The following is a 964,367-nucleotide window of genomic DNA, read 5'->3' as shown; positions in this document are numbered from 1 at the left end:
GGCTCAGAGTTATAAGAGATAAAGAACTACAGTTGTATTAATAACTAACTGAAGTTAAATACATGAAATATATTTAAGTTATGTTCAGAGGGTTGCTGAAAAATCTTGAAACAAGAATGCAGAAAAGGGGTGGTATGGGGAAGTCGTGTTTTTGTTTGTTTATGTTTATGTTTTTGTTTTGTCTCTTCTTTATTCATGGAAAACTAATAAAAATTTATTATAAAAAAAAAAAAAAAAAAAAACAGAAATCTTAACGTGTAGGTTATCAATTTGGTCGCCAGTTGCTACATCTCTGTTATGGCTGTGGAAATTGCTCCCCAGTTTTCTGCAACGCTCTGGGTAGTGTGGAAGGCCGAATGATAGCTGGTGCACAAAGACTCGCTGCGAAGCTGACCAAACGTGTGCTGTGCACCCTATTGTGGTGGAAGCAATGAAGGTTGCTTAGTCGCCTCCAGTGCATCTTTGACCTGCCCATCCAGTGGGGTTTATTGGCATCTACCATTGCAAAGGAGATGGTGGAACTCTCGGAAGCCTGCTGTGACAATGCTAGGCGCATAGAGAATCAAATGGCTTGCCTTCATAGGAACTTGAGTCCTGCCATTATTTCCAGGTCCAGGTGAGGTGTCCAATGCCTGGCTTGGTGGCACCAGTTTCAGTTTTTTTCATCCTACAAACATGGACAAGATGCTTGTGTAGTCCAATCACAATATGTTTTTTTGACCATTATTCACCATGGCTCATTCAAGCCACATGCTGAGGGTTATGCAGGTGGGTCTGGGGGGAGGTTGATGCATCATTATGTGAGAGAAGCACCATTAAAGGGCTATGCTATGACCAGTGGAACTCCACCTGGGAACAACAGAGGCAGGCCCCTTAGAACAAGCTCCCCTCTGCAATATAGCAGGCGCAATTGTTTCAATTGTTTATTTAAAACATACTTCCTCACTTAGACATTTCCCTTGTCCACTGATGCTGATTTAATAATTCCAGCACTGCAATGATATTTTACTGTTTGAGGGATGTTTATTACTTCATTAGCATAGTTTTTACTACTGTAAACAGCTCTGGAGGTTTTCTGTTTTTAAAAAAAATGAAAATCTGCCTACAACTTATTAATAAATGCAGTAAACAGACAGAATACCAGTCACTTTTGTTATCCTACAATAGTTAAGACTTGAAACATAACTCAGAATCAGGCACACTATAACATAACTGGCACCTTTAAAAATTTGAGAATAGGTGAATGCCCGGCAGACACTACATTGTATCCAAGGCATATTATGATTTAGGAAAAGAATGTTAGTAAATACCAGTTGACTGCATGCCAGTTTTATGGAAAATCAGCTTTCGGTTAAAATCCTTAGGTTCCAATTCACCTAAGGGGCACAGGGGTATGGAAATAGCCTTTGGCACACAGACAATACCAATGGAGTCTATTTTGTGTATATAAAGGAACAAGCAGAGAGAGATACACTTCCAGTATCCAGTGCTGCATGAAAAATGATGTTTTCTAGCCTGGGACTGTAGACAAAGAGCAAGGTAGATAGCTGGTTAACAGCGCAAATCACCGCTGTAGAGGTGTTAGCAGGACCCACTTCCCTCCTTCAAAATGGGCCAACTATCACAACTATCAAAGCTGGCAGTGTTACCCATACATTTAGCAACATATGCAGAGTTGTTGTCTTTTGCATGAAAAGTCTTCTCGCTGAGACATCTAGCAATGACTTTCAATTAACGCAGTTGCTCATTAGGCAAGAATTCAACACTGTACTCTGACTGATCCCTCAGTGCAAGCATGTTGGCTTGCCAGATGGAACAATTCCTTCTCTTTATGTGCTGCTCTGGGGTGCATGTGGGGAGGAAAAGTGGGGGAACCCCCCTTGTGCAAACAGAAATCCTGGTGCAGGGCTTCTGCCAACAGGACTCGTAGTTGAATATGATACAAAAATGACTGGTAGTGCATCTTCCTTCTGTACTTAATACATCTATATTGAAAATGCATTACAGATGACTTCTGTAATAATTTTCTGGCGTTAAGAAAAGATATCCTAGAGATATCTAGGATGGTCCGTTATCAATCTTTAGCCTACTAAAGGCACTCAACTCAAGCTTTAAATTCTGAAAACAGTATGCGCTCAAACCTCAACGTACAGCAGCACAAGTACATGTTATAAACACACATTACATTTGCACTATTTTATACAAAGGCAAACAAGTAAAAAAAATCACTGAGATCAGATTCCTTCTGTTCACAAGTACAAAACATGTAAGGCTACTAAGTTTAATGTAAAAATTTTCATATAAAAATAATGTGCACACAGAGCCACAGATACTTAAGTAAGATTGAGTTGACAATGGACAATTGGTAACTTGCTGATATGCTCTTTGCATTTGGACCCATACATCTACAGCCATCCAGTGAGTAAATGCACTTGTTTAAAAATAAGGTACTTAATCCAACAGTTCATAATGAAGTAAGGGATTGATTACTGCAATGCCCAACTCATTGCCAGCAATGGGAATGGTTATGAAAGCAAAAGGAATCCTATGCTATTCATTATGTATGTATAACTATATACTTTTCATTCCATGTTACTCGATAGCTAGGCAAAGACTCCCATCGAAGAAAAAAGTATGTTAGTTTTAGCATATGCATGTTCATGGAATTTCAGAAGCCCTCTCTCAAAATATATCACTTACTGTGGGATGTTCTCTTAGGACGGACAATGCAATATTTCAAGGTTGATGGATATAGTTTTAAAAGGAATCTATCGGGTAGCTGAAAAGTAACATTCATGAAACGAGATCAATATTCAAAAGAACTGTACAATTCAGCTGCCAGAGCTCCAGGTCATGTTATTCGCCCTTGGATATAATTACGTTCCTCAGCTACTAATATCCAAAGTTTAGAATCAGAGTAATTTGGTAGTGACAGTACTTAGTTACAGAAATACTGTAGAAATATTAAACAACATGTAAACAGAAAGCAATCTTATAAATGCACGCTTCAACAAAGAGAACTAGGGTTAAAGTTTTACCAGTCATCTTGCAGCTTGAGATTTTTTAAAAACAACTAATGCCCTCAACCCAAGTGCCCTGAAAATGCTGCCATCCTGATGAATGGGGTGGGCTGTGACATAGGAGAGCTGAGGGAGAATCCACAGAGAGAGCCTTCATAACCCTACCCCCATTCAGCCTCAAAAAAGTTAGTGGACCATGTTCAGGGGGGTTGTTGTAGAGAGGAAGGGATATGGAAGTCAGTTTTCCCCAAGTCCCAATATGTACCCTTAGCTCTGGCTCCAACCCACTTTACTGGGGTACACCATTAATGGGCCAACAATTTAATCCTATGCATATTTAAAGCATGTCCCATGAACCTGGAAGGTCTTGCTCTAAGACTATGCATAAGAGCCACAACGGCATGATTAAGAACAAGTGTGTCTTTAAAGTAACAAAAAAAAAAGGGGGGGGGGGGGCTTATTTCCCTGAACCTGGGATGCTCAATAGATATTACAACAAGCGCTAGAAAAAGTCCTCAAAAGCACTTTGATAAAAAAATCTCTTTATATTTTGCCATGTTTTTCCATTAATATATAAGCTATAGGGTTCTATTTTTTTCAAAAACGGAGCTGATTGAAAATAGAACTACCAGGCTGTACCATTTATCACCTGCTTGCCTCATTAAAATTTAGAATATATATGTATATACATATGACACTAAATTAACTAAAACATCTAGGTGTAGCAGCAAAAGTATTTGCCTTTGGCACCGTACAATTTTTAAAAAGAAAAGTTAAGGCCCACAGAGTAGGGAGAATGTAAGCATGCACAATACCATTTGGGAAAGGTTTGTTCAATTTTTTTTTAAAGTGGAAGTCATCTTTAGGATGCCAGTTCAGAAATTATCAGGAACCTATCATTGGGCCCAGTACCTGATTTATTATCCTGAATCTCTGACCAAGTTTTTCTATACACACATTGCAGCTAGAATTCATAAGCTATATAAATATTGCACCGCCAATATTGCCAGAATGTGCATAGGGTAGTTTAACAAACTATTAATCCCAACTGAGCTATGTGGTCAAATAAGTAGGAAAAGGCATTTTCTCTTGAACGGTACCAATACTTAAGCATTTCAGCTGAACTTTTTCTTTCTCCTTTTTAATAAAGTGAAACCTATTGTACACTTTAATACAGCGCATCTTTCGCCTGGAAAGTTGTCCTATTGAATGTAAAACAAATGCATGGGGGCAACGGTTCTATTTTTGTGCTGCTGGGGGTCTCATTATGTACTGATAATAATTCATTGCAACAGGAATATCCACTATCAATGCAAGATCCAATGCGTGCAACATCTGCTAAAGCACTGGTAAAACACCTCTACAGCCAGTTGTGTCCCTTATGGGTTTCAGCCGAGCAGCTGTGACAGACCATCTTTTCTTCTCTATGCGGGAGTGTTAGGGAATGCTGCAGTTGCTAAAAGGGCTTCTGTTTTTCTTGGTCCTTTGTTTGTTTGGCCTTAGGTTGATGACATCACCACCATTAAGCAAGTTAGAATTCTGCCCAGAATGACTTCCACCTGCTGTGTTGAAAACACCTATTTGAAATCAAGCACAGGCACAAAAACGGAGTTACATATATGAGAGATTTTAAAATTTTAATTGTGAGCATCTTGAACACTGTGAGATGTGTCCTATATACAGATGATGATAGATAGATAGATAGATAGATAGATAGATAGATAGATAGACAGACAGAAATACAACTTAATGTAAAAGCATGGATAATGCACAATTTATCCTTAGTTTTTCCATTTTAGAAATGTGTGCCTGATCAAATAATGACTTCATAAGCTGAGATCCCAGAGACAATTAAATAAAATTAATGAATGCTACTGTCAATCTTTAATATATCTTTTTGCGGGGAAAAAGACGAAACCTAAGGGCAGGATTCAACTAAGTTGTTGCTTGGAATGAGATCTGCTCATGCAACGGAATTTTCCTCCCTTCTCTTCTCCCTGTGACCCTTAAAGGGTCAGGGGAAGGCCCAAGTTTAGGGGGTGCAGGGCAGGGAGTCCCATTGTGCGAGGAAAGCTCGTTTCTCACATACTCCAGTTAATGCTATGTTGAATTTCACCCTCAGTTATTGGACATTGGCACTCACACTCATCACTTGGCAACTAAAGCACAGCAGAGGCATAACCTTGCCACAACAAATCTTACTTTTAGACACAAGAAATGGTGAAGGGGAGGGGAGAGCAGACTGTGAAATACTTTAAAGAAGAGCTACATACAAAAGTTCAGTGTCTATGTACAAAAGACAGTTTACAAAGCTATTTTCATCAGGTGCCAGTTTTTTCTTTAAAAAACAACAAAACGAAAACAGCCATCTCTTGTACATCTTCGCTGGCATAATTACCATTAATGGCAGCTATATATTTTCAAACATTGCCAATATGCAGGGAATTCTGCACTGTCCATTCTTTGCATAACTTCAGTGCACAAGATTTTAAGAAAAGTGGCTGACATGCCCTGGCATCATTAGTACTGTACTTTGACCTTCTAGAATAGAAATCATAGCCACACACACACAGAGCACAATTTCCCTACAGCTATTTGGCAAATTAAGTGGTTTTTTTATTTCACTTTCATTGAAATGCACTAGGAACAGAACAGGCACCCCATAGTTAACATTACATTTTATCAGCAGGCAATACTGTCTGGCGGCATACGTACCGATTTTGTTACTACTTGTGTGTACTACTTCTGGATCTTCAACTATTCTTTGTTTGAGTTTTTGAAGATACTTCTCAGCCAAATACTTAAAAACTGCAGAATATATATAAAGAAACTTTCAGGCATTAAGAAAAAGAGACATGCACAGTTTTACATATTCAAGCTACTAATCCAGGTCCAATTTCAAAGTAACAAAATTCCTACCGACCATAGAAAAAGAAAAATCCAACCACATAAATGTCTCAGAAGGTGGTCACATGTGAGATAAGACACATATTACAGGTCAGGATGAATCACATGTATACCTGAAGGAGCGTCTCTACCCCCATAGTTCTACCCGGACACTGAGGTCCAGCGCCAAGGGCCTTCTGGCGGTTCCCTCACTGCAAGAAGTCAAGTTACAGGGAACCAGGCAGTGGTGCCTGTCCTGTGGAACACCCTCCCATCAGATGTCAAAGAAATAAACAACTATTGGACTTTTATAAAACAACTGAAGACAGCCCTGTTTAGGGAAGCTTTTAATATTTGATGAATCATTGTATTTTAATATTCTGCTGGAAGCCGCCTAGAGAGGCTAGGGAAACCCAGCCCAATGGGTGGGGTATAAATAAATTATTATTAAAACCATTTCAGAACTATTTGGACAACCAACACCTGGTATATTTATAAGAATGACCTACAGCTAAATATGTACACCCAGTTTGTTCTGTGCTGAACAAGCTGCCCAACCCTGCTCCACGACATTAAAGCCAATATCTTTTTCGTCATGATTATAGGAATGTAAATAGCTGCCTTTTATCAAGTCACATCTATGGTGTCAGACAGGAGTCTTTCCTACACTTACCTGGCAATATCAGGGACCCTCTGCCTGCATAGCCCGTGCTCTACTACCAAGGTATGGTTGCTCCCATACATCTCTGCTGCCAGCCTTAGAGCCCTTAGTTTTTCAATCATTCCCTTTGCAATTTGAATTTAGCTTGAGAAGTTACTTTACTTGGGCCTAGCTCTCACTGAAGTGGTAAACACTGGGACGTACCACTTTAGACTGCAGGTGGATATTTGCGTGATCAAATGCTCTTCAGTCCATCCTGAACATTAAAAATTAGGTGTTGCAGACAAGAATGGATATAGGTTGATCACTTCGGCGAGCACTAGGCTTGACATTAGTGCTGGAAAATAAGAAAATAAGCCAGTGGTGGCCAAACTTGGCCCTCCAACTGTTTTGGGACTACAACTCCCATCATCCCTAGCAAACAGGACCAGTGGTCAGGGATGATGGGAATTGTAGTCCCAAAACAGCTGGAGGGCAAAGTTTGGCCATCACTGAAATAAGCAAACAACATTTGAAATTCCCTTCCGGAAAAGTTACAGCGAACTCTTACCTTCTGTTACGTTTAGGTCCTCCTTTACAGATGCTCGGTAGAATCTTAATTTTAGCTTTTTTGCCAACGCTTCTGCTTCTTCACTGTTTACCGGAGCAGAAAATTGTTTCAGACACTGGTTCTTTCCCCCCCCTCCCAGTACAACAGACACAATTAATTTAGATTAAATTTAATCAATCATCTTCATGAAAGTAGATTATATGACTGAAAGGTAACTGTGTGCAAGAGCAGCAGAAGATTGCTGTTGACAATATTGTAGCCTTAGGTTTATTTGCTACAAGGACTGAAGGGGTGGAGCTAACAGATAGTGGGCGGGCAAACGTAACTAAAAATACAGTCATACCTTGGGTTACAGACGCTTCGGATTGCGCACCACGCCAAACCCGGAAGTACCAGAAGAGGTTACTTCCGGGTTTTGGTGCTTGCGCATGCGCAGAAGCACTAAATCGCGCTTTGCACATGCACAGAAGCGCCGAATCACATCCCGCGAGTGCGCACAGGCGGCGCTGCAGGTTGTGAATGCTGCGGGTTGCAAACGTGCTTCCCGCATGGATCATGTTCGCAACCCGAGCGTCCACTGTATATACAGCAGTCTGTTATAAACCATCACAGCACCTTATGAAATATATGCAATCAATCAAGATATTCAGAGTTCATCTGTTATCTGCCATAGCAGGGAAAACATAGCTCTTGCATACATAAACCAAGTTAAACTAAATCCCCTACATTTGTTTATTAAATTTATATTCCATCTTTCATCCAAGGAGCTCAGAGGGGCACTCCCCATTTTATCCTCAAAATAAGCCTGTGGAGAGGGTTTGGCTGAGAGACAGTGAATGTCCCAAGGTCCCAGTGAGCTTCATGGTTGAGTGGGGATTTCTACCCTCACTTGTCTGACACTCTAACCCCTACACCACCCAAGTTTAATAGGCAGCCATTCATTTCCAAACAGCCTGTGGCCAAACTATACCCTAGAGTGCCAGGCCCATGTCATGAGACGCAGGTCTATCCTACCAGTGTGTGAACTGGAGAATGGGGCATGAATGATTTTAAAGTGGAATTGGGAATGGACTAGAGGTGCTGAGCCTCTTCACTCCCCAGCCTGCCCAAGCCACACTCACTTCCAGTACAAGAAAAATAACCACTGGAGTTAGAACAGGAGCGATAAGACTGCAGGGGCCAGTGGGATGGGGAGAGTTAACCACCACCTAACTATACACCTCATTTGTGTTTGTACTCACTACATACTCTCTAAATCCTGCTTTCATTATTATGTTGTTTAAATGGGCTTGTTTATTATACATTTTAATTATTGATGCTTTGTTGTTTGGATAAGATTGTTTTACTATGTATTTTAGTTACATGTAGCTATATTTGTTTAGCTTGTGGCCCGCATGCTGGTAGCTAGCCACAGCGGACCATATATATCCATGCCCATTATCAAACCGAATACTTGCCGCTTCTTTGAATTGTTTGCATTTTTGTGTGACCGTTACAAAGTCATTTAAGCGATTTGAAAACTGATTTCACGAAGCATGGCAACAGCACTTACTTCTTTATACAAGATTCATCTAGGAGGTCGATTTTATTCTGAACAAGCACTGTAGGGATGTCTCCGACTTCAGATACTACTTTCTCCTTCCAAGTAGGGATTGCTTCAAAAGACTCTCTGTCAACAGTCGAAAACACAAGCACGCACGCTTGGGCTCCTAAAAGTCACAATTAAGCACCGTTTTTTTGATAAATTTGGTTAACCACATCAAACCTATTAAGAAGCTGGAACAGGACTGTTTTTTCCTACTTTATTCAAATAAAGCAAGCATTTTCCAGCTAGTTTGTGTTGAGAACAGTGGGACTTAGCTTATTGTCCCAAAGACTTTGTTCTTACATTTGACTCAGGTCTTAAGGGCTGCACAGTAAACAGGTGTCTTAGTTGTCAAAATCACTCCTTAGGGTTGTTTATACTACACTAAAGAGAACCATGTAATGAGCCCCTTATCTGGAGTCAAATACTTGGATCTGAACAAAAAAACACCACTGCTTGTTATTATAAGAACAAGTTACTCATGATATTCTATCTAGCTCCCCACTGCCAACAGTGAATGGAAGGTAATAGTATATACACTGGCAAGCATTTTACCTGAATTCTGAGCAGTCACTCCTGTACTGTAAGCAGTACGAAACATTGTGTACTTAATGAAACCCAATAGTCTATGCCTTAGCCAAAGTTCTTTGAGCTGGGGTTGTAGAGAATACCTGCAGTTATAGAGTATTGTTTTATATTGTATATTTTAATTTTAATTAATCCCTGTCAAACTTTGGAGAGGTAGAATACAAAAGAAATAAAATAGGCGTGGATGAACAAAATAGGTGTGCAGAAGGAACTAGACGAGTGGTTCTTAAATTTTGTTTCATTAAGGGCTGCCTTTAATACACCAGACTTTATTTATAGCTACCATGTGGAAAGCCTCCTTAAAAAGCTTTGCAATTAAAACTGATCATCTCCTCTTATCCTCTCTGGCTGGAATCTAACAATGCACATTGTTTAGGAGACATCAAAAGTAACGCAGCCTAGAACCATTGCCAGTTTCCTATACGACATGTCAGTATGCTAGTAATTCTATTTACCTCTGTAATAAGCTTTCGTAATTGCATCAAATTCTTCTTGACCTGCTGTGTCCCACAGCATCAGTCGGACATCTTCATTGTTGACTCTTAAAAAAAAACAAAAACAGCATACATTCTCAATATTTAATCATACTATAAAAAGCAAAATAAATTTGTTATTTAAAGTACATTTGTGGCAGTAGCGTTTATACCCCACATCTTTTCAGGAACCACCTAAATCTATCCTACTTCCTTGTAAATTATTTATGCCTTTTCTAAAAAAAATCATTTTTTTATCACGATAGCTCTTGCCCCTTGCCTTTTATCTCACAACAACCCTGCATGGTGTGTGAGAATGAAAAGAGTGTGACTGGCCAAAGGTAACCTAGTAGGCTTCATGGCTGAATGGAGATTGAGCCCAGGTTTCCAGAGTTCTAATCCAACACAGCCTGTCAAACCTTAAGTCCCCAGATTCTGGTTTGACTACAATCACCATTGTTGCCAAGCAGAATGGCTGATTATTAAGGATGACAGGAGCTGTAGTTTATCATTATATGGAGACCCAAGGCTGTGGGACTACAACTTCCCTCACCCCACAACGATCAACCATGCTGACTAGGGATGATGGGAACAGCAGTTTAACAGCATATGGGGACCTAAGGTTGAGAAGTAACTGCTGTAACTGCTACACAACACTGCCTTGATTTCAACTGAAAACCATCCTGCATCTTACTTTTCCCCTCTTTCTTTGTGAAAATGACTTCACTACTGTGTGTTAGTGAAATTTTAAAATTCCAGCTTACTTTTACTGTGATGTTCTTGTCCCCTACATAACATACTGCTATTCCCTGTCAGAAATATTCCCCACTTTTTCACTCATTCACACAACCTTTCTATCTCATCTGACAAATGAGACCTTTCCTTAAAAGGGCTGGTCTTTTACACAGTCTGTGCATTTTTTTTGCATTTATTATTCAAGTCGGCAAATGTGGCACTTCTATGGAAAGTCTGCAGAATACAATTAGCATATAAATGCCTCACTTTCAGCTCTGTTAAAGAAAGGAAGAATAGTGTCACAACACTTTTCTCCAAGAAAACATTAGCTCAGCCCTTACAAAAAGCATCACACACAGGGAGGGAGAGAGAGAGAGAGACATACAAAGAGTGGCAAGAAGGAACTGTGCCCCCATATGTTAAAACACATACTGCATTTCTCTTTCCAGGAAATCAACTCCAATAGTTTTCTTGTAATCTTTCGTGAAAATTCCTTTGCAATATCTCTGGATCATACTGGACTTCCCAACAGCTCCGTTTCCAACGACCACCACTTTGATGGCCACTTCCAGATCTTCCTCCAACATCTTGGCAAATCCCCAAAGTCTGCAATTACTTCACAGTCTTAGCTAGATCTTCCCCGTATCTGAAGAGAAAGAGTAAAAATACTATTAAAGATAGTGCTATTAAAGATTCTAGCTTCTATGATCTACAGTGTATATGGGAGATAAGTGGCTTGTGGACCCTGTCTTTGTCTTTTCCCCAAGGCATAATATCTCACTGTACAGCTGAATGCCCTCAAGTTGACTATTCAGTGTCAGCACATACACCTTGAACCCAAGGACAACTAGGATAGTCAGGGTCAATTGTATCAGATCCTGCCCAAAGATCCTGCTGCAGAATTTTGTTGCCTGAGGAGGAAGATGCATATAGAATGTCTATTCTTTCTAGCTCATTGCTCTTACCAAGCTGCATCAAGCTAACACCATCATTAACTCTCAAATTCCAAGGCCAACAGTACTGTATGAAAAAAAATGAAAGCGAAAGTTTAAAAAATACCTATCTGAATTGTAACAAGTTACGACAAGTGCTCTTTTAAGTAGGGTGGCTTGTTTTCTTACCAGGCATGCACAACAGAAATTTATTCTCTTAACAGTGCCCCATAAAGTATTTGTTTATTATTTGAAAAGAGGGTAAAATCAAGATTGGTTAAGTAGCCCATACAAATACAACTGAAAGAGAGTTACTCTAATTGTTTCAGAATTACAATGTCTGCAGCAATACATATCTTACGGCTGCACAGTATCACACTACAGTCCCTTCACATCTTAATTCCTACCCGAGGCTGCTGTTTTCCGAGGCATTTCATGTCTACACCAGCGCCTTTCCAAAGATACACACACCCAGGTTTAAGTCAGATGTCAGTGTGCAAACTCTCTGAGGATTTAGCCTCATTCCATTCAGTATGATCTGTTGCTTGTTTCCTTCCCCACCCTGTGTAATGTTCCTTCCAGCCACAAGTTCATCTCATAAATCTCCAACACACACAGACACACACAGAGAAAAAACTACACACAAAAAACTATTCAGCTCCTTCCTACATCATACACATTGGCTGCCGTGGGAAGCAGCCTCCCAGGTCAAATTCTACTCCTAATATAATTAGAGTATCTGTTCTCTGGGTTGGCCTTATCCAAGTTCCCTAGGTGAGCAACTATTCTGACATTACACTGTTAATTAGAGGCCATAATTAGAGGGGGGGGGGAGAGGAACAATGGGACACCAGGACATTTCCAAGGGTGGTAGCTCCACCCGGGGCTGTGACATGTAGCATTCACCAGAGCATGTCTTCATTGTGTTTCTGAAGCCCCCTAACTCACCACCAGGAATGTGCAATACTAGTGTGACTCAAAATGCAGTATGTGGGGCTCGGGCTCAACTGGCCAATGGTGCAGTATACAATAGTCACTGCTTGAGGAAGTCACCTGGTGAAGAAGATAATTTGTAAACTGACTAAGACCGGAGGTCACTTCTGGAGGATTTTGTAAATTTGCACACCTGAATTCTGCAAGGCCCTCCAAGACATACAGCCACTGCAGCAGACGAAGCATGTACGGTGGTACCTCGGGTTACATACACTTCAGGCTACAGACTCCGCTAACCCAGAAATTATACCTCAGGTTAAGAACTTTGCTTCAGGATGAGAACAGAAATCGTGCTCCGGAGGCGCGGCAGCAGCGGGAGGCCCCATTAGCTAAAGTGGTGCTTTAGGTTAAGAACAATTTCAGGTTAAGAATGGACCTCTGGAACGAATTAAGTACTTAACCCGAGGTACCACTGTACAGCCCAGATCAGATCAGTGACTGTATCACAGGACCCCTAAACTTGTTGGTACCTCCACCTTGAGTTACCACTCCCCCAAGCAACATTTACATATTAGACTCAGGGAAACTCATTTTTACAGACCTGTTCACATGGCTTTTAGTATTCTTCAAAAAAAGAAACCACCCTGACACTTAACAAGTGGTTTTCATAGGGCATCATTTTGTATATACCAAGTCTCACCCTAAACGTAACTAACGGAGCAGTTAGCTATTCAGACAAAATGCACAGTATCACCATCTAAGATAAGGAGTATACTAGGCCTGCCAAGTGACGGGTACACGAAGGCAGGCAAATAAGTGCAGAACTTCAACCAATATAACTGCAAGGGCTGCTTCGTAATGCAGGACACCCCGTGGTTGCAAAATCTCCGCAATGTGGAAGGCCAAAGTTTAAATCTGACTGAGAACTCTGTCTTGGACCATCGGAGAGCAATAAAAATATCAGAAACCCAGAGTACGTACTGAGTGCCATGTCATCACAACTCTCTGAAATGTGAGCTCATAACCAAGGATTTTGAAGCCAGTTTCAGCTTCTCCACCATCTGAGGATGGTATACAAATTTAATAAATAATTGTAATAACCTTTTATAGGGCAGGTACCCAGCTGAATCCTGCCAACCTAGCAGTTTGAAAGCACGTCAAAGTGCAAGTAGATAAATAGGTACCACTCCGGTGGGAAGGTAAACAGTGTTTCTGTGCGCTGCTCTGGTTTGCCAGAAGCAGCTTAGTGATGCTGGCCACATGACCAAAATGTCTGCATTTTTCCTCAGCCAGTAAAGCGAGGAGACCTACCGGTCAGGGGTCCTTTTACCTTTACCTTTATCCAGCTGAAAGAACATTGTTTCTGTTAAGGGAAGTGGGTGTAGTGGAGTCAGACTAGAATCCGGGGCAGGGCCAGAGAAAATCCTCACTCTGCCATGAAGCTCACCTTGCTTGGGTCAGTCCTCGTCTCCTAACCCAAACCTACCCCACAGGTTTGTTGTGACAGTTAAAATGGGGAAAAGGATAACCAAGATTTGCCATCCTGAGCTCTCTGGAGGAAATGTACACAAATGTAAAAAATAAAAAAATTAAAAAAATAGAGGGAGGAGAGTTCAGGCAGGGAGAAAGGCTCGCTCGGAGACTCGGACCGGGGTGGGGGGACGGGACATTTTTGCAATTCCAACCACACACGCGCGCACATTACGCACAGGCTGCGCGCCTCGGCCGCTCCACCTCTCTCCCTGCAGCCTCCCAAGCCAACACCAAGTCGCCTGCACAGGCCGTTCCCTCCACGACCTTACCAGCACCTCCAGGCAGCCCCGGTGGCGGAGGCGCCCGGCTCCCGCCTTCCCACAGCAGCCAGCCCGCTTCACAGCTTCCCGCCCGGGGCCGCAGGCTCTGACCGGCCGGCTCCCCGATGCCACTCCAGCAGCGGCGCCTCGCTAACCGGCGGCAGCGCGCGTGGAAGGCGCCTCCACGGCGACGGGCAGCCCGGAGAAGCGGAGGGCCGGCCCTTCCCAGCAGCTTACGCCCATCACCATCATCCCGGCTTCTCCCCGCCACCCGCCACCTCCTCCCAATGGGAAACACATCCCGGGCCGCCGCCCTTCCCGGGCTCCGCTTTCCTCCGGAGGCGAGAGGCGCTTACCGCCCCGAGCAAGCGCCGAGTCCCCGGCTCCGCCGCCCGCTTCTGCTCTCGGTGGGCGGGAACAGCCTTGCTGGCCCGGGTGGGAGATTGCAAGAGGAGGAGGAGGAGGAGGAGGAGGAGAAACGCCACATGCGACGAGGAGCAGCAGCCCCTTCGGCTCTGGGAGGCGCCGGATCCGCCACCAGCAGCTCGGCCCGGGCGAAGCAGGCGAAGCGCCCTGGCCTGGCGGCTCTCCGTCCTGGATGTGCAACCAGATCCTTATGCAAGCCCAGGCTGACGTAGGAAAAAAATCCCGCGGAGATGAACGGTGTATTATTGCTCCTAAACAAGCGCGGTTGGCGCCTAGGTAGCAGCAAGCCCTTGCATGGTGGTGGTTTCGCTTGCTACAGCGCCCAGGGCGCCAATAACTCTCCCCTCCGCCCATCCTAATAAGGATCAAAGGTTTTGCAGTGCAATTCTATGCACGCCTACCGAGGTGTAAGTCCACCAGGACTTACTCCCAGGTAAGTGCGTATAGGGTTGTGGGTTTTAGGGCAATAGAAGGGTTAAGGCAGGGATGAAGGATCTGTGGGTCCTGAGCACGGGCCGGGCGTCCCCTCTGGTTTAAAGCGTTGTTACTTCAGCCAAGAAGATGAGAGTTCAAATCCTCACTTAGCTGGACTTCTGAAAACATCATGCTTTTGGGGTGAAAGATTACTGAGTTCAGTGTGACTGATTTCCATTACAGATTAGTTGTCAGAGGCAACTGGGGGAGGGGCGGGAATTGTTTGGAGGAGCAAGCAATTCATTGCAGGTACTGTATTGTTATATGCATCTACAGGTCTCCTATTACACACCTTGTCCTTTGGCCTAACTATGGTGTCCTGCAGGGTGCCCAGTGCTATCTGCATGAAGCTGCTAGGAAAGTATGGCGGTGCAGAGGTGGTTGTCATTGGTTATGTGCTCTATTTCTCCTTACCCTCACAAATTGGGAAGACTGGGGAGATTCTGAATTGGGGTCTGAGGTCAATGATGGACTGGATGGAGGTAAACAAACTGAAATTAATTCCTGGAAAGACAGAAGGGTTGAGCTAGGGATAGTGTGTCAGCATACCGTATATGGAGTTAGTTGCATTCCCCTTGAAAATCAGATTCACAGTTTGGAGTTGCTGGAGTTACCCAGCTTTGCTCCAGGGTGCTTAGGATAGAGCTCCTTATGTGCAGGATTGAATTGTGAGGTCCTTTAATGTTTTAGAATCAGAAAATGGGATGGGCAGAATAACCATTTCAGGTGTTGACTGATATAGTGGCTTCCTTTTTGCATTATGAAAGCACTATTGTGCACAACATGTGCCCTCCTACATAAAAAGACCACCAAAAATTACCTTCCCTTTTCAAAGAAGAAAAGACAACATCAGAGAACTTAGGTAGATGTGCGAATTTTTGCCAGCCGCAGTGTTGCTTCGCCTTAAAGCAGCACACAGCTAAAGTAACTCACCCTGCCTAGAAATGAAGGAGCTGCTGTAGCCATTTTTTAATGCCATTGATTATTATTTTAATGCCACTGATGCAGTTGTGGGTTCCTGTGGGAGATGCTCAGAATTCCTCCTAGCCTCAAGACGTAGGCAACAGCTGGCCTTTGAGGGGCTACGAGTGGTTGGAGTTCCTGCCATGAAGTAGGCCAGGGTCCATGCACTGTGTCCTCCCAGCTGAATTCAAACTTGGTGCCTTATTCATGCTGGCACACTGTAGTAGCCACCATGTGTGAAGGGAGCAGATGGCAAAGGAAGCCAAGAAAAAGAAGTGGGCTGAAGGCGAAGCCAGAGACCTGTTTCCACCTCTGATATCCCCTTCTCCTAGGGCAGTAAGGACATGATGGAGACTTGGCAAACTGGGGTTGTGGTTAGACCACCAAGGTTCACTGCTGTGTGGAACAAACTTGAATGCCATTGTGATGGAGCTCCAGAGACTCTGCCTAGGTAAAGGTAAAGGGACCCCTGACCATCAGGTCCAGTCATGACCGACTCTGGGGTTGTGGTGCTCATCTCGCTTTATTGGCTGAGGGAGCCGGCGTACAGCTTCCAGGTCATGTGGCCAGCATGACTAAGCCACTTCTGGCGAACCAGAGCAGCACATGCAAACACCGTTTACCTTTCCGCCGGTACTTGCACTTTGACGTGCTTTCGAACTGCTAGGTTGGCAGGAGCAGGGACTGAGCAACGGGAGCTCACCCCGTCACGGGGATTCAAACCACCGACCTTCTGATCAGCAAGTCCTAGGCTCTGTGGTTTAACCCACAGCGCCACCCGAGACTGCCTGCTTACAGCCAATTTCACTGTATGTCCCAGGACCTACACAGAGTTTGGCAATAGGAACTGGTAAGGAAGCCACACTAGTAGGGAGGGGGCAGCACCATTGTGTTTTGCTATATAATTATCATAATAAAAAGCATTATTCAAAATTACTGTATGAGAACTTCATGGTACACAGTTGCCACAGAAGAGGACTAATTCTAATTCTGAAGCAGGGTCATTAGTGTGTGTGTGTGGGGGGGGGAGAGATAACTTTTTGTCTGGACCTGTAAGAAAAAGCGTTTGATCTATTTATTTCATGATAAAAAAAATCTTTGTACAATCACACATGGCACTATTTATTAAAAATGAATACATTTGCTATTATTACAATTGGAAAAACATCATTAGTGTTAAGCTAGCTATGTGCAAGTGCAATTACTTTAAACAGTAATTATTGAGCTTGTGCACTGGAGAATACTTCCATGACTCATATGCAATATCAGTTATATGAAGGGAATTCCAAAGAGAACAGGACTTGCTTAATTTTTTAGCAGTAGTAATTAACTTCTGCATATCCAGTGTAATTATTTCTATTGATTGAAGCAGAGAAGATATTTTCCTATCTAAAGACAATAATCTCAGGTTACAGTATGTGCCTGTTCCCAAAATACTATTTTAAGCAGTGAGTAGAACTGTAATTTGTCAAGCAGCCTGATTTTCACCAGAGTTTTCTGCTGCTACAGCAGAGTAAAAACTTACACAGCCATAGGAGTCTCTTGATTTCTGGGAGAGGAGGAAAGGTAACAAGCTGAAAATGAGAATAGTGCTCCTGCCCCTTTGTGTTAAAACCCATTAAATGCACATTTAAATAAAAATCAACAAGGATACACTTGCTACAAATTTGCAAAGTATAATACCAGATGGCATTATGCACTGAACAACCTTGTGCCTACATTCCCGCATTAAGAATACAGCCTACATACGCTGTATACAAGAAGATACTCAAAATGCAGTAAAACACTTTAGTTAATGATTTATTAAAGACCATCTGTCAGTATGAATCTTCTGTTCCCAGTTTTATTAATTCAGAAATTAACGCTCGCTCAGTCTCTTCCCCCATCCTTCTGCCAGTTCCAATTTCATATAATCCTGAAGGTATTATGGGCCTTTTGTCAGCATCTTAAATATAGTGATTTGAGTCAGATGCACTGACCATCAGGTTGGTAATAGGATGGGAGCACTCCCTCTCCTCTTGCATGCTTGTTTTCACTTGCAATAGTTACAGACATGGCCTTTTTATTTTAAATGAGGTGGAGGGGTTCCTCCACTGGATCTTGAACCTGCCCTGCTGCTATCCATGAAGATAATGGATCCAATCCAGACAGATCCAATCCAAATGCTGGAAAGAGGATTTTTTCTTCCCCAGTGCAAGCAGTGGGACTGTGGATGTTGCAGAGGCCATACCACTCATACGTCTGGCTTGTCGCTTGCTTGCTTGCTTATCTAATTTCTGTACTGCTTAATGTATTGAAAATACTGCCAAGCTGTGTACAAAAAAACCGAAGCAACAACTTTCATGTTAAGCAATATTTTGTTTGACAGTTTAAACAAAATATTACAAAAATTCAGTTACCTATAAAAATGTTACATGAAGACAACATATATAGTCTTATTTTATTGTATTTATTTATATCACGCCTTTTCCCCTAACTGGACTCGAGGCGGCTTACAACTAAAATAGAAACAGCTAAAGACGCATAGAATTTGGATGCTGGAAAGGAGCAATGTCTCTGCATCCTCTTTTAAGTGACTTCGGAGGACTCATGCCCTTTAAGGAGATGTCAAAGGTGATGCTCTTGGCTAATAATTAACATTCCCCCCTCCCCCCCCCAGTCTCTCTCCGCATGCAAAAAGGCAAGAAATCGGAGCACAAGCTTGCATCTTTTTCGGGTCGGGGAAAGGGCAGGCAGGAGAGGGAGACGGGGGAAAATGGACACGAGACGCGGACCGAATTGTGCCGGAAGTGACCATGCCAGGCCGGAGCTGTGGCGCTAGGAAACCGGACTTCGGTTGCTGCGCTTGGACTCTCGCGTTTGCTTTATCTCTACGGCTTTGGCCGAATAAGGGGTTGAAAGACAGGGTAGAGCGGCCTTCTCTCCGCGGGACGGAGATGTGCTCCTCCTACTTCCGGCCCCGAAAGTGAAGGAGTAAAAAAAAAAGGCGGGGGCGTCGCCGCCGCCGCCATGGCAACCGCGGGAAGCCGGCGGAAGGAGCCGAGCTCAGAGGGGCGGTATCAGAACGAGCGGAAGAAGGAAAGAAGCGAGGCGGCGACGTCACGGCGGGGGCGTGGCGAGCGTTACTTTTCGCGCGGGAAATTGGGTTCTGCTGGGTGTTGATCTGAAGAGGCCGCGCGGTGAGTGGCAGGTGGCTTTGGAGGAGTGGGTTTCTAGTACTGTATGTATGTGTGTGAGAGGATTATTTATCTCTTTCGCTCCCCCTCTTCGATTTTTTTCCCCGCCCAATGTCCCCAGGCCCCAACAGTTTACTCCTGAGCGCATTTACTCAGAAGTAAGCCTGGGATGTAGCTATTAATGATAAATTAACATGTGCTATTAAGGTAAGGCGGGGAATATGCAGGGGGAATGATTTTGAGGAGATAGGGAAGTTTTTAAAACATAAAAGGGGTCAAACCATCGCAAGAAGTGTTGAATTTTTGGGAGGTTGGATGAGTTACAGTGGAATGGTATCCGGGGTGGTGTGCACGTTTTTATTCTTATTTATTTACGATTGTTACTTTGTCGAGAAATTTTTTTTTATAAAAAAAGGAAGTAAGCCGCATTGACTTCTTTGTGGGATTTACTCTGAGGCAGGTATGCATAAGGATCGCAGTCTAAATCCAGTCCATGGTCCTCCTCCCTCTGATCTACAGTGGTACCTCGGGTTACATACGCTTCAGGTTACATACGCTTCAGGTTACAGACTCCGCTAACCCAGAAATAGTGCTTCAGGTTAAGAACTTTGCTTCAGGATGAGAACAGAAATGCTTCAGGATGAGGCCCCATTAGCTAAAGTGGTGCTTCAGGTTAAGAACAGTTTCAGGTTAATTACGGACCTTCGGAAAGAATTAAGTACTTAACCTGAGGTACCACTGCTTCCGCCTCTCCCACCACAACCTGCAATCTGTGCATGTGATGCAGCTAATACATCTTTAAAAATTGAATCTTGAAATTCTTCTGACTTTGTCTATAGACCTAAAATAAATAAAAGAAAGTCTTTTTTCTTTAGTGTTCCATTGGAATCTATGTTCTGAAGTGTGGTTAACATTTGGACCAGCTTTTATTACTGTTTAGTTATATCCTAAACTGTTGTGATTCTGTTTGTCCTCTTACAGGTCTACAGGGAGAAAATGCTGTTTACTGGAAGCAGCAGACGGAAGTTGTTGAAGGTGGTGGCTGATAGACAGGATCAATACCCTCTTAGCCTTCAGTTCTACCTGCAGCCTCCCACTGAAAATATATCTCTAATAGAATTTGAAAGTTTTGCTGTTGACAGACTCAAATGTGAGTAAACGTGTAGACTAGAACAAACCTTGAATTTTCAGAATGGTTGATTATGTGTTTCTGTGAAATATTCTTATGTGACGCTTACTCACCCTCAACATTTTCAGGATCATAGAGTTAAGACATTAAAGAGTTATTTTCGGTATGGCTATCAGTTATACTTTTATGTAAGTTTGTTATAATCAGTTGTCAAATTATTTCCCCCCAACCACTTTTCAGATATGTATTTTCAGACGCATCTTAGATACTCAGTGCTACATTTCAAATCTGTCATTGTCTTGTTCTTTGCAGTACTCAAAGTAGTAGAGAACTTGGGTGTCAGTTATGTGAAAGGTTCAGATGATTATAATAGAAAGCTGGCATCCGAAATTCGGGCTCTTAAATTTCCGTACAAGGTAAGTAAAACTGAATAATTAACACTGAGTATAAACTTCATATTTCTGTGTAGTTGTGGCCACTGGAAGAAATAATTTTAGAGATATAGTAGTGTTGGTAGATTAAAATGGTTGCACTAGATCTTGCCCATGACATGTATGATGGTGGTGGTGGTGATGATGATAATATTAATTACTATTATTTTATTATTTATACCTCGCCCATCTGATTTGGTTTCCCTAGCCACTCTGGACAGCTTACAAAACATAAAAAATTGTAAAACATTACACATAAAAAATTTCCTGATACAGGGTTGCCTTCAGATGTCTTCTAAAAGTCAGATAGTTGCTTATTTCCTTGACATCTGATGGGAGGGCATTCCACAGGGCAGGCACCACTACCAAGAAGGCCCTCAGCCTGGTTCCCTGTAACCTCACTTCTTGCAGTGAGGGAACCACCAGAAGGCCCTTGGCGCTGGACCTCAGTGTCCAGGCAGAACGATGGGGGTGGAGATGCTCTTGATGTCCAGTATAGGCTTTCCTGTACAAAAGACCACCAAAGGTGTCTAATAACTTGCATATAAAAAGTGATAACATAGAAAGAACATACTAAATAAAATGAAATAGGCAGTGGCAGATAAAAACTATCAGTTGAAAAAAAGAAAATCAAATGTTGAAAAAGCCAGATAGTAGCAAACAGATGAAATGCCTACTGAAATTCAAATGACAAAGTACTACCAGAAAGGTGAAGGAATAAATCTTTCTGGGCGCAGAGTGTTCCAAAGCTATGTCCCATAATGAAGAATGCATTGTATGCTTTTCTGTAATTTTGCATCTGGCCATGATTTTGTCCCTGATCAAGTTGATGGATCTTGTTTGGTAGTAAAAAACCCCAGCATAGATTCCGGAAGCCTGCAATGTGCCCACTACTGACCTGTAGAATTGAGGTAGCAATCCTTATGCCTGGATGTAAACTCAGTGGACTTACTTCTAAGTAGATATGCATAAGATTGTGCTGCAAGTCTATTTATTTTAAAAGTTATTTATAATAAAGTATTTTTTGTGGTTGTTACAGTATATTATATGATTGTTCTTAACATTCTTTTTTGTAATGTAGGCTTTGGCTGAAGAGGATTATGATGCAAGAAGAAAAGATCACATTTCTCATTTCATATTGCGTCTTGCCTACTGCCAATCGTAGGTATTGTTTGCCCAGTTACTGTTGAATTGCATGTAATAAGCACAAACATCATGTTGTGGATTTTAAGATTTGAGAAAGTGTATTTTGTAACCATTTGTTGATCCACATTCCAAGATCTTTTAGGATTAATCTTATTTGGGAAACGCTGCTAATTTCAGAATGAAAATCATAATGGCCGAGTTGAAACATCCCATCCAATTATTGTTACAAATGCTTCACAATGGTTTGGCATGTTGTCCAAATTAACAAACTATAATTAAAGCTATCACTTCATCTCTGGAGGCAGGTGCACCATGGAGAAGGGAGTAAGCTTAGGAACCTGAACTTTAAAAGACTAGAAAACCAAGCAGATAAGCAATTCCAAACCTTGGTTTTCCTGTTCATTTGGAAGTTCACACCATGAGTTGGGTTCTAAATTATTGTTAGCGAAAGCCAAGACTTGTTGAGCTGTCTGAATTGAGCCTGTTTCTTGGCATTGCTTGTGGAGAGAGGTAAGTGTCAATTGCAATGTGTTAAAAAGGACATATATTTGTATAGTGTTGTGTGTGTGTCTTTTAAGGAAAAAAACAGCAACACAACTTATCAATAAAATAACTTTACCCGTTAATATGGTGTTACAATTAAATACTGAAAACTGTTATAAAGAGGGAGGCATTCAGACTTCTTAAAGAGACTCTTTCTAGGAAGCGGGTAACCATTTCCAGTTTAATCAGTGACCATCTAGGTCTTTTAAGATGCAAGCTTATTATATTTTAATTGATGTTAGCTGCATTAGCCTTGGACTTTTCTGCAAAAGTTTGAAGTCTTTATTTAAAAGCATTAAACTGATCTTTATTTTAAAAGCCACATATCCTGTCTCATCCTGTGTCAACTTGGTGAGGTAACTTTGGACATTATTTTTCAGTGAATCTGGTGGCATGATGGTAATGAAAAATAAAGCTGGATTTTAGTAGTCCAATAGTGCCACCAAGAGGCAAAAGCTTGCATTGTCACTGCTTTTATTCACAAATATTTTCCAGGGTTTTCCTCTCCCCCACCCCTCACTATTTTCCAGTTTTCCAAACTGTACAGTTCTCAACATATCAAAGTTTCTGCTGGTGGCATGAGCCAAGGGCATCTGAACAACAGGAGAGCTGAGAAGAGAAGCATTGCTGATGTCTTTTTATCTCTCTTATCTCTTGGCTCTGTCAGAACACATTGCCCTATTACGTTTTTCAGAACCCATGGAGTCTTTGCTAAATTTCCACACACGCTGCTTAAACACCCCCCCCCCTTCCCAACCCAGCCACAACTGTGCAGTATTTTTTCTGCTGCCACCATTGATGCAGGAATAACAGTGGCACTTCCTTCTTTCCTAGAACAGCATTTTAGTGGTGGGTGGGCACTGGTGCCACTTTTGAATAGGAACAAACCATATATCCTTGGTGGTTGCTGCTGTATTAATTTATCCAAATTGTGTGTGCCCTCTCTCGATATATATATTCAGTATATATGAATATGCGATTTAAAAGCTGCACCAGCACCCAACCAGTGTAGCAATGGTTAACCCAGGGTCCATTGTGGAAGTCAGTAGTGATGCAGCTGGGTCAGGCTAGTGAGAAACCCTCATGAACATCCATGGATCCCTCAGCCAGTGCCTGACCTGGCCAACCACTGCCACAAGACTTTTTTTAACACACACACTCACACTCTGCCACCATTCTAAATGAACATACACTTGGATGTTCTCAAATGTTGTAGGAGCTACTCATTATGGAGTGGAAGAGACTCCTTTCGTCCAGGTAGAAGAACGTAAGAGAGGCAAATAGCATAATAAAGAGCAATGAAAACTATTTCGTTAAAAATAAAATATATAGGAAATGCTGATCCAGAAGTAGAAACTGGAATGTTGTAGGAAGATTTCAGGTTACATTTTTGTTCATTTGACTTTCGAAGAAAAACTACCGTATTTTTCGCCCCATAGGACGCACCTAGTTTTTTTGGGGGGGAGGGAATAAAGAAAAAAAAATTATTTCCCCCCTCAGGCGCGGGGCTGGCGCGGGGGAAGCCCAAGCTTCCCCCGACCCCAGCCCCCAGAACAGGCTGCTGCCTGCAAGCCTTGCGAGCCCGGCGCACGAGGCTTGCCAACATCTGCCCGAAGCACAGGGCGGGCTCCGCAGCTCGCCCCGTGCTTCGGACTGCAGGCTGCCGCCCCAAGCCTTGCACGCCCTGAAGCCTGGAGAGCGAGAGGGGTCGGTGTGCACCGACGCCTCTCGCTCTCCAGGCTTCAGCGAAAGCCTGCATTCGCCCCATAGGACGCACACACATTTCCCCTTCATTTTTGGAGGGGAAAAAGTGCGTCCTATAGGGCGAAAAATACGGTATGTAGAGAACTGCAGTTATGTGTTTTTGAAAATAACTAAACATATTTCAGCATGTGTTTCATGTTCCATCGCAGGGAGGAGCTTAGGCGGTGGTTTATCCAGCAAGAAATGGATCTTTTCCGCTACAGATTCACTCAGCTAAGTGGAGAATTGACTAAAAAGTTCCTTGAAAATGTCAGCTTGTCATATGATGTTGTAAGTTTCACAACTTTGAATTACAGTGTATGTGGTAGTGTTGAAATGCTTAATATCTGAATGGAAGACTGAACAAAGTTTGTAATCTCTCTCCCGCACACACCCCGCCATTCCTTTTTGACCATAATGCATGTTTGGGCTGCCGTGCTTGTCAGTAGAAAGCCACTTGGTCTCCAGCCATGCCTCATGATGAATCTTCTACTGTATTGCTTTTCTGAGGATCTTGCGGTATGGTTCTTCCAGCAGGAAAGATGTGACTATGTAGTACGCAAAACAAATGCTATACAGCTGTCCAAATCCATATTCTGGCTCTGAGTTTTACAAATTGATGTTCCATCTATGAAGATGCATCCCAAACAGATTGACTAATTTCTACGGGCAAGCTTTGTTTTTGGGTGAAAAACACATTCACGTTAGGTTGTAAAATGCACACTGTCAACAGCTTTATCTGGGGTTTTCGAATTTACTAGATGTATTTTTCTTAAGATGTAATGCTCTCACTGAAAAATATGCGCTAATAGGCGACACCTATGAAGGGAATGGTAGAGATGATATACCTAATTCATAATCTTAACCTGTGAAGGGAATGATAGAGATGATGCACCTAATTAATTAATTTTACTGATTAGTGTGTGTACCACATTGACAGGCAGCCATCATTTTACAGGGGTGATGGGTGTCTTGGAGATAGTTTAGAGACGGGATGGTGGGGGGGGGGACCTGTGGCCTTATGGACTTGACTGGGCTCCATCTTCCAGCATCTCCAGCCATCATGACCAGTGGTCAAGAGTTGATGGCAGTTAGGAGTGGCAGATGAAGATGATGGACTATGCGGAGTTAGCCAAACTGACTGTTAGGATCCGGAACCAGGGTGACCTGGTTCCAAAGAGAATGGAGTAAATTTATTGAGTATTTGAAAGGTCATTGTAAAAATGCGAAGACACTAGCGGGACAGAAATAAATCTTGTAACGTAATGTAAAAATAGTATCTGACCATGGACAAAAAGGGACTTGATATAAACAGAAGGACAGAAACTGGCAGTTAAAATACGCATACAATTTACTAGAAATTGGAAAACCAGTTGAAGGGATGGAGGGAAATCACGAGCTTGGTGGGGCAAATGTATTTGATATGTATGTGAAAAGTTACTATATTTTGTCTTTAAAAAAGAAAACCAATAAAAAATTATTATTTTTAAAAAAATAGTTGATGGCAGTTGGGTCCAGCCACATCGCACAGCTTGTACTCAATGAGGAGTGAGCTTATCCACAAACCCCATTTGGGATGTCACACTAAGCCAAACCTTGGCTTAGCTCAGTGTGGCACGATAGCAAAAAAGGACTGGGGAGGAGCAAAGTGGCTGCAGCCTGTATGGCCATGTGTTAGCACTAGGCCATGGTTTGGCTTAGTGTGACGTGTGAATTAGCCTGTACGCTAACACCTGATCCTTGCATACTAAGGGTGAGATTCAGCTCATGAGTCCTATCAGTGGAAGCCTGAACAAGGACTTCAGCTTGTTCAGTGGGGCTTCCCTTCCTGCAAGCCCCCTGAATTGGTTCAAGAGTGTGTGTCAGCAGAGCCTCCAGAGCAGCTTTCAGGGAGACTGATGGAATGGTCAACAAAGCAAACAGTCAAATTCCTCCCCAAGTAGAAATCACTCCCCCCCCCCTTGAGAAGGGGGAGCACTTGAGAAAGGTTGTGTGAAGTGGGTGGGTTAAAATGAAGTTTGTGAAGGTCAGTTTGGCTGACAAAATTGCTACAGAATTGTACAAGAAAATGGTGAAGGTTAACAAGATCTGTACAAAGGTTTCTTTTTGGTTATACTTGTGTTTCTTAAGGAAAGGTTAACCCTCCCAACAGCAACCAACCCAATAAACAATATGTGAGAGGCTTCAGTTCAAATCCTTTGACAAATGGCAGAATACATTTATTTTTTTAAAAACCCTTTGGGGTAGTAGAAACGGTGTTGCAGTTTATCTTTTTGAGTTGCATCCTGGGAAGCTGGAACAGTATTTGCAGTATCGCTGTTTTCAGAGCAACCCAGACAAGGTGCTCTCTAAGGCCTACCCGGACTTAACTAAGAAGTGGAGGGGAAATGGGCCCCTTTCTCTTTCACTCAACAGAAGAGAGACTAATTCCCCCTCTGTTTTTACCAGGCAATGGGGAAGGGATCCTTCCCATTTTCTAACCTTTCTTTTAAACTTTTTAGAGACTTGTTCAAGAAAGGTTAGAAAAGGGGAAGGAAGCCTTTCCCACTGCCTGCATGGGTTGCCACCAAGCCTAAATGCACAAGGTGTCAAAGGGTTATCTGGCTCCTTTTTCAAGCTTTTTGCCAATCCCCTTTCAGTTCCTAGAAGTGCTTCAGAGTGTTTCAGCACTCCAGGAAGGCTGTTGGCTGCTTGTGGATTGACTGACCCTAGACAGTTAACTAGATTTAAAAATATTGTTTTTGTTGTTGTTGTTAAACATGGACACTCCTTTTTTCATTTTAAAACTTTTGCAGTTGTGATTGTAGCCCGTGAAAATGGCAAGGTACAATACAACTGAAGTTTATAGTTCTGTTGGTACTAATATTGTTTCTGAGATATAATATTATTGACTGGATGTCTTCCATAAGGCAGTCTACTGCTTGAACTTTACTGGCTCCTGAATTTGTATTTAAATACAACTGTATTTAAGCGCTCGTGCACACACACACAATTTTTGTTTGTTTGTTAAGAGTACATTGCAGTGCACTATCGGGGGAGGAAAAATTGTGTCCTGGAATAGTCAGATGGAGGAGCTAATGCTCTACAATGCAGTTACTGGCCGGCTGTGCCAAAAAATAAGGGTGGGTAGCAGAAGTCAGTAAAGTTCAGTTTTCCCCCAGGTAGCTGCTCTTTGATTTTGTTGTGATTTTCAACAAAAAGTCTTTGGAGAGGTTTGTTAAGTAGTGCAAATGGTAGTTCTTCAGTTTCCTGTTTTTATCACTGAATAGTTCTGAAAAGAGCAGGCATCTTTCATTTTATTTCACTTTCAAACCTTTCTAATTGAGCAGTAGAGGGATATAAGTGCACACTGATAATTCAGCATCTCAGTGAATGGAATGTTCTTGACTTTCTGTGAAAGCAACCAAAGGGTAACTGTGCTTTGACAGCAGTTAATTAAATGCTTAAAGTGCTTGGTATCTCCTGTGCTTTGATTTGCCTAGCTGAAGCGTGGCTTCTAACCTATTTGAATTCCAGTAGTTGGATCAAAACCACTTGGTTTTTATGATGGTGGGTTTTTTTTGCTTTTGTTTTGGAGATTAGTGTCTACATAATACATTTCTAAAAATGGCAGCTGTTAGTATTCACTTCCAGCAATTCAGTGGGAACTAGAAAACCTTATTTTCAGCAAGATGCCCTACCCATATTTTTTTGGCCAGGTGGTGCAGACAGGTTGGGCAAGCCCAGCCAGAGGCATAGAAAAGGAGTTGCCTTAAATCTCTTGTGGTGAACCAGTTCCCGGCCCAGAAACAGAATTGAGTTCTATTGATTCCCATGGGAATCTTCTCTCTTGGTTTTGGAAAGCACATAAGTACAAATAAGTAATGTAATTGTCCGACATGAAAACATAGGCTAGAAAGCCAAAGAAGAAAAGTGTTTGATCTTAATAATAATAATAATAATAATAATAATAATAATAGTTATTATTAATACCCCGCCCATCTGGCTGGGTTTTCCCAACCACTCTGCATAGCTTGCAGCATATCTTGGAGATGGAGTCTAGGTAAAAAAGAATCATGCAGAATCACAAAATTGTAAGTTGGAAGAGACCCAAAAACTGGTCCTGCTCCCTGCAATGCAAAAATCCTACCCGCATCTATCCCTGGATGGGCTTGAGCCACCAACCTTCTGGAAGCAATCTTAGTGGTCTAGGTTTTGCAATGCTTCATCTTATCTTTATTACTCTCTGCTGACCAACCAAGGGCCATAAGATTCATTAAGGGCCATTGGACTTCGCTTTTTAATTCATCAGCAATGGCAGTTGCTACCTGCCCAGCATCCTGCAGCCATGTCTTCATTCGCTTTTGGCTTGTTTCTCTTAAAAAGCAAGCAAACAGGCAGGGGTTGAAAGGAATGACAATCACCTTCCCCTAGTTTGCCACCCTCCTGCAGCCCAATACACAGCTTCATTTGTGAGCTGCCTAGCAACCTTCCATTTGAACTCTGCTCACCAACAGTGGTGGCTGCTAGCCCGCCGTTCCTCTCGGGGCTCCTCTCTGTAAGCATTCACCAACCCCCAGTGAATTTTAAAGGATGGGGGAAATAAATGTTAATTAGAAGGAAGACGAATGATAAAGAGTAATAGTGACAGTTGACCAAGCAGCCCTAGAAATGTCATGGGCAATAAAGAGAGGCCCTGAAGTACTATAATTAACATCCCCATTGAATGATGGTGAGAAACGTCTAATCCTAGATTAATGGTTTAGTAGTAGTCTGCACCAATTAATTGATTTAAGCTTGCAGCCCTACAAAAATGGAAATGTGATTAGAAAACAAAATTATGAGTTTAATTACAGGAATTATTATTAGGATTTTAGACACCAGGTTCTTGAAATCTGTTGGTACATTTAAAAAGAAAGTTGGCGTCCATGCTAGTTTCTTTTTTTCCTTGGAAAGAGCTTCATTTCAAAATAACTTATCCAACTATCAAGATGCTATAGAAGGCAGTTTAAAACTGGTATCGATGGTCAGGCAATGCTTGAGTAAAAAGCTGAGTTTTAATAACTGATGGAAACCTCACCTGCAGGTATTGGCGGTGGGGGTGAGGGGAATTTATTCCACGAAAAAAGGATGCCAGTGTGGAGAATGTTCACCTCTGTGCTATCACAAGGTAGAGTTCCTTGGGCTGCAGCACAGTCAACAGAGTATCGTCTGAAGATCTTAAACATATCTTCTCATGATGTTGGGTTGGTTGAAGTGATTTTGGGGTGATGGCAGGACTGCTAATTGTGGAATATCCAGGAGCCTTGGGAAGCAACTATGGAAGAACTTCTAAAGGCCTTCCTTACGGGGCTCTATTCCATTCCAGCTTGCTTAATGGTGCATGAGGCTCCTTATTGTATAACCATGGGAACCATGGGAAGGTAGACTCGGTTTCTGCTTTTACTACTCAAAGGCTTAGTTTTGAGGATGGAGGTTGTTGAAGTGGGGAGGGAAATAGAACACAACTTCTTAATGCTACTTCCATTTTTGTTTCTTAACACTTCATACTTCATTTACCTAATTCAAATAGTTACTACCTCATTCGGATGAGTCGTCTTCCTTTGTCATTCTTTTGTATTCCTTTTCCTTTAATAGTACACCTGAGTTCCACATTTTTGCAAGGCTTAGCTTAGATGCTTCATTTATTTTAACGTTGTAACTAAGAGATCTTCTCTTATAATGTTTTCAGTGATTTTCAAAGTCAATAACTTTTGTTTTAGATTCCAGAATCCAAAAAGTTGAACATTGGAGAGAAGCTGCGAAACTCAACTCCTGGTTTGGGTGGTGTTAAAATAGAAGAGTTTGTCTTTTATAAGGTAAGTGAGCAGGCTGAGGTGGTGGCAGCATTTTATATAAATGAAAACATCTGTACAGTGGTACCTCGGGTTAAGAACTTAAGTCGTTCTTAACCTGAAACTGTTCTTAACCTGAGGTACCACTTTAGCTAATGGGGCCTCCCGCTGCTGCTGCGCCGCCGTGCAATTTCTGTTCTCATCCTGAAGCAAAGTTCTCAACCCCAAGTACTATTTCTGGGTTAGCGGAGTCTGTAACCTGAAGCGTCTGTAACCCAAGGTACGGTACCACTATATTTTCATTCTCATAACCTCAATTTCCCAACCCATTTGGGCGAATAGTGTTACTACTTCATTTTCTAATTGCTTCTGCCTACAGTTCTTATGTATATGACTTGCCTTAAAGGAAATGATTTGCCAATGTATATAGTAATCCTACACTGCAAATATCTATGCAGTTAAGCAAATGCTGTATTACGCTGGGTGGAAGTTGGGTAAAACAAATACTGGGCTGCATTCGACTACGCTATTCTGTTAGTAGAAGCCGGCACAAGGTTTCCCCCTAATGCAATGGGTCTTTCCTCCTGTGCCCCTCATACCTCCCTCAGATCCACTCTAGAGGCTTGAGAGAACTTCCAGAACAACATGTGGATCGGGGGAAAGAAGGCAAGCAGCTCCTTAGCACTAAGTTGAATTCCACCCATTATACCCAGAAGGAAAGTAATTTCTGTGAAATGATTTCTAAAGGAATCTTCCCAAATTTAGACTTGGAAGCACTGTTGTTTCACGTTAGGCTTCTCAGGACCAATGAGTGTGCTAAAAAGAAAAGAGGTCTTTATCAAAAATGGCCTAGCCAGTCCCTTTCAGAGATTACATCTGCCTTTTCTGTCTTTCAGGTTCCTTTCTGTGATGCTGTGGATTTAGTCCGTGTGAGAAAAGTTTACCTTCATGGCGGCTATGCCTATGTACCTCAGCAAGATTTTGTTACCATTGTTCTGAACAATTACAGAACCAAACTGTCAAAAGCCCTGGCAGTAAGTATTTTTCTTCCTAATTTGCTCTGTGTTTTACACTCCCTTTTCGGATTTCATTTTTATAAATGGTAACATTCCATTCAGCCTGAGAAAGGTGATTGGGATAGGGCATGGGGATTTGTCTTTCAGGATTTGAGAAGTACTTCAACTGCTTCATCTTTTTCTTTTTTTTTTAAAAAAAGCTTCTTATTCTCATTATGTAAGACTTCACCTTACTGTACATTGTAAAATTGGAGCCTTTCTGCTTGAGATGGCATTAGTAATACACAGCGGTTTTATACGGCAGTTCTTATTGACAAGCAGTTTTCCGCTCGCTCCATTTTAGCAAACTTCAGAATAATATTAGGAACAGGCAGAGGAACAGGGGCAGAAATATATATATTTTTATATTGTAATTTTATCCTGTGAACCACCCTGAGACTCGTAGGTATAGGGCGGTATACAAATTTAATAAATAACAATACAGTGGTACTTCGGGTTACAGACACTTTGGGTTGCAGACACTTCAGGTTACAGACTCCGCTAACCCGGAAGTAGTACCTCGGGTTTAGAACTTTACCTCAGGATGAGAACGGAAATCACGCGGCGGTGGTGGGAGGCCCCATTAGCTAAAGTGGTACCTCAGGTTAAGAACAGTTTCAGGTTAAGAATGGACCTCCGGAACGAATTAAGTTCTTAACCCAAGGTACCACTGTAATACTAAATAGTGATGCTTGTTTTTCAACTTGCTTGATACTCAGTCAGCTGTATTACTCTTAGAGACAGAATAAATATTGTTGCTTGGGGAAGGATTTGTTGCCAGCACACTCTTAAAATAAAATAAAATCTGTATAGTTCTCATCTGGACAAGTCACTTTGGTGCTGCTGACGCAGCTGTTTGACTTCATCCCCAGAGGCTCATTCCATCGTCTCTTGAGACAGACGGATGCCAACAACAACTTATTAATGCAATCCTGAAATGTAGTGTCCAGAACTTCCAAATCAAGGTTGGAGTGATGCTGAGTATAACTGTTTTTTGTATGCGTCTTGAAAACATGGTTGTTACTACAAGTAAAAAAAAATGAATTCTGCCATTTCTGTGACAGCATCAGTGTTGACTCTTGCTTAGTTTGCCATTCTCAGAAGTGTTGGCTATCTAGTCATTAATTCTGTAATCTTCATGTAGGAGAGAGTTGCAGTCCACAGTTCGTCTCGAATTTTCATTTTGCCATTATCCTAGTTGTCCAATTTTCAGCTGGTCCTTCCCATCTTTCTATCATCTGCAAATTTGACTGCTTCTGTCTTTTTTTAAGTGCAGTTTTTCAAGCCATCATACATTAATGATTGCTAGCATTTAACCTTTAAAAAAGTAGTTTCTGCAGCTTAGCCACTTTTTTGCTTGTTCATCATGTATTAATAGCTTTTAAAAAAGAAATTCCAAACACTGTAAGAAGTAGGTGAGATAGTTTCTGAAACATAAGGAGCTATAGTGGAAAGTTCAAATCAATATAACGGTTCTCCTGTGTCTGCATTAATGGAAGTGGCTTTGAAGAGGATCTTATTCTTTGTTTCTCTGTTCGTGGCCAAGGTTTCTTTGTGCTTCAGAATTAACTCATTCCTTCAGGCATAAGACTTGATGTTTTTTACAGCGCTGGTGTATCATAGCGACTTAAAAGGCTGAGATGTGAACTGGGAAGCCTGTAGTTTTGCAAGGTTTTTACAAGGTTATTTGTACAGATAACATGCAAATGGTTTGGGTCCGTTGGTGCTGTTGCACAGATAGCATTTCCATTGACCCCTCCAGTTTTTGTTAACTAGCATGATTCTGCTCCAGCTTATTTTGTGATCGAACTGAATTACCTTTCTTCAGTGTTGCATTACCTGTTTGGGGAAGGTCTGTTGCTTGGTGGTAGAGCATCTACTCAGTAAGCAGGAGGCCTCAAGTTCAGTCCTCTGCATTTCCTTCTAGGTTTGTGTATGTTCCCAGCCTGAAACCTTGGACAGCTGTTGCTAGTCAGTGTTGAGAATATGGAGCTAGATGGACCAATGGTCTGATTTGGTGTAAGACAGCTTCTTAGGTTCCTAATGAAAATACTATCATTGCTATTTTATTTATAGCTGGATGCTTCTTGCTGTGCATACCATTGCTCTGCTTGACACATGACTGCCCCGAAACACAACAGATTTTATACAAATGGCCTACTTGTGATGAGAAGACACCAGCAGATCCTAGTTGCTAGGAGACAGCAGAACCCTGAAATAGCTTCTTTCGTACTTGTAAAGGTTTTTTGGCAGTTTTGTATAATAAAACTGTTCTTGGAGGCTACAGAAATCCTTATGAACTTTCACTTTAAGATTTTGCAGTGTAACCTGCAATCATTATTTTTGAATGTTTATTTATTTAGGTTTGGGAAACATTCCATGGTAGCTAAAGTTTGGATAGTTTGGTTTTAAAGTTGATTTTATCAGATGCAACTAAATGCGGTTAAGCTCCAATTAAGAAGCTTTTTAATATATTGATAAAACGATTGTTCAGTGTGCTAAATTGAGACCACAGGGTGCTATGTGTGTTCTGACCACCAAGCCTATGCTACAAAAGGTAAAGGTAAAGGATCCCTGGACGGTTAAGTCCAGTCAAAAGTGTTAAGTTGTGGGTGAACATATCAGACGACACAGCGATTCTTCAAACAGCTCTTGTATATTCACAGGCCAGAACAGAACTGAACTGAACTGAAGGGTTCAGCCAGCCTGCTTATATAGAGCTCCACTACAATGCAACAGTAGCCACTTTCTGTAACTATCCAATCACTGAATGTCACTTTCAATCCCTTATTTGCATATGTGGACCTGAGTGAAAACTATCTACAGTATCCCCCTGCTGGCCCAGGGTGAGAACTTCAGTACACAGCAAAAGGCGACTATGGGGTTGCGGTGCTCATCTCACTTTCAGGCCGAGGGAGCCGGCGTTTGTCCACAGACAAATTTCCGGGTCATGTGGCCAGCATGACTAAACCGCTTCTGGTGCAACCATGATAATACACCATGCAGACTAAGAGTGAAGGGATATTTTAAATTCATGGGTCCACAGTTCTGCTCACCACATCTGAAATGACAAGTTCTCGTTCCATCTTCTGTGGAGTGTGACCAGCTGCAGGGGAGGGATTTTCCCATGGTTGAGAAGAAGCCTTAAACCAAAGAGGTTTTAGCACCTCTTTTGCTGTTGGGGGCACTTGGAGCACCTGTTCAGTGCAGAGCCAAATCAAGAACCAAATCTGCCTCCCCATTGCACTCTGACTTGGGCTGAGGAGAGGAAGGTGCGATGACTTGACTTCATTCTTGCTGGTGTTTGCCCTCCCTGTAGGGGTGAGCAGAGGCATGTTTCCACATTATGTGAAATGGAATCTTGCCTTCCCTTTCCCAAGCATGGAGATGGGGAGGATAGCAGAAAGTTGTCCTGCACCTAATGCTGCATTTTGGAGGTACAGCGGAAGGTCAGTAACAAGAATCAGGTCCTGGGAAAAGGTGGCATAGTCATGGAAAGCATAGGTTTTTTTGGGGGTGGGTGGGTTCAAAGGTCATGGGCAAAGCCATGGTGAAAAACCATGGTTAAGCTGGGCTCTGATTCAAAAAGTGGTTGAAATACTATTTTGAAAAGGTCTTTTTCAGGAGCAGAAATCATATCTAGGGGTTGTCGTAAGTTGTGCAGATCTGTTCTGGTACCATAGCTTTCCTAGTCCCTCAAAGGTATTGTTGTTTTCGTTGGCATCCGTCGATCTCTCGAGAGGCGAGAAAAAGAAGTTCAAGAAAACACTTCCCACTTCTTTCTAGATACACTGCCCAATCTGACCTTGCATTTATTTACACCATTGCTCTACATATTTACATTGACAGATAATTCGAAGTATTGGGTGAAGTGGGCAGGAAGGGCAAGGTTGGTCTCTCATGCCCGGAAAAGTGAAAGACCCCTTTCCTTTCTCATTGGCATCTTGAAGATAAGACAATATCTTTGTTTTATGAATGGGTGTGTGTCATCCACAGGGAGGGACAGTTGCCACTGGTTAACATGTTTGTGTTCATTCCATAAAGCTTCATAGCCTGCATTATGCAAAATGACTTTGATGTATAATATACACTTCTAGAATGTTTGGATTTAAATTCCAGAATAGATTTCAGTTTGGTTGGCACTCTCGCTTCCTGATTATAACATGGAACTGGGAGCTGATTAACTCATTGAGTGGCTGTTCTGATCCATCCAGACAAAATGATTCAAAAGTCTCTGGATGAGCTCCATTATGCAAGCAGAGCAGGTGTCTGCTTGTTCAGTGGGGCTTCTCTTTCTTCTCTACTTTGCAGCTTCAGTTTCCCTGCCCCACCCTCTAAAAAATAAATGTGCTCTGGAAGGTTGGAGACCCATCCAGAACAGACTTTGAGGGCATGTGATGGGGCTGGAGGGGGGTGGAGATATTCACAAGTGTATTTCTGTTGCGCCTGTAGGGATCAGATGGGATTACCATGAGGAATTATAAAATATGCATCAAGCCATCGTGTCCACGATGAAGACATTGTGTTGACTGGGTTTGATATATTGACGATAATTTCTGATTAAATCCCATAAGATTCTACATTCATGCCCTTTTGATGCCCTTTTGCCCCTACTGCCCATTTCTCTCTCCTCACATGTCACGTACACAGCAGTACACAGCCCAGTTGCTTCGCCAGGCAGGCATCTTGGGCCATAAAGATAGTGGGCAAGCTTCTTTGAAGTAGGGTCTTAGATATTAATTGTAGGATGTTAATCTTAGGGCCAGGAAACAGATCTCACATTAAGGGGATAATGGTCACTGTCCTCCTGGCCGTCCTTCTTATCATGTGTACTGATTGTTTATGACCCGGTCCGGGGTTGCCAGATGCTCTTCTTTGTAGTTCTCATCTTATTTACCCCAAAATATATGCATGCTAATTAGTGTTGTAGTGTAACTTTCCCCACGTGGGGTTTGATGAAATGCTCAGAGGAAATATGATTGGTTCTTACGAGCACTGTGTAAAAGATTCTTTTGCTAATAAAATGGCCTGGCGAGGGGTGTGGTTTACGCACTTTCTCCGAGAGCCTTGCTGGTCAAAGCCTCGTGTCTTGTTTTTAATCAGGGTCCAATCCTTCCTTTACTTTGCAAACGCAACAGCGCCAAGCGGAAAGGCATCAGCCTTCTAGCTTTGGAGCTTAGAGGTGGAAATGCTACATATGGAACCATGCTTCTTTACACCTTTTGGTCATGGATTCACCTTTCCTCCACTACTCAAATCTGTAAACACCATTTTTCATGTAGCTCCTAGCAGTAATTTCTATTTGGGAATGAGAGAGGGAGTATGCAATTTGATACAGATGGTGTTCAATAATATTTGATCACCTGAAGTTTCAAACTGTGAAGAAGAAGGCTTTGTGTTGTGGCATTAATATCAGAAAATTATGATTAATGAAGGTCTTGTCACTTGAGATTCGTTTCAGGTATTGAGTTTTGAGTGTTAACCCAAAGTAATTCACTGTAACATAAATGGATGATTTTTATAATATGCATATACAAGGTTAGTAAGGTAATAACTTTGACAGTGCAGTATAAAACATGATTAAAATGACTTTGTCCTCTGGATGCTTCGTGCTGAAGTGCAGCAGAAAAGTGCTTTCATTTTAGTATAATTTCGTTTAATGCCTTTCTATTATTTCTGTGCCATTTATTATTTTTTCCCATTTGTGATACTACAGAGCAGTTAGAAGATGTCTGGCATTGCTTGTGAGTTCAAGGTACTTGCAATATTTTCCTGAAATATTTTTTAACAGTTTCAGTCACTGCGCAGTGAAGTGCATAAATATTATTTCTTGCAAGGCCATTGTCTGAGGTATGCTTCTGCCAGTGAATAAGTCAAAACAAAGTCAAAATAGGTTTAGAGGAGAATTGTTGTTTTTACAGAGAAGGCACTCAAGATGGACCGAAATTACATATAAGCATTTGTGGTCATTTCTACCCAGACTTTCCCCTTCTCCTGGATTCCTTCACTGGGAACCAGCTGTGGTTCGGGTCCACATCTGGAAATTATGGGTGCCCCTCCCCTCTGATTGAGAGTGCTTTAAGTACAATCTGCATATTCATAATTCAGGCTGTTGTGTCTCTGATGCCTTATCGCTTTGTATTGAGCTCCAATAAGGTTTTAGTGTGCTGTCTTTCACATAGTGATGCTGTAAGAACTTAGAATCCAGTAGAAGTGAGAATCAATCGCATGCTGGCTGGGAATGTATGGGAATTGTTTGAAGGAAAGTAATGTTTTTCTCATTATGGTGTGTTTTGAGTTTCAAGGGTCTGGCCCAGGAACTCAAGTAGACCGAGAATCATTGTGGTGATGTAATCCCACAAATTTATTCTTCATCACTGCCGTGAACCCGATAATTCAGGGCTTATATGGATCCCTGTAGTATTTCAGTGTATAGGAATTGAGCTGGAAAATGGAAGGTCTAAGTTTCATTTGATCTCGATTGCTAGTACTAGTATATCAATTTGCATTTACTTCTCCTGGCAGATGACAGCATGCAATTAGCCTTAATGATGCATTAATAAAGCTGATGTATATTTTGCTCTCGGAGGCTTAGTTTGGTCAGAATCAAGTATACGCTTCCAGAGTTAACACTAAATACATTATTTGTGGTAAATGAGCCACCATAGCCACTAGAGGGCTCTGAGAATTTGTGTCCTGGACTTTTTACACTTATCTATCCATCTACTGTGGGTTAAACCACAGAGCCTAGGACTTGCCGATCAGAAGGTCGGCGGTTCAAATCCCCGCGACGGGGTGAGCTCCCGTTACTCAGTCCCTGCTCCTGCCAACCTAGCAGTTTGAAAACACGTCAAAGTGCAAGTAAATAAATAGGTACCGCTCTAGCGGGAAGGTAAACGGCGTTTCTGTGCACTGCTTTGGTTCACCAGAAGCGGCTTAGTCATGCTGGCCACATGACCCGGAAGCTGTACACCAGCTCCCTCGGCCAATAAAGCGAGATGAGCGCCGCAACCCCAGAGTCAGTCATGACTGGACCTAATGGTCAGGGGTCCCTTTACCTTTATCCATCTACTATCTGAAACTGGCATTGGTTGCCAGATGTAATTGCCGCCGCCCCCGCTCTCCTATCCCAATACTAGTAAACTCACAATTTCATCCTTCTTCAGCATCCTGTACATTTCTTTTCAGGGGACTTCTCTCCTATGGCAACCCCTTTAGTTTCCACAAGGCATGGAGAAGGGATGGATCCCTCCAGTCTTCTTCCACCAGCTCACTTACTTGCCTGTGTGCAATTCTTTGATGCCAGTGAGTGCTTAAATACAAGGCCAGTTTTGTGACCTTGTTGGTGTTGCATATTTCTTTAAGTTTTATCAGAGATACTGATGCATCTCTCATGCTTATTTCAAAAATTACCTGTTAGCAAATATGGGATAAGTAATAGGTCTTCTGGTACTAGATTTTTGCTAAAGTGAAAAGGTGGTTTATTTTAAGATTCACACACATGCTACTCTCTCCTTCTGGTGCCAACCCACTACTCAGGGAGGCTTACAGCAATTGAAATTGAATACAATGCAATACAATATATTGAAATACATATCTAAATATATTAAAATACAGTGTATTTAAAAAGCAAAGATGGAGATCTGATAAAATGACCTTCACACAAAAAAATCAGCAGTATTTTTTCTCTTGTGCTGCAGCAGTAGAAATGGTGCTTTATGTCTTTTGTAAAACACACATTCAAGTTGCTGAAGCACAGCCTTTTGTGACATCCTAAAGGCTGCAACCATATGTTCTAGATTCTCATTGCCTTCAGGCTTCCCATCCCTCGCCCTCCTGGTGGTTAAAGAGCTAATATAGCAATGATGGGGTGTTTCAGATATTTTGTTGGACTATAGGCACAAGAAACAACTAAGAAGAAGCTGTAACAAATATGTTCCCCAGAACTGTTGTATAAACAAGCCATCTGTTGTGCACAACATATTCCAATTCCAATGGATTCATTTGAGTTAACCATCTATTTTTAACTGGTAAAAATGTTCACAGATGGCAAGTTGTTAAAAAGGACAAAGTACTTTTGTTTGCCGCATAACTCTTTGGGCTTTTTTATTGTCTCAGTTATAGCTTCGTACTGGTTCAGTTTCAAAATCTGAACTTAGTGGTAAAGTTTTGACGATTTACTGAAGTGAAACCACTGAAAGAAGGTCGGAACTGGAGTTGTGGGGAGGGTGTTGCCATAACGTCGCAGGAATATACATAGGCACTTCATTATTTCTCATTGCAAGGTAAGATAGAAAAGTTAGAAGGAAAATAAACACTACATGCAAGGATAGTAAAAGTGGTGCCCTGCAGATGTTGTTGCAGTGGGAGTCTGTTAGTGGAATAGACTCCCATGAGAGGTGGTGGACTCTCCTTCCTGGGAGGTTTTTAAGCAGAGGTTGGATGGTCATCTGTCATGGATGCTTTAGCTGAGATTCCTGCATTGCAAGGGGTTGGACTAGATGACCCTTGGGGTCCCTTCCAACTCTTAAGATTCTGTGATTCTAACACTCAGCCAACATGGCCAATGACAATGGAGTTCAACATTTGGAGGGCAGCACATTTGCTATCAAAGCATGTCCAAAGTGGGGAGACTTAGTTTGGGGTTATATTGAGATGTGCTTTGACATTCTGAGAAGCAGGAACATGTAATTCCCAAAGGGTAAAATCAAGCAAAAATAGCCCTTAGAGTTCTGGGTGGAAGGTTCTAGATCCCTTTGTACCAATCTTTAGAAGATTTTGTGAACTAGGCAATATTCACACTTAGTATAAATGTGCCACTATGAAAAGAGTGTCTTGTTAGGGAAGAAACACATTTTAGCATTAATTCATACATCTTGAATAATTCATACATCTTGAATATAAAAAGAGCAGTTCAGTGTTTCAGTTTTCCTATAGTGTTGATTTGCTTTGGTTTCAAAAGCGGAGATTAATTACCATCCTGAATAGCAAAAGAGTCTCTTGTTAGGTACCACAAACAAAAATCCACCAAATGTTCAAAATAGACCCGTTGAAATTTATAAACCTAAGATAGCCATGTTCCTTAATTTCAGTGGGTTTACTCTGAGTAAGACAAAAAATTGTATACAAACCTGCACCTACTTACCTGGAAGTAAGCTAATTGAACTAAATAGGACTTAAAGTAGGTGTATATAGGATTGCGTTGTAAAATTGGCTATTGAATGTCAGCCGCACAATACTTTTTGAGCTTGTAGTAAGTAGCCTGCTACTTGTGCCATTCCACAAATTGGTTTTAGGGAAATGGTCTTTTATTCAAGACTCTGCAGCAATAACTTTGATGAGGTTCTAGAATCTAGAGGCTCATCACTGTTACTGCTGCTGCTGCTGCTACAACTTCCTTTGTCTAACTGCAGTAGCTCTCAGTTTCAAAACTTTTTCTCCCCTTGACGTTATCTCTTCAACTTTTCCAAGATCATGTTCCTTAGGTTAATTTTGCAATTGCTTCTAGCATACAGATATTATTAAAATCCTGACATGAAACTGTCAGTTAAGTACCTTTCAAGTGAGATCAAAGAGAGCAGGTAAATGGCTTTGTGAAATGAAACCAGAATTCTTATATGGGGGGGGGGGGACTATTTTCTTTAGCCAAGTCAATTTTGTTCTAAATCATACTCTGCTTAAAGAATTGATGTTTGTACACTTTTATATCATCCTATTTCCATTCTAATGTCATGTAAATGGAAGTACCTCGGTTATATTTTACACTACATTGGTTCAGTGATTTACTAGTGCATTGTGTATTTGATGTTACTGAATGCAAAAAAAAATATATTAGAGCCAATATGGGAGGTGTGCAGGTGATTTCTCCTCTCATTTTCAAGGCTTTCCTATTATTGAGAAACAGCCATGCTATTGAAAGAGGCTTTATAGAAGGCTTTGTATGTAATATTGCACGAGTGGATTCTGCTACTTAAAGCTTTACTGCTTGAGAGCTACTTTGTTCTAAAGGTGAACCTGCAGCATAGCAATTTTAAAACGTTAAATTAATTTCTGTTTTGCAGCATGCCTCTGTTCCTCCTGCCCCCACTTCCTCCTCTAACCTTAGTTATGCAGAATGACAATGAGAAGCATATTTTCAATTTTGTTAAGTTTTTTTATTACTAGATGCAAACTATTACTGGGAAGAGAAGCTTTACTTGTCTGCCAGAACTCAGTGGCTGATTTGCTGTTGGTTCAGTAACGTAAACTTAGGGATATAAACTGGCTTCGTCATCCCACCATTGAAGGTTGTATTATGTGCATATGTGCAGAGTGGCTGTCAACCAAAGTGTACCTTTAATGGTATGCAAATACCAGGGTTGTGTATCCATAGAGCTTTTGGTTTTGCCAAGCAGTGACTCTTTGCACCGTACTGTGAAAGCTATTAGGAAATTTCACTACAGTTTCAAAAATAGTTTGTCAAGTGGTGCATGGAGTTCCTGTTAGGGGCTTTTCTTTTAAAAGGCAGAAAATATCTCTGTGCGGTCCCTTGGACTATTAGTAGTTGTTCTTGTCTTGTATGTGCTGGATGCTGTTCTGGGAATCCAGGTCTCTGCTGAACAACAAAAACAAGTATTTTTCACTCGGTCTGGGAATTCTTTACTTGAGGTAGTTGCTTGAATTAGACTACAGGCCTGAATATTCCCAATAGGCAAGAAGTCTCTCCTGATTTTGCAATGGAGTGATGTGTCCCATTGGATTTCTCTTAAGAGTGCTGCCAACATACGATCTCTCTCAAGTCTCCCGGGTGCGTTATAAAATTCCATTTATTCCTTTTGCCTGGACATTTCTCAATATCCGTGTTTCCATGTAACAGTGAAGCATGATTTAACACTGTCAGAATAACCCCGAGTGTTTAACTCTCCTCCTCCCCGTTGCCTGGAGGAAGACTTAGGCAGAGTGCCTTTGTGTCATGTCTAGCCCATACTATGTGCCACACACGGAGTCTTCAGATGATGAACCAGACACCCTATAGGTTGAAGACCTTGAAGCAGGCAGTGTTCACTGGAACCAGTGCTGAGGATCCCTTGTGGGGACTTCTGTGGGGGAGACCTGCTAAAGAACCCTTGGAGCTGTCCGGGCTGAAAAGTTACAACATATACAGTGGTACCCCGCAAGACGAACGCCTCGCAAGACGGAAAACCCGCTAGACGAAAGGGTTTTCCGTTTTGGAGGCGCTTCGCAGAACGAATTTCCCTATGGGTTTGCTTCGCAAGACAAAAGCCCATAGGGAAATCTCCGGGGACCTCTTTTAAATGCTAGCGGTGGGGAGCAAACCTTTTCCCCCCCCTCCGGCCTTCAGAAGAGGTCCAGGAAGGCTGGCGGGGGCCGAAAGGCTTTGCTCCCCACCGCCAGCATTTTAAAAGCCGTCCGGGATAGCAGGGAAGCGCTTCCCGCTATCCCGGACGGCTTTTGAAGGTAGGCGGGGGGGGGGAGCAAAGACTTTCGCCCCCCGCCAGCCTTCAGAAGAGGTCCAGGACCTCTTCTGAAGGCTGGCGGGGGGCAAAAGTCTTTGTCCCCCCTGCCTGCCTTCCCAGGGGCTTTTAAATCGCCCCGGACAGCGGAGAAGTCCTCCGCTGTCCCGGGGCGATTTTAAAATGCCGCCCGCCAGCATTTTAAGATCGCCCCGGACAGCGGAGAAGCCCTCCGCTGTCCCAGGGTTTTTTAAAATGCTGGGGGTGGGAAGAAAAGCCCTTGTCCCCCCCCCAGCCTTCAGAAGAGGTCGGGGGACAGATTGTCCCCGGACCTGGTCTGAAGTCGGTTTCCCTAGGAACGCATTAATTGATTTTCAATGCATTCCTATGGGAAACCGTGCATCGCAAGACGAAAAACTCGCAAGAAGAAAAAACTTGCGGAACGAATTAATTTCGTCTTGCGAGGCACCACTGTAACATTGTCTACATACCCAGATTCTTCGCAAAGGTCATGAGTAAGGGGTTGTTGTGAGTTAACAATCTCTGAAAGTCCTTCACCACCAGTAGCTGTGGTTTGAGTATGGTCTAGGAGGCAAACGTATCCTGAACAGCCTGGTTGCTGGAAACAACACAGGTCTCTGGCTCCTTGTTCTCCCTCCTTGCTATGTTGTACAGTGGTACCTCGGGTTACAGACGCTTCAGGTTACAGACTCCAGTAACCCAGAAATAGTACCTCAGGTTAAGAACTTTGAGAACAGAAATCGCGCGGTGGGAGGCCTCATTAGCTAAAGTGGTACCTGAGGTTAAGAACGGACCTCCAGAACAAATTAAGTTCTTAACCCGATGTATCACTGTACCTTGTCTGAGCTCCCTGTCATACTGACCTTGGACTGTTTGTCTCTGGATCACACTTTAGATCTAGACTGATTCTCCATGCTTGAACATGGTTTGTTTTGATGGTGCTGCACCTGTAACCCTGCCCTGTTTGGCGAGTGTTTTGCTAAGATGCTTAAACCCCCTTAGGATTTGGGGCCCTAGCCTCTCAGGAGACTCACTGGAACATGATACTTGGTTTAAAACAAACTCAAGTGTTCATAGCAAGCCAGCTTATAAAAGCGTACCAGAGTTTGTTTTAAATCAGGGTCCCTGGTTGGTTCAAATGCAACACTAAATTGGGATTCTGTAAAAGTGAAATTAAACTCTGACTTTCTCCTAAGTTGTGTGGGAGGGGGGAATGTGTGAGCCACCCCCCAATGCTTCACTGAGGCTCATATAGGCATGCGTGTGCAGTGCTAAACCATGGTTTGGTGTTACATGTGAATTGTCTCTTGTATTTCCCCCTGTATTTTAATTTGACTATTTAGGAGGTCTCTAGACACTCAAATTAAAAGGACTTTATGGAGTGGCTAGAGAATGTTTTAAATAATATTTTGAAGGCTGCCATCATATGCACCTTTGTGGGACTTCTGAGTAAATAGGCATAGGACTGTGCTGCACAGTTTGCATGGACATGACTGGGTTATGGTAAATTACTTAGTAAAGACTTTGCAAATACCAAAAGTACACATCTGCTGTACTGTAATGAGTGACTTAATTTCTTTGCATCAGTGATATAAGATGTTATAAAACCAATAATCTTTTAATATTCCTCATGACAAATTAATGTCTATTCTAAATATCTCTTTTCTGGTGTTTAATTTAAGAAGTCCATTCCTTGAAGCAGATTATAAATGAAATTAAGAGGACTGGCAATCCTTGTCTTTTCTGGCCTTTTTTTAAAAATATATACAAGAGAAATGGCCTTATTGCATCCTACTGCAAAGAGACAAATTACTTACTGGGTTGTAATAATCATTTCTTGAACTATATCAAGTGAGTTAGCGCTTTGGTTAGTCTCATAACTTACGCGCAGAGACAGAATTACTTCTGTGATTTCCAAGAATATGTCTAATTTGTAGCTCTAGCATAATTTAAGCTTACCTTTCTATGTGAGGGAACTTTTTAGGTCTAGAAAGTTGAAATAAATGGCTCTTGGCTTTGTTCTTCAGACTGTTTAGCAAGCTCTTTTTATTCAACACTGGTACAGTGGGTTTTCAATCATCAGGGGAAAAAATGATTTAAGATCTCTGACATGCTTGGAAGATCTTTTTATTGTCATGCTTATGGAAAATGTGAATATGAAGCTGTACAAAAATTGTGTACCTTTTGTTTGTCTGAGGTGGTCCTTCCATCTGGGTCATGGACCATCTTACATTTTCCTGCATCCACAGAGTTGACAGCTCCTGTCACGCCTCCTTTTTTAACATCTCCCAAGAACTACATTTTGCTCTCATAACTCCTAAAACACAAGCCTGTTACTCATATACCTCTTGCATTATTGAAGCTGCTTCCTTGTTTGTCTTCCATGGCTGACATCCAGTGTTGTGTGAGCAGGCTTTGCTTTCTCTCCACTGCAGCTCCCCCTGCAAACGTGCTCTTCCAAGTGCCCTTCAGAGCAGATTAGGGCTGTGTGTAGGGCAGTTTTAAAAATTAGCCAGGTGCCAGACTCATTTTGCACCTTGCTTTTGACCACTTGCAACCAAGTGAAGATGCCTGGAGCCTGAGATTTCTAGCATATGGAGGTGAGTGCCTGAAGAAGATCATTGGATCTGGACTGTATTCACACACTAAGACCCCATCCTGTAGAATTCCATCAGTTATATTTTATCAGAATGAATTTCTGAAATCGGAATGAATTTCTGAAACCAACATGCTTTTTCTGTGCAGCCTGAGCAGGAGTAGTCAGCATTAAGAAAAAGAGGTCAGAATAGGCCAATGTATACGTGGACTATCTCTGGATCAAGTGATTTTCCTTATTTAAGTTGTCAATGCTCTTAACCTAGCTCAAGACTGTCGTTTAACTGAGAATCAATCACAGTCAGCCCACCATTTGAAAAATAAGTCTTTAGAGCCGCCTTGCCCAAAAATGGCAACTAGACATTTTGTTTTGGTGACTGTAACCCTGATTTAAGGCGCCATTTGGTGCCTAGCTTATATACCTGAGTTTCTACCATTGGTGGAGGGGGAGAGCCCATTCTCTTAATGGTGTTCATTCCACTAGCAGACATTGCTGGATTTAATTCTGTATTGTTACATCTCCTGTAAGGAAACTTACTTAACTAGTTTCATGTTATTTGTATTCTGCTTTTCTACATAAAAATGCAAAGCAGCATAGAGTAAAAACATGAGTGCAAATACAAAAAAGCAATAAAATGAATAAAACCAAAGCAGCAGTAAAACAACATTATTATTATTATTATTATTATTATTATTATTATTATTATTATTATTAATGAAGTTAGGAGAGAGAACATGAATCAAATGCAGGCCTGACAAAAAAAAGTCTTTACAGTGTGTCTAAAACTTGGAAGGGAAGGAGCCTATCAGGCCTTCCCCATGAGGGTATTCCATAACTACTGCCAAAAAAGTGCTTTATTTGGTACATATCAGCTGTATCTCTGGTGGAAACTTATCAGTGGAAAAGAACAGTAGATATTTTGGGGGGAGAAGATAAAGACAAAGAGGAGGAGAAAAAGAAGATGCATCCTTGGGTCGTTTTTCATCCAACTGTAGGATTTGGAAAGCGTATCACATTGTGAGGGAGTGGATCTGGTGAGAGGATAATGCTGTGAAAACCCTAGACCTTTAAAATAAGTTCAGTTTTATCCTTCTTAAACAATAACTCAAGAGCCAATAGGTAACACATTTACTCTGTCAATGTCACCAAAGTTAGAAAAAGTTTAGAGTATCAACAAAGGATCTAGGGCCATATTGGGTTAGCTAATGAACAGGTGTTCTGAAGTATAAGAGTGTACTCTGTGTCCTATTACTTATAGTCTTCTTTATTAGTAATCTGGTCAACGTGCATTTTGGTACTTCTATTCTTTTTTTATGTTGCTACCACTAAGCAAAGGAATGCTACTGATTGAATGTATTGTAAACCAGGCATGCAATTGGTATCTTTTATCTGATGTTTAATGGAAAGAAAATGTTAATTTAGGGTAATGAAATAGGCCTCCAAGTATGGTGGGTGAATAGACAATTAGGTTAATTAAAACGAGGATATGTATCACTGCTGTAGTGGAACTATCATTTTGAAGGAGACAGTTTCATTTAGTGCTTGAATAGTGAAATTCAGAATGTCTCTCTCCCAAACTGGATTTACGACACATAAGACCAAGATAAATGGCAAGGGCAATTCAGACTTCTGTTCATTTACTTTTACCTGCCTACCATCACTTGTCAGTCTTGACTGCTTGTCACATAAAGGTGAAGATTTATTCAGCCTTATTTAAATCAATTAAATGGAAATTGTGTTGCTTCACTGTCCATCACGCAAGTGGTGCGTTTAGTACAAAAAGCGCTAAAAAGTTGTGACAAACTGCACTCAGAAAAGCTTTCAAACACGCTTTAATGAGTACAGTCACCATCTATGGATTTCAGTTCTTGTTTAGTTTTTAAATATCACAACGTTTTAAAAAAGCTTCCGGAAGAGGAAGGAGTTGTGTTGCTACATTGTTTATACTTGTTTGGAAGTCACTTAGGATTGCTGCAACTGAAGAAGAAAAATTGGTGGTGTAGATAACAATTGAGGGGAAAAGAGGACATTATAATAGGAAGAGTCGCAGAAGCAAATTGGTTTTCTTTAATACAATGGTACCTTGGTACTCGAACGGCTTGGCTCCCGAACAAATCGGCTCCAGAATGCTGCAAACCCAGAAGTAAGTGTTCCGGTTTGCAAAAGTTTTTCGCAAGCCGAACGTCCAACACAGCTTCCGCGGCTTCTGATTGAGTGCAGGAAACTCCTGCAGCCAATCGGAAGCCGGGCCTTGGTTTTCGAACCATTTCAGGTGTCAAACAGACTCCCAGAACAGATTAAATTCAAGAACCAAGGTGGTTACAGGGCCATTCTGGACCATCAATAAGCCTTCCGGTGGCAAAGGACTTCAGGTGACTGCAGCACCTACACAACTGTGTAACATTTTTTTCCAGCTGTTGTAGCCACTAAGAAGGGACACGGGTGGTGCTGTGGGTTAAACCACAGAGCCTAGGACTTGCCGATCAGAAGGTCGGTGGTTTGAATTCCCGTGACGGGGTGAGCTCCCATTGCTCTGTCCAAGCGCCTGCCAACCTAGCAGTTCAAAAGCACGTCAAAGTGCAAGTAGATAAATAGGTACCGCTCTGGCGGGAAGGTAAACAGCATTTCCGTGCACTGCTCTGGCTCGCCAGATGCGGCTTAGTCATGCTGGCCACATGACCCGGAAGCTGTATGCCAGCTCCCTCAGCCAATAAAGCAAGATGAGCGCCCCAACCCCAGGGTCGGCCGCGACTGGACCTAATGGTCAGGGGTTCCTTTACCTTTACCTAGCCACTAAGAAAGCTTTGTTTAGCCTTCGCTCTCTGCTATCGCCAACCCAGTCACCCTATTCAGCTGGGTTTTCAGTAGCAGCTGTGTCCTAGTGCAGAGTAAGATGAAGCAGAAAACCCCTTACATGAGTGAAATGTGCTTCCACCCAATCAAAAAGAGGCCCGCCCAGTTTCCACCAGTTCAACCTGTCTTCTTGCCTGCTTCTCCATATTCTACACTGTTGCAGAGGGCCTCAAGTATTTAGGAGTGACCGTGGGGGGTGGGGGAACTAAAGGTTGCAACAGGAAGTGGTGGGAAAGTCCCATTGTATGCATTGAACTGTGCTCACTGCTCTTTCAGTTCCTCCCATTGGAGCTGAGAATTTTAAAACCGCTAAGGTTGTAAATAATAGCACACCACTGTTTAAAATCTGGAAGACCTTGAGCTATAATGTTGTCATAATATGGCACCAAGGCCCAAAGGGTTGTGCTATATCTTCTAGCCTTGCCAGTCAGTGAAATACTGGTTGAGATGCACATTTTAAGGTAACTTGTGCTTCCCACTCCTCACTTTAGGAAAATAATAATAATAATAATAATAATAATAATAATAATAATAATAATAAAAATAATAATTTATTATTTGTACCCCGCCCATCTGGTTGGGTTTCCCCAGCCACTCTGAGCGGCTTCCACAAAGACCAAAAATACACTAATTTGTCATACATTTAAAACTTCCCTAAACAGGGCTGCCTTAAGATGTCTTCTGAATGTCAGGTAGTTGTTTATCTCTTTGACGTCTGATGGGAGGGCATTCCACAGGGCGGGCGCCACTACCAAGAAGGCCCTCTGCCTGGTTCCCTGTAGCTTTGCTTCTCACAATGAGGGAACCACCAGAAGGCCCTCGGCGCTGGACCTCAGCACCCGGGCAGAATATGACAGTCGTATAAAGATCTGGTAAGAGGGAAGTGTTCCTGCACATTTCTAGGACGTTTAGGTTAAAATAGTTTAAAGAATCAACACTTTAAATAACTCTTCTGACTAAAAACTACCAGATTGAAATGTTAAATTGCAAAGTAAATCAAGGGCACATGCAAGCATGTACATGGAGTGATGATGTGGGCTAGAGAGTTCCCTGAGAGAGAAAGAGTGTCGTAAACAAGCCCCCCGCCCCAAAAGCCCTTGGGGACTGCAGGCCAATGTTGAAGATTTCCTGATTGTCAAAGAGGTAAAGTAGAGGCTTGTAAGCTGAATTAAAAGAAGGTCCAGATTCTGAAAATTTACCTGGCAGCCTGAACATAACGTGGGTCAACTCAACACAGAACTCCCACTTAGTTCAGTGTGACTTGAAAATGTGTGTGAGATTATGACCCGAGGGAAAACTGAAATAGCTTCTTTTATTGATTTACTTCATGAATCATCATTGAACAGTTTTACATCCAAACTTAAACGCTTTAGCATTTGGATTCACAGTTGATGCAGTCGGGCTTAATATCAAATATGCAACCTATACCTACCCATGTTTACTTGGAAATAAGACCTATTCTGCATGGGGGTTGCATCCTAAATCAAAGTATTTTTGACTTATAACCTGCTTAGTGTATCACACTGCCCCTTATATATATATTCAAGGGCATACAGGTTACTCCTTTCTAATGCTAGCACCTTTCCCTTCTCTGGCATCTCCCAACAACCCCCCCTTCACTTTTTCATCTAACACACCATGGCCAGCTGACCTAGCAATGGGGAGAAACCCATCAGATATGCTACAGTTGTGCTCATCCACTTCGGAATCCACCATAACATTTTGTTGCGTGCCCTATTTGTCTCTCAAATGTTAAGCTATGAGATGATTCTCTTGCAGAGAGCATTTTCCATCTAATGATAGTAACAATACTAGAAATGGCCCAACACCCTGGTGCTCAATGTATGAAGTACTGTACAAGTAGGTTGTGTTGAAACAAATGAGACATGGGATTTGCAAAAGATATCAAGTGATTAATTTTCCCAACGTAATGGGGGAGATCAAAGAAGGGGCACATGTAGGCAGGATCAATCAATATGTGCGGACAGAGCTTTGCTTTCTAAACAGTGCCATGAAGCAGTGTGGCAAAAAACAGCAAGCAAAGCTACTGTTATATGCTCATTCCTATTTGTAAGAATGTTCCTTCTTTGGCTCATGGCCTCTCCTCTCTTAAACTGTTGAAGCTTTGTGGTGTGTAGGGTGGGATGGGGGAGCTCAAGCTTCTTTCTGCGGGTTTCCTTGGTTGACCTCTTTGTGTACAGTGGTACCTCGGGTTAAGTACTTAATTTGTTCCGGAGGTCCGTTCTTAACCTGAAACTGTTCTTAGCCTGAAGCACCACTTTAGCTAATGGGGCCTCCTGCTGCTGCTGCACCGCCGGAGCACGATTTCTGTTCTCATCCTGAAGCAAAGTTCTTAACCTGAGGTAATATTTCTGGGTTAGCGGAGTGTGTAACCTGAAGCGTATGTAACCCGAGGTACCACTGTATTGCTCTTTATTACTTGCTTTGATTTTTTTCTAATGAAAAGGGCAGGCTCCAAATACAAGAAATCTATCACAAACTATTTACTTGCAAACCCCCCACCCCCCAGGGATAGAAATCCATGGGAATACTCAGTGGTAAGCAACCACCAGATATATTTTAACGTGAAGAAATGCTGGATAGCTGTTAACGGGGTGGGGTGGGGGAGCTAATTCTTCACATGAAATTAGTGCTTTTGATAGGTTTTTTTTTTAAGTGTCTCTGGATGTCCATAGTGCTAAAATATAATAACTACATCTTTGCTAAGATTGCATACTTTGAGTATTTCTTCAGAATTGCAATGTGTTAAAGGTTAAAACCAAACTTTTTTCAAAATTGATCAGCATTGAAATGTCAGCTGTCTAGTTGTGGCAACATACCAGCATGCAAACACTGGTCTAATATTGATTTCCCTGGCTGCATAACATTTGCATTGTGACATTTTGCTGCAACATTAGCGAAGTGGTTGTTTCTTGATCAATCGCTTTCGGTAGTACACACCATACAGCTGTACTCAACGTGACCTATTTGGAATTACATATTAACAACTGAGCAAAAGTATGGGTATGTGTGCATATAAATGTAAGCCCGGAGCAGGAATTGTGCTGTGTTAAAAGAGATGCTGTTTGCAAGCATAGTTCTTACGTTATATAAAACTGCTGTTATGTTAACTACCAAATACAGTACCTAGGCAAAGCATCATTGACAGTGCAATCCTATACATTGAATGAAATCCTGTTTGTTGCATTCAGTATATATATAATATTGTTATACTGTTATATTGTTTTGTCTGATGATACATTATGTATTTTTGTGTTTTTATACTGTAAACTGCCCTATGACCGTCTGATGAAGGGCAGTATCTAAATTTAATAAATAAATAAATAAATAAAATAAATAAAATTATGTGTGCTGTATTAGAGATTCAGTATATTGGTCCTGTTTTATTGAATTTATTTGCCTCTCCTACCCCCGATCTAACATATTGTGTAAAACAAGACTTACCAGTAACTTGCCCATTAGATTTTCTGATATGAGGAATAAGTAGACATGACATGACACACACACACACACACACACACACACACACACACCATTGTTCCTCCCAGGAGTTCAGACAGGTGTATGTGATTGTTTTCCTTCCCACTGTTTAATCCTTGCAACAATCCTGCAGTTTACATGAGACTTGAGATAATGACTGGGCCAGTGTCTCTCAATAAGAGTCCTGGTTGAATCTGTATCTCCCCAGTTTAAGGTCCAAACTAGCCTAGTAGCAGCCTTTGACCTCAAACATGGATCTGTTCCAATTATAGAGGTGTTCACATGTTACATTCAACAAGATGCTGCTGTTTGGTGATGATAAGGTGAAACTCTGTGACCCTTATAATTCAGACGAGTATTCTCTTGGTATGAACAATGCAAAATTGTGGAATGTTGTTACAACATACTACATTTTTGCTTCTCTTTGGAACAAAATCCATAATAAAGCATAGAATTGTCAATAGTATGGAGAGCTCGTAGTGGAGCCTTCTGTGGAAACAGTTACTGAAACATTGATTTCCTCCGCTCTTCATCAGGAGTGGATTTGGCAGAGGAGTGGATTAATGCTACTTCCCATCAACAGAACTTAAGTAGTTTAAATGCAATGGTTAATGGGTCTGGAGAAGAACTTGTTGAAATAACGACATTGCGTTGATCTAATAATAGATTGAATCGATAGATTTAAAGCTTATGTGGAAGGCTGATAAAATTATAAGCTTAATAGGAAGAGGTAGAAAGATGATAAACAAATGGACATCTTTGAAAAAGATGAAAGAAGAGTTGTTGATTTCTGTTTCTGGTGACTTGACTTAACAAGAGAGAGTGATTGTGTGAGAGACAACAAATGTTCCAGTGGTTTTTTTGAAGAATAAGTTTTTGGGTGAATAAGTTAATTTTATTTGCATTATTAGTAACTGTAGTTTGTACTTAAAAAAAAAAAAAGAGAGAGCAGCATTTCATTGGCTCTTTGTGACTTGTTTCCCCACCCCTCCCCAATCCCTTTTAGCTCACGGCACGGTCATTGCCCATTGTACAAACAGATGAGAGACTCCAGCCTCTGCTCAGTCATCTCAGGTAAAGTATCAGTATATTTTTCCTATAATAGTTCTTGTGGAGCAGTATTACTGGGTTGTCCAGTGAGCAGCAAGAAATGGTTGCGGATGGTGAATAGGTATGGAGCATCCCCCTGAGGTGTGCCCAGGCAGCTGCTACTGCAGCCTACAGCAAGCAACTCTTTGAGATTTGCCTTAATTGGCCCCGGTATGGCGAAGCTCCTAAGCAGTGCTACCTTGCAGGTGGGACCACTGGCATTCTGACAGCTAACTTGTGGACCTGTCTGTGCCAGAAGAAAAAAAAGTAAAAGGGCCCAACCAGCCCACTGAGGGGTTGTTCCTTGCACTTCACCAGTGATTTGAGCAGGAGAGCCATGTGGACCCTCCCTTCTCAAACTCAGCTTCTTTCACTGCAGATGGTAGGTTCAAGTGGGTAGTAGAGAGCTGCTGTTCTTACCATGATTTCACCTGCGCCATTTCAGTCAACACATCAAGCTCATCCCTTAGGTTAGATTTCAAACAAACAAACATGTTTTGTCCTTTGGGGGGAAAAAGAGCCCATCTACAGTGGTACCTCTGGTTGCGAACGGGATCCATTCCGGAGGCCCGTTTGCAACATGAAAAGAGCGCAACCCGCAGCGGCGCGTCTGCACACGTGTGGGTTGCAATTTGACGCTTCTGCGCATGTGCATGACGTCATTTTGCACTTTTGTGCATGCGCAAGTGGCAAAACCCAGAAGTAACCCTTTCCGGTACTTCCGGGTCGCCGTGGGACGTAACCTGAAAGACCATAACATGAAGCGACTTAACATGAGGTATGACTGCACTTGAAATTCATGCAGAATATTCCCCTTCCCTCAGACCCTTTTTAAAACCACAATCATGATTTTATTTCTGGGGTTGTTTCCTCATGGAGCTCTGTAGTATTTCAATAGAAATGTTGTCACAATTTTCTGATAAATTTTAAGAAGACACACTTTTACTAGCAGTTCCTTTAATGTGAACAATATATAGGATCTATAACTGAAGTCTAGAACTACTTTCTTTGGGCAGCTGCTTTGACAAGTTTCAGGTATTTTGCTCATACTTGGAACATAATGTTCATCCCAGACTATGATTCCGATCTTGTTTCTCAGGAAGAAATGCCACAAAAAATCTGTCAAGGTGCTCGTGTGGTGAAATGTCAGAACTGTGTTGGATAAAAAAAAGTTTCAAAGTGCTTTAGTGTATTCAAGTCATATTTGCTGAATTGTTACGTTGGAATGATTTCCTCCTAAAATCCATAAAAACAATTGTGTATTTAAGTTCCCATTGTAACAAGAAGTGAATTGTTGAAGATTTCATATACCATAAAAAACTTTCTTTCGTCTCTACCCCACAGTCATGCATATGTTGGTCCAGATTACAGCATTGAAAGAAACATTGGGAAAATTTCATTAGAACAGATTGACACTGTGAGTATTTTATGCTTTTAAACTGTACCCCGTATTGCCCTTCTCCAGCATGCAATTTGTGTGAAGAAACTGACTGCCCTTTACGTATAATAACAGGTTGAATCCAGAGGAAGTTGGCCATGCATTAGTCCTGTTGAAATCAATGAGACAAGGTTATGACTAACATGAAATCAGTGATGCACTAATGCAGAACTAACCTCATTTGAATCCGTTCCAATATATTTATCCTTATTGTTAACCAAATATGGTAGCTTAATACAGGCAATGACCATTTTACGGGGGGGGGGGGGCTCTGTTCCTGGCCCCCACACACGTATAAGCCTGCCCTGTTCTGTCCCAATTCTGTCCTCTTCCGGGTCCAAAATGACCCGCGCTTCCATGCCCACATGTCAGTTAGATGTGGGCAAAATGGTCACTGCCTGTACTGCTGATTATGATTATGATTATTATTATAGCGGGCATATCATATCTAAGAAATGAAAGCAAGTAATAGTTGGGAAAATAAGCTTAATTAAAGTGCATCCAGCAATGTATCTGAAAATATTTAAGTCTGTTTTAAATGCATTATCTGACCCCCGCTCTGCTGTTTTTCTGTATCTGTTAATTCACCAGCCTTCCCCGGCACAGTGCCCTCCAGATTGCTTGGGCTGCAATTCCCATCAGCTCCAACCAGCATAGCCAGTTGTCAGGAATGATGGGAGTTGTAGTTCAACAGCACCAGGTTGGGTAAGCTTTTTTATACACTGACCTAAATTGTGATAGGATGAAGGGCAGTATAAAATGTTTTAAACAAATTCAAGATATACCTATAAATGATATCAATGCCATCAAGTAGAGTATACTTTTTTTGGGGGGGGGGGTGAGAACAAAACCACTATTAATATACGATGAGAATCCATATTTTAAACTGGTATCTAATTAACCATACTGATTAATGCTTTTGGCTAGAATTAGTAAAGACCATTTCTTTTTTTAATAACTGTATTTCTGTGCTGCATTTATTCTTTTCTCTTGTATAGAAAAAAATATTAGATTCAAATGCTTACAGGCATATTGAAGTCGTAAAATAGATTTACGCATAGTCCCTATAGCCCCTGCATATCCTTCTCTCCTCAAGCTGTTCACCTTTCTAAATGGATTTAATTGGTGATCAAAATGCAGCCTGTAAGTCAATCTATTCAATAATATGTTTTCCTGTTGCAGCTTTCTGTTAAATCATTTCCTCCCTGCATGCGCCAACTGCACAAAGCTCTGCGTGATAACCATCATCTCCGTCATGGAGGCCGTATGCAATATGGTTTGTTCCTAAAAGGCATCGGTTTAACACTAGAACAAGCTCTACAGTTCTGGAAATCTGAATTCATCAGAGGAAAAGTGGATGCAGACAAGGTAAATTACTTGTTTGGAGCACTATTCAGTTCTTAATAGTTCTCTTTGAACATTTGCGAAGTCTGCAGACGTTGTCCATGTGCACTGTGGACAGCTGCTTAGACTAAAACAAGTCTAAGATAAATAGCAATAGCAAAAAACACCTGCTTTCCCATCCTTTCCTCACAGCGGATATTCATCTCAATTCTGCTCTCAGCATAAATTTATATTGCTTAACTTACTTTGTGTTTGCAGAAATCACAGAAGGAAGTCAGAAAACTTATTTACAATATTGATAAACACTTATATATAGTGATATCAATATTTGCTTTCAAAATCAATAAAAGGACCAAGTTCCACTACAAATATTTCCATACATTGTCCTCCAGTGCTTAACCTTAATATTTTCCAAACTACTGATCCATTTCTGTTTAGAGGATGGTTGAATGAAGTCCTTGTTCTGTCTCCTTACCAACTGAAAGGTAGCCAACATAACACTCATTTTAAAAGAGGGATTGATGGGGACCCCAGGGAGGGAGGAAAGGCCATATAGGCCTGTCTGTGCTTCGTAATTGGGTAGAAAGTCTGTTTAAACTTACATACCCACTTTGGGCATTATAAAATGTGTGCTTGGAAAGGGGTGTAGAACCATGCAAGCAGGCCCTGTCATTCCCAAGTTGCGTGGGAAAGCCAGGTTGGAGTGGTCAGAGCTGACTTTCACAGTCCTGAGGCCCCTGCACAGATACCAGTAGTCCCTAAAGGACTACTGTACTGAATAAAAAGTTTTGCAGAACAACAATTTGCCACCAAGAAGAGCAGATTCTTTGGAGTTCTTGAGAGTGCTGAGAAGCATGTAAAACAGGGGAAATCCGACAGGCATTCAAAGTCCTTTGCAAAAGGCTTCCAAGTATATGTAGAAGTCGTGGGATAAGAGAACAGATCATCTTGCCGTTTCTCTGAGCCTTGATGCTAATGCCAGGTCTTCTACACAAATGCTATATTGTGGTGCAGTAGCAACTGCATGCCAATGTGCACCGGTTTTTCTTTTACATTTCCAGTGCCTCCTAAAGGCATGCTTTAAGCCGGTGCCAAAGTTAGACAGGGACTTCCAAAGTTTAAATGCTGCCATGCTTAGAAAACAACGCAGAATGAGCGTTATGTGGTGCCTATAATAGTGCTGTTCTCCAACACCATGCCATAGACCACTCCAGTCAGCTTGGCCAGGGATGTTGCTGGTCAGCAGAGTGGTCAATAAACCAGCAGCATCATCAGTTTGTCTCTTTGGCCCAACACCAGGTGCGGGATTGGCTTCTAAGAGACTTCCGAAAGAATGGGAGGTTTGAAACTGGAAGCAGGCACCAAACAGCTAGGCCTCTGCCCCAGGTGGTGGTCAGTCCCTCTACTCACTAAACCTTCCCCTGCCACCACCACCCCTGAAATTTGGGGCACCTTATATAAAGCTGCTTTCTTTCTCCTTAAGCTTTTAAATGTACTGCATATCCAAAGTGCTAATTTTTATTACTGTGAAATTTGTGGAAAGAGGAAGAATAATTCACAATACCCTAGAATGGCAATTAGTATTTAAATTTCACTGGAACAGATCGTTCCTCTTTGCACGAGTCGCCAAGAGTCTAGCAAGTCATGTGTTTGATTAAAGCATCGGTTTGATTAAATTATGTTTCAGATAGGTCAGTTGTTAAAATGAAATGGTTGCCTCTGATTATATACATTAGTTTAAGTAGAAATATTGTTTGTTGTATTTTATTTTTGGCATATTCTATACCAAGGTTTTTGATAAATATTTTTCAGCTTCGGGAAAGAATTTTGATGGTGCGGAATAAGTGTTCCTCATTCGCCGTGTCACTTTTCTGCTGCAACCATTCATAAATACCCCGAGGGTCATGCAGTCCACAAGACAAGTGATCCACCCCTGTTCAAAAAGGCTTCCTATTACAACATAGCTTTCAGTTTGGTAGAAGCTTTCAATTAACTCTGGGAGCAAGCTTAGTAAGTGGAGGTTATTTCCCTTGATTCCAGATACCAGGGACTGGGTCAAGTGAGTGTAGCTCTAATCATGTTTCACATTAAGAGCCTTTAGACCATACCGCAGATTGTGGAATTGGTCATAGCAGTTTTTAGTCTGTAGGCATTTGACTCAAAAGACACCTCCCTTTGTCTTTGTATTGCATACTTACTCTCAGGACGATGCGGTAATTAATATGAAGGATTGTTTTGTACTGTTGGAACTAGAACATCCATCTGTTAATGGAATTAAGAGCCAAGTTGCTGGTTAAAGAAAATTATTTTGAATAAATATTGCAGTTCTATTACCATGAAATAATGCATAAATTAATAAAGCTAGTCAGTTTGCTTCATATATTCAGAATTAGCCCTGATCATTAATCAGTGATTGATTTCAGCTTTTTTTAAAAACCAAGCTTCGGCTCCTTGATTATTTTTTTGTGGATGTCTGGGAATTCTTGTGTTCACAATAATAATGCATAGATGATAAAGGCCAGCCTCACCACTTTGCATCAGCCGTTTTATTTTCAACATTATATTATTACGTTTAAAATAAAGAAGTCTGACCTTGCAGACCTGAGGCCTCTTCTGGTTTAGCTGCAAAGTAGAAGATACTAATGAGAATGTCTTTGGGATATAATTATGTAGATTTAAAGAAGTGATGTACTTTTAATTATGCCCTGTAGCTAATGTAGATGCATATTAAACTAAATCATGCCTCTCTGCATTTCCCTCTGAAATTTCTTTTTTTTCTCAGGTCTTAAATTAGTTATCAGCTCGTTGGTGCACACCAAGGTTAAGTAAACTAGAGGAATAGTGGCAGATCAGATTTTATCTTGTGTTTCTAAGATGTCCTATCAGTTGGTGAACTTAATGGTCTTGGCGGAACACAGTTTTGAATAAAGCTTAGTTCCCTCAGGCAATTATATGATGTCAGCACAATACACTTCTGTAGAATATGAAAATACTGGATTATTTAAATGCCTTATTGAGGTATGTAACTTCAAATAAATGAAATGCAGGGTTTTCTCTCAGGTGCAAGTCATTTGTTACAAAATTTAGTTGTGCTAAAATTAATACAGACTGCAGTCTTTCTTTTTCTGCTTTAACTGTTGGTTTCAAAGTACCAAAGAGCAAGATAGGAGACTTCCTTGTTTTTTCTTTGTATTTCATTTTGAGATGTCAGCCTACATTGATGTATCCATTTGACTCTGCCCTTAATACTCTTATCATTCCATTGGAGTCTTATCCTGTTCAAGATGTTTGGCTAATTAGTCTGTCAGCCTCTTGTCCAGTCTTGAACTCGCACTTTTGCAAACTTAAAGTATTTCCAGAAAATATCAGATTTGATTTAAGCACAAATGTGTGTCAAAAGTTATTTATAATGTTATGTATTTCCTGAAATGTAACATTTTCATACCCTTAATCTAGAATGCCAACTTTTATTGCTGCTAGATATCTGAAATATTACATAGATTCCATTGTAATTTTTATTAATGCCTGTTTTGCAAGCTTATAGTTGTGTCATTGTAGCCTGAGTTCAATTACTTTAAAGAAAATGTGTCTGTTATGAAAATATCAGTTTTCCTTGTCTTACATAACAAAGCACACTGCTGTATGTTCCCTTCTGAATAGTTCGTAACAAACATTGCATGTATCCGAATGTGTGTTTGAATGCACACTGTGGAAACTGCCATTTAAAGCAATAAAGCATTTCCATCAGAATTAATTTGAATTTTCTGCCATATGTATCTGATATTCATCTGATTTAAGGTAGTGAGAGGCACCACTGTTCTGTTGATTAATTGCTTGAGAGGTATAATTTTCATTTCCAAAATTTGAATAGTTGCTCTCTGTAAGAACTAGGCTGTGAGGCAGTCTACAAAGTATTTTAATGCAAGTACCATGATTTTTAGAAAATTCTGTGTGATTTGTTCACTCTATTCTCCCACTGTTTTGCTTAGAGAAAGAACATGTATTGTAAAATATGTCATTAAATATAAAAGCCATTGCACCATTTTCACCTCTTAGTTAACTATAGAATAAAGCAAAGTTCTTTAGAACACTCCATCTTCTGCCTCATGTAAAACCTCTGTATCATGGAAATGCAGTCGAAAAATAGGTGCTGGTGTAGCAAGGTTTGAGTAGCTGGTTTGTGTCATGGGCTGTTAGTATTTTGAGCTGTCCTGTCTGTCAGTTTGATAGACAGGTTCATTAACTGCATGATTGACGTAGCAGCCAATCTGATCCTTGAAGGGCCTGTTCCCTCTTCCTTGGACTGAACTGTTGTGCTGGTAGGAAAGAATAATGAGAGTTGAACAAGATGGCAAAACCCTTTCTTTATATTTTTAGGAGAGGCAGTGGGGATTTATTTTACTTTCAGAATTGGATTGTTAGTGGCATTTGCTTAATTATTGAAGGATAATATCCTTTTGGTTCATGCATTGTTGCTGGGAGTGTTAATTGGGTAGCTTTGCATTAAGATGCTAATCAAACCAAATTCCTCTCCTATCTCTAGTGGCAAGCAGAAGGTGTCCAAAATGTCTAACACTAGCTGCTAAAAATAGGCTATGTGGTCCTTTACCTGATCTCTCCTGTGATTGGCTTTTGATGTGGATGTGACAGGAGTCAATCATGTCTATGGCATATGCTTTTTTATTTTTTAAAAAGCACCAATCTTCTGACCTGTTTTCTTGTTCAGTGTGACTAATGCAGACTTACATTGATTATCCCATAGCCCACCATTGCTCAACAATTATTTGTTTGCTTTGCATTAAAATATTTGTGCACTTTTAGGTTGGAGTTCATACCTGCCTCTCCGTTGCAACAGTCATTTTGGTACAGCGGTCCTTCTGGATTGCCCTGAGCTTAGGCTTTAAAAACTCACAGTTTGTGAGTAAGAGTTATAATGTTGTAAAAGCTTGTTCTCAAATTGGCTGTCAGTTTAGCTTTGATTAATTTGATTATTTTTAATAAGCCCAGCAGAAGAGGTAATTATTGTAGAAAATTGAGGAATAAATCTGCAGGACCGACTTGCCATACTCAGAAATGATTTCCAAGTCCTATCGTGCCATGAAAAGAGTCTTCTGTAACTGCTACAACATGGCTGGCTGATAACATCGTTTCAATTTTAACTTTAAAATTGCTTAGCAAGGAGATATAATCAAATACAACCACTCAAAATCCCATTGTTTCATCCTTTGTAGTAGCTGAAATCTCTTGACACCACCCAATTTTTATTTCTATTTAGTTTGACAAAGGATATGCTTACAGCATCCGACATTCCTATGGAAAAGAAGGCAAGAGAACTGACTATACTCCATTCAGCTGCATGAAAATTATAATGTCCAACCCACCAGGCCAAGGGGATTATCACGGTAAGTGCTTGCACCTGACATGTTCACAATGCATGGGAACCCAAACTGCTTTGGAAGCCAGCTGATTGGCTGGCTGTATTACTGGCAGAAGCTAGTTTTCTGTGGCTTATGGCAGTCATCACTGTCAAGCCTAGTGTGCGGTTACTCTTCTGGTGATTTGTCTTATTACAGAACTAGGTCAAGCAAGAGAGATTCATTCAGCAGGGTTTCAACATGAAATCCACCAAGCTGTTTAGTTTTTTATTTCTCTTCTTGGTTCTGCTGCTGCTTTTCTATTCCCCAGCCCCCCCCCCAAAAAAAAAAGTCTCTCGACAAACAACAAAGTTCCTCAGTGCTTTTGCTTTGCTTGCAATCAATGCTCTTGCTTTGCTCTAAAACAGTAATAAATTATAGGCTTTTTCTAATAGCTTAACACTCTCTGGGATAGTATGAAATATTTCGAATCTTATGATCTCCCTAGAATAAAACACTAATTGGGTAAGCAGCATATTTCTATGACTTGCCTAAAAGTTACTTGGCATTGAAGCAGGTTTCTTTACACATATTCAGCTTTCCCTCTTAAGCAGGAATCAAAAGTAATGTAACAGCAAAGTAATGTTCCACAGAAACCTTTGGTTTCATTTAAAAATAATAATGTTGCCCCCAGTCTCTGCACACACAAAGGTCTCTGGGACTCTATTGGAGGAATGGGACCTTAAAATTGGTAGACAAGGTCAAATTAAGAGACATCCCCCCTTCCCCGCTCCTGGACAGTGGCTGGTGGGGAATCTGCTCCAAGAGAAGTCACCAGCCAATTACGGAAACTTGTTTACTCTCACCTCTTCTTCCCAGTCAATTAAGTCCAATACCCTAAAGTATGGATCTTCTGTGTGGAAGGTTCCTTGTTAATTGTGTTAAAGTGAGTGTGTGTGTGTGTGTGTGTGTGTGTGAGAGAGAGAGAGAGAGAGAGAGAGAGAGAGCACTTTCTGTGTGGTAAAGAAGGTAAATAAAGAATTCCCTAGCTCCATCTTAATTGCAATGCATATTCTGCAATGCCATTTATGTTGGAATGCGCAGCTTGGACACCTCCAGACAGAGTACTGCATTGCTCAGGAGACAATTCTTTTGAAAAACTAAGGACATGCAATAAAAATGAGGACGTATAATAGGAGTTTGATCTCTTTACACACTAATGATTATGCATTTACTTAAAATGTACCTGGTGATTTAACCACCAGTAATTTAACTGTGGCTGTTATTTCGTATACTAGCTAAGCTACGATACTTGGGTATTAAACCACTGTAGTTAGGCCCATTGAAATCAATGAAATAAAATATACTTAGATTCAAACACTACAGCTTAATTATTTTCGTAAGCAGCATTTCTCTCCCTCCCTGCCCCCCCCAATTGACCCTCAAGTTGACGTTCTCATGCTGTTTAATAATATAGCTCACATGTTATCTGTGGGTTTTTTTACAATTAATTGTTACAGCTAAACTCCTGCAGCTTTTTCTGTTTGTATTATAGCTATACTATAATATTTGGGTGAATTTTCAAACTCATTTAGTGTGGAACCTAATTAAAGCAGTTTTCTGTTGAAGTGAATAAGAATCTTGGCCTACTTTTCTGTAACACATTATATAACTTTTGTGCCTATTAGTGCTATGATACCATACAGTGAACTAGCCGTTTGGAAGAAGCGTAAAGCTATTGCACACATGGGCAATTAGCTTTTGTATTAATAAGCTGCTGCTAGACAATTAAGGACTGCTTAGCCAGGCTCTCAAGTGTGCTGTTGTACTAACTTCTGAGGAAATAGTCTTGTTTGTGCGCTTGCCTCTCTTCTTTGTTGTTAGGGTGCCCATTCCGTCACAGTGATCCTGAGCTGCTGAAGCAGAAGCTGCAGTCGTATAAAATCCCTCCCTCTGGGATTGCTCAGGTAGGGAATATTTTCTCCAGTTACAGCAGCAATGTGGCACCAGGTATTTCCTTTCAGTTTAGTTGAATACTGATGTATAATATGTGACTGACAATGCATGCAAAATGCCTTTTAAATCAGGTTGTAGTATTTGCTTCAATGATGTTCTCCCCGACCCCCAAAGTGTTCTTTTCACAATGCTGACAAGCAGATTGATAGTTTTGTTTTTCATTACTGTAATCCACCCCCCCCCCCCGGTATTTTATCAAGGACGTTGAGCAGTCTGGTTTACTGCAGCTTAGAACCATAGAACCATAGAATCGTAGAGTTGGAATTGACCCTAAGGATCATCTAGTCCAACCCCCTGCAATGCAGGAATCTCAACTAAAGCCTCCATGACAGATGGCCATCCAACCTCTGCTTAAAAACTTCCATGGAAGGAGATTCCACCATCTTCTGAGGGAGTCCATTTCCCTGTCAGACAACTCTTACTGTCAGAAAGTACTTCCTGATATTTAGTCGGAATCTCCTTTCTTGTAACTTGCATCCGTTGGTTCGCTTACTATCATTTTTATGTGTTGTAATCCACCCAGAGCAGCCAGATGGGTGGGGTATACATAAATTATTATTATTATTATTATTATTATTATTATTATTATTATTATTATTATTATTTTAGCTTCCGGAGCAGGAGAAAACAAGTTTGCTACATTCTCCATGTAATGACAGCTCTTTAGTTATTTGAAGATGGATAGCATATCACCTCTTAGTCTCCTCTTTATCAGGCTAAACATACCAAACTTCCTCAACTGTTCCTCACAGGGCTTGGTTTCCAAACCCTCGATCATCTTGGTTGGCCTCTTTTGCACACGTTCCAGCTTGTCAATATCCTTCTTAAATTGTGGCACCCAGAACTGGATGCAGTACTCCAGTTGTGGTCTGACCAAGGCGGAATAGAGCGGGACCATTGCTGCTATTGCTTCTTACAGCCGTGCAAGCCTTTGGGAGGTAGAGACACAAGAGGGCATCAGAGGAGGGAAGGAAGGAAAGAAGGACAGAGGCCAGTGTTGCTCATGGCACCCCTGACCTTCACGACACACTGGTTGAAAACCACTGCCCTAAACCATGCTTAATTCAAGGAGCTCTTGTTTCATTTTAAAATTGCGGTGTTGATCTAATTTCCAGTAGCACCCAGTCATGCAAACCCAGAAGGCTGTGAGATTTATCAGTATACATCTCTAATGCTTGCCATCAGGGTGTTCTGATTCTCACAACTGCTGCAACCTTTCCTAAAGTATATTGCTTCTGTGCGTATTAGAAGCAAAATGCTGATATCACAGTGCGGGAAAATCTGACTCTTTGAGTTTTGTGCCCCAAAACTTTGCATTAATCTCTGGATCAGCTGCTTTCATGCAGAGGAAATACTTTGCTTTAACTATTCAATTCTGCACAGTAGGAAATTAGGGTCAGGGATTCCCCTGTTGAATATGTTCATAGTTTTGTGAGCTAACTTTGATATGCCTTTTGTTTATTATATCGTATAGCTGCTTTTCAGCCAAAAATCTTGGCTCCTATAAGCGGCTGTCAATACTTCAGATCCCAATGCAAACAGCAATTTAAAATGCAAAACAAACAGAATGTTTCTAAGGAGTGACTCCTCAGCTGAAGATAGATGAGGGTGTGATGGAGAGATGCCTGGCTGCTACCTTCACTTCCTCTGAGGACCTTGGCCACAGCCCATGGTGGCTGGAAGAATTGAATCTAGGCATGATCGTTGGGGTGGTGAAGCTCATGTTCCTTTGCAGCTTTAGCTTATAAACTACAGTGGTGCCCCGCAAGACGAATGCCTCGCAAGACGGAAAACCCGCTAGACGAAAGGGTTTTCCGTTTTTGAGTTGCTTCGCAAGACGAATTTCCCTATGGGCTTGCTTCACAAGACGAAACGTCTTGCTAGTCTTGCGATTTTTCCCCCGCTCCCCCCCTTTTTCTAAGCCGCTAAGCCTTTTAGCAGCTAAGCCTTTAATAGCCGCTAAGCCGCTAAACCACTAATAGCGCTAATCCGCTAAGCCGCTAATAGGGTTGCTTCACAAGACGAAAAAACCGCTAGACGAAGAGAATCGCGGAACGGATTCTTTTCGTCTTGCGAGGCACCACTGTAATAATTTCTCGTTCTTTTTACACAGTAGTTGCATATAAGAGATGTAAATTGCTTTAAAGTGAGTGGGTGGCCTGTTTGCCTTTTGACTTAATGCCAAGTGCCACAGTTTGTCAGGAAAGCATTTCTGCATGAAACATTTAAGACGTTTAAATGTTTTAAGTTCTCTCACACTGGCAGTGATAGCAATTTGCTTGCATCCCGCCCATTTTCATGCTAGGTTTCTCCAGGATATAGACAATTTGGCTTGACAAGTATTTTACTGAGATTCCACATTGTAGGCCAAGTTTCATCACATTAAGCAACAGTTGTAGTTCGAGATAAGATAATTTCTAGTAGTCAAATAAAAATCTCCACTGTTGGTGTATATCTAGTTCTTTTGGGTGGTTCAAGTCATTAACTACGGTGGTTGGCATTAACAGCTGCTAATGAAATGCTAGAATAATCTTGTACATATTCTGTCGAAAACCTTCAAATTTCTTTGCTTCCAAATGAACCCAGTTAGGTTAGCTGAAACTTCTTCTTCAAGGTAACCCTAAAACATCAGAAAAAAGTGCAGCCCCCTAAACTAAGCACAAGAAAGCTACACTCATAGATTCAGCTAATTAGTCCTGCCAAATAATTGCTAATGTAACAGGGCTTGCCCCCTAAATACAGGTTTGGTGTTTGCGCTGACAGAACAATTGCTACGTTGTATTCCTATACATTGGAATATAGGTCGCCTTGCTTCAACATACCTCAAAAAAATAATGTTGACTCATATTTCTCTGCTACTATTGCTTTGAATTACTGATTGACTCTTTTTTTGCAGCATTCTTTCTGCAAAAAAGAAAGTTCCTCACCTGTCAGCAAGTCTCCTTGTTGGTTTTCTCTATAAGTCTTTATAAAAAATATTTATACATGGCAAGCTTATTGTATACCAACTTGATAATATGTAATATGTGCATATTGCATATAAGTAATATATTTATGTATAATATATACAAGTATTGTAAATATAATATAATATTTGTAATATAAATATAAATTGTACATATAATACATGCAAGTACTGTGTGTGCGATGCAAAGCAAGCGTGCATACTTAGACTCTCAACAGGCATAACAATTCTGTGTTAACTAATGCTGGTTATGGGCCTCCTAAAAGTGCCTTATAACAGGCATAGGCAAACTCAGCCCTCCAGATGTTTTGGGACTACAACTCCCATCATCCCTATCTAACAGGACCAGTGGCCAGGGATGATGGGAGCTGTAGTCCCAAAACATGGAGGGCCAAGTTTGCCTATACCTGCCGTATAGGAAGTAAGTCTGATTGAACACATTGAGGTTTCTAAGTAAATATAATTACCCATACTTTATTAATTCCGTCCATATAAAAAGCTATGATACTTTCTTTACATTTCATTGACTTCATGATTCTTGCTGCCAGAAGGAGCTTGAAAAGCAGATCTTTGGGGGTTGGGTAAGCTTACAGGTTTATTTGCAGGAGAGCTATTTTAGGATCTTTGACTATGGAGTAATGTAGTATTTCACAACACTTGCTCCAAAACTAAGCTCCAAAACTTCTATTCCCTTTATGTACCTTAGGAGTGTGAAGCCAGGCATGTATAAATTTTGTTCAGCCCCATGCTGGCCAAAAATGAGTCTATTTTGGGGTGGGTTTTTTGCGGGGGGAAATTGATTTGAATCCCTATAGGCTATCAAAAGTGGAGCTCCTGTAGATTTTTCATGTTAAATGTTAGAAATAAAATGCACAAAGAAAGACACTAGCGGTTTGCTTCACATAAGCAAATAAATGAAGGTTTTTGCAAAGCCCTAAGAGTACAAGCTGAGGTGTTGCGGAATTGACCTGGAACTAGGGGAATATTGCTAAGCGTGTTCCAGTAGCTGCACCTCAATCACATTTTAAGTCACCTTTGAAATAAAAATGAAGGTTAGAAATAGATAAAATGCAACAAATTCTTTGCTGGAAAGATTGAGTCTTTTAAGAACAGAAGTAACTATTTTATTTGAAAATGGCTTCAAACTGACCTTGCGTACCTGAAAATATCAGTGATTAGGAAGGTGAAGCCAATTAACTATTTTAAGCTTGTGTGTGACAGCAGTGCCCCATCATCTGATCTCAATATCTTTTGAGTTATACTGCTAAGGAATTGTTTAATAGTCTCTCAAGTAATGGAAAGGTGAGGGTTCCAGCACTTCTGTTAGCTTTTTAGAAGAGACAATTTTAGTACGTGTATCTTTTCTCCTTCCTTGACTTCCTTCACTTGCCAAATTTCTCAGCAGTTGTTAAAGGTACAGAAGCTTTGGCTTCCTTTGCTACAAGAGAAATAATATGCAATGCTTCAGAAAGTAAAGGGACGGGGGGTGGGATTTATAGCATTATCTTCATTTGGCCACAAATTAAAAGTGGTTTTATATTTGCTTGGGTACCAACAGTTTCCTTTTGCTAGAGTGCATCATGCAGTGATTAAATAAAATGTATTCTCCTCGGCAGTGCTGGGAAGGCAACGTTTAACAGGTCAGCTGTCAAATCTTTTTTTGGAGGATTGAGGACCAGTTTGTTCCACCCTGCAGTGTGAATATCTGTCACCACACTTCCTACACCTAGGGATTCCCAGAATCATAGCTGCCATTGCAACAAAATTGGACCATGGGATTAGGTACATTTCAAAGCATTGCTGCCCAGTGTTAATTATGAAAAGCACATGAACCTTGGTGGGATTCAGGGTTGTTGCATAGCTAAGCCAATAATCACAAAAGTTTTGTTTGGCTAGAGAGGTTTCCAATTTCATGGTAAAATCTGCCACAGGGAACTCAGCCTATGCTGTGATGCATAGGGGCTGGGGAAAACCTGGCAATCATTTTGCATTGAGGATGGTGTTCCAGGCTGCTAGGCAAAGAGCCCTTTAAGGATTTGCACATGCAAAGCAGCATCCTGTATTCTTTTCTTTCTCTTTTTTTTGAGGAGTGGGGGGATTTCCTAACAGTGGCCTCCCAGGCTGATTTTTATATTTTAAATTCTCTTGAGCATCTGAGTTGGCCTCTAAAGCAGATGGAAAGGAGTGAGTGAGCTGTCTTGGTAACCCCCCCCCCCCCGTACTACACATAAAACAAGCCCCATGCCAGTTGGGACTAGAGCTTAAATTTCCTATCACCTGTGTGACTTCATCCCAATGCTGCCAGGAGAGGAACCCTCATACATTCATGGTGTGAGTATGGGCACAGTATTTTTGGTATAGTTTCTAATATTATTGCTCAACCATTGAACCCAATCCCTTCTTTGGCCCTTAAGTCAATAGACACCAATCTAGACCCTCTCCTTATACAGAATGGCCCAACTGTCCTGCTGTTTACTGCTGCCCATTTATGAACCTACCTGGACCCCACAATCATCCTCTGAGGCCCTTCTTAATGTGCCTCCTCCATGAGAGGTCCAGCAACACGATAACAAGCCTTTTCTGCAGTGGCTCCCCATTTGTGGAACACTCTCCCCAGGGAAGCTTGCCTGGAGTCTTCATTATACACCTTTAGGTGCCAGGCAGAAATGTGCCGCTTCATCCAGGCCTTTGGCTGATTGACATCCAATGCCCTTTTAAATGTGTTGTGGGAGGGGGGATTATTGGTTTGTTTTCATTCTTATTTTTACTATGTATATTGTGTAGTGTTTTTTAATATTGTAATTTTATGTTGCGAACCACCCTGAGATCTACAGGTGAAGGGGAGCATACAAATTTAATAAATAGTAATAATGAATACTATGATCACCAGCAGTGCTTTCTTCTGTGGGTACTCAAAGGTAGGTACCTTTTCTTCTAGGAGAAAAGCGCTGGTTTTAAGTGTGGCACTTACTATGCCAACTTCATGCTGAGTGCCAGTACCTTTCTTTCCTAGAAGATAAGCACTGATCGCCACCTGTATAATAATAATAATAATAATAATAATAATAATAATAATAATAATAATAATTTATTTATTTATTTATACCCCGCCCATCTGGCTGGGTCTCCCCAGCCACTCTGGGTGGCTTCCAACAGAATATTAAAATACAATAGTCTATTAAACATTAAAAAGCTTCCCTAAACAGGTCTGCCTTCAGATGTTTTCTAAAAGTCTGGTAGTTGTTTTTCTCTTTGACATCTGGTGGGAGGGCGTTCCACAGGGCAGGTGCCACTACTGAGAAGGACCTCTGCCTGGTTCCCTGTAATTTGGCTTCTCGCAGCGAGGGAACTGCCAGAAGGCCCTCAGAGCTGGACCTCAGTGTCCGGGCAGAATGATGGGGGTGGAGGCGCTCCTTCAGGTATACTGGACCAAGGCCGTTTAGGGCTTTAAAGGTCAGCACCAACACTTTGAATTGTGCTCGGAAACATACTGTGAGCCAGTGTAGGTCTTTCAAGACCGGTGTTATATGGTCTCGGCAGCCACTCCCAGTCACCAGTCTAGCTGCTGCATTCTGGTTTAGTTGTAGTTTCCGGGTTACCTTCAAAAGTAGCCTCACATAGAGCGCATTGCAATAGTCCAAGCGAGAGATAACTAGAGCATGCACCACTCTGGCGAGACAGGTACATCTCTAATGGGATGGTTTGGGGTCTGGCTTTTTCTGGGTATCTGCGGCAACAAGAAGGGTTGTTTAGATGCCAAGCTTGGCATGATCGTTTTGACAAGGTATGGTCCCCATATATCAGCTTTGAAAATAGAAGTACAGTCGTACTTTGGTTTTCGAACAGCTTAGTTCTTGAACATTTTGGCTCCCGAATGCCGCAAACCCGGAAGTGACTGTTCCGGTTTGCGAACTATTTTTGGAAGCCGAATTTCCAACGGGGCTTCCGATTGGCTGCAGGAGCTTCCTGCAGCCAATCAGAAGCCGCACTTTGGTTTCTGAACATTTGGAAGTCGAACCGACTTCCAGAACGGATTCCATTCAACTTCCAAGGTACAACTGTAGTGTTAATGTTAGACCTCCAGACACTTGCGCTTACTTACAGAGAGGCTGTGTCACAGATATTTGAAGCTTTGGCAGTGCATTCAATGATTCAGTTATTTGACAGCATCCCCGCTCAGTTTTTCTTCTCAGGTGTAACTGATGTAAGCATGCAACACTCTACAAGTTTTATTGGAATTGATCAGTGTTATTTTAATACAATATTCCACAAAAAGCAAAAGGTGCTGTTCCATCCATCCATCCTTTAGCCAAAATAAGTTTTTTTCATCATCAAATGTACTACATAAACTTGATGCACTGATACAAAATGTGCTGCTGCTGGGTACCATTTCAGTATCATTCAAAGCAGCATTAACACTTTTAATTAGCAAAGCCAAGTTTTTTATATATTACATTTTATTATCTGTTCCATTTCAAAAGCACATAGACGGTGCCAGACTTTAGCCTCTTCTGGCAAGTTGATTTGTTTTTCACAAGATATGTAACAGGATGTGACAAGAAAGGCAGACATTTAATCAGTTGCACTTGTAGCAGCAAAACAAACCCAGTAAGCACTTCTTTGGCAGCATTGTAGCTTGATATATTCAGCAAATATTTGTACATCTGTCAATAACTATAAGGCAGCCTCCAATAATGAGGGCAGTAGGGATTTGTGCCGGAGTTTATTTCTGTGCTTGACATGGAAAGGTCAGCCTTTTGAAAAGGAGTGTGAATTTGCATTTCTCAAGAATTTTCTCTCGGCTGAGGCTATCTCTCAGTTCCAGCGGTTTCCTGAGCTTGATAAGCAGGGAATATACAGTTTAATTATATAGCAGCAGAGGGGGAAAATGACAGACAACTTAAATTTTCAAATGGCGTTGCATTCTGCTGATAAGAATGAATGTTTTATGCAGGACAGAAGAGATTACAAGAGGTAGAATTGGAAAGCAAATTGTATTTACAAGAGATAGAGAGATGTTTCTAATAGGAATTCAAAACAGATGATTTCCCTTTCGTGTTCTGAGGAGCATTGCTAGAAACAACTTAACTTTGAGAGCTGATCTTAGAGAGGGTAGAAATGTAGTTCTTTCTGCCACTTCTTTTCTGGATTACTTCCACCACAATTTGTAGTTGGGAGCACAGTTGTATTATGTCGCACACGTCTGAGCAAGTTTTATCCAAAATAAATTATAACCGCATACTTGATTAGTTCATATTTCAGTTGCTCAAATGGTAGATACTTATTTGAAATAATGCAAGAGATTTTGCAGCGCAATATGTCCTGACAGTACACATCGTTCCTCATTTTTCTGTGTCATTTGTGAAGTAAAACTGTTGATTTCTGGTTGTGAAGGCAGAACCTCTTCTCTGTCTATGGATAATCTGACTTCAATTCTAAGTGGGAGGAAAATGTCAGCAGCATTGTGTCTTATAAGACTACAGATTCTTGTATTATGTCAAACCCTGCCATAAATTGTAAAGGTCATATGTTCACATTGCAGAACATTTCAGCTGTTTTAAAGACCCTTTAAATATATCGATCACTTTCCTTTTTCTAGATTTTGGAACTGGTGAAGGGCATGCACTATCAGTTGGCCTGTCAGAAATACTTTGAGCTGACCCATGACGTAAGTGGTGCTTATTTATCAGGCGATAATGTGTCTCATTATTGGAAAGACTGGTGGCAGAAACCCTGTGCGAAACTTCAGACATTCTGTTCACATTCACCACGTGCCACCATCCTTGTTAATTACGCTGAGTTAATGAGTATATAGCAGATGTCTTTCATTTCATGTATGGATCGACACTCCGCATTTGCTAACTGTTTAGTGCATACATAATCAACAAATATGTTATGAGGTTATGCTGTTTTATTTTGTAGCAAAACTGTTTACATTTATGGAGTGGTATTTCACTGGTCCTAGCAAACGAAATGTAGATACAGTGGTGCCTCGCAAGACGAAAAGAATCCGTTCCGCGATTCTCTTCGTCTAGCGGTTTTTTCGTCTTGCGAAGCAAGCCCATTGACAGCTTAGCGGATTAGCGCTACAGCGGTCTAGCGGCTTTTCGCGATCAGCTGTTAAGCGGGTTATCAGCGGAACAGCTGATAGGCGGCTTAGCGGCTTAGGAAAAGGGGGGGGAGCGAAAAAAACCCGCGGGGACGCGCAAGATTTTTTCGTCTTGCGAAGCAACCCCATAGGGAAATTCGTTTTGCAAAGCGCCTCCAAAACGGAAAACCCTTTCGTCTAGCGGGTTTTCCGTCTTGCGAGGCGTTCGTCTTGTGGGGCACCACTGTAAAGCGATAACACTTGATGTCTACATTTTTTTCCTTCCAGTTTTTCCCCTCTTACAGGATGGAAGAAGACACAGTTCCAAGTTGCATTAAAAAACAGTACACAAAGATTGATTAAATATACTGCTAACAGAAAACCTTTCTCCCCCCCCCCCCCGCACCCAAACTCCACCTCTGTCCAAAGACACCATCAATCCATATGTCTTAATTCCAGCTCTTGTATATTTAGAGTGGCTTGCATTATTCCACATAGACTGAAGGAAAAACCCATATCTGTTTACATATTTTAAAAGTCATACACCTCCTCTCAAAAGTCCATAGTGGTGTTATCCAATTTGCCTGACCATAACCAAGGGGAGTTATTTGTAATTTGCACCTCTCTTCCTATTTCTCTTGAAGGACAAATAGCAAGGGCCCATCTCCATCTAAGGGGTGAAAACCCTGCACACCTTTCCCCTGCTTTTGATTGGATAGTTCTCTCTGCCCCTTTCCCATTAATTGGGAGAAACTATAAAATGGGCTGATTTCACGTGTTTGTCTGTCTTCATTTGCCCCGGAGTCAAGGGCCTTTGAATATGTTTCTGAGCATAGATGATCAGTTTATTTCTGTATGTTAAAGATGCAGAACATATTGTGAAAAACCTAATAACTTCTCCATCTTGCTGGGCAATACCAAAGATTTATAAAATCCTACATCCTGTTCTCCACAGTGGCTTACAAGCTGTTTCTTAGGAAGCTCACAAGCAGAGCATAATGGCAATCGTCCTCCCATAGCAACTGGTATTCAGAGGCTTCCTGTATCTGAACCTGGAGGGCACCATATAGCCATCATGACTTGTAATCACTAATAGCCTTGTCCTCCATGAAGGGGTAGTGTGTGGTGTGTGTGTGTGTGTGTGTGTGTGTGTGTGTGAGAGAGAGAGAGAGAGAGAGAGAGAGAGAGAGAGAGAGTGTTAGTCCCCCCCACCACCACCAATTGCTATCTCGATAATAGTGCTGTCCTTGTCAGCAAACATTTTGGTGGCCATTTTGGATTTAGGCTTGCTGCCTTTCTTGGTAGGTTTTGCATTTGCATTTGAACCATGGTCAGTTCATCTACGTAGAGCAGTTGTAGGGAACCTCTAGCCCATGGGCCTGATTAGACCGGCTATTTTTGGTCTTACTGAAAAGGAAGACATTCTAAACATGCTGCTACATCTTCCTGTCCACTGGATGCCAGAATTTGATGGCTTTTTCTGTTGCCCTGTCCCACAAAAACCAACCAGTTATCTGTCTCCCCTGGTGATGAATGAAAATATTTATGAATACAGTAAGAGGAAAAAATGAATTTAAATATAGAAGAATGCTGAGCAAAGCATTGAAATTCAAGGTTACGCTTTCTAATGTAGAATATATTCTTTGTTACTTGCATATTATTATTTTACTTAGAAATGTATCGAGAAATTGGGAGTGTTGGTGCCACATTGAACTTCAAGTTTTATTTAAATATAATGAAATTACTTTCTGGTGCCAAAATCTTAAAATTGAGCCCCAAAAGTCAGACTGTAAGGAAAAATACTTAAGTTATCACTTGTATTGTTACAGCTATAACAATATGGTGTTTTAAAAGGAGACAGAACAATTATATAACCAACACAAAATATAAGTGATTAAATTTATAGCTTAATCCATGGTTAAGGAAAAGATATTGGTGGCATTGCAATTCTAGTGCCCTCTGTGAGTCACAGAGACCAATAGATTCATAGTTTTCATAGGGGCAAATGGAGGGAATGAATTGTTATTCTTACTTATGGCAAACTGCTGGAAATTTTCCCATTCAGGTTTTTGTTTGTTTGTGTGTCAATTATTTCTTTGTCCTAACTAATAAACTGGCGCCTTTTTATATCTAAATAAATGTGCTCTTTGTGCTTTGATAGCTATAAATGTTTTGCTATCATGAGTGATTTGGCTGAGCCAATATTATTAATAAGGATAATAAAACAGATGTGCTGAAGCATTTTTTTTTTTATTAAGCTGTCAAGCTCATTTGGTTGCAAGCAATATAATTAGAGCGGCTCCATTTAAATGGGCAATGCTTATATCCCTGGCTAAAAGGAAACTGCCACTTGCAAATGTAGCTTTGCAAAGACCAATGCGTTTGATATTGTGGTTATTGTTGTCTTTCTAATGGCTTTCTTTTTCCAGGAAATGCGCATCTTGTTTATGTTTATAGACAAAAGGATTGATTTGCTTTTTTGATTTCTCGGTGGTCAAAATTTAGTTAAGAGCAAGTTATTAGAGAGAAAGTGTGTAAATAGCAAGGCAGCATACAGTATCTGAAATAATTCCATATGGCTTTGTATTTTTTGTGTTGTGTTTTTTTTTTTTTTTTGTAATAGCAGCTTGCCTCATTATCACTTGCCACTTTGTAGCTTCTTGATTAAAACTCCAAGAACACACAGGTTCAACACCATTGCTTCAGATCCTTAGTAAAACCACACAATACGACACCAAAAGGAACCCAGGCTTTGTGTTACGGAAGGACACTGCTTAGAATGAACAGAATCTGAGGAAAGCTTTGAGGCCTTAGTAGATGAAATACAGAGCAGATGAAATAGAGAGACTTGTTTTTAAATCCAGTGTCCTTTACCTCATGTCAGTTTAGATTACAAGCTTTGCTGGGGTGTTTTTTGTGGGGTTTTTTACAGGGCACGATAAATGATGTGGGGCCCCCCTCCCTCCTTCAACCTCAGCTAGAGTGGGGCAGGGGGAAGGAGTCATTTAAAACTAAATGCCTTTTCAGGTTTTTCTTTCGAGAGGAATTAAGGTCAAAATGTTTTTGAAAAGTATGTAGGATACGTTAGCAAACTTCGTTCCCCCACCAAAAAAAAACCCCAAGCACCCATCATCTTTAAAGTAGAGCTTTTACTTAATATCTTAGCACTAATGCTTTATGCAGCATGTTATAAACAGAAGTTTATTTTTATTGCTACTTGTTAAATCACCAAGAGGTTTCAAAGGAAGCTATTTGGAAATGCAGTGAAATTTAAAAAAAAAAATGTTTTGAAAATACGTTCTCCACAGAAGAAGTATCCTCCTCTGAATAAAACAGCTAGGGCTTGCCTTTAATGATAGCTAATTTAATCATAGTTTGAACGTGTGTGTTTTTGTGTGTGTGTAAAATCTGTTCTGAAGATAGATTTATTTCCATGAGATTTTGGTGGCTCTGATGTTTGCAATGGCTTCCACATTTGACTTGTTGGTAAGAATTCTCTGTTTTGATCTGTAAAACTATCAGTGATTTAGTTGTCTTCCCACACAGAAGTGTAGAATTTGAACCTGGAAATGCTCAAATACAATTGAGTAGAAAGAAGATACAAGCCTAACGCTGAGAGCAGTTGTTCTCTTAACAGGCCGTTCTCTGGATGTGCCACTCTGCAACCTTATATCCACTTACCTGGGAGTAGGATACATTGATTCCAGTGGGACTTACTTTTGAGTAGACATGCGTTGGCTTGTGCTGTGAGTGTGCAGTTAGGACTTTTCCTTTTCCTTTCATTGGTGTGCTACTTCACCTGAGCAAATACTTGGTTTGTTTTGTTTATTTACATCTGGAGTGAATGTTTGTGGTTCCCATTGCCAAAAAGCTAACTGAAACTTCAGCACTACCTGCAGTTTATTATGCAATTGCCCCTTTGGATTGTGGCCTGTGTATTTGTCTCTTAAAAAACAACCACAAACAAACCTGTCCTCTTAGGTTGCTGTTGCAACAAGACGGGGAAACTGAGTATCAAAACATGTTTTGGCTCTTAGCAGCTTTTATCGAGCAATGTTTCACGGAGGCTGAACTAATGTATAGCTTTCCTCTCAACGCTGGCTATCTCAAAGCTTGAACAAAGTGAAGTTTTTAGTGTGCATTTCAACTCAAGGGTGTGTGAAGTACAGTGACAGAACATGTTTTCCCCTCCTTCTTCTTTTTTGCACAGGTCAATGATACTGGGTTTTCTTTGAACCACCCAAATCAGTATTTTGCAGAGAGTCAGCAGCTACTCGGTGGCATCAAGGATATCAAGAAAGAACAAAGGCAGCCCGAAAACTCCCAACCAAAGCACAGCAGCCAGACAAGTATAAATAAAACCTCCACTTCCTCTTCTGTAAATACAACAGAGGAAATGGAACTGGAGGGACTCGATGACTACTTTGCTGAAGATTAAGAAGCATCTGTTTCCATTTTGCGTCATACTTTTTACCATCTCTGTATTTTGAAGTAGCTCTTTTGAGGGTCAGGAACTGGCATCATGGTGTACATAGGCCTCTTGAATGCTGCCTTAAACAGAAAAAGGAAAACACTTTGTCAAGCATCCAGCTTGTGCATCAGTTTTGAAAAGAAAACTGCAACGTCGTTTGCAAGATCGAACGACGGTGCGTTTCCATTTCTGTGAGCAAAGCCTTCTGTGTTGCTAAACCTCCCACCTCCTCCCTGGGCTCTCTGTTACCGTGCAGCTTATTGCCTTCTCTATTTTTCTTAATAAAGGGGATTCTGAAATGTAGATGAGTGGATGCATTGCTTGCGGTTTTTAGGTGATAACTGCTAGATAGCATTACATGCAATTCATAACAGCTTATGAATGGCTTGTAGAAATATACAAAAGCTGTCTTGCTGTGATCTGAAGTAGCAAAGACTGCTGTTTGAAAAAGAAACTAGGTTTTAACTGCATGATGCCAAATATATTTACACTTAAATGGGTGGATTGGTCATAGCCACCATAATTAAAATGAAGAGCTTCACATCCATTCACATCATGGGCTTCCATCGCCTCTCAGCTTCGTGGAGGGACAGTTTCTGTGTCTGTGTATTTTGACAGAACAAATTGTTTAATAAAAAAATCAGAGAGTGTAAAAAGGATAACTGAATTTGAGCCAGAGCTTTTTCTTTTCTTTTCTTTCATCTCCTTTCTTGAAATTCATTAATAGCATTACAAGTTTAATTTCACACATACACACATACACAATACAAAGAAAAAAATGCTTAAGTTGAATTACTATAAGAGGTTAATTTAAACTTCAAATACCGCTTAGCTAAAATCAAATAATATTATATAAAATAAAATAACATATATCAAAATAAAATAACATGATAAAATAATTGTGGACTTCCCATCATTTCCCGATATAGTTGACATTTATGATTTTGAATGTACTTATAATTATTACCTTACTTTTAATGTGCTTTCTAATACTTTCTTACAATATATTGTACCAATTTTTCTTTGTTTCTTAATGCAAAATTTGGCTTATTTTGCTTATTTATAGAACTCATTAGGCCTGTTATGTTTTGATACTGCTGTTATTTTTAAGTTCTCACATCCGCTTCTAGCTGGGCCCAACATAGGTAGGCTGGGTGAAGTCCTCGTTTAAGCTGCAGTTGTTACTGCCACTCAGAAAAGACAGGAACTACGGTAAGAGGACTCATCATGTACAGCAACTCCAAAGTCTACTGCAGCTCACTTGGGCTGGTAGTCAAGCTCAGCCAATCAAGGATGTGTGATCTTCTATTAGGAAGGACCAAATCCACCAATTTTGGTTTCTTCTGTTTCCATTCTTAAGTTTAGTTAGAATGGTTTCGTTTCCTACGTTTTGTATGTTGCTTTCACTAATGTGTTCATTTTTTATACACACTTTACCCAAGTAAAATGTGTTTGTGTGCACATTATTCGGCTGGAGAACTGCATCGCTAAATTTGGATTCTGAAGGATGGCTGTGTTCACAAATTGCTTCAGAAAGTGTGGATTTGGTAGGCAAACTTAATAGAATTAACCCCCTTCTGTGTACCCTTTGCCTGAGTCCTTTATCATTCTCCTTTTAGTTACCCTTTCCCTTTAGCGTAATAGGGACGCGGGTGGCGCTGTGGGTTAAACCACAGAGCCTAGGACATGCCGATCAGAAGGTCGGCAGTTCGAATCCCTGCGACGGGGTGAGCTCCCATTGCTCAGTCCCTGCTCCTGCCAACCTAGCAGTTCGAAAGCACATCAAAGTGCAAGTAGATAAATACCTTCCTCTGGCGGGAAGGTAAACGGCATTTCTGTGCACTGCTCTGGTTCACCAGAAGCGGCTTAGTCATGACCTGGAAGCTGTACGCCGGCTCCCTCAGCCAATAAAGCGAGATGAGCACCGCAACCCCAGAGTCAGTCATGGCTGGACCTAATGGTCAGGGGTGCCTTTACCTTTACCTTTTACCCTTTAGCATAAAGTACACACATCTTAAGAAAATCTATTAATTTGGACTGCAATCCTTCAGTTAGGGATGTCCCCATATTGTCCTTTGCCCCATTATGCTAGTTCGTCACTTGCAACACTGCAGTGTTGGTGAAACTCCCATTGGTATCGTATATACTTGAAGCACCAAGTCACTCCAGGTTGCTGGAAACCATAGGAGAGTGCTCTTGTACTCATGTTCTGCTTGCAGGATTCCCACAGGCATCTGGTTGGCTACTGTGAGAATAGGATGCTGGACTACATGGGCCAATGGCCTGATCTATCAGGCTATTCTTATGTTCACAGAACACAATGACACTCACAGCTACAAGGGCAACACCTCTGACTCCCACCAATCATAAGGCAGCACAATGATGATGCTTCCCTAAAAGCAGCGGAAGCCACAAATCCACTTATGGCAACGGGGAGGTGCAGATGAAGGTGTATCTCATTGCTCAGGCCTTTCAGGAAAGGTAAGATGTATAGAGGATCTTGTATGTTTTGGTTGCTGTCGATGTCTTAAGGTTTTGTGGTTTTAAGCTGTTTATGGTTAAGTTTGAATTTGAAGCTTATTTCTGACATGGGATGCCCTAGAGTCAAATTCTACAGTGTAAGTTCTTTGGGGCAGCGGCCTGTCCTCTTTCATTCGTGTAAGAACTACCGTATTCTATAATACGGTGCTCTATAAGACGCACCAGACCACAAGACGCACCTAGTTTTTGGAGGAGGAAAACAAGGAAAAAAATATTCTGAATCCCAGAAGCCAGAACAGCAAGAGGGATCGCTGTGCAGCGAAAGCAGCGATCCCTCTTGCTCTTCTGGCTTCTGGGATAGCTGCGCAGCCTGCATTCGCTCCATAAGACGCAAACACATTTCCCCTTTTTAGGAGGGAAAAAGTGAGTCTTATAGAGCAAAAAATACGGTACTTTTCTTGCAGTATCACACTGCATTTAACGCTTTCCATATTTAATTCAATGCCATGTTAAGCAAGTCCAATTCTTCAAAGTGTTGGCTTTCTTGTTTCTCATCCTCTGGTCCCTGTAAAATTAAAACCCCTACGTCTCCAGATGCTTGACAGAATTTCTAATTTTAGAGAACGGTTTGGGCTGCCTGGCTGTCTCTTCGAGTAGTTAGCTCACTTGTTCCTCATCCTCGATGCCTATGTAGTAGGAAAACAGTGGGATGATAAGGCTTGTCATGTTTTCAGCTTTTCTGTTGACGAACTGCCTTAGGAGCATCTTTTGTCTTTGGCTGTACTTCAGCCGGGCAGCTGAAGAGGAAATACTATGGTTACGCTGGAAATGGCATTACCTTTTGTCTGGGCTCTTAACATTTCATGCTTGTGCAGCCATTAGCTGAAGGAGAGATACTAGAAGAACAGTGTTTGGGGAAATAGAAGAGCCTGAGGTTAATTGCTCCCGAGAGAAGGCTTGCTTGGCACTTCTTACCTACAACAGAATGCCGATCGGTTGATAGGTAAATCTGGGCTGCAACTCTGGAGCGTTGACCGATCCTCTGAGGCAGCTCCACCCCCTGCCTTGAAGACAAACTTCCACCTGGAATTTATTTCTGCTGCTTACAACCCAAGATATAACAAGGATGGGTGTGTTGACATTAGGCTGTTGCATGCGCTCTCTCTCTCTCTCTCTCTCTCTCTCTCTCTCTCTCTCTAATTCTGGGTTGTAGACAACAAAAACGATTATAACACACCACAAATTAATGAACTGCAGCATTATAGTCCTGGTTAATTGTCAGTTGAATGCTATTTTTAACAATGTGTTTTTTAAAAAAAGTTATAAAAAATTGCCTTTCAAGCAAGTTCCCACAGTGCTCTGCGCCCCCTCTGCAAAGTCAAAACAGAATAAAAATAGCTGAACTTTTCAAACATGTAAAAAGCAGCATCGAAACCATAAGCTAGGATTCAGTTGATTAAAGGCGGGGGGAGCTCAGGCTTCAGAGCCGAATGTGACCCTTTAGGGTTCTGTGTCTGGCCCCTGGAATGCTTCCCTGGAATTGTCTCAGACCACAAGCATTTTTGCTTAGCTGGAATGAGTCTTTGAATTCTGATCATGCCTCTTGGTTCTTCAAGAGGTAGAATAAAAGATTCAGAGGGATGTGGGATTGTGTATTATTTTGCTCCTTTACCTCTGGCCACACACACTACTGACATGTGGCCCTCAAGATCACCCAGAAAGGAATGGAACTCTTGGGCTGGAAGAAAAAAAAAGATTGCCACACAAAATGGTGGCAGAATCTTGCTCTACAACAGGGGTGGAGAACCTCTGGCCCGAGGACCAATCTTGGCCCACCAAGAGGTCCAACTTGGCCCATGAGGCTGTTTCCCCCCAAACTATAAACACCTGTAAATAAGTTGGCATCATGTGTGATGTCAGCTGATGGGTGGGAGGGCACATATCAGTTTTACTTTGGCCGTACTTGCCTATTCCCATGAGGGAGCTGGTGCTTGCAGCCAAAACAGGATTTTAACTACTGCTTTTCATCTGATGAGTGTGTGCATGTGTGAAATCCAGTTCAGTTTTGACTTCCAAGTGCAGGAGCAAGCAGCCCCAAGGTGTTTTGTTTTTTTGCAAACATCAGTTACAAGTGGGTTCCTCCCATTCATAACCAAATGCTTGGAAAACACAGGCTTCTTTCTCCCTTTCCCACCAGCTGATTCGGGGTGGGGTGGTGGTGGAAGAAGAATCACTTTTACAGCCCTGTGTTTGACCCCTTGCTCTGTGGTTCCCAAGTGGCTGCAGGGCGCTTGGGACCCCTACACAAAGGATTATGACAGGTCAGTGGGGACAGTGAACCTGCCAGTCAAGTGACACCTTAATGATTGCATGTGATTGGCAGGTGGGTGGTCCTCTCACCCTGCCAGAGCTAACCCACAAGGTGCCAATAGAGGTTCCCTATCCCTGCTCTGTTATGTAGAGTCTAAGAAGTTGCCCAGGCAGCTCTACAAGCTATACAACAGAAGTTCAGCATTGTTGGATTTAGCACAGATCCATAGGGAAAGGCTAGCTCTAAACTTCTGAGTGTAGTTAATTGCATAAAGTATGCCTCTCAGCGCTTCAGCGGCAGAATATTCATAATGGGCGCTATCCAGAAATGGCTGTGAACTTAAATCCCAGTGCATTCTGTGCCTAACTTTCCCTGATCAGTCCCCCATGTGTACTGTAATTATTGGAACTGGAAAAGGTCCCCCCCCCCCTTAAACAGATCTTGCATTTCCCTATGAAGTCAGCACAGATCCCTCTGGTGGAAAGGGCCTGAACAGCACGTAATGGGTTTGCACAACATTCATCATCATCCATCTTTTCCTAATGGAAAACTACAGGAGCTTTGATGAATGGGGAGTGCGATTTGGCCAATTTTGCCTGAGCTCCTTAAAGTGTTTGGTGTGCACTCCCTGCTACTATTATGCTATTTTGAAACTTCTGATAGCAACAACTTTTCAGCCTTGCCCTGAAATTGCCGATTGTACCGCTCCAAACAGCTGCTGTGATCCTGGAGGGACTGTGGTTCTGCTGTGATACATCTAATCGTGCCAAACGAGTGAGAACAAAGCACACATCCAGGAGTGCAGGAAGCGCCCCTGGAAAAGGCAAGGCTCGATTTTGCTGGGGACATCAGCGGGCTGAAACTGACATGTTAGCCATATAGAATGTGCTCTTCGCTGTAAATGGTGTTCTTCGAGCGTTCTCGATTTTTAATAACTTTTTAAAAAAGATTGGCATTCTCTGTCAATTGTATGGGTGGCTGGAGAACCACCATCGGCTGAAGCACCCTTGACATTTGTAGTATGAAAAGAAGATAAAGGAAAGCAGTGCCATCTCAACCTCTTAAATTAGAACTGTTACCTCAGTGCAGGAACTGGGGTACTTCCAGCAGCTTCAGTGCAATTTCCCCTCTTTGTTCTTTTGTGCTGCAAATGGTTTCTCCTTTTGGAGGCTGAGCCCAGTTGCAGCAACTTGCAGTCACCTCTGCAGTTTACTGAGAGAGAGAGAGATTACAATAGAATTTTCTCCATTATTGTTAGAGGGACATGTTTTTAGAGGAGGAAATTAATTGCCCCTCCTGGAAGAACAAAGCTCAGTATTGACATTTTGGTGGTTCTCCTAACTTGCACATCTCGTTGCTGGCTGATTTATTTTCTTCATTTAGATTTTAGTTAAAAATCAGAATGTGCTTAAATGGACTCTTGGTTCACAAGCTGCTTCATCCTCTGCAGTGCTTAGTTTGGATGGCGCGGACAAGCTTTCTAAGAAGAAATTTGCTGCCAGGCACTTGGGGCATTCATCCTGATTTGCTTGCACACAAAGTTTACATGGAGGTGAGATTCTAGCTAGCTGAGAATTCCTATGGATTGATTGTGGGGAGCTTACAGGACAGTGGCCATGTGTCCTGATTTGCTTGAGGGGCGTTTGTACATTTCCCAGTTAGTCATTTGTCCACCTCTTGTTTCCCCCACACATTTCCCTGTCACTTAACCAAACTGCAAAAAAAGTCTGATCTTTTGAAATTTGTTGTGTTGGGGCAACCGAGTGCTTTGATCCATTATAACTGCCGAAACCTACCGTATTTTTCGCTCTATAAGACGCACCATACCACAAGACACACCTAGTTTTTGGAGGAGGAAAACAAGAAGAAAAATATTCTGAATCTCAGAAGCCAGAACAGCAAGAGGGATCACTACGCAGTGAAAGCAGCAATCCCTCTTGCTGTTCTGGCTTCTGGGATAGCTGCGCAGCCTGCATTCGCTCCATAAGACGCACACACATTTCCCCTTACTTTTTAGGAGGGAAAAAGTGAGTCTTATAGAGCAAAAAATACGGTAAATGTTCCTTCTGCATTTGAATCCGCCCCGCAGAATATAGTCTGGAGCTCCCCTTGGGTTCTGTGGTATTCTCCTCTGTGGGAGGGCTGATGAAAATGAATACCTCTCAAGCAGGGGAGGCCCCTCTTTCAGGCAAAGTGTCACCAAGTGACCACCTAGGTGCCACCGGCCTCCACTGCCCTCAAGGCTGGCACCACCCATTAGGAACAGTACCATGTTAGGCCTTCCCTCATGGTTTTATTTTACCATGGAAAGTAACTGGATGGCTTCAGGTTGAGCTGAAGACTTGGTGTCTGTGGATGAAAGAGACTATTTAACCCATTTCTTTCCACCCCCCCCCAAAGCTGCTTTCTTCCTTGAGAATAAAAGATATTGGTCCCTTTGTCTTTTATCGATTGGGGAGAAAAGTAGCTTGGGGTCAGCAATTTCGAGCAGCCAGCCGCCTGTGAACTGGTTTGAGACACCAAGCCGCAGTTTAGTGGAATGTGTCATCTTGAATTGGCCACCAAGGGGGCGAATTCCTGTACTGTATTATAGATGTAAACCAGCCACTGTAATTAGAAACCTGAGTATAGCACAGGCTCCCTCCGACTGAAGAAAGTGTGTTTAATTCCTCCTGGCCTGCATGCTGCAAGAAGCAGCTTTTCCTCTTGAATAAGATGAATGAACGCCCCACCCCCCAATCCCTACTGACAACATTTTATTAGGTACCAAAATGAAGAAATCTGGAACCAGTTTGAGCCATATTTTTGTTTTTGTTTTTAGTTTCAGTTAATACCCAGGGGGAAAAGAAGAAGAAACGCTTGAAAACTGCACTTAAAACCTGAAAAAGTTAGCATCTGTGTTTTCTTGAGCACGTTCATTGATTACGGTGGTATGACACAGGGGAAATTACTGCATTTGGAATGCTTCTCTAATGCCTGCAATTCCCCACACAGTAATGTACACAGTCATCATTTGGTGTGGTTTTCTTTTGTCTCAGTGGAACATTAATGCACATGGAAGAGGCTGCTGGGAGGACGAACAGGGATTCCTTGCCTGCTGTTTGCTTTTGGGTCAATTGTTGTGTTGCCTTGGCTGTCCAGTGACTTGCTCTGCCCTCTCCCTTCTGGATTCTGTGTCTGTCTTGGAATCAGTTTGCCCATCATTCTCACAACCTTGCTCGAACCTTTCTGAACGAGCTCCGCTCCGCTCATCCCCCCCATCCCAAACTGCCAATGACATTAGTCCAGTAAAATATATGTTATGCTTCTACGCTCTTCACCCTGAGCTCCTCCTCAGAGGATGTGAAATGTTAAAAATATTCCCAGCCAGTTTGTCATCCCTAAGACAAGCTGAGCAAAGAAATGACAAGTTTCATGCAGTATATATATCCTCCAGGCATCCTCTCCCCCTTCCCCAGCCACGTCAACTAGTATACGCAGGTTGACATCACATATGTTCCTGCTCTGGTACTCTCAACCATAAAAGGATCTTCCTTCCTGTACTTCTGACCATAAAAGGATCTTCCTCTTTCTACTCTTATCTGGGAAGACGTCATAATCTCCGGGAACACGCTTTTGGCGTTGTTCCCCGGACATTGGTCTTGCGCATATTTTGTGGTCAGCACATAAGATAAAGTTCTGATGTGTTTTCGTTGTTCCCCTGGGGAGCCAAGGCCATCCCTTGCTTGTCCTGATAAAGGACAGAACTGTTTATGCAGTTGTGTCCTTATTATGGTTTTGCTCAACAGTTCAAGTTTTACGCATTTAAAAGTACTCTCTTTTGAAAGAACAAAAGGGGGGGTTGAGTCAGTTTTGAACTTGCCACACAGAAACCCATTCCTTCAGTACCGCTTCTCCCTTTCTGCATTTGGCAGACTTTCTACCTTGTGAAACAAAGCCTACATTCTTAAAGCAACATACATTTGTTTATGTGCCTATTTATGCTTTGCCTTACCCTATCCCCACCCCTAATGCACACACACCAACTGCAAAATTGCTGGGGGTGGGAGGGAGGGAGAAAATGAGTGTTGATGATCACACAGGCACTCTAGGAGATACCAATCTTTTTGGGTTCAGGGGCACCATTGGAATTGGAGTGCTGTGGGCACCACTCACAAAATGGCTGCCGCAGTCGGGGTGGTGTAACACAAAAAAAGGCATCTACATCAGCCACTGCTGTGTTTGCTCAAAGAGAGCAGCTCTTTGCTCCTCTCCTCGGCTCAGAATTGAAGGGAGGGTGGTTGCCCAATCCTGGCATCCAATGAAATGTGTGTATGTTTTAAGGGGCATATTCAATATCGGTGAGGCTGAACCAATGCAAACAGGAACTAAGCAGAAAGATCAAAGAGTCTATCATGCATTGTCAATTTTGTAGGATATTTATGCAAACATTTTGGGGACACCGGGGGTGGGGAGCACACTGATGCCTGTGCATGTTGGCTTGGCGCCCTGTAGCCAATATGCGTCCTTCACAGCTGAAGCTTCTCTGTTAAAGTAGACAAAAACCTACAGAACTGGATGACCATATATATATCCACTCGTGGTGGAGTTCGCTCAATTCCTCCTCATGACTACAGTCTCCTGTGTCCTCCAAAAGCCTCTGCTGAGGACCAAAGGACCCTTTGAGACGAGATGGGGAAACTGGAAGAATGTGATATGGTTGCCTGCACTAGAGGAACAGCCTTTCTGCTCATGCAAAACACTTTTGGATCCAAGTCTATGCTTTCAACTTCAGAGAACTGTCATGTGATTCCCACCCAGAAAGCTTTACAGAGTCAGGCCTTCTTACCTTCAGCAACAGAACCATGTTGTGCATTTAATGAAAATCTTATACCTCCACTGTTGGGAGCAGTATGCGTCAGGATACCAGCTGCTGAGTATCACAAGTGAGGAGAGCAGTGTTGCATTTTCAGGTCCTGCTTGTGAGCTTCCCATAGGCATGTGGCTTACCACTATAAGAACAGCATGCTGGACTTAGATCAGCCTTTGGTGTGACCCAGAAGGGCTCTAATGTTCTTGGGGCCCTGTTTGCGCCATATTACTAGGTCAAAATGTTGGCCATATGCATCCAACATTGGCCCAAGGGGATGCACCTCAGAGGTCTTTTGCATTATACTCAGTTGTGTTTCATTAAGACATCTGCCTCCCACCGAACAGTTTAATTCCCAGAGCCCATGATGAACCACCTGTTCTAGGAATCCCGCAAGATGTTGGTATGCATGTAAGACAGAAAAATCGACCAAGCTGAAGGATATCAGGTGCTGCCCTTCTGAAGTTCAGTGGGCTGTTCTCTCTGAAGAGCAATTATTCCTTATGGCCAGCCCTCCCTCCCCCCACCGCTTTCAAATGCAAACAAATCTTTTTACAAATGTCGTAGATGGGTCATGACACTCCAGTGCATACACAATGAACACCTTAACTTTATTGCAAAGACTGTGTGTGTTTAAAAAAAGGAACATATTGTGCTGACATTGTAAGGAAGCCCTTGACGTCTGATAGTTTAACTGAGTCTCTTAATGTTTGACAAATGATTCCAGTTCAGCATCTGCCTTTGAAAGCAGGAGATAATATGGGACTGGCTCAATGTTAAACACTTTTTCTAGGGCAGCATGCAATTTGATGGGCTGCAGGGAAAGCTAACAGCTTTATACAATGGCCCGCTTCCAAATGGCCACACAATTCTTTTCCTTACGTCGAAATTACAGTGTTTTACAAAAGGGGAAAAAGGCAGGGGGGATTTCTTAGCTGCGATGTTCTTTATTTATTGAAGATGTGAAAGCTTCAAGTGCAAGTGAAATGCAATGTCTAATATTTGCAAATTGTTCCAGAATGAAAGTGAAGCAATTGGCCTCTGCTCTCTGTAATATTTCTGTATTGCTATCATTAAGCCCCATTGGGTTGATGCTTTGATAAGTGGTGGTCAGATGTTGGCCTTCAAGATTGCTATATGCAAGCTCCCCACTCCCTTTTTTTCTTTTGGTGCATGTATGTGTTCCTATCCCTTTTGTTTTGTATTCAGCAATACTGGATGCTATATAATGGGAAGTGAAATAGAAATCTTAAATTTGGAAGCAGAGGAAAAGCTGAGCAACGAAATGTTTCTCAGCTGTGATTTGCTTTCTTGCAGGAGCCTCGTTTTCTTTAAAATTGTATGCTAAACATATCTTGTAAACTTGTCATTCGGGTGCCTAAAATCCATGTTAATTGCCAAAATGAGAGGTAGTGGGAGGACTCAGGTCTGCCTGGAAGGTGTCCATTGTCAAGGAAGGCAACTCTGCACACACACAGGGGCACACTCATTTTAATTATTCCTTCTCATGTTATCTACATTGCATAGAGAGAAACTTTAACAATGAAGTCAAAGGGAAAAGAAACAAGAAATTGATTTCCCCCGCCCCCTGAACTGAAAAGTCCCAAATATTGCAACCTTTGCCCATAGGGGAGTTGCAACCCCTTTATCATTTCAGTTGCCTTTATTTCTGCACCATTTGCAGCTCAGTAGTATTCTTTTTGGAGGTGCAGCAACCAGAATCTGTACACAGTATCCAAGTGTGGCTGCACCATTTATTTGTATAACAGAATGGTGGTTCTGGCAGTTTTATTTTCAATCCCTCTCTTAATTATCTCTAACATGGGATTCATTCTTTTTTCAGCTACCAAACACTGCGCCAACATCCACCAGATTCCTGCCATTTCAAATCCCATTGGCACATATGTCATTAATATTTTTGCTGCAAGTGCCTCACTTTACACTTCTTTACATCATTAAATTGCATTTTCCAGTTTTAGGCTTTCCATACGTCAGAAAAATTCCTGACATGTCCTGGTTTTGGGGGAAACCTGGATGTATGTCATTGCAGCGGAAACAGCTCCAAAAGCTTAACATCACTATTTTGGGTTTTCCTCCCAAACAATTTGGGTTTGTTCCACCAAAAAAGCTCAACAATTTTGGCGGTTTCCTTAAAAAGAAGCTCAAAAAGCTCACTCTTTGTGGGTGTCAGGAATCTTACCTTTTGAAATATGGCAGCCCCACCAGTTTTAGGGTAAGCTCCTTTTATAGCTCCTCACAAACCCCTTACATTTTTACCACCTTCAGCAATTTGATGTCATCAACATATTTGGCAAAGTCCCTGCTCACCCCTATTTCCAGATTGTTTAGGAAGAACTTTAAAAGCACAGGTCCCACTACAGATACATTCTGATACTTAGATCTGTGAGGTTTGAAGCCAAAATCACAAACACATGTTTTGCTTAGCTAAGTGCATGACTAGTACACTGAGAGTTCTTGAACTTCCTAGAGAGGACTCTGTGAGGTCACTTCCTTTGCCACCTCTAGTCAGGAACTGTGTAACAAGGGCAACAAAACTATAAGTCCTTCTGCCTGTGAGGAAGGCAGTCTTGACCATGGTGTTCAGCCATGTTAGCTAAGACTACCAACTTTTATTTTACTGTAACTTAGAAGTATTTTTATGCACGCTACCTTGCTATATTTGCTTCCTGCCTCAAAATGTAAGCAAACTCCCCTCCCCCCCTTCGTTAAGTTTACTAAAAACGTGTAGTTCGTTCTCTGCACTGGGGGTGAAGAGGGGGGAGGTCAGCGGGCCAGAAATGAAAGGAGTAGAAGGTTGCAGTTGCCTAATTCCTAACCTTTAATAAGTTGCAAAACTTGTAAGTGCTTTACTCTGCTAAAAAGGCTTCACAGTCAGATTACTTTTGTATCTCTCCCACACAATGTGGGGTAGGAGGTTTAGAGCTAAATCTACAAATTTAATCCTCAAATCCATCTTCCACAGGATCTTCACCTTGAGTATGCATGTACGTATGCAATTGGGTGTGCATTAGTGCCACTGGGAGCTGCAAGCTTAAGAAGTAGTAAAGTAAAAAAAGGTAAAGGTTAAGTCCAGTCAAAAAAAGGTAAAGGTTAAGTCCAGTCAAAGGCGACTATGGGGTGTGGCGCTCATCACCATTTTCAGGCCGAGGGAGCTGGCGTTTGTCTGCAGACAGCTTTCAGGGGCATGTGGCCAGCATGACTAAACCGCTACGGGACACAGTGGCGGAAACCAGAGTGTGCAGAAACGCCGTTTACCTTCCTGCCCCAGCAGTACCTATTTTATCTACTTGCACTGGCGTTCTTTTGAACTGCAAGGTTGGCAGGAAGTAGTACAGGGGCAGTGAGGCACCAAAAGTGGTGCCAGATGTGGGTGGGTGAGCCCCAAACAAAGATAAATGTGTCATTTTACCTCGGAATACTTCTGGGAACCACTGTCTTGAGAGAAGGAACACTATTCCCATACTCTCTTCGCCGCTTGTTTCACCCACCAAATCCCATGTAAAACAATGCAGATTCTTTACTGTTTTGTTCTATATTATTTGCTACCTTAATAACGAACCATTCAAGGTTTCTTAGTGACTCTGTCCAATAAAGGATCAAACCAATGGTAAATTATCCCCGAGTATTGTATGCAACTCTTTGTTGGATACTCAGGAGGCCTCTGCCTGCCGCCTTGGCTGGGTTGGAAATTCACTGTCAGAAAACTCAGAAAACTAGGGATTTTAGCAGAGTTCCAGAAATGTGCTCTCTTAGCAATTGTTGTGGTGAAAAAAGATCGTTTGGGGCCATTTATCTTTTAGTTGTCCTGTGGGTAAGCAGAGCCTTGACACTAGGCCGCCATTACACTCTCAGGCAAACCATGCCCCATCCTCCTTCTCCCTTTAAAATAAGGTGGGTGTTGTGGTGAACTGTGAGGCTTGGGACATAAAATGTGTTAACAGAGGTGTAAGCGAAGGAGCGATGGCAGGGCTGGCAAGCAGAGCAGGCGGGTGGGGGACAGCCTCTAGTCTAATAAACAAATAGATAGGCCCTTGGTATGCTTGTTTTGAAATGCAGCTCTCAGATCTTAGCTATCTAGCTCTTTTTAGGTGATGAGAACTATTATGGCTAACTGCAGAGAGCTTTCTCTCTGCCTGTGTGGATTTTTTTAAAATTAAAAAACAACAACACAGCAGGCTTTGACTTGCATTGCCAAAAGAAATATCTGGAATATGGGTTGGGTGGGTGGCATGGTAAAACACGATCGTGAAGTGATAAGTTGCCACCATATCACAGTGTGCCGGGAGGTGGGAGCGGAGAAATCTCTAAATGGCATTTGATCAGTGCACTTATCACCACCTAAAATGGTTCATGTGACCCTCTTAGAGGAAGGTTGAAGTACTCTCTAGCTAGTATCCAGGCTACATCCAGATATGCTGTTTACAGGTGAGCTGCTTTAATATTGCTGCCCTATATTTTCCAGAACAATGCAATTTTGACTCTGCAGGATAGCAATTCCTGTGCACACTGGCAAACTTTTGTGTGAGCATCAGTGATCTCCTTTGACAGCGTCTTCTTTCGTTCCAAAACAGATTCTCAGCTGGAGGAGATGGAGGTAAAAAAAAAGTCACCTTTTTCCGTCTTACATTCAGAGTGTTATTACTTATTTATTTTAAAGTCCTTGCATAGAATTAAATGTCCTATCTTGAACAGAATCATTTTCTATCCTGCCTAGAGAGGATGTACAATTTAGAATCTGGGTCACTTGTTCTAGGCAAGGTGTTCAGTAATATACTAAATGCTGAGGACCCCAGTCGATTGTGGCATGTACAAGTTTGTGCTTGGTTTATGTTGAATCTGCTAGCACCACCAGCAGGCATGCCATATACATTTTTTTGGGCTATGGCAACATGAACATTTTTGGGGGCATATCTAGGGAAGGGTCATAGCTCATTGGCAGAACATCTGCTTTGCATGCACAAGATGTTGGGTATTGCTGCCAGTCAATACTGAACTAGATAACTAATGGTTTAACTCGGTATAAGGCAGCATAACAACAACAACAACAACAACAACAACAAATATTTGTACCCCGCTCATCTGACTGGGTTGCCCCAGCTACTCTGGGTGGCTTCCAGCACATATAAAAACATAATAAAGCATTGCACATTTAAAAACTACCTGATACAGGGCTGCCTTCAGATGTCTTCTAAAGGTTGTATAGTTATTTATCTCCTTGACATCTGATGGGAGGGCATTCTACAGAGTGGGTAGCACTACCAAGGAGGCCCTCTGCCAGGTTCCCTGTAACCTCACTTCTTGCAGTGAGGGTAATGCTAGAAGGCCCTCAGAGCTAGCTCTTGTGCATCTGTATTTTCTGGGAGAGGGTGATGCGCACTAGCATGATCTTGCAGCCAGAGATGCCACATTGGACTAGTGAAAGATTTGGATAACCATCTCTATTTGGACAGTGACATCAGGTTGCTTTATCACTTCAGACCACAGATGGAAGCTCATAGGCTGAAATGCTTCCTCACAAAAACATACATATATACAGAAAATGAATGCTTTGGAGAAGAGGTCTAATTTGCAGTCTAAAGTACAGTCCACATACAAATTTACTACCTTGGTGAGCAATAAACACCAGCCTCGCCTCCCATCTGAATTGGTACAGTCTTAGGAAAAGAAACTTGATACTGTTTGCATCAAAAAACTATAAAGGGTAAAGAGAAACTGCAATATATTTCAGTGAGTTAAGAAATTACAGTGGCTTTGCTCTGCTTATCCAAGTTTTTGATATGACATTTGATGCAACAGGAAAAAGAGATCAGCCTTTCAGACTGTAACAGAATAAATTCAGATACTTGCCCATGATCTGCAAATCTCTGCCTTTTTCTGGATTTTAGAAAATGCAGGATCAAAGATGTGGGAATTAATTAGCAAAGTAAAATGGTTTCAAAGAGAATTACTTTACATGCATTGCTTCTGTTCCTTTGTCATAATAAGAGAGTCACTATTTCATAGCATATTACCATTGCAGTGTTAAAAAAAAAAAAGGTGTTTACATGTCATTAGTTTATGGCTGACTACATATGCAGAGCACACCTTTCCTTAATGACAAAGACCATCTCGGTCAATTACTTTAAATCAATTTATGGCTTTGAGACATATACAGTCTCTCTCTCTCTCTCTCTCTCTCTCTCTCTCTCTCTCTCTCTCTCTCTCTGTGTCTGTATTCCAAAGCTTGCACAGGAAAAATGTCACTTGCTATCCAACCAAGGGCAAGCCTGAAACATATGGTTACAATATCTGTGCCTTCATTGGGCTCCTGGGAGTATTCAGTGACAAATCAATGAAAATCTCTTGTACATGGGCTAGTGCAAAGTGGTGTGCATTGAGGGTGATAATGGAGCCGCCCTGTGCTATGATATTGGTAGCTGTGCTGCTTCCTTCACCCGCTCCCTTGCACGGATGCATTTTAAGCAAAGCATGAGAAGCTATTATTCCTTTGTGAATAAGAATTACAACAGTTTAACTTAAAATGAACAGAGAAACAGAAAACAGGTCTGGCTTTCCACTTACACACCAGAGAGGAGAATGTCCCGTAAATCTGTCAGATGAATGACTCCCTAAGCTGTATTCCTTCGTCTGTCTATGAACAATATTGGATGATTCACAAGAAAATCTCCCAGACATGAAAGGGTAATTATGATGTGGTCCATCAGTCATTCCCAGGGTTTGGCTGCACCAGCGCTCCTTCCTGCAAGTCTTACACATGTGTGCCTACCCTCAAGTGAGCCCCACTGAATATGTGTGTGTGGGATTACAGCTTTTTGTGTGTGTCAAGGTGTTACTGTTTGTACGTTTCTTACATTTCCACATTTCTCCCCCTGGGCCTGTGTGGGAATCTCTTCATGTTGTGTTTTTATTATTTTAAAAACAGTGCTGAATTAGGGCACAGATCAAATGAATAGCATTGTCAGCAGCCACTCTTAAGAATTCCAGAAAAACTAAAGCAGCTAATCTCTAGAATTTGTGATTAGGAAACCTTCCACAAGGATATTCCACTTTTTCCTCTCTGTCCAAGGGTTTATCAGTTCCCTCATTCCTCTGAGGCTTTTAATCGCAATTTAGAAACAATAGGGCTTTCACATTCCCTAAGCAAAGTAGTTCAAAATTGAAAAAGAGAGTGCTTTATGGCTCGGTTTATTTATATTTATATTAAATTAGGATTTTCAGTATGCCTAATTAGTATAATTAATCAAGGTTCCCCTTGAATATTCTCTACAGCTATTCTGTGACCTTTCTAGTTTGAGTAGTGGGTTGCAACATCGCTCTTCCACTGATATCCACTGTTCTACAGCTAACTTATTTGATGCTGTAAAATGTCACACTCTCCCCCCCTTTACAGTTTCCCCCCTTTTTATTGTTCAGTTGAATATTGATCTGTATTGAGTGCAAGTTACCCTTTCTTCTTCCCAGAGCACTGGCCTTATGCTGTGCTGTACAAAAAGATCAGCTCCATCTGTACTTTTATTGTTTTGAAAATTTATACACTTCAAGGTGAAATTTAGGTGATAAAACCTACACTTTTTCCTCATGCTGACATCTTTTCCGATGCTTAGCTATACCAGTCTACATTTGCAACTGGCTGTAAGGTTAAAGGATCGGCAAAAACCCACTAAAGCATGGGCAGCGAACCTGCGACCCTCCATATGTTGTTGGAATCCAAGTCCCCTTAGCTATAGCCAGCATGACTCAATGGTCAGGGGATGATGGGAGCAGTAGTCCAGCAAAATCTAGAGGGTCACAGAGCCCCCATTGTGCGATAAACCCTGGGCAAGGCATACCGTTCTCACTGTTGCCAACCATCCAGAAAAACCCTGGCATAGATGGAAAGCACCGTCTTAAAAGGCGTTACCCTTTCTGTCTCATACAGGAAGGAACGTCTCTTATTTGAGGGTTATAATGCATGCAAGCATCATCTATGCTTTGTTTTGTTTTCCTTTAGAGCTGTTGTTTTTACTCGCATGAAAATATATTCAAATTACGGTGATTACAAGCAACAAACACAATTAAGTTTTTGGGTTTTTTTAAGAGCAGCATGTCAATTCATAATACTTACAGAGGCACGAGGCTCAAGAGCTCAGGGCTGGCCATACTTTCTCAGACTTTGCTACTGGATTGCCCTTCATTGATGTTCGATGGATGGATTGGACTGGTCCCTCTTGAGTCGGAGCCTAGACTGTTGCTCAGGACAGTGTCCTTGACACTGATCTGTCTACAGTGCTCCTGGGCTGATGGATCCAGCCTGCTCATCTCACTCCTTGATCTTGGTCAGAATCATATTTTATTTTACTAATTCCATTGAAAGTGTTCTCGAATTCTGCATTTTATACACTTTATTAGGCACGTATTATTATCAGTATAACATCATATGCACATTTATCCATATTAGATGCATATACACACCAGATTTCTTAAACATATATTTATACAGTTCTGCTGCAGAAATATAGTACCACATGGTGTACACTCTTTTTATATGTACAACACGTGTATATTTCTGCATACAATTTTGCATACAATTAGGCTTAAAACAAACAAACCAGAATCCCAGAGCGTTCAAGCAGCTTGGATGTAAGCAGGTGCTTGATGCGAGACATGCCAGTAAAGTTTGATTTGGTTGGAACAGTTACATTCTGTGTATAAAACCTCACAATATGTGATTTCTAAGGTGTTTAAACTGTTTTCAGTATTGTATTTTGATGTTATTACCTTCTCTGGGACCTTAGGGTGAAGGGCTGGTTAATGATGACGATGACGATGATAATTTCCGTAGCTGGAGATTCAAATGTAGAATTCTGTCAACGGAAGCTTTGTGCAAATATTGCTGCTTGTGCAACAGGCCTCTTCACTTCTTTCTCCCCCACCCCCGGACCCCTAAAATTGGCTGTGGAGGGGATCAGGAGGACATCCCCTCCATAGTGCATGGGGGGGTGGGGTTGAAGGAGGGCACGCTGCCTGGCAAGTCAAGACACTTGCCCTCTTGGAACAATCAGAAGAGCGTGATGTTGAATTCCTCCCCTGTTGTTTCTTTCCGGAAATGGAATCCTACAACAGAAAGGGGAATGCCAGGTTCATTCACACAAGAGTGACTTAGAATACATAGAGGGGGCTTTGCCCAGAAAGGCCATGTTGTTGAAGCCCCTCATTTTTAGGAAATGCCATTTGATCAGAATTAAGTGTTCAAACTGTGGGGGAGACATACATCTTTTTTATAATATGACTGCCTGCGCTTTTTGATTATTTCTAGCACTGCATTTAGGTGTGGAAACGGGAGAGCAACACCATAGGCAGCTTTATTCCTGATGAACTAAGAGACCACCAGATTTATTCATGCCCCCAGGGATGAGGGATCCTTGACAGCTTGTGTTGCAGCTTAATATTGTAATTGATCTCATTTGCTGGCCTTTTGCACTGCTCCCCTTTCAGTCTTGTATGCTAAATAATTCAGACCTCTTATTTTCCCACAGCAAAAGAAACTCTGACTTCAATCATGCTTTTTACTGTTGCAGGAGCCTGTGGATCAAAAGTAGTAGTAATAGAAGGCCCCTGTGACGTAGATCACTTAACGTGACAGCTTTTTATTCATGCTGTGAGGATGTTCACCATCTGGTTATTTGATTAAAGTATTGTCTCATTCATATATATATATATATATATATATATGCTTTCGTAGATTTTCACGGGTACAGGAATGCAGGTTTTGGTGTCCTCGGGTATCTTCCCGTGTAAAAGTTGGGGTGTCTAGGCGACGTTTCGACGAGGTCTCACTCGTCATCTTCAGGCTGGTGCTTTCGGCTTCTTGTTACTGGAACAGAGCAGGATCTCAGTGTTTGAGTTCCTATAAATACTGTTGAGGAGGTTCTGGGCAGAGAGGAAGTTCCCAGGCTAGTGTGCCTTTTCTTCTTTTGTTCCTTAATTGCTTGAGACTCCAAACTCCTTCCAGTTCATAGAAACAATAAAGAAGCAAAACCTACATCCCAATGACCTACTTGTGAGCTTCGATGTTGTATCTCTCTTCACACAAGTGCCCATTAATGAAGCCTTGACAGCCATTCAAAACAAATACAATCCCCCCGAATACATCTTGGACCTGACCAACCACTGCCTAACCAACACGTACTTCATCCACAATGGACAAAGATACAAACAGATAGAAGGAGCACCTATGGGATCACCCCTCTCACCGGTCATCGCAAACCTGTACATGGAACACTTTGAAACCAATGCTTTAGACAAGTCAGAACACAAACCCAAACTTTGGCTCAGATATGTTGACGACACCTTTGTAATTTGGCCACACGGGAAGGAAAAACTGGACAGCTTCCTCACACATCTCAACAGCCTACACCCCAAAATACAATTCACTATGGAAATAGAAGCCAACAACCAACTTCCCTTTCTTGACGTCCTAATCTACAAAAAACCTGATGGCTCCCTAGGACACACTATCTACCGGAAAAAAACACACACCAACCGCTACTTACATGCACAATCACACCACCACCCTGCACAAATAAACTCCGTAGCCAAGACTCTCATCTCCAGAACCAAACGCCTGGCTGACAAAGACCACTTGACAACTGAGTTACAGAATCTCTCAAATGTGTTAATTGCCAATGGATACCAGCAAAACAGGGTTACGAAGCTAATCCAAAAAGAAACACCCCCCAAAAACCAAGACACAGAAGAAAACAATGGCATGGCCCTCCTTCCTTATATCAAGGGCACTACAGATAAAATTAGCAAAATCCTCCATAAACACAATATCAAAACAGCCTTTTGCGCCAACCAAAAAATAGCCAATATCCTCAGAAACCCCAAGGATAAAATCCAGTTGGAAAACCAAGGGGTCTATGAAATACCCTGCAAAGTCTGCCCAGCCACGTACATTGGACAAACAAACAGACGAATAAATGCACGTATCGCAGAACACAAGAATGCCGTCAAAAAAGAAGAAAAAACTTCCTCTCTCTTCCAACACATGAAAGAAACAGGACACGAAATTAATTTTGCAGATTCCAAATTGCTCTCTAACATGGAACATCACCACAAGAGAATAATCATGGAAGCCATCGAGATAGAGAAACACCCTCACAACATGAACAAGCGTGATGACACATCCCGCTTGCCAGACATCTGGAAATTAGCCCTCCCCACAAAAACTGACACCAGATCCAGAGGCACACAGAACGCCATCACCAATCAACCACACCAGACCCAAACCCAGACCCTCTCCACAGATAAATTACAGACACCATCCAGTAGCCAAACCATGGTGGCACCTCCGGATGCTGCACCCCCCTGCAATCCCTACACAGATCTGGCTGGCACAGGCCACAAAACCACAGCTCGCCCCTATACACGAAGCCAAGCCAGAGCACAACTAAATGTAGTACACCCATCTTCTCAGAAAAACTCTTCACAAAGTTCAAGAGGTCAAGACACAAAGGCTTTAGCAACTAATCCACACCTAATGACCCACCTAAGTGGTACTCAGGATATCACTCAAGAAATCACTCAAGATATCCCTCAAGCAATTAAGGAACAAAAGAAGAAAAGGCACACTAGCCTGGGAACTTCCTCTCTGCCCAGAACCTCCTCAACAGTATTTATAGGAACTCAAACACTGAGATCCTGCTCTGTTCCAGTAACAAGAAGCCGAAAGCACCAGCCTGAAGATGACGAGTGAGACCTCATCGAAACGTCGCCTAGACACCCCAACTTTTACACGGGAAGATACCCGAGGACACCAAAACCTGCATATATATATATATATATATATATATATATATATATATATATATATATATAAAATAGAACCCCCACTACAAAATGTTTCCTTTTTTATGGGTAAATCTGTAGCCATGAAAGATGCAGTGAATTGGTTGGGGCAATGTGGCCACATTGGTGCCATTCTATTAACCAATGAGGCAGGTTTCAGGTAATCTTTATGGCTCAAAACACAGGTAATTAAGCTGGGGCCAAGTAAATGAATTGCAGATAACGTAGGTAACATAGCAGTTTAACTTGTGTAGGACTCAAATGGTGGCTGCAAAGCAGAAGGACTCAAATGGTGTCATGCATAGAGGGTCCCCTACCCAACTCAAATGGCATCAGGTAGTAAATGCAAGGGACTTGGTTAATAGCAGACAATCACTGTTGGAAATAAATTAATCTGATTGGTCAGACACTGATTACCAGTAAACTGACAGCGGAGGCAGTCAGAGTTAATTGAGCTCCAATCAGGGTTCAAGCAAAGCAGGCTAAGCAAGGGAAAGAAACACAAGAAAACTAGCTATAGAGGCACATCCGTGTTGGTATCACCCACGCAGGACCAGTTCCAGCTGAAGCGAAGGCTTTGGGAAAGGTGTTCGCACCTTGGCTAGAGACAGGATTTGGAATGGTTTGAGGACTATGGATTGGTTTGAAGCTGTCTTGAGAAACAGTTCATTAAATTCTATTTTTTAAAACGTATAAAACACAGGTCTCTAAAACTACTTCTTCATCTGGGGCCAGCATTTGTTGATTTCCAGTCAAACTAGTTTAGCAGCATAAGAGAGTTTATTTTTCATTTCGCTCCTGTTTAGAGTTAACTTCAGATGGAATGGTGAACTAATCTAAAAATGATCTAAAATGGATTTTTGGTGGGATACCTAAAATGTCACGGTTATATGGTCCAATATCTTTGCCCTTTGTACAAGTGGAAGCAAACATCTTAGTGTTTCCCTTTTGGAAGCGGGTGATTTTTCCTCCCAAGTTGATAAAGCATTTCTGCTTCAGAGCCTCCCAAGTGGTACTGATTATCGGACAATTTGATTATTGGTTTCATAGGCCAGAACTGACTCGTAACATGTATTTTAGAATGTTTATGGGGAAAATAAAGTTTTAAAGTCTACTCTAGTGTTGGTGGCAAGGAGGTTACTTTTTTGCCTTCACCATTGCATCCCTGCAGTGTTGTCCATCAGAGCTTCTCCAGGTAGAGAAAAGGTTGTTGCATCCACTCATTTCAGAAGGAGATGCTCCTCCTGGGGTCAGCTCTGCCTAGTGGCCTGTGGTCAGTTGTCATGCATGCACATTCACTACCCAACTTACACTCTCCTCTTCCTGTTATAAGAATGTATGCAGGAATGCCTGCTGGTAAAGAAATGAATTTGAACATCTGGCTCCCTGGATGTTAAATAGAAACAATTATTATTTTAATATTGTCGTCATGATTTCTGAGTATGAAAATGTTTGATTTCAATATATGTTTATATATCAGTCTTCAATCATGCTTCTATTACTTCCACACCCAGTGGTAGGATATTTTACATTGATGCCTTTTGTACTGAATACAACCAAGGAAGTATTATGAAAGGCTTTTATTTGCTGATTTTCCAAGGTTTAACGTGCCTTGAGTTAATTGTTCAAAACAAAACTTAAATAATACAGAAAACACAGCTTTAATAGCACCAGAAACACCCAAATATATTAACCAGCCAAGCCAAAAGCTACTGTTTTGTTGTTTTGTTTTTAATTATTTACTTGTTTTTAATCCTGTATTTATTCTGTGAACTACCCTAAGATCTTATGATGAGAGGCGGTGTATACATCTAATAAATTAAACTAAATAAAATTAACAATGTAAGTTGAAATACTTGTGTGTGCAGGACCCTTAAATCAGAAAGGATTTTTTTTTTTTTTTTTTTTTTGCTTTCCAGAACAGTAGCTGTTTTGGTCTGTTGTACTAAAGAAAAAGAAAAAGTCCTCTTTGTTGGCACTTACTTCAAAGTAGTCATGTATAGGACTGGGATATTCTAGTCCCAAGGTTGATACATTGAAGACTGAAACAAGACAGACTTTATTCTGAATTATTAAGTCCCCAACACTTTCACCTCTAGTTCTTCCCACTGCTGGTGTGAATGCCCCCAAGAGAAAAATGGTTTCCCACCCTGGTCTCAGGGCCGATCCACCCTTGAGGCAAGTGAGACGACAGCCTCAGGCACCACAGTCCAGCGAGGCAGCAGATCCCCATGCTGATCTTTGTCCCCCCCCCTTTGTTCCTGATGTAGATCTTCCCTTACCCCATCTTCCCTGGTGGGGAGGGAGGATGCCATTTTGGTGTCCTCGTCAGGTGCCAAAATGTCTTGGGCCAGCCCCCACATCAGACACAGGCTGAGCCTCATTGTCCGTCTACTTCACAAAAATCTAGCTTGGGGAACCGCTGAGGTAATACTCACAAAACATGACTATAACAGTGCTCTGGCTGTTATGCAGGCCAAAAAATACTTCAGTCCTTGTCGGAACATTATTTATTTATTTATCACAACTCAAAAATCCCATTAAGATGTCTTCACAGAGAACAAACAATTTATGACAAGTAACTAGCAACAACTGTTCAGAAGGTTGGGAAGGCAATTACTTTATTAAAAAAGAGACACAATTGGCTTCTGCACCACTTATCCAAATAGATTTTCAGCTGGGTTCAATAAAGCAAAATAAGAAAGATAGAAATTTGCCTTGGGTTTCTGCAGCCTTTTAAGATTTTCTATGTTTTATTATGGAACGAAGAAGTGTTTGTTAAGAATTTCTTCACAGTTAGTACTGCAGGGGGTGGGAATTCTGCTAGACTTCAAAACATATATCTGTCTCTCCCTGTACATTCAAAAAACTCATTATTAAGTTTTTCATGACTCTTCTAAAACTAGAAGTTTCCTTCTGAGACATGAAAATTAATATTTCCCTCAAGAAAAAGTACAGTATTTGAGTTTTTCTTTCTCCTGCTATTTGGGGGCTCTAGCATTACATACAACAACAGGTTTATCTTGCCAATGCCCCTTTCTTCCTGGGTGCTAAAAATTATTTTGAAAATGTGCCAGGCAAAATGAACAACAACAACAAAAAATGTAGCTGTCTTCACCTTGTCTTATATGTATTTGCCTTGATCAGCTTTATAGTATAGGGGTGACCAAACTGTGCCTTCAGACCCTTTTGCAATATGACTCTAGGGCAGTTTAAGCCAGCCAGGTGTTTTTGAAGCTCATAAACAAGGCACAAAGGTTCTGGGCATTCTTTGTTTATCTTACAGTATAACATAGATGCAGTTACTACACTGGAAAATTTTATCTCCAGAGGGTATTCATAGAATAGAATCATAGAATCATAGAGTTGGAATAGACCACAAGGGCCATCGAGTCCAACCCCCTGCCAAGCAGGAAACACCATCAGAGCACTCCTGACATATGGTTGTCAAGCCTCTGCTTAAAGACCTCCAAAGACGGAGACTCCACCACACTCCTTGGCAGCAAATTCCACTGTCGAACAGCTCTTACTGTCAGGAAGTTCTTCCTAATGTTTAGGTGGAATCCTCTTTCTTGTAGTTTGGATCCATTGCTCCGTGTCCGCTTCTCTGGAGCAGCAGAAAACAACCTTTCTCCCTCCTCTATATGACATCCTTTTCTATATTTGAACATGGCTATCATATCACCCCTTAACCTCCTCTTCTCCAGGCTAAACATGCCCAGCTCCCTTAGCCGTTCCTCATAAGGCATCGTTTCCAGACCTTTGACCATTTTGGTTGCCCTCCTCTGGACACGTTCCAGTTTGTCAGTGTCCTTCTTGAACTGTGGTGCCCAGAACTGGACACAGTACTCCAGGTGAGGTCTGACCAGAGCAGAATACAGTGGCACTATTACTTCCCTTGATCTAGATGCTATACTCCTATTGATGCAGCCCAGATTTGCATTGGCTTTTTTAGCTGCCGCGTCACACTGTTAGCTCATGTCAAGTTTGTGGTCAACCAAGACTTCTAGATCCTTTTCACATGTACTGCTCTCAAGCCAGGTGTCACCCATCTTGTATTTGTGCCTCTCATTTTTTTTGCCCAAGTGCAATACTTTACATTTCTCCCTGTTAAAGTTCATCTTGTTTGTTTTGGCCCAGTTCTCTAATCTGTCACGGTCGTATTGCTTCTGTACAGAAAGGTTTAATTCAATTATCGTGACTAATATTTGATGACAGGCAAGTCATGAAACTAATTTCTCTTTAAAATAGGGTTGGGGAGTCTGTGTTGCTGGACTACAACTGTTTGTGTAATTCCAATAACTTGAAACTTGTGAAGTGGCACTGTTTATGCATGTGCACACATGCACCTAGCATTCTCAAACCTTTCTCCGTATGAGGAAAAAACCTAATCAATTTTTTTAAAACATGGAAGCTTATTTCTGTTAGTTTCTAGATCTGTAAAACAAGCACCAAAACGACACAAATGATTAATAAGCTGCTATGAGTGTTGACACTTTGCCTGTTCACCAAATCAGTGATTCCCTGGAATTCTGTCTCCAGAATGGATCGATGTTCACTCCTGGCCTGGAGGTGAGGAGCAAAGACTTGCTGGCTGCTTATGGGTCTTGTGTCACAAGCTGATGGCCGCAGTGCACTGTGGGACAAAGCAAAGGAGAATCTGAACTTCCTAAGTTAAGTGCAGTCACTTTGGCATGCTGGCTACTGTTTTTCTAAAAATAGAATCTCTTTGCTTTTCATTCATGTTTTATCGGACCACTCATCACTAGGTGCCAATGTAGAAGTAGCATTTATTCTCTTATTTACCGTTCCCTCTTTTTCTTCAATAGTGAGAATGAATTGGAAATCAATGCTATTAGAGGGAAGAATGACGAGTTCATCCCCAGGAAGCTGTGTGCTCATATATTTAGCCCCACATCCCACCTGCATCTTTTATCAAACCTGGTATATAGGATGGAAGTACAGTGGTACCTCGGGTTAAGAACTTAATTCATTCTGGAGGTCCGTTCTTAACCTGAAACTGTTCTTAACCTGAGGTACCACTTTCGCTAATGGGGCCTCCCACGCCGCCGCCACATGATTTCTGTTCTCATCCTGAGGTAAAGTTCTTAACCCAAGGTACTATTTCTGGGTTAGTGGAGTCTGTAACCTGAAGCGTCTGTAACCTGAGGTACCACTGTATAAGAAAAACATGTCAGCAAAGAAGCATAGCATTGCAAAGAGACCCCAAATGTAATGTAACCTCCTGTGATGCAGGAATAGGAGTAACTGAATACTACAGCATCCCTTAGAGCCAGTGTGGTGTAGTGGTTAAGAGCGATAGACTCGTAATCTGGGGAACTGGGTTCGCTTCCCCGCTCCTCCACATGCAGCTGCTGGGTGACCTTGGGCTAGTCACACTTCTCTGAAGTCTCTCAGCCCCACTCACCTCACAGAGTGTTTGTTGTGGGGGAGGAAGGGAAAGGAGAATGTTAGCCGCTTTGAGACTCCTTTGGGTAGTGATAAAGCGGGATACCAAATCCAAACTACTCCTCCTCCTCCTCCTCCTCCTCCTCCTCCTCCTCCTCTTCCTCTTCTTCTTCTTCTTCTTCTTCTTCTTCTTCTTCTTCCTCCTCCTTAGAGGTGACTGTCCAATCTCTATATGTTGCTGGACTCCAGCTCCGATCATCTCTGACTATTGCCCATGCTGGCTGGGGATGATGGAAGCTGGAATCCAGAAAACATCTGGAGGGCCACAGGTTCCCCACCCCTCCTTTAGGTAACCATTGCTGGCACCTTCCACATAGTCTGTGGAATAATCATGGATTTGCTTTGCTAAAGACTTTAGACTTTCTAACAGTGAACGAATGCCTGAAGGGGCTCTCTCAATTAACAAAGGCATAGTCCAGTTTCTCATAGGCAATGTGGTCTCTCCCCCCACAACTCCCTGCTGAGCAGATGTATAATATATGACATGATAAATTTGGGTCTAAAGTAATAGTAGGAGGAGAAAGTGCTCCACCAGTAGAGACAAATCCTGGATGGAATTTATATGTATTGATAAAGTACTAGAGTATATAGTATTATTTTGCAAAGTAAGGGCATATAGCAGAATAAGCTGACTAGAAGATTACTAACACTTGAAATAAAAAAGTTGGTAGTTGAGCAGAGTTTTGTGATTTTCTAGGAGGTTCAGAACCTAGCACAAAAGCGTGTTTATTCACCTAAGCTGCATAGTGTTGCATCTTCTTTTTAAGCAAAAGTAACTACATATTTTATCAGCCCCCTACTCCTGCCCCCAGATCATGACACAATCTGGTCCACAACTCTGCTACAATCAGAAAGATAGAACTAGAAGTCCACATAGAGCAAATAACTCAAGAAAATGAACCATGCCGTAGGCTGCAGGGCAAGTCTCACAGACACATGCAGCGTATGGTAAAGGAATTACATATACAGTGGTACCTCGGGTTACATACGCTTCAGGTTACAGACTCCGCTAACCCAGAAATAGTACCTCAGGTTAAGTACTTTGCTTCAGGATGAGAACAGAAATTGTGCTCCGGCGGCGCGGCGGCAGCAGGAGGCCCCATTAGCTAAAGTGGTGCTTCAGGTTAAGAACAGTTTCAGGTTAAGAACGGACCTGCAGAACGAATTAAGTACTTAACCCGAGGTACCACTGTAAAATACATTTGAACCATTTTAGAGGTTGAAGGAAAATCAGTGAATCCACAGACCTCAAACGCAAATTAAAAGCCCTCCTTTCTCAACGTTAGTCCGCTTTTACATAAACTCTTCCTCCCTACTCCAAACACAGACTGACATCAGAAATATAGAACGACAAATCAGGGGGGAGGGTTTTTTGTTTTGTTTTGTTTTTGCCTTTGCTTTGTACAGGGACCATTTGAAGAGGAACGGTTTATCTGGAGAGTGAGAGGACTTTCTGAATTTAAGTAGCAGTGTCCTGAAAGGGTTATACCCAAGTCTCTCTAGTTTTAACATGGTGTGTACGCTAAAGAGTCTGGATAGCTCAGTTGGTGGTTCTGATAACACCAAGGTTGCAGGTTTGATCCCCGTATGGGACAGCTGCATATTCCTGCATTGCAGGGAATTGGGCCAGGTGATCTTTGGGGTCTGTTCTATCTCTATAATTCTATGATTCTATATACAAGTGAGTAGGTGAGGTATTGGGAGCTCAGAGCCGCAGCGTATGAACGCGCCGCCATCTTGGAACTTTTCAAGATGGGAGGTTTGCTTCCTGACCCTGCATAGAAATGGCTGTTATGACACTGGCAAAGTTGTGTGTGTGTGTGTGTGTGTGTGTATGATTTCAAGCTTTCAGGCTGCACAAATCACCACTGGGTGTTCTTCAATAACGGAACATAACATTAGGTATTTTGTAGCATTGTCTGGAGCCAACACTCCAACGACACCTGCAAGGCTGAAGATTCCCAACTCCTTACAAAGAGAAAATCAGTGAAAAGAAACTTCTAATCTTCTGACAGCTCAGAAATATGTATTTTTTTTTAAATGATTGTTGGTTCTTGAAATCTTCAGTGCTTTTCCACAGTAGTACACTAGATGGCAGTGCAGAGGCAAATAAAATACTCTGTGCAGTGCTTTGAATGTGCCAGGCTGTATTTGATGGGTTCTTTATTACAGTGGTGGAGGGATTAAGTGTCTCGCTTCACAAAACTGGGCAGTGGAGCTGGCATTAGAGCAGAAGTGCTGGATCTGTTTGCAGGGATGGGATCTGAGGACAAAGAAGCCACACTTTCGGGGAAGAACAGCCAGGGTGGGAGGGTGGCTGCCTCATTCACTGCAGCACAGTTGGCTGGGTAGCAGAGAACTCCGTTACGTTCTTAAAACTTAACAGCCATTTTTTGTTTTCATGATACTCTTAACTGTGCTCAGTACAGACTTTAACCTAATTCATTGGCAGGCGATACAGGAATTTCTTTATTGCTCTGTTGAACTAGGGCTGGAACTTAGTTCTGGGAGAAGCAATGCGTTTTCCCACTCTGCATTTACCAAATCTGCTCTTAAGGGCATGTCTACATAAAAAACTTTATTGCTGAAACACATGACCAGCAAACTAATTTGATAGGACTATGCTATTTGTGAGAGCAGGTTGGCAAGTTTTAATATTTGAATACTTTGTTCCGTGGTGTGTGTGTGTGTGTGTGTGTGTGTGTGTGTTTGTGTTTTAAGCAAGCCCCTCTGCACACAGAAAAATTAACATGCCAGGAGAAGGCTACCCTAGAACCTTCCTCCTGGTGTGCTAATATTATATGTATAGGGAGTGTTTTAAATAAGGTGGCATATTCAGCCAGCTGGCTGAAGTGTTAGTCCAGTAATTAAACCCTGATCTCCCAGGTCCTAGTCTGACCCTAAACCAGGCTTCCTCAACCTCGGCCCTCCAGATGTTTTGAAACCACAATTCCCATCATCCCTGACCACTGGTCCTGCTAGTTAGGGATCATGGGAGTTGTAGGCCAAAAACATCTGGAGGGCCGAGGTTGAGGAAGCCTGCTCTAACCATTGCACCACACTGTCTTCCTCCTGCTATGGGGCAGCAATATAAATCAAGTTTTATTTGATGTTTCAATGTGTCGTAAACCACTCTGCGATGTTTCTTTAAAATATGAAGTGGTATAGAAATGAAAGGAGTATTTTGGCACCAAAGATGCGGTGGGAGCTTGGCAATATATTATTGCAGATCCAGGGTAACAGAGTTTAGGAGTGCAAGGGCACCCATAACTGCTAAAGTTGGGGGATGTTAGAAATGAATAAATGGTAGAATTTCGATAGTATTTGAAGTATTGAAGGAAAGATGAAAGGCGTTAGATTTAAAATGCAGGCTAAAGCAGGAAATCGCCTGGGGAGGCGGGCCACCATGGTGTAATTACCAGACAATGGCCAGTTGTTGGCACTCTGCCTAAGCATGGGGTAAATAGAAGAGTTGGGAAGGGGATGTTACAGAAGCCATGATGTCACATGGGGGTGGGGGGAAATATATCCTTTTGAAATTTAGAGGTTGGGGAAGGAGGGGGAGAATCTAATGCTGGGCTGCTGTGAAGGACGGGCTCCCTCTGAGATGTGAATGCTGTGAAAATCAATAAGTGTAAATAAATCATATTTCAAAGACACTGCGTACTCCCCTGTGCCTCATTTTCCCCAAAGGAACACAGACCCTAAGACACCTGGCAATCTCGTCACCATTTGGTAGAGATTGGGTTGGTCAGTAACAATATATATGTAAGTAGCATTTACCAGAGTTTTTGTTTATCAATTATATGATATATCACTTGTGTTCTGCATCTTTTCCATCCAGTTAGAGTGGTTTACAGATCTAAATAGAAGAAACACCGACATCTTAACACAATGAAATAATATTATGCATACAACAGACAGCATTCAAATTTTAAGGAGGGGCGGGGGAGACATGTTGTGAAATGCACGGTTTAATTGTAGAAGAGTGACACCATTTCAAGAACTTGTCCTTTGTAAAAGGGTCACCTGTGCGTATGAGAATCGTGTATAGATCAAACTACTGAATAAATGGTTGTACTTAACCGTAGCGAAGCTGCAGTTCCCCCACTTAACCTTATAATAAAAATAGGAGCTTAAATTGAAGTTGTTACTGTGTGAGTAATTTTGATGGTTGGCATTAGGGAGGTCTCTGGTCTGCGGACACCTTCTACTGACAGCTATAAAGGACTCTGTGAACCTGGACATGTGTTTGATGGGAATGTTTTCTGCTTTATTGTTTAAGTTTCTAGCTCATTCTTTGATGCTTGTTCAATATGGTATGCAGCATAGTAAGAACACAATTTTCAATAATAAAGCATACAATGTAAGTGTATGTGTGTAATTAGCAAATGGAGCAAAAGCTACATTTGTTCTAAAAACCTTTCTACCTCAGCAATTTGAAAAGCAAAGGCTTAGGCTGGCTCCATAACTGGACCTTTTAGCACTGAAAATAAATTCCTGTCCCACGATGTGTTGGAAACTGAATTAAAATGATGGTTCCACACAATATGGACTAAAAGCATTATTTTCTGCATTAAATCTAAAATGCCTGACCACACCACAAAGGGTGTGTGTGTGTGTAAGTTCCTTGCTTTTGAAAAGAAAGTGGGAGAGAAACCACTTCCTAATAGTTATTTTTATTTTAGTTCTCACAATTCCACTCTAATGCAATATCAACAGGCACTGGAAGGATATATCAGATAGTGAAGTTACGTGTCACCCACTGTGGAGCTGATACAGCCCTTTGTGGTAGCATGAACTTTCATTTTCCTTTCTCTTCTCCTGCTTTTGTTCAGAGGTGGATTTAGGGGAGAGTGACCGGTTCACCTGCACTGGGCACCGAGTCAAGAAGGCATTGCAGGGGAAACTGCAACAATGACAAACAATGGAAGGTGAGAGGTTGGCAGCCAATTTTGGCATTGCACAGGGCACTGCTGAAATTTTAGAGCCTAAAGTTTGCCGCTGCTTGTGCTAAATGCTCTCCTATGACTTGCTATGGATACCTTCATATTTCTCCATCTGGATCTTAACTCAGTGACTCTAACCCTCCATGTAATAAACCTGGGAGAGTCATCAGTTTCTTACAGGCAGAATGAGAGAGTCCTCAGAACTGGTGACCAATGGAGTCCGCAGGTTAAAAATAGGTTTACTTGATTTTTAAACAGCCCTCACAAAATGGGATAGTGGAAAGATTAAAAACGTGCTGTTATTAAGGCCTAAAAGATACAGAGCAAATAAAGAGAGGGGGGGGAATATGAATTTGGAATGCTGGAGAAAAGAAAAGTTACTGAGGCACACAAAAGTAGATTGATTACATAGGAGGGCTTTAATGCAAGCTCAGCAAAACACAAGTTCCCCCACTTCACATTCTTTATTTAAGCTCTGGCTGCTCAAATGCACCACGGTAAGAAAAATGCAAAGGTTGCTGCAGCCAGCTTATGATTGCAAAGTTCAGATAGCACAGGAAGGGGGGGAAGGCCTCCCACTGTTGCTGAGATTGACACTGATTGGCGAGGGAAACCAAATGAACAAATCCTCAAATACAGGAGCAGTTAAGAGTTCAGACCCTTCCTTCCAACATTACATAAGCAGAATGTCTATTGTTAATGAGCCATGAAGCTCCTCCCACAATGCGCTATTGCTGTTCTGAAGCTGTAATTAGCATTTTGGTTTGCTCACAATGATGAAAGATTTGAACTTGAAGTACCCCTGGATGTTTTTTTTACCAAGAAGTTGGGTAAAAGTATAGATTTCACCACCAGTTCTACAAACCTGTTGTTTTCTGTAGTGGACAGGGTGTCAGACTACGACTTGAGAGACCAGGGTTCAGATTCCCACTCATTTGGGCCGGTCACTCACATTCTTACTTATCTATTTCTCTTTTGGGAACTAACGTGGCACATAGGTTACCTATCCAGAAATGCATTTTGCCCCCTCTGTGCCTTACCCCTACAAATTTCTAGTGCTACTAGCAGTTAAACTGGACACTAAGCAAATATGCATCTTGCACCTAGGCACAGTCTATTTACCATTTTCCACAAGTATGTTCCAAGAAAAAACAAGAAAAAAATATTCTGCATATCAGAAGCCAGAACAGCAAGAGGGATCGCTGTGCAGTGAAAGCAGCGATCCCTCTTGCTCTTCTGGCTTCTGGGATAGCTGTGCAGCCTGCATTCACTCCATAAGACGCACACACACCCCTTACTTTTTAGGAGGGAAAAGGTGAGTCTTATAGAGCAAAAAATACGGTATGTACCACATCCACAACACTTTGTTGTAAACATTTATTTATTTATTTTTACACACACACACACACACACACACACACACTCTTTAATTACCAAGGTGGCTTCTATGTTACTTACTGTGTGTAAAATCAATTACTGTAAGCACACATAATTAAAATACACAATTCCTTCCAGGGTCAACATGCCAGTTAAGATAAAGTTAATATAATATATGTAATAAGCATTTTTTTAAAAAACTGATCTACGGTACTTAATTTAGCTTTAATTTTCTCAATGTGTGAGGGAAGGAGGGAGCTGATATGAAAGACCTGCAAAGGGATGTTTCAGCAACTGGTGGTATCAGCTTGCAAGTTTGGCATTTCCCTTGCTGCCTCCCTCAGCCACAGTAGATTGTGATTCAATAGCATCAAATCTTTTGCTGCCTGCAGCAGCCAAGCAGCTGGCCCAGAGGTCCTTTCAATTCAGGGGTTTTAAAGTTTTCTTTTTCTTTTTTAATCCTCAGGAGATAGTTAGTGTTCTATTCCTTTACAAAGACAAGAAGGCTCCCTGCTGTAAAGCGTCATGTGTACTAGTGATACTACCCGTTTAGATGGAAGAACTGAGTGGTATGAGAAAATGGGAGCAATGAAACTGTCACTGTGGCAGAACAGATGCTTTGCATACAATAATAAAATTTTAAAAAATCTGGTTTAAACCTAGGCATCTCAAGGTACAACAGGGAAAACAGATCTGTCCAAAATTCTGGAGAGGCAGCTAGCCTAGGCAATAATGTACTAGAATATGGACCAAATAAAATAAGCTTCCATAGCAGTGCTCATCTAAATGCTATGAAGCACCAAACAACACAACACAAATGCAATACAGCATGCACAAACACTTCAACAAGTAGTAACACAGATGTGTATTTTCACTCTGTGTGAAAACTTGTGGCAAGGAATAAGGGCCGGTGTCTGATGTTAGCACAATGCACATAGCTGCCTCTTAGATGGCAATGGAATTATTTTTTTGCCTTTCTGTCACCCGTGACCTCACCTAAAAGCTGGTGGCATTATCCACTTTGCATCTCTTCCTGAGTGGCTTTATTCATTGCTGCTATGTTGTTTCTGCTTCTCCTTGTGCTTGCAGATAATAGGGGGAGATGAACAGTAAGCTTATTGCTGCTGTGTGCTCCAGCAGTACATTCTCGGTAATCTGATTTGTCTCTACACAAGGATTTTAGAGATATACTTCAAGTCATTTATGCCACTGGATGACAGCAGGGCTAAGTTCTAGGAGGATTTAAGAATGTAGATGTCGTACAGTGCTGGTTGTTGGCTAGCTAGCTGTTTCCCAATCCGTCTTGGCTTTAATGCGATTTCTCTACGTTGCTTAAGGTTTTTCCTTCTACTGTGTGCTGCTTTGAGTTAGGACTGACAATGGTCTGTTCCATGGCAAAGGGGAAAAAACACTTAATGTTTTCTCTTCTCCTTCAGCACTGCAAATATTTATGAATATATGTTTTGATTTCAGAAAGGATTATTCACAAGTAAACAGTTTGTGAATCATAGTCATTGCTCTACACTATGAATAGATTTCATATAACATGGGCTGTAGCACAAGAGTCAAGGCATGCCAGATTTGTGATTTGCAGGGGAAACTGCTCCCCATTAAATCTGTTCAGACAACCAGCTTCAGCTTCTATGTGGACCTTGTTACATGTGAAATAAAGAGATACAAAATTGTTTGGACTGATTCCCAATAAACTTTTAAGTAGGAGACTGCCTAACAAAATCCAATGTTGACACACCCTCTACCATATGTGTGTGTGTATGCGTACTGTAATGAGTTGCTCAGTTTGAAATTGTTCGTCATCTGCTGATCTAGTGTGTCTTAAGGATATTTTATGTTGTCATTGTTATACATTGTTATTGTTTTATTGGCTTGTTGCTTTATTGAACCCCATGACACATGCCCTATTTATTTGGAATTTCAGGTGAGATACCCACACAGTGGCAGTTGTTCTCAATACCAGTCACCACACAGAAGCAGAGAAAGGTTCAGATACTTTACTGTAGCAGAAGATAAGGATCAGTAAAGCAGTTATTGATGTAGATATATATAGCTTGTAGGCTTTTGCATATACATATACAGTGGTACCTCAGGTTACATACGCTTCAGGTTACATACGCTTCAGGTTACAGACTCTGCTAACCCAGAAATAGTGCTTCAGGTTAAGAACTTTGCTTCAGGATGAGAACAGAAATCGTGCTCCGGCGGTGCGGCGGCAGCAGGAGGCTCCATTAGCTAAAGTGGTGCTTCAGGTTAAGAACAGTTTCAGGTTAAGAATGGACCTCCGGAACGAATTAAGTACTTAACCCGAGGTACCACTGTACATTGGAACCTTGGTTGTTGAACACCTCCAAAGTCATATGCTTCGGCTTTTGAACGCCGAAAACCCAGAAGTAACTGCTCCGGTTTTTGAACAATTTTTGGAAGTCAAATGTGCTACATGGCTTCTGTTTTGAGTTTCCTTATTGTATTGAGGTTTCCACTTTCAGTTTTTGGTTTTTGAACATTTCGGAAGTCGAACAGTCTTCTGGAACAGAATACGTTCGAAAACCGAGATTCCACTGTATTCAGATACATACAAGTACATTGCTGCTCTAAATAAGTTCAGCAATTCAAGACATAACATGGACAAGTAGCACTGAATGGCTAACTGACATACTAACTGCAGGCTAACTGTCACTCACCCTGAGTGGACATGCTTCAATCACAGATATAGTCGGGGCACAAGGTTGTTACCAAAGCAACTGGCTTGGCTGAATTGCACTTGCAATTAGTTCATCCACGGGGTGATTTACACTCATGAAGGAAATTAACCCCTTTTCATGTCCAGTTACTGCAACATTATCATACTGAGCTATGATTGACTGTGAGGAGTTTATATACTGGTGGTGGTGTGTGGTGAGTGAGGTGTTGAATTACATTTTGTCTTATGCCCTGTCATGGTGACATGGGTTGTTGATGTTGTTGATGTAATCCCCTCCTTTACCTGAAGTCATTTAGGGAGAAATTTATTGTGTTGGGTTTGGCTCTAGTGTAAAGTTGCACAGCCTTAGACATAGTCAAAATCAGGGATTGGATAGTAGATAATGGGAAAGACTCTGTGCCTGAGAGAGCCTACAGCATGAGAGGGAAACCTGTGGCTCTTCACATGTTGAACTCCAACTCCCATCAGCCCAGCCCACATGATCATGGGTCGGGGTGATGGGAGTTGTAGTCCATCAACATCTGGAGGCTATCATGTTTGCCACCCCCGGTTGTGAAGAGCAAGGGATGCACTAGGTGTGCCCCCACCTCTTCTGCCCACAACTCCACCCTGTTTTAGCCGCCCCACCAGTGTTCCTTTCTTAGTGGAGGTGTATCCTGCATTATGCCAATGTAGCATGCCTTCTGCCAAATCCTACGCCCTCTTAATAAGCAAGTGGATCATGAGTTCAGGATTGTGACCAGAGCCTGGTTTAGAAAATGCATTTTCATCCCCTTCTCTTACCTCACTAACCTCATCAGGTAGCAGTGGTCCTGTCATTAAAGAGATTGATTCTAGCCACATTTTCTTTATGAAAGTCTCACAATACCATATATCTGCCATTTCTACCTTTAATGGAAGAAAATGTAGGATGTTGGAAAGAAAAATGGGCAGAAACTACGAAGGTTTAAACAGTGCCAAAAATAACAATCCTTTGAGTTCACATTTAATATAGATAAGTTACTCAATCTACAGTAGGGTAGTGTGTTGAGGCTATTTATGCATAAATCACTTAGTTCAGCCTGGATCCAACACTGATAGGACATAATTGATCTTTAAAAGTTTCATGAAGGAATCACAGACTGTGAAATTAAAGGAGGGTTCTGTTGTTTAACTTTGCATTTCTATCAGTTGATAGGGATAGAACAGGCAATGGAAAGATGCCTCTTTTCTTTGCAGGAAGAATATTTTACAGATAGCATTGCAGTGTTAATTTGGTAACCCCAGTGTCTGCAAAAGTTAAAGTGACATTAACTTTCAGAGAGCACATAAGCGTGGCCTCTACTGCCTCAGAGCAAGAGCCCATCTTAATCCAACATCCTGTTTTCCAGCAGTCGCCGGACACATTACAGTGGTACCTCGTGTTAAATACACTTCAGGTTACATACACTTCAGGTTACAGACTCCGCTAACCCAGAAATATTACCTCGGGTTAAGAACTTTGCTTCAGGATGAGAACAGAAATTGTGCAGCGGTGGCACAGTGGCAGCAGGAGGCCCCATTAGCTAAAGTGGTGCTTCAGGTTAAGAACGGACCTCCGGAACGAATTAAGTACTTAACCCGAGGTACCACTGTATTCTGGCAGCAATCAAGACATGAAGGCAATAGCCCTCCCCTGATTTTTGTCCCTCATTAGTGTTCACAGATATATTCCCTTTGATAATGGAGGTTCATAAGTTGCATGTCTCCACCTTCAAATTTGTTTTTGGAATTGGCTCAATAACTAGATCGCTAAGTATAGTTCCACAAAAGAATGCAACTGAGTAGAAAGTTACTTCTCACTCCATGTTCCCCCTCTGAGTGGTGGCCTCCTGTTTATGGAATGCTCTCCCCAGAGAGGCACCATTGTGAGGCAAAAACACTATTATTCACCTAAGCCTTTGGAACATAAATTTAGCAAGGTGGGGAAGAGTTGGGTCTATTTTAATTTTTTTAAAAAATTGTATATTTTTGTGTTTTATCCTTGTTAATGTTCATTTGTTGTAAGTTACTCTGAGTTTCATTTTTGGGGGGGAAACGAACGAAAACAAATAATGGGAGGAGGGGAATATGTGGTACCGGTGGCACTGTGAGACCACATGCATTTTTGTTTACTTACAAATAGCATTATGTTACTTTGGTGGATGGAGTGGCCAGTCAACAAGGTTCATCACAAGTACTATACCACAACTGCTCCTGAGTTGTTCAAAGCAGCATTTTATTTGCAGCTGCCTGGAAACATATGAGGTAACCCACTGCTCTAAATGTTATTTGTTCTAATATCCTTTGCTTACTTTGATTTTATATAATCCCTTGATTATTCCTTTCAGCTTATTTTTAAATATATCTTTCACAAACTTCCTCTCAGACAATAATTGCTCTCACGTTGGAATGAAGACAGAGAGCTACAATTATATAAAGTTTTATAATTATACAATTATATATAGCTGGAAGGTGATGCCACAGTTCTTACTGAGGTGATGTGGGAAAAGCGGTCATTCTAAATTTAGTTGTATTCCAGGCTACTGAGTTGGTGGTGGTTGTTTTTTTGGGGGGTTTTTTGAGTTGCTTGTTCTTTGTACATCCCTATATTTCTTACTTTGTGCCAACTGGTAGGCCACTTGACTTACAACTTAACTCTGCTGTAGCTGTTTACTGTACGAATGTGTGATTTGAAGTAAGAAAAGAGAAACCATTGTTCGGGAGCATTGAGACATTGTGCAGAATGTATCAGTGGCATGAAATAAGCTAGCAACACTTTCCTTTTGCCTGTGCAGTGCAGTGCAAAAAACAACAACAACAAAAAACAAAAAAACAAAAACCACCCATTGAGGTTTGCTTCTGCTCTGGGAATGGCTTTATGCATCTATTATTGTGGTGGTCTTCAAAGTGTCCTGCGAATGCAATTGACTATATGACCTATTTGTTTCTACTGTGTTGGGTTTCAGCTGGTAGTAGACGACAGGATGGCAAGCATGTAATAGCAATAGTAGTCGTAGTCATAGTAATAGTAATAGCAATAACAACAACAAATAATAATAATAATAATAATAATAAATAAATAAATAATCCTGCTGTGAAATGCCACTAGCTTTTTCTCACACTTACTGCTTTTCTCTACCCTTTAAACCAGAGTTTTCCACATGATACTTTTTGGTTTTGGTTGTTCCAGAATAATTTCTCAGCAAGGGCAGGTGGTGTTTAGAGAAGCTAATGAGAAGAATGACTTGGCTCCAAAGGGCATAACTGGAACGCATATCACAGCTGGGCTCTCTCCAAAGAGACTATGAATGAGTCAGGCATTTTCAATTACTATCTAGGGTTGAGGTCCCAGTAATACCTTCTCACCAGTGACATGCTCCAAGCAATAATCATGCACACCCGTTATCTGCTTCAAGTGAGTACTTTAGCATGCAGGAGGCTGGGTATTGTCTTGCAAATACATTTTGCTCCAGTTGCAGGCCCTATCACGTTTTTGTTGTTGTTGCTGCTGTTATTGGTGCTACAGCTGTATCAGCTAAAACACTGTACACTTTGATGGAGTGGTTCAACTGTTATTTGTTTCGTTTCTTGGTAATCTTAATCTGTACCACTCCATAAAAAAGGAAGCTTGCTTGCTGATAGTAAGCAGAAAGCACAAGTAAGATAGATGGGACATTGATACTGCTTATGGGGTTGATAATACGTAAGCATTTGTAAGCATTCTTCATTGAGCATGTGCTCAGAAGTGGGATCATTCAGTACAGAGAATGATAATACGTTAACATCAGTTAACATATTAATTATAGGTTAGATGAATTCTTGAATGGGGATTAATTATGGGCTGTGAGCAGTGGGGCAGGGGAAAGCCTTTTACTATGAAATCAGAATCCAATCCTTCTCTTGGTTTCCAGGCACCAATGGAGGCTTCCTTCTTGAGGCAAACAGCAGTCGGGAGGGATTTTCATTGGGACCCTGGAGAGTGGTTGTGGGGAAATATTAATTTTTCTCTCCTCACTCGTTGTGGTCCCAATGCTATTCAGGCTCCCCCATGGCCATTTAAACAACAACAATAACAACAAATGCCTGTCAATTGCATTATCACAACTAGTTTATTATTGCTGCCAAGAATCACGGAGAAGAGAGAAGCTAGAGCTGAGTGCTACTCCACTGATACAATATAGAAAACTGGGGAGGGAGATAATTCCTGTACAGTACTCTGGACGGTAAATTAAATGTAATTTAGTAAATTGTTCTCACATTCCCATCACATGTGAAAAAATGTCCCTTTCAGTTTACATCCTCTCTAGCACAGATCCTCCTTCAATCATGGTTTGAAAGTTAAGTGAATAAGCAACATGCATCTGGACAGATGAGGCACTAATTTCTAATGTTTATGTTTCAATTATTGTTGTGGCTATCTTTCTTAATTTTAAGAAGATGTTGTTGTCTTTTCTAAGTTCAAAGGTGTGTGTGTACTGAAATTAATAAATTAGTATGCCATTGGATGATGTCTGTACAGACTGTCAGAAGATGCTTAGTTGCTCTACACAACCTGAATGCAGGCTCCAGTTAATTTATTGCAATATTCCTGAGAAGCATGTCTAATTAGTTTCATCTCGCAGCTGAGTGAACAATGCCAAAAGGGTGGGATAATGCATATTAGATTCCATGTAGAATCAGTAGCTTGAGAGAAAACGTAGGTATGATAAATGTAATGATATTATGCGTTAATTTTATAGAAAATGTGTATTCTTCCTAGGGATAGGGTGAGGTTTTAGCTCATCCAGGATCCGGTACAGAATTATGGGTTCTAATCAGGGTGGAAGCAGTTCTGGGATGGGCTCAGGGCTTGTTCAGTTTGGATGGGTCCTGGGACCTGTTGCAGAAGTTAAAAGGAAAGTTGGCATAGCACGACTGGTGGTATTCCTGGACTGCACTGCACCCATCTCCCATGTTCAGCTTCCTCTGATACAATGAGCAGAGTACTAGTAGTACTCTAGTTCAATAATAGCAGTACGTACTCCTTTGGTATGCTGCAGGCCTGGGAGCACATGAGTGAGGCTATCCACAGCCTGATGATGCTCTCCCAGCTGCACTAAGCCTTGTCTTGTACACAAAAGGACTTCTGGTATAGTGAGGGAGAGGTGATATCCTTATTCTCTATGATTCTCTCTCTCATTCTCATTACAGTACTAGCAAAACAAAAACAAAAAAACCATATCCCAAAGTTCAGTGCAGAAATGGACACCTCCATGCAGAATTATTATTTGTAGTACTGTAGTGCTTGTGTAAAGCCAATTGTTTTCAATTTCATGTATTAATTCTGTGCTAGCTATTTTGCTCACTGGAAAGGATGCCTGCTGTTGCAAGTGTACTTTATCAAATTAAAGCACCCACTCCTGTTTCATGTAGCATATTGCATTATTTGCTACACTTCACTTCCTGGCATTCTTTCATCCCAAGGAAACACTGAACAGGGTATTGCATCAGTTAATATATGTCATGCACTGTCTGGGATTTGTTTGTCTTTGTATTATTATTTTTTTATACTTAACCTTATGGCTCAGGAATCGTTATGTGCTCAATTAACTCTGGCTTATTTGCTATTTGCACTTAAAGACTATATTGCTCTTTCTGTAGGAAAACACACACACACACACACTGATTGTTTTGTGCACAATAGACCCAAGTAGCCTGGTGGTGCATTATTTCATAATGGGTCAAAAGAGAACAGCTGTAGCTACAGAATATAGGGTCGAAAGGGGACATACTCTGTTACTGATTGTATTTGTTCTGTACCCACTCTCAGCGCTGAATCATCCACTGGAATGTTGCAAGGGGACTTTAAAAATTATGAAATAATCCATATTATTTTGGCCTAACCACCTGCAGCAATTGTAACGTTCTATTAAAGGCTCTCAGGAAATTCATAATGTTGAACACCACTAATTTCTTTTCCACAAGGATTGCTATTCCAATTTACAGAATAATGAACAGTATGGAAAGTTGCAACAGAAAGCCTCAATTTGATCCTTCCTTTCTTCCTAATGAGTTTATCAGCAGAAAAGTAAAATGAATACAAAAGAAACAAGGAGTCAGCATAATTCCCATATAAGCTCCTACTCTGCAGAGTTATATTTAAGAGCTGGAGTTTACTATGGAATATGCTACTGGGACCATGAAGTGTAAATTACATTTGATCTAATAACTAAAAATATCTGGGATACAGTCGTACGTTGGAAGTTGAACAGAATCCATTCCGGTGGTCTATTTGACTTCCAAAACTTTCAAAAACCAAAGCACGGCTTCTGATTGGGTGCAGGAAGCTCCTGCAGCCAATCGGAAGCCGTAGAAGCCCCGACGGATGTTCGGCTTCCAAAAATAGTTTGCAAACTGTAACAGTCACTTCCGGGTTTGCTGTGTTCGGGAGCCAAAACGTTTGAGAAGTAGGCTGTTTGACTTCCAAGGTAAAACTGTATTTGTAAACCCATGCATCACAATGGAAGAACTAAGACTGACAAAGTTTCCTTACCACAGTATATATACTATAGATGGGAGTCCAGTCAGCATGCAAGCTTTGCAAAACAACATAATTTAATCAGCTTTTATTGCTGAAATGAAACCAGTAGATTATGCCCCTGCAGAGAAAAGTGCAGCTATAAATGACAAGCAGGGCAGTGATGTTTTGCTCTGTCCTGTTTGCAAGAAAATGTCTGCTAGTCCCAGCTCTGGATCCAACATATAGCTTGCTAAGATACCTTACCGGGCTGTGCTGCTGACTCTTCCCCACAACACACCCTTCGAAAACTACAACTCTGTAGTCCCCTTGACAGCATGGAAGACAGTTTCACATGTTGCAATCCAAAGTGGCTACGGGAAGGAATACTGAAAATACATGGGTGGGGACAACTAGACACAGCCACATGGCTCTAGTATTCTCACAGCTACCACATGGGGAAAGGCTCCTATGCCACTCGTGTGTGTGTGGCCTAGTTGAAAAACAGTGTTTATGCCTATTGTTGCACCAAATTTGGGGTGGTGAGGTTGAGTCTCAGTGCTGTGTGTGTGTGTGTGTGTGTGTGTGAGTGAGAGAGAGAGAGAGAGAGAGAGAGAGAGAGAGAGAATAAGTTGAGGCAGCAAAAATGGTCCCCTATTGGAATCTCATTTATGCTACTTCATAGTAAAGTTATCCCTGACTGGTAGCTTGTAGATTGCTGCCATAAAATCCAGTTTCCAAGAGCTGACGTAGGATTATAAAATAAACCACACACAAAATTTTAATTCCTGTCTTTCTTGGCTAAGTCTCTAAGAAGAATAAACTGAAATGCCAATTCTTACTAGGTGCATGTATTTACCATTGCAGAATGACCAGACAGCACGGAGCAAAGCCACCTTGATGCTCTTGACAAGAAAAGTCACACTGTAGTTACAGAAAGTCAATATCCCCCCCTCAGGCTTATGTCCAAAATGGGTAGGTATTGACTGCCCCACCAATCCTACCAGTTTTGAGGGTAATAAGAATATTGCAGTGTACTCTTTGCTAGGAATAGCCAGCAGGCAAACTTTTTGAGTTATGCAAAGACAACTGAAGCATTTCACATATGACAGCATGCACCATGGGTAAAGCTGTGATCTCAGGCAAATAGCCTGCAATCTAAACAGTCATTTAAAGGCCAATTCTGCTGCCAGAAATGTCCTTGAAAGCAATGAGGGTGCAGCATGATTGTGCGTGTTGAAAGAATAACTGCACTATATCAGGAAAGGACCATTGTGAAGAGTGGATAATGTTATATATATTGGCCATTTCAGTTTTCCTGGTTTTGAGTAAAAAAGGACTAAGGGGATATGAAATACAGTGGCAGGATGGTTTGGATTTCAGAAGTTGGTTATAACAGCCTTTACCAGGAAGGCTTTCCCTGAAGTGTGACCCAGGCATTTTATAGAATAATAACTGTATAATTGTAGAAATTGTTTTATTGTCTTTAGTCTACTGAGTTTGTAATTTTTTGTATTTTATATTTTATCTTACTTCATTTTATTGCTTTGGAAACTTTCTGTTGTAAATCTGCAAACAAATGAATAAACCACACACCAGGGAATTCATGTTTATGTGCTAAACCCTCCAAGGATTAAGATTATTCAGCCCACATAGTTAATGTTGATACTTATCATATTTGATATGATGATATTTATCATATTTCATATATGCACACAAAAAATCCTAGTTATGATAAATAGTATATCTCACTACATGAAAGGTGAGTTACAGTACTTTAAAAACTATTTTTCTCCTCTGCAGAAAATATTCTTGATTTCTTAGGGTGGAACTATACTTTACTTGAGAAAGTTTGAATTCCCAGATGTAGGAAGACAGTGATTTCTGTTTCAACTTTTATTCATTACAATCAGTGCTGGTTCTATTCTTCTGCAGTTCTGTTCATACCAAATACTATGTTACCTGTACTGCTGTCCACTATTCCTTAGAAACCTCAAAGTATCTTCTCAGTGGGGTTCCAGGTGGTTTGGCCAACCTGCTGTGTAGAGTCTCTGTCTTAAAATATGCCTCTGAATCTTCTGTGACTCACAGAGGATCTGTGGAAAGGATCCCCCTGAGATAAAATGTTTGAAAACCTCTGCCTGAAACAGGCCTGCACAGTTTGTATCCCAGCAAGCTGAGCACAACAGCAATATATTCTGACTTGCGCAAAGCTTGACAGCTCACCTGGTTTTGTAGTCACAGAAAGGTAGCAAAGCCAGGATATTTGGTGATATTTAGCTAGTGGCTTGCATTTGTCTTGGTGGGTCAAAAGAGGTGCAGGATTGTTCTAGAGAAAATTCAGTTTTGAATACAGTAATAAGTTTTGACAGTCTTTGAAAAACTGTCTAATAAGAAATTTAACTAAAGCATTCATTTTTTTAAAAAAACCACGAATTGTAAATAAACAACCAGAGTGCATATTGTGAGAATCTAGCAGTTTAAGACGGCTTGTGTGATTCACTTAGGAATTGCCTGTTAGTTGTATAAAGGCTTTCAGACTGAACTGAAGAGCATAAGTTCCTTTGAAACTCAGCTGAGATTGTCTGCCTGAAGTGTCTGCTCAATGTTTTATTTCTGCAACAGCTATGTATTTATCTTGACACCAAATTTTCTGTTATGACCCTGGGAAGCTGAGGCTTTTTCTGCTGCCAAGCCTGAGACTAAACACCGATTTCTCTGCTCATGTGAGAAACACCCTATTGTAAGTAAAGGCCTCAGAAAACACTGATGTCCAGCAATTAACATATCAATCTGGTTTTTACGTCAACTTGAAGTTACTGCAGATCTATGCAGCTGTAAAACAGGAGCAACTGGCTGGGAGGAGTCCCTCTAGCGCTGTTCATGTATGACTGCACAGAGTGTGGACCACTCTGGGATGCAGGAATAAGTTTGAGAGGTCAGTCCATGTTGGACTAAATTTACTGATGGACTGTGATTTTTCTACCCTAGCAGAGTACTTTGGACACAGATCTGACACTGCACACAGATCCTCTTCTTCTTACTTGCCTCCTCTCTCCTTCCCTCCCCCCGCCCCCGCCCCAAAGTGGCTAGAATGATAAAAGCCATTAATGATAGGGAGGGAGCTCCTTCTCTCTGTTGGATGCCACTGGCTGCCTTTTCCGGCTCCCCCGCAGCACATCCCAGTGTAAGACGCTTCTGTACAGGTTTTACAGTGTGCCCAGCCTCCTAGTAGCACAGCTGGTGACCCAGTCAATTTTAAAATGCTGTGTCATTCTGGTTACTTGTGCAGCTTAAGGCCCTGCAGCGCAGTCAACTGGCTTTGTTTGAACGTCTCATTGATGTGTTAAATTTCTGTGACACTTTTGGACCAAACTGGTCCTTAAGGCAATGGGGGGGGGGACAGTGCAATAAAAAAACCACACAAGTTAAACAAAGACAAATGGTACAATAAATCTAAACCACAATTAAAATATAAAAGGTAAAGGTACCCCTGACCGTACGGGCCAGTCTTGACAGACTCTAGGGTTGTGCGCCCATCTCACTTAAGAGGCCGGGGGCCAGCGCTGTCCGGAGACACTTCCGGGTCACGTGGCCAGCGTGACAAGCTGTATCTGGCGAGCCAGCGCAGCACACGGAAACGCCGTTTACCTTCCCGCCAGTAAGCGGTCCCTATTTATCTACTTGCACCCGGAGGTGCTTTCGAACTGCTAGGTTGGCAGGCGCTGGGACCGAGCAACGGGAGTGCACCCCGCCACGGGGATTCGAACCGCCGACCTTTCAATCGGCAAGCCCTAGGCGCTGAGGCTTTTACCCACAGCGCCACCCGCGTCCCCTAAAATATAGCAGGTGGCAAATATTATTTTTAAAGCATTTACCTATTTTCCACCTCCAAAACCTTGAGGAATAATAATAATAATAATACAGTGGTACCTTGTTTTACAAACTTAATTCGTTCCAGAAGTCCATTCTTAAACCAAAGCATTTTTAAACCAAGGCATGCTTTCCCATTGCAGCAGGGGACTCAATTTACAAATGGAGCACACTCAACAGGAAGCGGAACATGTTCTTATTCCAAGGTAAAGTTCACAAACCAAAACACCTACTTCTGGGTTAGCAGCATTCTTAATCCAAGTTGTTCATAAACTAAGCTGTTCTTAAACCAAGGTACCACTGTAATAATATAGCTTTTATCAATATAACATTGAAAAGTCGAGGAGACTTTTTGGGAATGGGGTCCATAACAAGGGTACTTCTGTTGAAAAAAAATAAGAGGATGGTGTTGAACTAAGTTTTACTTAAAGTAGACCTGTTGACATAAACAGACCTAACTTGGTCATGTTCCTTAACTTCAATGGATTTATTCTGAAAAAATTGCTGATTGGAAGGTCACCAGTTTGAATCCCTGAAACAGTGTGAGCTCTTGTTGCTCTGTCCCAGCTCCTGCCAACCTAGCAGTTCGAAAGCATACCAGTGCTAGTAGATAAATAGGTACCGCTGTGGCAGGGAGGTAAACGGCGTTTGCTTGTGCTCTGGCTTCCATCATGGTGTTCTGTTGCACCAGAAGCGGTTTAGTCATGCTGGTCACATGACTCAGAAAGCTGTCAGCGGACAAATGCCAGCTCCCTCAGCCTGAAAGCAAGATGAGCGCCACAACCCATAGTTGCCTTTGACTGAACTTAACCATCATGGGGTCCTTTACATTTTTTACTATTATTTAGCTGGACACTAGAGATGAACATTTAAAAAGCTGTCTCTGGCCTTAGGTGTGTTTTTGTGTGCTGTTCAATGCAGCACTTTTTTCTTTTAGTGCTCGCTGTGAGAAAGACAATAAAAAAACCTATTAAAATCAGCATTTAAGGACAACAATGACAGGAAGAAGGAATAGCTGCTTTTCTCCTGGGTACTTTTCTAGGGAAGTATATTATAGGTGCCAATGTTTTTCTTTCTCTTATCTGTTTCCTTTCACAGTTTTTATATGAGCTTGTACAATTTGTTTCAGCATACAATTACCTGAGAGAGATGGTGAATATGAAAGTGTGGGATTGGTTGACATGCCCTGTGGTGCCTTCAGTTGAAATGTTTTGTTTTGGCCTGAGGTAAAAGCAGCTTAGATGTCCTCCTAATCTTTCTCATAGGAGGAACATTTTGTTTGCTAGGTTCCCCCTGGGCTTTTTCTACATAGAAGCTTTCCATACATCTGATTCAGTACTGTAGTTCAGTATTAAACAGGTAGTCCATTTGCCTCTTCGTTTCTCAGACTATATGGTTCTCTGCTTCAAATATCTACCTGGGCTTCTCATGCCCTTCCTCATCCCTTCCTACAATTCCTAGAGTGCTATAACAGTCAATCCATCTTTATAGACAACTCTGAGAATTGTAGCTCTAGGAGGGGAATAAGGGGCTCCTAACAATGTTTAGCACATGGGACGCGGGTGGCGCTGTGGGTAAAAGCCTCAGCGCCTAGGGCTTGCCGATCGAAAGGTCGGCGGTTCGAATCCCCGCGGCGGGGTGCGCTCCCGCTGCTCGGTCCCAGCGCCTGCCAACCTAGCAGTTCGAAAGCACCCCCGGGTGCAAGTAGATAAATAGGGACCGCTTACTGGCGGGAAGGTAAACGGCGTTCCGTGTGCTGTGCTGGCTCGCCAGATGCAGCTTTGTCATGCTGGCCACGTGACCCGGAAGTGTCTTCGGACAGCGCTGGCCCCCGGCCTATAGAGTGAGATGGGCGCACAACCCTAGAGTCTGTCAAGACTGGCCCGTACAGGCAGGGGTACCTTTACCTTTACCTTTAACAATGTTTAGCACCTTTAACAAACTACAGTTCCCAGAATCCTTTGAGGAAGGTCATGGCTGTTTAAAGTAGAATCATAGTGCTTTAACTGTGTGGTGTGAATGTGGCCTTATTTTGTTCAATGGGACTTGGCTCCAAGTAGATGTATATCAGGTATTATATCCTATGTAGATACCAGTGCATTTGTTCATCATCATCCCTTGTTTTCCTCATGCTCCCTCTGCTTTTCCATGTTGAAGTTTGGATTGTAAAGCTGCTCAGGAGAGTAATGTGTCCTTTTTGTTTGCTACACTTCATGGCAAGCACTGGGGATACTGATGGCACTGTCAGGAGCTCGTCCTACACTCAAGTAGGACCCTGGCAGAGACACATGCCTGACTGGCATGTTCTCTCCCTCCTGGTCGTTCGTTCGGGAGCTTCAAAAGCTTTCTTCTGCCTGAACATCACAGCGACCGATACCAACAGACATCAGCACACTTTGGCCAGCAGACATCGGCAGAGTCTTCACAGCTTGCGTAACAGACCTCAGCAGCTCAGCATTTTGGCTAATCTACTTTATTTACATATAAACACACACAGAGCACTGTAACATAGCTCCCTCTCTCTAGCATCAGACAGCAAAGAGAAAGGAGAACAAAGGACAATAGTCCCACTTCACAGAACACAGTAACACAAACATCCTGTCTCTGTCACTTCCCACTCTGTGGAGTCAAAACATACATCGTCATGTGATAGACAAAAATCCCATGACTGCAATCATGGAGCAGGAATTCTAACTGGCACTATATACATAAATAATAAAACCAGATAGGCAAGAGGCTGTTGTTGGCTAGTATCATTTAGAGGCTGAAAGCACTAAGTGAGCACATCTGATTGTTAAAATGGGCATTTCTGGAGATCCATCAGTGATTATCCCAATCATTGATTATCCCAATGATTATCCCAATCATCACATGGGTATATTTTCCTTTGGTCTGAAGACTTAATTTCTCCTCTGTGTCAAATGCAATAAGATAAGGAGAGGCAAGACTTGTCCAGTTGTTTTGACATTGGCACAATCTTATGTGTGTAGGTCTTCTGCCAGCTGGTTCCTCCCCCCTCCCCAGCTTCCATGCCTTTTCCCTTTTGTGTCACTGAAGAAAGAGAATGGGGCCTCTGGACTTTTTGGTACCACCTTGTGTGTATTTCTACCATGGTGCAAAAATGAAAAGACTGAACTGCCATGACAAGGCTTCTTCCTGCTGTTTCTGTCAACGTCTTCAAGCTTGCCTTTATTTAACTCCACAGATGTGTTGAAAAATCAGACTTCTTTGTCTTTCCTTTTTCTGATAACTCTTCCCTCCAGTCTCCACGATACTGGGGTGTGGGAGGGGGAATGGAGAGATGTACGAACCATAAAACAACACTTTTAAGTTTTAAGGGCCTTCCCACTTCTCAAAAGATCTGAGAGACTGACAAGACAGCCATGGGTGGGTTTTTTTTTTTAAAAAAAAAAGATTTATTTTCCATTTGATCAGGCTAAAATCAATAGGGGTGAGCAAAAGACTTTTGTGTGTGGTAAAACAAAAGTTTAAGTTTACTTTTATGTGCCCTCTTCTCCCCTCTTCTCTCCAGATTACATTTGATCTATAGTACAAATTACTTATAGAGTTGTCATCTAAAAAAATATATAAAAAAAATTCTTGTGGTTTGATGTTTAAAGGGTATGAAGTGGGAGTAGGAATCAGTGAATATATATCTTTCTTTCTCTCCGTTTCTTATTTTTCTAATGTTAATGTTACATTTCCATGGCCATTTACATTTTTAAAAGGTTCCCATGATAATTATTCACCATTTAAATGGCAAACTCCTAATATAGTATTTTTGTATGCAATTTTCTCCTAATTTACACATTTTTACAAAGCAATTTCCCCATTTATAATGCATTTTGTACATTATTTTCACTAATATACATATTTTTATGCACACTACTTGGCTAGAAAATTGCATTGCAAAATTCGGAGAAGCATAAATTTTAAATGATGGTTGTGTTTTGCTTCAAGTATAGGTAGATTCGCCTTTAATTTTCCCCCATCCCCAATTTAGAATATTTAATAAGCCATAAAAGTGTAAAGTTGCATATACATGTTCTTTCACTAACAGTCAAGAATCAATGACTTCCCTGAAAGTATTGCTTTCAGATCCTGGGGGACTCATTAGAAATAATGTTGAAGTTCCAAACAGAAAACAAAAGTATAGAGTGGAGAAAGTTCCAGGTTTGTTTTTTGAAGATTGCTAACTCTAACTATAAAAGGGACGCGGGTGGCACTGTGGGTAAAACCTCAGCGCCTAGGACTTGCCAATTGCATGGTCGGCGGTTCGAATCCCCGCGGTGGGGTGCGCTCCCATCGTTCGGTCCCAGCACCTGCCAACCTAGCAGTTCGAAAGCACCTCCGGGTGCAAGTAGATAAATAGGGAGCGCTTACCAGCGGGAAGGTAAACGGCGTTCCGTGTGCTGCGCTGGCTCGCCAGATGCAGCTTGTCACGCTAGCCACGTGACACGGAAGTGTCTGCGGACAGCGCTGGCTCCCGGCCTATAGAGTGAGATGAGCGCACAACCCTAGAGTCTGGCAAGACTGGCCCGAACGGGCAGGGGTACCTTTACCTTTTTAACTCTAACTATTGGTTGATTTAAATTTGTAGGACTTTTGGTGTATGTTTTGGTGGAGGCGTGTAATATGATAGTTAGACTCAATCTGCAAATCCAAGGCTCAAATCTCACTTTAGGCATGTCACCTCTGCTATCAGCAGCTTTTCTCCGCCATGTCCACCTTATCTTGTGCATCGGCTGATCAGAAGAAGTCTTTCAGGTCTTTAAAGGTAAAGATAATCTTGCTTTACTGGCCGAGGGAGCCTACGTTTGTTCGCAGACAGTTTTTCTGGGTCATGTGGCCAGCATGACCCAGAAGCCACTTCTGGTGAAACCAGAGCAGTGCACGGAAACACTGTTTCCCTTCCCACCGGAGCGGTACTTACTTATCTACTTGCACTTTGACGTGCTTTCGAACTGCTAGGTTGGCAGGAGCTAGGACTGAGCAACGGGAGCTCACCCCGTTGCAGGGATTCGAACCTCTGACCTTTTGATCGGCAAGCCCAAGGCTCAGTGGTTTAGACCACAGTGCCACCTGTGTCCAGGTCTTCAGCTGGGACTGAATGTCGCCCCTTTTGCCCATAATTGTTTGTCAAGCCTTTCTTATTATGCAGGTTTTTGTTTTTTTAAAAATTCGCACTCCTTTGTAATCATTGTAATCCCGGCATCTATTTGGTCAAACTGTTCCTTCCCTGAGAATAGCTGAGAGCACAGGTCCCATTGTTCAGGAACTTTTGGGAAGGCAGTGGTCTTTCTTTTTATTAATCTGGTAGCACTTGTTCAGGCAAAGCTGCCATTAGATGCAATCTTTGCTTTTTTGTAGGCAGGCATGGTTAGTCTGAATTTAGGAAAGCCTCCAATGACAAATGCAATATAAACTAATTCCTCCCAGTCAGATGAATTCATATCCAGGAGTGGAATATGGGAAGACCGTGGCTAGTCTGCCACCAGTACTGGAGTATTTATACCTCCGTATGCCCTTGCACAGTTCATTGTGCTTATGTCAGCAGCAGCAGCAGCAGTGTTATGCCATCTGGCCACCTGAGTGATTGCTATCCGAAGCAGAGAGCCATGGCACCATGAGCTAAATGATCACTGCCCTCCCACCATTTTGCCACATGCTTTTGTTTACTGTTTAATGATTGATTAATAATCTCTTTAAAATATTGTGGGCTGGTGACAAGCAAAGTGGATCGCAGTGAGCAGATGCTCCCAGTCCTTTCAAACACAGAAAAGTGCTTTTGATAAAGAGACAAGACGAACGGCTAAAGAATTGGTTTAGGTATTGTACTGAGGGTGAGTGAATGAGGTGGACTAAGAGCTACACCATGTAATAATTTTGTTGCACAGTAATGTGCTGTTCTTGCTGAGTTGTTGCAAGGGATTCAGACATCGGTTCTGTGAAATATATGATTGTGCACTCTTTTATTTAAAAGCACTTATGCACCGCTTAATATTTCAAAAATCTCTAAGCACGGTATGCTCCCTGAGATTCCATCCATGGAAGTTGCTGAGCAACCGTAGAGGACAAGTGAGGCTAAGACCCAAAGTGGCTGCCCTCCTCCTGTACATACGTATCTCCACATATCCTGCAGCTTCAAGGACATCCTATAACTCAACTGTGGATGATTTCCATAAACTTTACACAGATTGCTACAAAGGTGAACTCATTTACATAATTACTATGGAAATGAAGGGTACTCCATTGTGTTTGCTGTTGAATAATGGATCTAGCAATGCAATTCATAAGCGCCTTGGAAGATACTATGTGTCTGTGTTTGTAAATGTGCGCGTGTGCATTTATTTAGGCTAATCGTGATGCTGAGATATCCATGCATGGCAGTAGCAATGCTAGCATTAGGCCTGTAAGGGGCAGAGGAGGGCCATTTTGAACAAGCAAAGTCTCTCTCTTCAGAGACAGCAGGAAGCAACAATTTGCCAGAAGTGGTGACAGTTATGATGGGACATCAGCAGAAAAGGAGCAGTTGCAAATAGTCAAATGTATGTTAATGTACTTACAGAACAACAGCGTTCCTGCTGATGAGATGCTAGCTGCCTCTTCCAGAGCTCTAGCCCAAAGCATCATAGCACCCTATAGTTAGATAGAGGGTTGATATTTTGCATGTTGCTTTCACCTGTACTGTTCATATCTGTTCCCTTATTCAGGTGTTGTGTTTGACTAGAGTATGTAAGTAGGGCTGTATGTAAGTGTCTGCATGCCGGTCATGCACCCAGCATCCCTTTGCACACCCTGCTTCCCATGCACTCTATCCTGGCCTTTCCACATTGAGTAGGAAGGTCAAAGGAAGCTTTTAAATGTTTTCACCCAAGTGCATTTAGAAGATCCCTTGGGACCTTTCTTGCTCGATGCAAGAAGCTTAAGGGTGGAGTGCATAAAGGCCATTGCGTGTGGGGACTTGGGGAGAGGGCTTGCATGCACTGAATGTCACTCTACACCCTTCCTTGTGTTTACATTCCCTGTTCAAGCCTAATACCTGAATAGAGCTTGTGTTTAGTTTTGGTGTCTCTGTACTGAATTGATTGGTGAGATACGGAACTAGTGTGTATAAGATGCAGCTGTCACATGGTCGGTGTGTTGTATGTGTGCCGTAAGTAGCACAGGTGGGCAGCAGCACCAGGGTCATGAGATGGTTTATCCTTCAGCTGTCCTGATTAACTGGACTAACCAGTTAATCAGGAGTATTGTCATTAATTTCAGTGAATACTATTGCCTGTCTGCATCTCACACATTTGCATTGTTGCTTGCCACCCCAATCTTTGAACAGTTTGAGATTCCAGGGTTTCACATATACACAACCTGAGTCTACAATGAAGGGAGGGGGTTCACAGCATTAACACTCCAAGAGGGTTTTCCTTCTCCTATAGCCACAGCTTTGGATTCCAACAGAAATCAGGCATCGCACTGTCTCCAGCTGCCCAGCACGCAGCTTCTAGCTCACATAACTCGCCTCTCAACTCTGGCCTTTGTCTTTCTAACTACCAATGCGTTGAGGGAGGGGACCCCACCCATTTTACATCTGACACAGAGCCACTTCCTTTGTTACCTTAATGGCCCTTACTTAGAGGGCCATTACCTCTCTAGGAAGCTAGCATGGCTACTTCATGAATTGAATCTGTGCTGGATCCAGGAATTTGAAGGGGTCTCATGTATACAGTTTAGCCATCCTAACTCATAGCACTATGATTGGATGAAATGACTACCAGGCATTGAGATTAGGGATTCAAAGTCTTTCTGCCTGGGGACTCAAGTCAAAACAGAGTAAAAGAAGGAAAATAGCTCATGGACTTGGGATTCCAGAATGCTGTGGGCAGCACAATATCCTTGGCACCCTGTTCCTCCCTATTTATTTATTTTAATTCTGGGTGGGGTGCAGGTTGTCTGATTCCTTTGTCTATTTTGGGGGTGGATGGTGTTTAGATGTGCTATCTATTTAGGACTTAGGGTTCTGATCATTGCCAGTTGTATCTCCTATGTTTTGGGCACTTTGAACCTGGACTTTGGTTCTAACTCAAGAGCTGCATTTATATATGCTACATGTATTTGTTCTCTGTGGAAATGTCTCACAAGCATTTCTTACCTAGAGGCCTGAGCTTGCCTGCAGTTGTAATGTATACTTTTTGCTTCTGGTTCATTTGAGTCTGGATTGTGTGGACCCACCATTAGGCAACAGGCTTTCCATTGGACTGCTAGACTCTGTTCCTAGACTCAGGCACAGAGATGCTCCTGTTTTCATCTGTCAAATGTTGGAATGCATGCACTTAATTAAAGCATATCTTCAGGGGCACCCTTCTGCTTGCACTCCATGCCACAAATCTGTCTACTCTTGGGTCTAGCAGGCTGGAAGCAAAACTACATGTAGGCACTGGTTTCTCTCTTTCTCTGTAGCATAAGTGCACACTACAGTGGCACAATTTTTGGATTTTACGTGCAGCACACTTGTTTGAAAATTTGGCTATTATTGTTTGGTTGCTTGTGAAATTTGTCTGCTCTGTTTCCACCAAATGTTGCTCAAGGCTACTGATTTAACTCAAACAATAATTCTTTGCAATGCTTCTATGAATATGCACACAGAGACTATCTGTTCTTGTAACCTGCCAGTCATAATCCTATGAGCAAGCTCCAACAAGAAACTAAGATATTGCTTTTTAAGCCACCCCCCAGAAAAGCTTAATCTATCTCAGGGTCATCTTTTCACCTATATGTTCTCATGGGATTGCTTCATAAATTCACTGCATACACTTCTCATATTATGTTGGAATTGGTTCTAAGAAGGCATCCCATCCTATTCCGTGCAATAGCAGATGGCAAGACTTCAATTAACAGTGAATTCAAACAATGTGATTCACTGGTAATTGCTGGCTCTAGTAACAGGACTTTGTTGCTTATGTTTAAAGAAATAATGATATACTCACTTGCCAACTTGCCAGCAATTGAGAAGCACAACAAATTAGAGTGAAGGAGAGCCTATAATTCAGAGGGCAAAGCAGCCTGAATGAATCTTATTCTGAAAATACATGATGTTAGGAATTGTGAATACCAGTATGCTGGATAGCCTTCATTTCCTCCCCAACTCATAGCACATCACTATCCATAGAGGTTGTAAGGGACAAAGTTGGCACTGTGGTCTAACCACTGAGCCTCTTGGGCTTGCCAATCGGAATGTCAGCAGTTTGAATCCACATGACGGGGTGAGCTCCCATTGCTTTGTCCCAGCTTCTGCCAACCTAGCTGTTCCAAAGCATACCAGTGCAAGGAGATAAATAGGTTGAATGTAACAAAATGCAATATTCTTCTTACTTTATTTATTTGGTCTGAGGAGGGAGAGACAAAGCAACCCAGCTACAGGTTTGCTTTATCCTGCTTTAACTGTCTAGTTAACTTACTATAACAGGAAGAGTAAAGTGAAAGAGTGTTGCTTGGTGAATCAAGAAGACAGAGAGAATGCTTTCGGCTTAGAGCAAAGGTGCATCAGGGATTCTTTCTGAGGATGCTGTAGACATGGACTTCCTGCGTTGGCAAGAGGATGGCCTAGATTACCTCTGAAGTCCAGCCCAATTCTATAATCTAGACTGGCATTCTGTGGCCATCAGTGACCAGAAGAGTAAAAGGAGATACCAGCCTCATGTTGGTTCCTGAAAGTAGCAACTTATCATCTGAAGACTGCCCTGTGAGTTTTGGCCAAAAGTCTTTCCTTAGCACCTTCATATGTCTTATTTTGGCACTCCAGTTGGAACAAGTCACTGGAACATATACTTTCTCTTCTACTAACAGATGCCTCTGCCAGGATACTTGCTTTTGCCCCAGATTTCTTAAGTATTTCTGAAATGGAATCTTCTAAGATGCTATAGAAACCCAATCTTATCTAAAAGAGAACATGCTGGCATTCATCCCGTCCTTCGTTCCGACTCTGCAGTGGAGGTTGTTCTTTGTTTCAAGAACAAAATGCCCCTGCCACACTCCTGCCTATTTATGTACTCTTAATGCACAATTAACATCCTGTTAAACTCTGCACACACGGCGAATCTACCCTGGTCTCTTTGTACTGTGGCTTTCAACCTCCTGCTACCCTTAAATTATGCCATCGCTCTCACTTTCATGCCAGGAGGAGCTTTTTCAATTTACCACACTGTCAGTATTTACTTGTTAGCCTGCCAATAGCGCTAACACTTTTAATTGATTTACTACTGATCCCCCCCCTTCATTGCCAGGAGAGTGATAAAAAGATCACATGTTGCACAAATGTGAAGGCCTGCCCTTATAATGCAGCCTGTAGGCACTACGCTGCTCCTCAGCAGGTCTGTGGCATGCCTTGTTTTTATACCCTGCAATTAGGACAAGAGTCATGCTAATAATAAAACCTGGGGATAAGGCATGAAAGCATCCGCTTTCGAAAGTACCTGTACATTTGTTAGAATTTACTTACATCTTCTGTCTAAATTACTTGATGTACCTGGGGAGTTGAATGCATTATGCGAGAAACTCCCCAAATAAAATTACATTGGATTTTCTTCCTGAATGTCACATTTGTCTTTCTAAATTCCCTTGTTGGCTTTTAGATTTCACATGAACAGAGAATAATAACAAATGGAGCTGCATTGTAATAACAAGGGGAAGCCTCTGTTTACCGCAAGAGCTGTGAAAAGGATATTCAAGAGTGTCCTTCAGGTTTGGTGTCTACAATTATAGAGGACTTGTGTGAGAATTATACATAATAAGGTGGTTTTGATTCCTACTTGTTGCTCTGTTGTTGTTGGTTTGGTTTATCCCCCCCCGCCCCAGTTATTTTGCTGTTGTGTTACATTCGTAAACCATTTCAAATTCAGCATGGAGACACTTGCTAGCTGTGAAGTGAATCAGGGACAAGCAAAATTCAAAGACACTGTAAAACAGGCTAGCAGTATTTTTTTCTTGGTGCTTTAGGCAATACATGGACTGTCCAGTACCTAGTTATGATATTGCAGTATATTGTGTGGTGTTCCAGCAGTGGAGTAATGTGTATTAAGTATCACGAAGAGGAAGTCAGACAGAGGTGCATTGCATACCCAACTGGCAACTTTATTGCATGTGAGACTTACAGAGGAAACTGGCTAGCTGGCTGTACAAGGGGTGCTCCTAGCTGTGTATATACCATACATTTAAATTACACCCACCCACTCAAAAATTCTGCAGACCAACATGCATTGCTGGTGAGATGATGCTCAGATTGCTGTGTCAAAAATTGCCACAGACCAAGGCCATGTGATTGCATATTTAAACAAAACATCAGTCATTCACCTTGAAGTCCTTGATGTGTCCTTATGCCACATGCACCTTTCATCTGTTGCAACTGTTATGTCGACCCCTCAAAATACTGCCATGGGCAATCACTGCAGGGTGCCAGCCTGGTTAAGCATGCTGGTGTTGTACAACTTCATCAACATCAGTCTGCCATATGAACTAGCAAGAGATTATCAACCTCTCTCTGTGTTGGAGACTGGATACTCTGATTCAGCATACCTGAACCCTACAAATCTTTTAAATAACTAAAGTCCTTACTTGAGGTGTTAGTTTTAATCAGCGAAGCGTTACACATTATTTTATCCGACACAAGCAGGCACCTTCGAAATACAATTCTAAGTCTGGAAGTGCAAAACCTCCTCTATCTTTTATATCAATGAGAATCTTGTGTTTTATCCTAGGTTTCTTCTCCCTCCAAATAAACATAGACAGATCTTTTCGCCAGTCTTTCAGACATCATGTATCATTAAGTATTGGGATCGTTTGGAATAAAAATAGCATTTTGGGGGAAATAGTCATTTTTATTGCTGAGATTCTCCCTATTAGTGATAATTGCATTCTGCTATATTCAGTGTTATTTCAATCTGGTTCTTCCATTGGTGAGCTATCGCTAATCATGCAATCAGTCAGAAGCCTACCAGTTCTCTGTGGTGCAGGGTGGAGCCTAATTCTATGTCCAAAGATAAGGCAGGATTTGGAGAAAGGAGATGGATTGTAATTGCAGATATAATGGAAAATACTCTATTCCAAAAGTGTTTTTAAAAAAATATTCTGGTATTATTAGGTTTGCTGTTAAGTGACAGCATGACATTGGTAATCACAGCTGGGTTTTTTTTTCCTCCTGTGGAGTAGAGAGCACAATCCTAACTCTGTTATCAGAGTTCCACTTATTTTTTGTGGGTTAAGTCCACATCTATTTATCATCTATCTATCTATCTATCCATCAGACAATTCAGTCTCTGGAGGTTGCATCCCTGTTTGCTCATTATTTCTTTCCTTGGCATGTTCACATTGGTAAAGCAGAAGTGAAGTATGCATATGAGCCATCGCCTTGCAGAAACGCAAGTGATTGATATTGTGGGTGTTAACCCTTCTTGTTTCAATTTTTATGCAGGCCAATGACATTTAGCTAACTGAGCTGTCAGTGTACAAAATTGCATGCCACATCTCATCAACAGAGAAGATAAATTACAGTGAGATTTGACACTTTCTATATACAGTTATACACCTGCGCAGGCCAGCCTGTAAACACCTCATTACACTGTAGTGCGTAATGAATAAAGTAGTATCTTGGACCTAAGCTACTGGTAGTTCCGGTTTCCAATAAACAATGTGCATTTGCCATATTCCAATTTTTTAAATTTTTATTTTACAAATGCAATATATTTGTCTGTCCAGCCACACTTGGTGTTACTGGGCAATAAGCACTTGCTACTTACCAGCCTGCCTTGGTGGCATAACTATTAGTGAATTGGGGCCCGATATGTGCTGCTGTGTAATATATAATCCCTGTCTATGTTGCTTTATTTGTTGCATAATCTTTGGAAACCTAGGAAGCACTAGCTGCTATGTCAAAGCAAAGGAATTACATCAGACTTAACGAGAGAGAGTGAGTTTTATTTTGACTCCTGCATTGCATATTTGTCCCCCCCCCCCCACAACAGCACAAAATGCTATGAGTAGAAGTAAATGAAATACGCTGACACTGCCAAAGAAACAGATAATAGTTAAAGGAACACATTTCCAAACTACAAGTAAACCACAAACCCTATTTGCTGGCAGTTAAGCACAGAAAACATGCTATCCAAGAAGACTGTATAGAACCAGTCTGTGTTTCTGATGTCTAAGCCAAGGAAGGGTAATCTTATGGGACTTCCAGCTCCCACCAGACCTAGCTAGAATGACCAATTTTTATAGTATAATCATTACGTTTTAAAGGTTTCAGGCAGATGTCTTGTAATATTCCACATCAATTTGTTGCTTCTTCCTTATTCTATAGTTTTCAGTGTGATGCAGATCATAGCATCACAGTCACATAGCTGAAAGCAACCCATGTCTCAGCATTGGCAATCTGCCCTAATGTAAGGCCATATGCCTATTCAGTCACATCTTTGTGATGACTGATGGACTGATTAATTGCCATATAGAGATCAGCTATTTTGATAAGTGTACATTACATGCCTACATGTGGAGCTTACAATGACCTCTGCAGTCCTTGTATCAAACCCATATTGGTTAAGTTTTCTTCATATGTTATTTTTTGGGGGGGAAACAAGATATACTTAGCTTGTTTTTCTGATAACATACTTAGCAGAAAATAGAGCAACTTTCCACTTCGAACCGCTACTTGACTTGATTTAAGAAGGACATTTCTAGGTTTGGTTACCTTTGAATGAAAAGTGGATCTGATTTCATTTATCAATTTCATATATCATTCAAGATTGGGTGATTTGCATCTTATGTTTCTAGATATTATTTATTTTGAAGGTTAGCAGTTTTCATTTTAAACTATCTTAGGGAAAGAGAGCACACAATCAAATTTCAAACGTACATGGAATAGTGAGTTTTTATGATTTCATATTCTGAAACCTGCACTAATGTAAGAACATAAGAAGCTACCTTATACTGACTCAGGCCCTTGGTCCATCTAACTCACTATTTTCTGCACTGGCTGGCAGCAGCTGCCCAGGATTTCAGACAGACAGGGGGTCTCTCCCAGCCTCTGCAGCTTTCTGCAGGCTCATGGAGAAGGCACAAATGAAGTTTGATCCTCTTTTTCCACCCTTGAGAAGGGGAATTAAATGAAGCATATGGCCCCTGGCATGCCCTCGTAAGGACCATAGGATTGCAACCTTCGTCACTTTAAAAATCACATTTATCTAAGGAAACCGAAGCAATTTCACAAATTGTAGCAGTTCTGATTTTGAACATATGAAATTTATTTATGTATATTTTTAGCTTGATGCTACCTATTCTGACTTGATGCAGCTACTCTCCATGATCTCAGTAAGGGTCTTCTGTCTGCTTTTATCTAGGGAAAGAACATTGCTTTAATGGAGAACAGATTTCCTGTTCAAAAATACTCTCTGAGTCTCAATAGTTTTATGATTTATGCAGTAAATCATATATAATTGATGATTTGTACTTCTTCCATTAGTATTAGGTGGACACAACATTGATGTATTGCTACAGTTTTCTTAAGATGCGTTCAGGGTAAAGAGGTTTGCACTGAACAGCTGTGCTTTGCTATGTAAATTACCCAAGGTTCTCAAAAAGAGAGAAATTTGTTAATTCTCTTCACCCCCTCTAGTCCCGTCTCCGCAGAAGTTTTGCAATACTGTTTTGGGCAGGACTTGCATCTTCTTGAGGTTACTTATTGTTCTGATTTATATGTGCTATTTGAACTAGAAGGAACCTCAAGTCAGCTCACATGAAAGAGTAAAATGTGTTACATCTACCCTATCTGAGAAATGACATGGTCTGGCTTTGGAGTAACATTGTTAGTCCATGGACTCCTCATGTTGAACCAACCTAGAACTTGTTCTACATCACATAAAAGTAACATGCAAAATATATTTAAATGATCCATGGCAGTATGCTATTGAACACCAACTGCTAGGAACCACAGTGGCTTAGGGGTGGTATAGTTTGATACAATGAAAATGAGCCCTATGCCTGCCTCTTATCTTATGCTCTGCTTCAGTTAGTTGCATCCAAACTGATGAACTCTGGTTTGTACTTGCCCTCTAAACCTAGGATTGCAAACCAGCTTCAGTATATGACTATGGTTTGATCAAGTGGTTCTTTTTGAACCAAGCTGCTGTGTCTTAATTTAATTAAAGAGAGTTGGTAAACACAGAAGTCTTTCAATTTTTATTTGAATGACCTGAATACAGTGGTACCTTGGGTTACAAACGCCTCGGGTTACAACCACTTTGGGTTACAGACTCCACTAACCCGGAAGTAGTACCTCAGGTTAAGAACTTTGCCCCAGGATGAGAACAGAAATTGCGCATTGGCGGCAGCGGGAGGCCCCTTTAGCTAAAGTGGTACCTCAGGTTAAGAACAGTTTTAGGTTAAGAACGGACTTCCGGAACTAATTAAGTTCGTAACGAGAGGTACCACTGTATTGAATAATGAATAAATACTCTGTCTTGCATTTATGTTCCCATATAAACGCTTGGTATTTTCAGATTACTTCAAACCAAATGCATACAAAAAGCTTTAGGCAATTGCTATAATCAAGGACTCACTAGGCAAAGCACTCTATAAGATTCTGAGTTGCTTGGGTGATCAGCTTCTAAATAGTTTTAGTGAGCCTTGCTTGCATACCTCCAGGAATCAGCAAAGCAGAAAAATGTACCAAGGGTAACTCTCAGTCACCCAACGGTGAGTTGCAGTTGGCATCATTAACAAGTCCTCCATCTGCTCCAGCACTGTAGGTGACTAATGTCAGGGAGGATCACACGGCACACCCACATGCACACTCTAGATGTTGTTGGACTCGATCTCCTATTAGCCACCGCCAATTGGCCATTAGCCACAACATGACCTATGATTGGGGATGAAGGGACTTGTAGTCCAACAATATCTGGAGGCCACCACATTGGCTCCCCCTGGTATAAATGTTTTATCATGTTGAATGTTCCCCAGTTATTCTATTGTCTCTTCCTACTTTGGAACACCTGCCTACTATTTTGCATCTATTCAGTGCCTGCATTTATTGCAAGCACACAGAAAAGAATTGTTGTTCAGAGCTCCCGGCTGGCTTTTCTTTATATTCCTAAATGTCTTGGGATTATGCCAACATTGATAGGAAAAGGGCACTTGCTGATGTATCTATTATTTTACAAAGTTGATAGTTAAATCTATGAATGTGAATGCTGGTACTCAGGAGAAAAACAAGAGCTGAAGGACAGAGCTTTGTAGGATTACTAGAAAATGGTAGAAATAAAGAGAAGCTAGATAGTCGGAAAAGAGGATGGTGTCAATTAAAGCCCAAAGAGAAGAGGGAGTCGAGGAGCTCCAGATGACTGACAGCACTGAAGGCCCAGGCTGACGGAGTAGAAAGACAATGTCAAATAGGACCTTAGATTTAGCTCCAGAAAGGTCAAGTAACATTAGCAGAAAGTAGGATAGAAATGTTAAGCAAGTCTTTGTTCAGCTTGAGCTCCATGTTGTTTGACAAGGCCACGAAGAACCCAATTTTCTTTGCATATATAAAATGCTTTCTAGAAATCAGGCTATCATACAAATCTCTCCCTATACGAAATGACTTATTAATAGGGAGGAAAATGCCAGCAATGTAGAAAATCCACAGAAGGAATTGGATTCAGCAGAGGATGCTTGGCATGTGACAAATATGTTCTGCGAGTATGCTGTAGAAGTGGGGGGAAGTAGGCAGAAGAAAATAAGCCGAACTCGTCCATAAATGACAAAACGAGAGAGGATGGCTGCACCATGTTTTAACAAGCAGTTCAAAATGACAAGTGCAGTGAAAGCCTAAGCTTGCTTACTCAGAAGTAAGCCTCACTAAGCTCATTGGAGGTTGCTCTCTAGTAAGTGAGCTTAGGATTTCACTGTTAATGTGCCTCTATTTCACGGACAGGAAAAAGAACAGCCAATGAATACTGTATAATTTGTCCAAATGGAATGAATCGTAATCAGCAGGATTTGATGCACCACACCCACAGGTGCTAAAGAATTCAGGAGTTAATGACTACAGAATGCCGAAACATGGGGCTTATTGAGAGTGAGGACAATAGGGATCAGGGTAATAAGGCCAAGTTAGTGTGACCTGGATATCTGGGGAAACCATTCTTATTTTATGGTTACTGATTTTTATTTTTATTTTCCTTTCCATATCAGAAAAGTTTTGCGATAAGTTGTGATTGCACATTGATTTATTTTTGATTATAAAGTAGAGAAATGTTGACTGGTGGGTATTTTTTTTGGTGAAAAACCCCCAGATACTCAGATTGCCTCAAAGAAGATGGAGAATAATTGCTCTCTATAGCTTCTACAGCAGCCTACAAGAAGGAAGCCGTAGATTTTCCCTGCTGGAAGGCAGATTTAGATTAGATTATATAAGAAATTCTCAGCAGTGATACAAGTTGACCAATGGGACAAGCTTACCTGGGGAATTTTAAAATCAGTTTTTGATGTTTTTAAGATGAGGCTGAACATCACTGGCTGACATGGTTTAGCTACAGTGGACCCTGCAATGATTCATATGATTGGGCTAAATGACTTTTCAGTATACTTTTAGGACTGTGGTTTGGCAATCTGAGAAGAAAAGAAAAAACATGTGTTGGTTTATTGACTATGCAGATGGACACTTGCACAACTATTATGCAGGAACAATGAAAGCATATCTATGATGGAAAAACAGCTAGGTAATATAAGACATCTGTCTGTGGCTTCATGTGAAAGGAAGACAGTTTTTTGAAAGTCTGGTCTTAGGTTTCACCCTTATAGACAGTGAACCTAGTTTACATGCAAATGATTCACCATGTTGCTGATGACAGAATATGGTGACACACCTCTAATTAATATACTATCTAATTTAGAATATGTTTCCTTAAACTGTTTTATACTGGGAAATATAGAAACAACTACACACAGGTCCCAGGTGGCACTGTGATCTAAACCACTGAGACTCTTGGACTTGCCAATCGGAAGGTCGGTGGTCTGAATCCACAGACGGGGTGAGCTCCCATTGCTCTTTCTCAGCTCCTGCTAACCTAGCAGTTCGAAAGCATACCAGTGCTAGTAGATAAATAGGTACTGCTGTGGTGGGAAGGTAAACAGCATTTCCATGCGCTCTGGCTTCCATCATGGTGTTCTGTTGCACCAGAAGCAGTTTAATCATGCTGGCCACATGACTCAGAAAGCTGTTTGTGGACAAACGGCTGGCCCCCTGGGCCTGAAGCAAGATGAGCGCCGCACCCCATAGTTGCCTTGGACTGGACTTAACCATCCAGGGGTCCTTTACCCATTATCCCCCCCCCTTTTTTTTTTGCACTGTAAACAAATAAGCAACCTTAACCAAGCCTTACTTTTTGTGTTTTGCTGGTCAGCGGCAGCTGTTTCTCTGAAAAACATGGTAGGAAGGAGCAGGAAGAAAGAGGGAGAGATTGGACAAATAGAGAACCTTTTTTTCTTTCTTTATTTGCTTTTGCAAGCTTTCATTTCCTGGGTTCTCCCGGGTTTTTCCATTGTTTTGAAGTCAAAATTCCATGGTCGCGAACACATTTGAAATTTCCTCATAGGAATCACTGGAAATTGCTGATTTGCTATGCGAACGTTCACCTAATAAATGATTTCCTGAGAATGCAGTGTGTTTGGATAGCAGGACCTGCATGTTTTTTTTAAAAAAAGAATATAATTGAAAAAATGAGTCTTTGAAGCATATTTCAGTCATAAGACTTCAAGTGCCAGCTATCCCTCTGCTTTTTTGTTTGGCTGGGTCACACGACAGCTGATGAAAATAGAAATTAATAATACGTATTTTACAACATTCAACCCGAAGTTATTAGTGGGTAGAGGTAAAGTCTTTCATCTTGATCAAAAGAAGTCAAACTGATATAGACACCTTGTGCAGAATGCTTTGCTCTGAGAAGCCTTTGGCCTCCATGCAAGGCAGCATGGGGATAGACAGTGGAGGTGGATGGTTACATGACTTTTGTGAATGGAGGTTGAGTTGGACTTCCAAATGGTACCCACACATCGTCACCCAGGCCAGGTGGTGAGTAAACAGGCAGATCAGGCAGGTGAAGGGTCCTTCTGGACCTGAGGCCCTCAGTAGTGACTTACCACTGGGGCCAGACATGCCTATCTCTCACCAACTTTAGATACTCTAGTTTGTCAGGGTGACATTTTGTCAACTGAAAGAAAGATGCCCAGTGCTCTCCTAGATTGCCAAAAGTCCATAGGTTGCCTAAGTGTGGTTATTAGATATAGTAACACCCATAAACAATAGCATTGGAACACTTCTTGCTGAGAGATAAAGTATGACAGACAGCACAGGAAACAGGAACGGGGTGGAATTTGGCCTTACTGAGTGATGCAGTAGTTGTGCATGTTTTCATTATAAAGATAAATCTTGTTAGATTTAACTTGTGACTCAGTTGCCTGACACAGTTATTGACACCTGTGATATTACTATGTCAACATTTTATATCTCCTGTTTGTATAGGTGAAATTGCTGTGTATAGGTCACCTGGCCTTCCTTGGTTAGAGTCAGAAAACACATTTGAAGGAGAGAATGAAACCAGCAAGCAGAAGTTATTAAAAGGACAGAGCCCCCCCCCCCCCAAGAGATGAATGCTTCTGTGAAATCACATACACACACACAAACACACAAAATTTCAACAGGCTAGGATTTTGGATTCGAAGCAAGATAATGTTTATAGGCACCTCTAAATATCCCAAATGTGGCAAAATATAAGATGGATATAGTTTTCCCAGCCCATTACCTCCTTGATCTTGACATCCACCTTCCTACCCTGCTTGTTCTTTACATACCTGGAGGAGCTCTGACCATTTGCATCAAGTTGTGGGATGTTAGATGACTGAGATAGGGATGGGGGAATGGACATCTGCAGCTCCTTAATTTCCTCTCAGAAGCTGTGTTTTCCCATTTTGAACCTGGCATTGGTGAACCTCCCAAAATAGGGATGGAAATCTGTAGCTTTCCAAGTATTGCTGGAACAACAGCTCCAATCATCCCTCCACTGGCTCCTGTTAATAATGGGTGTTTCTGGTCCGCAACATAATTAAGGGGTTATTCTAGTTTTAAATATAGATTTGCTAAATATAAGGATTTTCTGTCACATGGGATCATTTTATTATATGATCAGATAGGTGAAAAAACACAACCATTAAGTCTCCCCCTGCCATATATACAAATTAGAAGTTATATATAGTATATATAGCTTGTCAGAAATAAATTTTTAGGGTGGCAGTCCCAGTGCCCTGGACTGTTCAATGCCTGCTAAACACTGAATTGTTTCAGCAAACGTTCCTAGCCAGCCATATTTTTAAATTTTGCTGATTTTATCTGTATTCTGATTGTTTTATTATGCTACTTGTTTTTAAAGTTTGTTGTGTGTTTTTTGTATTTTTGAGTAAGTATTTTATAGTGTTTTAGGTAAACTTAGATTTAGAATAAATAAATAGCCTATAAATTGTGTTAAATAAAAAAAAATGTCACAAGATAAGTAGAGATCTAACAATACGTGAAAGTTTTTTCTTTTTCTTTTCTTTTCCTATTTGGACAAAAGGATCTGATCTCCAAAGTGTATAAAATCTTGGTGGAGAAATGCACGAACATATATAGCCAATTAAAAGAAAACTGGGAGAAGGAATTTAAGACGGAGATCAGTGATGAAAAGTGAGTTTGTAAAAATCAACCAAGAGAATTGTTATAAAAATATTATATGAATGATATCATACTAAATTATTGACCTTAATTTCTGGCATGTGCTTGAATTCCTACCACAGAGAGGTCTGGAATTACCATTGTAATTAGGGTTGGTGTTATGTACTAAGCTTGGAGCCTAGAACAATAGGCAGGTAGGATCCTAGAATGCAGCAACTGATTGGCTTGGAGGAGAAGACCAATCAGGCTCTAGGAGGAAGTTAATCAGCCTATTAGGCTGGTAGGATCGTAGAATACAACAACTGATTGGCCTGCAGGAGAAGACCAATCAGGCTCCAGGAGGGAAGCTGAATCAGCCAATCAGATGGGACTCATTGTGTAAATAGTGTATATAAAAGCCTGAGGTTTTGGGGAAAATTCAATCACTGTTTTACAAGCTGCAATAAAGAGCATGAAATCACTGCAGGACTCCAAGTATATTTCAGTTGGCAAAGATGCAGTGTGTCTTGGGTGGTGGGGTGGGGGCAGAAACAGTAAGCTGGTCTTACCTCTTCTTTCCACAGGTAGATAAGGACTTTGGCCCATTCTCCCAGTTTTTCTTGCATAGGCCGTTTTTACAGCATTAAAGAATAAAGAATTATGTTTGTTTAAGTAAAAAAAAAAGAACTCTACCACCTCAGAAGTTGTTTGGTAGTGCAACCAGAGGCTGAAGGATGAAAAAAAGTATAGGTTTACTCACAAATGCATTATTTTATAATTTGCTGAGGCTCGCCTAATAGCATGATTTTTCAAAACTGTATACCTTCTAGGCCTTGTTATATTTGATTCACCCAGTATTAAAACTGCATTTTGCTTTGGTTAGCATTTTGTGGTTGCCACAAAAGCCTCATAGCAATGAAAAGTAGAGACTGAAATGAAAATCTGAAATGAAAATCATTAGTCTGCCTGAGATATCTCAAAGGGAACAAACACAGTGATACTTTGGACTGCAATATGTTATTCTCCAAATTATAACATTTGTGCCCAACAGAGGAGCAATAAGTCCCATTTACAGCCAAGGGAGTTAATCAAATAAAAGTTATTGAATGCACAGTAATCGTTAGATAGCTGATGGTAGAAATCTTCCATATATTGTGTAATTAGTATTAAGTGATGGATTCCCCCCTGTTCTATGTAAGCATGCTTGCACAGTTACATAGAGCCCAATAATAGAAAAATATATATGGCATGGAATAGAACTTGGAAGTGTATCTGTTATCTCTCTGGTAACACAAATATTCTTAGTGGGCTTTTTAGTTTTTATCTAAATAGCTCTTTCATGTTCTTTGCTCTGCTGAAGGTGAGAATAAATAAAAGCTTTTATTTTTGGTGCAAATGCATTGGAATATTGCTGTGGGTGTTCAGGAACAAATCTCAAGCAGAGAAGAATGAGGGAATTCACTTATTTTGAACTCAAGGGAAGCAGAAGAGTTTCTGCTTTTTGCTCTCATACTCTGTGTGCCTTGACACAGAGCTGCTGAGTTTCGATCTTCCTTTTGGCTCATGTCACAGAATGCAACAATGGAGAGGAGAATGAATATTATCACATGTGCTCTGAAAAGGAATGAAACAATATCTAAACACTTATCCTTAATATGGATTTGAAGTAGGAGGTTGTTTAAATGGCGAGAAAGTGAGCTGGGCGGAGGCATAACCCGGTTGCTGAACTTCCTTTGGTTTTGCATTGCAATTAATCTGGGCCTGTCAAATTATTTTGCTACATGTTTGGCTACTAATCTGAGGTCACATCCACACCATACTTTTAAAGCACATCTAATGCACATTTAAAGGCATATGATTATAGCATTAGCATTTTTTTTGCTGCAACAGTGTGATGAAGCTGCAAAAGAAAGCTAATGCTATTGTAGGCTGCATCAGCAGAAGCATGGTGTCCAGCTCAAAGGAAGTAATAGTCCTATTCTATGCTTCCTTGGCCAGACCACACCTGGACTACTGTGTCCAGTTCTGGGTGCCACGGTTTAAGAAGGATATTGACAAGCTGGAACATGTGTAGAGGATAGTGACCAGGATAATTAAGGGTCTGGGAACCAGGCCTCCTGAGGAACAGTTGAGGGAGTTGGGCATGTTTAGCTGGGATAAGAGGAAACTGAGAGAAGATACAATAGCCATCTTCCAAGATCTAAAGGGCTGTCACATAGAAGATGGAGCAAGCTTGCTTTCTTCTGCACTGAAAGGTGCAGGAGACCTGAACCAATGGATTCAAGTTACTGGACCACCGCCTTGCCGACGTGGGGATCCAGGGCACAGTCCTTCAATGGCTGCGCTCGTTTCTCTCTGGTCGGGGACAGAGGGTGGCGCTTGGGGGGGAATTGTCATCGCGCCACTCCTTGGTGTGTGGAGTGCCTCAGGGTGCGATTCTCTCCCCGATGCTTTTTAACATCTTTATGCGCCCCCTCGCCCAGCTTGTCCGGAGTTTTGGGCTGGGCTGCCATCAGTATACCGATGACACCCAACTCTATCTGTTGATGGACGGCCACCCTGACTCGGCCCCAGATACACTGACCAGATGTCTGGAAGCTGTGGCTGGATGGTTACGTGGGAGCCGGTTGAAGTTAAATCCTTCGAAGACAGAGGTCCTTTGGCTGGGACGGAGCGATATGGGATTGAAGGGGCAACTCCCATCTCTTGCGGGGGTGCAATTAGTGCCAACATCATCCGTTAAGAGTTTGGGTGTAATCTTCGATACCTCCCTCTCTATGGAGGCGCAGATTACAGCTATAACAAAGGCGGCATTTTTTCATCTCCGCCAGGCTAGGCAGTTGGCTCCTTATCTCTCTCGCCCTGACCTAGCCACTGTGATCCACGCGACGGTCACCTCCAGACTGGATTATTGTAACTCGCTCTACGTGGGGCTGCCCTTGAGGCTGACCCAGAAACTCCAGCGGGTGCAGAATGCCGCGGCGAGACTCATTATGGGGTCTTCGCTGCGAGATCATATCCATCCGGTGCTATACCAGCTGCACTGGCTCCCGGTGGAGTACAGGATCAGGTTTAAGGTGCTGGTTTTAACCTTCAAAGCCCTATACGGCCTAGGACCCTCGTACCTACGGGACCGCCTCTCCTGGTATGTCCCACAGAGAAATCTACGGTCTGCAAATAAAAACATCCTAAAGATCCCAGGCCACAAAGAGGTTAGGCTGGCCTCAACTAGAGCCAGGGCCTTCTCGGTCGCGGCTCCAATCTGGTGGAACACTCTGTCACAAGAGACTAGGGCCCTGCAGGACCTGACATCCTTCCGCAGGGCCTGCAAGACAGAGCTGTTCCACCAGGCCTTTGGTCAGGGCGCAGCCTGCCCCCTCCTCTGGCAATCGGCAATCTGCACAGAATTTGGCTTGATGGTTGCCATTAATTTGATTTTAATTTAATTTGATTTAATTAATTTTATAATGAATGTTTTAGAATGTCGGATTATTTTGATTGTTGTTAGCCGCCCTGAGCCCAGCTTCGGCTGGGGAGGGCGGGATATAAATAAAATTTATTATTATTATTATTATTATTATTATTATTATTATTATTATCTATTGCTATGTTTGTAACTTCCTACTGAGCATTTTACCCTTTTTGTTTATTCTGTGATTGTTGTTGTTTTTTGCTAAGGAAAGCACAGCTTATTTCCTTGTGGCTATATGATACAGAGGAGAAATGACCGCTGCGAAGGAGTGCAGAGAGAATAAATGCCACGGTGTATCTGCAGCAGCATAACTGGATGCCTTCATCTGCCCCAACTGCAACAAAACATGTTTCTCCCATATCAGTCTCTACAGTCAGAGCAGGTACTATAACTCTCCAACAGATCAAATTTACCCCAAAAGGCACACTGCTCCATCATTTCCCAAGACAGACGGATGCCAACAACAGTACAATACAATACAATACAGTACAATTTGCTGCATCTTGTGGATTCTACAGCAGCCTGACATTCTTAAAGTTGGCAGTTTTTATATGACCAGTACAATACTTCTGCTCTGATCTCCTCGTGCTCAGTATCCAGAGCGGAGCGGGAAGGACCAAGGTTCTCACAAAAGGGAAATATATGAAATTTTGAAAGGCATTTTGTATTTGCTGAGAGTGAATTATCTGGCAGCTTACCTGAAATGCAGGCTTCATTTAAGTTGATTAGAGTTTTGGGTTGACTAATGTAATGTGATGGGATACATCTAGTACAGACCACAGAACGTAACCTTTCAGATGTCTCTATATTAGCCTTTAAAACAATAACAACATAAGGCTCTTCCTTTCCCCTGCTCGTTCTCACTTTATCAACTGGCAGATGGGTGATTTTTACTTGTTAAGGTGAATTGACTTCTTACAAAGGCTTTTCCACTGCACTGCCATAAATCAGTTGGAAAAGATGGCTGTGAGAACAGTAAATCAGCACCCTGGGCCTTGTCATTTTACCATCCAGCCTGCATGCTGGGAGCCGACATTTGTTCCCAGCAACCGCTCAAGTGAAAAGGTGTTTTAAAAATACTATATATATATATATATATATATATATATATATATATATATATAATTTGCACTTCTTTGAAACTTTGGAAAGGTGTTGGCATTGGGCTGTATTTTGCTTGAATAAAAGGGAGCTGCAGCAGCCTGCAGAGACATATTTATTTGAAACTAAGGGCGAAATCAGATGGGAGGTCTCAACCTTGAACATACTGATGTGCAGGAAACACTCTATGAGGCAGGTATGTAAGCCTGTGTAGAACTGGAGGTTTACTACTGCAGCATAGTTTTAGTCATGCACAGATTTAACTCGCCCAATGTTGTGAGAATGCTCTACCGCAGGGATGGGGAATCTCACATCTGGTGGGGAGATGTGGCCCTCCAGACCCCTCTATCTGAACCTCAGATCTGTCCCCAGGCCACGTCTGTTCTCCACAAGCCACACCCCCACAGGCCCTGCTCCTCGTCCTCCTGGAGTGTTTTTGCCAGTCTGGAATGAATGTGCCCTGGAACTCTGATAATTCTTCCTGCTTCTGTGGGTGGAGGAATAGACTGGGGCATGTGTAGAAACTACCCTACTGTAACATTTATGTCCTTTGCTCTGCTCACTTCTCTTCCTGCCCGCCCCTGGCACATGGCACAAGGATTACATTTCTTGCATGTTGTTAAGTTGTGGGTGAACATATCAGACAACACAGCGATTCTTCAAACAGCTCTTGTTTTTATTCAAAGGCCAGAACAGAACTGAACTGAAGGGTTCAGCCAGCCTGCTTATATAGAGCTCCACTAGAACGCAACAGTAACCATTTTCTGTAACTATCCAATCACTGAACGTCACTTTCAATCCCTTATTTGCATATGTGGACCTGAGTGAAAACTATCTACAGTATCCCCCTGCTGGCCCAGGGTGAGAGCTTCAGTACATAACACATGTCACAGTTCCTGACATGAATCTAATTGCCTCTAATCCCACATGCATATTTCCAATGCAGAGATGGACTGTAGCGCAGCGCCAGAGCATATGCTTTTCATGAAAAAATGGGTTCCACGTTCAGCCCCAGGCATCTCAAGATAATGGCTAAGAAAATTTTCCTGTCTGAAACCCTGTAGTCAGTGTCAACAATATTTTAGGTATGGAAAAGGTTTAGGCAGCTTCCCAAGTTTTTATATGGATATACAGTGGTGAGAGAAAACGAGCTCTGCATTTGTTCACTTTCCAATATAGTAATTATATATGTTTCCCACAATTGTATTCTACATCACATATTCTGTGGCTGAAGCTTGACATTCAAAATAGGTTTGATCAGTTGAATCCCAGCTGAAATTGTGGCTTGATAGCAAAACTGGGCATCAGAGGTTCTGAAAGAGACTAGATGTCGGATAACTTCAACTTGGGTTTTCAACTTCCACTTAGAGAATTGCACTATATATTTGAATCTCTTTGAGGCTCAGAAGACGCCTTCTTCCAAATATGTATTTATTTATCTGTCAGAATGCATATCCTAACTTTATACAAAAGATTAATGGCAGTTTACAACCCAGAAAGATAAGACAATGCACATCGATGCAAACATATTAGAATTCCTGCTTAAAGGCAGAAGCAGCATGAAATTAACTTTTTTAGAAATTTCTGCAAAGTCTCACTGAAACAAAACATTATTAATTGCCAATCTGAAAGCAAGCAGCAGTTAGGCCAAGAGGTCCTTCCTGATGAGACTATTCTAAATATTGAGTCTCAAAGCAGAATAAGCCCTGTTTCAGGTATCTGCTTGTCAGGGTTCAACCATGCCCAGATATGGAACCAGGGGATTCTTTGGAGAAGATCTCCACTGTGCCAGCAGCTCTGAATAGCCAGTTTAGTGTAGTGTTTAGAGTGTTAGACTGGGACCTGGGAGACCAGGGTTTGCATCCTCACTCAGCCATGAGACTTACTGGCTAACCTTGGGCTAGTCACTGTCTCTTAACCTAACATAGCTCACAGGGTTGTTTTGATGATAATATATGGAGAAGGAGGAGGAGGATAACTATGGGTGCCACCTTGAGCTCCTTAAAGGAAAGGTGTCCTCATAATCACAATCTCTCCTGCAGAATCAGAGGTCTCCTTACATATTACCTGGATTCCTGTCTGACACGTCCCCCTGTCTCTCCCATCACCTCCAGGACCACAGGAACAGAAGGGATGGTGAGCCACACAGGAGCTTCAGGGCCACCAGTGAAATGCCCAGTTGCTGCATGTGCAGCTATTCGGAACATGGGAGAGGCACATGTAAGCACCTGCCTTTATCAAGGCCCTGCAGAGAACCAGGAAGGAAACCTCCAGCTTCCATTATAAACTCTCAGTCTGAGCTGCTTTGTTGCAAAGTATCGATTCTCCATTGCAAAGCTTTCTTATATTAGGGAAATGGACACTAATTCCAGGTTGGGGGACTGAAACGGACTCAAAGAGAAATAACCTTCATTTCCCTGGTAAATATCAACCCAGCTGATGAACGGCCAACCTGCTTCTGCTTCTTCCCCAAAGTGGTTTGCTACCCAAGAGATTTGTATAGCTAAGGAATGCACTCAGTATCTCCTCTGGGCCAGTCCTGGTTGGTAGGTTTGAAACTATGTTTTAGTTTACTTTATTTATTTTCTCTCAGTCAACTAACTTTTGCTCCATCTCTTTCCATTTAGAAAATGTTGTTGGTTTCCACAATCTCTCCGGATGTCAGCCAGATATGCCTTACGCGTTGTAACCCTACCCATGTCTACTGCTGTTGAGTTCAATGGCGCCTGCTCCCAGGTGAGTGGGCATAAGATTGATGTCTTGACAATGACATCTCTGTGAAACCGAGGGAACTTTGCTTGCAGTGACTGTAAGATCAAACCTTGACAGCGGTAAGAATGCTGAGATAAAAGGTCACTGAAGTCTTTGAAAGGTTTCAGAAAAGAAGTCGCTTAAAGTGTGACCTTCCTTTATTCCAGATCTTTGATATCCTATCAAATAATTATCATGCAGAATTCCTCAGAAGGATAATTTACTCAGATGGCTTTGGTTCCACAAAGGAGAATTATGAATTAAAAATAATAATAATAGACGACTCATGCCAGAAACAGCCCCTTTTTTGGCCAATGCTGAGTAAGTATTATCTCACTATTTAGCCAAGTCAATTGCTTTTGTTGTTAAAAAGGTCCCCCTCTTGGATCTGAGCTGCTGGATAGGCTTTTGTGGTGGGTGGGTTGCAATTTTAGCTAATGAGCCAGGCAGTGCAGTCTCAGTGCTTTGTAATGGCTTTAGTCGCATTTGACTTCATGCACGAATAGTCAGAAACCAGCCAAAAGGAAGGTCAGGCAACATGCTGATAAGGAAATAATCCTAAATCTCCATTTGGGGTGATTTCATTGCAAAAATGCTTACTCTTGTGACAAGGTCACATTAGAATTTGAATCATCGCCTTTCCTTTTGGCTTTGTTCAACACTACTTTGAACAGCTTCTTCCTCTTGCGGGTTCCTTTCAGCTATTCATGTCAAGTGCCACTGAAAACCTGTGTTGACTTCTTGTTGTTGTCCCCCCCCCCTTTGGAGTAACTGCTGCTTTGATTACTAAACAAAACTTTGCACAGCTGATTGGCATGTGGGGGCTTCAGGTGTTATAAGTGGACAACAGACCTGTCTGGTTCCCAGGTACATGAACTGCCCATAGCACAGGATATGTGATATGAGTGTGGACAGAATTTATTTACTTATTGCTTTAGAAAGTGATTTAGTGTTACAGACAAGGAGATGCTTGATTCCAAACACTTTGGATTAGACTCCACATCTGAAGTGGGGCCTTGGTTCATTTTTCTGAAGCTTTGTATGTCCCCTCCTTGACTGTAGTGTGGATCAATGAATATCTAATTACACACACACACACACACCACAGCACGATTTCACATTCCTGCTGCATTCTTGATGGGGTAGACAACACTTTATTTATAAAAAATTGGAAGTGTGCACTTAAATAGTACTTGTGCACATTAAAACAGTGCACAAACATTGAAGAATAGCTGTATATTACACTATTACTCATTGAGACACAGACCAACAAAATATTCAACACTGAACTTAAATGCAAGTAGGGGCAGGGTTTGGTGGGGCCACTACTGCATCTGCAGCCCTGCTGTTTGTGGCAGCTGTGGTGAAAGGTGTGGGACAGGGCAGGTGCAGCATTCAGACCCGGATCGGGCCCAATGCCATTATGTGATAGCTTTGAATTCAGAAGATGCCAGGTCAACTCAGCAATACAACCTCCATGCCGTGTAAACACCCTGTTTGGGGACCTTCTGCAGGCTGCTGCCAACAGGTAGTCCATCACAGACACACCTGCTCATTTGTACATTTGGCAGCCAGTGAGGGGCTGGCTCAGTCAGGAGAACTGAGTGGAATGACACAAATACCCTTCCAAAATGTCCATGATGCTTTGGAGCAGCTTGCTTTGTTTTGGACCACTTTGGACAAATCCCACTTCATTTTGGAGCAAGTCTGAGTACTTCCAAAGTGGCCCACTTTGGTTCAGTATCCAGCTATTTTCTGAAGTGGATGCACACTAGGTAAGCTCTTTTGATTGCCTCATTGTGTGGCGAGATTTAATTGCTGGTCAATGTATTTCTCAACAGTAATGACCATATTGTAGTAGTGGCTGATGGGAGTTGTAACCCAAAACATCTGGAGCGACCTGGGTGGGAGTATCAGGATACAGATGGCTGACCAAAAATAGTAGTTATTATATTTTTATGCATGGTTTTTAGTGATAAATACAAGCATTGCTTTGTTTCTTGTGAATAAGGCAGATGAATATGTGAACATTCCAGCTATTTTACTGAAGCTATACTCCGCCAGTTTCCTTTTATTTGTTTTTCCAATTAGGTGTTTTCATCCGTTGGTTCTCACATGTTATCGTCACTGAAAATAAAAATAAATAAAAACCGGCACCCGACTTTTTCCTCCCCCTGCCCCCCGAGGAAGCAGTTCACATTGGCACCATAGCCATCAAAGCTGCAAAGGCACAGTGGCAAATCATCACCTTGGAAGAAAACATCCTCCTCCGTTTTTGTTTCCTTTTCTGCACAAAATTCTGAGACATTTTGCAGATGAAAGGTAGGATGCTAGACAGGAACTCCTTTGAGCTTTGCCTTTGCATTCAGACAAAAATCACTTAGCAGGTTTTGATGCATGCAAACTGGGAGGGGCGGGAGTGGGGGTGGAGAGAATGGGCAGCCGCATCACGATCAACCAGGCATTGTAAAGAGCATTAAATTTGCTTCTCGTTAAGAAAGAGTAAATTCAATTAGAGAGCCCTGTGGAGAGACAGCAGTAAAAGGATAAGACCTGAGCTTTACTGCAGAAACAAAGGCCTTGATTCGATGCACAGTTAGAATTGCTTAATTGGATATTCCATCATAGGATGCTATCAGATTTTGTTACTTATAATGCATTCTTCCACACCCACTCATCCAGACCTGGTAGAATTTGATTTCTCACTGACTGTTCTCAATGTACACCTTCAAAGTAAAAATAAATTACTCGGATTTGGAGAATATTATCAATCATCTTCTCTTCAGAGGTAAGTAGTGATGTGTGTAAAAAAAAATCCCAGCAGCCACTGGCTCCATTTTCCACATTCACCCTTTTATGTCTTCATTGTAGAAGAGTCTTTCAAATTTTACTTCAGCACTTTTGCACAAAACCCAGCTCTCAATGCTGAACAGACTGAAAGTGCTATTTTTTTTCCAGGGGTGGGGGGCGGTGTCACACAAAGATCTTTACCCTCTACATCCTTATAGCTGTGAGCTATTAAATTGGCTGAACATAGTTTAACTACAGTTTTTGTAGAGTCAATTATTAATGAATATTTCATTCTATACACGGCATTGCTTTGCCAAATGGCAACTGCTGTGAAGTTAATTACTTTGCAGTTAGGTTTTAAGGTGAAAATCAAAAGGAGCTAGGGCTTTTTCTTTTCTTTTCTTTTTGCTGCAAAATTCATCCGCAGAATCAGTTGTGTCATTGCAAAAGAATGCTAACAGTATGTTTTCACAAGCAAGCAAAGCAGGCAAGAGTCATCTTTGTTATGAGCATGGCTGATAAAGCATTCACAAAGCCATGGTTCTGGCAAAGAATGCATCCTACAGCTTTGTAGCTGTTCGGCAGATGGATTCTCAGACTTCTCAAAGCATTGGGCGCACATCTATCTATCTATCTATCTATCTATCTATCTATCTATCATCTATCTATCTATCTATCTCTATCTATCTTTAGTTTTCAACCCATTGAGCTCCCAACATTTAGCCAAGTAGAAATGCTTTTCACAGATAAAGATGCTCTGAAAATACAGATGTACAAACTGCAAAGGGGAAACTTCCCTGTTGTGTCCAGCTACCACTTTGTGTAGTTACTCTGCGGATATTTTGGCTCTCCCTGGGCCTCAGAAAGAATCAGGAAGTGGCAAGATAGCAAAAAATTTAAAAGGCTTCCTGTGATGAGCCACTTCTTATTTTCACACTCAAGTGGGGCATATGACTAAACTTGTTAACTCATCCAGACTTGAAAATGGGGACTCTTTTTTGTGGAATTTGGAAACTAGCACTTTGTTTTCTTAAAAGGTGCACTATTTATTTGCTACCCTTGAACAATTACTAGATGCTATGGCCCAAATTCTGAGCAGAAATTAGGACTCAGTTATGGAACGGGGGCAGGCTCAAATGTACCATTTTGGGGGATGGTGATTGAAAAGTGGTGACCTCAGATCTCCCAACACATCTGGATGATACTGATTATTGGAACTCATTTCATTTGGGTTTCTGGCCAGGGCATGTGACTTAGTTTGCTTTGGTCACCTTGGTCAATGCTCTATGCCAGGAACTGGAGCAGATCAGTGCAATCCTATTAGTTCTGAACATATTGGCAGCTGGTGATGCCATTAACCATGGTATTCTTCTGCACCACCTGGCAGGATTGAACCTTGGGAGTACTGTAAACAGCTCTGAATGCTTGCATTATTGCAAAGGAACAGTTGTAAGTACACTCTAAACTGTGCACTCCTGATTATTCCTTGGAAGCTGTGGCCAGAGCCGTCTTTCCCATAGGGCTTAGTGGTGCGCCAGCCTCTCAGGGGTACCTCAGCAAGTGGGGGAGCTGCACGGCTTTGCTGGCGGCCTCCCCTTTCCCTGCACACCTGCCAGCTGAACCCCGCCAACCATAAGGCTGGCGGTTGTGCAGCGTCCCTCCCAAGCCTCCTCGGGAGGAGAGTGATCCCCACAGAGGCTTAGGATGGAAGCTGCACCCCGCCAACTATATGACTAGCTGGCGCACAGCTTCCCTCCCAAGCCTCTGCGGCGACCACTCTCCTCCGACAGAGGCTTGGGAGGGGTGCAACTTCACTCCCAGGCCTCTGTGGGGATCGCTCTCCCACAGCGGCATGGGGGAGAGTTGCACCCCCCGGGATGGCTGGCATTGTGCAGCTTTGGCCACCCCAACATTATCCGTGGTAATTTGGGGGTCCTGGGCGGATATTTGCACCCTGGCGCCGCATCTGCTAAAGACGGCCCTGGCTGTGGCTGTCTGAAACAGGCTTTACCTGTCCCACACCTAACATCACATGCCAGGTGAGTAATAGGTGGGCATGGCTGACCAAAACCAGCCATATGGACCAACTGGATGGCCTGGTGGTTCCTCACCCTTGATATTGACTCATTCATCCAGTTTTAAGTCACTGACTTTGACACTAAGACCGCTTCAGTTGCTGTGAGAATCTATACCAGAAGCTTGATAGTGGGAGTACATCTCTGTTGGTTTTTCTGGACCTCTTAGCAGAATTCATTACCATCAGCCATGGTCTCATCCTGGATCATCTGGTAGGAATGGGATTAGGAGAGTACCATATTAAGACGCTTCCAGTCCTTCTTGGGAGTTGGCTTCAGAAGCTGAAGTTGGGGGGACTTTCGTTCTTCCCCAGGTCCATTGGCTATGATATTTCTCTGGGTTCAGTCTTGTGTCCCATGTTATTTAAAATCTCCAGGGGGAGAAACTGAGAAAGATTGTCCAAGGATTGTGATGTGCTATTTTCATCTACTAGCTGTTGGTGTTCTGACTTGGTGCCTGAAGGTGGTAGTGGGCTAGATGAGAACCAATAAATTGAAACCTAATCCAGACAAGATAGAGGTGCTTCTTGCCTGGAAACAGATGGACTCTGGAATAGGAATCCTTGAACAGTTCACAGTTTGTGGATGCTTCTGAACTCAGCTCTTCACCTGGAAGCTGCAGTCAGGTGTGCCTTTGCCCATTTTAATCTGATGCATCAAGTATCCATTCTTGATTAGGTGTACCATGCAGACAAACTATGTAAGCTAGGATTGAAGGGAATTTGGTTTCATGGACATCAGAGGAAGTAAAATGGCTTGTGGGGTCACAGCAAAAGATTGCTAAGATCAGCTTATGAGCAAACCAGCAGCAGAAAATGTATTTGTGGGGGGAAATATTCATTGTGAATTGTTTTGCTCAGCTCCATCTGTCACAGTGAGATGCTTTATCCAGATTTGTGCAACTGTATTATTTCTAGGAAAAATGAAATGTCTGGATGTGTGTGGATGTGCATGCACATGTAAAGCACAATTTATTTGAAAGAAATTTATATTATTTCAGGTTGGTTGTTGGATGTGCACTTGGCAGACAGGCTGCAGAAATCATAAATGGGAGAATGTTGTTCAGCTGCTCCTTTAAAGTCAGCTTATTGTAGCAGGATAATGAGACGCTGAAATCAGAGCCTTCCTGATTGAAGTAAGGAGTTAGGCAGTTGGAACTAAAGTGATTCATAAGTTATTCCGTTGTCTCAGCATAGTGGTTGGTGTTCAGTTCAGTGTTACTCAGAGTAGACCCATTTATGGACATGACTAATGGACTTACTCTGAGTAAAACTTAGTTGAATATTGCCTAGTATCTCAACAGTCTCATCCTACATTGCAAGGGTTTGGACTAGATGACCCTTCGAGTCTCTTCCAACTCTACAAATTTATGATTCTTACCCACGTGCTTGTAAATTCTAAGCAGATAATTTCTCCTTTATTGTCACTATCCCTTTCCCAAGCTGTTGGCATATCTGAATGCCTTATTTTTGCACAAAACACACTGAATTGTCTAGGACCTGTAGGTCATATACTAGTAGCTGTGCTCCCTTGCTTATTTGCGAACAGTCAAAAAAATCAATGCTTTCCAATTATAAGGTGACGATGGACGTGGACTCCTCCTCTTCAGACTTTGCCTGTGGTTCCATCCTTCCCTTCTTCTATTCCACTTGTTGAAATTGTCTCAAGAGTATTCTATTACTTACCCAGATACTTTATAATGACTGTGAAGAAGGGGCATGCAGGTAGGTAAAGATAGTTTGCTCTGTTGGAGATACAGTAGCCACAGATTATTTGGCCAAGGTGTGAAATCATACAATTATTGTAGGGATTATTTTCTGGAAATAACTTTTTTGTAATACTAGCAATAGGTCATCTCTTGGGATATATTATAGCAGGGGCAGCCAACACAGTGCCCTTATCATATTACAACTTCTACCATCCCTGACAATTGGTCGTGCTGTTCGGCACTGGACTCAGACAACATCTGAACAACACCATGTATTCCTGACAAATATAGTGTTTTCCAACAACATTTCCAGCAAAAAACCCCACAACACACATTAGGGTTCCGGTTACTGAAGAATGTGTTTACCAAGGAGGGAAACTAATTAGCTGTCTTTTTAAATGAACATGATCATGAAAACAGCGGTTTGAAGCATGAGTTTATTATTATGTTTTATATATTCTGTAAGCTGCACAGAGTGGCTGGGGAAGCCTAGCCAGATGGGTGTGGTGGTGGAATAATAATAATAATAATAATAATAATAATAATAATAATATTTATCTCGGGCATGTTGACAGCGTTTCTTCTGAGCATGCCTGCCCTTCAGAACTATACCATGGAACATGTTGCCACATTACATAAAACCTTATATAATATACTGTTATTCCCTCACAGCCAGCCTACTTTCAGGTAGGTAGCTGTGTTGGTCTGACGAAGTCGAAATAATTTAAAAAGTTATAATAATAATAATAATAATAATAATAATAATAATAATAATAATATAATATAAAAAAATAGTCTGGTAGCACCTTAGAGACCGACTAAGTTTGTTCTAGGTATGAGCTTTCGTGTGCATGCACACTTCTTCAGAAGAATTAATTAGCCAATCTACTGCTACTATTTGCAGAAATGTGCAGCCTTGGTTCCAAAAGAACATGCCAAAGCTTTGTCTGAGGTTTGGGCTTGTTTTTAGATTATGTGGTGAAGTTGAATGGCAATGAGCAGCAATATGGTGTAATGGTTAGTGTGTATGATTTGGACCAGGAAAACTGTGCTTGAAGCCCCATTTGTAATGAAGACCACTCAGTGATTGGGGTGGATGAGAGGGCAGTTACACATCCAGCTCACAGCTTTGTTGTGAAGATAAAATATGACAACCCCTATGTATCTGCCTTATACTGAGTCAGGCAAATGGTCTGACTCAGTATAAAGCAGCTTCCTATGTTACTGTCTAAGCCCATTAGAGATTATTTGTGTGATATCAGCACCACAAATGACTTCTGGTGTGTCGTCTCTCACTGGGGAAAATGAAACAGTGGAGGTGAGAGAGGAAGAAATCTAGGCAGCCCTGATGCACGATACCCCACATGCCAGTCTGACGCCATCCCTTTTGGGAAGCAGGGCGGCTGGGGGGAGTTGAGAAGAGGCTCCTATTATCACATGCAAGCGAAAGAGAACATAGATTGTGGTTCTGTAAGTGTGAAGAACATTTATCTATGTGCCACAAGGTAGATCAAACACAAAGCATTATACTTGATCGCATTTGTGGAGCTCTTGAAGGATAAAGGCAGAACGTTGCCCTTTTCAAGAGCACAGCACTAAATGACTCTCTACAGCTATCTTTGCCTTTTTAATCCCCCACCTTCACTTTTTTATGGAAAACATTGGAACAACAGGAGGCAAAGCGGGACCGCAGAGTAAAATTGTAGCAGTAAATCTATCGAAGTTACCCAAGTTATTTTGAAGCTAATTATGACTGTGTGCAAAGCAAATGAAGTGAGAAGAACTGAATTAATGAAGACCGGCTACCTCCCACAAGCTAATGAGGCGTACTTTATACCAATAGCTCTTCAAATTGAAAAATTAAACTGCTTGGTAAAGGGGGGTGGGGAATATGCCGGGAAGTTTTGTTAAGGCCAGCACAGAAGGTAAAAAAAAAAAAATCACACAGTGGGATTTATGCTCTCCAGTTGTTTAAAACCTCAGCATGACGTAGTTACTTTAATGTGACACAATTCTTCCTTCAAAATCAGGCTACTTCCCCCCCCCCCCAACCCTCATTAGGCACTGCATTCAGTGACACTAGACCAAATCTAACAACAGGCCCTTATTGAATTATGTCCATCTTTGTTGGGAGAATTAATCCTTAAAGCTTATTAATGTTGGACTAATTATTATTTCTCAAAAGTTGTGACATACTCCTTTCAGTTTTTAAATAAAATAGCCACCTCTTTATCCTTCTGCACATCAGAAAGCACGGTTTGCTTTCTGGAAACATTTTGTTACTCCTGCCTCTGTTCTATGGTTCACGTATGTTAAAATGTATTCTGTTCTGTAATTTTACTTTGATCTCAACCCCCCCCCCCGCCCCCAATTCTTCAGTGAAGGATCTGCCATGCAGGATGTAATGGCAGCATCCTACCTGAATAATTGCTGGAAGAGACTGATGCAATGACAGACTTCCACAACCATTGGTGTGAGCAAGTGGACAATATGTTCAGTATAAATGTGCCTTCAGTTTAGGCTTCTGGACCCACAGCAGAACCAGCTCTTTAGCTATGAATTATCTGTACTAATGATCCGTTTTTATACAACTAACTTGTGGATTAGAATAGCAAGCCACCTATACCTGCCTTGCTCTATTTACTCTTTTCAGGGGGAAAATTATACGTGTAAAAAGTTTGGTATCATTTTGGATCTGGATGGAAAGGATGAGCCGAGCCACTAAAAGGTGTGAAAATGACCAAACTACTTCCAGATGTTTGTCTGAGATGAGTCCTTGTAATTGAATCATGTCTTTCCATGGTCCATGATTGCATTACTGTTCAATTCATGCATAATGACATTACTCTCAATAAGGTTAACAGCCAACACACTTTTCACTTTCAATTCTTTTAGTATTTCTTTCTCCTTACGCTACAGTGAGCCTATATTCCCAAGAAAGACCCTGTCCTGTTCTCATCTCTATGGCAGGGGTAGCTAACATGGTGCTCTAAAAATGTTATTTGGTTTCAATTCCCATCAACCTCAGTTAGCATGGCCCAAGTGTTAGGGTTGATGTAATCCAACAACACCCGGAGAACACTACATTGGCTACCCCTGCTCAATGGGGATAGAATTTTATGACCCTAGGAACTCTATGGAGGTCCCCTGCCTAGGAGGGCTTCCCCATTCATTTCACAAGAGAGTTCAGACCCATTTGAACCGCTTTGTGGGTTCAGATTCCATGCACATTTTCATGGAATCAAGCACAATTATGCATGGATCTACAAATAGGGAATAAGTTCATATTGCGTCAGAGATACTTTGACATCCTTTATAGAGTTTCAGTAAGGGTGCCAACAGATTTTTTTAAAAAATCCAGCTTGATCTGCTGTTGAGACTTGAATAAGCTTCATCTCTTGAATTCAGTAGGCAAACCTTTTATATATGTAACATGTGCATAAGTCTTTTCATCGGCTGATGCCTGGAACAGCTGTCAAAGGCCCAGGAGGGCATGGTGAAATGTTTTTGGGCAGCTCTGGTTTTGTAGTTCAGTGTTTAATCCACAGATGAAGACATTATAACAGATATTGAATCGTCATACAGTTCTCTATTACCGGTAGGTTAATGCATGCTGATTGTTTTGGCACAATGTATTCATTTCTGTAAATGCAGGAGTTCTCCGGCTTTCTGCCCCCTGGCCCACTTGAGCATAGCTGTCAAGTGTCCCTTATTTGAAGGGACAGTCCCTTATTCCAGCGCCATGTCCTGCTGCTGTCCCTTATTGATGGATGTCCCTTAAATGTCCCTTAATTGATGTCCCCTAAATTTCAAAGGAAGCAGCTCCTCTCCCTCCCTCCCTGCCAGCCAGGGAGGAGGAAGGCTCCAACTGTGTTGCTTGGCTGTGTTGCTCACCCAATAAGAAGTCTAAGAACGACTGGGGGGTGGAGCTTGCATGCTTTGTGTGTGGCTAGTTAATGCAAGCTGAGGGGTTTTTTGAATGCTGGACGCCATTTTGTTGCACTTGCTGCTGCAAACTTTGCAGTGCAAAGCCAGGCCGGGGAGCCAACTTCAGTTGAGGCTGCATAGGCCTTGTGTTGCATGTGATTCAGATTCTATTCAGTTGAACCTCTGGTTACAAAGTTGGTTGGACAGTGTTCTCGAAGCTACCCAGCATGAGTTTGGCCAGACTGCAGGAGGACAGGAAGACTGGAGTGCCTGGAATAGGTGAGGCTGCAGGTCCCTTATTTTGGCTGCTGGTCCCTTATTTTCAAGGCTGCTGGTCCCTTATTTTCAAATCTGTAAGTTGACAGCTATGCACTTGAGAAGGGTGAAATAATAATTACTATTTTATAAATTTGTAATTCACTTTATATTGCAAATTACGACTAAAAACAGACAAACAGCTCTTCTGCCATAGATACATTAAAACCAAGAGGAAAAAGAAATATATTAAAAACATCCCACCCACTTCTAAAAGGCACAGATAGTTAAAGGCCAAAGGCCTTGATACGGATGAAAGATTTTGCCTGGTGCCTAAAGATATGTAATAATGGTGCCAGGCAAGACTCCCTGGGGAAAGCATTCCCTAAATGAAGAGCAATGGCAGAAAAGGCCCACAGAAAACTACTACAATCTACCAGTACATAATGGAGGTGTGCAGGCAGAACCAGTCACAAAATAGTCACAGATGGAGGCTGGGTTTGGCATAAACAGTTGGCAATTACTGACACCATGTAACCAATTCATTTTTGGAAATAGCTAAATTCTCTGCCACAGTGTTTTCCTCATGGCAAGGGGTTCCACAGCTGAGCTTTCCTCAAATTAAGTACAGACATTTGCTGTGGAGGTATTGTGACTCACCTTCCCCATTGTAGGCAGAATTGACTGTTTCACACTCTAAGACATTTTCTCATGTGTGTGTCTGTGTGTATTTCTTACATATATTTCTTATATATTTTTCATAGATATAGATATATAGATATAGATATATATTCTTATATATTTTTGTTCCTAGTTTCTTGTTCCCATTCTCCTTTCATACTGAACTTTTACCTTATCCCCACACTGCCAAATGCCAATTTTGTTTTGTTTTTCTCATCCCTACTCCCCGTTCCTTTAAAAACCACTGTATCAAATTTCCTCTCTCATCTGCAGTATTTCAGCATTTATTTCAGTAAAGAAATAAATAATGAACCTTTTCTCTCAGGTTTTGATTTCCTTCAACATCTGCTCTGGCCATTTCCCTCTCAGCGGAGGGAGACCTTCCTACTCCTTCCTCTGACCTTTTTTACCTCCTGGCTACCTGTACTCAGCATCCATGGGGTTGCTGGCACTGGCATCAGTCCAACCAAGAAACTAGGGCACAGCTTTGGGGGCGAGGTGGGGAAGTAAGAAGGCACCGGGCAGGCAGTGGCACTGAGGCCCACTTGAAAGTGGCTCAAGGCCCAGTGTTTAGGAAACAATGTGACAGTGAAAACTAGACGTTGGAAGAAGGTATGCGTTTCAAACCTATGTCGGGCCCATATAAGGAACCCCCTGTACCTAATTTGTTGTGGAGCCACCATGACAACAAGCTTGCGAATGAGTTAGGAGCAAAGCAGCTGGTTTTCTTCTCACATTCCCCACTCCACTTGAATTTTATCAGCCAAAAATACAAATCCACATATAGCAGCTGTTTTACTCTAAAGAAGGAAAATACATGAAAAAAGAAACACTCCCCAATGCTCACTTCAAATTGAGCCACGGTTTGAGCTAGAGATTTGGAGGGATAAATTATTTTCCCTCTGGAAGGTTCTATGGCTGAAAGTAGGATCTTGGCTACCAGAATGAGGGCCATAAAAATGTTTGAGCTTCATTAGGTGCAGCATTGTAGCTTGGATTAGAATATGTCTGGCTGGTTTCTACACACACACACTACAGGTTCTCACTCCTATGTGCTAAGTTGATGGTTTAAAATGATGGATGTCAATTAGCCCTGTTTGTCAGGAACAGTCTCTGCTTCCCAGTACCTGTGCACAGTAAATTATCACACTAGTTTTTGCCATTTCTTTAGCATGGGTTCCTACTAGAGTTGTAAGTCTTCAGGGTTTGTGTTCCAACTCCCTCACCTGTTCCTATGGATTTCTAAACCTTAATTCCTGAATCTGGTGCCCTCCAGCCCAGGCTAGCTGTGGCTGATTAGAATTGTAGCCCAAAAACATAAGGAGGGCATCAGGTTGAAGAAGGCTGGTCTAGAAGTTAAATTTTGGCAGTGAGGAGCAGACACATCATCTCTAATTTTCACTGATGAACTATGATGCCCTGTGCAGGGCAGAACCTCCCGTTTTACACAGAGACAGGCACCATCTGCACTATATATTTAAAGCAGTATTATACCTGTCAGGGCTGCCTCAGGTCCCAGCTCACAAGAGACCAACGCCAAGTCCAGTTTATATACAAAAAAGATGTTTATTGAAGTGCATTGTACGCTCCACAGCCGAGGCGCGCAGCCCCACGTCTGTTACGCTCAGACCGCTGAAGTCCCCTCTGAGTCAGTCCCGCCTCTGCACCACTTTAAGAGGCTTGTGCTGCTCCACCTCTTCCTTTCTTTCCTTTTCCGCAGGGTCTTCCTGCCCCCTGGGGTTTCGCCCCTCCTGGATTCCCCTGACGCGGAATCCCCAGACAGCTCTTCCCCCCTCCTGCGTGCTTTGGGACCTGGCTCCTCCTCTGGGCTCCCTGTACTTCCGCGCGCCTCCACATTTGAACTTGGCGCGCGTTCGCAACCTCTAACCTTCCTCTTGACAGTTACACTACTCCCTGCACTACTCTCCTCCCCTTCCGGGAGGATGTCTTGCTCCGATCTCCCCTCCCTCTCTGCTTTCGGACCTGCTTCCCCTGTCACTCTGGAATCTCCACCCCCTTCACTGCGCTCTGGCGGAGAAGCCGGTCCCGACTCCCAGCTTCCACTCTGGGTTCCCCCGCTGGTCCCCTGCTCCTGACGAGTCCCCCCTGTGACTCCCCTTGGCCTGACCACAGGCGCCCCCTTCTGGGAATCCTCCGACTCACTTGAAAGACTCATGGAATCCCTCAAGTCATTGTCATCCTCTTCCTCGCTGCCCTGGGATTCTTCCCCCTCGCTCTCTGCCTCCTCCCTCACCTGTGCCTCTGTCCCTGAACCCCTGACAATACCAGTCATGGCTCACGCCCAAAGAATCATGGGAAATGTAGTTTGTTAAGAAGAATTGGGAGCAGGGCTTCTTTCAGTCGGAACTCTCTGGAATTCAATTCTAGCAGCTCTCAGGTGGGCACCATTGCTATGGTTCTAAGAGAATGAGGGAGGTGTTCATGGTGAATTCCGGCACCTTTTTTCTGTTTAGGAGACACCTAATTTATTTATTTATTTATTTATTTTGTCACAGGGGGGGTCTTCCAGCGAGACTCAGCACACATAACAAACTACAGGATTCTTGAGGGGAAGCCATGGCTTTTAAAGTGGTATGATACTACTTTAAATGTCTAGTGCAGCTGAGGGCACAGTTGCTGAGGTATATTTTGAACAACGGACAGATGTGTTTTTCTATTTTATCTTTACCCAACTGAGTAAATCTCCTTCTAGCTTTTAAAGGGGTGAAACACAGGGGTGCAGAATAAAAACACAGTATCCAAAATGTTGTGTAGAGCCTTCAGCAATGTCGTGTTGTGGAGAGGCTTGGACAGTGATTCATAGTTTGGGAACTGAGGTGTTACAAGTCGTCTATCTATCTCTCATCTATCTATCTATCTCTATCTATCTATCTATCTATCTATCTATCTATCTATCTATCTATCATCTATCATCATCTATATCTATCTATCATCTATCTATGAATTGTTGAAAAATATGATATATCAAGATGTCTGTTAGAGCAGACCAGCAAGAACTGTTGAGTTGACAGGTGGGAATAGGTGGCTATGAAATGGATTAGATTAAATATTAAGATGTGAATGTGCTTGCTATATGGTTCACCCATAAGGAAAGATAATTGCTGTTGCTTTGAATGTAGTACAATTTATAATTTTATGCAGGAGGTGGAAGGAATTGTGCAACATAATACCTATGCACCGGCCTGAAGGCATAGTTTGATCAAAATAGGTGTAGTCCATAAATTGGAATTAGCCTTTTCAACAACCTCAAGTTAGACAAATAAATCACTTTGACTAGCCCATTTCAAATTTTTTTAAAGAAAACAACCACCCTGAAGCGAATGAACTATGGATCATCCATTTGTGCTGCTGACTCACTTTGGCTGAGGTAGTTCATTATTATCAATTAACACACTCTCCTAAAGCCTGGCAACAATTATACTACCTTTTGCAAAGTCCATTTAATCTCATTAGTTGCCACTCTAACTCATAGGTTGCAATCCTATTTGATATGCCTACTTACCTGGGAGCAACCCTCATTGAACTCAATGAGATTTACTCCCAGGTAGACATTTACAGGATTGTACTGTTGCTGACATAATAATCTATTAGTGTACAGTTGCGTAGAGTAGGAAGCATGCCCTCTCCTTATTTGCTTTAAGAAGAAAATGCTGCTATATTTAAGAAGAGGGAGGGAATAGCCATTTTGAAGGTACAAATGCAGCTCCCGTTCCATGTATTATGCTCTCTGATATACACAATCCAAAGTTATGGCATTATTTTGTTTAAGGATAATATTTCAAGAGGGTCAAATTAAAACCACCACATGCTTTTTCTAAAACCATTTTCTAACTAAGGCATAGAGCTAACTCCCACTGCCCCTGCCCCAAATTCTTAATATAATAAGTGTTTTTCAACAGACTCATCCATAACACAGGGCCACACTTGTGGCCCAATAATAAGCTTGAATACAGTCAGCTCTTGCAAGTGAGAGGAAGGATGCATATAGTTTGGAGCAGATTGGTGCTGGCAGCACAAAGTGTTAAGCATTTCCACACCTCTCATTTATCCAAATCACCTGCTCCAAAGTAGCTATAAAATTCATTACACACATTTGCATGTAATATGTAGTTTGTTTTTTTCATTTCTGTCTCACCAATATATATCCAGATAGCCCTCAAGAAAAAGCTTGCAGCAGATAACAGATCAGTGGGGGCTTCAGTTTCTACTACTTTGCTGATACTCACAATCTCTTTAACTGATCTGATTTTTCTCCTAATGTTTTACTCAACTTTTTTTTTTTTTTTGCTTCTTACCTTTTTGAACTATTTTCTTTTTAAAAAACTTTTGAGGATTGCATCAATAATTACCAGGGAGCATCCAGTTGACTGGAAGAGAAATCTTTACTTTCAACAACTCACCTCTGCTGCTCTCTGTTGTGGTGGTGACTTCTAGTAGGTGTAAGCATGTTGAAGACTCACAAAGGAATAAGGTTACAGTGAAGAGATATATCTTGTTCTGTTTTGTTCTGTTACTAAAGGGCCTGAGGAGGAATGGAAAAGTGTATGTGTACATGCATTTTGGGGTCTGATTTTACAGGGAGGAGAATATAACCAGAATGTATATGTAAGAAGGAAACACATGAAACCTAGCTTTAAATTGCAATGCCAAGCAATCTGAATTTTTATCAGGAGGAAAATAGATCATTTAACATTTAGGGTATATTAGTGGGACCATTAATTTTTCATATAGAACCTGAAAAATTGTTCTGATCACCCTTCTACCAGAAATAACTAGATCATGTAAAATGCTAGCAGCACAATATCCCCCCACCCCCCATTTTAAGTGGATTGAGCAAAGGTGGTTCTATGTGACTGTTTCTCCTCCGTTGATAAAACTAATGTTTTATTCTCTCTCTCAATATTAAATTATTCAAATTACAGGATTTCAGCAGAGGCAGGATAGCTGCACCATCAAGTTTATAGACTATAGCCAATGAGGTGTAGTGGTTAAAGTGCTGCATTAGCATATGGTAGATCAGGATTCAAATCTGGGGCTAGTTGCTATCTCTCCACCTTACCTCATAGGGTTGTTGTGCGGATAAAATATGGGAGGCAGAAGTGTGTATGTCACCTTGAGCTCTTTGGAGAAAACATGATTGTTGTTTAGTTGTTTAGTCGTGTCCGACTCTTCGTGACCCCATGGACCAGAGCATGCCAGGCACTCCTGTCTTCCACTGCCTCCCGCAGTTTGGTCAGACTCATGTTTGTAGCTTCGAGAACACTGTCCAACCATCTCGCCCTCTGTCATCCCCTGCTCATTGTGCTCTCAATCTTTCCCAACATCAGGGTCTTTTCCAGGGAGTCTTCTCTTCTCATGAGGTGGCCAACGTATTGGAGCCTCAGCTTTAGGATCTGTCCTTCCAGTGAGCACTCAGGGCTGATTTCCTTCAGAATGGATAGGTTTGATCTTCTTGCAGTCCATGGGACTCTCAAGAGTCTCCTCCAGCACCATAATTCAAAAGCATAAATTCTTTGGCGATCAGCCTTCATTATGGTCCAGCTTTCACTTCCATACATCACTACTGGGAAAACCATAGCTTTAACTATACGAACCTTTGTCAGCAGGGTGATGTCTATGCTTTTTAAGATGCTGTCCAGAGATATAACAACATCCAAAACACTTTAATAGTCCTAGTATCATTTAAAACATCCAAGTCCTCTCAGGGGTTTTGGTACATTTACCGGTAATTTTGTTTTAAAATGTAATTGTCAACCTGCAGACTTTATAGAATTAAAGTAAGGAACATGTTTACACTAATAAACAGCGTGTTAATATGAAGCTCGTGTGGACTTGCCAAGAAGTAGAAGTCCCACCCCCACAAACTTGGGGGCACCACAGGGGACACTGCAACTATTCTTTAGAATGGAGCGAGAGAGGTGTGGTGTGCATGCGTCGAATTTTGGTATTGGAGACAGAACTCTATTAGCCTTTGCCCTGCTTCGTTTTGAACTCCAAGGCCAAACCTGCCAGTTGTTCCTTTTATCTCTTGATTCCCTACTTTAGCATTTCAATCCCCTATAATGAGAAGAACATCCTTCTTTGGTGTCACTTCTATAAGATGTTGTAAGTCTTCATAGAATTGGTCAATTTCAGTTTCTTCAGCACCGGTAGTTGGTGCATAAAGTTGGATTACTGTGATGTTAAAAGGTCTGCCTTCGATTCGTATCGAGATCATTCTATCATTTTTGAGATTGCATCCCAGTGCAGCTTTCACCACTCTTTTGTTGATTATGAGGGCCACTCCATTTCTTTTACGGGATTCTTGCCCACAGTAGTAGATATGATGGTCATCCAAACTGAATTTGCCCATTCCCGTCCATTTTAGTTCACTGGTGCCCAGGATGTCAATATTTATTCTTGCCATCTCATTTTTGACCACACCCAGCTTACCAAGGTTCATGGTTCTTACATTTCAGGTTCCTATGCAATATTTTTCTTTACAGCATTGGACTTTCCTTTCGCTTCCAGGCATATCTGCAACTGAGCGACCTTTCGGCTTTGGCCCAGCCACTTCATCAGCTCTGAATCTACTTGTACTTGTCCTCTGCTCTTCTTCAGTAGCATGTTGGACGCCTTCCGACCTGAGGGGCTCATCTTCCAGCATCGTAACAGCGACATATATGCCTGTTGTCTTTGTCCATGGAGTTTTCTTGGCAAGGATACTGGAGTTGCTTGCCAGTTCCTGCTCCAGGTGGATCACGTTTAGTCAAAACTCTCCACTATGACCTATCCATCTTGAGTGGTGCTGCATGGCATAGCTCATAGCTTCTCTGAGTTATTCAAGCCCCTTCACCATGACAAAGCAGTAATCCATGAAGGGTATATAAATGTAATTATAACGGCTGCCTCCCAGACACCCTTGGTCTTGTGCCGTCTGAGAGGAAGGTTTTCCCAGCTAACAGACTGTACCCCTCTGCTCAGCCCCCTCTCCCTCTGTAAAGAACTGTTGCAACCAGACAAGGGGCTAATTATTTCCATGAGGTTGCCCAGTGCTATATTTATAGAAAAAGAGGTGCCCAAACTCATCATGAACACCTCCCTCATTCCCTTATAATGGCAATGGCATCCATCTGAGAGGTCCCGGAACTGAGTCCCGGTGAGTTCTGGCTGAGAAAAAGCCCTGAGATTGCTCCTTTTCAATCAGCCTCTAAATGTCCCCAGGAGTCTCCCTTAATGCAGTGTGGAACTATAGTTTCTAATATGTTTTAGACTACAACTCCCATCAGTTCCAGTTATATTGACTGTGATGGCTGGGGCTTATGGACAGGGTCACCAAGAGTCAGGAACAGTGTGTATTGGGGCTTTAGACCCACAACAAAGCAAGGGCCTCATGTATTTCCTCACGAAGAGCTGGTGCAGTTATACAAATTCCACTTTTGAAACTGGGCAGCAGTTTGAAAAAATAATTTTTTTAAAAAAGTGCCAAAAGTTAAAAAAAAAACATTATGGATGTTGCCATCCTCTGGGGCCTTCAGTAGAATGTGACCAAACAGTTCCTTGCAATTTATTGGGGTTTTGGAATTGGTGCCATGAAAAATTCTTTTTTTCTTTTGATAGTGTATGAAGAAAGGAAAAGTCAAACCAGATTCTGTAAACAATAGCAAAAATGTTCCTGCAATCGACCTAATCAGTGCTATTCTAACAGCCAAGGTAAGTGTGACACTTGTGGTTTTTTTGTAGGGGAAAAGTTATTGGCGGAGCCAAAATGATTATTATTTTTTAGCTAATCATAGATGCATAGACAAATAATGATTCACTTAGTGCAGACTAAACAAGTGATGATAAAAAATCAAGACCAGAATTGTTCTGAATATAGCAAATTTTCATGGAACAAAAACAAGGATATACATATATCCTTTGGCAGAGCACCAAAGGCATGTGTGTGCTTTGAAAGAGCCCAAGGTTAATTTGAACTACGCTTTTGAGAGATGCTGTCAGTTTGTATTTAACTGGGGGGTTTCTGGCAGCTTTGCTTATTATATGTGCTTGTCAAATAATTTACACAGTCATCAGTTCATCACAAACATAAATGAGCGTAGTAGCAATTTGCTAATTTAAGTTTTCTTAGAAAATCCTTGAGGTTGTGTTTAACTTCCATTTAAAATTATTAGTCTGAATGGGTCCAAGAAAAAAGGAAGGAGGGGGAACTAGAAAGAAGTGACATTTTCTTGAAAATACAGGACAACATGATTCCTTTTAAGTCTAGTAGGAATTTATGATAATTCTGGATTTGCATATTTGCTATGATTCCTAGTTTACATAATATGGCATTTTTGTGTTTGTTGTGATCATTAGAAACCTGACTAAAAGAAAATTATGGGGGAAATGCAACTCATGAGTCTTCCAGTTATAGGTGGGGAATTACAAAAAAAGATGGTAAACAGGTCAAGAAAAATGACAATAAAGGCTGTTAGATTTTGCTAAAAGGAACACAGGAATCCACAGGAAAACCTGTTTAACTCAGTGTAACTGAATATCTAAAATGTACCTTACTCCTATTCCTATTCCAATGCTACTACCCTGCTTGTCCACCTCTCTCCTTGTCAGCCCCCATCAACTGCTTTGCTGCTGATAATGTGGTCAGAGGTTTAGCTATGCTTTGGTCTTCCTTTCCCCTTCCCTTCTGTCTGGGAGGGGTGGCTAACTGGGAGGGGTGGCTAACTGGAAGGGGTGGCTAACACCCCAGAGGACAGGATCACACTTCAAAACGACCTTGACAGATTAGAGAACTGGGCCAAAACAAACAAGATGAACTTTAACAGGGAGAAATGTAAAGTATTGCACTTGGGCAAAAAAAAAATGAGAGACACAAATACAAGATGGGGGGCACCTGGCTTGAGAGCAGTACATGTGAAAAGGATCTAGGAGTCTTGGTTGACCACAAACTTGACATGAGCCAACAGTGTGACGTGGCAGCTAAAAAAGCCAATGCAATTCTGGGCTGCATCAATAGGAGTATAGCATCTAGATCAAGGGAAGTAATAGTGCCACTGTATTCTGCTCTGGTCAGACCTCACCTGGAGTACTGTGTCCAGTTCTGGGCACCACAGTTCAAGAAGGACACTGACAAACTGGAACATGTCCAGAGGAGGGCAACCAAAATGGTCAAAGGCCTGGAAACGATGCCTTATGAGGAACGGCTAAGGGAGCTGGGCATGTTTAGCCTGGAGAAGAGGAGGTTAAGGGGTGATATGATAGCCATGTTCAAATATATAAAAGGATGTCACATAGAGGAGGGAGAAAGGTTATTTTCTGCTGCTCCAGAGAAGCGGACACGGAGCAATGGATCCAAACTACAAGAAAGAAGATTCCACCTAAACATTAGGAACAACTTCCTGACAGTAAGAGCTGTTCGACAGTGGAATTTGCTGGCAAGGAGTGTGGTGGAGTCTCCGTCTTTGGAGGTCTTTAAGCAGAGGCTTGACAACCATATGTCAGGAGTGCTCTGATGGTGTTTCCTGCTTGGCAGGGGGTTGGACTCGATGGCCCTTGTGGTCTCTTCCAACTCTATGATTCTATGATTCTATGTCTTGCTCTGAAGAAGGATGGGGATGGTGGTGGTGGTGGCTTCAGAGCAAGGCATTCTGGGGAAGATGGAGGAGGTTGCCTGCTCTACCATGGCTTTGCTGTGGTGGCTAGAAATTATCTTAAGCTAAGTTAAAAATAAAGTTATTGGAGAAAGTTGAATTATTAAACTATTTTAAAAACAAAAAAAGACCACACAGTTTCTAGTGGTGGCATTAATGAGTGAGCTGGAACTGCGGGGTGAGAGAAAGGAGTGGAAATAGGGGTTTTTGTTTAAGGAAAAGTGAGATTTCTAAGGAAACACCCAGCATAGTATAGCCTGGTGTTTTGCTAGTTGGAAATGAGCTGGAAAGGAGTGTCATGCTAGCTAGACTGCTATATAGACCATAAGAGAGAGAGAGAGAGAGAGAGAGAGAGAGAGAGAGAGAGAGAGAGAGAGAGAGAGACTTTAGACTGCTGTAGCTGCTAATTGGCATCCTGCCAGAGAGCCAAAAAGTTTTGCCTTTGCCAGGGAGATGCTGCAGATTGACACTTCTGTGTTTCTATGCACTTCTGTGCTTAGTGGGTGACTCTGCAGTGTCTTGGTCACTGCTGGACTCTGGATCATGACACCTCCCTCCATAAAGTAATTTGTCCAGCATCTGAATACCAGAACCACACAGACGTCTCTTAGAATCCATGTACTTGATGACCATTATAATTATTTCATAATATATGTGGAGAAAGGGTTGGATAAAACCTGTTCTTTATAGTATCTCCAACAGTTCCCAGCTGCAAGAAATACCAGGTGAATGGAAAATTTCTCTAAAAATGTATTTTTACTATCTGCATCTTTGCTAATGTAAAGACTGCATTATTCTTTTTTAAGGAAACAAAGTTCTTTTCTTTTTAAGCCATTGGAACCTTTTCCTTTATTTTACAGCCAGCAGATGGAAACTTGTTTGCTGGAACTTCTGAAACTTTGTGAGTAAAATCTTCACTTATTTGTAAAGCTAAGTCTGTGATTTATTCTAACCTAAGTTTTTTTGTGGGGAACATTTGTTCAAGGATGGATGCTATAAAATCTGACCAAAATTTAATGTGCTTTGTAGCAATCACCATTGTGCTAACTCTGCTAGGAAACGCCCCCCCTCGCCAACCTCTCCAACAATTATTGCACAGACCCATAGTTTTTCTTTATTCATTCCTTAAGTGAGGATATATTTCCCTAGTCCTTCCCCATTTCAGTACTGCTAATGTACTTTTGGCTAGGTGGGGCAGGGAAAGCAATTTGGATCACTTAACATCAGACTAATAAAAGACAGCAACATAGAAGCTATGTGGCGTAACCTTTAATGGGAACTCTTATTGACAGATGCAGAGTATTTTCATTATAAAAACACACCCCAGTAGTGGTAATGTGGTTTACAACATAGCTTCTAAATGAAGCAGCACATGTACTAAAGGCTGTCTGAGTCTCATGCAGCTATCATTTTTGACAGCTGCTACAGGTAGCTGTAGCTAGAGAATGCCTCCCAGTGTTTTCTGTTCCTCACGCTCCCAGACAGAACAGTATTAAGGTCAGTATGACAAATATGAATTCATATTGTGAGCCTGTACATTTCTGAAGCAAAGATTGCGCCGAAATTCACTAGCTACGCTTGGACCTCTTCAACATGCAGGGCTCATGGATGTAGAAGACAACCCCATTACTTGCTACATTGCCTTACTAGCAGCACCTCAGCCTCCTTCTGACTGAGTGAATAAATTGTGCTCAGTACAAGGTAGCTTTGACGTGTTAGTGGCTTGTTTTCATTCAGGATTGCTTCCAGAGAAGAGGCGGAAGTGCCACCACTTGTGCAATGACTTAACTATGTGCATAATTCGCCTATAAAATGGCACTCATCCCTACATTTAGCCATTACATGCCCAAGGGTATGTTTGTATAAATGCCAAATAATGTGGGTAATAGAATGGAACCTTGATGGATGCCAGTTTCAACTTAACTTAAAGATGATACATAACTTGTCCACTATTACCAGGTGACTTCATTTTTATGACTGAGATGACCAGTTTGGCAGTTCTTGACACAGCAGAAGCAACAGTCAGCTGCCTAACCAGCCTCCCATAGTCAATTGTATCAAATGCTGCTATAGAAGTCCAAAGTGACTAAAACAACCAGCGGTCCTAGATCTAACATCAGTTTATCATCCATCACTCTGACAACTATGTTGTCTATTCCAAAGGTCATTGGAACCTCATCTGGAATTTCTCAGTACTGATATTACATTCCAAATATATTTGCAGCTGAACTGCCACAGCCTTTAAATTTCTTTCCTTTTTTAGTGGATAGCAGAGTTTGAAAGTGGAAAACCATTTCTGATTAGGATATACACTGTTCCATATGAAAATACTCATACTCCTGTTGGAATAAGTTTTAGGCTTACAAACTGCTTTCATATTAGGAGTTGCAGTAGGAACTCAAGTGTTTGCTCGATAGTTGAAAAACTTCAGATGTTACTACTAAAAGTTACCGTATTTTTGCCGTGTGTAAGACGATTTTTTTTTTGCTATTAAAATAGGCAAAAAATAGGGGTTGTCTTATACACGGATAGTGAATGCAGAGGGGGTGAGTGGGCAGGTGATTGGCAGCAGTGGGCAGGTGGGCGATTGGTTGCAACCTCCTTCCAGAAAGCTCAACAACTTTGGATAACTTCCCTCTAAAAACCTCAACAATTGAAGACTCACCTCTGCAAAAAAAGCAAATAATAATAAGAAGAAGCTCAACAACTCAATAAATATCGATTTCTTAATTTTGGGTTCAGAAACATAGGGGTCGTCTTATGCATGGGGACGTCTTATACACGGAAAAAAATATGGTAAATAAACACTTGGTGTAGCAGTGGGGGATGAGCACACAAGCTCTACCCTTTGATAGGGTGATCTTTCTGCACTAAGGAGTTTCCCTGAACATTTTAGAATCCTGGTTTCCCAGGATTCTAAAACATGTAGGAAGCCTCCCTTAGGACAGAAGTCTTTTTGCTTCAGAAGATTGGTCTCTATAATTTGGAGGATGACAGGAACAACCATGTGGGGACAAAGTTGGCATGCTTACCCCATGTTAAATGTGTTTATTTAACTTCTAATTATAACACTTGATGATGGCTAACAAGGCGCCAATCCCTATGAAAACTAAAATTACTAATGCAGTTTTAGAAAGAATTGATGCATTTTAATTTCTTTTCTATACTATAAAACTTCCACTAAATCTAAAAATGCCATCAGTCATTTTAGATGGAGATAACAGGCAAGAAGTCACTCAAATTAAATTTGCTTCCTTAGGCTTAGCAAGAGAAGAAAAGATCCTTAGGAATAATTGACAGATAAGAGATGACGGAGATAAAAAGAAATGGACTGGTAAGTATTTAATGGCTGTTTATGGCATTACACATGTTATAGTTTAGTGGTACATTGAAATTTCATTATTTTCATAGTTCTTGTTTTCCCATTTCGCTTTTCCTGTCCACTTCGTTCTGCTAATTTTACTGAGTAAATACAGTGTGGATAATGGACAGCTATTGTGCCAAAATACATTTAAAGGACTTATTCAAAAGGAATAATTTGTCCACCAAGGTGACCACAGCTGTCTCTTTTCCATAACATGAACTAATAAAGATGTATTAAAATGGATCTCGATTACCTACATCATCTGGGAATGCTAAAAAATTTTTTTATCACAGTCCAAGGAAGTTGTAGTGTTTCTAAAACAATGCCTGGAATTGGTATGGGGTGGATAAGCTGAAGCTTAATCCAGACAATAAATAGATGTTCCCAGTCAGAATATCAGGTAATAGGAAATCTACCTGTTTTTGGTCTCAGATTTTAGTGTACAGTGGTACCTCGGGTTAGTACTTAATTCCTTCCGGAGGTCCATTCTTAACCTGAAACTGTTCTTAACCTGAAGCACCACTTTAGCTAATGGGGCCTCCTGCTGCCGCCACGCAGCCGGAGCCCGATTTCTGTTCTTATCCTGAAGCAAAGTTCTTAATTTGAAGCACTATTTCTGGGTTAGTGGAGTATGTAACATGAAGAGTATGTAACCTGAAGCATATGTAACCTGAGGTACCACTGTACATGGCAATAGAGCTCAAAAATATGGAAGTAAAAGGAGGAGGCCCCACAAGCCCCACCTCCTGACTCTCACCAATTTTAGTTTATCTTTCACTTTTGGCCCACATCTCATTTAAAGAACCGTAGGAAGGTAAAGCAGGGGTCTTGAAGTTTCCTAGCTACAGTACGCAGCTGGATTGAACAGGTCATCTGACCCCAGAGTTCTCCACTATGGTGAGATGCTTGGTATTTTTATTTAAATTATAGTAATTATTTCTGAACCCGCATATAGATCAGCACATGGAAATTTTATGGAAATCCATATAATATTTTATTGTCTTTTTCAGAGCTGCCCAACTCTCCTCTCTTTCCCCCCACTGCCTATAATTTGAGCATTGTGTAGCCTGCCCATGCAAAACTGTGTCCTGGCTATTTCCATGCTGGTGTAGCATAGCTTCTAAGAAGGCTTCTAGAACTCCATGGTAACAAGGGAGGAGTCCATACCATAGCTCCTTTCCTTCTTCCCATGCCAACCTCTGCTCTCTTGAAGGCTTGATCAATGCAGTGGCCCTTGGCCATAGCTTCCATATTATGAGTACTAATGATTTTAGCCTATTTACGTCAGTTTTGGTGTGTGACAACATTCAATTTAAAGATGGTATAGCTACATTTGGACAATGGAGTTGATCTGTTCTCCACCTGGGCTTTTGAAGCATATTCTTTCTGGCCAGCTGTATTTCAAAGAAGGGGCAGTTAGGTTTTCAAGCTACAGGTTAGGTTAATATTTTCTCCTGTGAACACTGAGCTGTTGTGGGCCAATTCTCCTATTCAAATACTCAAATATTTGACTTCACATATTTCCATTTATTTTACTATGCATGTTGATCCATAGGAATCCTTACAATGCACAGGCCATGTGCTGCCTATTGCATGGCAGTTCTTTTGTTGATGTATATCTGAATTATCACAAGCTATCAGGCATTTGTTTTTTCCACATCTAGAGATTCTCAGAAGGAGCATTTCATGTTGCCCTTTTGCTCAGCAGGAAGACGACGCTGGCAGTAGAGACAATATAATGATTTGGGCTACAGTTGTGAAGGGCTGTTATACTATAATGGGTCACATCCTCTGCTTTCCTAACATAAGGCGGGGGGGGGGGGAGGAGGAGTTGCTGTCAGGCTTTGCTAGCTATAGTTTGTTTTGACATCTTTGTCTTACCAAATATGCTGGCTGTCAGAATCTTCTATATCCCAAATCTGCTGGCCCAATTAGTTGTAAAAACAGGAGCCTCTTGTCAGAAATGCTGCCTCTCCCTTCTCTGCATACTGCAGCCCAAAAGGTTTTTGAACTCTATAATTAGAGCAGGGAATGCAAGGCATTGTGGTCCCACTTAAATACAGATGTTCAGTGCTACAAGTGGTGGGGTAACTGCAAATATGATGGGCACAGCAGTTCCTGAATATAGGAGTTCTAAACATGATCTCATGAAGGGTGTGTGTGTGTATGTGTGCATGCGCATGGATCTCTCTGGGATAGGATTCCATGTTTTGAGTGGTGTTGGTGCTTCACAATCCTATGCATATATTCAGAAGCAAGTCCACTGTGTGCAATTGAGCTTTCTCCCTAGTCCTGACCTTCAGTTGTATTCCTACAGTTACCTGAGAGTAAGGCCCTTTGAATACATCAGAATTGACTTCTGAGCAGACATGCATGGAATTGAATTGATAATTTTTTTGTGAGTAGATAATTGTTAGGAGGCATTTTTGATGTGTTGCTGGATTTGTGGGTTTAAAAGAAGCAAATCCTAGTATGCTTTTATTTACTGCATATGCAGTCCACTTCCTCCAAGGATCTTAGGACAGCTCATGGGCTTATTCCATTGTATCCTACTGTTCTCCGACAGAACCCTTATAAGGTGGGTTAGTGGTTCTTGGCCAGCCATCTGAAGATCTCGGATTTCTTTTTCCTTCCCCTTCCCATCAAAACAGGAGGGATATGTCACAAAATCAAGGGGTGTGGAGTATTCCCTAACCATCAAAGGGAGACTACTAAGCATTAAAATGGGCACAGGATTTCACAGGACAACTAAAGGATTCCTTGCTATTTGTTTAAAGCAAATAATATTTCCTTCCCTTCCCACCTCCAAATCAAGTGTGATGTGATAAAAGAATTCAGTTCTGACAGAGTGCTTCCATGACCTTTTATACTCTTCAAGTCCTTAAACCCCTCACACAAATTTATGAGTTGTCTCCCATCTTCAGCAAGTCACAGGGATGTGAGATAGCAACATTATAGTAGGGAAATGCAAGTCTGATTTTTCAAGTAGGCAATGCTTTTATCTTTTTCCTCCACTTGATAAAAGAAAGCTCTTTCTTTCTTTCTTTTTGCCAGTATGAAGTATGTTCCGTTCCATGGCATGCAACTGACAGATTGCCATTTTAAATAATGGCTGGGGTTCAGTCCACCTAATAACAACCTTGTGCCCTGAGGCAAGATAATCTGAGACACAGAGTATCCCTGGCAAAGACCTGTCCATCATTTTCTCGGGAACCTCTGTGTAGCCCCTGCCTTTGAAATCTTATCCCGCTGTTAAATTGGGAGTGGGGGCTTAATTAAGAAATAGGTATAGTGCATAAGACTGAGTGGAAATGAACTGACTTGCTTTCATATATACTGAAAGCTTTGCACATCTTAAACATTCCTTTTATTGTCTCTCTCCAATTTGCTTCCCTTGTGCACACCCCCATTGGACTTAGAGCTTGACTAAGCACTTAGGTCCCATCCATACTATGCATTTAAGGTAGTGTTATACCGCTCTGAACAATCATGGCCCCCCTCAAAGAATCCCTGGAAATGCAGCTTTTTAAAGGAATTGACAGATGTTGAGAGACCCCTATCCCTTCCCCTCAAGCTACAGTTCCCAGTGTTTCCTGGGAAGAGGCATTGATTTTTAAAGCACTCTGTTCATAACTCTATGAGAGGAATGGGGGGTACATAGAACCCAAGGTCGGCCAAGTTCTTTGGTCACCTGAGGCCCTCCCATAAATTGTTGGGACTACAACTCCCATCATCCCTGACCATTGGCCATGCTGTCTAGGGTTTGATGGGAACAGGACTCCAACAACACTTGGAGGGCCACAGGTTTCTCATCTGTTGCATAAATTAATTATGCATTATGTGAAGTAGTGCTTTTATTCTGAACATCATGGATATATAGTCCACCAAAACCATTGGGTCTTTCAATCAGACAATCCCCTAACTGCATTCTGGAGTGGTTCCAGCAAGGCTGTGTGTCACGGTATTCTGAAATGTGTAGTTTTCCATTTGGGATTGCAGAGAAATGATGGGCACCTCACCATTCAGAGATGCTTATCCACCACCACTGATCTTGTCATTGAGGAACTCCTGATGAGCTACCAAGACACCCCAGAATTCTTCAGAACATATTTGAAAATAACTTCTTTATCATTAACCTTGGTTTTCTGCTTTAGCATTCTGTAATACAAGGATAACATTTGTCGATAAGTGCATGTGAAGCAGCTATAATTAAATAGAGTTTGTGTGGGGATGTTATATATTTGCTTTAGCATCATGGAACTAAGGTAAAGCATAAATGTTCAGCTCTGCTTTGATCAATGTGGGTTTTCTCTCATAAAAATGATCCTGCTACGTCCTTCTTATATTCTTTCCACCAGAGTTCAGCAAGGGCAGGCTGAAGATTAAAATCTCTTTCTGTGCAGAAGGCTTGCAATACTTCTGATTTTTGAAGTGATTAGAATTTCATTTCTCACTGTAATCTCCCCACCCCCCCTTTTCCTTTCTTTCTTTTCTATTAGAGCCACTCGCCCTATACATAACAACTATGGATGGGGAGAAAATGGATCAGGAGAAGGAGACATTCATTAGAAAGTAAGTGTGTGGGGATTAGAAAAGTCTGTCTGACTCACAAAGTAGAAATGGCATTTAGTATCCTAGTCCCCTTCTAGACAAAATAAGCAAATGCTGCCGTGAAGTTTAAAGCCTGCTGGTCGCAAAATTGGAAATTGGTTTCCTGGGGCTCTCTGTAAACTCTTCATTACTTTACTCAATCATGCTTCATTAGAAAGTTAACAGACAGAATACCAGTGCACATTGGGATACGTTCAAGCGCCAGCCCTTCCGTCTCCTTGAACGTCACTTAAAACTTGAATGTCACAGCAGATTAGACATTGTGTCAAATTGCATCTTCTCGTCAGGCTGCGGCATGGGCAGCTTGCAGATCATAGCTACTTAACCTCTTGAAAATTGCCAGGTGCTTTTTAGCCTGTTTTGCAATGGGTAACAGGAGGGTTTAATTCAAAGTGATTCTGATGGAACTAACACACAATTTCCAAAGGCATCCGGAAGGAAAACAAGCTGATGAAAGGCACAAACTAAAGACATGCACATGATGTCTCACATGAGCTTTCAACTCTTATTTTCTGGAAAGAAAATAAAATAGTTAAAAACTGCTATGTGGTTTTTTCCAACTTCATGGCAATTAATTTGAACTCTTAGCTGAATCTTACTCATCCAAATCCAGGTTCCAAGTTCTATTTTTCATGCTGGCAGTATAGCAGTAGTTGTGGTTTACAATTTTTGTTATTGTTGTTGTTCTTCAGTGATACAGTTCTTTGAATCTTAATGTGCTTTTTTATAACAAGGAGCCAGGAATGTTTGCTGTCAATAACTATTTTTTGACAGGAGCTACTGCTAAAGAACTAGCTTTTAGACATACAGACTTAAACAAGCAATAGGTATTCAGTCATTCATCATCATCGTCATCGTCATCATCATCATCATTTATTGAATTTATATACCGCCCTATAACTGGAGGTCTCAGATTCTAACTAATCTGGTATGATCTGCTGACTTACTGAAATAAGTGCTACCTGCATTGCATTTAAATTGAACCAGTAATGAGTCATCATGTAGAAGTCGTAATTGTATCTATTTAACTCCAAGTGTGATTTATAAACCAATAGTTGAACATCCTTTGTAGTTGGTACAATAGATTGTTTCTGTTATTTTTACATCTTTTCAGTAGGGTTGGCTCTACCATTTGGCAGAGCAAGGTGGCTGCTTCAGGTAGCAGATCTTTGGTGTCATGGACTAGATAGCACATTCTTCGTTATTTATTATTATATTATATTGTATTTTTACTGCCAGATGGGATGCGGGTGGCACTGTGGGTTAAACCACAGAGCCTAGGATTTGCCAATCAGAAGGTTGGCAGTTCGAATCCCCACGACGGGGTGAGCTCGCATTGCTCGGTCCCTGCTCCTGCCAACCTAGCTGTTCGAAAGCACGTCAAAGTGCAAGTAGATAAATAGGTACCGCTCTGGTGGGAAGGTAAATGGCATTTCTGTGCGCTGCTCTGGTTTGCCAGAAGCGGCTTAATCATGCTGGCCACATGACCCGGAAGCTGTATGCCGGCTCCCTTGGCCAATAAAGCGAGATGAGCGCCGCAACCCCAGAGTCGGTCACGACTGGACCTAATAATCAGGGGTCCTTTACCTTATTTTTACTGCCAGAGAGGGGGGAAAGTGCTTTTGTCACCAAAGAACATTCCTGATCTTGGATCCTATGTATCATGACTGCCAGGAAAGCACCAACTGGGGGATGCTGTTGTATTTCTGCTGTTATATGTGATGCAGCAAAATATAGTGGGCCAGCCCTACTTCTCTGGGTGTCTGTAAACCTTCTTAAATAATAGGAGGTGCAGGGTAGAAATGTTTGAAATAACTAAAAAACAAACAAACTCCACAACCCTATATTTACAAGGAGAAAATTTCATGCAGTGATTACTTCCTCTCTTTAAAAAAATCATGCAAACCTGTCTATTTCACATTTACCTTGAGCAATTCCATTCTTAGAGCAATTGGTCCTTCTTCCCATCCTCCCTAGGTTTACCCTAGCTTGTAACCATGCTGCATTTTTATTGCCAGCAGTGAAAAATTTTTGTTTTGCTGTTAATAATTGTAACTTGAATTCAATTAAGTTTGATAAAACACACTTGTCACCTTCCTGTCCAGAAGAGTGATTTCTTTCATTCTTCCAGGATAGGGCTACAGTTTGTGCCACATCTTATTTTTGTTGCTGTTACTAATGTTATCAAAATGTATACTCCCAGTCATATTTGGTGAGGGCTTCCAAAGAATTACAGCCCAATTGTAAACTGATGGGCTTGATAAATCAACTTGTCCCAAAGACTTGTCACAGAAAAACAGCCTCTCCTGGAGTATACCATTTTCAGTGCAAAGACATGAGGCAAACTTAGATTTTCACCTTTTGTGGTATTTTTCCCCAAGTCCGCTTACCTTTGACGGTTAGGCGGCATTGTAGCCTGGTCACGACCTTGTCTGCCATCCGGGAATGTCGACTGGTGGGGATTGCGGCCTGCCTGCGGATTGACCAATTGTAGGCAGAATCAGGCACAGGATGTCCTCAGGGGGTGGGCCAAATTGCCCAATAGCCATTGCTTGGGTCCACTCCCGGGGGATAAATCGAGGCCTGTCCAGGCCCCTTTCCGAGTCTTTTGCCGGATCTCTTTGGATCAAGTTCCCCACCACCAGCACCAAATCTGTAAATTTCACAACACGTGCCAACATACGGTTTTTATGTTGTTATGAGGTGCATGATGAGCTTGAATTTTGCATTGAAGTGGTTATCTCTTTGATTCCAATTGTCAGTATCTTATTTTTGTTGCAAGAGCTATGCCCTAAAAGGTGACTTATAAATATTCAAATGAATAAATAAATAATAAGTTATGGGTGAGGGAGGGTCTAGCACCCCTCACCCACTCTCCCACTTTTCTCTTAAGGCGAAACCCTCCAATGCCACCAGTTTATATGTGACTGGGGAAGTTCCTCATTTAAAAAGATGCACTTGCCGCTATCTGAGTAAGCATATCCAAATAGCATCCAACAGTTGCTTTTTCGTTCAGCTGCAACAACAACAAAAAAGGTGATGGCTTTTTATTTTGATATGTTTTTGGAGGTTAAAAGAATGAACTGGGGAGGATAACCTCACATATATTATTTTCATAGTGATGTGTGGGAATCATTTGGCTTAAGCCTCAACAGAACACTGAAAGCCTACCCAACTACACTATGAAATTATAGTAGCTATTACTCATAAGCTACATTTATTGCATTTTGAATGGAGAATTAGCTGCATGGCTCCAATGGTGATTAATGATTTTTATGCAGCTAAACCCTATCCAGTGTACTGAAAATGCTCTTTCTTAGGGAGTTTGGGGGTTATAAATGTGCACATGCTAATCAAATATTCAAGGTAGATTTGCTGACTATTGCCAAGTATTGCGAAGGTATGTTGAAACAGATTTTGTAGCCCAAATCATTGTATACAGTCTGCTAGTACAGTTTTGCTATATTACTGTATAAAAAAGAATTATTTGTTTAAAATTCTGGTTCTGGTTTAATTAAGAAAAGAAAAAAAAAAGACACCCACTAGGCTGTCACCATGAACATAACTTAGCATATCACATTAGATATAGTTCCAATCTATTTAGCGTATCTAAAATACTACTTGGAAGAAAAGTCAGGGCTATTTCTGATTATTTTAGAGGGACAAAGACAGCAATTATATTTTACAGAACTCTGAAAATGTCATGGTTGGTTCAATATCACACCAGGCTTTCTAGCTTGTAATATTAGCAATGGCTCATTTTCTGTAATGAGAGACTCTGTGATTAATGAAAGTGTAAAACCATATCTTAATAGATATTAGTTCCACTGCAAGATGTAATATTACTTTTCCTATAGAATTTAATGGGCTTGTGTCGAAGGTGGAGAATGATAGACGAAACATGGCCTGTTTTTCACATGAGCTCTAATCCACAACAGAAAAAAGAGGCAAATATCCAAAAGACACCGTAGAATATTAGTTTTATTTTATGAAATGGTTCAATGCATTTCATGTTGTACAGTTACTTTTCAAGGGAACTTTTTCTCAGTTCTTTCAATAAATTGTAGGAATTTATTTTCACAAACTTTCTGATTTTCAAAGAATTGTGCATTAGAAGTACCGTGCGCATACAATGGCTGTGTGAAATGCCACTGTGGGTACTAAATATCAGGGCCTACCAAATCCCACAACTGAAGTTAGGCACATTCAGAGGAGCCACCATGAACCCAGGACCAGGGACAAGACAGGGCACCTAAAAACGATCCCTTAAATCATATCCCAGGACAACAACACAACCTGAAGAACCAGATAACCTACAAGCACCATGGGGTCATCATCGGGAATAGAGATGCAAGTGAGCACAAAGCAAAGTTTGGTCCTGAAAGCACTCACTTGGCAACATGACGCAACTTATGTTGGAGTCAGGATCAGAGCCGCACTAGTATTTCAGGGAGAGTGGGGCAGCCAGGCCAAGTTCTTAAACCCTCAGTTGCTGCTTAGAAGCTGCTGAAGCAAAAACTTCTGCAGGCATCTCCCAGTTTAGTGCTGATTCTGCCCTGCAGCACACCGTCTGACTGCTGGTGGTATTGGACAGCTTCTCTATCCAGCTCAAAAGGCTCACCCAGAGTAGCCCTGTTCAGGTCTTATGCCCGAACAGGAATGCAGACATGAGTAGGGAGCACGCGGATGTACATGGCACCCCCCCAATCCCAACGTATCTAGCCCTACATATTCCACTTCTGCCTCCCCATGTTGAACAGAAAAGTCTGAACAGTGTGCTATTAGACATTTTGATTTTGAGCAAGCTTTTAATAAGCTTTTAACTGAACATGCTTAGAAGCCCACTCCCAACACAGGAAGGTTGGGAGTGTGCAGGGGATGTTGAGGGCAGGGCCACCATATGTGGTGGCCCCCATGCCGCCTTTTCTAGAGGAGGGAAGGACCATAGCTCAGTGGTTCAGCATCTGCTCTGCATGGAGATGGTCTCAGGTTCAATCCTTGCCATCTCCTGGTAGGACTGGGAGGAACCCCGGTCTGAAGTTCTAGAGAACCTCTGCAGGTCAGGCAATATTGAGCCAGATGGAACAATGGACTGAGTGTAAGGGAGCTTCCTATGTTCCTTTCAGGAATATCGCCTGAACGAAGTGGGGGGGGGGGTGTCTTATGCAACTATGTATTTGAAGGTGGGGAGGGGGCATGGTGCGAAGTGTGTCTCAGGAAAAAACTGTTGGGTAAAACAGTCCAAGATGATGGGGAAAAGTTACTTGCTAGCTAAAATGAATCAATTTCCTCCAAGGAGGCAAGTACAAGATTTAATCTTCACACGAAGATCTGACCTACTGTTTTGGTAATACAGTAAAATAACGAGGAGGAATTAGGCTTGATTGAAATATGCTTCCTTGCATGCATTAAAGCGAGGTCTATTTTTTGTAATGTTAGGCATACTGTGGCATATAAAGAAAAATATGCTTAATGTTTTGACCTCCTGTAATCTTGGCTGAGGTTCTGTACTTCAGCTAATGCCAGCACAGATTAATCAGTGCTAATACAAATGTTCTTGGCTGCAGATGAGAAGTTGGGCTGATGAGTGATTACTTTAACCGCCTGCACTATAGAGATGGTGTGCAATTTATTTCTGTGGGAAACACTCATTCTGCGAAGCTCAAAGACATTAAAGCCGACATCAGAAAAAAAGAAAGGTTTTAACATTGATATTTGGAGAGCAATGATTGTTTAACCCCAGAACTCTGTGCCCTTTTCATCATGGCACCTGTTTCAACCTGATCTCATAATTCTGAATAGCTTGCATTTAAACATCAGGGTATCAAGAAGTAATTTTTAACCTTTGTATATCAGAGAAACTGGAGCAGGGTGAGTCATTGCGAAAAGGATAGGATGTCATTTTGAGCATTCGCACAGTCAGCCCTGTTCTGCTTCTCCTCCTTCCTCCTTTTCCCAACTTGGGGAATGCTCGAGATGCGCCAACTCATCACTGCTGGCAGGAGAGAGATGGTCCCTTTTATTGGGGTTTGAGGAGTCAAACTACATAGATCTCAGCTGAAGGCTTTGCTGGACTTATTTTCATTTACCTGTCTGCTTGAGAATGACGGCGGGAGAGACTCCCACAACCCAGTATTGATTAATGGTCCTGTTGGGCTGCCACAGGACCCAGTTGAGGTTTGTTGAGGCTAATATTGCTAAGTTGTAACCTGGGGTTTTGTGTTTTTGGATTCTTGAGTGCAGATATGTGTCTGGGATGGGATCAGTTGGTGAGAACATTGTTGTCGTTTAGTTTGTGACCCCATGGACCAGAGCACGCCAGGCACTCCTGTCTTCCACTGCCTCCTGCAGTTTGGTCAAACTCATGCTGGTAGCTTTGCCAGTGTCATAACTTTTATATGCCTGTTGTCTTTGTCCATGGAGTTTTCTTGGCAGGGATACTGGAGTGGCTTGCCGGTTCCTGCTCCAGGTGGATCACGTTCGGTCAAAACTCTCTAGTATGACCTGTCCATCTTGGGTGGCCCTGCACGGCATAGCTCATAGCTTCTCTAAGTTATTCAAGCCCCTTCGCCACGGCAAGGCAGTGATCCATGAAGGGGGGTGAGAACATTATGGGTCCCTGTTGTAATGATCCTGGGCTGGGGTGTGTGTGTATGGTGTGAGAACAGGGGAAAACCACATAACACATGACACAGACAGTTGGTGGCAGTGACACATGCCAGCTCCTCTAGCCAGATGTAGTGTGCATTTCAGACAATGACACTGTTTCATTTCTCATTTTGTTTCATAAAATTTGAATTAGTTAGGTTAGCCTTTAAGTGTAAGGAGAATTTAATATCCCACACTCTCTCCTCCTTTGATTGAACAATTGCAGATTTTAGTCTTTGTCATAGGGCTGTTTTTCACATTACGATTCATATATCTATATGGCAGTGTAGGGAAGCTGTTAAAATACATGCAGCTAGATGCACACTCTGCATCCCAGCTGAACATCAGACAAGTGTCATCCCCCCCCCCAATGGCAAGTAGCCCAACATGGTGTGGTTTGTTATCTATTTTTTGATTCATTCAGCGTGATGCAGCAGTTTCACCCTCAAACCTTAGTGTTAAAGTAGACTCCTTGCACAAGATTTGAAGATGAGTCTTTACTTGTCAGGATGGCCAACAATTTAACAAGCTGTATTATTTATATTTATCAAATTCAATACAATTTGTTTATCTCCCTTGTGCCCAAGAGAGGGTTTGGTCTTCTTGCTCCAAAACACACACATAAATGCATAAATAAAAAAATTAGTCCATAGCTTGCGTGTCTTCATAAACTCTTCCAGACAGAGCCTTCTTGAAGTCTTTACACTCCCATGTTCTCAGTCAACAAAGCAATGGCAAGACAACCAGCCAACCCCCAACTCCCACATTCTGTTCTAAGATGCACACACACACACTCTTAAAGGCAGTAAACATGGCAATGATCCAGCATTTCTGTGACCTTGATTGGAGTTATTGCAGCTGTTACATTACATATGTTTTCTTTTCCCCAGTGCAACTGTAAAATGCATTTTCTAACGAACACAGTACAAATACTAACATGGTTTTCATAAGTAACAGGGGATATGTTTATTTATTTTGGTGGTGGTGGGAATACTAACAAACACAGACCTGAAGTTACAGTGTGAAAAGTAGGGGTAATTTAAGGATTGAGGGACAAGGGGCAGAAAAGGACGGAGGGGAGGAAAATGTGTCTACATTAGTGATGGGGAATCTTTTTACTGTTAAGGGCAGCATACCCTTCACAAGTAATCTAGAGGGCTGCATGCTGGCGCTGAAGGGGACCAGAGGCAAATTTGGTCAGGGCCCCCCTCTTTCTCTAGTCTAGTTTAGTTAAGAGAAAAGCAAAAAACAAAATTTTGAAGGTTTGTTATCCCAGCTTTTTAGGATCAAACCGCTCATTATTTTAAATGCCTCATCACCATTAACACTGCATATTAGAAAAACCAGTTGGGAGGGGGAATCCGAATTGCGATTGGGTGCATGGAAGAGGTGCTCTATGTGATACTGCCTTTGATGTTGGTCTGGAAGCTGCAGCTAGCTAACACCTGGACAGCAGACTGAACAGGTACTCAGGCAACCCAACCCCAGTCTCCTCCACCATGAGCAAACTTTTTTCTATTAAAATTATAGTATAGTAATTTATATGCAGGTAACCTGGAGATCCCAACAATAGCTCAATTCCTCCAGGATGATGTTAGCTACAGTTAGTCTATTCTTAATCATAGTGAGCCTCCTTAAATTAAGAAATAACCATTTAGACATGAAGAATCTGTGCCCCAAAGGCTTGATTGTTAAGGAAATAGCTGATGATTTGCTTTTAACTTTTGTTCTTATCAGTATTGAACTAATTTAAAAGACTCTGTAACAAGCTGAATTAGAGCTAAGCCAAGGGTCTTTTAACAGAGCCGAATTGCTGCTAGTGTGGCAGGAGAAAATTGCAACACTCAAGAATGGTAAAAATATGCACTGTTGTGTTTTGTTTGACTGCAGCTGACCTTTCATTAATAATATGAATAAATGGATCTCAAATACAACTTTGCAGAGCAGTGGAGTTTTCTCTTTCTTTCTGTGTTGGCATAGCAGTGTGTGTACTTGCAGCATTGCTAAAGTTTTAAAACTGATTATTTTAAAAGTTTGGAAGGAAAGACTGTGGCATAGGCCGGTATTGGATAAAAGACCACATTTAATGTTTTATTCAGTTAATTAGAGGTAGTTCACACTGGATGTATTTCACTTCATTCCTCTTTTCACAGTCATGTTGGCATGGGTCCTTAAACTAGGTAAAATGTTTAATTTTCTTTTTTTATAAAAACAACAACTATACAGCATATTTGTAAGTTAGAGAAATTTTAAACGCCTTTCTCCAATGCCTTTTGAAATCCCATTGGAAACTTTTTTGAGAGAGATTACCCATAAAACCACCATAAGAAAATAGAGGGTCAATCCCCACCCCTGCTCCATAATCTGAGTTTGCTACCCCAAGTTGCAAACAGTATTTCCCCAAGACCTCTAAATAACAAACAAGGGTATCATAGGGCACTGGCAGCAGCTGTAAATTATAGAATTATAGAGTTGGAAGGGACCCTGAGTCCAACCCCTGCAATGCAGGAATATCAACTAAAGCATCCAATCTTTGGGTTCATAGAATAATAGAACTGTAGAGTTGGAAGGGACCCTTTGGATCATCAAGGCCAACCCTCTGCAATGCAGGAATATACAGCTGTTCCATACAGGGATTGAACATGCAACTTTGGTGTTATCGGCACCACACTCTAACCAACTGGAGGTATCCAGTCATTCTCTTACTGCAAGGACTTCTGCCTGTGGATCAAGACTTCCTCTCCTCTCCTCTGTACACCCCTACACTCCTCCAAATCTTTGGTAGAAGGCTGCAGGAACCTTAAGAACATGTTTTTTGGGGGGAGGCAAGGGGTGTAATTTGCTCAATAAGTTGCTGAGCAAGAGAAACAATCTAGACTAAAATGTGACTAGATGAAGCAAATACAAAAAAGCAATCGCTTCATAACCTAGTATTTCAGAAAACTCGCAGATCTCACAAGTATATATACTTTTGGGTATAAGGTATGATGGTGTGCTTATGTCCTACTTTTCGGCTTCCTATGGGCACCTGGATTGCTATTGTGAGAACAGAATGCTGGAGTAGATGAGTCTTTGACTTGATCCAGCAGGGCTCTTATTACATTCTTATGGACAGGTAAAACAACTTGTTGATTGGCTGAAGCTGGATAATCATCCTGTTGACATTTCCATTCCACCTTAAGGAACAGGCATGTAGAATTGTTGTGTGTCACATGTCTGTTTACATTCTAGCACAGTATGCTGGGAACTTCCGTTTGTGTATAGCTTTTGCTTTTGCTGTTCTCTCTGAGATGACATGAGAGAGAGACGACATGTTTTTTTGTTCTGATTTATGATTAGTAAATCTGTAGCTGTAGCATGACTTCACAAGCCTCACGCCTATTCTGTGTGCTCAGTACACTCTGCTAATAGCGTGCCCTGGCTTCTCAAGTCCAGGTCTCTGATTTACGTCGGAGCACGGGCCAATGGAAGGAGATGTCCGAGCTGGGGCTTGCCAGCTGGCCTCCCAGCCCTCCGCATGTCGACTCATCCTGGGCTCTGCTGCTAAAGCCATTCCATGCTGCCACTCATTGGGTGATCTATTGAATTTTCTGATGGCACCTTTGATCTAGACAGCTTTTTTTCTGAATTGAGGGGCAGAGAGATGGGGGAAAGGTCAAATTGATGTGGAAGGATGGGTTTGGACATTATTATTAATGACATGATGGCCAGTTCTAGAAGGGTGGTTGCAAGTGGAAGTAGCAGCAATGAAGGAGGTCACAATGCAGTTAGGGGGCTGAGAAATGACGGTGTGTCTCATTCAGGGCCGAGAGAGAGATGGAAGCCCTGAGCTAGTCCTCATCCATGGTGCCCTACTGTGTAGGAATAGGCCTTTAGTTATGGTCAGTAAGGGTGTGTGGAGAAGCATTTTTTCAATAAATGTGGGATGTGGTTTTGGTGTGTGATCATACCCAGAAATTCATGCAATAAATGTTTGTGCTGACTTCTTTATTCCAATACTTTGGTATCCTGGACATGCTTTTATCTTTCTTGCTGTTTCCATAGCTATATGATTTATTTATGTCTCTGCTGTGGGCATTCTACTGTTTTGAGTGTATTTCCTGTTCCTTGCAAAATCTTGATATACTTATCATCATGTCTAGCATTTGATTCAGCAGCTGATGGTAGTGAAATGAGTAAACAAGCAAGGCGTATAATGAGATGAGTAAACCAGAGTCTGTAGGAGTCGGAGTTTGGAAGCTATATGAGAGCTAGTTGGCAAAGTCTTGTTAGCTCACTGTGGAATGCAACCAAATGAATTTCCTTGATTACGATAACTATCATTAGGAGCTGCAGTCCATAATTTTAAGAGTTTAATTAAATCTGAGGTTGCTACTCACTGCTCATTTAGCAGCCATGGCTGAAAAAGCCATTTTCTCTCCATCTGAGCTTGGCAAGTATTCCAGCATATTAAATGAGTGTCTGAGATCAAGACATAGCATTAGTATTCTTTTGCAAGACCTAACTAACTACCGGTTAGGGTGGTAGATACCTTTTTGAGGATTAATATGTTATTGTGTGACAGACACCCTGAACCTAATAATACTGGGGAAGAATGTATTTCGAATTCAGTCTCAATAATTGTATGCTTTCCTTTATCCAAGTGGCTGATTAAGAGTACTGTATTTATTTTAAAATCAGTTTGAACAGTTCTGCAATTATTAAAATACAAAGTAAGCTTAAATCTTCCCACCATCAACACATGGTGGCCCATCAAGAGCTTGAGAAACATTTTAATTCCTTAGACTACAAGAACAGGGAGGAATACAGGATTTTCCAGGGTTCTCAGTCTCTCCTGGAACTTCCATGGATAGACAAGGATCCTCACTGCAGAAGTGCAGCTTTTTGAGGTGCCTCTAGAATTCACGTGATCTTGTAAGTGGGGATGAAGATGTTGCCTCTTAGGACAGGATGTGTGCTCACCTGACTGCTTAGATATTCAAGACTAGCATTTTCACAAGTGCCACACCATGTCCATGCCATACTTGCAAGAAATGTATCCCTTAGTGTGGGAGCACCTGATATTTGGAAGTGTGGCCAAAACTTCCCCATTTCAGGCTTGTGTTCACCAGTCAGCTGATAGGTACTAAACATTTGGTGAATAGTGCTAGAGGCAATCAGCAGTCTACTGAGTTAGCTAATACTTGATAAATGCTGAGCTATCCCAGAGCTTCCATGTTCTTCTTGTGCTCTTGTGGATAACACCTTTAGACTTTCACAAAACTATCCTATATATGTTTTATTGAATTCAGTAGAACATTCCCAAATATGTTTTAACAGGACCACAGCCCAAGTAGTTTTCTAAGCTGAAAACTAATTTACCATGTACCAGCAGTAGATGTACCTGTTCGTGGAAGGAAAAAAACAACAACAAAACAAACCAGCAGGCTGGCACTGCTGAGTTAAAGTATCCACAAAGCACAAGCTGGATATTGACAAGCTGGGATGTGTGCAGAGGAGGGCAGCCAACATGACCAAGGGTCTGGAAACCAACTCTTATGAGGAATGGTTGAGGGATTTGTGTATGTTTAGCACAGAAAAGAGGAACTGAGAAGAGATATCATAGCCATCTTCCAATATCTAAAGGGCTGTCACATGGGAGATGTTGCAAGCTTGTTTTCTCCTGCTCCGAAGGATAGCACCCAAACCATTCAAGTTAAAAGAAAGGAGATACCAGCTAGACACCAGGAAGAACTTTCTGACAGTCGGAGCTGTTCAGCATTGAAGCAGACTCCCATGAAAAGTGGTGGAGTCTTTCCTTCCTTTGAAGTTTTTAAGCAGAGGTTAGATGGCCATCTGTCATGGATGCTTTAGTTGAGATTCCTACATTGCAAGGGGCTGGACTAAATGTCCCTCAGGATCCCTTCCAATTCTATGATTCTAAGTAACACAATCCATTAGAACGGTAAAATCTGCCTTTAGGTTAAGAGAAACTGACATGGTTCCTTCTCAGGAGGACAGAAGAAAGACAGAAGCACAGTTGCTTAGCACTTCCAGCTGAGCCGTGAAACCTGACTAACTCTGGGTAAACCGTAGACCTACTCATGCCTGGTATTTTTTTTATAAAAAATGCTGCATCCTCACAAGTCAGGGTATTTATCCTTCACATTTTAGGGCTTTGGGTGCCTCCTGCCCTGTTACACAATTCTTTTTATGAGTCACTGTACCTAGCTGCCTCTGAGAAGGCAGTGGGAGAAATTACGTTGTTTCCTCTATCTATATACTATCATCAATATAAGCTGTGCTGTGTGGGCAGTTTCAGGAATAGTTGTCTTGGATGGAGACTTTGGAAATGTTTGTCAATTCTCTGTGTGCTTGTGGATTTCATTAAAAGTCAAAATTGACCTATGCTAGATAAATCGATTTTGATTTTAGTGGAATAGAGTTCCCTGTAGTAAGTAATATAGTTAAAAGATGGATTTTCTCCCCCACTTAAAAGCCTGGTAAATAGAATTCTTAAAGTTCTTAGAGGGAAAGTGCTTAGAGGAAAAGGGAGCAAACTGTAAACATTAAAAAAACACCTCCACCAATAAACAACTTGTTGATTGCAATTTGATAAAAAGGGGCTCAGGTTCAGTGAAGTGTCCAGGCAATAGAAAAATAGCCCCATTAATATAGATTTGATTTTAAAAGATGGCATTGGCCAACAGATGCAGGATACTGCTGTGTATTGGCAAGGTGCATTAAGCACTCTGTTTGCCCAACACATACATAAAGAAGCTGATTATATCAGCAATGGCATTACACAAGGTGCAGATTAAATGGGGACAGGGACTTGGTCTGCTTATCTCAGTTCTCCCTAAACAAAGAGGGTCACCTTTCTACAACAAGCAAACCAAAAAGGACGAAACATTCCTTATTATTGTCATTCATTATCTATTTCTTTTTGGCCTATTAAGCAACATGGGTGTGATTTTCTAATCTGTTTTACAGAGGGTTTTATTTTTACATTAGCATGCTTAATATTTATTTACTGTGCTAAAAATGTCAGTGGTCTGTATACTGTTTCTATCTACACACCTCCCGAGCTAGAAATCTCTACATCTCTCTATATCTATAGATATTATAATAGAAGCTTGGCTGCTCCTGTTAACATGTTTTTCCCTCCAAGGGAGGGAGCATGTAAGGTATATTCATGCCTCATGCAGAACAATCTACTCTCCCTCCCTGCAAAGTCAAATGCATAGTACCTGGGGCAGAAAATCCCACAAGTGCCTTTTGCTCTCCCTGATGTAAAAAAATATGAAGAATAAATTAGAATAAATAACAATTTGTTGCCCCAAATCAGTTGCCTGAAGCAGTCACTCATCACCTCACTGTGCCAAATGGTAGAGGCTACCATGCATCAACCATACAGGAGCTTGAACAGGAGAGTACAGTCCTGTTGCCTAGAAAAAAAGCACTGTATTCACAGGTTGGAGCAAACCCACCCACCTCAAAGGACCGTGTCAAAATGCTACCCCCAAAAAAGCTCAACAACTTTGATCAATCCAATGGGTAGATCACTGCCAGTTCTTTTTAATAGTGGGAGTAGATCGCTGTCTCTTGGGAGTTGGACATGCCTGCTGCAAAGCAAGAGAGAGTGCTACACCTTGTCTTTAAAAGCTGGGTGGGTGGGGTACAGAAACTTGTCTCCCCGTTGCTTCTGTCCAGTTCTTAACTTCTTGCCCTGTGCTTGAACTCCTGAACCATGACTCCAGAGCTGCTGACACTTACTGTTACTTGCCTGACTAAAGATCTATTTTATTTTATTTTTACTTGCAAGTAAGAGCCTCGGCTTGTGTGTTTTGGGATGCGAGCCAGGACAATTGCTTTGTAATTTGCAAATGATCATTGGCTGTCCTATGGTTACCTCTGCTTGGGTAGGCCTTGGGAAGATATCGTGCAGTTGGTTTGTTTGGACTCCTTTTTTTTTTTTTTTTTAAGTCAGTAAAACTTTGATTGTTCCTCCCTCCCCACCCTACAGGAGGTGGTGGGAAGGATGTGTCTGTATAGACGAATTACAAATTGTATTTATGTGTGTTTGTGTTTGAGTTTGAGCAAACTGCGGGAGGCAGTGTAAGACAGGAGTGCCTGATCCATGGGGTCACGAAGAGTCGTGCTCTGGTCCATGGGGCCACGAAGAGTCGGACACGACTAAACGACTAAACAACAACAACAACAACAAATTTATGTGTGTGAGAGATCTACATAATCCTCACATTGTTAAGTGACTAAACAAAATCACATGACCAGACCAAGTATATCCAAAGGAGACACTTTCTGGTGTTAGGTATGCAGTGACTCAACAAACTGCAATTTTGTCCTGTTAAAGACAAATGCTATAGCCAGTGGTATAAATAAATACTACATTTGCATTCTCCGTGGATGGACATGAGAGTTTTACCAGAGCTTGCATAGTTTGTCTTGCCTCCAAGCATTGTCCATGAGTTCTCTTTAAGAACACAGGAGTTCCTGATAGCTGTGTACAGAATACAAACAACTTTCATTTTTTCAAGTGGAGCAATTATTAGAGCATTGCCTCCCTTTCTACAGCACCAGCTCCAATTCTGCTTTGATAATAGTCAAGTTGTGTGGAAAGAGAGAGGAAGCTTTGCTTCAGGACGGATTGCCTTCCATTGGAGGGGGCCGGAATCTCTACTGTATTTTAATTACCTGAACAAAAATAATTCCAGGAGTTCCTGCTGACTAAAGATAAAACAGATGTTAAGAAGCAAAAAGATACTATGGAAATGGCCAGGAATTGCTATGAGAGCCTCTGTATTTGTGCACTGTTTTAAAGTTGGGCTGAGGAACTTTTTTAAAAAGTTGAGGACCATGTTGAAGAAGAAGAAGAAGAAGAAGAAGAAGAAGAAGAAGAAGAAGAAGAAGGGGGAGAGCTAGAACAAGGAAGTGCATTCATAAGTGCGAGGCACTTGACCACAGAGGCTACTGCATCTTTCCAGGCCCCAGATACAGCACCTCTGACCTTGGGCATCCATCTATCTACAGCGGTTTCTCTCCATCTTGTTCTTCTGATGGGTGTATCTGAATTATAGAGCGTAGAGAGTCATACAGACTCCTAAATGCTGTGTACACTTTTCGTAATATAGGTCTAACAAAAGCAATCTCTGCCCCGATGGACTAAACTGGGGCCATTCTTGTAACTGTAGCTTTGGTTCTTGGAAGAATCAGATGAACGTGTTCTCTAGCCAAACATGTCTTCCTCCTGTCTGAATCTCAGAATGTATACCAAGCTGTTGTATTGTTTCTGAATGGCAAGAATCCCAAGAAATGGGATATTTCTATACCTTTACAACACCTGTAATTTAAAAAAAAAAAAAAAAAAAACAACCCCAAAGGTTTCCAAAGAAGGAAAGAAATCTAGTAGAATGAACATTTTAGTGTTTTGGAAGATGCATATGTTTGACTTCAGTCATAAATGGAACATTGCTTTTTGTCACTGCCATGAATACACAGCTGGATTTTACACTGTGGAATTCTACCGGTATACTTTCTTTCCTTTCAACTGCTAATATATGGGAACACAGTGCAGGTGCATTTTGATTTATTTGGAAACAATCCCAGGGATTTCTGTTTGCTGTCTGTTTGGCAGCAACTACTTATAGCAAGGTCCAAATCCCTTCAGAAAGCCACACAAGGAATAAAAAATGCTCCAAGAAACCTGTAAGAAAGGGGAGGGGAATAAACTATAATAACTATATTTATACAATTATAGAAATTGATTAGATTTATACTCAAAAGTGAACTCAAACACTATAACTGAGCCTCAGACATAGTGTGAAGGAAATATGGTGAGGTGGAGACTGCTACTCAGCACATCTGTTGACATAAATGTATAACCAATAGTGATATTTTGTTCCGCCGATTCCCAGTAACCCAGGCAGCCAAACTCCTATTTAGTTATTTGTGCCTTATGTTTCCTAGTTATTGCAGCATTGGCTTTGCAAATGGGTTAGCCTACCCAGGTCCTGAATGCTGAAAAGATATAAACTGAAGCCTTTAAAGACACAACTGCTTGGCATACATTCATTAAATCAATTGTATTCTTCTGGTGTTGCATCTGAATATAATTTTCAAATGGTAGAAATCCTATTTATTGCAGTACACTTTGCCACTGCAGAACACTCAAAGGGAACAGAATGCAAAACAAAGGAGAGGTTCTTTGGGTTCCATGTTGATGCGACATATTAAATCAAGGAGTCGTGCTGTGTTATTTCAAACCTGGGGCAGTCTCCCATGGACTAGAGCTTTGAATGCTTTCTTATTATTATAAAATCTATGTTTATTGGATTGCAGCAACAAGCTTTGAATGCTTGAAGTATCGATCAGTTTTCATCTTGGCTTGAAGACATTATGTGAACCTTAGAGACTGAAGGAGAAAATCAAGGTGACCACAAGCAGGGCAGATAAGATTAACTGCAGTATATTATCTCTGAACTAGAATCCATGGGCAACTGATAAGATTAGGTGGATGATGACTTGTTGAACACCAGGGCCATGCTGACTACTCATCATGCACCTTCTTTGTGTTTTGAATGCTGGTCTAAATGCAGTAGGACTTTCCGTGCAGAATCATAAGTGGGGTGCCTCACATCCTCTTCCTCTCATTTGCCTTTTATAGTCATCCTTTTTTTTTTTTAGTCTTATCTTACCACTGAAAGACTAAATATTCAATAATCCCACAAATACTGCAATGACTGGGATATAATTTAATTATTAGAAGCCTCTTTGGTTCCCAACAGGTTTCATTTTCACTGTATCTTATAGCTATCTCTAAAAACGTTTTAAAGTTTTTGTTCTGCTTTTTGTTACAACAGAAATGAAAGAGAAAGGTTAGGGCCCATTGCAGCCTTTGCATTCCATTTGCTTTGGACTACAACTCCCATCAACCTCAGCCAGCATTATTGCAGTGTTTGTTAACATGGGGCCCTCCGGGTGTTGCTGGATTACCAACACTTATCACCCATGTTTGTTGAGGCTGATGGGAATTGTCCAAAATATCTGGAGGGCACCAGGTTGCTGAAGTCTGGTCTGTTGTTCAAAAAATCATAACATCCATTCATTCAGTGTAGTGGTGCCAAGCCTCTGGAATTCCCTCCCCAACCAAGATTAGCCAGGTACCCTCCTTGCTAAACTTCAGGTGCTTGGCTTTGTTCTAGCAGGCATTTTAAGCTAGTGTTTGTTGTCCCATTTTCTGTGTATTGGTTTGTTTGTTTTTTATGTAAATGGTACATAAATGTCTTAAATAACTGATCTATAAATCTGACTCTCCACCAAATATATACAAATGGGGATTATGCATGTATACACTTTTGCAGTTTGGCAGTTCTATTCTTGACTAACACAGAGGGTATGCAAATATGAAGTGTAAAATGAGAAGTATCCCATTCAATGCAGCTCCCCTGTCGTTTCTGTGTTACATTCTTTTCAAGTTGGGACAGGGAGGTCTAAATCTAAGATGGAGTTAAGCATGCTCAAGCACTTTGATTGCAATGGGTTTAAGCAAGCCTAACCCTCTGCTGGGTTTGGACCAGAGTTTTTAATATGAAACTCTCAAATCCATTAGTTTGTTTAATATCTAGGTTAGATGCTGTTGAAATATCTCAAAACTGGAAATGAAATAGAACTTGCTTCCCCTTCCAATAAAAATTGGTATCATTTGTTGCAGAAAGGGGTGGGTGGGGTCAGAATTAATCTAGGTTACAATAAAGAATAAACCTTCACAAATGATTTATTGGGAAATATTCATCCATTTTCCTGATTCTCATCTCAAAGCTAAAGCTGATCATTCCTAGAAAGCTGTGTAGTTCCCCCAGCCCCTCTTTCCAATTTGAACTTCAGTATCTGGCTCCCAAATATCAGGTACAGCAGATATTTTCAAAATAGCTTGAGACATTTGTGGCTTCAGCAGATTCAGTGTACTTTAAAAGCTGGCAGGTTTCTTTGTACTTCATGTTTCCTGGAGATAAAATTATCATGCCTCTATTCACTGGGATAAAGGCTCTCTCTACTGCTTTCATTTAAAGACATCTTCAGGTACAGAAATGTGCTTTTTAAACAACAACAACAACAATTCGACCACCAGTATTTTTAGATCAGCTTTAGCGGAGAACAGGACAGCAAAATGCAGTGCAAAACAAAGGGCTATTCACCCTTTTTCAGTTATCCTGGGCCACACATGGAGTCATTAGAAGACCCCTGCTGGATCACACCAATGGCAAGTATCCTCCTCCTAACCCAGCATCCTTTTTCCTACAGCAGCCAATCAGATGCCTCTGGAAAGCCCAGAAGCATGGCATGAGGGCAGTAGCCCTCAGCCACAGTCATTCCTCATCAACTGGTATTATCTGATTCAGGCCTGCTGAATCTGGACCTGGAGGTAGCATATAGCCATCAGGACCAGCAGACATTAATAGTATTATCCTTTATGAATTTTTAATATTCGCCCAGCTTGACCTGAAAATGCCCAATATTTTTTAAATATATTGCAGGGGTCCTGTTAGAGCAGAAAGGACATTCTCCCCCAATTTGTCTTCTGGAAAAGTTGATAGGGATTATTTTCTAAATATTCTGAAGGTTGGTTCCATGGGTGGCTATTAGAGAGAGCGCCTTCCCTGTGGTGAACCCAAGCTGTGGTGAACCATCCCAAAGGATGGTTTGGGAAACCTGGTTGAAGTCCTTCTTCTCATGAGTTTTTATTAGTGTTTAGATGCTTTTATGCTTTTGGTTTGGAGAAAGCTTCAACTCCTGGGCCTGGTTGGTTTTGTTATGTGGCATGGGGAGGTTCCACCTTATCTTTTGTGGCAGCAAAACTTCTTGGACCAGCCCAGATGAGAGTAGAAGAAAAATGGGAAGCCTTTTGCCCATCAGTGCCTTAGGTTCTGGCTTCCTTTTTTTCACAGAACCATAGACAGCATTGGTAGGAGGAATTACTCAAGAGAACTTTTCTTTTCTCAATGGTTTCTGTCCCCCCCCCCCCCAATGACGACAATGGTTTGTCTACCCTACACCAGAATTGGAAGGGTTTAGCCACAATTTTAAACTAATCTCAGTTTTAAAATCCCTTTGCATCCCCACTATTAATGGCTAATGCTCCATGATTTGTAAGGGGATTGCTTTTTAGAAATATATCAAAAACATCACTGTACATGTTCCAAGACTGATGGCCCTTGTAGTAAGAGCCTTAATAGCCCTGCGATAATATAATGGGGCAGGATTAAAGATGAAATCTTGAGAAGAGAAACAAGATACATTTTTCGCCCTGAAAGATGTATGAGGGGGGAAATATAGAACTGTTTTAACGTACTGCCATTTCTGTACAACTCACTGTAGCAGTGCCAGTGACACATTATTATAGCTTTTGTACATGCCTCTGGAAGGAAGACAAGAGATGCTGGTGGGATTAAGGCCATTGCTTTAACAGTCTTACATGTCTGCATTGGGCCAGGACAGACACAGTAAGCTCAAGCAGAAAGAAATATAAGGAAACTTAGCCAGAATCTTTTCCTAGCCAACATTCCTCTTGGGTGGGTTGGCTGTTTATGACTTGTGTTACAAAAATGCATGCCGTTCCTGTCTTCCATCAGTGCAATGTACAGTTCCTATTTCAAAAGAAAAGAAAAGAAAAAATTGGGTTCAGTTATCCACAAAGGACATAATCTGATAAAGCCTCTCCTCTTCCAAAGAGGGGAGGTGTTGTGGGCGGGACATGATTTCTGTGTCATGCAGGGGCCGTTATGGCCCCTGCCCACTCACCTGGCTGGTGCACCACGCCCACAGGTAAGCGCCCAACCGGGCGGCTTGGAGGGGGCATGGTTTGCAGTTTAACTTACTGCTGCGCCAGCCATTCTGCCTCATTTTCCGCCTTCCCAGGCAGGGAACTCATCTCTCTCGCATACACACACACTACACTTTATAGTGAGGTACTATGATTCCATGGAGGGTACTAGATAATGGGCTGCAGTTGGGTGTGGGAAACCTGAGTTTAAACTCCTGGTTTGACCTTGGATTTGTTAGGTGCTCTTAGGCAATTCCCTGTATCTCAACTATCACTTTATAAACTGCAGATAAGAGCCACCTTTCTCATAGCATTGTTGAGTTTGGCATATCCTAAGGGTTGCTTGTCCAACACAAAACCTGGTACATATGTCTGCACTGTGAATTAAAAATCAAAGGACACAAGAAGAGCCCATTTGGATCAGGCCAAGCACCCATCTAGTCCTGCACTCTGTTCTCTCAGTGGCCAACCAGATGCCCACAACAAGCAGGACAAGGGCCCAATAGCATTCTCCCTTTACGGCAGGTGTGGAGAACCTTTGTCCTTCCAGATGTTCCTGAACTGCAGCTTCCACCGTCCGTGGCCATTGGCTGGGGCTGATGAGAGCTGTAATTTTGCAACGTCTGGAGAACAACAGTTCCCCATGCCTGCTTTAGGCCTTCTGCTTGTGGAGAAAATTATGGGACTGTCTTTCCATATCCCTCTTTCCTCTTCTCCCTAGCAAAATAATATATTTGAAAAAAATGAATATAAAACTTCAGATTAACCAAAGTGTGCACCTTTATATAAAGACCCAGAACTGTGTATCTTTTAAAATACCTGCCATTTTTCATTAAGGTCTCATATGTTATATAAAATTGCTTCTGGATTACATTTCCACTGTCAGAGAAGGTATTTCTCTGAATACCAGTTGCTAGGAAATGGCAGGTGAGGAAAGCGCTGGTGAGTTCTGGTTCTGCTTTGTGGGTTTCCCACTGGTATCTGCTTCGCAACTGTGAGAACAGAGTCCTCCTGTCCCCTCATTCCATCCTTGGAATGGGCTGGGGAACTAAACAAGCCTGGAGCTTCCATTGGTCCCAATGGGAGGAGAAACCCTTATTTGAATGAAAGCCTCCGAAAGGGGGAGAAGCAAAACAGGAAACGGCACTCCCTTCCAAACTGTTGCCCGGCGAATGCAAGCCTAGGAGCACTGGTGGACAAAGGTGGGAGCGGGGGGGGGGGGCGGTTCACCCTGGGTGACATCCTGGGGGGTGACATCGCTGCTGCCCCCGCCCTGGAACATGTGCCACCTCACCTGGGACATGTCCCACGCCCCCCTGGGACATGCGCCATCCATGCCCCTGGATGTATGCCACTCCCAGTGCTGGAGCAAGTAGCCCCGCCGCTGCCTAAGACAACTTTGGATTTGATTCTCCCTCCCCTCACTGAGTAGAATTGTTCTGCCTGGCACAGAAGTGAGTTTGGGCTACAACACTCCCCCATTTCTTAAACGTGTATGTGAGAAACAACAGCTCTTTGATTCCCAAGCGCCTGTCTACTTTCCTTCTGCAAGTAGACTGGGTACGTTGAAAAATCCCCAGAGCAGTTTTACCAATATTCCTGATGGATTTCTTTTTATTAGGCTTCCTCAGCTAGTTTTTCCCCACACTGCATCTTAAACAACATCAACATGCACACACTCGGTTAGAGCATCTTTCCCCTCCTGCAGTTTATAAGCAGCATGGGTAGGAGACGAACTTAAGCAGCACATGGGAGATAAAGGAACTGGATTCCCCAGCTTGCTTCTCTGTGGTGATTAGCTCTCATAAACACCAAGTCAGCCATCACATACAACTGTTACATTTTTCAGATGCTGAACCCTCCACCAAAGGTGGTACCTAATTATTATTATTTAATTAAAAACAAACCTAGCAGCGACATACAAAATATTTTATTTGCTTTTTTTTTTACTATTTATTAAAATGTGTGCCCCACTTTTCAAAATAAGACGAGTGTGCTGGATCAGGCCAATCACCCATTTAGTACGGTATCCTGTTTAGTACGGAATCCTGAAAGCAAAATTTGAGAGTAGCAGCACTATCCACTTGTGATCTCAAGTGACTGGCATTCAGTCAGAGGCATGCTGTCTTCAGCAGTGGAAGGGGAACATGGCAATCTTCAAAGTGGTCCACAACACTTTTGAATTAATGTGACAAACTTCTATATTTGAACAGCACACTTGATTATGAGGAATTCTAGTTCATCAGTACCACCCAGTCACCAAAAACCTGGAAGTAGATGTGTCTCTTTCAAGCCATTATAAATGTTAGAAAAGGTAAAGGTAAAGGTACCCCTGCCCGTACGGGCCAGTCTTGACAGACTCTAGGGTTGTGCGCTCATCTCACTCTATAGGCCGGGAGCCAGCGCTGTCCGCAGACACTTCCGGGTCACGTGGCCAGCGTGACAAGCTGCATCTGGCAAGCCAGCGCAGCACACGGAAACGCCGTTTACCTTCCCGCTGGTAAGCGGTCCCTATTTATCTACTTGTACCCGGAGGTGCTTTCGAACTGCTAGGTTGGCAGGCGCTGGGACCGAGCGACGGGAGCGCACCCCGCCGTGGGGATTCGAACTGCCGACCATGCGATCGGCAAGTCCTAGGCGCTGAGGTTTTACCCACAGCGCCACCCGCGTCCCTTAATGTTCACCTTTCTAAATGTTAGAAAGGTGTTCCCAAATATTGGAGAACATATTGAGAACAGTAGGATGTTGTTCCAAAGGTCAGGAGGTTGCAACCCTCAGGTCCCTTCGCCCATGTTGTTATTCAGAGCCAGGGCTTTTTCCCCCAGCAGGAATTTGGGGGAACTCAGTTCCGGCACCTTTTGGGTGGGTGCCATTGCCATTCTATGAGAACAAGGGAGGCGTTCATGGTGAGTTCCAGTACCTCTTTTTCTAGAAAAATAGCACTGTTCAGAATTGTTTTCCTGTAGAGCTAAAAGAAAGAAAATGTGAAAGTTCTGGCCCTGTGACTCCCTCTACAAGTTGTATGACTTGTATTATATCTGAACAAGAAAATGCCAAATTATTTGCAAGGATGGCAATGTGTATTATGTTCTCAGGAGCACCCTGAAGGTGGAGCAAGCCGTTGGTTCTGGGTATGCAGTCACATAGGGCCACTTGCAGATTGATAGAAGTCAAGTCCCTTCTCAAGGAAGAAGTGGCTTAGGGTGAAGGAGCCAGGCCAGAACTGGAGGCTTTGTAACAGGAATGCAGAACCTTTAGCCCTCCAGATGTTGCTGAACTACAACTCCCATCAGCCCCAGGAAGCACTTGGTAATTGAATTGTCTTTCAGGAACATTGGTTGGACAAAAGATTCCCACATATGTTTTATAGGATGAGGTATAGGATGAGTACCGCCCTCTGGTCTGGTGGTACTGAAGCACCACAGAGAACAGACTGTCACCTCCCTCCTTTCACAATCATGGTGATGCAGAAAGTACAGCAACTACATCAGGTTGCCAGAATCACAGATCTCTGGTATTCAAAGGGATCCACTGTTTCCTTGAAAGCTTGCCTCATGTTGTCTTCTAGCTCCTTTTGTAAGTGGAAAACAACAACAACAACAACAACAACAACAACAACAACAACAACAAGACCCCACATCCCACAAGGATTAGAGCCCTTGTATTCTCATGGGAGCTTGTATTTATCACTTTTGATGGACATCACCGATCACTAGGAAGGTACACTTGCCAGTGGCATGATAATGAGAGGCTTTTGTAGCCTAACAAAAGTCAGTACCTTTCAATTTACTCCAGTCGCGTACAGCTCATGGCTTTTGATGTCTGTAAGCCACAGTAGACCTGCCTTTAATCTCTACACATGTAGCTTTAGCAGCAGTTCTTAGGGGAACATAAATTGAAAGAGGAGGAATGCAACACAGAGGAGGGGGAAATATTCAGTTCGTGATTTACAGGGTCTCTGGAGCCCAAAAGCACTAAACAGGTTGTTTTACATGGAGAAACAGACCATGGAAGTGACTACCCCATTAAAGGGAGATTCAAGATAAGAATTACAACATGGGCAGAAACCTGGTTTCAGTGTAGTAAAATGATACCATCAGGATGTTACAGAATGAAAAGCAATCACTTTCAATTATTATTGCACATGTCAGCCCAGTAAACTAACTCAGCTGGTATTTTAAGTAGCAATTCACAAGCATCTGCAGGCTAAACTATTTTGTGCATGGACAGAAATTCAATGTGTATAGGCACCCTGAGAAAGGGGAATCTATTTGCGTTTCAGTAGTAAATAAATGTTGGGGGCTAAGTATATTCTCAATAGGAATGAACAAATTTGTCCATTTTGGTTTCCTTCCGTTTCTCTTCTTTCCCCCCCTAATCTTAGGCTCATTCCCCCCCCCCTTCAAATAAAGCAAGAAACTTGTCAGCGCTTTAGTGTGCATTCCTCCTCCTAATACAACACATTTTGGTATGCAGTGTTGCCTAATATACATACTTTTGCAGTCAATTTCCCCAAATATATTGCATTTGTGTGTGTTATTTTCAATTACATAGTCATTTTTATGCATGCTTTCCTTCCATATGCCCTTTTTTTGTACACATTTTGGGTGGGGTGCAAAATTTGGAGAAGTGTGAATTTTGAATGATAGCTGGTCTCAGTGCACGTGTTGTTTTTGGGAAATGCAAATTAGGTCCATTCACATTAAAATGAGAACTGAACTGAATTTCTTCCCCATGCATGGGGAAGAATGTGAACACCTTCCCCTTCTGCATGTGAACACCTTCCCCTTCAACACATGTGGAGGAATTCCCTGAAACTAGACATAGGAATTTATTATAATTATATCTCAACCTTCCTCAGGAATTCTGGGTGGCATGGGCAATGTTATCCCATTTTTCCTAATAACAACATTGTAGTGTTGGGTAGGCCAAAAATTTAGTATCTGCTAGATCATGTGAACAGGACCATAGCCCAGTGGTAAAACATCTTTTGTTTGCCAAAGGTTGCAGGTTCAATCCTCGGTGTCTCCAGGTATGGCTGAAAAAATACTTCTGTCTAAGACCCTAGAGAGCCTTAGCCAGTCAGTGTGTGCAGTACTGAGTTAGATGATCCAATATTATGACTCATTATAAGGCCACTTCCTATACCAGGAAGAGCCATACCTGATGTATGATATGCCCCACTTGTTTGCTGGTAGACAAAGGATTAAGGAGAGTTTGGTGTACCAACTCCAAATTCTCCCAATCCTTTCTGAAACTAATGTCTGAATATTAAATTTCGGTGTTATAGTTTAACATCTGGAGATATTTAATATCAACATGTCATATATTACTTTGAAATCTGACAGCTTTTGATAGCAGAGATGAGATCATATTTGGTGTTTGCCAGCTGTTGGATCTCTGACAGCATTTGACAGTGGACAGCTATGGCATTTGACATTTGATACAATATCAAACAGTATGCGATTAATGCATGATAGTATTTGAGAGCTGACTTCCGATATTTCGCCCTGTGAATATTTGCTCTTCTATAAATATTTGATTCGCTACGTGCTTGCTCTCAGTGTCTTAAACCACATTTTTAAACAGTCAATATCAGAGGGCAGTATGTGCTTTCTCAAAACAAAGGTGCCAGAGTTTAAGCTTTCTTGAAAAACACTCTTGTTGACTGCAAGTCCTGACTCCTAAATCTCAGGTGCATGAAGGTGGCTGCACTGTGGCAGAAATGTACACTGAACATGTCTGGGGGTCACACTCTTTATTATTGAAGCAGATACTCCATGACTGAGCAGGTGGCTTTCAAAGACGGGCTAGAATTCAGTGCTAGTCCTACTCAGAGTAGACCCATTGAAGTTAGTGGAGATGACTAAGATAGATTCATACATTTCAATGGGTGTATTCTGAGTGGGATTCAGTTGCATTCTGCCCAGGTTTGGAAGATGCCCCCTAATGATCTTAGACTCAAAAAAATCATGAAGTGCTCTGTATAGTTGCATATTTCAAATATAAACTGATCTGAAAGTTCTTGGTCATTTATTTAACACATCAGAAAATTAAGTGACTTTACTCCTCACCTATCATGTGTGCTGGCTCTGTCGGGGCGGGGTGCACATAAAATCCAACATGCACGCAGGCTGAGGTTTTGCAGTCCATCTCCAGGGGTGGGGATTGGTAATTGAGTGTGCAATTTTGGCCTACACACATTGGGTTCTATATGCATAGGGTGCATTTACAGGAGTCATCCCTGCAGGGGGAGCTAGCTGTGTACCAGGTGAATGAGATGGCTGATACATGCTGGCATCTGGGTATGGATTCCTGGTGATTTTGTGGACCACCATGGAGAGGAGGCGCTCATTTGCATCACCTAACCCTATTCCATGTCCTATATTTAGTAGTGATACGACATTATCAGGACTCTATCAGGAAACTCAGGGTAATAAAAGCAATTAATTTATTGAGAAACAGCCACCAGACTGTATTGTAATGTTTAGAAGCCTACTGCTTGTTTTTCTAGGAGTTATGAGATATCAGAATCCACCTAGGGTTTTATTCAGGTTATTTTAAAACCGCACCCCAGACAATCTGAGTGATTAAACAAGAACAAAACTTGTCTACGTAACAGCCCATGGCTTGTTGGAAGCAAAATAAACCAAGCTCAGAATTGCACCTAAGCTGCTAAGCTGAGCCGTGGCTTGGATTTAGGAATCTGGCAGCTTCAGGACCAGGAGGTGGGGGGAACAGTCACAATTTTTGCTCTGGGTACCTACACACTTGCTCATTCTCACTAAGTCTCACTAATCCACTAAGTTGGATTTAGGAATCTGGCAGCTTCAGGACCAGGAGGTGGGGGGAACAGTCACAATTTTTGCTCTGGGTACCTACACACTTGCTCATTCTCACTAAGTTGACTTAGCATTACATGCAAACCAGGCCAATGAATAAAACATACAATCAATAAATTACAAAAAAGCAATTATAATAGAATTGGAAAATAGTAATTTATTTACGTTAATGACACATCTCTAGGAAATTACCCTGTAGGGAGCCCAGATTGCTGCCTCGCCAAATTCTTGATATTGCACCTGAAGTCAGTCAAAAATCCAAATAATTACTGCAATAGAAAATGACTAAAGAAACAGAGATATGGGATGCCTTGTCTTTAAAGTATGTCTGCCAAAAGGTTGTCCCAAACTGGACGGTTTGGGAGATGCTGTCACAGAATCCATTTCCAAACAATTAACAAGTTTTGCCGGTGAGAGTCAATACTTCACCCACAATGCTGATTTGTATATGTAGCAATGTATTAAAAAGCTAACGCTAATGACACAAACTTATGCCTGTGAATGCTCTGAATGCTTTTAGCATGTTTAATATACTAAGAGTGAAATGTCTTGATGTAAGGACAGAATATGACAGTTGATTGGTGCTGAGACAGTAGGAGAACTGCCTTATGGCTGGATGACATATGAGGCGATAAGGAGAGACATTGACTCGGATAAAACAAGGACAGTTTGAAACAGAATGGGCCTACTGTGATTAGGCTGGTGGACTTGAAATTCATTATAAAGCAGAATCAGTTATGTGAGAGCTGGGAGACCTTTTTGTGTGTGTGTGCAAACATTCTCATCACTTTAGCCGTCTTGATTTCTTACCATTCATCACTGTCTCCCTGTCCAGTTTCATAAAGGATTTCTTGCTCTTTCTTGACACCTTACACTCCTCGCAACTTACTGTAATCTTGTAGAGGACAAATTTGTTCTAAGGACGAGTGAATGGTAAAAGCAAGCTGTGTTTGCCGTTTTCACCTCTTTGACTTAAACGAGACTAATGCCTTTAAAGCTTATTGTATAAAGGTATCATAGCCTATTTCTCGCTGAGGTGGTAAAGCTATGTCTGGGCTTGGATAACTCATCCATCCCCCACCAAATTTCCTGCACATAGAAGGCTAGCATTTCAAGAAGAAGGACTTGTCTAGCTTTCTCTTTAACATGCTCATTTTCTGTGTGCCGCTCCCTTTCCCAAAGCATAATAATCAAAGAGCTTACCTGTATGTCCTCTTGTTCTGTTTAGAGTGCTATGGCTCTGACATAAGTAGGGATGGGTGAATCTATCAGTTTTTCTCAGTTTACCATTTTGCTAGTCTTAAATTCAGTACTCTATATCACTTTGCATTAAAGAAAAATCCTCATGAAAATTCTTCAGCGTTTGTGTGCAATTCCCCCCCATATACATGTGTTTGAATGTAATTCTTTGTAATATACCCATTTTTGCAAAGCAATTTCCCCTAATATAAGACATTTCTGTATTATTATTTTTTAATATCTGCATTTTAAGGTACACTGTACCAAAGTATATGCATTTTGTACACATTGCTTGGTTGGGGAACTACACAGCAAAATCTGTAGATGTGTGAATGTTGAAGGATGGCTGGATTGTTTCAAAAGTGATAATTTGGTAGGTTCATCTTTAATCGCAAACTGGATTGAATTTCTTCTCCAACCTAAGATGCAGTTTGCCACCTCAATGAGAACTAAGCATTACTTTTGACATGTCTTCTTAACAGACACGCTTAATAGACACCATGATGTTGTCCTGTAAAAAAACGAATAGGGTGAATGGTAGCAACTATTTCCATGAACAACTGAGAGGGAGGTGAAGAGAATCCCTCTATCCAAGTTATAGCAGGTGATGTGAGGGCTTCTCTTGCAATTTTAACACTGCACACAAATATTGGGCAGGGTGGGGTTTGCTTTAAATCAGGCATGGGGCACCTGCAACTCTGCATATGTTGTTGGAGCCCCAGCTAGCATGGTCATGGCCAAAGAGGAAGGAAATTGTAATCCAGTAACATGTGGAGGATCACAACTTCCCCCACCCTGATTTAAACTGATTTCTGTGTGGAGAAAGTTTACACCACCAGTGCCCATTCCACAAACCATATTGCACCAGCGTTCTGCCATCTGTGATGGCTTTCAGTTTGTTTCTGGGTCCAATTCAAAGTGTTGGTATTAACCTTAAAAGTTCTAAATGTCTCTAGCCAGTGGCCACTAGTCAGCTTCTTCCCATGTATGCTTAGGTGCACTGTAGGATCATTTTCTAAGGCCCTTCTACGGCTGCCTCTGCCAAATGTGGAAAGGACCTTTTCAGTGGTGGTGCACCTTTGTGGAATTCCCTCCCCAGAGAGACTTGCCTGGTTCCTCCATTGCGATCTTTTGGATTATAGGACCACCACCCCAGCTTTCAAAGCTAAGAGTATTCCAGTGCTTTTTAAAGGCTTTGCACTGACGTAATTTCCTTGTATTTTGGATTTGTGCTTTTGTTGGTTTTGTTGTGTTTAGACTTCATGTTTCTACTGGTAATTGTCCATTAGAATAGCTCAGCTGATAGAACGTGAGACTGATAGAGCGTGAGAGCCAGTGTGGTGTAGTGGTTAAGAGCGGTAGACTCGTAATCTGGTGAACTGGGTTCGCGTCTCTACTCCTCCACATGCAGCTGCTGGGTGACCTTGGGCTAGTCACACTTCTCTGAAGTCTCTCAGCCCCACTCACCTCACAGAGTGTTTGTTGTTGGGGAGGAAGGGAAAGGAGAATGTTAGCCGCTTTTAGACTCCTTCGGGTAGTGATAAAGTGGAATATCAATTCCAAACTCCTCCTCCTCCTCCTCCTCTTCTTCTCCTCTTAATCTCATGGTTGTGGCTTCAAGCCCCACATTGCCAGGCAAAAGATTTCTGCATTGCAATGGATTGGACTAGATCACTCTCGTGGTCCCTTCCAACTCTATAATTCTATCAGTCTGGGAACCTTAGTTATTGGGTGGCATATGAACATTTTAAATAAATAAATTAAAGAGTGTGCATGCGCGTGGTTGTGGATCAGTTCCATGCATGAAATTGTATATCAATTTAATTGACAGGGAGGTAAATGGGATTGAAAATTGTGCGTCAAAGACATGAGATTACAAAATGGGATTAAAAAATATCGTTCAAAAGTTGAACAAATGGAAAGGAGCATCAAAGATGGTCCTTGCCCAGGGAAGCATGTGGTCCACAATGACCTTGAGAGGGTGTTTCAGCACAGTAGTTCCTTGTGTACTTGGGATCTCTGACGTGCCAATGGAGTCTGCTGCTTCCAAGCACAGCCCCATTCATGTATACCTATCCTTTGCATGCACAGATGTGCTCACTCTGTTGAAATTAATAGGATAGCTCATGCTTATAAGACCTAATTAAGCTGTTCATGGGGCTCTGGTTTAGGATGTGTGCATAAGAGAGAAGGGGGGGGGAAAGAAAAAACACATTGGCTTTAAAAACTCAATTTGGTAATGAGCGGAGTCTGTTTGAATTAACTGTTTCTGAAACACTCAATTAAGTGAATGCAAGTAGTATTGCTTTCTGTACATGCAATTACATTTGACACTTTCACAGAAATTGCATTATTTTATTTAGGTAGAGAATTGTGTTAGAAACACTTCAGTTACATTCTTAGGAATTTTAAAAGAACGCAATGAGCGAATAAGGAATTCATCTAAGGACATTTCTTGAATAATGAATTTTATTGTAATTGCCCACTGTTTCGTTCTTGATTTGCAAGCTGCACGACTGTTTGGCTTCAAACATGCAAATTCAATGTTATCTTGTTCCAGTAAACAGATTGCTGTGATGATATACAGTAGTAGTTAAGCTATCTGCTTTGTTTACCAATTTCATTGCATGCTTCATTGCCTCTCTCTTGCAGCATATGATGGAGGAGGCTCAGATATGCAGCCTATAGCACTTAGAAGTACTCTATTGGCCTGGATCCAAAGAGCCCCATGCCAGTGCCTTCTGGCACTTCCATTTTGTGCTTCTAACTGGAGCCACTCCTATTGCTTTGGTTACATAAGAACATAGGAAGCTGCTGAGTCAGACCATTGGTCCATCAAGCTCAATATTGTCTACAGTGGCTTTCAGGCAGGGGACATTCTAAGCCCTACCTGGAGATGGTGGGGATGGAACTCTGGGACCTCTGGCATGCAAGGTGGATTCCCTTCCATTGAGCTTTTCAGGGTATTCTACAGGCTTTTGCATAAAGTGAGTGATGGTGACAGTCTCAAGTTACATTTGAATTCTTCCCATTATTTAATAAAGGTATTTAGATGATCTATTAAGTGGCATGTTGGCCCCTTTTATAAATCCACTGGGAGCTACTGCAATTTTCTTATTGGTGGCCCCATCTAAATCCACCTCATTCTTCTCACATTCAAAGATGCCATGGCAAAGGGCGGCATCCGGTGCCCTCGTTCAGTTGGTGCAAGGGTTTACGCTTGCACAAGCGAACTTCCTTTCCCTGTGCATATCCCACGCTTCCCTCACATTGGCTTCAAAGTATCAGAACAGATTTAAGGGTGCGCGGGCAGAAGAGAGGGGCAGAATGCTCCGTTGTTGAAGCAGAAATTCTTGAGCGGTTGGCACATTCATGTAGAACTATAGGCAACTCCCCGTTTGTGCAGGGGTTGCGTTGTGGATCACTGCCCGTATCAGTGCTCACATATAGACCTGTTCCATCCCTGACCCCATTTCCACCCCCTTGGGGGGAGTGAGAATGTGTTTTAAATGTATGGTATATATGTACCCTAGGGATGTTTTAGAGGTTCATTTTTGTGAAGGTGAAGTTTTGTTCCCTACCTCACCCCCCCCCCCCAATTATATCTTCTTGTTCAGATATTGGGCATACGTGGTCATTTCCAATTTTCGATGAATAAATAAAAATGGCTGGTTAATTTGAAGCTTTTATGCAATTCCCTAAATCTGTCTCTCTTACAAATTGCGGCAAGTTTTTGCAATCCTGACTGCTACAGCTGGGGTGCAGGGGAGGGGGGTTATTTTTTTTATTGAATCTATGTTACATAGTGCTAAAGGATGTGATGTGAGGGAAGGGTTGCCTGGTAGCAGTTTCTGAAAACGCTGATTATTTTGTTTGCTCATTTATTTTAATTTGGTTGGTAATCGCTTTGAATTGGGCGCACACTGAGAGTTGCTCTTGCAGCCTCCAGGAAGGCATTTATCTCTCTGTCAGCAAGTAGTTTAGTAAGGAGCCTGCTTTCAGACCAGAAGACCAAAGCACATGGTGACCTCTCAGCCAGTGCCTAGTTCCCAGCTTCCAAAATGGCTTTCTGTCATAGAAGTATAGAGTTGGAAGGGGCCATGAGGACCATCTAGTCTAACCCCCTGCAGTACAGAAATCTTTCATCCAATGTGAGGATCGAAACCCATGACCCTGATATTAAGAGTCTAATGCTCTATTGACTGGGCAGTTGACAGCAAAATAAATTAAAATACATTTTCCTACAGTATTTTGGGTATCTGTCTAGGTAACTTTAAAGGGGAGAGGGCACCTCTTGGGCTAGATTTGATTCATGGACCTCCAGCTGTTGTTCCCAAATCAGTGTAATGTAGCATTTATAGATATACTCCATCTTAGACAATGTCTCTCACAGGGCTAGCTTTAGGTGTGATAATAGCCTGGCAAAATGCTTTCTATGGGTCCCCTCAAGCACCACCACCATCATGCTCTGTGACAGGCACCTGTGACTATTCTAATTATCTAATTATTCTAATAATGGCCCAATGTAACATCCTTCCAGGGCACACTGTGGGGAGTTTAAAATGGTGGCAGTCCAGCTGCCCACCACTCCATTCTGAGTCTCAGAGATAGGTATAAGAGCCCAGAAAAGGCATCTGCCTAGGTAGGCTTTGCCTGGTGCTTAGGCCCTGACTGTTTCTTAAGGAGACCAGGTGCTAAAATGGGGACTTGTTGCTTGAAGAACAAAAACCCTTTGTATCCGTGAAGCTGCCTCCTCCTTGTCTTCCTGTAACATGGCAACGGTGTTGCTGAGGGATGCTTTGCGGCTCACAGGCATAATGCGAATTCTCCCCCCTACAGAGCCAATAGCAATTACAGTTGCTCTTTGTATTGAAAAGGACATTCAATATGGTAACTGCACTGCTCTCCGAATGTCCTTTGGCGATTGACCTTTGAGATGTGGTGTCCATAAATTGGTTAGGATCCTGCTGGGATTTTAAGAGGATTTGTCACTTTGTAATCAATGGAAGCAAGCACTTTCACTCGGTATGATAGGATGAGCTTTTTATCAGTCTAATTCCAACATTACCTTTAAAACAACTGCCCTGCTGTTAATTTTAGATCCTCCACCTACCAAGTTTGTCCCCTTAGGTTTTTAAAAAATATTTTTGCACTACCTTTAAACCTTGGGGTGGCCCCGTTTTGGCTACAATCCGAGTGGCACTCACTGCCTGAGCTTGTGACTGAAAAAACAAACAAACATGTTTGTAGCACCATAGAGTAGATTGCTCACTAACTGGTTGCAGTGGATGGGGGAGAACTCTGATTCAAGTTGCATTTAAAGGCAAACCTACCTGCTCTGCACTTTCTGAAACAATATGCAAACTCAAATGGCTTGAAACGTCATCCTTGAATCTTCATACTTCTCCAGATGTTGCAGAGCAGTTATGCAGCCACGTTATGTATATAAATGCATATACCAGAGTGATGCATGTATATATTGGTGAAAATGCATTATATAGGGGAAATTGCTTTGCAAAAATGTCTATATTAGGCAAAACTGAATACAAAATGTGTTTATTAGGGGAAATTCACACTAAAATGTGGATGATGTTTCATTAGGATATTTTTCACACACCTTCCCAAAAATCTGCAAACCCAGATTCCCCCATTCCTAGCTGTAGCTGACCTGGGTGTTCAGGTTCTGGTTGCCTGGTCTTTTGCCTAGCAATTTTTCTGGTCAAAACTTCTCATAGCCTGAAAGTTTCCAGTTTTACTCTCTCCCTTTCTCAGGAAAGAAAATAAAATAGTTTTATTCTATGTGTCTCATTTTCTCATCCTCTCTCAATAAATGTCTGGGCTTTATTTACTTTGCCAAGATCCGGCCACCCTCCATCGGAAGTGGGTGTGAAATCTGCACATGAATGAAACAAGGGCAAGAACCTTGTTTATATTGTTATCCATGTGGAAGGTGAGCTTTGAGTCTTTGTTTGCTGCCTAAGCAATCAGTCATCAGTAAAACCAAGAGCGACCATGTGTTACTGGTCTTAGAGGAGGGAAATCTTTACCTACACCATGGTATTATGAGCTGCATAATCTGTAACTCTCTTCTTGGGCAATGTAATTACAACTGTGAAATGTTCCAAACAAAATCCTCTTGTCATGGCATCCTCTTTGCACCCTCTACCTCCCCCCCCCCCTTTTAGTAAAAGAACCAACAAAATCACATGAAGACCAATGACCTATGGAATCTTTGTGGTGGTTTTGACACCTGTGGCAGCTGTCTCCTTTGCCTTCAGGAAGTCATATATATCAGAACAGTATAAATAGCTGTAGGGGGAGATGCAGCCTGAACTACAAAAGACTAGTTGAGCCAGGGAACGGAGCAGTTTCCAGAAATAGCTAATCCCTTGTCGCGAAAGTAATGTGCGAGGCAGAGGACATATACTTCATCTGGAGAAAGAGAGTGAGCCGTAAATGCAGAGATGAGTTGGAACAGCTCTATCTAGGACAAAAATTACCACAATCTGTAACAATGAAAACATGGACAAAAACGGACAGGGTGTTATATATAATTTTGTAACAGAACACAGTAGCAACTTGATCATGACCAATGCAGCTGACTTGTAGAGCACAAAGGTAGCACTAAGGATCGGGGGAGGGGGGAATGGTGATAAGAATGTAAGATAATGAACAGTACCCATGTCTAAGTAAAACCAAGGGTTAAGGACAAAGGAGCCAGTCAGATTATCTGTCTACAGAGCAATGGTCAAATGCCTTGAGAGTGTTGAAAGAAAAGGGTTGTGTCATGAGCCCTGGAGCATTGTTGGGGCTGTGCTTGGGTTGGCAGACATTGATACAGGAGGTGGAAAAGGAAGAATCGGAGGGAGTTACGGGAACCTAAGTTCTTAAATCTTAAAAAGCAGAGACATCACCTTGCCAACAAAGGTCCGTATAGTTAAAGCCATGGTTTTCCCATTAGTGATGTATGGAAGTGAAAGCTGGACCATAAAGAAGGCTGATCACCGAAGAATTGATGCTTTTGAATTATGGTGCTGGAGGAGACTCTTGAGTGTCCCATGGAGTGCAAGAAGATCAAACGCATCCATTCTTAAGGAAATTAGCCCTGAGTGCTCACTGGAAGGACAGATTGTGAAGCTGAGGCTCCAATACTTTGGCCACCTCATGAGAAGAGAAGACTCCCTGGAAAAGACCCTGATGTTGGGAAAGATGGAGGACACAAGGAGATGGGGATGACAGAGGACGAGATGGTTGGACAGTGTCCTCGAAGCTACAAACATGAGTCTGACCAAACTGCAGGAGGCAGTGGAAGACAGGAGGGCCTGGCGTGCTCTGGTCCATGGGGTCACGAAGAGTCGGACACGACTAAACGACTAAACAACAACAACAACAAAGTTGGAGGAGCGGGGAATTCTCCCTTTTCACACTAACTTCAGCTGCTTTGGAAGGAGGAGAAGGGACAATGGCTCTCTTCTCCAATATTCTGCAGAGTGGAGAGCCTCGGTGGAGGCTGGAGAGAGTTTTGTTCAGCCAATGGGGCCAGGGAGGCTGACTGGCAGTGGCAGGGAGGTAGTGTGCTGGTCCCGGGGGTAAGGTACCGTGGGTGTAGCAGAGTCCACACGAAGAGGGGCGAGGTCCGATGCAGAGAGCCGGGCGGGGAACAGGAACGCTGGAACAGAAGGCTGAGCAGGGAACAGGAACACCGGATGGTCGGGAACAGGAGGCCGAGCAGGGAACAGGAGTACCGGATAGTCAGGAACAGGAAGCCGAGCAGGGAACAGGAGTACCGGATAGTCAGGAACAGGAGGCCGAGCAGGGATCAGGAACACAGGAAGGTCCGAAGCCAACAACGACGTTGCTCCCGCAACCTGGGGCCGGGCTGACTGGGCTTTTATCCTCTTCTAAGGCCAGGGGCGGTCCCGGCCCCCAGGAGCCCCGCCTCCTCTGGCCTTAAGGCGAGCACTCCTCCTGGGGGCAACCAGTTCCCTTCGCCTCTCTGCCCTAAGCCTCTGCAGATCAGGAGAGGCCGAAGGGTTACTGGGCCCTGGAGGAGGCTCACCTGTGGCCACTGAGTCATCAAGCCCCTCTGGGGCCAGAAGGGCTTCACCTGGGGCCAGCTCCTGATGCACTGCCACAGGTGCAGGCTCTTCAGCATCTAGGCCTTGCCCCAGTTCAGCCGGCCCTGGAGGCGGGGACTCCTGTGCAGGCTGGGATTCCTCTGTTTCATCCTCCGAATCGGAATCCCAGGCCATCACAGGTAGGTAGCAATGACTGAACAGGAGGGTGTAGCCTTGTTGCCTAGAATGAAGGTCTACCTTCGTGAATAGAAGAAGACCCACCCACCTGGTCAGAGGTTTGCACCTGCAGTCTTGACATTCCCAAGAGAGTCTTGCAAACGAGCATGCCACACTTCATATTTAAAAGCTGGTGGGAGAGGTGGGGAAACTTGTTGGGACGTCTTCATGGCTTCCATCTAGTTCTCAACTTCTTGCCCTGCTCTTGAACTCCTGAACATTGAGTCTGCTGCCATGACTGTGCTATTACTTGCCTGAATAAAGATCACTTCCTTACTTACAAGTAGGAGCCTCTGTCTGCATGTGTTGGGTGGGAGACAGGACAGGTTGCTCTTCTCCGCCTGCAGTAATGGCTACCAGAGACTTTTGACCTCTTTGATATTTTTTTCCCTGATAGAAGACGACAGCTGTAAACTGAACAGTTAAAAAACAATCACAATGTTAAAGCACGGCTAGACTGACATCCTTCATTGTAGGGCAAAGAGAGTAAGACGGCAGTAAATGCTGGGATTTTAAAAATCGTGTACGGCAGCCAGTTGGCTTTCCTTCCTGTGACCTGCCAGTCATTGCACGGAACTGGCTGGGGATTTGGAGCATTTGGCAACAAATGAATGGGGAAATTGGCTGGATTCCTTCCTCAAAAAGTGACAGCTGTTTTCAAGCAGCCCCACAGGTTAGACATGCCACTAAATCTGGAACTCCACCACAATTTTCCATATCATAGGCAATTAGCAGTTTATTAAAATATCACTGACCACCCCCATTTGAACTTTCTGGAGGTTCCTATAGCTTCTTCTGAGACTACTTATTTCCCTGACAGCATATGTACCTGATCATGCATTTGTATTCCATATACTTGTTGCTTTGCCATCAGTGCACATCGCGCCTTACATTGTAACCAAATTCATTGTGTGTGTGTGTGTGTGAATTGCTATTCACAACTCTTCCAAATGCGTGTGCCTTCATTTTTTCACATACTGTTTATGACCATCTCACCTTTCTGCCATGCATTCTTGCCACTGGAGCAGAGGCAACCCGAGACCTTCTAGTGATATCTTTGGGCCCCTGGGTGCCAAGGCACCAGACCAGCCACTAGTGAACAAAATGACAAGGAGGAGCATCAGCCTTGATGATGCAACGTAACCCATGAATGATGGTCATCACCGAAGCAGTGTGAACGAGCAGCTGGGGTTGGTCCAGGAGAGCATGCTCTTAAACTCCATTTGTTACTAAGCCAGAACACAGGAAACCTCACAGAAGCTGCTACACCTTCCCAGACTATTTCAACATACGGGCATGTTTACATACACACGGAGTCAATGGAAACATACCCAGAACCACCACCAGCTGGAAAATGTTAAAACCCAGAGTCTCCAGTGAACACTGTTGATTATAAGATCATGAACCACAGAGTTATTAAGGAGGGGTGTGTCATAGTGCATAAGACAATCTGCTATGATAGCTGAAGGTTGTTTGTCTGAGTGACAACAATGAGAATTGCTTCAAAAAGACACCCTCAACATACCATATGATATACTAGTATATCCCTCAACACCTTTCCATGACAGCAGCATAGGAAACTAACTTTTACTATTTGTCTGTTTTGACAGTGGTTCTCTAAGGTCTTAGACAGATTTTTCACATCACCTATTATCTGATCCTTTTAACTGGAGATGCTGCGAGGGATTAAACATGGAACCTTCTGCATGAATGTATATACTGAGCTATGGGTCTTCCATGATCTGCTTCAACATAAATACTAATGCAAATGTTACTAGGCAGTGAGTTCTTTGTTGCGCAACTAGATTGGCCTTATGTCCCCAAAAGTTAGTGGAAAAACAGCTTAGGAATATTTCCCTAAGAAATAGATCAAGATGTGGGCAAGTTGGTTGATAGGCATCTCTTTGAATTAGCTTAATGGAATGAACAGTAGCTGTTTGCTAGTTAGAGCCAGTGGCTGCAACAATGCAAATATATGTGGGAAGAAGGAAGTGACTGGTTTACAAGATGTTGTGCTCACAAAAACAGTCAACTTTGTATTGGACAACCTTGCTGTGATCCCCGCCCCCTGTATTGTTCCTAGTGGAAACAAAATAGTGGGACTTTCTCCCAGGAGAAACATTGCAGGTTTCCCCAAACATATACTGTTATTTCCCTCACCCTCTGAACTTTTTGATGGGAGCCCTCATTCCTGAAATGGTGAATTGCTTCAACTATCCAACTTCTGAACTGAAAACATTATGTAGAAAGGTTCTGTGTGTCTGTTTCTGGAATTCTATGAATCCCTCATTTTATGTTATTTTGTCATGTTAGGTGAAAAGGGGTTTGTGGTTGTGTGTGTCTTGTGGAAAGACAGAGGACAACATGTTTGTAGACACAGACTTAGCAGCCTGACTTCAAATCCCACTTAGCTTTAGACTTCCTGACAGGCCTTGGGCAAATTACTCTCCCAGGCTCAGTTCCACATGTGTTCAATTGAAACTTCAAGCATATTGCTTTGAGGGTACATTGGAGAGGCGTGTAAAGGACCTTGCGTCTCATATACCACGAATAACAGTTGAGTAACTTTGTGCCCATTGCCTTTGATTCCGACTGATCTTTAACTTTGGTTCTCTCCTGCCTGTTCTTTTGAACATTCTCTTCCTCCCTTAGGTAGTCGCTGCAAAATATTTGTGGGAAGCCTTTTACACAGCACCACATAACTCAGCTTGAGTGCCCTGGCTATACACAAACAATCTGCAAAAACAGACTGTAAAATGTACACCGAAAATAATGACCCAAGCAAGCAAAGAGACACTACACTCATAAATAAAAGACGAATTCAGACACCCTCCAAAGATATATTGCAGGGTTTCCTGGTGAAATGAACATCTGCAGGTGTCTCTTGGATTAACTGCCATTCTTTTCAACATGGCATGGTTAGTGACTGCTGTTTATTCTGTTGGCCAGGTATATGGCACAGGCATCCAGCTAAAAAGAAAAGAAAGATTGTTTTCTTTCTTTCTTTTTACTGTTTGCATCAGGGAGGTGAATGATCAGGCAGTATTTCTGCCTGAGGTGTTGGCCCTTCTGTTACACCATAACACAAGCACCATAGAAATGGAGCCTATGAAAGGGTCTTGCAACAAGAGTTATCATTGCTGATCCTTCCTGTGTTGGGTGGATTGCTGGTTAACAGCCCAGGGTGGAGGGTTAATGCTTCATCACTAATTGTTAGGCTGCTACTGGCTGGGGATCCCTCTTTGCTTTTGAATTAGATACCCCTGACAGCTTGGAGAAGGTGAAGTCATGGAAGAAGGGAACTGAACATTTTAAGCTGGAGTTAGAGGGAAGCAAGGGGTGCAGCCTAGAGAATTGCACCTTGGGACCTGCCTTGTCAGAGTGCCTGTTTGGTTATAGCAGAGTTGGGGAACCTCAGGCTCCTGGGAGTTGAATGCAGCTCCCAGGTCTCTTCCTAAGTCAGTGGTGGCCAAACTTGGCCCTCCAGCTGTTTTTGGACTACAGTTCCCATCATCCCTGACCAGTGGTCCTGTTAGCTAGGGATGATGGGAGTTGTAGTCCAAAAACAGCTGGAGGGCCCAATTTGGCCACCACTGTGATTCTCTCCTCTTCAGGCCACACCCCGTCCTGTAGGATAATACTTATTGCTCATTAGGATAAAGATTGGGGATACAGGAACATTTGACCTTCTTATAGATGGAATGTGGTCTACTGTACAGAGGTCCACCCATTGTTCCCTTGCTCCACCCATCGCTTGTTCCATCTGTTATAATTTTTTTGACTCTGGTCCCATTCATTTTGCCTTTGTCTCTAGCTGGTATAGAGCCCATATAGAAGGGTGGGATTCCCCCACCCCCGCTTACAGTATTGCACAGTTGCATTAAGTCTCTAGTGCCCCCAAAGCTGGCAGTGCTGCTGTCCCTAGAACCCAGGACAGTGGAGAGTAGGGTATCCAAGTTTTTAAAAAATGGACAAGGGCTTCTGCATCCTTGATGGAGAGGGCAGCACTCCTGCACCTTTAATAGTTAGAAAAAGAAGGGATTTCAGTAGGTATGGCTTGTTATGAAGGTGGTGGTGGGGATTCCACCCCCCCCCCCAGCACCTGAGATGCCTTGGGCCACCCCTGCAACTGCTTGCCACAAATACCCCGCTTCAGTGCTAAAACAACACAGGAAGCGCCTATGTCCTACATGAGCCCTTTGACTGAAATTGTAGAACTTTTGCCCTCTTTTATGTAGAACGGTGTGCTCCTCAGAACTACTTCTTTTTATTTGTTTGACCTTCCTAATGAGAACAAGTTGATACAGCTATGGTTAATGAGCCAATTATTCTTTTTCTTCAGAATAGCATCCATGAAAGCATTCCACCACCACCCCTCAAGTTTACGGTGGGAATCAATTAAAACCTATCCTATTATTTATATTTTATTACTGTTTGCATTTGGTAAGCCTTCCTCAATGAGATAATTAATTGGTCAAGAATAAAACTGCCCCTGAAGCCCATAGAGATTCCTGAACAGGCAATTCCAGCTTTGCAGTTAATTTCACAAACTTAATTTCCTGAGGATGACTAGACCTGGCTTGTTGCTCTCGTTGCAACAGAAGGGAGCAAAATCTCATGAAATTACATTCTGCAGTGGATTCAAAGTTGAACCTAAGATAACCAATGACTCCAGAGCTATTATCTCCAGTACCGGAGGCAGCAGCTCAGGGTGGGACATCTCCTTTGCACACAGAAGGTCCTATCTTTGGTCCATGGGATCTCCAGGAGGACCAAGAGAGGCTCCTGTCTTGCCTTTTGAATATCTATTTGCCAAACAACTATTAAAGGCACGGGAGCACAATTCATGACCAAGGGTCGTAATGCTAATGGTATCTGGCTATAGCATTGGGGAGTTTTAAAATAAATACTGTATTAGAATAAAAGTAGGTGAAGCTTGTTCTTTTATCAAAATATGTTCTATGTTGCCATCAGGGTTTTTTTGTGTTTATATTTTTTACAAATGTGAAGGCGTTTTAGTTACCCTGTAGAATATTTCAAAAGGCCACTTAAAGCCAAACTCAGTGTTACACTGTGAGTGGAGCTGATGTTAACAACATTGCAATAGTGTATGTGTTTAATGATGAAAGCTGGAAGTTTGAGAGGAGAAACAATAGCAGTTGGGGCATGCAGGTGTGTTGTTTAACCCTTTCTTCTCTGACCACCCCCCCCTTTCAGAATCATGCTTTCACCTGCTTTCCAGTCCTTGAAAAACCAGCGGTACAAATTAAAAGCAACCAACAGAAATGGAACAGAGTCCACAGGGCCACTCATCGGCCATAGGAAGTTTCTTCTGGACAGGGTAGGATGCTGCATCTTCTTTGGAGAGCCCCAGAGACAAGGACTGCTCCAACTCGCAATATCAGCAAGGTGGAGCAATTGCTCATTGGCACAGGTGTTTCCAATTCAGATGCTGAGAGCATGTGGAGCAGTGATCACAGTGCAGAAGTTTCAGGCTACATCCACACAATGTATTCAAAGCACTATTATAATAGCACTTTAACAATTATGGCATCCTCCCAAAAAAACCAGGAACCCTAATTTGTTAAGGGTGTTGAGAGTTGTTAAGAGATCCCCTATTCCCCTCACATACTTACAATTAGCAGAGGGGGTTTAACAATCAATCCCTCTTCCTAGGGAACTCTGTGAATTGTAGCTCTGTGTCTCAACAACTCCCAGCACCCTTAACAAGCTACACTTCCCAGGATTCTTTGGGGTATGAGTGTGTGTAATATTTATGGTGCAGGTGTGGCCTAAGCAGTGGTTGGGCTTGTATGGGGAGAAGCTGAACTCAGCTGCTAATGTATACTGACCTAGTCCATGTGGCACAAGGACTTTTGAATGGACTGTGAGTGCTCTGCTGATTTCATTGCCTCAAGTAGCCCCATGTTTCCTCTGGCCAGCTCTGTGCTATAAGGTGGATGGATAGTCCTTAGTCGGCCTCTAGTGGGCCTCATAATAGGGCTTCTCTAACAGGGCTAGTAAAGAGGTGTGGTTGCTTCTGGCAGCAGGTTCTTGAGAGTGAGCAACAATTGTAAATTAATAAAAGAAAAGAGTGAGCAGCAACTGCAGCAAGATGTTGGAATACAGAGCTACGTGTGTCACATTGCGTGCCTGAAGTAGCCTATGTCCTCAGGTGTGGTAGTGGATGCTGTTTCCCCCTCCGCCCTCTGGTCTCGAAGCAAGATTCAGTCAGCTTCTATGCGTGGAATGGGAGATGCCACCTTGTCCCTTACCTCAGACTGCGAAATGTCGTGGGTTGGCTCTGGACTCGGGCTTTGGGGTAAGTAGTTGGTATGAAACTTTAGGCAGCTACACTTCCTGCACCTTCCTGCTGTGTTCCTAGTTTATAAGTGCATAGAAGAAAGCCCTCAGGCACCTTGTGAATCTAAGTTTCATTTTAGGTTTGTTTTGGGTTTGCTGTTTTGACATTGTGAGGTACAGAGTAATCTGTGTTTGCATGTAAAAGCACTCCACGTTGCTTGATGCTGGAGACCTTTGGAGCTCTTGCTTTTCTCCAACTTCCCTAAAAATGCACGAAAATGGATTTTGTTTTTTTTAAGGGTTGCTATGCCAGATGTAGTGCTTTTGTAGCCAGCCTAACAGCTTGGATGGAAGTGCATTATCTTCCACCGCCAAACGCAAGAGGCAAACATTGTGGAGCAATTTTCAGTCTCTTCTGGAAGTGATGTGAAGGCAATCCTTTTAGGGTTTTATTCCCCAGTGCTTGCAATGAACAATTGAAGCTGCACTATTACTTGAATCCTCTGTGAAATTGGAGAAGCAAATTAGCTGTGAAAAATGCAAGAATTTCCGAAATACGAGGGACTAATGTGACAACTGAGTATTATGGCATAATTGAATTAGTTCTGTGGTACGGATTTTAAATAAGGGTAACAGAATAGAGCAGGGCTTTTGTTCCCAAATGAAAGAATGGATTTAACATTCTGGGGCTCAAGAGCCGCAGTTCAGAGTAAGAGAAAGTAAGTGTCAGAGGGCTTTTTGCCACCTAAGTGTGAATATTTGTCAAAGCTAAAGGCTTGCAGTAAAATACTCTGGTATAAACTAGAGAAGTCTTTTGAGGTGGCTCTAATTTATTTATGGATGCACCACACAGGCTGTTTATTATCAGCTCTGTTTCCTCAAATGCTTGTTGTTTTTAATGAATGCAAACGAGAGCCATTGATTGTACAGTCTCCTTTTTGACTCCCGTAGTCCTAGCCCCAAACTGTGTACTCCTTGGATGTAATGTGTGAACAGCTCTGTTTTCCCATCATGCCCATTAGGGATGGGAAGGTCAACCTATTTCTGTTCTCTGGGTCAGTTCTTTGTGTGCTCAGTGATCCTAGTTTCTCCATTTTAAACATGCATGCGCGCGCACACACAAAATTTGCATATAAATTGAACCAATTTTGTGTGCCCCCCAAAAAACACACACACACACCATCCAACTGTATTCCTAATTTTGATCAGGATACAGAACAGGAGATGGCAAATTTTCTATGTGCATGGTTCCTGCTCTCGTTTCCTTTCTTTAATGGAGGAACGTTCAGTTACGTGAGCTCTCATTGGTAGTCTTTAGTGATTCAGTTGAGAAACAAGTTTATGCTGTCGTCTTCTCTTTGTGAGAGCTATGCCTAACAGTGCAATTCTAGAAAAAAATAATCTGGGAGGTTTTTAGCTCCCCCCCCCCTGCCCACTTTGCCAAAAAAAACCCTAAAATGAAACTTCTTTTATGACAAAGAATTTATGACACTATATGTGCCTATCAGACAAAATGAGTTATCAAAGGAAGTATGCCAAGCATGAAATCCATATCCCACTATTCTGTGATTTGCTGTAGACACAGTGGTTCAGCTCTCCTGACCACAGAGGCTACCTCCTTCACTTCAGTGAAAGAAGCTTGTGCTTTCCTTTGTAATCACAGAATGAATCCTCCCATTTACTGAGGCGAATGGGATATCTAAATGATTTAGGGAAGCGTACATGGGAGTCTCTGGGTGGCTATATCTTTTCCCTACCCCCTCTTTCCATATTTGTATGGCTGAGAAGTTGCTGGATTATTCCAATTGTTTGAGATTGTCCAGCTGAGCCAACTTCAGTCCTTCTCCAAATAGCTCAGGCTGCAGCAGTCTTAACTATACTATTTACTCAGAAGTAAATCCTATTAAGTGGAGCTTACTCCCAGGTAACTGGGGTTAGGTCTGCAGTTTTAGTGTGACTCATGTGGTGCAATAATACTACCCGCCAATCTGTGATTTTAAGATTACCTAGCACTCCATCATGGATAAGCAAAGAAGTCACATCAAGGTTACTGATTAAGCCTGCCTAGAAGAGGGGAAAATCTAGTGGCAATTTCCATCCAAGATAACCATCTTCCTCTGTCCCAGGAGGCGCCTACCATCCTCCCTAGCACCCCCATGGCTCTAATTGACTAGAAACGGTCAAATTCTAACTTGGGTCCTAAACTCTTAAAAATGGGCTGTAGCCATGCAGTTCTTTGTCCCTTATGAACCTCTCAACCTGCAACTGATACCTGAACCTGCCTTCACCAGAGGTGACCTTGGAGAGTAAGTTTGCTTGGATTAAGTGTAGGGTTAGGGTTTGTCCAACCAATATTCTGCTAGTGTTTTATTTCAGTTTTGAGCTGCATACTTACTATTCCCTCATATTTTGCCTGTATTCCTTTTGAATGAACCACTTAATTGGATTTCTGGGCTGTCCGGGTTGTCAAAGGGCCTGGGAAAAGGACAGGGTGAAGCTGCCAAGCTGGAGACTTGGCATTCATCCGGATCTTCCCCTACTCCCAAGGAGACCACCATAAGACAGTGGGAATCCTGCACCCTTGTCTCTAGGATGGGTGGTGGCAGCAGAGACAAAGAACCTGGACAGGTTCCCCAAAGATATTAACCTGCTGCGTTGTCGTTTCCTGTAATGATAAAACTACCAAGGTTTGTCCTGTCCTAAATACTGTAAATCCCTGGTTCATTTATTGTTACTACCATGACTATCACATTTTGCCATTGAAACTTTCAGTTCAGTTTCTGTATTCTTTCCCTTTCTTCCCTTGAGTGAAGAACTGCACATTTTACAAACGTGACTTATCACTCCTTTTGGACTCCTTCGTTCAAAACAAGAATAATGTTTTCCTGCTGTGCAACTGTTCAAGCATAAGGGTACTTAGCTCAACAGGGAGCCATTTGCAGCTCAAGAACCTTCCACACAGAGCTGTTTCAGATGTACTGCTGTTGTGCAGGAACAGGATGTGAACATTCCATGTGCTTCCTGTTCCACCACAATGTTGTTGCATGTCTCAGGGCCTGCAGCGGATGCTGAAGGTGCTTTCATGTTCGGGAGATGCAAATGCTATATTTCAAACATGACATTCTGGAACGGGAAGCATGAGGATCTTGATATCAGTCACAGTTAAGCTTCTATTTTAAAATTTCATGACCAGAAAAGACATTAAGTACCTATCTTTCTTCTAGCACAGTTTCCAGATCTGAAATAGAAAGTCTTCCAGTTTGGATCCAGTTTGGATCCAGTCTGAATTCAAATAAAGAGCCATATTAAGGATGCTGATGTTAGAATAAGATTTTTTTAAATGATACCCATCTTCATAATTTCACCACATCTCTGACTGCAACCCTTCCAACAGCTTGGGGACTTTGTACCTATTATTGGCGTTAATCTCACTGAGTACCAACTATGGACTATTTTTGAAATCTGTTTATTTATTTTTGACTATTTAAAATTTATTTTTTTCTGATATACCAGCATTTTCACCTTCCAGGTGCTACCTCATTGAGCTGGTGGAATTTCTTCCCCTACACCCTGATTTCTTCCCAAACCACCCTGCAACTGACAATCTTTTCCATGTTATCTTTTGTTAATGTATAGTATGTCTTTGAATCAGACTCGTCTACCACACCCAAAACCTTCAAAGGTGTGAGAACCCTAACAGTTTCCTCAAAAATTTCTTTGTTAGAAATAAAATAGATAGGATGGATATTAAACCATTTGACTTGAATGTTGGCTAGTAAGTCTCCCAGTTGTTCTTTTCATAAGTGGATATAAAAGTCCCTAAACTGGTATAGTTACTCACCTCCCTTACCAGTCCTTTATTCATCTGCACTGTTGAAGGAGGGATAATTTAATATAGGCATCAAAGGGAACCTACTTGGGATTCATTTAGATTGTCATGCTTTCTGCCTTATCTTCTGTTGTTTATGTATGAACACACCACAAGATTAATTGTTAATTGTAAATTGTGTGTTTTCTTGATGAGGTCTGGGAGCCCGCTCAGAGTACAAACTAAGCTTCATCAGCCAGGCCACACCTCCGCTGGCCTCCTGGGTCACAGCTGTTTCTCTTAAAGGGGGCTTGTGTACAGTATTTAGTTGATAATGTATACATTACACTTTCCATACCATAAATGTGCATCTTGTGAATGCAACACAAACTATTGCAGACATATGAGAGCTTGTTGGAAGGCTGCACCAGCAGAGGGACATCCTTTGATTCTGACAGTTCCATCTCCACCCAAAGCTGGTCTTGCCACTGAATTTATTGGTGCAACTGAACCCTGTCAAGTAGACCCCTCTTGGACCAGATTTGTACATTGCTTGCAGGCAAATATCGTATTTTTTGCTCTATAAGACTCACTTTTTCCCTCCTAAAAAGTAAGGGGAAATGTGTGTGCGTCTTATGGAGCGAATGCAGGCTGCGCAGCTATCCCAGGAGCCAGAGCAGCAAGAGGGATTGCTGCTTTCGCTGCGCAGCGATCCCTCTTGTTGTTCTGACTTCTGAAATTCAGAATATTTTTTTTCTTGTTTTCCTCCTCCAAAAACTAGGTGCATCTTAAGGTCTGGTGCGTCTTATAGAGCGAAAAATACGGTAAGTATTTACTACCACTCAAGTAGGAAAATTTTTTCTGCCAAACAACCTACAGGGGTGCGTGAGAGGTGCTTTTCCCCTCCCATATTTTCAACACTTAACATAGCTTACTGTGGAAGGGCAATGCAGGATTTATATCTGAAGGAGAGGAAGCATCATTTTTGTCTATTTCTCCTTGTATGCCTGTTTGTTGAGTATGTTAAATTGATGGTTTGCAGTATTTAAATTGTGGTGGCCCGTGGCTTTAAACAATAAAGTTTTATTCTGTTCTAACTGGTGCAACGGAAAAGCTTCATAATATATTTTCCGTTTTGGAATTCCTTACTCGCATTGTATAATAAATCACATCCAAGTCTTTTATTCTCATATTCTGAAAAAAATAAAGTTATTAATGGAAGGCCTGCCATTTCCCAAGCAGTTTTCCTGGAATTAAAACGTGAAGCACCTGAAACATAAACAATAGTCAGGGGAGGATTGACAATGTTTGTTGCTGCTGTTCTGTCTAAATGGGAGAACTTTAAGCTCCTTTGGCTTTTACTTACTTTCCTAACGCTTTTGGCCACTAGGCATAGGCTTACAGCAGGTGTGGCCGATGGAGAACTTTGGGCTCTCAAATTTCCCTGACTCCCTGTGTAACACTAAAATCTCTCCCCCCCTCCCCCCCAGTCTCTCATGCTCTGTTCAATAGCATTATTGTGGTGCCCTCTGCAGTTGTAGTTCCCAGCCCAACTGCACTTCTCGTGCCACCCTGAAACTGCCTCTGATGTGGTTAACCTTTTTTTGACCTGAGCGCAGCATTATGAATTGTTCTTCCTTTCTTTGCCAGTTTGGAATATGTACTCTTTCTTGCATTGTTGTTTCTCATTCTGTGTGCTTCCTTAGCAGGGTTAGGGTGTGCACGGTGCAGGGGTGCCATTGGGGAGGGGGCAGGCTAAGGGGATATTGGTGCATTTGCGGTGCTGCCGCCACCACATGTGTTTGTTTATGGTGCCACTGGTGGGGATGTTTGGCATACATTTGGGTGCCGTGGTGGAAAGGTGTGGCTGTGCATGCTGGGGGAGCTATATATGGATTGGGTACTCTTGGTGATAAGGGACGCGAGTGGCGCTGTGGGTTAAACCACAGAGCCTAGGGCTTGCCGATCAGAAGGTCGGCGGTTCAAATCGCCACGACAGGGTGAGCTCCCGTTGCTCAGTCCCAGCTCCTGCCAACCTAGCAGTTTGAAAGCATGTCAAAGTGCAAGTAGATAAATAGGTACTGCTCCGGCAGGAAGGTAAACGGCGTTTTCGTGCGCTGCTCTGGTTCGCCAGAAGCGGCTTAGTCATGCTGGCTACATGACCCGGAAGCTGTACGCCGGCTCCCTCGGCCAATAAAGCGAGATGAGCGCCGCAACCCCAGAGTCGATCACTACTGGACCTAATGGTCAGGGGTCCCTTTACCTTTACTCTTGGTGATAGTGCTATGGATGGTATGGGAATGTCTGCATTCCTTCCACTGTCATTGTTTCCCGTTTCCCTGCACTACGCATCTCCACCATCCACACAGGGTTTAGGATGGGCCAGAATTTGGGTCCAGTGCATCTATCCCATGGGTAGGCAAACTAAGGCCCAGGGCCAGATCCGGCCCAATCACCTTCTAAATCTGGCCTGCGGACGGTCTGGGAATCAGTGTGTTTTTACATGAGTAGAATGTGTCCTTTTATTTAAAATGCATCTCTGGATTATTTGTGGGGCATAGGAATTAGTCCCCCCCAAAAAAATATATTCTGGCCCCCCACAAGGTCTGAGGGACAGTGGACCAGCCCCCTGCTGAAAAAATTTGCTGACCCTTGATCTGTCATATGCTCCCTCATCATTATTCTTCTCATCAGCAGAATTAGGGATTAGTATCAGAAAATGTTTTGTGCTTAGGTTGTTGAGAGTATCCAATCTAATGGACACCCGAACTTCAGTGCAGTTGTAGGTCCACTAGTGTATTAATCTACCTAGAATTTTATCTTCCCAAGCTATTAGGGCTGGTTATACACCACTTTAAAGCAACTGCATTGTTCTTGGACTGCTTCCCCCCCCCCCCACCATTGAAGGACACCCCCTCCCCTGCACACTTAATAAATATAAAGTGTGTCTGTGCTGGGCGGGGGGGGGGGGGAGTTCACTTTCTAAATACTATTTAACTTCTTTATCTAATTGTTTTGACACAAACAGGATGTAAATGGCTTTCTCTTTCTAAAAACTCTAAACAATTTCAGTTTTTACATCAAATTAAAGTAGCTTTGAAAGGAAATAATGCATCTACAGATGGTGCTGAATTGCATAAAATTAATTACTACATGTGCAAGTTCTCAGTAATTAATTCCATTGAGGCTTGTAAAATCCATTGCAAGCACAATTAGATGTTTTTAGCCTTCCTTTTGTACCTGAACATTTTACTATCTTATGGCAGACCATGTTGCAATGACAAGGAAAAATTCTGTACTGTTGCCCAGGGAAGGAGGACCTCATTTTCTACTTCCGTGAATCTGAAACAAATGGCCACATCCTGAAAATTAATTTCGATTAAAAAGCAGCAGAAGCCCAGTGCCTTTTCTTTCTGTGTTCAACAATAACATTTCAAACATGGGTAGCCAACACAACAACATTATTTGCACCCCACCCATCTGACTGGGTTGCCTCAGCTACTCCAGCATATTGTCCTCCAGTTGTTTGGGACTACAACTCCCATCCTCCTTTCACCCTTGGCCATTCTCATGGAGGCTACCATTGCATTATAGGTTTGTAAGGAGGGTGTAAGGGACGTGTGTGGCACTGTGGGTTAAACCACAGAGCCTAGGGCTTGCCGATCAGCAGGTTGGCAGTTCGAATCCCTGCAATGGGGTGAGCTCCTGTTGCTCGGTCCCTGCTCCTGCCAACCTAACAGCTCGAAAGCAAGTCAAAGTGCAAGTAGATAAATAGGTACCGCTCCGGTGGGAAGGTAAACGGCGTTTCCGTGCGCTGCTCTGGTTAGCCAGAAGCAGCTTAGTCATGCTGGCCACATGACCCGGAAACTGTACGCCGGCTCCCTTGGCCAATAAAGTGAGATGAGCGCTGCAACCCCAGAGTCGGCCACGACTGGACCTAATGGTCAGGGGTCCCTTTACCTTTACCTTTAAAGAGGGTGTTATGATTTGGGACCTCCAGGTCACATTTCAGTGGTGGTGGTGGAAGAGGGGCACACACCAGATTCACAACAAGATGTTCTTTAAGCAAGATTCGATTGCAAAGGATAAGAAATAGATAACACTTGCAGTTACTATTTTATAACTCATATGAAGGACCAGTCAAATAGTCTCTTGTGTGAAAAGAAAGGCACCTGTGTCTTTGGTACCTTTAACTACTACATAAACCTAGATACGGTCCAGCTAGACTATATGATAAATGAGAAGTGCAGCACTAAGCATGGGAAGCCTGTTGTATTTAATTTTGACTGGAGCACATGGGGAGCGAAGTGCCAATGGGAGTCACCCACCCGAAAACTAATCTCCCCTTGGTATGAGAAATGTTTGTTGTGACTGTAGAGGGAAAGGTTACACCCATTGAAAAAGGCCCCCTACCCTTAGTATGACATTTAAAAAACTGTGGATGAGGGAATGGGCCACAGCTCAGGGACTGAGTATCTGCTTTGCATGGAGGCTCAATCCCTGGTGTCTCCAGATAGGGCTGGGAACATATTCTCTGCCTGAAATCATGGAGAGCCACTGCCAGCCAGTCTAGGCAATTCTGAGCTACATGGTCTAGCGAAACCTCCTCAGCTTTTCTACTCCATGCCTTCCTTGAGGGGTTGTGCCTGACTGGAATGCATTCTTGAGCTGTCATCATGGTTCTTGCTTGCCTGGATGGAGGGGTGTGTGTGTGTGTGTGTGTGTGTGTGTGTGTGTGTGTGTTTAGAAACCTCTGACTTTGGCTGGAACATAGCCTGCTGTGTAAAGGGAAGAGTCACACACATCCCTCCATTCACTTTTGCCTCTGGCCACGCCCTCCCCGGGCAATGCAGTCCTCAGAAGCTTGCCTATAATAGGAAGCAGCCCTCTCCTGCTGAAAAACGTCCCCTACCCATACCCTAAATGATGCCAAAACTGTGATTAAACCCCAGCTGAGTAGTGATTGTGCTAAGTTCCACTAAGATGAAGGTATGAACTTTTAAGCTTCGCAGCACCTTACTCCAGGATGAACAGAAGGGCAAAAAGTGCCTCACGAGGGAAGAAATAATTTATATCCTCTCAGGAGGTGAGTTTGGGATTATTGTTGGGCCATGTTCCAGTAGTGGTTGGCTGTGCAGTGAGTGGAACTTATCTGACCACCTGCCACCAGCATTGTTGTGGCTTAATGGGAGAGGAAAGGTGGCAATGAGGTTGGTATGGTGTTGAGACACTAATGGGAGACCCAGACTGAAAACAGTGTGTTTTCACTGACCTTGCCCCCCCCTTCCCCTCACAGTTTGCTGCAGCGACACCCTTGATGAGAGGTTGGGTAAGTGCCTTTGCCCTAATAGCTGCACTGGCTTGGTCAAAGCAAGCTTGGACACCCAAGGGTTGGTCTTGTGGTAGGAAAAACACTCTTGTGAGCCTTCACAGCAAGCACTCTGCAAATCAAAGATATCTTATAGGTACAAAGAGGTGAGGCATTCAGTTTTAAGGATTTGTTAAGGATTAATTAATTAAACTGACCTGATTTGGACTAGCCCAGCTAATGTGTGGACTGGGATGCATCTCTCCATCATTGAATGATAGAACTCTAGAGGTGGAAGGGACGCCGAAGGTCACCTAGTCCAATCCCCTGTTATGTATGAATTTCGGCTAAAGCAGTCATGAGAGATGGCTATCCAGCATCTGCTTTAAAAACCGCCAGTGATGGAGAGTCCACCACCTGCAGAGGGAGTTTGTTACAATGCGGATCAGCTCTTAACTGTCATAAACAGGCATAGGCAAACTTGGCCCTCCCAATGTTTTTGGCCTACAACTCCCATGATCCCTAGCTAGCAGGACCAATGGTCAGGGATGATGGGAACTGTAGTCCCAAAACATCTGGAGGGCTGAGTCTGCCTGTGCCTGGTCATAAGTTTTTCCTGATGTTTAGCTGGAATCTCTTTTCTTGTAAGGTTTTCTCATCTCTGAATTCTATGATGAAGTTCTCAGCTGAAAAACCATTGGAATGTATTGATTAATTCGTATTTTGAGAGTAAATATGTATTGAAATGCAGGTTTCCATGAAAAAAAGTTTCAAAAAGAGATTTCAATCGAATTTTTCATGCATCTTTTAATTTAAAAAATCAGATTAATGTAGAAATGGGACAGAATAGGGTTATGAATGAACACATTCAAAGGTGACATGGACTGGAAACTAATTGGTCTGTCCATCCCAACCTATCAGAGCTGGAGCTTGCTTTTGCTGCCAGTCATGCTTTCTCCTGAATCCCTTCTTCAATGTATGCAGCTTGTGTGCGAGAAGAGTTGTCCTGTGCTTGATGATTGAATTGGCAATGCAGGAGAGAAAATGGCTCTGGGGAAGAGAGATATAACAAGGTACTGATAACTAGGCTGCCAAAAAGAAAGAAAAAAAGAGTGAATGAGAGTCTGGAGGGGAGAAGAAGGCTGAAGAAGTAATAGGCAGCTGTGGCGCATGTGTGAAAGGGAGGAGGGGAAGAATAAAGACTAATGAACACTAATGTTTCAGGCATTAGCTATGACAGGAGTGCATTTGCTCTTATTTTTCTGCATGGATAAAAGTGGGAAGGGGGGGCACAACAGCACAAGAGAAATAGAAACAGACAGACAGACACTGCTTTCTGTTTATATCCGCATCTGGAAAATGCAAGTCCTCATTGAAGAATTTATTACTATAACTTCAAAGAAATGCTTCACATATTCCATTTTAATAGCTGCAAGTAGACATTATTATGGATTTCAAGAAAACTGTAGCATGTGCATCTGGCAAATGCATATTTCTAGGTGCTGTGTGAATCTTTTGTGCAGGTGTGTGTGCCCCAGGGAACTGGCATTGGCTGTGTGGATCAGTGTCGTGTTGCCTGTGAAATAGGACAAAATCCTAAGGGAGGAATTCAGTGAGAAAGGGGCGGGGAAAGCAGAGGGCAAGGAGAACAGATAATGTTGTTTGCTTCCATAGCTGGTCACTCACATGGCAAGGATGGGTAAACAGACAGCAATCGGAAGGATAAAGGGCTGGGGATCTCTGGTGTGGTTGGCAGTGGGTCCCTTGTTGCGGCATTGGCCTCACCCCATGCCTAACAATTAGGGAAGGACAAAACTGTCCATTTTTTATTCCTTTTGGAATCTCGTTTTTCCAATCTTAAATTTAGTTCTCACATCAGTTTGCTTTTTGTGACTCCTCATGAGATTCCGTCAGAATTTTAGTGCCTATTTCTCTTAATATGCACCTTTTTACAAGCAATTTCTCTAATGTAATGTGTCTTTGAATGTTTGTATGTGCATTTTTTGCCCATTTCTCCTTAATATATGCATTTGTGTACATTCCTTCTTCTTCTTCTTCTTCTTCTTCTTCTTCTTCTTCTTCTTCTTCTTCTTCTTCTAGAACTGAATCACAAAATTTGGGGAACTCTGAATTTGAAAAGTTGGCTGAGTTTTAGTTTACATATTTTTTGGGGAAGTACAAACCGGACCAAATTTATTCCCTCAGTGATGCCAGTCCCTGTTGCTGGTCCTGATCGGAGTTCAGCTGGGGATGGACTGGCATCATTAGAGAGGCTACATGGGGGAATAAACCAATGATGTGACTTAGATTTGCTTGTAATAATTTATTTCCCAGTGTACATATGATTGGGGGATTCCTGGGTTTAAGCAGATGGGTCTGCTGTTACTATCTCCTGTAGCCAAAGATCCATTTAGACCTTAGAGAATTGTGTGTCTCCTTTGCCCATCGTTGATATGATAAAGCAGCTATTTTACAAGAAAAATAAAAACAAGTCAAAAGAAACTGAAAACTGAGCAACAATTATTAAAAGGCCATATTTGGGGGGGGGGGTAAGTTCTGGTATTGATGATAGAATTTCTTGTATATCATAACAATTAAAATCAGTGCATGGCTTAAGAATAAATAGCAATTTTGGGAGGGGAAACACTAATCCAAACAATTGCTCTTATTTAACAGATTGAAAAAGATTCCAGGCTTCAATCCAGCTTTCTGTCCTTTTCATATTTTATGCTAACAAGCTAAGAGAGGTCTTGGTTTTCCATTTGGCATGCTTAGCAAGTATAGTAAGAAGCAATCTCCTATATTAGGCTTCCTTTAATCTGGTGCCCCCCTGCTAATGTTTGGGACTATAATTCCTATCACCCTTGATCTTTGGTGCTGTTGGCTGGGGTTGACAGGAACTGTAATTCAACACATCTGGTGGGTACCATGTTTGGGAATGCTGTCTTTATGTCAAGGAATTTGTCTCTTCATCACTTTGAATTTCCAGAGCAAATATCACCAAGAGATGGTGGGCACTGTCACCATGTGTATGGTGTGCCATACACATGGTGAAGCAGATTACCTCCAGGGCCCATAGTTGGCCACCCTACAAAGCAAAATGCCTTCTTCCCTCAGCAGCTGGCTTGATCAGTATCCAGATTTCACCCATTGAATTGCATGACTCCATACAGTTCTATAGGAAAAATTAAAGGGTTGTGGGTGGGTGACAGGAAAGTGACGAATACCCAGTGTCAGAGGATTAGAGCCAATTTGGCTCCCATCCCAACATTATCTCCCAAGTGTAGTCATTATTTTATCCCATAAACCTCTGTTACCATGAGAAATGTCAGATCAGACTCGGGCCATGGGCAGCTATTCCAATATTTAGACATGGAGGGTGTCTTCTCCAGCACAGAGCCTGCCAGATGTTGTTGGACACCACCTACCACCAGCTCCCGCCAGCATGGCCAGAAGTAAGTGATGCAACATCTGGAAGGTACCAGGTTGTAAAGGCTGAACTGGAAGAGGAAAGAGGGACTTCTGCAATTAGAAAGTTCCACCCTGTTGACCATGCAAAGGTTCCTGACAGTTGAGTGGGCTGATATTGCATACCTCTGGTTTGCCACTGTGAAAATAGGATGCTGGACTAGATGGGCCATTGGCCTGATCCAGCACACTCTTCCTGTGTTCTTATATTTCAGGAGAGGGGGGACAAATCTGGGAGAGGGGGGAAGAGAAGTGACCAGGAGGGTACCCTGCTATAAACATTTATTTTTAATGTTGTTTGAATCAACCCAGGAGCATTTGAGGGGGAAATTAATGAAACCGTCAGTTTCTTCATGCGCAGTGACCTTTGACTAGCATTCTCATTTGGGAAGTAACCAGAAGAAGAAAATAGCATTTTCTGCACTTCACATTCTCTAAATTCCAGACTCGTGGATGGCCTTGCTATGTTCACAGAGGTGAGGGGTGCTTGTGCGTATTTTCTGTAACCTTTCATACCAGACAGCCACTGGATAAATGCCAAGGAAAGCCTGATCTGATTTCTAATCAGTGGACAGGCTGGTTCATGAACTCAGTGAGCGAAAAAGAGAAAGCAATTTTTTACTTCTGTAATCCCAAAGTTGCGCTTGTAACAATGGACAGAATAGTGATTCAGGGCTGGGATTTTCCTCCGTGCACAACAAAATACAGTGCCGCCTGAAATCACATATTTCTTTTTAACCCTTTCGGATTGAAACACCTTCTGGCAGGCACAGAATGAAGGATGGAAAATAGGAAGCAGCTTGTACAACTGCTTAGCATTTTGCTAAATATAGCCGAGCTGTGAAACTGTTTAAAGGACCCACCTTATTTTTGGTGATTGTAAGTTTTTTTAAAACTGTTCTTAATATTGTGTTTTAATGTTGTAACTCGCCCTGGGACATCAGGGTGAAGGGACTGTAATAATAATAATTAATAATAAACTTGCTGAAACTTTAAACTAATTTACATTTGCTATGTTTGGGATGCTGAATTACTTAGGAAAACACCATTGGTTCTTCATCTATTGCATGTTATTTGCCAGTACATTCTCCTTGATTCCCTTTGGAAGGGGCTTTATTTGGGGAAATGGTTACAACACAATACAACCGCTACGTTACTTCTGGAACTTCTGACGTTTACCTTTAAAAGCTGACATGGGCTAGAACTAGAGTACCTGCAGGAATGGCTTCTCCTATAGCAATCTGCCTGTGAGCTGTGTGAACTGATTCAGAGGCTCAGCTCCCCACCTTGTTTTTGGAGAGTATACTTATGTATATTTATGAAAATGTAATTAGGAAGGGCCATAGCTTGGTAGTAGGACACCTACCTGCCTTGCATGCAGAAAGTTGCTGGCTGGGAAAGATCCATGGCCAGTTAATGTAGACAATAGTGTCCTAAGTGGCCACATTAGTAGAACAGGGGGTGCATGTTAACTTGACCTGCAAGGTTGCATGAATTCTAGAAGCAACTTGCATGAATTATGGTTTTAATTTATTGAATTAGTATACCATCCTTAATCTGCAGATCACAATATAAAAACCGCAAAATACATAGTAAAAATAAGAGCAACAACAAACCAATTGTCTATCCATGGAGGCTCCTGGTGTGATTGAGAATAAGGGTTCTTAATTGCACAGGTAGCATCCATGGCTAGATAAGGGCCTCCACTGCAGAAGAGTACCTTCTCATGAGGAGTTGTGTGGCCAAATGTGCATATCACTCTACCTGTGTTGTCCCTTCTGGTGACGCTGCCTGAAGAGAACAATTGTAAATGTTTCTCATCATTTCTGTTGAAGCTTAGTATGAAGTTTATGGATCACATAAATAAACAACCAAAGCAGAGCTAGGGACACAGTTGGGGGAGGGCAGAAAGGGTGTGTGTGTGTGTGTGTGTGTGTGTGTGTGTGTGTGTGTGTAGTCTTTCTCTACTGTCTTTCAAACTTTAGGTGACAGAGCTTTGGACTAGGACCAGGGAGACCAAATCCTTGCTGTAATGCTCATTGGGCGACCTTGGGCCAGTTGTCGCCTCTCAGTTTACTTACTTCCCACAGTTGTTGTGATGATAAAACAGGGACAATATGTGTATGCCACCTTGAACAACTTTGAGGAAAAGTGGGGGGAAATGTGGTGGTGATTATTCTCCAGTAGTATTTGTTTATCTCTCACTGGTTCTACACACTTACCACAAGCAAGCACAGCATCCGTCCTCTTTCTTTGTCTTATACATGCTTTCTTGGACTTCCACCCCCCTCCACATAAAAACCTATGGGATAAAGTGGGGAGAGTGCACACAGGTATCTGATAGGGGCTGGCAGCAAGCTGTGACGTGCACTACAGAAGCCTGAGCCAGCCAGTCATCAGCCATTCCCTTTCTTCGTGTCTTCAGAAATGCCTCTGAGACCATGTATGATGCAGCAATTGCAATGGGGGAAGTGGGGTGGAGGGTGAAGCAGCAGTCAGGGGGACCCACATGCTTAAAAAACACCCCCCCATACATTTGTGTAGTGATAGCTCTGCCCTAGTGACCCACCTGAGGTCAGGCTTCAACCAAGTAGTGTTTGCAAGGCCAAACGTGAATGAAGGCTATATTAATATGTATCAATGCACCAATGTCTTCAAATTTCAACCACATTTTCTTTATGTAGACAAAAGGAACTTTTACTTTGTCTGCCCGCCTGCAGGGGGAGATTGCACCGTCTACTGGCTGCTGTCAATGCACTGCCATCAATGTGTAACGATGCTTTAGGGAGTTCCACGAACAAAAAAGGCAGATGCCTGCCCCAAGGAGTTTACAGTCTAAATTATATATAATACGTTATAGATATAATTACTCACCCAGTACTACTACTACGTTGACAGGCCCACTCAGTCTTCTAGCACCCCCAGTAGGACTATTAATAAGCTCTTGATGCAAAGCTTTCAGAAATACCCAGTCAATCATAACAACAGCATGATTAAAGATTCTTCACAATAATAAACTAATCTTCAAGGGTTTTTATTTTAATACCCCAAAGAGCTTTTGGATAGGATAAATCACAATGTAAGGAAGAGTGAGTAAGAGCTGCAAAGTTCGGGATGGGGCTTTGAAATTTCTGGGGAAAACAGCACATTGTGCTTGTGACCTTGAGACATGTCATCTATGCTTCCTTTGCATAGGTTGTTGTCCAAGAGTTAAAGATGCCAATAAGTCCTTCTTATCTTGCTGACATACTTGATTTGCTTAGTTAATGCCCAAATCATGCTTTGGGATCTCCTGTTTGGAAAGTGGTGATGGAAGCACAAATGCCTTTCTGATGCTATCGGCCTAATCTGTTTTTTTTATTTTATTACTAGGATCGCCCAGATGCAGCTAGGAGATAGATGCCTATACCTGCCTGTGTAATAAGGACTCTGCTCTCAGGGGAGCAAGTTAGCATTCTTTTCTGAGAGGGCTGATCTGCTCCGTAGATTAGATAATCAAACACACCGAGACACATTATGCTGACAAGGTGCTTCAAAGGAGAATCTTGACTGGGGGGATATACAGCTACCTTTTGGTCAGCCCGGCTGCATCAGCCTGGCACAGGGAAGGGCTAAATAAAATTGAGGATTAAAGTTAATGGCATTTCAAGAAGAATAGCAAGGCAAAAATAAATCCATTCTGATCTTACATACACATGTGTAAAGCCAGAATAACTCCCATGAAAACAAGAGGATTAGGTATGGAAGAACCCTTCTCTGCCAGAGCCACGTGTGTCTTACAGATGATATTACTCTTATTTCTTCTCCAGTATCCAGAGGATTTGGATCAGAACCTTATAATGCAGGTGAGTACACACTTCAGTAATCAAGTCCTTAAATACAGTATGCAGCAGTAATGCTATATTTCCCCCCTCACTGCCCTGGAGTTGCGTTTCTTGAAGGTGAACATTCTGAGTTACTGAATTTTCAGGCGTGGCAATATACTGTTTTTAATTAAGTGAGGCAGGACCAGAAAACAGTGAGCTGTCTGAATGCCTTTTTTTCTCTTGACATGACTGTCCTGATCTTTTTCTTTAATTTTGTTATCAGTACATATACTTCCCACATTTTTTCTCCAGAGGACCTCAAGGTGGTGTGCATGTTTCTTCCCCCTTCCCCATTTTATCATCACAACAACCATTTGAGGTAGGCTTGGCTGAGAGACAGTAATGGGCCCCAAGTCCACCTAGTGAGCTTCAGGGCGGAGTGGGGATTTGAACCCTGGTCTCCCAAACCACACCAACCTGTCCGTCCAGCTTGCATTCCCAAGGGGAACACACTGGCAAGGCAGACACCTGCACCCTGTGGGACTGAGCCACCCTGGGCACCTTGGGTGGAAGTGCAGGATATAGATCAAATAAATTACCCTCCATTCATCAGCTGATGAGTGGAGGGTTCAATCCTGCTGTATTCTGCTTCCCCAAAGCTGAACCCTTTCCTGCCCCCGGTCAGTTTTGCAGGTGGGCGGGACTGCCATCTTACCTGTCACATGATATCATCATGATGTCAGGTGATTGGCAGAGTTGCACAACTATGTTAAAACTAAGTATCCGTATGAAAACCAGGTCAGACAGGACACGTCAAAGAGAGGCAGAGTAGCCCTGCCACAGGACTGGTATCCTGTTGTGCTGTCTTCTCTAAACATTTCAGTTTCCTTCCAGCAGGGGGAGCTAGAAAATAAGATTCAGCAAAGAGCCCATTTACGACCTATTTCTAACTTTGTGACCCCAAAGACCAACATTGCGCCTGATTTTCTTAATGCACCCACTACACATTTCCCTAATACAGCTGTGAAAGTGATGTACCATAGCAGCAACATCTTCTCTGTGCAGAGAGAGCTTTTTAAATTACTGTAGCATATTCCCAGCAGGAAGTATCTATTGTGGCGACTGACAGATTCCTGAAAGCGGTCCTGATTCTGGAAGCTGTTAGAAAAAGTTCCCCACTCTGTGTGGTGAGTCTTGCAGACAAGCAGGTAGCTGGGTCGAGGCAGCTGACACAGGGAGGCATATGAAGAAGCCATTAGTATTAGATGCTCAGTGTGCATTATGAAACACTGGGGATATGTAGTCATGACCTTGTTCTCCACCCCTATTTTCCTTGAGGGCCTCCCACAAGCCAAAATTACATCCAGAAGGACTGAAGAATGCAATTTAAGGAGGAAACTGACTGTCCATGCGTACTGAATAGTATTTCAGTATTCAGATTTGCAATATTTTGGCATATATATATATATATATGCATGCTGCCTATTTCAGAATATGTTAGCGCAATTTATTTGTTTGGTGCTTGGCCTATCATTACGATCATAAGGCTAAATGACCGAGTAGGTTAGAAATTCCAACCTAGGGATGCTTCCATAATTCTCACCAACTTCTCCCATGTATTTTAGAGCTTCAAATTACTTGGCCTTCTTTTTGCAAATTACCCTTTCTTGTTTCTGAAGTATAACTAATTCATTAGGGGTTCTTTGCTGCTCCCCCATGCCCTGCCTTCTTTATCAGCAGTGTACGTGCACTGATTGATAGAGTAGTGCCCCCCAAATGCAATCTTGATGTCAACATACATGTGATTGCATCAATATATTTGCTTATGTTACAGTTTTGCATTCATGCCATGGTACCAAAAAAAGGTAGCTGTGACTGTACATTAATCAGGATTCTTTTGTGTGGTGGTTTACCCATGTGTACCATTAAGACAGAAAGCTGCCCCTACCATTAGGTGGCATGAGGCAGATACTAGGGGGCAGGGATTAATGGCAAGGTATTGGGAGGACAGAGTTGCATGTTTTATCCAGCCTACAGTATGCCCCCTAAGCTGGCCTAAGGTCCCATGGAGGATGCTATCCTATTACCAGTGTTTGAGTAAAATTCAGCCACCCACCAGTCCAGTTGACTTTTATATCTGGAAGAGGAGGAGGGTACCATCTTGCCCTTTGCCACAGGCAGGACAAATCCTTAAGTTGGCCCTGGTTAAACACCACACAAGAGAAACCTTGATGCAGTCATCTAGATGATCACAATCATATTGTGTCCCCCCAAAATATTCTAATCAGTGTACAAATGTTCATTGGTAAAAACATGTAAATGAAAAAATGAATTTGAAACTTGCAACCACCATGCTCCAATTCCTGAATTTAACTTTTAAAATTATCCTAGTAAAGCAGAATTCAGGAGGGGTAGGATTGCAAGGCAGAGTGAACCAGAGAAACAATATGGGTGGGGAACCTGTGGCTTTCAACTCCCATCGTTTGGAGGCCCACTGGTCCCCCATCTTTGCATTGTGGGATGGAATGTCCTAAAACAACAGTAGATATATAAGTGTGCTGAGAACATGCTGTTTTACTAACAATGAAATACTATTAATTGATTCAGCACACGTTAGAGGGCATATTTTCTATTCTTTTGGGTTTGGGAAAGGGGTGTGTGTGTGTGTGTGTGTTTGTTACTGGTGCTTGTCTACAATGCTGTAGACACATACCTGGGAGTGGGTCCCTTTCTGCTCAGCTGGGCTTCCCTTTGAGTAGAGATGCAGAGATTTGTTCTGCAAAGCCAAGTGAATTCTATGGGGCTCCCGTTGGAGTAGAACTGTGGGAGCAGGCAACACTATTTCATTTTGGGGTGGGGGAAGACATTTCAATGAAGTCGTGGGAAATGCAGTTTTGCCATTTAATAAAATTTACATAATGAGATGTAGGAATATTACGTGATATTTTATGTTGATCTTTTTCTTCTTTTTGGGGAGGTGGGGGTGTCTTTTTCTAGATTTTCCTACTAGGCTTAAACCAATTATAGTTTGCCCAAAGAATCCATTCTCCCTTCCCATATTCTGGCTGTCAATTCCTCCCAGGAGAAGCCCTAATTAGACAGTATGGCTCCCCCCCCCCCACCGACTTGGATCATTAAATAAACTGTTGACTGTATGGGAAAAAAAGACTTGCAGCACTAGAGAAAACTGGCATTAAAACAAATGCCCAGGGCAAAATGCTGTTGGTCTTTAAGACTAATTTCCCCCCATTTTCAGGGACTGTGGGGAATCTTTCCACAGAAAAAGCAAATAATAGCAGCAGGCCCAAATCGGGATGGGAGGGAGAATCATAAAAGCATAAAATTGTAGAGTTAGAAGGGACCCCAAGGGTCATGTAGACAAACTCCCTCCAGTGCAGGAATCTCAACTAAAGAAGCATCACAGCATAATGAAAGGAATGTGTGTGTGTGTGTGTGTTTTGAAGGGGAGGAGAGTCAATAGTTATTCTGCAGGAAATAGACAAACTCATCCCCCGTGGAATGTGGGGTGGTGACTTTTAACACACACACGCACCCTTTAAAAAAAGGCAGTTCTTTTATGGTTGTTTTTTTAATTGGAGCAGTAGAAAGTTAATTAGCAGGCAGATATGATCTGCCCCCAGCATACTCTGCCTTCCTGAGGCAAACTCTGAAGGATGATTTTGTGGCTACTCCTCAAGATCTTGAGATGATTTTGAGCGGGGTGCCCAGTGCTATTGGGGTGCCAGAACTCACCATGAACACCTCCCTTGGTCTCTTATAATGGCAATGGTGCCAGAACTGAGTTCGGGCAAGTTCCGGCTGGAAAAAACAACTGAAATCCCACGTCCCTGAAGTGATAGAACAGCTAAGGCTGTATACGGTACCTTACATTTAAAGCACTTTAAAAGTACACGACTTCCCCCAAAGAATCCTGGGAACAGTAGTTTGTCCAGGGTGCTGGGAATCGTCAGTCACTGACTGTGAGACTACAGTTCCCAGGATTCTTTGGGGGATATAATGTACTTTAGTGTGTGTGCAATCGTAGTCTGAAGACGCTGTTGTCATGGGCAGAAGCAGACTTGGCCTTTCAACGCTGTGTTGACGAGCACATTCATCATTGTAACGCTCACTCAGTACTTCATGTCACATTTTTGAGCATTGAAAGCGCTTCCCATACATTATCTCAGTCATTTTACAACTGTGAAAGATAGCCGGCTATTACTGTTCCACACAGTGTAAGGATGTGAATTTTGAATTGGGGGCTTACCAACCTGAGTTTCGCACATGCGCATCAGAATCCTATGTAGGTTTACGCAGAGGTCAGCCCAAATGATTTCAGTGGATCTCACCCACCCACTGTTTACTTAATTTAAAGTTGTTGGTGTGGGTTTGGTTTTTTTTAAGAAAAGAACAGAGGCCTGCTGGATCAGGCATACACAGTTGGGCTTTCTCCTCCCTCTCCCCATGCCCCTAAATGTGACTCTTTTGGTGGTGGTGGTTAGGAGAACCTCATAAAAGCACATGGAAGTGGGGGTATTCTGTCTGGCCAGCTGAAATGTTTGCCATAGCGCAACCTTGAATTGCACTCCGTATGTTATACATATCTTAGATTCCCTGTTTTCACTGGTGTTTTTTAGGCCTTCCCCAGAGGTCCTCATGTTGATTTGTGCTTATGATGGCATCAGGGCAGTTATAGGTGGTCCCACCTTCAACACTGTTTGCACCTGGAAAGGTTTTGGGGTGGATATACAGCTTCGGTCCAGTTTTATTTTTGTCCCTCTAGTGTTGCTCTGTATAGCACCTCTCTAGATGGCAATAATGTACTCAAGCTGGGGAAGCATCACAGAGCTAATAAAGTGGAATGATGTGTGGATGGCTCAGTATAAATCCATGACTAATGCACTTTTATTGTGTCAATGACACCCACAAAAACACCCACACCAGTCTGGAGGGGCCCTGATGAATGGAATGAAAATAACATTTCCAGTTACCTACAAGGAGTGGTGAGATCTGAGACACAGTCAATTTATTTTATTCGTTTCGCTAAATAATTTATTTGCTCCACAAATATGATGAGATGCCTTAACTTGTGTGCAGGTTGTACATAAAAGACCACAGAATCTTCTGCCTATCCCTTCTTCAGACATGTTTCTAGTTATTATTCTAAATGGAAATTTCAGAGGGCAAAGAACATAAATTGGCAATAGCATCTGAAAGAAGCATGAACTTTTTTTTTTAAGTGGTAGCAGTCACAACTCTATCACACATTGTGAAAATAGAATCCCAGGACAGCGGCATTCAGTGTGAAATGCTGTTCAGAATCTCATCAGTTCTGAATTTTTTTTTAAAAAAAAGAAAGGAAAGGAAAAGGAAGGCACATTGGAAGAGTCTTGACAATTCAAGGGAGGATTGAATCTGGGATCGTTTCCCTCAATGAAATTATCATTAAAATAGCCTGGGGAAATGCATCTGTCAAAGTGACAGCTTACATATGGCTGGTGAGTTATGAAATTCTTGCCGGTTTCATAGACCTCCATGTTGATATTCCAATAAGCAAAGCCCAAGCATAACAACACACAGCAGCTCATCTGCTAAAAAAGAGAATTAAGAAGTGATGCTGGGAAAGATACTACATGTTTTGGAATTACAGTGCTGCGTCTGAGTATGGGACGAATACATACCCTTTGTTTATGTGTGTTAGAATTTTCAGCAGCCATCTTAGTTTGGAATTCCTCATTCATATTTTCTGAGTTATTAATCATGATTACACACTAAACAAAATTGGTCGGTTTGTTTCAGCCTGGCATCTATGTTTGAAGCTAGCCAAGGGACACTTGGGGGCACCTTGGGGCAAGGAAGAGGCGAATCTTGACTGCAATCCCTACAAATACAGGAACACATTATATAATGTTTCTCCTCTGGAGATTCAATGTTTGTTGGGTTGGGGCAGCCAAAGAGAGATATTTGAGGGCTAGGTCACCCTATCATAATACTGTTACTGTTCTTAACTATTTTCTATGAGTTTTGGCTATGTCATCCTGTTGTTTCCTGTCCTGTAGAACTCTATATTTCCCTATACGTGTCTGGTTTCTCTAGGTTTTTTTAGGCTATCTAAAATGTTTCCTATGGAGCATGGAATTGCTTAGGATTGTTCTTGTTAAAGCCCAGCAGTAGAGGGTTAAGAGAGAGAGATTAAGTTTTTTGTTTTGTTTTATAAAAGCTTAAATTGCTTTAATAAAAAACCAGAACCAAAGCTAGAGCTCATCAGAAGCAGTGTTCTAGAGAGCCTCACATTGTAATGCTTAGCAGAGTCATGTAAGGCCTAGATTGGAAACCACTGCAGTGTGCGCACACCCACCCATGTTGTCCTTGGATAAAAAAGGATTTGTAGTCATGGTGCTAGGGAGACTCCAAATTCACATATATGTGGAACAGTATGTGCATAGTTAGGGGGACGCGGGTGGCGCAGTGGGTAAAAGCCTCAGCTCCCAGGGCTTGCCGATCAAAAGGTCGGCGGTTCGAATCCCCGCGGCGGGGTGCCCTCCTGTCGTTCGGTCCCAGCGCCTGCCAACCTAGCAGTTCGAAAGCACCCCCGGGTGCAAGTAGATAAATAGGGACCGCTTAACAGTGGGAAGGTAAACGGCGTTCTGTGTGCTGCGCTGACTCGCCAGATGCAGCTTGTCACGCTGGCCACGTGACCCGGAAGTGTCTGCGGACAGCGCTGGCTCCCGGCCTATAGAGTGAGATGAGCGCACAACCCTAGAGTCTGGCAAGACTGGCCCGTACGGGCAGGGGTACCTTTACCTTTACCTTTTTATGTGCTTAGTTACTTTCTTTCCAATGTGAGGAGCCAGAGGATGAGTGATTGAATTTGAGCGAGGCGCACAGGATGAGGAGAGAAAGGAGGTTCCAGTGCACCGGTAGTGGGAGTCCTTGCACTGGTTTCCACTAGCGTGCTAGTTTAGTTGAATCCAAGCCTCTGTATTTAACTACAAATCCATTAAAATCTTTAGGTATGGTTAACCATGATATTACTGCCAGTCATGTGACTGGACAGTAAGGAGAGGCGCAACATGTGTGTTTGAATACAGACTGCCATGATATTCAACACTGCTTCACACAGAAACTTTGAAAAGAATCATGGCTTTTCCAGATAAGTAAATTTTAGCAGAATAAGTGCTAAATTGCTCCTGCTCAGTCATTCAAGGAGATCCAGCTGTTTACCCCATGAAACATTTTTTTTTTAACCACAAGGACATCACAGCACTTAAATGAAAAAAATAAATCTACGTCTGGGAAAATGTGGTTCTTTTTGCTAATGTATCTTTTGCTCTTGCAGATGCAAAATGGAACAGTGTTCCATGAGTATCACTTGTAGCTATTCAGTTGATGACTGACTCTGCTTTGAGCTCCAGACTTTATAAACAAGGTTTAATTTATGCCCCCCCTTTAACATTTTTTTAAAAGAGAGAGATAGGACAGTTCCTTAGTATAAGCACGCTAATCCCTTCCCAAAAAAACTCCCCCTCCCCAGACTAAACAGAACAAGTATTGAATACCAGAAAGGTTACCCCTTTCTGACAATAAGACTTAGTTCTTTCAAGGATGGTTGCTTCTCCTATCTCCTATTATTCCCTTGCAGCAAGGCTATCTTCCCAGGAACAAGGCTGCTCTCCATGCACTATGGGAGCGAGGTTGTTATGTGGTCCTTCACAGAGTTTGCTGGACTACAGCTCCAAACATCCCTTAGCGCTAGCTTAGGGCTGGTGGAAGTTGGTATACAACAACATCTGGAGAGCCACATGTTTCCCACCCCTGCTATAAACTCACTGGTTCTTATTGCTCATTTACACGGTAAATAAAAGATCCCCATGTTTTAGATATATAAATAGCAAAGGTGTACACACTGGGGTCTCCTGGAGGTGAGGGGGAAGGTTAAAGAAAAGGTAAGGTAAAAGTAAGGCGACATCAGGCTGAGCGATGTTTCCAGCATAGGATTGCAAGGCGTCTGCATGCTTTACCAATGCTCATGCTGTATGTTTCATCTATATTTTACCAAGGAGGAGTAAGAACTCTGCTGAACTCTCATTACGCGTGCAGTGATTTAGAAATCAGCCCCTGTGGCTGCATTTGATATTCAGTTGCTGAACTGTGGCACTCTGTTTCATTACTCATAGCAGGTTGGTTTGGAAATGTGTCCTATGAACCTATAAATTATGCAAATTTCACTGTAGATGTGTAGCAGCATGATGGGAGGGTGGGTGTGTTTCTCTTTTTAGCTTTTAATTTTTTAACAGAAAAAATCATATTTTTTTTAAAAGGAAAGAAGTACAAGAACAGGAGCCCAATAAAAAACACGAACATCAAACAAACACACACAAATTGGTAAATCCAAGCCCATATTGATGCTTTCTTTTGCTTTAAGAAGCCTATTTTGTTGATCAACTTTTTAATTATACAAAACCAACAAGTATGTAAAACAAAGCAGTGGTATGTACCTTGTTACAAGGAAATGGAGAATAATCACTTAATAGAACGTATACAGCCAGCAAATTGGTCTGTTAGGGTAGCGAACTCACAGATCCTCATCGCAGCTCATAGAATCAATGGTTCAACCACACAAGCAATAAAATTGCAATTGGTGGGTAAAATTGCATGGTTGGGGAGATGGCAGTCTCACATTCTCCCTCCATGTAGAGAACTGAGCTTGGGGGATTGTGGTGACTTGGGGTGTATGCGGTGCTAGGGCAGGGGTAGTACCTCTGGTGGGAGACACGCCATGCTCCTTTATAGATATTTAGAACTGGGCACACCCCTTTTCTCCCATTGTAATTCACATGGAGCTTGCATCAAAAATTATTTTGAACAGGCCTGCACATTAGCATATCCATATTCACAGAAGAGAATAAAGACACATCACTGAACTGATGTTGGTCACTCTTGATGGCCTCAAAACAGTCTGGGAGAGTTTGCCATTTGTCAATTAAGTACCAAGTCCTCATAGTCAGCACAGTGGTGGACTTTGGGCTCTCAAATTTCAGTGATGCCCTGTGCAGTGCTAAAATTTGGTACCCTCTACCTCTCATGTTCTGTTCTACAGCACTGATTTGGTGACCCCTGCAAAGCGGCACACTGTGTGACTGCACCATTTATGCCACCCTAAAACTGCCTCTGGTCAGCAGCCTCTAAATGAAATGACATACAGCTAGATGTTGAGAGTCATAGAATCATAGAGTTGCAAGGGACCCTGTGAATCATCGCCAACCCTCTGCAATGCAGGAATATGCATCTGTCCCCCGTACGGTGATTGAACCTGCAACTTTGGCGTTATCAGCACCAAGCTCTAACCAGCTGAGCTATCCAGGCTGACTTAAGAGAATCCACTCATTTTATATACAAATAATTTAACAGTTGCCCACTTAACTTTGTATCATATATACTTCAACAGAATATCAAGGTACTTTAACATGCAGTGGAAATCCCTTCACTGCCTCTTGTCAGGCTTAGCCGTATATATTTCATTATACAATAATTTAGTGTACCAAATGCCTGTGTGTTGCCTTGCATATTAATCTGGTTATAAGTGCTATATTGAAGCTTAAATTAAGTTACTTTTGTCACAGTACTTTTAGCAGACCTGATGTGTTGCTATGGAGATTTCAGGTTTTCTGCAGCATGACATCCTCTGGCAAATCAACTGAGCCAGCATCATTGGTTCTTTTGTATATTATTATCCAGAGCAACTTCACATCATTTGCAGGCTTATTCAACTGAGCAGTAATGCACAGACCTGAAGACTGACCTTATTTGTTCATTCCAAAATGAAGATGATAAAGGTCACCAGGGAAAATGATGAGCTCCCTTCTGGCTTGTTGTTTGTCGTAACAGCCAAATAAAGGGTGTCAGGAAGCGAAAGGGAAAGGAAAGTTAGAGCCTCTTGAAATTAATGCAACTAAACTGATTTAACTACATTGGACATGGACAAATTGGCCCCAATTCAGCTGTAGGTGCTATAACAACCGGTGGCATCTCCAATGACATTTTAAAAGCATGCACTCAGGCAGCAAATAGGCCACAGATAGGGGTGTGCACCTCGATCGGGGTGACTTTTGCCAGATCAGGGAGACTGTGTTTAACTTTGCACAGTACTAAGGGACACTTTGCCTGACCAAAGTGTGCCCCAACAATATTTTGCCTTCGCATGACGCACACATAGCAATTGAGTGCACTATTCCTGGATCTCTCGTGCTTTTCCAGGCAGAAAAGCATTACAATCTGAAAGCTGGAGGAATACAAATGTAATATCCTTGCACCAGAAATGTAACCTTTGAGAGAAGTGGGAAAAGGGCTCAGTAATGAACGAGAAGTGGTGCTCATTTATTGAACACATGCACACACAGAGACCTGATTGTGCAGAAAGGGCTTGCCCTAGGCATGACCTATATTGTGAGCAACCATCAAAGCATGACAGGAACTGGTCCGTTTTCAAAGAAGCACTTGTGTTGTTCAACATGCTGAGTTTGTTTTGCAGGTATTGGTTATAAGGAAAACACTGGGGTGGAATCCAAAGTTATGGAAGCAGGTATCTATTTATTCAATGGGTTCCCCCCCTATCTCTTTCTCACTGCAGCTTCCTGTTCTCTGTGAAAACCTTTATTGCTGATCAGAAGGTTGGCGGTTCGAATCCCCGTGACGGGGTGAGCTCCCGTTGCTTGGTCCCTATTCCTGCCAACCTAGCAGTTCGAAAGCACATCAGAGTGCAAGTAGATAAATAGGTACCACTCTGGCAGGAAGGTAAACGGCGTTTCCGTGCGCTGCTCTGGTTCGCCAGAAGCGGCTTAGTCATGCTGGCCACATGACCCGGAAGCTGTACGCCGGCTCCCTTGGCCAATAAAGCGAGATGAGCGAGAGTCGGTCATGACTGGACCTAATGGTCAGGGGTCCCTTTACCTTTACCTTTTAATGCCTCCATTAAGGGGAGGACCACAGCTTAGTGTTTTAGCACCAGATTAGCATGCAGAAGACTCCTGGTTCAATCCTTAGCACCTCTAGGTTGGGCTGGAAAATATTTTTGTTTGAAATTCAAGAGGAGTTGCTGCCAGTCAGTGTAGGTCATACTGAAATAGATAGTCCAGTGGCCTGATAGCTTCCTCTTTTTCTGTTTTCTTTGCTCACTAGGACTGAAGTTTTTCAATCACCTCTTGACCAAGGTAAAGCACATTTGGTCATACATATGAAGACCAACTTCTGGGCAGCAATCCTATGCACAGGCTATTTAAATCCCACTGAAGGAATTTAAGCACTCTGAATGCAGACTTGGAGACTACAGGTAGTGGCCCACATCCAGAGTAATTCCTACCCAAAGACATCTGAAATCAATGGGACAAGTTAGTGACCACTGTCAAGGCCTTTTGGTTTCATCAACATGTAGGTCACATTACTAAATTTATCATGGCTTCGGTCTATGTCATCAATTTTAAATAATAATAATAAAATGTGGCTTTTCTTACTCAAACTGGCAATGCAAAGCCACCAATGAAAGTATGAATGAAGAAGGAAATGGATAATGCAGGTTTACTGTTAAATTTCCCATTAATACTTCCACCTACAGATGGGAGAGAAATTTGGTTTGGTCCACACTTCCTGGAACAAAAATGCAGCTCTCCTTCAAAATTCATGCTTCTTGAGATTTTATAACGCAGTTCACCAACCCCAAAATGCATACATTAGGGGTAAATGTTACTGAAAAGAGCATATGCAAATGCATTTTATAAGAAAAAAATACAATTTACAAAATTGCAAACTGATATGGAAATGTGGAAAAATTGTGAAACTGAGAGAAACCAACACTGGCAGATGCATCCATTCCTACCTTCATTCCTACCTTCATTAACATTTAGTAGGGTACAGTGGCGTAGCGTGGGTTGTCAACACCCGGGGCAAGGCAAGTAATTTGCGCCTCCTAACCCATGGATTTTAGCACTCGGGCAGAGAGCTGCGAGTGCGAGCGCCCCCCCAGATGTTGCGCCCGGTGCGGCCGGCCCCCCCTGCACCCCCCACGCTACGCCACTGGTAGGGTATAAACCAGGGGTAGCCAACATTTCTCTCTCTAGATGTTTTTGGACTACAATTCCCATTTTCCAAGACTGCTGGCCATGCTGGCAGGGGCTAATGGGAGTTGTAGTCCAACAACATCTGGGGGGCACCATGTTGGGTATCTCTGATGTTATAAGATCACAGACCCAATGAAAACAATCTCAATTTCAGTGGACTTTTTCTGGCAGGGCTCTTTGAAAACTGGAACTATCCTCCAGCGACAATCCAATGGACTCTTGAGGGAAGGACCAATTTATATAGAATCTTGTAAATCTCTGCACAAGCACATTAACACTAGTTAATATTCCTGCCTTCGGATGGTACTGTTATTCAGTGAACTCAGATGTTAATTCAATCAACTTTATGTTAAGCTGTCACATAAGTCTAGCAAGTGTTTGATAATAACTCTTGTCTTACGGTGTCTATGATGATAAGCCTGGTATAATTGTGCTATCAGTTTTCTGACTGTTTGGCCCAGTGAGCATTGAAGTCAATGGGAGTTTTTCCCCAGGGTTCAGGATTACTCTTTGCTACCATAGGCAGCATTCTGAAATTCTTTCTCAAAGGTGTGGTCCTGTCCCCCCATTTTTGTTTTAAAGATCGCTAGTACAAATGGTGGATAGTGTAAGTTCTACTGATTTGTAGGCAGTGCATAATTTCATTGAAGAAGGTGGCTAGCAGAAGCACTCCCAGGTCTGCTAAGCTAAATCCACCTTCGAATTCACATTCAAATCCACGAGTTACATTTTAGAAGTGCCGTCTTTGTCTGCTGTGATAGGGGAGGTTGAATTGCCTATGAGTGCATTACCCTTTTTGAGTATGCAAGCAACATTTTCTTGTTCATAAGAAGAATGAAGTAAACCCGATTAGATTTGTTCTCCATCTGGGGTCAGGAAATTAACTTTGGAAATGATTTAAATCTCTTGCCCAGGAAGGGACTTTTCCAACTCCTTAGTTCAGTTTGACAGGCACTTCTGCCTTCGAATGGATATTGCAAGGTGAAAGGGATGAAACTAAAACAAATTCAGAGGGTGTTGTCTCAGTCCTTAGAATGGGCTCGCTGACTATTCTTCAAGTGTGGGAGCCAAATCCAGCTGTCTAGGTCTCTTTTTGGCCCACAAAACTCTTCCTGAGCTATACCTCTCATCGGCCCTTCTTTGCACACATTTTGTTTGGCTGGAAAATTTCTGCAAACTCTGATAATGCCTTTCACTTTTCTGAATGTAGGACAGATGAGGTGTGTGTTTGTGTGTAGCAAAACAAAACAAATTTGGCTTCTATAGTGTCAGTTTTCCAGGTCACCCAATACGCCTTTTGGCAATTCCTCCCCCAGGTCTAGTTTGTAATGCGTGAACTAGGGAATCATGGGTATAATCAGGAGCAACTTCCAGAGCTATGGTGGGTTTCCCTTCCTATTCTGGTTAACCTGAGCATGGAAATCGCTGCAGACCCTAGTTAAGATCACCAGTTTTCACACTTTGCTTGCCCAGGCCAAGCCAGGACAGCTTGCAGGGGTGAAAAAATATATTGTGTGAAACAGCCCTTGGATATTGCAAAACTAGCTGCTGCTTTAAAGGAGAAGCTATTTTGCGAAAGCATAGAGAACAGAGCAGCTGCAGGGGGAAAGTGATGATAGGATATAGTGTAATTCTGGTTGACTTGGGCTTGGAATATTTAGATTGCTGTTGGTACTGCTCCCTTTGGGTTCTTTGTTTATCAAGGTGGTTGAATTTATATGCGCTGGCAGGGCATTGCTGGGCTAAAGAAGAAGAGATATGCAGAACACCAAGCATAGCTGGAAAATATGCAACGGGGATTCTCATACTTTATCCTGTTAATTGTGTCTTTCTCTAGAAGGATGACTTGTGCTACCTTTCCTCTACAGAAGGTATTTAGGGCATGTTCTTTTCAAAGGAAAGGTGCAGAGGGAAGGGAAAGATTTAACATTTCAGTAGAACGAAGGCTGACCTCTTGCTCTCTGAGTCACACAGGGGGAGGGTTGGCTTCAGGAAGACTTTTGCTAAAGGGAACTGCCAGGCTGATGTGCCAGGGGACACCCCCTGTCACATATTCCTGTAAAGACTATTAAAGGGAGGAGGCTGGCTTTGACTTGGGTTGGGGCAGGGGGCGAGGAAAAAGAGATTGCTATTCAGAATACTTTTTGACCACTGTGGAAGGTTCACAATACTTCCTTGCTGGGGCCCACTCCAGGCAATGGCAGCTCCTCCACTGGGCCACTCTCAGGTGAGAGATGGAATAGGAGTATTAGATAACCCAGTAGATGTGGGGCAATGAGCCTATTAATGCTTCAGAGATGTATCTTGCATGGTTGTGCTTCACTGTGGGTTGTATAGGTGGTTTATGTATGAGTGTTTGGTTGGTTAACTTAGATAATGTTTGAGGTAGTGAATTATTGTAGTGGTTGTGCAGAAAGGTTGGCAAGTAAGACTGCCTATGTGGTTGTATGAATAACATGTGCTATGTTGCTTAAAAAAGTTTAAATTATACTGCCTTGCTGTGTTGTGTATTTTGATATTGTTTATATATTTGTTTTATTTTTTATGTAAATATTTGGTATGGCTTTTAATTGTACTTATGCTTATATACATTAGAAACTGCTTTGAGATCTTTGGATAGCAAGCAGTGTATAAATGGAAATAATAATAAAACAATTGTGTAAGGTTTACTAAAGAAGAGAAAAAGGATTATATATCTACTTGAGATGCCTTGAAGGGCCCTTCATTATATACCTTTTTCTCCTCAGTCATGAGATCCCCTGCAAGTATCCCAAAGGAATTCTTTAGGGTCGAAACCTATCCAACCCTCAACAATTTTTTTATTCAAAAGTCTATTCTTGGAGTTGTTATATAAGTTTCTTTATGCAAGAGAGGGAAATATTCTGCTGCTCCTGTCCCCCCCCCAACAATTGCAATCACCTCTTCAGTTTAAATGAATAATAAATGCCCCAATATGATTACACTAAAATTTCCAAGAGTCAGAAAACTCCTAATAAAATAATAGGATTTGAGAGCCCTTTTATTTATTATAACTAAAAGGAAAGGAAAAAAAGGGAACAACTAAATCTGACATTTGAACTAATGTCATTTAGCATAGCAGAGAAAAGCACAGAAAGCTCTAGTTTTGGAAAACTGATTTCACCTTCTATACTTATAAATTGAAAAGTTGTAATAGCTGTATTGTCATAATTGTACTATTTTATTAGTGACTAACACAGAGATCTAGTGTGTGTTTAGGCTGCATTGTCCTTCCCCTACCAGTTTGCCTCCAGATGTTGTTGGGCCCCAGTTCCCTTCAGCCCCAGCCAGTATGGCCAATGCTTTGGGATGATGGGAGTCAGAGTCCAAAACATCTGGAGGGCATGGGGTTTACATGGACTTGCTCTGATTTTCATAGAGTTCTCAGTAAGATTTAGGGCGGTTTTAACCCTAGTACACAAAAAATGTTTGCAGATGGGAACTGGAGAGCATAACTCTTCCTAATCTGTGCATACAAACAGACTGTTGCATTCAGATTATGCTTTGCAATACTCCCCAGTACAGGAAAAAGAGTGTTGAGTAAAGTAACCCAGGTTCCACTGCATTCCCCCCCCCCCCAACTAAAGTTATGATTCAAACCGTGGTTGGCTCAGATATGGTCAAACTTAGGTGGTGTACAGAATGACTGATTCCCATAATTCATTTTCCCTCTCCAACACATAACCACCATAGCTCTGGCCTCTAGTTGGCACAGAAGAACTTCACATTCAAAATGTCAGGACAATTGTCCGCTGAGTGCAGAGATACCTGAAATGGGGGCAAAGTTATTAGCACTGTAGTAATGCAATATAAACACTAACGCTGTGCCAAAATGTATCCTTCAATTTCTTGAAAGCTGTTTTCACCAGCAAAATATGTTTCTGGTTGTTGTTTTTTGCCTCATTTGTGGAGCACTTCAGAATTTCTGTAGGATTCTGGTAGATATAGGACTGAGCTTGCTTTATTGTTGCCAGCTGGCCATGGGTGGCATGCATTTTTCTTCCCCAAACATTTATCCAGCAGCCTCCCTGGCTGCCTGTGCTTCCTGATCTGAAGAGGAGCGACCTCACAATGTCTTCCTTATGGAAAGCTCTTTCTCTCTTAAATTAATAACAAAAAAACTAACTGTCATATTGTAGGCAGCCTCCTTGCACTTACAGGAAAGCCCAGTCTAGAATACCATGGGGTTTTAATGAAGCATGGGCACCTGGGAAGGCTGCAGGGTGCAAATCACCATAAAGATGTTTTATAGAAGGAAAGAAATGACACAAGCACTGGCATTTTTCGCTTTTGTTGGATGCAGTTCTTTTTTTTGTTAATTGATAGAGAATGCTGGGGGGGAAATGGCAGAGATATCTCTAGTAGCTGGTAGTCAGTAAAAATCCCTGTTCATGCCAGAAAATCCAGGAAGTAATAAATGCAGTCCTCAAGCAAGAAGAGTGTGTACTTGCAGCCGGAGTAACAGGAGTACCTCTGTTTTCCTTTGTCAGTATCACATATTATTTAAAGCCAAGATAGCATAAGAGTAGGCCTACTGCACAGCCCTATTGCACACTTCCCCGACGGGAAGCCCCATTGAGCACAGAGGGACTACATCTGAGAGCAAGATTGCACCGACAGATAGGAGGAACCTATGCTCATTCTCTTATGAGACATGAAGCTCTGGGAGCCTTTGAACCATCTGCTATCTTCTCACTAACTCATGTCACATACAGGGTTGTTAAAAGGAAGAAATAGGATAACCCCAGCCTTGAGCTCCTTGAAGAAAGAGTGAGATGCAAATGGGATAAATGAATAGATTTCGGATACGGAGTGGAAATGGGAAGTGTTCTGGTGCATCTGTTAGTTCTGCAGCGTTCCCTCTTTGAACTTTTCTGTTACTGTGACAATTAAACCATGTTATTGCTCCACTTACATATGACTGAGAATGCAGCTGTGTAGCAGTAAAATCTTATTCCTTCCAGAAGGCGGTTGCCAAAGAACAAATTAGATTATTCAGTACATTTCCAATTTTAAAAGGACAACTCCAACAACATCTGCTACTACATTTCATTCAAAGTGCAGATGCAATGAAGATCTTCCGAAATTTGTTTTGGGTTACTCATCAGAGATGTGATGATCTCCCCTCATGACATCAAGTTGAAAACCCAGGGCCTTTCTGCACTTACCATTTGTAGTGGTAGAGTTTCTGAGGGTTTTCTTTCTCTTGTTTGAAGCTTTCGGCATGCTGCCACAGGACAGCAAAATTTTTCCAGCTGGTATTCCAGAAAAAAATGTACTCAACCCCACAACTTTTCTTCCTCTGCTAATATCCAACTTTTGTGAAAGATCTGGAAAGGATCTTTGATCATTTCCATTTGTGTGGCATGTGCACAAACATCGTCCCATTTTCTGTGTGGAGGAGGTATTGTTGATAGGTGTAGTTAGGGAGGCAATTATTTTACATCGTTTCCCTCTGATCAGTGGGAGCAGCCAGTTTGTGAGCTCAGTTCAGAGTAGAGATGTGGTACAGAAAGACAATGGTTCTGAGTCAAAGTACTGCATGTGACAGCAGTCATTACCCGCAAACAAAATTCCGTCACAATAGCCAGGTTTGTCATAGCTCAGGCAGACTCGTAGTTCCTCTTTTGATTTCCTATTCCCCCACTTGATTAGAATTCTGAAGAAGAAGAAAAGCTGCAAAAGAGCAATCTCTCTGCACATGCTCATAACTCTGGCATTTATTGGTTGGAGAGACATGAGAATAAGAGGTGTGACTAACAACCACAGAACCTTCCTCAATTTGGGCACAACCCACCATTAGTGTGGAAATGAAAACCCTGCACTCACTTCCTAATAACATGTGACCAAAGGTGGAGAGCCAGGCATAGGCAAACTCCGGCCCTCCAGATGTTTGGGACTACAATTCCCATCATCCCTAGCTAACAGGACCAATGGCCAGGGGTGATGGGAATTGTAGTCCCAAACATCTGGAGGGCTGGAGTTTGCCTATGCCTGGTGGAGACAATCAGCTTCAAATTCACCCTTAAAACGATTGGCAGAAGACACATACCCCCCCCCTTCAGAACTTCATGTTCAGATTGTGTGCCTCTACATACTTTTAACCCTTGTCTGTCCCGACAAATGGTTTTCATCTTCACTTTTAGGAGGCTGCCACCTGTACTTGAGGGAGGAGGAGGAAGGGCAGCAACTCTGGAGACTGTGGCTGACTGAATATAACATTTTGAAATTCTTCATTGTATTTGTGGGTGGTGGAATGGAGGGGGGAAGGCATGTCACCAAATATTTTCCAGCATGGGATGAAATTCTCCAAGTTTCATGGAGGAGGGGGCTCAGCCCACCACCATGGTTCCTTACTTTTCCACCAGGTTTGTTTTATGCTCTTGCTGCTCCTGCAGAACTCCTGAGTTGGCAGCCTGGCTACTAATTTATATCCTCCACTAGAAATGGCTCACCTAGTTGGATGGAGCCACAATACGAGTCTCCCAGCAGCAGGGGTGCTGCCGCTTACAGGGAGAGTGAGGGATGAGTTAGTGGGGAAGGTTGGTGTAGTACGGGCACACTACTGGAAGAACCTGATTGGCTCCCCTGGTGTAACCCACAACCACCCGTCCGCCTTGACCCTCACCCCCTTAGTAAGTGGAATCATTAAGTGTACTTAAGTGGAGTCTGCAGCTTCTAATAGAGACTGTTGTTCCCTAAAACAGCACTGAGGAGAGCGTATTGATGATTCCCTCCGAATGAAATAGAATGAAATGAAATGCTGGAAGCCAATTCCAACCTGCTACTCCTCCTAGTACTCGCACTTGAGCTGTTATTCCAAAAGTTGCTTCACCTAAGCAAAATAATAATAATTAAAAAGCCAAGATTATTCTTCAGGGGCATAATTGCTGCAGTTGCACAATATTCTGGAGCTTGCATTTCAGATGTAAGCATTATCACCATCTTTAGAAGAAACAAGGCAAAGTTTTGCTCACTGGTGAGCTGGGAAAAGTATGAATTTGTCAGTTACATTATCCTTCATGCTGTATCCCCAATGTAAAAGAAAACCATTAGCTGATCCCTGAAGTGCACATATCTATCTATTTGCTACATAGCTGTGTGTTTTGTAAACACATTCTGAGTCTCTTAAAATAACCGTGATGCCAAAACACTAGCTGACTGCTTTGTGAAAACATGGGCCATTTCCTGCTGGAGTAGGAATTTAATTTGTTCTGAAATTCAGTAAAGCTGAGGAGGGTGTAATGCTCCAGGTTTGATATCAGGAAGGAGGACATTAGATAGATAAGGAAAAAAAGGAGTAAAGATTTAACTGCATCACTTAAATGTTTATTTGCAAGTACGCATATGAGGAATTTCATGTGTGTTTTGTGTTTACAGGAGAGGTGTCCACACATTACATTCAATGTGTGCATTGTGCAGTCTTTGTTTTCAGTAGTTGATCTATACAAATGAACAGGTGCACACACTTCCACACAAACACTTGTACATGTGTAGAGAGAAAGTGTGTACCTGCGTTCAGTGTAATGTGTGAAGACACCTGCATTCTAGTCCTATTCCTCTTGCTCTGGTGATTCTTTCCCATGTGATAAGGGCATTGCATATGCAAAACAAGCCATGTCGATTCTAGATGGAGTTGCACTCTCCCTGAAAGACCAGGTACATAGTCTGGGAGCGGTCCTTGATCCAGATTTGTATCTTTGAGACCCAAATGGCCTTAGTGGTGGTTGTTGGCATCCGTCTGTCTTGACCTTTGTGGTAAGGTTTGCCCATTTCCAGCTCTTGCTACTTCACCAGCTATGGTGGTTGCTGGACAATGAAAGCTTTGGCCACAGTTTTGCATGCGCTCTAGTAACCTCCTGTCTAGATTACTGTAACATGCTCTGTGTAGTGCATACCTTGAGGGTGAACCAGTGGCCCATCTAGTCCATCATCCAATTCTCACAGTGGTCACCCAGATGCCTGTGGAAAACTGCCAAGCAGGAAAAGCAGAAAGCCTATGTTCAGAGGTTTGTTTGTTTGTTTGTGTGTGTATGGATTGTTTTGTACTGCAGTATTGATTTTTATTGGTGTTGTCATTGAAATTGTTGATGTTTTTAATTTCATAGTAAGAATTATAATGATATTATACACACACACACACACACACACACTGCTTTGTGGGCACCTGTGATGAAAAGCAGTATATAAGAAAATAAATAAATAAACTCAAAATCACTTGGGGCCGTTTCCAAAGTGAAACTGATGCATTTGGAACCTTCCATCAATCCATTTTGTATTTCTGAATTTAGTGCAGAGCACCACGCATAACACAATTTGTCACAGCTTTCCAATTCTTTCAGTTCTTTTGCATCTTTCCCCCCTCCTTTACATTGATGATGTATACATGTGGGCCCTGATAAAACACGGGGGGGGGGGGGGGGCGGACCCAAAACATTCAGGATTTCTTTTTGATTGGTGTTTTATCAATGGACACATGCGCATCGGTAATGCAGCATGGATAAAGGATGCAACTAAAAGGAAGGCACCGAAAGTTGTGGTAAACTCTGTATGCTCCCTTCCTAGAAAACTGAAATTCTGCCAGTTAAGCCAAAACCCAGGAGGAGTAGAATGCAGAACAGGCCACCACTCAGAAGTCTCTCTCTCTTGTGCCAGACACCCTCAGAGATCTTACTGTCTGGCGCATGAGTAGGGCCTCAGATGCAGGTCTTAATGAATGTGTAGGAATTAGGTTAAACCCAGGCCTTTGAATTGACTGCGTGCTATGCACATATTAGTTTTTGGCTGTTTTTAAAAGAGACAAATTGAAATCCACCGAATTTTATTGCTTTTTTGGGGGGAAAATTAAACAACACTTTTGGATCAAATGTAAGTTTTCTACATATTGTACTGTAGAAGACCAGTGTCCCCCACTTTTCTCTCTCTCAAGAGGATTCACTGAAGGTCACTGCTATGCAAATGGTGGTTGGTACAGAAAGCTTTGATGATCAGACCACTTGTTTCAGGGCCCAGATATGAAAGAAAATAGCCTTTCCTTAGGCTTCCAAGTGTGAAAGCTTTGGAATGGACAAATTAAATAAGTTGCTAAGGGCGCACTTTACAAGCCATGAAGGGGATCCAGCCTGTTTTCAATAGGAGCAATAATGTCAGATAAACTTGCCAGGGCACAAAATATGGGTCACATGGCATAAAGTTTTATTGTGGATGCAGACATTAAATAACCCTGTGCTCTTCTGAGTGTGCTGCCTTATCTATATTATGCATATTGTGGTGATAGGATGCGTAGTGTAGGCTGCCTTTGGCCACAGAATTATTTGAGGGTGACTTGCCTTTGCTCATTGCAGCTCATTGCTTTTTTAACTTGATGTCTTTTAAAACCTGGATAATACCTATATGAATAAGGAGAATGAATAGAGGCTATCATTTAACATCCCTCCCATCTCCACGGCTGCTTGAGGATTTTGTCAGGCCACAATAAGATACAAATCAAGCTATTTTACTAAGTGATATGCTAAATAAATACAATCTTCCCCTTGCTGAGGGTCACCACTCATGTACACCTGGGAATATCAAGAGCAGAAATGTTAGGTTATCATGTTTGCTATACTACAAATCCTTTTGACTGACACCCAGAAGCAGGCCTCCTACTTTGTGTATGACTGAAGCAGTGTGCAAACTGATTTCTCCTGGCGGACACCTCTTCAATGAAGGAATCACAGGAGTTAGTCACTTCAGTATTGTGGGCCATTTGCACAACAACGTCAGCCTTCCGTGGAGTCTCTGTAATGCTGGTCTGGGAAAGCCATTTACCTTTCTGATAAATGACATACCCATAGGATTGGTTTGTTATTTTGCTGTGATTACTGTGTGGCTTCTGCAGGTTTGTGAGCAAGGCATAAGACCGAGTTGGTAGGCAATGAGTGGGCAATGGCAGGTGCTCCACAGCTGGTTCCCAGCTGAACTGGCTGGCTGATGGCCGGGTGCTCCAAAGCCAGCAGCCAGCTGGACCAGCAGCCATGGTTGGCTATTTTCTTTTGGGTGAGCAGGTAGTGGCTTCCTATTCTGCCACTTTCCCAATTTGCTGCCTGATCCATGAGGCTCACCTTGCCTCAAGGTCAGGCTGGCTCTCTACAAGATCCCCTGAAATCATTAATATTCACTCTTCCTCCATCCGAATCTAATCAAAGCAGCACTATTATCACCTATCAATTTTATATGGACAGCTGTGAGATGTTGAGTGTCCTTTATAAGAAGTACATTTAAATTCCTCCTAAAGCATAGACTCCCCTCCTTTGATAAGCATGAACAAGGGAAACATTCCTTTTTTGTGCACCTGGAAATTGCTCTTATAGGAGCACTGTACATTTTGGTAATCAAAGGCTACAGCCGCCCTAGAACTCCTGAACTGAGTGACTCTCCTTCCTTGAGTTTCTTTTGTGTGTCCTCCTTGAGTTTTGCCAGCAGACACTTCGTCTTTACTCTTGGTTTGGTGCCTGTTCTTACAGTGCTGAAAACTTGAACTCCAGGCAGTCCCAGGTAAGAGTTTTGGTGGAAAACATGAAGGCTGACTTAGTTTGAACCCCGGTTCTGAGAGTTCCCCCCCTCCATGCACTTCCACTTCTAGTGAACTCCACCTGCTGATGCTTTTCTGCACTGAGGAAAGTTCCTTCTTTTCTTCCCTCCTTTTCGTATTCACCCCAATGTCCCCTGTGTTCTCTCTCTGCATACAGCCAGAGTATAAGAAATGAATAATTTTGTCTTTCAACAGTGTTTAAATTCTCACTGCAGTTCCTCCCCTTCTCAGAAGCCACACTATCATCACACAACCCCTGTGGCTGGCAGCTAAAAACAAAAACAAAATGCAAAATATTTATTACTTAGCGAAAGACGATAGTGTAGTAAATAGTAGAATATCAATGGATGGCAGCCATCACACTATTGCTCTTCTTCCCCCTGTGCACTATTGACAGCCTTTGTAGTTATTATATTGCCATTTTGCTTATTTTCTCAGTACAGTGGTACCTCGGGTTAAGAACTTAATTTGTTCCGGACTTCCGGAGGCGGCGCGAAACGGTGATGGCGGTCCTCTTCGATCTCTGAAGAGGGGCTCCGCAGGAAAGGGTCGTTTCGCCACGGCACAGCGACGACCCATTAAGAAAAACCACGGGTAGAGTGAGCCCGTGGCCGTGGGACTCGGCGGGCACCTGGAGCGACCCCGAAATCGTAGAAGGGACCCCGTAAGGGGCTCCGGAGCGAAGGAGGGGTAGCGGTGCTGTGAGTTCATCGCTCTTTCTGCGGAAGCGAAGCCGCGCGGCTGTCACAGATGAGCACCGACCTTTCTTCCTTTAAAGATCTGGCCGGGACAACAAACCCGTGAGTAAAGACATTAAATTCAGAGAACAAATTGCTCTTAAATTGGCTGAAACCGGGAGACGATAAAAAGGAAGTCCGCCTTCCGGTACTGCTTACAAGATCAAAGCAAAAGATCTGCCAAGCGTAAAGCAGCGGAAAAGGGAAGTTTTAAAGAGAGCCTTTCATGCACTCTCAGAAGTGATTGCAGAAAAGGAAAGACAGACTACTTGTGAGTAAATTTTTAAGAGGAAATTTGGAGAGACCCCCCTCGGTTAAGGACTATTGAAAGTTAATCTCCAAATTGCTGGGCTGCCGGTGGGGAAACTGTTTTAACTGCGGAACTGTTACTAAACTTTTATCAGATGAAAGTGTTACTTTTGAGCTTAAACAAGTTGGAGTTGATACAAGTGGCACGCACCTTTCTGAAACTTTGTTAAAAGTCAAAAGTACTCTGCAGGATTTTTTCTACTATTCTTTCTGGGACTATTGTGTGTTTTAATATAACAGGGACTTTAATGGCGGAAAAGTTATCTTCTTCTCTCTGACTTTTGGTGGTACTCCCCCTAGAGGACTTTGGGATTATAAAGGCCTGGGAACAGCTTTGTATGTTTACTCTCTCTTACTGGATTGTTTTGGAACTGAATCTGTCTTTCCCATGGGACAATAAAAATTTGACCTTGAACATTGACTGATGAGTGGTACAGGAAAGACAAGAGCAGCTAAAGCCAAGGAAGCCAAAGAGAAGGAAAAAGAGAAGGAAAAAAAGCAGTCACAGCTTTTACAAACAACTCTGACTCAGGGACGCAGATCTTCGGTCCCAGCAGTGCTGGGCCTACAAAAGGCAGAAGTCGAAAAGCCTAAAAATCCTGCAGAGGAAGATATGGCAGCAGGAGGATCTGAGGGAGTTTTGAAACAAATTTTGGAGCAACTGGCAGCCCTAAATCAAAAGGTTGATAACCAATCACTAAAAATAGACCAAGCTACATCCTCAATCCAGAAATTGACTGATCAGGTTTCCCAGCACACACAAGCAATTGAAAAATTGCAAGGAGCTACAGCTGAAAATCGTAACTTAGCTGGGGAAGCTATTCAAATTGCAACGGCAGCAAAAAAAGAGGTCGAGGAGGTTAAAGGTGAAGTCAGGCCTTTGCATAAACAAATTGGTGAACAGCAAGCCTATCTTTCTTTGGTGGAATTGAAAAATCGGGAGAAGAACCTCAGATTAAGAGCTATTCCAGAAATTGAACAAGAAGATTTGATTGGATTTTTGACAACAGAAATTTCAAAATTCTGGAACATAAAGGAAGAAAGCGATTTTAAAATAACTTCAGCTTTTCGACTGGGAAGATTGGTAAGGAAGGACAGATCCAGAGATTGCCTGATAATTTTGAGATCAAGGGAAGAGAGAGACAAAATATTAGGCCTACACTTTGCAAACGCACTGGAGATACAGGATAAAAGGGTGCAAATTTACAGAGACATACCAAAACAGTTATTGGACCTGAGAACCACCTATTCAGAACTGGCAAGATTGCTGAGACTTAACACAATTCGCTACAGGTGGGAGTTTCCACAAGGACTATCTTTTACTTACAAGCAGAAGAAGGTAAAAATAAGAACACCAGAGGACTTACAAAAGTTCCTGCATGATCACGGAGAAGATCTCCAAAAAGAAGCAGCAGCACATTGGCCTCTACCACAATCTGGGACACCGTCTGGAGGCGGACCAGGCCCTACACCCTCGGAACCAGAGGACAAAGAAGAAACACCACTCTAGGTGCAACAAAATAGTACAGGATGTCCCTGCAGCTACTTAGTTGGAATATAAATGGCGGAAACTCCCCGGAAAAAAGAAGGAAAATATTTCACATATTGAAGAAAGAACAATTGGACATTATTTGCTTACAAGAAACCCATGTGACCAGGCTCCACAGGAAAGTTCTAGTCAATAAAAGACTAGGCCAAGAATTTATTTCATCTGACAAGGTCAAGAAAAGAGGTGTGGTGATATATGCTAAGGAGAGCCTGGCACCAAAATTTGTATTCAAAGATGAGCAAGGAAGAATTTTGGCGATTGAAATTCAGACACAAGGAGAAAAAAATTTGATATTGGGAATATATGCGCCAAATGACGGGAAATCAGAATTTTTTAAGAAGCTGCATGAGACTATGCTGGACTATTTGGACTATAACAACATCATAATGATGGGAGACATGAATGGAGTGGTGTCTACACATATGGATAAGTCTCAAAATCAAAATCTAACATCAGATGGAAGACTGCCTAAAACCTTTTTTGAACTGATTGACAACTTGGATTTGATTGACATATGGAGGACAAAGAACCCCCTAGGTAAAGAAGGAACTTTTTTCTCTGAGGCCCACCTGTCCTGGACACGGATCGACCAAATTTGGACGTCTAGAGGGCTGGCACCCAAGACCAGAAAGGTGGAAATCTGCCCAAAAACATGCTCCGACCACAACGCCTTGAAACTAGAATTCAGACTTACTCAAACCGGTTCCTTCAGATGGAGGATGAATGACACTCTTTTAAGAGATCAAGAGATCGTCAAAAAGGCCCAAAAAACGTTAAAGGACTACTTTGAGATAAATTTGAACACTACAGTAGAAAAAAGAACGATCTGGGACGCTAGCAAAGCGGTCATGAGAGGGTTTCTCATACAGCAAAATTCAATCAAGAAAAAGCTCTGGAATGGAAAGAAGGAGAAAATATTGGAGAAGATACATCAGGGAGAGAAAAAATTGAGAACCAACCCAAAGTCAAAGGAGGTGCTGAGAGAAATCAAATTCCATCAAGCACAATATTCTAAATTAATAAATCAAGAAATTGAATGGAAAATTAAACAGATGAAGCAAAGATCGTTTGAATCAGCAAATAAATGTGGAAAGCTGCTAGCTTGGCAGCTGAAAAAAAGGCAAAAGTTAAATACAGTTACAAATCTAGAGATTGAAGGAAGAATGATTCAGAAACCAGAGGAAATTAGGAAGTGCTTCCACAGATATTTTAAAGAACTGTATGCACAGGGGCCTCAGAAAGAATTCGAGATAGAACAATTTCTAAAGTCAAATGGATTATCTAAAATAACTCAAGATAAAAGATCAATCTTGAACTCTAAAATAACTTCACAGGAAATCGAAGGTGCCATTCAGCGTATGCAACTAGGCAAATCTCCAGGCCCGGATGGGCTTACCTCCAAATACTATAAGACTTTGAAGGACTATTTGATACAACCTTTGATGGAGGTATGCAACCAGATTATGGACGGGAAGAGGGCACCAGAAACGTGGAAAGAAGCTTTCATCACATTGATACCTAAGTCAGAATCCGAAAAGACGCAGCTTAGGAACTACCGTCCCATCTCACTCCTGAATGTGGATTACAAAATATTTGCAGACATTTTGGCAAGCAGACTTAAAAGGGTTTTGAATGAAGTAATTCATAAGGACCAAGCAGGCTTTCTCCCTGGTAGACATTTATATGAAAGCACCAGAAACATCATTGACATTTTGGAACTTTTGCAAACCAATAGGAACACAAGGGCGGTGTTAATCTTTATTGATGCGGAGAAAGCTTTTGACAACATATCTTGGATGTTTATGAAGAAAAACTTGGAAGGGATGGGAGTGGGACGGGGGTTTGAAAATGGAATAGATGCTATTTATTCAGAACAGAAAGCTAAATTAATAGTGAACAATGTGGTGACGGAGGAATTTAAAATTGAAAAAGGGACACGACAAGGGTGCCCTCTATCCCCTCTTTTATTTATTTCAGTCCTGGAGGTGCTACTGAACATGATTAGGGAGGACCGGCTGGTACAAGGGATAGAGGTCGGAGTGAAACAATATAAATTGAAAGCATTTGCAGATGACTTAGTTTTGACACTACAGGAGCCAGAACCCAGTACAAAAAGAGTTTTAGAACTTATAGCAGAGTTTGGTCGGGTGGCGGGATTTAAGTTAAACAAACAAAAAACAAAGGTTTTGACCAAAAATTTGACATCTACAGAAACAGAGGGGTTTCAGAGAGAAACAGAACTAAATGTGGTTAAGAAAGTGAAATACCTAGGGATTCACTTGTCTTCCAAAAACTTGAATTTATTTAAAGATAACTATGAAAAATGTTGGTTGGAAATTAAAAAGGATTTAGAAATTTGGTCAAGATTGAAACTTTCCTTGTTGGGTAGAATCGCAGCTATAAAAATGAATGTATTGCCGAAAATGTTATTTTTGTTCCAAACCCTACAGATCGTGGACAGAGTGGAATGTTTTGGAAAATGGCAGAAGGATATATCTAAGTTTGTCTGGCAGGGCAAAAAGCCTCGAATAAAGTTTAAAATATTAACTGACTCGAAAGAAAGAGGAGGGTTTGCCCTGCCGGACTTGAGGTTATACTATGAAGCTGCAGCCTTCTGCTGGCTGAAGGATTGGCTGTTGCTGGAAAACACTGATGTCCTAGATCTGGAAGGTTTTGATAATGCATTTGGTTGGCATGCATATTTGTGGTATGACAAGGTTAAAGTTCATAAATTGTTCAAAAACCATATTGTCAGAAAAGCAATTTTTGCAGTCTGGATGAAATATAAAGACTTATTAGAGAGTAAAACCCCGAGGTGGTTATCACCGATGGAGGCCAAGGCCAGAAAAAGGCCCAATATGGAGGCTCATTGGCCGAAGTATTGGGAAATAATTGAAAAAATTGGAGACAATTGGAAGCTGCAGAGTCAGGACAAATTAAAAAATAAGGTGCGAGACTGGTTACACTATGCTCAAATTCAAGAGGTTTTTAAAATGGATAAAAAAGTTGGGTTCCAAGTGGAAAAATCGAATTTGGAGACAGAACTGTTAGAACCAAAAACTAAGATATTATCAAGAATGTATAACTTGCTGCTTAAATGGAATACACAGGATGAGACAGTTAAATCTGCCATGATAAAATGGGCACAGGATGTTGGACATAACATTATGTTTGAAGACTGGGAAAGGTTATGGAACACCGGAATAAAATTCACGGCATGTACTGCCCTGAAAGAAAATATTATGAAAATGATATACCGGTGGTACATGACCCCAGTCAAGCTAGCTAAGATATATCACCTGTCTGATAACAAATGTTGGAAATGTAAGGAGGCAGAAGGTACCTTTTTTCATCTCTGGTGGACCTGTCCAAAAGTGAAGGCTTTCTGGGAAATGATTTATAATGAATTGAAAAAGGTATTTAGGTATACCTTCCCTAAGAAACCAGAGGCCTTCCTGCTGGGCATGGTGGACCAGAAAGTGTTAAAGAAAGACAGAACGTTGTTTATGTATGCTACTACAGCAGCAAGAATTCTCATTGCAAAGAACTGGAAGACACAAGATTTACCCACGTTGGAAGAATGGCAGACGCAGTTGATGGACTACATGGAATTAGCTGAAATGACCGGCAGAATCCGAGATTTGGATGAAGAATCGGTTGAGGCGGACTGGAAAAAATTCAAAGACTATTTGCAAAAATATTATAAGTTGTATGAATCCTAAGATAGTGCATGTTATTGGAAATGTTATGCTTTAGCAAATATGATTAAGTAAATGGCAAAATAAGTGATAAAAGAGAAAAGAAGACAAAGTGAACCAACCATATTATGTTTATTTTAAAGGCATCAAATTTGAGATATAATTTATTGAATAACGGTTACATAATAATTGAAAGTGGTAACAAGGTTTGAAATAAGGTAACAAATTGCTGATATGGTTATTGCAAAGAATGCAGATCTGGAAGGTGTGGGGAAGTACAATGTTTTTTTCTGTAAAAAAAATCAAAAAATTGTTTCTTGTATTGGATTTATTCTGTATGGTTTGAAATGTACAAAATTATGAAAAGAAACGCAATAAAAAATATTATAAAAAAAAAAGAACTTAATTTGTTCCGGAGGTTTGTTCTTAACCTGAAACTGTTCTTAACCTGAAGCACCACTTAAGCTAATGGGGCCTCCTGCTGCCGCTGTGCCGCCGCACGATTTCTGTTCTCATCCTGAAGCAAAGTTCTTAACCTGAGGTACTATTTTTTGGTTAGCGGAGTCTGTAACCTGAAGCGTCTGTAACCCGAGGTACCACTGTAAAGCCTCATTTTTGGGAAAGCTCTAATCCAGGGGTCGGCAAGGTTTACCAGCCATGGGCCAGATCAATCCCACAGAGATTGTCCATGGGCCAGACTGGTGATGCCAGAAATCGCATCTGCGCATGTCGGCGTTGCCGGAAACCACTTCTGTGCATGCCCAGATGGTGAAAATCATGCCTGCGCAGAAGCGATTTTCGGCGTTTGGACATTCACAGAGGCGATTTTCAGCACCCCTTTGCGAGTCCCCGCGCCGCGCTGTGCTGGTTTAGTGCAGCGTGTGGGGGAGTCACCAAGTGGGTGGCTCAGTTTGTGGGGGGCTCATGGGTCAGTAAAATGGTCTTCATAGGCCGCATCCAGCCCATGGACCGCATGTTGCCGACCCCTGCTCTAATCCCATCTTTGCTGTTGCCCCAAGTAACTTATAAGACACTCGGCTACCTTGACTAAACACACTATAGTTACTGACATTCAGGATTCATTCACATTTCTGCCTGTCCTGCCACTTCCTCCCAGAAAAAAACCCCACTCTTTACTTCTGAATAGGAGCAAATTTAAATCGGGATTCTGCTCTGATTCAGTGGTAAAGAGCTGGTTTTCCTGGGCAATTTGGTGGGGCAAATGGAAAACCACTCGGAAGAGAGTCAAGATCACAATGGAAAATGGTCCCCTTAGGACATTTGAGCAGAAGAGAGTCAAGATCACAATGGAAAATGGTCCCCTTAGGACATTTGATCTAAACACATATTCCCCCTCTGGGTATTTTGTGTTCCAAAAGGGTTTATTAGTCCCTTGTTTGCATACACATATAGAGACACTTGTCCTAATTAAGTGTGTAAAGAAAATAATTGTTTTAGATATTTCAGGGCTTAACTATAGCCTAGAACCAGGGTAGCCAGTGTGCCCTATAGATATTGTTGGACTACAACTCTCATTAGCCCTTGCCTGTATTGTCAATAGCCTGGCATGATGGGTGCTGCAGTATAACACCACCTGAAGGGCACCACTGGCTCCAAAAAGGTTGTGGGGTGAAACCTTGTTAGGCGCGACTCAAATTAAGCAGTAGGTTTTCTTATAAAAGAAAATATGCAGCAGTCCCTTTTTTAAAAAAAGAAGAAATAATACATCATGTTTTGAATAGCGTTCTACATTCTTTTCCGCTGAACACGCTTGACATTTTTCACTGAAGTACTTTAATAACATAGGGGATTACATATACTAGATGCAAAGCAGTTTCCTTTCCGGTATGTAAAAAGAAATTGCTTTGTTTAATGTTCAGGACAGCTCCAAATTATCAATCCCATCGGAAAAAATAGCCGGAATGACCTTTTTTGTGTTAACTTAATGAAAGTGGATTTGGATGGGTTTTTTTTGAAACTGAGCATGGTAATAAAGTTTTACTGATCCATGGTAGAGAAGGAGAGAGAGAGAGAAAGAGAGAGAATCAGTTTGGAGGATATGGATTCTGCTGATCACAGCAGCCGCCATTTATTTAATATAGGCTCATGGCTAAGAGGAAACAGAATTGTAATACTCCTCTGGATTCCTTAAGGGGCTGTTGAGAATGCAATTTATATAACTTGCATAGCATACTATGCCAAGGAAGGGCAAAACTAGCTACAATGTTAAGTGAAGATTATTTCACTTCCATATGTTGGCTGATTTGTTACGAAAGCTTTTTTTAAAAAAGCTATTAAAAGCAGAAAGTTCTGAAGCAAATGATTTAGGGAGTGAAGGGAGGGGGTCCCCCCTCCATCTTTCAGGTCACAGGGGATTATTCCTCAGGAACATCTATATATCTCTAGTTATTATGAGGCATAAAAAAGTAACTACAATAAATACTGTTAGAATAAACTGTGGTTTGGGATTATTGTTGTTCTTTTTTGCAATCTCATCTTGAATAAATTCTTGAACACATTCAAAAGCAGGGCTTTGGACTTCTTAATGATGAATCTTTGTCCTCTCTTTCCAGTAAAAACTAAAAATGGTGCCCCTAGTGTACATTACTTCCTGTGACATGGGGGGATATCCAAAACAAACACAGTGGTGCATCTAGTCTTCTGTTATTGGGCTATATTTGTACCTACCAACTGTGACAGACAGAGAATGGAGTAGCAGGGCAGCATTTCACATGATGAGCCCCTAGTTCCCCCTCCCACGCTTTACAGATTCCTTAGATTTGTTAAACAGTTCGGTGACAGGGCTAGATGTTGACATTTGTGTTCAGAGGATTTGCAGGAAAGTATGCAGCTCTTAGGAATATATTTGTGGTTTCAAAGGGCTTGTCTTGTCTGGCTAATAACTTTTGTAAGCGCCAGTGCAACAATAACTCTCATGCCTTTCATTCTCTTCTAGAGATGAGTGTGGAAGGGAAATTTGGTCAAGAGTACAACTGGGAAAACCTTCTTCCCCCTCACACACCTTCATCTGCCACGCACACAGCTTCATTTCTAGGGACACTTCTGGCTCCCATTTCTAAAGCACCCCTTGATGGCAGCAAAATTGCCAGCTGCTCTTTGCTGCTGCATGGAGAGTTGTGTGGCTTCTGTGCAGTCAAGTTTTTTTAAAACCACCCTCAGCCACCTTGTAAGCATTTACACTTGATTTAACACTGCCCATAATGTTTGAATCTTCTCTCCCAATCTCCTGCTCCCCCAAGCTCCAAATTTGAGCTAAAACTTTTATCCTGGCCCTTGTCAGGGCTAAGCTGTAGGCAGCAAGCTGAGGTAAGGGACAGAGTTACACCAGGGCATTCTATGATTCTAATGACAAGCCAGAAGAGCAAGATGAGGGGCAGTATCAAAGAGCAACGAAAGAATACATGAATACAGAAAAGGTCAGAAAGACAATGTTATTCAGGTAAGGCACACCTAGAGTAGGAAGCCATCTTTTACTTCTTCCTGTCTCAGAGGGTTCATTGGGAAGCCTTGGTAGATGAAGCCAGCCCAGGGCCTGAGGGTAATTCACTGCTCAGGTAGAGGCTGTAACCTGAAATATGGTGGTATATCACACTGGGTAGCTGTGCACATACATTGGAACCTCAGGCATAGCTGTCAACATTTCCCCTTTTAAAGGGAAATTCCCTTATTCTGAATAGGATTCCTCAGAAGAAAAGGGAAAAGTTGACAGCTATGACCTCTGGTTACAAACACTTCGGGTTACAAACACTTCGGGTTACAGACTCCGCTAACCCCGAAGTAGTACCTCGGGTTAAGAACTTTACCTCAGGATGAGAATAGAAATCGCGCAGCGGCAGCACAGCAGCAGCAGCAGCGGAAGGCCCCATTAGCTAATGTGGTACCTCAGGTTAAGAATGGTTTCAGGTTAAGAACGGACCTCCGGAACGAATTAAGTACGTAACCAGAGGTACCACTGTATTCAAAGACTCTAAATTAGAGTCCTGGTAGTGCCTGCAAACAGAGCTGTCTTCAGGTTGTTGGGCTGTGTGTGTGTGTGTGTGTGTGTGTGTGTGTGTTTTTTTAAATATTTTGGCAATGTAGTAGTGGGCTCAGGGGCATACAAAAAAACTGTGCCAAGAGACCTCGAGGCCATTCCTCCCCTTGGTAATATAATGTGCTGGCTAGGTTAGAGGTAACACATGCTGTTGTGTGCACAGTCTTGTGGCACAGGCCCAGCAAGTCAGTTTCTGTTTGAATTAACAGAATGCCTAGCTGCTCTGCATGCAGTTGTTTAACATTGTGCAAGGAGCCCTCCATCTTCAAAGGGACTTTTGTACCACCTGTACTCCTAATCATGGTAGGCTGAGTCATTTGTTAGATGGTACTTTGACATCTTTATGTGATCATCCCAACAGCCAACCTGAGAAGTTGTTTGCTTTCTTAGGCTTGAATGAATTCGTTCCCAAAAATTCTGTTCATTTTTGTGTCTGAATATATTCACCAGGTGTGTTCCGCCTGCTCTGATATTTGCTGAATATTCTCTAGATACTTGATACCTGTATTTGACACCCAGTGATGCTGGATTTCAGTATTTTATTTGCCAGGAGAGAGTGTGCATAATTAATCAATGGTCTTCAGTACATGACAGTACCGATAGTACTGATAGCTGGAGAACTGGGCCCAAACAAACAAAATGAATTTCAATAGGGACAAATTGTAACACAGGAAGAACCAGTTGCTCAAATCTAAGATGGGTGACACTTGGATAGCCAGTAGTACATGTGAAAGGGGTCTAGGGGTCTTAGTAGACCACAAGCTTCACATGAGCCAACAATGTGATACAGCAGCAGCAAAAAAGGAAAGAAAAGAAAAGCTAATACTATTCTAGGCTGCATCAACAGAAGCATACTGTCCCGGTCAAGGGAGATAACAGCACAGCTCTAATTTGCCTTGGTCAGACCACACCTGGATGACTGTGTCCAGTTATGGTTGCCACAATTTAAGAAGGATATTGACAAGTTGGAATGTGTGCCGAGGAGGGCACCCAAGATGATCAAGGGTCTGGAAACCAAGCCTTAGAATAATATTTGAGGGAATTTTGTATGTTTAGCCTGCAAAAGAGGAGACTGAGAAGGGGATATGATAGCTATCTTCAAATATCTAAGGGTCTGTAACATGGAAGATACATAGAGCAAGCTTGTTTTCTCCTGCATCAGAGGTGAGGGTCCGAACCAATGGATTCAAGTTACAAGAAAGGAGGTTCCAAGTAAACACCAGGAAGAACTTTCTGATAGCAAGTGCTGTTTGACAGTGGAACAGACTTTCTAGGGAGGTGGTGGACACTCTTTTCTTGAAATTTTTAAAGCAGAGGTTGGATGGCTATCTGTCATGGATGCTTTAGTTAAGATTTCTGCATTGCAGGGGTTGGACTAGATTACTCTTGGGTTCCCTTCCAACTCTACAATTCTATGTAAACTACATTAGTAGCACTAGCCTATACATGTTTACTCAGGAGTAAATTACACTAAGTTTAATGTGGCTCACATCTATCTAAATTATACAATTGCAGCCTGAGCTCAAGGGGATTTATTTTTAAGTAGACCAGTATACAATTGCATTGTAAGGGGATTTTATTGAATTGTTAGCTTCCAAAGAGCCTCAGGCTTCCCCTAAAACTATTTGACAGTTACTTAGTATATAATATTTTACTATTTTTGTTGGTTGTCAAGCAATGTTATTTAATATTTAATAGTTCTGATAGTTATGTAATGGTAGTTTTTTTTACATCTAACATGCAATGATGTTTAACAGTATTTGATAGTCTGGAGCTTATCATTACATATTTAAAGTGTGCCAAAATCAAACAACCAAGAGGTGGCAATAAGTCTAAACCATTTGAATCTTCATTTTGAATTTTTTTCTTTTATAAAAAGATTAGATTGAAAAGGTGAATATTGAATCCAAAATATGAATGAAAGTGAGAAATTTTGAATATTTGCACATATTCATCTCCAATGAATATATTGGGATCTTAAATATTCACAATTACCCATTACAGAAGGCAAGCAAAATAACTGTAAAAGACAGGAACATCAATAACTTAGCACAAAATGCAGCTGCTATGATGTGCCCCCTCCCAAAAAGGCTCAAAAGCTCAACAACTTTGGTGTCCAGATTTTCACTTTTTAAAATATGGCAACCCTAATCTATGGCTATGCAGATAGAGCTGGACTACAACTTCCATGATCCATGACCATTGGCCCTGCTGGCTGTGGCTGATGGAAGCTGTTCAACAACCTCTGAAGTCGACAATCCTCGCCTTATGTTCATAATCCCTCCGTGTCTCACCACCATCTGAGGTTGGGTAGGAGGGGATAGGAGAAAGTGTCTTTTCAATCACCGTGCCTCACATTAGGAATGTCCTTCCAAGAGAACCATCTCCAATATCTTTTTTTAAAAATTGGATCATGCGTTACAGCAAGTTGAACCACTGATTCCCACTGTTTTATGATTCATGTGGTCTGTGGAATGACTGATGACATTGCTGGGCTCTGTGCTTCATATTGTTCTGTTGCTGAATGTTGCTGTATTGTTTTGCTCTTTAAGCTGTACACTGCCCTGAGAGCTTGTGCTGAATGGTGGCTCATAAATTCTGGACGTAAATTAAATTAATAAAGAAGTGAAACCCTCTGGAAGACATATTGTCGGAGGAGCTGACAAAGTAAGCCACACTGAACTATAAGAGAAATAAAATAGGACAAACAAGTAGTAGATTCACTGTGTGATGCAAGAACATGGGGTCATGATGAAGGATACCACTGACAGATGAGTGAGATCTCAGAGGAAATCTCCGGGACAATGAAACCATATTATTTCAATAAAAACTGGGTACCATGGGAATACAGCCCCCGCGTTGTTTAATCATACATGGTGATATGGGCTTTGTGTTCATTTTAATAGATTCTTAAGCTCAGCATGGAAGCATTATTAACAAAAGAGCTTTGTTGTTAAATGTCCCCGAAACATGACATTTTACAGGATAGAATTTGTAAGCAAACATTTCACACAGTTCCATTTACAGAGAAGTTATAGCTCCCCAAACAGCCAACTTTATTGTTAAATCAAATGGAGCTTAGTACCCAGTCCTTGTAAACGTCTGGAGCAATGTTTTTATTTCAGGACATGTGTTTCGGTGTGTGGACATGGGGAGAAAAATTGACTAACAAGCCAAGAGATTCTTAGATCCTCTGTGGTCCATATGTAAAAAAGAAGAAGTCAATATTTGTTACTTTTAACCAACTGACAAGCTCTACAGTCTTTCAGGATCAGTGGCAGATTTTCAATTGCTCTGTATATACTGAAGGTATTTGTAGCAAAGTTATTGTTTTTCTCACCTTAAGATCATGAAATGGTCTCCCAAGTCACACCAGATGCAGATTTTTTTTTCTGGGAGGGATTCTGCCGCAAACTGGAAAGTTAGGTTTGCAGGTTGGAAAGTGGTAGGGAAATGCACTAACAAGTGCAGAATAAATGACAAATTAATGGGAATAAGTTTAACTTCTGTGCAAACAAATCAGGATGGAAGATCCCCTGAATATGATTGTTGCTCATTTTGATCAAAGCACTTCTAAAAGGTCATGGGGTCATATTAACTCCTCCTATTTTTAACAGCAACAATACCAATGTGAAAATGCATATAGGCCTGTAGGTAAGAAGTGGAAGTCATAAGCATGTCACAGCAATTCTGTGCATGTCTACTGAGACACAAGCCCCACTGGTGCTTATTCCCAGTTAAGTGTGCATAGGATTGTAGTAAAGGAGACAAATGGAGACAACCATTTGTCTCAGGGCCTACTAAGGCATCAGGGATATCATAATCCTACTAGGATTGTGCCTCTTCACCATGCAGGTGGTGTTGTTGATTGGATCCCACAATCTAATGGTATCTCACATTTACATATATATTTATGGTTGTGCATATGCTCCTCATGAGGCAGTCTGTCTCAGAGGAATTTTGGACCTCCAGAGCAAAGCAGATCTCCCCTGAAGAGGACTGAAGCTAAGCAGTCTACTCCTGAAGCTGCAGATCCATTTTGGAGGTTCACGGGGGCTGCAATCAATGGTGCTACCCTAAAAGTGACTATCAGGGCAGCTGTCAAAGGAGGAAAAGAATGGCTTCACTCCCAAATGGTGAGTGAGTGATGGGAGGGGAAGCCAGCCTCTAAGCAAAGGACCCTTCTCCCCCGCCAGCTTTTTTCATGGTTCAGCCTTTATTATTCACCTATGCAAATCTATGGAGACAACACGTGTGTGTGTGTGTGTGTGTGTGTGTGTGTGTGTGTGTGTGTGTAACCACACCTGAAAACCTTCGGCCAAAGATCCTTGGGGCAACAGGGTCCTTGCTGGGTGGAGGGGGGTTTCCCCTCCCCACTAGGATTGTGAGCAGCCTTTCTTTGATGGCTTCCCTGAAGCTTCATGCAACAAGTGATATCCCTGAATTGGTGCCAATCACACTTTCTAACTATAGGTCCCATGCCACACAGTTCTGGAGGACGCCCTGACCCTCAGGAGCTACTTTAGAGATAAGTGCATATGTCAGGAGCTACTTTAGAGATAAGTGCATATGTCGTGCTAGACTGTTGCATGAATAGAGTTCCATTCGCACTTCTCTGGGTCCAATCCATTGTGCATTCTCCCATCCCTTCCTTCAAGCCTCCGCTGTTTAATCTAGGAGACAGCTGGGGAGAGGTTCCCTTCCACGCGGCAATAGGAAAGGAAGGTGTGAGTGGTGGTCCTGCTTTTCTGAGTAGAGGGTTGGTATTTCTCCTGTTCAGTTCCACACATAGCAGGTCAAATCTGGGAGCTTTCATGTGATGGGCTCTGAATGAGAGTCATGGCAAGAATCGTGGCAGTGCCTAATTTTAGGGTCCATTCACATCACTACTGTGTTCATTGCCAACGCATCTCTTTTATCTATTGTGCAGGTACAGATATGGTCATGGTTCGTAGGTTGTTTGAATTGTTCCTCTGGAGCAGCAGATCCAATTTTGCATGACACATCCAAAACGGGTTGATAGCAGGTATGCACAGATGTGGCCTGTGAATGATTTAGGCAACCCAAATAGCACCCGGCTGGTTAAAAATGTGCAGGGGGTTGGGGCAATGAAAGCCAACACTACCTGGCCAGTGGAATTGTATGAAAGGATCTTATGAGGCAGGTCTAAAGGATTACAAAGTATAGGTAAAGGTAAAGGTACCCCTGCCCATACGGGCCAGTCTTGACAGACTCTAGGGTTGTGCGCCCATCTCACTCTATAGGCCGGGGGCCAGCGCTGTCCGCAGACACTTCCGGGTCACGTGGCCAGCGTGACAAGCTGCATCTGGCGAGCCAGCGCAGCACACGGAAACGCCGTTTGCCTTCCCGCTAGTAAGCGGTCCCTATTTATCTACTTGCACCCGAGGGTGCTTTCGAACTGCTAGGTTGGCAGGCGCTGGGACCGAGCAACGGGAGCGCACCCCGCCGCGGGGATTCGAACCGCCGACCTTTCGATCGGCAAGTCCTAGGTGCTGAGGCTTTAACCCACAGCGCCACCCGTGTCCCATATTACAAAGTATACCTTATTATTATGTTGTTGTTGTTGTTGTTGTTGTTGTTGTTGTTGTTGTTGTTGTTGTACTAATTTGTTTCTGGAGATTTGTTGCTATGATCCAGTAAGTCCATGAAGGTGCAAATGCACAGCATGGCTTTTCAACTTCAGCCAACCTTCCTCCCATCCCAGGTGTCCCTGCCAGCTGCTTCTCTAGGGCAGTGTTTCCCAACCAGTGTTCCGCGGCACACTAGTGTGCCGCGAGACGTTGCCTGGTGTGCCGCGGGAAAAATTAAAAAATTCGAAAGATATCCGGAGAGGCGGCCTTCAGGCGAGTTTTAATTTTAATTTTCCTTCTCCCACTTAATGCCCCACGCTCGCCCGAGCAGCTTGCAGTCCTCGGTAACCACGGCGACCCGAGGGAGGGGAGGGAACAGGGAAGCCGAGGGCGGCGGCGAGCCGCGATGACGTTAGTGGGCCGTGCCGCCGCGCCCTGTCACGGTGTGAGAGCCCCGGCTAGTGGCGCGAGCTTCGGAATAAGTGGGATCCGCGTGCGCGAGACCGAGATCGCGGGTAAGGAGCTCAGCCCTGGGCAGGAGGAAGCGGGGCCGCGCGTGCGGGCCACATCCCCACAGAGAGCGAGCCTCCCCCGGCCCACCACTCCGGGCAGGTCCACTCGCATGAGGGGGCGGCGATGGCGACGGCCGGCAGCTTGCCTGCAATGCCATCCCTCGAGCAGGCAAGGAGCCCGGAGGCTACCAGATGCGAGTCCTCTTTCCCACCCTGCTCGGGAGTCCAGAGCACTTGGTCGCATTCAGAATCTAGAGTGGGGAAGCGGGGCTTGTGTCTGGGCTGGACACATTGGGCTGCCTGTGCCGCTCGACCTGCGGAGAAATCAGGGTGGGAGTCACGACCGTGAGGCAGGGCTGCCAAGTGTGGCAGAAGAGGACACGGCCGTCGCACCTGTCCTTAGGTAGGAGCTTCTTCCGTGTCGACCTGCTGCCCTAAAGTCTTGGCTTTTTTCTTGGCTTTTTGGCAGTTGGCACAGAAGGAAGGCAAGGGGGAGGGGAAAAAATTGAAACTTACACTTTCGTGCGTCCCTCCCGGCGTGACGCTGCGCGCTGACGTCACGGGGCTGTAATGGTGGTGTGCCTCGAGATTTTTTTTCATGAAACAAGTGTGCCTTTGCCCAAAAAAGGTTGGGAAACACTGCTCTAGGGGATGAGCAACTAGCAACACAGGAAGCTGCATTATAATGAGTCAGACCCAATGGTCCATCTAGCTTCAGTGTTGCCGACACTGATTGGAAGTGGCTCTGCAAGGTTTGAGGCAGGGGATGTTTCTCAGCCCTACCTGGAGATGCAGGGGGTTAAATTGGGGATCTTCCGCTTCCACAGCAGATGCTCTACCACTGAGTTTTGGCCCTTCCCATGTTGCTGTTTCAAAAATAGAGAAGACAATGCAGAGGCCCAATTGTGCATGCAGATACAGCGCCATGCACTTCTCTGGATATGTGTGCATGTATCCAGAATGAGGAACATTCTGGATGCTGTACAAAACCATCCATTTCTGTTTTACCCATCCTAATCCTGGATGTCTACCAACCCTAATTTTACCCTTTAAAGTATTATCTTTGCCGCCTCTTTCAGTTCCGCCTAATGAGAATGCCCTTATAACGAAAGGCTAGAAGGTGTTACGACAAAACAGAATTGTTCTTCTCTCTCTCTCAGACTATCAGGGAAACATTTAACAATGTTTCTCCCTTTCTCCTCATTAGACTAACAATGAGCAATGACAATTGCTTGTTCCAAGATGTCTCTGGGAACACAGCCTAGCAGCTCATTATTAGCTGAAGCTGCGGAGACGGCATGGCCCAGATTGTCATTTCATGCACACTGATGTAATTCGGCACCAGCTGAGCTACAATGGCAAGCAACAGTGGATATAAGTGGCCTCCATTTCTCTCTCTTTCTCCTGCCATTACAAGCATGTGGTATCTACCACATACATGGCAATGAATGGAAAGAGCTACATACCAATAATTGCCAGCCTTTGCATTGCCTTCACTGTCCAGAACTCTGAGCAGAGTCACCATCCCAGATATGAATGGGGAAAGTTACGTTTGGGCACAAGGGAGATCATGGGTACCACAAAATACCAGGAGGTCACTTGTTATACTTCCAGGTAATGCTGAAATTCCAAAACTTGAATTTTCCTCCCAGATTGTGATTCTGAGGACGGGGATCAGTGCACACAGATCCAGAAACAAGAAATGACATGAACGAGCAAAAAATATTTCTGTGTGTCCCCACCTGAGTGATGGCCCAGTAGTGCTAGTGGTCAGGTAGATTCCTCCCAGGTGCAGCACAATGCTCATTAGGGCAGGGATTAGGCAGCATCTGTGAGGTTGCAAGGGGTTCCAGGTTGGTGGCAGAGGCCCTGCAGGTGTGCACATGCCTGTAGAGCCTAAAAGAGCTGCTCCTTGCCTTGCAGGCCTTTCCCCACCTGGCCTGGGAGGGCAGGACCCTACCTGCCCCCACCTACAAAAGCTGAGGCTGCAGAACACTCTTGGGCTGGGGTGTTGTTTAGGGGGGTTGTTGGAAGGCAGGGGAGTTGTTATTGATATTATTTTTTATATTAGATCTTACGATTTATGTGGAAATTGTTCGATTTGGTTGTGTACTTTTTGATGTTTTTTGTTGTTTATCTCCACTGTTCATGCTTGAAAAAGGAGAAATTGTCAACTCCTGGTAAGAATTACCTCAGAGATAGATCCGATAGTGTCTGTCAGGGCCAGTCCTACCATTAGGCACATTGAGACAGCTGCCTCAGGTAGCAGTGTGGTGTAATGAGTAGTGTTGAAGTAAGGCCTGGCAGATCAGGATTCAAATCCCCACTCAGCCAGAACGTTTACTGGGTGACCTTGAGCCAGGCACCCTCTCTCATCTTAACCTAACTCACAGGATAGTTGTGAGGATAAAATGAGGAGTTGGAGAACCATATATGCCACCTTAAGTTCCTTGGAGGGAAAGTGGAATGCAATGAAATCTATCTATCATCTATCTAATCAGGTGTGGCCATGGTGACAGCTCCCGACCATTCTCCTAGAATACCCTGAAACCAAGCCTATGTGCTGGAGGACACTGTCTTGTCAGCAGTGTTGATGTAAGATTCAGTTGCCAGTTCTGTTGATGTATGACTCCAATTGCCATGTGGGATGCAGGGGTGCAATCTTGCCATTCACCACAGAGAGCAAAGTGTCTTGGGAAAGCTTAAGCACCTGTATTACTTTTACACGAATATCCTGCTCATGTGCATTTTACAAGGCTGTTTAAGGAAATTTACATTTAGGGATTAATTAGTTCTCGTGGTCTTCAGGAACAATGCTGATAGATGTCAGACTATATAACTCCATAAAACTGCTGCTGTTTTTATTTGTATAGTTTGATTAATAGTAAATGGCCATTGTAAATCAATAAGCTAGAGATGTTGCATTTGAAATTGTGTATGTGTGGCCTGGAGGACTAGCAGGTGACTAACAAGGAAGTTATTGAACCGATCCTTTTGCTAAACGATTTTATGCAAGGAAGGTTAGCATGCTTGAATGCCTGGAAGTTAAAGTATGTTATTTATCCCCTGGACAGATATAGGACATGACCATCACAGTGCAAGCTTCCATTTACTGCCCATTCCAAACCTAAGGCATTTCCTTCAGACTGAAAGGTTTTGCAGTCCATCAACTTTCTTCCTGATTGCACAGTCCCAAAGCCAACCTCTTCTGTAAGAAATAACCAAGAATGGATCCTGGGCAGTTGAAGGCATTTCCCATTCGTGTTGGCTTCTGAACTGTGCTCCCCCCAATACAATTGCAAAATAATGGCTGTTTCATGAATTCCATATTTGTATCACACCCTACTTCCACAACCCTGCCAAGTAGTTTAGGCAGCAAAATGTCTATCGCTCCTTTCAGATCCAAAGGTAAGGAAGATTCAAAACAATGACATTCTGAGTCATAAAAAGCAAATCCAAGAGATCATATTTTAACTGCATAAATCAGAAACGGCATTCTTGCCTAAAGTATGAGGCTATCCTGTGACTTTCCCTTGATGGGTTGAGGGTCCAAGGACATGTCACATTAAAGTATGCTGCCATTTTCCTCTCTCTTCCTCTCTCTCTCTCTCTCTCTCTCTCTCTCTCTCTCTCTCTCTCTCTCACACACACACACACACACACACACACACACACACACATCACCAGCAGCAGTTTGGGCCTTTGATCCAGAGTGGCACAATGTAGTACAGGGAAGCAGCCTGACGTTTCCTCCCTGTACCATTTTACACTGAAAACTGCCTCTCTCTGCTGCTATTTTTCCAGATATCAGAGAGAAAACAGCACAGAGAGGAAAATATCCCCTTGCACTGAGGTTCTGATCCAGACTATGGCCATACATGGCTTTTCTAAAAATAGAAAGTGGAGAGCGCTAAGTATGGTTTAGGGCTTGCTAACCAGGTATCGGGACGCGGGTGGCGCTGTAGTCTAAACCACAGAGCTTAGGGCTTGCCGATCGGAAGGTCGGCAGTTCGAATCCCCGCGACAGGGTGAGCTCCCGTTGCTCGGTCCCTGCTCCTGTCAACCTAGCAGTTCGAAAGCACGTCAAAGTTCAAGTAGATAAATAGGAACCGCTCCGGCGGGAAGGTAAACGGCATTCCCGTGTGCTGCTCTGGTTTTGCCAGAAGTGGCTTGGTCATGCTGGCCACATGACCCGAAAAAACTGTCTGCGGACAAACGTTGGCTCCCTCGGCCAGTAAAGCAAGATGAGCGCCGCAACCCCAGAGTCGTTTGCGACTGGACTTAACTGTCAGGGGTCCTTTACCTTTTTAACCAGGTATCAGCCATTCACCATTATACTCATCCATAAACCAATGAGTAAAAGGCAGCTCTGTATGTTCTTATATGATTACCCTTCTGACTGATGAAAATAATTTGGCTATTCTATACAACTGAATAGATATTTTAAAGACCTAAGCCAGTGGTTTTCAACTTGAATGGTGGTCAGGGGTGTTGTGGACAACACTGTCCCTGTCCCTCTTCCCTTCCCTCCCTCCTCTGATGACTTCTTATGTCTCTGCCTCCCAAAGGTTTGTGTGGCTGTTTGTTACAGCAGCCCTGGCTACAAACTATGCAGGCAAATGGTGCCTCTGGGGCTGGCCAGGGGGTGCTGCTGCCAGGAGCTGAGGCAGCCTCAGAGTAAGCAAGGGAGCGGGAAAGGGAGCCCAGTCTCCCAGCCCTTGCTGTTGGGAATGGACAGACAGGTCCTAGGCCCCTGTGGGGCACTGTGAGGAGGCACCTCTTTTGGGGGCAGGGGGGGCAGCTCAGAGATCAGGGGCGGCAGCAGTGGCTGCCCAGAGGACTGCCAAGGAGAGGGGAGAGGAGAGGAGGCTGAGGGAACACGCCACAAGGGAGAGTGTTCAAAAAAGGCTGCCAGCTCTGCAGGAAAAGGGTGACATAACTGGGCTTCTGAACCCCACAGGGGTGCCACAGAAAGAATATAGTTGGTCAAGGCAGCCGTGGACTCAAAAAGGTTGAAAACCTATGACATAAGCCCTGATGTAGGGTTGAAAACTTTCTGATATACAGTGGTACCTTGGTTGTTGAATGTAATCCATTCTGGAAGACAGTTCGACTTCTGAAATGTTTGACAACTGCGGCACAATGGGCAGTTAGCAAATTCAACTGAGAAAATTGAGAAACATGCTTCAGAAGCCGTTCGACTTCCGAGGCGCATTCAAAAATGGAAGCATTTCCTGGTTTTCTGTGTTCGAAAACCAAAACATTCGCCTTCTGAAGTGTTCGACAACTGAGGTACCGCTGTATCTTTTTCAATGGGAATGTACAATTTCTTTTTAAAATCATTGTTCCATAAAATTTGCTAGTAGCATAATGAATGGATACAATACAGGTCAAATAGGCAGCTTCAGAGTTGTAGTACTAATTAACCTTTTCATGTGACTATTCCTGGGAAACATGAATGAATGTACTGTATAATAAATATAAATGCATTGATCTTTGGACAGGCTAAAATGACTATATTAACCGTTTTCCATGCTTTGATTCCGCACCCCCACTTAAAAATGTTAACAATTTAGTTATTAAGCTGTCATATCTTCAAATATTTAAAAGTATTCCAGTAACATTACTTCCAAATAAAGCTTTGACTTGGTTTGAATATAACATGTGGCCATCTGTCATGGTCATGGATACTTTAGTTGAGATTCCTGCATTGCAGGGGTTGGACTAGATGACCACTGGGGCCCTTCCAACTCTATGATTCTGTGATTCTATGTAAACCACATTACAGTGGTACCTCAGGTTAAGTACTTAATTTGTTCCGGAGGTCCGTACTTAACCTGAAACTGTTCTTAAGCTGAAGCACCACTTTAGCTAATGGGGCCTCCTGCTGCTGCTGCGCCGCCGGAGCCCGATTTCTGTTCTTATCCTGAAGCAAAGTTCTTAACCTGAAGCACTATTTCTGGGTTAGCGGAGTCTGTAACCTGAAGCGTATGTAACCCGAGGTACCACTGTAGTAGCACTGGCCTATACATGTTTACTTAGGAGTAAGTCTTACTCAGTTTAATGTGGTATACAATTGAGTATACAATTGCAGCCTGAGCTCAAGGTGATTTTTTTTTTAAGTAGACATGTATACAATTGCATTGTAAGGGGATTTTATTGAATTGTTTTCCCTAATCAAGTATCTGCCAGATTGCTAAGAGCTAATTAGAGCTTAAATGCAAATCATAATATTTCTCCTCCTGTATTTCTACTGATTGAATTTTGAAAAAACAGTTGAGAATCTAGACCTGTTTTACTATCCTGTAGAACTAATGTTGTTAAGAAAGGGTTTTAATCAGGTCTGAATGCTTTTGAAATATTTTGCCAGAATATTATTGTTGTTGGCTGCCTTTGGCACCAGATTTTTGTTGGGAAAGCAGGATATAAATTATATTGATCTGATCTTAATAAATGAATCTGCCCAGTTTCAACACTGCTTTTTTTAGGGTCAGTTTACATGAGGATATTCATCATTTGATGAATATAATATCAAGAGAAGAGGTGAATAAGGGGGGGGCACTATGGGTGAATCGCCATAGGTAAAGCTGTAATTAAAAATGTTCTCTGTGTGGCCTATTTAAAAATGTACTGAACATCTGGAAAAATAAGGGCCTACCAAAAACTGGGCCAGGAATTGCAGCCTGCAGGGATCCCAAAAGAAAACATAGAAGAACCTCCAAAGAAACTAGCTCAGGAATTAAAAACAGGCAAAGCAGTTCACCTCCAACACGATACCATAAAAAGGTGGCAACACGCACCCTTAAAAACATCCCAGGAAAAATAGTCACACACTTGCTCACCCTTCCACCAAACTTACCAGACGACAATTGGGGCACCTTTTCCTCCTACTTTTCTAAAGACTTTTGAAGGGGAGCTGGAAGACTAGGCCCAACCACTTTCTTTCTCTTCCAGAGATCTGGGTAGCGGGAGGCCTGCATTTGTCTCGTCAGCCAGCCCTGCCACTGCCCAACATACAAAAAAATAAAATAAAAAACCAGGAGGGGCAGAGACCTTAGTGGGCACCAAAGTGTTGGGCGCTTCATGGCATACAGCAGGCATAGGCAAACTCGGCCCTCCAGATGTTTTGGGACTACAGCTTCCATCACCCCTAGCTAACAGGACCAGTGGTCAGGGATGATGGGAGTTGTAGTCCCAAAACATCTGGAGGGCCAAGTTTGCCTATGCCTGGCATACAGGATGTGAAGTTCACACTGTTCCTCGGTTTGTCCCCAGCACCTGTCTTTTAGGCCATAAATATGTTTTTTCAATATACTTTTAAAATATTTTTTCTCTGGTTTTAATCATCTTGCAGTGCAATTATTAAACGGAGGTAATATCATGTGACTATGGCCTGTGATGTGTTTAACTGATAACCTGGTCCCATGTAGAAGTACTTTTAATCCTTGCAATACAATTAAACTAATGTAATTAGTAGCATTTCTACAAAATGTAAGATATAGCGACACTCAAGTAAAACGCATTATGGTCCTGGGCGATCGGATGCCTTCCCCACTAAGAGTAATGCACACAGACTTCATTTTTCACAACATTTGTAAAAGATTTATTATTTGTTCTCTTTTCCCCACTTTGTTACAGTTTTTGTCTTTATCTCCCCCCCCCCCCCCCAGCTCCTTGGGGTAGAAGGATGTCAAAAGGTTCCAGTCATTCCTCCTTGGAATGCTAAAGAGGTGAAGATAATCTTGACCTTTTCCAAACACAGTGTTTTGATTTGTTGGGCACTGCATTTCTTTCTGGTTTACAGCTGTCACTAGCCTGTGGAAACAGTGGAATTAGATTCAGTCAGTCATTAATTATAGACGACACAGTGAAAACGCCAGTATACCTGTGCAGTTCAATACAAACAAGATATACAAATGTTTTTGATATTCCATCACCACGGCCTAATGGGGATGACAAAGCACTCCAGATTCAGTTCACTAGTGTGCAAATGCAGATGCCTTAATATTTAAATATTCTGTGCCCCCTTGTCATGTTTCAGTGTTTATCTGTGCTCAGTGATGGAGGTCAGTGATTGATGTGGCTCTCCAAATATTCTTGGATTCTAGCTCTCATCAGTCCCAGTCAACATGGCCAAAGGTCTGGGATGATGGAAGTTGTAATCCAACCACATCTGTAGCGTCACAGCTTCCCTATCTCTGGTTCCGATGCTACAAAAATAGTCATTTATAGATGGTGTTACGAGAAACTAAACATATTCAAGGAGGCAAATAATAATAAAATAATAATACTAGCAAGTATTTATTAGAGGGGTATTTAAGCCTGTTATCTCGTGCCAAAGTTGTCTTTTAAATCACTGTATACTGAAAAGCATAGCAATTAGCAAAACATTTGATAGTACTTCTGGCAGTTTTAGGTTTTCTCTCGCAATACTATACACATTTCCCTGGGAGTTAGTCCCACATTGCGGCTTATTTCTTAGGATGTATACGATTGCACAGTAAACAGAAGCAGGGACGTAGATGCAACCCCACCCTCAACATCCCTGTTCATGACAAGCCATCTGCTCAGTCCCCGGCCATCCCCATGTTGAGGATGGAAGGGCTCCCACTTGTGTTTGCTTGAAAGCGAACAGAACCCTTTATGTGATCAGGTACCATGATAAAACAGAAGGGTGAACGCTTTGAGTTTTCACATGGTCGAAGAAATACTGTCAGAAATACTGTGAAATATCTTGTCACGGTGCATTTTTTGGCATGTTGTTATCATAATCGTTATTATGATTAAACAATGGCTAACAGAAGCGTGACCTTTGCCTTTAAAAATGATTCAAAGCTGGAGGAGTGAATCTTGATCCCACAGAAGCTTTCTCCTCCCCTTTTGGATTGCTGTGATGGAGAAGTTCCCTGAGTACAGTTGATTTCCCAGTTATATTTATGTAAAATAAATTTATTGTTAGTAGGCTCAAAATATCAGGTAAAAGCAAAGCAGATTAATTCTAGAGTTGCCATGCATAGTTTGGTTGCAGGTGTCATATTGATGGATCACTTGTTAATTTCTAGCCCACCCTTTAACAGTTTCCCATGGCGGCTTACATGCAGGCCTTGGGAACATCTGCTTGTCAGCTCTTCCCATCTTTCTCCCTTGAAAGTTTCATCTCTGTCTCCTAGAAAGAGATTTAAGAAGGAATAAAGCCTGAGAAATTAATCTATACTCATTTTCGAGTTTCAGATGTTACTATATCCTGTACTATTAGTGTTCAACATCAAATATTACTTTTATCCAAAAGTTCATGCTAAAGGAAAAATGACATTTATGATGCCCGTACGCCCTCAAATTCCAGAATTAATATTAGATACTTCTCTAAACTGAGATTCAAGCAGAGTGAAATGCCCATTAAGGAACAAACTGGGAAATTTATTCATCTCCAGAAGCTGCTGGCTAAAATGATAGAAAACATATATTTGGGCATAGCTATGCTTTTAGAATTGAAAATTAGGAAAGAGCATTAACAATGCAAGCCTAATTATAATGTTGAGGAACAGATTATGCCTAGACATCAATGGATGTAATTACATTAGGAGTTTAGTAATATATGAATCCTAGGCTTGGTCAGATTTCATTATGTATACTAACTAACTGATTACAGAAGAGAAGGATAGTCCTAGATCCTTTTTAACCTTTGTAAACAGTACTTGTTCTTGTCTGACAATGAGGGTACTATGATCATTTGTGTAGACAAAGATGGATTCAGAGGCCAATTCATCAATGGTCTACCAGTGGCTATTATCCATTACGCTTATATGGAATCTCCAAGTTCTCAGATAGTATGCCACTTCATATCAGTTGCTTGGAACAACCATGGGAGAAGGCTAGTAGTGGCAATTTCCCCATGTAAGGGTGGTGGACCTGTTCAAATGGCCCACCCTTGGAGACTGATGGAAACTGAGGAGTTCCTGAATGTTCTGGGTGATCTTCTAGCAGAGATAGCTGGCAATACTAGCAAAGCTCTGGTTTTGCTATGGAATAGCAAGATGAAACGAGCCATTGACACGATCGTTTCCAAGTGCCCTGTATGGTGTCATGGAGCCTGAGTGGCAGCTCCTTATTCTGGGGATTGGCAGGCTATGAAGCAAGCCAAGCAAATGGTTGTTTTTGTTTAAGTAAGTGGCTCAGGTCTGGTTCCGAAGTTGAATGAACCCTGGTTAGTGCACATAATCATGCCTCCAATGTGGTAGTGCAGGCTGCGAATAAGGCTCATTTCTCAGTTTGCGTTGCATCCTCTAGTAGTTGATAGATGGAGTTATTTCAGGTGGTCCAGAGCTTAATGATTCCCACTGTGGATGAGGGACTCCTGGAGTGACCAACTGGCTACACAGTTTCAGGATAAAGTTGCTTGACTTTGGAGTGACTTTCACTCTGCAGTTATTACATTCCCAATGCCATAGGCAGTGATAGGAGTGCCAACTTGAGTAGCAAATAAATGGGGGCAGGTAAGCCCCACCCCACATAATCAAACTCAAGTTGTGGCACAAACAGCACATTTGAATGGCAGTGCTCATTAACTCTGGGGGGCGAGCCCCCTCAAATATTTTATTGGGTGTGTGTGAAGGGACCTTGGCCCATAGGAGCTGGCTCCTATGGGCAGTGATAGGTTATGGGGTTAGTGTCAGCTTATATAGTCAGCTGATATGAACAAGGTGCGTATTCCATACTCATGTCTTGTTTGAATAAAGGGGAGTGAGGCATTCTGGGTAAGGTGACCTTGGAGAGTGCCTGCACTGTCACCACTTTTTGCAGAGGCTAGAAAGTATTTTTAAAAATGAGTTCAACATTTAAAGTTGCTAAAGTAAATTTAAACTTGTAACTAAACTTAAAATTGTTCCCCCCAATTTGAATTTATAGCTGTCAGGAAATGTACCCTTCTGAGCCTCCTTGTCCAGAATGTCTTGGCCTGAGAGTAGAGTGCCTAGATGTTATAAGGCATTGGGTATATATGATCGCAACACATGCTTTAATACTTGTGCTGGGAAAGGGAATGCATGAAGCTCCTAAAAAATACTCCATGCCTGCTTAAATATCACAAACAGTTTCCTTAAACCTGCTATAAAACCAGCCAGTCATATAATGGATCCATATGGCTCTTGCTGATTGGAATGAAACTTCAGCCACTTAGTGCATTTGCAAAGTGTTACATAGGAGATGTGTAAACACATTTCAGCAACAACAGGTAGGTAGCCCCTGGGTGGTTTTGTGTGTGTGTTTTTGCCTAATTTCATTCATGTGTGTGTTTGTGTGTGAGGTTAGTTTTGAGTTCTGAGCAAGAGGAAGGAAGGAGGAAGGAAAAGAAATACACAGAGAACAAATTCTATGATTAAGAGATCAGGAAAGGGGAGAAAACATAACTGAATGTAAACATATGTATTTTCTATGCACAGTATCCCAACTGTACAAAAATAACTGTAAATAAATAGCTCCTATTTCCAAATCTAAATAAATTTGGCTTCACCAAACCAAAATAAATTCACTTACACTGGGGAATGTTATGGTGGTAGATGCACGCAACCAAATACTCAAATATCTCTCACACATGTTGTGGCCTTTGGTTCATTCTGGAACAAGTTACTTCAAAAGCAAAGAGAACAGTCTACTTTTACAATGAGAAGAAAATGTAAACAACAAAAAAGATTCCCATTTCCCTCTGGTTTGTGATTTGTCCATTTACCATCTGCATATCCATTTCAAATTATTTGGTTCTATATAGGGCTTGGGTATTGTTAAAGCTAGCTGGAATTTAATACCTGAGGACTTAGTATGTTCCCAATGGCAATCTACTGTAGGAAAAGGTAATATATGGTTCACACAATTGATATCTAAAGGTCAACTACAAACTACTTATTTTCCTGGTTTTTATTTTATTTACTCAACCAAAGACTCGTGTTTCTTATTTCTTATTTCCTTAAAGCTAAACAAGGGGATTGTGGCTCAGGTGGATGCAAATTGTTCAAATATTCTCTTGCCTTCAACATATGAGTAACAACAACAACAACAACAACAATTTTTCATGAATGATTTCAAATTGTGCTAATGCAAGATTCACTGCCCATATCTTACTGCTATACAAGGTGTGAAGTGAACATGGAATACCTACCCATGGTTGATGTTCTCCTAAAATTGGGATGTCTCCTAAAACAAGTGAGGATATAGTTGAATATGAAAATGCATATCCATGTCAACAAACCTTCAAGAAAACCAGTAATCTACTAACACTTTTTTTCAGACTTTGGTGTATTTTGGGAGACCTATGTGCAATTATTGTGAATATATCTCCTCCTAATTTTATCATCTAGAGTAGCAATTTATTCTTCCATGTCTAGCTCTCAGGGAAGTTTAGAAGAAATATAGAAGTTGTCAGCACATAAGAGTCAACACATTACTGCTGTACTGCAGCCATTTATAATGAAACCAAAATGAGCACTCACTTGTTTGGCATTAATTTAATGTCCCACTTAGCTCCTATCAGATGCAAATAGCTGCCTCATCCGTTTAAGGGTTTCTGAGCGTGCATATAATGAAGTGCTCTGTACCTGTCAAGTAAGCAGAATTCATAACCGAAATCAGAAATGGATGAGGAAATTCAGTGTCCTTGTTAAAAAAAAGAAATTGAAACTTCAGACATGGCAATGTCAAATTTATACTTCATGTTGATTTTCCGCTGCACGTTTCACCTATATTACCCCCTGGGCTGAGCTTTCCAGGACAGAATGTCCAAGGATACATATAAATATACCACATTCCTAAACACAAAGTCAGCAGGTGGCGAAGTAACAGCTGCAGTTGTCAAACACACTCAAAACAAAATAAATTGGTCAGTCAACCTCTTGTATTTAAGTCATTTTTACATCCTGTATTTTAGAGGGGGAAATAGCTTAATTTTAAACAGTATTCTAGTTATGATCAGTCTCCCCGGAGAAAGATTTTTATGAGTATAAATGGAGATAATGACTATCATTAGTCACTGCCATTAGCATAAAGCATTAGAAACTCTTATGCCATTCATAACAGACTTTGACATGACAGTAAAAATATGACTTCCTATCACTTCTGCATGCTTTCTGACTACAGCTGTTTGCTATTCTTGCACAGCTAAACTGATATCAAAAGGGTGGTAAGAGTGGTATTTAACAGCACCTTCATCATCACATCTAATTGTTTTCCACCACAGGGTGTGAAGCTTTATGTTCTCTATCAACCAAAAACAAACAGCCATCCTGCTTAATGGCTGCTCAATTAATGTTTATGGTGCTACTTTTATACCATGAGTTATTTGACAAATAAACTCCAAGAAGCAATTTAAGAACCTCTGAAGCTTAATGATAACCCAGCTGATATTTTAAAAAGAGCTAAGGGGGCGGGGGGAGGAATCCGTAAATAATTTCTTACTTGCAGGCTCCCTATGAGATTCACTCTCCACCTCCTGACATTTTGAGGGATGTTTGTTGGCCATCAGGGAATGGGCTTTTTTTTTTTTTACACCTTGTCCCACCCTCCAGCCTTAGCAGCCCTCAGAAAAAAAGCAACTGTGTGCAGTAAGAGCCTTCAGAGGGGAGCTATTTCCATAGCAAGAATTGTGAGCAGAGAGCACCTGTGATTTATCAGGGTTGGTTGGTTTCACCTGTGTTGCCCCACCTTCCAGCTCTAGGAGCCATCAGAAGTGAGTTGCTTAATGGATAACTGGCCTGTTGGTAAGCTGCAGCCTTCCTTAGTGTTTTATGTGTATCTAATGAAATCTTAATTGGTAATTGCTGATCATTATTTTTTAGTGTTATGCTGCAGTAATATTATATCTTACTAGGCATTGTTTTGTTTTTATTGTGTGGCAGTGTTTAGACTTTGATTTTTGGGTGAACTGCTCTGAACACAGGTTCACTTGTGGGAAATGAGGTATATAAATAAATTGAGAATGGCAGTGGTTGTAGTATTAATTGTCAAAATGGAATGAAGATGAGATCTAGAGAGAGACAAAAGGTCTGCCTGTCTTCTTTATAGCCTTGCTTGAAATTATTGTTAAGTAAAATAGAGATGAGTTGGGCATCCCAAGTCACACAAAGGTGACACTAAGTTCACCACACTGCTGAGTCTTATCCCTGTGATGTCAAGTTGCCCTTTATAACATAGAGATGATCTATCCCTTATCATAATTCTTCCTCCATCTATGCAGAAGTGGTTACACTGATTAAAAATGAGAGTTCAAAGACAGACTTTCTGCTATTGCTTTGGTGCCTATTAATTAAACACCTTCTCTTTTGTATTAAGCCCTAGTAGGCTGTGTAAAATTAACATAAATAATATGCTTTCAATGAAGAGGTGCCACTGCAGGTTCTGAACGCAAATGATTTCGAGCCGCTGTTGTTAACTGCATATAGCAGTAATATATTCATCCAAGATTTTTTCATTCCGTCTTCCTGATCTCTAGTTTTTAATGATATATTACAAGCCTGTGCTTTTCCAGCGCCAAGGCAATTAATCATTAATATTCTTGTGTACCCCAAAGTAACTGGACAAAATTAGACAAGAAAAGAACCAGACTTGAAGGCTGACAAAAAATTCTTATCGGAAATTACATGTATTTTTATATCATTAATGCTCCTTGATAGACACACAGTAAATCTGCTTTAATGGCACCACTATAATAATATAGTAGTCTTTCTTTCTAATCTCCTAGAGACACCAATAGATCACAGGGTCTGTTCCTCAACAGAGACAAATGAGTTGGCGTGTTTTAAAAGCTGTCAGGCCTTTCTGACAACTTCCATCTGAGAAGGCGGCAGAGCAATGACAAAGTTATCACCTGACTGGCTGATGTTTGATGCTGACTGCCTTTGATTAAGAGGCAATGAGCCATTTTGGAGTTCATTTTGCTGCTCCTAAGCACCTCTTCATCGAAAATTATGCAGTTGGACTGATTTGTATTTGATTAGTTTAACATCACAGTTTTATTACGTGTAATAAATAAAGTCAGATTTTATGGGGTTGCTGCACATTAAAAGAACCATTGAGGAGGGTGCAAAACATATTTTTATTTCCTGGATTATTTGCCTGACATTAAAAAAAACCCCACCCTATATGCATGTCATATTTAAGCAATGTCACTGCTTAAACACTGGTTGCTTTCATAGGCTGGTATTTTACTACTTTCCTTGTACGTATAGTGAAAGCACAATGCTGTTCGCATTCTAAAACAGGCTTAAAGAAATTTTAACCACAAAAGCAAATACAGCCCACCTTACTTATATTTTGGCCTGCTGGAGGGTGGAGAACTTCACCTGTTGTTTGCAGTGCTAGACAGGCAATAAAAACAGGGAGTTTACGGGGGGGGGGGGCTGCCATGCATGGCTGATGGATTTTTGCTGGCAATGCAGTCCACACAGTCAGCAAACTGATATCTGTGTTAGGAAAGAAGTCACTTGTAAATATGGTGGTGCCCCTGTACATAAACTGCCCTGTACTCAGAAGTGAATGGATCAGCTTACTAATTCTTCCCACATTGCACTGTGTAAAAAGTCCCAGCTGTGGTAGAGGACAAATCCCAGGCTGAATCCCTGGCATTCCTCCTCTTAAAGAATTCCCAGTAGCAGGCTGGGATAAACTTCTGCCTCAAACCTCAAAGAAGCCACTGGCTTTTCAGAGTGTGCAGTAATGGGCCCGGCAGGTTACTTAGCAGTCTTAGTATAATGTTGTTGCTTATACTTTAATTTACAGTGGTACCTCGGGTTAAGTACTAAATTCGTTCCGGAGGTCCGTTCTTAACCTGAAACTGTTCTTAACCTGAAGCACCACTTTAGCTAATGGGGCCTCCAGCTGCTGCCGCGCCGCCAGAGCACGATTTCTGTTCTCTTTTTTTTGCAGATAGATATTTATTGAATTTTCCAAAAAAAAGAAACACAAAATACCAAGAAAAAAGAGCCACACGCCACAAACAGAAAAAGAAGAAACTACAACAGAACACAAAAAAGATAAACAGTATTCACAATAAAGAAGTTTTCACCTACAGTTTTACATTGTCGTCTTTTTCTGGGCTTCCTTCAGCTCGCCCGTAAATCTTCCGTGATAAAAATCATAATTACGCATTACCTAGTTTGTATTGTCATTAAACATTTCTCTTCCTCCATTTTCTTTAAACAATAACTCTTAGTCTTTCACAGTGCTTCTCTGAATCCCCTTAGCGTTATTTGTCCTTTGCTAATATGTTCCAGGTAATCTACATATTTTCCCCATGCCTTGATAAACTTTTGGTCTCTTAAGTGTCTAATCTTTCCCGTCAGTCTGTCCAGATCCGCGTAGTCTAGTAACTTTGTTCTCCACTCCTCTATTGTTGGCATCTCCTGTTTTTTCCACTTTTTGGCTAGGGTTATCCTTGCTGCTGTGACTGCATAATATACAAATTTGTGGTCTTTCTTTTTTATTTCGCTCCCTAATATCCCTAACAGAAAAATTTCAGGTTTTTTTATAAACGTATATTTTAACACCTTCTTTAACTCGGTATAAACTTTTTCCCAAAATTCTCTCACTCTCCCTTCTGTTCTCATCCTGAAGCAAAGTTCTTAACCTGAGGTACTATTTCTGGGTTAGCGGAGTCTGTAACCTGAAGCGTATGTAACCCGAGGTACCACTGTACATTCAATGTGTGCATTGTTCAGTCTTTGTTTTCAGTAGTTTATCTATACAAATGAACAGGTGCACACTCTTCCTCACAAACACTTGTACATGTGTAGAGAGAAAGCGTGTACCTGGGTTCAGTGTAATATGTGAAGGAACCTGAAGCGTATGTAACCCGATGTACCACTGTATTGTGTATTCAAACTGAAATAGAGGTCGCATCTTTATAATAATACACAATCTGCAATGAAGGTTTCAAATGAAAGAAGATTTGTCATGGCATGCTTGGAAGCCAAGTGCTTTCCCTAGAATGAAGCAGCTTATGTTTGATTAGATGAAAAACACAATCATTGCTAATTTTAACAGATATAGGTCCTGATCTGAACATGGCTGTGCAGAATCTGTCTCCATTAAACAGTTCTTCTGAGCTATACCTTATGTTTGTTTTCTTGTTGGAGAAAAGCAAATAACTTTCCTTCTCTTAAGCTTCTAGTTAATGCATGTTAAACCACATGACAGCACTGTAGCCAGCACTTACTTATAGATTCTGTAACTTAAGCCCACCCCTAAACGCTGAGCCATTTTGTTTGTTGTTCTTTCCCAATTTGTTGTGACAAGATGTTTCTTATCTCCTTTCATCCTTTAAATAGATCCTGCATGAATAAAGCCTTTGAACTCCAGAAACTGTTATTACTTCCATCTAATTCACCCAAGCTGCAAGATCTGCTATCAGTTCTTTGTATAACTGAACAAAGCTAGATGCTGTTGTAAGGTAAGAACAAATGTTTTATTGCATTTTAATATGAGAGCCTTCCATCTTGGTTACCCTTCCAGCTTGTTTTGTTCCATTCCATCTCGACAGCTGCTGCCCAGTAAGCTCGTCCTCAAACTCAGAACTTCAAAAATAATAAAGGGAGTTCTGCTGGAAATCTATGACAGCACTGAACAAAACTTGTAGAGAGGCACCACAAGCACAATAGAAGGCATGTACTCCAAACTCTCCTTACTGTCCCTATTATCCTTAGGGAACTAGCAAAATGCCTAGAATAACAACAGGTGTATATGTGTGGAGGGAGGGTATTTATAGTGTAAGGATCACTAGGAGGAGGAGGAGGAGGTCTCTGTGTATTTGCTGTCACTGTGTGAGGATAGGGAAGCCACCTAATTTCATTAGTGCAAGTGTCCCTGGTATTTTACCCCATTTCATTGTGCAAGTGTCCCTGGTATTTTAGCCCATTAAAGTGAACTGCAATTATTTGCTTGTGAAGGAGACATTAAAGGATCCCAAAGTCCTGGTGCCTAAGACAAGGGTTTGAAGTGAGGGACAGGCACAATCTTTATTCAACTGTATGCTGTACTGTAACATTCTATTCAGAAACTTAACTGGAGCTATAGAGCAAAGCCTGCTCCTGATAGCAGGCTCCCCCCAACCTTTCATCTACGTAGAACTATCTTTTTATCTGTTTCTTTGTCACAATAGAGGGTGAAGGGACATTGGAAATTAATGTTTAGGCATATAGCTAAAGTGTGTTCATAGAGAACACTTCTATTGAGGGCCTGTTCAGAGATTTACTGCAGAAGCTACAATACACACACCTCTCAGTTCCTCCACCACTATAATGCTTCCATTCACTTTGAAAGAGAACTTGGATCTGTCCAGCTCCGTTGATGTGAAATTGAGAAACAGATTTGGTGGGCATTGTATGAAACTTGTTCTAGATAACGGTGGGTTTCCTACTTCATAGCACAACATGGTATTCAGATTATGCAATGTACGGTACTACAAAAAAAAGTAATTTTTATTTTACAAAAATAATTATCATAGCACTAAAGTGATATTTTGGGAGTAAATGCAGATTTGATCTGCCTGTCTAGCATGGAATATAGCATTTTGTTTTCTGAAAGAAATCCTATTGTTCTAGTATCATACTTACAGAGAAAATGAAGTTGATTTTAAGCACTATGGCAGCCTAGAGAGAAAACAAAACCACAGTCTCTCTCACCACATCCTATATGGTGTTCCGAATTCTGGCAGCCCCACTTTTCCAATCTCTCTTGGACACTAAGCTTGATAAATTTCAATTATTATTTTTTTCATTTCTGCAGTCTCTCTCAGTAAACTCTTTGAAAACACGTCTGAAGCTTCCTTTATTGAGAATTTGAGTTAGAATTCTTAAAACTTTTCTCAAAAATTCCTAGAGAGGCTTTAGCTAATGTCTGTCTGATATCATGGACTGGATAACTTGACCCTTGACTTGGGTCTGACAACCCATTTCACTGTTTCATGGCTTGTTGGATTTTATTGGACTTGCTATGAATTTTTGCACTCTGCCCTATGGTTCTGCGCATGAATGAAATAGCAAAAGAACATAATGAGGTTCAATCTAAAAGCACAAAGCCAGCACCCAAAAGAGCAGGATGTATTTTAATATGAATAATTCAAATGCAGTCCTATTCTCTTACTTGGGAGTAGCATCAATTGTACTCAGTGGTTATTACTTCTGAGTAGACGTATTTAGTACCATTGCTTACAAATTAAGTTTACATTGCTGAAAAATTAGGTTGTAGTAGCTTGCTTCTACTTCATTGATCACCTCTGATGTTAGCATTTTATTTTAATGTGTTTTTAATAAAGTCTAAATCAAAAGACAAATAGTGTTGCATTAGAAGGGGAGTATTGACGAAAATATATCTGGACATTTGTATTTCCATTCTGCAGAGTGTACTTTGGAAAAGAAAAGAAAACATTTAAGTGCAAGTTGAGTTCTAAGCATTGCAAAGAGGAGGGAGATGAGAGCTCATCTAATTGAGATTCTCTCAGCACCCAGAAGTATTCTGGGCTTGAAAGACAAGAGATATTTCTTGGTGTTTTGAATATGTCTTACTGTTCTGTTCCAGAACCTTTTGTAGGCTTGGACATGCCCATCAGCAGTGAAAAGGTGATCCCACTTTCCAGAAATGATTGTAGGACGAGTGAGGGTTTTTTGCAGGGATAGATGCCAGTAGAAGATTAATTAAAAGTACAGCTTACTGATGTTAAGTGCTGAGGAACTGAATGGCTCAGTAATGAGGGTTTATATAATCCCAGTTTGCATAACATTTTGATGCTATAATAATGCTTTCTCAGTAAGAGAGGCTATGAAAAGTGCACAGGTAATATAAATCACATAAGAAACTCAACCTGAATTTCAATCTTATTCCTACTGAGGGCTAGTTCATATGTTACTTTAACTGTAAACCACACAGAAGCTCAAGTACCTCATATTCCAGATTCCCCTCAATTACAGTAATGCTAATTTAAGTGCATTAGAATTAGAATCAAGTGGTACTCATCATCTGGCAAACCGCACAATTAATACAATGTGTGAACCCCCTCTTACATAATAATTTCCAGAGGGTAGCTATGTTAGGCTGTTACAGCAAAAGCAACAGGTAGTGTTGCAGTATGGTAAAGACTTGCCAGATCAATTTGTTGGTCCTTAAGATGGTATTTAGGAACGCGGGTGGCGCTGTGGTCTAAACCACTGAGCCTAGGGCTTGCCAATCGGAAGGTCGGCGGTTCGAATCCCCGCGAAGGGGTGAGCTCCCATTGCTCTGTCCCAGCTCCTGCCAACCTAACAGTTCGAAAGCACATCAAAGTGCAAGTAGATAAATAGGTACCGCTCCAGCGGGAAGGTAAACAGTGTTTCTGTGCGCTGCTCTGGTTTCGCCAGAAGTGGCTTAGTCATGCTGGCCAAATGACCTGGAAAAACTGTCTGCGGAGAAATGCTGGCTCCCTCGGCCAGTAAAGTGAGATGAGCGCCGCAACCCCAGAGTCGTTTGCAACTGGACTTAACTGTCAGGGGTCCTTTACCTTTTTTAAGATGGCATGTTTATTTCTTAGCTAATAGGCATTCTGTTGTGATGAGGGATTGGTAGGTAAGATGTACACCAAAAATTGCTCGGGGTCTCATATTTACACCCAAGTCATACAGGTTCAGAATAGACTTCCACTTGAGCAGTGGATTTCTGTTCATACAATGGGACCTGCCCTTCCTCATCTTTTCCCTGTAACCCCCACACACTATCAAACCTTGTTCTGAAGTGTTCAGGGACACTAGAGAGTTGATTTTAGGGGTTCAGGGGGAGGAGAGGATACCTTACATGCTGGCATTTGCCCACTTGGAATGTAATTCTTGAGTGTGGAATACAGGGCACCCGTGATCAATGCTGACTCACCACACAGTAATTGATGCTAAGGAATAAAATGATAGTTTCAGCTACTGCACTGCAATTCAATTATGCAATGTGTGAACATGATCTCAGAAGTCTTGTTTACTGTGCATTATCTTTGTTTTGTTTCATATGCTGGCAGATGATTTTATCAATACCATCTGTATTGCACACAGATGTGCTCCATTATTTTTCTAGTTATTTGTTGTTTCTGTCATTAAGTACTTGTTCACCAAGGGCAATAACTGTAGTTTTATATCGCAGATGCAAAAATATAATGTCATAAAGATATGCCATCTAGTAAGGGATTAAGGATTCCTTTAGGAGGCACCAACATGCAATATTCTTTGGTCAGTGTTCAAGCTATAAAATTGGCTTGCCCTACACCTCTCTGATTCATCTGGCCAAACATTTGCATGACTGCTTATATGCATGAGTTACTATTATCCACTGAGAATATAATTCGTGAGTAAGCAGATGTTCTTCCTGCTATATAATGAGACTTGTGGAGTCTTGCTTGATTAGTATAAAAGATAGAAATATCACCAGCAAACGAAAGGAATGAGTCTCCTTGACAATACAATCCCCAAACACTGCAGATATGATAAAGACTTATATTGTTATAAGAGATGATCACAGTTAATTGCCATAGTGTATATGGGGTAGAGGTAGCCTAAAAATTAAGGTAATGACATACAAGTGTCTTGTGCTTCCTTGCCCCATGCTTTCCTGCCTTCTGTAAAGTAGCATTGGAGATGCATATTCTTCCTGTTATGCATCTGAGCTTGGATTAACTCATGCTTTTTTTTTTTTTAAATGCACACAACATCCTGAATGTATTGATGCCTGTCAATCTCCAAGACATTAACTTATAAGAAATATGTGTGTAATAGTATCTCATAAGCTCCATCTTATCCGGTTTTGTAAGCTCTTAATTGGTGTACTCTTAGTGGCTTAGATTTTCCTGCACAGAAGGGTACTTTCTTCTGCTGAGTTACCAGTTATCATGTTAAGAATCATTGTTATCTGGATGAGAGATGTCGATGTTTGATATCATTATAATTGAATCACATGATTTGCCTCTGGCACTGGAGGTGTGAATCTCTGATATGGTTATTCATATGGGAAGCTTTGGGTTGAAATTTGAGGAATATTAGGGAGATTTGTGAAGGAACTTGACTAATGCTTTCCTAACAGCCACATGGAGTTGTTGGAACAGTCTCAAAGAATGAGGTGTCCAGAAACATGTGGCTAATGCTATCTTCAATTCCTTGAAACGTGGTTTAAAGATAGGGATTTGGAACCTGTATATCTACTAGCTCTGATTATTAGTACCAACTAAGCCAAGTAGCAAAGTAATAACATAGCTTATATACCGTAATTCAGTATTTCGTTTTCTTTTAATGCTATGACTTGAATGCTCTCCCTTATTAAGAATGCTCTGTTGAACTGCACATGATTTTTACTGAGGTTTAAGATGGATGGACTATGTTTCTTGCAAGGTGCCATATTGCTAGATAATCCAAGGAGAAGCTGGAATTCAAGGTGGCTTCCCCTTAATGTCTCAGGTAATCAAGAAGCTCTTCCCAAAGCTTATGCTTGTTTCAGATGTTTCAGCAGAGGTTAGGGTAAACTAGGGAAGACCATCATGTCCCTAGCTTGGATTATAAATACCAGTAAATCATTCCAGTTGTCTATAAATTATATTTGCTAGCAGATTAAGACTCTGAACAGGCTTAGACTGAGGGCTAACTAGATGGGACATCGGAGACTCATGTCTTTTCCCCCTTTGTTGTTGTTTGCTTCTCTTCCCCACTTGCATATAAAGCAGAGTGTGTATGTGGTAGCAGTGGCGTAGCGTGGGTTGTCAGCAAGGCAAGTAATTTGTGCCCCCTAACCCGTGGATTTGCGCCCCTAACCCGTGGATTTGCGCCCCCTAACCCTAACCCCCAGATGTTGCGCCTGGTGCGGCCGGCCCCCCCTGCACCCCCCACGCTACGCCACTGTGTGGTAGACCTACATTTTGGGGGCCCTGAAGCTTGAACTGTTATGGAGGCCTCTTCACAACCAGCCATGAACTCTGGATAACCACATTCATCTTTTTCAGTAGGATTGTTCCACGACAGATCACCACAAATTTTCCATTAGTTTGTGTTTTTGGTATCCACTTAAGTACTTTGATGAACACATTGTTACTCCTTGAGGGTCATGACCCCTGCTAAAAAGTGGGGGAAATTCAGAACAGCCATCTTGCCGCAACACTCCACCATTACAACATATATGCTACTGACTCTCAAACATTGGGATTGTTGAAATATGTACAACAAAAATATCTATTTAAGTTGTGGAAAAACTAACCATGGGAATGTAAGATGAGGGGGCAGGCCAATGTTTGGTGTTCCTTTCCTGTGAGCTCCTATTATTTATAATGTTATTTTTAACCCTGAGGAATTTTCAGCAAATTCCAGTAAGAACTGGTTTGATCCACACCTCTTGGAATAATGTGTGGAGTGGAAAGCAGTTCTCCCTCGGATTCTACACTTCTCCAAATGTGGCAATATAGTTCTCTGCTCAGAAACATGCCAAAATGCACAACCTCAGGTTAATATGCTCAGATATGCATGCCTTGAGAGAAAATATATAGATTTTTGGTGTGTGTTTTTTTAGCAAATGTGTTAAAAGATAGAGAGTGTTCTCAGTAGTAGCACTGCAATTTTGGCATGCCCTCCCTTCGCATATTCAATCAGTGCTGACCCTGGTGGGTTTTAGACACCTTTTAAGGACACATGCATTTACTCAGGCAATTGGTTAATTTAGCTGGAAGGAAGGGGGAGTCTACTCAGGCTGATGTTGATTTGTTTGTGATTGTTTTGATTAGTTTTTTGATGGTTTTCCTTGTTGAATATGTATTAAGAGTTACCTGTTGTAACCTGCTGTGGGATTGATTTTAATAAAGAGTGGGCTAAAAGTGCCTGACGTGAATATACTTACTGTTTTTCATCCACACTAAGATTATTATTTAAATATCTAGATTATTGTGGAAATAGGATGGAATGGGTTTTTGAATCAATACACGGCAAACTTGACACACTCTTGTCACTTGTAAATGGTATCCCAAAGGAAGGCCAATATTGAGGCATGGCTTTTGACTGCTTGAGTTTGTTCTATCTGTATGTCCAATGTGCAGGTTTAAAACTGAACTCTAAATCTGTGATTACAAAATAGTCTTTACTAAAACAGAGTAAAACATAATGTAATATTCTTCTGATTACATGTTTACATTGTGCCTTCTCATATGGTGATTAAACATCCTTAGAAAGTGTCAAACAGGATTTTGAAAACAACCACTTTAAAACACTATTAGCAAACCATCTTATCAGGGCTCATCATTTGAATGAGAATGTCCTTGGCTATATTTGGCAGCTAGCATGTGTCAAAGAATGTTCTCCCATATGTAAAGCATAACAAAAGTGGGGTGGGAACCCTTCTAATTGGTTTATCCATTTGACAAGGGAAGGTTATTGGAAAGGTCAAGGAAAAATCCCCAAACATGACAAGCTACAGGTAATAGGAAATAAAATATTTATAAATGAAAATGCAAATTCCAGAATCTATACAGTACTTAATTACCTGTTTCTTCCAATCTATTCCTAAATGCATTTATCAGAAATCAGTCTCTCTGTAACCAGTGAAAACTGGCATAATCAGGATGTGTTAGACCTCAGTTTACCTCCCACTAATGCTAGAGATTCCTATTGAGTCTGATTCAGACATGCATGTACATCACCCTGTTTCAATAAAGGCAGCAGGAGAAGGTGGTAGACACAGAACACTAAAATGTTAAAGGTGGAGGAAATACAATTTTGAATGCTTCCCTATGTTTCTTACTGAATCATAGGTGCATGGCAGGAGGGAACCAACAACCCAAGGTCTACTTCAGGAAACAAAACACACAATATATAAAACCATGGTCAAGATTTCTGTAGGTCTTACGTAGCCTTGCATTAAAATTATTGTGAACTGCTCTGACCATATATTTGTATGGCAGGTGGTTTAACACCATAAACAAACCAACAGTAAAATGGGAATCCTCCTCTAATTCCCTCAGAGACCTATTTAAATATTCAAATGGTTTCATAAGACAATAACCATCCTCTGACAGGACATAAAGTAACTTGGCAACTTCGTTCTGGATAGGTAAGGTTTGATGTCCAATCAACTTTTCACTCCATTTGATATCTTAGTGCATGAATGCGTGCTGTATATTTTGCTTGCTTAGGTCTAAAATTGGCCTTTGTTCTATAAACCTCCGTTGTGATTTACAGATTAAAGAGCCAAAGCCGGAAAGTGCCTTCATGCTTTCTGAATCTGAAGCATGGTGCTTTCCTCATGACAAGATTAAATGTAAGATGCCAAAGGTGTTTCAGTTTTTCTTTGCTACAAGCAGTAAATGGGCCCTTTTCACAAGATTTGTGTAACCAAAATAAACCTTCAAACTAATAAATACCAAGGATTATGAATTGAATTGGAATTGCTGTATTTTTTTTTACCTTTATGAAAGTGAGCTTTCTTATACACACACACAGATACTTATACATACTTTAATGCAATCACAGTAAGTCGCACAGCAAAGTGGGAAGACCATAATACTTAACAAGATTGGAAACTACATTGGAAACTACATTCCATAATATATCTAACACAGAGTGTGGAACCAAATGGTGCAAATGTCCCAGAAGGCCTGTAAATGCCATATTGGTAGTCAAGATAACCCAGGGGACTAACTGGTGTGAGCTGTAAAATGAGATCCTATTTGCTTATCTGCTTACCTTGAAGCCTGAGTTTTGGTTTAGTTGGTTGGGAGAGGGAAGGCTTCTTACACTGTCAGCTACTCCCTTATCTGAGAGATGGGAGAGTTGGAAAGGGGCCTCTAAGCCCAGGGGTGAGTTAACTGGGCTATGGTTGCCAGTTTATGTACAGTGGTGCCTCGCAAGACGAAAAGAATCCGTTCCGCGATTCTCTTCGTCTAGCGGTTTTTTCGTCTTGCGAAGCAACCCTATTAGCGGCTAAGCGGATTAGCGCTATTAGCGGTTTAGCGGCTTAGCGGCTATTAAAGGATTAGTGGCTAAGCTGTTAAAAGGCTATTAGCGGCTTAGCGGCTTAGAAAAAGGGGGGGGGACGGGGGGGACGCAAGACTAGCAAGACGTTTCGTCTTGCGAAGCAAGCCCATAGGGAAAATCGTCTTGCGAAGCAACTCAGAAACGGAAAACCCTTTCGTCTAGCGGGTTTTCCGTCTTGCGAGGCATTCATCTTGCGGGGCACCACTGTAGCTTGCTTTTTGTATAAATAACGCTTAACATATTTCAGCATCTATCCTGTGTCTGTAACAGCAGCAAGGCTTTGCAGGGTTTTATAAGCTTGCACTTTCTTCTAATAAAGCACTGGAACTGACCACTGCGGCATTTTTGGCATCCTTGCATCAAACCACTCACGCCTCTGGGCCTGTGGATCAGGACACACAGTAAAGTTTCAGTGCAATTAGGGCAGTGAACCCACCAGTTGAGTAACTGAGTTGCTTTTAGTTAAGGTCTCAACTATTTAATGGTTTAAATAAATTGGGTGTTATGTTGGAGCCATTTAAGAAAGATGGGAAATAATTGGTTTGGGAAATCATCTCAAATGCCTTGGCTTAATCAACTTTGTGTACAGCAGTGCCACCAAACCCAATTTACTGATGAATAATTTCAATCCTAATTCTAAAATATTTATATAGGCAACAAGCAAATTGGTAAAAGTTTTTAAACCTTAATGAAATTCCACATTCTTCTAGGCAGGAAGGCTGTCCTACCTTGCTTCGTTCCTTGTAATGCGTTAAATGTCAGGTCTTTGTTTAGAACACAGACCATTCCAAAGCCCATGCACTGGAAACAATAATGATCCTATGAATGAAATGAGACAATAAAGAGATTAAAGTACCTGTTACATTACTTCCTTGTCTCAGCTATAAATAAGCTTCTGATAATCATGATTGACTTTGGCCTTGTCAACATATTTATTAGACTTATGTCCTGCTCCTCTTCCATAAAACCAAGAGCACTTTATATGTGAGCTCCAGGTTCTTCCATCCAACCACCTTACAAAGCCAGCTTAGTTTGAGCAGTAGAGCAATGCCATATATCACAGTAGTCAAAATGGTGTCATCCTGATGTTTTGGACTGCATCTCCCATCAGCACTAGCCAACACCACCAATGCTCAAGGATAATGGGAACTGTAGTCCACCACATACTCTACATATGCCTTTGGACTTTGGGGGATCCACATTTTCTTGGAACTCAGCTACAAACTCTACTTTTACCTCCTAGACTTCTTCCCAGCCTACAGTACAGTGGTGCCTCGCAAGACGAAATTAATTCGTTCCGCAAGTTTTTTCTTCTTGCGAGTTTTTCGTCTTGCGATGCACGGTTTCCCATAGGAATGCATTGAAAATCAATTAATGCGTTCCTAGAGAAACCGACTTCAGACCAGGTCCGGGGACAGTCTGTCCCCCGACCTCTTCTGAAGGCTGGGGGGGGGGGGGACAAGGGCTTTTCTTCCCACCCCCAGCATTTTAAAAAACCCCAGGACAGCGGAGAAGCCCTTAAAATGCTGGCGGGCGGTATTTTAAAATCGCCCCGGGACAGCGGAGGACTTCTCCGCTGTCCGGGCGATTTAAAAGCCCCTGGGAAGGCAGGCAGGGGGGACAAAGACTTTTGCCCCCCGCCAGCCTTCAGAAGTGGTCCTGGACCTCTTCTGAAGGCTGGCGGGGGGCGAAAGTCTTTGTCCCCCCTGCCTGCCTTTAAAAGCCCTCCCGGGAGAGCGGAGAAACACGCTGCGTTTCTCCACTCTCCCAGGAAGGCAGGCAGGGGGGACAAAGACATTTGCCCCCCGCCCTCCTTCAGAAGAGGTCCAGGACCTCTTCTGAAGGCTGGCGGGGGCGAAAGTCTTTGTCCCCCCTGCCTGCCTTCAAAAGCTGTCCGGCCAAGGCTTTGCGGACCTCTCCGCAAGCAGCGGCAGCGCTGCCGCTGCTTGCGGTGAGTTGCCGGCATGCCGAAGCCTGCGCGCGCTGAGATCAGCGCGCCCAGGCTTCGCGGACCTCTCCGCAAGCAGCGGCAGCGCTGCCGCTGCTTGCGGAGAGTTGCCGGCATGCCGAAGCCTGCGCGCGCTGAGATCAGCGCGCGCAGGCTTCGCGGACCTCTCCTGCCTTCAAAAGCCGTCCGGGATAGCGGGAAGCGCTTCCCTGCTATCCCGGACTGCTTTTAAAATGCTGGCGGTGGGGAGCAAAGCCTTTCGGCCCCCGCCAGCCTTCCTGGACCTCTTCTGAAGGCCGGAGGGGGGGGAAAGGCTTTGCTCCCCACCGCTAGCATTTAAAAGAGGTCCCCGGAGATTTCCCTATGGGCTTTCGTCTTGCGAAGCAAGCCCATAGGGAAATTCGTTTTGCGAAGCGCCTCCAAAACGGAAAACCCTTTCGTCTAGCGGGTTTTCCATCTTGCGAGGCGTTCGTCTTGCGGGGTACCACTGTAATGTACATGCCATCAGTTAAGGGGAACATTGTTCCCAGACATGAACGAGACTTGGGCAAATGAATTCCTGCAAATATGCTTGTTTGGGGGAGGAAATGCCCAGGACATCCTGAGAAACATTTAGCAAAAGTTGTTAGTTTTTTAACATGTGGCCCTGCCAGAAATATAGGAGCTGGCACCCACCAGTTGAGCAGGAGAGAGAGACGCTGCACTTAATATGGGAGGAGGACCAGAAGCAGCAAAAGGGAAAGAAAACACATTTCTGAGCTGCTTGGTAATGTTGGTACTTGAAGTGAAGTCATCATTCTTGAGGTAATAGAATACTTTTAAAAGTTGTAGCCAGTGCTTTATTTCTTTAAAAAAATGTTTAGGGGTACTCTCATTTTCCTACTCATATTGAAAAACTGCCCCTCAATGAGGCCAAACTCAGATTCACGAAATGTTTAGGGGTATGCATACCCCTGTGTACACCCAGATAAAAAGCACTGGTTGTAGCTTACTTTTCCTCACAACAAGCCTGTATTATTGCTTAATTGAGAAACAATGCCATCAGTCCTTGACTGAGTGCAGAATAGACACTATTCAAGAAGCTAGATGCTGCGATTTGTCCTTTGAAGCTGGTCATGTAGTATTTGCTTTAAGTCAAAATAACGGTTTCAAACTGCGCTCCTGGGAACCCTGTGTTTTCTCAGAAGCTTCTAAGAGATCAGTTGTGCAAGCTTGTCCACCACTATTAGTCTGCAAATTGTTAGATGCATTCTCAGTTTAAGTACAGCAATGACAATACCCACCTGATTTGTCAGGGATTTGTGTAAATTGTCTGTGCAGCCCAGAAAACAACCTAGAATCTTCTGCAATAAACTAAGGTTCTATAGTAGATGTAAAAAGATTTTTCAACCATGGAAGCTATGAGAAAAGAAAAGTCCTGGAAGAAGAAGAAAACCACTGTCTAAACCAGGGGTGGAATCTTCAGGTGTTGCTGGTAGCTTAGCCACAGTTTGCATGGCCAATAGTCAGGGGTGATGGGAGTTGTAGTCCAACAGTATCTGCAGGCCACAAGTTCCCTATCCCTGCTGTAAAGCTAGGACCTGAAGTTAACTTCCTATAATGGTCAATCTGAAAATCACCATCTATTAACTCAGTGCTCATGATGTGAGCTTGGATGAGACTCTTTACGACTAAGCTATGAATTGGGGGGAAACCAAAAACAATAGCCCCACTTTCACGAGAGATATTCTGTAAAGTTGACTTCTATTGTTATTGCAAGGCCATGTGTTATTTAGAAATCTTTATGCACAAACCTTCGTGTTGAAGTAATAATCTTCCTCATTTACTGCAGTACAGCAAAGTTTCAGTTCTACAAGGTTCTAGTAATCCAAACTTTGCCCTCAGGTATATTAGGAGGAAGAGGAAGAAAGACTCTAAGTTCGACACCTTTCCTAGGCCAATTCCAGTGTAATTTTTCCTCACTGGAGGAATACCTGTGGAGGAACACATGTACCAGAAGTCATGCCAGGAATGCAAAATCTGTCAGTAGGTATAGGGGACCAATCAGTTCTCCTGGCATGAACTGGTATCATGCCAATTTGAGATGAATTCACCTGCAAAGTGGAATAAAGAGGAATCAAAAAGATGAAAGAGAGCTATTGCGATGATTCTACCACACATAAATCTAACACAAAAATGAACAAACATAACCAATAATAAAATCCACAAACCTGTCTGTCTTCTGGGGGGGGGGGAAGTATATTTAATGCATTTCTGCTCACAATGGATAGTTTATTTACAAAAATTATATGATGGTTTTTTAAATAAAGGGCTCCTGCTTTTAAAAGAAAAGAATTCAATGCATCATGTTCACAACTACTGTAAACATTGTTAGAAATTGTTTACTGGGCAGTTCGACACACAACTCAACACTTGCTTCTGTTTCTCTCCCCCCCCCCCCCAAACCACAGCTTTTTCTTGTCAAGCAGAAGTGTACTGTGGCACATATTAGAGACTATCAGTATTTTATACGTGAGTGCACATTTGCAGCATGATCCTGACCATGGGACTTATTTCCAGTTAAGTGTGCACAGGACTGTGGTGTTGGGGAACTGAAAAAACCGAAAACAAATGGTTATTTATGGGCAACAGTTCCAGGGATTGAAAAGAAGAAGAAAAACCAATTACCCTGAGGTGTGTGTGTGTGCATGTGCAGATGAAGAACTGTATTTATTGCTTACCTGAGCACTACGTAACTGTGCTGGTTTGCTGTCCACTGTGTTTGGATTCCTGAAACAGTGAGACAGAACATTCAGTGTGACAGCTGTACAGCTAGCTAAGTCAACTTCAATAAACACAAAAGAATCAACTGACAAGACATATGTTTCAAAGACTACTCAAGAAAGTTAGCATGCAACTCCAGCTGCAAGAGATTTTTTTTTTTAACAAAATGAACAGCAACCGGCCTATGTTCTGTTCTCATCAAAAAAGTAAACCAATCACATTGACAAAAAGCCACCAGAAACAAAAAATTGTAGTTAAAAGATTTCACAGTTTTGGTATCCCTACTATAAAGTCTTCCTTTTTTGTCATAAAAAATTTAGGTTATATATTCAGCGTTAGCAAGAGTTGCATTACTATTATTGTTAATTTTAGTTCTGTTTATTGCCTCGAGGGTTATATATTGTAAAATAATTTTGTTGCCGCTAGTTAATGTTAATTAGTTGTTTTAATAGCCTATAATACCTATTTGTTATGTTTTGGCAGGTTTACTTTTTTAACTATCAGTAACTTAATCACTTGGAATATTTAACATTGCTGTTGCATACTCAAAATTACAGAGTTACTATTAATGTTACCTGTTTAACGTTTAGTCATCCTTTGAGTCCTGCGACATATTTCCTTAATAATCATCAGCCATCAAGTCTGATATTCTCAAAAGAAATAACAGCCCTCTAAACTGCCTTCAAGGGAGGTGATAATTAGCACTGAAAATTACAAATAAAGTTTTTGAAGTTGAAGAGCAACAACTGGGCAGTGACACTGATGATTGGTTTGTCAAGACAAATTATTAGATAACTACGCAAATGCAGTCAACACACTCCTCGGAGTGAAAACAATAAGGTGAGTCTATGCAATGCTTACATGTTGAATGGGATATTTAATGTGCGGGGAAACTCAAAGGTTGAAGAACTAGCATTTAGACAGTCTAACACTGGTAAGCCGTAATCTTACCTCTTTAAACTCCATTACATTCTCACGAGAGACATGCTAATACAAACAAGTCAATCAGAGTGTGTGTTTAGCAAGATCAAGCTTAGAGGATCGTTTAAAAATCCATTTATTGTACTAAAGCCACCTCTTTTTCCTCTCTCATTAACATGTTATACATTAGTCTCTGCTATCCATGATTCATGTCACAGTTTAGTTTGCTAGCTTTTAAATTATTTAACAACCATAAGCTATTAATACAACTTTTAAAGTGTTGCACATATTCTTAAAACAAACTTGGGTTCATTTATGTATTTTGTTTTTGAAAAAAAGTTTTTATATCGAAAACATTTTAGGCATCTCTTGAAGAAGAAATCAAGCAGGCATTTAAAGCTAAACACACGTAATTCCAAATTTAGTTTCTTACAAAAGGTTTCAGCTTTATTGACAAATTATGGCAAACATATTTGACAAAATTATGGTTTCCTATTTAGAGAAGCTTTACACATGGAACTTTATGTGATTTTTTAAAAATAAAAAAGCAAAACAAATACAGGTTAAAACACTGGACAAATTCAGTTAGCTACATACATACAGTAGCCGCTTGTTGTCAACCCCATTAAAACAGCATTTAAAATGAAATTTACAAACTTAATATTGAACATCTTAAATCTAACTAACATATATTAAAAAGACAGGTTAAAACATCTTATCTACATCTTGATTATCATCTGGTTCAAAAAAGTCGTATTACATTTTTAGCAACCCTAAATAAAAAAATTGACCTTAGTAGTACCGGGCAGGGGGGAGGGGTGTGGAGGGGAATAGATGCAGCTTCATGCTTATTTGTCCTGTTTTGCTTTAAAATTACACACAACAATGAGGAACAACCAAGAAAACATCATCTTGCTGAATGGTTTAGCCAATGCTTGCCAACGGTCTTTTATAGTCCATGTTATAAAATAGTACTAATGCCAGTGTCACTCCATTGTGTAAACACAAGAAGTATATAGAGTAATCATAAGCAGTAATTCCTAGGATAGAAAAGAAATGGGCTATTACTTGTCTTGTTGCCGTTTATGTGGAGATCACGGGTTATTAATTGTCTTTAAGGTTGAGGTCACAGATGAGGAGGACCTTCAATATCTACCATAGGGGTGTTCCCTGTAACCCCCTCTGGTTGACCTGGAAGGTGGTGCCTTTAGGATGGGACGGCTTATGGCCCACTCTTCTTGTGCTAAAACAGACAAAATAAGAAGAAAGAATTTACTTTATTTTAGTAGGCACGCATGTGTGTAAAAGATCGAGCTGCTCCCCGTTGTGCATTTAGAAAACAAAATATAAGGACAGCTTTGGGATCCATTTCTGTGTCCTCTCTAAAATCACACTTATAAGATTTTGCTGCCAGCCAAGGCAGCTTTCAGTAAAGAGCAACAGACCTCTTTCCCTTATTTGATGCAAGATATGAATATCCAATTTACTGGTAACACAATCAGTCATAAGAAAACGGTTGCTTTAAGTTGGCCTGCTCTCCAAACCCCGTGCCATAACTGAGTTTCTAACACGCTATGCTAAAGCATGAAGGTGGATATCGTTTTCTGCAGCTGGTACATTAACTGGATCAGGAGTTGAATCAAAAGTGGGTAATTGAATTGTGTTTTCTGCTTCCATATTCAACTAAAAAAATAAAACAGTAGAATGGAAACTACTTGGAACTAAAGTAGCGTTAAGACAGAATTTTCCAGAGTGTGCAGATAATTCTCAATATACATGAAATATTAGTTTACACACACACACACAAAAAACAACAACAACACACACACACACATTAATCACCCACTAACAATAATGTGGACGCGGGTGGCGCTGTGTGGACGCGGGTGGCGCTGTGGGTAAAAGCCTCAGCGCCTAGGGCTTGCCGATCGAAAGGTCGGCGGTTCGAATCCCCGTGGCGGGGTGCGCTCCCGTTGCTCGGTCCCAGCGCCTGCCAACCTAGCAGTTCGAAAGCACCCCCGGGTGCAAGTAGATAAATAGGGACCGCTTACTGGCGGGAAGGTAAACGGCGTTTCCGTGTGCTGCGCTGGCTCGCCAGATGCAGCTTTGTCACGCTGGCCACGTGACCCGGAAGTGTCTCCGGACAGCGCTGGCCCTCGGCCTCTTGAGTGAGATGGGCGCACAACCCTAGAGTCTGTCAAGACTGGCCCGTACGGGCAGGGGTACCTTTACCTTTACCTAACAATAATGTATCGATACACTGTATTAGTTGGAGTCTTAAGTGAACTCATGGTCACTTTTCTGAATTACACCAGCATGTGATATTCTCAGTTTAGCTCTGTGTAGTGGTGGATGAGTAATTTTCATCAGCTCATTGGCTTACTGAAGCAGTATTCAATGTTCAGGCCCTGTAATGCAAACATCTCTGCTGATTCCCACCACCCCACACACCCTGCCCATGCCCCACAGCAACCAGACACTTTCTGTCCTGAAACCAGATTGACAGCTAGCCTGGATGGGACCCAAATAATCAGTATCCTCCAAGACAGTCTGGATGACATTCTAAATCATGCAGATAAATTCTTACATTCAAAGGGCTAGGAAAGTGTTTCCCAAAGTGGCTGATACTGCCCCCTGGGGGATGCTGGAACAATCCAGGGGGTGGTAGTCACCTTGGGTGCAATTGGGAGCCGTTGAATAAAAATAAGGGGCGCTGGAAGCATAAAGGAAGTATTTTTTAAAAAAAACAAAACCCATTCATACCTGTTTCATCTGTTGTGCAATAATCTGGCATTTGTGCTGGAGGTGAGGGTTTTCCCCGGGCTTGGGTGAACCCTTTTAGGCTTCACCCAGGCCCAGGAAGTGGATCGCAGCTTGCCTAGCTTCTTTGGCCAATGGCAGGCAGGCTTTGGTGCTAGCCCCGCCCCTGGGGCAGATCAGACTTAGCCATCAGGCTTCACTTGGGTCTGCCCCATGGGTTTTTAATCCCGGGGCCAAGTCCACCTCCTTGTCCAGTTTTGAAAAACATTTGTACATATTTCATCTGTTGTGTAATGACGCTTACCTATGTAACAGTTATAATCATAGTGATTACTTTATTATCCAAATTTGTCACTACATCTTTCTGTTTTTTCACTTAAAGAAGGTAGATTTCCAGGTAATTATTTTTTTTTCTGCAAAAGGGGTGGTAGGCCAAATAAATTAGGAGACCTCTAGGCTATGATATAACTTGGGAGTATTATTATTTATTTATTTCCCCCGGAGCCAACTTTCAGGTACTGGTTCATTTCAGTCCTAAGCTCTGTGCTTTAAACTATGTCTCTTTAAAAATTTTCCTGAGATATTACTGTGCATTATATACAAAGAGCAAGTGTAAGCTTAGCAGTTAAGGAAGTGGGGTGAGTGGGTTGTTGTTTAATTTTAGGCCACTGTGACCATTTACAACATCAATGACTAGCCCTTCAGCATTTTTCTAGGGAAATCTCTGTTGGTCACAACATCCTGGTGAGAGTTAGACTGCTTGTGATTAGTAAGCTCTGGAAGTAAAATATGCACAATTATGTCTGCAAACTCATTCCCAAATGAATCAAATCAATGATCTAAGTTGTGCACCTGCACGAACAAACTAGCAAGCAGCCTACGGTCAAGACACCAATTAGACAACAAGAGCGTGCGTGATGTCTGTTCACATGGGTCAGTGGCAAATAACAGACCTGCTAGGGTTCTGCTTGAGAAACGCAGCAGATTGCATAGGTCGTGTAGAAATGTAAGGGCACACAAGACAGATTAGTTATCCTCTAGCATGGCAAAGTTTTGTCAGCATTTCAAGCAGATTAAACTCATACTTTGTCACCATGGCATATTCAAAGAATCACTTCCATTATCCCCTTCATCCTACAAACTTCACTAACTCCTGCACTACTTGGATCAGGTATTTGGGGAGTGGATAGGTTGAAAAAACCAGACACAACGTAGAACAAAATCAGTGTGTGACAGCTCTAACTCTGAATGAGGGGAACATTCAGACACAGCAAGCTCCTGGCTTGGTTTGAAAAGCTATTAAGTGTAGCAGTTCCTGGTTTCACATGTAATGGGAAGCAATGGCTAAAGGCTGGATCCTGGTGTGTTTTTCTGCTTGCACAATGGGAAGAGCAAAAAAGCAGGAAAAGGAAGGGCTGCCTATGCTCACACATCTAGCTCTTCAGCTTAATGTATGTCACCAGCAGTGCCATGTGTGATGCTAAAATTTGGCACACACCCCTACCTATCACGCTCTGTTCTACAGCATTGTTTTGCAACCCCCCTGCAGCACGGCACCCAATGCCACCCTAAAACCACCTCTGCTCTTATTGATTCTCATCAAGCCGTTGACTGACTGTTCTCGCCAGAGGCCTTATGAACCCCTGTGACTATGAATCTAGACCTTTCCTTCATTGCTGTGGATGAACTTTTTCAAAAATACTCCTTGCCTCGAGTGTTTCAAATATCTGCTTCCTTTTCTCCTGCAGGGCACTTTTATTGCAGATTCATCTTTGCCCAATCGCCTAATAGAGGCTGTTTGCTTTCCTGAACAACCAGAGCACTTTGCTTCTATTTATCATGATTACTGTGCTATCCTATGCATGCCTACTCAAAAGGAAATCCCATTGTGTTCTGAAAAGTGGGTATCGGATTGCCATAGGCTCCCCCCTTAAAAATAATAATCTTGCATTTATCGATTTGAATTTTGAATTGGAAAAAGAAGGGAGAAGAAAGTTAAAAGTAGCTTGAAAGAGAACTGCTTACGAATGAAATCATTTCAGGAGGGCTGCAGGAACTGGAAAGAAAGGGCTAAGGACATGAGTAATCATGGCTACAAGTTAATCAAGAGTTATGGGATTTTGTTTTAAAGCCACAAGTATTAAATGCATGAGCAGAAACCTTTTATTAATGTGGATACTTCCAATTTGCTGTGTTTTCACTGAATCAATACAGCAACCCACCATTAAATGGGGAATAGGAAGTTAATTGCTATTATCACTAGCTGCCAGCCTCCTTGGTTTGTGATCAATTGACAGTTACTTATTATTATTTCAGCAGTCTTACTTAAAATTCACATTGGCTCTTTGCCATTACTTTCACTGGGCTTTCAGTAAACTTCCTGTATGTGCTGGGAGCATTGCTTTATTGATGCATTATCTGCACACGTTTAAAGAGGATGTCGAGACCATGCACTAATATATATATATATCTCCTATGACAAATGTTCTGTCTGCACAAGCATTTCAGCTTGCCAGACAACATGATCCTTCTTCTCCCTTTCCTGCAAGCTGGTCTGGGGGGTTCTCTTGACCCACTAGACCCAATTTTGGAGGGTGCAGGGGAGAAGGAGAGAGATGAAGAGCCCCATTGCACAAGGAGAAGTCCCTGTGGACGGCTTCCACTGACAGGGCTCATTAGGAATTCCACCCTTTGTATATATATGTTAATTTTACATTCCTATTTCCAAGAGGATCTCCCACTCACTTACTTGCATTGATATGAACATGTGCTTTCTAGACACTTGATTGAGGCTTCACTCCAATATACACTTACCTGGGCAGAAGTCCCATTGAACTCACCATGGCTTACATCTGAATAGACATGTATAGGATTGCACTATGACTATCTTAAGGAAAAACTGCATCGACTTACTTACACTTGGTGGCAGTTCTTAACTCAAGGAAATGGTAAGACTCACTTCAGTGGGTCAGCCTGAACTTTTTTTTTTTATAAAATACAAAAAATCCTTTCTGCTTTTATTTATTGCAAAAAAAATAATCCCCCTTTTTATGAATTAAAATTACCTTTCTTTCATCACATAGTGGATCGCTATCACATATTCTGACTGTGAAACAAACCTGTGTTCAGAAGTCTTCATTATGTTTCAAAAGATTGTGATACCCACCAGGACCAATCCCCCTTAAACAGCGAGCTAAGTGGATGAGCCACAGCCTCTCCCCCAAATATGCCCCCTTTTTTGTGCAGAACTAATTTGATTAAGTGATGGCTGTTCATTTCAGACTAGAACACAAACTAGGAAAACAGGCAAGATTAGCATTGCATCTTAAATGTTAAGCCTTCCACTGTGCAACACTATAATAATAATAATAATAATAATAATAATAATAATAATAATAATAATAATATCTTTATTGTCATTGCCCCCTCTCGGGGACAACGAAATTACTTGGCTGCTCCATCCACCCAGGTAGGGCACTCCACACAAAATCAGATCAACTATAAAAACACTAATTAAAACAATACAGTATAAAACAGCAAGGAAGATTAGATGACTTTCAAAGTCCAGGCTTCCCATTCAGGGCCGAGATCGCTCTGGAGAAGAAGCTGTTCTTAAGACGGCTTGTTCTTGTCTTCATCGTCCTGTATCTCCGTCCCGACGGCAGGAGCTCGAAGAGACAGTGACCAGGATGCGATGGATCTTTTACTATGTCCAGTGCCTTCCTATGGCACCTTGTGGCATAAATCTGCTCTAAGGTGGAGAGTGGGCAGCCAACAATGCTCTCTGCTGCCTTAACAACTCTGCACAACCCCAACCTGTCCCGGGTAGTACAGCTTCCATACCACACACATAAGCCATAGGTGAGCACGCTCTCAATGGCACAGTGATAGAAGGCAAGCAGCAGTTTCTGCGGAAGATGGTTTTTCCTTAGAATTCTCAAAAAGTACAGTCTCTGCTGCGCCTTCTTCACAAGCCCCCTTGTGTTGACACTCCAGGACAGATCTTCTTGTAATTCAATGCCCAAAAATCTGAACGTTGTTACCCTCTCCACACAGACCCCATCAAGCAAAAGTGGCTGGACATTGCTCTTCTGTCTCCTGAAGTCCACCACAAGCTCCACTAACATTCCGTAGTCACTATCCTAAAAGGTAGAGAAGCTGGAGGGGAAAATGCAAAGTTGTGTGTATATAGTCGTGTGTATAGACGACTGATCAACATCAAAAACGTGTTTGATCATCCACCAAGTTACACTTTTAAAATTAAAACCTGATAGTTCATAAAATATCATACGAGTAGTTATAGGTGTTCTTTCTAAGACTGGAATTACAAAATGCCAATAATCACATTCCTGAATTCTTCAAAATTCTGATTAACCTCAGACAATCATAGATCCTTAACTATGGGCAGTAAATAGAGTACAGAAGCAGGTAGTTGTCTGTAGAAATTATTCACCTTCCCCCACTGCAACCATGTGTCAAAGGGAAGATGCTGAAGGATTTAACACACCGTACTTTGGGTATATCTTTGGAGAAAAGTAGTTTTAATTGGCCTTTAGGGAGGCTACAAACTCAAACACTAAAAAAGAGGGTTCATTTCTTAAGAAGACTAAGAGAAATGGAAGAAAGGATGAGAGAGAGGGCAAGAGTGAGAAAAAGGACAAGTTTTCCATGGGGTGTTATGTAAAACCTAAGATCAAACGAAAACTTTAGCTATATCACTAAGAACTGCATTCAGTTACTCATTGCACTTTTAAAGACAGTAGTTACAAGCAAGGTTCCAGAACAGTACATTTTCAGGCACAATTTAAAGTCTTGGTGCTGACCTTTAAAGACCTTAACAGCCTCAGCCCAGTATACCTGAAGTAGTGTCTCCACCCCCATTGTTCAGCCCGAAAACAGAGGTCTTCCTCCAAGGGTATTCTGGCGGTTCCCTCACTACAAGAAGTGAAGTTACAGGGAACCAGGCAGAGGGCCTTCCCAGCAGTGATGCCCTCCCATCAGATGTCAAGGAGAAAAAGAACTACACAACTTTTAGAAGACATCTGAAGGCAGCCCTGTATTGGGAAGTTTTTAATGTTTGATGTTTTACTATGTTTTTATATGCACTGTAAGCCACCCAGAGTGGCTGGGGAAACCCAGTCAAATGGGGCAGGGTATAAATAATAAAATAATAGTTGTTGTTATTATTATTATTATTATTATTATTATTATTATTATTATTATTATTAGCAGCAGCAGCAGCAGCAGCATTTTTGGCATATAATCCCTGTAGAATTTAGTAAAATAATACATCCTTAAAAAATCTAACAGTGCATGGTTAGGAAGCCTATTTTATTTTCATTCATTTTTTCATTCATTTTTTTTCATTAATACTTCCCCCCACCCCATGTAATGAACAACATTTATCTAAGGAATGCATGGATAACTAAAAAGACTAATCAGCTTTGAAGAATTTGGTATATGTAAATAGCAATGATGGTTGGATAGTGTTCTCGAAGCTACCAGCATGAGTTTGACCAAACTACGGAAGACAGGAGTGCCTGGCGTGCTCTGGTCCATGGGGTCACGAAGAGTCGGACACAACTAAATGACTAAACAACAAATAGCAATGATGGTGCAGATGAATGAGATGACCAGATTGATCAGCCATAAGCAGAAAAGTAGGCCAATAGTTTCTGTAATTATATATTGCATACTACCAGGAGCAGCGCAGGATAATCACCCTTTAAAAAATCTTTACATCTTTTTGGTGCAAATTGGAATGAAACAAAACACAAGTAAGGATTTTTGAGTTTCTCAAGTTTTTTGCAAGTAACACTGAAATTAGGGACATGGAATTTTAAACATGAAGTTACTATATCTGCTTCTAGGTCTGCGCAATCCTAAGCACATTTTCTCAGAAGTAAATCCTATTGGTTTCATTGGGATTTTATTAGAATCACACTCATGCACTGCCATTCAAATCATGTTTACTCCAAAGCAAATCTCAATGGGTCTAACTTGCAAATAAGTGTTGTGACGAATTCAAGTAACAATGCATGAGCCTCCTTAATATCAAATCACTTAATATCCAGTGGAATTTATATGAGTTTAATATTCTGTTTTGACTACAGCCAGTGGTAACAGCAAATACAGTAAAAAAAAAAAAAAAAAAGCACATTCATACAAATGTGCTATCATCAGTGGTAGTTTTAACACTGACAATATACTTCACAGAAAACCAAATAATTCTCATTGGGCGGAATTCAACTGGTACTATGCCACTCATGGAAGGACATTTGATCCCAGGGAGGTGCCTGGCCATGAAAGGGGAGGAATGGTTTTGGCAAATCCCATATCCCTCCCTGCAGCTACCTATACCACCTTTCTCCCTGTTCTAGGGGGTTGCCCAGGAAAAGATTCTCTCGGAGAACCATGAGCTGTGGGGTGGATGAGGAAGGAATTGGCTCCTGTCCTCTTCTGTTAATGGATGCCTCTTCTGGATCAAAACCCCACTGTGAGTAGAAAGGCACCAATTGGATCCTATCACTTATACAACAATGCACTACACATCTGTCATTCCGTCTCTGCCTTCTTCTGAAATGCTTTGCTGACATAGGTGAGAGATGCACCACCTGAAAGCTCTGAGACTGGCTGTGCTGGGGGAAGCTACAATTGTTGACTTGGGAAAGAAGTCCCCTTTGTCCGAGAACAAGCATGTGAGAATACCATTGCCTTGCCTTGCTGTCAGCAACTTCGCGACATCAAACGTCTTCACTCACAACCTCATCTCCTTTGTATGCTTACTAGGAGCCAACACACTACACAATAACCTTTGGTGCCTAAAGAAAAGGAGTTTCAGAGGCAAAGGTGTATGGACATATAACTAGCACAGCTGCTGTCTGGAAAAGTGCAATGGAGTTATATTACAATGTTGGGGGAAACATTAAAAGATGCCAAGATGTGGGGCAAACAAAAAACCAAACCCCGCTCAATTTGCAAGTACTCACCTATCCTGGTGTGCATCTTTCTAATATGGCCACAGGGTTGGACCAAAGATGAACATGAATGAAATGAAGAGGAGGAGAAGCTGGGGCAGATGAGGCTATGGATGCAGGTGAGCATCTCAATGGAGAGAGAGAGGGAGAGAGCAAAAGCCCAGGGAAAGAAAAGCAAGGCAAAACCAGGTAGGGTGAGAAGCTGAGGCTGGCATGCTACACAGCTCATCCACTCAGGTTATATAGCCCAATCTTTCTGGCCCCATATCCTTACACACTTAGTGAACACTAACTGTGGAAATAATGCCATTTTCTATTTGCTAGCATCATTGTTTGACATTGTCCTATTAGGAAATCATTATTTTAAACCAAGCATGAAGGAACTGAAACTTTGCCGTGCACTAATATATTCTCAACAGCTGAACAAATACAATTATTTTTGAAACTGTCAACTTGCATAAACTTCTATTCTTCCTATGCATCTTTTACCTCTTTTTTTGCAATTTCTAGTTATTCTTGCTGGATGGATGGGTTATTCTTTCGCATTTTGTTTGCTTCAACAGAATGAATCCAAACTTATACCTTCTGGTGATTTTAGAAAACTTTCAAGGCCAAATTAACTTTTTTTTTTTAAAAAAATGTTCTCTAAAATCAAAACAGAGGGTTTAGATGTTCTGGGAAGGACAGGTAGCAGGTCAGGTTCTGAGGTCAGAATTTTGTCTGTGTAAAGGGACTATTCCTGGTAGATATCTGTTGCTTAGATTATCCCTAACACCCGATGGCCACAGCACATTCAAAATTAAGCACTATTAACAGTGCAATCTTATATGGGTCAACTCAGAAGTAAGCCCCAGTGAGTTCAGTGGGGCTTATTCCCATGAAAGTAGGCATAGGATGAGAGGCTGAGTGTTGATTTCAGTCAAGCACATTCTGAAATTCATTCTATTGCAATCAATTGAAAGAGCTTAATCTCAACTGGCTCATATGCCCTATAGTATATACACAATTCTAGTGTGAGGTGGCTTGTGTAGTGTTAGTAAAGCTACAGCACTTCCAGTTTCTCTTCATATCTGTGGGCGTGAGTATATAATGCGTGCGTGTACATTTCTGTTATGTGGCTGAATGCCAGTCACAACCTGCACACTGAAGGAAAAGATAAACCTTGTAGAGAACATCTATTTTTTATTTTCTCTACGGAGGGGAAGTGACCTTGCTTTTGTGGTAACTTTCCCCCAAACAACAAGACCCCGACCCTGGTGGTCTGCCCACCCCTTGCCCAACAGTTGGCAACCCTATATGTGAAATCAGTTGCTGGTTAGGGACTGAGAGGTTTATCATGAACTTTAGGCAAGATATGACCTACTAGAAGCTATACATGCAATACTTTTTTTTTAAAAAAATGCATTTTAATTAAAGTAGCATATACTTGCTCTCCAACAAGAACAAAGCATTTGAGGCATTGCATGCTTCTTCCTGTTTTCCTGTATTTGAGACAGCATATACGTAAAACAAGGTGGCACCAGTAAGACAGACGACCATCACCATGAAATAGATTTGGGCCCTAATCAGCATTTTCACCACTACATTTTAAAAACTGATCTACAAGTGTGATGAATGTCTTTGAAATTCTGATGAAAACGAATCTGCTCAGATTCCTGGCTTCAGTCCCACAAGTCACATTTTACCTCAGAATGACATAAATCAGCTTAGTCTGGCCTCTATAAAAGCCGGAGAGGGAGAATGTACAAGTAATTTTAGGTTGTCACTGAGTGATTGGTTTTCTGACTTCACACTTTTACCAAAAATAGAACAGGCCTTACCGTAGCTGTCATAAGCATCTTCACTTGTTCCATGACCATAGTCATAATATTCAGGCAGACTGCAATAGATTGACAGCAAGTAAAGTTATTGGCACAGGAAAGCTTCAAACACAAGAAAATATAAGTTTGTTATGTTGGTCCTTAAAAAAAAATTAAAAAATAAATCTAGACAAGCAACCGCTAACTCAATATTTAAGGAGGAAAACCTGAAAGGAAAAATCAGTGAAGGAAAAAGGCAACATACAGTAGAATGCATTGTTCATTTTAACCCCCAACCCACCGATAAAAGTAACCCTGAATGGCAGTGGTTTTGAAGATTTGACTGTGAACGTGCAGAAGGAATTACAGCTTGCTATAAAAAATGCCTATGCAACCAGTTCTTTGACCACAGTTAACTAGAACTAAACATTTTAATGATACACCTCCCACATTTAAAACATTGTGATTATTGGAATGAACCAGCAGGAATGTTTGTTTTGACTTGCAGTGGCTTCAGCTCTGTTCTTGTCAAAATGTATGTATGTGCTGTCATTGGGAACAGGCAGGTTAGATCCTCAAATGATAAGAGACAGAGGAGAAACAAAGCTCACTCAGTCAATTTCCTTGTGCTGCAGCAGTAATATCATAACCACGTTTTCCTAACAAAGCATCCTTCATGCTTTGGAAAGATCAGTAACATCATGCCAGAACAGATGTGTCAACACGGCCAATGATAATTTTAGAGGGAGGGGGGAAAGCCTCTGGTATCACATCTGCGGGAAAGCAGGAAACCAGCAGGGCAGTGTCATGGGCAACATGAATCTCCCAACACTGGCATCACTGCAGCTTACCTGGACATGGCCAGGGCAGGGCAGTGTTGAGGTCAGGGCTGCATGGACACACCAATGGGAACACACAGATCTGCGCAGCTCTGACCTTGCCACGGCACTGCCCCTGGACTATTCAGGTAAGCTGCAACAAATGTAAAGTTGAGGGGCCCTTTCTGCTGCCTGCTGCCAGGAGGAGAACTTCTTGGGTGGAGCTGGGACTTGCATCACAAGACAGGCCTCCCCTCCCCAACCTGCGGTGCTCCTTTCTGCTAATGGAGGTTGGTGGAGAGGAGATTGCACACCATCTAAACCCCACTCTCGGCTATCCACACAGTGGGATTGGGATTTCAATGTAAGAATAATTTCTCATGTCATTCTGACTTTTGGCTAATCCACCATTTTAAGACTTGCCGTTTCAAAAACAAACAAACCACTATGGCAGGCCCTCCAGATGTTTTGAGACTACAATTCCCATCACCCCTGACCACTGGTCCTGTTAGTTAGGGATGATGGGAGTTGTAGTCTCAAAGCATCTGGAGGGCCGAGTTTGCCTATGGGTTCTAGTAACAAACGAGTTCTCCTCCAGAATTCACTGCTGGAATCTGAGCATTTCCAGAATATGGATGCAACTGTTCATTAATGCATGCACTTTAAATACAGCTGAATATATGCAGCTATCTATTACTTATATTTATTAGAATAATATTCTTGTCTAATTTCTTGGACAAGAGCTTTGATAAGTGAATTGCATTTCAGGCATCTTGAGCCAGCACAGATAGTTTTCTATGACTGCTTTAAGGTGCCATCAGAAGACAAATCTCAACTAATTCATGTTTTGTGCAAGTGTAGTACATCTCAGCAATTATCAAATGAAATCAGCATAAGCAAAGCTTTCCTGTTTATAAATTTTAATTTATATCCTATAATTTCGCAAGTTTCGTTTTCATGCATCCAAGAAAGCCGGGTTTCCTTGGCAGTTGGGAAACAAGGCATTGTTCTCTATGATTAGCATTCATTGGCCTGAAAATAAAGTAAAGCACATTTCTGAGAGCTCAGGTTCCTAGCCTGAAAGCACATATAAGATGAACTCATTATCAGCCAGGCGTATTTCCCCTAGCATACACTACATTATACTTTAGCCTTTAGCTTCAGGGCAGCCTGATCTTGTACTGCCAAGCAATGGCTGTCTCCGCCTCTGTACATTAACTCCAACATCACATTGTTGGTTAGAGAGGGAAAGTCGCCTGGGGGGGAACTAAACACTCCTGCAAACCCCATACTTTCATTCTGATCCCAGATTGAGGGTAGCTAGAATGGGGCAACCTGTCTCTGATGCCTCCACTTAATTCCAAAACCACGAGGAAGAAAGATGCTAATGGCCACTGGTATGATGAAGGTTGCTGGAGGGATTCCTTACCTCCCCATCTGAGGCTGGAGAACATATTTGGTATGGGTGAATTTGGAGCAAAACCAAGTTTGGCAGCTGTAGGGCTATGGAGTTGGGGAAATAAATACAATTCCCCATTGGCATGCCCTGCAGCCTATAAAGCACGACTGGTCTTGGGCTAGCTGTGTAATAAAAATTGTGGTGTTGAGTAGGCCTGTGTATAAAAAGTATTGTTACAAGTTTGGGGTGTTAAACTGTGTGTCAGATCCCTCTAATCCAGCAAGTGTTAGAATTTGATCAGGGCTTCTAATTTGATCAGAGTAGGTGGGTTAGTCTCCTGGTGATTCAGGGGGATTAAGGGGCTTAGTGCAATCTGGTAAATGTGTGGGGCCTCTTCTCTCAATAGGCAAATCCAGAGTTTGGAGTAGAGTTCATTTGCTGTGATGTGACCTAGAAGTAAAGCCAGCAAGCTGGAAGGAGAGTCAGAGCGGTGTTTGAGAGCAACGTTTGATTTCTATTTGAATCCAAGGCTGTAGCAATGGGAGAAACAAAACCCTTTGGGGGCACTGATGCTGTGAACCCCTCCATCACAGGCTCAGGTTGTATATATGTGCAAATCTGCAATATATATTACATATATCCTAAAGACACCTCAGTCTCCGCTGTGCCGCATTTCCAAAAGTAAACACAAACCCTGGGGAAGTGCCTGGAATCTCACACCGATTGGAGGGGCGTGCAACAGTGTTTTGGGACTACAAGTCCCATCATCCCTAGCTAACAGGACCCAGTGGTCAGGGATGATGGGACTTGTAGTCCCAAAACAGCTGGAGGGCAAAGTTTGGCTATGCCTGATTTAGGTGTTTTTTTTGTTTGTTTGTTTTTTGCAGTCCTCAAATGGGTTAGCTGCAGGGCTTTTTTCAGAGGTAACTCACAAGAACTCAATTCTGGCACCTCTCAAGTGGGCACCATTGTCATTCTAAGAGAACGAGGGAGGTGCTCATAGTGAGTTCCAACACCTCTTTTTCTAGAAAAATAGCATTAGCTTAGCTGTAACACATAGTTGTTGCAGAATGAAAGGATGGGGTGGCTGTTATGGTGGTGGTGTATATATAGCACTTCATCAAAAGATCTCAGGGTGGTCCCCATACATGTTATTTTATGAGTTTTTATTTATTGCTGATACAGCTATTGCTACATCTTATACATTACAATCAATCAGCTGTTCCGTGCTGTTGAAATAAATTGGGAATGTGTTTAGTATACAAAAACTGTGTTTCGTAAGCAAGCGGCAGCGGGGGGAGGGGATTAGGATCTTAAAGTAGAGCTTCAATAAATCTTGTATGAACTGTCAGAGTTAAAAATGCATTTCACGTAAGACACTTCCAAAAGTCAAAGAGCAACCGTTCTTCAAGAAAGATTGGATTTATGATTAGCAAAAATGGTTGGCTTAGGAACTCTGATGTGCATTTTTACAGTGATTAGAATGTGGCTTCTAAGATGAAACTTGGGATTCTATCTTATGCTAGTTTTAAAGAATGAATTAATAAATAATAATAATTCAGGAATATTCCATTCCTACTGCAGGAGAGATATAAGGCTGAGCATCTCCCCTACTGCCATTATTTACTGGCTCATAATCTGAGACCTTCTTTGGAAGCAATAATTATTTGCCCTTATTATTTTGGTTGCATTCACTGCTTCACCTTTAGTGGGGGAATCTTAGAACAGGATACTCATAATATGTTGGAATCAATATTAATTATGAAAATGAAAGCTCTCTTAGCTGCTAATAGGCCTGCCTTATCTCAGCAAAACATGAGCTTCCACTTTTTAGAAAGTCTTACATACCTACAGTATTATGGGGGATTTGTATGTAAATGTGAATAGGCTACAATGCCCTCAGGTAATCCTCTAGTGAGCACTCTTTAATTAACTTTCCATGGAAATGTTGCCTCAAGGGATTCAAATGCTTGGAGACACAAATCTCACCCAATTGAGATAAATGTATTTGGCTAACCTTCAAATTTTCAAATGGTATATCAATTATAATGATAGCTGTTTGCCCAGTTAAATATTCTTATTGAAAAATGTTAAAATCTCGGCTAAAAAATGGAATCTCTGAGCTAGAGTTTATACCCCGCAATCTTCTAGAATGGTGTAATTTACCACAACCTAGCTAAGCTGATTTGATAAATGTAAACGTTTTGTTGTTGTAGGGCTCCTTACAAGTACGTCCTCCTACCTCTACCTTGCAATCAGAGAAGTTGGCTCAATTCCTGTTGGCTGAACAAGCTGGCTTGCTTCCAGAATGAACTACATGGATACCTATTTGTGCACAAAGCCATGTTTGTTGCTCCTGCAAGGTTTGGTTTCAACCAAGAAAGTGCAATATCCATGTGCAAAGTGGCTTTCCATCACCAATGAATAACCACAGCCAACCCAAACACACCTGGGATTAGAAAGGGGGGTTTCCGGTTCACTGTGTGTGACAGGCTGTCTAGACCAGCAAAACTACTATTGGGCTAAATATTTCAGACTGGTCCTCATTATTTGCATCACTGCTCTTTCGGTCCTCCCCAGGAGGATATTTGACAAATTGGCCTCCCCAATTTCACCATTCTTGAATTTTGGGTGAAGTTTTAATGTTGTTTCGTGTTATTTTAAAATAATTGGCAGAAGCAATGGGTTTGGCTATATTTCATCCAGTCCTCTTCTTTAAACCCACTGATTCCTTCATGCACCAATATGAAAGGGAGATAGTTTCATTCAACAATACGTGAGCTGAAATTTCTCCAAACAGTTCCCCCCTAAGAAAAACTCTTGGGAAATTTATCCTCCCCTCAATCATATTTGGTAAAATAGTCTCCACCCACCCATCCCTAAATAGCGTGGATAACTGGGAAGCATTCCAAGTCAGCCATAAAAAGCATCTATGAGGAGAGAGAACTGGGAGAAAAACAGAAAACACATTGCCACTTCAGTTCTCCTCCCATGAGACCACATCTGCTTGAAAATTCAGGTTCTACCACCTCATACTTTATATGAATTAGCTGCAGACCTAGGTATAAAGCAGGGGTTGTTTCAGGATTCTAGGTGGGCGGTAGGGGGTTCTATGGCACAAGTTGAATCTTCCTTCCATTGAGCACTGGTGGGCGGTAAGGAAATTCTACCATCAAGAAAGATGGTAAGGTTGACTACCCCTGGTTTAAAGAAATGGTCTTCCACCATCACGTCATTTGAGGCATAATGTCATGGAGAAGGGCTCTAACATAGCCTTCTTCAACGCATGCTACCTTAGATGTTCAGGATTTCCCCACCCTTTGGGAAAGCATTCAAAACATGTGCTAATTCACCTGCAGTGGAGATGTTACGTTCCAGGATCACGATTTCCTGGAAATCATATGGAATCGGCCTTGAGTTCCATGATGGAAGAAAGGCAGGATGTAAAATGTATATAAATAAATCCCTGCCACTGGATTATTGCTTGACAAGAGAGGCTCTGAACTCTTGCTCAAACCCGAGTCTCAGCATTTCTCATTTTAAAGTAATAATAAAGTACTGTTTGTATCTTCTACCTTGTCTGATGGACATTTTCTTTCCCCCTGTACCTGCATCATCAGGGTAACATTATCTAGAGAAACGGGGCCTCATTTTTGCTTTCAATTATTCTTCAGCAGAATCCTATGCCTCTTTTCTAGGAAGCAAGGGCCATTGAGCTCCATGGGACTTACTCCAGGTACATGTGCACAGGATTATAGCAAGATACAGAGAGGCCTGTATGCTTGCTAAATCACAAATGGACATAAGCATACTTCAAAGCCACATGAAATGGATAGGTGTAATAAGCCATCTGCTCAGACAAGGGCCAAAAGCCACAGAGAGAGGAGGAAGATGATGGAATGCAATGGAACGGAATTACAGAACAGGAGAAAATACTTAAGATATTCTCTTTTTGAGACTATCAGATACAACACTGGAGATCCATAGTGGAAATAAGTATTTCAAGAACCTTAGAGGGCATAAGTGATTTATAGGCGAGAGAAAAAACTTTCTTATCTACTTCAGGGGTAGTGTATTTGATACACACTTGTGCTCATTGAATCAAATAAATGAGAGGTGGCATTTCAAAACAGTTTTGGATGATGAATGCTGTAAGTGGATTGCTGTGAAGACCCATAAAATGTCATCTTTTAGGCCTGCTAACTTGATTCATTCAATAGTCTCAAAATAAAATATGAGGGAATCTTTATTTATGAACACTGAGATATGAGCACAAAACCCAAAATGAAATACAGCTGTGTGCAAATACTGTGCATACAGCTAAAAACTGGGGAAGTACAGTATACAATAGAGAAAAATAACAGGAAGGGTGGTGTGTTACCAGACTATATAGCGATTGTTCCATCTATTGCCTATATACAGGTTTTGAAATCTTAAAATATTAGGCTTAAAACTGTCACCTCTCTGTTGCCTTTGAAACCCAGCCCAGTCTTTGGCTGAGCAGCTATAACATCATCCTGCAATCGAGTCAGGATATTGTGATGGCAGCTAGGTTTGCCATCCTGTGCACACTTATCAGAAAGCAAGTCCCTTTACCTGGGCCCACAATGTCTTATCGCTGGGGAATGAGAATGGGTCAAGAAGGAGAGATGCTTTTTGCAGAATCCAGAGCTGAGATGCTGAAGGAACAATAATAAATAATAATAAATTTTATTTATATCCCGCCCTCCCCAGCCGAAGCCGGGCTCAGGGCGGCTAACAACACTAAAACAGTACAACATTATAAATACATTCTAAAAATTAATTAAAATACAAATTGATGGCAACCATAGACTAAAGCTTTGTAGAGATTGCCAAAGGAGGGAGTCAGGCTGCGCCCTGACCAAAGGCCTGGTGGAACAGCTCTGTCTTGCAGGCCCTCCGGAAAGATGTCAAGTCCTGCAGGGCCCTTGTCTCTTGCGACAGAGCGTTCCACCAGGTTGGAGCCGCAACCGAAAAAGCTCTGGCTCTAGTTGAGGCCAGCCTAACCTCTCTGTGGCCTGGGACCTTCAAGATGTTTTTATTTGAAGACCGTAAGTTCCTCTGTGGGGCATACCAGGAGAGGCGGTCCCGTAGGTACGAGGGTCCTAGGCCGTATAGGGCTTTAAAGGTTAAAACCAGCACCTTAAACCTGATCCTGTACTCCACCGGGAGCCAGTGCAGCTGGTATAGCACCGGATGAATGTGATCTCGCAGCGAAGACCCCGTAAGGAGTCTCGCTGCGGCATTCTGCACCCGCTGGAGTTTCTGGGTCAGTCTCAAGGGCAGCCCCACGTAGAGCGAGTTACAATAATCCAGTCTGGAGGTGACCGTCGCGTGGATCACAGTGGCTAGGTCAGGGCGAGAGAGGTAAGGAGCCAACTGCTTAGCTTGGCGGAGATGAAAAAATGCCGCCTTTGTTATAGCTGCAATCTGCGCCTCCATGGAGAGGGAGGTATCGAAGATTACACCCAAACTCTTAACGGACGGTGCTGGCACTAATTGCACCCCCGCAAGAGAAGGGAGTTGCCCCCTCAATCTCATATCGTCCCGTCCCAGCCAGAGGACCTCTGTCTTCGAAGGATTTAACTTCAACCGGCTCCCACGTAACCATCCAGCCACAGCTTCCAAGCATCTGATCAGTGTGTCTGGGGCCGAGTCAGGATGGCCATCCATCAACAGATAGAGTTGGGTGTCATCAGCATACTGATGGCAGCCCAGCCCAAAACTCCGGACAAGCTGGGCAAGGGGGCGCATAAAGATGTTAAAAAGCATCGGGGAGAGAATCGCACCCTGAGGCACTCCACACACCAAGGAGTGGCGGGATGACAATTCCCCCCCAAGCGCCACCCTCTGTCCCCGACCAGAGAGAAACGAGCGCAGCCATTGAAGGGCTGTGCCCTGGATCCCCACGTCGGCAAGGCGGTGGTCCAAGAGTTCGTGATCGACCATGTCGAAGGCTGCTGACAGGTCTAGAAGAATCAGCAGCCCTGACCCGCCTCGATCCAGCTGCCTACGGAGATCATCTGTTAAGGCGACCAGAGCCGTCTCGGTCCCATGACCAGCGCGGAAGCCGGACTGGAATGGATCCAGAGCCGATGTTTCATCCAGAAACCTACCAAGCTGTTCCGCAACCGCTCTCTCAATCACCTTACCCAGGAATGGAAGATTCGAAACCGGGCGGTAATTGGATAGATCTAAGGGATCTAATGATGTTTTCTTTAAAAGCGGGGGCACCACTGCCTCCTTCAGTTCCCCTGGGAATGTCCCGGTGCCAAGGGACAAATTGATGATATCCCCCAGGGGGGCCCGCACCTCGTCTGGACACGCTCTAATCAGCCAGGACGGGCACGGGTCGAGAGGACAAGTGGTGGGCTTTCCAGCTCGGAGGAGTCTGTCCACATCGGCTGGGGATATCCGGTCAAAGTGGTCCAATACTGGACCCGAGGACAGTCGAGGGGCCTCCAGTTCCTTTATTGTATCGAAATTGGCGGGGAGGTCATGGCGGAGCAACAGGACCTTCTCCGCAAAAAAGCTCGCAAATGCCTCACAGCTGTGTGTCCAATTGTTATTTAAATTTGGCTGTCCTTCGAGGGACGAACAAGGGACAGAGAAGGCAAGAAGCTGAGAAGTGGAGAGATGAAGAGACGATGGGGTAGCAAAGACATTTCCTCTGAGCAAAGGCAGCGAGGCTGGTTTGGTCACACTGGGGGCAGAGCTTCTGAGGCACTGCAGCAGGTGCCACAACTACAGCATCCAAAAGGAAAGCGAGAGGCAGGGGGCGGGACTTTGTGACACTGAATTGTGAGACGCCACTGCCATGAGGGAAAAAGCATGGCAGAGAAACATGGGGATGAGGAAAGGAGAAGTCCAAGTGGAAACTTCACATAATACCTAAGGAAGGAAGGAAGTGGTGTTTGTGAGAAGGAAATAGAAAAGCGAGGCACTTCTTAAGACTGGGGAACGTGAAGCCAAAGCAGCAGGGAGAGGTTATCGAGATGGTAAGCGCCAGAATGGATTTTAAATACTGATTTGATTTCAGCATCCTGAAACCAATTTTTAAAATACATTTATTGGACTAATGGTAGAATTAGGTAATACTACACTTTTGCTAGAATAGCTCATTTTGCCTCCGTTTATTTAAATGTATTCAAGGAATTGTATATCTTAAGGTTACCAGATATTTTTCAATGAATCCGGGGACACTTTTCAGCTTCAATGGATTTTGTATGGGGACTGATTTGTAAATTCGGGGACTGTCTCCAGGAAACGGGGATGTTTGGTAACCTTAGTATATCTACACAATTTAGTGTAAGAGGGGAAATGTATTGTGTGCTAGTTACAGATAATATACAACTTGGTGTTAAGGAAGTTCACTTGCAGATGTTACTGTGAAAGTGTAAATGACAACGTGCTTCTTTTTGATTGCTCAGGAGATGTCATACTAACAAATTAAATCTCTCTTAGTCTTCTGTGCCATTTGCCTAATAAGCTTGGCTTCCAGTTTAAGAATTGGTATAACAATAAGGACTGCAACATCTCCAGAAAGAAAATTATATGAAAATTAAAGCTGACATTTTAAAATGTTCTAAAGTCTTGAGTAATGTTTAGCTGATTTATGAAGTCAGTTCAGCCATTACCACTAATAGTCATAGCATATTCTTATGGTAGGCTTTTTACGTGTGAAAATCCCAGCCATTCCAAATGCCCCAAATAATGCAAATGAATCTGATATTCACTGCTGCTGAATGGATTCCCAAGGACCCTCTGCGAGGAGAAAAATACAGCTATGTTGTCTGCTTAAAGAACAAAGGTGTTTAGGAACAAACACTTTCATTAACTAGATTGTAAGGGTTGCATTCAATGTAGAGGCAAAGCTGATCGTTCCATCAGCCAAAGGATTTCTCTTTGCAGAACAGAACAATTTCCTTTCGTCCTCCCCCTAAATATGTTTTGAGGGTTCAACAAACCTTCCAGAGCAGATTGAGGGATGGTACGTGGTGTTCATGGGTGTGTGTGTGAGATCTCCTTTACTAGCGCTAAACTTTGTGTTAGCAGGAAAAATTTGTTGAATACCACCCAGGATCCTGATCACAAAGGGGCTTACACTAAACTGGAAGCTGAGCTTATTGGACCAAGAGGGATTTAACTTATTAGCATGACTTCTCAGAGCGATCTAAAAGACAAAGGCTGCATTCAGACAGCACTTCACTCCATTTTCCATACATTTCCTTAACCTGATAATTTCCCATGTTTTACGTAATCTTTCACATGATGTAAAAGTCACTTCTGGAAATGTAGCAGACTCTAGTGGAAGTTTAGTGCTCATTTCCATGTTAATTGCTTCCATTTGCAACCCTGTTAACCTGGAAAACTGCAGGAGTTTTGCACTGTAATTTCCCTGAAGGTTTCATGCCGTTGCTGCTCACTTGATGAAATTTGGGGCGGTCTCCTGGCATTTGGGGGGGGGGGGAGTGTGCATATCACAGGGAGAACAGAAGCACATATGTTCATAGAGAGTGGTGGAGTTGGCATGTCCAGTGACACCCCCTGGGGTGAATAAAAGTTAGCGTGACATGGTGGGATAGCAATTAAAAAAACCACACAGTGTCACAATACAACAGGAACTGCAGTGTAAAAGGAATGTCAGAAACCAGGAACATAAGTGCTAGCATTAAAAGAAGGATAATTAATGTCATAATGCCCACATCTAAATGAACCCAAAGATGCATGTTGCCATTAATATTGTCACAGAAGCAAGATGACATTGCTTCGAATACTTTCACAGCAGCAGGAACTTTCTCAGTACCAAGTTGTAGATTATCTGTAACTATACACAATACAATCTGATTCCTCCCCCGGCACAAAACTCTGTAAATACAAGATGCCTTGCATATGTTTGAATAAAGAGGCAAAGTCAAACATTCTTGCTAAAGAATGTACCATCTCATTCTACAATTAGTCTATTTTTTAAAAAACACACACACCTTTTTTAAAAAAAAGAAATTAGCACAAAAATCACATTTACCAATAGAAGAAATAATGTAGCAAGGTTAATATAAAAATATTTTATGTCTAATGAAATTGTACTATTCACGTTGGGATTTCTGCTTGCACAATAGAATTCCCCTCTCCTCTCTTCTTCCACATACGTGTTGCAGGGAGTTGGGGGAAACCCAGAACATATTTGGTGGGAGGGTTTAAGGAAGGAAGGAGAGGGAGTGAAATTTCCATTGTACAGGAAGAAGACCTTGCATGAACGGAACACTCTCGTTGAATACAACCCTGTACCTTGGGGTTTTTTAATCTATTGCTGTGCTAATGATTGTTTTAATTGCTTTGTATTTCACTTGGTTTATATTTTAATTGTACTTTTGTAAGCCACCCTGGAATCTTGTTCTAATGAGGGGTGTTAAATGACTATTTCAAACAAACAAATCCTGCCATGCTGTTATCATATCAGGAAAAATTGCACCTGCCAAAATTCTCCTTTCTGTACAACTACAAAAGCCCATGTTTCATTCTAAATCTGGCAATCCTAGTTAATTCTAGAAGCAATTTTGTTGTGGATTGAAATGAAAGTTATTTTGGACTTCAGTTGAACAAAGCAGTGAGTGAAAGATTCCTGTTGTCTCAGTAAAGGCTTTAAACCTCTTAAGAAATGAAGACATGCAGCATAACAATCTAGTAGATGGCAGGGAAATAATAACAGGATAGAAGTAGAATAACTAGGGAGAAAATCCCTTCAACTCAATAACTGATTGTAAATTCAATCTCAATGGATGGCTGCTGTCTTGAGTCTTCCAATAAAACTGAATTATTAAATCAACATGATTCAGTTTTGCTGAGAATATTACTGCAAGCATTATACAGCAAGCTATTACATAGTTTTTAATATGTGATTTTGAGAACTACTGGAGAGAGAGCATTCCATATGAGCAGGAACCTGAGGCAAGAAGTTAATGGAATAAACAGGTAGCAATATGCCATTGATATTGGGGGACCAGCCACACAATCATTCAAGGGAATGATTGTGCAGACAGCTTGCCAGGCTTGAAATCCCTATTCCTATTTCAACATACAATCTTGGGTTCCTTTGTTTCTTCCAGTGCAGTCATTATGTTGTGAACTGCCCTGTGATCTTCAGATAAAGGGTGGTGGTATCATTATTATTATTATTATTATTATTATTATTATTATTATTATTATTATTATTATTTGGCTTTGGCCTGCCTTCCTTCCTTCAGCTCCTCACCACCTTCTCTTTTATTGTGTCATAAAATCAGCAGCAGTGATTTTAAGGAGTTTTATGCTCTGATGAGTAGGCAGTCACTGTGGCAAAATATGCTGAACAGCTGATTCAGCTCCTGCAGCTGCTTCTGCAATTATCACTTCAGCCACTCTAGCATCTGATCTGCGCTAGGGTTTCAGAGCACTTGGTGGGAGTTGCAGTTGTGGGCTAGACCCCAAAGCTTCTCTGCTTTAAGACCTTTTGGAACACAGTGTGTGGAGCAGCATTTACCATGTTTTGGGACTGCTGACTCCTCTAGTCAGCTATGCCTCACTGCCTCACCTCGGTTTGCCTTGTAAGCAAGCTATGTCCTGGTTTCTTTGTTATTTCTTAACTTTGCAGTTGATTCTCAGCTAGCTTTAGGGCAGAGTTTTCCAAAACCAACATGATGACTCAAAACACATGGAGGGCTAACTTTTTAGATCTTACACAACAGAGGTGGTTTCACAGTTCAAAGAGAAACAGAGGCATAGCTGACAAAATGACCTGTGACCCTATTATTCTTGTGCACACTTTACATCTTCTGCCTTTATTTCCATAAAAGAGGGGAATGCAATACACAAAAGCAATTATTCAACCCATCCTTTTCAGGAGCCTTCTCATATGCCTTGCCTAGAAAGCTTTTGGCTTTTGGATTCATCCTTAAGTGGTTCTCACAGGTTCAGCCTCTCTACCTCCTTCAACTTTGACTTGACTCATCAACTCATGACTTTTGCTTGCCTTGCTTTGTTCCACACCCAGAGTCCTGGTTCAGAGTTTTTATTCCATGTGCCACCTTGAGCCTTTGTCTTAGAACTGATTCTCATTGTATTATTGATCCTGATCTTATTTGTGATCTTTGAGTGTTTTCCTGTACTAGAAATTGAGCCCTGGGCATGATGCTGTGTATCTGCCATGGTTTAGGTCCATAGTTTGGAACACATATTGATTAGACACAGTATCTTTTAAACTATGTACTTCATGTTAAATCATTATTGCTCTTAGTTTTTCCTTGAGGCTAGACTGGTGCCATCCAGTCTAGAGAAGAAATATTAGATGGGATGGGATTATGAGTCGGGGGCACAGGGAAGGAGGGGAACACTTGAGAAAGAGAACTTCCCTCCACTTTCGTTTTGGGGAGGATTCTGCTGTTCTATCTCCACCTTCATTACACTACTCACTGGGTAACAGTCGGTATACCTGGTAAATTTAACATTCCTTGAGGATCTTTTATGGTGTTTTTAGACACCATACATTGAGATTTGGTTTTAGCAGTAGCTCCTGGCAGAGTTAGGGATTAGAACAGATATTAAAGGAAATCTATAAGTAGCTTATCCATAAATTAGTTTGTTGGTGCTTACCTCTGTGTTTGTGTGGTATAGCTATTATCATAGGCCTCATAAATTGGTTCGTCGTATTCACCCCCATATCCATCATCATATCCCTATAATAAAACACAAATTTGTAATTTAGAAGGTCAGTAAGTTATAAATAGTATTAGCCTGAAACAGAATTTTTAGAATATTATATACCTAACAGGCAGCACATTACACACACACACACACACACACACACACACGCAAGAAACCTGAAAGAGTGTGTGTGGTATATATGCATGAATATATATATATGAATGAATAATTTCAGACCTGTTTTTATTTATCACCATAATGAAGTTTGTATTGTAAGAAAAAGGTGCTAATGAAACTCATTGTTTTTTCTGGAATTCAATATACAAATGCTTTTCTAAATATCTGCTAGTGAATAATAGCCACAGAAATGAACAAATGATTGCAAGGCTATATTGATCTCATTACCCCATTAAGAAGGTCATTATGGAGCATAAAACATACCATTCAGTTCTTTTTCAGAAAATGTGGTTTAACTTTAAGGAGAAAGCCACAGATAATAATTATAAATAACCGTTGTAATGAATGCCTTTTAACTTCCTTGAGCATTCATTCATTCATTCATCCATCCCTGCTTCGATCTCCTCTGCCACAGCAACTAGCAGTGTGCATGGAAACACAGTGAAGGCATGATAAAATGACCCTTTCAAAGCAGCTATTCACCAGCCAGGTGAGATCAGATAAAGGAGCTGCTTTAGCAGCAAATTACTGAACACGATTTGTACTTTCAGGGTTCAGCTCTGCCTAGACCTAGGGTTTCCCTCGAAGAGGAGTAAGGGGAGCAGGACCCTCCAGCAGATCTCTGCACAGGAGCAGCTGGTGGGGAGAAGTGGTGGCATGCACCTGGCCTCCCAGCAGCAGCAGCAGCTGCATTGCTACCACTTACAAGAAGGGAGAGGCAATGGGGAAGTTGGTGCTGTGTGGCTACGTCAGCGGGAGCAAGTGGGTTGGCTCCACCAGTGCACCTACACAGCACTGACCCAGTGGCGTAGCGTGGGTTGTCAGCACCCGGGGCAAGGCAAGTAATTTGCGCCCCCTAACCCGTGGATTTGCGCCCCCTAACCTGTGGATTTGCCCTAACCCCAGATGTTGCGCCCGGTGCGTCCGCCCCCCCTGCACCCCCCACGCTACGCCACTGCACTGACCTGCCTGCCATCTCACCCCTCTCAGTAAGTGGTAGCAGCAGCACGACTGGGAGATGAGCTGTGAGCTGCTGCCCCTCTCTACTGGGCATTCCTGGCTCCAGCCTCCTCATCCCAGAACTGGCAGCTTCTATCCGAGTTGCTTGTCTCTTGAGCTTCCTGTCACCAGGGTCACAGCAGCAGAGGGCATGGCAAGACAGATGGGAGTTTCAAGGTTGCCAGCAAAGTGCCAAGCTAGCTGCATGTGCGGCTGCCCAGGAGGGGAGAAAAGCCTGAATCAACAGCCTGGCTGATAGCCCAGAATAGGTGAACCTTCAGCTCCTATATAAGCTCTCAGTCTGAGCTGCTTCAACAACTTCCTTAGAGTTCCAAGTTTCACACTCCAGTGCAAAAATGGGAAAAATACCTAGATTTCAATGAAATGAGCACCAGATTTCAGAAGAGAATTCTGGTTGGGGGGGGGGTTGGATTGGTTCCAGAATTATCCCAGAAAAATATAAAAAATCATAAAAATGTCCTGAGCTAGTCTGAGGGGTTTGCCTTGAGCCATTTGGGATTGTTCACATGTGGAAATGAGACTTGGAGAAAAAAACACAGAAGAGATACTTTGTGAACCGCCCATTAGATAGAATGCAATTAAACACAGAGAGACTTTAATTTTTAACCATTGACTTTTTGGGTACCATTGTACAAGGATGAAATGTGCGGCATTTGAGAATACAAGATCATTTAGTGATATTTTGCAGAAAGCACTGGAAGAGAAGCACATTAAAAAGGTCAGGAAAATTAAACGCTTATTTCAAACAGCTCTGGAATGGTAAAATAACTTCCTATTAACTTTCCTATTGCAAGTGTCTACTTCTGCAAGTTGCTATGCTTTCATATGAGCATCACAGATGAGGTGCAGAAAAAAGTTCAATGTGGGAAAGCACCGAGAGTTCATGACAAAAAAAGTTTCTTGAAATTAAAGCCTGTATATTATTACTATATTACTACTACTAACTTTGCACTTTTATGCTAACAGATGCCAGCATTGCAAAATATAGCAACTGGCAAATGGGCATCATACAAAAGTGGGTTTCTTCCCCAGACTCTGCATTCCGCTCTACTTGCCTTCCTATTTTAACATTAAGAAATTCTAAAACAAATTTCAGAATTTAGATATACTGCATATTTTTTGACCCTGAAAGCACTTCTTGAGAAACTGGTTTCACTCCAAAAAATGAAACCTCATTGCAGATTGATTCTGCATTACTCCATAGTGTGTCCGTTTGAAAGCAGATTAAAGCAGATGTTGTCGGCAGTGGTACACCAAGATTGCAAGCACAATTTCCTCCTTCGTTCACCTGGGGAGGGAGGAGGCGGCAAGGGCAGCCTAACCAAGGGGAGGGTTATCAAATGTGTATCAAGTCACCACACACACCCGTGTGAATGTCAGGATCTAGATTTAATCTAAATTGAAAGCAGCATGTTTTATGAGCATATATGATTCCAGATTGAGAGGGCAAGGGGGAAAGTGCTATGAACGGGTTAGTATGCAGCCAAGATTTTGCACAATGTCTGATCAATACATGCCACTGCTCATACATATCAATAATATGAATTGGGAGGAAAGAGAAAGATGTGAACAAATGGAAAGAACTAAAACCTACAGCAAACTGTGTGTGCACAGCCAGTAGAACAAAATGCAGAAGTTAAAAACAGAATGGCAAACTATTAGCCCACAGTGTTACTCTGTGATTGAGAGCAAGTCATTCAGAAGCCCCAAATCCAAGGAGAAATCAAATGGGGACAGGGGGACGGGGATCACCTTTTCTAAAAGCAGCTATATAATGCATAATTTTGTGGTTTGGCTTATGCTGGGATGGCAAGAAAAACAACGTAACCTTCACACCATCCTAAAGGATATATACTCTTGCACAAAGCCACCTTCATTTGGGAGCCCACTGTAATGGAGTTGCATGAAGCTTTATTCACGTGATGTACAAAGGCTATAGATACATGTAGCTGTATCAGTAGATGGGTTTGGACATCTATAGCATCAGGGCCATGAGACTTAAACCTCCCACATTCCATTTTCATTTATGTTTCAGTCTTTCTAAACTGTACCATCTCAATATGGTATTTTCCAACCTTTAATGTTTGCAATAAATATGCCTTGATTTCCACTCAAGCCCCATGTAAATGAAAGGTGATTGCATATGAACAGTGTTTATTATGCTTGAGACTTTTTAAAAGTGTGTTTTCCTAACTAATGCTGGCAGAACTTGTCCCATTTATTCAGTGATGGTATTATTTTCCTTTGGGAATTGTACATGAACTCTAGTGACTATGCAGAGTAAATCAAGAATGCTTACTCCCTTCAGGTCAACCTGAACTCTGCAAGTTACTATCAATAAATTGTGGAGCAAGTAATAAGAAATAAAGATTATGAACCTGTAAGGTTGATATTTTAACACTTCCTCACTACACAGGCAACTAAAAATGAGAGGCTGTGGCTAGAAGCTGCTGCCCAGTCAGAATCAAGCCAGAATCCCATATCTGTATGTCTTACTGCATTTGTAATACTGACCAGTGCAGATGTAACACTGCCTCTCCTTTTCAGTTTAAGAGCTGACATTGGCTGTGTAAACACCAGGGTCCCCCCCCCCCCAGCCAGAACTCACCAGAAGTCAGTTCCAGCACCTCTCAGATGGGCACCATTGCCATTATAAGAGAACAAGGGAGGTGATCACAGTGAGTGCTGGCACCTCATTTTCTATAAAAATAGCACCGGTACGCACTATAACTTTAAAGCACATTTGAAGCACATCCTTTTCCTCAAAGGATTCTGAGAACTGTAGTTTACAGAGTTACAATTCCCAGCAACCCTTAACCCAGAATTCTTTGAGGGGGGAAATGTGGTTTATATATCCTTTAAAGCACTGGTTTTCAACCAGTGTGCCATGGCACCCTGGGATGCCTTGAATGATGGTCAGGGGTGCCACGGGCAACACTGGCCTCCGTCCCTCCCTCCCTTCTCTGATGGCCTCTCGTGTCTCTGCCTCCCAAAGGCTTGCAGAGCTGTTTATTGCAGCAGCCCTGGCAATAATGGTGCCTCAGTCTGGCAGGCACCTCTCTTTGGGGCAGGGGGAGGAGCTCAGAGCCCTTGGGCAGTGGCTGCCCAGAGGACTCCCAAGGAGAGGGGAGAGGAGAGGAAACTGAGGAAACTCTCCACAAGGGAGGGTGTTTGAAAAAGGGTGAGAAGCTGCCAGCTCTGCAGGCAGGGGGTAACATAACTGGGCTCCTGAGCCCTACGGGGTGCCGCAGAAAGAATGTAGTTGGTTAAGTGAGCTGTGGGGTCAAAAAGCTTGAAAACCTTTGCTTTAAAGGACTAGCATGCACACCACTGCACTTGGGAACCCACAGCCCTGTGATTAGGAGTTTCATGCTCAACCTACTGAGCTGTTCTGTTTGCCAATGCTACTGTGTTGTTATTGTCTGGAAGGGCTGTGGGGCGGGGGGAGGAACCCCACAACATATTTGGCATGAAAAGTTACGGGATTCCAGCTGGAAGTTAGAGGATATGCACTAATTGGAAAGGAAGCAATGTGCAACTGTCCCAAAACTTTTGCTGGTGCAAATAGTATTGAAAGTAGGATTGCATACGGCTTCTCCAACGGCATCATGAGTGCAAATAATCATGAATAAGCTATAAAGAGGACTCCTGCAGGGGAAACCACACTGTCCCCACCCCTTCTTCTGTGTGATGCCAATGAACCAGTAGCCACAAGGAGGCTGCTTGACATCGCTTTCGATAGAGGCTGCTGCACACAGTAGAGTGTTTATGGCAAAACAGCAGCTCACCACAAAACCTGTCAACTCAAACTGCAGTTAATTTGTCAATGTAACATGTTCTGTGATTGCTCCAGCACAGTAAGGGCCAATTCCAAAGTAACACAGATTTATATTTTGAAAGCTATTACATGAGAAACTGCCCATGGAGCTGTACAGGAGCGTAATTCCTCTGAATGGAATCATTAGCAGAAGCTTTGATTTCTGTCTGTTGTTGCAGAAAAGTTGAATGAATAACAATTTCCCATGTAATCGCTTAGAAATCAGATCACTGGTTTTGTTGAATTGGAATATAATTGCTGAGTAACAAATGTGACTTTCTGTATGGAAAAAAATAATAAAATATTATTACAAAAAAATAATAATCAAATCCCTTAATGCAAAGGTGGTTAACCTGTGGTATTCCAGCTGTTGATGGAATGCAATTCTCTGCTGCAGCCTGTGTGGCCAATGGTTAAGGATGATGGGGCTATAGTCCAACAACATCTAGAGGGCCATATAGGTTAGCCATCCCTGCCCTAATGCAAAACTAAGCTTTCCCCCAATAATTTCCTATTTAGTGTTTTATTGTTCTTTGATGAATACCATCTCTTCTTAGTTTTATTACTGCAGTTTTTTTGTTCTTTTTTAAGCTGTTCTCCATTCTGTCACACAGCTTTAGATCTTTAGCATCTCTCCAATATAATTCTCCATGAGGAATTCAGTTTGCTTTTTGGTGCAACGTCTTTGTACGTACGGAATGCTCCATTTACTCACTGGTGTGTCACCAACTCTGTTGTGTATATAAGAGGGTTCCTACTTCTCAGGCATCTTTGTATACCAGGTGTAGCCAATATGGTGACCTCCAAATGGTGCAAGACTACAACTCCTGCCGTTCTTGACCACTGGCCAGGCTGGCTGGGGCTGACGTGCCATGGACGGGTTGGGCACAGAAGAATGGTGGGAGGAACCAACTCTACCACCAAAAGAAGAAGGCTCAGAGCCTAGGGCACATTGGTGGGAACAATGATGTGTGGTCAGAGGGAGAAGACTGGGAGAAGGTATCAGATGCTGGAGAGGCAACAGGGCTAAGTGAGTTGGGAGAATTGGTGGCAGAGAGAAGTCCAGAAGCAGAACTGAAGCAGGCGAATGGGTGGAGGAAGACCAAGAGGCAGAGATGAGTCAAGCTGGTGAAGAGTCACAGGTGTCTCCCCCTCGTGCTGCTACAAGCTTCCTCTCAACCTTCTTTCACAGAACAAGATGAGAGCTGAAATGGGCAAAACAGTGGAAGGCTGCACACAGGTGCAGTCTTTGACTGCCTGGAAAAAGCCCTGGAGAAGAAGGGACTTGGATGGTTGTGGGGAGACAGGAACTTTCAGTCTTGGCAACTGATTCATGGGGTAAGACCTACTGGGGATGTGTTCATTAGGCATGGCACTCAGCCAAATCTGTGAAGCTCCTGTTTTTGCTAATAAAGAGTTAACTTCAACTTTGAACGGTGAGATTTACTGCCCGCTCCCTCTTTGACATGACATGAGTTGTAGTCCAGCAACAACTGGAGGGCACCATGTTGGCTATCCCTGTTTTACACGATGTGTCCAACTCAGCCAAAGCTAAGCACATTTTATGAGGGCTGCACTGAATATTCAGTGAATGTTATATTTGCTTTGAAATTAGCTTATTCAGTGCATCTGAAGTAATTACTGAAAAAATATCTCAATGAACATTTCCATTCTTTTAGTGTTGTCTGGCAGGTTTTTGTTCTATCCAGCTACTGTTGTTTCTCAGATCTTGTTCTCAGAAGACCTGCTGCTGCTTGCTTATCACACCTTTCTCCTTCCATGACATCATTATGTCAGCCACAACAATGTGACATCAGAATCACATGGTACTACTGTAACCAATCCATTCAGTAAGAACAAATGAAGCTAAGAAGTGGATCCTGTTCAATACAAGTGTAGAACATTTCTTTAAAAACTGCAGGTGCCATTCATGAAAATGGATACAAAACAAGGATACAGTACAAGTAATTCTGGCTAAGCCCTAAGTCAAGCAAGTTAAGCATGTGCTTAACACTCTTCCCTTAACTCACTGGAACATAAAAAAGGGTTTGATTGCATTATGTTAAATATTTTCCCAGTATTTACCCAGCTGCTTATCAGGATCCTCAGACATTGTACATTTAAGAATGCAGACCTGTTGTGCATTTCATCACTTGAAAAGTAATTCCCGTTTTTGACAGATGATCCCCAACCTCCCAGTCTTGTGAACCATATTATTCAGCCTTACTGGCATTATCTTGGCTCTCTTCATATATGGGATTTCATTCTGAGATAGTGTCGTTCCATCTCTAATATTTCTAAGCCTTTTAGCAACCTTTTCCACGTACACCCTGCAAGTGCCCTTTTATAGAGTGGCTGCCCTTTTAAAAGTCAGATATTCCTTCTTTTCCTGTCCTATTCTGCTACTAAGATTTAAAATTCCAGCTCCTTTATGATCAGTATTTCTTAGCATCTCAGCACTTTTCCTTTAAGTTAATTTCACTAAAATTAAAGATTGCCTCTCCTTTTATGGATCCCAGAATTAAATGTCCCAGAAAGCCATCATGATATCCAGACATTTCTTCTCTGTTCCATAATCTGTTACGTACTTCACAAAACCATTGTAAGACAAATGCAGGCAACCCACTATTACTTTGTGTATTTGCCATCAGACAGACATTGGTCAGGCCGCTCGCAATATATCTTTCACCTTAGTCATAAAGATCTTAATAAAGCTGTGTTCGATAGAACATATTTGTGACAATAATAGGATAGTTCTGGACTGTGCTGTGCATTTTATAAACTATATCTGCTACATATTTACATGTGATGTCAACATACCAATGAAAGTATACCAAACCTCTTATTTCTATGTGTCTAGGATTTCTTGTAAATGGGAACTTATTGGATCTGCCCCACCAGCCAAAACAGGTTCCTCATGCCTGGTCTACAAGGAGAGGAAAAGTCCCCAGCAGGTCCTATGTACATAGAGGCTGAAGCCAGATTTCTCAGCTACAGGCAACAGAGCTCGGAAAGCTTTGAGTCTTCAAGGAGAGCCCCTGAGATAATCTGTGAGTTACGATGATAGCAACTGGGTAATAGAATTGGTTGAACAAGCACTGATGACTACAACATAGTTTGCTACTCAATCCGCAAAATATTTCTTTTATATTGAAAATAAGTTTTCAGTAAATATATTTAGTTCAACGTTAAAATAAATATCCTGGTCTGACTTCTCTCATACCTATACAGTGGTACCTCAGATTACATATGCTTCAGGTTACAGACTCCGCTAACCCAGAAATAGTACCTCGGGTTAAGAACTTTGCTTCAGGATGAGAGCAGAAATCGTGCTCCGGCGGCGCAGTAACAGCGGGAGGCCCCATTAGCTAAAGTGGTGCTTCAGGTTAAGAACAGTTTCAGGTTAAGAACGGTACTCCGGAACGAATTAAGTACTTAACCTGAGGTACCACTGTAGTCTAACTCAGCTATTGTGTGTTCTAAGAGGAATAAGAGACACTACCAGAAAGGGTTGGTGGCAGTGGAAGATACAGAAGAAGGGTAGACAATGTGGTACACTCTGGATAGACAGATATAATGGGAAGTGTAGTACAACATCTGGATGGCACCATGCTGGCTACTCTGGAAAAAGAGCCTGGGAGACCAGGGTTCAAATTCCCACTCAGTCATGAAGCTCATTGGGTGTCATCAGGTCACTGTCACCATCTCTCAGTCTGACCTACTTCACATGGTTTCTGTGAGAATAAAATAAAGGATCTTTCAAACCATGTACACTACCTTGGAGGGGGAAAATGGGGATATAATTGCAGTGAATGCAATACTTAAATAAAAAAAGGTAATCAGTAGCACTCATCCACCCAGGGATAAACAGTGGTGTGAGGTTTTTTAAGGTATAGATATTTTACATTTTGGTATGGTGCAATCTTCCGCAAATAGGTAGTTGCGGGAATGATCCTGCATGTAAGGAAAGAAAGGTAGTGGAAAGAAAGCAAATTCCTCCCTATTTGGTGGGTAAATCAATAAGATGAATAGATATTTGATAGTCAGTGTCAGGAAGGTAGGGTTTTTCACAGGAGGTGAAATGATCTTTCACATTTGGTAGCAACTGGTGAGATTTAAAGACCTAACAGTCACAAAGTGAAGGCAGAACAATAGGACTGGAAAAGGAAATCAGCATAACAACCAAATGCACAAATAACGTCAAATAAATGAACATATAACAACACTTGAACCTTAAGCTATGATGCCAGAGTGGTGGGATGTTATGAAGGTTCAAAACCTGCACACTTACAGGTGAGGTTAGGAGCATAGAGTAATAAAATCATTCACAGGACAAAAGAATAAATGTAAGGTAAAAAGGTAAAGGACCCCTGGAGGGTTAGGTCCAGTCAAAGGAGGCTTTGGGGTGCAGCACCTATCTCGCTTTTCAGGCCGAGGGAGCCGGCATCTGTCCACAGACAGCTTTCTGGGTCACGGGGCCAGCATGACTAAATTGCTACTGGTGCACGGAGGACTATGACAAGTGCCAAAGCACATGGAAACACCATTTACCTTCCTGCCACAGGGTACCCATTTATCTACTAGCATGCTTTATCTACTAGCATGATTTGTTTTGAACTGCTAGGTTGGCAGAAGCTGGGACAGAGCAATGGGACTCACCCCATCAGACAGATTCGAACTGCTGACCTTTTGATCAGCAAGCCCAAGAGGCTGGGTGGTTTAGACCACAGCGCCACTCGCATCCCTGAATAAATGTAGCACCACTGGTGCTACCAGTGGAATAAAAGAATAGCTTCATCATGCCCAACCTTCCTGTAATGGGCTTAGGATAGCACATATGGTTCTTCTCAACTTCCTGCTTTATCTTCACAACAACCCTTTGAAGTAGTTGAGGCTGAGAAAGGGTCTGGCCCATGGTCACCCAGTAAGCTACATAAAGGTAAAGGGACCCATGACCATTAGGTCCAGTCGTGACCAACTATGGGGTTGCAGCACTCATCTTGCTTTATTGGCCGAGGGAGCCGGCGTACAGCTTCCGGGTCATGTGGCCAGCATGACTAAGCCGCTTCTGGCGAGCCAGAGCAGTGCACGGAAACACCGTTTACCTTCCCGCCGGAGCAGTACCTATTTATCTACTTGCACTTTGACGTGCTTTTGAACTGCTAGGTTGGTAGAGCAGGGACCGAGCAACGGGAGCTCACCCCGTCGCGGGGATTCGAACCGCCGACCTTCTGATCGGCAAGTCCTAGGCTCTGTGGTTTAACCCACAGCGCCACCCAGCTACATAACTGGGTGCAAAAGCAGAGAGCTAACAAGGCCGACCACATTCTTTGCAGTCCAATTAAATGCACTTTAAAAATGTCTACTCTCCTATCTATATTTCGGAAGAAAAAGGAATATGCACAACATATATATTGGAACAGACATAGACATGTGATAATTAGAAAAGATATTTTAGGTGTGATAGATTGTTCTATATTAAGCTATGGCCAAGCATTAGGCCTAGTACAGAACTTTTGTCTTGGCTTTAAAAGATATGCATGAGTAATGAGTCTAGAGACAAAGATTTTTCATTCTTTTACAGAAGCTATTGCCAAAAGGTCATGTATAATTAAAAGTTACACATGGAGGGGGTGGGAAAGACTTGTGGCTGGGACTGAAATGGAGTGCCAATCAAACGGATGCAAAAAGGTAGCAATTTGATTAATGAAATAAAATCAATATAGGTAATGGTTATTACCTATAATTTAAGTATTTTAATTAAAGACCCATAGCAATTCAAGATAAAAATAATAATTACATCTATTCTGATGCCTCTGGAAGGCGAGATGGTTTCCTTCAGACTCTTTCCCATTGCTATTTTTAAGCTTAGCTGCAAAATCTACATCCATTTTCATCATTTTAAGCATTTGCATCCTGCTCTTTCAACTGAAAAGGCTTGCCAATTATTTATTCTTCTTCTTCTGGGAGACTGCATCCTAGGGCATGGTTCAGCAGATGCTAAGCACTTTTAAGTTTCCCCGACTTCCAAGCTTTTGCTCCCATTGCTGCTCTGTTCCACCCCCAGCCTATCAGTGTGCAACTGGGAGGGAGGGATTGAGTTTGACCACAGTCGACCAGAGCGAACACCCCTTCTTGCTAATCCTCCATTTGGAGAGATAGGGGCAGGGCCTACATGTCTACAAAATCAATCAGCAACCAAGCCATTTCCATAGGTGTGCAGTTAGGGTAAAGGTAAAGGGCAAAGGCACCCCTGACCATTAGGTCCAGTCATGACCGACTCTGGGGTTGTGGCGCTCATCTCGCTTTACTGGCTGAGGGAGCCAGCATAGAGCTTCCGGGTCATGTGGCCAGCATGACTAAGCCGCTTCTGGTGAACCAGAGCAGCACACGGAAACACCGTTTACCTTCCCACCGGAGCGGTACCTATTTATCTACTTGCACTTTGATGTGCTTTCGAACTGCTAGGTTGGCAGGAGCAGGGACCAAGCAACGGGAGCTCACCCCGTCACGAGGATTCGAACCGCCGACCTTCTGATCGGCAAGCCCTAGGCTCTGTGGTTTAATCCACAGCGCCACCCGCGTCCCTGCAGTTAGGGTAGTGATGGCCTAAACAGGCTGATGATTCAATCCTGCACTGACTCCTGCACTGCAGGCGGTTGGACTAGATGATCCTCGATTCTACAAGGACTCTTTTAATGTTTCTTATACTCTCACCAGTATTTAGGCCATCAGCTGTTTCTAGCAAGCATACACAGTGCCAGAGGAGTGCATTGTGTATTTCTTCAACAGAATTTTAAAAGCTTTTGCCTCCACTTTGCCTGTCTCTGTTATCATGGAAACATGTGTACCTTGAAAGCAAGACAAACTGTATAGAAAAAATAATGAGTTGGTCGTCTTGTATGAAGCAGATTTCTCGCATCCTGGCGTTTATGTAGCAGAAGAGTGGATACTTCTAACGTGTTCCTATCTTGCTCTTGTGTAATTGCTGGGCTTTTATTCCTTTAAGATATCCATGCTGCATGGCTGCAGATAATTTTGAGGCTGTTGATGACAATGCTGTCTACAACGGATAGGCACTGGAAAGGGATGTTCATCATAATTCAAATCTTTGGTGAGACATCCTTTGTAGTTCTCCTTTTCAACAGTGGTATTAAATAAATAGTGTCAAATGTGACAGTCTGAAAACCTTTTGAAAACTAACAGTATTTTCTTTCCCTTTTTATCAAAAAAAAGGAAAAGCAGGACTTCACAATAGGTGCTGAAGTACAACACAGCATGCAGGGCTGATTTTATTTTTATTGATGTGCTTGTGATCTCTTTCAGCATAATCACATTGGAGTGTACCCACTATCGCTTTTGCAAGAGACCCGACCTGGGCCTGGTTTTCTTTAACTGCCTACTCACCTTTAAAGGTATGCAAGTGCATGTATTGTGTGTGTATGTGTGTGTGTGTGTGTGAGAGAGAGAGAGAGAGAGAGAGAGAGAAAGACAGAGGGAGAGAAACAACAACAACCCAGAGAGATAGATATGTCAGTGCTATTGGGCACACAATCTATCCTCTCGCATCCTCAGACCATAAATGTTTAAACAATTAATATATACATGCACAGTAGACACAGAAAAGAATGGCTAAACACATAGGCAGTTACCAGGAGAGCAGAGTATTATTGTATCATGCTCACTAGCAGACCTTTATATGTGCAACAGAGAAGCATTTTGCTGCAGAGATGGTGAGCGATAACGTTTAAAGAGGGCAACACAATGAATTATTGCAGAGAATGGAAGGGCAGTGTCCTCCTTTTATATCTCTATGCTCTCTGTTTCCTCTAAGCAGTGATGTTATGCATGTTCTTGAACTCAAATAACCTGGATAGTCCTGGACAGAGATACAGGTGGTGTGTGTGCAGACTCAGCAGACTTCATGTGTTGCTTACATGCACAACATGGTCTGCACCGAGGTTGAAAAATGAGCAAGATAGGGTTGCCCAAGAGTTTTTATCAAAAGCATTTTAACCCCACCTTTCTTCACATACTTAACGGTGGCTAACAGAAGACAAGACCAAGAGGATAATGCAACACCACCTCAGGAAGAAAACAAAATAGAGAAAAAACTGTCCAATTTAAATGCTTTCCAGCAGAGTTTAAACACTAAAGTTTAAAAACTACAGAAGGACTAAATAGGAAGGGGCTATCCTAGTCCCTGCCTGATCTATCTCCTAGCAAGCCAAGAGTGTGTGTTGCTTGTCAGTTTTCTTGTCCAGTAAGAGATCTACCTGCAGGAAAGAGTGTGTACTGTTTAGTGTGTTGGGGTTGGACTGCTGGCTAAATGAGTGTAGTCTAGAGCCTACCTTACTATAACAACAGGCTATAGGTAGAGATGGCATCCCAAAGGGGTTAACCTGCCCTCCTTGGTCAGTCAGGGTATAGAATTGCAGGCCAGGTACTGTCAGAAAAAGGCCCATGACCCTCACCCAGGGGGAAAGCCTGGTTCATGGGAAGTTTGGTTTGTTGCGGTTCCCCCTGAGGGAGATGCATGGAGAGGAGTGTAGTTGTGGACTTACCATCTTTCTCTTGACATGTGAGATGTGCATACTACTAGGCCTTAAATTGACTTTCTGTGGTCTAATCTCACAGTTGTATGTAGTGATGGATGACGGTCCTCAAATATGTCTGGGAGGGCAGGTAGCAGGGACTTGTGAAAATACTGCCCCAGTCTCATTGGTTATGGGCAGAGGGAACTCTAGATTCAGATTGGAGGGGATGACTGCCATCTGGGGTGGAAGCCTAGATGTTTGGTCTCTGTTCCTAATTCCAGTCCTCTCACCCATCAAGAAGGTACTGGTAGCATATCCACTGAGTTCTCTGGTTTGGTGGTGGTGTTGCTGACTGCCAGTCCATAATAAGCCCATGCTCATCCATGATTTTATTGTGCATGGAGGGGCTGACTCTTGGCTGTGCTGTATAGAGCTCATGAGAGTCGCAGTGTAACAATATCTGGAAGATCTCATGTTCCTCACCTCTTTTCTATATCTTGCAGCATAAGTCAGTCAGGGCATCTATTACATTTCTCCTTCTAATTGGTAATTGCATGTGATTGGAATGTATTCAAATTTGTCAGTTAGCTGGTTTAAGCAAATGCATGCTTCAGGGCAAAAGTAGCTGTGTTTAGACCAATTATTTAGTGCAATAAATGCAATTTCTCCAGGAAGAAATATGTAGCAAATAATTAGGGAACTTATTTGAGAAGTTCAAAAATTGTTATATTTTGGGGGGGAGAAATCCCCCTTTTTATTTATTTAGACAGAACAACACAATTTTGCGACATAAAGCTCTCATAAACAATGATTTTTTAAAATGTCATTTTGAGTGAGTATGGTGAGTAATATGGTAAATCAATGGTGAAAGCTGATTATTGAAAATACAACTGTTGTATTAAATCACTGGGAAAGGAGGGGCATGCTTAATTTTATACCAAAGCAGGGATGGCTAGTTGCAGTGGCACGGTGCAGGGCACAAAGCAATAAGGGCAGATAAGCACAAAGCAATAAGGGATGCAACAGGACTTTTTTTACTGTAGGAATGAATGAATGAATTGGTGTGAAGATATTTAAGATACTTAAAATATCTCAGATCTAGATAGAACGAAGGTGCCCTTCATACTGTAAGAAGCTGTAGAAAAATACCTGTCCTAGGAGTCCATACTGTATCATTGCCATAACATTTAAAGAACTGCAGCCACATGAACCAATCCCAAAGCACCTGGGAATCAGCAGCAACTGAAATTGGCAGCAGGTGGGGAGTAGGGAGGCACACATTTCTAAATAGGGACATGATGATAAGTCTCTGTCTGGGATTTGTTTCAGGTTAAAAAGGGCGACGGAGGAAGATCTTTCAGACATGCAACAAAATCCTAAAGACGTTTCCTCAAAAGAAAATTCCATGGGATTTAGTAGGGCATGAGTAGGCACACAGAGGATTATGCTGGTAATAGGAACTCTGCTTTGTGTTATAACAAAATTATTATGCTGGAGCAAAAAACAATATATGTCTTTTCTTTGTTGGACCAGGACATCCAGATTTCTTGTAAGGCAGATTTTTTTGCAGCAGTTTTTAAATTTGCTTTTATTTCCAGTTATGCAGTTACACTATGACATAGCAAGCCAGCTAGATAGATAAGGCTTCACTTAACTTTCCATAGTTTCTATTTAGAGGTTTTTAAAAAAGATACTGCAAAGGAATATAAATATTTTCATGGAATATAAGAACTAACAACTTTCTTTAAAAAATGGCTACTTTTCCCCTGGAGACACAACCTTGCCTGGAAATTGACCTCTTTCACCCAAAGCAAGAAGCACACCTACCCTTAGACCAACAAACCAGAACTAAAAAACAAAAAAGCAGTTTGATTTAATGTTCCTTTTTTTTTTTTTTTGCCAATTCCTCCCCATGTTTGCTGCTCCTTTGACAACGTTTCACACACACACAACATGTACACACCTTTTGTCTATCTGGATTCACTACACAGATGGCACCAACTAACAGTAGCACGATGCAACTAATAGTAGCATCAGGATGCCATGCAGCCAGATTTGGCTGTGTGACAACTTTGCTGAGGGATCGGTAAGGAAAGAAAATAAGAATAAAAGCAGTCTATGTGCATGAGCAGGAAGACACACACACACACACACACACACACACACACACGTGCCAAAAATAGTCAAAACAGCATGGAGCATTTTCAACACTGCTGAAAATATATGTGAAAATCTGATAGTAGTTCAATCTAGAAATAACCTGTTGCAAAGTCTGTTTCATGACTTTCTTATTTGGTAAAAGGTTGCAGAATAATTGCTTTGAATTGGGCTGTATTCAGCGTAGTGCTAAGAGGAACATCCCATCACCACAAGGATATCTCTTTGTGTAATGCAACATTTTCTCCCCTCTGCAACTCCTAAATTTGTTCTGGGGGTTACCCCACCCCTCTGGAGAGTTTGGATTTGATATCGCGCTTTATCACTACCCGAAGGAGTCTCAAAGCAGCTAACATTCTCCTTTCTCTTCCTCCCCCACAACAAACACTCTGTGAGGTGAGTGAGGCTGAGAGATTTCAAAGAAGTGTGACTGGCCCAAGGTCACCCAGCAGCTGCATGTGGAGGAGTGGAGACGCGAATCCGGTTCACCAGATTACAAGTCTACCACCACACTGGCTCTCCACAGCAGTTTTTGGAATAGTATGGGGCATGCACAGTGGGCAGAGAAAGGAGTAAATCCTATTGGGCTAGCACAACTATTTAGTTGAATATCGCTCCATTGTTTATATATGGAATTATTTGATTTTATGGGAAGCAATTCATAAATATATCTATGTCTTAAAGCACCTCAAAACCTCGTCACATTCCATAGCTGCCATCTTTTACGATGGAGCCGGCCAAAGCAAAAGTAAATACTGAATCATTTTTACTGTAATGGTTGCTTTTCTTTTTTTACCATGACTTTTAACAGAAGTTTTTGTTTTTAAAGTCTGGAAATATAATGGTTAGAGTTATGCTAGTTCAACTGGAGAGAGAGAGAACCATTTGTGGGAGAAATCTGATCATAAAGGTTTTTACACTAAACATCATTTTGTTTCTTTTTTTTACACAGTTCCTTTTCCAAAACTTGCAATAATTCCCCCGTCATACACTTGTCCTTGGCACTGATTTGCTCCTTGGCATTTTTGTTATTCTCAAATCATTAATTTGGGGAAAACCAAGACACTTAGTGACTGCAGACTTCTCATCTAAAGCCGCAATTTAACATTCTCATTTTTCAGTGCATTGTTCAAGCAGAGATTTTCCATATTGGATATGGCCCACAGGGGCTTAATAAATTAACTCAGATTTCAAGCTGTAAGCCTTTGGGAATGAATAGAGGAAGAGTTAGTATTATCAAAAGGAGACTAAAAGGGACACACACAACCTCTCAAAGTAATCCTGAAGAATGCTACATTTGTAAGTCCAGTTAGAAGAATGACGGAGGGAAATAAACTCCTAAGCACTATTACCCATAAAAAGCAGCAACAACAGGTTCACAAAAGAGTAGGAAGGTAGGAAGGTGTATTCAACCCCAGCTCCGTATCTGTACATCACACATCCACACTTTAGGGACAGGTGCAACTGGTGCGGGGCTACACTGTGACCCTCTTCACATGAGCATTGGTGCAGCTTGCATGGTTTCTGAACAATCTGATCCACTTTCTTGCCCTGGCTAATGGTCATTTTGCATGCAAATACATCACTTGAAATGTGCCTTCCAAGGGTAGTTTGAGTTTTACCTTTTTAAAAGTCGGCCTATTGAGGATATCTGTATGCGCTGTATTCATGTGAGCAATGCATGCTTAGTTCACGAACCAACCCTTGTGCAGAGGTCATGAATTTTTAATTCACCCCAAGATTCGTGATTTGTTTTTTTTTTAAGGAACGACAGCAACAACAAAAAGTGAAAGCAGCTTACCGTAACAAAAATGAAAATTTGGCAGCTGTTTAATCTGAACATTTTAAGAGGTATATTAATTTTTTATTCCACTAAAGATGTCAAAACATCCCCAACATTTAAAAACAAAGGAACAAAAAAAATGGTGTGTATTAGAAACACCAAACAGGAACATTCCCAGCTGTCAGCTTTTGTTAGCGACAATAGTTTCAAAGCACGCTGTGGCTTCTTTCCTATAAGATCTGCCAGAAGATGTACAGCTCATCATTATATGTAGTCACTGTTATGGCACAGGTCAAACTGCCAGGGCCGGCCCTACCAGTAGGTAGCTGAATTTTTGTACTATAAAATGGTAGCCTATTGTTATTTTTGTTGTTGTTGTTGTTGTTGTTGTGTTTTTACTTATAGGGAAGGATGGTTATGTAATTTTCTACTTTAGGTGCCAGAATAACTTCCAACGGTCTTTAACAAGCACCCATTGCTAATTAAAGTAAAGGGAGGAAAAAACACATAGGCTCATGAGTGTTTTCCCAGGGTGAAGCTTATGTTAAAATTGGTGTCTTGGCTATACAAAACTAGGTGTCCCATTTGCCCCACAATTGGTAGAGTGCAGTAGTAGAAAGCACTCACACTGGCTTGCTGGATGAGAATACAGGCTGTTTCAGCAACCATCTAATTAACAGTCCTGAGACCAAGCAGCATATCACATCATGAAGTTTTATATATGCAGTTATGCTGCTCTGAGGTTATTACACTGGTTATAAAATAATACAATAGGTCAAAATAGTTGTCCCTGTGCATCCAGCAATCTTCCCCCAAGCTACTCATCTGAATAATTCCCACAGATGATGTATTTTGGTAGAAAGGAAAAATATGGTTAACAAACAGGAGAAAAAAACCTTACAACTGTGCTGTCCTATGCAGAGCATTGTGTGCTGCTATCAGTTTAACCTCTTATACTTTGCAAATTCCCAGAAGCACTTGGCGCATTGCTGATGAGTTATGACTTTCTAAAGGTCTAGGTGCTTCTGAGTAATAGTGACATCTTTAAGAGGTCTACTGTCCAGCTACTGCAAAATATATTTTGTGGTGAAGGAGACAATTAAACTCCAATTTACAATGGCTAATATATTGCTGCAGCTGCACCACTTTGTTCCTGTACTAGGAATATTCACAGTGGCCTTATGGCATTGAAGTGGAACAGCCCAGTTCTTGATTTTTTATAGTGGTAGCATTCATACAATTACTGGCGCTCCACACCTGTAAAGACACTTGCACCATAGGAGAATGGGTAGTCCATTGTAATTGAAATGTAACATTAATTTAGTAATTCAAAATTTACCTGGGCAGCAGGGCAGAATGAGGTTGCCACTTATTTTAATCCACCTTGTGATGTGACCAAAGGTTTTCCATTTTCTAATTTGAAAAAAAGAAGCTACTCATTGTGGTGCAAAGCTCTCTCCACAGCTTATGGCCACCTGCTCATCCCAGAAAGCCTTGGGAACAATACCGCATAGTTGCACATCACATAGCTCCCAATGGATTCTCGGAAATCCAGTTGGTGTGATACAATACTAGGCCCTTGTCACTACTACCTGCTGCCTGCATTTCCTCGCGAGACGCATTAAGGTAAGTGGCAACCACCAGCTGAAAATGTCAAAGAAATTCTTCTCCCCCTGCCAAGAAAGCAGAAGAACCCCCCCCCTATTTTCATAGGGAGACTCCCCCCCCAAAAAAAACCCACACCTGAAGGAATGATTTCAGCCCAGTCTTAGAACCTGGGGCTGAAAGTTCTCAACAAAGTTTTACTCAGAGCAGACCCACTGTAGTTAACATGACTAAGTGAGGAGCCAATGATTTTAATGGGTCTACCTGAATGTCAAATATGCCATTGGCTCTCTTGTTTGATCTCTGGGGCCGTGTCCATGGACAAACTGCTTGAATGGAAATAAATATATGCTGGATAAACGGTCCCAGGCCACACTGGGTCTGAAGGCACATGAGGCTACTGCTTTGCAGGAGCTAAGCAGGCTTGGGTCGGCTCAGTGTCTGGAGAGCCATATGTTTGCATAAACCTTGGATTCCATGATGGAAATTGGGATATAAATACATACATAAATACAATAGGAGCATAGGAAGTTACATTATACTAAGTGTGACTGTTCCTGTACCCACTGAATGGCACTTGCTCTCTATGGTTTCAAGCAGGGGTTCCCACAGCCCTACCTGGAGAGTTGAACATGGGACCTTTTGCATGCAGATCATGTTCTCTACCACTGAGCCATGGCCCTTCCTAATTCTCACCATCTAGAGTTATTTGCTTGAGCTCTGGCTCTCCTAATGAGTAGCCATTTATAGGAAGAAACTGTCAGTGCTACATTTCAACACTATTGTTGAGTGTGAGGCTGCCTCTATGATTATTCAGATACTTCAAATAAGCCTAGGCAAAATATATGCATGTATGTTTACTCTGTTTGTATGCACCTGACATTTAATTGTGTGATATTTATGTAAAGTGTCAAAATTTCCTCTATTTTGTTTCTGCAAAATGCATATTGCATATTTTATGCAAATATAATGTTCTCTTAATTTCAAAGATAGACAGCCAAAGATCTAATTAAGCTGGATTTGCTCATCTAATAAAACGAAACAAATTCACATTAGCCTGTTTCAGTTGCTTTTTTACTGTAAAATGAGACTGCTAGTGGAGGAAGTGCAATTTCAATCCTTTGAGGCAAAAAACACCTAAGTTATTTTTATTCCTCTCCAAATCAAACATTCTTCCACTGACAGAGCATGAGACTGGCCATGAGTATATCTGACCGTATCTTGTATGTGGAATGGAAATGGAATTCAGTGAGGTTTGCCCTGCTTCTTTATGTCCAGACACATTGCAGATATAAAGCAGTGATGGGGAATCTGTGGCTCTCCAGATGTTGAACTCCCAGCTCCCATCCGTCCCAGTAAACAGAGTCAATGGTCAGGGATGATGGGCACTGTAGTGCAACAACATCTGGAGGGTCACAGGTTCTTCAGCCCTGGTGGGGGAAAAGGCCGGGGGGATTCTTTGTCCAAAAGACCAGAGAGACATAGGACTAAGTCTCAAATTCAAGCAAGTCACTTCCAGAACTGGGAGGGAGGTAAGAGAAGTAACCACTGTAATCTCAAGGGGAAGGTGGGGGTATGCAAATGCTCTTGTTTCCAGAAACTGTAGTAGATTGTATATCATTTTAATCCATCCCCAAAATGTGCCTATTTTGAATGTTCAAAGTCATGGGCAACGAGCAACCCGTGTTTTGTCGAAGAAAGAGGACAGGTATCTCCACACCAGGTCATATGGACTGTGAAGTTTTAAACGAACAAGTACAATTCGACAGCCCAAACAGATTCTCTTGAATTGTACTTATGTATTGTAGAGCTTAAGTACTAACACTGAAAATAGAATAGCGAAATATATATATTTCGGGGGGAGCTAGGAGGTCCGGGGCCTAGCCATGCAATTAAGGTTAATTTAAAACAAACATGTCACACCTCTTCTTATTAGCCTCCTAAGCTCTAATACAGCTGTGATTTAAAATAACAATACCAACAACCACCATTATAAAAGCAACCAACACCTTCCGGCACACCTTGTCTTGAGGGATTCAAGAAAGTGTTAAAAGCTTGCTTCACAATACTTTTGTAACTCTTGCAACTCATTTTTATTCCATACTTTAGTAAAGTTGTCATTGGCCTGATCAAGCAGACATGTTGGAAAAGCCTAGTCTTTACAGCTATGACTACCTTCAGGGATTCAGTAATCTAATGACACTCTCAACAGCTGGCAAATGCAGGGATCCAGATTCAATTTTCATTGTGGAATAGCACGTTTTGTCAAAAGGTTGGCTGGTGAAAGAGTGACACAACAAACTCAGGACATGACATTCAACTCATAATCGAAGGCAGTTCTCCAGAACGAAGGAAGTAAACTTAAATGAACACAGGGAACTCCTATAACAGGACAAGCCATTGTTCCATCTAGCTCAATATTTTTCACATTGACTAGCAGTGAATCTCCAGGAGTCTTTTCCCTAGGCATCCCTGGAAATGCAGTCAATGAGCTGAGACCTTCGGTATCCAAAGTATGCGCCCTACCACTGAGCTATGGCAAAACCACTGGCGGGATGGGATATTGGGGGAACATTTCCAGTAGAAGCCAGAAACATCAATACTCACAGGAGTATACTCACAGGACACAAGCTGTATGTATTAGTTATGCTATATAAAGTATTAGTAGTATAACACCAGTGTGCCCACTCTACTTCCAATGGCACCCACAAAAAAGTCTCTGTAAACATCTCCTCAAAAATTCACAATGCACAACAGTTTGGCTCTTCCTGCCCAAGTTCTGTTTGTACTTGCTTAGCTTCTCCTACATTGAATATGGCACCTTATACAGTGGTGCCTCGCAAGACGAAATTAATTCGTTCCGCAAGTCTCTTCGTCTTGCGAGTTTTTCGTCTTGCGATGCACAGTTTCCCATAGGAATGCATTGAAAATCAATTAATGCGTTCCTATGGAAACCGCCTTCAGACCAGGTCCGGGGACAGTCTGTCCCCCGACCTCTTCTGAAGGCTGGGGGGGGGGGGGACAAGGGCTTTTCTTCCCACCCCCAGCATTTTAAAAAACCCCGGGACAGCGGAGGACTTCTCCGCTGTCCGGGGCGATCTTAAAATGCTGGCGGGCGGCATTTTAAAATCGCCCCGGGACAGCGGAGGACTTCTCCGCTGTCCGGGGCGATTTAAAAGCCCCTGGGAAGGCAGGCAGGGGGGAACAAAGACTTTTGCCCCCCACCGGCCTTCAGAAGGTGTTCCCGCCCCGCCGCCCGGCTTCGGAGGAGGTCCGAGGACAGTGGGGAAGACGCGCTGCGCTTCCCCGCTGTCCCGGAGATTTCCCTATGGGCTTTCGTCTTGCGAAGGAAGCCCATAGGGAAATTCGTTTTGCGAAGCGCCTCCAAAACGGAAAACCCTTTCGTCTAGCGGGTTTTCCGTCTTGCGAGGCGTTCGTCTTGCGGGGTACCACTGTACGTGCCCATATTTCACTGGATGCCAGGATTAGACATCCTCTCTTCCATCCTGAACAGGGAGGTGTAAAGAGTTTCTCTCTGTGAACGAGTGCAGCAGTAGCGAAGACAGGTGCCTTTCCCCCAATAAAGGAGAGCATGCCCACTCCATTTTGTGGTCCTGCCTCTTTTCCTGCTCTTTATGTAGCAGTCATTTTGTGTTATGCCACGCTTCCTCTGTGGCAGCCATTTTGTGACTTGTGCCCGCAGCTCTTTCTCAATATTCCAATGTGCGCACTAGCCCCTAAAAGGTTGGTGACCCCTGGCCTATTAAGTTTTGTGGGGTTTTTTTAATCCAGCACAAATTTCCCACAGATATTGTTCTTCTTCCACCCCTTTCTAGTCAATATGCTGTCTTGGGTTAAGTCAAACCCCACTAGTGTGCAGCTGCAGCTGAAACCCCTCTAACCCCTCTCTCCCTCCTGCTATGAGCTGCCATCACTGAGGCCCTTGGAGAGAGGGCCATGGTGCTTAGATCCAGCATCACAACCTGCTGAATTCTTAACAGCTGATTTGCCTATTATCAACCTTTGTAAGCTACTCTGGGAGTCTTTTTCAGCTGAAGAGTGGGATAAAAATGCTTTCAATAATAACTAACTATGCACACTAAAACCAATCCTTCTCAGTGATGTGGAAGCACCTTAACCATTTGATAGCATTTCCCATCCCTAAAGTTGAGATCTTTTAACTTGAGGTGCATCATGAACTCAACCTTGTTGATTTCATGGGACCTTATGCATTCAATCTAACAGCTCCCTATATGTGTACATGTTGGCCTAAATACTCTCCTGTCTTGTCAATACGCTATACTGGGATGAATGATGTCTCTGCTAGCACAAGCCTTTCCACCTGGTGCTACAGTGCCAAAGTGGGAATAGTGAAGTGAAGATACACCCTGATAAATAATAAGGATACCTATAAGTAGCTGAGCATCCTTAGAAGAGGAATAATTTAGTTGTGTTAACAGAGCTTTACAGCTTCAGTTTGAAATCTCTAAAATTCGCCCCCTAAGGATCTCTTCTTCGGAATAACTGAGAAGTTTTAATCCTGCCATCACTGTGTCATATTTTCCAGGCGTTTTCTGCCACTAATTGACACAGATTGATCCTTAAGGGTAGAAACAATTATTTGGAACAGTTGTTTGAGGACCAGCATTTTATCTTCAGTGAATAAAAGTTTCCATTCATATACATACATATATGGAATTAGTTATGTTTCCTTTTACGACAGCTTCAGGATGCTGGGCCATTATGAATCAATGCTAAATATTCTGCACTCGGTAACTTATCATCCTGGCAGGTGTCCTGTTCAAAGAGAATTTTTGTCTAGTGTAGTTTTTCAATAACTTTTATTTCCCGTCTTCAAATCTGAGGCAAAAAAAAGTGGGGGTTGATGTCGCACAAATACCGTTAGACCTAGGGAAACGTCAACTCTAAAAGTGAAGTTATGAACTTAAAAGAAGTATGTGTAGTGATGCAGGTGAATTTCAGGAAGAAAGCTTTAAGCGCCAGAAAAGAGGCCATCTATAATGTATAAGGAAGCACCCTCCTGAAACTCGCATCATTTTACATTCTATTCCACATTGACAGGAAACTTTTTCTTTCAGATCTGCATGATTGATCTCAGTTCAGATGGTCTGGTCTCCTTCAATATGCAGAACACCCACAGATATCAATGGGAGCTCTATATAAAGAGTCAGAAAGAATATCAAAGATGAAATTCATTATGACCTAATTTAAGGACCCTCCCTTCAGTACCAGTGGAAAACTACCGCAAAGGGGGGGGGGGGAGCATGGATACCAGAGCACGGGAGGTATACTAACTATTGAGAGAAGTTTCTCAAAGTAAAAATGCACAGAATCAAGGGGGATGTTAACTTTTGTTTTAGGAAAAAAATAATAAGGTGTCTGACATTTCAGTCTGGCTCAGTGTCATTTCTTGCTTTGATTAAACATTCTTCCATATGAAGTGGGAGTAGATGGAGAAAAGGAGATAGATTTTATATGGAACATTTATCTTCTAGATATTTAGCAGTTGCTTCAATACTTGGCTTCTGGTCAAAATTAAAGAAATTTCTCACTACTTAAAACAGGACTACTTTTTAGGGAAGGCCTTGCCCTCTAATGTTTCAGGACACATATTATATGCATTAGAAGCATCTATATTTCTGGACAGTTCATTGGTTCTAAACACTTAAGTTATTAGGAACTCTAGGTAACTAAACCTATCTAAATAAAAGATAAGCCCCAGAACTTGAATGCCCTGACAACTCCTAGATGTTCTAAACTAGATGTTGTCTTTCTATATGTTGGGCATGCTCCTTGGGCTGATGGGAACAATTTTATTTATTTTTTGCTGTTTAATAGGACCCTCGTACCTACGGGACCACCTCTCCTGGTATGCCCCGCGGAGGACCTTAAGGTCCATAAATAGCAACACTCTAAAGGTCCCGGGTCCTAAGGAAGTCAGATTAGCCTCAACCAGGGCCAGGGCCTTTTCAACACTGGCTCCGGCCTGGTGGAACGCTCTGCCTCATGAGACCAGGGCCCTGCGGGATCTGCTTTCTTTCCACAGGGCCTGTAAGACAGAGTTGTTCCACCTGGCCTTTGGCTTGGAACCAGCCTGATTCCCTCCCCCTCTTTCCTTTTTCTTCTGTGATGGAACCTCTATTTGGGGACTTCCCTGGCTTTTCTGGCCCACGTAGGACCAGTCTGGATAGCTGGCCTTAAGATTTGACATTTTCTCCCCCCAAACAGTTTTTGATCTGGGCTTCCACTGAAATGAGGCTGCATTTTAAGTAATATTTTAATCTTGTTTTTAAGTTGTATTTCAATCAATTGTTTTTATACCTGATGTTAGCCGCCCTGAGCCTGGTCTTGGCTAGGGAGGGCGGGGTATAAATAAAATAAAATAATAAAATAAAATAATAAAATAATAAAATAATATATATAACGCAAAACACCTTTTCTTTGTAGAAATAAATAAATAAAAACTAACATTCATGCATGCTCATATTTTATTTAACTTGGTAACATGATAAGGGAATAAAGTTGTAAAATCAGAGCAGAGAGATTTCCAGCACTATAAAAAATTGAGAAGAATTTACAAAGGGATGAAAGAATGCTGTCACACCAGTGAGACAAAGGGCTCCCTTTTCCATCCCCTTTCAATATTAAAAGAATGCATCAAATGTTATTCCGCATTTATTTAAGCCAAAGAAAGAAAGAGAAAGAAAGAAAGAAAGAAAGAAAGAAAGAAAGAAAGAAAGAAGCAGATCCTCTCAATACCTATTTTATCACCCTCCTCCTCCCTACTGGTCTCCATATTGGTGGTTCTGCCCTATGTTCTTTGTGTAACTTTCACATAGTTTCAGAAAGAATAGCACCTCACCTGATGCTGCTGTTTGTTTTCAAAGAAAACACGCTGAGTAAATACCAAGCATGTTGTGCAGTTTATTCTTATTGCTGCCTTGATGGAGTTGGGAAGTCAACATGCACTAACATCAGACAAATGTTCTGCAGTCTTTTCATGTCGGCAACAGCAGCCCAGGCATAATAAATCACTAGAACAAATTGTCAGGCTAGTAATGTGGCTTGTGCTGTGCTGCTTCTCATTAAAGGTAGTTGCAGTTGAAGAAAAGCCCCTGCGTGCCGAACCCAGCATTCTTAATGAGATATGTTACCACAATTAGTTTGCTGCCCAAGTATGCACTCTGTCATTTGGTTTGCCCAAAATGGGGCATGATGTGACAGAAGAACTTTAACAAGTCTCTGGCAAGGTGAAACATGCTGACACGTTTCTAAAATATGCTTTTCCAATGTAATTTCAGGTGACCTTCACAATATGGCCAGGCTTTGGGTAAGTCATTTGTTAATCAATAATAAAGCCCAAAGTGAGTATTTTATTGATACTTAAACCAACGCAGCTGATAAATCTTTTCATTGTACCACACCAACGGGTGCATGTCCAAGAGGAATGCTTCACGGTTGCTAGACTAATAACTGTGACAAAAACTTGATAAAGCATATTTGACATGCCAGAGTCAAAATTCTCTTATGGCATGCAGCACCCCTCAGTCATTTCAAGGTTGGAAGTAAATATCCTGGGTTATCATCATCCCATAATGTGGTTTAAATTACACAAAAGGAAAAGCCTGGCAGAGTCATGCATTACGAGTCATTCATTAGACAAGTGCACAAGGCTGATTAACCATTGAACTAAGTATATTACACAGTGGCCCCAGGCAAACTAATGTCCTTTACTGTACTGTAAAAGAGCCCACTCTCTCTATAAAGCAACACACTCCAATAATTGCAATTCTTAAAGAGCATTTTCTTATATAGATAGTAAATGGCTGTTTCCTTATCAAACAAAGAAGTAACTTAGATCTTTGATATAGTTTGGAAACGGTGGAAACGGAATGGCTGTGTATATTTAGTAGGGCTAGATGTTCCCCTAAATGGGAGAGCTTATAGGGACATTCCATGGGCGTAGAATAGAATCTCCCTATTTTCTGAGAAATGTTGAAGGGTGGTGTGCCAATTCTGGGAATATATTGGAGCTTCTACACCCAGAACACATCTCTAGAATGGGAAGATTTTAGTTTGCAGAATGTTACAACCAGGTGCTCATGTAATTGAGAATGAACAGCGTACATACCCAGAAATTAATTGCACTAAATATTTTTAGTTCATCTTGAGAGAGAAAAAAGAGGTGAAGGGAAAACGCACCAGCAATGAGAAGTTAACGTTTTATCTGTTATTTGTAAGCAAAGCAGACTAGTGCAAGACTGTGGTTTGTTAGAGAAAGCCCAGGAATCTCACCCCAGTAACCTTTACATGGACTTACAACTCAGTGGTGCATATTAAGTACAGCCTCCACTTAATGAAGCTGGATCTTTATATTTTAGCACTCATTTGGAAAACCAATTAACTCTGGCTCTATTGAACAAACTCAAACAGGAAATAAATCAAGTGTTAAAACATTGGTGAAGAGCCAGACTTTATGTAATTAGGGTACTGATGTGCCCAGGGCTGACTAGTGGTACTGAGTGTTATAGATTGACAACTTCCACTTTCCAAAGCAATTAGAATTTTTAATGCCCCCTTGCTATACAGGTTGAAGTCTAGCAAAATCACAGCAGTATTTTGATCTTATAGAATCTGATGGTTTGGTTTATATTGGAAATACCAGTTCTTCACTCACAGAAGATGTTCTTTCAGTTTATTATATTAGTGAGGTCACTTTTTACAATCCCCCCACTCAATCTGCCAATACATGTATCTGCATCTGATTAAGCGAATGCCATAAATGCTAATTCATAAAAGCTAATGCCATAAATGTGTTCACAAGTCTCTTTGCTCTGTACAACTCTGTTCATCCTGATATACAGTCTGCAAAGGCTGAAAACTATGTTCACAGAGAAATATTAATAGGTTCAAATGACTGTGAACAATTCTTTCAAAGTTCTGAACCCACTTTTTACAACTGAATTTTACAACTTTTATTGATTGTGTTCTTATTTGGTTCAAATTCAGCAGGGGAAGAGGCACACTCGTGGATATGCACACTGTTGCCCAACATGTAATGGAGTCAAGTGAGAAATCTAGGATTATCTTTTACAACTTAAAATCCAAATGATCTCAAGTTAAGAGATGGCATTATGAACCAGCTTCCTGATATTCTTTTTGGTTTTGCTTTGGGCATCCCATTCTTCAGTTTACATTCCTAGAAAATATATGTATTATAGTTACATATTTCAAAGATGTTTTTGCATGTTTCACTCACCTACCTACTTTCCAACCAATTTATTAACAGTTCAATCTGCCCTTCTGATTCTAAAAAATTAGATACGTATTGCTGATTAGTCAAGCCTGGCTAAAGAAAAAAGAAAAAAAGGATGCATATGTTTCCATTTTAATACTAGCTAGAAAATTTAACTTAAGGGTAATGAAGATTCTGTCTGTTAATAAATTCCAAGTCAATGTTCATATGGTAGTGAAGTTGGGATCCAGGGAACAGTGTGAATCTAAATTCTACTCCTAATGAAGATGTAGTGGCTGCATAGGAAATTTAAAGCTTCAGAGCTAGATGGAAGAGTGAAATTAAATTCTTCATATTAAATGTAGTTGAAATATATATTATGAATTACACCTATTAAAATTTAGAACCACCTTGCAAACACTTCTAGCTGTGTAAGTGGGCTTGGGTTCTTATTTCACAAGGAATTGACACATTTAGAAGTTAGCAATTCCCTTAGCATCCCTTCCAGTTTTCCAAAATAGCCTAGTAGGACCACCTAAATTCATCTTGTTTGCAATCCTTTGGGTATTTCTGTATCATGAACCCAAAAACTCATGCATCACACACATTTTCCATGTGATTTGAAGATAACTGTTAATTAATTGGACATTCACTTATTGGAGTGGCTGGAAGAGAGAAATCTGCAAGCTCAATTGTGGAGTAATCTATTCATATTTGTAGCATTAGAATTAGAAGAAGAAGAAGAGGAGGAGGAGGAGGAGAAGGAGGAGGAGTTTGGACTTGATATCCCGCCTTTCATTCCCCTTAAGGAGTCTCAAAGCAGCTCACAATCTCCTTTCCCTTCCTCCCCCACAACAAACACTCTGTGAGGTGAGACTGAGAGACTTTAGAGAAGTGTGACTAGCTCAAGGTCACCTAGAAGCGAACCCAGGTCACCAGATTACGAGTTCACCCCTCTTAACCACTACACCACGCTGGTTCTTTATATGCCTTAAAAGATCCTATCCCTGAAGGATCAGGCTCTGGGAGTGCTAACTCTTTTCTGGTGACATGAGATAAACCGTATTTTTCCGTGTATAAGACTAGGTCCCCCCCCCTTAAAAATAATGTCAAAAATTAGGGGGCGTCTTATACACAGGTACATCTCCCCCATTTTCTTAAATCTGAGTTCACAAAAATAGGGGGCATCTTATACATGGGGTGTCTTATAGTTGGAAAAATACAGTAGTTCCTTTTGCATCCTCGGTCACATCCAGGTTGCACTAGTGTAACATGCTTTCCATGGAGTCATCTCTGAAAAGTGCTCAGAAACTACAGCTGGTGCAGAATGCCATCACCAGTCCACTTCTGGGTGTGCTTTATAAGAAGCACGTTACTGCATTATTATTTAACCTGCAGTGGCTCCTAGTTCATTTTCAGGCAGCATTCAAAGTGTTGTCCATTAGGTTTTAAAGCCCTATACAGTGGTGCCTCGGGTTACATACACTTCAGGTTACAGACTCCGCTAACCCAGAAATAGTGCTTCAGGTTAAGAACTTTGCTTCAGAATAAGAACAGGAATCGTGCTCCGGCGGCGCGGTGGCAGCAGGAGGCCCAATTAGCTAAAGTGGTGCTTCAGGTTAAGAACAGTTTCAGGTTAAGAATGGACCTCCGGAACGAATGAAGTACTTAACCCGAGGTACCACTGTACCTTTAATCAAAATAACCACACTCTCCTGTATGAACCTACTTTGTCAGCTGAGGTAAACAACCTGGGATGTGGTTGGTGGTGACTTGGGACAGGGCCTTTTCAGTGGTGGAGCCCAGGCTATGTAATTCCTTTTTCTGGAAGTTTATACAACCCCTACAACACAGACATAGTCTTGGGCTGTAAGGACCATTTTATGCCACCACACCTTTGGTCTCAAGTGACTTTTTGTTGTCCTGGCTCTTTATTATACTGCTATATTTGTTGCCATTTGTTAAAATTTGACATTTTAATAATGTGGTTGTTGGCCTTATTTGCTTTTAAGTTACAATGATGGTCTCTTAGTAGGAAAGTGACCTATAAATAGTAATGAATAAGAGCATAAATAAATAATTTCCAGATTGGTTAGATGGTTTTAAAATAATTACAACAATATCTTAATTGCTGAGTAATATATCCGTGTCATTCTATCTGTCTATAACGCACAACACAGACATACACCAAAGCACAATACCATTCTCTGCCCTAAAAGGTTAAAAGTGGTAGACTTTAAAACACAGTTAAGGAAAGGATATATGAAGGTTAAAAGAAAATAAACCAATATATGTGAAGATATATCATTTATCAATATTAGGTATGCTGATCATTATTAATAGAGGGGAAAAGGTCAAGAGGCATACTAAAGAGAAACAGAGATGAACGATCAGGAATGTAATAGCACTGGAAAAGGAGAGAGAGATTTCCACGTTCAGAAAGTGTTACTATTACTGTATGTCATCAACTGGAGTGCTCCCCAAACAGTTCTTCTCCCAAAGGGCCCTCTTTAGCTAGGCTTTTCCCCTGGCAGGTCTTGCTTGCTTCGTTTCTTCATTCTGTTAAATTGGCAGTCCAATGACTGACAGTAGTGTGATTAGGGCTCACCTGACGTTGTTGTTGTTGTTGTTGTTTAATCATTTAGTCGTGTCCGACTCTTCATGACCCCATGGACCAGAGCACACCAGGCATTAGGCGGACATTAGGCAGACATTAGGTGGACTGAAAAAGCTGCCTCAAGTGGCTGATACTGGAAGGGAGCAGCTTTCGGCTGCTTTTCACAAGACCAGCATAATTCCACCATCTGGTTCTTTTTCTTTGATCTCTGTGGGAGATAACTATGGGGTTGTCATGATAAGCTCCTGCACCTCTAGATTTACCACTAGGAATGATAAACAGCTAGCAGAAGGCTTTGGGGTTTTATTTTGGAAATAACCACTGAGTAAATATTAGCATCTCACTATATAGCACCATTTCATATAGATTAGGGTCTTGAATTTATGTTGGGTTCCACCTAGAACACGTCATCTTCTCACTTCCCAGACCTTCCACCCACAGTGCTTCCAACTTGTCAGGATTCAAGCTGAGTTTACTGGCCATCTTCTAGCCCATTACTGCATCCAAGCACTGGACAAACACTTGCACAGCCTCAGATAATTCAGATGGTATGGGGAGCTAAAGCTGAGTATCTTCCAAAAATGGGTGGCACCTTGCTTCAAACCCTTAGATTACCTCTCCCGGTGGATTCATATAGACAGATGCTAAAAAGCAGAGGGACAAGATGGAACTCTGCAGGACCCCACAGTACAACCACCAAGGTGAAAGCAGCTCTTGCCCCAGTGCTGATCAATGGTAATAGTCCTGCAGGTTGAAGCAGAACCACTGTAATATGGTGCCTCCAACTTCCAACCCACAGAGCTGCTCCAGGAGAATACCATGGTCAAGCTTTCAACACTATCCCTCACCAAAGATTCTAAATAAAATTTTGCTGTCATTGGATTAAAGGTCTCTTATGGATTGGTTAGCCGCTGGGGGGCGGGGGGGGGGGGAGAAAAAGCAATATGGCTAGTTCTCACAATAGAACGAAAACAAACAAACAAACAAAGAAGTCCTGCAGGGACTGATATTGGGACCGGTGCTATTTAACTTATACAAGACATTAGAGGCCTCAAGATTCGTGTTATATCTGTTTCTTAAAATTTGCATTTATTTCTGAGCTGCTCTGTGCAGGTTCACTTTGAGCTATAATTTAGATTCCAAGCCACTCTGCATAAAATGAAGTGTAAATGGCTATAAAAAATTTCCCCTTTGGTCAAAGTGGATGACATTTACAGGCGGAGAAGCCACTCCAGAACCGGATTAAGCCTGACAAATTGCAGACGAATAGGTCCAGGGGCTTTTTTTGTAAAAGGGAAGTAAAAGGTATTCACTTTCCTCAATAATCCCTTTTGTGGAGGAGCGGGGGTCCATGTCTTGTTCTTTCTTATATTAAAACAATGAGGTGGTAACTAAGTGATGTGTATTCTTGCTTGTACGTTTTTTAAAACTTTGCCATTTACACTTGCCTTGCCTTTCCACAGGCCTCCAATGGACCTCTCAATGGACTATAGAGTTTTGCAGAGCTCTGTCAAACTTTGCCCAAATGGGAATTTAGGAATCTGGCTGTATCCAGTTCCCCACTCCTGCAGCAAATCTATGAGCAGAAATGATATGAACCAGAAATAAACTGATTCATCCACAATATCCTATGAATATTAAAATATTCTGGAACATGTAACATGCATTTTTGAACTTCACAGAGGCATTTGGCTGACTGCATGAATTCTGGAAGAGATAGACCACTGTCTGATCTTGTAAGGCAGTTCTTAGATTTGTAATCCACTCAGGTAATCTTGCTGGAACATAATAAGCATACCAAGTGTTAACTATCACTCCAGCTGGTCATTTGAATTCACCACTATTCTGTCATACAGGCAACTGAAGTTATAACAAACATCTGATAGATTATCATTTTCCAGCTTGCTTTTGGTCGGCTTGATAAGCAATCTGTGATAGCTTATCAGTGTTAACAGGCTCACATGCTCATCCTGAACAGAGAATGTAACTGCAGTCACCAGAAGAAAAAAAATGTATCACATTCATGTGAGCCTTATAAATGAGAATAAGGAATTTCAATATCAGTAGAAAGCACAAAGGCAGAAGAAGCAGCAGCAAGGTAATCAAGGAGGTGGACAACAAAGCCAAAGCTGCTCAAATATTTATTAATAGGATTAGCAAACTAAATCCAATTTGGGTGCACAGTATTTTTCTAAAACAGCATAATTAAAACCTTGTACTAGAAGTATATTATCCATAATACATGCTGCAAAAGATTATTAATCCCCAGTACGTTTAATGTAATAGTATAAAACAATACTCTTAAGAGCATAAAAAGGCAATATGTAATAATATGTACATACTGCAAGATTTGCCATCTTTCAGCATGCTAGCTTTTACTTCCTTGGGTTCCCAGTGAACCCAGTTAATACCCAGTTTGATACTGAATAAACAAATGTGTTATCTGTACCACCCTGCAATATATATACACAAGTCAAGATGTGTCTAGGTGAAACTGCCTTATACACAGCCAGACCATTGATCCAACAAGCTCAGTACTACCTAGTCTAATTGGCACTGATTTCCCAAGGTGCTGCTAATGAGATCCCATGCATGGCCCTCAGTTCAGCTTGCTGAGATCTTTTAAAACAGGAGATTCTGAGCACTGAGCTTCAGAATGTCAGCATGCAGGACATGCGCTCTAACCATGAAGCTTGATTTTGACACCGTCCTCCTGGGTACCTAAATCACATACACTTAGATGCACACATTATTCATTTCAATCCCTTGGTTGGGGGCATTTATGCCGCTGAACAGAGGTGATGTGCTTCTGATGTTTGCCAATATGTGTAGCAACATTTGCCCCTAACTTTTAGCAGTAGGTAAATGTTCTTCTTATTTTTGCCATGTTCTTAATCCCTAAATGATGATGGCACAGCATTTTTCCAGGGCATCTTAGGGGGGGGGGAAGAACCACTGTGGCCACCACAAAAATATGGTGGCCATTAGCAAAGCAAATAAGAAAGGATTTCCAGCAAACATGACAATGCACTTATTAAAAACATAGCCAGAGCACCAAAACAGAACACAAAAATTTCATACCTGTCCCAGTGGAGACATAATAAGGAAACCCACCATCAGCAGGCTTAGTGGAGTACACCCAGCAAAGAGTACACCCACAACTTATAACTGGCATTTACAATAAATTTTATCACAATGAAATTCAATAAAGAGGTTATATGCTAAGGGAAATATCAAGTAAGCAGCCATTCAACTATTCCCCAAAATAAATATAAATATATATATATATATATATATATATATATATATATACACACACACACACACACACACACACACACACACACACACACACACACGTACACACACACACACACCGTATTTTTCGCCCCATAGGGCGCACCGGCCCATAGGGTGCACCTAGTTTTTTTTGGGGGGGGAAATAAAGAAAAAAATGTTTATTTCCCCCCAGGTGCGGGGCTGGGGTGGGGGAAATAAACATTTTTTTCTTTATTTCTTTATTTATTCCCCCGACCCCAGCCCCCAGAACAGGCAGCTCTCCGCAAGCCTTGGGACTTCCCGCCGGGCTCCCATGGCTTGCGGATATCTGCCTGAAGCACAAACCAGGTCGGGGAACAGCGGGATGGCGGCACCCCGCCTCCCCGCTGTCCCCCGAGCTTGTGGGGCTGGCGGCGGGGAGCGCGCCTTCCCACTGCCCCCCGACCTGGTTTGGAGGCTGGCCGCCAGCCCCACAAGCTCAGGGGACAGCGGGGAGGCGGAGCGCGCCTTCCTGCTGTCCCCCGACCTGATTAGGAGGCTGGCGGCGGTGAGAAGCGGCGGTGAGAAGTGCGGAATGCCGCCTCCCCGCTGTCCCCCGAGCTTGTAGGGCTGGCGGTGGGGAGAAGCGCGTCCCAGGCTTCGAGATGCAGGCTGCTATCCGCAAGCCTTGGGAGCCCGACGGGAACCCCCACGGAGCTCCCAAGGCTTGTGGATAGCTTCCTGAAGCCTGGAGAGCGAGAGGGGTCGGTGCGCACCGACCCCTCTCGCTCTCCAGGCTTCAGCGAAAGCCTGCATTCGCCCCATAGGACGCACACACATTTCCCCTTCATTTTTGGAGGGGAAAAAGTGCGTCCTATAAGGCGAAAAATACGGTATATATATATTTGTCTGGGGTACAGCTGCAAGTACAATTTCCATTTACTTCAGTTGGTTTTATTTGCAACATTTTTGTCTACAATGAGGCCATTTTTAAAAGAGACCTACCCTGAGACTGGCAAACGTTTCTCTATTGCCACTGATACATCTGCTGAAATTTACAGGGAAATATTTACAGGAAGTATATTTCACAAACTGGTTTTATATGACATATTTTGGGTCAAAAAGACATTTGATTAAAAACAGAATATTGAACAAGATCATATCCTATTGCAGAAACATATTTCCCTTGCACTGCCTTATTATGAAGGGATAAATAAAATTTATGCTAATCCATGGTTACCTATATAAGGGGACAACAGAGGACGAGATGGTTGGACAGTGTTCTTGAAGCTACTAACATGAGTTTGACCAAACTGCAGGAGGCAGTGGAAGACAGGAGTGCCTGGCGTGCTCTGGTCCATGGGGTCACAAAGAGTCAGACACGACTAAATGAATAAACAACAACAATGGTTTTATATCATTCATTAATCCATTTTTTTTACATTGCCTTATGGCTTTCCTTGAGCATAGTATTCCCTGGGTTTGCTGGACTTCTATTTAATGAAACAAGAAAGATGATGGCTAGGATAAGACATCTTTCAGAATCTATGAAATTGCCATCTTTATGTTCATTGCTTCATACCCTAGTGAGTGATGACTTTTGACAAATACATAACAATTTGTTAGCCTTGCTTGCTAACCTGAATGACACTCATGCAATACCCTTGCATTTTGTCCTATTGTCTTCTGAAGGCCATAGCTGCTGATTAAATTCTAGGAAAGGCAACAGAAGTAGCCTCTAACATTTAATATATTTGAAAATTGCTTTGAAGATGTTACTTTATTCAGGCATACTAAAAAAAATGTAATACTTGCTCAAGTTTTAGCTTATATGCTCTGATCTTGAAAGCCCCCCTTTTTAATTAAAAACAAATCCTAATATTCTTCAGCATCAATCAATATGCTTATTTGCATGACGGAAGGTCACTTGGTGTATATTATGCTATCCCAACACAAATTAAACTAAACTCAAGCGTATACTCCTCCATCATTAATTACTCAAGGCCATTGAGCAAGGCAGCTAATAACAATTCCAAAGCTACTAGAACAGAAATGGATTTGGGACTATATATTGAACCTTATAGACAGCATCTTAAAAGCAGAGACATCACCTTGCCAACAAAGGTCCGTATAGTTAAAGCTATGGTTTTCCCAGTAGTGATGTATGGAAGTGAGAGCTGGACCATAAAAAAGGCTGATCGCCGAAGAACTGATCCTTTTGAATTATGGTGCTGGAGGAGACTCTTGAGAGTCCCATGGACTGCAAGAATATCAAACCTATCCATTCTTAAGGAAATCAGCCCTGAGTGCTCACTGGAGGGACAGATCCTGAAGCTGAGGCTCCAATACTTTGGCCACCTCATGAGAAGAGAAGACTCCCTGGAAAAGACCCTGATGTTGGGAAAGATGGAGGGCACAAGGAGAAGGGGACGACAGAGGACGAGATGGTTGGACAGTGTTCTCGAAGCTACCAGCATGAGTTTGACCAAACTGCGTGAGGCAGTGGAAGACAGGAGTGCCTAGCGTGCTCTGGTCCATGGGGTCACGAAGAGTCGGACACGACTAAACAACAACAAATTGAACCTTATGAATGTTGCAAATCTACTTCCTGCCTCCTTTTTTAAACATTTTCAAGATAACCTGTGTAGAACTCTTTGCCTACTTCTCTATAGAAACCCAGTAGTATATGCAAAACATCTCAAGCTATGCTGACTTAATGATATTGTTCTCTTTGTGATGTGAAAGCATGGAGCTTTGTGCATTGTTCTCACTCCATCAACCACTGATTTATAGGGACAGAGGTGAATTCTGTGATACAATTCTCACCACAAAAGTATGAAAGTGCAATAAAGTACATATTTTAAGATAAAATACATTTAGAAAAGCATACATTGAGATAAAATGTACATTTAAATAAATTCCTAAATATTAAGTTGGATGGAAATGACAAGTGAACATATACAGAACTGGCATGGATTGGGAATAGACTAATACATCCCATCTGATTTATAGGAGGGAGTTTATGCATATAATCAGCAGACTGAAGTGATTAAACTTTTTATCACCACTCCATTCTGTGGGTGGTAGATCAATGGTTTGAATGCTACCCCACAGAGAAAAGTCCCTGAACACAGATTCATAGTGAATCTGGCTACTGAACCCTTCTCCCTGCTAAAGGGCCCTATGCATATTATTGTAATTATGCTCCATGATTCATGGAATTTGACTCTTTATTATTCAGGGTTGGCCTGTCCCTGAACAGTTGAGGTTGTGGACAGGAAATGGTTAAAGTGCACGGACTCTGTAGAGTACCGGTAACCCTGAAAGTTTATATCTTTTGCTGAATCTTAATACATTAGTTATTCCTCTCCCACCCAGCTCTTGGAAGCGATAACCCTGTGATTTTGTTTTCTTTTTGCTATTTGGTTTATGTTTACAAAGTATTTAAAATGTCAATTTCATCAATTCTGTCTGTTTTACATGGATCATTTTGTTGGGAACTGCAGTTACTGCTGTTGGGGGGGGGAAGAGCCTCAAATTTTGAAAATGTTGTCAAATCAGTTCTTAGTTGCAACTATTGTTTAATAGGCATGAAAAGAAGAGAACGCTCCTTTAGTGTAGCCTTCTTCATTTTGAATCTGATAGTAAAGAGAGGGATTAGTTGAGTGTCTCTAGTCAGGAGTTATCAAAGATGGCATTCAAGGTAAGCCTTTATTCTCACATCAGTGAGAGAACTGTAAAGTTGAGGTGTAACTGAAGGGATGTAGTGATTAACATGTTCTCCTTAGGTTCGAGTCCTCGGTTATGTAGCTGGTGTGGTATAGCAAAAGACATTGGTTTGCTCTTAATTCTGCATTCCAAGAGGGCCACAATAATTGCAAAGAAAAAGACACACCCTATTGCTTCACAATTGCCATCTATTACTTCATTGGTTAGTGCTTAATTTAATGACTCAACATTTTCTCCCTGCCTGCAAATATTTGATTTTTTTTCCTGAACTGATGGAAACATGGGACTCTGAATGGAATTAAAATCAACATAGAAGCTTTACTATCTGTTGTACTAACTACGACAAGATGAGGCATGACCATTCACGCAAAGCCATCAGCTCTTGAATCCAGATGATGAAGCTTAATTCCTTTTAATGGCTTTAGGACTGAAGCGTTAGATGAGCAATTCCAGAGAGCACACATATAATCATGGTTATCGCCAGCATTTTCTATTTGTGGCGCCTTTTATTCTTGTTCTTACTTTTTAAATGCAAGAAGATACCATGGCTGATCAAGGCAAATGCCTCTCATTTATCAGTACTCTTCCTAAATTACCAAGTCTCAATTTGAACGGGACTTATTGTTCAGGGTATTTGGGAAGCTTATGGAAACACATAATGAAGTGGTACGGTAACTTGTCCATATCGGCTAAAGAATTGGGACACTGAAGCCAATCTCACCCCATTTGCTCTCAACCTGTAGTTCAATGTGAATTGTTTGCATGAGAGATTTGAAAATCCAATGGGTGGTGGCAACTCTCCCTACAAAACAGATAAAAACCAGAGTTTCCACTATGTATTGCCTTCCCCATAACTGATAAAGTAGATGGTTTTGGTTTTTTACAGCAGTAGAAAAGAAGCAGTTTATTCATCTCCCCACCCCCTGCAGCCCTAGGGGCACCCACTGATAACCAATCAAATTAGTATTGCATTCTATGGTTTATAAGGGATCAAAGTGACAAAAGCACATTTTCTCATGCCCCTGTTTTGCTTAAAATAGATGTTCAGCTAATCTGTATTTATACCAGAGAATAAAATCACATTTCTCAAGACATGATACTATAATTAACTTATTTGCACACTGCATATAGTCAACTCTCATTAACTAATGAAATGCATCGGATATGTTTGCACTGTATGAATACGTTCCTGTGAAATTTTAAGTAACCCTTTGGACGCCAGTTGTCACTGAGTCACAATGGGCAATAAAGGATTTGTGCAAGAATGGTAAAGGTAAAGGGACCCCTGACCATTAGGTCCAGTCATGACCAACTCTGGGGTTGTGGCGCTCATTTCGCTTTTCTGGCCGAGGGAGCTGCTTCTGGCGAACCAGAGCAGCGCACGGAAACGCCGTTTACCTTCCCGCCGGAGCGGTACCTATTTATCTACTTGCACTTTGACGTGCTTTTGAACTGCTATGTTGGCAGGAGCAGGGACTGAGCAACGGGAGCTCACCCCACCGCGGGGATTCGAACCGCCAACCTTCTAATCGGCAAGTCCTAGGCTCTGTGGTTTAACCCACAGCGCCACCCGCGTCCCTTGCAAGAATGGTACCATTGACCTAATCACTAATGGGGCTTCTGGATAGCAGCTCAGTGGTAGAACACATGCAGAATGTCCCAGGTTCGGTCCTCAGCAAGTCTAGGCATGGCTTGGAAAGACCCCTGTCTAAAATCCTGGAGAGACTCTACTAGTCAATGTAGAAAAGCTTATGATTGTAAGGGTGCACAGGCAGCAATAACAAGACCGGGATGATTCAATGGGTATGGATTTTTAATGTAAAAGCTCAAAAGTTTTACTATTTTATACAGGACTAATTTGTACCAGGGGATCATGCTGTATGAATTCATGCCTGCACATTACTAAAAGCTATGAGTTCTTTTTATGAGCCTGGACATGTCCTGGAGTTATTCTGTATTGATTGTTTTCACCAGTTCCTCAGAGCAGATTCAAGGAAAGGCACAAAAATCTGAACATTTCCCTCAGTTGAAAAACAGCAATAAAAGATATACCGGTAAATGTTACTGCTGATTAGGGATATATGGGCCAACATGTCTCCATGTTTGCAAAAGCAGCTCCATTTTGCCCTGTTTGTGGGCGAACATTTTGCTGGCTGGGGCTGATGCAAATTGTAGTCTGAAACATATGGAGGGCACCAGGTTGAGGACAGCTGCTCTTGTGTGGCAGGCTTTCAGGTACCCAAATAATAAGCTAGGTTTCTTTTGTGCAGTTAACATGCTTGCCGCTGTGACTGCTGTAGCTCTATGGTATGATATATGTGTTATCCATAATGGCAAGCTTCCCTGGGTGTTTTTGTATATGCAGAACTCCCCCTTTCATGGAAAAAACAAACATACTGCAAGAGCAGCTTTAAAATTCATAGCTGAACTTGCCCTCACAACAAAAACCCAAGATTATAATTCTTTAGAGGACGTGATGCATTGGTAACACCAACAAACTGATTCTCTATGGTAGCTATGTGCATCACGTTGCATTCAGGAGGCTAAGAAGGTTCTTTTAAAATCCACCCACACGAATCATTATGTACTGTATTATATTAAATTATATTGATTCATGAAGCTATATCTGTGGTGCAACTTGCTGGAAGGGATATGTGCAGGTAATTTTTCTCCTGGTCTATACTGTAGAATTATGAGCATGAAAGATTGGAGGGAAGATTACTTTCTATTTATATACCATCGCTATTAATGACTATTTTTCACCTTTTGCAAGTTTTCTTTAAAAAACAACAACAACTAAAGATACAGTGTACGGGGCAAACAATAAGCCACACTTCTCTCACAATAAGCTCTCCTCCTCCCTTGCACCTCTTTTGCTTTGCAGGGTTCCAGGGTTCAAGTTTGTGAGGTAAACGTGGATCTGCAACACCAGCAGGGCTATAAATAAGCAACAAGGATGGGAATATGTTTGGTGGAAGTGACTGACAAGGACTGGCACTCTTTCAGGGCTGTGTATCAGTCAGGGGGCGGGGAGTATGTTCTTACCTCCTTAATCAATAAGGAAGATGCTCCGTCTCTTTCTACATCCTGGTCTGGCAGGTGAAATTGTTTTGTTTACAGTTACTATTTATTTATATGCCACATTTCGCCCCACCCCAAAGGCCTCCAAGGCAGCTCGGCAAGAATAAGAACACAGATGCAAATAAAAATTCAAAACAAAATATAAACTCACCCATGCAAATTGCACATGGCAGAGACATTCTCCAAGCCTTCACCTGATGTGGAGGATTCTTAGCTGCCAGCTAACCTTTTTACTACGTTGCAGCTCTTGTTGGGAGGTGTGTCTAGCTGGCTGGGAGAGCATTGGCCACACATTTGCCCTTGCAGCCGGCTAGGCATAAAAGTCAGAAGCACTGTCCTGCCTCAGTGCACTGACTTGGGCTGTATACATTTTTTAAGCATACTGCTTCCCGAACACAGGTATACCCCTCACAGAGTTACAATTATCAGCCAACCTTAACAAGCTACAGTTCCCAGGATTCCTTGGGGGAAGTCATGTGATCTAAATGTGTTTCAAATGTACAGTGTATACAGCTTTAGGCCTTCCATTCCATTTAAGTCAGTGTGGTGTGATGGTCTTGGTGGCATTTACAGGCTGCTAGTGGCCTTTTCTGTGGTGGCTCCCCGAGTGTGGATGCTATCCCCAGAGAAGCTCACTTGGCACCATTATTACATGTTTTGCACCAGGCAAAAACATTCCTCTTTATTCAGGCCTATGGCTATTAAATAATCTATAGCCTGCAAAAGTGTATGGGGAGAGGACTGTTATTGTGATTCTTATTTTAATAGTAGGCTGTCTGTCAGTATGCTTTTTACTTTGTTTTTATTATGTATTTATCATTGATGTTCTGTAATATGTTTTTAATGGTGTACACTGCCCTGGGATCTTTTGATAAAGGGTGGCATTTAAATCAAATCAAATAATAATAATAATACCAACATTTAGTTATACAAATCTGAAGGGCAGCAAATTAGAATGAGTTGATATCTATAAATGGACACCTTCCCAGTTTCAGTGCTATTGATGTTTGCTCTCCTACTTCCGATGTACACTTTTTGCATAGTTGGTTATTTACAAGGACTGTTGTTAAATACTGTGGCTCTTGATGTTGTAGCAACAACAAAAAAGAGAGACTACTATAAAAGAGATATTTGGGGGTTTTCTTTTACTGACAACATCTCCTCACATATTTCCCAAGTTGCTACTATATCACACTGCACATTACCTTGGCTGACAGCTTGGGAGGTTGTGTTTTATTAAAACGCTAACATACCAGCAATTTCTTCCACCTCCCCCATAAAATACATTGAGTATATGTTCTGCAAGTGTTCTGTAGAAAATGTATTCGGGGGCCTGAGAATAACACTTGGTAGCCCTTTGCCCAAATCCAACACTAGCCTTCTTTCCCCTGCCAAACTGTTAGTGGGAAACAGAAAGATGGTGGCGCTACAGTGAACTCCTTCTATCAGTGGGAAGGAGCCTCTGTGGGTCTAGCACCACACATTCAGCTCACTGCTCTGCTCATGGATCTCTGGGCTGAAGCTCCAACACCATACTTTCCCTTATATACTTGATCCTGGGCATCATCCACCCACATTCCACACACCAAGCTCTTAAGTGTGCTGTGTACGAGATCTGTTTGTACACACAGATTGTCTCTCACTGAACTGGGGCTCAGCTCTCCAAAGTGAGAGTCAAGTTCCTATCCATGCTCTGAAGTCTTGGGCTGTGTGCACACTATACATTTAAAGCACATTTAGGTCTATTCATTTTTTTGAAAAAAAGATATGCATGAAAAAATGCATTTTAAGTAATATTTAACCATGCCTTTTATCACAAAATATGTAATTAAATATACATTTTATCTCTAGCTTTATTATTCTGAAAAATGTACAAATGGCTTAACAATTAACAAAATTTACAAAGCACTGTATAAAAGATAATAACAGTGCTTCATAAAACAGCAGAATACAATAATTTCACATTCCCTTAACCAGCAGTACACTTGACTCACGCCCTAATCTGGGAAAGCCTGGGTAAAAAGAAAAGATTTTAGCATCTGTCAAAAGCACATAATCACTGGTGCATGTCTTATTTTTTAGGGAAGAATTTTCCACACAGCAGGAATCTAAAATACCTACTTAATGAACGCTGGTGTGTTTTTTTGATCTGAGTAATTTCACATAAAATTTGGAGAAGAGAGAAACTCCTAGGATTAATTATGTTCTCATCTGTCCATTAGTCAAAGAGGTGTGGCACAGGTGAGTCTGCATCAAATTCAAAGAAATTTGGTCAGGTAAGGTAAAGGTAAGTCTAGTCAAACTTTACCATGGGATGGAGTGCTTATCTCGCTTTAGGCTGACGGAGCTGGTGTTTGTCCACAGACAACGTTCTGGCTCATGTGGCCAGAAGGACTAAACCTCTTCTGGCGCAACAGGACACTGTGACGGAAGCCAGAGCACACAGAAACGCCATTTACCTTCCCTCTGCAGCACTACCTGTTTATCTACTTGCACTGGAGTGCTTTCGAACTGCTAGGTTGGCAGGACCTGGGACAGAGCAATGGGAGCTCACTCCAGCATGCGGAATCGAACTGCCGACCTTCCGATCAGCAAGCCCAAGAGGCTCAGTGGTTTAGACCACAGCGCCAGCCACGTCCCTTGTATTTCGTCAGGCATCCCTTTTCAAAACACAGGATTATATTTTTGGTTCACTCCTTGTCTTCATGGAGTAAGACAGCAAGATATTATAGTGACTGATTCCTGTACAAGGAGAAAGTGAGATCAAATGTTGGGATTGCTCCAATGACAAATGCCACTTTGCCACGACCAGTTTTCAACTAAGAATGAGAAGATCTCCTCTATTCCATTCCTTTATTGTTCCATGGTTTTGCTCTGCTTTGGGTCCCTCATCTCCTGAATTCTCTAGTTTAACTCTGGCTTCTAAATGAATTCCAGAATCCATTCATGTAAAGTCATTGTATTTGCCCCCCTTCTGAACTATCAATATGAAAGAGCAGATGAATGAAACACTGCACTAAGTACATACAAAAATTATGGTGTTTTACACATGAGCTTCTTTGTGTTTGTAAAACACACACACACAAAAACCCACCAGAATCTTGATACAGTCATTTCAATAATCTCGTCAAGATTGCTCCCCCCCCCCGGGTGGTTTTTTAATCAATACACACAAGTTCATGCATGCAGTTTTAGAAAACACCGTGGCAGTGGGGTGGGGAGAATATTGAAGCATTAATACATAAAATCACATCAAGACTCCTTTTTAGCAGTGTTTGGTACACACACACATGAACATTGTTAATGTAGAGGAGAAGAAAAGATACATGGGAAAGGCAGGAGCTGAAAGCTGTGGCAAACTGTGAACGCACTGTGTACTCTGGGAAATTTTTTGAAATACCGTACAACACAAAACAATGCGGGACTCCTAAGACACCAATTCTGCTTGGACCTGACCAAATCATTTCAAAGTCAAAAATCGGTAGGGTTAGAAGTAGAAGATAGTGTATTTTATAAGTGATAAAATGTGAATTTTTTTATGGTTAAAGTAAGTGTGTGTGGGGGGGTGGAAGATGGTTAGAAATTATGATATATGTAAACTGCTAAAGATGAAGTAAAATGAAAATCAGATAGGTGGGACTTGGAGAAGCCCATTTAACAATGTTTAGAAAAATATGGATATGACAAGAATTTGTTTGTATTGTTTGTCTTTTCTGTTTGTCTTTTTTATTTGTGTTATAAAATGAATATTTAAAAAAATAATAATCTTAAGATGGAAGTTAGGCAAGGAAAATTTCAGAAGTATCCTCATCCTTATGCAGTCAGAGACTGCAATGCCCTGGCCAGTAACATGTACTTAGATCCCATTGGATTTGAGCAGCCCCTGTGCCCATACTTCTGGACATGGGAAATTGCCCACAGACATCAGCAAAGTCACTGCAGATTTGCTGTGCTGTCAGAGTGGATCAATCTGTACTTAAACATAAATAAATTAAAAAGTCAATAAAATCAATAGTGTCATTTTTGTTTTGTAGAAGGGTGTCACATCACTTGTAGACAGCATACCTAGAGGCCTTGTCTTCCTGTCACTGGCATTCGTTATTGCATTTAACATCTACAAGTCACATCCATCACTTCAAAACCACATTCCAAAACTCCAACTAGGAAATTCCAACCAGGTCTGTGCTTAGGTAGAATTCAATGCAGCCAGTGAAATGTAAATGCTTTTCTTGGTATCCAGAATTACAGTGCATCTCTCTCTTTGGGTTATATGTCTTCCAAACATATTCTTTTAACAGAATAGGCTCAATCTGTCCTTCGTGCACAGACTTCAGACCTATCATCCACTCGCCTATATATTTTAGCCAACTCTTTCCTGATCTTCAAGGTCAAAACAAAGACAGGGAGCATTCTTACTAGTATTTTCTTATGCAAAAAGGTTACATTGCTATAACAACAACAACAACAACAACAGCAACAATAATAAAAAAATATTATTTATTATTCATACCCCGCCCATCTGGCTGGGTTTCCCAGCCACTCTGGGCAGCTTCCAACAAAAGATTAAAAATACATTAGAACATTAGTTATTAAAAACTTCCCTAAACATTGCTAGAATATCACACGCAGCACCATATATTATTTGCAACCAGTGACCACCACTGACTCGTCTCCTTTGAGTGCCAAAGAATTATGTGGAGGGTAGTTTGTTTTGCTTCAAGCTAGGCTTTTCAAAAAGCAGACAAACGCTACTTTTTTTCCTCTTCTGCAAAACTTAAAGTGAGAGAAAAGACTTTGTCCCTTCCTCCAAGTCTTCAGTGCTTGACAAAGAACTTGGGGGATGTGGGGGAGCTTTAAAGCCTGGATAGCTCAGTTAGATAGAGCGTGGTGCTGACAACACCAAGCCTGCATGTTCAATCCCTGTATGGTAAGGTTACCAGATTTTTTACAATGAATCCGGGGACACTTTTCAACTTCAATGAATTTTGTATGGGGACTGATTTGTAAATCCGGGGACTGTCCCCGGGAAATGGGGACGTCTGGTAACCTCACTGTATGCAACAACTGCATATTCCTGCATTGCAGGGGGTTGGGCTAGTATGATTATCCTCAGGGTCCCTTCCAACACTACAATTCACAAGTCTTATGATTCACTTTGTCCTGGGGTCTTGCAGAGCTAGAAGCAGCCTGTCTGCATTTGAAAGGAGGAGAGGCAACCCAGGGAGTGGATTTGTGGGGCTCTGGCATGCAGCCACCAAATACCATCATATACACGCATTATTGGTGCTGCTGCTGTGGAAACTGCTTTCACCGCTTGGTGGCAAACTACAGATATGAGGATGGCAACCATTCCTCATAGTTTTACTTTTCAATAATGTCCATGTGGAAAAAGGAAACGAATTAATTCACATCCACATGAGCCACTGGAAACAATACACTCTAAGTTCCAGTTAGTAGAAAGCCAGCTTCCTTGGATGCAACTTGGTTTACTTTGTTATCAAGGCACAGTCCTTCATAATGCCAACTTTTTAAAAAGATGGAATTTTAATTCCTCCTCCCAGTAGCTGCAAAGTGTGATGCTTGAGTGCCCTTCCTCATTTGTTTTTCATCATGTATCACTGCCCAGAAGCAATCATTAGCTAATTTGCTGATTTATAGCTGTTGCTTATGAGTTTTAAAACAATGCTAAACCACAAAGGTTTCTTTCTCAGTGTTACAACAATAGCAGAATGTTGCCACTAGTACACAAAGCTGCATACATCAAGAAAATGTACATGGAAGCACTTTCCCTGTAGGAAACACATAATGTTTGCAGCAGCCCTTAGCTCCAATGACATCCCAAACTGCTCTCTTATTACTTTCCTGATTTCTTCCAGAGCTATGCCTTGGACTGTCACCTATTTGTTGCACAGAAAGCACAGCTGGGTAGGAAAAAGCATGAAAGCTGTCACCTATCAGAACAAGGTCACAAAACAACTTTAGTGTGTGAACACAATTGCTATTATTTGTGCTGGCTCCCAGTGGCATACATCGTGAAAAACAAATTGCTTTTTGTTTTTGTTCCCCCATCTTTTTGACAGAGCCCATTCCCCACCCCTCTGCATCTATAAAGCACAAAGGCCCGTATTGAAAAGTTCCCTCATGCTGTGAACAGGATCATTTACCCTGGGCTTAATAAAAAGCTGGTAAAACCTCTCCTTTAATTTGCTTCTTTCTACTTTTACCCAACTCTCATGCTAGCCTGGATTCCCAGGAAAAGGTTTGTTGTAAATGCTCACTGATATTTAGGGATGGGCGAATATGTCAGTTTTTGTTTCCCTTTGTTTTTCATTTTTTCCCTTCTCAAGCTTGGTTCTCTACATCAGTTTGCGCTTTTTTAAAAAAGAAAAAAAAAGTCCTAATGAAAACACATCAGTTTTTTAGTGCATTTCCCCCAATATATACATTTGTGAACACAGGAAGCTGTTTTACATCAAGTCAGATCATTGATCAGCCTAGCACAATTTTGTCTGCAGTGACTAGTTGCAATTTTGCAAAGTTTGCAAAGTTTCAGGATTGTCTCCCAGCTGTACCTCAAGATGCTGGGGGGTGAACCTGGGACCCTCTGTAGGCAAAGCAGATGCTCTCCCATTGAGCTATAGCCCTTCCCCATATGCAAATCTGCCTAATATGCACATTTCTGCAAGTAATTTCCCCTGCTATAAAGCACTTCGTATGTTACTTCCATGCATTTTAATGCACACTTTGCCCTAATAGTTTAGTTAGCTTTTCCTACACATTATTTGTTGGAGAACGGCATCACAAAATTTGGAGAGCTTCAAATTTCAAAGGACAGATGCATTTTGGTTTACTTGTTTCAGGACGGGCAGATTAAGTAGATTCGCATTAAAATGCAAACGGAACCCAGTTTATTCCACATCCCTCCTGATGTTAGTAAAGATGTTTCTACTACTACTACTGGGAAACTATGCTCAGGAAATAACTGTTCATGTAAATGGGGTCTTTTCATATAAGACTGCAAAAAGCAAAGTCATACAACAAGGGGATTCCTCTTCCATTCTGCAGCAGTAAGTCAATTATGCATTTCCAAAGTGCTTTCTTTCCCCCCTATTCTTTTCCTATTCCACCAATCAATTTCATAAATTCTTACATGAGTTCATTCTTTTGACATTATATGGGTAGCCACACCAATAGACTCCTCACTGGAACATTGATTTGGCATGCATGCAACATCTCCCTCATTTCTCTGATTTTTGTGGGATACATAGAGGTTATTTTGCTGGAAATTTCTGCATCAAGGCTTAAATGCGTTAAGCACTTCTGAATTTGACCTTTATAGGTCTATTACATAGGAAGAGGAGAAAAAATACTGAGTATGAATTTCCTTATACAATAATTCATTTTTATTAGCCCATGCTTTTTAAAAAACAAAAACTACACAAAATTTAGTATACTATTCAACAGTTTTACTAAAGCATACAGCCTTTAAAGTGTTTAGGATAATTGAAACACATTTCTTTATTGGGCTTTAAAACTGCTTTTTAAAACTGTTCTCACCCTAATTGCCTAGCAGCTTGACAGTTCACGAATCATCTAACAATGTTTATACATTAATTTTATCATATATATTTCACCATGAGTCGATCCTGGCAAACAATTGATTCAAGATTTTGAAAATTCTGAAACTTGATTCTGGAACAGAAATTAAATTTACAAAAGAATAATTAACAGTGCCACCTTATACATGTCTACTCAGAAGTAAGTCTCAATGAGTTCAATAGGATTTGCTCCCTGGTAAGTGAGTACATGAGTGTAGCCTCCTACGCACACTTATTTGGAGCTAAGCTTCATTAAGCCTAACGGGACTTTCAGCTAAGTAAGCATGCAAAGTGTTCAGCTGCATTTGGGTACACTTCTATATAGCAGTGGGGCACAAGAAGGATGGGATGAATGGAAAATTATATATATATATATCTTAAACTTGCTGCCCTTCACATGTTTTGAAGTACAATTCTCATCGGGCCAGAGATTATGAGAGTTTTAGTCCAAAACATGGAGGGAACCAGATTGAAGCAGGGAAGTAGGAAGTGGGATTCATTCATAGAATCAAATTAGGGGGGGGGGGGATGTGAGATACATGAGTGGGATCCATATATCATAGGTTTCTGTTATTCTAAGAAAAAGACACTTAGGAGTAAAATTGCTCCATGTGTTTTTACTAGTGCTGACTCTAAAACTGGCAAATGACAGAATTCAAACTGAAAAGCAATGTTCCCACAACCTTAAATATTACTGCAAATATTCTGTAGCATTACTAACACCCAGAGTGCCTTGGTTTTGACTTGCTGTTGAATTCTACTAAAAGTGGACTGTGGAATTTGGTTTGACATTGTCAGTCCTTTTAAAGCAGAGTAATATTCAAAAGTAGTCTGCAAACCCTATTAATATATAACAAAAATGGGGAGGTTGCCATGGATATGTAGGGGGAGAAGCATGCTAGCATGTCTCCCTCTGTCCCCATTTTGATTGCCTTCCACTACTTTGAAGGCGACTATCTGCAGGCAGCAGGGAGCATCTTTGTAGATGGGAATATACAATTGTCAGTTAAATCTGAAGCATGTTCGTTTATCTAAGAAGAGCTATACTGTTTTCAGCATCATAGAAAGAACAATGGAGATTTAAGACTGGAACGTAGTCAGCTGACACAGGCAGGAACAAAGATCCATGGGAAGTAGGCCCGGCTTCCTCAGTTTTTCAGATTCGCCAAGCAGCCAAGTACTGATGGAGTCAGTGAAAAAAACAACAATCCTATCTGCCTACTTACCCCTCCCCGGCTCAGGAAGAAACACTGAATGATATGAAATACCCTATAAATGTGTGCCCTCTTCAGTCATCAATGCTGCCTCACCTTGGCTGCTATGGGACACTACAACTAAGCAAAGTTATTCCAGGTGTGACCTTAAAGGTAAAGGTAAAGGGACGCGGGTGGCGCTGTGGGTAAAACCTCAGCGCCTAGGACTTGCCGATCGTCAGGTCGGCGGTTCGAATCCACGCGGCGGGGTGCGCTCCCGTTGCTCGGTCCCAGCGCCTGCCAACCTAGCAGTTCGAAAGCACCCCCGGGTGCAAGTATATAAATAGGGACCGCTTACTAGCGGGAAGGTAAATGGCGTTTCCATGTGCTGCGCTGGCTCGCCAGATGCAGCTTGTCACGCTGGCCACGTGACCCGGAAGTGTCTGCGGACAGCGCTGGCCCCCGGCCTCTTAAGTGAGATGGGCGCACAACCCTAGAGTCGGACATGACTGGCCCGTACGGGCAGGGGTACCTTTACATTTACCTTAAAGGGACCCCTGACCATTAGGTCCAGTCGTGACCGACTCTAGGGTTGCGGCGCTCATCTTGCTTTATTGGCTGAGGGAGCCAGCATTTGTCCGCAGACAGCTTCCGGGTCATGTGGCCAGCATGACTAAGCTGCTTCTGGCGAACCGGAGCAGCGCACGGAAACGCTGTTTACCTTCCCACCGGAGCGGTACCTATTTATCTACTTGCACTTTGACATGCTTTCGAACTGCTAGGTTGGCAGGAGCAGGGACCGAGCAACGGGAGCTCACCTCGTCTCGGAGATTCGAACCACGACCTTCTGATCGGCAAGTCCTAGGCTCTGTGGTTTAACCCACAGCGCCACCCGCGTCCCGGTGTGACCTTACTAGTGCATTAATAAAAGATAATAATTAATAGGTCTGTTTTAACATTCTGAGATGCTCAGAAGCAGAATATGTCATCATCATTTGTTCTCGCTGAGTTTACTGTGTGTGTGGCCCCTTCTATGTGTAAGGCCAGCATACTTAACCCTGTTACCTTCTTCTCAAAGGGCCTGAGGATTACTACTGCTTTTCTATTAAAAATGACACTCCTGACATTCAGCCCCCTTATTGCTGGCTTGTAGTCTTTTTATGATTACCATATCCAGACATGAGAGTGTGTCCCCCTTGCTCCGCATGTACCCTCACTTCAATCAAGAAGACAATTCCTGCTGTTCTTAGGACTGGCCTCGTTTTCCTGGCTGCACATGTGGACGTTTCATCTGCCCAAGCAACTGGCTGTGATTTGCACGTCCGGCTTAATGTTTGCATCTCAAAATTGCAACTCGCAACACAATAGCTATAATTCAAAACCAAGTTCATGATATAAATGGAAATGCCTGGGCTTTGTAAAGTACGTCTGATTTCTCAAGTGATTGACATGAAAACTCATTTGGAGTTCCCATTTATTATTTAAAACGCACACGCACGGGAAGGGTGATCTAGAGGGCGATTTGCTCTCACAGCAAAATATGTACAAGAGCAATCAGTATGAAAAATGATGGAATCATAAATCAGAAATGTTCACAAGTATGCGCATTATGACTTTACCTCATTTCCCTTAAATACTGTTTTCATAAAACCCTAATGGCCAGATTCAAAGAATTGCTGCACCAGCAAGTAAGGACCCAGGTTGGGAGATACCAGTTGCTGTGTTCACAAAATGCCATAAATGAAGATAAAGCAGGTTACTGGGTGTGCAGAGAATTTATGCTGGCGATAAAGAAATGGCGTAGATGTGGGTTGTTTCTAAGTGTTAGGACAGTTCCATTTTCCTTATACTGATTATTTTCAAAACTCAAAGCTGACTCAGAAAACATTAACTTGTGGGTACTATTACTGTGGCCAACGCTGTGTTTTTCTGCATGACTATTCTGGGGTGCTGGGAGGGAAATAACAATGCATTAACTCTACACCATATTACGTTGCCAATCTGTCTGCATGAACTTCTTGGCCAGCCTTCCAGAAACCTTCCAGTTACCCTACAGAGGTTTTGGACTACAACTCCCATCACTATTGACCATGCTAGCTGGGGTTGATGGGAGTTGTAGTCCAGAAGGTTGGAGGTGGTTGTGTCCTGTGTCCTGTGGAAGTGTCGAAAATTATGTGCTTGACGCATCTGGCTTACTCTGCCATCCCTGGACATGCAGAAGAACACATAACACATATATGAATAGTAGAATCAAGTTTGTGGCAATCACCAAGTCAACATTCCTGTACTTTTAGCATAGGAGGAAAACCGGTATAAAATCAGAGAAATAAATTTTGAATATAAAATGTTAAGAATAATCAATTACAAATTCAAATTGAACTTTTTAAACACTGTAATTATAGGCTACAAGGGAAGAATGCAAAAGTTCTATTTTTTTTATTTGTAAAGTTGAATTTAAACTATAACTTAAATATGAAATGTATTGTGGCAAATAAGCAGAACCAGTCAAATTTGAAAATTCACACTTTAAATTACTATAAATTTAATATATGCTGACGGCTTGAATGGATTCACTGTTGCGTAACTCTGAAAAACAATTCTTTCCTGACAACTAAAATGTATTACATTTAATGTCAGTCCATGTGGGATGAGGCCAAATGCAACAGATTTATTTCCTGACTTTTAAATGTTTTATTTTACAAGAAATGTGGAAAAAATGCATTGACCCTTTCAGTTAGAAATGGGCTAACATTTGACTGTCTATAAAACAAATACTGTGTGATATCCAGTAGCAAATACTGTGTGAGTCCCACAGACTCATGAGAGGGAAAAGGAAACCCACATATTCCCTTATAATCTAAGACAGGCTTCCTCAGCCTCGGCCCCCCAGATGTTTTGAGACAGCAATTCCCATCATCCCTGACCACTGGTCCTGCTAGCTAGGAATCATGGGAGTTGTAAGCCAAAAACATCTGCAGGGCCGAGGTTGAGGAAGCATGATCTAAGACATTGTTCTTCTGCTGGTGGATCCACTACTTTCTCATGGCCTGATCTAAGGTGGGTTGCAATAGGAACACTGCCATCATACAAATAAAAGGTAAATCAATTAAGAACTAGGTCTCCAAATGCATGTTAGGCTTAAAAGTGGGCCCCAGGTCTGAAAGCAAGTCTTACCATTCAAGTTTATTCCTCCCCTATTTCTTTTAAACATAAGAGTCTCAGAGTAGAGACACTTGAGGAATTTTATAATTGATGATTTTTATGGTAAATGACCTCTTGCGCTGCATTCAGACATGGGGTTTATTGCATTTGTTTTACTGGTTATAATGCTAGCAACTTCTGTCCTGATTTCTAACATTCTTTTTACATTGTCGTAAAAGGTAAAGGTACCCTTGACCGTTAGGTCCAGTCGCGGACGACTCTGGGGTTGCGGCGCTCATCTCACTCTGCAGGCTGAGGGAGCTTCTGGGTCATGTGGCCAGCATGACTAAGCCACTTCTGGCGAACCAGAGCAGCGCACGGAAACGCCGTTTACCTTCCTGCTGGAGCGGTCCCTATTTATCTACTTGCACTTTGGCGTGCTTTCGAACTGCTAGGTTGGCAGGAGCTGGGACCGAGCAACGGGCACTCATCCCGTCGCGGGGATTCGAACTGCTAACCTTCTGATTGGCAAGCCCTAGGCTCTATGATTTAATTCCCGAGGCATTATGGGACTCTGGGGTTTTTTTAGTGTTATTATTATTGATATACATCCATGACATACTAAATTTCATTCACACCAGTGGGTATGGTGTCACAACAATAAACACCATTAGACATGTTGCCATTCCCTCCCCCCTTTCCACTCATGTGTGCTTTCCCATGATCCATCGTGCGGGATGTCAAAATACTAGCCAAAGTTGCATTACATGAGTGTATGAAATCCAATGAGAAACTTACAACACAACACTCCTGCAATATTATGGAATTCCAGATTTTTTGGGAGGGGGGCTTTCTGGAAACAATTAACATGGAAATGAGTGCTAAATTTCTGGTAGATTTGTAGATTTCCAGAAGTGGCTTTTACATCATGTGAAAGACCCCATAAAACATTAAAATTAACAGCCATGAAAATGTCAGGAAGGCAGAACAGAATGCTGTCTGAATACAGCCTTGGACTAATGTGCAGACTAGACTTAAGCTAACAGCTGATTTTGTGGTCTTATTGGAACAACAAAGGGAAGCAAAATAGAAAGAGCAGAAATGGGTTCAGTGGGGAGGGAAATTCTGGGGTGTGGGGAAGTGATGGAGACAGAGACAAAAATGGATTGTGGTGTCGGTGAGGAAGGAAGAAGCCGCAAGAAATTGGAGGGTGGGTGGGAATGCAATCAATCAGGAATGCAGGGCTTCGGCTTGTGACTCTTGAACATATGAAGAATTTGATATGTGACTCTTAGGATAAATAACTTGCTTCCCTGTTATAGAAGATTAATAACATTATTTGTCATACACCCCAAAGCATGACATTTTAAATCTCTTTGCCATTTCATAGTCAAGCAAAGAAATCATTGCCACATCATGGTGCTATTATAATTTTGAGGCTGAGGCTGTTATCTATATAGGTTAACTTTATAGCTTCCAGAATTGACATAATATCATTTTATGAATTTCATGCAAGGCATGTTGCTGGAGTAGTAAATCAAAACAGCAACTCCTGTTTACTAGGCCTGTTTCGAACAATCTCTAAATTCATGTTGGATTCAATAAACTTCTTGCCTGAAATATTATGTATAATGTGATCCCACCAACACTCTCCTCCCCACCTTTGTGTAATAGAGTTCCTGCATATTTAACCCCTTCAAGTTCTTGTTTACTTAACCCCTACAAGCTGTTTACTGAAATTTAACAACACATTTTCATGCATTATACACACTTCTATTTCCTCAAGGGCCATGAAGGACAAGCAATCCTGTGGATCAACTGACTCTGGCGGCTTTGGTTCTGTTCTGTCAATTTTAACTTTCAGAATTGTTAAGGAAAGCCATGTAGAATTGTATATAAATCAGGATGCCTACACATTATATTTGTGTTTTTCTGTTTTGCTATATTTTTGAGGCCAGGTCAGGGGTGGCTAAATATAGACCTGAATATGTGCTCTCCAATCCAGAATATTTGTGATCAGTTGCTGGGGATGACCTGGGGATAAACATATTCAGAATTGCAGCTTTAATCTGCTAATCTTAGAAACACACCAAGTCTAGATCATCTACTTAATACAGCTGGCTTCTAATGCATGCTACGTGTACACCAAAATCCTATGTAATGCTATGGAGAGTTCTGTGTTACATTCTCAGTTTGGCAAAGAGGTCTCTTTTCTGAAAGCAGCACACTTGCCTGGGTCTTTTTTCCAGTGCAAACTGACACCAACCCTCAGAATTGGGGTGATGTGTACTTGACTCTAATAAATAAATATTAAAATTCTTCACCCAAGAGATCCCAATTCTATGTCAAAAAGTTACAACCTGCATAAATTATGCAGATATAACATATTTACATAATTTATCTGCTCTGCATAATTTATTCATTCTCCATGATTTTGCACGAATTATTCTAGTTCTGCTAGTCAAGAAGCTATTTAGGGCACTGACACCTCACCCATAATCACTGGGAATCTTATTTTAATTCAGCCGTGTCTCTTGGCTCTTGACATTTGTGCAGGCATTGCCCACACGCTCTGTGTCCATATGGGCTAGAATCATAAATGGTAGTTTCTCAAGACTCTCTATTTCATATCCAATATTGCATTATTTACTTCTGTTGTGCTCCTTCAGGATTCATCGCATGCATACACTCCTGTCCAGAATCCTTGGTGACACTGTTGGGCGTTTGGGGCCACTGTCTCAGTTTGCATTGCTCCACCTTACCTTTGGCAGCTAAACACGTCAGCAATGGCATTAACCAATCAGAAGTGAGAGTAAGTTAAGTCCTAAGCATGGGCAGCCCAAGTTGTCCACTACCAGGTTAGGTTGCAGTCTTCGATTATGTCCCTGGGAGTACGCCCCATTGAACATAGTGGGGATTTACAACCTTATGCATGGTTACCCATATATAGGACTGCACTGCACAGAATAATTTAGCTTGGTGTGATGTCACGGAAAACAATCAGTCTGAATTCTGAACTACAGTATGCTTCATTTATTCTACCTTTCCTACCACACCGGCTTTTTTTTTTTTTTTTAAAAAACCCTCCAAATTAAAACAGGTCTCATTCCTTACTGACAGCTTGAGAAAGGTGAGTTTTTTTCTATTTCCTTTGTTTCCTCTGCCTATTTCATCACCCTGATGTATTCTTTCATTACTGAAGCTGTATCCTATTGCTAAGAAATGCTTTGTTAATGTATTCTTCAGAGGGTTTTTTCTTATTGAATAAAGAATTTATAAAGACATTATACATCAATGTGACTCAATTAAGCAGGTATCCTAAAATGCACAGGATGTTAGAAGACACTCAACGCTTACAAGTTACAGTCCACCGTAGTATAATAATAGCATAATTTGTCATTCTCATACAAAGTCAATATAATCTAATGAGAGGAGAAAAATTTGTATCATTAAATATGTACTCTAATAGCAAAACAACTTCTGCGCTTTTAAATCAATAACAGTTCTGCAAGAAGCAGATTAATGAGCATACAGTGATGTGTCTGAATGGTTAAACTGCAATGCCTTGCCCATTATGTATGTGTGTTTGGGTGTATGTGGGGCGATTCCGGCTGGGTTTTTGTTCTTTAAGGTTCATTTGTGAAGATTCCAAGGTGCTGAGAAGAGCACAAGGTGATGATGTCATCTGTCTGCACTGGCTGCTAGGATCCTCTACTCTGGGGATTGTGGCAGTACATGAACAGCATGAATCAGACCTCACCACCTGCTTGGGTGCAGCCAATAAATGCACAGTTCCAGGGTTGGCTCTGGGTTCTGGAGTGTCCTTAATCATCTCCTCCTGGAGTAGCTCCACCTCCTCCTGATCATTGCTACAACTTCCCATTCACTTGCCCTGTTCCTCTGTGCTCAGTAGGCAAGGGCAGGCAGGCAAATGGAATGTTGTTCCTTCTCCTTGTTCTGTCACCACTCACTTGCTCAGAGAGGGCATGTGAACAGGCAGTGACAGAAGGAATGGGCAGCTGGCAGTAGATCCCCTCTGCTGATACCCAGCAATGCAACCCACTGGTGTTAGTCCGGCACATGATCTCCTTGGTTGCTATTCAGCAGCAGCCTCCAAATGCAATGTACTCCTATGTATCCCTCTCTGCTTTTGCACCCTGGTTCATGCAAAAGGCAATGAGAACAGCAAAATGATACATATGGTACTCGTTGATTATACTGGTTTTCTGTAGCATCTTACCCATTTTATCTCTCTCATTTAACACCTTCTAACTGCCAAAGATACTCCCGTTTTTTAAAAAATGACACCCACTCAATTTCTAATTTTTGCTATATAAGGCAGTACTTACTGCCCCTTTGGATAGAAAATTTGTAACAAGGATACATTATGTCAAAGAATGTCTCTTGTTACTAAATGCAAAGGGGAATAAAAGCTCATCTAATTTAAAAGGAAAACGGCCACAAAAGTTGACGGTATGTATATAATGTCTTTTTTTCAGCCCTTAAGAATGACCTCTGTTAAATACGAGCAATGTGCCAATATACTCTGGCATAATGCCTATGGGTCCTCATCCCAGTTTTCAATCTTATAGTGATTGCTCAAAGTGGACCAGGTCAAATCTAAGGCACTACACTTTCGAATAAGGTCAGTCCCCACATCATTGGTATTGCAATTCAAAGAGCTGAACTACGCTTGCACTTTTGATCAAATGTAAGAAAAGGAGATCTATTAAGAATGAGCACACTTCAGAAACACATGAAACAATTTATCTGAGATTAGGTACAGAACATTACCAAGAGAGGGATGCTACAATTCTAATGCGACCTCTCCCAAAGTGGTGCCTTCCAGATGTTTTGGACTACAACTCCCATCAGTCCCCAGCCAGTTAAGTGTCAGAAACGCAGCCAAAAGAGCTGAACGTATTTGAAACTGGAAAAAGACCTTTTAATTTCCTGGGTTCATCTCTATAACAATGAACACAGGCTATTTGATTGAGGGGCAGATGGAGCTTGTCAACCTGGCAAGTTAGGCCATTTAGGAGAAGGAAAACTCTTCTCCTAAACTTCGGTTACCATGCAGCCATACTCATTCATGAGAAAGGCTTCGGGAGTAAGCCCCGAGGAAAAATCTGTACTCACTGCCTTGTGGGACATCTTTGGGAAGCTAAATAAACATTACACAAATCCGGGGGGGGGGGGGGGGGAGGGCAGAGTCCCCAAGACAGTTGGATGACACCTTGTATGCCTCCTTCCAGCAACTCCTGCAGCCAAGCTGGTGCCAAACGTATTGCTCTGCTTTCCTTTGACTGAGAGAGAAGCCCAGGATCTCCATATGCATTGCCCTGGCTTGTGCCGCGGAGAGGTCACTTCTGTGCTGCTAATGCAGTGGTTTGACTTCCCCCCTAGAGGTGCGTTTCATTGTCTCTTTAGACGGACAGGTGACAACAACACTATGGGTTATGGTGACTTTTCTTTTTTTCTTTTTTAAGCCAATAACGCACCATGTGAAAAGATTCCTACAGAATATATTTGACTCGATGAGCTGTCATAACACTTTGCCCAAATTTCCTGCATTCTGACTTGATCCAATTATTCATTCCTGAAATATAATTATATTACTATTTTGTATTATTGAATAATATTAGACACTAAGGCAGGTAGGTTTGGAAGAGGCTGTTAATATTTCACAAACCCACATCACCATTGGGAAGAGACCTCATTAATCATTTAGCAAGACATCACCTTACATAGGGCCCCTGTCAGCCGAAACGGAACGCTGCTGTTTGAAAAATCACATTTTTTTATTATTATCCACCTGCTGCTATGCCCAATTTAGCACCGAGCTCTACCACGTGCTCACCTTGCAATTAAGAAGGCATGTGGGTTTTAAAATTAAAATAATCTCTTTCAAGCCATCAGAAGTGATCGGAGTTGGATGACAGAACAATCTAAATACCCCATACTTTCAAAGAGTGGCTGGGTGGTGGCATCTGAATTGCCACCTCACAGGCTAATTGCCTTGGGAATATGCCAGCCCTGTGTGAGGCCAACATTTGACGCCCTCCCCCTATGCCCTAGTGGCACAGGCTTAAGTTGGGTTTGGGGAAGGAGGCGTGAGGCTCTGACAAGGTCCTAGAGACCTCCCACCTCTTCCCCAAAGACCAGTAAGTGCTTGCCTGGTTTTGGGAAGGAGGCAAGAGGACTGATCCATCTAGCACAGTACTGTCTATGACTGGCAGTGCCTCACCAGGGTTTCAGACCCCCTACCCAGAGATGCTGGGGATCGAATCTGGGACCTTCTGTATGCACAGCAGATGCTCTCCCGCTGCCAGAACGCGCCCCACCCCCATCATGGAATTCTATTCAATATTGATCCAGAGCAGATTCCAGTGTATGGTTAGTGAGTAAAAACTTAAAAACTTTGCAGGATTCCCCCAAAACAGACCAGAGGCTATTGTACTTCATTCAGCAGAGCTTTACTGCTACTGAAGGCAAATGAGCATAATGGTAACAATCAGGATTGGCACTGTCCATAAGAAATTCAGTTGCAGCAGACTTAACTTAAACTTACAATAACTTATAATAAGACTGAACCTTGACCCTAAGCATACTATGTACAGAACACCACACCAGAAGGAAGAGAGATAGAAAGAGAAAGTGAAACCCAGGCTCCTTTTGGCCTCACTATTATAGTCAGCATGACCCTGACAGAAAGAGATAACAGAACCAGTTTAAGCCAGCTGTACTCAGCTTCTCTGAAGGAATAACCCAAACAACATGAACCTTCTGCTGGTTTCTTTCACACAGAGAAGCTTCCAGAACCCTCTTGAATTAAGTAGAATAGGAAAGATCTCCACACATCAATACTTTCTGCACTAAGAAATGCAAACTGACGCCCACAAGAGCTGAGTGGGTCCGCACCGCACTCCCTGCCTGCCAACGCAACTCTTGGCAGGAAAATTTCCCCAGCATCTGCAGAGAGGAACTCTGGGCCAGGCCATGCTGAGGTCACCCCTTGCCTGCATCCTTCCGTCCAAGCCCACTCACCATGGGCCTGAGTTAATCTGCCATCTTTGCCAAGGCAGAAAGGGATGGCCATAGAAGCCAATGCCTGAATGGGGGCACCTGATTGCACCCCCTCAGAATGCTGTGTCTGGGGCAGTGGCCCCCATGGCCCCCTCCCCATGCTACACAACTGGCTCTACCACTGAGCTGAGGCCCTTCCCAAGTCAAACAAATCATATTGAACAGTTCAGATGAGCATCCCAGTGGATATTTGAGCTGAACAAGTGGGTGCTCACTCACTCCTACCAGTTACTCATGAAAAGCATTGAGATATCACCCCTCACATCGGCAGTTCTACAAGTGCATAGGAAGACCACTGAATTTCTCTCTCTTCCACACACACACACACACACACACACACACACACACAGCCTCTAGCACTCTATGAACAAAAGATCCCTGTTGCTGGATTGCTGACACCATTTCCTCCCAATCAGCCTAGGATATTAACAGCACCTATTTTTTAATTTATTCTTTTCACTGTACACCTGGCGAATAATGTTTAGCTTGAAAAGCTTTCTTGCTATATTACAGATGACTGGTTGGTCCAGCAGAAGGTTATCATCTCTAGGTTTCTCTTTCCACAAGACCAACTTGGCTGCTTTAAATTACAGAGTTATGCTTTTGGCCCAGAAAGTCCTCCTTGCAGGAGAGAAAAAGGAATTTTTTTTTTTTTCAAATAAAAACAAATCATTCCTTGGCAATTCACACTGAACGGCAAATATGGTTCGGCTAGTTCACAGCCTATTTCTGGTTGAAATGACGCCTGGTTTACATTTACAGATATAACTGAAATTGGCACATGTTATGGATGCAGATCTCAAAGCCAGAACCCGTGAAATGGGGTGAAGCAGCTGCCTCAGGTGACAGAAGCCCCCCAGAGAAGCACACCCATGGGTGCTCCACCGCCTCCAATGCTGGCAGAGAAGCGGTGCAGGCATTGGTGCAGATATCTGGCAAGATCTCACAAGCTCTTGGCATAAATCAGTTCTCATGCTGGTGGCAGAGAACTGGGAAGTGCCGTGAAATGGGACACGGCAACCCTTCTCAAAGCTCCATGCTAACAGAATTCTGGAAGGTTATGTTAGGGTTAAGAGCACAGAGGGAATCAATCTATTAGACAACTGGGATATGTCAAGAGTTCCAGTCAGCCAGTCACACCCTTCTGTTTTCCCTTCCCTCTTTAGTTTTTCTCAACTCTCACCCCACAACAGCCAATCAATATTCCATGCCCACTGGGCATGCTCAGTCCCCATTAAGGTAGTTCTTTCCCCATAAATATTTTATACCTATGTAAACCTTGGGGTTCCCCAGAGCTTGCTGAAAATTTGTCTCCCTCTTGTTGAATGGGTTGTGCCCTTTTGGCTACATAAGGATCTACGCTTAAGAGAATGAGTTTGCTATATTAGCATGATCAATTGAAACTGATTCAGGTCCCACCTGTCCTGCACATTAAAAGTAGTATAATACCACTTTAAACTCTGAAAACTGTAACTCTGTGAGGGTAATAGGGGTCTCCTCAAAATGCTCAGGAGTCCTAAGAAGCTACAGTTCCCAGGATTTCTGGGGGAGTCCATGACTCTAGTATGATACTGTTTTAAATGTATAAGGCAGATGGTGCCTTACAGAACAATTCTATATTGCAGACAGGAAGATCCAATGGTGGACCAGCTGACATTGCTTAAGCCCTGCCAGGGTAAAAAAATGGAAGGGGGAGATTTTCCACATTTTTTCTTCCATTTTTAAAAATCCCTCCAACTGACTTCAGCAGTAGGGAGTGACAGCAACAGATTTTATTCTGTGGTCACAAACATAGTTGTAGGAAAATTACTAAGCTAGCTCTAAATGTAGTTTTGGATGCTTTTCAGCAGAACAAGAGGCCTAAGAATCTTATGGGTTCTTGACTACCTCTGACAAACTCCCATACCTCATTTCAGCCCCAACCCCATGGGCTTCACATGGGGTGATTTTGGCAGTGTAAGTACAATCCTATAGGCAGACTGCTCTTTTCACAGGCAAAGTAGCCGTAAAGACCCCTCCTTCAGCTCCTTAGCTGGCAAAACCTTCCTGGGTTTATCTATTGTGTTTTAACTGGATAGCCTCTGAATTGGGTCCATCTTAATTAATTGATTGATTGATTGATTATAAAACAACAGTATCCTCATCATCATGCTTTTAAGGTTACAAAATCCTTCAAGGCAGCCTGCAAGTAAAAATCAAAATACTTTTAAACAAAATTACAGTGATGCAATATCAAGACATGGCAATTCAACCAGAAACTTCTCTGCCAGGCAGCTGGTGTCAGCTGGCTTGGGCTTGGAAGGAGGAGAATGTAATGTATGCAGTTTGCGGGTCCTTATAATAATAATAATAATAATAATTTATTATTTATACCCCGCCCATCTGGCTGGGCCTCCCCAGCCACTCTGGGCAGCTTCCATAAAAACCAAAAATACAATAAAATATCACATGTTAAAAACTTCCCTGAACAGGGCTGCCTTAAGATGTCTCTTGAATGTCAGGTAGTTATTTATCACTTTGACATCTGCTGGAAGGGCGTTCCACAGGGTGGGCGCCACTACCGAGAAGGCCCTCTGCCTGGTTCCCTGTAGCTTTGCTTCTCGCAATGAGGGAACCGCCAGAAGGCCCTCGGCGCTGGACCTCAGCGTCCGGGCAGAATGATGGGGGTGGAGACGCTCCTTCAGGTATACTGGACCGAGGCCGTTTAGGGCTTTAAAGGTCAGCACCAACACTTTGAATTGTGCTCGGAAACGTACTGGGAGCCAATGCAAGTCTTTCAAGACCGGTGTTATATGGTCTCGGCGGCCGCTCCCAGTCACCAGTCTAGCTGCCGCATTCTGGATTAGTTGTAGTTTCCGAGTCACCTTCAAAGGTAGCCCCACGTAGAGTGCATTGCAGTAGTCCAAGCGGGAGATAACCAGAGCATGTACCACTCTGGCGAGACAGTCCGCAGGCAGATAGGGTCTCAGCCTACGTACCAGATGGAGCTGGTAAACAGCTGCCCTGGACACGGATTTGACCTGTGCCTCCATGGACAGCTGTGAGTCCAAAATGACTCCCAGGCTGCGCACCTGGTCCTTCAGGGGCACAGTTACCCCATTCAGGACCAGGGAATCTTCCACACCTGCCCGCCTCCTGTCCCCCAAAAACAGTACTTCTGTCTTGTCAGGATTCAACCTCAATCTGTTAGCCGCCATCCATCCTCCAACCGCCTCCAGGCACTCACACAGGACCTTCACCGCCTTCACTGGTTCTGATTTAAAAGAGAGGTAGAGCTGGGTATCATCCGCATACTGATGAACACCCAGCCCAAACCTCCTGATGATCTCTCCCAGCGGCTGCATGTAAATGTTGAAAAGCATGGGGGAGAGGACAGAACCCTGAGGCACCCCACAAGTGAGAGCCCAGGGGTCTGAACACTCATCCCCCACCACCACTTTCTGAACACGGCCCAGGAGGAAGGAGCGGAACCACTGTATAACAGTGCCCCCAGCTCCCAGCCCCTCAAGACGGTCCAGAAGGATGCTATGGTCGATGGTATCAAACGCCGCTGAGAGATCCAGCAGAACTAGGAAACAGCTCTCACCTTTGTCCCTAGCCCGCCGGAGATCATCAACCAGTGCGACCAAGGCAGTTTCAGTCCCATGATGAGGCCTGAATCCCGACTGGAAGGGATCCAAATGGTCCGCTTCTTCCAGGCGTGCCTGGAGTTGTTCGGCAACCGCTCGCTCAATCACCTTGCCCAGGAATGGAAGATTTGAGACTGGGCGATAGTTGGCCATCGTGGCCGCATCTAAAGATGGTTTTTTAAGAAGCGGTTTAATAACCGCCTCTTTCAGCGGGTCTGGGAAGGCTCCCTCACGGAGGGAAGCATTCACCACCCCACGAAGCCCATCGCCCAGTCCTTCCCGGCTAGCTTTTATAAGCCAGGATGGGCAAGGATCCAGGAGACAGGTGGTTGGTTTCACTCGTCCAAGCAGCCTGTCCACATCCTCGGAGATAACAGATTGGAATTGATCCCACTCAACTTGACTAGACAGAACTCTAGCACTCTCCCGCCCCGGCCCTGCTCCCACGGTGGAGTCTACTTCTTCCCGAATCTGAGCGATTTTATCTGCAAAAAACTTTGCAAAATCATTGCAGGAGAACATGTGGCCCGTACTGGGCCCCGATGTTGCAGGTGGTTCCGCTAAATTGTGAACCACCTGAAAAAGTCTCCTGCTGCTGTTTTCTGCAGATGCAATAGAGGCGGTGAAGAAATTCTTCTTCGCCGTCGCTATCGCCACTTGGTAGGCTCGACGTTGAGCTCTAACCTGTGTCCGGTCAGATTCGGAATGAGTTCTCCGCCACCGGCGCTCTAGCCGTCTCAACGATTGTTTCATTGCCCTCAGATCCGTGGAAAACCACGGGGCTGTCCGGGCTCCATGCAATCGGAGAGGGCGCTTCGGAGCCAAACAGTCAATAGCCCTGGTTAACTCCACATTCCAGCGGGCCACCAGGCAATCAGCTGAAAGGCCATCAACATGGGATAAAGCATCCCCTACCACTCTCTGGAAACCATTTGGATCCATTAAGTGGCGGGGGCGGACCATCCGAATTGGTCCCACCTCCCTGCAGAGGGGATGGGTCGCAGAGAAGTCCAGTTGCACCAGGAAGTGATCTGACCATGGCACTTCTTTCGTTTCGCTTTTACTTAGTGTCAGATCACCAACATCCATAGAGGTAAACACCAGGTCCAAGGCATGTCCACGGCTATGGGTTGGGCCAGACTTATTCAGGGACAGCCCCATGGAGGCCATGCTTTCCACGAAGTCCCGAGCGGCCCCTTGTAAGGTCGTGTCGGCATGGATGTTAAAATCCCCTAGGACGACCAAGCTAGGTGTCTCCAGGAGAACATCCGCCACGACCTGAAGCAGCTCGGGCAGGGAATCCTTGGTGCAGCGGGGAGGTCGGTACACCAAAAGGAATCCTGTACTGCCCCTATTGCCCAGCTTCCAGAACATGCACTCAGAAAACTGGGTCTTCCCAACAGGACGCCTGGTGCAAACTAATGACTTCCTAAAAATCACTGCAACCCCCCCTCCCCGCCCACATGACCTGGGTTGCTGTGCATAAGAGAAACCTGGTGGACAAGCAGCGGCAAGGACAGGCCCATCTGCTTCATCCAACCAGGTCTCTGTTATACAAGCCAGGTCAAATCCTCCATCCATGATCAAGTCATGGATGGCAGTGGTCTTATGAATCATTGACCTGGCATTGCACAGCAGCACCTTCAGGTCATGTGGGTATCCCTTGCTGATTCTAGTATCCATCCGGTCAGGACCAGACCCGGAGGCAGGGATAGTCCTCAGACAACGACTAAACCTGCCTCCTCTGTAATGATAGGGTCTGGTCTTAGCGTAACTCCTCCTCCTACCCGTGATCACTGAGATCGGTTGTCCCAGTGCATCCCGCCCTGTGGAACATGCCCCAGCCATTTTATGGGCTGGGGCCCACTCCCCGGCAGCCCTGAACCCTCCCCCTAAAAACAAAAACAAAATAACACCTTAAACAAACAACCAAAACCAATAAAACAATACAAGCGAAAAATGTAAAAATTACAAAAACATCAAAATAATAATAAAAAAATAATTCCCCAAGCCCAACCAACATCCATCCCACCCCCACCCCACACATACAAAAAATGCAAAGAATTAAAAAACAAACAAAAAAAAACACATTTTAAAAACACTCTGTGCCTCTCCGGCAGTAACAACTGTCCTGGTGAGGCCTGTCAGGCCCCGCCCTGGGCCAGATGGTAAGTGGCAGGAAGGAGCAGGGCCCTCAAGCACTCACTCAGGGAGTCTTCCTGGGCAGCAGGCCGCAAGCCGCACGCAGTCCTTATGAGGCCCCAGGCCCCGCCCCAGGCCAGATGGTAAGTGGCAGGAAGGAGCCGGGCCCTCAAGCACTCACTCAGGGAGTCTTCCTGGGCAGCAGGCCGCAAGCAGCACGCAGTCCTTATGAGGCCTGTCAGGCCCCGCCCTGGGCCAGATGGTAAGTGGCAGGAAGGAGCAGGGCCCTCAAGCACTCACTCAGGGAGTCTTCCTGGGCAGCAGGCCGCAAGCCGCACGCAGTCCTTATGAGGCCCCAGGCCCCGCCCCAGGCCAGATGGTAAGTGGCAGGAAGGAGCCGGGCCCTCAAGCACTCACTCAGGGAGTCTTCCTGGGCAGCAGGCCGCAAGCAGCACGCAGTCCTTATGAGGCCTGTCAGGCCCCGCCCTGGGCCAGATGGTAAGTGGCAGGAAGGAGCCGGGCCCTCAAGCACTCACTCAGGGAGTCTTCCTGGGCAGCAGGCCGCAAGCCGCACGCAGTCCTTATGAGGCCTGTCAGGCCCCGCCCTGGGCCAGATGGTAAGTGGCAGGAAGGAGCAGGGCCCTCAAGCACTCACTCAGGGAGTCTTCCTGGGCAGCAGGCCGCAAGCCGCACGCAGTCCTTATGAGGCCCCAGGCCCCGCCCCAGGCCAGATGGTAAGTGGCAGGAAGGAGCAGGGCCCGCAAGCACTCACTCAGGGAGTCTTCCTGGGCAGCAGGCCGCAAGCCGCACGCAGTCCTTATGAGGCCCCAGGCCCCGCCCCAGGCCAGATGGTAAGTGGCAGGAAGGAGCAGGGCCCTCAAGCACTCACTCAGGGAGTCTTCCTGGGCAGCAGGCCGCAAGCCGCACGCAGTCCTTATGAGGCCCCAGGCCCCGCCCCAGGCCAGATGGTAAGTGGCAAGAGCAGGGCCCTCAAGCACTCACTCAGGGAGTCTTCCTGGGCAGCAGGCCGCAAGCTGCACGCAGTCCTTATGAGGCCTGTCAGGCCCCGCCCTGGGCCAGATGGTAAGTGGCAGGAAGGAGCAGGGCCCTCAAGCACTCACTCAGGGAGTCTTCCTGGGCAGCAGGCCGCAAGCCGCACGCAGTCCTTATGAGGCCCCAGGCCCCGCCCCAGGCCAGATGGTAAGTGGCAGGAAGGAGCCGGGCCCTCAAGCACTCACTCAGGGAGTCTTCCTGGGCAGCAGGCCGCAAGCAGCACGCAGTCCTTATGAGGCCTGTCAGGCCCCGCCCTGGGCCAGATGGTAAGTGGCAGGAAGGAGCAGGGCCCTCAAGCACTCACTCAGGGAGTCTTCCTGGGCAGCAGGCCGCAAGCCGCACGCAGTCCTTATGAGGCCCCAGGCCCCGCCCCAGGCCAGATGGTAAGTGGCAGGAAGGAGCCGGGCCCTCAAGCACTCACTCAGGGAGTCTTCCTGGGCAGCAGGCCGCAAGCAGCACGCAGTCCTTATGAGGCCTGTCAGGCCCCGCCCTGGGCCAGATGGTAAGTGGCAGGAAGGAGCAGGGCCCTCAAGCACTCACTCAGGGAGTCTTCCTGGGCAGCAGGCCGCAAGCCGCACGCAGTCCTTATGAGGCCCCAGGCCCCGCCCCAGGCCAGATGGTAAGTGGCAGGAAGGAGCCGGGCCCTCAAGCACTCACTCAGGGAGTCTTCCTGGGCAGCAGGCCGCAAGCAGCACGCAGTCCTTATGAGGCCTGTCAGGCCCCGCCCTGGGCCAGATGGTAAGTGGCAGGAAGGAGCCGGGCCCTCAAGCACTCACTCAGGGAGTCTTCCTGGGCAGCAGGCCGCAAGCCGCACGCAGTCCTTATGAGGCCTGTCAGGCCCCGCCCTGGGCCAGATGGTAAGTGGCAGGAAGGAGCAGGGCCCTCAAGCACTCACTCAGGGAGTCTTCCTGGGCAGCAGGCCGCAAGCCGCACGCAGTCCTTATGAGGCCCCAGGCCCCGCCCCAGGCCAGATGGTAAGTGGCAGGAAGGAGCAGGGCCCTCAAGCACTCACTCAGGGAGTCTTCCTGGGCAGCAGGCCGCAAGCCGCACGCAGTCCTTATGAGGCCCCAGGCCCCGCCCCAGGCCAGATGGTAAGTGGCAGGAAGGAGCAGGGCCCTCAAGCACTCACTCAGGGAGTCTTCCTGGGCAGCAGGCCGCAAGCCGCACGCAGTCCTTATGAGGCCCCAGGCCCCGCCCCAGGCCAGATGGTAAGTGGCAAGAGCAGGGCCCTCAAGCACTCACTCAGGGAGTCTTCCTGGGCAGCAGGCCGCAAGCTGCACGCAGTCCTTATGAGGCCTGTCAGGCCCCGCCCTGGGCCAGATGGTAAGTGGCAGGAAGGAGCAGGGCCCTCAAGCACTCACTCAGGGAGTCTTCCTGGGCAGCAGGCCGCAAGCCGCACGCAGTCCTTATGAGGCCCCAGGCCCCGCCCCAGGCCAGATGGTAAGTGGCAGGAAGGAGCAGGGCCCTCAAGCACTCACTCAGGGAGTCTTCCTGGGCACTTCCTTATTGAGATAGGAAGTGTGCTTAGGAAGCTTATGCAATTAATGGCTTTTTAATAGTTAGCTTTAATGAAGAACTTAGTTGGGCTGCAGAAAAGAAGCCTTGGGTTGGGGGAGGGGCTCTTGCTATTGTGCAGTATTTTAGGATTTATAAAAAGCATCTCTGCTAAAAGGGATAGGCAATATGAATATTTAAGGGCCAAGCGAAGGCCAAATATTCCCCTGGCTGTTACCCTTCACTTAGATTACTATATATCTATATGAATATTTATTAGGCTGCGGTTGTATTAGCATCAAACATAGCAACATTGCACTTTAGGCTGCGTCAGCGCTTCTTTTCAACTCCATCTGGCAATGAATAGCAACCCTTTAAAGTTGGAACGTATCATTGAATATTTCAGTCAAGAGAGGCGCCCTCTTCGCAAAATTACATTGTTTCTCTTTTACAAAAAATCCTTAGAGACTCAGTATCAGAGCAAGAGCCTGACCTAACAAAAACACCAAAACGATAAAAACGTACGCTTTGTGGTGCATTACGTGCTAAACAGCTTCAAATGTGGAAACTATGGGCATCACTATAGTCTCCTGCCTCAGAAATGTTGCTCTTCTGTTGCTGTTTGGAACCTGTACTGCATGATCTAAAAGTACAAAGTGGTACATATTGGAGCCAACTCCCTTCATCGTCCCCCATAAAATATTTGAGGACACCCCCCCTCCAAGTTGATAGGTATTACCATTCAAATAGTGTGGGTGCACCCTGTCATGTGACCAATTATGGGAGGTAGGGCTTACCCAGGCCCCCTCAATATTTTATTCAAGTTGGCACCCCTGGTGATGCTGAACTGTATCACTAGGATCATACTAAGGAGGAGACTATGGGCCTATCCATATCTTGGCTTAATGTGGACTGTGAAGCCCCTTTGGGCCTCCTTTAATTCCCTCTGATGAGGCATTCTCCTCCAATGCTGCTATCTCACACTTTCTCCTTCCTAAATCCGAAGACTTCCTGTGCAATCGATGTAGCATCAGTGTATGCAATCGATATAGCTCTCCTGCTTGGATTTTCAAAGAATATTACTACTAGTAGTAGAAATACTTCTGTTCCAGTCTTCAGTATAGAAGTAGGAGAAAGTGACGCCAAAGCAGCGGAGGAAGAAACTAAAAAGGAATGGTTTCTTGTTTGGTTCTTGCTGCTGTCTTTCATGGGGCAAGCTAGGAATGGGGAACATTTTTCAGCTTGCAGGTCGCATTCCCTTATGAGCAGTTTTCTGGGAACCGCATGCTAGTGATGGGTAAGGCCAAAGACAAAATTGGGCAAAGCAGAAGGCGGGTTTCTTCACATTCAACACAACTCTATCCTCCCATCTAGGCAACTAAGGAGCATTTATCAGAGTTCAAGAACATCCGGTAAAATGGATGCAGGGCTGGTGAGGGGTGTAGCAAGGGAAGGGATGTGGTCTAGAGAGAATTATAAAGGTAAAGGTACCCCTGCCCGTACGGGCCAGTCTTGCCAGACTCTAGGGTTGTGCGCCCATCTCACTCAAGAGGCCAGGGGCCAGCGCTGTCCGGAGACACTTCCGGGTCACGTGGCCAGCGTGACATCGCTGCTCTGGCGAGCCAGAGCTGCACACGGAACGCCGTTTACCTTCCCGCTGGTAAGCGGTCCCTATTTATCTACTTGCACCCAGGGGTGCTTTCGAACTGCTAGGTTGGCAGGCGCTGGGACCGAGCAACGGGAGCGCACCCCGCCGCGGGGATTCGAACCGCCGACCTTTCGATCGGCAAGCCCTAGGCACTGAGGCTTTTACCCACAGCGCCACCCGCGTCCCTAGAGAGAATTATGGGGGTCAGCAAAAGAGGTCTAGAGGGCTGGATTTGACCCCCAGGGCCTGAGATTCCCTATCCCTGGGATACATCATCACCAAGACTGTGCAACAGCTAGGTGCGCACACACTTAGCTCTAGAAGGAAATTAGAATTGTAGTGAGCAGAAATACTGCTGGAAGGGGAAAGGAGGGGGGAATTAATCTACCCCTTCCAAACAGTTGACTACTGGGATTCCAGTTTCTTTTAAAAGAATACATATGTGCAGCCTCAGCAGCTGGATATATTCTGGTACAGATTTCAGCAGCCAGGCTGCTTACCAGGGCAGGACAGTCTGAACATGTAACATTGATTCTGGTACTGCAGGACGGGTTACTTAGTAGTTTCTGAGCACAATTCAAAGTGCTGGTTTTGATATATATAACCTTATGCATCTCAAGACCCCTCCCCACATGAAGCAACCCATGCCCTGCATTCTTCATCCGAGGGAGGTGTAGAGGATGGTGAAACAAGAAGGGGCTTCTCAGTGGTGGCTCGCCATTTATGGAATGCTCTCCCCAGGAAGGAATGCCTAGTACCATCACAATCTGTTTTCATGTGCCAGGCAAAAACATTCTTATTCAACCAGGTCTTTGGATCTAATTTTCTGCTTATTTTATTAGCAAGGTTGGGGGTGTTGAATATATGTATCTGGTGTATTTAAAGTTGTTTGAATTTTGTTTGTAATACTTATTTCCAATGTTCCATTTTGTAAGTCACTTCGAGCTTCTTTTTCTTTAAAGTAACTAATAAATATAAACAACAACAACACAACAACAAAATATTTGTCTGTGAAGTTACGCATATGCACACGGAAGCCTACTTTTAGGCACGTAAGTCCCCATAACTGGATTGGTGTGGCCATGATTTCCTTTTTGCACCTTCTTCGAAATAAATAAAGGCCAAGCCACGATGCCAATGCCCAGCAAAATCCTCACCACAGTTGATGGCATCTATGCAAGCACATACATGGTATGACATTTCAATTGACCTTGCACACAACACCCTCCTGTGGATTAAGTCATTATTCTTTCAGAATGCTTGAGGCTGTCAACTCCACTAAATAGAAAACCATCTTTTAATTTTCAAGTGCAAACTCCCTTTTGTGATTCCTAAAAAAACTGCTGTCAATTTGGCACAATTATTTTAAAGAAATTTGCCAAAGGAAAGAGTGGTGCTTTTGTTGTAGTGGTTGTTTTAAAAGGCATTGAGAGGAGCAGAGCACAAATTCTACCTCCCTCTTTCATTCTCTATGTTATATTATTATTCATAATATTCTGCTAAAACCCCTAATATAGTCTTCATAATAATATATAATCAATCTACTGTTTATTGTCATTAGAGTAAAAAATTGCAATCTGAGTTTTCAAGACACAGCAAATATTAGTGAAACATCATTTAGCCTTTTATCTAAGTGCCTTAGGCATAAAAAACAATCCATCACTTTAAATCAATATGCTATTCAGTCTGGCAAGTTCCACTGTCTGTAATGTCAGGTTGTTCCCATCGTCTTTGTTCTATGTGTGTTTTTCAACACTTTATTCACTGTGCATAGTGGCAATCAGTGCAATATCGAAAGAATTATGAATAAAAATACATTTTCAAACTACAGAGATAGGCATATTATGTTTGACAAATAAATTGTTAGGTATATACACTTGCTTTCAGTACTTTTCAACGCAATTAAATATGCTCACCTAGAAATATCTAATTATATTGGATCTTCCTCCCACTTAAATCAATAGAATATGTTCAATCATGGAATGATTAAGCATCTAACTCTTAGCTTAGAGAGCTAGCACTAACTTCCAAAACCCAGTGGAAAGGAGAGTCAACCTATAATAATCCACCACATGGGGAAGCTCAACAGCATCCAAAGTCTTGTGCAAGGCTGGTCATAGGTCAAGTTCTGATGACCCGCTTGGAAGTAGACTTGTGCAGAAAGCTCATTTTTAATATTCACCATGCTTATGCAAATAGTTGCCAGTAAATGACACCTATCAGGTGTTCTTTCTCACTGAATTTATATCTCAGCTAGAGATGTCCTAACCAAGGGATAGCACTGGATGGCATATGAGCCCCCCCCCCCCACTCTATGAACTTTCACATTCCTGTTTTGTGAGGTGTCACTCCTGACACAGATCGCTTACCCCTGGCCCCACCTCTGATCTTACCTTAGTTTTGCAGTTGCTGCCGCAGCCAGAAATTGCATAGGCACTATTCTATATAGGAAGCCATTCATATGAAGAAACCGAGGATGGATTTATCCATTTCAATCTCACAAACACCTCCCAAAAAGAGATTTGATCACAAAATAGTACAGTATTGATGAAAATTGTACCTCTGCCTTAGACATGGGCTTTCCAAGTACTGTAAGTGCCACCATTTCCGCAGTTGTATTGTCCACTAATTTCTTTCTCAAGTGAATGCACTTTTGCCACTATTTTATCTGCATCTCGAATCATCTCAGCCCCAGCTCACACATCCCAAGTGCCTTCACTCACCTACTCATATTTCATAGTGCCTTGGGCACAACCGACTACTTGCCTATTTCCTCCCTCATTATCTGTGTAGGAATGCATTTAGGCACTAGGAAAGGTTCTATTGTTTACTTATTATCCTTCCTTGCTCATATGGGTGAGCTCAGCAGAGTACCATCCTTTGCAGCTTTAAACTTACAGATGGGTAGCCGTGTTGGTCTGCCATAGTCAAAACAAAAAAAATTCCTTCCAGTAGCACCTTAAAGACCAACTAAGTTAGTTCTTGGTATGAGCTTTCGTGGGTATCTGAAGAAGTGTGCATGCACACGAAAGCTCATACCAAGAACTAACTTAGTTGGTCTTTAAGGTGCTACTGGAAGGAATTTTTTTAGCTTTAAACTTGGAAGCTAAAATAAGGTTGATCTAACCTTCTAGAAACAATGAACCAGGATGCATTAAGGACAACTGGATTTTCTCTGGTATTACCCCTTTTCTCCCCCTTAAACATAACAATACACAGACATTGTTTGGTAAAGAAGTAAAAGTAGTATTTACATGCATAATCTAGGTCTTGAAGCAGCAGTTACAGTAGCAAAATGTAGGCGGGTTTATGACTACTATCTAAGTTACAATGGGATGCGGGTGGCGCTGTGGGTTAAACCACAGAGCCTAGGACTTGCCGATGAAAAGGTCAGCGATTTGAATCCCTGTGAGCTCCTGTTGCTCGGTCCCTGCTCCTGCCAACCTAGCAGTTCAAAAGCACATCAAAGTGCAAGTATATAAATAGGTACCGCTCCAGCGGAAAGGTAAACGGCACTTCCATGCGCTGCTCTCGCTTGCCAGAAGCGACTTAGTCATGCTGGCCACATGACCCAAAAGCTGTACGCCGACTCCCTCGGCCAATAAAGTGAGATGAGCGCCGCAACCCCAGAGTCAGCCACGACTGGACCTAATGGTCAGGGGTCCCTTTACCTTTACCTAAGTTACAAAGGTATAAAATCTAAGTTCAAAATGGTGTCTGAGCTGCAGAGCTCAGGCATGCACATGTGGAAGCATGATAAAGAAAGAGAGAGATGCCTAGGAAGGAAGGCCATATGCAGTGTTACAGCTTCCTGCCAAGGCAGACAAAGGAAGTGATCTCACACAGTTATCACTAGCAAATTTTACAGGAAAGCTCTGTGAGACTCATATAGAGTTAGCTTGGCTGCAGTCATTCATGGTAAACTCACAACTGGAATATGCTCTATCTGGGGTGCAAATGAGCTCAATTTTCTCGGCATATTTGCATGTGCAGTGAAGATGATCACCTCAGAAGCTGTGGAATGGAAGAAAACTTTGGTCAAGAGGCACCAGCTCACGATGAAAAGAGGCCTGAATACCTGCCTTAAGGGCAGAAATGTTTTTCTGTCTGGAGTGTGGGGCAAGCAGAAATGCTGACAAGGTTTTAGTCAAGCTAAGAAAATGCACCAGTGTGAAGATGGTGCAATATTTGCTACTCTGTGTGATTAGCAGTACTGGGTGACCTTTGTGAGTTTCCCTGTACCCTAATTAAGCTTTGAGGGAAATGTTTCAGCAGGTGTTTGCCTTGTAATCTGTTGTTTACCAACACAGAAACCAATTTTAGTTGCTAGCAAAGGGGGAACTGAAAAAGAACCAGTGTGCAAGAAAAGGTTCCTGGAGTGTTGAGAAACAAGGATAATGTGTACAACAGAGGCAAATGTAGGAAGTTTACAACCCATAAGTGGTGATCCTTCTTTTTCAAATAGATGAGTTGTTTTCTCGCTTCTCCAAAATGGTGCCAAAATCACCCATAAGAAACAGTACTGGATACTTTTATCTTATAAAGTGTCCTTTTCTCCCTTTAACACACCACTTGTAGTATATGTTATAGGACCAATTTCAACGTTAAAGAAAAGCATTCCCCACTGCTGTGAAGCCACTGTAACATATTCATAAACACAACGGTTCTGTGCAGAAAGACTAAAATGTGACAAAATGTCTCCTCTTGTAATGCTTGTCATTGTCCATGAATCCACTGGATAAGTGCAGTTGTTCCAACTTGCCTAAAACCCATTGAAAAATGTAAATGGCCAACGGAGCTTAAATAGTTGAATGTGACATTAGCTTTCATTTTCAATCATTTGTATTGCAGCTTGAAAAACAGCGCAGAGAAGAAACTACATGGCATTAAAAACAGTCTGCTTCATTTTGCATTCCAGTTTGCTTTGTCTTATATATCTATATTTATATATATATATCTAAAAGAGCTGTCTAAAATTATGATCTGCCACACTACTCGTACATTAGATGTTGTCATGGGACACAGACTCAGAGCTATTTGTGGCTCTCCTTAGGTTTTACAGGGGGAGGGGAGAAAGACCATTTACAATTATATCATTTGAATGCAGGAGGATTTTATTTCACCAGGAGGCAGTTGTGTGCTTCAGCCTTTGTGCATCTGGATCAAGAAGCACAGAACATTCATGTATACCTAAGGGTGGGTAACCCACAGGTTATAGTGGGGGCGGGGAAGCTTCTGATGTTGTGTGTAGTGGGAAAAGCTATACCCTTTTTATTAACTTTACTGCGGTAAAGGACATTCCCATAAGTGATGGGTGCTGCACCTATCACAGGTTTCACATAGCCTTTTATACTCTTTTACATGTTGTTGTTGTTATTGTTTAGTCGTGTCTGACTCTTCGTGACCCCATGGACTAGAGCACGCCAGGCACTCCTGTCTTCCACTACCTCCCGCAGTTTGGTCAAACTCATGCTGGTAACTCCGAGAACACTATCCAACCATCTCGTCCTCTGTCATCCCCTTCTCCTTGTGCCCTCCATCTTTCCCAACATCAGGGTCTTTTCCAGGGAGTCTTCTCTTCTCATGAGGTGGCCAAAGTATTAGAGTCTCAGCTTCAGGATCTGTCCTTCCAGTGAACACTCAGTGCTGATTTCCTTAAGAATGGATAGGTTTGATCTTCACTAGTTTACTGCAGTTACTAGTTAATAAAGGATATTGTCTTGCTGGAATCCTTGGTTTTGTTTTTTTATTGAATTCCCCACGTGGAACGAACCTGAGGAGTCATTTTAGCTACTCCCTTGACAATAGGAAGATATGTAAACATACTGCATGGCAGTCAGGATGAATGCAGGAAGAATATTCTGTGTTTATATCAGCATCCCATAAACAAATCAGAACAAATGCCCAGTAAAACTGGACATAGTCCAACCACCAGGTAAACTTCGTTGAAGCATATCAGGATGAATTCTCAATAAACAGGCCATCTGGAGGAGCTTGAATAACTCATTCAAATCTTGTTGGGAGCAAGCAAGGAGCTAAGACTATCTTCTACTGGATCAGTGACAGAGGGTACATTTGGACGTGAGGATTATTGGGTTAGTTTTCCTGATTATAATCCTGTATTCTAACATTTCTTTTACACTGCATTATTACCTGTTGCATTCTAGATCTGTGGCTTTCTGATGGATATACTGTCATGTTGTGCTGAATTTGAAAATCCAGGAAAGAATGGTATAACAGAATAATGCCCCAGATTTCATCGTGTGACATTACAACGCAAAACTCTTGTCCTTTTCTGGGTTAACAGGGCTACAAATGGATCCCCCCCCCACCCCCGAAGCAAATAACACAGAAATGCTAGACAAGTAGCTTTTCCGCTAGTAGTTTTCCAGAAGTGGCATTTATGCCATGTGAAGGATCACATAAAACATGGAAATGATCAGGCAAGGAAACACTGGGCAAATGGATTAAAGTGTTTTCTGAATACAGCCAAAGCCTCCACCCCCCATTCCCCAATATGCACATTTTAAACGTTTTGCCATTCTGATGGGACCTTTTCTAGTAACAGGCAGCCCCTTATTTACTTTGGTTCTATTACAAATCATTATGAGATCTTAAATGAGAATAGCCATCATTAGTGTTAACGAGAATGTTCCAGTGCATTGGACATTTGATTTGTCAATTTACTGCAGGGATTGGGAACATGTGGCTCTTTGGATACTGCAGGTCGACAACTTCCATCGTACCTGAAACTCCTGGGCATGCTGCTTGGGACTGATGGGAGTAGAGGCTCACAGGTTCCCCAGTCCTGATTTTCAGGGGCTCAAACCACAGTCAATGGTTCTTTTTTCCCAGTGAAAATAGCTCCTACAGCCTTTCACAGACATAAAGTGACATATATGCTGCTGACACGTTAAACTGTTTATATTATAAGCACAAATTCACATAAAATTACGGTGCCCTTCAGATATATCATGCAGCAATTTAGACTCTAAACTAGATGCCTTTTACATGTTTCACAAAAATACAGTGCTCATTTTTGTCTCAGGGAGGTTTGGGGACTTCTCTGTGATTTTAGGAAGTATGTAGTCAATGGGTGGGTATTCCATCAATGCTAATTGCCTCAGTGTGAGGAAAAGTGGAAATCAACCATCCTGCCGAGTAAACCAAGGAATGTATTCCCACCCACCCACCCAACAGATGTGTTGCTGCAATATAGAACAAGAAACTCATCAAAGAGCTCATTTATGTTCCCCCATACCTTAACAGCATACATTAATAAATAAGGTCTCTTAAATTAAATGTGGTTCTCTGTGGTTCATGGTCATGTGCTCAAGTCACTCTTGATTAAAATGTGGGTTTAAAAAGATGCAATTAAGATACGGCTCACCGCTATCCTCACTCTGAATACTTTTCGTCTAATATCCGTGTACAATGTTATTTCAATTTACCAAATACATGCATTGGTATTTTCAATTCACCAAATACATTATTCACCTTTCTCATTAGTTATAACTGCGACTTATTGGCATTTCCCAGCCCATATAGTCATCTGTTTCATCAGATGTTGGAACGCCCCAGTAACAATAAATGAGGCAGTCAAGAGCCCACACTGGCAGCAGCACTGATGATCCAAATGGCCCCCACCAAGGTTATTTTCTATCTTCTTATTTGAATAAAAATTTGGAAATTATTTTTATTTAGACCATGGAATGCTTTGTAATTACAGACCACACAGCCTTTTCCTCTTGGTTGTTTTTATTATGGACTTAATAGATTGCATAGCTATATCCTATACTTCTTTCTTGGCAATTGTGATTTTTTAAAAAACAACAACAACCTTATTTTTATTTTTTTCTGGAACCTGCTTTTTTGTTGCTAAAATTCAATTAAAATATGGGGGCGAGATTACACAGCCCTTTTAGCACCTTGAGATCTCCAGTAGAATTTCTTAATGAAAATTACCTGGGGGAAATATGAGCATGCTGGAGTTTTCCTGTAAATGTACAGCTTATGTCACCATTTGGATCATGGCTCTTCTACCCACAAAGCAGCAACAACATCTGTATCTGAGAAACTATCAAGCGCTGTGGCAACAAATATGCTCTCAAAACCACAACCCAAGTGATATAAGTCAGGCCTCATGAATTGTTCAGTTAGAGGGGATTTCATTTTAAGAAGCTGCCAATATGCTTAAGGCACATATTGTGACCCATGAAGCTGACTACCAACCATGCAGCTTATAATAGACAAAACATGTGTTAATACATCTTTGATACTTAAGCAGACATTTAATTCTGTAGCAGTTAAGAGGGCAGAAAACACCCTCACTCATGACTGCATTCTTAAGCACATTTATATAGCAGAAATACCCCACTGAGCACATTGATAACTAATTCAGAGTTAACACATATAGGATTGCATTGCCAAAATTCGTACTTTCTCAGCAGCATATTGACATTAGGATAGCTCATTCTAAATAGGAATACAATTTCGGACAACCAATTCCAAACACCAATGTTGTATTTTGATTACTGAAATATGTATTTTGGCTCCTGGACTGGTATGAGAATGAAAAATGCCTTGTTAGATTATTAAAAGGTTTCACTATCCCAACACCCAGGATATTTGGTGACATTCAGCAAAGTCTTTTCTGCTGGTTTAGCATTACTCACTGGGGTGCAAAGTTAAATCTAAATTTACAGAGGCAATGAGGAATTACATTCTCCACATGATAACCTACCAGCCAGAGCCTTGGCTAGGTGATCTTGCGCCCCTGGCAGAACTGTCCAAATTGTGCCCGCTACCCACGGACAAATTAGCTCTTCTTTCCGCCTCTCCTCCAACCCCAACCCCCACACATTCAATTCTTCAAGCACTTCACCTTGTAATTAATTCTTTCAAAGAAAATCCAATATTTAATTTTTATGGACATATTTTAAAGCCGATTTTGCGCCCCTCCCTCGCCTGTGCCCCTGGCGGGGGCCTTCCTCACCACCCCCTGGCTACAGCCCTGCTCCCAGCATTAGTACACTGTTGATGAGTTTATTACTGGGGAGCAAGGCCCATTAAAATCAACAGGGCATCCTGAGCTCTACAAAAATAAGGGCACCATCCAGCCTAAGTTAAGCACATGAAGTCCTATTGATTTCTGTTGGAAAGCTAAGCATGTGCTTAATTATAACTCCAATGGAAATCAATTGAACTTTAAAGTGTTTCGCTATGGTTGGATTGTATAAAAATATAAGGGATAAGCAGCTATTATGTTGGCAGGCTTTAAAACACATTGGTACCTTCGGTTTAAAACAAGAAAACAAACTGCTTCTACCAAGGAACTTCATGAAAAGCCTGCCTGACTAGGCAAAACTGGTTCAAGAGCTCCACTATGTTAGATGGATCCAATTCATCATATTCCAGATACTCAGAACTACCTATTGTCCATTAGAATCCACTGTCCCTCATATTAGGCTACTATATCAAGCCCAAGGTGAAAAAAATCTCAATGATTTGCTTTTCAAAAGGCTGCAAGCCTCATCTAGTGGTACCTCGGGTTACAAATGCTTCGGGTTACAAACACCTTGGGTTACAAATTCCGCTAACCCGGAAGTAGTACCTTGGGTTGTGAACTTTGCCCCAGGATGAGAACAGAAATTGTGCTTTGGCGGCACAGGAGGCCCCATTAGCGAAAGCGGGCCTCAGGTTAAGAATGGACCTCTGGAACGAATTAAGTTTGTATCCCGAGGTACCACTGGACACATTTTTCCTTCCTTCAAAAATTTATATGCTGCCTCTCAGTCTTGAAGATGTTCAGAGCTTACTTAAAAGCTTCGTAACTATTTCCTTGACTCTTTTTAAACACTGCAACAACATAAAACAAAAATGTGAATTCTTGGGGGGAAAACTTTGAAAGATTGATCTATTTGAGAGGGTGCTGAGAAAACTGAGTATTTATAATGTTAGACGAGCAATAGCAAAGAACTCATCCTCTCTAATTCTGGTTTTGGCAGAAATTATTTAAGACGACACCACATTTTATCTTATTTTTTTAAGGGTATGCTTTCCCCATCATGGGTTATCTATGCTGAAATTTTACAAGGTAGCACAGAAAAATAAAGACAAATGGAATAGTTTAACTGGGTGAACAATTAACAGCAGCCACTGATAAATCCTATTCTTTCATATATCAATTCACCATAGTTAATTTGCTTAACGCAGAATGCGGTCTATAATACCAAGAATCACTCCAAGGGGATCAGAACAGACAAACCTCACGTGGTGTCTGTACACCGGGAAGTGGCATTGGCATAGGACAAAACAGTTCACAACAGAATATACCTGTTTAAAATGAAAGGATACACTTAGGGATGGCCCAGCGCCACAATGATTGTCAAGATCATACTGTGCAAAAACTAGTACTGAAATCATACCACCAAATCCATCTCCATGGTACAAATTATACACTTCACATGCTTGTTTGTGTATCTGATGTGCAATTAACTTGCGAATCAGTGATTGTGAAGACATTAAATATAGCCAACATTTCAAAAAAATGTATTTCATTTCGTTCATTTGTTGTTATCAAGAAAACAGGTACTTACATATTCTTCATAGGGTTCATGTGCTGGCGGAGGGGGTGGCCTGTAACCTGGTACTGCTGGAACTCCTCTTGCTCGAGGGGTTGGGACCCCCCTGGCTACAGGGGGGACTGGGAGTACTCCACGCGTCGCAGGCGTTCCTCTTGGTACTTGAGCTCCTCGTCCAGGTGGTGGTGGAGGAGGAATTGCACTCCCACGACCCCTGAGAAGGAATAGAGAAATCTCATTAATGTGAAGACAAGCCCTTAATGCAAAGCTATAAAACAAGCATGGGGAACCTGTGGCCCTCCATATGTTGCTAGACTATGGCTTCCATCATGCTAGCAAGAGGTGATTAGAGTTGGAGTTTAACAACTCCACCCAGAGAGCCATAGGCTGAGCACACCTGAAACGAAATCTATCACACATTTTTAGGGTAAGCGTTAATCAATTTATATACGATGCAACAGATTACAGAAAATGAATTTGACAACCCCCCCCTCAAAGCACTCGTATCATCATTAAATTTTCAGCGCTGCTCGCATACTTGGTATTTGTTCGCCCTAGGTAGAACGATAGTGCCAACTGAAAGGTTTCATGGAATAAAGGCAGTTCAGCTGGGCTATGTTTAGATAGATGGGGAATGAACAAAGGAGGTGATGTTTGGAAGGAACATTGGTAGGTGACAGATATTAGCTGTTGGACAAGACCTTTCATCAACTATTTCCTCAAAGAATAACCTACATAATCTCTATATTATTGTCTTTGCTCAGCTGTGGTTTGTATGCCAGTTGTATCCCTTTACAGGATCAAGTAGATCAAAAGCAGAATCCAGATTGTCTAATGCCCTCCCCAAAGAGGTTCAGTCAGCTCCCTTTCTCTTGACTTTTTCAGCAGTCTTTTATTTCCATTTCGTTTTTGATCTGTGTTAACCTCCTGCTGGAGCAATGTATTTTTAATCTGACCCAGTTGCTTTATGCCCAACTCATGCTGTTGTTTTAACCATTTAATTGGCAAGTTACACTTGCTTTTATTTTGTTTTCTTTGTTTTCAATTTAGAAGACTCCCGAAAGTCATTTTGGGGGCCAGAAAATAGAGAAGATATTTTCTAAAATAAATAAATTGCGGTGTTTTGTGAGAAGAAAGTAAGGGAAGAATGCATCATAGAAAAGTAATTGTAGAATGACCAGTTCATTTCAGATTCAGGTAGGTAGCCGTGTTGGTCTGACGCAGTCAAAATATATTTTAAAAAATTAAAAAATTGTCCAGTAGCACCTTAGAGACCAACTAAGTTTGTTCTTGGTATAAGCTTTCGTGTACATGCACACGTCTTCAGATACACTGAAAGAGAAGTCACCAGACCCTTATATATAGTGGGAGGGTGGGGTGGGGTTTTTCTCAGGAGGGTACCTTGTGCTTCCAATTTTGTGACTTTGCAGAAACAGCATGTAGAATACTGACAAGTGTAATAAGTATTCTTATTTGTAGAAACATATATACAGTATCTTTTTCATATGCCTAGTCCCTTCATTAAGTGATGAATATTCCACCTATATTAATTAACAATCGTAAATTGGAATTATACTACAAGCAGGATTCAATAGGTTAATAATAATAATAATAATAATAATAATAATAATAATAATAATAATAATAATATAGCAAAATCTAATGCCTTTATAAATACAGAGATAAAGGGAGGTGGTCGAACTAGCCAAGGAAGGGTTTGTTTTGTAGGAACTTGATTTCAAACCACAGTGGGACTGAAGAATACAATTTAAGGAGACTAGATTCAAACAACCTGATTTGCTCATTCCAGCATTAATGAAAACTGACAGAGAATATTATTTTTCTCTATATAAATAGATCACTGGGAGGCAGGGTGATATCAGAGAGACAGGAGAATTAGGTAATCTCTAGAACAAAGAGAAATGAATTGCATTTAGTTAGAACAACAGTAGACGATTATTAACAACCATAGAAGTAATAAGATGGGTTAAGTAACATAACAAAATTTCAAATGAAAGTTCCTGGCTTTATTGAGAGGATTGTGCTTCCTATTCTTGCAATAATGAAGGGCTGAACTTAATAGGTCTATGTAGTTATGTACATGTAGGGAAGGATTGTGATCATACCTGCTAGCCTCACCTCCTGGGCATTCCCACTGCCCATACATTGGACCCCAGATCTACACATCTAAGGATTTTCACATGTAGTATAAACTGAACCATCTAAACCCTGCAAAACTGAAAGTAGAGACTGTACAGTTTATGCCTACATGTATTGAAATTTATGCATATAGGCTTCTGCGCAGATGTGATATCCAAAGCATGTGCCATGGGAGCAGGACTGGCAGGTGCAGCCACAATTGCTTATAAAGGTAGATGTCTACAAAGGGGCTATCTCATGATGGTTGAAAAGGCAAACTGAACCTAAAACTTAAAAAAACATGCAACCAGGATTCTTCCCATTCAATCTTTTAAAGCACTCGACCAAGAGCTTAAAATTACTTCGAGGTAATAGAAATAACGACAGACGGACAAACACTTATGGGGGCTTGCAAAATGTAAAATAAAGGTAATGAGTCAGTCTACCGCACACTGCCGCTTTATAAACTCAAGAGATCCATTTGTTAGCCCTGAACGTCTACTATTAAAATGCACCAGCAGTCAGTTAAGTCCTTCTATGGCAAATGGAATGACTCCTAAATTAATGTAACATGACATAAAAGTATTTTGTGAAATTGTAACTGGGCCTAGGAAAGGTTCCTTGAATTGCTTCTGATTCTGAGTACGACATTCGTAACTTATTTAAGGACCTAATTTAACAAAGCAGTTCTTTAAAGTCTCTGTGAAAAGCAAGCCCCTACCAAACAGGAAGGCTTTAAGTTGTATGGATTTAGCCAGGGGTGCTCAGTTCTGTTTACATATGGACCCCCAATCTGTCACTTAAAACCCTGGGACTTAAGCCATAACTAACTTGCATATTGGTCTGGAATTTAGTCACAGCAGTCATTAGTTCACTCTCAAACCTATTTTAAATTCCCTTGTATTTCAACCGCAGTTAGAAGTTCAGTGAGGTTTGTTTGAAAGAAAACATAGAAAGAAAACTCCCATTTCCCCCCCCTGTCAAGCTTTCTGACTGAGGAGTAGGGAACCTTGCATCTCCTTGTGAGCAACCTTCCAGCGACATATACTAGTGATGTGTGGTGCCAGATGTAAAAGTGGGCAAAAGAATGGACATGAATCTTACCTTTGCAGGGGAGGCTACATTCCAGCCATGCAAAAGCCATGCTAAAACCTCCACCCTCCTTGAAGGAAGCAAGAGGCAATATGTGTTCCAGAACACGTTCCAGACAGGCAGAAGCTCTTAAAGATAAGTGGCCCATGGAGGTCAATTTGGTCCCCAAGTCTGAGATTCTGCAGCTTATCCAAATTGTGGTCGATTTAAATAACACCATCTGTGCCTAGAGTCGCAGCTACTGTTTACCTGGTAACGTGGCTGTAAAGAAGAGCAAACGCAACTGACCTTGAAGGGGCTGCAGGAGGAACCCGGATCCCTCTTCCCCGCATGGCTCGTCCACGAGCTGACTCTTCCGAACCATTTAGATATGATAATTCTCTCAATTGCTCTTGACGGATTTCATCATTATAGTCCTGGAAAAGAGTAGGCAGAAGAACATCCTGTCATCTGTATAACTTGGGTCACTTTTGATTTCAAAATAATTGGAGATACGTACATACATATATATATATATATATATAGGCTTAAATGAATCTGTTTTTTATAAGAAGAGTGTTTTCTTTCGTTCTTGGGGGAAAAAACCCTAAATATTTTACATGGATACATTATTCAAATATATGCAGTGCACTATGAACCAATAAAAGTTATTGCATATCACATTATACAAAAATGGAGTGTACAAAAATGGAGAGTACAGATCATACCAAGGAGCTTATACACATTTAGAGTATGCACATATGCCTCAGTGCAAATAGGAACTTCTATGTGCAAAGGCTGGTAGTGGACGTAGTGTCAGTAGGTATGATCCTATGCCTCCCCTTCTCCTTTAGAACACTCCTTTACGAAGCTGTCACTTGGACCTAGGAGAAAGCCTAATCTATACTGTGAAAGAACTAACAGGATATTTTAGTAGCAATGAACCTAATGATCTTTGACCATTTGTGTCTTCAAATAATCGTCTTCATCACAGAGCCGCAAATGTCTTCAAAATGGGAGTTTCTGCCTTCAAGCCTTAAAAACTGCATTAATTTGGAAAATATTACACAGTGAAGTCGCATGAGGCACAGCCTTCCAAATAAAATCTCAGTGCACTAATTCCAGAGCACTCTGTGTGCTTCTTCTGAACCAGTAAGCAGAAGAACTGAACCAATGTTTCTTCTGAATCTGATAACAGAATTACATAAGATGCCCACCAGAGAAAATGTGTAGTAATTCTACAGCAGTCATTTTAAAAAAATGTGCATTAGCACCACTCTCTTATGTCTGCTGCTGTACTGTAAAGACTCTAATGCATTTGGTGGCTTTCAGGTAGGAAAACAGCACACCAGATTAATTAAGCCTTCCAAAGAGGAGGAGGGGGGGAAATTCCTCTTTGCAACCTCTAAGTAATGACAAAGAAAGCAAAGAGAGAGAAAGCTCCAGTGGCAGAAAGACCAGTCTGGTTTCAAAAGCGACACCTATGTTGCATTAAGGGGGGAAAAAGGCACCACAGTCATTTGTTTACACAGCACTGTGGCTTACAGTGACAGTTTGCTATAGATTTGTAATAGCACTACCTACACAGTTATAAAAAAGGAGAAAAGTGTATATCAAAGTGGTTTCATTTTGCCGTAATCACAAAAAGACAGGGGAATATTCTCTGATGTATTGAGCCCCAAGGCATGCTACTAGAAAGGCATCCCAAAGGGCTTTTTAGCTTATATGTGATGTTTCTGCACACAGAATTCTTCCTTTGAGCTATCATTCCCCATGGGTTTTATCCCATGTTATTTGTTCTTCATAATTAGGAGAGGTTTAATTCTAATATCAAACTAAGAGCTGGCCTGCACATTTTGCTTATCAAAGAGAAATGCCTTCACATTAGTTCCCATTCCTGCCTATAGCTGCAGTAAACAAATCTTCTGTCCTATGAAATGGGGAATCTGATGAAGAGCTGGCATGGAGATATCCAATGCTGTGAGGGAACAAAATGAAGTACCACAGAAATCAAGAAGTACAGCTGACAACAGGCTTCTCTCAGTCCACAGACGTAGAGGTGTCATTGAGAAACTTGGTATTTCTGGATGTTTTATGTGAGGCTCTGCGATAATGAGATCTAGTAACACCAAATAAGAAGACAGAAAGTGTGCCACCTATAATAGTTATGGAACCTTGTCTCTGTTGGGAACTTATTTAGGGACCAAGCCATTTAGAATTCAGGTCACTGAATATGTGACCTCTGATCTCCTTGAGGAAGAATTGAAAGAAGTCAGTGGACCAGCCTTCCACTGGAAAACTAGATTGCCTCCAGCTTCCAGAGAAGGTTGAGGGGTTGTTTTTAAAAAAACAAACAAGTCAGTCTTAACAAGGAGAAATATCAGAGACAGGTACAACACAAAAGCTAACGCCCCAAAACCTAACATAGCAGAGCCTTTCCAAACTCCCTTCTTGCTGTACTCAAACCTTGCTTTAAACTGCCTTTCTCCCCCACTCCAGTGCCATTGCTAGATTTACCACATGTTGCATAAGGTTAGTTTTGAGGATCTGATCAAAGACTTAGCAATTAGAAAAAGTAGGATATTATTTTTCAAATATAAATAAAGTGGAAGTATACAAAAATAAACATTATTTTCCATCTTACTGTGGGTTTTTATTTCATCTTGAAAAATATTTTTTTAATGGTTTATTATTCTTTATATTTTGAATTACATATTTGGGGGCCTCAAAATCTTTTAAGTGCTTAGGGCTTCTAAAGCTCTTAATTTGGCCCAACTCCCACCCACAACCTCCCACCGAAAGGACGATATCTCTCCCACCCCCACCTTGTTTTTCTTTCTTTGTCTCATCTGCCAGAAAAAGTGCCCCCCCCCCTCAGTGCCAGGGAGAAGAAGGACCCCCAACAGGTTATGCCCTCTACTATTGCCCTTCTCTCAAGGTGACCCATTTGGCTCTGAGGTGGATTCCTGCAAGGGTCAGCTACCAAGTCTCAGCCCAGTCCACGTGTCTCTTGCACTCCCAGTGACTCTGTCAGTATAGTATGACAACAGATCAGTGTAACTATTATATAGTGAGAAATGCATTTTATGATTTATTTATTTTTACTTTTATAAGCTTTGGTATCTCTGAGTGTACTGGTTTAGGTTTTTTTAGTTTTTAGAAATATATAATTAGGCTTTTACAATTTGTGACCCAACAAGAGAATACAGGCCAATATCAATGCATTGTGTCAGCAATTTTATCCTGCCCTTCCTGCTTTTAGTAACTCCCAGAAAGCAGCAAAAATGGGTGAAACTGAGAGAGTTCCCTGCATGCTGGTAGGATAACAAGGTCTTATTTAAAAAGAACTGGTTAAATACACTATTTGAACTGTCAATCTATTTATAGTGGGAATAACAAAGAAAGACAACTGTATGCAAACAGAGAAAGAGAAAAAGAGAGTGTGTGTGTGTAGTTATGGAGTTGAAATATTTCATTTTTATAATTGCAAACATTTATCATATGTGCTCTATTTGGCATGTAATGAAACTGCAATCTTCTAAACCTGAAGTCTGCAATTTTAGATTACAAAGCTCACTCCAACTCTTTCATTAATCTGGAAGGCAACATTAAATGAATCTTTCATAACTATTACGAGTCATACTAGAAATGGAGCTGCATTTCTGAAGGCAGCTGAATGCAGAGCCTTGCACTGGAGCTGGATGCGGTGCTCCTAAGACTTCCAATAACACAGAGATTGCAAGTCTGATGGAAGCTACACAGGAATAGCAATGAAGACAGAAAATGTGCCATAGAATTTGGTATGAGCAAACACTGGGTCGTTTGCACAAGCTCAAACACAAGCTTCTTTCTCTAATGTGTTAAGCTACATCCTCAAAGCGATCAATTATGGACGGTTCAAGTTAACGAACAGTAGTTAGTTCGCTGGGTAGAAAGAAGTCGACAGCACAGTTTTCAAGGGTGCACTTTACAGCAGTCGGTGCTCCTATGCAGTCTCTTTCCATGGGTTTCCTCCAGACTTGCCCATTCTTGCCCATACAGTGGTACCTCGGGTAAAGAACTTAATTCATTCCGGAGGTCCATTCTTAACCTGAAACTGTTCTTAACTTGAGGTACCACTTTAGCTAATGGGGCCTCCCGCTGCCACCGCACGATTTCTGTTCGCATCCTGAGGTAAAGTTCTTAACCTGAGGTACTATTTCTGGGTTAGCAGAGTCTGCAACCTGAAGCGTCTGTAACCCGAGGTACCACTGTACAGTTGCTCCCAGTGAGTTTTTTTCCTATAAAAATAGGTGCCGGTACTCACCATGAAGTTGTTACAGTAAGTGCCACAGTTTTCAACAACCAAAAAGGGGGTGCTGGTACTGCATACCCTTGAGTACTCCCAGAAAAAAACAACTGGTTGCTCCCTTGTATTCTTATGCATAGAAAGGAAAACACACACACACACACTCTGAATCAAGTGAGACTCAAGCATATTAATTGGAGAGGGTGTCTGTGAGAACCACTTATAATGCTCAAACCACACCCACACCCACACCCACACACCTGTTAGTCTTTAAAGTGCCACATGACAGAGGTGTGCAGGCAATTAGGTTCAGGGTTTCTTTGCTGACTAAGTAAAATGGATTCACTTTCCTCTTTGGAGGAGGCTGTCCCTTGCACTTTCTTACCTTAAGAGATGATCCAGTGGTTTGTATTATTGTACATTTTCTAAAAACTCTGTCACTTCACAGTTTCCGCTGCCCTGTGCCAGCCCTTACAAGCCATTTTTGTGGGCCATAAGCCTCCAAAATCAGCCTTACATTACAATGCTGCATAGTAGAATGTTGCCTGTGAAGTTTTGAACAGCTCTGCTTTGTTGATTTAAGTAGAGCCACATAGGGTTTTTTAAAAATGCAATTTATTTATTTTTTAAAATCCTGCACTGCAAAGCTAAGTGAACATGAAAATTCATAGATCTTCAGTGCTTTGAAGCCTGCTCTCTTGCAGAGCCCCTGGACCTTAAGAAACATGCATATACAGCTATTCTGTACAAAAAGTATAGAAAAAACAGCAACAGAGCCCTTTGTGACTTTATAAGGGTCTTGCTTGCAATTGGGATAGTGACAAAATATAAAATGGAAAGTAGACCAAGACATTCAGTAGTAGAAAAAATGGGCTTCACATTCTGCTAGTTCCACATACTGTTTCCTTTGTGCTGTCGGGGTTTCAATACTTTTCCTGCTCCTTTTTTCCTATTGCTTGTGGTGGATGTTTTACTTTGGTTGCTTTTAATTGTTTTATTTTGCTATAAACTGCCCCATATACAATTGTAGGTGCTGATGACTATGCCACCAAAAAAGGCCCTGCTGTCAGTGCACTGTTTTTAAATTTTAAATTGGAAGTATATCTGAAATTGTAAGTGGCTGAGTGGCATCATCCACATTTTCAAAGCTCAAGGCACAGAGAAGGGATCTAAGCAAGTCTGTTCTTTGCTGTGATTCAGCTGAATGCATGTCAGATTTGAAATGCAAGTTCAAGTGCATCTCCTTTTGAAAGCGATACCGTGCAGATAAACATCTTATCAGAATTTGCATTAAAACATTGATGTTATTTACCTGTAGTGTATTGCTTTGAAAGGGAAACATACAGTTCAATGCAATTGCATTGATTGGAGGTTTTGTGAATCATCAAAAGGTTGAGGCTAGAACCCTTCTTCCTCCCCCTGCCCTCAGTTTTTATAACGGTAACATTTTCAAGTTTCATTGAAACCTCCCAATGGAAAAGAGAAAGAGAGGTCTGGGACAATGCAAACCTTGATGCTTTAATGCTAAACACTGTGTGGGTGTTGTTTTTTGAGATTGTGATCATGCACACAAGCAGCTCAATATTCCATTTAGATAATGAAAAGCATACATAAGCATAAGTGGACAGCTATGTTTAGAGCCTCACTTAACTTCCTACTCATGCGCATTTATGCTCTCTGTTATCTGCTCTCTCATTTATGCTCTCTGTTAACTTTAGATTCTACCTGAAACTAACTGAAACATTTCTAACTGAAACATTGAGAGAGCCATGCTCATTATCACATCCAGTTCTGGAGTTTCGTGCACGCAATGAACTTGCACATAAGCATAGCTGGAAGCAAAAAAGATTCATGAGAATAAATTGCAGAGATGGAAAGCTCTGGCAAGAACAAGTTGTGTATACACATTGTTATTCCTAAAGTATGGCTATCCAAACCAGAGGAATGGCAGAGAGGCAAATGCATAGATGCCGCTCTGTAACATGGACAATATATATCAAGTACAGATGGAAATTTGGAGAAGACATTTGAAAGTATCTCTACATGTGAATAGGTTTTTATTAACATACACAGTGCTACCTCTGGTTACGAACTTAATTCGTTCCGGAGGTCCATTCTTAAGCTGAAACTGTTCGTATCCTGAGGCGCGCTTTTGCTAATGGGGCCTCCTGCTGGGCAAAGTTTACAACCAGGAGCAGTTACTTCCGGGTTAGTGGAGCTCGTAACCTGAAGCGTTAGTAACCAGATGCATTCATAACCAGAGGTACCACTGTACATTCTCCTTAAAATGAAACAGTTATTCTGCTGAAAACTGTTTTAAAATTATGGATATAATATATGATATCAATCCTACGCACGAATACTCAGAATGAAGTCCTGCTGTGTTCAGTTGAGTTTACTCCCAAGTAAGGTAGAGGAATAAGGTTAAGGTAAAATAAGGTAAGTGTATTTACATGCATGTATGGGTGTGTGTGTGTGTTTGAAAACGGACACTTCACTAGTCACTGCACATATGAAAATCTTAATTTCCTTCATTCAAATCCACTGCTTAAGTATGAATTATTGTCTGTTGCAATGTTAAGCTCAATAGTCTCTCATGTAGTAGCCGGAAAATGAATGAACTTCGCATGCATGCCGGTGAAGAATAAATGACTTGACAAAACTGAACTTCATTTTCACATTTCAAACAGTTAAGACAATCAATCTAACTAGAACAAGCAATGAAAAGTTTGTAAGAATGCACCATCTTGTTACCTTTTTTTTTGTTTTGACCGGGGTGTGTGTGTGTGTTTACCTACTTGTAGTCATTTCTTTCACCATAGAGATCAATAGGGCCATTCTGAATCAATGCTATGGTGATAAGTTAAAACTCCAGGTGCTGCAATTTTAATAGCTACAGAGGGTTTATAGTATAAAATGGTAAGTACCGGTACCCAGATACCTGGGATGTTTGGGGAGTATGGAGAGGTATATTACCTCTGGTGGGGGACATGTCATGCTCCTCCTGGGGTAGTTTCTCCAGCTGTGGTCCTGTCCCCCGTCCCCCCGCACTCAGTTCTCACCTGTGGCTCCTAGAAGCTGTCAGCGTGTGACAACGGCACATTCTGAGAAACGGCTTCAACTGGCAGGCTAAATAAACTAGGCGACAGTAGCCAATGGGTCTCAAAGCCTCAGTGAGTTAAGAACTTCCTCTTTTATGTGAAGACTGGGTCTAGTGGATTGAGTGGACAAGAATAATAGTGGGTCCAATGGTCAAAAAGGTGTTTTCTGCATGTGCTGTAAGGAGACGTGAGGGGCAGATGGGGCGCATCCAGAGATCTGCTGTTAGTCAGTGTGCAGTATACTGAGATAGGTGGACAAATGGTCTTACTCAGTACAAGGCAGAGTCTGGTGTTCATACTGTAAATATGTTCATTTATGTGTTGGTAGAGCTAAAGAAGTCTGGATGGAATGGCTCAGTGAAGTGGCGGGAACTGTAAGACCACCACTTCCTATAGGCAACAGTGCCACTGCTGACAAACTCAGTTAGCGGTGAGGAGGAGGAGCAGTCTCATAGTAGAATCAGAGTTAGTTATCTAGTCCAGCTTCCTGCTGGCGGAGGAAACTGACTGCTACAGCATACTGATAGATGATAACCCAACTCTGCTTAAATCTTCTAACAAAGGATAGTTCAGCACCTTTGAAAGCAGTCTGTTCCACTGTCAAACAGCTCGTACATTCAGAAAGTTCTTCCTATTTGTTTACTTAGAATATAGATAACTTATATACCACTTGACTTTTTAGAGATAAATCTCTAAGCAGCTTACAAGCATCACAAAATATTACAAATAAAAATCAGAATAACAAATACACTATTAAAAAGGAAACCACCCGTAAGTTGAAACAACACAGTTGACAGCTGAATAGTATAATCCCCCTAAACCTCAAAAAAGGACTGAAGGGGGGGGGGTGAGATCAAAATGAATCACTTTTGGGAAGGTATCACAAAAAATTTAATCTAAACACATTTGGGTCTGACCCTAACTTCTAGAGCAAGAGAAAACAAATCTGGTCCATAATTGATGTGACAGCCTTTCAAACATTTGAAGATAGCTATCCTATGACCACAATATATCTAAATGAGTACCCGAGAGTGGGGGGCAGTTGTTGTGTGTTGATTCCAAGCAGTCTACAACCAGGTGACATCCCAGTGCAATAAATAGAGCCCTCTTTGCTGTACATCTTAAGGAAAACCAGTATCTCGTTTTTATTTTGTTTATTGTTGGCAGCACAATAAATCTAAAATGTGCAAGAAAGGCAACAATACGTGCCCATTATCTCTAGGCAGTTTGCAGGCTGAATGAGAATGTCTTCCAGGTAACAGAAGCCCAGAAATGTCTACTGGCAGAGTGCAGAGAGGCATAAACCATGATCATGAATACCTCCTTCTGAGGTTAAATGACAGCTGAGGGAAATCTGTCAGTGTGCCACGGACAAGGCTAGCCAAATATAGATGTCATTTTTCTCTTTCAATGTGCTCAATTAAATCTGTCTGGCATCGTCGGCTGGGGGTGGAGGGTAGGGTGGAGGGTGCTGAATGTTCCAATGCACCGGCAGAGAGGGGGGAAAGGTCTCACTCCCTAAAAGCTAAAGAGGGCTTACTGCATTGTGTTTCTGAACACTGCTGCATTGTACTGACAGCCAGAAAGTCTAATTCTAGTGTGTGTAAGTGTGTGTGTGTGTGTAATGAAAAATAGTTTTATAACCTGTTCTGTCCAGATGGTATCTTATGATGGATAAATTAAATAGGATTCATTAAAAAAAAAAATGGAAATGCCACTTCTCTAGATTGTGATTGTTGTTCGAGCTCCAAACCACCACAAGCACTATTTTGTGCACTTCCTGCAGAATAAATAGCACTTAATTAAATGGGGCCTACTTTTGAGTAAACAACTCATAGAATCAGGCTACTCACATGTAGGATCAAAATTAGATGAATAGGAGAGAAACTGCTGGCTTCCATCAGAATATTGATGGAAACATATTCTAGTTTCTGCAATCTATCAGTAGCCTTATATGTACACAAATTGGGATGTGGTTTAGGGTAAGGGGAGAGGAATGGACAAATGAGATGAGTTAGTATTCCAAAAAATGAAGAAATACACCAGGGAAAAATCATTTGTTCATGAATAAGTAATGCATTCATTGTGCTTTGATGACAATTGGTATACTAATTTAACTGTTTTATGAGGGAACTTGCTGCTTTGTTCCAGTCTATCTCCCCCTCTTGTATACTGTATAGTGCTGTGATCTAAATTGCTAAGCCATTTAACAGCAAGTGCTGATGTGGAAAATTTAATATATTACTCTGATGGAAACTATGGCATGGGCACCCTTTTGGATATTGCAAACTGTCTCCTAAAACAGATGTTGGGTAATGAATTTCCTGGATTAAGGCAGCCAACTGTTGAAACACTTATAGTAAGTTAGTTTAGTAGGTGTAAATGTTGATAACCTACATTATTTATATTTAAGATGCTATTCTCAAGAAGTTTTAAAGAACCTGGAGCCACAGCAACACATTCCACTAGTGTAATAGGGCATTTTGCTGCTTTTTCCTTCCATGTGCCACCCCAATAAAGACTAGGGGGGGTCAGGACAGTGTGGCAGAGAGGAGAAATAATTCCATCTGGCAAGCAAGAATGTTAGTACTGATTAAACTACTGCATTAGTGTGACATTAAATTCCAGCCAATGTGTGAGCCCTTGTTTCTAAATTTGGGTAAGGTGTGCATTTTCAGCCCTGAAGAAAGAACTTTATAGCTTTGTGAAGTTCAGTAGTTCCCTCCCAGCTACTTCCTTCAACAAATCAAGTAGGCCCAATGTTTAAATAAAAGATTGCTTATAAAGAGAGTGCCAAATGTTAGATAGCTATCAAAGCCTCTAAAAATTCCAGAGCACGAAATAAACCTTTCAACATAATAAAAAAGCAGAAAACACATCCCTTTTGGAGGAAGGGGGGAGATGCAGCGCTGTCCCTCTGCTTAAGTTGCTATAGCTTGAATAATACAAAATTCATTTTTCTTAGAGCGTCATGGGTAGTGAAAGATAAATTAGTTCGAGGAGTTCAAGGTGCTACAGCAGCCTTTAAACTTCAATGCCTTTAGGCAAACTTAAATGCCAGATGATTTCTTTAGAAGAAAGTTAAGAGTCACAGCAGCACATTTTTTATATACCTTTATAAATGCACTTCTATATTAAAGGTTTTCCCAGCTATACTTACAAAATGCTAATTTTAGGACCACAACTGCAACAGTAACTTGCTGATTATCAGAAATTGATATTGTTGATCCATATGACTATAAAGAGACTGGACCTATGTCCTCAAGGCAATCCATTTAGGTGTAAACTTTCATAGGCTGAATAATTTATTTATTATTTTGACAGTTTTGTATACTGCTTAATTACAGTTGTCTCTAGAGACTTCCTACAAGGAAATAATGAGTTAAAACAATAAACAAATAATTCAATTGAAAAAGATTTTTTAAAGTCTTCAGCATTTGCTGGAAGCTCAACTGGGAGGGGAACTGTCTGACCTCAACTGGAAAGGCGTTCCATAAAATTTGGCCTACGATACTGGATGCACAGCTCCTGGTGCACCACTAATAGTGACTCCCCTGAAGACCACAGTGATCAGATATATGGGAGAGCAGGGATCTAAGGTATCAGGTGGTTCCTGAAGCATCCCTAATCCAAGTTGTTAAGGGCACTGAATAATCAATGCAAGAACTTTTAACCTGGCCCAATAGCATATAGGCTGCCAGTACAAGCTTTTGAGTGCTGAAGCTATGTGCTAGTGAAATTCTGTTCACATCAACAGAATAGCCACAGCATTTTGCCGCAGCATTTTGCACCAGCTGGCATCTCCAGATCTGGTCGCAGGGTAGCTCCACACAGAGTTAATAGCAACCATCAAGAGTGTTTGCACTTTGGTAGCTTTAGCAGAGGGGCAGTTCAAAATGGTTTTACTGTATGTACAATTTGTCACAGCTTTCAGTCCCCCCCCAAACTCTCTATCCCTGATGTATGCTAGTCTGCATTGATAAAATATTGCAGAAAAGCACCTTTGATGTGATCATCTGTAGGATTGCCTCACAATTCTTCTGCAGTATTCTACTGATGTGCACATTTAAAACACCTCATAAAGAGAATATTGATAGTTCTTGTAGAGTCATATCAAATTTGCTTGTTTATCATGCTATACCAATTCAGACAAGTGCATCAGTAAAACACTGCAGAACAAGAATCATGAAGTAATAATGCATACCCAGTTACTTTTACAGCGTTTCATCAGTAACAGAGAAAAAGAAGACATAAATGAACATAAAGTTTCATCATTGTGCGTTTGTCCAACATTTGGAAATTAAAAAAGGAACAATGGATAATTCCTGATGCTTGGTTCTACTTCAGAAACAAGCCCAGGTAATTCAGTACAATGGTGCCCTGCAAGACGAATGCCTCGCAAGACGAAAAACCCGCTAGACGAAAGGGTTTTCCGTTTTTCGATGCGCTTCGCAAGACGATTTTCCCTATGGGCTTGCTTCACAAGACGGAAACGTCTTGCGAGTCTTGCGATTTTTTTCGCTCCCCCCCTTTTTCTAAGCCGCTAATAGCCTTTTAGCCGCTAAGCCGCTAAGCCGCTAATAGCCTTTTAGCCGCTAAGCCGCTAAGCCTTTAATAGCCACTAAGCCGCTAATAGCCTTTTAGCCGCTAAGCCGCTAAACCGCTAATAGCGCTAAGCCGCTAAGCCGCTATTAGGGTTGCTTTGCAAGACGAAAAAACTGCTAGACAAAGAGACTCGCAGAACGGATTATTTTCGTCTTGTGAGGCACCACTGTATTCTAAAATTCAGATGAAGAGAATTTCAGAACCATGAAATACTTCATTTGTTTTCCTCAGTTTTCTTTTCTATTATTATTATTATTATTATTATTATTATTATTATTATTATTATTATAAAAACAAACTTCCTAAGTTACCAGCCAGTAACTGGACTAAGGCTGCAATACCCAGTGACCTGTAAGCCAATCCTTTTGAGCACAAAAGAGCTGAGATTTGAGGAGGCATGTACAGTGGAACCTCGGGTTACAGACGTAATCTGTGACAGAGGCACGTCTGCAACCCGCAGAGTTCACATCCTGAAGCGCCATGTCTGCACAGGCGCGATCCAGTGCTTCTGCACATGCATAAAGCGTGATTTAGCACTTCTGCGCATGCGGCGAAACCCGGAAGTAACCCATTCCGGTACTTCCGAGTTTCCCGCAGTCCGTAACCCGAAAACACGTAACCTGAAGTGTCCATAACACGAGGTGTGACTGTATAGCAGCATACTGTAAAACTTTAAAGCAAAGATATTGATTCGGCTCTTCAGTCAAACATCAACTGTACAGAAAATCTTTCCTAGAATATCATTGATTAGCTAGCATAAAAGTAAATGGTGCTTGGGGCACACGCAGTGTATGTTAAATAGAGGATACAATTCCAAACTTCTGATATTTTAGTCTGGCATCCCGATTCTATAAATTGCTGTAAACTGTAGTGACATTTTTATTGATTTTATAAATTAAAACAAATATATCTATTCTGCCCATGGATAGAATAGTAATCTGCATAGCTGCCACTGAACAGCCTTTTTGTGTCTGTCTCAGGAAACATCTATGTCTTTACAAGGGAAGAAAAGTACCTTCCCTCCCATTGCAGTTGCTGTTGCCATTGCTGTGGCTCTTGTTGGGTGCAAAGTTTCTTCATGGGATGCTGAGTAAGATAAGGCAAATATATCTTGCGTCTTTACAGCTAGACCACATTTCATAACTGCCTTGCTTCATACAACTTCCATGCTTTGGTGAGGAGAAAGGGAAAGAAAAACAAGTGCTGGAGCAAGATTCCTGGGGTCCAGACTCGTTCTGCTATTCTACATGTGTATATGGACTATGTGGTTGTCAAGAAATGGGAAAGCTACATATGAGTGCTGACTGAACTGAAACGCACCTTTGGTCTTCAGCAGACCACTTTGAGTTTTTTCCTACAATCAAGCAGTATAAATGAATAAATATGATGGTTGCATTCTGTGGGAAGGAGAATCATGTATATTGGTAACCGCTTTGAGGTTGCAGGGTGGTTTTGTTTTGTTTTTTTACAATCAAGAGGTATGTAAGTTTTATGAAATAAATAAATATGTTCTTGGTAGGCTTGTATATGAGAGTGTACATTCTGGTGTGGTTGTATATGAGGGTACCTATTCTCACTGAATAACTCATCTTTCCAGCGGTAATAGGATTATTTTGAAGCTCTCATACAGGAAATTTTAAAAGTTGTAACCCTGGATAATAAAGCCTTAAGAGACAGTATCATGACCACTTACTATGTGGTGCCATATTTCCTCTACCAAGCACTAACCATATTGCATACTGCTCATTCCTATGCTAGGTTATACTCCTGGAACCAGTTGGTCATACAATGAAGCGGAGGAGGAGATAGTAGTGCCTGGCTCATTGCATGGTTGGAGTCAGGAGGCTAAAAATGAATGGCACTTCAGCTTGTTACAAGTGCCATGGGGAGGTTTCCATGGCCTAACAGCAAATCAATGTGGAAATCTAGCCGTAGCTGAATCCCCAAAGAAACCTAGGTTTCAGTGGGGAAACATTTCAGAGTTATATGTGGTGTTATGGTTAGAATGATGGACTGGGAACTAGAAGCCCAGAGTTCAAATCCCCACTCAGCCATGAAACTCACTGGGTGACCTTGGACCAATCACTGTCGCTTAGCCTAACATATGTACTTCACTTGCAACTTCACTGTTGCAAGGATAAAAGGGGGAGAAAGAGCGAAAAGCTCACTGGTCAAAAGTTCAGATACAAACACAATAAACATGATTTTTGAAAAATAATTCAGCAGCTTACAATTGCAGAGTCATTTCTACATTGCAAAGGTTCGTTCTGATATGATAAATGAGGCTAGTATTGATTATTGCTCCCTATCCTAACAACTTGAACACTCAGTCATCCCCATGTTAAAAATATATTAGCTTTACAGCAAACAGATACTTGGAGCTTTCAAAGGGCAAATTCAGTTCAAATGCAGTGTAAATGACTGGGCACTTCTATGCTGCCTGTGTTTGTTGGGCAGTAGCCATAAAGTGACCTTGGCAGAGCTATTTACAGCCGTTTTTTAAATGCACCATTTAACCTGCAGCGAATAAAAACGTGTTTATCATATCACCTTTAGCATTAAGTAATAATTCACCCTTTTTTTCCTTCCATTGTTTTGGCACTCTGTCAGGAAAGCTCACAAAATCATCACAAAAAGGTTTTTTAATTCATTATTTAATTATAGATCAAACAGGCTTGCTAAATTGGATAAAATGCTATCTTTACAATCACAAATGTACTCTTTTCAGTTGAAGAAGGAAATTGCCTACCATAAAGACTTCCAATATTTCCCAATAAACTTCGTACAAATACTGCTACTGCATATCTGAATTTGCAAAAGGGCCAACAAAGGTCCGTATAGTTAAAGCTATGGTTTTCCCAGTAGTGATGTACAGAAGTGAGAGCTGGACCATCAAGAAGGCTGATCGCCGAATAATTGATGCTTTTGAATTATGGTGCTGGAGGAGACTCCTGAGAGTCCCATGGACTGCAAGAAGATCAAACCTATCCATTCTTAAGGAAATCAGCCCTGAGTGCTCACTGGAAGGACAGGTCCTGAAGCTGAGACTCCAATACTTTGGCCACCTCATGAGAAGAGAAGACTCCCTGGAAAAGACCCTGATGTTGGGAAAGATGGAGGGCACAAGGAGAAGGGGACGACAGAGGACGAGATGGTTGGACAGTGTTCTCGAAGCTACCAGCATGAGTTTGACTAAACTGCGGGAGGCAGTGGAAGACAGAAGTGCCTGGCGTGCTCTGGTCCATGGGGTCATGAAGAGTCGGACACGACTAAATGACTAAACGACTAAACAACAACAACATATTTATTTGATGTTTCCCCTGATTTATGTTCTTGAGAACCTGAGGCCACTTCAGCCATAACCCTGTTGCCTCTAAACATGGGTATACCCTCTTCTTACACCTGAAGAGGGCTACAATGTGAACCCAATTTTTAACCACGTCTGTGTTGACAGCCCAGTGGCACCATTAAAAATCCGTAATTTGCAATATATGTTTAAATTCCTTGATTGACTGGGGATGACCCACCACTTACAGCAAGCTCATCTATACGCTCTGGACTTGACATGTTGCAACCTTAGTACCAGAAGATGACTCCTTGGTGTTCCAGAGCTCAGCTAACCAGACTTAGCCATGTCTTCCCTCTGCCAGATTTGTAAAACAGTTGTAATAAATCAACATCTGGAGTTCTCTAGGGTTGGGGAGGGCAAATGTTCTCAGCTTTGTATTATTCCGTCCCTAAAGTCCTCTCTGCCCACTTGCTTTGACAGTTCTCGCTCTCTTTCTTTAGAGACGAAAGCTTGATTCTTCTCCGTACATTGCATAATTGTTCTTCCAAATTGCTTGGTACTTTAGCCAACCTGGACTACAATTGCTTTCCTCATCCCTCTAGAGGTCATCATTAATGTCAAGACAAAACCAGAGCAGTGGCTTTGGAATTTCACATTAATGTTCCTTCAGAACTCTTGAGTAAATGCAACCTAACCCTGAAGGCTTACCACTGTCTAATCTATCAATTTATTCTAAAGCCTCTTCAGTGGATGCTTCAATTTGTGACATCTCTTCAAATTTATCACCTGAAATGAATAGCTGCCAAACAAGTGAATGGTATGCAAATAATTCATTTTGCTTCCTTACAAAACCACCGCTAACTCTTATACCTGAGTGGTGCAGTGCCCTATTGATTTTCTACAATACATCCTACATCTAAGACATTGTTCCTTTTCAAAAAAGCACTGGTCTTGATTATATATTTAGCTTCTCAGATTTATTTCTTAGCATGGAGATAAACATAAGTGATATAGGGAGCTCAGAGCACATTCTTCACTCTAAGACCACCTTCAAACCTGAACTGTCAGATGACTGAGCCCTTCAATCTTGCCTCTCCCCTCTACCTGACTACTGCTGGTGCTCCTCCAACTGGGAAAGGCTATCCAATCCCTCACAGCTGGAGATGGAAGCAGAAGTAGTGGGCAGAAGGTACAGATGTGGGGAAAATTATGTTCAGGGTTCACATTTTAGTGTGAACCTATCTGCTTCACGCTTCCCAAAACAACACACAAAGTGAAATGCAGCTATCCTTTGACATCCAACACTTTTCTGAATTGTGCAATGCATTGCTTCAACCAAATACCATGTCAAACATAACTGCAAAAAGCATTAGGGGAAAGTTTGCACAAAAATGCATGAAAACTGCTTGCAAAAATGTGTATACTATGCAAAAAATGTAAAACGTGTATTTTCAGAGAAATTTGCACCACAATGATGCCAAGTTTTCACGAGGATTGCAGACTGATCTGGAAATGTGGAGAACTGGAGTCTGGAAAAATGGGAAACTCAGAGAGCCCCAAATTGACTTGTTTGTCTATCCCTAACAGGAGGAAGAGGCAGCTGTGTAATGAATGACAGAACCAGTGGCAGAAAGCAAGATGTAAGGGCTGATAGTTTGGCTTTGGAAGGCAGGTTTTGAGCTATGTGAATGTGCTGCAAGCAATCTTTTTATCTTGCATCTCCACCCTTGCTTTTCTAAGTACTCCTTGCTGGCCAGTCTTTAAGATGTTGAACTACCAAACTGAATTAGACCTTCACCTCTGCACTTTTTAATTAAGTTCATAGGATTCAGGGCCAGCCGAAGACATTTTGGCACCTGAGGTGAACCACAAAATGGCCCCCCCTACCTGTCAGGGAACAAGAGGTGAGTGAAGATCTACAAGAGGAGAATAAAGAACTACATTAGGAACTGTTGTTCCTGTGGATCCTGTCACCTGAGGTGGTTGCTTCACCTTGCCTCATGGGTGGGCCAGCCCAAGTAGGTTTTAGTTTTAAAGCAAAACACACTACCATCGTTTTGCCCTTGCAGCCATGTGTCCTTCTGCATGTTGGGATGTGACAGTTAAGGGACTGTTTTGAATGCTTGAGTCAGGATCAAAACAGTTACTCTGTATTAAGGAAGCTAGAGAAATCGGTTCTCTGTGAATTCTAATAGAAACTGACGAAACTGGAATGTAGTTATAATTTGCAATCCTTTCACACTTCTCCACATGTAGTGATGCAGTTCTTAACTCAAAAATGTATTAAATTATGTATAAAAATGTGTAAGGGTAAACTAGAACTGCACTCTAAATGTATTATTTAAATGCAAATTTATGTACACACACACACACACACACAGAGAGAGAGAGAGAGAGAGAGAGAGAGAGAGAGAGAGAGAGAGAGAGAGAGAGAGAGAGTTGGGAGTAAATCCTATTGAGCACAGAGGGCCTAACAACTGGGTAAATTTGCATGGGATTGGGCTGCACATCTCAAAAACAAAGGTTAGAGGGAGAAGGGAGAACCATCTTGAGGCAATAAATACTAAACAAGCATCCATCACCAAATGGGTAACTCCTCAGTGAACTATAATAATATTATAATCATAATAAATCAGAGATTTGGGAATAAACTGAAGTTATGAGATTTATGAACACATCAATAATACAATTCACTCCTTCCCAATGCACAATGGCAGTGGACTGAATGATGGGGAATCTAGTGGAGATTTGCTGTCTGAGGGGATATAATATGTGATGGGCCCTGTTGGTTTGATGGTTTTAGTTATCTAGCTTTTTACAGATACACAGTTCGACATAGGATGCAAGTCCATAGGCTTAAGTTTACTTTCCTCCGTATACAGAAAAATCACCAGGTATTGGATTCCTTTAAACAATCTATTGACACTGAGAGATATAAGATAGAACCAACCCTCACAGTGAATTCTCCACACTCCCTTAAAAAAAGAAGAGTTCTTATCAACATAATACAGTACATTTTCAGAATTTGTTGACAATAATATAAGTACAATTTCAATACAAATAATAAATAAATTATACCAAAATTAAAAAAGGAACTACTTTAAAATAATATAGTACTGTAGGGTGTCCAGTACTGGGCACCACAATTTAGGAAGAACATTGACAAGCTGCAACATGTGTAGAGGAGGGCAACCAAGATGATGACCAAGGGTCTGGAAACCAAGCCTTATGAGGAACGGTTGATGGAATTGGGTATGGTAAAGAGGAGGCTGTGAGGAGATTTGATAGGAAACTTCAACTATCTAAAGGGCTGTCACATGGAAGATGGAGCAGGCTTGTTTTCTCCTGCTGCAGAGGCTAATTAATTCCCCATACATCATATACTGGGGCGCGGGTGGCACTGTGGGTTAAACCACAGAGCCTAGGACTTGCCGATCAGAAGGTCAGTGGTTCGAATCCCCGCGACGGGGTGAGCTCCCGTTGCTCGGTCCCTGCTCCTGCCAATCTAGCAGTTCAAAAGCACGTCAAAGTGCAAGTAGATAAATAGGTACCGCTCTGGTGGGAAGGTAAATGGCGTTTCCATGCACTGCTCTGATTCGCCAGAAGCGGCTTAGTAATGCTGGCCACATGGCCCGGAAGCTGTACACTGGCTCCCTTGGCCAGTAAAGCGAGATGAGCGCCGCAACCCCAGAGTCGGCCATGACTGGACCTAATGGTCAGGGGTCCCTTTACCTTTACATCATATATCATCTGTGGACCAACCTCAAGTTCTGGCTCCAAGTTTGAGCAGAGATTGTTTTGAATGTAGGGTAATGTCTGTCTTCATTTTCACATTCAAGTTCTTTCACCCATATAGATGATAGTATATGTGTTGTGCCTATGTCCAATAGAATTTGACATAATAAAATACTTAGCTTTTGTTATATACTCTGCTCATTATCAGGCTTCCTCAGAATGTTAGGTCCATGAAAGCCATCTGTTTAATATGATACTTGCTCAGGAAAGAGGTGAGCTGTCTCCATAGCAGCCAAGGTACGGGGGCAAATTGTAATTGTGCTCTCATTTCTAGTTCTGTAAGTGGTCTGTCGCCTTTTAAAAAAATCTTTGAATCTAAATAAGCCTTTGCATCTCCAGCCCTCTAAATCACATACACAGCATGTATTTTTAAAAGCTGTGTGGTACTTCAGATGTGTTAAATGGAATAGTGCATGTTTTCTTTTTATTCATATTTTAACATATATATTATTTTTTTAAATAAAAGGTTTCCACCTTATATAAGCAACTGAGTCTGGATTTTTAAAAAGGGATAAACAGAGAGTTAGAAGCTGTCCACCACTTGTTTTTCTAATTGGATCCACAGGGTGTTTTCATCCTCTTGGATATAAATGCCAGGTGTCACAACTGATGCACTTCATAATAAGTTATTAAATTTGGTATTCCCCAGCCCCCTTCCTTTAACTGCTTACAGAGTATCTTTTTGGGTAGCCTTAATGGTTTGGATTCTAATATAAATAATTCAGTCTTATTTTGCTAATTTTTAATTGTTTCTCTGGGTTCCAAATTGGGAGTTTTTGGAATAGGTATGCCACTTTTTGTAATATGTATTCTATACATTAACATTTAGTTTATTTTTTTCCCATATAGCTTCTTCTATAGTAATATGTTGCCAAACTGTGCCATAATTATATTGATATCGCTTATTCAACTTTTGGTTATGTATACACTTAAGTATCTGATATTTTTTGTTATAAGATAGTGGAATTTGTAATGACTGAGATAATTATTATTTACTGTATTTTGGAAGCTAAATGGGCTCCCATTAATTCATGCTTTATCAATGTTGAGTGCTAAAATTGCCCAATGGTGTCCACTAATTGTAATGATTATTTAAAATATTTAAAAAAATTATGGGTCCCTTATCTGGCATTGGGGAACAAAGCCTGAGAAAATAGAGGGGCAGATATAGTGTCGGTCTACAGAGAGCTTGGGAGAGGTCTATTGAAGACATCACAACAAGCAGCCAATCAGAGCCATGCACAGGATCACACTGTAAAAAAGTTTTATGTGTCTTCAGCTAATGATGCAGTGACTACTTCTTAACTAAAAACACTATTGAGCTTTGATGGGGAAAAATGCATGAATCTACCTTATTGGGTATACATCTAATCTACATACTGCTTCCTTAGGAAGCTCAGTATTTTTTTGTACTTATCTAAAGCTTTGAATTAAGGCTTATATGTGATGAGGAACACAAAATGTGTCCAATCTAGAGGAAAGAATAGACATAAGAAGAGCCCGGCTGGATCAGAAGCAAGGTCCATCTGAGAAGCATTCTATTGCCCAGTGTGTCCATCCAACCAGAACCCTCAGGGAATGCCACAAGCAGAACAAAGGGACAATGTCCATCTCCCTGTTGCCCCTGCAACTGGTTTTCAGTGGCACATAGCCTCTGAATCTAGAGGTTTCACATATGCATTGACTCACATCCTCAAGCTATAGCTGTCAATTTTTCTATCAAGCAACACTGAGGTTATTTAGCATTTACAGAAGCTGCAAGGCCAAACCACTTGTCAAATATCTTCTTCAGGAAACTTTTTTTAGTCGCCTCTGTTGCTAAAGAGAAAGAAGAATACAAAACAGAAATTGTGCCCTGAAGGCACAATTTATCTTGCTAAATGTTATCTTGCTAACATTGGGATAAAACATATCCTATGTCTGCTGTTCTCTCTATGCTTAAGGTAAAGCAACAAACAACAACCACCACAACCCCGTAGGCTGCACATCATATTTCACTCTGAAAAGTAGCAAGAATATTAAAAAGGCTTAATCTTTAAGGGCATTTCCTGGAAGGGTGGAATAGGGCGAAACCACATTTCTGAAGTCCACTTGTGTAGTTTTCATGCATTTAGAAACCCACAAGATTGGCAAAAAAATAAAATAAATCAAAACAAAACTGGTACAGTGGTACCTTAGGTTAAGAACTTAATTCGTTCTGGATGTCCGTTCTTAACCTGAAACAGTTCTTAACCTGAGGTACCACTTTAGCTAAAGCAGCCTGCCACTGCGCCACCACCGCACGATTTCTATTCTCATCCTGAAGCAAAGTTCTTAACCCGAGGTATTATTTCTGGGTTAGCAGAGTCTGTAACCTGAAGTGTCTGTAACCTGAAGCGTCTGTAGCCTGAAGGGTCTGTAACCCGAGGTACTCCTGTATATCAACATGCAAGGTAAACCTATTTATTGGTTTAATTTGTATCCATCCCTCCTCCACAAAGGTCAGCATTCTTGGGCTATCCCATTTTATAATCACATCAACCCTGTGAAGTTGAGAGTAGTCTGAGAAACAGGGGTTCACTGGAGACTGCCCAGTGTGCCTCAAAGCTCAGCAAAAACTTGAACTGAAGGGCCTGATCTAAGTCAAACACTTTATCCACATGGCCAAACTGACCCCTGTATAAGTGAACAAATTGTAATTTCCCAGGAAATTTTAATCCATATTATCAATTATACTTGCTGTGAATTTAAATTACTAGTAATAAATGTGCATCAATAGATAATGATTTTTTCCAAACTTCATATTTCCTGGCTTAATGATAGTTATATGAGCATTGTGAGCTACTAAAATTCCTAACATGAAACGAGCATTATGTCCTCCTACGTTCTTCTCTGATATTGTCAGCTTTGGGATTAGTATAAATCAAGTTATTTTCTGGGTTTCAGGAAAACAGCTTGACTCTCTGAGCTGACCAAGGAAGTTTGTCCTATAACTGCTGGTGGAGATAATAGTGTTTACTTTAGTTTTTATTATTATTATTATCTAAATATTTCCTTCCCAAATGTTTCTATTTAGCTAGGCAATTCATTAAGGGGGACGTTTTACTTATAGCAGTAATGTTCCGAAACAGAGAGAGTTCTACAAGTTATGGTTTAAAAACAAAATGCCATAATACAATGGAACTGAAAATGGAGAGCTGGTGGGTGAAGATGCAGAGAGGAAGAACAGATGGTGTTCAAGCTATTATGGAGCAAATAAACAAGACATAAGGAACAAAGTTGCTACAAATTCAAGAGCTGTCAAGCAAGTAGCAACAGCATCAAAGAGTATGATGTACTCTGGCAGTTACAGACTCCACAGGCATCTTATAGTGCCACTAGGCATATTACTGAGAAACACACTATGTCAGGATGTCGTTGTTGTATAATGACTCCAACAACATCTGCCGTATTCAATTCTTTCCAGCAGCTCTGTCCTATTGCCAATCTCATTGGTGGCAATAGGTCCCCTGTAGTTCCATCTCTATGCTTTGTGGGTTCATCGTTTTAAGGTTTTGGCCTCCTATAGCCAAGTCTAACTTATGGGACTAGACCTTCGCATCTGTTCAGCTGCCACTATTTGGAATGAATGTTTGGAAAGCAGGCAACTGTAGGCACAGTAAGTTATCCTTCAGTCATCTTCCATGTACAGTACAGCACTATTCGATATATAAGCATAATCTTTGCCTTTAATGTTTGGCGGAAGCAAGCAAACAAACACGAAACAAGCAAATGCCAACTTGTTCTGATTGCTTTTGAGTCTGGTATGTGGTATCTGCTAACCTCTGGTATTTTCTGGGTGATTTGTTTTGTGTGCGTGCTTTCCTTCAGTTTCTTCTGCTAATTCATTTGGATCAGCATAAAGGTGCAGTGCTGATTTTACTTTATTTTTTATAACCTACCCTTCACCCTAGGGAGGGGTATAACAAATGTTTTTAAATTGCAATAAGCAATATATAAAAACAAAGCAAAACAGTTGAGAGACAAGCCTATTTCCCTAAGCATGCAACTGCTTTGGGCCTGTGTATTCCCATTATCTGCAATGTTTCCTTCCCTCCCTTGACATTGTCTTAATGTTGGATGTAATCAGCCAGCCTTGGAGCCCTGTTTGCTCTTCACAAGATAGTGAAGAATCTGAGTACTTGAATTCATCCCAGCACCTAAAAACGCATAAACAAGATGTCCATGAGCTCAATCCACATCAGGACCATTCAAATAAATGTAAGTATTTCCATTATAATGGTTTCTAGGTTGGAACCATTTTCTGGTTTGTGGGTATTGCCCACAATCAAGTTTTTTAACTTATTTAAAACACTGCATCGATTTAGCATGATAATCCCTTCAATTTCTCCCAGTGTTTGCTTCAGGATTTGCATCAAACGGCACTTCACACAAGCTTGCTCTAGATCCCTTTTGGGATTCAGCTAAGTACTAACATAATATATACATTACCGTGTTTAACAAAAGAGGGATTTGATTTATGTGGGGAAATGTTTCAGCTTCCACCTTCATCAACTGACAAATTAGTAACACATATATATTCTAATGTGTGTGTGTGTTGAAACTTAGTATCAGGGACTCTTCACCAATTCTTGATTTTTGTAATCTTTCAAGTTTTTGTATGCCTCAGAAACACTCCTTTTAATAATAAATTTAACCATTTACTGTGGAACAATATAAGGTTTCATGTCTGCTCTTTTTAACTCAGAGAGCCTTAAAGAATAACTCAGGGGTATACAAACAAAATGCCAGTATAGCTGGCACATAATTCCCCAATTAATTCCACAAGTAAACTCCCTCATAATGGTAAAAGATGGACAGGTTGTGAGCTGAGCCTATTCCATTTCTTTCCTCTTCCTTCCTATTGCTGAAACATAACTAGTTTGGCAATCTCATGCATCTGAATTTCCAGGCCAATACATGTCAACTATATCAAAGAGTTACCAAATTCCCTACCCATCCATCCATATAGATCAAGTTGTGATGCTATGTGAAAAAGGCATCCTTCATTAAAGAAAAATAAATGATGCTGAGAAACTTGCAACAAAGATTATTAATAAAACAAGAAATTGGATTGCCAGGCTTTAGAAATGCTGCCCTTTAAATATGGTTCCGTGTAGACAGGACTTATTCAGAGCTGTAATTATTCAGAGCTATGTTTAGTGAGAAGATGTGCTGATTATATAAAGTGAGTGAGATTTTCAGAAAATCTTCCTGGGGAATTGTATGCTCTCAGAATCTTGTACAAGATATTATCTCCATGTGCATTCTCAATATATTAGATTATATCACTCCCATTTTGTGTTATGAGGTTTTGGAGAGGTTTGCTGATCATAGAGTCCAGCTCATTAGGGTGAAGAATACTATGGTAATTGCCACAGGCTTTCTACAGACTGTCAGGATTTTGTTGCCACAACTTGGGTCCCAACCACACCATACATTTAAAAGCACTCTTACACCTCTTTAAACACTTTTACAGTCATGGCTTCCCCCAAAGAATCCTGGGAACTGTAGTCAAGAGTACTGAGAGTTGCTAGGAATCTACTTACAGAGTTGTAATTCCCAGCACCCTTAACAAACTACCATGCCCAGAATTCTTTGGGGGGAAGCCATGATTGTTAAGGTGGCATGAGAGTGTTTAAATATATGGTGTGGATGCGACTTTGGTGTTCTAGAAACCCAACTTTCAATTGGTGCTTTGCTAGTTCCTTCAAAGGTTTCACAGTCAAGGTACCACTACCTACACTTATATCACAAAGCAAGGAGTACAAAGTGATCTGTGATCTGTACCCTTCTCTCAAAAATATAGTACAGTGGGTGTGGGTGTTATACAATGAATTATATACCTTAAACATGACTTAATTAAGGAAAACAGAAAACAACAAACTAATTGTATACTATCTGTACTACACCAAATTATGATCATTGCCCTGAAAGTACGGTATGCTAAAGTTTTAATATTATTTTGTTGTTACATTCCCATGTTCCAGCCTTCCAAAGAGGTCATCATAAACTTAAGCAGCAAGGCACCTAGAGTAAATTAAGCCTTTCGGAATATTCTTTCTTTCCCTCCCATCTTTCATGTTGTAATACATCTTCTGATTTAGCCCTTCAAAACTACAGGAGATTCAACCCTTTTTGAACCCATATTAGCGATTTGGGTTGTATGTTGTGACTGCTTCCTCAAATAATAGCCACTGGCAACTGACAGGGGAGAGATAAGAGTTAATTGCTAAACAAGTTTATCTGGCAAGTATCAATAGAACACTTATATTTTTTTTCTGCTAGAGAGGGAAAGCTGTCAAGCAGCCATTGTTTAATTACATTCACTAGCTGAATCTCATTAGTTGTTTGTTTCCAGGGCCTAAACCATCATTGCTGGCAGCATTACTAACCTCAAAACAAGAATCATGAATCAGAACAATGTGAACATTACTAGACATTATATCTGATCAGCATGGTTGCATCTGCAGACATTACAATGCAATAATTTTACTTATATTGAAGCTACTTCTTCGGCTTCAAACATAACTATGCCCTTGACCAGATTCCTGTTCAGGAACACCATTTTTTTTTTGGCTCACTGCTTCTGTGGCCCATTGGACACTGTAGCATGTCAAATACACCTCAAAAGATGAAATGACCATGGCTATGACAAAGGGTGAGTGATGACTGGTTCATGAATGATTTTTGCCGTATCTGCTTTGCATATACTCTAGACTGGTGGTTTTCAGTGACTCTTGGGGATCAATAATGATATACAAGCTTCCCTTAAAGTCGGCTTGTACCCTATTACCAGCCTTCTCTTCAAACACACATATGCAGGGGGGTGTTGGTGTTAAGGATATGCACTCAATTTATGGCGAGGTAGCAGTGACGCTCAACTGGCCTAGCCACTGCTCCCATGAACTGTGTGCACATTCAAGAATTCCCCCTAGAAACTTCCCCAAGATACAGTTGTTCCAAGAGAGAGAGAGAGGAGTTCTCTGCAGATAAGCTGATGTAGAAATAGCTCCACAAAGATAGAAAGTTTAAAAACCATTGCTTCCTACAATGCTTAAAGTTCACAGTAATTGCTCAAAATACCAGATACTTATGCAGTATACAAAATACTTCTAAACAGACCACAAAGCAATAACTATTTGATGTCATCATCACAACATATAATTATTATTTGCAAGTTCCTCCTGAAAGCCTGTATTCTATAGATTCATAGGTAAGCTATCTGCAAATTAAAAAGGAGCAATAAATAAAGCCTGATAATCTTCCGGAAAACATTTTTTATGCCAGATTTCTTTGGGCAGGAACATGTAGGAAAATTACATGCCATAATGTATGCCAAGCTGCTTTCTACACAAATTCCAAAATGTGATTTGGAGTTTACGATAGCCATCTGCTGAGATCTCTCTCCCCCCCCCCCCCTCCTTTCCATATGACATTATAATACTAATGGAAGCAGCTTTGTTATATCCAAGAATGGTAAACAAATTAATACCATGATCCTATATACATAAATTTAGAAGCAATTCCTATTGATTTAGTGGAAATGCCCATGTGATGTGTTTAGAATAAAATAATTAAAATCAATGGTGCCATCAATTCATCTAAAGTTGCTAAAGTACTCAAGTGCTGGGTGAGATAAAATGAAAGACAGACATATAGATATCTACTTTGAAGTAAAAAGGGAAAGGTAAGTAAATGGCCCCTGGATGGTTAGGTCCAGTCAAAGGCAACTATGGGATGCGGCACTCATCTTGCTTCAGGCCGAAGGAGCCGGCGTTTATCCACAGACAGCTTTCTGGGTCATGTGGCCAGCATGACTAAACTTCTGGAGCAATGGGACACCGTGACGAGTGCCAGAGTGCACAAATACGCCACTTACCTTCCTCCCACAGTGGTGCCTATTTATCTACTTGCACTGGTATGCTTTTGAACTGCTAGGTTGGCAGAAGCTGAAGTAGCCAGTTATTGACATGAAAATGAAAAAAGGATGGTTTCTAGTATATAGAAGCCTCCTGCTGTCACTGTTCCTTGCCCAAGCTGCTGGCAAAGATGGACTTTGGTCTTTCAAATTTCAGCGGCATCCTGTACAAGGCCAAAATTTGACACCCACCAGTCTTTCGCCTTCAGTTCTGCTCAATTCAAGTCATAGTTGTGGGACCCCCTAGACTTGACGCCCAATTGTGTGTTAGGATTCTTGCTCCACGCTTGCAGTCATGGGATTGTTTTATGTCACATGATGGTGTATGTTTTCATTCCACATAGTGGGAAGTGCTGGAGACAGGATGTTTGGGTTAATGTGTTTCCGTGATGTGGGACTATTGTCCTTTGTTCTTTCTCTTTGCTGTCTGATGAGAAAGAGGAAGGAGCTGAGTCAGAATGCTCAGAGTGTATTATATGTAAATAAAGTAGTTTAGCCAAAATGCTGCACTGCTGAGTCTGTTACGTGAACTCCTAATACCCTGCAGGATCCCTAAGTCTGCTGATGCCTCTTGGTATCAGTCGCTGTGATGTTCAGGCTGGAGAAAGCTTTTGAAGCTCCTGAGGGAGAGAACATGCCAGTCGGGCATGTGTCTCTATCGGGTTCCTACTTGCGTGTAGGACAACCCTAACATTGCATTGCCCTAAATCTGCTTCTGCTGGTGCTGCAGTTGGGAGCTGCCAGTGAAAGATGGGCACAGGCTATGTGAGGCTCATGACTCTGAGGCTTGTGAACTGAGCCTGCAGCTGGAGCTTCTGCAGCTGGAGCATTGAGTTGGTTGAGTTTGCTTAAGCTGGATGACAGCATCAGAGTCAAAGAGCAGAGCATCCTTCTGTAGAGCCCTTGCCTCTCACTAAGCCAGGAGCTATTAACTGACAAGGAGCACAACAAACTTATCTGGTAACAGATAGTGGGCTATACCAGGTGCAGATCACATGGGAGCAGAACCAGATATGTCACTTCTTTCATCAGAGTCTTGCTCACTACTTAACAAGGATCCTGCTTCTCAGCCTGTGTAGAGTGCAGCCCAGCACCTTGGACCAACCTCACCTCATTATCAGGACATCCACAAATGGATAAACTGTATGCTCCCATATACACCTGCCCAGATTTTATAGTCAGGTAGGAAAAGGCTCTTAACAGTGCTGGCTGCATTTGCCAATTGTGCCATATGAGGCAACATGCGAGAGGGCGTTCTCAGCATCAGCACCCTGATTGGGAAATGCCTTCTGCTCACAGTTTTGACTGGCACAGACCCTGATGGGATTTTGGTGCCAGGTGAAAACACATCTATCTATCAAGGCCTTCAGCCAAACTGAATACCAAGTTCGGTAGCTTGCTGCCCTCGACTTGTTGAATTGTTATATGCGATGACATATTGGTTTTATGTGCTCGGATATTGTGTAGAATGTGCTTATATTGTATACTGAAACCTGCTTTGGGATTATGTTTAATGAGGAGTGGGCTAAAAATTCCCTAAATAAATTAATACACAAATGAATATTAATGCAGCCTTTTCCATTGTGTCTTACTGTTATGGAATTTTTGTTTATTACATTTGACCTGTATTTTATTGTGTTGCTTTTATATTTTAATTAATGCACAGTGCCCTGGGGCCTTATTGGTGAACGGTACTGTATAAGACTGATAAATAATAAATAAAAAACAGAAAAGTGAGCTATAAATAATAATGTAAAGCAAATAATAATGCCTTTGAAGGAAACCCTCTGTTCTGTCACTCTATAGGAGACACAGGAAGCTGTCTTATACCAAGCCTGGCCATTGTAGTCATAGACTGCCATAGACTTCCTGGCAACAACTCTCAATGGAGGTAGATGGGAGTCTTTCTCAGCCCTATCTGAAAATTAAATAGGAGACTTGGCTGTACATTGTCACACTGATGCAAGGAATCTTGCACCATAGTAGAAGAGCATGTTATTAGAAGGGTGAAAACAATCTGAATTAAAATCATCACGAAATATAAGAAAATCTAGCGTGAAGTGAATACACCAAGGTTCACATGACTCTCAAAAAGTAATGGCTAGAGATATTCCAGAATCATTGTTAGCATCACATTCGATAAGAAACACATGCCAAGGGCATCTGCCTTGGAACTCAGTATATAAGAGCTATAAAAACAAATTTAATTCAGGGTTTTCATTTGAGAAAGGCAGTCAGACTTATTCATTTCCCAGCTGACTCGACACAATTAGAAATATGGTTGTGATACAGTCTATTGTTATATTAATATGTGTTTTACAAAGTGAAAACTCTGAAAACAGCAATGCCATTCAATTTTATCTTTCCTACTTTACATTTTATAAATGTAAATCTGATTAAATGTCTAAATATAGACTCATGCACCATCCAGAAACAAGCTATTGTTCCCTTTGTCTCCAATTTATTTCCCATTGGTTCTCATAATTATTTATTTAGGGTACTGCCATTCAAATGTTTGAAGTGGGACTTTGAAAAAAACAAAACACTATCTTTGTAAGGATAAATTTAAGTGTCAGAAGATCGCTCTGCTATGCACACAATTTAGATTTTAAATTTTTAACCAAGAAGCGGGGGCCTACTTCTAACAAGCTAGAGAAATACTTTCTATTGGGATTCAGTGATTAGTCTCCAAAGGACGAGGTTTTAGTTATGACAGCTGGCAGCAGACCTCAGCTTTTATGCAACTCAGTAGGCAACAGGTCAGGTCAAGTTGTTGTTAATTATTATGTGTTTTAATTTTGAGAATGCAATCTGTCCGTACAAACATTCAGCAATACGTACATTACCTTTCAGGGATCTTCATGCACCCCATGTATGAGCAGCAGGCATTTTTATCCATGGTACTATACCATATGCCACTCCCAGAGTATAAAACCTGTGTCATATATAAAAGTTGCTTTAAACAGATGCAACAATTCATTTTTGCCAAGGCAGTTTTGGTGCTGCTTTGACTGTAAAAATCAATGGTCAAGAGCGGATTCCTCCTGACGCTTTTGGATGCAATAGGCAAATGGGTAAATTGCAAGACCTGGCGACTTTTGAATAATTTCTGGATTAGTATGTAGCTGCCTGCAGGTCTGAGTACCTTGATCTTGCATACATTTAGGCACCCCAGTACTGATGGATGCAGCAAAGGCACAAGTAATTCAGACCACTAATACTAGCAATTTTGAAGGGAAAGTACTTCACAAAACAGATTTCCAGGTATTTCATGCACAGACATCCACTCATAGAAAAGGCCAACCACAGATGTGCATAGGTTTTTGTTGTTTTTGCTACCTTTCCTCCAAGGAGATCAAGTTTTCCTCCTCCCCATTTTATCCTCACAACAACCCTGTGAGGTAGGTTAGGCTGAGAGTAAGGTTGAGCTTCATGGCTGAGTGGGGATTTTAACTCTGGTCTCATAGCTTCTAGTCTAACACTCTAACCACTACATCACAATGGATCCTTCCACTTTCAGTCCTTTGAGCCACCTGAAAACATTCTCCAGAGGGTTGGGAGCCCCTTTGGAACAGCAAGATAGGTAGCACAAAGAGACTGCAATGGGGAAGGATAAACCAGGAAAAAATTCCTTCACTCCAGGGGACTCCACTGGTTCTTACTCCTTTCCATCAATAAAAGGTCTGCCACCATTTGTGGTTGTGCTGTGGTTAGAGAGTAGCAGAGAATCAAAAGTGAAATCCTGTTACCACTACTATTACAATCAGCAATATTACTAACATACATATAACTGCCAAGATTACACAAGTCACAAAAGTGGTTCTGTACATACACAGACCAAAATATACTTATTCCCTTCCCCAAAGCTCATCCTCCATTTCATAGTTCTGTTTCATTGCATATCTCTGTTTAATTGTATGTATTATCATATTTCCTTTGTTTACATTTTTTCATATACATATTCTATTAAATGTAACAACCACTGCATATTGTACAGATCCCAATGCCACTTTGGGTAATTATGAACTGGTTTTAGTTGCAACCGTGCTTAAAGCCTTGCTGTTATGATCTTGGACAGGTTACCGTATTTTTCGCTCTATAAGACGCACCAGACCATAAGACGCACCTAGTTTTTCGAGGAGGAAAACAAGAAAAAAATATTCTGAATCTCAGAAGCCGGAACAGCAAGAGGGATCACTGCGCAGTGAAAGCAGCAATCCCTCTTGCTGTTCTGGCTTCTGGGATAGCTGTGCAGCCTGCATTCACTCCATAAGACGCACACACATTTCCCCTTACTTTTTAGAAGGGAAAAAGTGAGTCTTATAGAGCAAAAAATACGGTATATTCTCTCTCTCCCTCAGTTTCCTAGCAATATGAATGACGACCTTCGGACAAGACTTTTCTGAGAAAACAAAGAATGTAGAGGGAGAAAAAAAGACACATTGCACAATGGCAGAGCAGCTGTAAACATTTGGCACTGTAAGTCCCATTGTATCTAATGGATTTATTCTTAAATAAGAATGCCTAAATGTCATCTATAGATGATAGCAAACATTGCTGGATGTCCACACATTAGTAGAAATCTAATGATGTATCCTCAGTGTTGGCCAATGGATCAGCCGATCTATCTGAAGGCTCACACAAATCCTGGCCTTCTACACTCATGGTTCACTACCGGTGTGCAGAGCCAGGAGAAACAAGATTCTCTAGGATAAAAGTAGGTAGTACTCCCCCCCCCCCCAGCAATAATTTTTCCCACTGTGAAAGGAAGCCCAACCTGACCTTTATATGTTACTGTGAGCTAAATAGATTGGCAGGGGAACACAGCAGTGGTATAAGAGCAACAATACACAGCAGTTCATAAAAATTATTTCAGTATTGAGAACAAGAGTATAAGGTAGGTCAATATTATTATCCCCATGTTACAGAGGAGGGGGATGAGGCTGAAAAATAGTCAAACCTCGCTTCTCAAACGGCTCTGTTGATTAACATTTTGGCTCCCAAATGCCAAAAACCCAGAAGTAAGTGTTCTGTTTTTTTCCGGAAGCTGCTCTTGCAACCAATGAGAAGTCGCGCCTCGGTTGTCGAATGTTTCGTAACCAAACGGGCTTCCGGAAAGGATGACATTCGACAACTGAGGTCTGACATGGTTACCAAACCAGCCCATCAGATGTCTGCTTACAGTAGTTTACAACTCGTGCGGTGAGCTCCCATGCCAGTAATTTATGTACCTGCACTGTGGGACACAGAAGTCCTGGAATAGTTGGCCTTAGTCCCCTAAACTACAGCTGTCTGTATTGGCCCTGAGTGTCCCTTAATATTAATCTGCCACATGCAGTTTCTGTGATCTGCAATGTCTGCTGATATAATGAATTCATACGAGATAGGGCGTAAAACACAATCACACAGCACAAAGATATCAGGCTTCTAAAAGAAAACCTCTTCACCTCTGACTTTTCCCTTAGAAGTGAAATTTCATTTTCATGTTTCAGTGGATCTGATGTGAAGCTTGAGGGTCACAGAACAAGGCAGGCATTGCAGCATCATACTTATTCCCAGGTTGAAGTCACAGCAAACATCTCAATGGAGTTGTGTCATTGAACTAAACTGTGCCTTTGAGCTAACTGCAAAGTGAGTAAGGGCAATCTGTCATCTAAATGCGTGCTAAATGTTTGTCAGGGTGGCTTTGCACCAGGGACGTCATTTCAGGGTGTGCAAATTCTTTCGAGGGGGGGCAGCAGCAAGACAGCAAGCTTTAACAAAGCAAATATTTTAAGAGGAAATGCATATATTTCTTATAGCTTATCACAGTCTCAGTAACATTAGCAATAGAGTTACACCTTATTTTTAAGCAATGTAGTCTGTGACATTTGGAACACATAGTAAAGCAAAACAAAGCAAAACCCCATATAGGGTGCAATCTTATTATTGAGTTCCAGCAGCTGATCATAGATTTTCAGTTGCTCCACTCACACCTGAATGGTTGATTCCAGAAGACTTGCTGGGATTCTGGCTCAGCCGCTGAGTCAGATCCTGAGCTCCCTCACTCTCCCATGAGCTACTTTTACATAGGCTGCCCACCTATCAATCACCATGAATGCCAGGTGACTGATTTCAAAGCGCCCCCAATTTGTTCTTGTTTTGTAGGTACAGGTTCAAAACATGCCTGTGAATGCACATTTTCCTTTCTGAACGTAGGGCTTACAATTTGGCACCAAACAGTGTTTGCCTGGAAGGCCTGCTGTGGACAGGGATTCACTTTCATTTTAAATAATGGATATAGAATTATCTGGATTAGGATAGTTTAGCTCTATGCATTTCAGTTGATTAACTGGCCTTATCAATGTACGTAGTTGACTAAGGCAAAGGAAGAAGAAACCGCTATTTTGAAAGGTTACAGCGAAATGATATCTCTGGATGGATAAGCATAAAAGGAAATTGGTGGGAGGGGAGAGGGAGATGGCAGCAGTCCTTTCTGGCAACACAAATAATGTCAACGTACTGTACTTGACTTAACCAGGATGTGATTAATTAGGAAATCCATTTAACTGGGACAATTCCCAGGGAATAAAATTAAACCAAATGAGATTTAACTGGCAAGGGGCAGTGGTTAATTGGGATGATAATTCTACTTCATTTGGATGCCTACATGCAGTTAAGTGATACGCAGATATATAGTCTCATATATTTAGTACTTTACCGCTCCCCCCCCCCCAAAATAAACTAGTTGCCAGTGTAAGATCAGAATCCCACTGTCACTATCTGGGCCAATGCTTAGTGGTGACTCCTGCCACTCACAGATGCTTTGTCTCCTATACCAGGCTTCCTCAACCTCGGCCCTCCAGATGTTTTTGGCCTACAACTCCCATGATCCCTAGCTAGCAGGACCAGTGGTCAGGGATGTTGGGAAATGTAGTCTCAAAACATCTGGAGGGCCGAGTTTGAGGAAGCCTGTCCTATACTATAGCTAAACAAGGGGAAAAAGGGATGTGCTGAAAGACTAGCGAACATTTGCTACTGATGAGCAATTTTATCCCCTTTTAGAATAGGGGAGGGGGAAATGCCCCACTCAAGGGGGCTTCTTCAGCTGCCAGACATTTACACTAAGGAATTCAAAAAGGCCTGCCCAAATGCATGACAAGTCAAAACAATTCTTCTCTCTGATTCATATTACTGTTGAGCTCATCTAAAACTCAAGACTTGCCCACCCTGATCACTGCTACTCACTCTAGTCTAGATGACAGACCAAGAAGCAGAAATATATGCAAGAGTAGCCTAGTTCCCAATAGCAGCATGAACATCTCCCAATATTTGGCCTTTCTCTCAACTGAGAAAATAATTTCAATAGGTTTGAACACACACACACACACACACACACACACACACACACACACACACAAACTATATTGACTTCAGTATTGTCTTGAAGTTGCAAATCATTGGTTGGCTTTGCTTTCCAGATCACATGTCCTCTCTCTTTGTTAATGGACAATGTCGGCCACATTCAATGTGATGACCCACTTTGTATAAGTATTACTCAACCAAGACATGAATCCCATTGCAAGTTTTGGAACCCTGCAGCAATGCCACAAATCTCTTCCCATCTATTATTTATAGAATTTATATAGCCTGAAGGTATTTTTCTCTAGCCTTAAAATACATTTGCTTCCCGTATTACAATTCTGCGACAATTTCCATTCAGATTATGTTGAAATCCTAATCTTGAGTTTCAAATTTTTCTGTTTGCCAGACTAGTGCATGTTTATTTACTATCAGAAATAGCTAAAAATATGCATGTACTAGGCACAGTTCTTTAATAATAAAATGTCACAAGCAAAAGAATCAAAGAAACCGTTTCAAAATCAAAAGTAACAAAACAAAACAAAACCAGACAATCTAAATCAACAAGATGTAGCAAATGAGAAGAATTGGCCTAGCACAGGTGCAAATGTGTCCAATGTCAGTCATCCATCATATACATGCACTCTTTACGTTGTTTTTAATGTTTTGGTTTTGTTTTGCTTTGTGCTATTAATATATCTTATTTTATTTACCAGTGTTTTTTAATTCCTTTAAAATTTCAATAAAATACAGTTTAAAAATTGAATCAAGTACTGTAATGTAATAATAATAATAATAATAATAATAATAATAATAATAATAAATTCATAGAGAATTACATGAAAATAGAAAATGTTTTGACCAGAATGTTCAAGACTGGCCCAATACTTTTTGCTGCCTGAGGCAAATGACAAAATGGCATATGCACACACTCATTCCACAAATATTCCTCATTTCTACTTCAATACTACCAATGAGGTCCTGCACTGCCCCTGAGGGTCATCAAGACAGTTATAAGAGTGGAGGAGAAACTGCATGACACACAGTTCTCCTCCCCAACAGAAGGATCTGGTCGGGAAGCTCAAGGGGAAGAAGTGAGAGGTACTACCACCTCCCAGCATATGCTGCCTGAGGCAGTTGCATCACTCTACCTAATAATAGGACCAACCCTGTGAATGTTCTGCTTCAATGGTATCACAAAATAACTACAAAAATCCTAGCCTCTCCATCTAGCTCATTTGCAGACAATAAAAGTTTGCTGAAAAATATAACCTCTATGCTTTCACAATCTGTAAAAATGGGCCCAGAGGCATAATGAATGATTGAGCATTGATTAGGGACGGACAGATAACTCTATTAACTATCACATATCTTCATTCCATTCCATTGCATTTCTGCATTAATGGGGGGGAGGGGTTATGTGCATGAACATTTGCATTTCAATACATACTTAAATACGTATTTTTGAACATACCTCTATCTCAAAGCACTAATTTCTAGCTGTGTTTCTGTCTCAAATAACACACATTTTAAATGCATTAAACTACTTTTCTGACCTGAGATCTGTCTCAGTGCATAGGAAGAAATGTAAAATCCGATGGATACCTATGCTTCTACCCATACATCAGTGGAGAAGGTAGCATCATAATCGGTAGTACCAAATTATCAATGTCCTCAGGCATCCCTCCCATTGGTGTGATGGGTACTTTAGATAGAAACAACAACAACAAAATCAGAACCTGAGAAGCTTAATTATTTTTCAGTACCACAATGCTTGGCAGGAAAGGGGAAAACTTTACTCAGTCCCATAGGCAATAATACCCCTCTCTCTCTTTTTTTACTGCATAGAAAGGAACTTGAAGACAAGTGGAAAATGCTGAGAAATAATGATGCACCTTGCTGGTATCTCTGTGTAAAGTCAATGCATAAAAGAGGCTGAAACTTGGTATGTTGGGAAACTTGGTTGAAGTTAGCTCAGAAACGAACTTCTTGGATTCTTAAAAGGTTGTCTGTCTCGCTTTTTCACACAGACACACACATACACACTTCTGCAGCTTGGATATTTCTGCTGGAAAATAGCTCCTGACTTTCATCCCTCTCCTATCACAGTTACTCCTCAAACACTGTTCCCCTCCTTCTCTTTTCCTTACCTTCAGGTGGAGAATTGGGAAGGAAATAGCAGTCACAGCAATGGGAATGCAGAAAAGGGATTTGGTGCTGTTCTAACTGTCCTCCCTACTCCTTGCTTGAAGTTAAAGGAAACACAAGGTTCTTTGGAGGCAGGAGGGTGGCAGAGATAGCTTTTCAATGGGGATGTATGAACCTATCAACTTCTGTTTCTCTCGTTTTCCCAATCATAAGTTAAGTTCACATTTCCACACTGCTATCCCATTCAGCTGCTTTGTTAACTCTGCCCATTGGTTAATTTTGAGGTCTTGTCTTACGATCGTTAATGTAATTTCTACCTATTTCAATTGTGATATTTTTGTAATCTGCCCTGGGAGCACTTGGTGAAACATAAGGAATACATAATTAACGTTTTTGTAAAGTCCTACAGAATATTACCAAGACTGTAGTGTACATTTCTCTAATATACATATTTTTGCAAGCAATTTTCCCCAATATAATGCATTTGTGTATGTTATTTTCATTAATATACCGTATTTTTCGCTCTATAACACACACCTGACCATAACACGCACGTAGTTTTTAGAGGAGGAAAGCAAGAAAAAAATATTCTAAACAAAACAGTGGATGTATGATTTTTGTGGTTCATGCTGTGGCCACAAATGTGATCTGATGGTGAGTTTGGGGTAGCCCAATGCAAAAATCCTGTGGATCCATGTGGATCCATGCTTTGTAACCACGTTTTTGCGCCATTGCAGCCCCATGAAACAGTGGGTGCGTGATTTTTTTGGTGCAGGCTGTAGCCATGGACATTTTATGTGATCTGATGGTGAACCTGGGGTGACCCAGTGCAAAAATCCTGAGGATCCATGTGGATCCGTGCTTTGTAACCACGTTTTAAGTAGGGAGGGAAGGAAAAGCATTCAAGGGACAAGGAGCATGCGTGGGGTGTGTAGAGAAGGATGTGGCTAATGATGCAGGAGAGGGATTTAAGGGGAGAAGGAACACGCGTGGGGTGTGTAGAGAAGGATGTGGCTAATGATGCAGGAGAGGGATTTAAGGAGAGAAGGAACACGCGTGGGGTGTGTAGAGAAGGATGTGGCTAATGATGCAGGAGAGGGATTTAAGGAGAGAAGGAACACGCGTGGGGTGTGTAGAGAAGGATGTGGCTAATGATGCAGGAGAGGGATTTAAGGGGAGAAGGAACACGCGTGGGGTGTTAGAGAAGGATGTGGCTAATGATGCAGGAGAGGGATTTAAGGGGAGAAGGAACACGCATGGGGTGTGTAGAGAAGGATGTGGCTAATGATGCAGGCGAGCGGTTAAAGGGGAGAAGGAACACGCGTGGGGTGGGTGGAGAAGGATGTGGCTAATGATGCAGGAGAGGGATTTAAGGAGAGAAGGAACACGCGTGGGGTGTTAGAGAAGGATGTGGCTAATGATGCAGGAGAGGGATTTAAGGGGAGAAGGAACACGCGTGGGGTGTGTGGAAAAGGAGCTTTTCGGCGAGCTGAGAGGGGAGGGGGGAGGGAAAGAGCACTGTTGCTTTAAAGGAGCCAACCAGACAGCAGCCACTTACAGCAGTGTAAGCAGCTCCTTTCCTCTCCCACTTTGCTCCTTCTCTCCCTCTTTGCTGCTTTACGCAGCTAATGGCGAATCCCCTGCAACCCAAGTCCTGCTAAGCGGATCAGCTGAGACGCTGGGAGAATCGTATTTTCCCTCTCTCCCTCATCCCGTGCCCTCCTGTCCCCAGCAGCCTTTTTAAAAACTTTTTTACTGGTTTTCACTGCGCTCGTGGCTCAGAGCCCTCCTGTGCCCTGCCGTCCCTCTGCACCCTCATTGCTCCGTTTAGAGAGCGTTGCTAGCTGAGGCTGCAGCAGCTGTTGCTGGCTACGCGGCGCTTTTCCGGCTCCCTATGGCTCCCGTCTGTCCCTCCTCGCGTGTAAGCGGCTGCTGCCCGCTTTGCTGCCATGGCTCTCCTTCCCTCCCTCCCTCCTCGGCTCCTCCCCCTCCTCCTGGCTGTAAAGCAAGCAAAGCTTGCTTTGCTTGACTGACGGCAGCCATGGATCCAGTCGAGTGCATTCGCTCCTTAACACGCACAGGCATTTTCCCTTACTTTCTAGGAGCAAAAAAGTGCGTGTTTTGGAGCGAAAATTACGGTATTCATTTTAATGCATACATCCCTGAATATATGCATTTTTGTACACTTTCAGCAAGGGTGTTAGAAAACTGGATCACAAGATTTATAAAAAGCTAATTTCAAAGGGCAGCTATGCTTTGGTTTGTGAATTGTTTCGGGAAACTAAATTAAACAGGTTTACATTAAAATGCAAACCAAACAGAATTATCTCTTTTCAGGAAAGGAGACATGGGCAGTGAGGGAGGGAAAGAGGTGACTCTTCTGAGTCACTCAAATAGGGATCTTGGATAATTCCAATGAAAACAGGAACAGAAAATGCTTATGTTCACTTATTCATACCATGTCAGCAATAGAAATCAATCCAGTGGATATGTTTATTATTCACGGTTGTTGTTGCTTTCAGTTTACAAACAAAAAGAAATTGATTATGTTTATCCCCATTTGCATTGCATTTCTTATGCATGAAATGAATGGGGTGGAATAACGTAACAACAGCTTACATTTTACATTACATAAACCTAGCACAGCAGATAGCTAATGTAGTTTATGGTGGAAGATGAACTGCAGCAGAATGGAAATAGTACTACATGTGGCAAATACAGGGTGGAGTGGAAAACGATGTCTTCTTACACATCTACACTCAGATAGCTCTGGACATTTTGTGTTTCCTCCCCCCACCCCTGAAATCTTTTTGGGAGGAAGGACTTGGAGAAGTGCCAATCTGAAAAGAGCCTCAGATTATTTGCTCATCCCTAGTCCAACATATTTCTGGTTTGTTTGTAAAGATGATGGGAAACTAGCACAAAAATAAAAATGAAGAAGCATGCTTGCTAGCTCCAACTTATTTATATGCTTATTGAAAATACCAGTAATAAGTTGGTTGGCACATAATGTCCCCATCCTCCAAACCATCAGAAAAAGGAAGAAGGGATGAGGTATTGGCTGAGTATAAAATATACACAGTATGACAACTGGGTCAGGATCATTTGTTGTTTTCTCCGATAAGACACAGCAGAGCAGTACAGGCAACAGGCACACAGCATCAAAGAAACCAGCATGTCTGAGATGAAAACAACAAGGTTTCAGGTCATGAAAAGAGATGAGCTCCTTGGGATAACTGATTAGCCATGTGAAAACAAGGCTACCTTTAAACAAACTTAATACACCCGCTGTGGTTCAGAAACAGATGGAACCTGTTAAGCTAAAGTTCTCATGCAGGTAGAGAAACAGCATAACAGGGACCCATACAATTTTATAATCTGCATCATAGCAGCACATTCAAAATGCTGCAGCAAAATGGTCTGTCAGATTTGCGACTGCAGAAAACAATTTTCAGAGGCTTATATTATCACTGCTATTAACTGTACCTGTCTTCAGCTTGGCTCGCAAGCTGTTACCTTGTATATTCTTCTCTTAAGATTTCACAATAAATACCTTCCACCAAAGCCAAACACTTAAAATATTAAAAGAACAAACAAACCCCGGAACAAACGGCATCCAAGGTGCCTTCTGTGTCCAAGCTGTGAGGATGGGAGCAATTTCAGGGAGAATAAGATTTAGCATAAATCATAGCAAAAAAATAATAATCACAAGCCGCATCAAGCCAAAACCTGGCATATTTTGTTCTCTCCTACTGACACCTGCAGATGTGCTATGCATGGCTATTTCTCAAAGGTGTTCCTGTCTCTCGTGGGCCAAAAATTATCTCCAGACTTTCCGAATATAAGGATCCCTTGAGATTGCTTTTCTTCTGACTTTTAACATAGGTGTCTCTAGGCAGAAAATTTTGATCTATGATTCATCAGTCCTATGAAAGCAGTCTACCACTTTCTCCCTACGCGCCTGCCAAGAGTATCAGCAGGAGAATCTTCCTTTATCTGCAAGCGGATTTTATTTTATTTTTATTTTTTACACTTTCTACAGAAATAGACCCTGCAGAGACATAGAAACCTGTGCTGCCATTAATGTAAGAAAGCTGGAGATGCTGCGAGCACACAAATGCCCCTCTTTAAAAATGGAAATGCGGATGACAACCCTCTATAGAGAGAAGCACAGGCAAAAATAAATAAATCTTATAGTGTGTTGTGGAGTGGCGGGGGTACCATGGCTGACAAGATGAGGAGGACCTGGAGGATGGCAGCAGCAGCAACAACTGGGAATCCTGCTTTCCCACAGCTCTACAAATCAGGGTGCATTTACTACATGCAGCGGCAGCAACAAAACAATTGCAGGGCATTGAACTAGGGTCCCTTCCAACTCTAAGATTCTAGAACAAGTCTAATAAAAGCAGGGCCGGATTTAGGTTTGATGAGGCCCTAAGCTACTGAAGGTAATGGGGCCCTTTATATGTCCAGCTGTCCCTTCAACAACAAATTGTCACTGTTTTTTTGTGTTGAACATATGCTATATATCGAAGGGATGCGGGTGGCACTGTGGTCTAAACCACTGAGCCTAGGGTTGCCAATCGGAAGGTCGGTGGTTTGAATCCCCACGACGGGGTGAGCTCCCATTGCTTGGTCCCTGCTCCTGCCAACCTAGCTGTTTGTTGTTGTTTTTTAAAAAAAGATATTTATTAGAATTTTACAAAATGAAAAAAGAAAAGAGAAAAATACAAAGTAAAAATAGATTAAAAACAATTCCATCTTTCCATCACTTTCTTTCATTTGCTTATTTCCCAGACCTCCTCACACCTCCCTTTTTGTATTCCAGTTCAATTTGTTAGTTCAGCAAATCCTTCCCCTCTTTGTTTATCCTAATCTTTAATCTTAAAATAATGTAACATTAAATTTTTGTCTATTAATAGTCCATTTTTTTTCATACTCCTTATAGCATTATAGCTAAAAACCACATAACTTTCCAACCTAGCTGTTTGAAAGCACGTCAAAGTGCAAGTAGATTAATAGGTACTGAACCGCTTTGAAGGTAAACGGTGTTTCCATGCTCTGCTCTGGTTTCTCCAGAAGCAGCTTAGTCATGCTGGCCACATGACCCGGGAAAACTGTCTGCGAACAAACGCTGGCTCCCTCGGCCAGTAAAGCAAGATGAATACCGCAACCCCAGAGTCGTTTGCAACGGGACTTAACTGTCAGGGGTCCTTTACCTTTTTTATATGCTATATGGTAATTTATGGACCTAATAGGTATCTATAGGACCTAAGACATTTGCACATAACAAAATGTGTATTTTGATATTAGTTAATAGCTACAACAGCTTGACCTACGTTCAACTGTGCTGCACTGCAGTCTGCAGCTGTATGCTACAAGTTGCCATGCAGCTAGTCCATGCAGAATGTAGGCACCCTATACAGTGGTACCTCAGTTTAAGAACAGTCCTGTTTACGAACGATTTGGTTTACGAACTCCACAAAACCAAAAGTAGTAGTCCCGGTTTGCAAACTTTACCTCGGTCTAAGGACAGAATCTGAATGGGAGAAGGGCACTGGTGGCGGGACGCCTCATTAGGGAAAGTGCGCCTCGGTTTAAGAACAGTTTCGGTTTAAGAACGGACCTCCAGAACAGATTAAGTTCATAAACCGAGGTACCACTGTATATAGAAATGAGCAAACCAGTGATATTTTAGGGAGCAGGCTAGCAGGTGGGGCTCATTACATACATCATAGGAGCCTACACAACACAAAACATTGTTGCTGTGTGCAAGTTTTATTTTATTTGTTTTTTTATATTTTATATTTTATATTTTTTATATTTTGGAAATATACATCCAGTTTTTTGGGGGGCCCCAAGAGCGTGGGGCCCTAAGCTATAGCTTGTTTAGCTTACACGTAAATCCGGCACTGAATAAAAGAGACCAACAAATGCAGCAGGTAAAAACAAATCAATATTAAATTCCTTTAAAGCAGAGTTGGGGAGCTTGTGGCCCTCCAGATATTGCCAGACTGCAACTTCCATTATCACGGACTATTGGCCATGGTGGCTGATGCTGTTGGAAACTGGAGTCCAACAACATCTGAAGAACTGCACACTCCCCATTTCTGTTTTAAAGGCTTGGCTGCACCAGAAAGACTTGTAATAATGGCACCAGCAGCATATGCGAAATAAGTTCCTTAACTGGGAGGGTCCTATCCTGGTAGCCATCTGCATTATTTTTGAAAAAGCGGCTCAGAGAAGGGCCCCAGGGTCAGCTGGTGGAGGTTCAGATGGGTCTGATTAGGACTTTATGGGCAAAATCAGCACTCTTGAATTGTGCCAGGAATCAGATCAGGAACCACTGAAGTTCTTTACTGGTGAAATATGTTCACCGCAGCAAGTGCCTCACCACTATATTCTGTCCTACTTCATAATTAACAGACCCAGTCTCTGTGAATTCACCCAGGTTACAACATAATGTCACTATCGTGTTCCCAAAGGCTTCTCAGCCCAGGTTTGAAAATCAGCTCACATCTGCCTTACCTAATACGTGATTCTCACAGTAGCCTTCAAGCTAGTACCTGCTAATCTTGGTGGAGGATATCCAGAAACCTTGGGCACAGAAAACCCATTTACTGCAAACTACTGAAGTGGTCCTATACCTCTTGGTCTAACTTCAACAGGTATACCCTGAGCACTAGGTGTGCTCCAATCCCTACATAACAAGCAAACACCATTAACTTATTTATCATGACATATAACCTCCATATACTGTATGTACAGTTGGTGACACAAGTTGTATCATTTTTAACTTCATACATAGAAATTCATATATACATATATACAGATTCCTGTTCTTCATCTAAGGAGATCAGGGCAGCGTACATGGTACTTCCCCTGCCTTTTATCCTCAAAACAACCTGTGAGCTAGATTAGACTAAGACGCAGTACTTGGCTAAAAGTTACCCAATGACTTTCACAACTGAGTAGAGATTTGAACCCAGCTTGCTCAGTCTTAGTCCAGTGCTCTCACCACCATGTCATACTGGCTTTCAAAGTTCCTATGAACTTCTCCATACATTCATTGAAACCATGATGGCCAGACCCCAATGCTGATGTGCCTGCTGTCCAGTTGGGATTCTTCATAACACCAAGGGGCTAATACATGCATATGCCCCCATTCTCCCTAACAATGAATATTCAGCCACTAATGGGGGGGGGGGGAGTAGCCAATTGGCGCAATTTTTCTTATTAAATTTATATCCTACCCTTCATCAAAAGATCTCAGGGTGGTTTTGTTTCCTCTCATAAATTAACTGAATGGTTGAGAGAGATTGTATGAACACCTATTTAGTGGTTTCCTGACACATACACCTGAAGCAAAATAAAGTTTGTGCTGCCATTTATACATTGCAAGCTGTTTCTATTATTTGAGGGGAGGAAAAATCACATTGGAGAAGTAATTCTATTCCTGTCCTGACCCTCTCTTCATTTCATAGAGGAACAAAAATAATTTTACGAACTTGCTGCAGATGAAGCAGTGAAACTATGATAAAATGTCTGAGGCATCTGACACTCATATCCAAATGTAGTTACCTGTATCCATATATCACACAGAATTTATCTATGCTAGATTAATCTTTTTCACCCTGAAGTAAACTGACATTTGGCCATGTACTGAACTGGTCTTCTACTTGAGTGTTTTCCCAATGCTTTATGTACAAAGAAAGAATGCAAAACCCTCTGTTATGTAGCACTGATGCATTCCCTTTCATCATGCCAGATAAGCAGTCAACACTTCTGGGGATGAAAGTGGCCAGAGATATAGAAGAATGAAATTCAGAAACAAAAGGCCAGCTGTTGTGGGGAGGTTTTGTTCATCCCCAGAAGCTGAAGGCAATTTCTTTCCACAACCTGCAATTTAGGCTTAGCTGTTTTCACCGTGGAGAAACCACAAGCATTACCTAGGGATTCATACAACAATACGTGTTTCTCGTCATCCACATTCAATTGCAGTGCCCTTGCTCTGTCATCTGATGGGAAACCTACACCTTATGATGAGCTGTGCATTAGATAAACCTTTTTTAAAAAGACATTTCCCTAATGCTGAGTCTCCAGACTAGCTGGCAAATATTTCATAAAATTTCAGCTGTGATTCAATTTTTCATTCAGGCTCAATATGTCATACCCTCACTGCCCCCACACCAACAACCAACTGCAAATATATTTTCAGTCAGACATAATAGGTAAACAATAGGCCGACTCTAATAATAATGATTTCCCTCTAAAAGGGATTCCTCAGAGTATTTGGAATGGTTTATTAACGGATTGCTTTCATTGGCTAAATATGCTCCCAAAAAGGCCTTAATCCACTTAAATGCCAGCATATCAGTTCCCATAATGAGTGTGCAAATGTGAAGGAGTGATATCACATTGAAGCAGCTGTTCAGCTAATCCCAGGCCAAGGGTATTTGCTAGTATGTTCTGCAAACAATCACCTGATCATGATGCGGACAATAGAAGATTAAAAAAGCAGGGCAGGTGATACCCTTTTTTCGAGTCCAAAATATGTTGGCAAGGCTCCCTCAGCTCTTGGTATTCAGAAAGCTTCTCTTAAAGCACACCAAGGAAAAAAATATTCTCAACTGTGTGGTTTTTGAAAGGATTGGTTCTAACTTTCTCCCTTGAAATGTTAGGAATATATTGAGGGGTTTTCCCCCAATGCATGGAACATGCAATAATAGGGAACAGCTGTGATGAGCTTAACTCCCAATGAAGTTTTTCCAGTTTGATAGGAAGGGCTACAGATCAGCCGTAGACCATGTGCTGTCAATACAGAAGGTCCCAGATTCAGGAGCAGAGCAGCTGGCATGGTATGTGTGTGGGATGCAGTTACTGCAAGGGGGCAGGGTGATGGTGGCGAGGTTGGGGCTGTGCAAGCACACTGGCAAAGCCAATCCAGCACTCCTGCTGGTGCACCGCTGAACCCCTGACTTCACCCCTGTACCACCCCAATAAGAAGCAGCAGCACTGCTGTCAGGAAGGCAGAAGCGTGGCACTTTTTAAACTGTTACTGTCCTGATTTAATCCCTGGGATCTCCAGCTGAGGCTGGGATTGTCCCCTGTCTGAAGCCTCGGAGGAACACTTAGAGTCAGTGTTGACAATACAGTGGTACCTCGGGTTAAGTACTTAATTCGTTCCGGAGGTCCGTTCTTAACCTGAAACTGTTCTTAACCTGAAGCACCACTTTAGCTAATGGGGCCTCCTGCTGACGCCGCGCCGCCACAGCACGATTTCTGTTGTCCTCCTGAAGCAAAGTTCTTAACCTGAGGTACTATTTCTGGGTTAGCGGAGTCTGTAACCTGAAGCGTATGTAACCTGAAGCGTATGTAACCCGAGGTACCACTGTAATGAGCTAGAGAAACTGATGGTCTGACCTATAAGGCAGCTTCTCATGTTTCTATGCCCGTGTGATACTTATAGCCAGGAAAAAAATAAGGGTTGATCCACTGACTTCAAGCACTGTAATTTGAAATGTGTATGGCTGTGGGAGGAAAAGAGATGCAGGTATATGCATTCAGCTGACCGAGAGACAAGAAAAGAACTTAATACTCTGTATTAAGTTCCATATGGAAATTCTGTCTTAAAACATGAGAGAGATGAAAATATAGCTTTGTAGGGGTCAGGAACGATATAAAACATGCCCACAAGTTATTGTAGGGTTTTAAAAAGGCCAGGAAGTGCCCCTCATTGGTGTTATATAGCCATTTGTTGGCATCGGTGTGCTGCAAAATGAGGAAAGAAAACGACCCTTCAACTACAAAGCCATAATTTACAATATATATCAAGCAGTACTTCTTTGACAAATTTGCCCATATCTAATACAGTGGCAGAATTCCTAATTCAAAAGGTCCAAAGACACCACCGAGATAGTGGTCTTTGAGCAGCAATTAACCTCTGAACCACTTGGTTCCTTCCCATGGGGAGGGGGGGTGGAATTGCCCAGTTATCATTACAATGTCTGAGCTAAAGGCAAAAAGAAAACTATTAGAAACGAAGAAACACTTGCTTTTGACTTCTTGTTCAGTTTGCATCTGCAAGGAAGTAACAAAAGGGCCCAGACAGAAGTACTTCCAAAAACACTCTGCAGGTGGGAATGCTGTCACTGTCATGGTTTGTTTATCTATAAAAGTTTTGATATACCACCCACTCACGTATCAAGGCAGTGCACAACCTAAAATATCGTAAAACAATACAATAACCACAATATAATACAATAACCACAATAATGGCTGGCTCATTTTTTAAAAAAGAAATTAACCACTGAAAATGCTTACAACATAAAAAAAAAGTCTTCAAGAGACACCTGAAGGTTAGCAGTGAGGATGCCTGCTGAAAAAGTGCTCCATAGTGTGGGTAGGGTGACACCAAATGCACAACTTCCAGCTCAGTTGGGCTTCTGAGACATAGGAAGGAGCATATAACACTGCTCCTTTAGATCAGGCTTCCTCATACTAGGCCCTCCAGATGTTTTGAGACTACAATTCCCATCATCCCTGACCACTGGATCCTACTAGCTAGGGATTATGGGAGTTGTAGGCCAAAAACATCTGGAGGGCCGAGTTTGCCTATGCCTGCTCTAGATGATCCCAGTGGCTAAGCTGGGATACAGAATAAGGGCTCTGGCAGCTCTGAAGGTATCCTGGATCTAAGTTGTTTAGGGCTTTGTACAGCTTAAGAACAGCCGGTGCAGATGTTTTAGCAAAGGCTGTCACATTCTGCCAGCCATATGGCCCCATCATTAGTTTAGCTGCTGCATTCTGTACCAGGTGGAGCTACTGGACCAGGGCCAAAGGCATCCCCACATAGAGTGCATTGCAGTAATCCATTCTCGAGGTTCCCCTCCTATTCCTGGTCTGCTCCACAGAAGATGAGCAGCCCGACATGACCCCCAGGCAAGCAGGTTTCCATGCCCTGCTAGAGGCAGCCAGTGAAGTGGAAGAGGGCAATAGGAAACTAAAGATAACATCACTGCACATTTTTGTATACTCTGTGTCCAGGTAGCTGGATGTTACTAGTCTCCAGCTCTCATCAGCCCCAGTGAACATGAGCAATGGTCAGGAAGGATGGAAGTTGTAGTCCAAGAACATCTTGAGGACACCTCATTGGCAGGGACGGAGAAAGGGGGTGCATTGGATGTGGTGCGTCCCAGGTATCACCATTGAGGGGGGTGACAAAATACCAGGTGGCACTCACTGCGTGGCCTGCAGCACGCCCAAGCCATGCATCGCTTCTGGGAGAGACATGGTGGCTTGGGTGCACGCAGGCTCCGCGCTGCCCAAGCGATCCACCCGCCCGTAGGGCAGCTGAGTGGGAGGAGACAGGCAGACTCTGGAGGCCCCACGGGTACCCCCTGCCCCTATGGGTGGCTCGCGCTGCCCCAGGCGCCCGAGCAGCTTCCTCCGCCGCTGCACACTGGTTACCCCTGCTTTATATCACACTGGAGAAAGGAGGAGAAAAATAAGGGGTGTCTTTTTTTTAATGACAGCCACACACCTCCCAAAATGTGTTGTTTGGGCAGGAAAGTTTCCTGCAGCAAAGCAGCTCTCACCTACACAGTACATAAAAAAGTTAATTTCTCATTCTTTCAGCTTAGTAACAGAAGGCAACCTATTTGCTACCACAATAAATATAATGTGTATAACAAAAAACAACAACAACCACAACCTCATAAAACAAATTAAAGATATATTTTGTCAAAGGGGGATAAAAGGCCTAATAGACTAGTGCAAGCCTCTGCAGAATAAACCCTTTGGCATACACTTTAACAAGCCAGTTAATAACAGCTTTGTTAGCTATATTATACATCTGAAATAAAGCATTGAGGGATAAAGCTAGAAAACAAGCCATAAAATATAGTTTTTGCTTGTTCCAGGTCATTACTGCTGCTGTAAACCAAATCCTAAACCTTATAACAATTTGTGGAGACTTTACAATGCAGCAAAGATGATAAAGTGGAGGGTTGTTGTTTTAATAAAAAGGCACCATGCTCAAATCAAATGATAAACAAATCATAGATCACAAAATGCCTGGATATTATATCCTAGTCTTAAAGGGGAGAAACAAATTGGAAAAATGCTACCTTTTGGTCAAATAATTTTTTTAATTAGTGCAAAACCTTTCAAGAAAATGTCTAGATTTTTCTTTTTCCTTATGCTTCTAGAAATGGGGTTTCTCAGCCAACAAATAGTGTGATGAATTTTGAGAGGTCACTTGCTAGGGATATGCAATGACCAAATGTTTTGAGTCAGATTCTAATTTTGTACTTCCGAAAACAGTCTGCCTCAGGTCAAAGTGCTTCATAGGCTGCCCAATTTGGCTCAAGATCCACCAGTGCCCCTGAATGAGAAACTTGCCAAATGGAAAATATGTCCAGGAGCTTTTGTGCTAGGCACATTTGAAGTTGATTTGGAGTATGCATAGGAAGTAAAAGAGATTGGCTTTCCAGGTGAGCTCATTCCCTCTGAGTAAAAACAATGGAGATCTCCCTCCAACCTCTCTTCCTCCACCTGCTGCTATGCCTTATATAGTAAATGTAAGCGTTATTATTTTCACGTTTAGATGCTAGTGTGCAGCATGTTTCTGACATTCGGATCGCTGAGGCAATATGAAACATTTCAGAGGTTGGTGCTTTGACTTGTGCAGCCTTGTGCTTCATCTCTGACAAGCTCCTAATCCCCCTGAGGCATCCTACTTCAGCTCAGGATTTAGTATTCCTGTGAATCTGATTACATGCCTACCATTTGCAGAAAGCCCCAGCACCTGGTAGATGACTGTCCCCTTTCCCCTTTAGTGTGGGGAATTAAATAAGAATCCCTGTGGACCCACTTGTGTGGGTGAACAACAAAAGAATCAGCGGGTTGCCTGGATTCAAAACGCTGGGCTAGTACACAGAAAGCAGAGTATTAGATTCACAAAAATAAGCAGCACAGTAAAGCATTAGGAATATAGGTTGTTAGGCCTTTTAATCCCTTTCAGCTGCACACAGCAGCTGACCTCTTTCTATCTCTCTTGCATGAACAGACCACACACTGTTAAATAAGTTTAAAATGCTTTACTTACAGATTCAAGGTCTCAGTCATGCATTGTTCCATGTAGCAGAAATACTCTTGGGTAAAAAATACAGAATATATTTCCAAACATGTGCTGTAAGCTCAGAAGCAAGCTCACACACACACACACACACACACACACACACACACACTATAGAGGAAGTAGAAAGGGTTCACTTCCTCTCCAGAGAAGAGGGGGTGTGACCTAACTGAGTCTATCTAGCAATACAACTCTGTGGTCCTTAACCCCTTCATGCACTAACAAGCAGTTGTGCATAGTTATGTTTGACTGCAAACTCCCACATTTAGAAATGTGCTATAAAAAAATGTTGTTTTCGAAATTGCTATAGCTGCTAGACTTGTTCAGCCTCTTTGGTCTCTAAAACTTAAATTCCTAAGTAGGTTGTAGTTGCATCTCATCTCTAGTGCACCTCTATGTAAAGGCATTCACACAACTGCTAAAGCACCACAGACTGCCACTGCACCTAGTGCACCTGCTACGGTACATTTAGAACAATTGATTACACTTTGTAATATAATTATGTTTTCTTTTTTCAAATATATTTTTAAGCAAAAGAATAAATAGTATTTTAGATTCTATATCAAGACTACTGCCGTGTAAACAAAGACAGCATGCAACAGAGAAAGTAGGGTCTTCCACAATGCAGTGTTCTTGTATGTGTTTGTGTGTGTAGGTGCTTAGGCAGTGTAAGAATAGGAGCGCTACAACTGTGCCCCTGTTATCATCTGTGAAATGCTGAAGGATCTCATTCTGCCTTTCTGTGAATGGAAGTAAAAAGGTAAAGGTAAAGGGACCCCTGACCGTTAGGGCCAGTCGCGGACAACTTTGAGGTTGTAGCGCTCATCTTGCTTTACCGAGGGAGCCGGCGTACAGCTTCTGGGTCATGTGGCCAGCATGACTAAGCCGCTTCTGGCAAACCAGAGCAGCACACGGAAACGCCGTTTACCTTCCCGCTGGAGCGGTACCTATTTATCTACTTGCACTTTGACATGCTTCGAACTGCTAGGTTGGCAGGAGCAGGGACCGAGCAACGGGAGCTCACCCTGTCACGGGGATTCGAACTGCCGACCTTCTGATCGGCAAGCCCTAGGCTCTGTGGTTTAACCCACAGCGCCACCCGCATCCCTGTTGTGAATGGAAGTAGTTATCTCCTTGTAAAATTCTTTGGTCTGGTGAGAGCTTCAGTAAAATAAGAGTGTGAGAGATGGGTTTGTTGATTTGCCCTTGCACCTGCAAACCCCACCTCCTGCAGATCACCAATCAGTTCTGGAGGGCCTTGCAGTGGTGCTGGGAAAATCAGCTCCCATTCTCTTCTGTTAGCAGAAATGTTTGCTAGATGAAAAGCCCTTCCAGGAATGGGAAGGCATAATTAGATTTATCCCAGGAATTAGGGGTTTTGTATTGAGAGGAGAGAAAAGGGACTAAAAAACTTCTCTTATGTGTACTGGCTCTTAGCCTGTGGTTCTACCCCAGGATTGCTATGCTTGTGTAACAGACAATACCTGGTCTGTGACAACAATATGAAATATATACATTAGAAGAAAATTGGTATTAGCATGAGATTACCATCCTACATGAAGTAATGTTTTTTTTATGGTACAGTCAATAAGTGTCCATACATGAATATACTCTGTATATTAAGACTTGCTACTATATGTATAAATTCTGAATTCTAATTTGTATTGATTTAATGGGCTCATCCTGGGACTTTTATACGAGGGCCCATAATTAAAGTGTTCTGCTTTGACAAAGTCAATAATTCCATTTCCCCCCTGAGGCTCCTCATTCTGCTGTAGCATTCTTTATGAATTGAAGAGGCATGAGATTTAAACTTTGGTTAAGTGTGCAGTTTCTAGCAATGCCGCATGTGGCGCACGCTGCACTACTCAGCCACCAACTCAGGGTAGCAGCTGAATGAAGAAGGGCTAAGACACACAAATGCATCAGGCACCACACCAAAAGATGCTGGCTAAAAACAACTCAGTTTATACAGCACAAGCTGTTAACGCCATGCCCACACTTCTTTTTAACTATATTGTGCTGTGGTTATTTGTACGTTATGTCCTTGGTGGTTGTGCAATCTCTTGATTTGTCACAATGCAAGAGCGCTGCAGATAGTACTGAAAAGGATGAACATGTAAATTTCCTTCTCTGCTTGACATTTCAAGTACTTCGTGAAAGGGAAAAAATTGTTTCCAGAAGCACACCTTTCCAGCTTGGTTCCAACCCTCCTAGCTCTCAAAAAACCAAGCTTATAAGCAGGTCCAGGGCTTTTTCTTCAGCCACAACTCAGTTCCGACACCTCTCAGGTGGGCGCCATTGGCATTCTAAGAGAACGAGGGAGCTGTTCATGGAGAGTTCTGGCATGTCTTTTTCTAGCAAAAGAGCACTGACCAGGTCTATCAATTTTTCAGCATTATTCAGTGCATGGGGGGCACATTAAGAATATAAGAAACCTGCTGGAACAAAGCCATCATGGCTAGTAGCCATTGATAACCTTATTCTCCAAGAACTTGTCTAATCTTCTTTTAAAGCCACCCAAGTTAGTAGCTATGTTAGTCTGTAGCAAAAACAACTGAGAGTGTTGTGGCACCTTAAGGCCTAACAAAATTATTGCTACATTAACTTTTGTGGCCTTCATCAGATGCATCTGATGAAGAGGGCTATAGCCCATGAAACCTTGTGCGATAATAAGCTGGTCGTGCCACAATCCTCTCAGTTTTTGTACATTTACTCAGTTCTGATTAGAAATGAGCAATTTTTTAACCACAGCCTTTTATTTTTGTTCATGCCCTCTTTCTTCCAGAATGGCACACCAGAACACAGTGAAGCTCTTAATCTAAAAATGGCATTGAAAAAGCTGATAACTTTTAAACAGCTGGGACAAGGTGGCTGGATAGACAGTAAAGATAAATCCTTTTTAGACATCTTTCCTTGCCTGATGCCTGTGACAAGATCATTAGCCATAACAGCTATGTTAAAGTGAGAAAAGCGGGGGGTGGGGTGGGGTCCAATGTGTTTCAACAGGATATTACATAATTATTTAGGAAATAGTGGAACTATTTACCCTACTGTGGGCACTTAAAAGGTCACACTGTGTGTGCTCCCTAGCCATGTACAGTTTGGATGAATACCTGGGAAAGCATGCAGTGTAGTAATGCAATGTTTACATTGCTACCAATGACCAATACTCCATGTGGACAGCACTAAAACTAAGCAAATAAAGGGGGTGGGGTATTTCAGACAAGAAACACTCATTTCTTCAAAATGCTCCTCTCTTGAGATGACATTGCCCTGGAACAATGAACTCTTTGGCCACAGTACTGGATCTATTCCTTAAGTATCTCTGGATCTGGGTCACCTGTAATTGCAAATAGATCACTCTGAAGGTCATTAAAGAAAATATAAATACAGAATGATTAAAGGTTGCTGGAATATGTTATATTGTCTAATTTGCAGCCACGGCAGTGCCATGGGGAAGGAGGAGAAACACACGAGTAATGGTGGCTCTGATTTTCAAGTTTTGCTCTTAATGCATTTGAACTAATGGCATAATACACACACACATTTGCAACAGTGCTACAAGCAACTTACTGGAACGAGGAATTTTTTAATTTCTTCCAAGGCGTGACTCATCCGTGAATAAGCTTCCCCGGGTGGGGCAAACACTTCAATTAATACATGTAGTTCATCACTCAAGTGTGCGTATTTGGCTTCCCCACTCTTCCTTAGTTCTTCTTCCTGTGGAAGAGGGTATTTTTAGAAATAGAAATCTATTCACTTTGCATTGATTTAGCATTTACAGAGAACACGACAAAAGGGCATAATCTAGGCAGGCTTTCAACAAAATGAGGCCCTCCGAGAAACAAAAATACCTGGTATAAATTACTTGATCTGAAAATCACTTTGGAGTGTGTGAGTGGTAAAAAAAGAAGAAGAAAACCTGGCATAATTAACATCTACAAAGAAAGACTTGCTAAATACTTTACAGGAATGTGTTAAAAATTTAATGATGAATGCAATTAAAAGACACGAGTCTTTGCAGATTAGGTTTTCCGGAGCATCTTATACTAAGGACACAATAAAATATGTACTAAAATATGGAGAATCCAGAAAGCCAAAGAAAAAAAGGCATCTAAACATCCTGCATGAAGAAAAATCAGACTTTTGTAGGGTTTGGGGTGGACCATAGCAAACAGTTTTAGGGTGTACAAGGATGAGTCTGCTTAGGTAAGCTACAGTAGAAAACTTGCCCCAAGATGTTTCTATTAAACATTTTGCTTTACCTAAAGCAGGGGTTGTCAACCTGGTCCTTACCGCCCACTAGCGGGTGTTTCAGAATTATAGGTGGGTGGTAAGGGGTTCTACAGCACAAGCTGAATCCTCCTTCCATTGAGCACTGGTGGGCGGTAAGGAAATTTTACCATCAAGAAAGATGCATTAGTGGGCGGTAGGTATAAAAAGGTTGACTACCCCTGATCTAAAGTTTATGCATAGAAAAAAAAAATTGGTGTGCAGCTCACTTTTCTGCACTTAGCTATTCCTATGGCAGTTGTCAAGCCTCTCTATGTGGGTGGAACGATTTGAACAGTGTTTTTCCTTTCCTTATAAACAGATGACTAGCACTCTGCTATCAATAACAGTTTTCAACAGAGAAAATTCCTACACATGAAATCTTGCACGTGGCCTACTACACATGGATCTTGGTCTGTTATAGAGACAACATGCAATTCCTGCAAGGTTGTTTCAGTTTTAGTCAGATATCGCGCAGTTTCAGCAATGATCTATGCTCTGTATCTAAAATCAAGCTTTGAAAAAAGGAAGAACAGGCATTTTTTCACTACAACATTACAGTTTTATTGGCTATCTCCAGCAACTGCTCTAGAGAAAGCGGTTTAAAATTATACACTAAAAAATTCTGAATAATTCACAACGAATTGTTCTTTCTATAAAGCAGAGAGTGATGCACCTTCTTTACATATCATGGGAACACTTCATAATGATTCCCTGTTATATGAATGCAGTTGAGAACCTCAGGTTTTGAGCAACTCAGGTATTGATCTCTTCAAATGGACTTTGCCCTGAAACATTTTTAGTAACAGATAAATGATGGCAAAGCCCAGCACCTATTGACTGACATTCACGTCATGTGGCTTCCCCCCTCCCTCACAACAGAGGTTTTCCAGGGGGAAGGGTACCAGGGCATAGCTGTCAACTTTCAGATTTGAAAATAAAGGAAAAGCAGCCTAGAAAATAAGGGATCAGCAGCCTCACCTGTCCCGGGGACAGTCTACGGGTTATCTAACAATCCGGGATAGCAGCAGGAAGCAGTGGGAAACGAAACGGCGCTGGAATAAGGGAATTTCCCGCAAAAAAAGGGAAGGTTGACAGCTATGTACTAGGGTATGTCCTTTTATTTCTTTAACCTTTCATCAATTAAAAATCTAAAGTATCAATCCGGTACTGGGGTTCAACGTATCCCAAGACAGCCATACAAATAAAATACCTAGTAGAAGTTAATGGGCACAACACCATTTGCAATTTAAAAGTAATAATCATGCCTTCATTGAGTATTTCTCTAAACCAGTAAAACAATGCAGGTCAACTGTGGAAAAGGAAACTACAAAAATGATATGTGGAATGCTGCGGCCCAGGTATCCTGTACACCCAATGCCTATTCACCTATTACCTTAATGCTGTAGAGATGTTTTTCCTATTATATCGTCAATATGTTGTAGAAATCAGTAATTCCCCCCCCCCCCCCTGTTAGATGCTAACCTCCACATAACATTTTGTTTCCTGGTTGGCGAGCGTATTCCCCCCCCCCCACTTTATCTCTGCTGCCGCCATATAGATCAAAGCTGTTATGTTTTCTTATACCAGTTAAACTTTCAGTAGTGTGGTTTGTTCATGGCTGCAGCTCATGGTTAGTGAGGAAGGAGCTTGGATGACACGCTAAGTCAAACCATGGCTTAGGTCAGCATGGTGTGGGAGTAAAAAAGACTGGGAAAGACCAAAGTGGCTGCGAGCTCTGCTTCGGGGGGAGCCCACATGTCCTCGTGGTCCCAGTAAGAAGAAGAGAAGAAAAAGAGGAGTTTGGATTTGATATCCCGCCTTTCACTCCCCTTCAGGAATCTCAAAGCGGCTAACATTCTCCTTTCCCTTCCTCCCCCACAACAAACACTCTGTGAGGTGTGTGGGGCTGAGAGACTTCAAAGAAGTGTGACTGGCCCAAGGTCACCCAGCAGCTGCATGTGGAGGAGCGGAGACGCGAACCCGGTTGCCCAGATTACGAGACTACCACTCTTAACCACTACACCACACTGGGTTTGGGTTACGATGTCATGCAAATGCAGCCAATGTCTAAACCTACATTATGCCTGTGTTAGTACCAGAATATGCCTTTTGGGGAACAAGGAATTAGTCAATTTCTAGTTTGAAAACAATGAGTTATCATAAATCCACTGGTAAATTTTTAACCAAGTCCTTAACCAGTTAAAGATGCCTCATTAAAAAGTTGATTTATTTGAACGGGTCTCCTTTGAGTATGACTAACATTGGATATCACCATATTTATTTTATTTAAAATATTTATTATGTGCTTTTCAATACAATAGCATCCCAGAGTGAGTCATACAAACTGTTGAAATTTAACATGTACGATAAAACAACAGGTATATTTCACATCAATCTCAACAAGAAGAAGAATACATCAGCGATAGCAAAACAGGCACTAACATATAGCAAATAGCTGATGTAGTGTATCTCAGATAGCTGCAGAATATAGCAAAAACATCACCGAGATAAACTGTCAAAATTCTGAGCATTTTGCAATAAACTGCATTAAAGGAAAAAGAACAACTGGAGCAGTATTAGTACAGCATGACCAAAATGTTCACATTGCACATGCATATGAGTGCCATAATGTATTCATAAAAATGTCTTTATAGAAATCCAAAATGTATTCCTTCTTAATAATGCCTTTGTGATTCTTGAAATGTATTGGTACCAGCTGCAATATAGATGGGATTCATCTGATGCCAAAGAAACTTCAAGGCAACACTTCATCACTTGAGTCATTGCAATTGCTCATTCTGTTCATGGATGAGACAATGCATTGCCAGGCCGGGGTGTGTGTGTGTGTGTGTGTGTGTGTGTGTGTGTGCAGAAAATGTCCAAAAGGTTGGTGTTTCTAGTTATAAACTCAGGAATAACAACTATTGCTGTGTACAGAGGAGAGTGAGAGAGAGAAAAAACATTGCCCAGAGCTATGCTTATTGCTTCTCATCTTTTGTGTCAGTTGTTCTTCTGCTAGCCTTCATGTGTGACTGAGCTTTCCGAATGATAATGTTATGCTGTGTGTCTGATGAGCCATGTAAAAATTGCGAGTCCTTCAGTCAAGGATCTAGGAACAGTGTAAGAAACTAGATGCTACTACCGGTATTTAACTCATCTGTTGGGAACTTCTGCTTCTCTCCCTCCTACCACAGACTTTGCTGAACTACAACTCCCATCAGCCCCAGCAAGTATAGTCAATGGCTAGGGATTATGGGAGCTGTAGTTCAGCAACATCTGGAGGTCCAAATGGCCAAAGGTTTAACTCTTTGTTACTTCAGAAGTGGCCTATTGTTGTATTGTTTGACCACTAGCAGAAAGGTCCTATTTATTCTGTGATATTCTCACACAGAAATCGATAGTTTCAGTTATATACTTCTTAAGTAGCTCCTTTCGGAATAATGAAATGAATCTCAGAGACTTTGATATTGTGTGTGTGTGTGTTTGTGTGTGTAATTTTAGAGAGCCCTTTTTCATTTTATCTTCAGACCCACTGGGAGCTTTCCTGCTTGCAGCAGGGTGGAATTTTGATATAAACAGTGGGGGAGGGAATGGGTTAAAGCCCCCGCCCCACATACTATGGTCCCACTCTAAGTTACCCATAGTTATTTCATGGTTATACCCATGGTTATTTCATAGAAATATCAGTCACGCAAGGTTAAACACCATGACAAATGTCACATCTAGCTTGGCTCTTGGAGGCTCCAGATTCGAAGCAGAGACTACTCTAGCAGTTAGGGCTTTGTATAAAAAAAGATTGATAAAACTACTTAACCACTATATATATATTCAGTATCACAAAATATTCTCAGATTCCATCTTTTAGACAAACACTAGTGGCAGGCTGCAAACCATAAAACATTAACAGACACTTGTGGTGACAAAATATTTTGAATTCATATTTTGAAGCATGAAACAATATTAGTAAAAATGCCTAAGACTTGTCAAAGAAAAATCTACCTCTTGTTGGGGAAATGCTTTTCCTGTAATCTAAAACATGCATATGCTGTGCTATCTGGGTAATGTACAGAAGAAGAAGAAATTGAATACCAATATGTTACTTGACTAGTGTTTCCATACTAATCATATTGGCTTTTACCTGCAGTGTCACAAAACACTGGCATCATAAGCACTTAGGCACTCGCATAGCAAGCCATAAGATGAGGCTGAAATTGCTTTTCAAATACTTTTCAACTTCCAGCCACAATTACTGTTAAATGAAATGATGGTCCCATCACTGCAAATCAAATCAAACAAAATTTTGTTTATCTTCACAATAGTTCTCTGGAGAACCTTTACTTCTCTTTTCACCTTACTTTAACTTAAATCAAATGAATATAAACTGACTTTTCACAATGTTTAAAATATAATTTATCTTGAAAAACAAAATAACAACTCATATCTTCCTAATTAATAGTAAGCCAGATGTTATATCATTCCCATTGTTTTAATATTTTCAGCTACCCCAGACTGAATTTCATTTGGATTACTTTCACTAAATATGGTCAGCATTAAAAAGAAAAATGCATATATAATTTAACATTATTAATATTTGTGCATCTGTTTCTCATGCTTCCTTGTAAAGAAATGAATAGTTTGTCCACTGAAAAAGAAACTTTGTCTTCATTATATATCTCTTAATTGGTTTTTATATTTTTTTCTTAAGTAGTTATGTAGATATTCAGACTACAAAATAATGGTAAAATATCTGTCTGTGGCTTTGGAAACCATGCTATTTCCCTTTTTAGAGGCAATTAGTAAAAATAAATAAATCTTCAAAGCAAAGGTTGCATATCATCTTGCTTTTAAAAAAAGAAAATCTAGATCCTAGAACTAAAGCAGAAAATATCTGCACTACAAATGAATGAACATGGAAAATTCCAACTGCATTAGTCTTCCTAATACATTTATACTAATACCCAATTCATCATAAATTCCATTGTGCAATTACTTTATCAGAATAGTGCAAATTACTGCATATGAAAAATTGAAGTTCCCATCCTGTTCAGATAAAATTATACAGTCTTTATAAATAACTGTATAAATTTTAAAGGTGCTATTTCCACATGTCCTTTGAGGCAAACTTTAAATAGCATAATAAATTCTAGTTCCTTGCTTAAGTCTTCCCAAACATTCAGTGCAACACTATTTCTTCTACTTTTCTCTGTGGAGCTGGAGGCATCTCTTCCACAGTGCTCTCTATGGCAACTAAACATGAGAGGAGTATCTCAGAAAGAGAGAATGGCAGATGATGAGAACTATTTTCCAATGGCCACGTCCTTAGAGGGCTGTGGTCTTCATTAGAGAGAGAAAATGTATCCCGAGATACTTTGTGAAAGTGCCAGGACTCAGTGGTAGAACACACACTGAAGGTTTGATCCCTGGGATCTCCAAGTAGAGCTGTAGAAGACTCCTCTCTGAAACCATGGGGAGCTGCTGCCAGTCAGTGCAGGGGCAAACGAAGGCTAACCGGCACCCGGGGCGGGGCAAACCACCGGCTGTGCACGCGTTGCGCCACTACGTATGACGCATGCATGGCATCGCTACGTACGACACATGCGTGGAGTCACTACGTAGGGCGCATGTGCGGCATTGCTACGTAGCAGTTTACCACTGTACGTAGCAGTTTACCACTGGCGCCACCTGAGCGCCGTATAGGCGGTGGTGGAATCCTCTGCTCGCGGCTGTATTGGTGATGGAGGGATCCCACCGCCATCCGTATGGTGCTGAGGCGGTGCCGGCGGCAAACTATGTACAGCGCATGTGCGGCGTCGCTACATACAGCACATGCGTGCGACACCGTGCATGCGTTGTATGTAGCGGTTTGCCACCAGCGCTGCCTGAGCGCCATATGGACGGTGGTGGAATCCTCCACATGCGGCTGCGGTGGCGCGATGGCTGCTCATGCCGCCACGCCCAGGGTTGGCGGGGCGAGCACCCCGCGGGGTGCCTTCTTGTCACCCCTCCAGACATAGCACCGAGGGCTCACTGCCCCCCCTTGCAACACCACTGAGTCAGTGGAGACAGTACTGATCTGACTATACTGAGGCAGCTTCCTATGTTAGTGGATCCTTAGGTAAAGTCTCAGGCCTGGGAAACAAGTGATGCCTTTATTCTGACCTAAATAAAAATGCCAATTCCTAATGTAAGCTTTATTTTGGTATCCCACCCTCCCAAAGTAGGACATTGCTATGCTACCACTTTCAGGATTTTTCTTTTTCTTGATCCAAGGTGGCTGTCCGAGAGACCATAACAGCCTCCAATAGTCCAACTCCTGCTCTCACAGTGGCCAACCACATGTCTATGGGAAACCCACAATCAGGACCCCAAAGTGTGTGTGTATATGTATGTGTATGTGAGTCATTATGGGTATAGAGATCAGACACACTTACATTTTATGAAGCTGGTGAAATGGACAGAGATGAGAGGAATCTGACTAATTTATGTTCTAAGTAGGTATCACAGCTTTGCAGGTTCCAGTGCCATGTAGAAATGATTCAGCTTTATAATACTGAGCACTCTGCAACACAGTTCCAGTTCCAAGTTCTTTTAGGGTCTTGGGCTGCCAAGAGGGGCCCTCCTTAAGTAGCCCCAACTCACCCTCACTGCTGTTGACTCTGCCAGTTTCCTTGCTCCTGTCCCTCTGGGCCCAGACGAAGAAGTCAAGGTTAGTGGATGTTGCTGGTCATTCTCTTTGCTCCTGTAACTGCTTGCTTGGGTGGGTGAGCAGGCAGCCACAGTAAAGCAGCCACAGCAAAGTAGTAACAGGTCAGATAGCTCTGGGGGTTATCAACCCCGATGTTATATTATCCCAGTGGAAAGGGCGCGCCCCATATCAAAGAGAAGACAAACTGGGAACTAACCCGTCTATCTCCCAACCTTCACAAGGTTCACAAATGCTTTGTGGAGCATATTCTTTCTGCACCCAGGGCCACTTCCAGAGAACATTAAGAGTAAACATTTGCCCAGACCTCAAAACTGGCAAAGGACCCAACACCCTGACATTGCTGCTATTCTTTTTTTTGCACAAAGAACTCAAGAAGGTCAAGATAAAGCATTCTAGGTCCTGCCTCTTCCAGGTTAAGGAGGCCCACTGTGGATGCCATGTCCAATAGCCCTCACATCCTCAGCCAGCTCTGTCTCCATTCTTTTCCAGCCATGCTTCAAAGGTATGGGGGATGAGCGGAGCAAAAAGTACTCTGCGCAATGATGCCACATTGGCAATGCTATTCTTCTAAGTTAAGACCGTCATGCTGTCAGGCTGCTGCCAGCGACTCCCGGCTGGTTGCCCAGGAACATACAAAGACAAGGAAATGTTTCTTACCGTCCACTTTTTATTCAGTATTTACAGAGAGGCTGTAGAACCCAGCCTCTTGGATGGTGTTGTCCTGAATGAATCTCCAGCTCCTGTCTCTCCCACTTCCTCATCCGTCATTCTCATCGTCTCTCCTATGGGTGCTGCTACATGGCCTCTATCTTTGAGCTCTTTGCTCTCCTACTTTCAAGGCTCGCCAGGTTCTGGGAGTGGAGGGGGGTCTGGAATGCTTTCTAAAGACACTGTGTCTGTCAGCTCTCACCCCCTGGTGCTTCCTCCTCCTCCCCCTCCTCCCCCATTATTTTCTAACTTTCCCCCTCATCTGCCTCTGAGTTGTGACGTCCCTCAAACCCCTGTTGCAAATCTAAACTGTCTTCCTCTTCCTCCTCCCTGGAAGGGTCAAGCTGGTTCCTCCTCCTCTCCCCAGTCCCTGACACATGTGCAGGAAACTACTGAATATACCATGCACTCTTCATGGGGAACTTGCATAGAGAACATACCAATGAGGCCCCAGAGAGCTGCCACAAGTTAGAGCTAGCAGTACTGGACTAAATGGGCAGATAGTGTGACCTGCTGGAAGGCAGTGCCTCTGAACAGTTAGTTCTGCTGCAATAGCCCAAAGAGAAATGAAAATGTTCTGAGCTTAAAAGGCAAATATATGACCTTTGCCTTTTGTATCATGTAATCTAGAATCTCCTTTGCACTATATAGATGGAGGGAGTAAAATACCACGAAGACACATATAAGATGTCTCTTTGTGTTTTTAAAGGCTGGAAGTGTCATGATTAATATAGGTTTTTTTCCCCTTCCTAAAGGTGAGTCCACCAATACTGAGAGTTAGCCTTTTGAAAATAATGTAATTTTTTTTAAAAGGAGCACTATTCAAGCATTCACAATTGTCCAGTCTGTCAACTGATGAGAAGGTCATGACCATTTAAATACATAAAGGTTAAAAGAAAGGGGGGGGGGAGAGAAACCTTTAAACAACTAATATTGCCTGTTAGCAATTTGATCAGAGGAAGTACTTGAAAAGAAAGAACCAATAAGCTGCAGCAGGAAGGGAGAAGGAACTACACTGCCCACTTTTAGACCACTGTGTGTTACAGGAATAGAAGTCGAGAAAGTGCCGTGTGTAGATTATCAAGATTAAATGCCCCTTCACAGTAACAATGGTTATTGCTGCATGAAGGAAAATTATTTCTATAATTATTACAAAATAAAAACCTTTTGGCCCAATCCAGAGTTCCCCAGGTACAACAACAGGTTCCTAATGCTACCTCCAAAACAAGAAGAAGGAAGGCAAAACCTCAAAAAAATTGCCACCAGAGCAACCTCTATGAAGAGTAATAGTCTTAATGGGGGGCGGGGCGGGCGGCTAAGCATGTTTTAGTTGATAATCTAATCTTCCTCAAAGGCAGAAGATTAAGATTATTCTATCAAGGCAACATCTCTCCTTTAAGAGAGTTGTTGTTTAGTCGTTCAGTTGTGTCTGACTCTTCATGACCCCGTGGACCAGAGCACGCCAGGCACTCCTGTCTTCCACTGCCTCCCGCAGTTTGGTCAAACTCCTTCATGGATCACTGCCTTTTTGTGGCAAAGGGGCTTGAATAACTCAGAGAAGCTATGAGCTATGCTGTGCAGGGCCACCCAAGACGGACAAGTCATAGTGGAGAGTTTTGACTAAACGTGATCCACCTGGAGCAGGAACTGGCAAGCCACTTCAGTATCCCTGCCAAGAAAACTCCATGGACAAAAACAAACAGTGCCTTGAGAGAAGAACCTCAATCTTGTGCCCCTAATGAAAGTTGCAAGCAACAAAAATGCACTCGGCATTTTTGATCCAGTAAAGTCCCTTCATTCAGTATGGCACCCATGTTCGTTTGCCCAAAGAGTGCTATTGTCAGTAGTGTCTGAGCCTTTCCACAACGTTTCTGTCACAAGCGACATTAGTGTGTTGGGCTGCTCAGTGTTTCCTCCCTTCCACATAGAGCAAGATGGGAGCAATAATGAGTGAAGTGGGCTTGTAACTTTTACTGTTCAAAGAATTCATCTTTTTGATGTTTTGCATCCTTTTGGTCTTTTGTTGCTGCTCCTTTTTTGTCCTTCCAAAGTTAGTTCCAAACCCTGCTGGGTTGGGAAGAAAAGTGAGAGATTCCAGGCAGTTTCTTCCCTCTGGCAATGCTAATAATCTGTTGAGAACAAGGGAACACCACCATGCATTTGCGATTCTTTCTCTTCCCTATCACTGCTCTCCCCACACACTTTATAAACAGTTGATTTGGCAATCATCCATCTGAAGCACATGCACGGAGTTCAGGAATCATGGACACCCACTCACACACCAGCCATGCTTCAATACTGGTCTCCTATGGAGGGCTTCTCAATGCCCAAGGCACGTTGAATCGAGACCTGAAAGTGATCCCTTTACAACTGAAATTGGTAGGAGGATTGTTTCATGAAAAGTTCCACACCGATCCATCCTTGAAATGCACCCCCTCCAGTTTTAGTAATTGTTCAGGATGGGGAAAATGGAGCAAAAGTATTTGCCCACTCAGAAAGGTGGCTCCTTAACATCTGGTTGTATGGATCGTGTAGACATACCCACTTCTCTTAATGGCACCAAAGCAGCTGCTGAAGAGGCCAGTGAACAGGAATGAACAAAAAGAGGTCAGGTTTTCAGGGTTTGCTGTCTCCTGAAAATGCTCAAACCAATGTTCACCCATGAAAACTGTTGTTGCTACAACTTTATTGAGTCTGATCATATGGCTAAGACTGCTTAATGGAGAAGAGGTTTCATGACTGGCTTAATAGCCAGTGACCAGAGGTGGCTTCCATTGCCAGTTGCTTGAGAGCTTGACCTTGAAGTGGAAGTACTCCATTTGAATTGAATGAGGCAAGGGTGATTCCAGACAAGCCCAGCTGCTATACAGAGGTTCCAAGTGTTGCAACCTTATTACTATTTATAGCTCTAATATCACTGATGTGGAAAAAGGAGTAAGAGATTATCTAACAGACCAAATTAATTTGAAATGTGGCCTGTGAATGTTATTAAATCCAAGACAGCTTTTTTGCAAGAAATTGACTGTTTAACATTTTTTGATATAAAGAGACTGAAACTTGAAATAAAAACCACTTGTCAGCTCCTTATGAATCATTTAGTGGTACCCAGCTTCTATTAAGTGAAAATTAATGTTATGCCTCATATTAGTTCCCCCTTTGTGAAGAGAAGTCTCCTTTGTATGGTTAGTTACACCGACATAGATTGCCAAAATAGAGCCCTGGGCAAACAGCTTGATGAGAAATTAGTGCACATGTGTAACAAATTAAGATGCAGTTTATCCTAGAATGTTTAATAGCAGTCTGTTTGAAATCAAAGCATGCCTCCTGCAAATGTCCGGTTCTTGTTTTGGGGCTATGGGTGGGAGTTGTTGCCATTTAATAGCTGTTCTGATTATATTTTGTTTTGATATGCTGTAACCTTCCTTGGGACTGTTGGATGAAGGGAATGTAAGAAATACAGGAAGTAAATAAACAGACAGACAGTAGTGATGTAACTGATGTTCCGTATATGGTTTTGTCTGGCTCATATTATTCAACCGCCTTATGAATCAAGTGCTGTTTCCTCAGACTTCTGCAGCTTGGGATGTTAAATGAGATTCTATGCATGGGCAGGCAGTGTTCAAAAGACACTCCCTGCCCGTCGCAAGCTACTATGCAGGCATTTGCAAAGTGTGTTATTTTTAATGCCAAGTCCTTACTTCTGAGGAATCTTTCATTAATTTCTGCGAAACTATTTGAGGTCCACCCCCCCCATGAACAATATACTATGCTGCACACATATCATAACCTGGGGGAGTTGCACAAGCCATGCCTGGGACCCCAGACAAAACTATAATTCCGAGGGGCAAATGTGATAATATGCACCTGTGCACATGTATCAAAATTACAAAGTTGAATAAAAGTCTCAGAAAACAGATGAACTTTTTTCAGAATCATTGCTGAGAAAATTCATAAATACCAAGCTGATTCTGAATTGAGCCTTGGGCATTCTGCTACATGCACACAAAGAGACTGAAAGGAGCACTAGAAATTCTTCAAATCATTGTGGAATTCAAATACAAAAACCATGTTCTTCACTTACCCTGAACTGCAAAGGTTGGGGTGAATTCTGCATAGAGACGTTTTAGTACAGGACCTTACCTCTACTTTGTTTCTAAGCTTCAGCTGCACTCTACATCATTGCTGGCTAGTTACATTGGCTATGGTTGATGTCAAAAGGCCAGTTTTAGCCAAGACTGAAGGCAGACATCTTGCTTCCTTACTACTTTTTATTTCTTTCCCCCTGAAATACATGGTAGGAATCAGAACCAAATGTTCTGCAGGGGTCTACAAATGAATATCCCTGACATGTTGAAAGGGGGTGGGGGGTGGGGCCATGCCCATCAATGCCCAGATCTCCCTTCATGTGGCAGATATCTGTGTGCTTACACCAATACATGTGTATGGCCCCTTAAACCTGCCAGTGTGGGCTGTGGCCACCCCACAAATCAGTATTGGGGGTAAAGAGAGGTTGCACAGCCCCACAGTGCCATTACACATGCTTTGAATGTGTGGCTGGGATTGCCTGAACCCCTACCCTACAGTACTGTGTAAACCGTCACATGTGGATTAGAGCCACATGAATGAGATAGATTTGTCAGGTTTCTGTTGCACCTGACAGCTAAGGACACATCCAAGTGCAATTTTCCTTGCACTCATGAGAAATAGCTAAGGTGAGAAATGGTTTCATAGAATCATAGAATCATAGAGTTGGAAGAGACCACAAGGGCCATCGAGTCCAACCCCCTGCCAAGCAGGAAACACCATCAGAGCACTCCTGACATATGGTTGTCAAGCCTCTGCTTAAAGACCTCCAAAGATGGAGACTCCACCACACTCCTTGGCAGCAAATTCCACTGTTGAACAGCTCTTACTGTCAGGAAGTTCTTCCTAATGTTTAGGTTTGAGAGGGAACTGTCATGGCAAAGTCTTCCTCTAACAGCAGCCACAAAGAGAAGGTGGGTTCTCTGCCTGGGAGTCAGATTGTGGGTGGAGCCTTGCTTGTTATTTTGCTACTACAGTGGTACCTCGGGTTACAGACACATCAGGTTACAGATTCTGCTAACCCAGAAATAGTACCTCAGGTTAAGAACTTTGCTTCAGGATGAGAACAGAAATCAAGCAGCAGCAGCAGCAGCAGAAGGCCCCATTAGCTAAAGTGGTACCTCAGGTTAAGAACAGTTTCAGGTTAAGAATGGACCTCCAGAACGAATTAAGTTCTTAACCTGAGGTACCACTGTATTAAAATGGCTGAATGTGCAGTAGTTGGGAGTTCTAGGCCTAAGATGTGTTTGAATCCTAAAGCAGTTTTAAGTTTATTTTTTTAGAAGCTGTGTCTATGCTTATTGAATCTCTATTAGAACTGAGTCCTAGCACTATCTTTTTACACAAATGAATCACTGTGTATGAGTTATGCAAGAAAGAGATTGGATGAATTTTGCATACCTTAATCTCTTCCATGTTCTCTGAAGCGAAATGATAACTCACAGACAAATTTCCTGAGAAAGATGCTCATGCCCAAGCATATGTACAACTAATGCTTCATTTTCCCCCCAGACAAGATGCAAGGGAAGTTAATTTCCCCCTCCTAGTTATAAATGGCTACAAGCCGAAGTAACAGACTGTGCACATTTTCTTTGAAACTGTTATCGAGGAACCACAAATTACTGCTGATTGTACCATAACTGTGCCAAGATGAAGTTCTAACTATAAAGTGATATTGATCTTGGTTAGATATATGAAGAAGGGATGTTGCAGTACAACAGTAATCAATCAGAAAAATAATCTAGAGGCTAATCAATGTCTCCGAATAAGGGAGCATTAATCCCTGATGGAGATATTACAAATACAATCATATCTAGCTTAGTTATCTAAATTCCACTCACCATCTTCCCTTATTATGTTGATCAAGGAATTGAATTACAGAAGGCTGCAACTAGCTGTTCTTCCAAGCCTGATACCCCTTCCCCACTATTCTATTTAATTGTCTGCACTGTAATTTAATGTAATGCTGTCTCAGTAGTGGCAAGCACAAGAATTTCTTGTAACAGTAACCCATTAAGGCATATTAAAAGTATTTATCATGGTTCTCAGGAGTACAGATAAACACAGCACAGGGGGAACTGGGATTTAACATAATTGCTGCAAATATTTCAAAATGGGCTCTTTGGCATTTATCTATATGTAAAACACTGAAAACAACAATAATAAAGCAAAGCACAACAGTATCAAAATCCAGAGTTAATGGAGTTCCATGAAAACAAATAAAACATTTTAGACTATAAATCATTGCTCTACAGAAATGCAGATGGGCAAGGCCTTCAAGGAAAATGAACTATGGTTCTCAAAAGACCCATAATACACCAGCATCATAATATGTCAATTGTTTACTTTATTTCACATTTTTGTTCCTAGTATTATTATCTAAACTTCCTATTTTTTCAAATATTTGTTGAAAGTTTCATTGTGCCATTCTTCAAAGAAAACTTGATGAAGGAAACTGGGCAACTGACTAGCCCCTTTAAGGTCTGACTTCTCCCCATCCATACTTCAAGGCATTTGGTTCAACTACCTTCCATGAAAACTGTGTCCATACTATAATTGGCTGCAAAGCCTTTCTTTAGAGTTCCTACAATGACCCCATTCTCGTTACAGATAACCCTTCATCCACAACAATCTGCAGTATCTAAAAACTCTCTGGCATCTATGTTGTGACACAAATGGATCAGTGAAACAATTCTGTCTCAGATTCTGTCCAATGTAAGGAAATAAAATCTTTTTGCAAAATTAGGCAGCTTTGCATCAACTTGCAATTCACTTATTCCCGAACTTTACTTCTTTACAAAATAAAAACAGGCTACGGGACTGAAAACAAGCACAACATACATGTAAGTAGTTCTCTTTGCTCTGAACCACTTTCTCTTCATCTCTAACATATCAAAGGAAATTTAACCTGCATCTGCAGTGGCCATACTTCTTTATTATTTAATACTTTGCATGCTAAATCCTGGTAGTGAAAACAAATCTTGTGGCAGATCCTTAGTTTGCTTGTAAATATTACACAGTAGTAGTATGAAGAAATACAAAAGTCTGTTCTAACATCAGATTTGAAGCAGGCATTAGATGCTTTAGTTATCACCACTGTGTCTCACAAGTAATAACACGAGGCTCTCTTTCAAAGCATCTGTTCCAGGGCTGCTGCAATTATTTGCCAAGTGTTCCCTTAGAACAATGTAATATTTTTTTAAAAAAGAACTCGCCCTGGAGTATGCAATTCCTCAGAGAAGGTTAAATTGCCCTCTTGGTTATTCAGTTTTGAAAATGCCACCACTAATTGCACTCAAATATTATACCACTTCATGAATCATTTCAGCAGGAAACATTTAAAGTGAAGCAGATGGCTTAATCTCTACTACAAATCCAGTATCATCCAGCCCTGTAGCCAGGCCCAGGAGTGAACAACTACACAACAGGGACTGCAGGCTCCCAGAGCTAATAGGCAAAATGGGTAGTTTGCACTTGACCTTCATTCACCCACGCAAGCGACTAGGAACATCTATTATAACAAATTATTTCTGTAGTCAAGGGAGACCATGACTAAACACGAACCTTGCTTCAATATAAGACAAACAACATGGGTACAGAAACACATGTACAAAGCCCTGTATTTTCTAATCCCCAACTAGAGACAACACATCTCGAGGAGTGAAAAAACACCTGCTCCCATAAACACTGGGAGGAATCCTTTAATTTATTTATTTAATCCATTTATTCATTTTCTTTTCACCTGCCTCATAAAAGAAGTAAAGCCTGTTTTGCACTGGAAGCACAAAAGTTGGTATCCAAAAATCAACTCAGTTCAACATGCCCAAGGTTGAGGTGCTGGCATAGGGTTATCTCAACCACCCATGCCTTTACAACAGCAATGCCTTTACAGCTGAAAGGGATTTCAACAAGCGTGTGATATGCAGGGATGCAGTGAGCATTCATTGTCTAAAATAAATCAACAGAGACTGTAGTCCTAATTGGTTGTTCAGAACAATGGGTAGTATCTGAGTTCTACTGCAAAAATAAATAGCTGGCATAAGGGCAAACAGCAATGTACTGCTGACGACCCATGGGGGTAAAAGGATCTTCAGCCGTGGGTCATTGACTCCCTTCAGCTATTTTGTGGCATGGAACCTGCTTAAATCTGCATTTTAAAATCAGCAAAGATGGCCATGTCCCCACTGATTTCAAGCACACCTGGTTCTTGAGAATACGCCGCCCCAGTACAAGATCTCAAGTTTTTTTAAGTGCTCAAAGGAAATATGCGCTCTCTCTCTCTCTCTCTCTGAGATTATTTGTGCATCCCTGATGATATGGCATCATAAAAGTCTGCTGTTCAAAGCGCAAAAAAAGCCAAATACATCATGTTCGAGCCTACTGGGGATGTCTAAAGTAGCTTTTTGGATCCTGGCCAAAAAGAGGTGTGATTAACTCGTCCCCTTTCTTTTGGCACATCCAGATAATGTTTTATGCTATTCCTGTTCCCATTTATGTCACTTGCTCATTTACGTGTGCTTTCATAACGGTCAATGATTTTGAAGGAAAGTACACTATGGTATTTGCTCACGTTTGACTCTATTTTCTACATGGGGAAAGGCATTCCAGATAACTGTGTCAATATAATATGTTCATTTTATTTAAATCTCTGATTTTCCTTTCCTTTACAAGCTGATATCTGCTTAGACAAGCTGATATTTTTAATTCTGCTTACTAATTTCACAAGGGTTTTAAAAGGGATGTTTGTTTCAATTATGCATAAAATATAAAAACACAAGAAAAATAAAAACAAAGAGATGTTTTATTATGTTTTTATATGGGTTGGAAGCCACCCAGAGTGGCTGGGGCAACATGGGCGGGGTACAAATAAATAAATAAATAAATTATTATTATTATTATTATTATTATTATTATTATTATTATTATTATTATTATTCCATTGATGCCTATATCTGCCATGTGGGAAAGCCACACAGTATGAAAGTGTTCTGGATCTTCCCAATCTTCGAAGACTTTAACATTATGCATTATACTTTCTGCAATCAACAGGGTCCTTACATTAGTATATCATAAAGATATCTGTAGATCCTGCAGCGTTTTCCATGCATATAGATATCTTAGCTGCTGCCAACAGCCATGTTATAAATTCTTTGGATTGCAGTTGTTGAGTATGATTGTCCCATATATTCAAGAGTGACAGCCGTAGAGTCATTTGTATAGAAGTATTTAGAATAAGAGAAAGCTCCTGATACACACGACATCAAAAGTTTGGTTGTTTTTTGGTTTAATGAGTGGGCACTCCCATCGCAGGTGAAAAAAATGTTCCTCCTGCCCCACAACCGTGCCAACAACATTTCTATGCCATCTTGGAACTTATATGGGGTAACACTGTCAGCGTTCAATGCCACCTAAGTGGATGTTCTAGTCAACATTCCTTTATATATATTCAGACACAGATTTATATAGCTTAGAAGATCACATATTGTTCTATTTACTCTCCACTATAGCAATATACTATACTATACTATACTATACTATACTATACTATACTATACTATAGCAATATAGTGCGGGTGGTGCTGTGGGTTAAACCACAGAGCCTAGGACTTGCCGATCAGAAGGTCGGCGGTTCGAATCCCTGTGACGGGGTGAGCTCCTGTCGTTCGGTCCCAGCTCCTGCCAACCTAGCAGTTCGAAAGCACAAAGTGCAAGTAGATAAATAGGTACCGCTCCGGTGGGAAGGTAAACGGTGTTTCCGTGTGCTGCTCTGGTTCGCCAGAAGCGGCTTAGTCATGCTGGCCACATGACCCGGAAGCTGTACGCCAGCTCCCTCGGCCAATAAAGCGAGATGAGCGCCCCAACCCTAGAGTCGGTCATGACTGGACCTAATGGTCAGGGGTCCCTTTACCTATAGCAATATACATACTTGTTTCCAAAAGTTTTCAGACCTGTCAGGAATCCAACTAATAAATCAAGAAATTCCCTGTATATAATAGAAACTACCCAATTTCCAGAAGCACCCTAGTTTAACAATAAAAGTTCAAATTTATTAAGTTCACTATTGGCCTGAGACTTCAAATGTGATTCACCGATAAAGATTTAAATCGGAGAGCCTGTAGCTAATTAAGGTTTTGGTTGCCAGCTATGACCCTACGTTGTTCCAAAGTAATGGGGTTTTTAATACTGTATAAATTCTGCGATCTAAACCTGTCTTTCTTTTCCCATTTCAGTATCATGCTGTGTAACGCCATATCCTTAACTTTGAATGGGATCCCAGTGGAAATAAAGGGAAGCAGATAGGTGGTGTGTGGCATTGCCAATTTCCCTATGTGTTCAACATGCACAATGTAAATGGATTATGATTTTTTTCATAATAAGAATGTATTTAAATGATAAATTGGAAGGACCCACAATAGTGTTTGATGTAATATTTCTTGCTCTAGAGTCATCCATTTCTTGCACACTTTTGAAATAATAAAACATAGCTGCTTCAATTGAAATACCTCATAACAGAGGCCCAGCTGTGACAGGCCTCTGCCCCCCTCCATACTGTTTTCTATAGTAATTTTTCATAGCCAATCAAGTTCTTTTCCCTTGAAAAACATATTTATTTATTAATTTTTGCCAAGATTTAAATGTATTTGGGCAGAGATACATGGAGCGCATTAGAAAAAGATTTCCCCAAAAGGCAATACCACCATCTGCATGGCAGATATTCTGCGTAACACTGAGAGGTTCAAAACAAAAAAAATTCCTTCCAGTAGCACCTTAAAGACCAACTAAGTTAGTTCTTGGTATGAGCTTTCGTGTGCATGCACACTTCTTCAGATACCTGAGAGGTTCAGTTTGGTCCATTTGCATTTCCTTTTTAATCTTTTTGATCAGGGGAGAGGAATTCAGACAATATAATTTATTTAGGCTTTTATGAGCATGCACTCATGGATATTTAAACCCTTTGTTACATATAGAGATACATGCCTGTTTTTACAACTCCAGTTAGGCTTAAAGCTAAAATACATGATCATTGATATATTTATATTACTGCATAATACAAAAACTCCTTCAAAATCAGGTAATTCCTGTGCCGAGGCCAGTAAGGATTTGTGTGAAGCGCTCAATTAAGATAAAACTGAGCGGCACACTCAAGTTAGCCTTAGACTCACTGAAATTGATGGCACAGAATTCGTGGTGACAGGCATGGTGGTCCACCACCACCTTACACCATGCTCAGGGTGTGTGTGTGTGGATTTAGAATCTGCAGCCATGACATTCTTGATGGCTGTAGCAGAAGGTGGTGCATCAGGGAAACCCAGCCTGATCCCTGAACCAACTTTTTGTGCTGGACAGCACAGGAAGCTCCCTGTGCCAGTCAGCTCTGGCTGTGAGACCACTGGATCCCAAGGCCACTCAGCCCTTCCCCATCCTTTCAATGACCTGTTTAGGGGCCTTCTGCTGGGCTCCTCTGGCAGGTGGAGACACTGTCAGTGGGCTTCTCACCCTAAGGCCCATGCAGAAGGGGGGACAGTCAGGTACACTTGCCCCAGTCCTCAGAGGGCTAAGTTAGCTGCCGGGGGTGTGTGTGTGTGTCTGCCAGGGACTAGCTGCTTTTTTGTTTGAGTTTTTTTAATAACTTTATTCCAACAAGACTCCTGCCCCAAACCTCAGTGGAGCTCTGCACATTTAGCAGCCAATGGAACCTCAACCAGCAGAGCTGAGCAGAGAGAGACAACTCTGCCCACTCAATCTAAATCCTCTCTATTCCAGCATTAAAGGGTAGCGGTGAATTGCTCTGTAACCTAAGCATGTGTGAATAACTGCCTGGATCCAACCAAGTGTCAAATATCATGTTTTCTTATACCATATAGCAATGATACCTGTAGGAAACAAAATTAAAACTCTGCAGAGAGAGGTTACACAGGAATTGGGTTTCTAACAAACTACTACATTAAAGTTGCTCAATTGCAAGTGAATTCTTTGTTCAAAATCCACTAAAGGAAAATACTGATAGGGTTTTAAGCGAAAGGGCTTTGAGGGAAATCTATTTCAGTACAGTACAGCCCAAGAAATGTTCTATCCAACTAAGCCATGTTTTAGGGCTTATGGAATGTACTACTTATTATCATGTCATGTTTTTGATGAACTCTGAGTTAAAAGTCCCTGCAAACATAAAATATATGATATGTGTTTTCAAAAATGTAATTGATTTTAAGTCTATATATATAGTGTCATTTCCTGTGTTTTTATTGTGCACTATCTTTCAATGTGTTCAGAATACAAATGATCAGACTTGTTGGAAAGGATGTGGTGCTGTTAGCACACATTGGCACGTGTGGTGGGCATGCCTCCATGTGACTACTTTCTGGACACAAATACTTAAGGAAACTGAAATAATCATTGGCCATTCACTGGTCCTAGACTCTTCCACCTATTTTCTCAGAACTTAATGCTGACCTCCCTTTAAAACCTTTTGTAATTTTCATTTTAGCTGCAGATAGACTGGTTCTGACACAGGGATGGAAGGATGTTTCTGTTATTAATGGGAACTGCTGGTATAAGAAAGCCACCTCAGAAAAACCTCCCATCATCTTAAGCTTTTGAAGGGGACTGCTAAACCAATGGCTTTGCTACCACTTGGTGGACCTTTGTGACGTACAAGAGCAAACAACATATGAAGCCATTTATCCCAGTGAAGTATTACTTTATTTGGCAATGCCTATGACACATGACTCTTTGACGGATTGGTCCAAATCATGCCCCCGCTTTCACCCGACGGTGCTTAACAAGATGACGTCCCTCCTTTTCATTTATATATAAGGCATCTCCCTCTCTGCTTTGGACTTAACTTGGTTTTCTATGAACCATTTTTGTTTATTATGTTCAGTGTTATTGTATTTTTTATGTCTTAATAATGAAAGGTATTTAAAAATAAAGTCTCTGCAGACACAGAATAGATAATATTTCCCCCCCCAAAAATGATAAAATTTTAAGTCTTTATATGGTCTTATTTGCTGCACTTTTATTGAGCAATATCTTTCAATAATCAAAATGAACAATTTAATGTTATTAAAACATTAGCTTTCATTATGAGACTGGAAGGTAAGTACAACTATATTTAATACAATGCTGCTAACATCTTCTGTTACTTGGGGCTCAAATAGACACTACTACCCTGTTAATGGTGGCCACTGTTTTTGCCCTAGGACTGCTCATGGCAAATGGAACACCTGTGATTTAGCAAGCCACCTCAAACATCCTCAGTATTACTTGAGGGAAAGCATATAATTTTTTAATCTAAATTCACAAACTACTTCACTCAAAGCTGATGGGTTTTAGTAACACAAGAGGTCATGATTAATGTGAGCACCTAGACATACTGTAAAATATATCAGACAAATGTTAGAAGAAACAAATAAGAGGTCTTGAGGTCTCAGAATGTGAGTGTGTGTGTGCTGTTAGAAAGCTAATGTAGCCATGTTGATCCATAAGGAAAAATCTCCAAAGCCTGTAGTTGGATAACAGCTTTATTAAGACCCACCAGTGTCAGGAGCATCCGACACACGAGTAGGACTCTGATAGAGACACGTGCCCCACTGGCATGTTCTCTCCCTCCTGGTCGTTCGTTTGGGAGCTTCAAAAGCTTTCTCCAGCCCGAACATCACTGCGACTGATACCTCTGAGATGCATCAGCACACTTCAGGATTCTCCAGAGTATTGGCAGTTCGCGTGACAGACTCAGCAGTACAGCATTTTGGCTAAACTACTTTATTTACAGAGAATACATTCAGAGCATTCTGACTTAGCTCCTTCCTCTTTCTCATCAGACAGCAAAGAGAAAGAACAAAGGACAATAATCCTACAGTAATACAAACATCCTGTCTCCGTCACTTCCCACTATGTTAAGGTTACCAGACGTCCCCGTTTCCCGGGGACAGTCCCCGGATTTACAAATCAGTCCCCATACAAAATCCATTGAAATTGAAAAGTGTCCCTGGATTCATTGAAAAAAATCTGGTAACCTTACACTATGTGGAATGAAAACATATACCATCATGTGATAAAAAATAATTCCATGACTGCAAGCACGGGACAAGAATCCTAACATCCTCCCCTGATTCGTGTACCGAGTTGTAGTCATCAGTGTAACCGAAACAAACATACAGATGTTATACACACAGTATACCCCTGCATACCCATGATGCCTGATGAAGAGTTATTGAGAGTTTCCCACATTTACTTTTTACTTTTCGGTTGGTTCTAATAAAGTGTTACCCAAATGTGGGTTTTGGAGCTTTTTTGCTGCTGTAACGCAGGGACAACCAAAGTGGGACCTTCCAGATGTTATTGGACTCCAACTCCCAACAACCTCAGGCACCAGGCCCAAAGGTCGGGGATGAGTCTACTAATATCTGGAGGAAACCATGTTGGCTACTCCTGCTATAAATGAATAAAATATGTTGTGCCCCTTGTGCTATTGCTTCTGATTTTCCTAATCTGATAATTCAACACCAGGGAAACAATACTTTGGTGTGCAGGCCCTGTTGGCTGTGCCATCTGTAGCATAAGATAGGGAGGCGGTGACACAATATGGGCCTTCTTGGTGGAGATGCACCAATCACAGAACTCCTTCCTGGGGAATATCAAGTCTATCTTCACTGTTGATATTTTGAAGTCCAGGCATTTGGATAATTAAAGCTGTAGGATTTGGGGGTTGTGGTTATGTGGGCTGCTGTTGCTGGATTTTATCTGGATTATTATTTGTTAATATATAATGGCTTTGGTCTTTATGTTATGCCATCCTGTGTTCCAGATTGGAGGAAAGATGGGATATAAACACAGTAAACAAATAAGCAAGCAAGCAAACATAATGTGATATGAAACACAATGGCTACTTTTCTTGGCCTCCCTAAATGTCTCCATTCATCAATGTCCAACTAGCACAGCTATTTCTATTAGAAGATAGTGTATGTATAGTATGTTGAGAAGTATAGCTAGCAAACATGATCAGGATAGTATAGGCGGCAGCCACCTCATTTACTTCGAGTTTATAAAAACAACTCTGTCTGCATACAAAAGTAAGTATTTAATCACACATAATTAGTAAGCAAAGATAATTAGTAAGCAAAGATGTATCTTAGGAGAGGTAGCCACAAATATAATTACTAGTGATTGCTACCTTGGAAAACATGTATACCACATATGCAATGCAGTGAATTGATGCCTATATATAAGTCCACTTGTAATCAGATTTCACTTGTCTATAGGTTTTTAATTGTTCTCTTCTATCATTTTCTTCCAGACTGCTTGAAATTGTTTTGTGATGTGATAAGAACACAAGGTGGGGAGTAGAAGGGGGGTGGGTGGATTGTAAACCTGAATGTTTAAAATCTTCTCATTTTTAACACTCAAAGAAGAGACGACTTACAGGTTTGTAATGCAAGCACAGGGATGACAAGCTTTAAAGGCATCATATGAGACAGAATGGTAATCATAGTTCTCTAGTTGGAGGGCCTGTTATTTCCACCTGTCATAAGAACTCAGTGGAAATTGGCTGTTATCTTATGATGGGCACAATTCCCTTCTGTACTCATCACATTAAGCAAACAGCTTATATCTGATTTTTTAAAAACAAACAAACCATACTTGGCAATTTAGGCACTAAAAGTTTTGAAATTTGGTGCTGTAGCAGGAGCGGGGGGAGCCAATAGGCGAATCAATGAGAAAACAATATTTATTTCTCTCCCAAAACTCCACCCATCATCTCTTTTATTGTTTTAAAGCATGCAGATTGTGGTTGATGGTTCTTGCAGACCAAAACATCTGGAGAGTACAAGGTTGGGGGTCTTAGACAATTCTCAGAGCCATGTTGTTCTGTAAGATCACAGCTTTAGAGTGATCATGCCTCTTGAATTGATATAAAACTGGTGATGGGTGACTGGAGTTTTAGGATTAGGTGGAGGGTTCTCAATCACAGTAGAGTTTTTGTGCAGCTCCCATTCTTTTAAATGGATATTAGGGCCAAAGTTTATTCGAGAATTCAGTGATGGGAATTCCTATCTTCCTTCTTTCTCACAAAGTAGCAGTGTATGTTTGTGGGAGAAGTTGGTCCATGTGGTCAGAGTATGTGTGCTGGATGCTACCCTTTGTACCACAATGCAACCAAAATTCAAATATTCCTCCAAAGCTGGATTCAGCCACGGACGGAAATGCCTACAGGCCCATATTCATGGAGCTCACAAATAACATCTAGTTTGGTGCTAAAGATGCAGGAACTTTCCAGTGAGTTGTGCCCATAACGAAGTCTCAGGACCTTCCCAATGAGTTGTGCCCATAATGAAGTCTCAAGTAGTCTCTCTTTGCTAGGCTCTATGCTAGCACCAACATCTGCAATATACTCTAGAAATATTATCTGAGTAAATTAATCATTCCTGGAATCTTTGCACCAATGAACAAACATGTCCATTCATACTAAGAGCATCATATTTAATGTCCAGTTTATTTTAATCATATACTGTAACTTTTAAAAATATGTTGGTTTTTCTTTGCACAAACTGGCAACAAGAGATAATAATTTAGCATTAAACAGACTGATGAAAGTGGAATCTTAATGATCCCCCCTCTCTCTTAAACTCATTGTTTCTCTTCTATTGTGTTGAGATGAATGACGGGAGTAACAGAAAGGTAGAAGCAAACCAGGATTTCTGAAAGCAGTGTCAGAAATAACTGAGTGGAACTGCTACAACATGCCAGGGCTGGGACACAACAATACAGGAGAGTGATTGGAATCACTAAATGCAGGCACTGTGCCTGCTTCAAGAAATGTTGCCTTCATTTATACCTGATCATCTTAAGGCAGAAACAGGAAACCTCTAACCCTCCAGATGTTCCATCATCCCTGACTGTAGCATTGGCAGCAGGAACACCTGGAGGGCCAGGGAAAGCAAAACAAAGGACATCTGCAACCAGCAGCCCTTTTGCTGACACCACCTTTCATGGGAGCAGAACAAAAATCACAGCAATCACGTCAGACTGGATGAGGAAGCCAGCTGCCACAAAGACTGAAACTATCTAGCTGCTAAGCGTATGCCTGGAAGCCTATCTCAGGAGTGTGTGTTTGTGTGTGTGTGTGAATTCTCTGTGGCCATTGCTGCAGAGCTGGTCAAAGAGGAATATAGGCATGGGGATTGGGCAGTGTTTGAGAGTTATAAAAGCCCGGGAGCCAATGATACCAACTGACTAGAACAGAAGCAGAAATACCTTTTGAACTGGGGACAGCACTCTGAAGGACATTTGCTTCCCAGGATCTCCCTTAGCTGCCACAAGCATCAGGGCTGGGGAGAGGATTTCAGCTGTCACTGGTCATCCATTAGCTGCTATCCATCTAATAACTGGGAATCATGGCTAGTCCAGTTCCCAGACCAGCAATGGCAGTAGTATTGTCAGCAAAAATACAATACTTGGTAGACTGGGGTGACAAGTTAGAAGAGCATCTGCCCCTAGGACTAACCACCTTTCAGGGGAGCAGAGCCAAGGGCCCTATGATATCAATGATAATGCTTAATATTCCAGGTCTCTTATTGTCAGGGCAATATAATATGCTTATAAATCTGATTGTGAACTGCTTTGAGAGCCATTGTAACTGAAAAGTGGCATGCAAGTATTGCAAAGCAAAGAAATATCTGATCATTGGCCATACTAGCTGGGGCTTATGGAAGCCAAGAGATGTCTAACAACACCTAGAAGGCCAGGGGCTCCCCACCCCTGCCTTAAGAAGGAGGGAAAGGCAAAGGGTGTGATTAATCAACGAGATGATAATTACGATGCAGTCCAAGTTTCAAGATGTTGTCAACTCCATTCCAAGTTCTCTTTCATGTAACACAAATTCTAGGAACATGCATAGCAAACATGTTATACACCGTACCCAGTTATAAAAGATTCACATGGATCCTTAATCACTGCAGAGAACATTTTTAAGTTTCAATGATACACATTATCTCCATAAAATATGTTGAGGTCTAGATTTCAGGGTGATTCCACCCACACCCCCAGTAATGTTCTTTCTCCTCAAAAAGTATAACATTATACAGAATTTTTTTCTACAATGTTAGATCACCATAACCATTTAGATACTCAGCAAATGACATATTACAACGACTTTGTCTACAGTCAATATGGCTAAAAATCAAGAGTTGGGTACAGTACCTTGGCTTTGTCTCTCATAGAACCCTTCCCCAGGATTGACATTTTTGCACCTGTTTCCTCTTGTAACCTTTTCAAGGAATTTCCTCTTGGTCCAAGCAATTTGCCCACAAAATTAAACTAAAAAATAAAACAGAATAGGGAGGGATGGAAGTTAGAAAATGTTGGTTTCTGGAAGTGCAGTACATATTGAGAAGCAATATATTGTAGATGGCATACTATTGAGAACAGAACAGCATCCTCAGTTTGCAAAGGATTTGCAGTTCCATGGATGTGCAAAGTGGCAAGAAGGATCATAATGTTTCCTTCCCAAGTCTGTTTTTTCCTCCTCAACTCCATATTCCAACTGCATTTCCCTACTTGATCACCAAAACCATTGCAGAACCATGATAAGGACAAAAGCAGGGTTGAGGGTTTCAGGGAATGTAAGATGTCATGGACCGACTGGTTGAAGAGGAGTGGTGGGAGGCACCAGCGGAGAACCCCCCTGGGAACCCCCCAGGAGAAGAATGCTCTATCTTTCATATCTTCCAGAATATCTTCTAAACTGGTCTCATAAATTTGCTGAGTAGATATTAGCTTGTACAAGGGGAAGAACAGAATTAGTTAGATCACCAGTACAAAATGATTATCATCCTAGATCTATGGTCAAACAGCTGCTAAATCAGTCACTTTACTATTTTTGTAAAAAATAGTATGGTAAATGCATTGCTGTTATAAATGTAACCCCTTTAATCCTACAAAAGCTAGAAGCCTGTCTTTAGGAACACAGGAAGTTTCCTTATACCAAGTCAGTACAGCATTGTCCATTGTACAGTACTGATTGGCAGTAGCTCTGCTGGCTTTCAGGCAAGGGCCTCTCACAGCCCTACCTAGAGATACCAAGAACTGAAGCCGAGATCTTCTGCAATCAAAGCATGTGCTCCATCACCAAGCCACAACCCTTCTCTTGAAGAGACTGGTGCGATATTTGACTATTTGACTATATCAACCACCGGGTGTTCTAGAGACAAACACAGATGCAGACAGCCCATATGCTGGCCTAGTTCCATCAAACAGATGGCCAATGACTCTAAGCAAACATCTTTCAGAGTGCAAGACCATCCAGATATAACAAGCTATCCCCTCTGTTTTCAGTCTAGTAATTTTCCATTGGAATTTGGTAATATGTGGCATGTAAATAAAGGAATTTAAAGAAATGTAATTTTTTTCTGGTTAAATAATAAAAATTGTGCTCCATTTTCAGTGCAGGGGAATATAATGAAGGCCTCCTGTGGGGGGTATGACTGCAATGTCTTTTCCTCTCTTACATATATTTATTATTCTCTAAGTTTTAAAACAACAACACCACCAATGTTGCATTGTATAATTTGTGTGTGTGTATTTATCTAGACAGATTGTAATCAGCTTTTGAAAAGCAACCGATTATGTGGCTGAGTGCATCTCTCAGGAGAGACACTCCACATCGATATGGAAATTTAGGTCCTCCTCCTGGTAGATGCCATTATTGCACCACTTAAAAATGGCATTTAGAGCAGGACCTTCCCAGCATATCTCAAATATATAGAGAGAAGATGCTTCATGTGATATTCTGGACCCAAACCATTTGCTTACAGAAAGGACTTACTGAATAGAATGGATGATAGAGCATCCCAACCTATCTGATTAAAAAAGAAAGAAAAACTGGCACACATTCACATATGTTACATCTCCAAGAGGCCAAACTGTTGTTGTTGTTTGCTAAAGTTGAGCTGAGTTTTCACGAGTTTCCATTTTCACACCAGAACTTGCCCTTTGGCGTTGTAGAACCTTTTGTACGATCAGTGGGCAAATTATGCAAAGGGAAAAGAAAAGGGGGGGGGGGGAAGCAGCATATTGAGAAGCTGTTTATGCAAATGTCGTTCAGTCTCTAAGCTAGTTTCAAAGGTCTAAGCCCAGGGATTCTCCAGATATTACACAGCTCTTTTGAAAACATAACCAGCAGCTTCCAAGCCCTGTGCAGATACATTTGTTTTACATGCATCCAAAAAAGGAAAGTGAAACTGTTTTGTGTACTTTTCATTCAGTTGCACTTTTCCATATATAAATTCCTATTAAATTTTATCCAGTAATATTTCAATATAATTTATATACAGAAATGCACTCCATATTTAGCAAACATACTAGAAAATTCTTTTGTGAATTCAGACATCAATCACATTGCCATATTGGAGATTGATTCACCAATGAAAGAAAACAGCACCATTCTATTTTAAGTCAAAGGAGATTGTTATGCTGCAAGGTCTATCAATGGTTTCATGAAACGTTCTTAATTACATGATCAGTCTGTATTATGTATTATATATAACCTGGCCAACATCCAAGTTGGAGGAGACTTAATTATTTCAGAAATTGTATATCAAAATCTAATTAAAGGATGCATTATAATTCACTGGAATTTTGATTTCATCATTAATAGCAATTATAATTAAGGCAGCACTTACATAGTAATTTGCATGTTCATAACGTAGTGCAAACATTAATTTTCTTATTCAAGTCATGTTCATATTCAAAGCAAAGTAGTTATTTTAATGTGACTGATGTGCCCATACTCATTAACATAGCTTTAAAGAGACAGCATTTATTTAAAAGCAGTTCTGTTTAATCTCAAGGCAATGTACAAAGTTTCATTTGCATGCCAAGGTCCCGTGACCCCACAGTTCCCTAGTGAAAAAATAAATCACCCGACAAGGGGATTTTCGGTAATTTTGCAGGGAAATGACCAGAAAATGGGCAAAGTCTGTTCAAATATATCCCACTTTCTGCTCAAAAGTATACTGCTCCATCTCCAAATTTGCTCTGTAGATTTGGGGGACCCCCCCCCCGAACACATTTATGGGGCATATGGGAAAGAAGAGAGGGATATTGTTCCACTGCATGAGGAGAAAACAATTTGCTTAGTACTACATGGTGTGCAACTCTGTATACATAATTCATTTTTATTTAAATAAATTTATACATCACTTACTCAAACAAAAGACCTATATGCAGTTTACAAAAGTCTCTTAAGTAGCTTCTAAGTTAGAAGTTATAAATTAGCACCTGCAAATTCTTTGTACAGTGGTACCTCGGGTTACAAATGCTTCGGGTTACAAACGCTTTGGGTTACAAACTCCGCTAACCCAAAGTAGTTACCTCGGGTTGCGAACTTTTCCCCAGTATGAGAACAGAAATTGCGTGCCAGCAGCGCAGCAGCAGTGGGAGGCAGTATGCAAAAGCACACCTCAGGTTAAGAACGGTTTTGGGTTAAGAACGGACCTCCGGAACAAATTAAGTTCGTAACCTGAGGTACCACTGTAAATGGGTTCTCTTGTGTCCTCTTTTTTTGGAGATATGCAAGTGGCCACATTTACAAATAGAAAAGCTCAGATAAAGCCAAAGTATTTTCCAAAATGGGGAAATAACTTGATTTAAATGGAGTCAACATGAATCAGTTTTGTCCATGTCACACTCACAACTGAACTACAGTGTGTAGGTTCATTGGCATGTGCTGTAGTCCTTAGCACCAGAACAGGTGCAAAAAATAGAAGAGGCTTCCCCTTTGCCACTCCAGTCCCTGGAACATTACCACAGTGCAGGTCAACAGGTAGGAAGGGAGAGAGGCTGTGTGGCGATAACACAGGGTCCCCGGGCGTTTAACGGTATATTGATCCCTGTGCCACCACTGTGCTTGCTTCCCCGCTGCCACCAACCCGAGTCCAGACAGCTGTTAAAATTGAACCAAATAAACAAATTTATTTTATAAGCATTAACAAGTTTATGGTTTCTCAGATAATATTCCTGTCAGTTTCTTAACTTTAGTTTCTTTACTGGCCTATACCTTCCTAATACCTTCTGACTGATTATATCACCTGTTTGACTGACTCCTCTTAACAGATTCTCTCACTCTCTCACATCAGACTAGCCCAGGGGTCTGCAACCTTTAAGACAAAAAGAGCCACTTGGACCCGTTTCCAAAGGAAAAAACAACTGGGAGCCACAAAACCATTGCGACATTTAAAACAAATATATCTCAATTAGAGAGGTGAAGGTCAATGGTAAATCGGCAATATTATATAGAAAATGCGGGAAAATAAAGAAAATGGATGATTGTGGGAGGTGCTGGTGGAGGTTCAAAAACTGTAAATTCGTAATTATGGTTGTAACCAATATAAGTAAAAGGAAAATTTAATAAAAACTTAATTGCAAATAAAACAAATATATCTCCGGAGCCGCGATCTGACAGCGGGCGGGAAGGTGACGTCGGGGCGGTGCGTGACTAACGCACGCACCGCCCCCATGCGACGTCACAGCCAGTACAGCGCCCGCCACAGTGGGGAGTGTCGGGGCGCACAATGCGCCTCCTCCCCTCGCTAGTATCTGCCCCGGAGCCGCGGCAAAGGTGTAAAAGAGCCACATGCGGCTCCGGAGCCGCGGGTTGCAGACCCCTGGACTAGCCCAACCCTCTCTGTCCCTTCTCTAACTTCAGACTCACTTCTTAACCACCCTAACTCTAACTCCTCCCCTTGGGTTCCCATTGATTAGTCATTTTACAATGAGTTAACCCTTTCCTTATGAACCCAGTATGATGTCACACACCTAGGAGGGCAAATGCCACAGGCTAGAAGAGTGAAGGTTTATGAGCAAGTGAATGGGAAAGGGGCAGAGAAGAATGGGGCTTGAGAGGGTGGAAAAATTCTTCTGTGGTTAAGGCAAGCGATTCAATCTCATGGGACTTGTATTTCTGAGCCAGGAAATATGAGACTCATTGACTATTCTCCTACAGATATGATTGTGTTGAGTGCATGTATGTAGCATGGGATAAGTAATAAGGGAAACAAACTGGGCCGTAGCGGCAAACATAATATAAGATTAAGCAGCAGAAGATAATAATGTTCATGAAAATAGATGAATATGTGTGTGTATGTGTTTATGGTCTGTGTTCCTGTTTCCCATAAGTCGATTCTGCCCTGTTCATACATTAATCTGCATATTGCTATTTTTTAACAAATGTTTGCCAAAATTATGCATTTAAATGTGAATTTCTCAATATACTTCCTTTCAAAATGTGCCTTATTACATATATTTTGATTGATTTGAGCCGAGTACTGCATTTGAACATTTGGAAAGTACGTGGATAATTAAGTTCTGATAGGCACATTAGTCTGGGAAGTGTGGACTGACTGGGTTGATTTGTCTGGAATTTGCAAAGATTGAATTCCTCAAGCATATCTAGTATGAATTTACGCATATGTTAATATTTCTTAATGACTGTGTATCTGCTTATTTTTTAGTCTGTCTGATGTATCAGTGGGCAGCTGTGAAGGGTGATCTATGGACAACTGATCTCTCCTCAGATATATTTATTTATTTTTACCGCATTCGTTGGATGTGCTGCTGTTCATTTGTGGGGAAATACCACATACTGCTGACTTAACACCACATACATACAACAGCACTGGGGCAAAAACTGAAATACTGTTAACTATTAATAGGCTATAACTGATTAATAACATCCAACATATCCTAGCACATTTCACTTGTAACTTTTATCAAAGGACAGGATTTGGCTTTCAGTTTCTAAGAGGATTATATGGTTAATACTCAATTGGCTTCTAAAATAACATTACAGGGAGCTTCACTTCCATTGCATAACAATCCTCTTTTTGCCTTAATATTTATACTTGATAAGACAGTATTTAGCAAATTGTACATACTGGGACCAACTCAGTGGCAGAGGTACCCAGATCTTACTTCAACAAAAAGGGATAATGAATTAAAGAGGTTATATTAGTGTTTCCTGAAAACCTACCATTTCCTTTAACTTTAAGCTTCAAAACCTAAACCTACAAAAGCATGTGTTTGAAAGGAATTCGGGAACCTTTCTACTCACATAACAGTGAATGTAGTGAGGGAATAATGCAGGCTTTACTAGAGACGTTCAGCTAGTCTGCTACATTCCATTAAAACTGGATGGGATTGATTTCCCTGAGTGAAAATGCAACATGATTTAGAATCGCATCAAGGTAACACTCTGAATTAGTCTACCACAAGAGTGGGGAGCTACAAGGCTGAGGGCTGAAAGTGGGAGCTCCAGGCCTTTCTGTCCGGCCCACAGGACTCTCACTAGGCCATGCCCCCTCAAGTTTGTTTATTTACTTTATTAACTTTCATTAAAGATGTCTGGAATTTTTTTTTTAAATACTAACAATTAGAAAATAAATAAATTACAAAGCTAGATTCTGGAATACACATCTAGTGACACTTGCTTTAAAGAAATAGTAAGGCATGTTCATATACCGTATTTTTCTGTGTATAAGACTAGGGTTTTTTCCTAATAAATTATGTCAAAAATTAGGGGGTGTCTTATACACAGATAATGCTGAGGCCATTTTCTTAAATCTGAGTCCCCCAAAATAGGGGGGAATCTTATACATGGGGACGTCTTATAGAAGGAAAAATACGGTAAGTAGCATAGCTTCCTTCTTCCTTTTTGTTCAATGGAACTGAAATCTTGTTTACAAGTCTTCCTTAATATTTGTGCAAATGAATAGTGCATTGGTGTTACGCTAGCTTATGCAGTATCATCTTAGCAACCTTAGTAGTTTCTTTGCCATTTTCCTCAACATTCCCTGGTGTTTTTGTTTCTTTAAAAAAAGGTTTTGCATTAAACGCTTGCATTGATAAATTAAATAAATAAATAAATAAAAACTTTGTTTACTTACTTACTAAATTTCTATACTGTCCTTCATCCAAGGCTCACAGGGCAGTTTACAATATAAAAGCACAAAAACACAAAACATAGTAATGCGCGCGCACACACACACACACACACACACACACACAGGCCACAGATTGTTTAATTAACTGAAGGCCCAGGAGAAGGCTTGAAAATGTCTTCAAATGGTGATAATGCTTGCTTTCCTTTATGGAAAGATGGAGAGGTAGGGGTGAGGTAGAAACATCTGGTTTTTCTATGGCTGGCTTGTAGCTTGTTGCACAAAGGTAAGATATACTCCTTTTTCTGCCCATTTTTTATTCTGGTTCTGCTCACCATTCCTGTGTAGCTTGCAGAAGGTTGCCAGTGAGGGAATGTGGTTTATCACCATAAACTACTGAGCACTCAAAATGTAGTGGGAGAGCATTTTTTAAAAAAATGCCATCATTGTCATCCTTGTAGTCAACTAGGGTTCACACCTTTCTTTGTGGGCTTCCTGTAAAAGCCACTCAGAATGATTTAAACCTCCCCTCCCCCCACCCATTTCACTCTCCTGCAAATAAATTTTATCTTACCTAATGGTTTTAGCATCCTTTAAAATTCCTCAGATGTTTTGCCCCAGTAGGAACCACCAAATTAATCTCAGATTTCACTCAAGAGAGAATTCAGTGGCAACAACTGAGATGAGAATATCTTCCCATAGAAATTTCACTGGTATTATTAAAACCTGTTTCAGTCTCTGCTGAAATTCAGCAGGTGCTTTACCCGAAGGGAAACCCTCAGATTTATCCCAAATTCTGAGTCAGTTCTAGTTAAACATATACAACAACCATTCTGAAAGTCACAAAGGGAGTTTTTTAAAAAAATAACATTCAGCCTAATAATGAAAAATACCATGGCAGAATAAGTAGTTTTGTAATAAAACCAGTTTCCTGAACCCACAGGAATCACTGCACTGAGCAGTACTGACAGCCATATCTCAAATTCACTTACACAAGAACTAACATCATATTGATTTACATGGGACTTACTTCCACTTAAGTATGCTTAGGATTGCATCTTACTGAGACAGGTGCATTATTATTTCCTTGGTACTGTTTCCTGATGGTCAGGGACCCCTTGGCTCTCATTTGAAAGCAGCAATTTGTTCACTTTCATATTTCATAAGTTCAAGCTTATAAAAACAGTTAAAAGGTTTTGCCTTACTGAAAAAAAAAGGGTTTATATGCATTCCTGTCTGCTTACTCCCAAACATGAAAACCTCCAGACTAAGATCTTGTGATCAGTGAAAAGACTGCTGCCAAACCCTGAGCTAAGACATAGTTGCCTTTACAGCAAACTCTGCTTACTTTCTGACATGATGTGCCTTTTAATCTGCCATCTGGTCCTATAGCAGCCAAATTATTATTATTTTCTTGCTGGAAATCAGTGTGTTGTAAGCATTCCATATGGAGCCTTCAAATGATCAAACCTGTCGTTTTATACTTTCAGCCTAAGCAACCAGTCCCTGGAATGGTACTTTACATTCAGCTGACTTCAGGGGACACATCATCTGCCAACGGCTACCACAAAATAATTGTCTTTGCTACAAAAAAAATGGCAACATACACGTTTGGTTTCCTTTGTGAAGCAAACTGGGATTCAGAAGGGAAAATGTCACCAAGTAGCCCTTATGCTGATTCTGTTGCGACACTAGCTTCTTCAGGGCTTATTCACATCAAGCACAGGCCTGTGGATTAAATTGTGCTTAAATTTAAGATCCATTCATTCACACCCCTAAAGCTGCTGCTCTGTATTGCAGTTCCATAAAGCTAAGGGCTGTGCGTGTGGGTGATGCAACCATGTGCTCCACATGCTCTGCCCTAGGTGTTGAACAGCTTCCACGCAGCTGCAGGTGCACAAGAAGGGGACTGGAATAAATATTCTAGGCATGGTGAAATGGTCCTTTGATCAGAATAAAGGTTTTTATGAATCCCAGAAGCCAACATCATTGTTTATTGCATTCTATACATATCTCTGATTTACACTGAACTGACTCCTGGGGCTTGTCCACATTTGAGCATTATTTAGCAGTTAATCCACCCCCCCCATCCGAATTGGACCAGAGTAGTCCACACCTGCGCATATGAATTTGCACATGTGGAGTCCATTTAATAAAATACATTCATATCACTATTATCCACTTTACCTCCCTGGCTCTTTAAAGCCTATCAACTTCCTTCCCTCCCGCCTCATGGCTTTCAAAATTAACCTTTATATCATTGTGTTTTGTATGTTTTCCAATTCTAATTATACTCATTACAAAATAGTTCAAAATTTAAATAAATATAGAAAGGTAGAAAACTTCTCATTACAAGTCTTCTTATAACTCTGCTAGTGATGTTAATTGGTTGCAATAATCTTTCAGATATCATATAAATTTTCCAGTCTTTTTGGAATACTTGATCATGCTGGTTTCGGATTTTTCCTGTCAGCTTCACCAGTTCTGCGAAGTCCATCATCTTCATCTGCCACTCTACTTTCGTCGGTACTTCTTGTTGGCATTTTCCATTCAAACCAGTAGGCAGCCCCTTTTGTGCTTCATCCCATCCTCTAATTTGTTGATTCTATTCAGCTAATTAATAGGGCATGCAGTTGCCAAGCTTTGTGAAAATCTGAGGGATGATGCCATTTGTTGTCGGCATCCATCTGTCTCGAGAGACAATGGAGTGAGCTTCTGGGGGTGAAGTCAAACCACTGGAGAAAGTTGTGGCTGCAGAGGCTGGTAAATCTTAACTGCTGCTTCCTGTGTTGTTCTTGCTGCATTAGCAACACCAAAGTGACCTCTCAGGGGTGCAAGCCTGGGCAGTGTGTATGGAAGTTCTAAGTTGTCCAGACGACAAGACCCACCCCCTGGGTCTTGCTGATGTACTCCAAAGGAGAGCAGAGCAACAGATTTGGCACCAGCTTGGCTATAGGAGCTATTGAGAATTGACAGAAGGAGGCATACAAGATGCCATCCATCATCTTAGGGACTCCACTTCAGATTTGTGTAGGGTTTACTCTTTTGCCTTTTCTTCCCCTCAAGATCTCCTGCGAGGCAGCATGTACTCCAGAGCCTTTCCCATGAATGAGTATAGCTTCAAGGCAGAGGTGGTTTAGGATCAGAGATTTCCTTCTCCTAAGCTAACTTCCCAGTTTGACAAGCCCCATTATTTCCCATGTCTTCTTGACCATTGAACCTACTATTGGCCTCATCCACTCAATCCGCCAGAGCCTGCCTTCGCATGCAGGGGAAGCGCCTAACTCAACAAGGGTTTGAGGGTTGATGTCATGTGGACTGTGCATATTAAATGGAAGCACGAACTGCTGCAAACATACGGTAATGCTGGTGTGGACAAGCTTAATAATAAAACTCTACAATATCTCTTTTGCATGCAATGTATTGTTCTGCTCAGTCTCCTTCAAACGAAGTCACATTCACAACCGTCTCATATTTTCATTACTAGGCTCAGACAAAACCCAGCCTTTATAAAGCAGACTGTTTTACTTAAATGTCACACAACATAAATTTATTCCAAGCTTCATTTGAAGCATTTAAATGCACAGGCATTTGTCTCAGATAATAACTTTAATAATCTTCCTCATGTCTTTTCTTATGAAGCATAATTACATCCCTTACTTTGCTAGTATTTTTGCTTATGCGACTGAAATGATATATGCAAGAGCAAGCTTCAAAGGAACATTTCTCACATAGCTATAGATGAAGAACATAAGGGCTTCCCGTTCATTTTTATACCAATTTCAAGACTCGAAAGATGACCCTGACCTCTAATGGTTAGATTTTTAAGGGATGCCCCTCTCTATTTTGAAGATATGTTTAAGAAACCCATGCTGGTCTGTTTGGCTATACAGTGGTACCTCGGGTTAAGTACTTAATTCATTCCGGAGGTCCGTTCTTAACCTGAAACTGTACTTAACCTGAAGCACCACTTTAGCTAATGGGGCCTCCCACTGCTGCTGCGCCGCCAGAGCATGATTTCTGTTCTCATCCTGAAGCAAAGTTCTTAACCAGAGGTACTATTTCTGGGTTAGCGAAGTCTGTAACCTGAAGCGTATGTAACCTGAAGCGTATGTAACCTGAGGTACCACTCTAAATGGAAGTCTGGAGTAGGGGTGGTATTGAAATTTGTTAAAAGCCAGCCAAAGAGTGAGTTTTACCAAAGTCCAGGCACAATTCAAAGTGTTGCTACTGATTTTTACAGCCCTAAGCAGTCTCTGCCCTGTATACCTGAAGGAGCGTCTTCAACCCATTGTTCAGCCCAGACACTGAGGTCCAGCTCCGAGGGCCTTCTGGCAGTTCCCTCACTACGAGAAATCCGTTCCACTTCCCAGTGGGGAGGAGTTGCAGTGGACCGCGTGGCCAGCCACTCCCCACCGGGGGCGGGGGACCTTGTCCCCGGTTGCATGGGGAATCCCGGCCACGTCAGAGCCCGGCCAGCCAACCCACTGGCTGGGGGGGTGGGGGTGGCTGGGGCCGTTTAAACAGAGGAGCGAGCCAGAGGACTTCCTCTTTGGCTTGCTTCCTCAATCGCCCACCCTCCCTCCCTATTTTGCAGGTTAGGCAATGGCCTTGCTATCGACATCGGTTGGTCGCCTTGGTTGTCCGATGGGCCTGGTAGGAATTTTTCCACTTGGCAAATTGGCACTGGTCACTTGGTTTTCGCCTACCTCGTAGCAATCGTCACAACTTTGTTAGGGTTGCGGTTAGGCATCGTTTGACCTTGTGTGGGGGAGGGGAGGTGTGGCCATCACCTGCCCCTCCATGCTTAAGGGTATTCCGTTAAAGGAATCCGGGGGTGTTGTTCTAGTCTGAAGCCCGGCTGGGGGGCTAAGGCCTTGACACGATCCTGACGGGAACACCAGGGGGAGCTTCAGTTGGTCCGCATCGACAGGGCTCCCCCTACCGGTGGCTTACCTACCGGTGAAGTTACAGGGAACCAGACAGAGGGACTTCTTGGCAGTAGCACCCTCTCTGTGGAACACCCTCCCATCAGATGTCAAGGAGATAAAGAACTATACAACTTCTAGAAGATATATGAAGGTAGCCCTGTATCAGAAGGATTTTAATGCCTGGTATTTTATTATGTTTTTATATGTGTTGGAAGCCGCCCCGTATGGTTGGGGCAACCCAGTCAGATGTATTATTATTATTATTATTATTATTATTGAACCTGGCCTACAAGCAAGAGCTCACAACCAGCTTTTGATAGTAATCTTTTGATAACATTTTCACCCCTAATTTTTCATTGTTGGTCTTGATCTCCAAGCTAGCGTGTAACTCTGCTTGGCTTGCTGTCATTGTTTTTGCTTCTTGGAACTGTCTGTGCACTCTGCATTGCCATTGCACACCTTTTTTGTTTTTGTTTTTAAATGCAGATTCTCTCCACTCTTGTGCAATCATCAGCATTTATTGCCAAAAGCAGAAAATAGAGGGATAAATAAATATTTATCTGCACTTAGGAAACATGTAAAAACCTTTTTTGTATTGGCTTCTGGCCAAAAGTTGTATGACATTTTTCCAGTGCTTTTTTAAACTGTTGTAATGACATTGTTTTAAATTGCTCTTAGGTATTATTATTATTATTGTGTGCCATCCTGTGCTCCCTTCGGAAGGAAGGATACATTATAAATTTGAATGATGAATAGCTAAGTTGATAAATGTTTTGGGGGAAGTGTCTTTATTGTAGGATTTTCATATATGAAAGAAAAATACAATCTTGAATAAATGGGTCAGAAAAACACAACAGATACAAGATTAAATGTCTCTCTCTGGAGGAGTGGTTTAGAAACTTTAGGAAATCCTTTCAGTGAAAAGGCAAACCTGAGTGTCATTTAATGTTGTTTGTTTAGATGATGTGTGCCCATTAGAGTTGAAATCAGTCACAACACTGTTTAGCTAGAGATCAACATTTTCAGCTGGACAGGCTGAAAATCAACAGCAGGGTCGAGCTTAGAGAGAATATACCCGCTATGGGCCAAGCCTGTACAGTACTACTAAAGCAAACTAAGTATCTGCACAAACCAAGTCAAAGTAACAAAAGACAAAAAACAAAGCTGCCTCAAAGCTCCAGAAGGCAGGGCCTAGGTGCCGCCTCATAGCAGGCTAACGGCAACTGATAGGCAAAATTGAGGTTGCTGCTCTCTGATCACTCCAAAGCAAACGTGGCACAGTGCTCTAAATCAGAAGATTCCATACAGCAGCTCCACAAGCTGGCATTGACAAGAACATCTGTGGATATAGCACATGCCATTTTAATCTGCAAAGCTGTTTGAGTTATTGTCCACCATTTATTTGTGTAAACAACCCTTTTACCTGCTATTATTCTGATATTTGTATGTTCTTCTTAATTCCTCCCCCCATTAAGCAAGAATGTATTGGTACTGATAAATAACTAATTGCCCTACAGATCCCCTAAAACTGCAAATCCATGAATATACTTATAACTTGTGTATTTACCTGCACACGTGAATAGAACATAAGCTGATCCCTTAACAAGGGGCTCACAGAATCAACTATCTGGCTGCACTTTGTTGAGAGATCACTAACACTGGGGCTCTCTCCCATGCTTTTTATTTTTGATGCATAATTTTTATTGGTTTACACCACAAAACAAAAAAGATACAGAAATACAATGTCTTATTTTTACGGATTTTTGATTTGACTTCCTTCAGCCATTCCACAAATCTTTCGTACCAGTCTTTTATAAGGTTTCGCATTTCCTATTTTGTATTGCCATTAGTCACTACAGTTCTTCCAATTTTCCTCGGCAATACCCCTTTCTTTTTACAGAGCCCCTTTGAATCCCACTAGTGTTGTCTGACCTTCACTTTGATTTTCCAGATATTTCGTAAAGCTTTCCCAATCCTTAATGAACGTCTGGTCTTTTGCGTCTCCCATGCTTTTTAATGCCTGGAATGTGATTCCTCTCTGGGCCAGCATCAAGGACAGAAAATGCCTCCAGTGGGGAAAGTTAGTTCTGTGCTCCCCTCTCACTGATCTGGGCTTCATGGATGGGTGGACAGATGAGATGGTGCCAGTAGTGACTAGGGAGAATCCACAGCAGCTGCAGAATAACCTCATTGACACATCCATCTGTGTCATGCATTTCGGGCAGGGAGTAAACAACTGACTCTCCAATTTTGCTTCTTCTCCTTGGAATTCCTTTCTCCCTGGTCCACCAAGCTTTGACAAAGAGCAGAAGCAGCAGAAGCAGCAGCAGCAGCAGACAGCTCCTGATCATTGCCTCATTTGGCCAGGCTAGCTTTACAAGGTCAAGGTGTTCCCATTCACTGCCTCCTACACTGAGTTTTAGGTTTCATCTAGTGGTGCAACAATATTCTCTGATATCCAGTCCCACAGCAAAACAACATCAAGCTGCACATATACTCCAGATCATTATGGCCCTGAGTATTCTTCTGTACAGGAAAATATGCTTGCTAGTTTTATGGTATCCTAATTTGATTTAAAAAAAAGGAGATCCAACCTGAAATGAAAAAAAAACTGCATACAGAGGTGGGGCATGTGTGTGTGCAGGGGATATCAGTGAAGTCTTTAACAGAGGGCAAATTCTTGTTCTTCACTGACAATGTACTCAGTTCACTTAACAGGTGTGAATGAAACACTACTGTGAACCGTTGCTTGCATAAGAACATAAGAACCTGGTGGATCAGGCCACTAGCCCATCTAGTGCAGCATTCTGTTCTCACAGTGGCCACGCAAGGACCTATGGAACACAAGCATGGATATCCATGGGCATTTTGTGGACATCTTGTGAGAAGCTGGAAATATCCACAGTTTTGCAGATTTCCAACATATCTTCTTTATGTAAACAGGCAGCAGAGTGCTTACTTTCCCATGCATTTCCTTTTTATGAAGGCAACGTTTGACAGGTGAGCTATGATGAGCTTTGGGTGGATTTTGCAAGGTATGCAGCAATGCGGCACTCGTGGCAGAAAAAAAAATATAAGGAACTCCCTAGTCCTCCCTCCGGTGGAGATTTCACTACTGGATGCTAAGCAACAAAAATAAGAAAGCTAGCCTGGCCAAATGATGCAGTTATGGACCTCAGTAGGAGGCACAGAACAAAGGAGAGAAAAGAGTAGATACTTTTTATGGCTATCCTCTCTTTATGATCTTTATGTTTCCTATATTTCATTCATTGATATTCAGATGTTTTATATATACATACATAAACCCACATTTTTTTAAGGACAGAAAGAGCCTGGAAACCTCACATTTTTCTTCCTAAATAAGTTTTTGTGTGTGTACTGTAATTGAATTAATCTGGGTTGCCCCCCAGATTTCTTATAGCCCTCCCAACAAATCTGCATTCATTCCCACAACTGAATTGAAATAAATGATTCATTATGGAAATGGCTTTTCCCAGCTAGAAACACTATTTACCACGTTTCATTATTATTCTGCCATTAAGGAAGCATCATGCACACTCAGAACCAAACTCATTCAGTAAAAGGTTAGAGAGGGGAATAATGCATGCTTTTTTGAACGCGTAGCTATTTAATAGACTTCTTGGCCATTTTTCTTATCATTATAAGCTTTGGGGACACAGTCATCTGCTTCAGGCTTGAGCTAGCTGGGGAATGCCTTAGTGATCACGTTTTTCTGGGCAATAGTCCTACTCTGACGAATAACTGATTATTGCACTAAAAAGCAGCCTAATTTGTTCCCATATAATATTACACAGGGCGGGAGGGAAGCTCTGAGGGGCGGCAGCAAAGAAATAATAACAGGTTCATGATTGTTTGTAGCTAGAGATTCACAAGAAGAATGCAAGAAAAATTATACGACAACAATTTTGTCATAAACACAATGGAACTGCTGTAACTATTCTTCATTTGCATAATTATAGTTGTCTATATATTCTGAAAAGATGTATGTCGTGGGAGGAGTGAAATCCATTTACAATGACACTGATGAAAATTTCAAATTGATGAAAGTACTTACATACATACACATACATACATACACACATGCATGCATGCATACATGCATATATAATTTTATTAGAATGCCTCCTTTCAAACCATGCTCAAGGCAACTTACAAGAAGGAAAAAATACATAACTGCAACATAACAAAAGTTCAGCCTAGCCTTACTATAAATCATTCAGTAATTTATATTAAGATTAGGTTTAATGTAACTTTCACCAGCTTGAAAATTTAGTCAGATATTGGCAGGACAGAGTTGGTCAGGGATAAGAAGAAAGGGAGTTGCCTTATACTGAGTCAGACAATTGATCCATCTAGGTCGGTACTATCTATAATGACAGGCAGTGACTCTCTTGGGTTACAGGCACGTATTTTCCAACCCTACCTGGAGACACCATGGATTGAACCTGTGACCTTCTACATGAAAGGCAGATCCTCTATCATTCAGCTATGTTCCTTCCCCTCTTTCATATTTTTGGAGGTGGAGTGCAGGAACGTGACTTGTGGGGAGGGCAAACAGCTCATTAGAACTTCTAGCAGCTTATTTTGGCTGGAGGCCACCATTTTGTTTTTCCTGAATGCCCCTAGGGAAGAAATTGCATTGTCAGAAATTTCCCCCTATTCTGGAAGATAAAATGGTAGTTGCAAAGAGCTCTACCAGAGCCTCTTCCAAAGCCCCCAGCTACTGAAAATTGTCAAAATGTACCTTAAATTGGGCTACAATTTTGGCCCAGCCCTATAATCCTTCATTGCAAAAACAGGTAATCATTTATGTTGGAATTCAGAACCATTAATATTAAGCAGGTACCTTCACTATATTGCATTTTGCACCTGCTAAAACTTTGTTTCAGCAAGCCTACCAAGGCATGTAATTTTAACATATAATTTAATTACTTATGACTGCTTTAAATTGCTAGTTTTGTTTATATTTAGTGTTAACTTTTTATGTTTGCCTTAATATATATTTTAATGAATATTTTGGATTGCTCTTTGCAAACTGCTTAGAGGTCTTCTGACAAGTAAGTAATATATAAATCTTGTTAAATAAAACAAATAAAACTACTTTCCTGATTAACAGCTTGTTGTTGTTGATGTTAATTAACCACTTAAAATGCTAATCAGCACTGTACAAAGAATAGAGCAGACAGGTCCACCAGAATGGATTACAGTGTAATAGACACAACATCAGGAAGAAACAACAGTAGAGGTGAAAGGAAAACAAGCCAATTCATATTTCCGGAATGCTCATTTTAAAAAATGACCAAGAGGATTGGACAAATTCATGGAGGATAGTTCTATCTAGAGTTGAGCTGCAATTTTTCTGAATACATTTTTCTCATTATTTCTCACCTCCTTAGAAAAAGAAGGCAATTCAAGACTTTTCTCAAAATATATTCTCATCTTTTTCTTCTTATTATTATTTTTAGTGGGGAGGGGAGCAGGCCACCATTTCCACACATACACACAGTCCCAGAATGATGCTAGGAGCAGGGCATTGTGGTTGATGCAAAATAGTGCCTGGACTGCCGACACAGGAGCTGCTGTTGCCACTTGCAATGGCAGCACTGGGAAATAAAAAAAAAAACTTGGGAAGAGGAAAGGAAACAAGGTGTGCTACTGCCATGGGTAATGGTGAACTCTGCACCCAAGAAATGGTTAGAGAATTTCTCCTTTCCCTGGAGAAATCCACTGAAATAATCTTACTACTTTCTCTGGACATGGTGAGCCACTGTCATCCACCAATTTGCAGTTATATACTCACAACTCATTGCATCTTTTCTGTGACTCAGCCATAACAAAACAGGTTGCAAGTTTCCTCAAATGGAATCTTTTTAAAGTGCCCCAATGAAATGTGCCAAATTACATACTTGTGAAGCAATCAATACATTTCCTTTTTCCTCATCTGCTACTGAAAGGCAACATGTTTGCATGTCATTGCCCATTGGTAAGTAAGTTGTGTGCACTTTAAAATGATCCCTCAATCACTGAAAGCTTTACTGGAATTTCTTATTTCTCTGTAAGCAGAACATAGTCCCTGCTGACCTGCAAATGAAAGGTAATCAATGTTCCAATGTCTCCTAGCAGAATTTAGTGCTGCATATCTGAAAACAAATACTGTAAATCAGAGACTAAGCAGGAAAAATAATTTATTACAAGTCATAAATATATGTCTACTGTACATAAAATGGGTGCCTATAACTCTATCCATCCGTCCCTGCTTCTAGAATATTAAAAACAAAAAACACAGAAATGGAAGTGTTACATTTTAATACTTGCAGTGTAACACTTAATAGTGCTCTTTTCAAGCCGCTCCCAAATTAAATAGGCAATTCACATTATGCACTTTTGAATTTGTAGTATATAATTAACAGCTGTAGCCCAATAAGGCAGTAACTCTGGGTGGCCACTTTTTTTGGTGACGTGAGAATGCTGAGCTAATCGGCTCAGTGACATTTCAGTTCTGTCTTTAAATATAATCCCATTATGGACTTTCAGAAACTATTCTTGGTGATCTATTATGTAGAAAATATACAGATGGCTTTTTTACAGGACTACACTGGATCAAAGTGCCACAGATATGTCTTGTTTAGAAGCTTATTTCTCCTACCCTTCTGGCACAGAACTGCCCTTTTCTAGTTTTTATGCACTGTTTGACATAAATTTATAAGCGTAAGTAACATACAGAAGTTGTATAAATGAGGCCCGGCAACATCAAAAGATACTGAGTTCTCAGTGGGATTTAATTTGTGCCAGAGTTCACCAGGATTTGCCTTGGCATTTGTTTTCAATACTAAAGCTCAATCCAGCCTTAGGCACTATGAAGTATGGCTGGGCTCATTTTTAATGCAAAACTGTGGTTTAGCCTAAAGTAAAGGTAAAGGTACCCCTGCCCGTACGGGCCAGTCTTGCCAGACTCTGGGGTTGTGCGCCCATCTCACTCAAGAGGCCGGGGGCCAGCGCTGTCCGGAGACACTTCCGGGTCACGTGGCCAGCGTGACATCGCTGCTCTGGCAAGCCAGCGCAGCACACACGGAAACGCCGTTTACCTTCCCGCTAGAAAGCGGTCCCTATTTATCTACTTGCACCCAGGGGTGCTTTCGAACTGCTAGGTTGGCAGGCGCTGGGACCGAGCAACGGGAGCGCACCCCACCGCGGGGATTCGAACCGTGACCTTTCGATTGGCAAGCCCTAGGCGCTGAGGCTTTTACCCACAGCGCCACCCGCGTCCCTGTGGTTTAGCCTAACCATAATTAAATATCATACCATAATTAAATATTTAATTGTGGTTTAGCCTAACCATAATTAAATATCCATAACATGGTTTAAGCGTACAGATGCAAAACAGGCAAACTATGGCTTAAAGCTGCTTGGTTGGTTTTTTTGTTCCCATCTGCTCAGCACAAATTATTTGTAGCTCTGTTCAGGCATTTAGTTTTTACGTGATGAAGAAAGCCCCACAAGGTGGAAGGTGAAGTTCTGAAGCAGGGATCTAAAGTGCATGGGGAATTCCCACCTCAGAAGTTCACCTTCCAAATCATGGGCAGCTGAGAAAAAGGAGAAGGGTGTGTGTTAAAGTGGATGGGGCACAGCAGAGCACACCCAGCCCCTTTCTCTAGCACAATTTTTATCATACGTAAAAGCTGGAGACCTGGATATTGCTCAGGTGTGAGCATGCTTGTTGTGCATGTGTTTAATCCCATGCCCCAATGTTACGACGTTGCATTTCACCTACAATTGAATCAGCTACATTATTGAAAATGACTTCACTCTCAAAAACTTTCAGTTCACGAAAACTGCAATCCAATTTAAATAAAGGCACCTGAAGATTTTTTGGGGGGTGGGGGAGAAGTGGTAGCATGCCTTTAAAAAAATCTTCCAAACTAGTGATGCTGACATGATGTCAAAAAATAAATACGAACAGCTGCTGCCAGAGCTGGGAGAAACTTGAGAAATTAAATTGCAATAAATCACTAAACTCACAGGATACTTTCATCCAAGAGTTCTGGGAGAGATGAAGAATGAAAGGAGTCAAGCGATAAACAAAAACATGCTTGTCATTAGTAGTATGCAGAATTGGAAATGGCCATTGAGCATGAGAGGCAAGTCAAAGGAAAATTGAGGAATGCTATGGATGAACAAATTTACCACAGGGAAATTTTGAGAATTAGAAATGGAAAGTGAAGGTGGTGGTTTTTTGTCTGAGTTGGGAAAAGGGCATCACATTTATTCTGGGTCATAGAGCAGCTTTCATGCAAGGAGAGGCTAAAATGAATTTAGTGGATCAACGTAAAAAAACCAAAAACAGAACCTGAAGGAAAGATGCACAAATAATCAAGGCTACCATGGAAGGCTAATATATTTTCTGTTCTAGGATTTTGTGGTATATCCATATCTGGCTTTCGCTGTCTCCACTTACTATAGATGGACAGAGAACACTAATACAGGTTTTGTTTCTATTTCACGTGTGCTTACTGGTTAATCCATTCCATCCACTTTCCATGCGGATTTTAAATGGGAAATACTTTTTAAAAATCTGCACACATTTTGTCTTTTTTTAAACTGAAAGTGCTATTGAGGTGAAACTACTGTACTACCAATAGTCGCGGGCAATTGTTGTAGGGATAGGTGACTATGTAAATGTCAGTTTCTCTCAGTGTCTTGTTTTTTGAACCTTGAAAAATGGCTGGGTAGAGTCACCCAATCTTAGCTCAATCCCCTGCAAGCCTCCATTTTCTCCTGTGCCACTGCCTCTTCCTTTCTCTTTCCCTCTCCTGGTTCCTGCTTTGTCTGCCATCCTTCCAGCAGCTCCAGTCCTTTCTGCTTCCCTGCCCTGCCTGCAAGATGATGCAGGCCCCCCCCCCCCTGAATACTTTATGATGAGTCCTGCAAACCTCAGGCTGCCCTACAGTCCCTGAAAGTTTCCCTGCAGTACTTCTTCTTTGCCAACGAGGGTGGGCTGAGTCAAAAAGCAACTTTCACCTTGCATTCTATCGACCAGGGTGTGGCTGATGGTGTCACATCAGCAGACACAACTGGTGACTAGCTACACTTATAAATGTTAAGTCCCCAGTTTCTAACCCTCCACCTTGATCCCACAAATCACTGGCTGGCTTAGCCACTGCCACTGCCTTTGACACCCATCTGTCAGCCTTGCTTTCAATGCATATGTGCAGTACAGCCAGCACAAAGTAAAATAGCAGAGTGATTTCGACTGTCATGAAAATGCTGCTGCAAGTCTATGCACGCTCTTTCCAGGTCTCCACCTATTCTTTTATATAGGCATGCATAACAGAAGCATGCACAAAGTACATGAGGAAGGAAAAGAAAAGTTAATTAACGGAAAAACCAGAGAGTGGTGGGGAAACTAGCTTTCCTCTCCTGCGTTTGCTAGGGAGAAAGATGTCAGCTGCCCTAAACCTGCCCGGTTGGCAATCCTACTCTTATACGCAAACTTTGCAGAAATTTGAGGCATACTTGACTGATAATAACAACATTGGTCTCAGAGGCCTGATTCTGTAACATTCTGAATGCCTCCAAGGAACAACACCTATTCATTACAGCTAAAAGGTAGCATTTTTAGAAACTGCTCATTATATTGCAACCCTAAGCCTTCAGTCAGTGCTTACAGGCGAAAGGGCGGGAAGCAATCACAAAGATGAAATGTTTGGGATTTTTCGCTCCTGGAGTGAATGTCTTGGACAACTATGAAGGTTAAAGTAATTTGCTATGGCTTCCCCCTCTCTAATACTTGCCAGGACTTGCAACTTCAATTATATAACCCCCGTGTTATCTCCTTCCAAGATGCTTCCCTGCAAGAAAGGAGTATTTGATTGGAATAGTACACATGGGTTGAGTATCGGCAATGGCAGTATTTAACAAAAAGCTCATTTTAGTGTTTCAAATTAACATAAAGGAATAGCAATGCTGCAGCACAAAGCCAAACTTATTGTGTGTGGATTTCTAACAGAATTAATGTAGTTTCTAAGGAGCAGAATTTATTTTTATTAAATAGTCTTCATGGAACAGTGTCTGGATTTACAACTATGATATCTTAAGCTTATCAAAATATTCCTTGTCTATCTCCAACAGAACACAGCCTATTAAATACCTCGTTAAATTCATTCCACCTATTACTGAAACATGAGTTTCATGACAAATCAAATTATTACAAATGTTTGCTTTCCCTTTCAAGGGAAGGTAGGAAGTTAACAGATTTTCTTACAAAAAAAAATCATACCCTCTGTGTATGTTAATAAAGACAGAAAATGAAGGATTGTTTTATAGCCGGAATCCAGATGGAATGCAACTTCTTTGACCTAGAGTAAGATTAAGAGTAACTGATTCCTACAACGCAACTGCTGAACTGCTGAACACTGACCCGCATGCACAGAATCACAGTTAACATTTGACTCTTTCACATATTCCCTCCATACATGGTAGTAAATGTGTGAAGCAAGACCACAACTACTGGTCCCACTATCAACATCACTCTACCATTCTAGACTCATCCTTAGCCTCTGTGCATAAAGCCAAAGGTCTGCATAGGAATGCCTATGCACGTATAGATGAACATAGATTGGTGCTCCGGTGGATCTAGAGCCCTGGTGCAGTCAGTATTTGTGATCACGTTCACATACATCTGTATATCTATTACTACTAATAGCCTTTATTGACATAAGTTAAAACAGTAAAATCATACAAAGTCATCCAAATACACTGATAATCCAAACACATGCAATATATAAAAGACTAGATAGCCACCATTGACTAAATCAGGCAACTTTAGATTTAGCTTTAAGGATCTTGGCTAAGTACCCCAAAACAATATTGGTATATACATTTGTATATACGTAGGTTAGCTTTTCTGGACAAGAGTCCACTCCATTAGACACACAAAGCATAATCTTGAGTCGCAGACACAAGCACACAAAGTCACTCACACACAAACAGATGCACTAGTCCACACAAACTTGTGCCATAAGAACGATATGTTAATCTTCAAGGAGTCACAAGACTTTCCCCTAAAAATCCTAAGACTTATTGCTGTTTCTTTTTCTTGGGCTCAAACTTTGACCTAGAGTCAGAAGTATGTATCCACTGCAAGCTTCCAACAAAAGGATATGCATAAGAAACTCAGGATCCTATCTTTCAATTCATGCAATATTCCATAGTCTACAAAGTAGATTTAGGCTGAAATCCCATATACCTATCTGGAAGTAAGTCTGATGAAACACAATAGGGCTGGCTTTCTGGCTGGCTTATTGGTAGATTGATTGATTGATTGATTGATTGATTGATTGACTGATTGACTGATTGCATTGCATTTATATCCCACCTTTTTCTCCAAGGAGTCCAAGGTGGCACACTTGGGTTTTCCCCTTCTCATTTAATCTGCACAACAACCTTGTGAAGTAGGCTAAGCTGAAAGTCAGTGACTGGCCCAAGATCACCCAGTGAGCTTCATGGTCAAGTGAAGAGTTGAACCCTGGTGCAACACATTAACTACTACACAACACTGAGTAGACGTGTAAAGGATTGCATTACTAGTCCACCATGAGAAGTCACTAAAATGATCTCCCTTATCAGCACTGTAGGCCATTGTTATGGATGCTTTGACCAATTTCATTTGGTAAACATGGAAAAAGATAGTAATCAGAAGGTGCCAGCATCTAGGCTTCTGCTGATTGCAGCCATGTGCATCTCCCTTTCCATTCAGGCAAAATAAATTATAGTTATTAGCACAGTCCTCCAGTGGAAATACATTTTTCTATCATGCAAGGCAGCCTGAAAATGGAAAGATTTTCATCTAGGGAATGAGGCAGGCAATGGAGTAATAGAAATCTTACTCAGGTAGACCCAGCACACATTTTGTAAGGAAAAAAACCTCCACTAATTCATTTGCTATCATAGTTGCTGGATAAAGTCAATATTTTTACATTCTTCTAGGAAATTACCCAAACTTTTTTTTTTTTTAATGCCCTCCAGAAGTTACTGGATAGTGCCAAACTCTGTGACAGATTTTAGAGGTTGGAGCTTTTCTGGAATGTTTTATTTATTTTTATTTATATACTGCCCTATACCCGGAGGTCTCAGGGTGGTTCACAGAACAAAATCAAAATATATCACAAAATATATAAAATATATCAAAATAACCCCCCCCCAAGAACCAATTTTTAAAAGGGCATAGGATGCCAATCATATCAACCAAAGGCCTGGTTAAAAAGGAATGTTTTTGCCTGGCGCCTAAAGATGTATAATGAAGGCACCAGGCGAACTTCCCTGGGGAGAGCATTCCACAGACAGGGAGCCACTGCAGAGAAGGCCCTCTTCTCGTGTTGCCACCCTCCTGACCTCTCGAGGAGACGACACATGAAGAAGGGCCTCAGAAGATGATCTCAAGGTCCGGGTAGGTGCTAATTCATCTCCAAACAAGTAGCAGATTATGGGAGGAATTCAATGTTGCATTCTTCTTACTGTTCCACTAGCCCAAGCATTCCTGCTTGCCAGTTAGAAGACTCCTCTCCCTTTCCTCCCACCCCGTGCTGTTCTGGGGGATTTGGAGGGTGTGTAGAAAGCAAGAGGAAAGTCCTGTAGCCATATTACAGGCAGATGTAGACACAAGACAAGTTCATAATGAGTTCAAATTTGGGATTTATCACTTAAGGTCAAAGAGTTATTTAAAGAAGAATGTGATATGTAACGGTACTATTCAAGGTCGGAATTCTATCTGACGTTTGCCATTCAAATATGAGTGTACATTCAAATTTTTGTTCACCAGTTAATTGTCAATCAAATATTGGTGAGTTGATTTTGTATAAGAAATATGTAAACTAAAAAAAAGGTGGTGTGTGTGTTTGTGACAATAAGATACTAGTAAATTTCACAGTTGAATGGTTAAGATTTTGGAATAAGAAAATGTTCTCTACGTTTAAATCTTAAGAGCTAAATTTAGCAACAAGGTATGTTTTCAGAAATATAGTGTTAATATTAAGTCTGTTTTATAATTTGATATAGCTATGTTTTATTAGAAAAAAGTTCATTAATACAAATGAAAATTTAATTCAGAAATTTCCTTTATTAAATATTTTGTATACAAAACCAAGATTGAAACTAACAAAAATATATATATATAAAAAAAATAGAAGTCTGCTTTGCTGAATTGTACTGTATTATGAGCTTCAGGTATCCTAGAAGCCCAGAGCTCCCTAAATAAATTGAGAACATTTTTTCAGAGGTGGCATCTTGGCTGTGAAATTCCTTCCTCTTGTCTATTTAAATAGGGTTTTAATGAGGTTAGAGGCCTCTTGAGTATGTTTCTACTGCAACTGGTTTGAAAGGTTTCAAATGTTCTTGAGGATTGTTTAAATTCTGGCTTGTTTTTTTTTTTTTGCTGCTATTCTGCTTGTTTGTAGTTTTAACTGTATTTGTTATTACTATTTTAACTATGGTGTAAATCAAAGACAACTTAAATAGTAATGAGATAAAATAAAATACAAACCCTCCAATATAGCTACAAGATTAATAAAAAGCCACCCAAGTTGGATGGCGATTACTGCTTTCAATAGTTTAACCATGCATTGTGTGAACTTTCTTGCAATATTCAGCTTCATAAAATTAAGTTGTGAAACTTATCAAATGCCCAAAAGTTACCCAGGTCTAAATCTGAGGCCCCCTTTCAGTTGGAGGCTCAGGACAAATTGCCCTCCTTCTCCTCTCTGACAGACTGTCGCTATGTCTTGCCAACTGAAATAGTTTCCAGGGCAAAGTATGTAGAATGCAGAGCCCTTTCCAGGTGAGATGGTAAGTCATTTGCTTCCTGTTAAAAAGTCTACTTTCTCTTAGAAATATTTGACATTATCAGTATGGTCTAATAAGCGCTAGTTTTCAACTCTGTTGAGCACAAATCAACAGACAGTGATTAGTTGTCCTGCCACCTTGAAAGGGACTAAAAAGATTTAGTGTGTCATTAGTTTAATCTAACTTTGAACAGCCAAGGTCACATCAAGGGTATTTGGTTATTACTGTCGTAAAGTACTTTTGATTACTTAAGGATATGTAAGCAAAAGAAATTATAGCAAGAGAAACATAATTAACCTATTTTTACGGTTCTATGATTACTTTTTAAAAAAACACACCACCTCATACAACCAGGGGACGCTCCATAGACCACAGCATCAACTTCTAAATGCAACGCACTGACCCATCTCAGTATCAAGGTCTTGAAAGAAAGTAATGTTGTTTCACCTACAAATAGCTGTGCCTTTCATTGTTGCTGAAATCCAGGAAATGTATTATAGTGAATTCAGTATCCTTTAGAGAATATCAGTCTTACATGATGGAGGCTCAAGTATACTATGAGTAAGTGTCATTGCACAAAACAATTGTTTAAATGTAGTTCTCTTTTAGCAACTGAGAAAATGAATGAAATAAAGGTATCAGGTGCTGATTTTAAACAATTTAAGGATAAGAGGCTGCCAGTCAGGTTATGCTGTTTTTGCTACAAACTGTTTTTACTTTGTTCATGCAATTGTTGGACTCCCTCAACTCTGTGGAAAGACAGCACTGAAGAGCTGAGCTTGGTGTACATGTAGTATTCCCCAAGATTCAAGAACCAGGAGCAGCTTGAAGGATCAACATTGCACCCTGCTTCTGTAGCACCCCCAATGACCTTGGCCTTCCCAGCCTGACTTAATCAGTGGTGTGGCAATAGATAACCCGACTTATAATAAATCCTGGGGTGTTCCTAAGCTCCTTCTCAGAGCTAGGCTTGCCTTAAAGTGAAATTTAAGTGCATCCCCTTGTTCATATTTACTAGGATTAACAATGGTCATGCATCTAACACCAAACCTCAAAAGAAAAGGTGGGAGGAGGGGTTGCTGAATTCTGAAATCCATTGACAATTCCTTCACTATGGGCAATGTTATGATGACTCTTTAACTCTGGGCCTTAAACTGCCTAACCTATAGAAACATAAGGATGAACTCATAAGGATTCATGTATACAGTGGTACCTCGGGTTAAGTACTTAATTCGTTCAGGAGGTCTCTTCTTAACTTGAAGCTGTTCTTAACCTGAAGCACCACTTTAGCTAATGGGGCCTCCTGCTGCCACCACGCCGCTGGAGCACGATTTCTGTTCTCATCCTGAAGCAAAGTTCTTAACCCAAGGTACTATTTCTGGGTTAGCAGAGTCTGTAACCTGAAGCGCATGTAATCTGAGGCACCACTGTACTGACAATATAATAGCAACAGTAGCAGTAATGAAATAGTTTGGTTACACCTTTGCACAAATTCATCCTCCTATTATTATTATTTAGAACAAGCTGTACTTTCAGAAAGTTTATGAACTGTTTACAATACAACTATTTGTTACAAACCTTCAAAAGTTGATACACACTACATCTTGATTCAGTGATGCTGTTCTATTATGTATTTTATGATTTTAAGATGCTTGAATGGTTTTATTGTACACAAACATGATTTTGAAAGAGTTGGTGGTGTATTATTATTATTATTATTATTATTATTATTATGCATAAATAAAACGTACATTTTCTATAGGCTGCGCAACTGCTTTGCTACAACATCAGGCAAAAATACTGCCAGCCATTTTACACAAAACATAACAAGCTTCCTGAAGATGAGTGAAGTGCCCCTACAGAATCTCATTATGCTGACACTCAAACCTGGCTGTTGATTGCTGCCAAGTCTACTGTTGCTAGGGCTCAATATCTGGATATGAAGAAAGCCAATTTTCCTGTTTGCCCAGAACAGAAAATAGATCTAATAGGCAACAAATCCACCACTGGCTCAGTAACCTAAGATTAGGGATTTACTTTGCAAGATCAATTGGTCTTTTTACAAGATGTAATTTCTGAACAGTGTGGAGTAGGTCATTTATCCTGTGAACAAATTGTAAACCTTCAGGTAATGTGAAATCTCCATCCCATAATGTGGGAGCACTCTTCTGCACACTCACCTTGTACACACAAAAGGCAAAGCTTTGTGATCTGCTCAGGAACAACTATGCACAACCACTGCAGCAGAGGTTTCTCATGCAACCCGGACATTGTTTTGCTGATGTTGCCTCAATGAGAAGATAGGGCTGGAATGAGCACCATACTGTACTTAAAAGAACTAGGATGTAGACTACAGCCACAGGGCCAGCAGACTCGTGGTTTTGCTGAAGCTGGTCTGCAGGCTGAGTGACTATATACACTTCTCTATAGTCAGAGTGTATTTTGTCCATATAGCTGACATGCGTCAATTCTTAGAGCTGCAGTGTTCCTGCTAGGAGGTAAAAACAAACACTCGAAACAAGCTGTTTCAAAAACTCTGGAGGTTTGCTGACAGACTCCAGCAGAAAAAAAGGATGTGCCAGCTATAAACTGGCTGCAGGGTTCAATCCCTCTATATCTTCTGCATGAGGATGTGAGCATGATGTCTGAACGCAATGGCATCAGTGAAGCATAGGTTCTTTGATGGTTGAAAGATAGAGTATACATGTTAGAAAATGATTTGAGGTTATTTTTTTACTAGTACTTGACAATGTATGGTTTTTGATTGCTTTTTTAACATCTCAGGCCCTTTTAAAATGTGGGGTTGGGGGGTGGGTTATTGGATTGTTGTTTTTATTTTGATTATATGTTTTGTGGTTTTATATTTTGATTTTGTTCCGTGAACTGCCCTGAGACCTCCAGGTATAGGGTGGTATATAAATTCAATATAAAAATAAATAAAATAAATGTGTTTTTGATGATGCTATTATGTATGAATATCTCAACATTGGGGATTGTACATTAAAAAACATGTGAAAATGATTTAAATCTATCTTTCCAGTGTAGGCAATTACTGTCTGCCTCGGAAATCCACTGTCCTTTCATTCTTCTTTTTATTCCAGACAGGAGCTTCCTCGGGAATCTGAAATACAGGAAACCCCCCCCCCCCAATAGTGCCGTCCTCGAAACAGAATAACTATGTTTGTTCAAAGAAAATAAATGAGCCAAGAATGGAAAAAAATCCCTTTTTTGACCCTTTATATTTCTCTGCGTGGAATAATTGCCAAAGAATTGCTCGAATTTATGTGAAGATTACCTTTGTAATGTTTCCCAGGTCAGTGTCAGGTTGGATTACCAGGCACATGGCACCAGTGCCAGCTGCACAAATTAAAGCAGAGGACAAACAAGATCTCTCACAAGCTCATATGCTTTATTATTATGGCTATTATTTCCATACCATGTTGAGCAGGCTTTTCCTTCACCCAGGGAAATTTCTAGAAGGGCGGATGCCAAGATTCTATTTTTAAACATCTTATACTCAATTATTAGCTTCCCCAAGATGAATGTGGTGTCTTTTTTGGCGTGTGTGTGTGGGGGGGGGGGACAAGGAGGAAAGGACTGCTGGGGAAAACAAAGGAGATTTTTTTTTAAAATGAAGCAAACCTTTATTATTATTATTTTCCTTTACCAGAGAGAAAGAGAGGGAGAGGGAGGGAGAAAGGGAAGAGAGAGTTAACAGCAGGTAACAGCAAATTGACAGGATGAAGAATGTACCCACTACAAGGGAATTTACATATCCCTAGCTCATGCATCACCACAGCTTACCCAAGTTTAATGACTCTTCTGAACTGACAAGATGATGATGCTCCCACTCTGTGGGACTAATCAGAACCAGTAAAATGCTTCAGTGACCAAAATTGGAGTGAAACTTGCATAAGTGGTTATCTTGCCTTAAAGACAAATGGGATAGTAGGGGTTCATTTAGTTTCCTTCAATTACAATAGCCATTGAAATAGAAATCCCTCTTATAGGAAGGATGTAGAATTCAACTGTAATCGGAGGAAGGGGAAACTAATTTAAGTTTATGAGACAGTGAGGAGAGAGATAAATAGTATAAAAATAAAAGATGACACATATTGACAATCTATATGGCACAGAAATCCTCCTGCACTGATCATCCTGCCTTTGTTCACTTCCTATTAACAAACAATGTACAGGATCAGCCAGCATGGGCTTGTATCACATCCAGTGCTTGCTGATTATGTAGTGGTGTCAATGCAGCAAAGCCCTAATGTGCGAGAGTTTTGCGTTCACATAAGCGTGCATTTCCAGTACATCCTTGTTTTTACAGAATCAAAAATGCTTACATTAATGGGTTGTCTTTTACAATTAATTTAAGTTGGTTGAAATGAAAGGGGGGAATACTTTATTGCAAGCATCACCACAGTTTATAAAGCAGTGCATGTATGGAGGTGGATGACGTGAATGGGGGGGAACCCTGTATCAGTGCTTCCCAAACTTGGGTCTCCAGTCAGTTTTGGACTACAACTCCCATCTTCCTTAGCTAGCAGGACGGTGGCCGAGGGATGATGAGAACTGTAGTCCAAAAACTGGTGGGAAACATTGGCCTATTTGAAGCGCTGGTCAAGCCATGCTTCATATCCACAAACCAGACAGGAATCCATTCTTTTAAGCATGCAGTTAAACTCCTACATAGCATTGATTGCAAAATAAATGTGCACCAACACATATGCACAATATTGTTGTGGTTCATTGCTGTCACTTGTGTCTTCACACTATAGGGAATGTTATTGACTATAGAGATGTGATAGGGAGAGTACACACACAAAATCCAGAAAGAAATGAATGAAAATGTATGTACAGTATTTCTGCAATGTGAACACTTTTTTTGATGTTTTACACTAGTAGGAGCAAGCAGCTATAAGCCACATTAATAGAAAAGGCAGAGACACCTAGGAAAGTATTCACATTCTTCAGATACATGGCTACAAACTTGTCTCACCAGCTAATAGGAGAATAGCATCCCTAACTTTCTGCAAATTTAAAAATTGCCAGAAAACACCTATGTAATCGTTAGAATGAAGCAACTACTACTACTTCCTTTTACAGAACTGGGGTACATGTTATACAATGTGTAACAAGACAGGAAGAAGAACTGATTAAAAGAAGAGATAGATTTTTTGGCACAAGAGGTGATTATTTCTTGCAGTTGAGTCTGACACACTGTACAATCTTTCTAAAAGTATGCATTTAACTGGATTTAAAAGTATTCTCTGTCTGCAGAGGTACAAATGAGTCAAAAAGGTAGCTCAAAACCTTTGCAAGCAATGCAGAAAATGTGAAACAGAGATATAACAGCCCTGGGGACTAGAAAATCAGGAATGTTTCTGGGAAATAGGGGGCAGTTGGTGGTAAGGTAAAGGTAAAGTTAAAGGACCCCTGGATGGTCAATTCCAGTCAAATTCGACTATGGGGGTGTGATGCTCATCTCCGCTTTCATGCTGAGGGAGCTGGTGTTTATCTGCAGAAAAGCTTTCTGGGTCATGTGGCCAGCAAGACTAAACCATTTCTGGTGCATGGAGGACCGTGATGGGTGCCAGCGCGCACGGAAATGCCATTTACCTTCCCGCCACAGTGGTACCTATTTATCTACTTGCACTGCTAGGTTGGCAGTCGGTGATGAGCTACGTGGAAAGCCGCTCAACATATTCCAACATGTATAGCAATCATCACATGAACGCAATTTCATGTTGCTTTCACACAAGACCAAAAAGGATATAAGGCCTTTCCTTACTCAAACCTACAGGATAGGAGAAAGAGATTTCTGTCTACATTAACTACACAGAATGATCTAGCGCAAAAGATTACTGTTTGTGTAATGGGGGGGAACCCTTCCCCTCCTCTCCTCTGCAGCTGATAACCAGATTTTCCCTTTGGTGTGCCTACAAACTTATTGTAATCTCTACAAATTTCTCAGGCAATTTCCACTGCTCAAGGCATATACAGGAAGGAAACATTTCCCAAGCGCTCCTTTGGGTTAAATGTACAGTGGTAACTCAGGTTAAGAACTTAATTCGTTCTGGAGGTCCATTCTTAACCTGAAACTGTTCATAACCTGAGGTACCACTTTAGCTACTGGGGCCTCCCGCTGCTGCTGCGCCACTGCATCGCGATTTCTGTTCTCATCCTGAAGCACTATTTCTGGGTTAGCGGAGTGTGTAACCTGAAGCATATGTAACCCAAGGTACCTCTGTAATATGTTTAAAGTTTTACCCATTTTTAATTAATATGTATTTGTAAATTCAACAAAGAAAAGGAAGGTAGAAGACCAATAATAATAATAAAAAAGAAAATACAATAAATAAACAATAATATCTAAATAATACTGACAGTAACAATAAGCCATGGTTATTTCACCTTGCAGATACAATAACCATAAGCACATGTGCATTAAGCTAAATATGTAAGTTAAACATATAAGCCCTTCAGATGTCCATCCAAGTAACTACACAGAACTGATGTCTAATCTTGCCTAACTTTTCAGTCAACTTGCAGTCAAACATTCAGGGCCAAATATGTAAGCATGGAAGTGCTCAGGGGCTGATCATGCAAGAACCCAGGCATGAACAGGTGGCTACACCTGCGTCACCTTTAGAGACATTACTTGTATATCTCTGAAAAGAAAGCTTATTTAATGGTGAACATGAACAAATAATGTAATGTGCCATGATATGCTTCGATGGTGGATGCATTAGTGACAACTGCACTCTTCTAACTATGGGAGAATGAAGCGAGAGATCCCTAATGTTTCTCTTAGCACAGCATGGCTGAATTACAAATTCAGACACACTTCACATTCTAACAGATGGCCTCAGCTATCTTGAAGAGCGAGATTGTTTATTATTGGATAATAACAGTGTCCTTGTTTAATAATGGCCATTGAGAGATGTGCTGATGCACAGTTTCCATGGAGATGTGGAAGTGTCACTGCACAGTGTGCGCTAAGCTGTTCATATACCTCCTCCACTGTGGACAATCAGTAATGGACAAGCTCAAGCCTCACACTTCATCAAGGGGATGCTGCAGCGGGAATGGTGGAGAGTGTAAATTTTCCTCACTTCTGCAGGCTTGTTCTCATTGATTTGCCTTCTTCAATATGTATTGGTGGGAAACTAGGTGATTTTGCAAAAAACACTGAATTTCAGTTATTTCCCAAAGGCAAAACCACAACAGGGTCGTAGCGAACAATTCAACCTTCAGTATGCTCAGAATGGATATGCATACATACAGAAGGAAGGGGAAGTACAAATTAAAATAAATCCATACATCTATGCAGCCGTTCATATTCCTCATCTACTCATAAGTTTCAATAAAGAGGGTCCTTTTCTAAAATGCGTTTTACCTCCTCTGGTAAACAGTTGCATAGTGGGGTATAGAAGTGGGACCTCCAACTAAAAGTTTGGGGTATAGAGTACCCCTGCTTAAAGTTCCAGCCAGCCAGCCTCTCCTCCAGGATACTCCATTCCATTCCTCTTTTACCTATTTTTCCATCTCCTGCACCCAACAGTCTGCAAGTATTCTGTAGCTACTGAACATCCTATCTCTGAGCTATTTTCCAGGTATTTACTGATTCCGCCCCCTCCCAATATACACATATTTATACTTCTGCCAACCTTGGAATTCTGCCAAGCTTGTTTCTGTGCATGAGCTGTGCCTAATTTGGCTACAAAGGATTCACACTAGCCTCTGAACCTCATAAATATTTGGAGTCCCCTGATGAAATGCTTAGGCCCTCTGTTTCTTAGGCCTGCTTTAGGGTTCTATCCCATTGTGTCAGTTTAAGCAGCAATAGCAAAAGGAGTCGTATATGCTCTGTTGTGCAGGATAGTGCAACAGCAGGCAATGATCAACCTGGCTTTTCAAACACAATAGTATTTTGTTGGTACTAATTAACATCTTTGGATGATGCCTATTACCTTGCTAAAAACTATAAAAGCTTAGTATGTTCAAAAACAATGACTTTTGAACCAAAGCACCCTCTGGCTTGTTGATGGCAAGGAAAAATAGGTGTAAAAAAATAATAATCCCTAGACACCAAGATCTAAGTTTGAGACAAGTTTACTTTGGTGAGGAAGCGCCAACAAAGTTTTTAAATCACAAAATATGCAGCAAAGTAAAGTATGGAAATATAGACTGCTAGACCTTAAAATATGCCCTTGTGAGTTCCAAAATTTCCATCCTCCCTTAGCACAGAAAAGACCACATGTTTGGTAAGTTAAAAAATGCTTTACTTACGAACTCGCCAAAGGTCAGGTTCGTGTGCTTTTTCATACAGCAGTCAGAAAACACAGGCAGTAAAGCTTGGCTTAGTTACAGCGATGAAAGTTCCTAAATTATTGGTATAGGAATTCAAGAGAGGCTTGTTGGAGATATGTGGCCTGAGTTTAGAGCAACCAGCTCAGACCTCTTTACACACTGAGGTTCTCAGGTAGACAGAGATACAATAAGCTTGATTACCTTCCTCCCAAGGTGAGGGTGTGTGACCTAGGACAATTTACTCTATGGCATTAACCCTTTCATGCATTAATTAGACTTAGCCATGTTAGTTATATGAGGCTGGTTATCCCACATGACCTACATAGCATACTTATGTAGATGAAACATGAATCAATTTCAATTCAGCAAGACACAAAGCTGTCTGCACTGGTCTTGCTTGCTAGGAAACCCATTGCATATTTGCCCTCTACATAACTGTGAGCCACTAAACATGCTGCCCTGCAGCAAGTGGTGAAAGCATAAAATCTCAAGTGATATGGTTATTTGTACTCATGAGCTGAGGGGTCAAGCTTTAATACCTATATTAAGAACTGAGTACTATTTATGATTTTCTGTAATATCCATCAGTTACATCCCTTCATTATATATTGTTTCATAATGTTATGAAATCAAAACCAAGTCAAAAACTCTTTAACTATAAACTTTCATGGAACAAAATATATACAAATGGGAAAAGAGAGCGAATAATACTGAACACACTGCATTCCTAATTAGGAGAGGTGCTTCAAAGCAGCCTCTCTGAAAATAACTAAGCGGCATAACCACAAACTGGTTACATGAGAGTTCTTGAATTGAAATAGATTGAACTCAGTGAAGTGAATCAACCCACAGAACTATAAGAAGAGACGCGGGAAACATTCCACAACATGCTGTTGTTGATGCTACTTGTCTGTGATAATATCACATCTCAGGTGTCTCAAGTCAGTCCCCACTGTGTCCAATATTTCTATAATACCCTGTGGTTTTTAAAGATTCTTCATGTTTTTCTTCCCTTCCTGGGTACCACCGAGTGTGATGATATCACCAAGTCAAAATTTCCTTCCAAATCTTTCATAGAGTCAAACTGTTTCAATTTCTGCATGCTGAAAAGCCGCCCCAAGGGGTTTTTTTGCACACACATTGTTCATAATGTTTACCAGCTCTGACTAGTATAACAGCTGCAATTGTTTCTGGTTGCAGCAGCTGTCGATGCATGGGTAACCTCAAGGCTTGATTATTGTGAACACAACAATGCTGCTGCCCTTACATCTGGCCTGGGACTTCAATTAGGGCAGCATACAGTGGCCAGAGTGCACACAGGGTGCAGATTACTGGCAACATGCAACTCCACTACTGAGAGAGCTTCACTGGTAGCCAATTTGCTACCAGGGCAGCTTCAAGCTACTTGTGTTAATTCACAAAGCCCTAAACAGCTTGGGCCTAAAGTACCTTAAGGACTGTCTGATTCCTTATGCATCACTTCACCCACTAAGATCCTTTGATGAGGCACTTCTGGTGGTTCCCCATTCCCTTAAGGTTCAGTTGGTCTACTAGGAACTGAGCCTTCAGTGTGGAAGACCAGCAGATGTTCAGCAGGAACAACCCTCACTTCTTTCTCATGACTTTTGAAAATGATATTGTTTAGAGTGACCAACGTTTCCCAAACTTGGGACTCCAGCTGTTGTTGGACTACAGTTCCCATAATCCCTGATCACTGGTCCTTCTAGCTAGGGATGATAGGAGTTATAATCCAAAAACTGCTGAAGACCCAAGTTTGGGAAACAGTGGTTTAGACAGACTATCTGAATTTATCATTTTTTAAACAAACTAGCATTTATCAACATTTTACTGATGTTTTTAATGATTCCCCCCACCATTCAGCCCACATAAAGAGGGTTAGCAGTTTTACAAAGGGCACCTTGAGGGCCGAGGGAAAGCTCCAGTCGGTCATGTAAATTGTTGCTCCCAGTCCCTTTCCCATTTCTTTCTACAGTAGATAAATGCTGGTAAAACACTAATACTCAGATTACAGAATAAACATTGCAGAAGAAATTAGAATAAGCATATTTTAGTTAGATGAAGGTACGACATTTTAGCACCAACGCAAAGGGGGAAAGAATGCACGCCAGATCTTTCAGGCTATAGTCAGGAAGAACAGAGAGCAGAAATACTTGAAAATGTCTCTTTAGCATCTGACATACATCTGACATACATCTTTAGATACTGCCCTTTGTCTGCTGACACTGTAAGGAGCAAGAGTCTTTTATCCTGGCTCGCTGAAGATTCCGCAGGTAAGCAGGCAGAAGCAAAAAGCAGCAAATAGATGCTGTCTCTTAGTTTGTGTTCTTTGGCAGAATTAAAAACCAAGGCCAATTTGTCATTGAAAGTTATGTGAACAGCTGTAATTCATATAGTTTCACAAAACACAGACCTTCCATGCACCCCAAAAATCTGCTCCAGAGGCCCCCCCCCAAAACCATCTAAGGTTTTGAAGGCATGCAAGTGACCACATGGGGGAAGAGAGGATAGTAATGCCCCATGGTACTAGCAGAAGCTCATTCTGCTCACGTGTAGGCGGTGTTGGATACAATATCAAGAAGTCATGCATCATTACATAATATCAATCAATCTCTTTGCTGCGATTCCATGTTCAGTGGCAGCAGCTGCGTATCACCCTTGTTGCAGACAAACCACTCTGAGTGTATTTATGGAGGTCATTGCCAAAGACAAAGGTGGAATCAGCAATGGTGACCTTGGTGATTCCATCTCCAGCACCTACCGTGCCTATTTATGCAGTACCATTCTTGACCACAGCTAGGGTCTTCATTTCAACCTTGGTCAGCCTTAACCTGTGGCATAGCGTGGGTTTTCAGCACCCGGGGCAAGGCAAGTAATTTGTGCCCCCTAACCCGTGGATTTGCGCCCCCTAACCTGTGGATTTGCCCTAACCCCAGATGTTGCGCCCGGTGCGGCCGGCCCCCCCTGCACCTCCCACGCTACGCCATTGGCCTTAACACTACTAAAAGCAAAAGTAGTATTCAAAGCACTGGACAATTAATTCATTCAGAAAAAACCACACACATTCTGCTCCCTAAAGAGCAAATTTAGACTTAAAAACAGAACTAAACCAATAGTGAGTGTAAAACTCTATTATTCACTGAGGCTAAATTATTCACAGATACATGCTTTCTTTGTTTCTGTATTACAAATAGATAGCTCAATACAGTGGTGCCCCGCAAGACGAATGCATTGCAAGACGAAAAACCCGCTAGACGAAAGGGTTTTCCGTTTTGGAGGTGCTTCGCAAAACGAATTTCCTATGGGCTTGCTTTTCAAGACGAAAATGTCTTGCGAGTTCCTGCAGGGTTTCTCCCCCCCCCCCCCTTTTTCCCAAGCCGCTAAGCCGCTTATCAGCTGATCCGCTAAGCCGCTTATCAGCTGATCCGCTAAGCCCGCTAAGCCGCTAATAGCGCTAAACCGCTAAGCCGCTAATGGGCTTGCTTCGCAAGACGAAAAAACCGCAAGACGAAGAGACTCGCGGAACGGATTCTTTTCGTCTTGTGAGGCACCACTGTACTATGGCTGTGCACAGATCCCTGTGTGGCTTCCAAATTGGGCTGATTTGCCCTGTGGTCTGGAAGCCACCCTGCACACCACATCACTGATCTGTCTCTGACACAATTCTGGGGCAGGGCTAAGAGGTTTTATAAGCTCTATTTTAACATAAAGTTTAGGGTTTAAAAATACAGTTGGGAAGGGGTGCACACAAGGCAAGCTATTTGCAGAAGAGCATCAACTCAGCACCATGTAAAAAGAGACTCCCCCCCCCCCCCCGTAACATTAGCTAAATGGGAGGATCCAATCCTGTGTGGTGCTGCTCCTTCATGAGGAGCTTTTGTGCACACAAGGGAAGCACTCACAAAGGAATTACTTTCAGGGAATCTACTCAGTGCAGGATCAGTTGCACTTAATTACTGTTAAGTGGGATGATCCGATTCTTTGCAGTGCTGCTTCAGGGGGTAGCAAGGAGGAGACACCTGCTGGGAAGGAAGAAAGGCCTGGTGGGAAAGACACCCCCCCCCCGTACCTTCTCACCCAAAGGTGTTAGCTGCGCAGTAGGTCTATCCTTCCTGCCTGATGTCCAAGCTTCTGACAGCCCTGGAAGGCTCTGGGCCACTTAAAATTGCCTGTTGTGATGTGGGGCTGTCTCAATGCACTTTGAGCAAAGCCCAAATCCTTCCAAGCCCAGTTTTGCTTCCAATTTGGGCCTTGGCTGAACTCGGTGCACAGCCCCACTAAACAAACCATGTAAACTCAAAGCAAGAATCTATCCTGGCCCTGTTTTTGTACTTCTAAAATGCTTTAAGAAATTACTAATTTTCTATCAAGAAACCGCTTTGAAAAGGATTCAAGAATGGGTCTGACACCATCATTCCCTCGTAAACTACTGTTGCCTTTTATGTTTTTCTTTTCTTCTGGTCTATGACCGTAATAAATTTATTCATTCATTCATTCAAGAATGGGTCCCAACTTACACACAAGACGTATATATTTACTCTTATATCTGAAGCATTTTATGATCTTAGATTATCTTTTGGGATGTGTATGGGCTACCTGAATAGCAACAACAGTCAACAGTAAAAAGGTGACCACTATTTAGGACTGCCTTATTAGCTTATTTGTGTTGTATAATGAATATCCACCAGCTCAAAATGTTATTAACAGAAGACAGCTTGCTCACTCACAAACACAAGACATGTGACTCTATCAAGTCATGATTAATAGCTCCTTTTTTATTCATGAAGTTAGATGTCAGGCTTGACTGAAAAATGTGCATAATCTGAAATGTATTTATTCCAAAGCGGTAAAATTGCACTTTGTTGCTACAGATGGGTACAATAACAAACACATTTTACTGTTTTACAGATTAAAATACAATGCATGTCAAATGATGACCTTATACCTCCTGTGTTGAAAATTTCATTTAAAAGTTGCCAAACAGACTCACTTTCAGGGTAATCCATTACAAAGGATTCATGTACGCAGAGCTATAGCTTCACCGGGCCACAGTGTCAAACATAAATAAACCCAAGCACTTTATCATGGTAACTTTGCTTTGAGATAGACAACAGCCCAGGCTTTGCGAAGAATCTGGTTTGTATGCTATTTCTGCAAATAAGCTTATAAAATTATAAATCATTTTAAAAATAAATCTTTTGAACTCATATCTGTTTTCGGTTTAATTTTACCGTGCAAGTAATGTAGCCTTAATGTAAAAAGCCTATTCAGAAATCCATGAGGTAAAATGAGAAATATCTGCTGAGAGACCTGTGAAGAACAGATGCAACACCATGGTGTGAATCCATTTATATACCAGCAAATTAAGAAAAGATGGTGAGTGAAGCAGTCTTCAAGCAGACAATATTATATGTAAAAAATGATGATGATAGGGTATCTTCAATTCCCTCTCATAGCAAATGCGTAGGGTTATTTTTCAAAGCCTACCTTCCTTTCTCAAAGCCCACATTGTCTGTAAAGCTTTTGCTTTAATCTATTAGTGAAAGCCTAGATCTGAATTTGCTCATAGTCAATCCTTCTTACCTTAGCCACTCCTTCGCCTCTATTCTTTTTGACTCCTTTTTTGAAAAGTTTATTGTAATTTCCTCAGGGGCAGGGACCTCTTTACTGGTTACACCACTCTATAAAGCACCATGCATATTGACAGGGCTATAACTCTTAACTACATAGATGTAAAGTGAAGAAATATGAAATAAGTAACAGCATTTACTCAAGTTCCCCAAAAAGCAGTTAAGTGAATAACAAGGCGATCCAATCCTTGGCTGGGCAATGATGGCATGTCAAGCCGCTGCCACCAAACCCTATTGGTCAGGCCGGCCAGAACAGGTTAGGGGGGAACAGCCAAATGTTGAGTCAGTCTAGAGTGATCAGGCTCAGACACATGCCCTTTCCCAATATGTCTGAAATGGGCCAATGTGTGGCTATAGTAGCAACAGAGGAGAAGAAAAATATGCACCAAAACTGGTGTGGAAAGGAGGCCAAGATGCTTCGTGAAGCACAGGGAAATAACCATGTTAAGAAATGATCAACTGAAGATGCCACAGATTTTCAGCTGAGTGTGAAAATACTACTCATTTCACTATGGCCTCCCAGGTACTCTCCACATGCTCATATATCTTAGAATCCATTAAGCTGCCTGATAAATTCCTCCACTTTAACTTCCAATCCAATGAGTCATTGTAAGGCTATCACACCTTTCTTAAAAAGTATCATTAGAATCCATGGGCCATGAAATCAAGGGGATTAAATGAGGGAAAATTTACAGTAATGTAGTAGCAAATCAGGCCGCTTACTTGCGCCTGACAACCAATGACCGTAGGAAAGATCTGAAGGTTCCTATATCAAACGTAAAGCCAACCTTCGCTAAAAATCAAGTCTCAAAGTGCACACATTTGGAAGGGGTGAGAGAACTGACGTGATTACTCCCTAGTTAAAGAGACAAGCAAGTGGAAGCCAGTGTGCCATACAGCATGGTGAACTGGGCTGTGGAAGCCTGAGTTCCAATAGCTTATTACCTATGAATAAGCCTTGGGACAGCTGCTATGAGGCCAACTTCTCTCATGATAGTGGTTGTGAGGATCAACCACATACTGTACATGCCATTCTAAGGTACAAACTGAATGATATTATGTGAATTTGTGAAACTAGGTCAGCATACACACTTGTTAAGAATGAATAAACTGCAGTGCAAGGAAGCCCAATCAGGATCAAGACCATGAAATATGGGAAGAGAAGATGGCACTAGAGCCCCTAATGAAAGCACTTTCCTCCTGCCACCCCCCACCCCCCCAACCAAACCTAGGAACTTCTGTCCTAGGGAAAACAACTTTTACCACCACTGGTATGTGATCCCCAAAGGTCATCCAGAAGGGAATGTGATCTTTGGGCTGGAAAAGTTCCCCCACTCTTGTTTCCCCATCTGCTTCCTATGTGCCATGAGCCTTAAAACAAACCCCTACATAAAATAAATTCATACATTTAATATATTGTCTACATAGGCTGACTGATTAAATTTATTTATTGTCTCATTTGACCCTAAGCTCCTGGAGGGAAGGCAAGATGGACATGTGATTAAAAATCATTCTTAAACTATTTGTAACTTAATCTGCAACTGGGCAATCCAGTGTATAGTTAGCCCAGTTTGGCTTTGATTGTAATGGGTCAAACACGTAGGTTCAGTACCGCAGCCTAAATTTCCCACTGACTTTAATGAAGACAGGTCACCCACACCAGCTTTCAACACTTGTATCCTTTGTGCTTAGGACCCAGCTATGCAAGCGCACACATAGTCAAGAATATTTACTATTAGTTGCTGCTACTCCTATTACTGCCTATCCAACTTGCGCTGTAAAGAGCTTTTTGCCTGAAGTTTTTGGACCATTCCTCCATGGGAAATAAAATCTGATCTAAGAGAGCTCCTATTTATATCCTTGCTTCTGAAGAGAAGATACTGCCGACAATTTCAGGACCATTTGTGGAGGGGGCAGGATGGGAGTATCAATGTTATTGTGTGGTCGGAATGTTAGGCGAGATAATCATTCAGGAAAGCAAAAGAGTGAAGTCAGGGATATCTTGAAGAGAGAATAGGAGAACTGAATCAATCCCCAGTTCAGGCCAAATAAAATAAAGAAGAGTTTGTGTTGTCGAAGCGACAAGAGGAGATCAAACATTCTTAGGTACTGCACTACTGGCTGAAGCATTTCTGCAGCCGGAATACACACTGCGTATGAACTCTATCCACTGGGCTCAGTGGGGTTGAAGTGTGTGTTGATGCTGCCAATTTTGCAAAACAGGAAGCAAATTCGCCTTTCTCATCTCAATAAAGATTAAGCCAGCAATACAAGATGCTCTTCCCCTTCATTAGGCAAAATCTGCTTTCAGTTATTGGGGGTGGGGAGCAGTGAGAAGAGCAGAATTACCTATGCTTTTTTATGCTTAATTTTAAAATTGATGTTGCCAGTTCATACTATAATTGAAGTACAGCCATGCGAATATTGAGCCAAATTTCTCCTTGTGGAGACATTTCATAGGAAACGCTCATTTCCATATCTGCAATGGTGATAGTTTTATGACAGTTTTATGACAGCTCAGGCCAAATCTAGGTTGTCTTTCATAAGTCAAACCTACCATGGACTCAGCATTTACCTTAATTGTCATTTATGATTATTACTTGTAATCTCTACAACACTTTTTTTTAAGTGTGCAAAGTGCTTTACAACATGTATCTCATTATTCTTTGCAATGTGGTAGCACCCATTATAATTCCCAGGAAATTGTGGCTGAATAAAAGGGGTCACCTACTGACATGCAGCAAGCTTATTTCGCTGTGGGAGCACATGAACGTATAAATTCCAAGGCTAATATGCTAACCATTGGGATATTCTGGTTTTAATCAATTATAAGGCATGAAATAATAAATACTTAACATGCACACGCACACGCACAAATACAGGACAAGAGCTAGTAAAACAAAAACATTTGGGGGCCTAGCAAGGCACCTATTTATTATTATTAAGTTTTTAGCTTATTTGTCCTTGAGTTATCTCAGCTTCTCCTCCTACAGTGTAGTTTGTGGCAGCTGTTGAGAAGGCAAATCCCATGGTAGGGATCATTTAGGGAAGAAACTGAAAATAAAACTGCCAATATTATACTGCTGTTATACAAATCTCTGGTGTGACCGCATTTGGAATACTATGTTCAGTTCTAATCGCTTCACCTAAAAATAAAATAAAATACAGAGTTGGAAAAGTTTGAGAAAAGGGCAACCAAAATGATAAAGGAAATTGAGCAACTCCCCTATGAGGAAAGGTTGCAACATTTGGGACTTTTTAGTTGAGAGAAAAGGTGAGTAAGAGGTGACATGGCAGAAGTGTTTAAAATTATGCATGCCATGGAGAAAGAGGACAGAGAAAAGTTTATTTTGCTCTCTCTTTCATAATACTATAAATTGTGGACATAAAAAAAAAGTTGAATGTTTGGAGGATTCACGACAGACCTAGGAATGCACTTCACACTGCACAATAGTTAACATGCAAAATTCACTCCACAGGGGGCAGTGATGGCTACCACTGGGATGGCTTTAAAATGTGATTACACAATGATCTGCCTCCATGGTTGGAAGCAGTAATACCAGTTACTGGAAACCACATGAGGGAACAAGGTCAGGTCCTGCATGTTGGTTCCCCACAGGCATCTGGTAGGCAACTGCAAGTACAGGATGCTAGATGAGATGAGCCATTGGCCTGATCCAGCAGTCTCTTGTTATGTTCTCAGTCAACTCCATTGGGCCACCCTACCCCAATGATTGCATTTGCACATGCTGCAAGTGGGTGAGCATTTACTGACTTGCGGGCAGGCCTCTGAAGAAAGCAGTAGCCCAGTGTCCTGTTAACAACTTCCAGGTCTCACTGTAGTCTATGAGTTGGGTCCAACAAGCCACAAACCAAAGGGAAATAGTTACTAGCAGTGTTCCACAAATACTTGCCCAAGGGCTTCACCAGGAGTTCACACAATGATACAACAGGATAGTTCTGTAACAGTTCTCATATTTGTGCAGCATCTTGTGATAGATTTTACAAACAGAGAACATCGGGCAATATAGTTTCACTTTTCTTTCACAAGGGATAAAATGGCAATTCCATGAGTAAAGAAAGTCTTCTGCATACAGAAAGCCATATTTCAATCCAACCCAGTATGTGCCACTGGGCCTTAGTGACCACAGGTAACACAAACAGATAAGAGGATATCATTATTGCATTTGGTTTTTTGTTTTTTTTTGTGGTTTTGCTATTCTCATCACTGGAAGGTTTTTCAGAGATCTTCTCCAAGTTGCCTTATTTAGAAAGATATATTCTTGGTATGTCTCTGCATTCAAACTCTTCAGCTGATTCCACCAGGTGCTGTCAACATGGAACAGCATAAAATATGCAATTAAACTACCGTCTTGAGACTAGAAGGAAGCAATGAACTCCAGAGAAAATCTGTCCTGACATTCTACTGCCGTTGAGTTTTTAGCTTTATCTGAAGTAGTGGTTAATTCATTTGTGGTTTCAATAGTACGAAATGAAATGTGAAAATGGACTGAAGAAACAAAACCATTCCATGTTGTTCTTTAAAAAAATCAAACCCCTTTCTTGTGCGCATTAACTCTCACACTTTTGTGGTGCTGATAAAGTCTGCAACCGGCTATACAAAAAACTGCTGCCTATAATAGCCTTTAAACTGAAATCTGTACATCACCTGGTATTCAAAACTAAGGCTAAGGTTCCATCAGTATGGTTCCCTCTCTCTCTCTCCTGCTCCTCATAAATCTGTTCTGAGGGTTCCTTAAATCCACCAGAGCAAATTTTGGGGATGGCACAGGGTGTGCATGGGCTAAGGACAGGGCAATTCCCATTGCACTAGTGGGAAACCTTGAACTGGCTTCTGCAATGATCTAGTTTAATATAGGCCCAATGCCATGTAAGAGTATAAGTTTTTCAGCTCAACCAGAAAATGGATGACAACCCTACCTTATAAAAAATCACCAGCATTTTAGTGCAAATTTCTCCTAATATATCCATGTTTGTATGTAATGTTGCCTCATATACACATTTTTAATGTAATTTTTATGTAGTATTTTTCACTAATACATAATATTGTTGTATGCTAGCTTTTGGACACATTACATTGCTGGAGAGCTGCACTGTAAAATTCAGAGAAATGTGAATTTTGAAAGATGGCTGCGTTTTGGTCTGCACATTGTTTTAAGAATGTGTGAATTAAATAAAATGTGGATTGAATTGAATTTCTCCTGCATTCCCAAGATAGAACACCAAAAGGATTACTGGGATCTGTGCTGCTTCTCCTAACAAATGAACGCTCAGATGAAGGAGCACACACAAACATATATGCTTACCATGTATTTAAATTTGTAAGACATGATAAAGACATATGACATACAGTGGTACCTCTGGTTAGGAACTTAATTCGTTCCGGAGGTCTGTTCATAACCTGAAACTGTTCTTAACCTGAGGTACCACTTTAGCTAATGGGGCCTCCCACTGCCGCTGTGCAATTTCTGTTCTCATCATGAAGCAAAGTTCTTAACCCGAGGTACTATTTCTGGGTTAGCGGAGTCTGTAACCTGAAGCGCCTGTAACCTGAAGCATCTGTAACCCAAGGTACCACTGTACTATATATTAGGGCAGAATGGAGTGGCTCTGCATAGACGCTGAAACAAGTTGAATTCAGGAGTCACCCCGAAGTTGAACCCCTCACCAAAACCCTCATGTCATTTGGCTATTCTGTTTTTTTCTGTATAGCTCATTTATTTTCCTGTATCTACTGTATTTTTCCATGTATAAGACTAGGGTTTTTTTTAATAAAAAAATTAAGTTTAAAATTGGGGCTCGTATTATACATGGGTAGTGCTGAGGGGCGTTTTCTTAATTTGGAGTCCCCAAAAATAGGGGGTGTCTTATACGTGGGAGCATCTTATAAAGGGAAAATATGGTATGTTTCTATAACTCTCTGGGCTTTGCAAAATGTGAGGCTATCCAACATGTCACCTACAGATCACCAAAGACCTCTGGATTGTTTTTAATATTATTATTAAAACAGGGAAACAGATGGTTTAAAAAATAAAAATGTAATGCAAGGGTTTTTTTTGTTTCAGTTTGAACCATGTCCTGGTTTAACTAACTAACTAACTAACTAACTAACTAACTAACTAACTAATAACCTTTGGAACAAAGAGATATACAGGGAAAATACAAATCATTTGGCCAACTCCTAATTATTTTAAGGTAAGACAGAGCATCCTCACTTCTGCCCCCTTCAAAAGTATCAAACTAATATGAAGTTTTGAGTTTTAATGGAGTAAAGTATATTCTTTTACTTCCCTGCTACACATCCCAAGACCTATCTGGCAGGTTTAATTCACTCTGACGATGTTCATGTGCCTTCAAATTTCATCCACTTCCGCCAAAAAGCGGGTGGGGAATTAAAGCCATTATTAGATTCCTCATTTTTGTGAATAGGGAACATAAAGCTTCATTTAAGACAGAGCAACTTGGAACTGCAAAAAGAGATCAAAACAGAAAGATCACAGAACAACTGAGGAACAGTTTTATTTTTTTAAAAACACACAGATACAAGGCAAATATTTGGTCTCTCACACACCTCTTATATCTATATCTAGTAATTTCCAACTATGGCTATGATTCTAACCATATCTACTTGGAAGTAATTCAGTGAGACTAACTCCCAGGGTGAGGACGGAAGTTTAGAGTAGACCCACTGAAAGTTATCGACTTAAATTACTTAAGTTCATTAATTTCAATGGGTCAACTCTGAATTCAATATGACCAATGTTGGTTATCACCTATATAGACATATTTAAAATATGATATATTTTACATTCTAAATCCTTATATCTTCAGGCTCCCTCCTGTATCTAAATGATTCTATAGAATGCTTATGATATTTTTTTCCTGGTAATGTTCAATAACTCCAGCCAGATTTAAGAGCAACTCATCACACTTTATCTGGCTGAGGCTTTAGGGAAAAAATCATTTCAGAAAGGAGTTTGTTATTCTCTTATTATCCTCAGCCCAACTTGACAACTGCAAACAGCTATTGCGTTTGCAGAGATCTTTTGTTAGCTTTTCAATGATTGATCACTTTCTTCAGTGCTAAATTTTAAAAAAGTCACACTGATATGACTGGAAGTGTTTTCGGCTCCTCTCCCTTTCCACAAAATAGCTCCCAGCATATCCTAGTTAATACATCCCCTGTGATCCTATTTACGATAGTGAGCCTCTTATAGATGCTACATGTTATTAGCATTCATTTTCTTGTTTGACTAAATAGGCATTTTGAGGTTGCACTGCTCAGACTGCAGCAGCAATATAAATAAAAAAGGCAATGCATTATTAAAGCACATATTCTTGTTACTCAGTTGCAAAGGGACGTGTGTGATGAAAGGTGATTTGTTTGGAGTGTCTTCCTTGCCAGCTGGAGTGTGAAAGTAACCAACCCTCTGTAAATATATGGTTTTCCACAAGTTGGGCTCACAGCACTAATGGAGCAATACTGTTCCAAGTTACTGTTTGTGCTGAAAACAAAAGAGCTGACGATATCATTCTACTACTTCCCATTGTTTCTATGGCTTTGGAGCTCAGGGATGCTCCATATGTTACCTCTTTTCCATATACAGAAAGTGTCTATATAGTGAACAATATGAGCTGGGCCTTAATCATGTGAGCAACATGGGGACTTCTGTTCTCAGAGGGTTTTTCCAGCTTAAAAGGAAGTATGGGAATGCAACATTAGCCCCCACAGTTAACAAGTAGCATGAAGCCCCAGGATTGGTCGGGGCTGGTATAAATACTAAAACTGCCTGTTCAACACAGCGAGTTTTCATTTCTGCCTGCTTAAGTTGTTTGTTTTGTTTTTTTGGTCCTTTCTGATAATATGCACAGCATCTGCAGGTTTTGGAAGCAACCCCAAACCGCGCAAAATTGGTGGGATAGGGTGGCAGGAACAGCCAACAGATGGAAAGAGCCACAGATCTAACGTGAAGCTTCAATACCGATAGCTTCTCTTTCAGAAAGACAAGTGTCCATGAAATGCTCCATTCTGCCCCCTGTAGTTTTCAGTTTTCCTTTCCCAACTCTGAGTCAATGCTCAGTGCTTGCTGAGCAAACCCAGTCTTCACTGGCCTGGATTTTGGGGGGAGGGGCTGTCCCCGTAGGCTTAAATTTTTTTTTTGTACTTCTGTAGACACGGGTGGCACTGCAGGTTAAACCACAGAGCCTAGGGCTTGCCAATCAGAAGGTCGGCGATTCAAATCCGCACAATGGGGTGCGCTCCCATTGTTTGGTCCCTGCTCCTGCCAACCTAGCACTTCGAAAGCATGAAGTGCAAGTAGATAAATAGGTACCGCTCAGGCAGGAAGGTAAACGGCGTTTCCGTGCACTGCTCTGGTTCACCAGAAGCAGCTTAGTCATGCTGGCCACATGACCCAGAAGCTGTACGTTGTCTCCCTCGGTCAGTAAAACAAGATGAGCGCTGCAACCCCAGAGCTGTCCGTGACTGGACATAACGGTCAGGGGTCCCTTTACCTTTACCTTTAGACATAGGAAGCTGCCTTATACTGAGTAAGACCATTGGTCCAGCTAGCTGATATGTCTACTACACTGACTGGCTGCCCAGGGTTTCTTTCCTAGTCCAACCTAGAGATCTGGAGATTGAAGCTGAGATTTTCTGCATGCAAAGCAGATGCTCTCTCACTGAGCTGCAACCCTTTCTCTGAGACCTCTTGCAGCTCTTATAGACTTTGGGGTTTCCAAGCTGATACCTCCCTTTTGCTTTTCAGTGGCTCTGCTTTGGTTCCATTTCTGCAGGCACACTTCGTCCAAGTTTGCTATTAGAGCGATGAGCTCAGGGAAGCTGCTGGTGACAATGACATGTCCTGCAGACCCCGACAAGGGAACCCAAAAAGCAATGTGGTAAAGGAAATCCCATGCAAATTGTTCAGTTATGTTTGATTTATACAAATCACATTACACCTGGAAAAGAGGCACATATGCATCTGTTACTTGGGGAGAGAAATATATGAACTGCCAAAGTTTTTCAAACATTCTTTCCCACATCATGTTCACTGTTGACCCCACAGTTTAAGTTATCCACTGATGGGGAATCAAGAGCAGAAAATAAATGAGAAGGAAAAGCACTGTTTTCTGCTTTCCATGCTATCATCAGTCATCTCATCCCTCTAATCATATTACGAAAAGCATTTACATGATCTGCTCTGAAAGTCATATTGCCTCTTTGTGCTAGCATGCTTTTTTGCATTTCCAAAATACGTGACAAATGTAATTATGCCTGAAATAAGTAAAGCTTCTCCTTTGGCAGAAGCAGAAAGAATACTAAAAAAAATAAAATCTGTGCTATGCTACATCTAACCTAATTATAGTGACACCATTCATGGCTTTAGTGTTCTGTTGATGTCAGCATTTACATTGTGAGTGAGCCCTTAATTTCAGGACATTATAGCTTTGTTCTTCATAACTTGGCTCCTTTAATGGAAATTTGCAGCAGAGCAGTAGGCGGCTTCTCTAACTGTTTTCTTTTAAAGTTTCATGATTTCTAATGTGACCTTAGGCCACTTTGAACCACATTAGGTGTGCTTACTGAATGTAAATACTACGCAGCAGGGTCGCGGTGGTGGGCCTCACCCCTGACCTACATCACTCAGCAGCCTGGTTGAACAGGTCCTATGCATGTACAAATAGCAAGAACATAGCCTTGTTCATTCAGTCAAAAAAAGAAGGGCTTTTCTCATAGTTTCTGATCATAGGAATAGTACAGTGTATCTCAGGAGGGCTGGGGAGCCTTTGGTCTGGGGGCCAAATGTGGCCTTCCAGAGCTCTCTCTGGCTCCATTAGTGCTCTCTCAAAGCCATATCCCTTAGTGGCCCTGCTTCTAATTTTCCTTAGGTGTCTTTTCCTGGATGGAAATGTGTCCCCGAACTCTGATAATACCTCCTGTTTGCCTGGATGGAAGATAGAGAGTGGTAGCCTCCTGTACAAAGGCAAAATTCACATTTGTTACTTGGCTCACTTTTGCCTCTGGTTTCACTCACCACTGCCATGGGGTCCCAGAAGGGAATATAGTCCTCAGCCTGAAAAAGTTCCCCTTAGGTCTATGGTAGACAAGTCACACTGAATGTCAGTTGCTCAAAAGGGGGCCTTCTTCTACTACTTCCTGCACCTCCTTCCACGAAGAATCAGCCCCACTCACGTGTGTTGTCTAAGAAGGGTTACTATATATTGCATTCATTAGGTCACGGTTTCCCAAACTTGGGTCTCCAGCTCTTTTTGGACCACATCTCCCATCATCCCTAGCTAGCAGGACCAGTGGTCAGAGATCATGGGAATTTTACTACAAAAACAGCTGGAGACACAAATTTGGGAAACCCTGGTCTAGCTTGTGTCTTAATTTTTCCCTTCCAAACAAATTCAAGGTTGGAATTCATGTCCCAATCATATTCATATTCACATTTTATAGTTCCTATTCCTCAGAAAATGTCACTTCATTTTAAATATTTTCCTCTTCTTCTCTGAAGTAGAGTTGAAGGAGTAGATTCAATACTGATTTAAGTGTGAATATTTTAACTGAAGTCATTATATTTAGTGCTGATTAATACTGAGGATATTTTACTCCTTCAAGAGCACCACAAGAGATTGCTTCATCCCATCCATTGTGCACAGCACAACACAGAGACCCTTGAATGCAACTGCATATATGAAATATATGACTAATGATTGTTTTAGTGCCATACTGAGGATATTTTACCATATCTGAGCATAGATTGAGAGTGCAAGCAATGGACTGACATTAGGTTTATCTGGGTCCAGCTTCCATATGAATTCCAAGGGTTCTTAAAATACTGCCTCAAATGCCCAGGCAAATGCCCTTCTCTGGATCAGAAAAGTATTCAGGTCAGAGAAGGGCCCATTGCAGTTTCTCTTGGAGTGACATAGAAGAAGATGGGGAAGGGGCTTTGGGTCCCCTTCATTTCATGAACTCCCAGGAATAACTAAAAAAACCCCAAGGTTATTTTCTCCCATTTTTGGTCTGGGGTGGGGAACCTGGAAGAGTTCTTTTGACAAATTTTGTTTTTGTTTTTTGTCATCCTTAACTTCCCACCTGCAACAAAGGAGCAGTGAAAATGCATTTTTCCTTGAAGAATTGGGGATGGTAGGTTGGAATAACCCAGTGTTTATAATTACAGAGCTTGTGACAAACTGCCCATGTTGCTTTCAAATCACAGTATATAATGAAATTATCTCTTTATTTGTCTGATCTTTGTTGAGCAAGAGGGAAACAATGCAGCAAAAGGATGTGGCAGATTCTTGGTACTACAAAATGCAATAGAAAGGGAAGCCAAATATACACTGGAAAGAAAGGGTCAGGCCCAACTTTGAAAGCAAATGTTCCCTTGCTGCCAACTATGCAGAGCCTCCCTTAGGAGCAATATACAGGTGGGTTTTTAGTAATATCCATGACACAGCAAAGAGGAACGGAGGGGGTAACATGGCCCTATCCAACTAAAAATAGCAACCAAGTTTAATAATGCCTAACAAAGCAACAGTAGAGTGAAATTAATCTGGAGACAAGAATGATCTGCCATGGTAAAAGACCACCATTGACTGATCAAGCTGATCAAGGAGGCAAGCTGTCAGTGTCCTACGCATACAGTCTTTTGAGAAACACTTCAAAAGGTGGATTGCTAACACCAGTACTTTCCTCTCTTTTAAAAATTTTAATAGAATTATTCTTAATTCGTTTCTGATTGCCTGGAATCTTGCCAAGGCTGACAGACAGATGAAAACAAACTGTAGCATCTGCACAATTCAGCAAGGGCCTTATTTAATGGTTGACAACAGAAAGCTTGCAATGCAAGCCTGGCTAGCTGCACTAAATTCTGACAGCAGGACTTCTCTTTCCTTGGCACATCCAATCTCCCAAAGCCAAACCTATGATGTTACCACTGCCTATTTTTCTCTTCACAAAGACTCACTTAAAAACGCTCCTAAGCTCACAAAGCATTCCAAATGCACTTCCAGGGGGTGATAAATGTGCCTCAAAAGCTCCGCTCATATATTATGAAAGAGAATGAAAGTTTATTGTCTCCCCCCATTTCTGTCTCCTCCCCACTCCCTCCCCCACTTCTCTTTCCCCCTCAGCCACATATTACCCATAACAATCATGTCTCAAACTGAATGCAACTGATTTGCATGAAGGACTCTATGATTTGAAAACAGAGATGCTGAATGTACTTTTGTTACTCATGAAAAAAATACTTTAATAAAACACATTTAAGCAAGTGCTGTGAAATCCTGTCAGGATTAGAGAGAAGAGACATCTAAAAGAGAAGAAATGATGGGGGGGGGGGGGTGTTCAGCACCATCACTAGCTGAGCTGCTCTGGAATGACAGAACATGGGCAGTAAAATCCAGAGTTTTAAATCAGATATATGATATGATTATTCTTTACATGGATTTGCAAGCTTAGAAATGAGAAAGAGGATGCTCCTTCCACCCAAAACCACATTCTGATTATTATTTCGCCTTCAGTATTGTAATGGAAGAGACGCAGAAGATAAAATGTAATACAGTGGTACCTCAGGTTAAGTACTTAATTTGTTCCAGAGGTCCGTTCTTAACCTGAAACTGTTCTTAAGCTGAAGCACCACTTTAGCTAATGGGGCCTTCCACTGCTGCTGCCGCTGCACCGCCGGAGCACAATTTCTGTTCTCATCCTGAAGCAAAGTTCTTAACACGAGGTAATATTTCTGGGTTAGCGGAGTCTGTAACCTGAAGTGTATGTAACCTGAAGCGTATGTAACCTGAGGCACCACTGTAAACACATATCAGTTGAATGTAAGAGGTCTCACACATCACCTCTTTACTCTCAATTTAGGCCACAATCCTAATTCCTAAGACACATTCAATTCAATAGGTCTCACTACTTAGTAGAAATGGTTAGGATTTAACTGTCATAACTTTCCAGGCCACTTGAACTGAACATCACTTCTTTGATAACTGAGTACACGGAAATCCTTGCATTTAATTATGTACATGTGCTTTGCTAGTTGTAAGGGCAATAGGATAGGAAATCTTTCTATAGCACAAAAGGAGAAAGTTGCTGTAGATACGTTGCTCCTTCATCATCTGAGGCCCTTCATCATATGTCTCCTCCATGAGAGGTCCGTAGCGTGCCAACATGAGAAAAGGCCTTTTCTGCGGTGGCTCCCTGCTTGTGGAATGCTCTCCCCCAGGAGGCTCACCTGGTATCTTTGTTATGTATCTTTAGTCGCCAGGCAAAAACATTCCTCTTCCCCCAGGCCTTTGGTTAATTACCGGTAAACAATCTAAGGCCTTTTAAACTGTGGGAGGGGTATTGTTTTTGTTTGCTGCTGTTATGTGTTGTGTTTTTATATTGTAAACCTCCCTATGCTCTTTGGTTGAAGGGCAGTATAGAAATTTAATAAACATAATCATAATGTATTATTAAGAATATTTGTATACTGGCCCATGACTGGTGTTATATGAAAAATATGGGATGTGCTGCCAGTAGCACCTTTGATTCCCCAAACAGGCACAGGGCAGAGAAGCAGTGATGCTATAGAACATTACCAATTTAGGAACAGTGCAACATCCTAACAAGGCAATAACAAGCCGTCCTCTAGCAATGCCTATTTCTAGTGCCTTTTACCATTTTGATGATAATTTTACATCAATTTTATATTCACAATTCAGGAGGTAAATGCCATCTTGGAATCAATGCACCTCTCCTTCTCTCTCTCTCTTTTTATACACACCTCTCATTTGGGTCGATATGCTTTTTTACCCACTGTAATTTATTGCTATTGCTGATGAAAGAATAAAGTGAAAAGTGGAGAGTGTAATCAAAGCTAATAGTGAGGCCAAATACCATGTGACAATAAATCAGCAGGAAAAATTGCACTAGAGATAAATGGGGGTGTTTACCATTTCAGTTTGAATACTGCCAGGACAACAACTATTTGTGTAAAATACAAGGCCGCACAGGGGAAAGCAGCATTCCTTTACTTCATCATACACACACACACACACACACACACACACACACACACACACACTACTACCTCCTGCCTGGATCTTTGTTATGCAGATCTGTGTTGAGGAATTTTGGTTTGCAGAAGTGGCACCTTCCAAATTTGCTCAAAATAATACTGGCTTCCTTTGAGATGTAAATTTGTCTTTACTTCAAGGCAAGTAAGTGGGAAGAAACCAAATTATCATATGAGAGGATTTTTCAGAGGAGTGTCTAGTAAGTTTCTTATTTCCCTTTCAACCAGTGCTTTTCAAACAGAGAACCAGGACCCACCAGTAAAACCTGGGCCACTTTCATGTGGGCCTCAGTGCCACAGCCTCACCTGCCAGCCCCTCCTCCTAGCCATGCCATAGCCTTTTGTCTGGACCAATGTCAGCACCATCAATTCCTTACATGATGAGTAAAGGTAGCCAAGAGATAGAGAGGTGGGGGGGGGTGAGAGGACAGTAAAGGGGTACAATCCACCCTGAGTTGTAGTCAAAGTCAAAACTCCTATTGAATTTAATGGAGTTGGTCTGAACACAATGTGTATTCCCTCAAAATCCAATCTGAAATATTGATCCAACACTTATTAGAAACAATAAAGAGGAATGAATACATTTTAATTCTATTTTTATACTGCCCTGAGTTAGCACTTTGAGCACAGCATTTAATTATAACCATAACCACAATCATCTATCAAAATAGCACAGTCTGTCTTATATTATATAGGTATTACAATACCTTTGGATACTGTTTGACAGGAATCAATACTCTTTCTGACAGCTTTATATTTTTGTTGCTGATGACATCGAGGTACTTTTTGTCTTCATCCTCCTTTTTCTCATCAGAACTCTGGAACTTTTCAATTTCTAGGAAGGGTGAACAAAAAAACAGAATCTATAATTAGATGGCTGTTATTCTTTGATGCAGGATTATTTTCTTATTTGGAAGTTATATGAGTAACCGCATAGACTCAGGCAAAAGAATGAGTAGTGCTAAGAAGAAAATTCTGTCCATGCAAGAGTGAACATTCTCCCCCATCTCCCCTACCATGCAGCCCATAAATTTGTTCTGAGGGCCTCCACCAACCCTCTGGAGAACATTTGGAGATGGCATGTGGCACACATGGAGGGTAGGAGGGGTAAATCCTATTGTGCTAGTGGCAAATATCCATGTACTAGCACAACTATTTGGTTGAATACCACCCAACATACTATACAACCTAAGCTGCAGCTAACATTTCAACGGAACCTGTGATGCAATCATAGGGAGACTTTATGATAGCAGTCAGCAGGACACTAGGCATTAGCTGGGTTCCGCTATGGAAGTTGAGAGCTAGAGTGAAGCATACAGAAACTATTGCAATTAGGCAAGAGAAGAAGGCCAGGCTCAAGGCATTTATACCAGGCCAGGCCAATCTGGAAGTTTTATACCACCGGCTAATCACGGGAGCCCAATGTTGCACCACCCTGTTCTTGTCTGCTCCTGAAGGGTGACCACAAACAGACCCAGGTACTTCACTAAAATAATTCCCAAACCACAATGTTCCCATTTTAAGCTCTCAAGTCTCTAATGAGCTGCCTCTTCTCCCCCCTCCAGTTTGTTGCAGAATTTCAGCAAGGAATTGGTTTGGAAAAAGCTCCAGTTCTAAAAAAAACCACTTAACAAAAATGTTGCAAGCAAAGGATCTTGAACAATCCCAATTTCCTTCAAACCTTGAAACGTTCAGAAAGCATGGATAACTAACAGTGCAAGCCTAACCATGTCTACTCAGAAGTAAGTCCTATTGGGTTTCCATGGTAACTGGGTGGGATTAGGATTGCAGGCTAAATTCTGAATGACAGATGTTAGCATGGTCCACCCAGTTTGTATCAAAAGTTACAAGGATCAATTCCTCAACTATCTCTACCCTTCATTAAAATGTCATTCCTTCAGTACATGTTTTCCTGCGCCGAAGAGCCATTGGCTTGCCTCAGCTCTTGTGCTAGGAGCTGTGCTTTGAGCTCCTGTCTGCCAATCATTCCTAAATATTTTATTGTATCTTTCTCTTCTTTTTGTACAACACTCAGACAAGTGATTTTATGAGGGGGTATAATAAGTTAAATAAATAAGTAAAGTGTCTGTTGAGTACTGCCTGGCAGATGTTTCTTTCGCAAGAAAAGAAGGGAGTGTGTTTCACCCATGATGATAGCTGCTCACTGCTGTTAATATCCTATGACTTTTTAGGGGGCATCATGAGGAACAATCGGGCCAATGGCATTTTCAATCCCATCATACATGATGTGGAGAATGGGCTCCTCTAAACGAGATGGAAGCCATTGTGTCTTGGTGCAGGTCAGTCCAGCACTGATTTGCACATTTGGACTGACATCTTTGCAGACCTGCGTTCCTCTCATCTAGTGTTTCTGACACTGGATCAATATTGTAAAATAGGGGTACACTCTTGGGAAAACAAGAATTGTTTATTTATGAGCGGAAGAAATATGCAGTTGAAGTTTTTATTCTGCATGTGAGGCCCATTAATAAGAGGAAGTAAGCTCTGGAAAACCATAGGGATTTCCTCATCTGAAGGAAAGCCATGCTGCCAATTAACAATGACATTCTCCTTTACAGTACCATTGGCTGTTTCAGGCCTCAGCACTAACACTGAAAATGGCTAGTCCTTTGATCAGGTTAAAGCTTCCCAGTGCTTTCCCCCCCTAAAAACAAAAAATGTTTAGGGGTACTCTCATTTTCCTACTCATATTGAAATACTGCCCCTCAATGAGGCCAAACCTAGATTCACAAAATGTTAGGGGTATGCGTACCCCTGCGTCCCCGCCAGAAAAAAAGCACTGAAGCTTCCTACAAAAATACCACGATTATACAAAAACAAGATGTTCTATTACCCAATTTTTTGCTAGGTAAAGGTAAAGGTACCCCTGCCCGTACGGCCAGTCTTGACAGACTCTAGGGTTGTGCGCCCATCTCACTCAAGAGGCCGGGGGCCAGCGCTGTCCGCAGACACTTCCGGGTCACGTGGCCAGCGTGACAAGCTGCATCTGGCAAGCCAGCGCAGCACACGGAACGCCGTTTACCTTCCCGCTGGTAAGCGGTCCCTATTTATCTACTTGCACCCGGGGGTGCTTTCGAACTGCTAGGTTGGCAGGCGCTGGGACTGAGCAACGGGAGCGCACCCCGCCGCGGGGATTCGAACCGCCGACCTTTCGATCGGCAAGCCCTAGGCGCTGAGGCTTTTACCCACAGCGCCACCCACGTCCCTCAAATTTTTTGCTATTTCATATGAAATAGTGAACTAGAAATCTGGAATATAATTAAGGAACTGTTGAGGCAAACAAATAATAATTTCTCTCAGTTAAGGGCTTGTGACTCCCTTGAGCATATTTGTTTGGCCTTACAGCAGCCTTATAAGTTGCCTGTCTTAAGAGTAGGATTTGCTTCCTCTACCAAGTGAGGGTGTTGTGGCTTTTTCCTTTTCTCCTCTTCAACCAACATGTTGTTGCTGAACTTGCTGCTTGAGCCCCTGGTAATGACACTTCTCGGCAAACAGAAACCTGCTAATGAGCCTGGCCCTGCTGAGCCAGGAATGTGTGCACAGCAGGAACTTTCTGGAAAAGTTGAAGAGCTGCTGTAAAGAAGATAAAATGTGGATAACCTAAAATAGTGCTCTCTCTCTCTCTCTCTCTCTCTCTCTCTCTCTCTGTGTGTGTGTGTGTGCATGAATGAGAAAGATTCATTCTCCCTGATAGTCAGAAATCACAGGGCGCATTTGCATTTTGCTCTGAGGAAAGCGTATTGGTGACTTGTCTTGTTCATGTAATATCATCTGTTTTACTTACAAATATAAAGATTGTGCAGCAGGGAGCAACACACAGAGAAATCTATCTATCTATCTATCTATCTATCTATCTATCTATCTATCTATCTATCTGGCTTGAGGTTATTTATTTATTTATATCTGGCCTGTCAGAAACACACAACCACCATTTTCTCTTTGTAACAACTTTAGTTCAGTCTTCCAGCACCTTCCTTACAAGGTGCTCTATCGCCCCCTTTGGTAGCCCAGAATAATGCATTTCTTGCTTGTTCCATAGTGACTCCAGAAACACTAATTCACGAAAGCAAAGGAGTGGCAAAGACCATCATATACATACATGCAGTGCTTTTTTTTCTAAAAAAAAATGTTTGGGGGCACTCTCATTTTGACTCAAGAAAATCACCATTTTATAGTTTAAATTGGGAAAAATGAATACAGTAAATGGACAAAAGTACAAAGATCCACAAAATGTTTAGGGGTATGCATACCCCTGCGTGTCGTCCCCCCCCCCCCCGCAAGTGTCTGGGCTGAACATCAGAACACACATTCTGAGAAGGGTACTACTTTGTGTAACAGACAGGCACACCTGCAGCAATCCTATGCATACTTCCTTTGTGGGCAGTACCACCGGTCAAATGCGATGAGGCTTACTTCAGAGTAACAGCTATACAGCTCTGATAGGCTTACAAAATCACTTCAGAACAATTACGGATTTGCTTGGGTGTAATTGCAATGCATGGATGAAACATGCCTCACTGCTTCATCCTAAAATCCAGTGTCCTGCGGCTGCAGCATCTATGATCGGGCACGGTGCTATTTTTCTAGAAAAAGTGGTGCTGGAACTCACCATGAACACTTCCCTTGTTCTCTTATAATGGCAATGGTGCCCACTTGAGAGGTGCCGGAACTGAGTTTCAGCTGGGGGGAAAACAAAACCCTGATCGGGCAGAATGATGTAGGTACATAGAAACCTGCCTTACACCAAGTCAGGCCACTAGATTGCAGTCAGGCCAGTTAGATTGCCAAGTCTAAGGTTTATTATATCTGAAGGCCTGGACTATTCCTGTAGGAGGAGGTGGTGGCAGAATACAGGAATTTATCACTGACCCTCTCTTTGGTTCTACATAAAGTATTTTCTATCACTTTTGAGCTAGAGGTGGGGATTTTTAAAAATGTTCCTGCCTATAACAACCTTCACTGAATTAACAAACAAACAAAGCTACTGTGCTAGCTTTTGGTTAATACTGAACTTTCTATGTAGGAGCATATGCAAAAGGTGACAAACATAAACACATGCCATTTGCAGCCTGCAGTGCCACAGTTCGCTCTATCAGCTTAGGCCTCTATTTTCTCATTTCCACCAGGCCAAAGAGTTGTTGTTGTTTAGTCGTTTAGTCGTGTCCCCATGGACCAGAGCACGCCAGGCACTCCTGTCTTCCACTGCCTCCCGCAGTTTGGTCAGACTCATGTTTGTAGCTTCGAGAACACTGTCCAACCATCTCGTCCTCTGTCGTCCCCTTCTCCTTGTGCCCTCCATCTTTCCCAACATCAGGGTCTTTTCCAGGGAGTCTTCTCTTCTCATGAGGTGGCCAAAGTATTGGAGCCTCAGCTTCACGATCTGTCCTTCCAGTGAGCACTCAGGGCTAATTTCCTTAAGAATGGATGCGTTTGATCTTCTTGCAGTCCATGGGACTCTCAAGAGTCTCCTCCAGCACCATAATTCAAAAGCATCAATTCTTCGGTGATCAGCCTTCTTTATGGTCCAGCTTTCACTTCCATACAACACTACTGGGAAAACCATGGCTTTAACTATACGGACCTTTGTTGGCAAGGTGATGTCTCTGCTTTTTAAGATGCTATCTAGGTTTGCCATCGCCTTTCTCCCAAGGAGCAGGCGTCTTTTAATTTTGTGGCTGCTGTCACCATCTGCAGTGATCATGGAGCCCAAGAAGGTAAAATCTCTCACTGCCTCCATTTCTTCCCCTTCTATTTGCCAGGAGGTGATGGGACCAGTGGCCATGATCTTCTTTTTTTGATGTTGAGCTTCAGACCATATTTTGCGCTCTCCTCTTTCACCCTCATTAAAAGGTTCTTTAATTCCTCCTCACTTTCTGCCATCAAGGTTGTGTCATCTGCATATCTGAGGTTGTTGATATTTCTTCCGGCGATCTTAATTCCGGCTTGGGATTCATCCAGCCCAGCCTTTCGCATGATGAATTCTGCATAGAAGTTAAATAAGCAGGGGGACAATATACAGCCTTGCTGTACTCCTTTCCCAATTTTGAACCAATCAGTTGTTCCATATCCAGTTCTAACTGAAGCTTCTTGTTCCACATAGAGATTTCTCAGGAGACAGATGAGGTGATCAGGCACTCCCATTTCTTTAAGAACTTGCCATAGTTTGCTGTGGTCGACACAGTCAAAGGCTTTTGCCAAAGAGTTAGACCAGGTCAAAGAGATAAGGCGGTGCCTGGCAGTTAACAAGGGCTAGTATAGAGAGCCTAGTAGGACAAAGATGGCGCTTAGTGTCACATGGTAGGAGCAGAAGATGCTCGCTGGAAGGCCAGGGGGAAGGACCTCAGGGGTGGAGTTCAATGGATATGGAGGCAGAGGTAATAACAGAAATCAAGCCAAGAATAAAGCCGCCTGCCCATTCTATTCTGATTCCTCATTTTGAGTTTTTATTCCTTCCTCTGGAGACTCAGAAAAGGAGGCTGATATCATGAAACTTCAGACCAAGGAGAGAGAGCTGACAAGCCTAATCACCATGTGGAGCTGGTCACTGAATGCATCAACAAGAGCCCCAGGAGGCCTTGCCTTGAAAATGAAATTTCTGGCTGTGATGAAGCATACACAGAAAGCAGCAGCAATTGGGCATCAAAGCAGCATAGGCGGGAGGAGGGGGGCTATATTGGAGCAAGTAAGCTTCTAACGGAGCAACCTCCCCCCAAACCCCTGCTGCCCATGTACTGATCAAGCATCACCACACCTTTCAATAGTTTCCCAAGCACAGATTTGCAGAAATCTACACTGTTCTGGCAAAAAGAAACTCAGTAAAGAATATGTGTGTGTCTTACTCCCCCACCCCACCCCCCAAAAAACCTCTGCCATGCCAATAAAAGGAAGTTAATTATACTTCTCTTCACTATACTTGACATCTGTTACAAAACTCACGTCATGAATATAGTATTTCCATTTTTAAAAAGGCACCCCCCCAACAGAAACATCCCTTTGCTACATTCTGAAGCATGTCAAAACTCATCAAATAACAAATGTTCTTCTCGTCAGCCTCTCCAACCTACCATAAAATGGAATATACACCTTCCAAAGCTGTCAGCATTTGGTTCCCCTTCAGAAGAGCAATGTTAGTGTTTGCTTAGTTTTTCTCTGGGCAGCTGTTTTGGGGGTGGGGTGGGGGTGTAATTATTTGATTGTAAGTATTAATGATGTCAGCTACATGGTTTTCAAGAATCCTGCACCTCCATCATAAGATTGATTTTCCTTTCACCTGAGAATTCTGTGGCCTGGTTCTTATACAAACAGCCTATAAAGCTACACCCAAAGTGACGCATATGCAGAATTAGGTGTTTCAGAGCATAACTGCATAGAAAACAATCATGATTCCCCCCCCCCAAACAGCTAAAGGAACTATAGTATTGTGTTAAGAGGGCTCAATCTAGCATCCACCCATCCACACAACAATAACAACAGTTTCCCATGAGTTCCTAGAAAGAGTGAATAACTGTGCCTAGCTTTGGACATAATGCAGAAAGGAAGTGCAAGTGCCTCATGTTGTCAAGTTCCCAAACCAAAACACAATGACTGTCGTGTGTAGGCAAGGAAGAGCTCACAAGGTCCAGATTCCATGAGCAAGGTAAGAGGTTCATTAACCAAATAGGAGCTACAAAGATGTCCCAGCAGCTAGTATGCCCCTCCCACCAAGCTTTTAAATATGAAGCAGGCAAAGCTCACTCACGGGACTCTCTTGCCCTATAAGTCTGTTGATCTGCGCTCTATCTGGGCAGATGCAAATGATCTCACCTATGAATATAGCACCTAGGTTTTGGCAACAAGATTGTGTCCTATCCCTCTATCTCCATATCCACTGCCTTCTCCTCTTGCTAAGCCCTTCACTAAGCCCTTCACGTCTTTTTGAAGTTGCCCTTGCTCTCTGAGGAGGGTCTATGCTCTGCCGGAAGGGCAGGGGGGAGAGCCAGCAGCTCTGATTCACCTCTAGAACCAAAAGGGGAGGACCTTCATCCTCCATCCCTTGGTGCCAGCCATTCAGCCCCCAATCTGCTCCTCTTCCTGGTCTATCTGGCCACCAGACCATGCTAGAGTCTGGCGAAGCTGAGAGGCGCATGACACGCACTTAAACTAACCAGGTTCCGGCCCAGTTCACAAGGGACTAATTATACTGGTAAGTTACAACGTCATAAATGCATTATAAAAATGTGACACCAGTGGGTGCAGTACAGCAGTCAATGGAAAATTGCATCAAGCGCTATATACGTTTTCCGCCTTAGTGGTTTTTTTTTTTATATGTGTAGATCCAGCCAAGGTTTGCAATGGTTGCTCTAAATAAGAGGTAAGCATTGAAAGGCTCCTTCTCCAGCTCCAATTAAATTGTAAACCAGAATAATTTGTAGTTTACCCCTTCCATCTACCAGACATCAAACTTAAAAAGAACAGGTTTGCACAGCAAGGAGAGGTCTTGTAAACTATGTGAAGCATTTTCAGCAATGGGTGTTTTTTGTTGCTGTTTGGGGGTGGGGAGCTTCCCACTGCAGCGGTACCTATTTACTTGCATTGGTGTGCTTTCGAACTGTTAGGTTGGCAGAAGCTGGGATGGAGCAGTGGAGGCTCACCACTGTCGAGCGGATTCGAACTGCCAACCTTCCGATTGGCAAGCCCAAGAGGCTCAGTGCTTTAGACCACAGTGCCACCTGTGCTGCAGTAAAGATACCTGAGCACAGAATACACAGATATTTTGGAATACATAGAGGATAAACCATGCACAATACTGCTTAGAAGGGTGTATTAATATTCTGGCTACATGGGAAGTGTAGATCATTTTTTCCACCCAGTTGGCACCCTCCCTCCTGACAGTGCCCATATGCTGTGATTTAAGATATCTAGCATTATAGTGCAAATGAATGCTTGATGCTGTGGTTTATTTATATTTCCACTTCCAGTAAGCAACAGAAAATATGACAATCAATATTGTGTTTTGAGCCAATCAAAAGATTCCAGAACATGAGACTCCCCCTTAGGTCCCAAGGAATTTTGCAGTTGGCACAGACCTCTAATAATGACAGTCAGCTAATTGCCCTTCAGATTATGGTAATATGAGCAGCACATAAAATTGGCCATTAGGGTTAGTCTAACAATTTCATAGCACATTATACAAAGACATAAATCTTGAAAGCACTTTTCCTTGGGGGAAGTAGGACATATATGTTACCATTTTCCACAGTGCCAAGTGTCACATACCAAAAAGTACTTCCAGTTATAGGCACAATAATCAGCAGGAAAAAAATGTTTGTCGGGTAAATGAGGATTAAAAAACCCTCTAGAGTTCACACCAGGTGAAAAGCAGTCTACATATTGGATTAATCACACCCCAGAGCCAGGAGTTTGTAAAAACCAATGGGAGCTTCTGCTTCCCCTCTGAACTCGGTACACAAACAGGATAAACATGAAGCAAACAAGGTTACACTGAATAAACCAGGCAATATTTCCACCACACCGAGATGACAAAAAGGGGCGAGGGTGTTGAATGAAGGAACTGATGTTGAGTTACATAAAATGGAACTAAATGACCCTGACAAGTATGTTCTTAAACCCCATTAGCTTCCTAATGGAAATAAGATGTTCTGTCAAGGAAATAAAAGGAAAGGCTGACTGGAATTTTTGAATAAATACAAGGAGTGTACTTTGAGGAACTTCAGTTCCAATCTGCTTCTAACAGAAGTAACCAATGCTAGCATGTTCTCTCTCGGCAAAAGGAGCCAGGGGTAGGAGTAGCTGCTGGCAGCCTTGTCAAATTAACTTTTGGAGAGCTTCAAAATGCACCCCCCCTCCTCTAAGAGCTTTCTTCATCAGTATGCCTATTTGCCCAGCTGGTTGACCTTTCAATCCGCTTGCCCTGCATTGTTCAGATTGGGCAGACAAGGTGCAGGTTAGACATCCATGCTGTACCTTTAAATATCTTGATGTGGGAAGGGCCATGGCCGAATCCACAGATTCTTTTCCCAGTCCTGCCTTCCCAGCTTTCTCTGCCTGCTGTATCAAATAAGGTCCCAGGTATGACATACAGGGAAGAAAAGGATACAGAGTAAACCCTACACAAATCCAGAGTGCAGTCCCTAAGACGGTTGGATGGCACCTTGTATGCCTCCTTCTGGCAAGTCCTGCAGCCAAGCTGGTGCCAAATGTATTGCTCTGCTTTCCTTTGGACCACATCAACAAGGCTAAGAGGGGAGTCTTGTTATCTGGGTAGCCCAGGATCTCCACACACACTACCAGAGAGGTCACTTTGGTGCTGCTATTGCAGCAAAAACAATGCAGGAGGCAGCAGTTATGAGTTACTGGACTCTGCAACCACAGTGATTCTCCAGCTGTTTGACTTCACCCTAGGAGGCGCATTCCATTGTCACTCAAGACAGTTGGATACCAGCATTATTGAAAATAACATTGAAAATGCATATGAAGGAAATTGCCTTGACAAAACGTGTATGTTAAGAAAAGTTGCATATAAAAATGCATTATTACAAAATTTTCATGAGAACTTGAAATAATAATAATAATTCTCAATTTGATTTGGAAATATAGAGAAAATAGTTTAAGATTGGAAAATGAAAACAAACTGACAAATTTGCCTATCCTTAACCCAGGCACAGCTCTGCTAAACCTGCCAGTCAGACTTGATTCCCTCCACATCCCTTCTTGGACTATTTCCCATTTTGACTCCCTCAAGCCTGTCCTTCAAGGTTGCTCACTTCCCCCGCCCCCTCCCAATTAATTGAGGCAGAGCCACCAATTAAATTCCAATTTGAAGTTGGTTATTGCAATCCCCATCAGATGCATACCTGGAAGATGTTCTCCAAACATCTCAGACACACACCGGATGCAGCTGCTGCACCTGTTGCAGGTTTAGTATTGTCAGATACTGTCCAATGCTTAATTACATTTGCATGGTTTTTTTATTAAAAAGAATTAAGCAATTATACCAGCTCAGCCATTGCAGCACGAGACTCAATCTCAGGGTCATTGGGCAAAAGATTCCTGCATGGTAGGCGGTTGGACTAGATGACCCTCTTGGTCCCTTCCAACAATACAATTCTATTATTCCAAACGAAATTGAGATGAAATGTTATCCAGTGCCAGACTACCAATATGAAACTATGACCTCTAGGCATGGCCCATCAAGTGGCATCCTCTCCCCTTTGTGTGCATGCACTGCAACCCTGACCTTAAGTAATTTGTGGACTTGGGCCCCCAGGCAGGAAAACTATGGTTAGATAAGTACACAGGAAGCACACACAAGATAACACAATTCCATGCAACGTGTGTGTGTGTGTGTGTGTACGCGTGCCAAGGGCCACTTAGAAGAAGAAGAAGAGTTTGGATTTGATATCCTGCTTTATCACTACCCAAAGGAGTTTCAAAGCGGCTAACATTCTCCTTTCCCTTCCTCCCCCACAGCAAACACCCTGTGAGGTGAGTGGGGCTGAGAGACTTCAAAGAAGTGTGACTGGCCCAAGGTCACCCAGCAGCTGCATGTGGAGGAGCGGAGACGCGAACCTGGTTCCCCAGATTACGAGACTACCACTCTTAACCACTACACCACACTGGCTCTTAGGGAGGGAATGGGGTCCCTTTTTGCTCTATGCTGATCCTCCCCAATGGAAATGGTTCTGCTCATGTAGAGATGGGTTGTCTTCTTCACTTCATTTGCTTCTTCTCCACTATGTATTTATTTATTTATTGTACAATACAATTAACTGCAGAACACAAGAAGTCGCATTGATTTCTAAGGATTAAACAATGAAATAAATTGCAATAAAAATTAAAAAAAATCTGGAAATATTTGAACCCACAAATCTGCAGATTCGATGCACACACTTATGCTCTCATACACAGAATACAGAGAAATATACTGTGGATGTTTAAGTAAGTCACTACTCTGCTCAGTGGGTCTTACTCCCTATTAAGTATGTTCAGCATTGCAGCCTAAATTTTGAAAACACAGTGCAATACTACAGCATGTAGGTCTGCTCAGAAGTATGTCCCATTAGGTTCAATTGAACTTACTCCCAGGTAAGTAGTATAGGATTGCAGTGCCAGAGGAAAAAATACTTCAGTGTTATCTATTATAATGCAATGAATATTCTAGCAAATAATCCAATTAAATCATTACTTTACAAGATGGCGTCGTCGTTAGTGGAACCAAACTGCAGGTCCGATGCGGTCGACAGGGACAGCTATCGAACAGCATCGAGATGACTAGGGGGGTGAGACAGGGTTGTATTTTGGCCCCCACATTGTTCTGCCTATTCCTAAATGACCTAGAAGAGAACTTAATGGACCCAGATGGACACATTCCAAAAATAGGAATGAGAAGGACCCCTTTGTTGTTGTATGCTGATGACGCAGCCATCATCTCGCGTTCCAGGCCGGGCTTAAATTATCTGTTGAGGAAATTTTCTGATTACTGTTCTGGAAATGGTTTATCCATTAATTATGAAAAATCTAAAATCTTAGTCTTCGAAAGAAGATTCTCCCAGTCTAAATGGGTGCTGGATGGCCATAACCTCGAACAGGTAAAATACTTCAGCTACCTAGGGCTCACATTCCATCATACAAGATCTTGGAAGCACCATTGGCAAACCTCCCTTCAAAAGGCGGAGATTACAAAGCTAGCCATACATAAATTCTTCTTCACAAAGGGCGGCAAATATGTTCCAGCAGCCTTAAGGGTTTTCAACGCAAAGCCCGTTTCCCAACTCCTGTATGCAGCAAATGTCTGGCATAATGGGGACCTGCCAAAGCTAGATGGCTTTCAGGCAAAATTTATACGATCTCTGCTGCAGGTACCTAACTGCGTCCCCAACTCCGTACTTCTGTTGGAAGCTGGTGAATGCCCAATTTCAGCTAGAGCATGGTGGGCTGCCCTAAGACATTGGCTCAGGATTTCAGTGTTTAATCTAGGGAAGGGTCTGTACCAACATATCACCAATGAGGAATTTGTCAGCAAATGGCAGAAAACCATGGCTAAAAAAGCCACCTCTATTGGTCTGTCTCCCCCCCAACTGTATTACCTGGGCTATGAAGGCGCCCAAAAGGCTTTAAAGCAAAGATTATGGGACAATGCACACAGTGACTTGCGATCTCGGTCACACGCAGTCTGTAGTCCACTGGCAGCAGGAGTTCAATATGGGTATGTCTTTGAGTTAACACCTTACATCAAAAACCTGACAGTACCTAACTATCGAAGCCTTTTCACCAAGGCCAGACTGAATGTCTTCCCCTCTGCAGTGCTGGATGGTAGGTTGAGAGGAGTTCCCTACCAGGACAGACTTTGCTCGTGTGCTCAAGACATCGAGTCCATAAATCATATTTTGTTACATTGTGCGAAGTATGAGCAGGCCAGGGCTGAACTGATACTACCCTTGCTGGTGCCTTTCCCGGGAAAGTCAGAGGCTCACTATGTCAGGTTCCTACTGGAAGACCGGACAAAAGCTAGAACTTTGGCAGTGGCAAAGTTTTTATCGATGGTTGAAAGAACAAATGAGCCCTATATTCCAAACAAAGTGCTTGATTAACCTGGGGGTAGGCTGTATGAATTCTGTATTGATTTGTAATGTTTTGTTGGTCTCTGGACCGTAATAAAGATTGTTTGTTTGTTTAAATCATTACTTCGACATCATTTCATTATTCTGCCCTCTGGGTTAATGTTATTGGTTTGGTGATTTCCCATGTCATTAGAAATAGTTCTTCAATCAAAGGTTTCCATGCTTTTCCAATTTCTACTCTTGCTCCTGAAAAATTTGCTACTAGATTAAGTCTCATGGCGATACTACTGTGACCTCTGAGTGAAGAAATGCACAGTTCTAGAAATTCATTATTCAGCTAAGATATCACACAGTTTTTCATTATAAAGAGAAAAGTCTGTTTTGTTTTTATTAGGATTTATAGTTTACCTTGGCCTTCTGTTGTAATAAATTTTAATTTAACCTTTTTAACTTTAAGCAATGCTCAAAGTGTGACAGCTGAGCAAATGCCCTTTGGATTAATCGATCTGGACATTTGGGGAGCAGACATATTCCACACACCAGAAAGGACTATAAAATGCATCTGTGCCATTTATGGCCCTCAGCTCTGCAATAAACAAACAAACATTCTGTTCCATGTGGATTTCCATTTTCGAATCTATGCAGCAGGATATGCTAAAGGGACATATGCCTTCCTGCTCTGCCTGCTAAATGGTGCAAAATCGTGAATGGAGCAATGTGATATTTAGCCCACAAAGCTATAAAAGTATAGATTTCTTCAGAATGTCAGTTCATGGTTTGTAGTACCCCGAAGCAATTAAGGAGAATGAGAACCTCAGCACTAGGGGCCATATCTACCATAAAGATGGCTTTTGGTTGCAAGAATGTCATAAAATATAAAGGAATCTGTACTTTTTCCATCCCTTATTATGTACACATACTTTCTTCCTCATTGCCCCAGTGATAAATGGCACACCTGCACCCTTATATCCCAGTGCTTTCACTGAGATCATCCAGAGAAGTGCTGTGAGTTGCTCCCATGTTACAAAGTCCCGAATGGCCTCGGCTACCAGCCAACCATTTAGCACTGCAATCCCAATGCTGTGGAACACTCTTCCAGCCGAGGTTCAGAAGGCATCCTCACTTTTCACTTTCAGATGTCTCCTGAAGACTTTTTTTTTATGCTGACGTGTCTATGCAGCTGTTTGAAGCTTGTTTGACCGCCCAATCATTTCTGTGCTCTTTTTAATGATACCTTATTGCTGTCCACCATCCTGATGTTTCAGTATATAAATGGCGGCATATAAATACTTTTCTAAATAAATAAATGCCTGGAGCACATCTACCTTACTAGCCACATAGGACAGTCTGTCAGGACCTAAATAAAATGTACATCCTGATAAGTTGTGCATAGTGTTAGTCATGACTAATTTAAGTTACACTGATTACATTGGCAGTCCTTTCCACACTTACTTCAGAATAACTCCCAGGGCCGGTCTGTCCATGTGGCAGACTGAGACAGATGCCTCAGGCAGTGGAATCCAAGGGGTGCATCCACAGGACTGCCCACACAAAACTGAAGAAGCAAGGAGAAGCAGCTGCAGCAGCTACTGGCGAGAGCCCTGAAAAATCGCACAGAACCTTCCGAAGACCCAGTAAGTGAGACTGCGGAAGGACTGAGTGCACACACGACAGCACCTTCCCATTTTTGCCTCAGGCGGCAAAATGGGCCAGGCAGCCTGTGGTAACTCCCATTGACCATGGTGGAGCTTCATTCCAAGTAAACATGAATGGGAGGAGGTTGTTAAGCTGCAATCCTAAGAAACCATTCTTGGCTGTGAGTCCTGGAGGACCTGCTCTCTGCCTTTTCTCACCTGGTCTAGGAGGGTGGTGCCCTGATCGACTCCAGCTAAAAAGGCTGATACTGCTGAAGGGGCCATATACCGTCTTGGCTGTCTCTTAGCGTAGACCCAGTATGTTTCCAAGCACAATTCAAAGTGTTGGTGCTGAGCTTTAAAGCCCTAAATGGCCTCGGTCCTGTATACCTGAAGGAGCATCTCCACCCCCATCGTTCTACCCGGACACTGAGGTCCAGCACCGAGGGCCTTCTGGCGGTTCCCTCCCTGAGAGAAGTGAGGTTGCAGGGAACCAGGCAGAGGGCCTTCTCGGTAGTGGCGCCTGCCCTGTGGAACACCCTCCCATCAGATGTCAAGGCAGTAAGCAACTATCTTACTTTTAAAAGACATCTGAAAGCAGCCCTGTTTAATGTTTAATGCTGTACTGTGTTTTTCATATTTGGTTGGGAGCTGCCCAGAGTGGCTGGGGAAACCCAGCCAGATGGGTGGGGTATAAATAAATAAATTATTATTATTATTATTATTATTATTATTATTATTATTATTAAGCCTGAGCTTCCACAGTTGTTGCCCACCATGAACCACCATCGGCAGGGCTGGCAGTAACAGCAGCAGATATAGTCCATGCTTATGATAATATTTTATTCTCTTGTTAATTATGCTGTTTAAAATGTGCATTTTATATTTGATTTCCTTTAGTAATGTTTTGTTTTGAAATGTTCAAGATAATATTTTAGTTTCCTTTTGCTTTGAATGTATACTTTATATTTGACTTCCTCCAGTAATGCTTCATTCTGGATTGTTTTATTTTATGTTTTAATGTGTTGTAAAGCATTTTGAGTTTTTTTCTTAAAATTACAAAGTGGTATAGAAATGACATCATCCTCATCATCCTCATCATCCTAAAGCATGTATCCTTGGTGGTAAACGCCACCCAAATTATCTGGCATGGTTTCCAAATATACTAGATTTGAATTAGGCTGCAAATTGGGAGTCGCATTTGCTGGCCAGTTTATTTTATTATTCAGCATACATGGAAATACATAAGGCACTCATAAAAAAAAGAAAGTCACAACCAAATTGTTCAGATTGCCTGCATTTAATTTCTTAAACAAACTGCCTTTTATCTGGCTCACATCTGTCACAGCAAATCTCAGCAGCTGGTCAAAAGGAACATCTGTCAATCTCTCGCTACCTCTAAGAATGTTCATTACAGAAAAGAAACTTGTGCAAACCCGTTATTGATTCAAGGATGCTGTCAGCTGCCTTGATAAGCAGTAGAAGTAGCCTCTTGGGCTTACATAACACCAAAGGTTCATTGCTGATGAGGAACATTTCCAAGAAGAGAGTGCTTTGTTACAAGTGGGTAACTTCGACTTCTGTTTCTATACTCTCAAAGCACTAAACTTTTTACTATTGTGCAAAGTTTTGTAAGAAAAGCTTTCAGCGCTTTTTAGAATGTCTCCATCTCAGGCTGGAATGCTTAAGATGAAAAAGCATTTTCCATAAGCAAGCACTCTCAAGACACACGCAGTGTGCCTCTCTTTTTGGAATGAAATCTGCTAGTATTGCCAGTTCAAGAGCCATAGGCTGCCTGTGATGGAAAGCAGAGTATTTCACCTTGCCTGAAGGCATGTCCACATTGTACCATCTCAGCCTCTGGGGTGTAGCACTGTAGTGTAAATCAGTAGCACACAAAATCCTTTGGAAAAGGTTGCTTCTTTTCCCTTGGCCACTCCACACTCAAAGCAAGAATACCAGCCTAGGATAATCCATAATTTAGGTAATGTAAAGGTAAAGCCTTTTTTTAACCCTGTGCCTTCTCTCATTCTTTTTCTTTGGCCTGTTTTAAACAACCCTCCCAGTACCTATTCCCATAACAGTGGAAACTCCCACGTTGGTCAACAGATTATGAACCAGAAAATGTTGACTACTACAATCCAAACCAATAGGCTACAGCTCAATGTCAAAGGAAACAGCTAATGGTGTTAGTGTGAGAAACATTCATTTCTTTCATCTGACCCACACTGTTTCTTATTATGCTCATTGAATCAAGAGTGGTGAAACCGAGGCCCTCCAGATGTTGCTGGACTCCAGGGCTTTTTTTCCCAGCTGGAACTCAGTTCCAACACATCTCAGGTGGGCGCCATTGCCATTATGGGACAATAAGGGAGGTGTGCATGATGAATTCCAGCACCTCTTTTTCTAGAAAAATAGCACTGTGTGGACACCAACTCCCATTCAGCCCCAGCCAACATGGCGAATAGTCAGGGGTGATGGAAGTTATAGTTTGGCAACATCTGGATAGACACAAATCCCCGATCCCTGCAGTAACTGTGGCTGAAAGTACATTATGGGTGCTGCCATTTTAAATACCTCTGGATCTGACTAGTTATGGAGATTCTTGTAATGTTATTCACAATCTTGGGGGGGGGGAGAGAGTTTTTTTGATGGTCTAGCATTGTCCACCAAACAATTCTTGCCCACTGAAAATGTATTTTGTGATAATAGAAAAATTTTTAGCTCAAAGAGTTGTATATATCTTCAAATTATGCTAGTATATTGGTCAGGAGTGAAAAATAATGATATCATAGTAAGTGATTCCATGCCTACCCAGAGGTAAGCCCTACTGAGTTCAGTGGGGCTTTATTCCAAGTAAACAGGAATTGTATCCTAAAGTAGCTACTAATGATAATGACTATCAAAGAACATTATAAAAGAATTTGCTCTATAGAGTGGGTGTATCAACTACCACTGCTATAAATACTACTTTATTCCAGAATGCATTAAAATCATGAAAGGTTAAAGAAAACTTGATTATCTCACCAGTACAGTTGTTATGCTTTCATTTCAAGTACATACTCAATTTTGCAATTAAAGTAATGATTTAAAAAACAAAAAAACCCCTTTTTTGTACCATGGCTAATTAATTCAAGATTCTGAAGAGTGACACATTTGATTTAAGACTGCAAATCTTAGAAGTGGAGGTTTGTACAGTTTGGAATAAAAATACTAAGGGTTCGGTAGTGATTTCTGAAACACGTCTCTATTTACATAGTGTTGTATCTAGTGTGGTTTTGTGTTAGCAGAGAGCACTTTTATTGGTGCAAGGTAAGGTGTCTGATCTCTGCTGATCACCCACCCCTTAGAGCCCTCCCTGCCATGGGTTGTATCCAGCAAAGTCCAAGTGAGAGTATCTCCACTTCAGGGAGTACTGACTAGCTTCAGTCTCCCTGATTCCAATGGGCCCACTTAGTCAGATACAACCCCATATCCCGAAGGACCTGCATACATTCAAAAGCAGCTTTCATATAAACAGAATCACAGAATTGTAGAGTTGGAAGGGATCCTGAGGATCACCTAGTCCAAGCCCCTGAAATGCAGAAATCACAACTAAAGCACCCCTGAGAGATGGCCATCCAACCTTTCCTTAAAAACCTCCAATGAAGGTCCACCACCTTCTGAGGGCCTCCATTCCATTAGAATTCCTATTAGAACAGCTTTCTAATACATTCTCATGTCCACGCCACCACCCTCTCCGCACAGAAAATTTCACCCCCTTTTCCCTACAGTCCCAACTGGAGATGTCTGCTGTGGTAAATTATTCTGTATAGGTGAATCCTATTCTGAGCAGGACCAGAACTTGGAGTCACCTGTTGTGTCTGGGGCTGTGGTTTTCTGAACTGGGAGAGTTTGTATTCCAAATTACCCAGTACCAATTTCCCACTTATCACGAGTTCCAGAAGTGTTGCTAGATAGTAGCCTCTGGGGTTTATCTCAGATTTCCAACATTGTAAAATGAAATGCAGTGTTGTAAGCTGCTCTCACAAAGCAGCTAAGAGGCCCGACAGAGAATGGTTCAGCACGATTCAGTACATAAATTTGAGTTGAAAGAGTTATTGCTGTACAGGGAATAGTGAGGACTTTGGGGAATCAAAGCAGAGGCAACAGGATAGAAAGCTTCAGAAAACCTTAGACTTTACATTATGCTACGAGTCTGTAGCCCTCTTCCTGTTAATTGCTCTCATGAAAGGGCAACAAAGGTGCTGTGGGTCTGTAGCTTTAGCTGCACATCCATTCTTAATGTGGCTCTTCTTGGCTTCCAACTTGTTCAGAGGAAACATTTGCAGTATAAAGTATAAGGCAAGTGTGGCTACCTTGTGGCCCTCCAGATACTATGGAACTACAGTGGTACCCCGCAAGACGAACGCCTCGGAAGACGAAAAACTCACTAGACGAAGGAGTTTTTCGTTTTCTTAGCCGCTTCGCAAGACGCATTTCCCTATGGGCTTGCTTCGCAAAACGAAGCTTGCCCCGCAAGCTCCGGGGATAGCGGGGAAGCGCAGCGCGTCTTCCCTGCTGTCCCTGGACCTCTTTTGAAGCAAGGGGCGGCGGGGAGAAGATCGCTTCTCCCCGTTGCCAGCCCCGCAATCTCCGGGGACAGAGGGGAAGGCGCGCGGCGCTTCCCCTCTGTCCCCGGACGGTCTCCATAGGAACGCATTGATTGATTTTCAATGCATTCCTATGGGAAACCGTGCTTCGCAAGACGAAAAACTCGCAAGAAGAAAAAACTTGCGGAACGAATTAATTTTGTCTTGTGAGGCACCACTGTACAACTCCTGACATACCTGACCATGGGCCATGTTGGCTTGGGAGGATGGAAGTTGGAGTCCAACAACATGCAGAGGGCCATAAGTTAGCATCTCCTGGTTTAGCTAAGCAATGAACAAGCTTACAGAATTTCAGGTTATACCAAGTGAGAGGGTGCTTTCTGAATTCCAAAACTACTTACGTGCAGACTTGTTTCTTTTTCAGTTCAACATGGTGGGCAAAAATTTTTACGAAATATTTTGCTGTCAGATATCAGGATGGTTGCAGTTCAAGGAAGCGAGGAGGCTGCTTCTGTGACTTTGTGCATTTAATTTCTGTTTACATGGTCTGGAAAAGCCAAATGTATTTGCATCCTGCTTTTACTCCCAGAAGCTCAAGGCTGTACATATTGTTCTCCCCTGCTCTCTTTATTTTTGCAGCAATATTGTGAGGTAGGTTAGCGGTTGAGATTTTTTTCCCTATTAGGTGGTGGTATTAAAAGTTTTCTATATTTATGTAGCAGCGAGGGTGGGATATAAGAACAGAGAGTTCACCCAGACTGGTCTGTAGTTATTTTAACATTCTTATTCAGAAAAGATGAACCTGTCAGAGAAAAATATAACTGCCCCTATAGTCCAATTTCTACAGCTCGTGCTCTCATCCTGAAGAAGCTGGAGTACATGGCTGGGCAGGGCCCAATGATAGCGCGTGCTCTAAAGAAAGTTAGGCACCCCTGAACTGAGACAACCAGAATCAAAATGATACAATGGGGCACTTTTTATTGCAAATAAGAATTTTGTAAGCACTGAGGAAAAGGGTAAGAGTTCAGACCCACTGACCCCAACCAAGACTTGGAGGATCTTCACCAATAGAACAATATGGTCTATTTCAAGGGGGGGGGGGAATCAAAGGTTTATTGAACTCCAGCCCTGAATTAAATAAAAACTGTGGTATGGATTGGTCCCAAAATTGTGGTATGGATTGGTCCCAAAACATGTGAGCCATTCACAAGGTGCATCACCTAACTGGTGTAGAGCAGCTGCTAAGTGATTCTTGATATCTCTAGTTCAAATAATTTCCCTCCCCCGCCCATGAAGTCACGTGATAGGCTTATGAATGTTGCACTCTGGTTGGCCCCTCGCATCAGCAAAGATGCACCCCTTCTTAGGGAAAACAAGACCTGGGCACAGCCTTTTAAGTCCTTGTAATGTCCAGAATGGATCAATGTTTAGAAGCTTTGGTTGGTTCAGAATAATGCTGTGCCAATATTTTCAGCCATTCTTTTCATGTTGGGGATGGAACTGCCCATAAAAAAGGAGTAGGCAGTGAAAACGTCTGTGAAATCTTTGTGAGGAGGGAGTGCAGGAGTTTGCAATTCTTCTTACCTTGAAAACATTATGAGACCACCACGTGCTACATTCTTTCAGAGGTAGATTAGTCAGATGGGCGTGATTTTAGGAAAATGGCCGTGTAGGGCAAATTAGGATCCCAGCTGGGCATAAATGGACACACAGGCCAAAGGTTTTCCCACCCCACTCTAATGTGAGTCTTCTGACCAATGCACTAAGTCTTGGGGGGGGGGGGTGACCACAATTATTCATTCATTTAACTGAAACCTTCAGAACATAATGGGCTAGAACTGAGTGATTGATTCCACACTAGACAGCTGCCAAGTGAACATGAGAAATGGACAGATTTCCCCCCAAAGAAACGTTCTGAAATTTTGGATCTCAGCGTTCTGTGGATCTTTTGTTTCTGATGCTATGAACAACTAGATTTTGAGGAAGGGGAAAGAAAGGCCAGCATGGATGCAAACAGTCCTTGAGCATCACGGTTATTCTGCCAACAAAACCATCTCTCTCTCTCTCTCTCTCATGTGTGTGTATGTGTGTTGAATTGGAGTCTGAAGGATTGATGGGAATAAATCATGCTTCAGCTTGACAGCTGGGCTTTCAATAAAGCAAAGGAAATTTCATGCAAGGCAGTTAATCAGTTTTGAGACTGTTTCATGCATATCTTAGCCGTAAATTAGGGAGGCAGAAGATTGGACACGATTTCCTGTATGCTGTTCTCTCTCCAATTCTGCCTCCATCACACACACACACACACACACACAGAGAGAGAGAGAGAGAGAGAGAGAGAGAGAGAGAGAGAAAGCAGAAGAAAATTGCCACTGAAAACATGGCAATAGTGGGACAAAGGGTGCCAAACCAGAACAAGGCATCTATGCTGGCCCCTGCTTCAGTTGTGGAGTAGCCTGCACTGCACCCACAACTTATATTGTTGTATATAAACTGGAAAGGTCAATGAGACACAACTGAAATAATGAATTCATGAATAATATCAACTATTTTGAACCACTGTGAACATTTCAGCCACTTTTCAGAAACAGCCATTCGCTGGTATCATCTTAACAATATTTTCATATTTCTACAGGGATTGTCGGTGAATGCAAATTCGTGTTTATAATTGAGGAGGTTTCTGTTTCTGTTTTTCTTTTCACAACTACCTTCTAATATTTTTTTATTAATTTATGCTGTGCTCGCACACACATGAAATTATTCTGAATGTACCTTCACTGGAAACAAACAACAGAAAAGGTAGTCAAGTCATAATTGTCTTGAGATGAGTCACACTCAAAGATGGAAATAAAGCAAATGAAGGAGAAAGAGGAAAGTATGTGACGAAGTCCATAGGTCCACAAGGATCCGTAACGGGAGAAAGGAACACCTGCCTACCCCTTTCATCAGTTTCAACCAGGAGGAAACTACAAAGGTCTCCACAGGGGCATCACAAGCTTACTCATATATACATGGATGCCTGATCAAACATTTGAGTGAACACTAAGCTAGCTGTGAGGATCTTATTCATGAGCAACAAAGCCTTGGGGTATGATGTGAAGGCATATGGTCAGTGATGGTTGGTGGAGCAGGGCAGTGGCACTCACTTGACCTCCATCGATTGGCATCACTGAAGCTTACTGGGATGAGAAGGGGCAATGCAACCGCAAGGCTGGCATGGTGCAAACACACCATCAGGAGCACCAGATTGGTTTCTACCATTTGCACTGTGCTGTACTTGCCATCACCTCAGCCCCTCCATCCTGGTAAGCCAGAGCGATGTCACTACTGAACAGGATGCAGTAAGAAAGCTGGTTGAAGCTGAGCAGCTCTTGGTCAGTTCTTGGGTGGGAGAATCTTGACTTCCATCATGGAAGAAAAGAACTGCCTCATCCTGCCTGTATATCCTTGCCTAATAACTATTCTCTTCAGATAGAGCACTGCTGAGAGTACCACATGCCTCAGAGGTATACTTAGTATGAACTAGAAGCCAAGCTCCAATACTCTGGAATCAGTTACCACCTGAAATTAGGGAAGTGCTAACATTTGGACATTTAGGCACCTTTCAACGCATGTTTTATTTATTTAAGGTTTCCCCTAAAGTGTGACCCAGGCATTTTATGGAATAACAATTGTGCAATAATAGAAATAATTTGTTTTAGCTTACCAGGTCTGTAATCTTGTTGTAGTTTACTTTATTTTATCTTTATTATACACCACTATGGTCACTTTTGGTTGTGAGGTACAGGCGTCTCCCCATTTACGCAATTTTGACTTGTGTGACCATGTATATGCGGAGTACCAGGAAATAAAAAATCAATTTAAACTGCAGAAAGGCATGGAAAGGGCAAAGACAGCCAGAAAAGAGTGGGAAAACTGCCGAAATGGCGGGGAAACAGTTAGTACTCCCATAAGTGGTGGAGTTTGGTGGAATTTTGCTGGGGGGAGTTTACAGGCTTTTAAAATGGTGTTCCCCACTGTACGAAATTTCATGTATACATGCGGTACCCAGGAACATAATCCATGCATAAATGGGGAGGTGCCTGTAGTTTATAAATCTACAAATAAATAAGGGCATAAATGAAAATAAAGTAATAATGCTAGAACAGGATGTGTCTGATCCATATGGATATCTTCCATCCCACCCCCCTTCTGGACTGGGTTATCTGTCTACAGTGCTAGTGACGAGCATTACATTGTCCAGTATGTTATGTTTGCCCCTTTGCCTTTAGGCTAAAGCCCTGGGAAAAAATCAAAGGAAGTTAAAGACAGAAACGAAGCAACCGAGCTGTGGCAGACGCACGCCATCTTGCTAAACAAACATTCCTTCTTGCAAAGAAAGCCTGGTATCCTGTGGCAAGAGGACACCCTGAAGAGGACAGATGGCAGCTGATTATAAAAGTCAAACTGAATATTCTACCAATGATCATTCACCCGGCACTTGTAATTTGCAAAGCCTTTTATCATTTTGTTGTGTTTGTTTTAAACAGTCCTCAGAGATGGATCACTGTTTCCCCAATATTTCAACACATATGTGGCCATGCTTACTCTGCAGCCACTACTACCGCTACCCCCTGAACACAGAGATGGAAATTGTGCTGGCATTGTTGTTTCTTTTTTAATGGGAAAGCAATCATGAGAAGCAGAAAATGAATCTAACTTTTTTTTTTTTTTTGCTTCAAGGTTCATAACACATAAGCTCTATGTGTACAACTGAGCCATTATCTTATTAAAGGCATTTACAAGCTTATCTGACAAAGCAACTATAAGCTTAGGAAGCCTCTTTGGAGCAAAGGATGGATCTTGCAGCAAGCTACTTATCGCTTCAGCAAGGGGCTTTGCACTGACACATGAGCTCTTTAAGCACATTAAGGCCAAGGCAAGGACTCTCAGGCTTGGTGGGTGGCTTGTACCGGAACTAGATATTCCCTTTGTCTATTTAAGAAGGAACGCATTCACAATGTAAAAATAAATAAATAAATCCACTATTCTGCACATCGTAATTATTTTTTATGCGGCAATTCTGTGTCTGCTCAGATGTACATCCCATTGAGTTCCATGCTGCTTACTTCTAGGTAATAATAGGGTATAGGATTGCATTGTAAATCTTGTAGACTTCGCATACAGGACCAAAATTTTGAAGAACTGTAATTGTACTGTGCTAGGAGTAAATCCGGTTGCAATCTTAAGCAGACTTACCTGGTAGTAAGTCCCAGTGAACTAAGTGGGGCTTACTTCTGGGCAGATAAATATGTATTGCAATGTAAATCTTTTCACACAGGGTCTAATTTTTGAAGCGCTAGAATAAATTAGCATTTAAGAAAACAGTGGAAAAGCTGAGCACCAACCAAATAACAAACTCGTAGGAGAAAGTCAGTAGGAGCTTCTCTGCTTTTCTGACTGCATGTTGTTGGAATTTCCCATTTCACTGATACACTTTCAATTACGTCTTGCTACTTCACCCCATGCCCTTCAAAAACAACAAACACGCATTCTTTTGAGCATGCACACACTAATATTTCAAATTGCTTCCCAGCTGCAAGAGTAATCTCCATTTCACAAAGGAAAAAAGACAAGGATCTGCTGCATTAAAAAAACAAAAACCTTCCAGCAGCTGTTCCATTAGGACTTACTTGCAGAGATTCTTCTATGCCAAGGCTCCGTTCCAGATGAACTGATATGGAGTGTTCACACTTTTCATGAAATTATCTCTGCTCTCACACAGCTGAAACTCTTTTTTTGGTGATTTGGGGACTTCCTGTGCAAGGAAGGTGCTGCAGAGGGAAGGTGCCCATCTCATACCTGGATTCTCCATTGTGCCTCTTGGCAACTCCAGTGGGCCTTTTGCAGCCCTGTTGACCTGCAGCTGTAGGACAAGGAATAAATATTCCCTTTTTGCTACCATAATTTTCTTGGAGTCCAGATGCAGACAAGGAAGAAAGGAAGGAAGGACATTAGGAAGTTAGGGAAGGGAATGAGGAAGAGAAACATTGAAGGGAACCATACTTGTTCCACTGCCCTGGACGAAAGTTGTAAATAAGGTCCAGGAAATGGGGTCACATGCACACCCAACCATGGTTCTCTTGTTTTACAAACCATATTCCTTTGAACCTCAGACGTCAATGGAATGGAAGACTTCTGGGGGAGGAAAATGGCAGATTAGTCATTGACTGCTGACACTCCTGTGTTATCTTGGATTAATGAAGATACACACAGGAAGGAAATGGATGGAAGATGAAGGGCCCTGTGTGAGGGGCATGGTAGAGTGGATCACCCAGGGTAGGAGGCTGGGGAAAGAGGGGGAAACTGCCAGGTGAGAGCTGGGAGGGTTCAGTTTTCTCTGTGGAATAAGAGTAAAATATAATTGTGATGTGGAATAAAAGGCCCTCTTTCTCTTTTTCTCTTCTTTATTTTCTTCCTTTTCTTATTCTTGCATTATTCTTATTTTTCTTCTCTAGATTAGTTTGGCTTTTATTGTATTCTATGTTGAAAACTTTCAATAAAAATTGATTTATGGGAAAAAAATCAATAGAATGGCATCCATAACCAGGGAGGGGAGAAAAGGCACATCTATCCACCACCATACATGTTTTATATATGTTTTATATACATATATGTGGTCAAAACCAATGACTACTTTGCTAATAATTACATTGGAGACTTTCAACACATTTTCCATTCATGCAAAGTTTCTGGGTAGAATTATGAATTTGATAGTAAAACACAAGGAAGTCTACACTCATCCAATTCTAACAATCCTTAGCGTCAGACACAGGTTCCACCTTTTATTTTTACATATGCTTTGTAGAGATCTGTTGTCTGAACTGTGCACTTTCCTTTAGTTGCTCACTGACCAGACACTGAAGATTTCAGCCACACTTCACACAGAGGAGTTGTCTACTTCAGCTGTTAAAATACCCTTTCTGGCTGCTTTAGACCAGTTGTACTTAAAACTTCCTCTCTATGGATTTGAGCCCTTTCTTATATCCTAAAGATGAAGTCTATGATTGCATCGTTCTGTCTGGACCTCAGAGGGCAGATGAGAAAAATGAACTACCTAGGACCATTTCAGCAGAAAAAAGATAAATAAACCTGATGTAATAAACGTAGGAGGGTTGTCTTATACCAAGTTAGACCATTGGTCTATGTAGCTCAATACTGTCAACAACAGCTCTCCAGGGTTTCAGACATGGTCCCTACTAGGCCTGCCTGGAGATGCCAGTTATTCAATCTGAGGCCTTCTGCATGAAAAGCAGATGCTGTACCTCTGAGTTACAGCAAACGTATCCCATCATGAGTGGCCCAGGCCCATATATCATCACCCCACCTTTGCAGAAGAAATAGGCATAAAAACCAGAGTGCCAGAATGCATTATCATGTTTCACAGAAAAAATCCATCATGTGAAGTTGACAGAGATCCATCCTATCTTGCAAAACTCCTCCCCGCCCCCCCCTTCCCCGACACAGATTATTTGGCAGTGTAATGTAAGTCACTGTCCATGTGTATTTATTCCATTCACAGGTACTTTTCCAAGGGGACAAAGTAACATATCAGAAGGAGCACTAGGGTGCTTCCAAAAGAATTGCTTCTCCTCTTTCAAATGCACTAACTAAATGCGTGTACTTTATTTTATTCGTTTATTCACATGCATCAGAACTGCATACTAAAACTAGATTGTTCAGCGAGAGTTTTGTTATGTACCCATATGAATGGCTAGTCAAAATGCCTTTCATTGTAAGCCACAATACCTTACAACAAAAGTAAGATATTCATTACCATTTTTATATTCTTATGTTATAAGACAGTGGAGTTGCCAGGTGACAAGATTGCTATTCCTGAGGGCATTCCCATGATGATGTTACTGGTGCAGCTACAATATAAGTGCTACATATTCCATAGTTATTTTCAGTGGCAGGGTAATCTGCCCCTTTCTAATAGCATTTCTTCTGTCATCATATCAAAACTATTTTTAAAGATGTTTTTGATAATCTGTTCTCTTTTGAAAATAAAAAAAACACAAAACTACAATTTGCACACAAATTTCAGGTACTTTTAGGCTGTTAATATCAAACAAATCAACATATGCAAAGACCAGTTGTATCTGCAGTACATGTTCCCAGGAGAAAAAAAAAGTGTTTTTTATGGGAGGTGGGTGGCATGGTCAGATCCTAGTTGTGGCTATGTAGATGCCTTTTCCAAAACCGTTTTTACCCCACAATGTAAAGCAACGCATCATAACTGCAAACCAGTATGAGGAAGGCAGCTAGGGATTCATTCTGTGAAGAATTTTCTAGATTGGAAAGCAAGCTAAATAGCCAAGCAGTGGTCAACAGTTGCCTAGACCAGGTGAGAAGTAGAAACATACATGCAAGTAGGGTGTTTTGCATCAGTGCTGTGCTGAAAAAGTCTCCTGCATTTTTCCAGCCATTTCCCTTCTGTTAATGCAAGAATAATATTTATCCAAAACCATCCAATACAATAGAAAAAGTCAATGAAATAGTCATGGGTGGGGTATAAGGGTTCTGTTGTGTTTACCTTACTCCTGAAGTGCCGGGGCAGGAGGGCTGTGAGTGTGCTTTCTTTAATTCAGTGGTCTGCACTCAGCAGCTTTCCCAGGTGCTCATGCTTCAGTTAAAGACCAAGGGAAGGTATAATTAGAAAACCCCTCCCATGTGGCTTTTGCAGATCAGATCAGGAAGCATGGGCAGCTGTGGAGACTGCAGAATTCTGGAGTAATCTTTACTGGAAAACACCTGTGGCCACTTTGCAATGATGAGGCAAGTCCCAAACCCTGCGCTGGGAAAAAAAGAATCTACAAGCATTGTAAAGAAATTATCAAGTTGCCTCACAAGGAGTTAGAAAAATGGATGCCTCTTTTGCAACAGAAGAAAACTTTCAAGAAATTGGGCGAAAGATTTTGGCACATCACACAGCCCCACTGCATGCATGTTGCCTCTTAGGGCAATGATACCTAATAGGGTTTCCATGTATCTTCGGTTCAAGATGTACCTGGATAACCCACCATATTAGTTGAGCTCTCTTAAGGTATCCAGCTGCTTACCTGAATGAAGATTAGAATATTTGCAACTGGGCTGTTTCTACAAATTGGCAAAAGCAAGGCAAGTATGAGGCAATGAGGATGAGCCAGCCACAGCCACACACTTTTATATTAGTTGATTTCAAATCTGCCATTGATTTCAGTGGCAAAAGATTTAAATACATGCATAACTCTTGTCACTGAATCAATGGGATTTGAAAGCCATTCAGTTTTGCTTGATTGTGCTCAATAATTTTTATTGACCAGCAAGTCAATAATCATAACATAGTGATGGCTTTGTTTTTCTCTTTGATGATTTAGTGATTAGTTACATTATAATTTTTTTTAAAAAAAACCACACGTTTATTTAAAAATGTGTGCTTATAAAAAAAAATATTTACAGCATTCCCCTGTAAAGAATTCTTCGGGAAGCAATCAAGAGAGAGTAGCTCAAAGATACAGTATGATTTATTTCAACCTTATTACAAATAAACAAAGTAAATGAATTTTTAATAAAGTGTATATATCTTCTGCAATCTCTAAAGGGGAAAAACACACAGTTGTTAAATTACATTGTTTGAACTATTTCTGTCTGTTAATCAGAACTGATAAGAAAATCAGGAAGTGATCAAAGGGATAGATTCAAATTGTGAAGCATGCACAATTAATGGTTTCTTAATGGTTTCTGTTCTGTTATTTAAGAGATGATACAGTTAAGATGCTTGGAAGATGCATGCATAATTTATGTAGCAAGATGAAGTGAGCTTTGCTTAAGCCACTAAGTAGATATTTCTTGTTCATCCTTTGATAATAGTGTTTTTTATACATATATAAAACAAAACCCAAACTTTTTTTGATGTAAATTAAGCAGGCTTGTTTTAAACAGGAGGCTAATTCATCTTTTTTTGTGCTAGCATCTAAGTTCACAACACAATCATGTTCTAACTGCAGGATGTTCTAACTGTTTGATCACTGCAGGATTTGAAATTCTTTCTAAAAAGAGGAGGATCATCATGATTCAGCCACAGTTAAGCCTAGTGACATCCCTTTTATTTTTCCTTAAAATACTTTAATGTTAATTGTGTGTGCAAATAAGAACAGATAAAAACCAGGCTTTGCTACAAATTAATTAAATGTATAATGAGAAATGAAAGATTAGTTAAAAAGCATACAGTATTGCTTCAGGTACAGGTAGCTGTTCGTTTTGCACACATATCTGGATGAGAAATCTCTCTCACACACAAAAGGATATACAGTGGTACCTCGGGTTACAGACACTTCAGGTTACAGACTCCGCTAACCCAGAAATAGTACCTCGGGTTAAGAACTTTACCTCAGGATGAGAACAGAAATCACGTGGCGGCCGCGTGCCGGCAGCGGGAGGCCCTATTAGCTAAAGTGGTACCTCAGGTTAAGAACAGTTTTAGCTTAAGAATGGACCTCTGGAACGAATTAACCCAAGGTACCAATGTATATGCACAGCTAGATCTCCAGTCCCATTTCTATTTATGCTCCTCTTCCCCTCAGCAGGCATGGGGACAGTTTATGCCTGCTCTCAGAGCAAAGCATACTAGGAAGTGCAGAGACACATAGCATCCTTGAATCAATAGGATGCTCTATAAGCCAGCACCACTCAGGCTACTCCTTCTGTGTAATGAATCACCCTTCTGCCCTACAGGTAGCAATATAGGTAAGTGTGGCTGCTTTGGGGCAGAGTATGAATTGTTTTGACTGGCATCTTGATAGGGTATGGGCAATGGGTTCCCTCCCTCTCCACCATCTGCTCCATACTATGCCTGTGGAAAGGATGGGGACAACAGGCAGGTGTGCTGCCGGTTAGGTTTGTCTAACATTAGTGATAGGCACTGTAGAAAAAGGAGTGGCAGCAGAGTCACTGTGGAATGCCCTTTATGGTGACTGAGGATTCCATAGATGGGTTGTTTAGCAAATGGATTCTTTTGGTACTTAACCAAAATCCTTGGACCTTTGGTTCAGGGTGGAGACTGAGCTCAGAGAGCCTCAGAGAGCATCTAAGGTCTTGCTAATAGAAAGCAAGCCAGTGATTTGGTCCATTTAATTGACACTGGAGGAAGAAGTTGGCAAGCGACTTATACCTCAGCAAACATTTCTTGCACAGCTATAAAACTGCATGGCCCTATGTACCCAACACAGGAAGCCACCTTATGCAGAGACAGACCATTGATCCACCTATCTCAGTGTTGTCTACACTGACTGGCAGCAGATGTCCAGGACTTCAGACAGGGGTCTCTCCCAGCCCTTCCTAGGCCCTTCTGCACACAAGACAGATGCTCTACCACTGAGCTATGGTCCTCCCTCCTATCATGCCTTTCTTCCAGGTGTGCACATGAGGCAGCTGAACTACATTCACACTAGTCAACTGTTCAGGACAATTGTGGGAGGATGGATGTAGTCCCCCACTCATCCTCCCCTTCTCCCTCAAGCAACTCTTTAGCATGATTTTAGCTTCCTTGCTTCTACAAATGAACAGCATTGGAAAGGATAGGTTTTATAAGGGAATCTCTGTTAATTTGATGCATTACCTACTGTGGTGTGAAATTTAAGCATGTCCTCCATATTTCCCATTCACTGAAATTAATGGGACTTCAGGGCACCCATTTTCCCATTGCATCGTGCCCACATTTTTCACCGAATGTTCCTTGCATTTATTTCACTAGGCAGGCTTTCTTTTCTGCCAACAAGTTAAAATCTTACTCAGAGGGAAAATATGCACCTGGATCAAATTATTTGACATACAATTCCCAATAAATAATGGGAAACAAAACATTCCCCCCCCCAAGGATACTAAAGGATCATCATGACCAGGTCTTAGTGTTTGCTGATTTGCATGCTTTAGATTGTATGCCCTTCGTGGTAGTTACTGTGAAAAGTGTCATGTACATTGATGATGCTAGATGGCAACATAATCAGGAATAGCTCAAGATTCTTGCCACACAAGGTGGAGCACGCTGAGTGTGCCTCTTCACAAAGTACAACAGCTTTGCAGCTCCTGTTACAGATTGTAGAGAATTCTTGGGTTTACTCTCAGCTTGGATGAGTCTGTCATTTGCCTGAAACGGAGGCCAAATGTGTCCATGGCTTCCAGTACGGTGTGAGCCTCTTGAATTATAACGCTGCAAGATTAGCTAACCTAAACTACCAAGGATGAAGAAACTCTGACCTAATCTAGATGTTTGTTGGACTACAACTCCCATCATCCCGGACCATTGGCCATGCTGGCTGGGGCTGATGGGAGTTGGAGTCCAGCAACATCTGGCCAAATGTTCTTTATCCCTGGTGTATATAATTGGGCCACCCCAGCTTATGATTCAGAGATGGCTAAATTACCTGGGGAGGGAAATGAGCTAGCAAAAGTGCTCCAGATTGGAGCGGTGGGGCACTGCATATTTAAAATGCTTACACTGAATATTAGAAAGGTGATGTGGGGAAGGAAGGCAATAAAAAGAAAATGGTTAAAGCTAACCAGACACATAAATTATGTACGGGGCTTAGCCCACAATAAATACAGTAATGGGTTTTAAGAAATTGCTCAGGTGCCAATACATAATGAAAATCACCTAGGGTTAGCCCTAGACATGTTTCCACAAGCTTCTAGCATTGTAAAAGTTAAAAACAATCACGGCAGCATTGTAAAAGAAGCCTGAAGATCAAGCATTATAAATCCAGGGAATTGATAGATGCAGTTAAACTTTTAAGCATTCTATAAAACTGAGAAGATGTTCAGGGCACCCTTTTGACTCTCCATAATGATATTGCTCTATAACCACGAGGATAATCACTTCAGTACAGTGACAAGCATGTGGAACCATCTTACTCACAAGAGCTTCACTTCTCATTTCACTGGTGGGAACAGCTCGGTTTTCACCATGGGAGGCACCCATAAAGCTGTCCCTTAATGGAAGTGGCAAACGTCATGAATGTGATAATAACCAGATTCCAGAATAGCTGTACCTTTGGACATAACCACTAAGGCTGCATATACACCCCCCCCCCACACACAAACAAACAAATTTATAAAGCAGATGGCTTCTCCCAAATAATTCCTGGAGCTCTAATTTTGTTAAGGGTGCTGGGAAATGTAGCTCTTTTGGGGGGGAACTACAGTTGGGGGGGTCATTCACTTTATATGTGCTTTAAGTGTATGGTGTGTACACATCCACAATGTGTGGGGGGAGAGGAGGGAGGAAGATTTAATTTATTTGGCTATGTTTTCTGCAGCTAAATACATTTGTTTAACCTTGGGTCACATGCCAGAATACAGGTGTACATGGTACTTAACGTATCAGGGGATGTGGCGAAAGCAAGGAGAGGGAGTAACTAGGAACAGAACTCAATCATGTTGACAAGAAGCTGCTTTAAGGGGGAAATGGCCTTGCCCAGCCTAGGGGCCTTTTCATATATCCCAGGGCAGGGAAACCATTTTGTTTTTATTGATGGATTGATTATAGATTTTTTAAATTGTAATGTAATAGTAAGGTCTTATCTAAACAAACAACAAACAAAACAGAAGCAGCAGCAGCAGCAGCAGCATACAAAGTCCTCTTTCACATGTATGGTAAATCTTGACCAACACAAAGGTGAACCCTCCCAGCTCTCACCCGGGAGCTTGCATTTCTTCTCCCAAACTCCCACCCTGGGAGACCTAGGCAGGGAAGCCATTTTGTCAGCAAGCGTCCCCTTCACTGGAAGCCATGCCCAAGCCTGATTCCATGAGACGTGTACCCTTATGACAGCATTTCCCAGCCTGGTGCCCTCCTGGTGATTTAGACTGCAACCACCATCAGCCTCAGGCAGCATGTACCAGGCTGGCGGAGGCTGCTTCACGAACATTTGTTGTGAACAGATGTTTGCAAACATCTGTTTGGTGCATTCACATTACTAGAGATAGCAAACTTCCAAAGCTCTAGGCCTTTACAGGAAGATTCTCCATGAAAAGAGAAACAAACTATGCAAAATGCGTAAGGAGCTTGTCTAGGATTCAACTGTTCATGTTTCTTTAAACACCCTTTCTTCTTCCCCCTCAGGGTTTTACAATAAGATTGTGTTCAAGTTGTTTGGGATTGCATGTCAGTATTTCCCAGAAGAATGAAAGCTAGACAGCTGGGGAATAGTAAATGTGTGTATGAGGGGGTTTCTTGGGGAAAGTGATGGCACAATGGAGAAAGGCAGGTTGACAAGAAAATAAAAAAGGGGGAAGTGTGGAAGAAACGCGAGCAAGGCAAAGCTTCGGAGAGGGGTGGACTCTTGTGAGATCTCAAGCAGCCCTGCGAGATCTCATGAGAGCCTCCCTGAGCTCGCAAGAGGGCTTAAAAAGGTCTCTGCCTTTCTTGAGAGTGAGGGGGTAAGATCTATTTGGTGTGTCAGCTCCAGAAGATAAGATGGCTCATGAAAACACGGTTCCAATGATTTGTTTGGACTATGCATGATTTTGGTTTTACGTGCTACCCCTGAAACCTAAACCCCGCCAAAGATGTGAGTGATCTGGACCAACAATTTTTGGCATTGGAAAAGAACTTGTTGCTCAAAGAAAGAAAAGGTAACGTATGTGCTTTATAATTAAGGCAGTCCTCAGAAGGATTCAGTGCCTTCCTACCGTGGGTTTGCAGTGACTCATTATTTCACAGAGAAAACAATTTTAAAAGACAATGGCAATATTCCCCTTCCATATTATTGCTCTCCTTCCCTTGTTTTGCACCATAACATTAGAACAGAGACTAGATTCTTACACAGGAAGAGTTGCCTTTAGCAGGTCAGACCACAGGTCCATCCAGTTCAGTATTATCAACACAGACTGGCAGAAACTGTCCATTATTCGGACAAGAGTCTTTCCCAGCCCTACCTAAAAAAAAAAGTGGTTGAACCTGGGAGTTTTTGCATTCAAAGCAGGTACTCTGTCACTGAGCTACCATAATTGAATAGGCCATTGCCCAGGAGTTCATGCCGATATAATTACCTCATAAGGTACAGTAGGGTTATCTTTGCTAAACAGCACTGGGCTGAAACACAATGGGGCTTTTACCACACAATTAAGGGCTACATACCCTGTGCAAGAAAAAGCCCTCTCATTTTGATGGTCCTGATTGGCTTCAGGTAGAAATTGGCCATTGAATGTCACCGGTCCTATGCTATGGAACACTCTTCCAGAAGAAATTCGACAGGTATCGTTGCTATTGATTTTCAGGCATCACTTAAAGAACTTTTATGCTGATGGGCCTATGCAGCTGCTTAAGTATTCTTGACCAGTCATCGCTGTATTGTTTTTACTGGGGGCTTTGGGGGGGTATATAATGGTGTGGTATTAAACTGTTATTCCGAGTAGACCCACTGAAATCAATGGACCTAACTTAGTCATGTTCATTCATTCAAATGCGTCTATTCCGAGTAAAGTTTACTGCATTGATATTTTTTGATTAGCAGTATATAAATACACACACACACACACACACATATATATATATATAGGGTGAACATGGGTGAAAATGTACCAGCTGCACTTGTCGGGAGAGGGAGAAGAGAGGTCACCTCCTTTAAAGTACTCTCAAATGGCCCCTCTTGGTCAACCATAGAAAATCTGAATCCAAGCTGCTTAGTGCTTCATTAAATCCAATATGATCCCCCATTCACTCTAATAAAGAGATATGTTTGCTCCCTTGGTGGAAATTGAGCGGCTCCCTCCACTGAACTGAAACGTGCCGTCCCCTCAATGCTGTGGCAGCCAGTCGCTCATAAGGTTGGCAGTTTTGGCGATGTGCTGCATTTTGTAAGGAGTTTAAATAGCCAAATGGCCTGTATCTTTTCAGGTTGTTATCAAGATGATCTTTACTGTTGTCTCTTTAAATACTGTTTCAATTGTCTGGGTTAGGAATTGTTTTATGCTGCTTTTTTCTAGTTGTTGTTTTTAAGATACTGGTTTTAAAATATTTTTATGATATTGTTCTGTTTTGAAAGGCAACACACAGCTGCTTAAATAAATCAAAATAAAATTATTCTGGATACACTGAATGTCCTTGGACAGCTATTTCTGTGGGGCCTAAAATGCTCTCTGAAAGACCACAAAAACATTTCCTTTCTTGTTCACTGGTCCTCAAAGCACTTGCTTCAGCACCATCTATTTGTTTTATTTCTCCATTAGGCTGCTTCCTTCTTCAGAAAACGATCACATCCCATCAAGATTGCGTCATATTACCAATGATGTCACAATGCTGCAATAGTCTGTCAGATTTGGCATCGCAATAACATGAGATGACAAGGGGAAATTAACCCAATTCAGAGTGAGGCTAATTCTTCCTGTGTCACATTGCCTTCACTCTGGGTTGACTGAGAGAGTGCAGCCACATGTGAATGTGGGATGAGGAAGGGTAGTGCAGTTGCCATTGCCAGGCAAAAACATTCCTCTTTACCTCTTTATTATTATTACAGCCACTGCCAGGTTCCTGTAACCACTATTAGGAATGCTAGCACTGCTGGAGTCATTGCACTTCCAGAAATGCTATAGCTACCAGACAACACAGGTGTTCTTTGAGTTCCTGCTCTGTGGTTGCAGTCATGGGATTTTTGTCTTTCACATGACGGTGTATGTTTTGACTCCACAGAGTGGGAAGTGACAGAGACAGGATGCTTGTGTTACTGTGTTCCGTGAAGTGGGACTATTGTCCTTTGTTCTTCTTTCTCTTTGCTGTCTGATGCTAGAAAGAGAGGGAGCCATGTTGCAGTGCTCCGTGTGTGTTTATATGTAAATAAACATAGATTAGCCAAAATGCTGAGTCGCTGAGGTCTGTTACACAAACTGCGAAGACTCTGCGGATCCTTAAGTGTGCCGATGTCTGTTGGCATCGGTTGCTGTGATGTTCAGGCTGAAGAAAGCTTTTGAAGCTCCCGAATGAATGACCAGAAGGGAGAGAACATGCCAGTCAGGCATGTGTCTCTACCAGGGTCCTACTCGAGTGTAGGACGAGCTCCTGACAGGTGTATCCCTGCCTGTCGCATGTGTTCCACTACTTGGTTAAATGGGCAAACATGTTATTCCTGGGCATTGCCTTTACCCATTGCTGAAATATCCATTGCTTCAAAGTCAGGGGTTCATTTTTTCTCAGCCCTGTAATGATCCCAGCCTGGGCTCATGTTCCTCAAGGAAGTAAAAGTAAAAGCTAGCTCAAGGAAAAAGCGATTTTCACCTTTTGTTGGTAGAATGGAAGCACAGCAACCTCCTTGGATGAGAAGTCATTAGACAGATGGCGCGTGTAGGTATTTTAATGTGCATAGCTGCTAACAAAAGTCTCCCAGTGCAAACGTTATCCATCAAGTAAATTGTGTGGCTCTACGGTGATCCTAGGAGGATATTAATTCCATTAAATCAATTGGTGCTTTGTGATATATGTAATTCTATGTCCATACGTTTCTTGCAATTCATAACGAAACGATGCATTTTTATTTTTTTTGCTCAGATAAGTGGTTTTAGCTGGAATTCAATAAAAATATAATCAGAAATGTATGGGCTAGGTATCTGACATCATCCTTTGAAAGGTCTGGCATCCAAAATGAATCATAGCTTTTTGGATACTCAGCAGTAGTTTGACAGATGCAACCACTTAGTAGCCCATTGTATAAAGGAGGCCAATCATGACTTAATAATTTATTGCATTTTTATCCAAATCCAAAATGCTCAAAGGGGGGGGGGATACATAGTTCCCATCCCTCCATTTCATCCCCTCAACATTGTTGTGATATAGGTTAGTGGGGGGGGAGGCTTTGTAACTCAAGGGCCACATCCCCTCTTGGGCAACAAACCAGTGGTGGTTTGGACCAGAAACAAAAGTGGGTGGAGCCATTGATGTGAGTCTTCTAGTGGGTACCATTTCGGCAATGCAAAAGCCAGAAGTTTCTGTACACATCTGTCTGTACACACACACATATTTCTCCATTCAGCCATGCATTCTGGCCAGTCAAATGCACTTGCATAGGGGTGGTGAGAGTCCAGAGGACCAGACAGGAAGGCCTGCACCATGACATTTGGACCCTGGGACTGATACCCCCCACCCCTATGTCTAACTGAATGACCTTTGAGATGGGTTGAGAATTTGAAACCAGAGCCACCCTCTGGGTTTCTGATACTTTGTCCACTACACAACACCCACTGCCACAACTTTCACTAAGCCGTTATATGCTTAGATTTAATCTGTTGTGAGGGATTTTAGTATGCTTACTGATGTTTGTCTTTGGCTGGCTTCATCATGTTTACGTTTTTATGATAGTAAGCCATTCTGAGATTCCTTTTGAGAGTGGGAAAGAAATATGTTTAAATAAAATGGAAAAGAAACCCCACAGATTGCCTTCTTTGGGTGGAGTTGCACTCCTGCTTAAGCAACAGGGTCATCGTTTTTGGAAGAGACCCAAGTGGATTTTGTGGCAAGGAGCAACTTTTACCAGATTTGGCTACAGTTATTCCTGGACAGGGATAGCTTGGCCACACTGACCCACTCAGTAATGCACTCTATGTGGGGCTAGACTTATGTCAGGTCTGGAAGCTGCAGCTAGTGCAACATGAAGTGGGTAGCTGGATGTGTGGTGCTCATGGTCCTTTGCCATTTGCTGAAAGAACTGCACTGGTTTGCTACCAGGTTTTGGAATCAACCTATAAAGACCTGAACACTATAGTCATCATCAGAAGCCCTCCTAGTTGTAGGTATGTGCCCATCTGTTAAGGACCAGAGGGGGGGCCTTTCCTGTGATGGCACCAATACTCTGGAATAGTCTCCCCTCAGAGATGAAGCATGTGGAAAACTCTAATGCAGTGTAGAAGCATGATGAAAATCTTGTTCTCCTTGACATTTGATTGTTTGGGACACCAGCCACTATGGTTTTAAGCTCTTACCTGCTCTTTCTGTTATATTTCATTTTTAGTATAGTGCATGTGATATTGCTGTATTATTGTATACCGCCTTTATATGTTTTACATGTCTGGTGTGTTTTTATTTTTTTTTAAAAAAATGATTAAATGAAAAATTCATTGGCTTCCTTCTATCCTGAAAGTTCAATAATATATTTATTAAATTCATATCCTGACATTCCTCCCAAAGAAGCCCAGAGCAGCAAATGCAGAAAACTCAGAACAAAGCAATTAAAAGTAAATAAAAACACAATTTATACAATAAAAGAGAATTTAAAATTAGTATCATCTAAAACAATCAAATACATTCACAGCTAACAATTTCAAGTTTGCCAGGGGCAGTATATTTCAGACATCTAACGCCTGGGCAAACAAAAACAAAACAAAAAAATCCTTTGAAAGTTAGCAGTCAGGGAGGCAGCTGTACCTCACCAAGGAGAGAATTCCACAAACAGGGAACTACCACTAAGAAGGCTGTGTCACGGGTCAGTGCTGCTACCAACAGGGCCTCCCCTGCCAATTGTATGGATCGATAAGGTTAATGGATATTGTTGTTGTTTTATTCTTAGTTGTTACTGTGGATTATTAAAACCAGTGTGTATGGCTAACAAAAAGGCCCTTAGCATTCCTTCCCATTTCCTTCTTTCTTTCCTCAGACGAGGAAACCTCATCTCTCCTAGATCACATGGCATTCATTTGCAGCTCTTTCAGTGCTTGCAGAAAGAAGCTACCTATTTCTTATCAAAATGCCCCTCACCCTTTTGTGAAGTAGTAAGGTGGGGGAAATAGCTTTTGGGAGCTAAAAGGCCTTTGTGCTTCATGTTGGTCACTTCCCTTCATTATTCCCCAGTCACCTTTGAGAAGTCATTCGTTGCCAGAATATTCCATCCCACGCACAAATTATCTTAATAACAGAACAACAAAGGCTATAATTAACATTCATTAAAACCTCACGTATAAGCTGCATTAGAAGAAATGAAGTAGTAATTAACCTATACACTTCTACTGATTGTTGTATCTAGCTATTAGAGCTTAATGAGGATAGACAGCGCTGGGTCAAAAAGCTTATACTTCTTTTCGGGGGGAAACATAACGATAGCAGCTGTCACTCAATTAATTCTGAGCCACCATCTCATTTTAATCCTTTCCTCCAGTTCACTCTTGTGCCCTTCTTTTCATTATAGCCTCATCTCTCCTTCTCTTTGTCTCCCTGCAGTGCTATGTTATATCTTTAGTAGTAAAAGCAGAGGATGTAATGAGGGGTCAGGATGGTGGAAAATGAACAGCATGGTGAAAAATCACAAACTAAAAGATGTTGTAGACTCCACAGTGCACAGCCTGGTTCTTTTGTTCTTGGCCACAGGAGACTCAGCATTGCCAGACAATTAAATACTTCTGACAATTAGCTGTTTTATGGTTTATGGTTAACGAGTCACAGACATATTTGAAAAATCTTGAGGTAGTCAGTGAATTACGAAAATTGTTTCTTCAGCAAACAGGTAGATCAACTGAAAGGTGCTTGCTGAAGTGTTGTTCCAAATTATCTGGCAGGATCCTACGTCACTGACGTGAAACAGAGTTATGATACCTTATGGTATCTTTTAAGTGTTCACCTAAAATGTTTAAGTGCATGGGTGAAAGTGAAAAGTCTGAATGTGACAGATATGTGTTTGAATCCAGGGAGGACCCGGGATGATGAACTGCAACTCAAACCCTTTACAGATGTTGTAAGCAGTGGCGTAGCGTGGGTTGCTTGTACCTGGGGATGCACAGAGGGAGTGCATGGGAGAGAAACAAGTGGAGTATGTACGCATGCACATTCAACTGCCTAATGGTGTCTGTGTCACCCAGGAGATCTCAGCCACAGAATTAAGAAAAGAAGAGTAGTTCCGTTGTCTGGAGAGGTCGCTTCCTGGTCCGCATGTAGAAGCTGTTTTCAATGGAGCCCAGCGACGGAAGCACACAGCTGTATTGAGCCAGCACCAGGTGTTGACATTTTGTGCCCCTAACAATTTTGCACCTGGGGCAACCACCCCTGTGCACCCCCACACACTACGCCACTGGTTGTAAGTACACAGAATGATTGTGCGAAGGTCCAATAATAATTATGCTATATAGTTCTCCAGTTATCTCTGCAAGAGGTGTACATGTATATATAATTTTGCTAATTCAAACATACATATTGATGTGGATAGACAGAATTTACAATTTAGACATCACAACTATTTGTCAGAATATGGATTATGCTGTCAGAATTTCCGCCTTCTGAGTTCAAGCACTGATCATTTAGTAAGGAGAAATGGGGCAGATGGATGGATGGATAAATGACAGGGTTAAAGTCAAATGCAAACTATGTAATCTTTTAAACACCATTCAACTGTCTTTGAACAAAGAATGTTAGATTTTAGTGTTTTTTTTGGGGGGGGCGCGATTCTTACATGGTGAAGGTTGCATTCAAAAAACAACATGCTGAGTAGGGAAGAAAGAACAAATTGCTGTGCACAAAGCCATGATTTGGTAGACGTTGGATAAGAGTCAGAAATAATCCAGCTAGGACTTCTGGCTTTGATAATGTTTAAACTAAACCCAAGTCTCAGCCTCGCCACTGGCTTTCTAAGCATAGCGGGGTCCCTGCTCCAATTACAACTTTGCAGCAAGTGCAATAAAGTGACACAAATCCCTGAAGTCAACATATTAGAGCTAAATACCCAGAAGGAGAGGATAACCTCTCAAAAACAACAACAACAGCAAGCCACCCATTAAGCACAAAATTAACTAAGAGCCACTTCATGCTTGCAGCTCCACAGCACCGGCTGAGATTTCAGCAACTGTTATTATTCAGCCTGCCAGTATGTTTATTGAGGGGGTGGGGTGGGTTTATTGGGAGGGGGTTGATCTTGTTTTTGTTATGTATTTTGTTTTTATCTTGTATTTTTATGTTGTGAACTGCCTTGAGATCTAGGAATGAAGGGCTGTATACAAATTTGATAAATTTTTTTTTTTTTTTAAAGAAGAATCTTGTTGGAGTAAGAATGTCTTCATCAGCCAGCGAAAGACTGTTCACCCATTCAGCTGCACTGAGAAGGCCCCATTTCTTGTCCCCATTAATCATGACTATGTCCTAGTTGGGAGAAAGAGATAGACTTCTCTTTCTCAAGGAGTAGGCAGTCTCTCAGGTATCCAGGACTTAAACCATTCAGAGCATTAAAGGAAATCACCAACAACTTGAATTGTGCCTAGAAGCAAATTGACAGCCAGTGAAGATGATGCATGCAGAATAGGTTCTGGACCTGCTGTGGCCTTCAGAGATTTCCCCCCCCCCCCCAAAGTTTGCCCCATGTCACTACTAACAGGCTTAGCATTCTGTATATTTTTAGATTAGGTTACTTGGACAAGCCTAGATTCAGCTGATGCTAAAATGCCCACAAGGTGCCTCAGCACTGCTAAGGCGCAGCCTGCAATTCTATCTGCATAGATAGATCCAAATTACAAGTTAATGGCTTTCCTCCTATAATTACCACAAACCTTTCATATATAGAACTTATGAATATTGCCCTCCGCCCACTGACACACACAAACAAGACAGAAATTGTTTTCATTCTGTGTACTCCCGCACTGAAAAACCAAACCAAACACCAAAACAAAAAAAGCAGAAATAATATGGCACACAGTGAGAACATTGCTCTTCAGTAGCCTCTGCCGAACGATCATTAGAGTAGAGCTGTCTTTGCTCAGCACATTAGAGAAAGGACACCTATAGAGTATAATGAACAGCCTGGTCTTTTCAAGTTTGCTTGCTGCTGCAGCTCAAAGAGAAAGGTTCTTGCTACATGCAAGCATAGCAGACTGAGGCAAGCCTGTCTGCTGTGATATTTTTTTTAAGTCTTTCAAAATGGGAGGAGCCATCTCTTTATGTCAAGAGTTCTGCTTTGCATGCAGAAAGTCCCATATTGAATCTCTGGGCAATTCTCATTCTGGGGTCTCAGGCAACACATCTGAGGGGAAAGGCCCCTGCCTAAAATCCTGGAGAGCCACCAGATGTTGTTGGACCACAGCTCCCATCCAGGGGCATACGAAGTGGGGGGCAGAGGGGGCAGGCCGCCCTGAGTGCCACTCTGGTGTGTGTGTGACAAGATGGCCAAGAGCCGCTCTTGCACAGTGAACATACAGGCTGCCGCTCTCTCACGCCGTCCATACGGGCGTCTGTATGGGCTGCCACGTGTGTGCACTCAGTATGGGATGCCATACATGCGCAGTCCGTAGGGTACCTGCACTAGACTGAGCGGTACCAGATTATTCCCATGGCATTTTACTGTGCAAATCTGAGTGTATTTATTCCAAAGCAAGTCCACTAAATTCAATGGGATTTTCTCCCTGGTGAATGCTGCTTGGAATGACAACTGTGGAATGCTACACTAACTTGCACCCCTTCCCATTTGCTTCTCAACCCGTGAAGAGCTCCCAGTCCATAAGGAAATGACATCTGCAGAAACAATTTCAGAGTGCTACAGCAGAATAGCTCAGTAAGGCCAAAGAAGACTCATGCTTTGAAATCATTTTGGCAAAAAAGCAGTGTGTGTGTGTGTGTGTGTGTGTGTGTGTGTGTGTGTGTTTAAAAAAAACTGAATGAGCCCTTGATGCTACAAGCTCTATTTTAACTGGCAGTGCTTATTTGTAATATACATACATGCAGAATTGGTCAGTCTTAGCCCTCCCTGTGTAGAGGACAGAAGTGATATGTGATGCAGTTGTGATGTATATTTCCTGGGTGGCTTGGGAATCCAAGGGGAGCATGGCAAACATACTTCTCTGCTGCTGCCATTCAGAAATATCATAAATATGTGAATGAGGTCTCCACCCCACCCCACTGGTGGCGTGTCTTCTCAGGTGGGTCTCTTGGTTTCTCATTTTTCCATCCGAATTATTTCCATTTTCTGCATTTCCACATCAGTTTGCAATATCATCACCATCATCATTAGCAGATGTCCTCATTCATCAGAATTTTTGTGCAAATTTATTCCAATATACATGTTTGTATGCAATTTGGTCTAATATTCACATTCTAGCAAAGCAATTTCACCAAACAACACATTTTTGCATGCTAGTTTCACCAATATATGCATTTTATGCACACTTGACCCTAGTATGTGCACAGTTTACTAGGCTGGATAGTTGCAAAGTTTGGAGAAATACAAATTTCAAAGAACGGCTGCGTTTTGGTTTGCACATTGTTTCAGAAAGTGCGCATTAGACAGATTTGCTTTTACATGCGCACTGAACTGATTTCCACCCACATCCCGACCCTCCACTCCAATGCCATTAAGACATTATAAAACCTATTCAGAGCCTGCCAGACCTTGTGTAAGAGAGAGAACCAAGCCTCTTTTGCATGCAATGTCAGCTGCCAAATAAAGAGAGGGGGAAGAGAGGAGTACTGATTGAACCTGCTTCTGTTGTTTACAAGGCCCAGTTCTCTTGGGAAGATGGGTTAACCTCAAGGTGTATAGGCTAAACAGCATATGACTGTCAAAAGCAAAGCAGCGAAGCCAAATGCACAGAGTAGGCCACAGCAAAACAAGCTTGGACATTTAAACAGCACAAGCTTTTACAGCTACCCAGCCTTTGTGATGAATATGTACTTCAGCCGTCATTTTTGATAACAGTATCTCAACAAATGATGAGTGGATCTTTTAAAGGGTGCATGATCTCTAGTGGAGTCAGCTAAAGGCTGACTGGGGCTACTGCATTATAAAGTCGACACCACCGCCAATCTACCTTCAAACATTATCCTGCGGTGTGTGCATGCCTTTGTGCATGCAGCAAACAACAGGGATCACTGGATGCCTCATACTAAAGCAGCACCTAGTTCAATATTGTCTGCACTGACTGGCAGTGCCTTTCTGAGGTTTCAAACAGGGATATTTCCCACTCCCACCTGGAGATGTCAGGGTCTGAAACTGAAAGGCACGTGCTCTAACGCAGAGATGCCAAATTAGTTACATCTCCGAAATAAATTCACGTTATCTTCCTGTCCTAGTCTCCTTGACTAAAATACCATCATTTTCTTTGTAATTGATGAAGCTGCACATGGGATGACTTTTTTAAAAAAAATCTATCACCTTCCACCTTCCTATGAAATCTGGACCATAAAGAAGGCTGATCGCCGAAGAATTGATGCTTTTGAATTATGGTGCTGGAGGAGACTCTTGAGAGTCCCATGGACTGCAAGAAGATCAAACGCATCCATTCTTAAGGAAATCAGCCCTGAGTGCTCACTGGAAGGACAGATCGTGAAGCTGAGGCTCCAGTACTTTGGCCACCTCATGAGAAGAGAAGACTCCCTGGAAAAGACCCTGATGTTGGGAAAGATGGAGGGCACAAGGAGAAGGGGACGACAGAGGACGAGATGGTTGGATAGTGTTCTCGAAGCTACCAGCATGAGTTTGACCAAACTGCGGGCGGCAGTGGAAGACAGAAGTAGCTGGCGTGCTCTGGTCCATGGGGTCACGACTAAATGACTAAACAACAACAACAACATCACCTTCCACACATATCTCAAAGTTGATGTACAAAGTGCAATAAAAACCACTTTAAACACAGTTGAAAGCCACCTAAAAAATATCAGTAGATGAATTTAAAAAGAATACCAAATATACACCCACTGCAGAAGTCTACTCATCCAACTGGAGAAGCTTGTCCAGAAAAAAAGGCTTCAGTTGTTTCCATAACCTGCAGATAGCAGGCACCTGTTGTATCTCAACAGGAATGCTATTTCACAGACAAGGGGCTATCACACTGTGATTTATTGTGGAGTGGGCTTCTGAGATCTCTGGAACACGCAGGAGCAGCTCTCTTGCAGACCCCAGTGTAAGCGAATTATGTAAAGGATAAGACAGTCTCTCCAGGAACCTGGTCATAAGAACATAAGAGCCTGTTGGATCGGGCCAATAGCCCATCTAGTCTAACATCCTGTTATCAGATCGGCCAACCGAACACCTCTGGGAATCCTGCAAGCAGGACCTGAACACAAGAGCATGCTACTGTTTCCATTACTGCTTCTGACTATGGGGGCTGAGCATGGTCATCATGGCTAGTAGCCATTGACAGCCTTATCTGCCATGAAATTGCCTGATCCTCTTTTAAAGCCATCCAGCCTGGCGGCCATCACTGCCTCCTGTGGGAGCAAGTTCCGTATTTTAACTGAACGAAGTACTTTATCTATCTTGAACATTCAGCTTCCTTGGATTGCCCACGAGTTCTAGTGTTATGAGAGAAGGAGAAAAACATTTCTCTCTGCACTGTCTCCATCCTGTGTCCTGAGTTGCACAGGGCATTTATGTTAGTATGGAAACCATGAACTTGGCCTGGTAGCAGATTGGCAGCCAGTGCAAATCCCGAAAGCAAGATGCTAAATGTTGGCACAAGTTTGTCCCCGTAAGTAACTTAGCCACTATGTTTCGTACCAGCTGCAATCTCTGGACCAACCTCAAGGTATCTCTGGATAGAGTGCATTGCAATAATCCAATTCTTAGGGTAGTTGGGGAACGGATGGACACCAGAACATTTTCACATTTTTCTGTTGGTTCAGCAATGTGATGAATTTTTTCCTTTTTCTTTTTCAGAAGAACAAAAGAATATTCTTGGGAAGATGAATAAAGAGGGATGGCCTGAAGGCATAATACAAAAGCTGCTCTTTTGTAGTCCTGTCTCCCTAGAACCTCAGACCTAACTCCTACCCTAATTCTTCCTGTGTATGTCTGAGACACCAAGGGAATTAGGTTAAGATCCACAGCACTATTTAAGGCTTTTACCAAATGTGGGCAGAGGGTTAGAGATCTTCACACACACACACACACACACACACACACGTATGACTGCCATAATAATATGCACTGCCTCAATATGCCAGTACAACACTGGTGGTGCTATAGTAATAAACATTATTTGTCTGCTGAGTATTTTTCCTAATCAACACAGATGACCTTCACATTGACTATGTACATTTATTCCTGATAATATTGGATGGCCCGTATTCTAGAGTTCTTTCCCAAGGGCAGGACTTTATCCACATAGTTTTTTCCCCACAAACGCATTTTATATTTAAAAAGTATGATTGGCTGCAGGCATAGTTTGAAATGTCATTCACCAAGTCACATTTATGATCATCATACATTGAGGCTGTCAGACCATATAATCATTGCTAGAATTGTTTCCAATCCACAAAGGAAATAAAGTGTCACTATCTTTGGGACACTACGAAATGGGAGTTAATGAACTGGAGCTTTCAGTCCGCACAACCTTAAGTGCAAATTCCTTAATTGTAGGTTACAGTATTTAAACAACCGTCAACCTTAGCAATAGATGTAGCTGTCCTCTTCCCTATGGACCACCTTAGGTATTAAGATTGGTAGAAATGGTTTCAGAAGCTCAGGAGTGGTGGTCTGGGAGACAGCATTCTCTGTGGCAACTTCTAAATTGTGGAACTCCCTCTCCACAAAGGTGTGTCTGGCATTCATTGTACAGTTTCTGGCGAATACTGAAGACCCACCTCTTTACCCTGCCTTTTGAGACTTCAGGTGTATATTTTTAGAATCCACCTTATTCCTATGGTTGCAAGTGGTTTTTAACTGCTTTTATTGTGTTTTTAACAGTTGTAATCCGCCCTGGGATCTTATGGTGGGTAATACATTATGACAACAACAAGCTAGATTTATTTGCTTGTCTGCTCAATTATTCCAATTGATGATGTAACAGTAAATGATTTATGTATAACAATCCTTCAACTGCCATTATGTTTTGTTTATTGTTTTGTATTGATCAAAATGATTCTTGTTTACATTTTAAGGTTTTCTTTAAAATTAATTCAATTTTAAATTCTTTTAAAAATAAAGTCTATTAATTTTAATGGGTGTACTCTGCCTATGTCTAACACTTGGGACAGCCCACTGGGCTTCAGACACATCACCATTTTAGGAAGTTCCTGAAATGGTTCTAAAGACCAAATCTAAAACAATGAGGTTGTGGTGGGGTTGTGGATGTGGTTGGGGAAATGTGTCTCTACCATAACTGTTTAATTATTCTGTGCATATTGACAAATCATAAATGAGTCCAGCAAGTTGTACAGCACCAGTGTAGGGTTGGGATATATCAAAATGTTACTCAGAAATATCAAACACCCAGCAAATTTTGGATAAGACATTCTCAGGGGCAAAACTATGTCTGCTTGGAATTATTCAATCATGATTCAAACCCTGCAGCAAAAAGCCCACTGCACAAATGTTTAATTCTTACTGCAGAGTCTTGAAAGTGAGCATATTATTGTCAAGATGGTTGGATCGCTGGCTTTTATGTAAGCACTGTTTATTTCATTATGCCACTGACTCAGTTCAGTCATATTGGCTTCACTCAAAACCCAGTCCATTCGCTCCATCAATTGAAAATATTGCCTGGACCCTGCACATTGGCAAGATTAAGCTATACAGCAGCATCTCGTGGGAGAACCTATTGCATTCCTGGTAGCCCCATTACAACTCATGTAGCATGCGTTGCAAAAAAATATTTTAAACTCATTAGAGACTAACCATGGCCACAGTAAATGCATTTTTATTGTGAAAAGTTGAGTGTGAGGGTTTTTGTTTTTTTAAGTGTTTGAAAGAGACTTGAAAATGGATGCTAACACTTACTGTGCACTATAGGGGATAAAAAGGCATACATTTTTTAAAAAGCTTAGCTTGCACATTTGGTACAAGGAAAGAAAAACTATATAATCTAAATGTAAATGGGCTGATGAGCTACATTTTGCTACTGTAGTTAAAACAGCACCACAACATCCTGTAACTTTCATGGTGTATTTTCTGCATTGTTTATCTTCAGTCAGCATAAGCAAAGCTAACGTGACTGCGTGCCTCAGATAGGATGATGAAATAAAGGAGGTGAGCTACACAGAATAAATATGTATGGAATGATCAGCAGAAGAGCTTTAACCCTTTGCATTATCCCCATTATCCCCAGTGAAATTCTGCTTCTGATCAGAAAGATGGTTCATTACATGATCCAACCAAAGTGAGGCATTTTTAAATACCTTTGGTTTCAATGAGAAAAAACTAAGCACACGTTTACTACTCCCATTTAAGTTAATAGGACTCCAGTATGCTTTATTTTGCTTGGATCATGTCCACTGATAGACACTTATAAGTGTCTGCAGTGTCCTTAGTGATTTATGGGGAAAGGAGCAGAGCAGCAATTATTGGATGAAAATTCGTGTAATTACTCCCTGCAAAGACACCACTATATCTGTTCATATTAGGTGACAGAATAAGTTGTGGCTCTCAACCTCTCAGAGGAGATACGTTTGTCTGTTGCCACAGATGGCTTAAGCTGAATGGGAACTTCGAGGAACATTTGACGCTTAAGCTGTGCTTGTCTGTCTTAATTTCTGTTCCTTCTGCTACCTGTCCCTTCGTGCTTAGTATATACCTATCTTACTGGAACTCTGGGGAATACTATCAACAGGTATTGGATCTCACTGCATACAGAAGAGCTGTACCTTTGTCCTGCATAAAATTTGTGATTTCCATCTGTAAAAAACTGTGGAATTCACACATTTACTTCCTGAACCTTCATGTGTGCTCATCTAATCCCTCGCCCTGTAATTTCCTCTCTCCTTCTTGCAAATCCTCTTTAAAAATATTCAAAAATCTACTTTGAAGTATATGGGAGTTTTCTTCCAGAGTATTATTTATTCAAACATTTATTGCTAAATCTCTCTCTCTCTCTTGCAAACTTTCCCTCTCAAGTTGCCTGGTCACCGCTTGGAAGGATGACACTTATATGGCTGTGTTTCATGTCATGTCATCCATCACCATTTTTGCATACACTTTGCAAGGATATACATAGTTTGGGCCTTGCTGTGGCTGCAGTCTTAACTCCACTTACCAGAGAGCAAGATCCATTGAATTTAATATGACTTATTACTTAGAAGACATTGCACTGAGATTCGGTCACTCATTCTTGTTCAATGTTTGTTCTTTGTTCTTTCCTTTATTATATGATATGGTAAAGTTTGGTTATGTCAATTACTGTTATTACATAACTGATTTCATGTTTAGAGTTAACCGAAACTCCATAAAAATTCATACCGAAAAAGAGTAATTTTTGGACCAAAGAATGCTTCTGTGCTAATGTGACACTTTTCTCAAAACACCCTGGGAATCCAAGACAAGTGTGTTTCACATTCAATGCAGAGAAACAGACTAAGAGTCTCATTAAAGAGAGACTAGGTAAGCATATGGAAAAGTAATGTCTGACAGGGTCAAAGCAGCACATCATTTGCAAGGGGAAATTCTGCTTTTCTAGCCTAATCAAGTTCTTTGTATTGAAATAAAGCTAATCAAAGGAGATAAAGCCGCATGCTGTAGTTGGGAGATTCATAAAGCTTACTATAAGGTTCTGTATAAAAAACTACAAAGAAAATGAATGCTCACAAGGTACAGGGCAAACCAGAGTCATATATGAAAGAGTGGGGACAGGGATTAAAATCCTTCTTTGAGAATGAGCACCTTTCTCAGGGCAGAGAGGAAGAGCACTGTTTGTATCTACCGGTATTTATTTGACAAAGGCTAGATCTACACTGACCCATTTAACATTATTTCACCCATTAGAGCAATATTAGATATGTTGTTTTAAAATGTCACAAGGCATACTTATTAATTGAAATGTTTTTAACCTTGTATGGTGTCACATTTTAATTCTTCCTCCCTCCCTCTGTGTCCTTTGTTATCTGCCCCTTGAATACCATTGGAGGGGGTGGGTGGGTCAGAGTTTGAATGCAGGGGGGGGGGGGAGGTAAAGTGCTACATAGGGACATATGAGCAGTGTTTCACCAATATAGCAGCAAAGAACAATTAAAAATTAAGTGATAAAAAATACAAGGTAATAGGGCATTATAAACATAAAAAGTAGGATGCCATGTGCCCATCTACGTTATCAAAACCATCCCTTAACCCTTCCTTAACATTAAAAAACCATGAGTGTAGATCTGCCCCAAATGTATATGCTACTTGGTTGTCAACAGGAACTCAGAGTAGTTTGCAAAAAATAAGACAGATATTAAAATTGTCAATAAAATTCAAAACTAGAAAACAGGTATATGGGGAGATCAAAATAGAATTAAAACAAGTTAAGCTAAAAACAGATTAAAACAGATGCCAACTTCTGCATGTCTGGATAGGTTTCCATTGAAAAACAAAAGTTTTCAGCAGACACCTACCTGATGTCAATAGGCAGGGATTCCCAAAAGAATGATTTCTTACCAGTGTGGTACTAATGTTTTGTGGCACCAATGGCAGTTCCACATTTTGAAGTGGTCGAGTGGGTGTTTATGGTGTAAGGCAAACCCTCAGGCAAACTTGTCTATGGCCCAGTGTTCCACAGAGAAGAGAAGGGGCAACAGCTAAGCACAAGAATGGTTCATTGATCAGGAATTCTCAATTGTAGGGAAGCCAACTTGCCGCTGTGTGGCTGTGTATAGTATGTATCTGATATGTGGTTCTATTGCTTGCATTAAGGGGTTACCCCACCAGCAGCAGCTTTCCTTTTTAAAAAAATAAAAATAAAATAAATACATATTAATACCTTTTTTGAACACCATACAATATAACACCACAGAAACCTTGTCTTAACTGTGAAAATGAGAGGGGGGAAAGGAAGAAGAAATGCCTGCACTTTGGAAAGCCAAATTATGTAAGTTCACCGTAAGCAGAACAAATTATGCAAATTGCATGTATTTTTTTGCTGATGCTGCTTGATTGAGCAAACCAACTTTAATTAAGCACAGGAACTGGTCAGAGTGAGCCAGAGTGTCAACAGCTTGCTGAAGATGGTGCCATGTACGATGAACAAGGTACTCTGGCGTAAATGCAGAATAATCCATAATGGAAGGGAGAAAGGGGCACACAGATTAAAACACACGCCAACTTCTGCATGTCTGGATAGGCTTTTATAATGAGAAAAAAGGGGGGGAAAGTTTTCAGCAGACACCTACCGGGGCACACTGGTGACTGATGGGAAGCAGGGAGGAATAGTTGGTCCTGTAAGTAATTGCAACTGCTCAGGGTTCCAGCCAGCCAGCTGTGCCCTTGTCCAGGATACACCATTCTATTTCCCTCCAGTTTTCCACCCCAACAGCCAATTAGCATCCCATGCCTACTAAGCATACTCCGTCCTCATTCGCCTGTTGTCGCTGTTTTGTGTTTCGCTAAATATCTCCTTTGTGTGTGGATGGATGTTGTTGTTGTTAAATTCTAAAAAGATCTACACTTGGCAGTGCTGATTACCAAATAGGCACTTTTACGGGCACCGGGACAACGGATCAAAATAATATTGATTTGATCTTGAAAAAAATTAGAATCAGGCTTATCCTACTATGCATGAGGGCTGCCCCCAACAAAGATTTTGACTGCCTAGGGGCCTCCACAGGGTTTAATCTGGCACTGACACTTGGCAAATGAGTTTGCCATAAATAAATAAATAAAATTAGAGTGGACCATGAAACTGGGGAAGGGAACTGTTATGGCGAGTAAGTCTTGAGCAGCGGAAGCCCTAGTGAGAGCCCTTTTTCTCGGAGGCTGAACTGCCTCTTGCCCTGATTCTAGAACTCTAGAGGCCAGCGTATCTGGTGATGCACACGTGAAAGCCCCTGTGTGTGTACAGCCCCTTCCTCATTCATTGCAACTGAGGGGGAAGTTACACAACAGTACGGACAGGGGCTACAAGCCTCTGCAGCCTCCACTGAAGGGAGTGGGAAAGGCTCTATGGGTTTGGAGCTGCTGTTATGTTGAAATTGTTCTGGTTGTAAATTTCTGCGTTTATGGTGTTTGTAATGTTGTATGAGTGTGATGTAGTAGGTTGGTTATTTTGAAACTGCCTGGGGATCCTACAGGATGAAGGTGGTTTAATAAATGAAAATAGTAACTATAATTATTATTTATTTCAAAACATTTATATACCGCATGATTGCAATAAATGCTAAAAAGCAGCTTATAATAATGATGATAATAATAACAGCACCATTAATTGCTTTAGGGCTTCATAATTAGGAGGCTTGAAAACAGGCAGAGAGGCAGCGCTTTTAAGCTGAAAGCAAAATTCTATCACTCATGATTTGATCTTAGTTATTCATCCCTCTGAATATCATCTTCTAAAACTAAGTTGGAACCTTTCCAATGAAATCAATGAGGTTTGAATCTGCCCTTAACAAAGTCTTTTTCCCATGAAAGTTTTTCAAATCTATGATGAAAAAAGACATCTTTTTTTAAGTACAGTAATTCAAATCCCATTCTAATGAAACGCATGCATTACGAGACATAATAAAAGGTTTGTCATTTCCTGCACACACTTCTAATTTGTCTCCAAACAGAGAAGTTCTTGATTTCCCCATTATCATTACACTTTTCCAGGCTAGGATCCTCTGCAAATTTTATTAATATACTTCTGTCACATTCATGGGGCTGTTAAATAAGACAGAAACACCAGTCCCTGAAGTTCATATGACCTCATATGCTGAGATGTTAATCTTGAAAGTGATTTAACATTTTTGCTATTTTATGCAAATTTCTTAGGAGAAACGGATGTTATCAACTCAATCTTTTACAACCCGCTCCCTTGAATTGCTTTTTACAAGATTCTAAAATGGTAGCATCTATTTCCTACTTCCCTATATTCTCTGCTGCTTTGGATGCTAAAGCATGTATAAGAAATAGATTGCAGCCATTCTTAAATATTCCACACAGGTTGAAACAAAATGATTGACCAGGCATATCGAAAGACTGCAAATCAATTTTTATTTTTATTTTTAGCTCTCTCTCTCTATTTCATTTGAATGGTTCTCTGTCCTGCATACAGCTAACAGAGCAAAGCTGAGGTGAGTATGTTAGCACCACCAATTAACGATGCTGTGAATGATCCATTTGCTATAGGATTGTCGCTCTACTTTTTGTATTTCATAGCTATTTGGCCCCATTCTGCCTCCCTTCTCACAGCCACCCATGAGAAGTAAGGCTTCACATACAGTGCTACCTCAGGTTAAATACCCGGTACGCTTCAGGTTACATACGCTTCAGGTTACAGACTCTGCTAACCCAGAAATAATACCTCGGGTTAAGAACTTTGCTTCAGGATGAGAACAGAAATTGTTCAGCAGCAGCATGGCGGCAGCAAGAGCCCCCATTAGCTAAAGTGGTGCTTCAGGTTAAGAACAGTTTCAGGTTAAGAACAGACCTCCGGAACGAATTAAGTATGTAACCAGAGGTACCACTGTATCTGGTGAAGTTGCCACTGTTTTTTTTTTTTCTACAACAGACTAACATGGCCACCTCTTTGAAAGTTGCTACAAAGAAAGGGTCACCAAGAAAGACATGGGCATATTTAATACAACTTTATGAGAAAGAGTAATGCTGGTCTGGGTTTCTTGTGTGATGATGGCCATATACAGATGGTGCATTAGTGATCAGGATTCCCCTATATCTACCTGTCATTGTCTTTTGCATATGTGGCCAGAATTATACTCTTTTAAGGGTTACTATCAAATTTCAACTGAAATGGAATTTGGGTTAAATTGCATAGTTCTATTATTGCAGATAAGTGGCCAAAATCTGAATTGTGTGGGCTTCGTTAATTTGGAAGCTGTTCTGTATATAGGAATACAGGAAGCTGTCTTTATGGAATCACCCCTACTATCCATTTAACTTAGTACTGTCTACACTGACTGGCAGAAGCTCTCCAGAGTTTCAGGCAGTGATTTCCTAGCCATACCTAAACTACAGCCCTTCCCTTCATCTCAGGCAGAACCTTTTAAATCTCTAAAAGAACCAACTGCTCATTGGATGGGCCCCCTTTCTTCTTAATGGATATGTGTCAATGTCATTTTTCTTCAGCTGAAGAAAAATTATTTGACAATGTTGATGTTGCCACCTCCATATGCGAGGCCCCCACTGCCCCTCCTCAAAATTAAAGAGGACTATATATGTGCCACGTTTTATGGACCTTTAGGACTGCAACCCTCATGACGTCCTGTCAGCAAAACAGTCATGCAAAATAATTGGTTGATTAAGAGTGACCCAAGACACTTTGCTGCCTGAGGTGGAGCAGCAAATAAACACACACACACACACACACACACGGCAAGGTGCATAGCATCTAAGGTGGATTACGTTATTTTGGTACCCAAGGCAGAAAACTCCTCAAGTGGTTCTCTCCTGCCCCGGCAGAAAAACTGCAAAAATAAGTGACACCCCAAAGTGAACTCCCTGAGGCAGCAACCTCCCCCTGCCTCATAAAAGGGCCGGTCCTGTCCATAGTATTAGAAATTGAAAAACAACAACCAAGAATCTGCATCAGGAACAATGAAGTGTACGATCACAGAAAGTATGGCCTCACAAAAGCGAAGCTGGGGAGATATATGAATGAGAAGTCTGGCTTAAATAAAATGCACACAATACCTCATTAAAAGTGTACTTGCACAGTTCAGGGAATGGCAGTGTATTTTATTGTTCTGTTGAAGTGTTTGATTCTACAGCTGCGATGACAAGCTTTAGCCTTGACAGCGTGTTTTTGTGGGCAGGTCTTTTGTCCTGCTTTGCTTCAGCCTCGTCTTTCCTTTCTTTCCGGAATCATGCAGCTCAAGGTTAAATGAAGATTGGAAGGCCCAATATAATCAAAAGAAGGGAACCCGAGAGGGTAAGTTAATGCGCCAGCACACTCCATTCGGATGCCATTCCCACAGTGCTCCCCAGGCCCTGTCAAATGAACCGAATCTCAAGCTGGAGGTAGAGGATTCCTGCTGCCCTTCTGCTTTGAGTTTGGAGAGCAACAGGGTGTGCTAATAAAACACCATTTCACAAAGATCAATTCTGTCCTGCTGGCGAGCTGGAGAGAGAAAGAGAGGGAGACAGAGAGAGAAGGGCTGCCCCTGACTCAACTCCTTCGCTGAAAGAGCAGCCCAATTTTATAGCAGCAAGAAGAATCAGGAGCAGGTGTCACACATGCAGAGAGAGGACTATGAAACGTACCCTTCACAATCCCCTCTTCCCGTTATGTAGAAGGTGAATGAATCAGGAATGATTCACAGCCAGTGGGGTAAGGGATAATGAGATTGTACTAACTGCAGTTGAATCTTTTGTGAGAGAAACATGACCTCAACCACTGCAGCTACCTGGCGCCAGCATACAATATAACCCTCTATTTATTATTATTCCTGTCCCATAGATATGTCCATGTAGAATGAAATCAACAGGGGAAGCAGGTGTTGTCAGAGCAACAGCAGACCTCGACATCTCCATCTCAACTTCTGCACAGAGTGTATGTGCATGAAGGTTGGAGGACAGGGATGGGGGACCTGACCCAGTTGGTGGAACAGACAGCGATCGGGTGATGATCATTAGGACTTCAAAGCACCATGCAGGTTTTGCAAAGGGCTCTGCATGATTCATTGAAGAGCTGCTGATGAGCAGTCTTGAAGTCTGTGCCTATCAGCTCATTGGGTGGCGATTTCAAGCCCACTTTCTGCTAGGGATCGGCTGTGCACCTGAATTCCCTGGTGGCCAAATTAGGCACCATGCTGCGCCGAATTTCACTTGCAGGCTGGAGGTTTTCCCCTTCTTCTGATGTAGAGGAAGGACCCTACCTCAGTGGGAATGGCCATTTTGTTTATGTCAAGCACCTTGTACTTTGATAGGATTATATATACTCAGCAAATGGTAACTTTGTTTTCTGCCATTTCTGATCCCTTTTTCTCACGTTTTTAGGCACATTGCCACCTTTTTCCTTTTACTTCATAGTGTATCCATAAGCAGAGGCAAAGTTGCTTTGTTCATTACACCACACAGTTTTTAAAATCAAATTTCACATTTTTCTCATGTTAACCTTCAGCTCTGCATTCACAAATGTATTGCAGAAAGATCCAATTTCCCCCATGTCAGCTCTATGAGAGGCATCTTGCCTGTGTCTGAAGGGTATCATTTACCTTACCTATTTCAACTTCTCCCCTCCTGTTCAGTGGCCTGAGCACCAAGCATCCCTGCTTTTTTAAAAATTCAAATCCCACAGTGACTTGAGAAAAAAGACACCCCATGACATTACTTTGAAACTCAAGCTTCTCTCTTTGAAGTTTTAAATAAGTACGTTTTAAGAGCAGCTGGAATGCTGTATCATAACCCAGTTTGAAAGTATATAAAAACCTGTTCAGCATCTTCAAAAGAATGAAAATGAGAGAAGTATAATCCTGGAATTAATATACTTCCTGTCATAAGCCACTTATGCGAGTTTTCACTCACACAGATTAATGTTTTTCACTGGTATAATTTGGCCACTGTTCAAGAATCTTATACCTTAGGCCAGTAGCCTTCAACCTTTTTGAACATGGGAGGGGCTCACCTTTACCCCAAACATACATTTGGGGACCCATTTCTTAAGCATTTTCCCCCCCATATATTACCATGGTGTCAGTGCTGCTCTTGTCACCCGCTTTAGATAAGGCTGGAACCCAACACTGTGTCCTGACGCAGCAGCTGTAGACCAATAGCAACATACAAACAGACACAACTGTATGCTCCCCCAACAAACACAAACATATTTGCTGCCCTGTTCATATGGCCACCATACAAGGCTCTCATACCTCAGACTAGATTGCAACACCAAACACACACAGCCGCAACAGACACAGATGCATTTGGTCTCTTGCACAAGTTTTAATCTATGTAAACAATAAGCACCATCGTGCTATACAAATAACAGGGGAAACATAGAGTATTTCTGCTGAACAAGTGTCCTTGCAAGGGCTGCTGTATCATGAAGTCATATGATAAAATTGATTATAAAATTAAAAAATCTAGGGACAGTAAGGTGACTAGTGACTAGTTACTATGTGCATGAACTGCTTGCCACACAGATGCAGTCAGTTAATAGTCCCTGAAAATTCACAATACACGAGAGACATTTCATGTTTGCACTGGCTTACAGTATCCTCTTTGACATTGAACATGCCCCCTTAAATATCCCTACATTTCAGGACTTGACACCCATTTTCCCTTCACTTCTGAACAGGGGAGAGGGGCAAATAGCTTCTGTCAGCGAGTAAGCAAGGTGGTGGCTGATGTAGGTGCCATTTTTAATTTAGCAGGTGAGTATACCTGTCCCATGATGGATTCCAGGAACCATAGACATAAAACAAAATCTGTGAACTCTTGTACAAAAGCTAGTGGATAGCTTTTCACAGTGCAGCAACATAATGTGTTATGGGGTTATGCGACCATCAAAGAAGCATGTTGAATACGACTGTAGCAAATAAAGAGCAGAGAGCTTGAAAAGAGCTTGTGCAAAGTCTTTCAGACCAATTGAAAACTTACTCTGGATTTGGAATCACCTCTCTAACCCCAAACATCCCTTCTTTAAGCAAAAGAGTGTTTTGTATTTATAATGAAAAATCATGGTGATTTTGAGAAGTTTTGGGAGTTCTTACACTGGGATCTCGCCTTACACTGGGACCTCTAAATGGTTGTTATGTTTCTATCTTGTTGTTCTATGGAATATATTATGCTCTCACTGTTGATCATATACTAGGGTGATACCATATGGGAATTTTAATCTATAGATAAGCATTATTAGAGTCCCATCTGTTGCTGACAAGGTTCCCAACAACCAAAGGACAGGACATAAGTTAATTGTAATGCTTTGTAGTTTTTTGTTTTGGCTATTAAATAAAAAATTAGTCATCACTGTGTTCCAGATCAAAAAAGAACCTCCGCCCCATGGAAGAACAAAGGGACTTTATGCTAGTGGAAAGGCACCTTTAGATAGAAGCTGTTGAGTGAAGTGTCAAGGCTTGACGAAGATACACTGATTTTGCTTCTCCCAACCATTAACTTATTTGTACTATCAGAAGCTGACGTCTTAGACACCGTCTTCACATTTTCATGCCTCAGATTGCTTGATGACTTTGCCCTGGCATCCTCCAAACTGTTAATTTGCTGGGGATGCTCTGGGGAAATGAGACAGACCATCTCAATGTCTCCAGAACGAATGGCTGACGTGGCAACTGCCCTCAGAATACAATCCAAGAAGCAGCATATACAAACGAAGGTGTTTATCTTTGGGCTTTTAAGGAAGAAAGTAATTAGTGTCAGGTTTCTCGAAAGACTGGGACAGCACAGATATCAATGGGGGGGGGGGATGAATACATGAAGGTTCAGGCTGTCAGTGGCTGCTAGCCATGAGGCTATGTTCCTCCTCCACTGTCAAAGGCAATGTGCATTTGAATACTTGTTGCTAGAGAGCAGAAATGGGGAGAGTTCTACTGTGCTCATGTCCACTTGTAGGCTTCCCATGGGTATCAGGTTAGCCACTGTGTCAACAGGATACTGGATTAGATAGGTCTTTGGCCTGATCCAGCATGGCTCTTCTTATGTTCTTAGATACAGACTCAATATTCTGTTTAGATTTCTTTTTTGGGGGTGGAGGGGATCCTAAAAAATCTCAATATTGTCATCGGTTGAGAATTCTCACGAGCCACAATTAAAACTTTTTCTTTCCTTTTTTTGGCATCTCTTACTCGTTGGCAGTTTACCCAATATTTTACAAATACGCAGATAAAGAGCTCATACAGAGCTACTGATGTGGAAGGCACACCAGCTGACATAAGAAAGAAATGGAAGGTAGACAAGGGCATTTTGTTCTCTGACACCAGAAGGAAAAAAAGACTAGGTTATAGAGCACCTAAGGACATCAATGGCAATGAGAAGAGGGAGCCATGGGTATAATTCATAGTAATAATTCTTTTTACTGCCATAATAATAATTTCTTTTTTTGCATTGGATGGTTCACTGCTTAAGACATTTTATATGGAAAATGAAGTTTATACATATTTTTTGCAGGGGAGGGAAGGTGAGATGAAAGAAACAAACATAGTGAATTGCCTTCAGAAAGGGCTGTGGCAAAGTAGTGGAGAATCTGCTCCACATGCAAAATGTCCCAAATTTAATCTCCAACATCTCAGGTGAGGCTTGGAAAGATTCCATGTCTGGAAACCCCTGAGGCCACTGCCAGTCAGGGTAGACAATGCCTAGCTATGCGTAGCAATGATCTGTGGTTCCTGTGCCTTGGGTAAAGAGCAGTGCAGCAATGTTTGAATTGAACACACTCTCCCTTGACCATGGAGGGTGCTTCCACATGGGTGCTTATTGTGCAATTATTGTGCTCTTCATGCATGCAAGATTATTTATTTTTTAAGATTCGCACAATGTCATTGACATCAGAATGCCAGTCCATATCTCCCACCCCTTTAATCCAAATTTATCCTTTCTAGGGAAAACCTGAAAAGGAAGATCCAAGTTGCCCATTTTTGAATTTACTCTTCATCTGGCATCACCCAGAGTTAAACTCAGCACTTACCTGGCACCCCACTGCTGAAATCCATGGATAGTTAAAGAACCATAGAATTGGACCTTATCTTCCAGCATCTTCCAGCAATCATGGGCACCATTTTGCAAGCTTTTGAGTATGGCTCCCATTTGTTTAAATCAGTGATGAAACATGCTTCCTGATCAGTAGATTCATCACTGAACAGGATGTCCTGCTACCTGCCTGAACATTTTGCTACAACTTCCCAGTCGCAGCTTGATGGAAACCGAACTGATTTAGCACCATGAATAAACTTGAGGGGGCATCAAATAAACAAAGCCTTCTATATGTTTTATGTATAAAACATAAATCCAAACAAGAAAAGAAACTGCAATCAGGGATTTGGTGGATCCAGGGCACATCTCTGAATTTGGCATAGCCACAAAGTAGATACTCAAATTGGGGAAAAAATATATTTACTTTTCCAAACAGGATGCTCCATATTGTAAATCGATTGCAGCTTGTTCAAGCCTACATTGAAATGTTCCAGTATTTCCACCCACACATCCCCCAAACTATTCCAAAGCACATTAGAAAAGCCTACTAAGCATTCTTGCTTAGCATCATAAACTCTACCACAGCACTGCAAAATCATCTTATGTCTATGCACAGATGTTGAAATGAGAGTAGGCAATTATGCACTTCATGGTAGATTTGATCATAGCTGGGTATGCGTCTGAATTCAGCTGTTCCAGATGACTGGGTCAAAAATGTACTACGTCTTGCGTATGTAACAATCAGGAGAAGGAGCTTTATTGAAAGCATATTTTCTTTGATACAGTTTTTTAAGAGTTTTATTCATTCCTTTATAGCTCTGTTTGGAGCTTTATTTCTTTGATACAATTTCAGAGGGCTTTGACTGTACACCTAATTCACATCCCTATATTCGTCATATGATCACTGCAGCTACTGCATGATCAAATGATAATACTAATTGGACATCAGTTCACAGATTTCTTGCCATACCACCCTAAAATGTTCGTGGCAGAATTCAATTACATTTATGTACCAGCACAAGGATTAACAACAGCGCATATAAATTTCCCAACAATATTCCTAATGTAGGAATCTTCTGGGACTTTCATGGAAACCATTATGGTGGCTTCCAAACCAAAGCATAGGAGGAGGATCAGGGCAGGTACTGGTGGCGGCCTCTGCAGAATGGCTACAGGGACACTTCCCAGGAATTCCCGACATGCCCTCAGGGATGTGTTTTTGGCAAACACCAAAGCAAGGATTTCATTTTCTCATAAATATCTAACGTTAATTCCCTAAACTTGAGTGCACAATACTCTCTTCAGCTGCATTGTGCATTTTATTTTTGAACCTCTTCCTTCAAAGCCTTCAAAACACGGTCCATTCTATTGCGCAGTTCAAAGAAACGCTGAAATGCTGGAGTAATAAATTTAACCAAGAAGGATAAGGGACCTGACGGACACTGCAAAGGAAAATTTAATAATGGGTGATGTATCTTTACTGCAATCAATATTATTCAGATGGCTCTGTATTATAGCATCATGTTTCCCCTGGTGACTTGCATCTGAGCACTCAGCAGTATTGTTAGCTTTATGGTGTTTTGGATGCTGTCGCTTTTGTTGTAAATTTGTAGTCGTCACCTACCAGTAATCCCAGCTTATTCATTCAGTGATTCCTAGTTTTGGTATCTGACAGAGGGGAATGGAGGGGGGTGGGAGAAAAAGGAAGCTGTTTTGAAAAAGTGAGAAATACATATAATCTCCTTTCATGGCCTTTTGTTTTGTTTTGTTTTCCCCTATTACCTCCATTTGCTTAATGCATACATTTTTTATTTGACGCAAAAGAAGATCATTGGACACAGTAGGCCAAGTTTGCATGATGCTATGATCAACCTATTATAGTATTGTTAGACTCACTGATTTTAATTTAAGAACTTTGCTGATTGAGTAAGGATGAATATGTTGAAGGATATTCTCTATCTATATCAGGCATAGGGAACCTGTGGCCCTCTAAATGTTGCTGGATAACTCGCACCATCCCTTACCATTTACCCTGGTGACAACAACACCTGAAGGGCTACAGTTTCCCCATCCTTGACTGTTACTGTGGATGCACCTTGGCATTTCAAACAGATTTTAGGGCTGAGCCCTGAATTAAAATTACACATTTTATGCAGGCCACTTAAGCTTGAACCCAAAGACAACTCTGGTCACATGCAAAAGATGCTACTTAACCCATGAGGAGTTGTGTCAGAATATGAACATAGGTATATATCTGAAAGCACACCCTATTGAAAATAATATTATGCAGCTATATGGCATCTACATTCAGACACACATTCAGCTGGCATCTCAGTGCATGTCCAGCAGATGCTCAGAGTCCCTGCTGGAGCAAGTGATACATGCATGGATGCCAGATTTCATTCATGGATCTCCTTATTTGGATCAGGTTAAAGTTGCACACTAAGCTTTAAGTTTTTCCTTCCTTCTTGAGTATTCTGCCCTTTTGTTTACACAGAGCAACTGATAGCTATAAGAAATAACATGCAGTTAGGCTTGGAGATTTTAGTAGGCTGGGTTTCATGTTTACAGCTATACTGAACAAAACACAAAATGCACTCAAGCTAGGGAGGAGAAAATGTTTTGGGTTGTGAGCTGGCTAAAATTAGGGTGTGTGTCTTGTGATGCTGTCATCATGGGTTGTATCCAGAGGTGGCTTTGTGCCAGGGGAAAGCACTTCTGCTTGTGTAAGGTGGAGCACCCTAGTTTTGCCTATCCCTCCCGGAATCCCCCCCCCCAAAAAAAAGCTGTTCCTGAAGGTTGAGAAATCTTCTGGAACAGAACAGTACTGTATATGGTGTGGAGGGCTGTGGTAGGTAGGAGTGACTGGGGTAAATCAGGTGCCCTGACTTATATTAAGAGAAGTGCTTTCTGCTAAGGCAAAGCTATCATTGGATACAGCCAGTGGTGTGTTTTTTTCAGGCAGAACTCACCAGAACTCAGTTCCAGCACCTCTCAGGTGGGCGCCATTGCCATTCTAAGAGAACGAGGGAGGTGTTCATGGTGAATTCTGGCACCTCTTTTTCTAGAAAAACAGCGCTGGATCCAGCCCTATCCTTAGGTGATAATAGCAAGAGGCAAACAAAATATGAAGTTTTTTTCCCATTAAAAAGGTAAAGGGACCCCTGACCATTAGGTCCAATCATGACCGACTCTGGGGTTGCGGGGCTCATCTCGCTTTACTGGCCGAGGGAGCCGGCGTACAGCTTCCGGGTCATGTGGCCAGCATGACTAAGCCGCTTCTGGTGAACCAGAGCAGCGCACGGAAACGCCGTTTACCTTCCCACCGGAGCGGTACCTATTTATCTACTTGCACTTTGACGTGCTTTCAAACTGCTAGGTTGGCAGGAGCAGGGACCGAGCAACGGGAGCTCACCCCGTCACGGGGATTCGAACCGCTGACCTTCTGATTGGCAAGTCCTAGGCTCTGTGGTTTAACCCACAGCGCCACCCGCGTCCCTTTTTCCCCATTATTTGTTACTAATTCCTGTTTCTACTTTGTGCTGAATAACTCATGAGCTACACACACACACACACACACACACACACACACACACAGCGCCATGTCTCTTTGAAGCACTATCACTTACAAGACAGAATGCAAGGCAACGCTTTGAAATATGCGCTAGTAATTTGAAGTACATAAAATCTCAGTAAAAGGAGAATTGAGACGTTTCTGCTAGGCCAAGGAGATTGTGAAAGAATATCATTTTGTACACAGCAGCTTGGTGCTGACCAAGTTAGCCTAGAAATTGGCCTCATCCATTTCTGTAGGACCTACTCCAGCGGTAGTTTGTTTAGGGTTGCATCCTTAACCATTTTTACTGTTAACTAAAGAGCAGGCATCCTGCAGTGAGAGAAGAAAGAGAAGCCTAATTAGAGAAAACAAAGAAAAATCAGCTTGCATTACACCCTATGGCCCTGGATTTGCTGTGATGGTAGAGGCATGCTGAAGCACAGAAAATTTTTAGAACTGGAGATGTGAAGTAATTAAAAATTAGCAGCAATGCTCAGCTGTTTCTTTCTCTTCTTGCTCTAATCAGCCATCTCCTTATTTCTCCAGTCCTTTTGTTCGTTCTGGGAGATATCTCATTAACCGACTGCAATAAGCATCCATAAAGAAACAGTGGAGGAAATTAGGAGAGGCAAAAAGAGAAATGCGCCGAGGAGGAAACGCGAGAGCAATGGAGTGATAGAGGCAGATGAGGGAGAAGAGTTCAGTGCAATGGCAAATGGAATGGAGATGATGAGCAGAAAAGTTCTAAATGAAAATCAAATGGAAAAGTGAGGAAAGTTATAAAAATGCAAATGTAAGAGGTTTGGGGGGCCCCCACTCATTCCTAAAGCAAGAAACCCTCAAATATATATATATATAATTTTGACTTCTACATTATGGTGGTCCCCCCCCCAAGCTTAATAGGCAACTCCAGAAGATTTCCATTACATTTTGATTAATTAAATATAATAGATAAAAGCAGCTGCCAATAAGAATTTTAAATGACCTGCCAGTTAATTCCTTTAATTTCAAATGATGGAAGCAGGTTTCATTTAACATTTCTAACCTTTGGCGGAAGCTACAGCTGCAAATGATTTCTATTACTGTGGCGCTAACCTCTCCGGCACAGTGTGTGCTTTATGCATGCATATATTTTGCACAAAAATAATCACAACGGCAATTCCTATCAGACAGATGCTGCCAAAGATACAAATCAGGGCTGAAATTATAGTCCTTTTGAAACATTGTGATTAGACTGGTGACATTAAGTGCTTTTGAGCATTCTATTTTAAGAGGTAAAAGTAAATTACTTTTTCCTTTAAATTCCTTTAATGTGTAAATTAAAGGTTATTAATCCTTCTTTATTTAGCTATTAGCTATATACCTTCGGGTCCCTTTTTTTTTTTTTTAAATGAAGCCTTTGAAAATTGCACAGAAATATATTGGTCTGATGAACATTGAATTTGAAAGGCTCCATTTTCTACATCTTAATTGTATCTGCTAGTCTGGTGGGAGAACCATGTGCAGCAGCTTGACCTCCTTGGAGGAAAATGGGATATATATATATGCAATAGTAATAAATAATAAGGAGCAAAAAACTGAGTGTACTCATGAACATGCGGACAATGTGAGCTAATTTTGGCTCAGTCCTAATCAGCTCCAAGTCACCCAGTGAGGCAGAACTGCAACATTAGCTCCCAGGGCTGCTGCTTACTGGGAGACAGATGGGGAGGGGACAAGTGGTAGGGAGGTCAGTGTGATGTGGACTTTCCAGCAGAACCAATCTAATGCTCCTGCCATTGCGTCTGCACCTTGCTGACCTCCCAAATGCCACTTCTCTCCTTCTCTCTACTCTAGTTAAGAGACAGTAACGCCACTCCTGGGAAACTAGCACTCTGTTTTCATTCCATATGGACAACCTACTTCTGGTCTTAATATACGTATGTAGCTGAAATACTGAAGTTTCGTTGGGCTACACCTTGTGTTAATCCATAAAATACATCTTCCTGCAACAATAATTTACGTTTTGTATGAACACTCAGTTAAAAGTGAATAAAATCACTCTGTATGAAATGACAGCGGTGTTGGGGGGTGGGGATAAATCCAACATTTTTCTTCTTTCAATTTAACTACTGATAGTTTGGCATTTTATAAGTATTTGCCAAAGGAACCCTTCACTAGGGTTGCCATATTTGAAAATTTGCCAAAATATTGACCTCTGACATGGGTTGCCATGCATCCGGATTCCTACTTTCACACTCTGTCATCAAGTAGCTACTATCTAGGAGAGTAAGTCACTTCCATCTAGTCAAGTGCAACTTCTGTGCTAATAATGAATCAGGGAGAGCCCTTTTTATGATGCCGTAACAAAATAGAGCCCCTCCCCCATTAATTGTTGTTTTAAGAGAACCTATCTGTACCCAGTGACTATCCATACCTTTATCCAGCAAAGAGCAATTTATGTCCAAAGCATCTCCCTCACATTAATAAGAGATGGTGGGGATACTCCAATTCCTTCCCTTTGATTTAAATGACATGGACTAATCCCTCTCTTAAGAAACAGAGACATCACCTTACCAACAAAGGTCCGTATACTTAAAGCTATGGTTTTCCCAGTAGTGATGTATGGAAGTGAGAGCTGGACCATAAAGAAGGCTGATCGCCGAAGAATTGATGCTTTTGAATTATGGTGTTGGAGGAGACTCTTGAAAGTCCCATAGACTGCAAGAAGATCAAACCTATCCATTCTTAAGGAAATCAGCCCTGAGTGCTCACTGGAAGGACAGATCCTGAAGCTGAGGCTCCAATACTTTGGCCACCTCATGAGAAGAGAAGACTCCCTGGAAAAGACCCTGATGTTGGGAAAGATGGAGGGCACAAGGGGAAGGGGACGACAGAGGATGAGATGGTTGGACAGTGTTCTCGAAGCTACCAGCATGAGTTTGACCAAACTGCGGGAGGCAATGGAAGACAGGAGTGCCTGGTGTGCTCTGGTCCATGGGGTCACGAGGAGTCGGACACGACTTAACGACTAAACAACAACAACAACAAAGTCCCTCTCTGCGTAATGAGTCACAGGTGTTGTCCCAAGTGGTTTACTCTTCACCGATTGGTTGGTTCCTGCCACTCTCTCCCCAAACCTTAACACTTCCTGGGACCCAACATGAAAACAGCTACTGTATCCATTTTTGCTGGCCCAAGGAACTCTTCCCTCTTCCCTGATGATACCCAGACCGTGCCTGCAAGCTGGAATATTTTGTTGCGTACACCTAGGTAGCTACTTTAGGAATTACAGTGGTACCTTGGCCAAAGTGTTCATAATTCTTGTAACAGAAGAGTATCACAGGGTCAAGTAGTCCAACAGATAGTGACTAGTGAACTCAAAGAGTCCACTTTTCTACTCTCAAGGGATCCTCACAGTTAGGGAATAAGTGGACCAGCGGTCTAAACCACTGCGCCTCTTGGGCTTGCCAATCAGAAGGTTGGCGGTTCGAATCCCCACGACACGGTGAGCTCCCGTTGCTCTGTCCCTGCTCCTGCCAACTTAGCAGTTCGAAAGCACACTAGTGCAAGTAGATAAACAGGTACCACTGCAGTGGGAAGGTAAATGGTGTTTCTGTGTGCTCTGGTTTCCGTCATGGTGTTCCATTTAGTCATGCTGGCCACATGACCCGGAAAGCTGTCTGTGGACAAATGTTGGCTCCCTTGGCCTGAAAGCGAGATGAGCGCCACAACCCCATAGTCACATTTGACTGGACTTAACTGTCCAGGGATCCTATCCCTTTCCCTTACTCCTGCATAAGTAACAAGCAGAGTGTTTAGTTCCAGCTGGTTCTTCAGATAGTGCAGTACATATCTGATATATCATGTGTGCCTTCTTCAGTGTATGAGAGACACTGATACAAAAAATGATGCACTTTTTAGGAGTACCATCTGGGGAATTCATAATCTAGGAAGGTTAACTTTCAGTATATATTTTTGGATCCTTGCATCCATACACATATACAGTGGTACCTCAGTTTAAGAACTGCCCTGTTTCCGAACAATTCGGTTTACAAACTCTGCAAAACCGGAAGTAGTGTCCCGGTTTGCAAACTTTACCTTGGTCTAAGAACAGAATCCGAACGATGGAAGGGCACTGGATGAGGGAGGCCTCATTAGGGAAAGCTTGCCTCAGTTTAAGAACTGTTTTGGTTTAAGAATGGACTTCCGGAATGGATTAAGCTCGTAAACCGAGGTACCACTGTAGAACGAATGAATGAAAGACCAGTCCATTCTATTCTGAAAAATTAAAGACCATTCCATTCTGAAAAATTAAAGACCAGAGACAATTTCTTAATATACAGATTAAAAGTGTGAAGGGTTATAGGTAACATGAGTGCTACTTAGGACAGCCCCAAGGAGAATGATTTAACCAGTACGTCCCATCAGCAGAAGCTCTCACCAAGGACTTCTGCTTGCATGATGGGGTGTTCCCCCCTCTCCCCCCCCCCGTGTGTCCTCATGCACACACACACCCAGAATAGTGCATGGGGTGGGGAACGCGGAGAGTTCAATCTGGGAAGACAAAATGCTTGCACTGATGGAACAATCAGAAGAGTGCAAGGTTGAATGACCTCCATTGAAATTAATGGACCTAATGGACTTAGGTTCATTAATTTAAATGGTTCTACTTTGAGTATAACTACCCACTAAACCACATGACCCTAACTGGGGAGGACAAAAACTGTGCTTTAAATTATCTTTCAAAAAATTTCTTACGCTCTCAATATCACCTTGAGGAGCTCTCCATTCTTTGAACAATTGCCTGGCTTTCCAGATTGAGAGACAGTGTTAATAATGAAAGTGGAAACTGAATTGTAAAGGTACTTTCACATCAGACTGAAATTTGACACATATGCCTAATCATATGCAGAATCATAGCGTTGGAAGGGACCCTAAGCATCATCTAGTCCAACCGCCTGCAATGCAGGATCCATACGGGATCAAACCTGCAACCTCTGCATTATCAGCACCAAGCTCTAACTGTAGTTACAAAAAAAAATCTGAACAGTAAGAGATTTTAGACCTTTGACTTGACATCAACTTCATAACACATTCCAGCACAGGACAACCGAAGAAACAGAATGTGGGACTGTGGGAAACTTACACTGGTGGGAGGGGAAGTTTGCAGCGGCAGCCAGGAATGTATCTTTCTATATTTGCAGAGTGTGCGCTGGGTTTCCTAATTAATGTGTGCTTTTCTGTTATTCATTTTATGAAACATTTCAGACGACACATTCAATGACAGGAATCCTCTATATGCACAAATTTTACATAAAAAAGAAAAGGAAAAGGAAAATACCTGTAAGAAATACTAAGTTCCAAATGCATTTTGAGATAGCACCTTAATTGAGGGAAAATGCTTATCTTGTGATTTCGTGAAAATGGCTCAACAAAAAATACAAAAGTTTTCTTGAGATTACTGCAGGATGCTGATTTTTGTTGAGCCATTTTCATGGAAAGAGTAACATGAATATTTTCCTTTACAAAGATACTATCTAGCCACACTGGGAACTCACATGTCAGCTGTGTGTGTATATGTGTACATTTCTACAATGTTTTCTCTTTCCCACCGCTCTGACCTCCTTTTTTTGTTTGCAAAACATTTACTTGCTTTGTTTTTTGGGCTGGACCAGTTATTAATTTAGAGTATCCTTTTTAAAGATTACATAACTTGCTGCGGAAAGGGGTTTATTCATTAAACTTTAAAAGTAGATCAGCAACAAATGTCACCATGTGGAGGGCTCATGTTCAGGTTGCCAACCAACCAACCAACCAACCAACCAACCAACCAACCAGCTAGTCATACTTCCAGGATATTCCAATCCATTTCCTCAACCCGAATTGTTTTTCTAGACTATTTATATGTGTGAGTTTTACTCCTGCAGACCTTGGAGTCCTCCCAAGCCTGTCCACACCTCCTTCTTGTTCTTAGATGCTGCTGTTTTGCCTGCACAAGGAACATCACTCAGGGACCGATTTCACTAATTAGTATAGAGGATTTCTGAGAAACTGCTTGAAAGTTTGGCATTTATAAGTGGCATTATACATTATTAGTTAAACAAGGGCAAAGAAACGTTAAGAGGTAATAAGGTAGCTCAAGGTCTTCAGATGATGGTAAGGAAAACATTAAGGGAACCCTTGATTCCCAGAACAACTATTTATAAAGTTCTTGGTCCAGGCAGCAACATCCCCTGCACAGCCTTGAGGATGTGCAATGTGTAGTATTTATTCATACAATGCCCACACCTGGCATTTCAATGCCTGAAAGTTCTTGCAGAATAGCAAGGGGGTAATATTCTAGGCTGAAATAATGATGGTAGAGATGCAGCAGAGTCCTTCCTTGTACTGCACAGTTCAGTGCCTTTCTCTCTCTGTCAGTGCCTCCCATGCTGCAAAGCCCTGTGATTTATGCAGCTTGCCAAGGAGTGCACTGTAGCATCACTTCCACTCCTGAGGGACCGAAGCACGTTCCTCACCCGGGAAGTTATACCCCCTCCCATGCCCTTGCATGGCCCACTAGTAGCTCTGACAAGATGTATCATGTCAGTTCAAGAATTTCAGGGATTCAGTTTGGTGGAGGGGTGGAAGGAATACACACACACACACACACACACAGAGAGAGAGAGAGAGAGAGAGAGAGAGAGAGAGAGAGAGAGAGGCAAACACTTTGAAATGTAGCTCTGATCATTTCCCCCCTCTCATGCTTCTTCATAGGTGAAGGAAGAATGTCTTCTCAAAAGAGGAGTGTGCTATATAATTTAGCGGGGGGGAGGGATGTGTGTGTGTTGTCCTTCTGCAATCTCCCATTTATTACTCTTTTGCCAAAGTAGCAAATTGATTCCAGTCATAGCATTCATATGACTGGTAAGTAGTTTCAGAACAACATTAATACTGAAATCTCCTTTGGCTAAAGGCCTAGTGAGGGGAAACCAGACAGTATAACTAGCAATTCCTCAGGTTGTTATGGTTAGCTTGAGAACAGAAATGTTGCAAGAGATAGAAGGTACAAATGCACAACAGCTGCAGACGTTGGGCATTCACAGGCTCGTCTGCTTATTAAATTTCCCCACTAGAAATACATAGACCTAACTACTGCAGGGCCATACAAACAGCCACCCCAACCCAAAGCTCTGTGGATGTCCAAGATCTCCAAAGCTCTGCAAGCAAGGGCTGCTCCAAGTCACTTTATTCTTGGATACAGCTACAAGAATTGAATTTAAAGTGGTCATTATTGGCATCCAGAAATCTGTGTTTACTCTGTGCCTATATATATATATATATATATCTGGCCAGTTTAATTGTAGATGCTATGAAAATTTTAATCAAAATTTACTCTAGATCAGAAGGAGCCAATGTGTGGACTACAACTTCCATCATCCCCAATGGATGGTTATGTTGGCTGAGGGTGATTGGAATTGTAGTCCAAAACATCTGGAGGGCACCACATTGGCTGGCTGTGACCTATATATTCTTTTCTTGTTATCACCTTCCTTGCAGTTTAGCTTTTTATGCAACTCACACATCAAAGAGCAAATGCAGAAGGTCACTTGAATTGTTCCATAAAATGCAACAATTACATAACTCACTATAGGTGAGAAAGTATAATGCAGTGGTTTTCAAACTTCAAGCATTGGAAGCTTCGCAGGAGTTCCTTGATAGATGAAAAAGCATTTTGAATGACATTGCCAGAGTAGTGGTGGTCAGTCCGCTGTACAGCCACAGTAGTGTTGGGCATGTTTTAGGCTACACACTCAGCTTGGTTGGGGTGATGACAAAGCTTTCTAGACATTTCTAGGGCTCCATGCAAACTGAAAATGCACCCCAGAGTGAGTCCCAGACACCAATGAGTTCCACAGCAGACTGAAAGAGTAGGTATTTTGGAAACCACCACCATTCCTAGGTAAGCCAGGCAAGTCTATTCAGCTAAACAGAATATCACTTGACCTCATACTTTCCTCTCTGCCATATAGTGCAGGAAGGGTAACAAATGTGGTACCCTCCAGATATTGTTTGACAATTGTCAGGGGAAGATGGGATCTGGAATTCAGCAAGATCTGATGGGTAAGACATTCGCTACCCCTAAAGTACAGCAATACCCAGTGGCTGCAAAATTCTGTCAGAATAACTTGACACACTAGCTCGGCTTCTGTGCGAGGAATTCTGAACTGCTCCACCTGCTTTCATGATCTCACTTTGATGATGCACTTTGATGATGCCCTTTGTGTGGATGGAGGCTTTCCTTGCATAGCAGCAGCTGCTATTCTGGAACAATATCCTTGGTTAACTGCTGGCACTAGGGAACCAACACTGCAAGCTGTGGCATTGATGCAGCTGCCCTTTTAACTGTAGAAAACACATTATGACTTGAGTTGATAAGTCAGATCAGGGCCAGCCCTGCCACACAACAAGGTAAATGAATCTGCTTCAGGGGGTGAGATGAGAGAAGCACTAAATCAGCAGGGAGGAACCTCTGCCCAATGGGCCCAATCAGGACTAGTAGACCTTACCATTCAGTCCTAGAGGCCATTATGGCCAAGTGACTCTTGCCTGCCCTACACCATACATCATATATGATGTCAGATGTAGGGTAGGTAAAAAAAATGGCTCCCTGCATTTGCCCACATGGTCTGACCCCATAGTGCTTTCCAGTGAATGGCAGGTGGGCAGCCCTACCTACCAGTCAAGATAGCCTGCAAGGCTTGGGGGACTGAAGCATCCATCCTGCTGCCTTGAAATGGTTCTCCAGCCCTGCGCTAGTTGAAGGCAAGACTTGGCATCTGAATGGTGCAGCAAGTGTTTAATGTGTCAATCCTAACCAGGCAAGGGAGAAGCACTGTTTCAGGCAACAAAATGTATCACTTTCTGGATATAAGAGTATGTACGCTGACTTAAACGATGCATGCAATTATCATGGCAAAATAAGTAACAATAGGATTTACTATCAGATTTCTTCCCATTTCTTCCAATGAAATAAATGAGACTGTTTCACAAGTGTGTACTGTATAAGATTAGGGATGGGGCCCACTGTTGGCTCAACACTTTACAATTTCTGATGGACCATCTAATGCCTGGTGTTGGTTGGGATTCTTTCAAAGGATACTGCATTAGATGGATCTAGCAAGGCACTTCTTATGTTTTCAAGACAGAGTGCATAGTCCAGATCACTGAACACTGAGTCATTAAGTGAACCTGAATATACATGCTTGCTTTGTAAATTTTAAACACATCATTGGACTGCAGGGACCAATGTTAAACCACAAAGCCAGCAAGTCTGAACTTAGGGTATAACTAGTTTACAACAGCAAAACCTTTTCTATGAGAGGAGCAAACCTTTCCCTATTAAAATGCATGGTCCAAAAGGAACACAGGAAGCTGCCTTGTACCCAGCTGACATTTTTCTGCCAAGCCCAGTATCATCTTCTCTAACTAGCAACAGCTCTCCAAGGGCTACTACCTGATCCTTTTTTAAAAAAAACTGGGTTTAAATGTGGGACCGTCTGAGCTGCTCTCCTTGCAATCTACTGCTGCATGCAGCTGTACAAAACACTCTGTCCTTTTTGCTGCAACTGAATAACCCAGATCTGCTCCTAGAATTTGTCCCCAGTCAATAATTAATCAAGAATGAAATCCCATATTCATACTTATCATTCTTTGTTGCTTTTGATTTCATAGAAACTTAAGCAGAACTAAAAGATTCAAGATGTTGGTGCATTATTTAAGTCATCTGTTATAAAATATTAGGACTAGTTTATACATATGTGTTCTTCCATCACTTGAAGAAACACCAAGCAATCATTTGCATGAATGAGTACATTACCACCAAGAAGTACCCCAATCCTAAGCAAGACAGCTAGCTATTTACTGAAGCAAGATCCCTTCCTGTCTGTAACACACGAAAAAGAGCAAAAACTCAGAAATCCACTTACACTGAATTAATGTCATCAACAGTTAATGAATTATAAAGTAAACTTACATTACAATAAGTTGATCTTTGTTCCAAGCCCTGCACAGACAATATCAGTTAATAAATTATCCTTGCAGCTAAGGCTAAAGATAATTATAACCATCCACAAATAAATAGCAAGTGCCTGAATGGCAGTGGGTCGCTGGATTAAGCAATAACCTTTCTCTTTGAGAAGAAAGGCATACTCTTCATAACAGTGTACCTTGCAGTTGAAAATAATTTGCATGCAGTGACCTTATCACAGCCTCTTGATTCCCAGCAGAAGTATATATTAATGAGTCAAGCAAACTTTATGTGGCATGCAATTCTCTAGCTCTGAGTACTGTAATAGAATTATATTCAAGAAGAAAGAATTATTTTCAAGAAGAAAATAATGTTAAAAGTTGTTGTTTTTTTAATTTCACATCTAGGGTAAAAGTGGGCAATGTTTTGAAGTTTTCAGGACCTCATTCCCTCAGGGGAACATGATCAAAAGCTTGCATACCAATGGTAGGAAGGGCTAGAGCTGGTGATGGGCGGTGCTAAACCAAAAAACGAGCGAGGCCTTATCCACACACCTACCCTACAACCATGCATGCATGTTCAGTCACACATTCCATCTATCTATCCATCCATTCATCACTGTTGCTTTGTCTCTTTCATACCTCCATCCATCCATTCACACAAAACACATAAACATGCACCACATTCATTCATTCATTCATTCATCAACCATTCATTCTTCATAGGGCTTGTATTGTACAGTTGTAACAAGGCTGTGAAACTAAGAAAACATGGGTGCAGAAGAGCTGGCTTTTGTTATATACGGTATGTTCATTTCAAGCCTGGAAAGGTATTTATAAGCATAAGCTCACGGGAAGATCCTCTAGGACTTTTGATAAGCCTAAAGAAATGGATGTAAATATCTGCACGAAGATTGTTTTTCGCAATTACTGCATAGGGCGTCCACTGCACAGGGAAGGCGGAAAGCATGAACAGAGTGCAAAGGGAACACATGGATATCAAAGATGCATACTCTCTTCCTGCAATAAGAGAAATGAGGAGGGGGGTGTATATGTATTTCATCCAGCTTCAGCTTTGACTTGGAAGCATGAAGTGATGAATCACTCACACTTACTGTTGCTTTGCAAAGGTGGAATCTGATCTCAAATAATAACACCCAAGCTTCTTTGTCTAAATATGAATTTCTCTATGGCTTTAGTCAAAAAGCTAGACATTGGGAGGAATTTAACATCACACTAAGGCGATTGCTCCTTGAGGGCAAGCATTATGGCTTGCTGAACGGAACGATTCATCCTCTCCTCCCTCTTCTTTTTCCTGATCCTCCTACAGCCAATTTTTTTTTTGGGGGGGAGGGTTGCGTGGGGGGAGAAAAGGTGGGGAACATCCCATGCAGAAGCAGAAGTCATTGTACTTTCATTGACATGACTCATTAGTTTAATCCCACCCCTGAACTCAACATGGCATCCATAAGATTCCCAGGTGGTTTCCCATCTATATGCACTAGACCCAGACCTACATTTCCATTTGTCTAAAGCTGTAATACAGAAGGGTCCCTTCGGTGTGCTAAAGAGGTACCTGTGTGATGAAAGGGATATTTGACTTTTCTTCTCTGAGCAGAAGCTCCCATGTTGCATCACACACACTGTTACTGATATGGCTGAGTTTTAAAAGCAGCTGGCCATGTACACAGAAAAACAAGTGAAAAGGGGGGAGAGAGAGAGAGAGAGAGAGAGAGAGAGAGAGAGAGAGAGAAAGAAAGAAAGAAAGAAAGAAAGAAAGAAAGAAAGAAAGAAAGAAAGAAAGAAAGGAGTGCCATGAGGAAAGAAAGAGAGTGGCCCTATACATCTTTGGCTCTGGTCACATGCACCTTGAGGTCCAGCCTCACCCACATTTGATTCCACCACCAGTATGCTGCCCCTGGCAATTACCTTAAAGGACTACAGCACTAAACATTAAAAAGTTTGCTCAACCCTGTCCTAGAACATGGCTTGTTCCTTTTGAGCACAGCTGCTCACTGAGAGGATATTATCTGAAAATTCTTCATGAGTGTTCAGATCTCTTTCTTTCAGAGCCACAGCACATCTAATTTAGAATCCAGTGTGACCACGGAGAGATGAAATTCTCCTCCCCCCCACCCTGCAATCTGCATAACTTTGCATTTTCAGCTGTGTTTTCTAATCATGGTAAATTGTGATGTAAAAACACAATTAAAATAGAGAAGGCAAACTTCCACAAACAATAGAAAGTGGAACTGCAGATTCCAGTGAGTCATGCGGACAGAGTCACACATGTCAGGAATCACCAAGCTGTGTTTTTTCCCATTCATGTTTTCAGACTGGTCCCTCCCACTTTGCTTACTTGCGCTCGCTCAAAAATGACATAATGTTTGCCCTACAGTGCCCAACATAAAAATCTGAATTAGTTGCCCCAAGTTCTACGGTAATAATAATAAAATATGGCACATAAAATAAGCAGTTTAAATATCCCCGTTGCTGGGTATTTAAATATCTTTATAGCCACTGGAAACTACGTGGTTGAATGATGTACAATGATCTCTTACCTGCCACCTAGAAAGGTTAACGGCAAAATACTGTACAGTTAATTCTGGTAACAATGAACTTAGAAGGATCAGTAATTATGCTGCCTGTTGCAACAGGTGGCCGCATAATGTGATCCAATTAGTATGGAGAAATTCTCTTTTAGGATTTGAGATTTTACAGCGTCTGAATATTTCCCCTGCTTCTGCTCATCTGTAATCATATATAAAGGATTTAAAGATGATACTGCTACAGGGAAGAAAGAACAGGCTCTAGGAAGTTTGCTTTTGTGGTGAGACCATTAGACCCTGGGCTTGCCCATATAATGTATGAAAGCTAAGATACAAACATACAGTATGTCTGTACAGAATTCCAAAGGGGCATGTATTCCAAAAGAATTCCAAAGGGGCACATTAGAACTAGAACATAAGATTTGAAATAAGGTAATAAATTGCGGAATATAACTTTTGTCCGGAGAATGCAGGAAAGGGAGACGTGAGGAAGTCCAGAGGGCTATGAAAAAATGTATGAAAGGCTGTGATTTTCCATTCCTATTTCTGTATACTTTCGTTGTCTGTTATATGTTTGGTGACTTTCTTTTCTTAAAAAATGCAATAAAAATATTTTAAAAAAACAACAAAGGGGCATGTATGCAGCTAATAGTGCAATCCTATACATGTCTCATCAGGAGCAAGCCCCTCTGAATTCAATGGGATTTACACCTAAGTGTGCATAGGGTTGTAGAATTAACATTTCACAGTATATTTGGTTTCAATAGGAACCAGGACTGCATACTTTGGTTACAGAACAAAGTGGATAAATCAACTTTCCCCTGTACACTTTCTACTGAGAGTACAACTGCTCAGTCGAGTGGATGCTTAGTCCAAAGTTACTGAGCTGCAGCATCTGGATTCAATGGAAAGCACTCCCAAGAAAGTGTATGGGATTGCAGTCTTATGTCTTTGCACTGTCTGATGCAGGGCCATTCCAAACTTCATAAATTACAAATGATGTTAAATATTTCCGTATGTTGGATCCTTACCATTAACATAACTGAACTAGAGCTCAGTATTATTGATGCTGGTTTACTTATAAGTGCACCTTTCCTTATTGAAATACAAGTATTAAGGAGGGTGTTAGAACTAGCCATTACAAAAATAAGTTATGCATACTGGACAAGGCATACTAATAGTCATTCCTAGGCTTGGAAGATCTAGCCCCTAAGACAATGCAGAAGTTCTTCCTAATTTAATCAGATATCCTTAACCTAAACTCTCTTTACACATATCCCTAAGAGTTCTACTTGAGCTTGTCTGACTTTAACCCCCAAGCATTAGCAAGTGACATGAAGAATCACTTTCAAGTTTAAGCCCTGAAACACAAAGAGGACCTTGTGCATTTAATTGAAATACATTACTAGTAAAAAGACTTCCTAAGTTGTGATTTAAAAGGCTATCCCTCTATTAGCAAATAATAGCCAATATAGCAGATAGCAATATTATAGTTCCCGTAAAGATGTCATTTTAAAAGCCAGTAAAGTACTGTTATAAGGGTTTTGAGGGGTGAGGTGGGGGTGAGGAGTAGGCTGTATGTGAGATCCTTTTAACCCCTGAATCCAGAAAGTGTTAAAACACAAGCCAAGCTAGCTTCCTGTGTTGAGGTGATCACCCAGGTGATTAAGAGAACAAAGGAAAGGGGGCTCTGCTGAAATATATCATAAAGACACCACAGTCTCTGCCCTGCCTCATTCCCAAAAGGAAACACAAACCCTTGGTAAGTGCCTGGAACCCCTGGAATCTCACACCACTCAGAGATTGGGGTGGAATGCAACAGTAATATTGCTGTGTAGTCTCCTATTTGCTGGGCATTTGGATAAATGGTGGTATAATGTTTATAACCTGCTTCCCAGAAGGCTGCCTGCAAGCAATGGCATTTACCGTTACCCTTCAAGTAGTTTGTGCTCTCCTAGGTAGATATGCTCACTACAATGAAAGTTTAATTTCTGTAGTGTTTTCTTTAAAGGAATCTAAAACGTGGCTCTAGAAACCTTGACAGATGGTGTTTTGAGTGATAATGCCAGGTAGCTGGTGGGAATCTCACATTAGCATTCTCTGCAGCTTTCATAGGCAGTTCACCTTAGTCTCTTTTTAATATTCACATATGTTCACCTACAGCATATGGGGCGGAAATGCCATAGCCACAGTTTACTAAAGCTTGTGAGCCGTTCTGAGTTGATTTCTAGCTTTAATAGGAAAGGCAGTTGTGAACATATATTTCATAGACTTGCTTTTATTTTTGGCTTTTAAAATAGTTGTATATTTTAATTCCCCACACCCTTATTTCTCTCTCTCTCTCTCTCTCTCTCTCTCTCTCTTTCTCTCTCTGTCTTACCCCACCCCTCACTTCTCTTGAGACTCCCACTGTGTCTCAGTACATAGTTCCCCCTGCTGGGAAAAGAGAAAACTACACCCACAACCTTAGAAAGAAAACTTAAATTTATCCCATGGGTGCCAAAGTATCTCCTGCAGAAATGGGTATGGGTTCCCCCCCCCCTCTATAGAAGAAAAGCAGCTACTATAAATATATTAAATCCATCATTGATTCATATCAGCATTCCCATTCTCAACAGAAGCACTGCCTTATTGTGGTTTGCAAATAAATACTCTGTCATTTAAGAAGACCTGAAGATTCCTCAGCTAAGTAAACGTGTTTAGTGCTTTTAAGCATTGTGAGTTTAGTGCTTTTCAGATTATGAGTGTTTAAACATCAAATTAAGTTTGAACAGAGGCATATGTCATTGCATGTATTCCTAGATTTCGGTATAGTTGTTTCTATCTAAACATTATCACTAATTACGGAGCATAATCATATTTACCTACCAGAGTTTCTTCATACTTTATACCCTCCAATAACGTGCTAAGTAAACAATAATAGTACAGAAATAGAGGATATAAGTAAAGTATACAAACAGTATACAAGTAAAGTGAAACGAAAGCTCAAGGGATAAGTTCAAGGGAGATTTTTCTGGTGATGATACTTTTGTACCTCAGGTTTTTTTGGGCACAGATTAATGTGACTAGAACAGTTAGACAAAGGTACAACTTGCAAAGTTTTATTTAGTGACTGACCAGCAATGCTGACAGCTCAAAATGGTGAATCCCACAGCACAACTCCATGATGAACAGAGTCCTGTTCCATCTCCTAGAAAGACAGGGTGAACCCAACAGGGCAAATACGAAAAATGAAGTGAAATGAAAGCACTGCTGAATTATAGACACTGTGATGGGTTTAGCTCTTGCCATATATAGCTGAGTATGAAATTAAAAAGCACACATACACACAGCACAAGACGTAATAAGTTCAAGTGAGACAATAGGATCTCGTTCAAATGAAAGGAGGAACTGTAGCTCTGCCTGCCACAAAAACTCAACTTCAGTTGTTCACTTAATAAGGAGAGAATTCAATATTAACTAGGAGTATGAACATAAATGAAATCTTCTTGTGGAAACACACGCTTTCCATGGAAATGCAGCAGCCGTCATGGCTACAGTCCTGGTAGTTATTTATTAAGTGGAAGATATTGGCAACATTTGTATTTGGCAATGGGAATGCTCAGTATACTGAGGAGCAGAAGTTGTTTTGTATGCTAGCTCCAAAAATCTATTGCAGAGCAGAACCGGGGAGAATCCTGAGTCTTGTCTCTTCCTAAGAGTCTGCCCTTTCTTCCCAGAACATCCGCGTCCAACACATTTCACAGCATGCCTAATTGTTGCTTATTCATTTGCAAACTGGACTGACGCTAGAAGAGGGAAGTGGCTCTTCTTCCGGAGTCTTGCCATGAACACAAACTGCCCTACTTGTCCTACAGCATTTCTACAGAAACCTGTCAGCATCTCTGGCTTAACCTTGCACCTTGAAGCAATGCTGCCAGCATACCGTCCCCACTGCTAAGATTACTGTTGCGCACCCGTTCGCATGTCTGTGTCAAGGCGAAGACAGTGTCTGAGGATTTCCTGCGTTTTTTCTAAAGCAAAACTCGACCCCTCTCTCTCCCCTGCACTTTCTGACTTGCCTGAGCACTGCAATCTCTAATGCGATTAAGTCGTTCCCAATCACCCGCTTCTGTCTGGGCAACCGCTGCCTGTATGTAGATCTGAGATCATATCAGAGAAAGAGCCGTGCGCTCTCTCCCTCTCTCCCAACAACGGATGTGCATCTGCACGTTTCTTAAGCCGCCTCAGTTTGGTTCAAGACAGCAGCGGAGATTAACAGTTCGCTGTAGGCAGCAGCAAGGCAGAGAAATGAAACAAGAGAGAAGCAAGAGAGATCTCCGCGTTAAGGGGAGGCGAGCGAAGTCTTACCTTCAGCCAAAAGGCGCATCGCATGAACAAAGGAGGAATCCAAGGTATCTTTCTCTGCCATCAGCTCGGGTAAATATTTCTCCTGTTCCATAGTATGTTCGGCGGCACTTTGGACCGGCTGCCTGCCCGAGGTGGTGCTGGAAAGGGACAGTGGCAGGAGCTTCCCCGGGTGAGATTCGCCTCTCGCCCTCCCCCTTGCTCGTGGCACTTGGGATGGCTCACTTCCCCATGCACCCAAGCGGCGGCAGGTGCAACACCCCTCGCTCAGTCCCCGCTTCAGGACCCCGGACAGCGCTCCCGCGGCCACCTCCCTCCTGCTCCCCTCCCTCCAGCAGCGCGCGCGTTTGCTCGCCCGTCTGCGTGTGTGCCTCTCCCCCCGCCACTGAGCGCCAGCCTCATACCAGAAGCTTTAACTAGGGAGGTGTGGAAAAGAAGCCTCCCACCCATCTCCCTTCCCTTCACATTGGTGGTCGCAGGCTGGAAGGCGGGGATGCGCGGGGCAGCGCTGCGGTGGGATTGGCTCCCACCCAACCTCGCCGGCTGAAAGGCAGGTTGGGGAGAAGAGACAGGAGAGCTGCTGCCTGTGGGGAGGAGGGGAGGGGAAAGGACCAGGCGCTCCGCTCGCTGTCCAAGGTGCTGAAGCAGGACGAAGGACAGAGCAACCTAGACCCGGCGTCTGAAGCAGCAGCAGACCCGACGCTGGGTTAGAGTCAGGGGCCGAATTCTTTCCCTTGCACCCCCCTCCCCGCCGCCGCCCTCATAAACGCCTGGCAATTCGGTTCTCAGGGAAAGCAATTAGCCCGGTCACCGCATATTTTACTGGTTTGCAGTGCTGCTTGGCTGCTTTTAATACGCACCCAGAGACTCTTTGTAACATCCTGCTAGCCAAGAAAGTTGTCACCTTTTGGAGCGTGCTGTGCTCTTAATCACCAATATTTAAGTTTTGCAAGGGGGATCAACCTTATTCATCCCATCTTCTGTCGGGACTGCTGAAAGGTGTTATGACTGGTACATCTAAAATAGTGACGGCGTTGGGGGGGGGGGGGGCGGAATACTCATTGCAGGTTTGATTCATTGCCCTGTCCTTACTATAAACACCGTACAGCAGCTTGACTCGATCCAGGTAGGTTTTTTATGACTGGAGAGCATAAAAGGGAGAGCGAACATGTTGCCTTCACCAGATGGAGAGAAAGAAAAGTGTCAAGCTGAAAGCTGCAGTCTCCTCCTGGCAGTGTGTGCAAGGAGACAGAAACAGTGCTGGAAATGCTTCCCCATCCGACTAGGGAAAGAAGCCTGATCATAAAATGGGGAATACAATCTCCCTCCATTCTGAGCACACAAAAAGGCAGAAGGAGGTAGTAAGATTAAACCTGGGCTTCGTTTTTCGCACTGCAAACTGCCCTGGATTCAGTTTTCATGAAGGACAGTATAAAGAAATGTTTTAAATGGGGTAAAAGAAAATGTTGGCTGCAAGCCAAAAGGCAGAAAAGTACCAGCCCTTTGGTGGTGCATGGCACTGTTAAAGCACAAGAGGGAATTAATGAAGCAACTAATATGGTTTGCTTTCTCCTCCACTCCTCTGCCTTGAAGTGTTCCTTCCCTATGCACACTGCAGCCTAGTGCAAGTATAGACAGCATGGTGCTCTCCAGGTGTTGTTGGACTACAAGTCCCAGATTCTCAGAGCACTGGCTATGCTGGGTGGGGCTGGCGGGAGTATCTAGAAGGCATCCCATTGGCTACCCTACCTTTGTGCATCTCTTCCTGGAAGATTTTTTAAAGGATAAGATGGAATGGTTATAGAAAGGCATTCACACTGAGTTTTCCTAAGAGCCTGGCAACACAGATTGCCAAAGCTGGCAACATAGATTGATACTAGGTACATACTTCCCTGAAGTCCCACTGTTGTTATACTGGACATCATTGCTTCCTCCTCAGTTCTATAGCAATGGATTAAGTCATCCAAAGGCACACCCTTAAAATGACAATTAAACCTCCAGACCTTCCAAATGGCTATTGGAAATGGCATAGAAATACATTGGGGTTTCATTAATCTTCATGAGACTTGAGATCTGGACCTAGGAACCATTTTTAATTAGGGATTGAAGTAACCAAACTGGGTCTGAAACCTCACCTGAACAAATTGCCTATATCTCAAAACAACACAGCCAGTTAATTCTCAGTGTATGACAGCTGAGCTTCCTTTCATGGTTATGGGACTCCACCCCCTCCCAAAAGCTATTGGTGGAAAAGTAAGGCAATGATTTGCCCACGACTGTCTGAGCTGGAATTTAAAGCAAGGTCTCCAGTTCCAAAAGCTCCATCCTAGCCACTAGACAGCACTGATGCTCAAAGAATATGACCATGTTCCCTTAGTTTCTGGTACTTCATGGAGCCTGCTCCCCAGAAATTGGCTCTAGAAGGGTCAGGGGAAGCCCCAAAACAGTGTGCAGCGAGAGGGAGAATCAGTTCATCTGGCAAGCTGAAATGCACGTGCAGATGGAACATTCATCATGGCATGATGTTGAATTCCATCCAGCATCTCAAAAAGGCATCTTGCTGATATTCTGGTCATATGCAAATAAGTAAGTAAATAATTGAGTTACACTAATACAATGAAAGCAAAACTTTCCACACTAACAAGTTAAAAGTTTTGCATGGTGCAAAACAGGCAAGGTTCAAGATCTGAAGTAGCAACCAGGGAGAGAGAAGAGGTGCTTACTCTCAAGCAGGGTCCTTACACAAATGACAACCTGGCCAGAGCAAAGAGCAGGTTCTGAGACCTGCATTTGATGGGCAGGAATCGGCCCTTGGATGCAGCTGACTGACCAGTACTACTAAAACCCCGAGAGAGAGAAATATTGCTGCAACTGAAATATTGCATGAGGGCCATTCAAATCTAAATATATACAATAGCGCAACATCTGCAAATACATGGATGCACATGCGTGTGTGTGTGTGTGTGTGTGTGTGCATGTGTGCATGTAACTACACACAAATGAGGTTGGTATTAACATCTCAGCTCCAAGGAGTTGAGATACGTATATGGAAAGAACAACACAACAAATAGAAGCATTATTTAAACTGATGCAAAAGCTAAGAAGTGAAAGTAATAGGATAAAATTACAAATGGGAAACTGCAGGGCAGCTCTTGGAAAATATATCTCTGTAGTGATATATTTTATGCTGTTGAATAGTCTATCATGGGGATGGTTAAAAGCTCTGCCATCCAGAGAGAAAACACACAGTACAGAACAACTCTGAGTGGTCAGGAGAAGAATGTGAGCGAATATCAATTAAAATAATGGCCTTTTTTATTCCATTATATTAACAGATGCTCCTAATGAGTCTCCTTTTTCAGTTAAATGAACTCACGTTGATAGTCTTTTGTTGCAAAACAGAATGGAATGCTTTGTAATAAAACTGTGGTGTGGCAGCCTCTGAGTCCCAGATAAACCAAAGCTATATAGATGCTATCATTGTTTCAGATAATTCATTATCATAGCATGATGCCCTACAGGTAGGCCTGGAAGCACAACAGACAGGCTAGTCAAAAAACAGTAGTTCAGGAAGAAATCTTTCCACAAGATATGAGAATTATAAACAAGAATACACAGTCAAATAGTCCACATAGATACAAGAAGGCATCACCTTGAAGAACAGAATAAATCTTTCATTCTTGCCTTTTTAAAAAACAACAACTGCTTTTTATTTGTTTTTTAAATCTCACTCTAAATAAGCACTCAGTTTGTTCAAAGTCTTCAAATATTCAATACATTTGCATTCATTTCTAAGCTCGGCAGAACAACTCCTTTGCTGTTAAATGATTGCAATTATCTATATAATACATAGACCCCTCTTTGTTGGGAAAGAAGTGTGGATGTGGTAGAATGTATTGCAAAAAAAGAACTGAGTATTGGATTAAGGTGTCACGGCAACAGAAACCTTGGAAAAAAGAGCTTTTGGTAAATGGCAGGTCTTTATCTAAACCAGCTGCTCTTAAGTAAAGCCACTTCCGGCCTGCCCAGGAGGTGGGGTTGTGGGCTTCACGCCCTCCCCCACGTGAGCGGGGGCTGGTTTCAGCCCCCGCGAGAACAGGGGAATCCCGGCCGCATCTTCCCCCCCAGCCAGCCAATCGGCTGGCTGGGGGGCGTGGCCTGCCCTATTAAGGGCCGGTGCAGAGGGGGCTCGCCCTCTTTTCGCCGGCTAGCCCCCACGTTTTACCACCCTCCCTCCCTTTAGGTAGGCTTTAGGTAGGTCTCTGACTTCGCTATGGACTTCGGTCTGTCGTCGCAAGGGGCATGGTAGGAATTTTTCTCAATTGGCAATTTACAGTCATTTGGTTTTTCGCCTACCTCGTAGCAACTCATCACAACTCCTCAGCATTGGTGGTTAGGCATTGGTAAGAAGGGGTTAAGAGGATGTGTGTGTGGGGGGGGAGGATGCCATCACCTCCCCCCAGTGAACGAAGGGTGGTCCGATAAAAGACTCTGGGGGCCGTGGCCCTGTCCGAAGCCTATGGAGGTGTGGGCCAAAGGCACGCCCCAGAGCGGTGACCCGGGGGAGCTCCTAGTTGATGTGCCTCAGCAAGAGACTCCCCCTCTATGGTGTTAACCCTTCCCGTGTCTCCAGCAAATGGGCTGGAGCCGGATAGTCGATAGGACCAATGCCTAAGCCAATGCCTCTCATTCCTGAATTCAATAAAGTTGTGGCCTAATTCGCCCATTTAACCTTAAATTATGGTGTCTCATGTCTTTATTTATCCTGGTGGGGGGCGGGAACTCGCCACGCAAAGGCTTACCTATGTACGACATGCATAATGATCCCGGTGACTAGGCTAAAGGGGATGCAAACTGTGGTGAAAGGCAAGTTGTCCTAGTCTTAATTCAAAATCAGTTCAGGATTTGCAAGCTCTTCAGTGAGCATTTGGGAAAAGTTTCTCTCTTTCTAAGAGTTTTCTCCCCGCCCATAATGCTGGCAAAAACGTGGTGTGGTGCTGCAAGCACGCACATTACCATTGATTCTGATTGCAGTAATTTTCAGAACAGTTCATCAAGTGAAACAGGGATCTCAAATTTGTGGAGCTTTGAAATTGGAAAGTTGATGTACAGCCCCATTCTGTGCATGCTTACTCAGATGTAAATCTACCTGAGTTCAACTGGCTTTCCTTTCAAGGAACTATGCATAGAATTGCATCCATAATTTATTGGGATCCCACAATTCAACAGCGGCTGATTTTTGTAACTCACATGTATGTCTCATATATGAGATGCTTGAATGTGAAAAGGTAGCCAGATGTATAAATGTGATTTTTTATGCACGGCATTGTTTTGTGAATTGCAATGTGATTTTGCACATAGCTCTGTAAGGTGCTGTGTTACAAATTGCTATATTATGAAGTGGTTAAATATGCCCCTCTCATTATATTTCTGTTTGCTTAAAACAAGCAGTACTGGATGACTATTTTGCTACTGTAACTGAAATCTTTCAATTTGATGCCCCTACCAAAGAAGAGGCATCTGCTTCAAATAACTTATTGGTGCACTAGAAGTGTTTTGTGAACTCCATCTGAAGTGAACCTTGCAGCAGATTTGGGGCTTCCTTCTATATGGACAAACCTGAGATAATGAGCTTTCCAAAACTGTTCTCTATAGGCTACAATCAGGGGCATCATATCTCTTCCATGTTAAGATGGAAATATAGTTTGCACAGGTGTGTTGAAATAAGCGATATGAACTGCAGGTATGCAAGTGAAATGAAAAGAAAAGGCAATGATGTAGGGAGGCAATGGAAGGCAAGAGCCCTAGGATTTAACATGGAAGAGTTTGGAATGAAAGAGTGTAGTGAAAGGAGCTTGCACAGTATTCTGAGCTTCTCTAGTTAGGCAGTAATCAAAAGCAGGGGAAATTGATCAGGGTCAGCCAAGGTCAGTCTGAAGAACATGCAAAAGTGTTCAGCTAAGGCAGTGAAAATACTGATGGAAAGCATCATGCGGCCTGATAAGCTTGGGAGGAGTTGAAGTGCTGAAGTATGGGAGGGCAAGACAGCAGAGAACTTAACTGGTAGGTAGACTGGAGGCTGTAGAATAAATGGTGAGGGAGAGGGCTGGAGGTTAAGAGAGATCAAACAAGGGCCAGAGAAGGGAAATTTACTGATAGCAAAAAGCTCATTGAGAGAACAAAGTCAAAAACATATGACCAAAGCAGCATGCTGCAGAAATGCTGATCAAAGGAAATTGTGACAGAAAGCAAGAAGCTGAGAAATCAGAGTCTTCAGATAAGGGCAGGGACTTGAGCAAAAAAGGAAGGGGAGGAGGCAGAGTGAAGCATCAAAAGCAAGGAGAAAGGATGTGATAGAGCTCAGAGGAGGTGCAGAGTTGACACCCACATGCAGGGAACGAGAGTGGGAGGGAGAATAAAAAGTGCACGAGGACCTAGAAAGAAAACAGGCTGAACCACAACAGGGATTCAGCTCAACCACCATGTTTAGCAGCACAGAGAGCCTTGTTTCATTGAGGCAAGGTCTGGTCAGAGGATCTGAGCCCTTCCTTTGTGAGGGGAAGAAGGTCCAATGGGCAGGATAGGAAGAGATGATGCAACATAAAGAGTTTTTTTGTGGGATGCCCTTGCAGGTGACATGCACCTGTCTCCCTCAATAGTAATGAATTAAGGTAAAGGTAAAGGTACCCCTGCCCGTACGGGCCATTCGTGTCCGACTCTAGGGTTGTGCACCCATCTCACTTAAGAGGCCGGGGGCCAGCGCTGTCCGGAGACACTTCCGGGTCATGTGGCCAGCGTGACAAAGCTGCATCTGGCGAGCCAGAGCAGCGCACGGAAACGCCGTTTACCTTCCCACTAGTAAGTGGTCCCTATTTATCTACTTGCACCCAGGGGTGCTTTCGAACTGCTAGGTTGGCAGGCGCTGGGACCGAGCAACGGGAGCGCACCCCGCCGCGGGGATTCGAACCGCCGACCTTTCGATCGGCAAGCCCTAGGCGCTGAGGCTTTTACCCACAGCGCCACCCGCGTCCCCCTAGTAATGAATTAGTAATATATAATATATTTATTTTATAAATAAAAATAAATTAGTCACAGGAAGGGAGAGTGCTCTTGTGCTCACATCCTGCTGCTGGTTTTCCACAGGCATCTGGTTGGTTATTGTGGGGGAAAAAGGATGCTGGAAAAGATGGGCCATTGGTCTGATCCTTCAGGTGGTTCTTACATTCTTAAATGTTCAGGAGGAATTTAAAAATACTCCTGGCCGAACAATACTGTTTCCGTAGACCTTGAAATGATTAGCTGTGAGGGTATATGATTATTTTTAGATGTTTTGAATTGTTTCAAATGCTTTTAGGGGCTTTTGAATGTGTAAACAATGTTTTTATTTTATTTTATTTTTGTTGTATTGTTTTGCTCTAGGCCAGGCTTCCTCAACCTCGGCCCTCCAGAGGTTTTGGGCCTACAACTCCCATGATCCCTAGCTAGCAGGACCCTGGGGTCAAGGATGGTGGGAATTGTAGTCTGGAGGGCTGAGGTTGAGGAAGTCTGCTCTAGGCCTTTTTCTATTTGCTGCCCTGGCCTCCTTTGTGGGGAAGGGTGGTATACAAATGGAATATATATATAGCAAGCAAGTAAGTACAAGCAATACAGGTGCGGATGGGTGAAAAGTTGTGGCCTGTAGTATAAGCCTTCCATTAACGTTCTTCTCTGAAACTCCTGGCTGAACACACCAGGTGTCCCAAAGCCAGCCATTACCACAGAGCTTTTAATAGGGAACGAGCAATGGAGAATGAAAATAATTGACATTTCTTTCTTCTTCCTCCTTTTTTGCAAAGCGAATTGGCATTTTAGTTCTAAACCATGACAGGGCCTGATATCTTGGCACTTTTTCTTTCTAATTATATTTGGCTGAAATGTGTATACCTATTATAAATGTCCACCATGCCTACTCTAAGTTTAAAGATGTATTTGAAAGAACGTTATGCTATTCTAAAGGTTTGAATTGTTTGCATCGTTCTAAATGCGAAAAAATAAATGCACCTCGTTGAAAGGTGACCCATTTGCACCTGTCAGGTGGATGGATTGGTAGGGAAGGGCCATTGTGTTATTCGAATAATGCCTTGCTCGCTTTATTATTTTGACATCCATTTCACCTTTCAGCTATCAGTAGCTGCTGAAACAGAAACAGAATAGGGTACAGTGATCCTCTGCATGGTTAACCAATGGAAGAAGGAAGGAGGAGGAAAGGGCTGAGTTTAGAGCTACCTGTGGCGTCATTAAGTTACTGGGAATGTGATGTTACACAGGCACTGACAAAATTAAAATGCACTCCTAAAGGAGGATGGCTTGTGTCTGAAAGAAGCTTGTTACACTCCTAGCAGTATTGCATATCGTTAGAGATAATTGCTTCTTCCTTTTGAGTAGAACGTTGGATCTCAAAAGTCTAATGAAGTTTGAGTACAATAGTGGCTAGAGATAATAGTACACAAATCTTCATTTATTGGACAACATGCTTGATTCAAGAGTCACATGGGGATGGCAGACATAGCGTAAATTAGAGAGGTTTTGTGCAGCACAAAGATTTGTATGGGATAATGATTCGCTTGAGTTGCATAGCTGCAGGGCTAGGTCATCATCACTCATGAGTGCAACTTCAGAATTTAAGAGCTCCATCTTGTTATCACAAATTGGAATCTGATTATATTCTTGCAGGTTCAGGCTGTACCTTGCAGTTCCTTACTAAAGAGCAGAACTGTACTTTGTTCTACTTTATATTTATGCCAGTACTTTAAGGAGTTTATTTTAAATGTGTGTTAAATTTTCTGCGATAGAGTCTACTCTGAGTACTAATTAATTGTAACCATATGTTGAGATATCATCAGCTCTTTCATTCTGCATGCAATGATTTCCCCCTATTAATTCCTTTTTTTAAAAGACCGGGTTTGAAAGAAAATAGACTGGACACCCCTTGTTCATATGTGTGTTATTGATGGGGAGGTGAAAGACTGAAGGAGAATGGAAATGGAAATACAAGGATCTGAATGATCATGGTGGGGAGAGAGAGGAAGGACCCCATCATACTTCCTTCATGGGATAAATAGGTTTATTTATTCCACGTCAATCTGAGAAGACCTAGGTGGTGTGTGTGTCCCATCGCAAATGTAAAATAAGGACTACTTCATGAATTATATATTTTCATGTTAAGACCTAAGCCTCTTAAGTGTGCACCTAAGAATGAAAGGATACATGAGAGAAATGTGTATATGCAAACATATTAGAATACAGGCACACATTAATGAGGCAGGATTGGCTCTGAACTGTACACCTGCTGGCATAGTCTGATTAGAGACTGGATACATATCCAGAATGTATGAAATAGCCCTTTAGTTCGAATCACAGGAAAATTCTCAGTTTGCCCACATTTTAGGACCCTTACCTGAGGCTCTCTCTAGCTATCTAGAACAATGGATGAATGACTGAATGAAGCAAATATTCTTAAGGGCTTCTTTGGCAGTTTTCAGCATCATGGAGCACAGACAGTTCCAGACAAGGCAGACCTTTCTGCTCTACTATATTGGCGCTTTCTCTCTCTCTCTCGGACAGACAGGCAGACCCAATTCCACAACACAAACCCCTTGGGCAGCTGCAAAGGACCCAGTACTTGAGCAGGACCCATGACTCATTCCTGCACTGTCTCGTCTCCCCATTTTAAATGTCTCTGGTTTTCAATATAGAGTTTCCCACAATATTCCACAGTAGGGATGGACGAATGTGTTAATTTAAGCTCACTCTGTTTCTCATTTTCCCCCAGTCTTAAATTCAGTTCTCCACATTTCTGCAGCAACTTGGGGTTAAAAAATAAATACCGGTAAATCTCCATGAAATTTCTTCAGTATTTTAGTACAGATTTCTCCTAATACCTTTTATATACAGTTTTGACTAGTGCACATATTTTTTGCAAGCAATTTCCCCTGATATACTGCATACCTGGATGCTATTTTCAGATATATCCATTTTTATGCACTCTCCCCCTTAGTATAGGCATCCCCCCCCCACTCTCAGGACCAGAACCAGCTCTGTGGGCTGACAGGAGAGAGGAATGTCCATCATAAAACACAACTTTGCTTTTGTTCTTCCATATTACCGTAAGTTAGGGTAGAAACAGGAAGGCAGGATAGCAAGCAAAGACCACACAGTTTCCATGCACTTGAGGTGCCAAGCAGGATAAATACAACAGTACCCCTTTGTTCAAGACATTTACCTGATGTACCCCTCACCCCATCCCCATTGCCAGACCTTTGGAGGCTCTGGTTATGTTGCGGTTGCCCCAGAGAGGCTTGCAGTTAAAGCCCTGGCCTTCAAAAGCAAACCTAATGGGAGTGGGAGGTGTTTTTGAGTCCTAGGTTCACTTCCTCATTACTGCAGTGCCTTATTAATCACAGATGCTCAGCAGCTTTAATGGGAATGCTACACAGTGACGCAATTAGCTTTCCATCAGGTGAGTGCACAGCAGAAAAGAGTCCCCAAGGAATACTGTTCACTAGCAGCAGGTGTTAATGAGGTACTAACAAGGCAATATGTCAGAACACAGAAAATTGCCCATTAGCCAATATCCATGGAGATAATGTTGAAGTATGGCACCTTATGACAAAATATTTAAAATAGGTGTGTAAACAAGTGTATATTGAAACAGGCTGCTGCCACTCAGACTCTAATATTGCACTGTTGAAAACGCAGGTATGTCCACTATCTGATTTCATGGCGAAGCTCACAGTAAACCATCTAATCTAAGCCCATGATTCTGCAAGCACTTGAATGCTCAGCTGCTTTCATCTCATTACACAAGGGAACTTTGCATCCGTAGTTTCTGAGGATGTAAATGGCAGGAATGTTGAAATACACACCAAAGTCAAGGGAACAACAAATTATTTATACCCCGCCCATCTGGCCGGGTTTCCCCAGCCACTCTGGGCGGCTTCCAACCGAATGTTAAAAACACAACACAGCATTACACAATACACAATGCAACACAGAACATCACTGTAGTTAACCATAGCAGACCCACTGGTTTAAACCTGAGTCTATCCCAATCATGTATAAAGGGAAAGAGTGGAGTCCAAAGGAGTACTATGGACCCACCCTGCTTACTTCCCTATAGCTTCTCCTTCCAAACACTCCCCCCCCCCAGGTAAGCGCTTATATGAAAGGAGGTCTTAGCACCCATCTAACCACTCCATATACTCTGCTCTAAAATGTTTATGTGGATCTTCCTGAAGCAATCACAGTTTAAACTGAGTTGCATACTCAGGGGGATCAGCACTGATTCTGGAGTCCCCAGTGATGCACCTGTACCATATCTTGTTTGCAAGTATGACTCTTCCATATTCTGAGGTGCAAAGCTAAAACAACTCAGAAGTGCACCTAAGGGAAAAACAAGAGAGAAACATCTGATGTGTTTCTGACTCATCTGTTGAACATGTCAACTTCTGATGCCGACTTTCAAAGTTAATGGGCTAGCATTTTCGTGTAGGAGATGTATCTTTGTAAACAACCAGTTGAGCCATAAATTTAGAGTGAAATGAAGCCAGTGGCCACAGTGTAGATAACTGTGGCTAGCTTTTCAACATGGCACTAAGGCTTTGATATATGACAGTTTAGGAAACAGACTTGTATTGTGGTGAAGGTCAGGAGGTTGGTGGTTCTTCATTAGAATTTATTTGTGTGCCAACCAGAGTTCCTAATCTAGATCATGCCTAGTAGGTGAAAGAGTCACAAAGACAATGATTCCTCAATTTCATTCTTTCTCAAAGGGCAGCAGCATGATCTGCTGGAATAAAACGAGAATTTCCCTAATCATTTATGGAGATATTATATCTCTTCACCCTAGGCATAATTTTATTTATTCATTGGACTGGATTTACAGACCACTAAAAGAGGAAGACAACTAAAACAAACAAACGAATGAATTTACCAAATCAATTTACATGATATAATGGGAATACTAGTAGGGATTGCAGAAAATTCTATTTTTTAAAAAAAACCTTCTACAGAACCAAGTAAAAATTAATGATAAACAAAAATGAGCTCCCTTTTGTGGCTTGTTTTCATTCAGCTGTATCCAGCTATAAAAGGGCTCTCAAAGAGTGCTACAAATTAGCTGTCAGTACAGAACAGCTTCAGAGAGTGATCCCTAAACTTCCGGTATCTTTGTGACAACATCCTAATCTCTGTAAATTATTTGGAGTTGCATTTTAAAAAAATTAAAATCCATTAGAAGTGCTTGCTCTTCTCGGTGTAACACAAATGGCTGCTTAAAAGTGCCTGAAATGATTTCATTACATGTTTGAGTGTGGAATTATATGAAGTAAGAAGACTTACACTGACTGGTGGTGGTTGGTGCCCACTAGGAATAGCAGGGCAGAAGGCAAGGAGCTCAAACAGTGGTAAGAGTCAGTGAGAGGCAGGGCCTACAATTCTAGTTTTGTCCCCATTTGCCCTCCCTGCTGAGTTCTACAAGGTGCAATGCTGGGACTAAAAAGGAGGAGGAAGCTGGCAGGAGGTGCCATCTCCTGGACTGGGTGATGATAGCAGGCAGGTGAGGTCCGCATGAGAGTGTACTGAGACTGATGGGGCAAGACTCCATTCACTCTAATGGACCAGTTTCCACTGACTTCACCAAGTAAATTTTATTCAGATGGAAGGCAAGGGAAGACGCATGCGTTATCATTTAAAAATGGAATACAAACCACTCCCACAGTCATATTCTCTTTCAATGGGACAGTTGAACATTTTATTTCCTGCCTGAGAGAGGTGCACTACCAGAGTGCTGCATGCTTTCCAAGAAAGGCACTGAGGCTGCAATGCAAGGCATCCATCCCTAAGAATTGGGATGGATGAGTCACTCTATTTCTGGTCCTTGTCAATGCAAGTGTTGAATCCATCCAGTTACCACATTAAGATGTGGAAAATTAATACGCATATGAAGTTAAATATATATTTTGTTGCTGTTAGCATTTATTTCGCAGATTCAATCACAAGTTATATATTAAAACACACACTTTTAGAAATGTGCTCATTTCTAAATGTATTTTATCCTAAAATACCACTTTGTTTCAGGGAGGTGCAAATTAAGTCAATGTGCTTAACTATATGGACTAAACAAAACTCTCTTCTATTTCTGCTATAGAGTAAGTCCCATTGATATCGGTGGGGCTTACTTCTGTGTAGACATGTATAGGTTTGTGTCATATGTTGTCATATGTGTGTCATACATGTGGAGGAAAACCTTAAACACGTTGCAGAGTTCCCAAAAAATAGACCAGAGGCAATAGTACTTCATTCAGCAGAGCTTTACATGTGCTGGAGGCAAATATAGCATAATGGTTATCAAATCCAGAACAATCAGGATTGGCTCAGTCCATACAAAATCCAGTTGCAGCATTTATAAACTTAACTCATGATAAGACTAAACCTTACCACTAAGCATTCTATGTACAGAAGCAGAAACACCACACCAGAAGAAAGAGAGAGAGAAGAGAAAAGTAAGACCCAGGCTCCTTTTGGCCTATATTTATAGTCAGCACGACTCTGCAGAATAGAGATAAGAGGGTAGTTCAAAGCAGGTTCCCAGAAGGTATAACCCAAACAATCATTAACCCTTCTGCCTCTGCTTCTCTCACACAGAGAAGCTTCTAGTAGCTTCTAGAATTAATCAGAATAGGAAAGATCTTTGCACATGAGATCAATACTTTCTGCACTAAGAAATGCAAACTGACAGGTTGCACCACAGGGAAGGGAAACTTCTGGACTGTTTTTGTTTGAGAGGATGATGAGTTGCAATGATGGTCAATACCATCCATTTCATTTGAAGAATTAAATATTGTCTATAATATCATTATGAATTGATGGATCAATTTTTAAAATTTATATACAGCATTTCATTTATATATTTCAAAGCGGTTAACAATATACACAATAATTACGGTAATACTGTCCCACTGCCACCCCTGGACTCTTTTCTGCACTGAAGAGTCTGGTCTGAACTAATAGGTCTGATGTTGTTAACATGTTTGGCAAGCTGCTCTGGGTGTAAATGGCTGAGATATGATTTGTACTCTGAAACAGTGTTCTTCAAACTAAACTTTGCAAACCCCTTTCACATGTATTTGTCTGCCTAGAAGTTCCCCCAAACTTGGGATATGGAGACCTTTTCATGTTGTGGAAGATTTTGGGGTGCATTCTGAGTCACACTGCCAGTCTATAAACAGAGTTGTCTAGGCCTGTTTGGACTCTGTCTTTGTCCTACCTGCTGTTCCTCAGAAACTATCCAGGAGCTACGCATCTGAGGGCAAGGCTAGCTTTACTTTCAGGGAAACTTGTCCACCATTGTTGATCTTCACATCAATGACAGCCTGCTAAGCTTCTAAGGAACCCCAGGGTTCTTCAGAACACAGTTGGAAAATGTCTGCCTTGGCAAATTAAGCACAAAGAGTAAGAAAAAGGCAGGAGGCTATATTCCATGTTTTCTTTTTGGTATAAGTTCAGTTTTCAACCTGCCTAGGTTGTACTAAGTGCTGACTGGCAGCAGGAAATAAAATAAGTGGCCCTGAGCGGAGCAGAGCAGAGGCCTCACGTTGACCAGTATTGATCAAACCCCACCCAGGTCAACAGCTGGAAGCTTTCAAGCCTTCAAGCAATCTGATGCATCAAATGTACTTCAAGCACATTGTGACCTGAAATAATGTCTGCATTTTAAACATGTGCCTCCTATAATCTCTCACTCCGTGATGCAGAAAAGTGCATGACCCTAACCCATAGTAAATTTAAGTTCACTTGTGGTGCTTACATGGCAAATGAATTGCACTTATATCTATAGCTTTGTTTGTTTGTTTCCTTGTATCTTTTCTTCATAAACTACAGTCACTGTTGAGCTCCATCTATAGCTCCTTAAGTTACTATGTCCCCCCCCCCATTTCCACTGCAAACAATAATTCTTTACTGAAACTTAATCCCCTCAACTATGAGGTGAACAGTGTGTGGGAACTGTCTTCTCAATAGTGTTTCAACTACCCTGGTTGGTGGTGGCGGCGGCGGGGAATGGAGTCAATAAGGAAGATACTTTACATATGCGGAGTTCACCTGCTTTGTTTTTTCACTGCAGTTGTCCAAAAGCACAAGGCTTCATTCAAGGCTGCAGAGTGCAAATGGGACTTAAAAGAGGCAGCAGCAGCTTGAGGTCAGGTTCATACTTTATGGTATAATGCAGTGTTTCCCAAACTTGGGTCTCCAGCTGTTTTTGGACTACCATCATCCCAAACTAGCAGGCCCAGTGGTCAGAGATGGTGGGATTTGCAGTTCAAAAACAGCTGGAGACCCAAGTTTGGGAAACACTGCTGCATTGCTTATTGGACCTCCCTGCATACTGGGATACAGCAGAGAAGGGTGAGGCAGTGATAAGGTTGGTATAGTGCAAACATGCCAGCAGGGGCACCAGATTGCCTCTATTTGCACTATGCCAACCTTGGCACTGCCTCATCCTTCCCTAGCTCCATTCTAGTATGCAGAAAAAACCTCTCTCAGCTGGAAGGGGGGTCAGGTAAGCATCACAGCCCCTTTGTGCTATCTGTTGTTCCCTTTCATCTCTGAAGGGGAGGCCCTGCTGCTAGCTGTGGCTTATTGTGCAGTGACTTGGGACAGGGCCTCCTCTGTAGTGGCACCCAGGTGATAGTATTCTCTTTCTACAAAGGTACACCTTGAAGCATTATTGTATGGTTTTCAGTGCCAGCTGAAGAGGTAACTCTTCACCTAAGCTTTGGAAGATGGGCTGATTTGCTGTAACTGAGTAATGACAATCTGTTGTATTTTATATTATTATTATTAGCCTCTTAATCTGGTTTTAATGTATTGTATTTTGTTTTTACAGCTTTACAGTATAAGCAGCTACGCTTGTAAACCACAACAGAACCATATGTCATAAAGGCTGGCACAGAAACCAAATTAATACTAATAATAGTTTTGGAATGTGTGAAAGGGGCTAATTTGCAATAGTATGTGATCTGAGGTGCAGGGCTGTTGCTATTCTTGTAGCAAACTGTCACTTCGGTTCTCTAGCTGCAAAGAGGTCCTCACTTCAGAAAGATATTTAAAACAACCTTTCAACATCTCAAGAATTCAGCATCTGACCATTAGCTTAACTGTTGACACAGGACTGGGGAGCCTTTGACCCACATGAAGTTGCTGAACTACAACACCCATCATCTATGACCACTGGACATGCTGAATGCAGCTGATGGGAGTTGAAGTCCAACAATTAACCGCTTCCTTCTTTTTCCGAATTCAACTCAGCCCGCTGCCTCTGCAGGAGAATGTATGGAACAGGGGTGGTTCTCCAGGGCTAACTTACTACATCTTCACATAATCAGGTGATTAAGATGATGTTTCAATCATTTACAGGCTTCAACCTATGGAAAGCCTCCATACATGTGCAACATTGATATTTGACTCTCCAAGATACAGAAGGTATAAGATTACATACTCTACAGCTTCACACTGTGTTTTGCTTCCTGGTAGGAAGAGATCTGCCATGGGGGGAGGGATACTCCCCAGTTTAGACCAGGCCATGAAAAACAAAACAAAACTCTATGCTTTAGAAGGCTACACTGAAAACTATGAAGAAAACAGCATTTTATTTTGAACTGAAGGTAAACAACAGGCAACAAAAGCACAAACATAAGAATTCAAGTATAATCATTAATTAAGAGGAAAAGGAAACTCTATGGCTTCATATAATGGGTGAGCTATTAAAAAAAATCTTAAACACAGATAGTTCTTCAAGTCCCTGCAATCTGGTGCTTAAGTCCCAATTGGTGTAAGGCTCTAAGTGATATCACCAGATCCTGCCCCCCTCCCCAGGATTATCCCTTGGTGCCATATTCCTTACCTCTCCCTCCCAGTGACCAATTTAGAAGCAAGAAGAATATATGGAGGGAGGGATGGTTGTGGCCATGTGATTTGCCAGCAACCCATTTGGGGGTGCTAAATATCTTCTCCCTCCTCAGAGTGGGCTGTCAGGAAAACAGCCCTATCTAGGAGGGCTAGAAATATTGCCTAAGTAGACTTGTATGATCCATTCAATCATGTCTTGTGAAGATTTCTGAAACCCACATTTACTTTTAACGTTTCTAGGTCTGCAAGCCACAAGATAATAAATAGCCCAGTTATAATGGCTGTCTGTGTTTCTAACATTAGTAACAGAGGACATTAATTTAGGACACCGGAAGGTCCTTAAGGCCCCCACCTTAAATAACTATAGGTTCTATTGTTTAAATATTTTCGAAGTTAATAAAAATGTGGGAAACACATACACAATTAGAAAATTAAAATAAACACACTGTTGTGTGGGTTTCTAAATTACTTCCAAAGAGGAAGAAATCAACATTATGAGTTCCACTTATTCTTATGGTTTCCTACTTAGGATTCTAATTCCCTCATTGATAAATTATGTTGTCTGGGATCTAAGCCAATAGTTTCCAGAAGTGAAGAAATCCTTATTGATCTGGATGAGCAGGGAGAGATCTCTCATTTGTTCGACTTTAAGTAGCTCTGTTACTTCTGATCTCTGTAAATGTTTTGATAAACTGAACATCGGAATCTTATCACCATATTCCTGACACGGTACTAAAAACAGATTGTCCTATCTGCTTCTATGATGGGATCACAGGAAAACACTAAACATTCAATACAAATGGGTATTGTTCACCCTAACGCAAATACACTGATCAAACACACTCATATTAGTGGTATTGTTGAAATCACAGTTAAGGAAATCACAAATATTAGCTTCATTCCAAAAAATTCCACACATGTTCAGACACATGGTAAAATTCAATATGAATGCTTTTAAGTATATGGTCCTACATAGGAATAAGCAAGGAAACGAGGGCTGCATAATTTATTGGTTCAGCAAATTAAAACCCCGTAAGGGATAACATATTCTGCCAGCCCAGGGATGGGGCAGAAATTGCCAAAAGCAAATCCTTGTGTGGACTCCCTGTGAGGAATTTTTCTTCCTCTATGTTCTGGACAAAAAACCCCTATTCCTGGATGTTCTTTGCCACAGCAGGGGGACAGCTGTTGAGTGTTGTACATAGGAAGGAGCCACTGGTGAAACAAGTTTTAAAAAACATTTTAGAAGATCCTAAACTGGATTTATGAATGAAATCACAACAAAATGCATCCCGATCAATAATTCCAGATAATGTATCAATGGTACGTAAGACTTCTAGGATTGATCTGAGCATATTGCTTCCGAATGAGATGCTGTAGCGTGTCTTACAAATGTTTCTAAGAATGCTCTAAATGCATTAAGGAAGCACTATACTTTAATATAGATTGATCTGATAGCAAATTACAGGTACAGTAAAGTCCTCTGAACCTCACTTTCAGATGTTCCATTTTTTTATTCCAGGAATCATTTTACAAAGGTATGAAAGAAAGCTGCCTATCGGCACTGGAATCTAGTCACCATTTGTACCAGAATAAACACAAATCAATAGCTTCCTTGTGTGCTTTGACTAATCAAGATGGATTAAAGCATGGTGACAGTCTGTCTAGGCAATACAACATGAACGGAATGTCTGTCATTAATTGGTGGCAGGCTGCATTTCACAGCATTTTCCTTTGCAGGGGCAAACAAGTACATTCGGCTCTGGATAGGGGCGCAATTATGTCTGCCTAATTTGCTGCGGGTGGGACTCGGGTGGCGCTGTGGGTAAAACCTCAGCGCCTAGGGCTTGCCGATCGTATGGTCGGCGGTTCGAATCCCCTCGGCAGGGTGAGCTCCCATCGTTCGATCCCAGCTCCTGCCCACCTAGCAGTTTGAAAGCACAATTAAGTGCAAGTAGATAAATAGGTACCGCTTTCTAGCGGGAAGGTAAAAGGCGTTCCGTGTGCTGCTCTGGTGCCGGTTCGCCGGAGCAGCTTCGTCATGCTGGCCACGTGACCCGGAAGTGTCTGCGGACAGCGCTGGCTCCCGGCCTCTAGAGTGAGATGAGCACACAACCCTAGAGTCTGTCAAGACTGGCCCGTACGGGCAGGGGTACCTTTACCTTTACCTTTAATTTGCCGCGGAGCTAAGAAGCAGATAGTTCCAGCCTTTTCCTCCCAATCTCCCAAATATTCTAGGTCCCTACCCCCTTGGTACTCATACATCTCTCACAGCTTAGTTCCTGGTGTCAGGAGTTGAGGCCTGGCCACATCAGAGATTGCAGTGGTGGTACCAAATTCTATGGCTAGGGGAATCAATGTCTTTCCTTCACCACTGAAAGTTGGTTTAAAATGTGAACACTTGAAAGGTTTAAAACATTTGACATCTTTTTGGAGAGATTTATTTAGCTACAATAACAACATCAATATCTGCCTAGTGTTTTTAATTATCCTGTGAATCTTCTCAGTAGTACTCTTTGGAAATCAAGCCATCTCGTTGTTCATAACGTTTAACAGTTCATTAAAAAGCCTGTCTTTTTCTTCTTCTTTTTAAGTGAACACCACTTTTCAACCATATCGTCAAGGCAGCATAAATATGACTGCCATCCATTTAGAAAGGTCTTTTCATATTATTTATTTCCATTTTTAAATGGTATGTCAATTTTGCCCAAATAAACATGCTCAAAGCGCCTCACAACAGAGCAACAAAAATGCAAATCAATACATCATTACAGTAACAATCAGGTATAGGTAAATCAATTCAAAACACAACAACAATCCGACGAATGACTCACTTTGATAACAGGAGCATTATAACACATAAAATCTTGAAATATAATCATATAACTATCTATCCATCTAATACTATAATCATTCTAATGCAATCACATGTCAACCACATATCCAACACCCACAGCATGACAGTATTATACCACACACACAAACTAACCAATCATTATGCAGGCTATTCCCCCCCCCAGCACCCACAGTTCCTAGCAGCTTGATAATATATTATAGAATGCAGGGCAATTAATAAATCTATACTGTGACGTACTTAAGAATTCACAGAGGCTGAAAATTAAATTGCACACATTTCATTTTAATATCTACTTGCTTAGTGTTGTTATTTTTAAAGGGCATCTAGGACAAATTATTGGAGGACTGGCCTATCAACAGATACCAGTTATGACAGTTAAATAGAGTTTAGGAAGTATAACCCTGAATACCAGATGCTATGCACATACAGTGGTGTTCATGTTTTAGTTGGGTGGTATAAGATCTGTCCTGTATGCTACTGCAGGATGAGCATTTCTAGTTAATTTTAGTTATTTTAATTTGTTTTCTAGGGTGTTTTTTTTTTTAAGTAAGTTGCTTTGAGAGAAGAAAATTGTAGCAAGTGACTATTTGTTGTTGCTGTTGTTGTTGCTGCTGCTGCAGAAAGAAACAGCAACAACAAAGTGCTGAGGAAACAGCAAGAAAGGGGGATTAGATGTTGCACAGAGTTGATAACAGCCATGAAGAGGTAAAGGGACCCCTGACCGTTAGATCCGGTCGCGGACGACTCTGGGGTTGCAGTGCTCATCTCGCTTTACTGGCCGAGGGAGCTGGAGTACAGCTTCCGGGTCATGTGGTCAGCATGACTAAGCCACTTCTGGTGAACCAGAGCAACGCACGGAAACACCATTTACCTTCCTGCTGGAGCGGTACCTATTTATCTACTTGCACTTTGATGTGCTTTTGAACTGCTAGGTTGGCAGGAGCAGGGACCGAGCAATGGGAGCTCACCCCGTCGTGGGGATTTGAACCACCGACCTTCTGATTGGCAAGCCTTAGGCTCTGTGGTTTAGACCACAGCGCCACCCGTGTTCCTTCAACAGCCATGAATAGAGGCAGCATTTTTCTGGTGTTTTCACTCACCTTGAAAAACCAACTTTCACTTTGTCAATGTTCGAGGAACAAAATTTGCCACTCAAGTTCATATCATGACGCTTCTAAGCAGAAATGCCACAGCTGCACCTTCCTGTTTCTTTCCAGTTCCATGGCTGGCAAGTCAAGTGCAATTTTTGCACACACTCCTGCCGTGCTGTGACTCAGGCAACTTATCCTATTCTCTAGGTCAGGTAACACTGCTGGCAGATTTTTCTTATAGTTTCTGTCATCCACTGCCAAAAAAGTGGAAAAAGGAGTGGGGTGGAAGACACCTGCAGCTAACCTGCCTAGGGCTGCAACCTTCAAATCACTCTTTCTAGAGCAGTTTCATAATATTCTTGCTGACTGTAATGAATTGCCACAGAGTTGGTGTATTAAATATCTCAGCCTCAGGTATTTTAACCCCCTTGAACTCAGCAGGACTCAACCAGTTTCAGTCCACCTATTCTGATAAAACGAACTTATGGATCAGGCAATTAATCCTCAAGTCACTTAAGGAGGAGTATCTGCAATGTATTCACATTTACTTTTGCTCAAGTGTGACATTGTAATTCTTTTGGGAAATGCACAAGAAAGACTCCTGAGGGGCCAGGTTGAAGCTGCTGCTGCTGCTGCTTCTATAGCTCCCTTCATCCGAGGATCACAGAGTGGTTTACAATATAAATGTTTCATTGTAAATGGCATTGCAAGCAATGACCTCTCATTGAAAACTCTTTGAAATGCTAAAATAGTGAGTGGGGGAGGGATCTCAGCAAATTTACAGGGTGCAAAGCTGCAATCTTTTGATTTATATGCAGTTTATCACATGCTGCATTACCAGTGTCAGGTAGCCCAAGCAGTAAAATTAGATGTGTCTGATGCCTGCAATTAGAATTAACCTCAGAGTTGCTACCCGATCCCCGCCTAAATCACGTATCTGAACATAATAAAGAATTATGCTTGGCATCTAGATTGCAACTTGAGAGCGTTCAAAGCACTCTACATACCTCACCTTATTAATCCATATGGCAACCCTGTAAGGTAAGGTGGCATACTGACCCTATATTGCTGAGACACAGTGGCTTGCACTAAAATATTGATTTTTTTCATGAGGATCTTAAAAAAAGAAGAACTGCAAACTGAGATGCAAATGAGGAGAACTGAATTAAGACTAGGAAAGTTGGAAACTGAGAGAAACTGATGGACACATTCACCCATCCCTAATTTTGAGAGGTTGTTTGTATACATCACTACATCAAATACCACTTCAGGACACAAAGCACAGTTGTGAGACCAAAGTTACATGAATAAGAATGACGGCATAGATCAATGATCAGAAAATCACAGAGTTGGAAGGGGCCACAAGCGTAACCTAGTCCAACCCCCTGCAATGCAAGAATCTTTTGCCCAATGTGGGGCTCAAAGCCACAACCTGGAGATTACGAGTCTCACGTTCTACTGACTGAGCCATCCCTTGAGATCCTCCTACACCAGGAAACCTCTGGCACTGACCTGATGACATTCTGTGTCAGGAGTAGTCAACGTGGTGCTCTCCAAGAGTTGTTGGGACTACAACTCCCATCGCCTTCTACCATTAGCCAGGCTGGCTGGGGATGAGGGAAGCTGTAGTCCAAAACACCAGGAGGAGACAACACTGACTATCATTGTCCTATGTGATCCTCCTGAAAACAAGAAACAAGAATGATTTCATTTTAGAAGCAGCACCATCCCCTACCTTGGTATGGCCAGGTGGTGGGTGCAGCGAGGACTTCAAAAGTATGTTTCATGCATTTGTGGTATGAAACACTTCCTCACAACATACACATCATTCCCAATCCCTGAACAGCCCTTCAGTGAACCTTGGGCTCAGTTGGTTTCATAATGGAGATTAGCTTTCCTAGTACAATGGAGGTGTGTGTGACTGTAGTTTAGTATGCTTTCGTAACAATACCTATGACTAAAAGTGACATTTTACAGTGAATGCATTAAGACACAGATCTGTCTGCTTGGGGAATATATCCATTGCTCCATTATAAACCTTTGATAGCTTTATCTTGATTTATTCAGGCAGTATAAAGGGAGATGCAAAGGGCATGTAAATGTTACACTTACACTGAAAGGTGTCCACTAGTTTTATATTGTGCTTTTTGAGATGAAAAGGGGAGAGGAAGATCAATGCACAGCGAAGGCACAGGGAAGAAAGAAGATGCAGAGCTTGCATAGAGAATTCCGATGTGAATATATTTTCTGCCTCCTTGGATCCCACAGGAGATGAGGGGACAAGTATGTAAGCCCCGATTCAACACAAATACTAGATGAAGCTTTCTACACACACACACACACACACACACACACAGACAGACAGACACACAGACACAGACACAAATATTCAGAAAGGATGGCAGTACAGAGCCAAGGTCCAAAGCCTCATCAAAAGAGGCATTCTATGGTTGATTGGAACATCTGAGGAGTGGCAGGGAGAGGCCTGCAAATAACATCTGGTTCTTTTTCTTGAATCCGCTGTCAGGAGCAAGAAACCATGAAAGGCAGCATCAGCACTGTGGGTATGGAAGCCTTGTCCTATGAGAGTATTACATCTAGCTACTTCAGCGGTCATTCCCAGGCTGCAATCATCAACATCCCTGGTGGCTGAGGGAGTAGAGGATTGAGATCGGATCTGTAGGACTTCCACATCATCCAGCATCTTACAGATTCAAATAAGGGCAATTTGACCTCCCTCTCCCAATTCTCATGCCAAATATTTAGCATAAGGATGTAAGAGGGGATCAGATCAAAGGTTCATCTAGTCAAATATACACATAAACCTTTTATTGCAGCCCAAACAAGGGTGGGGGGAGGATAAATCTTTTCAGAAGGCACTTTAATAATTACTCTCTACTATGACACTTCAATAGACACTATAATAACTATCCTCTATTGTGAGAGTGACAACATGAGAAATCCATTTTGGACTTTTCTTTTCTTTTTTTGAACCACTTCCCCAGTCCAGGAAGAGGGCCGCTATTAAATGATGCAGACCGCCACTCTGCAGAGTACATAACAGGAATACCAAATCTTGAATGTTACAAATGTAGCATATATCAAAGATAATTTGCTACCAAGCATTCATATGACAGAAAACATCTATATTATATTCAGCCTTTCCAGAAAACACGACAAATTATATATGCAGCGCAAGTATGAGAAATAAAAAAGTGACATACACGATACAAATATGTATCTTGTACATCACATTTTTAATTTAACATACTTGTGTTTCATATATAATTTGCAGTGTTTCCTGTGGAGGCTGAATCCAATATAGATGTCTTCTGTCATATGAATGCTTGGTAGCAAATTATATACCAAACATTATGTAGGAGAAATGATGACCAGATTCTATTTCATTGTTCTCTCTCCCCCACCCGCCCACTGTTGTAGAGCCTGTGCCATGATTCTGCTTGCCCTATATATATAAAAAAGGCCCATTATCCATTAATAAGATGAAGAAATACAGCAGGTACATTTCCAGTTATTATTTTGAGTTAAATATTTATAAAGCTGAACTCCACAATCCTCGACGAGAGGCAGATGTAAATCACCAGCCATGTTTCAGAAAGATCTCTCTAAAGTGAATTTTTAAAAGGAAAGGGGCATGTGAAAGCTTCACAAACAACGTTGTTCTTAAAGGCAACAATGATATTGTTGGGGGGGGGGGAGGATTCAAATGTAAGGGGTTGCAGCACGAAAGGGGTTACATGAGAGGATATAGAAGGAGAGACTTCCCCACTTGGTAGAAGGGTTTAAGCACAGCTGAAAACAATATTGCCAGCAGGTACACAGAGCTATGCAACTTAGCAGGTTTAATTGCCAATTGACTGACAACAAGACTGAAAGAGGAGGCGGGCACACAACATGGTACCCAAAGGATGTGGTAGAATGAGGGCTCACATGAGGGTCTCTCCGTATGTAACCAAAGTGGTGCTACAGGTGCTGGCATGTAGCCTGTGGAAGATTGCCCATGATGGTTTATTGGGCTGAAGAATTGTTTTCAATCCCTACTTTAAGCTAGTCTGAGATAATGTAGTTGAAGAAAGAGACAAAACTGCACTATTAAAAACAACAACAACCTTGAGATTAGGGAAATGTGATGTATACAACTATTTAAGAAGTCAGAGAGCGTACATGTGGATCTACCTGTCTGCCAGGAGCTGAGCTATTATAGCACAATTTTGATATCATCATGATGATGATGATGCTGCCATTCATGCTTAGCTCTTAACTGTGGTTCACAACATAAAAATACAATATATGACTAGGAAAACCAGGAGGAATAATTAGTCACCAGGGACAGGGAAGAGAACGTGAATGGGAGCTGTTTCTAGGACCATGCAAATAATGCTTCACATTTAGCCCATTGAGACTAGGCAAGACTTTGAGGCTTTCAGATATGAACATTAGATTACTCCATTACATATGAAAGCTCGAATCTGAGCAACCCTGGCATTCACATTGGGTAATTAGAAGGATTTCAAAGCTGTTTATTAAAGGTCAAATTCTATCATAAACAGCTTATGTGAGTTTCTAAGAGAAGGGCTTTAGAAATTACCGGAGTTCTGGGAATAAGAATATCCAGTTCTGCCATAGCAGAACTTTTAACTGTTGTTAAAAATACATTTTTACTGGGTCTGTCCTGAAAAGTAGACAATAACAATACAGCATTTTGTGTTCCTAATTACATCTTTAGTACATATGGATGGACATCCTATCTTCAATTAGTCCTTCTGTGTGCAAGTCCCATTAGATGAATCTAATGTCTGAAGACTAGGAGCAGGGCTGGATAACTATAATGCTAAGTATGACTACAAATCCATCTCCTTTACCTTCTGCTATATTTTTATTGGCTACATATGTACATTCCTACACTGGGCATCTTTATTTATAGGTCAGATAATATCAACTGGCCTCTCATCTTAAAAGAGAAAGAGCGGCCATTTTCTCAGCTGGGAGGAAAGTGACAGCAGAGTTGCCATGAGGGGCAGACTAATCCTTGTTGCTTCAGAAAGGCAGACTGGGATAGCCACTTACAAAATGCCCCCCAGAGGGCACATATTTACATAAAATTTTAATATGCTTATGTATATGTATAGGTACAGAATTAGAAATAATTACAATAAATCAAAATACCATTGAGCTCACCATAGTGAGGAATGTGCCATGATCAGGTAAGCACTCTGCCCACTCATCCTGTTGCCTGGTTAATAACTGTTGATAGACAAATTCAAGGCCGCTGCTCTTCACTTTTAATTCATTTACATTCTAACACCTACCTATTTTTTTTTGCTGCTTTGAGCACCTAAAGGTTTAATCTCCCCCAGGCCCCCACCCCACAAAGAAGTTTGTCTGACTTCATTAACACTTGTTGATTCAGCTAGGATAACCACACCCAATACACAACACAGGAAATGTGCCTAACCTACTTAGCTTTACATCAGCTAATTACTGATGCTTAGAATACACACTACATTTCCTTAGATTCTAACCCCTCCAGATAATCCAACACAGTTTTTGGCACAAGCTTAATTAAACATCTCATGCAGGACACTAGTCCTGACTTAATTGGTTTTAATTAAGTGATTAGCAAGGTCTAACACACACTTAAATCTACAGGAGTCTAGCTATCATTTCACACCAGAGACCAGCTTTTGCCACCCCAAACCTTAATTAAATTCCGGCTCTAGCATGATCCAGAATTTAGGCTGCCTTGCACCTCCCAGATTCACAACAATACATAGAATCATAGAGTTGGAATAGACCACAAGGGCCATTGAGTCCAACCCCCTGCCAAGCAGGAAACAGCTAAGGTGGACAGCTAATCCCCAGATCCATAGTTTAGAACCCCTCCTGTGTCTTGAAGTAGCATTTCCACGCTCCACCACTGCACATCACAAGCTGCCCACTGGCAGAGTGGGGAAACTCACAGCTTTGTGGCTCCGAAGACCACCCATTCCTGGACTGAAAACCAAATGAGAATTTCTTAGGGAAAGAGGATCCCACTGCCAGTCCTTGTATGTACTGGGGTGGCACCAATGGCAGGAGGAGAGGGGATAGGCTTGAACTAGGATCTCCAGTGTTTGTTTCCTCATCTCCTGTGCCACCAGAACTCTGAGGCTTGTGCCAGCCAGACAGGTGAGGCTCCACAGGCCAAGGGTGCCCTCTAAGTTGCAGAACCATTGTGGACAATACATACCGTATTTTTCGTTCTATAGGACGCACATTTTCCCCTCCAAAAATTAAGGGGAAATGTGTGTGCGTCCTATAGAGCGAATGCAGGCTGCGCCGCTAAGCCCAAAGGCAGAACAGGAAGACGGAGCACTGCGGAGGGCTCCGTCTCGCTGCTCTAGCTTGGGGACGGCTGCGCTCAAACCTCTGCAGGGCAGCGGGGTGCCTTCACCCCGCTGTCCTGCAGAGGCTAGCAAGGCTGTTCCCAAGCCAGAACAGCGAGACGGAGGGCTCCGTCTCGCTGCTCTAGCTTGGGGACGGCTGCGCGCAAACCTCTGCAGGGCAGCGGGGTGCCTTCACCCCGCTGTCCTGCAGAGGCTAGCAAGGCTGTTCCCAAGCCAGAACAGCGAGACGGAGGGCTCCGTCTCGCTGCTCTAGCTTGGGGACGGCTGCGCGCAAACCTCTGCAGGGCAGCGGGGTGCCTTCACCCCGCTGTCCTGCAGAGGCTAGCAAGGCTGTTCCCAAGCCAGAACAGCGAGACGGAGGGCTCCGTCTCGCTGCTCTAGCTTGGGGACGGCTGCGCGCAAACCTCTCCAGGGCAGCGGGGTGCCTTCACCCCGCTGTCCTGCAGAGGCTAGCAAGGCTGTTCCCAAGCCAGAACAGCGAGACGGAGGGCTCCGTCTCGCTGCTCTAGCTTGGGGACGGCTGCGCGCAAACCTCTGCAGGGCAGCGGGGTGCCTTCACCCCGCTGTCCTGCAGAGGCTAGCAAGGCTGTTCCCAAGCCAGAACAGCGAGACGGAGGGCTCCGTCTCGCTGCTCTAGCTTGGGGACGGCTGCGCGCAAACCTCTGCAGGGCAGCGGGGTGAAGGCACCCCGCTGTCCTGCAGAGGCTAGCATGGCTGTTCCCAAGCCAGAACAGCGAGACGGAGGGCTCTGTCTCGCTGCTCTAGCTTGGGGACGGCTGCGCACAAACCTCTGCAGGACAGCGGGGTGCCTTCACCCCGCTGTCCTGCAGAAGCTAGCAAGGCTGTTCCCAAGCCAGAACAGCTAAACGGAGGGCTCCGTCTCACTGCTCTAGCTTGGGGACGGCTGCGCGCAAACCTCTGCAGGGCAGCGGGGCGCTGCGCTCCAAAGGCTTCAGAGATCTTTGAGGCTGGCGGTGGGGGAAAGCAGCGCTTCCCCCCACCGCCAGCCCCACAAGCTCTGGTGAATGTACCTTGAACGCACCTTGTTTTAGAGGGGAAGAACAAGAAAAAAATTTTTTTCCCTGTTCTCCCCCTCCTATGGTCTGGTGCGTCCTATGGTCCGGTGCGTCCAATGGAGCGAAAAATACGGTAGCTAGATGAATCAGTGTCATGACTGGGTGTGAGGTTAATTCCTGTGCCTTTATCTTAAAGTGGACAGCTAATCCCCAGATCCAGTAGGGAGGCAGCAGGCTCTATAAAACCCTTTGCGTGCTGAGGTCCCCAAAACACCCTTAACCCCAATAACTCACACATCACACATGAATTTTGTTTAAGGTTTTTGGCATAATTTTGGCCACAACTTTATTTGCATACAAATTGTGAGTGGTTGCTTAGGCATTGGTTACGACTAGCTGTCCCTCCCGCCTTGGGGACAGCACTGGCTCCCGGATTCCAGCGGAAGCCAGTGTGGAGGAACAAGTTCAGGGATAGGCGGGGCTGCGACACAGACCCTCAGCTTCTCCCCGCATGCTCCTAGGGACTTACACGGCCCAAGCCCGATTCCAGGGGTTTGGACGAAAGGATGGTAAGTCCCTGAATTCCTTTAACGGAATTCCCGTGCAGCAACCTCATTGGAGGGGCAGGCACAGCCAATCCATACCCCTCCACCAACCAATTTAAACCAATGCCTAACCGCCAACCTTACAAGTTGTGACGTATTGCTAAGCAGTAGGCAAAACCCAAGAGGCACACACTAATCAGCCAATTGGTAAATTCCTACTGGGCCCCCGCACCAAGGCGGACGACCCCCTGACAGGCAGAGCAAGGTCAAGCGCAAGCCCAATCAAGGGAGGGCGGGCGGGAGATCCGATGTCCACAGCGAAAGAGAAAGTACCCTGCTGTGGACCTTCCTTAAATAACCTCTGACCCCTCCCCCAAAATTGCAACATCAAATTTGCCCAACAACAGCAACTCCAGCCAAAAGTAGGCCCCTCAATCCCAACCACCTAATTACTACAGGGTGCTTTGTCTAACCCATCCGCAACACGTGCTCTCCTTTAGTGAGAACACGCTTTGCGTGCTGAGGTCCCCAAAACACCCTTAACCCCAATAACTCACACATCACACATGAATTTTGTTTAAGGTTTTTGGCATAATTTTGGCCACAACTTTATTTGCATACAAATTGTGAGTGGTTGCTTAGGCATTGGTTACGACTAGCTGTCCCTCCCGCCTTGGGGACAGCACTGGCTACCGGATTCCAGCGGAAGCCAGTGTGGAGGAACAAGTTCAGGGATAGGCGGAGCTGCGACACAGACCCTCAGCTTCTCCCCGCATGCTCCTAGGGACTTACACGGCCCAAGCCCGATTCCAGGGGTTTGGACGAAAGGATGGTAAGTCCCTGAATTCCTTTAACGGAATTCCCGTGCAGCAACCTCATTGGAGGGGCAGGCACAGCCAATCCATACCCCTCCACCAACCAATTTAAACCAATGCCTAACCGCCAATCGAGCCCTTACGCTCGCCGCCAACCACTCACAGCCTCAAACACAGCCTCAACTTATCCACCACTGAACTTAACCACACATCATTCCCCACAGACGACAGATGAACCCCATCCATCATGAACAATTCAGTGGCTTTGAACCTGATCAAAGGCTGTGGAATCACAAACCCGCCCAAATCAGCCACCAACTTGCTCACTGCAGCATTAATCCGTTTCCTGGACCGCTCGGTGGCTTCCACACAAGGGCTACCCCTCCACTTACGGCGTTGAAGTAATTTTGACCAAATTATTTCCGTTGGCGGCACCATGGCCGCCAAATCCCTCACATCTTCCAACATCATAGCACGCAGAACAAAACAAGAATATGACACCAAATCATTCTCCCCAAGCTGAATGACAATCGCCGTAGGAGGGCCCTCCACAAGGACACGCCTCTGGATAAGCGGCAGAAGTTCCTTCCACAGCATTCCCCTTCTGGCAATCCAGGACACCTTCACTTCCTGCGGAAGGCCAAGATCGGCACCCAAGCCAGACTGTCGAGCTCTGCAAGCCGCCCAGTGCACAATACTGTGCCCCACAATCCAGATGCGTGTAAGTGCTCGACCTAGGGTAAAACAGATACGTAAGCACACGAAATTGCATCATTTACGTACATAACCCTTGTATGCGTCCGACCTCCAACGACCCAGGTCTTTTATCCTCCTTGCCGATAAGCCCCAATGAGCGGCCGTCGTCGCGGCCCCAATCCTAAAGGAATGAGGTGCAAACTCAGCGGCAGCCAGGCCGCAGGCCGCGATGGCCTTGCGGAGCACCTTCGAGAACTGGTGACGAGCCAACGGGTGCCCATTCTCGTGAATAAACAAGGGACCCATGCCTGGTGGACGTAAGGCTAAATATCTCTGGAGGTCCCTGACCGGACAAGGGCCCTTCTTCCCAGTGGCAGGGAGCCGAATCACCGCTCCCCTACCCCGCTGATCAGTTTTTGAGCTCCTGACGTTGACTTGCACCTCAGACGGAGACAAACTCACGTCTTCCAGCAATAGACCCCTTGAACCGCCACCCCGGATAGGTTCAAGCAACACTTCACCCACTCTCAGGGCCCCAAAGAAGGCTAAAGAAAAGGCTGCAGAGAACAGCCGGGCCTCAAACCTGGACCAACAGATGCTTCTCAGTTTACCACGCATCCGAGACAGCAGGTGAAATGTAATGGGCCGCCGGGAAATAGGCCTGGAAGGACGAAGCCGACCCCAGCCCTCAAGTGCCTTTCTCACCACAAATTTCCCACAAGGGTCCTTGTTAAAGAGTGCCTTACTAAAGAAGGATATTGCTGCAGAATGCAGTCTGAGCGTCCTGCTTGCCCGACGCTTTTGAAACAGGTGCGCCAGATACTGGAGCACCTGAGAAGTAGAGTGGGAATTACCCACACCTCCCCACTCCGGCTGCCCAATAAACTTTAAAAAATCACACCAAGCCTTCTCATAAGACCGCAAAGTGGAGGGGGCAACAGATGCAGCTACTCCCTGTAAAACTAAGTGCTGCCAAGGTTCCAGAGGTGATCCGGGAAAAATTCCGGACGTTCTCGAGCCTCTGGCGCCAGGGACCTGAACCGCTCCATCTGAAAACGGGACAGAGCATCGGCAATCACATTAGACACACCAGGCACAAAACGGGCAGAAAACACAATGTTAAAACGTAAACAATGCAAAACAAAAGCCCGCAACAGGGCTGCTACCCTGGGAGACCGTGAAGACTGCTTGGCTAGCACATGCACCACCGCCAGGTTGTCGGTCCAAAAACAAACTCGTCGGTCCCTGAAATGCTCGACCCACAAGTATACAGCCACAACAATGGGAAAGAATTCCAAAAACGTTAAGTCCCGCACAACCGCTTCCTTACGCCAAGCAGTTGGCCAGCGCTCTGCGCACCACCTACCGTCCCAATACAGGCCAAACCCTAAGGACCCTGCCGCATCAGAATGCACCTGAAAATCTGTGCGAAGGTTAAGGGTGTCCTGCCACAAGGACACCCCATTAAATTCTTCCAGGAATTCCAGCCAAATCTGAAGATCAGCTTTCACTTGGCATGACAGACGCACCCTATGCCTCGGGGCTCTCAAGCCTGACATGAGTCTGGCCAAACGGGAACAAAAGGGTCGCCCCGGGGCGACCACCCTACAGGCAAAATTCAGATGACCCAATAACGACTGGAGCTGACGTAAAGTTACCTTCCTGAGAGGCAACAGTTCCTTAATCACTGCCTTCAGCGCAATTATCTTGTCAGCCGGTAAACTAGACGTCTGGGTCACGGTGTTCAACAAAATACCTAAATAAGTCAACTGCGTAGCAGGACCCTCCGTTTTCTCCGCAGCCAATGGCACGCCCAATTCTTGTGTCAGCTCAGCAAAGGCCTGCAGTAGTTTAACGCAGTGCCCCGTGTCTCTAGCTGAGGCCAATAAAAAATCATCCAGATAATGCGTAACACCGTTTAAACCAGTTCTCTTGCGCAAAGCCCAGTCCAAAAATGAGCTAAAACACTCAAAAGCCGCACAGGCTACAGAGCAGCCCATTGGCATGGCCTTATCAAAATAAAATCCCCCTTCGAATTGGAAGCCCAGTAACCAGAAGTCATCGGGATGAATTGGAAGCAAACGGAATGCCGACTCAATGTCGCATTTCGCCAAGAGGGCACCTGGCCCAAACTTCCGAACCATCTTGATCGCTTGATCAAGGGAAGCATACCTCACCGTGCAAAGCTCCTGGGGAATAACATCATTTACTGATGTGCCCTTGGGGTGCGAAAGATTGTGAATTAGGCGAAATTCCCCAGGGGCTTTCTTAGGGACAATGCCCAAAGGAGAGATATGCAGATTCGGAAGTGGGGGCTCCACAAAAGGGCCTGCCATCCGATGCAAGGCCAGCTCTTTCCCAATTTTCCTTCGAGCCACGTCTGGCATATCCCAAATCGACTTCTGGTTCACTGGGTTCCTCGCCACCGGGGAAGAAACCACCGGGATCCTGAAACCTAATGAAAAACCATCCTGCAAATAAGAGGCAGACTTCCTGTCCGGGTATGACTGCAGTAACGCCAAGAGCGGCTGCAGCCGCACCGGGGTATGGGCTAAGGAGGACAGGATGTTATTTGGCTGCTCCGCCTGCCGGAGCCGGGGAGGCGGCCTTTGGGGGCTGCTGAGAGCCCCCACCTTTCCGAAAGGACCGGCGGCTTCCCGTGCAAGCCGATGCAGGGTGGTTGCCAGAGCACTTCTCACATGCATGTGAGAACCTGCAATATTGTCGCAGGCAGGTTCCTTTGTTATAATCCCAACAAAACAATTTGCGACCGACCCTGATGGGAATGGCCTTAGCTTTCACTGGGTCCGCAGCCTTCTTGTCAATGCGTGGCGCCACATAAGTGGTCCACACATCCAAATCCTTCCGGTCCCATCGGGCCGTGGGAATCTTGGCTGCCCTGCGCCTAAAATTCTCATCATACGATATCGCGGCCGATTCTCCCGCCATTGTAAATGCCGCACGGACGATAGACAAATACACCCACAGGTGCAAGGATCTCCGAGGGTAAGCTGCAGATACCACTCCAGCAAAAACCTGAAAACTGTCCAGCCACCGCTCGAATGTCCGGTCCGCCTTTGCCACCGCTAGCCGTTTTTTAGAAGCAACCAAACCTTTTTCCTGAACGTCTTGACCCTCCAATGGGGGGGCAAGACTGAATATGTCCACGTAACGGCCATCCAAAATCCTAGAGCGGAGTTTGGTAGCCAAATGGGCACCGGGTATGAGGTCCCTGGCTGAATTGGTGGCCATTCTCACGTCGGGAACCAAAGCCCCATCGCGGCACTCCAGTACTGCCCCATACTTCACCCTGTGGGAGTTTGCCCTCCGCTCCCAGGCCCATTTTGGAAGACCTGAAGTCTCCCCAAAGCCCCAATAGAGCTTAAGGGAAGGTTCCTCATCGCTACTGGAGCTAGAGGACGATGTACCTGAGATGGAGGATGAAGTGTCCCTCCGACTCTTCTTGGCACGCTTCCTGGATTTCCTTCGTCGGCGGCGACCCCCAGAAGAAGCTTTCGGCGGGGGAAGCAGGCTGTCCTCCACCGAAGACTCGGAAGCGTCACCCTGCTGATCTGTATTTAAGATAGGCTGAGAAGAGACAACCTGTAAATGACCAGAAGCCGCCCTTGCAACTAGCGAAGGTGGCGTACCAGTGGTGCGGGCTGCCCGCCCCCTGGCAGACGCCCTTCTCCTGGCAGTACCCCTAGTGCCTCCACGACCCCTAGACGTGGCGGCCGGAGGCTCAGGTGAACTCGGGGGCTGACCAGAGGCATCAGGCAAAAAGCCCCCAGCTGCTATGAAATCACTCTCATCATCACTAGATGAGGCGACCAGCGATGGTGCGCCCCCAGGCAGGGCGGGCCTTGCGGAGGAAGTTGATGGAGTTGAGCAACGTTGCAACATGACGCCCATTTCAGCTTCCACACGAGCCAGAGCAGCGGGGTCATTGGCCAAGCCCGTGACCATAGACTGTATGCGGCGCAGTGACTGATTCGGCTCAGGTGAGCGCAATGCTTGGGACGGGCCCTTTATAGGCCTCTTCGCCGAAGACGTCATACTAGGCCTTTCAGATGCCTTCCGTTTTGAAGCCATACCTACTACCAATGGAAAGAAGGACAACAATTACACACAGAAATGACGTAAAACAGCCAAAGTTGCCGCCAGCCAAAGGAACCAAGGTTAAAAGACTATTAGTGGATTGTAAACATACAATCTACCACCAGGTGGCGCAGCCTGCAAGGAAACTCACTTCAAGCTGCACTTCCACCTCCGGCCACTGGGGGCAACCAACCTCAAAATGATGCAGAGGAAAAATGGTGCTCCAGCAAAACTGCCTGCTCACGATCCCCCAACAGGCCCCAGCACAGAAGGCCTGCAGGCCCCGGCTAGGCCGAAACTGGGTGCTCAGGCAACCAGCGGCTCCGCCGCGGCGCCTCCGCTGCACGAGGCCGGCTAGGCCGCGGTGCGCGCGCCGGAGCGCGAGGCAGCAACTGCCGCCGGCGACAAGGGGTCAGGCAAGCGCCGACCGCCCCCGCCCCCGATACGAGCCACCCCGCCGCGGGACTGTCTTCAGCGGCCGATCCCGGCCCCCACGATGAAAGGGAGGGGGAAAGGCGCAGCAGCCCCGAACCTCCCCGGGCCGAAGAAAGGCCCGACGCCAAGCCGGCAGCGCGGCCGCGCTGCTGCCCGGGGTGCTCCCCCAGCGTCTCCCTCCGAACTGAGCGCACCGGAGCGCACCACGTAGAGGGCCGGCACGAGCGAGGTAAGAGCCGCGGCGCCCGTATTCCAACAATTAAATTGAGGAACAAATCAAATCGAAAATTAAACGATTTACCCAGCCGCCCCCAGCAGGGGAGCTCGGGCACCAGGGATAAGGCCGGGGACCAGCGCCTCAGCCGCGGACCAGGCCGCTGGCGATAGGGTCGCCCCTACCCCCCCAACCCCCAAAGGCCCTGCCAAGGGAAAAGCCAGGCAAACTAAATTAAAATCGAAAGGAAATGATTATTAATAAGGAAGAGATTAAAAGAAGAGAGGGGGGGTGAGATGAAGAGAATAAAAGAGAAAAATTGGTTATTAAATACAACCAGTCCTTCACTGTGTCCAGCTAGATCCGATGTCCACAGCGAAAGAGAAAGTACCCTGCTGTGGACCTTCCTTAAATAACCTCTGACCCCTCCCCCAAAATTGCAACATCAAATTTGCCCAACAACAGCAACTCCAGCCAAAAGTAGGCCCCTCAATCCCAACCACCTAATTACTACAGGGTGCTTTGTCTAACCCATCCGCAACACGTGCTCTCCTTTAGTGAGAACACGCTTTCTTCTAAGCTTGTTTGGTACTTGTCACACGAACAATGTATATTTTGCTTTGCTTTGCCTTGCCTATTCTAGTTGTGCCACAACAGAAAAGGCCCTTCTCCATGAATTCACGGTTTTTAATCTCCTGGGTTGAAAGATGTGAAACAATTCCTGGTCAGCAATTCCTTTGAAGAGGCTGATAGGTGCAAAGCACTATAGCTTGGGTTTTTGCCTACACACAGTAATGAATTGCTTCCCATGAAACATATCAAAATAAACACACCAACAATAAAACTACATACATATGAAAACAATTTACAAAATCAATCTAGTTACAGATTGGGGTAAGAATCGTCACTTAAAAGACATGTTGGGAAAGGAAGATCTTCCCTAGGCAGTGAAAAATAATAATAATAGAGATGAGATGAGACATTCACAGAGTATGTGATCTACCACAAAGGCATAACGCTTTGCAAAATGTGTCCTAAAAGGTCTCATTTCTAGAAATAGCTTATTTTGGCAGCTGCGGGGCACATTGGTACCTTTCCAGAATATTGGAATTGCCAGGTTCTGTTAATGTAAAAAGCTAATCTGAAAAGAGGAAGAGGTGGCAGTACAATCATGACATATACTCCTAAAGAGCTCCTATACATTTGCTTAACATTTAGCATGTAGTTGCTTCTCACAGCTTTAATTGGATCCCGGGCACCTGCCTTCAGTGCCTTTCGGAAGAGGAATTACTTCCCATATTTCCAATTTCACTATCTATGTCAGTGTATTACTTTGATTAAGCAGTAAGACATGACAAGTGTGGTTTACAAATGACATTCATCCTTGGTCACAAAAACCATCAAACCTGCTTTTTAATCTGATATATCTGAAGGCAAAAAGAGATAATGTTAAGTCCACCACTATATTACAGGCTAATGAGGTCTAGCTAGGTGCTTACCAGCTAGCCTGTTCCCCCCACCCCACCCTGCCTCCTATTTTTAATTTGTGTATTTATCAGTTTAAGTTACACACACACACACACACACACACACACACACACACAACTTCCAAAATAAGATTAAAACCTTTAAATAATAATTTGGTCTGCAATCCTAACCTTGTTTACCTTGGAGTAAGCCCCATTTAATTCACTAAGACCTGCTTCTGAGAAGACATAGTTAAGATGGTGCTGTAATTCACAGATGCCATGACACCACAGTCTCATTGAGCCAAAAATATGGATGTAGTGTTTGTATATGGGCTGCTTATACTGAGTTAATGTAATGTGCGGTATGCTTCTTTTCCTTTTAGCAATCATTAAGCAAAGATTGGAGCAGTGGAGGGTGCTTTAATTTTTTCATGTGGTTGACTTCTGCGGGGTTCATAAGCATTGGTCAGTTACTTTTTTCATTTGTATGGAACATTGCCTTCAGCTGCATTCAGCTGAGTGCCTCTCAGTTTTCTCAAAAGATTATTTCAAAATGTAATTGTCTTAGACAAAAGAGTGAACATTCCTATGCTATGTTTTTTGTCTGTTACAAATCAATATGAATAGACTCTTACAAATCAACCAAGAATATAGATAGCAGTCATCCTGTACTCCCAGGTGGGTCACAAAACTAGAATTAATCTGTACCTTGGAAGATTAACTTCACACCGTGAACTGCCTGCTTTAAATTAGTATATGAATCAAATACTGTAGTTACCTCTTCTCCTAAATTCCATCTATAGACTACCAGGAATCAACTCAGGTGAAACTTGCAGTGCTATTTGCTAAAAGAAAAGAGGTGTGTGTGTGTGTGTGTGTGTGTGTGTGTGTGTGTGTTTACTTTCCTTCCTTCCTTGATCAGTGTCCTTCAAACTTGGGTCCCCAAATGTTATTGGGTTACGATTCCCATCATCTCTAGCCATTGACTAAGCTGGCTGGAGATGATGAGAACTGCAGTCTATCAATATTTACAGAATTGGATGTGCCTCAGAAATTCCCAATGGCTAGACAGAGAGGCCTGGAGGCTGGCATTTGACCCCTGGGCCTGAGGTTCTGAACCTGGATGTATTGAGCCAGACTAGGACCAGGGAGCCATATTCTTACTCAGCCATGAAGTTCACAATGTGATCTTGGGCCTGTCACACAAGTGTGGTGGTATGGATACAATGGCAAAAGGGGGTACTTTGAATGCCACTTGGAGTTCCTTGGAAGAAGGATAGCAAATATGAAAACCCACATAACTTCATTGTGTAGATAGGCTGAAACTCTCAGACACCAAGGATGTTACAATGCCACAAAACTCTTCTAACTGGGCAACCTCCCCCTGCCCACCCTTTATTTCTGCTGCTGAAAGACTGATGCAGAAAAAGTGAAAAGTCCAGTCCAGACGTCCAAGAACGTAATGGCTCACAGAGACCATTGGCCTAACCTACTGCAAGTTGTTTTATTAATAGTATTCCAAACTATCCTATTAATCTAGTTCTCATAAATCCTTGGTACTGGCAATCTTTGAGCTCGTGTATATCTTACAAGACAGAGCTCATCATGCAGAGCCTTGAATTAAATTTATGAGAAAATAAATGTTTGATTCCTCAAGTAGCAACTCTATCCCTCCTGCCGTGTCTGACTGGCATTTCCTCTTTGTAGGAGTCAACTTGCTTTCCAGGGTGGGAGGCAGGCAAGCTCCCCCGATGAGACTCTCAGAAGAAATGACTATTTGCTGAATAAATTCACGAGAAGAAAGACAATTCTGCAGACTTCTATGAATCCATGTCTAAAAGCCCAAAGTATAGTAGGATCTGTAAGTTGGTGAAGGAGATGGGGATAAAAAAAACTACCCCCAAAATGGCTCAACTCCCCATCCTTTCCCTCATACAAAGTTCAAAGAATTGCTTTAAAGTTTCCTTCCCCATCAGGAGCCCAGAAAATTATTAAGCACTGATAAAAGAAAATTTAGTTGTAAATTATAGGTCTCACATGGATCAGTTTCAGACCTTCTAATATTTCTGCTCTACTTAATTTTTTTGCATAATTTATTCATGCATGGGGTTCCAGCAGATTGAATAAACTTTTTGATTTACTGCCCTAATTTCTAATTAGGTAGTTCCTCGCTATAAAGTGTTCACACAAGGAGCTATCATTTTAAAGTATCATGCCATATTAAGCAATTGTAAAATGCATATATTTTGTGTAATTACAAAGCTCATTCTCTTGTCCTCAAGAGATTTTCATGTAGAATAATAACGTGGGAAAATATACTGCTTGCTGGAGCTATTGCAGATTCTAATTTGCACCTTTCATGCTCCTTTTCATATTTTATTTACTCTGAAATGTCAACCATAACTAAAGTTGGTCCAGAAGGAATGTTAGACATTAGCCCCTTTCCCTTGGAATCTATTGTGATATTAATGTATGTCAGGAAAAGATGTATGTCTACAAAAGAAAAATAAAGGTTTTTGTCTGAACATTGTCATTGAATAAGATCGAATTTCTGTGAGTTACATCAGTGGGCTTCAACCATTTCAGAGCAAAGAACAACTCCCCCAATTCAAATGAAGTTGATTTTAAAATTTGTTGAAATTAAATTCTTTCAAACATATAAAAATCTATCATTTTTTAAAAATTATACTTCTCTTTGTGTGCCCACATGTAGTCAGGGTTTGTGTTTGGGAATAATAATAGTACAGAGGCTTAACTGAGTTTAAAATTTGGCCACAACGTCACTGGTTGATAGTAAAGGTAAAGGCTCCTGGATGGTTAAGTCCAGTCAAAGGTAACTATGGGGTTCTGGCGCTCATCTCACTTTTCAGGCCGAGGGAACTGGCATTTGTCCACAGACAGCTTTCTGGGTCATGTGGCCAGCATGACTAAACCGCTTCTGGTACAACGGAACACCATGACAGAAACCAGAGCACACGGAAACGCCATTTACCTTCCCTCTGCAGCAGTACCTATTTATCTATTTGCACTGGCATGTTTTCGAACAGGTAGGTTGGCAGGAGCTGGGACAGAGCAACAGGAGCTCACCCATTGCGGGGATTCGAATTGCCGACCTTCTGATTGGCAAGCCCAAGAGGCTCAGTGGTTTAGACCACAGCGCAACCTGCATCCCTGGTTGATAATACAAAGACTTGGCATGGGGTGAAGATTCAGTTATCAGACAGCCCAACTGCTGTCCATTGTACCCAGCCCAGTTTGAGCGCAGGGACCTACCAATGGGCAGCATTGCACAGGTTTGGGTGCACCACAGTGTGGACCCTTATTTTTATTGTTTTAAGTATCTCTCTCTCTCTCTCTCTCTCTCTCTCTCTCTCACACACACACACACACACACACACACGTGCGCACACACTTCCATTCTTGCTTCAGTTCCTTCTTCCTTGCTCTCTTCCTTCTTTACCCTTCTTTCTCCCTTTCTTTCGCTCTCTCTTTTTAAAAACAACAACACAAAGTTAAAAACAAAAATGATGGTTGTGTCTCTGGCAACTGAGCTTTTGGTCCCACCCATTAGCTGAAGAGGAGATCAGTGAGTTACATGATATGAAGCAGTAAGAAATGTGAAAAAGAATTATTATTTTTATCATTTGTTTCAAATTAGGCATAACTTTGTACAGAATTCAAGCTGGCATTCATCCAAAACATCTCCAGCGTCAGAATCATGCCCTATGGATATGTCTCTCACACAACATGGAATTGGAATAACTATAAATAGTTTATAGTTGATTCCAATGAAAGCAAAGAAATTTAGAGAAGCAATAATGTTTATAGACAATAACTTATATCAATTCCAATACATTCTTTCTTAGTGTTTTTGTATTGAATTTCCTGGTTCCAATACAGGATATATATATTTTTTGCAACATTGTAAACAGAAATTATTTATACTACAAAAATAAAATAAAAACCTATCACTCCAGCACTGTTTTCAAACACATAGCAGGGTGGTGCTGATATTCTAGATGTTTACAGGAAACTTTTCTATAAGACAACATACAGAGTTGTCTTCTAGTGAGAGCTTGTTTCCTCTAACTGGCACCATCTCTCTCCAATGTCGCTGGCCGAAGGCATTCCCAGGTATGTATCCTGAGACTGTTACTCCCCACTGGCAATAGCTATCAAACATTTGAGGCAGAGCATATTTCCCAGCTCTTTCAGCCAGAGATGGCAAGAACTGAACTGGGACGTTGCTGAAGCCAAGCATGCACACTGCATCCTTCCCATGAGAAATTTGGAAGAGAGACATGACTCTTATGATTAGTAACTCTTAACTTCTAGAATACACATCAACACAACCAACTAAATTTGCTTTTGTTTTGTTTTTTAAGGCATATATTTATCTGTGGTTTTTATTTTGCTATTTGTTTCAACTGTGCTGTAATGCAGAAGAACTGCAGAGAATGCCAAGAACTGGTCATCCATTGAGACACTCGGCAACTTCTCCAGACCACTTCATCAGCTCCTAGGAAGCCTCAGGGAGCAAAGTGAAAAGGCCAGGCTCTGAAGCAGTGGTCTTTACTAGTGTGGAATGAGAGGGTACCTTGGAATCAGTTGCAGTGTTGGTTTTTGTTCTCAGACAGCATGAGTTCCTGAGTGAAATTATTCAAGGGCTGGCATTCCTCTAGTCAAAAACTAAGAAAGATTTTGCCATCGCTGAGATTGTGTTTGAACTGAGCTGACCTCGCCTCCTCCTCGCCTCTTCCACTTTACTTTCCAGGAAGCTGCCGTGATGCAACCGGAGGTCAGGTGAGCATCACCATCGCACCATCAGCTACTGTCTTTGACAGTTCAAACATGCATCTCATCTCCAACCTTATTGCTGTGGAAACTGTAGTGGCTACAGCATCGAACTTATACCAGGTCTGAACATTTGTCCAGTTTCCCTAGGATTATTTACCCTAATTGAAAGAGTTCTTTCACATTACCTGCTACCTGACCCTTTCAACTGGAAATGTGGGAGGTGCTGAACCTGGGATGTTCTGCATGCAAACCATGTGTTTGACCACTGAGCTATGGCTCTCCTCAAATGTAATTAAATCATAATTGAAATTTAAATCATTTCCCAAAAGGATTAAAAGTCAAGACGGAACTTCCAAACCTCAGAATATGACTTGCAACTGTCATGTGGACATTTTGGCTGATTAGGGATAGTACTTAAACTTAACAGCTACAAAGGGCTGCATTTTAAAAAAGAAAATTGCCCATAACTAACATTGATTTTTTAAAATAGTAAAATGCTGTCTTTTGACAATTATTTGTAATGAAATCAAGAGAAACAACATAAAAATGATTGCTACAAGCATTGGTCAGAGCAACAAAACCACCTGTGATATCCCTAAACCTCCAGGCAAATAGAAAGCATTTTAAGGGAATTGTAGACAACAGGAAGTATATGCAAGATTCACAAGTCTGACTGCACATACAAGAGACATTTTCTCTTGCTTCTTTTCCAGCGTCTGCAGAATATATAATATGCACTGATGACTGTTTCATATTTATAACCTTCTGAGTCACAGACAGAAGACAAAACCACTGTAGTTTACAAAGTTATTGCAATATATAGGACAGGACAATACACCAAGAAACATCATGATACTAAGAGCTAGTTCCCACTGGGCTGCAACACTTCAGACTTCAGGCACAAGCTCACACAATGGAATGCTTGAACCATTGGGCCATAGCTGTCAACTTTTCCCTTTTCTTGCGAGGAATCCTATTCGGAATAAGGGAATTTCCCTTTAAAAAAGGGAAACGTTGACAGCTATGCATTGGGCAGTAGGTGATTTCTTTCCCCATACTATCATTTGTAATAGTAATGTTGATGCTTGTAATGATGATTATGCGTCTGCACTGTGCTTCTCCTACTCCTATTCTCAATAACTTGAGATCTATCCATGAACCATGCTGTGGAGCAAGCAGCAGGAACAATAATGGGTTGGCATCGCTTACCCACCTATCTCAATATTCAGCTGAGGCCCATCTCAAGTAGCTTCTTCTTCCTCCATTCTTGCATTTTAAAAAGTCTGCAACTACATACATATATTCAAGAAGTGCCTCAACAAGCTGTCTGTCGACTGCTCCACACGACTGGCAGGCAGCAAAACACATCTTTCCATACTTCTTTCCCCATCCCATTACACACACATTCTCAAAAGCTTTTCCCAACTTTTCATCTATGGCCGGATTAACTCCCAATTGCCTCCTCCACAAGGCTACTAAAACAAATAGGAAGTGAATGGGCCCTGGGGCTTCTCTCTCTCCCTCCCATTTTCAAAAAGTCCATTCATAGGCATCTCCCACCTCACTTCCCCAAAAGCCCTTCCGTGGGCAAAGCAAAAAGGAAAGGAACAGCTCTGGTGATTTCTCCACTCCTCACATCCTCAAAATAAATACATAAAAGGGTGACAATCACCCTCCCTCTCCTCTCCTCTCCTCTCCTCTCCTCTCCTCTCCTTGTTCTGTCTTCCCACAATGTGCAACTGCCCACATTTAGTCTTCCCTGCAAAGAGAAGGAGTTAATACCACAGCCAACGCCAGAGCAAGCATAGGCAGCAAAATAAACACAGCAGCAAACGGATCAACTCCTCTTTTTCTCTTATCAAAGAAAATCAAGCAAAGTGGAGGCGAAGGGGTCCTAGCACTTCTCCCTATTTTTCCCTTCCATGGTCAGCATAAAGAGAGGAGGTGAACAACCCTGGTTTTTCCCACACATACACACACAACATAGCCCAAAAAAAGGGGAGGAAGGATAACACTCATCTTACCCCTTCTCTCGGTTTTCTTCCCACAACATCATGCTCCAAACAGGCTCACCCTTTCCTCCAGAGAGGAGGGGCAGGAATTGACCATCAGCACCAAGTGGACAACTTTAGTTACTTTTTTCACATTGATATCTGTCAGTTTTTACAGCACCTGACAGAATATGACTTCCGCATAACTTGAATTTTTGAACTTTCCAAACTCCCTGCTCCTTTTCCCCTCATGGTCAGAAGAAAAAAATACCGTAAAACAAAGAAAGGGGAGAAAGAGAGAGAGAGAGAGAGAGAGAGAGAGAGAGAGAGGTGAATAACCCTGGTTCTTCCCCCACCTCAGCATCCTTAACCCTCTGTTTGATTTATCTCAATCCTCTTTCACCCTTCCTAATATATCCCAGTCCTATCTCCATTGTTCAAAAAGGTTTGTTGCCTCTTGTTCCTATCTTAGTTACTTATTCTATTAGTCTTCAGTTAGAACAGTCACTTAGACAGTGTCACTTCCTTTTCCTGGCTCCCAATTTTGGCCACAGTGTTAGGATTTGCATTTTATCTATAGCTGTATCCTCTCCCAGTCAACCCTACTCATTTATCTAGTGCTTAGCATATTATAATTCCTTCACTGCTGCCTACCTAGGCAATTATAATAACCCCATCATTGCTGTATCGGCTATATTATTTGCTCATTGTATTGCCATTTTCCACTTTAAAAAATGACCATTTTGAAATTAAACCATACCAAACCTGGATTTATCTGTTTTCAGAGATATGCAACTTATCTTTTCTGAAAGGTTTATGCCACTGAGTGGCTGGTTTTGCATACTGCTGCTACAGGTTTTTTTTTATTGTTGTTTACATAGGACTGCTGCTTTAAACTACATGTTAATGTTCCTAATGCCATTTCACTGTTTATTTACTGGAAGTTCCCTCAGTTCTTGGAGAGGTAGGCTGCAGCTCTTTTAAATAAATGATAAAACCTTTATCCTTTACGTGCAAAGAATCCTCTTCACCTGGGATTTTATATAACTCTTGAGGTCATCTATCCTATATATATTTCATCCTCTCTACTGCAACACAGCTGGGCCAAGGGAAAATTTAACAAAAGCTGGATGTTAAGTTTTTCAGCAGAGAAGAAATGTATCAGTATCAACCGCAATCCTGGAGAGGTGACCACAGAACCATCAACTGTTATCAGGCTGATGATGAGATTGCAATTGTCTCTACAGGGGGTAACTGAAACCTCTCATTTCTATTCACTACTTCAGCAAAGCTTATAAAACACATTATACTGTAGAACAAATGGCTCCACTGCAGGATTTGCTTTCTTTGAAGGACAAAATCCAGACAGTCCACAGCAAAAAATAATAATACTAGTTGCCAGTTTCACTTACATTTGCTTTTTATTCCCAATCTAAGAGCTCTAAGACAAAATGCTTAAATATATGCTATAAATAGGGGCATGTGGTCAAGTTCCTTGCTGAACTACGCACACTGGTTGTGGCAATGCAAATTGGGCCAGGCAAGTGTGGCTTCCTTTACAGACAAACACACAAAGCAAAATGTGAGCACTTCCCTGGGGTGTGATCTTATGCTCTTGGGAGTGTGTGTGTGTGTGTGTGTGTGTGTGTGTGTGTGTGTGTGAATTATCACAGGAATAGGGTTAGCCAGCTATACTGGTATTTCCCAGCCAATTCAAACACACATTACAAGGGCTGGCCATGTATCTGCTCCATAAATGAACTAGTCATTTCATAGAATCATAGAATTGTAGAGTTGGAAGGGACCCTGAGGACCATCTAGTCCAACCGCTGGCAATGCAGGACTATGCAGCTGTCCCACACGGGGATCAAACCTGCAACCTTGGCATTATCAGCCCCATGGTCTAAGCAGCTGAGCTAAACTTCATGGAAGCACCTCCCGCTATCATCTGTCATATGTATATAGGTCATTGACTCCATGCATGGCAAACTAGGCTCCTAAGGGCTTCAGAAGTCACTGGGCCTCATGACCAGGTTGACCAGTGAATATGAAACATACTTTGAGAAGGTCAGGAGAAGGCTGTTTCATGCTGTGACCATAGGTTGAGGGAGATCTTTAGCTATAGCTGAGCTCTCCTTTCTCTTCAATTTCCAGGCACATTGCCTGCTTAGACAAGATAAAACACACAGATTGGTTAGACCACTGGGTTTATTTAGGGGCCATGTGACCATCCTCGGAAGCTTTGTTCTCACTCAGCAACATTTGCCCTCAGCAATATTATTGCATTCATTATGTATCTATTTGTTTATTGGATTTGTACCCCACCTTTCACTGGAACGGTATCAGTGTGGCTTGCGTATAAAACACTGCAATAGAACAGAACACAATAAAAAAGGCAGTAAAACAGCAGAGTGAGCAGGTAAAAAGCCATATAAAAAAGATAAAAGCAGGAGGGAAAAAAGACAATGAAAAGGCTCTCAAATTCCTTTAAAAGCATGAGAGCACAAGATTGACTCGGTTGACTAAAATGAAACAACAAAGGTGTAAGACAAGCATATCCAAAATGGGAGTTCAATCATTCAGGAGCCACCCTAAAGTGGTCCCTGATTGGCTGGAAACACTTGAAGGGGGATAGATCAGTGAGGAAAATGATGCTGAAGCAGCAGCAACCCAAGGAAAACAATGGCTCTGTAAATAGCTCTGGCGGAAAAAAAGGGGGAAAGCTAGGGTTTTTTAAAGAGACTGTTTTCATCTCCTCAAGAGCACAAAATTCATCCTAAAAATGTCCATGAGCAACATTCAGGGCAACCCTCAATTCCGCATAAAGAAAGGTTTGTTATCTCTGAAAAAGTTATCCAAACAAGATTAAATAGGATGCACGTGTATCTTTCTATGTGGGTGAATGTTATCCTTAGAATCCCCTGCGGGCTAGCATGGTCTGCAGTGAATAGAGCGTTGGATGCACTTTGGACATGGGAGACCCAGTTTCTGAGAGTCTATTCAGCCATAAAGCTCCCTGGGTGGCCTTGGGCAAGTCATTATGTCTTAGCCTAACCTATCTCACTGGGATGCAGGGAGCATAAATGAGATGCAGAATTGGTAGGTGCTTGCTTTGCTCGAAAATGCTACAGGAATTATTCATAAACACTGTCACTATTCCCCCCCTAGTCTAATATCTTTAAGCTGGGTCCTATTAGTATATATAACTCTATTCTGTGTATATATATTTTTTAACTTTTTGACTTCATTTACATTTTTACTATATGTATTTTTAAAAATACTGCATATTTGACACCGGCAATTTAGCTTTATACACGTATGGGAACGCAGGTGGGGGCTGACTGAGGTAGACTGAAGAAGGTAGGCCATTTTGGCTGCACCTCCATGATAATGGATTGGACACTATAGCCATCACATCTAGACTATGGATGTCCACACATGCACCAATTCCAGAATTATGAGCAGGTGATTCTTTCAATAAACAGCATAGTATTTGTTATAAAATGCATTGCTTTCCAAAGTATATTCCCTCTCTTATTTTTATTTTTTTAGCATCCAGAAATCAGCTTTTAAAAAAATATTAGGTGGTTTTAAAAAAAGGAATGAAAACTCTGAACCGTTGATTAAAGGAATCAGAAATCTTCTTGGCAAGTAACAGGCATTAAGAGAGAGGCCAGATGTCAAGCAAGTTAAAGACACATCCTTCATTAACTTTATACAGTAGAATTTGAGACTGCCAATTTAGCACTCAGAAGTGTGAAACGGAAAGGAAATTAATGACGGACTAAGGAGAAAGGCAACTTGGCTCTAGTTCTCATCAACGATCCTGTTTTTCTCCTTTCCCCCATCAAGGGCATTTTTGCTGGTCAAACATTATCCTTCCCACGTCTCCTTTTTCAGTGACCATGGCTAAAGAGGGGTTGTAACCATCATTATTAGCTTTCTCTTGCCTGGCTTTTCATTCTGTCAGTACCTTCAGAATCCTGGGATTTCTGAAATCCCCACATCAATCCCTAAGCAGACACACTGGGGCTGAAGAGGGAAAAGATCAATTTTGCATACAGTTGTACATTGGAAGTTGAACAGAATCCATTCCGGAAGTCTGTTCGACTTCCAAAATGTTCCGAAACCAAAGCATGGCTTCTGATTGGCTGCAGGAAGCTCTTGCAGCCAATCGGAAGCCACGGAAGCCCTATTGGATGTTTGGATTCCAAAGAACGTTCACAAACGGAACACTCATTTCGAGGTTTGCTGCGTTTGGGAGCCAAAACGTCTGAGTATGAAGGCGCTCAGAATCCAACAATTAACTGTATTAATGTAAGAATTACCCTGGATCTGACCAATGGTTCATTCCATCTAGTTTGTTTGTTTGTTTGGTTGGTTGGTTGGTTGTAAGTTGCTTTGGGTTCCCCTGGGCAAAATAAAGTGACTAACTAACAAACTAATGGTGATGGTGATGTACCTGGCTGGATAAACCCAGGATCTCCCTGGACATGCAGGTACTCTATGCATATATGTCCATAAGACTTGTTTCCCATGCTTGCCAAATTCATGGCTTGGGTGCAGTCTGGGCTTACTCTGCACAGGTCCAAAACCCCTTCCCATGTGCATTTAAATTACATTGATAGTAAAATTATCAAATTGTGTTGCTATGACTCTTTGACACAAAGCATCCAGGGGCAGGGGAAAGGCCGATCTGGATTGGGAGACTTTACACCAGTTCCATCCCTAACCTTCCTGCGTTGAGTGGAAAGGTCTGAAGGAGGATTGTAAGCATGTTCAGATGCACAGTCATCAACTGAAGGTGCACAGTGAGGCTGGGAGCTCAAAGAAGCACACAGTTCTTCTCCCCCCTCCCATCCATTTTATCCTCAAAACAACCTTATGAGGTAGATTAACCCGAGAGACAGACACTTGTCCAAGCTCACACAGCAACCTTTGTGTCTGAGTGGGGATTTGAACACGAGTCTCCCCAATCTTAGACTTACAGTACGGTACAATGGTTACGGGGTATCTCAAAGATGTGATGCAAGTAACTTCAGCAATGGCTAGGTATAGCAGAGCTGTGCAGACTGAGAAGTTTTAATATTTGTATTCTGTGCTGATTTTGTTCTTCTTTTCCCATTTGCATTGGTGCTTCCCTCTCAGCTTGTATTATAGTGATTATAGCCAGTGAAATTAGAAGTGGCTCGGCCTTACTCTGCCTTCAAACTAGTGGATGGTTACCCATTGCACAACTGGGAATGGGTTTCACAAATTCGCGAACTTCACAAGGAATAAGAAAAAGGGTTTTCAGCCTCATTAAATCTGTTTGATGAAATGCCACTTTCTTGAAGAGAGAATCCCTTTAGCTAGTTCTATACTTGTCCTCACAACCCACATTACAGTTACTCTTAGCTACTTTCAACATAATACCTGCAACCCCTTAGCCACTTTTAGAATATTTCCTATGGGTAATGCTTTCCAACATGAAAGAATTGACCTTATACAAGGAGGATCCTGATCCTGACCAGGAATAAAAGAACCAACTCACCGGCTGACTTTCAAACAAACTGTACTGTGTGGCACTTAATTATGTACATCATGCTACTTCACAAGAATATAAGGTCGTCTACAACCGGGGACGGGGGGGGGGGGGAGTTGGATCAGTTTCTAGATTGTATCTGCAAATATCTACCTCGAAAGCCGGGTGTGAAAGGAAAGGGGTGATATTTTGAGGATTTCACAAGCCTATTTTTCCTCTGCAGAAGGAGCTATGCTGGGCGTTATTTGTTTGCCAGTTAATGCTGAAGCCTTGAGCATAGCATTTAAAGGCCTTCAATTTTATTTCTATATCAGTGGAGGCTGGTCCATTAGGGAGAAAGGGGCACAGCAATAGCTCAGTTGGTTAGAGTGTGGCGCTGCTAACACCAAGGTTGCAGGTTTGATCCCTGTATGGGACAGCTGCATATGCCTGCATTGCAGGGGGTTGGATTAGACAATCCTCTGTGTCCCTTCCAACACAAAAACTCTATGGTTTTATGATTCTATGTGACCCACCGACAGTCTTGATTCTTCCAAGCCCCCCTGATTGCCTTCTTACATACAACTAATTCAGAAGAGTAGACCTGACTCTCAGCTCTCCTCCTGCAATAGCTGTCAACCTTCCCTTTTTTTGCAGGAAATTCCCTTATTTCAGCGCCATTTCCCGCTACTTCCTGCTGCTATACCGGATTGTTAGATATCCCGTAGACTGTCTCTGGGACAGGTGAGGTTGCTGATCCCCTTTTTCAAATCTGAAAGTTGACAGGTATGCTGCTGATCTCTTATTTTCGAGGCTGCTGATCCCTTATTTTCAAATCTGAAAGTTGACAGCTATGCCTCCTGGTCCGTGTCACCCTTGCAGAATTCAACAAGAAGGAGGCCAATACTAGACTGCATTGGCTCCACCTGTCATTGACTCTGGCTCCACCTAGTGTTGGCCTTCCTGCCTCCTGCCTTACCAGTCCCAAAGGGCACCAGACATCCCTGCACCATTTTACTTGAGCCATAACTGGTGTCCAATTGTTTGCAAAAAGAGAGACTCCACTGCCTTAGCACCAACTAATTAATAAAACACACACATCCATTATTTACAGCTATATCAATACAGCTATAGAGAGAGCATACCACTGACAAGCCGCTGTGTGTGTTTAATTGCTTATTTCACATTCTTTAAAACATGATGGCAATACAAAACATCTCTCCCTGCTCTGTGTTTGTATGTTTTGCACTCTCACAAGACAATAAAAACAACCCAGTGTCCCCCAGCCACTCCATTTACAGCTAATTTCCAAGAAGGGCAGAGCAGAAGCAATAAAGCATTTAAAACACACAGCCGCAATCTTTATTTACAATGTTTGTTTGCTGAGAACTGTGTCTAGCAATGTTGCAGAAACTCATCTTGAATGGATACCTGCAGCACTCTAGTGGCCAGTCTTCAAAAATGCAGCATTACAGTGAAAGTGAGGCAAAAACGATCAAGAGCTTTTTTTGTATGCATGTTACAAAAAGACTGCAATTATATCACACAGTTATCTAGGAGTAAGTCCCATTGAAGTTGACGGGGCTTGCTTCTGAGGACACATGTACATTAACAACATTGTGAATGTATTAAAACAAATATGGAAACATATTTGAAATGTTTTATCAGGCCCAGATAACATTTGAGCTTTGCTCAGGGTGTCATATTACCAAAGTCCACCCCGGTCTCAGTGAATGCTAACATTCACATGTGAATCTCAATGTTCACCAAATTTTGGGCATTTAGTGTAAGACACTGATGCACATTTAATCATTTGATATTAGGTGACACATCTGAAAACATGTGATGTTATCATTTCTCCAGAGTGATTCAGCTGAGTCAAACACTTAATGACATCAAGTTTTCTCTTCTGCATGTGAATTCAAAGCTATTTTGAGTGAAAATTGTTTTATTTTGCAACAATTCAGCAACTTGATGTTTCATCAGGATGACTAAATTCCTGAGTGTTTTACATAACTCACTTCACTTTACCAAATGTCTGTATAAGGTGAGAAGCAGAATTTCTGTCCATAACAGGAATATTAATCTTTTTTTAAGCCAATGCAACATATTTTCCAACTCAGGTGATGCCTGGTTAATATAATGAATCTTCTACTACTTCCCTTGGGAGGCTATTAAATAACCAAATAGTTCTCTCAATCACCAAGTCTTTAAATATTCAGCTGTTTTTTTCTGCTTTAATTTTGTTCCATTTATCTAACTGGCATTGCAAAACTCCCCAAAAGCATTTAAGCTCTTTTATAAAAGGAAAAGTGGTTCAAAGAGATTTGGCACTATTTTAATGTGGAATTCTTTCCCTAGATGCACATGAATACTCTTTCCATGGCTAGAATAATCTGGTACCCAATTTAGCTATGAGAATTAGGATATGGTTTGATTGATTGACCTTTTATCTACAAACCTGTGGGGAAGCTGAAAGGAAGGCAATAGTAATGTATTATTCAAAAAGGATAATTGCACGGTGATAACACATAGATAAAAGGTCCAAAATAATATAATTGTAACAGTGAGACAACTGTCTAGGCCAATGATTGCCATCCTTTTTGGGCCCATGGACACATTTGCAAACTGAGGAAATTGTCTATCCTTCTCTCTCTCTCTCTCTCTCTCTCTCTCTCTCTCTCTCACCAACCCGCCCACCCCCTAGTCTATTGGCTAAAAAGCATGTTTCTTTCAAACCTAATTTCACAGGGTAGGAGACACTCTGCAGGCCTCAGTGAAGGCCTTTTGAGGTACATGTGTATCCATTAATGCCATGTTTGTGACCCTTGCTCTAGGCAATCCAGCTAGGAAGAGGAGGATGGTGATAATGTGATAGCAGAAGGCAAAAGTCCTCTAGGGATGTGATCTTTAATAAACGTACTACTTGAGATCTCCATACTTAAGAGCACACTTCAATGAATGTGATTGTTCATATATGTAAACTAACAACCTTTCTCTCCATGATACTTTGCCTCTCAGCCTTTTTGATTGCAAACAAACAAAACACAGCAGAAAACCCATCACCAAACAGCTAAAGTTTTACCTCAGGTTCCATTTTCTTCCTGAATCAACATGGCCTCACTTTTTTGCACTTCCTGCTATCATTTAACCCTCCTGATCCTCCATATTGCTTCTGTAAGGCCTGTGCTCTCTTTTCAGCTTTACCTTATCCACTGTACTTGAATTATGAATCCTCTGGGCAGGGAGCAATTCATTGTATGTATAAGGGTTGCAAGCGGGTTAAGAACCCTTTAAGTCCGCCTTCCCAACCCAGGTGCCTTCTGAATGTTTCGGACTACAATTTCAATTAGTTCCAGCCAACAAGGCCAGTGGTAAGGAAAGTTGGGAACTGTAGTCCAAAACATCTGGAGGGCACCAGGTTGGGTTAGGCAGCTTTAATGTCTGGATAAGAATGCTGATTTGTTTTTTGTTTGTTTGTTTATTAAATATTAAATATTTCTTGGTTTACAAAAGTACAGTGGCACATTGGTTTACGAACTTAATCCATTCCAGAAGTCCATTCTTAAACCAAAGCGTTCTTAAACCAAGGCATGCTTTCCCATAGCAGCGGGGGACTCAATTTACAAATGGAACCCACTCAACAGGAAGCGAAACATGTTATTATTCCAAGGCAAGGTTCACAAACCAAAACACCTACTTCCAGGTTTGCAGTGTTCTTAATCCAAATTGTTCATAAACTATGCTGTTCTTAAACCAAGGTACCACTGTATGTGCAATGTCTCTTTTTTCAAGTTACGTTATCTACAGATCAGTTTCATTTGTTGAGACATTAGTGTTACATTAGGAAGAAAAGGGGGAAAGAGGTGGAGGGTGCCTGACTAGTGAGGGTGGGGTTGGGTGGTGATGTTTCTATTCTACTTAATGTATGTGTGGGGTTTTGTATCAGCATCGCTTGTGCAGGTTCTCTTTGCTATTCGCTTGTGTTGCTTCAGTGGTGAGAGAGGTTGGGGTAGGCCTAGGGTGTTGTTGCTTGCTTGTGATTGGCTGTGGTGAACTTTGTTTTCATGTGTGAGTGGTATGTGTGTGTGTTTTTGTACCAGGTTAGCCGTATTGATTCGTATGCTGTTGGCGGATTTTTGTCATTGTCTTGTTGGGCTGTTTATGTGATAAAGGGGAGCCATACCAGAGTGAAGGCGTCTTCTTCTATTTGTCCCCATGTCAGTTTTGGTTTATTGGTTAGTTTTTCTAATAAGGCTGTTTCCCATACTATTTGATACCATTGGTCCATGCTTACTCCTGACAGGTCTCTCCAGTGTCTGGCTATGATGTTTCTGGCTGCTGAGGGTAGGTTCACCCCACATGTTATAATTTACCTTTACTGGAAGGCAACTATAGGTGTTAATCCAGAGAAAAGGACAGAAAGGAGAAACCCTCAAACAGGGCTGGATGTGGATGTGGGGAGAGGCAGAGCAACAGAAATCCAGTTTGCTCTCTTCCAGTGCTTTGATTTCCTCCCAAGCTTCTTATTCCCCACACAAACAGCAAGTTCTGATGATAGCAAAATGAATACAACCCTGCCTTTTAAAATAAGCTACAAATGAAACAACAAAAAAGGCCCAGACAAAATCCATCTCGACACCTGCCCACCTGTCAGCTACATAAAACCAATCTGCTGAAGCAATAGACATCAGCCGCTGAAGCAAGCCCACTACAAAAGGAAATAAGTTACAGTTTTCTTCAGACATTTTAGTCATTCATCTCCCCTAAGCCCCTGCGGAATAAGCTCTACCTGTAATGTGAGACACTACTAGAATCTCTGCTTCACCCAATGATAGTAGCAATCTATTGTTTCTGAACTATGTTGTCCCTTGAGTTATATCGCAGCTCATGCATTTTTTATCTGTGTGACAATCGTTGTAGCATCACGCCTACAACAGAGGAAATAAGACATTGCTGCTACGGCTTCTGAGTTTCTTCAACATTTTGCTGCAGCCTCATATAAAATGCAATCAATTAAACAACAATAAAACCAAGGCAAAAACTGGAAAGCAGCTATATCTAGTTCAGACTGGGATCCAGAATATACACCTGTATTTGAAGCAGTATATGGTGAAGCAGAGTTTCATGTGTGTAAACACACAGGGACACATAGTGGACACATCCTGGTGCATACTGACTGGTGGCCTGCCAATAACAATGCATGTTTTCTGAATGTTTACAAACATATGTCACCTTTTCAAATGTGATGGTATTTGCCACTGCTGAGTGCCAGTGCAATGTAGTGATAAGTTGACTTAAGACCAGTAAGACCTGGTCATCCTCAGCACCAGCCTTAGAGAGGAGCTGCAGCTTATTTGGTTAGCTCCACCTTCAGTTCTACGTGGAGCTGCCCTTGGCCTGGTTGAGAGGCTCCAGCTGAGGCCAAACTATTGATGGGGACAGACTATCACCAGTGCATAACTCTGGTGCTTAAATGCTTACATTGACTGGTCATAAACTACCAGACCATATTCAGGGTTCTTGTATTAATTTACAAGGTATTTAATAACATGGGTCCAGGATACCTCAGAGAGTGCCGTGCTTCAAATTCCTGGCCTCATCCCACAAAGAGGGGATCGCCCTCCTCAAAGTATGATGACAGATCTCTTAGGAAGAGTTAGTTAGACATAGCCACATGGCAGAGGGGTTCATGAAGAGAAGACCCAGCGCAAGCTGCTTGAATTTGAAACCAGGCAGTAGATTCCCATATCATTGGGCTAACCTTTAGATTTACTTTCTTAGCTTTTTGAACGAGTTCAGAATCCTTGCAGTTGGTAATGAAAGTGAAAGAATGGCAGACCAAAAGCAGCAGACTGCTAATATTTTCCCCTACCAGACTGCCAGGAGAATCACAGTTTCAGTTTATTCTCCAGCACATAAAAGACCAAGTATCCACACAAAGCATCTGAAGATACTTCACCACCATGACCTACTTGCAGCAGGAGCAGAGGGACAATGGTTTTGGAATAATATCTGATTGTAGCATGTCTGCTGTCAATGAATCCTTTCGAAAGGGCATCCTTCTAAAGGAAATGAAAATGCAGGACTGCTGAGGTATTGCTTTGAAGAAAAGTCCAAGATACAGAACAGTATTTTATACAATAGTTTCTGCACACTACCATTCATTGTTTGGTTAGAAAAATGGGGTTATTTTCTAGATGATTTATCTTTCCAAGTCAATGTAAGCACTTCTACTCATGAAAGGTGGGGCCCCAGGTTTCTTCTAATCTACTTACACACACATTGCAGCTATTCATAAAAGGTGCACCTGAGTCCTAGGGAACCCTTTGGAACTGAATGTAATTCAACAGAGGGCTGTAATGGGTGGTGGTGCCCAGCCTTGTGTGAGTGGAAATGTTTTCTGTTAGTGCAACACCAGTGCTGGATACAACCCTTAACCCCATGTCTTCCCCCACTATGTACCCTCCAGATGCTTCAGACTACAAATCTCATCATCTGTCATGGTGCTGGCTAGGCCTGTCATTCAAAACATTTGGAGGACACCAAGTTGGGGAAGGCTGCCCTAGCATATTACCCCCCTCCCATTCCAATTAATAGAAGTGCCATATCTTCTGCATTACCAAACAAAGAAATGACATGACTGCCTCCACAGTACAACTACAGGGTTCATGTAATGGAAAAGGGTGGAACATGTAGGTTGACCTGATTTCCCTTTTAGGAAGGGTCTGGTTTAAAAATGCACGCAACTTGAAAGCTTTCTACTCATTTCCCATGAAGTAAAATATATTTATAGAGTAAGAAAAGGAAAATCAAATCAACAAATGTTCTGAAAATGGACTCCTCTGAGGAAAATGGCTAGAATCACAAATATGTAATCTTGACCTGCAAACAATAGAAAACTTCATAACACCATTTATGATAGCACACTTACACCAGACCAACACTCATTCCTCAATAGCCCAATACAAGAATCGGAGATATTGACCATTATCAAAAGGCTGAAACATGGGAAATCCCCAGGTCCCGGTGGATTCAGTGCTACATTCTACAAAAAGTTAAACGTTGAACTTGCTCCATGGCTCACTAACCATTTTAACAACATACTTGAAGGCAGTCCTATTACTGAATGCTGGAGACACTCCAAGACAGTGTTCCTATGTAAACCTGATAAGGACCCAACTCTTGTAGGATCTTACTGGTTTCCTTAACTAATTAGGGTGTAAAAATATTGTCAGCGCTAATGGTAAAGAGGTTGAATGTGTTTATAGGCACACTGACATCCCCCAATCAAACAGGGAGTTATACCAAAGCAACACATATCATACTCTTTCTGCTGAGCCTTGAACACCACCCATAATTTCCCTCCAAGCAGAATCCAGGCAGTCTTCATTTCCTTGGATACATTCAAGGCCTTCAACAGAGTTGAATGGAGCTTTATTAAATTTTTGTTAAACAAAATGATTTGGGGGGAGGGGGGAATTCCTCCACTTTGTAGACAAAATGTATTAAAAAACACACCTCAGAAACAATCTAATGAATGAACTCAGCTCCTTGGCAATCCGACTACAGCAAGGTACTAAACAAAGTTGCCTGTTGTCCCCCGCAACTCTTTGCACTAGTGATCAAAACCCTGGCAAACAAGATCAGAAATGGTGGCAACATTTAAGGCATAACATCAGGAAAAAGCTCACATACCAGCAATCTGTTTGCAAATGATGTCTTAATAATGGCAGAAAATCCCAGTCGAGCCTAGCCAGCTCTTCAATCCATTTTACAGCAGTTTCATGCAGCAGCAAGACTCAAAGCAAATAATTCAAATTCCACAATAATGACCTTCAATATTCTTAGAGAAGCAAAAAACAACAAAAAACAAAAACACAAAAACCCCACCTGCAAACCTTGTCTGGCTTCCAGCCATGTTGTGGGTGGTTCAGATATGTGAGGGTGATGCTAACTAAAGATTTAAAGTATCTGTACAAAAGAAATCACACCAGTCTTGCTTCCAAACTAAAATCTGACCTTTGCAGGTGCAGGTGGAAACATAGTCCTTTCATGGCTTGGTCACATTGCCATCCTCAAAACGACCACCGTACCTTGCTTTCTATTTTTATTCCAAGTTCTGCCAATAGGCATTCCAACCAAGATCCTCAAGAAGTAGTAACACACAATGGAACTCTACACCAACAAAGGCAAGCACAACAAATCAGCCAAAATTACTCTCTATAGACTTAGATCTAGAGAAAGCCTCAGCTTTCCTAACTTACAGTTTTATTTCGACAACTTCCAACTAAAGCAAATGCTCCACATCATCAGAGGTTCGGACATTCCCTGGATAAGAATGGAGTCCTCACCACAATCATTAACAATACAAGGCCTTCCTTTATTGCCCATGTCCTGGAATGCAGTCAAGAAAATTAAAATTCCATTCTTAAGACTTACCTTGTTGGTCTGGAAATGTTGAGCTCCTCTTCTGGCACCCCTTCCATCTATGGCTTTCCCTTTCCTCAATCTTCCGAGCTTTTGACAAGAGGATAAGTATCTATAATATAAATAATGGGTATTCAGACTTCACAATCTTCTTCCTAGAGGCAAATCCATTGAAAAAGAAGCACTAGCAGTCAGGCATCTTCTACACATGGTTGCGGGATTTACCAATTTGTTCATTTGCACACAAACTCTACAACCAAGTATAACCTCTGATATCTCAAACTACATTTGAACACCTCTGCCCCTGCCCAGCTTGGGACTTCAGGTGTTAGCCTCACTGACATCAAAATGAAAAGGTACCGTATTTTTCACCCTATAGGACACACCGTCCCATAAGGCGCAGCTAGTTTTTTTGGGGGGAAATAAAGGGGGGAAATTATTTTTTTCCCCAGGCGTGGGGCTGGGGTGGGGGAAGCCCGAGCTTCCCCTGACCCCAGTCCCCAGAACAGGCAACTCTCCGCAAGCCGTGGGAGACCAGCGCCGGGCTCCTGCGCCTTGCGGAGAGCTGCGCGAAGTCTGGGCGCGCTGAGCTCAGTGCGCCCAGCCTTCGGCATGCAGGCAACTCTCCGCAAGCCGTGGGAGCCCAGCGCGGGCTCCCACGGCTTACGGAAATCTGCGCAAAGCCTGGAGAGCGAGAGGGGTCGGTGCGCACCGACCCCTCTCGCTCTCCAAGCTTCAGCGAAAGCCTGCACTCGCCCCCTAGGACGCACACACATTTCCCCTTCATTTTTGGAGGGGAAAAAGTGCGTCCTATGGGGCAAAAAATACGATATATTGCTTAAGCATTATTTTACAGTTGCAGCCTTTGATTGTTTTGCAAAATCTTCCACTTATACAGAACCAACAGTTTATATTTGTCCATATTAGACTGCTCCCGGTGAGAGAATATAACATCCTGATTGTATGACTGTGAATCTCCATTTCAATTTTTACATTTTTAAAAATTACTTGTTTGCTTGGTTTCCACAGTATTTTCTGTTGCATCAAATAAAAATAATCCTTCTTATTTCCTCTTTCCCGCTATGAAAAATACGGGCAATATAATAGAGCTCAGATAACATGCTATGAGGAATTGTACACATTTAAATGAAGGCATATACTTCAAATCCAGAATCCTAGTTAAGTGGTCTCAGGAACCTCGACTCATTCATCTCACCCTGGCTGAGAGAAAAATAGTACAGTGTCTTGTGAATATGCAAATTACTGAGTATTAATTACCTCCAGCAGCCATATATTCCAAGTTTAAGTGTTAGAACTCAGCCAAGGCAATAAGACCAAATCAGGTCTGTCTTCGTAATTTACATTTTTATAGTTCTTCCTAAAGCAATCCAGAATTGACTTTTACTGCCATGAGAGGGCATAAGCTAGTATATAAATGTACTTACTACACTTGTTATAGATGTTGCTTTTAAACAGGGCTACACTATTCAACTGTTTTAAACACTGTGTAACATCCTGGAGGAAAAACTAGCACCGGTGAAAGTAGAGCACCTGAAGGAACAATAAAATGAGTAACCAATCAGTCCTGTGCATGTAAAATCCCAGAGGTTTGATAGGGGCATAACCCTACATTACAGTACAAAGGCTTGCAGCTAAACTCCCAACAGCTGAGAGGAGATCAAGGGCAGTACAACACATTGCCTCATCAAACTGTGTTCCAAAATGTTAATGTACCCTGGAAGTCATTGTGGTGTATTGGTTAGTGTGTTAGGCTGGGAGAGCAGGGTTCAAAGACCCACTCAGCCATGACCACCCTTCATCCAAAGATCACAGGCTGGGAACAACATAAAAATGTGTTGATCTCAGACTGAGCCTCATAGCAGCTTCAACTCACAATAGGTAGCTGCACTTTCACTGAGAGGTGTTTCTCCATTTAAAGGAGCCCAGTCTTCTACAGGTGTTTACTGGATGAAGGGCAGTATACAAATTAAATAAATACAGCAAATAATAAAAATGCACAGCATCTCTAAACTGATTTAGAATTGCTAGAGGACTTCAGGAGAATTATGCTTGAGTTATAAGTATATCTCCTACAATGCAAGTTATGAGCCAGGAAAATTGCAAGATTCAGTTCCATCATTAATCTTCACCTCTCCCTCACCTGCAATATGGGGATAATAGCATTGACCCACCTTATAGGAATAAGGACTGTTATAAGAATTGCTAGGATTACAGATGTGAAATGTGTCAAACACTTGAAATGAGCTAAAATAAATGCTAAGTATTATTATGCATCTGAAGAAATAGGCTGCTACTGATTAAAGTTCACACTGCAGTAAATCTTGTAAGTGCTGCAGCATTTGGGGGGGGGGCATTTCTTTCTCTTTGTAGACTAATGAGGCTCATGTGTTTTTTTTAAAAAAAGGCAGTTAACAATTGATACTCAGTGTTGATCTGTTTGAGGTGGCTATGGACATGCTAGCAGGAAGCACCAACATTTCCTATGGAAAAGGAGACCACACTTCCACATCACTGAGCTTAATCCTTGTTTTCACAGAAATCAGTTATCAAGTAATTAAAAATCACACCCAGTATTTCAACATATATTTAAAAATATATTAAATTTGTCAGTCGCATTCTCTTGCCCAGAGCAACCCAAAGCAACTTATAACCAAACAAATAGACAACAAACCTCACACAGGTACACTAAAAACAAGAGGAAAGAGAAATACATTAAAAACATTCCATCTGCTTCTAAAAAGCCACTGATATTTCATGGTCAAGGGTCTGGTTATAGAGGAAAGTTTTTGCCTGGCACATAAAAATATATAATGATGGCACACAGCGAGCCTCCCTGGAGAGAGCATTCAACAAAGAAAAGGCCTGTTCTTGTGTTGCCACCCTCCAAATCTCTAATGGAGGGAGCACATGAAGAAGGGCATCAGATGATGAACATAGGGCCCAGGTCAGTTGATATGGGGAGAGGTGCTCCTTGGGGTATTGCAGTCCTGTGCTGTTTAAGGATTAATCGGTCGAAACCAGCACTTTGAATTGGCAGCCAGTGCATTTGGGCCAGGATTGGTGTCATATGCTTAGATAGATAGATAGATAGATAGATAGATAGATAGATAGATAGATAGATGGGTGGGTGGATGGATGGGTGGGTGGGTGGGTGGGTGGATGGATAGATAGATATGAATAGCCTCTGCCTGTCTTATAGTTCAATCTCTAGTTTGTTTTTAGTGTTGCACAAATAAAATGAAACTAATGGAAACTATGGCAACACACTAGATATCAGTTTACTAGTATCCGTTTATCCCTATGTGAAGCCAGGCTTCCCATTTCATTTGTTCCTTGAAAAATACTACTGCATGCAAAATGTTCAGGTGGTGGAAGCATTACATGGGAATATCAGACTTTGACACCTCTGGAAAACCTGTCTACAAACCACGGCTATGCTAGGGATGGGAGGAGAAAGCCCAGAGGCATCCAGCACTGAGAAGTATTGTAAAGCAAATTGGGCATTTCCTAAGTGCAGTTATTCTGACACTCTTCTCTCTCTCTCTCTTCTTTCTGAAGAGCAGTTCTCTCCCCTTATGTCATGCTGCAAGTTTTTTCTATAAATTTGGAGGAGTCTGAAAAGCAGACTGTGATGTGACACTGCGGGAGGAAGGTGGGTTGCTGCTTAAAATGAAAACAAGAGATCCACTCCTTCATGAGCAGACCTCACCTTGTATTACCTTTGATCACAGCCACCATGCATAATCCAGAAAGCACTATTTCTAAGTGTGTGGGGGGAATCCTTCATTTTGAATCAAGGCTCCCACAGTTGGAGTTCACCAACAGTAAGTGATGATGAGAAGTGGAGGGCGCAAATCTCCCCATTCCAAGAAGTGCTCCCATTCTGAGCCAGACCCAGGTCCATTTGCGTCTTAGGCCAAGTCAAAAGGGGCCTAATCTGCTGCCTTGCCACTAGCCATGCCTGCCATTTCTACCCTTTATATTACAGGCTTCCTCAACTTCGGCCCTCCAGATGTTTTTGAGACTACAATTCCCAGCATCCCTGACCACTGGTCCTGCTAGCTAGGGATCATGGGAGTTGTAGGCTAAAAAACATCTGGAGGGCTGTGGTTGAGGAAGCCTGCTTTATAAGCAGCTGCAGCTGCAGCCGCAGCCGCAACAAAATATTTCTGTTTGCAAAAGGGCAGGAGAAAACCAGTGGTCAGGAGAAGTCTGCTAGATGCTGCCTTAACCTTGAAATGACAAGGGGTGGGAAGGATTATTTCAAGCTCAGGACAGAAAACATAGGAAGCTGCCTTATATCAAGTTAGATCTAGCTTAGTATTATCTGCACTGATTGACAGCAGCTCTCCAGGGTTTCAGGCAGGATTGAACAAGGGACTTTCTGCATGCAAAGCAGATGTTCTACCACTGAGCCGTAACCCCTTTCTTAGGTGGGCCTGCTGTGAGTTCTTCCTACTCCTAACCCTTTGCAAAGAAGGGGATTTTGCTTGTGAAGGTGAGGGTGGGAACTGGTAGGAAATGGAGCTTGTTGTGGCTAAAACATCTTTGTGTGTGCATGTGCTTGTGCATGTGCATGCATCTATATACTGCATTTACTTAAAACATTTTTCATAAATAAATTCTGTCAAATACTATAACAAGAAGCAGCAGCAAAAAGTCGTATCAAAGTTGTGTTGTTTTTTAGTATTTGAAGTGATAGCACATCAATACTTATCACTATATCCTAAACAGTATAATAAAGTCACATATAAACAGAGGCATTTTCTTCTTCTTAAAAAATGTATCATTTAGTGAAGTCCAGCAACCTGCTGGAAGCTCACAGGTTCCATGTTGTATTCAGAGGTGCCAAGCCTCCTTTATGGACCCTATCCATGCATTTGCAACACATGCACTGCCACCTCGGCCTGCCCTGCAGTACAAAAAAGTAGTGCCTACATTTTAAAGTTGTACACAATCAGGAGAGTCCTGATTGCATGAACCACCTACATTTGTATAACTGTGTGCATCATGGGTCCCATCTTTTCCAGGTGTCTTGCTCAACGCACAAATATTGAGATAGAGGCCAGTGCATCGCAATCAAGAGCAGTATGAACAAGGAGCTCTCTGCCCTCTTCATGAATTTAGAATACCCACAGACCAGCCCCGCATGAATAGGGTTTATTTTTGTGACATGAACCTGTCAGTTTTGCTACTTCAGTTTCTGAGGGGTGGGGCTGGATAATAAGTACATTGGGTCAAGTGCATTAGTACATTTCTTTGTAGGTTGTTACATTTGATACATTTTCTTGAAAGGCAGCAATGATAAGATTTATATGTTCTTATGCATACCCATTAGGGACGCGGGTGGCGCTGTGGGTTAAAGCCTCAGCGCCTAGGACTTGCCGATCGTCAGGTCAGCAGTTCGAATCCCCGCGGCGGGGTGTGCTCCCGTTGCTCGGTCCCAGCGCCTGCCAACCTAGCAGTTCGAAAGCACCCCTGGGCGCAAGTAGATAAATAGGGACCGCTTACTAGCGGGAAGGTAAACTGCGTTCCGTGTGCTGCGTTGGCTCGCCAGATGCAGCTTGTCACGCTGGCCACGTGACCCGGAAGTGTCTGCGGACAGCGCTGGCTCCCGGCCTATAGAGTGAGATGAGCACACAACCCTAGAGTCTGGCAAGACTGGCCCGTACGGGCAGGGGTACCTTTACCTTTACCTATGCATACCCATTACATCTCAGTTGGCAAAGACACCAATATGGAATGTCATGCTGCAATGAATTGCTTTAAATCCACCAAGTAAATGTAATACATCATGCAACGTCTAGTGAAGACTGCAAATTTGGTTTTCTGGGGAAAACAATACCCATGGTCCTAATTAAATATGTGATAACTTAGATACACCTATAAATCTGGAACCAGTGAAACCCTAAGTACATCTGATTTTATTCCATGCCTTCCTCTTGCATGGGCACAAGACATATTAATCAATAAAGCTTATAAGGAATATGTAATTCATCATAATTCCACTGAGATACTGTTTGCTGGTCCAGACCACTAATTACTGAAAGCCTTTAAAAACACTTTCATTTCTTTCCTATCATAGACAGCTTGGTTTTAAAAGAAAGAAAGAAAGTACACATTTTTAAATGCCACATCATCAATTGTTGTAATGCCACAGAAGATTAATTTAGCCAGGCCAATAATTCTCATAATTGACATCTTATTTCAATGACAGAAATGCTGAGGAATGACAGAAATATATATTTAAAAAATAGCACAAAAGAAATTGGTATCAATGTTTCAATCATGAGTCAGGTGCTCTAGGTGGGACACAGAAGAGCCTGAAGGTTTCGTTATTATATTTATTTACTTCAGTGATCAAATGGTTTAGCCATTCATGATCAGGATAGCTTCATGAAGTTTCATCTCACTTTCTAGTCATGAATTAAGGATGAGAGATTTCAGTGGCTTAACCATGTTCCCCAGTGGTGTTTTCTCTCTCCCCACCTCCAATTTAATTGCTATTAGTTTTCCAAAATTTTAAGCAAATTAACAACAAATTGAATTGAATTTAACACCAATTTAAGTCCAGTGCTACTTTTCTAGAAAAAGAGGTGCCAGAACTCACCATGAACACCTCCCTCGTTCTCTCAGCCACCTGAGAGGTGCTGGAACTGAGTTCCGGTAAATTCCAACTGAAAAAAAAGCCTTGGTATAGGAGCCTGCTATTATTTCAACTTTCTAAAGTCAAATATTGGGGGGGGGCATACAAATCCATGGGGATTATCTAATATAATCCTTTGCCCTTTAGCCCCAGACATTAAATTTTATTAATGGCATAACAAAATAACAGTGAATGTGTTTGTTTATATATATTTATATGCTGCATTATATAGGTACTCCAAACAGAAATCGTCACACATGTACACACCAAGTATAAAACAACAACAACAAATGAATTAATAACTGAAGCACAATTAAAACTCAAATTCACAAGCAGCAGCAAAAGTCAGCAGATTTATAGGCCAGGTATATTTGTTGACCAACAGTCTATTGCTGACCACTAGAGCAGTTCCACTATGATAAGTAGGCCTTACTTCATTGCAAGTAATAAATTGCTGTCTATTGTTTATGGATACAGTGAAGGAATGTAAAACTCAATTCTGCCGTCAGTTTGTTAACGTAGCTTGAGCATAATACATTGTCAACAAGCAATTCGATTTTATGACGCCTCCCTTTCTTTTGCTTTTTAAAAATGCAGGTCAGTTTGAACTACTAGTTGGTTACTGCAGAAATGTTAGGCCTGTCGTTGCTATGGCGATGTGCCATTAGCAGTGAGCAGGTACTCTCAGCAATAGATATATTCTTCCATCATGCCTGTCAAAAATGTACCAGGCCAGTACATTTGGCACCACGCTGCTATATTTTAACTCTGAACCACAGTTTTCAGGCAGTGCCTGGCAGAACTATTTTCGTCTTTTGTATGTTGTGTTTCCTTGCTCACTTGACTGACGCCTATAATCACATGAAGAGTAAGTGCACCTTGCAGAATGAAAGGCCTTTTGTTGACAACTAAATGGTAGGTGGGGGTTTGGAATGATAGACAGAAAAGTTACTGGGGTGAGGTTGTGGAAGGTTTGTGCAGGAGAGGATAATATTGGTGTGTGTTTTTGCTTAAACCTGCCCCCCCCCAAACCCCTGGGATACAGCACACAACGTCATTGAGAAGGATGCTATTTATCTAGAACAAAAACAAGTGTTAGAAGACAGTAAACAATGACTCTTTATCCTGTGTCTGGAATCTTTTAGTATACTACAGCTTTCCATGTTAAAGATATTTATAAATATATAAAAATAAAAAATAGCATTTCTGTATCAGACAAAGTATACTACTCCACATATACAAGGTATAATTTAAAATGCACTGAAACCTTCTATACAGCTTTGATGAAGTATGTGTATGCATTCTTGCCCCTCTCTTGATTGAAAAAAGTGCATTATTTATGAACCCAAGAAAACCTTGACCAATATAAATGAGCATGGCTTTGGAAAATGCCTGCCTATTTTGCTCCCCTTGTGAATATCAGTTCAATTAGTTGCTTGCACACTGATTCACAATGGGATCTTTCTGCCTAACACGATTGCTGTTACTTGAGGGGGAAAGCAACTGATGTTATTTTGATGCCCAATAAAGTGATATGTGCAGCAGTCCCTATGTACATTAACTCTTAAACAGGCTGAGCCAAGCTGAATGTGGCTTATTTCCAGGTAAGTATGCATAAGATTGCAGCTGCTTCACTTATGAATATTTGTGTCCACTTATATAAAGGCAGAACACACACTCGGCACAAGATGAACCGTTGCTGAGGTGTAGCAGTTGAAATTTCAAAAGGAGGAATCTGATACAGTATTTGAATGCTTCCCTCTATCTTTAAAGTTTCCCTACATAGAAAAAGAAGCATCACAAGGAGAAGCCTATAATCCTAGGGGGTGGACAATAGGTCTATTTCTTATCTGTGTCACTTTTGAATGTGTTCACCCATAGCCTATCCTAACCTGTTTCTGCATCAATTTTCAATTTCAAAAGAAATACTCATCAAAATTCACATTTAAACACACATTTCTAGATATATTTCAGCAACACACATTTTGATGTGTTTTTGCTCTTGAAATACACATTTTAAAATATATCTTGAACAATATTTGAACGAAGCTGTTTCACACATGAAATACAGTGCTACCTTGGTTCCCGAACGACTTGGCTCCCGAACAAATCGGCTCTTGAATGCTGCAAACCCGGAAGTAAGTGTTCCAGTTTGCAAATGTTTTTTGGAAGCCGAACGTCTGTTTTGGCTGTTTCTGGGGCCAATCAGTCAACCAGAAGCCGTGCCTTGGTTTGCGAACGTTTTGGAAGTCAAACGGACTTCCAGAACGGATTGAGTTTGGGAACCAAGGTATCACTGTACATCATTTGATGCTGAAGTCAACACGTGATAAATATGCAGAAGTGACATCATTCCTTCATCACAATTTATTAGCAGCATCTTCTTCTCCCCTCCCACCATACCATTATGCAGAGTGAATCAGTCTTCCTGGCAGGTGACTTGCTGTGGCATAATGGGGGGCAAAAGAGCAGGTGGGCAGGTGGGCAGGCAAAAGGGCAGGTGAGTGGATGGGCAGGAGGGGTGGTGGGCATTTAATTGCCATGCTAACACACCAGCAGAGGCAATCCAGCACTCCTGCTGGTGCATTTGCACCAAGTCACCATGCCCATCCCTGGATACCACAAAGACCTACCTGCCAAGAAGCTAGTATAGTGGTTTCACACGACTTGTTGAGCACCTTCTGGTGCAACTTTTGTTTATGCAAATGCTTCTAGCTCACAGATGTTCCCAGCTCATTTCTGAGAGCTGATATTCTAGTGTAGAAATTTCCCCTTACAGATATTGACATCTGCATAAACTTATCTGCATTGCACAAATTATTTGGCTTGCATCACAACTGTAGAACAAGAAATCTCCAACAGCACCAAAGGACTCAAATGTGTATTTTATTGACTTTTATATTTTTTTTTAGTTCCTTCATCCTCTCCTCTATATGGAAGTATAATTATAGAATTGCCCAGCAGAGCAAGTACCCCAAACCTTTAACAACAACAGCACCAATTTTTATCCCTTTACTCTTTTTACACTGTAGCACAGCATACAACACTCTGTGTCTTTACATCCCACATATACAGCATCAGGTGTAGAGAGGGTGAGTATAGCTTTGGAGAAATGGCCTTGTGGGCCAAATTAGAACTCTGCATGGCCTAATTTGGCCAGTGAGCCAGAAGCTCCCTATGCAGACATTTTCACTGTGTAGGTGAAGCAGTTAAGTACTCTGCATTAACTGAACCATATTTAGTGCTCAAAGATAAGCTGCTAAAGAAGTACTGAAAACAGGCACAGCTTTCAAGCAGTCTATCAAGCCGGAAAAAGAAATGTTTAGGAAGGGTACCAAGGGGGCAGGATTGAAATCATACAGCTTTATGTAAAAATAATAATCTAAGAAACCCTATTTCCCCCCACCCCACCTTGAGTCAGAATCAGCAGCAAGGTTCTGTGTTCAATTTCTGAATCATATCCATGTCACACTTACCCAAATATCCACGTAAACATACCATCAGGATCAGCACGAGGGGTTGGCAGGCTCCTGTGAAGTCCCACAGTATATTAAGGGGGTAAGTAAGTAGGAAATTCTAAACGTATGTTTCATTCCTAAAAAGCAACTTTTGAAAGGGGTTACTTGAAATAGGAAGTCAGGTGGGGCAGGGGTGAGGCGATAACCCTTTCTCAAGCAACCACATACTTTGCATAACTAGCAAATATGCAATTAATGCCACCTGGCTTTTGAGGGGACTCGAATATGGCAATCCTACCCTAACTCGCCATGGAGCTGAGCATTGTATTTCAGCAAACCCAGCTTTGTGTATGCATGTGTGCGTGATAAATTTTTAACAATAAGGCTCATTTAAAAAAATTCATGCATTGCACCATTATAACCAGTTGCTGTCCGGTGTAGCTGAAACTAATGTCTATGGAAAAAACCTGAAGATATTTAATGGGTTCTTATGGTGGCAGATGAAATTTGGGATTCGTCAGAAGCAAAGCACATGAATCTGATTTGCAAATTCGGAGCAGAGGGGAAACATTAGTTTCTTCAGTGCTGTAAAAGCTGCATACTTCTTCATCATAACTCATTGCATTGGAGATGGAGACAGAAACATTGAAAGAGTTACTTGCTTTAGATCACCATCCAGATAAATGTGTTCCATTACATGCAGGCCTTTGGATGGTGAGCATCTCCCTACAGGGTAGATAAATCTGTATTTGGGCAGTCTGTTAAAAATACATTAACTATTTTAAATGCATCATTAGGCATTCTTTTATTGCCTTTACCTATGGACCTTACAACTCAATATGCAGTAAAGAAAAATGTAGGAATTAACAATGAACATTTCTATATGTGTTATGTATGGGTATTGATTTTTAAGCCAATGAATGTAATTATATTAAAAACTATGGACATCAGCAGAAAGTAATGAATTTGTTTATGTGAGCGAAGAAGCTGTCATCCTGTTCCATCAGTTCTTTAGCAGAGGCTCACTATTAATCAAGAAATCATGGAGGGAAAAATGGCTGTATTATGGAAAAATGGCTGTATTATGGCGGGGAAAATGGCTGTATTAATGCAAACCTTTTTTTTTTTTTTTTTTTTTGTATTTACAACATAACCCCATATACTGGGCAGAGTAAATCATTCCACTGATATTTCAACACACAACTGGTTCAATTTTACTCTCTTATCTGCATATGTATAATTCTGAGTTTACTGATGTGGTTTTGTATGTAGCGATCACTCGAGAAATTTCATGAAGCTCATCAAAACTGCTTTTGTTTCTTCTTTTCTTAGAATGCCCCAGATTATTATTAACCAAGCAGAAACCTCCCACCAAGCAAGTTCCATGACAAAGGGGAAATCAGTGCTTTTCAACATGTCATTCTGTGGGTTGCAGCATTACACTTTGAATCTCTCACTAAATTATTCCTGTTTTTCTAGGTCGGATTAACCACAGTAAGGTTTCAATCTGGTTGCATCAATTTAGTGCCCACATCCCAAATGTATTGTGACTGGTATTTGTAGAGTGGATTGCCTATGTCTGATAAAACATATGTATAACAAAACATATTGTACCTCTCCCAATATCTGTGCTATAGCTTTCATTGTTGCATCGCAGGGACATAACATCTCAGCGACCAAACTCCTGTGCTGCTGTTTTTTAATCCTCCGAATATGACAGGAACCCTGAATTGCACTGCAATCTGACATCAAAGCCGTGATTCAGTTCAATCGGGAGCAATAGATCCTGCACAGAACATCATGACAGGCTTGCAAGACACGCCCACTTCCGAGAGCCAATGAGCATTGTGATGGAAGTATAAGACATTTTGCTGCCTGAGGCAAAGGACAAAATGACACCTCACTCCTTCTGTGTACAGAAGATGTCCAGATTGGTAGGTAAATCTAACTTCAACACTGGCAATGGTGAATGGATAGCATTGTCCATTGCACCCAAGGGCAGCAAGCTAGGTTAGGGGAAACATGGCACGCTGTGTGGCAGGAACAACTCCACCCTTCAGCATTTGCTGCCACTCTCTGCATGTCAACATCTGCCTGAGGTCGCCACTATGCTCTGTGAAGACCTCCCTCTACATAGAATGGACCTACCAAGTTCAGTTGTGGCCTGGGCAGGCCAGTCTTCCTGTTATATACCTGCTGGGATTGACAGGGCATATGACCCTCACCTGAATCTCATAGCTCTCCTGACAGGTGATTTGGTTCAGCCACAGTGTGGAAATAAAGGAGGAGATTGCCCGTCGGATACCAGGCACTCTATTATTCAAATTAGGCCCCAGTGTTTTTCTTACAATCCCCTTCTCAATGAATTAATCACATTTAATCTAGCATGTAAATTCTCAAAACTTTTTTATTTGTTAATTCGAGCCGCTACTGCTCTTACTTCATTACAAGCGTATTTCTACCTGCAACACACTTGAGCAAACCTGCTCCTCTTCCTTTCACAGATATTTTGTTTCCATTAGCAACTGTAGCTGCCTCTGATTAGTTATCATTTAACTCTTTGAGGGGAATTAACATCAGACGTCATGTGCATGGAAGTTGCCGAATCAATTAACCAACTAGAAGGGTTACTGTTAATAGCACCAGTTTTCCTATAACTTGATATTGCTGGATAGTTCTGATGAACTACAAAAGTGTTTTTAGATTCAGGTAGGTAGCCGTGTTGATCTGACGCAGTCGAAATATTTAAAATTTTTTTTAAAAAAATGTCCAGTAGCTCCTTAGAGACCAACTAAGTTTGTTCTTGGTAGAAGTTTTCGTGTGCATGCACACTTCCTCAGATGCAAAAGCATTTTTAGTTTGCTTTCTGTTGCCACTATGGAACTTTTCTTTCTTAGTGCCACTTTGTTTTGTACGATTCCTTGCAAATGAAGGAAAACAACTTTTCTGCTTGTATATGTTGATAATATAGAGGCCCACAGTCTAGATGGATTTTATTTATATCTATAAGATTTTGCAGACTTTGGCTGTGAACTGGGGTTGCTGGGCCTGAGTTGCCCTGCACTTGCATGAAGTCTTGGGTTTGCAATTTTGGGAGAGGGGAGACTGCAGCCCTGGGGAGATGGCAGGCTGGCGAGGCCCCCTAGATTTAGAGGCCCTAGGCTTCAGCCTACTTAGCCTATACATAAATCCAGCACTGTAATCAGCTATGTCATATGTAATGAAGGGAGAATATTGTTCCTGCTGAAATTATTTCATATATTATTTATTAATATTAAACTTATATTATAGTTAACTGTTGATAAATTCCTGGCGATTGTTATTACTTTGTTGTTGTTGTTGTTGTTGTTGTTATCATCATTATTATCATTATCCTCATAATCATTAATTTATATATAGCACCAACACTCTGCATTGTACTTTACAAGAAAAGAGTCCCATGCCGCAAGGAGCATATAGTCTACAATTCAATACAGAGGAGACAACAGAGGGAAAGGATAGCAAAGTTATCACCCAATGGGTTTAAGCTGCTGGATTTCAGATTAACTTGCAGAGAAATATCTTGACAGTAGTTACAATCTGAAAATAGAACAAACTATTGGCAGAGGGCCCACCATTGCTGGAGGTTTTCAAGAAGATACTTGATAGCCATCTGTTGAGGATATGCACGATCTGGATTCCCTGTACTGAGCAGTGGCGTTGGATCTGATGTCCTACAAAGCCCCCCAGAATGGTCAGGATCCATGCCATACATTTAAAACACTCGTATACCACTTCAACACTCATAGTTATCCCTCCAAGAGTCCTGGGAATCGTAGTTGTTAAGGGTGCTGAGAATTGATAGGAGACCCCCTCACAGAGCTACAGTTTCCAGCCCCCTTAACAGACTCAAGTTCCCAGGGTTCTTTTTTTTTCGGGGGAAGGGGGAGCTATGTGATGTATGGTGTGGGTGTGACCTAAAAGAAGGGTAAACAAGGAAAGATATTGTGTGACTTCACTTACATATGCTTAGGGTTGGTACAAATGTTAAAATGGCAGTGCTTTTGTATCAAGCATGGGTTTTAAACAATGCTCCTCTTCCCACTGCAAGCCTTAATGCAACTCCTGCCTTCCAACTTAGTATCTGAAACTTAAATCATGCCCATGGGTCTCCCCTTGGGCTGTGTTTTCTCTGAATTACACAAATGAAAGTGTAAGCACCCGTCTCTCTTAGTGGCCATTGTTTCTTTCTTCTTCACAGTCAGATAATCACTGAGGAGTGCACATAAATATTTTAAAATTATGTGCAGCACAGAAGGTAAAGCTTAGCAAACAGGAGGTCTGGAGAAACATTTCTAAAGAAAATAACCTTTCCATCTACAGCATAATTTTAAGAAAGGATATTTTGCTGAGCCTCATCTAGGGGTGAGCCGGACAAAGTTGGACAAATTTCCTCACTCCCATATGCCTTATAATGAGTCGGTCTGACGATTGGCCCATCTAGCTTGGTATTTTCAGATGGCAGCAAGCTCTCTGGGGTTTCAGACAACCTTCCTTCCCTGTCATACCTGGAGATGCTAAGGACAGAACCAGCGATCTTCTGCATGCAAAGTAGATGCTCTACCTCTGAGTCACAGTCCTTCCCTTAAAGGTGTGGACGGAGGGGACTTTTGCAGTGGGTTATACAAGATTCTAATGACTTTCAGGGCTTTCTCTTAATAATGGTACAGTGATACCTCGGGTTACATACGCTTCAGGTTACATGCGCTTCAGGTTACAGACTCCGCTAACCCAGAAATAGTACCTCGGGTTAAGAACTTTGCTTCAGGATGAGAACAGAAATCGCGCAGCAGCAGCAGGAGGCCCCATTAGCTAAAGTGGTACCTCAGGTTAAGAACAGTTTCAGGTTAAGAACGGACCTCCAGAACGAATTAAGTTCTTAACCTGAGGTACCACTGTATCTCATTCCACTAAGCTGCAAGGTATCCCCCCTCCATGGCTAATTCATTCTTATCAAAGCTCCACTGGTTTGCAGAGACAGGTTGTGTTGAGGTACCTGCAAAGCTCTCCAGCATAGCTACCTCACTTGCTTTCCCCTGTCTTCTATGCTAGAGTCTTTTGAGAGTCCTCCTAAGGCTGTGAACCACTCAGTGGTGGACCTAAGCAACTACAGAAAAGGCTGTAGGCTCCAGCATAGGCACAACAGTTGACATATCCCACAAATCCCCGGCGTTATTCTCCAAAGGGTCTCTGTGTAAGGACACTTATTATGCAGCTGCAATGCTTCTTAAAGAGAACAAGGTTGTAGATTTGCCTAAGCACTGGAACTCAGAATGGGTTGTTTCTACTGGTTGTTGTTGCTATGCAAGTCAGAAATAATGCAGTTACGGCAGCACAATAAGATTACAAGGACCCATTTCTATTCTTGACTCGCAAAGTTCTGTCTGTGAAATTTTTAGGTGCCTCTTTGTCAAGTGCATTTTCCAATTGCTGTAAAACAACACAAAACCCTCCCGATAATAGCCCAAATGTATTCCAGCATGTGCAGTATTGTTCTACCATTTGCACTTCCCGTATGGATGAAAAGCGCCTGCCCTTTGGCCTTTTGCCTCTCCATATACCTCAGGTAGGTGAAGGCAGGAGAGCCGCAAAGCCCCTGGGGTGCCTTTCCACTGTAGAACATGATTAGGTGGAAATAAAATAACGTCTGCCGGTCTGTTGTTTGATCATTCCTTTGACAGAATGAGGAAATGTTTTTAACGCTATGGGTAAAAATGCTACCTTCATGGTGAAACCTTCAGAATAATGTGATTCTTCCTGAGTCAATTTCTTGCCTTGCAGAAACTCTTTGACAAAAAACCTCAATAAAATTTCAAGGACTTCAGAGTAAGAAAAATACATATTAAACAATGGAACAGTATATAAGAGGGGCAATGTGACTTGATGGTGTCAACACACCAGCAAGAATCAATGACAACGGAACAAGATTCAGTGTTTGGCGGCTTCAAAAGCACCACATTGCGAGGCGCTGAAATTACTGTCAGTATTCAAGAATAGCCTGCAGGCTGCTCCATAACTCTGGAAAAAGTCACTGTGACTGGTCTAAAGTACTATGAAATATTTCGCTGAACTCTACTCTGAGGGCAGATTTAAACCCATTGATTAAGACATTGCTCTTCTGAAATTCACTTGCTATGACAATTTACAAGTGCGCTGTGTCAAGATGAAAAAAATTTAATGCTTATAAGGGGGTGGAAATAGCAAAATCATTTCAAACTTCAGTGGCAACAATTATATTTGAGAGTGAGAACTTTCGGAGGGGGAGGAAACAAAAGCAGCAGCAAAACTTTAAGCCCCAATAAACGTGACCTTTGTTATAGAAGCTCACACATAGCTAGGAAGGAGGAAATAAATATTCTCATTCAATCAGTGAATCTAAATAATGAAGACCAGTTTTGGGCAAAGACTCAATTCTTATAATATAATCCAATGACACTTTCATAAGGGACAAAAATATCCTGCTATAAGGGATCAGCCCAATGCCCTCTGCTCAGTGTTCCAGATCCAACAAGATCCAACAAGATCCAACAAGAAAGTGGCTGCATCAAAGAGGTGGACACACCAGTCTATTCCAAGTGTGTGTCACTTTCACCTAAACTTGTCCCATCCCAGTTCTGAATTAAATACATCCTTTAAATTATTATTATTTTATTATCGGCCCTTTACTCTAAGGTTCCAGGCTAGGTTACAGCATTAAAAACAACTTAATATATGTGTATTTAAAGATATATTTTAAAAAGTATTTTCTCTCAAAAGGGAGATGGAGACATTACAAAATCCAGAAAAGTGCCAAATCGGGGGAAATGACTGAAGGATAGCTATGTTCTGACCCTTACATTAGTTTAAGAAGTGTGAACCAGGCCATCTTGTTCCTAAGTCCACAAATAACAAATTACTCAAGCATCTCTAGTGCCAGACAAACTTATTTACACCCTGCCTCATGAAACTCAAGGAATGGGGTTCCTAGGTGATCTCCCATCCAAGCACTCACCAGACCAATGTCTGCTTAGCTTCCCAAAGATGATGGGCTCTGATCATGTCCTTGAACCCTGGGCATATAGCTACACATGACTTAACAAAGTGAACCAAAATATATCCTTCCTGATCAGAAAGATTAGTCCAAACTGAGAAAGGGTTACTTGGACACACGACTGTATGGCTGATATCATGGATGAAGAAACATTTCACAGGGTTCATTTAGATTACTCAACACCTTGACCATGGCCCATGCAGTATGGCTGGTCCTGTGTGGCTTTGTTTTTGCTGAATAAAAGACCATTTTTTCTGGCAGGCTTTTGTTGTAGACGGCAGATAATTGTGTTGTTGCTTTTAAAGCTTTGTTTTAAGTAGTCATTCTGTATCCTTGGTTGATAGTTTTATGCTGTTGTTTTAATGAGTGGCCCTGACTGGTGCTTTTGCACCCAAAGGGTAGGATATAAATGTTTAACAAAGTAAATAAATCAATAAAATTGTATCTCCCCCCCCCCCCCGCTAAATTCTTTTCGAACATTATACAAGCCACATGAACTGAGGCAATGCAACTCACTTAAAGTTTCTCTCCCCCCCCCCCTCACATTCAAGTAGCATTCAAAATTACCCCAGGAATGTGTGCATCCCCAGCTAGTGAATTTTTCAGTGGCTGTCTCACAGCTATAGACACTGTGTGATAGGTTGCCTCTGGGTGATCAGAATTAAGCTGTGTGTGTGTGTGTTTAAAAAGGGGGAAGGGAGAGGCATAAAATGTATTTGTCATTGATTTTCTGTTTCTATAGGTGTGAATATAGTGTGTTTGACCAGTGTACTATGAGACAGGCAACCTGAAACATAAATAAAAGCAAAGAATTTACAACCATATTGTGTTTAGTGACATGGCAGCAGACTCATTGCTGGGGTGTCTAAAAGTCCTGTTTTCATGCCGCCTGTATCCCCACAAACAGAGGAAAGTTCCAAGACAGTCTTTTTCAAGTTGAGTTTTCTGTTAGATAAAAAGAACACAAAAAACACTAGGGTCTTACCATACCATTTTCAAACATGGCAGGAAAACCGCCCTAGCCCCCAAATGCGACAAGTAACAGCAGCACCTGCCTGCCAACCAGTTCTACAATCCCAGGACTGCTTCATCTTCCCAAACTGAAATTGCTCAAACTGTCTCTTGCAGTTCTCCTTTGCAGACAGTGGCAAGACACATTTCATGAATTCATCAGGAGTCAATTTTACACTGCCAAGAGCTATGTCACACAAAAGCTTAGCAGGCAAACCTGTGGAATGCAAATAAAATACCATAACATATCTAAATGTATGAATCCAGAAATATACAATTTGAGCAGGATGGCCACTGTGCATAGTGATGGATGAACGCTTTGCTTTGCTCAATCCGGAACTGGATTGGTAATTGCAAGCTTTCTCGGTGACCATTCAGGGTGTGTGAGGGGTGTGTGTGTGTGCATCTATTTTGGAGTCTTTCCTTCCAACTTGTAATGTTGGGTGTGTCGGTATAGGGGTGATTATCAATCACATGGGCTATCATAGTGGGGCCTCCCCAAACCAAACATGGCAGAGATCTACCTGGAATATCAGCTGTTCCACAACCCAAGCAAACCTGAGGCTTCACCTCAGAACAACACGTAAAACAATGCATGCAGATGCACATACAGAGCAGATAACTTGGCTAAGTCACTACATGGGAACCAATTATGTCCAACTGGTCAACTGTGCAGAGGTGTCCAAGACCTCAGAGAAACTTGTATCTCCCATGATACATTTGGAATCCTCCCAGCATCTAGTCAGTCCAGGAATGGTGTGGAGAACCGGATCTACTGACAGATTAATTCTTCTTTTACCTTAAGCAGATGTTGGGGGTGATGAATGGATTACCTCACAACATTTCAAAATATAATGGTGAGGTAGCCCCACCCACTTCCAATCACTTGTGTGGAAACCTAGCTTCTGGAAAGCAACCGAAAAACCCAGTTTATGGCAAAACCCTACTTGACCGCTCTATTCCTTGCTTTCGGTCTTCTACTTTCTATGTGCCAGATTATACCTTGGTACATAAAATGGAGATTCATAATTCTGAGATGTACAAGACAGCTGAGCAAACTCGGACAAAATGCAGCTGGTCCTTGCTAGACATTTTTACCTGACTCTGATGATAAATGTCAGCTGCTGCTATCCAAGATTCCCCCCCCCTTTTTTTTGATGAGACAGATCATTTATCTTCTGCAATTTTTACCACTTGTCTCCTTCACATTCAGCTGGATACTTTTTTTTCACAGACAGAAAATGGGCGAGCTATTTTGATCCCCGTGTTACTTTCATTTAAACTCAGTGATAGCCTTTGAAACTAACAACTACATTTGCTGGTATATTAACTACCAAGAGAGTGTTATGGACTTTTATTAATGGGGCAGAAAACTCTGTTCACATCAAAATCTCCTCTGATCCTACAATGCCCTCATACTACATTAAAAATCCTGAGGGAAAGACAACCTTTAGTAGTCTAATTTTACCTCTAGACTGGGAACTTGAAGTGTTGAAGGTGTGGTTGTTGGGAATGTAAATTAGAGGTGTAGAAAGTGAGCTTATGGTAAGATTTAGGTACAAGTTGCATTCCAGGGGCAGATCTACACTCATGGTTTATAACATTAACGAAGGGTAAAGGAATGATTTTCATAACGTAGACGGACACACTACGTTTTGCTTGTAACGTTAATTATGTGTTATTAAAATGTGACACCAGAGGGTACTGCAGAGCAACCAGGAACCAGCAGTAGGAAAACTGCGTTGTTATGGACAAAACAAGGTAAGGAATGTTTTTAATTTACCAATATGCCCTGTGATGTTTTAGAACAATATATTTACAATGACGTTGAAAAACGTCAGTGTAGATCCAGCCCAGTTTGGTCCCTCCCCCCCCCATACACTTTAGGTTACATACGCTTCAGGTTACAGACTCTGCTAACCCAGACTGCTAACTCGGATTAAGAACTTTGCTTCAGGATGAGAACAGAAATCGTGCACCAGCGGTGCGGCAGCAGCAGCAGGAGTCCCCATTAGCTAAAGTGGTGCTTCAGGTTAAGAACAATTTCAGGTTAAGAACGGAACTCTGGAGCGAATTAAGTGCTTAACCCGAGGTACTACTGTACTTTGTTCATTACCATAAATTTCTTGAAAATCTCAATAAAATATTTGGGAGAGGTGGGGGAATTACACCCTGGAAGAAAAGTAAGATAAATAGTTCAAACTGAAGCAGGAGTAGGATCATCCTAACCACCACCACCCCACCACCCGCCATCACTATGAATCTAACAAACAGAATTTTGTTATATTGCTCCTTGCTCAAAAAAGAGGAAGATACACATTTCATAGAATGCATCATTGTTTTAATTCAGGAGGCTTAAAACCTGTGCAAGCTCAGTACACTAGCTGTACAATCAATCCCATGACAACTGTCACCAAGACTCACCCGCAGCTGTCCAGGGAGTATAACGAAGGCCTCCCTTGCACACGGCACAGTTTATACCTATAAAAACGCAGAGTGCAGCTTTCACACAGCAATATAGCAAGGATACACAGCTGTGCACACATGGATAGCGGAGGAAGGGAAGCCACCAGCAGAAAAATAATTTTGTATGTCTGTGTGGATCTGGAAAGTGAATAAATTATTCACCATGTTCTCTCTGTCTCCCTTTTATTCCTAAAAATATGAATAAGTTTATTTACTTGTTTCTCTATTAGAACAAATGCATGGCATGGCAATTTAAAAAAAGGGTAAAAAAAGAGGGGGGGGGACAAAATAGAAAATCAGTAGCACTCACATCCAAAACAAAGTCAGATTGCCCATAGAATTGACCACAGATTGTGCCTATGTCTTGGGGAATATCACTAACCCAAGCACTATTCCTCAAAACGTAGGCGTAATCTGTGGTCAATAGCACTGACCCAAGTAATTTAGGTCAGATGAGGTGGAGGGGAGGACTTTAATGTAAAACATGTTACCAACATTAGCAAAGGGGTGGGGGGTGGGACAGCACTCATCTGACCTTTCAATGGCTGAGTCACTCCAGCTTACCAAAATGTGGAAAGGTGAAGTGGCAGAGAGCCTGGCAGAGCTCATACCCCTTGAATCTCCTCTCCCTTCTCCTTCCCAGTAAGCAGCAGTGATGCAGCTGTCATGTCAGGTAAGCACTGCCACTCCCCTGCACTGTCTACAGCTGGTTACCAAGTTGTGTGGGGAGGGGGCTGACTAAGAATTGATTCAGAATGTTAGGGTAAGGGTAGTACCTCTGGCAGGAGACATGTCATGCTCCCTCTGGGGTAGTTTGTCCACCTTTGGTCTGCAGCCAGCTCTCAGCTCTCACCTGTGCCTCCTAGAAGCTGTCAGCATGCAATTGGCCAACTGGATTCAGCTTGCCAGCTAAACCAGGTGAGGGTAGCCGATGGGTCTCAAACCCTCAGTGAGTTAGGGGCTTTCACTGCATGCAAAGACAGGCTCCGGCAGGTTGAGCAGACAGGACTAATAGTGAGCCCAATGGCCAAGGAGGTGGCTCCATTTTAAAGGTAAAGGTAAAGGTACCCCTGCCCGTACGGGCCAGTCTTGCCAGACTCTAGGGTTGTGCGCTCATCTCACTCTATAGGCCGGGAGCCAGCGCTGTCCGCAGACACTTCCGGGTCACGTGGCCAGCGTGACAAGCTGCATCTGGCGAGCCAGCGCAGCACACGGAACGCCGTTTATCTTCCCGCTAGTAAGCGGTCCCTATTTATCTACTTGCACCCGGGGGTGCTTTCGAACTGCTAGGTTGGCAAGCGCTGGGACTGAGCAACGGGAGCGCACCCCGCCGCGGGGATTCGAACCGCCGACCTTTTGATCGGCAAGTCCTAGGCGCTGAGGCTTTAACCCACAGCGCCACCCGCGTCCCAGGCTCCATTTTAGATACAGGGAAAAATCTAGATCAAGGGTGGGGAAGCTGTGGCCTTCCAGTTTCTCCTGAACATCTTTGCCCATCTTCCCTAACTACTGACCCTACCAGCTAGAGCTGAAACATGAAATCCAGCAATATTTAGAAGGCCACAAGTTCCCCACCCTGATCTAGACGATGATTTCCTCTCAGTGGAAACTAAACAGCGCTCTCTCTCTCTCTCTCTCTCTCTCTCTCTCTCTCTCTCACGCTCTCTCTCTCTCTCTCTCTCTCTCTCTCTCACACACACACACACACACACACACACACACACACATATATCCCAGTTGTGCCAGGAACAATGAATACAAAAGGAAGCACATTTGACATTTTAGTCAGATCTATTTCTAAAGGGACAAGCTACTCTTTCAAAAATAGCTTTATTAATTCAGTTTTACAACAGAAAATGGCTCAGAAGCATTAACCTTAATTTTAGTCTCTTGCAATGGCTGGTCTTTCTCAGTTCCCTGCATAATAAAATAAGTATAAAATTGGTTTCTGTTGAGAATGACTTTTACATCTCTTGCTAACAGCAAACAGCGATCAAGAAGGTATGCTTAGTACTTAATGCTCTTTTTTCCCTTTATAACATCTGCTAATCCTCTTGATCATACAGCTGCCTGCTGCCTTCTTAAAGACAATACAAAGTTGGGAAGCTTGGAATAAGTATGAATAGTTTTACGCTGTGCCTTTAGGGAACACACGTAGGTATCTACAGTAAAAAGGTACAGTGGGTTGAATCCAGAGTTGTGCTTAATGGAATTCCACATGTGCTGGAGGAATGAAACAGGAAGGTGGTCTTTGCCAATAACTCTCCCTGTAGCACTCTGTGGCTCCTGAAAAGCTGACCCAGGAGGTTGGGGACCTCCCACAGCAGCATGAGGGCAGCTTTGGGGGCTGCCAGAAAAATGAGGCATCTATGATTACTGCTTCCCCTCTCCCCCAATGGGAAGCCTCAGCCTCTGTTGGATCTTGGAGCCTTTTATTAATGGAAGTGCCCTTCCATCCATGATATGACCAATCTGGATCCAACTCACTGTTGTTGCTTCAAAGTGCATCAGCAGTCCTCTACTGTCTACATCATATCACCTACATACATGAACTTTATAAAAATAACATAAAACGGAATAAATTTCCTGCTCTCACGTGAGTATGGATGGAAGGAAGAAGTCAACAAAGGATAGAAAGGAGATTCAAGCTTAAAAATGAATAAACGTCAGCAAATGCAGTTCTTGTGCTTTGTTTGGGGTTAAATTAAGGGGTAAGAACTAAGAGAGAAAGCAGTTCCAGAGCAAGATTTACAGTGGCCACGTATCCTCTATTTGTAAGACTGTCAGGTCCACTCTAACGGTAGGGCCAACCTACCATGGTAGGGCTGTATAATACAGCACAGATGAGGTTTTGAGTATTTGTGGTCTAGCAAGTATTGGAGGGGATGTGTTTGGTTGGCACAGTATATTCAGTAATGAGGGAGGATGAGGAACAGAAGGTCTTCAGTCCATCGTACATCCTTGTAAGCTTGTTTTCTATCAGTAGCTTTCTTTTCTTTTTAAAACGCTTGTGTACAAACCCAGTGTCAATCAATTTCCTGCTCTGTGTCACTTCATGGTGAAACAGAGATACTGGGTCACAAACCTTCTTCTTCTTTTCCCTCCAGTAGAACAACAAGAGATACAACAAAGCCGCTATGATCAGAGACACAGCACACAGCAAGTCCTGATATCTTGCTGCTTTGAAGAAAAACTGACCTCTTCCCACATACCAGTGGGATGGTGAGACAGCATGACTTTTATGCATATTCCAGTTCAGCTTCTTGCTACCATGCAAGTTACATACTGAGAAGCAGTGAGAGGTAGGTCTATCATCACTAGACGTAACTGAGAGAGCAGACCTCCATGGTGGCATATCTGAATGCTATCCTTGTGTTCAGATTTTCACTTTAAAAACAAGTTTTCACAGTGAACTTGACAAACTTCGAATAAGGGCCACTCTCTTTTTCTACCTATTGTGATTTATGTATCTTTAGGGCACCCGAGAAAATCCTTCTAAGTATTTATTTATATAACTAACAAAATGTATGCACCTCTTGACTGTAAGAAAACCTCTGAGCAACTCAGAACCCCTGCCCTATAAAACATTGAAAATGCTGATTAAAAACAGTTAAAATCAAGTATTTAAAAATATCTAGAAGATGATTGAAATCAACAACAGATAATTCAAAATAAAACACATGTTACGTCTACGTGTCTTGGATAGGCTTGTCTAAACCAATACGGCTAATAGGTAACACCTTGAACCTGACCTGGCAGCAAATGGACAGCCAGTGAAGATCTCCAAGCAGAACCTCACACTCTGCCATTCCATGTAAGTGCATTCAATCTGTGCACCAAGTTCAGACAAAAGTGCCTTGAAGTCTTCTCAGTGACTTTATCAAAACTAAGAAACTCTTCTGTTCTGGAGACCATGCTTTTTAGAGGCACTGAAAGACCATTGCTTTGTTTATTTATTTATTTATACATACACACATCTTTATAGCCTGCCCTTCATTGAATGATCCCCGGGTGGGTTACATAAAACATCAGAATTTATAACAGTGGGCAATTTATTAAAGCCATGAAATTAAAACCACAAAACAACATGAAATCAGAAGAGCAGAAGAACAGGCCTACAACAGCACGGCGCCCAAAAGCTCATCCTAAAAAGCCCTAGGTAAAGAGGTGCCTTTTGACCTGGCTCTGAAAGTGATAGTGCGACATACACCTTTCGTCTGACTTTTGATGGGATAAGCTAAACATTTTAGAGATAATTATATGCAAAGGAGGTACATGGGTTACTAAAGTGATGCCCAATGTTTATTGCAGTAAAAGGTAAAGGTAAAGGTACCCCTGCCCGTACGGGCCAGTCGTGTCCGACTCTAGGGTTGTGCGCCCATCTCACTTAAGAGGCTGGGGGCCAGCGCTGTCCGGAGACACTTCCGGGTCATGTGGCCAGCGTGACGAAGCTGCTCTGGCGAGCTGGCACCAGCGCAGCACACGGAAACACCGTTTATCTTCCCGCTATAAAGTGGTACCTATTTATCTACTTGCACTTAGGGGTGCTTTCAAACTGCTAGGTGGGCAGGAGCTGGGACCGAATGACGGGAGCTCACCCCGCCGCGGGGATTCGAACCACCGACCATATGATCGGCAAGTCCTAGGCACTGAGGTTTTACCCACAGCGCCACCCGCGTCCCTGTTTATTGCAGTAACACTTGTTAAATATGAAATAAAACAACATCAAAGGGAAGGCACCGGCATTTTATGGGTACAACAAGGAAGAGAAAAGTTGAATAGATTTGAAGAATAAGCATGGTTAAAGAATTTTTGGAACAGTAAACAGAGGATGATAGGTCACAATAGTCTTATGAGATCATACAATGGTGGTCTTCCTCAAGTTAAGTCCATTATCCTGTGTTTTGCCTTATTTCAAAATTTTACATGCCTTTTAATTTCTCCTTAATTATTTCATTATTTTCTTTTACCCCCTTTCTTGTCTCTGATTTCCGACATCTTTAATATTCATTTACTTGCTATTGTTAATTTATTCACAGTTGTGCTTTTGTTCAGTTTCCTTTGAAATCAGCCCTTTACAGGGCTGAAAATGTGCATTGATTTTTTGAAGATTAGAAAGAGAGAGAAATGGGACCATCTTCTGCAGAGGATGTAGATTTAATTAACTGCTTACATTTATTCATAAAAGGAGCGCTTTTCATCCACAAGCCATGCTGAAGGCACATGACCTGCACAGACAGCCCTTGCACTGTGCAGCCCTGAAATGCTTCCTGCCAAAGCCCTAGGCCTCTGAGCCTTAGCATCTCTTGAAGAGATGCTTGTGATCGATACTAGTTGTAGTAAGATTAATAATGGGGCAATATTGGATTCTGGCTTATCGTCTGGAAGCCTTTGCCACTGCTCCAGTCAATTGCAGAAGTGTTGGCTGTTGTTCAGACACTGGGCCACATGGCAATCCAAGTATGTGTGTGGTTTGCGTACTTGGATAAATGTGTTTGTCTGTGCACATACGCAAGGTCACATAACCACAGAGAGAGATGAACATGCATACAAATCGGTACTGAGGGTTTGTTGTGGCATATGCCTTAAGATATTTCTCCATACAACGTATGTTAATAAATCTCTCATTATGCAGCAGTAAATGTTTTGTTGTCTAAAACTTCTGCTGATCATTTTGATCAATAACTACATTCTTTGCTTTCGTTCATCCGTTTGTGTGACTGTTATGTTTTGATAATTTTTATTCAGTTTTATTCAACAATATAACAAATTAACACTTCGCTATTCTCAATCTAGGTAATAGAAAAACAAAGAAGCATTTTTGATTGAGATATTATAATATTATAGCTATTTGATTTTCAATAAGAAAACATAAAAGAGGGAAGGAAAGGGAAAAAGGGAAAAAAGATTTGAAATCATAACATTTCTCAAATATGTTCATTAACAGATTTGAGTGGCAGTTTTCTAATCATAGTTTGGCTCAGGAATGATTATTAATAGATTAAATGCTTTTGTATTAGGATATGAAAGTTAGATATATTTATTTATATAAATGTGAATATACTTATGAATATGAATACGATTATGAATGTGGTGGGAGAACCTGGAAAATGGAGAACCTGATATTTTCCTTTTGTAGGATGCTTCTAGTCATATTGAGTCACATGCTGTTGCGGGGAGGGGTTGAGTATTATCTGGAAGACTTGAACGTATAATAAAATTATGCCAAACCATTGTGAAGTTACCCTTTTGTTTCTGTTCCCTTAACAGCTGTAATTTATTTGTTCGTTTCTCCAACAGAGCAATATCCCGTGCATTTTTGTACCAATTGTCTACAGTGGAATGTTATGACACATTTCTCAAAGGAGGTGCTAGCAGGAACAACAGAAGCTGGAATGGTTTTTCATTTTGAATGCAGCATGCATTGTGATATGATAAAAGCTGGGGCTGAAACATGTGGATATTGCCAATCTGTTCTTCCTTTAAAGTTTATGTTAAATAATACGGTACTATATTTTATTTAACCTGAATACAAACTCAGGTTAATAAGACTACAACAACGTATCTCTGCAGAACTTCATACATCAAGCTGCCAGAGGTGTTTCTTTTCCATATATTCAGAAGTGTCTTCCTGGGTGTGATGAACCACTACGCTAAGTTCCTGTCAGGTGGGTCACTGCTGCTTACTGGAAGGGACTAGGTAGCAAGGAGGTCTGGGCTGTACAAATGCATCACCACTTCCACTGTGAAAATGAGTATCCATTTTCTGCTGCTTTCTTTGGAAAAAGAGAGACAAAATTCTCCAAAATTTCCAGGAGGGAGTTGCTGGTTACCTTACTTAAGCATACAAGGTCACCAAGTGTTTGGGGGGAATGTTTTCCTTTTCCTTTTTTAGCTATGCAAAATGATGCAGGAAACCATGGAGAAGAACAATGCAATCCTAACCACCTCTACTCAGCAGTAATTCCACTACCGAGCTTCAGGAGGAGGGGGGGTTGCGGGGCTCACGACCCCGCCCACACTCCCGCGGGGCTGTCGCCAGCCTCGCGGGAACCAGGGGATTCCCTTGAGTCACATCCCCCCGCAGCGCCAGCCAATCGGCTGGCGGCGGGGGCGGGCCTACTAGAGGCCACTTAAGGTCGGGGCAGCCCTGGGCTCGCCCCTTTTCTCCCTCGCAGCCGAGCGGTAACCCCTCGGGGAGCGCCTAGGGATACGCATCTCGGGTGGCTCCCCCTGTTGGTGTTTAACCCTCTCCGGTTAGACCGGATAGTCTGTTAGGGGCCAATGCCTAAGCCAATACCTCTCTTACCTGTAATCAATAAAGTTGTGGCCATTTTCGCCCATTAACCTAAATTATTGTGTCCAATGTCTTTATTTATTCCACCTGTGGAGGGGGAGGGAATAGCCACGCAACAAGTCCTCTTAAATCCAGTGTGGTTGACTCTCAAGTAAGTGGGGCTAGGGTTGCTGCCCAAGCCTTTCCCATTGTGCAGTTTTCCAAATGAAAATCCCACCTGCAGATGTTTGTTTTTCCCATGGATGGAAAGTAGCAGTTTCACACAGTGAAAAGGGTGAAGCCCCTCTGCCCTGTGCCACAGTCGTGGTTAAGTTGCTCTCTTACATACAAGCACACCTCTGCCTCTTGCAAGAAATTTTAAGAGAGGTGCTCATATTTCCCACATCTCCAATGTCACATCTTATTCAACTGTGAATATAGCAGGGATGGAATGAAAAGAAAAAAATGCTGCCCCACTTTAAGCAAAAGAAGTTTCAAAACAAATAGCTCCTAAATCCAAGCATTAAAAACAAAAAATCGGGATAGAACTGGTTCAAATCCTATTTGTCTATGAACTTTAAGGGTGACCTTGATAAATTTACACACACCCTCAGCCTTTATTTATTCTGTAAAGGTCAGCCTATGTTATCTGGTTTGGAACGATTAATGCCTTTCCTATTCTCACAGGCCTTGCAGGAAGTGGACACACACACACACACACACACACACAATTTCCCTGAAGAGTCATCTCTATTTTTATTATTGTAAACAGGTATTTCCTTATAGAACTCAACACTTCACTTGCTACAGCAATGATTGTGGAGCGGATCTTGGTGCAATGAAAGCTTTGCCACCAACTTCAAGAAACAGCAGCCTGGAGCTTTTGAGCATGATTGAGAAAAAGTGGATCCCTTTGAAGTCCCTTTGATTTCATTGGAAGAGATTTACATGAGTTCTCAGCTCCCCCATTAAAATGGGCTCTAAAAATACTTAAACATACCTGGATCACTCGCTTTGTTTCTTCTGTTGGTCAACAAGAGGAAATGCCCTTAACCTTGGCCTCCCAAAATTGGCACTTGAAGGGTCATTATTGAATCTTATCTTTGTATCACCGAAATGAAGTGGCGAACACTTCTGGAACAACTTTGTGATATTTCTGGAACAACTTTGAAGTTGTATTTAAATATGTGTACTACAGAGGAGATCAAAGGATTTCAAATAATCAATTTGCATCATGTAGCAAGAGATTTAAATAGCTGTAAGTAACTAGTAGCCACTTATTAAAACTGTGTCGTAGAGTTAGAACTATCCTCCTGTCATTGCAGATGCATTTGACAAGCGGAGATGGTTACATTACCTCTTGCAGCTTATTACATCACTAGAGCAGCTTTGACCGCTAATCTCTAAAGATTAGAATTTTGCAGCTAGAGTTGATAATTTGGCTAGGTTGATTCTATCATTTAAGTATCTCATATCTGTTAAATTTATATCCTGTCTTTCTTCTTAAATAAGAGCCCACTGAAGGCTACACAGAATTTTAAAACAGCATAAAACATTATACAAAGACCCAGCAATTTAAATGACATTTTAAAAAATGATGCAGTCAGGCTTGCTTTGTGTCTGGAAAAAACACACCTATGTGCTCCTTTTGTCTGGTATTAAGTAAAGCTGAGGTGCTACATCCTGTGCCAGCTGTGGTCTCTGTTAAGCATTAAAGGGCAGCTCCATGTTCATTGTGTTGCAATAATCAAAACTGAGAAGTTACCAGCAGGAATCATCCCTATGATGATCTAGGATGGAGTGAAGGAAAGCCACATTCCTAGGTACAGCCATCCACCTGAGCAATTAAGTGTAAGGAACACTTGGAAGTTCCTAACCTGATAATGCAGGGATAATTTGATTATCTATAACTAGCAACAGGTAAAAATCCTTAAATCTGCACCCCATGATTCACCTTCATCTCAGTCCCATCTTTCCTAGGTAAAGGATAAAGGGACCCCTGACCATTAGGTCCAGTCGTGGCCGACTCTGGGGTTGCAGCGCTCATCTCGCTTTATTGGCCGAGGCAGCCAGCGTACAGCTTCTGGGTCAAGTGGCCAGCAACCGGGTCATGTGGCGAACCAGAGCAGCACATGGAAACGCTGTTTACTTTCCTGGCGGAGCGGTACCTATTTATCTACTTGCACTTTGGCGTGCTTTCGAACTGCTAGGTTGGCAGGAGCAGGGACCGAGCAATGGGAGCTCACCCCGTTGCAGGGATTCGAACCGCTGACCTTCTGATCAGCAAGTCCTAGGCTCTGTGGTTTAACCCACCGCGCCACCCACGTCCCTTCCCATCTTTCCTACCTAACAGGAAATACTGCTTAGCAGTGTCATGTATCTGGCTATGTGTGAATGCAATGTGTCAGTGGATGAATTTATAGACATAGCCTCCTGGAGGAATTCTGTATCAGGACGTCCATGATTCCAAGTCTAAGGTACAGATTCTCATAAGAAGTCAGTTTGTCCTTCTGAATTTTGCCCATCCATGCTGCTGTGTTGCCACAACTTCCTACTTCAAGCCCTATATCATGTTGGTGCAAGGAAAAAAGTAGGTATATCAAAAGAAGAAGTCCTGGATGCCAAGACTGTGGCAAGCATTCTTTGGCAAAAGAACCCCAGCAGAGATTTAAAATCACAAAATTTGTAGCAAAGCGTGGAAAAACAGGATGTTACACCTTTAAAATATGCCCTTCTGAGTTCCAAAACTTGCCTTGTTCCCTAGCATAGAAGAAGACCACACGTTTTTAACTTACCAAAGGTCAGGTTCATGTGCTTTTCCATACAGCATTCAGAAAAAGTTGCACAGGCAGTAAAACTTGATTTAGTTACAGTGGTGAAAGTTCCTAAATTCCTATGCCCTTTTAAAATGTGGGGGTTTTATTATGGGGGATGGAGTTATTGGGTTGTTTTTATTTTGATTATGTATTTTGTGGTTTTATCATTTGATTTTATTCTGTGAACCACCCTGAGACCTCCAGGTATAGGGCGGTATAGAAATTCAATAAATAATAATGATAAAATAATAATAAATTATTCATATAGGGACTCAAGAGAGGCTTGCAAGAGCCACACAGTCTGAACCACAGCAACCAGCTCAGACCTCCTCATATGCTGAGCTTCTCAGGTAGACTGAGCGAAACAAAGGCCTGATTACCTAGTCCCTCCCAAGGGGAGCTAAGCCTGGCAGGACAGCTTACTCTATGGTTTTAACCCCTTCATGCATTAATTCAGTGTTTCCCAACCTTTTTTGGGCAAAGGCACACTTGATTGATGAAAAAAATCTCGAGGCACACCACCATTACAGCCCCGTGACGTCAGCGTGCAGCGTCACGCCGGGAGCGACGCACGAAAGTGTAAGTTTCAATTTTTTCCCCTCCCCCTTGCCGGGGAACCTCCAAGCTTTGGGGGTGGGGGGGGGGAGGAGGCAGCAAAGCGAGGGACTGAGGGACTCCTCCAGCTCCTCCTCCTGCTCGTCCACGGCCGGGTAGAGCCGCTTGAGGTGCCGCTTGAGCTCCTTCTCCTGCTCGTTCAGGGCCGGGTCGCCGCCGTGAGCGGAGGCGGCGTGGGGGACCCCGCAGGTCAGGGCGAGTCGGCTCGTCAGCTGCCACGACAGGAGCAGGGCGGGCGGCGAGGGGGTGGCTGGGTGGGGGAGATCCCCCTCGGATCTGCTCCCTCTCAGGCTCGGTCGGCGCTGTCACGAAGCGAGACGAGGCTGGAAGGCGCCGCTCTCCTCCTCCCTCCGCAGCAAGCGTGGCCTGGCGCGAATCAAATCGCCGCTCCTGTCCCGTGCGCTCAGGTGGGCAGCTCCAAAGGGGCGCCCGCGTGCGCCGGCTTGGGGTGGCTGCCCAAGCGCCTTCTCTCTCTCGCCTCCTCCCACGAGTTCGGGGTCAGCCTCCCGCTCCTCCTCCGCTTCCTCCTGCCAGCCGCCGGGGTCTTTGGTCGCCGCAGCCTCCCGTCCAAGAAGCACCTTTGCCCAGGCAAGGACGCGCGCGGAGCTGGCGAGCGCCGAGGGGTGGGGCTTTCGCGCCCGCCTCCCGAACCAGGAGGGCCGGGTCGCCGCCGTGAGGGAAGGGCGCCGGGGCGCTGCTGCTGCTGCTGCCGCCGCCGCTCCCGGCAGGCATGGGCCCAGCTGAGGCGGCGGCGATAGCGGGCGGAGGAGGGGGTGGCGGCGGGGCCGAGGTGGCCGGCGGCGGCGGGGGAGGCGGCGGCGGGTGGAGCAGGAGGGCGGCCGAGGCCGGTGAGGGAGTAGGGTTGCCCGGGGCTTGAGGAGCCGTCGCCGGGAGTTGCTGCTGCTGCTGTTGTTGCTGCTGCTGCCCGGACATGCCGGCCTCCTCCTTGTCCGCTGTCTCGCGCTCCTCCCTTTTGCGCGCGCTGCCCCGCCGCCGCCCCATTGGCCGGGTCCTGTCAGTTGATCCTGTGTTATTTCCTGTGTGTGTGTGTGAGGGGAGAATGGAGAGAGAAACCTCGGCACCACCACCGCGGAGCCGCCCCTGGCTCGACGCGGATCCTCGCCGCCGCCGCCCCGCCTCTCGCCGCCCGACTCGCCCCCTCCCTCCCACGGCACACCAGGCAAGGTCTCGCGGCACATTAGTGTGCCGCGGAACACCGGTTGGGAAACACTGCATTAATTACACTTAAGCATGTTGGTTATAGGAGGCTGCTTATCCCTTATTATGCACCGAGGCTGATGGAAGGTGCTGTCCAACAATGCTCAGTTTCCCCATTCCTGAATTAAAACCTCTGAGAACGTGGGGCTGCTGAGACAGCCACTGTGCCTTGAGCTTTGCTCCACCACTGTTCTCCTCTGCCACTTCCTCTGGGGAGGAAATACTACTGCCATACTTACTGTAGTAGTGGAACAGAGTGGGGGGCAGGCAGAACGCAACACACACTGGGTCCTTCAATCTCAAAACGCTTTTAAAAAATGCACAGGTAGCCTACAGGTGAAAAGTTGGTAACTTCCACACCTTTTGCAGGCCACAGTTGTAGGAAAGTTAGCTACAATGACGCACTGCTTAAGTTTGTGGATTCCACCCCCACCCCTGTATAGGCAAGGGTATAACTCAGCAGAAAATTAGCATCTGAAACAATCACAGTTCTAGTACACTGAAAAATCTATATGATATATTTTAGAAAGGTTGTTCAAGGAAACCTGGCAGCCTGCAACATCCATCTCTGCCCTGTTGATGGAAAAGGCCACGCATTGTCCTATAAATAAGCTTCATTTAGTCTCCTGGCTCACAAGTTTTCTACTTTTGTCATTTTCTATAAGGCTACATATGTAGACAGTAAAAATGGTTTAACCATCACATCATCTTATAGAAGATGGCAAGGTCATCTCTATTCTCTGCTGAAATAAATCCCCTCTAAAAGAAGGTGTTTTGAGCTATAGTGATATCACTGTTTCATGACACCATAAAAATTTATGAAAGCAGAGTTATATTTCAGAATCTCATTCCAGAACTTTAACAATTGTTTAGAGTGCATAGTTAATGCTGCCAGTTTACTAGCATAATAATATGAACTGTTTCAATGTATTCTTTTAGTAGCTTCTCTTGGTACTATTTTTTTTTAAATAAAAAAAAATCATTTTAGAAGATTTAAAAACTTTATGAAAAAGTGCATGCTTTAAAACTAAACGTGGTGTCTTTGGCAGAGTTTGTGTGCTGTGTTTGCAATTTTAAAATATAATCTCGGTATATTAGCATCCCAGTCCAGGGAGATGACCCCACCAGGCTCCTGAAAGATTGTGCATGCACAGCATAAAGTCTGTGTTTTACACTCTCAGCTTGGCATCTCCATGCCACTTAACAGCCAAACTGTTCCAACCCTTGTGCGTTTTAAATGGAATGGGATGCAGCTTGACCACAAGGAAGGTGAAGTGCAAATGTAGAGGATTGAATCACAGCTGAAAAGTTATTTCGAAAGAATTGTTTTGAATCTCGTCGTACCAAACCTTTTGTTACCCCACCATTGTTTTTGAGTCATGTTTTATTTATTTCAATACACATAGCCTAGTTTTCTACAAAAATTGCCCTAGTCCAGCTAAAGCTAGTTGTAAGAGTGACTGAAACCAATGGAACAGGTTAGACACAGCTAATTTAAGTCCCACTGCCCATTGCCCAACTTCTGTTTTTTTCTGTGATTTCTAGGCATGGGTCTGAGAGGGTGTTTTTGTTTTCGCTGCTGGTTTCCCCAGGAAAACACAATATCTACTGCTGAATAGCAACACATGTCAATCGGATGCTCTTAGTCAGTTGGAAGGCAGAACAAGAAACAGGGATTCAGCTTGCGCTGGATAGGGTAGGACTCTTCCTGAAGACACAGGTTCATGGTTCCAGTGTGCTCCTGGGTTCAGACCTGGGCCTCGATGCCCAGGTTAGTCTCTGCAGTGGCCAGGAGTGCAGGTTAAGCCTGTGCTGCAGGTACACCCTTGGTCCTTGAGACGTCTGATTTGGCCACAATGACATACTCACTAGTTACATCCCATTTGGATGCTCAGAAACTTCCAATTGGCGCAAAAAGCTGCACCAGGGCTGCTTAAAGGGAGCATACTGTTCCCTTGCAAGAACAGCTCCCACTCGCTACTGGTCTGCTTCTGGGCACAATTCAAATTCCATAGCTTATGACCTATAAAGCCCTACACAGCTTAGGTCCAAGCTATCTGAAATACTGTATTCCCTCATACAAACCTGCCCAAGTTTAGAGATCTTCAGGGGAGGCCCTTCTCTCGGCCCTGCCATCCCCACAGGCACACTTGGCGGGGATTTGAGAGAGGGCCTTCTTGGTGGCTGCTCCCAGACTTTGGAACTCCCTCCCTAGAGAAGCTAGACTGACTCCCTCCTTGCTGTCCTTCTGCTGGCAGGTGAAGACTTTCTTTTTCCAACAGGCTTTGGGGGATTGGCTGTGTCAGGAATCCAGTTCCCAGCTTGATCACAGAGTGAGCGCAATTAATTAAAAAGGATGATTTATTGTCAAAACAACAGATAGCTCCGGAGGGCTTAACACAGCCTCCACCATCACCAATCAAGATGACCCTTCTGAAGATCTCTTCCAGTTTCTAAAACAGAAATTGAACTTACGAAGCTTACGTCTTTTGTTTTGCTTCCAGTCTAGCAATCCTGCCATTCGTCGGCTACTGGGACTGATTGGATCAGCTCCAACCTCTTTCTTTTCCGAGGCACTATCTGTCTCTGTTCCCACCTGTTGGAACTTCCGAGAGCTTTGGCAGCATTCCCCACTCACCCTCATCCATTCCCTTGGCAACCAGCATTCCAAGGGGCGAGGGAATTGGCTCTAGCCGCTGTTCATCCGGCATGACAGTTATCTCTCTCTTTTTCTGGCTGCTCCCTTCAGTGAGAGTTGGCTCATTCATGACAGACTGATTTAATTAAAGTGTTGGTACCATGTTGTTTTTATTGTAATTCTTGGGAGGTTTAAAACAGATTTTATATATGTATATAGTTTTAAGTTAAAGCTATGGATTTCCCAGTAGTGATGTATGTGAGAAGTGAGAGCTGTACCATAAAGAAGGCTGATCGCCGAAGAATTGATGCTTTTGAATTATGGGGTTGGAGGAGACTCTTGAGAGTCCCATGGATCGCAAGAAGATCAAACCTATCCATTCTTAAGGAAATCAGCCATGAGTGCTCACTGGAAGGACAGATCCTGAAGCTGAGGCTCCAATACTTTGGCCACCTCAAGAGAAGAGAAGACTCCCTGGAAAAGACCCTGAGTGCCAGCGTGGTGTAGTGGTTGAACAGTGGATTTGTAATCTGGTGAACCAGGTTCAATTCTCCGCTCCTCCACATGCAGCTGCTGAGTGACCTTGGGCTAGTCACACTTCTCTGAAGTCTCTCAGCCTCACTCACTTCACAGAGGAAGGGAAAGGAGATTGTTAGCCGCTTTGAGACTCCTTAGGGTAGTAATAAAGTGGGATATCAAATCCAAACTCCTCCTCCTCCTCCTCCTCTTCTTTTTCTTCTGATGTTGGGAAAGATTGAGGGCACAAGGAGAAGGGGACGACAGAGGACGAGATGGTTGGACAGTGTTCTTGAAGCTACTAACATGAGTTTGACCAAACTACGGGAGTTAGTAGAAGACAGGAGTGCCTGGCGTGCTCTGGTCCATGGGGTCACGAAGAGTCGGACACAACTAAACGACTAAACAAACAACAACAACATAGTTTTAATTCTGTCAGAGTTTAATTGTATTTTAATTACTTATTTTTCTGTGCTTTTAGCAGTCCTTGTTTTCATCTGTAAGCCGCCTTGAGATAATGTCAGGGGGAAAGGCGGGGTATAAATAAATAAGTTAATAATAATAGTGTTAGGAATGGTATAAGGCTAACATCAAAATCTCCACCTTCATATTGAGCTGTCCCCTCTTCCCTATGACATGCGGTATCACTTCTCTTATGTCATTTTGGCAGCATAGTATGCATTTTGATGCCTACACACACGTGAATGGAAGTCACTGACACAGATGAGATAACCCCTTAGTATCCAAATTTATTTCCAGTGATGGACAATGCTCTACATTTCTGCTTGTCAGGAAGCTATTAATGCAGCCCATCCAGAGTGTTCATATCATTACCCCTTATTCCAGGTGACCTGATAACCCCACTCTCCAGATGCTGAGATGCAACCTGTAAGAGTTGCATGAAAGTGAAAACTCTACCAGCTCTCAAGACACCTTTCCTTTATAGCACTGTGACAGGGAAATATGTACCTTGTGCAATTCATTCTGACTCTCAAAGGTATGGGAGTGCTGACAGGATCTAGATCCAACAACCTTGACTTCATTTTGCAATCTCTACATTATAATAACTGGAACGGTGGTGCAATTAAAATTGAAGATCAGTGTGTGTGTGTGTGTGTGTGTGTGTGTGTGTGTGTGTGTGTTTGAACTATAAAGTTGAACCTATCTCTCCCAGGATCTTAACTCAGTGTTATGTTGTGTCAGTCCTTCCCTGAAGCTAAATGTAGATGCAATGTTCTGCTGGCTGCTTTCTCCAAAAACAGTAAATGGAACAAGCCTAGGATGTGCTGTTTTGTTCCCTTTTCTCCGCCTATGGCAAATTTCTCAGTGATATGATCATCTCCTTTAAAAAGTGATAGAACAGAAAATGAACTCCCCTAACAATAAAAGAACTTAAAGTCTCAGAGCAGTTGTTAAGCTTGAAGAAAGTAAAAGTGTAGCAAAGACCATAGATTTATAAAATTGGATTTTTTTTTCATCCTCTCCAAAGCATTACCTTCACGCTAACAATGAATATAACAGAACAAATTATTTTCTTACACTTGTTCCATCACATTGACTTTAGTATTAGGCCTCAGTATACGCTGCACTAGTCCACTGAAGTAATAATCACAAACTCTTATCTTCCCCTTGCCCCCCCCCCCACAAAAAATCTTGTTGTTTTACCCTATTATACATTTAAAAACTAGCTGTTACCCTGCTGAAATCTGCAAGCCCACATTCACTGGTTGGGCTGCTATGTTTATGCACATTCTAGCTGCTCGAGGATGATGGGAGCTGTCCAACAACATCTGGAAGGATACAAGTTCCCCATACCTGATTTATATGTTTGGAGTGGCAGGCAGACACACACGGAGCTATATGCAAAAGATTGCCTGTTGTTGTTTCTTACCTGCCCTTCACTATAAGGTCCCAAGATGAGTTACAGCAATTTAAAAATACAATATGAAAAAGTTTTGTTGTTATTATTATTATTATTATTACAGTCACAAGAATAGTGCGAGTCTTAAAAATATGTATCTCAGGTGTCAAAAGCCAGGGTAAAGTGGTGTGTTTTCAGCATATGATGGAAACTACATAATGAAGGAGGCAGACATACTGCTTTGAGGAGGGTATTCCATAACTCAGGGGCAGCCACAGAAAATGTCTTCTCCTGGGCCACTGCCACCTGAATTTCTAAGGGCAAGCAAATGACTAAGAAGGTCTCCTCCACCAATCTGTAGGGAAGTGGCCTTCCAGATATTTGGGACCTAAGTCAGTTAGGGCTTTGAACACCAATGTGAGCTCCTTGAATTGGGCTCAGAAATGAACTGGCAACCAGTGCGACTGTTTTAAAACAGAAGTGATATGAGTTCTAAATGGAACCCCAGCCAGTAATCTGGCTGCTGCATTACAAGAAGTGGTCTGTCATTCCAGACATTACTGTTCCTACAGCTCTCTCTCTCACTACTTCCACAATGCTTTCTGTCCCTCATTTTCTTCATTGCTACATTCACTACAATCCATTACGTGCAAAGTAATCCCTTTATGGTTTCCAGGATTGAGACAGAAACTCCATTTCTGGGCAGTTACTCCTTATTAGAATCCAAACGTATCAACATCAAATGAATCAAGTCAATTGCTCTTGCACATCATCCCACACTGAAATGTAATGTAATTGCTCATGCAATCTTTGTCCTGTCTAGGTAGCATGTTTGAAATTCACTTTTTGATGAAAGGGGGAGTATTGACTTCAAATGTCATTTTCCAATGAAAGTTAACAAGCTTCCACCCAAAACCGGTGCCATGTACTACAAGGAAACCTGCTTCTCTGTTAACTTGCACTGGGAGTGCAAGTTGATCCAAAAATTGCTCAGAAGACGGACTTATCAAGAATCTGGCATGTCCTTTAACCCATTAAGGCTTTGCATTGCTGAATAGCATTGTATGCTACAGACGAATGCTTTTGTGAACACCACTGAATGCATCTGGAAGGAACTTAATCCACATAACAGGTAGTAACTGCAATGCACATTCTATGGAAATGTACAATAATTCGCAGCATACTTTGTTTATTTTGCATTTTCATTTGGATGAATACCGCACATCTGCCACCAAAGATTTAGAGATTTAACTGCAACCGAACATATTAAATAGCAGGACTGTCTGACTTTAGGCAAAGTGTAAATTATTTATAGATCTAGTTGCTGGGTGGGAAGAGCTCTAAAGATATTCTTTGGAGAAAAAATATTAATGTTTAGGATTGAGTATCATGCACCATGCATAATCTGTGTGTAATGTTCGCAAAGGGAATTACAGTATTCAAGGAGAAGAGCATGGGATTTAAAAACATCTGTACACTGGAGGGCACACCTTAGCTTTCTAACAATCCTACACATCTGTGGTAGTTTATCATTGAAGGTGTGCATGGGCTATACCAATTATATATTTATGCAAAATAGAATAAGTTTCCTTTCAGTCCCCTCTTGTCCACCTTGCTGCGAGCATTCTTGGTGAGCTTGGCTTGATTTCATTTTAATTTTATAAATGCACTTGAGATCTGAACAGTACAGGATTTGCTCAAGTCTGAAGTCAAGGGCAAATAAATCTATTTTCAGAGTTTTCATATATGACTTCACTTTGCAGAGTTTTGTTTTGAATGTGTTATTGGAGAGCAAATATCAGCACATGAAGTCTGCCACATAGCTTAACTCTATAGCTGAGGGGACAGTCCTTTTCTAAAAGAAAAAAGAAAAAAGAGATGAAGGCAAGTATCCTTTTATGCAATATAATTTTGCACATTATTGTTTTGCAAAGGTTTTTGGAGCAATGGATTGTTATGCAGTCATGGACCAAGAGGGATTTGCATTCGGCAGATACCCACAGCCAAAGGATTTGTTAGTTAGCTGAAATTAATATGTGAAATGCATCCCTCACCAACTCACATTTCACCAGCTTCTCTGCAAGAATGTCATGGGGGACTTCTCAAAAGCTTCACTGAAATCAGGAGCTTCACTATGTTCATAGCATAACCCTGATCCACAAAGTTTGTAACTATCGAAAAAAGAAATGAGATTGGTTTGGCATGACTTGTTTTTGAGAAACCCATGCTGGGTCTCAATAATCACAGTTTTCTTTTTTTAAGTGCTCACAAACCATTTAATTGTATGTTCTAGGACCTTTCCTGGTATCAGCACCAAGTTGACCAGTCAGTAGTTATCTGGGTCTTACACACCCCTTTCTTTGAAGATGGGAACAACATTTGCCTTCCTCCAGTCTGCAAGGACCTCTCACCCAGTAGTTACTTGAGCTTTTTGAAATTGACCTTCTTGAAGTCCCAGCTGTATGCCCAACTACACTATCACATGGTCTTTCTACAAAATGTGACCAGGGAGGGCAACTGTTTGTCAGCAGTAAGCATATATCCCAGTGTGGTGTAGTGGTTAAGAGCGGTAGACTCATAATCTGGTGAACCGGGTTCGCGTCTCCGCTCCTCCACATACAGCTGCTGGGTGACCTTGGGCTAGTCACACTTCTTTGAAGTCTCTCAGCCTCACTCACCTCACAGAGTGTTTGTTGTGGGGGAGGAAGGGAAAGGAGAATGTTAACCGCTTTGAGACTCCTTCGGGTAGTGATAAAGTGGGATATCAAATCCAAGCTCTTCTTGTAATATCTAGTTACATAGTTATTCACTATAGAGTAAGTCTGGCTGAATTTAGTGGCACTTGCTTCTGAGTAAATATGCTTAATATCTTGTTGTTAGTGTCAGACCATTCTTGGATTTGGTGTATCCTCAATATATATTTTAGCTAGAGAAGTCCAGAGATTCTTCACAAATTGTGGAGTGGACAGGATGGTTTTTTCCCCTTCTTGCAGCAAAGTAAAATAAGAAACATTTAACCTCTCACATTCATATCCTATTTTAATCCCGTTTTACTCAGCTTGGCACATAAGACTTTGGTTCTATTTTCCACTCAGTGCCCATTTTTTTCAGTACTGAATTTTAGATTTTTCTTATGAGGCTCAAAAGGAATATTTATGTGCAAGGAGGTGGTTGAGAATTTATCGGTCACGGCAGGGTGCACAAGGACTTGCAGTTGTGCAACAGATAAAATGGTAGCTATTGAGAAATATGCCACAATCAAGAATTAACACAAGCAACAATCAGGAATTGAACAGAGGCACTAGAATAGCTAAATTGTGGTTCTTCATTCTTAAAAATCCTAACATTGTTCAGGCTTCCGTTCTTTTAACTCCAAGTGTCTTTCCTTGTTGACATTTCAAACAGAGATATACATTTTGTATATGCGTCAATTTCCCCAAACAAACTATACTATTAGACAAATATTATTCAGAAATAGGCAAAACCTTGGTGCCTTTGGCATGTTTTGTTAATAGTAGACAAAACCACACTGCGATACTAAGCAAAATAAATGAATATATAACTATGCACTTAGGTTTCCTTTATTTCTTTGGCATGCTACATTCAGGGGACATACAAAACCTATTCCCATTGGCTGATGTTTCTTCACAGTTCCTGCCCTCAGTCACCAGTGCTCCATTCATTTTTCTCCTATCACTTCTATTGGTGATTTCATCCTTATTTAACAGAGGAGTCTCGTTTTTCACATTTTGAAACCTATAAAACTGATAAACGTCCCATTTTGAAATCAGTATACCTCTCAAAATTAGTAATAACCATCCCACCAATTAAGAATCATTTAAGCAAATGAGTACAGGCAGTCTATTTCATTCAGACAAGTACCTTTCTACACTGCCAACACATCGTACATTTAGCATCCCAATACACACATATCTCTTTGTTCTATGCCTCTCAGAACTTTAACGTAACATCCTAATCATATTATTTATCTTTGTAACTTCCCAGGGAGCCTGGTGTTATTTTAATTTTCTAGATACAATGGAATAATAAAAAGATATTGAAAATTGGGGTGGCTGTCTGGGTATTCAGGCTTATTTTATTTTACTTTATTTTATATAGCTCCCCCTGTGACCTAGGGAAAGGTACATCAAATTTAATTTTAAATATGCATCAATGCCAATAAAAGCATTAAAACAATATAAAGCCAATCGTATAAAAACAACAACTCTTTACTACAAACATCAGTGGTCTTACACACCAAGAACCCACATCAGTTAAAGTCTGACTAAAGCTGGCACCAAACCCAACCAGTGCTGGTTCCAGCCAGATTTCAAGAGAGAAGACATTCCAATTCTGGGGAGCCACCACTTAGAAGGCCCTTCCATGTGTTGCAATGACTGTCCCTAGGCCTGGCAGACAGCTAACTTTAAACAATCCTCTTCTGAAGTGCCAATAGCCTCATAGTTTTAGCACAGTGCAGTGACACACTCATTACATTAACATGATTAACATTATTATTATTAACATGTAAGCCCCATTGCGCTTAATGATATTTCTGAGAAACAAGCTAAGGATTACATTGTGAGAGGCAGACAGCCAAACTAGAGAATGTTCAAGGAGAATGTTCCATGAACAAAATAAAAAAAAAAACTGTGGAGCTGGAAGGTACCCCAAGGATAATCTATCTCAATCCCATGCAATGCATTTCCTTTTGTTGTTGTTGCTTAGTCATTTAGTCATGTCTGACTCTTCGTGACCCCATGGACCAGAGCACGCCAGGCACTCCTGTCTTCCACTGCCTCCCGCAGTTTGGTCAGACTCATGTTTGTAGCTTCGAGAACATTGTCCAACCATCTTGTCCTCTGTCATCCCCTTCTCCTTGTGCCCTCCATCTTTCCCAACATCAGGGTCTTTTCCAGGGAGTCTTCTCTTCTCATGAGGTGGCCAAAGTATTGGAGCCTCAGCTTTGCAATCTTTCCTTCCAGTGAGCGCTCAGGGCTGATTTCCTTAAGAATGGATAGGTTTGATCTTCTTGCAGTCCATGGGACTCTCAAGAGTCTCCTCCAGCACCATAATTCAAAAGCATCAATTCTTCAGCGATCATCCTTCTTTATGGTCCAGCTCTCACTTCCATACATCACTACTGGGAAAAGCATGGCTTTAGCTTTAAGGGGATCCTTCTTGAATTTCCTTTTAGAGCACACCAAAGAGTTGTCTAGTCCGACGCCCTGTGCTGTACACTGATCTACCTGGTGAGTAATAGACTGCAGCAACAGGAACAAACTGCGGTTCTGTACTGATTCCACACACACACACCATCAACATCATCCGCAGTCTACTCTTCTCTCTGCAATATCAGAATAATAATATTGTCCTGCTTTATAGTTATAAAATGTTCAAGAGGACCCTCATCCTTTGCTCCATGCCAAAACCTGTTCCCAGTCTCATAAAGATTGGCTTCAAAGAAAGACCCAGTGATTTTGAATAATGGTACTTCCAAGTAAACATGTCTAAGATCAGGACAACTAATTGAATTATAGTTCTCATACCACAGTCATCTTATCACAGAAAACGAACCTCCAGACCAGCCAGCCTAATACAAAAAGTTGAAGTTTCTAACATTTTAATTTACAGCCGAACTGTACAAGTTTCACTTTTCTGTATTAACTGGAGTGAAACATTAAAGGTTCACAGAGGCTGTGCCGTCCATGGGACTTGTTAGCAGAAAGAAAGCCCTCCAGTGCTACCTTTTTGATTAAGATAACACTCAGTAGGGGATCCTTCTTGAATTTCACATGTCAGGGAGAAAAGAGAGAGAGAGAGAGAGAGATGCCAGGAGAAGGATGAGCTCTGCTCTTGCCCAGAAAATGCAAGAAAAGTTTCAGAATTAAAAAACAACAACAGTTGCCTTGATTCCTTGTATCAGGAGGAAAGTGTATAGGGGCACTGGATTGTGGCATGTGGAAAGGGGGGTTAAACCTTTCTCTCCCAACCACAATCTTGACTAAAGACCCCCAACTATACCCGGATATGTTACTAGCCTGTCAGGGAACTGCCATCAGCTCAGAGGCGAGAGGTGGAAGGGCAGTTGTGTTACAGGGAGCCTCCAAAGATCTTGTGAAGCAGTTCCTCCTCTGGCGAGGAGGGAAGCCCCACCTCCAGTGGGAAGAGGGTGCAGGGACCAGAAGATGCTAGGGAGAGCCTCAACACCAACCCGAGCAAAGCGGAGGGGAGGCAAGTCCCCCTTTGCCAGCGCCCACTCTGCGCAGTAGGTTTGGGCACAGAGAAGGGAGGAGAAGGATGGGGGTCACACGACTGTTATGCTGGGGAAGGTATAAGGACCGCCCACTCCCAGATTCTGCTAGCGACCGAGCAGACATGGACTTGCAACGCTTTGCACTGTAAATAGTTTGTACTAATAATAAAGTCCAGAAAAGACAGGTTGGAGTCTTGCCTGTTTGCTCTTGAGCAACCACACCAACACCTGACATAGTCCAGAACAATCTCTGTGGGTTTTAAAATAAAATATAAAATAAAAATCAGATCTGATGGGAGGACAGTTCAATGGAGAATATAGCTCACTTTCTCCTCTCTTCCCTGTCCTAATTCTCATTACCTCCAGAGGATGCCTGGTGAGCCAAGGTCCACCTGGCCATTAGGAACATAGAAAGCTGTCTTATACTGAGTTGGAATATTCATCAGTATTTCCTACACAGGCTGGCAGCGCTTTCCAGGATTTCAGACAGGGTTCTCTTCCAGCCCTTCCTGCAGATACCTGGGATTGAACCTGGAACCTCTTGCATGCAAAGCAAATGCTCTACCTCCGAGCTACAGCCTCCTCCGCATTGTGCAGGGCAGAACAAAGCCTTGTTACCTCTCAATTCCTGGGCATGCATCACTTGCATCAGTCCTCTGGACAATTTTTGTGGAAGCAGGAGGCAGTGTCCTGTCATGCCTTTTTTATGATGACCCCCTCATTTTTTAATTTGTTTTATTGCACTGACCAGTTTGTGTTTATATTAGCCAAAAACTCTTGTTAAAAGGGCTCTCCCTTTTCGGGTGAGAGTTTATTACGAAACGTCTGTAGCCTGCTGCTATATGACATGCCACTTTATTTCTTCTCTGCTGGCTAAATGTATTCACTCTTTCTATTTTATAAAACATGAGATACCAATAACTTATAAAACTGTGTTTTTTTAATAGGGTCTTTTCCTCTTTGGTTTCCTAGAACACGGAGGCTGCCCTCTTCACGAGTGCGACATCTGGTTGGAATAAACTTAGTTAATTATCTCTGTGGTGACTTAATTAACTGTGGCTTTTTTCTGCATTACTAATAAAAGGGAAGAAGTCTTTCTTTAAAACCTTTATACGATACTGCAAGAAACAGACTGAGCCCACTCCAAAAGTGGCAAACTTCTCGCATTTCCACATAGAAAAATAATGTGTATGCAGAACATCAGGAGCATCTATTTTTTCCTTGTATGCCCAGGCAATGGGATATCTATCTTTGGCCACAGCACCCCAACACTGAAATGCATGTGCCTGAGATCATAACACATGCCTGTGCAACAGTAGCGGCCTAGCTGGAAAGCTTAAAGCTTGACCAATCACACTTAGGAGCTAGGTAGAGTAATAGATCTAAAAAAAAGCGTAGACTGTTTTGACTTGGAATGTTTGTTTGGGGCTTCCCAGAAGTACGTAAAGGCAAGAAGCCGGCCCGCAATGGTGCCCACCTGAGAGGTGCCAGAAACGCGCTCTACCACTCTCTGACTGATGAAAAGCACGGACCAACACACTCCTCTGAGGTCAGGAAGAGACTCAGAGAGAGTGTAAGCTGCTGGTACACTCCACCTAAGCAACAAGGTGCAGCAGTGCTGGGGCACTGGCTCTGAACCTTTAAAAAAAGTAATGGTTTTAGTGTATCTTAGTTTCCCTCCCATCTGGGATTGCAAGAGTAAGTGGAAGATTGGCAGCAGCAATGCAGGGCTGGTGTTCATTGTTGGGCAATGAAGTGGGTGAGGAAAGTTCTTGTAGGCTCCCTTTGTCACAGAAGTTACTAAGAGAGGATTTCACATGGGGAAAGAAAGATCTCTGTGTCCCTCAAATGGCAAGAAATGGCATCTTCACTGTAGAAGGAGGTCTCACTGTTCTAGAGAAAGTCCAAACCAACATTTCATTGTTCAGAATGTTATTTGTTCTTTCCTGACATTGCTTCTGTTTGCCTCTAGGAAAGCTCACAAGATCTGGATAATAGGTACATAGCTGCAAGGAAATACATTTCTATAAATATCCTCAAGCATGATCTACAATTTAACCTCAGTATTTTTCTTCATGGTGATGAGGCTGCATCTCTGGTAAAATGTGCCTCTTCTCCCCATGCCTGACTAATGTGGCTAGTCAGTAATGGATAAAAAGGCAACATGAAATGTAAACCTCTGCGCCTGGTGGCACAAAAGGAAAACATAAGCTTTTCTAGAATATTCTAAGGAAGGTTTCAAGTGAGCTTCAGAACAAATAGTTCTTTTTCATATGATGCTGCACAGTGGACACCTTCTTCTTCTAAATCAAAAGTAGGGAACCTGTGGACCTCCAGATATTATTGAACTTCAGTTCCCATCAGCCCACATGGCCAAAGGTCAGGGATGATGGGAGGTGTTGTCCGGCAACATCCGCGTTCTAGGTACACCAAGCACCACACTCCAAACTACCAAATGTCTTTGCTCAGCCTTCATTTCATTACTTCTGCTCCTATTGTCAGTGTATATAGTGTCTCTGAAGATACACTATCCTATTGTCAGTGTATATAGTGTATCTGAAGAAGTGTGCATGCACACGAAAGCTCATACCAATAACAAACTTAGTTGATCTCTAAGGTGCTACCACTTTCCATCCAACTCCTTCAACTGTCAAATCCCAGTTGTCTTCCTCACTGACAGCTAACTCCTGACTGACTAGAAACTCTAGCCGATCAAAGTCTGCTATCAGCCAGACCAAGGCCAGAATTAACCTCTAGAAAAAGAGGTGTCAGAACTCACCATGAACGCCTCCCTTGTTCTCTTATAATGGCAATGGCACCCACCTGAGAGGTGCTGGAACTGAGTTCTGGAGAGTTCCGGCTGAAAAATTGTCCTGAGTCTCACACTGAATAAGGTCTGCTGTTGTACTTCCAACACCTATTATACTTTCTGCTTTGTTTGTTTTGCTTTAGTCTACATCTCTCCTGCATCACCCCATTATTTTACCTCAATTTTGAACTGTGAAGAGATGGGGAATGATGTGGTACCTTTTAGAAAACCCTGTCCTTGGCAAGTAATGATTTCAAAAATGTACCAAACTTATCTCCGTTGTTGAAAGGTGGCTCTAAACATCATAGCAGTGTACACTCAGCATTGTACCAAGCACTTTAAATGAAGTGCATTTTGAATTCTCAGCAGGAGAGAGATTGGTATAAGTGGTTCAGAAAAGTTAATGACTTTGAGCCTTATGTGCTAATTAATGCTGATAAATTCATTTTTCTGTACTGGGAGATTGGTATGAAACTGGTTTGCAGTGACCTACAGGATGGAAATAGTTGGGACTTTCAGTGTGCTCTAGGGCCTTAAATAAACGCAATCACCCATGAATGTGTGAAATGTTTAAAACATGCATTGGCTTTCTAAGAGTATCTATGCTGAATATTAAAACGCAGAAGTTACTGATGATGCTCGCTAGAAATGCATTTAATTCTCTGCTGCGTCTTAAGGGAAGGGGGAAGGGACACTCATACCACATTCCTAAAATGACAAGTTAATGAAAGAAACAAATGCCACACAGAGAATAAACATAAGAAGCACTAGGTTAACTGGAATACAATAGTAGGCTTTGAAAGGCCCTACTTTTGTGCCAACTACTATTTATTATGGACTGTGCTGACCCAGAGGGCTTATAGCATGAGTTGGACGTTCTCGGCAGCATTTAACACTAATATTAAGTAGCAGCAGTAGGAGGGCCTATCTTTTGTTTTTTAGAAACCTTTTTAAGCCACCTTCTCCTCCCCACCCCAATTTAAAACCCATTCTTTAAAAGAACACACACACACACACACACACACACACACACACACACACACACACACACTGTATTGGGTTATTATGCAAATACTGACCTCACTGGGGATGGAAAGCAAATCATCAGGAAGTGTATGATAATGTATCCTTCTAACAGGCCTGCATTCAGACAGAAGGAGGTCATTGCAATCTACTGCACAGCATGGCCAGTCCTGGTTGTCACAAATCATAGCACTGTCCTGGATTCTCATAACTTAGGACACTTTTTCTGAGAGGTTCTAGATGCCTTTGCTTCCAGGGTGGGGGGTGGGGGTGGGACTTGTGACCTTTCAAATGTTGTTGGATTCCAAATCCCATCAACCTCAGCTAGCAAGGCATGTTGGAAGTTGTAGTCCAGGAACCTTGGGAGAGCCACTGATTCCCCACCCTTGTTGTACATACATGTGAATGGTCGTATGTCTGCATACCTTCCAACATTTCTCCGATGAAAATAGGGGCATCCCATTCCACAATGATAATTTTACTATTTATACCCCACGCACCTTACTGGGTTGCCCCAGGCACTCTGGGCAGCTTCCAGCATATATGAAAACATAATAAAAACATTAAACATTTAAAAAAAACTTCTCTATATAGGATTGCCTTCAGACAGTTTGGGGGTCAGATAACTCCATACCCTACAACATTTCTCCAATGAAAACAGGGACGTCCTAAGGAAAAGTGGGACATTCCAGATTCAAATCAGAAACCAAGATGGCTTCTCTAAATCAGGGACGTCCCTGGAAAATAGGGACACTTGGAGGGTCTGTGTCTGCCTACAGTGTGGATTACTACATTGCTCAAATAAGGCTTTAAAGCATGGGAGAATGGGGGTGAAGTTAAGTTGGGGAAGGGAGTTAAGTCAATTGCAAAGAGTCTGGATATTCTTCTGTTCTGGTGCTGGGAACCTGCATCTTAGCAAAGGCTGCATTACTTTATTTTATTTTTTAGAAAAGCTTAATAGCCTTTGCAACTGGAAATTATTCTTATATGCTTGGGAAAAAATACTGTAAATCATGTATATCTGGTATAGGTTTCAAGGGTCATAAAACCTGTAATTAGTTTATTTCTGCACCTGTGAATGGTGAAGCCCATTAGGATTTAAAACTGGGAAGTATTAAGACTGGTCAAACGTAAAATGGAGGCCTTGCATAAGCAAAATGAAAACAGTATACTAGGATAAAATCAGTGATGTGTTTGATTAAACTAGTTGCATTAAGGGCGCACATCAAATTTATTTAAAGCCCAGAGGTAACGCTACTTATTTGAATACCAAGAAACATTACACTGTCTGATATCAAAGAGGGTAAATTCTAACAGAAATGTGATATGTGGTGAATGTAAAAGCTCTGAATTAATTTACTGAATTAAATAATTGGGTGCAAACAAAGATGCATCAGAAGAAAGTTAAAGAAGTTCCAGAAAACAGGTAACTTATAAAAGAGCTTGCTAGGGCTATGAGAGATCAGGATATGAAAAACATTGTTACTGTAATTCCTTCAATTGAGCAGATTCAGACATGTTTATCATTTTCCATGGGAGGGATTGCAGTGGAAAATGTCTCAGCTTATGCCTGGAAGCTCTAACATCTTTCTCTCTCTAAAGGGATGGAGAGAGAGAGAGAGAGTACTCTGCCAAGACCTTGGCAAGTCATTGCCAGCTTGAGTCGATGAGACTGACTAGGATGTACCAATAGCTTAAATTTTGTATAAGACAGCTTCAGGTGGTCGTATGTCCATGCTGTTTGGTGGATATTCGTTCATATTTTTGAACAGGCCAGCTGCCCCATTAGGCAGAGTGAGGCGGATAGTTATGTGTCTGGCTAGTCTGGTATCTCCACATTCTTGCTACAGACCATATGCATGACAAGAGCTTGCAGGAGTGAAAATAATCCACATTGCCAGAATGAACTGGTATTTTGTGGCAAGTGTGACTTGTTGTGTTGCACAGCATTTAATTTAAATGATTGCTGTTATCCTCCTGATGACAAAACGGATAGAATATAAATTCTCCACTAATAAATGTTGCTGGGTGTGTGTGTGTGTAAATATTCCCCTCTAAAAGGCTGTAACATCAATCATACACGGTGGCAATAACCACCTAGCAGGTCAGGCTTCAAAATCTTGTAGCAAATGTGACTGGAAAACAATAAGAAAAATGAAAAACTAGCCAGCCAAATCACACCCCTGTCCCATTATCCTACTCTCTTAATAGTTGGCTTGGGTAGCGACAGAAACGGCATCTAAATGGAATCCTGGAATTAGCAGAAACCTAAATGGAAAGAAAAACTTAGAATTTAAACATGGGGAAAAAATGAACCTCAAAGCCCCAATGAGAATGAGCATGCTCAGTTGCTACTAGGAACAGAGGAGAAATGTTTTAATGTTTTGACCATATATTGTTCATTTGTAGGCTGTGCACTGCTTGTTATGGGCATCGTTGGAGAGTTACAGCTTCTGTTGTGAGACTGATACAGGAAGAGATATATTTTATTGCAGGTGGGGCAGATGAAGGCAACCAGTTTTGCTGCTACAGGTGCGCCTGGACATTTCTTCTCTCTGCGCTCCTCCTCTGGTCACTGCTGTTGATACATGACCTGGCTATGAGATCTTAGATCTAGTAACTGAATAAAATGGCAACCTATCCCCAAACCCTAGGCAATTTCCCACAGTGTATCTATTCAGGATGCCAACTTGCCAAGATGAAGCCACTTAAAGAACAATATTTCATGACACACGGTTTAATTACTTTACAGCAGAGTGCTGCAAGGAGCAGTAGAAATGCATATTAAATTCTTCAGCTGATCACTTGCAAACAGTGAGACATTTCTCTCTCTGCCAACTTTCAGGGACATAAATATATGATAGTCTCAGAGGTTCAACAATCACATCAGGCTAGATAAAATCAGGAGATTGACTTTGTTGTGGTATCTGTCTCCTGTGCTAACTCAATTTTGGTTTCTGTATTTCTAGCCAATAAAACAATAATGTTATCAAGCTTTCGACAGAATGTTGCTGATTGAAATATGGAGCTCCTTCCAATGGCTTTTGCCCGGGTGTCGTTGGCATGGACAGATAAATTCTACAGCTAGCTTAGAGATACTGAATAATTAACAGATATTGCTATCGTGGTGCAAAGATTCTAAACTTGGAGCACCTATGTCTCCACGCTAGTAAGAGTGCAAAATCCAGGCCTGCATTCTTAAGTGAGGTGTAAACAACATAAACAAGTATTGAGATGCTGTAGAAGGGACTGAAAGTGTGTGTGAGAGAGTCTGAAGCTTCCTAATATTACACCTTTCTCCCAAAGCAAAATAAAGTTTGAGATTAAAATGGAAGCCAACCATAAAGTTTTGTCCTTTGGTTCGTAATACTCTAAGCAAAAGAAAATTGTTTAGAAGCAAAGCCAGCACTGGAGAGCAAGGCCCCACACCAATAATAAGATCAATAAATATTAATGGATAAAGAATTAGATTTAAAATGTGAGCCCAACAGTAGAGACATGTTTCAAAAAGCCGTGTGTATGTGTTTATACTGTATGAATGCAGATATTTAAAGAGAGGGGTATGGTGAGGGGAGTGAGACTGTAGCATGTGTTTACTGCTTACATTGTGCGGTGGTTAAGGTGGGTGCCTTAACCTGCAATTTTGGGGCTTTCTGACGCAGTGAGTAAATTTATAAGCACTTTAACGCTTCTCTTAAACTGACCATGATTTTGGGTGCTGCATACATTCATTGTTGTGTTCAATTATCTATAGGCTAGTGTCAGAATAAATAATAGGTTTCCAAGGTTCTTAAATAATTGTTTCCATTTAGTTCCAGCCAGAATTTCCCATTTAAATATTTGAAGATCTTACTGATGCTATTGATTTTCCAGGAGCTCAGATTGTCGGTGCTTGTTGTGAAGAGCTGAGTGGGATTGGGAAGGTGGAGTCACAGTGGCTGCTGGGTAAAGGTAAAGGTAAAGGACCCCTGACAGTTAAGTCCAGTCACGAACGACTCTGGGGTTGCGGTGCTCATCTCACTTTACTGGCCGAGGGAGCCGACATTTGTCCGCAGAGTTTTTCTGGGTCATGTGGCCAGCATGACTAAGCCGCTTCTGGCGAACCAGAGCAGTGCATGGAAATGCCGTTTACCTTCCCACCGGAGCGTTACCTATTTATCTACTTGTACTTCGATGTGCTTTCGAACTGCTAGGTTGGCAGGAGCAGGGACCGAGCAAAGGGAGCTCACCCCGTTGCGGGGATTTGAACCACCGACCTTCCGATTGGCAAGCCCTAGGCTCAGTGGTTTAGACCACAGCGCCACCCGCGTCTCAAAATAAAAAGAGTATTCAACTTTTCCCCCCAATTGCCAGATAAATACTGTTGAGAATGAGGCACGTCAAGGATGAACTCAGCAGAAAACTGATTGGCTGAATCATCTGTGTTTTCCAGTAATTTAAAGTACAAAATGAACACTTCTTGCCATCCTATACATGTCTATTTGGAGGGAACCCCACTGAATTTGATAGGACTTAATCTCAGGTAAGTGTGTAGAAGACTTCAGGCAACATCCACTGAAGTATAGTGCTCTGTTAGATTTGTGGTATAATTTTTTTTTGAAGGATTTCTGCCATTATTAGGAACATAAGGAGCTGCCTTATACTGAGTCAGACAACTGGCCAATCTAACCCAGTGTAGTCTACACTGAGTGGCAGTAGCTCTCCAGGATTTCTGGCAGGAGGAATTTCCATCCCTACCTGCAGATTCCTGGGGTTGACCTGGGCCCTTCTATTTGCAAAGCAGATGCTCTTCCACTGAGATATGGCGCTTCAAAGATGGATATTTGAGCATCTCATATAAGTGCAGAGAGCTTATGTAAGTGGTGATCTTAACTGCAGAATTAAGTGGCTATAAACGGAGGCACAATACACATTTTGATACTCTTAAGTGGTTTGTGGAAGGAAATATGATATCTATTCAAAGCAGTGGATAATCTAGATATAGACGTGGATGTGTGCCTTGCATTGTTAAGCCAAGTGGGAATGGAAGAACTGATTAGAGTTACTGTTTCAGAGGATAACTATATAAGGTTCTTTTCTGTGCCAAGGGGGGAAAAAAACCCTTCTTAATCAATGAACAATTCAAGTGGAGGTGCCTGTCAGAATGGAACTATAAGAGATATGGTAGATTTATATTCAGGGCATGATGAGCCGTTCAGCAGGTAGCTCTTTGTTTAGAAACGGGGAAGATCCCATAGAAAACAACATAATGTGTTTTGTAAAATATTGATTGACATTGTGAACTAAATTAGAGACTGGCAGAACCAGTTCAGAAATCAGAAGAGGAGCGATATATGATACACACATAACAACAACAGCTCCCTGATGTTGCCGCTTTGTCAGGTGATTTTGTAAGCCTGATGCCGATAAAAAGAGAATGTCTGCAGACTAAGACAGTCAAAGAATGAGAGAGAGGTTGGGTGTTCTGCTTAAACTCAAGCTGGGTTGCACAAACCTTGTGATCCATAAAAGTAGGAACGGAGACTTATCCTGAGCCAAACTATTGTCAATATACTGTTGACATTGACTGGCTGTGGCTTTCCAGAGTTTCAGATAGCCAGTCTTTTCTTTTTAAAAGTAATTTTTATTTGCATTTTTACATACAGTTCAAAAAAGAATAAGTAAAGAATAAAAAGGGGGGGGGGAATAAAAGCAAAACTATGACAAACCAAGGACACAACACAAAACACCTAAGGGCTTCCCTCCCCTTCGTCTCCTTCTCTGGTATCTTTTCTTTTCCCTCTGTTCCACATATTCTAAGTTACCAAGTTCTGCTCTTCTTACTAATTATCTCCGTCTTTTCCAGCCCTACCTGCAAATGGCAGGGATTGATCCTGGGTTTCTCTGCATTCAAGGAAGTGTTCTACCACTGAGCCACAGTGTTTTCCGAGACCAGATGCAGCTCACTGGCCATGACTTGTGTCCTTCAGATGCATGGCAACCACCTTTCCTTCTATACAAACAGCAAAAAAAACCAAGAGTTTTAGGGTTGCCATACATGGCAAGGGATGTGTTCTGTTTACCCATTAAGCTATTCCTTTCCCTGCCATCACCACCACTCCACTTCCCAATATTCCAAAGGATACTTGAGCTCTGAAATGGTGATACGTTGGTGGATCAGGCAATGATCATTCACCGTCTGGAATGGAACCATTTAGAATGCACATGAAGCTGCCTTAGCCTGAATCTATCCCACACTTGCCTGTTGTGATTAACAGAGATTGCTGGAGGTCTCAGACACAGGTTTTCCCTAGCTCTGCTACATGAGTTTGGACCAGAAACTTCTCCAATGCATGTGCTTTACCACTGATCCTGGCCTCCACTGCATTTCTAACTACAGTACTATGTTCTACCTATAATTCCTTCCACCTTGGCTGTCTTTCATATGGATGGGAACTATAATATCCTTAACCACACATTGTTAGAGGTTCACAAGCAGAGACCATTTTGTTTCCAAGCTTTCACCCTCTGCTGTTTAATGCACAGAACTGGCAGGTCCCACCAAAGGGTAGTCAACATCTCCTCCGAAACAATAATGCAAAGGCAACAGTCCGGGCTTGGAGATGAGATGAGGTGGGCACAGATCTGGTCTTATCCATCCACACTTATCTGAGTCTCTATGCCAAACCCTTAATTCTTTAGGGCTGAATCTGTTAAGATGTCAGGGGTTATCAGCTCAGTACTGGGGCTCCTGTGAATTTCAGAGTCAAGTAGATAAGGCCGTACAATTCGGTCTCATATTGTTGTTAATGGTACCTGTATTTATTCATAAGATTTCTCTTACCTGCCCTTCACCATTAGGTTCTTAGGGCAAGGAACAAATATAATCATATTATGAAGACAGTTTATGCAATCATAAAAACAATAAAAATGAATTATATACAAAAAACAGCACAGTATAGGGGTTTTTTTAAAAAACAAACAAACCCAAAAGGGGTGAGCCTCAGAAAAACACCTTAACTTTGGAGACCAGGGTAAAAAAGTGTGTCTTTAGCAGAAGCTGAATAATGATGATGCCACACACACCTTTAATGACAGGGGCAATATGTCCTGTTTCACTGCTTGAGGCAAAATGGGAAGTGCCGCCTTGCCCTGTCACTGCCCCTAAAGCATCCCTACCAAGTTGTGCAGCAGCGGCGGGTTCCAGCAAGATATCACAAGATCTCACTGAAATCTCGTGAGATCTTGTGCACTCTGTGAGATCTTGCAATATTTCAGGGTGCTATTCTCTGCTGCTTCTCTGCAGGCAGTGCAGGCAGAGGGGCAGGTGGGGTGCCAGCTTCACCCCATCTCATGGACCACTAGGTGATGCTGTTTACAAGCTTGTGCACAGGATGTGTGTGTCCCTAATCCTTTATCTACCTGTCTCTCTGTTCTTGCTATGCTTAATGGTGAATATATCGGCACTGACTAGAATATCAATTTCAAATTATTAAAATGTGTGCATTCCTAAACAACCAAGCAAGTGCAAAGTGCAATCAAATATATCACAAAAAGACACTTTCACTTAATTGACACAAGCAGCATAGCTTAAATTATTTATGATGCTCCACAATGTACTAATTCATGTCCTGTAACATATCTTAAATAATAATGAAGTCTTCAGCTTGATTATAGCTTCTTGCTGTTGAATTTCTGCTATGAAGTGAAAAGATCACTGCATTATAATTAACCTTTTTCTTTTTGATCATAAACTCCAGCAGGTCTCTGTTCTTTTTGGTGTGTTCTTTCATTTCATTCCTACCTTTCTTATGTACACCAGTGTACTGAAGCACATTTCTCCCCGATGAAGATTATTTCCACACCCCACTTGCACAATCACCCTCTCCTTTGTTCCTCTCCTTCCAGCTCAGCTCCTTATTTCTTAAATTGAACTACAAATTTACTATAGACTTGGAAATTCCTTACAGTTTGGTTATTATATTTTCAATAGCTGAACTGGTTCCCCCCGCATTTGTTAATTTATTTTTGGTGTGCTTCTGTAACCTCTGAGCAAATTGGTTCTGTTTGTAACATCTGCTCCTTCTTACTCCTTTGTCCTAACTTGACTGTGGACAAAAACAACATTGGCGTGTAACAGCTTTCTATGTGTTTTAAGTTTTGTTCTCATCTCCTGGTTGCAAACAAGATCTATTTTTGATCACTCACTTCTGTTATGATGTTGATGATGATTAATTCATTTTCCTCATAAAAGTGAGACAAAGCAACTTAAAAATACTATATATACACTAAAACCAACTACAACAAACAGAACTGATAAAAACCTAAAGAACAGGTCTTATAAATCCTGCCCCACTAAAAGAGGCGATGAGTATTTGAAACCCTCCAAATTAAGTGTTGGTAGCCTGGCTGAAAAGGACAAACTTTGCATGGCACCTAAAACTAAAGATGGTGCCAAGTAAACCTCACTGGGGACAGCATTCCACAAGATGGGTGCCACCACTGAAAAGGCCCATTCATGTTTTGCCATCCTCTGGACCTCCCATGGAAGGGACACATGTAGAACGGCCTGAGATTACAGTCACAAGGTCTGGCTCAGTTCAAGCAGGAAGAGGCGGTACTTGAGACACTGGGAGTGGTTTTAAGGGGTGATCGGTTCTGCTGAAGTTATTGCTGTATGTAATCCCAGTATGAGTGGCGAAAGACTCCAGGATCCCTGTGCTTTACTATAGGTTTGGTTTCCTTGGAATGAAGGCCAGCAGAGATTGTGGTTTCTTTAGGATGTATTGTTTTATGCACATATGTACCTGAGCCTAGGAGCAAGGTGCTCACTGCATTAATACACCCAGAAATCTTGCTTCCCCATTAGGCTTCCAGAGTTCAGCTTGGGTTCAGTACAAGATATGCCTCTGTGTCTCCAGCTTCCAGCTCCAACCAGAACTCACGAATAGGTATGACTGCAGGTGTCATCTTTGTATAGATGTATCATTGGGACAGGAGTAATGGGTGTCCTGGGCTCTCCTGTGACACACTGAGAGCAGTTTTATTTTTCCATGCTATGGGCTGAGCAAAGGCCTAGGTGTAGGTACAACCCATGAACGCAACAGAGCTGAATAAGCTACAGCAAGAGCATGAAAACTGATGTAGCTATTCCTTTTTCTGCATATGATTCTTTCCTGTCTACCCACAAACTACACATCTCCATCTCTCTCTCTCTCTTCTCAATATCAGGCATTTTCTATTAGAAAATGGGTCATGGAATATATGCATATTTTCATATAGATACATGATGTTAGGAAAGTTGTTTTCAATCATATATGGAATGTTTTGGTGAGGGAGAAGGGGGGGGAAGAAATCAATCAATGCAGAGCAGTATTCCATAAACAGTGGGAATTTTGGGGCAAATAGTAAAAAAATATTAAGGTTACTATAGATTGTGCTCTTCAAAGTAATGTGTAATCCGTCGATACCATAATCCTAAATTATTTAGTAAATACACAAAGATAGATCAAAACATTTGATAATACCAGAAGCTCAGCAGTGGGTAAAATTGATTGCATGCACTTTGAGCATGAATAAAAGACTTTATGATTTATTGACACTCTGTAGATTAATCTGAGGCCACACAGAGCAGTAAAGCAGAGTAGTAAGTTTGATTTGTAGGAATTTTAAGAACAATCTGACAGCGAGGAAAAAGAAAAATTTGATAGTGCATCATGACACAACAGTTTTCCTTCTCAACTCACAAAGATTTTACAAAAAGGCAACACAGAAATAATGGGAGTTGTTTTGTGATTAATCCTTTAATGCTATTCCATTGTAGTTGTACTATTGAGTTTAATTAGTAGAATGGAACATTAACACCTAATGTATACGACTGAAAAATCAATAGCCTACATTTGCTATGTTTTACTGTTAAACTAATAATCATGAGATGGTAATTAATGTATGCAGCTACAAATTGGTCATTCATCACTGATTTCTTTCAATTCAGAATCCCAGATGTTTCTCCTGCTCCTCCTAATTTTATAAACTCTAGAGTTATTTTTTCTTAATATGCATGATCTAAATAAATGGAAACAATGAATACATCATAAACTAAATTTAATTCTGGAAAATCCTCTTTTTTTGGTAAGTTTTGTTATTGAACGTTTCCCATCTGCTCTACATCACCATAAAAACCTACCAAACATATACACTGACACGCAATGACCTTTTATTTCAATTTTTGATGTGAGAATTGAATTTTGATAGTGGGCATGCAATTGTAGTTAGCAAAATTAATGGAGAACAGGTCTCAACAATGATGACCAAGTGGACTCCCAGGATTCAGAAGCAATATACAATTGAATATCAGTTGCTTTCTCACCAGATGTGGAATCTCATCAGCCCCAGCTAGTATAGTTAATGGTCAGATATATGATCAGTAGTTAGCTGTAATCTAAAACATCTGGAGGACGCTAGGGAAAGCTGGACTGTTGTCTTTTTGCCCTGCTTGTGAGATTCTCATGGGGTTCTAGTTAGCTATTTTGGGGAGCAGGGTGCTAGTCTAATAGACCCTTGGTCTGATCCAGCAAGATTCTTTTTGTAAAGTTATTCATATCTTGAGTCATTTTATTTATTTCATAAAATTTATACACCACTTGATTATTTAAAAAAAAAACCCAAAGCAATTTACAAAAAGATTTTAAAAATAAAATCAATAAAAATGTATAACTGCACTTTAAAACATACAACAGTTAAAATACTGAATTGCAAGTGCACCCTTTCTTCTCAGAGCATGACAATCCCATTTATTCAGCCTAGTCCAAATTCAACCTATATAAATTCAACAACGCTTATCAATAGAATGGGCTAGATGAGGCAAAGAACAGAAGGGAAGGCTTGCAAGAAATCATAACTTTAAATTGAGGTACCACCTGTATTTTAATTGCCACAGTGTTCATTCATGGGTTTATGTATTCAGCAAACAAGAGTGCAGATTAGTCAGGACCCTGAAGGCTGCTATAAGGGAGAGCAATCTACCAGGATATCTTCAGGAGAAGGAAAGGCTAAGCAGAAGCCCCTACACCAGAGCTTTCTGAACTTCTCATGTTGGTGACACACTTTGTAGACATGCATCATTTTGCAACACCATAATTCAGTTTTACTAGCAAACCAGAAGTTAAACTAACCCCCTTCCAGCCCCAGGAACTTTCGCACAACACACCTACACGCTGCAGCTTACACAGTAATGTTTCACAACACACAAGTTTGGAAAGCTCTGCCCTGAACAAATCCAGAGTGGAGTTCCTAAGACAGTGGGATAGCTTCTTGTACACCTCCTTTCAGCAACTCCGGCAGCCAAGCTGGTGCCAAACATATTGCTCTGCTTTCCAGCAAGGCTGAGGGTGGTGGTGGGGTTTGTTGTTTGAGCAGCCCAGGACCTCCATACACACTGCCCAGACTCGTGCATCAGGGAGGTCACTTTGGTGCTGCTAACGCCGTGGTTTGACTTCACCCCTGGAAGCACACTGCATTCTCTCTTGAGACAGATGGATACCACCACCATCAACTCTACCAGAAGTAAGTGGAGCCACATGATGTTATGATGATTGCCAATTTAAGAGCCTTTCTCAAGCTTCATTGCAGGGTCAGGAGGTGGTTATGAGATTGCCATTGTCATCCACTGCTGAGAAATCCATGAGTGCTCTCAAATTTTCTCATTCATTCTGTTCTGTAGCCATCCTCTATGCCAAGGGTGGCAATGTGTTGTTGTCTAGAAGTTATGGAGTGCAACTCTCATAATCTCCTGCCATTAGTTATTCTAGGTGGGACGAATGGGAGTTGTAGTCCCACACATCTGGAGGACATTATGTTGGTTACTTCTGCTCTACCTCTTCCCATGCTGGTCACCCAAGCCTAAAAGATCACATGTGACTATGCTGGGGGAGCGGAATCACAATGAACGAAAGCGAATCAGGAGTAGACATACAACTGTGTATACAGCAAATAATTCACCAGTGGAGGCAGGGTTAAAGAACAATCAGGAGCTGGGCAAGCTCTGATTGGTTGGACCCTGGTTTTAATGTAAAAGGGATAGAGAAAAAGAACTGCCCCCAAAATATGCAGATATTATTGTGAAAAATAAGGAAAGAATGAATAAGGAAAAGTGTGTGTGTGTGTGTGTTGGGCGGCGGCGGGGAACCAGATCAAGAAGAAGAAGAGTTTGGATTTGATATCCCGCTTTATCACTACCCGAAGGAGTCTCAAAGCAGCTAACATTCTCCTTTCCCTTCCTCCCCCACAACGAACACTCTGTGAGGTGAGTGGGGCTGAGAGACTTCAAAGAAGTGTGACTAGCCCAAGGTCACCCAGCAGCTGCATGTGGAGGAGCGGAGACGCGAACCCGGTTCCCCAGATTACGAGACTACCGTTCTTAACCACTACAGCACACTGGCTCTCATCTAGCCATGAACATGAGAGCAGAGCAGACAATGCCAGGAGGTTGAGATTGATGCCATGCTTATTAGAAACTTTTAACACCACATCAAGGTCAGGATGGAGAAAGGGAGAGTGCAATAGTCTGGAAAGCAGAGATAATTGACCGCACATAATTAGGCAGCTTAAGTACTTTGAAGAGAGTGCAGTCAAAACAGAAACCAATCAAGAAGTTAATTTATAAGGGGAAAAGTGATTAGGTATATTGGATGATTTTTTCCCATGCATCTGAGAAATAAGGAACACTGGAGAGGTTTCCTGTGATTAAGTGACCTAGATGAAATTGGGATGACTACCTTTCTTGCGAACGTATCTTGAAAAACAGGCAATTCGGCAACGTTCAATGCATGTTGATTGTCTTCTGCATCGGCCTTTACTGCAAATTGATCAACCCCCAAAGTATGACATTTAGTTTAACATTGTGGAAATACAATGAGCCTCTTTGCCATGTTTTCAGTAAATGAAGAACAAGAGAACAGTTTTGTTGATGGGCTTAGGAAACATAGTAAATGCCAACTGTGGCTTCTCTGAACTTTTCATTGTTCACAATTCTTTCTTTTACTTCTTTTTTTCTTTTTGGTCTGCCAAAATGCATCCTGCTCAGAACTTGCATCAGGAAAATTAATCTGAACATCTTCAGCAGAGGACTCTTCTTTTCTTTATTTTCAAAGGGAAGAGCAACTGACCACATATTTCTCATTATAGATGACCTAGAACAGCAGAAATACACAAGGCAATGATACACAGTTAGCGCTCACCAGTCTAGTGCTGCTGCTTTGCAATGCAGGGTCAGTTCACAATAGGTCCTTACTCATCCATTATTTGATCTTGGATGATGTACATTACTGAGACCTGGATGAATGAGCAGGGTGGAACCCTGCCCACCTGCATACTCAGTACCACAACCAGCATAGACTGATGAGTTGGGGAGAGGGCATTGCTTTGGTCCATGAGGATTCCATCTCCCTCTCTAGGAATCATGTATGATATATTTTTCAGGTTATCTTACATTCAGCTCCACCTCCCTGTTCTGTGTCTGTGTTTCAAATGAATTGTGTTCAGTTCCATTGCAGCTGATAAATCAGGTTCTTATGAAAGCTTGTGCAGCAATAAATTTGTTAGTCCTTAAGGTGCAACGGGGTGAGCTCCCGTTGCTCGGTCCCTGCTCCTGCCAACCTGGCAGTTCGAAAGCACATCAAAGTGCAAGTAGATAAATAGGTACCGCTCCAGCGGGAAGGTAAACGGCGTCTCCATGCGTTGCTCTGGTTCGCCAGAAGCAGCTTAGTCATGCTGGCCACATGACCCAGAAGCTGTACGCCGGCTTCCTCGGCCAGTAAAGCAAGATGAGCGCCGCAACCCCAGAGTCGGTCACGACTGGACCTAATGGTCAGGGGTCCCTTTACCTTTACCTTTAAGGTGCTTTAGGACTTTGGCATCCAATCCACCAATTAATCACACCATTGCCACCTTTTCTGCACTGTTTTTAAACATAATACAACTAGTCTGAGGCTAATTATAGGCCAATACAGCATTATTTGCACAACTCTTTTTTAAATCTTAATCAGGCAGGACTTGCATTTTCAAAGTAGCATACATAATGGGATAAAATTCACAACTGTATAGATCAGCTGTGACAAAAATGCCCAAAGAATGGCTAGAACTGCAGCTTCTTATGAGAAGGACTAAATATTCTTCTAGTCTTATTCTGGGATCTCTCAAAGCCACACATTCTTAATGAGCCATTCTTTGATTTATCAGAATCAAAATTTGATAGTGTGTTGTTTTCGAAAGGCGTGGTTTATTATTTTGCTAATGTGTGCTGTTAGCCAGAGAGTCTTCCATAAGGAAGTTAGCATGGCTTGTACTAATGGTCAGAAACAGTTGTTGGTTTTAATTTATGAAAACGGTTTGATAGTCAAGAAGGTAGATAAACTGCAAATAACAGAAAGAAACTAATTTTAATTTTGTCTTCTGCTAAAGTATTTTCAATAAAGACAACTTCGTTGCCTACATAAACTCGAGGAAGTGCTCATCCCCCTACTGCCATTTAAAGTTTTAGTTGTAAGAATTAGCACTTCTATCCATGCAAGTCTGCATTGTTGCAATACGGTTTTAATTTGGAAGCAGATGACCATTATTTCATTGTAAGTCTTTCCACAGATTTATGGAGCAATAAACCTGATGCTGCTTTAGGAATCCTTTCAAAAGAGAAAAATGGGGAACGTTAGCAAAAATGCTTTGAATAAGTGGTTTCGGATATTGCTATGTTTGTTTCGAATACATGGGATCCGGAAGTTTGTATCAGCGTACTGCCTCTGTATGTGTCTGTAGCTTAGGGCTGTCCAACCTTGTGTGTTCTTGGAGACAGTCTATTCACCAGACAGTGCTTAGTGGCCTGAAATTGTGTTTTGCTGCACCACTTGAACCCCGTAGGTAAACTGGGCTTTATAATAAAGTTCTGAAGTAGCTATCAAATGAAAGGATACACACAAACTCCAAATAAGGATTAGTTTTATGTTGTGGTTTGTACTGGCCTACCAGGGAGGGGGGGCATGTGTAAGATGCAGAGCAGCATTATTTGTCTGTGTTTTGTCTCTGTTGTGATCTCTTACGATGGTTTATAACATGTCTTTAATGTTAAAGATTTAGGCATGGTAATCAACCTCTGAACAGAATGCACAGTAAATATGGGGAAATACATCACATATCCCCAAAATCTATCAGCAGGAGAACCTGATTTGCCTTCTCTGCACCCTTTTTTCTATCTTATTCAGCTTAGAAGGCTATTACAAACCCAGTGTGAAATCTTGACAACCATCATTTCCCTCTTGGTTTTAAAACAGTTATGTATACCGGGTAGTAAAACAAAACAAAATAATGTTTTACCCACTATAATGTTATATATATATATATATATATATATTCCTGTATTGTTTGAGCTGCACTGTCAACATCTATACTCTTATCTGGTTACGTAAAATGTATGGAAGGGACAGCAGTCAATAGCATTGGAAAATCGCAATGCCTAGTGGGCTTTATGATTTTTAGAAACAAGATAAAAGCTTTATGACTCAAAGAAAGCAATCAAATGGTTTTCGGTAGCCACAAGCATCATATTTACTTAAAGGATTGTGACTATAAAAGCAAATATCTCTTACAGGAAGCCAGGACAAAAGCTGTCAGGGAACAGGGTAGTAAATAGCTCTGAAATTGTTTTCTCTGCTTCATTTCAAAAGCTTAAGGCTAAGAATGTTTGACCTTTTACAAATGGAATGCTTTCCTCCAGGTCACGGGGCTCTGCTGAATGCTGATGGTGATGTGGAACTTGATGCAATCATTTTGAATGGTAAAAGTCTTGGGGGCTGGTGAAGTCTCTCCTGCATCAGGAATGTTTCTAATCTACTGACATTTGCCCATTCCATTTTTGGACTTCTTATTTTCCCTCAGCTATTCACTTTGTGCTGCCGATATTTATTATTAGCAAAAAGGGCATATGAAATGGTGTAATTGTTCAGAAATTGCTTGGAAGGCTTAAAGAACTCAAGAAGGGTTAGGTCCAACACAAGTCTTTCCCTACCTGGAAACTTTCCACAATCAGAAAATAACTCTTTTAGAAAATGAAAAAAGCAGGGCAAACCCTCCCCCCACTATTGATTCCACTTGAAACACCCATTTTCAAACTTGTTCCGTGTTGTGGAAAGAGTAACCCATGACCACATGAGCCATGCCTTCACCATACAATTTTTGTGGGGACAAATTAGCTCAGGGTGATCTTTTTCACTAGATGAGGGTAATCTTCATTTCACCTTTAATAATCATGAGAATAACCTGGCTTTAGTGGAATAACAGATCTGTGGACCAATCAGTCTGATCAGAGCCAGATGTTTCCAGCCTTCTTCACCTCCTCCTTCCTGTGATTTTTTTCAAGTAAATGACAACAAGCTAAATAAACCCAAGGCAAGTGGGTTGCTGGGTAAGAGGGAGGGCCAGGTAGAAGCTATCAAAGACCCCACAGATCCCACTTGCTCCACCTGGGCCTCCATGGACAAAAATGGATTCCAGGTGCACCTCTAAACTGTGTGGCTATTCCTTCTGGAGGAGTGGAGCCCCATCTAGAACAGTCAGAACTCCCCAATTCTTTGAGCTGGAAACCATTCATCAACAGTGCTTCTGTCTGAGCAGGCTTCCATTTCAGTTTATTTGCCTTCATTAAGTTCATCCAGGCACTAGTTCAGCTTCGGCATGGCCTCTCCAGATGAAGATTTAGTGGAGAAATAGAGCTGTCATCAGCATACCTATGGTACTTTGCCCCATATTTTCTGATGACTGCTCCCAGTGGATTACACCAGTAGAGGCAATGTAAACAGGTGCATTTTAAGAAGCTGACAGAATGCTAATACAGATGGAGCCTTCATATTTCAGCAGAGGGCGCATTCCATAACATCAGTGCCATCAGTGAAAAGGTCTGCTGTCATGTCACCAAAAGCTGGTAATCATTAGACTAACTGGGTACTATTTGTTAATCGTAAACTTTCAACTAGAATTGTCACTCATAGATCCTCAAGGCAAGATTATGTTCCTAAAAGAATGGAGTGATAAAGCACTGAAGCATTCAAGCAGGCCTTCACACATTTGGTTATATCAGTGTTTCCCAAATTTGGGTCTCTAGCGGCTTTTGGGCTACAATTCCCATCATCTCTGACCACAGGCCTCACTAGCTAGGGATGGTGGGAGTTGTAGTCCAAAAACAACTGGGAAACACGGGGTTATGTGCTTTAAAAAAAAACCAACAAACCCAAACAGACAGACATAGAGATTAATATCTTTGTTTCTGGAAATGTAACCTGTGACTTCAAGTGGCAGTACTAGATTCTGACCAGAACCTAATACATCAAACAGAAGTAAGCTAAAACATTTGGACTTGATGAGCACCATCAAACTGCCATGTCCTGCAGTATTTTATATCACAGAGACCAGTTTAGATGAGTGATTTTGTAAGCTTGGTAGGTTGTGGTTCCAGAAAAGACTTTTAATTGGTGAAATAGACAAGAAGAACAGTATGCAAAAAAGAAAAGCAAAGGATGGCAAAAAACAGTTTAGGAAAGCTATATGATACTGGGGTTCTTTCCCACTAAATGAGATACCACTGTAATAGTATGGCCTACACAGGAGGTCGGGAATGGAATTCAATTAGAAAATATTGAGAGAGCAATTTAAAAAATAGAAAGTTATTAGAAGCCTGCTGTGTGACATAAAATAGTACAGCTTGGCATTCTCAGAAGCAATTCCAGAAATGGCAGTTATTTGCAAACTGCAGAAAGGGCGACTGTAGTGCATGACGACTATTATCAGAATCTTATTAAAATGCTTTTTGACAAATAACAGATCTGCAGACATATAGATAAAGTGTTACTGTTATTTGGAAAGGGTGACGCTGCTTTCATCTTTAACACTCCAGAGACCAAAGTTTTGGACCAGTGCCAAGTGGAATCCATACTTGCTGGATTGCCAACAATAATCCCAATTATTTTGTGTGTTCTCTCAGCGGGAGATAATTAACGCTTCCAATAAACTGCAGGGCTCATGGAGGTAAGCTAGTAACTTCAAAATGGATTTGGTATGTCCATTTAGATCCACTGAGACTCTGGCCCAAATTATTCATTTAAATTATGTTTCTCCATAGTATTTTACTAATTATGCTGGCCTTCTTGGAAAGCAATGGATTGCCATACTTTACAAAGAAATCAAGAGGGCAATTCCTGCCTTTATTTCACAGTGCAGAATTCAATTTGAATCAAAAGCTATATTCACCCATGCATTTCAGTGAGTAGGGTAGCCAACCAAATTTGACCTTTTCAGTCAGCTTGGGTTAAATGAAAGCTAAACATTGCCATTAGCGGTAACCAGAAAGTCTCTAGGGTACTCTGCTACAGGTGTTACATTTTAAAGCAAACAAACCAATAATTTTAAAAACCACACACACACACACACACACACACACACACACATATATACACACACACAGGCTATTTGCCTTGCTGGCAACATTATAGCAGGTTTGGGGTGTTGCATGCAGGGTATGAATTACGGTAAATCTCAACTCTGGCAGATTGAAAAAGAACCTCTGAATTGGGAGGACATTCACATGAGAATGATTCCCCCCTCCCCCCCAAATAAGGCATTTTATTTACGGTAAATTCAGAAATGTAGGTTATTAGTGGTCTAGAAGGCACCAACAGAAACCATTTCCAATGGACACCATCCAAGTTAAATCTGCCTAAACTTTTGACAACCAGATCCTAAAATGCAATGTTCTGTTTTATCGGCTTCAATTTTAAAACATAAAACATTATTTGGAGGAAGGGACAGACCTTGACAGCGCTCTTGCTATGCATCTCAGGCACGCCATTTTAATGAGGCTTATCTAACAAACTTCCCAGTAATTTTGAAGATGAACCTTGGTTAACTTTCCGTTCGTGTTTTATAGGCTTCAGTTAAGCCCCATTGAACCTGGCAGAGTTATCCTCCATACTTTATAGGAAAACTGTAGCACCTTTTCATAGGGGGAGTTACTTTTTTTCCCTACAGTGGTCCGTGGTAATATGCATTTACGACATGCTGCATAAAATGGCCTAATCAAGCAGAGTTCTCTTTCAGACATTGTCATTAAGAACCTCTGGTTATCATGAAGAGTGAGAAGGAAGGCAGAGTACAGGGTCCCTGTTTTACAGAAGCCGTCCTGGTTTCTGATTGGATCCCAGAATGTCCTGCTTTTCTTTTGTGGTTGTTTAGTCATTTAGTCGTGTCCGACTCTCTGTGACCCCACAGACCAGAGCACGCCAGGCACTCCTGCCTTCCACTGCCTCCCGCAGTTTGGTCAAACTCATGTTGGTAGCTTCGAGAACACTGTCCGACCATCTCGTCCTCTGTTGTCCCCTTCTCCTTGTGCCCTCAGTCTTTCCCAACATCAGGGTCTTTTCCAAGGAGTCGTCTCTTCTCATGAGGTGGCCAAAGTATTGGAGCCTCAGCTTCAGGATCTGTCCTTCCAGTGAGCTTTTCTTTAGGACGGCCCTATTTTCATCAGAGAAACTTTAGAGGGCATGGATTTATGCAACTCCCGAGCCAAGGAGATACATCCTTTAGAATACATCTGAATACATTATTCCCTGTATAGGGAAGTTTTTTTAATGTTTTATGTTTTGTTGTGTTTTTATATATGTTGGAAGCTGCCCAGAGTGGCAGGGTATAAATAATAGCTGGATCAATGGTCTAACTCAGTATAAAGCAGCTTCCTATGGATAGCCTATCTTTTGAGTCCATGCAGGTGACCATTATGTCACATGTTCTACCACCAGACTTAATCCACATAGGCTTTAGATGTATTCTGTGTATGTATAAATAATTATCTTTGGCCTTTGGGGTGGATGATGCAGATATCCACTCCACAATAAGAGCACTCAGCCTGCGATGGTTTGATCATCTGGATGAGATCACAATACCACCTTGCAGGCTGCAAAGAGAATTATATCATGTGCAGAGAAATCAAACACAGTTGTATTACTTATCCACACATTCTCAACCTGTGAAAAGTTGCCCGTTTTCTCTGGCTGCATCAACCTCCTGCCCTACGGGGAGCCAAGGGCGTGTGCCTTGAACCATGAAGCTTGTAGAATTGCATAATTGACTTACGCCTATGGTCCTCCCGCTGCTGGCCTTTCAGAATTATACCTTTCACCTGCAGCAGTCATAGGAATCTTTTTTCCTTACATGTGTCCTAGTAAAGAAATACCCAAAAAGTCTCTTTCTGTACTTGAAGGTTTAGCAACTTTCCACTATCATGCAGCTGCAGTGATTCAGACTAATAGGATTTAGCCTTCCTGGGAAATGGTAAAGGGACCAATTATAAAAAGTGTAGATGCCTCCCTATCAAGGGCTGTGTTTGTTCTCTTTGGCAGGTGCCACAGTTTAGACCCTATCTTGGCTGAGTCCAAAAGACCTGTGAGTCCTGGGTGAGTTTTCAACTCATTATAAACTGAAAGTTGGGGGTGGGGGAGAGAAACCACATATATATATACATTTGAAAAACAGAACAAGCAATGTCTGATCTTCTCCTCAGAGCTCCTTTCTATCAGAACCAGTTTTTACTCTGATTAGCAGAGCAGACAAAGAACGCCACTGACAGATACAAGGCACTTCAGCAAATTCTTCTCCGTTTTTCTCAGTGAGTAAAACGAAATGTGTTAGCGCTGAAGCAAGACACAATTCAGGGCACTAATAGAAGCCACAGATAGAGCAGTCCCCCATTTTTCAATCAAAGCCCTTTCTAGTCCTCCCTCATAATTTTTACACAATTTATAGTTTTTTAAAATAAAGTTTGGGATGTTAAATAGGATACAGATACTAAAAATGCTCTTTTCTTCACACACTCAGGAAGGGGTTCCAGTCTTAAACCAAGTCTGCCAAATTTGCTCATCGGTTTGATTTTGATTTTTTTTAAGTCCTCGCAAAAATCCATCAGCATTTTAGTGCTCAGTTTTCCTTTTTAAAAAAACCAAAACAATTTTTATATGCAAAATACCAAATTATATATATATATTTCTGAAAGCAATTCTTCCTAACATGACACATTTTATAAGTTATTTTAGGCATACTTTCCCCTAATTATTCACATTTTTGTACTTTTTTTAAAAAAAGAACTGTGCTATAAAAATTTGGAAAAGTGTGCATTTACAAATTTCATAAATAATAAACGATAACCAGTTGAAGTCCCACTAGCAGTGGGTACAGTTTCCCAACACAACTATCCTTCTGAAGAAGACAATCAATTTAGTGGGACCTAAGTATTTCACAAATAACACTGAAGCAAGCCATTGTGTATCATTAGCTCCCCTCACCGCCACACCAACAACAGCTTTTTGTGTTGTTACCTGAAACCACCCTCGTCTTCCCGAGTGTCTGTAGAACCCCTATCTGGGGTGCTGTGTGGTTGTAGCTGGTGATCCAGCATTTCCTTTGTAGGAATCTCTGTCATAAGAATGAAGGAACCAGATATCCTTTCATTGCTAAGCAGTATTGTGGTATAAAGCTCATTTTGTTGAAATGACCTTATAAGCAGTCCTTCTGTCTGCTGCCAGCTATAGGACTCCTGAATTACCTGCTTGTAACAAACAAACTAACAGAATCTTAAACAGCATCTTAAAAAGTAGAGACATCACCTTGCCAACAAAGGTCCGTATAGTAAAAGCTATGGTTTTCCCAGTAGTGATGTATGGAAGTGAGAGCTGGACCATAAAGAAGGCTGATCGCAGAAGAATTGATGCTTTTGAATTATGGTGCTGGAGGAGACTCTTGAGAGTCCCATGGACTACAAGAAGATCAAACCGATCCATTCTTAAGGAAATCAGCCTTGAGTGCTCACTGGAAGGACAGATCGTGAAGCTGAGGCTCCAATACTTTGGCCACCTCATGAGAAGAGAAGACTCCCTGGAAATGACCCTGATGTTGGGAAAGATGGAGGGCACAAGGAGAAGGGGATGACAGAGGACGAGATGGTTGGATAGTGTTCTCGAAGCTACCAGCATGAGTTTGACCAAACTGCGGGAGGCAGTGGAAGACAGAAGTGCCTGGCGTGCTCTGGTCCATGGGGTCACGAAGTGTCGGACACGACTAAATGACTAAATAACAACAACAACTAACAAATACCTTCCTATCTTCTGTTCAGTTATAGCAAATCTGTGCTAACTCACCCACTTCCTTTTTGTCCCCATCCTGCATTGAAACCATCTTCCTTCCTTTCTCTACAACAGATGGAAATATAGTCCATGTGACCTTTGAAGAGCAAGAGCCCAGGGTTGCTGTTACCAGCCAAGATCAGAATCATTGCTCTAATGTTCCTTCCTCCAGCTGCTTTCACTTCACTGGTATACTCTGGGGTTTTTTAAATATTTCATTGTGCCTTCAAACTCCAAGCAGTCCAAACAGAGTTAGTTGTTTGTCTCCAAGAATAAGTAGCATTTTCTTTTTATCAGAAAGTGATTACATGTCCTAGAAAGCCATGACTGGTGTTTTGTTTTTGTTTTGTTTTTAAATCAAACCAAGCCTGCACATTTTCACATGCCTATTAATCATTTAGCTAGGGTGCTTTTAAAATCTTCCCCCTCATTTTTCTGCTTGCTCTCGTATTTCTTGTACCTCCAATGGCTGCATCATTCTGGGGGGAAAGGCTGAATTTCATAATTAGTAAAACAGAGCCCTTGAAACTAATGCAAACTAGCTTGCTTGTGGTTGCATATCCTGGTGTGTGTGTGTGTTTTTTTGGGGGGGGGGCAGTTAAACACCAGGATCATCACAAAAACCCTTAAGCCATAATGGCTTCTCACTTTTTCATACTGAGTCCCAAATTCCCAAGGGGCCTTTCCTTCAGTACAGTGTTTCAACGTGTTACTGGAAGTTCAGATCTATGCGTCCCTCCAACACATTTCTTACAACTATGCCTCCCACTCCCTTCCACACCGTCCACTCAATATGGCATCACTTCCTGTTTTTATGAAAACAATGCCCGGGTCACTTGACTGCCCGTAAGAAAAATTTCCACCATTTCCCCGCTTCTCAGTCGGTCGGTCTCTCATAAAGAAAATGATAAGTGGGGCAGGGCCTGTCCGCGAAGCTACTGCCATGGCTGCAAGAGGCGCCAAGAGGTTGAGGCTGTTGAAGAGCAGCCATTGCAATCACTTGGTTCCAGCTTGCTTCATTTGGCCAATGCATCTGCACCCCTGCCCCAGCCTCCAAGGAGGAGGGCACAGGGGTGGGGCTGGTGTAGAATATGTCCCAAATTTCATGTGAGGAATGTTGGAGGGTATATATATGATGGTTGCAGACTAGGTTCTCCTAGTCTCCCCAACAATATTTGCAGGTGAATAACCCTGAACTGGTCTGAGATAAAATCCCACAAGTATGAATATATCCTCAGGTGCATCCATCAGAATGAAAGCACAAGGCCACAAAGCATGCCATTCTGGAGAGTGATCCCAGATTCTAGTAATCTTCAGCTGGCTTGCTGAACGCACTGAAGATGGATATCATGATGTAATAAACAGTGCAAAGGTCTTAGCTGCACAAAATGTTCCATACAGTGGTACCTCGGGTTACAGACGCTTCAGGTTACAGACTCCACTAACCCAGAAATAGTACCTCGGGTTAAGAACTTTGCTTCAGGATGAGAACAGAAATTGCATGGCAGCGGCACGGCGGCAGCAGGAGGCCCTATTAGCTAAAGTGGTACCTCAGGTTAAGAACAGTTTCAGGTTAAGAACGGACCTCCAGAATGAATTAAGTTCTTAACCCGAGGTACCATTGTAGTAGACGTGCACCTAAGCAGTTCCCAAGAGACTAGTGAAGGGGCAATCTGTACATACAGCACCCCCTGTGCCATGTTGTAAAGCACCTTTTGTTAGGTGATCTCCAGATGTTTAGGACTACAATGCACATCAGACTGATGAGAAAAAAAATCTGGAGAGCACCAGGTTGGCTGATTTAGTTATTATAGTCTTTTCATGGGATCAGAAACAGCCCTTAAAAGAACTGGGCAAGATGCATAACTGAGGGAGCCCAGAAATCTGGACACCAAGATCTAGCCTCTGAAACGGACCTATTTTCTCTGTGTGGCACTCCTCCAGATACCTGTTCCTGCCAAAATTTCACTTATAACAAATAGCTGTCATTAAATCAAAGCCAGCGCTAACATTTTAACAGTAATGGTTGTTAATCTTTTAGAATCTGTTAGCGACATAATAATGAAAAGGAATGCATGCTGGATTGTGGTGATGTTTGACGCTGAAACTAGGTCAGGAATCTTTAAAACACTTACACAGGCAACAGATTTTCTTGTTTTTTTTATTACCTCTTATTTGGCAGCCTACATAATACTAGAAGTATACAAAATGTTATATAGTCAGTAATAGGTATGTGTACTCAGGAGTTATTAAGTATCAGCAAGTATTATTCATCAGCACAGAGTTGATTTGGCTTCAGTTTCTTCAAGGTAGTCCGATCGTTCAGTTTTAAATATTTACGTACCTCTCTGCCTGCCTCCATCTTGAAATTAATCCCCTGCTCTCAAAATAAAAGATGGCCAAAGATTATGTGCCTTGATGTTGGTGGGCTACCCACACCCGCCAAGGTTAGTGATATCAGCTAACCAGTTATTTCATGACCATGAAAATCTGAGCTGGGATGTATCCCTGGAGTGCCAATTCCCACAATGCACTTCTCTGTGCAATTGGAATGGTCAGGACAAAGGTTGTTCATCAGTGTGAACACTGAAGACACACGGGACAACGAAACCTAGCCAAAAACCCAGTCAGGAGGCTCAGAATAACTGTGAGAAGCCAAGAATGAAATCTTTATCCAGCCAAAGCAAATGAAAACACCAATTCAAAAGCAAATTAATGAGTTGTCCAAGCAACAAGGAAACAGATTTTTTTTTAAAAAAGTTTTTATACTCTGAAATTTCATAATCCTTCCCTTGTTAGTAACCTGTCTGTGCGTGATTTGCCCTTTTATTAGTTGCATGTTAGTACATTATTATCTAAAATGATGGTGGGGAAATGGCTTAAGCTGTTCATTCTATGGCATTAGTAGTTATAATGTAGTTATAATGGCAATGGTGCCCACCTAAGAGGTGCTGGAACTGAGTTCCTGTGGGTTCCAGCTGGAAACCCCCCCCCCCCCGGCTTAGAGCCATAAGTGAGAATAACAATCAAATGGTAACGCCTCTTTTGTTGTATACCGAGGGTTTTATCAATCAATAAATCAATCAACCAACCTTAAGCTTTACTATAGAGCATATGATACAGATACCTTTTTGAAATAATTCAATGGAAATATTGTGGTAAGTTGCAGTATGTATGTATGTATGTATGTATGTATACTGCCCTTCATCCAATGATCACAGGATGGTTCACATTAGTAGATTGATAGAAATCACAGTTTCTGGATGAAAATGGTGCGCTGGATTCATTTGTCATCTGTAACGAGCACATGCTTTTATTGACTCTTCAGGGCAAGGATATGCAGTTTGTTCAGTATCTTGTTAACTTGCTATTGGAAGTTTATATTGAAACAGGAGGAGGCATAGTTAGATTAATCTTTAATATAATAATCTACATTTGTGGAGATGTGTTTTTGTCTGGATTTTAGCTTATCGTTGATTTTTTTTTTAATGTTTCCATTAACTCCCCCACCAACATCTTATTGTTTCATTATTTCGGTAAACCGCTTTGAGGTGCTATTACAAACTTGTGCAATAAATAAATACCTATGTAGCACACAAGATCTCAAAACCAAAACAATATAACACTTAAAACCAAAGCCACCCCCCCCCAAGCGCCACTATATATCAACCTCACAGTGTTATTGTGACAATGCAATATACAAGTAAAAAGAGGAACATGCCCTGGTTAGCAAAAGTGAATAGTAAATTAACAAAGAATAGGGATAATTTTGTATTCTGCAAATATTTGAGATTGATTTGTATATTTGATTTTATGATTATGATGTATACTGCTCTGGGTACTTTTTAGCACAATACAGTGGTACCTCGGGTTAAGAACTTAATTCGTTCTTAACCTGAAACTGTTCTTTACCTGAGGTACCACTTTAGCTAATGGGGCTTCCTGCTGCCGCTGCAGCGCAATTTCTTTTCTCACCCTGAAGCAAAGTTCTTAACCCAAGGTAATATTTCTGGGTTGGCGGAGTCCGTAACCTGAAGCATCTGTAACCTGAAGTGTCTGTAACCTGAGGTACCACTGTAGTGGTATATAAATATATTATTGTGGCTACTGTATAACTATTGCCTGTGCTCTGCTCATATGAACCTCTTCCAAGAAGCTGTCTTACCTGGCCCTTTCAGGTTACCTGCAGCTGTGTGGATGCTGTTGTCTGGGGATGCCTAGGGTCCTTGAACTGGGCCTCAGAGATGGTCAAGACAACAGATCTAACAGGAGTTCTTGTGGTATGAACTAGATTGGCTAAGGGTAGACTGTTACCTTTCTGCTTCTAATAAAACCCACTTTACTGGGAAGACAGGCATTAAAGGGGAAACATGAGTGAGGCAACATAAGTTGGCCGACCTAATTTTTGAGACTTCAACTTCTGCTACTTTGAGTTTAGAAGTAAAATAATGGAAAAAGCAGTTTGCATAATTGCACTCCCCCCGCCTTTAACCTAATGTGTTTATCAGAAGCCAGCAGCCCCAGTGAGTATACGCTTACTTTTCAAGCTTTGCATTTCAAACAAAATGGGTACAGTATGGAATATATCAAATGGAATATGTGGCACGCTTGCAAGGTGTTCCTCAGTTATTAGCTGTACCTAGGAATAAAACTGATTGATGTGCAGGGTTTGTCTTTGGTAGGAAACGCTTGGAATTTAAATGTCCTAATATATGTTTTTAAAGGAAATAAATACAGCATTATCTGTCACAGGAATGGAAATTATACAGTGAGGTAAATATAAATTGCATATTTGCATACAAGTATTACTGAAATACAAAAAGAAGATGTAAAAGTGTACTTTCAGTTAACCTTTCACCTTCTGCGGTTTGTTATTCAACATATATGTTATGGCAGGTTTTCATCCAGATATATAAGGCAATGAGAATGTACCACATTATTCTTTTCTGCAAAATAACAACAACAAAAACAGACGCTACATCACTCTAGGGATGCAATGTTACTGTAATGATGGTATTTCTGGGTTTTGGTCCACAAATGCTATGTTTGAAATGAAATTATGAAATTAATTACGCAATTAATAACTGTAATGGCATGCAATGGCCTTGAATACACACAGTGAAACACCCACTGATGCCATTTCAATAACATATGAGTTGGGCCTGAGCAACACTTTGAGTTGGCTGAACTGCATAGTTAAGAGAAAACACAGTTAAAATGCAAAGGGTTATATTTGAAATAACAAATATTTCCAGTGTTTCCCCGGAGCTTTATAATTTGCCTGGAGCTTTTTAAATTTTGTGTGTGGAACTTCCACACTTGTGCTACAGATCCATATACCGGTAAGTTTTCTAAATCCATAATGGAGCTGCTCTTAAAAATGGGCCTAGACTTGTGATGCAGCCAGAAAATGGCCACTAGCAGGCTGTGCCACAATTTTTCTCATTTCCATTCTGCTTTGGTCCCAGGAGAGAAATTAAACTAGTCCTTGAAATGCACAACAAAGCTATAAAGCAACAGCAACATTTCCCATAAGCTCTCTTCATTCCATTACCAGATTTCTTATTCATGAAGTTTGCCCTAATTGCATTAGTATGAAAGTATATTATTTTTATTGATGATAATAGTATATGAAAAGTAATTATATTAGTGATTTCACTGTATTAGCAAAATAATGTTAATCTGTGTTATAGGCAAAATGTTGCTTTGGAGAGAGAGCAAGGAAAGCAGCTTTAGTGTGGCACACTACCCAATCTCTGAGCGATACGAGATTCCGGAGGTTCCAGGCCCTTACCCAGGGATTGAGTTTCCTTTAGGAAATGAAGAACGGTAGCTATTGTGGTGTCCTTATGATATATGGTTTATGTACGCAAATGCACCACCTGAGCCTGGAAGGGTTCAAAGCATAACCCCCTCCCCACAAAGGGTATTGTTTCTCCTATAGCCAAGGCCTTGGATTCAAACAGAAATTAATAATTGCCTTGTCTCTCTCACTCCACAGCTTGCTGCTTTGCTTCTGGTCCACATAACTGCAACTCAACTCTGGTTTTATTCTTCTAACAACCACCCATTCACCTTCTCACAAAAAGCCCCTTTCCCTTTTAATGGCCATTGCAATTGCCCCAACACAGGAAGCTAGCCAGGTTTATATTTTATCACTTACTGGATCCAGGAGTTAGCAGGGTCCTGCATACAGCCTACTCCCCCTAGTAAAGTTATTCAGACCTAACTGCTAACTGTTGAGTCACTCTGACATGTGACTTAGCAGCCATTTTCTCTCTGTGTTCTCTGTAAGATTTCAGTCAGAGTCAGTCTGCCTCAGTTGTGAGCAGTATGTAATCTCAGTCAAACTGTTTGGAACCATGTTGTTTATGAAGAAGTTTATTTTAACTCAGTAAAGCTTTTATTCTTTCACTTAAAAGTCTGCATTATTAATTTACGCTGCGCATCATCCCCGCTGTCACAACTTACATTGCAAGCTGCTTGAGGACAAGGGACTGCCTCCTTTTGCTTATGAAACTCTTGTAAAGCGCCAAGTGTATTGGTAGTACTGAATAAACAATAAACATTAATGGACCCAATCCATTCAAATCTGTTAAAGTCTTGACATAAAAGTTTACAGGTTGCCAACTGAGCGCCACAAGATAATATTGTTTTTGTTACCTTCTGCTGAAGAGAGGCTGCCAATATTTTAATATCTTTTTTCACCTCAGAATTGTAACTGCTCACGTACCATATTATTCTGTATACTAGAACACATACTTATTCGTATATTTCAGGGATGGGGAACCAGTGCCCTCCAATCAACCCCCATGGCCAATGGTCAAGGATGATGGGAGCTGTGAAGGCCCACATGTTATCCATCTCCAATATATTTGAACAACACTTTCAAAATCTGAACAACACTTTCAAAATTTCAGTCAGAGGATTTTACTCATTTCAGCTCAAAGATATTCTAGAAAAGCATAATGGGCCAGATTCAGCTATGCAGTTATGCTAGTGGAAGCCAGTGCAATGAGTCCTCCTAGGGCAAAATGACTTCCTCCCTTCTCCACCCTCCATGCCCTCCTTATCTTCTCCAAATCTGCTAGGAATGATTGGGATAAACCCCAGAACGGGGGGCGGGGGCGGCATGGAGGAAAACAAGGGAAACTGTTCATATTTTGCATATTTAGCAAGCAGAAATGTTTTCGCTAATAGAACAATTGCCTTAGCACAACATTGAATCCCACCATTGTGGTCTTGTAACCTGTTATCAACCGTTCAGAACAGACTGTGCTATGAACATGTGAAAATGCGCATAATATGGGGGCCTTCCTGTTCCCCTGTGTATATTTAGGTGTGTGTGTGCATTCATATTGTGAATATTCATATTGTGAAAATATACTGTGTATATTTAGGTGTGTGTGCATCAAAAATATTCATCCATCCCCTACTCAAGAGAATTTACTTCTAGAGGCCTTGGGAAATAGCCAGACTCTGAGGAAAGCCGATGCCAGAAAGTCATACTAACAAAATTGCAACAAACCGGCAAATTTGCTTACCAACAAGAGAAACTGGAAAATGGAAACTATCCCTGAAGAGGGAGGATTGGAGCATAGGGTATCCATAATTTCTTTGTGTTAAGAATCAGATTTCAGGCATTTATTATAATGAGTCTTTTAGCATTCCTTCAGTACTAACCCTTCAGAAATTAGGTTGAAGCAGATTTATTATGTGGGACTGAAGCCAGATAGAAAGCCTAGTCCAAATTAAAATCAATAATAGAGTAGTTCGAAAGTGCTCTTGGACACCCACTTTTCTATTCATACTTTTGGAGCAGAACAAGGCTTTTCTCCTCTGATTTTGGAGCGAAGTGCCCTTTTTTAGGAAGCATCAGAGCGCAAAGTCACCGCCTCATTGCAATATGTTATTGTGTTTTAAATTATACTTTTTTTAATGAGTGCTTGCTTCACTTACCTCATTTTCATATCTGCATTAGCACAGCACTAGCAAAATACAATTCCACATGAAATATGTTTTTCAAGAATCTATTTAGATAGAAACAAGCATGATGGAACAATGTTCTTCATACATATTCCTAATCAAAATGAACTTTAATTAGACTAAGTCCATAACAACTGTGCCGGGAGCAAGCATCACTACGTTTCAGAAACAATTTCCAATGAACCTTGCTAGGTGTTGCCTTGACAGTAGGACTTAGGAGCCACTGCAGTAATAATGTAGTATTATTTATAAAATAATAAGTAGAAAAATAAAGGGTAATTCAGTTGCATTCACAAGAGCCACCATTTCATAAGTGTGGCAATAATAATAATAATAATAATAATAATAATAATAATAATAATAATAATACCCTGCCCATCTGACTGGGTTGCCCCAGCCACTCTGGGTGGCTTCCAATACATATAAAAACATAATAAAAATTACATATTAAGAAGCTTTCCTATTCAGGGCTGCCTTCAGATGTCATCTAAAGGTTATATAGTTACTCATTTCCTTCACATCTGTAGACAGCAGACAGCTGTAGAGAATGACAAACTGTGGATATCTACCAGTGAAACATTTTCCTATCCCACTCATTTCAAGCTACCTAGAAAGAAAGAAAGATGATCCGGCAACATTACTGAAACCTTGTTGTACAACATAAACGTGAATTATGAACTAACACAATGCTCCAATTCTATTTACATTCCAGGCTTGTTAATCTCCCTCGGCTGGATTCTTCCTCTTGTTTCAATTCTTCTTAGGCTTCAGCATAGCTGACCTATCGAACTGAACAAATGCATTAGGTGCTCAGAGAAATCGTGGGAGGTGGGCTGCAGTTAGCTTCTGCACGGCAGCAAGCCCAGCCTGGCCAGATGTGAAGTTGGGGAGGGAGCAGGAAGCGCTGATGTGCAGTAACAGCATCGCTGCTTGGAACACTCTCCGCCTTTCAACTGTGCCTGGAGGTGAGTGCAAGCAGGGTTGGGGGCAAGGGCATAAGGGACTTGGGAGTTGGGTGCTTTTTACCTTTTGCCTTTTACAGCAAAAGCATCTGGGTGCACTAAAAGAGAGCAGACGGAAGGACAGGCAGGATCCACTGATCTTGCAGTAAGAATGCAAAGGAGGAGAAGCAAGGTGGTGGAGATCGTAGTGGGGGAATAGAGGATGGCGTAGGGTGTGCATTCTGAGCACCACATTAATGAAGTTTAGGCTTTGCTTTTTTACTCACACATTTTTACTCCCAGGCCTTCACTTGATCTCCCTGTGTTATAACTCTAACTCTCCTCTGATTTTTCAGTTGCAAAACACAGGAAAGCAAGAAACATCGGCCATTGGCTCATATGGCCCAGTATTGTCTATGCTGACTGGGTCCAGGTGCAATCTTGGAGGGCTTGTGATCTTCACCTAAAGAAAAGTGAGCATGGTTGGGCTCCTGAATTTTCCTCCAGCTAAAAATGAAATCGAAACTAAAGAAGACTTCCTAACTCTTCCCTCACCGTGACAAACACAATTGCCTTGAACTACCTCCCTGCCTTTTCTTCAAACAACATTTTCCAGAGCACAGGATCAGCGCTGATAGCACTCAAGCCATGGGAAGAGGGAAGTGGGGAGATGATATCTCTCCTTCCCCTCTCTTGAAACCACAGTAGGCTCTGGTGGAAGTCTTCATTAAATAGCTAGTTATTTTTACACAGTAGACTTAAAAAAGAAAGAAAAAATGTTCATTTGTTATAGCAAGGCACCGCTAGACCTAACGTCTGATTTGGTTTTAGCTGGTTAAATAGAACTTGTATAACACAGTGAGAAAGTTGCTGAAATCAAAGAGGCCCAGATGAAATTGAAACACTTTCTTGGTATCTCTGTGATAGTGTTGCAATGGTCATTAATCATGTTTTAATTAAATGTTTCCCAGATACAAATCTGACTCATTAAGCCACCCACAGATCAGTTAGCTTAGGACTCCAAGAGCACGGCTGAAAGTACCGGTAATATAGCTGAAAGTACTTCAGCAAATTCAACAGAGAAAATTTTCTCATGAAAGACAGAACATGTTTCCCCCCCTGATCTGGACCTTTTAAAATATCTGCCCAACTACATTGGTTTTAAATGGGTTAAATGTACTAGTTTAAGTGATTGCTTATTTTTCATTTTTTTCAAATTCGGTTTGTTAATGAAAATTCCAGGTGCCCTAGGATAAAAATAAAATAAGGGGGTTTTTTTGGAGGGGGATTGCAAACTGGATTATATCCTTGGATCCCTTCCAGGCCTGCTACCTGATCTTTTTAACTGAAGATACTGGAACCTCCTGCATGCAAAATATGACACTTGATGGTGAATGCCAATGTTGACTCAAATTAGATCCTAACCACATGGAATAAATCCAAAACATCAAAATGTTACATTCCTCAATTTTATTTTGTTGTGCAAGAAAATGTATGTTTTAAAAGAAAATATGTTTAAAAAACTATGAATTGAAATGGGCATTTAAATGCAAATTTCAGGAGGTTTTACATTTGCAGAAATCACAGATTTGTGCAGAAAGAGGATGCAGTGGAGTTGCGAGTGAAGATGTGCAAAAGTGGCATGAACCATCTGTCCATCCCCAGTTGTGCACTACAGCTGTCTCTCTAGACCAGTCTTTTCCAGCCTTTGGTTCCCAAATGTTGTTGGACTACAACTCCCATCATTCCAGACCATTGGCTCTGCTGGCTATGGAGGATAGGAGTTGTAATTCAACACAATCTGGGGACCTAAGGTTGGGAAGGGCTGCTCTAGACTCATCTTCCTCTTCTCTTTCCATTAAAGATGTTATGCATTTTCTAAATTTCCTGACCAAACCAAATTAGAAGGTTCATGTTGCAAATAAGCCTTGGAAATGTAATGGGGTTGAGTTCCAGCTGCAATGGTTTACTACCGTGTGCATTGCAAATAATTCTCCATCATCTCACTCATCTCTTCCAAATTCAGTAATCAAGATGCATCCTGCCCATAAACAGGCCAATGCTATTGTGGAATAGCTGGCTCTGGGCTCTCTGTGGCAGCATGTGTCTGCTAACCACAGCAAGGACCGTAAGTTAGAAATATTAAAGTGATGTGCCCATTTCCAAATGTGGGTGAATCAGCATAGCTCAATTAATGATTTGATTACGGGTGTATTAAAAACCAGAAGTCTCACTTTGCCAGCTGCCTTGGATTGGCAATGCTGTCGTCTTATACGTAATCTTTTTTTTATCTGCTTTCCCTGGAGGGAAATGCTGTTTTCAGGCAGATGGAAAAGAATAAAACCTAAAGAAAAGAAGCAATTTAAAATAAACTCTAAAAATTCCTGAGGAAAGTCACTCCCTCTTTGAAGTCCGGATAAAGAACGTAATATACTATTAATCCAAGAGCAGGAAGGCTTAGAGGACAGGGACAGACTAAATGCGAAGATAAAGTTGTTCATCTCCTAAAGAACTGTTACATAAATTACACGAGAAGGACATCAGTTTTATTTCTCTTTGACTTTTATTCTATGGAACATCATGTGATTTGTTATGAGCCAGAAACTACTGCTGTATTTTATTATTATTACACCATCAACGTCCTAAACAAAAATAAAACAAAATTGACAACACAAGCGGCAATTTGTGGTTGTTGGGCCCAGTGTCAGCACCCAGCACCTCAGGCCTCAATGTCTTGGCAGATTCACCCCTGCACTGACCTAAGCCAGGCATTGGTATTTGAGATCCTTCCCTGTAATCTCTCACAATTCCCCAACAACAGCTGCATTGGGAGCATTGTGCGAAATTAACATGGCAGCTGCGAGTTGTTTGGCATTGAGTATAGTGTGGCTACTCTCTGCTGCTGCCACCAGCCTGACGTTATAGGGGGTGTCTCAGCAGAGGACACACTCTGTGTTGAGGGCTCCACACAAACCTGCTTGTTGTGGTTGTACAACCATCAGCCCCTGCCCTCATGCCCTGTTTTTCCGATACGCTGGAACATGTTGTTACAAAGTCCCATCTGGCTTCAGCAATAAGTCAGGCATTTTGTGTTGCTGGTCCCATTCTGTGGAACACTCCTCCAGCAGAGATTCAGCAAGCATCCTCACTGTTTACTTTCAAGCATCTCTTGGAGAACTTTTTATGCTGACAGGCCTGTTTTTTTGATTAGCCAGTCATTTTGCCAATTGGTTTATATATTCGTTTATGTTTTATTGCACTTGTACATATTGTTGTATGCTGCCTTGATATTTTATACAGGTTGGCAGCATATTAAATAGCATTAACATATAAATAAATGAATAGACCATTGCTGAAATTAAGTGGGAGAGCCAAGGGGCCCTAAATGAAACCCATACATCCCCTCCTGTTTTTAGCCAAATTGTGAAAAACAATTGCTAAGAGAGTCATCACAAAAGGGAAGAGGGCTGCCTTCCCTCTGCTCCTTCGATAATTCAAGCTTTGTAGTAGTAACATTTTTTCATGACACAGAGTTAAAACTTTATTACGTGACAGAGATCAAATAGCTATTAAAGACGCACACAAAGACCAGTACAAAAGCTGGCAGTCCTACTTATACACATCTTCTGCAGAGAGTGGGGTCTGGTCGTAAAATGGCTGCACACACACACAAACTTTTTTTTTTTATTAGTCCTTCCAATGCAACTCGATGGGTATTTTATTTATACGTGTTTATTTGAATTGACATATGCAAAAGACTTCAAGTGACAAGAAAGGAGATTCTGAGTAGACATTAGGAAGAACTTTCTGACAGTAAGAAAAGACAGTGGAACGGACTCCCTCTGGAGATTGTGGACTCTCCTTCCTTGGAGGTTTTTAAACAGAGGTTGGATGGCCATCTGTCATGGGTGCTTTGATTGAGACTCCTGCATTGCAGGGGGTTGGACTAAATGACTCTTGGGGTCCTTTCCAACTCTAGAATTCTATGATTCTATGAATTGAGCAGCAGCCAGCGATATCTCCCTCTCCCACACCAGAAGTGGTAATGCCTTTTAAAATTATCACTGTCTGTTGTTTTGTTTTTGTTTAAGTAAAAGCACTGAAATTAAACTACACATAATCAGGAAGCAAATCTGATACCTGAATATATTACTATGGCAAAGGAGTACGATTTCATGAATGTCTAGAGAGAGTTAGCAATACACTGGCGCTTCTTAAACAAATGGTTTTTAAGTGAACAGCAAATCAATGCTCCAAACAGCGTAAGGTATTTGAAAGTAGGCTGACATGACAGAATGCTTCATTGCTAAAGAATTACTATATTAACAGTCAGTCGTCTAATAAAATACCTGTGTGACACGAGCTAAGAACACTTGACAGAGTTTGGCAGAAACGGCACCATCGCTGTCTGTTTATGAAAAGAAATGGCATTGCAAAGAAAATTGATTCCTGGTAGTATTCCGTCAATATTTATGGTCTCTAATCAGCAGACAAAAATCATTGATGGTTTTATTGCCTCAGCAAGTAACTACAGCTTTTATATGTACCAAAGCTTTTCTTAACACTTCCAATTCTGGATTTCATAACAACGCAGAATCACAAATGAGATAATGGCAGAACAGGCCCTTTCTTGAGTGTAGGAAATGTGCTGTAATGGTTCTTCAGAAAATGTAATTGCAAAGCCTTGCAGGATCAATGTAGGTGCAGATGAGTCTGAATTTATTAGCAAGCCAAAGAAAGCCAGGCACTGCTACAGAATAATACTCTCCTTTATCTTTTTTTTTTTTTAACAGCCTGCGAGCATTGTCATCTGTTTGATCCTATCCTCATCGATATGCAATGATAAGAGTTTTAAAAGGCAGATGCTCTTTAATGCGAAAACTGAAATCAGATGAACAGATTACCCGATTTGGAAAATAATTTAGGAGTGTGCCCAGAAGGGCAGCATTATTGCACTAAAAACAGATGTAGCTCAGTGTCAGGGTGTCTGTGTCACATGATGAAGGTCCCAACTTCAATCTACAGCATCTCCAGGTGGGGCTGGGAGGGATTTCCTGTCTGAAACCCTGGAAGGTCAGTGTACCAGGTGCTTCCATTCTGAACCAAGTGGGAGTGTATTCCTGGACTCTCTTCAATCAACTTTTCCTCACACAGTCTAGCAGTGGTGGGAAAGGACCGTGGTTGTGGAGCATCTGTTTTACATGCAAAAGATCTCAGGTTCAATTCCTAGCATCTCTGGGTTGGACTGGAAAAGTCCCCAGTCTGAAACCCTGGAGAACTGCTGCCAGTCAGTGTAGATGGACCAATGGCCTTGCTCAGTATCACCTGTGCTAGATGGACCAATGGCCTTACTCAGTATCACCTGTGCTAGATGGACCAATGGCCTTACTCAGTATAAGGCAGCTTCCTATGTTCCAAGAGAAGCCCTTCATATTGGCAAGTGGGGTGCAGCCCTGCCAAGTTTCTGAACTTCCAAAACCTCCAAAGCCATGGTCCAGTCTTTGTCCTGTCACCCACAATAGTATTAGTACATTTCGAGTGACTGAGAAGCTTCTGACCATTTTCTCTGCTAAGCCAGTCATAAAAACCACCAGCAGGAGATTCCCTCCTCTGCCTCCAAGGACAGAAAACAACGTAGAAACACCCAGGCAACTTTCGCCCATAGAAAGAGCTGGGCAGGGAAGGCAGGTGGGATGGTTCTGGTCTAGTTCTCCCTGCATTTCTCTCTCACAGAAGCCACATCCGGAGGCACAAAATGTAAACAAAACTTAAGCGCTCTAAGCCTTGTGGGTGTGGGGATGAGTGGAGTGGTTCTTGCATATTGCAAAAGTTTCATGTATTCCCGTTCTTTCCATCCCTCGTTGCATGAGAGATCTGTCCAGTCAGAAAGTGGGGGACCAAACAACTGACCAAGCAAGGGTGTCCCGTTGCAATTTAGACCATGGATCTATGATTATGAATCAAAGCAGTCCGGAAAGCAGTGTAGGAACACTGCCAAGATGACCTTACCAGAGAGCGTCCAGTTATCACCTTCATTTAAGGTAGATAAAAGCTTAATGAGGGAACAAGTGAACAGTTCTGGTGCCGATTACTGGAAGTAAGACAAGCTCTCCTGCGAGGAGGCTATAAAAATAGTAAGCAGAGGTCCTAAGTGGCACTTGACTAATTTGGAGGCTCTCATGCACTGTCTGAATTTCATTATTGATGACACCCCCGTGAGTAATGTGTTTGTGCAAAGAACTTGCTCCGAACCACTGGGAACTCAATTACCCTCTCCATTAATATGGGCTGATTATCTTGCAGCCTTCAACAGGGATGCAGCGGCCCTGGTCACTCGGAACATTCCTCAAGGATGGCAGAATAATGTATGTCTAGCGGGGTATGTGGAAGGGGAGGCGTTCAGCAGCTTTTGCCATTAGTAGTTTAAATAAAATAACAGCAGTCAAATATAGCATATTTGTAGTGCTGAACAAATGGTTGCTTAGCTGTGATCTTATATCTAGTTACCCAGGGCTGGATAACACCAAAATCAAGCTTTTACACATAAAGCTAAGCCTCCTTTAAGTCAATTTTGAATGAGTCTCGGGCCCCATTTACTGGGCAATCACTGCCAGGTTTTTACCTGTTCACACAATGCTATCCAAAATGCATGTATCCAGGGCTTTATTTCAGCCAGAACTCACTAGAACTCAGTTCTGGCACCTCTGAAGTGGGCGCTATTGCCATTATAAGTGAACAAGGGGCCTCATGGTGAGTTCGGCTCCTCTTTTTCTAGAAGAAAGCACTGCACGTATCCTGTAATTTTGTAAGAAAATGCTACTATTTGATGTGACATTTCTCAAACCAGCTTCACATTGATTGGAGTCCTTAAGCCAGTCCTTAAGCCAGTCCTAATTTGTCTCTAGCCAAGGTGTGAACACCTTTGCATACAGTAAAGACATATCTGCCCCATCAATGCTCCTTGGTGTGTACACAAACTGAAATGAATGTGACACTAATGAAGCCATGGTGGTGTGAAAAGCTGTGGTATCGACAGGGGACGAGAGAGCTGTGAAATGCCCTGGAGGTGAACCACTGCATTCTGAGGCACTGATGTGAGCACACCATCAGAAGATGTGATCAGACTCAGGTTTGAGGGAAGATGCAACCTTGGCCACTCTTTTCTTCCCCTTCCCCAAGCTAGTGGCTGCAGAAATTAGATTTGGGGACAAGGGAAACAGGTGTCATATATTTTAATTATTATGAGTTTGTGCTGGATTGCATTAATTGTTAGTTGCTACATTACTTCTCTGCTGTTCAGTTTTTTATATATAATTACATTGATGGAAAGTTTGGTTGGTGAGTTTTAATGCTTTGCTATTACTGCCAGCCGCTATTGTTGCTGGAACATTGTTGCTGGAAAAGCAGCATACAAACATTAAATCAAATCAAATACCTAACGGGACACAGGATTTCAATTATTGTCCTTGTTATAGAGCCCCATCTACTTTGCACACGAACCCCTGTACTAGCAGGATGCCCTTGTCTCTTCACTCAAGGCAGGGCAATACAGTGGTACCTTGGGTTACAGACGCTTCAGGTTACAGACTCCACTAACCCAGAAATAGTACCTTGGGTTAAGAACTTTGCTTCAGGATGAGAACAGAAATCGTGCGGTGGTGGCACAGTGGCAGCACGAGGCCCCATTAACTAAAGTGGTACCTCAGGTTAAGAACAGTTTCAGGTTAAGAACAGGCCTCCAGAATGAATTAAGTTCTTAACCCGAGGTACCACTGTATGCTTTCCATTAGAGCTACATATTATTTTCTTTTTCTTACAAAGTTTTTGTGCCATTAATAGCTATGTGGTAGGCAGAAATCCAACAAGTGACAATTCCCCCCCCCCAGCAAAGACATATTTTCCTGCTCCCATATTGTGTAATTCTCTCCCAAGAGAGGTTAGATTGGCTCCCACTTTGTTATCTTTACGCTGGTAGGCTAAAGCCTTCCAATTCAGACAGCCCTTTGAAAACTAAAGTGAAGACAATGCTGATCACTGGGCTGCTGTCAGAGCAAACTGTATTTTAATTGCTGGCGCAATGTATTTTAATTATTGTTTTTAACTACTTTGTTTTTAATACATTTTATTTTATAACTGGTGTTTTTTAAATGTTGCAAGCTGCAACCTTGAATCCCAATTTAGGAGAAAGGCAGGATAGCAGCAGCAGCATTATCATACAGCAGTTGAGGAATGTGCTGTTTGGCAAAAAAAAATGTCTGGCACACAGCTGCTAAAATCACAGGATTACCACCAGAAAAAAGATAAAAAGTCTACCTTACTGAAGTGAATGGACAAGTCCTTCCATGAAGTGCATTAGAATGCATAATTCTTGTGTCTTTACCAGAAGAAATTTCAATAGTCACAGCATAATGTAATGTAAGAAGTACTTACCTCACAGTGTATAGTTAATTTACTGTATTCACTACCACAGGAAGTGGTGGGCGGCCATTATTTAACTGGCTTTAAAAGGGTAAATGCAAAGAGAAGAGGCTATCAATGGCTCATAGCTGGTAGAGTGCAAACTTGGCATGGAGAAAGTCCTAGGGATCTCCAGATAAAGTATGGGAAAGCCCCCTTTCTGAAATCCTAGATATCTGCCTCCAGTCTGTATGAAGAGAAATGGACAAGTGGACCAATGCTCAGATGTGGTATGAGGCAATGTTCGGAAGTCCCTGAATACCATTTGCTGTCGTTCCTTCATATGCTGCTGCTTTGTAGTTCTCATAAGCATCTGAATGACCACTGTGAAAATAAGGGTGCAAGATTCGGTGGCCCTTTGGTCTGATTCATCACAGTTCTTACAAGGTATCAGAGCTTCATAGGAAGGAGAAAAGAGGCACCTACTGAATATCTGCTTTCCATGCATGAACTCCATATGTGCAGTCAGAGTCATACAAAGCCCTTGATGGGGCCTTTTATTTCAATTTTTTAAGGGAGAATTTTTAGGAAAGCTAAGGAAAATATTGCTACGCAATTTTATCTCCTCCAAAAATTTCAAGCATAACCAATTTCCTATTATTGTGTCAGATTGACTGAAATAAACAAGCCAGCCTGTGTTATCATGGTGAAGGCTCACATTTCTGTTGTCCGTGACTATGACTAACAACAGACTACTGGCATCAAAAAAGATCTATAACAGTTAAAGAGGTAAGGGGGGGGGGAAGCTGGCTCTTTTTATTCAACTCTGGGAAATATAAGGTAAATATGTATTAATCTAACCCCTACCCAAATGTGTAACTGTTATATATTGTAGCTTTATTTGCATACCAGGTGGGGATGGGAAACAGATGGTAAAATACTGAGAATCATCAGAAAATCATGAGAAGCTTCTCATGCAATTATAGAAATTACAAAAATACTCCTTGGGTCTTTAGGTGTTCTTGTGTTCTGATACTGCATCTCCTCCAAGATAACATATTGTGCTTTTAGATAAAACTGTACAAGAATGGTTTAAGGAGGAAAAATATGGAAAATGCAAGCTTCCCCCAAGAGTCCTCTTTAGGTATTATAGGGGGGAAGCAAAATAAGCACACGACAAGGGGGCAGTGGTGATGAGCACACTAGCTGTGACCCCTCATCCCTGTTCCAATGACTTCTGAAGTAATTATCCATGGAGAATAACGCCAGTGTGGTGTAGTGGTTCAGAGTGGTGGACTTGTAATCTGGTGAACCAGGTTCGCTTCCCCGCTCCTCCACATGCAGCTGCTGGGTGACCTTGGGCTAGACACACTTCTCTGAAGTCTCTCAGCCTCACTCACCTCACAGAGTGTTTGTTGTGGGGGAGGAAGGGAAAGGAGAATGTTAGCCGCTTTGAGACTCCTTCGGGTAGTGATAAAGCGGGATATCAAATCCAAACTCTTCTCTTCTTCTTCTTTAGAACTCTGGTTTCCCAGAATTCTAACATGCATGGGGAGCATGGAAGGCGGCTGAAAAAAAAAGAAAATGAGAGCATACAGAGTTGGCCATATTTGAGGTTGTTGTGTAGCTACGGAGGTTGCTGCATGTTAGATACGGAGATAAGCTGTGTTGAGCAACACAACGTTGCTGCTTCTTCACAACTTTTTCTTCGCTATTTTCTTTTTTCTTTCCCTCTTGTCTGCTCTTCATTTTGATATATTCATTCTCACCTCTGCATCTGTCAGGGCCCGATTCATCATTCTTGGCATCACAGTTTTGCACAACTAAATCTCTATTGCAACAAATGGAGTTACTCGGTCAGAACAAAGGGGGTATATCGGTGCTGTATTGGGCCATTAGAGTCCATTTCTTCCTGTCCATTTTGTTTTAGTGTGTTTACTCCCTTGGCTGCATTGCATACCTCTCACCCACCCTTTCACTGCACTCCTGTGCCAATTTCCACATCTGTCTCTTTCTGTTTCTTCACAAAGCACCACTTCCTTGTTTTATTTTCATTCAGCCCTTCAATTTCTTACATATTTCCTTGCAGTACACAGCTTTCCTTTGGTGGGAAGTGGAGGGGGCTGGATTCACAAGGGGGTGTCAGATGTCATCAGCTTTAGCATTCTTCCCGAAGGCAATTTATTCACCTTTCTGTTTATCTTTGTGCTTTTAACCTGCTTGTTTTCATTACTAGGGCTTTTGCTGTTCGGCAAGCGTTGTGCTTTCAGGTAAAGCGGCCATTTCAAGAATGAATTATTTAAATGTTCAGGCAAACTCTTACAAAGGATTACAACAGAAAGGATAGCTTGAAAGCTTTCGGAATTAAAAAAAAATACTTTTAAAGTGAATCCTATCAGCACATTACTCTAACAGTTGCAGTGCTGAATGGGTTCATGCCACCCTCTAAGGACGGATGAAGGTTAGACACTGTGGAAAATGGGATCCTGGACTTGGGCTGCAATCTTATAAGCTTCACCTGGGAGTAAGGCTGCGTACACAACAAACATTTAAGGAACATCACTTTCCCCAAAGAATCCTGGAAGCTGCAGTTTACCTCACACAGAGCTACAATTCCAAGCATTCTTAACAAACTACAGTTCCTGGGATTCTTTGGGTCAAGGGGAGAGCGATTAAAAAAAATAAATACATTGTGTGTATGCAGCCTAATCTTCCTTCCTCCCAATCCATTTTCATTTTGTATCATGTCATTTAAGATTATAAGCCTGATGGCAGGTCCTGTCTTTTTTTAAAGTGACGTGTACACCACCCCGGGAGCCATTTATAACTCCACTATTATAACAATAACTGCAAATAAACAAATAATGAATAAACAGAGCAGGATTTACTTTAAATTAGACATGCGTAGGATTGTGCTGGAAAAGTACAGTTGCATACCCTCCAACATCTCTCCAATGAAAATAGGGATGTCCCATTCCATAATGATAATTTTACTACAGTGGTTCCTCTAGTTACGAACTTAATTTGTTCCGGAGGTCTGTTCTTAACCTGAAACTGTTCTTATCTGGAGGTGTGCTTTCACTAATCAGGCCTCTTGCTGCCGCTGTGCCACTGGCACAGGATTTCCATTCTCATCCTGGGGCAAAGTTCTCAACTCGAGGTACCGGTAACTCTTCCAGGTAAGCAGAGTTTGTAACCTGAGGCATTTGTAACTCGAGATACCACTGTATTTATACCCCACACATCTTATTTGGCTGCCACAGCAGTCTGGGCAGTTTCTAACATTTATAAAAACATAATAAAACATTAAGAATTTATTTTAAAAAAAATCCCTACACAGGATTGCCTTCAGATGGCTCAGAGGTTGGATAACTCCATACCCTCCAACATTTTCCCAATGAAAATAGAGACATCCTAAGGAAAAGTGGGACATTCTGGGATCAAATCAGAAACCGGGACAGCTTCTCTAAATCAAGGACGTTCCTGGAAAACAAGGGCACTTGGGGATTCAAAACAGATACTTAGGAGGGGGGCTAGAGAGAACACCCAGCTTACCGTGGCTCTCTCCAGAGCCCAAGGTGGCTTGCCTTTCTCTCTGAAAAACATATAAAAGCCTGCTGGATCTGTCCAAAGGTCCAGATAGGCCAGTGGTCATGAAGTCAAGTAGTCTAGAGACATGAGGAGTTGGAGTAATTGTTGAGTCTGGCACAAACTTACCCATGGATCCCAGCTGCCACTCTTAAGCAGTTTGTTTAGGAAGAGCAAATATTCTGAAGAAAATAAAGGGAACCTTTTTAGTTCATGTCTGTCCAATTGTAGCTACAGTCATACCTTGGATCCCAAACGCCTTGGTACTCAGATGTTTTGACTCCCAAACGCCGCAAATCCAGAAGTGACTGTTCTGGTTTGCAAACTATTTTTGGAAGCCAAATGTCTGATGGGGCTTCTGCCGCTTCCAAGTGGCTGCAGAAGCTTCCTGCAGCCAATCAGAAGCCACACTTTGGTTTTCAAACATTTTGGAAGTCGAATGGACTTCCGGAATGGATTCCGTTCGACTTCTAAGGTTTGACTGTACTTACAAACTGTATTCAGGTCTCCTTGGGTGTAACATAGTGTCAATGGCCATATGGAAAAGAGGGATATTGGGGGACAATGAACTATTTGGCAACAGTCAACGTTTAAAGAGTTCTTGACCCAGAAGGTTGTCTGTCACAAGTCAGTCCCATAGTCATGAAACTTTCCAGGATAAAGCAAGAAAAGTGACAATGGCTGCTAGATGAAACCCATTCCTGTGTGTATTGAGGGAAATGTGACTTCTCTGTTAAGACAGAATGAAGAAAAGGAGATACTGGACAGTCTTGAAGTGACAGGTGGCCAGTCATATTTCCTCTGGTCCAGCGAAGATACAAACCCACATCCAAATGGTTTTCACGTGGTTTAGGATCAACCCACTGAAAGCTGTGTGTACAGTGTAAATGTTTGTGAGAAACTGAATATCTCTATTGCCTTAGCTTCTTTAATTTCAACCCTATTGAAGATCTGATGTAGTACTGCTAATTAAAATGAAGGTTAATTGGGTAAACTGTACATATTGATTAAGGGGGCAAAGGAACTGGCCCACAGATCAAGAGCTTTTGGTCCATGGAAATTATGTGATTTCATATTGTACAGGACAAATAATTCAATATCTGGCCTATAGCTCAAGATGAATAATTTAAAAAAACAACCCAAAACATTTTTGGTACTGAGTGGTCTAATAATGTCTGCATTGATGAGGACATTTATTCCCTTGGCATGATAAGTTTAAATTACAATAATAAAACAGGGGAGAAATCATGCAAACTAAATTTATACAGCTTTTGTTCTTATCGTGCTAAGTATAATTTCTGTTTATGAAACACAAGATAGCCTGCTAAGAAGACAAATTGAGGTTACAGCATTAACAGTTTTCTATTATTTCAGCCTAATCCTAAATAGAATTGTTCTTTCATTAGAACAGATTTAGTTGTGCTTTTACCATTTGATCTGGAATAATTTTGTGGATGTATAAATTTCTGCACAACTTGACAAGATAATAGCAATGTCGACAGGTGGAATGCACAATATTCTTTTTCTACTGTACTAAATGGGTAAATAAATGAGGCGGTCATATCTTGTTGGCATTGCCTGACTCACTGTGGCATGATCCTCCTCCCGCAGCTTCTCGCTTTCTATAGATTCAGCAAATCAAAAGCTTAATGTTAAAGTTGAGTCACTCAAAATATGGTTATGCAACCCAGCATGTAGGTCTTTTTTCATATTTGCCATTTGATTTTTTCCAAGCCTTATTCTCCTTCCAAAGTTACCTTTCGCAGTGGAGGAAATATGGCAGCATAGCTTGTTCTTGCACTGCTCCTTGATGTCAATAACCTGAAATCCTTTCAGAGTTCCCATCTCCTCTCTGCTGCTTCCTCCCATATCAGCGTATCTATGGAGTGGGCTATCATCCAGCAGTATGTCATCTTTGTTTTATTATCTTCTTGCTGCCACCACCCAAATTGGTAGGGTAGGGTCTTTGGGGAGGGCAAAAAAATGTTTGGAGGGTCCCTGACCTTTCCCCCTCTTCCTCAGCACCAAGATGTGCTGGTCCCGAGGGTTAACCATGAGGCAAGGTCCGAGTCCAGTCCGAGGTTGAGGGTGCAGTAGGGAGGCAGTCCGTCAGAGCTGAAGCGGGGTCCAAGGCAGGGAGTCGGGTGAGGTCAGGAGCTCCAGCAGAGAGGCAGGACAGGGTGCAGGCAGGAACAGGCTACCAACAACATTGCTCCCGCAACTTGGGACTGGGGCTGGCTGGCTTTTATCTGCCCCGAGGCATAGGGCGGCCCAGGTCCACAGGTGACTCGCCTCTCCTGGTATGGAGGCGAGCACTCCTCCTGTGGGAACTTAGTTCCCTCCGCCTCTCTGCCCTGAGCCTCTGCAGCTCAGGAGAGGCTGGAGGGTTACCGGACCCAGAGGCAACCTCAGCCTCCCCTGAAGGGGCTGAGAGTGGAGCACCTGCAGGCAATGGGTCCTCCATCACCTCAGGAGCCAGAGCAGACTCAGCTGGTGCCTGCACCTGAGGATCCAGCACAGGTGAGGACCCTTCAGGCTCATGCCCCAGCCCCGGCTCAGCTGGTTCTGGAGGCGAGGAATCCTGTGGAGGCTGGGATTCCTCAGGTTCAGCCTCCGAGTCCGAATCCCAAGCCATCACACCAGAGCTGCCAGCTTCCACTGGGGCCACGTCAAGGGAACTCTTCCCCACCTGCAGCAGTTGCCCATTGAGGCTCCCAAAGAGCTGGTGCCAGTCAGAGGAGGCAACACTGAGGACTGACTGACTCAGTGTAAGACAGTTCCTGGGTTTGTAACTTTGAGCATACTGGGATTTACTTCAAGGAACAGGCATAGGATTATACTTGTCAGTGCGCTGCCAGAGTAGAATATGAATATTCAAGATTTGGAATTACAAAACTAACTGAAAATTAAATAGCAAACTCTCTGGTCACTGACCGTATTAAAGATATTTGATTTGATTTGATTTAAATAGCAAACATCTATGGCATAGTCAAGAATTTTGAGCTGCAGAAAGCATCTAAAAATACTGTGATAGGATAGCAGATCCATCTTATACTCATAAAGAGAGGCTTAGCTGAGTGAAGCTTTTAGCTGAGGAAACGGCTATGTCTTTACAGAGGTTTATAAAATCATGAATGGTGTTCAGTGCATGATTAGAGAAAAATTATCCACTCTCTTTCATCAGATGAGAACATGGGGGTCATCCACTGAAATTGACTGGCCACAGATTTAGGATGAACAAAGTACTTAGTTAGGAAGAAATGCAATTAACCTTATGGGATCTATTCCTACAGGATATTTTATAGCCAATGGCATAAATGGCTTTAAAAGAGGATTAGATGTAATCGTGTTAGATAGGTCTATCAGCGACTATTAGTTGTGACAGCTAGAAATGGAAGCCCCACAGTGAGAGGCAATATGCCTCAGATTATCAGATGCTGGAGACAAAAAACAGAATGATGACTATCGCTATTGCACCCTGTTTCTATGTTTCCCTAATTGCAAACATCTGATTGCAAGTGGGTGTTTTGGTGACTTACCCATCCCCCCCAAAAAAGCAGAGAAACCAGGAATTAAAATGTGATTGAAACTGCTTTTGTTAGTCTGCCGTTTCATTTTCAGACCATAAACAGACCGATGTAAGTGAGCCTTAATCAAAGCAATTTATGTCCCAGTACCAGAAGTAAATTGTTGCAACCAGCTTCCTTGGGCCAGCTGTCAGCTTAGCTTTCCTTTCCTTTTATCTTATGTATTTTAAAATTTTGCTTTATTTATAAACTATGCATTTTGAAATTCTGTTTTGGTTCTATGAACTGCCTGCACGGTTTTAATATGATTTTTCTATTAATCTAGGACAAAGCATGAAATTTAATATTTTCGCCATGACAAACCCATGAAATTTATCAGCCTACCCTGAGCTCTGTGAGGAGAACATTTTATAATCTACTGCTGTTTAGCGTAAAGGAAGCTTAAGTAAATGAATAAACATGTAGAATATTTCTCCCTATGGTCATATTATTAATTACTTTTGTAGGATATAAAGTTTACATTGTGCTCAAAGCCATCATAGGCTATAAAACTGTCTTTGCTATATTGATTTATGAAATTAAAATTCCACGGTATAGCGAACAACGAAGTCTGGATATAAACGAAGGATTTACAGAGAGAATCTCTTTGGTGATTTTAAATCACCTGCTGACCAGGCAGATGACTTTCTCACCACCCACAATGCTATACAACTGGTAACTACTTTTGATTAACTATCTTTCATTGTCTTCTATTATTAAATATCGTCTATATAATTTTTGCAATATACAGTACTAGGCATCTAGAGTTTGATCCTACCTAAGTAAGTTATACTTAAGGTCCCTTTGGGATCAGTTCAAGATGTTAGTCATGACTTACATTCCATTGATTTCATTGGGAAATAAGTGAAACTAGTTTGGTTTGGATCCAAGCCATAATCTATTTTTTCTTATAATACTAAGACAAATCTAGAAGTTTGTGAACGTTCTGCTTTTAAGTTGTGTTATCGCATAGTTGCTGATGGGGATCCCCAGATATTGTTGGAGAGCTTGTTATTCCAAGTTCTAGATGAACCATGCTGTCCTGCATGGAAAAAGACTTGTAATTTTTTTGTCTGGTTGAATGTGCTGGCTAAGGAAATCCTAAACTACCATTTAATAGGGGCAGGGAAGGGTTAAACCTGATATTGAACTGTCTGCCTAGGACGCTTTTTTCCAGTGCTCTTTTTATGTGAATTTTTGTTTGTTGATTTTTATTTTTATTTAGACTTCATAAACTATGATATAAATTAGAACATAATAAACCAGAATTAAAGTTACAATCTGTTTAATGAAACTATATTATTATTCATTTCATTTTGATACGGCATCATATTTTTAAGGGGTGGGAATCTCAAAGTGGTTTACAACCTACATTAAAACATCAAATAAAACAATCCATGATAAAACATTAAAGAAGAAAATCAAATATAAAGTATTCGTTCAGGGCAGCAGCATAACCAACAGGAAACTAAAATATTTTAAGATTTCAAAATAAAGCATTACAAAGAAGGTCAACTACAGAGTGCACATTGAATGCAGGAAAGTTAACAAACAATTAACAATTAAAGAAAACATTTCTAAGGGAGTTAAATATAACAATTAAAATAGCATAATTTGCATGAAAAACATTACCATAAGGATAGAATGTATCTGCTGCTGTGGCTGCCAATCTTGCCAGTGGTGGTTCATGGCAGGCGGCAGCTGTGGAAGCTCAGGCTCAATAACCTGGGTCAGCCAATATGGTCTCTGGCCTCTCCAATAGCCTTAACTGTTGTATCTGGAGTCAGCCAGGGCCCCACCCTCCCAGGCCAAGTAGGAAGGGCCTGCAAGGCAGGGAGCAGGTCTTCCACCCAATATGGAGCTCACAGCCAATATGACCCAGTACTTTATCCAGTGCTTCTTTTTTGGGTTAACACTCTACTCCAAACTAAAGCAATGAGATGGCACTGCTGCAGAAGAGAATTGTGGAACAACCAGCAGCTCTTTTCCATAGGGGCCACAATTTGATCACATTTAGAGTATGCCACAGTTTTTGCATCCATTTCTGGTAACCCCTTTCATTTCCAATACACATTGCCGGTAGAATCTGTATATCTGCTAATAAATTACCTGTCAAGGGCTTTTGCTCTCTTCTCAGCAGAAATAAAATAAAACAGGTCTTAAAGGCATCTCATAATCAATAATCACCCTTATATGTGTTTACAATTTTTTTCCAGAAATCATGAGCACATTTACAATTCCACACACATATTTTAAAATTTATCATCCACCTGATAAACAACTACCCACACAAACAATAATTGATCTGAATTCTAAACAGTGTGTGACGTCATTGATCCAATGGTTTATGAGATGCTGGGCTCCAGAGGGCTAACCCTTTAACATGAGAATGGAAATGAGCGAAACCTGGGAGAGTAGGGTCAGATCCAGGAGGAATATAATAGCTGAGCTGGAACTAGAAACTCTTATGTTCTGAATGCTTTCTGTGTTCTGTCCAGGGTGCTGAAAGGACCAGTCTCTGCCATCCCTCCTTGTTCTTATGTTCCAGGCTTCTTGATCTAGGATTGGGCATGAAATCTCTGAATGTTTGTTTCCTGCTCTTACCAGGAAGTGGACTCTACTTCCTCCCAACCCTTTGGCAAGTTGGGCTTCAGCTCAACTTGATATAGAGCTTTCTACTTTGCTGTACTGACTGATGCTGGAAGACGGTGTGGAAAAACTCTTGAGAGTGATGCTCTCACACCAGTGTTTCATTTTAATGGACATTAACAAGAAGATGTGGTGGCCCTTCTCCTGCCTCTTGTATGATCTAGTTTGGCCATAAGAGGTGGTGTCTTTCTCTTTTCCTCATCCATTGCATTCAGTGACACTTTTTCAGAAGAAGAACCTATAATCAGAGATATCGTTTATCATGGTAACTCTTGCTAGATCTCCGTCTAATCACCTTGAAGTCAACACATTCCTCATGCTCTACTTCTGTGCACTGCATCTTATCTTCATTAAATATAACATCCTATCCTGCTCTGTGCATTACCTTTCTAAAAGAATACTATCATCTTCAGCCTCATCAGCTTCAGCAAATGATCACATCTCACCCAATGTGTCATTATTCTTTCTCTACAATATTTTTCTGGCACATTTAATCAGAAGTGCTAATTTGCAAAGCCCGTAATGCCTCCATCAAGTGTAGGTTGCAAAGACAGTCACCTGCCAATACTCATCTTTTCTCATCTGTTATTTTAACAAGCTGCTTTCCTGCTAATTGGCATTTGCATATATTCTTGTGTCCGTATAGCACAGTAGCTTTGCAGAGTGTGCAGAGATTTAAAGGATGCAGGTTACTGCTGCACCAGACTTCATCATACCTGCTCAAGTAAGGCTCAACAGAAACCTACCATCTTCACTATCAGTAAGCTTGGCAAGGCACAGGGTGCTACAGTCTCAGTGCTTATCAAGAAAAGGTGCATACTTTTTTTTCTATTGCAGAAAACTCTAAATAGCTTCCAGGTATGTTAATATTTATTTAATTTATGAAGTGCTTCTAATGAGGCACCCCAAATTCATTTACAATACAAGCATATATGGAACAATTGCATATAAAAAATTGTTAAAACATTTGCTTATATAAAAAACAATTATACATGCACATACTATTCTTTAAAAAACCAGAACAACAGCAGCACACACATTTATAAAATCAATTATAGACAAACATGGCTTGGAGGTCTACAGTAGACACCCATAGTAAGGTCACTGCTGTTTCTCTCTCCTACAGTTTTTGCCCATATACTATCTATCTGCCTTCCTGGATGTCTTCACAAGTGTAGACATCCCTTACATATAATGATGCTAATCCTCCCTTCCTCTGTGAACTACAGCGGATGCTCGGGTTGCGAACGTGATCCATGTGGGATGCAGTCTGTAACCCAAAAAAATGCAACCTGAAGCATCTGTAACCCGAGCTATGACTGTATTCTTTTTGAATAGGTTATACCCCTGAATTTCTACATTCTAGTCAGGAATCTCATCTCACCAGTTTCAGTATTGCCAACAGCACAACAGGATGCCTTCATATGCCCCAGCTGCAACAAAACATATTTCTCCCATATCAGTATCTGCAGCCACAGCAGGTGCCATAACTTTCCAACAGTTTGACTTCACCTCCAAAGGCACATTCCTCCCAAGACAGGCAGATGCCAACAACACAAATGTTAGGTCATGTGTGCTATCCTGTATTAAGAGCTAAGGTCTGTCTTGCTTGTTTCCCATACTCTGTGCATTAGTATAGAGACAAATCTTCTTGTAGTTTCCTGCTCTTTAGCAGCCATCTTTTAACAGCCATCTTTCAAAATTCACACATCAGAATTTTGCAGTGCAGTTCTCCAACTAAATAATGTTTACAAATATTATTAGGTAAAAGTGTGCATAAAAATGAATATAGTAGTGAAAATAACACTATACACACTCTATGAAAAGAAATTGCTTGCAAAAATGTGTACATTAGTCAATACATAAATGTGTTTAAAAAGTGAAAATGCACTAAAATGTTGAAGAATTTTCAGGAAGATTTTTTACAAAACAAGTTGCAAACTGCAGAAATTTAGAGAACTAAATTTAAAATTGGAAAAACGAGAAAATCTGAGAACCAAAATTGGCAAATCCTTCAATTCCTACCCCTGGAGTTTAAAATTATATTCCTCTTTTGCTTGCCTTTTGCCTAAAGTAATCAGTTATATAATTTTATATTGGCTGTAGCTTCCTCTTCTATAATCTTCTCTAAGCATCTGTCTTATACAAATCAGATGAGTATGCTACATTTAGAAACTGCTCTGAGCATTTATCATAGTTGTTCGCTGTTCAGTTGAGTAGGTTTCAGTCGCATTTACACAAGGTAGCAGAGCCTGAAAGTGAAAAACAATATCCAATTAGCAGAGATAAATAAGGGGAAATAAGGGGTGTATGAAGGTTTAGGAAAGTAAGATGAGGGGGAAACCCAGCTTAAAACTCTTTTTTTGGGGGGGGGGGACTAATGACAAAACCCCTTGTTTACCTCTGGAGAGATAAAGATTGAAAAGGAAACAACAAAACTTAGGGAATGTTGATGGTTTGCATTAATAAGTAAATATTGGGCAGGCCTAATAAAATCCAGCTGCTATTGACTTGTGTCAGAAAATAGCTCTATATTTAAAACTAAAATAAATGTTTAACAATAAATGTTTGCTTTTACATGGCACCCCCTTTTTTATCAGTCTGCCCATTAAAAAAACCGCATAGAAACAAGAACTTATTGAAAAGGAAAGTTACCTTTGGCCTTTTGGAGGGGCCTGGTTCCCCACCCATGTCCTTAACACACATGTAGTGATAGATAACATGTGAACTGTGCCTTTGTGCACTTGAAATAGTTCTCTTAGACTTATTTGTCTAATTATTATTATTCTCTTAGTGCTTATTTGTAAAATGCATTTAACACAGTATATAAACTACACGTTTATTTTCACGGTCAGCCACTGAAAAATTCTTACTGAGACAGTGTTTCCAGAGATCACATCTGCAGATTACATTTTATTATCATCCTTATTGGGCCTACTCTGACTTTCTGTGTTACAGCACATAAGCATCAGTCCCTCTGATGTCAAAATGAAACACAATCACTATCCTTTTCAGTGTTTATATCTTATGTCATTTAAACATCCATCAAACAATGATTCATGAGGATTTATGTACCAAAGTGAAGGATTAATTCCTTAGAGTGAACAGCATACGGCAACTCACATTATCCAAGTGAATAAAAAACAAACCTTGTGTGACAATCCAATAAGTTAAAAAATACAAACATATCTTAAGAAGATGGTAACTCAAGATTAAAAGCCTCACAAATGACCAAACATTGGATCCCAGTACGTTTCCGAGCACAATTCAAAGTGTTGGTGCTGACCTTTAAAGTCCTAAACGGCCTTGGCCCAGTATACCTGAAGGAGCGTCTCCACCCCCATCGTTCTGCCCGGACACTGAGGTCCAGCTACAAGGGCCTTCTGGCGGTTCCCTCACTGCGAGAAGTGAGGTTACAGGGAACCAGGCAGAGGGCCTTCTCGGTAGTGGCGCCCACCCTGTGGAACGCCCTCCCATCAGATGTCAAGGAAAGAAACAACTACCTGACTTTTAGAAGACATCTGAAGGCACCCTGTTTAGGGAAGTTTTTAATGTTTGATTTTATCATGCTTTTAATATTCTGTTGGGAGCCGCCCAGAGTGGATGGGGTATAAATAATAATAATAATAATAATAATAATAATAATAATAATAATAGACATGTCAATGTGCCTATCTACAAATGTCTCGTCTTCATGATGTCTACAATTTAGCTACATAATGGTTCTCTTTGGGCCTTTTGAAAGCATGTTAACACACAGGAAGGGGAGGGGCTTGTAATGATGAGGATGCTAACTTTGACCCTGTCACTGTTCCAGAAATTTCCTATGCATAGGGAGTCTCTACCAATATAGGAGACTCCTCACTTTAGATGGTTTCCCTCTACAAGTTGGAGTGCAACTGGTTGTGTGTTTTTTTAAAAAAGGTTGTTCGTTTCTTCAAAATGGATACATTTCCTCAAACCCTGCACTGTGTTCTGTCATAAGACACCACCATTCATAGAATGCTCTCACTTTTTTACATGGTCTTTCGCTGCATCCCGTGCTGTCACTGTGTTGTCAGCCAAACCATGACTATGAAATTCAGGCTCCATACTGGTATTAGTAACAGGTGTATATATTTACTAGGGGTATATATTGCTGTCTAGAAGGATTCTAAATACAGTCCTGCATCATGCATTACTCATCAAGAGGGAGAAGGAAGTCTGGGTTGTACATTATGCATGCCTGCCATCTTGCCTGCCCAGCATCAATGTCTGCAGTGGGAAAGCCTTTGTGCAGGCAGGTGTACATAGGAGGAGGAGGCTCTCATTGCAAGTTTAGATGCAAATATCAAGGCGAGTTGCTGAGCGCAATGCCTGATGCAGCCGTGCTCCTTGCTCATGTGTTAACTCATATTTATTGTGTTATTTCCCATTCCGGGAAGCTTTTAATAAAGCAAAAGCCTGTGGCCCCACTGTATTCTTGCCAGAATGCAGGGTCTGTCCTAAAACCCATTGTTATTACAACTGAGTGTTATGGTCCATTAGGCCAGTTCAGTGCTGAACATGGGTTTTTATTTGGAGAGGCTTCAATCAAAAATATTTGAAAAACTGTTTATAATCCTACCATGGGGGCGGGGAAAGTCATCTGACCTGATGAGACAATTCAAGACCACAGTGGTGATTTAATGAAGCAATCAGCAACATGTCAGATTTTATTGATGGGGCCCTTCAGAACTCTGGCAGGTGATTTGATCCCCAGTGGTGCAGACAAATCTTCCCCCGAAAACCCTGTTGCTAGCAAAAGCTGTGGAGGGATTTCATTTTGAATAAAATGTGTCTTTATTTTTTGTCCTTGAACTGAGGTGATTTTTGTTGCTGCCGCCGCCACTGCTGTTCAAAACTCTTCTGCTTGGGTTTTAATGCTATTGTAGTGGCCTAAAGATGTTATTTATGATACAACGCAGACACACTTACCTTTCAAAATGTCAAATGTTCAGTCGGGTGCTTAAGAAGTTACTCCTCCGATAAGGCTGAGCCAAAAAGGTAATAAATGTAATTTTCACCAAACAGCAGTTTTAATAGCTAGGAATGTGCTTTTAAAACTATGAGAATCCACACTTGAAACAGACTTTAGAAACGTCGTTATCTTCCATTAGGGGCTCTTAGTTGAGCTGATGTGGAAATGCAGCTGCCAAGAATGGCAGAGAGCAAGCAGGCACAAATCAGTTGGGTGCTCATTTTCATTCCAAAGGGATACAAATCACTCCCCTCTAAGTGATCATTTGATTCCACAAAGTGTGTATTTTTGAAAGACTTATTGAAGAGTGTCATAAAAATTATGTTTTTTTTAAGCTCGTGTCAATGTAAACGGCAAGAATTTCCTTGTTGCTGCTCAGTCAGTTTAGCGTAAAAAACAAAAACAAATCCCCACATCCCTTTTGCTTTCATGGCTCTCTCACAGCCGTTCCCCCAAGGAGGTAATTTTGAATGCTTTATAGATTATATTCTCTAATTTCATACAGTGACCTGCAGATTTCTACGCCAAGTGCTGATCAGGACCCTGCTAAGTGAGCCCCGCTATGCCTATTTAGAGATTGCAGGGGGCAAAATTAAACTGAAGGCCCCAGAGTACATACCTTTGAACACAAAATATATACGAGTTCCTGAAGGGCAAATATCCCTCCAAATGTGTGTCCCTTTAAAATGCCTCTAAAATGTGCAAATGCAAAAGGATCAACATCCTACCTGCAATTATTTTAAATATATATGTGTCGATTTTTGGGCCCTTTCAGGTTTGAAAGCTTGACTGAATAGTAGAAACTCCCTGGTAAGTTGGTTTGAACTGTAACAAACACACTTACCAGGGAGTTTCTACTATTCAAAAAGATGTTAATTACTTCTAGCTCCACATGCTTAGGATGGAGGATAAAGTTATCAATGGCTACTAAGCTTGAGGGCACATTAAACTTTTCCAAAGCACAGCTTTCACATAACACAGACAGGGATCATAAAAAAATGAAAACAAAAATAAATACTGCATATAGCATCAAAACATAATTTGGACTTGCTATAACTTACGGTGGACATGGTATATGTCAGAATAGTGTGTGTTTTACTTTGCTGTGTTCCATACACTTAAAAAGAAAAAGAAAAACTGTGAGAGAAGCACATTTAAAGTGTTTATTTGCAATGCATTATTAAAAAAATTAAATAGGAACTTTCGTATTAAGTATGCATAATCTGACTCTCATGTTGGGCAAGGCCATGTCTTTTATAATGGTGTCAAATCATAATTAAAATAAACACAGATTGCTTCGCAGTGAATGGGTGGTTTGCTTTTGGTTTAGAGTAGCTAATCTCTAAATGTGCCATTTCCAGAACTGGAAGACAATCCCTGTTTGATTGCTTTATTAAAATGAATCCAGTGAACTTCTCAAACAAAACAAAACAAAAAAATCAATTTTAACACCTCTCTGCAAACGATTTCCTTCTGTTGGAATCATTTTCATTTTTAATTATAAACATAATTTATCAGTGTAACAAGCCTCAGCTGCAGATTAGAAAGCGTATTCACACTTTAAAATATATTTATTGAATAATTGAAAATTACTGTATTTGAATAATAATAGGGTTGAATAATTTATTATTTTAATTTTATTAAGCAAGCAAATTATAAAGAGCTCTTCTCAGGGATATATTTTACCCTGTGGCTTCAAGAACTGGATGTTGGAAAATCCTGCTTCAAGGTTCCTGTTACCTTTTCGGCATGAAGTTGAGAGAATGTCAGTCAAAGAAATCGCAATGGATCATAACTCAAGCCGACAGAATGCAGATCTATGCATCTTCCAAGAATCATACATCTGATATTCTGCTAATTTATATTTTAAAAAATTGTAGTATCCAGAAAGCCCCTTGTACAAGTGGAAGATACGGCTATTCACAGAGGGAGGGGTGTAGATTTTTTTAACCAGCTACAACCCTTATGCCACAATCCAGCTCCATTGTCAAACTCTGGCTGGTTGGAGGATGTTGGTTGAAGGAGGAAGACTGCCATTGACTTCAAAATCCTTTCCTTTCCTGGATTCCCTCCACTGCATTGAGATCCTACCCCATAATTTGAGAATCTATTTCATCATCATCGTCAATCCGTGGGCAGGTAGGGTCTCAGCCTGCGTACCAGGTGGAGTTGGTAGACAGCTGCCCTGGATACAGAAGTGACCTGCGCCTCCATGGACAGCTGTGAGTCCAAAATGACTCCCAGGCTGCGCACCTGTTCCTTCAGGGGCACAGTTACCCTATTCAGGACCAGGGAGTCCTCCACACCAGCCCGCCCCCTGTCCCTCAAAAACAGTACTTCTGTCTTGTCAGTATTCAACTTCAATCCATTAGCCGCCATCCATCGTCCAACCGCCTCCAGGCACTCACACAGGACCTTCACCGCCTTCACTGGTTCTGATTTGAAAGAGAGGTAGAGCTGGGTATCATCTGCATATTGATGGACACCCAGTCCAACCCCCCTGATGATCTCTCCCAGCGGCTTCATATAGATGTTAAAAAGCATGGGGGAGAGGATGGAACCCTGAGGCACGTACAAGTGAGGGCCCAGGGGTCTGAACACTCATCCCCCACCACCACTTTCTGAACACGGCCCAGGAAGAAGGAGCGGAACCACTGTATGACAGTGCCCCCAGCTCCCAGCCCCTCTAGACGGTCCAGAAGGATGTTATGGTCGATTGTATCAAAGGCCGCTGAGAGATGCAGCAGAACCAGGAAACAACTCTCACCTTTGTCCCTAGCCCGCCGGAGATCATCAACCAGTGCGACCAAGGCAGTGCGATAGAGAAACATAATTCGCTTTCGGCTTTTGCAACGACATAACTCTGTTCATAACTCTGTTCATGAATGGGGATGGCGGTGGAGAGAGGTATTATGTTACTTTCTCAGAGAGATATTGTGCGGATTAATTCATTCATGTTTGCACAGCCTGTTGAAGATGGAAGTTCTGTTTAGTGTTAAATATTAGTTTTGCAATGAACAATGCTGCTATCCAGCAGAGCTATTACAGTAGGAGTGCTTTGATCCCCTTTATTTGGCTGAAGGGAAGTTCATGAAAGCCTTTGCAATCTAAGGATGTAATCCTTAACACATTTACCATAGAGAAAGTCCCATTGACCTCAGTGAGGCTTTGCGATGAACCTGACCTGTAGCCATCTTTGGCAGAGGAGGCTCCTTGGAACAAGGAGCGACATAAAGACCTGCCAGAGCCACCTGTCTCTATCCCACCCACCTGCCACACCCTATGGTCATCTCTTCATTGCCCTGCCTTGTAATAATCTGTTCTGTCAGCAGAGACCTTCAGCTGCACACACATCTTCCATCTATTGTGGATGGCCCACCCCCAAAGTCTGCTATAGTATGGCCTGCTTGACATTATTGCCTCCCTTTGTGGGGGGCGGGAAAGCAAACTATGTTTAGGAAGACAGCCCTCAACATATTCATTCCTAATGTTGCTTAGGAAGCCACACATGGTACCCAGCTCCTGTTGTTGTTGTTGTTGTTGTTGTTGTTGTTGATATAGATAAACCACCCTTCATCCGAGGATCACAGGGTTTACAATATAAAAACACAAAAATACATGCCACAGTAACAAATAAAAACAATAACCCCACTCCACACGCAGTTTGAAAGGCCACAGATTGTTTAATTAGCTAAAGGCCTGGGAGAAAATTAATGGTTTTGCCTGGCACCTGTATCTTAAAAGGTAAAGGGACCCCTGACCATTAGGTCCAGTCACGGATGACTCGGGGGTTGCGGCGCTCATCTCGCTTTATTGGTAGAGGGAGCCGGTCATGTGGCCAGCATGACAAAGCCGCTTCTGGCGAACCAGAGCAGTGCACGGAAATGCCGTTTACCTTCCCGCCGGAGTGGTACCTATTTATCTACTTGCACTTTGACATGCTTTCGAACTGCTAGGTTGGCAGGAGCAGGGACCAAGCAACGGGAGCTCACCCCGTTGCGGGGATTCAAACCGCTGACCTTCTGATCGGCAAGCCCTAGGCTCTGTGGTTTAGACCACAGCGCTACCTGCATCCCTACCTGTATCTTAGGGAGGGGTAAAATGGAAGTTGGTCCTTTCTGGATTAACTGCGAGTGGATTCAGTACTGAAAGTTTCTGGTTGCAATAAAGCTTTCTGAACACAAGGGATAAATGAGCTTCTGTGGGGTTACGTGGAACGCTGTGAAATAATAATAAAGGGAAATGGATCTTCGACATATACATTGAGCACATAGTGATCACTGTGAAATGTGACAGATTTTTCTCACAGCTTATTACTGGCTGACCACACTTATGCCCTTTATATCTTATTATAAGGGATTCCCGCCCTCTAATGAAAGCTAAAAATTTGTGCCCAGATTACTCCCACAACTGGCATGGGGTGCCATGCCTACAATACATCTATCTGGGTAGTATGGCAAGCCTATTCCCACTCAACAGAGGAGGACTTATTTCAAAATTAATGTGTCTTATGATTTTAAATGAGAAGTACATGTGACAGAGGGTATTTTTTTGTATTATTTTTTACTGGACACACTCATACACAAGAAGAAAAGCACCTGGCAAATGTTTCTCTTCTTTGCAACTTTTGAAAGGCACAAGAGCCTTATTAGCATATGGACATTGCAAACCTGCATTGCCCCCCCCCCCACCTTGATTCTTCTGGCTTAAAGCTCACAAGGCTCCTTCCCTTATCTGCAACCTCATTTGCAAAAAACTCTGTTCTGCATGAGGTTTGAGGCCCAGAGGATGGGTAAGTGGGTGAACATGAGGAGAAGGTGGAAGAGAGCATCTTGCCTGAAGGCCCTCCCCCCCCCCCCAAAACCTGAAGCCAGCGCTGTCTGTTTTGCCTCCCATCAGGAAAAATGAGAGCATTAAAGGAACTTGAGGAGTTCAAAAGGGCAAGGGGGAAATTAGGGGTCTTGTGCAGAGGGAGAGGAAGGAATGAAACATATGAACTGAGATCCCCAAAATGAATGAATCTCCAGAATCGTATTTGAAGGTCACCTTGAACGCTTACTATGTCCTTAAGAACTTTCTTCTGCTTGATAAAGCAATGGAGTCTATGAGTAAACTTCTCATTTTTTATTTAAAAAATGCACTTCATTCACTAACTTTTTTATATACTTAGGATGATTTGTGTGAGATTTGCCCTTTTCCTTAACCTCTAGAGCAGAAGGAGTTGCTATTTATCAATGGCTGAAGAAATGCTGGCAATTTCTTCACGCTGCCTATTCACCCTGCCTACCTTTCTTTTTTTAAAACAACAACAACTGAGGTTCATTTGTTTTTTGTCAGTTTGTTTCAGAAGAGAACATTTTCTGCTGATAATCCTTAAACTCCTTGTGATGTAAACGTTTTCCCCAAAGCTTCTCTTGCACTTGACTGCTGCCTTCTTACCAAGTGCAGGTAATTGGATTTGACCCACGTTGAGGTCTTCGGTGCAGTGATTGATGTGCTTCTGCCTGGTCCTCATCATTCTCTCATGACCTGTGTAACCAACATTTATTTGACCTTATGTGTCCATTCTGTGACAAACTCATACAGCCTGGCATTGTCCCAGTTTCTGCCTACTAAGGCATTTACCAAGATACTAATGGCTTCTTATTTCGGTGTAAAAATGGTGCCACCTGCAGTTTGTGACTGAAAAGACCACATCCCCTCCTTAGGACAGTCATTTGCTTACATCTTCTGAGATTCCTTACCTTTGGGCACAATAGAATTGAATGACTTCTCTCCCACACTCTTTATCTCTCTCTGACACGTACTGCTGCATATATTTTGTTCCTTGTCAAATGAACAGTGCTGTTCCTGCAGGTTATAATCACTTACAGGAACAGTTCCTTGTCGAGTTCCCGGGGGCAGGAATGCTTCTCATATCACAAAGAGCTACACAATGCCAGCCTTAGTAGGAGTGCAAGCTCCAACATTTTTCAGAAGTCTCTGAGATAGTTCTAAGAGACTATGGTGCTCAGCTAAGGGAGACCTGGAGACTTGGGATTCAGTGTGCTGCCGTTTAACTGCAGGTGATATACACTACCATGCAGGGCGACTCCATGTAGGTTTTCATAGCTGCTCCCCCATCTGTCTCCATCTCTTACAGTGTATTGCAATAGAACAACATCAACAAGAAAATGGAGCTAAGAAGGTGCTGTCTGTTCCATGTATGACATGGCTGCCCCCTCAATATATCTCCCACACCCTATTTGTTACTCCAGCTTTCAATCACATTATATATTGCAATCCTATAAAGTGACCAGGCTTAACTGTGGCTTAACAGGCTTAACAGGCTTAACTGTGGCCTTCCAGGTGGGAAGTGCAACTCCCATCATCCCTAGCCAGCATGGTCAATGACCAAAGGTGATGGAATTTGTAGTTCTGCAGCATCTTGAAGGCCATAGGCTAGCCATAAACAGCTGCTTTTTCTGAAGCTGTCCCCACATTTTTAGGGGCTTAGTTCCCCAAACTTCTTCAGGATACTGCCACAAATGGCTATCACACTAGAAGTGGACTGCACATTTTTGCAAGCCCTCTCATTCAGGTCTTACACTGTTTGTGTAAGTAGATGACCCATTTGCACATATTATTTGTGCATTTAATTATTTTTAATGTATACCTTGCCTTTCTATTTGTTTATAAAAGGAATGGATTAGAACAGCAGCAGAAATAGTTTGGAAAATCGCTTCCCCAAAAAAAGATTCATGCTGCAACTCTGTACTCACTTACCTGAACTCAAGGGGAATTATTTCCGAATGGATAGGATTGTGTTGTAGTATTAAAGTATGATACTTTTTACACATCTCCCAAGGGAGGCAGTTCCAAAAGGCAACACCATTGTGAATGCCTGCTCTCGTATGCCCACAAGCCAAACTTCCAACAGTGATCTGATACAAACAAAACCATCCTGTAATGACCTGAGTAGGAAGTAGACTCATATGGGATGAGATTGTCCTCCAGATATCCAGAAGTTCTTGTGACTGTTTAGGGCAGGCATGGGGGAACTTTTGCCCTCAGCCAAACTACAATTCCCATCATTCCTAGCCATGCATGGTGAGGCTGTTGGCAGTTGTAGTTCAGCAACATCTGGGAGGCCAAAGGCTTGTGATTTTAAAGGTAATGAGCAGCTCACCTATATGATAAACCACCTCAGATTGAGGCTTGCCATTCTTCAGAGAATTTTCGAATTTTCACCTAGCATACAGTCTTGCTTTAATATATGTTTTGTAAAGGGCCGAATGCATTTCTGGTTGGTATTTTAATAATAATGACTTCCTGTGAATGACTCTGCAGCCAATTCTCTCTGCAACCCCCCGAGTGCTGTTGCCAACTTAAGCATATGACCGGAATGATATGATAAACAGGTTCAGAGACCTATGCTGACAGCCTTGTTGGTGCCACCTGTTACTGGTCATGGGGCATCCATAATGAAAATAACTCTTGTGAGACATATTGCCTTCCACAGGGAACGAGGTAAAACAACCCTGACAGTACTATATGCAGCTGCATTGCTAAACTGACATTTATACAATGTCATTCTAGGCCACAACAAGAGCCAGTCCATTTTTATTGGCTGAATGGAGAAATCTGCAGTACAATCTTCTAAAAGGACATATCAGCAATCCTGGCATTCATACCACTTTCCTTCAACTCTGTACTTCCCATGCCTTGGTCTTTCTAATTGCTAAACTGAGTCCCATGTGATCAAAATGTGAACATAGGCCTTGTTTGAAGCTTCTGCAATGAAACTGGTGACTTTTTTAAATAAAAAAAGGCATGATAGAAAAAAGGCATGATAATTATTATTATTATTATTATTATTTGTACACTTGTGGCAGTGAAGCCTCTGATAATGATTGGTTGAGCATGAATGTTGGCTCCAAGTTTTCCATTGCTCAAGGAACAAAGAGGAGCCGGTAATCCAGTTTATGTGAGGAAAGGGAGGGAAGTTATTGGTTTGGTAGGATGAAGAAGAGGCATATGGAGGCAGGAAAGCTAAAGGACAGAAAAGCTGAAGGAAGAGAGCAGGCTAGATATTGGCTGAGAAAGAAGACCCTTTCACAGTGGCAGTGAAGAATGAGGCTGAAGAGAAACCACAAAGGAGATAAGGAGATAAAACAAGAAGGGTCTAATCAGAGAAAGTAATCTTGACCATAAAGACAGATTTGCCCACCTCTAGCCATGTTACAAGTCTTCCAGATTTCATCCAAACATTAGAAAATAATTAATTTGGGTGCACATCCTTCCTTAGGCTATTCTCCAGGGCTAATGTAGAAAACTATGCAATCTTGTATACACTTTTGAGATTTAATAGATTGATGATGATGCCACACTGTTGTTTATTTGAAGAGTGGATTTTTAATGGCTTCGGAAATGTCTTATTTGCTTTTTTGAAAACAACAACAACAACAACCCTGTCATTCATTCAGATAGTTCCTGCTTGAATAGCAGCAATATAGATTGCTGTGGATATTTTTCGTCATTAAATTGATTTAAATTAAATTATTTTTGCTCTTGTACCCTAATGTAAATGGCACTACTTCTCTAATCTAATAATACAGACGGTTTTGAAAATATGTACTGTCAATTAGAGACATTTTTATGACAAAAGCAAGAAAAAGAATCATTAATGAGAAAATAGTTTGCCTCCCTATATACTGGCTTCAGTTAATCAAAGGTGCTTTGAAATTGAAATCATTAATTAATTTTGCTTGGGTTTGTACTGATCAAGCACTTGGAGAGTTCCAGAGAATCTGTGAAATTAAGTTATTCTGAAAGTGAAAACAACATTTAATATACTCTGTTTCTTCTAAATTATAAATTATAAATGGCCATATTAGTAGTCCAGTCAATGCATTCTTGTTCACATTTTGCAGTCAACAGAAAGAAAGGTAGTTTGGGAAAGTATATATAAAGTGTTTCCCAGCACTTGCAGCATCCATCTCAATGTGGGTGCCTCACCACCTTCCCCTTAGAACACTCTGGGCTTTTTGGTAAGGCCATGGCTTAGTTCAGTATAGGGATGGGGAGAAATCCAGTGCAATTCATATTTAAAGACAAAGCTTTCTAATTTGCAGCTTACAAAGCAAAAGGAGAACTGAAATACAGTCATTCTTTCCCTTAATATAATGCATTTTTGTATGTTGCTTTCACTACTAAATGCACAATATAGACATGCTTCCCCAATATATGCATTTACACATTACACCTTGGTTGGAGAACTGCCTTGCAAAATTCAGAGAAGGGAAAATTTCAGATGATAGTTGTGTGTTGTTTTGTGAAGTGAAAATTAGGTGGCATCTCACTGAAATACAAACAAAAACAAATCTCTCCCCTTCTTTAACTGTGGCTTCTGTGAATTGTTATATATGAAGTGCCATTTATAAGTAGCAAAATGTGAGCATTATTCTCCAATCAAGATTCCATTACTCTCGTCAGGAGACCTTTGTGACTATTTCCATGGCAGATTGTGGATTGCAAGACCAGAACTGAAGTTGGTTGTCCCTTATATCAAAGACTCTTCAAATGCCTTCACCCAAGTCCTAACATGACATAAGCCATACATTCTACCTCCATGGATCAGCCTTTGCCAACCTGTTGCCCTCCAGATGTTTTGGACGACACCTCCCATTAGCCCCAGCCAGCAGATGATCCCCTACCCTGGTCATCCTGAACCAGGGATGAGAAACCTGTGGCCTTCCAAAACTTGTTGGATTCCAGCTCCTGTTATCCCTAATGACTGGCCATGCTAGCCAGGGTTGATAGGAAGTGGAGTCCAGCAGCCTCAGAAGAGCCACTGGGTTCCCCATCCCTGACTTAAATAGTGTGGAAAACTTGTCATGTGTAGCCACCAGTTATACAGTGTACCAGGGTCCCCAAACCACCTCGGAAGCCAAGGGTGTATGGCAAGGAGGAAGGGAGAGGTGGATGCTTGACGAAAATAGCTTTCCACATACAGTAACAAGAACCAACAGATGGCAAATCCTTAATTGCTCATGTGTTCTCTTTCTGAAGTATATAGCTTCTTCAGTCAGAATTCACATTAGAGCCAATAAAAGCTTTTATCATCATTGCACATCTTGGCAACCCCAAACAAATATGATATCAGAGGAGAGGGTAGATTGTTTACCTCAGGAATAATGCTTTGGTGTCAAGACGAGAGTTGGGAGCCAGTCAGCAATAACTCACAAGGTGTCAAGTGAAGTTAACTCTTTATTCAAAGAAACAAAAGCAGCTCAGGCCTAGTGAGCACAACAACTCATCCCTGTAGGTCTTGCCCCAATGAGGCAGTTGCGAGGACAGCTCCCTAAGTTTTCTCCTCCCCTGAGTCCTTCCCAAGAAACCTGAGACTTCTTCGTCTTGTCTATCTTTGCTCCACCTTCTTCATACCTCTGCGGGTTCTGGGAGACGACAGGGAGGGGAACTGGTCACAGCAGGAGGGGGAGACCCCCTGGCTTCTTTGGCTGCCTGCCCCATCTCTGCCTCATGGTTCCGCTCCTCTCTAGCCTCTCCTCTGAAACACTCTCTGTCACAGACGCTTCCTGCTCACTAAACCCTATTACCCTTACAGCTTCCGACACCTCCTCCTCCTAGACTGCCCCCTCTTCTCCCTCTGACCACTCATCATTCTCCCACCTGCTTTTGAACCTTCTTCCCTTGGGGATTGTTAAGGATAATGGTTTAATTTCCTGAAATAGGAATGTTTGCTTATGTTGAATTGCTGTGTATTTTTAGCATGGGGTTTTTCCTTTGGCAGTAGCTCTCTCATGTGATTGGCTGACTATGAGTCACATGAGAGAGGCATTCCATTCTGTTGTGACTGTTATTCAAGCAAATGTCGTTTTTAGCTGTTTTTCTGCTTCTCTCTCTGTATGTGTGTGAGGTGAACAGCTGCTCTGAGAGACTTCTCAGGATACTGCTGAGGACAGTGTGTTTTAGTGTCATCTGTCTGAAGTGAAACAGACAGAGAAAATCCCTAAACGTTAATAGGGAGAAACCTGAGCACCAGATTGTAAATATATTTTTCTAAGTTATATGTTTATGAAAGTAAAGGTTTTTAATATAAAGAGTCTGCACATTGTATATCATCCATTTGGGGGAGAGAAAACAGTGGTGGGTTTTGTGTTCTGGGGCTTAGGAATCTGCATAACTTCCTGTGCACATTTTCTTTCAGATTTTAAAGATTATTTAAGGATGTGAGATGTAGTTCAAACCTTGGAACAACGGGCTGACAAAACCTGTCATAGACACTATCATACTGAAGAAGATCGCTGCTGTTCACCCTTCTGCCCTAAAACACAAGTGCAGGTTTCTCCCTAATTTCAAATATGCTCCCATATAGAAGAAAGATACTGTTAGAAGAACAAGCAGGCAGAGAAGATGAAACAAGCGTGTGAAATAAATCAGCTTTACTCGAAGTTGTGAAGCCTTCTTTTCAAAGAGAAAGCTAATGACTAAATGCAAGTTAAATAATAAGCTGAACTCTAAACAAAACATCAAAGGCAACAAGAAAACTCAAGATGAAATTGTTTAGGTGTATAGGAAGCACGTAATCCGCCATGCCTTGTGCTTCAGGCAATTAGAAGAAGAGTAATATATACGACAGTGGCATATATCAATATTCTTGAGAGAGCTGCTAAAATCTTGAAGTTAAAAGGAAGGAATAAATCTTCTTGAAAATGGAGGAGGGAAGGACAGCCTGTTAGAAATAAGAAGAAATTGTGTTCTTGAGATTATTGGTCTTTAAAAAACTTTCTTACGAAAGGGGAAACCGTGCTAACTTTCATGCTGCCAGTTAAAATTACTGTAAAATTAGAAGCAGTTGTCACTTGATGTTCGTTGGAACCAGGTGATACCAGAGGTGATCTTTACCCTGTTTTACCTTAACAGTCACTCTTGGCACATCTGTGTGGGGAGGGGAAGACTTCTCTCCCTGAAATTTGTTGCACACTTCCTGGAAGCTGAGGTTAATAACATTTGTTATTCCTATTTGGTTCCTTTTTTAAAGCATAACTCACTTTCTGCAAAGGAGGGGGGCAGAGAACCCAGGAAATAATGTTGCGGTTCGTAGTTAATGCCTCAAAACACAACATTCTTTGATTCACTCCAAACCAGCACCAAACTTTGGTAAAGGTTTAGCAGCATTTTCCAACGAAAGCCCTGCGTTTTGCAGTCCCCCACAAATGGAGCAATAGCCACTCAAAACTGGGGTTCAAAAGCTCACCCAAAACCCGACATTGTCCAATTCACTCCAAACCAGTGTCAAACTTTGGCAAACGTTTTACAGAGTTTTGCACCAACCTCCATCATGTCTCCTGATGCTCCCAAGGAGGATCAGGACTGCTTAAAGATAGAGGGCAAGCAGGTGGGCGAGGGACAGGGTGATGGTGGGGTGCCCCGAATTGCCCTCCCAAAATGTTGAAGTGTATGCAAAAATGCAGAACTTTATCATTAGAGGTTGGCATTCAACTTAGGTTTGGGCAGATTAGCATCCTTTTAAATGTGTTGGGGAGGGGGTATTGGTTTGCTCTTGCTCTTGCTCTTGTTTTTATTATGTATTCTGTGTTCGCATTTTGCATTTTTATGCTGTGAACCTCCCTGTGATCTTCGGATGAAAGGAAGTATGCAAATTTTAACAAAGAAATAAATAACACCACATAATTCCATCCTTCGGAAATGTACCTTCAAAACCTTTATTTGCACACTTGTTTTACCCTTGCCACTCCTCCATGCATGGCTATGGAGCAAAGATCACCAGTGTTGAAGCAATAATTCTTCAACATCAACTTCATTGGACTGGTCATGTTGTGCAGATGCCTGATGATCGTCTTCCAAAGCAACTACTCTATTCCGAACTTAAAAATGGAAAGGATAATGCTGGTGGTCAACAAAAGAAATTTAAAGACTGTTTCAAGGCAAATCTTTAAAAATGTAGTATAAACACTGACGACTGGGAAACACTGGCCTGCAAGCACTCCAGTTGGAGAACAGCCTTTACCAAAGATGTCAGGGGCTTTGAAGACACTCGAACTCAGGACGCAAGGGAGAAACATGCTAGGAGGAAGGCACACTTGGCAAATCCACACTGTGATCAACTCCTACCCGGAAACCAATGTCCCCACTGTGGAAGAATGTGTGGATCCAGAATTGGCCTCCACAGTCACTTGTGGACTCATTGTTAAAACCGTGTTTATGGAAGACAATCTTACTGGGCTATGAGTGATCGCCAGAGAAGAAGACAAGGAAGCAACAGCAAGGCTCAATCACTTTTCTGGTTCAAGCAGCATCAGCAGGTAGGGTCTTTCTCTGACAGAAAATCCTATAAGATTATTCTATAATTTCTACTTAGTTAGCTTTACTCTAGTTAGGCAGCTTCAAATAAACCTTAATTCTTTGTCTAAACTTAGGGCATTTTTATACACAGGACCTCTTGCTTCAGTAACCATGTAATGTGAATGTGAATTCTACATCGGCCCGAATCCTCATTTGCATTAAATATGCTGGTCCTCCACACTCTCTTCTGCATTACCAATGAACATAATTACCAATGTAAAAGAGACCCTGATCCTATTTAAGCCTCAGGTACAGAAACACTCTTCTCTCTTCAGCTCTAGCCATATCATAAGGACGTGGCAGAAAAACTGTCTTACATAGGCATGCATGTGTGAGCACATCTCCCACCTGTTGACACGGAAACTTTGACTTCAAAAGGGTGTGTTCAGTTTAAGTGGAAAAGGAAGAGGACCAAAGAAACCCCATGCATGAAGTAAGCTTCTCAAGAAGCCGCTAGGACTCAGAATCCAGCTCTTATATTTAAATGGACTCCAGCAACTGCCTGCCCTTGATTCCTTTTGATGGGTGACATCACACAAATAGCAGCATAGTTTTCCGAATGTGTCAGTAAGGGTGTCAGAGCCGCTGTTGCTTCGTCAGACATTTCGGGCAACTACTTACAGTGGTGCCTCGCAAGACGAAATTAATTTGTTCCGCAAGTCTCTTCGTCTTGCGAGTTTTTTGTCTTGCGATGCACGGTTTCCCATAGGAATGCATTGAAAATCAATTAATGTGTTCCTATGGAAACCGCCTTCAGACCAGGTCCGGGGACAGTCTGTCCCCCGACCTCTTCTGAAGGCTTGGGGGGGGGGAACAAGGGCTTTTCTTCCCACCCCCAGCATTTTAAAAAACCCCGGGACAGCGGAGGACTTCTCCGCTCCCCGGGGCGATCTTAAAATGCTGGCGGGCGGCATTTTAAAATCGCCCCGGGACAGCGGAGGACTTCTCCGCTGTCCGGGGCGATTTAAAAGCCCCTGGGAAGGCAGGCAGGGGGGACAAAGACTTTTGCCCCCCGCCAGCCTTCAGAAGAGGTCCAGGACCTCTTCTGAAGGCGGGCGGGGGGGCGAAAGTCTTTGCTCCCCCCCGCCTGCCTTCAAAAGCCGTCCGGGACAGCAGAGAAACGCGCTGCGTTTCTCCACTCTCCCGGGAAGGCAGGCAGGGGGGAACAAAGACTTTTGCCCCCCGTCGGCCTTCAGAAGGTGTTCCCGCCCCACCGCCCGGCTTCGGAGCATCGTTCCGAAGCCGGGCGGCGGGGGGAGGTGTCCCCGCCCCGCCGCCCGGCTTCGGAGGAGGTCCGAGGACAGTGGGGAAGACGAGCTGCGCTTCCCTGCGGTCCCGGAGATTTCCCTATGGGCTGTCGTCTTGCGAAGCAAGCCCATAGGGAAATTCGTTTTGCGAAACGCCTCCAAAACGGAAAACCCTTTCGTCTAGCAGGTTTTCCGTCTTGCGAGGCGTTCGTCTTGCGGGGCACCACTGTAACCTTTATGCCTGCTTCTGGAGTGCATGGGCAAGATTGCCTTTCCCTTCAAATCTAAGAACATTTCTTGCATCCGGTGTGTCAAAAACGAATCATCCGACTACATTTGAAAAAACGAATTGGCAAGCAATTCTAGTTCAGTGATCATATGAAAATTAATAGGTTCACCCAATCACCTGATACAATCGCCTGTATTTCTTGTATATACACTGCACATGGACACACTCTGGGATTTGCTGAGGTTTTATTATGAAGATAGCATCTTAAGCTGATCAGCACTGGCCCTTTGGCGAAAGGAAGCCCATGTCGTGTTCGAGAAAGTAAGATTTCATTTCTTGGTGATTAGCTTTCTACCTATAGTAGATCAGATTAATCTTGAAATGTTTATGCTTTGAATTTTATATTCCACTCCCCACCCCCATCTTAGAGCATCATCTGTTCAGCTGGAATATGATTAAGTTCAACAGTGAATGTGGGAGCCTCAAAATACAGTGCCATAAGCCAGGGGGGCGAGAGAGAGAACATACCAATACAGTTTTCAGCCATCTAGGGTTCACTTATCTCCCTGATCCAGGTTTTCAATCAGTAGTTTATGAATTTCAAATTGCTGCAAAACTCAGCAAGGCAACTCAGCCAACTGGCTAACTACCATTTAGGTGCGTACATCCCTGCCTTACAAGAGATCCAGAGGTCTGGAAACTTGCAAACTGCGCTTCAACTGTAATGAATTTCTCACTTCAAATTCAGGAGTACTTGTGCATCTTTGGAGAAACACAAGCAGGAATCAACTGAGTTCTGCCCCACCCCCCTTACTGCAGCAATCCTTAAACCATTTCAGTTTCTGCCATGAAGTGCTTTCACAATATAGTTAGGGCCAAACATGCTTAATTCTGCAGTGGCATTGAAAATATTAATGCTGGTGCACTTTGTACAATGCCAGCATGTGAACGGAAAAACCAATGGTACGTTTATTGAGAAAGTGGGGGGGGCAGGGGTGAGCAGTTGCTTAACCTGCAGCATCATTTGCAAAACTAGTAGCTCACTGAATGCTGTACTAAAGGGGATCTACCCTCTAAATCACAATTTTTAATCTGAGGCACTTTTTTGCATCCATTTCTGCTTAGTGAATCCCAAGGTTCTAATATGACACAAGCAAGTTACAGAACCTGCCAGTTTCTGTCCTGCAAGTCCTTCCAGAAGGGTTAAACTTTCATTCCTTATGCCTGGCTATGGTCTGAAGAAAAGGGGGCTTTTCCTTTGAAAGCTTGCCTCCAGAAGGTCAGTATTTTGTGGTAGAGATTCGATGGCATACCAGAAATTAAGGTTTGTGCAATCAAAGCGGACTAAACTAGTCTGTCATTCTGGTCCGACAATTTTTAAAAAGTGGGGAGCCTTTAGGTGCAACGTGGAGGCAGTCCGTAGTAGCTGAAACTGGGTGCAGGGCAGGGAGCCGGGTGAAGTCAGGAACAGGCTTGCAAGCAGGGAACGAGGGCGGGTCAGAAGCTCAGGCAGGAAAGCAGGACAGGGTTCAGGCAGGAACTAGCAACAAACAATATTGCTCCCGCAACTTGGAACTGGAGCTGGCCAGCTTTTATCTGCCCCGAGGCATAGGGTGGCCCCGATCCTCTGGTGACTCACCTCTCCTGGCCTGGAGGCGAGCATTCCTCCTGCAGGAACTTAGTCCCCTCCGCCTCTCTGCCCTGAGCCTCTGCAGCTCAGGAGAGGCTGGAGGGTTACCGGACCCAGAGGCAACCTCAGCTTCCTCTGATGGGGCTGAGAGTGGAGCACCTGACGGCAATGGGTTCTCCATCACCTCAGGAGCCAGAGCAGACTCAGCTGATGCCTGCACCTGAGGATCCAGCACAGGTGAGGACCCTTCAGGCTCATGCCCCAGCCCCGGATCAGCTGGTTCTGGAGGCGGGGAATCCTGTGCAGGCTGGGATCCCTCAGGTTCAGCATCTGAGTTCGAATCCCAGGCCATCACAATATCAGGATGAATGATTGCTATTGTGTAAGCACCCCACAAATGAATCAGATCAAATGCTTGATAAAGACCAGACACTGTCTAACCTCTGTATAGGCTTTGTGCAAGCCAATCAGGATGAATACTCAATAAGCTGGTCCTCTGGAGCAGCTCCATGAGAAAGGATGGAATATGGAAGGTTTCCTCACTGATGCCTGGTAACTTCAGCCTGTCTGGTATTACTCTGGTGAACAGGTCTGGGAGCATATGTGCTCTTGTGTGACAGCCTTGAGTAAGACAGACATTCCTGGAGCATTTTTTTTACCAACCTCTGCTTATTGAATCAAAAGGTTGCAGAAGACTCAGGCACTCTGACTCCAATAAATATAGCTTTTCAAATTCCTTAGGTTTGCTTATTTTAGAACTTTGATAAAATCCTGAATGTTTTATTGATCTGCTTCTCATTAGGATGTGTGTTGCAAACAAAAACTCAATATTTCAATCCCACAAAGCAAACAAAAATGTGTCACGTAATCTTCTATTGCCATTTAAAGCTCCACATCTAATTTTGATGCATTGTTTTGATTATTCATGTGATTTCTTCATCCCCACCACCTTTGCTTTGTAGATGTATCCTTTTTGCTCCCCCCCCGTTGACTCCAATACATTTTTAATCAATATTTTAATTGCATGCAGAATCCAGCCTGAATCTCAATTGAAAGCTTTCTCATATTGTTTAATATATTGCTTTATATAGGAATGGTTTCTATGGGAGGGGGGAAACCTATTGTCATCTTTTTCTTTTAAACTCTGAAGTACTTCATTAAAGTGCCTCTGCAATCTCTTCAAATTCCCGAGACCCATTGTGTGCTAACCAATAAACTCTAAAATAATCTCTCATATATATATATATATATATATATATATATATATATATATATATAGCCCTTCTCTCTTTGAGACATCAAAACAAGGTGGGATTAAAATCTGTTCCACATAATGTTCAAAATTTGGCATTTAAAATCAACTTCACGCAAAATAATTGCCTCAGTGCTGCCTTATAACAGAAACCTTCACAGGAGAAAGAGCAAATCACAGGCTGTATTTGTTCAAAGGATTCCTCTCGCACACAATTTCCCTTTGGTCTGTGCAATCTGTATAACTTCGCAGCCTTGACGGCTGCATTTTATTTTTTTTAATGCCACTGAAGAATTGTCTGTCTCTAACCCAGTTAATGAAGTGCACTTTCACAAGTGCATTGTATAGATTTTTGTAACAACCTTTCATTGGAGTCGTAATCCGTTTTGCCCTGAGAGCAGACACCCCTTTAGAGATGCTCTCTCTATCTCTCTCTGCCTGAAAATGCAGAAATGTGGCGGGCAGCAGTCGTGTTTCTTCACACGGTGCTTTCAGGCCTCAGGCTTCGATACCTTTCACTCTCTGCTTCCTGCTCACCTACTCCTGTCTCTCCGCAAATGTTTTCCCTAACCACTGGCAGTGACGACAGAAAGAGACGCTTTGCTGCATATCTCGTGTCCCCTGAAATAAATTGGCAATCAAGCGCTGTCATTTGTGTTTTACCTTCTCCTCGGTGCAATAGCTTTGGTGCCGGCTACAGAGATGTGAGATGCGAGTTATTTAGATCATCTTGGTTAGCATTGTAGCAGCAAATGCAAATTTGGCTCCTCAGGTTTGCTCCCCTCAGGGTAGAAGAGGTGGAATGTGAGGAAAGAAAGGTTGGGAGGAAAGGAATGTGAGTTTTATTCATTTATTTATTTCATTTATCAAGCCCTTCCCATGGAATCACCCTGAAGTGATAACAATAACAATGAAAAATAAGTACAGGTAAAAGCAAGTACAGATCTCATACAACTATGAAAAGGGATCAATGGAGATAATAATCTCCGCTTGAAAGACTTGTTGAAGGTCTTCAAGAGATGCCCAAAGGAAAATAGAGGTGGTGCCTGTCAGATATGGGAGAGAGTTCCAATGGTTGAGTGCAGAAGGAGTTTGCTGGGTGGGAAGGAGCCACTGAACTACCTTTCCGGCAGGTGGGCTACTGTTGCTTACGAAGGAATGGAAGAGGAAGGGAGAGGCAGTGGGGATGTGAGCATGGTGCAAACCCACCAACCTGGTGCTCCTGGTAGTGCACACCTCTGTCTCCCAGGTAGCTCATGCAACCCATCTGTCTGCCAGGAGGCTAGCATAATGGGGAGGTGCTTCTGGGTAAATGGCAGCACACAAAAGACCCAGCATATACATCACATGATATTTTCAAGAGGCCCTCTTCTGTAGACCACAGTGGTCTGTTGGGTGTATAAGGCATTGGCAAACTCAGCCATCCAGATGTTTGGGGACTACAGCTCCCATCGTCCCTGACCACTGGTCCTGTTAGCTAGGGATGATGGGAGTTGTAGGCCAAAACATCTGGAGGGCCGAGTTTGCCTATGCCTGGTATAAGAGATGAAATGATCTATTTGTTTACTGCATAATGTTTTTTTTAAAAAAACATCCATTTTCTGAAGCAAAGTACTTTTTGGCAGCGATACAAAGCTCCAGCGTGAAAGTGCCATTCCTTCCTCCCACAGTAGAATTACTCTTCTTCTTTCAAAGTCGGGGATTGCTTGAGGCATATTCCTCCACTTTGAGATGAATAGGGCAGCCTTCGCTCACTCGGGGCTCCAAAGTGGCAGGGGTAGAGGCACAAGCTTTCGGCTTCTACTTTCTGATCCTATTAAGCCAGATTCACAATGACATAGATAGATAAATGTTTGTTTATTTATTCATTTGTTCATTATGCAGTTCTTATCCCCTACTTTTCTTTGAGATACGAGCACAGGATGGCTCACAGCACACAATATACAACAGAATAAGATATAAAAATATACTATTAAAACACCCAGGCATAAATGTGTTCGACACAAAGCAGCAGCAGAAGCAGTCAGCTTCATCTCATCCAGAATTGACATTGACTCAAGACTTGGAGTCCTGGATAAATAGATACATTTATAACTTGCACCTGAATAGAGCTAATGTGAATAACAACTGAATACTGCTTTGTGGCCCCTTCATGGATCACTGCCTTGAATAACTGCAAGAAACTATGAGCTATGCTGTGCAGGGCCACCCAAGACAGACAGGTCATAGCCGAGAGTTTAGACTAAATGTCCTCCACCTGGAGAAGGAACTGGCAAACCACTTCAGTATTTTGCCAAGAAAACTCCATGGACATAAAAAGGAGAAGTTTTGATAAAGTGAGAGTTTCCAAGGCATGCTCTGGTTCATGGGGTCACAGAGAGTTGAACACAACTAAGATGGCTAAACGGGACACGGGTGGCGCTGTGGGTAAAAGCCTCAGTGCCTAGGGCTTGCCGATCGAAAGGTCGGCGGTTCGAATCCCCACGGCGGGGTGCGCTCCCACTGCTCGGTCCCAGCGCCTGCCAACCTAGCAGTTCGAAAGCACCCCTGGGTGCAAGTAGATAAATAGGGACCGCTTACTAGCGGGAAGGTAAACGGCGTTCCGTGTGCTGCGCTGGCTCGCCAGATGCAGCTTGTCACGCTGGCCACGTGACCCGGAAGTGTCTTCGGACAGCGCTGGCCCCCGGCCTATAGAGTGAGATGGGCGCACAACCCTAGAGTCTGTCAAGACTGGCCCGTACGGGCAGGGGTACCTTTACCTTTACCTTTAAGATGGCTAAACAACAACAACAACAAACCACTTTGTGGGGAGCAGGCAGTTATAAACAGGGTGCTCCCCCCACAAAGGGGCTGAGAATGGATATATACCCAATGCTTGAGCCAAAGCCTATCTACATCTGGAATCAATAAAGTTGTGGCCAATTTTAAAATCCCAGAATATTGTCCTGTATAGTTTTTGCACCCATTTTAGGCTAGGCCTTTGTTCCCTTGGGGCGGGGGTCACTGTGATTAAGTCCACAGCCACAGTTTATTTTAGCTAACTGAACCCAAGCCTGTCTACAAGCCGTGGTTGGTTTGATGCTGACAGTTGAGGATTTAAGGCCACATATTGAAGCTATTTTGCAAGCCACGGTTTGGTATACACAGACAATGCTGACAAACCACAGTTTGGGCCCTTGTTCCACCTCATGAGGCTGCTCAACCTCCTGGATATTTGAAGCAGAGTACTGAACAGATGGAAGGTAAAGGCAGAGAGTGGTTTGCTAGTTATACATTTGCATGCTCAAATCGTGGTATGGGTTCTAAAGCACGATTAGCACACGTGTTATGTCTGAGATCAGCCAGGAATGTGTATGCTGTTTATATGCCTGAGTGACTCCCTGACTGTGAACCCGCTAGAGCAAAAGATTGCTTGCTGCAAAGTTGCAAGGCTGGTGTGCCAGCTGTGCCCTGCCTGGAGAACATGGACCTACTCAGATACTGATTGCGTTGCTTCCAGGCTGGTCTATAGGGGGATGACTTCCAAGGCAGTTCAGAAACTTTAATTAGTACAAAATGTGACTGCTAATACTAGGAGCTGGATTACACTCAAAATTTGCATTATCAATTTAAGAACATAGGAAGAGCCCCGGTGGATCAGAACAAAGCCCCATCTGGTCTAGCATCCTGCTCTCACAATGGGCAACCAGATGTCTATGGGAAGCCTACAAGCAGGACTGGGGTGCAACAGCACTCTCCCCATTTGCAATTCCCAGCAACTGATGTTCAGATACATACTGCATCTGACAGTGAAGGTAGAACTAATTTGTTTCTCAGTTTAAAATGCTAATGATTTGGGTTTTTTTACTTTAATTTCCTAAATGGTTTGGGATCATGATATTTGGCCCCAAAGCACGTGAGCCATTCACATGAACTTGCCCAACTCTTGAGATCTTTCCGAGTCCAGATACCATGTCCTCCTGCATTCACAGGTCCAACCTCTCAATGCAAACCTGCACAATACGTGCTTATAGCATGGTGCATTCTTCATTCCTACTGACAAACCTTTCCTGTAGATGCTCTCATTCTTGTCTTCCTCACATGGGCAAGGAATGAAAATTAGGAAATGTGAAAGTTGTTCCTTTTAAATTATTTGCTAGGAATATTCACTAAACAAAACATGCATTTCATTATGGGGATTTTGAACGCGATAATGTGCAAGATGCAAAAGTATTAGAAGTCATCAGCGGGATACAGCTGTTTTATGTAGTTCTAAAGCTGTAGTCTAAATTGATTGTGCCTCTTTGTCTCTAAACCAGCTGGCCAAACTTTATCAACACATCTGTCAGTTGTTCCTCAAAAAAGATAGCAAAATTGTTGCTCGCGCGCGCACACACACACACACACGTGCAAAGGTGTTACTTGAATGAGACATTTTAAGAGAAAACTAAAACCTAATGACTGTCATACTAATTCAGCTGCTTCAGCAAACAGTGACATCCATTACCTGGTCAGTTGGGCTGAGATTAGAGATGCAATTGAAATCTGGATAGCCCTTTTTTTTGTTCATAAGAGTAATTGCTCAGACTGGGAAGCAGGGGTTGCAGATAATTCTGAAATCTTTCAAAGAATGTGCAATTAAGCCATATCTCTGTGCTTAGAATTGGTGTGTCTCATAGCAGCATTACTATGGAAAGGGGGCTTCCCTTTTGCCTCTAGCTACAAGCTCTGATTCAAGAGCCCCAAAGTTCAAATCTCTTCCTTCTCCAAATACAGTTCCTAGTGAGAGACAAAATGAATCAGCCTGCTTGGCATCCTTGAGAAACAGCTGGGGATGCATGGGGAGACTTTCCTCTAGTCTGGATTGTCTACCAGCTCAACCATTAAATTCAACAGCATCCAGCCAATTCATCTCTGCCTAGCCCATCTTACAGGGTTGTCTTGAGGACAAAGTGGGTGGGATGCATTTAGCTCCTTGGGTGAAAGGTAGGATAAACACATAAACACATAACAACAAATAAATAAACAGCAATCCCAGGGGATTGCTGTTGGTGAAAGAAGGTGTACCACCATTCAGATTTTTAAAAAATGACCATAGTGCTGTAGGCAAGACATTTTATGCTGTGTGGAGTTAGATTCCTAGCTCACTTCATCTTGTGAAGGGCAGATAATCCCTTTCCTTGCTTCTCCAGAAGTAATCTCATGCCAAACAAGCATGCACAAAGTTTCAGGTCACCTTGGAGCTAGTTTGTGTTGGCACAAGAGGGCTCGACCCCAGAATCTGTTGCAAATATTATTATTTTTTAATTAATGAATAAAGAAGTTTGATTTTATACTTCCCCACAACAGGAAACATGTGTTAGCTGGGTTTTTAGCATTGGCATAAAGAAGAAATTATGCCCTAACATTTGGTTTTGGAAGCCCTATAACTACTCCTCTAAAGTTAGTCAGCATCTCAGTGCAGCTGTTCCTAGGACTACGCAGCAGGCCCTGGGGAACATCCATGCATTATTCGTGTATTTGGTATAAACTGTGCTATAACCTAGATAGGGAGCCCTGTTACAGTTACAAGCAGTATAAAAGACATGTGTATTCAGAGCAGAGGTGCCAACATCTCAAGATGATTGAGGGGGCCTGACACAAAGTTCTGACGTCACACGTGCAATGTTGCGAGGAGCCAGGGAGCACAGCCAAATGCCCTCTGAACATTGAGGGGCCCAGCCCCCTCAAAAAAAATAGGAGAGCAAAGTGCCTTGGCTCCCAGGAACTGACGCCTATGATTCAGAGGTAAGTCCCATATAGTTCAGTGAGACTTACTCCAAGGTAAGTTAGTATAGGATTTCAGCCTTGATGCATTTGTACATAATAGTATATAATTTTCCACATTTTTCATATCTAGCTGTGAGGACCACATCCTTCCCTCCCTGAAGGCTGTTGCTGCCCCCCCCCCCCCAACATTTGCCACCTTAAGCACTGGCTTCACTGTGCTTGATGGTATGGCTGACCCTGGAAGCAAAGTAATTCTTGCACTATTCTCCTCTTGGCCTACATGGTTTCTCCTGAGCCTCTAATCTGGCCTGCTGCTTCAGGTGCACCATCCCATCACCCCGGCATTGGCAGTATAGCTTGCAACCCTTAGTTTCACAAGCTCTCAGGACAATATCTCTGCATCTGGGACGCAAAGCATGCATATGCTCCTTTTAGATGTTTATGCTGCAGTTACTATGTCACATATAATAACTGTGCACACCGCTACATGCTTGGCTTGGTTCAGTAAGCTAAGAAATTACGAGGACTCTATATATTTGCCATTGTTTGATTAGAACGCTGGGTGTTTTATTGCTCAATTGAACAAACCCTATTGTACTTTAATTAGCATGCAGAGCATGCACCAAAATCTCCAAAGAAAAACGTGATCCTATCATAGGTATATTAAATGGAATACAATGCATCTTTGGAATCCAGCACTAAAAGCCTATTAACATAGAATGTATAACAATAAAAGCAAGCTTTAATAACACCTCAGTGTAGATCCTTGTTGGGACCATAACCCACATTTCTGCATCTCGTATGATACCCACGTAGAATTTTAAAATGAAGATTCTATCTGCTTGGAGCATTAACACTGCTAGAAGAAAGTACTTTGAAAAGGCTTTGAGCATGTTAATGGAAAGGAGTTGAGTACTATAGCTGGAGGAGATTTTAGATTATATTTCCTCTAAGACATCTCAGAGAATTTATCTACTGTAGATGCCTAAATACCAGCCTTCTGTGTGCTTGTAAAGTTCTAACCCATCTGAGGCCTGTCAAAAGGAAAGGAGAGAACTTAATTTGCTGCGTCAAATTTTCCAAAGAAATTGTGGCATCTAAAGCACTGGTCTTCAACTGGTGGGTCACGGCCTGATGCAAGGTGGGTGGCAACAGGAGCACTACAACCATGCAAATATATTGTAAAAGATTAACAAATGGGTCCCCAAATGTATGTTTAAGTTAAAAGTGGGTCTTTAGTCTTGAAAAGGTTGAAGATACCTCATTTCCTGTGTTTATTGATCTGAGCCCCAAAGGAGCGGGGCTATAGCACCATCTATTAATATTTTTTGGCCGTAGATTCGATCAACTAAACGCTTCATCTGAAAAAGGAAAATTTCTGATTAAAAAATGACCACACTTTGTGATTTCTCCTTATAGAGAAACCTTATCAGCAAATCCTCTGACAATGACCACCTGCAGATGACTGGAATTCAGGAAGAAGTAGCAGTGCTCCTATAAGCCTGAGGCTTGGTCAGCAGGAGGTTGAGGAAAGTATTTATGTTGACTGGTTCATTTTTTTCTAATTGAAGTTTTATTTTGTTTGAAGGGTTCCACTGTTGTCAAAATCTGATGTTTCCATCGACTCAGAAATTTTAATCATCTGCACTGACATTTCGTATTTGTTAAGAAGCCACAAGACAGAATGCATTAACCACCATACATCCTTCTGCTAAGTTCTGCTGGGTCTTTAACAGACATCTATAGCAATCAGCATGAAGGAGAAGGGACCTTGAGCAAATCAATAACTATCTCTTTTTATCTCCCTTTGTTCCACTTCACTTTAAACAAAAACACACCCGATGAGAAATCTACTAGGTTGCCTTTTTGACAAATAAAAAGAGGAGAAAGAGAGACTCTGTCTTTCATTGTCAGCGTCTCCTCTCTTAACAACTCTTCATCAAAGTTATCCATGCTCAGGTTCCTTCGGTTTATTGAATACGTATTCTCATCACTATTTATGCAAGCACCATAATGCATGGCAAAGGATGTCACTTTCTACAGTGAACACTCACTAAGGAATAGTGCAAGAGTCATAAAAAACAATCAAATTTATCTTTGAAATTCCCCGCTGATTCTTCTTGATATTCATATTGAGGAATGTGCGATGGTGCTGTCAGGTTTTATGGGTTCATTGTATCTTCAGAACATAATAAGTTTAAGAATTCTGTTGCTCGCAAGGCGGGAGAGGGAGGAGAGGGATAGAGTGTTAGGTCTTTTCCTTTTTATTTTTAAAAATACCTGTTTGAAATTCTTGTGATTTGTTTTAAAAAGGCATTAAATACGGCATTAAAAAACAACAACCAAGACATTCTTCATATCCTTCATTTAAGTTTATGAGGTTTTAGTATTAATAAATGAAAGGCCGAGACACTCATTTTTTCCAGCCTAAAAATATTGCACAAGCTGTTGTTATTTAATTATGGGTTTTCACTTAAAATGAGTAGTTTTTTAAACTTCCCAAGCTGTTGTTTTCTGTTGGGGTTTGAATGCTCTCAATCGCCACTTGCCTGTGGCTGGGAAGTAAAAATTCAATATCAATAGGATGACAGCTCCTCAGAGGGACGTTTTGGCAGGCTCTAAAGTACAGCGCTGTGACAGTGACTGGTGTTGCTAGAACATCCTTTTTACATTCATTTTAATGTATGTAGGAAACAGATCTAGCTGCTTTTATTCACTATTTAATCGCTGGTGACTCCCATAGCATTTGCTTAAGTTCCACCTATAAGGGGAAAGCACACCCAGGGGGGCTGCCTTTACTTTTGCTTGTATTCCTGTAAACCAAGTACGACTTGTTGGCATTGGTTCTCAAGGTACTTTCACCACAACTGCCCCATTGAAGTGAGCCGACCAGCTCTAGAATGAGCTGTTTTCAAGAACTACAGCCATGTTGTAAACGTTTGTCACAGGAATAGAAGCAATATTTCCTCCTGGTGGCAGCCCGCTTGCCATTGCGTGGACAGGCGGAGTCCCCAGATCCCGAGTGGTCCCCCCCCCCCCGTCATGTGGAATAACGACTCAAGACAACGTGCTATGGGATTAAATTGGCCACAACTTTATTAAATTTCAAATGTGGGTAGACCTTGGCTCAGGCATTGGGCGTTCTCCCTCCCCAGTCCCCAGCCGGGGACCTAGGGAGCATCAGGGTTATCCAGTGTGTGTGGGGGGGGGATGGGCTGGCTCTGGAGAACATATGTTCAAGCAGAGACAGCCGCCCCCATTACGCCGCCGCCGCAGGGGAGAGCAATGACGACCTTTCGGCGTACGGTCAAAGCCTCCCTTCAGAAACCCCTTTAACGGGGAACCCTGGTATCGCCGCCGCAAAGAGGAAGATGGACTAAAGGATTCCGCCCAAGGCCTGATACCGCCAAAGTTGTGACGTTTTGCTACGGGAAAGGCGAAACTTGCCAATGCAGGGAAATTCCTTTCCGGCCCTTTAACAGCGACCTTATCGTAGCAGCACCCGCATACCTGTGAAGAAAAGTTAACCTGCAAACCTATGAAGAAAAGTTAACCTGCAAAATAAGGCATTAACTGAGGGTGGGTAGGGTGAAGCTCTGGAGCCAAGTGAGGATTCCCAGGTAAGATCCTCCCTCTATTGTGTGGGCAGGTAATCCCTCCCCCTACCTGGCCTGGTCTCCTTGGCAACGCTTCCCCCAGGTGGGATTGGACAACTGACTGAGGTAGGCGGAGACCTCCAGGTATCCCACCTGAGGGAAGGCAAAGTCAAGCCTATGCTAATGGGGCCGCTCCAGATCTAGGGCTGCGCGCGTCCACGCAAAGGGCGCCCCCCGTTTTAAGCGGGGAGCGGTCATTCTGGAGAGCCACTGGTCTTGACTGGGGTGGGGACTGAGAACCTTCTGGGTGTCGTAGTTAAGAGGCCTCATCTGTACCATACAATTAAAACATTCTCATACCCGGTGCTTTTTTCCAAGACAAAAAGGTGCCATAACGCACATCCCTCAGAAAACCTACCCCAGATCTTTGGGCTGAGGGGCAGGTTTGTTGAAGCTGCTCAGCTGAGGCAAGGGGAGCCTTCCTCACCCGCACCTCCAACTCGCAAGGAAACCCTCTCTGGAGCCCATAGAAGATATTCTTTTTGGGCTCTGGGAAGGGTTTCCTTGTGAGACAGAGGTGCAGCAGGGCTTTGCTGAGGTTGGTCAGGTTTCTTCCCCCTGCCCCCTGCTTCTAGGGGTCACCTGAGAGGTACCAGAATGCCAGCTGGAAAATAAAAGCCCTGCTTATACCACATTAACAGTCATGGCATCCCCCAAAGAATTCTGGGAGTTGCAGCTTGTGAAGGGTGCTGAGAGTTGTTGGGAGAACCCCATTCTCCACACAGAGCTGCAGTTTTCCAGAGTATTTTAACAATCCCACTTCACAGGCAGCTCTAAGAACTGTAGCTCTGTGAGGGGAACAATGATCTCCTAACAACCCCCAGCACCCTTAACAAACTACAGTTCTCAGGATTCTTTGTGTGAGGGGGGCGGTGCTATGACTGGAGCATCAGAGCAGAGAGACATGAGTTCAAATCTTCACATGGCCTTGAAGATCACTGAGGGGACTTGTAACCTCCCATCACATCTCACCCTAACCCACCTCACAGGATTGCTGTGAGGCTACAAGGGAGCGGGGAAGACACTTGGAGGAAGGCTGGGGTATTATGAATAAACCAGTCAGCGGCACAGAGAGTTGCTGATGGAGAAAGGGGGCTGAAAAGCCCCGTCTCATGCAAGCAGAAGTGTTTAAAGGAGTTAAAAATGACGGGAGGAAAACTTCACTTTTTGTGATGAAAAAACACTCTTTTGTCCTGTTGCCACCTCTGGTCAAGCAGGTTGTTCATATTTGTTGGGGGTGGGGGGTGGGAATTCCATTTCCCTAAACAGGTGTTTACCACAGTTTGCAGTCTCTTATCTCTGGCATCTACATTGCCTGTGATCATGAGATTAGGGCATAATACATAAACATCTGATTTGCAAGCCTGTTATCAGCGATGCATGATTGCGAAAAATTGGGATTACATTTCTGGCTTTGACTACTCTCACAACCATAATATTTCAAGGAAGCAGTCAAAAAGATAACGCAAACCTTGGGGACTGCTACTGTTTGAAGAGACAAAAAATCTGACCCCGTGACTCTGTGCAGCATCCATCTTTGATGCCAAAATTCAGACAGACCCTAGAGAAAGGACAGAAACAGCAAGCATGAAACCGCATGATGCAGTGTTGGGACTCAGAGAAGAGCTGAAGACATTTCTGGCAACTGAAGTGAACATTAGCATTCCTTTCATAAATTTGCTGAAAGTGCCCTTTGTTAGCTATTTCTCTTATTAGAAGCAAAGAAGGATTAATTTTAAACAACAAAAACACATGAAAAGAGCTATAGAACTGTATCCAATGCTGGTGAGGCTCTGAATTGTAATTTTTTAGGGGGGAGGGAGACTAATAGAAGAAATATAAACAGATTGAAAGAAAATGAGGCATTGTATTTTATTCATTTTCAGGGTGAACTATATTTTAGAAGAATGAGCTATCTATTGGGACAAGCTCTTGTATGTGAGGAAAATAAGATTCTACTAATGCTGACACACTTCTAAGCAAGTTTCTAATGAAAATATTTTGTAGGGAGACTTGGGGGATCTTGAAACCCTGAAAAAAATAGTGGACTCCAGTTATGACAGGCTGGAGTACATGAAAGATCTGCCTTTTTCCACCTGGCCTGGGAAGGTGGGGGCCCTGACTGACCCAACTACAGAAGCTGAGGCTGCTGAACAGACTCTTGGGCTGAGGTGTTTAAAGCATTTTGTTGGTGGGGGGTTGTTGCTGTATTTGATATTATTTTTTGTATTTTTATTTTAGATTCCGTTCCAACACCTCTCCGGTGGGCACCATTGTCGTGGTGAGTTCTGGCACCTCTTTTTCTAGAAAAATAACACTGGATTTTATTCTGATTTATGTGGAAATTGTTCAGTTTGTGCATATATATATATATATTACATGTTGTAAGCCACCTTGAGCATGGTTTTAACTATGGAAAGGCAGCTTATAAATAGTGTATGTATGCATACTCACAAAAAAACAGGGAAGTCCAGCCACTTAAACTTCAGTGCCAGATGTAAGATAACCAAAGAGTACATCAAAGCAATAGTTAGCAGCCTATCCAGTGAGGCAAACAGTGGATCTAAACTAGCAAGGAATTTGCCTCGACAACAAATTCTAGTCCAAGAAGAAGGAAAATGAAAACCGTGGTCCTTTTTAGCACTTAACAATATATCTGTGTGAGAGGAAAATGAGCTTATTGTGAATTTAGGTATTTAATAAGGTGCTACAAGAAGCTTTTCTATAGACCCTTGAGTGGCAGCTAGCTTTACCATAACTCCACTTTCAGAAAGGACCTGCAGGCAATGATGAACATGAGTTAGCTCTCTGCCGCTCAAATGGCATGTTGCCAAATCATATTACCACTTAGGCCAATTCACCCAAGCCCTCTTTTGTCTCTGGATTAACAACTTGGTGCCCAGATAACATATGGGTTGGGGTGTTAGTACAGCAGATTTGGCATCCAGCTGCTGATTTCTAAAACAAAAAGGGGGGCTTTATTTATGAAATGCTGCTGATCCCTTAAACATGGAACACTCACCTACTGTAAAAATAAATAAATCAGAAAATGCCTCTGCTAACTCGCAGCCTGAGTGGATACCATCAGACTCCTGACAGGGTGATAGGGTCTGAATCTCTTGCTACTTACTGTCATTCCTCAAAAGCCCTCCAAACAGTAGCAGATGGCATGGTGTGGTGGTGGTGCTCACCTGACCTCCAGTCAGTTGCATCACTGGTTACTGGAAGGTAGCAGGTAGGGACAAGGCGACAGCATGGGCAAGGGAGGCACAGTCTGAAGACTGGGAAGGGCACCACATCTACACTGATCTAACCTCACCACCGCCTCTCCATCTACTTCCCAGCAAGCCACAGCAGCACAGCTGACTGGGGGGTCAGGTGAGTGTCACAGTCACAAGCTTAGAAGGCTTTTAAACAGTGCTAGGCAAATTCATGGAGGATGCTAGCAGCTACAGGTCATGGTAGCTATAGCCTAACTCAAGGCTCAGAGGCAGCATACGTCTTTAGGGGACAATCATGGGAGAGAGCTGCTGTCATCATGCCTTGTTTTGGGGCTTCTAGCTGATGACAGTGGTAAATAGCAGGGCTCTTATATTTGGTGGAGACCTGGACACCAACACCAGGTCTGCCCTTGAATGTGCAGTTCTACCTTTGATTCCTTTTGTCAGGTGATAAATAATAATAGACCCAGTGTGACAGAAAGCTCCTGCTTCTGACCAAGATTTTGTGAGCTTATTATTAGCGTTAATTTGCAGTTTGTTGCTAAAATCAATCATATATAGCATCACCAGCAAACATTGCTCAACCGACAAACCATCTGCATAAAATGCTACATAGCCAAATCATATGTAACTGCTGCAAATCTTAGCTCGGGTTTAATACTGTTTTGCATGAATTCACAGTCTTAAAACACACCCAGTTGCTCATTATTTGGTATGATGGAGATTTTAAGCCTCCATGTAATGGTTTGACAATTTCTTCTTGACCAAAGGGCGTAGTACTTATCTTCCACTTCAAGAGAGTAATTTTGGCAAATAGCTCCTTCATCTAGATTTCAGATCAGGAGCTGTGTTAAAGAATGCCAAGGTCTTGCCCTCAGGTGTAATTTTTTTTCTTATGCAGCCATTGGAGTAGCATTGTAGGCAGAGAGTCCATTTTTTAGACACCATTTGTCCTGACATCTAGGAAATGAAACAAGCCCTCTCTTGACACAAGTCAAGTCATTTAACCCAGCTCTTGACATATCTGCATCTACAGTGGCACGTCTGGAAAAAAGCAAAAAGGGAGGGTGATGAAAATAGTAGCTGTCCCAACAGGTTAAGAAAAGTAAAAGTGGGAAGTTTAGTAGGAGTGCAATGTTGCATTGCTGGAACAGACCAAAGGCCCATTTAATCTGGCTTTCCCAGCTGAAACGTGGCCAACTAGTTGCCCTTATAAGGCTCACTACTGTGGCATAAAGGGGATAATGGGTGGTGGGGCACAGCAGGAATGCCATTCGTAATGTGCATTTGCCCCACATGTTAATAAAGGGCTGAATACACACTGTACATTTTAAGCACATTTCCCCCCAATGAAACCTGGGTACTGTAGTTAAGGGTGCTAGAAAGTGGAGCTCTGTGCGGGGTAAACCAGGATCCTTTGGAGGAGGAAATGTGCTTTAAATGTGCTTTAGATGTATGGTGTGTACACAGTCTTATTTTAATGAAGCATGCAATCATATATATTGGGAATTACAACAATTGTGGTCCAAAGACCCACAATATATTGGGAATTGCTTTTTAGCTGTTTTAAATTTTGCAGTGGTTCATATTGTTTTATTTATGATGCTGTTAAAAAGGATTAATAGTCATGTCGGGGAAGAAGAAATCACCCTCAGATGTTGCTTCCAACATTTGATAACTGGAGGCATGCCACATCTAAATATGACCAATCCATGTAGCTATTGTTAATTCTTTTGTCTTTTAGTAGCAAATTGCATTTTTGAGAACATAAGTTGGGGGTGTCATCAGCCAAAGTAAAACAAATTTGTGGCTATAGTTGCATAAATGGAGAGTAGTAAAAACTGCACTAACGTTGAATGAAGTTTCCAGCTGCTGTACAATATTAGAATGTACTGTGAGAATTCCATTAAATCCTCTTCCCTGATTTTGAAATAAAAAGTTAATATTTCCAAGAGGTTGATTGACACTGTGGCAGCCATGGCACTAATAGTCTAGTCTAGTCTAGTCTATAATGCCATGCAGATTTTACTCTGAGGGCCAATTTTAATTCGGGTGAAAACTCCATTGATTTTCGTGATCCATTAAATAGTTTTGCCTTGGGCCAATTTGAGTTTAACACTGAATTTTGTATTGCCAGATTGGTGGGAGGGAAGAACTTCATGGCCTTAAAGACTGCATGGTCGGCCTGCGAGAAAACAGGTTATCTGATAAATTGCTAACAAGGTTAGATGGGGTTGTTTCACAGTTTGAAATGGTTTGTGTTGATACATAGGTAAGAAAAATGCACAATTAGTATGCTAAGGCAAAACATAATTTAGTTCACTGGCTATGCACTAGCCAGGATGACACAAAACAAGATGTGAAATGATACTGTCAAAGTTTTACTGCAAATGGAGTTCAGCATGGAGTAAGTATAAGCATGGAATAGGTGCTTAAAGTTTCTTCTAGATGGGGTAGGCAAATATGTCAATTTCAGTTTCAGATTATCTCCTTTTTCTAATTTAAATAAATTCAATTCTCCGTATTTCTACATCACTCTGAGGATTATTATTTTTAATCTCCTATAAATTTCAATATGCAATTTTGCCTAATATATACATTTTGTAAAGTAATTTCCTCTAATATAATGCATGCTTTTATGTTATTTTCACTAACATATGCATTTATTTGTGGGTGTGCATCATATCCTCACTAAAGCCCGTTTAAAATCTTTGTGCAGCCAATTCAGCAGTAATAAATCCAGCTGGATTCAAACATATACACTCAACAGCTGATGGGATGACTTTGGTTCGGAGAATTTACTGGTATTTTCCAACTTAACCTGAAACTTTCTGTTAATGGAAAAATAAAATAGTTATTTGTAAGTAGCAGTGATGCAGAAAAATATTACCTGGCAATTGGTTTTCGAGAATTAAAAGAATGTGATCTTTTTAAACGGAACGAGAAGCGGAAAATCAAAAACATTGATTTCAAAAGAAAAGCCATTCCATTCATTGTCCTGAGACAGTTCAAAGGAAAGCCCTATATTCTCTTTGCTCCAATCTTTTGATATCCTTGCCAAAACAAAAACAAAAAACCAGGTCTGAAAACAGGCTGCTTTCTTTAGCTACATTTTCTTCAGCACAGGAGCTGTCTGTGTTGTCTAAAGTTGTAAGAAATACTGTGGCGAGAGCTTACAAAAAGCTCATGCCTTACACAGGGAAGATAAGGGTATGGGTGGTATACTTGTTAAACAGAAATCACCCTGCTGGCTTTCCCTGAGACTAAGCTCCTTCGCGCACGAGTTGAAGCATGTGCATTACGGCTCTTTAGGCAGACTGGTCGCAAAATACTCTCCTCAGTCCAGCATCTCCACTTACTGTCTCCCTCCAGCTATTGCAGCCCATGGATAGCTGGCAAATGTATTGTTTTCTGCTCCTCACTTGCCTGAACAGTAAGAAATCCCATGGGCAAGCATTGCAGGGCCACTTTTCTTTTGTGGAGAAAATATTGCACACTTAAGGTGTTTAGTTTTACCTTTGAGTATCAGCATGGGCCCTAAGATTCACCTCATTTCTGCACCTGTATCTGCATCTATGTTTTTTTGATTCACCTTGTTATTTAGCCCCCACAGAAAGAGCCATTGCACACCCCCTAATATCTGTTCATTTATCAGATATACACCTGGAAGAGAAGTAAACTGGGAGCAGAATCGGTCTCCCAAATGCAACAGTAGTCAAGCCCACACACCAACACCATATTTCATGCTAAAGGCAAAGGTAAAGGGACCCCTGACCATTAGGTCCAGTCGTGACCGACTCTGGGGTTGTGGCGCTCATCTCGCTTTATTGGCCGAGGGAGCCGGCATACAGCTTCTGGGTTATGTGGCCAGCATGACTAAGCCGCTTCTGGCGAACCAGAGGAACACACGGAAACACCGTTTACCTTCCCGCCGGAGCGGTAACTATTTATCTACTTGCACTTTGACGTGCTTTCGAACTGCTAGGTTGGCAGGAGCAGGGACTGAGCAATGGGAGCTCACCCCGTCGTGGGGATTCAAACCACCAACCTTCTGATCGGCAAGTCCTAAGCTCTGTGGTTTAACCCACAGTGCCACAGCCAGCTGCAAAATCCCACTAGTATCTCTTTTCTAGCCAAAATAACGGAACAGTTGCCTTAAATTCCAGTACTGTTGCCACTAGCCATTAAAAAGCCTTTAATAAGAAAGCACCTTCAGCTATCAAGCTATCAATACACAAGCTGCACCAAAGCCCAGGGAAAATCCCTAGTGAGCATGCTTCCCAGGGTACATATTGCTTCTTCAGGATACTTTACACACTGCAATTTTGGAATAAAAAAACTGCTTCAGCACATGAGTCACATGCCTGAAATTATATTATAATAAAGTCTATCCAAGGGGCACTGCTGAAAATCCCAGAACAATTTAATATTGCTTTCTTGCCAAAAAGTAGGACCAGCAATTTCTGTACACTTTAAAAAAAATACACACTTTAAAAAGTAACTTGGGGGAGCACACCCATAGGCAAATTCCAAAGCAGGAAGGAGTTATTATTCTTCCACATTAAGTGGTACTTCCGCATTAAGTGGTGCATCCCTATTACATCCTTAGCTGAACTTGCCTATTTGTCAAATTTATTCCCAGCACCTTCTTCCAAAGGAGCCCAGGACAACAGAGAGAGAGAGATGTCTGGGCTGAATGCTGTAACTAGTTATGCAGAATGTATCTTGCCAGCACCTCTGTTGGGTTCCTGTGTACTATTCAAGCTGGAGTTTGTGGCCATTAGAGCCCTTTTATAGCTTGGGATCTAGACACCTATAGCACTGCTTGCTCCTATATTGTCATTCAGATAATCCTCAGAGATCCTTCTCTGGGTGCCCACAGCTTTGGCCGTTAAGAAGGCTGGTGACAGGAGACAGAACTGTTTCTGTGGTAGTTACCCTGTGGTAGTTAGGAACAACCACTTCAGAGATGCTTGCCCGGTACCGACTCTGTTGATCTTTGGATTATTATTAGTTATATATTTATTTCTACCTTTGCCTTTTCCCCTGATGAAATTTAATATCCCAAGGTATGTCTGGGTTTTTTTTTCACCTGGTCTATGCTTTAATGAACAGTGACATGGATCTAGATTGCTTTGCTTTTCTGTTAGGTATATATTGTTGCTTTACACCATGTATTCCTGATGTTTTATTGATTTTCTGTTTTGTATTTCATTGGGTTTTAATGTTTCATATCTTTATTGTTTTATCCTTATTGGAAGTTGCCTTGCGTACTTTTTTCCAAATAAAGCAGGCGATGTATAAGTACTTTAAACATTCAGGCCTGTGAATTCAATCAAGGTGTGTTGGGAAATTAACTGATTTTATCTGGTTGAGTAGCAGGGTTCAGAATGAAGAGAAATAAAATGGGGGGAGGGAGGTGAGGCAAATGTCCAAAACTGGAAGAGACAGCATGTTAAAAATTAATTAGAAGAAGGAACAAACCTCTTCCATGATGTAAAGGCTGTGATGAAAAATTGTACAATGAAGTGAAACTTTGGAAGGGAAGATGGCAGAAATTAAATCTAGCTTTTGTTGTCTGCATCTGAAAAGACAATACTCTCACAATTACCATTTTAAAAAAAGTTATCTCAAACATTACCAATGCCCAACAGCGAGTGTTGCAGCAGTTATTTATAAATGTGCTTTGAGTGAAGAAAGGGCTTCGGAATAAAGAACCTATAATGTACCATGAGGGGGGAAAGGGAGCTTTAGAAATGCCAAACATTAAATTGCATTATTATGCTAGCTGCCTACAGTGGCTAATTGGATGGTTCTATGATACATTTACACAGGGCATAAATACTGGATAACCTTATTTCTCAGTTAATGCATAATCTTTTTTGTGGGTAAATCAGAAAGTGCACTTGAAACATTGTAAGCAAACACTTTTGATTAAAATGGCTGAAGAATCTGAGATGCATACAATCAGAATCAGTTCAGCAAAATCTCCAAGGGTGCAAGTAATATATAGTCTAGATTTCAAGCCCAATGGTGAGTTAGAATTGGAGGAAATTTAATTTATAAAAATAGGTAAGTATATTAAGATGAGAACAAATCATGTCCTGCAAGGTGTAAGGTACATGGTGAACTATGAGTCACCTCCATGGTTTGATTCTCTATAAATGTTTCTGCTCAGTGGAATCTGATCCAGCAGGGCTCCACACCCAAGGAAAATGTCAAGAATAGTTTTTAATCCCTCCTCCCCCCTCAAAAAAAAGAGAAAAGAATCAAAGCCACAAACTCTTTCCTGTCTAATAGACATTTTATACTTCTGTCTGTATTGTAGACTCCATTATTTGGCTGATTGGCAATGGTCATGGCTTGTGGGAAGAATGGGCAGGAAATAATAGGGATGCTAAATTTAATGGCAAACATATTGAGGCTCCTACAAGGTGAGGGATGGCTATGCCATTGCTGGCTGGCTCAAGTTGAAGTTGCAAGGGGGTGATTTTTGGCTTCCATTGGGCATACCTCACTGAACACCAACCAATGGGGATGGAGTCCATGATGCCCCCTCAGATCCTCTTCAGAAACAGGAACATGGTTAAGCCAATTGGCTTGCCTGCACCCTGAGTGAGGTAGCTTTGCCTTTGGTAGGGACCAGTGGACAACTTGCACCTATCAGCCCCAGTTGCACTGCCTGTACCACAGTGTTGGCTTTTATCTGATTTGCTGTTACTAAAACAATTATTCCTTAATCTCCCATAACTATATTGTGTCTTCATTCCTGAGGGTGTGGGTGGGTGGGGGAAGACTACAACAACTTAAGAAACACTGATGCATAGGAAGAAGAAACAGAAATAACACTGATAAGTTATTCTTCCTCCATCATCCCCAAGACTCATGCAAAGTGGGTCACACATATAGCCCCTTGGCAAGTGGTGTTCTCTCCCTTGTGCAGAATAAATGCAGGGTTTGGAGCAGGAGATTTATTCCTCTTTCCCTTTGACATGAAAACTGGAAGTGATAATGGAAGAAGTGCCACTTCTGATCAACACTGCTGCCACATCTGATAAATGTCCAAAAGCCAGTTATTGAAACAACTCTCACTTAAACACGATTGCCAACACTTGCTAAGGAGCTGATTGCTTATGTCCTTTGGAGTTCCTTCGAAAGACATGAACATCTTATGCCTTTGCTTCAGGAACCACAGCTTCTCCATTTACTTTCAACCGGGGGTGTAAGCAGGCATTCATTTCCATTCTGCCCCATATTTCTTGCATGCAGCGCTGTTTCCGTTCCTCTGCAGCTTGACTGAAAACAGCAGCAGCAAATGAATTGTTGATTTCTGTTCTAGACATGGAACGAATAGGTGAACAATATCCACTCCTGTTTCTGTTTCCATCAGATTTCTCCAACACCCCTACTTTCACCAAGTTCTTTGTAGAGTAACAAGAGTCACCAGGGCTTGAAAACCACACGGACAATTGTTAGAAAGAAAAGCGGTGCTCCTCTTCCCAGTTGTGTGAGAGATTATTATGAGAGGCACTATTTTAGGACTTGTGAGAGCAGAAACAATCCCATTGTGCTTCATTACACTGCCTTCAAAGCCAGTACAAATGATACGGCAGTGGAATTTTGCCCCATCCCCTGCTTCCATTGTTGCCCACTGTATTACATAGCAGTCCAAACAACCCTCCCGAGAGCAAATGCTGTCTAGTGCCAATCTTGGTTGTCAATTCCCCCAGTTACAACAGATGAAAATTATCTTGACATTCTGTGTATTTGTCTGGATGTTATCCATTGTTGCTGTTGTAACCTCCTTTGAGGCATCATGCTGAACACAGATTCAATTTCTGAAGCACCTGAAGGCAGTGTCAGCACTGAGGAACCTTGCCAAAGCCTCACTCTCGTAAAATGGAACAAAGAAAGGATTCAAGCCGCATTGTGATATTTTTTTTAAAGGAAGAAAAAAGTGTCCTCTTCAATGGTTAGCAAGAAGGAATGCAGTTTTAAAGGCTTGCTGGAAGAAAAGTGCACAGAACAGCTAGATGCAAGAATTGTTTTGATTAACCCTACTGGAATTCAGGCAGCAGAATAGTGGGGTTGTTGTTGGGGTGGTGTTGTGTTTTTTTTAATGCACTGCTTTGATTCCTTGGTTGGAAAATACTTTTCAGGAGCAAATTGGTACAAGCTTGTTGTGTGGAGTAAAAATCTCATTTTGTCTCTCTTGGAGACACTCATTCCATAAAGTATTCAGTTTCCTGAATAGGAATTAAACTCAAAGCTTGCTTCATTTTGTAAGCTCTATGGAGAAAAAGCTCCCGGTGAAAGAAAATAAGAATGCAGACTAGTGAAGTGCGGGGAGCAACAAAAGGGTTTGTTGCCAAAAGGCATTCGGAGTGAAATCTGGTGACTGATTAGCTGTTCCACTTGCAGACTGGAACCTGGACCATCCTGAATCTGGCAGCATCGGTTACAGGTCCAGAGAATTCTTTTGGTGTCATAGGTTAAATGCATATCGACAGAGGATGATACTGCCATGCCATTGTAGCAGATGAAGCTTTTGTTCATGTCTGGCATAGCCCACAATGTTGGGCAAAGCTTTTGGAAATGGTAGAGCCCAGAAAAACCTGCCATAGTCCAGTAAGCTCTCATGGGACAGATCTTTCCCAGACCAAGCATCTGGGTATATATGTATATATTTAAACAACCAAGTTGACAAACTTGATTGTGGTGTGTGTGTGTGTGTGTGTGTGTGTGTGTGTGTGTGTGTGTGGAGTTGGGGAAATGCATGTGTTTTAGTGAAACTAGAGGGCTCTTCCCATCTCTTCCATATATTATTTGTGGTGTTCATACCACAATCACCAGCACATGACGAAGATTAGAAGATCCCACCTGTATTGCCTGGCACAGGAAGAGCTTAGTTGCGTGAGATGCTGTAACTGTGTTTTCCGCAGACTGAGCCACCATGCATATTTCAGATATGGTTTCGTTCTGCAGCTGAGGCTCATTAGAAAGAGTCTGCTGCCTGTTGGTATGCTCTTGCCAGGCTTTTTTTCAAAGTACTTTTACTGCTGTGTCTCATGAACACAAGCTCTTTTCTAAAGCCGTTTGCCTTGCTTTACAGTTGGGAAGCTGTGGCCCTCCAGATGTTGATGGGACTATAGCTCTCAGCTTCAGAATCAGAAGAATCTTTATTTGCATCAGCCACTATCCATAGCAATAAAATAAAATACAATGTACTGAAGACAGAGGTAAAAATTTAACTATGCAAAATACATTCTGGAGGTTCACATCAATAATCAAATAATAGATCTTATTCTAATTGCCCCGCTAAATATTTTTGCAGTTTTTGCTGTCACCTGATTATCTTGATCTGCTAGGAGAAAGGACACAGTACAAATGGTTGAGTGACCTGGTATGGATAGTTGTAGAGGGGTAATAACCTCACTCCTCAAATCTTTATAAAGAGTGCAAGCTAGAAGCACATGAGCTACTAACTCAATACTGCCATTTCCACATGGACATAACCGTTCTTCCAGTGGTTTTTTTTTTAAATCGACCCTCAAGTACAGCTGAAGGCAGTAAATTTAATCTTGCATAAGTGAAAGCGCATCTGTATTTTGGAATTGTTAAATTTTGCAAATAGGGTGCCAAAGTGTCAAAATGACTAGGTGGGAAATAATCATACCATGGAAAAAAATTCCTTATCGTGGCCAAATTATTATGTCACTCGATATTGTATAAAAGGTAAAGGTACCCCTGCCCGTACGGGCCAGTCTTGACAGACTCTAGGGTTGTGCGCCCATCTCACTCTAGAGGCCGGGGGCCAGCGCTGTCCGGAGACACTTCCGGGTCACGTGGCCAGCGTGACATCGCTGCTCTGGCGAGCCAGAGCCGCACACGGAAACGCTGTTTACCTTCCCGCTAGTAAGCGGTCCCTATTTATCTACTTGCACCCGGGGGTGCTTTCGAACTGCTAGGTTGGCAGGCGCTGGGACCGAGCAGTGGGAGCGCACCCCGCCGCGGGGATTCGAACCGCCGACCTTTCAATCGGCAAGCCCTAGGCGCTGAAGCTTTTACCCACAGCGCCACCCGCGTCCCCACCCGATATTGTATAGGTATTGTCTAATTAACTTATTTGCTTTACTGAAGCCCAGTGCTAATAACTGTTGTGGTGATAAACCAGAAAAGTAAAGCTTTTGGTTGACAATTTTAGTTCAAGCGCACTCATGACAATCTTGTGATACTAAGGGTAGTGGACCGGTGGCATTTAAATTTAGCCGAAACCAATAATTAAATGTCCTACACCAAATCTGTAATTCAACAGAGGGGAGATTAGTCTCCAAGTGCAATGAAGCATTTGGAACACAGGATGGAACAGAAAAAAATTGCCTTAGAAACTTAGACTGAGCAGCTTCTGTGCTAGGAGTTTATTTAGCTTTAAACACTTCAAGTGCTGATAGTATGTGATTGCCCCATTTTGTATGGAAAAGCGTGTCAGAATTCTGGCGCTTTGAGACGCATTTTCCTTCGCATATTTCTGATGTGCTCCCCATGACCCTGCTGACTGAAAAATAAGGCCAAGGTATTTAAAGACTTTAACTTGTTTGATCAACTGATTATCCATACACCATCTATGGGCCTATAGTTTCTTGAAAACACCATGACTTTAGTTTTCTTGTAATTCACAGCCAGATGTTCCCTTTGGCAGTATCCTGAGAATGCCCTCATCAATCTTTTTAGACCCACTTTTCTTTGAGATAGAAGTACTACATCATCTGTGTATAATAACATACAGATGGCTTTTGTGGCCAATTTAGGGGCATGATACTCTGGGGAGGTTAAACTCTGGGGAATATCATTTATATATAAATTAAACAGTGCGGGAGTTAGGATACAACCTTGCTTAACTCCCTTTGTGGCTGGTACGGATCCTGTGAGCTGCCCATTTGTAGAGCAACACACTTTCAACAGAGTGTTTTTATATAGAAATTTAATCAAGTACAATAATATTTAATCTCTGCTTGCAGAGTTCAGCTTATCCCCCAGTCTTACTCAAGAGATTGAATCAAATGCAGCTTTCCGATCCATGAAAGCTGCATATAGCATGCCACCTGATTTCTTAACATAAATGGGCTAATACAAAGCAATTCTCTCTAGTTTATCTGCCTTGTCTAAATCCTGCTTTGCATATAATTTGCTAATTATAGGTAGCAAACTAATTGGTCTACCTGTATAACTAGCTGGATCAGATGTAAGGCCCTTTTTGAATACAGTTGTACCTCGGAAGTCAAACGCCTTGCAAGTCGAACGTTTTGACTCTCGGACGCCGCAAACCCAGAAGTGAATGTTCCACTTTGAGAACATTCTTTGGAACGTCCGACACGGGTTCCGCGGCTTACGATTGGCTGCAGGAGCTTCCTGCAGCCAATCAGAAGCCATACCTTGGTTTCCAAACATTTTGGAAGTCGAACGGACTTCTGGAACTGAAATATACTCAGAGTCCTGTAGTGATTTCATGCTCTTTATTGCAGCTTGTAAAACAGTGATTGAATTGCCCCCCAAACCTCAGGCTTTTATATACATTATTTACACAATGAGTCCCGTCTGACTGGCTGATTCTGCTTCCTTCCTGGAGCCTGGTTGGTCTTTTCCTGCGGGCCAATCAGTTGTTGCATTCTATGATCCTACCAGCCTAACAGGCTGATTAACTTCCTCCTGGAGCCTGACTGGTATTTCCCTTCAAGCCAATCTCAGTTGTTGCATTCTAGGATCCTACTTGCCTATTGTTCTAGGACCCAAGCTTAGTACATAACAGGAACGGATTCCGTTCGACTTTGAGGTACAGTGGTACCTCAGGTTAAGTACTTAATTCATTCCGGAGGTCCGTTCTTAACCTGAAACTGTTCTTAACCTGAAGCACCACTTTAGCTAATGGGGCCTCCCGCTGCTGCTGCGCTGCTGGAGCACAATTTCTGTTCTCATCCTGAAGCAAAATTCTTAACCCGAGGTACTATTTCTGAGTTAGTGGAGTCTGTAACCTGAAGTGTATGTAACCCGAGGTACCACTGTACGACTGTATAGGGATGACTACTGCCGTGGCCCAAACTTCAGGAAATAACCCAGATGAATCAATAAATGAGAATATTACTGCCAGCAGGGAGGCCTACCAGTCAATGTTAGATTTCAACAGTTCTGGGGACAAATAGTCTATGCCTGGTGCTTTATTATTTTTAAACTGTGAAATAAGGTTCTTGACCTCAGTTATAGATATTGGAGGCCAGTCTGGTAGGTTTCCCAACGATTTTGTTATTTGGTTGACCTCATCATCCTGCCCATGATAGAGTGAGTGATAATACTGCAATCATACATTGGGTCCGATAGTACACACTGGAATATTACAAGCATTCTCCAGAAGGCCTGATATTGTATGCTGGAAGAGGCAGGTGTCTCAGTTTCCCTTGCTGATTGATGGGAGCTGGGGTGCAGTATCTGCAAGGCCACAGGCTAGCCACCCATGCTTTAGCATGACCGCCAGCCGTTTCTCCCCCCGTTTTCCAAATACCTGCTAATCTTCTTTGGGCTCAGGCTTCTGAGGACCTTCTCCTCCCAATGACCTTAGTGGGGATGATTAGGGATGCTTAGCACATCTCCACATGAAGCCTCTGATTTACTGGATAATTTTGCACCTGAAGAAATCCTGCCTCTTTGGTCAGCTCCACTGAACTGGTTTATATGATACAGAAGTATAAACGTCAGCATATGGGCTGTTTTTATCCTTCCACCACTGCCACATTCAGAGTACACTACTAAGCCAAACGCTGAACACAGTGAGAATGATCCCAATAATGAACATTGTAATTTGTGGGTTTAATGTGCAGGGTAGGATTTCACATTACTGGCCTTACATTGTAAAGTATCCTGTACAGAACATGCACATCTCTCCACATGAGATTAAGAAGGCTTTATGTCCCAGTCTGCTCCAGCAATGTAAAACTGAGGGGGCAACCTACCAAATCTCAATATCTGTCTTACTTGCCTTCAGAGTGTCTTTATTTCAGGCTGCATGGATCAGGTTTCTTTTGGCATATACAAATTTAAAACCATGTCCACAGAATTTAACAGACAGGCCCAAACCAGCAAGTGACACAAACATACTTTTTTTTTTTTTTTTGGTACATGATTTTTGAAAACCCTCTAAATAGAGCATAAATATCTGGTAAATGTGTCTCCTTTATTTAATTATTTATGTTCTAGCTTTTTGTACAGGCAATGGCATAGTGTGGGGTGGGGGTGGGGGGAACCATAGACCTGCACACAAAATTCTGAGGGGGCACAACCAGGTGCCCCCACATAGATGCTGGCTTCTGTGTGGACCCCTGCCCCAGTGCAGGTGGCAGAGCGGCCTTTGCCCATAGTGAGTAGACACAGATGGAAGCAGGCAAGGGGTCACCCCAGTGCTGCACAGCCCGACGCTCCTCTCTGCAGTCATTGGGGAGATTCACCTGCCAAAGGCTGCATCGGCTGGCTGGGCTCCCCCTTGCGTTGGCAGGGGGGAGGCACAGTGTGGCTCTGCTTGGGTCCATTTAGGGGGTGCTCCAGTGGCATCAGCAGCTTGTCCGCCCTGGGTGCCAGCAACCCACGCTATGCCACTGTGTCCAGGGTTGTGTTTTGTTTTTTACTTTTGAGTAAACCATTAATATTATGCAGGGTATCAGCTCTCTGTTGTGGCCTGGATTGCATGAGTTAACCTCAAGTAGTTGTGACTGCAGCAGGTAGCGGTGTGATCCTGCTGTTCTCCATATCTTAGTGGGTGCCTGACCCCTTATTTCGCAAACCCCTTAACATCCACCAAGAACATTGTTTTTCTGTGCATGAAGTTCCCATGATATAACCATAAAGAGAAAGTCACCCGCAGCGACTGCTCTACAGCTGTGGAATGCCTTCCTCTGAAAAAGGGAATAATGTCATCAGGTGATTGACAGGTGGGTGTCCCCCACCCACCCATTGGTCAAAGTTCAGAGGGGCTCACTGGATCAACTGATCCGCAGTTACATTGAGCTTCTTTGAAGTTAGCTTGCAGGAATCCAACTGTGCCCCCAAATGGGCAAAGCAAGGCTTGCTGACCTATCAGCTTACTGGCATTGTCAGCAAAACCCTTCAGCTGTACTGGGGTGCTTTCAGTGGGGAATTGCTTAGGGCAGCCTCTTCCAGCAGGGCTTACCTTCAGGGCCAATCTGCTGCTCAGCAAGCTCTATTTGCAAGGGAATAATTGAGCACGTCCTTTATGCTCCTGTTTATTCCTTTGCAGGCATGGCCTTATCTGCTGCTCACCTGACATCACATATGACATCAGGGCAAGTGGACATGTTTCCTTTTATCAAAACAGCCTAGTGGACCAAATTGGGACCCGTGCTGGGCTTAATAAGGCCTGTGGGTCAGTGATTTCTGGGAGTTTTTTTGGAGTTAGCTGAAAGCCGAACCTCAGCATGGCTCCAAAATATCCTAAGGCCTAAGCCATTCTTCTTTGAATGGGCTTTTGGTGTCAATTTTGGTTAAAGCAATAGGAGGCATTTTTGTCCAGTGTACCTTTGGGGCGGTTGATTTTAAATGTTACCTTTGAGAGGGAATGAATAAAATATCTAAATAAGAGACCATTCCTAAGAAAGGATTGGAATGGAGACACGATGCTCTGGAGCCCTGATCCAAAGGCGGCAGGGTGCATAATGCTCACACAGAACCCACACCCAAGGAGGAGGTTTTATTTCTATAAAGCCCGCTGCATCCTTTACTTCTCAGCACTGAATAAAATTGAGGCAGTTTTTGTTGGAATCCCCATCGACACAAATGCCTTCCCGGGGCTTGCCACAAATCTCAGTGGATCAGGACGCGGGCTTATAAAAAGGCCCTAAATTCATAAGATTTCTAAATTGCCTTGGAAAGAAGGCTGTGGAGAATGCCATATTGATCTTCTTACACACTGTGGAGATGTAAAAACAATAATTCAGGGCTCCCCTTTTGTACCAACAAGACACTCACCATTCTGTTTCTGCCTTCTGCTGATCCCTGCATTTCTCTCTGGCATTCTAAATGAAAGCCGTTTCCTCAGTGACCAAAATGGCCACTTTGGATACTGCATGAGTGATGTTTTTAATTTCTCTCTGTTACTTCAGACATGTATTGGGGAACGGATGGCTATAACTGTATACTTATGAAGACATAAATAAGCATGCAGCATGCACTACCAGCATCTCAAGTAAGTAACATTTAGTAAATCAGGTGGAACTTTGCGACCTTGGAAGTGACTACTGAACCATGTAAGCTAGCCCATGAGATATGAAGCTCAAAACACCATATATTTCCCACTCAACCAGAAACCAAAAGCCAATCAGTTTATAAACTGCTTGCTTCGCTCTCCCCACCCCCCGCCACAATTGCTGCATGTACGCCTCGTTATTTTTTGTACTTTTCCTTGGCGTGAAGACACATTTTCTGTGCAGTTTGTATAATTACGCTTCGTATTTATTAATATGTTGATAGGCCGCTAATGTTAACACCACCCACATGGTAACCCGACTCTCAAACCCATAAATAATGCAAGCCTGGAACTGTTAAAATCCCAGCAATCAAACTCCTGCTCCCCAATTCGCTGTCATAACAACAAGTGAGACTGTGAAAAGAGTGGGAGGGTTCAGAAAGGCTTTCTAAGATGAAGGAAGGTTTGTTTGCAGGCGTTCTTTGGCCTGGCATCAGCAGGGATGCTCACCAGAGCCTCGTCTCTTGACGTTACCTCTATGCCAGGATTTGGCCTGCCAGGTTTCTGTTCAAATGCAGCATCTGTTCCTTTTTCTTTGGCATGTGTCTTCCTCCCTTCTCCCCACAGAGACTTTTTCTTGCCTGTTTGCCACTTCCATGCTGATCAGTTCCAGCATAGCCTACAACAGGAATAGCGAATGCTATTCGGGGTGACTTGGCCTGCTTTTTTGGCATAGGTTCAACTGCCTCTCAAGATAGTGTCACCTAACTCTGCACAAGGATTCCTGAGGTGGGGATGGGAGTCTATGCTGACATTTGGGTGCCAGGCACCACTTTGGATCAAGATGGTGGGCCAAAACATCAATTTGCATGGTTTTTGACACAGATGTGACCTCCTCCTGAGGTATTGTCACCCAACTGGACACAAAGGTTCTTGAGGTGGGGATGGGGGTATTCATTGATTTTTGGATGCGGGTGCCATTTTGACTTCACCTAATCTTTTGCGTGGAGGGTTTCATACAAATTATATGTGCAATCTTTCCCCCCGCTATGTGATTTTGCACGAGCAACTCAGACATTAGCAGGTATGCAATTCAAGAGATGGCCAGATGCAGGCAAAGCATAACTGGGTCAGAACCACTAAATTTTGTGCACAAATCCATTTAGAACAGATCCCTACTCCGTTTGTAATGGTCACCAATAGCAGTTTCTCTCTCATAAGAAATAGCAGTGGGAAGGGAACAGTTTTTTGCGGGTAGTGGGGGGACTGTGGCACAAGGCAAAGTATTTTAAAACCGTCACCAAGCGCCATGGCCTTGGCCCAAGTGGCTGCTATTCAGAAAATGGTAAATATTTAATATAATATGACATATTAATTTAATATATCACATTCTTTGAGAGCCAGTGTGGTGTAGTGGTTAAGAGCGGTAGTCACGTAATCTGGAGAACCGGGTTCGTGTCTCCGCTCCTCCACATGCAGCTGCTGGGTGACCTTGGGCTAGTCACACTTCTTTGAAGTCTCTCAGCCCCACTCACCTCACAGAGTGTTTGTTGTGGGGGAGGAAGGGAAAGGAGATTGTTAGCCGCTTTGAGACTCCTGAAGGGGAGTTAAAGGCGGGATATAAAATCCAAACTCTTCTTCTTCTTTGACCATTAAGCTGAAAGCAAGTGGCCCTAATGCCACCTAGTGATGTTCATAGCTGAAGAGGGCTCAGATATACGATGCCAATGCTCTGCCCACTGCTCATCCCTGCCTCTCTTCTTAGCTATACATATTGCAGCACATTCTCCAGTTACTGAGAGTACAAAGTAGCTGAGCCATGATTTCATTTTTCTCATTTGTGTAGGCAGTATTTCTCACCAGTTTTGTACATACCTCCCTCAGCTGGCCAGTGCACTTCAGCAAGTAAACAGTCACTCCTTTCGATGACAAAGAGCGGCAGTCAATTTTTCACAACTCTTTTTTGTTTTTTCAGGGTGGGAAGGGTTTGTGACCTCACCGTGTTCCAATGAATCAAGCTACATGTGTAATTTAGTAGAGCTGTCAGCATCCATTACTGGAAGAATCTACCATGTGTTTCTTCATTTACTTGTTTTCCACCAGAGGTGCAAAGACTAATGCTGTCACAACATGGAGATAGGAACCGTGCAGGGCTGTTTTCTAAACCCATTTGACTACATAATGTAACACTGCCTTTAAAGCCTTTCACTAACATTTTCCTCTGTTGTGTGACAGAATGTTAACTGCCCCCAGATTAAACATCAACACTGAATGAAAGCTTTGAGTTACATGAAATGTCACGGCAATGTATACGTGCATAATTGAACAATAAGCATTTCCGTGTAGTACCAGAAGCCTTTGACTTAGCAATTCTGTTTTTACGAGTGGGACCTGCAACAAAATGTTGTAGTTTAGAGACCTTCTCTCCACTTGTACAATCAATTGACCATGCCCTCCTCTGAATATTCCATTCTATTCCCCCTCCCATGTGATTTTCTTGTTCCCCTGCCCCCATATCACTAGTCAGACACACTTAGTACTTATTGACTGTTTGGGTTCCCACTCCTTAGCGTTTTAATCCCCTGTTAGGCTGAACCCAAAGCAATAGCTTCCCAACAGTAACATCATTACTGTTTACTAGGAGAGGGAGGGGTGAAGAGACACAGAGATCTGGGCTACATGAGTGCACCACTGGGAGCCCCAAATTGGCTCCACCGGTGCATCTTCAACTCACCACCACGTTGTCCCTCTCCCTGCTGGCAAGCAGCAGTGATGCTGCTGCCAGGAGGCTTTGATTGCGACTCACAATTCAAAGTTTTAGTACTGACCTTTAAAAATTGCTATGTCCCTGTATACCTGAAGGAGCGTTTCCATCCACATCGTTCAGCCCAGAGACTGAGATCCAGCTCCAAGGACCTTCTGGTGGTTCCCTCACTGCAAGAAGTGAGGTTACAAGGAACCAGGCAGAGGATTTTTTCAGTGGTCATGCCCACCCTGTGGGATGCCCTCCCATCAGATGTCAAGGAAATAAATAACTACAGTCATACCTCATGTTACATTTGCTTCATGTTACGTTTTTTCAGGTTGCATCCCACGCTGTCCTGGAAGTGCCAGAAAGGGTTACTTCCAGGTTTTGGTGCTCACGCATGTGCACAAGCGCCAATATATGGCGATTCAGGTTGAGCTCTTTTCATGTTGAGAACAGGCTTCCGGAACAGATTCCACTCGCAACCAGAGGTACCACTGTATCTGACTTTTAGAAGAGGGCAACCCTGTATAGGGAAGTTTTTAATGTTTGGTGTTTTACTGTGCTTGATTTTTAAATTTGTTGGAAGCTTCCCAGAGTGGTGGCTCGAGCAACCCAATTGGATGGGCAGCATATAAACAAACAAACAAATTATTACTATTATTATTACTCTGTCCCACCAGAGAAGACACTGCTAGTTTAGAGTTCAACCCACTGCATTCCATTTCCCCTACAGATGCCAGTTTTCTATTCCCCTTCCCATTAGCCAGCCAGCATTGGGCTATTGAGTTTGCTCTGACCTCATTTGGCTGTTTATGGTGGAGGTGGATGCACCAATGCCCTATCTCAGGGGTGCGCAAACTTTTTTCAAAGAGGGCCAGATTTTTGGGATTGAAGTTGTTAAGCTTTTCAGGGATTTTACCCCAGGAAATAAACTGCCACAGGGGCCAGATTAAACTGACCAGCGGGCCAGACTAGGCCCCCGAAACAGACTTTGGACAGGCCTGCGCTATCTAACTACACAAAAGTTGGTGAGAATATATGCTCAGTTTAAAATGACTCTCTTCTGCTGCCTGTTCAGTATTTGCAGCATCAGTAAGAGACCCTCTCCTCTCCACCACCATCACAGAAGCCCTTGGAACATACACCTCGCTCCAGTTCTTCGTGACAGGCATTCCACTAGTTTATAAATAATAACAGGTGGAAATGATTTTGTTCCTGATGTTGAAAAATGTACAGGACAAGTAATTTATTACAGTGAATTGCCTGCTGCAAGAACTGATAATAATTTTAAGGGGGTGAAATCAAGCCATTTCGAAGGAAATTAACATCTCTGTGGTGGGGGCTATCGATTCCCTGTAAGAACATAATACAGAATCAATTATCATTACTCTGCACTGTGTTTCAGTTCATAATTCTTTGGTGTCAAGTACAGATGCTTTTAAATGACACCCCAGGATATTATCCTTTTCCAAATAAAGCAAGTCCAGATGTTTTTTTTCCCCTGGTTAAAACAGAAAAACAAAGAACATATGGCCCAGAGTTACCTTGCAAACTGCATGTGCCTTATTCACTTATAACGTAGCTTCAGCCCCCAAGCTAAATCTCTTGGCCAGTAATTTCGAAAGCTTATGTCAGCGAGATATCACTAGTTCATTTCAAAATCTCAGAATGCTGTAGACATCATGAAAGGAGACTTTCCCTCCTCTACTTATTTCACTTCACTGAATCTCTGGCAGAACCGTAGTTGTCATCAAGATGAAAACCTGATTCTGCAAATGCTGGAGCTGTGAACAGGCGATAGCTTTTCAGAGACCTAGAGAGAGAGTATCTCTGAAACATCATTACAGACAGTACATATGCTCATTTTTGTGTGTGTCCTGCTTTGGTCTCCAGCCAAACTGATTTTGCAGGCTTATATAACGTGTTGTTTTTCAAACTTTGGATGCTTCTAGACAGGAAGCTCTGGGCAATACAAAATCATTGCTCTTTTTCCGGAAGTTACAAGTGGACTGTTAATGGACTTAAACACACACACGCACATCTTGATTTGTCTGCAGAAAACTTAATGCAGAAGTTACACTTCCGCAACAGCTTGTGTTGGCAAATTCCTGAGCATAACTGTTGGGTGGTTTACCCTTTGTAGCTTTCTCTGATCTGTGTATCAGGCGCAGGTCTTCCTTACTGACCATCTCCTCTTTGGGAGAATAGTGACCTACAGTGAACAGGGGCTTCTCCAATTCCAGTTGAGAGTCTAACGATGGTCTGGAAAATGTATGTGTATTTCTAGCAATAACTGTGTCACCTGTATCAGAACTCTCAGTGGTGTTTTCACTGTCACTATCAATGGAAACTACATGTTCCATTTAAATACAGCTGCTGAAATTAAGATAGCTAACCTGGAGTATCTCCAGATGAGGCCATTCAGTGAGCTTTCATCCTGATTTGTTTGCAAGAAGATTACAATGTTGGCTATTTAATAAGCAGTCATTCCGCTTTGATTGTGGGGAGGTTAGATAACTTTGTATTAAAGCCAGTGTTAATCTCACACTTTCCACAACATTCTTCTGTCCATAGGAGCCAACTGCTAGGGGCTGAGGGGTCTTCAGCCCCCCCATAAAATATTTGAGAGAGCCAGGGCCCCCCCAAAGTTCTTGGGCACTGCCATTTAATAGTGTGAGTGCACCACAACGTGTGAATGATTTTGCAAGGTGGGGCTTACCTGCCCCCCCATATTTTATTTAAGTTGGCACTCCTGTTCCAATCAGTTTCCTTACTGCAGAAAGTCCAATGTTTAGGGCAGGCATGTCCAAAGTCTGGCCCAGGGGCCTCTTGCGGCCCCCGGGCTGGTTTCAAACGCCCCCCCAGGCAATTTTGAAAAAGCAATCTCTTGCGGCCCCCGAGCGCCTGCCCACCAAAGCCATTTCCTTTTTGCAGGCTTGCCACGAGCTCTCCTCTCTGCGTGGGGGGCATGGCTAGCCCCCACGCCATTAGGGAGTCCCTAGCTGCGTCACTCCTTGGGTCAACCAATCTGGTCATCTGGGGGCGTGGCTAAATAAATAAATACTACAGTACACATTTGGGACGTTGATGCTGTAGTGATGGCGGTGGCAGAGGGGCGGCCACTGCCTTGACCTCAACCGCCACGTTTCCCCTTCCTCCGAGGCTTCTATCTCCTTTCTCCATGCGCCTGGGCAGCCCCTGAGTTGTTGGTCCTTCGGTAGTGGTGGGGAAGCAGTGGGCAGTGGGCCAGGCATGGAAGGCGAAGGAGGGCTGAGAGCGGCGGCTGCGAGGCTCGGGCAGCGCGGTGCCTCCCTTCCTATCAGAGCAGCCCCAATCCCATTCCTACTTGTGTGTAAGCAGGAGGGGGCGGAGATCCCTCAGCTGGGAAGGGAGGCTTCGCACTGCCTATTGGAGCAGCCCCAATCCCAACTCCTACTTGCGTGCAAGCAGGAGGGGGCGGGGATCTCTCAGCTAGGTAGCACGAAGTCCCCCCATCAGAGCAGCCCCGATCCCATTCCTACTTGCGTGCAAGCAGGAGGGGACAGGAATCTCTCAATTAGGTAGCGCGATGCCTCCCTTCCCATCGGAGCAGCCCTGATCCCACTCCTACTGCGTGCAAGCAGGAGGGGGCAGGGGTCTCTTAGCTGCAGTCCACACATGTTCACTTCATCAAATCTGGTCCTCTTTGAAAAAAGTTTGGACACCACTGGTTTAGGGGAAGCTGGTTTGTTGCGAAAGACCTCCCATTCAACCATAGCTGTGCAGGTTCATTTTGCCAGAATGTGCTTGGATCCCACCTGAAAATAGTGACAGCCTAGAGTGGCCTTTTGTGTGAAAGGACTGTGTGAAAACTCAGTCCATTTCTGGTACTGAAAACAAATTCTGAATGTGCTCAGAGGCACCCTGTTCTTTAATACTAACTATACATCTTTCCGCCCCCCCCCCCAGCCCTAGCTGGTAAATCTTGGTGTTATATTATGCAACATTCAAGAGCTGACAAGCATGAAGCCTGCCCACTGCTGCCTTAGAGGTGTGAGCAGGATACCTACAAGCTATTTATTGAAATGGCTTCAGTACAAGTCAGTTAGAAAATCAATTCCATTTCTGCAGACATTATATTTCTGCTAACTTAATCCTTAGGCAAAGAAAGAGTTTTCTATTACAATTAATTCTAACTCTTTGACCGATACAAGCCCAAATGAATAATTACTCCAGGCTGTTCGTGCCTCTGAATTCCTTGCAGCTGTCCTTCATTAGTTCTTCCACCAAACCATAATTCTGTTTCAAGCTTTTCTCGAGTTTGTCTTGCTGAATCCATAATCCCAAAGTAAGCCCCTGGTTTTCTTTCTCCTTTTTGATTTTTGCTTAACCTAGAAGTAACACAGCATCTGGTCACAAAACCTTTGAGTTCTGAGGAGGACCTGGCAGGGCTGGATTTAGATGAAGAGAGGCCCTAGGCTACTCCAGTTGTGAGGCCCGTCTCAATCTCCCACCCTCACAGCTAGAAGAAAATGGAAGAGTGTTATAAACAAAATTGAGTGAAGCCAAAGATGATGATGGGTATTTAAAATTCTGCAATTTCTCCTCTAAAGGACATCAGAAAACTTCATCAAAATTTGTTTAAGTTTTTCACTTTCAGTGTATAGAATGCTCAGTGCGGACAAGCTCTCTCGAGACATCGTGGCCCTTAATACATTTTAAATTCTTTTGAGTCTTCAAAAACTCCTCTCTCCCGAGCAGTTAGTGACCATAAAGCTAAGAAATAACCGCAAAATTGCTTCCAAATTAGGAAAGGCCATGTGAATTTTTTTTCTTGTATATGATTTGATAAAGGTCTGTATGAGACAGAGAGTGCTCTGCTGTAAGCCTATGGCTTTGTCTCACGTACAGGTGAAAGTGCAAAAGTTCATCAATAAGTTTCAGGTCAATATCTTCTGGGTATGCTTCCATCAACATTGCTGAATTTCTTGCTTAGATGCTATTAGAATAGCAAGAATGGAAAAACACCTGTGCAACATAACTGTACACAGTACTTCTTTTTAAGTTGGCTTCAAGTGCATCTAATATAGGAATAAAGAATTTTATCCTAAACTTATCTCTTGAGGAAGGTGCATCTAAGGCATCAGGTGCACTTCTGTCATTTCTTTGCCGTTCCCTCACTCTTTGTCTCCTCGTTTTGTAGTTGACATTTGGCAAGGTGGCTTCTGCTTGTTTCTTAAGTTCATCAAAATCCTCTCTAATTTTCCTTTAAAAATCCAGAAGTGAACTGTACAAACTTGCACAAGAACTCAATAACAGGTCTGATTTCTGAAGGGCTTTGCTGACCTTGTGAAAATGCCCTAGCACATGGATTTATATTTCTAAAATTCTGCAGACTTTGGCTGTGAACTAGGGCCCCACAAAAAAAAGTTTGGCCCTAGAATTTCAAATTGGGCCCCACTGGCTGGCCCTGAGTCTCATAGTCGCTGGGCCTGAGTTGCCTTGCTCTCGCATGAAGTCTTGGGTTTGCAGTTTTGGGTGAGGGGAGACTGCCTGCTGGGGGGTGGGCAGGCTGGGGAGGCTCAAAGATTTAAAGGCCCTAGGCTTCAGCCTACTTAGCCTGTACATAAATCCGGCACTGGGACCTGGCAATGAAGGAGGGAAATTGTGGGATCCACAATCATCCTGAGGAGTCATTTGCCATAATAAAAAAAACTTAACTATCCCTCTGTTTGGGTAGGCAACTTTGAGTCAGCACCAGGTTCTAAATCAGTCTGCCAGCAACATCTGGCCCTAAGTCAGAGTCTCCTGCATGTAGGCAGCTTGGAGCATGATCAAGCACAGCTTGTTAATCAAGGGGAAGAAGAAATGCTTCTGAAGCAGTCACACTCGTCACCCTCTCTCTTGTCTGATTTTTCAGCTAGGCACAATAATTCCAAGTTTTATTGAATCAAGAGTTTGGACTGTGAAACGCACCAAACAACATTGCAGCATTTGGAACAGAGGGTGCTTCATATTTTCTATCTCCTTTTTGTTTGCCTATGTTACGGTGTGCCCCAGTGGCTAAGTAATAAGGCACTTGGCTAACTTTCCTAAGGTTAGGCAAATAAAGAGTTTTCCGTTGCAATTAATTCTAGCACTTGTCAGGCATCCAAAAATCTGCAGAAAATGAAAGTGCAAGGGGGCTTGCAGCAGGTGATGCCCCGACCTGTGTGTGTTTATTAAAGCATCTGTTGAGGACTTCTACACATGGGCAGTGGGCTCTCTCTGTGCACAACTGGGAACTCCATCTTTCTGTTCATTAAGTGTTTGTGTTTGCGTTTGTGTGTGTGACATTAGAAGAGGAAATGAGTGCTAAGCCAATTAAGTGTGCAGCACTGGTTCCAGAGCGGCCCAGTTCAGATGCTCAGTTTGAAGCTTGCTAAACCATAGTTTGAAGCTTGTTTAAGATCCTAATTAGTAAGCTGACATTTAAATGTGTGTTGGGTGTGCTTCAAATTTATGGTGTGGATCTGCCCTTCATCTAACATCTGAGTTGTGGGGGGGGGGTTTGACAGCTAATAACTGTACACCGGTCATTTCTGAGAAACTAAAGTTTCACTTTTAAGAGAAAATAACTGTACAAACTCTGAGACAAACAAAGATTTTACACACATGTTAAGAATGCTGATGTGTCTTGCTCTACTCTAGAGGATTCTGTGGAAGAAGAAGAAGAGTTTGGATTTGATATCCCGCTTTATCACTACCCGAAGGAGTCTCAAAGTGGCTAACATTCTCCTTTCCCTTCCTCCCCCACAACAAACACTCTGTGATGTGAGTGGGGCTGAGAGACTTCAGAGAAGTGTGACTAGCCCAAGGTCACCCAGCAGCTGCATGTGGAGGAGCGGGGACGCGAACCCAGTTCACCAGATTACGAGTCTATCGCTCTTAACCACTTCACCACACTGGCTCTCCAACCCATTATCTTTTTTATTTTGGGGGGATGTCAGAAGCAGGGGGGAGGAAGGGGGTACAGTGGGTGCGGGCCTCCCCAGGTGTCACCACTGAGGGGGGTGACAAAATGCCAAGCGGCTCTCACCGTGGGGCCTGTAGCACACCCAAGCCACACGTCTCTCTTGGGAGAGACACGGTGTCTTGGGCGCACGCAGGCTCCACGCTGCCCAAATGGTCCACCTGCTGTCTCCCCCCAGCTGTAGGGCGGCTGAGTGGGATGCGGCAGGCAGACTCTGGAGGCCCCGCAGTGCACCCCGCCCCTGGGCGCGCCGCCCCAGGCGCCTGAGTGGCTTCCTCCGCCACTGGTCAGAAGGGATGGTGAGTTGCTAACACAATTTTTCTCAGTTACATTGTGTTCACTTGGCTCTGGCATGACCCTCCTAACACTAGACCTGCATGATGTAGCAAACCAAAATAAAAAATAAAAGTAAAGATTAAGAGAGATGCTTCAAGATATTCTGGAAGTCTACAAATCTGCAAGTAGAAGCATTCCGTTTTGCCAAAAAAAAAAACACTTAAAAATTTAAATTTAATAATCGTCTCTTGATATTCATAATCGGAAGTGCTAATACGAAAAAATTTAGAAGTGCACATACATGTTATGAAAATGTAATCAAAGGTTGCAATGGAAAGATGCTGCTGATTAATAATATGCACAATGTCTTCATACAGGGCCTCTCTCCAAGGAATTGTAAACATTTTATAAACTAACTGAGCCTCACAACCATTCTCTGAAAATTGAGCCGTAGGTACCAAAGATGTAATTAATCCTCTCATGTTTGAATAGCGGCTGCTGAGAGCTAAATGTATAAATGCAGAGAGGCTCTTCAATGGCTCAATTTCCGGCTGTTGTTGAATATGTATTATACCCTTACCAGGGCAACTGTACCTGGCATAAAATGTGGGCCTCTCTACCTCCATTGAGAGGTAATAAACAAGGTCCCATCAGCATTGTAAACTATCTTGCATTTGCAGCAAAGGAGGTTTACACATTTTCCAACAAAATGCATTAATAAATAAATACCGTGGGTTATTGTTTTGTTGTTTTTGTTTTAACTATTTACTTGTGTTTTTGCCTTGTATTTTTATCCTGTGAACCGCTCTGAGATCTTGTGATGAAGGGTGGAATGATGATGATGATGATGATGATGATAGATTCAACACTGAGCACCTTGAAGGGGTTATACTCCTTTGGATAGCCTAGAAGGGGAAGCAAGGAGAGTGATATCAAATTGTCAAGAAAAGGGGGAGGATTATCTCTCTTCTATATGGTGTTTGATGTGGAGGTTTGATGTTAGATTATCGTTTCCTTAACAGGAGAGAGAAAGTCAAATAAAGCCGGATTTCCTGTGGGAATTCACCAAAGGAAAACTCTAATTAGAATGTAATATAAACAAGACTGAGTAAAGAAACAGAGGAAATATAAATATCCTTCAGTCATTGATCTCTTTTTATGAGCTCAGTTCTACACCCAGAATCTGGTGTGCTTGCAAAGGGGGTCTGCACATCAAATTCTGGAATCCTTTCCTAGCAAGTTCAATTCAACTGACTTCAGTATTACCATGGCCGCCTTTGCAGGGAAGGTGGAGGGCTGAAACAGCAAAGATAGAGACAGCACTGCCTTTAGGTAGGTGAAGGCTTATCTACTCTTACCTTTCCTCCATTCTTTCCAGGCACAGTCCATGACTTAAAGCTCCATGTCCGAGCATCTCCTTTTTTCCTGCTCCAGAGTTTTACCTGTGAAACACACTCTTTAAAGCTCAATTGGAGCAAATGTCAATCCACAGAAAACCTGGTGTTTGCTCTGATTCAGCTTTAAAGAGCAGGTTTTCATGGGGAAAGCTAGAGGCAGGGAGGTAGAATGCTCTGACATGGAGCATTAAAGCAAAGACCACTGCCCCGGAAAGAGCGGAGCAAAAGGTTGGTGTGGATAAGCCCCAAGGCAGGCAGTGTGGGGACAGGAAACAGGTTTTGCTGCTTATGTGAGCACACACCAGTGGTTAGCTATCCCATGGCCCAGAGGCTAAAGGCCACGTGAGACATGACAGGGCAGCCATGTGTCTTTTAACCCACATGCTTGCTTCATCCGTGTGCAAAGTGAGGGTGCAAATGTCTGTTTTTTACATGAGAAGGAGTGCACGATGGTGGGGTGGGTTCCACTCCCCTCCTCTACAACAGACTCAGCTCCACCGCCACCACTAGGAAGTGTCCTGCCTAGTTAGCCCTGAAGTCACAAGGACCATTATTCTAACACTTGTGGATTCCAGAGCTGGTTGCTCATGATGAAAGTTGCAATAGCAAGGCTATGTGCACAGTTTAGGAGCATATTGTTTGCCTTTATTAATGGGTACTATTTGAAAGGCAGAAGAGCAGAAGGTTGAGCCTGACAATGGTTTTCTCTTTGGCTTTGTCTAGTTTTCCTCCCTCATTTCCCCAGCCATCAGTCTTGACTACTCACAAGATTTAGTCAAAATGCAGGTATATGTGCCCTGTCTGAGTGGCTCCGGTGTGCACAGATGCACACCTAGAGCTTCGCATGAGCAGAGCATTTGCTTCAAGGCAGGCATATGTTCTGCTTATTAGATATGTACCTACGACACTGAAGACGACCACACAGAACTCTATAAGTACATGAAAGCACCCGTGTGTGCCCTGGAACCACTGTAACAAGGAGGTTGTGCCTTTCTTCTGTAATAAAGAAAAGGAGTCAATGCTGCGTGTCGTGTAGGAACTTTTTCAGCCCTAGGGCCACATCTCCTTCTGGGCAACATTCTGGGCTCATGCATGCTATGGAAAAGTGGTAATGCCATGAATTTATATCTTCTGCTAGTTTCTGCAAACACTCATCATCATCTCTTCTATAATCCATTCAGACAAGCAAGAGTCATTACAACAGGTCATAGGAGCCAACTTCTAGGGAGTGAGGTCCCTTCAGTTCCTGCAATAAAATATTGCAGCCCCCCTAAAGTTAATGGACATTGCCATTCAAATGGCGTGCATTTACCACATCTTGTGATCAGTTATGCAGGGCAAGGCTTACCTGTCCCTCTCCCAATATTTTATTCAAGTTGGCACCCCTTCAACAGTTCAAGGACACATTTCAGCCAAGTGTTGGGGGAAAGGCTAGTGTGGTCGGAGGAGAGTGCCTGGGCAAGGGAGTGACCTGGGGAGAGTCCCAAAGCCAGGCAGAGAGGACTGAAGGGCTGCATTTGACTAAGGCTTGATCTACACAGACCTGTTTAACATTATTGGAATGATATGAGATATGTCATTCTAAAACATCACAGGGCATACTTGTTCATTAAAGCATTTTTTACCTTGTGTCAGACTCCGGGGAACTCTCTCCCTCCCCTGGTGGCCGCAAGGAGCAGAGAAAAACAAGGAAGAGTTCTCACTAATGAGATTATTCAATCATCACAGCGAGAGACGAAGGAACGCAATCTGCCTCCCGATTTATGGCACTGCTCCAATTGAGCTCCTCCCTCCTCCCTTCCTACCAACAGCACTTCGCCTTATGGTGGGCGCCAGTGGTTAATCATCTCTGAGTCCTATGCTCTTGCGCCCTCAATGAATGCCGAGTTCTGGAAGAAGGGGGGGGGTCAGAAATACTCTCCAGTGATGACATGTCGGCTGGCTGCTCTGTCTCTCCTGGCTGTCCCCCCCCCCCCCTTCTCTCAACACCTCCCAACTCTTCTGTTCACCTGTCTCTGAGCTGTGACTTTCCTCAAACCACTGCTGTAATTCAATACTGCCTTCCTCTCTGGAAGCTTCAGGAGAAGGGGGGCGACCTCCACCATTCCTTCTCAATCTCGTTCCCTTCAGTCCAGCCCCTGACACCTTGTCCCCCCCCCCCATCAAAATGCTGTCTCCCTGCTGCTGGTTACTGGTTGCTCTGCTGCACCTTCTTGTGTCACATTTTAATAGCGCATTATGAACGTTCAAAGTAGGACATTATGTGTCCAAATATGTTATCAAAACCATTTTCTTAACCCTTCCTTAACATTAAAAACCATGAGTGAAGATCCGCCCTTAATTAGAAGCTGGAACATTGGGATTGAATGAAAATGAGACCAATGTAATGGTGCATTATATTTTACTGAGATACCAAAGAAGTAAAGAAGTACAGTGGTACCTCGGGTTGCAGACGCTTCAGGTTACAGACTCCACTAACCCAGAAATAATACCTCGGGTTAAGAACTTTGCTTCAGGATGAGAACAGAAATCTCATGGTAGCGGCGCAGTGGTAGCAGGAGGCCCCATTAGCTAAAGTGGTGCTTCAGGTTAAGAACAGTTTCAGGTTAAGAACGGACCTCTGGAACGAATTAAGTTCTTAACCTGAGGTACCACTGTTTGGTAAAATTTTACCACCACAAAAATTCAACATCAGAATGCTAATTTATGTTTTTTATGCACTTCCTAATGTTGCCAAGCTAAAAGAAAGCAAGAAACAAGAAGAGATTATCAGCCTGTCTAGGTTTTCATAATGGCACAGCTCATTGATACCTAAAATGCCTTCTCCTCAATTCTGAATCTAAGTAAAATCAAATATGACTATCCAGGATAAGCAAACTAGAGGGGAGAAATAATCTCATTTTGAAAAGAACTTCACACCTAGGTTTCATTTCCACATGAGCAGGAAATCAATTATTTTCAGAGCTCGAAATTTATCTTTCTAATTTTGAAGACAATCTACAACTAACAAAAACCATATCAGAAAAGAAAAGTCACTGGGTATCTGCAGCAAAATAGGGAAAGCCAATGAACTCCTCCAGTTAGAGAACTAAAAGGTTGCCACTGAGCAAAGGAAATGTTCCATCAGGAACAATGATGTTAATTCACCAAACACATTTTGACAGGGCAGTTGCAGGATGGATGCCTGCAAGCCTAGCGTAAGCCAAGGACATGGCTTGCTAGTTAACACTCCATTATCTCCATGCAACTGCATTTCTACTACTTTCTGGCCATGTTTGTTTTCCTGGTTTCTTGCCTGCTTTCTTCCACCACCACCACCACCCCTCCCCAATCACTGTTCACAGAAACAAAATATGAATTATCTTTTCACAAATATATATTCCTCTTTGGGGATTCTTCAGGTTGAGAACATCCCATTCTGTATGTATAGTTTTTTTTATCAGAGGTGTGTGTTTTAAAATATGTGGGATTTGTACTTTCCCAACTTCAATGCATTCCTATAGAAAATTGCCTCGAGGTGATAGTTCATTTGAGGGAGCTGACATTGCCTTTTTCTCCAGATAAAAGAAATTTAATTACTGCCGTCCAAAGGGAAGAAGTTGGGCCTTGTTTGAATGTTTTGACTTCTTTCAGAAACGAGCTACTTGCAATGTCTGCGCTGGGCACATTCTCCTTCAGATAGATTGGGTATATCTTTTGTAGCTATTCAGCACACAAACCTTCTTAACAGAAATGTCTTTCCTTTCTTTCCTTATCACGAAAATAAATAGTAATCTGCTGCTTGAAAGGCTTTTGAAGCGTGATGGCAGAATTTCAAAGGTCTCCATATTTATTTGAATCTCTCCCCCCCCCCACGCCCCACTCAACAAAAGCCTCTGTGCTTCCAACCACTGTTCATTGACTCCGCAGCGGATAGAGAAGAGAAGAGAATCTAAATCTCAGTGGGAATTTGATTATTGTGTTTATAATGTTTTTAGAACCTTTTAACCGAGTCATTCCAGAGCTTTTTGAAACGGGTGTTGTTTCACTCTTGTGCTTGAAATGAAGATGGCTGTGGACAAATGGAATGGAAGATGGACTAAAAACACAAAAGGAACATCCAGTTGCTTTTATTTTTTCCACAAGAAAACTAGACTAAAGTAATCATGGGTCACATCCACACTTTATATTTAAAGCACTGTTGTACCACTTTAACAGCATAGCTTCCTGCAGAGAACCAGAGGAACTGTGGTATGTTAAGCTTTCTGAGCACAGCTGGATCTACTATGAAACTAATCCTAATCCTGGAGAGGCCTCAGAAGCAACTTTGTTCCACAAATGACGCTATTTTCATCTGAGGAATGTTGGAGGATATGGAAGAGCCCTGCTGGATCCAACCCAAAACTCATCTGCTCCAGCATTCTGTTCTCACTATGACTGGATGCCTACGGAAATTCCGCAAGCAGAATAGGAGCAGAACAGCGCCACAACTTAAGAAGGACATTGACAAGCTGGAACATGTGCAGAGGAGGGCAATCAAGATGATCAAGGGTTTGGAAACCAAGCCTTATGAGGAAAGTTGGGTATGTTTAGCCTGGGAAAAGACTGAGAGGAGATATGATAGCCATCTTCAAGTATCTCAAGGGCTATCACATGGAAGATGGAGCAAGCTTGTTTTCTCCTGCCCTGGGGGGTAGGATTCGATCCGATGGATTCACCTTTCAAGAAAGGAGTTTCTGGCTAAACCTCAGGAAGGACACTTACCTTAGATGGTTGGGTGCCTTTGCAGGACAGAACCCTCATGGCCACTATGATCCAGTGAGGGACATGGCTTTTGGGTTTTTCTAGGCTGGTGCATCCTGCCTACCAATTGGCAAATTGTGGGCAGGCGGTCTAGGTGGCTCTACCCCAGGGGCAGATCAGACTGGGCCTGCATGCATCACTCCAGTCCGCCTTCTCAGGTCCACCTCCCACCTCCTCCAACTAAACATCTGGAAGAACTTTCTGACAATAAGAGCTATTTGGCAGTAGAACAGACTCCCTCAGAAGGTAGTAGACTCTCCTTCATTTTAGGTTTTCAAGCAGAAATTGGATGGCCCTCTGTCAGGGATGCTTTAGTTGAGATTCCTGCATTTCAGGGGGTTGGACTAGATAACCCTCAGGGTGCCTTCCAACTCTACAATACTAGAATTCTATGATTCCCAGTCTTGTACCCCAACATACTGCCTCTGACGCTGGAGGTAATTTAGCCATCATGACTCGTCCCCATTGACATATTCAATGACTATATCTAACCCTCTTTTAAGGTAGTCATTCTGGTGGCCATCATCACATCATCACAGCAGTGAATTCTGCAGTTTCTTTGACCCCTCCAAAAATGACCAAATCTCAGATGAATTTTGCACAGTGATGCTCTAGCATTGACATGTCCAACATAGCCGGTTGCATTGTGTAACTGCCCTTCAAGAGGTGGGACGAAAGATATGCAACATGGTATCAAGTTAGGAAGGAGTAACATGACAGATGACGATGCAAGGCCTTTGCGTCGGGATACTGCCACCGCTCCTTTGAAAATCTCTCCATAGCAGTTGGAATTGGCACTGAGAGAGCCATAAGGATAGACATTAAGAAGAGAAGTTCCTTTAATATGCCTACTGAGTTAGCGGCATGGACGGGTCCAGCAACAGCACATCCATTATCTGTGCCTAATGCATAGCACATATATAAGTTTACAGTGAGGAATAAAAATGATAAAGCCTTCGCTTAAAATTACAAGCACTGTTCTAGGTTTACCATGCAGATTTTTCACACACACCCCTTTTTTATTGTTTGATTTTGCCTTGGCCGGAGTTAGAGCAGGCAATGTGTGAACCGTTCCACACTGCAGTGGGAAAAAGAGAAGAAGTCGCAGTGCAGATAGAGACACTTGCTCGGCTTATGGAGATTTCTCCTCCCTTCTAAGGGGAGACTTAACTTGCGTCCCTCCAGGTATTGCTGAACTACAACTCCCATCATGCCTGAGCATTGGCCATGCTGGCTGGGGCTGGTGGGTGTTGTAGTTCGGCAGCATGTGGAATACTGCTTGTTCCCCACCCCTGTTAAAGATGAATGCCATCCCTGCTGCAGCAGGCTCCCTGTTTGTAGCAAATGGGTTGCCTCACCCATCTGCAGCAAGCAGAAGCTGACGTGTTAACTGGACTCTCCCTATTGGAGACACTCTGTGAAAATATGCAAGACTGCAGTTTCTGCTTATGGTGAATGGCAGTTGCCTTTCCTAAGATAATATTGTACACACATGCTTATGGGCACATACTCAAACAGACATTCTCATCTATTCAGCACCACAAGCATAAGCAGACACCATGCACTGAGAAAGAAGCAGCTGCTGGAAGCAGGTTAGATGTGCACATTGTGAGTCGAGGACCCACCACCTGCTTAGGGACAAATAAGACACAAGGACACATGTATTTTAGGTTAATGGACTAAAGAAGGCATGTGAGTGGTATTGGCTTAGGCATTGGATCAAACAATATATATACGACTCCACCCCACTCAGCAGGGAGTCATCCGAAGGTTAACAACCAGTGGGAGGAGATTGTTGATGCAAATACAACTGGAAGCTTCCCCTGATGTCACCGGGGGTCATGCCATGGCCCTAGCCACCAGCAGGGCATCGGACAGGATCCACAAGTCGGATTCCCAGGCAGCAGCATGAGGGCACGGTGCTGCCACAGCCACTTGAATGCAGCTAAACCTCACCCCCAAGCCAGCCCTATTGCCTGGCTGACGGGTGCGGTGTGGCAGCCGGGAAACTGACGCAGGGGGCCAAATACCCCCCCCCCCCTGCCAACGCGGAAACTGGCTCCCGCTCACAACTCCTCCCCTCTGGTAGGAGGAGAGGCTTTCCCACAAATCAGTCCTCTTTCACACCAATGCACTCATGCACGCAGGCATGCTCATGAACATCACGAAGTGCTTCATTGGGCAGCATACACATACAGAAGGTGATGTTGCAGAATTGCTGCTTCATTTTTTGAATTGATGCTTTTTCCAGAGTCTCATGTACAAAGGGAGTTTGGAGCCAGCGGTACTTTCATATCACCCCTTTCCCTGACTTCCAACAACACCCATAGGGCTAACACCCTCTCTTGCTTCAGGAAAGGTGATTCCGTCCACCCTGGATCAAGCACAGTTAGCCTGACTTAATTTCCTTCTTAATTTAATAAAACTATTGCACTGCAGTGAAATCCAATTTGTCGCCTCCTGCCTGGGATCATGGGGAAGGGAGACTCAAAAGAGCTCATCAAAGGCTTTCTAATAAGATTCATGTAACCTCATCTTCAGCCTTATCTTTTCTTGCATCTCCTTCTGTAATTTGCTTTTCCTTTGGTTTTTCTCTTGGCGTTGCTATCTTTCATCTGCCATTGCTTTCAATGGCTGTTCAGAAGTTCTTTGTCTTATCTCGCCATCCGATTGTTTCTTTCTTTGCTCATTTAAATATCTTGACTCTTTTGTTAAGGTTAGATAGAATCCAATTACATGAAGGCAGCAGGTGGGAGTTTTTAAGTGATACATCTATGCTTCAGTCTTGCACAGTTGCTCATGCTATGTGCAGTTTAAATGAAAGTGATTTACATCCAAGTAGTCTGTGGCGCAGTCACTGGCTAAATGTGATGTGTTAAATGTATCATTTCCCAGTTAGCTGAGGTTCACTGAATTAAAACTCCAGACTTTTGACTTATATTCCACTTCGCAGGACTCGGTGCATTACATGGTCTAACACAGGGACGGAAAATCTGTGACCCTACAAATGGTGTTGGACTCCAACTCCCATTAGCCCCAGCCAGCATTGCCAATCCTGAGGGATAATGGGAGTTGCAGCCTAACAACTTCTAGAGGGGCACAGGTTTGCCATCCATACTGTAACTTGATGAGTTACAAAGGGTGAAGAAGTTTTCTACTGAGGACATGAACAATTGTTAAACAGGGAGTCAGCTCCCTCTTGTCTATTCCCAGTGTGTGTTTGATTAATGCCAGTAGAGCATATGCCAGCTCTCATCTTTACAATATACTTTGCAAGAGTAAGTGGGGCAACCCTAGATTTTTCATGAGCCTGTAGCACACCAAAGACTCTTCCTGAAGCATGTGGCAGACCCATGTAGCTCTCACTAACCATTGCTTTGCTGCTGTTTCCCAGGTCCTGCTATTAGAAACAACTTCTTCTTTTTCTTCTTCTTCTTCTTCTTCTTCTTCTTCTTCTTCTTCTTCTTCTTCTTCTTCTTCATGGAAGCACATACTCAGCTATGAGTCCTTTAATGATAAGATATTGATATCTTATTATCTTATTGGATAGCTGTTTTCCTTTACTGGGGCTAATTCCATACTATAGTCCTCAGACTTGCATATGCTGATGTGGGAGAAGCTAATGGGTACACATCTACATGGGATTGCATTCTTCTGATCCTAGCGGCTCCAAAAACTGCGGCCAAAATAGCAGGAAGCATTGCAATCCTGTGCAGCCATAGACACATATACTTCTAGTCAAGATGGTTCCATTCCCACATGGCTTTCATGCACAAGCAAATCTGAGAGTTGTTGCATGGTGGGAATTGAGAACCGAGAAGCACAGCTGCATATCTACCTTTGCTGCTAGAAAGAATCATCACAACAGGATAGAGTGGGAGGAAATGAGAAGGGAAAAGACCCTCAGACCTATTTGCCTCACTTATGTATCAGCTGAGCTTCTGTCCTAGGATCTGCAGAAAGTTATATGTTACTACAGAAGGTAACATATAACTTTGGTACTCATTCCACTTTGCAGTGGCAACCCTGGGCTTCAGCTGTAGGTACTAGAGGTCAGTAGAGTGTGGAGGTGGGGGGGAAGAAACATTGCATATCCATAAGATTAAGTTCTGAAAATGTTGGCTTTTCTCACTGAGCTGGGACAGTTGTATGTACAGCATTGCCATTGCAACCTTCTAATCCAGAACGCGGCAGCTAGACTGGTGACTGGGAGTGGCCGCCGGGACCATATAACACCGGTTCTGAGAGACCTGCATTGGCTCCCAGTACGTTTCCGAGCACGATTCAAAGTGTTGGTGCTGACCTTTAAAGCCCTAAACGGCCTCGGTCCTGTATACCTGAAGGAGCGTCTCCACCCCCATCATTCAGCCCGGACACTGAGATCCAGCGCCGAGGGCCTTCTGGCGGTTCCCTCATTGCGAGAAGTGAGGCTACAGGGAACCAGACAGAGGGCCTTCTCGGTAGTGGCGCCTGCCCTGTGGAACACCCTCCCATTAGATGTCAAAGAGATAAATAATTACCTGATATTCAGAAGACATCTTAAGGCAGCCCTGTTCAGGGAAGTTTTTAATATGTAACGCTGTACTGTTTTTAACACTGATTGGGAGCCGCCCAGAGTGGCTGGGGAAACTCAGCCAGATGGGCGGGGTATAAATAATAAATTATTATTATTATTATTATTATTATTATTATTATTATTATTATTATTATTATTCTAATAAAAAGTGGCCCTGAAAAGAAAAGAAAATATTGAAAGAATTAAAGCATAATTTCTTTGTGTTACTGTTTCTATACTCCATTACATGGGCCACCCAAAGTATGCAATATACTAAAAACAAAAACAAAACAAGAGAGCATGAAAAAAATAGAGGCAAAAAAGTGGCAAAAAGGAAATTAAATTAATAAAATGGCACCTCTAATCTCTTTAAAGTTTATTATAATTATAATGTACACAGGATATGGCATTTCCTCATACAAAGCCATGTTGCAGTCTATTCAAGGTTCTGATCTACAGGCAAGAGAGAAACAGGGAGAAAGAGAGAGAACTGGAGGGGATGTATGCCCAGATCTTCCAGTCCTCTTATGTCCTGCAAAGTTGCTTCAATATGAGCCAAGGAAGGATGTATGAGAATAAACAGGGCTCTATTGAAGTCAATCCACAAGTGGGTGATTCCCTCACAGGGTGGATGCTTTCAATTCTGACTTCCTTTTTCCTGACTACTGGTTGGACCTTGGCTCCTGGCTCACCCCGAGGTTGCTGCTCACAGCCCAGCTCTGACCCAAAGAGAAACTTGCACATCAGGAGTAACACTTCAAGCATAGCCCTTTGCCTGTTATGTTGGTTTTCTGTTTTCAGGGAATTTGTAAATAAGAGAGCATTGGAAAATGGTGTTTGTAACCCCTCCTTCTTCCCTTTGCATTCCCAGAAGGTAGAATTAACTCTTACTCCCCGTTCTGCTGTGTGTGTTGACCAGACTATGCTGTAAAGTGTGTTCTTCTTAATAGAGAGCACGTGTTGCGGTGGGGTCTAGCAGGCCACCCCACTGTTGCTGGGCAGATCTGTTTGGATGGCCACAGGCTGTGATTGGGTACTTGTGTTTCTGGGGAGATTTCAATGAAGACGAGAAGAAGAGTTTGGATTTGATATCCCGCCTTTCACTCCCTTTCAGGAGTCTCAAAGCGGCTAACATTCTCCTTTCCCTTCCTCCCCCACAACAAACACTCTGTGAGGTGAGTGGGGCTGAGAGACTTCAAAGAAGTGTGACTAGCCCAAGGTCACCCAGCAGCTGCATGTGGAGGAGCGGAGACGCGAACCCGGTTCCCCAGATTATGAGACTACCGCTCTGAACCACTACACCACACTCAGTGTTACCAATGTTACCAATTTGTGGGTTGGGCTCAAAGGTTTAAAATATTGGGCACACAGCTTTGGGCTTTCTCTTTTGCCGTGTGCACCGGATCACCTGCCCACCCTCCCTAAACTGGGGATTTTGCGCTTGACCTTGCTATGCCTGTCATGGGGTTGACTGCTTTTGGGGCAGGGGCCTGGTAGGAATTTTGTCCATTTGGCTGGAGCCATTTGGTTTTTGCCTACTGCGTAGCAAATCACCACAACTTGTAAGGTTTGCGGTTAGGCATTGGTTTAAAAATTGGTTGCTGGAGGGGTAAGTGCCTACCCCTCCAATGCTGGTGTTGCAAGGGAATTCCGTTAAAGGAATCCAGGGGCTTGTCATGCTTTCGTCCAAGTCCCTGGCATTGGGCTTGGGCCGCGCAAGCCTCTGGGAGCATGTGGGGAGAGGTGAGGGTCTGGTGCCCAGCTTCATTTCCCCCCAATATTGTTTTCCCTGACTGGCTTCCGCTGGAATCTGGAAGTCAGTTTTGTCCCTGGATGGGGGGAGAGATAGTCGGAACCAATGCCTATGCAACCACTCACAGTTATGTATTTAAATAAAGTTGTGGCCAAAATTATGCCAAAAAACTTAAACAAAAATTATGTGTGATGTGTGAGCTATTGAGGTGGCTTGGGGACCTCAACACGCAACAAAGTTTAACAGACCTTCCATTAGGATCTTGTAAGTAGCCTCACATCTAACCAGGGGATGAGCAAGAGAGAGAAAGTTTAGGGAACAAAGTAAACTTTCACTGAGAGAGAAAAGCAGGACCAGAAGGTCAGTAAAAAAATTATTGCTACAATAGGTAATATAATTGTATCATGGCAGCTGTAGATTAGGGCTGAATGAACAATTCATCACAAAGAGTTTATTCAGCAAGCCAGTTATCTTCATGTATGCCACAATAGATGCAAGCTATCATATAAATGGCTAACTGTTGTTATACATTTGCTTGCTGAATTATTCCCTGAGAAACATTTATGGCATGGGTTTAGTAAGTAACACCAATCCAAGAAAATATGGTAGAAACCCAATCTTCAACATGACAAAGCTTGTAATAAAATTGAGGAACATAATCATCTTCATAAAATGTAAGAGATTAGAAAGGGAAAGAGGAAATGTGGGAATGGATTCAAATGAATGCCCCAGAATTGCCTTAAACTTTGCAAAAGAAGTAACTCTCAGACTGCAATTCTATACATGTCTCCTCAGAAGACCCACCAAGTTAAATGGGGCTTACTCTCAGGTGAATGTGTATAGGATTGTGGCCTTATTATCATACCAGTGAAATTATAAATTTACTGGGAAGTAGATCCTCATAAACTCAATGGAGCCTACTCCTAGTAAGTGCATTTAGGATTGCAGCCCTAGCTCATAGAAAATAGTACAGTACACTCTTTTTGGAATGTAAACATTTAGAAATGTATAATTTAAATGAAATCTATAGTATGTTGGCTTTTGCTTCAGGACTAAGTGGGCTGTCCTTTCAATATCTTCAAATTCTGTAGAAGGGACATACTTCATCCTGAAGCTCTGGAATCTTCTGCTAGGAATCTGTGGCCATTTATGTGAACCTGACAAAGGATGTGCTGCAATAGCTGTTGCCATTTCACCTCATACTATTCCCAATGGTGTTCAATGGTGTCCCAGTCCTGCCTCTGACGTCTGCACACCTCCCATCTCCATCTGTATCCATGCCATGGTTCTGCAGGGCTAAAGGAAAGGCACAGATATGTGTGAGTTTAGGAGTTGCTGACCAGGTGCCTCCAGGGACCTCCTAAGGCATCCATCAAAGGTCCCAGCAAATACTCCTCAAAAGTCCCAGTGCATGAGATTGTGTGTGTGTGTGTGTGTGTGTGTGTGTAGAAAAAGTCTCCACAACTGTGGGGACATTAAAGCACCCCATCCCCTGATGTCATTGTGGTATCAGGTAATGTGAAGATCTAGTCTGCTGGGCAGATCCAATTTCCTACCCCTGCTCTAGATCACAATAAATAACCCTTATGATCAATAATAATACTGTAAATATCTGCATGTCCAGTGTATATGGAGAAAGGAGGATTTCCATTCATTCTAGATTTTAGATGGTTTTACTTCAGTCAGGGAGTGTGAATGGAAGAGATTCACTGGTTCCATAAGTAATTTCACAGTGCAAACTGCACCCCACCCCCACACATTTATTTTTTTTAATCAAGAGTGTTAGTCACCTTGAACACCTGGTTACCTTTTCAGGTAATAATAAGTGTAATCTATGCTTTTGCTTCAATAGCTCTCTCTGTTTTAACACGGAGGGGGAGTGTGTGGCTCCATTTAGAAATGAGAACCGTGTCTGCAAATTGTTTAAGCCTGAACTGCTATCAGCACAGAACAGTAACAAAATACTAAATCCCTATTTGGACATCTCAGCAATTTAGATTTAGTATTCGTCAGATAATATTTCACACATCCCACAGCCATTTATATGCTAATAGTTCCAACAAATTATCAGATACAACCTTTTTCCTCCCTAAATGACCTGTCATATTCATAACGGCATCTGCATTGGGTGACAGGATTTCCCCCTCACATATATATTTTTTTTTATCCAGCCCAAACTGCACATCCATAAAGAAACTAATTACATAGTTTCACAGCTGATAATATACTTCCTAGCCTGCTAATTTATGATGAACAGAATAATTCAGAGAAATTGGTACCCCGGAATTTAAGGGATTTGGGAGGAGGGTACAGATGATTGATAGGGAACACAGCAAGGCACTTTTGCAATCATTCTTGACTTTTTAGCATTCCTCTAAAACATTTTTTACACTAGAGTTTTATCTAAGTCAAATTTCTATTTCACAGTGCATCAGTCACAAAAAGTCATGTGACAACTTGCTTTAGATTGCCTAACCAATGTTCTTTGTGCTAAATGCTATAGATATGTTTCTTTATATGTATGTATGTGTGTGTGCTCCTGTTCCCTCCATTCACCCCCCCTTGCCATTCCCCCACATTAAGTCCCTCAAGCTTCCTCTTCCCACCCCACTACTCAGTTAACTCTTCACCTTCCCAACCCCATTTTTACCACTTCTCTCTTCTATTATGCACCCCGCTTTTAACCTTCACCCCCATATTCATGGCTCCTGCCCCTCTTTTTGTGCAACCTCCCCTTGTACACAACCTCCATGGTAACCTCCTGCATCTTCCTCCTTCCACAGTTTGCAAATATTAAGCACTAGTTTCACCTTCCGCTCAATTATGAAGTCACCATCTGTTCCTCTTCTGCAGCCCCTTTCATGCCCCTCTTCACCCCTATTCCCATGCCTCCTACTCCCTCCTTTTCTAAAAAAAAACCCATTCAACCCCATTTTTACCTTCACTCCTGGCCATCTGATGGCCAGAGGTGACAGTAAAAATGGGGCTTCCCTTTTATGCCTTACATGTTGATTGCAGCATCTGGGTTTGAGGAGCCATGTGAACCTCACCTATCCTCACTTCCTGAGCCTACTCTAGCTAAGGAACCACCCACCTCCTCCCTGAGCTAGCAAGCTAGCAAGCCCCACCTGGGCTATGGGTCCTTGCCTGCCTTTCCTGCCTTAGCTTCCTAGAGCGTACCTCCCATTGCTCCCTATGCCTCAGAGACCCCCTTGTTTTGGCTTGAGACCAGTGGCTGTGGGTCTCACTGAACCTGCCCCCGCCTTGCATGCAGGCCACTTCCATCTGGTGGGCCTATATTTGAGTGTGTTTATACAGTATGTGTGTGTGCACTTATATTGTGCCTAGCGATATTAAACACTTTAGAAATACTGTAAAGAAATAAATGGCCATAAATATGAATGTGAGAGATCTGCTTTTTAAAGAACAGAATGCGGGAGGGGTGGGGGGAAGCAGTAGATCTGTGAAGAAGCACTATTCTGCATTTTTTTACAAGCTGTAAACCAACTGAACTTATTTGTCCTAGGTGACAATAACTATGCCTGGTGCTGATATAGTCTCCCTGTTGTAATCAGGTCACCCTAACATATCCAGTATAAAGGGAACAGAGTGCTTTGTGTTTCTCTGATTCACAAGGTTGTTGCAAATGCAGATATAGGCATTTTACCACCTGCCTGTGGGCAGAATTATGTAGCAGAAGCAGCCAGGACTGACACATGCCTGACCCAGACATTATTGTCTGTTCTTTTCCTGAATTGCTCTAGAAAGTAGTTACTTCTGATGAGATCTTCCCACGTCTGCTGAGACCAGAACAGCCAAGAAATGCCACTGATATTAAGAGAAGGAAGGGGACAAATCCATCCATCCCTTTCTGTAGGAATTCTCAAAACTATCAAGTCAGCTGTCTCTTGGAAGAACAGTATGACAGGAACATACTTACACACACATTCCTTGACTTGGACATTGTTTCTGTTCCGCTCACAGTTTTGTATGGGATATGTCACCATCATCCTGGGGCAGTATACATTAGCAGGTATCATCAACACCCCATCAGTATTGGCTCTCTGGTGTACCCTCTGGCCCTGGACTCAGATATAATGCAAAGAGGCCTGTTGATTTGTTCCAGGGTGGAAGATCTACAGGCAGAAACCTGTCCCTACCAAAAGCAATTCTGTTCAAAGCCACCTTGAAGGCCTCAATATGGTGGGAAGATGAGACATCAGATTTGTTAAGTAAAATAAAGAAAAAGTAATCAATGCAGGGTGGCTTCCACAACCATGTGCCACAATGAACCACATGGCTCAACTGGGTAGCAGGAGAAGTAGCACAAATGTAGAGGGAGCAAAGAGGAGCAGTAGCAAGTATGGATGGCCATCTCTTGTGCCAGCTGAATGAATGTGATCACATGCATGCAACAACCATCTTAAAGGAACTGCCTCTTGGGGAAAGGTCTGTTTCAATTTCAGTGTGGTTCAGAATAACTGAATCAAAGAACTGTAGAGTTACAAGGGAATCCAGGAGTCCCCTGATCCAACCACCTGCAATGCAGGAATCGCAGCTAAAAGATGGCCATCCAACCTTTGTTTAAAAACCTCCAATGAAGGAGAGTCCACCACCTTCTGAGCTAGTCCATTCCACTTATATATGTACATTTGGGGAAGGCCTGTAGGTTGTTCTTGGAGCTTCTACCTCTCATTCAAAAGGGTCCAAGGTTCAATCCCCAGCATCCCCAAAAGGGCTGGGAATGTTCCCTGGCTGAAATCCTGGAGAGTATATGTATTGATCTAGATAGACCAATAAAATATAGACTCAGTATAAGGCAGCTTCCAATAATAATAATAATAATTTTTTATTTGTACCCCGCCCATCTGTCTGGGTTTCCCCAGCCACTCTGGGCAGCTTCCAACAAAGATTAAAAATACATTAAAATGTCACACATTAAAAACTTCCCTGAACAGGGCTGCCTTCAGATGTCTTCTAAATGTCAGGTAGTTGTTTGTCTCTTTGGCATCTGATGGGAGAGCGTTTCACAGGGCGGGTGCCACTACCGAGAAGGCCCTCTGCCTGGTTCCCTGTAGCTTTGCTTCTCGCAATGAGGGAACTGCCAGAAGGCCCTCGGCGCTGGACCTCAGCATCCGGGAAGAACGATGGGGGTGGAGACGCTCCTTCAGGCATACTGGGCTGAGGCCGTTTAGAGCTTTAAAGGTCAACACCAACACTTTGAATTGTGTATACAGCTGGTGCCTAAAACAATAAAAGATGCTCTACTCTACCCAGCCTACAGGAAGAGTGAATCCAGGAAACCCCCTGCTTGTAATATTGTCCTGTTTTTGTGTGTGGCTGCCCTCATTTCTCTAAATATTTGGCACTGTCTTTCAGTTTTAAGCCTTCCACCCTCATTGTTTGGTGTTACGAGCACTGATACCAATTCTGAATAGCTCCAGTAGTTCTTCAAAGCTTATACAAAATAAATCTTTCCCCTCTAACATCCTTTGTTAGCCAAATGGTGATAACTCAGGCAAGAACAGTACTATTAAAAAGATGACCTTGTAAAAATGAAAGGTTGAATTAGGGGCAGGAATGTTTGAAATAGAAATTCCCAGCAAATCCTTGGTACACCGTTGACTCTGTCTCATTTCCTGAATGTAAATATTGAAAGACCTTGAAGGGTTTCCATCATGAGAGCAGCAGCTGTTTGCATGGGAGTGAATAACTGGTTACATTTCGTACATTCATTTAATTCTCAGAACCTTGGGGGTTTTGTTTGTTTGCCTTTAAATGTCCTGACACATTTGACGAAAGAAAGATCCTGCCGTTGTTCTTCCAGAAAGAAAAGTCAGAGATATTATACAATCTCAGTTGCCGCATGCAGGGAAAGAGGGATCCCTGTTTCACATTTTAGACCACGTGGGACTAATTCTCAAGTCCATATACACTTAGGACCACTCCAAGAAAGGTTGCTGCCTAAGGTGAAGCAGCAAATAGTGCCACCTCTCCCCTTCAGATCCAGGTGGGTGGTACTCAAAGTTGCACCTGAGGCAAAAATTTCACTAGTACCCATCCCCCTCCTGCCAGTAAAATATAATGAAAACCAGGTTTAAAAACCCAACTATCTACTGCCCTTTCCTAACATCCAGAATGTCTTCACTCTGTCTAATGGTAGAGCCAGCCCTAGCAAGTCCACTGGTTCACTGAAGCTAAGTTCAGACATTTCACTAAACCATGTTTATGCCGTTATAATTATTTTAGCCTTTAAGGTACTACAACTCTGGTGCTTGTGCCTGCTTTAGTTTCCCATCGGCTCAGCATAAGTTCAGCATAAGTTCAGAACCATAAGTTCAGTCCTGTCTCCTTAAAGCAGAGCAATGGCCTAAACTGTGGTTTGGCAGTGAATTCAGATGTGACAGCAAACCGCAGCTCACACAAACTGCAGTTTGCAAACCAGCTTTAAATCTTGGTTTGATACCCTGGTTTGCCAGCCCACTGCAAACCACAGCATGGAAACTGGTGTTGCTTCAGTCAGTTACAAACTATGGTTTGGCATTATGTCTGAATGTGGTCACAGAGAGACTATTAAATGGACCTGTGTATTTGTGTCAAAGTGACAAATTCTCTTGATTTAAAAATAGTGGATATTTGAAGTCTGTCGATAACACTGCTATAAATATTATGAGATGTAAAAAAAGGAAGCAGAGCAACTGCTGTTTAAGAGCTTTCTTTTCTTTTTCTGTCGCTGTGTTGTATCTTTAACATATCCAGGAGCTGGTCCTTGAACATTGCTGAGAACTTTGCTCACACCATAAAGCCTGAAATCGTTCTCCCATGTAAATATACAAGGAGCAAAATCAGGTGCCTAAATCTGAAAATAATTTCCAAGGGAAATATTGCCAGGGGAAGAAAAATACTTTGTCACTTTGCATCAAGTTACATCTTCCTATATCTCGCCAGATGACAAAAGGAGATGCTCTCCAAAATGATGTGTTGGAAGTCATCTGATGGCCAGGACATCTGAAGTCCTTGCCTGCCTTAGCCTCCTAAAGTGGACCTCCCACTGCTCCCTATGCCTCAGAGAAGCCCAAAGGGCAAGTCTTTGTAAGAAAAGAATGCCTGGGGTTTAGCTGCTTAATTCATACTTGGATGCTTAAATAAGGTCTCAGTTCTGCATTGTGAGCCATGTGGGTGGACAGCTGGAACTTGCAGTCTTGTCTGCAGAAGTCTAACTGAGGTATCTGAAGCTCATGAATGCTGTTACATTCACAACATGTGTGAAGAGAAGATGACCATTTATAGGGTCACCTTCAGACTTGGTATATTGTGAAAGGGATTCAAGAACATATTGAAAATCTAGGTTTATGCACATAAAGTGGATTAAATTGTTCTGTTGCCCTTAAGAAACCCATTCATTTTCTAAAAACAAAACCAAAACAACAAAATGGACTTCCTGCAATTAGGAAAGTGATGGGGACAGGTACTGAAACATGTAGGATGAATGAATGGTAAATGGGAAGATGTGTAAAATATTATATAAGGATATTGTCACTATATAATATTTTTGGGGACAAATCAGAATGAATGCTCCATAAAGACCTGACACTTAGCTATACAGCTTCAAATAAAACGTTTTAAATGTGTTGTAAAGTGCAATATGCAAATGTGACACTAGATGGCGAGAGAGAGCTATGCCAAATTCAATGTATTTTTCAAAACTTTTTTTAAAAAAGGATTTTCACAGCGTTTTTAATATGTGTGCAGATTCCACCCTCATATAGTCTAATCTCTATGCATGGTTTGAGCAAGAAAATCAAAATGGAAGCTTAATAAACAGGATGTCTAGAAGAGCCATAAGTGTTTGTTGTTGTTTTTAATCATTTTTATTAAGTTTTCCATTTTAACAATCCAATCAGATCACATTAAATATTCCAAATTATACATATGCATATCAAATAATCCAAATATTCTGCCAAATGATAAATTTTTTGTTGGGACTCCCCATGCTTCAAGTTCGGGGGGCCTCTGATCATCTCATATCTCTGCTGCTTTTGATAGTCATTTCTAATAGTTCCTTTAAATCTTCCTGTTGTTTCCCCATCTTTCACGGCCTCTGAGTTGTAGAAGAGCCATAAGTGTTTGGATAGGGACTTGGATGAGCTATTTGAAGATTCTAGATTCTGAGCTCTGTTGAAAACTGTTTTTATTAGCTTTGGCATGTTCTTTTTATGTGCGGAGACTGCATGTGGTGGGATCTGCATGGGGCTCAGCAGAACCCACTCACCCAGCGTTCCTCCACAAGAAAATGTCAGGGGAGCTCTAGAACTTTAGGAACTTGACTGGCTAGAAAAATGACTGGGGGAAAGAAAAAACAGCAATGCAGCAGGGTGATGAATCTGGCAGTTGCTCCAAGAACACAGTCCAGCATAAAGGTAAATTAGGTTTGCTATGCCACTCTCTCTATGGATTAAACAGGGCAGCATCACAAGGCTTTCTTAGATCTCTCCTCCCAAATACAGCTGTTTTAAAGCCGTTCCTTGGCTAGACACCTTGCTTAGCTCCTGCTTTGTAGTGATTTACATGGGGGATTCATGGCAATTCCTGAGAACATTTCTTCTTCCTTTGCCTCCCAATATGGCACCCTTCCTTGCTCACAGTCCTGCGAGCATCTGTCTTCTCCACTGAGATGCTTTATCTCGTTATTTTATCTCCTCTTGTAAAGTGCTTTAAGATGCTTGTATGAATGGGGTTACATAAAATTAAATTGAATTCAATTGATCATTTTAGTAAAAGTAAGATTTTTGGGCTGTGAAACATCGGCTTCTGTGAGAATTTTTAAAGGTTATAACTTTCGGCAGTAAAAGCAAGGAAATTCAAAGTTACAGCTGTCACGCCAACTTTAAATCAACCTTTTTTTATTAGGTGTGGCAGTGGTCTAAGATCACAGGAATCGATGGAAGAGGACATGGTTTGCAATCATAAAAATACAAAGATAACACAAGTGAATAGCAGAGAACCTGCACAAGCGACACAAAACCCCACATATATTAAGTAAAATAGAAACATTGCCACCCGATCCCACCCCCACTCACCTTTCCCCCCTCCACCTCTTTCCCCCTTTTCTTCCTAATGTCTCAACAAATGAAACTGATCTGTAAAAAGTGTTACTTGGAAAAAGAGAGAGAGAGAGATTGCAGACAGTTTTGTAAACCAAGAAAATCTTTAATAAAAATACATTAAAAAATACAAAGATGTAAGATTCAGAAAATGTGAAGTTTCATAATTTTAATGTTTACGTCCCAATCAATTTGAGGTGGAATGTTGTTACCAACTTGTTTGTTTCTTATATCCCACTTTTCCTCCAAGGAGTTCAGCACTATATACATAATTCTCCTCTCCCCTATTTTACCTTCACAACAACCCTGCAAAGCAGGCTAAGGCTAAGGAATAGTGACTTCCCAAAAGTCACCCACTGGGCTTTGTGGCTGAGGTGGGATTTTGCCACTAGATGTGTCTCTTTAGATTTCCATTTAACTTAAGATAAGAAAATTGATGGATGGCCTCTGCCTTTAGGATGGGACATACATAGTCCAGCTGGTCATTTCATACCTCCTTTTCCAACTTCAGGGTGCCACACAGAATCATAAACTCATAGAACCATAGTTCTAGTTACAGGTAGGTAGCTGTGTTGGTCTGCCGTAATCAAAAAAACCAAACAAAATTACTTCCAGTAGCACCTTAGAGACCAAAGTTTCTTATTGGTATGAGCTTTCGTGTGCATGCACACTTCTTCAGAGACACTGAATCAGAAGTCACCATACCCTTATATATAGTGAGAGGGTGGGGAGGGGTATTACTCAGAAGTGTGGTGGGAATGGCTGATAGGTGTGGTAAACCTGTTGACAACTGTTAATGACTGCAATTGGTCTTACAGGAAAAAGCAAGGGGTGAGATGGCTAAAAATAGCTTTATCATGTAGAATGAGATAACAAACTTAGTTGGTCTCTAAGGTGCTACTGGAAGGATTTTTTTTATTATTTTGTTTCATAGAACCATAGAATTGTAGAGCTGAAAGATTTGCTCTACCAAATGAACTATCTGATAGAGGAAGAAGCTGTAGAGCAAAAATTTTTTTTTTAATATCATATTTATTAAAATTTCCAGAAAATCCAAAAAAGAAAAGAAAAGAAAAAAGAAAACATTTACCTTTGAACCTTACTTTCAATAACATCTTTCCAAGACTTCCCCACACCTCCCCTTCTTGTATTCCATTTCCATTTATTTAGTTCAACAAGTTCTTATCCCAAGTTTTTGATCTTATTGTATTTAGCCCATTATTCAATTTAGTTCATTTTATATAGCCACTTTCCCTTTATACTCCACAGTCTTTAAACATTAAAATCTTTTTCTATGGCCGACCCCAATTCCCTTCCACAAATTCCCCTTTTTTATACTCATAACAAAACAAAATAAATAAAGAAGAAAAGTTCAAAATATAATTGTACGCCCTTTGGATTCCCAAACTCCAGCCCCCCTTTCCCGGTTTCGATCCCCAATGTCCATCAGTCTATCTGCTATCAGCCTGGGGACCTCACATCCGAGGCCCTTAATTCTCTCTCAGTTCCTTTTTGCCGGTTTTTTTGGTAGTCCTTTATATCCAGCGCCAAATCTCGGAGAAGCGCTATCTCGAAAATGTCCATTTTTCTTCCATCCAGACCTCTATATTTAAAAGTGGAAGTCAAATCTTGTTTCTTAATCCTTTTAAGTCTGAATGTCCCAAATGCTCCAACTTCCTTCTTGCTCAATTTTGTAATCCATAGGTCTTCAGATCTCCACATCAGGAGATCTCTCCAATCTGCATTGTCCAGTTCAAACCAAATTTTGATGGTCCAATTCTTGTTTTCCTTTATGTCCTTCCTAACAGGCCTTTGGCCTTCCTTGATCTTCTGCGGCGATGTGACTCCTCCTTCATTCCCTTCCAGATCATCATATATCTCTTGTTCCCTTTCATCACATTTCTCAGGTTTCTTTTTCTGCTCAGCTGCAAAAGCTTCTAATTCCACTACAGGGGCTTTTTGTTCAGGAACAAAACCTTGAGTCAAGTCCCTTCCATTTTCAGTAAATATGTTTACTGTCTCCTTCAATGTAGAAACCCCTGTAGTCAAAATATTGCTTTGTTCTTGAAATTTTCCCAGGAGATAAAAAGTCCTGTTCAACTCAATAAGTATTTTTCCACTTGCAGCCATTCTTGTAGTGTCCCAAAACCCCCTCTAGAAGGATTATGGTTACTTAGTATCCTTCCAATTCCAAACCAAAGGTCAAAATAACTTGTTCTTCCTTATTTTCAACAATTTATATCCAAATTGTAACAAATCTAACCAGCAAAGTCACAGAAACAAAGTTCTCTTTTTATTCCCCAACTTTGACAGCTACTTTGACAGCTGTCAAAATCTGTATCTCTTCACCAGGCTCTCTCGCGGATCACTCCCGGTTCCCGGGGGGTTGCACTTTAACTCTCCAAATCAACTCTTATCCTCCAGCAAAATTACTTGTACTTTCCAATCGTGAAATTAATAACTTTTATCCAATTAAGAAAAGAATGTTCTCTCAACCTTAGTTATCTAGTCCTTGCTTTAAATTGTTTACAATGCGGGGAGACGGACTTCCTCTTTGCGTCTTCCCCGGTCGTGCTGAATCCAAAAAAAGAAAAATTTCCCTTTTAAGTCCAATTTCCGTATTACTCACGGGTTGTTGTTTTTAGTCCCAATGTGCAGAAGAAGAAGTCAGCACGCTGTAGAGCAAAATAACCCAGGCAACTCAAGTAAGTAAGCCAAACCATATGCATTATAGAGAAACCATCTGCTAGAGAGGAAATGTAAATGCTACCTTTGTCATTTGGATTTTAAAAAAATTACTTAGAAGTTAAGTCCCAAATAAGCGTATTTAGGCCAGAAGCTTTGGGTTGACATTTGGGGTGTGTCTTTGTGGTAATAACTATTTGGGCTATTATGATGAGCTCCTACATTTCAAAGTTCACCACTACACACCACTGGCAGTGGTCTGTCTTTAATTTTTTTGTAGGGTACAAAACGATTGCTTTTAGGAAATGGGATATAGAAATATGAAGAGTGAACCTATTACTTGTGAAGAAAGATTTCTTTAGGAAGATTATGAATAATGAAAGTAGTCTGTGATCGTATTTCCTCCTTGATACAAATAATTAATTAGGTAATGAAATCTCTTTTATCATCCTAACATAAAATTAAAGACCCAGGGTAAATGAGGTTTCAGCCTAATTTCTCAACAGAAGCATTCCCTTGTGACCCTTCATGTTAGTACAATAAGGGAACTTTGGGTTGAAAGAAGCTGTGTATTTGATAAAAGAGGCAAAATGGGCCATCAAAGCTCCACTGCAATGCTTAAAGTTCCCTAGCTCTATCTAGTGGCTGAAAAGACACATTTGTCATTAGAAAACCATGCCCCCAGTAGGATGTGTTACTGGATGGAATTTATTTTGTTTCCTCAGCCTTATTTGCACAGTGGGAAATGCAGTGAAACTTTGGGGTAATGCCTGCTCTGACGCAATGTTGTCTAGCCTTCCTGCAAAAAAAATGGGATGAATGCTCAATAAATAGGTCATCTGGAGGTGCTCAGAGACTCTTGCTGATCTACCTTTTTTTTTTTCCCCTGCTTGGCAGGGGGTTGGACTCGATGGCCCTTGTGGTCTCTTCCAACTCTATGATTCTATGATTCTATGATTCTACTGCAAATCACCCCATGATCTGTCAGTGGATCCCAATCTACCTTCTGTCCACTTAGATTATGCAGCATAGTTTACTCAGTTTCACTAATACAATGCTCCAAACAAATTTCCACTAAGTCATGTATCCTTTTTTGAGTTAATGGAAATACAGTGGTGCCCCGCAAGACGAATGCCTCGCAAGACGAAAAACCCGCAAGACGAAAGGGTTTCCCGTCGCAGAGGTGCTTCGCAAGACGAATTTCCCTATGGGCTTGCTTCGCAAGACGAAAACGTCTTGCGAGTCTCGCCATTTCCCCCCGCCTTTCCCCCCCTTTTTCAAAGCCGCTAAGCTGTTAATAGCCTTTTAACAGCTTAGCTGCTAAGCCCGCTAAGCCGCTAATAGTGCTAAATCGCTAATAGCGCTAATCCGCTTAGCCGCCAATGGGGTTGCTTCGAAAAAGACGAAAAAACCGCTAGAAGAAAAGAATCGCGGAACAGATTCTTTTCGTCTTGCGAGGCACCACTGTAATAAAATCATTTGTCAACCAATGATCCTAACCTCAAGAGATGCGTGTTAAAACCTGACTATGGCTGGTGCTTCCTCTCAGCAGTCAGCGCTTCCTCCCACCAGCTTCCAATATGTTCCACACTACTGGTTCTTCTGCAACAGCTACTACAAAGCCCATACATTCTTTCCCTCTTCTGTCATGGCCCAGGCCTCAAGATCAGAGGGGGAGGAGCAGGCCGGATCCAGGGCTGATATACCACTGGCAAAGGAAATGGATTTGGTTTATGACACAGAGCCTGACACAGGACATTCACAAGTGCCATCCTCTGAGCCTGGGGGTTCACATGTCTCCTGAAAGATCACACACCCCTAATGGTGCACTGTGCCAGATAGGGGCCTGGCCCTTGGTCTTCAAGCAAAGGGATGATGCTTGGAGGGTCATTTGTCTATATAAAGCCTGAGTGCACCTCCAACCTTATTGGGAGCAAGTTGCTCACTAGGAGCTGTCCATAGTACTGAAACTGCTCGGCAGCTTTTTCTTTGGCTCCAAGCTGCCCTTTTCTTCACTCCCCTACAGTCACTGGCCAAACCTGCTAATTTAGCACCTTTTAGTATGGGTTGCTGTATAGCAGGGGTGGTAAGCCTTTGGCCTCCCAGATGGTGATGGACTAGGAGTTTCATTATCCCTGATCACTGGCCATCCTGGCTAGAGCTGATGGGAATTAGACTTTGATAATATATGGAGATATCACAAGTTCTCTAGCCTTGCTGTAGATTTTGCCTTCTCTTCCACTTGGGCTCCCTTGGTTCCAGCATGTGGTTGGCAGAAATGATGTCAAAGATTAGACACAAGTCTCTCATGGTGCTTCTCTTCATATATCTGAAATGTTTGGGAGCCGCGATGGCAAACTGTAGCTCATGTGGTGTTATAGGATGGTGAGTTACCCTTTCAGTGGCAATCCACCACAGCAATGCAATGCCCACAAGCAATTAGATCTAAGCACCAAACTTTTCTCAACAATTTACTCCCACACCAAATTGCTTTTTTGAACACATGAGCGATGTGTTGGGGAAAAAAATGTTTACTGAAAATTCAAATTCTATTTTTTTTTTAAATCATCTTTAAAGCTTGTTTTTTAAAAAACAAAAACAGCAAGGCTATATCAGAGCAATGCAGTTATATCACAATCCTTTTAAGAAGCATAGAGCACAAGGAAGGGTTATCAAGCTTAAAACATTTTGAAACTTACTTTGATGAACATTTGCAAAACTCATAAAGAGATTTTTTTTGTCCTTTGGTAAAGCTTTTATGGATAATTTAAAAACTCTAAATGCATGTGCATGTCAGTAATTTATTCTGCAGAGATTGTCATTTAATTGAATTGTAACTAGCATAGTTGTTCTGACTACACCCTCAGGAGGCTTTGAAAATGAGAAAAAGAACACTTTAGATTGTTTCTCCTTGATTAGAAAAAAAGAGAGAGAGAGAATGCCCTACATATTTTTTGAAATGCTGGATCCTCTAGCTGACAGAACCACGGAGTCCTGTAGAACAGATTAGACATTTTCCAGATATCTTGAGCTATTATAGGCAAACATGTTGCAGCATATTAAAAAAACAACCCTGCACCAGTTACTCGAGGGTATTTTTTTTTTAATGGAGAACAGAAAATTCATTTTATTATGAGAAGACTGCAGCATATGAGCACAATCTTCATCAAGTTGCCACCTCTTTTTCTGGCAGTGCCAGGCCCTTAGTATATTTTGACTGAAAACTGGGGGAACAAATGGAGGAGCAGGAAACTGGGGGTGGAATCTGCTACCCGTCATTGGTCTATGGAGTCATCCCTGAATGTTCCTCTCCTCTTAACAGCTAAATGAAAATTATCAGACAAGGGCAACCAAAATAAGGAGGCGGAACATCTCCCTAATGAGGAAAGATTACAACATGTGAGGCTTTTCAGTTTAGGAAAAAAAGACAAGGAGGATCTGATTTTGTTGTTTAGTCGATTACTCATGTCCGACTCTTCGTGACCCCATGGACCAGAGCACACCAGGCACTCCTGTCTTCCACTGCCTCCTGGAGTTTCGTCAAATTCATGTTGGTCGCTTCTATAACACTGTCCAACCACCTCATCCTCTGTCGTCCCCTTCTCCTTGTGCCCTCAATCTTATCCAACATCAGAGTTTTTTCCAGAGAGTCTTCTTTTCTCATGAGGTGGCCAAAGTATTTGAGCCTCAGCTTCAGGATCTGTCCTTCCAGTGAGCACTGCCTCGTCATGGCAAAGGGGCTTGAATAACTCAGAGAAGCTATGAGCTATGCCGTGCAGGGCCACCCAAGACGGACAGATCATAGCCAAGAGTTTAGACTAAATGTGATCCACCTGGAGAAGGAACCAGCAATCCACTCCAGTATCCCTGCCAAGAAAACTCCATGGACAATAATATTGGGATCTAATAGAGGTGTATAAATTATGCATGGTGTCAAGGGAGTTAATAGGGGAAAGTCTTTCTGCCTCTCTCATAATACTAGGACTTGGGGACAAGCTAAAAGTTGGAAGATTCAGGATGGACAAAAGAAAAGTACTTCTTCATGTATCATAATGACATTTGCTCTCACAAGATGTTGTAATAGCCACCTTGAATGGCTTTAAAAGCAGTTTAGACGAATTAATGGAGGATATGTCTATCAACAGGGACGCGGGTGGCGCTGTGGGTTAAACCACAGAGCCTAGGACTTGCCGATCAGAAGGTCGGCGGTTCGAATCCCCGTGATGGGGTGAGCTCCCGTTGGTCGGTCCCTGCTGCTGCCAACCTAGCAGTTCGAAAGCACGTCAAAGTGCAAGTAGATAAATAGGTACCACTCTGGCGGGAAGGGAAGGAAACGGCATTTCCATGTGCTGCTCTGGTTCGCCAGAAGCAGCTTAGTCATGTTGGCCACATGGCCCGGAAGCTGTACACCGGCTCCCTCAGCCAATAAAGCTAGATGAGCGCTGCAACCCCAGAGTCGGTCACGACTGGACCTAATGGTCAGGGGTCCCTTTACCCCTTTACCTTTACCTTATGTCTATCAACAGCTACTAGCTACAGTGGGCTATATTCCACCTCTCCTGTTACAGGTAGTAAGTTTCTGAATATGAGTTGCTGTGTGTCACAAACAGGGAGAGTATTGCCACACTCAGGTCTTGATTCCTGGCTTACCAGAGGCCGCTCTGAGCCCGGCCTTGGCTGGGGAGGGCGGGGTATAAATAAAAAATTATTATTATTATTATTATTATTATTATTATTATTATTATTATCTGTTTGTCTACTGTGAGAAGAGAATGCTGGGCTAGATGAGCTTTGATCCTTATCCAGCAGGACTTTTCTTATGTACTTATCAACCCAAACTTTTTCCAACCTAGCAAAAGAGTCGTTTGTGGCTTTTGTGCCTGCCTTGCGGCTGTTAATGGAATAGGAGCTAACTCATGATAAAGGTGACAACCCTAAATTATTCAGAAACTATAGCCGCTTCTTTATTAACAAGGGAAACAATTGTTTGAAGAAATACAGGGAAGTGAATCACTCACAGACCGAAAAGAAAAGAATATGCTAAAGTTTGTTGTTATTCCTTAGTTCATTATTGGCATGAGAGCTCAAAACAGAACTCAGTAAACAAACGTATTATGGAACTGAAGTTTGTAGGCCCCTGAATCCCAAAATAAGCTTTGCACAACCCCATATCCTATATCTCCATAACTGGAGTGGGGGGCTAACTCTTTCAAGAGCCACAATCCAATCAAAGCCAGTGTTAAATAATGCACAATGGGCAATGCTCAGTGATGTGTGATGACCCTTAGATGCCAAGATGGTGGTCCAAAGCTAATTGCAGGGTGCATATCCACATCTCCAGAGTGTCCTCTTTGAGATAGCAGTGAATTGTGTCCAGCTTAATACTCTATTTTGGTGTAACACACTCTCAAGTGTGTGTAGCAGGCAAAATATAGAGAAAATAATATATTAAAAAGTGGGGTGGTGCACCCCAAATTAAGTTTTGTGCTGTAGATTTTTGTCGCTGCTACCTTGTAAATGGGTCTACACATTGTGGATGGTGAAAAAATGACTTGAAGGCCTCTAAACTGGTGACTCCACAGCTTGAGAGCACCTCTAACAATATTTCATCGCTGTTTAGCTTCAATGTTTTGCAAGGCAGTAGCTATTTCCTGTAATCTCCCTCTCCCTATTACTGCTCAGTAGAATGGCAGCCTGCTGACAACCATTCCTGGGTCATTTGGAGGAAGCTAGGTTAGAAATACTTTAGCAGCTGGGCCTAAATTGACACAGTTCTTTGCCATTTGTCCTTGTTTGATGCTGACATTCCTAGGATGGCATGATGCTGAGAGGCCCAAAGGAAACCTTTGTCACTGTGTCTGAAGGTTAGAAGAAGAAAATGGAGACTTTTGAGGTTCACAAACCACTTGTCCAAGCTTAATGGGGAAGAGAGAATAATGATGAAAAAGACTTTTCAGGCACTTTCTACAGCTCTCCTCAGGCTTTCTATTTCTGTGTAAAACCAACACATGAGTGGGGATGACCATGCTAAGCTAAACCCCTGCTATAGCTCCCATTGCCCTCCACAAAGTGGGCAGTGAACTACTCAAAGTAGTCATCATTCATACGCCCGTGTGGACAAATAAACCATGATGGTTGTTCAAGAACTTCTAAACCATAAAGATCCTTGATTGTTGGGAAGCCAAGACAGCCCCTTTGGCCTCCTTGGTCCATTTCTTAGTATTATAAACAACTGACATGTGCTGCTCTTGTTTTCAAAGCCATAAAATCCACATTATTCCAAACAAAGGAAGCAGCTTGCTCCAGTCATTTGATGACTTATCACACAGTGAGCCTTATTGTGAGCCTCCACTGATTTATCGTACCGTACCAAGGAGTATGCTGTATAATTCTGTTTTGCCCATCCTACTGATTTACTGTAAAAATGTACCAAAGATTATACTACAGCTTTGTAGCAAGACTTTCACTTACAAGGCCATGAAACTGGACCACGTAACTTTGCCATGAAACACTCTGATTTAGTAAGGAGCACCAGGGGGAGGGGGTATTACATTGTGCAATTCTGGACTCTCTAATTTACTGTGGCGCTCTCAGCAAGTCCTCTGGGTTGGCTTTAACAGCCTGCTGATGGAAGCAAACCATTCTTCCCAAGTGGCAGCAATGAAGTATCTACATGAAAACTTCCTGAGCACATTGTCCGGCCACATTTTTGCCATATTTATTACCAATTCTCCCAATATTCATGGACAAGGTTTTTAAATGCCATAATTCATCCAGGAGCTTTTTATAAACACTTATATTTTGGACTTCAGTAATCTGCTCAGCTGAATGAGCATGAGCTGGATCTGATCCCCATGGCATCATTGTAGTCATACTGTATTTCTTACAAATATAAGCAATTGCAGAATTTACATGCGGAGGTCACATTGAGGCATGGAGCCACCTCAAATTTGTTTACATATGTGCAAAATATACTTCTTGTTTGAGAGTCCCAGGGTTTCACTGTAGGGCCCCAGTCAGAAGAAGCATCTGTTGATATCTTTAGCAGTGGGAAGTGGTGTAGAGCTTTTTATTGCAGAAGACCTCAGGTTCAATTCCTGGCATCTCCAGGTAGACCTAGGAAAACATAGTGTCTGAAATCCTGGATAGCAGCTGCCAGTCTGTGCAGAGCAGAGGTGGAGAACCTAATCTTATGGACCTAATTAGACCTGCCAGCCCTTCCCATTTGGCCCACCAAGCCATTCTGCTCAAGCCACACCCACCTGCCCCAAAACTGAGGTCATATGTGATGTCAGTTGTGGGGCAGGTAAAATACCAGAAGGGCCAAAAGGAGCTGATCAGCAGCACTGAAGTCCTTTGAAAGGCACTTGGAACTGTCAGCTGATTGCCAAAGCTTCAAAGCACAGCGCAGGGCTCTCTACAAGAAGCAACAAGTGGCTGGTTGTTGGGGCTTGAAGAGAGCCCCATGCACAGCAGAAGCCCTGACTTCAGGGAATTTCTCATTCCTGAACCCTTTAGAGCAGCCAAGTGGGCTGGAGCAAGCAGCATGGATTCAAAGCACTTCTATCAGTGCTTGGAATGCAAACTGCTTCCTCTGCAAATAAAAGAAAAACTTCCCTGTTTTTAAATGATAGATAACACTGAGCAAAGTGGACCAATTGTCTGACTCAGAGTCAGGCAGCTTGCTACATTCCAAGCATCCAATACAATGGTACCTCAGGTTACATACGCTTCAGGTTACATACGCTTCAGGTTACAGACTCCGCTAACCCAGAAATAGTGCTTCAGGTTAAGAACTTTGCTTCAGGATGAGAACAGAAATTGTGCTCCGGGAGCGAGGCGGTAGTGGGAGGCCCCATTAGCTAAAGTGGTGCTTCAGGTTAAGAACAGTTTCAGGTTAAGTACGGACCTCCAGAACGAATTAAGTACTTAACCTGAGGTACCACTGTGTTTTTCTTTTATTTGCAGAGGAAGCAGTTTGCATTCCAAGTTAAAGCCATGGTTTTCCCAGTAGTGATGTATGGAAGTGAGAGCTGGACCATCAAGAAGGCTGATCGCCGAAGAATTGATGCTTTTGAATTATGGTGCTGGAGAAGACTCTTGAGAGTCCCATGGACTGCAAGAAGATCAAACGCATCCATTCTTAAGGAAATCAGCCCTGAGTGCTCACTGGAAGGACAGATCGTGAAGCTGAGGCTCCAGTACTTTGGCCACCTCATGAGAAGAGAAGACTCCCTGGAGAAGACACTGATGCTGGGAAAGATGGAGGGCACAAGGAGAAGGGGGCGACAGAGGACGAGATGGTTGGATAGTGTTTTCGAGGTTACCAGCATGAGTCTGACCAAACTGCGGGAAGTAGTGGAGGACAGAGGTGCCTGGCGTGCTCTGGTCCATGGGGTCACGAAGAGTCGGACACGACTAAACGACTAAACAACAACAACACCACTGTGTAGCCTTTAGGATGCTCTCCGGGGACCAGAGAATTGCAGCCTCTGTGATATATTTTACGAGTTCATTTAAGCCATGTGAGCAGGCGTGGTTGGGATGATGAGGTCACAAACAAAATGTTGCTACGCAAAGAAACTCCAGCAAATTTTTTTTTTTTTTGAGAATAATTTTTTATTAACCGACCAATCACATCAAATCAAACCAAATGACATAAATTCCAAATTACACAGCCAAATTTTAAATTTTTGTTGGGGGTACCCATATTTCAAGTTCCGAAGGAGATCCAATCAACTTCTTGCTTCTTACTGCTGTTTTAATGTCCACAAATCTAACCTTATGATGTTCACAGTACTATCCAGTCCTTTCTTATTGTTTTTCCACATCTCTTGTTGTTATTTTCATATATTTTTCCTTTCTCTTTGTGACCTCTGATAGTCTCCACAAGCTGGTTAGAACAGTTTGTAATCCTGCGTGGATATTATTTTTTTAATCCAGTAGCCATATCCAGACGTTTTCCATATAACATCACTTCCATACATCAAAACAGTCTTAGTGTCATTAATCTTCACCAATCTGCCTCCTTTCTCAAAACCTCTGAGGAGATTCACCAGGAATGCAGTCTGAAAATGAGTCCGTTCCTCCTCCCGACTATAAATCCTTTGGCAAGATGGCGACTCCGAATTAATTGCTGCACCATTCCAAAAGCTCTTATTGCTTCTCGATCTCCATAAAGCATATTTTTGGTTAAAGTTTATCTCCACACGGACCTTAATCATCCTGCTTGGGTCAGTTCAACCGACGATTCTAATGAGGAGGGGTTCTTGTAAATCACATAGAAGGAAAGTAAAAAAGGTTCCCTCCCCCATTCAGTCCCGTTGTCAACATACCCAGCCTTTGGTGTATCTTCATCGTAAAATATTCCTGTTTCTCCAGCCCGTCGTCTTCTTTCGCAGAGGTCACTTAAATTAGCAGACTTCACTCCCCTTCTTCACTTGAAATATGTGCATTTGCTTCTTTTATAATTAATTATTCCAAATTGCTGCAGCGTCAGAGACAGCGTCCAGGAGAGCCGAGGTCCACACGGGGGCATTCTGCCTAGGGCCCTCACCCCCTTCTTTTGAATTAGGGTGTGATTTATGGGCACAGCAGGCAAGGGCAGTGTTCCCCATTTCCTTGGGGCAACAAGGGAGGCTGCCTACTCCCATAACAACCTCTTAATTACCCCGTGTGGGTCGGAGAGATGGTATTGTCGTTCATCTTCCAATGCGCCCCCTAGTGGCCCCCCAATTGTTGGTTGATTTCCAGCAGTGTTATAAGAAAGTGGAAGACCTGCATCAAGATTTTGTTGAATGCTTCTAGGAAAAAGAAAACCAGTTCTTTGCTAACACCCGAAGATTCCACTGCTCCACTCACCCACCCACCCCAAAATATTGAGTATATGTAGAGTACACATACTTAATTACAGTTGTCATGCAAAATAAGACATGAAAGGTGGTATCATTAGAATCTCGACAGTTATTTCTTACTCATTCTTTTCAGGGCTACCATCCTACATACAGCTGAATTGCTTAAATCCAATTTACTTCAATGGAATTTAAGCTGGTAACTGAGTCTATGATGACAGCCGAAATCTTGAACCATTAATCACACCCAGTGTTAGAACCATGAAATTATTGTTGACAATTTATATATCCCTCCACCTCCTCAAAATCTACCCATCTCGGTGTGTTAAGATTACTATGCACAAGCTTCTAACAGATAAGTTATTACTTTTTTTAAAAAAGGATCAAAAGAATAGTAAAACTTGGACTAAGCATAGATAATGTCAAAGTGGCTAAAGGCAGTGAAGACCCACATGACCCACACTGCCATAAGAAATGGCTGTGTGAACCAGTCCATAGCCTTCTGCTCTCTCCTCACTCATTCTCAAATCAGAGTACCCAAGTATACTCAAAACACCCTTTACAATATACATCCGCCCTCTGTCCCAACCACATCTCTACCTGCCCCATACCTGACACCATACATGACTTCAGGTGTAGGGAAGCTGTGCATGGCTTGAAACAAAATACCCTTGTAGGCCAAATGGAGGAAGCCTAATGGACCAAGTTAGGCCTAGGGTCAGTGCCTCCCCACCACTGGTATACATGGACCAAAATCTGTTTGCACATTAAAATATATAATTTGCTTGTTGTGGCCTTCTTTGGATTGTTTGCAACAATCATTTGCAAGCACACACAGGGGTAGCTTTCAGGCTGGTAACCCAGCAGAAGTTGCATTAAGCCAGCTGTCTCGTGAACCAACACCTCATCAAAATGCCTAGATCTCAAAATGCAGAACTCCTTCTTCAAGCTGCTATTATTATGCGGATGGCAGCAGCCTCACAGGTTTAGAACTCAAACCAATGAGCCCCCCTAGTGTCCTTGCTAACTCAAACAAGTGGCAGATACCAAAAATGAGTCTATACAGTACCTTTATCTCACATTCTGCCTGACCAGCAAAGTTACAAGCATCTTCCTCTTAATACAGGGACCAGCTACCTGTGGCTCTTCAGATCTTCTCAGATCTTCTCAGAATGCAACTCCCATCATTGCTGACCATTGCCATACTGACAGGTTCTTCCCTGGGCAGCTCAGTTGGTACAGCATGAGACTGTTAATCTCAGAGTCATGGGTTTGAGCCCTACATTGCGCAAAAGATTCCTGCATTGCAGGGGGTGGAACTAGATGACCCTCGTGGACCCTTCCAACCAGGGCTGTAGCTAGGCGGGGGTGGTGAGGTGGGCCCCCACCAGGGGCGCAGGCGATGGGGGGCACAAAATTGGCTAAAAATATGTCCATACATATAAATCTTGATTATTACCTAATAAGAAATGGTTTTAAATAGAGAGTGAATTGAATGGGTGGAAAGGGGAGGGGTTGGAAAAGAGGCAGAAAGAAGATCTAATTTGTCTGTGGCTAGGAATTATGGTGCTGGAGGAGACTCTTGAGAGTCCCATGGATTGCAAGAAGATCAAACCTATCCATTCTTAAGGAAATCAGCCCTGAGTGCTCACTGGAAGGACAGATCCTGAAGCTGAGACTCCAATACTTTGGCCACCTCATGAGAAGAGAAGACTCCCTGGAAAAGACCCTGATGTTGGGAAAGATGGAGGGCACAAGGAGAAGGGGACAACAGAGGACGAGATGGTTGGATAGTGTTCTCGAAGTTACCAGCATGAGTTTGACCAAACTGTGGGAGGCAGTGGAAGACAGAAGTGCCTGGCGTGCTCTGGTCCGTGGGGTCCTGAAGAGTCGGACACGACTAAACGACTAAACAACAACAACAGGGGGCGCAAACTGGAAGGTTCTGCCAGGGGCGCAAGATCACCTAGCTACGGCTCTGCTTCCAACTCTACAATTCTATGATTTTAACATCTGTAATACCAGGGTGGCTTTTCTTTTAGAAAAGTGAATCAGCCAAAATCATGACTGTCACTTGCTCTCCCCCTCCAGGCTACCCCATAGCACTCTGGAAAATGGAAGCCACCACAACCCCGTGCCTTTTCTACTGGGGATGCAGGTCCCCAACTTTAATTTATATCTCACACCTTTGTTCCAAATAATTATAATAATGCCATGGGAACCTTATATATTACTTTGCATCCTGCAGAGCATGAAAAGGTTACAAAAACTAAACAACAAATTAATCAAATGTCAAGGGGGAAAGATGCATAGTAGCTGTGGGCATTTGTGTTACCCTTAAAAAAAAAAGTCATTTAAAAAGATATGTGGTATTTTTCTGGGCTGAAAACCTACAGTGATTTCTGGTGGAAGCAGAGACGAGCGTCAGTTCTGTGGCGTGCTGCTGCCCTCTGCCTTGAGTCTGGAGAAGAACTGCTCCTGCTCATGGTGTTCATGACAAACAGCATCAGGAGCCATTCTTTACAAATCAAATCCCATTTTCATAACTCAGGAATCTAAAGCTGTCATTAGACACATGGGACTGTGAGTAATGCTGAGCTCTGTATCTGTCTATCCGTCTATCTATATAGGACTGTCTTACCGTATCTCAAAATAATATCTACCCAGACGTAATAAGCAGGTGCAAGGTATCATTATTGTTCACTGTGCAATGAAAGACTTGCCTGTGCATTCATAACAGAGTCATTCAACACTCCTGCAGCATGTCCTTGCGTCTTGCTACTTGACATCTTTGTTCTTAACTCTAGTTTTCGCCAGTTGCTTTCACCTTTTCGTTTCTGTATTTATTCTCTTCTCCTTGTTCCTTCTTCCCATTGTCCTCTTCCCCCTTCATTTAAATTGTTGCATGCCTGGGTGCCACACCCTCCATCATCCAGCTGGCACATCAGGGAAGGTGCTCTTACATATGAACATGGATCTCCCATGTGTGGAGGATCTGTACACGTGTGCCCTTTCTCATACATGCTGGATGCATGAGTGGTGTGGCACAGCTGCCAGGCACCTCCACGAAAAGCACACACAGTGTTTATCTCTCAGTGCAACAAAAACGTCCATTGATTCCGGAATCTTAATTTAGAACAATTTAAGAAGAACTCAACATGAACAGATTTCAGAAATAACCACCTGACAAGAGAACAATGGCTGATAAGCTTTTTAAGTGTGGGCACATGTTATAGACTTAAGCACTTATACGTGTATTGTTTTCTGGAGGGGGGAAAAGGAAGCGCTGTGCATTTTTGTTATATTTTAGAAGCATATGGAATTGGGTCCATGAGTTACACATATAAAGACACAAAAATAATTTCATTGGGAAAGAGTTGTTTGTTTTATGCTCATGGAAGAGGCATGTGAATAATCAAGTATCACACTTTTAAATACACTGTACAAAATGGACAAAGGCACACTCCTCCATTGTCCCCCAAGACTGACGGATGCCAACCAACCAACAAAATGGACAAAGGATATGGAATTAATATCCTTTTGTTGCTTTTATTTTGGGGAGTCATGCAACAAAATACACTCCAGGGAACTAAGTTTTATTTGAAAATCAAACCCAATAGCCCCAAATCAGTCCATATTTATACTCAGCAAAACAATACATTTCTGTCCCTGTTGTAAACACACTTTTCATAAATAGTGTTGAAACCAACAAATGTCATATAGATACATGCAAATTAAGATCACAAGCATAATTTGTTTCAGCACGTCACTTTAAAAAAAAAAATCTTACAAAAAACGGTCCATTTATGTTATCTAGCAGAAGTGATTTTCTCTTCCATAACGATGAGAATTTTTATATTCTTCATTATGCATACAGATGATATTAAAAGTTGTGCTTTAAAGACTTAGGTAGCATGTTCCAATTAAAAATATATGGATCGATGAAAGCATGCAATACTTGAATAACTCAGTTTTAAGCCTAAACCATACATGAAGGAGGACCACTTGAGGCTGCAGATGGAGGATAACATTACTGATAAATTCCTGCACCTATATAAAATCTAACATATATGAGGTATTGGTTCTAACCTACACAGAGGAGCCTTCAGAAATGTGATTTCCCCCCCCCCCCAACAATATATAATAAAGCAAATATATCTTTTAATGAATTGTGGGTGTTTTGTAGGAATCTGTCAATGGTATAATGTGTCTGTGTTTTGTTTTGTTTTGTTTTTTGTTTTAAATGTGTTGTAAGTCACTTGGAGAACTTTGGGTAACAAGCAATCAACAAGTCTAAAAAAATATTTTTAGTTTCTTGGAGTTTGTTTCATTTTGTCCACCTTGTGTGACTGCAGGATTTAACATAGTTACTGAAAGGAACATTTTAAAAAAATGTTGCTAAACTACAGCAGATGCAAGCTAATGGAGAAGGGCGTCGTGGCATCCATCAGAATTCTGAACTACCTAATGAAGCAATCCACCCTGCTGTGCAGATTCCTCCACAGATTTCTTCCTTAGAGCACTACGATTAAAAGCTGTTATTTTATGCCACGTTCAAGGGAAAGATGTGTAGGTTGCAGGTGAAATGAGAGGTGCACTTGTACAAAGGGCTTTACTGCATTTAATGAGATAAGCTAACAGACAGAGCCGAATTCACATGTGATGTCAAGGCAGAGTTGGTTTGGCCAGTTACTAAGAAAAGTATCAGTTCCAGAAGGTGCAGCTTCCAGCAGGTCATGCTACAATGGATATTGTTTTGCAGCTTAAATAATAAATGCAGCTTCATTCATCCCTTGTGGTATCTCCAATGACCTCCTACAAAACGTAACAGACCAACTTCACACTTTGAATTTAAACCAATTCAGCGCTATAAAATATTAATATTTTTCAATAACAAAAAACCATTAGCGTCACACAATGGAAACTTTCCTGCGGCATGTCTGATGAGGAATGAGAGGGAAGTTATCTAGTAACCAAGGCATGCATCCACCCATCTTCCATGCTTGCTTTTGGGTCATTGATCACATCAGTATTCTCCTTCTTGGATACAAAGGCTTGGGGGCAGTGATTTCCGCCCTGTCCTGTGTTCATCGCAATCAGCTCCACTTCTGTTCTGCTACAGCTCAGCTTCTGCTAAAACCTACATTATTCTCCTCATCCTCCCCAGTGGCTGAAACTAACATAATCAATTGGGTTATTAACTTTGGTTCATTTCGACAGAAGGGAAACATCAACAACAATGCAGAAAATAAAATATTTATGTAACATTCACAGACTTTAAAAAGATAGTGAATATGAGTGGGTTGATCTATCTATCTATCTAGGGGACGCAGGTGGCGCTGTGGCCAAAACCACAGAGCCTAGGGCTTGCCGATCAGAAAGTCGGTGGTTTGAATCCCCACGGCACGGTGAGCTGCCGTTGCTCAGTCCCTGCTCCTGCCAACCTAGCAGTGCGAAAGCACATCAAGTGCAAATAGATAAATAGGTACCGCTCCAGTGGGAAGGTAAATGGTGTCTCCGTGCGCTGCTCTGGTTCGCCAGAAGTGGCTTTGTCTTGCTGGCCACATGACCCAGAAACTGTCTGCTAACAAACGCCGGCTCCCTTGGCCAGTAAAGCGAGATGAGCGCCACAACCCCAGAGTCAGTCACGACTGGACCTAACGGTCAGGGGTCCCTTTACCTCTATCTATCTATCTATCTATCTGTCTGTCTGTCTGTCTGTCTGTCTATCATCTATCTATCATCATCTATCTATCATCTATCATCTATCTATCATCTATCTATCATCTATCTATCTATCTATCTATCATCTATCTATCTATCTATCTATCTCTGTGAACATTGCATAGATAATTGCACAATTTCTGTTCCTGACCTTTGATGAGCATGCAAATTGTGGCAATTTCCATTTCCAATTCTGTTTCCAGTAGAATTCTCTGAATCCCTACATGCGGGCGCATTCTGTGAGCAAAGGTTCATTCATACCCCACTGGTGGAAAAAGGATGCAGCTTTTTTCAGTTTTCCCCTTCCCAGTGAAGCCCACCCCCAAAATCTGCTTCAGATGGTTAGGGTACCTTTCAACTCTAGGGTGGGGGTGGCAAGAATCACATCCACCAGTGACATCCTTCACCTGTGTCTAGAATGAGTCCTTCTGTTTGCCAAATGGAACTCAGGATCCAAGCCATAGTTCAGCAATTATTCTTCTAAGAAGTATAAAACTTTTAGAACTTAACTTAAAATAAAACCACTCCCTGATGAACAGAGCTACACTTGGATAGACTTTATCTTATATGTGAATGGTTCCCAGTTGCTGTATACAAAGCTGAAGAAAACAGCATTGGAATTATTTACAACCTTTTTTATTGGTGACTGATCTTCATGCTGGAGCTTTTCACAACTTCAGTTCAGCACTTTACTGCAAAACTGGCACTGAAGGAAACAATCCAGGAAATAAGTGTGTACAATGCAGCACAGGATTTCACTAGCCAGCTTTGTTTTTTGCAGTATGCCAAACATATACAGAACTCTGGGGCAAAGGAATCAGGGTGCTCTATATGCCAGCTTTTGGAAACTGAAAAAGCCTTATTCAAGAGCATCTATATGTACTACAAAGCTATGGAAACCAATCTTTCTACCAATAAACAATTCTAATACTCTGTATAGCATTTAACAAGTGTTCAGAGTAATGCATTCGCATTATCTGGGTGTGATCCTTACAACAACTCTGTAAGGTAGGTCAATTTTATTATTTCCCATGCTGCAGATGAGAGGACTGAGGCTGAGAGAGAGCAGTTTGCTTAAGACTGCCCCGTGAGTTCATGACAGAGATGGGATTCAAACTGGAAACTTCTTGATCCATAGCTCAGGCTCTTAGCCATAACACTACAGTGGCTCTCAAAATGCCATGCACTTGTGCTAGATAAAATATTCTAAAAATTTATTCCTTTCCACATCCATCTCTTCATTTTCCATCTCATACTGTTTCATAGCGACGAAATACCGGACAAAGGTGTTACCTAGGGCTTCCCGGATGCACTCATCTTCCTGAAGTGCAATGAGAGCATCTTCCAGTTTCAGCGGGATTGTTGCAACTTTGAATTGAGCAGTGCTCTGGATCTCCTCTGATGCCTCCTGGAAACTGAGTCCTCTCCTTATGCCATCCAGACCAGCAGCGATAGTAGCAGACAGAACCAAGTAAGGGTTTGCCATTGCTGAACCTAGCCTGCTTTCAATCCGAGTTCCCTTCTCGCCGTGACTTTTGACGTTAAATGCACAGCTGTTATCATTCCATGCCCACTTCACAGACACCATCTCCTTGGAATCCTTGCGGTACACGTTGTAGCGTTTACGGCAGCCGATGGTTGGAGCCATCAAGCAGCTCAGAGCTGCAGAATGCACCAATAACCCAGCAAGCCAGTTCTTCCCTATGTCGGTGAACTCAGGGGCTCCGGAACCAGAAGAAAACAAATTATTCTCCCCAGTGATATCCCAAAGGCTATGGGAGAGGATGCCCGAGTTGCAAAATCCATTCTCGGTGAAAAAGCTGGCGATGTAATTGTACTTTTTGGCCACTTCTTTAATGCCGGTGCGGAAGGTGAAGGCACTGTCGGCTGCACTGAGGCCAAACTCTGGCTGAAAAGAGATCTCCATTTGGCCAGGTCCTGTGGAAGACGAGAAACTCTCAATGTTCGCCCCGGCGTGATACATCCCGTCAACGAGTTCCTGAATGAAACACTGGTCTTGGTTATTGAGCATGGTTGTAGTGGGGAAAGTGATCGTCTTTGAATTGATGATTTCGGCAATGCCATAAATGCAGAACTCGTAAGTGAAGGCAGAACGCAGGGCAAAGCCGTGGTCTTGGAGTTGCCCCAGCTGTTGTTTGGCAATGTGCCTGGGGGAAGTCAACAAAGGGTTGCCAGTTACAGCGAAGGAATCGCAGATCACTCTAGCAGTGTCTTCAGTCCATGGCAAAACCCGAAACGTTGATAATTCAGGACTCAGGATTATGTCGCAGTTGAAATTGCTGGCGCTTATATGGTTTATTTCATTATCCTTGGGATTCAGAGTCAGTTCAAGGTAACCTCTGGGCATGGCAACACCATGGATTGCTTTGGCCTAAACAGAGGGAAGAAACTTTTAGGATTGTGCTGTAGTCACTTTAACACTGCAATTATAAGGTACAATTATGATTACAACAGTGAGAAATGCTATGCCTGTTTGAGTTCAAATTCTGCGCAAGGGTAGCTGTGTGTCTGATTTTACAGAGGATAGTCCTTTATCTGAAGGACTGTCTGGTGCAAGACCATTTCAAAGATACAGAACCCTAAGAAGGGAGAGCAGGAGCCCTGAAGCAGCCCATCAACAATTAAAAGCACCAGGACAGCAGACTGAGCAGACACAGAATCTTTTCCATTAAACTGAGATTATTTCTAGTTCAGCTATAGTATATTTCTAAATTTGAATCTATACATATAAATTAACACATGCAAATTTTATTCTAATATGCGTCTTCTTTTGCCCTTTTAATTCTGATGATGGACTTCCTCTTTCTTGGTGATATGTAAGGGGCCGCACTTCCAAAGCAGCGGTGTCAGCAACTTGTTCCATAAGGGAGTTATGCACTGTATCTCACAAGAGATATATCCAAAGATTTCTAAGTGTCCAATGGGACCTCTAGCATCTTTTCTTTGAACAGGCACACACAGAGCACATTGGAGGTTGCCAATAGGGTTGGGAAATAAAAAGGCCCAGTGAGCATTTTGGTTGTGTGGTTCTCTGGATTGTGGTGTAGTTCACTAACTCTTCAGTGAACTTCCTCTGTGAAAGGTTAGCAACCAGCTGCGTCTCAGGTTGCACCCTGTTTACAACTTCCTCCTACTTCTCACACTTCCCTCTTGGACCTCATGGCTTCCTTGTTCTACTATAGACCAGTTAGCTAGACTAGAACTGGGAACTTTTCTACCCAAGTATCTATTTTCCGTATCTACAAGGTTAGTTTCCTTACATACAAGCGTGTGTGTGTGTGATTGCAACAGAAAACATCTGCTCCAAGGTTCACTCCCTTAATACTAGTTTGCCCTGCATACCCAAAGGGTTTCAACAGGTAATTGGAACAAAATAATCCAACAAATTTGTTAACAGGTGACATTGGCCAACCCGACAATAGGTGGAATCCAACTGGTGCCCTTGGTTTCAGGGAAGGGCTCGTGATCCTGCAGACACCTTCACAAATGGGAGAAGAGGGGAGGTGATTTGTCTTATTTGTTATTCCCTTTACAGGCCCCCACCTCACATTCCACCCTGTTCTGGGAGGTCCCCCAACACTTGAGGGGAATGAAAGAGGCCATAACCTGAAAGAGGAGGGAATTGAAACATGTTCGAAAATCACCCCAAACCCGTCAAACAACTTGCCAATGAGACAATAAATGAAGGCAGAAAGATAAGAAGATGTGCAGCAGTTCAACAATCAAGGCTAGAAATGTGCAGGTAGAAACAGAACCACCTGGATGGGAGGCAGGCAATCAACTAGTCCTTTGGTTCGGCAAAGGGGGAATAGAATTCCTAATAACTGCCTCCTCTCTCTATTAGCAGAGGCATACGATGGATCAAAATCTCCTTCCAAGAATCCAACAGCATCCTATGTCAGTAACCTGTAATATTGTACATGTGGTTAGACCTAGTCCTGCACACCTGTGCTCATCTTACATTCCAACTTATTTTTTATTTTATTTTGAAGAACATCCGATGATTTACACTTTCACTTCTACTTTAATTTGAGCTTGGGTTGGGGATATATCAGACAAGTTCAGGTTAATTTGAAAAGGGTGAGCCTGGCTCCCTGCACTTTGAATTGAGTGATGGGTGAAAAGATGGTCCCATTACCCCATCGCCTTTCAAGAGCATTAAATTCCCTGGAAGAGAGTTCATTTCTGCTAATGCCTAAATGGCATCAGTGAAAGAAAATTGGATCTGAGCCCATAGCTTCAAAACTACAGTAAGATCTAAGGACAAAGTTAAGAGAAAATTGCCTTTGGGGCTTCAAAGAAGTTTAGAATGAAAGCAAGGTTTTACTAGATTTCCAGTAATGCCAGTATATATTTTCACTCAATGGAACCTGAAATATTCATGACACAGTTATAGCTAAAATACAGCATATAAACCATCCATGCTGAGTATCACATAAACAGTACACCAAAAGGCCCTTAGAGGTCACCACTTTCTATACAGCTGCTACCAAATGCTTCATAATATGACTCATATTTATTGGAACACCAGCATCACCAATATTATTATTAAGCCGTCATGCATACAACGGCATTTTCTTATCTGATTTAATCGCTGAAAAGGGAATACTTCCAAACTAGAATGATTCCCATGCTATCACTTCAGTGCCTTTTGTAATTTGCTCTTGGCCTCCTCCTGCAATTTGCCGATGTCAAATAAAACAGGATCGTTGTGCATGTTGCAAATGTTGAGAAAAAGAAAGATAAATCTGGGGGAAGGCGAGTCTTGGGTGTGTAAAGAATCAACATTGGCAAGTTCTCTTAATTAGATTTGCATTTCTTCAGGGCTGAGGAATGACCGCTTTGGCAGGGCAGGGGGGCAGCAGGGAGATGAAATAAGCCTTATGGGGTACCAATGAACAAAGGAGGAAATATATGTTGTGTAAGCTGGAATTGTATTGCACATGGCAAAGGGCTGTGGTGTAGCAAGTTGTCTTTTCATGGCCAGGGAACACAGAATACTTGCTACAGGGGATGGATAAACGTACCCGGAAAAAACGAGACGGGATGCTCTTTGATCTTGACACGCCATGAAGGTCGGCTGCTTCAAATCTGACAAAACGTATATTGTCTCTGGACATCTGTTCTTTAATGCGCTCAATCTCAGACACCAAGTGAAGGGGAATGCTCTTTACACTGGGCTCTCTGCTGTGCTCTAAAAATGAAAATACACTTGATCAGGTCAAAATTTAAATATTTGCCATCAACATGTCCACGCTGGTATATCTTTTCAATGCAGCGCGCGATCCCACACAAAGATCAGTACAGTGGTACCTCTGGTTACGAACTTAATTCGTTCCAGAGGTCCGTTCTTAAGCTGAAACTGTTCTTATCCTGAGGCGTGCTTTCGCTAATAGGGTCTCCCGCTGCGCGTGCGCCTCCAGCGAGCGATTTCCGTTCGCATCCAGGAGCAGCTACTTCCGGGTTAGCGGAGCTTGTAACCTGAAGCGTTCGTAACCAGAAGCGTTCGTAACCAGAGGTACGACTGTACACGTAAGCATCTTGATTCTAATGGTGTGAAGCAGAAAAGCCTCTGGTGCAGCATGTCTTAAGGCTCAACAAGATATACTTTGCAAATAATAACTTTGCAATACACCTAGATAACGTCTGTGTATATGCAACGTATAAATGGTGAAACATTTTAGGTGGTAATCAACTGAAGTTTACTCAGAGTAAGCCTATTGAAATTAATGGACCTAGCTTAGTCACGTTCATTCATTTTAATGGGGCTACCCTGAGAAAAATCTAGCTGAATGCACCCCCCGCCAGAGCCCCACAGATTTCAAACAGGCCTCTGCTGCTCTCAGACAGCTGGTTTTTCACTCATTATTAACAGTTGTAGTCACTAAACTGCCGGAAGCAAATGCAACCAGTTGTCTGAAGGGGTCTAATTATGATATAGTTTGGATAAGATGCAAAAATCTAGCTTTCTGGATTCCGGGTGGCCACAGATTCAATCATTTGTTGGACTCATTTATTCAGATTAGTTCCGCATGATTGATACGTGCTACTTTGGAGCCAATTAAAACTGTCTCCAAATTTTGCCTAATCCACATGCAATCCAAAGTGAATTTGCAGGGTTCCTGCTCAGGCAATATTTCTTTAGGAATTTCATGGGCCTTTATTAAGTTTCAATAATGTTAGCCAGGTGACATGCAGGTGAAGAGCTTGACACAGCCCTGGTTCTCTATTAAATGGTGTATTTATTATTACAGTTTATAGCCTCACTTTCTGCATGGAACACCCAAGGCAGAAAGCAATGGATTGGGTGAATCTGAAGGAGCCTATTCAGGGAAAACTTCTACATGCATTTCATTAAAATTATCTTTAAAAAGTTCTGCTCAGGAAAGTTCTGCTCATTCCAGTGTGGTATAGTGGTTAGAGAGCTGGGCCAGGACCTGAGAGGCTTGGGTTCAATTTCTCACTCAGCCATGAAGCTCACTGGGGACAATCTGGGTTGGAGCCTTCCTGTGCCCCCTCCCATTAGAGCAGAGCAGGCATAGGCAAACTCGGCCCTCCAGATGTTTTGGACTAGTAATCAAAGGATTCCCATCATCCCTGACCACTGGTCCTGCTAGCTGGGTATCATGGGAGTTGTAGGCCAAAAACATCTGAAGGGCCGAGTTTGCCTATGCCTGGAGTAGGGGATATCTCCATGGTGTCCGTGTTTTTCAAGAGCTATCCTGCAGCTTTCCCCCCTCAGAGTTCATGCTTTCATGATACTTCTGGCTGCTCTCCTTATTGGAGCTACCAAAAATGACAATTTTTTGCTGAGGTGGGGGGTGGAGTGGAAGCAAGCATTTATCTTTTGGCAAAAAATCATCGGGGGGGGGGGGAGGCACTGATAATGACACAACACAGGCACCCACCTTCTTCTCCCCTGCCGAGCCCTAATTACTGAGTTTGAATGGGCTCCTCTGACCCTCCCACTTGTGGCATTTATACACACACGCACACACCTTTTTGATGCACAATGTCCTTGTATACCATAAACCACACAAGTCTGTGTTATCAATAAAAACAAGACAAGGCAACACTTCTGTTTAACTGGGAAGACTCCCATCCCTATATGGTGTGCTGCAGGCAAAGTCTTAACTTCCTTACCAGATGTGGGCTCAAATTTAGCTTCTGAAGCACTGCCTGCATTGGGGGAATGTGTCTGTTGCCTCCCAGGAGAATGATCCATATCTTCGCTTTCGGATGGCTGCTTATCCAACCCAGCAGAGCTGTGCAGCAGGGGTGGCTTCCCTGCTAGCCCTGCTCCTGGCTTGCGCCCAGAGAGGACTTTCTGATCACCACCTCTTAAATGAGGGTGAAACATTTTCATGTAGCTCCTTTGATTATCACTAGACTTCAGCGGAAGTGTATGGGAAGAGGGACTTCTGGGTTTGCCACTGCTCCTAACCCTGGTACTCAGCACCGGGCTTTCTCTCAACAGGTTTTTCAACTCTTGCAAAGTTTCTTTGGAAATTCCAGAGCCCAAAGCTAAAGAGACTTTGCTTTCATCTTTTTCCTGGGCTGCTGCATGATGGTCCATGTCCTTTTTCTCAGTCATGTGGAACTTCCACTCCTTCTCTGCTGTGTCAGGTTTCTCTTTATCATTTCCTGGTGTTTTTGCATTCTCCCTGATTTTCGCTGTATTTAGACACACATCTTTCTCTTCTTTGCCATCTAAATCTGTTTTCGGTGCATGGTCTTCATTGCTGAAATTTTCTATTGCCCCATGAGCTTCTGGGCTGCTTTTGTGAGGTTCCTCTCTGCCCTGCTGTGGGTCTTCTGTTGTATGACAATATTTGGGAGGGCTCTCATCTGCTTCCTGCATTGCTGGGAAGCCTGGTGGTTTCTGAAGAAGTTCGTCTGTACATAGCTTGAGGTGAGCAAGCTTTCTTTGATGAGAGAGAGAATCAGAAGTGTTTCCAGGGTGAGAAGTGTCCATAGTTTCACATCCTGCTGTAAGGTTCTGCTCCCCAGTGACTTTGACTCCTCTTTTTCTTCTCAATCCACACATGCAGTTGCCATCAACTTCCTCAGTTTCATTTCCAGCAGTGCTCTGCAATCATCAGCAAATATAAACAATATGCTCTGATCGAATGAAATATGCAGCCCTCTTTAATTCACACTTTATACATTTGACATACTTGCGGAATTGATACATTCCATAAACCCAGGCCCAATGCACATTGTAACATCCACACCGCAAGGGGATTTAGACCACAACCTAATCAAAGCTCGCTTTTCTGTTAAATGTTTAATAGAATCCAATATATAGATATATCTCATCTTGTTTTCTTATCCTTAATCTGACAGATTGTGGGCACCAGTCAGACAAGAAAGCAGGACACCCAGGGACCTGCCTTAATTATTATTGTTGTTGTTATTATTATTATTATCATTACTATTTGTATACTGCTCTATACCCATAGATCTCAGGGCAACATAAAATTACAATATTAAAAAACCACAAAATACATAACTGTCAGAGGCTCAGGAGCAGAGGCGCAGGGGAGAGAGGAAATGGAGAGCGAAGGGGAAGAATCTGAGGGCAGCGGAGGGCAGAATGACAGTGACCCGAGAGATTCCATGAGCCTCTCCAGTGAATCAGAAGATTCCCAGAAGGGGGCGCCGATGGCCAGGGCAAGGGGGGTCCCATGGGGGACACACCAGAAGCAGGGGGCCAGCGGAGACTCCCAAAGCAGTAGCTGGAAATCAGGGCCAGCTTCCCCACCAGAGCGTAGTGAGAGGGAAGAGCCCCATAGGTCAGAGTCAGCGTCTCCTCTGGCAAGCAGGGAGGCGGAGTCAGGCCCAGCTGGCATCCCCGAAGAGGGAAGCAGCGACAGGAGCAGTATAACGGTCAGAAGGAAGGTGGCAGGCTGGGCGCGCGCGCCAAGTTCAAATGTACAGGCGCGCGGGACAGCAGAAAGCACGGATTGGGAACCAGGTCCTAAAGCTCTCCGGAGGGAGGGGGAAGACTCAGGGGATTCAGCCTCAGAAGAGTCTAGGAAGGGCAAGACCTCAGCGGACAAGCGGACCCAGAGGAAAAGGGAGCAGAGAAAGAGGTGGAGCAAAGCCAGGGTCTTAAACTGGTGTCTGGGGGGAGGACACTCAGACGGAGCTTCGACGGTCTAGGGTTTCAGACGTAGGGCTGCGCGCCACGGCTGTCAAACCAATAATGAACTTCAATAAAGACTTCTGTATATAAAGAGGAACTGGCGTTGGTCCTTTGTGAGCTGGGACCAGGGGCAGCTCTGACAATAACAAAAATAAGAACAGAAACAAACCAATAATCCCCATTCCACAACACATTTAAAAGGACATTGGATGTCAATCAACCAAAGGCCTGGTTAAAAAGGAACGTTTTCGCCTGGCATCTAAAGATGTATCATGAAGGCGCCAGCCAAACCTCCCTGGTAAGAGCATTCCACAAAGAGGGCGACACTGCAGAAAGGACCTGTTCTCCTATTGCCACCCTCCAGACCTCTCATGGAGGAGGCACACATAGAAGGGTCTCAGAGGACAATCTCAGGGTCCGGGTAGGTTCATATGGAGAGAGGCGGTCCTTGAGGTATTGTGGTCCTAAGCCATTTAAGGCTTTATAGGTCAAAACCAGCACTTTGAATTAGGCCCAGAAACTAATTGGCAGGCCAGGATTGGTGTAATTTGCTCAAACTGTCTTGTCCCAGTAAGCAACCTGGCTGCTGAATTCTGCACCAGCTGAAGTTTCCGAACCGTCTTCAGAGGCAGCCCTACATATGATGCATTGGAGTAATCTAACCTAGAGGTTACCAGAGCAACAACAACCGTAGTTAGGCTATCCCTGTCCAGATAAGGGCGCAGCTGGGCCACCAGCCAAAGCTGATGGAAGGCTTCCTCTTATTCTAATTAAGTCTCCAATCATTTCTTGATAAAGGAGGTCTGCTAGGAAAGTTTGCTTGTCCAAAAGGTATTTTCTTAAGAACATTGTCTTCTTGAAACTTTAAGTAATCCTGCATTCTGTATACCAAACAGCTAATTGTTCACTCCATCCCAAAGTCTCAATTAAGTTCTTCCTATCAGAAAGGAAGTGGAGTTCCCACAACGGAGCATGAAGAAAAAACTAAATTATACAAAGTATGAATGGAAAACATTCATCAATATTTCATCTCTCCCCAGTGAGATCTTCAGGAAAAGAAAGCTAAAGAGAGAGAGAGAAGAATTACAAGAAAGATAGTTTTACCTTCTCTAAAAACACTGGAAAGCAAAGGATTTAAGAGATGGGAATACTGGGCATTAACAATGTATGGTTTGAGAGGGGTGTGTGTGTTTCAGAGAGTTTAGAATGATCTGATGCTAAGCTGCTCCACAGGGCAGCAGATTGTGGTGCCCAAGTTCTGTGGTGGAAGACTGGGGTGTCTAAGCTGTGGCCCACGTACCCCATCTTCCCTTAGGACTCTAAGACACCCCACATTTTCTTTTTTAAAAACCAAGTTTCAGTTTTAGCATTTTGACTTTTTGTATGGTGGGTAAAGTGTGGGTTAAGTTATTGCAAGTTTAAGTTAAGTCTGCTGCAACTGGATTTCTTATGGACAGCGGAAATCCTGAATGTATTGGATTTGTGACTATTATGCTCATTTGCCTTCAGTAGCAGTAAAGCTCTGCTGGATGAAATACAATTGCCTCTGTTCTATTTTTAGGGAATCCTGGAACGTGTTTAAGTTTTTACTCTGCTAGCTATACATTGGAGTTCTGCTCTGGCTCAATATTGAGTAGAATTCCATGACAGATCCACGCAGATTGTCTGTGTGGATGGCAATCTTAACTGTTGCTGAGAATTTTTTTTCCTAATACAGCACAGGTTGGGGGTACAATCCAGCATTTTAAGGCCCTGTAGAAGAGTTTAGCAACTGTTTCATCTCTCTCTCGCTCAGATCATTAGAAGCTGATGGCCAGGGGCGTCTTACCCATAGAGGCTAGTGGCATGGGGCACCGGGGTGCCAAGTTCTGAAGGGCGCCAGGGAAGAGGCGGAGGCTGGATGCGGCACCTCCCAGCATCAGCTCACCGTCCTCACCCGCTTCCGTGATGCCGCGCTGAAGCAGCGCCGCACCTGGAGCCTCCGTCTGCCATGGCCACCGCAGCATGAAGCAGCCAGCTAAGCTGGGAGGCGCCTCGTCCAGCCTCTGCCTCTTCCCCACCGGAGGAGCCGCCCTCCAGCCGCTGCCTGCCTCCTCTAGCCCCACCAGCAGCGCTGTCCTCCCTAAAAAAAACTCTGGGAAATGGGGGGGCACAGGATGGAGCTTTGCACCATGGCGCCGGATATGCTTAAGACAGCCCTGTTGATGGCTTATGCCTTAGATTTGTCCACTGAAGCACAGACAGGGTTGATTTAATTGAATTCCCTTCCTGACATGTGTGCTGCACACAAATAGTTAACCTTTCAGCTTAGCGCAGACAACTAGCTGACTTTAGAGGGTTTTAGCTCAACATCTAACTTCAAAGGGAAAATGCTGCTGCTTGCTAAGCACACAGTGCATCAAACACCCCAAACTTTGCCTGTCTAGCAGTTCCAGATCCAAGACATAAAGCAATGGTGTTTGGGACTGATTAAGTTCTTACCTAACACTGCATGCTCAGTCTAATTTCTTGAAATCAGTCTTCTGTTTGTTTGTTTATTTGTTTGTTTGTTTGTTTATTTGTTTGCTTGCTTGCTTGCCGACTTATTAAGGTTACATCCCAATATTTCCAATGCATTATTTTTCACCAAACAATGCAATGGAGATTCTTTTTCCTCACTACCATTCATAAGCAAAGCATGCACCTAGCATGTTTTGTTTACATCATTCACAAAACACATATGTTTTACCTGGCCATTGGCATCTTCTTTGTCCATCTCCTGCGCATTTTGGTTCCAGCTCTCATTCAATATGGCTAAGGAAATGCACCCAGTATTTATGGAGGTGTCTACAATGGACCTATCTGCAACAAACATGACCTAGCACAGAATTTCCAGAAGCTCCTCTCTTCTGAGCCAATGATCAACTGGGAGAAATAAGCCATAGAAAGGGTTGCAATCAGGAGGGTGCTTTGCTGGAATAGTTTAGAGAGAAAATGTATGTTTGTAGCCAACCAGCTGCCAGGAAACACAAGACAAAGAAAGCATAAAACAGTTTTGTTCAACTATTTTTTCCACAAGCTTTTTGTTTTGTTTTGTATGATGTAATTATTTTGTTGCTATTCTGAAACCCAACCTATTGATGCAATTCTTAGGGCCATTCCAACAGCAAAGTGCTGTTGAACCCAACACAGCAAGAAAGGGTGCACCACCAAATAGAATCAGCCTTGTGTCTCCCTTGCTAGATGTTGGTGGCCATTGTTTCTCTCGGCTCTTTGTGAAAAGGGTTCAGAATCTTGCTGAATGAACAAATTCGTATTGTACATGCCTTTGCCTGCATTGTTGTAGGTCAGGATAGGAAGGGATAGAAAGCATGTTGCTAAATGGGCATTTGGGTTCTGCATGTTTCGTTAAACTGACTCAGCAGGACAAGAGACAAAGCTGAACAGCCTAGCACAACCCTTTGGGGGCTAACACTGGTTTCTGTTTGCTCCACAGTCATTGCAGTTGCAAGCGGGAAAGCCAGTCTGCTCAGATAGTATTATCCACGTTGTGTTAACATATAAAATTTTAGAGTGTGGGTTGGATAAGGCATGAGAGCACAACCATCTAAACATTTGGGGTTATATCCAGTCAGTGGCGTAGCGTGGGGGGTGCAGGGGGTGCCGGCCGCACCGGGCGCAACATCTTTTTTTTTTTTTTAATGATTTTTATTAATTTTCCAAGCATATAATAAAACCAAACAATCAAACAAAACAAACAAAACATACAAACATATAAACATGTATACTTTCATAATCTTATCTTCCTACACCTTGCTTCCCGGACTTCCCCATACCTCCCCTTTTCTGCATCCTTGTTTTTACCTTTCTTCAGCAACCCTCCAACTGATTAGTTAATTCACTTTCATTCTAATTTCCTTAACTTAATTTCCGGGCGCAACATCTGGGGTTAGGGCAGATCCACAGGTTAGGGGGCGCAAATCCACGGGTTAGGGGGCGCAAATTACTTGCCTTGCCCCGGGTGCTGACAACCCACGCTACGCCACTGTATCCAGTTAAGTAACACTCAGAATATTCCCCCTGAAATTAATGATCCATAGGCCACATTCGCACCGTGTATTTAAAGCACTACAGTGACACTTTAAGCACTCGTGGCTTGCCCCAAAGAATTCTGGGAGCTGTAGTTTGTTAAGAATACTGAGAGTTGGTAGAAGACCTCCCACAGACCTAAAATTCCCAGATTTCCCCATGAAGAGGGACGACTGTAGAAATTGTAGCATTGGGAGGGGAATTGTGAGTCTCTCAGCACCCTTGATTCAACCACCTCATTCTCCTGCAGGAACACAACAGGCCTTTCTAGAAAATGCTCAAAATCTGGTAGCTAATTTCCAATTATTAAAATTAGAAGTTATTCCAGAACCCATTTGTTCAGGGCTGCAATATCAACTGCTACATCTGATCAGATGCTGAACAATATTTTACATCACCTAATAACACTCATAACGACACACTTTTCAACGTCTACATGCTGGCCACATGACCCGGAATAACCCGGAATAATATTGAAAACCAAGGCACCACTGTATGTATTTTTGAGGTTTGAGGAATACCAACAGAATACATGCTAACAAACTGAACAAAAGAACCCTCTCCTGTACAAAATAATAATGTGTTGTGTGCTTTGCAATACACTAGGTGGCACCATTTGCACAGCTTAAATGTTCACATCCAAAATGTTTGGATTTTGCACTTTAAAGCAAAAGCAAGGAATCTTTTATGATTCACATAATGATCAGGTTCATGGTGGCCTCTCATAATTGCACCTTGACTCTTTTTTTTTCCTCTGGACAACTGACGCAGCTCCATGAGATAAAATGATGTGCTTCTGGACTAAAATGAATGTCACAGGTGGATCCTAGCTCCTTAGGAAAAAGTTTAAAACTATAAGCTAAAAGTGACCAGATGGGTTTCATCATAAACAGCCTCAGAAAAAGCCTGCTCTAACAAAGGCATAGACCACTGAGGGTGCTTCCATATATTTAAAGCACATGGCTTCCCTTGTATAATTCTGGGTAGTGTTGTTTACTCCACACACAGAGCTACAATTCCCAGAACTTTTAATAAGCCACAGTTCTCAGGATTCTTGCGGGGGGGGGGGGTGATGTGCCTTAAGGTAAAGGTAAAGGACCCTTGACAGGTAAGTCCAGTTGCGAAAGACTCTGGGGTTGCAGCTCACATCTCGCTTTACCGGCTGAGGGAGATGGCGTTTGTCCGCAGACAGTTATTCCGGGTCATGTGGCCAGCATGACTAAGCCACTTCTGGCAAAACCAGAGCAGCACATGGAAATGCTGTTTACCTTCCCGCCACAGCAGTACCTATTTATCTACTTGCACTTTGACATACTTTCAAACTGCTAGGTTGGCAGGAGCTGGGACCGAGCAATGGGAGCTCACCCCATTGTGGGGATTCAAACCGCCGACCTTCTGCTAGGCAAGCCTTAGGGTCTGTGGTTTAGACCACAGTGTCACCCATGTCCCGTGATGTGCCTTAACTGTGCTTTAAATGTATACTGCTCTTGAGCCAACTGTAAGTCCCCCCCCACCAATATTCTATTATAATAATGACAACAACAATAATAATTACAGTTCTTACAGAATAGATACCCATGCTGTTATCGGTGTGATTATTTGTCACAACAATACAATCTTTTTGCTAAATTATTAACTTTATAATATAATATGAAGATTATGATTTTCCCCCTAGAGAAAGTTATTATTAACAGTGGTGTTGTCTACCTTTTTAAAAAAAAAAAGTGAACCATTTTCATAGTAATCCTTTATTCTCATTAACATTCACAAATGCACAGACAACCACAATCCCTCCCACTCATTCCTGCATTGTCATACCAACATAGATGGGCACAGCAACACACAAGTGAAGAAATAGCTTAAGAGGGAATATGCACCACTTCACACAATTCAACAGGGCATCTCTTCCTGTGTTTCTCTCTTGCCCCTAAATGCACACTACCAACGCAAGTGGTCTGGAAAGCGAGATGAGCGCCGCACCCCACAGCCACCTTTGACTGGACTTAACAGTCCAGGGGTCCTTTACTTCTACCTTCACCTTACTCCAAAGGAATTGCTTCCACAAGCTTCAGTCTGAAGAACTGGCACTTTTGCAAGTGACACATCATGTTCATTTTGAACTTGCGAGGATCCTTTAGTGTGGCAGTCCCTATTCTTGCCTGTTTAGATTAGGCAAATGGCTTCATTTTACTGCTTTTAATGCCTACTAAAAACTTTTTTTTTTTTAAGAAAAGTCTACTCAAACACATAATCCTTTGTTTTGAAAACGGTTGATTTTTTTTCTATATTTTGTTTATTTTTATAATGTGTACATGTTTTTAAAGTGTGATGATTTTATTGCCATTTTCTGATGAATTTTTAATGTTATTAAACAGCATCATCAATCTTCTAAAATATAGATAAATATTTTTTATGCTGCACAACCTTAAACATGTCTATTCAGAAGTAAGTTCCCCTAGGGGCATCTAGATAAGTGTGTATAGGAATGCTGTCTTAATGATTGTAGAGTAAAATTAAAAGAGTCATTATTTTACAGTTCTCTCAGGGTAGATGGAATGCCGCTTTACCTCTTTGCCTGTTACTGGGGATGAGAGAGTTTGAAATGGAAAGCTACCAGCAAAAGGTAAGATTCATGTGGAAAGAGCTATTAGTCAACTCTTTTGTCATAAGCTGCACAAGCAATATTGCTACAGCACTTTGCATAGTTCTCATACATTTCAGCTGGGGTTTGAGCTTCATTAACATGTGCCCCCGAAATTCCGGATACCACCAAACTGATGCCAAAGTTTTGGGCTAGTTTTGTGCCATTTTGCACTGTGAACTCCACGTTTTGTGCTGCCCTGCCACCCCTCAAACCAAGTAACTGGCAGGGCAAATCTGGATCACAACTTAATGCCAAAAAATCCAACCTTGCCCAATTGGCTCCAAACCAGTGCCAAAGTGGTGTGTTGGTTTTGTGCCATTTTGTGACGCAAACCCAGCTTTCTGTGCTGCCACCCAAACTGAGTAATTGACGCCTGGCCAAATGGCCTATCCAAATTTGCTTCCCCTTATGCCTTGCATGTTGATTGCAGCATCTGGGCTTGACGAGGCATGTGACCCTCACCTCCTCCCCGAGGTAGCGAGCCCCACCTGGGCTGCGGGTTCTTGCCTGCCTTAGCCTCCTAGAGTGTGCCTTCCAAATCTAGTAACTGAGTGTTTTCCAACCTTATCCACTCTTTTAACCAACATAAACATGCTGGTTCATAATATAAATGGAAATCTGGCCATGTGAAGCCCCCTCTCTCATTAGCATCTATTAATATTTTATATTTTATTGTGGGTTTTTTCCCTTGCCAGATAAACCTAGACATATCTTTCTGCCATTCTTTAAAGCAGCCTGTATTGTTAATTATTGGAGCTGTTTGAAATAAAAACAACATCTTAGGTAAAACATTCATATTTATGGCAAAAATCCTTCCCAACATGGACAATGTCATTTCCCTCCATATTTCCAAGTCCTTTTTAACTTCTTTCCATGCTTGAACATAATTATATTGGAATAGACTGAGGTTCTTAGTTGTCAGCCATAATCCCAAATACTTCCCCTTTTCCCCAGCTTCCATGTTTTGCCAAAGTTTCAGGTAGCAGAGGACCAGAAAGGAGATATCAGTGGGTGAGGGATCTAAAGCACAGCAGGAGTGTAACAAGGTGCCTGTTGTTGTTTTTTTTAAAAAAACACACATGTTAAATACTTTTTATATGTATGCATGTCAGTCTCTACATGAGTGTCCTTCAGCCTTGTCACATCCTTGTTCTCTAAGACTTTCTGCAAGATGTCAAGGTTCTGTGTTAAGATATCAACTGACTGCAGTGCTGGAGCATGGAAGAAGCATGGTCCTTGGTTGAGTTAAACATCAACTGAGAGGGAGAGTAAGTTGCCAGTCACTTCCATTCTCGGATGGCTTTGGTTCAGATTGCATAGAGGGTTCAGGAGCCTTGTTGAGTTGTGAAATCCCACAGAGCCACCATTAAAATCAATAGGACGACTGAAATAAATAGTTTGAGGAAGGCAGCCAAAAGTTTCCATATGACTCATGTTGCTAATTATAGCTAAAGATCAATGAAAGGACAGCCAGTGGCCTGTTAACAATATCTGTTGTGATTAACCACCACAGAGGAGTCTTGCCCCAGTAAAAGGCAAGGGGGGCAGAGGCAAAGGCATTGTCAAAACAAGTCTGTTAGTCCTCAGATATTTTGATTGCCTAAGCACAGTTTTACAACTAAAGTATTTGTAAAAGAACTGGATGTGCTTGTGGCAGAAACTGAGGGTACTTAGCTGAAGGGAAATGTTTAGTCATGTCAAATTTACTTTAGTTAAATTAAGTTGTAAAACCTCAACTATCCTTACATTATTTATATCTGTAACTTCGTAACTTCTCTAGGTGGTATACTAAAGCCAATAGGCTACAGGACTAAGCTCAGGGTTCTGGTTGCATAAAACCCTATACAACTTGGAACCAGGGTACTTGAAAGATCATATGATCCTTTACATATCCAACGGATCACTAAGCTCTGCAGGTGAGGGTGTCCTGCAGATGCCATCTTACCAGAAGGTCCATCCCACACAATGCAGGAATTGGGCCTGTAGTACTGTGGCATCTACCTTTTGGATTTTTTTTTCTTTTTTTTTTTTTTGTACAAATCAGGCCTTTGTCTTGTTCCATTCAAATTGTTCAAATGTCATTCGTTAAAATATTGAGCAACCTTCATTTGTGCTTCTCTTTTGTTACTTGCTCTATGTGTGTATTTGTCACCATCCGGTTTTTGGGCGGTCGAAGTCCCGGCTGAGGACGTCGGGACCCGGGGCAAGATGGTGGGGTGGGAGCAGGAATGGGAGTCAGGAAGCCAAAGGTCTGAGGGTCAGAGAGCCAGGAGTCAAGAAGCCAAGGGTCTGAGGATCAGAAAGCAAGGAGTCAAAAATCCTAAGGCAGGAAGTGTGTTGCTGTGGCAAAGAGCCAAAGGGAAATGCTGACCTTATATCCCTTCCCATCTCTTGCCACCAGGTGCTCTGAGTTACCAATCAGTCTCACCTGTGCGGCTGCGCCTTGCCTCTTCAGAACAAACAGGAAAGCCCCAGTCCTGCGAAGCCCTACCGGTCACAGGGCCTGGTTCCTGCACGCACTCCTGACAGTATTTTCTATAAGCATATTTACTTATCATGGTCAAGTACTTTACATAATGTTTCTGTTGTATGATGCTCCTGCAGTACTCATATTTATTTTGTATTATTTACTAAAGTATGCAACGTTTTACTTCGTACTGATTATTAGGAAAAGCATCTAGAGCAGGTTTGCCCTTGGACAAAGAAGCCAGTAACTTGTCTAAGATAAATTGATTGTCTAGACCACCTTGGATTCCCCACTGGCAGAGGTTTATGAAAGTTTCCCATATGCAAGTTTCTCATTACGTGTAGATTTGCCTCTCAAGCTGTCCTTTCCCATGAACACATGAAGTTGCTGAGCTAAGTTCTTAGTCCAGCTATTACAGTATTATCTGCTCTCTAGGGCTTGTATACAATATGTGGGCGGTGGGTGAAACAACATCATTTCATACAAGCAGACGATTGAAAATAACCGGGGGGGGGGAGTTATATTTGGCAATAGTGTCATGGAGGCATAATATAATGGGGACATTGAGTCAGACCTGTCATCTGCTGAGGCAGATATTTTCTCATGCTGTTATCAGATGGAGACATGGGGGAACAGTGAAAGGGAGACTTTTCACAAAACTGTGAAGAAGTGGAGGGAGCAAATGAATTTAACATGTGTAATGGAAAACTGATAAAATAGAAAGTTACTTCTGCTTACTTCCTGAAGGAGAAAGTGGGGAGGGAAGTAAGAAATACCATTTTTACCTAGTGGTTTTCAAAAGCAAACATCTAGGTTAACAATTTCATGAACTGGTGGCTCTTCATTCAAGGAAGGGGCTTTGTATTGCAAATCTGAAACCTACCTTGGTTAGAATGCTTATTTTAATTACAAATGCCTCCCTTGCTCATAAATAACAACTGGTTGTTAGTACTGCAAGAAGCTTAACTGGTAATTTTAAGCTTCACGTGTGAATACTGGGTTAACATTGGCCCTGTTCACATATCTCACTAACCATAGTTAAAAATCAACTTGGGTTTACTTAACTCTTCCACTCAGGAAACAAACCAGAGGAAGGATTAGCATTACATGCAAACCTGCACAGGTGCTTTCCCCCCAAAACCAAATCATGAGAGGTAAGTCAAGAACATGGTTTTGTTTGGAAACAAACAAACCATGAGTCCTAGTTTGCACATAACATGAAGCCAGCCTATGGTTTGTTCCCTCCTGAACTGGCAGGAGTAGTGGAGGTGTGAAGCGGGGGACTTTTGATATTAAAAACAAAACTATGCAACCGTTTTGATTTTTGCAGCTGAGTACCCTAGTAAAGTACAGGAAGGACCAGTCTAGATGTTTTAGGAGACACGGGGCTGCCACTTATTTGCACCCCTTGTAGTATCTAATTCAAACAATACATGATTTGTGCTGTGCAATTTCCTATCCCTGCCTCAACATCATTGGCTAGCAAGGAACATGGGTAAAGAAACACAGAGTGTGATAAAGAACACTGTAATGTTCAGAAGTTCACTTCATGTTTTTCTAGTAGTTCTGGCATATCAGAATCTGGAGCAGTGATGCTTAAGGAATTTGGTATTTGCAAAATCTTGTGTGGACAGTTCTGATCTGCACCTCCTGGACGTATAGGAATTTAGGCTATAATCCTAGACACACCTACTTGGGAATGAGTTCCACTGAACTTTGTGGAACTTATTTTTGGGTAGACATACACAGATTACACTAATAATAATAATAATAATAATAATAATAATAATAATAATAATTTTATTTTATTTATACCCGCCCTCCCCGGCCAGAGCCGGGCTCAGGGCAGCTAACACCAGTAAAATTACAATAAAAACATAATGGGGGGGCCAATTTAAGGCTGAAATGTTAGGCTGAAATCTCATACCCACTAACCTAAGAATAAGCTCCATTAAACGCAAAGGGACTCACTTCTGAGTAGAAGTGTATAGGATTAAACTATTAGGTTTTGGCAGCTTTTCACATTTCCCATATGTGCCAGTGCCATTCTTGATTTTTAAGAGATGTTCAAAATATGTTCAAAAATGCATATTTTAAGAGAAACCAAGTTTGTATTGAAACCATACAGTATTGAAATGCAAAGTTTCATGTGGATTCTTTTAAAATGCAGATTAACATAGAAATGGGATGGAATACACTTATGGGTGCACCCATACAAAGATGACATGAACCAGGAAAAGACTGATTTATCCACCCCTAACCTGGAGTAGTTCCAATCTGGGTTTCAGTCAGGTTCTCTCACTACAAGCTAAACTTGTTTAAGCCATAGTAGGTTCTACCTGGCCTTACTCTACATTCCAAGGCTTTGCCCTGAATGCTTGCTGCAGAGCTATTCCTGAGAACCTAAAGTCAGTCAGAGTGTGTAAAGAGAAATGGAGCAACAGCAGGCTCTGTGCTTCATATAATGTCTAGTTCACCCACAAGTGGCCCAGCAGACTTGCGCAAGGGAGCATGTTAGATAGCAATCCCCCACTGGCATTGCCACTGTCACTTCCTACTTTTGGCTTTTTATTGTCTTGTTTAACTCTGCTCAAAAGAACCTGCGCAAGTAACTATGGAGGGACTGTGTTGTTTCATATATAGCAGCATGTGCAACAATGGCACACTCAGCACAAGCTTAAGAACCTTGTTGCTTAGTGCACAAGTGTGAGCTGCACAAATCAGGCAGGTCGACCAGGTAATATGTTGCAAGTTGTTTTCACACTGCCTTTTATATATATCAACAAGGTCAAATTTCACCATCTTAAACAGACAATTTCTGGGGGCTGGTGAACCTCCTCCCAAAACATTTAGGGAGTTGGACATGCTACTGTTCTTAGCCCATCGGCAACCATACCGTCCATCAATGTCACTTCCCAGAATTGAAAAGACCATGCCTTGAGAAGTCATGTCCTGAGACCCATGTCTCTTCTCCAGACCTCTCCAGATTATTCTGCTTTTGGCGTAAACACAAATCAATAGGAGTCTTGAATTTTCTCTATGCAGCAAAAACTGTGGGAGATGGAGCCAATCAATGAGATAAGGTTCTCTTGCAGCAGCTATTGTCCTTTAGAAGCAAATGAAGATATGGAATGCTTGAGGGCTGGTGCCAAACTCTACCCCTTATTGCCTCTTGGCATTTGCAAGCATACAAAATACACATCCCCACCCCCATGTTTTGAAAAAGATAATGAACTGAATCACAAGCAGATAATACAATTCTGATTGAATAAATAAAAGGTGCATCGCATTCACAGAGACTCTTCATCTTTATTGCTTGATTTAGAGATATGCAAAATGTGTGTTCAGCGCAATGAAAATTTAGGCTAAAATGTCAAGGCTTGTGCTTTAATGTTTTTGTCAATTATATGGTAAACTTCTAAAGCTGAACTGTGGCATAAATTTTAAAGCTGAACTGAGCCCTCGCCATTTGAGGCTGATAACAAGACAACAATAACCAGATAACCAACTGCAGAGTATTTCAACAGCTTCCAGGTGCAGAGAAAAAAAGGAGGCCAGTACATCATGTTCCCAGAATTAACACAGAAGAGCGTAGCTGGAGGCCCACTTTGAACATACAGCTGAGTTTAAGAGCTCGCTTTAGGCACATGGTGGCAGTGGCGTAGCGTGGGGGGTGCAGGGGGGGCCGGCCGCACCGGGCGCAACATCTGGGGTTAGGGCAAATCCACGGGTTAGGGGGCGCAAATCCACAGGTTAGGGGGCGCAAATCCACGTGTTAGGGGGCGCAAATTACCTGCCTTGCCCCGGGTGCTGACAACCCACGCTACGCTGCTGCATGGTGGAACTCAGTGTCACACCATTACACATGTTCCATCTGTGCAAGCACATAAAATAGTACAATCCTCCTCTCTTTCGCCCATGCACTTTTCTGGGGGTTCTTTGGGGGATATGGGGGGAAGAGAGGGCTTCTGCTGACAGGGTTCATTAGGTGAATTATGCACATAATGTTAAAAAAAGAGCCCAGTTTAGACACAACGCTAACACCCTAGAGCAAGGGTGAAGAATCTCCACCCCCCAAACCTAATTAGGCCCGATTCAGGTCCCAGTTTGGTCCACAAGACAGTTTCACCGTAACATGCCCACCTGCCTGATATCACATGAGGGGCTGGTCATGCCATGGCTCCCAAGGAGAATTAAACTGAGCTCCCAACTGTTCCTTTGCAACTGGGGCTTGCTGTCAGTGCCAACTGATGCTGAAAGCATGGCTTCTTAATCCCAGCTTTGTCCATCTGCAGGGGCGGATTGGATTCAGATTGTGCTTTCAGACAGGCTTGTTTCTTCTGCAGACAGCTTGCCATGCCTGAAAATGGACTTCAAAGGGGCTTGTTATAATTGCTAGCCAGCTGATAATGATGTGAGGTGTTTGACAGGTGGGAGGCTCTGCCTACATATCAAAGTTGGCCCACAGGGATCAGTGAGATAAGAATGTAGCCCACCAGCTAGATCCAGTTCCCCACCCCTGACCTTGAGTCTGAGGCACACGGTCCTTTCCCTCTGCTCCTTCATGTGCAAAGCAAGGAGATAAAAAACTTCTACTTTTGGTTTTGAAGAAATCACTGTTTTCCATTACCTCAGAACTGGCAAAACTGCAGTTTGATGTAACTCTAGCTAGGTCATAGACACTAGGATAAGTATATGCTTCCAGTTTCCCCCCCTAACCACAGATAGAATAAACCACCGTTTCCCTAGATGTTAACAAGTAACGTTGGTTTGTCAAATCTGAAAGGGAAATCTGCAAAGGCTTGCCATGGCTTCTCCTTGCAATGTTCAACAATGGTGAGGGCCAACCTAAGGCCTCTGGCTTCCTAAGGAAACGGAACTATATGGTGTTCCTCTCCCATTCCATGTACAGAAGCTTACTAGGCTGACAAATGAATCTTACTTCCACACTGGCAAAGGGCATTCTCTGGAGACAGCAAGTTAGGTAAGGCATGCAGGAAAGGCAGGCCACATGGCATGGCCAGTTCTGTCATCCTGACATCTCACCACTGCTTCCTACCCCCAGCATTGCCACACGAGGCAGGAGTCTCACTCTTTCTAATGGAAGAGCATTATGATTTATCATTATGTCTGAAGCAGGCCAGAGTCTCCCTCCAGCAGTAGTTTAAAGAGAGAAAGAAAACCACACAACCCTCTACCCCCCACACCTTTCTCAAGCCTGTTCTAATTTGAAATAATACGATTCATGACCACTATCCACAAGAAGCTAATTATTCAAAAGCTGAAGCCTAATTTCACATAACTCCTACTGCCTTGGGATATCATTAGCAATAACTACACCAGAGAGCACTGCATACACTGCAGGATATGTGATGCAAATTCAACGCAAGGCCTACCGGGTTGGGGGGGGTGATCTTATCGTGCCTGCTGTCTAGCCCCTTTCTCCCTCATAGCACAGTGGCTTTTAGAGCCTGTGAGCTGGGAAATCTCATCTCAGGCATGAGCACAGTGGGTGGCCCTTGGGAATCCACACTATCTTTGACTTAAATGTGTTATCCATGGCATGCATTTAAAGCGCACTTATTCCACTTTAAAAGTGGAACTGTAGTTTGTTAAGGGTGCTGATCTAGGGGAGCTACCCTTCCATTCAAAAAACTGTGGTTCCCAGGATTCACTGCAGCTGTTAAAGTGGTATAAACTGGGATATGGCATGGATATGACCTCGGCCTCCACTCCTACCTGTGACATGGATGTGATCCCCTCTAGAACTATCTTATACGGCTGTTGAAGCCAGTGTGGTACAGTGGTTAGAGTGTCAGACTAGGAACAGGGAGATCAGAGTTCAGATCCCCACTCCGCCATGGGTACCCTTGGGCCAGTCACTGTCTCTCAACCTAACCTACCTCACAGGGTTGTTGAGAGGGAGAGCTAGTGTGGTGTAGTGGTTAAGAGCGGTAGTCTCGTAATCTGGTGAACCGGGTTCGCGTCTCCGCTCCTCCACATGCAGCTGCTGGATGACCTTGGGCTAGTCACACTTCTCTGAAGTCTCAGCCCCACTCACCGCACAGAGTGTTTGTTGTGGGGGAGGAAGGAAAGGAGAATGTTAGCCATTTTCAGACTCCTTCGGGTAGTGATAAAGTGGGATATCAAATCCAAAGTCTTCTTCTTCTACATGCTACTTTGAGCTCCTTGGAGAACATGGTGGGATATATATTAAATAAATAAATGCAAAATAACTAATAAATTAATAACTAGTTATTGTGTAATCAGAAACGAGTTCTTACATCCATCTCTAGCAATGGAGATTTCTTTTCAGTTCTGCAGCTGTTGTTAACATTAGAAACTCTTCTTTTTTTTAAAGTGTCTTACATCTTTCTTCTTTAGGGCTTTGTTCCTATGTCCACCACCTCTCCTGCCATCCCCATAAAGCATAATATCATGCTGGCCTTTACTGGTTATCTTTCCATTGTCTTTTATAAGCAAGGTGACGGGGAAACAAACATCAAAAGCATCATTCCAGAACACAGCCATTGAAACTGGGATTAAGGAGCGGCAGGGTGTGGCAACAGAGAAATTGTCATGCATGTCAGGAATGTGCAAAAATAAATGCTCTTGGTTTCTCTTGTTCAAAGGAGCCCAGAGGACATGTTTAGCAAAGGCTGTATGCACACTATACATTTAAAACACATTTCCCCCGCTCCTAAGAATCCCAGGAACTATAGTTTGTTAAGGTTGATGGGAATTGTAGCTTAGTGAGGGTTAAAGTAGGGGAAAGTGTTTTAAATGTGGCTTAATGTGTGATGTGTACATATACCTTGAGCAGTCAGACTTTCGGTTACAAAGAACTTACAAAGTTCCTCCTTGTCTCCAGGTGTGCTGTGCAATACCAGACATTATCCTGGCTCCTACTTGTGCACTGCAATCCTCCTGCTGATTTTATAACCTCAAATAGCTTCACCTACAGCACTAACCTCTTAATCTGTTTCTGCTTCTCCTCCTCCAGCTGTCAGCAGTATCATCACCAGGCCTGAGGAGGCCAAGATTATTATTCCGTCTGAAGCCTGTTTCACTTCTACCTGCATTGCAACACAAATCCTACGGTAGCCTCTGCTTATGAGAAGGAAGCATCTGCCTGGCAACTTCTCCTTCTATAGTTCTAGAGCCTCAGAATAGTCAGACAAAGGTGAGGTACATGTGAGTGTTCAGGTTATTTGTAGTACTTGCACCGCACTGTATGTGCATGTGTGCACGCACGCTTGCACTGAAGGAATGGGTTTCTAAAATCTGACTGCGCAGGGATGACACATCTGGGTCTTATCTTACCCCCTGACTACACTGATGCACAGACCTTGTCAGCCCCCCGGGAATGGCGCCAGGAGTACTCTTAGAGTTGGTGACCTTCTTACCCTTACAAGATAAGGAATATGATACCCAGATGTGTCATCCCTGGTCTCTCCACTTTGGAACTGACAAGGCCATTCATTAGGCGTCACAAACTGATAAAGGAGAGAGCTTTGTTTATACAGTTGTGTTCTTGTTACGCATTTGCTCAAGTGCTCATGTTAATGGGTTTTAGCTAATGCACCCTTGGAGAAGGAAAAATGAGGATATTGGGGCCAGTTTCAGACTGCCTGCGCAATCAGATTTTAGATTTTGGAAACCCATTCCTTCAGCACATGTGTGAATGCTGCAGGATTCAGATGTGCATAAAGATGTACACTTCCAAATACTTTCAAGCCTGGCCTGCACAAACAGGCCTTAGGTCATTTTCAGACAGCCTGTTCTTTTTGAGCATTCATCCTGATTTTGTTTGTAAGCAATGCCCACTGTTTATAGATCATACATTCCAATCTGTTCGACATGATCAGGAACATGATCAATGGTAAGAGGCCTAATCATAGAATCATAGAATCATAGAGTTTGAATAGACCACAAGGGCCATCGAGTCCAACCCCCTGCCAAGCAGGAAACACCATCAGAGCACTCCTGACATATGGTTGTCAAGCCTCTGCTTAAAGACCTCCAAAGAAGGAGACTCCACCACACTCCTTGGCAGCAAATTCCACTGTCGAACAGCTCTTACTGTCAGGAAGTTCTTCCTAATGTTTAGGTGGAATCTTCTTTCTTGTAGTTTGGATCCATTGCTCCGTGTTCGCTTCTTTGGAGCAGCAGAAAACAACCTTTCTCCCTCCTCTATATGACATCCTTTTATATATTTGAACATGGCTCTCATATCACCCCTTAACCTCCTATTCTCCAGGCTAAACATGCCCAGCTCCCTTAGCCGTTCCTCATAAGGCATCGTTTCCAGGCCTTTCACCATTTTGGTTGCCCTCCTCTGGACACGTTCCAGTTTGTCAGTGTCCTTCTTGAACTGTGGTGCCCAGAACTGAACACAGTACTCCAGGTGAGGTCTGACCAGAGCAGAATACAGTGGCACTATTACTTCCCTTGATCTAGATGCTATACTCCTATTGATGCAGGCCAGAATTGCATTGGCTTTTTTAGCTGCCGCGTCACACTGTTGGCTCATGTCAAGTTTGTGGTCAACCAAGACTCCTAGATCCTTTTCACATGTACTGCTCTCAAGCCAGGTGTCACCCATCTTGTATTTGTGCCTCTCATTTTTTTTGCCCAAGTGCAATACTTTACATTTCTCCCTGTTAAAGTTCATCTTGTTTGTTTTGGCCCAGTTCTCTAATCTGTCAAGGTCGTTTTGAAGTGTGATCCTGTCCTCTGGGGTGTTAGCCACCCCTCCCAGTTTGGTGTCATCTGCAAATTTGATCAGGATGCTCTTGAGTCCATCATCCAAGTCGTTGATAAAGATGTTGAATAAGACCGGGCCCAAGACAGAACCCTGTGGCACCCCACTAGTCACTCTTCTCCAGGATGAAGAGGAACCATTGATGAGCACCCTTTGGGTTCGGTCAGTCAGCCAGTTACAAATCCACTGAGTGGTAGCATAGTCAAGACTGCATTTTACCAGCTTCTTTACAAGAATATCATGGGGCACCTTGTCGAATGCCTTGCTGAAATCAAGGTAGGCTACATCCACTGCGTTCCCTTCATCTACCAGGCTTGTAATTCTGTCAAAAAACGAGATCAGCTTAGTCTGACATGACTTATTTTTCAGAAATCCATGCTGACTATTGGTGATCACAGCATTCCTTTCTAGGTGCTCACAGACTGTTTGCTTAATGATCTGCTCCAGAATCTTCCCTGGTATTGATCTCAGACTGACTGGGCGATAATTATTTGGGTCCTCTCTTTTCCCCTTTTTGAAAATAGGGACAACATTTGCCCTCCTCCAGTCTGCCGGGACTTCGCCTGTTCTCCAGGAATTCTCAAATATGACTGCCAGTGGTTCTGAGATCACATCTGCCAGTTCTTTTAATACTCTTGGATGCAGTTCATCTGGCCCTGGAGACTTGAATACATCTAAACTAGCCAAGTATTCTTGTACTATCTCCTTAGTTATTCTGGGCTGTGTTTCCTCTGCTGAATCATTTGCTCCAAATTCTTCAGGTCGGGCATTGTTTTCTTTATCGGAGAAGACTGAGGCAAAGAAGGCATTGAGGAGTTCAGCCCTTTCTGTGTCCCCTGTTTGCATTTCACCATCTTCTCCTCTGAGTGACCCCACTGTTTCTTTGTTCTTCCTTTTGCTACGGACATACCCATAAAAGCCTTTTTTGTTGCTTTTAACCTCTCTAGCAAGCCTGAGTTCATTCTGTGCTTTAGCTTTTCTGACTTTGTGTCTACATGTGCTGGCTATTTGTTTGAATTCCTCTTTGGTGGTTTCCCCCCTTTTCTATTTTTTGTACACATCCTTTTTAAATCTTAACTCAGTTAAAAGTTCTTTAGATAGTCACCCTGGCTTCTGTAGGCACCTTCCATGTTTCCGTCTCATTGGTATTGCCTGAAGTTGTGCTTTTACTATCTCCCTCTTAACAAACTCCCAGCCATCATGAACTCCCTTTCCTTTTAGTATTACTGTCCATGGGATCTCACCCAGCACTTCCCTAAGTTTTATGAAGTCGGCTTTCTTAAAGTCAAGAAATTGAGTCCTAGTATGCTTGGCTGCTCCTTTCCGCTGTATAGTAAACTTCAGAAGAGCATGATCACTCGTGCCTAATGATCCTTCCACTTCTACCCCACTAACCAGGTCATCAACATTGGTTAGGACCAGATCTAAAATGGCTGTTCCTCTTGTTGCTTCTCCCACTTTCTGGACAATGAAGTTGTCTGCAAGGCCAGTGAGGAATCTGTTTGACTTTATGCTCTTGGCTGAGTTTGACATCCAACAAATATCCGGGTAATTGAAGTCCCCCATTACTACTATCTCCCTTCCTTTTGCATGCTTGGCCATCTGTTCCAGGAAGGCATCATCTATGTCCTCCGTTTGGCTTGGGGATCTATAGTAAACTCCCACAATGAGGTCTCTGTTATTCTTCTCTCCCTTAATTTTGACCCAAATGCTCTCACTTTGGCTTTGAGGTTCTAAATCTTGGATCTCTTCACAGGTATACACATCCCTGACATATAACGCCACTCCTCCTCCTTTCTTGTCTGGTCTGTTTCTCTGAAATAGATTGTATCCCTCCATTATTACATTCCAATCGTGGGACTTATCCCACCAGGTTTCAGTGATGCCTATTATGTCATATTTAGTTTGCTGTACCAAGAGCTCAAGCTCATCTTGTTTATTTCCCATTCTTTGCGCATTAGTGTACAGACATTGAAGTCCATCAATCATTCCCCCGTGTCTCTTATTTAAGGATTTTTTCCTCCCACCACTAGGTCTGCGTGCTGTTTGCTCCATTTGGTCTATGACATTTGGATGATCATCTTCATCAATTGATAGACTCCTACCTTCAGGAGCACTGTCTCCCTCCCCCACATTAGTCAGTTTAAAGCCCTCCTGATGAGGTTTCTGAGATTTTTGGCAAAAATATTCCTCCCAACCGTTGTGAGGTGCAGCCCATCGCTTGCCAGAAGTCCATCTTCAAGAAACTGCAGTCCATGATCTAAGAATCCAAACCGTTCCTGTTTACACCATTTGCGAAGCCAGCTGTTCACTTCCACTATTTCCCCCTCTCTCCCTGGGCCACGTCGTTCAACTGGGAGGACAGATGAGATGACAATTTGTGCATTTAATTTCTTCAATTTCCTGCCCAGAGCCTCGTAGTCTCTTTTGATCTTCTGGGGGCTATTGCTTGCAGTGTCATTGGTTCCCACATGAACCAAGAGGAAGGGGTACCGGTATTTGTCAGTGGGTTTTATGATTCCTTGCAGTCATTCAGTTACATCTTGGATCTTAGCCCCGGGGTGACAGCACACCTCCCGAGACATCTTGTTAGGCCCACAGATCACTGCTTCTGTTCCCCTCAGTAGGGAATCCCCTATCACCACTACACGCCTCCTCTTAGGTTTGGTCGGGGTTCTTCCGTGAGCTGTCCGTTCCAAGGTCGCCTGCACATTCCCTGAGGACTGACTTTGCTGCTTGTCTTCATATACCTGATCGACTGTAATGAGGGAGAGATCCTCAAATGGAGTCTGTTCTTTGTCTTCCATGCTAGGGGAGAGGACTTCAAAGCGATTGTGTATTTCTAAACAATCAGAGCGAACCCTCGGCCTCCTACTTCTTTGAGTCACGTTTCTCCATATATCTGGCACCTGTGTTGGTGAACTAGCCTCCTTCTCAGGGGTGTCCCCTGTCTCCTCCTTGGTGGAGACGGTGTTCTCTGTTGCTTCCAAGAAGAGCTCCAGCTCTCTAATTCTTTGGAGCGTAGCTACACGTTCCTCCAGTTGCTGGACTTTGTCTTCTAAGAGGGCAATCAACATACAATTGCTGCAGGTAAAGCTGCCTGCAACCTTTGGCAAGATGGCAAACATTGCGCAGGAACCGCAGGCGACTGCAGCTGTTCCCTCACCCTCCATCTTGAAAACGTGTCGTTGGGGGTGGCTACAGTGGTCCTCCATCTTAAAAAGAGTGAAGACAGGACAAATAACCCCCCCCCCAAAAAAAACCTAGGTCTCCCCCAACAAACGTTTGAGACTAGCTCCCCTAAATCTAAAAGATGGATCAAACTGCGCGCACCGCCAGGCGCGCGCCGCTGCCCTGCAAGCTCTGATAAGCTCCTCCCACATCTAATCACCTGACTCAACAGAAACCCTGCCCCCTCTGACCTTTGCACAGGGAGAGCAGCTAATCAGCCACAAAGAAACACGCACACAAGAAAACCCTTTTGCTCCTCCTTCAGCTGCTGCCCTGCAAGCTCTGATAAGCTCCTCCCACAGCTAATCACCTGACTCAACAGAAACCCTGCCCCCTCTGACCTTTGCACATGGTGCAAGAAAATACTTAATAAACAGGTCACTCCTGGGAGATGCCTCTTTTCCCTAGAAATTAAGCTGGGGTATAAATAGCTTTCCTGCAAATGGGGATGAAGAATGTTCTTGTGTTCCATATCACCTTTTGTGCCCAACTAAGGAAACGGGGGTCTGGGCTTCTATGTTTTCTTGGTTTTGCCTGCCAGTGCCATACTGTATTTGTTGTTGCGCATTTCCTGCCTCTTTGCTATCTGTACTTTGCGTAGGTCAAAACACTTTCCTCCTTTAGATTTTTCATATGAAAAGGCATGCAGTGTTATGCCAGTGCTAAGGGGCTATGTCCTTACTCATTCCTCTTTTACTAGTTGCTGCATCATGTGCTTCCCAGGATATCAAGGTTGGTGTGTTGTGTTTGGGTGTTGCTATGGCAACACAGGCCTGTGGGACCAAGGAGTCCTCGTAGTGTTCTTGCTGTTTGCTTTCCCTGTGGAGACAGTGTTTGTGTTATTCTCTTGTAGGGTTTATTCTAATTCTATATTTTCTTCTCCAGTGAAATAGGCTCCCCCCTCCCCCACTCTGTGAATGACATAGCAGTATATTAGGCTGCATTCAGACATGGTATTTAAAGCATTAGCTTTAGGGATTCTTGTGGCAGTGCTTCTTGTTAAGTTGTGGGTGAACATATCAGACCACACAGCGATTCTTCAAACAGCTCTTCTTTATTCAGAGGCCACAACAGAACTGAACTGAAGAGCTCAGTCAGCCTGCTTATATAGAGCTCCAGAACAATGTAACTGTAGCAACTTTCTAAAACTATCCAATCACTGAACGTCACTTTCAATCCTTCATTTGCATAACTATCTACAGTATCCCCCTGCTGGCCCAGGGTGAGAACTTCAGTACATAACACTTCTGTCCAGATTTCTAATGTTCCTATCGCACTGTCCCATCCACTCAACAGTTGTTATTGGGGGGGGGGCAGGTGCCTGTGAGAAGCCTGCAAGCAGGACATGGGTGCAGCAGTGCTCTCCTCACTAGTAATTCTCAGCAACTGGTATTCAGAGACACACTGTCTCCAACGGTGGAGGTAGAATTGTGTAGATGTTTGGTGCGCTGCTCCAAATAAAAATAAAAATGGTGGCCATCCAATGAACAGTTTTAGAGACTCCCAAGCTCTCGGACAGTAGGATATTTTGTCTTTTTCCCTTTGAAACCCAGACCCCTCACAAGCCGTATTACAAATTTACAAATTCCCTTCAGTTGTAAAAGAGGGTTGCCATTCGGCATAAGCCCTTTTCAAGTGTGATTAAGATGTAATTGTGTTTGATGTGCAGGACTGTGTGTGATGGCCTTGCCCACTTTGTCTGTGGCCTTGCTGTTTTCAGCAGCATTGTCTCCACCATCGGGAAGCTTCTTGTGAACAGGCTTTCAAGCCCTCCTGAGATCTTGCTGTGGAATGCATTGATGTGAGGGATGGAGGTAGCCCTGAGAGTCGAGGCTTCAGAGGGCTCCTCTGCCACAAACCCCTTGGGCACAGAAAATTGGTCTTGTGTAGAGGTGCCAACTTGAGCAGAATATTGAGGGGGCCGATGACACATGCCATGACGTGCGCATGACGGCAGGAGGAGCCAGGGGGCGTGGCTTCAATAGCTGGTGGCTCCTCTTCTCTGGCGTTTGGCTGCCACCACCACCTCTCGCCTCCACCGGCTGGGGACTGCTTCCACCCTCCTTCTCCTCTGCAGCATGAGGAGGAGGAGCTGCCAGTCACTGTGAAGCTGTACTGACTGCATTTGGCCTCTTCCTCCAGCTGTTGCTGTCACTGGCCCAGAGCTGCTTCCCACCTCCTTCCCTCCTGCTCTCAGCCCCACTCTCAGCTTCCTCCACAACAGATTGTTCTCAACATTGGAGGGGAGCAAAGGCACCTGGGCCCCTTATACTTGGTGCCTATGGCAGGGGTCAGCAAACATTTTTAGCAGGGGGCCGGTCCACTGTCCCTCAGACCTTTGGGGGGGGGGCAGACTATATGGGGGAGGGGAATGAATGAATTCCTATGCCCCACAAATAACCTAGGGATGCATTTTAAATAAAAACACACATTCTACTCATGTAAAAACACGCTGATTCCTGGACAGTCCGCTGGCCGGATTTAGTAGGCGATTGGGCCGGATCAGGCCCCTGGGTCTTAGTTTGCCTACCCATGGCCTATGGTCTTGTGGTTATTTGGCCAAACGGAGGACTACTTCAGGTTGACGGCAAATGAGGTGGTAAACCTGTGCTTGAACTGCATCACTTTGCAATGCAAATGGGGACTCCCATGACAGAATTCCCCTCCCTCCGAAAAAGAAGAAAAGACAAATGGTTTTTGCTCATAGAATGCTGGCTCTCATGGTTAAAGGTCCTATCCTACTTCTATTCTTCCTTATGAGTATCCTGACAGGGGCACCCACACCTGCTGTGGTATAGTCCAGAGAGGTTACCCATAACTACTCATTGCTGCTTGTCAGAAGTAGGCTGTCAGAAGTAGGCTATCATACGTACATGCATGGGAATTACAGCTGCCATATGTACATTCTTGGGCTTTTTAAAGTATATTGAAATATACTTGGAGTCGAGTGTGGATTTCATGCTCTTTATTCAGCTCATGGTAGTGAGGAATGAAAGTTCCCCCGAAATATCTGCTTTATATACATTATTTACACAATGGGCCGCACATGATTGGCTAATTCAGGATTTCTCCTGTAGGCCAATCAGGTTGCGGATTCACTTCCACCTGGAGCTGGATTGGGTGGCTCCTGTGGACCAATCATACTGCTGCATTGTTCTAGGACCAATCAGACTGCTGTATTCTGAATCCTATTGTTCTAGGACCAATCAGACTGCTGAATTTTGGATCCTATTGTTCTAGGACCAATCAGACTGCTGCATTTTGGATCCTATTCAACTCAGTACATAACATATATTTAGTCACCATGAGACATTCTCTGTTTTGTGCAATAATATTATATAGAATGTGCTCTATTTCTGTTACTGAGAATCACATAACAGTGGTACCTCGGGTTAAGAACTTAATTCGTTCCAGAGGTCCGTTCTTAACCTGAAAATGTTCTTAACCTGAAGCACCACTTTAGCTAATGGGACCTCTCGCTGCCGCCGCGCCGCTGGAGCACGATTTCTGTTCTCATCCTGAAGCAAAGTTCTTAACCCGAGGTACTATTTCTGGGTTAGCGGAGTCTGTAACCTGAAGCGTCTGTAACCTGAAGTGTATGTAACCCAAGGTACCACTGTACTAACAATTTCCAGAGGGGTGTTGCTCTGCTATTGGTCTCAAGGTGACCAGCCTTTAAGAAAGGAGTTTCAAAGAAAGGCTCCAGCATAAAACTGCATTAAGAAGTTCAACTTTATTCATTTGTGTCTGAACAGAGGCAATGCTTTTCTTTGCAACTACAGGTGTTAATTTACAGTATTCAGTATTACAAAGTTGATTGTTTTATGTCTTATCACTGCTGTTGCAAGGTGTCACTGTGCTTATCTTGCATATATTCTAGCTCTGGTTGAATTGTCACTATCTGGAGTTTTCGTATTTTATGTACCTCTGGCCTGACTGCTTACAATCCCCTCCCCTTATCACCATGTGTACAAGTAAGAATTATACTTCATACTTCAGATGAAGTGAATTCTAGTATGTGGAAGTTTATGCCATAATAAATTTTGTTAGTCTGTATAGTGCCACAAGACTCCTAGTCAGCACCCTTAACTCATTCACACTGATCCTGAGAGAGTCTGATTATACTAACACTTTTGAAATATATGATATATTATCTTCAGTACTGTGACTCAAGTTCGCTTTAACATCTCACAGCTATACTTGACCTTCTTTTGATAATCTGTGTTCTGGTGCTGCGGAGTCCTGTATGGCTAGCATGTTTATTAGTAAAATCCTAGGAGATTTCCCAAGTTGCTGCAGAGACTTTGTGCCTTGTCATAATAATAATAATAACAGTACCGAATCGGTGGCACATCCCCTTCTGGCTTGTCCTCTTTATAAAGACTCAAGGAATGAGATTATCACCCCTCTTTTATTGTCCATTCCGGGTCGCCCAACCACTGCCACAGTGTCCTTTCTCTTGACAGATCAATAAGAATAGGTGACAGCAAAGGTTGCAAGGTTTTTAGCTGGGGCAATCAGAATAAGATCCACTATTTGACTACTGATTCAAAACCCTAAAATGTATTTTATATAATTCACTTTTTATTTCTATTCTTTGTATATTGTATAGTTGTTTTATTGCTATGGCCGATGGCTGATGCAAATACAGATGCATTCATAATAATAATAATGATAATAATAGTATTTATACACCGCCCAACTGGCTGGATTTCTCCAGCTTCGAACAAAATGTTAAAAATACATTAAATGTTAAAATACATTAACACATCAGTCATTAAAAACTTCCCTAAACAGATGCCTCTAGATGTCTTCTAAAAGTCAGATAGTTGTTTGTTTTCTTGACATCTGATGGGAGGGCGTTCCACAGGGCGGGCGCCACTACCGAGAAGGCCCTCTGCCTGGTTCCCTGTAACTTTGCTTCTTGCAGTGAGGGAACCACCAGAAGGCCCTCGGCGTTGGACCTCAGTGTTTGGGCTGAACAATGGGGGTGGAGACGCTCCTTCAGGTGTACTGGGCTGAGGCCCTTTAGGGCTTTAAAGGTCAGCACCAACACTATGAATTGTGCTCAGAAACGTATTGGGAGCCAATGTGGGTCTTTCAAGACCAGTGTTATGTGGTCTTGGCAGCCGCTCCCAGTCACCAATCTAGCTGCCGCATTCTGGATTAGCTGTAGTTTCCGGGTCACCTTCAAAGGTAGCCCCACGCAGTGCACATTGCAGTAGTCCAAGCGGGAGATAACCAGAGCATGCACCACTCTTGCGAGACAGTCGACAGGCAGGTAGGGTCTCAGCCTGCGTACCAGATGGAGCTGGTAGACAGCTGCCCTGGACACAGAATTGACCTGCGCCTCCATGGACAGCTGTGAGTCCAAAATGACTCCCAGGCTGCGCACCTGGTCCTTCAGGGGCACAGTTACCCCATTCAGGACCAGGGAATCCTTCACACCTGCCCACCCCCTATTCCCCCCAAAAAGTACTTCTGTCTTGTCAGGATTCAACCTCAATCTGTTATCCGCCATCCATCCTCCAACTGCCTCCAGACACTCACACAGGACCTTCACTGCCTTCACTGGTTCCAATTTGAAAGAGAGGTAGAGCTGGGTATCATCCGCATACTGATGGACACCCAGCCCAAACCCCCTGATTATCTCTCCCAGCGGCTTCATGTAGATGTTGAAAAGCATGGGGGAGAGGACAGAACCCTGAGGTACCCCACAAGTGAGAGCCCAGGGGTCCGAACACTCATCCCCCCATACCACTTTCTGGACACGGCCCAGGAGGAAGGAGTGGAACCACTGTATAACAGTGCCCCCAGCTCCCAGCTTCTCTAGACGGTCCAGAAGGATATCATGGTTGATGGTATCAAAGGCTGCTGAGAAATCCAGCAGAACTAGGAAACAGCTCTTACCTTTGTCCCTAGCCTGCCGGAGATCATTGACCAGTGTGACCAAGGCAGTTTCAGTCCCATGATGAGGGCTGAATCCCGACTGGAAGGGATCCAAATGGTCCGCATCCTCCAGGCGTGCTTGGAGTTGTTCAGCAACCACCCGCTCAATCACCCTGCCCAAGAATGGAAGATTTGAGACTGGGCGATAGTTGGCCATATTGGCTGGGTCTAAAGATGTTTTTTTAAGAAGCGGTTTAATAACTGCCTCTTTCAGCGGGTCTGGGAAGGCTCCCTCACAGAGCGAAGCATTCACCACCCCGCAGAGCCCATCGGCCAGCCCTTCCCAGCTTGCTTTTATTAGCCAGGATGGGCAAGGATCAAGGAGACAGGTGGTTGGTTTCACTCGTCCCAGCAGCCTGTACACATCCTCGGAGGTAACAGATTGGAATTGATTCCATGCAACTTGATTAGACAGGACTCTAGCACTCTCTCGCCTTGGCCCTGCTCTCATGGTGGAGTCTACCTCTTTCCGAATCTGAGCAACTTTATCTGCAAAAAACTTTGCAAAATCGTGGCAGGAGATCTTGGGGTCTTTACCAGGCCCCGATGACAAAGGTGGTTCTGTTAAATTGCGAACCACCTGAAAGAGTCTCCTGCTGCTATTTTCTGCAGATGCAATAGAGGCGGTGAAGAAAGTCCTCTTCGTTGTTGCTATCGCCACTTGGTAGGCTCGACGTTGAGCTCTAACCCGTGTCAGGGCCGATTCAAAATGAGTTTTCCGCCACTGGCGCTCTAGCCGTCTCAGCGACTGTTTCATTGCCCTCAGCTCCGGGGAGAACCACAGGGCTGTCCGGGCTTCATGCAATCGGAGAGGGCGCTTCGGAGCCAGACAGTCGATAGCCCTGGTTAACTCCGCATTCCAGCGGACCACCAGGGAATCAGCTGAAAGGCCATCAACATGGGATAAAACATCCCCTACCACTCTCTGGAAACCATTTGGATCCATTAAGTGGTGGGGGCGGACCATCCGAATTGGTCCCATCTCCCTGCAGAGGGGAAGGGTTGTGGAGAAGTCCAGTTGCACCAGGAAGTGATCTGACCATGGCACTTCTTTTGTTTCACTTTTACTTAATGTCAGATCAGCAACATCCATAGATGTGAACACCAGGTCTAAGGCATGTCCCCGGCAATGAGTTGGGCCAAACTTATTCAGGGACAGCCCCATGGAGGACATGCTTTCCACAAAGTCCCGAGCGGCCCCTTGTAAGGTCATGTCGGCATGGATGTTAAAATCGCCTAGGACAACCAAGCTAGGTGTCTCCAGGAGCACATCCACCACGACCTGAAGCAGCTCGGCCAGGGAATCCTTGGTGCAGCGGGGAGGTCGGTACACCAAAAGGAATCCTGTACTCTTCCTATTGCCCAGCTTCCAAAACATGCACTCAGAGAACTGGGTCTTCCCAATAGGACGCCCAGTGTAAACTAGTGACTTCCTAAAAATCACTGCACCCCCACCACCCCGCCGCCCATATAACCTGCATTGCTGTGCGTACGAGAAACCTGGTGGACAAGCAGCGGCAAGGACAGGCCCATCTGCTTCATCCAACCAAGTCTCTGTCAAACATGCGAGGTCAAGTCCTCTATCCACGATCAAGTCGTGGATGGCAGTGGTCTTATGAATCATTGACCTGGTATTACACAGCAGCACCTTCATCTCATGTGGGCCTCCCCTGTTGATTCCAGTATCCATCTGGTCAGGACCAGACCTGGAGGCAAGGATAGTCTTCAAATAACAACTAAACCTGCCTCCTCGGTAATGACATGGTCTGGTCTTAACATAACTCCTTCTACTACCCGTGATCACTGAGATTGGGTGTCTCAGTGCATCCCCCCCCCCCATTGGAACCTGCCTCAGCCATTCTGTTGGCTGGGGCTCACTCCCCAGCAGCCCTGACCCTCTCCCCTTAAGAACCAAATACAAACTATATGAAACAATAGATAAAGGTAAAAGGTAAAAGGTAAAGGACCCTGTGACAGTTAGGTCCAGTCAAAGGCAACTATGGGGTTGCGGCGCTCATCCCGCTTTCAGGCCAAGGGAGCCGGTGTTTGTCCACAGATAGCTTTCCGGGTCATGTGGCCAGCATGACTAAACTGCTTCTGGCACAACGGAACACCATGACAGAAACCAGATCGCACGGAAACGCCATTTCCCGCTACAGAGGAACCTATTTATCTACTTGCATTCGTGTGCTTTCAAACTGCTAGGTTAGCAGGAGCTGGGACAGGGCAACGGAAACTTACCCCCCAGCCCCAACTAAACATTAATCCCACCCCCAACACAGCAAAAACCAAACCATAAACCAAAATTTAAAACACCGCAAATTAAAACTAGTTAAAAACATTTTAAAGCATTCACTGAAGTAGGGCATGGTGAGCCTGCCCCCCACCCAGGTGTTACGGAAATTACGGGGGGGGCACATCTTTAAAGTTGTTAAATGTTAAAAGTATTATGCATAAATGTATCCTTTCGATTTGACAACTCAGGGAAGTTACCCAGCTGTAAAAATCATATAAAACCAACTCCTTTGCCAGTTTCCTTCATTCCACCGCCAATTTGCTTCATTGCTCAAGGACTTGGAAACCACTCGGTCAAGCAGGAGGTCACGTACTTATAGGTCTTGCCCAGGTGGCAGACTATGCAAACCAAAGTTCTATTGCCCCACTGTAGTAGGTGCTTAGAATGTACTTCCCAATACATATTCTGTATCAGTCTGTTGCCCTAACACATTCCTCCTATGTTAATCCTCCCCTTTTCTGATGAAGCAATGATGTAGCAATGATGTAGTGATGATGCTCAATGAACTGTATGCTGGGATAAGATAGAAACTTTAAAAAGTCCTTGTCACCCCCTCTTCGGGGTTCAAAATTCCTCTTTGAACCTGTTGCGCAATGAACTCTGGTCTACAGCTGTTTGCTCCGGTTGGTGACTGGACTCTTTCCTTTATTCCACAGCTCTGCCCGACGAGCTGGGTGACTGAGCAGCCTCGCACCTAGATTTTTCCGTAACATTCAGGCCAAATGGAAAGGGCCTTCCAGGGAGCGGCCTTCAGCACTCACAGCCGGTAGATGTCCCTCCAGTCCCCCAGGAATCACTGAAGTAGGGCAGGGCGAGCCTGGGTCCTTCCCCCATAGGCCAGATGGAAAGGGCCTTCAGCACTCACAGCCGGTAGGTGCCTCTGCAGTCCCCCAGGAGTCATTGAAGTAGGGCAGGGTGAGCCTGCCCAGCCCCCACAGCCAGATGGAAGGGCCTTCCAGGTAGCAGCCTTCAGCACTCTCAGCCAGTAGGTGTCCCTCCAGTCCCCCAGGAATCACTGAAGTAGGGCAGGGTGAGCCTGGGTCCTTCCCCCGTAGGCCAGGTGGAAAGGGCCTTCTAGGGAGCTGCCTTCAGCATGCACAGCCAGTAGGTACCTCTGCAGTCAGGCTGAAAATGCTTACTGCAAACAAGATGCCAAAGCTGTATGCAGAGAGCCTTTTATACCAGATTATTCCAGCACTGCATGTATCATCTACTATGAGATGGAATAAAGTTTGCTCATATGATAGATGAACAGAAGGTTTACAGCCTTTTCCGAGTTCTCACCGAAAGAGCTTTGAAAAGAAAAACGAGTGAAATGCAAAGGGAATTAACCTTCCCAATCTTCCTTCTGGTGATAAGAAGGAGCATCATATACCACTGGGTCCATATCAGGTGCAATAAAATCATCCTTTGAAATACAATGGTCTTGTTTATCAGCAGCATAGTGGGTGACATGATGGTTCTATGCAGTTGAGGACTACAGTGATAATGATGGTAAATCAACAAGGTAGGTCAGGTCTGAATCACTCCAACAAATCCAAGTGTGTCATACTGTATAGGAGGCAGAAAGGACAGTTTGTAACAAAGCCCGTCAAAAACAAGGATGTGCAAGTGGAACCCTCCCTCCTTCTCGTCTCTCCACATGCACCCTAAATCTGTTCTGGGGTTTTCGCCAACCTTCCAGTGCAGATTCTTGAGGTGCACAGGGAAAGGAGAGGGAGGGAAAATTCTGTTGTGCAAGCAGAAGTCCTTGTGTGACTGGGACTTCTCATTAGATGCAACCCAACAATTACAAACAAAAGATTAATGAATTTAAGAAGAGCCTTGCTGGATTAAAGCAAAGACCCTTCTGGTCCAGCGTCCCAGACCCTGCTATCCTCATCTGAAGCTCTTCTTTGTGTGCCCCCTCCACAAGATGTCTCTTGACATCTTGTTATACTTAACAGAAATACTTTCCATGGGATTTCCCCCACTTACAGTCCAAATAGCAACACATTGAAAAAAGTGCACCATTTTTAAATACGGTATATAAAACATATCCTAGTCTCACACTGTCACTGTCACTGTCATTTAAACAGAGAGAAATGGAACACTCTGCCAACTCCAAAGAGGGATATATTTGACTGAATATTGTATCCTAAGGAAATCTGGCATCCTGATAACGAACATATTATATGAAAACAGGTAATTACATGGGCACTGGAGTGATCCATGTGGTATGCAGCTTGCAAAAGTTGCTGTGCTTAGGTGATGTCAACACATTAAAATGTTTAAAGACAGTGGTCTTCAGTGGGGAAGCTGTAATGTTTGAATCAGGCCTCACTACGAATAACTATAAGGGGAAAGCTTTGTTTTCAACTTCTCCAGTCACTCCAAGCTCACTGTAACTGCCCTTACTGTTATACTTTGGGAACCATTGGTCTTGTACTTTTAAACAAAAAGAAACTTGTGAAATATGTGTTTACAGAACAGACGGCATAGTAACAATCTAGCCCTCAATTATCCTTTCCCCAAAACAGTCTTTATTGCTTCAGATCTGCCACAGCCAACTCTTTCATCGTTTAGACATTCTGCCCCTTTGACTGTTTCTAGTTAATTCATCGTCCATTTGACGTAACCGAAAAGCAGCTTTCTAAAAGCAGCCCCAAGCCTGGAATTGTAAAACACACACACACACACACACACAGAGAGAGAGAGAGAGAGAGAGAGAGAGAGAGAGAGAGAGAGAGGTATGGCTGCCTTTTTTTATTGCAGATGCTAGTCAAACCCTGTTTGGAAATAATCTTTCTGATATCCTTGACAATGATGATACTTGATGATACTTGAACTCTTAACTATAATTGAAAAAGAAAATGGGGGGGGGGAATGCATTGACATCCATGCATCTGTTGTTGTTGTTGTTGTTGTTATGTTGCACATATTTCCCTTTTTACAGACACATAAAGAGGTTAATCACCTACCTGAATCATGCCTCCGGACTGAATGTATTAAAATATGCAGAAAGAGTAGGCTCTATTATTCCTCAAGAAACTTAAAATGATACCCACATAGCCACACTTATAGTGAAATTCTATGCACGTTTACTCATTAAATGGGGGAGAAATTCAGTTTAGTTTGCTCTGAAAGCTGAATCAATCAAATTCACATTTTCTGAAACAATTATTTTTAGAAAAATGCATAATTAGGAAATGTGCATAGAAATGAATATATTACTGAAAAGAGCATACAAAAATGCATTGTTCAAAATTACACAGAAAAAAAATGTGTTTATTGGAAGAAATTCACACTAAAATGCTCAAGAACTTCCATGAGGATCCCCCCCCCCTGTTTTTAAAATTGCAAATTGCTGCAGAAACATGGAAAACTGAATTTAAGATTAGAAAAATGAAAACAATACCAGTATGCATCACATGCACATGACTAGTTATGGAACAATGTGCTCCACTGCTGGAGGCAGGAGTGGCTGATTGTTGATGTTGGGGAGATTTAATTTTGTAACAGGGAAGAGCAAGGATGAATGCAGTATCTCAGCCTCCCCCCCTGCTATGACTATCATATCCCACAAATTGGAGTGATAGCTTCTGAGGGGGGGGGGAGGATCCTGTTTCCTGTTCTCCATATGTAAGTACCCTATGACTGATTCCCCCCTCCCAAGCTCAATGATGTGGCCCCCATCTGCTACTTTGACACCACTTTAAACAATCCTGGAAACCATAGTTTTTTTAAAAAGGGGCTGAGAGTTGTTCAGAAAGCCCTATTCCCTTCCCTTCCAGCAGGAAACTGCAGAACATGAGCCCACTGGAAAAGCAGTATGTCTGACCCAAAACTTTTGCAGGTGCCAACAATATTGAAAGCATAACTGCCCTGAAACCATCACAATCACAAATAATCGTGAATGGACAATAAAAAGATGTTGGGAGGCCCCATAAGATAAGCTGCCTGAGGTGGCCACCTTACTCTGCTTCATGGTAGGGCCGGCCCTGAAGAAAGTTGTCCAAAAAGGCAGGAAGAAGAAATTACAGAGCCGAAGAAGCTAAGAGTAGGGCAGTATGTTTCCTAAGATATCCAGTGCCATGTTCAGTAGATGAAGGTAGGTTTTTTTTAAAAAAAGGATATATTCATGGTTCCCTAACTACAGCATTGCTTTTCTATCATTAGATGTGGAAGACAGAGAACTCTACTTCACATCACTCAGCTTCCTGTTCTGTTACCATGTACTTTACATAACACTTGCCTCAAACAGGTAGGAGTCCTTAAAGTAACCATAATGGCACTGGTGATTACAGAGATGTATGGTTGCTAATGATAGTTTATGCTCCCCTGGCTCTTACAGTGCATGGATTTAAACACTGTTTTCTTTAAGCAGCTGATTTAGGATGTTGTGCCAGTGCTACATGCTGGTTAAAATAAGCTTAGAATCAGATGGAGGCATTCCGTCCACACCCTTGTATCACCCATTCATCCTTGATGTAAGGTTTTTTGTTGTTGTTTTTTTAAATGTGACTGGTAAAGCTAGCTTCTTCTTCCAAAGTCAGTTCTGGACAATCAGGTCTTAACTCTCAAGGCTGACTTTCTACTGATTAGCAGGAGGCCAGATTAGGATCTGTTAACAGCCCTGTGCATTTCACAATAACTTCGTTTCATTTTCTCTTATTGTGTGTATCTAGGCTAACTTGTGCTCTTGACAAGGAGCTCTATGGGCACACACACCCTTTGGCAAGGACTTGTTTTGCCCCTGCCCCATTCCTTGCCCCCTTGGCAAGGAGAGGTATTGGTGCCTCTGAGGCCAGGAGAGACCATAGACCAGAAAGTCTGCTTTTCATTGACTGGGGAGGGGGCCCCACAGGGCTGCCATGACTGCCCACGCCAGAAACTGGATTTGTCTGCTGAGGTGACTAAAGGAACAGTGGCAGTGGAGGAGCAGCCTGGGGAGTGTGGAAACAGGCAGACTCCTGGCCACTCCAGGCCAGAGTGGAGAGGTAAAATTCCCCCTACCCAACCTTGGGCCTGCGCCCTTGGCAGGAACCAACCTCACCAACCCCTAAGTATGCCGCTGCTTGTATGCACACCACAGTATGACTGTTCAGTGGTGTAAGTCTTTTAAGAGTCCCACCATAGTGAAAAATAGGGACACGGGTGGCGCTGTGGGTTAAACCACAGAGCCTAGGATTTGCCGATCAGAAGGTCGGCGGTTCAAATCCCTGCAATGGGGTGAGCTCCCGTTGCTCGGTCCCAGCTCCTGCCCATCTAGCAGTTCGAAAGCACGTCAAAGTGCAAGTAGATAAATAGGTACTGCTCCGGCGGGAAGGTAAACGGTGTTTCCGTGTGCTGCTCTGGTTCGTCAGAAGTGGCTTAGTCATGCTGGCCACATGACCCGGAAGCTGTACGCCGGCTCCCTTGGCCAATAAAGCGAGATGAGCACTGCAACCCCAGAGACGGTCACGACTGGACCTAATGGTCAGGGGTCCCTTTACCTTTACTTATAGTGAAAAATCCATCTTATGCAAGGGAAGCGAAGGAGAAATGGTATAATCAGGCAAGCTTTCATCTTCTTTCTTTTTATTCAATGGTTCTATGTATGTGCCCTTTTCCATAGTGGGGTCCTTTCCTCCTGGATTCATCTGTCTCATTCTCTATGGCAACATTGTCACTTCCATTTAACGTCTTCCATGCCCTGTCCTTGCTGCCCTTTCAAGAACAGCACCTGGACATATTTCCCATCTATCCAAAGGATGAAAAAGCAAGAGAAACTGTAATTTACAGGAAAGGTTAGAGGCAAGAACTATCATGCTTAGACCTGAGTCAGGAAGCATCAATGGAACTGTGCTGGAACTCTTAAAGACCTTTGTTTTCTCCTTGTTAACTCCATCAAGCACCTATGCTCAATGTAGGTTAAAGGGTAGAGCACAAAATGAACCATTGTTCTTATTTAGGTCACCCCAGAAGTTACATGGAAGCTACCTTATCACTGCCCTTGCAATTCTGCAAATAAATGCTTTAAGCCTACTTGCCATGGTGATAAACTGCTTAGTTAAGAAAACTTAAAACCCAACATTTTACTGGTCTATTAACATTTGATATCCCAGGGTTGAAATGCACCTGCCAACAATTTAGAGCCCAAGTCTAAAAATGTTAGGTTTACTTCCAAATATAAATCCAAAAATATACATTACTAAAAGCATCACTAAATAGTAGCACTGTCAACCAATGAAAGATATCTTAGTTGCATATTGGAGTGGGTGGGTGGTGTTAGGGGAGGGGTAGTACCTCTGGTGGGGGACACATTGTGCGCCTTCTGGGGTAGTTTGTCCAGCTTTGGTCCCCACTCTGCACTCAGTTCTCATCTGTGGCTCCTAGAAGCTGTTGACACGAGGCAGCTGCCACACCCTGGGAAAGGCTTCAACTGGCTGACTACACCAGGTGAGGGTAGCCAATGGGTCTCAAACCCTTGGAAAGTTAGGGAATTCTTCCTGCATGCAAAGACAAGCTCTGGTGGACTGAGCAGATGAGACCAATAATGGGTCCAATGGTCAGGAAGGTGGTTTTTTCACATGCTGTAGAGAGAAGTGAGGAGCAGATGGGGCTTGTCAACCTAGTAAAGTAGCCCATCTAGGAGAACAATGATCCTAAACTTCCGCTGCCTTGGGGGATCTTTTCAGGAGAAGGAAAGGAGGAGTAAAGCCTACACAAATCCAGAGGGGAGTCCCTAAAACAGTTGGATGGTGCCTTGTATGTCTCCTTCTGGCAACTCCTGCAGTCAAGCTGGCGCCAAACATATTGCTCTGCTTTCCTTTGGACAGTATCAGCAAGGCCAAGAGGGGGCTCTTGTCATCTGGGCAGTCCAGGACTTCCATATACACCACCCAGGCTTACACCCCGGGGAGGTCACTTTGGTGTTGCTAACGCAGCAGTTGGACTTCATCCCAGAGATGTACTCCATGATCTTTCAAGACAGATGGATGCCGACAACAAGTTGTGTAGTCACCTTTAAACAAATTATTTTAAATTAAACCATTAATATTATCAAAATGACAGCGCAAGTGCCTTTTGGAATACTGAAATTGTTGTACTATTTAACAAAGGGTATCCTTAACTGCTGGGGGTGGGAGCCATATTTTAAATATTTTCTTTTTTATTCCCTATTACAAAGCATAATGAACCAAACCAGTCAAAAACAATAAACAAACACACCCTTTCAGCTTCCAAAAATTAATTAACTAAGATGGTGTACACACTATACCTTTAAAGCACATTCGAAGCAACTTATTTCCACTCAAAGAATTCTAGGCACTGTAGTCAACCCCACACAGAGTTACAACTCAAAGCAACTCTTAACAAACTACAATGCCCATAATTCTTTGAGGGGAGAAATATGCTTTAAATGTGCTTTAAATGCATAATTTGTACACAGTCACCAGACGCAAATTGTTAACCTAGCAATTAAAGACTGTAGACCTAATAAATGTTATCCCCATGGATTCAGAAATGGTAGTCTGTAAGGAAAAGGCAATAACAATACTCATGATGATGCCACAGGTCATTTCAGCTGAACTATATTTGCAGCACCTGCTCATTTTCCAAATGGCAAACTAATAACTACAGTCTCTGCAGGGCATTTCATATATTATGGTACCCACATGAAGGCTGTAGGGACATTGTTCCCCCATGGTGGTTCTCCATTCAGCACCTGCAACATCTGGTTGAAATCTGGTTTCCACATGCTATTACTAATTTACAGCACTGTACCAACAACATCTGCTCAAAGGCATGTCATATTGAATTCAGTGGGTTTACATCCGGATTATTAGGGTTAAGATTGCAGCCTTAGTCTGGAATTGCTAAACTTTATCCACTCCTTTTTTTTTTTTTTTAAAGTGAATCCCCTGAAGGAACAGGAACTACCTAAGTACTTAAGGGCGACAAGGAGCAACTCATCCGTATTTGTACATTTCTACTCCACTCATCAACCCCAAAGTGGTTGCCATAGTAACTGGCAATAGCTAAAAGGAAATGATTAAATAAGACAATGCATAAAACTCATGGATAATATTTAAAACAGCAGAGCATATATTAAACTGAATAAAACAAGACCAGAATTAAAATCAAGAAGCCCTCAAATTCACCTGGCATCACATGAATATTAAAGATGGTACTAGAAGAATCTTCCTGGGAGAGAGCATGCCAAGGATCAGTAATCCTGCAGTAATGTTGAACAGGAAGCAATTGGAGGCAGAAGGTGGAAGTTTCTAATTAAAATTGCAGAGGATTTTGTTTAAATATAACTTTTATTGAAATGAAGCATTATAGAAGCATCCTGGCCATGGGGATGGCTCTTTCAGGTTTTATTAATAGCTGTTTGGAACAATAATTTTAATTGTGGAAAATCATTGGTCATAAAATAAATTCTACCTGTGGGAAGTCCCTCTAAGGCAGCACCAGCATCACTTCCTTCTGCAAAACTATTATGTAGGCTGTCTATGTGAATCATGTGGAAATCTGTTTTTACAACTGATTTGACACCCCAAAAATCCCAGTTTATTTTTAAAGTGCCAGAAATCTTTTTGTTAAGGTATAAGACACACATGTGAGCCACTATGAAGAGGTGGGATTTTTTTATACAGCATCAATTCCACTGAATTAATAAATATCAGTTATGCCACTGCCTTTAATGAGAGAAGTAGATTGTGGGGAAAATATGGCAGGGAAAATAAGACAATGAGTTTTTAGGAACCTGTGTTAAGGAAAACTGAAAAGTGGGGGAGAATTTCTCACCGTGCTCTGTGTCTGAACTGAACCTTATTTAATTCAATATTTGACCTTTTAAATATAGCTGATCCTTCTCCCACCCAAAGTTTACAGTCCTTAGTTCAAACCCTGAAACTGTAAAGTTTGCAGAAACCCCTTTCTACTGAGTTTCATCTGAATTATAAAGAAAAAGCAGACCCACATCTCCCTGCTACTCTCATGTAAATAAATAGTATGAGCAATATGTTTGTAATCAGATTAGCCACTACGATTAGCTTGGGAGAATGCTACCTTCCCCTTTTGAAACTTTAAACATCCCATGGAAGGCACTTAGGCCAAATGATGCAGGGAGCTAATTCATCTTAATCCAGTGGATGCTCCAGTAAGGTAGGGAATTCTCCTTTTGTGACTCCCTGTTCACATAAAATATGTAGGAACACCTGAAATAAATGTTGAGTATGTAGCATTGTATTAACAACAACAACAACAACAACAACAACAACAACATTTCAATTTATATACCGCCCTTTATCAAAAGACCCCAGGGCAGTGTACAACAACATTAAAAACACATTACAGAACAATAATAAAAACATAATAAAACAGCACACTAACAGGCAGACAAATAATAAAATAGTTATTACAATCTTTTGCCCTACACTTTCACAGGCCATAGATTATTTAATAGCCATAGGCCAGGGTAAAGAGGAATATTTTTTCCTGGCGCCTAAAGACATGTAATGATGGCACCAGGAGAACCTTTCTGGGAGAGTATTCCACAGTTGGGAAGCCACCACAGAAAAGTCCTGTTCTCTTGTTGCCACCCTTCGAACCTCTCTAGGATGAGGGACATAGAGAAGGGCCTCAGATGGCAATACAGGAGATAAGGCTCATCTATCTTGGGTACTGAAATCCTCCTCAACACCATCAGAAATAGTTTTCAAAGCTTCACACTAAATGAGTGTCAGACCAGGGTCTGGAAGACCAGGGTGCAAATCTTCACTCAGTCATGAAACTCAGAGGGTGACTTTGGGCCAATCGCTCTCTCTCAACCTAACCCACCTCACAGGGCTGTCATGAGGAAAAATTGAGGGGAGAACTGTGTAAGTCACCTTGAGACTCTTGGAGGAAAGGTGGGATAGAAATGTACTAGAGAAAGAAAGTACAGTGGTACCTCGGGTTAAGTACTTAATTTGTTCCAGAGGTCCGTACTTAACCTGAAACTGTTCTTAACCTGAAGCACCACTTTAGCTAATGGGGCCTCCTGCTGCTGCCGCACCGCCAGAGCATGATTTCTGTTCTCATCCTGAAGCAAAGTTCTTAACCTGAAGCACTATTTCTGGGTTAGTGGAGTGTGTAACCTGAAGCGTATGTAACCTGAAGCGTATGTAACCCGAGGTACCACTGTAAATGAATGTTAACCAGGTACAGTTTTACAGGGCATTCTGCACCCATCCAATCACATTCACACTAACAGTGTGATGATCAAATGTAATTGAAGAACTTTGGGAACTCATTTGGCTTTAATAAAAACAAAAACAGAAAAAGATGATTTGGGGGCATGATAGGAAGATAGCACTGTTAATGAGAGAATAATTGTATTCTGAACCCATGAAAACACAAAGCCGTATTTGTGGCAAGTTCCACAAACAAGAGCATTGTTTACTACAGAGGGATTTCTGACCTATGCTTTATTTGAACTGGAGGTGGCTTGTTGTACCTTTTGTTTATATAAAAACAAACTCTGGCAGCTTCTGGTGGAAGGTGAACTTGCAAGGCTAGTGCAAGAGCCTCCACAAATTATATGCCTCGTGAGGGTTTTTAATGGGAGCATCAACACAGAGTACCACAAAGTTCATGCCTTGCTTCAGCTTGCTGACACTGATATGCTGTGTCTGAAATCCAGGTTTGTAATGCATGTTGTTCTCAAGGAAGAGCTTGTTTGTATGGATCTCCTGGTTGTTTTGAATATGATCTTGCCAACTACTTACTGCACCCAACATTATTCATGTATAATGGTATGGTAATTTTGAAAGTTTAACTAATCATTTAAGTTCTGTTATGCAGGAATGGATAGACAGTATAAAAACATTTTTTTAAACCCAAAACAACAAAACCTTCCAGGTATAACAAGCTTTTTAGAAGTAAGTACAAGAGTGCAATCCAATCCATGCCTACTCAGAAGTAAGTCCTTTGGGATTCGATGAGATTTACACCCAGGTAAGTGGCAATTTTGAATTAGGCTGAATTCTAATGTCATTTCCAAATATGTATCTTTTAAATGTTTTATAGGTTACAAACTACTTACAGTCTAATATTTAAGTGCGTTGTTGTGTAAAATGTTCTGTATCTATTTTCTCTTGAGAACTTTCTTCCCATTAGCTTCTGTAGGAGTAGGAAAGGTTTTTAAGATTTGTTTTATTGGAAAATCTCACTCTTTCATTTCCACGTTGTATATAATGTTGGAATTTCTAAATTCCTTATTAAGAACCTTAATATACAACCTGAACAGAATTAGTACACCTTCATCTTGAAGCAGTAGGATGAGCCTCTCTTATAGATTACAGTGGTACCTCGGGTTAAGTACTTAATTCGTTCCAGAGGTCCGTTCTTAACCTGAAACTGTTCTTAACCTGAAGCACCACTTTAGCTAATGGGGCCTCCCGCTGCTGCCGCGCCGCCGGAGCAAAATTTCTGTTCTCATCCTGAAGCAAAGTTCTTAACCCGAGGTACTATTTCTGGGTTAGCAGAGTCTGTAACCCGAAGCGTATGTAACCTGAAGCATATGTAACCTGAGGTACCACTGTATTAGTCTTTAGAGTTAAACCTGTTATACAACAGGAAATAAGGCATGAGTCAATGGGCATATCCTGGTCTTAAAAAGATAGCCAGGCCAGTTTTGCTTCAGACAAACTTTTCCCAACCTGTGCCCTCCAGGTGTTGTGCTGACTAGGTATGATGGTGTAGTCCAGAATATCTAGAGAGCACATGGTTTGGAAAGATGAATTAATGTAGCATAGGCCTCTTGATATATATCTGTTACTCATGATGGCACTATGCAATCTCCAAGCTCAGAAGCAGAATGAGCAGGTGAGGAGCACAGTGCTAGAGTAGATATATCAGAGGTGGATTCCAGCTCCCATCATCCTTGACCATTGATCATGTTGGTCGGAGCTGATGGGAGTTGTAGTCCAGCAACAACTGGATTGGCACAGGATCTTTGAGATTCTTCAGGGCTCTTTTCAATTTTGTCACAGGTCTACTCACCTACGTGGCAAAAAGTACCTCACTGTCAGCTCGTTCATTACTATTGCATGTGGCAATTAAGAAGATTGTGCCTTGTAAAGTCAAGGGAGGGAAATAAATGCAAGATCTCCCTGGGTTATTCCTTAAATTTTTCCTGCAGCGAAGGAAGGGGGAATGAGCATGCAAGCACACAGTAGGACACCCATTTCCAATCACATGAGCACAATGACTATGCTCTACCTCAGGCTTCCTCAACCTCGGCCCTCCAGACGTTTTTGGCCTACGACTCCTATGATCCCTAGCTACCAGAACCAGTGGTCGGGGATGATGGGAATTGTAGTCTCAAAACATCTGGAGGGCCGAGGTTGAGGAAGCCTGCTCTGCCTCCACTGTTGAAGGCAGCTGCTGTGGAGGGAATGCTGCTGCAGTCAGGTCCTGCATTCGAGCTTCCCAGGCATCTGTGAGAACAGGATGCTGGACTAGATGGGCCATTGGCCTCATCTAGCAGGCTCTTCTTATGTCTTTATGTTCTATTCCGTTTGCGTTCCCTTTAAATATATAGAAATGCACTACAAATTGCTAGGATCCTTTATTGACCTTTATTTTTATTGTTCTTATTCATTAACTGTAATGTTATGTAAAAAGATACAAAAACCAATAAATGGTATACATTTAAAAATTGCAGGAGTGGTTGTAACTGCAAAAGCCCTACACAGTTTAAAAAAGCAAGGGATTCTTTGTGTTTCTGTATAATGATTGTTTTATATGATATCTGATCCAAATTAAATCTAAAGATTCTGATCTTAAGAATGGAGATGGGCAAATGCTGGAGAGATTATGAAGTGTCACAAACGCTTATCAGCAGGAACAAGCAAATAATTGTTTTTCAAAACAGCTAGACAATCCACTGCAAATAATTATAGTTCAAAGGATACTTTTTGATAGATTATATCAGTGTGCCCTATTTCAACTCCCAGGTCAAATTTTATGGAATGTCTCTGCAGCAGTCATTATAGAGGGAGGGAAATCCAGCACTGTTGATTATCTGTAAGGATTTCTTATGTTTTCCATTAGAATAACCACTGATAAAATGCCTCTCTTATATCTAAAACTGAAAATGACACCATTGTTACTCTGTAGCCTTAGCTCCTTTCATCTCTAGATCCTAAAGGTGTGGTTTTTTGTCATTGGAGCCTGAAGCCATGTCTTTGCATTGCTAAGTAAAATGTGTAATCAAATTAACGAACTTTCCTTGCCAAAACCATTTTTTCCAGAACTACTACTTCTTTGACGATCACTCGTAGCCGAGTAAGATTGTCTTCCATAAACACGGTTTTAACAATGAGTCCATAAGTGACTGCGGAGGCCAATTATGGACCCACACCTCCTTCCACAGTGGGGACATTGGTTTCCGGCTGGGAGTTGATCACAGTGTGGATTTGCCAAGCGTGCCTTCCTCTTAGCACGTTTTTCCCTTGAGTTATGAGTTCAAGTGTCTTCAAAGTCTATAACATGTTTGGTAAAGGCTGTTCTCCAACTGGAGCGCCCACAGGCCAATGTTTCCCAGTTGTCGGTGTTTATACTACATTTTTAAAGATTTGCCTTGAAACAGTCTTTAAACCTCTTTTGTTGACCACCAGCATTACACTTTCCATTTTTAAGTTCGGAATAGAGTAGTTGCTGTGGAAGACGATAATCAGGCATCCGCACAACATGACCAGTCCAACAAAGTTGATGTTGAAGAATCATTGCTTGAACACTGGTGATCTTTGCTTCATCCGGTACACTGAACTGTTAACAATCAGGTGTTAACAAATACAATCCTTTGTGGGTTTTGTTGGGATTATCTATGAGCATGTCTGCTTATTCAATAATCATAATGATAATAGTAATGATAATAATAACAACAATAAAGTGATGCATAATAAAGTGATGCAATTCAAAGCATCTCATAATTTAATGAAAGCTGTCTATGTTCTGTACCATTAGTTTACCCAATCTATACCAGTCCTGAACCAAGCACAGGTAGGTGATTCAAGAGATTTTTTGTTTGAATGAGAACACAGTTCTGGCATGATGCTCTAGTCTACTTCACTTATAGATTTTTAAAATACCAAAAGCACTTCATATATAGTATATGTCCTTAATTATTACCTCTCTGTGGCAGAGAAGACTGGAATTAAATGTGATTGATTTCCCAAAGTTTTGTTGTTGGGGGAGAGGAAGGATCTGTGTGGGATGCAGTTTGATATACTCCCAGTTTGTGTGGAGAAAGGAGTTCACCCTTTGATGCATGCCAGTTCTTCAAGGCAGATCCCTAGCATATCAATGTAAAGCCAATGCAATTCTGGGCCTCATCAATAGGAGTATAGCATCTAGATCAAGGGAAGTAATAGTGCCACTGTATTCTGCTCTGGTCAGACCTCACCTGGAGTACTGTGTCCAGTTCTGGGCACCACAGTTCAAGAAGGACACTGACAAACTGGAACGTGTCCAGAGGAGGGCAACCAAAATGGTCAAAGGCCTGGAAATGATGCCTTATGAGGAACGGCTAAGGGAGCTGGGCATGTTTAGCCTGGAGAAGAGGAGGTTAAGGGGTGATATGATAGCCATGTTCAAATATATAAAAGGATGTCACATAGAGGAGGGAGAAAGGCTGTTTTCTGCTGCTCCAGAGAAGCGGACACGGAGCAATGGATCCAAACTACAAGAAAGAAGATTCCACCTAAACATTAGGAAGAACTTCCTGACAGTAAGAGCTGTTCGACAGTGGAATTTGCTGCCAAGGAGTGTGGTGGAGTCTCCTTCTTTGGAGGTCTTTAAGCAGAGGCTTGACAACCATATGTCAGGAGTGCTCTGATGGTGTTTCCTGCTTGGCAGGGGGTTGGACTCGATGGCCCTTGTGGTCTCTTCCAACTCTATGATTCTATGATTCTATGATTCTAATGTAGATCTTCCCAAACTGCTATTGTTGGTTAAGGATGGTAGTGTGTGTCCCCCTAAAGCAGGCATGGCCAAACTAGGCCCTCCAGATGTTTTGGGACTACAACTCCCATCATCCCTAGCTAACAGGACCAGTGGTCAGGGATGGTGGGAATTGTAGTCCCAAAACATCTGGAGGGCAAAGTTTGGCCATGCCTGCCCTAAAGCAATGCTCAAAGTAAGGTGGAATGATACTCCACTTTCTCAGATGAACTAAAAACCATCCCACTTCTTTTACATAGATAACTATGCCTCTCCTAATCTGAAACCAACCTATCCCACGTTTTCTCTTTACACTTTGAGCCCTGCAGCCACTTCCTGTTATGGATCAGAGCCAACACAAATATAAGACAGAAAATCAGGTCTTAGTAATCTTTTCTAATAGCAGTGTGCTCAGAAAATGTTGACTGATGCAACTTCAGGGTGAGAGTTAAGCAAATAAATACTTTTTAAAATGTCATATCTCAATATAGTGCTAATTTATATGAATAAAGCATTAAGAAGGGTGCAAATGACTGTATAGGCATAAGCAGATAAAACCTGCATATTGGATTTTAAACCAGGACATACCTGGTTTATAATCACAAAACTCAAAAGGGTTTGTCTTAATAGGTGCGGCTGATGCGCAAACAGGTAGGTCAATATGTTTCCTGTAAACAGCTACAGGTTCCACTGCACCTTCTTTTCTGTAATGCCAAACACGTTTTCCTACAGTCAGATTCTATCTGTAATATGGATGCCTGCCTGGAGGTTGTAAAAGGATCTCAGAGGCAACCCAACAAACACATTTCTAAAGATGATTTGAGGTGCTTTCTTAGCTGAAGATGTTGAAATGCAAAATGATTTTGGTCTCATGTTCACAGAACTGCAGTTATTCTGGCCTGATATCAATAGAAGTGTATTTTATAAGAAATTCTCTGGCACTGAATAGCATCATGGGGGTGATGCTGTGGGTGGATTTGGAAAACTCTTTCATCTTTTAAATGTGAACAAAATTTCTCTAGCTTGTGGAAGCACTTTTGTACCCACCCCCACCCCCCGTTCCCCAAATTAACAATGTGCAGTTTATCCATCAGTTTTGTTTATTTAAGTATTTTTAATGCACCTTTCAGTTCTGTGGCAAAATCCCTTTCAAAGTCTATTCATCGTCTACATTTTGTTGATCGTTTTGGAAACGAAAGGTTATCCTCTCTTGAATCCTAAACTGAGTATCAGATTTTCTACGGCAACCATTTCTCTCCCTCCTAGTTTTATTCTTATGGGAACTTCAGGAATAACCACCATTGTTTGCAATCAATATGCATTTAACACAGAGTAAAGTAAGGAATGAAAGGCAGGGAGTGATGGGATGATTGTTGCATTGGCAAAGGTCACTGTGGAGCAGGTGTGGGGACCCTTTGCCACTAGGCATACTTTCTGGGGTTGATGGGAATTGTTGTGCAGTAGTATCTGAAGAGCCAAAGGTTCCCAGTACCTGCTCTATAGCAATAGTTCTCAACCTTTTCAGACCAAGGACCCACTTGTAGTCCAGACATGCATCTAAGAATCCATTTTTCAGTTTTACACTATATATTTGTAAGTAAGAGACCCACACCTTAGGTCCGGCCACCTAAATCCACAAGTGGATGCAGATCCACAAGATGAAGACCAATGCTCTTGAGCATAGCTGTCAACTTTCAGATCTGAAAATAATATCAGCAGCCTCGAAAATAAGGGATCAGCAGCCTCACCTGTCCCGGGGACAGTCTACGGGATATCTAACAATCCGGGATAGCAGCGGGAAACGGCGCATGAATAAGGGAATTTCCCACCAAAAAAAGGGAAGGTTGACAGCTATGCACTGGAGTCTAGTTGTTTCAGTCTCGAAAAAATAAGTAGTTAACCTGCATCTATAAACTGTTTTAGCTGTCCTATTGTATAGTGCTAGAGTTACTGCTAGGATCACTTCCTTCCAATTAAAAGAAATATAAATTCCATAGAGGAAGCTAAATTAACTGTGTAAAAGTTCACCAGGAGTTAGTTTTGGTCTCCATTTCAATGCCATTGAGCAATTTTGGCACAAGGGAAGTCATAGTAAGAATGTATTGTTGACCTGGAACAAGGGTGGAATTTGGTCTTTCAAATTTCAGCAGCGACCTGTGTGAGGCCCAAATTCAGCACATGCCCCTCCTGCCTTTCCTTCTTTTCTGCTCAGTCCACTGTCATAGTTGCAGTGCCCTGCAGCACCCCCTAGATTTGGCACCCAGTGCAACCCAAAGTTTCCTGTGAAGAGGGTGTGAGCCCCATGCATCTCCCATTTTAGAATTTCAGCAATACTTCCAGACATGGGCATAGCCAGGATTTTTGTTAGGGGGAGCATAATCGATGTGATTGGTCAGTTAGCAGCTGCCCCTCTGCCCCCCCCCCCAGCCTATGCTCATGCTTCCAGAAATATACTGCAGTTGAAACAAAGTTGCTACAAAGCAGTCCAGGTTGTGGATAGACCTGAAATGTTTTCCCCCTCAGGCTGCAATCCTTATAGCTCTGGGTTTGTGCATGTTAAGTTTCATGGATCTCAACAGGACTTGCTCCGAAGTGCGTTTGAGCTGCAACTCTTCTTGTACAAACCACATAGCAAGCAGCTGTTTAAGGTCACCGCTGTCAACATGGCAGTGTAAATTTACATTGCTTCAATTCAACAAAAACTTTGCAAAGTCTCGTGGGACTTTTTTTACCTCTTGACACAAGCACACAAAACCACCTTCTCAGAAGAGGACCACAATGAATCTGTTATGGTGCCACAAAACATATTTCAGGGATGACCCCAACAAATGCCTTCCTACAGACCCAGACGTCGACCCGCTGCTGCTTTCACCGTTCCCGACCACGGGCTCTGCTGCCGTGGAGCGGCGACTGACGGCAGCCGTCACCCCTAACATCTTTATGTGCGACTCAGGGATTTGCCCCCGCGGAAGGCAGTTCATGAAATGGAAACTTCTCAACCTGCAGGGAGTTTATGCCGCAGCAATACACCACACCTGTTAAACTGGCGAGGGTCTGCAACATTATTTCTGAGCAGGTGGGGCGTGTGTGTGTGCGCGCGCTCGCTCGCTCGCTCTACTGCAACGCTGAGGTGGTTTCTCTTCTCAAAGGGACTCAATACAGTCAGAAGCACCCGCCTCTCAAGGCAGCCGCTTATCCGAAGAATTCCGGCTCTGGCCTTTCAAAGGCAAACAGCGCAAGGGAGGCTCGCAGCGAGGACACCAATCAGGGCCGGCGCTTGCCTCGCTCCGCCCTTCTGCAGGCGCCACCTCCCCGCCCGCGGCCACCGCTTGCTTGCTCGCAGGCCGACTTTCTACCAAACCGGTTCTCACCGGCTCCCTCCGCCTTTAGCCTCTTCCTTTTCCCCGCCCTTTCCTCCCTCCTCCTCTTCTAAATCCCCGCCCACCGCCACACGCCTGACCGTGGCCGCGCGCGCGCCCTTCCGACGCCTCCGATTGGCCGGGCGCCGCCGCTCGCGGGAGGCGTTTGTGACGCGGCAAAGCTTCCGAGCTCCCCCCCCCCGCCCTGCTTTTCGTAAAGGCAACGGGTTAGGGGGTTGGAGAGGAACGGGGCGGGGCGTCGCATGACACGCGCGCGCCGGAGAGCGGGGCGGCGCTTAAAGACAGCCACGCCCACTCCAGCCTCTCCGCTTTTCCGCTTGCCTTGCGCAGAAGAGCGCGCGAGCAGAGGCCCCGCCGCAGCTCCTCCCCGAGCCCCTCCCACGCCCTGCCGCTTTTCCTTTCTGCCGTCAGAGCCGCGTTAGCAACACCGCCGCCGCCGCTACCAGAAGCAGCAGCAGCAGCAGCGAGAGCAAGAGCAAGAGGAGCTCCTCCTCCTCCTCGTGTCCGCGCGCGCGCCCCCCCTCTTCGGTCTCTCCCCCCCCTTCTCTCTCTCTCTCTTTCTCTCCCCCTCCGGCTCCTCCTCCGCCCTGCATGGTCCATCGCCGCCGCCCTGCTCCGGCACCACCACCACCGCGGCCGCCTCCGCTTCCCTCAGGCTCAGCTCCTCCTGCCCTCGGCGGTGGCGCCCTCAGCACCCAGGCTGTATGATCAGGCTACAGTCTTCAATGAGTAACCATATTCCTGTGAGTAACGGGCGACCCTCTCGCCGCCTCTAATCACCGTTTTTTCCCTCCCCCCCCCCCAATCTCTCTTTCTCTCCCTCCATGTTCGTTTCTTTGTTCCTTGGGCCCCGACGGCGTTTCCAGCAGGCGGGCGGGCATGTCGTGGAAGCGCCCCCCCCCCTTTCCAGCTGAGGCGCCGTCCTCTCAGGCGAGGCGGCGGCGGCACACAAAGCCTCCATTCTCTTCTAGAAAAGGGAGGAGGACGCCGCTCCCTCAACCTGTTCTTCTTTCTCTGGGCTCCTTTCCCCACGTCGCTGTGAAAGCGGCGGCAGATGGCCGCGTCCTGACTCGACTGGGCCATGGAGGGGAGGCATAGAGTGAGAAAAGGGGGCTTCGACTCCCTTTCCGAAGGAGGCGTCTGGGCGGGAGGCGGCGGTGTCGCCACTGTCTGGAAGGGGTGGGGTGGGGGGAGAAGTAGGAGCCACGCGGATGGAGGGAGCGAAGCAGCAGCAGCAGCAACAAGCATCTCGATGTTTGCGGTCGGCACGGAGGGGGGAGGGCGTCGGTTAGCCTGCAAGCCCCACCGCCATGCTGCATGGGGTGGGGGTTTACATGCCCCTGCCGCGCGCGCCACGTGCCCCCCCCGCTTCCTTTCAATCCGTGCCCGGCCCATCGGGGGTTGTCTCTGCGGCGTGTCTCTCGACCTTTAAACCCCGTCGCGACGACGTGTCGTTTGCCCGATGCCCCCCCCTTTTTACGCCGGGTGGCGGCGCGCTGCTTTTGGGGGGGGGCACCGGCCCGCGTGTATCCCCTGAAAGCCCCCACCAGTTGGGAGGCGAAGGATGGAACCAAGGGAACAGAGCAAGGATTGCCGGTGGCGGGTGGGGGGAGAAACACGAACACACACACACGTACGTTGGTGAAATCGTGCGTGTTTAAAATAGGGGAACAAGTGTATTCGATCGCAAACGCCAGCCTCAACAATTCGGATTCCGCCTCCGCTTGTCTTAAAGCGGGTTCAGATGGGACGCCGCGTGCAGAAAGATTTGGGACAGTTCTTATTGAGTACAGTAGTCATTAGTCGCCTCTTCCCATACTCTGGATGACTGCAGCTCCGTTAGAAAAGGCCAATCCGCCCTTGGTGCCTACCTCTGCCCAAGAGATGCACCCGATCCTAGGCAGCGCGAATGAAGCACGCCAGATTCCCCCCCCCCCCGAATTGTATCAATGGGCTTCGCTGTGAGTCGTGACTCCGGGAAAGGAAGCGGGGGCGTTTCTCTCCGCCCCTTGCTGCGTGGCTCGGTTCGTTGAGGTGAGGAAAGGAAACAAGTCGAGACATGTCCCGGCCGCTACCTGGCCACGGCGGGGCTATTGCGCTTCCGAGTGTGACTCACCACTGGGGGGGGGGGTGAAGGGAGAGTGGAGAGGACATCTGGCGGGGCTGGGTCAGCTTTCCCGTCTCACTGCTGTCTGCATGCAGATGACGAGCACGCTGCTTCCCGCTCACGCTGCAGTCACACGCCGGAAGAAGGTGGAACCGCAAAAAGGACGCGATCGGGGCAAAAAGATTTTTTTGCCAGGTTTCCTGCGCAGTCAGTTGCTAGGGTGGGAAGAGAGCGACAGTCTGGAACACGACCTCGTGTCTGCTTTGCTAGGGAGACCCTGTCACTTGGGCTGAGGAAGCATGTACTTGTGTGTCATGTGAGAAGCATATTAAGTGTCAAAAAAGGTGATGTGGTTTATAGGTTTTGAGTTAACAAGGCAGTCAATCTTGCGGCTGAGTCACAGGATTGTATTTACTGTAATTTGGAACATCCTGGTAAGTTTGTTTATATGAGGCCATGATGTGCTGTAAGTCTAAGAGGACTTCAACACCCCCCCCCCAAATTATGAAGGTATCTCCCCCAAAAAAAAATCAAGTTATTTTCTAAACACTTGGGGAATGGTTGGTTTGCATATTTTTCAAAGTAATTTCTAAAGTCAATAACCAATAAATTTTTGAATTACTGTAGTTAAGATGTCCACATTCCTCGATTGTTTTTGAGACTCCATACAAATGTTTTGGCTACTTAAGAAAAATTGTAAAAGCTATAATTGGCTAAAGGCAGTGATAATGATCTTTTTTCATGGAACAGGGTGTACCATAATCAATCCAGATTCATTTTGTAAGCAGAAATTAGAACCTAATCAAAATCAGTGGGGATTTGTAAAGACACATTGAACAGTTCTTAAATCTAACATATCCTTTGAGTCTGGAGGAGTTTCTACTGCTGGCTGTCTTTTGCTGTAGCCTGAATTTTTAACTGGAGGAGGCAATTATTCATGTATCATGAAATGGCTACCATGCCTGCTCACTGATTCAGGCACCTGCCCCATCCCAATTCCAGAGCTTCCACCTCCTCAGAAGTTCCTTCTGTTATTCCTCCTTCTTGTCATTTGTCACTTTTCCCATTCAATCTGCTTCTTGCACCTTCCCACACACTTCTAATCAAGCTATTTTTCTGCAGTTCTCAGGGCTAGCATTTTCATCTTGGTTTCTTCCTATGGTTCTAGGCAGTTTCCAATGGCTTTCCAGCCATGTCATGCTCTACAGCTCACTTGCTTGTCCTGATGCTTTGAGTGTGGTTGCTAGTGTAGGATGTGGGGAGGAAACAGGAAGAACCTAAAGTGGCTGAGTTCAATAAATGCATATGCTATTTAGTTTGAAAGACTTTAGGACTCTTCGCAACATGGCAGAAGCTTTTTTACCTTCAAAAATCTGCACGAAGCCCAAGGCTGTTGTCATTTGTCTAAATAAAATAGCAACTTTAGTTTCAGTAGGACTTGGAGCAGACTTGTTTGTAACAGTTTCCCTGTCGCAATAAAACTTGGAACATGTAGTTCAGGTAGGCAAATACCATGCAGAGTAGGAACATATGAAATTACTAATTAAGCCACAATATATTCCTCTGTTTCAGTGACAACTGTTTGTGGTGGTCAGTTTGCTTGTCAGAGACAACCACTATTAATTTACAACTGGGCTGAAACTATAATAAATAGTTCTGATAGTGCAATAACTTTTGATACACAGTGGAGCTTACCTGTGTGACCCTTAGTTCTGACAGTTCCCCAGTCATCCAGAGCAGATTAATTTGTCTTGAAAAGAGAGCATCTTGTGCAAAGAGGAATGAACTAGTACTAAGTTTAAAACGTGTTGACTATAATAAGTGAACTCTCAGATTACAGGATAAATAGATAAATTTTGCTATGGTCAAATTTCTATTTTAGTTTCATAGCCTTCAATTTCTTCTCTCCTTTGTCTTCTGTTGCTACAGTGTTCTTTTAAAAGTTGTTCTGTTATGTTTATGTGCTGCCCTTTTATCTTAACTGTACATTTAAGAAGTTCTTATATTTAAAAGTACTGGGTTGTCTCCAGGGCTATCTTTCCATTAACAGAAGGTTCTGGTGATTTAAATGATTTAACCCTTGCTCTTCTGCATCACTCCTCACCACCTAAAGCCACACACACACTCACCACCTCTGGAGTAGATTGGGACAGGAACTCCAGAGGAAAGAGGAGGAACATCAGCAAGAAGCACCACTTTCACCATTGCATTTAAGGGGCAGGAATTTATGCTGAATCAAAGCCACCAGTGAACAGAAGGACTGTATTGGCTACAATGAGGTTCCTTCTGTGGAGGTTCTCATACTGTTCCAGAGGATCCTCCTACTCTCGAGAGCATATTTGGGGAGTAGGCAAAAAATGCATTGCTCCCACACTTCAGTGTGCAGAACTCTTCCCTGGGGGTCTCTGGATCCCACCATTATCGTTAATTGTTATGTTCAGTATTATATGAACTGGCTGTTTTATATTGCTTACAGTGTGCAATCATAACATTGCCCAGTGAGCCATTGTAATGAGCAATAAATAAAATCGTGAACAAGAGGCATACACATAGAAGACAGGCATGGATGCCATTTAAAAACAGCATCTTGGGACCATTCCTTCCTAAATCTGAGAATGGGGGGATGCTTCCTGCAGTTTTTCTGAACACTATTTTAAATCTGTCTGATTAGGAATCTCCTTTCTTGTTCATTAAGTCTTTAATCAAACTGGTGATCCTAAACATTGCAGGCCAGTGAGCATTTCAGGATGGGAGAGAATGTCAGTTCTAAGATCATTTCTCAACAAACGCAACAACTTTTGGTGTTTCACAATTGCTGTGATTCCAAGGAGTGTATATGTCTTATCTGAGTCAGTTTGTTCCTTGGAAAAAATAAGTAAGTAGCAAGATGTTCAAATTAAAACACAGAAGCAGACTGTACTAGTTCTAGATCCACACCCCATATCAGAACATAAAGTTTTCAAGCACACAGTACGTTAAAGTGTATAAATTTTGCTCTGTGAGTTGAGAATTGCCTGCAGATGGCATTACCAGAGAAGACAAAATTTGATCTCTTGGATTAACTGATCAATATGAGTATCTTAATTGGAATGATTCCTTCTTTCTGTGTCTCTGTATAGTCAAAAGCCAAGAATGTGGTTTGGATGGTGTTAGATGATGGGCAGCTCATGTGCAGATTATTTACTCTTCTGTTGTAGAAATATCTCAGGCTTGACAGTATTTTTAAAAATGTAGTGTCTTTTTTTCTACGTACAATGCACAGTGTTTGAGAAGTTTCATGATATATGGAAACTTACCATTCTTGAGTTTCATCAAAATAAAGTTGGCATACTGATGAGAATTCAATGCTTCTCTTGGGTTTGTTACTATAACCATGACAACTCAGCTGCCTTGGCCTGAGAAAGAGTTATCTTTAAGAACATCTGTGGGTGCAGCTGTTTGGGGGCAGCTAATTATTTATTTGGTGTTGGCTCATATTAAATTCTTTATCTGCACTCCCTTCAACCTGCCTCCTTTCAGACAAGCCCTACCTTGTGGTTCAGAATTGACATGGTAGTATTATAGGGTAGTTATTGTTCTGGCAAAAATAAGTAAATGGATGCATTGGTGTCTTATTACAACTGTTTTATTAAATGGGTGTGTGGGGGAAATAATCACATTTCATGAATAAGATACAGTTTGAAAATAAGCAGTCTAAAGCATCCTTCCCCAATACAGTGCCCTCCAGATGTTGCTGGAGTATAACTTGCATTGGCTCCTACCAGCATGATCAGGGATGTTATAGTTCAACAACCTCTGAAGGGCACCAGCTTAAGGAAGCTACTATATATTTGTTGAACAATTTTGATTCATAATTTCAGCTGCAGTAGTATGGTAGAAAAGTAGCATAAACCTATCTTGTCCTCATAACGAACTCAAGAGGCATATGGCTCAGAGTTTATTGGCTGACTGAAGATTAGCTTTTTAGTAAATTGTGGGTTAGGATCATTGTTGGTTTTGATTTAAAGTCCACTGTCCACTATAACACTGATTGTAATTGTGTAGAGACTGTAGGATTACCTGCATGGTGTTACAACTGTGCTAGTGGAATGGTTGAATATATTCACTAATGCTGTTACATGGCCTTTCCTCAGTAATAATTGCACTGGCCCTGTGTAAACTGTAAAGTGGCCATTCCATTTCTTTTCTCCATAGCTCTTGGATCTACCAGTCCTAATTGATTCTCATCTAGTGATTTCAACTTCAAATGCCCCCTGCTTGCTATCCTCTTCCTTGTATCTATAGAATCCAGATCACATCTGGTTTATCATTTTTAATGTTAAATTACCAACAAGCAATGGGTATGTATCCAAACATTGGCTGAATAAGCCCCTCCCCTAAACTTGCCAGACCTCTGTTCTTACACTTCAGCTGCGGCATTTGGCAGGACTCCTTGTATTTAAATTGGGTTTGCACCCATTCACAGATGGTACATACGGTATATGCAACAAGGTGTATACTTGAACCACCTCACAAGCAATCTTGCCTTCTACAGCTCATATGCCATATGGGTATCCCCCCATTCCCCCCACAAAGCGAGGCGGAAAATTTTAAAGTTCTCTGCCTTGCTTACAAGAGTCTGGGAGGTTTTTTGCGAGTTCCGGTGTTTAATTTTTGTTATTTCAGCTGAATGGCCTTCAACCATGTAAAGTTTAAATTGTGTATGTTGTGAGTGACCTGTATAGCTTATAATTCTTTAGGTGCATGTGTTACTGGAACTTGCTTAATTTGGTCAAGCTTTAAAACTTCTGTAAAAACTTACATGAAGCAATCAGATTACCGTATTTTTCCATGTATAACACCCGCCCCCTGTGTATAAGACATCCCCTATTTTTGGGGACTCAAAATTAAGAAAAGGGGGCGGGGGAGATTTCCCCCATGTATAAGACTACCCCCTTTTTAACATTATTTTAAAGTAAAAAAACCTAGTCTTATACACGGAAAAGTACGGCATGCCTTGGAGCATGCCTCGTTTCTCCCCACAGTAATATGCTGCTAACTTGCAATCCCTGGTTAACCATCCCAGTGTGTGTTTCTGCAGTGGGAAAACTTGTTTGCTTGGAGTTCTTTGATTTCAACCTCTGTGCTATAATTGTAGTTGTTGCAGGAAATATTTACCATACTTTTCCTTGTATAAGACTAGGTTTTCCCCTCTAAAATAATGTTTTAAAAGGGGGTTGTCTTATACACGGGGGTAACCTTCCCCTATTTTCATATATTTGAGTCCCCAAAAATAGGGGCTGTGTTAGACACTGAAAAATTTGGTAATTCTCCCAGTAATGAACATTGCTTTAGTAAAACTGCTTTCATCATCTTGAACGAGGAGGCTACTTGGAACTTGCCATTTACTGGCTTAACTGCCAGTGGCCATGAACCCCCCTGAATGGTAACAATTGTATCATGAACAGTGTTATAATCACACTGAAATTCCTGTAGGTGGCTTGCTTCTAAGCATGAAAACCATTGATTTTGATAAGCCCTTTAAGACCCATAGGCAGGACCCCGAAGAGAGGGTTCTCATTAGTAGATGCACCATCTTGCCATTAAATATGTATTATTGAAGTGTCCTGCTTCAGCATCCAAACTCTTGATACAAACTGCTGATTCCCAACCTAAGTAAATTGAGTTCATTGGCATTTTTTTCTCTATTAAGCACTTCATCATTTTAATAACTGTCTTCTGAATTAAGTTTGAGTCAGGTTTAATGCTGGTTTTACTTAGAAAAGTAGGTTGCATATCACATTCCAGTTTGGATTTTGTTTTGTTTTTAAACATTAATACCACTCTTACAAATAATATTTCAAGGGATGGTCATCCATCCTGTTTCACTCACCTGTTTCACTCACCTCCTCCCTTCTCTGAAAACGTGGCAAATGCTATACAGCAGCTGCCTTCTCCTATACAAAGGAACTATAACCTGTAAAGGATTGTTCCTGTCTTAAATAGCCAGTGTAATGTTCACCTGGGGCTACAGTGACCAGAGTTCTGGTCTCTGGTTATCTATGGGGTTGTGGGTTACCATAGGGCTAAACGGATGACCATACACCTTATTCACAGGATTGTTAATAAATCAAAAAACACCACTATTGTTGCCTCCAAGTCATTCAGAATTTGTGTAATGTATACATGTTGTGATAAACAGGGTTTCATTTGGGAGGCCATGTGACAGGCATCTTTAGATCTCTACACTCTTTAAGTTTGGAAGGAAAACTTCCTGCACCTTCTGCAGAATGGAAAGTGATCCAGAACAAAGGTCTGTTCTTGATACTAATCACTTGAGTTTGCCACCTCTTGGGAGACAGAGAGAGAGAGCTATCGAGTCTTCCTGAATGCTGTTTTTAAATTAACCTGAGGAATTGCAAGGATGATCAAAATATCTGCAATACAGTAAATTAGGTTTTCTTATTTTAGAAGAAACAAGTTTGTCTAAATCAGACATAGGCAAATCCCGGCCCTCCAGATGTTTGGGACTACAATTCCCATCATCCCTGACCACTGGTCCTGTTAGCTAGGGATGATGGTAATTGTAGTCCCAAACATCTGGAGGGCCGTACTTTGCCTATGCCTGGTCTAAATTAAGGACATTCTTAATATTGGTGGTTCATTCCTTTGTTACCTTTACCCAAGAATAAGCTATTTGTAAAGATACCTGCTCAGTCACTGACAAATGTACTCTTCTTTTTTTCTCTCTTTGCAGCAGTTCTGTGGTGTTCTTGGTCACACATTTATGGAGTTTCTGAAGGGCAGTGGGGACTACTGCCAGGCACAGCACGGCCTCTATGCAGACAAGTGAACTATAGAAATTGATTACTACTCCACCAAGAAGCCCCCTTAAGAGTGGTTACCAGAATAAGACGTGTTGAGTTGAAATTGGCAGAGCATTTTACAAAGGAGTTCAGACCTGGATGGGGTAGCCTTGCTGCACTGCCTTTCTCTTTGCCTCAGTATTACAGGATTGAAGAATTGCTGCTTCTTGTTTAGGAGGTTCATTTCATTTCCCATTGCTCCCAACTTCATGCTTGTCAGCACGGGAAACTTCAAGTGGCTTTTAGTGGAGTAGACTTCGGTTTCTCCCAATCAATTCTGCTAGGTTTTTTGTTTTTTAAAAATAGTTTTGGTCTTGTTGGACATTTTAACTAAATTAACATGGCCCGAATGAACCGCCCAGCTCCTGTGGAAATCACTTACAAGAATATGAGATTCCTTATCACTCACAATCCAACCAATGCAACCTTAAACAAGTTCATAGAGGTAAGGGTTCTTGAGTGGGAGGCTTATGTTAATTTTTGTAATGTTGAAAAGTTTGATTATAACAGTATTACTGAAATTTGCCTTAGAATAATTATGTATTACTGAAATTTGTTTCTGACCATTGAGTTGACTACCAACATGATGATCTGTTAAGAGTTAATTTAACTTTATTTCTTTTACACCACCATTCAGTCATTCCCAATACAGATTTCCTTATTGCATAGTAGTTGCATGTTCAAGAATTCCTCAAAACTGCATTTAGGTTTTTGCATGTGATGACTGCAGGGGGGTGTTCAGCTTTGCTTAGTGTGGTACAATTGCATCATGCTACATGTAGGTGAAGCTCTGAGCTGGTATAGTATAGTGACTAAGAGACTGAGCTGTGAGTCAGTTTTTAGCTCAAACCTCTGCTCTCCCATGAACTCTAGATCACCATAAATATGCCCTACACATTCAAATGTCAGTATTATCTCAGATCTATCTTGCATATGAGGATGGGAGGAACTAGATTACATTACAGGATTATGATAAGGATTACAAACAGATAATGCAAATGAAGCACGTTAAAACCATTGAAAGTGTTAAACTAATGTACAGGGCAGAAGAGGGCAACCAGAATGATCAAGTGGATAGAGCTCTACTTTCAGAGGTAATATGTGAATACCACTTGCTGGAAACTTCAAGAGAAGAGAGTGCTCTTGAGCTCAGGTCCTGCTTATGGGCATCTGGTCGGCCACTGTGAGAACATGATGTTAGACTAGATGCACCTGTGGCCTCATCCAGCAGGTGGTTCTTCTGTTCTTAAAGATATTCCTGCCCACTTGAATTGCTCTGCTATACTTCAGGTCTTTTTAGATATTTGTTAAGTAGTACTGCTTGAAGAGGTGAAGTGCAATAATTATAGGTCTTCTGAACAGCCTCTGTATTTGAAATGGTTCACAAAATTGCAATAGTCTGGGCATGAACATCAACACAGTATCATTAAGATATGTATCACTCTCTCTCCCCTTAGGAACTTAAGAAGTATGGAGTTACTACAGTAGTAAGAGTATGTGAAGCCACTTATGATACTGCTCCAGTAGAGAAAGAAGGCATTCAGGTTTTGGTGAGTAGCTTATTAAAAGGATAACATTAGCCATAGGATTTTTTAATTTCTATGGTGCAAGTGAGTGAACATGGAGGGGGAAATAATGCAGGTTGTGGTAATCTGGCCTTCAGATTTCTATGGATGTTTTAAAGCAAGAGAAGAAACGCAAATCAGGCAGTGATTTGCTAACTGTAATACAAATTAAGAAGTACTATTCTAGAATATGTGGAAGTTTAGGTAAGAAATTATTCACTTCATGCATTCCAGGATTGGCCCTTTGATGACGGAGCACCACCATCTATCCAGATTGTTGATGATTGGCTAAACCTCCTAAAAGTTAAATTCCGTGAAGAGCCTGGTTGTTGCATTGCTGTACACTGTGTTGCTGGTCTTGGAAGGTAAGCAGAACTCCAAAAGGCTATCTGCTCTGACTTCTCTACCAAACACCGATTCCATTAGCTAGTCTTACCGAGTTGGGGAATGGCTTGTAGCAAGTTACAGCTGTATGTGTATTATTGTCTTTTCAAATCAATGAAGCTTTGACTAATAAGAGTTTGCAGCCCATATATCTAGTGAATTAGCTCTTGAACAGAGTGTTAACAGGGAACCTGTAGATTTGCACTAATCTGAGCAAGGAGATCAGTATTTGTAACAGTGAATGGCAGCTTTTTGTGTTCCTCAAGCGCCAGTTTATGATGTTGGGTAATATGATACAGTTTGCATATGCAATTAATAAGATTCACTATATCCATCAGATTTTTGCAGGGCCAAAGTATAAGTGTACTATGAAATAGTTGTTTGGGTCTACAAAATGGGAGAAAATGACTATTGGGAAACATTCTGCAACGTGTGTTCTTTCCCCTCCACCAGAGCACCTGTATTAGTTGCCCTTGCACTCATTGAATGTGGAATGAAGTATGAGGATGCAGTGCAGTTCATAAGACAGTAAGTATTAAGTATCTGCCTTGTACATACCTGCCAATGACAGTTAGGAAAATCTTGAATTCCATACTTCAAAAAGTGTTGCTTTTTGTTGCTAGGACCACATACAGCACAAGGCCTAAACATCTGGCTATTTTTAATACTTCTTTAGCCCCTCTTCCCTGCGAATCGGCCAGTGCCAGGAGAGATTTTAAAGTCCTAGTCTAATAGTGGATTGTACAAGAGAAGGCAAAAAGAAGAAATGCGAAGGCTGAAGCTACAGTAGAAGTGGAATTGTAGGTGTGACTTGTACATCTGTATGTATCTCTATAACAAATTAGTGAACAGCTGAAAAAAAACAGTAAAACGAAGCCATTAAAGGCAAGAGAAGTTAACATAAATAACAAAACAGAACTCTACACACACACCCCATTTAAAAATAGTTCAAAGAGTCTCCGATTACCTAAATTATTTTTAAAGCCTGAGTGAAGTATTTACCTGGTGCCACAGAAGATTGCAAAAATGGCAACTTGGCATGCCTCCTTGGAAAGGCTATTCCATAACTGGGTACTACGGAAAGACTCTCTCCCTGGCAGTTGCTTGGCTCACTTCATTCAGCAAGCGCAGGTCCTTGGAAGAGCATATCTTAAGCATATGATACTTGGTCACAAGTGAAGTAGTGTTACTTTCAGCACTCATAATTAATATGTTCAATATTTGAATGTTTTGTAGGAAGCGCCGTGGAGCCTTTAACAGCAAGCAGCTTCTCTACTTGGAGAAATATCGTCCGAAAATGCGACTGCGTTTTAAAGATTCAAATGGTCACCGTAACAACTGTTGTATTCAGTAAAAACCAAGCTGCCTATGTTTCTGGCTTTGGAAGTAGAAGATGAAATCTATAATTGGGCAGGTTACATGAAAAAATACATGTATGTCTTAAACCAAGTTACATGAAGCTTCTATAGGTGTAGGCCACAATGTTGGCAGGAGAACAACTTTGTTTAGATTATGGTGATTATGATCTTTTTTAGAACATGAAATATACTTGGCCTTTCAAAATGTCTTATTAGTAATTTGTATCATTAAACTATCCTTAATCATGCATTTCAGGGGTTTTTTTCCATCGCAGTCCCAGTAGTCAAATCTACCATGACGTGTAGAGATTAGGTGCCAAAAGCCCAGCACACTATTTCTGTATACCACAGTGTAGTTCTTAGTAACTACAGCTATCTGGACCATTGCCCTATTAGCAGCTGTCTTCTGTTTTGTGGATAGGGCTTCATAGAATAATCTGCCTATTCACTATATTTTGTCTCTCACAATCACACTAGAATGAGTATCAGGATTTGCACACGATTAACTGTCAATTACTTCTGGTACCCTAGACTTTTGTTATTTAACCCTCTTCATTCACCTACATTCTCTGGTTAACTCATAGAAAACAATCCTTCACGCTATACAGAAGCACACAAGTCTTTAATGTCTCCAGACAAAAAAGCCTTACAGTTAAATAAATATTGGCACTAAATGTGCAACTTAGCAGAGGGCCTGTGAAAGGATGAGAGGGGACTAATAAATATTTCTAGTAAAATGTTGCCTTTTGTCTTGTGCAGGAAGTATAGAATATGCCCTTTACTTTAGTAAATAATTTTTTAATGTAGAAATGCTTTATTGTAGCTGAACACTCTTAATCATACATTTCTGAAGATCTTGTAATTTCTTTTATTGTACTTCTTGAAAGTTGTTTACCAACTATTGCTTTGTTAGAAGTGATTTTGTTTTGTTTTTTCTTGAGTTTCTGCCATGAATTTGGCAGACCTCTGTAATATTTTGTATGCCTTTTGACCTGCGTAACTTAATATTTGGATACTTGATAATTTGTTATGTAATTGATAAAATGGTGGTGTGTATTAATGTTAAACCATATATTTATACTGTTTTGGGAATGTGTGGTTATAGTACTGTGGGAGAAATAATTTGCCAGTGTTCACCAGCTTGTAAAATCTAGTGTGAGAGCTCATCTAAATAAACTCAAAACTGCATTGCAGTGTACCTGGAATTTTCTCTTTGGGGCAAGGGAGGGTAGGGAAGCGCTCTGATTTACAGCTTCGATGAATATACTTGAAGTGGAAATCACAGTTCAAGAAGCATATTAATTCCCCTGTGGTAAATACATGTTGGGTTCTCTCTCTCTCTCTCTCTCTTTCTCTCTCTGTGCGTGCATGTGTGTGTGTGTGTGTGTGTGTGTGTGTGTGTGTGTGTGGTGTAACTGAATTTGTTCTTAGTAAGTAACATGGTTCAGAAAAACACGGAAGCATTAAGCGTTTTTCAGTAAACTTGTTATATTTGTAACATAAAATGGGATTATTATTACTTAATAATTTATATTGTTCTGCAGAGCAACACTGTGTTTTTAAAAACCAGTAATTTAACTGTATATGGTACACACCATTCTTCAGAGCTCGCTGCTTGGATCATGAATGTGCAAGTAACATTTTACCATCTATTTCAGTATATCCACAGTATTTCTCCCAAGACACACAAGGCAGCAACACTATTTTATTGGGACAAATGCATTGGAAGCAACTTAATATACTGGATACTTTGAGCAAGTTCTTTAGCGACATGTTGAATCTAAGAACCAAACATTTTTAGGAAACCCACCAGTTCAGTGTGTAATTCAAAGTTTTGACTTTGGCATAGAAAGCCCTACATTAACTGAGTCTCAAATACTTAAAAGATTGCCTCTTCTTATACAGACAAGTTTGAGAGTTAAGAACTGCAGAGGAGGTCTTGTTAGCAATTGCACCTCCCTTGAAGGTCTCCCATTCTTAGGAAGTCTCTACCTTTAGATATGTGACTTGTGCAAACTTGGGGGGGGGGGGAGTGTTCCTTAGAAACATACACAATCCTTTGGGAATGTTTCAATGATTGTTTACCCAGTTACTGGTGACAGTGGTGACGATGGAATGATTGAAGCGATTTATGTTTTATTGTACAATAAATGGACCCGGCAAAGGGCAGGCAATGCACTTTATGGATGAACAAAGCAAAAAAAAGCCCCGGCCATGTAGAAGAGGAAGCTATGAGGGTACTGCTTACCTGCAGAGGCACAGCAAAGGAGGCAGCTGAGCCATGTGTGCTGGGCTGATTATATGCCTGCAGTAGCCAAAAGCCAGTGATTGTAGTTTTGCAGTATCTACCTATGCCCAGCCATGTGCTCAGATAGCAAGGGGGAGAAGAGGAAGATGACTGGCCAAACCCAAAGAGTGCTCACTTAGTTTCTCATCATCCTGGAAAAAAGTGACAAGTGGGGTGCCACAGGGTTCTGTCCAGGGCCCCTTGTTCTACGTCTTTACAGATGACTTAGATGAAGGAAGTGCAGGGATGCTCGTCAAATTTTCAGATGACACCAAACTGAGCGGAATAGCTAATGCCACAGAAGATAGACTCAGGATTCAATATGACCATAACAGATTGGAGAACTGGGCCAGAACTAACAAAATGAGAAATGTAAGGTTCTGCGCCTAGGCAGAAATATTCAGCTGCCCAAATATAAGATGGGGGGGGGGGGACACCTGGCTTGCCAGTAGTGCGTGTGAAGAGGATCTAGGCATCCTAGTAGACCACAAGCTTAACATCAGTCAACAGTATGATACAGCAGCAGAAAAAGCAGCTGTGGTATTCTAGGCTGCATCAGCAGAAAGATCGTGACCCGATGAAGAATTGAGAGACCTGCTTTATTCTGCTTTGGTCAGGCCCTACCTGGAGTATTGTGCTCAGTTCTGGACACCACAATTTGAGGAGGATATTGACAAGCTGGAATGTCTACAGAGGAGGGTCTGGAAACAAAGCTTTATGAGGAACAGTTGAAGGAGCTGGATACATTTAGCCTGGACAATAGGAGACTGAGGAGATACAATAGCCATCTTCAAATATCTAAATGGCTGTCACATGCATTCTATGGAATTCAAATTGTAATGCAATAAAATACATAAGAGAAAATAAGTTATAAAATACAATTAAAAACTGTACAGCATCTAGCACAGTATGTTGCAATTGCTCCTGAAAGACCAGATGTGCAGCCTAGGAGTCATTTTGGACTCTCAGCTGTCCATGGAGGTACAGGTCAATTCGGTGTCCAGGGCTGCTGTCTACCAGCTCCATCTGGTATGCAGGCTGAGACCCTACCTGTCCGCAGACTGTCTCACTTGAGTGGTGCACAGGGACGCGGACTTATAAAAAATATTGGGGGGGCCCGGGAAAGCTCATGAATAATAAATAAGCTCATGAATATGCAAATAAAGTGGCGCCGCCTCCTCGTGAGCGAATAGGGGAGAGCGTGCTGCGCCTATTAATCAGCTCCAAAGGAAATTGGGTGGAGCTTTTGCTCGGGAGGGAGGGCAGGAGGCATGCAGCCCGCCCCTCCCTGTGCATTTTGGGCTGGGGGAGGGGCGGCGATGGCGCTCTGCTGGAGGGGCGCCGGAGATTATTGGGGGGGCGGAGCCCCCCCAAACGAATTTTTGAGGGGGCTCGGGCCCCCTCAAGCCCCATGGAGTCGGCGCCTATGGTGGTGCATGCCCTGGTTATCTCCCACATGGACTACTGCAATGCACTCTGTGGTGCTACCTTTGAAGGTGACTCAGAAACTACAGCTATTCCAGAATGCAGCAGCTAGACAGGTGACTGGGCACTGGGACTATATAATACTGGTCCTAAAGGATCTTCACTGGCTCCTAGTACGTTTCTGAGCACAATTCAAAGTGTTGGTGCTGACCTTTAAAGCCCTAAACGGTGTCGGTCTGGTATACCCGAAGGAGCGTCTCTACCCCCATCGCTCAGCCCAGACACAGGTCCTCAGAAGCGGTCCTCAGGTTGCGGAAATCTCAGGATCTGACTGGACTTCCGTAACGGATCCTGTCTGCAACCGGAGGTACCACTGTATTTTCTTTTTGGTTGTATGCTTTTTGATGTATTTTATTTATTGTGTATGACTACTTTTGTTATGTTTGTAATTATGTAATTTTTTCAGCATGGTTTGAACTATGGAAGGGCAGCCTACAATTAAACTTATACAGTGGTACCTCTGGATGTGAACGGGATATGTTCCGGAGCCCTGTTCGCATCCAGAAGTGAACGCAACCTGCGTAAGCAGGTTGCGATTCGCCGCTTCTGCGCATGCATGTGTCATCATTTTGACTGCGCATGTGTGAGCGGCAAAACCCGGAAGTAACACGCTCCGTTACTTCTGGGTCACCGCAGCACGCAACCCAAAAATACTTATCTGGAAGCTACTTCAACGCAAGGTATGACTGTATATGTATGACTTATGTATGTATTCAAAACAGTAAAAAAGTATGTCATTTGTGGGGATTGCCATGTTAATGGACAAAGTACTAACAGAGCACACAGTGAAGTCCTTCAGCTGTGAACATTTCTCCAATTTGTATCTTGTGATAAGGAAACAATGACTGAATTCTGAGATACTGGGGCTTTTAAACAGGCACAGTTCAGAAGCCAGACTGTTGCATTCTCCTTACTGGGGAAATCCTGAGTAAATCAGTTGCAAATATTTCCAGCTTGGTCCTTATTTGGTAACATGTACAAATGATTTTTCCTGCTATGTCCTGAGCTCAATTTTGTATTAGAAAGTTCCTGTTGAAGGCTGTCCCTTGAGCCTCAAATTCTTAATCTGACAGTGGAAGTTAGTCCTAGAACTGTCATCATAATTTAGGATGCAATGCTATACATACATGTTTACCTTGCAGCAAGCCCTACTGGAAACAATGGCACTAACTTCATAGAAAATATGCAAAGAATTGTCTTAAAACTGTTTCTCTCATGTGCAATTTCAACCCCTGCTCTTGTTACTAATGTGGATATATATCTTTAAGAGAACACAGCTACTAGAATAATCACAGAAACAAGGACACAAATTACATCAATCACTATCAAATTGTTTGTTTACTGAAATGTATAGTTGAAGGCCTATGCTTGCTTACCTGGGATCAATGTCTGACTAAACTGCAAGACTGAGTTGTATGAATTCTTACTGACAAGTCGTAAGTGTCCCAACAGTGTGTTGCTTGTGGTTATTAATTTCTTATAGAATGCATTGACTTGAACAAATGATGGATATAAATGGGAATCCATCTTTTACAATAAAGTTTTGCCCCGCTCCTTTACCCTCACTGTCATGTATATATGGAAAGGCCCTCACTGGTTACAGCTTCACAAATGTATGTGTTTGCTCAAATTCTAACCCTTCACAAATGTAGAGATTATTGCGGGGGGAGGGGTGTCTGTCCCCCTCAAACTAGTAATAATGTACAGATATAACAAAGACATAAATATCACCATAAAACAGTATCAGAAGAAAGAGTAGAAAACCTACAATTCTCAGTCTCTATGCATCTTTGCCAACCACAAAACAAAGCCTCTGTAACTCTTTGCTGAACAGATGTACAGTGGTACCTCGGGTTACATACGCTTCAGGTTACAGACTCCGCTAACCCGGAATTATTGCTTCAGGTTAAGAACTTTGCTTCAGGATGAGAACAGAAATTGTGCTCCGGCGGTGCGGCAGGAGGAGACCCCATTAGCTAAACTGATTCTTTACGTTGAGAACAGTTTCAGGTTAAGTACGGACCTCAGAAACAAATTAAGTACTTAACCCGAGGTACCACTGTAAACGGGCGGGACGCAGGTGGCGCTGTGGGTAAAACCTCAGCGCCTAGGACTTGCTGATCGCATGGTCGGCGGTTCGAATCCCGCGGCGGGGTGCGCTCCCGTCGTTCTGTCCCAGCGCCTGCCAACCTAGCAGTTTGAAAGCACCCCCGGGTGCAAGTAGATAAATAGGGACGCTTACCAGCGGGAAGGTAAACGGCGTTCCGTGTGCTGTGCTGGCTCGCCAGATATAGCTTGTCACGCTGGCCACGTGACCCGGAAGTGTCTGCGGACAGCGCTGGCTCCCGGCCTATAGAGTGAGATGAGTGCACAACCCTAGAGTCTGGCAAGACTGGCCCATACAGGCAGGGGTACCTTTACCTTTACCACTGTAAAAGTTTCTTTTTGAATGTTATAGACGTTACCCATGTGAAACCATTACATCAGAAGCTATTCTTTCATGGGGGAATAATTCCTAGAAAACTCAGGCACTAGTTCACAATCAGCCAATGAATTTGCCCACAAATTGGTAAAACTGCTCCTGGATTTGTTTTTTGGGGGGCACAGCCCACTTTGTCAGATGCTCTGGTCCACAAAGGCTTATGCCACATGTGTTAAGTCTTTAAGGTATCACCAAGCTTTGTGCGGCAAAATACACACCTCTTTGAAATTTGTTTTTGGATCACAGCACTTAACTACATGATGGAATGTAGCTGTATTGTAAAATTAAAAGTCCATGCATATAGAAAACTAGAAACTAGGGAGATAATAGGTATTAGATTTAGCTGTCTGCCTGATATGTTATCTTTGTACTTGAATTGTGTGTTGTTGTTTTTTCCCATGCACTCCCTCACTTATAGTTATGCAGTGCAGGGGCAATTTTATCATCTCACCCAGATGTGTGTTTTGTTGTTGTTAAGTAGGCCTCAGAGGAATTTACTTCTGAGTAAACATGTTTTGAATTGCACCATTAGTAACAGCAGTCCCCACAGGCCTCTGGGATTTAGGGAGAGCTAAGCGTGCGACTTTCTGTGCACTATTTGAGCCTTAGCACCTCTAAGCTATTTTTAATTTCTTTATATCCATTTTTTTTATAAAAAAATCCTGCACTTCAGCAAACACCTTCAAATTATGTGATCGGCCATCTTAAAGCTAGCAGCATACAGAGAAGTACAGCTGTGCCCCTATTGATGGTTATAACAGTCTCTTTCAAACATATTTATTTAAAATACATAAAAGAAGGGGGGTAGGGGTGGAGGCGGCACACAAACGAATTTCCTTAGGAGACCTTTTGCGTACGCCAGCTCCATGTCATAGCGAAAGGCTCTTCAGGCTGCCACCGCGCAGGCATTTGCCGGGAAGCAAATACCATTGAGCTCAGTAGGGTTTACTTCCGAGTAAAACATGCG

At 42.2% G+C, this 964,367-nt stretch overlaps 6 protein-coding genes and 4 long non-coding RNA genes across 25 annotated transcripts; 6 read left to right on the top strand and 4 right to left on the bottom strand.

Annotated features, from left to right (window-relative positions):
• Window positions 1–3,450: 3,450 nt before the first annotated feature.
• RAB23 (RAB23, member RAS oncogene family) lies at window positions 3,451–14,648 on the bottom strand. Of its 3 annotated transcripts, none has more exons than XM_028722665.2 (7): window positions 14,513–14,648; window positions 10,931–11,144; window positions 9,746–9,831; window positions 8,670–8,826; window positions 7,118–7,200; window positions 5,736–5,828; window positions 3,451–4,597 (listed from the first exon to the last, which is right to left on the bottom strand). In XM_028722665.2, the coding sequence occupies exons 2-7, from the start codon at window positions 11,083–11,085 to the stop codon at window positions 4,458–4,460; spliced, it is 714 nt and encodes a 237-aa protein (XP_028578498.1). In that variant the 5' UTR covers window positions 11,086–11,144; window positions 14,513–14,648; the 3' UTR covers window positions 3,451–4,457. The 3 variants fall into 3 exon arrangements, with proteins under 3 accessions (XP_028578498.1, XP_028578499.1, XP_077782409.1); XM_028722666.2 differs by lacking the exon at window positions 14,513–14,648 and adding an exon at window positions 14,166–14,412; XM_077926283.1 differs by lacking the exon at window positions 14,513–14,648 and adding an exon at window positions 13,811–13,915.
• Window positions 14,649–14,689: 41 nt separating this feature from the next.
• On the top strand, window positions 14,690–76,547 carry PRIM2 (DNA primase subunit 2). Of its 5 annotated transcripts, none has more exons than XM_028722660.2 (14): window positions 14,690–14,790; window positions 20,177–20,345; window positions 20,637–20,740; window positions 21,837–21,916; window positions 24,358–24,478; window positions 29,929–30,024; window positions 30,897–31,034; window positions 52,486–52,553; window positions 53,913–53,985; window positions 55,189–55,374; window positions 60,626–60,752; window positions 62,589–62,671; window positions 71,285–71,353; window positions 75,984–76,547. In XM_028722660.2, the coding sequence occupies exons 1-14, from the start codon at window positions 14,755–14,757 to the stop codon at window positions 76,209–76,211; spliced, it is 1,578 nt and encodes a 525-aa protein (XP_028578493.2). In that variant the 5' UTR covers window positions 14,690–14,754; the 3' UTR covers window positions 76,212–76,547. The 5 variants fall into 5 exon arrangements, with proteins under 5 accessions (XP_028578493.2, XP_028578495.2, XP_077782408.1 ...); XM_028722662.2 differs by lacking the exon at window positions 14,690–14,790 and adding an exon at window positions 18,981–19,198; XM_077926282.1 differs by lacking the exon at window positions 14,690–14,790 and adding an exon at window positions 18,982–19,234.
• Window positions 76,548–79,056: 2,509 nt separating this feature from the next.
• LOC144327298 (uncharacterized) lies at window positions 79,057–150,906 on the top strand. Its single transcript, XR_013392351.1, has 6 exons — window positions 79,057–88,584; window positions 90,369–90,500; window positions 143,246–143,355; window positions 147,001–147,176; window positions 150,523–150,631; window positions 150,814–150,906. It is a non-coding gene; the product is annotated as an uncharacterized LOC144327298 (long non-coding RNA).
• LOC144327296 (uncharacterized) lies at window positions 102,252–120,805 on the bottom strand. Its single transcript, XR_013392342.1, has 3 exons — window positions 120,705–120,805; window positions 106,988–107,066; window positions 102,252–102,371 (listed from the first exon to the last, which is right to left on the bottom strand). It is a non-coding gene; the product is annotated as an uncharacterized LOC144327296 (long non-coding RNA).
• Window positions 150,907–347,897, top strand: LOC114593847 (uncharacterized). 2 transcript variants are annotated; one of them, XR_013392348.1, is made up of 9 exons: window positions 150,907–150,967; window positions 169,703–169,795; window positions 172,593–172,633; window positions 174,992–175,066; window positions 179,596–179,668; window positions 221,767–221,890; window positions 222,725–222,871; window positions 295,706–295,827; window positions 347,813–347,897. It is a non-coding gene; the product is annotated as an uncharacterized LOC114593847 (long non-coding RNA). The 2 variants fall into 2 exon arrangements; XR_013392349.1 differs by lacking the exon at window positions 222,725–222,871.
• KHDRBS2 (KH RNA binding domain containing, signal transduction associated 2) lies at window positions 285,997–633,573 on the bottom strand. Of its 8 annotated transcripts, XR_013392343.1 has the most exons (16): window positions 633,183–633,573; window positions 553,191–553,318; window positions 498,905–499,021; window positions 472,507–472,653; window positions 419,596–419,723; window positions 416,092–416,290; window positions 335,422–335,504; window positions 321,577–321,635; window positions 309,056–309,104; window positions 308,129–308,308; window positions 305,116–305,206; window positions 290,879–290,983; window positions 290,548–290,582; window positions 289,929–290,021; window positions 287,492–287,562; window positions 286,005–286,211 (listed from the first exon to the last, which is right to left on the bottom strand). XR_013392343.1 is itself a non-coding variant. In XM_077926281.1 (9 exons), exons 1-9 carry the CDS (start codon window positions 633,271–633,273, stop codon window positions 311,165–311,167), a joined length of 1,050 nt encoding a protein of 349 aa, XP_077782407.1. In that variant the 5' UTR covers window positions 633,274–633,573; the 3' UTR covers window positions 310,278–311,164. The 8 variants fall into 8 exon arrangements, 1 of the variants encoding a protein (XP_077782407.1); XR_013392344.1 differs by lacking the exon at window positions 290,548–290,582; XR_003705800.2 differs by having other exon boundaries at window positions 285,997–286,211; window positions 289,929–290,983.
• A 254,510-nt stretch (window positions 633,574–888,083) lies between these two features.
• On the bottom strand, window positions 888,084–896,068 carry LGSN (lengsin, lens protein with glutamine synthetase domain). Its single transcript, XM_077925331.1, has 3 exons — window positions 895,140–896,068; window positions 893,013–893,196; window positions 888,084–890,356 (listed from the first exon to the last, which is right to left on the bottom strand). The coding sequence occupies exons 1-3, from the start codon at window positions 896,030–896,032 to the stop codon at window positions 889,157–889,159; spliced, it is 2,277 nt and encodes a 758-aa protein (XP_077781457.1). The 5' UTR covers window positions 896,033–896,068; the 3' UTR covers window positions 888,084–889,156.
• Window positions 896,069–945,240: 49,172 nt separating this feature from the next.
• Window positions 945,241–953,924, top strand: LOC144327294 (uncharacterized). The gene is made up of 2 exons (XM_077926280.1): window positions 945,241–945,630; window positions 953,731–953,924. The coding sequence occupies exons 1-2, from the start codon at window positions 945,592–945,594 to the stop codon at window positions 953,824–953,826; spliced, it is 135 nt and encodes a 44-aa protein (XP_077782406.1). The 5' UTR covers window positions 945,241–945,591; the 3' UTR covers window positions 953,827–953,924.
• LOC144327295 (uncharacterized) lies at window positions 945,638–947,490 on the top strand. Its single transcript, XR_013392341.1, has 2 exons — window positions 945,638–946,372; window positions 946,665–947,490. It is a non-coding gene; the product is annotated as an uncharacterized LOC144327295 (long non-coding RNA).
• A 219-nt stretch (window positions 953,925–954,143) lies between the features above and the next one.
• PTP4A1 (protein tyrosine phosphatase 4A1) lies at window positions 954,144–958,334 on the top strand. 2 transcript variants are annotated; one of them, XM_077926279.1, is made up of 5 exons: window positions 954,144–954,284; window positions 955,297–955,389; window positions 955,639–955,769; window positions 956,242–956,316; window positions 957,029–958,334. In XM_077926279.1, the coding sequence occupies exons 1-5, from the start codon at window positions 954,180–954,182 to the stop codon at window positions 957,183–957,185; spliced, it is 561 nt and encodes a 186-aa protein (XP_077782405.1). In that variant the 5' UTR covers window positions 954,144–954,179; the 3' UTR covers window positions 957,186–958,334. The 2 variants fall into 2 exon arrangements, with proteins under 2 accessions (XP_077782405.1, XP_077782404.1); XM_077926278.1 differs by having other exon boundaries at window positions 957,025–958,334.
• Window positions 958,335–964,367: the final 6,033 nt, after the last annotated feature.

This window comes from Podarcis muralis, chromosome 3 (assembly GCF_964188315.1).
Source record: "Podarcis muralis chromosome 3, rPodMur119.hap1.1, whole genome shotgun sequence".
In the NCBI taxonomy this organism is placed as follows: Eukaryota; Metazoa; Chordata; class Lepidosauria; order Squamata; family Lacertidae; genus Podarcis; species Podarcis muralis.
This window is presented reverse-complemented; position numbering and strand designations above follow the sequence as displayed.

Coding starts and splice junctions, on each gene's coding strand:
- RAB23 (XM_028722665.2), bottom strand. CDS start 11,085: ATGTTGGAGGAAGATCTGGAAGTGGCCATCAAAGTGGTGGTCGTTGGA. Junction 9,832..10,930: donor TTCCTGGAAAGAGAAATGCA/GTATGTGTTTTA, acceptor TTTTTTTTTAAG/AGTCAACAATGAAGATGTCC. Junction 5,829..7,117: donor GGACCTAAACGTAACAGAAG/GTAAGAGTTCGC, acceptor TATATTCTGCAG/TTTTTAAGTATTTGGCTGAG.
- PRIM2 (XM_028722660.2), top strand. CDS start 14,755: ATGTGCAACCAGATCCTTATGCAAGCCCAGGCTGAC. Junction 20,741..21,836: donor CTCTTAAATTTCCGTACAAG/GTAAGTAAAACT, acceptor TTTGTAATGTAG/GCTTTGGCTGAAGAGGATTA. Junction 60,753..62,588: donor AGGCCAAGGGGATTATCACG/GTAAGTGCTTGC, acceptor CTTTGTTGTTAG/GGTGCCCATTCCGTCACAGT.
- KHDRBS2 (XM_077926281.1), bottom strand. CDS start 633,273: ATGGAACAGGAGAAATATTTACCCGAGCTGATGGCAGAGAAAGATACC. Junction 499,022..553,190: donor CTGTCAAACAGTATCCAAAG/GTATTGTAATAC, acceptor TTTATTTTTTAG/TTTAATTTTGTGGGCAAATT. Junction 311,263..321,576: donor AGATGCTTATGACAGCTACG/GTAAGGCCTGTT, acceptor TGTCTGTTTTAG/CACAAGAAGAGTGGGCCATA.
- LGSN (XM_077925331.1), bottom strand. CDS start 896,032: ATGTGTGGATTGAGAAGAAAAAGAGGAGTCAAAGTCACTGGGGAGCAG. Junction 893,197..895,139: donor GCTTCAGAAGCTAAATTTGA/GCCCACATCTGG, acceptor GACCTGATCAAG/TGTATTTTCATTTTTAGAGC. Junction 890,357..893,012: donor TCCCGTCTCGTTTTTTCCGG/GTACGTTTATCC, acceptor CCCTCTGTTTAG/GCCAAAGCAATCCATGGTGT.
- LOC144327294 (XM_077926280.1), top strand. CDS start 945,592: ATGATCAGGCTACAGTCTTCAATGAGTAACCATATTCCT. Junction 945,631..953,730: donor CAATGAGTAACCATATTCCT/GTGAGTAACGGG, acceptor CTCTCTTTGCAG/CAGTTCTGTGGTGTTCTTGG.
- PTP4A1 (XM_077926279.1), top strand. CDS start 954,180: ATGGCCCGAATGAACCGCCCAGCTCCTGTGGAAATCACTTACAAGAAT. Junction 954,285..955,296: donor CCTTAAACAAGTTCATAGAG/GTAAGGGTTCTT, acceptor CTCTCCCCTTAG/GAACTTAAGAAGTATGGAGT. Junction 955,390..955,638: donor AAGAAGGCATTCAGGTTTTG/GTGAGTAGCTTA, acceptor CATGCATTCCAG/GATTGGCCCTTTGATGACGG.